General features: G+C 35.3%; 2 protein-coding genes, 1 long non-coding RNA gene and 1 pseudogene across 22 annotated transcripts; 2 read left to right on the top strand and 2 right to left on the bottom strand.

Moving 5' to 3' along the window:
• Positions 1-94,954: 94,954 nt before the first annotated feature.
• On the bottom strand, positions 94,955-132,241 carry LOC119623858 (uncharacterized). Its single transcript, XR_005239920.2, has 3 exons — positions 131,801-132,241; positions 131,476-131,708; positions 94,955-95,662 (listed from the first exon to the last, which is right to left on the bottom strand). It is a non-coding gene; the product is annotated as an uncharacterized lncRNA (long non-coding RNA).
• Positions 132,242-316,807: 184,566 nt separating this feature from the next.
• On the top strand, positions 316,808-825,184 carry PPFIA2 (PTPRF interacting protein alpha 2). 20 transcript variants are annotated; one of them, XM_008004129.3, is made up of 33 exons: positions 316,808-317,046; positions 317,810-317,917; positions 322,166-322,416; positions 407,304-407,357; positions 621,259-621,360; positions 635,764-635,928; positions 641,093-641,167; positions 675,549-675,665; positions 697,546-697,767; positions 705,999-706,145; positions 707,176-707,310; positions 712,701-712,784; positions 713,040-713,171; positions 714,713-714,775; positions 719,116-719,207; positions 723,958-724,093; positions 730,650-730,870; positions 736,287-736,524; positions 739,784-739,813; positions 743,178-743,308; positions 745,027-745,181; positions 758,477-758,570; positions 784,874-784,955; positions 789,758-789,958; positions 800,234-800,296; positions 801,511-801,540; positions 803,100-803,293; positions 807,191-807,288; positions 815,769-815,944; positions 816,847-816,915; positions 820,806-820,965; positions 822,160-822,251; positions 824,583-825,184. In XM_008004129.3, the coding sequence occupies exons 3-32, from the start codon at positions 322,168-322,170 to the stop codon at positions 822,216-822,218; spliced, it is 3,774 nt and encodes a 1,257-aa protein (XP_008002320.1). In that variant the 5' UTR covers positions 316,808-317,046; positions 317,810-317,917; positions 322,166-322,167; the 3' UTR covers positions 822,219-822,251; positions 824,583-825,184. The 20 variants fall into 20 exon arrangements, with proteins under 20 accessions (XP_008002320.1, XP_008002322.1, XP_008002335.1 ...); XM_008004131.3 differs by lacking the exon at positions 316,808-317,046 and having other exon boundaries at positions 317,329-317,917; positions 803,118-803,293; XM_008004144.3 differs by lacking the exons at positions 316,808-317,046; positions 407,304-407,357 and having other exon boundaries at positions 317,329-317,917; positions 803,118-803,293.
• A 706-nt stretch (positions 825,185-825,890) lies between these two features.
• ACSS3 (acyl-CoA synthetase short chain family member 3) lies at positions 825,891-1,007,882 on the bottom strand. The gene is made up of 16 exons (XM_008004125.3): positions 1,007,139-1,007,882; positions 978,090-978,234; positions 953,438-953,626; positions 949,356-949,490; positions 945,640-945,780; positions 936,263-936,343; positions 936,091-936,186; positions 913,178-913,329; positions 883,274-883,377; positions 866,246-866,341; positions 863,149-863,212; positions 851,162-851,243; positions 848,831-848,953; positions 830,838-830,937; positions 830,573-830,748; positions 825,891-829,400 (listed from the first exon to the last, which is right to left on the bottom strand). The coding sequence occupies exons 1-16, from the start codon at positions 1,007,447-1,007,449 to the stop codon at positions 829,335-829,337; spliced, it is 2,061 nt and encodes a 686-aa protein (XP_008002316.2). The 5' UTR covers positions 1,007,450-1,007,882; the 3' UTR covers positions 825,891-829,334.
• LOC119620278 (small ribosomal subunit protein uS5 pseudogene) lies at positions 887,373-888,298 on the top strand (annotated as a pseudogene).
• Positions 1,007,883-1,153,433: the final 145,551 nt, after the last annotated feature.

Here is a 1,153,433-nt window from a genome sequence, read left to right as displayed (position 1 = left end):
GTTGAAGTGGATTCAGAATGTAAATAAGCAATTAAGACTAGTAAAAAAGAAGTAACATCAAGAAGACATATGGAAACATATGTAGGATGCCTGAATTGACGAGGACAGTTACTAATACATGGATGTGGGTATACTCTCCTTTTAATATGAGTATATGCTTCACATCCATTAATCTTCATGGGACTAGGTTTTTGTAGCAAATGGTCACCACAAAACAAAGACAAAACAAATTAAAACAAAATAAGCCTTGACTTTTTCAGTGCTTAGCTTGTAGATTTGGCTCTGAAGGTATTACAGGTGAACTGTGGCGGAGGGAGGCATCAGAGTCCAAACTGTAATGAGGTAGAGGTGGAATGGACTGTTTGACTCTGGAAAAATAATTATTTTAAAAGGAAAAAATATCTTAGCATCAAAGAAAAGCAGTTGCTTTGACTATAATTGGGAGCTAGAGGAAAAGTGAGTCTGGTGAGTCTGTGACTCAGTTTCTCCCATTTTCCTCAGGGTGGGCAATTTTGACTGGACTACATCTTCTTGTGAATATACTGATGGAATTAACCAGCTAAGAAGTAAATGAATGTCTTCTCCAAGTTTGGGATTTATAAATATGCCTACAGTTTTATGGATTTAAGAGACATCTGTCCTAGGGAATAGAAGTTAATTGCATAATCTTTGTAGCTACATGATTGGTAAGAACCCCAAACTAAGTAGCTTTCCTGTAAAATTTGTAATGGACATAGTGTTGGTCATCAAACTCAAAATGCATTCAAGAGTGGAAGTGTATTCTGGATGTTAGTCCCCTATTGGAGGAATATTTTGCAAACATTTTCTCCCATTCAGTAGGTTGTCTATTATTTCTTTTGTTGAGCAGAAGCATTTTAGTTTTATTAAGTCCCATTTGTATATATTTGTTTTTGTTGTCTGTGCTTTTGAGTGCTTAGTCATACATTATTTGTCTAAAGCAACGCACAGGAGAGTTTTCCCTAGATTTTCTTCTAGTATTTTTATGGTTTCTGGTCTTACATGTAAGTTGTTGATCCATTTTGAGTTCATTTGTGCATATGGTAGAGATAGAGGCCCAGTATCATTCTTCTGCATGCAGCTATCCAATATTCCCAACACAATTTATTTATGAGGGTCTCCTTTCCCCCATGTAAGTTCATGATGGCTTTGTCAGAGATCAAATGGCTATAAATATGTGGCTTTAGGTTTGGGTTCCCTACTCTGTTCCATTGGTCTATGTTTCTGTTTTTACACCAATACATGCTTTGGGTGATGGATGCCCTAAATACTCTGACTTGATCACTACTCATGATATACATGTAAAAAATTTCTTGTATAACTCACACATTTGCACAAATAATAATAAAAAGAGTGGAGTTATTTTAGAAACCTGAATCTGATTGGATCATGGCATCCAAGATTTTGGTTTGGTGTTGATTGTGGCTCCTTTCTTTCATCCTTTGTGAGTTGACAGTAAAGCTTGGTGCAGAATAAGACTTGTTTAGTGTGAGCCTCATTGAGAATTGAACACTTTTGAGGAGGCCAGTAGCTATTACTTGAACTAAACTGATCTGTGCACTCTGAATAGGACAGAGACTACATAGAAGTAATAGTATTATCTCACTGTATTTTCTATTGCAGTATGACACACGACCCCAAACTTAGTACCTTAAAACAACACCCATTTATTAACTCACAGTTCCATGGGGTCAGAAATGCGGCACATCACGGCCAAATTGTCTCTTCCAGGTTTCACAGGTTAAAATCAGGTTGTCAGCCAGGTTGATTTCTTTTCTGGAGGCTCTGGGGAAAAATACGTTTTCACTCTCATTCTTGTTTAAATTCTTTGTTGTTAAATGACTGACTTCTCCTTTTCCTTTCCTAGCTTTCAGTCAGGGGTCACTCTCAGCTCCTAGAGGCCACCCAGCTTCCTTGACACATAGCCCCCTCCAGCAACAAAAATTCTCAAGTCCTGAATCTTTGTTTTTTGGAATTTCTTTGACTTTCCCTTCTCCAGTGTGCTGAAGGAAACTTTCTGCTTTTAAAGGATTCGTGCAATTAGGCCAGGCTGCCCAGACCTAATCTGTTTATTTTAAGGTTTGAGTTCTTAATTATTTTAGCAAAATCACTTTACAGCAGTACCTAAATTACTTCTTGAAACAGACTATCTTCTGTGGGTTAATGTCAATATCTTCAAGTCTATTTTAGTAGTTCACTATCTTTATTCAACCAAATCAAATTAAACATTTTAAAATAGACAAAAGGTAAATACTCATTAGTGTGGACAAATAGCATAGGCAGAGATGGCACCAAAAACCCAGATTCCCATTTCCCACACTTATTCTTAGGTGGATGGGAGGCTATCACAAATTTAGGTATACTTCTTCTTTGGAGTATATGTAGTTCCAAGAACACAATGTAAATGGTTCCTTAGTTCGGCTAATTGCATACTCATTTAATCTATTGCTGGAAGAGTCAGATAAATATGGTTTGGTTTCAATAAGTCCTTTGAGTGTGATGCATACAACACAAGATGCAGCTTCCCTATTCCATAACAAAGATGTGGTATTTGTGGGAAGTGCCAGATTTTTTCCTAATATCCAGGCAAAGAAAAGTTTTAATTACTTTTATCCAGCAACATATTGTGCTTAGAAACAAAAATTTAATAAAGCAGAATATTCCCAGCCAGGTGCTAATGAGAGTTTCCTTTTGATTCATGATGTATTTTGAGGTGGTGCACACTCAACAGTGTGAATACTGGTCAATAGTATGGCTTGATTTTTACATTTTCAGCAAAGATAAAGAACTATCTAGTTACAAAAATTCCCCTATATAGGATGAAATCTGATTCCCTTCTTCTTTTGTAATACTTGAAAGCTAGCAATCATAAGCAAACATTTAAGCCCTTCTGTACTTTCTAATCTGTATAATAGCTTTTTGGGGATCCCTGTAAAGGAATAGAATGTTGAGGAGGAGGATACTTCTCTGTAGACCAACACTATTGAATAGAACTCACTGCAACAAACTGTGAGTGTTCCCCTCTGTTGTCCAATGTGGTAGCCACTGGAATAATTGAGTTGAGAAGCTGAAATGTGGTTAGTACATCTAAGGAAGTGAATTTTGAATTTTAATGTGTTTAAATTTAAATTTAATAGATATATGTGTCTGTTAGGTTATAGATTAGACTACAAACTACTATATACTATAGACTACAATAATAGCTATAGACTTTGCAGAAGAGGTGGTCAAGCTGTGGAAGCCTTGTGTAGTGCTCTAGGAATTGGCCAGCAAATGAGTAGAACGGCAGAGATAATCATTCTGTCTAAACAGAGAGTCAATAGTGGTAATTAAAATTAAAGTCAAAGCATCATGATCAGAAGTAATTAGGATAGATTCCTAAATGTATTAGAGATAGCTTTGGATTCTCCTAGAAATATCAGGGAAAGCAAAGTTAACCCAGAAGAGGGATTGAGGTCCCATAGCCAGAAAAGCAGGCTAATGAGCTAGCAAATTCTAGGTCTCTAAAATAACATTAAAATGACTTCAAAGTCCTCAATAAAAATACCAGTAAACTGAATATAACAGCACAGTTAAAGGATGATTCACCATAATCAAGTGGAATTTATCCCTGGGCTGCAAGGAGAATTCAACATACACAAATGAATAAACGTGTTACGTCATTAAAAATGAAAGACAAAAACCCTATAATCATCTCAATATATGCAGAAAAAGCTTTTGACAAAATTCAACAGTCTTTCAAGATAAAAACTGTCAAAGTATTAGATACAGAAGGAATGTGAATTGATATAATAAAGGCCATGTATGACAATCTCACAGTTAATATCATACTCAATGGTAAAAAGTTTTAGGCTTTTTCTCTTTGATCAGAAACAAAACAAGGATGTCCACTCTTGCCACTCGTATTCAACATGTTACTGAAAGTCCTGGTAGATCAATTAGGCAAGAAAAACAAATAAAAGGCATTCAAGTCAGAAAAAAAATTAAATTGTCGCTGTTTTTAGGCATTAAGTCTACTTATATCTTACTATAGAAAACCTCAAAGACTCTGTGAAATAACTGCTTGAACTAATGAACAAATTCAGTAACGTTGTAGGATACAGAATTAACATACACAAATCAGTAGTATTTCTACAAGCCAACAACAAACTATCTGAAAAAGAAATCAAGAAAACAATTCATTTAGAATAGCTACAGAAAAATAAAATGCTTAGAAATAGACTTAACCAAGAAGGTGAAATATCAGTACACTGAAAACCATAAAACATTGATAAAAAATTGAAAAAAGCACAAATAGATTGATTAAAATAATTAATATTTTTAAAATGTCTAAACTACCAAAAGTAATCAGTAAATTCAATGCAATTCCTATCAAAATTCCAATGACATTTTTCATAGGAGTAGAAAATCATAACTACCATACTGCAAAATCAACTAAGCTGTGGTAATCAAAACAGTATGGTACTGACATGAAAACAGATACATTGGCCAGTGGAAGAGGATAAAGAACCCATAAATAAATCCACATATATAAGATCAATTGATTTTTGACAAAGGGAACAAGAGAACAAAACAGGGAAAGGACAGTCACTTCAATAAACGGTGTTGGGAAAACTGGATATCCACATGCAGAAGAATAAAATTAAATCTTTATCTCACAGCACATAGAAAAATCAACTCAAAATGGAGTAAAGACCCTTTTCCCACTTAGAAAAACAAAGTGCAGCTCACTGCCAATACCGATTTAATTTTATATAAACATGCTCTTTGAGGCCAAAGCAAATCTGACTTATTTTCAATGTGAAAATAAAATATAAAAACTGTTATTGGAGTTACTTCTAAACAGAACTAATATTAGAATTGTCAGAATCATCAGAATCATCTATTTTTGAAAAATCAGATTCATCAAATGAATCTTTGGCCAACAACTGTTTGAGAACAATGTTAACGCCATGCATAGAAAAGCTATGTTTTCTAGGATTTGACATTTTCAGCAATCAAGAATTACTATATTATGTAAATGATATACTACCACTGAAAATAGAATGCTATAAACAGAATAATATTCTTTGTTGCCAAAATCGACATAATAGAACAATGCAAAAATAATAATAAAAGCAAGATATTTTGTGGCAAAGTTATTTCTGGGTAAACATTGCAGCCGCAAGCACTGTTGGTGAGTATTGTCGGGGTATACAGGAAAAGGGTTCGATGTAAGACCTGAAACTGTAAAATTTCTATAAGAAAGCAACGGGGAAAACTCGATGACATTGATGTAGGCAATAGACTCATTTTTGGTCTGGGCATTTTCTAATTTGACCCCCAAAAGTACAGCTAACAAAAGCAAAAATAGACACATAGGATTAAATCAAATTAAATCTTCTGCATAGCAAAGAAAACAGTCACAGGGTGAAGAAGCAATGCATGAAATGAGGATAATATTTGCAAATAGTGCATCTTATAAGTGGTTAATATCCAAAATATATAAGGAACTCAAATAACTCACTAGCAAGAAGACAAACAAAACCTGATTTAGAAATGGGCAAAAGACCTGAATAGACATTTCTAATAAAAAGACATACAAATGGCCAACGGATATATGAAAATATACATCTAATATAACTAATCCTCAGGGAAATGCAAATCAAAACCACAGTAAGATATAACTCCACATCTGTTAGAATGTCTAAATTAAAAAAAAAAAAGATAATAAGGGTTGATGAGGATATGAAGAAAAGGTAACCCTTGTATACTTCTGATGCAAATGTAAATTAGTACAGCCGTTATGAAAACCAGTATTAAAGTTTTTCAAAAAAATTAAAAATAGCACTGCTATATGATCCAGCAATCCCACTTCTGAGTATGTAGCCAAAGGAAATAAAATCAGCATCTTGAAGAGATTCGTGAACTCTGATGTTCCATGCATCATTAAATTCACAATAGCCAATCTATGATATCCTAAGTATCCATTAATGAACAAATAAAGAAAATATGCTATATATGCATAATGGAACACCATTATAGTATTCACTTTTAAAGAAGGAAATCTTGTCATTTGAGACAACATGGATGGACATTATGTTAAGTGAAATAAGCCAGGCACAGAAAGACAGATATCACATGATGACATTTATATGTAGAATCTTAAAAAGTTGAACTCATAAAAGCAGAGAGTACAATAGTGGTTACCAGAGACTGCAGGGGTGGTAGGAGTGGGGAGATGTTGGTCAAAGAATATAAAATTTTAGTTAGACAGGAGGAATAATTTCAAGAGACCTGTTGTAGATAATGGTGATTATAGTTAATAACAATGTCTTATATACTTAATAGCTAAGAGAGTAGATTTTTAAAGTGTTCTCATCACACACACAAAATAACTTTTTGAGGGAATGCATGTGTAAATCATATTGACTTAACCATTCCACAGTGTACACATATCAAAACATCAAAATCCATATATATGTATATATACTTAAAAATGACTTCAAAGGCAACATTTGTGAGAATGTAAAAAGAGAGAGGCACCAAAGTAACATTAGTATCATCCCAGAGCCAACTACACAAATGTTGCTTCTTTATAATTTTTAAATTTGAAGGTGACAGACTAACAGATGGAGGGAATGGATGACGTGTTCCTGACACAAACTACAGAACTGGCACGGAGGCAAAACGAGAGACTTTCTGGACATCTGCTGGAAGTCTTGGTTGGCTAAAATCAGAGTAGCTGACAAGTTCTGGACTTGCCTTGCTGATGACTTCATCTCCCAGGAGACAGGGAGAACAAATACAGAAACTGCTATTCTAATTTTGACCCTTTCCTGAAAAGAATTGGTGTAACGGAAGAGATGGAAAGCCTCGAGGAAGAGAAATAATGCCATTTTGGAAATCAGAGAAGAGATAAGAGGATGGCTGGGCTGTGCTGATATATAATTTAGATATTCTGAGGGCCAGCTTAATAAAAGTAAAGGAAAAGACAGGTTCACTTCCATGAGATGGGCTCTATAAGGGAGGAGAATTGTGGGTGGTGTTAATTTTCTATTTCTGCTCTAACACATTAGCACATAATCAGTGGTTTCAAACAAGGTCCATTTATTATCTCAATTTTGTGGTTCAGAAGTCTGGACACAGTGTGGCTAAACTGAATTATCTGCTTAAGGCCTAACAAGGCCAAAATTAATGTTTCTTCTGGACTAAGATATTATTTACATCTCATTTAGGTTGTTGACCAAATTCATTTCCTTGAGTTTGTAAGACTAAGTTCCCCATTTCTTTCTTAGCCGTCAGCCAGGAGAGGGTTGTCCTTTGCTGCTAGAGTTTGTCTATCTTCCTTCTGATGCTTTCCATCTTGCTTTCTCCAGCAATAGCAGACTGAGTCCCTCTCATAACGTGAAATCTCTCTGACTTCTTCTTCTTCTTCTTTTTTTTTTTTTTTTTTTTTTTTTTTTTCCGCATTTTTATCTAGGAAAACACCCTCTGCTTTTAAATGCTCCTGTAATTAAATTGGGCACACATAGATCATCTATGGTAATTCCCCTATTATGAGATATGTAACTTTAATTATGTCTGGAAAGTTCCTTTGCAATGTGAAAGGGCGTGAACATCTTTATGGGGGTCATTTTGCATATCACACTGAGAATTTTCTTGATAAGACTTGAACTATACAAAGGATCCAAGTAAGGCATAAATGGACAGATGAAATTTCTCTTGAGGTAAAATTTTAGTCTATATAAAGTTTTAAGAACAAATTTTAAGAATAGTGTCAGGAAGAATAACAACTTAAATGAGCTGATGCTTCCAAAAATGTTCAGAAAATCTAGAAAGACCATTATATTTAGATTTGCATTAAGAAGATAAAGAGAATTTTAGGCCTAGGGCTGGCCAAGGGAAGAGTATTAATGAATATCCAAGAGATAAAGACACTTTTTTTTACTTACTTTCAAACTGAAAAAAATCCATTCAGCAAATGTGAGAAGTAATTCGTTTAGCTGCTCAAATGAGTTGTGTCTTGGCCTTCTCTAGCTGAATATCATGTTAGGGCAGTGAGGTGATTTCAGAAGGAAGGCACCAAATCCTTGAGGAATCATGTTGAATAGGAAAGATTCAGAAAATATAAGGCATAAAAGCATTGACTCATCCTGTTCTGTTTAGTGATTTAGGCAATGAATTTGACAGGAATATAGAAGAGGTTGCTCAGAAGTATCTTGTTCTTTAATTATAAAATAAATTAACATATATTATAACTTCCTAGAATTCTGATTTGAATGTTTATTATTGCCCACTAAATAGGAATATTCATTCAGATGTTATGAATTTGATGTTGACACAAATTGTGGCCAGATAATGTTCTTTAAACTAAAAAGAATTGATAGTATCTGGAGACTGTTTTTCGTGTGTATGTGAGATGAAAATACAAAGAAGATATAAAACAAGTTCCCATATCAAGCTCCAGTTTATCCACATTAAGGAACTGAAAACCATTAAGCAGCATGGTTAACCAGCATGGAAAAAAGAAATTTTATTTGGTCTTATTTGTAGTTTTTCTAAAAAAATGAGAATCTGATAATTATTTTTAAATTGTGATATACTTTTCATTCTAAAATTTGTGCTCCAATAACCATATTTTAAGTCATATATAAAAATATTGTATTAGTTTTCTAACAAACAATTTGTGAGCACCCATTATGAATCAGAGCTGACTCCAGGCAGAGACAGTTTCTTTCTTGCATATCTGCCTGTTTGTGAAATCAATTTTCTTCTTGAAATGCATTCCTAAAGATAATTTTTTTCAGTGAGTGCCTGATGAAGGTAAACTTCCACAATTCTCATGTGTCTGAAAATGTCTCTATTTCATTCTTATTTTTTGATGATCATTTAGCTAGCTATAAAATTCTAGGTTAACTGTTATTTTATTTCAATCACTAGAAGGTACAATTTGTCTTTTGAATTCTCTTGTTGCTGCAGTATTCTGTCATCTATACAATTGTTACCAATTTTTTTTCTTGTAATTTGTCTTTTCTCTTTAGTTACTTCTTGTCTTTAGCATTCTTCAGTTTCATTATGATATGTCAAAGTATAAATTTGATTTTGTTTCATTTTCAGAGAAAATTCTCTGAAATTTTTTTCAGAGAAAATGAAACAAAATACAATAAATTGTATTTAAACTTTGTGATCTGATATTTGATATTCTTCATTAGTTCTCTATATGTTAGCTATTTTTTCCTTAAAAATTTGTCCCTCCCTTACTCATTTCATGCTTTTCACTTGATATCTTTAACTATCTTTTAAAAAAAACATTTATCTCCTGCTTCCACATTCCAGATAATTTCTTCATTGCTAACTTCCATTTTACCAATTATCTCTTTAACAATATCTAGTCTAGTATTTAATCAACTCATTGAAATTTATTTTTTATGTCAATTACTGCATTTTCAATTTCTACAAGATCTTTGGATTGTTTCCAAAGTTTCCTGGTGTTCTTTTCTATAGATTTCCTTCTGACGGTATTGTTATGTGTATGATTATTTAAAATACATATTTAATAATTTCCAACTAATAATTTTAGTGTCCAGTTTTCAGGAATATAATTAACATAGCTATAGATTCCACTGACTCCCACTCACAATGTTTTCTTTTCCTCATATATTATGTAAATTTGCATATGATGCTTATTTTCATCAGAGATTTACCTGTGGAAACCCTATGAAGCCTCACTTGAATATATTTGCTTATTTCATGCACTTCTGAGATTTTAAAAAATACTATACCAAGAAGAATGTGGAAATCCACATCCTAAACTTGTATGATGGCAGGACTTGGAGAATTTTTAGGGGGAGATTTTTATTGTTGTTTTTATCAAAATCCTAGTCTAGACACCTTTTCATTTTTTTTAGGAATCTTGAAATCTTTTTGTTGTGAATGTAAAAAAAATATATAGGCTAACTTATATAGGAAAGTGAGGTTTAGTGGCAGGATGCAGTATTGTTTCAGTGAAAACGAGAAACATGCATTATAGAAACATCATAGAATCAAATATTGTCAGATATTTATCACCCAGCCCACATCTCTCATTCTCTCTGTCCCTCTTCCATTACAAATTATTGGAAAAGAGTATTATTGGATCAATTTACATAACCTAGGGGCTAGTTCACATCACACAAAATGGATTCTAAAAGATCTGCTCTTTGGATAGGTCGAAAATTAAGAGAGAGTTAATTATAAGTTTTACAGATTTGAAAATAATTTTAGGTGCCATCTAAGCTGAATCAAAGCTCTCAGTTCTCAAACAATTGATGATTGATGTAGACAGCAAGTAAACAGACCTACCCAATTAACACAAACGTTAGAAGGCAGAAACATATTTTAAATTATAAAGCATGAAACCTAAGAGAAGAACAGATAATCTGTAATCATAAAAATCATTGTAAGTGCCAGATACTATACATAAATAGTGTTTAATCCTAAAAGTTGTTATGGGGAAGTGGTATCAATGTTTTCTAGATCTACAAAATTGATCAGATGTCAGCAAGATGACTGATTAGAGATGCCTAGCATTAATTTCCCTCATAAGATAAAGGCTAAGGCAATAAATGAACAGCTAAGATTTTACTGGAGTGTCAAAGGGAGAGTGCTGGAGTGCAGTGGGAAAGGAGATGCACCTGTGGTAACTGGAAGTCCAGGAGGGAAGCATGGAGGCATGCAGCCTCTGCAGCCCCATCACCCCAATTGGATGGGATCTACCTGGAGGTAGGAGGGACTTCCTGTTGAGGGGAAAAAGTTAAGTAGGAGATCCCCACCAGCCCTCATTGCCATTAAAAGCACCTTCAGTTCTTACAAGAGAATTACACAGTCCTCACAAATCCTAAATTCAGTTTGGTGCCCACCTGAGGCAGCCCATGGCGTGGCCAGGTGAACTGCTGGGAATTCACAGAGACACATTGTCCTAAATTAGGAGCACGAGATGTGCATTCCCCATCCCCAGCTCACCCTCTGTGAGCCAAGCTGCTTCACCATGATGTATCCTGAGATAAGAACTACCTCTGGAGTTCACCCTGCTCTGGGGGCCAGGAGCCACTGCACCTCTCCAGCACTGGGACTCCATCTTCATTACACCAAGCCCACGTGGGTGACTGAATGCCATAACCCAAGCTTTGTGGTACCTGGGCCCAGGCCTGACTGTGACTCGGTCCTGCACATCAGGGAAACCAACCCAGCACCTATAGGTGGAGGACTAATCTGCCAGTCTCACGCAAGGTGAACCTGCCCTTGAGTTGGCCAAACTGCTGAAAGCCCTATCCCAAGTAGGAGAAGCCCATGAGCTTCCAATAAGCTGTTACACCCCCTTGCCAGCAAAGTGGTTGCACACTCACATTTGGGACCTGAGAAAGAACCCTGCAGCATCCCAAGACCCCACAGATCTGTACCCCCAATAAGGCGAACAGTCCTGGTTTCTGACACTCACAACATCCCTATGTCCCCCAATAAGGGCCTGAGAAACTGTCCCATGGATCATCTCAGGTGGGCATGTCCGCAGGCCAGATGAGCAACCATGCGCCTGTGCTCCTGGCCATAGTAACAACACTGTAGACCCAACCCCAGTGAGCCAGACCCCAAATTGCCTGACCCACCATATGCACACATGTGCCCCCAACCTGAGAAACCACCTGGAAAACTCATTTGGGATTTAAACTGAACTTTAGACCAAATGGACCCAACAAAAATTTACAGAACATTCTATTCACCAATTCCAGAATACACATTCTTCTCATCAGCACATGGGACATTCTCCAGGATAGACCATATGTGAAGTCACAAAATAAGTGTCAACAGATTTTTAAAAATCAAAGTCATATCCAGTATCCTCTAAGACCAATACTAAGAAAAACTTTGGGAACTGTTTAAATACATAGTAATTAAACATACCACTGAATGACCACTGGGTCAATGAAAAAATTCAGTACAAAATTTAAAAATTTATTGAAACAAATAAAAATGGAAACACAACATACCAAAACCTACAAGATACAGTCGAAAGAATGCTAAGAGAAAAGTTTATAGTAATAAAAGCCTACATTAAAAAAGTAGAATGACTTCAAATAAACAACCTAATGATGCATCTCAAGGAATTAGAAAAGCAAGAACAAATCAAACCCCAAATTAGTAGAAGAAAAGAAACAATAAAGATCAAAGGAAAAACCAATAGAGACAAAAAATAAGAAGGTAAACAAAACAAAATGTTATTTTTTGAAAAGAGGCAAAATGGACAAACCTTTAGGTAGACTAAGGAAAAAAGAGAAGATCCTTATAAAATCAGAGATGATAGAGAAGACATTACAGTTAATAATACAGTCATTCAAAGGATCACTAGAGACTACTATGAACAACTATATGCCAATAAATTTGAAAACCTAGAGGAAATGGATAAATTCCTGGACACATGCAACCTACCCAGATTGAACTAAGAAGAAATAGAAAACCTGAATAGACTAAAATATAATGAAACTGAATCAGTGATAAAAAGCTTCCAACAAAGAAAAGTCCAGGACTAGATAGATTCATTGCTGAATTCTATCAAATCGTTAAAGAAAAATTGACACTAATTCTTCTGAAACTATTCAAAAACATTGAGGCAGAGCGAACTTTTCCTAACTCATTTTAAAAGGCTATCATAATCCTGATACCCAAACCAGACAAAGACACAAAATAAAAGGAAAGCTACGGGTCAATATCTGTGATAAACATAGACACAAATGCCCTCAACAAAATACTAACAAGCCAAATCCAACAATACATCAAAAAGATAATACACATGATCAGGTAAGATTCATGATGAGAACACAATAATGGTTTAACATACACAAATCAATATGCATCAAATATCAAGTAAATCGAATGAAGGACAAAAACCATATGATAATCTCAATGGTTGCAGGAATTTTTTGATAAACTTTAATATCTCTTTATGATAAAAACTCTTAGTAAATCAGGTATATAGGGAAAGTATCTTAACATAATGAAGGCACATTATTTGACAAACTTATAGCTAACTTCTTACTGTTCATTGCAAAATTATTCACAGTACCCAAAATATGGAATCAACCTAAGTGTCCATCAGTGGATAAATGGATAAAGAAAATGTAGTATATACACACAATGAAATCCTATCAATCACAGCAGTATTGATAGAACTGGAGGCCATTATGTTAAGTGAAATAATCCAGGAACAGATAATTAAACACTAGTGTTCTCATTCATATGTGGGAGCTAAAAAGAGTTTATCTCAGGGAAGTGAAAAGTAGAACAGAGGATACCAGAGGATGAGAAGGATACGGGGAACAGAGAAATAGGGAGATATTTGTTAAAGGTTTCAAAATTATGGCTAGGTAGGAGGAATGCGTTCTAGTGTTCTATACCACTATAGGATGATTACAGTTAATAATATGTAGTTTCAAATAGCTGGAAGGAAGATATTCAATGTTCCCCACACAAAGAAATTATAAATGTTTGAAATGATGAATATGGTTCTAACCCTGATCTGATCAGTATACATTATATGTATGGAAACATCAATATGTACCCCATGAATATGTATAATTATTTGTCAATTAAAAATATAAAGTTAAATAAATAAATAAATAAATAATAAATACTTTGTTCAGATTGACCAAATATCAAACAGTTAATAATAAGTAGAACTGACATGTGAATCCAGGTCTAACTTCGAAGATTATGCTTTCTCTAAGAACACCCTCTGTTTTATTGTAAGATTATACAATGAGAGCAACACACAATTACAGGAGTCAGATGTGCTTAAATAAGCCACGTTCTTTCAGTTTTCAGGGGTTTGTTTGTTTGTTTATTTGTTTTAATTTGAGACAGGGTCTTGCTTGGCCACCCAGGCTGGAATGCAGTGGTGTGATCATAGCTCCCTACAGCTTCCAACTGCTGGGCTCAGGGAATCTTCTCACCTCAGCCTCCCAAATAACTAGAACTAAAGGTATGTACCACCACTTGCCTAATTTTGTGTAAAATTTTTTTGTCGAGACAGGGTCTATCTATGTTGCCCAGGCTAGTCTCAAACTCCTGACCTCAAGTTGTCCCTCCACCTCCACCTCCCAAAGTGCTGGGGTTACAAGTGTGAGCCACCCCACCTGGCCCTACTGGTTGAATTGTTATTATCTCCTGTAATCCTTTCTCCTGGATTCACATTCAGGTAAAAGTTTAATTTAAATGTTTTTCTTCCCTGTCCACACTAAACTTATTTCATGTTCTCAGACTGGTAACTCAATCAAGAACCGAGGCTCTAGAGTCAAAATACCTGATGTGAATCCTGGCTTCATTGTTTAATAGCTGTGTGACTTTAGGAAAGTTTTAAAATTACTCTGTGACTAGCTTTTTATCTGAAGAAGAAAGGAAATAACAATAGTAAATATCTCACCATATTTTTGTGTGATACACAGTAAGCACCTCAAAAATGTTAACTTTGGCCAGGGGTGGTGGCTCAAGCCTGTAATCTCAGCACTTTGAGAGGCCGAGGCAGGCAGATTTTTGAGTCCAGGAGTGTGAGACCAGACTGGGCAACATAGCAGAACCCATTCTGTACCAAAAATACAAAAAAAAAAAAAAAATTAGCTGGGCATGGTGGCAGGCACCTGTGTTCCCAGCTACTCAGGAGGCTGAAGTGAGCAGACCCCTTGAGATGGGGAAGGGCAGGTTGCAGTGGGGAAAAAAAAAAAAAAAAGGTAACTTCAGCAATATCCTTGAGTAGAGGAGGAACAATACATGTGTTCAGTGTGATACGCAAAATATCTGTATGTTTGGTTTGCATGTAAACCAATTAGGAAAGACACTGACCCTAGCACAGCAGCAGAATGCTGGAAACATTTTTTTTTTTTAACTGACATGTAACTGGGGAGGTTCAGTGCGTCCTGGGAAGGGAAATAATAGCTTGAGCAGTGAGAAGGCACTAAGAACTCAGTACTAGGGTATTTACCGTTTAATGCAGTGAGATTCTAATCGATTAACAAATGGCACAGCCCTGCTAGTACATACTAATTTGATACAGCTCTGGACACATCCAAAGAAAAAAGAAGGTAATGAGAGAAACTAGATTTTAATTACGAAACCAGCCAGGCTCAATGTCCGTATTAGAACATTGGTCATCTGATGTGGAGGGTGCCTTTAAATCCTGTTCTGTTGGATTAACTGAAGAGAAAAATAATAGCCAATGCTGTCTGAGTACATTTTTAGTGTCATGCATTGTGCTAAGTGATTTACATGAAATAATTAATACAATCTTCACAATAACATTTTGAGGTTGGCTTAATTAAAATCTGAAATTTACAGATAACAAAGTGAGGGAGAGAAAGCGTGTCAAGACCCATTCAGGAAATCAAAACCAGTAGGTATTTTAAATAGAGGGTACTTAATATGAAAGACAGAATAAAACGATAATGGAAGCCGGATAGAGCAAACAGGAGATGCTAGGAACATATAAAAAAAATAAATAAAGGCAGGAAGAAACTACCATTCCTAAAGCTGAAAAAAAAAAAGGCATAGATGGAGTTAGATAGATCATGGAAGATGGGAGGAGTTACCCTTTTGTGCTGGAGTTTGCACTTCTCTGGGGAAGCTCTGCTCAGCTGGTGTTAGACCTCTGTGGAAGGGGAATACCTGGAAGATGTTCAGACCATCAAGGAATCATGGGCTGTAAATACTTGGATAGTTTACAGCCCAAAGGGTAAGAAAGCCGTACCTATTACTCCCATCACATGAAAGAAGCAGGTCCAGGTTTATATTCAAATCACTGAATGTGGTGAGGCTAATGTTGGAAGTAAAAAAATAAGCTCCAGGTGACAGCCATCAACTTGCTGCTGTTGAAGCAATGCTGATGAAATTGAATAAAAGGTGGTGCAAGGTTGTTCTCCCTTGCACACACTTTTCAACAGCTTTTCACTGCTCCTCATAGCAGAACCTAACAGAAATCCAACTGACAAAGGCATCTGGGAAATGTAATTTATATAGTCTCAGCCCTAGCATCCCAAGTGGATGGGAAGCTATGATTACACCACCATCCCATGGGGAGCTACGATTACATCACTGAACTCCATTCTATATGTCATATAGAATCGTGAATTTGGAGTATAAAGGTGTGGGGGTTATGTAGTATAAGGTATAGTGTAGGTATGTATAGTATACAGTAGAGAGCTAGAAATTGTGTAGTTTATTTACCTTCACAGAGATTAAGTAAAAAGCACCACCCCTGGGAACCATATTTCTCCCTGTTGGAGTGTGAGTTTACAGAAAAGCAAGGGGAAGTGGCCAGGATATTCCATGTGGGAATGGGTTAGAATTGGAGATATCAATATGAACTCCTGTTTAGTGAGATGAGTTTAATTAGATAAGAATATAGTTGCATATGGTCACATATAAAAGCATGTATAGATATGTACATATACATGGTTTAATATATACACATCTATTTCCTCACTGTGTCAGCTAGAGAGTCTGAAATCAATGGTATCCAGTAGCAAGAAGCACACCTAGCATTCAGATCTTGGTTTCTAATGCCATTCTCCAATACCAGGAGCTAAGCTCCTTGGAGGAATGGCTTATTCAAGGACTGGAGCAAGGAAGAGATAAGATGAGCATGAAGCATCTTATAGTGCTTAGAAAGTCAGAAAGTGCTAAACAAACAAGACCATTTTAATATAGGTATGTCAAAGAGGTACAAAAGTCAACTGAAAGTGCAACCAATAGCCAAAACCAGAGAAAAATAAGTATTGGCAACCAATAGCCAAAGCCAACAATAAAATAAAGTAGTAATAGGTTATAACACAAAGTATGAAATAAATATACAAAAGCTCATATTGACATAAATAAATAATTAAATAAACCCACAATGGAGGGAGAAGAGATTAATATTCCATGCAAAAGAATTCCAAGTAATTTTTTTCAAAACACTGCCGTTAAGAAGTAGAGCATAATTCCATACTCCTTAACTATGTGCTGTGCATAGTGACTTCATTAAAAAGAGTACAATATAGAAAGTGTTTGGGAGATAGCACCTTTACAGTGAGAAGCCTTATAAACAATACTTTTTAATCAGGTTATCAAGGTCAATGTCAACAGTGACAAATCATGTTGATATCAGACGCCTTTGTTATAATGTGATGAAAATGACACTTTAACCCCATGATTTTCTATCCATAACCACAGTCTAATTATGAGAAAACAATATGAACAAATTCCATTGGAGGGTAATCCTCAAACCCGTCAATGCCATCAAAAGAAGGAAAGTCTCGCAAAATCAAGGTCACTAAAAACAGGAATGTTTGAAATCCCATCACAAACAAGAGGAGCCTATGGAGACATGATGACTGCCTTGGTTTGGGCTGGGTGGCTTATAAATAACATAGACCGCAATAGACTTGGTGGCTGACAGATAACATAAATGTATTTCTTATAGTTCTGGAGGCTGGGTATCCAAGCTCAGTGTGCCAGCATTGTCAGGTTCATGTGAGGTTGCAGACTGCCTACCTCTCCTTGTGTCTTCATAAGGTGGAAAAAGGGGCAAGAAAATTATCTGTGGTCTCTTTTATAAAGGTAGTAATCTAATTCAAGAGAGATCCACCATCATGACCTAATTACCTCCCAAAGGCCCCACTTCCTAATACCCTCACATTATGGGTTGGATTTTAACATACGGATTTGGGGAAGACACATTCAGTCCATAGCACTCTGCCCCTGGCTCTTTCCAAATTAATGTCCTACTTGCATGCAAAATACATTCATTCTACTCTAACTCGCAAAGTCTTAATTATTCCAGTATTAACCCTAAGTTTCATAGTCTCATCTAAGTGTCCCTTCTCTGTTTCATTCTCCTTATTACTTGCCACTTTCTAAAATACTGTCTTAAAATACTAAATGTTTAACTTACGTGATATCTCTGATTTCCACCCTCCATTCCCTGACCCTGACTTGAAATAAAAGCTTCATGGGAGGAAGGAATGTGTCTATTTTGTTCACTATTCTATCCTTGGCACCTAAAACAGTGCTTGGCATATATTCAGTGCTCAAGAAATACTTGTTGAGTGAATGAATGACATTTGTTATGTAGTTTCTTTAAAACTGTAACTTTATTTCGGTGTTTTAACTCTGGCCACCAAAACCTCTGTAAAAACAAAGTCCACAGTTATTTGGAAAATAGTTCCCTGAAGAAAGTGACATGGAACCAAAAGTGATTTACAACAAGAACATCTACCCCAGCGTTCTGTGTCCCCACCCAAATCTCATGTCAAATTGTAATCCCCATGTGTCAGAGCAGAGAATTGGTCGGAGGTGATTGGATCATGGGAGTGGTTTCCCCCTGTTGTGCTCACGATACCATGTAAGTTCTCAGGAGATCTGATGGTTTAAAAGTGTGGTACTTTCTTCTTCACTCTCTCTCTCTCGTTGATGCCATGTAAGACATGCCTTGCTTCCCCTTCGCCTCCCACCATGATTGTAACTTTCCTGAGGCTTTCCCAGTCATGTGAAACTGTGAATCAATTAAATGTCTGTCCTTTATAAATTACCCAGTCTCCGGTAGTCCTTTATAGCAGAATTAAAATGAACTAATACACAAAATTGGAGGCTAGGTACCAGTACTGAGTAGAGTGGGATACTGTTGAAAAGGTACCTGAAAATGTGGAAACATTAGAACTGGGTAATGGGCAGAGATTGGAACAGTTTGGAGGGCTCAGAAGAAGACAGGAAGATGTGAGAAAGTTTGAAACTTCCTGGACTTGTTGAATGGTTTTGGCCAAAATGCTGATCATCATATGGACAATGAAGTCCAGGATGAGGCAGTCTCAGATTGAGATGACGAACTTGTTGGGAACTGGAGTAAAGGTCATCATTGCTATGAAAAGAGACTGGTAGCATTTTGCCCCTGCCCTAGAGATCTGTGGAACTTTGAACTTGAGAGAGATGATTTAGGGTATCTGGAAGAAGAAATTTCTTAGTGGCAAAGACTTCAAGAGGAAGCAGAGCATAAAAGTTTGGAAAATTTGATGATGCAGCAGAAAAGAAAAACCCATTTTCTAGGAAGAAATTCAAGCCTGCTGCAGAAATTTCTACAGAAAACAAGGAACCAAATGTTAATCACCAAGACAATGGGGGAAATGTCTCCAGGGAACATCAGAGACTTTCACAGCAGTCCCTCCTATCACAGGCCAAGCCTAGGAGGAAATAAATCATTCTGTGGGCTGGGCCCAGGGCTCACCCTGCTCTGTGCAGCCTCAGGACATAGTGCCCTGCATCCCAGCTGCTTCAGCTCCAGCTGTGGCTAAAAGGGGTCAAGGCAGAGCTCAGGACATTGCTTCAGAGGGTGCAAACCCCAAGCCTTCATGGCTTCCACGTGTTGTTGATCCTGTGGGTACACAGAAGTCAAGAATTGAGGCTTGGAAATCTCTGCTTAAATTTCAGAAGATGTATGGGAATGCCTGGATGTCCAGACAGAAGTTTGCTGCAGGGGCAGAGGCCTCATGGAGAACCTCTGCTAGGGCAGTGCAGAGGGGAAATGTGGGGTTGGAGCCCCCACACAGAGTCCCCACTGGGGCACTGCCTAGTGGAACTGTGAGAAGAGGAGTACTATCCTCCAGACCCCAGAATGGTAGATCCACTGATAACTTGCACTGTGCATCTGCCAATGTCACAGGCACTCAATGCCAGCCCATGAAAGCAGTTGTGGGGGCTGTGCTCTGCAGAGCCATAGGGACGGAACTGCCCAAGGGCATGGGAGCCCACCTCTTGCATCAGTGTGACCTGGATGTGATACATGGAGTTGAAGGAGATTATTTTGGAACTTTAAAGTTTAATGACTGTTCTATTGGATTTCAGACTTACATGGGGCCTATGGCTTCTTGGTTTGTGTCTATTTCTCCCATTTTGGGTATATTTACCCAGTGCCTGTACCCCCGTTGTATCTAGGAAGTAACTAACTTGCTTTTGATTTTACAGGCTCATAGGCAGAAGGGACTTGCCTCCTCTCAGATGAGACTTTGTACTTAAATTTTTGGGTTAATGCTGGAATGAGTTAAGAGTTTGAGGGACTGTTGGAGAGGCGTGATTGTGTTTTGAAATGTGAGGACATGAGATTTGGAAGTGGCCGAGGGAGAATGATGTAGTTCAGTTGTGTCCCCACCCCAAATCTCATCTTGAATCTGAGTATAATCCCCATGTGTTGGCAGTGAGACCTTGTGGGAGGTGCTTAGATCATGGGGGTGGTTCCCCCATACCATTCTCATGATAGCAAGTGAGTTACCATGAGATCCGATGGGTTTTTATGGGGTTTTTCCCCACGTTGCTCTGCACTTCTCTCTCCTGCTGCCAGGTGAAGAAGGACATGTTTGCTTCCCCTTCCACCATGATTGTAAATTTCCTTACGCCTCTCCAGCTATGCATAACTGTGAGTCAATTAAACCTCTTTCCATTACAAATTACCTAGTCTCAGGCAGGTATTTATAGCAGTGTGAGAACAAATTAATACAATCATTTAATTTCAAGTCAGATACACTAGGATTTGGAGTCATACTATGTGATATATACCATTGCCTTTTTTTATATCTTAGATACCTTAAAACTCCTCAAATTTAAACTGTCCAATACTAAACTCGTGGTCTTCACCTGAAATCCACTCCTCTTTCAGTGTTCATATCTCAATGAATGATATCACAATCCAACCAAATATACAAAGTATACATCTGGGAATTTCCCTATTGCCTTTCTTTCCTCCCCATCTGCTATGGAGTCCATTAACAAATCTTACCGAAATGTATCTTAGTTCCATTCTCTCTATATTATAAGAGTGGAACTTAGTTCCATTCTCTCTATATCATAACTACTCCAATCTGAGCATCAATCATCTATTATCTCAGTTACTCTCAATAGCCTTTTAATCATCTTCCCTGAATACATTCTTTCTTATGTACAATCTGTTTTACAATCTGAAAACAGAATCTTTTAAATCTTAAAAACACAAATTTGACCTTCCAGTAGATTTGTATTGCTCTTAGGATATGTGTTAACTGTTTAACATGGTCCTCAAGTCCTTGTCTGCCCTGGCCACTGCCCAGCTGCCAAAATCACTCTCTCTCTCTCACTTCTTGCCTTTCATGCACACTGGCCTCTCCACACTCCTGTATTTACAGCATTGCATATATGGTTCTCATTTTTTCTCTTCTTTGCTGGATAAAATCCCATTTACCTTTCAACTCTCAGGTCAAACATGATTCAGAGACCCATACTCCAGCAGATACCAGAAAATTCTAATGCTTCTATGGTTTTCCTTCTTATCATATATCACAATATTGTAATTTACTTTGTGAGAAGCATTTGTCTCTACCCAGACCATATCTGTAATGTACAGAACTCTGGAAAAATGTTTTAGTTTGTAAGTCCTGAACCTATGTAAGCATTTTGGTTAGAATATATATTACAAAAGTCTTGGGCCTTTTTGCGATGCAGGGATTTATCAGTAAAAATTTAAAATAATGGGTAGAAATAAAGTGTTTATTCATTATTGTCAAACCTTAGTACAAGTGGGAATTCTTTGTAGTGGCTAGTCACCATCTTTTCTCGTTCTTAATTTTTGCCATGAGAATAAGATAGCAACACTGCCATTACTCATAATGCAATGGCCGGTCAAAATCAGCTTGCTTCTGCAATTTCCTAATACCATTTATTTAACGTGAAGTAGATCATCACTGAATATTTTGTATATATCATCCATTGTGCTCCTGTGAATACTTGTTTCCAATGACCCTTTTAGGAGTTGTTACTGTGCTCTGCTAGTGATATTCACAAATGGCAATCTTATGTAGAGTATGCAGAAAAGTGTGAAAGATAATTTGTTTTCTGAAAATATTAAATTAGGAGTCTTAGAGCATAAAAGTAAGACAACACACTTTCTAACCATGTCTTCTCTTAAACTCTTTAAGCTTAATTTAAGTCTGATATATGACATCTTTCAGTGTTGAGCATACTCTTGCCTTTCCCATATTGCCAACAGCAGGAAGACTAGAAGAGGAGCCATGGGCAAAATGAGAAGAGTGGTACCACTTGAGCAAAGAGTTTCTGTCCCTTGTTCAACATGGTTAAGACTGACCTGGAAGAGCATGACATCATTCATCACCATATTTATGAGAGGCAAACGAGGGCATTGATCAGAAGGGCCCTGTGGTTTCTTTGGTGCAACAATCTCAAAAGCTTTTGGATGAGATGGGTGCAACTACCCTAGAACACTCCTTCTCATGTGACCTCAAGCCTACAAGGGGTGCAAGTAATAGGGAGCTCACAGAGGAAGGTTTGCTTCTCATCACCCTCAGATACTGGAGACCAGAGGCAGTACTGCGGTCAGAACACAGATATATGAGATTTGACACATGATTCCAACATAAGACCCAACACCTGAGCCCAAGCTGGATGGTAGGCAGTGTGCTAATGGTAGCCTAGAGCCCTGAACTCGCCCTGTGCCTGAACTGAGTGAGCATCGCGTACGACCAGGTTGCCAGGTTTTCTGAAAGACTAATTGTATGTAGTTGTGAACAAAATAAGGCACTGGCTTGAAGGGAGCAGTTCTCTCTCCAAGTCACCCTCTAGGAAGCAAGGCCCAGCCACAGAGTCCTAGGATGACCTCATATGCATGAATCCTGGAATCTGTGGAGCCTTTATTTAACTCCATGCACATAATTCAAATTTGCAAAGTGCCTGAAAGAAAGACACAGGCAAAGGGGCCACAGGAATCCCGTCTGAGTCTGAGACTCTCTTCTTGGACAGTACTGCTGGTCTCAGTTATTCCCAGGCACAGGAAAGAGATTGACAATTTTGAAGACGGCCTTTCAATATCTAGGGCACTGTGAAGAGCAGAGACTGCCTGGATCTAAGGGAGTTACTGGTCTACTATGAGCTCCAAGAGGACAGGAATGAGTCTGTTTACCACTACCAAATACTGAATAAATACTGGAAACACGAGTGGATTGGAACTTGGCTGCCACGAACATGACAAATTAGTCAATTATAACAGAAATTTAACTTCTAGGTGTTCCTCTTCCTCAAATTTAAAGCATACAGATGATCTACAATTTACTCTAGTTCCACATACAATTTTTGGACTTTTCAATGGTGTGACAGTGATACACATTCGGAAGAAACCGTACTTCAAATTTTGAATTTTGATCTTGCAATCAAAAGATCAACATTCTGGGCTAGCAGTATGCCGTACGATACTCTCTTGCAATGATGGGCAGCACCAGCCAGTCGCAGCCAGCCACACAATCTCCAGTGCCAGCCGTCAATACTCAACAATGTACTGAGCCGCCAGATGATTTTGCCCAACTGTAGGTTAATGTAAGTGTTCTGAGCATGTTTAAGGTAGGCTAGGCTAAGCCATGATGTTCTATAGGTTAGGTGTATATTAAATGCATTTTCAACTTAAAACATCTTCAACTAATTACTAATTTTGATGTTTTCCTCATAAGTTGGGTAGCATCTGTATATCACAATTTTCTCATAAGACTTTTTAAAGTGTTAATGTGATAAATTATATTAAGTGCTTAGATGAGTGTCTGACTCAGAGGTACCCTTAACATATATTTATTGAGAAAATGAATGAATGAATGAATGAATGATTGAATAAAAAATGTGTTTGTTTTGTTTTGTTTTGTTTTTGCTGGCAGACCTTTAGTTTATTATTTAATTTTATGGTTTATGAGTCTATCATGATTTAAAAAGTTAATTTTAGAAATGGTAGATTCTGATTCTGTCTGGTTAGTCTGCTGGATAATATATCGATTTCATCTCCTATACTTTTTTCTCGTTTTCTTTCTTCCCTGCAGAATGGCACCTCTGGAGTTTCAGGCACTAGTATCTAGTTTTGTGTCTACACGCAATAGATACTTAATAAATTTGTGGAGAACTTGATTGATTTTACTGAGATAGTCAAACTAACTGGTTTTATTGGTCGTACCCTAATCTTAGAGCTTGCCAAGGTCTGAATAGTAGTTCCTAGGATTTTTAATCTTCCCTAAGTGTGTAGAGGACTTGAATTCTGATGAACATCTAGATTCCCATTAAAAGACCTAAGCAGTGAATTTGGAGGAGTTAATTTCTTTGTAGTTGTTTCCATTTCTTTCGTCTACTTAAAAAAGCACTCTCAGGCTCCATGATTAGAGAAATCATAACAAGTATTTTGAAACATGTAAAAAATGATCTTTTTTCGGAAGTTATGTATCTCCTATCACAAGCAGTAAAATACTGTATGCTTAATTTATCTATGAGATTCTAATTCATATTAAAACAAATATACTGATAATTCCTTTTCATATTGTAGCTTACCTTGGAAAATCTTTGAGGATAAAAGTATTCTTTTATACACATATAAAACCCTCAGTCTCTGGAATATTTTGTTTTAAAATAATAACCACTGTTTGAAAAAATGTATAATTCCTTGGTAGCGAAAAGCTATAAATAGCTCTGCAGAGGTTTAGTATATTCCAGAAGAGAATAAAAGAAAATATATAATCTTATTTGAACTTGAGGTGAAAATGACCAAAATGTGTACTTTTTTTTTTTTTTTTTGTATTTAAAATGCTATTGGTATGTAAAGGCACAGTACTGAATCAAAACTCCAGCTACATGTTTCTCACCTTGTACATGACTGGATTAGGATGGCAGCTGTCAGCATGATCTTCTGAAATAAATTCAGGAGTCTGATAATCTCCATTGTCTGATAATCTACCCACAAAGATGGTGTCAACTTCAATAATAAGTGTGAAACTTGCTCTTTCTAGCTGAGTGTCCTCTCCAGAGGATGTCATGATTTTCTTCAATGGATCACCATTATTCAACCTGAAAATGAACATCAGGCTAATTGGCACAGTATGGTGGATATTAGAGTGTCTATTTTGTTTCCTTTTCTAAGGAAAAATGGAGTGTAAACAGATGTGAAATGAAAGTCTCATTATCAAGCATACATAGTTGAACAACAGCTACAATTTCCTTCGTTAGTGATGACAAATAAATAGCAATTCCTGATCTACTAATTTAAAATCACCATTTAAACCATAGTTTTTGTGTGTGTGTGTGTGTTTTTTTTTTTTTAAGTAATCTCCTGTAGCATACATTACTTAGAAATCCTAAAGTAGTGGTAACTGTCCGTATACTTTGGATTGTTATAATGTTCATCTGTTTCAGATTTTGTTGGTCCTGAATGGAGAACACTTGGTGAACAGGATTTGTTTCTGCAGGGTCTCACCATCAAACTTGTGAAAAATATCAAAATATCATACACTGACTGATCTGATAAAGGCAGACTATACCCAAAGGGTGAGGGAGGGTTTGCTTTAACTCTTTTTTTGCCTACTTTTCTTGTTTTAATTGAATTCTGATAGAAAGTCTCTACATTTAAAATGTTTGCAGTTGTCAATTGCTCTGTGCTGTATGCTTTCGTTGTATCTTGGAATTGTAACTGGTTGTAATCTCATTAACTGACTCTTAGTTCATTTGTGCTCATTTCAGCTATTTTGACGCTATGTGCATGTAGTTTACATTATCAATGAAGAATGCAAAGCAATGATTTCATTAGCAGATCTTACTTTTTGAGTTCCATTGCTTTTAAATGCAGTAGGTTTGTATGTGGCAGTTAAATCCATAAAGAAAACTGTTATTGTTGATGCCATTCTTCTGGAATAATTTCATCAATTCAACCCAATTCATGTTACCCACATCTAGACATAACTATTGTTAAAAATATATAGGCATTTACAAAAAAAATAAGTATCAGTGAATAGCAGAAAAAATTAGTGTCTATTTAAAGCAGATTACTAGATGAAAAGAAAGTTCTAAGCAGGTGTTGGAAGCCTATATGACCTACAGGTTTCTGGACTATATTATTTTTAGGAAATGTTCTCCATTATTTTGAGGCGTTTATCATAGAAACAAGCAAAATTATTCACAAAATTCAGCTACTGTGACCTAGTTTAAGCCTAACATATATTGAGGTTCAATTTATAAGGATTTAGAAAGTAAGATTGCCTTTTTGCATCTGACATTGGCAGGTGTGAGAATTAGGTGGCTCTCTACTTTGATGCCTGTTCAGTTATATCTGTACATGTTTAACATACTGGTATTCTGTCCCTTCCTCCAGCTCCCGTCCTCTCCTTAGCAGAGGATATTTTATAACCTTTGAGTAGCAACTTAGCATCTATCTGGTTTTACTAGTAGTCATGCTTTGATCTTTGCCCCAGATCCAATAATTGAGATCTTCCGAAGAATCTATCTCCATTGTGTGGGGCTCTGTCTCAGCTCTTGCCTCGGTTCCTTTTATATCAAATTTAACATAATTCTTATATAAAATCTTCTGGTCTTGTGGTTTCCCACCTTTTGGTCCTTGTATTAGTTAGCTAGGGCTGCCATAACAAAGCATCCAGTTTAAGACTGGATAGGTTAAACACAGACATTTCTTTGACAACAATGCTAAAGGCTAGAGGTCTGAGACCAAAGTGATGGCAGGATGAGTTTCTTCTGAGGCCTCCTTCCTTGGCTTGCAGATGGCCATCTTTTTTCTGTGTCTTCACATGGTCTTCCCTCTGTACATGTCTGTCTTTTAATATTTTTTTCTTATAAGGACACCAGTCATATTGGATTAGGGTCAACCCTAATGACCTTATTTTAACTTTACCTCTTTAAAGACCCTGTCTGCAAATATAGTCACACCTGAGGTACTGAGGGTTAGGAGTTCAACACATGAATTTTGGGTGGACTACATTCAACTCATAACACTTTCCAGCTCTTCTTCCTGTCACAACAGCAAGAACAATTGTTATTACTTTTGTAACTAACATTTATTGGTTGCTTATTATATGCCAGACACTGTTCTAGTTGCTTCACATCTATTGTGCCATAAAGAAGAGACCTCTGACCCCATATCTCAAATCCCTAAACTTGTGACATGAGTCCTGCTTTCTACTGCCAGATTCTCTGCTGTCATCTGACTTTGCAGACACAGAATTTCTCTTAGTTTTTTACTGCTGCTGTAACAAAATGTCTGAGACTGCATATTTTATAAGGAACAGAAATTTATTTCTCACAGTTCTAGAGGCTGGAAGTTCAAGATCACGGCATCGGCAGGTTTTGTGTCTCATGAGGGCCCTGTCTCTGCTTCCAAGGTGGCACCTTGTTGCTGCATTCTCACATGACAGAAGGGGTGAATAACATTCCCTCACATAGTGGAAAGTAGAACAGTGAAAAGGGGGCCTAGCTAGTTCTCTTCAGCCCTTTTATATAAAGGTCTCTAATCCTTTTCATGACCTCACCACCTTCCAAAGGCCACACCCCTTAATAGTGTTGCATTGAAGATTACATTTCAACATGAGTTTGGGAGATGACACAAACCTTCAAACCATAGCAGGGTTACCTGGTGGTTATAAGGCTGGGCTTCAGAGCTGGGCAGTATGGACTTTTATTCTAACTCTGCTTTGTGTTGGTTGTTTGATCTTGGGCAAATTACTAATCTCATTGTACTTCAGTTGTTTGTGCAAATGAGGATAACAATACTACCTGTAGAGTTATTGGTGATGATTAAATAAGTTACCATAATAGACAAAGCACTTAGAGGTTTTCTGGATGTGTGGTTGGCACAGTGAAACATTGAGATAATGTACCTTGAAATAATGCAAATTTAGATAGAATGTGATTAACAATTTGGCTCCCATCCTCTGTAGCAGCCTTATCCCAGTCATTTTGTTAATTTATTTTGTAACTGCACATACTACAGGTTTTTTGAACCTCATGTAGAGAAGTATGGTGAACTTTCACTGTACTTGCTGTATTTGAATTCCTGTTACTATTTCATTTTTCCTGCCACTGGGCTTACTGCTTCTGTTTCTTTTCTTGCCTTTAAGGATGCCTGTTCTTACCTCTTACATAGGCATTACCTCCCTGAATTGCCACCTATCTGTACTATTTGATTACTCTACCAGCTTGACTGTGCTTCTGACTACTGCCTGTAATGGGCTTGCCCTGCTTCACTGAATGTGTCTAATTCCTTTCCTGTTTTTGGCATCTAAGTGCCTACATTCCATACCTGGAATAAGGCATGACTCCTTAAGATTCACCATCTGCTGCAAAGAATTTAAAATCACCATGTTCACTGGAGTGCTGATATTACGCTATCACTCAGCAATGTATATGTTCAAAGTCTGTACTGTCTTTCTGTGTGTCATCCAATAGTTTAGATTTAATAAAAACTCTCTCTCTCTCTCTTTTTTTTTTTTTTTTTTTTTTTTTTTTTTTTTTTTTTTTTTTTTTGCCACGTACAAGAAGTTACAGGCATGGTAGATGTGGAAGGTGTTATAGTATGTGAGTTAAGTCTACTGCCTCTGGAGTCATATTGATGGGTCTGAATAGCAACTCCATCATTTTTGCTAGCTCTATGATTTTGGCCTCAGTTTTATCATCTATAAAACTAGGATATGTAGTCTTATGGGGATGATTCAGTGAAATAATTTACTGAAAAATTGTATCTGCCAAACGCTCTGCAAACATTGTCTTATTTGATGCCTACAACTGCTGTCTATACTAGGTACTATTATCACCTTATAGAGATGTGATAATTCAATCAGTGTAGCCCTGTTATTTTTTCTATGCTTGCCTGCCATTTTCCTTTAAAATATTTTCTATTATTTGGATGTTTAGATCTTGTTTTATAAGCTCCCTTGACTCAGTGAGTGTGTTAGTCTTATGCTCAGGCTTAAAACCAGATCTTACTCCTGGTAATTTAATAATAAATGTAAATTAATATATTTCCCAAGGGTGATTTTATGGTAATCGTATATCACATAGAAACTTGTCATGGAAATTAGAAATAATTATATTTTCTCGACTTGTCTAATAGAACACTCAAATTTGGGAAAGTATCCTAAGAATCTGATAAATGAGAAGGATGATCGCAAAAGACATTATTGACTGTCAAAGATCATTGTTTTCAATAGGCCATTTTGGACTTTCTTTTCTAGAAAGAAACTTGCATAGCTTTTTTTTTGTTCTTTGTTTGTTTTTTTCAGAAAGGTCATTAGTTGGTTGGCACATCTTATATTGAATTTTGTCTTATTTTTAAAAACGACTTAATAGAAATCCTTTTAAAAAGCCACAACCATATTTGAAATACCACACATTAGAAAAAGGCTATAATATAATTGGCATCAGAACCACAGGTTGTTGGGCTAAGAAGAACTTGAGTAATCATTCAATCAAAACTCCCCAAGGGATAGGTGAGGGAATTGAGCTCTCGCTACATCACATGACTTGCTCAAAACACAGAATAGCAGAGTTAGGATTAGAACCTTTGTCCTATGTCCTTAAAATATATGTAAAATATTCATGGATGATTAAAAAATGGCTCTTAAAACTTGGTATATTTTGTATGAAAATATTCTAGTATAACAAAAAGGTCAGGCTTGCCCTTTAGATCAGTTCTACACTGTAGGTGCTTCCTTGAAACACTCTCGTGTATGCTCTGGGCAACCTTTCAGTTTGCTATTGGTTGCCTTCATTGAATACACGAATGAATAATGTTATATAAAGATAGTTTCGTTTTGAAATTTTTTCTAATAAAACCTAATCCCAAGGGAATCTGCCATGAGAAATGGAACCAGAAACTCCTGTCCAAGTTATTCTGAAGAGGAACTCATTCTCTTTAGAGGATGGAGGTACTGTATCCAAGAATTGGTGGAAAGAGTGAATTGCAAGGAAGACTACATCTTCTCACCACTCCTTTTCTTTTTCTTCTCAATATCATCATAGGATAACATTTCAGTGTATCGGACTATCCTGACAATGTAGGGAGATAATGGGGGTTAATATTATACCAATAAAAATAGCTTAGAATTAAATATTAAATGCATCTTGTTCTAAAGCATTCTCTTTAGCCACTGGAACAGAAAAAAATTATCTTCTGGTTACCTTGTTGACATGTTGTGTGTGTGTGTGTGTCTCTGTCTGTCTTCCTGTCCCTCCCTTCTACCCTCCTCCTTCTACCTCTTCCTATCCTTCTCCTCTTCTTCTTCTTCCCTTTTCTTCTCCCCTTTTCTTCTCCACTCTTCCACCATGAAATTCTCATTAATTTGTTATGCAGTACAGTTTAGCTATACCTTTTATCTACTTCATTATTTTATAACTGGGATTCAGCTTCCTCCTTAATAAGGTTCTATCCCTCTAGCAAATTTGGAAACAAGGAGTTTTGTCTCACATCTGCTGCTGAATCAGTTTCATACTGCAGCTGCTAATTTTACTGCCTAGCCCTCTTCCAAATGATGTATTAGGTAGGCATTATCCTACACAAAAATGCTACCTTGTTAACAAGCATCTAGACTAAGTGTGTTGCACTATTTTTTTTTTTAATCTTGATAGATGTCTTTTATAATCTTGTTCTATTTTCTCTCTGCATGTGTCACTATTTGACTTTGGTGTTATCCAATCCAATGCTTGCTTCTTTATTTACTGAATCAGGACACATCTTACTCTTATTCTATTTTCATACCACCATAATGGGTGGTATTTAATATGTGTTTATATTTCTTGTTAAGGAAAAGCACACAAGATTTATTATATGCTCCTGGTATCTTTGTTTTACTTCCTAACCTTTGGCTTTGTCAAATAGCATCAGGATTTAGCAATTATTTAAAAAAAAAAAAAAGTTTAACCACACAAAGAAAATTGGTACTTTGCTAATAATTTATAAATGTTATGTCTAATTTTCTATTTTTTCTTCTATTTTAGAATTACATGACATCTTTAACATCTTTTGAAATGGAAAGACCCTAAGGACTGAAACAAATTCAGGGTATTAATCTGGAGACTTATCAAATTCATATCCAGAACCAATTCCTCTTTTCCAATCACAGGGTATTTTCCTCCTTGATTTCTGTGATATAACCATACATGACCAGTCGTAACACATAGGAATCACCATTGCTTTTGCTCTTTCTTTCATTTTCTAAATCCGAATCTTTGCCAATGTCTGTTTATGCTAACTGTAACCATTAAATATCCCTTGAATCATTTGTTTTCAGTCTACCTATCCTGTCAGCAACTTGCAGCAGCCTCTTAAACAGTTTCCTTGTTTCTAATATTGATTCTGCTGACTCTGTTCTTCACATTGCGGAAAGAATATTTCTAACACAGAAGTTTTAGTGGGTTATCCCTTTGCTTAATTCCATGACTCCTCATTGCTTTTATGATACAGTCTAAGGTTACATGGCAAATACAACAGTCCAGTTACCGTGCATTTATTTTTCCTTTTCCCATTACCAAGGGTCCCTGGTTTCTATTAGCTCCCCATGGTTTCAGGAAAGCTGATTCCATCTAGGCTCCAGAGATCGAGCAGGAGACCTGGGCTAGGCCATTCCAATACCTGCCTTTCATGTAGTTTTTGAGTCATTTGAAATGAATCTCAGACTTTTTGCTATAAGTAGGAATCATCTTCCTTTTTTTTTTTTTTTTTTTTTTTCTCCCCTATGCTGGGTGAGAAAGAGAAGGAAATAAGCCTGAAAGCTGCTGACAGTCACTTTCAGACCATCATTGTGGAGGCTGGGATACCAAGAATACAGTGGCTAAAAAATGGATCTGAGAAAAGGAAAGAATAAACTAGGCCTTGGCCTGAGTGTTTGCACCACCAGCTCAGCTCAGGATTTAGAGGTGATTTTCTGTTACGTGGTGCTGAAAATATCTCCTGAAAACATCTCAACTTACACCCCTCCTCCATCGTTTTTAACTCTAAAATAGAATTGCATAGAATTTCTTTCAGGACTTTCTTTCTCTCATTCCTGGGCCTTTGCACATACAGTGCTCCTTACGTTGAGAAGTTTTCATTCCTTTATGCTTGCCTCTCAAAACCTTGGCTAATCTCCAGACATCTTTCAGGTCTGAGTTTCAATTTCAGAAAGCTTTCTTTGAATTCCAGAATTAGCTACTGCTGCTTTGCTCTCTCTCGCAGTATTTGTGACATTGGTCTTTTCTGCTTGCTTGCCTGTACCTTCAGTTAACTATAGACTCTGTCATGTAGGGACCAGGTCTATATTGTTCATTACTGCATCTTCAGCACCTAGTTCATGGCACATGATAACCATTCATTTATTCACTCAGTAAATATTATAAAACACCTAGTATGAACCTGGGGCTGTTCTAAGATCCAGATATAAAATAGCATATATTATAGGGTCCTGTCATGGAGTTCATATTCTATCGGGAGGATACAGACAGCACACTAATAAAACAAAAAATATGTAACAGGTTAAGGGGTGGTAATTGTTATGAAGATAAATAAGAGAAAAGCAGAGTAAATGAAATAATTAACTTCAAAAATGGTTTTATGTTTTAGTTTTATATTATGAAAAATTTTGAGAAACTTAATTGTTCTGGCCACTTAAACTGTTTGTAGCAATTATGTTCTAAAGATAATGCTTTAGTTTTTAAAATAAATGTTTAGCAACTGGAAAGACTTAGTTTAACCATTACCTACCAATGTTTTTAACAAACCTCCTTTCACTCCTTCCACTATTTTAAATACAATAAGGTCACAAACTAATATTTAAAGAAATCAGTTAACCACCCTCTTAGCTTTCTATTCATTGTGTTTGATAGCTCAGATTATTATTAAAGTATAGGTTACTACAATATAGAAAAATAAAGCATAGAGAACGTTTGTCAATATTTAAGTTCCTCAGTCATATCTTAGAACAATTTATCAGCTTAAAATTGCCTTTAAAATGATTTCTCAAAGTCACTTTCTCATTTTCTTGCCAGAATCATGAATTATAAATTATAGTATAGAAGTACCTATGAGACAAGAGTGGAAAAGAGGTAGTTCATGACATATTTGAAGTGGTTTTAAATTACCCTAATTTCAGTTTTTGAGTCCTAATATAATTTTCATTGAAACTACATACATATACTATAATAAAGGCAAGAGGATTTTGTTGTTATGAATACTTTTTGACCTTTTGAAAAGATGCAAAAAACTCTCATTTTTTTTCTTCAAATTACAGTCATTTGGAAATCCAACTTTCCACTCTAGCAGAAATATTTTGCTTCTCTTATATGTGCTTAAGATTTTGGACATTCATGGATTTTTAGTTTTCTCTAATACCTACTGACCCTTGCAATATTTGCACTAGTATCTAACATATCACAGGAATTTTGCATAAAGTGTGGTAAAAAATAGTGTATTTTATCAATAAATATTTATAATATTTATTGTGTGTCCATTACTGTCAATTATTTGAAACAGTATAAGTATATATTATTTGGAAATGTGAGCTAGAGAGTTGCATCAAATTATGTCATTGAAATGAAAATTCCACAAGTGGATTTGTAAATTTCGCTGTACAACTGCAATGAATTCTGTAGCTCAGAGCCTTCAAAGGTAGGGAGGGAAAGGATGTTTATTTTAGAGGATAAGTATGACTAAACTGGAGAACCCCCAAAGTATTTAGACTTAAGCAGACATGGGACAATATAAGAAGTTTGCTTAAATGTTTCAGACCATTAGGTGCCCTCGTGGAGGTTAGCTATCAAACAGGCACTGCCAGTATACACCTTGTGAAACTAAACCCTACTTATCCCGCTGACCCAGGCAATGTGTGCTGAGTAAGAAGAAAATTCTAGGAGTGTAGATTTTATGCTAAGCCAAGATTATAGAGCAAAACAGTAGCAGGTATTTGAAAACATCACTGTTGTAACGTGGAAGGAGTGGAATACCACAAAATGCCAGTATTGCCCCAATCTTTTCACACATTACCAATTAAATAAATATTTAAGCAAAACTCTATTTGTATCATGTCTATTTAAGTCTAGATACACTTGGGGGTTCCCCAGCTTAGTCGTATTTACACATGTTTGTGTAGTGCCCTCCGACATTGTGCCAGGGGATTGTCTGCATGATCAAATGGCAGAAGTGTGAGCAAATGAAAGAAGTGATCTTCTTGGGTAACTCCGAGAGTAGGTTCTAAAAGACTGCAGCTTCCGTCTTGATATCTGGCTCTCTTGAATCACTTGTTCTAGTGAAAGTCATCATGTCGTCTGGGTAGCTCTGTGGAGAGGCCCATGAAGGGAAGAACTTCAGTGAACTTGGACATGGATTTTCAGCCCCTTTAGACTACTGCAGCCCTGGCTGGCTTGACTGCAACTCATGAGGGATTCTGAGCCAGAACCACTCAGCTAAGCCCTGTTTGATGTCTGACCCTCATCAATTGTCTTGTGAGATAATAAATGTTTGTTAATTTAAGCTGCTAAATTTGAGGGTCTTTTGCTATACAGCAGTAGATAACTAAAATGTCTGCAAAGTATTCAATTTTGTCCTTTGGTTTTACCAACTAGGCCAGGGGTTCAGTACAATAAATTTTCAATAACTAAAATCTATTCTTAAGGCAAACGCAGGAAAACTTGCACAGACTTGCCATTTTTCTTTGAAGTAGAAAATACTTGTCATCTTATTTTTTCAGCTTTCCTTTCTCTTAAATCCATGCATATGTCTTTAAGGAAGGAAGGAAAGAAGAGAGAAGATGAAAGAGGAATTGCGAGGGAGCATATTGGGTGCTTGCTATATTCCAGGCCTTGTGCTAGGCACTTTACATATGGCAACCAATTTAATCTTGTCAACAATGTCAACAAATCTTCGCAAATTCCTTTTTACTTAGATGACATTATGCAACTAAAACATTTTACAGCCAGAATGCAAATATGGGTCTGTTTGATTCCAGTGACTGTGATTTTATATTACACAAAGCTGCTAAATAAATCTATCAAAGACTTAAGTCCATAATGTAGAGATACTAATCTCCAGTTTAATTGGAGCCTCTGTTAAAATGTTAAAATGTTTGGGAAATTGATCCTAAATTTAAATATATATATATATAAATTTATATATATATATAAAAATTTATATGTGTGCATATATATACATTTATATGTGTGTGTGTATACATATATAGACAGATTTTATGTGAGGATAAAATGAGAAAGCAAGAGCAAACAAAGCTTTCACAACTGTAAAGCACCATGTAGAATCTAAGACTTGGTCTAATTTTTATAGATCTTGCAGTGGATGCTAAATATGTATTTGCTCAAGAATAAAGCTGCTGAACAGGAGTGGAGTTTTATCCTTCTGTATGCAAAACGAGTCTTAATACATTTTTTAATAGTCTGTATATTTTTATAAGAGAGCATGGATTTAAAAATGTTTCTATACCATAGATCTGATTATTGTGGACAGCATGTTTGTGTCCATCAAAATTCATATTTTGAAACCCTAACCTTCAATTGGATGATGTTAGGTGGTGGGACTTTAGGGAGATAGATTATTAATATGGAGCCCCCATGATGACATTAGTGACCCACATGCAAAGTGGAAGAAAGGTAATTCTTGTTCTCCTTCCTTCCATGTTAGTATACAAGGAGAATACAGCCATCTGTTAACCAGGAATTTGGCCCTCATCAGACATTGTATCTGCTGACACCTTGATCTTGGGCTTTCCATCCTCCAGAACTTTGAAAAGTAAATGTTTACTGTTTAAGTTATCCAGTCTATGGTATATTTGTTACAGCAGTACAAACTGACTAAGACACTTACATGCACTTATTTTTTGCGTTGAGAATCTATTTTTGATATCTATATAAGCTTTGTGAGTAAAAAAAATTCTTCAAGTCATAATGTGTTACTTACTGCTATGCATCATCTGAAGTACAAGAATGTGGATGAAATAGTTATTTTAAAATGCTGAAAACGTGTTAATGTCGATGTTGGTTGCTTTATCTTATATGCAAATTTGTTTTAAATATATATATTATTTTGTTAATGCTTAATGTTAGCTGAGGCATTACGATGTGCATTTTGTGAATGGTTTGCTTCAATTAATATCAAAATTATTTTGCTTCAGTTGATATCAGAGTCGAATTGCAATTGTTTCTCTTAACTGACTATATTGTTGGTGTTATTTGTCCTACTGCTTTCCTAATGTCAGCTCTAAAAGCAGCTGTATTTACTGACAAAGTTTGGTAACTTACGTTTACAGTTATGTGAGTAAACTACTGAATAATTCTACTTGCAACCTTTGGGTTTCTTATAGAGAAATTTAGATTTAAGTAAGAAGCCTGAGAATGGAGGTTTGGAGACTGGCCCTCAGTACTCACTTGTGTAATTTCAATAAGCCACAGATTAAATCTCAATATCTTTATAGGTCATAGAAATATTTAAAAAACAAGAATAAGTCTTTTTGAAATTATTTTGACTTACATGATACAGAAGATAAATAATTTATTTTTTATTATTTTCTACACATAATGAGTTAAGACTAGAGCTTAATCAGCTTACTGATAAAGTTTCTAAGATAGGATGAAGGGCAAGGTTCATACTTGTCATTCAAATAATAGGTCATTTGTTTCTCTCAAAAGAAAATGACACTATAGATAGAATTCTGTTGGCCCCATATTTACTAAATCCTCTATACATGTACAATGAATAAGTAATCTTTAAATTAATAAATGAATTAATGAAGCTGAAGAGGCAATTGATGTGCACATTATCCAGGTTACTTTATTATAACAGATTTGGGAGCCACTGAAGATTTTAAAGAGGATATTAATTGATGAGTATTGGATTATAGAAAGATCATCTGATGGCACATGGGTTAAATTGGAGGTAATAAAGCTGATCAGATGGCTAACCTAGACAAGAGGTGCTAGTTTGTTAACAAGAATGGTTAGGATGGATAGAATTCTGAAGAGTTGCCATATATTTTTAGCAAGACCTTGGGCTGCAAGTAGTAGAAAACCCTACTTGCAGTAGTACATTATCAGGGTTGTTTTTCTTTTTTCCACATAACAAATATTCTATAACTAGATGGTGGCTGAAGTTGGTTCTATAAGTTTTAAGGACAAGTGTCTTTGTAGTTCTTTGGGAAATCTTTTGCTGTACTGAAGAAAATAAATTGACGCAAAATAATGGCGGAAGGATAATGATCCTTAGGTACACATGTCCCTTTTTACTGGGGAAACAAAAAGATTTCCCAGAAACTCCTTCAGCAGACTCCCTCTTAAGTCTTTTTGACCAGAGCCAGTGGTCATAGACACCCCAACTTAAAGGGATACTGGGATATCAAGGAAAGGCATGACCATGATTCATTATCATGATCCATCACTAGGAGGTCACAGTGTTTCCCTAATTTAATTATGATTCTTTTAGCAAAGAATACAAAGAGAGTAGATATTGGAAGGGAATTAACAGTATTGTCTACAGTTGTCCATTTCAGTCCAAGTGGTACAGTATAATAGGTTGCTCTAACTGTCTGTACTTAGGTATAAACGTGCTGCTTCATTGACTGACTGATGTCCATGATTGTTTATGATAACCTTAATTAGTAAATACGTAACCTAAAGGGATGTGAAAATTAAATTTAAAAATAAAGTGGCTTGCTGGGCATGGTGGCTTATACCCGTAATCTCAACACTTTGGGAGGTCAAGGAGGGCAGATTGCTTGAGCGCAGGAGTTTGAGACCAGCATGGGAAACCTGGTGAAACGTTGTCTCTACAAAAAATGCAAAAATTAGCTGGGTGTGGTGGAACATGTCTATAGTTCTAACTATTTGTGGGATTGAGGCAAGAGGATTGTTTGAGCCTGGGGGCTCAAGGCTACAGTGAACCATGCTGGCACCACTGCACTCCAGCCTGGTGACAAAGTGAGACCCTATCTCAAAAATAAAAATAAAACAATAAGATGACTCAAGCAATTTATAATTTTCCTTATCTTCCATTTTTATCTAATAATATCCTCAAACACAAGCTGTACCAGTCAAAGCATCTCTCCCTTTAGCCTGGCTGTGGTAAAGCATTTTACTTCCATGACAATAAAATGCATGAGAAGGAATTGAGATGGAGGCTTTATAACTAGAATGTCATGGAATACCGTATCACTGACCTGCATTTAAAATTTGTCATTATCTGGATATTTGATAATTGTAAATTTTTTTGTCAAGGCAGTTGACTTTTCTTATAGCAGTAATTCCCCAATGGGAGTGAAATCATATGATTACGCAGACTTGCACAATCTGCTTCAGTTCTTTGGCAACATCTGATCAAAGGACACGAACTCCAGGGAGCCTTCATCAGGCTTGAAGAGCAGTGGCATCTGGCATGTTAACTGGGGATTTTTATAAAGACTGTGGAAACAAAATTACTCCTATGTGTTTTTAATTAGTTTAAGAAAACTGAATACCATGGGTCTTTAAATGTTGGCAATTTAACAATTTAATAACAAGAATTAAGCTCTTTGCCCATAGAAATGAATGTATTATTCAATTCCCTAAGGCATATAGAAAATATCTTGATTCCTTGCTGTATAATAAATACTACTTAATTCATCTTTAAGGTAAATTGGACTATCTTGAGAAGTTTGGTTACGGAGCACTTTTTTTGGATGGAAATTACAAAAACATTCACCTAAAACTCACACTCAGGAAAAAAGAAGAGTTATTTCAGTCAGTGCAATTCCATTTAGGACATATTTTCTACAGTAATATTTTCTACTTCTATATTTTATATTTACATATGATATATTTTTATTGTTATATGCCATAAATAAAAATAAAGATAAAAAAGTATTATTTCATAAAGCACTTATATGTTAAATTATAGGCTAAATGAAAATATCCCACTCTCCTTTATTTTTTTTGAAAATTTCTATTATGCTTTTAATCTCTATTTTATGTCAGTAGCTTTTTGGGAAAAGGTGGTTTTTGGTTACATGGATAAGTTCTTTAGTGGTAATTTCTGAGATTTTGGAGCACCTGTCACCTGAGCAGTTTACATTGTACCCAATTTGTAGTCTTTTATCCATCATAGCCCTCCTACCCTTCTCCTCAAGCCCCCAAAGTCCATTATACCATTCTGATGCCTTTTTGTCCTCATAACTTAGCTCCCACTTATAAGTGAGAACATATGATATTTGGTTTTCATTCCTGAGTTACTTCACTTAAAATAATTGTCTCCAACTCCATCCAAATTGCTATGAATGCCATTATTTTATTCTTTATTATGGCTGAGTAGTATTCCATGGTGCATAAATACCATGTTTTTCTTATCCACTCCTTGGTTGAAGGGCATTTAGGCTGGTTTCATATTTTTGCAGTTATTAATTGTGCTGCTATAAACAGATGTGTGCAAATGTTTTCGTTGTTGTTGTTGTTGTTGCTTTTTATATAAGGACTTCTTTTCCTCTGGATACCCAGTAGAGGAAAAAATATTCCAGTCTTCTAGAAAAGGAAAACAAATCAATAATATAATTTCTAGAGTCATCAAAGTTAAATTTACGGGGTGATCTGAGAGACCAACTTTCTAGCCCTACTTCTCTTACAGATGAGGAAATACAAAATCCAGCTCATTGAGTTACCTGCTCATGATCTCACAGCTTGCTAGGGACAGTCAATACTAAGATCACAATCTTCTAATATTCAGTGTTTCCTGTTGATCCCAGATTCATTTTCCTTAATATATAGATATAATCATTACTTGAACCAGGCAATCCTTTAACTGTATCTAACATCAGATAGTTGAGATTGGTCTATTAAGCACTGTTTGGCCCCTTGGATAATTACTCTTAGAATCTTAATTTGTAGAAGAATGGGATCTGTGAAAAAGTGAGAAGCAATTGGCAGGACATCCCTAGGGTTATATTTCATTCATTCATTCCTTTATTCATATAATATTAATAGATATTTAGGGAATATTTGCCAAGTACCATATACTATTTGAGAAACTGGAGGTATATCAGTGAATAAAATGGATATAACTCTTGTTCTTATGGTATTTACAATTAGAGAAAATGTGGAGAATAAACAGATGAAGGAATAAACAAGAAATGTATGTACTTGAAAACATTCATTTTCAACACTCTGCTACAGTGCAATTTTTCCATTTTGAGAGACCCTACACATTCTTTGAAGGAAGCGCAAATTCGGTTACACATTAGTATGTTTTAAAGTCTTAAAGACAAGAGGCAGTTGCAGGAAACTTTAGGGTGGAATGAGATAGTCAGATGTGGATAGAAGAGACAATATTTTACTTTAGCTGCACTTTGGAGGATGCATTGGGTTAGGGAAGTTGATATAATCAGAAGCAGAGAGCCCAGTTAAGTGGATGGATAGAAAAATACTGGAGGTGGAACTGGTAAGACCCTGTGATTGAATCAATGCAGAGGTTCAGGAGTGCAGAGACTAAAAATGGGGGACCAGCCATATGTAATCTGAAGCCATGATTTTTTGAAGAAAATATTGAAGCATAATAAATGCAAAGATGATTATAATTATAGGTGTTATTTCCTGTTGCTATATAGTGGAAATGTAGTATTTTATAAACAGTATTTAAAGGTAATTTCTAGAAAACACATCATACATTAAGATAGCCTTCAGATATGATCAACATGTAAGGACTGTTTGAGATTTTTGAAGTGCCACAATTGCTCCACACCTAGTTTTATTTACAAACAATACGCTTTTAGATAAAGATTCTCAGGAAACCAGCAGTCCTTCATTCTACACAGTAGGCTTGGCTAGTTCAAACCTAATCAATTGCTTCTATAAACATTTACCTGAAAGGTAGAATGTGATATAATAATTTTTAAAATATGTGTTACATTGCTATCATGTATTATTGCTGCTGTATGACATTAGTACTACCCATAATCTTTTTATCTGATTTATTATTCATTTTCACATTGTTATCTAACCTTGGATCTTTCCATATTGTTGCATTAATATTTTCTTTTTTCTGTCAGATTCTTCTGTCATTCCCATAGGTAGGGAAATGTACAAGATCAACATTAGATTAGAATTAAACATAATATTATCAAAACATGATTTCACCATAATTTAGTACATATTCACTAACGAATGGGAACCTTTTGTCTTATTATACATTAATGTCCAAGAAATGAAAGTGAACAGAAGAATTGCCAATAAGAAAAAGGGGAAACAAATGAACTAATTGCAGCGAGTGGATGAATGATTAATCTAGGAATATTTCTATGTTATTTAATTTTGGTGCATTCTTGCAGTGCCAGTATTAGTTATTTAAACTAAGTTACTGTTAATTTGAAGTAATGCTTATTCCAGAGAACAATAGATGACAAACATCTATGGTACAGTAACACTAATTAGAATTTTTGCATCATCTTGCTGGGTTAATTTTTTTGATGTTTTATTTCTATTTATCTATGTTTCAAGAGTATTTGGATATTGCATTTTACAAAACACCTTCATAGTCTCTGTATTTTTTATTGTCCCAACAATTTGTTAGAAAGTTATTTTAACTCTTATATAAGAGAAAATTGAGACTTAGTGAGGTTAAGTGACTTTTCTGACAACATCACACAGGTAAATATCAGAGTTTGAACTCAAACTTGGGCATGCTGACTCTAAATCTTACCGTTTTTTTCTATATCATGATCTTGCTCTAAAAATGTAATGAGATATGTTGTAGTGCATAAGTTTCAGTTCCACTAACATTCATTGAATGCTACTTATGGGCAGCACTGTGCAAAGTTCTGAGGCTAATCAAACATTGTCTCAGATAGGGATAACTTCAATATATTATGGAATATGCTGTCTGTTACACTGTGTAGGGTTAGTATATCCTTCAATAAAGAATATTCTATTTTTTGAAGTTTATAAAAGCAAAATGTCATCCCCTGCAAAAAGTGGGAAGAATCAAATTCCAATCCAGATTGTTTCATTAGCTATCTCTGGTGGAACAGAAAATAACAGTTTATTGGTAAGTATTCTGTACACACAGAGGTCTCTTCTCTGTGGTATTGAATTTGCAATAAATTTTATAAGCATTAATACTTGTGTACAGCATTATGCCATTTGTTTGATTCTGCCCAGCTTTATTCAGCCAGAAAAACAACATAGCACAGCTCATTGGCATATACTACATTAACTAATGGAATATTACAAGTATAGTAGTTACCTCTATTTAAATGAAGGAGACATATCTTTAAATACATATCTTTTGAGTGCCTTGAGAGATGAAATGTGAATATCTTTTTGCAAATAAGAGACATATATATTTACTATATATAAATATGTATATAAATGTACATATATAAATATATATAACTGGCTTCTATATAGTTTGGGGACAGGTTATTTCTGAACTAGGAATGGGACTTATTTTTTTTGGTCCTCTAAAACGAGTCCTTAAGTAAACTATGATTTTAAGACTAACTGTTGGATTTTTTTCTTGGAGATTAGCTTTAAATCTAAAATTCTTACATATAAAAAATTTGAGAAGGATTGACATTAATTATTTAAATTGTTGTTGGAATTCACCACTAAAGTTATCCGGTCCTGGGCTTTTCTTTGCTGCAAGGTTTTTGATTACCAATTTAATGTCCTTACTCATTACTGGTTCTGTTCATATTTTCCTTTCCTTCAAAATACAGTCTTGGTAGGTGGTTTGTTTCTTGAATGTATCAATATCTCCTAGGTTATCCAGTTTGTTGATATATAAATATTTATGATATTTTTTATGATTCTTTGTATTTCTCTGGTATCAGTTGTAGTGTCTCCTGTTTCATTTCCAATTTCATTTATTTGACTCTTTTCTTTTTTCTAAAAAAACAAAGTTGCCAATTTTATCTTTTCAGAAAACCACATTCCAGTTTTGTTGACACTTTCTATTGTTTTTCTAGTCTCTATTTCATTTAATTCTGTTCCAATCTTTATTTCCTTCCTTTTATTAGCTTTGGACTTAGTTTGTTCTTTTTCTAGTTCCTTGACCTATAATGTTTAGTTGTTTATTTGAAAATTTTTCTTCTTTCTAAGTGTAAGCATGTATGGCCATAAACTTCCTTCTTGGTACTGCTTTTGCTGTATCCCATGTCCATGTATGTAAGAATAAAGCAACTGCGTTATATACATACAAGAATATTACTCAGCTTTATAAAAGAAAGAAATTCTGTCATTGTGACAACATGAATGGACCTGGAGGATATTTTGCTAAATGAAATAAGCCAGTCACAAAAGGACCAATACTACATGATCCGCTTATAGGAGGTATTTAAAATAGCCAAACTCAGAGAAGCAGAGGATAGGATGGTGGCTGCCAGGGGCTTGGTGGGGAATGAGAGAGAAATGGAGGGTTTTTTTGTTTGTTTGTTTTGTTTTGTTTTTTTAATGGGTATAGAGTTTCTTTTGCAAACATGGGTAAGTTATAGAGATTTGGTAAATAACATAGTATCTATAGTTAACAATACAGTATTATGTATTTTAAAATATATTAAGATGGTAGATCTCATGTTTCATTCTTTTGAAAAAGAAAAAAAAAAGAAGCAAAAACAAAACCCACAAAAGGATACAGAAAAGTTTTTGAGGTGATAGATATATTTACTACCTTTGTTACGGTCATGGTTTCATGGGTATATGCATATGTCCTAATTCATCAATTGCACAGTCAATGTGTGCAATTTTTTATGTATCAACTATATCTCAATAGATAAAATACGGAAAAATCCTGTTATATAAGCTTGAGTCTTGGGTGAGTTTAGACAATGTCTTCAACTACAGAAAAATATTTATTAGGGATTTATTAAAAATGAAATAATTGCCAATAAGGCACACAATACCTTCAGCTTGCTGCAAGTTGATTATCAGTTAGTAAGCTGTAAGTAGAACTCCTCAGAGGCAGATGGTCAAGTACAAATTATGCTCTAAGTGAAATTATCTTGGGGGAATGTGAATGAATATTTCAGATGCTTGCAATTTTTATTCATAGCAATTTTTTAAGGTTACTTCTTTTCATAGCCAGAGAGGAAAAAGTAGTGCTTCTTCTTTTCATAACCAGAGAGAGAAAAAAAAAAGTGCTTGTTGATCTCTGGACCTTAACTATTGCTATCCATTGCTGAGATTCTGCTAGAACTGATTTAAATCTCAGACTATTGAAGATCTTTACTTTCTGCATGAGCACGAGTTTCTAAAGGCTAACCAAGCTGCAAGAAACTAACATGCAAATTCCAAATTATTGAACAAAAGCAGAAAAAAGAATTTTATATCCTGAGTAAATTTTATGTACTTTGTAGGATTTTTAAAAGAGTCTAATCCTGCTAAATAACAGTGTGTTTACTCTACTTTTAGGTACCTACTGTTAAAAGAAAAACCTTAGACAAATTAAATTTAAGAGTTTAATTGAGCAAAGAACGATCCATGCATGAGCCAATCTTCTGAACCAGAGTAGGCTCAGTGATTCCTGTGCAGCCATTTGTCAGAGGAAGATTTATGGACAGAAAAAGGAAAGTGACGGTGCAGAAGATGAAAGGAAGGTACAGAAACGGTGAGATTGGTTACAACTCAGTATTTGCCTTATTTGAACGCAGTTCGAACAGTTGGCCACCTTTGGTTGGCAGAAACTTGTTGATGGTACAAGAGTAGGTTGAAGTCTGTTTACGCATCCAGTGTGGTTCACTATGTATGGATAAATCTTTAGGATAAGCTTTAAATATGTAAGGAGGCAGCCTTAGCCTAAAGTCAGTTTAACACCATATATGCCCTGTATTAGGCTGATGAAAGATTTGGAAGCATTTAACAAGTTGATAAAAAGCATCTTAGGAAACAGCTGAGTAGACTGCGCAAGTTTGGTCACAAAGAAGACGACATTTGAGAAAACATGGATAAATGAACCTTAATTGTCTTTATTTCTTTTGTAAAAAATCACAAAAATAGAGTGATTATTGATCCAAGGTTAATAGAGCAATTTTGTTACGGCTATTGTACAATTGCATAGTTATGTGAATAGTTAGGGGCCTCAGAGGCCCCTTGCCTTTATGGAGGTACTCTGTAAAATTGGCCAGAAGTCTTTACTTTTAAAATGTATTAGTCATCTAGTGCCTAACGTGTGTGAGGAAAGCTAAAGAATTATGTAGACTTACATAATTTTCAGTGGAAATATGGTTTTAAACTTACATGAGAAATATATTTTAGAAAACCTTTGTGTTCCACTCTTCCTTGACTCTGACAAACCAAATGTTTCTGTTATCTTTGCATTTATATATAAATAATGGGAGGCTATTCAAATCCCTTAATATTTTTCTAAATATTATATTAGAACAACTCAAATAAATTTTTAAAATTCTACTGAGTTTCTGTATAATATAAAAAATTAAAAGACCAATGATTTAAAATGTAATTATTTATATAATATTTAATTAAGTCATTTGTAGGTATATTTTGGGGAGAAATTCAATGGTACTAGCTGGTAGTAGGCACAAATTACATTATCCCTTTTTACTGCAAAGGATTTATAGCATAATGTAATATAAATAAATAAATGATTAATGAAATAGCATTTTAAAGATTCATAATGAAGATAAATACATTTAGCAAAATAAAAAAATTTAAAGGTTAGTTAAAAATTACAGCTCCTTATCAGTTGAAGGGAGGTAGGGCTTGATGGTGAGAGGATGGAGACAGAGCTTATAATCATTGGCATTGATGAGTGGTGAACAAGAATGAGCTAGTAAATGAGCAAGTAATAGTAAAAAAAATAGTAAATAAAAAATAAAATAAAATAAAAATAAAATAGAAAATTAGAAAAAATAGTAAATGCCAGAGGTTCGTCTGTGACTGAATTCAAAAATCCGGTGGACAGTCTTTTTTCCTAGGTCTCAAGATTCTTTTAAGAGAATGTCTATGTATCAGCCATCATATTAAACCTTAGCAAAGGAACATGATTTTCAAAAATTAAAATAAATTTCTTGTTAAGACTCCTTTGCTCATTAGATGCAGGTCTTGATAAATAGAATGTATCTGTAATTGCATTTTTGAAAGTAAGTGTCCAGGTTATGTCATGGTAATACATGATTTTCTCTTTAAAATATTTTTTTCCTTTAAGATTTGATAGCAAGTATAGCTGGTTCTTTATATAAACAGTGAAAATTAAGTAGACTGAGTACCTTAGTAACAAGCATTAAAATAAATTTTACACTACAACTACTTTATCAAAGTTTATTGCAATCCATTGGCAAAAACCTCCCCTGCTTCACTATCCATGGAATACACTTTATCTGATATTTCAGTTATATACATTTGCACATTTCTTAGAACATTTTATCAATCCAGTGTTTCCACTGAAACTCACATTCTTTACCCACTAAACTCCCTTCTCTATTATCTTCTTCAGATTTTTTAACATATTCAACATATTCTGTTACAGTAACTTGATGCTTAATGGCATTCTATGCTAATTGATAGCCATTGATCTATGGCACAAGGTATTCTCTAGTTATTTTTAAAAGATTACATTGTACTTTGATAATATGGTAAAACTTTCCAGAATTGAATACACACTTTTTAAACAAAAAAAATTATTTTTTGCTCATTTTCTTGTTCATATGTATATCTAAATTTACAACTTTTATGTGCTTTCTTCTATATATACAGTTTATAACTTTTAACTTTTCTAATACATGGGCTTTTCTAGGGGTTTTAAGTTCAATTACCTTCTTCAAAGCCTTTTACCTTTTTTTTTACTTAATAATGTAGGTAATAGTGTAGGAAAGGTAATAACCATAATACACAATACACTTAAATGATAGGTGCACAAAATATGATTCTGTTGGAAGAAAAGTTGATATGTAATGACAAGTTAATTTTAGATTTTCTTTCCAGACTCACAGGCAATTTAAGTGTTTTTGCTTCCTCATACATATAGATTCATTGTCCTGCTTTTTGATTTGGATATAGACTTTTGAGTACACATGATTGCACTCAATTGAAACAAGTCTTCAGATGGAATGACTTCAGCTAGGGTGGATGTGGCAGAGTGCATTATTGTTCCAACTCTTTACTCCCTCTCCAGTAGTAGGATTATACATCCACACTCTTTGCCATCTATCTTTGTGGTGCCCTCCTACTATTGGGATGACTGTATTTCTCCATCACTTGGTTCTAGGTTTAAAAGGACCTTGCTTTGGCTAGATATTAGCAAGTGTAATGTAAACCAAGGCTTGAAAAGCATTTGTGTAATTGAGTCTTCTTTCCTGGCCTCTACATTGATATGAGAAGAACATGCAAGGCCAGCACTCTGGTCAGTTCCCAGGAGGAGAATCACAGATGTGTGGATCAAATCCAACCCAGCCAGCCAAATTGACTGCAGATCAGTCCACTGAATAAAACTAGTTGAGATTAGCAGAGGCAGCGAGTTTGGTTGAGACTCAGCTAAGTGTAGGTAGACTGGAATGAACAAATCCTAGACTACCCACCAACTTGTGAGCTAATTAAAATCTTATTGTTCTATGTAGCTGACATTCAATGTTTTCATTTTTTAAATACAACATTATTGTGACCATATATAGTTAACTGATACTGAGGGATACGTGTATAAATAACAAAAACATAACTTTCACAAAACAACTTTTTTAGCTTAGCTCTATTATATACTAATGATTTTTTCCTATAATAATACTATTATATTCTAATTTTCTGTTCAGTTCCCATTTTATTATTTAAAAGTAATGATTATAATCAACTAAGATGGATTATATTACCACCAATAGATCTCCATTCAAACTACCTTAATTTGTTTATTGTTTCAGTTCTCCTGGACTCTTTCTATATGCTCCATGCTATCTCATGTAGCACACTCAATTTGCAGATACTGTTACTAAAGCAAACACACAAGACAGGCAAGGCCAAACCCAAGGCTCGAATTACTTGGTAAAGATACAATAAGACACTTTTAGATTTAGACAATTTATTTCTTATATAGTCAGTGAAAACAAGATTAGGCCAAGGTACCAGTTTCTTGTCCCATGCACTGAAAAGGCTAAATTCAAACAACAGGAGCCAGATGAGTGCAATGCCATCTGTGGGATGCATCATTGCTAAGGAGCCAAATATTGTCAGGGGAAACCCACTCCCGATATTCAAAGTGAGTCCTTTTCTATTTTCCCTAAGTGTTGGCTCGTCTGAGAAATAAAGGGAAAGAGTACAAAAGAGAGAAATTTTAAAGCTGGGTGTCCGGTGGAGACATCACATGTCAGGAGGTTCCGCGATGCCCCCTCAGTTGTAAAACCAGCAACTTTTTATTAGCAATTTTCAAAGGAGAGGGAGTGCATGAATAGGGTGTGGTTCACAGAGATCACATGCTTCAAGGGCGACAGAAGATCACAAGGCAGAAGGTCAGTGTGAAACTAGAATCACTAATGAACTTCCATGTCCCACTCTGCACACATTGTCAGGTTTCAAGAGCAGAGAACTGGTCTGACTAGAATTCACCAGGCTGGAATTTCCTAATCCTAGCAAGCCTGGGGACACTGCAGGAGACTAGGGCATGTTTCATCCCTATCTACATCTGCATAAGGCAGACACCCCCAGAGTGGCCATTTCAGAGGCCTCCTCTGGGAATGCATTCTTTTCTCATGGCTGTTAATTATTAATATTCCTTACTGGGGAAAGAATTCAGCAATACGTCTCTTACCTGTTTTTGGTAATAAGAGAAATATAGCTCTGTCCTGCCCAGCCCCCAGGGCACCAGACTTTAAGGTTATCTCCCTTGTTCCCTGAAAATCGCTGTTATCCTGTTCTTAAGGTGCCCAGATTTCATATTGTTCAAATACACATACTCTACAAACAATTTGTGCAGTTAATGCAATCATCACAGGGTCCTGAGGTAACATTCATCCTCAGTTTATGAAGATGACAGGATTAAGAGGTTAAAGTAAAGACAGGCATAGGAAATCACAAGAGTATTGATTGGGGAAGGAATAAATGTCCACGAAATCTTCATAATTTATGTTCTTCTGCCATGGCTTCAGCCAGTCCCTCCGTTTGGGGTCCCTGACTTCCTGCAACAAAATATAGCCTGCACCTAAGTATTTTTATATTCTGACACTCTAATTCTGAAGGGAGTGGGGCGGAAAGCTTCATAACTTATCAAAACACAGCAGTGCTGAGAAACTTTCTCATGACAGCTTCCCAGGGAAGACAGGGAGATGAGTAGATGATGGCCTCATAGTAGCTCTTTTCAGGCCTCTTTTTCCCTCCCTATTGTAAGATTATCGATTATCATAAGATGTTCTGCCAAGACTCAAATAAGCTGTGAATCAAGTCTTTGGCTATATGGATATGTACAAGGTAATCAGAACACCATGGAGGAGCTATTTCCCCAAAGTTAGTACCTTTCCTGTTTTTCTTGCAACAAATGCTCAAAGTTCACAGACTTTATAAAAGTGTGATATGCTTCCAATAGTCTATGCAAAAATAGTAATTACTTTACTTGTTATCTCAAATGACTGCACAATATATCAACATCTTTCTTATAAGAACACTTAATAACTGTTTTTTCCCTCTGACATAATTATTTTCTCCCTAGTGGTCAGCATTATGAAGACACTGATGATTAAAGGGTTATTTAAACCTCTTTTGGAAAGAAGAGTTATTTTCTGCTTGCAGTCAGAGCTAAATGTGAACTTATATTGCACAGTGCTGTGAGATTTCTTGTGTAATACCAGTGACTTTCATGTAGAAGCAATTGTTCAGAGGCCTTAACATATAATAATTTCATGCCTTATATCTTGTAGTCTACAAAATAGCATGTACAACACAAAATGGTACTAATTTTAACATATTACGATTTTAAAGATACTTAATTCCTATCCCTAGAAAATATATTGTAATACATACTACAAATCCCATAATTGGTGTAAAGGAAATTTTGGCTTGACTTTGAAAATGTATCATGATATTGTCTTATGATTATGTATTATAGTTTTCAAAAAATAATCAATATTTTATTACTCTTAAATACTTTTGAAAAGTTCATACACCTCAGGTTCGTGAAGCTATACTGAGCAACGTATTTAACTACATTAGCTTTGAATACATTTTTTTAAGTGGAAATAAATTTACACCAACTTTCTCAGTAAGACTAGAAAGGTTGAACCATAGCAAACAGGTAATCCACTTTACTGATGAGGAAACAGAGACACAGACAAATACATCTATTTAAAGGCATTGGAGAGGAACTGAGAAGTTTATTAGTTCAAGAGTAGAGGTTGAGATGCTTAGCACTAAGCAGCAGCTAGGAAAATGGGAAACTAGTTCAGGCAATTTTAGTCTTCCAAAGACCTTCACTCTAGAGAAAAGAGTGAACTGGAAATTGAGTAGCTCTCCAAAGACTAAAGCCTAGTTTCAAATCTATTCAATTCATGATTAGATTAAGACGATCCACCTTGTCTTAGTTTAATATAAAAGCAAAGATTGACACAAAAATCTGGATGTAAATAGTCTGCTTAAGACATCATTCTGGAAGCAGAAGGAGATAATGGAGAGACAATATCAGAGGAAGAGGCAAAAATCAATAAGGAGTATTTTATTGATCTCGTTACTACTGAAGGCAATTGGGTCTCAAACCAACAGGTAATTCTCTGAGGAACTATGCAGAAATTACTTCAGAATTATCCCTTACTGAAGGATGTGAAAGCTGGAGCATTTATTTACTGACTGCTATCCATTGTTGATTAAAGATTATCCCCCAAAGCACTACTTCCACTGCAGTTCAAGACCATGGCTATGCATAGTTTTGGAGCAGGCGTCTATGGCATTGAAGAAAGATTTTAGGTAAAGAGGCACCAAAATGCTGATGTTTATAGTTAAAGTGAATACTGACCTTATACACGCAATTGTACACCTCAGCTGTACTGAAGTCAGGTGGTCCAAGATAATGTGGTACAAGGCACCTCAAATATTTTGTGTATTAAGTGACTGCCAAAAACAAAAAGAAAACCTTTCTGAAAGAACATAACATCATCAAGAGTTTCAAATTATTTCTACAATTTTAATTTTAGCATTTAGTCAATATAACTCATGCAAAAGAACAAGACTTAAATGAAAATCAAGAGGAAAATAGATCAAAAAACAGATAGAAGAACTAGCTATAGGAATTAACCCACACAGAGGTTAAAATGACTTTTTAGGTGACAATATGAAACTTTCATCAGATGAAGGAAAACAAATAAAATCTTAGTAATAACAATATAATAATTGAAATTTAGATATCAATGGATGGGTTTAAACGGTTTAGACATGGTTGAAAAGTGAATTAACTGAATGTAGAAGAAAATATTTAACCTAAAGTACTAAGATAAAAAGATGTAAAGTACAGAAAAGATATGAAAACATACATGGAATACATCTAAAATACTTGAATTTAGAGTATCAGAATGAGAAAAAAAAACAGAATGGAAGTAGATATCACATTTGAAGAGATAATTGTGAAAACATTTTTGGAAACATTATACTGATAAAAAATATCAAGCCACAGATTCAAAAAGCTCTATTAACCAGCCACAGGCACAGTAAATAAAAATAAAACTATGGCTAGGCATATCGTTGTAAAATTTCTCCAAAGCCTATATGAAAAAACATTTTAAAGTAGCCAAAGAAAAAGATTGCTTTTAAATAAGGAACAATTATAAATTCAGCTGATTTCTCAACAGTAACATCGGAGGCCAAATGACAATGGAATCATATCTTTAAAGTGCTTAAAGCAAATAACGTCAACCTAGAATATTTATAATCAGTTAGAATATCATTTAAATATAAAAGTGAAATAAAGATGTTTCAAAAAAAATGAAACAAATCCTGAAAAAAATTAATCAGTAAATTGCAAGTAATACCTTGTGAGACTGAAAACATACAGAGAAATGAGATACATGAAGTGAAGAAAGGCAGGAGGCAGTAAATGGAGTTAAAGGAGCCTAAGGTTCTAATATTCCTTACCCCATTCTCCCAATATCCAACTGATTATAATTTAGCATATATATGGGGAATTACAGTCTGCTTTCTTGGTGATCATGTGCTGAATTACTGATGAATAAAAAAGATAATGTTGCCATTCCAATTGTATTTACTTGGCTTTGAAAACTATGTGTCTATATTACTTTGTTTTGAATCCTCTGTCAAATTAAAAATAATACAACAGCAGGTCTTACTTTGATTCCTTGAAAAGAGAATTTATTTAAAAGCCAACTGAAAATGAAAAGATATAAAGTTTTTACACTTTATATTATTAATAATTATTCTACCATTGCCATGTTAGAGTAAGATACTGTTTAAATAAATAATATTTTAGAAGTTGTATTTTAAATACTATTGTTAGATATGAGTTATTCATGACCACAGTTTTTAGAGGAAGGAAAATATTATAGCTGACCCATTATATTTTACATATTAGAAAGTAGCTTGTCATTAATCGTCAGGGAAATGAAAGTCAAAACAAGAATGAGATATCATTTCACTCAAGTTAAGATGGCTGTTATCAAAAGCAAAACAAAACAAAGTAACAAATGCTGGTGAGAATGTGGAGAAAAGGGCACTCTTAGACACTGTTGGTAGCAATGTACACTAGTACAACCACTATGGAGAACAGTATGCATATTCCTGAAAATACAACAAATAGAACTAACATATGATTCAGCAATTCCACTACTGGGAAATTATTCAAAGGAAAGGAAATCATTAAGTCAAAGAGACGTCTGCACTCCCATGTTTATTGTTAGCACTCTTCACAATAGCCAAGATATGGAATCAGTGTAGGTATGCACCAACAGATTAATGAATGAAGAAAATATGGTATATGTACATAATGGAATACTATTCAGCCATAAAAAGAATGAAATCCTGTCATTTGTGACAACATGAATGGAACTGGAGGACATTGTATTAAGTGAAATAAGCCAGGAACAGAAAGTTAAATACCACATGTTCTCACTCTTAATCAAATGTTAAAATATGTATATAAAAAAGTTGATCTCATAGAAGTACAAAGTAGAATAGAGAATACTAGAGACTGAGAAGTGAAGGGGAAGGTCAAGGTAGGGAGTGGTTTGTTAAAGAATACAAAATTACATCTAGATAGGGGAAATAACTTCTAATGTTCTCTACCACTGTTGGATGATAGTTAACAGTAATATATTACATAACTTCAATTAGCTAGAGGGAGGATATGGAATGTTCCCAACACAAATAAATGATGAATATTTGAGATGACGGATATGTCAATTCACCTGATCTGAACACTATCCATTATAAGTATTGAAACATCAATATGTATCCCATATTTACAATTATTGTGTGCCAATTAAAAATAAAATACAATAATAAAAAGTAGTTTATTTCAAAGTAAATTTTATATCTTTAGAAGTATAGAAAAATATGAACTAGACCATTTAATTTTCGGTTCAATCAGAAGACAGCATCTTTGTCCATCATTGGCATAGTTATAAAATTACTGAAATAATTTACTTTAGTTTTAATAAACAAATATGGCTTGAATGGTCTGAGAGAGAAAAAGCAATTAATTCTGCACAGTTTCTGTAAAATATTTAGGATAATGAATTTAACAAAATAGTAATTTATATTTCTTAAGCTACTTTTTATAGAAGACAACTAAAAGTAAAAATATCCCCCATTATTAGTGCTAACACTAGCAATTTAAAATAGCTATCTTTGAGGAAACTTTGCATGACAGTTTAAAATTAGATAATGGTTGATGCAAATATGTTAAAAATAAAAGATAAAAGTGTGTTTTTAAAATATACATTGACAACAGTTTTAACACCATAAAAGAAACCTATTTCACAACTTTCCTGGAAATGGCACTAGAATACACTGCTATTTTTTGTTTTCTTTCTCCTGTGAATAAAACTGTACTCTTTGTTCTGAGGTCCCCTGCTACCTTAACCTAGTGATAAGTCACTTGCATTTGTACCAAACATACTTCGACTCATTGATGTCATAGATAAAATGGTAAAGGCTTCCCAATATAGCTTTCTGATTTGTAAAACTATATACTTTAAAATAATCTAAAATAGAGAATACTCCTTTTGGTAAAGTGCACTGATTTTCATCTTGTACTGGCAGGTTGTCAATGAATAGGGTGTTTCCCTGCACTACCTTACAACAAAGTGCAGCTAATGCCAAAATTAAAAAGCTCCCTTAACATTCATACACAATTCAACACGTCTTCTGATTCCTAATTATGCCTCTTGGAGCAAGAAAAAACAATTTCATTGAAACAGAAAATACATATGATAATTCAAAACAAATAACTCTATATGGGAAAGGGAACTATTTTTATATATTATTATACTGAAGTGCTATTAGAACCTCTAGTTAAAAAATTATAACATGAAAGATGATACAGTAAAAATCAAGTCTCTTCCCATTACAGACTTACAATGTCCCCTTCCTCAGAGGTAATCATCATGAATAGATTTTCTGAAGTGTTCTTCACTTTTCTGTTCAATACTTTTCTGAAGTGTTCTATTTACTTATAAGTGTGTGTGTATGTGTGTGTGTGTCTGTAGTGTGTGTGTCTGTGTATATCTACTCATTTCAAAAGGAGTTTATTTTAAAGCAAACTATGGGTATATCATGATAATTATTTTTAAATAATATGCTTTATATACAGGTGTTAATTTAAGATGTGCTAGTGGCCATATTTCTAATGAATGCATTTAAGTATTTTACTGTTAGTAGCAAGTTTCTCCTTATAATCAATTTACTGAGAATGATTTAACATTAACTGCAGTTTATTTTAATACTCTACCAGATTCCTGTAGGGGGCATATTATTCAAATAAAATATTCTTTGTGTGAATAATAACAGTAATAAATAAAGTTAATTGAGTGCTTACTGTCTACTATGCCATCTTCTAAATGAGTTGCATATATTAACTTATTTAATAATAATAACATAAAGCTACTAATTTTATCCCATTTTATAGATGAAGAAATTGAATCACGGAAAGATAAGTAACCTGTGAAAATTCACATAGCATATAAATAGCAAAGTCTGAGTTTTATTTCAAATAGCATGACTCAAGAGTCATTATCCTACAGATTCTCCTATATTGCCATCAATATTTAATAACTACTTTTATGCTATGAATCTGAAAATATTACCTTTACATACATTATATAGTTTGTTTTTATTTTATTATTTATTTTACTTTATTTTATTTATTTTTTCTTTTTAGACAGGGTCTTGCTCTGTCTCCCAGACTGGAGTACAGTGGCATGATCTCGGCTCACTGCAACTCCTGCCTCCCAGGTTTCAAGTGATTCTCGTGCTTCAACTTCCTTAATAGCTGGAATTACAGGCATGCGCCACCATGCCAGGCTAAGTTTCGTACTTTTAGTAGAGAAAGGGTTTCACCATGTTGGCCAGGCTGGTCTTGAACTCCTGACCTCAAGTGATCTGCCCGCCTCAGCCTCCCAAAGTGCTGGGATTACAGGCATGAGCACCGCACCCAGCCCATCATATAGTTTCTAAAGAAAGTTTATATTATGACATAATTTTCCCTTTATGTTTCCTTGTGTGTCTCTGTGAATTACTCCCCACATTCTATATTGCTGTTTTTCCTAATTTCTCCAACAGAACTCTAAGAAATATCACTTCCTAGCCGGGCATGGTGGCTCACACCTGTAATCCCAGCACTTTGGGAGGCCGAGGAGGGTGGATCACGAGGTCAAGAGATCAATACCATCCTGGCCAACATGGTGAAACCCCATCTCTACTAAAAATACAAAAATTAGCTGGGCGTGGTGGCACATGCCTATAATCCCAGCTACTTGGGAGGCTGAGTCAGGAGAATCTCTTGAACCCGGGACGTGGAGGTTGCAGTGAGCCAAGATTGCACCACTGCACTCCAGCCTGGCAACAGAGTGAGACTCCGTCTCAAAAAAAAAAAAAAAAAAAAAAAACAAAGAAAGAAATATAATTTCTTTGGAGCCATCCTGACAGCTTGCAGAGAGTGCTATATTCACCTTACATATCTGAGGTTATGGCATCAAACTTCCCATCTTATGCAGATCCAACTGGAAATTGACTTTCTGTCTCTCTTAGCATTGTGTGCCTCAGCTGTGTGACACTGGAATACCTTTTGGGTTCTTCTTTCTGGCTTCTCTTCTACTCTGCTTGTCACTCCCTTTAAAACAAAAATCTTTTAGTGATATATTAACTCTTCTGGGAGTAAACTTCCTTCTAAAGAAGTAATCATGGCTTTTTGGAAATGTTGACCCACATTATCTTCCTTAATAAAAACATTCTGCTAACCTTGTCTGAGTGCAGCTGTGCATAATGCATAACCAAAATACTTCCATATACACTTTTTATTTGTCCTTACACAGCAAAAACTAAACAGTCTCTGACAGAAAAATAACGAAGATTTTGAATGTTTTGCAGGAAGATCTCAGTTTCTTCTTTCTGAAATCATATCTAGTTCTTATCACTGTGACTAGATACTTCTTTTTAAGTCCTGTATCTCAAATTGTGAAACCATTAGATTATGTCTGAAAAGAAATTTTAAGAGTCATATGAGAGAAAAATTAAAAATGGAAGTGCAGGGTCAGGGAGAATGTTTCTAAAATTTTTCCAAGGAAAACATTGGCCTAGATGCCCAATTTTGTCCCTCTCACCTGACTCAATAGGAGGACTCAATATGTTGAATTTACAATCAGTTTTATACAAGGGATGATATTCATCCCCTGAGAATTATGAGCTAAAGGGTATAACTATGTGGTAAAAGTTTCTAGGTTTTTCAGAGGGTGCAAGTCATGACCTAGTGTTATAGATTTTCAACTACTTAGCTGAATTAAGTCTTTTTACTTCTCAAATACTTATTACGCATATTTATTTTTTCAAAACCCTTTTTGTGACTTAATTGGCTTATTTTATTATCATCTTGTGGTCATTATGGCTATTCATAAATATTCTCTTTCTCTTTCTTTATTGCTTTGACTAACAAATTGTGAACAGATGTGATAGGTATAACTTCTAGGTGTTATCGTGCTAGTGTGGGATGAAGACTCTATCAGCCTGGGTCCTAGAGCAACCACAGTGAACATGCACTCTGCTGCCCTGCAATGGACATTGAATGTGAGGAAGAAATAAACTTTTATTGTGTTTTCTACTAAAATTTGAAGATTGTTACCACAGCCTCATCTAGCCAGTCTTACTTAACCTAACACACATTATTTCTCTCCAGAATCCCTGTGGACCCTTGTCTTAGTCTGTTCAGGCTGCTATAACAAAATATCATAGACTAGGTGGTTTATGAACAATGGAAATGTATTTTTCATAGTGCTAGAGGCTGGGAAATTCAAAATCAAAACATCAGTAGATTCAGTGTCTGCTGAAGACCTGGTTCCTAGACGACCATCCTTTCACTGCAAGCTCACATGATGGAAGCAGCCAGAGACCCCTCTAGGTTCTCCTTTAAAAGGGCACTAATCTCATTCATGAGGGTTCTGCCTTCATGACCTAATCACCTCCGAAAGGCCCCAACTCTTAATATAAGAATACCATGGCCTCTGGTGTTAGGGTTTCAACATATGAATATTGGGGCTGACACGAACATTCAGATAAGGGCAACCCTGAATGATTTAAAATTTGTTAACATTTTTATCACAATATATTGTTGGAGCACATTAGTTTTGTTATTCTGATTGTCACACATTGTTACATCAGCAAATTACATTGCTATAATTCTCATACTTTCTTCTGCTCCTAAGAGAGGTCACACGTGGTTCTCCATGCCACTATTTTTCTCTTTCAGCTCACCTTTTTATCTTCTCTGACTTTATTGTCTTAGTTGGAATGCTGTCATATAACTTTACTAATTACCATTAAAGGGGACCTCCATATGTTTAAGACTCTCACAATTAATAAGCCAGGTGCTGTTGCTTGTGCCTGTAATCCCAAGTACTGGAGAGGCTAAGGTCAGAGGAGACCTTGAGTCCAGGTGTTTGAGACTGCAGTGAGCTATAATTATGACACTGCCCTTTAGCCTGGGTGACAGAGTGAGACCTGTCTCTAAGAAAATGAATTAACAATTGTCTTATATTGGTACATCTGATACCTAGTTACATCACTGCCTGAAATATGTGTATCTATCAGTCTTTTGAGTAGATGCTCTGATCTCATCTACTGGAAAAGAGTTTTCCCGCTGTCTTAGCTTATTTTGTGATGCTCAATAAACTAAGCCGAGGTAATTTATAATGAATATACATTTTTGTTCTCATATTTCCAGAGGCTAGGAAGTTCAAGCTCAAGGTGCAAACATTTGGCAAGGAGCAAACATGACAGAAGGGCAAAGAGAGAGAGAGGAAGAGAGGGTGAACCCACTCTCACAATAGTTTCATTAGTCCATTCATAAGGGTGGAGCCATCATGAACTAAACACTTCTTATAGTGTCACCTATTTAAGAATGCTGTTACAGTAGCAATTAAATTTCAACATGAGTTTTGAAGAGGACAAATATTCAAATGACAGCACCCTCCTCTGGCTCCATTTGTAATATGGAGACTTCCTGCTTCATTTCAGTTCCCAATGCTTACTATAAATTTAACATATACCTTTTGGGGGTGGAATTTGCATAGAGTTTTATTTAATATTACTTAAAAATAAGGTCCATAAATCATCTATTAAGTCAGCCTTTCATTCAACAGTAAAGCTTTAAATTAAGCTAAAATTGGGAAACACAAATTTTACATCAACTAGTTTCTTTATTAGATAGAACCTGTAATGGTAGAGATGACACCTATTTCTCAAAAATGTTAACTCCTGTTTTGCAGTTCCTCTTTTGTGACTTAAATTGGAGCAATTTAAATATACGTGTAATGCTAAAAACTCAATAAATTCGATATTGATGGAAAGTATCTCAAAATAATAAGAGCTATTTATGACAAACCCACAGACAATATCATACTGAATGGGCAAAAACTCGAAGCGTTCCCTTTGAAAACTAGCACAAGATGGGATGCCCTCTCTCACCACTCCTATTCAACATAGTATTGGAAGTTCTGGCTAGGGCAATCAGGCAAGAGAAAGAAATAAAGGGTATTCAGTTTGTAAAAGAAGAAGTAAAATTGTCCCTGTTTGCAGATGACATGATTGTATATTTAGAAAACCCCATCATCTCAGCCCAAAATCACCTTAAGCTGATAAGAAACTTCAGCAAAGTCTCAGGATACAAAATTAATGTGCAAAAATCGTAAGCATTCTTATACACCAGTAACAGACAAACAGAGAGCCAAATCATGAATGAACTCCCATTCACAATTGCTTCAAAGAGAATAAAATACCTAGGAATCCAACTTACAAGGGATGTAAAGGACCTCTTCAAGGAGAACTACAAACCACTCCTCAGTGAAATAAAAGAGGACACAAACAAATGGAAGAACATACCATGCTCACGGATAGGAAGAATCAATATCATGAAAATGGTCATACTGCCCAAGGTAATTTATAGATTCGATACCATCCCCATCAAGCTACCAATGAGTTTCTTCACAGAATTGGAGAAAACTGCTTTAAAGTTCATATGGAACCAAAAAAGAGCCTGCATTGCCGAGACAATCCTAAGTCAAAAGAACAAAGCTGGAGGCATCACGCTACCTGACTTCAAACTATACTACAAGGCTACAGTAACCAAAACAGCATGGTACTGATACTAAAACAGAGATATAGACCAATGGAACAGAACAGAGTCCTCAGTAATAATACCACACATCTACAGCCATCTGATTTTTGACAAACCTGAGAAAAACAAGAAATGGGGAAAGGATTCCCTATTTAATAAATGGTGCTGGGACAATTGGCTAGCCATAAGTAGAAAGCTGAAACTGGATCCTTTCCTTACTCCTTATACGAAAATTAATTCAAGATGGATCAGAGACTTAAATGTTAGACCTAATACCATAAAAACCCTAGAAGAAAACCTAGGCAATACCATTCAGGACATAGGCATGGGCAAGGACTTCATGTCTAAAACACCAAAAGCAATGGCAACAAAAGCCAAAATTGACAAATGGGATCTCATTAAACTAAAGAGCTTCTGCACAGCAAAAGAAACTACCATCAGAGTGAACAGGCAACCTACAGAATGGGAGAAAATTTTTGCAATCTACTCATCTGACAAAGGGCTACTATCCAGAACCTACAAAGAACTCAAACAAATTTACAAGAAAAAAACAACCCCATCAAAAAGTGGGCAAAGGATATGAACAGACATTTCTCAAAAGAAGACATGCATACAGCCAACAGGCACATGAAAAAATGCTCGTCATCACTGGCCATCAGAGAAATGCAAATCAAAACCACAGTGAGATACCATCTCACACCAGTTAGAATGGCAATCATTAAAAAGTCAGGAAACAACAAGTGCTGGAGAGGATGTGGAGAAATAGGAACACTTTTACACTGTTGGTGGGATTGTAAACTAGTTCAACCATTATGGAAGACAGTATGGCGATTCCTCAAGGATCTAGATCTAGAAGTACCATATGACCCAGCCATCCCATTACTGGGTATATACCCAAAGGATTATAAATCATGCTGCTATAAAGACACATGCACATGGATGTTCATTGTGGCACTATTCACAATAGCAAAGACTTGGGATCAACCCAAATGTCCATCAGTGACAGACTGGATTAAGAAAATGTGGCACATATACACCATGGAATACTATGCAGCCATAAAAAAGGATGAGTTTGTGTTCTTTGTAGGGACATGGATGCAGCTGGAAACCATCATTCTCAGCAAAGTATCACAAAAACAGACAACCAAACACCGCATGTTCTCACTCATAGGTGGGAACTGAACAATGAGATCACTCGGACTCGGGAAGGGGAACATCACACACCAGGGCCTATTATAGGGAGAGGGGAGGGGGGAGGGATTGCATTGGGAGTTATACCTGATGTAAATGACGAGTTGATAGGTGCTGACGAGTTGATGGGTGCAGCACACCAACATGGCACAAGTATACATATATAACAAACCTGCACATTATGCACATGTACCCTAGAACTTAAAGTATTTTTAAAAAAAAAAAAAAAAGCCTTCTTCCGTAGCAATAAAAAAAAAAAAAAAGAAAGAATATCTCCAACACCTTAGCATCTCTGACTTTGACCTCCTCTCCTCCATTGATCTTGTCTTTCATCTTACCTCAGCCACTCATTTACATGGAAATATCCTAGAAATTATGTCCATAATTATAATCATTCCAAATTTTAATGCGTGTAGTCTGCTCTCTAACTTCAGCTTCCTCTTTAAAAAAAAAAAAAATCACCTCAAGTGCCCAGACTTCAAGTCTTATTCAATCTAACCAGTACGTTTGCCCCATTCAATGGCCATTATTTCGCTGTCCTTCACCTTCCCGATTTGGCTTTTCTTACATCGAGCTTAAAATCATAGTCTCTGATTTTAATCCTTGTATATACTCTCTACTCCCTTTCCTTTAAGCTACTTTAATCTCACTCCCTTTGTATAAAACACAGATCTTATTTAATTACATTATTCTCCTATACCAGGCTTATATCCATGCAACATAAGGCTGGGAATAAAAGCAAAACTATACTAACTTGTCTTACTTTAAATTCATGAGTTGGAATACTTCATTGGAAAAATTGTAGCAATCAAGAGCAAACTTTCACAGAAAGACATTACCACCTCTACTAACTTACCAATGTTACTACATTCATACCAACTATATATATATATATTTTTTTTAATATAAATAGAAACACTAAGAATTACATATATTTAAATATACAAAAATTATATATAATATGTATTTATATTTATCTCTAAATTATAAATATAAATATATTTACATTTATCTCTAAATTATAAATTAAATATATTTACATTTATCTCTAAATTATAAATATAAATATATTTATATTTATCTCTAAATTATAAATATTAATATATTTATATATAAAAATTTAACATACACCTTTTGGGGGTGGACATTAATTTGCAAAGTCGTGTAGAGTTTTATTTAATATTACTTAAAAATAAGGTCCAAAAATAATCTATTAAGTCAGTCTTTCATTCAACAATAAAGCTTTAAATTAAGGTTTACTATATTAATATGTTAATATATAAATATATAATATGTATTATATAATATATATTAATATATTATATTTAAATATAAAATATAAATATATAAATAGATATTCTATTTAAAAACAGCCACTCTGTTGGAACTAAATCGTATCTCCTGTTATATACTGGATTTCATTGTACCAGGAATCCTCCTCTTTCCAATATCATTTTTTCTACTTTGTGTAAATCAGTGTACAAATATTTTGTTTCTTTTATCAGAGAACATTTTTTTCCTTATTATCTCCCATGCCACTCTTCTTTTTCTTTGCAGGAAAACTTACCAGAGCATTTGTATATACTTGCTGTCTCCAATTTACTTGGTCTCTTAAAACCACTCCAATCAGGTTATCCCCAAATACTCTACTGAACTGCTCTTTCATAGTTCACTAATGACCACGATGACAAATCCAGTGATTTAGTCTCAGTTCTCATTTTGTTTGACCTATTAGCAACAATAAACACAACTCATTACTCTTTTCTTCCCATTATATTTGCTTCTATTGGCTTTGAAACAACACATTTTATTGGTTTTCTTCCTATCTCACTAATATCCTTCTCATCCCCTTTGCCATTTCCTACTTGTCTTTAACTCTTGACATTGTGGAGTTCAGTTTTAATTCTCTCCTCTTTTCTTTCTACACATATTTCACCCATAGTGTTTTAAATTTTTTATTTGTATAAATTTAAAGTGTACAAGTGCAATTTTGTTATGTCGATATATCACACAGTGGTGAAGTCTGGGTTTTTGGTGTAACCATCACTTAAATAACATACACTCACTAAGTAATTTCTCATTCATCAACCCCCTCCCACACTCCCACCGTTCTGAGTCTCCAGTGTCTATTTATTACTCTCTTTATGTCCATATGTACAAATGATTTAGCTTCCAATTCTAAGTGAGAACACATGGCATTTGATTTTCTGAATTGTTTCACTTATGATAATGGTCTCCAGTTCAACCTCTGTTGCTGCAAAAGACATGAATTCAGTCTTTTTAAGGTCTAATGAGTATTCCACTGTGGGATATATATATATATATAAAAAACATTTTCTTTAGACAATCAACCGCTGATGGATACCTAGCCTGATTTCATATTTTTGCTATTGTGAATAGTACTGCAATAAACATATAACTGTAGGTATCTTTTGATAAAGAAATTTCTTTTCCTTTGGTTCGTTATAGAGTAGAGGGTTTGTTGGATTAAATGGTAGTTTTATTTTTAGTTCTTTGAGAAATCTTCATACTGTTTTCCACAGAGGTTGCACTAATTTATATGCCCACCAACAGTGTATAAGCATTCCCTTTTCTCCACATTGTCCTCAACATCTGTTGTTTTTTGACTTTTTAATAATAGCCACTCTGACTGGATGATATCTCATTGTGGTTTTAATTTGTATTTCTCTGATGATTGGTAATGTTGAGCATTTTTATATATACTTATGGGCCATTTGTATGTTTTCTTTTGAGAAATTTCTATTCATGTCATTTGTCCACTTATTAATGAGGTTATTTGCTTTGTGGTGGTGGCGGTGGTGGTTGAATTCCTTGTAAATTCTAATTACTATAGCCTTGTAGTATAGTGATATCAGTCACCTGTTGAACGCATAGCTTACAAATATTTTCTCCCATTCTGCAGGCTGTCTGTTCACTCCATTGATTATTATAATTACTTTTTGCTGATTAGAAGCTTTTTAGTTGTTTAAATCCCATTTGTCTATTTTTTGTTTCTATTTTTTTGATGTCTTAGTCCTAAATTCTTGGTTTGAAGCAAGGTCTAAAAGACTTTCCCCTAGGTTTTCTTCTGGTATTTTTATAGTTTCAGGTCTTACATTTGAGTCTTTGTTTCATCTGGAGTAGATTTTTGTATATAGTGAAAGATAGGGGTTCAGTTTTATTCTTCTGCATATGGCAATTCAGTTTTCCCAGAAGCATTTATTGAAAAGGGTGTCCTTTCCCTAGTGTATGTTTTTGTTGACTTTGTCAAAGATCATTTGTCTGCAGATATGCGTCTTTATTACTGGGTTCTCTCATCTGTTCCATTGACCCATTTGTTTATTTTTATACCAGTGTCATGTTTTGGTTATTGTAGTCTTGTAGTATAATTTAGAGTCAAGTAATGTGATGCCTCCAGCTCTGGTTCTTTTTGATTAAGTGTGCTTTGGCTCTTTGAGTTCTCTTTTGTTACCATATGAATTTTAGGATTACTTTTTCTAATTCTGTGAAAAATGGTGTTGGTATTTCAGTAGAGATTGCATTGGGTCTCTAGTTTGCTTTGGATAGTATGGTCATTTTAACCATATTGATTATTCTAATCTATGAGCATGGGATAGGTTTCCATTTGTTGTGTCATCTAAAATTTCGTTTATCAATGTTTTGTAGTTTTCCTTGTAAATATATTTTACCTTTTGGTTAAATATACTTCTAGGTATTTTTTGTAGCTATTGTAAATGGAATTGATGTCCTGATTTTGTTCTCATCTTGATTGTTATTGGTGTATAGATTGTTATTTCTGAACATTGATTTTGTATCTTAAAATATTACTGAATTCATTTATCAAATCTAGGAGTCTTTTGAAGGAGTCTTTATGGTTTTCTAAGTATAAGATCATGTCACGAGCTAACCAATAATTCGACTTCCTCTTCCAATTTGGATGTTTTTTATTTCTCTCTGTTGCATGATTGCTCTGGCTAGTACTTCCAGCAATATGGTGAATAAGAATAGTGAAAGTGGGCATCCTTGTCTTTTTCCATTTCTAAGGGGGAATGGTTCCAACTTTTGCATATTTGGAATGATGTTGAATATGGGTTTGTCATAGATGGCATATTCTGAGGTATGTTCCTTTTTTGCCTAGTTTGTTGAGGGCTTTTATTATGGAGTAATGCTGAATGTTAGCAAATGTTTTAAATAGGGGGTTTTCCTCATTTTCCTTGTACTATATTAGAAGTATTTATTCAAAAGTTACCTAGAATTTTGACATGCTTGCTTAACTTCAAAAAGTTTAATTTAATCAACATCATTGTCCTCTGAAACAACATAAGGATTTTAGAGTAATTTACCTCTATTTATATCATTTACACCTATTCTATTTTTTCATTTAATTCTATTTTAACTCTTTAAATTAGATATTATAATCATTATTTTATGCAGAATGTTAAAACTGTGTTTATCATTATACTTTCCAAATCTTATTTACTTAGACTATTTTCCTTCTTCCTGATGTTCATCCCATGGAAACTCTTTATATGGAAGATTATTGATGGTGATTTATCTCAGTTTCCTTTGTTTATTTATTTGTCGGAAGTTGGTTTTTTTATATCTATAATATGGCATCTTAAAGCATGAGATGTTAATATTGCAAGTGATATTGAGATCTATTTAACTCCCACAAGATGTCATGTATTCCGTGGGACAATAAGTATGTACAAGCAAGTGAAACAGAACTAGTCCCTGCTCTCATCAAGCTTAAAATAGCTTTATATTTACTATTTCAAATTAATTACTTTAATGGTATAAGATAATCTGTCTCAGATTTATCTAAACGTTTATATATTTTTACTTTCTAAGTTTAAAAAATTTTATATAGTTTTCTCATAAAAATTTATTTTATACTTTGATTTCATATTAAAAACTAAACTAATTATTATTCAGTAGATTAATTGGCAAATCTGATGTTGCACACTTACCTGGTAAAATTTACTTTTCGAGGAATGTTTTTAAAGACACCACAAACATATTTTTTTCCAGTTGTTATTTCTGTCCTCACATGTCCTTTTTAATACGCTATTATGTGTTCTAGATTCATCTGTATATTTGTTCAAGAATTTTGTTAAATATATAAAGGAAGTTGATCTTATGAAGTACTATAAATGGCACAGCTTATTCTATAGAGAAGAAATATCTCATTTAAGTCATATGCCTGCTTATTCTATATATAATTCAAAGATATCTTTGGTCAGCTCAAAATAGAGTCCTGCTAACTCACAAACTAAAAGTTAAAATGGTAAAAAAAATTACAGAATGGGCAATTCCTGCATAATGTTCATGGTTGTTTGTTGAAAAGTTTATTTGAATTTTTTAAATCTTATTTTCTTTATAGATTACATTCTACATATATAATTAAATGTGCTTTTTGCAACATTTAGTTTACAAAATGGATACCATGAATTACCCTTACATCCACATCATGGATACCGTGAGTTACCCTTACATTTATTTAATAGAAGTATATTTATTTACCTGAGAAATGTTGTAAAATTTTTATCTTTTATTAGGATATAATTTATAAAAATTTAAATTATTTGTATGTATTTATGTAAATGATGTATCACATTAAAAATATATTTGGACAGATTTTTCATGTTATTTTTAGATTCTAGTTTATGATGAAATGATTATATTTTATAAAACTGCTACTCATTCGAATCCAATGAGTGGAGCTATAATTTACTTCATTTAATTGGATTTTATACTTCATATGTATTGGAAAAACTGTGAATGGAGAATACATATTAAATACATACATGTATGTGTATATGTATATTCTGTATATACATATAACTATATGTACATATAGTCTCCATTTTATAGTATATATATAGGTATATATACATATATACGTTTAAAAGAGAGCCAGTCTTCCAGTAAATCTTTGTAACTCACCTAATTATAAGCATTATTGGACTCCTTCAACAATCATATGTGGTTTTTTTGTGATTCTGAATATTGTTCTTAGAGAAGTAAATTAAGTGAGAAGATGAGATCGTAAGACTTCTTACCCTAAAATAAAATAGCCACTTTGAGTTTTAACTTCAAAAATAATCACTATTGGTGATACGAATTTATGTAAATAATGGTGTATTTCAAATATGTTAGAGCACCTTTTTGTAACTGTTTTTAAGATCCAAATTTATGAGTGGTAAAGAATTAGCTTATTGTTAAACTTCACATATAATGAAAACATAATTGAAATTGTAACCATATTTTTACAGTCTAAACAGCACTATGAAATATTAGTCTGGTGACTTTGAACTGCATGTCAACTTGAACTAAGAAAGCTCCCAAAGCCCTCAAAAAAGAAAAGAGTAATGAAGAAAGTACAACATTTTATTTAATTTATTGAATTAAAGTTTCCATCATATTCTACTAATTTGTGCTATACATTGCTTGAGGGGAAGAACTGGGGAAAACTTACTAGGGAATATTGGCACACATTTAAGAATTACCAAACATTATAAGATAAATGTATCTTAGATCAGAACCAACCCATCAGATGTGCCTTTAGTTCTTTTCAACCTACCATAAATTTGAAAGACATAAATTAGCTATAGGCATTATCTATTGATTTCCATTGTCTAGAAAAAGAGTAAAATATTTGAGTGGAGCCAGTTCATCAGTGCTGAAGTTATTTTTTTTATTGAAAACTAGACAATATTCATTCTGGCTTATTTAGGAAATCAATTAGAATAAATTTTCAAACTCATTGCTGATCTCCTTCTGTTGTAGTCAAGTCAACACCATAACATCCCCCTTTGACTTTTTTTTTTTTTTTTTTTCAATTAGAGTAGCACTAGAGAATATGTTGGTTTTTCTATATTTTATTTACATCCCAGATCCATTGGATTTAGTAATCATGAAATAGGGAGTACCCAAATGGTTAGTACAACATGAATGCTAGAGAATGAGAGAAAAATTACTCCATATAATTTGGAAGATGTTCATATCTGTCATGATCCTTGAGTCCAGGAAGTCTGGGGCATGCCAGAGTACTCTTTAAAGTAAAAGGCAAATTTCTATGTAATATGCAACTCATCCATGCACAAAGAACAACTCCTGTTGAGCCTCTTTGGATTTTGGCAGTAATATAGGCCACATGTCAGTGTACTGCCCTGACCTGTTCACTAAGTAACACATAATAAACTTTGAGTGGGTTCTAGCAGGAGAGGGCTCTGTGGCGAAGGTGTATGCTGTAGAGCCCATTATCCCTTCCTTCAGTCTTGTGACCCAAAAGATCCAATAATAATTGAATATGTGTGGCACATATTGCCTCATTAATACAATTTTTATATCTTGCATTTGTGTAACTATGTAAGTTAAATTAAACATAATTTGGCATAAACAATGAAAATGTTGGTCGAGTGCAGAATAAAAAGTACAAGAAATTGGAACTCTTAAACACTGTTGGTGGGAATGTAAAATGGTGCAAGCACTATGAAAAACACTGTGGAGATTCGTATCTGAAAGAAAAAGAAAAAATCAAGATCTTAAAGAAATATCTGTGTTCCTATATTCATTTTAGCGTTATTCATAATAACAAAATATGAGAACAACCCAAATGTTTATCTACAGATAAATCAATAAGGAAAATGTGGTATGTGTGTATATATATATACTGTGTGTGTGTATATATATGTATGTATATGTATATATGTATGTACATATATACACATTTGCAACATGAGTGACACTGGAGGACATTATTTTAAGTTAAATAAGACAGAGGAGGACAAATTCTTCATGATTTAGATACACTTATAGGAGTATAACCATTATACTTACAGGAGTGTGACAATTTTAGATACCTCCTATAAGTGTATTTATATACACTTATACCACTTAGATACACTTATAGGATTTATCTAAATTGTTCAAACTTAGAAGCAAAGGATAGACTGGTGTTTGCTAGTGTATTAGCTCATTCTCACATTGCTATAAAGATACTACCTGAAACTGGGTAATTTATAAAGAAAAGAGGTTTAATTGACTCACAGTTCTGCATGGCTGTGAGGCCTCAGGAAATTTATAATCATGGTGGAAGGCAAAAGGAAAGCAGGCACCTTCCACACAAGACGGTAGTAGAGAGAGAGCCTGCAGGGGAAACTGCCACTTTTAAAACCATCAAATCTCATGAGAATTTTTTATAAAGAGAGCAGCATGGGGTAAACCACCTCCATTATTCAATTACCTTCCACCAGGTCTCTCCCTCTACATGTGGGGATTACAATTTGAGATGAGATTTGGATGGGGGCACAGAGCCAAAGCTTATTATTATGCCCCAGCCCCTCCCAAATTTCATGTCCTTTCACATTTCAAAACCAGTCATGCCTTCCCAACAGTTCCCTAAAGTCTTAACGCATTTCAGCATTACCCCAAAAATCAAGTCCAAAGTCTTACCTGAGACAAAGCAAGTCCCTTTGGCCTATGATACTGCAAAATCAAAAACAAGTTAGTTACTTCCAAGATATAATGGGGGTACAAGCGTTGGGTAAATATTCCCATTTCAAATGGGAGAAGTTGGCCAAAACAAAGGGCCACAGGCTGCATGCAAGTCATTAAATCCTAATGACTCCATGTCTCACATCCAGGCCATACTGATGCAAGGGACGGTTTGGGCACCCACCACTGCTTTCATGGGCAGAAATTGAGTGACTGTGGCTTTTGCAGGTGCATGGTGCAAGCTGTCAGTGGATCTACCATTCTGGTGTTTGGAGGAGGGTGACCCTCTTCTCACAGCTCCACTAGGGTGTGCCCCAGTGGGGATTCTCTGTAGGGGCTCCAAACCCACAGTTCCTTTCTGCATTGCCCTAGCAGAGGTTCTTCATGAGGGCTCTCTCCCTGCAGCAGACTTCTGCCTGGACATCCAGACATGTCCATACATCCTCTGAAATCTAGATGGAGGTTCCCAAAGCTCAACTCTTGTCTTCTGCACACCTGCAGGCACAACACCAGGTGGAAGTCACCAATGCTTGAGACTTGCACTTTTTGAAGCAATGGCCCAAGCTGTAGTTGGGCCCCTTTTAGCACTGGATGGGGCTGGAGTGGCTAGAACACTGGGTACCATGCCCCAAAGCTCCACAAGGCAGTGGGGTCCTGGGCCTGTCCCATGAAGCCCTTTGTCCTTCATAGACCTCTGTGCCTGTGATGGAAGGGGTTGCTGTGAAGGTCTTTGTCATATGTTGCAGACATTTTCCCCATTTCATTCCAATTTTGGATAAGTTGTTACTTATCCAAACTTCTGCAGCAAACTTGAATTCCTCCCCAGAAAATGGATTTTTCTTTTCTACCACATAGTCAGCCTGCAAATTTTTCAAACCTTTATGCTTTGCTGTGTTCCAAATTCAAGCTATCTCCTTGTGAACACGAATAATTGGATGCTTTCAGAGTAAGTCAGATTATGTCTTGAATGCTTTGCTGCTTAGAAATTTCCTCCACCTGATACCCTAAATCATCCCTCTCAAATTCAAAGTTCCACAGACATCCTGGGCAGGGGCAAAATGCTGCCAGTCTCTTTGCAAATGCATAGCTTGAGTAACTTTTACTTCAGTTCCCAATTAGTTGTTCATCTACATCAGAGACCATGTCAGCTTGGACTTCATGGTCCATATCACTATCAGCATTTTGGTCAAAACTGTTCTACAAGTCTCTAGAAAGTTCCAAACTTTCCCACATCTTCCTGTCTTCTTCTGAACCTTCCAAACTATTCCAAACTGTGCCTGTTACCCAGTTCCAAAGTTACTTCCACATTTTCAGTTTATCTTTATAGCAGTATCCCACTCTGCTAGTACCAATTCTCTTTATTATTCTGTTCTCACACTGCCATTAAAGATACTACCTGAGACTGGGTAACTTACAAAGAAAAGAAGTTTAATTGACTCACAGTTCCACATGGCTGAGAGACCTCAGGAAACTAACAATCATGGTGTAAGGAGAAGGGGAAGCAGGCAACTTCCTCATAAGGTGGCAGGAGTGACAGAGCTTGCAGGGGAAACTGCATGTTTTAAAACCATCAGATCTCGTGAGAACTCACTCCTATCCCAAGAACAGCATGGGGGTAACCACCCTCATGATCTAATCACCTCCCATCAGACCCGTCTCTCAATACCTGGGGATTAAGATTTGAGATGAGATTTGGGTGAGGACACAGAGACAAACCATATCAGCAAAGGCCTGGTTGGGTAGGGTAAAATAGGGAACTGTTGCTCAATGGGCGTAAAATTTCAGTTATATAAGATGAATAAGTTCTGGAGATTTGCTGTACAACATAGTACCTATAGTTAACAATATTTAAAGTTCAAGGGAGTAAATCTCATATTAAGTATTCTTACCCCTTCAAAGAAAATCACACAAAAATCAAAACATGCACAAATCCAAACCCATAAAGCGACACAACGTTATTCTTGGAGGCAATGGATATATTTAATATCTTGATTGTGGTGATGGTATCATGGGTATATGTAGATGTCCAAATTCATGTGCTTTTTGTCAGTTTTTGTATATCTATAACTCAACAAACCTGTTGGTATGGTTTTTCCGTGTCCCTACCCAAATCTCATCTTGAATTGGAGTTCCCATGTATTAGTCTGTTTTCACTGCTGATAAAGACATGCTAAAGACTGGGTGATTTATATAGAAAAAGAGGTTTAATGAACTCACACGGTCACATGGCTCGGGAGGTCTCACAATCATGGTGGAAGGCAAAAGGCATATGTTACATGACAACAGACAAGAGAGAAAGTGAGAGCCAAGCAAGAGGGGAAATGCTGTACAAAGTCATCAGGTCTCATCAGACTTATTCACTACCAGGAGAACAGCATGGGGGAAAAAACCACCCCCACAATTCAATTATCTCCCACGGGGTCCCTCTCACAACATGTGGGAATTATGGGAGCTAAAATTGAAGATGAGATTTGGGTGGGGACATAGCCAAAACATATCATCCCATAATTCCACATGTCTTCGAAGGGACTCAGTGGGAGGTAATTGAATCATGGGGGCAGTTACCCCCATGCTGCTGTTCTCATGATAGTGAGTGAGTTCTCACAAGATCTAGTGGTTTTATAAGGGGCTTTCCTCTCTTTGCTCAGCACTCTTTCTTCCTGCCATCATGTGAAGAAAGGAGTGTTTTCTTCCCCTTCTGCCGTGATTGTAAGTTTCCTGAGGCTGCCCAAGCCATGCACAAGTGTGAGTCAATCAAACCTCTTTCCTTTATAAATTACCCAGTCTTGGAAAATTGTTTATAGCAGCATAAGAATGGGTTAATACACCTGTGAAAAGATTTTTAAAAATTCTAAACTAGAAATGGACTTGCTTTTTAAAAATTAACCCATCATAAGACATATGAGATAGATCCATGAAGAAGAAAACTCATAACTTCCAATTACAGTCATGCACTGCATAACAATGTTTCAGCCAATGATGCTGGTCTCATGAGATTTGAAAGAAGCTGAAAAGTTTCTATTGCCTAGTGTTATCATAGCCATAGTAAAATCATTGCATACTTTATTTTTTTATGATTTACTGTAGCCTAAGTATACAATGTTTATAAAGTCTACAGTAGTGCACAGTAATGTCCTAGGTTTTCACATTTACTCATCAGTCACTCACTGACTCACCCAGAGCAACTTCCAGTCCTACAAGCTCTATTCAAGCCAAATGCTTTATATAGGTGTGCTCTTTTTTATCTTTTATACTGTATTTTTATAGTACATTTTCCATGTTTAGATCCACAAATACTTACCATTGTGTTACAATTGCCTACAGTATTCAGCAAAGTAACCTGCTGTACAGGTTTGTAGCTTAGGAGCAACAGGCTATACTATATAGTCTAGGAATGTAGTACACTGTACCATCTAGGTTTGTGTAAGCATACTCTACATTCTATGGGGTAACCGCATACCACCTTACCAAGTATTTCTCAGAACAATCTCTGTCTTTAAGCAACTCATGACTAAAGGTAATTAGTTCCTAGGATCACTAAACAAACAGTTGAATATTAATCAGTTTTAAGTTAAAACTTTATCACTCATTCACAAGTCATTTGAGCAGTACATGTTGGATTTAGGTTGGTGCAAAAGTGATTGCTGTTTCTGCCATCAAGCAAATAAAAACGAAAAAGTTTCTAGTGACAGAGATTTCAAATGTAGACTTTTTTTTTTTTTACTTTTCTCATGCTAGAAAACTCTTTTGGTTGCAATTTTTATTGTCAACTGTAAGGTAGTATGGTATACTCTTTAAGAATTTAGGTTCTTAAATTAAACTATGTAAATTCAAATATTAATTGAATGGTAGTGTGAAAACCTAACTAATGTTAAGTTTTATGGCATTTAGTAGGTTTCTTGAGTTCTCTGAATCTTAGTTTCCCTCTAAGTAAATCCAGTATTGGTACTGGATCAGAAGTTGATGTGAGGCTTAAATAAGAGAGAGCATGTGAAGTGCCCGCCTCAAAGAAAACCTTCTGTAAATATTAAGTGTTAATATTCAGGAGATTGCCATGAGTTTTCTCAATTGTAAAATTACAACTCCTTTTCAGCAGTAAAATGGTAGATTCCTGTTTTTTTGGGTTTTTTTTAGACCATAGCTATATAAAGTGAAATGGGCATTTATCAGTTATCAATTAGAAAATACCCACTATATAATCAAGGGTTATGAACAAATTGTATTAATAAAAACTGGTTATATATTATGACCCAATGAACAAATACTCATTTTTTAACTGTAAAAAGTCAATCTAATTAAATCATCTTTTAAAGGCAATTAATTGTGCTGCAGCTCTCGTTATATTGTACTCAGTTGTGCAAAATTGAGCCTTAGCCCCTGCTACCTCATCCTTTTTTCCAAATTATATTTTTCATCGCATATTTTTTTCTCACATTAAGGATTTTGCAATGTAAACAAATAATGTATGCAGTTAGCAAATTAATTTAGGTTGATATGATATTTTCATCTGTGTTTGTGAAAAGGCACAACTTTTTTACTTTAAAAACCATCTTAATTCTCTTCTTATCAATACTGTTAAAGCACATATTTGTTGAAGATAATAATATTAGTGGAAATGTGGTTTCACTTTCTCTCCCAATAGAAGAGTGAAAAAGAAAACAAAATAGAACAAAAAAAAAAAAAAAACTTTTTTGCCTTTTGCAATTACAGATGCTCTCACAGCAGAAAATAACTGGGTAATTGTTTTGTCAGTTAAGAGATCACACACAGAATTGTAGCATTTGTTTCATTTCACTCTATGTCTTGAATTGATAGAATATGCTATTTGGGGAAGATTTTGGTTTCAAAGTACACTGCGAAATGTTGCCATCAAAATCAATATCTCTGAAAAAGATGTGCATGATGAATGGGATTTTGTACCTTTAATGACAACCTCCACAGTTCTCAATATTTCTCACTGTCAAGGACAAAGTAGTTATCATAAAATAAACTTGCATCAGGCTTTCCATTGTTTTCTTCAAACTGTGGATTGATTTCTCGCATTTGGATTTCACTGACTGCTTGACCTAAAATTGGCTCATTGATTGTGATACATCTTTCTGTGCTTCTTCTAGTAATTGTTTGCCAGGGAATGTGACTTAAAAGTTAAATACTAAATAATTTGTGTAGGATCAGAAGACATCAATAATAAACCCAAAAATTAAATGTATAGTATATAATGAAATATTGATAATCTTCAAGAAATAAATAACACTCTGACTAGCAATATCCATTAAAACCCATATATATGGTTATTTGAGATATATATATATATATATATATATATATATATATATATATATATATATTTTTTTTTTTTTTTTGAGACAGGATCTAGCTCTGTTGCCTAGGTGGGAGTGCAATAGCACATCATGGCTCACTGCAGCTGTAACCTCCCCAGGCTCAAGCAATTCTCCCACTTCAACCTCCCAAGTAGCTGGGACTACAGGTGCATACCACCATGCCCAGCTCATTTTGCTGCTTTCTAGTAGAGACAAGATCTCCCTACATCGCCTAGGCTGATCTCAAACTCCTGAGCTCAACTGATCCTCCTGCCTAGGTGTCCCACAGTGCTGGGATTCAAACATTTATAATTTAAAAGGACCTTATAGCATAGACATTCATAATTCTAATATTGTTCAAAACTGCTATCTGAACTATGAAGAACATTAATGTGTTTATTAATGATAAAAGAAAACATCACAGACATGCTGTTCTTGGAAAATCAGCTTTAACTGAGACAGCAAGGGAAAACCATGTGACCTCTCCTCTGTAATTCTTCTGTTACTCCCAAATTTAAACCAGAGCCCACAAACTTAAATGGCTGAAAAACTGTACCATTAGCATACAAGCATAAAGAGAGATGGGTATCCGTCAATAAGTATATTTTGAGTGCCATCCATAGTATCTGCTTAATTTCACTGCTGCTTATAACAACCAAACAAGTCACATCTCAGTTTAGAGCAGTGTATGAAACTTGGCTTAGACCACATCCTCATTCTGGCTCACTTGTAGCACACAGTGTCTCTGTCTTTCATCTCCAATAACTCCAGTACGTTCTACACACCTCTATATTGATCTTCTAAATATTAGGTTGCCAGTATTTTTAATGGCAAAAACATCAATTACTTTTGTGCCAACCTAATACCTAAACTGATTATGTCATTTTTCTGTTTAAAATGTCCTTTGTTACTTGATGCAAACACATCACTTTCCAATATCATCATCTTCTACCTCTCATTTCACTGTGCAGCATATGCTCTGGCCATACTAAATGTCTCACTGTGACTCTTCCGTGTCTCAAGTTTTTTCCATGACCAACATCTATCCCTTAATATCCTTCATTTCCCTAAGTTTACATAATTTGTGAATCTTTCCTGTAAAATCACTTTTTTTTTTTTTTTTTTTTTTTTTTTTTTTTTTTTTTTTGAGACGAAGTCTCCCTCTGTCGCCCAGACTGGAGTACAGTGGCGTGATCTTCGCTCACTGCAATTTCTGCTTCCCGGGTTCAAGCGATTCTCCTGCCTCAGCCTCCTGAGTAGCTGAGATTACAGGTGTGCACCACCACACCCGGCTAATTTTTGTATTTTTAGTAGAGAGTGGGTTTCACCATGTTGGTCAGGCTGATCTCAAACTCCTGATCTTGTAATCCGCCCACCTCAGCCTCCCAAAGTGCTGGGATTACAGGCGTGAGCCACTGCACCTGGCCAAAATCAGCTATTTTTTAAATCTAGGACCCTGGTTCTATCTATACCTATTCTACTTCTCATATAGTACTTCAATATGTATGTACTATATACATATTGCCAATATATTCAATATGTGTGTATTTCTGCTACTTACAAGGCAAATAAAAACGCTCATTTATCTCTACATCAAACCTCACAAGATCTAGTACTCAAGAGGTTTTCAATTAATGTGTATGTGTGTGCATGTGCTAGACAATTTCATAAGGCATGCTTCCCCTATTTTCATGTTAACTGAGATTATTCTGTACACAATTCATACATTTACCATTATTTCCTAGCCTTGACATAAGTACCTTCCATATCTGTGATTATGATTTGCTGCCTTTCTGTAGAGCTTTCATCTACTTTTTATTCAAGTAACAGAATAATGGTCCTTGAAATTTGAATGTTTTTAAAGCAACTGAAACTGTTTAGCTGTCTGCTTTTCACCTAGCAGATTTTTCTATGACATCATGTATCTGGGTCTCAATTAGACTTCATAAGACAAAATGAAAAAAGCACAATAAACTTACATTTGGTGTGCGCATGTGTGTGAGTATGTGTGTTTTTAAATAGCAAGGACTGGAGCTAGTGATTTGAAAAATTCATGCTGTGGTATTCCAGAACATACGTTATTATTTATATATCCACAAAATCTCTATTTTCTTTATTGGACCTACAGTATTGTTAATACCTGTCTTTGTGATGATTCTGCTATTATTGTAATATTCTTTTAATTAGGCTTCCTTTAAAATTGATTTCACAAACTGATGGAAGAGCATATAGTCATTATGTAACTTCTTGAAGAAAGAAAATTATATATATACAAAATGGAGTTTAAGGATTTATTTTCTCAGATTTGAGTATTTTCCCTGATCTCTTTAAAAGCATCACCTACATTTTTATTAAGACATTCTTTTTTACTAATAAATATTATAATTTCTTATTGTTGAATTATTTTAATATTGCTCCGTCCTCTTCCATTTATTTGGCATAGTACAAAGTTCTAAAATTATTCTCTGATTTCCACATTCATCTGAGAATTCAGGTTATGAATTCAGGCTTTGATGACAAATCTAGTTTGAGGAATATTTTTGCCAGTTATTACTTCCATCTTGATCAAGATTCTTAACCTTTCTAAGCCACAGAGAAAATGGAAATAATACTAAAATCCAGGCCACAGAGTTGGAAGATTTAAATAAGAAAATACATGTAAAGCAAGCTGCAAATTTTTTAGAATATAATAAGCATTCAATAAATGTTAGTTGTGATAATGATGATGATAATATTTTCTCCGTGTCCATTTACACCATGCCCTTTTCATTCTAGCTTCCACACATGTTGTTTCATACCATAACAATTGCCTCTCTGTAATGATGATGATTCATTAATTCATTCAATAAGATCTTCTATGATGTACCAGGTACTGTTCTAGTGGTTGGAGATACAGCAGTATACGAATAAAAATCCAAGTCCTTTTAAACCTATATTTGTGTTAGGGAAAGAGGTAATACACACGTAAGTGAATTATGTTGTGCTTTAGGTGATAATAAGCATAATGAAGAAAAATAAAGCAGAAATTAAGTACAGATAACCAGGAAACAATGATGTTTTAATGAAGGCATATTTGAATGATGTTTGAATAAAGGCAAAAGAGGTGGTAAGGCACTTGTGCCAATATCTTGGGAAAGAGCATTTCAAGGACAGGGCAAATGTTTACTATGTGTGGCAACTAGAATTAGGTCAGAAAGCTATAGAGGTTAGAGTGTGGCTAGAGATCAGTTCCATTGTGATAGTAAAGCCATTATCATACTTTGCTTTTCCTCAAGTCAGTGGAGGTCTTGAACCTTTTGATAATCATACCTTTCTCATTTTAAGATTGCTGTATATGTCTGTTCACAGTAAGAATAGGGCAAAGGTGCACCACAAGGTACCTAAGTGGAACATCTGTTTTCCACACATACTATTCCCTGTCCTCATTGTGCAAAAGCAGCTCTACCTTCTGCTGCTCAGGGTCACCACTACTCCTCTTCCCAGGTGGTCCCTTGTAGTGTATCCTGACAAGAATGTTTCTTGTTTGGGCACTGGGATCCCTGGCACTAAAATATTCAGAGTGATGGGGCCAGGAAGCACAAGATCTTTCAATGGCTGTTTGGAAGGATTGATAAGTGGGGTCACTCATGCTTCCACCCTTTAAAGGAATGACCTGTGTACCTGTATATCTTCCCTACTGCGGATCCAGCACTATACCATAGTGTTTGATTTAGTGGATATACTATGTCCTGAAGGACAATGCATCTTCTCTCCAGGGTGCTTCTTTTAGTTCCACCTTTAGAAGACTGCTATAGCATTATATGAAGCTAGCTGCTTCTGGAAAGTGTTGTACAGGATTTGACCCGTAGATTCTATGGACATGGGCTCACCCTCATACCTTCTATGTTGTAAGAAGAATCTCCTGGCCAGATTTTATGCTGTGTGGGATTCCGTACCTATGCATTAGGCATTGCATAAGCTCTTCAGTGGTAACAATGACTGATGATCTGCAAAGAAGAAAAGAAAACCCACCCGACAGTAAGTATGTTTTCCTATGAGAACAAACCACTGGCCCTTCCAGGATTGAAGCTGGTGGATGTAGCAACTTGCCACAAACTTGCTGGACAATCTTCTTAAAGAAGAGTGCCATATCTGGAGCTCAGTTTTGGTCTGTTGTTAACAAGTTGGACAATCAGAGGTAGATTTACCCAGGTAAATGGGGTCTATAATTTTGATGTTCATATGTCTCTATCTGCCACTGTGGCCCCTCTGGTCCAGCCTTAGGCTTGATTTCAGATGTGTTATTTCTATCTTGTGATGGACTGCTGATAGGGCTGTTTTATAACTCTATTATTTGGCAGGTCTGAAAGAAGCTAACTCATAATGAGTAGTTCTGGACATATATTCACTTGAAGCCACATTGGTTAAACGCGCAGTTTCTACTAGTTCCCAAAAGCATGCCAAGTGTTGCTTCTCAGCTTATCAAAACATATAATTATCTCCTCTGGATAGTTGGCCTTGCTCCAAAATTCCAGTGGCCTGCATCTGATTCTTATGAATTTGCCGTAAGATCCACATTGCATCTTTTCCCATCATTGACAGCTCCGGTACCATAATGTCTGCCAGATTGCATAATACAAGTTACAAGGCTGATTGCATCAAGACAAGCACCTCCTACAGCATCCTTTCCTTCTCCAGGCCCTATTCAATGTTGGAAGCCTTAGTTTCACCTGGTACGTGAGCCAGAGCAAAATTCCTAAATGTGGAATGTGTTGACTCTACAGCTTAAAGAGGTCTACCAGACACTATGGCTTCATTCTTTTTGGTAGGAAATGCAATGTCTTTTTATTTGTGGAGAAACTCAGCATGCCTTTGACCACTAGACCCCTAATAATTTCACTGGAGTGAAACGTCTCTGAAGCTGCCTAGGATTGGTTTCCTATACTCTGGAGTACATGTGTCTCCGCACAATTTCTTGTCATCTCATGCTCATCCTGTCCAATCAACATGATATCCATCAGTATAAGAGAGGAGTGAGATGTTCTATGCAATGTCCAGGTGGTACAGGTCTCTTCAGACTAGATTATGACAGAGAACAGAAGAGTTAACATAGCCCTGAGGCAAACACATAAATGAAAATTGCTGTCCCTTCTGTATGAATGTTAACTATTTCTTATTCTTTTTCCTAATTGGAATGGTAAAAAACATGTTCACCAAATTAACGGCTTCAAATCATATACCTGAGGGTTTAATAATATGTTCAGCAATGATAACACATCAAGAGCAGCAGCTGCTATTGTTGCTATGACTTCATTAAATCTGATATATAGTCTATAGCTATTCTCCATAACTATCCATTTATTCAGGGGCCAGGCTTGTGAATTAAATAGAGATTTAACATGAAGCATCTCCCTTGTATCCTTAGTCTTTAATTGTACTGCTAAATCTCTGACATAACCTCATAACCCTTGGGATATGATGTTGGTTTTTATTTTACTACTTGGCTGAAGGTGGATGAGTGCAGGGTGGAGAGCTTCAGAAATTTCCATTTGGCCTTTCCTGATATGACAGCTCTTACTCTCCAAACTAATGACTTCTATGGCCACTATGCCAAATAGAAATATTCCGTAGGGACTGGGGAACTGACCACTGGATTGGGTTCCTAGGCCCCATGGGCACACTGTGAGTTGGAATTTAGCCTGGACTCCATTCTTTACTTGCTCTCTGTAGATTCCTATTCTAATAAGAGGATGTGGTTGAACTTTGGGCCTAGTTTGTGCTAGCAAATTTGTGCTAGAAAATTCCTTAAATATTCAGTGAACAGTGTTTTTCTGGGCTCTCTAGTGGATCTTTTGCTCTTATATAACATATCCATTTTAGCATACTCCCTTTTTTAGCCTCTTAATTCATTTCTCTACCATCTACCAGGGTAACACTGTGTACATCACTAAGTGTTGGCTAAAATTCCTTAGCCCACTACAAGCTTCTAAGAGCTACTCAAGAAACAATTTTGCTTCCACTGATGGTGTCCTTAGTTGAGTATTCAATCCCAAATTCCAAGAAAATATAATACTTCCTCAGTCAATGAATTCTTGTTTATCTATACTTAAATTCTGGCACTCTTAGTCAAGCACTCTTAAAATTCTATCTCAGGAGAGCTCTCCTGGATCCTGTTCATTAATGACAATGAATTCTTGCAATTCCTTATTGCAGACTGTCTTTATCTTCCCTTAAAAGACTCAGCACATCCCCCACTGGGTTGGCTGGGATTTAACACTGGTCACCAGCTTGGTGGCCAGGAAAGGAGGTGGAAGGACACCTGATGCTTCATGTGAGAGAGGCTCCTGCAACATATTTCAGCACAGTGAAGTGCTAACTCTTACCAGAGACGAATGGGTTCCTCCTTTGCTAGACCATAATTCGACCAAGTAAGTAGTCTCCATCCAGATGTACTCGAACCGTATTTAACTTCTCAGGTTTTCTCTACCAGGGCCCTTTTTATAACAGACACCTTGATTTAACATTCAAACATTTCCCCTGAGCTTTGTGGCTTCAACAATTAAATCATTCTGTTGATCCACTGTTTCTGCCCTTCCACTGTAGGTCATAAGCATCTCTATCACAGGGCTCTCTGGCTGTCCCACTTAGACATTAACTAGTTGTTAATAGCCCTTAATCGCTCATTATCTTTCTTCTGGAAATCAATACAGTTTAGCAGTACTCAGCCAACTCCAGTGTCTTTGTAGGCATTTCTGCCAATATTTTTCAAATGCTTACATTATTTCACCTGCCAAGGAACTCCTTTCTATTGAGACTTCCTCCCCTCCTCCTTCCCTCCTTCCCTCCTTCTCTCCTTCCCTCCTCCTTCCTTCTTTGCTTCTTTCCTTCCCTATCTTTCTGTCATTACAGGTAACATCACTGGCAATGTGCTAGCACTTTGTGCCAAGGAGTCTCCATTTCTCATTTATAAAGGAGAATCATGTCCTCTCCAACTGTTGGATGGTGAGTGAGTCAGTCTCTTTCCCCATTTAACGGCCTGGTTTTTTTTGATCACCCAACTTATATACCTCTCATATTTGTCTAGGTCCGACAAGAGGTAGACATTAAAGCAGGCTTAACCAGGCAAGGCTTTTATTAGAAAAAAATGCCTCTGTGACAGAAATGGGGAGCGAGCTGGATAAAACTGGGGGATGAAAATCTGACCCCTTGTAAAAAGAAGGTTGAAAGGAAACAGTTTGCTCTGCAATGTAAGAAGGTTCAGCATGATCATCAGAGAGTCCTAGAGCCAAAGCTGGGTATAAGAAGAGACCTATGTTCTTCAGGAATAATCTTGTTTCAGGATCTTCGTGTGTTCAATCATTGGCTCAGAGAAGACAGTAAGAAGCACACCCTTGGTGAAAATATGGCAGATTCAGAGTGCAGCAGCCTTTGGCTAGTTAAAGTCCTTAGAGTTGAAAGTCTGAGGTGTACCTCATGCCTGCCACAATTGGTGAATAAAAATAATATGTTAGTCCAGGGTTTGGGGCGGGCTAGGTTACAAACTCAAATAACTATAGGAATGAGGCAGGTAACATCAATGAACTAGGCAGTCTGGCTAGTGGAAAGAAACGTTGCTCAAGCTTGAAGATAACCTCGCCTTAGAGCTGGAAAAACAACAGAGTTTGGTGCTGTGAGGGTATGACTGTTGTTAGAAAACTCAGAGTCTAGCATTTCCAGATCTTCTGATTTTATTTTTAAGAAGCATGAAATGTAGGAATTTACATAATGTATACATTTCAAATAATGAGAAATAATTTTTAAAAACTTATTGTAGGCCCGGCGCGGTGGCTCATGCCTGTAATCTCAGCACTTTGGGAGGCCGAGACGTGCGAATCACAAGGTCAGGAGATCCAGACCATCCTGGCTAACACGGTGAAACCCCGTCTCTACTAAAATACAAAAAAAAAAAAAATAGCCGGGCGTGGTGGCGGGCGCCTGTAGTCCCAGCTACTCGGGAGGCTGAGACAGGAGAATGGCATAAACCCGGGAGGCGGAGCTTGCAGTGAACCGACATCGCGCCACTGCACTCCAGCCTGGGTGATAGAGTGAGACTCTGTCTCAAAAAAAAAAAAAAAAAAAAAAAAAAAAAAAAAAAAACTTATTATATTGGCCGACTGTATTAAGTTGATTTTGGTCTACAGACTTGAGTTTGCACTTCTCAATTTAACTCTTAGTAGAATATGTGTCCTTCTTACCTTCCTTTCTGTTTACATATTGCAGGAAGAATGTTATGTCTCAGATTATTCACTCTGTACTTCCAGACTCAAGATCTAGTACCTTCATCCCCTATCCTTTCTTCTCTGTACTTGAATTCTTCCTAGTATTTGAATTCTTGGCATTGCTGCATAAAAGCAAAGGATTGAGATAGCCCTGTGGGGCAAATTCTGTCTCCTTGTGATGTACCAATGTCATAGTCTTTGGTAAGGATGCCTCAAACCCTTCTTGACCAGTTGCCTTTGATAAACTTGCCAATATCCTTAGCAGACCCATTGCTGCTATAGCATAGCCATTACCATTTCAATTCACCTTCCACACATAGGCATCTGCCATTTGCCAGCTCTCTTATTTTTCAGATTGGCAAAGCAAGAAATAAGTTTTCAGATTTTTTTCCTTGCTGTAAAACCTCAACATCACCATTTTTCTAAAACCAGGATGGGCTGAGAGTTAAGGTTTGCCACACTTAATTAGTCAATGGATGTGTAGTAGTTTTCATCTGAATCTTAAAGGAGTCCTTGACCCAGTTAATAATATGAACATTTGTGTTCTTTGGTTTTTTTTTTTTTTTTTTTTTTTTTTGTATTTAGAACCTCTTCTGTGAAGGAAGTGGAGTTGGCCTTCCCAAGCACCCTTTATAGCACTTTCTATGCTTTCTATTTCAGAGTCATCATTTTCCCATTCACTAATATAGAAACTTATAGAAGTAAATCTCTCTCCCACACTCCACTCCACCCTGTGATCATTCCTTTCTTTGAATTAGTCTCATTAAATATATTGTTGTATGTTTTCACCTTTGCTGAATCCTAGTAAAGATCATTTCAAGAGACTGGGGCCCATTCACAGACATTATTTTCAACCCCATGCAGCCCCAAGCTGAACTGTTTGTTTATTCTTAATGCTAAAAAGCAGTTTAAAATAAGAAATGAAATATGTTATTATTTACTCCAGCCTGGGCGACAGAGTGAGATCCTGTCTCAAAAAAAAAAAAAAAAAAAAAAAAGAAAAGAAAAGAAAACAACACATGTTATTATTGGAGCATGTATAGATATAGAAGACTTATTCATCCATCTTCTTATGAAAACAATGCCATGAAGCTTACATGTGCTGTAAGAATGTTATTGAGAATGTCGTTCAGTGTATTAAAAAGGATATTTTATGAGAGTCTGCAGGATACATTTTGTTCTCATCTCAGAAAAGTTATCTTTCCCCTTGGGAAACGGTTACCAGAAAGGGGTCTTGATCCAGATCCCAAGAGAGGGAAGAGAAGGTCTTTAGATCTTGCACAAGAAAGAATGAAGGAGAAGTCCAAACAGTACAGTGAAAGCAAGTATTTTAAGACAGTAGAGGAATAAAAGAATGGCTACTCTATAGGCCACTCTATAGAAGGCTGCTGGATCCCCATTTTTATGGTTATTTCTTGATTATATGCTAAACAAGGTACGGATTATTCATGCCTTCCTTTTTTAGACCACATGGGGTAACTTCCTGATGTTGCGATGGCATTTGTAAACTGTCATGGTGCTGGTGGGAGTGTACCAGTGAGGATAACCAGAGGTCACTTTATCACCATCTTGGTTTTGGTGGGTCTTAGCTGGCTTCTATAATGCAGCTCGTTTTATCAGCAGGGTCTTTATGACCTGTGTCTTGTGCGAACCTCCCATTTCATCCTGTGACTTAGAATGCCTATCCTTCTGGGAATGCAGCCCAGTAGGTCTCCACCTTATTCTACCTAGCCCCTATTTAAGATGGGATTGCTCTGGTTCAAACACCTCTGACAAAGCTAGTTGTTGTTGTGTTGTTTTTTTTTTTTTTTTTTTTTTTTGTCTTAAGACAGTCACAATTATGTAGCTGAATAAATATCATTCTTCTGGAAAGCTTGGAGCCAATTTGTGAATCTTCCACAAAGGTTAAGGCCCTATATTTTGTGTTAAGCTTGTGTTGGCTCCATTTTACTTCCTCATCCTTATTTTCTCTTTACTTTATTTTTCTTCTCTTTTTTAAAAACTAGCTTTATCTTGCTGTATGGCCTGTGCCTTTTACAGTATATCTTCTTTCAAGTTCTTTATGGACCAAAGCAACATATAAACAAATTATACATAAAGTCAGCACCCCTCCAACTAACAAGTTCCAAATGACACAGAATGGCTACATTTGAGATGTAAATACCATGTAAGAGTCCATGGGAACATTTAGTCTGTCTGACTCAAAGATACACTACCATAGGTGAGATTCATTTTAGAGTTGTTTCCTGAGTATATGGTGACATTTTTTGAAAGCACATTGCAGAATGAATGTATTTTGTGTCAAGTAGAAGAAAACTTAGGAAGTATGGCTGCAAATGTTACAGATGTTAATCTTCTTCTTCTTCTTTTTTTTTTTTTTTTGAGACAGTCTCACTCTTTCGCCCAGGCTGGAGTGCAATAGTGCAATCTCTGCTCACTGCAACCTCCACCTGCTGGGTTCAAGTGATTCTGCTGCCTCAGCCTCCCGAGTAGCTAGGACTACAGGCACCTGCCACTGTGCCCAGCTAATTTTTGTATTTCTTTTGTTTTTAGTAGAGATGGGATTTCACCATGTTGGCCAGACTGGTCTCGAACTCCTGGCCTCAAGTGATCTGCCTGCCTTGGCCTCCCAAAGTGCTGGGATTACAGGCATGAGCCACCGCGTCTGGCCTGATGTTGATACTCTTAAATTCTTGTTTCTCACAGGCATCAGGATAATCCTGTGAAATGTGACTTTCCAAAAAACAAAAAAAAGGAAACCAAACAAACAAATTGGACCTTCTAAATCTAGACATTTCTAAAGTAGACAATACTTTCTACTCTGCTCTTCTATCCAGATAGAGGTAAGAAGAATGTTATGAGCAGGATGGGGTTTCATTTAACATCTGAGGCTTATGGCTTCTTTTAAAGGCCTTTTTTAGATCGATAACTTCTCAAAAGCAAACTCAAAAGTCTATCTCATTTGATGTTGTCTTTAATATTTTTTTGTGCAATAAGATCATTGAATTCTATATTTGATCATTTGTAAACTTTGCAAAGCTTTATTTTGATGGTACATAAATTTATCCTTATTATTTAGATACTAAAATTTAAAATACTGGTCCCATAACTTAAGTTTTGTGAAACTGCTAAAGAGTTAAAGTGTTGTGGGGGAGCTAACTTCTCCAAAATGGTGGATAAACCGTTTCCACTGCCTAGAACCCTCCAATAGCTTCCCAGTGTATTTAGAGAATAAACTCTAACTCAGTGTCATGACTTGTAATTCTTCCCTGGCCTGATGCCTACCTCCTCCTCTGACTTCACCTCCTGCCACTAAGTCCCTTGTTATCTGGGTCAAATAGAGTTCTTCCTTGTATTCTTCTAATAACCCATATTGGTTATTTCTCAAATATGTGCACTAACTCCTCCCTTTCATGAAACTTTCCCCTTGAATCTTTAAAAGGCTAGTTCTTTCTCCTTATTCAAATTTGACTTAAATATACCTTTTAAGAGGGCTTTGCTGAACATTTAGTCTATATTAGACTACTTTCCTGTGACCTCATGCAATCATTCTCCATCACATTATTTTTTTAATTTATGTTACAAAACTGATTACAGCAACTAGTTTATTTCTTAGTTTACCTATAGACTGTTTGGTTTCCTCTGATGAATGTAAACTCCTTGAAGGAGTGAGCTAGTTTGTCTTTTGATTGCCTCATCCCCTGTTTCTATGACAGACCTGTCCTGTTGTAATCGGTTCTCAATCAACATTGCTTATTTTAATGAATGGAAAAAAAAAAAAAAGTGCACTGACTTACAGAGACAATTCCAGATATCAATCTCAGTGGTGCTTTACCAAGATGGTGAGTGGCCATCCTAGGAATGTCTTCTTCCTCTACTCTTCAGCAGCTGGGATAATGAGGACTGAGAGTGCCAAAAGCTTCTTCACTCAGTGATAGTGGGTTTTTTCCCATGGAAAATTGGAATCCTGGAAATGTATCACTCTTAGTTTTAGAAGGCTCAATATGTACCACAGTAGGACATTCTGTAAGATTTACTTTTCACTTTGTCAAATCTCAACAGTTACACTTGAAAACCTTGCGTACTTTCCACTTGAATCTCTTAATTGAAAATTATATAGATTTTGCTTGTCTATGTTATTTTAAAGTTTGTCTCAAAACCATCAAACCCTGAAACCTGGAGTTACGCAATGTGATTATATAAACCAGAAAATCATTAGAATGAAATTGCCTTCCACACTCAATATTATTGTCTCTTTTTTTCCTGTTTTACCACGTATTTGATGGAAAAACTACTTCATAATTTAATCTCATATTTTATTCAAAGTATGTAAGAGATAATTTGTGAAAAACCGTGATGAGAAAATGATCATATGAATTGAGTTTATATTGTGTGCTAGGCACTTTTCTAAGCACATTGATCTTATTTATTCCCAAAACAAATTTCTGTGGCAGTGCAGCTATGGTTCCATTTTACAAACAAGGAGACTGAGGAAAAGAATGTAGTGATAGTTAATGTGGAACAAGGATTTGAATCCAGGTCATATGATAGGTGGCCTTTGTAGCTTTCATCTGGGAGAAAGAAGAGTGTTTTCTACCCTCTCAGCAGAGGACCCAGGTGGACATTGCTCTGTCTATTGTTTGCCTGAATCATAGTCTGGGCAGTTTGGAAAGTATTTTGCCCTAGGGGTGTCCCCCAGAATCTTCCTTCCCCTCACCTAACATTCTCTTGCCCACGGGTCTTTGGACATGCTGTTCAATCCTTCTATAAACATTTCTATAAACATGGATTTATTTAGTTACAAAATATTTGCTCACTCTAGACAATTTTACAAGGAGTAAAAATATCTAACAGTATAAAAATCCCTTATAATCTCTATTGTTAGTCATTGTTCCTTTTCTTCCAGTCTCTTATTATCTTCATTTTATGACTAGATACTTTGTGTCAACATCTCCTTATGTGTTTTCACACATCTATCTCTCCATGCATGTTTCAGGAGCAGCTCCTCCATGGTTCTTGTACACCTGTCATCCCTCAATCTTTTAGATTTTAGAGACATCTAAAATAAGAAAGTTAGTAGTTTGAACAATAGGCTGTATCCCTGCTACTGATCTAGAGGCAATAATTAGTCAACTTCTCCCTCCTCCACTGTTCATTCTGAATCCCCCATTCCCTCAGATACTACCTCATCAGGCCTTGGTGGCTTACTGGATTGTGTGACTCAAACCTTCATTTCTGAGGGGTCTGAGTTCTTGATAATTATACCCTCCCTAGGCTGGAGTTACGCATATGTTTAATCACAGTTATTAAGGGGCTAGGGAATACCAGAGGCACCTGGGTTCCATATGTATCCCAGTTTGTCCCCATTGTGTAACAGCATCCCTACCTCCTTCTGCTGAACACAATTATCCTTGCTGCAACAATGACTTCTCTTCTTATTTGCTCATTCTTGGGCACAAGATATCCAAAGTTCCTTGATAGCAGGCATAACTTGTAGTTCAATGAGACCTTTGCTGTGTCATTTGGCAGGATCTTTGTGGACCAGAACAGCAAACAATACAGATTTCAGAGTGGGCTTCAACAGGAATAAAATTTCTCCAAGGAGTCATTGGTAGTGATGGTAAGCGTTATGGTAAGATGGGCCAGTCATGTTTCTACCCCTTGATTCCCAGACCCACGCAATCTTCCTATTAATGGCACAGCACCATATAGCATTTCCTGATTTCATGCACGTACAACATCATGAAGGATGCCCCCCCGCCCACACACACACATCTTCTTTAAGTGTTGCCTCCAAGCTAGAGCTTCAGTCATTCCATTGTTCTATGAAACTTGTTATTTCTGGATGATGAGGGATGTGTTATGACTACTCAATCCCATGGGCATGGTACTCCTCCCATATCTCCTTGCTGTGAAGTAGATCTGCTGGTTGGATGCTGATATGGTTTGGCTGTGTCCCCACCCAAATACACTGACATAATACATTAACATTTACATAATATATTTAGAATCACATGGTTTTCAGTGATTAGAATTTAGTCATGCCTCAAAAGGAACAGAAGACAGTGACTAGGCTGCACATTCCTTATAAAGGATACAGTAATGGTGTACTTAGGATGACTAATATTAAGAACTTAAACAGTGAATTCTTTTTCCTCAGAGGAAGCAATTTTATTTTCTAAAAAGCATTTACCTCTGACATGTCAATTCCTGACTTCAGTGGCTGCAGACTTAAGTACCTCTGTGCCACACTTAGGACAAGTAAAGTACATGTCAAGTAATAAACTACTTTTAGCACAGAAATAACAGAAGATATGCTCACATCCTGTGGTGTGAGGCATAGTGGGACAATCTCCACATAGAGATCATTCTTTGCCACTAGTGGTTAATGTATTGTCACTACTGGGAGCACCAGTAAGAGGGATACACCATGAAGATAACTTGGCTTTCAACTTCTGGACATTGATAAGTGGTAGAGAAAAATCAGAAATTCAGTAAAACCATGCCAGAGAATAGCATCTCTGAATTCCTACATGTTGTGGGAGGGACGCAGTGGGAGGTAATTGAATTATGGGGGCAGGTCTTTCCCATGCTATTCTCATTATAGTGAATAAGTCTCATGAGATCTAATGGTTTTATAAAGCGGAATTTCCCTGTACAAGCTCTCTCTGTTTGCTTGCTGCCATCCATGTAAGATGTGGCTTGCTCTTCCTTGCCTTCTGCCATAATTGTGAGAACTCCCTAGCCATGTGGAACTGTTAAGTCCATTAAACCACTTTTTTGTGTGTGTAAATTTCCCAGTCTTGGTTGTGTCTTTATCAGTAGTGTGAAAATTGACTAATACAGTAAATTAGCACCAGTAGAGTGAGGTGCTGCTGTAAAGATAACCAAAAATGTTGAAGGGACTTTGGAACTGGGCAGCAGGCAGAGGTTGGAACAGTTTAGAGGGCTCAGAAGATAGGAAGATGTGGAAAAGTTTGGGACTCCCTAGAGACTTGTTGAATGGCTTTGACCAAAATGCTGATAATGATATAGACAATGAAATCCAGGCTGAGGTGGTCTCAGATGAAGATGATGAACTGTTTGGGGACTGGAACAAAGGTGACACTTGTTATGTTTTGGCAAAGAGACTGGCAGCATTTTTTCCCTGCCCTAGAAATCTGTGGAACTTTGAACTTGAAAGACATGATTTAGGGTATCTGGCAGAAGAAATTTCTAAGCAGCAAAGCATTCAAGAGGTGACTTGAGTGCTGTTAAGGGCATTCAGTTTTAAAAGGAAAACAGGGCATAAAAGTTTGGAAAATTTGCATCCTGACAATATGATAGAAAAGAAGAATCCCACTTTTTTTTTTTAGGAGAAATTCTAGCCAGCTGCAGAAATTTGCATAAGTAACAAGGAGCCGAATGTTAGGTGTCCAGGGCATGTTAGAGACCTTTGTGGTAGCACCTTTCACCATAGGCCTGGAGGTTTAGGAGGAAAGAATGGTTTCATGGGCTGGGCCGAGGGCCTCTCTCCTGTGTACAGTCTAGGGATTTGGTGCTGTGTGTCCCAGTTGCTCTAGCCATGACTAAAAGGGGCCAAGGTACAGTTTGGGTTGTTGCTTCAGAGGGTGGAAACCCGAAGCTTTGGCAGCTTCCATGTGGTGTTGAGACTGAAAGTACATGGAAGTCAAGAATTGAGGTTTGGGAACGTCCACCTAGATTTCAGAGGATGTATGGAAATGCCTGGATTTCCAGGCAGAATTTTGCTGCAGGGGTGGGGCTCTTAGGGAGAATTGCCTTCCACCATGATTGTGAGGCCTCCCCAGACATGGGAACTGTAAGTCAATTAAACCTTTATTTTATTATTATTTTTCTTTTTTTTTGCCAAGTCTCAGGTATGTTTTTATCAATAGTGTGAAAATGGACTAATACAGATGCCATGTTACAGGGTTTGAATGCCTGTGGATCAGGCATTCTCTAAGCCTCAGGCTGGTGGTGGCAACTGAGTCACAACAAGCAGGAAAGGCAAATGCACATCCTAAGTAGGTGTCTAACCCTTTGAGAATGAACCACTGCCCCTCTCAGGATGGAAAGAGCCCAGTGCTGTTTATTTCCACCATGTGGTCAGTTGGTCCCTTGAGGAATAGTGCCACACTAGGATGTCTGGAGCTGTTATAGACTGAATTGTGCCTTTCCAAAATTCATATTTAGAAACCCTAACTCTCAATGTGACTGTATTTAGACATAGAGATTTTCAGAATATAATTAAATTTTAATAAAATCTGAAGGTAAGGCCCTAATATGAGAGGACTGTTGTCCTCATATGCGGAGGAAAAGACATCAGAGTTCTGTTTATGTCTCTGTACATCCCACAAAAGAAAAGCCATGTGAGAACACAGTGAGAAGATGCAGTGTGCAAGTGAATGAGGGAGGCCACACCAGAAACCAACCCTGTTGGCACCTTAATCTTGGACTTTCAGGCTCCAGAACTGTGAGAAAATAAATTTGTGTTGTTTAAACCACCCAGTCTGTAGTATTTTGTTATGCAGCCCTGGCAGACGAATATAGTGGCTGACTGGATAGAAATTCAAAGATGTAGTAGCTGAATGTGTGTATCAATTATGCTCTCTCCAGAGGAGGCTCTGAGTGAGTGACTGTCACACCTTATTATTTTATTAATCAATTGGCAGACAATTTTTTTAAGTTGGAATTGTTATAAATATAAGAATTAACTACAAAATTTTAATAAAATGCCTTCTCCATTCAAATCACTTTTTTGTTTTTAATTTTCTTAAATTGAGATAAAACTAATATAACAAAGTTCAACACATTAACAATATTAAAGTGTAAAATCAGTGCTTTTTGGTGTATTCACAATATTTTGCAATCATCACCACTAAGTAATTCCAGAATGATATAAACACCCCCTAAAAAACCCTACTCTTATAGAGCACCTGAATATTTCAGTTACAAGTGCTAGGGAAGAGATAACTAATACTATACGTCAGCCCTTAGAGCTTTCAACAATCTGTGAAAAATTCAAATAACATGTATTTCTGCAAGAAAGTATATTTTGCCTTCAGTTTCAAAAGGCATGTTATTGAAATTGCTAAAAATAGAAAGTAGAATTGCCTTAAACATCTTTTTATAGTCCATTCATTAAATCTTTAGCATGAATAAAAGTGAATTTGACATTTTTAAAATCTCAAAATAAATCCATAAAAAAATCATTTCCCACTTATTTGGAGTTGACATCTCTGAACCACTGCATACATTTATAAGCAATGTGGCATATTTTTATTGTGCATCTGCTGTGTTTTACCCAACTAGGTGGTCAGGATAAAACAATCAAAAAGACAGGTGCTCATTCATGCTCATCCTACTCTTAAGGAAATTATAGAGTAATGTGTTCCTTTTCAGACCTTCACTTAAGATGTTAAGATCAAAGAGATTTTACATCTTTTGATGCAGCTTTGGAGGCCTGTGTATCTGTTTTACCTCTATTACCATTTGTATGGTCAAGTAGAGCATAATGAGAGGAAACACTGGGCAGAGTATCTGTCATTTTATTCAGTTGATACACACTGTGAAGATAAATGTTTCTAATAAGGTAAGCAAAAATGAGCATTGTCATACAGTGCATAGCCAGCTGGAAGTAAAAACATTAAAAGCAAATGAAGGAAACCCAGTCCAAATCAAATTTATGAGCTATAGAAATGGGACCTGGATATGTTTTAAAAATTGTTTTACATGTATTAATATGTTCTTGAATTGTATGTTACAGACCACAAATGTCCAATCTTTTGGCTTCCCTGGGCCACACTGGAGGAAGAATTATCTTGGACCACACTAAAATACACTAACATTAACAGCAGCTGATGACTTTTAGAAAATGGCAAAAAAAAAAAAAAAAAAAAAACCCTCATAATGTTTTAAGAAAGTTTATGAATTTGTGTTGGGTCACATTCAAATTTGTTCTGGGCCACATGCAACTCACAGCCTAGGGGTTGGACAAGCTTCTTATAGACCATTTCTATAATGTGTTCTATAAAATAATAATTTCCAGTGATGAAATTATTTTCTTCATTATTTACCAAAGATATTTTAATCTTTTAAGGTGTTTAAGGTATCTACTATTTTTGCAGTGAACAAAATTATTTTGTTGAAAAGTGGTCTACAGTGTGTGGGTGTGTGTCTTTATATATATGTGTGTGTGTGCATGTGGGTGTGTGTCTGTGTGCACACTGTTTGGTATAATCCTTATATTTCTTTCCACCTCATCTAGTTCTTTATTTACACTACATATATTCTGGAGTTTATGCTAAATTACTCTTCTATATTAAATTACAAATCCTCATGAGGAAATGTCTCTTCATTCCTTTGGAAGTTAAATTTAATATAGTCATAGTAAAGTTTATTCTCAAGACTTTTAGCTATATATAATAAATATGTCTAAGTAAGAACATGCATTATTTTTATATCATCAAAGTCAAGGACAGTATCACTGGAGTAACTTTATAGCATTTTATAAAATTAAATACATATAATTCTTTTGTTGCAGTTGCCTAGGAACACATTACATTTGAAAATGCTTCCAAAATCCCAGTAAGGTGGAAAGAGTTGATTGGAGCCAAGCAGAAGATTTTACTTTATAAATACAGTTTACACTAAACTCCTTTCAAAGAATACAACTGGAGTTGTGGTGATAAGTTTGCTTCTGAGTTAGATAGAAAATGTCTACCTCTTAATTTGTCATATTTGTTAAAATATAAAAAATTGTCATATCTTCTCTCATGGGATTTGGTCGCTAGACTACATAGTTAATGATGTGTAATTTATGAAGGTGTAACTACTCCCTTCGTAACGCGAGGAAACATTTTAGTCGCCTTATTCCTCCTAATAATTTAGCTTCAATTTTGAATATGTTTCCAGTTTATGAATCACAAAAGGGTTATGAATACAATAATCTTTGTGATGTCATTTTGCTTTCTGAGTAAGGAAATATTTGGGTCTGGAAACAGCAAAAGCAAAATAATACCCAGTGTTAGGGAAGGCACGAAGAAGGCAAGCTGTGCTGTTCAAAAGTGGGCTGCTTTGGCTTTTTGCAAAATATAAATATGTTCTTTTCTTTCTTGATTATTACTTTTTGCCATGGGTCTAAGCTTATTATTTTATTATAATTCACTAAACACCACTTCAATTGGTTTATGTTTTCTATAAAGTACCCTATTAACTAGTACTCCAATTACAGGTATAAAACACAATCTGAATGTGACCTTAATGTAATTCAAGAATTGCATAATCATGTAATTAAAGTTCTGATTGGTTTTATTTGAACAGGCAGCGATCCGCATCTCAAAGATGTAGGAAGCACAAGTCTTTCCTGCAGCAAATATATTATTGCCTGTGTTTTATATCTCCATAATATGTGACAACTTATATTTGTTCTGCATATGTATCTAAAATGGCGGTTCAAAAAATACTGTGGATAAAATAACCCAGAACACATCAAACTTATTTATATTACAGGTTGAACATTCCTAATCTGAAAATTCAAAACCTGAAATGCTCCGAAATCCAAAACTTTTTGTGCTGACGTGATGCCATAAGTGAAAAATTCCATGAAGACCTCATGTTATAGTCATGGTCAAAATTTCGCTTCATGCATAAACTTATTTAAAATATCACATAAAATTACTTCAGGCTATGTGTATGAGGTATATATGAAACATAAATAAATGTTGTGTTTTGATTTGGCTACCATCTCCAAGCTGTCTCATTATGTATGTATAAATATTTAAAATTCGCCAAAAAAAAAAAATCTGAAATCTGAAACACTTCTGGTCCCAAGCATTTCAGATAAGGCATATTCAACCTTTATATCAATATGCTAGATATTCTCTGGGTAGAGTCTCATGCTCCTTTGAAGTCACTTGAGATAGGTTCAAACCTCCAATTCCATGATCTGTGGAAACATAAGCCCTTTTTCCAAGTGTTACATGAATTTATTGGGGCTTCTGTGGTTACCATTTCTCTACCCTTGAGCTCAGGTTTCTGCACATGCCGTGTTTCACCCTGCCCAACTTACCCCATTTGCAAGGCTTACAGGGAAATATCCTACAAGAAAACACTCATAACTAAAGTAGTTCCATAGAAGATTGATTGGGAAGGATATCATAATGAGGTGCTGGATTTGGGGGAGGTAAGGTTGAAGTAACAGAAATAACTAGAAAGGAGACAGTTGCTATTGGATGCTTCTTAAAAGCCTCCTGTTACACACCATCGCTCTGGTTCTTCTGACTTTCTTGCTGTTCTGTCTTTGTCTTCATACATTTATCTCTCAGGAGCTGAACAAATCCCTTTCCTTGTCTCCTAGAGAAAAATTTACTCGCAGTTGTTTGTTTCTTGGTTTTTCCTGATCCTAATGTCTGCAGTACTTAACCTCTGCAGAAAGTAGCTTAGCACAGTAATTAACCAAAGACATTTTTTTTTTTTTTCCCTTAGGTAAGTTTTTATTTTGTCTTGTCCATACAACTTTTGTGAAGGAAATGTTCTTATGTGAATGAAGCAGAAATGGTTTACTTGAAATAGCTGAGTTTTACATTCCCAAGTTAGGACTGCAGGGGGTGTCCTGAGGCTGGTGTGTGTACCCAGCTCTTCACAGTGATGGCCATATCAGTTGCCACATTCACTATGTGATACAGCTACCTCTGCAAAAGTAGGGCAGCGTTTTCACAGGCAAGGGCATCTTTCTCTCGTTTCAAAGGAACATATTTACTACTTACAACTTTATATGAAAAGTGGGTCTTTTCCTTTAGTTTAAGAAGTGACAAATATAACCTCCAAAAGCACTGAAAAAGAAAGAAAGAAGTGACAATTGTGTTACTGGTTTTTGCAGTATTAGCAAAACCCGACATTTTTTATATAATAAATTACTGAATTTTTACTGCTGTACCTTCATAATAAAATTACATTTACTACACAATAATTTATAAATTGAAATACATGTTATCAAGTCAGAGGATAGCTTCTTATCATATATTTCCAGAAATATTATCTGTGAAAGACCTTATTTCCAGAACAGGGCCATTAATCCAGAATATCTGAATAGTTGTCTTAGAAATGCTTCACGAGTTACAACAAAGAAACCAAAAGTAATTAAAAACATTTTATATCTTGGCAGGTGAACAGGGCCAAAATGGAACTGAAAAATTAAAATTAACCCAATGGTGGTTGAGATTTTGCTTTCCATTTCATCCTCAATCCATCTACTTTCTCTGAATACACCAGCTCACACACACCAACTCACACACACATAACCATTTTTGAAAGATAATATAGAAATATTTATTTTTGCAAAAATATGAGCCGAGTCCACAAAATGCCAGACTTACCATAGGCCTTACATGCTTGTACTTTAGACATGTCTCCATATCTAAGAATTGTTTTACACTGTTGCTTAGCAACAATCTGGTCATTTAATTCAAAAGCTATTTCTAAACTACAAAGCCTTTTGTGTAAAAGAAATCAAATAATCTGATTTTTTGTGTGTATAGAAAAAATGCAGGCAAGGTCTTCTGCCTTTCATAAAGGGACTATAGTATTAAATCTGCAAAATAACACTCTGATGGAAATGTTTGTTATAATTTTTAAGTCTTTTTATTTAAAATATTGAAAATAATGAAGCCAAGTGTCCTTTGCTCTGCTTATTCTGTTGCTGGTTAATGTGACATCCAATTTATATCCTAAGTTAAATGTGTCTGGGAGCTAATCTTTTGAGGAAAGCTAGTTGAAAAGGTGGTCCTTTGAGTTTTGTTTGTTTTGTTTTGCCTAAAGAAGAAAAGATTAAGGAGATACTTAATATTTAAAACATATAAACATGTATTTAACCATTGTACTTATGCATCTATTATAGAAACTTGTTACATTCTACCTGGTATTAGAGTTTTCTACATATTTTTTCTCTCACACTATTGATTGTACTATTTATAATCAGGTATCCTTTCTTATTTCAGTTTTCTATAATCTATTATTATCTTATATAAAACAGGCTCTTCATAAATATATATCAAGTTTAATATGTTAATAACAGTTATAACAATAATAACAATGCCATTTTTGACCAGTTATCTATGTGCCTTGCATTTTAGTAATGATCTATTTTAATGGTAAGAACAATTATGGCTATTTTTTCTGTTTCTATGACAGACAGAGAAGAAGGAAATCTTAAATTATAGCTACTGTAAAGGTTGGGAAACACTAAAATAGGTGACCAAGAACTTGCATTCTTCCACATTATGATAATAAGGTAAAGTTAAATGCTTACATTTTTGGATACTAATGGGTTTCAATAATTGTTTTTTACAAACTTAGATCTTAGGCCACATCAGGAATAATAATTTATATCATAGTGCAGTGGATATTTGTTGACTTGACCTGCGTCCAATTTTGTATCACTATTTTTGGTGTTTTCTTTTTAACCTAAGAAGTCTTCTCTCCATTCTCATTTTGTGTGGTTTCAGTGCGACAACCCCAGCCCCCAACTCAAGAAAGAGGAACATAAGCCAGGCCTTGTCTATGACAGTGGCCTTCCCTTTGGCTATAGCCATCAAGTTAGCACTGTATGGTACATGCCACCACAAAGGAAACCATTGGTAGCACTATTGTAACTGGGGAAAAATGTGCGATCTTTTTATTGGGATTGCTAAGCTTGTTAAACTAAAGTCTAGAGCTACTTTCTGTCACTATTTCTTCAGCAATGTCTTTCTGAAAATGAATCTAGGGCAGAAAAAACGTTGCCAAGGCAAACGTCACAGAATAATTGTTGTAGTTTTGAAAGGAAAATAAAAACATGGGAAATAATTCACTATGCCTAAAGGAAAAAATTAAGCTAAAAACTGAGTCGCACAAGAAACTGCTTTTCCTTTTGTTGCTAAGCAGATAGCTCCAGGTTAAAGGTTAAATCTCTCCACAGGTAACTACTCTATGTTTGCCCTATCTTATGTAAAGTGCCAATTTACTGAGGAAGAGAGGAATATATAATTGACTATTCCCCTGCCTGCTCCCTTTCTATTGCACTTATGGATTACCATACACTCCCTCCTTCCCCTCCAGCCCACTTTTCCCCTTTAAATATTGAAGTTCTCAAATTCATCTTTGGAGGAAGTCACGGACCACAGACTGTTTCTGTGATTTTGTGTTCTTTTCTTCCAGGCATGTCTTTAACCTTGGCAAAATAAACTTCTAAATTGATTGAGTCACAGACCACAGACTGTTTCTGTGATTTTGTGTTCTTTTCTTCCAGGGATGTCTTTAACCTTGGCAAAATAAACTTCTAAATTGATTGATTCCTGTTTCAGATGCTTTTTGGTTTACACTGTCAATATTCACCAATAGATGTTAAAATCATTGAGTGAAAGTTTGAGGAGAAAAATGATATTAACATAGTCTCAAAGTGTCTCCCTGTAGTTATTTATTAACTACAAAGGGGAAGATGTTAATTTTACAATGGAAAAACCTGGTAGAGAAACCTTAACCAAGTAATCAAGGTTAATATTCACAGAAATAATATATATTGGCACTGTGTTCCCCCAATAATACGTACTTAGAGGGGAAAAATAATTACTTCTGTAATTTGTGCCAAAAGGAAAAAACCTCAATCTAATCATAAAGAAACATCAGACAAAGTCAAATTGAGGCACATCTACAGAATAATGGACCAGTACTTATAAAAAGTACCAAGATAATGAAAGGTGAGAAAAGACCGTAGAATTGTCACAAATAGAAAGAAACTAAAAAGACACAACATTAAATGCAATGTGGCAGCTTTGATTGAATCTTAGAAAAGAAAAAAATACTTTTGGGAAAAAAACTACCTGATGAAATTCAAATAAGATCTGTAGTTTAATAGTAGTATAGTAACAATGTTAATTTCCTGGTTTTAAAATTATGGCTATCTAAATTTTTAACAGTAGAGAAAACTGAGGAAAGAATATATATGAACTCTTTGTAATATATTCCTGATATGGTTTGGCTGTGTCCCCACCCAAATCTCACCTTGAATTGTAATAATCCCCACATGTCAAGGGTGGGGCCAGTTGGAGATAATTGAATCATGGGGGCAGATTCCCCCATACTGTTCTCCTGGTAATGAATAAATCTCATGAGATCTGATGGTTTTATAAATGGGAGTTCCCTTGCACACACTCTTTTCTCTGCCACCGTGTAAGACGTGACCTTGCTCCTCCTTTGTCTTCTAACTTGATTGTGAGGCCTCCTTAGACATCTGGACCTGTAAGTCCATTAAACCTCTTTTTCTTTATAAACCACCCAGTCTCAGGTATGTTTTTATTAGCAATGTGAGAACGGACTAATAATTCCCAACATCCCTGTAACTTCTAAATGTATTTTAAAATAAAAAGTTAAAGAAATTGAGTCAAGAGATTAACAAAAATAGACTCCTGGTAATTCTATCTACCTCTGTCCAGCCATATTTGAACAGAAACCTACCACTATACTTTTCAGGTACATGGGTCAAAAATTATTTAATCATTTTATTTGGGTTTCTTCTCATTTCTATGCAAAAGAGATATGACTAATATATATTTCTTTTTTCCTCTGGTGAATTTACTATGGCCTGTGTAGAAAATACATCATTACCAATGAGGTGCTTCACATAAAGGAATTTTCCAGATAATTCTATACTCAAGGCAATAATTTTTTCAGTTTAATAATCTTGCATGGAGCCTTTTCTATAATGTACTTTTCACTTTCCTGGCTTTGCTATGGAGTACACAGAAGATGATTTTTTATTCACTCGATGACTTTGAGTCATCACCCTCAACATAAATCATCTTGTGTAATAATAGCATGTGATGGCATCATGATCGATTGAGGTGTGGAAGTGTATGTTTCTATTCTACATTAATTGGCCTCTGCTAAGATTTTTTGTCTATATTCATAATTTTTGTGAATATTTCTCGACTTATATGGTTTTATACACATTTTTCTGCTCTTAAACTATATTTAGCAGTTCTTCCGCCTGTAGAACTTGCTGCTACATATCTGCCTTAGAAAACATAATATTAATAAAATCACATCTAAAATAATAGTTGTGCTCTGGATGAAGATCTCTCATGTAATCAAAGTTCCTGTATTTTGTGCTATTGATTTTGACTAAATAGATTGGTTGATTTCCTTTTCTTCTTACTAATAAGTATGGACTATGATCTAGAAGGGTGAATTTGGTGACTATATGACCTTGGAATATGAGATTATGGCTGTATTAGAAATTAAAGTTTGTAGCTTATATTATTGTTAACTTTTTTTAGCATTTGTTTTCTCAATAAGTCATCAGTATCCTGTTCACTATGATACCTTTTCCAAAATGACCTATGAAAAATGAACATCACATATAACAAGAACTAAAAGTAATTCCCTTGGGCAGATTAAATGTTTCTCCATGTGCCAGGGCCTGTGATTACTTTGATTACTTCTTCCTGCTTACAAAACTATTCATGATATGTCTGTTATGACAGGTCTTTTGTCCTTGCTGATGTGAATTTAGAGGCTTTTCTTTTTCTTTCTTTTTTTTGGTGTAAATTTGTCCATTCCCTACAGCCAACTTAAATGCCTATCCCTTTCTATCTCGATCTCCTTCGAAATTTGTCCCTTGCACATGTACTGAACTTGTAATTAATCTGAGCTGATTGCACTTTTCTTCACTGCCCATATGCATCTATTATTATCCATTCTTCTTTTTTTTTCCTTCCTTCAAGTCAGCACCAGCTATACTGTGCTGTCATTTCCTTGGCTTGGAATCAATTCTCTTTTGCTGCCAAGTGCCATAGATTCTATAAAGTGCTTCTGTTGCAGTAGTAATTTTGTTACCTAATATAAATGAACAGCAAAGCTTCAGAGCCGTTACTATAAATAGCATAGAGCTTCTCAAAAGTCTCCCACTGATTGTTCATCAGACTGATTTAATCTCTACTAATAGTTTTAATTCATAAATTGACATTTTAGCAATTCATTCTGGATTTTTTCCCACCACAGTGCACATTAATTTTTCATATTGTATGGAGAGAAATAGTTCTTCATTGTTTGTTCATTTTCAAGTATTTATATGTAAATATGTCTAATCTCAAAGAGAAAAAGAAAGGAATTAAAAAGAAAATCCAGGATTTCCAATTATTTCTTATCCTTGTGAATTATTTGCCCCTCAACCTTTTGAACAGAGTATAATTTGGAGGACCTCCTTTGGTACATTTTGTCAATTAGGATCATCAGTTGGTAAGCAAATATAGGGACCATTGACTATGCTTAGGGTGTGGTGTTTAGCAAAAGGGAAATGATGCACTGATGTAATGGAGACAATCCTGGGCTGGGAGCCAGAGAGATGAGTTTTAGTTCCAACTATGCTAATATATTTATGTGTACTCTTGTGAGTTTACTGTGGCCTGTCCAGAAAATCCTATCTTCCGAACATGGCAAGGTATGTATGACTATGTGAACTTAAGTTGCTTTCATCTCTGATAGTTTATGAGTCTAGAATACTGTGTTCCTTTAGAAATTCACAATTTGAGATGGAGACTGATGAGTTCTGTTGTCTGCAATTCCTATGAGAATTTGAAGTAAAAGAACCATGTCTTATCCTGTGTATGGTTTCAACTTCAAGCATAGTCTGAAACAGGTTCCAGTTCCTTCCCTCTAACATGCAAATGACAGATGGCATTCATATTCAAGACAAATGCTCATAAGTCTACATGATATTATGAACTGTTCCACGATGATAACTTTCACCTTTTTTTCTGTCATATTAAAATCCAATGATACTATTGAGTCTGCTTTTAAAAATGTATTAAAACATCTTTTTCAGATATTATTAAAACACAATGTCTTTCACATATTTCAACTGTAAAATTTAGTAAGTGTTGACATATGTATATTGCTAAAGAATTATCACCACAATCAGGATAATGAACACATCTATCAACTCTAATTATTTCTCTGTGCTTCTTTATAATCTGTCTCGTCTGCTCCTCCATCATCTTTCTTCATCAATAAGCAAATACTGATCTTGCTTCTCCCATTAGAGATTATTTTGTATCTTCTAGAAGTTTAAACAAATTGAATCAGTAAACAAGAAGATATTAACACTATGGCAGGGGTTGGTCTGGCTTTTGAAGCTCCATAATTGTTTTTATATTCATCCGCCTTTTGTGAGTTCATAACTTTTTAAGAAAATAGACTTTGTTTTTATAGCGGTTTCAGGTTCCCAGCAGTATTCAGCAGAAGTTACAACAATGTTCCATATCCCCATCTTCCCTGACACATACATAGCCTCGCCTATTATTAAGATCACTCATCAGACTGGTACACCTATTACAACTGGTGAACCTACATTGACAAGTCATTATTACCCTAGGTGCATAGTCTACTCTAAAGCTTGCTCTTGGTGTTATTTATGGCTATGGATCAATTTATGTTGACATGTATTCATTATTTATATGATACAGAGTAGTTTCACTGCCCTGAAAACCCTCTCTGCTCTATGTATCCTTCCCTTCCCACTAACTCCTGGTAACTGATGTTCTTTTTACTGTCTCCATAGTTTGCCTTCTATAGAATGTCATCTAGACAGAATCAGACAGTATGTAGTCTTTCCATATTGGCTTCTTTCACTTAGTAATAGCGACTTAAATTTATGCCATGTCTTTTCATGGCTTGGTATTTTATTTCTTTTTAGCACTAAATAATATACCATTGTCTAGATGTAACATTTTGTTTATCAATTTACCTACTGAAGGACATTTTGTTTGCTTCCAGGTTTTGGCAACTATGAATAAAGCAGCTATAAATAGTTGTGTGTAGATTTTTGTGTGAATAGGTTTTCAGCTCTTTTGGGTAAATACCAAAGAGTGATTGCTGGATGGTTTGGTAAAAGTATGTTTAGTTTTGTAAGAAAAAACCAAACCATCTTCCAAAGTGTATTTTGGAACCGTTTTGCTTTCCCACCGGAAATAAATGAGAGTTATGACTGCTCCACATCCTCACCAGCATTTGGTGGTGTCAGTGTTCTGGATTTTTGCCATTTTGATAGGCGTGTTGTGGTATTTCATTGTCGTTCTAATTTGCATTTTCTGATCATATATGATGTGAAGCATCTTTTCATATGCTTATTTTCCATCTGCATATGTTCTTTAGTGAAGCTTCTGTTAAGGGCTTTGGACCATTTTTTAACCTGGTTTTCTGTTTTCTTATTTTTCAGTTTTAAGAATTCTTCATATACATTAGATAACAGTCCTTTATCAGATATGTCTTTTGCAAATACATTCTTCCTATCCATGGCATATCTTTTCATTCTCTCAAAAATGTCTTGCAGAGAAGAAACTTTTAATACTAACGAAGTGCAGCTTATCACCTTTTTTCTTTTATGGATTATAACTTTGGTGTTATATCTAAAAGGTCATCACCAAACACATGGTCATTTAGATTTTCACGAATTATATCTTCTATGAGTTTTTGCATTTTATATTTAGTTCTGTGATCTATTTAATTGTTTTTTGTATAGATTCATTTTTTTGTATATGTATATCCAGTTGTTTATTGAAAAGGTTATATTTTCTCCATTGTGATTCATTTGCTCTTTTGTGAAAGATCAGTTGACAATTTGCATAAGTCTATTTCTGTTTACTTCCATATTTGGTGTTGGAATCTTCGATATGCTCCAGTTAAATAGAATTTTAAATGAAAGTGTTCTTTAAAATGTAATATAATATGTGATATAATTTGGATATTTATCGCCACCCAAATCTCATGGTGAAATGCAACCTCCACTGTTGGAGGTGGGGCTTGGTGAAAGGTGTTTGAATCTTGGGGACAGATCCCTCAGAAACGGCTTGGACCATGCTCTTAGTGATAAGTGAGTTCTTGCTCTGAGTGCATATGAGATATGGTGGTTTAAATTTGTGTGGCACCTCCCACTCTGCTATTTCTCTCTTTCTCCTGCTTTTGCCATGTGATGTTTCTGCTCTCCTTTCACCTTGTGCCATGACTGGAAGCTTCCTGAAGCCTCCCCAAAAGTAGATGCTGCTATGCTTCCTGTATAGCCTGCAGAACCATGAGCCAATTAAACTTTTTTCTTATAAATTATGTAGTCTCAGGTTGTTCCATGTAGAAATGCAAGGATTGCCTGATATAATACATAGTCCTTGAATATGTAGTATAATGTAATGCCTTTACATTATATAATATAAGTTAATTTAATCTAAGTGTTTTCTAATACCTATATCAAATCTGACCATTCAGGAAATAGTAAATTGGAGGGGTGTGACAAAGAAAGAAGTAATTTTTTGATACGTTGAATACATTGAAAATAAGTGAATAAAAACACAATAGTTTATTAAATAGTAGGAAGATATGGCACAGAACTTACGACGAATACTGGAAACCCAACAATATCTCTTCATTACCTCATTCTTTAGTATTTGAGCTTCCAGGTTCTAGATGGCCATATGGTTGTCATATACAGGCTACATTCCCAGCTTTCTCTGCAGTTGATGTAGCTGTGTGATTAAGTGCTGGCCAATAATCAGTTTGGACTGCTATAACAAATTATCATAGACTGGAAGGCTTAAACAACAGAAAAGTATGCTTCATAGTTCTAGATTCTGGGAAGTCCAAGATCAAGGCACCCACATATCCAGTGTTTGGTGAGATCAACTGTGCAAACCACACTGAGTTTAGTTTGCAGAAATACTTGGAAATAAGAGGTGATTTAGTTTTGTTCTAGCTATGAATGTAAAAATCTCTGGATTTTTGTTTTATGTGTGATTAAAAGACATTGCAGGACTTGAGCAGAGAAGTGTCATGATCTGACTGATGTTTTGAAAAGATGGCTCAGAATGCCATTTAAAATCAATTACAGAGGGGAGCATGAGTGGAAACATGGTAAACCATTAGAAGATGGTTATAGTAGTGCTATTTAAAGATCATATTGGCTGCAATTGGGTGGTCAAGGTGGAGGTGGTCAGAAATAAGATTTGTGATATATTTTATATAGAGGTTGATAAAATTTGCTAATTGATTGAGATCTAGTTTTAGGATATAATCAAAAGAGAAGAATGGAGTATTACTTCTAGTTTTCTTACCAAACCTACTTAGTGAATGATACCATCATTTTCTGATACGGAAAATTCAGGGTGAGGAGATTGCATGGGTAATCAAGAATGCTGTCTGGAACATGTTAAATTTGAAATGCTTCCCTGGCAGCCAAGTAGAGTTGTCCAGTAGGGGTGTAGATTTGTGCAAAAGATTGGGACTGGAGACTTAGATGTTGGAGTTATCAGCATTATGGATGGTGTTTACACTTATCCCATATACTTTCTCATCTCTGACGTTTGTTAAATGTTTTCCCTTTCTGAGTAGTTATTCCTTATGTTGTTTTGTGCACTTTGACTGATTGTATATGTTGCTCTTATTAGTGGTCTATTATGGTTCACATACTTTGGTAATTCACTCTTACAATGTTGTGGTAACACCATCTGGAGTCCCTGAGTTTGCAGTGCTGTGATGTGTCACAGATATATTGTGTCTGGAGCAGAGGAGAATTCATTGTGGTATCTCTTTAGAAACATTACACACAAGATATATGATTAGGCACTAATTGGATTAAGTATGTAGGGAATGCACTTCTCTTATACTGGCTAACTGTAAGGACCATGAATTGAAAAAACATTAAAGTTCATTTCTCTGGTTGCTCTGCAATCAACATAATTGTAGCAGCCTGCTTCTTAAATAACTGAATGATCTTGAAGTCAAACTATGTCCAATAAGAGAAGGCAGTGGTAATAGAATTAGAAGTCAGTACTCCTAAATTCCAACACTCTTTCTTCCTCATTTTTGACCCTTCATATTCATCTCTTTTTTCTCAAAGTATTTTGGTCACATCTCCCTTTGGCACCTATATTTTGTCTATATGATTGTTTTGTGGGATATATTTTATTGTCTTTACTAACTTTTGAACTCTGTTTAAGTTATACTATCACCTTGTTTTTTTAAAATCCAGTATGCCTATAGCAATGATTTATGTAAAATAGATGTAAGAAAATGTTTCTTTCCATCTCAAATCAATTTATCAGTGATATTTGCTTTTGCATTTGTTGGTATTGTCAGACAATTTCTTAAGGCTACCAAACGATCTAAATCTAAATAAGATGATACCGTCTTTTGCAAAGTAATAGTCAGGATCAAATGAAAGACATAAAATCTTGATACCAATATTAGGAAGACTTAAACATGAATTTATAATGCCATAACTTTAAAGGATTTTAAAAGTGAGTTCCAGAATAATTGAGGATATAATAAATGTTTTACTCCTGTAACATTAGCTATTAGTTTTTAACTGACTTATCAAGAAGTTTTTTTTCCTACATTTTGTTTATTTTTGAGTTCCTTGATATTAAATTCAAAATAAATATTTTTAAAATCCTTGCTCCTTATGTAATAAATTCAATAATAAATAACAAAATTATTAACCAAATAAAGATTTTTGTTTATATTACATAAGATCCAGTCCAAACTGCAGAAATTTGAGTAGCAAAATAAATACAGCATTATTAGATTGTAACTCACAGTATAAAATAAATATATGAGTTCATATTGACAAAAATGAATGATTAAGAAATTCTTAAGCGGGGAAGAGAAGACAAATCTTCCATGGTGAAGAACTGCAAATTAATTATATAGATATTTCAGTCTTAAGGGGGGAAAACAACTCCCTACTCATTAAGTATAGGCTGCACATGGGAGGCTTAATACCAAAGACTAAGGTATGAGAAAAGGAGGAAAAGAATAACTTACAATGGAAGCACCTAACAAGTGCAGCCTCAGCCATGAGATCAAGGTTAACATGAATAGCCATAAATCATGTTGATAGCATATTTTCTTGTTATGATGTAATCAAAAATGTTATGTTAGCACTGTGGTATTCTCTGCTAAAACCCACAACACCAATAAAATCACAAGAAAGATGTCAGACAAATTCTGATAGAAGTGCATCTTACAGTGCAACTAACCAAAACTCCCTGAACTTATCAAAGTAATCAAAAATAAGGAATGTCTGAGAAACTATCACAGCCAACAGGAGCCTAAGGAGATGTGACAATTAAATCTATTGTGATAACCTGTATAGAATCATGCAATGGAAAATCTAAGAAAACCTGAATAATCTATGGACTTTAGTTAATAATAATGTGTCAGTTTAGGTCTATTAGTTATACCACATGGGTCATACTAACATAAGATGTTCATAATAAGGGAGACTGTAGGCAGGGAAGATGTGGGGGTGGAACTTATGTGGGAAGTTTCTGTGCTGTCTAATTTCTCTGTAAATCTAAAACTATTCTTTACAAATAAAATCTATTAATAATGGTAATTTTAGAAAGCAAAAGAGGAAGAAAGAGAATGAGGCAAAGAAATAGTAGCATAAAGTGGATTCAATGTCCTGTTGCTTACTGGTCCTGAGATGTAGGTGTCTACACTCAAGAACCCAACAGAAATCTGTAAAAGCTAAGAACAGCCTCTAGCCAACACAGCTAGCAAGGAAATAAGAGCTTATAGTTTTACAGTCATATGGAACTAAATCTGACAACATCTGAATGAGCAGGAAATGGATTCTGCCCTAGGGTATACAGCAGGGCAAGGAACACAGCTCTCCTGATACCTTGATTTTAGCCCAGTAATACCAATTTCTGACCTGCCCACCTGTATGGAAACCTGACTGATGCAGTCCTGATCGGAATTTTTTCTATTATATTTGCATATTTACTTAAGAAATATAATAAAAAATTTAACAAATTTAACAACTGGTATTATAACATATTGATTTTCATCAAAAATTTTGTAGATTTTAACATTTTTCTTAATCATTTTCAGACTAAATTTTATTAGAGTTGGTTTCCTTAAGAATAGGTGTGATTTAACTAAAGTAAAAACATAAATTATGTTAAGAATTTTTGCATCTCAGTTCATCAGGGATATTGGTCTGTAGTTTTCTTTTTTTGTTATGTCCTGTCCTGTTTTTGGTATTAGGATGATACTGGCTTCACAAATGATTTAGGGAGGGCTCCCTCTTTCTCTATCTTGTGGAATAGTGTCAGTATGATTGGTACCAATTCTTCTTTGAATCTCTGGTAGAATTCAGCTGTGAATCTGTCTTTTGTCTTGGATTTATTTTGTTGGTAACTTTTGAATTACAATTTCAATCTCTCTGTTTGTTATTGGCCTGTTCAGGGTTTCTAACTCTTCCTGATGTAAGCTGGGAGGATTGTATATTTCCAGGAATTTATCTATCTCCTCTTGGTTTTCTAGTTTATGACCATAAAGGTGTTCATAGTAGCCTTTAATTATCATTTGTATTTCTGTAGTGTCAGTTGTAATATCTCCCATTTTGTTTTTAATTGAGCTTATTTGGATCTTCTTCTTTTCTTGGTTAATCTTGCTGATGATCTTGCTAATGCTTACCACCTTTTTGTTTTATTTATCTTCTTTATTTTCTTTTGTTTCAATTTTATTTAGTTCTGCTGTGATCTTGGTTACTTCGTTTCTTCGGCTGGGCTTGCATTTGGTTTGTTCTTGTTTCTCTGATTCCTTGAGGTGTGACCTTAGATTGTCTATTTGGCCTCTTTCAGACTTTTTGATGTAGGCATTTAAGGTTACGAACTTTCCTCTTAACACCACCTTTGCTGTGTCCCAGAGGTTTTGATAGGTTGTGTCACTATTATTGCTCAGTACAAAGAATTTTTAAATTTTCATCTTGATTTCATTGTTGACCCAGTCATCATTCAGGAGCAGGCTATTTAATTTCCATGTATTCGCATGGTTTTGAAGATTCCTTTTGTGGTTGATTTCCAATTTTCTTACACATTATCTGAGAGAGTACTTGATATAATTTCAATTTTCTTAAATTTACTGAGACTTGTTTTGTGGCCTATCATATGGTCTATCTTGGAGAATGTTCCATGTGCTGATGAATAGAATGTATATTCTGTGTTTGTTGGGTAGAATTTTCTGTAAATATCTGTTAAGTCCATGTGTTCTAGGGTATACTTTAAGGCCATTTTTTCTTGTTGACTTTCTGTCTTGATGACCTGTCTAGTGCTGTTAGTGGAGTATTGAAGTCCCCCACTATTATTGTGTTGCTATCTATCTCAGTTATTATGTCTAGTAGTAATTGTTTTATAAATTTGGGAGTGCCAGTGATAGGTACATATATATTGAGGATTGTGATATTTTCCTGTTGGACAAGGCATTTTATCGTTACATAATGTTCCTCTTTGTCTTTTTAGACTGCTGTTTCTTTATAGCTTGTTTTGTCTGATATAAGAATAGCTATTCCTGCTTGCTTTTGGTGTCCATTTGCATGGAATGTCTTTTTCTATCCCTTTACCTTAAGTTTATGTGAGTCCTTATGTGTTAGGTGAGTCTTTTGAAGGCAACAGATAATTGGTTGGTAAATTCTTATCCATTCTTCAATTCTGTGTCTTTTAAGTGGAGCATTTAGGCCATTTACATTCAATGTTAGTATTTAGATATGAGGTACTACTGTCCCACTCAATGTGCTATTTGTTGCTCGAATACCTTGGCTTTTTTAAAAAAATTGTTTATTGTATTTCCGTTGTAGAAGTCTATGAGATTCATGCTTTAAAGAGATTCTGTTGTGATGCGTTTCCAGAGTTTGTTTTGGGATTTAGAGTTCCTTTTAGCAGTTCTTGTAGTGCCAGTTTGGTAGTGTCAAATTCTCTCAGAATTTTTTTTGCTAAAAAAGACTGTATCTTTTCTTCATTTATAAAGCTTAGTTTCACTGACTACTAAATTCCTGACTGATAATTGTTTTGTTTAAGGAGGCTGAAGGTATGGTTCATATCCCTTCTAGTTTGTGGCATTTCTGCTGAGATATCTGCTGTTAATCTTACAAGTATTCCTTCATACAGTACCTGGTGCTTTTGCCTCATGGCTCTTAAGTTTCTTTCCTTCATCTTGACTTTAGATAATCTGATGACTATGTGCCTAGGTGATTATCTTTTTACAATGAATTTTCCAGGTGTTCTTTGACCTTCTTATATTTGGATATCTAGATCTCTAGAAAGACTGGGGAAGTTTTCCTCAATTCTTCCCCCAAATATGTTTTCCAGGCTTTTAGATTTCTCTTCTTCCTCAGAGTGGGAGAAAATCTTCACAATCTACACATTTGACAGAGGATTAATACCCAGAATCTACAATGAACTCAAAAAAATTAACAAGAAAGAAAACAAACAATCCCATCAAAAAGTGAGTGAAGAGCATGAATAGACACTTCTCAAAAGAAGATATACAAATGACAAATGAGCATATGAAAAATGCTCAACATCACTAATGATCAGCGGAATGCAAATCAAAAACACAATGTGATACCACCGTACTCCTGCAAGAATGACCACAATCAAAAACTAAAAATAATAGACGTTTGCGTGGTTATGGTGAAATGGGAACACTTCTACACTGCTGATGGTAATGTAAATAGTACAACTGATACAGGAGATGTAAATTATTTAGGCAGAGAGTGAGGATAAAAAAGTCCTCAGTGGAATTTCCCTTTTAACAAAAAAATGTAGTGCCAGAATCATTTATTCTCTATCAAAGAACACTCTGAAAAATCGAGTTGCAAATATAGATAAGCAAGCTGGAAGCTTGCCCAGGTGAATGTCAGCAACCGTGCTAACAGAAAAGAGCTACCTGATGGCCAGGCATGTATGATATGGAGGTTCCATCTTCCTTTTCTTTTTTTTTTTGTCACCACGTGTTCAGTAAAGGAATAGGCAGCATCGTGCTTCTCAGGCGGAAAAGTCATCTGCATAATAAAAAATTAGGGTGGATATGGCCAGCTTTTTGCGCGCTATGCAAATGACATGCCTGGTCTGACCAATCTTTTGTACCCTATGTAAATCAGACACTGCCTCCTCAAGCATTTATTAATAAAACCTTCTGCATTTCACCATGGAATTGGCAACCCATTTCTCCAGTACTTCTCTCTCTACAACAGAGAGAGCTCTTCTCTTTCTTTTCCCTATTAAACTTCCGCTCTGAACCTCACTCTTTGTGTGTCTGCATCCTAGTTTTCCATGATCATGAGACAATGAATCTTAGGCATTTACTCCGGACACTTCACAACCACTAGGGAAAACTGTGTGGAGATTCCTTAAAGAACTAAAAGTACAACTACCATTTGATCCAGCGTTCCCACTACTGGGTATCTACCCAGAGAAAAGGAAGTCATTATATGGAAAAGATGCTTGCACATGTATTTTTATAGCAGCACAATTTGCAATAGCAAAAATATGGAACCAGCCCAAATGCCTATCAATCAATGAGTGGATGAAAAAATTGTGTGATACACACACACACACACACACACACACAATAGAATACTACTCTGCCATAAAAAGGAATGAATTAATGGCATTTGCAACAACCTGGATGGAACTGGAGACTATTATTTAAAGTGAAGTAACTCAGGAATGGAAAATCAAACATCCTATGTTCTCCGTCATAACTGGGAACTAAGCTATGAGAATGCAAAAACATAAGAATTATACAATGTGCTTTGGGAACTCCAAGGAAGGGGTGGGAGGGAGGTGAGGGACAAAAACTACAAATTGGGTTCAGTGTATACTGTTTGGGTAATGGGAGCACCAAAATCACATAAATCACCACTGAAGAACCTAATCATGTAATCAAATGCCACTTGTTCCCCAAAAACCTATGGAAATAAAAATTTTTTTTAAAACATAAATTAAATGTCCGACATGCCAAAAGGACTATGTTTGGCATGGGAGGAAATATTAGTTATGTTATTTAGCCTAACAGTGAGTTTCTGTAGAAGTCAATTTAAAATCTAATGGATGTTCTACTAAAATGGTAAATAAGGTATCTGGCCTCATGATTAGAAGTTATTGCCTGATTTCATATGTTGTGGTTATTCTCCTCCTAAAGAGTTTGCTAAACCCTACTTACACACACACACACACACACACACACACACAAACACACATGCCACACACTTATAAATGAAAGTAATCATGGTTAAAACGGACATTTTGATCTTTAATAATTTTAGACATCTGTTATCTGATTGTATTATTAGGCCTGAGAATTTCTACATGTCCCAAAGACTGGAAATCTTCAGGTTAGGCTTTGATGGCTCTTTTAAGTCTTAGGTTAGCAAGTGGGACCTGTCGTAGCTTTTGACTTGGATTTTTCAGCAGTCTTATATGTTTCTTAAAGTTCGCAGTTCTGGTTTTGCAGTTGACTTTTTCACTATGAAGCCTGGGGAGTTTGTTTTGAATTTCGACTTTTATAAGGGCTGGGGAAATAGACTTATGAGCGTGCCAGTTTACCCTGCTTTTGAAGGCTTTGTTTATAGGCTTGTGGCAGTTTGTATTTAGGTGAGTGACTTTTATGCAGGCAAGGGGATCTTTTTACATGTGTAGAACTACAGCAACAGCCTTAACAAATGCAGGCGGTCAATGCTGCAATACTGCCCTTAGCAATCTGACACCACAGAAACAAGGATTCAGTTATGGAGAAGAGAGTGGATCAGTTTTATATTGCTGTGTAACATATTTCCACAAGCTTAATAGCAAAAAATATATACAAATTTGCTATCTTACAGTTTCTATGGGTCAGCAGTCATGGCACAGATTGGCTGGATTTTCTGCTCAGTTCTCACACAGCAGAAATAAAACTGTTAGGAGTCAAAGTGTTATCTGGGGCTGTATTCTTATCTTCAACTTGAAATTTATTTAGTTTGTTGGCAGAATTCACTGTTTTGTAGCTGTAGAACTCCTGACAAGTTCCATTTTCTCCTAGGCCAGCAGAAGAGCATGTCTCTCATACTTCACCTTATATTTTAAAATGAATGTTATTGTGTCACTTTGAGATTTACAACATTATGTTATGAAATATGTAGAGAAAGTAAGATGGTTACTATAGTAAAGTGGATTAACATATCTATCATCTCATATAACTACTGTTTTTAAATGAAGAGAGAAGTTAAAATCCATTTAACAAAAATCTCCAATGAAATAATTTTATTAACTTTTGTCCTCATTTTATTAGTCCTCATTTTATACATTAGATCTGTAGATTTGTTCATCCTACATACCTGCTATTTTGTTGTTTTTGATTTGCATGTCTCTATTTCCTTCCCCATGCCCAGCCCGTGATAAAAACTGTTTCATTTTCTATCTACTTCTGTATCTCCATATATTTGAGCTCATATATATATGGCACATATAAGTGAGATTATGTGATTTTTTTCTTTCTCTGTGTGGCTTACTTCACTTAGTATAATGTCCTCTAAGTACATTCATGTTGTGACAAATAGCATAATCTCTTTCTTTTTAAAGGCTGTATAATATCCTGTTACACACAGACCCACTCAGACACACATGTGCATACACACACACACCATTTTCTTTATTGATCTGTCAATGGGCATTTAGATTATTTCTATATCTAGGCTATTGTGAATAATGTGATGAACATGAGAATGCAGGTAGCTTTACAAGATAGCAATTTCATCATCTTGTAGAAGACAAGACTGCTGCGTCATATGGTAATTTTATTTTTATTTTTTTTTTTTTAGAAACTCTATACTGTTGTTCATAATGGCTATACCACATTTCATCTTATTTTATTGTATTTACTTGCATATTTATTTATTTAATTGTAGTAAGAACATTTAGCGTGAGATCTACTTACACAACAAATTTTTAAGAGCACAATACAATATCATTAATTATAAGCAAAATGTCAAACAACATATCTCTAGAAATGATTCATCTTGCATATCTTAAACTATATACCTGTGAAATAGCAATTCCCCACTTTCCCTTTCCCCAACTCCTGGAAAAAAACATTCTACTCTCTGTTTCTGAGAGTATGACTATTTTAGATACTTCATATGCATGGAACCTTGCAGTATTTGTCCTTCTGCGACTGACTTATTTCACTTAGCATAATGATCTCCAAGTTTCATTCATGTTGTTGCACGCTGTTGGGAAAAGTGGATATCCACAATGGAAAGAAGGAAATTGAACATTTTTCTTACACAGTACCCCAAAACTAATTCAAGGTCAATTAAAGACTTAATGTAAAACCTGAAACTATAAATCTCCTGGAAGAAAACTTTGGGAAAAATTTTATGGCATTGTTATTGGCAATGATTTAGATATGAATCCCAAAGCACAAGCAATAAAATAAAATTAGACAAGTGGGAATATATCAAGCTAAAAAGCTTCTAACAGTAAAGGAAATACTCAGTAGAGTAAAAAGACAACCTATGCAATGGATACAATATTGGAAAACCATATATCTATATCTGATAAGGGATTAATATCCAAAATATATAAGGCTCTCCTATAACTCAACAGCAAGAACAAAACAACCAAACAAAAAGTCCACACAACTAAACTAAAAAATAAACAAAGGGCTTCAATAGACAATTCTCCAAAGACATACAAATTACCAACAGATATATGAATAAGTGTTCAACATCACTAATTACCAGTATGATTCAAACCACAATGAAATATTACTTTACAACTATTGAAATGGCTATTAGTCAAAATCAAAAGATAACAAGTGTTGGTGAGGATGTGGAAAAATTGGAACCCTTGTATACTATTCATGGGAATATAAAAATGGTACAGCCACTATTAAAAACACTATGGTGGCTTCTCAAAATATTATAAAAAACAATTGCCATATGCTCCAGCCATCTCACTTCTGGTTATATTGAAGTCAAGATCTTAAAGAGATATTAGTACTCTCCTGTTCATTGAACTATTATTTACTATTGTCAAGATAAAAAAATCTAAGTGTCTATTGATCGATAAATGGATACAGAAAACATGCCATAAGCATACCATAAAATATTATTCATTTTTTTTTTTTGAGGCAGAGTCTCTTTCAGCCACCCAGGCTGGAGTACAGTGGCATGATCTTGGTTCACTGCAATCACCATCTCTCGAGTTCAAGCGATTCTCCTGTCTCAGTCTCCTGAGTAGCTGAGATTACAGGTACCTGCCATTATGCCTGGCTAAGTTTTTGGGTGTGTTTTTTTTTGTTTGTTTTGTTTTTTTTTTTTTTTTTTTTTTTTTTGTATTTTAGTAGAGATGGGTTTCACCATGTTGACCAGGCTGATCTTGAACTCCTCACCTCAGGTGATCTGCCCGCCTCGGCCTCCCAAAGTGTTGGGATTACAGGCATGAGCCAGAGTGCCTGGCCTATTTATTCTTTAAAAAGGAAATTCTAGCACTTCATCTTATTTTAATTATTTACCTGATTAGGTCACACTTACCTAGGATAATTTTCCTAATTTAAGCCAACTGAATAAAGGTTTTAATTACCTCTGCAAAATCTTTTACAGCAACACATATATTAGTGTTTGAATAACTGGGGGAAGGTGCGTACACCAGGGCCTAGAAATCTGAGGTGGAGGCGGTCTTAGAATCCTGCCTACCTCGGGATTTCTTTAAAAGGTTTTTAGACATTAAGATGATAAATTATTTTTCGCCTGCTTAAATTGTCTTTCTCAGCCAAATTTACACACTAAGGCTTAGGCTTTTATTCACAAAGATAATTTCCTTCCAGATGGCACCAGAGAGCCATTTTAGATTAAAATTTAATTTTAGATTGATAGCCATTGTGACTGGTGTGAGATGGTATCTCATTGTGGTTTTGATTTGCATTTTTTTGATGATTTGTGATGATAAGTATTTTTTCATGTTTGCTGGCCACTTGTATATCTCCTTTTGAGAAGTGTCTGTTCGCGTCCTTTGCCAACATTTTAATGGGGTTATTTGGTTTTTGTTTGGTGGTTTGTTTAAGTGCCATTTAGATTCTGAATATTAGACCTCTATCTAATATTGCACAGATTGCAAATATTTACTGCCATTCTGTAAGATTGTCTATTTACTTTTGATAAGTTGTTTTGCTGTGCAGAAGCTCTTTAGTTTAATTAGGTCCCACTTATAAATTTTTGTTTCCGTTACAATTGTTTTGGGGGACTGAGCCAAAGATTCCTTGCCAAGGTTGATGTTGAGAAGGGTATTTCCTAGGTTTTCTTCTTGGATTTTTTTTTTTTTTTTTTTTTTTTTTTTTTTTTTTTTTTTTTGGAGGCGGAGTCTCGCTCTGTCGCCCAGGCTGGAGGGCAGTGATGTGATCTCGGCTCACTGCAAGTTCCACCTCCTGAGTTCACGCCATTCTCCTGCCTCAGCCTCCTGAGTAGCTGGGACTATAGGTGCCCGCCACCACGCCCGGCTAATTTTTTTTTGTATTTTTAGTAGAGACGGGGTTTCACCGTGTTAGCCAGGACGGTCTCCATCTCCTGACCTCGTGATCCGCCCACCTTGGCCTCCCAAAGTGCTGGGATTACAGGCATGAGCCACCGCGCCCCGCCTCTTCTTGGATTTTTATATTTCGAGGTCTTACATTTATATATTTAATTTGTATACGGTGAAAGGTAGGGGTCCAGTTTCATTACTCTGCATATGGTTAGCTAGTTATCCCAGCACCACTTAATGACTAAGGAGTCCTTTCCCCACTGCTTGTATTTGTCAGCCATGTTGAAGATCAGATGGTTGCAGGTGCACGACTTTATTTCCGAATTTTTGAATCTGTTCCATTGATCTATGTGTCTGTTGTACTAGTAAGATGCTGTTTTTGTCACTGTAGCCTTATAGTACAGTGAGAAGTTGGGTAGTCTGATGCCTCTGGCTTTGTTCATTTTGCTTAGAATTGCTTTGGCTATTCAGGTTCTTTTTTGGTGCCATATGCATTTTAGAATAGTTTTGTTTTGTTTTTGTTTTTTTCTAACTCTGTAAAAAATGACTTTGGTAGTTTGAGAGTAATAGTGTTAAATTTGTAAATTGCTTTTGGCAGTATGGTCATTTTAACAATATTGATTCTTCTAATCCATAAGCATGGAATGATTTTCCATTTATTTGTGTTGTCCCTGATTTCTTTCAGCAGTGTTTTGTGGTTCTCATCGCAGAGATCTTTCATCTTCTTTGTGAGCTGTATTCCTTGGTATTTTATTTTCTTTGTGGCTATTTTAAATGGGACTGCATTCCTGATTTGGCTCTCAGCTTGAGCATTATTAGTGTAAAAATGCTACTAATTTTTTGTACATTTATTCTGTAACCTGAAACTTTGCCGAAGTTATTTCTCAGTTCTTGAAGACTTTTGGTGGTGTCTTTCGGATTTTCAAGGCACAGAATCATATCATCTGTAAGGAGAGATTCTTTAACTCATTTTCCTATTTAGAAACCTTTTATCTCTTTTGCTTGCCTGATTACTCTGTCTAGCCCCTCCAGTATTATGTTAAAAAAGAGTGGTGAGAGTGGAAATTCTTGTCGTCTTCTATCTCTCAAAGGAAGTGCTTCCAGTTTTTGCCCATTCAATATGACATAGCTGTGGGTTTGTCATAGATGGCTCTAATTATTTTCAAATATGTTCCTCTGATTTAGTTTCTTGTTTTTCATCATGAAGGGTTATTGAATTTTATCAAAACTTTTTTCTCTGTCTATTGTGGTGATCATGTGGTTTTTGATTTTAATTCTGTTTATGTGGTGAATTACATTTATTGATCTGTGTGTGTTGAACCAACTTTGCATCCCAGTAATGAAGCCTACTTGAATATGGTGAATTAACTTTTTGATGTGCTGTTGAATTAAATTTGCTAGTATTTTGTTCAGGAGTTTTGCACCTATGTTTATCAGGGATATTGGCCTGTAGTTTTCTTTTTTCACTGTATCTTAGCCACGTTTTGGTATCAGGGTGATGTAGGTTCACAGAATGAATTCGGGAGGAGTCCCTCCTCTTCAATTGTTTGAAATAGTTTTAGTGGAAATGGTACCAGCTCTTTTCCATACATCAGGTAGAATTCAGCTGTGAGTCCATCTAGTTTGAGACTTTTTTTAATTGGTAGGTTTTCTTTTTTATTACTGATTCAAGTTCAGAACTCAACATTGGTCTGTTCATTGTTTCTGCATTTACATGTTCATCACAGCACTATTTATAATAGCAAAGATATGGAATCAAGCTAGGTGCCCATCAATGGTGGATTGGATGAAGAAAGTGTGGTACATATACACCATGGAATACTATGCAGCCATAAAAAAGAGTGAAGTCATATCTTTTGTAGCAATGTGAATGCAGCTGGAATTATTAATGAATTAATTATTATTATTACTATATAATAATCATTATTATCATTATTAGTGAATTAATGCGGGAACAGAAAACCAAATACTACATGTTCTCACTTATAAGTGAGCTAAACATTATGTACTCATGGACATGAAGATTACAACAATAGACACTGGAAAACACTAGAGTGGAGAGAGAGAGGAAATGGGGCAAGCGTTGAAAAATGAACTGTACAGATACTAAGCTCTGTACTTGAGTGACAAGATTATTCATACCCCCCCAAAAAAGAAACAAAAAGGAAAAAATAAATGTTAACATTACACTTGTCAATGGATATTCATTCTTAGATGACATTATGAGGTTGATGTTTCACTATTACAGACTGAATATTTGTATCTTCCTCAAGATCATATGTTGAAATCCTAACCTCCAGTGTTACTAAATTTGGAGAGGGGGACCTTGGAAGAAACAATTAGGGGCAAATGAAGTCATAAGGATGGGACTTTGTTCCCTAAGGATTAATGACCTTGCAAGAAGAGATACACAAGAACTCACTTCCTCTCTCTGTGCAAATGAACCAAGAAAAGACTCATGTGAGGACACAGAAAGAAGGGACTCAGCAAGAAGATGGCCATATACAAGCTAGAGAAAGAGTCCTTGCCAGAAACCAAACCAGCTAAACCCTGATCTTGAACTTCTAGCCTCCAGGGATGTGAGAAAATAAATTTCTGTTGTTTAATCAAAAAGAAAAAAGTGGTATTTATTAAACTAATATGGGAATATAAAATGATGTACCATGTCTGTTGCAAAACAGAATTTTATTTATCAAGCTAAGCAATTTAGAGAAAAACATTATACCTTCATTCATTTAAAAAAACTAATAATAAAAATAAAAATTATACCTTTTTAGAAAAAAAGAAAAGAAAATGTAGTACATATTGGTCATGGAATACTATGCAGCCAGAAAAAAATGAAGTAATGTTCTTTGCAGCAACATGGACACAGCTAGAGGTTATAAATCTAAGTGAATCAATGCAGGAACAGGAAACCAAATACTGCATGTTCTCACTTTTAAGTGGGAGATAAATGTTGAACACACAGGGACATAAACATGGCAACAATAGACACCATAGACTACTAGAAAGGGGAGGGAAGAAGATAGGCATGGTTTAAAAGCCTAACTATAGGGTACTGTGTTCACTGCCTTGGGTATAGGATCCATACCCCAAACCTCAGCATTACACAAACTACCCATGTAACAATCCTGCACCTTTACCCCTTGTACCCTATGTACCTTTTTTTTTTTTATGATTTTGATACATTCATTTTTAATGTTTGAAAATCTATTAATATAAATTGAGAAAATATTATATTAATTCCTGTGTTTTACATGTTGATGCTTTCTGATGCATTTTTTTTATTACTATTATACTTTAAGTTCTAGGGTACATGTGCATAACGTGCAGGTTTGTTACATATGTATACCTGTGCCATGTTGCTGTGCTGCACCCATCAACTCGTCATCACCCATCAACTTGTCATTTACATCAGGTATAACTCCCAGTGCAGTCCCTCCCCCCTACCCCCTCCCCATGATAGGTCCCGGTGTGTGATGTTCCCCTTCCCAAGTCCAAGCGATCTCATTGTTCAGTTCCCACCTATGAGTGAGAACATGCGGTGTTTGGTTTTCTGTTCTTGTGATAGTTTGCTAAGAATGATGGTTTCCAGCTGCATCCATGTCCCTACAAAGGACACAAACTCATCCTTTTTTATGGCTGCATAGTATTCCATGGTGTATATGTGCCACATTTTCTTAATCCAATCTGTCACTGATGGACATTTGGGTTGATTCCAAGTCTTTGCTATTGTGAATAGTGCTGCAATAAACATACGTGTGCATGTGTCTTTATAGTAGCATGATTTATAATCCTTTGGGTATATACCCAGTAATGGGATGGCTGGGTCATATGGTACTTCTAGTTCTAGATCCTTGAGGAATCGCCATACTGTTTTCCATAGTGGTTGAACTAGTTACAATCCCACCTACAGTGTAAAAGTGTTCCTATTTCTCCACATCCTCTCCAGCACCTGTTGTTTCCTGACTTTTGAATGATCGCCATTCTAACTGGTGTGAGATGGTATCTCATTGTGGTTTTGATTTGCATTTCTCTGATGGCCAGTGATGATGAGCATCTTTTCATGTGTCTGTTGGCTGTATGAATATCTTCTTTTGAGAAATGTCTGTTCATATCCTTTGCCCAGTTTTTGATGGGGTTGCTTGTTTTTTTCTTGTAAATTTGTTTGAGTTCTTTGTAGGTTCTGGATATTAGCCCTTTGTCAGATGAGTAGATTGCAAAAATTTTCTCCCATTCTGTAGGTTGCCTGTTCACTCTGATGGTAGTTTCTTTTACTGTGCAGAAGCTCTTTAGTTTAATGAGATCCCATTTGTCAATTTTGACTTTTGCTGCCGTTGCTTTTGGTGTTTTAGACATGAAGTCTTTGCCCATGCCTATGTCCTGAATGGTACTACCTAGGTTTTCCTCTAGGGTTTTTATGGTATTAGGTCTAACATTTAAGTCTCTAATCCATCTTGAATTAATTTTCGTATAAGGAGTAAGGAAAGGATCCAGTTTCAGCTTTCTACTTATGGCTAGCCAATTGTCCCAGCACCATTTATTAAATAGGGAATCCTTTCCCCATTTCTTGTTTCTCTCAGGTTTGTCAAAGATCAGATGGCTGTAGATATGTGGTATTATTTCTGAGGACTCTATTCTGTTCCATTGGTCTATATCTCTGTTTTGGTACCAGTACCATGCTGTTTTGGTTACTGTAGCTTTGTAGTATAGTTTGAAGTCAGGTAGCATGATGCCTCCAGCTTTGTTCTTTTGACTTAGATTTATAGCACTAAATGCCCACAAGAGAAAGCAGGAAAGATCTAAAATTGACACTCTAACATCGCAGTTAAAAGAACTAGAGAAGCAAGAGCAAACACATTCGAAAGCTAGCAGAAGGCAAGAAATAACTAAGATCAGAGCAGAACTGAAGGAGGTAGAAACACAAAAAAACCTCCAAAAAATCAATGAATCCAGGAGTTGGTTTTTTGAAAAGATCAACAAAATTGACAGACTGCTAGCAAGACTATTAAAGAAGAAAAGAGAGAAGAATCAAATTGATGCAATAAAAAATGATAAAGGGGATATCACCACCGACCCCACAGAAATACAAACCACCATCAGAGAATACTATAAACACCTCTATGCAAATAAACTGGAAAATCTAGAAGAAATGGATAATTTCGTGGACACTTACACTCTTCCAAGACTAAACCAGGAAGAAGTTGAATCCCTGAATAGACCAATAGCAGGCTCTGAAATTGAGGCAATAATTAATAGCCTACCAACCAAAAAAAGTCCAGGACCAGATGGATTCACAGCTGAATTCTACCAGAGGTACAAAGAGGAGCTGGTACCATTCCTTCTGAAACTATTCCAAACAATAGAAAAAGAGGGAATCCTCCCTAACTCATTTTATGAGGCCAACATCATCCTGATACCAAAGCCTGGCAGAGACACAACAAAAAAATAGAATTTTAGACCAATATCCCTGATGAACATCGATGCAAAAATCCTCAATAAAATACTGGCAAACCGGATTCAGCAACACATCAAAAAGCTTATCCACCATGATCAAGTGGGCTTCATCCCTGGGATGCAAGGCTGGTTCAACATTCGCAAATCAATAAACATAATCCAGCATATAAACAGAACCAAAGACAAGAACCACATCATTATCTCAATAGATGCAGAAAAGGCTTTTGACAAAATTCAACAGCCCTTCATGCTAAAAACGCTCAATAAATTCGGTATTGACGGAACGTACCTCAAAATAATAAGAGCTATTTATGACAAACCCACAGCCAATATCATACTGAATGGGCAAAAACTGGAAAAATTCCCTTTGAAAACTGGCACAAGACAGGGATGCCCTCTCTCACCACTCCTATTCAACATAGTGTTGGAAGTTCTGGCTAGGGCAATCAGGCAAGAGAAAGAAATCAAGGGGATTCAGTTAGGAAAAGAAGAAGTCAAATTGTCCCTGTTTGCAGATGACATGATTGTATATTTAGAAAACCCCATTGTCTCAGCCCAAAATCTCCTTAAGCTGGTAAGCAACTTCAGCAAAGTCTCAGGATACAAAATTAATGTGCAAAAATCACAAGCATTCCTATACACCAGTAACAGACAAACAGAGATCCAAATCATGAATGAACTTCCATTCACAATTGCTTCAAAGAGAATAAAATACCTAGGAATCCAACTTACAAGGGATGTAAAGGACCTCTTCAAGGAGAACTACAAACCACTGCTCAGTGAAATAAAAGAGGACACAAACAAATGGAAGAACATACCATGCTCATGGATAGGAAGAATCAATATCGTGAAAATGGCCATACTGCCCAAGGTAATTTATAGATTCAATGCCATCCCCATCAAGCTACCAATGAGTTTCTTCACAGAATTGGAAAAAACTGCTTTAAAGTTCATATGGAACCAAAAAAGACCCCGCATCTCCAAGACAATCCTAAGTCAAAAGAACAAAGCTGGAGGTATGTACCTTTTTTTTCCTTTTTGTTTTTGAGACAGGTTCTCACTCTGTCACACAGGCTGGAGCACTGTGGCGTAATCATAGCTCTCTGCAATCTCAAACTCCTGGGCTCAAGTGATCCTCCCACCTTAGCTCCTGAGTAGCTGGGACTACAGGCACACACCAATGTGCCTGGCTAATTTTTTACTTTTTTGTAGAAATGAGGGTCTTACTTTGTTGCTCAGGCTGGTCTCTAAATCCTGGGCCCAAAGTGATACTCTTACCTCAGTCTGCCAGAGTACTAGGATTACAGGTGTGAGCCACTCTGCCTGGCTATGCCATATCTAAAATTAAAGTTGAAAATGTTTAAAAACGACAAAATAGTTCATGCCAAGTATAAAGGGCTAAATAAGCTTCCTCAAAGTCAACTTCAACTCACCCTCTTAAATTGTATCTGGAAGTGTTAATTAGAAATTTCCGAATGTAGCTTCACATATCCGAGCCTTAATGGGCCATCTCACTCACAAAGGAGAAGTAGGTATTATTAGTAAAAAACAAAAGGAAAGGAATAATCCATCTTTTGTAGTTGTGATAATGAAAAAAACACCATGACATCATTTTAAGTCCCAAAGCTTAGACACTGGTAGGTCTGATACAAACAAAATGGCAGAGTAGCCAGAAGCTTACCAGAGACAATCAGAGAAAAAGACAGCAAATAAAAGCCCGTCTATGATGTAGACAATTCTAGAGGAGGCCTGTGCCTGTGTAATAGGCAGAAACATGAAATCTACATGTGGGGGTATATTTAAAAACACCTCCCAAGACTCACACAAATCAACATGTCTGAAGCTTCACTGGCAAATGGGCTTACACACAACCTCTGACTGAACATTGACAGAATAATAAGCTATTCTGACCCAGAGGTGACTCCTAACCAGTATTCTAAATAATATCATAGTCATTCCTGGCATTCTCAAAAAACATCACGCCTGTAATCTCAGCACTTTGGGAGGCCGAGACGGGTGGATCACAAGGTCAGGAGATCGAGACCATCCTGACTAACACGGTGAAATCCCGTCTCTACTAAAAATACAAAAAAAAAAAAAAAAATTAGCCGGGCGTGGTGGCGAGCGCCTGTAGTCCCAGCTACGCGGGAGGCTGAGGCAGGAGAATGGCGGGAACCCGGGAAGCGGAGCTTGCAGTGAGCCGAGATCGCGCCACTGCACTCCAGCCCGGGCGACAGAGCGAGACTCCACCTCCAAAAAAAAGAAAAGAGAGAGAAAAAGAAAAAACATATGCGTGCCCAAGACTGCACACTCTCAGGAGTGACCAGAGAGAGACCCTCTAAGCTATTGTTCCTGGTTGAATATGCAGAGACATGTAAAATTCCTGAACTGTGCTAGCAGTTTCCAAACCACAAACACACACTAAAGGTAAAGAGTAAAACTCTAACTGGCCAAAGAGATTTACATGTAATATTTGACAAATTAGTAGCTATACTGACCAGGGTGGCCAGGCTTAAAGAAAAAACAAGGGGGAATATGTGAGCAATGACATCAGAATCTTCTCCCTGTAAGCGAAATATACGGCATAGAATTATTTCAGTCAAGCAACTAAGCAAATTTTAAAAGATCAAATAAGCAATACAACCCCAGGAATTATCAGTATCCAGGATTGGTAAAATAGATTATGTGAAATGTTCAGTTTTCAACAATATAATGGGACATACCAAGAAATAGGAAAGTGTGACTTATAAATAAGGAAAAAAATGGCTATGGAATATGTCTTTAAAGTGACCCTGATAGTGGAGTTAGTGGACAGAAACTTCAAAGCAGCAATTACAAATACTTTCAAAGAACAGAAAGAAATCAAGCTTAAATAACTAAAGGAAGGTATGATGACAATATATTATCAAGTATAGAATACCAATAAGGACACAGATATTATTTAAAAAATAACCAAATTAAAATTCTATAGTTTAAAAGTAAAATAACTAAAATGAAAAAATAATTAGAAGAGTAGAAATGAGCTAGCAGAAGAAAAGAATAGTGAACTTGAAGACAGATCAATAGAGATCAGGCAATCTGAAACAGAATAAAGAATAAATAAAAATTAACAGAGTCTCAGAGAAATGTAGAACACCATTAAACACACCAACATACATTTCATGGGACTAACAATGGAGAAGAAAGCAAGGGATAAAACAAATAAGCGAAGAAATAAAAGTTGAAGACTTATTAAATTTGATGAAAAATATTCACATAAAGAACCTCAGCAAATTCCAAATACAATAAGTACAAAGAGAAAAACAGCCAGACATATCACAGTCAAAATGCTAACAGACAAAGAGAAAATCTTGAAAGGTGCAAGAGTAAAAGGAATCATCACATCAAGCTGACAGCTCATCGGAAAGAAGGGGCCAGAAGGTAGTGGGATGACATATTCAAAAAGCTAAAAGTAAAAACAGTGAAAAATAAATTTATATCTAGCAAGACTATCTTTCAAAAATGAGGGTAAGATAAGACATTCCCAAGGTAACAAAAATTGAGAGAATTTGTTGCCAGTAAACTGCCTTAAAATAAATAGTAAAAGAATTTCTTCAGGTTGAAAGCAAGTGACAATAGACAGTAGTTCAAAGCTATGAGAAAAACAAAGAGTGCCCATAAAGGTAATTATGTAGCTAATTGAAAAATAGAGCATAATTGCATGCTCTTGTCTTTTCTTCTTTTGACTGATTCAAAAAGCAATTGCATAATACAACACTCTGGCATGTAACACAAAGATATGTCATGTATTTGACAATCACCTTTCAAGGAACTGGGTGAGAACGAAGTTATGTTGGACTAAGGAAATGATACCAAGTGTTATCTCAGACCACTAGACAGAATAAAAAGAAACAGAAAGGGTAAATAAGAATGTTAATATAACAGGCTCTATACATATATATTTGCTTCTATTTCTTTAGTTCTTTAAAAAGTTAAGATTATATAAAGTAATAATTATAAAAATGTATTGTTCAGTTTGTAAACTTTATAGAAGTAATATGTATGACAGTAATAGGACAAAATGTAGGGAGGAAATGTAGCTGTATAGGAATAAAGTTTTGGTATTTTATGGGTATTAAATCAGTATAAATTTAAATTAGGCTTTCATAAGTTAAGACATACATTGTAAGTCCTAGAAGAACCACCAATAAATATTTCAAAATACGATTTAAAATTTACTAAAAATTAAACTGTTACATTAAACATAAGCTACTTAGTATAAAAAACACAAATAGATACAGAAAAAAAGACATGTGACACATAGAAAACAAAAGGCAAAATGGCAGATAAAATTCTAAACATATCAATAATATTAAATGCACATGGGTTATACAATCTCACCAAAAATAAGGACTTTTGAATTGGATTTTAAAGACTGTGATCCAATAATACTTTGTCTGGAAGAGACATAAATAGTTTGAAAGTAATAGGATGGAAGAAGATATACCACACAACTATAAATAAAAGAAAAGCAGGAGTAGCTATTTCATGCTTTTAAAAATATCAAAAACCTGACAAAATTTTACCTGGACTAACCAAGAATAAAAAACTAAGAGAAGTCTGAAATTACTAAAATCAAGAATGAAAAGAGAATGTTACTATTTATTGTATTGAAATAAAAAGATTATAAGGGAATATAATTACAAACAACTATAAACCAACAAGATGAGTTGCATGAAAAGAATTAATTTCTTGGAAGACACAAAGTACTGACTCTTACTCTAGTATAAATAGAAATTCCAGATAGATCTATAATAAGCAAAAGATTGAATTGATCATTTTAAAACTTCCTGAAAGAAAAGCCAAGTACCATATGTTTTCACTGGTGAAATCTATCAAACATTCAAAGAAAAACTACTATAAATACTTCACAAATTCTTTTAATAAATAGAAGAGCTGGAAACAGTTTCCAACTCATCCTATGAGGGCAATAGTACCCTGATAGTAAAACTAGAAGAAAAAAGCTATGACTTAATATTGCTTATGAATATATTTGCAAAATTACTCATCAAAATACTAGCAAACCAAATCCAATAACATATTAAAAGGATTATACACCACGAACAAGTAGGATTTATCCTAGGAACACAAGGTTGATTTAACATCCAAAAATTAATTATGGAATAGGCCATTTTGACAGAATAAAAGAAAAAAATATTATACAGTCATTTCGAAAACATGTGATGTACTACAACTACATTTCATGATAAAAATACTCATTTATACCTAGTAAAGACCATCTATAAAAAATCAATAGTTAACCTCATACTTAATAGTGAAAGAATGGATATTTTCACCCTAATATCAAGAACCAGACACAGATGTTCGACTTCATCACCTTAATTTAACATTGTGTTGGAGTTTCCGGCCCAGGCAACTAGGTAAGAAGAGGGAATAAAAGACATCTAAATTGGAAAGAAGGAATTAAAACTATCTCTATTTCCAGATCACATTATTTTGTATACAGAAAATCCTAAGGATTACACTAAAAACCTGTGAAAGCTGAAAAATAAAAGATCAATTTCTAAAAATCAATTATTTCTATAGGTTAGCAATGAAAATTATGCATTTGAAATTAAAACATTTCCAACCAAAATGGCATGAAAAAGAACAAAATATTTAAGTATAACAAAAAGGTTTATAAGATGTGTACACTAGAAAATACAAAACGTTGCTTAAAGATATTTAAAAAACCCTTAAATAAATAGAAAGACATCTCATGTTCATGGATTGAAAGACTAATACTGTTAAGATGCCCATTACTTCCTAAATTGGTGGAAATATTCAATGCAATCCCTGTCAGAATTCTTGCTGGCTTTTTTGAAGAAATTGACAAATTGAAGTTAAAATTCATGAGGAAATGCAAGGGACCCAGAATAGTCAAACGATCTTGGCTCATATTTCCTGATTTCAACCCTTACTGCATAGCTACAGTAATCAAGACAGTGTGGTACTGGCATAATTACAAACATATGGTCAATTTATTTTTGACAAATGTACCAAGAAAATTAAATAGTGAAAAAATAGTCATTTCAACAAACACTGCTGGGGAAACTGAATGACCATATTCAAAGGAAAAAAGTTGGAACCTTACCTCAAATCATATGCAAAACAAAAAACAAATAACAACAAAGAAATAAACAAACAAAAACATAAAAACTCAGAATGGATCATAGACTTAAACATAAGGGATTAAGCTATAAATTCCTGCCAAAAATGTAGGAGTAAATCCTAATGATCATAGGTTAGGAAACTTTCGTAGTTAACACATTGAAAACATAAGTAGGAAAAAAACAAATTAAATTAAACTGTATTATTTAAAAACTTTATGCTTCAAATTATATCCTCGAGAAAAAAAAAACACAGAATGAGAGAACATATGTCTGATAAATAACTTATATCCAGATATTTAAATGAATCTTACCATTCAATAAAAAAGACAGTAACTCAATTTTAAAATGGTGAAAGGAATTGAATAGGTATTTCATCTGAGAAGATATACATGTGACCAATAAGTGTATGAAAAGTTGTTCTACATCATTAGTGAAAATCAAATCAAAACCACAATGAGATGCTATTTACACTTACTGGATGGCTATGATAAAAAAGATGACAACAGCAACTTTAGCAAAGATGTGGAGAAATTGGAACGCGTATATGCTGCTGGTGGGAATGTAAGATGGTGCAGTCACTTTGAAAAATAGTCTGGCAGTTTCTCAAAAGTTAAACATAGTGTTATCATATGACCCACAATTCCATTCCAATGTATATATCCAAATGAAATGAAAATCTATATCCATACAAAACCTTATTTATGATTATTCGTGACAATACTATTCATAGTGGCCCAAGAATGGAAACAACCCAAATGTCTATCAGCTGAAAAATGTGTCCATACAATCTGGCATATCCATACAATGGAATATTATTTAGCAATAAAAAGTATTAATTCATGCTATGGCACAATGACTCTTAAAAACATTATGCTAAGTTAAAGAATCTAGCCACAAAAGAACATATTTGTATTAAATGGCCAGAATAATGAAGTATATTAGTAAGTTGCTTAGGGTTGGTATAGAATAGGGAATGACTGTTAATGGGAACAAGGATTTTTTTGTTTTAGGGTGTTGAAATGTTCTAAAATTTAATTGTGCTGATGGCCATGCAACACAGTGAGTAGACTGAAAAACGTTAGATGGTATACTCTAAATGAATAGGTTGTATGGCATGTGAATTATTTTCAATAAAGTTGTTTGAAAACAAAAACAACAAAAACAAATGATTCACAAGATCTGGGATTTTCAAAAGCTGAGCAAGACGATGTATTGAGGAGCATATGACAAAAGTTGGTACATCTTAGGCTGCTGGGGTCGCAAGTTACAGAAAAAGAAAAAAAACACAAACAAACAGAGCAAGTTTACCTTAGAAATATGCTGAAGGTGATTCTCCAGTTCAAATAAATGAGAGGACTAGGGGAATTCTTTTCTGTGCCACAGATTTCAAAAATTTCTAAGCTTACCCTTATTAAATGACTGAATTAAAGCATAGGACTAAAATGCTTGCTCACAAGGAAGTGTGAAAGCACAGAGCTCAAAAAATAAATGGAATTAAGAGGGATTAAATTAAATTTAGAGGTGAGATAGGGAGGGAGTAAAACAGCATATGGTGACTGGAGCTGCTACCAGTGTAAATTTCTAGACTTTGCAAGAAGGCAGCAGTAGCTCAAATGGCAGCATGAGAAGACAGTTTGAGTAGGTGGATTCCCTCTAAAATGACAGGTGCTTATTCAAAAATATTAACCCCATAATGAGAACTTTCACTCACTTCTGTTTCACGTGAGTGTTTATGCACTGAAATTGACTGCCTGACAGCTCATTATGGCTAAAATAAACATTTACCCCATTTCCTCTTCCTTCAGATACTATTGAGTTTCTGCTATGGTCTATGGCAGTGGTTAACTCTGGCTGGACATTAAAATATCCTGGGCTGAGATGTCCCTAAATAGATGAATGGATAAATAAACTGTGGTTCATCCAGACACTGGAATATTATTCAGTAATAAGAAGAAATGAGCTTTCAAGCCATGAAAAGACATGAAGAAAACTGAGATATATACTGCTAAGTGAAAGAAGTCAATCTGAAAAGGCTACATACAGAATGATTTCAACTAGGTAATTCATCTGGAAAAGGCAAAACTGTGAAGACAGAACAAAAGAAAACAGCAGTAGTTGAGAGCCAGGGGTTCCAGTGGAGGGAAAAAAGAATGAATTATTGGAGCATAGGGGAATTTAAGGCCAGTGAAACTATTTTGAATCATAAGTAATACTGGGTGTATGCCATCCATTTGTTAAGACCTATAGAATGTACAACACAGAGTGAATGTTAGTGTCAACCACAGACTTTAGTTAATAATTATTCATCAAAATTGTGTCATCAGTGTAGCAAAGGTACCACACTGGTGCAATATGGGAACTCCCTGTACTTTCCACTCAACCTCTGTAAACTTAGAACTGCTTTTATTGTGGTTACTAAAAAATAATAATAATAACCTTGGGAGATTTAAAAAATACATCTTTACACAGTCCTCATTCAAAGATGCTGATTTAACTATTATTGGGTAAGATATTAGTATTTTTTTAAAGTATACAAGACAATGATAGTATACATTTGGGAATGAGAACTACTGGTTAATGACAACACTAAGTATGTTATTATAATAAAATTTTATGAAGAAATGTCTAGGTATTGGGGTTTGGCTGGTTATCTAAATTTGTCAGAAATGGACCAGGGCTATGAAGCTATGATATATTTTATTAATTATTTGACTTTTTATGGCATGCTTTTTTATTTATTTATTTTTTTAATGAGATGGAGTCTCACTCTGTCACCCAGGCTGGAGTGCAGTGGCATAATCTCAGCTCACTGCAACCTCTGCCTCCTGGGTTCAAGTGATTTTCCTGCCTCAGCCATCCAAGTAGCTGGGATTACAGGTATGCACCCCCACGCCCAGCTAATTTTTGTATTTTTAGTAGAGACAAGGTTTCCCCATGTTGGCCAGACTGGTCTTGAACTCCTGATCTCAGGTGATCCACCTGCCTCAGTCTCCCAAAGTACTAGGATTATAGGCATTAGCCTCTGCACTCCACCAGAATATTTTGATTTTTTTTTAAATGAGATACGTGAGAGACTTTGGCTAAGTTCAACTTTATTAGTGCTATGGCATTCGTAGCTTTTACAATAGGTGAAACATACTATAGCTTCAAGTATCAAGACTTCTTGCAGAGATTAAGTGGAATAAGAAATTGAGAAGAACTTTAAATTTTTAGGCTTCAAATTATTTTACTTAAATAAAATATTGATATCTTAAATGTAAAATTTCTTTGAACATTTTAAAATATTTCTGTGAAACTCATAATGGAAGGGGATTCATATCAAATATGGAGTATATTTTAGCTGTTATTTTATCTTTGGTACATCACAAAGTTATTTAATCTTATTGCAGAAAATTTGATGAGATATAACGAAATATAGGTTGATATAATTTTAGCTGGGAAATAGTAAAGGATATATAATTTGGACTGAGCAAATCTTAGAGTTAGTTTTTTTGTGTGTGTTTTTTTTTGTTTTGTTTTTTTTTTTTGATGGGCTGTGGAGCTTTTTGTGGGATATACCTTATGAGTTAGAGGATCACAGATAATCCAGGGAGAACTCATTGATATTTTGACTGGAGCCTCTTGGGTATGGAAGCAAACTAGTCCTGACAAAAATGCTAACATGCTTACCCGAGAGGGACAATCATAACCCAAGATGACCCTACGTAAGATGTTAAAATCCAATAGGTAAGAGTGCAAAAAGCTTGAAGGATTCATGATGGCTACTTCTATCTCTATTAAGTCTTCCCTAGAGAGGATATTCTCATGACAGGCTGCAAAATAGAAACACTTGAGAAGTCTTCAAAAATCCTGATGTCCAGGTGACAAGTAGACTAGTTAAATAAGAATATCTTGGAGGAGACCTAGCATCAAAAAGAGAGGCAGCACTTATTCTTTCATGATTTGGAAGAACACACTGCTTATGTATAGATCACCTACTTCTTTCTTCTCTCACTTTGAAATTGGCCTGACTGCAGAGAGATGCATTATCTATCTTTGCATCTATGCTGTGATTATTACTGGGCTTGTGACTGGGTAGGTAAATCTGACAAATCTGGGGTGAATTATTAGCAGTTTGCCCTTCTCCAACTTAGCTTTTGTCCCCAATTAAAGTTGACAGCTTGATCTCTGTCATGCTTCCAAATATATCTCTCAGTTTGTTCCAAAATAAGGACCTAATTTACTAGCCCATTATGTCTGTGAAGCACTTATGAACCAGAGAAATTTCAAGGAACCCAGTTGCTCGAAATACATCTGGCTTCTAATAAGATTCTATTCTCCTGTTCTCTCTCACTCTTTCTTTGGGGCTGGAGGCTGCATGTTCAGCTTTATTCTCTTTTTCTCCAGATAAGTCTGTCTTTGAGTCCCTTGATGACTCATGGTGAATCTAGGTTTCTATGACACTGGTTCTAACAGCAGTTGAACAATACCTTATAACTCCAGGAACCAATGCCAACAAGTTGTATTCCTGAATCTCAAAATGTAAATTTCCAAGAGAAAATAAGATTATCTTATCTTGAAATATATGCTAACTTCTCTTCTCATCAACTGTGCTAGCTAGAAAGTCACAAGTTGCACAGAAGGCTGCCCACTCCTTCATCAGTCTAGGTCTGAGGATGTTTCCCAGAAAGGTGTTGGCTGGAAGGGCATCCCACAATATAGCTACTGAATCACCAGCTTTGTTCTGTTTTTATATTTATTCCAACTTTCCCGTGTAACTTTCAAAAAGTTCTTGAAAGCTTTTATCCCTTAATTGTAAAAATTATCAAAACTGCCATTGTGAGAATGAGACAATTAGATGCACAATTTAGAGAACTTTAGAAAAAGTTGGATTTACGATATTTTTAGGTAGTGCAAATGTATTTCTTAAACTGCAGTTTAAATAAGAGTTATTGTTTAAACTTCTGAAGTTGTTACTATTATTTAAGGATAAAATGATTATTGGAGATTATCTTACCTGGGGAAAGAGAATGATCACAATCATTTTACTTTTAATGTTTCTTTTTTAGGCATTAATTGTACCTCCACAACATTTTTTAAAAGAACTTCTTCAAAGTGTTTAAACCCTATTATTGAATGTTTAATTTTGCTTAAAAATAGTCTCAACTGAATTTTACCTCACTAGTGATCTACACAAATTGATTTTTGCTTTTCGAGAAAAGTGTTGAAATGTGACTTGTTAAGGAAATACTGTTTCATTTTTAAAAATACGTTCTCTTATACTTTTGTTGTTTAGATTCCTTTCATTTAGTTTTACTTTAATGTTGTAGGATATGAAATTTCCTAGGGAGACGAAAGTGTCCATTTTGATTTTCCCTGCTATTAACCAATTATTCACTGGAGGCAGCACTAGTTTTAAGTTGCAGTAGCATTAGTCAGACTTTTTAGAAGACCTGTATTTGATTCCATCTTTCTAACTAATGAATTGTATGACCTTGGCTTGGTGACAATATTTCTGAACTTCAGTTTTCTCATCTTTGAAAGAACAGAGTTAGAATATATTTTCTTTAATTCCCCTTCTAGTTCTGATGTATTATTCCATGAATGGCTCCGTAGAGCAGAACTCTTGGTTCATGGTTATTATGATAAACTATTACAAGGCTATAGAATTACATTTATAGATTTCTATGAAACACCATCAGAGGTTCACTACTTGTGCCCCAAGAACTTAACAGAGGATCCTAAAAGGTACCGATATTCCTTGATTTATTCATGTACCTTAGCATTTGCTCCTGATCCAAATGGGCAATCAGTTTTCCTGAGGCATTAAGGTGTCATGATGGTAAAGGCAGGGAGTGATGTGTACCGAGAAACAGAGAATATGTGATTTAAAACTTGTGTAAGTAGTAGGGTCTTTTCTGAGGAACCTGAAACATTTTATAAAATTTAGGAAATCCTTATGCATGAGGTTCATTCCAGGTTTTATTTCTTGATCTTGTTATCGCTTATACTTGCTCTGCATAATGGGGATACAACAGAAGAAGGGCCCACGAGACAGGGCTAGACTAAGCTGGTAGAATGTCATTCCCATTGTGTTCTATTGATCAAAGCAAGCCACAAGACCAAGCCTTGTAGGGAAATAGGCTCCATTTCTTGATGGGAGAATCTGCAAAGTGTTGCAATCATTTTTGAAATCTATCACATCCTCAGATTCTGATAAAATTGACAACTGATATATACTTTGCAGAGTTTCCATAAGCATTCAGTAAAATAGAGTGCTTGTTTCAGTACTTGGTATAGAATGTCCACTCAGTAGGTGAAAAGAAACCTCTTTATCAGCTACATAGTTATTATTAGAATATCATATCTGGGTTTTGGTCATCAGAATGACTAAATCTTGTTATGTCTACTCCTATCTTAAAAAAAAAGTGCATCCTTTATTTTCCACTTCTGCTACCACTGCCTCAATTGTGACCCTCCTCACTTCTTACCATGATTATTGAAATAGACTCCCAACTGGTCTCCTTCAGTAATAAACAATTGATTACCTGTCTCTATTGGGGAACTGTAAACTCCATGAGGGTAGGGACCCTGACTTTATTGCTTATTGCTGCATTTTCCTTTCCTGCACATTTCTTATAGTAAATACTAATAAATATTTGTTGAATATATGAATAGATTAAACTCTGCATATAAAGAAAATTTTATAACATGCAAATCTTGTTACTCTACTTCTTTACATTCTGCCAACGACTCCCCATAGTGCCCAAGATGAAATTTAAGCTCCTCAGCTTAACCTGCAAGGCTCTCAATGATCTGACCCCTTCCTTGTTAACTTCCTCTCTCACTCTTCTTATACATGTAACCTATATTCCAGTAGTTGCCTGAAACTATCATTCAGAAATGGTATCCTCTTCCCAAGAATGGCCTGAGCTCCCTTCTTCATGTGGCTTAACTCCTATATGTTTTAAGACTTTGGCGGAAAATTTCCTCCTCTGGGACACTCACCTTGATGGTTCTGAATTTGGCCAGACATTACTCCCTTGTCTCTTAGCACTCTATGCGTAACTTTGTCACCACAATTTTCAACCTTCCAAAGTAGGTACCTCATCCTCCACATGACCAGCAAGCACCAGCATGTAGTAGAAGCTTTGTAATTTTGTGTGAATGAATGAAGGCAGCATAACAGGAGTGGAAAAAGGTAGCTTTAAAAATTCATTGCCAGAGCCAGGTGCAGTGGATCATGCCTGTAATCCCAGCACTTTGGGAGGCAAAGGTGGGTGAATAACTTGAGGCCAGGAGTTTGAGACCAGCCTGGCCAACATAGTGAAAACCCATCTCTACAAAAAATACAAAATTTAGCTGGGCATGATGACAGGTGCCTGTAATCCCAGCTACTTGGGAGGCTGAGGCAGGAGAATCGTTTGAACCCTGGGAGGCAGAGGTTGCAGAGGGCCGAGATTGCACCACTGCACTCCAGCCTGGGTGACAGAGAGAGATTCTGTCTCAAAAAAAAAAAAAAAAAAAAAAAAAAAAAAAGTTATTGCCAGAAGTTTGATGGAGTCACACCCTGCTTAAGCACTTAAGCCAAGATACGTTTATTTATTCCATTATTAAAGCCTCGCTAGAATGTTCTTCCACTAAATAGACTAAATTGTGTTTCTTTATTCTTAAAATAATTATCAATAGTGAGTTTGGTGTTATTCTATCCCCAAATGACTATTGTCCTAACCTTTATTTGCACTGAAGCTTGACTTCATTTTTCTTTGATTGCTTTTGTTGATTGAGCAAGTGGCTTACATTTTATTTCTGAACAATCTCAAAAGGTTTAGACTAGTCCAAGCAAAGCCATGTTTGTAAAATGCTAAACTGTTCATTTGGCAATGACTAAATTATTTTTGGCATCTTGAGCACAGAGCTGGTCTCAGCTTCTTAGACAATAATAATGATATTGTGCTAGTATAATTGCCTTCAGGAAAGAAGAGAAATCCAGCATCGATTTGACAAGACTAATGTTTAAGTGGATCCTGCTGCATCTGCCTTGGAGTAGAAAGAGAAAAATAAATGATAGTTAGACAAAGCACCACGTGAATCCTGTGCCTGCCATTGGTGCATCAGTTAAAGTAGCCACAGGCAACTCTTTTAGTTACTCTTCTTTGATTTACTATCGTTCGTACAATAGAACATGAATGCGTTCTAAACAATTTTAGGTCACCTAGTGCTTTTTATTATTTCCCAACTATAGCCCAGTTCTCTAAATTTTTAACTATTTAAAGGAAGTGACAAGACATAATTTAGTAAAGAAAAATACAGCAGAACATCACAACCTACAATCTAAATAACCACAATTTCCTCTTTCTTAAGAATAAACTAGAGTAACCCTTCCATAAATATATTTGATAATTTCAGAGGATGGGTGAATTTCTCTTTGTAAAAAAAAATTTATCCTTTACTTTTCATTGTAATGTTGTCTAAGGTTGAGCACGTGCCTTCATTACGTATCAGTTAATTCCTCTCCTGGTAGCACTAATAATAAATGACATGCTTACAATAAAATACAAAGAATGAAATGGAGTTTGCTTTATGAAAGCCAACATCCCCTTTATCCTGCTAAGAAGACTGAAGCCAAGGGAACGCAGGTGACTAGGACAAGGTTATTCAGCTATCTAATAGAAAAACTAAACCGGAGACTAAGACTTCACTTTCTTTCGTTTATATTCTTTCTCCTGAGACTCTAATTTTCATATTATTTTGTTTCTTAGTCTTTTCCTTCTGAATACTTATATGTAACACATTGTTTCAAAGGTAGCGTTATAACATTGTTTCATTGAAGATTGTTTGGTTGTATTATCAAGAAAAAAACGTATTCCAGCTGTAGCCAAGGTTTGCATGGAATTTGCTAGCTTCTCCCCACACTTGTGTGGGCTTTCTCTGGGTACCCCTGTTTCCTCCCACATCCCTAGGATGTACACATCAGTGAGTTGGAGTGTCTAAGTGGTCCTGGTCTGAGTGCTTGTGGGTGTGCCTGTGAGTGCACCCTGCAATGGAATGGCATCCTGTCGGGGCAGGCGGCAGGGAGGTTGTTCCTCACCTTCTCCCTAAACTTTGGAGATAGGCTGTGGCCATCCCCAACTCTGAACTGGAATAATTAAGGAAATAATTGTCTTACCTGTTTTCATGAATCTTTCTTAAATGTTTACATTTACTTTTATTTCAGTGTTTAATATTAGAAGTGTTTGAGGTATTTATTTTGAAGTTTGATGATGCTTTTGTGACCAGAAATATGCCATAGATACTTAACTGTTTTTTGTATCAATTAGCCTATGTAAAGTTGATTTCGATATGTGTCGTTTTGCTTAAAGTCACAATTTCCAGGAAATTATTGAGGACATTAAGAAAGGATTTATTGTACATTTTAAACAGAGTGAGATGTTTAACTTAAAGAAATTGGTTTTGAGAAGGATTTGTTTATGGATGCAAGAAAATTATTATCCTGTCCAAATTATAAAACTGTCTTTTTTATATAAGATTTTACATTAACAAAAAAGAAATTAATATTTAATTACAATTGCTATGAAGATTGCAAGTCTTCTCCAGGATTTTTTGAGATACATGCTATGTGTATATATTCAAGGTAAAATATATCATTTACATTTAATTCAAATTAAATTTAAGTTTTACTGGATGTTCTAGGAATTGCTAGTGTATATTCTACAACATTGTCTGGGCCTGTATACATATTACTTGTTGTACTCAGTCTTTAATATAAATCTACCTACAAAAACACGGGTATATTTATGAGCAGTCCAACTTTTTATTTCAGGCTAGATTAGTTCTCATGCACTCAAGATGCAAATATGTCTGGATAATATTGAAAAAATGGCTGGATTCCTTAAATTAAATCCTTTGTACATATGTCAAGGTGCCATAACATATATGTATTCCATGTAGTTTGCTGTTTTGTAAATATATGAAAATAATTTTTCAAGATTTTTTACAAACTTATGGTCTGTATGAGCAGGAATACAGTTATTCCTGTACATGCCAAGATAAAAATGGCATATATATATTTACCTTTATTTACTTTAAGATCTCATTTATTTAATATTACCTAATTTTCCTTCACTTTATTATATGTATCTATCTCTTGTAAGATTTGATTGTCAAAGAGTGGTTTCTCATTTTTAAAGCATTTCATAGATCTTGCAAATTAGACTTTTCTAACAACACTGTGAACCATCCACAGTGGCTCATGCCTTTAATCCCAGCACTTAGGGAGGCAAAGGTGGGAGGATCACTGGAGCCCAGGAGGTCGAGGCTGCAGTGAGCCATAAGCATGCCCTGTGCTCCAACCTGGTGATAGAGTGAGACTTTGTCTCAATTTTTTTTTTTTTTTAAATTTTTAAAACAGCCAGGCACAGTGGCTCACGCCTGTAATCCTAGCACTTTGGGAAGCCGAGGCAGGTGGATTGCCTGAGCTGAGGAGTTGGAGTTGGAGACCAGCCTGGGCAACATGGCTAAACCCTGTCACTAGTAAAAATACAAATAATTATCTAGGTGTGGTGCTGCGTGCCTGTAATCCCAGCGGCTCAGGAGACTGAGGCAGGAGAATCACTTGAACCCAGGAGGTGGAGGTTGTAGTGAGCCAATATTGCGCCACTTCACTCCAGCCTGTGTGAAAGAGTGAAACTCCATCTAAAAATAATAATAATAAAAAAACAACAACACAACTAGGAAAAGATTATATAATTTTTATTAAAGAAGGAATATAAATTCAGAATTTTTTTTTGTACTTGTGTTTTCCCAGCTAGTTTTCTTGTCAAAATAGGCGGGACTAGATCTCAGATTTATTGGGTTATTATTTTACTACAGGCCATGTTAAAACCTTATCTCTTTCTCTAGTGACAACAGAGGACTGAATTTGGATGAACTCTAATAACTACACACTCTAAAGTTAACAAGTTATTAAGAATAAAATGGTTACTGACACTTCGAGTTTATTTTGCAGTGTGTGTGCGTGTGTGTTGGTTTGGGAAATGAAGATGGCAGTGGGAATGGTGATAATGATGAGAATGATTATGAAAATGTTTTGTGGAGTTGACATTAGACTAACTTTGGGAGAAAAGGAGAGAGGTAACCAAGAAAGGAAGTGTGAAGAAATGGCCAAAGAAAACACTGAGGAAGAAACCCCTTAAAAAAATCCCTTAATCTGTCAAATATGCTTTTGGTTGCAAGTCACAGAAGCCAAGCTCAATCTGGCTTAAGCAAAAAGAATTCTTATTTAAAAATATCATAGAGTAGATTTAGTTTTAGGCCAGCTAAACTCATGATTTTGACACTTGTGATGTAAAATTTTTTTTCTCGTCATCTCTCAGCTCTTTTATCTGTGATATTTTACAAGCTTGTAATTTAAGTCAGATCTGTATAAGGAGTACAGATTTAGGAGTCATCACCAGGTAACTGTTAATTGTTTTCTTGGTAAAAGATGAAATCATTCATGAGAAGGTCCAAGAAAGAAGAGAAGGGGACCTTGAAGAGAATCCCAAAAAACACCAGCATTTAGGAGGAAGAGAAGCCTAACAAGAACAGGAAGAACTACTGGAAAAGGAAGAGTACAAGGAGCACAGAGGCCATGGGGAAAACTGCACGTGCCATAGACATGCACTGTCTGGCTATTTGACTTATAGCAGTTTCCTCTTTTCCAGAAATAGTCGCTGTACTCAGGAATGGCCATTTGGACCATAGGATGCTGACTCCTGGCCATAGCTACATGTTTTAGGTGTCTCCAATTGAGCCAAGCTGGCCCCATCAAATTCCCATTTCTTTTGTTGCTGTTGTATTTATTTATTTATTTATTCATTTAGAGACACCAACACTACTCCTTTTCCTTCTTTGCATTGTGTCACAATGTGAAAAAAAAGAACTCTGGTAAATTTCTCTACCATACTGTTATAAATAGGCTCCAACAATTAAATAACCTAATATGTGGGGTTACTTTATTGCAAAACTAGTGAGATGCAGTCTGAGTCTTCAGCTACCGATACTGAATTCCAGGGGTCTGTCTGCAAGGCTCCAATCCATCTTATTCTTGCTGCAGTTTGGCATCATCTAGTAGTGGCTCTTCAACCTGGTATAAATATGTTCGAAAATGATTCTAGGACCTAAAACTGGCTGTGACTTCTAGGACAGCACTTGTAATTCCAAGGCTGCTCCTAGTTATTTTGCCCTTCACCTATTGGGACTAGTAAATTCTAATAACACAAAAATCTCTTCCACTGTCTGCAGTTTTCTTGCCTGTTTACAACCCCCTTCTATTGTATTCCCTTCCTTCCAGAAAATGAAAGCTTTAATATGTTCCAGTTTGAGAATGGGAGCTGGAATGGAAGCCAGGGGCTGATCACCCTGTGTGTTACACTATATGTCAGGTTTCTCCTGTCTTCTCAAATGTGTTCCTTAGGATTACCATATCCTCAATGCTTATTTAGCACAGTGCTGAGTACATTGTAGGATGTCAATTCAATTTTATAAATTACATGAATGAATGGATATATAAATGAATAGATGGACAATCTGTACAAATTGGAGGAGGCCAGGAACCAGAGTACAAGAGGACAGATAGCTTTTAGGGAAGATGAACTTCTTTTTCTATTGAAACATTTCTATTCTTCAGGGAAGGAAACAATATGCCTTGGTATGGATTGTAGTATATATGTCACACTACAAAGAAAAAAAGAAAATCAGATAACAGGAATTTAGTGTTCTTTTTAAAAAAATATATTTTTGAGCAATTTTAGGTTCACAGTAATAATGAAGAGGAGGTACAGAAATTCTCCATCTGTTCCTGCCCACACTCAGGCAAAAATCTCCCCTACCATCAAAATCCCCACCGGTGTGCTTTAATTGTTATAGTTGAGGAACATACATTGTTAAGATTCCTTTAAATTTTCAGAATGGTGTCCTGGGTGAATAAAGAATTATAATAATTGGGAATATGTTTAAATGTGTACTTCCAATTTTCATTTCCATGTGAATTAATTGAAGTAGTTTGACATAATTTTCTTATTTTGGAACAACCAGCATTATTAAAGTAAGTTATCATGGATTGAATGTATTGAACAGCTGTGAGTTTTAAATTGAGCATGACTATTAAAGCAATGTCTCTTAGGCTTAAAAACAAAGTGCTTTATTTACATTGCTATTATTTAAAATGGGGCTGTCTGTGCTCAAAACCTTTGGGATTTTTTTTTAAGTGTTAGTCTTTGACTTCTGCATCTTTCTTTCTTAAAACAAGCAGAGAACAACAATCAGAGAACAATTTCTATTTTCTGATTCTTTTGGAAACCCAGAAGCAACTCTCTAGAATAGGCATTTTATTATATGTCTGATAGATTACCTAGTTCACAGCAATTTTTTTCATGCTGTCTGCTTTTATCCCTGTTATTCTTGAAATATCCTGTAACCCTCCCTGTTTCTGTTTGATAGGTTCTTTTTAATGGATGGGGGAAAAAAAAGAAAAAGAAAAACTCCTTGAAATGTGTTTTCAGATTGTCAAGGGTTGGAGATACTTTGATATTTAGGTAAATGGATGAAAAGAAGTTTAGCTTTGTTATGTTAATTGTACTCGGCCTCTATATATATCAAGACAAAGTTATTCTAGGTAATATTGTTTTGTTTACCTTTATCTTTCTTAGAGGAAAAGATGGGGATAAGGAAAGAAGCTTGTAATTTTAAAAATTTAATAATATTTGAGCCTCTCTAGAGGTTCATGTGATCCTCCCACCTTTGCCTCCCTAAGTGCTGGGATTAAAGGCATGAGCCACTGCAACTAGTCCACAGTGTTGTTAGGAAAGTCTAATCTGCAAGATCTTTGAAATACTTTAAAAATGATTAACTGCTCTTTGACAATAAGATCTTAAAAGAGGTAGATACCTATGATAAATTGAAGGAAATTAGGCAATATTAAATGAATGTTAAGTTTTAATATTAAGTTTTAATGTGATTTAATATTTAATATGATTTGTGGGGATTTTCTTATAGTTCTAAAATTAGATTAGGCTAATATGATGACATCTAGTGCTATTTATCAGTATTTCTGGTTCTCCTTTTTCTGGATACAAGGAAGGATTGCATCTTTCAGCTTTTTTGAAGATAGGCGTGACCATGTCACTTTCTTTGGCAAATAAAGTGTGAGCAGAAACGGCATGTATCATCTTTGAATGGAAGTCTTTGAGGAATGAAACATAATTTGTCATGTTATTTTCTTCCTGTAGTGGCAAACCACAATATTTCAGGAGGTGGAATCTCCAGCAGCCTACAACCCTAAAAGTGGTTAATGTACAGAAAAACTGCTTGTTGACCCAAGACGAATGTGTAGCATGAGTGAAAAACAAACCTTTGCTTTAAATTACTCTGATTTGGGCTTCATGTAAAAATTAGTCGATTTTCACATACGCAGGAATTAGCACAAGGAAGTAGAGATCTTCCATAAAAGCTAAAAAGTAATATATGATGTTCACTTATGAGCTGGTGGCTGGATAAAAGGCAATACATTTTATATGGTAACTGTGATGGCTAATACTGAGTGTCAACTTGACTGAATTGAAGGATGCAAAGTATTGATTCTGGGTGTGTCTGTGAGGGTTTTGCCAAAGGAGATTAACATTTGAGTCAGTGGGCTGGGAAAAACAAGCCTACCCTTAATCTGGGTGGACACCATCTAATCAGCTGCTAGCATGACTAGCATATAAAGCAGGCAGAAAAATGTGAAAAGATTAGATAGGCTTCGCCTCCCAGCCTACATCTTTCTACTGTGCTGGATGCATTCTGCCCTTGAACATTGTAATCCAAGTTCTTCAGATTTGGGTCTCAGACTGGCTCTCTTTCCTCTTCAGCTTGCAGACAACCTATTGTGGGAACATATGATTGTGTGAGTTAATACTGAATAAACTCCCTTTTGTATATGTATCTATCCTATTAGTTCTGTTTCTCTAGAGAATCCTAACTAATACAGATTTTGGTACCAGGAGTTGTTCTAGAGGAATAGAATATTAAGGATGGAGTTCCTTTGTTGGTTTTGGGTTTTCTGGAGTTGGCTGCTAAATATGATTAGACCCCAAAACACTAAGGACTCTACTTCTAATAGTATGGAGAACACTGATAGTTCTTGGCTTTAACTGTTTAGAGAGTTATGCAATATAAATGCATTTAACACTCCTGATTCACTGCTCATGAGAGGCAAGGAGTTTTGTGCCTCTATACATAATACCTTTGACCATATGTGGAGAACCAAGGAACATAATGAAACTGGTTGGTTGCTCCTAAGTTCAGTGGACAAAGTGATGAAAGGAAATGATGAACTTAGGGATTCTAACTCCTGACTTTAGAAGCAGATACTGAGCCTCAAATCTATTAAGATTGCCCTGAGTGAGAGTCTCATCTCCTGTAGAGAAAGAGCTGAAATTGTGGAAAAACAGACACACACTCTTATCATGCGAGTGGCTGACCTGCAAGAAAAGGTGCATGCACAGCCTTGCCAGGTGTCTACTGTTAAAAAAAGTGAGGGCATTGATTGGAAAAGAATAGGACCCTGCAACTTGGAATGGGGATATGTGGGAGGACCCTGATGAAGCTGGAGACACTGAACTTGTAAACTCTAATGAATGTCTTTTGCCAGAAAAAAACAGCTTCCCCATCACCAGTAGTGGCAACATCCCTTCCTCAACCCATGCTACCATGAGCCTTTCCACCTTTGTCTGAGGAGATAAACCCTGCACTGCCTGAGGCAACAGTGATGGCCTCTCCTGAGGCAGTTGCCAGTCAAGATAATGTTGATTCTCCTCAGGAACCACCCCCAACACACCTGTTTGCTTCTAGACCTATAAATGAACTAAAGTCCCAGTAGGCCTTTAGAGGCCTAAGAGCATGACCCATGAGGCAGTACAGTACACTCAAAAAGAGTTCCATGAGTTTTCTAATTTATATAAGCAGAAATCTGGAGAACAGGTATGTGGATAGATACTAAGGGTGTGGGATAATCGTGGAAGGAACATAGAGTTAAATAAGACTGAATTTAATGATTTGGGCCCACTAAGTAGGGACTCTGCATTTAATGTTGCAGTTCGCAGAATTAAAAAAAGTTTCTAATAGTTTATTTGCTTGGTTAGCTGAAATATGGATTAAAAGATGGCCCACTGTGAGCGAGCTGGAAATGCCTAATCTCCCTTGGTTTAATGTAGAGGAAGGGATCCAAAAGTTTAGAGGTATTGGAATGGTGGACTGGATTAGTCACTTTAGACCTACTCATCCCAGCTGGGAGGGTCCAGAAGATATACCCTTGACCAATGCCTTGCAAAATAGAGTGCAGCACCTGTATCTTTGAAGAGCCTTGTAATAGCCCTTGTCTCTATGTCAGATCTAACAGTGGGAACCACAGTCACTCAACTACAGAATTTAAATACACTGGGAATAATTGGATCCCAAGATGTCAGGGGCCAAGTTGCAGCACTCCACTGTCAAAGGCAAGGTGGACATAGCTACCATAATGGACAACAGAGGCAAAGTGGCACCAGCATAGTCTGACTAGTGGACTAGTGTAGAACTCTGGCATTGGCTAATTAGTCATGGTGTTCCTAGAAGTGAAATTGATAGGAAGCCTACTGCATTCCTACTTAATATATGTAAGCAGAAAATTTCCAGGTCAAATGGACAAAAGACTAATTTGAATTATAAAAACAGAGGAGGCTGTGTCCTTTGAGGAAGGACCCTACTACACTACCTACAATTTATGCTGCTAATCTTTGTCTCACCCTTCCCCAAGGAAAGCTATGCCCTTTTTACCAGGGTAACTGTCCATTGGGGAAAGGGAAATGTAAGGGTGCATTAAATCCTTTTTTCCTGTATAAGTTACCCAGTCTTGGGTATGTCTTTAACAGCAGTGTGAAAATGGACTAATACAGTAAATTGGTACCAGTAGAGTGGGATGTTGTGAAAAGATACCTGAAAATGTGGAAATGACTTTGGAACTGGGTAACAAGTAGGGATTGGAACAGTTTGCAGGAATGAGAAGGAGACAGGAAAATGTGGGAAAGTTTGGAACTTCCTAAAGGCTTGTTAAATGACTTTGCCCAAAATGCTGATAGTGATATGGACAATGAAGTCCAGGCTGAGGTGGTCTCAGATGAAAATGAGGAACTTGTTGGGAACTGGAATAAAGGTGACTGTTGTTGTTTTATCAAAGAGACTGGCAGCATTTTGTCCCAGTCCTGGAGACTTGTGGAATTTTGAACTTGAGAGAGATGATTTAGGGTATCTGGCAGAAGAAATTTCTAAATAGCAAAGTATTCAAGAGGTCACTTGGGTGTTATTAATGGCATTTAGTTTTGTAAGCAAAGCAGAGCATAAAAGTTTGAAAAATTTGCAGCCTGACAATGTGAAAGAAAAGAAAATCCCATATTCTGAGGAGAAATTAAAGCCAGCTGCAGAAATTTACATCAGTAATGAGGAGCTGAATGTTCCTCACTAAGATAGTGGGGAAAATGTCTCCAGGGCATGCCAGAGGTCTTCAAAGAAGCCCTCTCATCACAGACCCAAAGGCCTAAGAGAGAAAAGTAGTTTCATGGGCCAGACCCAGGGTACTTGTGTTGTGTACAGGATAGGGATTTGGTGCTCTGCATCCTATCTGCTCTAGCCATGGCTGAAAGGGGCCAGTGAAGAGCTCGGGCCATGGCTTTAGAGGGTACAAGCCTCAAGGGTTGGTAGTTTCTATGTGGTGTTGAGGCTGCCAGGGCAAAAAGTCAAGAATTGAGGGCTGGGAACCTGACTTCAGAGGATGTATAGAAATGCCTGGATGGCCAGGCAGAAGTTTGTGGCAGGGGTGGGACTCTCATGGAGAACCTCTGTTAGGGCAGTGTGGAAGGGAAATGTGGCATCAGAGTCCCCACATGGAATTCCTTCTGGTGCACTGCCTAATGAAGCTGTGAGAAGAGGGCCACTGTCCTCCAGACCCTAGAATTGTAGATCCACTGACAGCTTGCACAGCACAAATGGAAAATCTGCAGACACTCAACACAAGCCTGTGAAAGCAGCTGGGAGGGAGGCCATACCCTTCAAAGCCACAGGGGTGGAGCTACCCAAGACCATGGGAACCCACCTCTTGCATTAGCATGACCTGGATGTGAGACATGGAGTCAAAGGAGATCATTTTGGAACTCTAAGATTTGACTGCCCAGCTGGATTTCAGACTTGCATGGGGTCTGTAGCCTCTTTGTTTTGGCCAATTTATTCCATTTGAAATGGTTGGATTTATTCAATGCCTATACCCCCACTGTGTCTAGGAAGTAATTAACTTGCTTTTGATTTTACAGACTCATATGCAGAAGGGACTTGCCTTGTCTTGAATGAGATTTGGGGCTGTGGGCTTTTGAGTTAATGCTGAAATGAGTTAATACTTTGTGGGACCATTGGGAAGGCATGATTGGTTTTGAAAGGTGAGGACATGAGATTTGGGAGTGGCCAGGGGTGGAATGATATGGTTTGATTGTGTCCCAACCCAAGTATCATCTTATATTCCCATGTGTTGTGGAAGGTACCTGGTGGGACGTTATTGAATCATGGGGACGGGCCTTTCCTGTGCTGTTCTTGTGATAGTGAATAGGTCTCAGGAGATCTGATGGTTCTCCAAGCAGTAGTTTCCCTATACAAGCTCTCTCTTTCCTTGCTGCCATGCATGCAAGATGTGACTTGCTCCACCTTGCCTTCTGCCATGGTTGTGAGGCTTCCGCAGCCATGTAGAATTGTAAGTCCATTAAACCTTTTTTTCCTGTATAAATTACTCAGTCTTGGCTATGTCCTTATCAGCAATGTGAAAACAGATTAATACAGGAGGTCAGGTAATCAATGGAGCTTTAGCTCAGGTCCAACTTACAGTGGGTCCAGTGGGTCCCCAGACTCATCCTCTGGTCATTTCCCTAGTGCCAGAATGCACAATTGGCATAGATATGCTTAGCAGCTGGCGGAACCACCACACTGATTGGTAGGGTAATGGCTATTATGTTGGGAAAGGCCAGATGAAAGACATTAGAGCTGGCTGTACCTCAAAAAAACAGTAAATAAAAAAAGATATCACAACCCTGGAGGGATTGCAGAGATTAGTGCCACCATCAAGAACTTGAAAGACGCAGGAGTGGTGATTCCCACTACATCCCTATTCAACTCTCCCATTTGGCCTGTGCAGAAGATGGACGAACCTTGGAGAATGACAGTGGGTTATTGTAAGCTTAACTAAGTGGTGACTCCAATTGCAGCTGCTGTACCAGATGTGGTTTTATTGCTTCAGCAAATTAACACATCTCCTGGTACCTGGTATGCAGCCACTGACTTGCCTAATGCTTTTCTCTCCATTCCTATCCATAAGGCCTACCAGAGCAATTTACTTACAACTGTAAGGCCAGTAATATACCTTTATTGTCCTACCTCATGGGTATATCAACTCTCTGGCTTTGTGTCACAATCTTATTTGGAGAGACTGATTGCTTTTTGCTTTTGCAAGATGTCCCACTGGTTCATTACATTAATGACAATGCTGATTGGATCCAGTGATTCAGAAGTGAAAACACACCAGACTTATTGGTGAGATGTTTGTGTGCCAGAGGATGGGAAATAAATTTGACTAAAATTCTAACTCAGTAAAATTTCTAGGGGTCCAGTGGTGTGGGACCTGTCAAGATATTCCTTCTAAGGTGAAGGGTAAATTGCTTCATTTGGCCCTTCCTACAAACAAGAAAGATGCACAACACTTAGTGGGCCTATTTGGATTTAGGAGAATACACATTCCTAATTTGGGAGTGTTACTGTGGCCTATTTATTGAGTGACTCAAAAGGCTGTGAATTTTGAGTGGGGTCCAGAGCAAAAGATGGCTCTGCAACAGGTCCAGACTGCTGTGCAACCTGCTCTGCCACTTAGGTCATATGACCCAGAAGATCTAATAGTGAGTGAGGTGTCACTGGCAGAGAGGAATGCTTCTGCAGATATCTACTCTCTTTTTGAGAGACAGCTATTGGCCTGTTACTGGTTTTGGTGGAAACTGAACATTGGATTATGGGTCATCAAGTCACCATGTGACCTGAACTGCCTATCATGAACTGGGTGCTTTCTGAACCATCCAGCCATAAAGTGTGTCATGCACAGTAGCATTCCGTCATCAAACAGAAGTGGTATATATGTGATCAGGCTCGAGTAGGTCCTGAAGGCACAAGTAAGTTATATGAGAAAGTGGCTCAAATGCTCTACTCCTGCCACTCTCCCTTGTCTCTCCCAGGCTGCACCAATTGCCTCATGGGGATTTCCTTATGATCAGTTGACAGAGGAAGAGGAGACTAGGCCTGGTTCACAGATGGTTCTGCACGATATGCGGATACCACCCAAAAGTGGACAGCTGCAGCACTACAGCACCTTTCTAGGACATCCCTAAAGGACAGTGATCAAGGGAAATCTTCCCAGTGGGCAGAACTTTGAGCAGTGCACCTGGTTGTGCACTTTTCATGGAAGGGAAATGGTTAGATGTGTGCTTGTATAAAGATTCATGAGCTGTAGCCAATGGTGTGGCTGGATAGTAAGAGACTTGGAAGAATCATGATTGAAAAATTAGAGACAAAGAATTTTGGGGAAGAGGATGTGGATGGACCTCTCTGAGTGGTCAAAAACTGTGAAGATAATTGTATCCTATATGACGGCTCACCAATGGGTGACCTCAGCAGAAGAGGATTTTAATAATCAAGTTAATAGGATGACCCGTTCTCTGGACACAACTCAGCCTCTTTCCAGCCACTTCTGTCATAGCCCAGTGAGTCTGTGAACAAAATGGCCATGGTGGCAGGGGTGGAGGTTATGCATGGGCTCAGCAACATGGACTTCTACTCACCAAGGTGTACCTGGCTACTCCCACTGCTCAGGGCCCAATTTGCCAGCAGCAGAGACCAACACTGAGCGCTCGATTATAGCATCATTTCTCAGGGTGATCAGCCAGCTGCCGGGTGGCTGGTTGTTTATATTGTATCTCTTCCATCATGGAAATGGCAGAGGCTTGTCCTCACTGGAATAGACACTTACTCCAGTTATGGGTTTGCCTGTCCTGCACTCAATGCTTCTGTCAATATTACCATCCATAGACTTATGGAATGACTTATCCTCTGTCATGGTATTCCAAACAGCATTGCCTCTGATCAAGGCACTCACTTTATGGCTAAAGAAGTGCAGCAATGGGCTCATGTTCATGGAATTCACTGATTTTTCCATGTTCCCCATCATCCTGAAGCAGCTGGGTTGATAGAACGGTGGAATGGCCTTTTGAAATCACAATTACAATGCCATCTTGGTGACAATTCTTTGTAGGGCTGGGGCAAAGTTCTCCAGAAGGCCGTGTATGCTCAGAATCAGCATACAATATATGGTACTATTTGTCCTATAGCCAGGATTCAAGGATCCAAGAATCAAGGGGTGGAAGTGGAAGTGGCACCACTCACCATCACCCCTAGTGATCCATGAGAAAAATTTTTGCTTCCTGGTCTCACCACATTATGTTCTGCTGACCTGGAGGTTTTAGTTCCAGAGGGGGGAATGCTGCCACCAGGAGACACAACAATGATTCCATTAAACAGGAAGTTAAGATTGCCACCTGGACACTTTGGGCCCTTGTTACCTTTAAGTCAACAGGCTAAGAAGGGAGTTACAGCTTTGGCTGTGGTGATTGACCCAGACTATCAAGATGAAATCCGTCTACCACTCCACAACGGAGATAAGGAAGAATATGCATGGAGTATAGGAGATCCATTAGAGCATCTCTTAGTATTACCATGCCCTGTGATTGAGGTCAATGGGAAACTACAACAGCACATTCTAGGCAGGACAACAGATGGTCCAGACCTTTCAGGAATGAAGGTTTGGGTCACTCCACCAGGGAAAAAACCATGACCTGCTGAGGTGCTTGTGAAGGCAAAGGGAATACAGAATGGGTAGTAAAAGAAGTAGTCATCAATACCAACTATGACCACATGACCTGTTGCAGAGACGAGGACTGTAATTGTTCTCCTACTTTTGTTAAATACATGTTTGTGCATGTATACACTTCTACGAAGAAAATATCTTCATTTTATTTCCTTTTTCCTTTATCATGTGACACAATATTTATTGATTTCATATCAGCATTTAAGTATTGTTAACTTTTTGTAATAGTATTTGGGCTGGGGACTGGGGCATTTCTGGTTGTACGAAGGATAGTTGTATTATGTTAGGTGTAATTATGACCTTATTTTTGTCTTTATTTGAAGATTATGTATGATGTCAGGAGACGTGAATGGGTTCAAGTTGACAAGGGGTGGACTTGTGATGGTTAATACTGTCAACTTGATTGCATTGAAAGATGCAAAGTATTGATCCTGAGTGTGTCTGTGAGGGTGTTGCCAAAGGAAATTAACATTTGAGTCAGTGGGCTGGGAAAGGCAGACCCACTCCTAATCTGGTTGGATACCATCTAATCAGCTGCCAACATGGCTAGATATAAAGCAGGCAGAAAAATGTGAAAAGACTAGACTGGTCTAGTCTCATAGCCTACATCTTTCTCCAGTGCTGAATGCTTCCTGCCCTTGAATATCAGACTCCAAGTTCTTCAGTTTTGGGACTCAGACTGGCTCTCCTTGCTCTCAGTTTGTGGATAGCCTATCATGTGAGTTAATACTTAATAAACTCATACACACACACACACACACACACATCCTATTAGTTTTGGCCCTGTAGAGAACCCTGACTAATAAAGTAACAATCAATGTCATGTTATGTTTGTTATGTTATGTAATGTTACGGGAAAAAATATTTGGCAAACCTGTCTCCTAAGGTAACATGAGAGGCAGACTATGTACACAATGAACTCTTAGCTTTAGTGGATGAAGTTGGAAGACAGGCTACTAATATGTATGTTGGTCATTGACTGTATTTGATCAGTTGTTGGAGGAAGCAATGAGATTAAAAAAGGACTTGCTGGGTTTGCAAGAAAGAGTTAACAGCACTAGAAACTGCAGAAACTTAAGGCCATGAAATCTCGGCAGAGACAACTAATTTTATACCCAAAAGAGTGGAGATAACAATGTAAAACACTTTGAACAACAAAAGCAACAAAAGCTAATTAAAATTCAGTCTTATCAGTTTTATCTCTACACATGTATTAGAATGGCTAAAATCCAAAACACTCACAATACCAAATGCTGGTGAGGATGTGAAGCAATAGGATTTTTTTTTTTTTTTTTAAATGGAGTTTCACTCTTGTTGCCCAGGCTGGAGTGCAGTGGCATGATCTCGGCTAACCATAACCTCTGCCTCCCAGGTTCAAGAGTTATTCTGCCTCAGCGTCCTGAGTAGCTAGGATTACAGGCACTTGCCACCATGCGTGGCTAATTTTGTATTTTGAGTAGAGATGGGGTTTCTCCATGTTGGTCAGGCTGGTCTTGAACTCCCCACCTCAGGTCGATCCGCCCGCCTCAGCCTCCCAAAGTGCAGGGATTACAGGCATGAGCCACTGCGCCTGGCCAGCAATAGGATCTTATTCACTACTGTTAGGAATGCAAAATGTACATCCACTTTGGGATACAATTTGGCAGTTTCTTAGAAACCTAAATTTAGCCTTAATGTATAATTCAGCAATTCCACTTCTATGTATTTACCCAAATGATTTCAAAATTTATGTCCACACAAAAACCTGCACATGAATGTTTATAGCAATTTTCTACGTAATTGACAGAAATTGGAAGTAATGAAGATGTTTTTCACTAGATGACTGGATAAACAAACTGTGGTACATTCATACTATGAAATATTACGCAGTGATAAAAAGAAATAAATTATCAAGCCATGAAGAGATGAAGACACCTTAAGTATATTTTGTTAAGTGAAAGAAGCCAATCTAAAAATGCTGCAAAATGTATATTTCAATTATATGACACTCTAGAAAAGACAAAACTACGGAGACAGTAAAAAGATCAGTAGTTGCTGGGTGTTCAGTGAACAGACACTCACACAAACAAACACACACATACACCCCTGACAGCATTTTAGTCATTAAGATTTTGAACATGTGTGAACAATAATTTCAGTTTTGACTGGAATTTTCTCTTGGTATTTGAGTAGCCTTGAAGAGGAAGAGGCTTTGTAATTGGCTTTTTGCTTTTCTCAGGAAGTCCAAGGAAGTACCACTTAAAATGAGAATGAGAATCTAAGACTGTTGTACAAATAATTTGCATAATTATGATCACTAGTTTCATGTACATTTTGGGAATCTTGAGGTATATATTTCCCTTCTTATTACTCTATTGTTTTTTAAAACAAATATTTACTCCTTGGAGTTTTTGTGTATGTGAGTATATGTATATGCATGTGTGTGTGTGGAGGGGTAGTAATGTATTTATGTCTATTTGATCCAGAGTGCACCATGGTAAAAATTATGAAAAGTCTGTGACAAGCAATTCACACTGAAGAGAGACCTGAAAGAAAACTGGACTTTGATTGCTTAAGGACGAGTACATATTGTAGTATGGTTGGAAGAAACCAACCATACTTTGAAGTCAGGCAGACTGAGGTCTAATTTAGGTTTTGCTACCATGAGTCTCTAAAGTTTTGTTAACTTTAAGTCTTGATTTACTAATCTGCAACATAGGATTAGTAATTTATGGCTCATAATATTACTTTGATAATTAAAGGTGATGTATGCAAAAGGCTTGGCTCATAGTAGAAGCTCCGACGTAGGAACCATTGAAAGTGCTTGAAAAAACAGTGGAGCAAGTGAGAAAGTAGATCTAGAGAAACACACCCTTTCTTAGGGGACCATAAAAATCTTGATCTGCTGGTTGCGGTGGCTCACGCTGGTAATCCCAACACTTTGGGAGGCCGAGGTGGGCGGATCACAAGGTCAGCAGATCAAGACCATCCTGGCTAACACAGTGAAACCCTGTCTCTACTAAACATACAAAAAATTAGCCGGGCGTCGTGGCAGGGCGCCTGTAGTCCCAGTTACTTGGGAGACTGAGGCAGGAGAATGGCATGAACCCCGGGGGCTGGAGCTTGCAGTGACCCGAGATCATGCCACTGAACTCCAGCCTGGGGCGACAGAGCGAGACTCTGTCTCAAAAAAAAGAAAAAAAATCTTGGTCCAAGCTCCATATAAATTCTTAGATATAAATGAATAACATTTTCTTATGTTTAGTCCTCATGAATAAATATTTACTAAGCAATTTTGCATTCCATACTACTCTAAGGTATATGTATTCAAAAGCATCTAATTATTTTCTTTGTGATGTTTAGAAGAAGGTTGAGAGAGTGATTATTCATAAATCTAACAGATAGATGATACATAACAAACAGTAACAAAAAAGGGAGTACACATTGACAAGTGAGACCAGATTGCTATGATCCAGGAATGTTGGCAGAATCCAAGTTGAAGATGAAAGATTTGATCTCCGTTCTAAAAGAGGAAAATGGCTTAGATATGGGAATGTAGAATCAGAACACAGTAGAGGAGTAGGTGACTGATATTTGTCGACTGATGCAATGTTTCAGGCACTATCAGCAAGTATCAACATATTTAGATAGGGTCTGATATAATGTTTGCAAGCAAACAGATGGATAGATGGATTATATTAGTTTATCAACAATAAAATCTGGTTATTTTCATTTAAATAAATTTACATTTGTTTAGATGACTAATACTTTCTTTTTGTTCTGGATATCATATGTCCTATAACATTACAATACAATTTTATCATTATATGCTGTATAATATTGAGGAATGCCAGTTTGTATGGGGATCATTGATAATGAGCAATTTCTGTTTTGTCTGTCAAACATTTACTGGAATATTACCAAAGTCAGTATAAGTAATTATTATAACTTATTCTTACGGTGCTTGAACACATTATATGTGGCTTTCATTTCTGTATTCTTTAATGAGACATCTTCAAAAGGTGAGTACATATAGATTGAGAAAAGTTATTGATTTTCCACGTCACGAGTTATTTTTTTTTTTCAATTTTGTATAAATAGTTGCTTAATACTACCTATCAATGGTGCTATAAAAATACTGTTGGAGTCTCTTTTTTCATCCTCTTGAAGGAAGTTTTCTGTAACTGTCAAATTAATTTTCTATAAGATGCATGTGACATACTGTCTTTCACATGAGGCTTATATAAAATTTATTTAGATCATCAATGGTTTTTCTCTAATTGGCTTAGCCTATTATTTTTACATGAGGTTATTATTTGGTTGTTTAAGTTTGTAGTTAAAAGCTGTATCTGTTTATTATTAGATTTTCCTAGCAGTTGGCCAACTGTCTCATGTCATACATATTAACATTTTAAATTAGTCACAATATTTACTGTTTGTTAGTGTCTTATGTAAAAAAAATAGAAAATACATCTACTGCATGTATTTATAATATAGGCACATGTAAATAAGAAAATGAGTAACTCATAATTACATGACAGGGATAACTACCATTAACCTTTACATGCATTTTGAGAGTTAGATAGAAAATAGATAAATAGATGAAAAAATTATACTAAGAAGTTTAATTTTCTTGGTGAGGTCACATTCAGACACACTTACTGGTGTAGGCATTAAATGCTTAGCCTTGCAACAGGGTTTATCATCTAAATAGGATCATCCCCCAAAATTGCAGTCAAGAAAGCAGTAGACACACAGCTTTAAGAAGACATAAATGATCAAAACTGAATCTAATCTTATGTCCCCAAGAGAAGATGGATATGTGAATATTCCAGTTGTAGTGGCAGATACATAAATTTCTAAATCCTATAATATTCAAATTATCCGATAATACAGTTAGTAATCTGGGTTTTAATGATATTAATATATGATCTTTGAATCTCCAATGTTGGTAGGAATGAATGGCCTATCCAATAATATTTGGAGTATTATTCAATAATTTCTTTCTAAAAATATGCTCCTACAAATGTGGAGATGTGCAGGTACTGCCACATAGATGTAAGACAGAAAGAGAACATGTAATACAGAAAGAGAAGAAGCCATGGAGGGTGGATAGCTATGAGCCTCCTCTTCTGCTCTAAGCAGAGCCAGTTCACTTTTTTTCTGCCTTTCATGTGTATTACTGTATTACATTGTTTTGAAGAATGGGCTTTTTTTGCCAGCAACAAATATTTGAAAATTTTTGCATATATAGTTCCAGCAGCTCTTACCAGTTCCTAAGTTGTCAAGATTTATTTTTGTTGCTGTCGTTCCACTTCTTTTACAGAAATTTTGTGGTAAATGTCAATTCAATCTCTTTTGCAGTAAATATACTTCTGAACTCAAATTGGTATATTTTTAACATGGTATATGGATGAGATAATGAGTCATGGAAAATGAAAACATGTATATACTCTTCCCTTCTACTATTTGGGGGAAACTCACAACACCATAAATTAGTGATAATAACATATTCATCTAGGGCTTCAAGGCATTCAGATAGTATTTCAGGCATGGGAAAAGGGTGATCCTTTTCCTCCTTATGGGAAAAGTTCACAGTCGACACTCCTATAACAAAAAACAGGTCAATAAGATAAAAGCATGATGCATTTACTACTGTTACATGTACATGTGTGCATGGGAGTCATACAAAAAATTAACTTAAAGAGGGGCCAAATAGTTGAGACTTAAATGTCCTGTTCATAAGGGAATAGGAAGTGGTTGGTGTAGGAGGGAATGAATGTCAGGAAAAAGGAATAGACCCAATGCTCAGACAATGGTTCATTGGAAAAAAGTTGGTCTTATTATGCAGATAAAAATGTTTAGATTATCTCTTGGAGCTGCCTTCAGATTAGATGGAAAGTCTATCTGGGCATGATGATGACTCCCAGTGTCTTCTCTTCTCAGAGGATGAATGTTTTCTGTGTATTTGATGAGGTCCCAAGGGAGGAAATCGTCAGACAAGTGCATTTATTTTGGAAAGAAGCTTTCTTGGCCAGATGACAAAATCCAGAGAGTCCCTGTCTCTGCTTGGAGAAGGGCAACAAACTAGGTTAGAGGGACCTTGATTTTGAGGCAGCTTCTAAGGCCTCTCAGAACGCTAACGTGCCAGTCTTTGAGGCATTGCTTTCTGAGCCCCATCTGTATGTGTGTGTGTGTGTGTGTGTGTGTGTATAGTTTGTAGTTAAAAGCTGTATCTGTTTATTAGATTTTCCGAGCAGTTGGCCAACTGCTTTTATATATATACACACACACACACACACACACATACACACATATACACATATATATACTTATATTTAAATATATATATACATACACATATATACTTATATATACTTATATATAAGTATATCTAAGCATATGCTTATATATCTCATATGCTTATATATATACATATATAAATGTATATGTGTATATAAATATGTGTATATAAATATAAATGTGTATATATGTGCTTATATAAATACATATATACACACACACACGGTTCTCATAATTTTTATCTGTGATTTTCCCTTTTTTTATCTGAAAGGATTTCAAATTTGTTCTGAATTATCTTTTTTCAATAATAATTCCTTTCTGTTTATGTAATTTAAACCTAAACACTTCTATTCTATTTTAACTATTTCCATCTTCTGGTCTGACATATTAAGAACTTAGATGTCATCGCTCCCATCTTCACAACTGGAAAAACACTAAAACCATTACATTTATTAGATCCATTAGAGAACAGAGGTCACAAGGCAGACCACTGCCCCCACAACTGGAGAGACACACAAGAATAGAAAATCCCAGTTTACTGAGATTAGAAGCTACTGCTTGAGCCAGCAACCGGTAGGAAAACTTAAAGGATATTGAAGATATGCTGGATACAACATGGACCAACTTGAGAGATAAAAACTCCTTAAAAAGGGCTCACACTTTCATGAGTTTTACCTCCAGGAGTTCCACCAAGTTCTCTTAAGATGAACAGAACAATCTTCTCATGCTTCTGGCAGGGAGAGGAGAAAAGTAATCATTTTTAAATATTCCCAGAGCACTCTGTTCTTAACAAAGGCTTGCATTCAAGGGAAACTATTTTACCAGAGCCTAACCTATTTGGCACATAATGGAGCATAACTGACGTGGGAGAAAGGAAATACCCAATTTCAGCCCTGTCTAGTCTTCCTGTCTCACCTAAAACGGCTGAAGATAGCTGAGAAGCACTTAGGAAGGTCACGTCCCTAGTATGGAAGCTCACTGAAAGACTGAGACTAATCATGGGATTATAAAATGCTTCCTCTTTTTCCACACTTTACCACCAAATCAATCAGGCTTCTGCATGATAACAGGGGATTACAATGGAAAGAACTGTCAGCCTCAAATGCTATTTAAGAAAAAGCCCTTAGGAAACCCAAGGAAGCAGAGAAGATAAATGCAGGGACTCTAGAGGAAACTTTGGTCTCTGACTCCAAAGTTATAGCAGAAAGTTTAACTCTTACCCAGATCAACATAAAACCTCACACGAAGGCCAATTTATCTGAGTGTCTTTTCCAGTAATATCATGTTTAGTTTCCAAGAACAAAAATTAACAGGAATGCTAAAAAGCAAAAAAAATCTGAAGAAGCAAAGCATGCATCATAACCAGACTCAGGTATGGCAGAGGCTTTGGAATTACTAAACCAGGAATTTAAAATAACTATTATTAGTAGAAAAATGTACAAATGATGAGGAATATAAGCAGCGAGATGGAAACAAAAATGAATATCTTTGAAGGGCTTTTCAGTAAACTGAACTCAGCTAAGAAAATAACTGGTGAGCTTGAATATAAGTCCATAGAAACTTCCCAAACTGCAAATCAAGAAGAAAATTAGATTAAAATTTGAAATAGAATACCTAAGAATTGTGGGACAATTACAAAAAGAAAGTTACATATGCATAATGGAGAAACTAGAAAGAGAAGAAAGAAATGGAAGTAATATTTGAACCAATAATGACTGAGAATTTTAATCAATAGCACACACCAAATCACAGATCAAGAAAGATCAGAGAATGCCAAGCAAAAAAAGATACCTATCAATCTATAGGTAGGCATATTCCATTCAAATTGCGGAAAATCCAAGACAAAAATATAATCTTGAAGGAACCCACAGGAGAGGATAAAACACCTTGTCTATAAAGACTAAGAATAAGAATTACATTGGACTTTTCCTCAAAAGACATGCAAGCAAAAAGAATATGAATGACCACCAACGTAGACTTATATATTTAGCAAAATTATCCTTCAAAAGTGAAGGAGAAATAACGACTTTCTCAAACAAACCAAAGACTGAAGCTATTTGTCACCTACCATGCAAGATATATTAAAATACATTTTTCAGAGAAAAAACAATATAGGTGAGAAATTCAGAGCTACATAATGAAGGAAGAGCATTAGGGAAGTAATAAATGAAGGTTAAAAATATATTTTTAAATTCATCTAATGGATAATAACTTGTTCACAGTAATAATAGCGACAACATATTGTGTGGTTATAGCTATGAATAAGTGAAATGAATGAAAGCAAGTTAGTAAGGAATAGGAAGGAAAATAGAGGATTCTTTGTTACAGGTTACCTGAGCCACTCCTAATGCAGTATGGTGCTATTTATCTCCCATATGAATGTTCATCAACCAAAAGCAAAGCTGGAGACATATACTTCCTGACTGCAAATTATATTATTACAATGCTATAGTAATCAAAACAGTATAATACTGGCCTAAAAATAGACACATACAACAATGGAACAGAATAGAAAGTTCAGAAATAAATTTGCATATATACAGTCAGTCAACCAGTCTTTGATGAAAGAACCAAGAATACACAATGGGGAAAATAATAGCTTTTTCAAGAAATATGTTAGAGAAACTGGATATCCAAATGCAAAAAAAAAAAAAAAAAAAAAAAAAAAAGAAAAGAAATTTGATCGTTATCTTACGTCATACTACAAAATCAACTTAAATTAATTAAATATTTAAATGTAAGACCCCAAGTAGTAAAACTCCTAGAAGAAAACAAAAGGAAAAAACTCTATGACACTCATCTCAGCAATGATTTTTTGGATATGACAACAAAAGCACAGGCAACAAAAGCAAAAGTAAACAAGTAAACTAAATCAAACTGAAAAGTTTCTTTTCAGCAAAGGAAAAAAATCTACAAAACGAATAGGCAACTATGGAATGGGAGAAAATATTTACAAAGCACATATCCATTAAGTGGTTAGCAGTCAAACCATATAATCAACTCATACAACTCAATAGCAAACAATAAAACAAACACAAATATAATAATCCAATTTTTAAATGGGCAGAGAATCTGAACAGGCATTTTTTTTTTCAAAGAAAAGATACAGATGGTCAACAGGCATATGAAAATGTGCTCAACATCACTAATCGAGAAAATGCAATGCAAAACCATGAGATATTAACATACACTTGTTAGGATGGCTCTTATCAAAAAGATGACAGATAAGAGTTGGTGAGGTTGTGGAGAAAAGGAAACCCTTGTGCATTTTCGATGGGAATGTAAATTAGTACAACCGTTGTGATTAACAGTATGAAGTTTCTGCCAAAAAACAAAAAAAAACCAACAACAACAACAACAACCACACAACAAAACGATAGAACTACCTATGATGCTGCAATCCCACTTTTGGGTATATAGCCAAAAGAAATTAAATAAGTATGTGAAAGAGATAATTGCATTACCATGTTCATTGTGACATTGTTCATAAAAGTCAAGATATGGAATCAACCCAAGTGTCCTTTGACAGATAAATGGATAAAAAATGTGATACATGTATACACAGACACACACACACATATATATACACAATATTATTGTGAAATATTATTTAGTCTTGAAAAAGAAGGAATTCTATAATTTATAACAACATGGATGAACCTGGGGGACCTTATGCTAATGAAATAAGCCAGTTACAGAGGAAAAAATAATGGACTGTTTCACTTTTATGTGGAATTTTTAAAAATCAAACTCATAAATGGAGACCATCCTGGCTAACACAGTGAAACCCTGTTTCTACTAAAAATACAAAAAATTAGCCAGGTATGGTGGCATGTGCCTGTAGTCCCAGGTATTTGGGAGGCTGAGGCAGGAGAATCACTTGAACCCAGGAGGCGGAGGTTGCCGTGAGCCCAGATCACAAGCTTGCACTCCAGCCTGGGTGACGGAGGGAGACTCCGTCTCAAAAAAAAAAAAAACAAAAAAAAACCCTCACAGAAGCAGAGAGTAGAAAGATGGTTACCAGGAGTCCAGGATGGGAAAAAATGGGATGATGTCAGTCAAAGAGTACAAACTTGTAGTTATAAATTGAATAAGTTCTGTAGACCTAATGTACAGCATGTTCACTATAGCTAATTATAATATGTTACACATTTGAAGTTTGCTAAGAGAGATCTTAAATATCTTCATCAAACCCACACAGGTAACCAAGTGAAGTGATGGATATATTAATTAGCTTGATTGTAGCAATTATATTACAATGTATAGATATATTAAAAATACCTTGTTAGATGCACAATTTTTACTTGTCAGTTATATCTCAATAAAGCTGAAAAATCAAAACCAAATGAAAACAAGACATAACAAGACTGCAATATCCACTCCTCTTTGAGTTTCCAGCTGGCTGGCCTTCCCTAGAAATTTTAGACTTGCCAGTCCCCACAATTGCAAGAGTCAATTTCTTAAGATAGATCTCTCAATATGTATGTATGCACATGTCCTGCTAGTTCTGTATCTCTGGGTAATTCTGACTGATACAGCAAATTTTAAAAATCATGTATGTATATATGTGTTTATGTATTTAGTTTTGAGATAGAGTCTCCCTTTGTTACCCAAGCTGGAGTGCAGTGGCACGATCTTGGCTCACTGCAACCTCTGTCTCCTGGACTCAAGTGATGCCCCCACCTCACCCTCCCCAATAGATAGACACCCACCACCTTGCCTGGCTAATTTTTGTATGTTTTTGTAGAGAAAAGTTTTAACCATGTTGCTCAGGCTGGTCTTAAACTCCTGAGCTCAAGAAATCCTCCTGCCTTGGCCTCCCAAAGTGCTGGGATTTAAAAGTTATTTAGGTATAAGTTAAATTAGCTGTAATGTGAGACGAATGAAAGACACCTAAATCATAGTATTATTATGAGTATAAAATCAGAGTGCAATCAAATCACTTAGAAAAATATCAGACAAATCATAAGCACTTTATAAATATTAGCCTCCATTCTTTTTACTGTATTCTGATTTCTAAAGCTGAAAAAAAAATCCTGGTATAAGTTTATTATTTTTATCTCTGTCTATGTCTCAATCTATTTTAATGTGTAATAATTTCACTGAGCTTTTCCTATAGCATGGCTCATGATATGATTACATTTTCCAGATATTGAGGGACTGATTCTTTTTGACAGCGTGTTCATTGATTATCTCAATTCCTCAGGTAGACTGAACTCACATTTTCAGTCTCGAAACTATTGAGCTACTATAAATGATTGTCTAGATAATGTTCACAGAAAATCTATGATCAAAGAAAAAAATGATAATGGACTCACATCTTACCCCAACAAGCCTTTGGTCATTTTAGTCAAAAGTTTGGCTTATTGTTCAAAAGTATTTACTGAACATCTACTGTGTGTCAGGAGTTGTTTTACCAGCTGATTAAATAGCAGTAAGCAAAGCAAACAAAGTTCCATTTTCATAGAGGCTGCATTCTATATGGGGACTTTGTAAGGACTTATGCTTTCCTCAGAAGGAATTCAGTAGCTATTGGAGGGTTCTGAACACAGGAGAGCTGTGTGTGGAAGCATAATTGGCAGTGTGTCCTGCTTCCATAATGAATAACTTTGCCCGTCTAAACTTTACTTATGACATCATGTCTGCCTGTAATAAGTAAAATAAACTCTTTGCACTCTAGATAAAGCAACAAACAAAAATTGGGTCAACCTTTCTAGTTCTAATCCTCCAAATAAATAGTTTTTTTTTTTTTTTTTTTTTTTTTTTTTTTTTTTTTTTTTGCATAAGTTACAAACTCCTTAGCGGAAAACAACTTTATCCCTGACTTGCATTGCTAATGTCTGAATATATGTGATGATTTGTTATCTAATCCCCACATGCTTGAAAACTGTTTTACTACCTTGAACAGATTAATTAATGTAAATATGGTAAACGTACTCATCCTGCATTTTTCGTTTAATCCTTTTTTGTTTATTTTTTTATTTGATTAAAATTGCATGATGAGGAGAAAGAAAAATTGATGGAACAATGTCCTTGAGTAAGTGATAGAGCTTTACGACGTGTGCTGGTGCATAGAAACAACCAGCTTCCTGGGAAAAAGCCCTGATTTGTAGCATTTGCAAATATTTGTGGTATAAACACACTCTCTTCCAAATTTGTGTTGTTTTGTTTAACAATGACCACAATCAGGAAAGGTAAATGAATGTATCTACGTAAAAGTTCTTATTTAGCTAGAATGAATTCTTTCCCAGCATTTTTTAGGAACGTGTAAACGTCTGTCATCAACGTTACTGGTACAATACTCACCTCTGCTAAAATGAAGCAGTATGCATGCTCTCATCTTCTTTTTTTAAGTTCCAATAACTTTCTTCTCCATTCAAGTAGGAATAATATAATAAAATAATAAAGCTATTATATTCATAATAAAGACTCTAAGAGAATTGAATGAAATAGCATCATTAAATTCAGAGTCATTTCCACTCCAGCAAATCAGAATGTAAATTGATTGAAACAAAGCATCACAAGCTAATTTGGAGATTCTTGACATATCGGTCATTTCTAATGTGGTGCAAAATTTATTCAATCATCTTCCCTCAGTATAAAATGAACATCATGTTTTATGTTTTGTACAACAATAGTGCAATTATAATAAATTTAGATGCTGATTGAAACAATTTCTGATTCCTATTTTTATGAATAGAAATTTTAACTCCTGGTGGTAACCAACTCTAATGCTTTATTTTATTTATTTATATTCATTTATTGAACATACTATACTCCAGATGCTGTATGTGTCTTTGAGATAAAATGGTACACCACATGGATATAGTCTCAGCCTTAGAATACACTGGGGATTACAGTCTTGCTATTTCATAATAGGTTTTAAAAGAACACACAAAACGTATTATTTGTGTGTGTTTTAGGGAGATAAATAAAGAGAATGTTGGGTCATGTTACAGATTGACCTTCCCAAGAGGGACATTCTGAGGAAGGATTTTCATGTAAAGTTTATTAAAGAATATTTTGGTCCTACTGTGGGGAGGCGGTAGGGGGAAGGAATAGCATTAGGAGATATACCTAATGTAAATGACGAGTTAATGGGTGCAGCACACCAACATGGCACATGTATACATATGTAACAAACCTGCACATTGTTCACATGTACCCTAGAACTTAAAGTGTAAAAAAAAAAAAAAAAAAAAAAAAAGTATTTTCTTGCCTGAGGAAGAAGACAAGAAAGTAAGATTGCTCAAAGTAAGATTTGCAGTCTCAACAAAGGCTTCTGTCAACCAGGAGAAATTTTAAAGTTGATATGACCCTTCAGGGTTTTCCTGAGTTGAAGCAAGGGAGTGAGGTTTTAATGGACCTGCACAGATCAGTTTTTAAGTGCATGGTGGTCTGGGAAGGGACCATGACCGTGGGTGAGGAGACTCTCTTCAGCCTAGGCGATTCTCAAAGCAGGCTATATGATGATCAGTTTTATGTATTACCTCATCTGTGTTATAGTCTTGTTATGCAAACACTAACAAAAGTGTTCTTGTGAGGGTGATTTCAGTTGTCTTTACGTAAGAAAGATTAACCTGGATAGTCTTGTCGAGCCTGATTCAATCAATTGAAAGACTTTTAGAACAAAACATTCCACCTGTGAATGGCAGCTTCAGCTTATGCCCAGAAGATCTGACCTGCCTTTCCTGATGGACTGTCCTACAGATTTTACACTTGCCTTGACAGCCCCCACAATTGTATAAACTATTTTTTCACAATAAATGTGTATGTGTATATATGTGTGTGTATATGTATATACATGTATACACACACACACATACACACACACACACATATACGTACTGCTGGTTGTTTCTCTGATTGAATCCTGACTGATATAGGCTGACAACTGAGAATTATCTGCTAACAAAACATATATATACACACACGCTACTGGTTCTATTTCTTTGTTTGAATCCTGACTGATATAGGCTGACAAGTGAGAATTATCTACTAACAAAATGCCCAGTAGCCAGCTGATTAATCCTTCAGCCCAGAAGGGGTGTCTGTTAGATATCACAGGGTTACCTACATGGTAGTTAAATTATTTCTTGTTTTCTATCTTTTGCGTTCAAATTCATACTTTCTGTCACTTGTCAAAAAAGAGAAATATGGGGGAAGACTAAGAATAGCTATTATGCAATTATACTAGATAAGAGTTTCATATCAAGGTTGCAGAAACCCAATTCAAGCCGACTTCAACTCACGTAAATTGAAAATCTGGTGATTCAGGTATAGTGAACCTAGGGGCTCAAATAAAATGGTTCTTTAAATTCCCATCCTTTATGTTTCTCCTCTGCATCCATCTGTGTTAACAATATTCTCACAATTTGCTAGATCCTCCACTGTTCAGGGCTTCATCAGCCTCTCACTAGTAAGTTCAATGCAAACATACAAAGAAAACCAATCTGTGCATCAAGCATGCTGATGGTAGAATTAAGTTTTATTTTTCATGCTTAGGTGACAAGACTTAACTCTGAACCAGTCACTATGAACAAGGAAGACAAAGTATACTGCTTGGCTAACAAAATCTGAGTCATTTGCCTACCACTGAAGATGGAGGTTTTAAATTTAAAGAAAAGGCAGCACCTGGAGCCCTGGTGGGCAGGTGATTGTTAGACAACTGCCTACACCCGGAAGCAATCTCTGTAAACTAGAACAACATCCTCTCCAGCATAAAAAGATGACAGGAAAGTTTGTCTGTCTCAGCCTGGACTCTAGAAGGAAAAAATAGGTCCTTCATTCATAATAAATACTGTTCAAATTTAGCTAACTCAAATCATCCTGGGTGAAGCCAAGAAATTAACATTAAGAGTGGTCTCAGGGCACCCAGAAGAAGCAAAACCAAAATGTATCTGTGAGGAATTCAAGGTTGCTCAGGATTTCAAATATGAAGCCCAAATGAAGCAAACTCACTCTTAAAAATTACAAAACTCAACAAGAAACAACTACATATGAGTGAGAGTCAGTCAATACAACAAATAACATAATTACACATGGGAAGTTCAAATAATAGAATTATCAGATGTTTATTATTAAATAAATATGTGTAACTTAACTATTATACATATTATGATAACTTATTTTTTAACTTCTCTTTTAATTTGATTACATATAATATATGTAAGTATATATGGCTATATAATATATAAGAATATATTATAATTTATACACATGTATTATATATGCATAATATATGGAGAGTTTTACCTCTAAAGAAATCATTGAATAAAAATCTTGTAATTATGTTCTCAAAGTAAATTATCGGGTGTTTATTATTAAATAAATATGTGTAAAATAAAGACAAAATTTAAAGTAAAACATTAAGTTCGGGCCTAGTGATTCGCGCCTATTATCTTAGTACTTTGGGAGGCTAAGGTGGGAGGATCACCTGAGCCAAGAATTTCAAGACCAGCTTAGGCAACTTGGTGAAACCCCATCTCTACAAAAAATACAAAAGTTAGCTGTGCATGGTGACATGTACCTATGGTCCCAGCTACATGGGAGGCTGAAGTGGGAGGATTGCTAGAGCTTTGGGAGGTCAAGGCTGCAGTGAATAGAGATTGCACCACTGCACTCTAGCCTGGGCAACAGAGTGAGACTCTGTCCCAAAAGAAAAGAAAAGAAAAGAAAAGAAAAGAAAAGAAAAGAAAAAAAGAAATGACAATGTTTCATAAAAAATAGATGTACTTTTAAAAGAACAAAATAAAACTTGTAGAATTGAAGCATAATGTAATTGAAATTCAAAGCTCAGTAGATGGATTGAACCATTTAGTCACAAGATAGAATTAGTTAATTAAAAAATAGATTGGAGGAAATTACCTAAAATACAGAAGTGAAAATTAGAGAATTTCTGAGAAATTAATATAAATAGAGGTTTCAATGTATATTGAATAGAAATTACATGAATAGAAACTAAGAGGAATGAGAAGCAGTAAGATTTGGAGGGATAATTTCCTAGTATGTATGAAAGACATAAATCCTCGTATTCGGAAGCAAAATTGGTTCCTGAGGAGAGAAACCAAAAAATCAAAATCATACCTAGACCCATTGTAGTAAAAATTGAGAGCATCAAAAACAAAGACAGCTTACACTTGGAGGGAAATCAGATCAGTTACAAATGAAGGATAGTTTTTAGACAGTAAACTCTTCTTAAAATCAAAATTCAAAAGAAAATATAAAAATTAGCTTTAATGTGCAGAGAGAAATACACTATCTACATAGTAGTGTATTCTGGTGTGCTGGAACCAGCTTTCTGGCTTATAAAAACAAATTGTTAAATATTTAAAAATTTTGCAAATAAGTGATCAAACCAGCTTCAAATGTGAGCCACAAAATAGAAAAAAAAAAAATTCCCAGGGACAAAAGGACCAAATATATTCTCCGTAACATTAGCTAAGAATTTTCCTGACTTGATCAAAGACTATTTCATATTCCAGAAACTCAACATAACTTAAATAGGAAAAGCAAAAAGAAACATGCTAGCAGACACATCTGACTGACAATTCAGAACGCTAAAGGCAAAGACGAGATTATAAATGTAGCTGGAGAGGATAAAGGAGAAAAGGGATTGTTAATCAGTTTAAGATTTTTAACATCACAAATGGAAGCCATGAGACAGTGAAGTAATATCTTCAAAATTGATACTATTTAGAACTGTATGCTAGTTATATATTTGCATTTTAGATAACCCTATTTTTAAAAAATACTATCTTTTAATATGAACTAAGGGCTACATATTTTATGCTCTTTTTTTCTAAAATAAAAAGGAATGAATTATATGATTATTTTTGGTGTCACACTAAGCCTAGAGTGGGGTTTGGATTTTTAAAAATGATTTCTCTCTATATAAAGTATGCTAACTTATTTTTTAACTTCTCTTTTAATTTGATTACATATAATATATGTAAGTATATATGGCATATATAATATATAAGAATATATTATAATTTATACACATGCATTGTATATGCATAATATATGGAGAGTTTTACCTCTAAAGAAATCATTGAATAAAAATCCTGTAATTATGTTCTCAAAGTAAATATAATCTCAAATTTTATGTACACTTTTTAGATTTTGCTATGAATATCCTAAAATGTACCACTACATAATATATTTTTAGTATAAAGAAGAAGGTATAAAAGGAATGATAAAGAATTCTATTCATTTTTTTGGTTGTTAAATCCTTATGTCATCTGGAAATACAAAAGCAATCTGAGATTGCTAGCTAAAAAATATATTTATCGCATTAAAGAAATTTGGCTTATTTGAATCCATAACACTTTCTGGAAGTCTTTCTATATCTACAGCCTTTAACCAATTGCTCAACCTGGTGAATGGAGTGATGTATCCTACAGAGTAAATTCTGATGGGCATTATGAACACATTATACCCTCTTCTCTCCGTATCTCATTTTTGTCTTTAGCTCATGATAAACTACTGTATTTTTTAATGATCATTTATGTGCATTTCATGATTGGTTTCTACCAATCCTCTGGTTAAAATTTTATATGGAAGGAATTTCATGAATAGAACTATGGTACTCAATTCATATTTATACTCCCCTTTGAAAAATCTAGAACATGAAGTCTTCACTGTTTATTTGATCTTAATTAAACATAACAAAATCAGGTTTTTTTGGAGATGAGGTAATCTATTATAACTTACAGTAGGACTTTGTCCTACCCTAGGCTTAATCTATCCTAAAAAAAGTTAATAGTGTATAATTTATTCATATTTTTAAAGAAAATAATAAAATGTTTAATTTTTAATTAAATTTAAAACATTATTTCCTGAATAGGTTTAGCTAAAATATAAAATGTTATTAGAAGCATTGACTAATTTCACCAGATATAGAAAAGTGATATAAGCATAAGGAAAGTATTGGAGTATTGAAGTATGTTTTACATAAGAAATATTTGAAAATAAGTAAAGATATTTAATGTGGAGAAGAAATAATTAAAAGTAGACATAGTAACTGTCATCAAAGATTTGAGAGGTTTCATATGAAAGGGAAATTCATATGGATTATAAGAAGAAAATTTTTAATTACTGTATGGAAGAACCTTTTTAACAACCAGTCATTCAACATTGGAATCAGCTACCTCAAAATGAAGAGTTTAAATGATAGCTGAATATCTGAAGTTATGATATAAAACATTAGAAGAGGTATAGAATTAGAGATCAGCAAGCATATGTAGCAAGTATAGCAAATTTTTGGAGTGTTTGCTCTACTAGAAAAAATAGAAATGGTACAGAAAAACAACGTGGGACGAGATAAATTTGTTTTTTAAGACATAAAAAAAGCAAGATTATATGTTAAGAAGAATGATAGTCTGGGAGGAAAGGGAAATACAGGAAATGGAGAAGGAGAAGGAGAGAGAGAACAATTGTAGGATAAAAATTCTACTATGAAGCTAGCATAGTACACTGTGCCTGTGCCTGTAGTCTCATCTACTGCAGAGGCTGAGATGGGAGGATCACTGGAGCCCAGGAGTTTGAAGCCTGGGCAACATGGTAGAACCCTGTCTCAAAAAAAAAAAAAGAAAAAGAAGACAACAAAAATAAAAAGCAGATGGGATGCAAGGCCCAGGTGACAGATAAATATTTGATAGAAGTGCAAGGAGTTCGTTTCCTGTGATTGGCAGAGAATAGCAGCAGGTGCAGTAGACGGAGGTACACTATGGTGAAAGAATAAACGTGCTCTAATGACATCTGAATATCTATCTACATCTTATTCCCTGAAAATTCTGAAAAAGTCTAATTTTTTTAATTTTTTATTTCATAAAAGAGGAATAGAAAAGATCAGAAAACATGCCAATATTTACTGAATATATAATATATTACATTCCAGATATTCATAAGAAACTTATGTTGTTACATATTATCCTCATAAAGTCTCTAAAATAAAGGCATTATTGTATTGTTTAGGTACTAAATTAAAAGCCAGGAGCTTAAAATCTTTGCCTACAATAACACAGTCCTAGAAGTGACAAAGTAAGAATTTAGAATGAAAGTGTGACTGGCTTTAGATTCCATGTTCTTGCGGTAACTCATCATTGCCTAAATAATTGAAAACCACATGCAAGAAACCCCATTCAAACTGATCTGAATGAAAAATGAATACTAATATGTTTTTGAAATTTTTCCTAGGGCATGAGTTTTATGATAATGACTTGAGGCAATTATTATAAGTTATCTATTTTTAGTTTTCAAGAACTTGATACCACATTGGCATTCTGGAAGTATTTAACAGACAATTTCTAAGAGAAGGAATTTAGAAGCTAATATGTATTTTTACTGTTCAAAATTTGTCTTAATTTGCCAACTCCATCATTTTGTTGTACAATTTTGATGCCTAGTAGTTATTTATAACTTTTGAAATTGCCAACACACCATATGTTTAATGTCAAATGGCACTAACTTCACAAAGTTTTGAATTTCAGGCAAAATATCTTGCATTTTAAAAACAGTGCAGGCCGGGCACAGTGGCTCATGACTGTAATCCCAGCACTTCAGGAGGCTGAGGCAGGTGGATCGTTTATAGCCAGGAGTTCAAGACCAGCCTGGGCAATATGGTAAAACCCCGTCTCTATTAAAAATACAAAAATTAGCCAGGCATGGTGGTACGCCTGTAGTCCCAGCTACTTAGGAGGCTGAACTGGAAGAATCACGGGAGCCCTTGAGGTTGACGCTGCAGTGAACTGTGATCCCATCAGTGCACTCCAGCCTGGGTGACAGAGTGAGACCCTGTCTCAAAAACAAAAAAAACGAATAAAACAAAACAACAGCAACAAAAAATAGCAGTGCTGTGTGAAAAATTAATCACCTACATTGTGTAGAATACTAGTAATTATTTTTCTATTGGTCTACACTAAGAATATCAGTTGTGCATTCTGTCATTTTATTAGTACATGGTCATTTATAAACCAACAGCTTAGCTTTAACAAAAATTGATTAATATTTTTTCTGCAAATTATTAGTAATTTTCCTTTCTTTTTTCTTTTTTCTTTTCTTTTTTTTTTTTTTTTTTTTTTTTTTTTTTTTTTTTTTTGAGATGGAGTCTCGCTCTGTCGCCCAGGCTGGAGTGCAGTGGCGCGATCTCGGCTCACTGCAAGCTCCGCCTCCCGGGTTCACGCCATTCTCCTGCCTCAGCCTCCCAAGTAGCTGGGACTACAGGCGCCCGCCACCACGCCCGGCTAGTTTTTTGTATTTTTAGTAGAGACGGGGTTTCACCATGTTAGCCAGGATAGTTTCCATCTCCTGACCTCGTGATCCACCCGCCTCGGCCTCCTGAAGTGCTGGGATTACAGGCTTGAGCCACCGCACCTGGCCAGTAATTTTCTTTTGTGCTCTTAAGCGCATAACATATTAAACATCTGTGACCTTTCTTCTGTAATGTTAGCACATACATATTTGATATTATTTGTATATGGGAAATTCAAAAATACTTGAGAAATCATTATAAATTGTAGAAAAGAAAGCTCTACTCGCTTTGCCTAATTATTATTAACATTAATAAATCTCAGTAAAAAAAATCAGAAATATATACATCATGAGAAGAGATTTTGCTATATGTAAAGTTAGCAGATTGCAAAATAATTTAATTTAAAACAAATAACAGAAATATGCTTACTAATATTATACATAACCCCAGACCCTCACTTTTTTTAGTAATCAAAACAAGTAACCAAGACAGAACAGGCCATTGAAAATGTTAAAAATGCTAAAGTTTCTCAAAAATAAAATGTTCAAAAGAGTATTAGACCATGTATAGTGATATATGAGACAAGTAGAGATGTTTTCAAAAACACAAGCTATTTAGAAACATTCAGATGAATTATTTTATGGTAAACATTCTAGATGACACATTATAGGAAGGCTGGATTATGTTGATTTTTAGAAAAAAGGAATATTGATTTCTGTTCTGGCAAGCAGTTAGGTGGATCCTTTTCAGCTTATCAGGATTTTATTTTTTACTGGGCAGTTTATTTCAGTTTTATTTTCACTCCTAGGGTGTAGTCTCACTCTTTGCATTGTCCCTACTCTTAAGATTTAGACTTTCAGGGGTCTCACCTGGGTGATGGTGATGCCATGGAGAGCTCCTGATTCTATTTTGTTCAATAATACATCTCTAGAGCTTTCATTTCCAGCTATGATCGGCTAAGTGGATTGGTACTGGACCTATTTAGAATAGTAAATATTTCTAAAACTGGACAAAATACATGAGTAACAGTTTTCCTGAATCGAGGATCACATGTTAGAATTAAAGCTGCTAAAGTGGCTGAAAATTCAAGGCTGCTGATGATAATCCAGGATTCTATGTGGGGGTCTCCCATGGGTCTTCGGTCAATGGCTGGGCTACAAATGTAAAGAGTAAGACCTAGTGTTGCAGGGCTGAATTATGATACCAGTTGTCAGCCCACAATATTTCAGCTTGACCAGACTGAATCAATACAATTATTCTCAAACTATTAAAAAAGTAAGAGCAGTAGGAATTCTCTTTTCCCATTCTACAAGGCCAGTATTACCCTGATAGCAAAACCAGATGAGAACACAACAAAAAAATAAAACTACAGACCAATATTCTTGATGAACATACATGCAAAAATCCTTGGCAAAACACTAGCAAATCAAATTTAACAGCACATTGAAAGGCTTACTTACCATGATCAAGTAGAATTTATCCCAGGGATGAAAGGGTGGTTAAATAAACATAAATGTATAAATGTGATACACCATGTTAACAGAATGAAGGCCAAAAATCATATAATCATCTCATTAGATGCAGAAAAGGAATTTGACAAAATTCAACATCCATTCATGATAAAAAAAAATAAATCTCAACAGATTTAGTATAGAAGAACTGTACCTCAATACAATAAAAACCATATACACATGACAAGCCAATAGGTAACATTATACTTAAAGGTAAAAAGATGAAAACTTTTCTTCTAAGGTCAGGAACAAGGCATGGATGCCCACTCTCACCATTTCAATATACTACTGAAAGTCCTTACCAGAGCAATTAGGCAAGAAAAAAATAAAAAGTATCCAAATAGAAAAAAAAAAAGAATTGAAATTGTCACCATTTGCTGATGACATGACCTTATACATAGAAAACCCTAAAGACTCCAAAAAACTGTTAGAACTAATACATGAATGCAGTAAGGTTGCAAGATACAATCAATATACACAAATCAGTTGTGTTTGTATACACTAACAATGAACAATCTAGAAAATAAATCAAGAAAACAATCCCATTTGCAACAGCTACAAAAATTATAATACTTAGGGATAAATGTAACCAAGGAGATAAAAGAGCTGTACACAGGAAACTACAAAACTTTATAGTAGAGTGATTTATAATCCTTTAGGTATATACCCAGTAATGGGATTGCTGGGTCAAATGGTATTTCTAGTTCTAGACCCTTGAGGAATTACCACACTGTCTTCCACAATGGTTGAACTAATTTAAACTCCCACCAAGAGTGTAAAAGCATTCCTATTTCTCCACATCCTCTCCAGGATCTGTTGTTTCCTGACTTTTTAATGACCACCATTCTAACTGGCATGAGATGGTATCTCATTGTGGTTTTGATTTGCATTTCTGTAATGACAAGTGATGAACTTTTTTCCATATGTTTGTTGGCTGCATAAATGTCTTCTTTTGAGAAGTATCTTTCATATCCATTGCCCACTTTTTGATGGAATGGTTTACTTTTTTCTTACAAATATGTTTAAGTTCTTTGTAGATTCTGGATATTTGTGTTTGTCAGATAGATACATAGCAAAAATTTTATCTCATTCTGTAGGTTGCCTGTTGACTCTGATGATAGTTTCTTTTGCTGTGTAGAAGCTCTTTAGTTTAATTAGATCCCATTTGTCAATTTTGGCTTTTGTTGCCATTGCTTTTGGTGTTTTAGTCACGAAGTCTTTGCCCATGCCTATGTCCTGAATGGTATTGCCTAGGTTTTCTTCTAGGGTTTTTTATGGTTTTAAGTCTTACATTTAAGTCTTTGATCCATCTTGAGTTAATTTTTGTATAAGGTGTAAGGAAGGGATCCAGTTTCAGTTTTCTGCATATGACTAGCCAGTTCTCTCAACACCATTTATTAAATAGAGAATCAGTTCCCCATTGCTTGTTTTTGTCTGGTTTGTGAAAGATCAGATAGCTGTAGATGTGTGGTGGTATTTCTGAGGCCTCTGGTCTGTTCCATTGGTCTGTAAAGACACATACACACGTATGTTTATTGTGTCACTGTTCACAATAACAAAGACTTGGAACCAACCCAAATGCCCATCAATAATAGACTGAATAAAGAAAATGTGACAGATATACATCATGAAATACTATGCAGCTATAAAAAAATGATGAGTTCATGACCTTTGCAGAGACACGGATGAAGCTGGAAACCATCATTCTCAGCAAACTAACACAACGACAGAAAAGCAAACACCACATGTTCTCACTCACAAGTGTGAGTTGAACAAAGAGAACACATGGATATGCGGTGTGCGGCATGGGGGTCATCACACACCAGGGCCTATCAGGGGGTTGGGGGTCAGGAGGAGGAATAGCATTAGGAGAAATACCTAATGTCAATGACGGGTTGATGGGTGCAGCAAACCACCATGGCACATGTATACCTATGTAACAAACCTACACTTTCTGCACATGTACCCTGGAACTTAAAGTATATATATGTAAAATAATAAGTTTAAAAGGTAAGAGAATAAGATAAATAAATTCTGCAAAAAAATGAAAAAATAAAATAAAATTACAAAACTTTGCTGAAATTGAGGAAGATACTAATAAATGGAAAGCTATTTTGTGTTCATTCGTTGTAAGAGTTAAGATTGTTAAAATGTTCATACTACCGAAAGCAATCCACAGATTCAATGCAATCTCTGTTGAAATTCCACTTTTTCACAAAAATAAGCAAAATTCAAAAATTCGTATAGAACCAGAAAAATAACCAAGGCAATTTTGAACAAAAAGGACAAAGCTGGAGGCTTCACAATAATTGACTTCAAATTTTATTACAAAGCTATAGTAATTTTAAAAGCATGATACTAGCATAAAAACAGATGCAAAGACCAATGGAACAGAATAGAGACCCCATTAATAAGTGCATGAATTTACAGTCAACTGAATTTTGACACACAAAAAGAATTTGGCAAAGTTTCCAAGAACAAGAACACACAATGGGGAAGAACAGTCTCTTCAATAAATGATATTGGGATAACTGTATATTCATATACAGAAGAATAAAATTGAACTCTGATCTCACATAATACACAAAAATTAAATCCAAATGGATAAAAGACTTAAACAAAAGATCTGAAACTGTGAAACTACTAGAAGAAAATGAATGGCAAATTATATGACATTGATGTAGGCAATACTCTTTTGGATTTGTCCTCAAAAGCTAGGCAACAACAACAAAGAACTAGACAAACGGGATTATATTAAATTAAAGGTGACTGCACAGCAAAGAAAATAATTAACAGATATGATGGCTAATACTGTGTCAACTTGATTGGATCAAAGGATATAAAGTATTGATTCTGGATGTGTCGGTGAGGGTGTTGCCAAAAGGGATTAACTTTTGAGTCAGTGGGTGGGGAAAGGCAGACCCACCCTTAATCTGTGTAGGCACAATCTAATCAGCTGCCAGCATGGCTAGAATATAAGTGGGCAGAAAAATGTGAAAACAGAAACAGGCCTAGCCTCCCAGCCTATATCTTTCTCCCAAGCTGGATGCTTCCTGCTCTCGAACATTACTGGACTCCAAGTTCTTCAGTCTTGGGACTTGGACAAGCTCTCCTTGCTCCTCAGCCTGCAAATGACCTATTATGAGAACTTTTGATTGTGTGAGTTAATACTTAACTCCCCTTTATATGTATATATTTCATTAGTTCTGTCCATCTAAAGAGCCCTAATTAATACAGCAGCGAAAAGAGGCAACCTGTGCCACGGAAGAAAATATTTGTAAGCCATACACCTGGCAAAGGGTTAATATCCAAAATATATAAGGAACTCAAACAACTGAATAGCAAATAGTAATAATAATAACTCAGTTGAAAAATGGGCAAAGAACATGAATAACCATTTATCAAAAGAAGACATATAATGGCCAAGAGATATATTTTAAAATTTCAACATCAGTAGTTATTAGGGAAATGCAAATTGAAAACACAATGAGACATCACCTCAAGCCTCTTAGAATAGGTACTATAAAAAAAAAAAAAACATGAAAAATAAATGTTGTCAAGGATTCAGAGAAAACGAAACCCTTATGCATTTTGGTATGGATGTAAATTAGTACAACCATTATGATCAATGGGTCCTCAAAAAAATAAAAATAGGAGCTACCATATGACTTCTGAGTGTATATCCAAAAGATTTGAATCAGCATGTGAGATATACCTTCATTCTAATGTTTATTGCAGCATAATTCACAATAGCCAAGTTATGTATTCAACCTAACTGTCTATAAACTGATTAAAAAAATAAACAAATTGTGGTGTATATACACAATGGCATGCTACTGAGCCTTAAAATAAAAAGAAATCTTTGTGGCACATATACAGCATGGAATACTATACAGCCATAAAAAAGGATAAGTTTATGTCCTTTGCAGGGACATGGAGAAAGCTGGAAATCATCATTCTCAGCAAACTAATACAAGAACAGAAAACCAAATACCACATGTTCTCACTCATAAGTGGGAGTTGAACAATGAGAACACATGGACACAGGGAGGGGAACACCACACACTGGGGCCTGTTGGGAGGTGGGGGCTTAGGGGAGGTGTGTCCAGAGTTGGTTCCTGCCGGTGGTTTCGTGCTCTTGCTGACTTCAAGAATGAAGCTGCGAACCTTTGCAGCGAGTGTTACAGCTCTTAGAGATGGCATGGCCCCAAAGATAGAGTGGTAGCAAGGTTTATTGTGAAGGGTGAAAAAAACAAAGCTTCCACAGCATGGAAGGGGATCCGAGCGAGTTGCTGTTGCTGGTTGCAGTGGCTAGCTTTTATTCCCTTATTTGTCCCCTCCCATGTTCCATTTCTGTCCTATTAGAATTCCCTTTTTTTTCAATCCTCCCTGCAATTGGCCAATTTTAGGATCCTGCTGATTGGTGCATTTTACAGAGCACTGAATGGTGCATTTTATAATCCTCTTGTGAGACAGAAAAGTTCTCCAAGTCCCCACTCAACCCAGGAAGTCCAAATGGCTTCAACTCTCAATCCCCTCTCTAAACAGGACACCCCAACTGCTGTTGGGAATTGGGCAATGACTGCTCTAACTACTTCCTACTAGATAAGGGTGAAGAGGGGCCCCTGCAGTTATAGTGTCCTCCAGAGGGGAACTCTCTAGGCCAGTCAAAAGGCCAATGGGTCAGTCCAGGGTCCTTGGTAGAAGTTGTGAGTTGAGCTCATTTGGGGTTCCATTTGTAAGACCATCTATAGCTTGATGGCCTCAATGCTGGAGGAAACAAATTTGACAAGGAGGTTAAAAATACAGGGCCCAAAGGCAAGTAATAGCAAGATGGCTGTCATGGGACCTAGAAAGGGGAGAAGTCATGTCATCCAACTTGGTGTAAGAGTTTGAAAGGCGTTGTCTGATTTCACAAGTCTTTTCCTGTAAATGCTGGGTGGTGTCTCATACTATCCCTGACTGGTTAGTGTAAAAACAACACTCTTCCCCTAAGAAGGTGTGAAGTCCTCCTTTCTCAGCAGTAAGGAAGTCTAGGCCCCAGCGGTTTTGGAGAGTCACTGCTGTCAAAGAGTATATTTGGGATTGTAGAGTAAGGATAGATTTTGTTATTTCTTGTAAACTGTCTGAGAAATCCTTTGAGAGTGTGTGGCAGTAGGATAATGAAGTAGATAAATTGGCTATTCCGGTGCTTTGAGGGGCACTGATAGGGCCTGATTTCCTGGGGCAATGTCAATGTTGGGACTTAGGCAGGCTAAAGTTGCTGGTGCCTGTCCAGTTGGTGAAGAGGCAGATACAGGTTGAAGTGCCACATAAGAACATGCTTTGGCTGGGTGGAGAGAACTGATTGTGTATATTAAAAAGGTGTGTGAGTTTGTTGTTTTCATTTTCCCATACTCCTAGAGTACTAGCCAAGGTAGCTCCAGTGAGTGGCTGGAAAGGGGTGTTCAGAGCAAACTGAGTGGTTCCCTATGTTCTATTTTCCCATTGGAGAAACAACCGTTTTGTATCTACTAGGAACCATTCAAGAGAGTGATTGAAAGAGGGGATGATAAGGTATTCACTAGTGGTGGGGGCACTGCTACAGGGGGTCCAGGGGTGAATGGTCATGCAGGGAGTATGTTTGCCATTACAAAACCCAGACTGTTTGTTAAACAGGGAGGAGGTAATGATTTTTGGAGGCCCTGAGAAGCGGACAAGCCATCTGAATAGAGCTGTTCGGGTGACTTGGAAGTTATTATGATCAGTTGGGACTTGAAGTTGTAGGGTGTAATTACACTGATGGGATAGTAGGTGCCCCAGGGTCAGGCCTGATAACAGGTTGCATTGAAAGTGTAAAGGGGCTTGGAAAGTTAAGATGGTATTCATAGTTACTGGGCCATGTCTAGGCTTTTTATTGCTCGTGTAAAAGGTGAGCTTTAAGATATAAGAGTGTAACGCTGGATTTCACATCCTGTTAGGGTATTTTTGGTCCTATCAGAGATGGGGAAGTCAACTAATGATTGCATCTTTAGAAGTTGGAAAGGATCTCTTCCTTCATTATGGGGGTGGTAGGTTAAGTTAGTAAAGACCCAGTTTTTTGCAGGAACGGGAGTGGCAACGTAAGCAGTGGCTGATAGAGAGATACAAAGCCAACAGTCGTTTGCCAGGGAAGGATTGGACTGTTTTAACAGACAGTGGGTTAAGTTGAGAGCTTGTACAGGTAATTAGGAGCTAGTGAAAGGGGAGAGGCAACTGTGTGGGGTATCCAAGGAAGCAGGAGGGATAAATAAGCAAATAGTAAGTAGGGAGGTGAAGAGGTTGCCCTGGAAGATGAGATCATTTTATAGAGTCTGAGTTAAAAGTAGGAGTAAATTGCTGTCAGAAGGAAGGATGATAGCAAAAAGGTTGATGCGATTAGGATTTTTGTCCCAGCAGGAGCTGCAATACATAGTCCTACTGCAAAGAGTATGGTTAGTACTGCTTAATAATGTGATGAAACAGTAAAAGGATGCTGTTAAAGGGTCAAGGAGAGTTGTTAAAGATTATGTAGGTTTTCACTTAGTAAGTAGGAGGAGATTTTTCCTCAGGATCATCCGTAGGAGCCTTTTTAGTCTGGGATGTTTCCTTCCAAAATAGGAGACACAAGTCCTCCAATGGTTCACAGGTGTATCGAGGCTGGTCTGGCTGATCTTGGGACTCTTGAGCTGATGGTGCTACAGGTTCTTCAGGGGGTATCCAAAGTTTAACTCGGGTGTGGTGAATCCAAGATTCCACCCCTGCCACCGTAACTGCAGTGGGGGTAGAGAGGATTACTGACTATGGTCTTCCCGCAAAGAATCCATAGATGGGGAGGTAGAGGGGAGGGATTTGACCAACACTAGATCTCCTGGTTGAAACAACTCCATCCCCTTTTCTCTGTGACATCGTTCGGGTGAGTTTTTAAGGTTTTGTTGATATTTTGCCAAAGAAGTTGTATCCTTGAGCAAGTTAGTAGTTTCCTGATTAAGTAGGAGGTCATTTGTGAGAAAAGGTCGTCCATACGGCATTTCATATGGACTGAGCCCTATTTTGTGAGGAGAATTTCAGATTCTCAACAAGACCACAGGCAAGAGAGTAGGCCATGGGAATGAGTTTCTTGTGTTAGTTTCCTTAAGTGTCTCTTGAGTGTTTCTCTTGCCTTCTTGATCTTCCCTGAGAATTGTGACCTCCAGGCGCAATGAAGGTGATATTATATCCCCAGCACCCTGGAAATTATCTGAGTTACCGTGGCTTTAAAAGCTGGACCATTGTCACTTTGTGAGCTTTGGGGAAGCCCAAATCTAGGAATTATTTCGTGAATTAGTACTTTAACCACTTCCTGAGCCTTCTCTGTCTTGCAGGGGAAGGCTTCTATCCAATTTGTAAAGGTATTAATACAGACCAACAAGTATTGAAATCCCTTTGACTTAGGCATATGGGTGACATCTAACTGCCAGTCCTCTCCTGGATAGTGCTCTATTCTTTGTTCCCCCAGAAGGGATTATTCCTTTGGCACACATTTGTCTATTTGTCTAACAGGCTTTGACTACTTGTCAGATAGTCTGGAGGAGATCTGGCCCTGTAAATAGGGCAAAATTTGATGAGTGTTCTCAATACCCATATGAAAAGTTTGGTGGAGAGTCTTAAGGATTTTCCACTGGCTGGCTTCGGGTATGAGTACCTTACCCTCTTCTGTCATTAACCACCCCGAGGGGAGAAAACTGTGCCACTGTGAAAGTCCTCATTCTGTTTTGGTCAAGGAATACTGGGGCTTAATCTCTTGGAGAGGGTTATTCCATACCAAGTGTCCTATGATAGGTGTTTCTAATGGGAGGTTCCAACTGGCAGCAATTTTGGTCTCAGCATCTGCCCCACGGTTTCCTTCTGCCTTTTCTCCTTTACTTTTTTGATGCCTTTGGCAGTGTAAGACTGCCTCCTCCTTGGGTTTTTGCACTGTGTGCAATACTCCATGATTTCCTTGTGGTATTTAATGGGGGTTCCCCCAGAGGCTAGTAATTCCCTTTCTTTCCATATTGCAGCATGGCCATGTAGGATTAGATAAGCATACTTACTATCTGTATACACGTTTGTTCTTTTATCTTTTCCCAGTTCTAAGGCTCGGTTAAGTGCCACTAATTCTGCTAACTGGGCACTGGTTCCTAGGGAAGAGGTTTACTTTCAAGTACTGTTACATCACTATCTATGACATAACCTGCCCTTTGTATTCCATTCTCCACAAATGAACTTCCATCAGTATATAGGTTAAGGTCAGGGTTAACTAAGGGGACTTCTAAGAATCCTCTCGGGCAGCATAAGTCTGGGCTACAATTTGTTGGCAGTCATGCTCTATTGGTTCTCCATCCTCTGTGAGACAAGTGGCAGGGTTGAGGGCCACACACATGTGTATTTGAAGCACCAGTCCCTGAAGGAGTAGAGCCTGGTACCTAAACAGGTGGTTGTCTGATAGCCATAAATTTCCTTTGGCACCTAGTATACCATTTACATCATGAGTAGTCCAGACAGTGAGATCCTTTTATTGTATTATTTTGATAGCCTCTGATACTAAGATGGGCCCTGCCACAACTACCCATAAACACTGAGGCCAGCCTTTTGCTACTATATCAATATCCTTAGTTAGGTATGCCACTGGTTGTGTGGTTGTCCCATGAGACTGAGTAAGGACTCCAAGAGCTATTCCCATGCTCTCTGTGGTGTATAAAGACAAGTTTTGTCCTCTGGGAAGGCTTAAGCCTGGAGCTTGTACTAGGGCCTACTTTAATGTGTTAAAGGCTATTTCTGCCTCTGGTTCCCATTCTACTAGATGAGTATTTGTCCTCTGGGTAGATACTCCTTGACTAGAGTATAGAGTGGCCTGGCCATCTCACTGTATCTGGGGATCCATAGTTGGCAAAAGCTGGTGATCCCAAGGAAACCCCACAACAGTTTTAATGTCTTAGGGTAAGGACAAGCCAGTATAGGCTGTATTCATTCTTTGCTGAGGGCCCTGGTTCCTCTGGCTAAGATTAGACCTAGATATTTGACTTGTTGTAGGCAGAGCTGGGTCTTTGATTTAGATGCCTTGTACCCTTGATTAGCTAGAAAGTTCAATAGATCTAGAGTAGCCTACCGGTATGAGGCTTCCGAACTGGTAGCCAAAAGTAAATCATCCACCTACTGATGGACCAGAGTGCCTGGACTTGAGAAGTGGCCTAGATCTTGGGCCAGTGCCTGACCAAACAGATGAGTACTATCTCTAAACCCTTGAGGCAAGACCGTCCACGTAAGTTGGGATGTGCGGTCTGTGGGATCCTCAAAAGCAAAGAGAAACTGTGAGTCAGAGTGCAGGGGAATGCAGAAGAAGGCATCCTTGAGATCCAGAAGAGTGAACTATTCTGCTTCCTCTGGTATTCGAGAGAGCAGGGTATAGGGGTTGGGTACAGCTGGATATAGAGGAATTATTGCCTCATTTATGTGTCTAAGATCTTTCACTAGTCTCCACTGATCATGTGGTTTTTGTACTCCTAGAACTGGGTTGTTTCAGGGACTGCTGCATTTTCTTACTAAGCCTTGAGCTGTTAAATGTCTAACAACATCCTGTAATCCTTTATGAGCTTCACGCCTTAAGGGATATTGCCTTTGATATGGAAACGTTGTTGGGTCTTTTAGCCTGATTTGAAATGGGTGGACATTTTTTGCCCTTCCAAATTGTCCTTCCAATGCCCAGACTTCAGGGTTGATTCCCTCCTCAAATAGAGGACAATAAATGGGTAACTTGTTCCCCATATTCATGTAGATAATAGCCCCAGATTTGGCTAATATGTCCCTCCTTAATGAGGGTATGCAACTTTTAAGCATAACAAGAAAGGTAGGAAAAAAGAGCAAAGTCTTCCAATTACAACTGAGGAGGTGGGAGAAATACCTGGTTATGGGCTGTTCCAGGATTCCTCGGATGGTAACGGACCTTGAGGACAGCCATCCAGGGCATGAGATTAACACCGAGAAGGCCATGCCAGTGTCCAGGAGGAAATCAATTTCCTGGCCCTCAATGGTTAAACTTACCTGGGGCTCAGTGAGGGTGATGACATGAGCTGGCACTTGCCCCAGACACCCTGAGTCCTGTCATTGGATCATCTGGTTGGGGGCTTCTGACCCAAAGAACCTTTGTCCTCTGGGGCAGTGCGCCTTCCAGTGATTGCCTTGACATAGTGGACGTGGGCGAAGGGGCAGCTTGTTTCTTGTTGGACAATCTTTTTTAAAGTGTCCTTGCAAACCACACTAATAACAAGCCCTACAGGGTGATTGGTCTGCTCCATTTTCTGTCCCCTCTGAACCACCAAGGTTTGTTTGCCTGAGGGCCCTGACTAAGGCTGTGGCCTTTCTCTTATCTATCATTTCCTTTTTGGCCTGTTCCTCTTGGTCCCTGTTATAGAACACCAAGGTTGCCAGGTTTAAAAATGCTTCCAGATTTTGTTCAGGACCCAGGGTTTGCTTTTGGAGCTTTCTCCTGATATCTGCTGCTGATTGGATAATAAACTTATCTTTTAGCATCAATTGATCCTCGAGTGAGTTGGGTGACAGGGGAGCATATTTTCTTAAGGCCTCCCATAGCCACTCAAGGAAGGTGGAAGGATTTTCTTCCTTTCCCTGAGTTATGGTGGACATCATTGAACAATTCATGGGCATTTCCCTAATTCTCCCTAGTCCTTCTAGAACACAGGTCAACAAATATTTGTGACTCTAGTCCCCATGATCTGAGTCTAGGTCCCAGTGGGGATCCATACTGGGGCTTGCTGACCAGTAGGGAATTTGTCCCTTTCTTCAGCTGTCATTCTATCATTTACTTGACTAAGACACCAGGTATCTCCAAACTCTCAGGCTGCAGCTAAAGTCGCATTTTTTTCATTAAAGGCCAGGGTTTGATCTAACAATAGCATGATGTCTCTCCAAGTGAGGTAGAAGATTTGCCCTAGACCCTGTAGTACATCCATGTACCTATCAGGATCATCTGAAAACTTCCCCAGGTCTGTCTTGATCTGGTTTAAATCAGAGAGGGAGAAGGGGACATGTACTCAGGTTGGGTCAAATTCCCCTCCCCCTACAGCTTGAAGGGGACAAAACCAATAGCCTGGGGGTTTTGGTGGTCCCTTGGAGATTTCTTTCTTGTTTCCTTCTGGGTGGGGGAGATTAGAGGAGGCTCATCATTAATAGGAAGGAGAGCTGTAGGGAGGCTAAGATATGGGGGTAAGCTGAGAGGTCCTCCTGTGGAACATAAATTGCAAGATTTGCATAGTTGTGGATTACCTTTCAATGAAAAAAGAGCTTGGACATAAGGTATTTCACTCCATTTCCCTTCCTTCTTACAGAAAAGGTCAAGCTGCAGGATGGTATTATAATTTATACTCCCCTTAGGTGGCCATTTTTCCCCATCAGAGAAAGAATATGGGGGCCAGGCTGTAGTGCAGAAAAAAATAAGCCGTTTCTTTTTCAGGGTTTGCAGGTCAAATTGGTCCTAATGGCTTAGGATGCATTTCTAGGGTGAGCATGTTGATGCCTGAGTGTTTCCCATCTGAAAGAAAAAAACGCCCATGGTTTTGGTTTGTTTGTCTGTTTGTTTGTTTTCCTGCCCAGGAACTTGCAATGGTCCCTGGACCCTGCTGTTTGGAATAGTTGTGCTCACCGAAGCAGCAGCAGAAACACTGTTTTTCCTCCTAGACCACAAAGAGGACCAAGGAAGGTCAGATTTAGTGGCCCCTACCAATGCATTCTTGAAAACGTGCACCCTTGCCTTTCCTCTTAGACCACAAAGAGGACTGAGAAAAATCGGATTTAGTAGCCCTTACCGATGCATTCTTGAAAACCTGTTAGAGTCCTAAGCCTTTTCTCCTGTTGATATTGGCACCTTACGCTTGTCCTATAAAGACAATATGCCTCAAAATGGAGTGGAGTGCCATACCTTGAGGGAGGGAAGGGATCTCCAGGATTGAAAGAGTGACACCTTTTGTCCTCACTTTTCATCATATGAATAGGAAGGATATCCCCCCAATTTTGGAGTCTATAGTTTCTGAGATTCCCCATATCCTAGCTTCAGGAATAGCCTTGTTAGGTCTGCTACTCTGAGGAGGGATCCTAAAATTCCAGATAGTCCTGCCCCAGTGAGGCTTTGGGCAAAATGTCTTTCTGATTGGTGAGCTTGGTGCCTAAAGAAGGGAACAGAGTCCTGAAATTTATATTAGAAATCATTTTTATAGGAGAAACTAGAAGAGCACCAGGGACAGGGAGTGGTTTTTAGAAGCCGGACTAGCCTTGGAGAAGAGAGGTGGGAGGAAGTTTATCTGACAGGCATTAGGACCCAGGAGGCAAGAGTCAGGATAGATAGGATAGATGGGCAAGTCTCACTTGGGAGACATAACTTCGAGAGTTGCACTCATGGCTGCAGGGTCAAACAACTTTTGTTGGGACCCTGGAGCTGAATGGCTTTCCTCTCTCTTGACCCTTGGCTCAGCCTGGAAGTGCAGGAAAGGTGGTTCCAGGCAAACCAATGCTCCCAACTCCGAAAAGGCAGGGATTGTTAGAAAGCCCTTTCCCAGAAAGCCTGACACCCATGTCTTTAGTCTGGTGCTCGTGCTAGTAGCTTTTAACTGGCTGATAGGTGCCCAATGCTTACCCCCAAATTCTAAGGAAAAAATAGAACAGAATAGCAAGTGAAAGGGGTCCAATGGTACTCACTGTGTGGTGCTATCCTGGACGAGCCCCCAATATGTATCCGGAGTTGGTTCCTGCCAGTGGATTCGTAGTCTCACTGACTTCAAGAATGAAGTCACGGACCTTCGCAGTGAGTGTTATAGCTCTTAAAGATGGCACGAACTCAAAGAGTAAGTGGTAGCAAGGTTTATTGTAAAGAGTGAAAGAACAAAGCTTCCACAGAATGGAAAGGGACCCAAGTGAGTTGGTGCTGCTGGCTGGGGTGGCCAGCTTTTATTCTTTTATTTGTCCCCTCCCATGTTCCATTTCTGTCCTATCAGAGTGCCCTTTTTTCAATCCTCCATGCAATTGGCTACTTTTAGGACCTTCCTGATTGGTGTGTTTTACAGAGCACTGATTGGTTCATTTTACAGAGTGCTGATTGGTGCATTTTGCAATCCACTTCCTAGCTACAGAGTGCTGATTAGTGCGTTTTTACAGAACACTGATGGGTGCATTTTCCAATCCCCTTTCTAGCTACAGAGTGCTGATTGATGCATTTTACAATCTTCTTGTAAGACAGAAAGGTACTTCAAGTCCCCACTTGACTCAGGAAGTCCAGCTGGCTTCATCTCTCAGAGGGATAGCATTAGGAGAAATATGTAATGTAGGTGACAGGTTGATGGGTGGTGCAAACCACCATGGCATGTGTATACCTAGGTAACAAACCTGCACATTCTGTACATGTATCCCAGAACTTAAAGTATAATAAAAATAAAAAGGAATCTTGCCATTTGAGACATATGGATGAATCTGGAGATTCAGAAAGACAAATACCGCATGTTCTTTCTTTTGTCAAAACCAAAACAATCAAAGTTACAGAAGCAGAGAGCACCATGGTGTTTTCGAGAGGCTGGGGGATGGGGGAAATGGGGAGACATTTCTCAAAAGGTACAATGTTTCAGTTACATGGGGAGAATAAACAATTAGTATTTGAGGTGATAGATTTGCTAATTAGCCTGATTCAATTATTCCACATTATATAAATATATTGTACCCTATAAATATAAACAATTATAATTTGTCAATATCTGATACAATTATTTTAAAAGTCAAGGAAAATAGATTGAAACAAGCACAGCAAAATATGATTTTTGAAGCTAAATGATAGGTCATTGAGTTTATTTTACTGTACTGTTCTGCATGTTTGAAAATTTTATTAATGTGCATTTATAAAGAGACAAGATACCTGTGAGGCTATATTTCACTGTCTTTGAAGAGAAAGGATTTTAAAAAGTCTATTTTAAAACATAGTGTCAATATCCCCAATCATCCCAGACAGGAACTTGAACTCAGTTCATATGTAATATTGATATGACACACACCTTGTCAGGCAGAAAACATATGGCATGCTCAAAATGATTTGCTGATGAAAGTTTAATGGCTAAACTATTTAGAGTGGTGAGTGTAAGGTGAAGTAAACCAAGGGATGGTGAAGTCCAAGGGACTTAAGGAAGTCATGAACACCCTCGACCTGAAAGGACAAGGGCAGGAAATGGACGAATGTTACTGGAACCTATGAGAGTTGGAGCCCTGGGAATGGACCACCACAGAGGAGCCAGAGCTGAGGAGGCAATGAACATGCAGGAAAGACCATCAAATTGCCTGCTGGTATCTTCTGATGCATGGTTGGAAGTCAGTGTCAAAGGAATCTGCAGTCTGCAGACTTCAAACTCCCGGAGCACACTGCTGTGCAGAGGCAGGCAGAAAATGAATGTGATCTGGGGTGAGAAGCCATGAATGGAGAAAATTATTAATTTAAATGTGTATTCCACTAAAAGTCTAATCCTGTTTGGGAATAAATTCAGATAATGTAAATTGAAATTTTATGAGTATATAGTCAGTGTTCTCTAGAGAAACAGAAAGTCCATGTATGGTAGTCTTGGAAGTACCATTATGTAAAGGATAGGCAAACCCATAACCAGAGTAAGTGTCTATTCCAGTGAGGACAAACTTCTGCCTTTTTTATGACAGAAGATGTCCAAAATAATCAACCTTGTCCACCAGGTAGTTGACTGATCACCCTGAGAAATGGTGCCATATGGAGGGCTCAGTGTTGGTGTCTGCTGTTGGCAAATTTGGCACTCAGCAGTGGCTGTGGCCAGGTCAGTCTTGGTGAGTGGAAGTCCATGTTGCTGAGCCCATGCGTAACCTCCATCTCTGCCACCATGGCCATTTTGTTCATGGACCCATTGGGCGATGACAGGGCTGGTTGAGAAAGAGGCTGAGTGGTGTCCAGAGAATGGGTCGTCCTATCCACTTGATTATTAAAGTCCTCCTCTGTTGAGTTCACGCATTGGTGAACATGAGATACAAATATCTTCAGTTTTTGACCACTGAGAGAGGTCAATCCACATGCCTCTTCCCCAGATTTCTTTGTCACCAATTTTCCAATTGTGCTTCTTCCGAGTCCCTGACCATCCAGCCAAACCATTGGCTAAAGCCCATGAATCAGTGTATAATCGCACATCTGGCCACTTCTCCTTCCATGCAAAGTGCACAGACAAGTGCACCACTCGAAGTGCTGCCCACTGGGAAGATTTCCCTTCACCAATGTCTTTCAGGGATGTCCTATAAAGGGACAATAGTGCTGCAGCACTATTTGGGTGGCACTTGCATATCATGCGGAACCATCTGTGAACCTGGCCCTAGTCTTCTCTTCCTCTGTTAATTCCTCATAGGGAACTCCCCATGAGGCCATCGATTTATCCCAGGGGAGAGAAGGCAGGGTGGCAGGAGTGGAGACCTTGGGCATTTGAGCCACTTCTTCATGTAATTTACTTGTGCCTTCACGACCTACTCAAGCCTGATCACATATATATCACTTCCATTTGATGATGGAATGCTGCTGTACATGACCCATTTTATGGCTAGGTAGGTGAGAAAGCACGCAGTTCATGATAGGCAGTTCAGGTCACATGGTGACTTGATGACCCATAGTCTAACGTTCAGTTTCCACCAAAGCCTAGTAACAGGCCAAAAGCTATCTCTCAAAAATATTTTAGTAATCTGCAGAAGATGGCAGGGCCTTGCTCCAAAATCCTGGAAGCCTCCACTGTGATTTGCCTATGGGGACTTGCCAAAGGCTCCAAACAGCATCCCTATCTACCACTGACACCTCAAGTGTCATATGTGTCATATGGCCCAAGTGGCAAAGCAGCTTGCACAGCAGCCTGGGCTTTTTGCAGAGCCTTCTCCTGTTGACTCTGCTCAAAGCTGGCAGCCTTTCAGGTCACTCAACAAATGGATGGGAGTAACACAAATGAGGAATGTGTTGCCTCCAAAATCCAAATAGCCCCACTAGGCATTGTGCCTCTTTCTTGGTTGTAGGAGGGGTGAAATGCAGCAAATTATCCTTCACCTTGGAAGGATATATTGACAGGCCCCACACGACTGAACCCCTAGATATTTTACTGAGGTAGAAGATCCCTGCATTTTAGTTGGATTTACTTCCCATTCTCTGGTATGCAAATGTCTCACCAATAAGTCCAGTGTGTTTGCTACTTCTTGCTCACTGGATCCAGTCAGCATAATGTAATCAATATAATGGACCAGTGTGGTATCTTGTGGAAGCAAAAAAGAAATCAAGGTCTATTCGAATAAGATTATGACGCAAAGCTGGAGAGTTGATATACGCATGAGGTAGGACAGTAAAGGTATATTGCTGGCTTTGCCAGCTGAAGGCAAATTGTTTCTGGTTAGCCTCATGGACAGGAATGGAGAAAAAGGCATTTGCCAAGTCAATGACTGCACACCAAGATACCAGGAGATTTGTTAATTTGCTCAAGCAATGAAACCACATCTGGTACAGTAGCTGCAATTGCAGTCACCACTTGGTTAAGTTTATGATAATCCACTGTCATTCTCCTAAGTCCATCTGTCTTCTGCACAGTCCAAATAGGAGAGTTGAACCGGGATGTGGTGGGAACCACCACCCATACGTCTTTCATGTCCTCAATGGTGGCACTAATTTCCACAGTCCTTCCAGGGATGAGATATTATTTTTGATTTACTATTTCTCCATGTAGAGGCACCTCTAATGGCTTCCATTTGGCCTTTCCCAACATAATAGCCCTCATCCTACCAGTCAAGGAGTCAATGTGGAGGTTCTGCCAGCTGCTAAGTATGTCTATGCCAATTATGCCTTATGGTACTGGGGAAATGACCACAGGATGAGCCGGAGGACCCACTGGACCCACTGTAAGTTGAACCTGAGCTAAAACTCCATTAATTACCTGACCTCCATAAGCCCCTACTTTAAATGGAGGATCACAATGACTTTTTGGGTCAAGATCAACTCAGAGCCAGTGTTCAATAGTCCCCGAGATATCTGATCATTTCCCTTTCCCCAGTGCACAGTTACCATGGTAAAAGGCGAGAGGTCTACTTAGGGAAGGATGGGAGAAAGATTAACAGCATAAGTTATCAGTTGTGTAGTGGGATTCTTCCTCAAGGGGACCCGCCCTCATCTTCATTCAAGGGGTTCTGGGTCTATAAACTGGCTGAAATATGGAAATTGGTTGATGGGGGCATGATTCTCTGTTTTTATAATTCAAATAGTCTTCTGTCTGTTCGACCTGAAAGTTTTTTGCTTATATAAATTAAGTAGGAATGCAATAGGTTTCCTATCAATTTCACTTCTAGGAACACCATGATTCATTAGCCAATGCCAGAGAGCTGCACGAGCCAGATTAGTCTGATTGCTGCTTTGCTTCTGCTATCCATTACAGTAGCTATGCCCACCTTGCCTTTGATAGATGAGTGCCACCACTTGGCCCCTGCCACCTTGGGATCCAATTATTCCCAATGTATTTGCATTTTTTAGTTAGTGACTGTGGTTCCCACTGCTAGATCTGACATACAGAGAAGAGGAATTATGGGCTTTTCAAAGATGCAGGTGCTGCCCTCACAAATTTGTTTCACAAAACATTGGTCAAGAGTATATCTTCTGGACCTTCCCAGCTGGGATGAGTAGGTCTAAAGTGACTAATCCACTCCACCATCCCAATCTCCCTAAGGCTTTGGATCTCTTCCTCTACATTAAATCAAGGGAGCATTTCCAGCTCGCTTACAGTGGGCCATCTTTTAATATATATTTCAGTTAACCAAGCAAGAAAATGATTAGAATCTTTTTTTATCTCCCCAAGCTGCAATATAAAATGCAGAGTCTCTACTTAGTGGACCCAAGTCAATAAATTCAGCCTTATTGAACTCTATGTTCCTTACACGATTTTCCCACACCATTAATATCCATCCCCATGCCTGTTCTCCAAATTATTGTTTATATAAATTAGAAAACTCAAGCAGTTCTTTCTGAGTGTTGCACACCTCCTCGGGGGTCACACTCTGAACTTCACCTTTAAAGGCCTGCTGGGACTTTAGTCTAGTTATAGGCCTAGAAGCAAACCGAGGTGTTGGGGGTGGCTCCTGTGGAAAGTCAGCATTATCTTGCCTGGCAACTGCCTCAGAGGAAGCCATCACTGTTGCCTCAGGCAGTGCAGGGTTTTTTTCCCCTCAGACAAAGATGAAAAGGCTGATGGCAGCATGGGTCAGGGAGGGGATGTTGCCACTACTGGGGATGGGGAAGCTGTTTCTTCTGGCAAAAATGATTCATCACAGTTTACAAGCTCAGTGTTCCCAGCCTCATCAGGGTCCTCCCACATGTCCCCATTCCAAAGTGCATAGTCCCATTATTTTCCAATCAATGCCTTCACTTTAACAGTAGACACCTGGCGAGGCTGTGCATGCACCTTTCGTTGCAGGTCAGCCACTCGCATGATAAGAGCTTGTGTCTGTTTTTCCACAATTTCAGCTCTTTCTCTACAGGAGATGAGACTCTCACTCAGGACAATCTTTGTAGATTTGAGGCTCAGTATCTGCTTCTAAATCCAGGAGTTAGAATCCCTGAGTTCATTACTTTCTTTTATCACTTTGTCCACTAAACTTAGGAGCAACCAACCAGCTTCATTATATTCTTTGGTTCTCCACATATGGTCAAAGGTATTATGTATAGATTCACTAAACTCCTTGCCTCTTGTAAGTGGTCAATCAGGTGTGTCAAATGCATTTATTTTGCATAATTGTCTAAACAGCTCATGCCAAGGACTATCAGTGTTCTCTATACTATTAGAAGTAGAGTCCCTAGCAATTTTAGGTCTAATCATATTGAGCAGCCAACTCCAGAAACCCCAAAACCAACAAAAGAACTCCATGCTTAATATTCTATTCCTCTAGAGCCACTCCTGGTACCCAAATCTGTATTAATCAGGGTTCTCTAGAGACACAGAACTAATGGGATATATATACATATGTTTATTAGGAGTATTAACTCACATGATCAATAGGCTGTCTGCAAGCTGAAGAGCAAGGAAGCCAGTCCAAGTCCCGAACCTGAAGAACTTAGAGTCCAGTGTTTGAGACAGGAAGCATCCAGCATGGGAGAAGGATGTAGGCTTGGAGGTTATGCCAATCTAGCCTTTTCACGTTTTTCTGCCTGCTTTATATCCTGGCCATGCTGGCAGCTGATTAGATGGTGCCCACCCAGATTAGGGATGGGTCTGCCTTTCCCAGCCCACTGACTCAAATGTTAACCTCCTTTGGCAACACCCTCTCAGCCACACCCAGGATCAATACTTTGCATCCTTCAATCCAATCAAGTTGGCTCTCAATATTTCCATCACAATGAGGTTCCCAGAAGTTTCATAATATGGGCAGTATCTGTCAAATTGCCTGGGGTAAAATTACTTCTGTTATAATAATATTTGATCATTATGTTTGTATTTTAAAGCATATTAATGTGTCTTTATTCTCAATTTGTGTTTTCTTTTTTGTTTGTGAAATTTTAATAGCATCTTTACCTGTTTTTTATAGCTGAGTCACTTACAAAAACTACCGAAAGCTAAAATAATTTTTAATTTTTAATTCAATTGATAATTTATAGAATGATGTAATCAACATATTCGTGAAAAAACTTTCATGTACTTTGTAAAATATATCATGCATGTGGCAAGAATTTAAAGAAAAGAGAGGGTTGGACACTATATTTAGAAAAAATACATGGATCAAGATCATGCTATTGTGTTTAGTTTTAAAACTACAGTGTGACCATAAGAGACCAATGAATTTGGTCAGGAATATTTTGAGAATCATAGTCCCATTAAATTTTGCACCTGCACTGCTTAACTGAGGGACTGAAAGCTACAAGTCAAGATAGGATCTTTGCTGATCTAACCCAAATATTTGTGTGGTTTTCGTTATGTTAAAGAGAAATTGGCTGGGTGTGGTGGCTCGCGCCTGTAGTCCCACTACTTTGGGAGGCCAAGGTGGGCAGATCACGAGGTCAGGAGTTAAAGACCAGTCTGGCCAATATGGCAAAACCCCATCTCCACTAAAAATACAGAAATAAACTGGGCGTGGTGGTGTGTGCCTATAGTCCCAGCTACTTTTGAGGCTGAGACAGGAGAATCGCTTGAACCCGGGAGGTGGAGGTTGCAGTGAGCTGATATCACACCACTGCAACTCCAGCCTGGGGCAACAGAGAGAGACTCTGTTGAAAAAAAAAAAAAAAAGAAAGAAAGAAAGAAAAAGGAAAAAAAAAAAAAAGAAATTGCACCAGACCAGTTAAAACATCACAAAACACTTTATTCAAGACTTTTACAATAGGGGAGATAGACAATTGCTGTATAAGAGAAGAGCTGAACTCAACTCCACTGAAGCAAAAGGTATAAGAGTGAAAAAGTATTGAAAGACTTGGGAGAGAGAGGGATTAGTCAATGTGATTAGACCATCTGTGTTTGCTAATTAGCACTAACAGTAGTTAGGCTCCTGCCTGCCCAGGGAGACTGGGAGGTGGCAACCCTATCTTTCTTGATGATTATCTTTCAAAAGGATGACTTCAAGGTACTTGAGAGAGACATTTCTAGGTTGTAGCAGATTTCTAGCTCAAAGGGACAGAGAAGTAATGTACAAGGGCAAGTTTTCCTATAGCAAATGTCCTAAGAAGGGAGGTCAGGACCCTACATCCAGGAAGAAACCTTATCTAAAGTTTAGTTGAGCTGAGAGGAATGTTAGGGAAAGGCAATCTTGGTCAACTATATATCAACATTTTAATTATTAGGCCTGAAATGAAGATTTCATAAAACAACAATACATTTTGTAACGGATGTTCTTAATGTGTTTTGGACAAGTAACATATTACTACCTCAGAGTTAATCCTCTGTTCTAGTTCTAATTCCTTGTTCTAGTTCAAACCATCACACTTTCATAAAACTGGGCCTCCCATTTAAATGGAAAAATGCTTTGAGTTCTGTTTATCCCAGGTTGAGTAAGCAGCCAATCTGTATTCTTAGATAATGAGAGGCAATGAGCAGTCCAACTGTTGAAGAAAGTAATAAATTTGTCTGTTAATAAGAAAGGAACTCTACATATCAAGGATTCTTTGTGGGAAGGTTGGCATAACTAACTGCAAATTGTTGTAAACTAAGGCATAAGCAAGCACTGCATCACAAAAAATTCTTTCAGGCAATTCAGTGAAGAATATCTATCATGATTGATATGCAGTTTACATTCCAAAAGACTCTAGCCCTTTTTTGACTTAAAACTTTTACTTGCTGCTTCTTGAACCCACTACTTTTGTTTAGTTTTGTTTTGTTTATTTCTGGGCAACAGTACAGAAGGGAATTTCTTGGTATAACACTCTAAAGAAAATGAGGTCTGTAAAATCCCCTTGGAAGAGGGAAGCAGAAAAATGAGTGGTATTTTTGAACAAAGAAAGGACAAAATCTAAGATTGTCTTTTTTTTTTTTTTCTTTTTTTTTTTGAGACGGAGTCTCGCTCTGTCGCCCAGCCTGGGGTACAGTGGCGCCATCTCGGCTCACTGCAAGCTCCGCCTCCTGGGTTCACGCAATTCTCTTGCCTCAGTCTCCCGAGTAGCTGGGACTACAGGCGCCTGCCACCACGCCCAACAAATTTTTTGTATTTTTAGCAGGGACAGAGTTTCATAGTGTTAGCCTGGATGGTCTCGATTTCCTGACCTCATGATCTGCCCGCCTCAAACTCCCAAAATGCTGGGATTACAGGCGTGAGCCACCGCGCCGGGCCTGTCTTTTCTTATATATGACCGAAAGGTTGGAATTAAAGATATTTTAAAATAAATATAGTTTTACAAGACAAAAGAACAGCTTGTTAGGTACAGAAATTATTTCTGCAAATGTCTGAGATAAAATTAAGAAAGCAAACAAAGGACTATGATTGAAAACTTGCAGAAAGCAGGGGAAAAAAGCTGTTTTGTGAAAAGACTTAGATCCAGTCCATATCTCAATGAGAAGAAACAGGACATTGATATTGGAATCAGTCGAAAGGTATAGCCTCATATTATTTATAATTTTGTGGACATTCAGGCTTAAGTTAATAGACTATTATTTATAGTTCATTCTGGTATGAGATCACAAATTTGAAAAATATCTCATATATATATATGTCTTTTCAAACTAATTCTTCTCTGTTACTAAATTTGAAGCTATTCAAAGTGAAGCTCTTCAAAGATTGGCCCTAATTCCACTCTTAGCTTCTCGCTATATATACACTCTCAATCCAATTACACCTATGCCTGTGGTTGATTTACCACACAGAAGAAGATGACTAGATGACTCCAATTTGTATATCTGATCCAGGCCTGTTCTTTAAGTTCCAAAGTAAATAACAACAGTTGACCTGGCTTCTTCTCTTGGGGGTCTGAAAAATTCAACACATTGGAAGATGAATTAAAGGAAAATATAATCTTTTCCGAGTGCTACCTATCTCATGACAGGCAGCCTCCATATCCAGTACTTTATGGTGGCACATAAATTTCTATCTTAAATATCTTTTGAGCTTTCTTACATCTATCCATCTATATTGCCACCACCATCCTCCAAGCTGCCATCATTTGACATTTGCACGACTTCAGCCACCTGGACTACTTACATCTCTCTCCCTTGTTCTTTCCTCAGCTATCTGCCCCCTACTAAGACCAAAATATTCCCATCTCTTATCTTTGCTACAGCTGGAGTGATCTTTCTGGAATGTAGGTTTAATAATCACATCCACCTCCTCTTTCAACTTTTCAATAGCTTTTCTTTGCTTTTAGAATAAATCTTTTACAAGATATGCAAGGTCTTGCACTGTTCAGCTTCCACCTATCTTGCCAGCCTTATCCCATTCCAAGCTGCCCCTTATTCTTTCTCTACAGCCACAGTGGTTTTCTTTTCTCCTTCACTGCTTCACTAACATACTATCATGTTCTCACCCAGAAAGTTGTCCTTATCAGTTCCTCTACTCCAAATGTTTTTTCCTAAGAAAAAAAAAAATTATCTGAGAAATGTAAACCCTTTCAAATTATCAGGTCCAGAGAGTCATTAAAATGAGACAGTCCTACTTCTGCCCTTTTAAGCTACATATTCATCTATTGAAACTTCTTGCTATTGCCACAGGTAGCTATGAATTAACCTAATAATGCTGCTCTATAGCTTAATAATGTGTAGCTATATCAGTCCATTTTCACACTGCCGATAAAGACATACCCAAGACTCAACAATTTACCAAAGAAAGAGGTTTATTGGACTTACGATTCCATATGGCTAGGGAGGCCTGACAATCATAGCAGAAGGCAAGGAGATGCCATCTACATCTCACGTGGATGGCAGCAGGCAAAAAGGGAGTTTGTGCGGGGCAACTCCTGTTTTTAAAACCATTAGATCTCACGACACCCTTTCACTATCTTGAGAATAGCACAGGAAAGACCCACCCCCATAATTCAATCATCTCCCACTGAGTCCCTCCCACAACACGTGGGAATTATGAGAACTACAAGATGAGATTTGGGTGGGGACACAAAGCCAAACCATATCAATAGCCAATCATGAATCAATGTTATTTCTGCAAACCAATGAAAATTCTTGACCTCTTCATATCAGCCTACTCCCTGTCCTCTTCCACTTCTTTTTTTTTTTTTTTTTTTGCCTTAAAAAATCTTCTTGTAACAAAGGACAAATGGAGCTCATATCCAAGGTTACTTGGCTCTGAATCTTCTGGGCAGTTGTCCTCACTTTGGCTCAAATAAATTCTATAAATTGTATTTTGTGCCTCAGCTTCTTCCTTTTAGGTTGGCACTCCCTGGGTAGTTATATAACCCCCTCCTTCAGTTCTTTGTTCAAATATAACTTCCTTAGTGAGACCTTTCCTGATTATTCTATTTAAAAACTAGTCACCTACCCACAACTTCTGCACTCCCTATTCTAGCCTTTATTATTTTAGTTTCTTAGTTTTTCTCCGTAAAACCTATCATCTTGTTTCATACTATATACTTTACTTGTTTTGTTTATTTTCTTCACAGATCTATTAGAATATAAATATTCTGCTGCAGGAATTTTTCCCTCTGTTTCTTTCTAACACTGCAGAACCTAAAAAATTACCAGGAACATACCGAAACCATCTTTGCAAAGATTCTGATAGTAGCAGAAATCTGACATAATTTGATTCATCTTATTTCTTATCTCATAAACTGTCTTTTCTCATTCCAAGTTAACTAGGCAGGATTTAGTCTATACTTTAAAACACAGATGATAACAACCTCTTCCCACAACTAAACTGCTCCTCACTTGGAGACCTTCACAAAATTAAGAAAAGCCACCAGGCTAGAATTGTGATAGGGTCTAAATTCTGCTAAAATGTAGACATATTTAAGCTCTAGCCAGCTATTGTCTTTTCTGCTAAGATGTAGATATAAATTCCTACCAGCCATTGTCTCTTCTGCTAGAATGTAGGCATAGTTTAACCAGTCACTCTTTAACCAGTCATTGTTTTATAACTTGCCTTCTTTTTTACTAGGTACCTCTCAAAAGTCACATAGCCAATAGCTGCAAGACTTATAAAGTCCCCAGTTTCCCTTATAAATAACACTGGTATGTAAAACCTAAGACTAGCCCGGAGATATTTTTCAGACTTTGCATTCTGTATGGACCAACTGGCAGCACATGGACCAGTAACCACCTACCCAGGGACTGACTGAGTATAAGAAGAGAGCTCCAATCACCTATGATTTCATCCTTATCTCAACCAATCAGCATTCTCCATTCCCTAGCCCCCAGGCTCACCAAACTATCCTTGAAAAACTCTAGCCTCTGAATTTGAGACTGATTTGAGTAATAAGCTTCCGCCTTTTCTCTTGTCTAGCCATGCATTTTTAAAACTCTTTCCCTACTGCAGTAGCACTGTCTCAGTGAATTGGTTTTATCTGTGCAGTCAGTAAGAATAACCTGTTGGATGATTACAATATTGCTAGATATTCTCCATTTACCATACTAGATCTGTTCCATACCTGTCTGTTCTGTGCTTGCTATGGGAGGCTGGATTGAATATCTGAACTCCCTTGCACTCTGGGTATCTATTGGCTGAAATTTGCTAATGGGAAGCACTGTCAGAGCATCAAGGGAAAAGGAAACATAAGTTAGGTATTTGTTGCTCTCACAGCACCTCCTTAGCATCTATGTTTGTCTATTTAAAGCCACAGCTATCCCATAACACCATTTCAAACGTTTTAGGATCCCCAGGTTCTGGTAACTGCTTCCTTGCTTCCTGTTCTTGCTCTTTATGGATACGTCTTCTGTTTTGATTCCTAGGTTTTCATCCTCTTCCTTTGATTCCCTCAACTCTTCCTACACTTTTGTAATTTGTCCTTCACCAACATTTCCTCAGTTACTCACTTGAATATGCCATCTATTTCCCAGTGGAACCTTGACTGATACAGTAGGCATTCAATGGTAATTTTTTAAAAAGTGTCTTATAGGAAAATCAGATGTTTAAAACCGTGTATATCTGACACATTGTGAATGCTCAATAAATGGTACTTATTATTTGGACAAGATTTATTATCAATATTGACATCCTAATACAGTTCCATATAGCATTTTGTATACAATATAATATTTTGACAAATACTAATAGCATATAATCTATCATTTTGCTACATATATCTAGTCATTTCCAGCTTCAGCTTTTTCTTCAATAACTAGGAAATAATATAGTAATAATTTTGTTAAGATGTGGCTCTTTATGATTAATGTATTACCATTTCATAAAAATTCAAGTACATCTTTGAAAACCTAATACAGTAGTAGAAATACATTTACTTTGTTTTATGTTAACTGAGTGACTTCTCTGTGTACAATGGTGTAGTTCAAAGATAGCTCAATTTATGATGTAAGCAAGTAGATAAATTATAGAAGAAGAATTCTAAAAATAGCCAGTGATTACCTGTTGGCTCCCTGACTTTCAGACTGCTATAAATGGCTTATTTTTACTAAATGCAGACAATAGTCACAAAATCCAAATAGCCAAATCTAAAGCTGTGGGGTGTTCGACAACTAATTTAAAAGTAGGCTTAATTTATGTTGGTGGATATAATTTTTAGGAGGGTAAATATGCATGATGCTATTAATGATTTTTTAAAAAATTATCTGCTGATAAATAGGCCAACATTTGAGTCTTCTGTTTGGGATTCTTCTTAGGCTCACACCTAAGCAAGATGTAGTCTCTATAATGACCACATGGCATCCCAGAAGATTCTTAATGAGCTGGAGCAGAATTACTGGGAAAATAATTACGCCAATGTCTATAGGGAGTCCTGTGAGCTCTCTGTTGCCAAGAAGATAAAATTCAAACGAGGAAAGAGGCTTTGGTCAGATATAAACTCAAAAAGAAAAGTAATAATTTTTATTTTTATAGGCACATTATGTAATTCATCTCAAACCATAATTATAATTTTTAAACTGCATAATTAGTAATTTTAGTTCAATACTGTAGTAATTTGCTTTATCAACAGTACAAAATACATAATACCAAGTCAAACTAATGTTGTTAAAGGCCAAATATCCCTTGGGTCATATAAAATAAATTCATATGTAATCTACTTTTCTCTCATTTATACCCACCATGACTGTGAAAGGTGAAAAAACTTACATATTCTATGAATTCATTTAATTCACATTTTTCTGTGTCAACTATCTATGACATTTATCTTGCAGATTTATATTTAAGCTGTTTGTCAGACATCTCTTCACTCCTGGCATATAGTGTCCGACCAGCTGTTTTCAGTTTTTATCCCTTCCAAGCCTTTTGGCTCAGTGACAATATCTCCCCTCCAAAGATCCGCAGACCCATATCCACACTGCACAATTCCAGGGCCTGCTTAGTGCTCCCCCACAGTTATGCAGCATAGGAAGTAGGATTTCCCTGTGAGGAGGAAAAAGAGGTAACTTGAAAACCTTACAAAAAAGGTTTGCTAAGAATACCTCCAACGTTATTGTGAAATTAATGTGTCTGACTAAAAAAAAAAGAAGTCCAAATGAATACCCATAATATCACACCACAAAAGAACACTTCTGGGAATGAAAGGCTATTACAGTTCTCCAGTCCAGTGATAAAAATGACCAGGAGTACAACTGGTTCACAGATCACTTAGGATAAGGAACTGCCTCATTATGCTTCAGGGAGTTCAAGTACGAACAACATTTGACACTCTAGAGTAAAATAAAGATTGCTCTACTAAATGTGGTGGGTGTTCATTTTCGTTTGTCTAATCTAGCTGCATTTTAAGAGACCTAACCACGAGGTTTTCAAAATCTAAGTTCAATGTGAACACATAGACACAGGGAGGGGAATACCATACACTGGGGCCTGTTGAGGGGGCAGGGGAGGGAAAGCATCAAGAAAAATAGCTAATACATCCTGGGCTTAATATCTAGGTGATGGGTTGATAGGTGCAACAAATCACCATAGCACGCATTTACTTATGTAACAAACCTGCACATCCTGCACATTTACCTTGGGTCTTATAAAATAAAATAAGAAAAAAAAAGAAACATAAAAAACAAAACAAATTTAAGTACAGTGAACATCTATGGAAGGTTTGAAAGTTAATTTAAATGTGTTGGTATTTAAAATAGCTCAACAATGTAGTCATTAAGAAAATCTGACATTTTTATTAACTCAAAAACACTTTATTAGTGAGATCATTTGATTTTCTCCTCACAGAATTAGGATTCCCTACTTTGGCTATTCCCACCTGCCAATTGATAGGTAAGTCAGTGAGGTAGCAATTGGGTACATCCCTTCTGCTCTCCTGTGTGTCTTCATGCCTCTGCCTCTTTGTGTTATAAAGGGAATGGCGGATTGACCGGCAAGTGCAAAGAAAAATGAATAGATGATCTCTATGGTGTCTTTCAGCTCAAAGAGTCTGAAGCCTGAGATTATAAACGAAATTACTCATTTAATTCCATTTCTGCTCAAAGAGTCTGAAGTCTGAGATTATTAACGAAATTACTCATTTAATTCCATTTCTGCCTAGACAATACTCTTCATATATATCCAGCCATTATAATAAAATTAAGTGTTAGAATGATTGCTAGATCAGGCATACTATAACATTTCATTCCACAGATATTTACTGGATTCATAAACTGTGGCATTTTTCTCACCAGTGATTCTTTTCACATTTTTGCTTTTATATAAAAATGCTTATCAAGGTAATATGGACATACAGTTAAGAAATACATAATATTAAAAATCCCACTCTTTACTGCCAATCCCCATTGTCAATCACTTCTTACGCTTTTAGCTATCTGTTATGATAGTTACCTGCATATATTCATGTAATAAGCTAATGCCATTATTTAATTTATAACTTTGCGTAACACGTATTGACCTCCTTTGATGGCAGATAAGGACATTCCCTTTTTTCTATGCAATACGGAAATCATAATTTTGAGTTATTAATCAATGTCTAGATTATCATTACTATGTAAATTTTTGTTGTTGAGGATCATTAATGTTTCTTTTTTAAAATATATTTTCATGAAGTTAAATTTTTTTTGCATACAAATTTTTTGTTATGATGTAACATAACATCTGATGTAAGCTTACAATGGCAAAAATATAGGAGAATAAGAATGGAAACACTGAAGAAGGCATACCAACAGAAAATTTAAAATGTTGAAAGTTCATGATTTTATTAAGCACAGGAACTATATTTAATCATCTTTCTCCTAAATTATGTATCATCCCAATATGCATAGCTTAAATACATTTTGAGAAGGAAAATTGTCTGCTATCTATATTATTATTTATTTGAAATAGTGGTTCACTTTGCTAACAAAAGCTGTTCTAAGTTAAATATCACTTGTTTATTGTTTTTATCAGGGAATTCAAAAGGTCACATAAAAAAAGAGCATGAGCTTTCAGTGACTAGGAAAGAAATTATTCGTATTTTTAAAATTCCTTGTGCTATTCTCTCTCACTCATAAGTACTCCTTCTTTGTTGATTTTTCTATGTTATACTTCCCTGGACCATAGCTGTACAACATGAGAGCCTCTAGTCACTTATGGCTCTTTAAATTTAAATTGGTTAAGGTAATATACAATTACAAATTCAGTTTCTTAGTTACACTAGCTACACTTCAAGTGCTCAGCAGCCGCATGTAGTTACTCTACTGCGCAATGCAAATATAGGACATTTGCATCATCATAGAATGTTCAATTGAACAGCCCTGCCCTAGACAAATACAGAATTATTAATCATGAACAAATAGATGGCTTCTCTCTTGTGAGGGGATTAAAGCACAAGCTTAACTTACAAAGGCTGCCTGACTCTCTTTTCCTATTATCAACAGCTGTTTGAGCTCCAAAACAAAAACTTGAAAGAAATATTACCTTTAAAACACTCCATTAGGACTTCCTTGTTTTTATAACTTGACCTGTAATTCAATCTATAACAAAGGCTAAGACATGAGAGAAACATGGCACGTTAGAGGAAGAGCAACGTGTTTCATATTTGGAAACTTGGCACATGAAAGGAGAGTATTAACATATTGGGGCAAGTGAAGGGTTAGGATCTGAAGGAATATGTAAAACATGTTTAGATGTTAATTTTAATCCCCAGGACAGTAGAAAAGACGTTCCAAATTTTTAAAGAGGGAAAGGGCATAAACATTGTGTTAAAAAAAAGCTTTTGATTTTATGAAAAAGGAAAGCTAGAAAGATGATAAGATTTAGTATCAATCTTATCTAGATTCATATTATTTTTATATCTGTCACAATTTAAATGGTCTAGTACAAGTTAATTTCTTCTGGACAAACAAAGGGGTAACAATATGCAAGAATATGTGGGTTGACAGCAATATCAATGGTTCACTTTATTAGATATTAAAATGTTCTGTGTATCTGAGTTTTCATTTACAAAATGGAGTTAATATTGCTTCATAGATTTGTTGAGATAAATGAATAGAATGTGAAATGTAGCATGCCTAGTTGAATGCTTGGCATTTAATAGGAATTTTGTAATTTGTTACTGCGTAGTCTTTTTCTTATATGTTTACACTGAAACTATCAAGGGATATGAAACAGAAATTGTGCAAGTCAATATAGTATTTGATCTCATCGTTCAAGATGATATATACATGGTTTAATTGTTAGGAATTACAAAAAGTTTGAGATCTGGAAATAGCTTGTCAATCACCCTGTGGCCTACCTGAGTACAGCAATATCAGAATAGAACTAAACACCTAGTAATCAAATGGTAGCAGGCATAGTGCAGGCATACCGACCAGCTAACTTAACGGCTACTCTGAGACCCATCGATACAGCATTAGGAGTGGCCATAATAAATGCAAAGAGGAAAGTTCATTTTCTTCATGTTATAAACATTTTTCAGTTAGTATTATGGTTCACCGGGATACTACAATTATTCACAGTTGTACTGCTAATCTTCAAGAGATGTTTGTAATTTATATTGTTTTGAATTGATTGTAGATATTATGAAAACACTTATTTTAATGCTTGTGTGCATAAAAAGCTTTCCTCCCAGAGCATCATATAACTTTATTTTTCACTTTGTTCAGGTATCTGCTCAAATCTTATCTGTTCCCATGGTACCTCCTTGCCCATAGCATCTAAAATAGCTATTTTCCAAAGGCCTAAGTTTTACTTGAAGGATCAAATTTTATCTTTGGCAACAAATGCTGTCAGTTGTTTTCTTGAAGTGACAGGCTTACTCCATTCATTTTCAAGTAATTGTCTGCCAAGTACCTAAGTCTGAATAACCATAGTTTATCTGCCAGTTGTTCCATCAAGTGAAAATGTTGTTTTGAGAATAAAGCTGCTAGTTCAGCTCTCAATTCAAATAACTGTACAAGTTTTCTTTTCCTTGAGACAACCATAGTACTTTCGGTATGCAGCAAAAATATTTTATGCATTTATGCCTACTTCACACAGAATATTAGGAATATGCACGTTCACTAATCAATATTTAATAAAATTAATAATTTTTACTGCTTCATTAAAGACATTCTTAAGTGGAACTGACTTTTTTCTGCAAGTACATTCCAGTAAAGAATGCAAAGATTAATAGTACAGTTTGGTAGCAATGTCTTGATTCATACTAAGGTACCAAAAATTTTACCTACCATTACTTTTTCACTATCTAAATTGCCTACAATAGATAATTAGCACAGGGAATAATATTAAAATAGATTATATGAAAAATAATTTTATTTATAGTTCATAAAATAAATGATAAAACTCTAAGCTTTCAATATGCCTGAATATTAAATGAAAATTATATAATAAAGAAATAAGTATACATATTAAAGAGAGAAAACAGAGGCACAGAATTTAGAATCAGAAGGAAATATAATCACATAAGATATTTTAACATTATGAGATACTATTTCCAACAGTATTCTCATAAATTGCAAATAATTTGAGTAATGAATAATATTGTAGAAAAACACAAGTTACCACAACGTTCCTAGTAGAAAATATGGAAAAACCTGAGAAAAACCATTAACCATGTAACTTAATTATCTTTAATTTCTTCTGGACAAACAAAGGGGCAACAATAAGCAAGAAAATGTGGGTTGATAGCTATAGCAATGGTTCACTTTATTAGTTATTAAAATGTATACGAATAGAGAGCTTAATTAAATTTAATATGTAGTGCAGAAATAGACATACCCCTTTTATCATCATAGCTGACACCTATTGAGCACTTGCAATAATCCCGACACTGTCCTAAGTAGTTAACATGCCTTAAACCAAAAGCCTGAAAATAATCCTGTCAAGGAACTGACCCATAGTCACACAACCTGGATATGGTTTGATCACTAGGTAAGAATACTTTCTATGATAAAGTATTTCAAAAGAGTAGAAGATGGATAAATCATTTGTAATACTGATGTGAAAACTGGTTATATGTTTAAAATGATTTAAATCCTGTTTTGATTAGATTATTAAATTTAAAATGAAATAAAACCATTAGAAAAAAGTAAATGAAACTCTGATAACTATTTAAGTTTTCAAAAGTATAGTTATACCCACACCTCAATATTTACAAGAAAATTAATTATAGAGAGAATAAAGATGTAACTGCAAATATAATGAAAGACATAAAAGTGAATATACAGCCAGATATTTGTGGGATGGGAAATTCTAATTATCCTGCAAAGACTGTATTTAAATGAGAACTGATAAATTTGATTACATGCATGTATAAATCATGTATGGTGAAACAACATACATAAATAATAAAAGACAAATTAAAACTTTGGGAAAGTATTTGCAACATATATGATATGTATTGTATGAATAAACCAAATATACATAAAGAGCTTCTATCAGTGAAAAGACAGCCAATGGAGACTCAAGAATAAGAAAATATTTATGAAAGGTCAGAGGCCCCGGTATGGTGGCTGATGCCTGTAATCGCAGTTTTCGAGGATTACTTTGGGAACCTGAGGTGGGAGTATTGATTGAGCCCAGGAATTTGAGACCAGCCTGGGCAATATAGCAAGACCCCCATCTCTATACAAAATTTAAAAATGAGCTGGACATGATGACACTTGCCTATAGTCCCAGATACTCCAGGAGGCTGAGACTTGTGCCCAGAAGTTCAAGACTGCAATGAGTTATGCTTGCGCCATTGCACTCCAACCTGGCCAACAGAGGAAGATCCTGTCTCAGACAAACAAAAATAAAAATAAAAGGTCAGAGGCAATGGCCAATAGACTTCAGGAAAAGTTTTAGTGTTACAAAATCAAAGATGTGCCCACTGAAACAACATTAAGATCTTGTTTTTTACATATTGAAAAGCCAATGATTAAGAGTAAGGTCAAACATGTGGAAATGAGTACTTCTGTTGTCAGAGCACTTAAATCGGTAGGAATTTCCATAAGGAAATTTGCTATGTATCAAAAATTTTCAAAATGCCCATACAAATGCCCATGAAATTCAGTTTACCATATGTTATGCTAAAGCATATACAATTTTATGTATATTGAAGCACTGTTCATAATAGTAAAAGTTCAGAATGTAAATGTATATAAACTAGAAACTCTGTTTTAAAATGATGGTACATCTAGATACTCTGCCATTTCAAAAAAAGGTTTATATTTTTATTTACTAACCTAAAACAATATTGATACATGTATGTGTATCTCTGTAGATTAACCTGGGAGTTTAGAGGTTAATCTGGTTACCTTTAAATTTTTCTTTATTAATTTATGTTCCTATTTTCTGTAATTAGATTTTATTCATTTTATATAGATAAATAGTATTTACAAATATTGAAAGATAAAAGTTAATTTGTAAAGATCATAACTGTACTTATTACTGACAAGAGATAATGTCAGTGATGATTAAACTGATATAAACCCTTAAGAATATTGCATAACATTTATTGAACATTTTTCATTTCTGATTAAAATTTAGACATATAATTTGAGAAAGGTGAAGATAACCTATAACTATTTGTGCAGGAACTGGGAGAACTGATAATTCAGATTATTGTCAAATACACCTCACTGATTTTTTTAATGTTTCTCATCGACTGTTTTAAAATTTCTGTAGCAAAACCTCTTTTTCATACATTTAAAACAAACTTTGAGCCTTTCAATTATCCTTTATATTCTTATATCAAACTCAAACTTCTTGTCCCTAAATGGCTATAAATAATCTGACATGGTACTGGATCAGATTCCTAAATTGAGCACTTCACCTGGAAATTTCTGAACCCAAAGGGTGCATCTGATTAGGAGTGAGAATATGTTCTCCCAGAAGCAGAATATGCTTGACACAATCTATGTCCTAGAAATTGCAAACTTATGCTCACTTGTCACATTCATCCTAGGTACCTTTTCTTTGGTTCACACAAAATTGCAAAAATAATGAATTATTAAACAACAACTTTAAAATGTTTGATTTTATACAAAACTTTAAAAGTTGGGATTCCGGACTTCATGCTTGCTATCCTGCATGGCAACATCTTTTAGAATGGAGCAGCTGCAGGGTGCCCTAGATGTGGTCTTCACACTCAAATCTGCAACACAAAGTCTGCATTGCTCATATATATTCCTTGCCTGTCTTCTTTATAAAATGTGAATTTATGATCACATCTTTAGGCATGTCCAAAGTCTTACCTGACACAACATGATTGCTCAACATGCCTGCTCTACTATCAAATTTCTATAAATAAAGACTTTTTTGTTTATATTAGGTTGAAAGTAATGGCAGAAACTGCAATTACTTTTGCACCAACCAACCAAATAGACCTCTATTTCTAGGCAGAGAGAAGATATGTATCGTGTGAGAGATTAATAATTGCATTCTTACCTTAACAAAGATTGGATAGGGAATAGAGTTCCGAGTGAAGGTGGCACATAGGATATTTAAGTGTTCATGGAGGATGCAATCAGAAGCAGTGGGTACCAATTTTCACAGAAGTCTGTAATTGGGCTGTGGCGAGGAGAATAAAAATGGACATTTCATAGAAAGCAACAGAGGTAATTTACTTCTGAAGTTAATGTATAAAACTTTCCTTACCTGAAACAAACACTTAGTTGCAGTTTATAAAGCTATTCACATTGACTTTTGAGCAACTGAGTCTGTTGAAGACTCAATATGTGCTTAAATATACCTCTTTTTTTTTTTTAAAGAGACAAACGTGCTATGTTTGATATTCTAAGGTAGTTTAATCTCAAAAGTGCTTTTTAATTCTGTGCTATTCTTGATAATTTTGAAATCTGTTGTTATCTCTTCAAGACAGATGTTCTTAGTTGATTTTGGGCATTGTTCCAACAGCAAACATGACTAAACTTGTAATGGAAGCATTCATTCAGCCCCTAATAAGATGTGAATTAAATTCATATTTTAAAACCCCTCATAGTTTTTTCTATAAATTCATTCAACTTTTTGAATATTGTCTCAAATAATTTTGGAGCTGAGATTTACTACTGTTAGCACTTATCTGAATGTTCTGCTGCCCTAAGTGATGATAAAATCTGGGTCAGAGAATTTAGGTCTAATTTGGGGAAAGAAAGTATATGCTCCTTTTACTCATTCAAAAACATTTATTAAGATTAGATTATATGTTTCTTACACTAGTCTTTGCTGGGGGTTTAAGGTGAAGAGGACATGGTTAATGCTTACAAAAAACTGGCAACTTACCCAGGCAGAAAAACAGCTAACTAGTACAATGTGGTAACCGTACAAATAACCCAAGGCAACCGCAAAGGAAACGCAGTGGAAGGGTAGATTAATATTGCCATGGGAATGAGAGAGCTTCCCCCAAAACAGAGTGAGAAGTAACAGTGAACTGGACTTTGAAAGAGGCAGTGACTTTATCATATAGCAAAAGGATATGTGAAAGCACATATCAGGTTCTGGGGGCCATAAGTAAACTCACAACATTAGAAAATAATTTTGAGGAAAGATAAGGCTGCCAAAGGATGTTGGAACCAGATGGTGAAATATTTTAAATTGAGGTATTGTCCAAGGAAAATCAAGAGCAATTGTGAAATATATACCAAGAGTCTTAGAAGTTATATACATTTTGAAAAATTTTATGTTCAGGACTTTACTATAAGGAAATAGTGTGGAATAGACAATATACTGTAGTAGAAAGGATGTTTCTCACAGCATTAGCTATAATATAAAAAAAAGAAAATATCTGAAATGAATAGTGATAGAGGACTGAAATAGGAGTAAATAAAATAAATCATTTCCATATTTCACCATTGGATATGATGTTTGCTAGGGGCTTACATAGAAATCTTTGTCCACTTAAAAGGTAGTTTTCTATTATTAGTTTTCTGAAGTTTGTTATTATTTAGTTTTTTTTTTTTTTTACTAAGAATGCATGTTTAATCATGCTTAATATTTGTATTTATTTATTTGGATTATTATCTTTTTTCTCATGATGGAAGTAAAGCAGATGAAGAGACATTCGGAGGTTAAATTATTTTGCATTACTTGTTAATAATGAGTTGCTAAATAAGATTTTCTTCTGTTTTACTGAGAATATTTCTTCTATGATTATATATCAGATGGGTCTGTATATTTTCTTTCTGATACAGTTATTTTCTGGTTTTGGCATCAGTGCTATGCAAGCTTCATGAAGCGTGTTGGACTCAATCAATTTACCATCCTCGTAAAGAACTTGCATGTAATTGAAATGATCTCTTTCTTGAATGTATTCTAAGACTTGTCTTTAAAAATACCTTTGACCTTTAAAACCTACCCAGTAGGTTTGGATGTGTATGTTTATATGTATATAATTTAAATTATTAGTTTAATTAATTTAAAATTTTTTCTTTGTAACAAGAGATGTAGTCCAAAGAGATATGAATAAATGTTTAGCAAAATATAAACTACATGGATGCATTTTTCTTCTATTCTTTTTTTCCCTTGAGTAACATGTGAGTCTTAAATGCTTACTTCCCACAGTCAATTTTGCTTATAACACCAATCAATGTGCCAGTGACAATAGCCCATACCACTTTTTATGCCAGCTGATGTCCAAACAATATATAATTTTATCACTCTCCATGATTGCCAAAAATTGACAAAGTTATTTTATCACACACTGAACTGACAATAAGAGGCCAGTGGCCATTTTAAGCGATAGTCTTTTGTTTCTACCAAAAATAAAAAACTATAGATTTGATCCAATTAAAAAAGGCTTCCACTTCTACAGATACTATAAAGCTGTATCTATTTTTTTTTACTGGAATTGTAAATCACTTTACCATCAAAGTACCAAAACCTTCTGAGTTCTCATTTTTGACAGCACACTGGAGGATAGATAGTGAACCACAACAATGACAAAAAGAAAACTGTGCAGGGAAACACAATGACAACCTGCTCCAGCCACCATAGGATGAAATCTAACTTTGTTAATACTTACAGTATAGATAGGTATGACTCAGCTGGTGATATGATTAGGTGTGGTAGGAAAATTACACCAAAATTTTTATTTTGAATTGTAATCTCAATAATCCCCACATGTCAAGGGAGAGACCAGGTGGAGGTGATTGAATCATGGGGGCTGTTTCCTCCACATTGTTCTCATGATAGTGAGTGAATTCTTACAACAGCTGATGGTTTTTTAAGGGACTCTTCCCCCTTTGCTCAGTACTTCTTCCTGCCACTTTGTGAAGAAGGTGCCTTTCTTCCCCTTCACCTTCCTCCATGATTGTAAGTTTCCTGAGGCCTCCCCAACCATGCTGAACTGTGAGTCAATTAAACGTCTTTCCTTTATAAATTACTTAGTTTCAGACATGTCCTTATAGCAGTGTGCAAATGGAATAATATAGCTAGTATATGCCAAACAGCATATCATCTGAGTTTCCTGACTATTCAGGCACTTACCCTGACTGAATGGTTCTCATAACACACCATTAAATAGTACTATTGCTTAAAATTATTTTGCTTGTTTTTAATTGGTATGTTGTTAGGATCTAGGTACTATGTGATGTGAGAGAGAAGGAGGAAATTTTGTGAGAAATGTCTACTGGCAGCGATTGATAGACTCGATGAAGAGAAGAAATGCAGGATGGTTTATGCTCAGACTTGCTCCCATTTGCTACTTTGGAAATTTCTAGAAACAATACCTTTGTTTAAAAGTGAAGATAAATGTTTCAAAGGGATTTAGGAAATACGGAGTATAGACAGTGCTGCCTCAGGGCTTAGAGACCAGTGGGGTCTCGAGTGGGCAAAAGCATTATTTCAGTTTCTGTGAGGAGCACACTGAAGTTCTGACTCCCTGTGAACTGATGCATCTTTAGTGTCCAAGAGAGCTTTGCAGCAAGATGGAAATGAGCAAGACGTTAGAGGATGTCGTTGAGATCATATAAAATACACATTGGTGACCTCTAGAAATAACTGGAGTTTGGGGAAGGGTGGAGTGGGTGCTGTGTTTCTAAAGTCATTTTCCTAAGGCTAGAAGATAGCAAAATGGACAGTAATAGTAACCGAATTTGCGTAAATACCAGTTACACAAATATGAAAGGATGATACCTCATGATTTGATCTTAATAGCAGATGGTGTACAGGGAGAGAATATTTTAGATGTTACATCAGGTTAAGGGATTATCTCATATTTGTAATTTGTTGAGTACTCAGACAAACAAACAAAAACAGCAAAAAAAGTTCTTGTTACACCTTGTCTTTTATTTTTATGTTTTTATTTTTGTTTATTTTATTTTATTTTATTTTATTTTTAGACAGAATCTCGCTCTGTCGACCAGGCTGGAGTGCAGTGGTGCACTCTTGGTTCACTGCAACCTCCGCCTCCTGAATTCAAGCAATTATCCTGCCTCAACCTCCTGAGTAGCTGGGACTACAGGTGCCCCCCGTCATGCCCAGCTAATTTTTTGTATTTTTAGTAGAGACGGGGTTTCACTGTGTTAGCCAGGATGGTCTTGATCTCCTGACCTCGTGATCCACCCACTTTGGCCTCCGAAAGTGCTGGGATTACAGGCATGAGCCACCACGCAAATAGGGAATTTAACCAAGTTACATTCATGATAATAGGTAAAATTTTTGTCCCTGTTCAGGTTATTTATTTTATGCCTAATATATTTTCACATTTTCAACTTCTGCTTTATGTTTGAAACCATCCAACTTCATATTTTTAAAGATAATCTTACTGGTTATATATTCCTATGGCAACACTAATTTACTGTGTATACTTAGAAACATTCTTTTTACTTTTTTCTGACTTCCATTCTTAATCTTGTTGACATAACTGCTTAGAAATGAGCTGTTGTCTCTTTGCAAGTGATATCTTCTTATTTTAGATAAAATGTGCTTCCTGGATATGTATTTTATTTTTTATATAAAATCAGTTCAGGAAACACAACCATTATTTCTTGAAATATGGCCTGTTGGTTAGTATGCGTTTAATATATTTTTTGAATATTTTTTACTTTCCCTACTTACTTTTTTTATTACCTGCTTCTGGGATGCCAATCAGATGCTCACTAGACTTCTCATTCTGTCCTATATAAATATTAATGTCATTTTAATACATCTCTTTATCTGTATGACCTATTTTAGTCATTTCTTGGGATATATATTCCAGTTTGTTAATTCTCTTTTTGATTCTTTCTAATCTACTATTTAAGCAATTCAGTGGTTCTTTTTATTTTGAAAAATTGCATATGATTATTTCTAGAAGTCAATTTCTCATTGTTTTGTTATAGACTATATTTTAAAAAAGGAATTCATCTGTAGCTGTTCTCTAACATCTGCAGTTTCAATATCTCTAAATTTTAGTGTCTAAATATTTTTTAAAATTTTTGCTTTGCTTATCATGGATACACAGATAACACTTGTGTATTTTTATGAGATACATGTGATATTTTTATACAGGTATACAATATGTGTGATAAAATCAAGGTTATTGGGATATTGATAGTCTTATGCACTTATTATTTCTTTGTGTTAGAAACATTACATTTTCACTTTTTTATTATTTTAAAATATACCATAAATTATTGTTAACTATAACCACCCTATTGTATTACTGAATACAACATCTTTTCTTTTTTAATCAAACTCTGAGTTAGTGGGTGGACTTCTTTTGGTGACCTTTGATAATTTGGTAATCTTTGATATATTTTATTTCTTTATTTTAATCATTGAGAATCTAGCATTACACAAATTGGAAAATCTTTCTTCCAGAGAAGATTTGTTTCTGCCTTTGCTGGCATCAAAACTGAGATCATTTCAGCCTTTGGAGATTCATAGTCAGGGGGAATCACAGACTCTACTGCTCTACTTCATCCCAGCTGAAACTGAATATTCATTCAGCAGTGTTATCAGTCTCAAATGTCCTCAGAGCAACTCATTTCTTTAGAGCTATGCACTGTTCCAGCACCAAATCACACTTTTTGTTTTCACTGTGAGGAGAGTAATTAGAGACCTCATGACCTCTTGCAAAATCAACTGTGCCTCATGATAAAATTCTATTTAGGATGTACTATAGTAGACTTGTAGTCAGAATGGTATATCAACACTCTTAGTCACTGATAATGTGGGAAGCAGAAGGCCACATTAACTATATATAAACATTTATCATTATTTTCTACTGCAATCTTTATTGCTAGAATCTAAAAACTATTGGGAATGTTGGTGAGCTATGCTTCCTTCTTTACTGAACATTATACTTTGCCTCTTTTTTGAAAATATAGAAGAATTTTTGCTTTATAATTTCATTTATATATAGTACAAAACAGGCAAAAGTGATTTAATCTCTTAAATATTAGAACTGATATAAACCTGTGTCTCAACAATTTCACTCCTACAAATATACTCAGTAGAACTATAGCCTTAGGGACAGTGAGTTAGTGGGGGCACAAGGGGTTTCTAGGGGGCTGGCAATATTCTGTTTCTTGATCCACGTGTTACAATGGAGGTGTATTTTGTTTGTAAAATTCCACTGACTTGTGCACTTATAACAAGTATGTTTCTTTAATAAAAATATATTTCACAAAATAAATTAAATTTGGAAGAAGCAGCTGGGGAATAGATTGTTCCTGTGAATGTGTTTGACCCGCTGCTTGAGTCTGTACAGGATAAAACTTATATAGCCACAAGCCTAAATCATAAATCCAGACATGAAACATGGGGAATAATAACAATATTGTATATTGTAAATCATGGTTTTTTCATGAAGCTCAGCAAAACGGTATCCCCAATCTATTTTTTTTTCTTCTATGATATTTTTCTGCTCCATTGAGCAACCATAGATGTAGGAAAAGAGATCATTGCTAGCATACACAGGACCGGTAGAGAAAAATTAAAAACTAAATATATTTGGGAGTTTCTTCTTAATATTCTACCCACCTGGAGTTCTTGGGGCTTATTGAGATAGCTGGAGATACTCAAGGGGACACTCATATGGACATACCCTGTCTAATCTATGAAGACAGAAAACAGATTTATATTCAAAATCTCTGAGGAAATGTTTCAACCTAAAAGGCGTCATTGTCTAGGAGTTTGGGGGCACCTTTAAAGAGGGTGAACAAGTGGCTACAATGAGGTGTTTGCATGTCAAACTTATGGACCTCAGTCTTCATTTAGTACAGTAAAGGGAAAAATAATGGGGAAGAAGAGAAAAAATGCCCAAGATTCTAACTATAGTCTGAGATTATAGATCATGTATATTGCCAAATATCTGGTGGTCATTCTTTCAGTTCCCATTGATTAGCATCTTTGGAGCCAAAGGATTCTGCATAAGAACATGAAAGTGTGGGCTAAATGTATCATATCAACTGAAATCCAATATTGTTACTGAGAAATATTTGCTTAAGGTTTTTGTTTTGTTTCTGGGGGATTTTAATTAATTAATTTTAGATACAGGGGTTGCATATTCTTATTTGTTACATGAGTATGTTGCATACTGGTGAAGATTGGCCTCTAGTGTGTCCATTACCCAAATAGGGAACATTGTACCCAATAGGTAATTTATGAACCCTCACCCCTCTCCCACACTTTCTTCTTTTAGAGTCCCCAGTGTTTATTATTTCCATCTTTATGTCCATGTGTATCGATTGTTGAACTCCCACTTATAAGTGAGAACATGCACTATTTGGTTTTCTGCTTCTCAATCTCCTTAGGGTAATAATGGCTTCCATCTTCATCCATATTGCTGCAAAGGACATGATTTCTTTTTTTTTTTTTTTTTTTTAATGGTTGTATACACTTTACTCTGTTTAAGAATCTCGGAGGTCACCAGTTAGAAACTTTTTAAATGTGGTAAGGAATTTTGTTTCCAGGACTTTTTTGTTGTTAATTTTATAGGTTATATTTTACTCATTGTGAGAAATTTTTGTGATTTAATATTTCTTTGGAAAATATATAAAATAGGAAAATAAATTATAATCTTCAGATTATCTAGGAAAACACCATTATCATTTTAAACTATCCAATTCCACTACTATGCATATTTACTAATATATTTTCATTTACTCCGCTTATTGATAATCTATTTTCATTTAGGAAATATATTTTTAAAATAAATGTATATGATCAATCTAGAAATTCAAATAAGTTTAAAAATTGGAAATCAGAGAAAAAGACATAAAAACACCCTGATGTAACAACTACTAATACTTTGATGAACCTTGTTCAAGATCTCTAAGTACACACACATGTGCAGACATACTTTTTTCATGAGAGTATATTGTGTAATATCATGTTATGTGTGCTATTCTATAACTACCTTTCCCCTCAGCAGTATGTTCTAAACTACACAGAGAAAACCCTTTTAAAATAGTATCTTACAATTTTGAAATAAAGATAAAGCTCAAGGGAATAGTTGAGACAAAGTTGAGATATACAAATAGAGTTGATGAGAATAAATGTTTTCATCTTTTCATGAGCTTTTAAAAATTTATGTCTTTATAAATTGTCACTTTTCATTATTTGGTTTATTCTCATACATTCTTTCATAAATGTATACATTAGGCATTACAGCTGCTATTGAGAGCCCATGATTTTAAGTGCTAGAACTAGATGTTGGAAAATAAATGCAGCCTTGCCCGTGAGACATATCAACCCAATTAAGAGGAAACAATTAAACATATTAGCAACCTATATAGAAAACACCCAGGCTACAAAGAAGAATTAGCAATTCTTTCTGAGAGGAAAACAGTCCAAAAATCATGAAGAAGAATATCTGAGTTGAGTACTGATCATGGGAAATGTTTGCCTACCTGGTGGACTTACAAGTCTCAAAGTGAGAGAAAAAATATGAAATAGTATCTGTTAGGTAAGTAACAGCAATTTATTAGATTCAGTAAATCAAGGGTATAAGAGTATTAAATCATAGGTAATGGTGGTAGAACTAAGTTAACCTAATTAGTGAAACGGTTAAACAACTAAAAAAGACATTTTTTTTTCTAATTCAATAATATGGAAAACAAATAATCTCATTAAAAATGGGCAAAGAACATAAATAGACAATTCTCAAAAGAAGACATAGAGATGGGCTACAAAATGACTGACTAGATGCTGCCAGTGAGCCCTGCTCCCACAGAACGAGATGAAGTTAATGAGTAAACCAACGTAATTTGGGCAGATCTACAGAGAGAAAACACCAAGAATACATACAGAGGTGATGCTGATGTCAAGGCTGAAGAGAGAAGAAGCTGGGAACCCTGTACAGCCCTAAACAACTCCTGGGGAAGGAGCGAGTGAGGAGAATGAGAGATAGTCTATCCCTGCGGCAGACCTCTGGGATCTTAGCTACAGCAAACCTCACACACCCCAAGGATGTATGAGCTGGCAGGAGGATCTGCCCAGGAAGTAGGCAGACATCAGGCTTCAGCTAGTGAAGAGCCCTAGGGCTTTTGTTCTTGAGGCAACTCCAGTAAATTGCAGCCATAGGCACTTATTCCCTGGAGATCCCCATCTCTCTCCTAGAAGCCCTAGCCCCAGGTGACCACAAAGGCAGGAGAAAACAGTGTAGGCTTTCCTGTGGGACTGGGGCATGTCTGTCCTGCAGGCTGTTCTGCATGCCAGCTCCTCCCAGGGATCCTGCCTAGCCATCCCAAAGGAGCTTGGGCACAGTGCAGCATCCAATGCCCATCCTGAGGGCTTTGCTCCATCTGAATACTTTTCTAGTGACCTAGGAGTACTGCAGATACCCCAGTGTAGCTGGAGCCAACTTTGTGCCCCAGGGATGTAATGTGCAGCTCAGGAGTGCTGAGTGGAGATCTGTGGCCAGCAATCAAGTGAGGGAGGAGCCCTCAGTCTAAGAGCACTGAGAAGGGTAAGAAATGGGGATTCAAGGGCTGGTGCAGGAGCAGGGTGTGCATTCTACTGCAGGGATAGTCCATAAAGTATGAGGCCTATCTCCCTGCCACAGCTTCTGCCTTAGGGAACCCCATAGCCCAGAACACCTAGTAAAAGAAACATGAGCATGGCACCAGTGATCAGAGGGGATTCCCTGAAGGCCCAGGAGAAGAGCTGGTGAAGGAATCATATCTCCCCTCAACCCCCACTACAGAGCATGCCAGCAAACACAAGGAAATACAAAAGAGCCGCGTGGCTAAGAGGCTTTCTACTGGTCATTACTCTTAAATACCATCTAGTGTATCACTGCCCAAACCACAACACCAAAAATTATTCTGCTAATATATACCCCTGAAAACAAGTGCAGGAATTCGCCCACAAATAAAGATCCCGTATGAGCCTTGACCCTCTGAAAGCATTCAGAAACAAACTGAATTGACTATACTCAGCTTACACCCCAATTAAAGAAACACCAGTCCCCTCAGATAGGAAAGATTCAGCACAAGACTGGCAATTCAAAACACCACAGTGTCTCCTTATCTCCAAATGAGCCCACTAGCTCCCAGCAATGGCCTTTAACCAGGCTGAAATGCCTGAAGTGAAAGGCACAGAATTCAGAATCTGTATAACAAGACTTAACTATCATAAATATATATGCACCCAACATTGAAGCACCCAGATTCATTAAAAAAAAGTTCTCCTTGACTTACAAAAATACTTAGATAGCCACACAATAATAGTAGGAGACTTCAATACTCCATTGAAAGCGTTAGACCAATCATTGAGGCAGAAAAGCAACAAAGAAAGTTGGGACTTAAACTCAGTACTTGACCAACTGAACCTAATAGACATCTATAGAATACTTCACCCAACAATCACAAAGTATACATTTTCCTTATTTGCACACAACATATTCTATGATTGACCACATACTTAATCATAAAGCAAGTTCCAATAAATTCAAAAAACTTAAATAATACCAAGCACATTCTCTAATCACAGTGCAATAAAAACAGAAGTCAATATCAAGACTATCTCTCAAAATTACACAAGTACATGGAATCCAAGGAATCCAAGCAATCAAGTTAAGCAATCCAAGAACTGATAGCCTTTTTAAGAAAGAACAAAACTAAACTTCTGGGACTGAAATATTTACTAGAAGAATTTCATAAGACAGTTGGAAAAAATATATATATATAGGAAATACATATATTTGGAATATATATGTATAGTTGGAAATATATATATACACACATATATATATATAATTTTTTTTTGAAATAGAGTCTCTCTCTGTTGCCCAGGCTGTAGTGTGGTGACATGATCTCAGCTCACTGCAACCTCCACCTCCCGGGTTCAAACAATTCTCCTGCCTCAGCCTCCCAAATAGCTGGGATTACAGGCACGCACCACCATGCCCAGCTAAATTTTTTGTATTTTTAGTAGAGAGGAGGTTTCACCATATTGGCCAGGCTGGTCTCAAACTCCTTACCTTGTGATCCATCCACCTCGGCCTCCCAAAGTGCTGGGGTTAAATATTAACAGCAGAATAGACCAAGCTGAGGAAAGAATCTCAGAGCTTGAAAACTGGTTTTTGAGTCAACTCAGTCAAAAATAAAGAAAAAATAATTTTAAAAAATGAACAAAACTTCTGTGAAATATGGGATTATGTAAAGAGACCAAACTTACGACTCCTTTGCATGCCTGCGAAAAGAGAGAGAGTAAGCACCTTGAAAAACATATTTAAGGATACAGTCCACAAAATTTCCCCAGTCTTGACAGAGAGGTTGACATGCAAATTCAAGAAGCACAGAGAACCCCCTGGCTAGATACTATACAAGATACAATCCCCAAGGGACATGATCATCAGATTCACCAAGATCTGTGTGAAAGAAAAAATCTTAAAGGCAACTAGACAGAAGGATGAGGTCACGTAAGAAGTGAACCCAATCAGGCTAGCAGCAGATGTCTCAATAGAAATCTTACAAGTCCACAGAGATTAGGGGACTACTTTCAGCACCTTTAAATGAAAGAAATGCCATCAAGAATTTAATATCCCATCTAACCAAGCTTCATAAGTGAACAAGAAATAAAATCCTTCTCAGACAAGCAAATGATGAGGGAATTCATTACAACTAAACCAGACTTACAAGAGGTACTTAAAAGGGTGTTAAACACAGAATTGAAAGAACAACACATGCTACCACAAAAACACACTTAAGCACATAACCAACAGACACCATAAATCAATGATACAATCAAGTCTACAACACAATGACCAACTAACAACGCAATGACAGCATCAAAATCTCACATGTCAATACTAACCCTGAATGTAAATGGGCTAAAATCCTCATTTAAAAGACATATAGTGGCAAACTGAATAAATGATTCGATTGTCTACTGTCTTGAAGAGACCCATCTCACATGTAACAACACTCACAGGCTCCGAGTAAAGGGATGGAGAAAGATCTATCATGCAAATGGAAAATGAAAAAGAGTAGAAGTCACTATTCTTATTTCAGATAAAACAGACTTTAAATCAGTAACTATTAAGAAGGACAAAGAAAGTCACCAAATGATGAAAGGTACAGTGCAACATGAAGACTTAACTGTCACAAATATATATGCACCCAACATTGAAGCACCCAGATTCAATAAAAAAAAACTTCTCCTTGACTTACAAAAATACTTAGATAGCCACACAATAATAGTAGGAGACATCAATACTCCACTGAAAGCATTAGACCAATCATTGAGGCAGAAAAGCAACAAAGGAAGTTTGGACTTAAACTCAATATTTGACCAATTGAACCTAATAGACATCTATAGAAAACTCTACCCAACAATCACAAAGTATACATTATCCTTATTTGCGCACAACATATTCTATGATTGACCACATACTTAGTCATAAAGCAAGTTCCAATAAATTCAAAAACCTTAAATAATACCAAGCACACTCTCCAATCACAGTGCAATAAAAATAGAAGCCAACATCAAGACGATCTCTCAAAATTATACAAGTGCATGGAAATTAAATAACTTGCTCCAGATAACTTCTGGGTGAACATTGAAATTTAAGTCAGAAATCAAAAAATTCTTTGAAATTAGTGAAAATAGGGGCACAACTTGCCAAGATCTCCGGGATGCAGTTAAGGCAGTATTATGAAGAAAGTTGTAGCCCTAAACACTTTAACCAAGAAGCTGGAAAGATCTCAAATTAACAATCTCATATTGCACCTTGAGTAAATGAAAAAAAAAAAAAAAAAAAAAAAGCATACCAGAGGTGGGGAAGGGTATGAGGGTGAGAGGAGTAAGTGAAGAGAGAAGTTAGTGAATAAGTATAAAGTGACAGTTAGATAGAAGAAATAAGTTATAATGTTTCCTACCAGGCTAGGATGACTATAGGTAACAACAATATATTGTATATTTTACAATAGGTAGAAGAGAAGACTCGACATACTACCAACACATATAAATGGTAAATACTTAAGGTGATGGATACCACAAATATCCTTGCTTGGTCATTACACATTCTATGCATGTAAAAAAATCCTCACAAAAGACTTTTTTTTCCAAATTCATTTCCAGTGCTATGTAACTCTTTATATTATCAGTTATATCACATGACCTCTTGCTATGATGGTTAGATTAGATATTCATTTCAGTAAACACCAATATGTTCTAATTAAAACGCCTTCTGAGAAAATGGAATGTCACATTTTTAAATAGAATTTCAGGTTGCTATAGCAACTAATAAAACCGTCACTATTTATTCTAAATAAGATAAAAAGCATCCTTAAAGATAGTAAATCATTTACAAAATAGCTTAATATCATTTAATGTCTTTAGTTACTGATATTAAATTGAATTACATTAATAATTAGTTGAATATTTCATAAGTGAGAAATTGCAGAGTATGTATCAGAAAAGAGAGAAAATAGAGATATCCTTAAAAAGCTTAATGGGTTAGTTGGAGACAAATGTTTAATGTACCTTCTGCAAAACAGGAGACGGTTTCTCTTCACAGATCAGATCATCTGTTAAATTCAGATTATCCCATAACAATAACTTTTTGTTGTTGTTGTTCCCATGGAAGCACGAGTGTGGTTAAGTGAGGGAAACAGAGAGCATAACACATTCTGGAATTATGTGGTTCCTGGGGTCAAATCCCTGCAGGAATCCTTGTCTCTTTGTTTCAGACTTTGTGACATAGGAAATAAAAGGCCAGCTGTAAAAGAGTGCAAGTATTTTTAAATATGTTTTATAAGATGTAACTAATGCAATATAGAATGTTAGAGGCTTCCTGATATCTTTTGAAACCTACTTTAATAAAATTTTAAAACATGTCATCATGCCCTTACTACTTGGTAATGGCAGAGATCCCCTAGTATATTAAAAGAAACAAAGTCAGGAGCTTATGATCAAGAATCCCTTTAAGGGTTAAGAAGAATGCCAGCTAAAGATCTCCAGGGCAAGTTCAAGGCCTAAAAGCAAATTTCAAGCTTTACTAGTAGACTAATGGATACCATCATGCTCCTTCTTATTTTTAAGGAAGCAGCATAATTGCTATATTATCCTAGTTCATCTTTCTCTGGCCTCAGTTTACTTATCTACAAAATGGAGAAAATATCATCTACAGCAAATGAGGAAATGATTTTAAGGATTCTAGCACAGTGCCTAATATACTTTGGTTCTCTTCTTTTGCCATTCTTTTTTAAGCTTTTAACAAATCCTACCCTGTCATAGAAATTTACAAAAGAATATTTTCACTTATGGTTACAATTTTGGACTAAAGGAAGAGCTAAAAACTCTTGATTTTTTTTTTTTTTTTTTGTCCCCAAAGGAGAAGACCACCCATGGCAAAGCTAAGTAATTGATTTTGTCCATAAAAACATGCAAAAAAGTTTCTGTGAGATCCTCTTGTCTTATCAGTGCTTTCCTGATTCAATATGTACATTTAAGAATTCCCATCCATGTAGTTTTGCTTTTATCTATTTTATATTTACCAAAATTATTGAGTGTAATTCTTCCTTTATAAAGTTTTATTTTAATGTTTAAAAGATTTGAAAAATTTACCTGAAGATCCTTCGTACATACTAATGTCTTTCAAGGTTAGTCATTTAGCTGTGACAATTCCTAGAACTCTTTAGGTTGAAATAACAGAGATATTAATTTCCTCTTCTTTCTTTCTTTCTTTTTTCTTTCTTTTTGTAGAGAGGAGATCTTACTATGTTTCTCAAGCTGGTCTAGTACTCCTGGGTTCAAGTGTTGCTCCCCACTTGTTCTCCCAAAGTGCTGGGATTACAGAGATATTCATTTCTTATAAAATATATCTCTGTGAAAATATTTTGCATGATAATTTGAAATATGAACTTGATTTTTAAATATACATTTCCCGGGTTAACTTTGTTAATTAACATTAATTTTGGCAATACGTGCTTTCTCAGGGAAGATAAAGTTTGAAATATGATTAAAAGGTAAACAACAAATCCAGCCAGGCATTGGAAAGAATTGGTATGAGAATGAAAATGTTATTTTTAAACTAGGACTTCACATTGTATTAATATTTTAACAGTACAAAAATTAAATAAAATAATCTCTTTTAGACAAAAGTGACCCAAGAAACAGATGAAAAAAATTAAAACTTGTATGTATGGATAATTAGTCCATATCAGTTTCAGTATTCTAAAGGAAAGAAAAGCTCTTTTCTTAAAAATTATTTTCTGGGCCTGGCACAGTGGCTCACACCTGTAATCCTAGCACTTTGGGAGGCTGAGGCAGGTGGATCGCTTGAGTCTAGGAGTTTGAAACTAGTCTGGGCAACAGGGCAAAACCCTGTGTCTATAAACAAACAAAAATATACAAAAATTAGCCAGACATGGTGGCACGTGCCTGTAGTCCCAGCTACTTGGGAGGCTGAGATGGGAGGATCATCTGAGCCAGGGAGGCGGAGGTTGCAGTGAGCCTAAATCTCACCATTGCATTCCAGCTTGGGTAACAGAGCGAGACCCTGTCTCAAAAAAATAATTTTCTGCAATGTTAAAGGTAATTATCCAGACATTGTGAGGGGACAAAGTATAGAGTATAAAAATCATATTCTAGAGTTAGACAAATTTGACTATTAATCCCACATCGGCTGCATACATATTGGGTATATTACTTAATTTTTGTAAACTCCAGTTTTTTCAACTGAAAAATGGAGATAGTTAACTGTAAGTTGTTAATTAAATAAAAGAGATAATATAAGTGACACCCTTAGCAAACACTGTGTATTGCTGATGGTAAGCAATCAATAGTTGTTATTATTACAATTATATTTCTTTTATTTTTTCATACAGTAGTAAGCTCAATAAAATTAAGTATATAATTTACTTCATACATCTATGTCCCTTGCAGAATTAACTTGTAACTGATGGAAGTAGAGCCAGAAAGGAGGCTTCAGGAAAAATACAAAATCTTCATCTCCACTTCTACATTGATCTGAATGAGTATGTATTAGTTTTTAATAACCATTAGAAAAAGATAAAATATGTACTCATACGTTTCCTAAGGAATCTTATAATAAATGAAATAATCAGCTTTTGCCCTAATATTATATTTAAGTTATTTAGGGGGTTGGGGGTGAGGAGGAGGGAACAAAATGCCTTTGATTTCCTTAATTGAATATCTTAGTTTTAAAAATATCTATACATCCTGAGTGCACATATATTGAAGGCAAAATACTCTACACTTACTCCATAAATGCTTTGAAGAACATAATAGTAATATCCAAAGTTTAAAAACTAGAAGGTAATTTCACCACAATATGGAGATATTTCTAAATACCATGTACAGATGGTGTCAGACTTATGATGGTTTGACTTACAATTTTCCACTTTATGATGGTACAAAGCGACAGGAATTCAATAGGCTCCTTGGCTTAAGATGAGGTATGTCCAGATAAACCCATCCTAAATTGAAAATATTTGAAGGCAAAAATGCACTTTCAATATAGTATATTTTCAATTTAGGATGGGTTTACTGGAATGTCACCTCATGATAATTGAGGAACATCTGTAATTTGTAATTAAGTACTGACATCAGGTAATATAGGTAATTACATGCATCTTCTCTAGATTCATATAATAACCATTTTTTCTCTACATTTATATGACTTAACATATAAGGAGAAATGCTTACAAAATGCAGAACACTTTAATCCATAAATTATTTGGGAAAAGCCTTGGTAAGAAATTAGAAAACTTTTTAAGTGAGGGTTTGCCATGCGTTGTTCACTGCAGGTGATCTCTCTCAGCATGCATTCATCACAGTGGTTTACCTGTTTTTGTATTTACAGTGCTGTGTCCTTTAAAAGATTTTTAAGCCTCAGAATGAGTTTGTGAGTTGTATCATTAAATTTGTAAATTTCTCTTCTCAAACCAGATTGTATATTCCCAAAGCATAAAGTTTCTTTTCACCTAACTTTAAATGAACATCAGTAACTAATACTCATGGCTGCTTGATTGGATTAAACTGAATTGCATGAAAGACTCCTAGAGTCTGATTTTAGCAGTCTTAGAGATTCTTATTCTAACTCTACTATTAATAAACTATGGGACACTGAACCAGTTGCAAATGCCCTAAATCTGTGATTTTTCAGCTGTAAATAAAGATTATAACATGCTCTGCCTTGCTGACTTCAAAGTTCTAGTTAGTGCAATAATATAAGTGAAAGCATGTTGGTTGCCATAAATGCTTTGCTTCCTTTCTAATCACATGTTCTCCACCTTAGAAGCTTTCCATTACCAGCAGACACTAAATTACAGAGCTCAGATTTTACAATGCCAAACTTTGATGGCAAAATAAATAGTCCCTTTCTCACTACTTTTTTCATTAAAAACAAAATACACTATGCCTAAAAATACTAAGTCATATCCATTTATATAGGACCAGTTATCTAGTAAAATTTGGTAGAGAAAAGGTTACCAAGGACAAGAGAATGACTCTGTCCACTTGTGTATTGAGTATAATTTATAGATCTGGATAATTTTGTTAATTTTATTAATCTTTAAATTGCATTGTGCTTTATCAGGCCTGATCCCTGGCATGTAAACTGAATACACCTTACCCTGAATTGGATTTGTGTCTCGATTTAGCAGGTTGTGTGCGTGTGTGTGTGTGTGTGTGTGTGTGTTTAACATAAGAAACCTCATAAGCCAACTACAATTGTTACTGATATTTTTATCAAGCTGTTTCCGGCAAGGAGTTCTTAATTATTCTTACTATAATAACTAACATGTATTTGACACTTCTGTTAAACTCTCCACAATTATCCAATGTGAGTGTACTGTTTCCTGATGGACCATGGCCAAGAGTATTAAGGAAGTAGCTTAATGGGGAGATAAGCTACTGATTCCGAAGGATTTCCATTTCTTAAAGGAGTATGCTTTTATTCTGTCTGTAATAATAGGGCCACTGAAAGTTTTTAAATAGAAGAGTCCATTTTCAAATTTTAATGCTTTTGCTAGTAGTAATACCCCTGAGTGTTGTGGCAGCTCAATACATGAAAAGATTCTGCAATTTCTTAATTGAGCTTATTTGGGTCCAGTGGTTTAATACAATAAAAAAAAAAAAAAAAAAAAAAAAAAAAAAAAACGAAGAAACAACTAGCTTGCTTACATGAGTTTACGGACTGCTGTCAACCTATATTTAATCCAGATGAGGCAAGATATATGGAAAAAAGCTTATCAATATTAATCTCCCCTCCAAAATACTTCAGACTCCTCACACAAACATTCATGAACCTCTATTATTAGATTACTTTGACATAGCAACCATTTCCATCCTTTCCTTGTCCTACTATCTCAAAAGTACTATCTGACATACCTTTGGTATTTTTACCTTCATCAGATTAGTGATAGTGTTCTTGTTTCTGAGGAGAAGTCTCAGGAAGCTCTCAATGATCTCTTTTTATGCAATTTTCTTCCTGTCTTTTATCAAAGGGGATCTTAAATTCAAGGTCATAAAGTTAGAAAGAGGAAAAGCAGAGACTTAAAACTTGGTTACCTGTCTACTGCTTTCTTGCCAAAGGCATTGGTCCTACCATGATTTTTCCCGCCCTTTAGGATTTGCATCTCTCCTGCTTCTTATTTAGTGTTTTCAAATTTATTTCTTCTCTTTTTTTTTTTAAGTTCCAGGATACATGTGCAGAACGTGCAGGTTTGTCACATGGGTATATGTGTGTCACAGTGGTTTGCTGTACCTATTGACCCATCCCCTAAGTTCTCTCTCCTTGGCCCCCACACCCCAACAGGCACTGGTATGTGTTGTTCCTCTCCCTGTGTCCATCTGTTGTCATTGTTCAACTGCCACTTATGAGTGAGAACAAGCAGTGTTTGGTTTTCTGTTCCTGTGTTAGTTTGCTTAGGATGATGGCTTCTAGCTTTATCCGTGTCCCTTCAAAGGACATGAACTCATTCCTTTTTATGGCCACATAGTATTCCATTGGTATGTATGTACCACATTTTCTTTATCCAGTCTATCATTGATGGGCAATGATTTGGGTTAATTCCATGTCTTTGCTATTGTGAATAGTGCTGCAGTGAACATATGTGTGCATGTATCTTTATAATAGAATGATTTATATTCCTTTGGGTATATATCCAGTAATGAGATTACTGGGTCAAATGGTATTTCTGGTTCTAAATCTTCGAGGAATCACCACAGGAAGACCCTGAAACGGCTGATAACTGAAGGCTATGTACTGACCACACACCTCAGAGTTGGGGTAACAAGTCAAATTCTTCATTGAAGTGAGACTGTTACTTCACAGTGTCCATCATAGAGGTAAAAGATAAAGTCGCTGAAGTTAGAGATTGTCCTTGGAATCATGACATAAGAAGTTGAATCCATTGTTTGTCAATTGCCAAGATAAATTCAGAAAGAAAAAGTGAAGACAACATTTGGGAGGATATGTTTAAAGGCATGAAAAAATCATAGGCATCAAGGACAGAAATAGAAATATGTCTTAGAAAAAAAAAAGGACTTTTTTTCTGAAAAATAAGATGATTTGAAGATTGTATGGAACTGTATTTATGTTTAAAAAAAAGACAGCAGTAGAGTAAAATGAGGATCAGAGACTAAATGGGGATCTATAAAACCAAGGTCATAAAGTTAGTAAGAGGCTTAAAACTTAGTTGCCTGTCTACTGTTTTCTTGCCAAAACATTGTTCCTATCGTGATTTTTCCTGCCCTTTATAACTTGCATCTCTCCTGGTTCCTATTTGATCTTTCAAATTTCATTAATAAATGTTACAACTTCAGTAATATTTTTGTTCATTTACAAACGTCTTATTCCAGTCTCCATCCCTCTAACCAGTATTTCTGCATGATTCTGCAAAATCATCTCATTCATCTAGTTCCACATTCACAACTTCAGTTTGAACAGCAGCTTCAAAACTTTGTCTTGTTTCACTCATGCCTGTGTCCATCCTCTTTCCTAAAATATGATATGATATGGTTGAGGCTCTTCTACTTCTATCTCCTGGGAAGGAAGAGAGAAAATAAATATTTATCAATCATCTACTTTGTACCTGGTAGAGTAGTAGAGTTTCTACAATAGTTATGTCTTGCTTTTTTATCATAACTCATAACAATGATAAAAATTGTGCTTTATACCCTATTTTACAGATAAGAAATCTAAGATACAAAAATACTAAATAAATTTGACCTATACTGCAAACTTCCCACTGATAGGAAGTTACATGTCCGATTTAAATGATACATTACATGACTATTTCTGTCATACCATACTGGATCTCATATCCTGTTGGTGAAATTATAAACTGGTATTTCTTTGCTATCATTCCAATTAGGCTTTCATTTCTATAACTTCAGTGAAAGTATTCCTGTCAAGGTCATCAGTGACTTGTATATTGCTAAACCCTGGTGGTACATTCTCAGATCTCATTTTATCTGACCTGTCAGCAGCATTTGACAAACTTAATCACTATATATACCTTAATATACTCTGTCATCAGTTTTCTGGACACCCCACTCTTCCTTTCTACATACCTCTCTATTCACTCTCTTTTTCACTAGTCTCTCCTCTACTCCTTGACCTTTTAATCTTTAAATGCCCAAATTCCTTGATTCTATTTTCTTCTCTACCTACATTCACTTCCTTTTGGCCTTATTCTGGATACTGCAACTTCTCTCAGATTTGTATTTCCAGCCAGGACATCTATTTCAAACTCCAGATGTGGGTATAAAATTGTGTACTTGACATCTTTACTTAAATTCTAAATAGATATTTTAAAACTTGAATAATCAAACACATCCAAAACTGTGCTCTTGATTTTCTTCAACTGACTTTTCATCCTATAGTTCTCATTTCAGGTGATGGCAACTTAAACTTCTAGTTGCTCAGGCCAAAAATATTGGAGATACCTTTGATTTTTTGAAAATCTGGACATACCACATACATTCTATTAGGAATTTTTTTTCTGTCTACCTTTCAGATGTTCCAGAAATCCAATCATTTTATACAAAGTCCAGCATGAAACCTTAGGCCAAGTCACCGTTAACTCTTACCTGAATTATTGCAAGAGTCTTCTTTCTGGACTCCCTGCTTCTTTCCTTGACCCTTCGTGGTATATTCTTAACATAATATCAGGGGTGGTCTTTTAAAAACATTAGTTAGATCATGTCTCCTATCTGCTGAAAACCCCATTTTATTCCCAGTAAGAGCCCCAAATCCTAGATGACCTACAAGTTCCCATATGATCAGTGCCACCACAGACTACTATTTTTCTGATTTAATTCCTACATAACCACTCCTTCAGCTACAATGGCATTCTTTTTGCAGAATATATTTTGCTTTGACTGCTCCTTCTACTTGAAAAGTCCTTCTACTAGATATCTGCATGTCCAACATCCTTACCTCCTTCAAGTATTGCTCAAATAAGTTTTCAATGAAATTTTAAAATGCAACCTGCCTCTGTTCAACAGTCCTCCTGATCCTTGTAAACTTATTAGTACTTTTCCTTTCTCCCATAGTGCTTATCACCTTCTAATATACTATGCAATTTACTAATGTGATTGTGCTCTTCACCTAAAATGCAAACAAACTCCTTGAAGACAGTACTCTGTTTTCATTCTTCAATGTATTCCAAGAATCTAAAACAATATCTGGCACAATATCTTTCCAGTATTTTCTGAATGAAAAAATTCTTTCACACACCATTTTGGTATTGTATTCTGACATTGAAAACTTACATGCTCACCAGTAATTAGACTTCAAGGCATATATACTCAAGAGAAATATTAGCACATAAGGGGACATACACAATCCAAAACATCTAAAGAATTCTTACAACTTGATAGCAAATAATCAAATAAAAAATTGTCAAAGGACTTGAATAGATATTTCTTCAGAGAAAACATAAAAATGACCAACAGATGCTCAATATCATGCAAAGATGGTCAACATCACTAATCATCAGAGAAATGCAAATTCAAACCGCAATGAGATATCACCTGTTAGGGTGACTGTTATCTAAAAACAAAAGATAAAAAATGTTAGCAAGAATGTCGAGAAATTGAAACCCATGTACAATGTTAGTGGGAATGTAAAATGGTGCAGCTGCTGTGGAAAACATTATGGAGGTTCTTCAAAAAATTAAAAATAGGACTATCATATGAGCCAGCAATCTCACAATACTTTTTATATCACTTTCAAATAAACTGGGTTTATTCTCAGAGAATATTATAAAAATAACACCAGATTCTCTGGTCTGAAATAATTTACAAAAAGTAGAAACATGAGTAATCAACTACATGGATGAGTTGAAATGAAAATAGCTAGCAATATGGTTGAATAACACTTAGAATCAACTTATTTGAAATATGGTCAAATTTCATTTGGAATATTTTGGACACTAAGAACCCTCATTTGGCTTTCCAAATGGAAATGTTCAGTTTCCTGCTTTTAAAATATTTATGTGAGTTTGAAAATTCAGCAGTATCTTGGATACTGGGTTTTGTTTTACCTCATAGACATAATAAAAATGTGATTAAGGTGGTGATAATTTCCTGTTTTAGCTATGACACTTTCTGACAATAAGAATTTTCATAAAAATATTATCATGAATGTGAGCACCAGAACACCATGAAAAATAAAATTAGAATAAAAAAGTTGGCATAGTCTAGGAAAGAGACTAGAGTTTATCTTTGTTAATAGTAATATTTTTCTTACTGGAAGAGCCTTATGAAATATACATCTGCTATTCAAAACAGTCCCATGAGAATAGTAGAAATTTTGCATTTACAAACATGCTTATGAATACATGAGTAATATTGTGTTGTAAATTTTATAGCAGCAATTATAATATTTTGTAATCAAAGGGTGGATGATAAATGTGGAAAGTAAAATTTTTCAGTATGAAATATTTATTATTTCCATAATGGGATCGAAAGTTTATTCTACGACCTCCTGGTTCTTCACCTTGTAAAAGGACTAGATAAAATGAAGAAGAGAAAACAATTGTTTCTACTAGTGACAATATAAATGCCATCAATATATACTTAGTGAAATTTCTAATAAGGATATGGTATGATTTTATTAAGTATGTTATTATTTTTTTTTTTTTTTTGAGGTGGAATTTTGCTCTCATCTCCCAGGCTGAAGTGCAGTGGCGTGATCTCAGCTCACTGCAACTTCCACCTCCCGGGTTCAAGCAGTTCTCCTGCCTCAGCCTCCAGAGTAGCTGTGATTACAGGCATCTGCCACTATGCAAACCTAATTTTATATTTTTAGTGGAGATGGGGTTTCACCATGTTGGCCAGGCTGGTCTTGAATTCCTGACCTCAAGTGATCTACCTGCCTAGGACTCTCAAAGTGCTGGGATTACAGGTGTGAGCCACTGCGTCTGGCCAAATATGTACATTTTTATGTAAAAATTTCCATCTTGATTTTAGACCACTAGTTAAATAAACAAGATTTAATTTTAAAAATAAATTTAACTCTTACATTTCACACATGTCAATACCAAAAATAAAATATACATTTGTTCATTGTACTTTACTAGAAATGTTTGCCACAGTTTGCCTTAATCTTCATTACAATGTAATTAATTTAGATGACAGAGGTAAGCAAGTCAGCATTAAAATCATTTATTGTGTTTCTAAAGTATTGTCCTGTGTTTAAGCTAAATGTATCAAACTCAAGTTCTTATAATATGCTATGAGTTCTTATTTTATCAGCTCGAAACACTCTATAGCTTATTACCGAGCATCATCTACCTGATTATTGATAAACAAACTACTGATTCTTTCTTATATTGAACACAATTCCATTTTGGAGCAATAAGAAAACTGCAGTCCAATTGAAAAGACAGAAGAAAACCTAATCATAGTGGGTTAACTGATTTGCATGCTCTGAGATGTTACCAACTGCTGCTCTTAATAATAAATGAAGTCATCACATTTAGCAATCTGGAAAATAAACTGAAATAATTATGTTTTCAGTTCTGATTTAACTGAAAAACAGTTAATGGGAGAGGGCTCAAAATTCTCCCAGTTGAAACAAGCTGTAATTCACTGACAACCAGGTCAAGTGTGTATTTTTCACAGTGGCCTAATTTATTATATGTATACCCACTGAAGTGAAGAAGACCTCAGAGGGCTTTAAGGCAGAGGCCCAAGAATAAAACTGAAAAAGTTCTGTATTCAAACCAACCAGATATCATTTAAAGGCACTGTTTTGAGATTGCTATTGAATTCCAGCCTTATTTTACATTAATAACCAGCATTTATTCAACACATAATCTCTAACTTGTTTTCCTACTACATTAAATGTCACATTTAATCCCCAAAATATAACTGAGAGAAGGTGGATTTCTTATCCCTATTTTAAACATAGGGAAACTGAAAGGTATTTACCTGCTTAAGGCCACACAGTAAGTGACAGATTTTGGATTTCTAGTCTTTCTAATTCAAAATCTTAGTTGTCTTTTTTTAAAATCTCTGTGATACTGATACTTCCTATGGGCTTATTACTAAATTCACTATTTATACAGCAGAACTAATATTCACATTATGTATTTGGTTTAAGAAATATTTTCAAGAGAAACAAAGTAATTTTCTGTGCCTTCGTAGAGCATATAAACCACAGTCCAGGACCATGAATATTTAAGGTCTCAATAGCCCACATAACATCACTAAAAGTACCTAATGGATAAGTTACATTCATTTTATCTGATCTCATAAGTTAGTAGTTGGATATAAAATTATACTAACTCAGGGCCACAATGCACAATTGTGGTATTGTATGTACACAAGGCTAGTGGGTACTATTCATGTTGCATACTATGTAACTGAGATGATGTGCTATTACATAAGTATCTAACTTCTGTATACATTCTTCCAGAAATTGGTAGAGTTTAGATTTTAAAGAGTTATAATTTATTTATGTTTATTTATTTTCATATTTTCGGGGGGAAGACAGAGTCTCACTGTCTCGCCCAAGCTGTAGTGCAATGGCACGATCTCGGCTCACTGCAACCTCTGCCTCCCAGGTTCAAGCAATTCTCTGAGCCTCCTGAGGAGCTGGGATGCGCACCACCACACCCGGTTAATTTTTGTAGTTTTAGTAGAGATGGGGTTTCACCATGTTGGCCAGGAATTGTAACACTTTTTAAAATATATTTCACAGAGCAGGAAATGATTAGAAATTAGTAATTCCCCCCTCTAATCACAGGACAAAAATATAAATTAAACACAATGGAATTCTTCCTAGTCAGAGCCTTAAATAACTGCTCAAAAATAAACCAAAGGAAATATATCCTTGTAAGGTGTTAGATTTTTCTGAAGAAGTAGTCAGAGCTTGAAAATCAATCTGCTGGATTTTGGAATCTAGCTTTCCTACTAAGTGTTAGTTAATTGTTGTATACCTTAGTTTCCTATCTATGAAATGGGGCTAACAATAGCACCTGTCTCATAATTACTGTTAAGAATTAAGTGAGCCAGTGTATATAAACCTGTTGTCATGGTGCTTGTGACATAAAATAGTTCAATTAGTGTTCAATGTGTTGACACACTTTAAGACAAAATTGCAAGTATGGTAGAAGTAATTGCTTGTCTTTAAAAATGATTTTTACAAGTTAATGAGGAAAAAAATAACATGACAAAATGGAAATAGACAAACAAAAGAGGAAATATCGTTAGTACTTAAATGTATAATTTTAAAAATTCTATTTCAGTTGCACAATCATACTAATGCAAAATAAAGGAAAATGAAAAATTATGTTCTGTGCATCCATTAAATAAGATATAGTGAATAATATTTATATGGGAAAATGTGATATACAGTGGTTAATCCTTTATTGATGGTGACTTTGTAATTGTATAACTGTATTGGATATACATTAGGCAATCTGTATCAACAGCTATTTTAGGTTAATTATCTTTGATCAGTAATACCAATACTGTGAATCTTGTATAATGAAATAACACCAATATGAAAACAATGCACAAATAGACTCTAATAAGGAAATCTTACATGATTAATAGTTTATTTACATAAGAATATTGTATGTGACTCGAAACTAAGCACTATAAAATTTACATCAAAAAGGAAAATATTTTATTGAAAAAAGGGATAGATATTGTAAGTATGAAAAAAAGGACAAAAGAAATCTTAAATTGAGGAACAACAACACATCACTGTGTATTAAATTAGCAGCATTTTGAGTGACTTAATTCTTGTTCTTTCTCTCTTCTGTAACATGACTATAATATTTTTGTAATTTCAAAAATTGCTTAAAATATACGTTATACCATATGAATGATATTAAATAAACAGGTAATTATGTACATTTCTTTGTGTTGGAAAGTCATATTGAGAATACACTGTGGCAGACCAAATGAGAAATATAACCAGAATTTTCTGAAAATTAATTTTTTGAGCCTCAAAAACAAACACAAGTTAAAAGCACAGTTCTTGTCCTGTGTTTAGGTATAAATTGTTATAAACTGAAATTATTAAGAAGAAATACAGGACCATCACATGAGCTTTAAGTAGAGGGATTAGACAGAAACAACAAGGTGTGTGTGTGTGTGTGTGTATAATATATATAAGGTATTTCATATATATAAAGTATTTCATATATGAACAATAAATAATGTAAAATTATATTTTATTGTTTGAGAATTCTATAATGAAATAATTGCTACCTTCATCTAGAGTGTATCATAAATCAGGCATTATATTCCACCTAAATTTTAAAGCTTTAAAACACAGTATCTTTTGAATAAATGTTGGAGACATATAAAGGAATGATTAAGCTCAATTTAGGAGTTCAGATAGTACTTCTTACAGTTGATATCTTAGTCAAATATCAACACCTATTGATATTGAAGGATAATTGAAGGATGAGGAAAATTTGCCAAACCAAAAATGCTGTGGCAAATAATACAGCATTATAATAGAGAAGAGATATTGAAAAAAGAAATATCAATGTATTTGGAAAGAGATGAGGCAGTTCAGTATTATTAAAATGCAAATTACCAGGCGGGGATATTAAGAGAAGAAGGCAGAAAAATAACCAGGTGATAGGAAAGTATATATGAAATATTTAGAAATATAAGCTCAATAGTTCTTGCCTCACTTTGAGTCACAGACCTCTGATTACCTGATGACAGTAATTAACTCTCTCCCCCACAACATTGTATATATAAATAAATGCACTCAATTATTTTGCATACAACTGTAGGGAGTTCACTGAGCACCTGAAATCTGTTAATTGACTCCCTGAATCCTGTGACAGGTGAAAAACAAAACAAACTATAACAGTAAAATATAAAACTGGGCTCATTAATGAGGCCATAATTATGACAGAAGAAAAGGAGGTATAATTTCAGTATATCTTTCTTGTTTCAATTTTGGAAATGTATTCCAACTGAACCCAGCACTTCCCATTTCCATTACCCCCACCCAAACGGAAGCCACTGTTTAGCTATCTGCTTATTTCACTGTTTCCATTCTGCCCTCCCATAATCTGTTATCTGTATTGTAGCCAAAGTGATGCATCTAAAAAAGATATCAAATAATGGTGTCCACTAATTAAGACTCTAAATATATCTGTTTTTGCACTTAGATTAAACCCACAATAAGTACTATGTCCCCAAACTCTTGTGCTCTGGCTAGGGTCAACTCCCAACCTTACTTGGAACCATGCTCTCCAGCTGTATCTACTTTCTAGCTCATTGGATTCTTCCTCCCCTCCACCTACCTAGATTTTTTTTCCCAACTCAGACCTTTGCATCTGCTTTTTCCTCTGCACCAAATACTTCCGCCAACTTTCTTATTCATTCCCTATCATTAAAATTCCAGCTCAAGTGTTTACTCCTGTGACAGGAATTCCTTGACAACCCAGCAAGACTCTGCTACCTTTAAGTCACTATTTCAATGATCTATTTTCATAAAAATTACTAATAGCTGATATGTCATGAATATTCAATTATGTCCATAGTGACTCTTCTTCTGTCTTTCTCTACGTGTATTCCCTAAGTAGAACTTGACTGTTTTTCTTCTCAACATCCCTAAATGCTTGGCACATAGTAGGAAGTCAATACATGTTAGATAAGTCAATTTCTCTGAATAATTGTGGCTCTCAACTCTTCAGTATTTATATCTAAGCAAAAGAAATATTAGATTGCATATATGTCCTGAACAAATGCGTTAAGTGAATGGATTATATCTTTTAGCAATTATTTTATGCTGGCATTTCTGAGAACAAGAAACCTTTGCAATAGATATAGTTCCTACACAGACTTAAGCAATTTTATCTTAAAGTTTGCAATTTCTGTACATCTAAAGGGAACTTAAAATTATCTGTATTTTTCTATCTGGGTCCTCTGCCAATTTCTTTTCCTGCTTATTTGAAGAAAAACACAAACATTGTTGATAATTGTATTGACGCTGCTACCTATTGTGAATAATGTTACAATACTGTATAGTCCATCTCAAGTATTAGAAACTAATAAAATAAAAATTCAAAATTGTACTAATATTTAAGTGTCAAAAGAATATAGTGTCACTTCTATTTTCTTAAAACTGTTATTTAATACAAGTAGGATGATCATGTTTTGGTTTGCCTGTGACAGCCTTAATTCATGTCTGTCCGAATTACTTATACTTGCATTCTCAAAGTATTCCAAAATAGATGACAATTTATATGCTCCCTATAACTACAGGTAATATTAACTTCCGTATTATTTCACATAATATTATCTGTTAAATGGTGAACAGGATAATAATAAAGTAATTTCTTCTATAGGCTCCTGCAGAGATTAAATAATTTAGTGTATTTAATGTGCTTGCAAAGATACCTGGCATATAATGCATGTGAAATAAATGTTTGCTACCATTACCTAGTTCAAATAGAAAGGACAGACTAGCAGAAGCTGCCCAATTAAGTGGAAGAGCAAGCATTGAATGAATTCAGAATCACTGCTCCATCAAAGGTATCTTTTCTTACTTAGTTACATTTGATATTCTCTGATATTTTGATGTTTCCTGGTTTTCTTCTGTAAATTGAAGCCAGGTAAACACTCAGGCCCCATGTAGTCCTTTAAAATTACTGCTTTCCTTGTAGGTTTTGTTTTATTTTGTTTTGTTTTTTTCCGCATTTGACTACACTAGGAACAGGCTATGCTGAATAAAACAATATGACAAAACAGAGCATGCAGACATTATATGGTTAGGAACACAATTTTCTCTTCATGTTGGGAAAGAATTGGATTTTGGAATATGTAAGAACAGGAAGACTAAGATAATCTGATTGCATGTATTGTGCATTAACTACCCTAACTCTTCTAGATCTCTAGTTTTGTGATATAATTTGTTTTCTTATATGAATCAGTTTCAGATGTGATAGACTCACACTGAAACACCAAAAGGCTGTATTATTCATGCATTCATGAACATTGGCTTGCATTTTATGATAAGAGGTGTTTTGGGATTGCTTTCTTTGTGATCTTCAAGACATTAAGCAATATTTAAGGACTACAACGCTGTTGTTCTTTAAGGTATACATGATTTTATCTCTATAATTTATGTATGAAGATTTCAGTCATATTAAATTTGAAGCTGTTTAGTTTTCCAGAAAACATCTCTAGTAAAAACAATCGTTCAGGAGCCCCTCAGTTATAAATATGCCTGTGTGGAAGTTTATAATTTATTTTTTAATGTTAAATTACCAAGGTATTTGTAACTTGGTTATTTTATTTAATTTAAATTAATGTTATAATTAATTTTTACTTATAAATTAATTACAAAAAACTTTGGAAAATAGTGCTGATTTATATTTGCTTTTTATTAAACTGTATTGATATCCATTGATCCTTGGTTTATGTTGTCATTTAGGTTTAAATATATTGTTCCATAAGCAGATCATTTTGGGAAATCTACAGAACCATGTCAATCCTTGACAGAAAACAGAGAAAGCTCCCTAACTCTCAAATTTGACTCAGGAAAAAAGAAAATTTTACCACTTATTTTTAGTTCACATTTCCTCAGATAATTGTCTTTCATGAGTGTATTCATGAGAAATGTAATATTTTAATGTTATTTTATTTAATTTTTAAATTGTTTTATTTATTTTTACTGTGTATATTTATATTTATTATGTGCAGTGTGATGTTTCAATGTAGGTCTTCATGGTTGAATGATTAAATCAAGCTAATTAACATATCCATTAACTCACTTTTTTTTGTAATGAGAACATTTGAAGTCTACTCACTTAGCAATTTTCAAGTATACAATATGTTTTGTTAATTATACTCACAGTGATAGACAGCAGATGTCCAGAACTTACTCCTCCTGTCTAACTGAAACTTTGTAACCTTTGACCAACATCTCCTCATCCTCTCTCTTTGGCCCTCATCCCCTGGTAACCACCATCCTCCTCTCTGCTTCTATAAATACACATATTTTAGTTTCCATATATATGTGAGATCATACAGTATTTATTTTTCTGTGTCTGGCATATTTCAGTGAGCATAAAGTCCTCTAGTTTCATTCACCTTATCACAAATGACAGAATTTCCTTCTTTTCTAAGACTGAATAGTATTCTATTGTGTGTATATAACCATTTTCTTTATTTGTTCATTTACTGGACACTTAGTTTGATTCGTATCTTGGCTATTGTGAATAATGTTGCAATGAACATGGGAGTACAGACGTATTATTAACATATTAATTTCAACTCCTTTGTGTATATACCTTAAAGTTAGATTGTTGGATTATATAGTAGTTATAGTTTAAAATTTTTAAGAAACTTACCTTCTGTTTCCCAAATTGGCTGTACTAATTTTCATTTCCACCAATAGTATATAAGTGTTCTTTTTCTGCATCCTCATCAACATTTTTTTTTCTTGTGCCAATTATGCATCTAACAAAGGTCTAATATCTAGAATCTGTAATGAACTTAACCACTTCAACAAGCAAAAAACTAAATAACCTCGTTAAAAAGTGGATAAAGGACATGAACAACCACTTCTCAAAAGAAGACATACAAGTGGCCAATAAACATAAAAAAATGCTCGACATCAGTAATCATCAGAAAAATGCAAATCAAAAACACAATGAGATACCATCTTGCACTAGTCAAAATGGCTATTATTAAAAACTATTCACAATAGCAAAGACATGGAATCAACCTAAATGCCCATCAATGGTAAACTGGATAAAGAATATGTGATACATATACACCATGAAATACTATGCAGCCATAAGAAAGAATGAGACTACGTCTTTTGCAGCAACATGGATGGAGCTGCAGGCCATTATCCTAAGTGAACTAACACAGGGACAGAAAACCAAATACTGCATGTTCTCACTTAGTAGTGGGAGCTAAAATTTGAGAACAAATGGACATGATGAAGGTAACAACGGATACTGCGGCCTTCTTGAGGGTGGAGGGTGGGAGGAGGATGAGGATTGAAAACCTAGCAGGTACTATGCTTACTACCTGGGTGACAAAACAACCTGTATACAAAACTCCTGAGACATGCAATTTACCTATAAAACAAACCTGTGCATGTATTTTTTTTAAAAAAAGGGAGTGAACAGAAATTTTTAAGACCATTGCCTTAAAGATGTTACAATTTTTTTTTTTTTTAATTGGGAGGCCATCAGGCTGAGATGGCTCCAACACTTTGGGTTCCTATATAAACAATCCAAAAGCCCAATGTAAGCAGTAAAACAAAATTGAAGACATTACCAATCAGAAACCATCAACTAACCTCTAACTAGAGAATTTCCACACTAATAAGTCAAATATATTTTCTTAAAAGCGCATTTTCTTAAAATTGCCCACACTATTGCAGCAGAGCTCTGTGAACGTCTTTTGATTTTGAATGCTGCCCAATTTATGAATTGTTTTAGCTCAGATAAACTCTTTAATATTTGAAATAAATAAATAAATAATAAAAACTTTAAAAATAGCAGATGTTGGAGAGGTTACAAAGAAAAGTGAAAGCTTATATACTGTTTGCAGGAATGTAAATTAGTTCAGCCACTGTGGAAAGCAGTTTGGATATTTCTCAAAGAACTTAACACAGAGCTACTATTTGACTCAGCAATCCCAATACTGGATATATACCCACAGGAAAATAAGTCATTCTACCAAAAAGACACATATTCGTGTGTTCTTCACAGCACTTTTCACATAGAAGAGACATAGAATCAGCCTACCTGCCTATCAACCATAGATTGGATAAAGAAAAAGTGGTACATATACACCATAGAATACTATGCAGCCACAAAAAAGAATGAAATCATGTCCTTTGCAGAAACATGGATGCAGCTGGAGGCCATTATCATAAGCAAATTAACACAGGAATAGAAAAATAAATACCACATGTTCTCGCTTAAAAGTTGGAGGAAAACACTGAATACATATGGATCTAAAGATGGGAACAATTGACATTGGGGACGACTGGGGCGGGGGTAAGGTGGAGGATGAGAGCTCAGAAAGCCCCTATTGGGTAATATTATTTTTTAACTTATGAAAAGTGTCAAGCAGCAAATACGGTACATTTAAATATTTCATTATTGTGCAAAAATACATTCTTATTTTAGTCAAATTCATCATCTGTTTCAGTGGCTTGGATGTATAATACTTCCCACAGAATAAAATAGAAAGTAAAGATAATTTGCCATTTAATTAGTTGTGAAATACACAGAAATCCTATATGATTTTAAAGAGTTGGAGAATGATGGCTTTTGAAGGGGAGTTGTTACTGTACAAAAGAACAATCTGATGACTGATATTGTGGAAATGACTGAGAACATGTTAACCGAGACAAAAAAAATTTCTAAGAAATAATATTTCTGATACAGTCTGTCAAATAGTAATCTTTACACTAGATTACATTTATATATCCAATGCAATTCATAACTTATTGATTATTGCATGGATTACTAAATATAGCCTTACCAGTTTATCAAATTCACAACTGGGCTATTTTAGTTATTGACTCCCTTCAACATTAAAGAAGGCTGGAAAACAATTGTTGAACCTCTATACATTCATTTTTACTGCATTATCTGAGAGCAGTATACAAAGTTGCTATAAGCTGGTTTTAAGACAAGTACTATTTTGGATTATTCATGTATTTATGTATTAAATAAATACTGTGATAAATATAAAAGAAGCAGGCACTTATTGCGAAAACTTTGGAAGTTCATTATTGACAGAATAATATGTTTACTTCAGATAATATGAAATACTTTTTGAATCAAATAGCATGTTAATATTATGGGCTTAACAAGTTGGATTTATTGTTTATACTCTATCAAGTTGATTGACATTTCTTTTAGCTTCTTATAGAAGGAACTGATTGTTAAAACAACTAAGTAAATATCAACAAATAGTTCCCAGTAAAAGCATTACTTATAAATTGCTAACATTTACTAAGCTTTTACTATCGGTGAGGCTATGTGTTAAAATGTTCTTCACAACAATTCTAGGTCAGTTGTTAGAATATGGTAAACTACTGTAGCAAATGGTGCAAAAACAATGACTCAATTATATAGTCAAAGGGTATTATTCCTGTTTGGTAGGCAGCTTTCCTTCATGGAGAGAAAACACGCTCTTCTTAACAATATTAATCTGAAAGAGACAAACATCACTTCTATTCAGATTCATCAACAAGAACTAGAATCATGACCACATCTGGCTGCAGCAGGAGCTGAGAAAGAGGGTCCATTAATGAATAAATTCTTCCTAGCAGAACTTGATTGAGAAGGGGAGAACAGATTTTGTTGAAGAGATAGCCAACCCTGTCTAATATATGTTAATATTATCCACATTGTACTGATGAGGACACTGAGATATAGAATCGGTAAAATCTTGCTCAAGATTACACTGATAATTAGTGGCATATTTGGGATTTTCACTGAGAATGCATTGCCGTTTAATTTCTCTTCTCAACTGTCATTTTAGTTAATGCATGTGAAATGCAAACTGCTTGTTAAATTCCCTTAAAGTTTTCCCATGCTCATATTTTGTGTTCCTTGAAGTAGCATTTAAATACTTAACAGCAGAGACTCTGCCTCCGTTTTTTTTAAACACTGTAGTATTTTTTTGTGACTCTGAGATTGCTTTAATTCATAATTAATGTTCAATAAATTTTATCTGAATGTCTGCTTGCAGGTTAATGTCTAACCCAATTTAGAAGCATAAGGCATGATGTAGGAATTGATGTAAGAAAGGAGTGAAAGTAATGGTTGAGTTGTGTCTTGACAAGCTTTCATAAATAAATCACAATGTAGCTAGTGTTAAAATGTTAGCACAATGTTCATTCTAACCAAGCAAATGATGTACATGAAGTAAAACACAAGTGAGTGTTTTTTAAATGTCATTTGAAAATATCCTTTATATATATGCAGTTAATATTGCATGAAAAATGGGGAAATGGTTGCTGCAGAATGTTTATACTTGTTTTTGAATGTATAAAGGTATGAAGTAAATAAATAATAGCTATACTTTTATGTCAAAAAAAAACCTATAGAGAATATTTGTCCAACCCAAAGTAACCAAATTTATTATGGCAGGTATTAATAAAAAGACGCCATAGTTAAAAGTGCTCTTATGAAAGTCAGATAGAGTTAACTTACTAAATATTCTCTAAAAATATTTTATATAACATTTCTCCTCTAATTTCTGTAGAATATTTTGAGAGAAAATCCAAATAAGGATATGTATAAAATATGTTCATTTGGAAGGGTGAGGTCAGATAACACATATGATCATATAACAATTGTAGAATTCATGAGCAATGTTTACGAAAAAATATATGACCCACTCTAAAATTTCCCAGGTGGATTTACATATTAAAGAGATAAACTTTGGGATTAAATATTGCATTTTAGAGGACACTTGGAAAACTGATGTCTTTGTAAAACAAATTTAAGTGGTCTTTATTTTGATACATTTAAATGTCTGGTCACTATTCTGGTGAGTTCAAAATTTTCTTTCTTTATTGCTTCCGAATCTTGAGCATACTCTTTCCCCAGTTCAAATACTTATATAGGACCTTTATGTTATTTGCCATTTTGCAATTTACATTAACTAAAATTTGTATTTGAATCAACTTGCTTTTTTCTTAAGGAAACTTATTTAAAAATAAAACTTTACATCACAACTTTAAATAAAAAAACACCAGTCTCCATAAATAAAATGGAATAGCTAATATAAATAATTTTATTTTAAATTTATTCAAATTAATAAATTGTATTAAATTTATGATTGAACAACTATAAAGTTTTTGCCAGTTCAGTGTTACTTGAAAAATATATTGTCAATTATACAAAGGTATAGACAATAGGTGACAATGTAAGATGTTCTTTCTGAAGTAATTAGAGAGATTGAAGAGAGTACTTGTCTTACTACTTGGCTTAATTATTTACTATTGTGTTTATATACATAAAACCATCTTTTGCCAACAGTGGTATTATCCTGCATGTTGGAAGGCATCAAGAATATGCATGCAAGGTTTTCTTTGGTATGGAAAGCATCAGTGTTTTTTAAAATATTTGATTACATCTTGAGTTTTTGTATTGCTACAGAGACCAAGAATATTGGTTTGCTTATTAAAAGAAATACAGATTCTGAGTTTTTCTGATAGCCATCCTCTCCATCTGAAGTATCTTTACTACCATTACTGTCTATTAAACACTGCTGCGTCTTTTAAATCCACAATGTAGTGCCACCTCTGTGAGGAATCTTTCAAGATCACAGTCAGCAACATATACTTCTTCTTGACTTATAGTAATCAAGTAATCAATAATCCTGTAATCCCATCTGGGTTTAGTATATATCTTAGAGTTTTCTCTTTTTAATGAAGTATTACAGTTTTAGTTTAGGAGACTAGGAGGTATTGTACTAGTTAATGACCATGATTCTAGAGGGGCAGTGAATATTGATGGCAATAGTGACAGAAAATGAATGTTTCAAAGTGTAGATTCTTAAAAATTACTGCTCAAATCAATTACCCTTAATTTCTATATCTTGGTAAGATCTTTGACATAGGAATAGACAAGTATGATAAATGTTAAGAATTAATTTTATATTAATGTCATATTTTAAACTTTGACTGGAACAGGAAACACAGTTTGAAGAGAAAAGAAGAAAAATAAGACAATGAGTGAGAAAAATTATTTTAAAATGATAGTAATCTTGAATGATAATTTAGATTAATGAATTTTTATGTTGGCTTTCAAAACTAAAGCTAAATTATATTCCAGTTGGTTAATTATTTTTGCTAAACTCAATGAGATTATTTTTGGTATTCAAATGAAATTGCTCACATTGAAGTAACTTGTAAATTATAAATTTATTGCTTATACTTCTATTCATCTCATGCACATTAACACTGAACAAAACTAATGTTTTAGAAGAAAAGAATAATTAACATCCTATAAATTGTATTTATAGCTTTAATTATTTTCACAAAATTATTTTATTATTCAAAACCTTTTGTTTTGATTATATCAAAGAAAAAGACTTCTCTCCACACAAATTTTTTAAAACGAAGAATCATAAAGAAACTCTTGAAGGTAATGAATATGTTTATTGCCTTGGTTGTGGTGATGATTTTGCAATGCATAACTATGTACAAACTCATCAAATTGTATACATTAAATGTGTGCAGTTTTTGTGTATTAATTATACTTCAATGAAGTCATTTTTAAAAAGATTAAAAAAAGATTGAACAATAAACTATATGGGATAGAAGATATAGATTTTGCATAGATTTAAGAAATTGAACACATTTCACTTGATGATTGACATCATGAAGCTAAAAGCTTTTCTTACTTAACTGTGCTTAGAAAAATAAGTATGGAACTGGGCAGGGTGGCTCATGCCTGTAATACCAGCACTTTGGGAGGCCAAGGCAGAAAGATCGTTTGAGCCCAGAAGTTCAAGACCAGCGTGGGCAACATAGTGAGACCCAGCCTCCACAAAAAATAAAGTTAAAAACAGTTAACTGGATATGATGCTGTGTGCCTATAGTCCCAGCTACTTAGGAGGCTGAGATGAGAGAATTACTTTATTCCAGCAGGTTGAGACTGCAGCAAGCCATGGTTCTGCCATTGCACTCCACCCTAGGTGACACAGAGAGACCCTGTCTCAAAATATAAATAAATAAAAATAAAAAATAAATATGAACTTGATTACATTGTCTTTTTATTTCCAGTTTTATAGAATAATGGATTCTTCCTTTCTAATTTTAGCATCAATTATTATATTAACCATATTTAATTCATTCATTTATATAATTTAATTAGGAGTCCATTAGTACTGAAAAATTAAGCACGCAACAAAATAAACTAATGTAAGCATTTTAAGATAGATCAATAATATGGGAATAAATAGGAGAATCGTAGGTATCCTGAAAAGTGGGTTTCTGAAGATATCATCTCTTCACTAATTTCCTATTTGAAAACCACATCCAGGGCAACAACTGCCTCATTATTTGAAGGAAAAGGAAATAAGATTTAAGAATACTTGTGCTGTAGAATAAATTAGTAATTATTGTGCAGAAAGGAGATAATTTATTTAAAAATTCTTCCATCTTCAAGAATAATTCATCATGTCATGATGCACATTTAAAAAGATTCATGGTCTTGTCAGCAAAGCCTTACAAAGCATGAAGGAACTAGAAAGGGGAGTCATTATGTACTGCATAAAAAATTTTAACCAGACTGAGTGTTTCTCGGACTTGCTTATGCTTAGTCTTACAGATGAAGCATGTGATGAGGATGGGCTGTTTAGCTAAGCGCTTCTTCAGCTGGGCTTTTAGTAAGCATCTACGGGTCAAAGGAATGGTTTTCAGCTCCATGTTTTCAAAGCATTTTGATCATATCTAACCTTGTGTTCATGTGTAGGTGTTTACTTTTAAATTGAGATACACCTATGTACAATTAATTGCACTAATTTAAAGTATATTGCTAGAGAAATTTTAACATAAAAAATGTTTACCTATTCCTACATCAATGTAACAACCATGACCCAGATCAAGAGACCACGCTCCAAAAGGTGCCCTTGTACTAAGATACATCCCAGTCAATACCTTCCTCCAGAGATACTCAGTATTCTCCTATTCAATACATTGATTAATTTCACCTGTCTTTGAACCTCATACGAATTGAATCGCACAGTATATATTATTTCTTTTACTCAGAATGATGTCTGTGAGAGCCATCTATGCTGTTGTGGTTATCACCAATTCGTTCTTTTTTGGTGCTGTATAGCATTCCTGTGAGTTTGCATATACTTAATCTGTGTATCTGTTCTCTTGGTAGTGGCCATTAATGTTTTTATAAGTACATGGCTATTCTAAATAAAGCTGCTAGGAACAAATCATATGGTGCACATATGCACTCTTAAGAATATCTAAAAGTAGAAGTAATGAGTCTAGGGTAAATGTAGGTTTTACCTTTGCCAAAAGTTTGCCAAAGTGGTTGTAGCAACTTATACTACCACTTCGCAGAGTGAAAGTGTTTTACCTACTCCATCTCTGTTACAACATTTGAAATGTTCATTCTTTTTCATGTTAGCTACTGTGATGGGTGTTTTACCATTTCAATTTTAATGTCTTTCATAATAAATGATGTGGAACTTTTCATGCTTATTTAACCACTTTTGTGAAGTGCTTGGTCAGTCTTTTGGCCATTTATTTTTTGAAATTAAGTTATTTCTCTATTATTGTTTAGTTATAGTTCTTTATTGATTCTGTATATGAGTCCTTTCTCAGGTACATCTATTATAAATACTTTCTTATATTCTGTAAATGTTAAGACTGTCTTACTTATGAACTCTGTTGATATGTTTTGAGTAACAAACATTCTTAATTAAATGTACAGTTTGGCAATTTTTAATTATTTTTATGTCACGTTTAAAAAATCTTCGCCTATCTTATAGTAATAAAGATGTATTCCCATGTTCTTGTCTAGAAGTCTCATGGTTTTACATTTTCAATTGAATTGACTATGCAAATTGAATTTCTTTTGGATTATGGTGAACAGAAGAGTAGAGATTCACTATTTCTTATTTATATCTAATTTTCTAGTATTATTATTGAAAAGACCACCCTTTCCTCACTGACTGTCATTGGCCTGTTTATTTACATAAATAAAATGGCCTGGTATGTATAAGTCTACTTCTTAACTATTGTAGTTATTGTTTTATTTGACTATTCTTAGGTCAATAACACATTGTCTTAATTTATTAAAGCTTTATGACCAGTCTTGTAATCTGATGGTGTAAATTCTATAACTTGTTGAACACATTCAAAATTGTCTTTGCTATTCAAGCATCTTTGGATTTCCAAAATAAAATTGTATTAATTTTTCCAAAAATACTTACAGAAACTTTGACTGGTATTTTATTAAATCTATAAATTAGTTTGGGAAGAATTGCTGTTCTAGCAGTATCGTGTCCTCTAATTTATGTTTGCCTCACTTTATTTGTTTAAGTCTTCTTTGTCTTTTTCTTGGCTCTTCTTTGTAGTTTTAAGGACACAGGTCTTATCTTGCATTAGCTTTAATCCTAGGTATATTGTTTATTTATTGTGGTAAAGTATACAGAAAATTTATTATTTTAAGTGTATAGTTCAGTGGCATTAAGTCCGTTCACATTGTTGTGTAACCATCACCACCATCCATCACCCAAATTATTTTCATCTTAAAAAACTGAAATACTACAACTCTCCATTCTCCCCTTTCACAGCCCCTGGATACTACTGTTCTACTTTCTGTCTCAATAATTTGGCTTCTCTATTTGTTTTTCTGTGGCTAGCTTGCTTCACTTAGCATAATGTCCTCAAGCTTCATATATGTTGTAGCATATGTCCGAACTTCCTTTTTTAAGTCTGAATAATATTTCTGTTGTTTGCATACACATTTTATTATTCCATGTATCTATCATTGGATATTTTGGTTACTTCTATGTTTTAGCTCTTGTGGAATAATGCTGTTATGGACACAGGTGCACAAATGTCTTCTCAAAACTCTGCTTTCAGTTTCTTTGGGAAGCAACCCAGATGCCCACAAAAGTGGAATTGTTGGATCATATGGTAATGCTATGCTCATTTTTTTTGAAGAACTATCATAATATTTTGAAAATGGCTTCACAGTTTTACATTCTCATCAGAAAAGCAAAGAAGTTCTAATTTCTTTATGTCCCTTTCAACAATTAATTTCTGTTTGTGGTTTTGATTTTATTTTTGTAATGCTTTGTGATATTGAGCATTGTTTCACATACTTACCATCATTTGTATGTCTTCTTTGGCAAAACACACTTTCAAGTCCTTTGCTCATTTTTTAATATGGATGTTTGTATTTTTTGTTGTTGAATTGTCAGAGTTCTTTATGTATTCTTAACATTAATTCTTTATCAGATAAATGACTAGGAACAATTTTACCCCATTCTGTAGATTGCCTTTTCACTCTGTTAATAGCATCCTTTGATATACACAGTTTTTAATTCTGATGATATTCGCTTCATTTTTTTGATTTTCAGCACAAAAGCCTGTACATTAGATTTCATATCTAAGAAATAATCATCAAATCCAAAGTCATTGGAGCTTCTCTTCTATATTTTCTTCTAAGAGTTTTATATTTTTTGTTATTATATTTAGGTCTTTGATCCATGTTAAATTAATTTTTGTATATAATGTGAGTTTAGGGTACAATTTCATTCTTTCGCATATTCTGGTTTTTCAAAATGCCATTTCAAATAGTGTTTTAAGATTTTACTTTACTTCCCAGTTATTTATTCCAAGTATATAGAAATACAATTGATTGTTGTATATTGAACTTGTTTCCAGATACCTGCAAAATTTAATTATGAATGAGATTAATTTTATTTCTAGATTATCTTGAAATTTTTATGTACATGCAATTTTTATGTGTATGCAATTACATCAATTGTAAATGAAGAGAGTTTTACATGTTATTATCCAGTTGCAATATTTTTTTTTATCACTCCCACTCCTTTTTGTTTCACTCCTGGGCTCAGGAATCAAAATTTTTACCACAAAGTATAATGTTACCTATAGGCTATTTGCACATTACCTTTTTTAAATTAAGAAAAGCATTCTATTTCTAGTTTACTGGAAGTTATTGATCTTTAAGAAGTGTTGAATTTACCAAAAAAAAAAATTTTAATTTAGTAAGAAAGTTGTATATTTCTTCTTTATTCTGTTAATATGATAAACTTTTAAACTTTAAACCCACATTGTATTCCTGAAGTAAACTTCATGTAGTGAAAGTTTATTACCCTTTTAAAATATATCCTGAATTCAATTAGCTTATATTTTGTTCAGAAATTGTATTAGTCTAATCTCACACTGCTGATAAACACCTATTACCAAGACTGGGTAATTCATAAAGGAAACAGGTTTAATTGACTTGCAGTCCCACATGGCTGGGGAGACCTCACAATCATGGTGGAAGGCGAATGAGGAGCAAAATCATGTTTTATGTAGCAGCAGGCAAGAGAGCTTGTGCAGGGGAACTCCCACTTTTAAAACCATCAGATCTCATGAGACTTATTAACTATTCAAGAATAGTTGGTGGAAACCGCCCCCATGAGTCAACTGCCTCCACCTGGCCCTGCCCTTGACACATGGGAAATTATTACAATTCAAGATGAGATTTGGTTGCGGAAACAGTCAAACTATATCACTCCACCCCAGTCCCTTGCAAATCTCATGTCCTCACATTTCAAAACCAATCATGCCTTCCCAACAGTCCCACATAGTCTTAACTCATTTCAGCATTAACTCAAAAGTCTGTAGTCCCAAGTCTCATCCGAGACAAGGTACGTCCTTTCTGCTTATGAGTCTGTAAAATCAAAAGCAAGTTAGTTACTTCCTAGATATAATGGGATTACAGACATTAGGTAAACACAACCATTCCAAATGGGAGAAATTGGCCAAAATGAAGGAACTACAGGCCCCATGCAAGTCTGAATCCAATGCGGCAGTCACACCTTAGCACCAAAATGATCTCCTTTGACTCCATGTCTCATATCCAGGTCACGCTGATGCAAGAGATGCATTCCCATGATTTTGGGTAGCTCCACCACTGTGGCTTTGCAGGGTACAGCCTCCCTCCTGGTTGCTTTCCCAGGCTGGTGTTGAGTGTCTGTGGCTTTTCCAAGGGCACAGTGCAAGCTGTCAGTGGATCTATCATTCTGTTGTCTGGAGGATGGTGGCCCTCTTCTCACAGCTTCATTAGGCACTGCCCCAGTAGGGACTCTGTCAGGGGCCTCCAACCCCACATTTCCTTTCTGCATTGCCCTAGCAGAGGGTATTCTTGAGGGCCCTGCCCATGCAGCAGACTTCTGCCTGGACATCCAGGCATTTCCATACATCCTCTGAAATCTAGGTGGAGGTTCCCAAACCACAGTTCTTAACTTCGGAGCATCTACAGGCTCAATACCACATGGACACTGCCAAGTCTTGGGGCTTATACCTTCTGAAGCCACAGCCCAAGCTGTACCTTGACCCCTTTTAGCTATAGCTAGAGCAACTGGGATGCAGGGCACCAATTCCCTGGGCTGCACAGAGCAAGGGGACCCTGGTCCCAGATCATGATAATCATATTTTCCTCCTAAGCCTCCAGGCCTGTGAAGGAAGGGGCTGCCTCGAAGGTGTCTGACATGCCCTCAAGATATTTTCCCTATTGTCATGGTGATTAACATTTGTCTCCTTGTTATGCAACTTTCTGCAGCTGGCTTGAATTTCTCCCCAGAAAATGGGTTTTTCTTTTGTACTGCATCATCAGGCTGCAAATTTTTCAAACTTTTATGCTCCGCTTCCTCTAGAACATTTTGCTGCTTAGGAATTTCTTCTGCCAGATACCCTAAATCATATCTCTCAAGTTCAAAATTCCACAGATATCTGGGGCAGGAGCAAAATGCCACCAGTTTCTTGGTATATCAAGAGTAACCTTTACTCCGGTTCTCAAGAAGTTCCAAACTTTACTCCAGTTCCCAAGAAGTTCCTCATCTCCAAGTTCCCCAGCCTAGACTTCATTGTCCATGTCACTATCAGCATTTTGGTCAAAGCCATTCAACAAGTCTCTAGGAAGTTCCAAACTTTCCCACATGTTCCTATCTTCTTCAGAATGCTCCAAACTGTTCCAACCTCTGCCTGTTACCCAGTTTCCAAGTCGTTTCCACATTTTCAGATATCTTTACAGCAGCACCCCACTCAACCTGTACCAATTTACTGTATCAGTCTGTTCTCATGCTGCTAATAAAGAGATATCCAAGATGGGTAATTTTTAAAGGCAAGAGGTTTAATTGACTCACAGTTCCACATGTCTGGGAAGGCATCACACTCATGGTGGAAGGCAAATGAAGAGGAAAATCACATCTTACATGGCAGCAGGAAAGAGAACTTGTACCGGGGAACTCCCATTTTTAAAACCATCAGATCTCTTGAGACTTATTCACTACCACAAGAACAATGTGGTGGAAACCGCCCCCATGATTCAATTATGTCCACCTGGCCCCACCCTTGACACGTGGGGATTATTAAAATTCAAGGTAAGGTTTGAGTGGGGACACAGCTAAACCATATCAGAAATTTTGCTCCTATACTTATTAGAGATACTGTCATATAATTATGACAATAATTTTTTTTATTTCTGAAACAGTTTGTGTAAGAATGGTATTAATTTTTTCTTAAACAATTTTTAAAAATCAGGCATGAAATCAACTGAATCTGAATTGGTCTTAGTGGGAAAGTTTTTATTATTATTATTATCGGTTAATTGTGTTTAGCTATAATAGGACTATTCAGAATTTTTAATTATTATACCAGTTTTAGCACACTTGTTTTTTAAAAATGTGTGTATTTTATCTAAATTGTCAAATGTATTTGCACAAACTTATTTATAAAACCGTCTAATTGCCTTTTAAATGTTATTAGGATCTGTGGTAATGTTCATTTATTTCATTTGTTTAACTAGGTGTTTATTATTTTTATAAATCTTAACTACCAGTTTATTACTTTTGTTGGTCTTTGTAAAGAACAAACTTTTGACTCCATAGGTTTTCTCTATTGTGCACCTCCTTTTCTATGTACTAAAACTGTGTTCTTCAAACATTTGTATGATGAAACTCTAACCACCAATGTGATGATATGTGAAAATATGGCCCTTGCTAAAGTCTCTTATATAAAATAGTGTAGTATTTGCATACAACCAACATATCTTCTCCTACATACTTTACATCATCTTTAGATTACTTATAATACCTAATATAATGTAAATACTATGGTAATAGTTGTTATAATTTATTTTTCATGGAATAATAAAAAGAAAAACATCTATACATACTCAGTACATATGCAATATTAATGCATTTAAAATACATTTTTGATCTCCTCACTTGAATTAATGGATATGAGACCCATGGATATAAAGGGCCAAATGCATACACTTTTATATCTGTATCTCTCTGTCAATCAGTCTGTCTATGGAGAGAAATCAGATAATAATAAAATTTGGGTAACATATTAATGATAGATGAGTCTGGGTAGAGGATTTACGATGTCCTTTGTACTTTTCTTATTCTTTATTTTCTCTGTACATTTCTAATTATTTCCAAATAAAACATAAGAAAGATGCATTCTGCAGTTATTATACCACATTTTCTGTGTTAAGTGAGTTAATTCTACACTCAAATTTTTAATGTATTTACTATTTTTTGTTTTCTTATTCTATTATTTATTTAAAAATGTGAGTTAAAAATCTCATTTTAGTAGATTTGTGTACTTTTATTTCTCAAGTTTTCAGTTTATATGTGCAAGCTATATTATTAAATCATGTACATTACAGTTAAATTAATAACAAAAATTGAAGTAATAATTTTTATACTACTTTTTTGTATTAATATAGCCACAGCAGCTTAGTTTTGTTAGTGTCTTTATGGCATATATTTTTCCCATTCTATTTTTTAAAATTCTGTATATTAATTTATTTGAGTATAATTTTTCAAGCCTATAGGTGGATATTTAAAAATAATTTTACTGTTTTAAAACTAGTCTAATAAATTTTATAATTTAGCTATTGTGTTCAGTCTGTTTACATTTTATTTAATATCTGAGATATTTGGATTTAGTATATCATTTAATATTTGTTTTGCTGTAATTTATCCTCTATTCTTTGTTTCTTTAGTTTTCTTTTATTGCCTCCTTTTAGATTAATATTTTTATTGCCCTACTTTTAAATTATCTAATAGTTAAATATTATATTATTTTAATGGTTGCAACAGATAATGCAGTATAAATCTTTGACTTAATAATAGTCTAATTTAATATTTTTTCCTACTTCCTGTAATATGAACATTTTTACAGCAATTGATCTTCATTTACATGCTTCTGCCTCTGTGTTCCACTGTCATATACATTTTTTTAGATATCCTACAGCCACATTTTCTGCAAGTAATCAAACATACTTTTCCATTTACTCATGTAAATACTCCATGTCTTAGTTTTATCTGAAAATGACTTTGTCTTCCTTAATTTTTGAGGGATAATTTTAATGAACATAGAATTCTAGACAGAGAGAGTATTTTGTTTTTGTTTTTTGTTGTTGTTTTACCAGTTCAAACATTTCTTTTTATTGCCTTCTGGCTGCTGTAGTTTCTTGTTCTTAGATTCAGTCATCAGTCTTATTGTTTCGAAGTGTGAGCCTAGGCTGAATTTGAATACGTTAAGGTTAAATTTTATGTAGTGAGTATAACTGTGAAAAAGAATGAGATTGCCTAGGGAGAGAGTAATGCGTGAAACAAGAAAGCGTTGTAAGTTTTGAAGAACAAAATAGACAATAGTCAAGTAGAGAATGATAAGCAAATCCAGAAATAAAGTCCAGAGAAACAAGAAGAAAATTAGAAAGTGTAGTACCATGAAATCAAAAGGAGAAAAACATTTGAAGAAGCAAAGTAAGCCAAAATTATAAAATATTTGTAAAGTATCAAGTAGCATGAGGATCAAAAGGCAAGTTTTGGATTTGTCAACATGAAGCACATAGATTATCAGATAATTAAAAGTCGTTGAAAAGTAAATTCAATTTTTTTCTCACCTAGTTAGAATTGGTTATATAGGGAGTTATATTTCTATATCTATCTATCCATATCTTTATACCTATATCTATATATAGATATACATACAGAGAAAGAGAGAGAGTGCCCTATTATACAATTGTTAGGTCAATTTCTCTGTCATATTCTGTTCTTCATATTCCTTGTAGTTGTCAGATTTTGAACTATTAACATCTTACATTTGGATAAAATTTTAGAGTTCACCAAGTATTTTCTCCTCTTTGGTCCAAATTCATGCAACTAAGCAAAATTGCTCTCTGGAATTGCCGCATATCTACAATTGCTAACTCAGTTCTTCTGTTTCTTCTTAAAGTGCTGTTTTCACTATACCACAGGGGAAATAGTAATGCACTTTTAGTCAGTCTGATTTAATTGTACTGGGAAGGCTTCAGTTGTATTTATTTCTACATATGTTGTAATTTGTACATAAAGAAACATGTAAAATCTTTTTCCTTTAATGTGTCATAAATTTTTTTAAAAGACTCAATATTAATTAGTCAAATGATGATTGAATACAGTGGATAATGTCTTAAAAGAATTCTGTGATCATTTTTTCTACTTTTTTGAAAAGATAATATTTTGTACTGTATATATTTGTGTCCTCTTTTTTATTAGTATTAGAAATGTAGATTCTTTTATTCTGTTTTTTTTTTCAAGTGAGGCATACCTGAGCTTATCAGAAGGAAACTGAACATATCGCTTTGTGTAACCAAGAAATTGAATATCTGCATTTCAAGTATGCATATCTTTTAGGGAACAACTTTAAGTTTCAAAGACATCGTTTATGCTTCAAGGTTTTATATAAATCCACACTAGCAGAGATCCAAAAATAAATAGCATGATTAATAAAGAAAGATTCTTTCTATTTCCCGATAACCACTGTTGCAGGAAAAACTCTCTCAAAATGTGCTCTCACACCAACACAACAACAATCAGCACAGAAGACTTCTGCGACCTCAAAATACATGGTGGTTTCTCCTGACCAACAAGTAAGCAAGCAGTTCTGCAGCAGATATCAGCTAGGTGTCATCCAATTCAATTCTGACACTATCTACCTGGTGATAGCATTTTATCCCACAGTTTGAGGGCTCAGTCTCACAAGACTGCTCCCACACATTACCAGTGGCAAGTACAGGCCTCTGGAACTTCTGACCAAAGTGGCTTCACTTTGGGATTCCCAGGACTCCATCTCTGAATTTGATTAATTTGCTGGAGTAGCTCACAGTACTCAGGGAAACTCTGACTTACATTTTTCTGTTCATTATAAAGGATATTATAAAGGAAACAGATGAAAGGATGCATAAGGTCAGGTATGGGGGATGGGGCCTGGACCTTTCCTCCCTGGTGCATCCAGGGACTTCCATATATTCAGCTATCTGGAAATTCCCAGAACCCAGTCCTCTTGGATTTTTATGGAAGATTTTTGATATCAGCATTCCTTGACCCAGGTTGTGTGGTGGTATCCTTTTGGAATGAGAGTCCTATGACCCACAATTAGAAAGGTGGGGAAAAGTCAGAGTCCTGATTTGGAGCAGAAGAAAGGAGGGTAGGAGAAGGTCAGAGAGCTTCCATTTCCTGGGACCTGACACACCCAACATTATAACAAAAGACTGTAACAGGGGCTATGTGAGTCATGAGTCAGGAACAATGAAATGTATATAATAACACCACAACTACATCAATTTCTTTTTTTATTTTTTTATTTTTTTGCCATGCACACAGTAGCATTTACGTGACAACTGAAATATCCTCTTGAAAATCTCTTTGAAATTTGAAAAGTTAAGGTATGATCATTTAAAATTTGAAACGAAGATCGATACTCTATAACTTCTTCAGGCTTATTCGAATAGGCGATTTCCTTTCTTTTGGATAAATATTCAGTAGTGAAGTTTCAAATTTTAAATTATCATGCCTTAACTTTTCAAGTTTCAAAGAGATTTTCAAGAGGATATTTCAGTTGTCAAACCTCTGCCAAAACAAGAGGTGGGAGGGGTGAGCTAATGGGGAAGTATTACAGAACATTTGGGGGAAAGTTGGTCAATGTGTTTAGGTCCTCTGTGTTTGCTAGTTAGAGCTATTAAAGTGAGGCTTCTATCTCCCACAGAAGCTGGGGGTAGTGGTGATATCTTCTTCCATAATTATATTTCAAAGAGAAGACTACTGGATTATTTTACTTTTCCTAAGTTGTGAAACTTACAAGAGGCTGGGAGACTTATCTACATTTCAAAGAGACATCAACAAATAATAAACTATATATATATATATATATATAGAAATATATTGTAAGATGGTAAGTACTATGGAGAAAAATAAAACAGAGCAGAGGAAATAATGACTTAGCAGGGGCTGCAATTTTTCAGATGACAGTCTGGAGGCACACTTTGAAAAGAAAACATTTGAACATATTGTTGAATCAGAAAACATAAACCAAGCACTTCAGGTAAAGTGCATTCTAAGTAGAGGGAAAAACCAGTTCAAAGGTCCTAAGGTAAGAAATGCCTGAGTTTGAAAATAGCAAGGGGAGTCAATATGTCTTGGAAAAGGTAAATAAGAAGAGCAGTAGGAAGCGAAATCAGAAAGGAAATGGTTTATGTTGGGCTTTGTAGGCAATTTAAAAGTTCTGGTTTTTAGTGTTTAAAACATGGGTAGACATTATTGGAAGGTTTTGAGGAGAGAAATCGTATTATTTGTCTTACATTCTTCAAGGATCACTCTCATTTATATCGGGATTCAATTTTCAGGGAGCAAGGGTGGAAGCAGGAAGACATGTTATAAGGTCACTGCAAAATATAAGCAAGAGATGGCAGTGGTTGTTAGGAAGTGTTGAAAAGTGGTCAGAGTTTGGATATATGCCAAAGGTAGATGTGTATGGATTAGATGTGAAGCATGAGAGAAAGAGAAGTGTTAAGCATATTTTTTTTAAATAAGAGTAACACATTTATTTATTTATTTATTTAGTTTTATTTTCCTAGATTTAGGAGGTATAAGTGCTTGCATATTTTCTTCACAGGTACTTCCATTTCTATGACAAAATTTATTACTGAACATCCAAAAATGGTTATATTGTATAGTGGTGAAGTCTGGACTTTTAGTGTAGTCATCACCCAAATAGTGTACATTGTACCAAACAGATAGTTTCACACATCACATCCCTCCCACCCTCTTACCTTTTGGAGTCTCTGCTATTACACTCTGTATGTCTATGTGTACTCGTTGTTTAGCTCCTACTTATAAGTGAGAACCTGTGGATATTTACTTTGTTTCTGAGTCATCTCACTTAAGATAATGGCTTTCAGTTCCATCCATGTTGCTGCAAAAGACATGATTTCATCCTTTTTTATGACTGAGTAGTATTCCATTATATATGTGTGTGTATGTGTGTGTGTGTATATATAATATCTATTTATATCTATCATTGATCTATCATCTATCTACATTATATATCAACTCTATAATATATTTATATCTATCCATCTATCTATCTATCTGTTATCTATCAGTCTCACAGTTTTCAATCCAGTCATCTATTGATGAACACTTAGGTTGCTTCCATGACTTTGCTATTGTGAATAATGCTGTGATCATTATGCAAGGGCTGTTGTCTTTTTGATATATTCATTTCTTTTTTGGAGAGGTAGGTATCCAGTAGTGGGATTGTTGGATTGAATGATAGTTCTATTTTCAGTTCTTTGAGAAATCTCCATATTGTTTTCCATAGAAATTGTACTAATTTACATTCCCACCAACAGTGTATAAGTGTTCCCTTTTCTCCACATCCTTGCCAACATCTGTTGTTTTTAGACTTTTTATGAATAGCCATTCTGACTGGTGTGAGATGGCATCTCATTCTGGTTTTGATTTGCATATCTCTGATGATTAGTCATGTTGAGCTTTTTTTCATGTTTGTTGGCCACTTGCATGTCTTCTTTTGAAAAATGTCTGTTAATGCCCTGTGTCTACATTTTAACAAAGTTATTTGTTTTTTCCTTGTTGGATTATTTGAGTTCCTTGTAGATTCTGAACATTAGCCATTTTTCAGATGCAGAGTTTGAAATATTTTCTACCATTCTGTAGGGTTGTTCATTTACTCTGTTGATTTTCTTTTTCTGCACAGATGCTTTTTAGTAAAGTCCCACTTATCTATTTTTGGTCTGCTGTGTTATTTTTGAGGACTTAGGACTTAGTCATAGACTCTTGGCCTAAGCCAATGTCCAGAAGAATTTTTCCAAGGATTTATTCTTGAATTTTTATAGTTTCAGGCCTTACATTTAAGTATTTCAATAGTCTTGAGTTAATTTGTGGATATGGTGAGAGATAGGTGTCCAGTTTCATTCTTCCACTTACGGCTATCCAATTTTCCCAGCACCATTTATTGAATAAGATTTCCTTTCCCCAGTGTATATTTTGTCAACTTTGTTGAAGTTGTGGTATTATTTCCGGGTTCTCCATTCTAATTCATTGATCTATGTGTCTATATTTATACCAGTACCATTCTCTTTGGGTTACTATAGCTTTGTAACATAATCTGAAATCACAGCAAACATCATATTGAATGGAGAAGAGTTGAAAGCATTTCCCCAAGAACTGGAACAATACAAGACGCTCACTTTCGATACACCTATTCAACATAGTACCGGAAGTCCCAGCAAAAGCAATCAGGCAAGAGAAAGAAATGAAAGGGATCCAAATTGGAAAAGAGAAAGTCAGATGAGATCTATTCACTTAACATATGGCCTCCTACCAAAGAAACCATAAAGATTCCTCCAAAACACTCCCAGGTTTGATAAATTACTTCAGTAAACTTTCAGGATACAAAATTCATGAGGAGTACCTGGGACTACGGGCACCCGCCAACATGCCCAGCTAATTTTGTTGTATTTTTAGTAGAGACAGGATTTCACCACGTTAGCCAGGATGGTCTCTATCTCCTGACCTCGTGATCCACCCGCCTCGGCCTCCCAAAGTGCTGGGATTACAGGAGTGAGCCACCACGCCCGGCCTAAACTCAGAAGCATTTCTATGCATCAATAATGATCAAACTGAGAACCAAATTAAGAACCCATTCCCATTTATAATAGCTACAAATATACCCCTAGGAGTGCATTTAACCAATGAGGTGAATGATCTCTACAAAAAGAACTACAAAACACCGATGAAAAAAATCTAGATGACACAAATTGTAATATATTTTGATGTAATAAGTTAAGAACACTGTATTTTTCTACTCCAAAAATACTTCCATTATGTGTGAAAGGATAGTGGCTAGGTGTTATAGAAAAGGAGGAGTTGAATTAGAACTATGTTTAGTTTGGGTTAGATCTGATATATTTTTGAGCTTTATTCTCATTCCTGTAGAAGGTTATCCTTTTATTTTCTTTCTTTTCTTTTTCTTTTCTTTTCCTCCTTCCTCTTCTTTATCTCTCTCTTTCTTTTTTCTCTCATATCCAAGAGTTATTTTAAATTGATGGGTACATGTGCAGAATGTGCATGTTTGTTACATAGGTAAATGTGCATCATGGTGTTTTGCTGCACAGATCATCCCATCACCTAGGTATTAAGTCCAGCATGCACTAGCTATTTTTCCTGATGCCTTCCCTCCTCCCAGCTCCCATGCCCCCACATTCCAACAGGCCCCAGCGGGTATTGTTCTCCACCCTCATGTGTCCATGTGCTCTCATCATTCAGCTCCCACCTATAAGTGAGAACATGTGGTATTTGGTTTTCTGTTCCTATGTTAGTTGACTGAGGATAATGACTTCCGGCTCCATCAGTGTTCCTGCAAAGTAGATGATCTTGTTCCTTTTCATGGCTGCATCTATTTCATGGTGTATATATGCCACATTTTTTTAGCCAGTCTATCAATGATGGGCATTTAGATTAATTCTAAGTCTTTGCTATTGTGAATAGTGATGCAATGAACATACACACGTATGTATCTTTAAAATAGAATGATTTATATTCCTTTGAGTATAAACCCAGTAATGAGATTGCTGGAACATACGATATTTTTGCAGGTCTGGTAATAACAAATTCCCTTAGCATTGCTTACCTGAAAAGGATCTTATTTCTTCTTTGCTTATGAAGCTTAGTTTGGTTGAATATGAGATTCTGTGTTGGAAATTCTTTTCTTAAATAATGTTGAAGTTTGGTCCCCCAATTTCTTCTGGCTGGCTGGGTTTCCATTGAGAGATCTGCTATTAGTCCATTGGGCTTCCCTTTGTATGTGACTACATCTTTCTCCTCTGTCTGCCCTTAACACATTTTCTTTCATTTCAACCTTGGAGAGTCTGATGACTATGTGTCTTGGGGATGATCTTCTTGTGGATATTCTTACAGGGATTCTCTGCATTTCCTGAATTTGAATGTTGGCCTGTCTTGCTAGGTTGGGGAAGTTCTCCTGGTTGGTATCCTGAAGTACATTTTCCAACTTTGTTCAATTATCCTCATCTCTTTCTGGTACCCCAATCAGACATAGATTTGGTCTCTTTACATAATCTCATATGCCTCAAAGGTTTTGTTCATTTCTTTTCATTATTTTTTTATGTATTCTTGTCTGCCTTATTTCAGAAAGACAGTATTCAAGTTCTGAGATTATTTTCTCTGCTTAGTCTATTATGGTATTAATGCTTGTGATTGCATTGTAAAGCTCTCATGTTGTATTTTTTAGCTCTAACAGGTCGGTTATGTTCCTTTCTAAACTGGCTATTTTGGCTATCAGCTCCTGTATTGTTTTATCATGATTCTTAGTTTCTTGGCATTAAGTTACAACATCTTCTTTAGCTCAGCAAAGTTTGTTATTACCCACTGTCTGAAGCCTAATTCTGTCTTTTTAGCCACCTCAGCCTCAGTCCAGTTCTGAGCCCTTGATGGAGAGGTGTTGTGGTCATTTCAAAGAAAAGGGGCACCCTGGCTTTTTGAGTTCTCTGTGTTTTTGTGTTGATTCCTTTTCATCTTTGTGGGCTTATCTACCTTTAATCTTTGAAGTTGCTGACTTCTTTGTGGGCTTGTGGTTGTTATTGTTGTTTTCTGTTTGTTTGTTTGTTTTTCTTTAAGCAGTCTGGCCATTCTTCCATAGGGACATTGCAGTTTGCTGGGGGTCTGCTCCACACCCTAGTTACCTCGCTTTTTTCTGTACCTGGAGGTATCATCAGTGAAGTCCATGAAACAGCAAAGATGGCAGCCTGCCCTTCCTCTATAAGCTCCATCCCGGGGGAGTACTGATGTATTGCCTGTCCCAATGAACCTACAGGAGGTGGCTGGAGACCCACGTTGGGAAATCTCACGCAGTTAGGAACAGGATCAGGGACCCATTTAAAGAAGCAGCCTGGCTCTTTGGTAGAGCAGCTGTCCTGTGTTGAGGATTCCTTCAGCCCCTGATTGGTTTGGACTCTCCAAGGCCCACAAGCTATACTAGCTGAGAAGTCCAAATGGCCAAGGTGGCGGCCTGCTCCATCCCTCAGACACTTCATCCCAGGGAGAAATTAGAGCTCTGTTGGCCTGGTAGAGCACAAGTCAGGGTGGCCGGAGTCCCTAGCTGGGAAGACCTGACTGGGAGGATCTGCCCGTAAGGAGGAGTGGATTGGGGTCCCGCTTAAAGAAGCAATCTGGCCATGCTTTGACAAAACAGCTGTGTCATGGTGGGGAACCACTTCTTGTCAGCTTGGACTCTCCAAAGCCCACAGGCTGGAACTGCTGAGTCATCTAACCAATCCAGGTGGTGACCCCTCACTACCCAGGGCACTCTCTCCCAGGGAGAGATTATAGCTCTTCCCCTGACAGTCGTGGGCAGGTGTGGTTGGAGGACCGGGCTAGGAGATTCCGCCTGGTGAGAAGGAATGGATGGGGGCCCCACTTAAAGGAGCAGTCTGGCTATGATCTGGCAAAGCTGCTGTGCTGTGCTGCTGTGGGGAACCTTCCTGATCTGGAAAATTTGGACTCTCTAAAGCCTACAGGCAGGAATGGCTGAGTTGATCAAACAGCAGAGATGGTCCCTGCCCCTCCCCACAGCGGCTCCTTCTGGTTTCAGGCAGGCTTTGTCCTGTTGCCAGTGGTTGGCTGGAATTCCAAGCCAGTGGGTTTTATCTTGTGAGGTGTCGTGGAAGTGGGGACCACAGAATGATGCTGCTCAGCTCCCTGAATTCCACCCCCTCTCTGAGGGTATGTGCGAACCTCCTGCCTTGCCTGAGTCGCAGACACTTTTTTTGGGAATCCCAGGGCCGGAGTACATATAGCTCCTGAGTCTCTGTCTGCCTGAGCAGCTGCTTTGCTAAGACTCCACACAGTTTTCTGTGTCAGACCTAAGGCTCTGGTGGATTGGGTTCACAAGGGGATCTCCTGACCCATGGATCGCAAATATCTGTGGAAAAAGAATGGTTTCCAAGGGTTGCACAATCACTCACCACTTCCCCTGACTGGTGGTGGGTGTTCCCTTGGCTCCGTGTTGCTCCTGGGTGAGCGGTTACTTCGCCCGGGTTTTTTCTTTCTCCGTAGATAGAGTTGTTTCCCATTGTAGGAATGACTTCCCAAAACTCCTTTTACTGTCCTAGTGGCAACTTACTCTACTCATGATACAAAGATACAAGGCAAAGGGACTTTTTATAAAATAAAGATGTTTTATGGCATCAGAAACTAGAAGTATTTGGTGGGTAGTGGTTGACAGATAAAAAATACATAAAATATTCAGAGCCAGAAACTAATCTTTGAAAACATTCTTCCAATCTTAAAATGTGTTTATATATATACATAAACACTATATATATATATATATATATATATATAGAGAGAGAGAGAGAGAGAGAGAGAGAGGAGTAGTCTCACTATAGGTTTATGGGGCATAATACTACTGAGAATTAAGTCTGAAATCAGTGACCAATGAAACTCATCATCTGTTTACTTCCAGTTTTGTCAAAGCAAGATGGTGCTCCATGGAAGACTTAGTTTCATTCCAGGCCTCTGTGACTTCCTACTTGGGTGGTTCATCTACTTAAATGACCTCCTAACCTACTTCAGTAAAACTCAGCAGCCAGCGTCTTCATCTGCTTTCTGAGTTCCATCTCAACTTATGAAAGAACTCTGGAGGGTCAAACTCTAGCTACATTGCCTAACCATGAAGTATGATCACTTATTCTGCTATAGTCACTCCAAGATTGATGTGAGAGAGAACACACATGAGACAGTTTTATTTCACACTTCAAACAGGAAATGGAGCAGGATTTCCTCTCTGTCTCATTTATTTGACTCTCCTTTCCATGTAAATTCTAGAAAGGAGAAATTAAAATACGAATTTAACTAATTTCACTTCCTTCTCTATCTCTTTGTTTATTATGCTTTCATAATCCCATAAGACAGAGAAGGACTGGGTTATTTCCATCCTCTATGTTCCAGTTTCATTCTACTATGAAGAAAAAGCCTGAAGAACTAGCAGTCAAAGGATAAAGTGGTATCTTCTCACTGCTACGGCTATGCCTTTTATGATTGTCCCTTAAAATATTAAATTGGCACTCAAAAAGCCTGACATTTTTTCCTCTCTCCATAGAGCCAGGTCTTCAAGTCCAATGTTTTGCTAAAGAGAGTAAGGTCCTACTCTTTTTTTTTCCTAGAAGTAATAAATTTCCTGGCTTGACTCTAGAGATGGGAAATGGAAAACCAAACATGACTTAAAGGGAAAGTTAAAATGCATTTGGGTCACTATTTGCAAAAGATTAACCATAATACACAAACTGTGTCTTTCAATAGCTTTTCTTTCCCCTACCTTATTCCCAACCCTTGTTTTCAGGTGGGAACACAGAAAAATTATGTAAACAAACCCTAGGATACCTTAAAGGAATACAAAATTGATATTTTTTTATTTAAAAAGTGAAAATTTGTCCAACTCATCGTTAGTACCCTTGAAACAATATTAGTACCTTTGAAACTAATTTTATTTTCCTGAGACAGAGAAACTCTTCTGACCAAAGTTCAAGAAGAAACCATATTTATGTGAGAGTATTGAAACTCTTATGCATGAGTAAAAACAATGGGAATTTTTTTTTATCATCACTCTGTCATAACTTACAGCATAACTTTCAGATGATACCTCTGATTCATTTTAATACATGTTTAAGCAAAACTTACATTGGCTATACTATAGCAAAATTCTGTCATTCGGGTGTCTAAAAATAATAATAACACCCTTTAGTTAATCACATTTTCTGTGATAGGAAGAAAGGAAAAGAATCTGCCTTGTATTAAAAACACTTTTTCAAACTTTGCTACTGTTTCTAACTTTCACACTTCTATAATGTTTTTCCTTCATCATCATAGTAAGGTAGTTACATTTCTTCAATCAAAAATCTGAAAGATAGGTGGTCAGGGCTGTCAAAACTGCTTCAGGGTGTCATTAGGAAACCAGGCTCCTTCTGTTGTCATTATCTTCCATCCTTAACGTACAGCTTTCTTCCTGATGGCCTTAAGAAAGCTGCTGTACTTCTGATCATCATGTTCACATTCTAGACAGAGGAAAAAGAAAGGGGAAGGTCAAAGACCAAGCCATTTTTCAAGCAACTTTGACTTTTCATTCAGTAAATACAGCTTGCGGTGTTCTTCTACATTCTACTGGCCACACCTGTGTGTCCTGACCAACTTTGTCAGGCAGTTGTAAAGGATACCGGGATAAAGTGTTCAGCTTTCCAGTGTCCAAAGAAGAGGAAGACAGGAGAGGCTTTCAGTGAGTTGTGAGTTAGTCAACTGCCAGCATCTGACAAACTGACATGAGGTTATCTTTCAGCATGAGTTCAAAAGTAAAGGAACTTCGAAACTCTTCTTTCCTGTCTACATTCATAATTATAAATTACATTGTAATTCTAAAACTTCCTGTACAGCAAATGTTTGTGATTTTTGAATAAACATATTAACTAGTAATGTACAATTTTTACATACTATGTAGCATCCAGTAAAGTTAAATATTAAGTCTGATCTATCATGACAGAAGTTTCTTAAGGATTGAGATAATAATTCTTAGTCAAAATCATGGTAAGCAGATAATATTTTCAATTATAATATAAAGCTGTAGTTTGTATTTATTATTTCCCAAAAAAGCAAAAGAAACATTACTTTTCATGTGAAATTCTATTTAAACATTAGTGAAAAATTCCTTTTGTCAACACATCAGAAAGAATGCAAAAATAGTAAAAGGCAAGACTTATGAATGAGAATGAAATTGATTCAGGAAAATATCACATTTAGCTCTTTTCTTCAGATAATATTCTTAATCATAGGTAGTTTAATGTATTATCATATATCTGATTATGTACTGTAACTCAGGATAAGCAGAACAATGATAAGGGTCAGTTTACATTATATTGAGTTTTCATTTAATGAAATAAAACATTTTGATCACTCCTAAAAGAAATCTAGCACTCATTAGCAGTCTCTTCTCAACTTCTTCCCAAAGCCCTCCCCTCTCAGCCCTAGGAAACCACTAATTAAATTATATTTTATGGGTTTGCTAATTCTAGAAATTTATTAAAAATTGAATCATACAATATGTGGTACTTTGTGACTGGCTTATTTTACTTAACATAGTGCTTTTAAGGTTTTTCCATGTTGTAACATTTATCAGTACTTCATTTCATTTTAATGCCTCATAATGTTTATTCCATTTTATAGATATACCATAGTTTATCCATTTGTCAGTTGATTAACGTTGGTCTTGTTTTCACTCTTGCCTATTATAAATCAAATGCTGCTATGAGCATCTGTGTACATGTGTTTGTGTGTATGTATGTTTTAGTTTCTCCTGGGCATATACCTAGGAGAATTACTGGGTCATATGGTACTCTATGTTTAACCTTCTGAAGAACTGCCAGACCATTTTCCAAGGCTGCTGTAACATTTTAAATCATACAAGCAGCCTCTGAGGGTTCCAGTTTTTCACAAGATAAATACTTACATTTTAGCTTTTCAGATTTAAAAGGTAGCCTTAGAAATAGAATAGTACTTCATAGCCTCCCAAACTTATTAGTAACCTCAAACCCCTATTTATTTGCGATAGTCTGAACTGACCCAAGCAGTTTCATCACCTGTTATAATTCTAAATAATATGCATTATTTTGTCTCCCATTCTCTTAGGCTCTTATTTCATTTACTATCTATTATTCCTAAAAATAATCACTGTTCTGAGATGTGGTAGGCTGAAAAATGGTCCCCAAAGATAACCAAGTACTTATCTTTGGGAAATTTGTAAACTTATATAGCAAAATGGACTTGCAGATGTAATTAAAATGGGAAGATTATCCTAAATTATGCAGATGGGTCCTAAATGAAATCCCAAATTGGGATATAGAGAGAGATTTGATGCAGAAGAAGGCAATGTGACCATTGAAGCAAGATGGTACACAGGTGGCTTTAAAAATTGAAGAAGGGGCCATGGGCCAAGAAATACAAGTAATACAGCTCTAGATGATGGAAAGGTCAAGGAAAGAGATTGTCCTTTACAGCCGCTGAAAGGAGCATGGTAATGCCAACACCTTGATTTAGATCAAGTGAAACTGATTTCAGATTTCTGACCTCCAGAATGTAAGAGAATAAATGTGTGCAGTTTTAAGCCATCATATTTTTGGTAATTTATCATAGCAACCAAGGAAACTACTGCATCAGGTAATATATTTAAATTTTAATAGGATTCTTAGGGGAGATGTACTGCATTACCTCATAGGACTAATTCTAATACTAATATCATACATAGAGTATGTAATTGAAGGAGCTATTTGAGGGTAAACAAGGTTTTTACGTTCCATCAAATCAGACATTCTATATAATAGTTTATTCTTTAATTTCTATAATTGGGAAAGTACACAAAGATCTTTGTATGGATGATAGGATTCCAGGGGAAGAAAACTACATTCCATCAACTCAAGGATGCTGATTTACCCTCATTGTTTTTCTTTACTTAAAGAAAATCTATGAGCACTAGGGCTATGCTCTTGATATTCCTGTGGATTGAGTAGAAGAAAGTATAGCTAAATGGTTTACAAATTCAGGCTCTGATATTGATAGTCATTAAATTGTGCTGAAAAGTACAGGTTGAGCATCCCTAATTTGAAAATACAAAATCTAAAAGGCTCCAAAATCTGAAACTTTCTGAGTGTCAACATGACACCACAAGTAGAAAATTCTACACTTGACCTCATATGACAAATGACAAATCACCATCAAAATGCATATGCACAATACAGTTTCTTCAGCTCCCCAAAGGAAGAAAAGAGAGACCTTCAATTTCCCTTTAGCTGTGATGTATCTTTTTCAAGCATGCCAAAATTTCCCGTACTCATGCACACCCAAAACAAGTGTGTGGGTTTGATGTGCCAAGTGCCAGTTCCCATGATGCCCTGCATGGAAACAAGACCTATGTTCATTATTCACTGGGTACTTTTGCTTATTCTCTGCTCTGTGGTATAAAGATATTCTTGACAATATCAAGAAACTCTATGGATACCCCTATGGGTAACTGAAATAAGGAAAAGTTAAAGCATTTATATTTGTCTATAGTACAGAAAGTCAAAGTATTAGAGAAAGTGGACAGTGGTGTAAGTGTGAAACATCTTACAGAAGAGTATAATGTTGGAATGACCACCACATATAACCTGAAGAAACAAAAGGATAGACTATTGATGTTCTATTCAGAAAGTAAGGAACAGAAATTAATGAAAACTTTTTAAAAAACTTAATAAAACTAAAAAGGAAGATCTTAATCATGTATTGAAGTAGTATATCCATCAGTGTTGCAGTGAACATGTGCCACTTAATAAGCTGATAATGAAACAAAGATCTACCACAATGAAATGAAAATTGAAGTGAACTGTGAAAATTCAACAGGCTGGATGCAGAAATTTAAGAAAATGCATGACATTAAAATTTTAAAGATTTCTGATGAAAAAGCATCTGCTGATTACAAAGCAGTAGAGCAATTCATTAATGAGTTGGACATCATTGCTGATGAAAATCTGATGCCAGAACAAGTGTTTGATGCTGATGAAACATCAACTGTTTTGGCATTATTTTCCTAAAAAGACACTAGCTACAGCTAATGAAACAGACCCTACAAGAATTAGTGCCAATGACAAAATAACTGCTTGGATGTGCTAATGCAGCAGGCATGCACAAATGTAAACTGGCTATGATAGGCATACTGCTCTAGTCCTTCAATAAACTCATCACACATTATAGGCACTTTTCTTTGCAGTGTTAACAATGTCATCTTCCTCATCACTATTATCATGATCACTTTGATTTTAGCAATTTCACTATCAGTCAATGAAAGAACAACTGGAGCTTCATTATTGATGTTAAAAACTTCAATATTCACTTCTTCCAACTTACTGAGGGACACTGAAGGTATATTTTTTGTGTATCTGAAGAGGTCAGACAGCATGTTTTTTCTCACTTGACATACGGAATCTTTCAAAGTCACCACCTTATTCATCATCGCTGAACATAGTCACAAACCAGAGATTGTGTCAGGCCTGCACAACTGTGTCTTTAGTCACCTGTTCTAAATGTTGGCAGCAGCCTATACAGCATCCTATATGCGAAACTCATTTTGAAAAATCTTCCACATCCATGCTCTGTTTACTGCTGCTAGTGTGCTGTTCAAGAAAGTGTTTTTATATTTAATCTTTATAGACCTAAGCATACCCTGGTAACATGACTAAATTAATGGAGTCATATTTGAGAAAAATTACATAGGACAAACATTATTTTGGGTGAGAATTTTAGACAATGAGCAGAATAGTTGCTAAGGAGTAACAAAATTTTGCAGTCATCATCAAGTCCAGCTTCCTTGCAGTGAGCATGAACCACTGGTACTGAATGTTTATAAAACCAATCAGAAAAGATGTTGCCAGTGATCCATGCCTTTTTATGAGCATAATAATTAGACTGGTAAGAAATTGAGCTCTTGGAAACAGTAAGTGTTGTTTAACAGCTGCTATTCTTGTGATGTTACTACACTGCTTAGTTACCCTGAACACATTATTTTCTCACTGTATTAATGGTGTGTCTTATTTTTTACTGCTAAGGCTTATGACATTTATGTGTGGATAAGTGTAATAAAATTATTGCTTATCAGTAGCATAAAAATTCAGAGTCGGGGTAATGGTGATACCAATCAACCACAGATTGTCGACATGGGTGACTGAGATAGTGACACTTTTGCTTTCTGATGGTTCAATGTACACAAATTTTGTTTCATGCAAAAAGCTATTAAAATATTGCATAAAATTCTCTTTAGGCTCTGTGTATAAGATATTATAAAACATAAATTTAGTTTTTGTTTAAACTTGGGAACCTTTTGCAAAGTACCTCATTATTCATATTTAAATATTTCCAAATCTGAAAAGAAAATCTGAAATTCAAAATGTTCCTGGTCCTAAGCATTTTGGATTAGGGATACTCAGTCCATATAATGCATATATATCAGAATTTGTTACATAAAAATTTAAGAAGGTAAGTTTTGTAAAGTACTCAATACAGAGCCTAGTGCATAATAAACATTCAAGAATGCCTTAAATAATAACGTTATTTTTATTAACATGGTCAAGACTCAGCCAAACATTAGGTGTAAGGCCTTGGATAAGTCATTTGTCAGCTCTGTGTCTCAGTTTCTTCCTGTATAAGATGGTATTAATAGGAGCAACTGAATTATTTAATAAATGAAAATTTGAAGAGTCGTTCCGATTACTTACAGTCTGAGTAACATAAATTCTTCATATTATTTATTAAAGAATTGCTTTCACTAACCTATCTACACATTTGAGAGTCTCTTTCAGTTGTGGAGTCATGTTTGTTTACAGGTGGGTAGAGAAAAGCTGGATAAGCTGATGTTGTGTTTCTGTGTCTTCCAGCCTGTCATATCCCTTTTGTCACTACACTATTCATGCCAAACAGTGAAGCCCAGCTCTCATAAACCAACAGGGAAAAAAATCCCTGTTAGATGGCCTCCTTACTCATCTCACTCAAACAGTACTTGGTGATAAAGGGGCTTCTGTAATTCTGCATGCTTCCCTGGGGGCAACATTCCTATTTCCACCTGTGTGCAAGTTTGTTTCTACATTTTAGAAAGTTGCTTTGTTTGTGATGACAACACTCAGCCAAACACCTGATGGGGCTCAGTTTACAGAATCCAAGCTCCAAATTTAGGTTAGATACAGGGGAGGAACAATGAATGCAGAATCAAGACCAGAAGAAAAAATAATAGTCTAAATTTTATATACAAATTTTCTTCAGAAATGTTCAGACCAATTTATACAATTGAATTCAGATAAACATTATGTTGATAACTTTTGTTAAGCACATTTCACTTTAAAATTATAATCATATTAATATTTGCTCTCAACAAAAATACCGTAGGATGGATGTTATTGATCCCATTGTGCATCTGAAGAAACAAAAGCTAAGTTTAATAGTTTAGAAAAAGTAAGACACAAGAAGAGAGAATATCGGGAATTAAACCTGTGCCCAATTTCATCACCCAAACAGCAGGTGGATGTGTCAATATGCATTCATCCCTTTCCAAACGTTAACCATGTAAGTTGTTTCTAATATCTTGCTATTAAAAGTAATGACACAATGAATAGATCAGTGCATTAATCTTTGTCAGAAATTTTATTGCCTCTAGATAGATAGAATACTAGGAAGAGTATTCTAGTCCAAAAGCGTATGTAATATTTTTAAAGTTTTTTTTAATACATGAGATGAAATTGCTTCCCAGAAAAGCGCAGGAATGAGTGCCAAATTTGTGTCTTTTCACCCATATTATCATTCTTTAATCTTTGAGGATTCATTAGGTAATATAAAGTGTTAATGTACATAATTAACATAATAATGAGATTGAAAACTACTGTTTCTTAGCCATTTATATTTCTTCTATGAATTTTTCTACTAGTATTTTTAAATTGGAGATGTTAGAATTTTAGCAATTGATTTGTGGGCACTCTTCATATATTAAAACATCTTTTTGACTCTGACATATGACTGCATTGCCCTTGGTTAATTTTTGCTTTTAAATTTGTTTATGGTGGTTTTGTTGTTTTTAGTAGGTAATTATGCCCAATACATATAATAAAATTTACATTTTCCTATTATAAATTATCTTACTATTTTTGACTTTTCTCCTTACCCTTAATCACATACACATGTTTACTTTTAAGCCCATCTAACCCTTTTGCAGTTTTATACCTCACATATAATTTTTCAAACTTCTTGGTATTACCATAGAATAATAAGGTTAGGATATAACTTTATCTTGTCTCAGAAAGCTAAAAATTTTAACTATTTTAACTATGTTATATGTAGATCTTCTCTTGTTACTTTTTATTAGACCTTTTAAACCTCTAATAGGTATTATCCTGTCCTTTTCATTTTGCATTTTTGTACTATTTTTGTAAATGTTAGCATTATTTTAGTTTCCATCTATTGTCTGTGAAGAAACTGATGATCCTATAAAGATAAATGGTGAACTGTATCATAGAGTTGATATGCGGTGTGGTGGAGACTGGATTAAACCCAAGTTTTCAAGCTCTAAATGCCGTATGGTTATCATCATGCTGATCTTGCCTGTTTCATTTTTCCTCCTTTTTATCTCTTCCTCTTAGTTCAGATAACAGATTTTTTTCTTACATTTTAGTGATAACACATAGTAAATGCTGTCTGACATCTTCTTACATCTCCAGTGGTGCCACATTTCATGAGTAAACTTTCTGGTATATTTTTAAGGCAATGTCCCCATTCTGTTTGTGTAGTCTTTTCATTAGCCTAAGGCCAATTCCATGTCTCAATACCCCTACCTGTTTCCTTACTCTGGAATAATGAGTGCTCTATTCCAGTAGTTTGCTGTTCAGCACAGATAAGATGTGTGTTTTCCCCGCTGGAGTCTCTCACGGTACACCTGGATGCTGCCGGAACACTCCTCTGGGATCTTCAGCTTGAGGACAGTTCAATGTGCAAAGTCTTTGCCAAATTTCCATTTACTGGCAGCCTTTAGCTAATATGGTTCTGCAAGATTAAGGAATGATCTCTTATCCTTCTCATTTGGGCCTGTTCTTTCAACTCTGAAGGGTGGAATTTTTTCCCCTGAACATTTGGAAATAAACGATATTTCATTTGCCAGCCTCAGAATCACTGCCCCAGTTTACAGTGGCGTTCCTATCCCAGGGCTGGCTTCCTTATTTGGAAATGTTCTCACCAGGGCAAGCTACATTACTGAATGCTTAGCCTCCAGGTCAAATGCTAAAAGTATAGAGGGGGCTAGTAATAACATGAAACTGAAGAAAGCAGGTTCACAGTTTTGGTGCAGATCCTATCTTTCTGAGGTCACTGTACAGTACCCGAACCTTATACTCGTGACCTTCCTATATGACTGTGTTTGGTTTACTTCTCAAAATATGGGGCAGGTCGAGTATTTTCTGAATCTGGAACATCTGTGTGTAGCAGAGGAAATTATTCCCAGAATGTGGCAAATCACAATCAGTACTCTCTCGTCTACAGCCCTGGAGATTTATATGCTTGTGATTTCATGAGTAATTTGAGTATTGGAGGTGAACGAGTCTATCATTGGGAACTGTTAGTCATCAACATAAGACAAAAGCCACAAACTTGTTTAAAAATTCTACTATCACACACATTTGGAAAATGTATACACTTGTGACACATCACATCCACCCCTCTTCCTGAAAATGCCTGTTTTGTAGCACATGATTTCAGGGAAGTTAATGGAAAGGATCTTTCCATTCCCTCGTCTTCAGGCTTTGTACTATTTCTGTATCTCTTTCTCTTTGCAGAAACCAGCACTGTGAAGCAATTGTGAGACATATAATAAGTGGTTTTAAGTTGTTTCTAATTAGATTTTCTTGTCTTACTGTTTTGCTCCATAGTTTCCATCCACTCCTTCTTCACTGCTATGTGTTTCTTCATGAAAATCAAGACAAAAGCTACACTAGCTCTGAAAAAGGACTGAATCATTTTGTATTTGTTCTTCTACTTCAATTATTATTATTATTATTATTTTTTTTTTTTTTGAGACAGAGTCTCCCTGGCTGTCGCCCAGGCTGGAGTGCAGTGGCCGGATCTCAGCTCACTGCAAGCTCCGCCTCCCGGGTTTGTGCCATTCTCCTGCCTCAGCCTCCCGAGTAACTGGGACTACAGGCGCCCGCCACCTCGCCCGGCTAGTTTTTTGTATTTTTTAGTAGAGACGGGGTTTCACTGTGTTAGCCAGGATAGTCTCGATCTCCTGACCTCATGATCCGCCCGTCTCGGCCTCCCAAAGTGCTGGGATTACAGGCTTGAGCCACCGCGCCCGGCTACTTCAATTATTTTTAAGAACCATACATGAGGAAGTCCAGCGCTTCTTATCTTGGATCAACAACTATTTGTTCAAGAGTATTTTCTACTTTGTTTCTTCCTCCTCACTCAAACACGGTTGTGCAATTACCAAAAAAGACAATTTCTCATAACTTACAGGACAAATTGTTACAGGTAGTTTCAAAGACTTGCCCATAGCTGTAAACATGATACATCAGTGGTAGAGCCCAAAGTGGATATAAGGATGTTAATCTTATGTACTTATAGTTTAAAATTTTAATATGCCCACTGTCTTATTGGGGGTTACTATTATTCATAAGTAATTATAAACTAATATGACATGTATTTTTGATGAACTATGATATCGTATAAATTCTTCATAAAGCTAATAAAATGTTACCTTGATTATATTCACTTTTATAAAAATTAAGAGGAGTAATTGAGACAATAAATATAAAGTGGTTAGCAGTGCCTGGCACATAGTAAGTGCTAAATAAGACTTCATTATCATTATTTATTAAGTGGCTAATAGATGCCAACTGAGCTGCTCTTTACTTCATAGCTAAGGAAAACTTTATAGCAAATCATTTAATTATGTAAATTTCTTTTTGGCTTTTATATATTCCTTGTGTCTATTTTATCTACCCAGTATCATTTCATTTCCAGTATAATTTAAATTGCAGTATATCATTAAGTCATTTAGAATTTACATATTAGAGAGTGCTGGGTTTTTCATAATCCATTTAATTTCCACTAGTTGTATGCTTCACTGAAATGGCCAGGTCCAGAATTCTATTGTTGAAAAACAAAAAATAAAAAAACACACTCTCAGAAGTCTACTTGTAACTGTTAAAAAAAAAAAGTTGCTTAAAAAAAGTTTAAAACTAAAGAAAAAATACTTTTAAAATGTTTTTATGCTCTAAGATTTTTTACATAGTGAGTATGTAAGAAGGAAGCCTGTGATTGAAAATAAGCAACTACAAAAGGAAGACAGGCAGTTACACAGAAGACTGCTGCAGCACGGGTCAGGAAGGCAGACAGACACAGTCACTACAGGAGCAAAATCCTCTTCAGGTCAATACATATGACCAGGGGTAACATGTCGGGGAGATCTGTATGTTTAAAATGAAAGACGGTAATAATCCATTTCATAGACACGGTAAGGGTTTTGTCGTTGCTGTTGTTGTTTTACAATGAAGAGTTCCTAACAAGTTACCTATAGAAAACTATTGAGCTGTGCCTCACCTAGCAGCCTAGGGTGAAACTGATCACCACAGTGATGTTTACTTTGTATTCACAGATGTCCTATTTAGGGTTATGGTTGGGATGCCCAGAAACAGATACTTTTCTTCATTATCTTCAAAGACAGGACTTTCTGATACTATGTTCCTTGCTTACAGGATGGCAGCAGTAGTTAATCCTCTCATTTTTCCAAAGTTAGCCTTCTGCTCCTTCTGGGTGATTGTCATGTTGGTCCCTGTTCTTCCATTGTTCCAGGTAAAAAATTGGGAAATGAGAAGAAACTGAACATATGTGGTCTTATTTATCATCATTCTGGGCTTTCTGTCTACTCAATGTCCTCTTCAGGCCCAGTATAAAGCAAAGCCCAAGTCAGAAGAGGTATTATATCTGGACAGGAAGTGAGAAAAACCAGAGCAGCATAATGTGTAGGATTTGGCATATCCCTTGAGGGGAAGCAGAGGCCCAGTTTTCTTTGAGAAGGAAAGGCTGAACCAGCCAGGAACACCCACTTTCTGCATCGTCTGGCTGCCTGCGAAATGCAGATGGAAAAGCTTGAGTACGTTGAGGAAGAAGCAGCTTCTCCCCAGGTATCCATGCTTACCTGTGGTTAATCCATCTTTCTTCAGTACCTCATGTTTCTATTTTCCTGCTCCATCTTGTGTCCCCCTGTAAAGAGATTCTCAGTTATCTGTAGTTCAAACCCACTAAAGTGTGATCTGATAGTGTTTTAAGGGAAAGGTTTTCAGAGTAGGCGTGTGTGACAAGAGCCTAAGAGAGAACTTAAAGCTACTTAAACACTTTATGTTTAATTAGGACTGCCACTGGCTACTTGTAAAAGAAACTTGCCTATCTAGTTTAACCAAATAGTGGTATAGGTTTAGTTGTGCCATCTAATATAGTGACCACTAGCCACATGTGACTATTTAAATTTAAATTTAAAAATTCATTAAGCTTTTATTCCTCAGTCTCACTAGCTGCATTTCAACGGCTCTGTATGTGGCTAGTGGCTACTGTACCGGGCGGCACACAGTATTGCAGGAAGTTGCGATGAGCAACATTAGATGTGGGCAGTCACATGCTGGTGACACTCAGGGTCCTTTTAGATTCTCACCAGGTTATTCATTACGTACAGGTGTCCAAGAATCCTCAGCTCAAAGTGACTGTTCCTTTTCCAGGCCTCATGTCAATGCTCCAGGCAGGAGAGAAGGAAAGGACAAGAAAGAACTGATGACAGCTCATTCCCTTCTCACTTTCTGTTTTTCAGAAAAATAATAACTTATTCAGAATTCCCAACTGTTAAATTACTTCTTATAGCACATGAAACGAAAATCAGTTGCATGGCCTTCCCTGACGGGGAGAAGGACTGGGCTAAGTGAATATTTTTAATCGGCACATGGCTACTACAAACAAAGTCAGAGTTATGTTGGAAGGCAGAAGGGAAGAATCAAAACTGAGGAGGTAACATCAGAATCTGAAACACATGGGATACCGTTTTTATAGCATCAATTGTACTCAATTTAAAATATGTGCTTTGAATTTTTGGTAAGTAAATTTTAAGTAACTGAAAACGGTGCATATTTAAAGAAACACGGATGTGCCGTACAGTAGAATATTTCCAAATTACAAATTTTTGGTAAAACATGATGACACAAAGAAATGTTGTCCCTTGGCAGGGCCAGTTTAATATATACCTCCACATACTGTTGGAGTACTTGGCCTTCTTTTGCCACTAGGGGGATTTGGTTTTAATAGTTTGAAGGAAAAAAGCATACATTAGGTGCTTCTTTTATCAGCACAGTTCTCATTGTCATGGGAGGCTCTAGGCAACTGATACATCTTCAGGGTCTCAAGGAATAATGAGATGTCTCACACTGTTAGAGCTGAGAAGTTTTTGGTTGTTTTGGGTCGTGTAGGTTTTACAGCTTTTTGCAATCCCTCAGATAAGCCCAAAATAATTGTGTATAAAAGGTATATTAGTGCCTCATCTGCCTTACACGGCTCTTTAAACTCTTCCTAAGATCTTCCTAAAATGAAAAACTGGGTTTGGATTTCTTTTTTTTTTTTTTTTAATTATTATACTTTAAGTTCTAGGGTACATGTGCATAACGTGCAGGTTTGTTACATATGTAAACTTGTGCCATGTTGCTGTGCTGCACCCATCAACTCGTCAGCACCCATCAACTCGTCATTTACATCAGGTATAACTCCCAATGCAATCCCTCCCCCCTCCCCCCTTCCCATGATAGGCCCCGGTGTGTGATGTTCCCCTTCCCGAGTCCAAGTGATCTCATTGTTCAGTTCCCATCTATGAGTGAGAACATGGGTTTGGATTTCTTAATGCGATGGTGGTGGAGAGAAAGCATCAATCTAATTTTTCCACTTTCTAATTTTTCAAAGTATACTTTCAAAATGTGAAAATCCACTTACAAGTGAGTTTGCTTTGAAAGTCCTATGGTATATTTGTTCTATGGTAGGATTCTTTGGCAGTGGGGATTCCTTAATGACCATAGACATAGGCTTACTGTACCACAGGGGTGGCCCCTCAAGAAAGGTTTTAGTAGAGGTGAGCTATGATTTTGCAGAATAAATGACCAATAATAGAGTATCAATTTTCCATAATTTCCCTGACATTCTCTCCCACATCCCAATATTGTTAATAAGACAAAATGGGATTTTGGTACATCTTGATTCTTTGATGCATCCATCCTAAAATTTGCAAATTAGCCACAAATATTAGAAACAGAAGTAGCCTTACAATTTTTCTTTGTGGGTAACTTTTAAAAATCTTTAATCGTTTAAAATATGTAATATTTAACATTCCTCCAGATATACCATTGTGCTTTATAGCTTGGACATACTCCTATGTGTTTATGTGTTACTATGATCATAATGCTTCATGAAAGCAAGAAAAATAAAATAAAATTAAAAAACTCTGCTCTTCCCTATACAATTGCTTATAAAGTCAGATTAATACCAGAGCATAGATAAACACAGCCAAATGTAAATTTTCACATAGGGTTCACAGCAACAAGTGAATAAATTGATATGCCTATGTCTTGGACACAGAAAACCAAGGCAGCAGACTTTATATTTGGTTTTGCTGGAATGACAAGATTGGAAAGAAATGTGAAAGATTATTAAATTAATTTTTTGAAACTTTTAAAACCAAACTATATTGTACATATAAAAGAAAGCAAGTCATACTGTACTGCCTGATTTACTATTAAAAGGTAAACACATTTTTATAGCTACTACGTGTATCAGAACATAAGACAGACCCGGCGTCTCGAGAAGCCTCTCTTATGCCTCCTCCCAGTGTTGCCTCTCCACAGGTAATTACTATTCTGAATTGCATAATCATGAAGTAGGTTTGTCAAATTTTTTGCATTTTATAGGAATGGACTCATATGGTACCTGTTGTTTTGTGCCTGGATTCTTTTGATCAACATAGCACTTCTGAGATTTGTCAATGTGGTATGTAGCACTGATGCAGGATATTTCTTCTTGGTCACTTTGCAAACCAGAAACCCCTGGTCAGTGATGCCCTGCCCAGGTCTCACTCGGCCATGCTGGCGTGCCCCAGCTTACCTGTGTTATAGCTTGTACCCGCGTTTGGCAGTTCCTGAACTCTTGTACTGTACCCAAGAAGAATGAGGATATGCTGGACACTGAAGGGTGAGGAGGACTGAGAAAAATTTTATTGAGTGACAGAACAACTCTAAGCAGAGAGGAGATGCAGCAGGGTCGGGGAGGGGATCCCCTACTCGAAGATGGAAAAGTCTTCCTTTATGGCTGGGTCTGGGGTATTTTATGGACTCAGAATGGTGTGTGTGTGTGTGTGTGTGTGTGTGTGTGTGTGTGCGCGCTGATTGGTTTGTGAGTATGCAAAAAGGGTTAAAGCAAATAATCCACTCAAAGCTGTACATGACAGTGTAGAAAACCAATTAGGAAAGAGTAGGTATATGTAAAATAGGTGAAGGGTGGAGATCAATCAGAGGAAAGAGGAGGACAAGTTCTCAATTCAGTCCAAGGGTTTAACTTGTAGCTTGGTTTTCAAGCTTTAAACTGTCTTCGGCTTGGCGGTGAGGTTTCACTGGGGACCTGCCCCTATCTGCTTAGGCATTTGGCTGCCTCCTGTCACTGTCAGCAGTGATTTGTTCTTCTTCATTGATGTGCAGTTTTCCATTTTAAGGATGTAACACTGTTTACCTATTCTACTGCTGATGGTTATTTGAGTTGTTTCCAATTTAGAGTGCTTGTGAAGAGTGCTGCTTTGAATATGTAGCATTAATCTCACATTACAAATTCTGTTTACTTTTTAATTACAGATGTATATACCTCAGGGTGGAACAGAGGAGATGCAAGGTATAACTGACTAGAGTCAGCCTGTTAGATACTGCCAGTTTTCCAAGGAGATTGTAACAGTTTATGCATCATCATCAGTGTTTGAGGCTTGAAGTTGTATTCCTTGTCCTCACCAACACTTTGCATTGTTGGCTATCTAAGGCATGCTTTTGAGCGCAGGATAGTATCTCATTGTTGGTCTTTAATTTGCTTTTCCCTTATCACTTGGAATATGCATCACCTCTTCATATTCCTAAAGATCATTTGGAATTTCCTCTTTTGTGGAGAGCTTGTCATTAGTCTGTTTTTCTAAAAGGGTCATTTATCTTTTTCTTGCCTTTTTTTTTTTTTTTTTTAAATTTTAAAGTATTCTGAATGACAGTTATCTTTTAGATATAAGTATTACAAATATCATCTATCTGAAGCTTGGCTTTACACTCTTTAAATATTTTTTATAAATAAAAGTTATTAAAATTGTATTGAAAATGTGGAAACATTGCTACCATGCAGCAGAACTTAATAAAGATCCTTGTAAGATATTTTTGTATCTCATTCATCAGTATTTCTGAGTGTTTTTGTTCTGTTTTTGTTTTTATTTTTTGTTTAACCAATCTGTGCCCATAAGTTTCTATAAGTCTGTCTTTTTTTTTTTTTTTAAATTTATTTATTATTATTAAACTTCAAGTTGTAGGGTACATGTGCACAACGTGCAGGTTTGCTACATATGTATACTTGTGCCATGTTGGTGTGCTGCACCCATCAACTCGTCATTTACATCAGGTATAACTCCCAATGCAATCCCTCCCCCCTCCCCCCTCCCCATGATAGGCCATGGTGTGTGATGTTCCCCTTCCCGAGTCCAAGTGATCTCATTGTTCAGTTCCCACCTACGAGTGAGAACATGCGGTGTTTGGTTTTCTGTTCTTGTGATAGTTTGCTAAGAATGATGGTTTCCAGCTGCATCCATGTCCCTACAAAGGACACAAACTCATCGTTTTTTATGGCTGCATAGTATTCCATGGTGTATATGTGCCACATTTTCTTAATCCAATCTGTCACTGATGGACATTTGGGTTGATTCCAAGTCTTTGCTATTGTGAATAGTGCTGCAATAAACATACGTGTGCATGTGTCCTTATAGCAGCATAATTTATAATCCTTTGGGTATATACCCAGTAATGGGATGGCTGGGTCATATGGTACATCTAGTTCTAGATCCTTGAGGAATCGCCATACTGTTTTCCATAATGGTTGAACTAGTTTACAATCCCACCAACAGTGTAAAAGTGTTCCTATTTCTCCACATCCTCTCCAGCACCTGTTGTTTCCTGACTTTTTAATGATCGCCATTCTAACTGGTGTGAGATGGTATCTCATTGTGGTTTTGATTTGCATTTCTCTGATGGCCAGTGATGATGAGCATTTTTTCATGTGTCTGTTGGCTGTATGAATGTCTTCTTTTGAGAAATGTCTGTTCATATCCTTTGCCCACTTTTGGATGGGGTTGTCTTATAAATTCATTTTTCTCTCCTGTTCAAATGCTTAAACATCTTTGTTTTCAGATAATTATTTTATTTGTGAGTTAAAATAGCTTATTTATAATATAAAAATATTTACTGTTTCAAGCTTTAATAAGGAACATGCTTTATTTGCTGAGCTGGGCGATAAGAATGAGGAAATTTGCAAGACTCTAGAGGTTGATGGGTAACTGAATTATGTTATAAAAAGAAACCATGAAATAAAGAAACCTGGCTCACAGATTCTAGAGTTTGAAAAGCTGTAGCTTTAAATTTTAGAGGTTTAGGGGAAAAGGATGGAACAGAAGGTGCTTAGATTTTTATTAATTTCTGCTGTATGACTACAATGAATTTCCCAATAAAGTCTACATTGCAAGCTGTTGCTTCCTAAAATTGTGTCTAATTTAGGGGAAAATGTGCAAAAATTTCTCAAGATGACTCACGATGGACACAAGTAAGTGCAAAGGTTATCATGAGGACCCCATCGCATCTGTGAAATCCACAATTCTAACATATCTACACAGTGCAATTTTCAGTTGCATTTTCAGTTAGTTATAGAAAAATCATTTATTATTCTTTGTGATATCATACTTTGCAAAGAAAAGTTAGCCCAATTATTTTAACTGTGTTTTCTAACTTTAATAACATTTTATTTAACTTTTCTATATGCCTTTTATCTCAGAAGTTGATATAGTCTTGTAGCAATATGTTTATTAGAATAAATGAAGTGATATCATATTTTCAACATGCTGTAATTCTCTAAATTGTGGCCATGTAAGAATTATGCTAGAATATATCCAAACTGGGTTACTCTTTTTTTCTCTTTTTGCTACAATAAATTCATGTTATTGTTTAGATTTACATTAATAATAGAGATAGTAATTGCCATCTTGTGTTTACAAAGTAGGTTTTGTTTATTTGACGTATTTTAGCCATGCCCTTGGTTTTTCCTCTCACTAACGTAATTTGGCTGGGGGAATCTAGTGTTTTACTGTGTCCAGAAAAATGAATACTGGTAAGAATTGATAGTAATATTGATAATTGCCTGCCTTAAATATTGTCATGTATTACTGAAAGAAAAAGAATACTGCACCCTCAGAAGGATACTACTGGTGCTATTACTCACATTCAAAAACTGTATTTATTGCCGTATACCACTAGTTTTTCTTCTCCTGCTTCATTCTCTGTTTTCTCTCCTGCAGTATTAGAAAGTAATAAAATTCACTAAACTACTATTCTTGACAAACTAATCCTGCCCTGACAAAAGAAAGACCTTAGATTAAAATCTCTATAAAAAGAATTTCAAGACTTCTACAATTTTGACTGCATGCAAAATTCACGTAACATTTACATTCACAAAGGTCGTCCACGTTGTTATTATCATAAGTGAGAACTGATCTAATTAGAAAGAGTGCCAATGCCCCTGCAGATGGAAGAGGGGTAAGATGATTGACACAGAGATTTTGAGTGTCAAAAGTAGAGTGCTGATGTCATACTTTGTTTAGACTTTCAACAAAGATTTTCAAAATCAAGAACTTTAGATGTTGTTAATTCAGATATTTTGTAAAGTGACCAATAACTTATTCTATGTGGGATCTTCTAACCAAAAATTAATTTTTGCTTTTGGCTGGCTATCAAGGGCTGATTAGGTAGTATAGAAGTTGAATAATAAAGGAGTTATTTTTTAAATAGAGGAATTTTTGTCTACCACGTTCTAGCAGGAAAAAGAAAAAGAGGCCAGGCACAGTGGCTCACGCCTGTAATCCCAGCACTTTGGGAGGCCGGGGCGGGGGGCGGATCATGAGGTCAGGGGTTCAAGAACAGCCTGTACCGCATTGTGAAACCCTGTCTCTACTAAAAATACAAAAAACAAAAAAATTAGCCAGGCGTAGTGGTGCGTGCCTGTAATCCCAGTTACTCAGGAGACTGAGGCAGGAAAATTACTGGAACCTGGGAGCTGGCGGTTGCAGTGAGCTGAAATGCCGTCAGTGACTCCCAGGATGGAGTCACCACACTCCAGCCTAAGCAACTGAGCAAGATTCGGTAAGAAAAGAAAAGAAAAGAAAAGGGAAAGGAAAGGAAAGGAAAGGAAAGGAAAGGAAAGGAAAGGAAAGGAAAGGAAAGGAAAGGAAAGGAAAGGAAAGGAAAGGAAAGGAAAGGAAAGGAAAGGAAAGGAAAGGAAAGGAAAGGAAAGGAAAGGAAAGGAAAGGAAAGGAAAGGAAAGGAAAGGAAAGGAAAGGAAAGGAAAGGAAAGGAAAGGAAAGGAAAGGAAAGGAAAGGAAAGGAAAGGAAAGGAAAGGGAAAAGAAAAGAAAACAAAAGAAAAGAAAAAGAAAATTCTACCCTATCGCAAGTGGGATTAAGGATTTTTTTTTCCTAATGAATTACACAGGTAATCAGGCACAATGCTCTATAAACATGTAGGAAATGTGTATTGAGCACCTCTAGTACACAGTATGAACCTAGGACTTCTGGGAAATTCTTTATACATGCTGCCTTCCATGTGTCTATGGAAAAACAAACAACAACAACAACAAAAAAAAAACAGCCTAAAATTCCCGGTAAGCATCGGTATCTCCTGTTGGAAAAGTTATTCTGCATTCATGAAAGATGGCTTCTAGATTTTTTTACTTCTTCCATTAGCCTAGAGAGAATGTTAATGATTAGGTGACTATTATCTTTGTTCTTATTTCTCAATTTCCTTATAAATTGGTATCTAAATTCAGCAGGCTTATTATTATTATTACTTTTTCTGTATATTTTACTGAATTACGAGAAATGTGTCCCAGAAGAGCAGTGTGTGGTGTGCCCAGTTCTGCTGAATGTTTTTCCTGCCATCTGCCTCGATTCTTGTTTTTGCTTCTCCTACCCTGCTCTAATAATCAAGCAAATCAAGCAAACAGAGAAAGCAGCAACAAACTCGGTAATTTTTCTTTTATCCTCTTGTTGATAATGTTTATTTTGACATCAAATATCATCAACACTGATACAGATTACAAGGAGGCAGCATGCTGTGCTGTGGGGAGAAAGGGCTTTGTAGCCAAGGGTTTGAATACTGGCTTTGCCACTTACTCAGGAATGTGGAATTAGATAAGTCATACATTTCTCTGTGACTTAGTTTCCCTTATATAAGATAATGATAACAATACTTAGCGTAAGGTGCTGTGTAATTAGAGATAATGTTCTTAGAACGTAGAAGGCATGATTTAATTGATAGCTAGAAATCAAAAGAAAAATCTACAATCTCTTTCCTTAAGTAGCTTGGTATATTATGGGAGATATATGGAACAAAGAAAATAATTCAATATATTAATATAGTATTTAATCTTTCCAAATGATTGATCAGGATAATCAGTGCTAGAGAATTTTAGAAGCCAAGTGAAAGATTTAGTAACATTCATAAACTAGTGCCCCTTTGCTCAGCCAAAAGCACCACAGTGAAATCATTGTCTTAGGCATTTCCCCTTAACAGCAGTTGCTCCGATACACCAGGAGTGGCTATTGGAGGTTAGAAAGCTATTGCAAAAATTTAACAACATGTTAAAGGCTGGAATTGTATAGACAGATAATGCTGTTCACGTTAGAATTAAAAGCACTTAAGGACTGAAGGGAGTGAGAAGCACAAATAGGTAATTCGCTCACCAAATGTTAAACAGAGATAAGCATAATTTTCTTCCATAGATAGATAGGTAGCATCATTGATTTGAAATAAATTAAATTGCGTTGAGCTACTTATTAATCCAGAAAAAACCAATTGGAGCTATGAATAAGAATCTTTCCACATTATTTCCCTAGCCACTTCACACCCTGGTACTAGTGTTGAATTTAATAAAACAAGACCAAAGAAGCTGTGGCAATTGAAGCATGTAGCTTAGCTACAGAGCACAGAAAGAGTATACACAGCTTTATCCAGGCTGTTTCACAAGGGATATGTAATATCCACAGAAAGAACCTCAGGATTTGCTCCCTTCTAACAACCTAGTCCTCCCCTCACTCAAAGCCTCCTACATTCACAGATATAGAAAAGATATATATTCTAAGGCCCAACAGAGTAAAAATAATAACTGTATTATTCTATATTTGCATAATACTTTATAGTTGTCAAAGTGCAGTGATACATATTTTCAGTAAGTTTTTATTGGCTATCTTTCCTATATTTCCAAATATATATTTTAAATATGTTTTTCATTTTCTCAAAAGTTGCAATCTCTGTGTATTAAATTGAAAAAAACTGGCCAGGTGCAGTGGCTCACACTTGTAGTCTCGGCACTTTGGGAGGCCGAGGTGGGAGGATCACCTGAGGGTCGAGAGTTCGAGACCAACCTGACTGACATGGAGAAACTCCATCTGTACTAAAAATACAAAATTATTTGGGCATGGTGGTGCATGCCCGTAATCCCAGCTACTTGGGAGGCTGAAGAAGGAGGATCACCTGAACCCGGGAGGCAGAGTTTGCGGTGAGCCTATCTCACCCCCCATTGCACTCCAGCCTGGGCAACAAGAGTGAAAAAAAGAAGGAAAAAGAACTTTAAGAATGTCTCTATTGTCAAATCATTTTAAAGATATTAGATGAATGATGGAAATACAGAAAGGGTGGTCAGAGTAATTCTATCTTTTGGCAATACTTTGTTCAAAGAACCAAAATGAAGTCTTTGACATAGAGCCTGGAAGGTTCTGGGCAATAAGTAAAAACAGTAAATATGTCCTCAATTCGGCCTCTTGAATGCATCAGTTTAGTATTAATAGGTTATATAAGTCTTCACAGAAAGGGGTTGGAGTTTTCCAGAACTCTAAACTCAAACATTGAGAATAAAAAGTATTATCTGAGTATTAAAAGTGACCCTTACATGGCATTCAAGGACATATGCCCAAGTCAGCAAAAGTGAACTGCTCATTATCAACTCTAATAAATATGAGCCCTGCAAGTCACAATCTATCCCCCAGTGGTCCTGACAAGGATATAAATAATTGTAAATCATATGTGGATTTTTCACTTCTTCTATTATAAGAAATCAGTGGTAAAACATAATAGACCCAAAACAAGTTAGCTAGTAGGATAGCCTTTTAGTGTATGTGTGGCAGAGAATGTAAGAGAAGTAAAAGCATCAAAGCATATAGTATAGATAGAAAGTTCAGAGATAAAAAAGCTGTGAAAATCAATTTTTAAGTCCTCTAAAAGCACATATATTCCAAAGCAATGATTTTTGAACATTCAGTTAATACTATGTTTTCTGAGAATTTAAACTTCCTATTGGGGAGGGCACAGAAATAATTAATTAGAGACTAGTCATGCAATCTCCATCTTTTGTTCTATTCAAATAAGTAAATTTACTTTAAAGTCTACATGAGACGATGCTCAAGAATATTTTAATATGACAATATAATAATAATGCTTAACATATTATTAAAATGTGAATACCGTCTAATGTACATATTTTTCATATGTTAAGCAAGATCGTAGCAGAATCTGGAAATTTTAAAGTACCAATTTACCAAGTAAATCTTGCCATATTTAATGTAAGAATTAAGAGTTATCTTTTATTTCAAAATGAAAAATCATGAACAAAAATAACACTGGATATGACACCGTATCAGTAAGCATAATTCAAGACTCTCTTTTAAAAAACCCAAGAAATATCGGTACTCTGTTTAAGGGTAAAGTCAGAGAATATGGTTTTAGGAAAGCCAAAGGAAGAGAGAGTTGTGAGAAATAGTATTTATTAACAGTGTCAAATGTTTCTGGGAGCTTAGTTTAGAAGAAGCCTGTCAGGTGCCCATTTGGTTTAGCAACATGAAGTTCAAGGATGGGCTTGATTAGAAAGTGTTGTTGTGAATTATGGAATGAGAGGGAGCAGATGAAATGGACATATTACAGGTAGTATGTCAGTAAGATTGGCTATAAATGGGAAGATATAAAGTAGTAATTGGTAGAGTATATGGATGGTAGGAGGGTCTTAAAAAGATGGATAAGACTTGAGTATGTTTACATATTTGTAATAATGAGGCAAAAGAAGAGGAGAGGTTGATAATAAAAATAGAGGTTGAGAAAAATCAACAAATCAGGAAGAGAGCTCCAGAGAACAGGCATATATGTGAAGCCTATGTGATACTCAATTGTAAATACTCTGTAAAGAATATATTTGTACATGTGTGAAGCCAACTAAAGTGAATAAGAACCAAGAGAAAAAAAAAACTTATTAAGAGAGGATAAAATAATAAGTTATAAAGGCAAACCTTCAGTAATTTGAAGTGAATTTCATTATAAAATGCATTAAATACATGAGAAGTTGATCATGGTAATAATAGGTTTTAAGTTTTATGAAGTGCTGCTATAATTAGGTCAGAATTTTCAAGTAAAATTTGAGTGATCATCGTTGGAGATGCAAAATATTCATGGAACCTGTAACCAAGATGTTATTAAAGTGTTCAGATAAATATAATTCTGGCACAAAATAATAAGCTTTCATTTATAATTCTGAATCTCTATAAAATTTGCACCCAAGTGTTTTTATAGAATCTAATATTCTAATAATTTTTACAGTTTCTGAATGAGAAGTTTTGAAAGTCAACTTAGCTTGAATTTGTTTTATGTTTGAAAACTCATAAAACTGGATATATAGATATGAAATGAAAAATTAATCTGTTTAAAAACTTTAATTCCATTCTGTCATTACTTCATCTTTTATACAGCAGTGTAACTGAATAAAGGTTTAGTTTATTGTCTATAGTTGTCTGTGTCATTCTGTCTGTCCATTACTTACTCCTACTACTGAAGTCAATATGTTTATATGCTACAGCTGATAAAAGCAAGGTTTCTTTATTATTAAGGTACATAATTTGGTGACTCTAGTGAAAACCTAAAAACAGAAAATGTTCGATATTCTATTTTAGAAACGTGACATATTAGACAGGCGTGGTGGCAAACGCCCGCCAGTAAGTCCAGCTACTCAGGAGGCTGAGGCAGGAGAAGTGCTTGAACCTGGGAGGCAGAGGTTGTGATAAGCTGATTGAGCCACTGCACTCCAGCCTGGGTGAGGAGAAGTTTAAAAACAAAAAAAGAAGTGTTACTTTTTCACTGTGTAACAATACAAACATTAGTCCATGTCTTTTCATATTAATTGCTTCAAGTGAAACTGAATGAGATACAACTTTCAGTACATCAACAAGAGAAAAAAATTTCGTAGACTAGCCATCCTATTCTCCATGACTATTGGTGATATATTCTATTTAAAGGTATTATTTACCTAATATGTTGAAACATTTTTAAGGAAAGAGTTCACTTCTGTTTAGATAGAATCACAATAATTTAACTTATGTTTACAGTTACATAGATATAACCATACAATATGGTTCACTTCATAGTTGTGAAAAACAGTGTGGACAGAAACTAATATTTTTCCAATGCAGTGAAAGAATGGATGTGAAGGATACTATATCCACACACATATTAAGAATAAGAGATGGCTTTTGAATTTATACATGTCTTTTAATTAAACTGAAATATTTCAATGTGTTATTTCAGTTTAATTGCTAAAAATAACTCCAAAAAATGACAAAAACTAAAGGAGCATATTTTTTTCTTTGTTTCAGTTATTTTCTTATACACTAATTATCCATGTGTGCAGGCTCTTTGTAAACTGTAAAGCCCTATACAAATATATTTTTATTGATTTTTCTAGATCACTAGAGTGATTCTATTTATCAAAACTTGTGACAATTCGGAGAGCAAACATATGAGATGGGTTTTATAAAACTGTAAAATTTTATTTTGATTTGTCATAAAGTTTGATAGTGATACACCTACGCATCCCAGCCCCAAAGCCTTTTTGTGAGCAAATATTTCTTTAAAGTTGAAGTAGAATATTCTAACAAAAAATGCTAATTAAACAACTTGATGGTTTTATTATCCTTATAATAGACTAGGTGCTATGTAAAATATGAATTGTAGCTCATCCTTTTTTGGTTCAAAAACATTTAATTTGGTTTTGAAAATCCTAATTACAAAATGACTCAGTGACTTAGCACAGAGCTAAATAATTGTTTTTGTAATGAAACAAAACAAATATTCTCAAAGCGTATTTTGTTCATCATTGCTGACTTGTCATACAATAAAGGTAAAGGCAAAAAAAAGTAACTTGAAAGATATTTCAGTATGACTTGTTTTACAGAATAATTAATTCTGCCATTCTACACTACATTAAGAAAAATGTCCTATCTTAGATGAACTCGAGTGTAAAGTATACTGGAAATTAATTGGTATAGAGGAGAGCATCTAGCCTAAAGAGGAGATGAGGAATGAAGGGTGCTTGTGAACCAAAAGTCACTGGGAATGGTGATGACTTCCCCAAAAGCAAGAGCTTATCAACAGGGAATTTCTGGTCCATAGCAATGCTTTGCACACCAGGCAAGGATCATTTTCTGGCTCCTAGGGCCATCTAATTCCCTGCAGCACAAAGAGCTACTGGTGTCAGGGATCAGGAGCCACTCTAGGAGAATAGAAGCTGAAAATACTAAACAAAGTGTCTGGGCACCAGCCGTGTGGTTAGAGTTTCAGGAAAGAACTCCACCTAAAAAGAGAATTTGAGAGTGCAACAAATAACTGGAATAGAAGAGACAGAATTTGGGGAGAAGGATGAAGCTCAGAGAGCTCTATGATATTTAGAAATCTCTTCAAAGTACTGGCTTCAAAATATGCCTTGATAAGACTGATTCCAGAGTCTACATTGCTGATTTCCCACACATTTCACTGGAAGAAGTGAAATATACAATGCCTATAACTGAGCTGTGAAAAGTTTTCAAAAACTTTAAAAAACCAGAAATAATTGTACAAAATCTATACTCCAACCAGATTGTGTGTGAATATTTATATGCGTAGATGTTTAATATGTAATAAAATACAGAAAAATATAAATAGAATCACATAAAGTATAAAATCAGCAACATAGGGGGTTGAGATCTGTTGGTTCAGAGAGGAAATCAACATCAAAATGACCAAATCTCTATAAAACAATAATAACCAAAGTCAAAAATCCATGCAGATTTCCGCTCTGGTCAAGATGAAGTTATGATACTAGATGTAACTTACCACCCTAACCACTAAACAATAAACATACAAATCTATAAACAATGGTATTCAAAACACTGGTCATTAATCAAGGAAGCACAAAGATCCCGAAAAGTTGTGAGATAAGGTACGTTATTCCCCAACTTATTGCCTTGATAGAGGTTTTGTGCTGTGCTGCACAAAGACAGGGTACCAAATAGTGCCTGGCATGCTCACTAAGTTGGGGTGAATGGAGTCCGGCAGGTCAGACACCCGACAAGAGAGGGTTCTATGGTGGATTCCCCTGGAGTATTCAAGAGAATACTCATCAGCACATGCCTATGAGGAAATTACCCAAAGCTGGGAAAAGAACTGCACAAAGTGATGGGTAGTTTCTTGATAAGCACGACATAAAATACAGGACCTCAAGTAAAGATTGATAAATTTATTTACATAACAACTTAAAATACTCTGTCAAAAAAGGCAAAAGGCAAATAATAAACAAATAAAAATATATGCAATGTATCAGACAGATGAGGGTCAGCTTCCTTATTATGCCAAAACTCTCATACAAATTAAGAAAGAGAGTAATAACTTGATGGAAAAATTAAAACACTGTAAAACTGCAGATATGTGTGTAAAAATGACTATTTCAGGATTGTTTATAACTGAAAATGTTCTGTATTCTAGCAACAATGAAGCCGTTAAATATATTTTGTTACACATATATTTTGTTTCTAGACTATTTTGACCAATCAGAACTGAATAATTTTGAATCCTTTGTTTTCCTAAATCCCAAATATATAGAAATTTATGCAAATGAATGATTTGCATAAATAATATCCCAATATAGTCTATCAAGAACAAAGCCATTAAATATATTTAATGTGTTTCACATTATAGAGATTTAATGGATTTAATGGATTAACACAAAATAGATTTAATGGCTTTGTTCTTGAGACAATATATCAGGATATCATTTAATATATAGAAAAAATAAGGGAAATCCATATGTCTTAATATGGGCAGAAGAACAAGACAGGTTATTGTGGAAATAAGTCAGAATTGTAGAAAAATAAAATATGATCCTACTTTTGTAAAATTAAAATAGATGCATTTTATGTTTATGTAATACAAAAAGAAAATAAAGTGATGCACGTCTGTGAAAAGACTTATCTAATGATTAACATAAGAAAATTACATGCCAATGACCAATAAATCTATGAATATATAGTTATGTTAAATGACACATTAAAAAAAGTTGAAAACATCAGTGTGGACAACTGCTAAATAAAACAGAACCTCTCAAATATTTGGTTTTAATATAACAAGATTGAACACTTTTGGTAATCAATAAGGCAGCAAATATTGAAACTATTTCTTTTCTTCTTCTTCTTTTTTTGAGACAGAGTCTCACTCTGTCACCCAGACTGGAGTGCAGTGATGTGATCTCGGCTCACTGCAACCTCTGCCTCCCAGGTTCAAGCAATTCTCCTGCCTCAGCCTCCTAAATAGCTGGGACTACAAGCCTGCGCCACCACGCCCAGCTAATTTTGTACTTTTTAGTAAGAGACAGGGTTTCACCATATTGGCCAGGCTGTGTTTTGAACTCCTGACCTCAAGTGATCTGCCCTCCTCAGCCTCCCAAAGTGCTGGGATTACAGGTGTTAGCCACTCCACCCAGCCGGACCTTTTTTTTTTTTTTTTTAACTAGAAATTCTGCTTGTAGAAATCTATTGCATAGACAAGTGAGGAAGAATAGATGCATACAGGTAGCCAGTACTTACAATAGTCAAACATGAAATAAAACTGTAAAATAAGACCCCAACCTCTCCAGATCAGAGAGACTCCCTGTTGCTAATAAAAATGCTCTAAATTTAAAAGCAGAACCAGGTAGCAGAGCAGGATGAGATAGAGTCCTGGCATATTCTTGGGTCCCTAGGAAAAGCGGCTCTTGACAAACATTCTGCTTTACCTTTCAGAGTCAGAAGAGTTCCTGAAACCACAGACAAGATAAACTGAGGCCAGAAACACACCTCACTGATCATTTGAAATAAACACCTGACAGAAACTTCTGGTTTGGGGCTTAGAAACAACTCAATTAGGGCTTATTTTGAACAATCAGAATTGAAAGATTTGAATCCTTCATTTGCATAAATTAACCTGATTAAGTACTTAGGTGAGAACTTTTCCTATTTAAGCCAGACCCTTTCTTCGTTCATTTACATTTTCACTTGTGCTGAAGGCTCTGTCTCCCCAATCTGCAGATTGTTGTTGTTGTTGTTGTTGTTTGTAATGGAAAATAAAGCTCTCCCTTTTCCTTCCACAGATGTCATGGACCTTTGTTAACACCAAAAAAGAAGTCAATGGCCATTCATAAGTGTTGCGGGAAGTCAGGGACCCTGAATGGAGGGACCGTCTGGAGCCACAGCAAAGGAACATAAATTGTGAAGATTTCATGGACATCTATCAGTTACCAAATAATACTTTTATAATTTCTTATGCCTGCCTTTAATCTCTTAATCCTGTTATCTTCATAAACTGAGGATGTACATCACCTCAGGACCACTGTGATAATTGTGTTAACTGTACAAATTGATTGTAAAACATGTGTGTTTGAACAATATGAAATCAGTGCACCTTAAAAAAGAACAGAATAACAGTGATTTTTGGGGAACAAGGGAAGACAACCATAAGGTCTGACTGCCTGCGGGGTCAGGCAAAAAGAGTCATATTTTTCTTCTTGCAGAGAGCCTATAAATGGACATGCAAATAGGAGAGATCTCGCTAAATTCTTTTCCTAGCAAGGAATATTAATATCAATACCCTGGGAAAAGAATGCATTCCTGGTGGGAGGTCTATAAACAATTGCTCTGGGAGTGTCTGTCTTATGCAGTTGAGATAAGGACTGAGATCCGTCCTGGCCTCCTGCTGAACCCTCAGGCTTACTAGGGTGGGGAAAAACCCCTCCCTGGTAAATTTGTGGTCAGACTGCTTCTCTGCTCTCAAACCCTGTTTTCTGTTGTTTAAGATGTTTATCAAGACAATACGTGCACTGCTGAACATAGACCCTTATTAGTAGTTCAGCTTTTGCCCTTTGCCTTGTGATCTTTGTTGAACCCTTATCAGTTCTGCTTTTGCCCTTTGTCCTGTTCCTCAGAAGCATGTGATCTTTGTTAGACCCTCATTAGTAGTTCTGCTTTATGCCTTTTGAAGCATATGATCTTTATACCTACTCCCTGCTCTTATACCCCCTCCCTTTTTGAAGCCCTTAATAAAAATCTTGCTGGTTTGAGACTCAGGTGGGCATCACGGTCCTACCGATATGTGATGTCACCCCCAGCAGCCCAGCTGTAAAATTCCTCTCTTTATACTGTCTCTTTATTTCTCAGCTGGCTGACACTTACGGAAAATAGAAAAAACCTACATTGAAATATTGGGGATGGGTTCCCCAGATACATAAGAAACTACTTTTAAAAATTAAGGTTTTAAAATACAATTAATATTCTTCAAGTTTTTTAAATGATGTGGTATAAGGAGAATTATTTGATGACAGTTTGCCTCTCCAGATCCACTCCCGTCTCTCTCCACCAAGTTCTGTGCTACCTAGTCTTATAAATAAGTTTTCTTGACCTCTGGACCCATAAACTTTCTTGACCTCTGGTTTCCTGTTGAGTGGAAGAGGAAGATGAGCTAGGGTTCTCCACTCCCTGCTGGGTCACTAAGGTTAGAGTGGGCAGATGATTTTCATTTCCTGTAAAACAGGCCTATCTACACAATTCTGTCTGATGTCAAGGAACACTACACATTAAGCCATTGTTTTTTAAAATCCATATACATTACCTTCAAAATAAAATATGTGTGCTTATCTATTTCTATGTATCTATCTCCTCTTATGTGTTTGAATATACCTATCTATATCTCATTAAATTTCAATTCATTTATTTATGTACATACAACTAAAATAGTACATACATTTACAATTATTTTTAGTTTAATTTCATACATAAATAATATAACTTTTCCTTGTAGTTAATTGTCAAAAGTCTGAAACTTATATCATCAAATAAAATCACTAAATGTGCTTTATGTTTAGAAAATATATGGTTTTGGTATTTTTAAACAGTGTTTATTTTCTTATGAATATGAAGAATTATTTCTCTGTATTTGTGAGAAATGTTTTTCTTTTGTGCTCTCAAACTGAAGTGATAAGTTTTACCTGGGAAGCTACTATTTTACATGTGTTAAATGAAAGAGTATATTTTATTTATTTCTATCTTACGAGGCTCCAATATTGTTTAATGTAAGTAGCTGATATTCTGAAACCCTCTCACTTATTATTTCTCCCCCAAGATTAGAGGCTCCTTTAAAATACTGGAATATGCTTTATATGAAGGACATAACACAAATTAATAGAAGCTCTGAATAATGCATAAAAAACCTCTTCTAATGTAACCATGGTTTCATCATTGAACATTTCTATTGTTAGTTCCCTATTCTAATGGGGAAAGGCAAAACAGCAGGACTTTTTGATATCAAGATAATTTGAATGTCAAATGAGAGAATATAATACAAAATGAAGATAACTGAACTTTATGTGAGTATGGGTTAAAAATATTTTTTATTTACAAAAGGTAATATGGATTCCTATACCAAAGAAATGCCTCTAATTTAAAGCATAATTTATTTTGAAGAATGAATTAAACGATAAAACATTAGGGCAAACTGTCAATACTGATGCTTAAATGTTGTGATTACAAATATTACAACTATTATTGCTATTCAGGGGCAGAGATGACTTTACTTGACTTCCTTGCTGATAATTTATTGTTAAAATGTGGTATAAAAGGGATAGCTACAATCAATGGACCTGTAATTTGTATATCTGTGATAGATATTTAAGGTTAGGATATTTATTGTTAAAATAACATGGTCCCTAAAATGTGGTATAAAAAGGGTAGCTAAATTTAATGGACCTGCAATTTATATATCTGTGGTAGATATTGTAATGTTGCTATGTACAAAGACAATAAAGAAGGTAAACCAATGGGAAGAATGTCAAAGATTCAAGTTGAATCAATAGCAAGGACATTTTACAATAATGTTTTATTAAGATGAGCTTTAACGTTAATAATACAGTAAAACAAGGGTAAAATTTGGTTTTCTCTCTTTTTATTTCTAACATGTTCATTTTAAAGTCCTTTGAAAAGGTTTCATAAGACATGGTAAAAAGTGAAGTAACAAGATAACATTTGTGTTATATTTTTCATAACTCACTTTGCTCTTTGCATGATAAATGTTCTCAGAAACTCTTGTCATCTGGGTAATGTTTATATTAAACATTTCATACCAATTAGCTTTTAAGGAAAACCTTCTCCTAGGTCATTTATGTTTTCTTATTTTTTTCTTCTGACTTTTATTTTAGGTTCAGGGTACATGTGCAGATTTTTCACATAGGTAAATTGTATGTCACTGAGATTTGGCACATGAATAATCCTGTCACCCTGGTAGTGAGTATAGTACCTGACAGGTAGTTTTTCAACCCATGTCTTGTCCCACCCTCCCCACTCAAGTAGTTCCCAGTGTCTGTTGTTTCCATCTTGGTGTCTATGTTTATTCAATGTTTAGCTCCCACGTATGAGTGAGAAAATAACAGTATTTGGTTTTGTGTTCCTGTGTTAATTCACTTAAAATAATGGCCTCCAGCTGCATCTATGTCACTGTGAAAGACATAATTTCGTTGATTTTTATGGTTGCCTAGTATTTCATGGTGTATATGTACCAAGTTTTCTGTATTCAGTTCACTGTTGATGAACATCTAGGTTGATTCTATGTCTGTGTTATTGTGCGTAGTGCAGCAGCAAACATATCAGACAATATCTGCCACAGATGTATAAATTGCAGGTCTATTGAATATAGCTACCCTTTTATACCACATTTTAGGGACCATATTATTTTTGCTAGAATGATGTATATTCTTTTGGATATATATTCAGCAATGGGATTACTGGGTAGAATGGCAGTTCTAAGTTTTTTGAGGAATCTCCACATTGCTTTCCACAGTGACCAAACTAATTTACACTCCCACCAGCAGTGTGTGTGTTCCCTTATCTCTGCAATCTCACAGGCATTTGTTATTGTGTAAACTTTTTGTTAGTAGCCATTCTGACTGGTATGACATGATATCTCATTGTGGTTTTCATTTGCATTTTTCTAGTAATTACTGATGATTTCTTTTTCACGTATTTGTTGGCCATATAAATGTCTTCTTTTAGGAAGTATCTGTTCATGTCCTTTGCCCATGTTTAGTGGGGTTGTTTTTTGTTTCTTGAACTAAGTTCCTTATAGATTCTGGATATTAGATCTCTGTCGGATGCATAGTTTGTGAATATTTTCTCCCATTCTGTAGGTTGTCTGTTTACTCTGTTGATAGTTTCTTTTGCTGTGCAAAACTCTTTAGTTTATTTAGGTCCTACGTGTCAAATTTTGTTTGTGTAATAGTGGGGAAATTATAATGCATATTCCAGGTTCACATGCAGTTACCTTTGTTGTAGTTGGAAGAAAATAAATGTTCTAAAAAAGAACAAAATAACAAGGGACTATGGCTCTATTAGTAAATAACATTTAACAATATTATGTGATGGTGAAGTTAAATTGTACATCATTTATATTGATGAATAAAAATGTGACATAATATATTAAATCAATAGTTGTAATGTGAAGTCTAAACTTAAAACCCTCCAGAGCCAAATCTTCAAAGATCGTAACTTAGTCTTTCTTTTACCTGCCAAACAAATGATGATGTACACAGCAGAGAATACTCTTTTTCCCAACAATTTTTCCATTAGTCTCAAAGCTATATTCAAATACAAAAAAACCTCTCACATGACTCTCAAAATGCCACATCAGAGTGCCCAGGTAAAATTTATTAGATTTTTAAAAAATGTGTATACATTCTATAAACTGAAATATGATAATGATGGTCTAATCATAACCCAGTCTGGTGAATAACTTCTTGAAATAGATCCCAACATTACATTTTAAAATTTCCATAATATATTTTGAGCTACTATAGATTTTTCATATCAATTTTTTATGAGCTAATCATAGATGATTCTAAGTCACCATATGAAAATAAAAGTAATTTAATACTATGGCCTTATTATTAATAATTATTTTTAGTTCACAATGGTATTACAAATGGAGTCAATTCATGTTAGGCAAGAATTGGCATTACAATAAAGTTCATATAATACTTTGAAATTCCTTACATGTGAGTCATTATTTGTACATGTGAGTAATTATTTGCACATTTGAGGAATTATTTGCAAATTTTTTACAAATGTATTTCTACCCCCATCCACCATACCTTCTTTTACCACCTCTCTGATAATACTTGAAGTTGTTTGAAGACAATAAATTTAGTTAGTTTTGTTTTCTTCCACAAAACCATAGATATGTATACTACCTACATAAATATATGTATAAAATTCTTTGTGATCTAGGATACAAAGATAAGCAAATAAGTTTTTAAAATCTGTGTGTGTGTTTTTTTTTTTTTTTTTTTTTTTGCCTTTTTAAGTTAATTTTTTTAGAATCACTTTACTCTTTTCTTTCAAAGATCTGAATGTAAAAATGTATTGGAGGCACTCAATTTAAAGGTGCCATTTAATATGACGATGTTTTAATGCATTTTCCTTTTACAATAATTAAATCGTAAAGTGCATGGCTGCTGATGTGAAAAATTTGTGCTACAATGATATCATTTAAGAATTGATTTATCTTAGAAAACTGACAGCATAATTAATATAATATCATTAACCTTGAAACCAAGACTTATAAACAGCCACAGTTGACAAGGAACAAAGGTCACCATCTGAAGGTTAACCTCAATATCTTGATCCAATTTCTAAAGGACAAACTACTTCATCTAACACTAAATCTCTAATTATTACAAAATGATAACTGTAAGTTAGTCTAAACTAAATCACCTTGTCCATCTGTAAAGCTCTTTTATCCTTTGAGAGGTAATTGACAAAGAAAGATAATATTGAATTGTTGTTGATGTCCATAAACGTTTACAGCCTATTAAGCTAGTTGTATTTTGTTAATCTTAGCCATATTTGCCAATGGGGTCAGTCCTTCCTAAAACATGCCCTTTCTTAACCAAGTATAGGTTTTTATTAAAGTTTCTCAAGTAGATGACATCATTGCAACCCAGGATCCTTGAAATAGTTTTCCCACTTGAGTAACTTAGTGTCTCCTGGTGACAGAAAAGCAATTAAAAATTGAGTCTTTTGAAGGACTTTTAGGCAGAAGTACAGATGGCAATTTACATGACTAAAAAACAATTCCTGTAAAAGACAAGAAAATAAAAAAGTATAAATATTACTTAGGAGGCTTTTCAAGTAATGTGAGTTTATAAGATAACATACAGCAAGATTTAATTTTTCCAAATATAAATGTACACGTGGGAAATAACAACGCTTATTCTTATGAACGTAAACTGTATAGAGAGGTGGAGGAAGAGAGGAAGGGAGGGATAGATGGATAAGTAGAAAGATATACTAAAACAACAATTGTTTAAATGTGGAGTGATTGGGTGTGAACATTTTATGAAGATGGTAATTGATAAATGAGAGCTATCATTCTTTAGCTGCATGCTGACTTTACAATGTTATGACAGTGCCCATTTTATTAGTCATATTTTCAATTATTTGTCCAATTTTTAAATGTGCTTCATCTTCTATATACGGTCTGAATTTAAAGGGCATTCATATGAAATTATAAAATTTTTTGTCATAATTAGAACATTTGATATAAAACTAAGACATTTGATTTGTTTTCTTGTGTTCTAACTTATGAAAATTAGAACATGTGATAGAAAATTTGATATATAACACTTCTTACAGAAATATTAAGTTTATTCTTATGGTAAGAAAGATAAATTAAATTAAATTACATTTTTCCATATTAGAAAAAGAAACTCCTAGTTTTATTCCTAATGCAATTTTAATATTCAGTTTCTGATGATATGAGCCCGAATATTCCAATTATCTTAGGGAACTTTGCTTATCTTCCTATAACATGCCTTTTGTATAAAAATTTCATAACATTTAACATAAAAATGTGAGGTAATCATTTTTGGTAGCCCATGTTTTATTTAAGATTTTGAAAACGGTCCCTTCTAAGGACCTTCAAAATCCCAATACTTGGAGATAAAAATATTTTCTCATGACCATTATCCTTGATGGTATCAGATGTTGGCTGAAGACTATTATAATAGTCCATCGAATAAATGACAACTTGGTGAAGTAGGATAAACAAATAATACTTACCATGAAGTAGAGAAAAGCAGTCATGAAAAGTTACTCAAGTGAACAATTTGTCTTTGCATATTTCTCTCTAATATCTATAATATTTTATTGTTTTTCTTTTCTTGACTAAGTCTTGTTTGTCAACTACTCTATTACATTACTAGAGTGCTGTTTCATCATGTACAATTTCTTATATTTTAAAGTAAAACTAATACCTCAGAACAATTTAAGTATATATTGCTTGTTTTGGTAAATGAATTAAATGATTATTACAATCATTGCTCAAAGAGAATATATCATGTTAATTGCTGTATTTTCTGTGTCCAGCACAATAAATATTTGTTGAATAACAAATTTGTTTAATGTTTTAAATAGAAGGAAATTTTCCATATATCTAAACAATATATAGCCCTAAAACAATTATATTAATAATATTTTGCCATGTGTTTTATGCTTTTTAAAAGAGCTTTCATATAGCTTTGTGAGAAAATCAATACTACTTGAGGAAATAATTTAAGCTGGTATTGCCTTCTCACAAGTTGTTTCAGCTTCCTACCATGGGATTTAGATATGAAGTCCAAAAAGGGTAATTATAATGTATTTTCCCCTAAAATGAACATATAAAGCATTCTTATACTTACTTTAAAAATCTACCCTTAGCAAACACTTAAATCCTCATAAACAGGCTATGAAGATAACTGTATTAGAAAGCACTTATGAATGTACTAATAAACTAAATTTTTAGCTTAGTGTATATGTTGGCAGCTTAAATGTTAACAAAAATTCTATATAATTTAGTTATGTATTTTCGGTATGAGACTGCATAATTGAGAGGTTAGAGGAACGTATGTTTATCTATCAAGACCATCCCTGACTTTCATCTACTTATACAAATTAGCTTTACAGTGACCTCTACTTTTTATCTCTGCTGCAAATATGAGGTTTTGCCTGGTTTCTCAGGTCTGAAATTACTGATGCTAATAATAGTTGGCAGTTATTAAGCCTTGTATATGAATGATCTCCTTTAATCCTATATCCATAGATGTAGATATTGTTTTATCCCTATTTTACACATAATGATATGGGCGATACAGAAAGGTTTAATAATTTGCTCAAAGTCAGCTAGCATGTGATGTGGCAGAGATAGGGTTTGAAAACAGGCAGTCTGTGTAGATGATGCTTTCCGTACTACATTCTATTCTTTTCGTACCCTGCCAGAAATTTTTAAGGCAGGTATCCTACCTTGATTTTGTACCCCTTCATGGGCTGGAATTCTGTTTCTGTCTATAGCCGAGTAAACCTCACACGCTGTCAGGCAACCCAGTCTGCAGCCCCTACTTGCCTGTTTAAGTCTCACATATTATGTGTGGACATGATGATTCAAATGCTCTTCTTGCTGACATATTTATGTATCATTTACCATTATACCTCACTGGTGCATCTTCCTATGTTTCCTGTCCCAAGAGCCTCTTTATATCCCAACCTTCTCGTATACTTACTGAATTGCTTCAAGATTAGTAAAGAAGGTTAAATGCCTATGCAATAACATGACTTGAGATACTGAGTCATCGCTGGATAAAAAGGAAAATATTGAGAAATATTTTGTAGTTAAAATTCAACAAATTTTACCATCATACTAGTTATAGGGTCAAAATTTATAATTAAGTGGGGATTACAAAATTATGAATTTTAGTTACTGGGAGGATGATATGGCATACAGAAGGACACCTGGAAGGAGTTAAGGATAAAACATTATAAAAACTCCATAACCTTGGTTTTACATACATTGACTTTGAGGCAAAGGAGAAACATGCAAAGAGAGATCTTGTGGTATCACTATGTCTACAAGTTTATTATTTCATTATACATGATATTTTGATTTTTGAATATCTTCTACAGTAGGAGATCAATAAGTTGCATTAAGAGATAGATAATAGGTGTTCAGGAAGTTCACAGTAAATTGAATTGTAGTGATCAGACTAAGGCATAGATTGATATCTAATTTTGCCAATTTCAAGGCCAAATCATCTCAAATTAAATGTGCTATACTCAATAGTTAATAATATTTTTTTAAAAATCAACCGTTGCCACTAAGGCAAAATCTGATTTGCAGATATATTCAATTAATCTCAAGATGTTCTGTAATAAATTTAAAAATACCCTTAACAAATTTTATTTGTGCCCTTAGTAACTTTGAAGTAAAATTAAAAATCAGTCCAAAAGTTTCTGATTCATAATGCTTAAGCTTTAATTGCAGGTAACTTTGAGGTGTTTTAATAAGGTATCTTGTTATACAATCTGTTTCACAAGGCATTTTGAAGGAAGAGATTATGAGATTTATTCCTGATAATTTACTTAGGAAAAATCGTATTGTTAATATCTGTGACACCTAAAATATTTGATGAATTAATAAATTCATATTTTTAGAAAGCAAAAAATATGTTTCTCTTTGTTTCTCTGCACTTATCTTTTTTTCTGCTTTCTGAATGATTTAAGTAGAACCCTGAAATCTAATCGGACAGAAATTAATCTTTAAAATTGACTGCCTTCATTCAAACCCTAGTCACAGGGCAGCAAATAAAATGAAAATTATATATATTTAAAAATGGGCTTTCTGGTTCTGCAAGAGCTAGAAGTCGTTAATAAAATTTTGTGTCTACAAAATTTCAGAATAATTTTCCAAGTTATTTGCTTGTCAACTATTAAATGTAAAAGCATCTTAATATAAAGCCATGCATGACTGTAAACAAATCCAATAGTGTAAAGAACAGTTTAATAAAGGTGTATTTTGCATGTAAACTTCTTCATGATGTAATAGGAACAGAGGTAAAGTGAAGTGAATTTTAAAAGTACAATATTTGTGAAATGTTTCTGAGGTCAAAATTCTCCCTGCCCGCCCTTCCTCACAGGATTCATGGTTTTTAAAGCATTATATAATAATTGATATTTATAAGTGACAAACCATAATACTGATGCATTGTCTGATGAAAATAAGTTCTGTGATAAATATTTTTAAATGAGTGAACACTAGAATGTAAGCTTCATGTAAACAAGAATTTTGTTTTATTCTACTATTTATTGCTGAATCCTAAGCATCTGTAATATTGCCTGGCATATCATAGATGTTCAATAAGATATAGAGAATGAAAGAAAGGAAATGCATAAAATAAGAAACTAGTAACAGGGGAAAATGGTCTATACTTCAGCTATTTGGATATGACAGTGCGCCTTTAAGCTCCATATGCCCAAATCCCAAAAGAGTTTCAACTATCAACGTGAACTTCTAATTTAATTCCTTTTTACTCTTCTCCCTGTTATTTATTTCTAGAATTAATTAACATAATTTTCTTTTTCCTTTTTACTTCAAATGTCCTTTGATTACTTTCTTTCACTAAAATTTTATTGTCACCTATTTGAATAAGGTAATCTCATGTTTGATAATTTAGATGCCTTATTCCTCTATATCCATGACATCTTTCTTGTCAGATGATGCTTCTCATCATTTAATTTTTTCTCCACTTCCCACATGGACCAAAGAAATTCTATGTATTTGTCCACTCCATATGTTGACTCATATCTTTCCTTCAACATAATTCATAAAGACCATTTAAAATCAAATGTATATCTGCCTCCTTTGAAAACATTATTGGTTTGATTGCACAAAATGTCAGTGCATTTTACATTTACTTTTTTTTGTTAAAGTCTATTTTGTTTTTATTTTATTCCTTCCACATTGCCTCAAGGAATGCAGCCCCAGTTTTCTTTTTATATATTTCATATTAATCAGTATATTGTCATGACTCAATATATACTTGCTTTGTGAAAAAACTAAAATGTTTCATGCAGTCCTTCTTTACATTGGTTACATAGAATGGAAATGAAGAAAACTCCCAAAAACAGCATCAATACCCCCAAAATTGTAATGTATGAACATACAAGGCAAAGTATGATTTTGAAGACTATATTTATGTATTTTTCAGGTTTCAGATACAACCACTATCTCGGATCTGTGGCAAAGGGAAAGGAGTCGTGGCAAAACTGTAATGATTTTTTACATTTCTGCTAAGACATGGCATGGTCACTTCTGCTTACTTTCCATGAACAGAGACGGGTAACATGACCATACGTATATCAATACAGAAGGGAAGCCTACTCCATCCACAGAAGGTAGTGCAGTGAACATGGCAACAGGTGGTGGCTTATACTCTTCTTTAGGGAGGATTGTGAATAATAGGAAATAGTAAAATATACCAAAATATATGTTATAATAAAGTAACAAGATATTTTATTTTCTGTTATGAACAAAACTAGTCCTAATAATTCATTGTTATTATGTAAAAATTAAGCTCTATACAAGTTTAACATTTCATATATATAGTATGGAATACTAACGTGTATTAAATATATTACATGCAACTATGGTTATTAATGTATTTGATCCTTGATTGCCTTAAAAATCTCATACCATAAATACGCATCTCAAAGAGATGCACTTATGCAAATACATGGAAAAATCTGTATACAAATTCAGGAGAGTTTGGAACTTTCTAAAGCCTACCTAAGGATCACAGAGAGCTCTATTGACTCTCAGGACGAAAACCTCTATTATCTCTTTTCAACTTGACTCCATCTCTTTGACACCACTAGCATCTAAATGTATTGAACAGCCACTATTTCCATTTATGCATCTCCTGTAATCTCCTTAAGCCATTATGATTTATATTCTGCAATCATCATTTTACTGAAATCTCCCTTAATAAATATAATATGTTCTTGCTAAATCCAAATTATGTTTTCCAATTTTTATCTTACTTGATTTCTCAGGAGTATTTCACACTCATCACCACTCCCTACTTCTTGCCATGATTGCACTCTTTCCTTTCTTCCCTTCCTCATCTCTGCCTACTTCTTGTTAGAAGCATTTCCTAAGTATTAGTGGTCATTGAGGTCCTGTCATCATTTCCTTATATTATCTGATTCTACACCCTCTTAATTATCAATGTTCCTCTCTTCCATCATTTCAAACGCCAGTAATGATTTTCAAACACTTCTTATCAGCCCAGATTTCTCTTTGATAGACTGGTATTTCAACTGCTTTTGAATATCTCTAATTAGATGGCTCACGGTCAGATAATAACCCTTAACATGATCAAAGGTGAATTCATTTTGCTTCAACCCAAATATACTCATCTCTGTTTCATATCCCATTGAAAGGAGGTTCAATATTTATATCACCTATCCTTTCTTATCTCTCAATTTTTATCCTGCCTCTTGCAAATTATACACCACATGCCCTTCCTTTAAAACTTTAATAGGCTCCCTGTTATCCACAGGATACATCTTAAAACACTTTAACAAGATTCGCATGTCTTGCTTAGATTTTTATTCTTTTCTTTCAGTCAAAGCCTCCCTTACCACTCTGCTATAGCCAACTCGGCACCATCCACCATTCCTTATGCAAGCCATAGTTTATCTGCCTCTAGTTATTTGTCCTCACTTTTACCCTTTCATGTCATTCATCCACAAATTTCCTTGGTAACACATTTTCATCCTAATTTCTGATCTTCCACAAATTGATTAAATATATTACCTCCATTATATTTTTTATCACAATGTGGGACTCCTGACTCCCTATGTATCTGGTTCCCACATGATGCAAGGAAACCAAAAATTATAAATCAATACATTATTTATATTATCAAATAAGTTTCAATACCCAAGACACATTTTATAATCCCAAAACTCAAAAAATTAATTGGTACGGTAAATAAAAAGAAAATAAAGCAGGAACACAAATGTATGCTGTAACAAATATTTGCTATCTATGGTAAAATGATCACTAAAATTTAATTACATAAAATGTGAGTTTGCATAATTTCAAGATTAATTAAAGGACCATAATGAGATTTCATTGCTAGCTTGCCAGGAGTCCCAAGTTCCCTCTATCCAAATCTACACTGGACACAGTTGCAGTTTGGCATTATTTCGTGGTAGTGGTCTGCCACAACTTACATATCTCTGAGATGATTTGGGGTTCTTTGGCTGAATAGGACTTCAGATATGCCAGGAAGTTGGCTGACATGTTTGATTAGTACCTGCTTTGCATTTTTTTGTTTTGTTTCGTTTGTTTGTGACAGTTTCTCACTTTGTCACCCAGGCCGGATTGCAGTGGCATGATCATGGCTCACTGCAGCCTCAACCTCCGAGGCTCAAGCAATTCTCCCACCCTGGCCACTCAAATAGCTAGGAGTACAGGCACACATCACCACACCCAATTAATTATTATTTTTTATTATTATTTTATAGAGATGAGGTTTTGCTATGTTGCCCAGGCTGGTCTTTAACACCTGGGCTCAAGCGATCCCCCCATTTCAGCCTCCCAAAGTTCAAGAATTATAGGCGTAAGCCACCACACCTAACTTTTTCTTTTCTTTTTGTTTGTTTGTATTTGTTTTTGGACTAATTCGGGGAGATCTGAGAACATATTTTGGGTCATAAGAACCCAAGTTTTGCATTACCACTTCCCAAAATAAAGTGTCATGTTGATACAATGGAAGCCTCCACGTTAATTACCAGCAAGTACATCCCAGAGGTCACAGAATAGAGAGGCACACAGAACAAATGAAAATGATTAAATGATCCATTTTCTCAAGTCTACTAAAAACACGTAGAAACAAGGGAAAATAGATGGAGCTGGTTATCACTTGTAGGATAGGGCACAAACAGTGTGGAGAAACCATACTACCCAAACTCTGGGGTCCACAATGTTTTTATGTCTTGTTCCTCTCTCTGTCCCATTAGACTTCCACATGAATGGTGTGGTTACAAGGCCCATAATTGAGGGGACTTGAAACACCTGCTAGGGGTCAAAAGGGCAGAAGGCATCCTGGGTCAATGGCACACACTCTATTAGAAAGACGCCAGGACAAATACATCCGGCTGGGAGATGTAGCTCTCTAATTAGCCGGATGAATAGTGATGGGTTTTATTTGTGTTACTTGGACAGAAGATATACATGGTCATAATTAGTGTCACCTATGGATGACCAAATAAAGACCTCTTGAATGCTAGTTTTTCATGTATACCTAGTGTATCTTAAATACTTAGAATCTCCTGTGTATTTTGTATCAAGTGTATTCATATATAATGAATACAAATACATACACAAATATGTACTACTCACATGTGTCATGAACATTGGATATCTCTCGTCTTTCTGTGCTTTTCTGTCTATGTTTAACACACACAAGCTCTGATATTTATTTTATACTTTACAATCCCCATGAATTCTGCCTATGTCTAACAAACATTTTGCTTACTAACTACTTATCCGTTCTTGAAATATAAAAGACTTGGCGCATCTTTTACAAACTACAAACTTATCTATGAAAATTGAATATTTGAAATAGCAAATGCACATTTCACAAAGATAGCCTGCTGTGTCTGACTTTATTTTCTAAAAATGGCACAACAATACCTTTTAGCATGTGATTTGGTGCTACTCTCATTAAGAGAAAGGGATTTATGTTTCTTCCCCTTGAAACCAGGTGGGTTGTGATGGCTGTCTCATAATATGAATATTACATGTGACTTCTAAAGCTTAAGTCACTTAAGCTTAAAAATTACATATGACTTCTAAAGCTTAAGTCACTACTTGTGACCTTGTTCACTACTTGCTCTCCTGCCTTGCTCACTACTTGCTCTTGAAGATTTATCTGGTCATGTCTGACTATCCTTGGGCTGCCATAATTGTGAGGAAGCCCGAGCTATCCGATTTTGCAATACAACGTAGGGAATCCATATGATGACACACATACACAGAGGAAAAGAGAGATTCCTGGACAGCCCCCACTACTTTAGTTGACTCCCACCCTGACACTTCCCAGTTTAGTCACTGTCTGACTGTATGTGCATAAGAGATTCCAAGCCAGAACTACTTAGGCGAGCTCTGACCCACCTATACCATGATTAAGAATAAAGTGATTGTTGTTTTAAATTACCAAGTTTTGGCATGATTTTTTACTCAGTAATGCATTGGTAGAGTATCTGTCATTTTCCTACCTGGTCTTCACCTCTCTTCTATATCTTATGCCTTAATATTCATAATATATGAACTTAAGTTCAGCCTGTTTATTGTGGAGAAGAAGATAAGGGTCAATTGCTCAATAAATTATATAAACTATTATTTTGGAGAAATTTTTCTATATAATTTCAACTGTCTAGCACTTCTTAAAATTAGTACTAATTTGGGATTGAAGTTGCTGACTTCTCTTTACTGTCTTTGTAAAGCACGCATTTGCCTTCTTCATTGTTCAATTAATCTTTAAACTATGTCCAAAGTGAGGATTACTCATATCAGTTATTCTTGTGGTTTAATTTACTGTCCATGACTGCTTGCACATGCCTTGAATGGTAAATAGTAAGTAAGGGGTCATTGTCATGTTAGTGACGTTTTCCCAATGATTTCTCATCTAAAGAACAGTAATAGTCACTGATCTCAACTTCATACAATTTATTTGTGTTGCTGGTTAATCAAGTAAAATGTTCACTAGGCATCAGCAATGCCAATGGTCAAAGTAATTTGGTAATCATAAATCAGTTTGAGTCATAGCTGGATGATTTATATTTGATAGAAGTTAAAAAGTAGGTATTATAAGTCATGTATTACCTGTCTAGCTTCTTCAGGTAGTCGAGGTGGAAAATTCAGGAATTTATATGACTGAGTTTTTATTTTACTAATTTGTAAGATTGAAATTACACTAGTACTGTCAGTATAAAACATTTTTAATTACAAAGTGAGGGTCTCTAAATTGGAGTAGAGTGAAAAATGAAAACCTTTATTATAAGCTTCATGTTAGAATAAATATTCTTTCTATTTAAAAACAACTGTTCATTGTATTTACACCATTTCTCTTCCCTTTTTATCAGACTTTTTATAAGTGTATGGTCACCAAGTCTGAAGATGGACATAAAAGACTTTTTCCTATGAAATTTTATTTCCCTTTAAAAAAGAGAAAATATTTTAGAAGGCATTGCCATTTTTCATTGTTTGTTTTTTCTCTCCTAGTGCTCTTAGATTTAATGTCAGAAAGTATTGAGTGATGCAAAACAAAATTCCCTGAAACTTGTCTTCTCTTACCATACTTTGACTTCAAAATATAACTAACAGTTTTTGCTTTTGAGAACAGTAAGATATCCTTGGTTAGGAATTGAAATGTCAGTAAATATTTGTCAAGTTGCTAGAGTTTACAGTAATCTCATATAAATGCATAGATAAAAGCTGACTAATATAGGCTTTCATAAAAATTTATCTTGTGAGAAGTGATGCTTATAAATTTGCGTGGAGGCACAAGAGTCAGTAATGATGTGCTTAGCATAGCTTTGATATTCTGCAGTTTGCTTTTTTAGACAGGTAGGAAGAATAACATATAGCATAAACATCACAAGAAACATGCTAAACTTACAATAAACAATGCTTACCCTTTGTAATAAAAAGAATTGGGTGTTTAATTTTTATCTTTGTTTTCAATTAATTGAGTTTAATATGTTTCTTAAATTTACGCATCACAGAAAGTTAAAACATAACATATTCTAACATACCTTTCATTTCCATTATTATTTTCACAATGTATGGGAGAAACTGGCTAAGTTTTAATCAAAATCTTTTTATTTTTTCTGTACTTAAGTCTAGACTACTTTCCCAGTTTCTTTTGTAATTAGATGTTGCCATGTGAGTTGTTCTTACCAGTGGAACTTGAAAAAAGTCTGGACATGTGTGGGCCAAGGTTTTTTATGAAGTGAGTATGGTGCCGCCACTCTCTTTCCCCTGCCACTGCCTGGCAAAACCCAAGGGGATGACAAGGCACAGACAAGAAATGAGTCTGAATTACTCTAAAGGAGAAAGCAGTCCACTGATCAATTCTACATTGGGATACTGAGAAAGTAAAGAATAAACTTCGTTTCAGTTTGACATATTACATATTTGGGATTGTTTTGTCGCCCACCCTAATAATACAATGTGATAATACCATATGACTTTATTTTTAATGGAAATACAGTTCGTGTTCTCACAAGACTATTATATGTAAAGTGTATTATGATAGTTTCTTCTACTATCTGTATATAAATCCATCTTAAATTTTAAGTTCAACTTTAAGCATAAATATAGAAAATGTAATTTGTTTTTAATAATGTTAATAAATTATTTTCATTGTAGGAAAAATATTTTGGTAAATAGGTAACTATACAGTTGAAATGGTGTAATACTGAAGTGAAAATGTCTTTTACAACTAACATTATTTGCATTTTATTTGCATGAAAATTATTCCTGTACTTAAAAGGTAAATTATTGCTATTTACTAAATTTTTGTTATATTAATGGCCCATTTTAATTACCCATTTTTTTTGGTGCCTGATATCAATAAACTTCATCTTCACAAATAAATCCACCCTTGATTTAAATAAACACAAGTGACCATTATTATATTTGTATATTATTATATTATTAATATACCATGTGATATTCAGACTATCTAAAGGGATGGGAGGAAAGGATTACCATAGTAAAAATAAGTTGAATAACAGATTCCATTTAAGGAGTTGTATTAGTCAGGGTTGTCTAGAGGGACAGACCTAATTGGAGATATGTGTGTGTGTGTGTGTGTGTGTGTGTGTGTGTGTGTGTGTATAACTTAATACTTCTCCTTTATATATATAAAGGAGAAGCTCCATATGTATATGAAGCTCTCTCTCTATATATAGTGTGTGCATATATATACATATATATGTGTGTATATACATATACACATATACATATATACATGTAAAGGGGAGCTTATTAAGTATTAACTCACATGATTACGAGGTCCCACAACAGGCTGTCTGCAAGCTGAAGAGCAAGGAAGCCAGTCCGATTCCCAAAGTTGAAGAACTTGGAGTCTGATGTTAGGGGCCAGGAAGCATCCAACATGGGAGAAGTTGTAGGCTGGGAAACTAGGCCAGTCTAGTTTTTTCACAGTTTTCTGCCTGCTTTATGTTCTAGCCATGCTGGCAGCTGATTAGATGTGCCCACCCAGATTAAGGGGAGGTTCTGCCTTTCCCAGCCCACTGACTCAAATGTTAATCACCTTTAGCAACAACTCATACCTCACAGACACACCCAGGATCAATACATTGCATCCTCCAATCCAATCAGGTTGCCACTCTCTATTAACCATCACAAGTTCATCCCTTGTCAATCTGAACACATACAGATCTCCTGAGATCATACATAATCTTCAAGTAAAGACAATAATAAGGTCATAATTATGCCAAACATAATGCAAATATCCTTCATACAACCAGAAATACACCAATCCCCCACCCAAAATACTATTACATAAAGTTAACAATATTTAAATGTTGATATAAAGTCAATAAATCTTACTTCACATGATAAAGGAAAAAGGAAATAAAATGAAGATATATTATTAGTACAAGAAAACATGCACAAACATGTTTTTAACAAAATAAGGAAGAAATACTCATGACAGTTACAGTCCCCCTTTCTTGCAGCTGGTCACATGGTCGTAGCTGGTATTGATGACTACCTTCCTCTACTATTCATTCTGTATTCACCTTGCCTTCAGCAAGCACATCAGCAGGTCATGGTTTTCTTTTCCTGGTGGAATGACCCAAACCTTCATTCCTGAAGGGTCTAGGACATTTGTAGTCCTGCCTGGATTGGGCTGTTGTAGTTTCCCATTGACCTTAATCAAAGGGCATGGTAATACTAAAACATACCCTAATGGATCTCCTGTATTCCATGCATACTTTTCCTTATCTCTATTGTGGAATAGTAGACTGATTTCATCTTGATAGTCCAGGTCAATCACCCCAGTCAACACTGTAACTCCCTTCATAGCCTGTTACCTTAAAGGTAGGAGGAGCCCAAAGTGTGCAGGTGGCAATCTTAACTTCCAGTTTAATAGAATCGTTGTTGTGTCTCCTGGTGGCAGAGTTTCTCCCTCTGGAACTAAGACCACTAGGCCAGCAGAACAGAATGTCACAAGAACAGGAAGCAAAAATTTTGCTAGTGGATCACTAGGGGTAATGGTAAGTGATGCCCCTTCCACTTCCACCCCTTGATTCCTGGATCCTTAAATCCTGGCTATGGGAAAAACAGTACCATATATTGGACTCTGATTCGGAGCATACACCACCTTCTGGAGAACTTTGCCCCAGGCCTTAAAAGTATGGACACCTAGTTGGTGTTGTAATTGTGATTTCAAAAGGTACTTCCACTGTTCTATCAATCCAGTTGCTTTAGGATGATGGGGAACATGGTAAGACCAGTGAATTCCATGAGCATGAGCCCACTACTGCACTTCTTTAGCAGTAAAGTGAGTGCCTTGGTCAGAGGCAATGCTTTATGGTATACCATGACAGTGGATAAGGCATTCCATGAGTCCACGGATGGTATTCTTGGCAGAAGCATTGAGTACAGGATAGGTAAACCCATATCCAGAGTAAGTGTCTATCACTGTAAGGACAAACCTCTGACCTTTCTGCAATGGAAGAGGTCCAATATAACTAACCAACATGCCACCAGGTAGCTGGCTGATCACGCTGAGGAATTGTGCCATAGTGAGGGCTCAGTGTTTGTTTCTGCTGCTGGCACATTGGGCACTCAGCATTGGCTGTAGTCAGCAGCCTTGGTGAGTGGAAGTCCATGTTGCTGAGCCCATGTATAACCTCTATCCCTGCCACCATGGACACTTTGTTCATTGGCCCATTGGGCAATGACAGGCGTAACTGGGGAAAGAGTCTGGTGTCCACAGAATGGGTCATCCTATCCACTTCATTATTAGAATCCTTTGCTGAGGTCACCTGTTAGTGAGCACTCACATGGCATACAAATATCTTCACAATTTTTGACAATTCAGACAGATCCATCCACATACCTTTTCCCCACATTTCTTTGTCACCAATTTCCAATCATGCTTCTTCCAAGTCCCTGACCATCCAGCCAAACCATTGGCCCATAATCAGTATACAATCGCACATCTGGTCATTTCTCCTTCCATGCAAAGTGCACAACAAGGTGCACTTCTCAAAGTTCTGCCCACTGGGAAGATTTCCCTTCACTAGTGTCCTTCAGGGATGTCCTAGAAAGGGGTTTTAGTGCTGCAGCTGTCCACTTTCGGGTGGTACCTGCATATCATGCAGAACCATCTGCAAACCAGGCCCTAGTCTTCTCTTCCTCTGTCAACTTATCATAGGGAACTCCCCATGAGGCCATTGGTGCAGGCTGGGGGAGAGAAGGCAGGATGGTAGGAGTGGACACCATGGGCATTTGAGCCGCTTTCTCATGTAACTGACTTGTGCCTTCAGGACCTGCTCGAGCCCGATCATGTATATGTCACTTCCATTTGATGATGGGATGCTGCCGTTCATGACCCACTTTATGCCTAGATGGGTCAGAAAGTACCACATTCATGATAGGCAGTTCAGGTTACATGGTGACTTGATGACCCATAGTCAAACACTCAGTTTCCACCAAAGCCCAGTAACAGGTCAAGAACTGTCTCTCAAAAGGAGAGTAGTTATCTGCAGAATATGGCAGGGTCTCGCACCAAAATCCTAGAGTCCTCCACTGTGGTTCACCTCTGGGGGCCTGCTAAAGGCTTCAGACAGCATCCCTTTCTACTGCTGACACCTCAAGCACTATTGGATCAGCTTGGTCATAGGACCCAAGTGGCAGAGCAACTTGCACAGCAGCCTGAACCTGTTGGAGACCCTTCTTTTGTTCTGGACCCCACTCAAAACTGGTGGCCTTTCAGGTCACTCAATAAATGGGCCACAGCAACACACCCAAATGAGGAATGTGTTCCTCCAAAATCCAAATAGGTCCTCTAGGCATTGTGCCTCTTTCTTGGTATAGGAGGGACCAAATGCAGCAACTTATCCTTTACTTTAGAAGTCTCACACCACTGGACCCCTAGAAATTTTACCGAGGTAGAAGGTCCCTGAATTTTAGTTAAATTTATTTCCCATACTCTGGCAAGCAAATATCTCACCAATAAGTCCAATGCTACTTCTTGCTCACAGGATCCAGTCAACATAATGTCATCAATGTAATAGACCAATGTGATACCTAGTGGTAGCGAAAAGCAATCAAGGTCTCTTCCAATAATAAGATTATGACACAAAGCTGGACAATTGATATACCCCTGAGGTAGGACAGTAAAGGCATATTGTTCATCTCTCCATATTGTTCATCTTCAAATCTTTCCATTTGAAGGCAAATGGCCTCTGGTGGGCCCTATGGACAGGAATGGAGAAAAAGGCACTTGTCAAGTCAATGGCTGCTGCATAGCAGGTACCAGGAGATGTGTTAATTAGCTCAAACAATGAAGCCACATCTGGTACAGCAGCTGCAATTGGAGTCACCACTTTGTTAAGTTTACAATAATCTACTGTCATTCTCCAAGGTCCATCTGTCTTCTGCACAGGCCAAATAGGAGAGTTAAACAGGGACGTGGAGGGAATCACCACCCCTGCGTCTTTCAACTCTTTGATGGTGGCACTAATCTCCACAATTCCTGCAGGGATGCAATATTATTTTTGATGTACTATTTTTATTGGTAGAGGCAGCTTTAATGCCTTTCATTTGGACTTTCCCAACATAATAGCTTTCACCCTACCAGTCACAGAGCCAATGTGCGGGTTATACCAGCTGCTAAGTATGTCTATGCCAATTATGCATTCTGGCACTGGGGAAATGACCACAGGATAAGCCCCTGGACCCACTGGACCCACTGTAAGTTGGACCTGAGCTAAAACTCCTGTAATTACCTGACTTCCATAAGCCCCTACTTTAACTGGAGGACCACAGTGAGATTTTGGGTCCCCTGGAGTCAATGTCAGCTCAAGCTAGTCTTCAGTGGTCCCTGAAATGTCTAATCATTTCCCTTTCCCCATTGCACAGTTACCCTGGTAAAAGGCCAGAGGAAAGATTAACATCATAAATTGTCGGTTGTGCAGTGGGGTCCTTCCTCAAGGGGACCCAGCCTCCCCTCCATTCAAGGGGTTCTGGGTCTGTAAACTGGGTGAAGTCTGGAAATTGATAGAAGGGTCATGATTCTCTGTTTTTATAATTCAAATTAGTCTTTTGTACTTTCGACCTAGAAGTTTTATACTTGTATAAACTAAGTAGGAATGCAGTAGGCTTCCTATCAATTTCACTTCTAGAAACACCGTGATTAGTTAGCCAATATCAAAGCCTTACACAAGTCAGACTCTTCTGATTGCTCCTTTGCCTCTGCTGTCCATTATGGTAGCCAGGCCCACCTTGCCTTTGATGGTTGAATGTCGCCACTTGGCCCCTCTTTAGGATCCAATTATTCCCACTGTATTTAAACTTTGTAGTTGAGTGACTGCAGTTCCCACTGTTAGGTCTGACATATAGAGAAGAACAATTACAGAGCTCTTCAAAGATGCAGATGTTGCCCTCACAAATCTATTTCACAAAGCATTGGTCAAGGGTATATTTTCTAGACCTCCCAGCTGGGATGATTAGGTCTAAAGTGACTAATCCACTCCACCATCCCAATCTCCCTAAGCCTTTAGATCCCTTCCTCTACATTAAACCAAGGGAGATCAGGCATTTCCAACTCACTCACAGTGGGCCATATTTTAATCCATATTTCAGCTAACCAAGCAAATAAACTATTAGAACTTTTTTAACTCCCCGAGTTGCAACAATAAACGCAGAGTCCCTACTTAGTGAGCCCAAATCAATAAATTCAGGCTGATCCAACTCTGTGTTCTTTCCACCATTATCCCACACCCTTAATATCCATTCCCATGCCTGTTCTCCAGATTTCTGCTTACATAAATTAGAAAACTCAGGCAGTTGTTTTCGAGTGTAGCACACTTCCTTATGGGTCATGCTCTCAACCTCATCCCTAGGGGCTCCCTGGGGCTTTAGTCCAGGTATAAGTCTAGAAGCAAACAGGGGTGTTGCGGGTGGTTCCTGAGGAAAATCAACATTATCTTGCCTGGAAGCTGCCTCAGGGGAGGCCATCACTGTTGTCTCCGGCAGTGCAGGGTTTATCTCCTCAGATAAAGGTGGAAAGGCTGATGGCATCATGGGTCAGGGAGTGGATGTTGTCACTACTGGGGATGGAGAAGTTGTTTTTCTGGCAAAAAAAAAAAGTTTCATCAGAGTTCACAAACTCAGTGTGCCCAGCTTTATCAGGGTCCTTCCACATGTCCCCATTCCAAGTTGAACGGTCCCATTCTTTTCCAATCAATGCCATCACTTTAACAGTAGACACCTGGCAAGGCTGTGCGTGCACCTTTCTTTGCAGGTGAGCCACTTGCATGATGAGAGGTTGTGTCTGCTTTTCAACAATTTCAGCTTTTTCCTGCAGAGGAGAAAAGACTCTCACTCATGCAATCTTAGCAGATTTGAGTCTCAGAATCTGCTTCTGAAGCTGGGAGTTAGAATCCTGAGTTCATCCTTTTCTCTTATCACTTTGCCCCCTGAACTTACAAGCAACCAACCAGTTTCATTTCGTTCCTTGGTTCTTCACATATGGTCAGAGATATTATGTAAAGAGTCACTAAACTCCTTGCCTCTCATGAGGCGTAAGTCAGGAGTGTCAAATGCATTTATTTTGCATAACTCTCTAAACAATTCATGCCAAGACTATCAGTGTTCTCCATACTATTATAAGTAGAGTCCTTAGCATTTTTGGGTCTAATCATATTAAGCTGCCAACTCCAGAAGCTCCAAAACTGATAAAATAACTCCATTCTTAATATTTTGTTCATCCAGAACCCCTCTTGGTACCAAAATCTGTATTAGGGTTCTGTAGTGGCACAGAAGTAATAGGAGATATATATGTGTATATATATATATGAATTATTCATTCACATGATCACAAGGTCCCACAATACACTGCAAACTGAGGAGTAAGGTGAGCCAGTCCAAGAACTGAAGAATTTAGCATTCGATGTTCGAGGGCAGGAAGCATCTGGCACAAGAGAAGACGTAGGCTGGAAGCTAGGCCAGTCCAGTCTTTTCACATTTTTCTGCCTGCTTTATATTCTAGCTACACTATCTGCCCATCCAGATTAAGGGTGGGTCTTAATGTCCCAGTCCACTGACTCTAATGTTAATCTCCTTTGGCAACACCCTCACAGACATACCCAGCATCAATACTTTGCATCCTTCGATCCAATCAAGTTGACCTTTAGTATTAACCACCACAGGAGTATATAGACAAAAAAACTCATATTTAAAATAAAATGTTAACAAGAAGCATCAGTACATGTGGCTACTATAATATTATATGCTAGTGTGGGCTACTTTGATTGATATTAGGCACTAAGACAAATAATGGCTTTCACTACTTCTACTTAAATGTGGTTAACTATTCAGGAGACAAGCATATCTCATCTTAATAATTGGGCATCAAAAACAACAGAGTCAGATTTATATTGGTATAGGAGATTTTTTTTTTGAATACAAAATATTTACCAGCTCTTTTTTTTTTTTTTTTTTTTTTTTTTTTTGCTCTGTGCTTCTTTTGTTCCCAAAATTCTCCAGATGTATCTACACAGTGGTTCTGAGTAGGATCCCTGACCTAGCAGTATTAGTACCACGTGGGAGCTTATTAGAAATGTAATGAATCAGATGTAGTGAATCAGAAACTCGAAGGATAGGGCCCAGCAATCTGTGTTGTAACAAGCCCTTCTGGAGACTCTCTTGTATGATATATTTAAGGGCCACTAAACTTAGAGGAACTGGTGCAGGTGGTGACTCTTCTCAGGTGAATTGGCTCACCTAATGCCTTCTGCAAAATTGCTACTTTAAACAGTCTTTCTCAGTTTTAATATATTATTTACACGCTTTGCAGTGAAGTTAACAGTGATAGAGTTTCTCAGCTGAAATTTACTATGAAGACCGTATCTTCTTCCCACAATATCCTTTAACTTGTGATTTTTTCTGCCTCCCATTATCAAAGTTTTTCTTTCTGTGATAACTACCAAGGGTTAGCCTTTAACTGTGTTGTGCCAACTGTATGTGGGGATTATACTTACAATTAAAACTTGTATTTGACATACGAATGGGACTCAAGGAAATCAAAACTCTTCTTGGAAACAGTAAGAACATCTGAGTCAGTAATTAACAAATGTTGACTGCCAAGGAAATTCAAACCAAGGTTTAATAAGGGAGGAATTCTTGTACAAATAAATATAATCGCTATATTTAAAAATAAGAATATCTCTCATGTATAAGGAATTTTTACATTTTGTGTAGAATTCTAGAGAGTGAAATTTATGAGTACTGATATCTGATTAGTATGTTGAAGCTATTACAATATGAAGTTTGTCTGAAAATAGACTATGCTATTGTGTGAGGTGAAGAGTTTCCTGTAGTTAGGGGTATTTAAGCCACATCAAATTATGGGTTGATTGGGTGGTCTAGACCCTTCCTCTTCAAAGTGTAGTACCATCTGGGAGTCATTAAAAGGGTAGAATTTCAGGTTTCACCCCATTCCTGGTGAATCAGTATCTACGACTTAACAAGATCCATGGATGATCTGTATGCAGGTTATGTCTGAGAAATAGTGCTCCAGTTGACATCTAATGAATTTTCATACTATTTTTATACTTTTTATAAGATTATGTTGTGTTGCAAAATTTAAATAACAGTCTAGAAGTGGGGTAAATACATGAGCTTAACCCCACTTTCTACTGTAAAGTCGCTAACTGAATTAAATATTTCCCCCAGAAACAAAGATTGTTTCTTGGATATTGTAGTTAATTTTAAGTGAACAGTTATTGACATACTAGTTCTTTGTTAACTTTGGACTCTTGGCTTTATACAAAAGTAAAACACGCCTTTTGGATTTGCTGTAGTACACTCAGAATATTTTCACTAACCCCCAAATTATATTCAGTGTTTAATCCTTCTCCAATTCCTTCATGCACGTCCTCTTCCTTTTCACGAAACCCAGGATTCGTGACTCTCCCTCACAGAAACGTTCCCTTTCTGCTCAGAGTAGGTACTGATTTTGTCTCCTGCTTCCTCAGTCTGTATGAATGGACAGCAGCAGCAGAAAGAAAAGAGGGTAGTTAAAGGGAGGTGGAGATACAAGGGGGACTGGAGCGCGATGGAGAGAGCAGACTCTGCTCAAAGCTAAAATTTACTGGAGCACAGAATACTTAACATACAATTCTCATTACCAAAACAACATGAATGAAGAAGAACTGAAGAGGTAATGAGAAATGACAGATGCCGCCACACCCTAGATTGGCTCAGGTCCCTACAACCATGACTACCATGTCCTGGCCCAGTGGGAAGAAAACTGCTTAAAGAAATGACAAGCACAGAAGACCGGGAGCCAAAAGGTGCCCAAGTCCGTTCCCATCCCCACCAGCTCAGACTGACAGGAGCGAAGGCTGTAGAGCCCATTGTGTGAAAGCAGCCCAGGCGGGGTAGAGTGTGCCCCCTTCCTACTTTGCCCATCCCTGGCCCTCGCCTTCGCAGGGGGCACTGGGAGCAGAGCGAGCCTCGGCAGCCCAGGAGCGGCTCTGGGGGAGACGAGTGTATCCGCGGGCGCGTGTGCGTGAGGAGGAGAGCAAAGACGTGATTACTTCAGAATTTATTTAAGGGCCGGTGGAAACCACTGCAGCAGCTTCCAGGGGAAGCCCTTGTTCCAGAGGAAGAGGAGGTGGTGGCTGCCAAGGAGGAGGAGGGGAGGAGACTGAGGAGGAGGAGTAGCAACCACCGCACGAGGCAAGTGAGGAGAGAAGATGCTGTAGCGTCCTCACCGGCTCCCAGCAGGTTGGTTCTCCCGGCCGACTGAAGCAAGCAAAGAGGCTTGCAAAAAGGCTGGGAGGAGAAAAATGGGTGTGCGTGTGGTGGTGGTGGGGAGGGGGGGAGCAGTGGGGAGGGAGGGGGGCGGCGGGGGTTGATGCTTGCCTTTCCGGAGAAAAAGCGCCTCCTTTAAGTGAAATGAGACGCGGGAACGCGGAAACAGGCTGGGGGCCAGGAGGAGACCTGTCCTGCTTTTTGCATCCCTAGGGACTCGTTTTCCTTCAGGTTTCTAACTCCCAGGGTTAGCCTTAAACTCCAGAGGGGCTCCAGGAGGGACGACTGGGTGGAACTTCTCTCCCAGATACTTCTCACGCCTTTTCTCCAAGATCTCTTTTGGAGGGACGCCCCACACACCCCGGGTGGCCCGGGCGCGGAGGGGGAGCGGCGCCGCTTGGTTAAGTTTCTGAAAGTCAAACCTAGTCCCCGGTCCCCGGTCTCCGCCCCAGGGCTCCAGCTGCACGCGGGGAGCTGCGGCTGCTCTGGCAAAGGGGCCGCGGCTGCTTTAAGAGCCGCCTCCCCCTCTCCTCCTTTGACAATGGTCTGAACCGAGCTCTGCTTCCCAAAGCAAAATTTGTAATATGCCATTTTTCCGATGGACGCTTCTCCTTTTGGCTGCTGACGGAACCACGGGAAGATGCCGAGCTCCTGCCACGCCACCGGGCCGGGGCACGTTCCGGGAGGGCGCCGGGGCACACGTGTGTCTGAGCTGCCTTTCTCCTCCCGTTGCTAGGGAAATGGTCCAGGAGTGCTGGGTGTGAGCCTCCCTTCTCCTCAAGCCGGAGACTGCGGTTGTCATTGATCAATTGAAGAAGCAAGGACCCGAAATCACAGACATTAGGTACAGAAACTGTCTTTGAGTTTTACTGTCTCCTTTCGCTGTATTTTTTGACCACCTCCCTGGCCCCACCCCGCCCCCAGGGAAGATGAGATGCAAATTCCTCCTTGTTGATTACTGTTAGGTGTCTTTTGCTTTCACCTCATCCTCTCCGTCTCCTATCTCTCTACCTCCTGCCTACTTGGCTGTGTCCTGTTGGGCAGGATGAACAATTTTAGTATGGAAATGATGAAGTCAACTTCTTCAAGGTGGTGGGGGGTGTGGCTGAGAGATAACTGTCCAGTAGTGTGGGGTGAGCTGGCTCTTTGGCTGTCTGTAAATGCACTAGGGTAAAGAAAGTGTAAAATGTGTCCATTAAAGGTGATAACATTTCCCGAGGACAGAGGCTTTCAAAGAGTTAAATAGGAGGGATAATATTCATGTAATGTAATCAGACAATAGCTAGGATTTCTCTCACTGAATTACTCCTTGTAGGTTAACTGAGGTGGAGCTGGGATGGTTCTTAAGACTAAATATTTTCAGAAGAAACTCACTATAGAGAATAATTACATTCTTACCTCTCGTAGGGCCGAAATCTTACTGATATGATTAAATAAAGTCATTTATTGACAGCAAAAAGAAAAAAATGCTTTTTGTAGCATTCTCATATCTGAAGACGTACTGCTTGGATGGCATACATTGCTAAGGAACACATTGGATTTTGAAAGCCCTTGAGTGAGGACTCCAGTGGACATTCAAACTTTTATTTTGAAATCTGAGAAATTTAAAAGACAGTCAAGGTTATGTGCTAAGAATAAAGGAGTTGATTTTCCTGATATAAAATTCTGCCAGCTAAATTTCAGCACTGGGATAATTAAGCCAATCAGGTTTATTATTACTTTCTTTATTTATCAACAAAATTAACAATGTCTCTGACTAGGTTTCAAAACCTTCAGCAATTTAATGAGGAAAGCTTCAATATCTAGATGAAGATAACATAATTTATATATCGAATTGACTTGGAGGGGGGAATGATGAAAAGGCAAATATCAAGGCAAATTGTTAGGATGCCCTTTCTGGCTTTTCAGAAATTATGTGATGAATGCAGTTTTTAGTATTGAAACTGATTATAAAAGTTAAAAGTGATATATCTGGGTGAAATGCACTAGATAGTGAATGACCATAGCCTTCTGGATTGTGCAAGTTGCTTCAGATGTCATCCATTCTTTAAAAGGGTGTTTAACTCTTACATTGAATATGTATCTTTAATTGCTTTTAGTACTTAAAATGTACAAAATGTGCATTTAAGAAATGTTATACTGCATTTTAAGGATTATTCAAATATTTTGCAATTTATGTTAGAATCTGAATTCTAATGAAATAAACTAAGCTAGTTCATGAAAGTGGCCTTATTTTTTTGTAGACTATTTTTTTTTCTAATTTTGATAAGAGAACTTTGGATATACTCCTTTGAGTTGACTGTAAGGTATAAGCAACATATATTCATCTTATTTCCTAAGTAAATTTTGCATAATTTGATTTTTATAAATTGGATTTGAAGAGTTCAAAAGTATCTACTAGAATTAAACCTTTAGACAGAGCAGCAGAATGAGTCATAAAGGTAAAATATTGTTTCTACAAAGATTAATGTTGATCACTTTATAATAGAAATAAATACTTACGTTTGTAATTGCCCTTTATATGTTTTGCTGTGTGTTCTCAGTCAGATTACCTATTAGATCTTTTCTTTTCTTTTTTTCCTAAGCATAGCTTATTGGCCCTCTTTCATGAAAGAGATAACTAAAGTTTTAACATGTAAAGTAACTTGTCCTGGTTCATGTGCCTTAGGAGTGGAATCAAATCAAGTTCTTTTGAGTGTAGATTTAATAGACTTTCTAAGTCCCTAAGCCACTTTTAAGCATAGCATCTTTTGACTAAATCTAAGACTACCTTTAATGTTGATTTAAGACCCTAAAGTTTGTGAATGTTTAGTATCTCATGGTAACAACGAGGGATTGTTAGGATATTATATTCAGGTGAAAATTATACTGGGGTATTCAGTGCTGTTATGCTTTGCCTTGGAATTTAAAGTTGTTCTAAGTGATTCAGGGTGGAAAGGAATTAATAACTTTCATTCAAGAATGACATAGTTTAAAGTATAGATTTAAGAATTTAAAATATAGATTTAAGAATTTAAATCTACAGGTAACCCTAAAATTTAAACCTTTTAGGGTTTCGTTAACCCTAAAATTTAAACCTTGTGAGTGTTTGGGCACAAATTGTCCCACTGCTATGATTTGCTCTCCCAGTACTTTGTTTTAACCTTAAATGTCGAAAGTAAACACATTGGCTCCTGGTGATTATTTCTCAGAATGACATAGCAGTGTGTAGATTTCATGCATGACCTGCTAACTAATTGTTTTAAATAATCAAATGTGTTGGAACACTCTTTGTTGTTTTCCACTTCCTTTTCAATTAATATAAAGAAAGTCTGAAGCAGTTAAAAAGAGTTTGCATTTTCCATCTTTGTGATAGTCTTTGAATAAAAATCAAATTGAGACAAATGCAAGAAACAGTTTTATCCATTAAGTGTGTAACAGTAGTATCAAGTGTGGGTATCGGGGTGTGTGTGCTTATATTCATTTTATGTGTGTACTCTGTTACATATTTTAGCGTGCATACAAAATTGAACAAACTAAATTCCTGCCTTCAGGTAGCTCAGTGTTATGAGCAATGAGCAAAACTTCAAAGCATTTAAAATGTTCCTAATATTCACTGACCCCCTTAATTTTTTAATATAGGTTATCATTCACAAACTACTTTATTACTTACATACTTTTTAAAAGTTTCTCTTAGTTTTCAGGAGTCCCTGACCAGATCATTCACAGATAATTGAATTTTGCTCCTCAATAACCCAATTTATATGAAGACTCACATAAAAAGTAATTAAATATTGAGCTGTTAAATCTTGACATTCTATTTGAAAATATCACCAGAAATATTTTCCCCAAGGACAGGAATGTGTAGGCAGAAAAATTAATTGACCTTGCATTATAAAACCAAAAAATGCTTCAGGATCAACAACCAAACCTGCCTTTCTTCACATTAGCCTTTTGCAAAACCAAGCCGTCTAATTAATAGCTGCTGGCCATAGCACAACCACCAAAACTGAGATGAGTTTGACTTTTCTTTGAAACATTAGCTAGAGGATGAAAGAGAAAATGAGATAATTTCTGACTTTTAAGATGCCACATAATTGTTCAACCATGCACCTAAGTGTGTTTTGTCTATTTTAAATCAAATTTAAAAATATTCTGAAAGCAGTTCATTTATTTCATGACTGAGAATTTGTGATTGGCAGCTGAGATGTGAAGTTACTACATTAGCTAATATAATTTATGACATCTGTTTTGCAGAATATTTGAAAGAGTGTTAGTTTGTATTGTTTGGATGAAAACCAGACTATGTAGTTAACAGGAAAAAAGGAATATTAAGTGTAATGATGAGTATAATACTCTAAACAAATTTATATACCTCAGTTTATTTCATAACGTTTTTGTCTAATTCAGTCAGTATCACTTATCTGCTTTGGGTAGACCACATAGGAATTCAGGGAGAGAGCATACAAAAGTAATAAAATGGAAAATGTAATGTCAAAAAGCTTAAAACTAATCAATTTGAAAAAAAATCTGTTGACTAAAAAAGTAAAAGCTGATTATTATATAAAATAAATACTCAATGATTTGTAGATTTTCTACAAGAAAGAGTAAACATTAATTCGTTGAATTACCTAAGTCATTCAAAAGTTATTTACTTCCTACCAGTTAAGTGCCAGACACTGTGCTTGCCATGAACAATATACAGTAATAACAAATAAGGGTAACATAAAAAGTATTCACTCTAAGAGAGATTTGTAAACTTGCAGATGAGAAAGGTGATGAAATAATAATGGAAATAACATGTTTATTTAAATTGAATTAGGTGGGATAAATCATGAACATGAACTTTGAGAAACAAGTGAAACAAAGTTGCATATGGGAGGTGGGACAAATGTGATGTCATGGAAAGAGAAAGCACTTAGGCTGAAGGAAGTAAATGACTCATATTTCATTGAGGTCAAAACATTTTGCTTGGTTGGATTTGGGGCAACAGGTAGGGGAAATAGAGACAAATGGGCTAATAAGCTGAAAAATATTTAGTGAATTGATGTCCAAATGACATTATTGGAAATCATTTGTTTACTAAGACTCCTTCCCACTTACTTTCTTTAAGCAATGATGTGTGAAGTGATGCCCACGATTAATGAGGACACCCCAATGAGCCAAAGAGGATCCCAAAGCAGTGGCTCGGACTCAGACTCCCATTTTGAGCAGCTGATGGTGAATATGCTAGATGAAAGGGATCGTCTTCTAGACACCCTTCGGGAGACCCAGGAAAGCCTCTCACTTGCCCAGCAGAGACTTCAGGATGTCATCTATGACCGAGACTCACTCCAGAGACAGCTCAATTCAGCCCTGCCACAGGTATGCTTCCTGGTAGCCTTTGTTTCTGCTATTGTAATGGAAAATTCGGAAAGATTTAAAGAAAATTCACTTTACTCCCATTCTTAATGTTACTTTCCCACTTAACATATGTGATATGCACATTTTGTTAAGAACAACTTAGGAATAGATGATTAGTTCACTTGAAACCTTGCCTCAAACAAAGTCATGGACTATTAATGGTGGTTGGGGGTTTATGTGAGAAGCAAGAGTTCTTACCTGGTCTTTCTTAAAAGTTGTATTTGTGTGTCTTAGTAGGGTAGAAAACCACTTGTTGATCAGCTTTTAATGACCAGAATGTGGAGATAGTTTTATCTTTCTTACCTTTTAAACATAATGTTGACATTTGGAAATATGTGTTTTTCATTTTCAGTTGTATGGTCTGCCTTTGACCGTACTTTGGAAGCCTCGTGTCCAACTATTGTTTCGTCTTTTTTTTTTTTTTTTCAATGCCTAATATCTGCTTTAAAATTCTTGGAATTACTAATATATTATCCTCTCCCTTGGGAAAAACAAAAAAACAAAAAAACAAAAAAAAACACTTTAACTGGTTTCTTTTTATTTTTAAAACATTTTGAAGATTGGTGAAAGAGAAAAAGTTAAGCCTCACTAACTTAACATTGTTAGATTAGCTATATTTAAATACATTTCTGTAAATCTTTGTATTTTACAGGAAAAAAATCCTAAGATATTTTAAGAACTGCCAGCCTATTTATATACAAAGTTAATGATTAAAGTCAATTTACTTGTTTAAGAAACGCATAGGCTGGGCGCAGTGGCTCAGCCTGTACTCCTAGCACTTTGAGAGGCCGAGGCGTGTGGATTGCCTGAGCTCAGGAGTTCAAGACCAGCCTGAGCAACATGGTGAAACCTCATCTCTAGTAAAATACAAAAAATTAGGTAGGCATGGTGGCGTGTGCCTGTAGTCCCAGTTACTCGGGAGGCTGAAACAGGAGAATTGCTTGAACCTGGGGAGGCAGAGGTTACAGTGAGCCAAGATCACACCACTGCACTCCAGCCTGGGACAGAACAAGACTCCATCTCCAAAAAAAATAAATAAATAATAATAATAATATAATTGTGCCTCTTTTAGGTATGAGAAGAAACATAAAAATGAATGGGATTTTTGACAGTCACCCCCTTAAACTAAAACTTTCTTTTAAATACAAGGTTGATTGGCCCTTTCCTTAAAAAACAGTATACTAAATGTTAAAGAGTTGAATTCTCTTCACAAAGTTATGGCTTGTAACAAAGATATCTTTATACATATTGAAAACTATATATTCAAAATTGATAAAATTCTAAAGCTATCTGTACTGTTAACTCATAGACATATTTACGACTCTCAAAATGGAAAGGATCGCTAAGAATCCCCTGTTGCATCCTGATTAGGTAATCCCATAACCCTCTGTGAATAACTGCTATTCCAGTCCTTTTCATTTTCAGTCAGTTTATCTTGTGCTGAGATGAAATAATGTTTTTAATAACTCTCACTTCTTGGTACCATGGTTTGTGTCATCACACAAAATGTTTTGACTCATTTCAAAAGGCAGCTATGATAGCTACACCAAATATTATATATTTTTAAGGAAGATATTTTAGTTTTTACAATTGCTCTTCAGAAAGTGATTTCTAGAACTGTCACCGTCATACTTACTCTCTTGGAGGATTATTTGAGTTGGTTAATTCTCTTGTTAAAGTGGTCCAAGAACCAGTCACACTCTTCCTCATCTACTGTGACAAGTGGAAAATGGGGCAATCATTTCTCCTTCTGGATACAGTGTTTCATTAGCTTACACTAGGATTTTATGATATTTGGAGACAAGTTCAACATACCTTCAATGTGTACTGGGACAGCAGTCAACTGAAGTTTCTAATTGACTTGCATAGATGCTACAGTATGTTCCCATTTCCCCTCCACTCTTCTTGGAAGTTGATTCTGATCCTACATGTAAGACTCTGCATGTATCCCGCTTATATTTGTCTTTCTATATTTTATTCAAGCTTGAAGTTTTCAGTTTAAATCCTAATCTTATCAAAATGTATCTAAAAGTAATTTGGATTTTTAAATTTTCCCCTTCTGTAAAAAAAGGTGACTATTTTACTTAAAAATGTTGTGAAAATAAAGCACTAGAACAAGATACTTTAGGAAAAAAAGGGGAAAATTGAAAAATATTTTTATACATAACTGATTGTGGAGGTGAATCTCTTTGTATAACTGATTGTGGAGGCAAATCTCTTTGTAAAGGTATAAGAAAAAAATGTTTTATTTCTAGCTCTTCAGTTGTATTGAGTATCTAAATTATGATTGCCTTTAAAATGTTAAGTTTTAATTTTTAAATATACTGCCCAGCCTTTTATCTAACTCCCTTGGGGCCAGTTGTGTTTTGGAGCTCACAAGTTTTCTGATTCTCACTCTCTCTCTCTTCGTCTCTTGTTCTCAGTTTCTTCTCTCATTCTCTCTCTCTCTCTCTCTCTCTCTCTCTCTCTCTCTCTCTCTCTATGTGTGTGTGTGTAGCATATTATAGAACACTATTCCTGAAGGACTATGGGCAGCACCCATATTTCTGAATATTTCTGAAATTTTTTTGAAGAGAATTCTATGAATATCCCTATTGCATGGAAAAGATAAAGACTGTAAATAGTCTCATGATAAGTATAGGTCTGATTTTCCCACCCATCAAATTCATTACATATTTACAAATAAGATATCAATTTCAGAGTGTATGGATTTTAGAATTATAGATTAGGGATTATGAGCCTATACATTTAGATGGCTATAGTTTCATTCTAAATTAAAAATACTTTAAGGATATCTTTTTCAATGTCAATTTGTATGTTGCTATTATAAATATCTGAGTACTCCTAGAAATCCACAGGTCCTCAGACAGTGATAATCCTCTTATTTTTTTAAAAAGAAAGCGTTTAATAACCTAATCTGTATCTTTAGGGCTGTAAGTTTTCTATAACTAACAGAGGAATATTCTTCATTAATTGCTATCGTTGAAAGTTTATGAATATTTTGTAAATAATGTGCCATTGTATGGTGGCACTGCATTTGACATTTAGATGGAAGTTGAAAATGACCACCATAAATGTGAGTTTTGAGGCAGAAATAAGGCATGTAGGATTGAAAACCACTAGAGTAACAGAAAAATGAAAATTATTTCAGCAAACACAGGGTAGAATTGAAAGCAGAGATAAACTTTATGACATAGATGTCTTAAATTGCCTATTCAGTGCTATTAGGTCTTGGTGATTGGAGCTTTACTTTAGTCACTTTCTCTCCCATTTTTTCTTTATAAAAGAATACAACAATAATTTTTAACAATTTTAACCATGTAAATTATTTTATAGCCATGTTGTTTAGTTTTTCATTGTGTCTTTGGGTATATCTGTTTAAAGAGTGCTGATAATTTCACATCATTCCACACCTCCAGGCCTGACGTTTCTAAGCTATGCCCTCAACAATCTAACTTATTAATGCACAGATCCATTTTAATGTTCCACAGAACCTCAGATTCAACATGCTGAAAACCCAGTCATCATCTACCTCCAACTCACAACCTAAGTGTGCTCTAACTCCTTACCTAGACATCTTAAGAGTCCTTATAGTTGGTGCTTTCTTCCTCCTCTAAATTCAGTCTTCAGTGGGCCATACATTTTGTACCTCTTAAATAATTCTCAAATCTCTCTACTCTTCTGTTTTTCTTGACACCTGACCCTGAAATTCTTTGCTACATCTCCTAACATTTCTAGTGTTGTAAATATGTCACATTATATGCTTGAATAGTATGACACTGTTTGATGTGTCCCAGCAAACTCCATTCTTTTTCCTTCATGCATGTTCATCTCTCTACCTATAATGTTCTTCCTCATTGTCTTTGTCTGGTTAATTTCCCATCCTAGCCAAAAGTTTATCTCTTTCAGGAACTCTTTTCTGAACCCTAAGTACATCTGTTCTGTGTGCTTTACTCTTACCATTTATCATATTGTAATTAAATTATCTGTTTATGTGCCTGTTCCCCAACCTAAACTATAAGCTCCTTGAGAAAACGAGCAGATCTCAATAGTGCAAAACCCCCTGAACTGCCAAAGTACCAGGCTCATAAAAAAGGCTTTTAAAGTAAATGCAGAACTAAATATATGTGCATTTTGATGTAGAAAGAACAATAAACCTGAAATAGGAAGATCAGGTTTGTACTGTGACCCAACTACACATCACCAGTTTGAGACAGAACTTCAGATTTCCATGCTACAGAAAGTGTTTAATACTAACAGCTTATAGGGTAACTTGTGATGATTGAAGAAAATGAGACACATAAAAACTAATTAATGTATAAGGCATTAAATATAGAATTGCTTGCATTTGTTTTATCCAGAATGCCAAAAGATGATTATTTCTATACATGTATGTGAATAATCATTAGGATAATTAGAATAATTTACTATGAATACTGACAAAATCCTACACATTTTTGAGAACAAGGGGAATAATTGTCAATTATTAATATATCTGTTAAGAATGTTTAGAGGAGAGGTAAAGGGAATGTGCTTCCTATTGCAGAATGTCATATGTAAAAGTTTAAAATTTGTTTTCATCACCTTTTTTAGCATATATTGAGGGTCCACTGTGCATTATTAAATAGTTACAAATGTTTGTAAAGCAGATAGGGGAAAACAGTTTGGCTCTTCGACAGTTTAGGGAATAGAGTTGCTTGGAAAAAATACAGAAATGGGCCCAAATAAATATAGTACTGGAAGATTATAGAAGTACTGAAAATATTTGAATTATGAAGTTGATATGTGATTCACTACAACAAGTTTCATGTGGAAAGTGATATTAAAGAGGTATTTTTGAGAAAAGGTTGGTAAAGATTCTAAGATATTCCATGTGGGGTAGTAAAGTTGTGCAGATAGAACTTTGCTGAAGGACATATGGGAAACCAAAATTCAGCATATGCTCTACTTCTCAGGCTAGGCTTAGGGTCCCTACTCTGCACAAAGAAGACTCTTTGTGGATTCTTGTTTGTTTTGTTTTAAAAAATTAAGTGGCAATCAATAATGAAAAAAGATTTGTTTGATGAAATGTTATGGGATGAAAGTAAAGTTCTATATAGTGGCTGTGGAGTGTAGACTGTTATTATGTGTGGTGCAAAATAAAGACAGGAATTTCCCTGTAGAATAATCTGTAGAATTTTGGGTGAACTGATGATCAGATCATGAATAAAAATTATTCTACAATCTTGATTTTGGATGGATTACATGATATTTATCAGTTATCTATTGCTTAAATAATGCTATATAACAACACAAAAACCTCAATAACATACAAAAATATGGGTTTGTGGAATTCAGCTGATCTTGAATTGGCTGATCTTGGCTGGACTAACTTTATGTCACTGGCTAGCTGAAGGTTGGCTGTGTCAGCTTTATGTTAGTTGGCTGTTGTCTGATTCTGATCCAGGATGGCCTTGGCTGAGTCAACTGGGGCCATTCACCTCTATGCCATGTGTCTAATCCTGCAATGGGCTAGCCCTGGCAGGTTCTCATGATCATGGAAGAGGAGTAAGAGCCAAATGGATATAAGCAGATGCTTATTAAACTTCTGCATAAGTCATTTTTCGCAACATCACTTGACCAAACACAGAGAGAGTGGAAAGCAGAACATAATTACATGACAAAGGGTATGGCTACAGGATAAGTGAAACACTGGGACTATTAGTGCAACTGACCTACCACAAATGTCACTAAAAGAGTGATTTTGATCTGGTTCATTTTCATGTTAGAGAAAGCTTATTGTGATAACCTTCTGGTGAAGTATGGAGATTTGAAATAGAAATGTGACCAGAAAACTAGAAAAGATAATTGAAATGTAAAGACTATTGAAGAGAAAGAATGGTCAGGGATGGGTAATGTCCTGAATGACTAAGGCTTTGGACTGGAGTCAGAAGATCTGAATTTGAATTGGGGCTCCTTCCTTTGTTAGCTGGAGGACCATTGGAAAGTCACTTGATTTTTCTCAAACTCTGTTTCCTTAATTGAAAAGAGTAAATGACATCTACCCTTAGGAGGGATTGAAAAGAGGTATGAGTATGTGCTTCAGAAACCCTGAGCATTTTAAAATACCAGGTTTTTATATATATATAATTTGGGATGTGCTGGTGTACATCTTGACAAGAAATTAAAAGAGGCTACTTATGGAGGACATATATATCTTTTGACATTCTAAAATTCAAACTATGTGAGTAAATCTTTTTTTTTTTATTTTTATTTTTGAGACAGAGTCTCGCTCTGCCTCCCAGGCTGGAGTTCAGTGGCCAGATCTCAGCTCACTGCAAGCTCCGCCTCCTGGGTTTACGCCATTCTCCTGCCTCAGCCTCCCAAGTAGCTGGGACTACAGGCGCCAGCCACGTCGCCCGGCTATTTTTTTTTTTTTTTTTTTTTTTTTTTTTTTTTGTATTTTTAGTAGAGACGGGGTTTCACAGTGTTAGCCAGGATGGTCTCGATCTCCTGACCTCATGATCCGCCCGTCTCGGCCTCCCAAAGTGCTGGAATTACAGGCTTGAGCCACCGCGCCCGGCCTTGAGTAAATCGTATAGAGAGCAACAGATTCTGCCCTGACGGCACTTTTATTCTGAATGAATACTACCTAGGTAGAATTGGACTTGCTACTTACTAGCTCAATAACCTTGGTCAAAGTGCTTACTTCAAATAATGATAAAAACTGCCTCATAAGATCGTTATGAGAAACAAATGAGTTGGAACATGTCAAATGATCAATTCAATGCCTCACAGGTAGTACATGCTCAATAAATGTTAAATGTAGCTATTGTTGCTGATATTATCATTGTAGATATTATCATCATTATCTTTAGCCAACCTTAACTGCACAATTTTACTGAGTAATAATGAACAGTAGCACAAATCGAGAGCACTAAAAATCCTTACTCTCTTCAATCTTTATCAAATTTTAAAGGTCTTTTGATTTATCTTTTTAAAAAGTTCTTAACTGCATTTTCCTAAATTTTCCACTTCCACCATGGCCAGTCACATATGTCCCTTGATTACATCAAACAACATCCCTTCCTATTGTGCTGAGATTATAACTGAATTGAGCTCCTTTGTGTTCTGTGAAACCTAATACCAGCACATTGTGTTATCCCTTACCTGTCAGAGAGAAAGATGTTCCATCTTTTACCTCCTGTTATAGCCATCCAATTTTCTTAATGTATATTTCTCTCTTTTAGTTATTTTTTCTTCTGGCCAAATAAAATGATATCCACTTGCGGTCTATATTGCTCATTGCTTCTTTTTTAACGCTTACAATCAGGCTTCTATCATAATTGTTTTCCTAAAATAAAGTACATGTGTATATGCCACCAATATTTTGCAAATCTAGTGATGCTTTCATATTCTGCATGTCCCTTGAATTCTTTTTGTTAAGCAATGCTATTAATTATTTCATGTTGAAATTCCCATGCTCTTAATTCTCCATAATATTCCCTTTCTAGGCTAGTAGATATGTTGTCCTTCAGTGCTCATTATTTTCCTCCCACACACTTATCTACACCCATACTTGTCTTCATTTACTTACATTCTCCAATCTTAAGCCTTGCCCTTCTAGTATATGAATACTTATCTCTAAATCCTTGACAACACTCCTTTTTACCTCCTCTCTTGATTGTTTTTTCCCTCTGTCTCTAGTATCTTCAATTACTTTTCCTCTAAGCTGGCTATTTTGCAAGATATTCAAATAGATTTCTTAAAATTAAAATGATGACAAGTACAATTAACAACAAAAAAGTCCCTTGACTCTGTTTCCCCTTAGTTTTCAACTTATTTTTTTCTTCTTCTGTAAACTTATTCTCCACGTTTATTCTCCAGACTTGCTCTCACTGTCTCAATTTTTTCAACTTCTATACTGCAGTCTGATTTTTACTCTAACTTCCTGTTCAGAATGTTTGCTGTCACCAATAACCAATTAATAATTGTAGTAGGTTTGTTTTATTTGACACCACCCTTCTCCAAAACCTAGATAAATTAATCTTATCCCTTTAACTTTCATGATGCCATACTGTCTTAGTTCTTAAATATTTTGTTTTATTCCTCTCAATTTTTTTCTTGTGGACAATTCCTTATGTAGTTACTTCTTAAATGTTCAATAAGAAAGATAAAATTAATTGTAATAGATAACATTTCTGAACACTCCCACTATGCCATTCAGTGTTTTATTTAAGCACCTAGATATTAAAATGAGAGTGTTTCCCTCTCTCTCTGTTGGAGATAAAGCTAATTAAGTGAGGCACAAGACTTTATTTGCAGGAGATGCTAAGATATAGTCCAACCCGTTAAGTTTAGTCTTAACTCAAACTCCACATTGGAACTCTACAAAGATTGAGTTGGAAAAGCTAGAAGAGAAGTACAATTGGAGAGCTGTTGGTTTGTTGTACATAATCTACCACTCCATGTATGAGAAATGAGAGCAATTCCTGCTCACCTTAGCCAAGTGAGATGAGCTTCAGGAAAAACATTCAGAGAGCTTAACAGGATTCCTCTGGAGAGTAAAGGATATAGAGTCTGAAATCTAAAAGCAGCCATGTAGCAGTTGAAGGACTTGCAAGGCAGGCAAGTCCTCTTGGTTCTCCATGGTCAAGAAGAAGGTTGGCAATGTTTGAAGAGCAACTGCAATCCTCACAAGGGGAGCTTGCTTAGGGTTATCTTAAGCCCATAGATGAGTAGACTCGCAGAAGCCAAGGTTCCAAGGTTCCAATGTGGTGAATTATGAGCAACAAATTTGGAGGATTGATTCCAAGAGAGGATAACTGACAGAGGGGTTCTTTGAGAATGCCACAGATGCACTCCAGAAGAAGAAGAAGAAGAAAAGGTCATTGCTTCCACATTTGCCATTCCAGAAATCTCGGACAGTGGTGACACAAGGGTCAGCCACATGTAACTGTGGTCTTTCCCCTCCGAGTTTTTTTCCACAGGCCCTGAGTCTCAAGTTGTCGGAAACAATTGCTGTGAGTGGGTGATGTGAGAGTAAAGAGAGACCACCAGACACCTACCCTCCAATGCAGACTTCAGGGCTTGAAGTAAGCCTGAACCAAGTGTGAGGGGAGAAACTTTAGGTTAGATGGGACCTTAGGGCTGTGTCTATTTTATAATCCTATATCGAACCAAAACTATAAAATCATTAGTCTAGACTAGACTTTTTCATTATAAAACAAAAGATAATAATTTATTCTAATCATACCAGAGAAGCTAGGATGGCTGTCTGAAATTTGTTTCATATTAATTTCTTAACCTGAGGGAATTAGAGGAGATAAAATGGTTACCAAATTCAGCTTATTCATTAAACTGGGTAGAGGAATCATCTCAATTAAGATTCTAAACATTCCAATGACGCCATTATTATTACTATTCCCATTTTACAGATAATGAAACCAAGGCACAGAGAGATTAGGTAACTTCTTCAGCACCACACAATTTGTAAGTGGTATTCACCAGGATCCCATTAGTGACATACTTTTGTTTTTACCCTGAGCCCTCTTCTTCATCTTGTTATGTTCATCTAGATTAAAAGAAGTATTAAAGTCTTCTGGAAACCTTGTTTAAGAGACATGGACAATAGAAAGCATTTCTTGTGGCCAGGTGCAGTGGCTCATGCTTGTCATCCCAGCGCTTTGGGAGGCCGAGGTGGGTAGATCACCTGAGGTTGGGAGTTTGAGACCAGCCTGGCCAACACGGTGAAACCCTGTCCCTAATAAAAATACAAAAAAAGTTAGTTGGGCATAGTGGCAGGCACCTGTAATCCCAGCTGCTTGGGAGGCTGAAGCAGGAGAATTGCTTGAACCCAGGAGTCTGAGGTTGCAGTGAGCAACCATGTGCAATCATGCCATTGCACTTCAGCCTGGGTGATAACAGCGAAACTCTGTCTGGAAAAAAAAAAAAAAAAGGAAGCATTTATCATGACTACTTCTAAGGCAAACAAATTATTATTAATGAAATTTGAAATTATTATTAGAATTCATATAATTATACTGAATTTACTCAAGGATCCCCAGTCTGATATTTATAATACTATAAATTTACCTTTTTATGCATTGAGCATACTTTATAAGATCCTTTTTATCAGCCAGAAAGTATAAGTTACATGAAAAGGTATTTAACTAGAAAGTAGAACACTTGGATTTTAGTTTCAACTTTTGCTAAACCCTGTGACATTGGAAAACCAGTGAACTTCTGAGGTTTCTATTTACTTACATACAAAAGAATTTACTATTTTCTATTGTCTTAAATACTAAAGAATTATAGTCTCTCTAATCTGTCGTATTATTTTGCTAATCATTATAAAGGGCAAACATTTTAGCTGTATTAGTTTAATCGTAACTATTTCATGAATAATTACTATTTATTCAACAAATACTTTAGGACGTTATTTTGTGTAAGCTTCTATGCTTATGGCATAGTGTTGCTATCTATATTTTATTTTATCTTGTCTTTGGTCAATTATGGTTTCTAGGAATATTTAATGGCAAATAAGAAGGCATTGCCTAAATTCTGCTGACTGTCACATGTATTTGTAAATTCAGTGAAACTGGCTGTTATTTTTAGTGATCTTATTGCCTTTTATCCTCTACTGTGATGAACTGTACATGTTCCTAGAAAAGGTCAACTTTTTCCCTTTTGTTCTAGATCTCATCCCCCCTTGCTATTCCTGCACAAAACTTTTGCATTCTTTTTCCTACGTTATGAATCGGTATATCTCTAATAATTATAACTGAAATATTAAAATATGTTCTTACATTTCTCTTTATTTTTTTAAAGCTATTAACACCCCCCACCACCACCACCACTCTACCAAGATACCACCCCACCATTTATCTTTCCCTTTACAGCAAAAGTTTTTTTGCTTTTTTTGTTTTTTGAGACGGAGTCTCACTCTGTCACCTGGACTGGAGTGCAGTGGTGCAATCTCGGCTCACTGCAACCTATGCCTCCCAGATTCAAATGATTCTTCTGCCTCAGCCTCCCTAGTAGCTGGAGCAACAGGCATGTGCCACCGTGCCCAGCTAATTTTTGTATTTTTAGTAGAGACGGGGTTTCACCATATTACCCAGGATGATCTCCCATCTCCTGACCTCGTGATCCACCCGCCTTGGCCTCCCAAAGTTCTGGGATTATAGACGTGAGCCACCGTGCCCAGCCTTGTTTGTTTGTTTTTTTTTTTAATTGCCTATATCTGTTCTTATTTCTCTCCCCAAATTTTCTCTTGAATCTACTCCTGGATTTAGGCATTCAGCTTGAATTCACCCTGAGTGGAGTGGATTTAAGAAAACATGAATTTAGATCAACTTCATCTAAACTGCTCTGTGAAGATTAGCAATATCCCCCATATTGCTAAATGCAGTGGTCATTTCTTAGTCTTTATTCATGCTTACTTTATCAGCATCTTTAGACACAGTGGATCTCCCCTTCTTTCTTGAGACACTTACTTCATTTGGCATTAGGATAGCCCACTTGCCTGGTTTTCCTCTTTTGTTTTTGGCCACTTTTCAGTCGTTATTATCATTCACTTGTCATCTTCCTGGCATCTTAATGCTTGATTACTCCAGGGCCCAGATCCTAACTTTGTCTTTTTCCATCTCTATTGACACCATTGATAATGTCATCCATTTACTCCATTTAAATATCATCTAAATGTTGATGACTCCAGAATTTTCACCTCTTCTCCAGACATTCCTTCTACTTTCAGACACTTATTGTCTAATGTTGAAACTTAATGTGTACAAAACTGAGTTCATGATCTTCACTTAGTCTTTGACATCTCAATTAATAGCAACATCAATCTTCCACTGGCTTAGGCCCAAAACTTCAGTGTTTTATTTCTTCCACATTCTCTGCGCAATCTATCAGCAGTCTCTCAGTGTTTCCTTCAAAGTATATGCAGAATTGAACCACTATAAGCACCTCTGCAACTCCGTCCTAGTCAGAGTCACTATCTCTTATCCAAATTAGATGAAATTTTCCTAACTGTTCTCCTTGCTTGTGTCCTTGTAGCTCATCGATATAATTCAGAGCAATAAAAGAGATTCTGATTTGGATAAAAAGTAAGTCAGAGTTTGTTTCATATCTGCTCAAATCTCTGAAATAACTTCCAATCTTAGTGGAAAAGCCTAGGTCTTTAACCAGTCCTACAGTGTTAACATTTGCAATTCTCCTTTACCTATCTGATAATGTATCTTACTGTTTTCCAGCGCACTCATTCTATCCCACCATCCTGGTGTTCTTGCTGTTCAACGTGTCAGGGATTTAACTGCCTTAGGGACTGCAGTGGCTGCTCTGTAGGCTTGGAAAAGTTGTCCCCTAAATAACCATATAGCTTGCTTTCTTCACCTTTCTAGGTCTTTACTCAAATATTTACTTAGTAAGGCCATGCCTGATCACCCTGCTTAAATTTATGAAATTATTACATCCCTCTTCCTAATACACCCAACTCCTCTTCTCTACTTTTCCTCCAAAGCATTTATAACCACCTAGTATAGTGTATATTTTATTTCTTTATCTTACTTATTTCTTTTTTCCTCCATTGGGCTGTATGCTCTCTGAGGTCAGGCAGGGGTGTCCAATCTTTTGGCTTCCCTGGGCCACATTGGAAGGATGAATTGTCTTGGGCCACACATAAAATGCAAAAACACTAATGATAGCTGATGAGCTAAAAAAAAAAATGAATCACCAAAAAAATCTCATAATGTTTTAAGAAAGTTTACGAATTTATGTTGGGCCTCATTCAAAGCCATCCTGAGCCACGTGTGGCCCGTGGGCCCCAGGTTGGACAAGCTTGAGTCAGAGGATTCTTTTATATTTGGTTCACAGCTGTATTTTCTGCCTGTAATATCTAGCATTTCGTTGGAGTTTTAAAAAATACTAAATAAATGAAAATAAAAATTATTCTTTTTCTTGTTGTATACATTCTCCATATCTATTCTATGCTTATTTAGCAAATCATGCAATCATAAAAAAACACTATCATATATTAAAAATCTTAATGAACACAAGAAAACAAATACAATTCGTGGAGCCTTATGGCTAAAGTGTCTACAACACGAGTGTCATTATGTGTGAGACCAGCATTAACGCTGCACCTCAAATCCCCTTCTAGAATAAAGTGGATTTTATATCAAGAGGTAGTGGTGACATTTTGAATATGTTACAGTCATAGCACTGAGGTCAGAATGTATATGATTTGCTTTGAAGGAATTTTTAAGAGATAGTGACACAATTTCTGTACATTTCAAATTCTATTTTTTCACATTCTTCATGTTTTTTTCACTAAGGAATTTATTTATTAAACTAAGCCACTTTTCACACAAAAAAAGTATATTAATAGTTATATGACATTACAATACTACTACCACTATTTATTATCTGTATCTGACTTTCAGTTTGTGGAAGGACAAAACTAACAGTAGAATATTTTGATTAGTTTTTTGCTTTGGAATAGTTTATATTTAAATTATTCTCTTTTTTTTTTTGGCCTGCTCTTATTGTTATTCTATCAGAGGGAATGATACCAACAGAAAAATAGTCATTAGTATTATCAAGATGAGTTTCTATCTAACCTGAGATTTTTCCCTAAAATGTATAGTCTAATTTGTTGTACTTAATATTAGCATGTTTATGATTCATTTATTTTTACGACTCTTTGATGAGAAATTCTATATGCAGTAACAGAAACATTGAAATTCACACTATTAACTATTCCTGAATAGTTCACTTCAGAGCTTTACAGCTCGAGGGTAAGGTAGCAACCACCATCATGATTCCTCAGTTTGTGAAAAAGAGAGTTTAGAACTATGATTGTGGACATCTTCTTTTAAAACATGACTATCACACTCTAAGTAGATCACACACCTTTGCATTGACCTCTGCAATTAAATTAGTTTACAAAATAATATCTGAATTTGCTAAGGCTGCCTGGCCCTTAGTAAACCCTCAATACTTGTTGTTTGTTTACTTAAGAGTCATAAAAATTAAGTTATTTAAGAGAAGATTCATAGGCCAAAGGTACATAGGGTTTGAATTTTAAGTTAAAATTTGTACTGCAATCAGAGTTTAATTTGTGACACCAATAATTTTAAAAAATACTAATAATAAGGCTCTACTAATTTCTCTCAAATATGATTGAATTTATTGAGTAAGATTCTGAATAACTGGCAATTTCTTCCTTGGGCCTTGAATTAGGACAAATTTCCCCCAAAATGAATATTTTTAATCATTTTTGCTTTTCAAAAAGTGAGATTGTTGGCCCTGGAACTTGGAATAGGTGCTACAGCAAGAAAATGAAATCTTATTGCTCTTGGCTCCCGGCTCTGCTTTCCCTCCTAGGTCAAGAGGCTTCAGGTTGTCTTCCAAGCAAGTATAAAGACTAATAGTTATTCCTAAGATATTTGCCAGAAGAAGATTTCTGTTTTGAAGAGGTTTTTTTTTTGTTGTTTGTTTGTTTTGGTTTTTTTTCGGTTTTTTTCTTTCTTTTTTTAAATCTATAAGCCCATGTTAATCTTGATGTTAAGTAGAATAAATTATTTAGGAACTGATGTGATTAGAATTTAACACTACATGGTTCTACAGTAAATTAATTTTCATGGATTATTCTTACCTATGATTTTCTCTTTTTATGTCCACTTTTAGTGTAATCTGCTTCAATTAAGATATGTGATATTATAGTTCGAAATTTTTTATTAATTCTTGTGAGAGTTTATAAGATGCATTGATATGTTACTGATTGATAATAGATTAATTGAACAAGGTTTTTTTAAAAAATGGGTAATTAATTGGAAAGTTTTCCATGATAACAATATTACTTCATGATTTTTTTTTTTTTTTTTTTTTTGAGACAGAGTCTTGCTCTGTCGCCCAGGCTGGAGTACAGTGGCCGGATCTCAGCTCACTGCAAGCTCCACCTCCCGGGTTTACGCCATTCTCCTGCCTCAGCCTCCCGAGTAGCTGGGACTACAGGCGCCCACCACCTCGCCCGGCTAGTTTTTTGTATTTTTTAGTAGAGACGGGGTTTCACCATTTTAGCCAAGATGGTCTCGATCTCCCAACCTCGTGATCCACCCGTCTCGGCCTCCCAAAGTGCTGGGATTACAGGCTTGAGCCACCGCGCCCGGCCTTCATGATCTATTTCTAAGATAAAGGAGATAAATCAGTTCTAAATAATATAAAAAGTATATTATCTTTGTTAATTTTGTATATAGAAAAGTTTATTTTAAAATGCTGCCGGGTACGGTGGCTCACGCCTGTAATCCCAGCACTTTGGGAGGCCGAGACGGGTGGGTCACGAGGTTGGGAGATCAAGACCATCTTGGCTAACACGGTGAAACCCCGTCTCTACTAAAAATACAAAAAATTAGCCTGGCGTGGTGGCGGGCGCCTATAGTCCGAGCTACTCGGGAGGCTGAGGCAGGAGAATAGCATGAACCCAGGATGCAGAGCTTGCAGTGAGCCGAGATTGCGCCACTGCACTCCAGCCTGGGCGACAGAGTGAGACTCTGCCTCAAAAAAAAAAAAAAAAGTAACTTCATTTTGCATTTCCACATCTTAAGTTCTGTGTTAGAATAACAACATGTTTTATTGTCTCTCACAATAATTATAGAGTTTCTACTTCTTGTGATTCTTTTATTTTTAGCATATATTTTGAGGCTGCTATTAGTTTTATTTGACTATATCATTTTTATAACTTCATGGCCAGTTGAGCCTTTTATCATCATGAAGTGACCCATTTATTTCTGGACTGCTGTTTTCCCTTGAATTCTATTTAATCTGATTTTATTACTAGTAGTAATAGTATTATAGCAGATTTCTTTTCTGTTAATGTTTGCATTGTGTGCCATTTCTGTATTTCTACTTTCAATGTATCTGTGTTCTTATATATGTTTCCCACAAATAATGAACAGTTTCTGAATTTTATTTGTATGCAGACTAATAATCTTTCTCTTTAAATTTTTTGGTATCTTTATAATTACTGTAAATACTTGTATGTTTGTATTTAGTCTACTATTTCACTAAGAGATTTCTATTTTTCCTATCTATTCTCTGTTTTTTTTTTAATCAACCTTTCATGTCACCATTTGAATTGCATTTATTTCTCTGTTACTCTAGAAGTTTTACACTCTTGTTGTTCTTTTGTTAACCTACAAATTGCAATGTGCATCCTCAGCAAAGTATAATGTTAATGTATACTTTTCCTGCCTTATACTTGCATATGTATGATTATATTTTTATCAGGCAATATACCTTTAGATTTATTCACACATATACCATTTATGTTACCAATTATTCTTTCTGGATCTCATTCTTTCTGGTTTTTCATCTGGGATCATTTTTCTTCTACTTGAAAAACAAACTTGAATGTTTCTTTTAGTGTACGTCTGCAGATGAATAACTTTCCTGGTTTAAGTTTTGCAGAAAAAAATCTTTACTTCACCTTTATTCCTCAAGGGTATTTCTACCGGAGATAGAATTTTATGTTAGTAGTTATTTTCACTTGGCACTAAGGCATATTATTTTATTCTGACTTTCATTGTTGCTGTTGAGAAGGCAGTTGTCAATTTAATTGTTGCCTCTTTGAGAGTAAACTGTACTTTTTTTTGTTTATCATTTTGGCTGCTTTAGAGAGTTTTTTTTTAGAAGACGTTTTACTGTAATGTACTTAAAAATGTATTTCTTTTTATTTTCCATTTTTTCCTTCTTAGTGTTCATAGAGAAGGAAGAGTTGTTTTTTTTAGAAGAGGTTTTACTGCAATGTACTTAAAATGTATTTCTTTTTATTTTCCATTTTTTCCTTCTTAGTGTTCATAGAGATTATTAACATTGTGACTTACTGTCATTTATTGGTTTGGAAAAATATTTACTTTGCTTCATTAAATACTGCCTCATCACGTTCTGTTTCCCCCCTAATTTTGGAATGCCACTTCCTGTATGCTAGTTCTCACTTTATTTTCTATTCCTCTTACTCTTTCTTCTATATTTTCCATCCCCTTATTGCTCTGTGATTCATTTGGAATTTTATTTTTGTACTGACATTTTAGTTCACTAATTTTCTCTGCTGTTTCTAATTCGCTGTTGAATCTATATATTTAATCCTTTGTTGTGATTACTATCTTTTAAAATTCTTTTTCATTTGTTTTGTTTTTAATTTTATTTAACATTTTAAACATGGTCATTTTAAGTCTTTCTGATAACTTGAATATAAGGAGTTCCTTTTATCTGTTTCATTTGTCTTTTGGTGAATTATTGTTCATTTTTATTGTCTGGTTATCTTGTGTACATTGTTATTTTTGACTATGTGACAGTCATCTTATTTGTAAAATCATCAGTGGAAGTCAATTTAGTTCTAGGAGAATATTATCTTCATCTAGAGGGAATATTTATTTGTTTTGGCCAGATATCTGGAAAATAGCGATCTTAATTACCTCAATCCAGATAATCCCTGGGAAGATCTATCATCCAGAGATTATTTCTTCTATGGTACAGTTCTTAGGAATCTCACCTCCAAGTGAGGAAGATTCACCAAGGCCACTGCATCTTGAAAGGACTTGATCTCAATTCCCATCTCTTCAGCCTTGTGAAGTTGCCAAATGTGCTGAGCCAGCCTCTTCTTTTGCCACAACTAGGGAAAACGCAGGTCCAAATGCCTGAGGGCTTAGTTTTCCTTAGATTCCAAACTCTAAAATCTTCACTGTCTTTTTTGCTGTCTTAGTTCAAAAGTGAATTAAAATTTGTTTTAAAAATTATCCAATTTTTCTAGTCGTTCTTATCAATAGAACTGGTCCTAATTACACAGTCTGCCATTAGTGGAAGAAGGCCGCAACTTTAATAAGCACAATAAATATAGTAGCCTGATACCAGCGTGGGTAACAAAGTGAGGCGCCCTTCTCTACAAAATTGTTTTTCAAATGAGTCAAGTGTGGTGGTACATGTCAGTAGTCCCAGCTGCTGGGGAGGCAGAGGCAAGAGAAGACCTTGAGTCCAGGAGTTTGAGGTTACAGTGAATTGATCCCACCACTGCACTCCAACCTGGGTGACAGAACGAGACTTTGTCTAAAGAACAAAGAAAAGATAGCTTTAAATGATTTTCTTAAACATGTCCATTTCTATGACAAAATAAGCAGTTCTCAAGTGTTTTTCTTCTGGTGTGCTACTAGTCTTGCTATATTTTCCTGTGAGTATCCTAGATGTCAGTAATTGTTCCAACAGTGTTGAAAAAGTCTTCCTTCCTCCAGCATTTCCTCCTTCAAATGCATCCCCTTCACAGCTGCAGAGTTATCTGTTTAAACTACAAATCTAACTGTGCTACTGCCTTTATTAAAATGCTTCTATGTCCACAAAGAAACCCCAACAGAATGAATAAACCAAATTCAGCAAGGTCACAGGATAAAAGATAAACACACAAAAATAAATTGTACTTTGGTACAGTATCAAAGAATGATCAAAAATGAAGTTAAAACAACTCCATCTTTAAGAGCATCAAAAGTAATGAAATACTTAAGAGTAAATTAAACAAAATGCATGCAAGAGTTGTATAGTGAAGACTATGAAACACTATTAAGAGAAATGTAAAAATATCTAAACAAATGGAGAGCCATTCTTGTTTTAAAAGATTCAGTATTATTAAGATGTCACATATGACCAAATTTGTCTATAAATTCAACACAGTTCTATTAAAATGTCAGCAGGCTTTTATACAGAAGAGGGTAAGGTGATTTTAATATTTATATAGAAAGGCAAAGGACCAAGGATAATTAAAACAATCTTGAAAAACATTAACAAAATTGGATAATTTAACATTTACTGATTTCAAAACTTACTCTAAAAGGACAGTAATCAGGCTAGTTTAAGGATAGACATATAGAGCAATGTAAAATGATAGAGAGTACAAGAATAACCCCTTAGATTTATGGTCAATTGATTTTCAACAAATACACCAATTCAATGTGGAGAAGATAGTCTTTTCAACAAATTAGGCAAGGATGATTGGCTATTCAAATGCACAAAGACTAATTTAGAACCTTACCAAATATCATACACAAAAATTGACTCAAAGTGGCCCATAGACCAATATGTAAGAGCAAAATGATACTCTTCAGCAGAAAATAGTAGGAAAACATTGCTGAAACTTTGGATTAGGCAAAGATTTCTTAAACATGGCACTAAAAGTACAATCCACAAAAAAATAATAAATTGAACTTCATCACAATAAAAAAAACTTCTACTTCAAAATATATTAGTAAGAAAATAAAAATACTAGGATAACTAGGAGAAAATATCTTCAAAACTTATCTCTGATAAAGGTCTTATATTTTGAATTTATAAAGAACTCTCACAAGTCAATAAGAAGAGGAAAACCCAATTAAAAAATGGGTAAACAATTTGCATAGACATTTCACCAGTGATGGTAAATAGATGTCAATAAGCAGATGAAGATATACTCAATCTCTGTAGTCATAGGAATTTCAAATTAAAACCACATTTCACACCATCTAGAATTTTTATAATCAAAAGATAATACCCAGATTAGTGACATTATGGTGAATCAATAACTTTCATACATTGCTAATTGGCATGTAATAAGGTACAACTACCATAAAAATAATCTAGTCATTTAATTTTTAAAAATTTACTCCTAGAAATCTAACCAAAGGAAATGAAAACATATGTTCTCGTATATCCTGTTCACAAATGTTCATAGCAGCATTATTCATAATAACAAATATCCTCAAGTGGTAAAGAAAATATTGTGTATTCATGCAATGAAATGCTATTCAGCAATAAGTAACAAACTATCAGCACTACAATAGGAATGAAACTTTAAAAATCATCTTGCTAAGTGAAGGAAGCCCATCATAAAAGATTACATGTTATATGATTCCTTATTCATGAAATATCCAGAAAAGTCAGAGCTATAAAATGGAAAGGAGATTAAAGTTTGCCTGAGGCTGGAGGTAGGCATAGGAAGGGACAGCAAATGGGTAGGGATCTTTATTGGGGAGATAATAATGTCTTAAAAGTGGATTGTAGTGATGATTACATACCTCTATACATCTATTAAAATAATAGCATTCTACACTAAACACAAAGCAATTTTGTGATATGTAAATTATTTTTCAATTAAGCTGTTAAAAAATAACTTTCCATGGCTCCCAGTCACCTAGAGAAGTTTTCACAAGCTTGACTGAAAATGAGAATTATTCACAGTGCTTGTTGACGATGACATCTTCTCTGGAAATTTTGATTTCATACTTTTAACAATCACCTTAGATAATTCATAGAATTACATTTGTAAAATACTAATCTGGAACATAAATGATTAAGCTTCTTACTATATCTTCAAGCCTGACCTCTAATCTGCCTCTCTCCCCCTTTATATTCTTCTGTTCTGTCTCATAACTTAAAATACAAGTCTAAACTGGTTATTAATGATGGCTTGCTTAGTGTCATTATATGCATTTTTATTCTCCAAATGCAATGTAATCTCTCAGAGCAAAGAGGTGTTTCCTTATATGTGCATATCTTCCCAAACTACTAATACAGTGTTGTGTGAGCCTTTATCTAGACTTAACAATTGTTAGGTGTTTGAAGAGGTTCACCCGAGGTTAGAGACAAACTCCAACTGTGAACTCCACAGCACCTATCACTTTCACCACAGCATTCTCAGATTTGGGCACAGTATGCACCCTGAAATAGGAAACAGTGGTAACATGAGACCATGATTATTTGGGACAGGTGCTGATTATTTTATGCATTTCTGTGCTCATTGCTCTTACACATTTGCAGAAGACACAGCCCTCAAATCAGAAGTTTTAAATAAAATATGTATGTAGCAGGCACGTTATCTAGTTTATGAGAATACAAAAGATAGACATATAGGTTATCCTGGTGGCAATGTAACATGTAGGTTACAGGATAAAATGTAGCTTATCCTGATGGCTTATAGAAACAAACAAACATTTGGGTTGATTCCAAGTCTTTGCTATTGTGAATAGTGCTGCAATAAACATACGTGTGCATGTGTCCTTATAGCAGCATAATTTATAATCCTTTGGGTATATACCCAGTAATGGGATGGCTGGGTCATATGGTACATCTAGTTCTAGATCCTTGAGGAATCGCCATACTGTTTTCCATAATGGTTGAACTAGTTTACAATCCCACCAACAGTGTAAAAGTGTTCCTATTTCTCCACATCAGTGACAGACTGGATTAAGAAAATGTGGCACATATACACCATGGAATACTATGCAGCCATAAAAAAGGATGAGTTTGTGTCCTTTGTAGGGACATGGATGCAGCTGGAAACCATCATTCTTAGCAAACTATCACAAGAACAGAAAACCAAACACCGCATGTTCTCACTCGTAGGTGGGAACTGAACAATGAGATCACTTGGACTCGGGAAGGGGAACCTCACACACCGGGGCCTATCATGGGGAGGGGGGAGGCGGGAGGGATTGCATTGGGAGTTATACCTGATGTAAATGACGAGTTGATGGGTGCAGCACACCAACATGGCACAAGTATACATATGTAGCAAACCTGCACGTTGTGCACATGTACCCTACAACTTGAAGTTTAATAATAATAAATAAATTAAAAAAAAAAAAAAAAAAAAAGAAACAAACAAACAAAAAAACAGATGAAAAATGCTTCTCTCTTTCAGGAATGCTTAGCTTATTTGAGGAGACTGATGATTAAACCAATATTTACACTACTATGTGATAGAAATATGACAATGATAGAAGTATGACAGAAAATGAATAAGAGCAAAGAACTCAGTGTAGTAGAATAGGAAGAAGCATCTGTTGATCAATATATTCATTGCCATCTTTAAATATTTTATTTTATCTTCATAAAAGTTGTAAAACCAATCTCTTTAATTCCATTTTATATATAGATAAAATCTCAGAAAAGTATGTTTCCTATTCTCACATTACTGGTAAGTGTCAGAGGCAAGATTTAAATTTAAGATTCCCTCACTTTATTTTATTATTTTTTATTGTGGTAAGAACACTTAACATGAGATCTACCCTCTTAACTAAATTTTAAGTGCACAACACAGTAATAAGTATAGGCACAATGGTGTACAGCAGATCTCTTGAATTTATTCATACTGCAAAACTGAAAATTTATATCCATTGCACTTTTAAAATGCAATATTCCTTAAAGCATTTAAGATTTTAGAGTCAAAGAAGGTCAAGAGGAAGGATTAAACATTTGATATGTACTAGTTGCTTTATATTTCTGGAGAAGTTATTTAACCTAAAACCTAAAAGGAGAGATATTCTTAAGAACTATGTCTCACACTTTAGAACTGGAATTTTATGTACTTTACCATCATACACTTAAACATAAGATATATAATTCTACTATATAGAGACAATGAAAGATTGTTATATTAATTCATAAAATATTTCAGTAATAAAGTCATCAAAAACACAAGACCAGGCATAACTAAGACAGTTGTTTGCTTTTTACTGGTCTGCTCTAAGTTAATTTTCAACACAGTTTATGACACCTATTTTGGTGATTTTCTACTTTCCAATTACATATTGACTGTGTTTAATTTTGGGTCTGTTCTTGGAGTTGTTTCCTTGAATTGCTTTTTTTGTGTGCTTTGTAGAAAATATTCAAGCTTCTACATCTATAATCACTTAAAGTTCAATTTAGGTCGATGGTCTTTATCATCTTTTACACTAAGAGAAAGATGCTATTCTCAAAATTAGAAGCATACTATATGTAATTTTATACACTGCATTTTTCATTTAACATATCATGAGCAATTATTTTTGTCATTAATTTTTTTCCTTTTTTTCCTTCCTTGATATTGTTTTGCTTTTTTGCTTTTGCTGTTGAAATGGGTTTTGTTGCCTTTTTTCTTCGGCAGTATATGTAAGAAATGCACATTATTTGTAACTAAACTAATGGAACCTGTTGTGTGTGTGTGTGTGTTTTTAAAAACATCATCCATATTTCTTCATTTGATATAATCAGGAAAGTAATTGTTCCATTTTCTTGTCCAACATATAAAGAGGAAAAATTGAATACTTCTCTATCCTTGCTCTTTGCCCCACACTGAACTTTCCAATTTGTATTAACATAAAGTGTTATTTATTATTAAAAACTTTTATACAATATTTTTACTGCAAAATCATCTAAAGTTGTACTCTTATTTGAAATTAAATTATTAGCAATTATTTAAATGCTATTTAATAATGTTTAATTTGAATTATTATATCATTTCTGTAGTCACCATTTGTCCATTTTTATATTTTGCATTTAATTTCATCACTTTGCCTGAAGGAATGTATTTCTAGGTAAGCATTTTAAGAAAGATATTTGAGTGGTGATACATTTTCTGAGCCCTTACACATATGACATTTTCTATTGACTTTATATGTTGTCACATTGCATGTTATATTCACCTGTATTTCTCATATCATCCTGTAACATAGATTTTAAGAATTAACTTTCATCTTTTCTCATGCTTTCTTTACTACAATTATTTAGAACTCCCCACCCACCCTTGCACCGCTGACTCTTTAGTGACTAGCATCAGAACCAGAATTGATAGCTCATGTTTAAGACCTTGCTGAACTCCAGGCATAGTTCTAAGGACTTTACATATATAACAAACTTAATCTGGACCAGCATTCTATGACCAGAGGTACTATTATTATTCTCCTTTTACAGGTAAAGAAACTGACACAGAGGGATTAACTCACCTTCTCTAGGTTGCAAAGATAGTATATGGCAGAGTTCCAATTCTAATCAAGGTAGTCTGTTTTCTGAACCCTCACATTAACCAGCACTCTAAATTGATATACTCATATATGGATATATCACTTTTAATACTATTTCAACCTTATATATTTTTAATTAACTCAAGTGTCTTTAAAAGCAAATGTTTAGGTTTTTTATGGTGAGATATAAGCACAATAAGGCTATTTTGTGAAGCTTGAGACAGAAAATGCATTTGCTCACAATGTTTGCAGTTTGGGTTTCAAGTTATGTCAAACCACTGAACTTCCCTGTGTCTCAAATCTTCATTTTTGAAAAGTAAATGAGATCCACATTCAGAGCCAAGAGAAATTACGAAAAATTTGCTGAAACTTCAGATTCAGGTATTTCACATTGTTACGTGCAGAAATGGAAAAACACACTGGAAAGTTACATTTCCATCTCAATCTCTCCAGACAGACCAGATATAGCCTTCCTTTTACTGCTGAGTTCAGATAAGAAAAGATGAAAATGGGATGAAAGAGAACAAAGCATTTTGAGCAGCCAGCATAGGACCCATAGAACAGCATCCAAAACAGGACTTCTGAAGACCAAGACTGAGTTTCAACTGAGCTTTATAGTAGCGTAGTGTGTAGTAGTAGAAGTGATGTTAGTGTGTGGAAGCTCTGACAGTTGCAATAAGAGCAGCAGCACCAGGATGGCACAAGCAACAGAGATATAATAGTTTTAAGCAAAAACTACTACTTTTAAAAATAGAGATTCTCCATTCTCTATAAAGGGTACTAATGTACCTAACTCAAATTTCTAGTTTTTTTGGTCGTAACAAGGACTCATTTATACTTCTCTTTTGGTGCCTTCCAGACTAATTCTTATGGAAACAACTGTTACCTGGTAGTTAGATTAACTCGGGTTTGGGGTAATAACATTTACTTGAAACATGGTGACCTTTACACAAAATATTATTTACAAATCTCCTAATTTATTATCTAACATTTAGAGGTCATATCAAGGTTAGTTGCTTTTCCATTTGAGGACAGAATAAATTCTGGTCCAAGTGTTTGTTTTGTGAAACCAGAAATAATAGCTCTGTGTCCCCACCCAAATCTCACCTCAAATTATAATCCTCATAATCCCCACGTGTCAAGGGCGGGATCAGGTTGAGGTAATTGGATCATGGGAGTGGTTTCCCCCATGCTGTTCTTGTCATAATGAGAGAGTTCTCAGGAGATCTGATGGTTTCATAAGCATCTGGCATTTCCCCTGCTTGCCCTCACTCCATCCTACCACCCCGTAAAGAAGTTGAATTTGCCTTCCACCATGATTGTAAATTTCCTGAGGTCTCCCCAGCAATGTGGAACTGTGAGCCATTTAAACCTATTTCCTTTATAAATTATGCAGACTTAGATATTTCTTCATATCAGTATGACAGCAGACTAATAAACTTGGATTGAAATATTTCTTAATGTTCTTAATATTCATTTAATTTAGCCAGGCTCAAATTATCATGGAAAATGGGTATAAAATAGGAACATATTGTGTGAAATTTTTTCTATGCAAAGGAGGAAAGGAACATATTGTGTTAGTTTTCCTTTTGCTGCTGTAACACAAAATCACAAATTTAGTGGCTTAACACATTTATTATCTCACAATTCTGTGGTTCAAAAGTTCAGGTACACCTTGAGTCAACTGGTTCTTTTGCTTAGACTCTCACAGAGTCAAAATCAGGATGTCAGCAAAGGCTACATTCTTTTCTGACAGTTCTGGGGACAAATCCCTTTCCAAGCTCATTCCAGTTGGTTGCTGAATTCAATCCTTGTAGTTGTAGGACTGAAATCCCGACTTTCTTACTGCCTATCGTGGTCAACTTCTCAGTACCTTAAGTGGGCTGCATTCATCCTAATTTTTCCTCATTTGTCTTCAAACCAACAATGGTCTGATCAATTCCTTCCCTTGCTTCAGATCTCCTTACTTTTCCTTCTGCTGCAGCTCTGACACTCCAGCTGGAGAAATGTTGCTACTTTTAAGGGCTCAGGTGATCAGACCCATAATCCAGGATATTCTTCCTAGTTTAAATTCCATAACCTTAATTATATTTGCAAAGTTTCATTTGCTATGTATGTAACATATTCACAGGTTCCAGAGATTACTGAGTAGATATCCTTGGGGGACTGTTATGTTTACCACACTTGAGGCTACTTTTAAAAATATATCCAATAATAAAGTATGCGCTGCATATCTGAAACTATTCACAATATCAAAGTCAGGAACTCACTGCAAACTACAATGTCAGATACAGAAAGACAATTGTTTTCAGTATATCCAACCTTGTCACTAGGGTTTGATACATTTCAAAAATATCCACAGGACTTTCTCTAAAAATAAATCTAGATTTCTTGAATGTTTTACCATTTATGAAATTTTCCTGTGTGACCATGGTTAGTGTGCCTTCTAAGTGCTAATTATTTAAATGAGTCTATTTATTCAAGTTCAGTGATGAAAATGCTAATGTAGTCATTCTAAAAATGTAGATATAACTATTTGGACACTGTAAAAATAATAGATATTGTAAAGAGTTTTTTTGTTTCTCTTCCTAATTTTTTATTGTAATACATATTTAAGTTAATCAAATTATTAACAGTTTTTTTGGTCAAGGGTCTAAAGCAATTTTGATATTTTGTAATGAAAGTGTCTTGATGTTTACATATATGTAGCCCATAATTGTACATTCTTCTGGTATAAATATTATGTGGTTTTATTATATTTTCAGAGTTGACTACAGATAGATAAGTTGCCAATTTCCTTAAAAATGTCCTTTCTTTCTTCCTCCATCCCATTTACCCATCTGTCCACCTCTCTCTCAATACCATCTATCACATTGCTGAATTTTGTTAAATAGGTCAGAATGTTTTGAAATAAGTTTACTCTTTTTCTGGTAGTCACCTTAGAATTCTTTTTCTGGGTTATCAAATTCAACTGCTTTACTAAAAAGCAGTTTTAATGGCAAGGAAATCTGTCTTCTGCATTTGCTCAATATATTTTCTTGGTTCTGCAAAACAACAGTAATTTTGTAGCATTTTAAATGATCTCATTTTTTAAAATCGTAATCTATAGGAAATACAAGGAAAATCTAGATATAGTTACAGAACAAACTATAGTTTTTATTAAAATTTAGATAATAGAAGCTGAGAGAAGGAGAGGGGGATAGCAGGTAGAAGGAAGTATAGTTGTACTAATTTTCTCATATTGCACTGTTTAAAATTATGCGGTAGTGAAAAATAACAAAAAACCTGGAAACATAAATGATTGAAAGTGGGGAGTGAGACTGAGCATAAAGATGCTTGGGGAGGGAAGATTTTTACTTTGTGTTTATATTGTATTATTTTGTGCCATTGGCATTTTTAATATTATGTTTATATGATTGAAAGTCATGATTATTTCAAATAGCCCTATAAGAAAAGGTACTCTTAACCATTCTTAGCCTTTTTGCTCTTGGACTTGGTGGAGAAATATAAAATACAAACAACAAACAACGAAAAGTGAAGGCAATAGTCCAAACCAGCAGAGAGCTGTGTCAGCCTTTGGCAATATTTTCCCATAACCTAATATCATCCCTTTATGTTATTTCTTCTTATTGCATTAGAGTTGAATAGTATTCATTTACACATTCATCATATTAATCAACAAATTTTATTATGCTCCTAATGTGTTTCAACTTTGCATTTGTTTTAGTCTCCTTTGCAGTTAACAGTGAGATATTTTGTACACTATCTGATACAACCTCATAAATCTGTGAAATAGGTAGTAACTTCACCATGGATGGAAGAATTGAAGTTTGGAGAAGTAGTTTTCACAGAGCCATACAACTAGTACTAAGTGTCAAAACTGGAGATTCAGACATACTCAGCTAAGCCTAAATTGATTTTTCTCAAAATGTATTATATAAATCTCTTACATCAGAATCATCTGAAAGTTTCATAAAAAGAAAAAATGACCCTGGCTGTAACTACTCCAGATATATGAAAAAGAACAGCTAGTAAAAAGGAGAACTTGTTCTTTTATAAACCACAGCCTCTCAAATTTTAATGCGCATGTCAGCTGGAAACTTTGTTAAAATGTAGATTCTGTTTCAGTAGGTTTGGGGTGGGGCCTTAGAACCTTCATTTTTAACAAGCTCTCAGATGCCTCTATTTGACTATTTGAGTAGCAAAACAGAGATCCCCAAAGAAACAGCATAGAAACAAGGAGAAATACTTGAACTATGTTAATAGGATTTAATGGCAATGAAATTATATTACTTTTCTATCATTCTAAGTTTTCTTCTTTTGGTGATTAGTGAAAAACTGTCTTATGTAAATTAATGTTCAAAACAGCCAAGAAGTAGTGAATAGAAGAGCTAAATAAGACAATAGGAAGTTAAATACAATTGAAAATAATTTATTTCTGACTCCTAGTACTATTAATTCAGAAGGTGCTCATGAACCTTTAGTTATATAAATAAGCTTGTGACAGAGAAAAACAACATTATTTTGATTTGATATGACATGGTCTGAAGTATATGGAAGGAACCCAGAATTCTTTGGCCTAATGCTTTTCAGGCACCATTAAATTGGGCTGCATCAATTAGCTTTTGCTAGAATACATTGCCATAACAACAAAAGCCAAATATCTGTGGTTTGCAACAACAAAGATTTGTTTCTCCTTTTTGCACCGTATTGGCCACCTTGGCTTTGACTCTGTTCCACATGTCTTCTTTATTCTAAGACCCAGCTAAAAAGTAGCTTCAATCAGAGACATGCCATTTTTGAAGCTGTTGGAACTAAAAAGAGCAATTGGCAAGTCGTTCAATGGTTCTCAGGGATTTTGTTGCATCACAGCAGTACTTCTACTTACATTCTGTTGGCCAAAGCTAAGCTTAAAGGCAGTGGTGTGGAAAGTTCACTTACCCCAAATGCAGATACTACAGTTCACACAATAAGAGGCAGGCCATATAATCCTTTTTGAGCGAATAGCAGTACATGGGCCATCTGTGGGTTGTTTTGTTTTGTTTTGTTTTGGTACTTAGTGGTACTTTCTCTGTTGATGTGAATTGTTTGTAATTGTAGGGAAAGTGATTACTGCTTTACATTGGAAACTTCTCAGAAGCAAAGCTGGTATCTAACTCAACTATGAACATTCCCAAACTTGTACAATGTCTAGCATATTACCCTCTTTCTACAAGTTTTCAGTAACTCAGAATGGACAAAATCCAGGTTTCAGTGACGTTAAAAGAAGAGCAGTAGGAGAAAAGATTTCAAGTATAAAGGCTTGTTTCAAGGAATTTTACTAAAAATGGGAAGAGATAAACAGGTGGTATCTGATGAGTAAAGTGGGCTTAAGAGAAAGTTTTCTTTTCCTCCAGATAGAATATCAGGATGTTTTCAAGGACACATGCTGATAGAAATAATCTATTTGAGAACCATATATTTGTGATTTATGAGAGAGGGATGAGACTTCCTGAAGTAATGTCTTTGAGTAGTTTCAGAGGAAAGGTATAGAATGGCTTTAGTAGAAAAATACATTATTTTTTCTATGATAGTTAATGAGATGTTATAGGATATCAGTAGAGATGGTAATAGGTGGGAAAATGTGACTGGGGAGTTGGTGGAAGTTCTCTTCTGGTTGCCTCAATTTCTTCAGTGAAGTAGGGAGCCTGAGCATCCATTGAAAGTGAATATGAGAGAGGACTTCAAAGTTTGAATCTAGAGCAGGTAAAATAGTTTCCTAAGAGAGTGAAGATTAGGGTATAGAGTATGATTCTTGGAAAGCACTCTAGGTCCTCATAAGGTTTTTTATAGTATTGATTACTGGAAAGCACTCTAGGTCCTCTTAAGGTTTCTATCTATTATTTACCTATTATAATTTTTCTTTTTTACTTTGTGCATCCATCCTTTCTCCTCCCCCTTATTTCTTGATTATTCAAAGGGTTGTCTGTGCTTGTTTCTTTCAACTTACATTTCCTTTATCATCTCTATAATGTTTGTTTTCTTATTTATCAATTTATATTTTTATCATTTTAAAATACTTTATTCCACTTTCTCTAAGTTTATATATTTTTTTGTAACTTTTTGGGTTAGATGTTTAACTCATTTATTTTAATTTTTTCTTCTTCATTAATATGGATTTTAGGGTCCTAATTTTTTTCTGAGAACTCTTTGGTTTCCTTCCAATAGGTCCAGATAGGCAGTGTATTAGTATTCTGCAGTTTAAAAGAACTAAATAATTGATTAACTGTTTTTCATTTCCAATTGATGGGAATATTTTTTGTTTCTTTTCTAAATTTATTAGTGTTTTCAAAATTGTGGTCTCTATTGGGTCCAATTTTTAAATTGTTTCTTGATGTGTCTTCTATTATGATAAAATGTATGTTTTTTCTAAGGGAGTTTGGGGAAAAAAACTTACTCATTGTATAGAATTTAATATATGGATTATGTAGACCTAATCTTATTATATAAGTTTTTCTAAATTATTATTTTATTTTTGTTCCCTTGATCTGACATAACTGAGAAAAAGCTGAATTAATTATATAGGCAATTTGCAACATGTGTGTGAAAAAATGTTCAACATCACTAATCATCAGAGAAATGCAAATTAAAATCACAATGAGATACCACCTTACACCAGTTAGAATGTCTATGATTAAAAGTCAAAAAATAACAGCTGTTGATGAGGATGTGGAGAAAAAGGACCTATTATACACTGTTCATGGGAATGTAAATTAGTATAATTTCTATGCAAAACAGTATGTAAATTGGTAAAAGAACTAAAAATAGAACTACGATTGGCTCCAGCAGTCCCACCACTGGCTATCTACCCAAAGGAACAGAAATCATTATATCAAAAAACACCTTCTCCCCTATGTTTATTGCAGCACTATTCACAATAGCAAAGATATGGAATGAATCTAAGTGCCCATCAATAGATGATTGGGTAAAGAAAATGTGGTATATATACATATCATGGGATACTGCTTAGCCATAAAAAAGGATGAAATCATGTCTTTTGCAGCAACAAGGATAGAACTAGAGGCCATTATCTTAAATTAGGTGAAATGACTCAAAAAAGGAAAGTCAGATGTTCTTAATTATAATTGGGACCTAAGTAATGCATACATGTGGACATAAGAGAGTGAAATAATAGACACTGGAGACTCAGAAAGGTGAGAGAGTGGGAGGGGGTTGAGGGATGAAAAGTTACCTAATGTGTTCAATGTGCATTATTTGGGTTGTGATTACACTAAAAGCCCAGACTTCAGCACGAAATAATATATTCATGTTACAAAACTGCATTTGTACCCCCTAAATTTATAAAAATGATAGATAAATAAATAAATAAATAAATAAAAGGCTCAAAATTACATAAGCAATTTAATAACATCTCGTCATTGCTTATAATTGTAGAGCTTTTATGTTATCAGTCAGGCATAACTCAATGTTATTTGGAAACTTTATGTAGAATGATTAACAATCACTATTAACAATGTCAAATACAACCTTTTAAAAGAAGATATCCTATAAATCTTTTAATATTATTTTTTAAGATTATTCAGATTTAGAGCTAGAGAATTGTAACCAAGCCAAAAGATGAGTGGGAATATTCTCTTTTGAAACAGTTTTCTTTCCCTGTTTTACTTTTCTTATATTTGTAGATAGCTCAATTATTTGAAATGAGTGACATAATAATATTTTGAAATATCCCAAAGTGTACTTCAATCTCAAACATTTTAGTTGATAATTTAGATAAAATTAACAGATAATATCACTTACAATTTATTTTATTTACAATCATGAAGGAGAGATGTCTCTTAATTTTACCCTCTAATTTATGCTTTCAGATATAAAGCACCTTAAAGGGGAATTATCCCATTATAATATGCAGTGAGCTTGCTTTGTAGACAGAAATTCTAGAGTATCTTTATATTCTATAATTTGCATTACAATAGATGTGTTTGCAAGAATTTAATGAACTCAACTGGAAGCTTTTCAACGTGTATAGATAATTGTGTTCTATAAAGTGATGACATCGTTTTTTATGAAAGAAGTGTAATTCTTTTCATGGTCACCTGGGACGTGTGTTAGAATTAAAATACCAATGACAGAATAGGTGACTGTAATGACAGCTAAGAATGTATTTCATTTATTTCCCCCAAAACCATGGTATGAACAGTTTTTACAGAGTGATATATTTGGTCATTGTTTTCATGAATCTTAAGAAAGTTTATTGACTTTCGATTTATTAACATTCTTTCAGCTGTCTGTGTCTGAATTAATTGTATATGTGTCATATATCATTTCATTTAATCCTCACCATAAATTATGTGGCAGCTTGTGCAGGTTGACTGTGCATTTTCTGTAGACTGGTAAACTGTGTCCCCTTTATCTTTTATATTTAAATACAGGCAGGAAGAGTGCAGTGAACTAGTTAGCATTTTGAGATGTTAATTATAGGTTTCAAAGGGTTTGCATGCAGTTAATAGAGCAGAGAAGTATGAAGCAGCAAGGTAAAAACACAGACTATTCTTAACGCTAGGTTTCTGAATATATTTGCTTATATGCTTTAATATGTGCACTTGTGCCTTTAGACTTTAAATTGAAGGTAGGCAGATCATAGGAGGTTAAATTCTTAGGCTATGTCCTGTTCTTTGGTGTTATATATTGCTAATCGACGTGTTATTCATGTGTTTTCTGCACCTGACAAGTTGAAGAGGTAATTAATATCTTTTATACTTTGCAAAATGCATCCTCATGAACCTTCAGAAGAGAAATTTTGAATAAAAATCCTATTGTATGAAGGCAGCACAACCTGCTTAGATAAACATCCCTTGAACTTTTTTTTTTTTTTTTTCTTCAGAAGAGGAGTTGTCCTTAGGAGGGTTGAAATGAGGTGATTTGGAACATAAATTTAATATTTTGATAATATAAAACTTCCTTTGTAGCAACTAGAACCTGCCTGAGGTACCGTCCTGATTTGCATTCCAGAAGGCAAAGGGAGGAAAATACAAGAAGTATTCCTCAAGGGATTTTGCTGTGGGAAACTGAAGCTTAATATGGAATTGAGATAGGTTTCCTATCTCCTGTCTCTCCTGGGGTTCTAAGATGTCAGACAAACCTTTGTTGATTAGGGAGAAATTACTTTTTAAATTTTAGGAAGAAACTACAAAAGCATAACTACCTGTAATTTTAATAATAGAAAGGTCAATGTCAGATCTGGCCTATTTAGATTTGGGGATAAGACACTAGTAATAAATACATTTAAACTCATAAATATATGACTTGATGGACAGTAAATCTTATTTAGAGAAAAATCTATGTCAGAGACAAGTTGATATATTTGACATCAAGTTCTTAATGATGATTGTCATACACTGTCTTCTAATATTATGGCAAGGTACATGACTACTTGATTTTTTGGTTAAGATTAATCTTGGCTGGGAGAAATGTGGGGCTTGGGGAAGAGAGTGAGGAATGAGTCACATTGAATACTCCTAGGTTATATCTACTTTGTATATTGCATCATCTGTATAAAGTTGTACAATAAAAAATAAAATATTATTTTAGATCTAAATGCCCTGAAGAAAGTGTCCTATGAAACACTGATTTTTTTTCTTGGACACTAATAACAATTAGAAATCAGATATCTAAACTAACGTCCTATACTTCCACTGCAGATATATTATGATTTTACGCACATTGTTTTAAATAATAATAATATCTATCATGTGCTTATACTATATCAGACACTGTTATATCTCACTGAAATCCTCGCTAAACCCTTACGAGGTTGATGTTGTTATTACCTTGTTTTTTCTAGATGAAGTTTAGAGAGAATGCTTGTTATATCCCAGATCAAACAAACAGTTAAAGATTAAGCCAATTTTATGTGACTAAAAAAATGTGTGGATGCTATGGTATCAGTGCTCTGTTGTGAAATTATGACGAAAAAAGGTTGAGTTGCTTTTATAAAAGGCTTGTAGTAAAAATATTTTTATCATCATAAACTTTTAGTCACTCTCAGGTTGGATTAGTATGTCTAGGTGGTAGAACAGGGATGAGGGGGGATATGCTTTATGCTTTGTGAGACCCCCTAATTCTTTTGAAGTCATGTTTTAATAGCAGATAGCTAATCACTGAGGGAAGTTGTAGAGATAAAATTGCCAGTAGATGTGTGCATATGTGTGTGTGTGTGTGTGTATTCGGTGTTAATGGAATACAATTTCTGAACGATCACACTACCAGATATAGAAAACATAGTAACCATAATCCCTTCCCAGTCGGAGTTTATAAATGCATTGAGGAGTGCAATAAGCTTAGAACACATGCATAGCAAAATATATAGTCCTAGGGAGTGGAACCATCATTAAAGAAAATCGATCAGGGAAATTTTTGTAGGAAAACCTCTGGGATCAACATGAAAGATTCTCCAAACTTGGTCCTTTCTACACCCCTTTCTTCATTTCACTAGAGGCCTTATACTTCTCCTTTTTTTGTAATATTAATGTAATTTCTGATAGCGGCAGCTAGACAATAAAAACTGCCACCTTTTTTTTTTCTAGTATGTTATCATTGATCCATTCATAATAACCTGCCTGTCTGTTGCTGTGCTTCCCAACTTAAGACTTATGATTCATCTTATGTGCCAATTTTAATTTATTTGGTATTAGAAACATTTCAAACATTTCAATTTACATGCTTCTGAACATGGAATATTTAATCATTTTTTGTGAGCTTTCATTAGGTAGGGATCTTTGGTTGTAGGTAACAAAAGTTGATTCTGGCTAACTAAAGCCAAAAAAAAAAAAAAAGAAGAAGAAGAATTTATTAAGTGTATACAAGTCAGCCCAGTTATAAAAAGGAAACCCAATAGTTATATTCCAGAAAAAAATGGGTATCAAGGATTGAACAGGAACTAAGGGACAATTGATGAGGTGTTTGTACATAAGATAAATTACCTCTAATTGTTTTCCACCTTCATGGAACTCTGTTCAAAATTTACTCGCAGGTCAGAGAATTGAGGCAGCCTAATTTGAGTCACAGGGTCATACATTGACTAGAAGGGTGCAGTTCTTTAATTGGTGGTCCTATTGTGTGTGATGAAGACAGGTAGCATCCCAAAGAAGTTGAGGTCTTTTTACCAAAAGCGGCAAATAAGTGCTGTTCAGGGAAACCAGGGAAAGTGACAGATGACATTCTGACTGAAGGTTTGCATTCTATCCATTTTAGGTCCACTTATGTGTGTAGCTCTTGGCTATGCAAGAATGAAGTTAGTATGTGCATTTGACATGCAGATCCAAATGTATTTAGTGCCAGTAATTTAAAGCAATTTTTCCCCCAAAGCATTTTACTGTGTAATCAGTAAGAGCCTCTTACAGAAACATTTCTTTTCCTAATTAAAGAATCCTGTTGAGAGCAAGTGTTTCTGAACAGAAGAGAGTAACAATTAGGGAGTTGATTCTATTTGAAATCTAAAACCTGGGCAGATGTAGGCCATGCTTCCTCACCAATTATATTACAGGTTATTTCACAGGAATTACACTTGACCTCTTAAGGTAGGGAATGCTAGGCTATGTTTAAATTACATTTTTTAAAATTTAATTTACTAACTCTAAACACAGATAGAATGGATACAATTTTACAGGTTATTTCACAGGAATCACACTTGACCTCTTAAGTTAGGGACTGCCAGACTATATTTAAATTATATGTATTTTTAAATGTACTACCTCTAAATACAGATAGAATAGATATAATTTACTAATAAGACAAACATAACCCTTTAACTGTAAGCAAATGGAATAAATATTCTTTTACACTGAAATATTCTATATGTTTTTAAAAATGTATTTTTGTCAATTAAGCTAAGTATGTCATGATGTTATTTATCAGCAGTATGTTACTTTATTTAAGGTCAGTGAACTTAAACAACACATTTTGAAATGCCTTTGTTTCACCTAGATATTAGAATATGTATATATTATTGAAATTTCAGGAAAGAACTGAATTTTTCATCTGTGATCTTTTTAAGATGTATGCTTCAATGCTGTTTTAATTATAGATTTAATTAAACTAAGATATATAAAGATGTTCAGTTAAAACTTTTTAATTCCTCCAAATGCTTCACTTTGGCTTAAATTTCTTTTTGATGTCATTGGTAGCTCAACATATTTAAAAAGAGGAAGAATAAGAAGTATGATACAGGAGATGAAAATTAGGCTTCCGTTTCAAGGACATCTCCTCAGTCAGGGGTAATCACCACAATGAGAACTTTTTAATAGCAAAGAATCAGGAAGCAGAATTAAAATCAGAACTTACATATAGGAGAATTGACAACAGAGCTAAGATATGGACCATTTAAGGTAGAGCTGGAAATGTAAGAAATTCTCAAGAAAACAAGATATGGCTTTGCATTGGAGCATAAAAATATTTTTGAATTATTAGCAACATTGGGTATAGTTACTATACATTCAACAACACCAACAACAGAGGGCTGAACCCACAAATAAATATTTCTATGAAGTCCAGTACTAACATGCAGTGGAATATTTCTTTCAAACTAATAGAAGTCACAAGATACCAATACTGTTAATGAGAATTCATGTGCAATGTTATTTTTAAATTGCTTTATAACTACTTAATGATTATCTGCCAAGAATAGTCTTTTGTTCTTTATTTGTCAATTTAAACATAAAATATTTTGCTTTGATTTGGTGGGAATAACAATTTATGGAGCTATAGTCATCTTGGCAGTAGCTGACCACTGCATTTAAAGAAAATATGGCTCACTTGCTTGAAATTATTATCACTATTTCCGTTTCCCAGCGTGCTGAAGTTACAGCTAGAATAAATGCCAAGCCAACGTCAGATAGTGAGCATGCATCCTCCGTGCATCAGCCAGCTGTCTCTCATCCTCTCACAGTTTTGCCATTGATGGGATGACATTAAGATTCAGGATTTAAACAAATGAACATAATATGTAGAAACTGTTCAAATATTTATAGCAGCATTTTCTTCAAATGTATTAAATGGGAAGTCACTTTCCATACATTTTAGAACTCTATCCTTGTCTTTTATCTTCAAAGAGATTTTCCACTCTACAAATCTCTAAAATTGAGAAGTTAGACCAGATGGTTTTTGAGAGCCCGTCTGGGTTCTACAAGTATAATGCACATACTTGTAGCACTTGGTGCTTTTGTTTCTTAAGGTAAGAGCTGAACACATTACAATGCTCTTCAAGGCCCTATATAATCTGTCATGACCACTTTCATCCAGTTTCTACCTCTCATCTTTAACACTTCAGCCACATCCCACTTCTCACACATTCTAGAACATTCTAAGGCTAGTTCTCTCTTGATTTAAAACTACTTTTCCCTCAGATAACTGAATGACTGGTACTCAGTTTCCTCAGGCATCTTCTGAAATTTCACATTATCACAGAGGACTTCCTTGATCACTTGATGTAAAAGAGTAATCAATCCCTTTACCTATCTTCCTCTAGCCACAAAGCCATGTCACTACCTGACATATTAAAAATGTTTAATATCTATATTTGTTATTTGTCACCCTTCTGTAGTGGATGATGTTAGTTTTATGCCCAAATCTCTCTAATGACCACTCAGGAACGTTCCTGTCTCCCTGTCTTGGGATAATTACCCTCAGGCCAAATAGGAGGTGCCTCCCCAGCAAGGGACAGGAGTACAAAAGTCCAGCCCCCTTGCCTCAAAGTACAGCTAACTGTGGAACAGTTTCTGCTTCAGATTTTCTCCATGGGATCAATTTGACAATAGTCTGAAGCTAAGTCCATATTCTTGCTTAGTTTTTTTTTTTTTTTTTCTCTTCTGCCTTGTCCTGCTTCCCCCTTCCTCTCCTCCTGAGAGCACTTTGCCATTGAATCACATATACAAGAATCCACATCTCAGATTCTCCTTACGTGGAAATTGTACTAAGACACAATCCTGAAAGGTAAGCTTCTTGAGGTAAATTTGTCTCTTTCATTCAGTACCATCTTCCTAGCATCCAGGACAGTGCCTGGCGTATATTGGTGCTCAATTAAGTAATTTTGAATGACTGTATTAGTTTTGAAGGCCCTAACTATTTTAGGAAGAGCAGCACACTGGTTTATTTGAACTCTCATTGTGCATCTGGGTGAAGATAGTCATATAAACAAATAACAAAGGAAAATAAGTACATCCAGCAGCTTTACCCTCTTCACTTGCAAGCGTCTTACAATTCAATTAAAAAGAGGCTCATTAATATGAATGTACTGTTATTATCCAGTGTTAGATTTCCTGCAGTTCTATGATGATTTAGGCCTGAAGTTAGCAAACTATGATATATGGGCCAAATCACCCACAAGATAAGAACACTTGTTACATTTTTAAAGGGTTGAAAAGAACAAAAGAAGAATACTGTTTCATGTCACATAAAAATTATATGAAATGCAAATTTTAGCATCCATAAAGTTGTATTGGAACTCAGCCATAATCATTCATTTATATAATGTGTATGATTGCTTTCTTGGTACAAAAGCAAATTTGAATAGTTGCAACAGAGACTGTGTAGCCTACATAGACTAAAATATTTGCTATCTGGCCCACTACAGAAAAAGTTTGCTAACCCCAGATTAAACTCCCATGTTTTCCCACCATCTCTCAGATTCTTACAATCACATCACTTCAGATCATGAAATGTCTTTAGTGCAACAAGGCCTATGGTGCCATACCTTGTCATTTTTTTTTTTTTTTTCTGACTTATTCCATTCAGAAAAATCTTTTTTCTTTCCTGGTGGGAGCTTCCTTCTTTTTTCTGGTTACCAGCTGCTGCTTGTCTAGCTGGTAACATTTATTTATCCAAAGCATTCACACCTCTTTCTGAGCACATTTTCTATCTTACCTAGGAAGACATATTTAGCACAAATCTGCTAAAGAAATAATAATTTTAAAAAGTGAAATACATGAAAATGTAACAAAAGCCTCGCAGAAGTCTTTCTGACTTCACAGTTGTAAGTCCAGTAACAAAACTACTTTTAAAGCATCACTTCTAACATGCATTTTTAGGCATTTATTTTTGCTTTCATGTTTTCCACCAACAGGATGAAGAGAAGAGAATGCCCTATGTGTGTGCTGGGGTGTGTGTGTGTGTGTGTATGTGTGTGTGTTGGTACCTTCCAAGTATTTTACTATCTTGTTGAAGAACTTTTAGGTGAGAAATAGAATCTCAAGATTATACTTGATATTTTAAATAAATGTCATGAAAATTTTATGCACTGTTTTGCAGTTTTACTATCTCAGCTAGTATTTAGACTATAGTTCTAATGAGTAGAAAAGCATGAGCTTATTTCCTATATAGGCTAATTAGCTCTATATTCTTCTTTGGCAGCATAAACTACAATTCATCCAAATGTTTTGCTGATCCAGCTCTTTGTTCACATAGAAAATAAGGCAATACAGTGGATAAAATCAGTAAAATTAATTTTGTAGCTTTGGTTCACATTCTAGAACAAACTTTATTTTATGTATTTAGATTATAATTCAATATTTATAAAAATTGTTACTCTATATTATATTTAGATAAATATAAACTTAGTGGTAATAAATGAATAATTAGCCATTATTACTAGCTATGACCTTACCTATTAATATTAAAACAAAGTGTTTCTGAAACTATGTCACTATTACATGTTATTACTTTATTTACTCGATAAATATATTATATATTTGTTAAAGAAAATACATAAATTTATTCCAATTCTCACTAAAGTTTTTAATTGAACTGTGAGTTAAAATTTTAAAAAGTTGTTTATATATTAAGGTCAGTCATTTGTAAGAAACTATAATTGTGTTGGCAATAATAGTCTAAATTTGATTTTTAGTATTTAATTTTTAATAGTAAAAAAGACAAGATAATATGAAATCAAGGGAGCATATGCCATTAACTTTTCTAAATTTTATGGGAATATGCTTTTATCAGTAATTGTATAATGTTTTATGTGATACAGATTTCCTTGACTAAATTTTATACATGCAGCTTGCAAACATTCTAAAATTACAAATATATTTCTCATTCACCTAAGCATTAAAGTTTATATTCATGGAAACTGAGAGCAAACGTATTTCTCTAACCATTGTTATGGACCTCACCTTAATCTTATTGGGGGGAAAAAGCTGAGAAAAAGCACATAAAGCTTACCATATCCTAACCTGCCCATATCCAATAGCTTTTCTTCACCTGAGGCTTAACCTGATATCATCTGAGAAAATGTAATTTTATTTGTAATCTCCTACTTAAAAAATAAATTAAGTATTGTGTATACAAACCATAGAGTACAAGCACAAATTTAAGAACACATACCGATTTCGCTATTAATACATAAGTATTAACATGTAGTAGATTCAGCTATTGATACAATTAAATTCTCTTGAGATTAATAAATGGGAAAAGAAGTGAATGAAGATAAACAGTTCACAGTCTTACCAAATGTACAAAGAGTATTCCTAGGACTAGAATCCTATGTACAAATTGTGTCATTTCTATTTTGTGCTCTGTACATTGAGAAATTTGAATATATGTTCCAGGGTTCTTGTGCCATCTTGTAAAATTAGGACCAAGGAGTACATCTATTTCTTTAACAATTTGACCTCCTCTTGTCTTCCAGTTTAATATGAAGAAGAATGACTGAGGGAGTTTGGAACAAACTTTCCACTTCATTAACATCCATTGACTATTTACAGATAATTATATATCAAATCCTCTACCACTACTTCCTCAAAATGTTAAGTGCTGACATGTGCTACTAGTGCAATTCCATATCAAGCATTAACATATATGTCCTCATATGTAGAGCTTTTATTTGCATAAAAGAATACCCCTTATGTTCATTTTGGTTCATTGCTAAAGTCAAAGGGTCTTACCACAGTTGTAATTAAATACAATATCTCCATGAAATCAACCACATATGTTTTATGAAAACTGTTTTTGCAAAACATATTATAAGATATTGTCTGAAGGATACTCAGACGCTCTATTTCTTCAGAGTCTAACAAAATAACCACTTTGATATCTTCCCAGCTTTAAAATATTGATATAACCAAGGCTGGTCTTCTGCCTTTTCATTCTATAACCACTCTGAGGGTGTGCTTATCCATCCAGGGCATTCAATATAATTCACAATGTGGCAACTGCAGATGATTTATGCTTCCTCAAGGAAGACTCACATCAGCAACTGGTTGTTTAATATGTTCCTTTGACATTAAATAGGAATATCAAGCATAAAATATTTATAACTTGAATACTTAATTCTCATTCACCTTCTAAGAAATTGCTCACTCAGCTGCCTTTCATACCTTTGTAATAGACCCCGTTCTTTCAGTTGCTCAGGTCAAAAGTTCAAAGTCATCCTAGATTTAATTTTCTTTCTCCCCCAAAATATATCAGCCAGCACTTAATCATCTTCGCTTTACTTTCAATACATAGAATTGAATGCATGAGAGTGTGTATGAATGTATATACTTATTATATGTATATAAGGACATATTTATGCATCTATACATATTTATCATTTGCTCTGACCACATCTCTCTCTCTGACCACATACTACTCACCTCTTTGTTTTCTTTTCTCCAATTACACTGGTCCCCTGGATGGTTTTCAGAACTCTTCCTAAAATAGTCTTCTTCCAGCGATCTTCACAGATCATTCCTTCATTTCATTAAGGTCTTTGTTCCAAATGTCATCTTACTATTGAGGCCTACCCCTACCATTCTACATAAAATGAAATTCTCTATCTTCGGCTTTTTCATCAATGGCATTTATTATTAACAGACAAATTGTCACTCTTCACATTTCTCTAGATGTAAGCTTTATGAGAACAAGGATTTAGTTTTGTTCTCTGCTATTTTCTCAGTGATGGGAATAGTTACAGACACAATCAATTTTTTTTTTTTTTTTTTTTTTTTTTTTGATGAGTAAATGAATCAGGTTAACCCAAGAGTAAAAGTAGACAGCAAGAAACTTCATGGCAGTGACCTGAACAATATGCTATAGGATAACTACATTAGCAAACCTATGAGATACCACTAGCACATTGGGACTTCCAGAACTAGGAGTGATTGAATTGGGATTGCTGTATAACTGTAGAAATTGGCATTGCTGGGTAAAGGAAATGGTGTCTCTTTTTTTTTCATTATGACCCTGCCATATTTGCAGACTATGGAAGTTGTAGAAGAGTGATAGTTATCCCAGCACTTTGGGAGGCCGAGACGGGCGGATCACGAGGTCAGCAGATCGAGACCATCCTCGCTAACACGGTGAAACCCCGTCTCTACTAAAAATACGAAAAACTAGCCGGGCGTAGTGGCGGGCGCCTGTAGTCCCAGCTACTTGGGAGGCTGAGGCAGGAGAATGGCGAGAACCCGGGAGGCGGAGCTTGCAGTGAGCCGAAATCGCGCCACCGCACTCCAGCCTGGGAGACTGAGCAAGACTCCGTCTCAAAAAAAAAAAAAAAAAAAAAAAAAAAAAAAGATAGTAAAGCATTTTTTTTCATATACAGAAACAACATTATTTGTAAGGTTCTCTTTGAGACCTATCAATAGAAATTATTAAGCACTTTGTATCTAACTAGAGATCATACTCTTCCAGAGTATATAGTAGAAGCAGTCTTCCTAGCTTTGAGTCCCAACTTTATTACTCTTAGCTGGGTGACCTTGGGCAAGTGTCTTAATTTTCTCATATGTCAAAGAGGAATACAAATAGTACCAGCCTCATAAGTTTGCCTTGAAGCTTAATTAAATTAATGCACTTAAAGCTCTGAGCATTCAATCAGCCCCCCAAAAAGCTGTGTTATTTTTTTATCATATTTTCTAATAATTTTGTACTAAAGTATTAAAGGGAATCATCAAAATCATTTCAAAAATAGTAATCACAGCTATGTATCACACAGGTAAAAATTTGGCATAATATTTAATTGTATTATGAACAAAGAAGACAAAGAAAATGAAAAAAGTTAATCGTGACATTTTATACTTTAAGATGTAGGTTCCAGCCCTTACCTTTAGAACAGTTAACTTATAAAATAAAGCAAGGTTTCTTATTTAGTGAGACTCTAGTCACATCATCACTTCTCTTGGAGATGTGGTTGAAAATATCAGAACATTTAAGGAGAGCTTGAGAACTGACAGGGTGGCAGTTCCATGATCCAAGTTAAAGACAGCACAATTGAAAGCATACAAGTCTTTTATTTGTGGTTGATGTAAAAAAAAAAAAAAAAAAAAGTGATGTCCTACTTTAAAAAAAAATCCCTTTATGTTATTGTTAGAGTCAGAGTGAAGAGGCTGAGTCACCCAGTGAGCCACCTGTTAAATCACGATGTTTCAAACTATCTACCTTCAGAATATATTTGAGAGTGGGCTGTTCATTAGTCATGGCTAAAAACACCAAGCAATTCTAAAATGCGACTTATACACATAGACTCTAGAACTGAAACTTATAACTAAACTCTTATTCTAAGTTTATATTTAGGAGTTTAGGCAACCCTGCTTTTAATGTGCATCCTTATAAACTGAAATTCATGTCAGCTAGGAAGTTCACATTTGCAATTAAAGAATTTTAGCATTTTTCCTCTCATACAAAAAAAAATATTCTTTGTGAGGTTCTCTTTGAAACATATCAATAGAAAATATTAAGTTCTTTGTACCAAACTCTTATAATGGCATATTTATATAAATCTCAACATTCAAATTTATAAAATGATTGATCTGATCTTGTTTGTAGACTTTTGTTTAAAATTAAGGATGAAAATGAGACCAATGTTATGTGAAACTCAGATTTTGCTTTTTCTTTCAACCAGCATAGTAGTTATTGAATTAATGCCTTTTTTAAAAAGTGGTACTAAGTCGTTTTACGCTGAACATATTAGTATAATTGATGTTAATTCTCCTTTAAAATAATAAGTTTATAAAAAAATATATCCATAAGTATAAAATGTATGAGAATGACTTTTGTAAAATATTCTAATACAGTCCTCTTTCTTTTTGCAAAACTTTGAATTATTATTTTCTTATGCAACTGAAAAATTTTGAAGAATTTTATTTTTTTTCATTGTATCAGAAGTATAAGGAATTGTTATTTGAGCACTTATAGTAGAGTTTTCCTTTGTTTGCTTTGGAGCTTTGCATTGGGACACTGATAAGGTGCCATACTGGCTTGCTAAAGGATATTTGTAAATATTTCTCCTAATTAAAAAAAAAAAAAAAAGTAAGTATAGCCCATCCCAAAAGAGAGTCTTCACCACAGAGATGGAAGGATATACTTGTGTGCCTTTTAGTGGAGTCAAGCTGATGTTGGCACTAATAGGCAAGTCTTAAGTAGAAAAGCATTCTTGTTTGTATTCATTCAGAAACAAAAACTATGTGGAAATGAGACAATTCTGAGTGGTAAGTGTAGAATTGCCCACCACCAGGTATAAAAGTGTTATTACTATAGCACAATAATTATACTGGAATAAATTGAAAAAACAATAGAAGATAATAGAGAATCTAGAAATGACTAGATAGATAGATAGATAGATAGATAGATAGATAGATAGATAGTATTCTATAATTAGTTCATATAAGTTAGTTTATATGGGGATTTACAATGCATGAAAAACTTGGCATTTCATTTCTGTGGGTTAAAGGGACGTATGTGTTTCTATGTGTATGTGTGTGTTTATAATGATCAAAGCCAATTGAGAGAGATAATACTTTCTATTTATAGTTTCTGTAACAATTAATTAATTATATGTTGGTTTAATATTTCATATCCTTTTTATTTTTATTTTTTTGAGACAGAATCTCATTCTGTTGCACAGGGTAGAGTGCAATGGTTGCAATCATGGCTTATTGAAGCCTCAAATTCCCGGGTGCAAGCAATCCTCCCACCTCAGCCTCCCAAGTAACTGAGACCACAGATGTGCACCACACCCAGCTAACATTTTTGATTTTTAATGGTGAAGAGGTCTCTCTATGTTACCAAGCTGGTCTTGAACTCCCGGGCTCAAGTGGTTCTCCTGTCTCGGCCTCGCAAAGAGCTGGGATTTCAGGTGTGAGGCACTGTGCTTGACCAAATATTTTACTTCTAAGTAGCAAAACCTTAGTAGTGTTTAAAGAAAATTCAAGTGGCTATACATATAGATTGAGCATCACTAATGCACAATTCTGAAATCCCAAATGCTCCAACACCCAAAATTTTTTGAGTGCTGATGTCACAAATGAAAAATTCCATACCTGACCTCACATGACAAGTTGCAGTCATAACACAGTCAAAACTTTGTTTCATGCATAAAATTATTTAAAATATTATATGAAAATATCTCAGTTCTATGTGAATAAGATGTTATATGAAGCATAAATGAATTTTGTGTTTAGACTTGGGTGCTGGTCACAGATATCTCATTATGTATATACAAATATTCAAAAATCCTAAGAAATACACAATCCCAAACACTCTCGATTTTAAGCATTCTCAGATAAGAAATACTCAAACTATTCACAATAGCAAAGACTTGGAATCAACCCAAATGTCCATCAGTGACAGACTGGATTAAGAAAATGTGGCACATATACACCATGGAATACTACACAGCCATAAAAAAGAATGAGTTCATGTCCTTTGTAGGGACATGGATGCAGCTGGAAACCATCATTCTCAGCAAACTATCACAAGAACAGAAAAGCAAACACCGCATGTTCTCACTCATAGGCGGGAATTGAACAATGAGATCACTTGGACACAGGAAGGGGATCATCACACACCGGATCCTATTGTGGGGAGGGGTGAGGGGGGAAGCATAGCATTAGGAGAAATACCTAATGTAAATGATGAGTTAAAGGGTGCAGCACACCAACATGGCACAAGTATACATATGTAACAAACCTGCACGTTGTGCACATGTGCCCTAGAACTTAAAGTATAATAATAAAAAAAAGAAATACTCAAACTATATAACTGCATGTATTATACTGTACATTATTTACATGTCACTGTAATTATTACATGTTGATTAAACAAAATTGAAAACTTCTTGATTAAATATTTAAATTTAAAACATTGCAACGGTTTTTGGAAATATAAAATATTTTATAAATACAATATATAGCATGTACATGTGTGATAAGTATATGTACATTTTGTGTGTGTGTGTGTGTGTGTGTGTGTGTGTGAGAGTGTACAGTTTTCATAGTCTTGGGTGGAAGGTACCCATTTTTAAAGTTAATACTAAACTCAAAACTCCTGAAGGGAAAACAGACTTTACTATAAAGCAACTAAAGATATATGCCCCAAAATATATAAAATACACATAAATATTGGAAAAATATTTATAGCTGAGGGTAATTTTACCATAGATGTTAAAGTCTTAATATGTGAATAGATCTTAGAAATCAACAAAAAATAAATTTTCCAATAGAAGAGGAGGCAAAGGCCATAAATAATTTATTAAAAAAGAAATTATATATTGTCTCCTATTGAATTGGCAAGTATTGATAATTCCAATATGGCCAATATTTAAACGATGTTTATTTAAGAAGAAACCAGTAAAATATTTTCGGAAGACAGTATAGCAATAGGAGCCATAATTTAAAATATGTATATTCTTATTTATTGAGCAATTTAATTTACAGGGATTTGTCCTGAGAAAACAATCAGTCAAGTGAAAAATATCATTTAAAAAATAAGAGACAAAGTACTATTTGTGGTAGTAAAAAGGTGTGGTGCTAATGTAAGCATTCAGCACAGGGGATTTGATAATCTAGTATACTGAAATGGTGGAACATCCTAGAGCTGTTGTACATTCACTACAGGGATATGCTTATGGATATGGAAAGTGTTCAGAATATATTTTTAATAGAAAAAACTTGCTAGCAAATAGCAAAAAAATATATTAACTTTGTAAAATATATTATATATTTACAAATATGTTTATCTGTGAGTCTATGTGTGTGTGTATGTGTGGTATGCATACGTGTGTGTGTGTGTGTGTACCAACTATTTGTTAATGGTAGTTTGTTTATGGCAGTCATCTAAATAAAGGTTTATGCTCTCATGGAATGTAGTTTCCATAATGGAAAGTCCAACAATAAACAAGGAAAAAGAAATAACAAAATAAATCAAAATTTGATGATGGATCTGATAAAAAGAAAGGAATAATTCCTTTCCTACATTAGGGGAAGAGGTGAGCACTTTAAAAGAGAACTCTGGAATGATGTCTTTTAACTGAGATTTAAATGAAAAGTAGGTATTTATGAGAGGAGCAGGGAGCAGAGCCTTCTAGGAAGAGGGAACAGCAAAGGTAAGGATTCTAAGGCTGGAATAGGCTTGCAGAGCTGGGCAGAAAGAGGCCCTATGTGAGGAACCTGAACAGCAAGAAAGATGAGAGAGAAGGTCTGAAACATTGGCAGTCCGATGGCTCTGGTAGGTCAGTAGTTTAAAAAATAAAATAAAAGGAGGTTTTTAATCCAAGTACAACTTATAAATGAAGCAGGGCTTCACTTGATAGTAACAAAAATAGAGAAGCAATTTTATCTTTAAAATTACCTTGCCTTGAGAAAATTCAGATAGAACCTTTAGCATTGCCTGCCTGAAACAACACTGTTTTGTCTTCCCAACAGTTTAACATGGATTCAGGTTCATTGAATCACAGCTAATTGTGAAGCTTTCAAAATTAGCAGAAATCTTCGATTAAGGGCCCAGTGATTATATTTATTAGTATTTGTGGCCTGATTTGTCATTAGGTAACGAATGCTATTACAGTGTAATCTCATGCATTTTAGCAGCTATGTTATTCCTAATCATTTGAAGAAGGCTGTAAACTGAGTCTCTTATATTAACAGATATTACCCAAACAAAGTAGATAGTAAGAATCAGTTTTAAGACACTTCACAGAACTAGTGTAACTATCCAATTAGTTTAATACTATTGCATGTCACTATTGCTTCATGTTAACTCAGCTACATAAATCTCCGTTATAATTCTTTTACAAGTAATACTTTTTTTTTTCTTCCAAAATAACTTCAGGAAACTTTTTGCATGAGGTTCACTAACTCACAAGTAAATTCTAATTTCATTCTTTAAAATTTTACAACAATTGGTGAATGAGTCTCCATATCTTTAGTTTGGTTTACAAATAGATATTGAGCATCTGAAGCCATTTTCAATTTAGTTTTAAATTATATACCATCCTCTGTTTTTAAAATTTTTCTTAAAATTGCCGGGCGCGGTGGCTCACGCCTGTAATCCCAGCACTTTGGGAGGCCGAGGCGGGCGGATCACAAGGTCAGGAGATCGAGACCATGGTGAAACCCCGTCTCTACTAAAAAATAGAAAAAAATTAGCCGGGCGTGGTGGCGGGCGCCTGTAGTCCCAGCTACTGGGAAGGCTGAGGTAGGAGAATGGCGTGAACCCGGGAGGCGGAGCTTGCAGTGAGCCGAGATTGCGCCACTGCACTCCAGCCTGGGCGACAGAGCGAGACTCCGTCTCAAAAAAAAAATAAAATAAAAGAAATTAAAAAAATAAAAAATTTTTCTTAAAATTAAAAATATAAAAAAACACAATGTGTATTATTACTATACATTTCGACCTGATGTTTATTTAGACTTTTCTCTTTAGCTTTAACTTATACAAAAGTTCTATTAGAAATCAATAAATTCAAATGGAAAGCATTATACATAAATCAAAAATATGGCCGGGCGCAGTGGCTCACGCCTGTAATCCCAGCACTTTGGGAGGCCGAGGCGGGCGGATCACAAGGTCAGGAGATCGAGACCATCCTGGTGAACACGGTGAAACCCCGTCTCTACTAAACAATAGAAAAAAATTAGCCGGGCGAAGTGGCGGGCGCCTGTAGTCCCAGCTACTCGGGAGGCTGAGGTAGGAGAATGGCGTGAACCCGGGAGGCGGAGCTTGCAGTGAGCCGAGATTGCGCCACTGCACTCCAGCCTGGGCGACAGAGCGAGACTCCGTCTCAAAAAAATAAAAAATTAAAAAAAAAAAAAAAATCAAAAATATAAGTGTTTTTGTATAATAATTTTGAAGGTTGTGGAAGCAACAAAAGTAACACAATAAATAGCTTCATAAAAATAAAAGTAAAGATAGTTACGAAGTTCTCCAGTAGAGTAGCACAATACTGTAAATGCATTTAAAATTTAATTGAAAATATGAAATATAGCCTCCCTAGATGGAACCATATTTTTTAAAGTGCTCAGTGCTTTCCCACATGTATAACACAATACTTATGTGGTACATAGTGTCAAACTTTTATGCTTCCTTACTTATATTACATACTGTTTTAGAAAGAATTTTGTGAACTCAGTATTGGACAATATCTAATCTTCTTAGTTGGTGCTGTCCTATTCCTGAAAAATAGTATTAACTTGTTTCATAAACTTTTTAGAGCAGCATTGTCCAATAGAAATACAATGTGAGATACACGTGGAGTTTCAAATTTTTGAAAAGTCACATTCTGAAATAAGAAAAATAAATTGAAAAGATTAATTTTAATAGTATATTTTTGTTTAAATCAATATATCCAAAATATCATTTCAACATGTGGCAAATAGCCACATTTCAAGTGCTAAATAGCCATCTGTGACTAGCAGCTGCTGAACTGGACACTGAAACTTTAGAACATGACTTAATGTATGACTCAAACGATTTCCTATAAACTATAGTTTCTACAAAACAGTACCTATTTTTCAGTAAAAATGATTACTGCAATGGATAATTCAACTGTCTGATGAGACAGTTTTGCATCGTGACAAAATAATCAACTGAATCACCTTGTTTGGTTTGAATTTTTGCATTTTTACCTTTCAGTAAGGGTCTTTGGCTCTGTGTGGACAAAATCTTTTGTGCACCAAGAATCTATTGTATTAATTCACTGAGATATTGTGCTTATATCTTTTACATACCACCTGTTGCAATGTATATTGATTTGGGGTTCATAGGATTATCTGCCTTCCTTCTCCCTCCACCTGAAGTATGGACACTCTGTGAGTGGGTACTGTATCTTTCATTTTTGTAACAGTACACCAGATAGAGACTGGACACAAGATAGGTTCTTTTTTTTTTTTTTTTTTTTTTTTTTTTTGAGACAGAGTTTCACTCTTGTTGCCCAGGTTGGAGTCCAATGGCACAATTTTGGTTCACTGCAACCTCTGCCTCCCGGGTTCAAGTGACTCTCCTGCCTCAGCCTCCCAAGTAGCTGGGATTACAGGCATGTGCCACCATGCCCAGCTAATTTTTGTATTTTTAGTAGAGACAGGGTTTCACCATGTTGGTCAGGCTGGTCTCGAACTCCTGACCTCAGGTGATCCACTTGCCTCAGCCTCCCAAAGTGTTGGGATTACAGGTGTGAGCTACTGCGCCCAGCCCACAAGATAGTTCTTAATAAATATATATTTAAGTTGCTGTCCTGAAGTAATGTCTCTTGGCTTTTTAAATATAACTTATAGAAAAATTCAGAACTGTGGGTATTAAAACTTCCCAAGGCAAATAAACCTTGTATGTGCACATATATGGGTAATTTGATTTTCCTATTTTAGTGAATTCTGCACTTGTCTTTTATTTTATCTGTTCTCATTGATGCTCACTTTCTGAAGGGCCTTGGGTGTTTGAGGTCACTCCCATCAAATACAAGTTTCATTTACTATCATTAAGTTTTATTACATATTTCACAGGTGTTTTTCTCATCATGGAGTCATTTTATATATCCTTTTCAAGTTGTTTTGTGTGTTTGTACTTTAGCTCCTCTAAAATATTACAACCTTAAAAATCAATGACCATTTTAATTTTCACTCAACCTTCCTCATAACACCAGGCAGTATTTTGGGCACAGAATAGGTACTGGGTTCAATAAATACTTGTTAATTAACCTATAATATTTTTGCATGACAATTATGTTTAATATTGAAACTTTACTACACAGCAACACAGTTTAACCTGTTTAATGTTATATTTACACACCTTACTTTACTATTTAAGTGTACATTGAATGTCTCATTCTTGAGTTCATTCATTTCACATATTGAGTGCTACAATGTCCAGGAAATGTACTAGAACTAAGCATCCCTTAGTGAATACAAGAGACAAGATCCTGTGCCTGTGTTATTTGTGTTAGCAGAAGTACAAACAACAGGTAAACAACAAATAGATATAAAATAATTTTATCTTAATTCAATGAAGGAACAAATGGTTGAGGAATAGAATAATAAGGCAAATCAACATACTTGAAGTGAACAAGGACTCTGTGAGTAGGCAGTATTTAAGCTGAGGCCTGAAGGGTTAATAAACGATTGCCTTATAAAGAGTAGAAGAAAGAGCATTCCAGAGAGAAAGAGTATCACGTGTAAGACACAACTTGGTACGCAGTGGCATTAGGAAGATGCTTGGTGCGTCTAGGGACTCAGTGAGCTGGTGAGAGCCATGAAATGAAGGTGGAGGTGAGGTGTAGCCAAGGCACGGGATTATGTTGGGATTTTTAGGACACAATAAGGAAATTGGGCATTATTTCAAAAGTATGGAGTAATGAAGGGCATGATCCATACTAGCAGAGAAGTCTGCTGAAGCAAGTGGAGAAGGAGGGCGAGAGGGTGAATGTAATAACAATGAGGGGCATATTTTAGTTTCTGTGATACAAGTTAGTGGATTGGGACAGTTGAGCAGGAGTAGTGACGAAAAGATGCTATACATTGGATGCTATACATTGGACTACTTAGGGGATAGGACTTGGGGATTGAGGAAGAATAAAAATCAAGGATGACTAGCAGTATTTCTGCTTTTGTTGGAATGATTTTTTCAGACAGGGAAGTCTAAGAAAGAGAAACAATCGGGGCTGTAAAAAAAAAAAAAAGAATTTTTAAACTTATTTAGTATGAGGTGTCTATGAGATGCCTAATAAGATGTTTGATAAACAGATTGCTATAAAAATCTGGAGCTCAGAGGAGAATTCGCAAAAGTACAAATGTGAAACTCATTGACAGTAAATAGCCTTTAAGTTTATGAAACTGGATAAAATGGATCAAAATAATTTGGTGATATAGACAAGATTGATTTCACTGGAGTGATGGTATATGAAGCTAGGTCAGAGTGAAGTGGGTAATATAGTGGAGAAACTAGTGAAGACAACATTAAAAATTTGGCAGTCAATGGCAATAGAAGAATTTATAGTAACTGGGGAAAGAAAAGGGACCAAGAAAAGACACATTTAGGCTGGGAAGTGCTACAACCAATTTGTATATTGAAGGGATGCATGTGCAGAACTGTCTCAGCATAATCTGTGCTGTGGCACTAGACACAAGCAGCCACAGTGTCATTGGTGGTGGGGGGCAGGGCTCAGAAGGAGAACTTATGCCCTGGGTGTTCGCTGGCTGCCCTGTTTTTCTTACTCCTCTCCAGCAGCCAGCTGCTAGGAGTAAGTGATAAGAAATGCCAGCTTACAACCCACGTTTTCTCTCACTTTCTCCAGTCTTCAGCCTGCTGTTGTTTCTCTTTCTCTTTCCTCACTTACTTAATTCTTGTAAATCTAAGTTGCAGCCACTTTCGTCTTACTTTTTTTTGTCTTCCAGTAAAGTGTGTAGTTTACTCTTATGGGTTGATTTAAATGAGATAAAGAGTTCGGTTCAGGGTTCATCAGAACAGTTATGTGACTGATGAAATGAAGCATAAGTAATAAGCTTTTTTATTTGGATAGTTTTAATGGAGAACTGTATTACTAGTTTGTACAACATACTGACAGAAAGAATAGTAGAATATTAGGCACTGATTGATATTTATTTATTGAGCACTATGTCTCATAAACTAGTGATTTATATAAAATGTGCTATTTAAATTTCAGAACCCATTTAGTCAGTTGTAATTTTTATCTTCATTTTACGGGTAAATAAAGAGGTTACATAACTTAAGATAATGCATTTAGAAAGTTTCAGAGCCGGGCCGGGCGCGGTGGCTCACGCCTGTAATCCCAGCACTTTGGGAGGCCGAGGCGGGCGGATCACAAGGTCAGGAGATCGAGACCATCCTGGTGAACACGGTGAAACCCCGTCTCTACTAAAAAATAGAAAAAAATTAGCCGGGCGCAGTGGCGGGCGCCTGTAGTCCCAGCTACTCGGGAGGCTGAGGTAGGAGAATGGCGTGAACCCGGGAGGCGGAGCTTGCAGTGAGCTGAGATCTGGCCACTGCACTCCAGCCTGGGCGACAGAGCGAGACTCCGTCTCAAAAAAAAAAAAAAAAAAAAAAAAAAGAAAGTTTCAGAGCCATGATTTGAGTCCAAGTAGCCTGACATAAAGCCCAGGCTCTAACCCCTGAATCCTGAATTCTACTGTCTCTAAGCCCATAAATTCTTCTTGTCTCAGGGATCAAAATTATGTGGATGGAGGTATTCACAGTGTTCCAACATTGCATGGTTTCTTCAAGATGGTGCCCTCCTAACTCCCTCTAAATGCATGAATCAGGTTGACCCCAGTCCTAACATGGAGGCACCAGGTCAATCTCCCACCTGTAATGAGCAGTAATAGCGGCAGTTATAGCAGCTACACTTAGTTATAGGTGACATTTGCTGAATGGTGACTAAATGTCAAGCACTGTAGCTTTTCGTTTAATCTTTCCAACAACCTTTGTAGTGTGCACCGTGATGGCCTGCATCTCACAGATGAGAAAATGCAGTTCACAGAGGCTGAGTAATTTGCCAAATAACCTGTACGTGCAGAAGGAAGCCATTTCACTCTGGAACCCAAGCTGTCATTCTTAAAACCTTGTACACCTTTACTTGTTCAAAGTTCTTATGGAATTTACTCACTTCTCTATGGTTTGTTTCTCCTTTATCTTCCAAACCTTTTAATCCAAATTTGGGTGCAACTTGTCAGTGACTTTAAAAAAAAAATTATAGTATATAAATATGAGAAATTTAAACTATGAGCATTCTTAGTAAAGTTTATCTCCACACAAAATTTTTATTTTCACTCAATTTTTATAACCAACTGATTTATTTCTATCCAACTAATCAATATTTATATCCAACTGATGTGAATTAGTTATTTTGGTTTTTTTTGTTGTTGTTGTTTTCTCCATAGTCTTTCTTCATAATTTTTCTCTGGAATATTTCTGTGATAATTTTTGGTTATCATTTTACTGTTTTATCCTTCTAAACACTGTATGCAGTCGATGTATAAATTCAGACATAGTGCACAATGCCAGAAGTAGAACTAGTAATCTTTAAATAATGCTAGAAAACTGTTTGGAAACACATTTCCCAGAACCATATGCTTTGGAATTTGTCAAAACAAAACAAAAACCAAACCTATTCTGGTCAGAGAGGGTTTCCAGGTTCCATATTTTATTCTTATAATTCATCATTTAATTTTCTACATGCTATGACCGATTTTATATTTAGTAGAAAAAAATATTTGTAAAGCATGAGAAGGGAAATTTTAAGTTTTTTTTTTTTATTTGAAAGCTGTAGACATACAGTTGTGGAACTTTGTATTTGATTAGCAACTAATTTAAAAATATTTTCATCTATGTATTTTATATATAACATTATATTTGAGGTGTCTCAGTGGAAATAAACACTAGAAGAAATGAAGGTCTGGGCATCATCAGTATATATCATTGCTAGTGATTAGGACTCTATGAATGGATGAGGTCATCCGAGAGGATTATAGAGTATGAAGATATATGGTCAAGGATTAAACTCTGAAGAACGTCACCATTTCAGGGAAGCTCAGATGAAGAGGCATACATGAAGCACTATGAAAACAAATGGTCATAGGATATGGGGAAGTCCAATATTTTCATGAAAGATGAAGACAAGTTTCATGGGTTAAAATTTCAAGGATTGAAGGGTCAACTACGTTATGTACTATGAACATCCAATAAGAATTTTTTATTTTTTTATTTATTTTTATTTCTTTTTTATTATTATACTTTAAGTTCTAGGGTACATGTGCATAACATGCAGATTTGTTACATATGTATACTTGTGCCATGTTGGTGTGCTGTACCCATCAACTCGTCAGTACCCATCAACTCGTCATTTGCATCAGGTATAACTCCCAATGCAATCCTTCCCCCCTCCCCCCTCCCCATAATATGCCCCGGTGTGTGATGTTCCCCTTCCCGAGTCCAAGTGATCTCATTGTTCAGTTCCCACCTGTGAGTGAGAACATGCGGTGTTTGGTTTTCTGTTCTTGTGATAGTTTGCTGAGAATGATGGTTTCCAGCTGCATCCATGTCCCTACAAAGGACACAAACTCATCCCTTTTTATGGCTGCATAGTATTCCATGGTGTATATGTGCCACATTTTCTTAATCCAATCTGTCACTGATGGACATTTGGGTTGATTCCAAGTCTTTGCTATTGTGAATAGTGCTGAAATGAACATACGTGTGCATGTGTCTTTATAGCAGCATGATTTATAATCCTTTGGGTATATACCCAGTAATGGGATGGCCGGGTCATATGGTACTTCTAGTTCTAGATCCTTGAGGAGTCGCCAATAATGGTTGAACTAGTTTACAATCCCACCAACAGTGTAAAAGTGTTCCTATTTCTCCACATCCTCTCCAGCACCTGTTGTTTCCTGACTTTTTAATGATTGCCATTCTAACTGGTGTGAGATGGTATCTCATTGTGGTTTTGATTTGCATTTCTCTGATGGCCAGTGATGACGAGCATTTTTTCATGGGTCTGTTGGCTGTATAAATGTCTTCTTTTGAGAAATGTCTGTTCATATCCTTTGCCCACTTTTTGATGGTTTTTTTTTTTTTTTTTTTTTTTCTTGTAAATTTGCTTGAGTTCTTTGTAGGTTCTGGATATTAGCCCTTTGTCAGATGAGTAGATTGCAAAAAACTTTCTCCCATTCTGTAGGTTGCCTGTTCACTCTGATGATAGTTTCTTTTGCTGTGCAGAAGTTCTTTAGTTTAATTAGATCCCATTTGTCAATTTTGGCTTTTGTTGCCATTGCTTTTGGTGTTTTAGACTTGAAGTCCTTGCCCATGCCTATATCCTGAATGGTATAACCTAGGTTTTCTTCTAGGGTTTTTATGGTATTAGGTCTAACATTTAAGTCTCTGATCCATCTTGAATTAATTTTCGTATAAGGAGTAAGGAAAGGATCCAGTTTCAGCTTTCTACTTATGGCTAGCCAATTTTCCCAGCACCATTTATTAAATAGGGAATCCTTTCCCCATTTCTTGTTTTACTCAGGTTTGTCAAAGATCAGATGGCTGTAGATGTGTGGTATTATTTCTGAGGACTCTGTTATGTTCCATTGGTCTATATCTCTGTTTTGGTACCAGTACCATGCTGTTTTGGTTACTGTAGCCCTGTAGTATAGTTTGAAGTCAGGTAGCATGATGCCTCCAGCTTTGTTCTTTCGACTTAGGATTGTCTTGGCAATGCAGGCTCTGTTTTGGTTTCATATGAACTTTAAAGCAGTTTTTTCCAATTCTGTGAAGAAACTCATTGGTAGCTTGATGGGGATGGCATTGAATCTATAAATTACCTTGGGCAGTATGGCCATTTTCATGATATTGATTCTTCCTATCCATGAGCATGGTATGTTCTTCCATTTGTTTGTGTCCTCTTTTATTTCACTGAGCAGTGGTTTGTAGTTCTCCTTGAAGAGGTCCTTTACATCCCCTGTAAGTTGGATTCCTAGGTATTTTATTCTCTTTGAAGCAATTGTGAATGGAAGTTCATTCATGATTTGGCTCTCTGTTTGTCTGTTACTGGTGTATAAGAATGCTTGTGATTTTTGCACATTAATTTTGTATCCTGAGACTTTGCTGAAGTTGCTTCTCAGCTTAAGGAGATTTGGGGCTGAGATGATGGGGTTTTCTAAATATACAATCATGTCATCTGCAAACAGAGACAATTTGACTTCCTCTTTTCCTAACTGAATACCTTGACTTCTTTCTCTTGCCTGATTGCCCTAGCCAGAACTTCTAACACTATGTTGAATAGGAGTGGTGAGAGAGGACATCCCTGTCTTGTGCCAGTTTTCAAAGGGAATGCTTCCAGTTTTTGCCCATTCAGTATGATATTGGCTGTGGGTTTGTCATAAATAGCTCTTATTATTTTGAGATACGTTCCATCAATATTGAATTTATTGAGAGTTTTTAGCATGAAAGGCTGTTGAATTTTGTCAAAGGCCTTTTCTGTATCTATTGAGATAATCATGTGGTTTTTGTCTTTGGTTCTGTTTAATATGCTGGATTACGTTTATTGATTTGCGTATGTTGAACCAGCCTTGCATCCCAGGGATGAATTCCACTTGATCATGGTGGATAAGCTTTTTGATGTGCTGCTGGATTCAGTTTGCCAGTATTTTATTGAGGATTTTTGCATCGATGTTCATCAGGGATATTGGTCTAAAATTCTATTTTCTTGTTGTGTCTCTGCCAGGCTTTGGTATCAGGATGATTTTGGCCTCATAAAATGAGTTAGGGAGGATTTCCTCTTTTACTATTGATTGGAATAGTTTCAGAAGGAATGGTACCAGCTCCTCTTTGCACCTCTGGTAGAATTCAGCTGTGAATCCATCTGGTCCTGGACTTTTTTTGGTTGCTAGGCTATTAATTATTGCCTCAATTTCAGAGCCTGTTATTGGTCTATTCAGGGATTCAGCTTCTTCCTGGTTTAGCCTTAGAAGAGTGTTAGTATCCAGGAAATTATCCATTTCTTCTAGATTTTCTAGTTTATTTGTGTAGAGGTGTTTATAGTATTCTCTGATGGTAGTTTGTATTTCTGTGGGGTCGGTGGTGATATCCCCTTTATCATTTTTTATTGCATCTATTTGATTCTTTTCTCTTTTCTTCTTTATTAATCTTGCTAGTGGTCTATCAATTTTGTTGATCTTTTCAGAAAACCAGCTCCTGGATTCCTTGATTTTTTTGAGGGATTTTTGTGTCTCTATCTCTTTCAGTTCTGCTCTGATCTTAGTTATTTCTTGCCTTCTACTAGCTTTTGAATGTGTTTGCTCTTGCTTCTCTAGTTCTTTTAATTGTGATGTTAGAGTGTCAATTTTAGATCTTTCCAGCTTTCTCTTGTGGGCATTTAGTGCTATAAATTTCCCTCTACACACTGCTTTAAATGTGTCCCAGTGATTCTGGTATGTTGTATCTTTGTTCTCATTGGTTTCAAAGGATATCTTTATTTCTGCCTTCATTTTATTATGTACCCAGTAGTCATTCAGGAGCAAGTTGTTCAATTTCCATGTAGTTGAGTGGTTTTGATTGAGTTTCTTAGTCCTGAGTTCCAATATGATTGCACTGTGGTCTGAGAGACAGTTTGTTATAATTTCTGTTCTTGTACATTTGCTGAGGAGTGCTTTACTTCCAATTATGTGGTCAATTTTGGAATCAGTGCGATGTGGTGCTGAGAAGAATGTATATTCTGTTAATTTGGGGTGGAGAGTTCTGTAGATGTCTATTAAGTCCGCTTGGTGCAGAAAGAATTCAATTCCTGGATATCCTTGTTAACTTTCTGTCTCGTTGATCTGTCTAATGTTGACAGTGGGGTGCTGAAGTCTCCCATTATTATTGTGTGGGAGTCTAAGTCTCTTTGTAAGTCTCTAAGGACTTGCTTTATGAATCTGGGTGCTCCTGTATTGGGTGCATATATATTTAGGATAGTTAGCTCTTCCTGTTGAATTGAACCCTTTACCATTATGTAATGGCCTTCTTTGTCTCTTTTGATCTTTGATGGTTTAAAGTCTGTTTTATCAGAGACTGGGATTGCAACCCCTGCTTTTTTTTTGTTTTCCATTTGCTTGGTAGATCTTCCTCCATCCCTTTATTTTGAGGCTATGTGTATCTCTGCATGTGAGATGGGTCTCCTGAATACAGCAAACTGATGGATCTTGACTCTTTATCCAGTTTGCCAATCTGTGTCTTTTAATTGGAGCATTTAGTCCATTTACATTTAAGGTTAATATTGTTATGTGTGAACTTGATCCTGTCATTATGATATTAACTGATTATTTTGCTCATTAGTTGATGCAATTTCTTCCTAGCATCGATGGTCTTTACATTTTGGCATGTTTTTGCAATGGCTGGTACCGGTTGTTCCTTTCCATGTTTAGTGCTTCCTTCAGGGTCTCTTGTAAGGCAGGCCTGGTGGTGACAAAATCTCTAAGCATTTGCTTATCTGTAAAGGATTTTATTTCTCCTTCACTTATGAAACTTAGTTTGGCTGGATATGAAATTCTGGGTTTAAAATTCTTTTGTTTAAGAATGTTGAATATTGGCCCCCACTCTCTTCTGGCTTGTAGAGTTTCTGCCGAGAGATCTGCTGTTAGTCTGATGGGCTTCCCTTTGTGGGTAACCTGATCTTTCTCTGTGGCTTCCCTTAACAGTTTTTCCTTCATTTCAACTTTGGTGAATCTGACAATTATGTGTCTTGGAGTTACTCTTCTCGAGGAGTATCTTTGTGGTGTTCTCTGTGTTTCCTGAATTTGAATGTTGGCCTGCCTTACTAGGTTGGGGAAGTTCTCCTGGATGATATCCTGAAGAGTGTTTTCCAACTTGGTTCCATTTTTCCCCTAACTTTCAGGCACCCCAATCAGACGTAGATTAGGTCTTTTCACATAATCCCATACTTCTTGAAGGCTTTGTTCATTTCTTTTTCCTCTTTTTCTTTAGACTTCTCTTCTCGCTTCATTTCATTCATTTGATCCTCAATCGCTGATGCTCCTTCTTCCAGTTGATCAAGTTGGTTACTGAAGCTTGTGCATTTGTCACGTATTTCTCATGTCATGGTTTTTATCTCTGTCAGTTCGTTTATGGCCTTCTCTGCATTGATTATTCTAGATATCCATTCTTCCATTATTTTTTCAAGATTTTTAGTTTCTTTGCGCTGGGTATGTAATTCCTCCTTTAGCTCTGAGAAATTTGATGGACTGAAGCCTTCTTCTCTCAACTTGTCAAAGTTATTCTCCATCCAGCTTTGATCCGTTGCTGACGATAAGCTGTGTTCCTTTGGAGGGGGAGATGTACTCTTATTTTTTGAATTTCCAGCTTTTCTGCCCTGCTTTTTCCCCGTCTTTGTGGTTTTATCTGCCTTTGGTCTTTGATGCTGGTGACGTACTGATGGGGTTTTGGTGTGGGTGTCCTTCCTGTTTGTTAGTTTTCCTTCTGACAGTCAGGACCCTCAGCTGTAGGTCTGTTGGAGATTGCTTGAGGTCCACTCCAGACCCTGTTTACCTGGGTATCAGCAGCAGAGGCTGCAGAAGATAGAATATTGCTGAACAGCGAGTATACCTGTCTGATTCTTGCTTTGGAAGCTTCGTCTCAGGGGTGTACCCCACCGTGTGAGGTGTGGGGTGTCGGTCTGCCCCTAGTGGGGGATGTCTCCCAGTTAGGCTACTCAGGGGTCAGGGACCCACTTGAGCAGGCAGTCTGTCTTTTCTCAGATCTCAACCTCCGTGTTGGGAGAGCCACTGCTCTCTTCAAAGCTGTCAGACAGGGTCGTTAGCATCTGCAGAGGGGTTTCTGCTGCGGGTTTTTTTTTTTTTTTTTTTTTTTAGCTGTGCCCTGTCCCCAGAGGTGGAGTCTACAGAGACAGGCAGGCCTCCTTGAGCTGCTGTGAGCTCCACCCAGTTAGAGCTTCCCAGCGACTTTGTTTACCTACTTAAGTCTCAGCAATGGTGGGCGCCCCTCCCCCAGCCTCACTGCTGCCTTGCCGTTAGATCGCAGACTGCTGTGCTAGCAATGAGGGAGGCTCCGCTGGCGTGGGACCCTCCCGGCCAGGTGTGGGATACAATCTCCTGGTGTGCCGTTTGCTAAGACCCTTGGTAAAGTGTAGTATTGGGGTGGGAGTTACCTGATTTTCCAGATGTTATGTGTCTGAGTTCCCCTGGCTAGGAAAAGAGATTCCCTTCCCCCTTGCGCTTCCCAGTGAGGCGATGCCTCGCCCTGCTTCAGTTCTCACTGGTCGGGCTGCAGCAGCTGACCAGCACCGATTGTCCGGCACTCCCTAGTAAGGTGAACCCGGTACCTCAGTTGAAAATGCAGAAATCACCCGTCTTCTGTGTCACTCGCGCTGGGAGCTGGAGACTGGAGCTGTTTCTCTTCGGCCATCTTGCTCTGCCCCTCCAAGAATTTTGTTTAGCAATGTATTAAGGTTATTTTGCTCTTGGCAAAATAAGATTCAATAGAATGGTGGATGCAGAGACAGGTTAGGAATTGAATAAGTTTAGATATGAAGAAACATAAATGTACATTACTCTTTTAGTACTACATGGACTAGAGATACATAGAGAGATAGAAAGATACTTGGAGGATGATTCAGGATTAAGAAATGTGTATTCAGAGACAACAATTGACATTGCTTAATATTATGAGACAGAGATCAACCATGGTGATGAAATACACTAAAAGCAAACATTTAGATTTATGGCATAATCTTAGAATGCAATAATTTGTTTTTCTTTCATTTAGATTATACTTAACTAACCTAAATATAATTCTAATAGTCAAGAAAGAAGCTTTTTTTTTTGTTTTAGAGAGGATATTATTATTTTATGTTTATATGTCTTCAATAAGAGCTTATAATATTACTATGTCTATGAAGGAAGCAGTTTTACCACTATGTAATTTTGGTTACATAAAATTGTTATGATAAATGGTGAAAAAAACCTTTATATTAAGAAGCAAATATCCCTTCAAAAAGTCATGTTTATACAATATTAAAATCATGAAAATTTAAAAATGTTTTTGATGTATTAATATATGTAGCAGAATAATTTGGCATAATATTTACCACAGTAAAGTCTTTACTCAACACTCAAATATTTAAACTCCTATAGAAACAAATCAATTTTAAGTCACCATTAAAGTGATCTTGTTTTATCTTTTACTAATGTTTGAGGACATGAGTAAATCACATGAAATGTGCTATACTCTCTATATCTCCTTTAATAACTTCTTACAATTTCTTTAATCCTATAATGTTTTATTTCTAAAATTGTTCTGTGGTTTTATAATAGATGCATGGCCTAATTCTGCATGTTTCTTGATAGTGAAATATGTGATCTAAGGCTGTTCTGAGTTAGTAGAAATGTCTGCTTTCAAAGCTACTCATAGATAGTAAATATCTTAGCTCTACCAATGCTTATGATAAAGTCTGTTGTGCTCAAATGCATTTTATTACAACATATGTTAATTGTCATGAAACATACAATAGATAATTCATATTCATTCTACTCAAAACCACTACTTCAAAGGAGAAAATCAATGAACCTTTTTGTTTCCACTAGATGTGTATGTTTGTGGGGGGGGGTGTGTGTATGTATGTGTGTGTGTGTATAAAGGACTAGATAGGTTGAAATTAGTAACACTGCTAAATTGTGCATCTCATACGTACCCTTCCACAGGCATAGGAAATGGCCAAAATATATGCAAACTCATTTGCAACAAAGGGTTTACTTTAAATTATAAACAAAATATTTATTTCCTGAGGCTTCTAATTCTTCATCTTCTTTCCTCTGGCTCTTTATTCACAACCATTCTTCTCTTAAGTTCATTTTGTGCTGTGGTAACAGCATAACACAGGCTAATTTATAAGTAAGGGAAATTTATTTTTTACAGTTCTGGAGGCTAGGAAATCCAAAGTCAAGGGGTCCTCCTCTGACTAGGGCCTTCTTGCTGTGTCATCTCATGGTGGAAGGTAGAAGGACAAGAAAGCATGTTTAAGAGTGAGAGCATGAGGGGGCTAAACTCACTTTTATCAGAAACTTGTTCCTGCAATAATAGCACTAATTCATTTATGAGGACAAAACCCTCATGGTTGTACTACCTCGTAAGGGTCCCACCTCTTAATACCATCACAATGGTAATTACATTTCAACATGTAATGTTGGAGGCGACATTCACCTCATAGCAATTCTACATGAATAAATCTTCTTTCTTAGAAACAAAGTTTTTCAACTCCTGGCCTACTAAATCAGAAATTCTCAGAGTAAGTCTTGGAATCTTTACTTTTGTCACCTTAATGTTTCTGTTCTTGAATACTTATATCCATGGTGACATTTATATTACTACATTTTAAATGACTTCTTTAAAAATATTGCTCAACAAATGTGTCTGTATAGGATTATTCTTATCACATTGGCCGTAGTATTACTGCATTCAGGTTCCAAACATGATATCTAATTGATTTTTAAAAAATTAATGTTGGATGTTTCCTTGATTGATCATTCTAGCCTGACTTGAGCCTATCATATGCAGACGCTGATTGATCCAGGTGCCTGGAAATAGACCAGTGAACAAAGCAAAGTCTTGGCCTAGAGGAAATGTTCTAAATAGTTAAGGAGACAGATATATGAGAGCATTTGTAACATTTTGGAAAAGTTTTTCTACTGATTGATTTTCCGTTTACTAAGGAAAACTATGCTATCTTACAGTTTCTGGACGAATGTTATTACTAAAGAATTTAAATTGCCCTGCTCTGAATAATGTCAATCTAAATAAAATAGTTGGACATAGTCCTGTATAGATTTTTTAGCTGAAGTGGCTTATAAAACTTTCATAATTTTAAATATGACTTATTTAATTTCCCTGTCTTTTTCCCCTTTCCTTCCTTAAATAAATTAGATATACTTCTCCAGTCTGAGCTGATAGTTATTGCAAAGGAAAAGAATTACAAACAAAATACATAATTTTATTCTCTAAATAAGCTTTTAAATAATGTATCATAAATTTGTGTAACTTCTCATACTGTGTGACATTTAATGAATCAGAATAGCCCAAAGGGCCTAAAAAAGATTTACTGAGAAATATGTCACTTGGAGTGTATACAATTTCTGATAATCCCTTTCAATTGAAAGAGAATGGGAAAGATGTTTTACTTTTTATGCTTAATTCATTACACATTTAAAACATATTAAGCAAAATTTAGAAATTCAAGGAGCTCTACATTTTCTAGTAATCCTGCCATTTCTCTCATTAGGCATTGTCTGTCTATGATTCATTTCAACAATGACAAAGAAGCTGCTAGATTCATAACAAACCCGAGATTAATATTCTCTAACTTCATATGTCAAAATAAAACCCTATTTTTCAAGAGAAAAGAGTGAAGATCAAAAGGTAGGACTCTATTTCTTTTCAAGGCCATAAGGTTTAAGGATCAGAGAATATCTTTTCATCTAGGAGAGAAAAATGTAGCAGGGCATCATATAGGTCAAGACTAATTGGATTGCATTTTAATAGGTTAACTTATTTTCTGTCTATCACCAAGAAAGTGGCAAAAAATCTTTAATTCCTTTACTGGGTGAAGAATTCATCACATATCTTAAAAAACTGCTCAGTCAAAAGCAAAGTATGAACAACTGAAAACATAGCAATATGTTTAATAAAGAAAAAGTTTTGCTGAGGCCATTATGCACAGGACGAGTACAAGAGACCCTGTTCAATGAGGTCCCTATTCAATCTGTAAAAATATTGTCAGATTTGTTAAACTTGGTTTATATCTTTGCTTCATAAGCAAGACTAGGTTGCTTCATAGTGTGTAAATTAAATATGCAAGGTTTAAATATGCAAATATGTAATATGTCAGTCTTTTTCCTTACCCTTCACTTGGTCCCAATACCTCCTAATGAAATTATGCTACCACATTCTTCATGACTGGATGATGAGTTAAGAGCCTGCCGCCACAGACCCAGTAGAGGAATTGACAAGCCCAGATTTTTCCTCCTGCCAAAATGCAAATAAAAAATTTAAACAAAGCACATCAAGTCAGTATTGCACTACTACTGTTGCTACGATTGCTATTCGTGCTACTGCCACTTAACCCTTATTTGTATTTGCTTTGTGTGCACATTTACCTTCCCAACAATCATCAGAGTCAGGTACTATTGTTATATAAGTTTTATATGTGGGAAATTAAAGCACAAACTCTTAAGTAACTAGCCCAAGGTTACACATCTATACAGTGTCTGAGCCAGTATTCAAACCCAGGCATCCTAGGCCTAAAGCTCCTGTATTAATACCAACACTAAATTATACAACACAAAAATCACAATATGTTGATATTAAATTAGCCTCTTTGCTGATTTTCTGATTGCAAAATTCTGGATAAATTTGTCTCATTTTAGGGGGATGCTGCTTATTCAGACAATTATATAACATAACACTGAGAATTAAGAAATGAGGTCAGGGAATTGCCAAAGGAAACCAGAGTTGGGAAATATAAAATGCAAAAACATTCAGAAGAAGCAAAAACCAATTGGTGTATAGAGATGATCATTTAAGCAGAAAAGTTTGCTAATGAACATATATTTTTATTTTTTGGCTGATGTTTTGCTGAACAGAGTAAGGCTGAATCATTTGCAAATGCTTATGAAACAGGAAAAATTTATATGGATTTTTTTAAAAGTATCTTGTATTAGGCCATTTTTGCATTGCTGCAAAGAAATGCCTGACTGGGTAATTTATAAATAAAAAATGTTTAATTGGCTCACAGTTTTGTAGGTTTTACAGGAAGCATGGTGCTGGCATTTGCTTGACTTCTGGAGAAGCCTCAGGGAGCTTTCAATCATGGCAGAAGGCAAAGGGGAAACAGGCACATCACATGGCAAAAGTAGGAACAAGCAAGAGGGGTTACGGAGGTGCCACACTTTTCAATGACCACATGTCACAAGAGCTCACTACCACAAAGACACACCATCAAACCATGAAGGATATACTTCTATGATCCAGACACCTTCCACCAGGCCCCATCTTCAGCACTGGGACTACAATTCCTCATAAAGTTAGGGTGGGGACAGATATTCAAACTATATCATTTTACTACTAGCCCCTCACAAATCTCCTGTCCTTCTCACATTGCAAAATACAATCATGCCTTCTCAAAAGTCCCTCAAATTTTTAACTAATTCCAATGTAAATTCAAAAGTTCAAAGTCTCAGCAGAGATAAAGCAATTCCCTTCTACCTATGAGCCCAAAAAATAAAAAAAAAACAGATTAGTTACTTCCAAAATTCAATGCAGGTATAAACATATGCAGAGTATAAACATACTCTATATGTATAAACAATGCGGAGTATAAACATACTCCGATAAGGAGAAACTGGCCAAAAGAAAGGGGCTGTAGACCTCATGAAATTATGAAACCAAAGAGGATAGTCATTAAATTTTAAAGGTCCCAAATAACCTCCTATTATTCCATATCCCACATCCAGGGCAAACTGGTGTAAGGGGTGGACTCCTAAGGCCTTGGAAAGCTCCACTTCTGTGGCATTGCAAGGTTAAGCACCAGGCTGCTCTCACAGGTTGTTGAATGCCTGTGGCTTCTCCAGGCACAGGGTGCAAGCTGCTGGTGGATCTACAGTTCTCTGATCTGGAGGGTGGTAGCCTCTCCCTCACAGCTTCGCTATGCAGTATCCTCGTGGGGAACCTGAGTGGGGGCGCCAATCCAACTTTTCCCATTGGAGCTTCCCTAATAGAGGCTCTCTGTGTGGGCTTTACCCCTGCAGCAGGCTTCTGCCTAGGCACTGAGGCTATTCAATACCTCCTCTGCAATCTAGGCAGACAGCACCAAACCTCATTCACTCTTGTACTCTGTACACCTGCAGGCTTAAAACCACATGGAAGCCACCAAGGCTCCAGTGGTTTGTGCTCTCTGGAGTAGCAGCACTAACAGTATCTGGAACCCTTTGACCAAAGGCTGGAGCAGGAACAACCAGGATGCCAAGAAGGCTGCACAGGACAGTGGTGGCCCCAGGTCTGGCCCATGAAACCATTCTTTCTTCCTAGGTCTCCAGGCCTGTGATGGATATGAGGGGCTGCCACAAAGTTTTCTGAAATGCTTTTGAGGCCTTTTTCCATAGTCTTGGCTATCAGCACTTGAGTCCCTTTTAGTAATGCAAATTTCTCTAGCAAGTGGTTGCTGTGCAGCCTGCTTGAATTCCTCTCCTGGAAAAATAAAAACCCTTTTCTTTCTCTATCACGTGGCCAGGATGCAAATTTTCCAAACTTTTATGCACAGTTTTTTTTTTAAACATAAATTCCAATCTTAGGTCATGCCCCTGCATCTGAACATAGGCTGTTAAAAGCAGCCATACCACATCTTGAACACTTTATTACTTTGTTAATTAGAAATTTCTTTCATCAAATACCTTTGTCATCACTCTTTAGTTTAAACTTCCACAGATCCCTACAGTTGGAACAGAATGCAACCAAGATCTTTGCTAAGGCATAACATGTGTGAACTTTGCTTCAGTTCCTATAAGCTCCTCATTTCCATCTAAGACCTTGACACCTGGACCTTACTGTCCATATTACTATTAGTATTTTAGTCACAGCCATTTAACCAGTCTCTAAGAAGTTCCAAACTTTCTCTTATCTCCTTGTATTCTTCTGAGCCCTCCAAACTCTTCCAACCTCTGCCCATTACCCAGTTACACAGTCACTTCCACATTTTTAGGTATTTTTATAGCAGTGCCCCAAACTCCTAGTGCCAATTTTCTGTACTAGGCCATTCTTTCATTGCTACAAAGAAATATATGAGACTGGGTAATTTTAAAAGAAAAGAAATTTAGTTGGCTTACAGTTCTGCAGGCTTTACAAGAAGCATGGTGTGGGCATCTGCTTGGCTTCTGCAGAAGCCTCGGAGAGCTTTCAGTCATGGTGGAAAGAGAAGGGGAACAGGGACATCACATGGTGAAAGCAGGAGCAAGCAAAAGAGAGAAAGTGCGAAGGGAGGTTCCACACACTCTTTAATGAGCAGATCTCATGAGAACTCACTATTACCAAGACATCACCAAGTCATGAGGGATCTGCCCGTGTGATCCAAACAACACCCACCAGACCCCACCTCCAACATTGGGGATTATAATTCCACATGAGATTTGGGTGGGTACAAACATCTAACCTTATGATATATAAGACTGTATCATATTATATATTATATACTTTATAGTGCTTCCTGAAAAGAGACTTCAACTGCCTCATTTATTCCAAAACACTAGGTAAAAATGAATTGGATAGATATTTTGATTATGTGGTCAGATATTGACTAAGGAGTATTTATGTTAGAAAGTATTTCAGGTTTAAAGAAGTATGAATCATCTGCTGTGATGGTGTATTCAGCAACTAAAAATTAGTTGCTTTTTAAATATTATCGTCAACTTGGTCAAGCTATTTATAAATAATTAAAAATAACTGCTTTTTCATCATAGAATTTTACATCTTTATTGATAGTTATGTGGCTTTAGGGTATCAAAACTCTGCCTAGAATTCATCATCACAGAAATGTTTTTCTTAGAAATTTAATAATTCTTATACATTCAAAATTAACCAATACTATGAAAATATGTGTAGAAGCAGATACAGTACAAGTTATGTGTACAATTTTATGATTCATATTGATAATTGTCAACATCAATCGATTCATCATTTAGTGTTGTTTTTCTAAAATTGCTTTGCTTTTAGAAGTGTAATTAGAATTATAATACCAGACCATAAAATCCAGAGCAAGAAAATTATTTATTTCTTTTACGGGTTCATTGGTCTAAAAAGATTCATCCTGTAAAATATTTTTATTTTATAGTGAGCATTTGTATGGTGAACATAGAAAACTCAATGACAGATTAGAAATATATGAATATTGACTCTAAAATTATTTATTCCTGTGTAAATAATTACCTGAACACTTACTGGCTTAAAACAATGTATATTATTTCATAATATCTGTGGGTAGGAATTTGGCATGGTTTAGCTGGATCCTCAGACTCCAGATCTCTCACAAGGCTACAATCAAAGTATCAGCTGGGGCTGACATCAGCTCAGACTCAAACTGTGGGAGGAGCAACTTCTGAATTCACTTAACCTGAGCTTGGCAAGCTTCAGCTCCTGGCTAGTGGTTGCCATGAGACATCAATTTCTTGCTACTTTGATCTTCCCATAAGCTATACAGTGTGGCAGCTTCCCCCAGACAGGTGTGTGTGTGTGTGTGTGTGTGTGTGTGTGTGTGAAAGAGAGAGAGAAAGAGAGAGAGAAAGTCAGTCTATAGTAACCTAATCTCAGAAGTGGCAAGAAGACATCCCAACACTTGACCATATTTTTACTAGGTCTAAACATCTACACTTAAGAAAGGGGAATTACACAAGGGTATGAATACCAGGAGGTAAGAATCACTGGGAACAATTTTAGAGTCTTCCTATCATAATTTCCAAAGACATTCTAAAGAATATTATAAAATAAAATGTATCTTTTTCTTCTCTCTCTTTTGGCAATTTCTTCCTTATTTCCCCTGGTCAAAAGTTACTTATCTCCTTTCCACAGCTAATTAAAGTTTCCTTTTAGCTAACTATTATCCATTAATAGGCCCTTGTTGAATTAATCTTATGTGAAAGACACTTGGCAAATGCAATCTGGACAATAAAAGAATAACTAACTTAATGTACTTTCTCCTAATGAGTTTGCAGTGGAGGTTCATAACATCAGGCAAAATCTGTTGAAATGATTCACTTAGTATTGGTGACTAATTCCAATAAGGTATTATCTTGTCATTGTGCCTGAGCATTCAATGCCACAGAACAGAAAACAGTATAGAATAAAAAGAATTTCAGGTACTGAAATAGGATACTTTAAGGCAGAGTCCTCCCACACACAGGAAACTGCCCACTGAAACTGTCTTTCCATTTATTTTTCTTGAATCAACCTATTTATTGAAAGATTACAGAATATAGAGAGGTATGGATAAACCTATGCTAAGAGGGTTAGAATTTATGTGGAAAGAAAGCACATAGAATGATAATATGAGGCAATATATACATGAAAATAAGTATAATGGAAGTTAAGTGAATGGAGAGGTCAATCCTGACTGGGCTGGTCAAGAAAGTTTCATTTGGTTTGAATCCGGGGTATTCTTACATTCAGGCCAAGCTTATTCTGGCTTATATTTCTAATTCCCCCTTGTGATAGACTGAATAAGGAACCCCTAAAATGTCTGCATCTTATATCCCAGGACATGTGATTATGTTACCTTTGGGACATTGTGGGTGTGAGGACATTAGGTTAAGAATCTTGAGAGAATTCTGAATTAGCTAGGTGCATCCAACATAAGAGTCCTTAGAAAAAGGAGGCAAAAGTGTTAGTGTTAGAAAAAGAGATGTGAAGATAGAACTAGAGATTGAAATAATGCTCTTTGAAGATGGAGGAAGAGGCCATAAGCCAAAAAATGCATGAAGCCTTTAAAAGCTGGATAAGGCAAGGAAATGGATTCTCCTCTGAAGTTTCCAGAAGGAACACAGCCCCTGCCAACACCTTGATTTTTAGATTCTAACCTTCAAATCTGTAAAAGAATAAATATGTGTTATTTTAAGTCACTAATTTGTGAAAATTCATTTCAGAAGTAATAGGAAATTAATATACTCTTCACATGGGATGGAATTTAGTCGTTTACTCATGGGCCATGTTGCTTTACTTTTCTAGACACTCCTGTTAGGTCAAGCACTTTAAGATGCACCGCCCACTGTGCAGCTCAAATCTGGTCCTCAGGAATATACAACTCTGTGTGCTGGGGGAGGAGGAGTGGGAGGGCGAGGAGTGAGAGACAGGAATAGGCTTTGGAGCCTAAGTGTAAAGATGCCAAAAATCCTGACATGCAAATTTAGTTTACTTTCCATGAAGAAATTTCCTCCCTAATATGCCAATAATGCTCTCATTAAGAGACAATGTTTATCAATTCTGGCAGAATCTGCTTTACAATATTTTCTTTTTTTTTTTTTTTAATGAAGTTCATACAACCCATCTCTTTTTTTTTTTAATTATTATACTTTAAGTTCTAGGGTACATGTGCATAATGTGCAGGTTTGTTACATATGTATACTTGTGCCATGTTGGTGTGCTGCACCCATCAACTCGTCAGCACCCATCAACTCGTCATTTACATCAGGTATAACTCCCAGTGCAATCCCTCCCTCCCCCCTCCCGCCTCCCCATGATAGGCTCCGGTGTGTGATGTTCCCCTTCCCGAGTCCAAGTGATCTCATTGTTCAGTTCCCACCTATGAGTGAGAACATGCAGTGTTTGGTTTTCTGTTCTTGCGATAGTTTGCTGAGAATGATGTAGGGACATGGATGCAGCTGCTTTACAATATTTTCACATGGCTTAATGTAGCTCCTTGCTTAAGGATATGGAAACACTGGTTATCACCACATTATTTTTGGCCTTTGGACCAAAACTAAAATTGAGAAAGATTCCAATTTTAATATTATGCTACATAGCCACTTCACTATGCATTCAAGATTCACAATCCAGTTTAAGGGATGCTGGAGGCAAAGGAATGAAGACTTATCTACCATTAAAATGTCACTATATTCTTGCTTTGAGTGGTACTGTAATGGGTTTACTGAAACCCGGACATGTCAGAACCAGGGGAGTCATGTCCCTGCTTTATGGTAACTGATTTCATGGAGCCATGCAAGGTAAAGACAGTTAACACTGCATTGCGCTAAGTAAGGACTGTTTGTATTGTCTGTTTTGATTGCTGTCAAGCAAAAGAAATATCTGAACTTTGCCACTGCACTAACCCCAAGGAACTTAGCATTGTATGCACTTTGAAATTCTTACCTGGTGGTATGGCTCATTTGAATGCTGTCAGTTACATTTGGGAGGAAGTATAAGTAATGAAAAATATGTCCTAGAAATATTAAGGAAAGGAGAGAGAAATATATAAAATATTCTAAATTGATCCCAGTAAATTAAAGAATATTATAAACTGTAAAGCTTTATTTTAGTTGTATTTCTGGGGGAGGGAGCTTGATTGGATGAAAAGGAGAACAAGACTGTCTGCAGAGCATATAATGACTCTAGAACGTTCTATCATCGACTCTAAATCTCCAGCTTTATGCTGTGTTCTATGACTCCTACATTATGCTGTAGTCTCAATTATTTGAATAGCATAGCATCAATGCATTTTATGCTCTGATTTCAGTTAATTACATTTCCATTCAATAGTATTATTTGGTATTGTAAACATTTATTCATAATTGAATCCTGGTAGCATCAATGGAAATGGAGCTGTCCAGAAGAAAAATAGATAAATCATATGTTCTTTTGCTATTTCTTGTTAACATTATGATCATCACTTATTTCAAAAACTAAACTAAAAAATGAAAAATAAATGTGAAATTCACTTACGATTTAGAACTTAATGAATTTCTTTCCCAAAGAAAACAGCAATGCAAAGGAAATTTTTCTACATATTTCTTAGATTCCAAATTAGACTTCCTTTCAAAAATTTTGCATATCTGATTTTGGATAGTGTTGCTAATTGCTGTTTGTTTTTTTCTTTTTCTTTTTTTTTTTCAATTTAAGATCTTATCTCTCCCCCTAGCTCAATCCAATTCCTCCATGGCTTATTTCCAAAATTAATGTGTGAGCATAAAATACTTAATATTCAGCTAAAAATCCTATGCCAATTTTTTCTAGAAATGTGAACTTGAATTTGAATATAGATCATTTGTTTTCTTGCCAGCTTATTATGATTACCTTAAAACTGTTTATATTAATTGACTTAATACCTAAATTCTAGTAAGGGAGAGATATGATTAAATAAATGTGTATTAGAAATATCTATTATTAGAAGTATCTATTTTAAAACAGATAGATATATAGAGATATTTTGTAAACCACTTGCCCTGTTTCTGCTTTCAGTTCACAAAAAATTCTGCCTTGTGGTTATTTATGAATCAGACTGATAAATTGCCGTAAGGTACCACAGTCAGTGGAACTGCAGTTATTAACAGTTGGAAAAGACAGTGTTTTATTCTTTCCTCTTACAAAAATCACTTCAGATAGGCTAATCTCCAAGTTTTTTTTTTTGTTTTTTTTTGTTTTTTTTTAGCCCAGTATTTTAGGCTACTATTTACTGAGTTGAAAATAAAACCTGGTTTTTAAAATTAAAGTATATGCTGTTATATTTTTTTAGTTACTTGTTTGTATTTTGTGTCAGATAGGAGAAGATCTAAGCATCATGTAATTGAATACTTAATTGTAAATTAGAATTACAGTAATTTACATCAGGTATAACTCCCAATGCAATCCCTCCCCCCTCCCCCCTCCCCATGATAGGCCCCAGTGTATGATGTTCCCCTTCCCAAGTCCAAGTGATCTCATTGTTCAGTTCCCACCTATGAGTGAGAACATGCGGTGTTTGGTTTTCTGTTCTTGTGATAGTTTGCTGAGAATGATGGTTTCCAGCTGCATCCATGTCCCTACAAAGGACACAAACTCATCCTTTTTTATGGCTGCATAGTATTCCATGGTGTCATGGCACAAGTATACATATGTAACAAACCTGCACATTATGCACATGTACCCTAGAACTTAAAATATAATAATAATAAAATAAAATAAAATAAAATGAAAACAACAACAGCAACAAAGAATTACAGTAATTGAGCCTCTGATTCACCAAACAAGAGTGAGTCTCCCATGAATTATGTGTATATAGGATTATAATATTGATATTCTCATTTAAATGTTGAATTCTTCTTCTCAGTGGCTATAGCACATTTGTAACATACTTAAAGCTTCCCACATCATGGTATATAAACGTGCGATGTCAAATAACACATTTAAAGAGGAATAAATTTGTACGGGTTTATGGTATACGTGTTACTCAATAAATAGTTTTTACTGTACAGCAAAAAGATTGCTCATTTTTTTATTAGGAAGAATGGAAATAATATGCTTTAATATGACATTGGTGAAAAATCTTTAATAACCAAAGACATAGAAATGAATAAAAGTTATAAGACTATGTGGGGAAATAAAATGGATCTTAGGGTTCCTTCCCTTTCAGGCAAAATAATCTCTAGAAATCTAATGGAGATTTATACCTAAGATTAGTCTATATTTGGATCTTATTCTAATGCTTATTCTATACAGGTCTAAACCTGTATTCTAATGCTTATCTGTTTTAACATATATCTTTATGTAATCTGTATCCATAGCCCATCTTTATTTTATACATGTGTAACTAGACTGTACCTATGTATTATTACATATACATTATTATGTATGAATAATAATATTGTTTACTGTAAGTTATCAATAGGTACCTTTCCATGAATTATCAAAAATTAATATCAATTATTATAATAAATATTCCAAACCTTTCTAATTTGGGTACTAGGACATAGATTGATTTATTTTATGTAAAGAACATAAAGGAATTAGCTTAAGGTCACGCAGATAGTAAGTAGTATAGCCAGACTTGAACCTGTTCTCTTGATCACCAAGCTGTCTATTTTGGCATGTGTCTTGCATTTTGCAGGCTTGAAGTAAAATTGGAGAGCTGTTGACTACCCCTCAGGCAAAGTTTCTTGGGACAGTACCTCTGTTGTGTTAGAGTAGAACCCTCCCCTCAGGCTGAGGGACTCAGGAAAGCCTCCCCAGAGGAGATGGTGCCTAGACTGAGTTTCAAAGGATGAATTACATTCACCCACAAGGTAGGGGTGGCTTTCTAGACATCATAATCTGTGGTACAGAAACATAAAAACAAAAACAAAAACAAAAAACACTTGTCACATTAAGGGAGTGTAAGGTTTCTTTTTTTGGAAAGTGGTAAAAGGTGAAGTGAGAAAGTAGTTCAGAAACGTATGATGATGATGGAAAACCACATGTACAGAGGTTTAATTATCCTTCCTTCCTAGGCATGGGGACCTTGCTTAAGTATTTTGAGTACAGAAGTAACCCGTCTATATTTGCATTTAAAATACGTCACTTTGGGGCCGTGGTTCTCCAACCTTAGCCTGCATCAGACTCACTTGGAGGGCTTGTTAAACAGTTTCAGATGTAGCCGAACTCAGGTAGGGCCCAAGAAATTGTGTGTCTTATGAGTTCCTGGGTGATGTTGCTGCCGCTGCTGCTGCTGGTGGTGGTGGTGGTGGTCCTCAGGCCACACTTTGGGAACTGATTTGAAGAAAAGATGATATAAAAGTGAGCGTGGAAAAAGGAACTCAACAAAGACACTATTTTGGAAAAAGGCAGGGGTGGAGGTAAAATAAAATGAGGTTTTGAACTAAGCTAGTAAATGCAGTGGTTAATGAAAGGAGGCAATCAACTAAGCAGACATTTACAAGGAAAACTAGACTAGATTGGTATATGGATACCAGAGTGAGGGAAAATTCTATTGACATCCATAAATCTAGATTGGATAACTAACTGCTTATTGAAAACATCAACAGGAATAGGAAACTGGCAGTTGGCCATAGTAATGGCTGGTAAAGAAGATGATGTCTTCTTTGGATATGGTGAGTTTGAGATAGCAAGGATGCATCAACGTGGAAAAGTTGGAAAAGAGAAATTGATTGAGACTGAGTCAGGAATTAGCAAAACATTCCCTTTATTGTCTCAGCCATATGGAAAGGAATGGACAAGAAAACGCGACACACAAAATTTATAAAGTGGAAAATATAGAACCTGAATCTCTGACACTTTCTTCAGAAAGCTGTATTCTATGCGCTATTGAAACACTTGTGTCTTTGATACACATTATATTCCCTAGTTAGGTTTGAATTCAGATAGAAGACTTTGAAATTAGAAATATATAGCCAAGAGTTTGGGAATTTTACTTTTTTCTTAAATCTAATGTTATCAGCTCTTACGTTTACAGGTCAATCAGGGATAATCATTCTCCCATCAGAAGATATCAGCCACCTCAGAATTATTCTGCCTGCAATTTGTTGCATTTCTTCTTCAGGCAGTGAATAAGTATTTATGTTTTCTTCCAAGTCACCATATGCATGCCAAGAAGTCCTCCCTATTCTTTTCTCACATCTCAATTCATTTAAGAGAGCATCGTTGTTAAAAATCATTGCCTCTGGAATCAGCCTCTTTAGTTAGAATACTTATTAGCTATGTAACCTTTGTTGAGTCATTTAAACTCTGAAAGACCTAGTTTCATCATCTTGAAATAGTGGAAATAATAATGGCTAAGAGAGTTACGATGTTACCTAATGCGGCAGTAGGGCTCTTGGCGTGGTGTCTGTTTCAGTCAATGCTTAATAAGTGTTAATTATTATGTTACTCAACCAGTTCCTGGAGACACTTACCTGGTATGCATTCAAAAATAAAGTATAATCTGGCAATATGAAATACTCAAGCTAATTGTCACACTATAACATTTACCACCACAACCCTTGTCTGTTATAATTTTAACACCACATTTCTCAAAATTCTTCCTAATGTTGTTCTGCAGATTTATGTGCTTTTAGATTGAAAAATCCTTAAAGTCAGAAAGCATGTCATGACTCTGAATGCTATGAAAACTGTGACCTTGATTTACTCCTCCTCGTGTCCTCCCAGGAAGAGCACAATGCCTCAACCACAAAATTTGCTCAATTGCTCTTTTTTGAAGGAATTAATTGTGTGGCTTAAGGAAAATTCAGTTTCAGGCTGGCCTATACTCAAATAAATAGATATTTCCCCTTTTTTTATTTTAAAGAATAATTAAATAGGACACCTTTTGGATTACATAGGAAAGATTTATAAAATCGGTCTGTGTATTTCATGCTTATTCTCTGCCTCCCAGGAAATTTACCCTGTAATGTTGCCAAGGAAACACTAACCGCTTAAGTCTGGTTGAGGAGGAAGATGCCTCATTAACAAACTCAGCTTCATTATTTGGATGCTTGCCTTAAGGAGCTGCTATTTGGTGATGAAAGATTGTTTCCATTAAGCCTTGTGTGAAAAAGTGAATGATTTGTTTAACATAAATTTTATCTTCTGTTACTTATTCCCAGTGCTGTGAACTGACACACTATGAGATGTTACATAAAAATAAACATTATTGATTTTTAGTTTAACATATTTAACCATTTATTAATGCCAGCAACACATGTTAGGTCAAATTTTCAAGCACTGATGTATTGATTGTACAATGATTAAGGTGTCAGACCTTTAATTGGAAGCATTGGCAGTATTTAACCAGAGGATGAATTTAATGTATTGCTTGTTGACTATTAAATAATTTTGCATTTTTCCTTCTGATGTACTAGAAACCATGTAATATATAGAAACTTAGTACCTCAAGAGATGAGAAAATACAGAGTTGAGGGATTTTTCCTTTAGGAGGATGTCTCATTAGTGATGTATGATGGAACAGAAAATACACTGAGCTTGGGGTTATAACACTTGGGATTTCAAAGCTTCTTTCCTGCATTCACCAGCTGTGTGATTTGGGGCAAGTCATTTATTAGTTTATTCACTCAGACATTTTATAAAGATTTATTGTGCAAACATTATTGCTTTGAGCCATGCTTTTAAAGTGATACAGTTATACAAAAGTAAGACACACTTCACCATATGTACTCTGAGATTCAGCTTTTTATATGTGTAAAATAATATCACATACTTTATTCATTCATTCAGTAATTGTATTATTCAATAAGCATTTACTGAGTCTCCACTGTGTGGCAAGCTCTTCTATAAGCTGATGATAGGTAGTCACCTCTTGCTGGACTCTTGACCACATTGTTCTTGTACCTTACTTCTTTAGGTTTAAGGGTAGTTACAATGTCTAGCTGTTGCTAGTCCCTGTGTACCACCATTCCTCTGGACCCTGCAAACTATCCATACCTCTATAAATCATCCCTTTATTAAATGCTTTTCTGTATAGTCTCTTGAGTTTATCAGTTTTTTCAGGTGGAACCTTGACTGATTTAGACAGTTGGTTAGGGAAGGTCATTCAGAGTTTTAGTATGTAAGCTAAGATCTGAATGAAGTGTGTGAGTTAAATAGGAGAGTATCTACTGCTATGGTTTTAAGGTTTTAATGTTTGTCCCCTTCAAACCCCATGTTGAAATTTGACACCTAATGTTGGAAGTGATGCCTACTTGCCTACTGTGAGGTGTTTGGGTCATCCCTCATGAATAGATTAATGCCCTCCCTTGGGGGTGAGTGGGTTCTCTTTTTATTAGTTCCCATGAGAGCTGGTTGTTACAAAGAGCCTGGCACCTCCTCACTCTTTCACACAGCTGGCTCCCCTTGGCCTTCTGCCACAGGTGGGGGCAGCCTGAGGCCCTGCTCAGATGCAGAAGTCCAATCTTGAACTTCCTGGCCTCAGAATTCTGCACCAAATAAACCTTTTTTCTTTATTTATTTTTTGTTACCCAACCTCAGGTCATCCTTTACAGCAACACAAAATGGACTAGGACGTCTAGAAATGAGCACCCTAAGAAGCAGGAAAGGCATGTGCAAAGGCCCTGAGATAGAAGCCAGATTTTGAATTTTTTTTGGAATAGTAATGAGGCCATTGTGTCTGAGAGGGCAGTATGGAGAGATAGCCAAGAGCCAGATCATACAGGGCATGGCAGAGCATAACAATAAGTTTGTGTTTTGTTCTAAGATTAATGGGAAACTATTGAGGGGTTTTGATCAAGACAACAATGTGATCTAACTTACAATTTAAATGGATACTCTGTGGAGAATATATAGGGGAGAGGGAGATAAGAAGAAATTCATGGACAACAGTTAGAAAGCTATATAGATATTCTTTTTTTCATTTTGTGTGATAGATATTATTGATGTAGTCCAAAGGATTAGTATGACAGGAATGAAGGTAGTGAGATGTAGTCAAATTCAAGTAGTATTTTTACAATAGACTTAGTAGTGTTTGCTGATGGATTTGGACCTGAGGAACTGGGTGAATGGTGATGTCATTTTATAAGATGGCAATCACTGGGATGGGAACCTAATTTAAGGGAAGAGTTGTGATGAAATCAATAGTTTAATTTTGCATCATTGCATTTTACATGACTATAATACATCTAACTGGAGATTGAAGTGGCAGTATGGATCTCAGGGGATAAGTTGAAGCTAAAGATAGAAATTCAAAATTTATCAGCATGCATTATATTTAGAGCCACAGTACTAAATAAAATCATGTAGCGGGTGAAAATAAATGAAAGCCAAAAGGGAAAAGTATTTCAATAAAGATGAAGTAGTCAGCTGTGTCGACTGAAGCTTAGCGATCAAGAAATATGATGACAGAACATGAAAAATTAAATTTGAACGATAGGATGTCATTGGCAACCTTGATAAGAGGAGTTGCAGTGATGTGGGCACAACAGGGCATATCAACAGAATGTGGTGGGGGGGGGAGTTTTGAGGAATTTTTCTATAAAGGAGATAAGAGATGCTTACTTTCAATATTTTGAATACAATAAATTTTGTAAAGTTTTAACATATTTGTAATACTTCATTACATATTTTAAAGACCTGAAATAATTTTAAATATAACCATTTGATAGAAATGGATGTTTTACTATTTTACATTGATCCTGATACTGACTTTTTTATAGACTGCTCAATGAACTCTTATGTACTCTATATTGAAATATGATAACTTTTCCCAAAGAATCTGTAAACTATTCCCAAATTACAATTATGCATGCATTAGTTTGCTAGGGCTCCTATAACAAAATACCACAGACTGAGTGACTTAAACAATGTAAATGTATTTTCTCACAGTTCTGGTACTAGAATTCCAAGATAAAGGTGTTTGCAGATTTTATTTCTTCTGAGACCACTCTCCTTGGCTTAGAAATTGCTGCCTCCTTCTTGTGTTCTCATATGGCATTCGCTTAGTGTGCACACATCCCTGATTCTTCTGCTTCTTATAAGGACACCAGTCATATTGGATCAGTCACCTTAATCACCTCATTAAAGACCTTACATTCAAACACCGTTACATTCTTAGGTACTGAGGGTTAGTACTTCAACATTTGAATTTTCAGGGAATATAGTTTAACCTATAACAATGCATAAATCTGAAATTTTAAAATGCCCATAATTGACAATTATTATGTTTTAAGTATTTCCATATTACATTAAGTGACTTTTTGAACAAGTGAAAGCTTAAAACCTGATATTAGCTTTAAATGTAATGATCAGGTTTGAAGATATCTTGGGTCTTGTGGCATATATGATGCTAGAGTCAACTAACTCTTTAGAATTTTATTTTGTTAATTCTTACTGTATTCAATAGCCAAACTATTTTATCATATTTTTTAAACATAATTGGCTGATCCTGCTCTTCAGGGATAAAAATAAGAATCCAGCAACAACTCTGAGAAAGACCTGAAATCCTAATATTCTTTTTTTTTTTTTTTTTCCACCTGCACACAAAGGAAGTAAGACTTACAGTATCTGAACTTGATGGCTTACACTGAAAGCCACGTGATTAATCTCTATAGCTCCATCATTCAAAGTGTTTGTCAAGGGAAAAATATGCCAATTCTTGGAGCAGGGGTCCAGGGAGCAAAGGTGCAGTCGAACAACCAGTAGTACCAATGCATTGCAATGTAGACTCCTCAAGTCTGAGAATGCCCTAAGTCTCACTCTACTTAGAGCTCTGACACTGATCACCTCACTCTTCCTGGAGCTCAACCTTCCCAAGCCTTAAGACTTCTGATTCACTGGCCATCCTTGGTTTACTAGGTTTCCGTGTCAGGACCAGAACTTTCCAATGTTGAAAAACTGAATCTGCACAGCTGTGTTAAAGACTGGCTAATAACCCCACTTAGGTTTTTCATACCTTGGAGAGGAAAATGAGTCTTTCATTATCTGAAATGATTTTTAAGAAATGAAGTTTTTTATATAATTAATAGATCCTAGTTTATTTCATTCAGCATTGGCAATAAAAATTCGTATGATTGAGGATACCAGTGTGAAGCAGCATGCAGTCCCTGAGCAACAACATGGGGTGGGTGCTTGCTACACTTCTACAGATTCGAGTGATAAACAGAATCCAAATGGATTTACGTTTGTTACTTACACAGTCAGCGTAAGGAAAACCACCACTGTTTCAGCTCCTAAGGTCCCTAGAAAGGCCAGGACTCAGATGAGACAAGTGAGGTGCTTAGGGCACAACATTTAATAAGGTACTCACTGTCCAGATTATACAAGTGCAGGTCAGCAGTTGTATGACCCGAAGAATGAGCTCCTACTTACATTTTGCACCATAGGTACCTCACTTACCTCGCTCTAATTCTGGTCCTGGTCCCAGTTTCCACTGGACAACACTGAACTGGATGCGTCAAATGATAGGCAACAAGAGAAGTGGGCTGCACTGCTAGGGAAGAACCAATTCCATGCTGCACCAAAGTGGTTTGATAGCCTGAAGAGGGACCTGGTGTAGGGAGGTGTGAGGTGGAAAGTCCCATGCCTCACTGGTGTGAGGGATGCAAATAAGAAATAGCTGCGTAGAAGCTCCTCATAAGACTGCTTCCTTTGCCATGTTCTGGGAGGGTCACGGGATATTCCACTAAGATTTACCAGTCTATGGCTTAGCTTTGCCTGCATCGCCAACATAGATATGTGCAGTGTCACCAGGGTACCAGGGTGAAACTGTTCACTAGGACTGGTAATTAAAAAAATACAGGTTTGGAGTCCTATATGTTTTATAACCCATTTCTTAATAGCTCTATGCTACTGTATGAGTTATGTAAACTATCTAACCTTTTAAGTGAGAAAATAATTAACTAACATAAGTTTATTATGGCATTAATGTCTACAAAGCATTTATAAGAGTACCTGGCACATAGCAACTGTTCACTGAGTAGTAGCTACTTTATTAGCTATTAGGTACAAATGATGACCTCAACATGGAATACAATATGGTTAAATAAATTCTGTAGCCTAGTTAAAAATAAAAGTATGTTTTGAGTGTTTTAATCAAACAAACAATATTGTTACAATAGTAAGTCAAAAAAACTTTCTCGGAAGTCAATGTTTATACTATTTGATGTCCCCTTTTGTTGTTATCTATATAAAATGTATTGAAATAACAAAATAGACGCATTTGTCAAAGATTTTACTTATGCTCTGCAGATAAAATATTCAACAATCATCTATTTTTGACTCACTTTTAGTTATCATTTGAAAGCTATGTAGTAATCATATGTTCAGAGTTCCTCAAAGTATTTGTTTTACCTACTAATTTTACAACATAAATACAACCGTGCATACTTATGTTCATTATTCACACCTGAGAAAATTCCTTTTGCATGAACTGATAAGCCATGTTTAACTTGGACCTCTACCCAAGTAGGACACTCTTTTTCAAATTATACTCACAGTAGAACATGAGCTCAAATACTGTTTTACAATTGAATGATTTACATTCAATTTACAACATACCGATTTAGAGGATAATAATATACATCTGTATACTATTTTGAGCCATTAATGCATAATTTGCTTTTAAATTCAATGTGTTAAAAACTACAAATTTTAGTGCCTTTTTCATTCATCTTCTACATTCTTGTTTCTCATTTTTTCTCAAGACATGACTATCACAAAGAGCTTAAAATTTTAAAAATCTGAAAATCGGCACAACTTATCTTTGGTAAGAAATCTTAATGATCAAACTTTACAAAATATGAAAAAATGCATTGAGTAAATTGCTAAAATACTTGTTATCCAAATCAGTTTCTGTATTATCCCTCTGATAGCTCCATTAAAAATTACATCATTAATATAACTTATATCCCTTTCTACAAAGAAAGATGTATTAACTCCAAATGCACTTGATATCTATTTTTTTTCATTTTAAGTATAGTTGGAAAAAATATTTTACATGAACAGAAACTTGTTTTCATTATGGCATAGCAGAAATATTATCCAACAGTGCAAGCTGTGTGTTTTATTATCTGTAAATCTAATATTTAATCATTTTACTACCTAATGTTGTTCATTCCTGAGATTTTAAGAAAATTTTAAGTTATGTTTTATCTTTGGATTTGATAAGGGTGTTAATATTCCTTGCCAATTTATACATATGTTTGATGCTTTGTTTTAATTATACAAGGACAAAATTTACTTAAGTGACAATAAGAATGATAAAGAACATGTAAGATCAGATAATTTAGGCGAATTGATTTTTTTATGTTGGGCATGATGTTGGAATAAAGCATTTCAACAGGATGGGGAGGGTGGTCCTTTTACAAAGAGAGTCAAAAATGAAGATATAATTAGGACATTTTTACTTTTCAGAACCAGAAACCTATCTTAAGTCGAATTGCAGGCAGAGATAACATCTAATTTCAAACATTCCTCAAATGATACAATCAAGGACTTAAACTCTACCATTACGCTTTTCAGATTCTATATTGCCTTAATTCTCTGGCAGGTCCCTACAATATTTGAAGCAAATTTTTTAGCCTCTTTTGTAGCTAAAATGGGAGTGGGGAACGAGTAGTTCCTGAAAGGGATTCTGGGTAGAGAAAAAATATATATACATTTCCATTAGAAAGGAGACCATTTAATAATTTTCTTGGTAAGTACTCCTTGTCATTTGTGACCTTTATTAGACTATGCATGAATAAATTCATTACCCATTATGTTCCTGTTCAAAGTTAACATTTTCAGATAGAAGCAGTTATAACACCATACTTCCCTGTCCCCTTCCTTGGATGTTTCCATCACATGCTCATCCGGGCCCCATATTGTATTATTAAGAGTCCTCACTTTTTCAATATAAAGGGAAAATAATTTGATTAAGTCCTAAGTGAATTAGTAGCATAAGTCCTCTGAATGATATCCATGTATTGGTGGCCTTTTTCCTCATCATAGGCATTTAAATTTCTGTCACTTCATTTGGGACTTAATTATCCTTCTTCTTTGCTTTCTTAATGCAACTATATTTCCCCCTTCTTCATCCCTGTCTTTCCAACTAGATGCAAACAGATAAGAGGTGATCAGAGTCATAAGAAAACATCTTTAGCCAAAAAGTATAACCATTCAATTTAACCCAAAACTCCTTTCCAGCATCCTTTTAGCAGAGAGTTGTGTTTTGTCATTTGGGAGGGATGGGGGATGGTTTACAACTTAAATCAGTTGCAAACACTAAAAATCTGGGTGATTTTACTTTAAAACCTAGAATTGCAACTTCTTTTGAATAAGTCATATAACCATTAATAACCCTGGAACCAAAGCCATAGAACTGATAAGGCTGAGGTTTAATTGTTCCTATAAACAGGTCACAGCCTCTACAGCTCATCACACTGTCCCCTATTTCTCCATTTATAAATTTAACAACTGTAGTCATTACTCACACATGACCTTCTCTGGTTACCTATTAGAGATTAAAAATCGATCTCTTTATATTTTTATATTCTATGTGTAGAAATAGACTAGACCATAGTTATAATTTTTTAAATTTGCAACAACATGGATGATCCTGGAGAATATTAGGTAAAATCAGTCAGGCACAGAAAGATAAATGTCACCTGTTCTTACTCATATGTGAGAGCTATAAAAAAAAGATCTCATGGAAGTGGTGAATAGAACGGTGGTTACCACAGACTGGGAAGGCTAGTCGGGAGGGGGTGAAAAAATAAGATTTGGTTAATATTTTTATCTACAGTTAGATAAAATGAATAAGATCTAATATTCAGTAGCACAATCGAGTGACTATTGTTAACAATAATTTACTGTGTATTTTACAATAGCTAGGAGAGTATATTTGGAATGTTTCCAAAACAATGAAATGATAAATGTTTGAAGGGATAGACCTAAATTTGATTATTAGACATAAAATACTTGCATCAAAATATCGTATGTATGTCATAAATATGTACAACTCTTATGTATTCATAAAAAGTAAAAGAAAATATTTTAAATTTTTTTTTAGGTTAAACATTTTCCATGGGTTTAATATTTTTGAAAATAATACGTTATACTGAAGTTTTCTTAAATTTTCTTTTTTCTGCTCTCACTTCAGCTCTTCAAAGATGAAACATCTGCATATTTCAAAAATATCTGTTTATATGTTTTTCTTTTTATAGACTGTTCAGAGTTGGAGAGAATATCTAGATCTTTAGATGTGGACTATTTGTATAGTATTACAGTGTCCAAGATTGCAAAAAAAAAAAAAAAAAAAAAAAATTAGCTGACGTGCCCTAACTTTGCAGCTAAATAAATTATTACACTGTGGGATTGGGGGATTCTTCATGCTGTTAAGTAGCATTTTACAATCAACACCTCTCCCCTTTTCAGGATATCGAATCCTTAACAGGAGGGCTGGCTGGTTCTAAGGGGGCTGATCCACCGGTAAGTTAGATTCTTCATTAAATTTAACCGTTGATGAATTGAATTGTGTACACACCAGGTCATCAGTCGATTGCTTGTATATTATTTGTCATATACAGGTACTTTTTAGAAATATAACTATTATAGTAACTAATAACAGAAGTATGAAATTGCTTTGAGGTGTGGTCTGGTGTTTTAAAAAGTTTTAACAACTCATAAAAGTTTATCTCAATTTATTGGTTTTAAAAATAGGAATAAAATCTTTATTAGAATATCTCTGTAATTTACGTTCCACTAATAGGCTACACTAATTAGAGAGTTTATTATTCTAAATATGAGTATAATATTTGAGTTGTAATATCTTCTCTAGTTACTGAGAAAAATTATGTCCATGTGATAAATAGTATTGACTCAATATTGTTCTTTTCTACTTAATTCAGGAAGCTTCCAGGAAATTAAAGTTTATAAAGTGTTCTAAAGTTTCTATGAATTATAATTTATAAGCAGTAACAAAAGCTTGATGTTCTATTATTGGAACATCTTAGTCCTTTCTGTGATGTCTGATTTCAGAAAACACTGATAGAGATGACATCCCTATGACTTCATGCTTGAGATCCAAAATAAATTCAAAGAGTATATGTAAAGTAATGAGCCAAATTCAACTTATATCAACATATAGTCAATGAATACTTTTTATCATTACTTGTTTTTTATTTAGCAAAATGAAATTTAATGAGGAACATACAGAACTCAGTATTATCAATTTTTTAGCTATTCTTCACATAGGCGTGTAGGTGAAGTACTTTAACTCCATTAAAACGCCAGTGAGTTGTTAAAGAGATAACTTTCAGTTGTAGCTCTTTCTCTCCTGTCTCACTCTCATGTGTCTCATGGTGTTATCTAATTTTCATCAAGTTGCTCCTAAAGTGTGGCTAAAAAACATATTATAGTCCTTTTCCTTCTTTTTATTTTTATTGTAAGTATTTATGTGGAAAAATGTATTGGCTGCAGACAGCTGCTTATATTTATCCCCTGGACCTATTACATTACAATGTAAGGCAAGATTTAATATAAGTCAACCCAGAAAGTATATTGACAGGATTAATGGCCAGTCTTTTACTTAAGTATTGTAGGTGAGAGCTTAGGTGATATAATTTTACCCTTCTGCCTTGCACGGTGCTTGTCCATAGAATTCAACTTACATCAGAAAAGTAGATCTACTACCTTCAAAATACTTCCCTCAACTGTTCACTGATTCCTGGAAGAATTCTACAGTTAAGAGATTAGTCGATTTTCAAAGGATTTGTCCCTTGTTCAAAGCAAAATGAAATATCTGTCTTCTGCAAGTACTGATAAAGATCTTATCCATTATATACATGGTAAAATAAATTAGTTTGTCACACCCTCTAAGAAAGCATGTTTCTAAACATGAAAGATTGAATGAGTATGTGGCCTGGTTGTTGAAAGAATCCTTTTGCAGGGAGAAAATAAAGGTCACAGAAAGGAAAAATGGTATCCTGAAGGCAAACCACATCAATGTCATTCCCAATAAATAAAAGTGAATAGGCATGAGTTATGCAACTTTATCTCTCTCTCTCTCTCTTGCTCTCTCTCTCTCTCTATATATATATATGTATAGTATATCAATCTGTATAGCTATATGTGTACTTAGATAGATAGATAGATGGATAGATAGAAATTTTTTTCTTTTAAAACAACTTATAATATTGTAAAGAAGATAGAAGTTCTTTCTTGGCTGTGCTATACCATGATGATTATTTTATACTTATGTTTTGTGACGTTTCAATGATTGTGCTTATTTTATAACATTTTGTAGAGTGGAAAACATTATGAAAATTTCAGAGTACATAAGGGCTTAGGCAATCTAGGGGTTCATTAGTACACATTAGTTTAGTGGCTCCCATTGTTAAGGAGCTATCTGGAACATACTGCCGGGCCCTATGTAACAGTCATTTTCTTTAGCCCTAAATATCTAAGGTATCTAGGTATTTGGCCCAATAGTATCTAGGGTTACTTCCATCATTTAAGTGTAAAGCTATGAATGAAGCTATTGTTTTTGCCTCCAAGTTAGAAAACTGAAAGTCAGATTAAATTATACATAATCTAAATCAATTTCAAGTTTTTAAAATTATTTTTTCCTTTTTAAAATTAAAAAAAATAATTTTTGAGACAGTCTCATTCTGTCTGTCATCCAAATGGGAGTGCAGTGGCATGATCTTGACTCACTGCAGCCTCTGCCTTTTGGGTTCAAAGGGTTCTCCTGCCTCAGCCTAGTGAGTAGCTGAGATCACAGGCATGCGTCACCATGTCTGACTAATTTTTGTATTTCTAGTAGATACAGGGTTTCACCATGTTGGTCAGGCTGGTCTCAAACTCCTGACTTCAAGTGATCTGCCTGCCTCGGCCTCCCAAAGTATATTTTTTCCTTTCTTTAAAAAAATGTCATTTTAGTAGATTGTCAAAATACTATTGTCTACTTCAAAAGCTATGCTTTTTGTAGAAACCATTCTATGGTGATGTTTTCATTGGTAAGAAATTCAAAGTCTTTTATTTTTTCATTTATTGAACAGAATACATCAAGTACTGGGTGAATGATCTCTCATAAGGATGCATAGCTGTCGAGTAATTTCTTTGCCAGTGTAATAGAAATCTCAGAGGTATCTTGAAATGTTAATGGTATATTTAAAATTGCAAATTTTGCTGTGGGTCCACACAAATGTTATTTCTGAAGTAGTAGAAAACAGAGTGGAGTTTGTTATTTCAAATGGTAAGGCATATATAGAAGGTTGTGTTAAATTTGCAAATGTCATTATAAGTAAATTTGCATATCTGGTAAGAATAAATTTGAGAACTCCAGGAGAATTTTGCATTAATATTTTTAACAGTAAGGGTTAAATAGAATTATTGAAAATTCAGGTAGTCTCAGTTTTAATGTTAATAAAGAAAAAGAAAACTACTCATTCATGATTTTCAAGGGTGATTCAAAATTTTACAATGGCCTGTTTCTGAAAAGGATTTTAATTCAGAAACTGGAAATGAATTGTAGCAGCAAACACAACTTGCAGATTTTTCCAAATCATATAATTATCTTAGATAATAAATGTTTTTATCATTGGAGAAAAAATAGTGTCTGTTGAATATTAACTTAAAACTGTCTTTGAAAATTACATCAAAAGATATTCTATATTATGGCATATGTTTCCTATTCATAAAAACTGGATCACAGATTAACCTCTAGTGTAAAGGCATATAATTCATTTACAGAGAAGTACAAAGGAAAAGAAACTAGATAATCAAAATTGAAAGTTTAAAATCCGTTATTAAATTAAATAGTGCTTTGTAAATATACCACTTTGTATAGTGTTTTGTGTTTTAAATATGAGCAATATTAAAATGTAAAAAACCTGGGAATTGTAAAGACTGAAAGGGCCCCACATTGTCAGCCAACCCCTGGTAAAGCCAGGGTAAATATATCCATCTCTGCTACAGATGGCCAAGAGGACTTTGGATACTGAAGTACTGGGGTGCAATGCATGAACTCTGTTATGTATCTGTAAAGCATGAACCTGCTATCTGGAGCCTGTGGATGTGCAGGTCAGTGTGTAACCAGCAGTGTGAAGGATCCCTTCCTGTGTTGAACCCATGAGCCAGTAGGAGAGAGGTGTAATTTTTAAGACAACCCCTGCCCTGGTGCCAGAATTCTTTGTAGACTGTGGACTAGGTGTAAGTCAATAGATAGGATTTAGTGGATCAGCTTGGCCATACGAGTTAAGTTTAGTGGTAACAGACTCAAGCAGAGTTTGTATATACAAAATGAGAGGTGTTTCTCTTTGCAATTTGGTTTAGGAAAATATTTTGATTGTTAAGTAGCTATTTACTTTCTTATTATTTCTGATGTCTTTTAAGGGCCAATATTGACAAAAATCTAATAAAGAGACTACATGAGACATTCCAGAGCATGTTTCATTGTAACATACATTTGTCAAATGTGAAGATGTTTCATTGTATTTTACAAAATGTTATTATCAGGATTTAAATTAAATGTACTTCATTGCCTCATGTAGTAATTATAGCAAGAATACCACTGAAGGTATTCAGTTTCTTCCTTGTTTTCTTTCTATTTATTACTTTGGAATAATAAGAGCTATACATTTTGTTCCCTACAGAACTTAATACTTTTAAATATTCTAAGTTTGTTTGTTTTTTTTCCTAAATGCTAATGGTTCTCTTTATTTCTAGAGTGTGGTGAATAAGTGATTACCCATCTAATTCATATCCTTGAGTTTAATATACACACTGTCCTGAACATTCTTAAGCTCTATTAGGTTTTTTTTTCCCCACTGAGGAAACAGAATTGTACTTTCTGTTCTCATTTTAATTGTCTTCCTGATGGTCCTTAGCAGTTTGGATAAACACACCACAGAATTTAAAACAATTTCAATTTTCTGAGGGTGTTTTTTAGACCAAGTTATATGTATTTTAAATTGTAAATGGTCTCAGAGTTTAAACATCTACAAAACTGATTTTAATTTGATTATTCAAAAGTGACAATGTTCTACTCATTTACTTTAGATAAGATAATAAAATAATATTAATCTGAATTGCATCCTAATTTAAATTGTTTCAACTTGAACCTTATCTTGTTATATTACTTCCTTTCATTTTCCTGTTTGTTTATTTCAAATTCAATGTATATTTGAGTATATACCATGTGCTAGGCTATACTATAGCATTTGGTTAGGTTTTGGAGACACTGTGATAAACAATACACAGTGATTTCAGAATTTTACAATATACTTGAATGGATAGTTTGGCAAAAAATCATGTAAGCACAGGATGAGATGAAGGCAAGTAAGAGTATCACATAATCCCTTTGATGGGAATAGAAAGGGACTGGAGAAACAAGCAAGGCAAATAGAAGAAAATCATTTCTTTCTTGCCAATTGTAGGATGAGTTGAAGTTTGCCAAGTGTTGCGGGGACCATGGTATATTAAGCAGAGGAAACAGCATCTGCATAGGTTAAAAAATGAGAAAATAACATCATGTAGTAAAGTATAAAATAACCTGGGCATGGCAGATAAACGTGAGATAGAAAGCTAGAAAGTTAAGCCTGGGCAAGAATATGATAAATTACATGCAAGGAATTTATACTTTATACTAAAGACTAAAGGGAAGCAGTAAAGTCTTTAAACAGAAGAGTCAATGATATCTTCCCTTTAGAAACATTTTAGTGTTACCTGTTAGAGAGTGAATTAGAGAAAAGACTAAAGCAAAGAGACCTATGAAAAGACTTGCAGTCATTCATCCAAAGGATAGTGATGAAAATGATCATGGTGACTTTTTTGGTCTATTTTCCTAGATTATAACAATAACTGAGGGCAATATCACAGTAGAAACTCAACATTTTTTTAAAAAAATTAGATGATTAATAAAAGCCTATAAGGTGACAACAAGAATGGAGAAGAATGGGTTGACTCATGAGATATTGAGAACATGGTGAACATACAAGAATAGGTGGTTGTAGGTAGGAAGCAGACTGAGGCCTATTGAGAAGTCAAGGCTGGTATTAGAACTTTCTGCTTTGGCAACTGAGTAGATGAAGGTACCATTCATCATGACAAGAAACTAACGAGATAGAGCATTTTCAAGGGGGAAATGAGGGATTCATTTTTAGACATGTTAAGTTGAGCTAACTGAGTTGGGAATATATGAATGATTTGGAAATTTAAAGGTGAGATGTCATTTAAAGGTGTTTATTTGGACATGTAGAAGACTTAATTAAAGCTGTTGGAGTTGATGACATCATCTTCCCAAAAAACATGTTTATAGAGTTAGAAGATAAGAGAGGTCAGAAGAAAGCCTGAGAAAGAAAAGCACTTAAGTAAAGGTCAGAGAAAAATGTGCCTCAAAAAAGACAAAACAGAGATGGGTCCAAGGATGGAATACCAGAAATGTGAGAATCATTAATGCCAAGTTAAAGAGAGGATGGCAAGAGCGTTATTAGCAGTTTCATGATGTTGAGAGTTCAAAAACTATGTTTGTATTTAACAAGAAGAAATGATCTTGGTGAGAGTAATTGTAGTAGAGTAATTTAGGTAGAATCAAATTTCCAGGGCCCTGAGAGATTAAATGGAAGACTAACAACTGTATTCAGTGACTGTAGAAAACTATTTTAAGAGCTTGGTTATGCAGGAAGTCAGAGGAAGCAATAGCCAATAGAGGAGATGAAGTTGAGGCACAGTTATCTTAAAGAGAGAAGATTTGAGTGTGTTTTGTCATTACCTGTGTGCGTCGTTTAAACATTTCAGAACCAAAATATTTCCAGGTACTAATAAACTCCAGATTGTGGTCATAGACATGGGTGATGAAGTAAAGAGGGACTGAAGCTCATTGGAATTGATGATATTAAGGAACCAAGAGGCCAGTGTTGGATGAATCATTTTTTGTGGCCCCTGCAATGTTTTCTATGTATATTCAGGCCCTTGATGGCCCAATCTGTTTCACAGCTTAAGTGCTACTTAAATAATAAGAACTGAAAAATTTATATTTCTAGGTTAAATCATTCCCTTGAACTTCAGATTTGTGTATATGACTAAACATTTGACATGTCCACTTGTATATCTGGCAGGAATTTAAAACATAACAAATTAAAAATTGAACTTCTGATTCCCTCTATCACTCCTACAAACCTCCTGCCATTTTCCCCCTCTCAGTTAAGGGCTACTTCATGCTACCCTTCTCAAAAGCCAAACACGGAAAGCCATAATGTGGGCCTGTCTTCACAACTTATTTAGAATCCTCCAAAACTACCACTGTGTTTAAAGCCACCATTCTTTCTCACCTGTCCAGTCTCTATGAACCAAGAAGGACAGGTTTTGTGAAATGTAAATTGGTATGTTACATTTAGCCTTAAAGCTGTGTTAACTTCCCATCACAATAAAATTCCCAAAGCCCGTGGAGTGGTTTCCGAGACTCTTAATTACTTCCTTCCCTTATGATGATTCTAGGAACTCACCTTCTACCTTTTTCTCTATAGCTCATCCACTTAGGCTGCACTAGCCATTTTGCTGTCCCTTTACCCGGGCAAGTTTATTACCGGTAAGGGACATTACACTTGCCATTTTTCCTTCTTTGTGCCATGCTCTCACCTCAGATATCCTCATGGCTTACTGCCTCACTTTCTTTAGGTCTTTGTTTCATTGTCACTTTAACAGAGTTTTCCATGAACACCCAATATTAATTTTTCTGACCCTATAGGATTATTGTTTATATTTTTCTACTAGAATATAAACTTTACATAGCTACAGGCCTTGTCTCTTTCTTTCACTATTATAGAATAAAGATTTATAATACTTGGCATATGAGTTTCTCAATAACTATTGGTTGAGTGAATGAATTAGAACAAATGTTCATGAGCACACGATTTACATGGACATATTTGTGTGCTCACAATAATAACTCTAGCAGCATACCACATGGGAAAAGAGATTGAGGTTATTATAATAATTCCAGAATAAAATTACAAAGGTGAACTTCAGACTATAGTAGTGGTAGTAAGAATGACTATAGCAAATGAAAAAAATGTACAAAACCAGTATTAATAGAATTTTATGGTAGGGAAAGAAATAGGGCCCAAAGAAACCTTTAAGTTTTGGCCACTGGAAGAAATAATAGTAAAGAAAATCAAAGGGACATATTTAGAATGCCATATGTCTTAATTACATTGTTTAACATTGTTGGAATAGAAACCCTATGAGAGTAGAAATTTCTGTCTGGTTTACTGCTGGACTACCAATGCTGGCGCATAGTATGCCTTCAATAAATATTTAATAAACATGAGTTAAACAAGAATTATGATGATAACGCGTCTCAGATTGTAATAGTGTGAACCAGTAATTGAAAACTTCCAAAAATGCAGGAGTTAAAAAATGTGAAATGAGGTTTCCATTGTTGAATCAAAATTTTCCTTAAAGCCCCAAAACATAGTGCCATTGATGATAAGTATCCCCGCATTCTTCGGAAAAGTGTTAGACACACTCACCACAGACTTGTAATAATGGCAGCATCAGTCCTGCCACTATGAATCACCACCGTTATCCTCTCTTAGAGAAGACCAGATGACTCATTAGCAGAGAGCTGTCAGCTGGTAGGGAGTACTGCAGGGTTTTTACTCTGTGGAGAGAAGTGTGTGCTTCTCCTTAGCCAAATGAGGGTGGACCCAAGGCAATGACTCATAGAAAGAAGCAGTGGTATTTTTGTATTTTGATATTTTTTCAGCAGTATATCATCAAGTACTTCCATGGGTTAGATGTAAGGTAAGGGAAGAAATAAATGAATGTGCATTCCTTGGAGTTTGCAGACATGTATGGCCACTGAATCTGATGTTTGCTGCTTCTCCAATAAATTTGGGAGGTAGAAGTCTGGTTAAGCTAATGTAAATTAGGCCAGTGAGAAAGAATAGCAGTAAGAGTGGTCTTTACAACAAGAATTTGGTGTGTCAGAGGTACATGAGCTTCCCATGGGCCAGATTGATGAAGTAGAAGGATAATAGAACCCTTTATATGATGACTGCCTGCTAGGATAATGGGATCCAGTATTAAGAATTAATAAGATGTCAACTGTTCTGCCAAGAATATAAACTGAAATGTGAGGAGGTGGTGGGAGGCAAATGGTTAGTCAGAAAGCAAATAGCAATTGCCTATGTCAATGATCTGTGTAGCATGGGCTATCCCCATGGGAGGACCTCCAAAGAATCCTCTAATGATTCCCAATTTAAAAGTCCAGTATTTTGGCACCTGGAACATAGAAGTTAGAGGTCTTGTAAAACTTTACCTTTCTTTCTGTAACACATTTTCATATCCCTGCCCCAACCTAGAAGAAAGACCTACGAATCAGACAGAATACAGGTGAAAAAGTGGATCATCTTCCTCTTTTCCAGGAGTTCAAGGTGGAGTGATCAGAAAAGCTCTGTGTTAAATATGTAACTTAAATTTTGGTGGTGGGCTGTACTGGGCATTCTGAACTCGAAAGTGGTCTGGATATCCACGTTGAGATTTATTCTTACAACTCTAAGTGACTGAAAAGTTATGAATCTGCTCAAGCTGAAGTCCAGACAAGTAGAGGGAGTATATGACAAAGCATGTTTAATGACAAGATTGATAAAAATGAAGGTGTTACTTATTTGAGATTTGTTGCTTGTTTGTAGTTGCTTGTTTGAATTGAAGTCATTTCATTAGCTAACCTCATTTACATGTTAAAACGACCATGCCATTTTTAGTTATTAATGATGGGGAGGAGTAACAGGAGGAATAGTCAGATGGTGTGAGCACCAAAGTAGAGATGGTTCTCTACTTTTTAGAATGGAGAAGTAAGGGTTGGAAATTCTAATGGTTTTCAAGAAAGGTGCTAGCACTACTTTCTGAAGTTAAGTGAGCTGAGGAATTTGGAAAAGCATCCTATTAGTGCAACCTATGAAGCCATTTAAATCTATTGTCGTTGAGGTAAAGTGATGACGGGCTCCTTCAACAAAGTGATAAAATAGGAAAGATTGTTTTCTGTAAAATAGGGGTTTAAAAGGCACAGTAAAAAGTCTGAGGGGAAGATATAGGAGAAAGTAGATAAAAGAGAAAAACCACAGAACACTAGGATAAACATGCTGGAGAGGCGTGGTGAAGTAGAACGGTTAACATTTTGCATGTCCCCCAAAGATGATAAAGGATAACTGCTAGGAAAATTTCCAAAATAATTAGCATCAGTGTACACATAGAGTCAGTTCAGGCTACAATTTATTAGAAGTCAATAAAATTATAGAAAGTGTACAATATTGTGTGCAAACCATATTTTATATAAACCTTTGATTTCAATGTTTTGTAATCCATGCAAAACAGCATAAGAGGTAGTGACGTAGTGTGTGGACTCAGGAAAGTCAGCCTCAATTTGATTTTTGACTCCACCTTTTGATAGCTGTTTGTAACCTTGAGCAAACTAGCTTTCTTCTTTGTGTCTTTATTTCTTAAGCCGTGTGATTATGATGAAAACAGGATGTTTTACATGGTGGTTCTATTTAATGAGCCAGCAATGTAGAGTGCTCCAAACCTGCCTGGCAAACTGAAGTCCCCTCTAAATGTTTACCACTGTAACTGCTATGATTTAGAACTACTTAAGCATCTATATTTCAACACAATCAAACTACTTAGAGGGCACCTGCAAATGTAGTTTTCTGTAATCAAAAATTTAAATTACGTTAAATATAGAAATGAGCAAATAAATAGGAACTTTCAGACTAATACCTGAAAGACCTGAAAGTTAAGTTTATGATAACATTGAGTGTTATGTGTTAAAAATGTGGGAAGCATTGTAGAAATATCTTAACATATTGCTTTATCATTCTGATGATTAATGTGATAGAAAACATTTTAGAAATAATTTTTTTGCTGTATCTGTCAAATTATTTGAGAACCTCTGGGTAATGAAACAACTCTTGGTTAGAAATAAAGTCTTCCTTTTGATGTACTGTTAATTTATAATTAATCTATACAGAAAAGTATTTAAAGAAAGGCTTGTGAAGTAAAATCAATGTTAATGAAATAGAGCAAAATATACAAAATAAATATTAATGTATATTCAATTTCCTGGTTAAAGTGCAATATAAATTATTTTACTTCAAGTATTTTTGCTCCCCAAAATACCATTGTTTTGTCCAAAATGGAAATATCATTTTAACCACAGAAATTGCAAATATTTGTATTTTGTTCTTTTTCTCTCCCTTCCTTTTCTATTTATGTTTATTAGACATATATTTATTTCTTTGTGTATATAAGTTGGAAGGCATTTATATACAACCCTTAAACATATATAAAACATAAGTAACTTTTTATATATCATATATGTATATGTATGCACATATACACACACACACGTATATTCTTCTACAGAAAATAGAACAGATTTCTTGATCTCTTAAGTTCTTAACTAGAGACTGGTTTCTAATTAGACTGTTCTCATCTAACACAATAAAGTGAAACTATTTTTACTTTTTAAATCAAAGATAGATGTTTTTCTGAAAAAAAAAACAGATGGATGAATACAGTTTTATATATATAATTACTCATTAAAATGTGAAAAATATGAAGTAAAGATAAAGGCTTATAAAGAAAGCATATTACTTATATATGCTTAAGTATACATATTACTGTTGTATACTTAGTACTGTTCTTAGCACTTTATGAAAATAAAAAATACTGACCCTTTACTATTAAATTTCTGCACTCTAACTGGTTAGCGATCATTTCTTTTTTCTTTTCTTTCTTTCTTTCTTTTTTTTTTTTTTTTGGGATGGAGTTTCGCTCTTGTTGCCGGGGCTGGAGTGCAATGGTGTGATCTAGGCTCACCACAACCTCCGCCTCCTGGGTTCAAGAGATTCTCCTGCCTCAGCCTCTCACGTAGCTGGGACTACAGGCATATGCCACCATGTCCAGCTAATTTTGTATTTTTAGTAGAGATGGGGTTTCTCCATGTTGGTCAGACTGGTCTCAAACTCCTGACCTCAGGTTACCCGCCCGCCTCAGCCTCCCACTCCCTGGGATTACAGGTGTGAGCCACCACACATGGCCAGCAATCATTTCTTTTTAACACATGATTAACAAGTGTAAAAATGAGTATATAAATAAATGATTAATTTTGCATTATATGGAAATAACCATGATAATTTGGGTTTGGGGGGTATTTTTATATTTTTAGAAGACTTGTTTTGAGAGGTAAATGTTAAACCAGGTCTTAAAGAACTAATTTGCATTAAATTAAGATCTTCATTATGAATGGAAGTAAATCAAGGATCTTTCTTTTCTTGGTCCAAAAGTACTTCAATTCTACAGACCTTAGCAACTACAAAAGCTAGCTACTACAACTTCTTTAAGGTACATCAGTTTGCATTTAATTGCCGAATTTATTTAGAATGTAAAATTAAAATTGATTCTTCGAAACTTTTTTCAAAATTATTTACTTTTTCTAGGGAACCCCAAACATCCTCCCTGTGACTGTGTAGTCTAATAGCCTGTTCAATCTCAGATTAGGTTTGATGATTGCCTAGTCATTCCAGAAAGAATGAAGATGGCTCTCTAAGAAGGTGAGTCTGAAGGCCAATCTCCAGGATAGCCCAAGGCAACAGGACATGTACAGGTCCAGGGTAACTTCTGTTGCTTCTCCAGGGACCCCAATAAGTTGGTACTGCATCCTATCTCTCTTGGCAAGATAAGAAATGAGCTAGTTTTCCAAGGATCTAACCCTGTTCTGTCACTAGGATTCATTAAACTTTAGCTTTGTAGGAAATTGCACACCTCTTTGGCTTGAGATTCTTCCCTTTCCCCTCCCTGGGTCTCCAGAAGATTGGCAGCAGCATTAACCTTCCCAGGGGAGCTGTGTCTCTGTGTTAAGGAACACTCATCTGGAACGAAAATAACTTGTTCTAGCTTTTCTTCTGTAACTAGACAGTCTTTTCAAATGTTTACAGTCAGGGAAACATTAATCAGCAAAACGTGAGAATTATGCATTTTTTTCCACTTAACATTAATTATAACCACTACAGACTCTTTAAAAATGGATCTGATTGTATATTCATAATAAATTAAAGTTGAGATTCTGCAGAATTATTACTTATAATTAAAATCTATGTTGATTCAAGAATACCACATAACAGAAATATGCCCTAAAGATTTTATGATAGGCTATTAAATTATTTTTCAGAGCTATTTGAAGCTATTGAAATACGTTTAGATGATTTATAAGTATTATAGGAAGAGGAGTTAAAAGTATATATATTAAATATTTAATATTTTACCAAAAGAGTTCACCAAGGTTCTCTGAAAGTAACTAAATCATTTATATAACAAATTCTCTAGATACTCATATTTTACTCATAAAAAATTTATATTTTGATTGAAGCATATGGTAAGAACTTTTATAGAAAATCCGAGTTTTAAAATATTTTCTTTCCTTTATCACAGATTACAATGGCTAATCTACATGAATGGCTATTTTTCTTCTATTGTCAACTCCTCCTGCAAAATTTATTTTTATTTATTTTCTTGAGTTATAGATTTAGGGGGTACAAATGCAGCTTTGTTACATGGCCATATTACGCAGTGGTGAAGTCTGGATAAATATTCCTCAAATACCTATCCAGAAATACTGGATTTCACCTAGTTTAAATCACCATTTTCTAACATTTCAAGAATTTAAATAAAAGCTGATTATAACCAACATCATCATTCTAACTTTTAAACAAAAGCATGTAAGAAATTGCATTAAATTTAAGTAGAAAAAATGGTCAATTCAAGATAAAATTCAAGAATGTTTTTGAATCTATGTATTTACAAAAAAAAATCTGATATATGACTCTACAGACAGCTAGATCCTACAGACAATAACAGATAAGAGAGAACAAATATGAGAATTAAAGGTTGAAACTAAAATGATAGAAAAAGTATGCCATAAAATACTAACTAAAATAAGCCTGCTTAGCTACATTACTGTCAATAAACATGGTCTTTCAAAAAATAATAAATATGAAAAGAGCACTTTCAATACTGAAGTTAGTGTACTAGGTAGGTAGAAAAATTGTTAATGTTTATGCATCTAACAACATATATTTAAAATATAAATACAAAAATCAACAGAATCAAAAGGAGAACAGAAAAGCCTCAATCATGGTAGAATGTTTTATCTTACTTCTCCCCAGCTCTGACTGGACTAGAAGATAAAGTCTGTAAAGATGATAATCTGAGCAATGTGATAAATAAGCTTGGCTTCGGTGATATATATAGAGCACTTACTTTATTTCCCCAGATTGACCAAATGAAGGCCATATACAGAAAAACACAATAATTGTCAAAGAATTGAAATCATACGGAATACATTTTCTTTTAACAGCAGAGTTTAGATAGAAGTTAATACTACAAATGAAAATTTAAAAAATAATAACAAAAAAGTGCTAAAGTTTTTGGAAAACAAGATAGACACTTCTAATTAACCCGTTGGCCAAAAAATAATTCAAGTAAAAGTAAGAAAAAAATTTTGGATTCAGTTTGAGATACTACATATTGACACATGTGGAAGGCAGTTAAAGCCCAACTTAGAGAGAATTTTATAGCTTTAAAAATATATATTAGAAAAAATAAAGGCTAAAAATCAATTTTATAAGCATTTAACTTAAGAACCTAGGGGAAAAAAGAGCAAATAAAACCTAAAGTATACAGAAAAAAAAAATAATGGTGTTAGTAGCAGAAATTAATAAAATATATTGTAATATTTAATATAGAAGATAAACAAAGCCAACAGTTGATTTGCAGGGGCCCGGGGGTGGCGGGGGGGGGGGGGAATTAACATTGATAACTCTATGGGGGATTGGTCAAATAAACAAGTGAGAAGGTGCAGATAAACAGTAGCAGAACTCAGTAAGAGTATATCACTGTAGGTCCTACAGACAATCAAAAACATGATATTCTGAACAGAATTTATACTGATTAATATTATAGATGAAATGGACAAATTCTTAGAAAAACACACTTCGACCAAGTTAATTCAAGAAATAAAAAACTCAGGTGATACTTCACATAAAAGAAAGAAAATCCTCAATTAAAAATCTTCTCTCACAAAGAAAACTCCAGGACCAGATGTCTTCACCAGTGAATTCTACAATCATTTAAGGAAGGAATTATACCACCTATTAAAAGCTCTAACAGACAATGAAAAAGAAGAAGAGCTTCCCAAGTTGTTTTATTAGGTGTATTAGTTTTCTATTGCTGTGTAACAAATTGTCACAACCTTAATGACTTAAAATAACAATCTAAGTTTTTGGGAGTCAGAAGTCTGGGAACGTCTTAGATGAATCCTCTGCTTAGTGTTTAATAGACTGCAATTAAGGTACTGGTGTGGCTGCTTTCTGATCTGGAGCTTAGGGTCTCCTTCTGAGCTCATGTTTATTTTATAATTAGTTAATTAAATTAAGCAATACACAGAATATGACCTCAGGTGATAGTTGGGTTTATTCCATAAATGCTAAGTCTATATACTCATTGTATAGCCAGAAAAACTTGCTAGGAGGAAGACTTATGAAGCAATTCTTTTTGTTTTGTTCTTCTGTGCAGAAATTTAATTCTATAAACAAATCACCAAGATCCATACATTATTGATGGTAATTAGTTAGGATTTTATGTTAGTAGGCTTTTAAAATATTGATTAAGTGTCTCGAAGTTTTTACTTATAATTATGTTTTGTTTTTTTACATTTGTTAATATTGGGACTACTATCTCTCAGCCTAAAGAAAAGAAAAATCAGTATAAAATAGATTTTTTTTCAACATCTTACATAATACAAGGTGTTATCACTCTGTATCTTTCCTTTACATTTACATTATTTTCTCATATTTTATTATTTTTAAATTCACAGGGGTTTTATTTATTTTTTTCTTCTTCGCTAGTACTGTTTATTCTACAGATGATTTTATTTTTTTCCATTCCTTGAATACTCCAGTTGTTTCTTACTAGCTTTTTTTGAGTATATGCCATGACAGTTAGATGAAGAAATGTTCCCATATTCTTAGATGATAACACAAAGTATATACACTTACACACACATATTACTATATTTATATGTTTGCTCATATCTATATTTAGTATGTATTCTCATATACATATATACAAACTATGCCACTGAAATGATACATGTTTGGCTGGCATTGTGAAGGAAACAACAGGGAGCTATTATTAAGAAAGGGAGGAAATCAAAGAAGACTTCTCTGAGGAAGTGATTTTCAGAAGATGGACCATCTGAAGATCAGGGAGATGAAATAGAAGAAGTGCAGTGAGTTAAATATTGTCCCCTCAAAATGTATATCCACCTAGAACCTCAGAATGTGACCTTATTTGGTAATACAGTTTTTATAGATGCAATTAGTTAAAGATCTTGAAATCATCCTGGATTTAGGTTGGGCCCTAAATCTAATGACTGGTGCAGGAGAACACCATCTGAAATGGAGACAAAGATCGGAATGCCACCTCTACAATCTATGGAATGCCAAGGATTGCTAACAACCACCGGAACCCGAGAGAGAGACATGGAAGAGATGCTCTTTTGGAGCTTTTAGAAGGAAACAAACCTACTGGCAACTTGGTTTTGGACTTCTGGGATCCAGTAGTGGAATTTGTGGTAATTTGTTATAGCACCACTAGGATACTAAGACAAGGAACAAAGGATCTAACTGTGACAGAAATGTAGTGAGCTAAAGGCAAAGTGGTATAAAATGGGATTGGAGTGAGAGGTAACAGCTAATCATGCTAGGTCCTGTAGGAGTCTGGATTTTATTCCAAGTACTGTGGAAAGTGATATGAGAGTTTTATGTGAGGGAATTACATGGCAAGATTTATGTTTTAAAAATATTATTCTGGTTGCTCTTAAAAAATTAAGTGAAATAGAACAAGGACTGAAGCAAAAAGAATCTGGTAAAGGGCTAGTCTAATACAGGAGTTCAGGTAAGAAATGGTGGGAGTTTGGTTTAGGGTCATAGCAGTAGGGAAGTAAATTGGGTTGAGATATATTGTGAAGTTAGAATTGAGGACTTGCTGATGGATTGGATTTGTATATTGAGGAAAATTAAAGATGGCTCCTAAGTCTGGGGAACTACTGGATAGATGCTCATAACATTTACCAAAACAGGGAACATAAGAAAGAGATTTGGGTGAGGTTGGGAGTGGGAAGAAAAGGGGAATATTCTTTAGATTGGTGTGTGTGAATTCTTCATATGAATTGAGATGTAAATTTCAGGGATAATAGTATGTAAATAATATGTACCGATATGGGAATAGTGAGACCATCTACAGAGAGCGAGTAGAAAGAGGGGAGGAGAGAAATCTAAGACCAAACCAACATTGAAGCAAATTAGAGGAAAAATGTGCAACAAAGGACACTAAATAAGTAGCTGTCAGGAGGAAAATGTATGAATCTTATATTATAGAAGGAAAGATGGGGAAGTGGGGAACCACATTCTGTTGCTCCATGGTAATTGATATAACTGATTTATTTTTAAGTAAATGAGGATTCATTAGTCAAAATGACTGCATTCAGGACTTTTTACCTAATATTTTAGGGATAATTTTCCTCAGTAATACATTCTGAGTAGCTCTCTGACATTTCTGTGTCTTTAGTCTTTATGTTTTTTGTTTGTTTGTTTACTATATAAGATGAGATAGAAATGTAATTCTGAAGCAAATTGCCAATGATAATTTTGTAAGGCCACATTTCTAGTTCACACTGCTTTATATAGCTTCATAAACTGAAAGCCTCAATAGTATTCTGTTTTAAATTTTGTAGCCATTTTATCTAGTATGACTTTTTAAAAACAGGATTTATATGTAAAATCCAAGTGAAGAGTAAAGAAGGTTATAAACAAATAGCCAATTTCAAATTGGCTCATCCTCAAGGTAGAGCTGTTCTTTCACCATCATCCCACTTTTAGACTCATAGAAATGTAGAACTAGAAAATACCTTACAGACTGTATACCTTACTTTACAAATAAAGAAATCAAGGTTCAGAAAGAGCAAATAACTTGCCTATGGTCGTATTTTGTTATTGGCAGAAATGGAATTAAGATCACTGGTTTTCTTTTGACTGGTCAAAACTGTCAACTGTGGAAACTCCTCTTTGGAATTAATCACAAAGGGATGCTATCTTCACAGGGCAATAATACTAAGGGAAAGAACAAAACAGATAATATTTCTTGAATATTGTGGTTATGTAAGATAGAAATGAAGTCCTAAGAAATGACCTAAAAGTTTAATTCCAATTTTATCACTTATTAGCTCTTTGATTTTAGACAATCCACTTATTCTCACAGAGCATCAGTTTTCTCATCTGTAAAAATAAACTTTCATTTCACTGTTATGTGAGGATTTGTGATAATCCTTTGGTAAGTATAATTAAGACTTTAAGCCTCTTGTAGCTTTCAGTCATAACACCACTGAAGTAACACAGTATTGAATCATTACACCAGAAGCTGACCTTGAGGGAAAGAGTTAAGCAGAGGGAAAGAGAGTGTAATAAGAAAAGAAAAGACAAAAAGAAAACAGCATGTTTAAGTTTTGGTCATGTAACTAATATAATACAGCCACATTGACCTTCAACTATTTACTCCATTTTTTTTAATGTTTTGTTTATGTTTCTGCCTGCAGTGAGAATAAATCTCCGTTTTGTATCTTAATAGATTAAAACAGTTTTTCCATCTCTCTTGGTTTTTATCCATGTTACTGCTCTCCTTTCTCTCCCAGCTCCTTGGGGAACTTAAACCTTCAGATACTCCTTTTCCCTCCAGCAGTCTCTTCCTTTCCATTAACTCCCTTCTCTCTGCTTTGGAACGTCCCCTATGCTGAAGATCCTTTTATGAAACTATATTATCCTCCCAGTTGGGGTCTACAGATTTACTATATAACCAGATTCCTCAAAGTAGTACATTATATCTCCTACTATAGTCTCTCAACTATGATTCCTTCCATTTTATGTGAAAATATTTTTAACCTCCATCTAAAACAGAATGCTTGAAAATTATATCTGTATCTGTAATAATTGAATCCAGTGGCCTAATTTCATTCTTCACTTCTCTTGCCCTCTCTGTAGCATTTAAAACTGTTCTGTTTCTGCCTGGAGACTCCTTTCTCCCACTGTATTCAGTGAGCATGCCTTAAAATTCAGTGTTTGGCCATATGCTTCTCTCTCTTCCTACCTACATTTTTACAGTGGTCAAGAACAATCATAGCTTCCCCTGCAGGTAGCTAAATCTAAAATCTCTGGCTTCAGACCAAATGTTTCTTTTGACTCTTAATCTTCCACTTGGAATTAAAGAGGGAAAAAGTTGATTATTTGAGAAATATTACATAGGTTTCTAAACTTGAACCCCTGTCTACCCTGCAACCTCAGCAATCATTTCTGAATACCTAGTCTAGTTTTACCTCCCTAAATTATACATTTAATTTCATTCCCCTGCTCAAGAATAGTCTCTCTCTCTTATTTCCTATAGGATATAAGTCTATACATGGTAGATGTGCTGTTATGCATTAGGGATTTTATTTGAAAGCCTTAAGAAAAAAAGAAAGAAAAATAGTCAAATTATTTTTGAAAATCCTTTAGAAAGAAGGCATGTTAAAGACTGATAGTACAAGTTATATATATATTTAATTTTTTTTACTCAGGTACAATAGAGAAAGAGTACAATCCACATTTTAAAAAGTACAGTTTGATTAGTTTTGAAAAATGTATACAGTAATTTAATCACCACAACAATCAATATATGGAACATTCCCATGGCCCTAAAAATTTCCCTGGGCCCCTTTTGAGTCAGACTATACTGACCCTAGTACCATAGCAACCATTGATCTACTTTTTGTCATGATAGTTTTGACAATTCTGGAATTTTATATCAAAGGAATCGCACAATATGACTTATTTCACTTAGCATAATGCTTTTAAGATTCTTCTATGGTTTTGCATGTATCAGTAGTACAAAATAGTTCCTCTTTATGGTTGAATCGTTTTCTATTATATACATATACCACAGTTTGTTTATCCAGCTGCCTTTTGATAGTTATTAAGGCCATTTCTAATTTTCAGATATTATGAACGAATCTGCTCTGAATATTCAAATACATATTAAAACCTCTTGAGCAGATACCTACAAGTAGTTCTATGTTTTCTGATGAGTGTATATTTAACTTTGTAAGAAAATGGCATACCGTTTGCCAACGTGGAATGTCATTTGCGTCATCAACAATAATGTATGAGAATTCTAAATTGATCCACAACCTCATCAGCACTTGGTATTGTCCCTCCTGATTTTACTCATTTTAGTGGATATGTCATATCTTATTCAGTTTGTACTTTCCATTTCTCTTTAAGTAATGACATTGAACATGTGGTCATGCATTTATTGACTATCTATATGCCCATTAAAGTTATGTTTTAATCTTCTTGTTATGGAGGTTACAGAGTTTTTTTGTATAGTGAGTGGACAAATCCATTAACAGATAAGTGTTTTACAAATATTTTATCTGAACCTATTGCATGCCTTTTTATTTATTCTAACAGTGCCTTTCAAAGAGCAATTTTAATTTTGATTGAGTCCAATTTATCTTTTTCTTTGTTTTTGAGGCCTATATAGAAATTTCTCTCTAAATAAAGGTGACAAAGATTTTTTCCTGCTTTTTCTTTTAGCATCTATGAATTTAGCTCTGACAGACCTATGATCTGTGAATGATTAATTTTTGTGTATGGCATGTAAATATTTATTTTTTCTCATATGGCTATCCAATTGTTCTAGTTCTATTTCTTTAGAAAAACTATCATTTCTTCCTTAAATTACCGTAGTACTTCTGCCAAAATCAAGTAACCATATATGTTTTGATCTGTTTTGGGCTCTCATCTTTTCCATTGATCTCTAAGTCTATCTTTGTGCCAATACTAAAGAGTCATGATTACTGAAATTTTATACTAATCCTTGAAAGAGCTACAATTTTGTTCTTATTTTTCCTTATTGTTATACTTAATAAAGCCATTCACGCTCTGAGTAAATTTTAGAATTAGCTTGTCAGTTTCTACATAAACAAAAAAGAAAAATCCCTGCATGAGAGTCTCTGAGATTACATTGGATATATAAATCAATTTTGGGAGAATTGATATCTTATCCATATTTAATCTCCTGATCCGTGAATATGGAATATCCTCTCATTTCTTTAGGTCTTTTAAAATTCTCTCAAAATTGTTTTAATATTTTAATTTCCAATTTTTATTGATAGTATGTAGACTTACTATTGATTTTTTATGTTGACCTTGTATCATGCAATCTTACTGTATACACTTATTAGTTCTAATAGCTTTTTTTACATAGATGCATGTCACCTGTGAAACTTTATACTTTGTTGTGTTTCATTTCAATAATTTTCCCCCTTTAAACAGAGCAAGTTCTTTTCTATTCCTAGTTTGCTAAAAGGTTTTTTTGTGTGTGTATGAATTGATTTTAATTGTATTAATTTGTCTTTCTGGCTTTGTATTGATTGAGAAAATAATGTGATTTTTCTTTTCCAGTGAATTATATAAAATGATTTCAGTTGTTGAACTAACCTTACTCCTTTACTAAAACATGATGGGTCAGGGGATAGTATAATTTTTGTGTAATTCTGGATAAAAGTATTTTCTATATTTATAGAATTCTAGAGTTGTTTTTTTTTTTTTCCTTTTGGTTAAGTGTTGCTCCCTTGTCTTCTAGCTTTCAATGCTTCTGACAATAAGCCTCCTTTAATTTTTAATCATTGTTCCTCTTTTTCTCTTGATGATGTCTTCAAGAATATATATATATGTGTATATATATATATTTGAGACAGAGTCTCACTCTGTCGCCCAGGCTGGAGTGCAGTGGTGTGATCTCAGCTCACTGCAAGCTCCACCTTCTGGGTTCCTGCCTCAGCCTCCTGAGTAGCTGGGACTACAGGTGCTCGCTACCACACTTAGCTAATTTTTTGTATTTTTAGTAGAGACGGGGTTTCACCGTGTTAGCCAGGATGATCTCGATCTCCTGACCTTGTTATCTGCCCGCCTCGACCTCCCGAAGTGCTGGGATTACAGGCGTGAGCCACCGTGCCCAGGCATATTTGATTATTAATTGTTTTACTATGATTTTCCTGGTTATGTTTTTCCTCTTATTCTTAGAATTCTCTGAACTTTTTGAATATATGATTTTTTTCTCATTATTTTTGGAAAATATATTTGCATATAAGACCATTTGATACTGTCTTACAGCTTTTAGATGCTCTGTTTTCTGTTTTTCCAGTTTCTCAATATGTTTCAGTGTGGATAACTTCTTTTAACCTATTTTCAAGTTCACTGATTCTTTCCTCTACTATGTCTAGTCTGCTACTAAGCCCAATTAAGGGAATGTTTAAATCTCTGACAATCAATTTTTAATTTCTAGTATTTGTATTCGATTATTCTATTTATAGTTTCCAAATTTGTGTTGAAATTCCCCATTTGTTTATACACACTCTACCCCCCACCTTTTTTTTTTTTCCACCAGTTCCTTCAAATTATTCATAATTGTTAATTTCAAATCTCTGCCTGAAAGTGTCATCATCTTGATTTTCTGTTTCTGGTTCTATGGGCTATTTTGTTGCTTTACACTAGGACTTTTTTCCTTCCTCCTTTTCTCCCAGCTTCCCTTCCCCAACCTTGATCACCCTCCCTTCCTTCTTTCATTCCTTCTCTCCTTCCTTCCATACCAAACATTGCATTGGTCAAAAAACACAGAAGACACTGAGGTAAATATTTGTATTCCTATATGTCCACTCCCCTTTATCTCACAGGCCAGTAACTTGGAGGTTGAGTTAGCAGAAAGCAGTTGAGCTTGATTTGGGCTTTAGTGTCACTATGGACGCATTCAGTGCAACACAGTCTTAAAATTCTTCCATTTATGGACTCTGCCTATGTTGTAATTTGTATGAGTATTGGAATGTCAGAGGTTTTTCAAAATGTTCCTGTTCCATTTTTAACTTTCAGAAGACTTTGCACGCCTGTGTTGCAAAGGGGAGTTGGAGCTTTCTCTTTGCATTCCTGTGCCTTCCCTAGCAATAGTCTATTGTGGCTTGCTACTTATTGCAAGTCTTATGGTAGGAGCAAGGGAAAGGGGAGATTGGGACTTCATAGTTCTCCTCCATCCCCAGTCTTATGCTGGCTCTCTGCACCAAACCTCAGCACTGGGTCTTTCTTCGTTTCCCTTCCTGTTCTCTAGAGGGTCTAGGGTGCAATCAAGTTTTCTAGCCCTCCTCCAAGACAGCTGACCTCTGCCTTGAATGATTGAGTGTTTCTGCAGGCTGATTTCCTGCCTTTCCTCTATAGCAATATGCCATATCATTGTAGAATTCTGGGATTAAGTTGGTGTCTTACTCCTCCCTCAGTAGCAGATGGGTTTTCCTACTGTAAAGTGCTGGTTGGAGGAGTAAGACTTCCATACCTGTCTTAATGGCAGCTGACCTTAGCCTAGGAGGAAGGGGTGAGAGTGTCCCCTGTCTCTTTGCCAGTACAGCCAATCTTTGCCTAAATCTTATGGAAGGGTTTCCTGTCTCTCTCCTACAGGCAGATGACTTTGGTTATCAAAGCAGGACTAAATGTTGGATGCTAGACAGGATCTTGTCCTTCCCCTAGCAGCAGATCTTGTTCTCTTTTCCTGCCTATCTCCAGGAGCCGCTGAGCCCATCTTGTAAAAGAGTTGGTGTCCAAGCAGGTGCAGGCTCCCCTTGGAATGGTGCCCTTAGGAATTCTGACTTCTCATGATAGCCCACGCTAGGTCTTAAGAATTTTTTAAATGTTAGTTGCCTCCCTCCTACCCACATTTATGACTACTTTCACTTGGCTCCGTGTCCTGCTGATAATTAAACAGTTTGTGTGTCCTGTCTTTCCTCAGAGGAGGTTGTCAACCTTTGGAATTTTGTTCATCTCAAAGGGATGTCTTAAGTACTCAGCTTTCTGAATGTTTAAGAAAAAAATATTTTTCAAGATTACCTAGCTCTTTCTCATTTTTAGCCTAGAGTCAATATTCCCTTCACATTTCTTATACCTTAAGTGGAAATAAAACTCTCATCTAATTTTTTTTTTTCAGTATTGGTGCATATTATTTTTCCTTTAGTTGGTTACCAGAGAAATAATTTGGTTTATGCCTAGGGATGGTGTAAGCAAATCGTGTAAAATTTTGAACATTAAGGTGGGCCTCAGCAGGGTGAGATGTAAAACTCTAAGAGTCTTGAAGGAATTGGGGGACCAGACAGTCAGGAAATACAATATTTGAAAAATATGATGAGTAAAATTAATATCACTATTCAATTTCTTTTTAAAAATTCCTTCTTTCTCTTCCTCCCTCCCTTCCTTCCTTCCTTCCTTCCTTCCTTCCTTCCTTCCTTCCTTCCTTCCTTCCTTCCTTCCTTCCTTCCTTCCTTCTCTCTTTCCCTTTATTCCTCTTTCTTTATTTCCTTTTCCTTCCCAATACCTGAATTCAGATTAATAAAGTATACTTAGTATATGACTTCTCTGACTTAGCTTAATATTAGAAGGTTTAAATGTAGTATTTCTATGTTACATTCTAGCTTTCCTTTATTTCCAGAGAAGAATTTCTGTTCCAGCCAAAATTTTATTTTTACTGTTCTTCCCTCTGTGTTTTTGTTTATGGCTACTATGCATTTTCCTATTCAGTTTTAACCCTGAACTTTTAAAACCTCTAAATTCTTAATAACTGAAATTGCTACCAAAATTTTTATAATTTTAGCATTTAAAAAAAGTCAAATGAAAATAAGTTTTCAGTAATAAATGTATTTTCACTGCTTATTTAGCCACTTAAAATCATGCTGAATCTGTATCATGATTGAGCACTATGCTTATATAGAACAAAACTGCTTCCTGTTGTAATTTTTAAATAAAGAGCACCACCTTGTGGGAACACATGCTTAACCATGTTACATAAAATGGAAAACAAATATTAACAGAATAATAATGTTTTAAATTACTTATAGTTTATTTATTTTAAATTAGCATGGAAAGAAAGCACCATACTACTTCTGAAGAAAAAAACTAAAAAGGTAGAAAATAGAATTTGAAAAATTTGCCAGTTTTTCATGTTATGACTCAATAAAAGTCTTCTGCAAAATTGTACTTGCTAATGAGTACTTTTATATAAATATTAATTATCATAGAACTAAAATTTAGCTTAAAATAACAGAGTTATCAGGGACTATTAATATGACCTATTCCAGAAAAGCTTTATTTTAAAAACAAGGAACCCAAACTTAAGGGGATGTATTTAGTGTGTTCACCACCTTGCATATAACCAGCGATGAGATAGGTATATTCATGTAAACATCATTTCTGTTTGCCTGAGTGAGTCTTGATTGATTTTCAGACAATAGAATATAGTAATGCATCATCATTTACCTATACTGAGGAACAGATTATTTAGCAAAAGTAAATTTTACAATGTAAAAGGTATAATATAACACACTACTGTATCCTTAAAAATGATTATTTTTTTGTAGAATCTTTCTATAGTGTATTATCTGTATTTTTAACAGCATATGTTTGAGGCACATAATATTTCATGGAATTTAATTCAAAAAATCCATGACATTTTTGCTGGTCAAGGTGATGGTTCCTTTAAATGTTTCCCATTTGACATCAATTCATCTCAGTTTGCTTTCAAAAACTGGGGAAAAGTTTGTTGCTATTCCTCTTTTAATGGGAAGCCCAGACCTGGAAAGCAGCCCTTCCCCAAACAGAAAAGGAACATTGATTTTATCTCTTTCAAAATCACTCTATGCTTTACAATGACAAATTACCTTACTACTTGCAGACATCAAGTCATGTCACTCTTCTATGTCGAAATCGCACAATAATAAAATATTTTATAATGAAATTACACATTGTTTTAAACATGGGATTTTGTTGAGCCAGATTTTTCCCACCTGGTTTTGGTAACCTACCTTCAGGTGACTCCAAATTCAGTTACTCAGTCTGATAAGAAACCATCTCACTGTCACATCATCCAACCTGTATATTCCTATTTTTTCCTAAGAGCTGTAACTCAAATAATCCTGTCCACCAGGATTATTTGGTTATAACAACATTTATCTCTCTATTCTTGTTACCAAATGTAATTCAAATAAACATTCTACTTCGACTTAGTTTCATTCATAATTTGTTGCATCTAATGAAAATATTCCAGAGTCTAAAGAACTAGAAACTGTAGACTTATTGGACTTTGCGTAATTACTAGAAATCATTATACAGGATAATTAATAGAAGCTTTAGGGAAGGTGTCTGCAAAAGTATTTTAGTGATTGATGGGTCTTTCATGTTTACTTTTCAGTTTCTCGATGTCTATTGAAAAGCTATGCTTCAGAGACATGATATTTGATAGTTACTCTGAATGAATTTCAAATCATAATCCCTTTGACTTTTAACCAACTAAATTGAGTGTTGAATGATAGTATATTTTATTTTTATAATGATATTTTAAATAATTTGGATATGTTTGTTGTAAGAATAAAATGAACATATTTATGTAATATATACACACATAACACATATTGTAAAATATATGTGTATATATAACATGTAATAATGTCAGATATACAGACACTATATATAAAATATATATTATATATATGCACATAAAATATATATAATTTATCTGTGTGTATATTACATACACTATTACATATATATACACTTTTTTACATTTGTGCATATATAACATAAATATGTTCATTTCATTCTTACAACACATGTAATATATGATATATGTATGCATTACATACATATACATATATGATGTATATGTATATAATAGATATATAATATCTATTATGTGTGTGTATATATATTACATATATTATTATGCTGTTATAATAAGGGGCAATGCTTGTTTATATCCATTGCCCCTTACTGTTATAATAAGTGGCAATGATTGTTTTATATCCATTGCCCCTTATTATAACACTGTACTAAGGACATTATACAGCATTCCTTAGTACAATATTTGGCACATGGAAGGAACTACGTATATTTTCAGTTTTTATTAACATTCCCAGAAAAATTTTTTGTTACAAATAGAAAAATACAAGGGTGATAAGTTTTCTGACAGATGTAAAAGTTGAGGCCAGAGAGATAAAATAACTACATAAAATCTCACATAACTCTGCATAGAAGTTGTTCTATCACTGGAGCTAATCTGCTATATTTCCTACTTTTTTGTTTTACCTCTTTAACTTTTAGTTATGTAAACTTTTGTGTGTATATGTGTGTATAAGTCTTGTTATAACAGGATCTTTGAGATAAAATATATATAATTGAAATCATATATAGTTGAAATATCCATACATTTATCTGTCACCTATCTATCTATCTCTCTCTCTCTCCATATATATCAATCATATAAATCATTGAAATCATCTCCATTATTTGATACTGCAAGCCTGGGATGACTAGAATTGTGTCATATGATAGGATAACATTTTTTCAATGAATTTAATCAGTAAGACATCAATGTAAGAAGATAATATGAAACTGTGAAATATTGTATGCAAGTATAAAAGTGGGAGAATAGTAAGAAGTTCAGTTTGACTAGATCAGAGTTTTCCTGAATGGATAAGCTACATTTTGAGGCATAACAAGACACCCTGACACTTAGTTCTCCTCAGATTCTTAGTGTTTTAAAATAGTAAATGTTCATTTCACCTATGATTCTGTGGGGTGGCAATTTGAGGTTGGCTGTACAGGGCAGTCCTGCTGATGTGGGCAAGGCTCAGGTGAGCTTGGCTGGGCTCATTTATATGACTGTGGTCAGTTGTCAGGTCAAGGAACCTGACTGTTCTAAAATGGTTCAGCTGAGACGACTCATCATATTGTGTGGTCCTTCATCCTCCAACAGGCTAGACCAGGTGTCTTCAGTAGGTAGCAGTGGTCGGTGGCTCAAGACTGAGAACAGTGGCATGAAAATCTGTTGAGGCTTAGATTCAGTACTTATACAGCCTCATTTCTGGGGCATTCTTTGGGCCACAGTCAATCACCGGCCAGGTCAGATTCAAGGTGTGCGTACCTTGGCAATGGGCAGATCAGTAAAGAACTGTACTCATTTTTGTAATCTGCTGTAATCTGAATTGTGGCCATGGAAGTGGAAATGCTACATACTGTGAGATAATAATCAATGGGATTTGGAATCTGTGAAATAAGTGACAAAGGGAGAAAAGTCTAGTTAAATTATTTTAACTATGTGAGTTAGTTAATGAGAAATAATAAACTTTATGTGGTTAAATATTTGCAGTGAAGTTGACCTTGATTAAAACTCATTCCAGACTATATTTAACACCTGTTATATATTTCAAAATAGCTGGAAGAGAAGATTTCAAATGTTCCCAACACAAAGAAATGAAAAGTGTTTGAGATTATGAATATCCTTAATTACCATGATTTGAGCATGACACATTATGTACATGTATAAAAAATACCACATGTATCCTATAAATATGTACAATAATGTATCAATAAAGAATCAATTTCATTTTATCACTGATTCCCTTCCCTGAAAACTGGCCTTATGCAAGCAACTTAAATTTTTTAAAGTCTTGTGTTTCCTCAATTGCAAAAAAAACTGTAAATGATCATTGCCAGCTCCTTGGATGATTAGGAGCATTATGAAATAATGCAAGCAAAATGAATAACTATGTACTTAATGTGGTAGGGGCTCAAAATGGCATGAGTTTATTATTTTTAGAATTTATATTTTCTTGGTAGTATTATAAATAGTATCCTGGTTATAACGAAAGCACATCTCAGAAGGAAAAACTCACATGAAATTAATTCTGTTTTGGACAAAGTTTAATCGTACTGTGAATAGAAATGGATGATGGGACACTAGAAAATTTAAACAGGAGTTTTAGATAGAAGTCATAGATAAAGGTCCCTACATCAAGAAGATAGTTGAAAAGTTGAGAATAAAGAAACTATGGAGCAAAAGTCTGTGCAAGGAAAAGAGCAAGCAGCCAAAACTAAATATTGAGGAATTTTGAAGATTAAGTTATGATTAATTGGCAAGTGCGATTAGATATGTAGGATAAGATGATATTTTATTGTTGTTTGTCATTCTGAGTTTTGGCTCATCCTATTTATAGCCACTCATATCATCACCAACTGTTAGAATCTTATTCCTCTACAGACTTCTTTTGTATCCCCTGCTTTCTGTGTTTGATTATCTCAGTCCAATGTATCGTATAGGTAAAGAACTCTTCAGGGAGTATTTTAATTGAATATCAATAAGATGCAGGATTCATAATATAAATCACTCCAAAATTTTATGACAGTCTTTCAAATATTACACAGACATTAAATTTAGATTCATATACACATGTTTATGTATAATCGTATTCATATTAGAGGGTCATTAAATATAGCTAAGTTTTCCCAAACTTCAAATGTTTCACAAATTAACACTCCTTCCTCATAGGTGAGTATACACTTAACACTAGCAGGTATAAATAATAATAATTTCAATTTATATAAGAAATTTTGGCATCGTCTGCTGCCTTCAAAAGCAATCTTATGTTCATTTTATTAAGGTGATGTGTTTTGCTTCTTCAATGGAGATTCTTTGCTGTATGACTCACCATAGGGCAGAGGTTGTCTAGATTATCAACAACTTTGCCCTCACTTATATAATTTAATATTGTGATATCAGTGTGAATTCTACAGGGAAATATATCGTTATTTTCATCCTATTCAGAAGACATTGATTTAGTGTATATTATGTGAAAGATGATAGTGGCTATCAATTAAGAAAACATTTATAACTTTTATATAAAACACATACATCTCAGCTTTCTTTATTTGAATCCTAAATACATTTCACCTGTTGTAACTGCATAATACATTATATTTTATTGCTGACTTTAGGAATACTATAATTTTTTTTTTTTACCGAGTAGATATTCTTTGTAATTGTAATTATGGTTGAAAAGAATGTGTGTGTTTGAGTCATGCTGGAGGTGGGAAGGAATGCGGGTGGTTGTGTTTTATTTTTCTAGGCTGTGGGTGGCATTTTGATATGCTGGGGATATTTCTAGGCTTGGGAGTGAATGTTCTACTGTAGTTTCTATTTTCTTTTGTCAGAGATGTGCTAAATGTTGTTTTTCTTGCAGATGGTATTTGGAAATTTGATCCAGAGCAACATGTTTTAAAAGAAAAAAAAGTAGGGGGAAATTGATACTAGTTAAGCATACTCCTACACTACTCATCTGGCAGTTGTTATTGCTTTTCTAGTTTTATTTTGTTTCTCCATGAGAGAGATACTAAGTGATAAACAAGATTGTTAGCTTTCATAATTGACATACTAAAGACTTTGGACAGTTCCCTTAATAACAAGTACTTCCTTCCAAGGAAGGAAGAGAAAAGTGACAGGACATTAGAGAAGAAACATGGAAAGACATTTCTGAAGTATATTAAAGTGGGAAAGAAAATTTATGACAAAACGAAAAAAATCTGAAATTACAGTCTCGATTTTACCATACTAGGTATAGAACCCTAAGAAATCCTTATGTACGTACCCCAAACTCTCTACTTTTCTCTCTTCATAAAAATCATCTAATTTATGGCTCTATTTGTAGCTATAAAAATTATCAATTACTAGGAAGATAAACTTATCTCTTTATCTATAAATATTTATATTATTTATTTGCTAGGTTTTTTCTGAGCTCTAGATCCAATTTACTTGGATGCCACATAAGTCCTTGAAGTACAAATTCATTACTACCCTTATTTTTCTCCTACATTCTGTATTTTACTAAATATTTCTACCATCCAGTCAGATGATCTTGAGTAGACTTTCAAGTCATAAGAGTGATGATATGAATTGATGCTGAAATAAGGAAGTTATCCTAGAGTTAAAGTCAATAGTAATTGACAATAAGTGACTAGGGAGGAGAGGGAAAAGGATGAGATGACAAAAGAAGGAAGAATAATGAGGAATAAATAGCGATGATATAAATTTCAAAGCAGAGGACATTTAAAGCAAGAGCTAGGAAAAATAGTTTGGTAATGGGAAAAAAGAATGCAAATTTTCTTCTTTTGTGACTGAGCAAAAGATAGTATATAGCTCGTAGAAAGGGAGCAAACATTTTATCATTATATCTTGTTTAAAATCTATATGTATACCTTTTAAAGATATGTATGTCCTTTTATTTTGTTTTCAATAAAACTAGATAATTTGAAACTGTCTGTGTCTTTTTGTGAAAGAGTAAACCATGGTGTATGACACATGATACATGTGCAGGACAAAGAAGAAATATGTCTACTTTTGTCTCTTTTCTGCATTATCCTACAAGCTTTGAGGTGACTGGAACTGAGTGCATCTCAGTTGCCATTAATAAACATCTTTAATGGCATATAAATACTCAATATAAATGGATGAACAAATGTTATTATCTAGTACTTGATTCCTATCCCTATAAGGTTCACAGTGTAACAGAGGAATCAGGGAGGTAAGCAAATGCTACAATGCTGCAAGTTCTGAAACATTATTTGTATAAAGTGATTCCATGTGAAGGGAGCTAGGGATAGAGATGGCCATACCTTGAGCTAGGTATGGAAGAATCCAAATATTTGACAGGTAGATAAAGGGAAATACAGTTTAGGAAAAGGAAGACCAATCTAGAAAAAGGAAATTGTTGGCTGGGCACGGTGGCTCACACCTGTAATCTCAGCACTTTGGGAGGAGCCAAGATGGCAACTATGGCACAGGGCAACAAGAGCACAACTCCATTTCAGAAAAAAAGATATGGAGTAATTAAATTCTAAGATGTGTCCTTAGGAAGTAAGTTACACAACAGTGAAGGTTTAGAGGGAGAGAGTTCCATTTTAAGAAAAATGGAACAAAAGTAGTCTGACAACTTTGAAATGTCTTAATAAATTTCATTCTACCCAGCACTTTGGGAGGCCAAGGCGGTCAGATCACCTGAGGTCAGGAGTTTGAGACCAGCCTGGCCAACATAGTGAAACCCCATCTCTACTAAAAATATAAAAATTAGCTGAGTGTGGTGGTGTATGCCTGTAATCCCAACTACTCAGGAGGCTGAGGCATAAGAATCACTTGAACCTGAGAGGCAGAGGTTGCAGTGAGCCAAGCTTGCGCCACTGCAGTCCAGTCAGAGCTACAGAACAAGACTCCTGTCTCAAAACAAAAAACAAAACAAAACAAAATCTCATTCTAAGGATCTGGAAAATAATCTCGTGAGCTGTCTCTTTTCCTTTACTTTTTTTAAAAAAAAATCAGAGAGTTATAATTGATACAATCAGATTTATGTTTAAGGACTATTAACTGGTAATAGATTAATGTGTATTAATAATTACTAATAATTAACTGGTAGAGATTAATGTCTAGAGGGATAGAACAGAAGTATGAGATAGGATCAAAAGCTATTATAGCAGATCGAGGAAAAGATTATTTTGTAACATATTTGCAGATTCTTTCACATTTAACAGTGAGTGTTAATTTTGGCAGAAACAGAAAAAAAGATTAAAAAACGTAGAAATCTCAGTAGGTGTAAAGATAAATGGTAAAATATTTTGCATAAATAAATACTAATGCAAGATATCTTTGTTTCTAAAATTCAAATGTTTCACATGTGTGTGTGTGAGATACAGAGAGACAGAGAGAGAGAGAAGAGGTTGCATTTTCCCAAAATGGCCACAGTAGTCTCTCTTATTCCACATGTTCTTCTTAAAATGTGACTTTGATACTCCTTCCAACTTGATCTGAGAGTTTGTGATATTGGCAGAAATGATGCTAGGAGACTAGGTTATAGGCAATCTAGCTTCCACTTGCTTTTTGTTTTTTTTTTGTTTTGTTTTGTTTTTTTTTTTTTTTCTGTGAGGGAGCTCAAACTAGCACATACAAAGAGGCCGCATGGACAAGTCAGGTGTGGTGCTGTTCCAGCTAATAACAGGGCTGGAGTCCCGGATGAAAACCAGCACTACCCACCACACATCTGAATAAAGACACCTCCAGGTGATTTCAGCTGCCAGGTCTGAGGTCATTTCATATCTTTCTGGTCGAGGCTATAGACCTCAGGTGTGAAGTCATTTCATGATTTCCTGGTTGAGGCTACAGACATCCTTGTACAAGGGTAAGCCATCACCACTATGATCTATCAAAATTCTTGACCCAAAGAATCCACAAACCTAATAAAATTATTATTTTCTGTCACTTTTTTATATAATTATAGTAAGTGAAACAGTGAGTGTGTATATATATATTCCTTTAATAGAATAATGTGTGTATTGATGAGTGATAGTTCTTATTTATTTTTGAAATCAAAACAACAAATTTAATAAATATATTGCCTAAAATGCAAAGAGACTTATAAAGAAAGTCACCAAGGTTCAGGAGATTCTTACTCTAAAGTGTGCCCATCTTGATTTACTTTTGGTAGATGAGCAGTAGAGATTCTAGAAGGAAAGGGGGCATTTCAATAGATTTTCCATTTGAAATTTATTAGAATAAAATGCAAACATTTTGATAGTTGCTCCCACTGTCTTACATCAGAAAATCTGAGCCAATCATGCAGCAATAAAATCCTAATGTTGTATCACATTCTGAGAATGCAAGCAAGATATTTTAAAATAATGTCTCCTAGTACCTATTAATGACAATGAAGATATTTTGGAAGTTAGAGCTATTATGTAGTGTTATTTGATAGAAGCAATATGTAGGGCAAATTTTAAAGGACACATTACCCATACTATTGGGTAATAACAAAAGAAGGAAATTTGGAACACCAGAAAAGAAGGAAAAACAAGCAAGGGGGAAAATATGGGTAAATGATATAGACTTCTCTTCACCTCTGAAATTTTCAGAATTATGGTTAATGGTTGAAGCACAAATGATCACAGTGCCTAATGTGGTTCTCAAAACTAATTATGATAATTCAAGTAATGCCTCTGAAACTTGTATTATAATATGCAGCATTGTTCCTTCAAGATAAATTATTCCACTTTTCACAAGAGGTCAAAACAGAAGCCTCTGGTGTGATGAACTGATTTTAACCACACAGAATTAATGTTTAAGACATGAAAACAGCTCACTTGCAGGAAGATATTGGCAGATTTTCCAACTCTGCAGAATAGCAAAGTTACAACTGGATTGGGATGTTTCATCAGTTCAACCAAAGGCCAGAAACATGCCCTGTGCTTTAAAGAATACAAAATGAAAAAGCTTAAACATTTTTTTCATTCCACAAAATAAACTTGGAGAAATCATTTTCATTTTATTAAAAAAATGGATTAGTCACTTGAAGCAGGAACATTTCGAGAAAGAGTGGAGGGGACTTCTTGCCTTATCCACATTTTTAAACCCTTAGCTCCAAAATTCATATTGCATGCTACAAAAAGATGCCAACCTTCAAACTAACCAATTATACAGAGCAGCCCATAAGAACAAAACCGCTATTGCAATGTTACAGACATTTCTGGAAATGCAAGAAGTACTTTTATTTGGATCTATATTGGGTGAGGCAGACAAAAAATGCATTACTGGAAAAAATTAATGTAATATTTTAACTTATGTTTTAAGCCATTACAAAGTTAACACCAGTTTAACACAAGAGAGTGCCTTCGAATAGCTGTTCACCTCCAAGCATTGTCAAAGCATTGTCTGGCAGAGTTTTAAGTACCTGGTCTTCTCAGTTTTGGCATATATTTTCTTGAGCTCTTAATATAAATATAAGCACCCTCTCTATTACCCACTTTACTCTCCCTGCTGCCCCAAACACAAAATAAAAACAAAATTACCTTAAATGCCATCCTAATAAGGAATTATGGCTAACTTTATATTCTCCTATCTTGTCAAATATTCTCCATTTAATCTCATTATCTACTTATATATAATTATACAATTTTCACCATATAAATGTGATCCTTAGTTTATTTCCTTTGCTCATAATATTTCACCTGCCTGAAATGTTCTATTCCTATATCTAACTTACGTTTTTCTGCCTGGCAAGCTCCTCTTTAACTTTAAAGAACCGATTTAGAAGTTGCCTCTTTGGGTATTTTTTTTGCTGTCCTGCCTAACCTAGCCATGATTATAGTGTAGTTCTCTTGCCTGGGTCCCCAGGTGAACTTCAGAATATGTTGTATCACATTGTCTGCATGTCGGCCTCTCAAGAACATTGTCAGCAACCAAATGGTGGGGACAATGAAAAATTTATCCCCAAATCTCTAGTACCCAAACCCATACCTAGCACATGACTCCAGCATGTGGTTTATTAAATTTTCAGTACTCTTTCTGTCTAATCATCCCTAAGCCTTTCTGCAGGCTACTCTTGTATCTTTTGGATAAGAAAGAGAAATCCCAGATGTATTCAAAGTGTACGAGATTGTAAAATATTTCCTTTTCCTATAGCTCCATTAAGGTGGAAGGACATTGTAATAAAAATAGCCACAGTCACAGATTTTGAAGTCAGACAGAAGCCTGAGCACAAATGCCACATTCATCATTTACTAGACGTGATTCTGATCAAGTTTTTACTACATCAAAAGGGTGGGCATGAATATTAAATGTGATAATCCAACTGGATATAATGCAGAGTGATTCAACAGACAGTAATCATTACTTTTTCCAGTCAGGCAGCAACTAAGCTGAGATTGCAGTTTGGGCTCCAATGCCACTGAAAATCAGTATACCGAGAACTACACTAGAGCCCTATCAGAATGCCAGGATCCACACAGCTGGGAACAGAAGAGTACAGCAGCTCAGAGTATGCATGGCCATGTAAATCCCCTCAGGACACAGATTGCCTTTGCCAGTTAAAACAGAACCCCTTATCCACATCCTGGTTTGCTTTTTTGGCTCAGATACTAAAAAGGCGACTACATTTGTAGCTTGCATATTTCCTTTCTTATTCCTGACAGAGGTGAGAATTTAAACATACTGTGTAATTCCTACCAGGAGTTAAAGAAAGGTAATTATAAAGCAAGGGAATTTGAAAGGCAAAGAGGGCAAGAATGAAGCAGCAAAGAATTTCAGCTCAATATAGTTTTTCCTTCATTCAAACTATTACATTTGTGTATTGACTTGTATTGATCTCTTTGCAAACTGCTTTTGCGTTTTAAGAACTTTAATGCAATGAACACTTGAAAATTTCTAGATAAATGATACTTTGTGTCTATCAATATCTACAACATATATATATTTATACATATACATCTATGGTGGGATTCATTATATATTTTTTAAATTATGTAAGGATGATTTTTAAGGCAAATTGAATAATTTCATCTGATGGAGTAACAAAACTAGCATTGCCAAATATTTATAGAATGATTTGGGGTGTCTGTGATTACTATAATAAAAAAAAAAATAGACAACTGTAGTTTATGAGGCAGTTGATTGCTTTACCTTCCTTTTATATTGAGAGTATTTCATGGTCTACAAAATACTTAAAATTATAAAACACAAACTAAGTTCTCACTTCTTCATTTTCTGTTAACGAATATTTTCTAGAATTGTATTTTGATAAGAAATCTATTTTAAAATACCTGCCATTTGTATACGTTAATGATTTATAAAAGTAAAATACATGGAATAAGTGAACATAGTATATTTCTCCAAGAACTGACACAAATTCTATACACTAAATACATATTTAATTTGTCCTTAACATTATTGACATTAATAGCTAAGATGTAATAGTTATTGTGTGCCAGATGCAATGCCAAGTCACTAAAAGCATTATGTCATGCCACTACATTACACATTACTAACCCATGAGGAAACTATGATGATTACTATCACTTTATACTTCAGGCGAGGTGTTTGGTGATGGTAAGTCCAATAGGTCAGAGCCAGTCTTGCTATTGGATATATTTGCAAATGATGAACTCGCTTACAGAAGCATGAACACTGAATAGTAGACACTGGAAATTATGTTGCAACTTGGTTGAAATGGTATCTTCCAATTTTAAGGTTCTAGAATTTTTGAGTTAGATCCACATGTGTCAACAGAAGAAATGTTTTAATGGGATGAAAAACTTATACTTTGAACTTTCCTTTGCTCTCTGTATTTTTATATAAGAATTTATAATTTTATGCAACCTTTTAAATTGTTTTCCCTTCCTTTTAGTGTATCATCAGATCTTGGGGTTAGGTAAGGCAGAGGATTAACAAAAATAAATGGACTCAGAAAAAAATAATTTTCACAAGGCCAGTCATTCATTCAATGTTCCAGAATTTAGGTCCTGACTCTCGAGCAGTGTTTTTTTTTTTTTTTTTCATCAGACAGCACTGAAAAATTCAATTCCATAATCCAGATTTTATATTCACTGTAATAACTGTAAATGTGCTGTTAGTATAACATTGCTAGTAGCATTAAAATCAATATCTAATAATAGGAATCAGGTTAAAAATTTTGATGGCCTTTCCAGCCAAGCACTATGGCTCACGACTGTAATCCCAGCACTTTGGGAAACAGGCAGGTGAATCACTTGAGCCCAGGAGTTTGAGACCAGCCTGGGCAACACGCCTAAACTCCATCTCTACAAAAAATACAAAAATGAGCCGGGCATGGTAGCAAGCACCTGTAGTCCCAGCTACTTGGGAGGCTTAAGGGAGGAGGATGGCGAGCCTGGGAGGCAGAGGTTGTGTATAGTGAGCAGAGATTGCTCCACTGCACTCCATCCTGGGCAACAGAGCTAGAATCTGTCTGGGAAAAAAAAAAAAAAAAGAAAGAAAAGAAAAGAAAAAAAGAAAAGAAAAGATAGCCTTTCCATAATCTCTACGTAAAAATATTACAGGGCCTGGAAGCACAGTTCTTTTTAAAGAAAGCCTTACGCAGTTATATAGAAAAGATTTATTTTTCTTTTTATATTATGTTTGAAATAGATCTAGGTTGAGCTACAGTAGAAATTAACCTTTATCTCTGAGAGTTAAATCAGAAGTCTTAGTTTCTGAAGATTTTTGATCCTGCTTTGAGCTGTTGAAGGTATTCATCTGGGAAGGAATGGAAATAGTTTGTCAGAGTCATCAGAACTAGACTATGAGGCTTCTAAAAGCTGATTATAGCAGAGTTCAAAGAGTAATATGAAGGAAGTGTGATAATAGGAGATATTTGTCCTTTTGAGGGGCTTCTCAATACCTTCTGTATCCTCAGGGAATTCTTCATCATATACTTCTTAGGGGAAGTGTAACCTCTATGTTCCATAGAAGCTACAAAAATACTGGCTTTTCCATACTTTCTTGTAGTTAGGGAGTACCTGCATCTTTTGCGCCTGGCAAGTCTGATGCACCTAATAAGGACTGGAATTGAAAGCTGGTGATCAAAGAAGCATCTGCATGGGCAGTTTCATGTGTTTCCTCTTGCAACTACAACAGATTACTATAATTTTATAGTTTAAAACTACATAACTTTATTATCTTACTTATCTGGAGGTCAGAAACTTGAGATTGGTCTTACTGTGCTAAAATCATAGTGTTAGCCAGGCTGCATTCCACTGGAGACTCTAAGGAAGAATCTACATATTTGCCTTTTCCAACTGCAAGAGTCTTCCTGCATTCCTTGGTTTATGGCCCCTTCTGCCACAAACCAGCAGGATAAGCATCTTCAAATCACTCTCTCACCCTTGAACTCCTGCCTCTCTCTTATGAGAATCTTTGTGATTGCATTGAGACCACTGAATAACCCCGGATAATCTTTCCATCTCAAGATCATTAACTTAATCACATCTGTAAACTTTATTGGCCATATAAAGTAACACATTTATAGGCTTCAGGGATTAGGATGTGGACCTCCTTGAGAAGACATAATTCTGCCCATCACAAAAATCCTGTCTGGTGGCTCACCAACAGCAGTGCTCATTTCTTAGGGACAGCAGTGACCTAGGGCCTAGTGGGACCATGTAGGGTGCAGTGGAAGTTGGAAAATCAGTGACATTTAGTGTTCTGTGACAAGTGTCCTCACTTGATAGGTGCTAGAATGAAAGGTTAATGTTTAGTGTGATCCAGGTTACGCCTAAGCCAGATTTCTCAGGTTTTTGGTGGCTCTGTGACCTATTAAGTACTCCTTCCCTAAGTTCTTTACTGACTAAATTAATCACACACCTGAATCTGTGGAAGAGAGAGCATTGAGTATAGATGGTAGTGAATGGAGGAGAGAGGTGATGTCTGAAGATGAAAGATCCAGCCTTCCCCCAATCCAAAAAAATTAGGAGAGTTTCCAACTGTTAAAAAGACTAATTATTAATTTACTGAAAAAAATGTAGTGGACATTAATCAGTTATTTTTAATCTTAAAGGCTTTTCATACCAAAAATGTATTTTAAATGATTCCTGCATTTTAAGTTTCTACCTAGTTAGAATATTAATACTGAAGCTCATTCAATAGAATCTAAATTTTTTAAAGTAATTGATTATATTATATAATTAACAAAATTAATATTATATATAAATAACCTGAAATCCATGTTACGTGAACATTTTCAAAGCTCATATGATCGCATTTATGTTCATTTCTCATTGTGATAGTGCATACAGAGCTGGTTTTACCTTATCTTTTGGCACATATCCCTTCTGGAAGAGGTAGAAAGGTCAACGAATTTAGATTACCCAGGGGAGTCTGCTCGCATCTCTCTGCCTGTGGTCTTTTTCCTCCATTGTATTGGCTCTGGGCCACTCCTCACTATTTGAGCACTGAAAACAACAGGAGGCTATAGGCCTCATGTGCAATTGGATCCCTTTGCTCTAAAATGAATGACTTCTGAAACCTGCTATTGTGACCAGGAGACAGCAGCTTCAAACAAAGAGGACTCAATAGATATTTTTGACTTGCATTCTAGAAATCAGTTGGAGGAAGTGAAACAAGAAAAAAGAGAAAGGAGCTGTTGATTGTTAATCAGTTCTTGCTAATTAGAAGTAGGGCACATAGAAAGTAGATGTTATGGCCAGACGCGGTGTCTCACACCTGTAATCTCAGCACTTTGGGAGACCAAGACAAGTGGATCACCTGAGGTCAGGAGTTCAAGACGAGCCTGGCCAACATGGTGAAAACCCGTCTCTATTAAAAATACAAAACAATCAGGCATACGTGGTGGTGCATGCCAGTAGTCTCAGCTACTTGGGAGGCTGAGGCAGGAGATCCCTTGAACCTGGAAGGTGGAAGTTGCAGTGAGCCAAGATTGCGCCACTGCACTCTAGCCTGGGTGACAGAGTGAGACTTCATCTCAAAAAGAAAAAGAAAAAGAAAAAGGAAGTGGATTAGTGGATTATGGATTTAGTCAAGATCATGTGGTTCAAACTTCTTTTATAAATGAGGAAAGCTTAAATAGGTAGTTGGGATCAACTGATGCTTAATACCTTAAATGCCTGGTTGTATTCATGTTATTACTTAAACCATCTTTGATGATAGAGGTGCTAAGTTGATTAAATATGTCAGTTCAAAAAAACAATTTTTTAAGTTTAATATGATATCTTAAAATGTCCTTTCCCCTGAAATTATATTAAATATAACATTGGAACTTTATTTTAGGGAATTAAAGCCTTATTTCAACTTCATGAATCAATAAATACCCATGGTTTAAAATTAATAAATAATCATAACAAACTCTTATATACTTAGGTATTGTATTTATTGAAAAATTTTATTATAGCCAATACTGAATTTTCAGCAATCAAGATTTTGTCTATAATTCATATTTAAGATTATTCATTTCAATTTTATCCTGACATATAATTAAGTCAATATTAAGATACCATGTGTTAACAAACTCTTGAAGCATTTACTAGATGGAAAAAAAGACAAGAAATGTTTTCATTTTGTTGTTAGTAGCTTTATAGATGGCCACAAGAGGGCAACCTATGAAAGTAATTGAAATTGCAGGAAAAACCTCAGCAACATTTAATATGTGTGTGGTAGGTATCTTTGATCATGAACTTAGCATTATTGTCAGAATGTATAAAAGAGCTCCATTTCAACTAGTTAGTTTTAATTTTTTTCCAAACTGGAAAATCAAATGAGACAAATTAATGTCTACATTGCCCTTTAGATTGTGGTATTGAGAGTTATGTAATAGATATATCCCATGTGTGACACAGGAATCAGATAACATCTTTCTAGTAATGATGTCTTGGAAAAACAGTTGCAATAGACTGTCAGTGCTTTGCTAGGATAATGACATTCTTTCTTTTTTAAAACATTTTTAATTTTATGGGTACATAATAGTTGCACATATTTATGGGGTACATGAGATATTTTGTTATAAGCATAAAATGTGTAGTGATAAAATCAGGCTAACTGGGAACTCCATAACCTCAAACATTTATCATTTCTTTGCGTTACAAACATTTTAAGCCCACTCCTCTAGTTATATTAAAATATTCAATAACTTATTGTTAACTACAGTTATGCTATTGTACTACCAAACATTGAATTTTATTCCTGTTATCTATTGTAAATAGATACCCATTTTAATTTGTACCCATTAATCAGTCCCTTTTGGTCCCTCCCCATCCCATTACCCTTGCCAGCCTGATAACCATCATTCTTCTTTCAACTATCAAAATGACTCTTATTTTTTAAAGATGGTCATGGATTTTGAGACCCTTGCATAATCATTGATAATGCCATTACCTGCTTTCAAGCACATCAAATGAGACCTGAGGCAAAAAAAGGATCTTTTATGGATTAAAATAGTTTTGATAGGTAAAATAGATCAATTACTAATTTGTGTATTTCTCTGTGACTCAGGGTAATGTAGCATGAAATGATTAAATTTTACATCAAGAGGAAAAAGTGTTTAGAGAATAAAGAATGATTTGGCATACTGAGTACCTCAAAAATCCTTGCTCACCCTAACTTCCCACCCCAACAATCCCCAAAATAATACACATCGTCCAAAATGTACTGTAACTTTTGTTCCTAGGAAAATAATGCAATAGAGCCCTCTAATTGAATTTCTGGAAGCAGGTGTCCTTTATAATAGCATCACCTTATTTCCTGCCAAGAACATAATGTGCAGCACACAATTCCAGTTTTATTAATTTTGTTATTGTTTGCAGTACTTTGCCCATCGTACCAGACATGCTGCAGGGTGACTCAAACAGCACAAAAGATAAATTCTATTTATATCCCAACATTGTGTTTATTTGGTTACATGCCTTAATTTTCAAGATTATGCCATTTATTAAATTTAATAAGGTTTTAATATTATTGGATCAAATATATCATGCAATTATATTTTGAATGATGCCTCAGATCATATAATGTAACCTTAAAATTTGGGGTTTTATAAGTTGGAATAGACCACTTTAGAAGAAAATATCCCTTTGATGAACAACATAAAAAGCTTGAAAATAGTTTATATTCCAACTTACAGAAAGTAATTATTTTAGATAGCTGTAAACTCCACTCCCCCCACCTTTTTTTTTTAACCTAGAATGAATCCTCTACTTAGTTTAATGTTCCTTTAATTAGGAAATATATGTAAAGTTAATCTACAAACTTGTAAATAACAGCATGAATTGATAACTTGAAGACCTATGAATCAAATTCAGAAAAGGAATAACACATACTAGCTTTATATGTTCTGCTTTTGAAACTGGACATTTCTGTCAACTTAGAGCCCTGTGGTTGAGGTTTCCTAAGGAAACATGACAATTTTTGTTATTGAGAATTATCCTTTCCTCTTTCTGTGACTTAGGCATCACTTTTCTCTCTTTGACAAATACCAAAGGCTATATACTGTATCTTATGTATTAATAATATACTATATTTATTATATATTGTATTTAATAATATATAAAATAGCTACAGGAAGTAAAAGTAGAAGAAAGGGCAAATAAATCAAGAAATTATAATAATGTTTAGAAAAATATTGGAGGATAGTAGGAATAATATACAAATGAAATCCATAAATATTTTATTTTAAGACCTATAATACTAATTATCCTTAAATGAGATGTCCAAATATAATGGTTGCAAGAATCTTTTCTTTCAGGTTTGTGTCATTAAAATTCATTGACGGCCTTAGAAATCATGATTTCTTTTTTTTTTCTTTTTTGAGATGTTTGAGATGGAGTCTCTGTCGCCCAGGCTGGAGTGCAGTGGCGCGATCTCGGCTCACTGCAAGCTCCGCCTCCCGGGTTCACGCCATTCTCCTGCCTCAGCCTCCCAAGTAGCTGGGACTACAGGCGCCCGCCACCACGCCCGGCTGATTTTTGTATTTTTAGTAGAGACTGGGTTTCATCGTGTTAACCAGGATGGTCTCAATTTCCTGACCTCATGATCCGCCTGCCTCAGCCTCCCAAAGTGCTGGGATTACAGGCGTGAGCCACCGCACCTGGCCAGAAATCATGATTTCAACAGTTAAGTATCTTACCCAGTGGCACATAATAGATAGTACACAATGTATCAGAGCCAGGATTCAACTCATGCCATCAAATTCCTAGTCAGGTCATCACATATATATCATACTATTTATTATATGTGGTTTTTGTTGTTGTTGTTGTTGTTGTTTTGTCTTGTGAAAATTCCTCCTTCACAACTCTTTCCAAGTGCTTAGGACATGTCTATGCAAATCAAACACATTATAGACAACCTTGACATATTTGAGTTACAGAGATTAATATGTTAGTCCCTGACCATGACCCCATTTAAAGTGTGTAAGTACATAGTTTTAGCAACTGGGCAACTCATGATTCTCATGAGCTGAAAAGATGCATTTCTGACATCCATGCTGTTCTTTATATACAGGATAATAATGTAGTCATACAGATGCATATATGGGTGTATATATATGTACACACGCATATGTACAATTTATATCTATTCATACAAACATATTGTGTGTATATAATATGTAGTCTTCATATAATAAAATCAGTTTATTTTATTTAGGGATGGTAGTGACATTTTCCATACTGCCATACATTTTTAGTTATGTATGTATTTATTTATTTTTGTTTTGTTATTTCAATAGGTTTTGGGGTGCAAGTAGATTTTTATTATATGGATGAATTACATAGTGGTGAATTCTGGGATTTTAGTGTACTTGTTTCCCGAGTAGTGTACATTGTACCTAATGTGTAGTTTTTTATCCCTGGGCCTCCTCCACCCTCCCCTCTCTGAGTCTCTAAAGTCCATTATATCACTCTGCACAGCTTTGCATACTCAAAGCTTATCTCCCACTTATAAGTGAGAACATACGGTTTTTGGTTTTCCACTCCTGTGTTACTTCACTTAGAATAGTGTCCTCCAGCTCCATCTAAGTTGCTTCAAAGGTCATTATTTTGTTATATATATATGTCATACGTATATAATATATATAATACATATAATGATATATATTATCATTAATATAAGATATATATTTGTCAAGGTCACTATAAAATATATATTTTGTTATATACGGGTTATACATATGTAATATGTATTATACATATAATAATATATATTATCATCAATATATGATATATATGTGTCCAGGTCACTTTATAATATATATAATATATACGTATAATAAGTATATATATTTTATAGTGAAATATAAAATAAGTATATATATTATAGTGAAATTTAAAATAAGTACATATATTTTATAGTGAAATATAAGTACATATATTTTATAGTGAAATTAAAAATAAGTATATATATTTTATAGTGAAATATAAAATAAGTATATGTATTTGTAGTGAAATATAAGTATATCTATTTTATAGTGAAACATAAAATAAGTGTATCTATTTTATAGTGACCTGGGACTGGTTAAGTAATATACAGATTATAGGACTGGACTGGTCCTGAGCCTAGGAAGTTAATAATTAAGGAATAGAGTATATAGAGATTAACATTATGAATCTACTCTCTATTTTCTCAATTTACAAGTTGACATATAAGTAACATAAATAACATAAAGCAAGCATCTGGATTATATATGCAAGGTTATATATATATAAATGCCAACTATTCTAAGAAGAGCATCTTTTGACATTAAGTGCGTATAGATATAAACACCCACTTTCCAAACCACCTCTTCCTTCCATTGCACCTGTGCTTTCCTATTCACCATTTCACATGGGATCTTTTCTCCTGGCAAGGGAAAGACAGATTTATTGCAAAAAACATTTAGTACAAAATAATATAACAGGTAATTCACTATAAAGGATTCTCAGCATAATTTTCTGATAAAAAATAATGAAAATTATTTTTTGTAGTACGGTGTTTGTTTTTTTGCAGTTATTTAAGTAGTACCCAAAATGTGGCTGCCTTGTTTATAGGAGATAAAAGAATACTAACTAAAATTTGCCCTTTTTTGACCTCATGATCATGGTCTTATTTTCACTGTATCTTAGGTGGAAAATTGTGTGTTAATACTTTACTATTCAAAATAAACTCAAAACTCAAAAACATAATATCCTTAGCTAACATGTAATAATTTGTTCATCTTTCAAGTGTCTAGTTTAAGGAACTTTACCCACACAACTATAAGGATGCAATCATGAATATACTACAAATGTGCTCTGAAAAAAAAGAAGTACAACTACACATATCATCATATTGGTGATAACCAGGGTCCTTTAGTGACATAGCTGTAAGGATACAATTATGAATATACTACACAGCTATAAGGATACAATCATGAATATACTACAAATGTGCTCTGAATACAAAGAAATGGTGAGGGTCCTATGCTCTAAATGTAAGTTACCCCAACATTTTGGGAATATCACTTAACTGCTTACATTTGTAAACTAGTGATACATCTTTCAGTCTTATACAGATATGTCCCAATTCTAGGTTGTAGATGGATGAGGCTAATGATACATCATTTTAGGTCATGAAAATTGCCTAAGATATTCGTCATTTTAATGAGTATTAGCAATACCAGTTTGTATTTCTCATAACACTCATTTGTATTCTCTCTTTTTAACAAATTTTATATATTTTTAGCATCTCTCTTTTTACTGTTTTGAATGCCTCTTGAAAGACTCCCATCTCTAAATAAACTGGCATATTCCTCTTGAGGGACCCTACAAGATTGTTTTCCTATTCACACTTCTACTTAATGCTATCTGGAAGGCTAATAATCTTCCATTTGATTAAAATACATGCATACCAGATGTCATTGTAGATTGATTATTATGCCTGCTTTTTGTTTCAACTTCTTTTCCCAAGATAGCTATGGAAGAGAATAGTCACTATCTTGTTTTCTTTCTGAAAAGCAAAACCAAAAACATGTAAACACATTTTCCCCCTTATCATACAGTTAATGTTTTCCTGTAATGGGTAAACCTTACTGTATGTGTATATTCTTATTCACATCAGTGTAATTTTCTTCTGGACTGTAACTTTTCTACCTTTCTTTAAATAAAATCTACTTAAAATTGTTGCTGAAGATCCTGGTTATCACCAATATGATATATGTGTAGTTTTAGAAGTATTTCAAGCAATATGTAATCTGGGGGTTGGGGGCAGAGGGAGGACCATTAAAATGAAGCCAGGGCCCATTCTATTCTGTTGGGTTCAGGTTTTCCCTGAATACTATGTAGAACTTCTCTGACTACTTCCAACACCAGTTATTTTCATCTGTGAACTTTGTTTTTAGATTTCTGGTAGTTTCAAAGCTATGTTCATAAGCTTTACCTAGGTTCTAGGGATATGACCAGATGCCTCAAGGATAGCTCCGGTGGGAACTCTGAGCAGGCTGTTTTCTGACTTTTTTTAACCTCTGCCTCAAACAAACAAATTCCACTGTTATATGCCTTATATCTTGGGCTTCTATATATAAATTTCTTTGAAAATTCATTCTTATGCTGAAGGAAAAAGCCTGAAAGTTACTGGGCTCTAGGAAGCTGTGCCATTTTCTTTATTACTGACATCCAGCACTCCAAATTATTTGGGGTATTGCTATTGAGCCCTGTATCAAATTGCAAGCACATGTTGTTTATTATTATGCTTAAAGTCAGAATATGAAAATTCTCATGTGGTAATTTGACACTTCATTGGTCACCCAAGTTGATATACCCAATTGAGTTGGCCTGGGAAACATCTCCTTCTTTCTCATTTCATCTGGGTTGCTGTCCAAATTACCCAGATAGTGGAGGAATGTGCTTCAGTCAGGAGCCTAACAGTGGGCTGCTTCATTGGAGAAACACTAAATCCTCGTACAATGCTTACTGACCCCTCCTTTTAATATGATTTTGCTACTTCCTTATTTTTATGAAGTCTTTCATATTGGGGTATTACAGGGCTCAGCTATTGGACCTCTCCTTTTCTTTCCCTATACTTACTCCCTTAAATCTATATACTGAGGATTCCAAAATTTATATCTATAGCCAGTACTCTCTACTGAAATCCCAGGTAATATGTACAACTACCCACTTGACATCTCCATGCATATGTCTAAAGGATATCTCAAACTCAACATGTTGACAATTGAGGTCTGGATCTTCCCTCCAAACCTGATACCTCTATAGTTTTCTCCATCTCAGTTGATGACAACCTGATTCTTCCATTTCTTTAGGAAAATTCTTGGAGTTATCTTTGAATCCTATTTCCCTCGAATCCAAATCTACTTTCAAAATATTTTTGGAGTCTAGATATGCCTCACATTACCTTCACCACTTCCGCCCTGTATAAACCACAATTAGCTTTCATCTACATGGCCCACTAGCTTCTTCCCCTCTAACTAACCCTCCACATCCACTATTCTCAACCCAAAAGCTAGAATGATCATTTCAAAATCTTGGTCAGTTTTCAATTATGGCATCCTGCTGCTCAGTTCCTTCCAAAGCTTCATTCACACTACCTGCTGATCTTACTCTGAATAAAAATCAATGTCCAGTTAATGCCATGCAAGAGCCAACACAATGTGGATTCTTGTTATATCTCTGTTTTCATCACCTGCTACTCCCTTGCTCACTTACTCAGTTTGGATAAACCACTCTTTGTTCTTCAGTCACACCTTAATTATACTGCCTACCTAGCACCTTTGGATTTGTGTCTTCTCTCTGCCTGTTATGCTCTTTGAGCCCTCTATGACTCCGTTTCTCACCTCATCTCTGTTCAAATGTTAAATTGTCATTGAGGGGTTCCCTAATTACCTCTAAGATATTTTTTCAACTCCCCTACTCCTTCTCTCTGATTTTCTCTCTGATTTCTTCTACTATGATATATAAATTGCTTATTTATTCTCTTGCAAGATAAACTCTATGAAGACTATTTTTTTCCCGTTTTGCTCACATTTCATTCCATACCAATTCATATAGCTTTAGAAACTCAGTAAAATATTTGGTAAATAAATACATGACTTTTTGAACATCATTTTATTCTTCCCTTTAATGTCTAAACAGTGTATTGATTTTACATGGGTATCTCAGTGACCTTAATATTTTAGAAGATGCCAGAGGAATGTTTACATTTGCCTGAAACCTTTTACTTCAGATTCATACTTCAAGCTCGATTCCGATTACCTCAGATAATCTCAGCCCCACTCCTACCAGATTCTGTCCCCTGCTGAGCCTCTTTAAAGTTTGCATGAATGCATCCCATTGCATTTCTTCCCCAATGTGTCATTAATGCAGACTTTCACTGCTAATTTTAGGACAGCACAAGATATTACATCATCAGGCAGAAAACAGTTTAAAATCAGTAGTAGATGTCTAAGTTCATACAGTTTGTTAGGCATTCTCTGGCCCCAGAATATGCCTTGCTGGCTGTCTCTCACCTTAAGCTTTGGACATTTGTTTATATCTTTATGGTTCTGGGTTTTAGTTATAGTTAATTACGAAAATACAAAAAGCTGATGCATTAAAACATCCACTGTAACATCCCTTCTGGATCCAAAGGAAAATTTTGAACCATATGAATCATTATTGTTTGGAGTTTGCCCAGAATAAACTTTTTCCTTAAAATTGTAAATTATGATTCATCTGTAGTATATTTTACTTTTGATATATCTGTTTTATCTTTTTTTAATAAGCCAGTCTTAATTTTTTTATTATTTTTTATTTATCCAGTCAACTTATCTCTACTAGAATTGCCTTTCTTCTTAAATGGTTAAATTTATTTTGTTTGTGACACAAGGAAATATTGTGAGTGTTTAGTATCATGAATATCTAACCTTTACAGCTGAGTACCAGAAATATTAAACCTTAACAGCTGAGTAGCTAAAGCTTACATTTTCCAATGTGTTTGCATTTTATCTAACTGGGAGAAACTCTAAAATTTCCAGAAAAATGTATTTAGCATTTTATTTGCAAAAATAATGAAGATCTTACTTAAATTTCTTGTTCCAGAAAAATTATTTATTTATATTCCCAAATAGGAAGTAACAGTTTTTTTTGTTTTGTTTTGTTTTTGTTTTTGTTTTTACTATCTTGCAGTAAATTGACACCAAGTGAAGATATTAACTAGTCTGACTCACTCTTAAATGGGCCCATTTTTGAAATCAGGTCATGTCCAGGTAGAAATTTAGAGAAGAAAACTGATACTTACATCTTACGGCATTTAAGTGGACTGCTTTTGCTGGGTTGTATGACAGCTTGAATTGAAAAGTTACATATCTAACGTGTATGATTAACCACACTTTATAGGTCTATTTCACTAATCACTTAAGTGTCATTGTACTCAGGACCAGAGCTCCTAAGAATAGAAGGCACATTTACCAATTCACATGTTCCCAGCCCATTACCAGAGAGGGATGTTTTACCTCACTTGTAGTCCAGAGAGAAGACTATAGTAAGTAACATATAGGACAAAAAAATCAAGCTTGTAAGTCCATTACTGAATGATGATTTAACCCAAAGGAGACAGTGTGGTGATCTTCACAAGCAATTTTTTGTTTTATTTTTATAATAATGTGGATACGGCATTTTAATAATTAAGAATGACTTTAAAAAATAACTGTGTCTGTCCTTTGAATTGTATTCCAATGCTTAATATAAAGTCTAGACTAGTATAGGTACTCGACTAATAATTGTTGAATTCATGAATGAATAATCTCACTCAAAAAATAATTGTTGAATTAATGAATGAAGTGCCATGGGTATCTAAAGCAGGTTTTAAAATCAAAATTCTTTCAATTATTCAGAAATAATACATTAGTGATTAAATTTCAGTTTTTTTCTCTACCTTTTAAATTTAATAATCATTAGTTGAAGCTAACTATTACCTACATTAATTCATTCAATAAATATTTATTGGCAACTCTATGCCAAACTGTGTCCTATGTACTAGGAAAAAAACAGTTAATACAACAGAAAAAAATATGTTTCCTCATTGAATACACACACACACACACACACACACATTTACACATAGTAAAAATGCAATGGAAAAATAAAGCTGGTTAAGAAAGCAGAGAGCTGTACTGTAGGAGTGGAGGCATGCCTTTTTGCACTCTTTAGACTAGGGCTCTCAGAAGTGTTGACAGATGTTTCTGTTTGCACAGACACTTAACTGATGGAGGGAATCATTGGGTGGACTGGAGAGAAAGCAAGGCAAAAAAAAAAAAAAAAAAATCAGCACTTGCAAATGCCCCGAGAAAACATACTTAATGGAGGATTTAAAATCACAACTCAGGAATCCCTTTATCCCTTGCTCTACTTCTTGTCCCTCCATACCAGCTCTACTTCTTTTCATTTTCCTTTTCCCCCTGTCACATACAGTTTCATTTACTTTTTACATGTTTCTCTGCACTTCTCCCCACTACAGTGGAAACTCTACACGGAAGAGTATTTGTCTATTTTATTCACTAATGTATCCTAAATACCTAGAATAGTGTGCAACTTATTGCTGGTGCTTAATAGGTCTTTTATGTATCGATTGACATTATGCTTTGTGAACTGCAAGGACACTCATGTTGCCTGAGGATAATGTGTAAGGAGATAGTGTGAAATAAAGTGAGGAGAGAGAGAGGACCAGGGTCAAATATTGTACGGCTTGTAGACTATGGAAAAGATTTTGAATTTTCTCAGAAATGTGACAGGAAACTATTGGAGGATTGGGATTAGGAAAATGGAGTGGCCTGATCTACATGTTTACAGATACCATAGGCTACTGTGTGGAAAACAAGTGGAAACAGGAGGAACACAATTCAAGTTCTCTAGGAGCTTGAAGTTGAAGGGGCAGGCACAATAACATGTGAATAACTTGCCTATTGCAGACCTTAAAAGGGCCACAACAGATCTACAGACTAGCGGTGGGAAAATGAAAAGAACTATTCCTCTTGATTGAAGAGATGACATGACAGAGGTGATGCTGGAGTTGGATCTTGGATACATGTGAAAAGATAATTTTGGACAAGAGAGAAACAAATAAGAAAGGGACAAATTCAACACAATCTACTGGGCAAAAATAAATTTAGAAAGATGAATTTTTTTTTTCTTTTGAGTGACTAAGAGGCCGGCAATGACATCAAGTGCTTTACATACATTACTTCCTTTAATTTTTACAATGCCCTAGTAAGTTAAAAACCTACTTTAATTCTCACTTTTTAGAGAATAAAACTGAGGCTCAGAGATGCTAACTCAAAGTTTTGTTCATCTAGAAAGGAGAAGAGTGACAATTTGAACTTGAATCTCTTTGACACTAGAGCCCATGCTTTTAACTGTTATACATACTGGGTTGTTGAGTTAATAATAATGCAATCAGCATTCAGAGAAATATCTGACTCCTTGCACCTAATCAGTTCAATCAAATTAATGTTAAGTTTGCATGACTGTGACTGCTAGTATGTATAATGCTGTTTAAAGCATTGTAATTATGTTACTGAATGTGTGCCCTTTTGATATTAAAGGAAAGCATTTGTAATAAGAATTTCTGAATTTATTATGAAATATTAACATTTATGGTTCTTTCATTTAAGTAAATGTGTGGTGAATGTCAAGCACAGAAAGACAATTAAATAAATTAATGTATGTCCATAATTTACCATGGCATAATAAATTTAATTCTGCATCTACATGACCTCCTAATCAGCAAGCTGAAAAATTGTGACTTGATCATAGTATTTTAGGTGTTTACATTTCCAGTTAAGTGGTTGTGATCCATGACATTCTTAATAATTCAGTGTCAATATGTAAAAATGAAGTTTTTCTGGGGTCATTCTCTCTCTAAGTGGTGTTTAACCCCTTTATTTCTTACCTAGTCATTTCAATTAATAATATACCTGTTAGACTTTGCTAATAATAGAAAACTGGTCACATGGCCTGGAATTAGAAGAGACCATCAGCATAAAAAACAGAATTTGATGGAGAAAAAGGTAAAAAGACTTCTCAAAAGGAAATTTTAGTCAGCAGATTTTGTGGATAAGGTTCTACTAGATCAATTTCTCAATCTTGCTCACATCATGATACAGATAGAAAATCATGCTATTTCTACAATATACTGATATAGACAGAGAAGGATGCTCAAGCCTTGAATTGAGTCCTTCACTCCTTAAACATCCAAAATTCTCTCCCCCAGCAGCACTCTCAGCTGATATCCTGGCTTCTCGATTTCCCGAAAGTGTGCACAGACTCCCATCATCACAATTACCAGCATGTAAACCCACATGCTCTGCCTTTCCATCTGTTATCAAAGATAGTACATTCTTCACTCAAATCCAATCTCTTCTCTTATAGATTCTGTATTTTCTCATCTACTCAAGGACATTGCTCTAGTAAATATCCACTTTTCATCCTACATCATCAATTTTTCATCTTCTACTGGAACCTCTCCCTCAGCACAACATGCTCTTATTCCTATTCCTCCTTTCTTTGCCAGGGGCTGCCCATTTCTTTGCTTCCCTTTGAGACAATGTGCTAAAAAAAAGTAAAAATATGGATAAAAAAGTAAAAATATGCACAAAAATATGGTTTCCAATTTCTCTCCTCCCATTTCTTTTTAAATGTAGTTCAATCTGGGTTTTTTTCTTAACCTTCCAATAAAGCCAGATTACATTGTTGAATCTGATAGTCAGTTCTCAGTCCTCATCTTAGCTGACCTCTGAGAAACATTCAGGTTAATTACTGGATTAACGTGAGCAATTTAGTTCACACTGCTCTTTTGGTCTTCCTCCAATAGTAGCAATTGCTCCTACAGATTTTTATTTGCTGGTCTCCCGGGACTCTAATTGTTGGAACCCAGTAGGGCCTCCAGCTTGGACCATTTCTCTATTTGCATTCACTTTCTTGATGACCTCATTTCAGTCTTTTAAATTTCAGTGTATATGCTAATGTGGTGTCCAGATTTGTATATCCACCTGGCTATGTGACATCTGTAGGTGACTAATAGAAACCTTAAACTCAACATGTGCAAGAGTGAGCACTTGAATTTTTCCTAAACCTACTGCTCCTGCAGCCTTCCCCATCTCAGTTATTTTAATCTTCTATTGCATAGGTGAAAAACGTTAGCAACTGCTCAGACCAAAGGCCTTGCAGCTGTCTTTGATACCTTTCTCTTTCCCAACCCATCTGCTCCATCAGGAACATCTGAACAATTACATAAAATTAAAGACTTAATCAGATAGCCAGTCACCTAAAAATTATTTTATGTATGAAATAAATTATTTTTTCATATTCTGCACAGATTTAAAATCCATGTCACATAAAGCAGTACCAAGATGTAATGTTAATTTACACTGTGGCTTTGTAATAAGGTAGATCTAATTTCAAAGAATGTGACTTTCCAACTTATTAGTTATGTGATATTAGACAATTTGCATAATTTATCTAAGACTCCTTATGCGTAATTGAGGAATAAATAGAAAGTTTATCATTATTATTATTATTACTATTCTAGAAGATTTACTAGAAGATTTTATAAAGGGCACATCATGTTTTGCATACAGTATTCAATAAATGATAACTATGGGGCCATTGTTATTGTTCTTAGTAGAAATAAAACAAGAGAGTGATTGGCTTTGTCTTTTAAACAAAATTCTTGGAAAAAGTAAAATTAAGGAGAAAATAATGTATTTGCTACCAAGGTAAAAGTGGCAGGAGAGATCTTGATAAGTAAGAAATAAGGTTGCCTAAAGATTGCGTTAGTCTACTCTACAGTTTTGCCTAATATTGTCTTGTTCCTGTAAAGCATTAATCTTTCGCCTCTTAAACATGGGATTTTGAATGTAATATCCATTCATCTAAATTACTGGGTTTTAAAATTTTGTTCTGTTATTCCATACTACCCACGTAAATGTTATCCTAAAGTCCTTGCATATAATTGGTTATTATCCCAATTTTTCTTTTCTTCTCATCTTATCATTTACATCTGTTTCTTCTGCGATGGTATAAATAAAATCTATGCTAAAGCATACATTGAAGAGCACTAAAACATCTGCTCTTTTTTTTTATAACATATATTTATTTTCATTAATGTCATATTTCCCCCAATACTCTGTGAATACGTGCAGGGAGATTAGCATACTGTGTGTGCATTTGGCTAACTGGATGCATGTAGGTATGCAAAGGGGCATGTCCCTATATTTTAAAAAAATCCATAAAAATATTTTTTAAAACAATCTAACCTACTAGACAGTATGAATTAATAGAAATAATATGGTTTGGTAGTTAGAATATCTTGATTTGGTCATTATTTTGCTTGTTCATTCAGTCACCAAAATCTAGCCTATTAAGTACCAAGTAGTGCATTCAGCCCAAAGTTTAAGTGTTAGATGTACCACATACTAACTGTGATAATCTGAGAATAAGTATTTTCTAATTCTGAAGACTATTCAGCAAGTCAAATGAGATACGTAATGTTAAAATGCAACTCACACTCACAGAGAAGCAAAACAGGTAGAGGAAGATGTCTTTAACATTTCCTAAATAGTTATTGAATACCAACTCTATGCTATGCATTGTTCTAGTCCTTAGCAGTGATACACTAGAAGTTCCATAGATTGCATAACTTTTGCACAATAAGGGAACTTATTACCTCTCAAACTGTGGCTAGGAATTATGCTTGTAGATTTAAAAAACCCAAATTATGTATGAGAGACTGAGAAGTCTTTGTATCTTGATTTAATGATTTCTGCACAGTGTATCATAGAACTTATATTGGTGCAGAACAGTAAATAAAGTGGATAATTTAAATTTATCCAGAGAAGAAATACTTTGTTGAGTCAGAAATGCTTAAGAATTTTAACACTTGCTAGCAAAAAGTGGTTGAAATTTAACATCAAAGGTGCACTACATAATAGATAGATGAGCATGGAGGGCATGTGCAAGTTTAACTTCAACATCTAATAATCTGTATGTGGTTCTCATGTCATAGAGTGGGCCCCAAATTGCTCAGGTAACTCTTTTTGTGTTTGTAAAAGTCATGGTTTTAAAACTCCTCCAGGTATTATTTTAAAATCTGGAACTATGTAGGCATCTGGTATCCAGAGTGAGAGGCGAAGAAATAACATCCCACTCTGGAGCTTTAATGTAATTTCTGTAAAACTAGTTGATGACATATATTTCAAAACATGAAATAAACTTAACAGCATATAATGAAATGACTATGTTGTAAAATTAGTGTTCTTCTAATCAACTAACATATGTCTGTTAAAAGACCAACAAAAACAAAACTCTTAATCCTGAATTTTATATGATTTAACATTATAATTTAAGCATAAAGGTCATTATGGGCTATCACCATGATAACATACGTAAAACTTTGTGAAAATTTTGGTTTAAGCACAGAGAAAAACAAAGAAGAAGAAATAAAATATGGAAAGTAAACACCATTTTAAATTTGTGTGTGTGTATGTTTGTGCATGTGTATATATGTAGATAATGTTCACACATATATATACACACATATATGACACATCTATGTACATTCATTATATACTTTATGAAATTACTTAAAAAAATAAAACATCTTCAAAATGTGAATTAAACCAGATTTACTAATTTTGCCTTATTATAAACAGAAGTTTTAAATTTCAATTTTGACATGCTTTTTTGTTCACTTGCCTGTATATCTTGTTATCCCAAAGAAGTCTAAAATATGTCTTCATTTGTATGTGACATACTCAGTGAATGGTGAATTAGCAACAATATTTCTTGATGTTGGAAGAAAGATTTTGGGATATTCGAAGTTTTTTTCTTTCTTTCTTTTTCTTGGCATCCTCTAATCCGATATCCAACTGCTAAATTTGACAACACTTACTGAATGGAGTTTCTCATTTGGGTGCCACAAAATACAGTTTGTCTCCCAGTTCACCTGCAGAATCATTTCCGTTCTAACTACAGCTGTTATCTGGCACATCATAGTTCCTCAATAATGATTTGTTGCACAAGTGAGTGAGTGAAAGAATGAGTTCTGTGATCCTGTGCATACTCAGCTATAGATTGTCTGGAAGTAAAAGACCGGGAAGTTGAAGGCCGGGAAGTAGGATGCATGAGTAAACTCAAGGGGACAAGATGGCTGACTAGATGCAGCCAGGAAGCGCTGCTCTCACCAACAGAGACCAAATTATTAAGTCAGCCACCATAATTTGAGCAGGTATTTGGAGAGAAACAGCTGATAGTGGATGGAGATGTGACTCTGAAACTGAGGCTGAATAGAAAGGAAGCTGGAAGTCCTACTTAGGGTACCTGATCACTAGGGCCAGTTCCCAGCCACTAATGGCTCGTGGGAAAGGGGTGAGTGAGGGAAATGAGATTTGACTCAGTCTCCCCACGGACCTCTGGGAACCTAATGACAGGGAACCGTGCATCTCCTATGGACATGTGAGCTGTCAGGAGATCTCTCCAGGGAATAGGCAGAGACAGGCCTTCAGACGGCATGGAGCCCAGGAGTTTTTGTGTGCCGGCAGCTCTAGTGAAAAGCAGCCATAAACGCCCATCACTGGGGCCCCACTCCCGGCTCCCCCAGAGGCATTGGCCCCAGCTGACTTCTGAGGCAGAAGACAGCTGAACTTTCTTCCCGACAGATGTGACTGGGACACATCTGTTCTGCAAGCGCTTCCACATGCTGTCCCCTGACCCCCACAGAGCCTGTGCCTAGCTGTCCTGCAGGACTAGGTGCACTCCACAGCCTCCACAGCCCTGCTGAATGTCTTGCTCTATATGAGTACTTTCCAGACAGCCCAGGAACACAACAGATACCCTGGCACAGCTAGAACCCAACCCTGAACCATGGATGTCCTGGTTCCCCAGGGCTGCAGTGAATAGCTCAGTACTGTGGCCAGCACTCAGGCAGGGGAAGAACCCCCCTTGCAGGAGGGGGAACCCCACCTCAGAACACTGAAAGGGGCAAGATGTTGGGTCCCGCGGCCCAGGTAGGAGTGGGGCATGCCTCCCTCTGAAGAGCTGGTTCATAAACGGTGTGGCATATCTCCCTGTCATAACTTTTGTCCAAAAAGAACCTCTTGGCCTGGAACACCTACCAAAAGAAACCGAGGCACAGCGCTGGTGATTGCAGAGGGCTCCCCACAAGTCCTGAGAGCAGACATGGTGAGCAAGCCATCTGTCTTCCTCAACCACTGCATAGCACACCCGCGAATGCTGGGAACTAGAAGAGTCACGGGGCTACGTATCAGCCTAGCTACCAGGATTACTCTTAAGTGCCATCTACTGGATCCCAGCCCAAACTACAGCATCAAAAATTATCCTGTTAATATATACACCTGTGAAAACAAGCCCACGCCTTCACCTACACGTAAAAATCCTGCACAGAGCCCTGGTGCTCTGAAAGCATCCAGAAACAAAGCCAACTGACCGTACTCAACTTACACTACGGTTAAAGGACATCAAAACTCCCTGATGAGAAAGAATCAGTTCAAGAACTCTGACAATTCAAAAAGACAATATCCCCTTCTAACAAGTCCACTAGCTCCTCAGCAATGGTTTTTAGCCAGTCTGAAATGGCTGAAATGACAAACATAGAATTCAGAATCTGGATGGCAAGAAGCTCATCAAGATTCAGGAGAAAGTAAACCCATCCAAGAAATCCAGGGAATCTAGTAAAATGATCCAAAATTTGAAAGATGAAATAGCCATTTTAAGAAAGAACCAAACTGAACTTCTAAAGCTCGAAAACTCACTACAAGAAATTCATAATATAATTTGAAGTGTTAACAGCAGAATAGACCAAGCCGAGGAAAGAATCCTAGAGCTTAAAGACCAGTTTTCGAAGCAACCAAGACAAAAAGGAATTGAGAAAAATGAACGAAACCTCTAAGAAATATGGGATTATGTAAAGAGAATAAATCTATGATTCATTGGCACTCCTGACAGAGAAAGAAAGAAAATAAACAATTTGGAAAATATATTTGCAAACATAGTCCATGGAAATTCTCCTAATCTCACTAGAGAGGTGGACATGAAAATCTAAAAGATACAGAGAACCCCAGCTAGATAAGCTGATCGTCCCCAAGGCCTGCAGATTTTTTTAACAAAAAAAAAATCTTAAAGGCAGCTAGAGATAAAGGTCAAGTCACATGCAAAAGGAACTTTATCAGGCTAGCAAAAGACCTCTTAGCAGAAACCTTACTTGCCAGAAGAGATAGGGAGATTGTTATCAGTGTCCTTAAAAAAAATCAACCAAGAATTTTAAATCCCACCAAACTAATCTTCATAAGTGAAGGAGAAATAAAATCCTTCTCAGACAAGCAAATATTGAGGGATTTTTTTGCAACTAGACCAGTTTTACAAGGGATCCCTAAAGGAGTGCTAAACTTAGAATCAAAAGAACAAAACCTGCTATCACAAAAGCATATTTAAGTACGTAGCCCTCAGGTACTATAAAGCAACTGTGAAATCAAGCCTACATAGCCACCAGCTAACAACATAATAACAGGATCAAAAATCACACATATCAATATTGACCTTGAATGTAAATGAGGTAAATGTTCCGCTTAAAAGACACAGAGTAGCAAACTGGGTAAAAGACAAGATTCAACCTTCTGCTTTCTTCCAGACACCCATTTCACATATAACAACACCCACAGGTTCAAAGTGAAAGAATAAGGAAAGATCTACCATGCAAATGGAAAACCAAAAAGAGAAAGGGTCCCTATTTCTATATCAGATGAAACAGACTTTTCACCAATAAAAATTAAGAAGGACAATGAAGGGCATTACATAATGATAATGAGTATAATTCAACAAAGAAGACTTAACCACTCTAAATATATACACACCCAACACTGGAGCACCCAGATTAATAAAACAAGTTCTTCTTGGTCTACAAAAAGACTTAGACAATCACACAGTAACGATGAGAGACTTCAACACCCCACTGACAGCCTTAGATTGTCAAAGCAGAAAACCAACAAAGAAACTGTAGACTTCACAAAAATATAAATTGATAGCAAAAAAAATCTAAGAAGTACACAAATGCATGAAAATTAAACAATTTGCTCCTGAATAATCCCTGGGTGAACATTAAAATAAAAAATTCTTTGAAATTAATGAAAATAGGTATAAAACTTATCCAAATGTCTAGGATAGAGCTAGAGGTTAAGAGGAAAGTTTATAGCCCTAAATACCTTCATTAAGAAGTTAGAAAGAGTTCAAATTAACACTCTCACTTTGCACCGAAAGGACCTAGGAAAAATAAAAAGAAGAAACCAACCCCAAAACTAGCAGAAGTAAAGAAATAACTAAAATTACAGAACATTAAAATTGGGATGCAAAATATATATTTTAAAAATTGATGAAACTAAGACTTGGTTTTTGAAAAAATAAACAAGATTGGCATATCACTACCTATATTAGCAAAGAAAAAAACAGAATATTCAAATCAGTACAGTCAGAAATGACAAAGATGACATTACAGCTGATCCCACAGAAACACAAAAGATTCTCGGAGAGTATTATGAGAAACTCTATGCACACACATTTTTAAATCTAGAAGAAATAGTTAAATACCTGGAAACACACAATTTCGCAAGATTGAATCAGGCAGAGATTGAAACCCTGAAAAGACCAATACCAAAAGACCAATACCAAGTTCTGAAGTTCAATCAGTAATAAGAAACCTAACAACCAAAAAAGCCCTAGACCAGATGAATTCACAGCTGAATTTTACCGGATCTATAAAGAAGAACTCATCCCAATCCTATTGAAACTATTCCAAAAAATTGAGGTGTAGAGACTCCTCCCTAACTCATTCCATGAAGCCAGAATCAGCCTAATACTAAAATCTGGCAGAGGCACAACAAAGAAGTAAAACTATAGTCCACTATCGCTTTTGATCATAGATGCAAAAATCCTCAACAGAATACTATAAAACCGAATTCAACAGCACATCAAAAAGCTAATTCACCACAATCAAGTGGGCTTGATTCTGGGGATGCAAGGTTGGTTCAAAATATGTAAATCAATAAACGTGATTCATCACATAAGCAGAATAAAAAGCAAAAACCATGTGATCATCTCAATAGACACAGAAAAAACTTTTGATAAAATTCAACATCTCTTCATGATAAAAACCCCCAACAGACTAGGCATCAAAAGAATATACCTCAAAATAAGAAAAGCCATCTATAACAAACACGCAACCAACATCATACTGAACGAGCAAAAACTAGAACCGTTCCCCTTGAGAAATGGAACAAGACAAAGATGTCCATTCTCACCAGTCCTGTTTGACATAATACGAGAAATCCTAGCCAGAGTATTCAAATAAGAGAAAGAAATAAAAGGCATCCAACTATGAAAAGAAGTCAAAATATCTCTCTTCAATGATGATATGGTTCTATACTTAGAAAACTCTAAAGACTCTGCCAAAAGGCTACTAGATATGATACATGACTTTAACACAGTTTCAGGATACAAAATCATGTTAAAAAATCAGTAGCAATTCCATACATCAGTAATGTTTAGGCTAAAATTCAATTCAGAACACAATTCCATTTACAGTAGCCACAAAGAAAATGAAATAAGTAGGAATTCAGCTAACCACAGAGTTGAAAGTTCTGTACAAGAGGAAGTGCAAAACACTGCTGAAATAAATCACAGATGACACAAATGAATGGAAAAAACATTCCACGCTCATGGATTGTAAGAACCAACATCATTAAAATGGTCATATGCCTGAAGCAATTTACAGATTCAACTACTGCTATCAAACTACCAATGTCATTCTTCACAGAATTAGAGAAAACTATTCCAAAATTCATATGGAACCAAAAAGGAGCCCAAATAGCCAAAGCAATCATAAGCAAAAAGAACAAAGTTGGAGGCATCACACTGCTCAACTTCAAACTATAAGGCTCCAGTAACCAAAAGAGCATGGTATTGGTACAAAGACACATAAACCAATGGAACAGAATAGGAAACTAAGAAATAAAGCTACCACCTACAACCCTCAGATCTTCGATGAGGCTGACAATAGCAAGCCTCGAGGAGGTGACTCCCTATTCAATTAATGGTGCTGGGATAATGGGCTAGCCACATGCAGAAGATTGAAAGTGGGCCCCTACTTTTCACCTTATATAAAAATTAACTAGAGATGGATTAAAGATTTAAATGTAAGACCTCAAACTATAGAAATCCCAAAAGAAACTCCAAGAAATACCATTCTCAACATCGGCCTTAGCAAAGAATTTTTTGCTGTCCCCAAAAGCAATTACAACAAAAGCAACAATGGACAAGTGGTACCCAATTAAACTAAAAAGCTTCTGTACAGTGAAATAAACTATCAACAGAGTAAACAGACAACCTACAGAATGGGAGAAAATATTTGTGAACTATGTGTCTGACAAAAGTCTAATATGCTGAATCTTTAAAGAAATTAAATCAACAATCTAAAAACAAATAACCTCATTAAAAATGGGCAAAGGAAATGAACAGATACTTTTCAAAAGAAGACATACCAGTGGCCAACAAACATAAAAAATACTCAACATCACTAATCAGAGAATTGCAAATCAAAACCACAATGAGATACTGTCTCACACCAGGCAAAGTGGGTATTTTTACAAAGTCAGGAAACAATAGATGCTGGTGATGCTGTAGAGAAAGAGAACGCTTACGCACTATTGGTGGGAATGTAAATGAGTTCGGCCACTGTGGAAAGCAGTTTGGAGATTTTTCAAAGAACTTAGAGCTGCAATTCAACCCAGCAATCCCATTACTGGGTATATACTCAAAGGAAAATCAATCATTATACCAAAAAGTTACATGGACTCATATGTTCAGTGTCATTCTATTCACAATGGCAAAGACATGGAGTCAACATAGATGCCCATCAATGGTGGACTGGATAGTGAAAATGTGCTCCATATACACCATGGAATACTATGCAGCCATATAAAAATAATTAATCTTGTCCTTTGCAGAAACATAGATGGAACTGGAGGCCATAATCTTAAGTGAATTATCACACAAACAGAAAACCAAATACTGCATTTTCTCACTTATAAGTGGGAGCTAAGCATTGAGCACACAGGGAAAACAACATAGGAGCAATTGACACTGTAGACTACTATAGTGGGAAGGGATGGAGTGTAGCATGGGTTGAAAAACTACTTATTGGCTATTATGCTCACTACCTGGATGCAATACACTCATGTAACAAATCTACACATGTAACCCCTGAATAAAAATTGAGAAAACAACTCATACAGTAAACTCAGGGTTTTGGCTATCTGCAAAGGGTTATTTTTGCTACATATTGTAGAACTCAAGATATAAAGCTAAGGGTACAGATACTGTTAGAAGTGAATAAATATGAAGATTGATAGATTAGGTAGATAGATAGATTATAGATGATAGATGATAGGCAGACAGACAGGCTAGTGACATTACATACTTAACTAGCATTCATATGTTATCCATATAAGTTTACTAGGATATATTGTCCATCTGGGCTGCAAATTTCATTCCATATGGCGTGAATTATAACTGAATGTTTGCCTGGAAAATGCTTTGTTATCCTATAGTGCTACCATGCAAAGTGTAATAATATCTATCTCCTACCCTCGCCTCCTCTCTCCTCTCCCTCTTCTCTTCTTCATCTTTTCCCTTTACCTCCTTTCTTCTTTCTCTCTCTTTCTGTCTCTCACCACTATGATCTTCTCTTCCTTCTCTCCCCCATTGTTCTTTCAGTATGACCATTTTCCCCTGACCATTTATCAGAAATTAACAGAAAATAGGCAGCCTTTTCAGTGTATTTATTTAACTCCCCAAATTCTTATCATTTTAGCAAAATTTTGAGCTTTATATCCAGTACCCACAAATGAATGAAAGAAAGGCTGTATCAAATTGCTTGTCTTAAAACAGAATATATCTCACAACTGTTTCTTAAAACTAACTTATTTTCAAGGGTTACAAAAATATGTGAGTTGAATTTCCTGATATAAAAGCATAGACTCTAAAGTATTTTTTGAACATTTTATAACACCAAGCTGATAACATACATTTCAGGTGGAATAGGAGTAATTGTTCCTAAGGGCACAAGGGTGTATTAGACAATTTCTTGGGGTCTTCTCTTAATTCTATTAAGAGCAAATGTCTGGCTTCAGGATTTTTATTTTACTGCATTTTAAGTTAAGTATAATTTAATCATATTTTTACTGTTTCATTTTCAACTCCTTTCTGTAAAAATTCAGGTGGTTGGGATACCTAACGTTAAACTTCCTGAAGCTCAACGTCATAACTTACCTGTCTTGGAAAAGACACATCTTAAGAAATTTTTGGTAGTGGTCTGTATGTAGTTATTAAAATGGGTATGTTATTTACCCTTCATGTATGGTGGTAGCCATTACCTGAAAACCAATGATTGATAACATAAGCACATTAAACTTTATTTGAGGTGTGATAATATACCATATATATATGGTATATATATGTATAATTTTCAGTTGAAATGGTTTTATGATAAATTGAAAGCAATCAAACTAAGAATGAAGTTTCTTCACAACCCAAAATAATCTTGGAAAGCTATTTGGCAAACTAAAGAAAGACATTAAAATATACTAACCAAAAGTGTGAAAATGTGACTCAACATTTCATATCTTTTTTTTTAAACAGGAATGTTCTAATTTTATTTGATTTTATAGGAAAAGGATGATGACCAGATTAAGTGTCTTTACTAATTTTACTTGAAAAAAAGTTTGTAAATACTAACACATACCTAGCACAGTTACCTCATGTCCTGAAATGCTTTCAGCCATATTCCATACCATTTCATTTTGTTTCAAACATTGATTCTTTTCTTTGGAAAGCCTTTAACCTCATGTTTTCACCAGGGCCACCCTGACATATGCCTGGAGTTCAGTGGTTTCCAGATGAACTCAGTATACGTTATATCAAGTCAATTGTTAGCATTTGTCAAACTGCATTGCAGTTGTTTTGCTACTTAACTACCTCTCCTTAGCTGGTATCTCTCCCACAAAATTTAAAGTTCATGAAGCACTGACATTGTATCTGATAATCCTTTCCCCAAAGCCTGGAAACAATATCAGGAAAGTGTAAGGCATTTGGTGATTAGTCTTTGATTAATGCATAGTTGAATGGATAAATAAATGAATAAATGTGGAAAAGAAAGGAAAACTGTAAGGGGCAGGTATAATGTAAAGGGGTTTTTATTTTTAATCAGAATAGTGATTCTGTCATTGAGAAAGGTATTCTACTTTCTTGAATATCAATATTCTCATATATAAAATCAATATATTACCCAGGTCAAATGACAGTGTGTGGCTCAAATTAAATGCCATGTGTCCATGTCTGACACTTAAGTACTGAATGTTAGTTCTTTTTACCTTTCTAGATTTTCAGGTAATGTAGCTCATGAAGTCACCCTAATTAATAAGCCTAAATTAATGTCCACATTTGTTTATATTCTTTAGAATGGATTTGATATATATAACGCTCTTAAAGTAATTTTTCAAAAGGTGTATCTGTTTTGTTCCTCTAATATAATAAAAGCTCCTCAAAGGTAAACATACTTTTGTGTTTACCATGGGTAGGAAGACCATGGTAAACACAAGACCAAGTTCTGGTTTACCAAGGACAGTCTTTATGTCTATTGTCTGGAATAATGGTTGATTGTTCTTCTTTTCCCCTCAAATATGTGCCACTTATACTATAAATTATCCACTATATGTGATTAATAACCATAGCTCTCTAGGGCTAAGTGTTCTGTTTTATTCAAAAATATGTATTATTAAAAAAAAATTTAAATCAATTTTGCTAAATGTTAATATCAAAAACAATAATTTTTAAATGAATGAATAAAACTACATATATGTAAATTACATATTTGAATTGACATATTTTCATTTTTCTAAGTAACTGTTCCAGTGAATGGTTTGAGCAAGTCCCCATTTCCAGAACTTTTATGGTGATACCTTTTCTCTTTAATTACCAATTCATTAAAAAAATTTAATAAAACCCTAAACGTAAACTTCTTAGGAAATAATTAGTTTTTTAATTGAGTAACTGAACATAGTTTATAAATTCTGTATTTACTTATTATTTTATTCTTGGGAAATGTGGAACTTCCTGAAACCTATTATATCAAATAGCACTAGCAATTTGGAGAATATGATTGCTTTTGAGAATGTATTCTTTGTATTTTTCATGTAAATAAAGGTGAAGAAGAGGCTGGGTGTGGTGGCTCATGACCAACAATTTGGGAAGCTCATGACCAACAATTTGAGAGGCTGACTCAATAGCATCTCTTGAGGCCAGGAGTTTGAGACCAGCCTAGGCAACATAGCAAGACCCTGTCTCTATAAAAAATAAAATAAAATAAATAGCCAGGTGTGGTGGCACACTCTTGTAGTCCTAGCTCCTAGGGACACTGTGGATCACTTGAGCCCAGGAGTTCAATGCTGCAATGAGATGTGCTCACATCACTGTACTCCAGCCTGGGCGACAAGAGCAAGTCTCTCTCTCCCTCCCCCCCTCTCTCTCTCTCTCAGAAAAAAAAAAAAAAAAGGTGAAACAGAATGGAGACAAATTTGGGTGTTACTACCTTAATTTTATTTAAATGTTACAGAAGACTTAGAGTGAGGCATACTTATCCCCATTTCGTAAATGAGGAGATGGAGGCTTATTAAGGAACAATGAACTCAGTGTGGTCACTGAATTTTTTCCTTTATTTTATTTTATTTATTTATTTATTTATTTATTTGAGACGGAGTCTCACTCTGTCACCCAGGCTGGAGTGCAGTGGCGCGATCTCAGCTCACTGCAAGCTCCGCCTCCCGGGTTCACGCCATTCTCCCGCCTCAGCCTCCGAGTAGCTGGGACTACAGGCGCCCGCCACCACGCCCGGCTAGTTTTTTTTTGGTTTTTTTTTTTTTTTTTTTTTTTTTTTTTGTATTTTTAGTAGAGACAGGGTTTCACCATGTTAGCCAGGATGGTCTCGATCTCCTGACCTCGTGATCCACCCGCCTCGGGCTCCCAAAGTGCTGGGATTACAGGCTTGAGCCACCGCGCCCGGCCTTTTCCTTTACTTTCTGAGCATATGCTGAAGTTTTGAATTTCTAATAAGACTGTGGCCAAGCTGATTTTTAATTTTTGGTCATATTGATTAGAAATGATGTTTAAAGCAATTACTTAGCCATATTGTGTAAGCAGCACATTCACTGAGTCAACATTTATCAACCACCTGAAATGTGTTTGATTACAGGGATAGATGTTTGATAATTATTTAAAATTAAGGTATGAAGACTGTCCAAGAAATACGGACATGGATATTTGCAAGGGATTCATTTTCTTCTTCTATATGTACCCTTTTCTAAAATTTATTATTCTGAGAACAGTGCCGCAATTAAGGAGTTCTGTCTGCATTTAAATCAATCTTCTTTTTCAGAGTGTATATTTCTTATGAATCTTAACTGTGTCGCATTACCCCAGGGTTTCAAAACTTCAAGGACCAAAATAAGAAACCACTCAAATTATAGATTTAGGTGTTAGGAAAGTGAATGACTTTAATAGCTACGTAACAAATCCTTTTTGAAAGCCAGATGTTTTCTGGTTGTTAGCTTTCAACAAAATTGGAAGATGACTTAATCAAGGTATTTAATGATTATTATAAAATATATTTCGGATTCTAGTATATATGCAGAAGAAATTAGAAAATTTGAGTATAGTGCTGATAAAAACCCTAACAAGAACACAACCTTTTTTATTTTCCATCTAGTTACTTCTGGGAAAAGGGTTTCTCAACAATAAATCTACAAAACTGAACATTAGGACTGTCTAATTCTAATAGTATGTTTGAATTGAAACAAGCTAGTTTTAAAAAGATAAAACTCCAGTTGTATCATAAAAACATACATTTTTGTATTATCCAGGCATAATATTTTATTTTCTATATTTATCAGCATTTTAATATGTTTATTCTGTTCTGGCACATTGTATGGTAATAATATTTGTGAATGCTACTCATTTCAAGAGATAAGTTTTAACACTTATAAACATATTGTCTTTTAAAAGTTAAAAAGAAAAATATTTTAAGTGTATATTATATATTTTTGCAGTAACAAATTATAATATTACTGATAAAATACTTTAAGGCACACAATATAGAAAGATACTACAATATAGTAAAATAAAATTATGTGCAGGAGGAAAGGAAAAAAAGTTGAAGGAATAAAAGGGATGTTATAAAATTTCCATTTCTAAGAGCTCTTTAGTTTTTTAATAGAAGATGGGCATTAAATTGCTATTCCATTTGATGCATTTAAATGAGTATCATCTGTCAATACCTATGATGTACTGTAATTTAAGTCTTTTAAAGTATTTAAATTTTGACAAAGAGAGGCTTCATAGTTTTTCAAACTGTATGCACCTAAGCTTACAAACCAACCAGGTTTGGAAAGTACAGCACTAGATGAAATGTTAGGCATGGAACTTAGCACAGCTCTGAGCCTGCTCCAAGACTGTTCAGTTCCCGCCCATCAGGACTTCTTGTGCCTGACTGAATGGGGCTTTCCTACAGAAAAAAATATATATATATGTCACATGTCCCTGACTAAATACTTATTATTTCCTTTAGGCAATTGATATGAGTTAAAGAGATGTGTTTTTTAATGAGACAGATATTTCTCCATCCTCCAGCAACTGCAACATTCATGGCTTTCAGAATGAGAATGATAGGATCATACCTTGATATATAAGCTTTGGCCTCAGCCACAATGGACGTGGAAGATTTCTACATCTTGGCAATTTTTAGACCTGGTAACACCTTCCCTATTGCTACCAGGCAGAAGGGAAAGTTGAGATGTTTCCAAATAGCCATTTAGAATTATGAGATAACATTATCAAAAATAGTCATAGGAAGAAAATATTCTGGAAAAATTGTATACTTCGGCAATTTCAGTAATTTTTAGAATAAAGCATTATACTTAAAATAATTATATATTAGTAGTACTATTTCTCCTTCCTGCCTCTTTTAACATTAACCCATACTACTTTCCTCTCCTCCCCCACCAAAGAAATATGAAAAATAAAGTGTATTCTTATTGGCTGAAAAGCTTCATAATTCCCCGTTAAAATAAAATAGTTTGCTGGCTGATGCAAATGCAGAAAATACATGGGACTGTATTAAGAATATGTGATATTTTACCAAAAACATTTGATTTATGAGTTCCTCTACAATAATAAGCAGTCTGGTGAATTTTCTGATCTCAGTTGTGTTAGACCCAGTTAACAGGTAAACATTAAAGTACATGGAGTTTATACTTGCATGGTAAAAATCTATTTGACAAACTTTTTTTTCTTAAAACTTAGCTCTCAAGAACCTTGAGGTTTCTGTTTGAGAGATTATTTCTACTCATAGCTCTCTGGGGAACATGAGTTACATGGCCCCGCTAACCACAAGAGGAAGTTAGATCCTAACATATGTCTTGAATATTTCACATATATAACTGATTTCCACAGCTAGTAAATCTATAAAGTCATTTTAAAAATTTGATGATCATTCTAATGAATCCCATGTGGACTAAGATATCAGAAGGAAAAATATTAATTTGAAAAAAATGAATAATATAGCTGTTTTAAAATACTGGAAAATAAAACATAATTTTTCAAGTTTACTCACAATAATAGTTAGAGTTATAGTTAAGGAAATCAATAGCTTCAGCAAATCATAAGTGATTTATACAAGAGAAAACCATTTTTTAAAAATAATCATTGAGTGCTCTAAAAACAAATGGATGGGGGCATGTCAAGGGACACAGGAGACAACCTGAAATAAAGGAGCTACCAATGATTAAAGCTGAGACAATATGAAAAATATGAAAATATGAAAAAACAATCTAAATTATGTAATATTAAATTATAAACAAGAGTATAAAGTAAATATACATGGTTCTCTACTGTTATAAGTAAATAACTGAAAAAGTAAATAATTAAAGGAAAAGAGGCCAGCCATTACAGGAGAAATATATTTTGGTACTCTCTCTTCCAGGGGGCCAAGCTTAATTTCACCCATTATTACCACCTCTGTTGAGGGTGTACTACTTGCTGAAGAATAGAGTATGGAAAGGGGGAAATAGTAACTTTACAGTAGAGAAACCAGGCAAAAACTTTGTTAGTCAAATGACAAAGGTTGACGTCATTAATAATGTTATGTGGATGTCATGTACCACTAATATGATGTGATTGAGGACACTTCACCTCTGTGGTGTGCTTATCCATTCATAGCCCAGTATAATCAGGATGAAAACAGGCAAGCGTGTATGATTTCATGGGATTGGGAGATATTCTACAGAACACTTGGCCAATTCTTCTCAAGACCATCAAGATCATGAGAAACAAAGAAAAGCTGTCACATACCAAAAGAAACTGGAGAGACATGACAACTAAGTAAACATGGTATCCTGAATTTGAACCTAAAATACAAACAGCACATTAATGGCAATACTAGTAAAATCCAAGTATTGAGTTTAGTTAATAATAATACACTAAAATCAGTTTCTTAGTTTTGACAATTGTCCCATAGTAATGCAAGATAACAGTTAGAAAAACTGAATGAAAGATATACAGGAATTCTCTGTACTTTCTTTGCAGATTTTCTATAAATCTGAAATTATTCTCAAATTGAAATTTATTAAAATAATTTTCTGGTTTATTTAGCAAGTTTGCTAGTTAAATAACCTATACACATAATTTATCAGGCTGTAGGAGTTCCATCTAAGGAACTGAGGATCACCTTTCTGCATCCTTTCCATTGATGTTATAAATTTCATGTGTAATTGGAGAATCAGAAATACTATGAATAATGATTTAGGTTTTAAGTGTAAATCATCATCCTTTATAGCCTTCAGGTTTAAAGTAGGTGGTTTTTATTATGTATGACTGTGTCATCTTAGATACATTCACAAAGACATCACTTTTGGCTTATTCTGTTTCCTATCCTACTGAAGTCTCCACATTTGAACCATGTGTAAATGGAACATTTATTTTTACTTCTAAAAGTTGTCAAGTCATCTGAATATGATCTTTTATACAAATTGAAGAATTTGTTAAAGATATACAAGAAGAATATAGTTTGCAACAAAACTTACATGTTTGTATTCAATATTTTTGGATTTTTGAGTTGAAAATCTTCATGTGTATAAAATATTTTTATTAATTCTTGTGTATATATATGTATATGAAATAAGGTTATGACTATTTAAAACAAATGTGTGGTACTTTTTGAAGCACTGATTGTCAAACATAATGATTTTTTTAGCTAAGATGGGGGAAATGAGATAATAATAATTACATTCGTATTCATAATGTTCTATAGCAGTTCAGAAAAGTGGAAAATATTTGGTACATTTTATTTGATAGTACTCCTAGTATATAGAGTCTTACCGAATTGTATGCTATTGCCTCTCAATGTCCCAGCCAGCTGTAACAGCTGTAATATACTTTGATCTATAAATTATAAAAGAACTCTTTGTTAAAAAAAAAATCACATCTTGTTGAAAAGTCTGGGAGTGACTAAAAGACTGAGAAAGATACAGAAATAAGAGTGATAAAACGGCAATTTGTTACTAAATAGAGCTTTAAACAGTATATGAAACATACTTCAGGTTAGTCAGAAGAGGTCCTCTGAATACACTGTGCATGCTTCCCTGAAATGAAACTGTATGTTATTGGTTAACCAGGATATTTAGCATAATCACTCTGCTAGACTGTGGTGGAGGGAGGTGATTATCACTGAGAACAGATGGGCAGGTCCACAGCACTGCCAGATTCTGCACAAGCTCCATTTATCGTTGGTTCTTGCTTTTTTCCTTCTGTGTTTTTAATTTTTTTAAAAAACATTGTATGTTCTAAAGAACTAGCTTCACAAAAGGTCGGTGGCTGATGATCTTTCAGCTAAGATTTCAAATGTAGAAGAAAGATTCAAAATGCTATCACTGTGTATCTAAGAAGGATGGGGCAGATTTCATTTTACCCTCTAGTCTCCCTCAATGCATGCACGGATTTATCTGTACGCTAAGCTCTCTGCTCTGCATCTGTAGCTCCTTGTGGATTATATTGTCTCTGTGATCAGAAATGATTTTCTCGGATATGAACACCGTTTCTGGCTCCCCTAAAGTGCATCCTCCTAATGGGACCCGGTTTTACACTTTTCAAGTAAGTGTGCTTTAAATGGCTTCACTACTTAGGAAGTTAATGTATTGTCAAACTTTTAATAAAGGGCTGTATAAAGGAAGAAAGACTTAAAAAGGGTGGAAGTGTTGAAGAAAATGTATGGAATGAATAATGTGCATGTTAGTTTAATCTACTTTAAACTGTGGATATAGGATGGCATTAGGAGCCTCTGTGAATTTAAAAAAAAAAGTGAACACAATTTTCCACAGGAATTTTAAAATCTGCTACAGTGTCATCCTTGAAGGTTTATGAGATGTGTTGTGTCTCCTGATATTGTTATTTATGGTTATAATGTGGTAAAAATTGTAGAGTTACTTTCCTTGTGCATCACAGAAAGAGTAAAATTAAAAAATTTTATGAACTTTGCAAACTAAGTCCTCTTGGCTTAGAAAAATATTTGCATTTCATATACACAGTTTAACATAATTCCCATTATTTAATTTTCTTATGTGTATAACATAAGGGCAATAAACAATACAGGAGGTTTAAGAACCACATTTAGCATGCTTTCCAATTTGAAATAGAGTAGAAACTCATTAAAATGGAAGATTTTCTGTGTTATCGAAAAGTAAAATGATTTATAATATAAATGTGAGTTACAAAGCTGTTACCTACTAAATGTATTTCAATTGCCTGTGACTAAATCAACCATCAGTCTAGAAAATGCCTAGGTCTAAACTAGATCAGATTCTATCTTATTTTTATCTTCAAATTGTGCCTTTCATTATTAAGGTTTACTTTGTAATTCAGTCATATCATCGTTACGTGAAAAGGGAACATGAAATTCTTTTCCCTATATATTTTACATTATGGAAACATAAACAGCCTGACATTGAATTATTTTGGCTGTATAATTATACCATACTTGGAAAAAATAAGTATAAAGACCGAGAATATTAATGTAATAAAGGTAGTCAGAATTTTTTAAGGGGTCTCTAAATAAATGCACATCTGAATTATAAGTCTCTTGTCTTTGCAAACTGTAGGCAGTAGATAGAATTACTCTTTCTCTCTCCCTTTTCTATACTTCTATTTTTAATTCTGTTGCCTCTTTTGTTTTACACTGATGTCTACTGATAGTGCAAGTTTGTGGTTTTACAAAATATATTCTCTTCCTACTGGTGATCTGCTTATTGTGGCAGTGATTCAAAATGCAAGTGCCCTGGGGCTGTTGTACAGAATTATTACTTTTTTTTCTCCTCTGTACACTGAGATATGAACACCTCTTACAATATCCTGCAGCTGACTCTTTGGGTAGCATTTGACATTAGGTATTCTACTTCAGTCTCTTAAAGTTTAAGGGTCAGTTCATTCCATGTGCTCGGTCACGACAGAGGCTTTTTATAATTCTTTCAGTAAAGATCTTACTGACACCTTTCTTGGCAGGTGACTTTCTTTGAAAACACACTGGTACAATTTTTAATTACCCCCTTTTTATTGATAATAACATATTCTTGTAAAAACCATAGGAATTCAGATAAGATATAAATTTTGCCAAACATAAACTCTGTTCTCCTACATTTTAAATTTCCTAAAATATTTGATCCTGAGGTCTATAACACAATATGTGTTTAAGTTTTGATGTTTATCTTTTTGTTGCTATTGTTGTTTGTTTTTGCCTTTGGTGGAAGAAAGAGACAAAGATGGCTTTTAAAGCACAAAGATTAAGGTATATAATAGTCAACTCTTGGCTTTTCTTTTCCAAAAGAAAGAATTACATGATTATTACAATTATACTGAATGATTATTAGACTTATAGATTGATTATAAAGAATTAAATGATTTTGTTACCTATATACATTAACCCATATTGAGGCAGCATATTTCCTTTGGTTGAAATGCTGTTAAAAACAAATGAGATGCTGTAAAGTAACAGACCATTTGTCAAAAACTGTATCTTGAGAAAATGATTAAATTTTCAAAAATGGTTGTCATTATGAAATGGCGTAAATGTACTTCTAAAATGATTCTGCATCAAGGAGTTGGGATTTTAATGCTTACTTCCTTAAAATAATTCTAGCACAGGAGTTAACATATGCAAATATATTTAAGAAAGCTTAGCATGAATAATACTGCGTTTTAGTTCCATCTTCTCATTAAACATCCAAACTATCCTGTCATTTTTTTCTGACATGGTATGCTATCACATTTTAAGAGTAAGATTTAGAATGCATTTGACCTAAGTAGTTCAAAGGAGAAAAGGCAACAAATAAGAAGTTGAAGGATATTCTTAGTACAAGACTTTGCTTTTCATTGCATCTTTAATTTAGGCAAACACATTCATACTTCTAAGCATGCACATATGCCTTTTTAAATAGAATATGTAACACTTAATTTAAACTAATTCCCTTAAGTGTGAATCATCACTTTTATATTACTGTGAATATACTTGTGCCTGCAGTTTTCTACTCAGAGGTGCCTGGACTCTGGATGATGCCAGCACCCAATTTGCACTGTATGTCTAATGAATGACTTTTCATCAAAAGTCAAGTTCTACAGTGTAGTTTCTAAAATGCCCTTTAATTGACAAAAGTTAAAATTAAAAGCTACTAGAGGAAAATAATATTTGCAGTATTTTATGCATTAGAAGTGTCAATTTGTGGGACTCAAATATATACAAGTGAAAAACCTACTTTAAAATAAACAAACATATATGGTGAATTTTGTAACTTACTTTTAGGCCCATAAAAATGATGTCTCAACACAATTTTACATTTGTTCTTTCATACCTTTATCTTTGTAAATAACACCATCTATTTGCTCTACTAACCCTACTGAGTGGTTAATCATGACTTAATGTGTTCCTCCTCCCAGAGGTCCTGGCCACCACCATGGCTCCCCTCATTTCCTAGAAATTAAATACCTTCACCCACCTGTTTTCAAACCATATCTGTGCATTCCCAAACTTTTATGGGAGTTTGTCAGTAGTTGCTAGCAACAGTAGGGAAAATTTTTTTTTTCTTCTTATTTTTTTTTTATTTTTAGACAGCATCTTGCTCTGTTGCCCAGGCTGGAGTGCCATGGCCCAATAAAGGCTCACTGCAGCCTCAGCCTCCCAGGCTCAAGCGATCCTCCCACCTTAGCCCCACAATTAGCTGGGGCTATAGGCACACACCATCACACCCAGTTACTTTTCTAACGTTCTGTAGAGATGAAAGTCTCACTATATTTTCCAGGGTCTTGAACTTCTGGGCTCAAGCAATCCTCCAACATTGGCCTCCCAAAGTGCTGGAATTACAGGAGTGAGCAACCTTACCAGGCCAAGAAACATTCTTTTGAGGCTCACAAAGTTTCTCTACATTTTGGTGGTAAATTCTGGATTTACATTTTTTATTCATGGATGCTCTGTGAAAACTTTCATACATAACAACAAACAGTGTGTTACTATCACATATAAAACAAAGTGAAGTTTGCAACCCATTTCTTCAAACCAAAGGATTAATTTCTGATAGAAGGAATTTTATCTCCTGGGCCCATAGAATAATTATTTCTGTTTAGCATATATTTATTTATTTGTTTAGCCATTGAATCCTAGCCTTAATAACATTATCTGTCAGAACTATGTATAAAAGTGGCTAACTCTTCATACCTACTGAAAACAAGAGAAAGAAGCTTTACTATAAGTGTGGAAACAGTAACCTGCTGCTTCTGTGCTTAAAATACTTCTCTTCTCCAACCATTTTGGCACCAGGCACTGGATTTGTGGAAGACAATTTTTCCATGAACCTGAGAGGGGGAGGGGAAGGGACAGTTTCAGGATGAAACTGTTCCACCTTAGATCATCAGGCATGAGATTTCTGTAAGGCAGGTGCAACACAGATCCCTTACATGCACGGTTCACGATAGGGTTCACACTCCTATGAGAATCTAATGCCACTGCTGATCTGGCAGGAGGCAGAGCTCAGGCGGTAATGTGAGTAACAGGGAGCAGCTATAAATACAGCTGAAGCTTTGCTCACTTGCCCACTGCTCACCTCCTGCTCTGCAGCCTGGTTTCTAACAGGCCGCAGACCAGTACCAGCAGTTGGGATCCCTGCCTTAAAATACAGAAATTATCTTCCCAGCTTGACATAAAAAAGACCTTCCTGATATGGGACAGACACTCTACTTTCTTTCCTAGAAAGTTGTTTGCATGCTTTTCTATGTGATTGTCTTTGCCTCTTCACTCAAAGTGCCCACTGGAAATTTTTTCTTAAATATTTATCTCAAATGCTACCTCCTCCATGAAGCCTTCACCCATTCCTGCACACTGTATTAAATGCCTTTTGTAAAAAAATCCTCTTTATTCGTTCATACTGCTACCAAAGCAAATTTTATGCTTTGTTATAATCCCCAAGACCATTTTATTATGCCGTGTTCCTCATGCATGGAGACTGACAATATTTCTGTAAAGTGGAAAATATATTTCAAAAATAATTGATTTACCTATTAACATTTAACACAGTAAGCAACAAATTATTTTTCTTTTAACTATATAGGCAGTTAGTGAGACATAACTATTTATTAATAGGGACAGTATCTAAAGACATATAAATGTAAATTTGCTTGTGTACCACACAAAGTAAGATTCTTAAAAATATGTAACAGATACATCAGTGACCAAGGAAAAATTTTCATTTTATTGTTGTTTAATATTTCTATGGCAGCTAACCAAAGCCTTTTTGAAGAATTTAATACCTCTTTACCATTTTTATTAATTGGGGGTTTTCTTATTTTACCAAGAGAACTTTAAATTTTTATTTGTATATAGTCTTATACTTGGCAGATAGGACTAGCACCTGAAATAGGAGACTAATATGTAAACTGAAAATCTCAATTGCATGAAGAATTTTTATTCAAAAAGATACTTAGCTGGGCATGGTGTTCTCAGCACTTTGTAAGGCCTAGGTAAGTGGATCTCCTGAACTCAAGAGTTCAAGACCAGCTTAGGCAACACAGAGAAACCCCGTCTCTACCAAAAATACAAAAAAAAATTAGCCAGGCATGGTGGTGCACACCTGCAGTTAGAGCTACTTGGGAGACTGAGGTGGGAAGATCGCTTGAGCCTGGGAGGCAGAGGTTGCAGTGAGGCAAGATCACACCAGTGAATTACAACCTGGCTGACAGAGTGATACCCTGTGTATTAGTTCGTTTTCATGCTGCTGATAAAGATATACCCAAGACTGGGAAGAAAAAGAGGTTTAGTAGACTTACAGTTCCCTGTGACTGGGGAGACCTCACAATCATGGTGGAAGGCAAGGAGGAGCAGTCATGTCTTAAGTGGATGGCAGTAGGCAAAGAGAGAGCTTGTGCTCTTCTTTTTAAAACCATCAGATTTCATGATACTCATTCCCTGTCATGAGAATAATAAAGGAAAAACCCACCACCATAATTCAATCACACCCCACTGGGTTCCTTCCACAACATATAGGAAGTGTGGGAGTTACAATTCAAGATGAGATTTGGGTGGGGACAGAATCAAACTGTATTTTTCCCCAGACCCATCCCAAATCTCAGGTTCTCACATTTTAAAACCAATCATGCCTTCCCAACCATCCCCCAAAGCCTTAACTCATTTCAGCATTAGCTCAAAAGTCCCCAGTCCAAAGTGTTTTCTAAGACAAGGCAAGTTTCTTCTGCCTAAGAGTCTGTAAAATCAAAAGCAAGTTGCATACTTCCTAGATACCATGGGGATATAGGCTTTGGGTTAATACAGTCATTCCAAATGAGAGACATTGGCCAAAACAAAGGGACTACAGGCCCCATGCAGGTCTGAAATCCAGCAGGGCAGTGAAATCTTAAAGCTCCAAATGATCCAAAATGATCTCCTTTGACTTCATGTCTCACATCCATTCACACTAATGCAAGAGGTAGATTCCCATGGTCTTGGGCAGTACCGCCTCTGTGACTTTGCAGGTACAGCCTCCCTCTTGGCTGCTTTCATGAGCTGGTGTTGAGAGTCTGTGGCTTTTCCAGGTGTACAGTGCAAGGTGTCAGTGGATCTACCATTCTGAGATCTGGAGGAAAGCAATGGTCCTCTTCTCACAGCTCCACTATGCATTTCCCCAGTAGAGACTGTGTGGGGCCTCTGACCCCACATTTTTTTTCTTCACTGCCCTAGCAGAGGTTCTCCATGAGGACCCCACCCCTGCAGAAAACTTCTGCCTGGGCATCCAGGCATTTCCATACATCCTGTGAAATCTAGGCAGAAGGTCCCAAACCTCAATTCTTGACTTCTGTGCACCTGCAGGCTCAACAGTATGTGGACGCTTCCAAGGCTTCAGGCTTCCACCTTCTGAAGCAACAACCTGAACTGAACTTTGGCCCCTTTTAATCACAGCTGGAGCAGCTGGGACATAGGGCACCAAGTCCCTAGACTGTACACATCAGAAGGACCCTGGGCCCGGCCCATGAAACCAACCACTTTTTCCTCTTCAACCTCTGAGCCTGTGATGAGAGGGGCTGCCACAAAGGACTCTGACATGCCCTGGAGACATTTTCCCCATTGTCTTGGGGATGAATATTCAGCTCCTTCTTATGCAAATTCCTGCAACTGGCTTGAATTTCTCCTCAGAAAATGGGATTTTCTTTTCTATAGTATTGTCAGGCTGCACATTTTCAAAACTTTTATGCTCTGTTTCCCTTTAAAACTAAGTGCCTTTAACAACACCCAAGTCACCTCTTGAATGCTTTGCTGCTTAGAAATTTCTTCTGCCAGATACCCTAAATCATTGCTCTCAAGTTCAAAGTTCTACAAATCTTTAGGGTAAGGGCAAAATACCACCAGTCTCTTTGCTAAAACATAACAAGGGTCACTTTTGCTCCAGTTCCCAAAAAGATCCTTATGTCCATCTGAGACCACCTCAGCCTGGATGGTATTGTCCATATCATTATCAGCATTTTGGTCAAAGTCTTTCAACAAGTCTGTAGGAAGTTCCAAATTGTCCCACATTTTCCTGTCTTCTTCTGAGCCATCCAAACTGTTTCAACCTCTGCCTGTTTTCCAGTTCCAAAGTTGCCTCCACATTTTTTGTTATCTTTTCAGCAATACCCTACTCGTGGTATCAATTTACTGTATTAGTCCGTTTTCACACTGCTGATAAAGTCATACCCAAGACTGGGAAGAAAAAGAGATTTAATGGACTTACAGCTCCACATGGCTGAGGAGGCCTTACAATCATGGCCGGAGGCAAGGAAGAGCAAATCACGTCTTAAATGGCTGGTGACAGACAAAGAGAGAGAGCTTGTGCAGGAAAACTCCCATTTTTAAAACCATCAGATCTCATGAAACTCATTCACTATCACGAGAACAAGGCAGGAAAGACCCCCATAATTCAATCATCTCCCATGGGGTTCCTCCCACAACACATGGAAATTGTGAGAGTTACAATTCAAGGTGAGATTTGGGTGGGGACACAGCTAAAGCCTATCACCCTGTCTCAAAAATAAATAAATAAATAAATAAATAAATAAATAAATAAATAAATAAAATTGGAAAGAAAAGAAAAAAAGAAAAAGGGAAAAAATATACTACTGGTAATTAGTATGTGGTTACCACCATATCTCTGTAATCAAATGAGGTTGAGGTAATTCTGGCTTTTCATCAATGAACAAGATTTTCTATATTCTATCATTTTGTTACTACCTAAGAGTCTGCCATTATTTTTCTATTGTTTGGAGGACCGTATAATTTCTTATGGTTGATACATTTTAAATCCATCTGAAAATACCTCTCAGAATGCTTGGCATGTGTTATATGTTCAAATAAAATTAATAAAGACAAAGTAATGCTATATAGATGATACAAAATACCTCTTAGCTCCAAAATTACTTAGTAATATAGGCAGAGTTTCCCAGCTAAGTGAGAGAATCAGTGTTTTGGTCTGTCACCCAATTGTATGCATTCATGCTTATAAATGGCAGAGATAATACAAGAGATGTTTAAAATAACTGGAACATAACCTAGAGATAGGAAATGGCTAAAAATAAAGTATGCAACCTCCAAAATACAAAGACACCTTTAATTGTAATCCCTAAGACCTTGGACTTTGGATTTAAGAATTTTCAGTGAGGAGTAAAAAAAGCTTGGATTTGCTATTAGAATACTGAATGTTTCCTTGGTTGGGAATTGTACTAGAACAGAGGGAACAATTCAGTAGCTTTAAAAAAAAATGCAGATGAGTTGTCATGATTTCCCACTTTAGAGATGAAAAAATGAAGGTCCATAAAGGTACTCAAATCAGCATTTGATAATGCAAAGAGGGAGTAATATAGTTTCTGTCTGAATCCAGTGCTATAAAACACAAAAATTCATGCTCTTTCCATTATATTCTGCTGCCTAAACTGTTAATTATTACATGCAGCAACAAAAGTATTCTAAACTATGTAATTTCCAATACTGTTGATCTATTAGACATTTACAGATATTTGCCTCCATAGCTTCAAAACATTGCCTCACTGGATTTTTAAATTTAAGGCTTTTATTGGACTACACTCCCTCATTTAATCTTTACTGATAGTATTTTCCTAGTTGCAAATACATATTTATTATAATCAAATTGCCAATAAACTTATATCCTGAAATTGCACTGAAAGATATAAAGGACAACTCAAGGAAAAAATCCGTCATAAATACACCCCTTTGTTTATTTAAGAATACTCTGTTTATCAGTGATGCAAACCATAGAAATCAATAAGAAGTCATAACTCTTCCATTTGCAGAATGCTCTACCTAATAGAAGTTAGCTAGGCTGTATGTTACATGAGGCAGGTGCTGTGTCCTTATTCTCATTGTTGATTCACAGACATCAAGCAGAGTGCCTAATACAAAACCATGATTAGTAAATAGGTGATGAATTTTATTACAAATTAAAAATAAGAATGTCTTACTTAGTGTCATGTAGTCATTGCTGGTACCCTGATTTAGTGCAGCCTCCTTAAAATCACATAAATGCTTTTAAGATTCTCAAGTTTAGGCATACAAATATATTTCACTTATACCTAGCTAAAATAACTCTATGTATCAGGTATCATCCGGAGGGGAAAGAAATTGGAAGTAGGGAAATGACTTGGGAAGTCCTTGAGATAAAGTATTTAATGCACTGAGTACAGTCCAGGTGGCTAGAAAGAGTCCAATAAAGCAGCTACTGAAACAGTGGTTTCAGTGGTATGGTATGGTCCATAGATCACTTTAGAGTTGGCAGGGATGTGAGCTAATAAAAGATAAAGTGAAAAATATTTAATAGGTATAATAAATATAATTCAAAATAATTTATTAAAAGTTGCTGAATATTATAAGAGGCAAAAGAGGAAAGGTCAGGTTTACCTTTAATATTTGTAGTGAAGGAGAGAGGAATAAGGAAAAGAAACCATTTGGAAAACAATATATTAAGTTCAGTTTTGAACAGACTGATTAGACAGCTGGAAACACAGGTTTGACTTTCAGGAAAAAAGGTCTGTCTGAGTAGTAGATGTTAATGTGGGAGACATCTGCTTACTGGGTAGAGGAATCTATGGAAGTAGATGAAATGGCTTTAGCAGAGAATGAGGAGATTGGGAGTAGGGTGGGGAATGGACACATTCACTTACACAGAATTATCATTATTTTCAGTATGTGTGCTTGGTTTATTTGTAAGCACATTTTGGAAGTTGTTTTCCTTATCACCCCTCCTTGAATATTACCCCTGAAGCTAATTAAAGTTAGATACTCTCCCAAATGTGTGTATTAGCTTTATTTTATAAATACTTTTTGGAAGCTTATATTCCCATTCAATCCCATCCTGGAATATTATCCTGAAACTTAATTCAAGATAAATTCTCCTGTTCTTATACTTCCTTACCATAATAAAGATATGTGTATTGCATTATTATACTACACTTAGTTTTTCAACTGTCTCTCTGCACCACTAGACTGGTTATTCCTGGAGAGCATATAATTTATTTCACTTAACTGCTCACATTTTTATTGACACCTAGCATAATGCCTGTCATATAGAAGGTTTCTATGCTTTTTGAATGAATAAATGAATCAATGTTCAATGTTTAAATTTTAGACTAAAATTAGTTTTCTAACTTTGACACACCTTGTTGTGTGGCACCATTATGTCAGACTTTAACCATATTGAGAAAAACACTAGGCCTCTGCACTCAAAGATCTTAGAGTTACTGCAAGGAAAATTATCAAAAAGTCACAATAGCATATTATTCTGTTCTCTAGAGCAAACAGATAAACAGAAATGCTTTGACTTTAAATGTACATACAGACAATATTATTATAGATTGAGTAATTTCAATTACACAAGTCTATTTCCAAATTTACTTTTAATTCTAGTTCATATTTAACTTTGCTATCATTTTTATTGCTTTTTCCTTTTATATTTTCAAAATATTTTACAAATAACAAGAATTATTCTAAAAAAAATTCATAGTAGTTAAGAGCATTCATGTATTAGTCCGCTTTCACACTGATATAAAGAATACTACCCAAGACTGGGTAATTTATAAAGAAAAGATGTTTAATTAACTCACAGTTCCACATGGGTAGGGAGGCCTCTGGAAACTTATAATCATGGTGGAAAGGGAAGAAGGCACGTCTTACAGGTGGTGGGCACGAGAGAGAAAGTGTGAAGGAGGAACTGTCAAGCATTTATAAAACCATCAGATCTCATGAGAACTCACTATCACAAGACCAGGATTGGGGGAACTGCTGCCATGATACAATCACTCCCCTCCCTCAACACATGGGAATTACAGGTCCTTCCCTCTACATGTGAGGATTATAATTTAAGATGATATTTGGATGGGGAAACAGATCCAAACCATATCAGTGACCACTGGAATTAAATACATTATTCAAAAACAGGTTCTATGATTTGCTAGAGTGTGAGTATAAGCAAGTGAAATTATTTCTCTATTTTTACTTTCCTAAACCATGGGAAAATAATACAAATATTTGGTTGTAAGGTTATTCTAAAAGCTCAATGGAATATGTATGGAATCTTGTAAAAGTATTTACTTCCAATAAAGATGGAACTCAATCAAGATTAACTATTGTTTTAATGATGAATGTGCTTTTTAAATAATAGCATAATTTATTTCACAAATAATATTTTTATTGGCTTATCTTAAATTTAGAGAAATTTAATGTTAAGTGAGCACAGGCACTACTTTAAGTATTTTATATATAAATTAGGGAAGCTTAGTAAAATATATTGACTAGTCAAGGTCCTTATAATATATAAATTATTTTATGCTTATATAATATAAGTTTTCAGAATATCGATACTAAGTATCCTTTTGGAAATCTTCTTGTATCTCTTTTATAAATGCATTTCTTGGCCGGGCGCGGTGGCTCCCGCCTGTAACCCCAGCACTTTGGGAGGCCGAGATGGACGGATCACGAGGTCAGGAGATGGAGACCATCCTGGCTAACACGGTGAAACCCCGTCTCTAGTAAAAAATACAAAAAACTAGCCTGGCAAGCTGGCGGGCGCCTGTAGTCCCAGCTACTCGGGAGGCTGAGACAGGAGAATGGCATAAACCTGGGAGGCGGAGCTTGCAGTGAACTGAGATCTGGCCACTGCGCTCCAGCCTGGGCGACAGAGCGAGACTCTGTCTCAAAAAAAAAAAAGAAAAAAAAAATGCATTTCTTGTGTATTTTTAAATCATATTACATAATTCACTTTGAAGTTTACCATATTGAATCTTTGTTATGACTTTTATTATCATCTTAGTTTTATATGCATAAATATGTACATCAAAATTACCAATTTGAGAATTTAGCTAATTTTAAAATATAATTTGCTGTATCTACAAATTAAAAGATAGTATCTGATTTTATATTGCTAAGTGCTGCATACAACATGTAAAGATTTAAATAAATTTGTGTCACTGGGAGTCAACAAGAGTCAACGCTATTACTGGCATGTTAAAAGAATATCACAAACCAATATTTTAAATTATATCAAAAAGCAAACCTTAGCAACTTTAAATAGAAAACTGGACAGTGACACTAGGAAGCAATGAACATAACCTAATTATTGTATCTTAAATATTCTTGATTGTAATTATTTTGGTGAAGGAAAGACACATGATTCATAGAAAACATTGTATCTATTGGTTGTTTTCTACAAAATAAAATTAACACAAAGGCAACAGTTCTGAATTACAATTTAATGTTCGTATATACAGTCATACAACCACTTAATGACATTGTGGTAAATGACAAAATGCATATATAATGGTGGTCCTGTAAGATTACAATGCAGCTGAAAAAATTCCTATCACATAGTGACATCATAGCCATCATAATGTCATAGCCATCATAACATCATACACATTATATTGTCATAGCACAATGCATCACGCTGGTGGTGATGCTGGTGTAAACAAACCTACTATGCTGCAAGTCATATAAAAGTATAGCACATACAATTATGTACAGTACATAATAACTTGATAATGATAGTAAACAACTATTTACTGGTTTATACATTTACTATACTATATATTAATTGATATTTTGGAGTGTACTCCTACTTATTAAAAAAAACTCAACTGTGAAATAGTATCAGGCAGGTACTGAAGTACAGTAAGTATTCCAGAAGAAGGCACTATTATCATAGGTGGTGACAGCTCTGTGGATGTTATTGTTCCTGAAGACTTTCCAGTAAGACAAGATGTGGAGATGGACGACAATGATGGTGATGATCGTGAGCCTGTGTGGGACTGGGCTAATGTGCATGTCTGTGTCTCATTTTTTAATTGAAAAGTTTAAAAAGTAAAGAAAAAATTCAAATGAAAAAAAGCTTATAAAATAAGGATATAAAGAAAGAAAATATTTTTGTCCACCTATGCAATGTGTTTGTATTTTAAGCTAAGCATTATTACGGAAGAGTCAAAAAGTGAAAAAAAAAAATACCCTAAAGTTTATAAAGTAAAAACGTTACAGCAAGCTAAGGCTAATTTATCATTGTAGAAAAAAAAAATGTTTTGTAAATTTAGTGTAGCCCAAGTGTACAGCGTTTACTATGCCTACGGTAGTGTACAGTAATGCTCTAGGCCTTCACATTCACTCACCACTCACTCACCGATTCACCCAGAGCAATTTGCAGTGTTGTAAGCTCTATTTATGGTAAGTGCCCTATACAGGTGTACCATTTTTTATTCTTTTATGCTATATTTTTACTGTATGTTTTCGATAGGCCTTTAGATAGATAGATAGATAGATAGATAGATAGATAGATAGGTAGATAGATAGATAGACAGACAATTATTACCATGTTACAGTGCCTACAGTAATCAGTACAATAACGTGCTGTACAGGTTTGTGCTCTAGGAGCAGTAAGCTATGCCATACAGCCTAGATGTGTAGTAGGCTACACCATCTAGATTTGTGTATTGTGTCATGATGTTCACATGACAAAATCACCTAATTACACACTTCTCAGAACACAACCCAGTCATTAGGCGATGTATAACTGTGTCATACTTTATCCTGTATTTCTGTCTTCTCTGGCACATTAGTGTTCTGCTATTTTTAAAAGGATCCAACTTTGAGGTTATAATAGGACTCTAAGAAGCCGTAGGTGTCATAGTTGGTTGATGTTACACAGCTGCTGAAAAAGAAGCCATCTTTGAAGTCCTAAATGATATATGGCATCATAAATAAAATATTATACATTCACTGTATTTCAAGCGTTATAATTTATCACTGTCTACATTATTTGTTTAATACAATTTTGTTTAATGTTAAATATTTAATATATAAGGAATCATGTTTTAGCAATAATATAGTTCAAATATTTGCATACACTGTTCTTTCATTCAGGAAACACTTATCAAGAACTTACTTTAGATGTGAAGTGTATTTTCAGGAAGCAGTTTTTGTAAAGCATAAAAGGTTAAAATAAATATTTTAATAGACGATTGTAAGTTGCAGTTATATTGTGCTGAAAGAATCAGTTAATTCCAAATGTGTCAGTTGAGAAAGAATTTGAGGAAGAATTTTATTCTTTAAAAAGTCACGAGGAATTTTGAAATAATTATATTACATAAACATAAGTAAAGAAGTATTTTATTAATAAGTCCATACCAGCCATGGTTTATGGCTGGCCAATGGGCCAGAACTGAGAGACCATTCTAGACAGAGCTTCTCCATGGCATACATTCCCTAGAATTTTCATTTTCTTTACCTTCTTGAAGTTTTAAAACATGCTGTGGACCCTAGGCCTCCAGGTCTTTAGTGATGCCATTCCCTGTCTCCATGTTGTGTTTTGCACACATGGACACACTCATTCAGTACAACTCATTGGTGGTGGTAATTGTAAAGAAGAAATACTCCATCAGCTAAGAGCTTTGCTCTTAGAACAGGCTAGTTTCTGTTTTAGCATGGTTTACTGGAAAAAAGCAATGGTCAATTTGTTTTAATAAATCTTAAACATCCTATATTTATTTTTAAAAAATATTCTTCTAGGTTATTTGCATGACAAGAAGAAAATTATGTATTTTCTTTGATCTTTATTGTATTAATTGATAGAAGGAAGAGAAAGCTGAAGAACTTGAAAAGGGTGAGGTTAAGAGCTGGAACATAAACCTTGTAGTGACTAATGCTTCATTGTCTTAGGAAAAAAAAAAGGAAAAGAGAAGATGGGTAAGGAGATGTAATAAAACTTGATAGAAAGCATTTTGAAACAGTTCACATAAAATGGCTTTATCCTAATCACTTTACCAAAAGTAAATGGCACAGGAATGATGTTGCATGCTTTAGAAGAATGGGAAATATTGGAAATAATGTCTTTTGGGGGGATAATAGATGTTAGCAGCAATGAGAGTCAAGGTGCAATTGGAAGCATAGATGTGTAGCTGTCTTTTAAGTAGATTTCTGTGATTATCTTTCTAAACAGAATTGAAATGGAAATGCATATTGGCAGATGCCACAAAATATCAAGGAGGCAAGGATTTCAAGGTTTTAATGAGTAATGTTGAATTGACTGAATATGGGTTAGTCTTTAGGTAATGAACATAGGAAGTGATATTTTTTATTGAAAATATATTTCACTTCTCAAACAAAATAGAAAAACTCCCCAGAAAATTATACTTTGCTTAATGCTGCTATAGTACCATGTTACAGACATAAATTCCAAGAAAATGTATTTTATTCAATGATGATTCTCCGGACATTTCATCTTATGTGGCACTCCAAAAATATATGTGAAGTGAGTAGATGTTATTTGGTAATACAAATTTGAAGATTTTTTTTACCTTGTAAAATATTGTAACTGAAATAAAGTTAATATATTTTGTACTATTAAGTAATCCCCAAATTTATTTTAACTTTGCATATATCTAATAAGATATATTAAGTAGCAGTATAAAACATGTGTTGAAGGAAATGTGAACACATCAACTATTGTAGATAATGATGAGAGGGACAGTCATAGTTTTTTTATAAGCTAAACTAAAGGTAGGAGAATTTGTGCTTTTGTAGGGAAAGGTCAAATACAATCACAGGCCTAGAAAATTAGCCTTATTTTTAACATTGCATTAATCTAATTTTATTAGTATAGCCAGTTAGTATAGTACATTTTCAAAACATATAGAGAAATATTTAATATGAAATGCTGCCAACATAATTTACTAAGTGAAAACTAGATCTTAAGAAGAAAGGATAGAGAAAATCACAGACAATATGTAGCCTCAGGAAAAGAACATGGAAGAGAAACTCAATTCTATCTATTCAAAAGCAATATTCTTTGATTTGAATACATTTTTATTGTTCATCATGTCTGGTGAGAAACCTGTGGGAATACATGAAAGTGAATGAAAACAAGATGTTTCAATTGGATATAAATATGAACTAATGACTATTGGGGTAAAGTAATCATTAAAGATGGAATCTTAATCAAATCTCAATACTGGGGATTTTCTACATGAGGCAGACTACAAAACACAAGGAGCAGGAGGTATAAATTTCGGCCTTATATCTAAACTTGAAACATGTGAATATGCAAATATTGAATTTCCCCAAGGTTCAGTTTATTTTAAAGTAATAAAAATAGTAAATATATTTCTCAAGGTTGATGAGAAAATATATTGGAAAGCATTTTATACATTTTAAAACACTGTTCAGTTGATGGTCACAATAGAAAGCAGCAGGAACTTATGGGCACATTAAACAAAATAAAAATGTATTAGAATGATACAGAAAATGATACATTTTCTACTTCTGTGCTCTAAAATCTCACTGCTTCTTCGGAGTCCAGTGCAATATATGGAAACCGAAAATATCAGGGTGTGTGTTTGTTTGTTTGTTTTTGACTTGTGACTATTATGTATGAAGTTCTATTCTCGTTACTGGATAAATTACAGCAAGGAAGTGAAACATGGAGCTTATATTCTAATAAGATAAAATAGATAATAGCAAAATAAATAGGATGATGTATAGCATGCTGGGCAGTGATAAAAGCTAAGGAGAAATAGGGAACGTAGGAAGTGGGAAGGGAGTGTTAGAGTGTATAATTTAAATGGTATGGGGGAGGAGAGGCCTCACAGAAAAGGGGACCTTTGCGTAAAGTCCTGGAGGAATCAAAGCAGCTTGGAGATCTCTGTACTAGAATGCACTGAAGGGCAGTCTCTTCACAATATCATCCATCACTAGATACTTTAACTGTACTCACAGCCATCTACTCAAGGCAGAAAAAGTGTGACCAGCCCAATCTGGACCTCGTTTAATCATGTATGTGCTGTCATCTGCTGGCCTGGTGCCTGGCTTGCCCAACCCCTGTCCCAACACTGTCCCACCTACTATAACAAGGTACACCACAGATTGTGCTCAAGGAGATCTTAGATTTCCTTTCAGACCAAAAAAAAAAAAAAAAAAAAAGTGTCTATGGCATCTCTACACTCTTCACTTCTAACACTTTCTGTGCCATCCTTTCTACTTCTGTGCTCTAAAATCTCACTGTTTCTTCGGAGTCCAGTGCAATATATGAATATGTAACAGTCCCTCAATTTAGGTTCACCACTACTCTTGTTGAGATTCCATATAATTTGTGCTTATCTCTATTACAGTAATTACCACAAATCTGATTTAATTATGCATATCTCTTTTCCCATGATCCTGTGAGTTCCTTAAGGACACAAAATATACTTTTTTAGGTGAACAAATTGTGAGTGTTCAATAAATGTCTAAATATATAAAGGATATATGTAATTATCTCAAAGGTCACAAAGCATATGTTGTACCAAGCTTTATGTTGGCGATATATTCATCAAAGTTGACATTGTGTCCATAGAATATGAAGTATCTAACAGAATATAATTATCGTTTATGTGTGTGTGTAGTTGTTGATGTTTTTGTTTATTTGGTGGAGAGAAGTTATAAGTGAAGGAAATAATTTATTATTGTAAGCATTTTAACATAAAAGTTTTAAAATATTTTAAAGTTTAAAATAAATATATTTATATTTAATGAGTATTTAATATCAGGCTATCTATACTTTATATAAATACTATATAAAAGTAGATGTTCCATTTCAATCTGTTTGATGTTCAACAATACCATGCTATTCAAATCAGCTTTAATTTTCTTTTAATAGCTAACATTTTCTCTGAAGTTATTAGTATTGAATACTCAATCCTTATAGCATTTGAAGTCATACAGAGCTGAGTGTTAATCATTCTCTACCACCTTCTGGACAAGGGATTTAATCTTTCTAACTTCACTTTTTACATCTGTAAAATGGGGTAGATAGGAATACCAACCTCAAGGGATTGTCATCAAGGTGAACTGAGATATTGCATATGTAAAGAACCCATCATGGGGCTTGACATGCACGAATGCAAAACAGGTGTACTTACAGCACTATTATATTAATATTGTTACTAAAGTATCAAATATTTAAATGAAATACTTTGTTTCTCAATAATATAATTGATTGTTACTGTCAGTTCAAATTTTCTCTAGAAATTGCTTTTGAGTTTCAGATTTTATTGGCCGCATTTTATTTTATCTCTTCTCTTTCTTGGATCAGAGTAAAAGATCCTTGGAATTGTTACAGTGACTCTCGAACTTCAGAATGCATAATTATCCAAAATGCAGACTACCAAGACTACCTCCAGAGATGATTCAGAAAATATGTAGGAGAAAATGAATTAGCATTTTTAATGTGAATCTGAGGTGGTGCCTATGCAAAAATATCACAAATTGGAAAATAGTGTACAAGAGATGGAGTATTTTTAGCACTATAAAAGGTACTTTCTATGTGAAGAATGGTGAATGGAAGGTTAAATATTCACAGAGCCTTCCTTCAGTTATAAATAATTTTATTTTAGAAAGATGTGCTTTGATTTGTGTGATGAAGTCATTTAATTATTTCCTTCATGAGCCAATTTGTAACTCCAATTGATGCATTCATTGTGAAGGTACTAAACTACTTTTTTCGCATGAAAATAAGCTAATTAAATTGTGGACCAGCCCTCTGTAATAATGACCTTTTGCTTGTACCTCTTTAGGGCATATGTTTGTCCAGGAATTTCCAAACTCAGACTTAATATATTGCCATGTCAAGAATGATATTCATCTCTTCTTAAATAATGATTTATCTGTCACTGAGAATCTGTTTAAAATGAAACAAAAGCTTTAAACTACCCACTATAATAAATGTGACTAGTTTTTTTAAAATTCTGATTTCAAATTAGAGCTTGATTAAAACAATTAATATTCATTACTAGAGAGGTGTTATGTGGTTGCTATTCCTGGAGTACACATTCCCTCCTAGTGGATTTGGTCACTATCTTTTTTGCCTTTAGCTACATCTCAATAATAAGGCTGTTATGAGTGTCACTTTTGCTTTTATAAAAGTTCAAAAATCACAAATTGATACAAAAATTGTAATATTAGAAAAGTCATAAACACTTGTTTATGATTAGCTAAATATTCACTAATAACTTGTTTTAAGATTTTTTTTTTTAATTTAGCTTCACTTAGAAGAAAACTGGTAATCTTATTCTAATATTGTAAAATGAACATTATTTTAAAATGTATTTTAACTAGTACAGGAAACAATACTTTAAAGTACCTGGATTATTGATGTTGATTAATGTCTCACTCTCCTGTGCTTTGTGCTTCATTTAAGAGGTGTATCAATCACTGTACAGGAATTTATGATATCTAGCAAAATCAGCCCAAAGCAGACAATATTTCCTGAGAGGCATCATGATATGGCTAACAGAGTGTGAGATTTGAATCAGATGGGCAGATATGCTGCCATTTACTAACCATGTGACTTTGGGCAAGTTATTTAACTACCCTCTCACTATAAAATGAAAATAATAAAACCTATCTCACAGAAATGTTGTAAAGAGTGGAAATGTTATAAAAAATTTGATGAAGATTAGAAATGATGTAAGCTGCTATGTATTAGCCTTTCTATAATAAAAATGCTGATCATCATCCTCATCATGAAGCTTTTTAAATAAAAATAGAAGAATAAACTCATTAAAAGTTCGTTTTAAAAGTGAAGTATTTTACTGTAACTTACAGTTTCCTTCTAAGCAAAGGGATGTTAATTTTAGTAAGCTGGTTAGTTGGGATAATTTTTTATGAAAGACAGATATTCTAATGTTTATCATTATGGTGATGGTGATGATGATGATAATATAATAATAATACCTAATTTGGTTGGTAACCTCCAGGACAAACCCAAACACCCTCACTTCCTGATATGTCTGCCTTTGTGTAGACCCCTCCTTCATTAAATTAGAAGTCACCTTGTGTGAATATTATATGGTGCAAGTGACCATGTGTGCCTTCTGAAATGAGATCATGAAGGCATTTCAGCTTCTACCTACCTCTCTTGAAATTGCTCACAAACCAGCTACCATGCAAAAAGACACTTACACAACCCTGTAGAGATGCCCACATAGAAAGTCACTAAGGCCTCCAGCCCGTAGCCAGCGCTAAATTGCTGATCCTCTGAATGAAACACTTTGGATGTGGATCCTCTAGTAATAGCAATATTTCAGATGACACTTCTCAAGCTGACCACTGGCTGAAACCTCTTAGGAGATCCCAAGGTTGAATCACTCAACTAAGCCAACCCCAAATCCTGAACCAGAAAAGCAGTGAGAGGTAAAATATAATCACTGCCATAAGCCATTAAATTTTGGGAAAATTTGTTATAAAACAATAGTTAACTGATACAACTGCCAAAGTTGAAAGTCAGCTTTGTTTTCACTAAACAAGTTTACGGTAACTAGTTATGTTCATCTATATTTCATCACTGCTAACACAGCTTTCCTAGCTAAACCAACTTGTTCTTCCTCTCCACCCAATTTATCTTTGTACCTCACTTTACCTGAATACTTCATCCTCATAAATACTCTAATTTTAAGGCATCAATATCTTTCACATTAAATCAATTTAATGAAACGTTCTTCCTGAAAATCTTTTCTAAAAAGTTTACACTATATACTTCGATGTTGTTTGTCAGCAGGTATCCTACCTTCTCTTCTTTGGATTGTTTTCAACAACTCACTCATATGATCATATTTCATATTATGGTGGTTTAATGAATGCTCTCTGGCATTTGCCAATCGCTTCTTCTTAGTAGGAAAAATACAATTGGCAGTTATATCTACTTGCTAATACTGTGCACAGGATAGGAACCTTTCATACAGGAGGGAACAAATCCAAAGAAAAAATGTGGGGGAAAACAATAAAAGAATCAACTTTTTAAAAGCTCTTCTTAAAAGTGAAATATTTTACTATAATGTCCAATTTTCCTCTAAGCAGATGAATGTTAATTTTACTAAGCTCATTATTTGGGATAATTATTTTATGAAAGACAAGATATTCTAATGTTTATTTTTTTGGACACATTTTCTATTGAAAGAATTTGAATTCATATTAAGTAAATCTACAAAGGAGAATAACCTGTTTAGTAAAGCATTTTATTTTCCTGAGTAACAAAATTAGGTAAACATTTGTTCTCTTATCTCTACAGCTCAATTAATTTATACTTGAAACATTATATGTATGTGAAATTCTAGTATCTTCAGCTGTATTATAAAAAATTCATGCTGAGTCTGGAGATGTCAAAAACAAATGACTGGCTTAACAGCATTGGAAATTATTTTGAATAAATTACCAATCCCTCCCCCACCAAAAAATAGCAGGGAATATTTTCAGATGAAATCATACTAGTTGAATAACTTGTTTTAAAATGGTTTCCAATTTCCTAAAATATGAGATATTATTATCTAAAAGTTTTCAAAATCTTTGATATAGCTCAGCAATAAGAAATATTTCAGGAAGCTGCTTAAAAAATTTGTATGCATTCTAAAGACATTTATAGTCTTGATAGAGATTTATTTACTTTTGGATTTGTGATATTAGATGTTATCATAAACTCATGGTAAGAGTAAACCTGCTATTATTAATAAACAAAACAAAACAAAAACCATTAGTCATGCACCAGACCCAGAAAAATAGTAAAAATAGAATAAGTAGGCCTAATCTAAAGGGTCAGCAAAGGTTGTTTTATTTGGTAGGATTAAGTTCAATCACATGTGTTAAAAATCACAAAATGGCATTGACTGAAAGAAGTTTTGTTTCCCACATAAAGACTGCTGGATACAGGAAGTTCTTGCAAGGGAGGCTGGTGCAGCCATGTGCCTGGACTGGTTTTCAGTCTTCTCTTCCTCACTCCATCTGACTAACATCTCTTTATCCTTCAAATCTCAGATCCAAAGTCATTTTCTTAAGACATTTATGGTAGGTACTGTTCCTTGCCTCCAAATATCCATTCTTTTCTTCTGCTTTATTGAAGGGCACCTTATTCTTAATCAGGCACATTTCACATGACCACACCAGCTTCTCTTCAATTGTAAGGGAACTTAAACCTGAAGGGAAGCTGGCATGGTCATGTGAAATGGGATGGCTATGGAGGGCTGTATGACTAAATGTTCACCTACTAATGTAAGGGAACAGGTTATATTAAGCTTTCCTTCTGCTTGCTAACTGGAATGCAAACCTGATTGCTGGAGCTCAAGCAGCCATCTTTGATTAAAAAGTGGAAGCACACGCTTAAAATGGCAGAAACAAAAGAGGAGTATGGACCTTGGTCAACTTTCAGCTTCTGTGCATGACCTTGGACCACCTATATTCAGTAGTCTTTTTTATAAAAGAGTAGTCAACTTCTTTCTCATTTCTGTCACTCTTATTTTGTGATACTTACCTATGCAACTGAACCTCATCGTAACTAATATAACAGCCTTTCCTGATCAAGTAGATATGATCATGTTCCTCTGTTTTATAGGTTTATAACTCCATATTTTTTCTTTCATACAATTTATCTCAGTATATAATTATACATTTATATGTATTAGTTTTTCTCTTTTTTAATGGAACTTTCCAGAGAGCAGAGCCCAGGTATGTTTTTGTTCACCTTTATATTGCTGATGTCTATCATAGGGCTGATGACAAAATAAATGTTTCATAAATATCTGTTAAATAAAGAGTGATCACATGGCCAATATTTATAATCTAAGACTCATAAGCTTAATTGGGACTTTAAATTTCTCATGAAACACTGAATGAAAATTATCCAGCACTATGCTTGCATTGGTTGGCTGTTCAGCAGTAGAAATGAATTTGTAACTATCTACTTTGTCATAAAACCTAACTGATGAGAGGAGTGGTGAGAGAAATACTCAGTTTGGTGGAATGATTACATTCACCATCTATAGTTTCCAGATATCTTAAATACATATATCTTCACTTTCAGAAGCTATTTCCATTGTGGATAAAGGGATACTGAAAAGTAATGATTAAATGCGCCTTTACAAATCAACAACAAGATATAAATTTAACATTCTTAGGTGATTTAAAAGTCAGTGGTCTCACAAATATTGCATTTTTAATTTTAGAGTTCGTCTTTGTGAAATGATTATATATCCATCCTCTACAGAAATTGCAGAGGTGTGGGTGGGTGTGTTCTTTTGCTTCACAGAAAATATTCTGCCAGTTTTCAGAACCAAGAGAAACATCAATTTATTTGGCATTCAAATTAGTTTTAATACAATTCCATGAGAAGAGGAGAAACTTCAAAGTCTTTTTGGTGACATGTTATCTAACCATTGGTAACACAAAGGCATACAGCAGAAAATAATTAAACTTTGCATCTGTAAGAGAAAGGCGCACCACAAAATTATCAGTTAAATTAGGACTTTGTTTCTATAAATACACATGTGACTAATTGCATGCAAGCCCTATCAGAAGAGTGGTATTTTTTTCCCTAATAATAACAAAGCATCTATAGAAACACTATGGTAACTACAGGTAAAATTTTATTTACACCTGTTTTATTCATGGGAACTGAAAAGTCAAAGGGTATTCTGGAGATATGATTAAAAAGGTACTTAGTAGATTGTGCAATTTTTTATTGCATTCAATTGATATTAATAGAAGGATATAATCTTTTACACCTAGGATGGTGAACATAGTGGCATAGAAATAAGCATCACCTCCTCTGATTCTGACCATTTTATATTTAATGGGATTTTTGTAAGCACTTTCTTAAAAAATTAATAATACAAGGAGTATCAAAACTCTGATGAGCCATCTGAAATATTAAGAAGAAAGTCAATAGTGTTTCATGTAATTTTAGTACTCAAGTATAATCTAATTCTTTAAAAAAGATCATCTCTTGCTCTTAAATAGAATCTTATCCAGAATTTCCCATCAATTCCCTGATTAAAGAAAAATGTATTAGCAAGCAATACATTAACAGATGGTAAGGAGTGGCATGCAACCTTCTGGCTGCACAGAAGTAGATGATAAAAGAGGAAATGTGAAAGTTATTTCTCCTGGGTGTCTACAGAAAATGGATATGCGGCCCCTGATAACTATTTCTGTATTGTTACATTAGAAAATGTAGCATTAAATGTGTAATTGAGTACCATCTGTCTAGTTGCAAGCCAAAATTATGATCACAGATCTGGACATATTAAGTAAAACTCTAATAGCAGGGTGAAAGTCAGTGATTCCAATCCTACTTTGAGTGTTTCCAGCCTAGAGCAGTTTACAAATTATTTCTTTTTTCTTTCAATTATGGTATTAGGCTGTCTTTAGGTTACAAAGAACTACTGACCACAGTAGGACCTTGGAGTCAATAAAAACTTCTTTAACCGCAATAAATATTTTTCACATAATTCAGTATCATTGAGGACTAGGATTAATTGCTGTTCTGCGGGAGCATTTTAATTAACAATTTTGAAGCCCCTGGCATCAGTGATTAAAGACATGCTGTTCTCTTTTTTCGCATTTGTTAAGGGGAGTATACATTCTTAGTTGGGGAGATAGAGGAATACTGCGTGATTGTGCTGGTTACACCAAATATCAGAATCACAAGATGAAAGCCCTGAAATCTGAGTGTGGAGATTCACATTTACCGGAAATAACCTAGAAATAGAGACTGCCTGTGGAACCTAGTTTCTGATTCTGCAGTTTCTTCTTTGAGAATGTACTCTTGCTAATACCAAATGTGGTTTGAGAAGCGGAACAAAGGATGCCTATGGATATTTTTTCAACATAGATGGTTAGCATTCCAGAATGGTGATCTAAGCTCTAAGTATAAACCACTTCTGTGTTGTCATTAGCAAGAAATTCACTATTTTCTCACCACTGCAGAGAATGTGAATGACAGCTATGTACCCACTTTGTAGGGCATCATTAATTTTAAAAATACAGAATAAGATATGCTACTGTTTTGTGTGGTACTCCCTCTTCTCTGAATTTTGTGGCCTTTACCCTATATGTTGGGAGCTTATAGAAAGTACACACATGCTGTTTCTTCCAATTAATCTGGAACATGCTCTGAAAATCTGAAGTCATATTTGACATTTTGGACATGTCATTTAATTAACTTATTATTATCTTGTCTGATACCAATGAAGCTGTATTAGTTTCAGTGTTGCAAATGAGTCTCAGTCTCTCTCTTTCTCAATATTAATACACTTGTGTGTTTTTCTTTCTTTGTTGCGTTAAAATAAATTACACTCCCTTCTTTCTAGTATACAAGTTATCCCAAATTTTGTCAGTGAAAGCTCCTTCAAGTTGATCCGTGTGTCCTTTGACATACTTCCATTAGTCTTTGAATGCGTATTTTCTGACATACACACACACACACACACACACACACACATACACACACACACAACTATCTCAGGCTCGCCTTCTTTAAACCTGAAATCAGTCAGTTCTTCAAAGGATCTCATTCCTTTTAATGGGAAAAGGTGTTTATAAAACAGATCTGAGCACCAGGATGGCCCATTGCTACTGGAGAACTACCACTAATTTGTAGTGCTCATTGGGCATAACTCCAGGTTGCTGCAGGTTCTATTTAGTTTGTATAAAAGAAAGCAAATAGCCCGAGATACAAGCAAATAGATAAAGTAACTACATTTATTCTAAAGTTTATTAAACATTTGGACATGTGATATGTGGTAGGCACTGTTTTTGGCATTGAGTGTACAAATTGAGTGACTATTCTAATTGAGCTTACATTATATGGGAAATGATATGTAAAGAAAAGTAAATATGTATTTATATGTAAAATGAAAACAATACATAGGAAATACATATTTATTATATTGCAAGATGATGGTGATAAGGAGGAAAACAAAGCAGGACAAAAATGCTGAGAATATGGGAGAAGTTGCTATTTTATAAAGGGTGGTCCAAGGAAGGCTTACTGAGAACTTGACTTTTGAGTTGAGACCTGAAGGAGAAGAGGACATGGGTCAAGCAGATTGTGTGTCAGAGCAGGGATAGGAGTAGGGAGATTAGGAGAAGTGAAGTCCTCTAGACAAGGAGCAGCAAATGTGAATCTCCTGAGGTGGAAGATTGTTTGACATGTCCTAACAAAGCAAGGAGACCAGTATGGCTATAGCAGACTGACGAGGTGATCAGACAGATCTACATATCTGTTATGTCTTGAGGGATATCCTAAAACAGATTCTCTCTTTAGTGCTCTTGCATATTAAGACTACATAATCCAGCACTGGGTTTACCACTTTGGCTCAGATACAGAATTAGACAGCATTTCATTTGGAATGACACTTCAGTATATGAAAGAAGTAGCTGGAATACACTGGATTTCACTTTCATTCAATTCTTAATATTTACAATGTGTCCACAAATATTGTTGCTTGTCACCTTGGACAAAATTATTCTAGACCCAGAAAAAAAGTGAGAAACAGTTACAGTACTCTGTTTTTTGAATATGTGAATGAGTAGATTATTAAATGAATATAATTATTTCAAGGTTATAAAACACAAGGAATGAGGTTATTTTACTTTAGAAACACATATATTTTGTGTACCCTGTATGTTCTGTCCTAAGTAGTTTACCCATACATACTTATCAGTTGACCTTTATTATAATCCAGCATGCTAGGTTATTTGCTTATTAACTTACTTCCAGATGAGAAACTTGCTTAAGGTGGCACAACTTGTAAGTGAAGACCTGGGATTTCAACCCAAGGAGTCTGCTTCCACGTCCATGAACCAATATAATAGACTCTTCAAATAAGCTACTCGGTTACGTTGCTGGTAGCAAGGTCAAATGGCAGCAGGGAGAGTTGGTAGGATGAATATGAATATATTTTCTTCTAATATTCTGCCTGTTTTTGTAGACTAGTTACTGGTATATTTTTTCCTTCTTCCTTCCACTCCCAAGACAAATTTAATGCCTAGAATGTAGTGCAGAAGTGTTAAAAGCAGTAACCGGCCACCACAATTAAATTCAAAATCAGAGTTGATTTGGAAGAATATTTTAAAACTTTTTACCCAAGGGATTTTCAATCCTGGAATCATTCTCCACATAGGCGTACTCTAATTAGATTCTACAAATGCTGGTATCACAGCTATTTAGTGTAATCATTCCCTAGTAGAATAGGGAAAAAAATTCTCAGTATGAAAAAACCAAATGCATGTTGGTACACCATGATGAATAGAATAAATATTCTAGATGATTATTTTTACTAGCAGATGCAATTAAACATGGCCATGTAAATGAAAATACCTTATGAATTTAGATTTCAATAAATCTAGCCAGTCAAAACTTTAGAAGAATATAAACCAGTAAGAGATCATATCTCCAGTTAGTTTTGAACCGACTTTCTATGATGGAATGGTATCTCCTGATAGACATGGGGGAACTGTTTTTATAATCCGCATTACAGTTACTATTTTGAAATTAATATATAAATGTGTACCTATAAATTAGATTAATCAATATATTTTAATATATTATAAAATATATTTTTATATAATTATAAAATTATTTAATTTTTTTAATGAATGAGAGAAATTCCCCCCTTTTAAAGAAAAATGTTCACAATTGACGAGTGTTAAAGAATGCATCAATTTTTAAAACCAAGATTGCATAAAAGACACACAATAGATTTTAACACCAATATCACTTAAAAGACACACAATAGATTACTTTTAAAGAGTCATGTATATTATACTTCTCTTGTCAAAAATAGCAGCAGCCTTTACTGCTCACAAATCAACTCTCATCACCTCGCCCAAACACATTTCACGATCTGGCAACACAGCACTTGTCTTTCTCTAAATTTAGTCTAGCAATAAGTGAAGGAGGAGGAGAAAAAACTTTAGTATGGATTTTTCAAAGGAATAAATGGGACCAATGAATTTTAAAAAAATATATTATCAACATTTGAGGAAAACATATAAACATATAAATCAATATTAAATGTAATTGTCAAGTCAAAAAACAGTGTCTTTCATTCTATTATCACTGGGTTTAGTCAAAACTATCTTATCTTTCAATACATCATCTTTGATTCCCGAGATAATAAATATGATGTCAACCATGTGGATAGCCATCATATATTTGAGAAATAGGATGTAGTAATGAGCATAGATTGGAAAATAAGGGGAAGGGAAAAGAGTGAACACTTGCTTTGCTAGGTTTTGAAATAATTCAAGATAACTGGCTAGCCTGTGTCTAGATTTGGAAACATGGGAGAAACAGCTCATAGGTATGGCTGATTCAAACTTGGGGTTTAAATTGTGGATAGTTTAGAGTTCAAATGGCCTCACTGCCTATTACCAGCTTTGTAACTTTGGATGGTTAACTTAATCATTTCTAACTTACCTATAAAAAAATCAATAAAAGGAACAATAATAGCACCTACTTCCTATATTTTGTTTATTAAATAAAATTTTAGCATATATAAATAAAGCTCTTTGCAGTATCCTTGTATTAAGTGCCAGTAAGTAGAAGCTATTGGTATTATTATATAGTTCTTTCCTGATTCCACAATGAAAATGTTCCAAACTCGTTTAATATTCTAATTTTGCTTATTATTTGGTGTTAAATTTAAAATATAGGACACAATATTCCTTTACAGTGTAATATTATTGTTATAAATGTTTTTGAATGAATGCATTTTAAAAATCTGCAAGTATACCCGGAAAGATATTAGCTATTAATAAAAACACTCCTCTCAATTGTAAGGGTCTAGAAAGTCTCTCCTGGCTGGGCGCAGTGGCTCATGCCTATAATCCCAGCACTTTGGGAAGCCAAGGTGGTCAGATCATGAGGTCAGGAGGTTGAGACAATCCTGGCTAACACGGTGAAACCCCTTCTCTACTAAAAAAAAAAAAAAAAAAAAAAAAAAAAAAAAAAAATTAGCGGGATGTGGTGGCGGGCACCTGTAGTCCCAGCTACGCGGGTGGCCGAAGCGGAAGAATGACGTGAACCCGGGAGGCGGAGCTTGCAGTGAGCTGAGATCGCGCCACTGCACTTCCAGCCTGGAAGACAAAGCGCCACTATGTCTCAAAAAAAAAAAAAAAAAGTTTCTCCCAGGGAGGGACAAAGATCAGACAAATTATTATACAACACTTACATATTTTATAAACAGCATTACTATTACAATTTTATTCTTACAAAATGCAGTTGTTTCCTGAAACAAACTTATACCATAAAACATTTCTTACACTACACATAAATGTACAGTTGAGTACTGATATACATCTATGTCAGTGTATAAAACATAGATACATGAGAAAGTGTATATAGTAAGTGGAATGGCATCAATTGCACATGTATCTTGTATAAATACAGTCACACATGTTCTACAACAACAAAAATGACCACTGAAACCTTACAGGAATCCATTGCAATGAGTGTATATCCCCCATAAGAGAATGTGAATAGGGAAACCCTCATGAAGTGACCACTCTGTAATGCTGAATGTAATCCTAGTTGATAAAGACACTTTCATACATTAAAAAGTACATGTACTTTTCGTTTCTTTCTTTTTTTTCTTTTTTTTTTTTTTCTTTTTTTTTTTTTTTGAGACAGAGTCTCACTTTGTCGCTGGGCTGCCGGGCTGCCAAGCTGGAGTGCAATGGCGCAATCTCGGCTCACTGCAACCTCCGCCTCCCAGGTTCAAGTGATTCTCCTGCCTTAACCTCCCGAGTAGCTGGGACTATAGGTGCCCGCCACCACGCCTGGCTGATTTTTGTATTTTTTTAGTAGAGACGGAGTTTCACCATGTTGGCCAGGACAGTCTCGATCTCTTGACCTCGTGATCTACCTGCCTCAGCCTCCCAAAGTGCTGGGATTACAGGCGTGAGCAACCGTGCCTGGCCAAAAAGTACATGTGCTTTTCATAAGACAAAGCCCATATGGCAGGACAGGTCATTTATTGTGTGCTGTTGCCTGGGAGGAGTGATGTATTCTAACTCTGAAGAAAAATGCCTAGAATGAACATAGTGGGACTCAGTATTTGATCTCCAGAGTGGCGCTTCCTGAGGGACTATCCAGGGAGGTTTTCAATACATTGATTTTTGCCTTATGAGCTAACTTTAAAACCTAATTCTCTCCAATGGAGAAGATGTGATTTCCCTGTAAACATGCATATGTGACACATTTGAGTACATCAAATTCTTGTCTGTCTTTGGCAAGTAATTATTGCAAAAGAAAGTAAATAGTTGTAGATTTGTCCCAAAGTGAAGTGATCAGATGACAGATAAAGAAAATATTCGTTGCATTATCCATGACATTTTTGGGGACCCCAGCTTGAAATTTTTATAAGATATGAAAGCTGTTTCTAGGAATTTGATTTCCCTATTTTCATTTCTTAGAGCAACACAATCTCAGTTATGTTAAGTACATCTATTTGAGGATTCCTGGGAGTTTAACACTGTGTTTAGGAGTTGGTCTATAATTTTATAATTGGAGAAAATGAAGTGGTGGCAAAATACACACAGTCCTCATTAAAATATTTTTCTCAGGCTATTGTAAATACTTTCAGAAAGGGGTGTATGCAGTTGTATTAGTTAGTGTTCTGTAGAGGGACAGAACTAATTAGATAGATAGATAGATAGATAGATAGATAGATAGATAGATAGATAGATAGATACATAGATACATAGATACATAGATACATAGATAGATAAAGCGGAGTTTATTATTAACTCACATGATCATAAGGTTCCACGATAGGCTGTCTGCAGGCTGAAGAACAAGGAGAACTTGTCCGAGTCCCAAACTGAAGAACTTGGAGTCCGATGTTCGAGGTCAGGAAGCATCCAGCACAGGAGAAAGATATAGGCTGGGAGGCTAGGCCAGTCTAGTTATAGATCTAGAAGCAAACAGGGGTGTTCGGGGCAGCTCCTGAGGAGAATCAACATTATCTTGCCTGGCAACTGCCTCAGGGGAGGCCATTGCTGTTGCCTCAGGCAGCACAGGATTTATCTTCTCAGACAAAGGTGGAAAGGCTGATGGCAGCATGGGTCAGGGAGGGGATGTTACCACTACTGGGGATGGGGAAGCTGTTTCTTCTGGCAAAAAAGGTCCATAAGAGTTTACAAACTCAGTATCCCCAGCTTTATCAGGTCCTCCCACACATCCCTATTCCAAGTTGCAGGGTCTTATTCTTTTCCAATCAATGCCCTCACTTTAACAGTAGACCCCTGGTGAGGCTGTGCATGCACCTTTCCTTGCAGGTCAGCCACTTGTATGATAAGAGCTTGTGTCTGGTTTTCCACAATTTCAACTCTTTCTCTATAAACTGTCACTCAGGGCAGTCCTAGCAGATTTGAGGCTCAGTATCTGCTTTTGAAGCCAGGAGTTAGCATCCCTGAGTACATCATTTTCTATCATCACTTTGTCCACGGAACTTAGAAACAACCAACCAGCTTCATTATGTTCCTTGGTTCTCCATATATGGTCAAAGGTATTAGGTATAGTCACTAAACTGCTTGCCTCTCACAAGCAGTGAATCAGAAATGTTAAATGCATTTATTTTGCATAACTTTCTAAACAGTTAACGCCAAGGACTATCAGTGTTCTCCATACTACTAGAAGTAGAGTCTTTAGCATTTGGAGGTCTAATCATATTAAGCAGCCAACTCCAGAAACCTCAAAACCAACAAAAGAACTCCATCCTTAATAGCACTTCACTGTACAGACACACTATTTTGGTCGGTTTGCATTTTGGTAGAAAGGTCACTTGCAGTAGAGCAGCCTCACTTCTATTTCAGTTATGCTTCAGAGAATTTGTGTGGAAGTGTCTCCCAGAGCATCAGTTCCTTCTTTGTAAAATGATGAGTGTGGACCAAATAGTCTCTTAGTTTCCTTCAGCTTGAAAAATCTACAGTTCTGTAAATTTTCTCATTTTAAATGCTCTGCTTTTGAAGTGTTATTTGAATGATCAATTTCATGAATGTTCAATGAAGATGAGTGATTTCTGTGTACAATGTTAATCAGAATTAATAATACAATTCAAAATAATTGTTTTTCATACTTATGTCTATTTTGCAAAATGAGTGAGTGATGTTTCATGTCATTCACACAAAAATCTTTAGAAGTCCATTTTTTTATTCCCTTTTAAATACAAAGATTTATGTTGAATACTTTTTGTTGTTTTTATATACTTGGACACAAAGATTTGTAGTAAAGGATTTTTTGTAAATGACCCATCTTCTATGATACCATACTGCAATAGCAAACATCTCTATTATAGCATAACACATTTTATTACAATTATTTGTGTACTTTTCCCCTCACAAATGTGGGGACCATATGATTCTCAGCTATATAACTTAGCATCTGTAATGATGCCTACTGCATGATAATGGCTTTATATCTTTTAAGTGCACAAATTAATGAATAACAACTGACTAGTGTATCATCACAGATGCTAAGATTTGAGACATTTATATTTACAGTAAAGCAGTTCAATTCGCTGATTTTAATAGTGTGTGTTGATTTCTTCTGGTGAGCTGTAGTCTGTTTTCTCAACAAACCTCCATGCTGACTGGAGGGGTTGTTCTTGAGTCATATTATGTCACACATTATGTCATATATTTAAAAGATTACATGTGAACTAAGAATAGGATTTCGGATTTAATTCACTAAAAAGGAAACCAGATTGCAATGAGTATGGAGTAAACACGTTTTTCTACAAGCAAGTTCCACACGTTTTTCCACTTGAAAAGCAAAGGGAAACAGTGAAGTTGGACTACCTGTTTAAGAAGGGTAATTGTGAAAAAGAGAAATCTAAGACAGTAGAACACAGCTTGTACATATATGAAGAGCACGTGTTAGTAAATCCTTAAGTGCTGTCAGTAGTGTATAAGGTTTGAAGGTCAGGCTCAGGATCCAGTGGAGATGCCAGAAGAAAGAGGGACCCAGGCTAAGTAGTGGAGTCACAAACCAGAGGAGATAAAAGACAGAAGCAATGACATAGACAAACTGATGTACTTGGGCAGGAATATATGGTGAAGTTTCTTAGGAAAGATAATTTAAAAACAACAAGAACGTATATATAGAAAAGAGGACAAGATGGAGACATTCTCTCCTAAAAGAGAAAGAAAAAATGAGGGCCATAACGTCTCTATTTAGACCATGTTTATTGTCTGTTGCCATTGATAATGACTTGCAAGAATACCTTTCCTTGCCTAATATCCTGAAAGAATGAATATTATATTTTCCTATTGGAAATATCCACTGTAAGTGGTTATTGTACATTCAACATACTCTCTTACAAAATGCCTACATGTTCTTGAAATATTCCTCAGTGAAACGTATTTACCTATCATATTCAGTTCTGACTACATAAGCTTTCAATGTTTCCCCATAATAGTGTTTCCCCTGTAACTATCTATAGAATAATAATAATCACTTGGCAGTAAAAATAATAGGCTACCATTTTCAGAATTATTTTCATTTTATGTACTGGCCTAATTATTTTTGTCTTAAATTATAGTTTTATATTCAAAGAACATCAAGACAATTAACCTTTGGCTTAAAGTAGCATAATTTTTTCTTCTTATAACTTACTACTTTTAGATGTATTCAATTTTTATGTTTCTTTTACTGGATTTTATAATTTTCTTTTTGTGCCCTCTAAGTTACATTTCTTTTTCTGGCATGCTTAGCAACAGACAATCTGTTACAGACCCATAAAACTAGATCTGAAAAACATAAAGGCCTATCTTTTTAAGAGACAACAAAACTTTAGAATAAAAGAAGTCCTGTCAATATTAACTTATTAAATGATTTTTATCTTTGATGATATCTGTTTTCTGACATTAGCAAAAAAAAAAATGTGAACATAGAGTATTTGTTAAGGTTAAAAGAAAGTCTAGTTAGAATTTTGTTTGGTAAAACATCATCAAAAGAATACTCCAGATTGATACATAGATAGAGATAATAAGCTATTCAGTGCAGAGAGCATAAATCAAGTCTTAACTTAAGCAGTCACTACTTTTAAGAACATAGGGGAAAGTTTGAACCAGACCCAGAAAACAAAAACCAGGCAAGCCTAGAAAGTGAAGACCCTTTGAGAACAAGTGGCTTTCACATAGGAAACCGAAGTTGGCAGCTTGCATCTGTCACTAATTCCATCTGAACACTATGCTAGAATTAAGAAAAAGTGATTTGTAAAATTGCTCCAGTCAGCACTCCAGAGAATATAAAATTTATTCATCAAAGGGAGGAGAGAGAATAGGAAGATAGCTATATGAGCTCTTTGGACACGAATTTTTCTAACATACCAACAGATTTGCTTAAAGTATTTTGGGGGGACTCCCTCCTGTATTACCCTGGCACATCACAATCTCTACACTTACCTCATTAATTCATTACTGTATTTCTCTTTGCTTCACATGAGAGATTGTAAGTTGTTGAAGCATGAACTGTGTCTAATTCTTACTTACACTATCATAGTTGCCTATCATATTAAAGAGTCTCCAAATTTGTTTTTTAAATTCTTAGCTATGCTATTTGAAATGTTATGTCTCAAACTAGTAAAATTAAATTTGCTGCAATATCATAAGGGAAAAGTAGGACATAGAAGACAGCATATTCTATTCATATATTTTACTCTTTGCCATCTCATATCATACACACAGCCTGCGTCTTTCTTTCTTCCCATGTAAACCACAATAGAAATAGATGCCCTTATCTTAAATGAATCATAGGAAAAATTTTGGAATGTTATTACACTTTTAAACTTAGTGAATTATGTAAATCATTGCATGAAAATAGCTAAGATTATATATAAATACACTATATATGTGTGTGTATAAATACATGTATATGTATATGTATAATACATATACATATGTGTGTGTGTGTGTATATATATATATACACACACACACACAATTAGTTTTTCATTTAGGAACAAAGCTCATTGATTTAAAATGTGGGCAGGGAGTCTTTTGCATAAAAGGTGATTTGTTGATGTCTATTCTTCCCTGATCAGAAGTTTCAATAGATAAAATATTATCAACTGTTTTCAGATAGATTTATTTTTCTAAATTTTATAAATTTAAGCTTGTGTATTCATTAATAACTTATTTCCATATTAATAGAATGAGAGGCACTTGCACTAGAGCTGAGAATTAGACTTAGGTTTCTGCGATTCCAAATATGACCTTTTTCTTCTATTCCATGCTTCTCTGTGTTTATAAATCTAGGGTTACATGATGTTGAAAAGTAGTAAAGGCAAATTTTTGAACACATTTAAGCTCAGTTAAAATATTTAGACCAAAATTTTAAGATCTGAAGAAGTCTTCTGTGAGAGAGTCTGGTTCTTTGCCTGACACGTAGGCTCTTACTGGGCGTTTATTAAATAAGTCAATCCAGTTTTTATTTATGAAAGAAGTAAGCCATCCTAATGAATCCTCCTAGTTCTTTTTTTAAAACACATATGACTCTTTGCTAGTATTTCTATAAAAACAATCAGATGATGAGGTCATGTAAGAATGTAAAACTAATGATATATGATTACATACCACTTTTCACATATAGTTCTACATCTAATGCTAAATTACGATTTGTTCTTTCTCTCTTTTGCCTGCTCTCTCTCTCTTGCTCTCTCTCTCTCTCACACACACACACACACACCCCACACACAATTCTGTTTCTTTAAAAAAGACATGCCCATACTTTTGATAGTATTTTAAACACCTTTACCACACTACCTATAGTATCTGTACCATTTCGACCATATTTTTGTCCCTTTTACATTTCGGTCTATGGTACCTGTATTACTCAGGATCACAGATATACGTCAATTCAAACCTCAGTTTAAAATACAAGAATAAGAAAGAAGGCTCATAGCTCTTCAGTGTCTGTTAGTACAAAGTGTGATAACATGTTATAACTTGGTTGGAGGAGTCCACCTAGATCAGCCCACAAATTAGGATTCAAACTTTCTATTTCAGTCAAATGAGTCTACAGAGATAGGATGTTAATTTATTTGAAAAGATGTATGTCAAATTATTTGGATTGGGGGAAATGAGCCAGAAGATTGCAAAAAACTAAGCATCATGTAAAAAGCACTGGGTAACAAAAATAAATGAAATGTAAAATCACTTAATAAGTATCTTGCATTTTTAATTTCAAAGAGGTTTACAACATCTCATCTAAATATAAAAAAGTTTTCCTTTTGATGTTTTTGTGAAATGCTTGACACAATAGCAATTGAACTCATTTTTAAGTCTATGATGGAGTTTCTAAGAAAAAGAGTCTTCTAATGGTATGTTTATAATTATAACGGTGTAATTTTTAATGTGCTTATAAAATCTCATTAGATCAAAGTCAACATTTTGATTATGCAAAATGAAAACATTTACTTAGCTTTGGAATAAAAATTATTTTTCTTCCAATGGAATACAATACAATAAAATTTGAGTCCTTTGCAGGACCCAAAACACACAACTCTGGAATGACAATATTGTGTCATGTTTTATTGTCCTATAATATTCTTGCTAACTATTACATGAGCACACACACACATGCAAGTGCACACACATGCATCCACACGTGCAAACACACCCACTGCTTCCACCACACCCACATCCTTTTTAAGAATAAGCATCAAGGTCCTTTAACCCTCTTGTTGTTGAAATATGGTTAGTTAATATTACCCACATTTTTTATCAGTTAGAGTACCTTGAAGCAATTCTTAACTCCTTTAGAGAAATGAAGGATAGTATTTTCTCTGTGTGTTTTAAAATTGTTTCAGCTATTGTACTAAGTAGGTCTTTTTCAAAAGGTTCAAATATTTCTTACTTTTCAGGGCTGTTAACTCTGAGATGAATTTAAGAAAATGGATTAATCTAGCCAAATAGCCATATGTTATAATTCAAGAACTTGTGAGAATAAGTATTATACTTGTTCTAGTTCAGGCAGGACTGTATTTTGGCCTTTTAAATACACAATACACTCTTCTAGAAATGACGCTAATGTCACTGTGTGATATAGAATGGAAAAACACACATATTCATAACATGTATTATAGTATGTGCTTCCCCAGGACACTCCAGCCAGAGTGGAAATTGGAAAGTAGTAATCCCTTTTTCACTAGCTCTGCCCTCACCTGCCATTACAGGATCACAAATACTTAGCCACTCTTCAAGTATTTTTCAAACCCCCAGAGATATCTTTGAAGTCCTCCTAAACAAATCCTTTGAGTGACTGTTAACTTCTGCTGTCCTGGCTTCTTTGACGTACGTTGTTCTGCAGCTCTATGATCACACTGAGATGGGCTGTCTCCACTACCACCAATGTGCAAGGGCCATCCTATATTCCATGTGAAAGCGTAGGAATGCTCTCTTCAGGTAGTGTAAATTTTATTGATTTATTTGTACTTTGATTATCTGAATTTTCTAGTTATTATCAGCAAGCTTGTATCAAATTGTAATGTGTATGAAAATATAGTTGCCTTAGGATAAAGAAATGTAGATCACAGTAACTACTGATCAATCTTCCATTTATTCTAAGTACTGGCTTAAGTCCAAGCTTCACAACTTGAGAAGTACAAAGAAAATGTGGAAAAACATGAATATGATTATTTATATATTTCAACTTAGTTGCTAGAAGAATTAGGCATTATGCAACGATATTATTTACACACAAGGCAGAATGAGTCATCTACATCCCCTTTGATAAATTAGACATAACCTGGGAATTCAGAAAGTTTTATTTGATACATTTGATAGAATCTTATCTTTTTAGGGTGATTTGAGTACAAATAGAATATCTTAAGAATGACAAGAATAACTCAAAAACTTTTTAAATGTTACTTTCCCTATTATAATGGTAGATTTGTGACAGGACCAATTCCGGAGAGAATCCCCTATAGTTGTACCACCCAGATTGTCATGGCATTCCTTTAGACACATTTTCTGAGTCTCAGATGGTATTAGAAAAATAATTTATAGTCAGAAAGTTTGTAATTACATTTTAGCATAAGCACTAATTCTCTCAAGACTATTAATACTTTTAAGTAAAACACATTTAGTGAGTTAATGCCATTTAATTTGAAAGGCTCAGTTATAATCTGAAAGTATTTAACTCTGAGTAATGGCCTAGCTTAGTGTATTTTTTATGAATTAATTTAAATTATAGAAAAAGGAAATTACTATCCCTATTCACCTATACAAAGACTAGTTTTAATGATAGCTGATGAAAATTGCTGAAATAATGCTGCTTCCCAGAACAATTGATAACTTTAATGATAAGATCTTTGAATAAGAAAGCATTCACTGTAGCTATTAAATAGCTTCCTAGGGTGGACCAATTTTAAAGCTGCTTCTCCACTTTGGTCAACGGGAAAGAAATGTGCAAGGATTTTAACCAAAGCAAGTTTGGCATTGAATGCCTCTAGTAGAAAGGATGTAAATATCCCTTTAAAATATGGGGATGTGGGGAATCTTTACTGTATCAGAAACTGGGATTTGGGAATATCATGAAGAATAAAAGATTTTATCCCTCCACCCATGGAGTTCAGTCAAATTCCTGGACAAATATTTATTTAGATATTATTTAGGAATTACTCTCTCTATATTATTAAACATATACATATGTATAATGCATGTACATATATATATGTATATGTGTGTTTGTGTGTGTGTGTGTGGAGAGAGATATAAGATCTATATCTGTTCTCTAATGCATACCTATTGATCAGGGAGAGAAATACAGTTCAGTAAAAGCATATAAGAATGAGATCTGATAAATACTTCTTGTTTAATTCCTCCTTTTACTGCTGATGGTCTCATTGAGGGAAAAAAATGCTAGTCATCAAGATAACTTAGATCACTTCTATAAATATTTTTAAAAATATTTTCAGTAGTTAAGAAATTATCAGCTTGACTTTTATTGAAATTAATATTGATTTTTATTGAAACAAAAAATAATTAATTTGCCACATTCTTGCTAATAAAAATGCAAATAAGTGCAAAAACTGAAAGATGTGCAATCCTCATGTACATCTTACATTTTAGCTTCTCTTAGATTGATAGTGAATTTCTGTAATAAGGATCCAAACAATGGGTAGGTTTTAGGCTATGTATGGAATTTCTCTCTTAAATTGGTTGATTGTCATTGATAAAGTTTTGCTTGATTTTTTTATACTCCACCAGCCACAAAAGTTAATGTAATGGGCAGATAAATTGAGCTATAATAACCTATCAAAATATTGATTAAAAATTTGCACAAATTTTCCCACTTCTGTCTGATGTTCAGCACCACTTTTCAACCTACCAAATCTCATCTTCAGCAATTAGCCTTCATTTGTAAGATAGCCTATTAAGTCCTATCAATATATGTTATATTAGTTTGTGAAAAACAGTTCAAAGTTTTGCATCTTTTAATGTGCATGAAAAAAATGTAAGACATTCTGCAGGTGGTTATAAAAACAGTCAATCAAGTTTGACAAGTATGTAGTTTAAAATGTTAGGACCTCAATAAACCCATTTGTATTCCTCATAATAAGAAATATTATTCAGTTGACAGCCATAAACTTTTATGTATTCATCTGATTAATTTTGGTAAAGTGACCACCATGCATTTATCAAGGAATATTATTAGGCTACCATCACTTCAAAGTATTGGTCTAATTAATAACATTTCATTTTGATGAATAAGTAAAGATAACTGAAAAGTTGGAATATATAACATAACACATAGTATTTACAGTATTTGGAAACAGTAGGCAAATGATCTAGGAACACCCAGTCCAGTGTTTCCCACATATCATGGCCAGTTACAGACCAGTTTTGTCAGAATCACCAGAGATGCTTTTAAACATAAACATTTCTTAGTTCCATCCCAAGTAAGTCTTAATTTAGAGTATTAAACCCCCAGGGTCTCTATTTAAAAAAAAAACTCTGAATTATCCTGGTGGGCAACAAGGTTCAGAAACCACTGAATTTGACTGTGACCTATTACGTTTTGTTAGAGTCATATTTAAGTGCCCAGAAGAAGCATAACAGTAATATGTATCAAGTCTCTACCTTTTTATTGATCTACAGACATGAGTTGTAGGATTCTGTATGTTTTCTTCTCTTCATTTGCATTAAAATATTAGATGTTTTAAAAATCTCAACTCTATTAATTTACTGATTTACCAATTTGTGCTCTAATTTTATTCTTATCCTCTATAAAAGGAAATTGTAATTTTTTGTGCTTTGTCATCCCAAATGGTGAAAATATTAATTTAAACCCATGATTAAATATTTATTTTCTCCTTATGACTGTCACTGTTTGAAAATTATGCCTATTAATATATATAAATTATCAACTTAAGGAATTTCAGAGTAATAAAGCATAATCCCTACTGGGAAACACAGAAAAGGATTAATGTGCCAACATCATTCCTTAATTACAGTTATATCAATAAAATGTAATTTGACTAATAGTATAAATGAAGATGATTTATATACATTATTACATCTTATACTATATTACATAACATATGTCTTAAATTGGGACAAAAACTTCCATTTTGAAATGGACTTAGATATCTAGATCAATATTACTTTATGTGAATTTTCTACGACATATAATATGGGATATTAGAAAGACTATTAAAAATGTTGTCAAATACATGAGAAAATACTAGTTATGGAAGCATGTCTGTTTAAGATTTCTTAGAGCTTTTAATCTTCTATATAGTGAATACCTTGGAGGCAGACATAAAATACAGCACTTTCAGAATTTGTGTGAACACAGAACTCTGTGTCTATAAACTTTTTAGAGGTGTCCTCTTTGAAAAATGCTGTTGTAAATGCAATTAACATTTTTGAGATTTGATCACAAACTGTACTCTGAGATCCTATTCCCCCCAAAATGTCTATCTTTAGAGAAAGAGATCAATAATTATTAGAAGGTTGACTCATCTCTGTTACTGAGAGTTTGAAATGGACTCACATGGTACTGAACAAGAAAAACTTTGGTATACATTTCTGAACAGCCTTCAGCTCTTTTACTGAAATAACTGTATAGCTTTTTAGTTCGAAAAACATTTATATTTCAAATCCCATAACTATAAACTTCCACCTGATCTAGGATCAAGAATTATGCTCCCTTCATTGGAATATAATCGTTGTTCTTCTATGAAACTATTCACTACACCTCAAACTCCCCTTGTTGCTTTGAGGACATGAGCAAATTGAAATCAATTCTTCTCAAATACCTGGTCAAAAGATTTTTTGAAAATTTCGTTTCAGGATCTGAGAAGAAGATAGCAGACTTTATTGGATCTTAAGACTATTAGATGTAAATCTTGGTCAATTTGGAGGCCATGTGTTCCTCCATTATAATAAAAAAATTGGAAGAAGCCATTGTACAGAGAAAGAAAATAAATATTTAGGTAGCAGCAGGGTTGAAAAGTGGAAAATGACATTTCAGTTCCCAGATCCAGTTGTCCCTGAGACCCAGACACATCCCAGTCTTTGAGTTCCAAGAGAAGCACCATTATCCTGAAAACATATCCCACTTTGGCTCAGGAAAATTTCAATTGCCGTCACTGTTTACTAATTAAGTACCTAAAATTACATCTCTCCTATGCAACTGATCAAGTACTACAAATTTTATCTATGTAAATCTTGACATCACTTGTATCCCCTCCTTCCTACTGCTGCCATTTTAGTTCAGGCTCATCATTTTTACTTTAATCACTGAAGCACTCTTCAACTGAGTCTCCTCATTCTAGCACTCACCTCTTTTAATTTATGTTGTGGTATTTAGTATAAACTGGATCAAATCCCCATTTCTAGCAAAAAAATTAAAAGTTGTATTAAATCAATTAATTTCTTTTTGACTTAGCATTGCCCTTAAAACTAAAACCAAAATCTTAAACGCCATAAAGACCATTCTTCTTTTTTTTTTTTTTTTTTTTTTTTTTTTGAGACGGAATCTTGATCTGTAACCCAGGCTGGAGTGCAGTGTCGCGATCTCTACTCACTGCAAACTCCGCCTCTCGAGTTCCTGCCATTCTCCTGCCTCAGCCTGCAGATTAGCCGCCACCACGCCCGGCTTTTGTGTGTGTGTGTGTGTGTGTGTGTATTTTTAGTAGAGATGAGGTTTCACCGTGTTAGCCAGGATGGTCTCGATCTGCTCCACCTGCCTTGGCCTCCCAAAGTGCTGGGATTACAGGCGTGAGCCACCGCGCCTGGCCAAGACCATTCTTAATCTGATTCCAAGTCACTCATCCAGCTCTTACCACCTACTCCATCATCACCATCAAAGCAGAGACTTTATATCTCAGTTATTTACTTTTGTTGACCAAACTCCAAAACAGAGAGGCTTAAAACAACACCTTATCACTATTTTTTCTGATCAGGGGGTTGACTGAATAATTCTCATTCGTAGTCTCTCAATGCAGTTCCAGTTGGAAAGCAGATGGGACTAACCTCATGCAAAGTCTTTGCTGGGCTGCTGTCAAGCAAGGATGGTTTCTTCACATACATGTCTAGCAGCTCAGTGCTCCTCTATGGCCCCTCTCTTCAACAGAATCTTGTGGTTCCTGAACTTCGTACATGAGGTCCAGGATTAGGGCTACAAGAAGCAGAAGGTAGAAGTTGTTAGGTCATTGAAGTGCTGTGCTTATATCTGTTACGCTACCAACTTCTGCCACATGCTGTGGGTTAAAGTGCTCAGAGGGCCTGCTAAGATTCAAAGGAATGAAGTCCAGTCTACATCTTGATGGGAGTAGGACAAACTAACGTTCAAAAGAGTATGCAAAGATAGGATATTTTCTGGTATCCATCTTTGAAAAATACAATTTGCCACCTTTGATATTACAGGAACAGCTTTAATTATTAATGTATTCCTGAGTTAGTTACATTCTAATGCTTCTTGTTTGCTTGTTTGTTTGTTTGTTTTTTCCTATTTTTATTTCCTTTGCCCAGAATGCTTCAATTTATTTATCTTGTTTATCTGGCTAGCTCCTATTCATTCTTCAAACCTTCGCTCAGATTACAGCTCCCTCAAGATACCTTCTCTGGCCTCTCAGCCAGTGAGAGATTAATGCTCCTTCTCTGTAATTTCATGTATCCATGTGTTCCTGTCACACTACATGCTGTACATGAACTCTGGCTCTTTCATTAGGGGAAAAAAAAATCAGTCTTTGATTTCGGTGTCCTCAGTGATGAGCAAAGCGAATGGCAGAGGACCTAGTTATTATTTATTATATGGAAAAATGTGAATTGCTCATTTGATTTTTAATAGGCTACATTACAACTACTTGTTTCGTTGTCGATGGACTGAGTGTAGGTGGCATAGATCTGTAATATAGTTTCTCTGGGTAATCTACATCATCAAAAATGACTAAAGCTACTTTACTGTTTAGAGTGAATGGGATCATATTTTCTAAATAGGAAACTACTTCTTCACTTACGTAAAATTTAGTCAAAATTTGAATTTAGGGTATTAATTGTACTGAGTTGTTTATTTGAATTATTATCATTTTGGAAAGCTACACACACGAATTTTTGATATTTAAACCACTAAACATTAAATAACAAAAGATTCATAGTTTTCATTATATTGTTCAGATAATAAGTTTTTATTGATATAGTCATTATGATTGATAACTTAGATAGTAGAAGGTATTGTTTCTTGACATTTCAATTGTAACATGTTTGGCAAGTCAGAAACATATACATTGGTTCCAGAATAGTACTTTCAATTTAATTGCATCTATATTTACAAAGTAAATAACTGTCTCTGTAATTAATTGTTGTGACTACGTCTTTTCAAAAAAAGAAATGTATATTACACAGTGTAGTTAGAAGGGACACAATGTAATATGAAATCATTTACTTCACCAGAAAGTGTTCTTACTTTCTCCTCCTGAATAGAGTTCTATGCTTATATATTTAATAGTATTGATTCTTCAATCTATAATTTTTGAGGTTCTGATTAACCTTATAAAATAATTTTGTCATTTATTTCTAAAGTTCAATAATTTTCATTATTATATAGTATTATTTTGGTTACTATACTAGTGATAAATATTATTGAAATTATATAAACATTGTTTTTAAATTAATCATAAATCTATATATTAAAATTATGTAAGTTAATTAAGTTTTTAAAATTAAATTGGTTACACTGAAATTATTTCTTAGAATTTTTGTGTTCAGAATATTCATCTAGGCCTTAGTCATTTATTTAAAAAGCATGTTGAATAACAGATAAATTAATTAATCTAGTTATAGTTAGCTAATAAAAAATAAGATTCCACAGTATCACCTTGTTCCTTTGTTCTTTTTGAGAATAAGTAAATAAAACAGAGATTGTAATTAAGGAGTTGGTAAAAAGATATACAAATATGCTTATTTGAAAAGACATTTATATATACAATACAAAAATCACTTCTAAAATAAGAGTTTCACACACTCAGAAGTAAATATGATAGTACAGAAATAAGCAACTATAAAAATATAAGATTTCAAAAATAGATTACTGTCATCCTTTGCTATCCATGGGGGTTTTGTTTCACCCCTCAGAAACCAAAATCCACGGATGCTCATCCTTCACTGTACTTCGGATCATCTCTAGATTACCTATAATACTGAATATAATGTGAATACTATATAAATCATGCAATGTAAATGCTTTGTAGTCACTTTGTTTTTATATTTATTTTACATTGTTTTGTTGCTATTTTAATTGTTTTTTCTTGAATATTTTGTATCTGTTTGGACATGGAGGGCAGACTGTACTTTCTAATGACAGAATAGCTTCCTTTCAAAATGATAGTATTGTAATATAATGAAATTAATTAAATTTGATAATGCAGCACCCGATAGTGAAGCATATAGTCCATATTTCATTTTGGATATGGCTCACCAGAATTTCATTTGCCATTCATCTCTTCATTCAGTTAGACCACAAACTTTATTGAACATCTGCTAAATGCTAAATAAGTCCTGCTGTCTGGCCTTGATGTGTTGGCAGCAACACCAATTCTGAGCATACATTTCTAGCCTGGTCATTTTCCACTCACTGTAATCTATGTTTATCCTAGTCATGCCAATAAAGTTGCTTTTTCTATCTTTTCTGTTCTTGTACTTGCCAAATTCAATAACTATTTTTTACTCTGTTTCTTATCTGATCCCAATGCATCATAATGCATCATTTATCACCGTTGATAACTCCCTCCTTCTTGAATTCTTTCATTAGGATTCTAAGAAAGCTCTGTCACCTGGTTCTTCCAATTTCCTTCTGAGACCTCTTCCCATCTCAGATACTTCCTCTTTTTAGCCATTTAATATAGATTTTTCTCCCAGGGTTTAGTCATTAGTCCACTGGTCTTCTCCCTTCAATGATTTCCCCTTGTATCTTTATTGACGTATTTGCCTTTGCTGTTTTAATGGCACCTTGACTTTATTTTGATTAGCTTCACTAAAGAACTAACCCCAATATCCCCTATGCACATCAATATCAGCACAAATCAAATTTCAAACTAAAAATCACCATTAGATATTTTAATGTTGTTCTGCAGAGATGCCTCAGCCAGAAACCTGAGTTCCTTGAAACCAAAATTCCAACAGTAAATCTGTTTCAGATCCTCTACTGTTTACTTCCACAGCCTGTCTTACTTAGACCTTCAAAAGATATCACTTAAATCCCCTACCTTCTGTCTAATTGGATCACATCACTTCCAAATATACCCTGTCAGAGATATCCAATTACTATTTTTTCAAATAAATTATCTTTATGCCTTTACAAATGTTTTCCCTGGTCTGGAATGCCTTAATTTTCCAAGTGCCTAGCAAATACTTATTATTCTCAAAGTCTTAGCTCAGATGTTTCCTTCTATGTGAATCCTCCTGCAAGCCCCTAGACCTCTAATCCCCAGATTTTCCCTGCTCCTTAACCCCATACAACTCTATTATAACACTTAGTGCATTGTCTGCAACCTTCTTCATTTGTCCATTTTCCCAGGTAGACAGAGTTTCGAAAGGGCAGAGATTTTTGTCATTTACTCTAAATCTCCAGTGCCTCCTACTAAGTAATTGGTCAATTTATTTGAGATTAAAGACAATATTTAGACTAAACTGTTTTTGTAATAGGATGTTTAAAGAGTCCTTTCAGAAAGAAAGCTATCTTTTCTTTGGAATATACCTTAAAAATCTGAGTTTTATGTTTTTGTTTTTGTTAAGATAAAAATTATTTGGGGATGGTTTAGACAAGCTAAGAGAAATAAAGATTTAAAAATAACTTTATTTAATATGTTAATTGGGATATACGGATGTGGAGAGAGAATAGAGACCCCAGCAGGAAAATGACCAGCCAGACAGCAATAAGCTGCCAGTGAGTAGAAAACATGACTAAAAAAGAAAATCTTAAAATAAGAATGCCTTATATTCTGATTGCTATTATTTTTGCATATTACTATTTGATCTATGATTATTATTTATTACCTAGTAAGCACACAAAAGCCTTATGTGAATGATGTTTTGAGAATATCTAATGGAATGGGACATATTCAAGGATGTAGTGAGATAAGAACATTGGAGTGACCAGGTTGTTGCAAGAATGAAAACTCCTGTTTACTTAAAAGCATCAAAGAGGAATGCATTAGACTTCCCATGGGCCATGATATGGGAGCAGCAGTCAGTATTATTTAACTCTCAAAATGAGGAAGACCCTAGTTGACATCTAGGTCATATTTTTAGAGAAACCAAAAGTTCTATCCATTCTTGTGGTGTCTCTAATTTGTGTCATTATATATCTTCAAAGTAGATTTTTTTTTCTTAGAATATATGTTAATTATCTTCTAACCAATTCAAAGATTTTGTTTCTAATTATGAATGATAGTGACTGGTATCTTTCCAATAAAGCATATAACTCTTATTCAACATCACAAAAGAACTGAAGGCTCTAGGAAGATAACAGCAAAGCTAGAACTGTGTATACATGAAAGTAATAATAAATATACATGCCAACGCTCTTCCCAGAAAGGCAGATATCTCTAAGGGATATATCTGGGTTGGGACAGATGGGAGAAATGATTCACTACTTGTGTGGAGGCAATCTATGGCTCAGAGACATTAATTTTTACTATTTATTTCTCTTGCAGGAAACTAAGCTTCCTTATATTTCTGCTAATAAAAAGCTTACCAATGAAAGCTTTGAAATAACACAAATATTGTCTTTGCATATTTAGTGTATAGTTCCATAATAAGTACTTGACATTTCTTTGTAAAAAATTATAATGTCTATTCCAATTGGGCAAAAAGAATACATTTTTAAACGCAAAATAAAATCTGCTTAACATTTATTCAACGTACTTATTCTGTTGCATTCTTTTGGATGATTTCATCATCTGGCATTACACTGAATTTGGGAAATATGTCAAATTCTGAAGGCTACATGCATTTTTACATATAAACTTTAAATATTATAAATGAGGCTTTTGGAAATTCACTTATAGATGAACCACTGACTAACATTAATATATCCCAATTTAAGCCAGGTGGGGTAGTGCATGTCTATAGTTCCACCTACTTGAGAGACTTAGGTGAGAGGTTTGCTTCAGCACAGGAGTTTAAGTCCAGTCTAGGTAACATAGTGAGACCCCCATCTCTACAAAAACATATAAAAGAAAACATTGTTTTGAATATATCAAAGTTTATTATTCTCCAGCTTTGGACAAACCTAAAAATCAATATCTTGATGTGAAAATTTAGAAATTCAAACAAGCAGACTTCTTAATGGCCTGTTTTGAAATATTCATTAAAACAGAAAATAAACTTGCTCTTGCTTTCTTTTGAAAAAAAAAAAAGTTGTTGGAAGACCTTAGATGATCGAACATCCCCCGTGTATTTCCCTGTGTAAATTCCAACGTTGCTGCTAATGCCCTCTTACTATAGGCAATAAATAGAGCTTAGAGTTTAGAAAAATAGCCTTTGGAGTCAACCAATCTTGAGCTCTATCTCCTACTCTGGTGTTTATTGATTATACAGACTTTGGAAAAATTACTGAACTTTTCTAAATTATGACTTAGACATTAAGATATATAGTAGCGATAACCTCGTACATTGTTTGGAAAGCTGATTGAAATGCAATATACAAAGCACTTGCTGTAGTACCTAGCATGTGCTCAATGAATGTTAGTTATAGTGACTTCACTCATCAGTCCTAACAACATCTATGGGAGTCATGAATTAAAGTTTTCATTATTTGAAAGAAAGTAAGTATTTGAATATTCTTCTTACTATTTTTAAGTAAGGATAGTTCTTTGCCAGAAAACCACATTAATGTTCTAGTCCATTTCCTTGTTTATTACATATTTTCTAGGTAGTGGTTATGGTTGCTCTAGAGAACAGTTGTTATTCCTATTTTTCTGGTTAAAATATTAGTCACATGGAATTTTTATAGAGTGTCAAAGAACCATACAACAGATTCTGGTGGACTTGCACCCAAATCCCCAATTATCTTTGTTTTTTCCCTCTAACTCTTTGTTACTTCTTCAAATTAAATATAGCACTGATTCATTTAAAAGTTAGTCAATAAGTTCGAGACCAACCTGGCCAACAAGGAGAAACCCCGTCTCTACTAAAAATACAAAATTAACCAGGTTTAGTGGTACATGCCTGTAATCCCAGCTACTCGGGAGCCTGAGGCAGGAGAATCGCTTGAACAGGGAGGCAGAGGTTGCAGTGAGCGGAGATCACGCCATTGCACTCCAGCCTGGGCAACAAGACCAAAACTCCATCTCAAAAACAGAGAAGGAAGGAGGGAAGGAAGGAAGGAAGGAAGGAAGGAAGGAAGGAAGGAAGGAAGGAAGGAAGGAAGGAAGGAAGGAAGGAAGGAGGGAGGGAGGGAGGGAGGGAGGGAGGGAGGGAGGGAGGGAGGGAGGGAAGAAAGGGAGGGAGGGAAGAAAGGGAGGGAGGGAAGGGAGAGAGAAAGAGAGAAAAAGTTAGTTAGTAAGTTAACAGTTGTTACCCTAAAGTGAAGTGTGCTGAATTTTGTTTTAGATTGAGGGATTGAGTTTGAATTCAATATTATCTAAAATGTGTAATTAATCAATAGGGGTTTGGGGTAATAACATTGGAATTCAGTTGAAACTTACACAATATAACTTTGGTTTCTAGTTAATTTAAAGTGAGTGTAATTCATAAAGTGAGCACAGTTTCCATAAAAGATAAGTGCAGTTTGTCACGGGCAAATAATTTCCCTGCCAACACCAAAATCTAGGTACTGCAAAATATTATTTCCTTTTCCCTTCCAGTACACCCACCTCCAGCATCTGCCACTCTTCTCATTGCCAGTCTTAGGGCATGATTAGGAAATGAGAAGTGACATCCTGCTAGCTCTTTCCCTGTTAGAGAAGAAAACAGGCAGAAAATCAGAAGTTCTCTGGACCAGTGGTCCTCACACTTTCTGGGCCCAACTATTGCGACTTACCATAAATGCATTGCTTTCTAAGCCAATGCCTGTTTACTTCCTAAATCTAAATGCATACAAAACATGATCCATCTAAGGAAATATTTTTTAAAAGTCTAGTCTCTCTGAAATGTAAGAAAAAAATAGCGTAAGAAAAAGTAAATGCATAATAAATAGCATAAATAGCATGTATTTTAACATATAAATGTTCAGACATGACCAAGCATAATGAATTCATTAGATGCTTTTACTTATACCTAAGATCTCTCTGGGTGTGATAGATGAGGTATATTATATCGACAAACTGGGCAATTGATAGTGGGACTTTCTGAAAATTTTTTAAATAAAATAGATTTATTCTTGAGGTACACGGTAATTCTATGGTGGGGAAATTCATGTATGTTAAAACAGTGTAGAAGTGACTTTCCTTTTACTGGAGCTCTTGGCATAACTGCACAGCAGGATGCACTACCACAGCCTGCATTTGCCTCTAGTAATTACAAGCTCTACACGGGGCTGGAAAGACCCTGTGGGAATATGAGAGTGAGTTAGATATTGCACACAAATTTGGAAAATGGTGGTGAGCTATGAACGCTATGGATCTCCTGAAGACCCGTGTGAACAAAGAGGTTCCTGTGACTTGGAACATAACTTAGGTTGTATGGTCTTGGAACCTGGCCTGAAGAAATTCAGAGTCTGAAAAATACCACGGCTTTACCTCTTTCTTGGATGATTTTTTTTTTTTTTTAGACACAGTCTCACTCTGTTGCCCAGGCTGCAGTGCAGTGGCTTGATCTCAACTCACTGCAACCTCTGCCTCCCGGGTTCAAGTGACTTTCCTGCCTCGACATCCTGAGTAGCTGGGATTACAGGCACATGCCACCACCTCCAGCTAATTTTTGTGTTTTTAGTAGAGACAGGTGTCACCATGTTGACCACGCTGGTCTCGAACTTCTGACCTAAGGTGATCGGCCTGCCTCGGCCTCCCGCAGTTCTGGGATTACAGGCATGAGCCATGGTGCCTGACCTCTCCGATAATTTTTATTAGTGGTACTCCGCAGATTCCTGTGGCATCAATGGATCAATTACCATTGTGGTGCTGCTACCTTGTCGTTTATAAACTGTTCTTTAGCAATGGTCAGTATTCTCTGCCACCATATTCTGAGTATTGGGCATTTCCCACTGTTGTCAGAAATTCACCAACTGAGCAGGACCCCCAATCCCAGTCTTTATTCTGCATTCAAAGGACTGCAGAATTCCAGCTATGATGCAACTTCTGTTTTTGACTGTCCTTTTGCAGGACAAGGATTTGAAAATTCTGGACCAGGATTCTGGACTGGCATGGGAACTGGAGGAATATTTGGGTATTTGTTTGGCAGCAGTATAGCAGCAACACTATTTTTAGACATGTGGTACCCTCATCTTATCCTCCACTGTACTCTAGCACGTGGAATAATCATCTTACTGCTTAGTGGAGGCCCAGGTCAAACTCTGACCTGAGAACAAGAACTGTCAGGGTATCAGAAGACAATAAAGTCAAAAACTGAAGGAAAATATTGGTTGCAGAATTTCTGATTTTTCTTCACTTTATGTTTAAAGAAAGTGCATCCTGTTAACACTTATGGAAAGGGAATAGTGAAAAGTTGTGTTGAGAGTTCATATATAACCAAATGCTTGTGTATTATATGTTAGGGTAGCATGCATATGTATATCTCAGTTTTTGAAAGTGTTGATTATTGTGGAAGGCTGAAAATGTATTTTTTTCTTTCTAAAATCTGTGAAGCCGTAAGAAACGTTAAGAATGAAAGTGTTGTACCAGTAGAAAGCAAATACCAAAAAGTTCTATCTTAGGTGGTTTTAGTTGATGAGTCATTACCTCATTGAGACAATAATATTCTATTTGGTGTTATATTATTTATAGTTTGCTATACTTTAAGCATTTAACCCAAACTTTGTACTATGAATTATGCTACCTTATAGGTTCTGATTGCTTTTGAGCTCAGGACTTTGAACTCTTCAGTAGTGATGACGGTGATTTGGAAGTACCTTGTATAGGAAAAGATGGAAAATAAGCACCTAGAAGGTTGTTGTGAATGACTGTGTGCTGATGGAAATGCTTGAAACCTCCATATTTCATCAATTCCTAAGAGATAATATGCAAATACTTCAACAGTGGTCTTTTAATAGCAAAAGCATGCAGTTCTCTGTGGAATCTCAAGAATAGTGGTTACAGTCTGTTTCAGTCTTATATTAAAATGGAATAATTACATAATTGTATAAATTTTCATGTAGAATCAAATTAGGTACAGTCAGATAATTATAAACAAAGTGAATGTTCAAAGAGACATTCAAAAGTTATGCTGGAAGCATGTGGGGCTGCCCCATTAGCTAGAACAGCTCCTCTTCATCCTGATGGCAATAGTCATTTGCATAAAAACTGCTCTGGAGACTGGGCATGAGGTACACTATCACTTCATTAAGACCATGCTGCCTGAGCACATTCTCATCTTGGGGATTATAGCCATCAGTTCTAGGGAAGAGAACGAACATTCTTGTAGGAAACCTGGGCCTTATTTCTTTATCTGCTGAGAAAACCAACTCAAAAATAAAGATCTCTTTTTAATAAGCTTTTATAAGAATACTTTTAGAGTTACAGAAAAATTGTGAAGATCGCACAGAAAGCATACACCCACACCAAGTCTCCCTTGTTATTAACATCTTACATTAGTATGGTACATTTGTCAGAACTAATGAAGCAATGTTGATATATTATTATTAATTAAAGTCTAAGCTTTATTCATATCTCTTTGGCTCTTTTCTAAGGTCCTTTTTGTGTTCCAAGATCTCTTCCAGGATACCACATACTTTATTTCTGCCTTATTTTGTTGCTCAAATTTTGCACACTTTGGTCATTAGGAGCTCTATTAGCTGTTGCCCTTTCCGTAGACCCCATCATTTTGTGTGTGTGTGTTTGTGTGTGTTGGTGTCTGGTTTATTTATTGCTATGTTGCTCTTATTTTTATCACTTCTGGCACTACAAAATGTTCCAGGCTTGTGTCTTGTATATTTCCCACCCCACTCTTAGAATCAGCTATTTCTCCATGGATCTTTAATTTCTTTTATTGGAGAATGGTGTTAGAAACCAACAGTTAGGCTCTAGGTGTTGTCAAAGCCAAAACTGCACCTGGTGTTAGAAACCAACAGTTAGGCTCTAGGTGTTGTCAAAGCCAAAACTGCACCTGGCAAATTTAAACAGTAAAAGCAGTAAAAGGAAGATTCATTCAAGGCCACTGCAGACATGGAGAGAGGCTACAAGTTAATCTGAGCTCAATTCTCCTTAAAACAAATGGCAGAAGAAATTTTAAGAGCTGGGTTGGGGGAATCCTAAGTCACTTTGGTTTTCTAATTTTCCTTATCCAGTGGAAAAGCCAACTTTCTCTGATCCTCATGACTGGAGGTAGTTTCATTGCTTGAACCATCATGCCCCAGGAAGTTAGGGGCTCATCCTCCCAGAGCCTGGGAGATGAGGAAACTAATTTATTATTACATTGCAAAGGAATGGCTTCCAGATTCCTGAAAAAGACTTTCCTGGCTATAAAGCTGGCTAGAGGCTGTTTAAAAATTTATATCTCAAAGGAACATAGAAATATTTATATTCACAAATTTTCTAAGGTAAAAGCTTTAGAAAAGAGGTCAGGGGCCTAGAGTCAGGAAGAAGTCTGTTAAAATTTAGTCCAGCTGAGGGAAACTTTAAGGTTATTTTAGTCAGCATTATCTTTGTTACTGGGGTCCCATTACTTCTAGCATCACTCAGCAGATGGAGCAAAGTAAACATATGTGTATTCTAACCACTGTATATGCACATATTTGTAAAAACTTCTATGTATCTATTTGTGTTTGCTTTCTGTGTCTGTCCCATGGGGACAAATTACCACAAAATCAGGGGCTTGAAACAATATAAATTTATTCCGTCACAGACTGGAAGCCAGAAGTCCCAAAGTGAGGTGCTGGCAGAGCCATGCTCCTTTCCCAAGGCTCCTAGAGGAGAATGCAGTCCTTGTCTCTTGCAGCCTCCTGTGGCTTTAGGCATTCCATGGTATCTACACTCATCCCAATCTCCGCTTGCAGGGTCGCATTGCCTGCTCCTCTGTCCGAAAGCTCTCTCTTGCCCTGTCTTAAAGGATACATGTGAGTGCGTGTAAGTCCCACCCAAGTAAACCAGAATAAACTCTTCTCAAGATTCTTAGTTAAATCACATATTTTGCCATTTAAGGTAATGTTCATAAGTTCCAGGGATTACAATAGATACATTTTTTTTTTTTGGAAGTCACCAGTCAGCCCGCTGCTGTATCCATCTACATCTATATTAAACTGAACATGAGTTCATCCTGATGTTTCTAACCCTAATCCAGTAATATACCAATCATTCTAGTCTTCAAAGCTTGCTTGTCTATAACTTCCAACTCCAATATGAGAAGCCTGGCTCCCAGAATCTGTCACCATTTACTTAATTGTCCAATTCCATTACACATGTATAGTGGTTTCAGAATTGTTCAATTGTAGCCTGGAATAAGTCAACTCCTGAGCAAGACAACTCAAGAAATAAAAGTCTTTTTAGTCCAGCAGTCTGATCACAAAAATGCCAAATATTCAAGAAACTATTAGCAGGGTTTTTTTTTTTATTGCTTTAAAGACATAATTTGTCTAATTAATATAATGAAAGACAACTATTTGTTGAGCAGTAACAATTTTTTCACAAGTGTTTTTTTATTTTTTTTATTTTTCAACAAAAGAAGAGAATGCCTTTTCCAAATTGGCATAGAGTTTTTTAAATATGGCACCTGGGGGGCGGAGCAAGATGGCCGAATAGGAACAGCTCCAGTCTCCAACTCCCAGCGCGAGCGACACAGAAGACCGGTGATTTCTGCATTTTCAACTGAGGTACTGGGTTCATCTCACTGGGGAGTGCCAGAGGATCGGTGCTGGTCAGCTGCTGCAGCCCGACCAGCGAGAGCTGAAGCAGGGCGAGGCATTGCCTCACCTGGAAAGCGCAAGGGGGAAGGGAATCCCTTTTCCTAGCCAGGGGAACTGAGACACACAACACCTGGAAAATCGGGTAACTCCCACCCCAATACTGTGCTTTAAGCAAACAGGCACAACAGGAGATCATATCCCACACCTGGCCGGGAGGGTCCCACACCCACGGAGCCTCCCTCATTGCTAGCACAGCAGTCTGTGATCTACTGGCAAGGCAGCAGCGAGGCTGGGGGAGGGGCGCCCACCATTGCTGAGGCTTAAGTAGGTAAACAAAGCTGCTGGGAAGCTCTAACTGGGTGGAGCTCACAGCAGCTCAAGGAAACCTGCCTGTCTCTGTAGACTCCACCTCTGGGGACAGGGCACAGTAAACAATAACAAACGCAGCAGCTCTGCAGACGCAAACGACTCTGTCTGACAGCTTTGAAGAGAGCAGTGGATCTCCCAACACGGAGGTTGAGATCTGAGAAGGGTCAGACTCCCTGCTCAAGTGGGTCCCTGACCCCTGAGCAGCCTAACTGGGAGACATCCCCAACTAGGGGCAGTCTGACACCCCACACCTCACAGGGTGGAGTACACCCCTGAGAGGAAGCTTCCAAAGTAAGAATCAGACAGGTACACTCGCTGTTCAGAAATATTCTATCTTCTGCAGCCTCTGCTGCTGATACCCAGGCAAACAGGGTCTGGAGTGGACCTCAAGCAATCTCCAACAGACCTACAGCTGAGGGTCCTGACTGTTAGAAGGAAAACTATCAAACAGGAAGGACACCTACACCAAAACCCCATCAGTACATCACCATCATCAAAGACCAGAGGCAGATAAAACCACAAAGATGGGGAAAAAGCAGGGCAGAAAAACTGGAAATTCAAAAAATAAGAGCGCATCTCCCCCGGCAAAGGAGCGCAGCTCATCGCCAGCAACGGATCAAAGCTGGACGGAGAATGACTTCGACGAGATGAGAGAAGAAGGCTTCAGTCCATCAAATTTCTCAGAGGTAAAGGAGGAATTACGTACCCAGCGCAAAGAAACTAAAAATCTTGAAAAAAAAGTGGAAGAATTGATGGCTAGAGTAATTAATGCAGAGAAGCTCATAAACGAAACGAAAGAGACGAAAACCATGACACGAGAAATACGTGACAAATGCACAAGCTTCAGTAACCGACTCGATCAACTGGAAGAAAGAATGTCAGCGATTGAGGATCAAATGAATGAAATGAAGCGAGAAGAGAAACCAAAAGAAAAAAGAAGAAAAAGAAATGAACAAAGCCTGCAAGAAGTATGGGATTATGTAAAAAGACCAAATCTACGTCTGATTGGGGTGCCTGAAAGTGAGGGGGAGAATGGAACCAATTGGAAAACACTCTTCAGGATATCATCTAGGAGAACTTCCCCAACCTAGTAGGGCAGGCCAACATTCAAATCCAGGAAATACAGAGAACGCCACAAAGATACTTCTCGAGAAGAGCAACTCCAAGACACATAATTGCCAGATTCACCAAAGTTGAAATGAAGGAAAAAATCTTAAGGGCAGCCAGAGAGAAAGGTCGGGTTACCCACAAAGGGAAGCCCATCAGACTAACAGCAGATCTCTCGGCAGAAACTCTTCAAGCCAGAAGAGAGTGGGGGCCAATATTCAACATTCTTAAAGAAAAGAATTTTAAACCCAGAATTTTATATCCAGCCAAACTAAGTTTCATAAGTGAAGGAGAAATAAAATCCTTTACAGATAAGCAAATGCTTAGAGATTTTGTCACCACTAGGCCTGCCTTACAAGAGACCCTGAAGGAAGCACTAAACATGGAAAGGAACAACCGGTACCAGCCATTGCAAAAACATGCCAAAATGTAAAGACCATCAAGGCTAGGAAGAAACTGCATCAACTAACGAGCAAAATAACCAGTTAATATCATAATGGCAGGATCAAGTTCACACATAACAATCTTAACCTTAAATGTAAATGGACTAAATGCTCCAATTAAAAGACACAGAATGGCAAACTGGATAAAGAGTCAAGACCCATCAGTCTGCTGTATTCAGGAGACCCATCTCATGCGCAGAGACATACATAGGCTCAAAATAAAGGGATGGAGGAAGATTTACCAAGCAAATGGAGAACAAAAAAAAGCGGGGGTTGCAATACTAGTCTCTGATAAAACAGACTTTAAACCATCAAAGATCAAAAGAGACAAAGAAGGCCATTACATAATGGTAAAGGGATCAATTCAACAGGAAGAGCTAACTATCCTAAATATATATGCACCCAATACAGGAGCACCCAGATTCATAAACCAAGTCCTTAGAGACTTACAAAGAGACTTAGACTCCCATACAATAATAATGGGAGACTTCAACACTCCACTGTCAACATTAGACAGATCAACGAGACAGAAAGTTAACAAGGATATCCAGGAATTGAACTCATCTCTGCAGCAAGCAGACCTAATAGACATGTATAGAACTCTCCACCCCAAATCAACAGAATATACATTCTTCTCAGCACCACATCGTACTTACTCCAAAATTGACCACGTAATTGGAAGTAAAGCACTCCTCAGCAAATGTACAAGAACAGAAATTATAACAAACTGTCTCTCAGACCACAGTGCAATCAAATTAGAACTCAGGACTAAGAAACTCAATCAAAACCGCTCAACTACATGGAAACTGAACAACCTGCTCCTGAATGACTACTGGGTACATAACGAAATGAAGGCAGAAATAAAGATGTTCTTTGAAACCAATGAGAACAAAGATACAACATACCAGAATCTCTGGGACACATTTAAAGCAGTGTGTAGAGGGAAATTTATAGCACTAAATGCCCACAAGAGAAAGCAGGAAAGATCTAAAATTGACACTCTAACATCGCAATTAAAAGAACTAGAGAAGCAAGAGCAAACACATTCGAAAGCTAGCAGAAGGCAAGAAATAACTAAGATCAGAGCAGAACTGAAGGAGATAGAGACACAAAAAACGCTCCAAAAAATCAATGAATCCAGGAGTTGGTTTTTTGAAAAGATCAACAAAATTGACAGACCAGTAGCAAGACTAATAAAGAAGAAAAGAGAGAAGAATGAAATCGACGCAATTAAAAATGATAAAGGGGATATCACCACCGACCCCACAGAAATACAAACTACCATCAGAGAATGCTATAAACACCTCTACGCAAATAAACTGGAAAATCTAGAAGAAATGGATAATTTCCTGGACACTTACACTCTTCCAAGACTAAACCAGGAAGAAGTTGAATCCCTGAATAGACCAATAGCAGGCTCTGAAATTGAGGCAATAATTAATAGCCTACCAACCAAAAAAGTCCAGGACCAGATGGATTCACAGCTGAATTCTACCAGAGGTACAAGGAGAAGCTGGTACCATTCCTTCTGAAACTATTCCAATCAATAGAAAAAGAGGGAATCCTCCCTAACTCATTTTATGAGGCCAACATCATCCTGATACCAAAGCCTGGCAGAGATACAACAAAAAAAGAGAATTTTAGACCAATATCCCTGATGAACATCGATGCAAAAATCCTCTATAAAATTCTGGCAAACTGGATTCAGCAACACATCAAAAAGCTTATCCACCATGATCAAGTGGGCTTCATCCCTGGGATGCAAGGCTGGTTCAACATTCGCAAATCAATAAACATAATCCAGCATATAAACAGAACCAAAGACAAGAACCACATCATTATCTCAATAGATGCAGAAAAGGCTTTTGACAAAATTCAACAGCCCTTCATGCTAAAAACACTCAATAAATTCGGTATTGATGGAACGTACCTCAAAATAATAAGAGCTATTTATGACAAACCCACAGCCAATATCATACTGAATGGGCAAAAACTGGAAAAATTCCCTTTGAAAACTGGCACAAGACAGGGATGCCCTCTCTCACCACTCCTATTCAACATAGTGTTGGAAGTTCTGGCTAGGGCAATCAGGCAAGAGAAAGAAATCAAGGGTATTCAGTTAGGAAAAGAAGAAGTCAAATTGTCCCTGTTTGCAGATGACATGATTGTATATTTAGAAAACCCCATTGTCTCAGCCCAAAATCTCCTTAAGCTGATAAGCAACTTCAGCAAAGTCTCAGGATACAAAATTAATGTGCAAAAATCACAAGCATTCTTATACACCAGTGACAGTCAAACAGAGAGCCAAATCAGGAATGAACTTCCATTCACAATTGCTTCAAAGAAAATAAAATACCTAGGAATCCAACTTACAAGGGATGTCAAGGACCTCTTCAAGGAGAACTACAAACCACTGCTCAGTGAAATAAAAGAGGACACAAACAAATGGAAGAACATACCATGCTCATGGATAGGAAGAATCAATATCGTGAAAATGGCCATACTGCCCAAGGTAATTTATAGATTCAATGCCATCCCCATCAAGCTACCAATGAGCTTCTTCACAGAATTGGAAAAAACTGCTTTAAAGTTCATATGGAACCAAAAAAGAGCCCGCATCTCCAAGACAATCCTAAGTCAAAAGAACAAAGCTGGAGGCATCACGCTACCTGACTTCAAACTATACTACAAGGCTACAGTAACCAAAACAGCATGGTACTGGTACCAAAACAGAGATATAGACCAATGGAACAGAACAGAGTCCTCAGAAATAATACCACACATCTACAGCCATCTGATCTTTGACAAACCTGAGAGAAACAAGAAATGGGGAAAGGATTCCCTATTTAATAAATGGTGCTGGGAAAATTGGCTAGCCATAAGTAGAAAGCTGAAACTGGATCCTTTCCTTACTCCTTATACGAAAATTAATTCAAGATGGATTAGAGACTTAAATGTTAGACCTAATACCATAAAAATCCTAGAGGAAAACCTAGGTAGTACCATTCAGGACATAGGCATGGGCAAAGACTTCATGTCTAAAACACCAAAAGCAACGGCAGCAAAAGCTAAAATTGACAAATGGGATCTCATTAAACTAAAGAGCTTCTGCACAGCAAAAGAAACTACCATCAGAGTGAACAGGCAACCTACAGAATGGGAGAAAATTTTTGCAATCTACTCATGTGACAAAGGGCTAATATCCAGAACCTACAAAGAACTCAAACAAATTTACAAGAAAAAAACAAACAACCCCATCAAAAAGTGGGCAAAGGATATGAACAGACATTTCTCAAAAGAAGACATTCATACAGCCAACAGACACATGAAAAAATGCTCATCATCACTGGCCATCAGAGAAATGCAAATCAAAACCACAATGAGATACCATCTCACACCAGTTAGAATGGCGATCATTCAAAAGTCAGGAAACAACAGGTGCTGGAGAGGATGTGGAGAAATAGGAACACTTTTACACTGTTGGTGGGATTGTAAACTAGTTCAACCATTATGGAAAACAGTATGGCGATTCCTCAAGGATCTAGAACTAGATGTACCATATGACCCAGCCATCCCATTACTGGGTATATACCCAAAGGATTATAAATTATGCTGCTATAAAGACACATGCACACGTATGTTTATTGCAGCACTATTCACAATAGCAAAGACTTGGAATCAACCCAAATGTCCATCAGTGACAGATTGGATTAAGAAAATGTGGCACATATACACCATGGAATACTATGCAGCCATAAAAAAGGATGAGTTTGTGTCCTTTGTAGGGACATGGATGCAGCTGGAAACCATCATTCTTAGCAAACTATCACAAGAACAGAAAACCAAACACTGCATGTTCTCACTCATAGGCGGGAACTGAACAATGAGATCACTTGGACTCAGGAAGGGGAACATCACACACCGGGGCCTATCATGGGGAGGGGGGAGGGGGGAGGGATTGCATTGGGAGTTATACCTGATGTAAATGACGAGTTGATGGGTGCAGCACACCAACATGGCACAAGTATACATATGTAGCAAACCTGCACGTTGTGCACATGTACCCTACAACTTGAAGTTTAATAATAATAAATAAATTAAAAAAAAAAAAAATTGGCTCAAGCCTGTAATCCCAGCACTTAGGGAGGCCGAGACGGGCGGATCACGAGGTCAGGAGATCGAGACCATCCTGGCTAACACGGTGAAACCCCGTCTCTACTAAAAATACAAAAAAAAAAAAAAAAAAAAAACTAGCCGGGCGAGGTGGCGGGGCGCCTGTAGTCCCAGCTACTCCGGAGGCTGAGGCAGGAGAATGGCGTAAAAAAAACCCGGGAGGCGGAGCTCGCAGTGAGCTGAGATCCGGCCACTGCACTCCAGCCCGGGCTACAGAGCAAGACTCCGTCTCAAAAAAAAAAAAAAAAAAAATTGGCATAGAAACTGTAAAATCACCTGGGAAGTCACCAAAACTGATTTACTTTGTTACATATTTCTTCTTAGAGTTTATGATTTTCCTTTGGTTCTTGACTTCCTACCACAGAAGACAACTCCTCTCATGAGGCCTTCTTATGGAAACATTAATTTTACATAAAATTATCTTGCATTAGTAGGGACAGCTGTTGAGGAGGATCCCAGGAACAGAATTGTCAGATGTGAATGTGCCACGAGCAATTTCCCACAGCTGAATTCATTTGAATAGCACTCATTAAAATAGAAAATGCCTGCCAATGAACTGTTTGTAATATGGGGAAAAATGTGGAAACAGCCTAACTGTTTCTATGTAGGAGCCTAAATAGTTTCATTCTTATAATAGAAGACTATTTAACAACATGTATCAACACTGATAAATTTTAAAACTTAATGTTATGTTTTAAAAGTAAGTTGTTTATACAAATGTTTAAACACAATGATAATATGTGTTGTTTATGAGTATATACCTATGTATATAATGTGCAAGAATTTGCATGGGAATAATAGATTCTAGTTTCAGGATAGCAGGCACCCCTGGGGAAAGAAAGATGAATGAGGAGGCACCAACTTTAATTGTTTTTGTGACATATTTGTTTTCCTAAAGAGAGATCTAAATATACTATAGCAGTACGAAAATACTTCTTAAATCTTAATGATAGATATAGGGTATGTCATTCTATTTCATACTCTTCTATATGTTATTTTCATTTAAATAGGCCAAAATAGCTTAGAATTCTAAACTGCAACAATATTTGAGTATGGACAATTAATTATTTAAATATATGAATTTGTGTTTTGAATATTCCATTTGTATCAATAAAACAATGCCAACAATGTATTATTAAAGGCTATATATATATATATACACACACACAATCTTTCCTTTAAATATTTTTTAAACTCCTGGTTGAAGAGTTATATTTATTTAAAATTTAAAATTGATAAATTCTCCGTGTCCTAAAGTTTCTTTCTTTAATAAAAGATGCATAGTTTAATCTCTGCTTAGTTCTTCAGCTGACAAAGCATTTTCCCATAAAAGAGACCAAGTCCAGACTTTGTAGTGAGTTTACAGGGAATATTTACTTTCTGTACACATTTGTATGATTAAACATGCAGAAACTCTGAGAGGTGAAATCACTTTCCCCAAATCATGTGTTGAATTGATATAAAACATAGTTCTTTTCATTCTTAATTGCTAAGTCTTATGGTAAATGTTTCTACTTAAATATTAAAGAAGACTTCAAAAGGTTTATTTCTTTATTCCCTGGCTTGGTGTTTTTATTCCCTTGTTAACTGTCATTTTATTTTGGTTTGTTTGCTTTGATAGGGCAAGAGAACAGGAGTTGGTTGGTGAGAAGTGTAGAATCTGCCTGAAATAGGCTATAAACACAAATATCTCTTGCTCTCTCTCTCTCTCTTTCTCTCTCTCTCTCTCTCTCTCTCTCCCTCTCTCTCTCTCTCTGTCTCTCTCCCACCCATCCCCTCTGTTTTTCCACGTTGTGGGAATTCATGCGGATAAACAAACCCCTCTTCTGGAATGCTAATTATCCCTGGATGTTTGAAACTTTAGTTAAATTTGAGTTTCTTTAATCAGATTTAATGGAAAGAAATTGAAGTTAGTGAAATCAAATTGAGGTAATAAAACTTATTCTAAGCAATCACGCCTAACAGCAATGGAAAATGAGAAAATAAGAAATAGAGAGTGTGTAAAAACATTAATCTAAATGTGGTAGCTTCTAAATGTGGAGTGCTTGAGTTTGAGCTCAATAAGTGACTACTTAGTTCTGTATCTAGTAGAGTGATTCCTCAAAGAGGTTCGGTGACACTGTATTAACATTTAAGGAGATTAATGAAAGTTCTTACATTTTTACCCCAAATTCTACTGCCCCTCTACAGCAGTGGTTCTTAAACTTTAGCATGCATAAGAATCACCTGGAAGTTATTAAAACACAAATTGCTGGGCCCCACTGATTCATTATGGCATGGGTGGGGTAAGAGGATTGCATCTCTAGCAAGGTCTCTTATGATGTGATTGATGCTAATTGTGGGAAAACCACATCAAGTTTTTCTCCTACATCAATTGTTTCTTCTCAAATTTCATTGCTGGTTTCTTTTCCTCTCCAGACATCCTAAGACTGGAATACTGCAAAGGCAGACCTTTGTTATTTGGTGATCTCATCAAATGCCACCCAACCTCATGACTTTAAATATCATTTTGCAGGCCAAGGCTCTCAAATGTGTATTTCCTACCCAGATTTCTCCCCTGACCTTCAGACATATATATGCAAATGTCTACTCAACCTCTCCATTTCTATTTCTGATAGGCATCTCACTTGACATGTCTTAAAGTAGAACTCTTGGACTTCATCTATAAACTGCTCCCCGCAGAGTCTTCCTCATCTTAACTGATGACAATTCAATTCCAATGGATTAGTATAAAATCTTGAAATCATCCTTGAGTTCTCTGTTTCCCACAATTCAACCCATGCCGAAATCTGACCACATTTCGCCACCTCTATTGTTGCCACCCTGGTATGAGCATCGTCTTTCATCTGGATTATTAAAACTGTCCTCTAACTACATATCCTAAACCGTGATTCTACCCTGGTCCTTCTATGGTCTATTCTCCACGCAGCAGCCAAAGTGATGCTAAAACTTAACTTTTGTTATTATTGCCCTCAAAACCCTCCAGAATACCTGTCTTACTCCAAATAGAAGCCAACATTCTTAGAATGACCCATGGACATGGCTCATGCTCTGACTTCACCTCATACTATCTTTTCCGTAGTTCACTCCACGTTGTCTGCATCAGCCTCCATCCTGTTCCACAAAACGGACAATACATTACACCTTAGGGCCCTTGTATTTGCTGTTTTCTATGATAAAATATTTTTACTCCTGATAGCCGCATGCTCACTTCTTTCAAGTCTTTGTTGAAGTAGTGTCTTCTCTATGATATCTACTGGGACTTCCCAACTGAAAATGGCAATCCCCCTTCCCTCATCCTCAGCATTTCCAATCTTCCTGAACATCCTCTATTATATTTTCCAAAGCATATATCTTCTCTCTGTTACATAAAACATATTTATTGTGTATTTTTATTGTTTATCTTTATCTGCACTAGAACCTAAACTCCATTGTGTTTTGTACAATAATATATCCATGTATTAAGAATAGTGTCTGACAGCCATAAACATGCATACAATGGAGGAATGGATTGATTATCAAGATCTACAACTTCTTTTCTTTAATATTGTCATGAAAATATCAACATTTGTTCTTTATTGTGAATATGCAGTAATTGTGCTATGTATTCACCATATCTTATCATTTTTAATGTTCACAACCAACTATTAAGGTGATGATTTTTATGCTTATTTTGCAAGGGAGGAAACAAGTTCATTGGGATATAATAAATTTCTAACACTACAACCTAGTTGGGGTAACATTTGATTCAATTCAATTCAAGATTTATGCTCCTACCTACTATACTATGAAGCCTGCTATTCATTTCTTGGGACTTTTGCTTATTATCAGATTACAAACATGGATAATGTGAGTCTAAGTTTGAGAAATAGATCCACTGTTAGTGTCCTGAGCAAAATCAAATATTTAACCCCAAAACATTGCAGGGAAGGCACCGGTCTAGGGAAGATTCAGTAAGAAAATGTTACATCTTGAGATCCCTTATAGCCAGCCAGTTCTCTTCTCCCTTAGAGTTCATCTTTTGTTCTAACTGAACATTTGCAGAGGTCAGACATGGGGCAGGCCAGGCATGGTGACAGGCCCTGGAAAAATTGGTAAAAGAAAGAACTCATGAACAGTCTAATAGGAAGAAGGGATTCTTAAAATATGTCTTGATATGCACTCTAGTTGAGGCATGTTGACATTAGAATACGTGGTCTATAGAGAACGTCTAAGTTTACCAAGAGTTATAAGGGAGGCATCTCAGGTACCAGGTTCGATGAGTAGGTGGTCCACAAAACACTGGTGTGAGGGGCAAGAGGGAATCCAAGTACACTCAGTTCTTTTATTTGGCATTGGATGGCAAAGGCACACGGTAAGGAATAATTGATTTTTCAGTTCTGTATTTTTGGATGCCTTTGATTGTAATTAGGGCCATACTTTCGTTTTGTTCACTTCTCCCTTACCTCTTTCTCTTCTTGTATTTCTCTCTCTTTTTTACTTATAAGTGTTGGAATAAGGATGTGGTGTCTCCATTGCCAGTAGGGAGGATTTGTGAGATAACGGGAAAAGTCAAATGTTTAAATACTGAAATTCATATACTACATAATTGTCCTAGCAGAATTTTTTTACACTTTAAACACATCAAAGAATTATCTTCTGTTGCTGGTTTCTCTACAAATGTTCCAGATTAAATTTTTCATTTTGCCTACAACATCATATATATTTAAGTGCTTCATTAGAAGATGCTTATTTTTCATTTCTTTTGAAATTCTTTCTCCTTCTGCTTCCCACTCAGATTTTAGGGCTATATTGTATTCTATAAAGAGTATATACTTAATAAATCAATATTTACTCATGTAAAACTATAAAGCTGTCAGTAACTGGTGGAGAACTTATCATGAATTTTAAAGAATGTTTACTATCCCATCAGTCTTAACTGGTATATTTGAAATATAGCGTGTTTTTCTAGCTATGTCATGTTAACCTAAAAAAAAAAGAAAAAATTCATTTCCTCTTCTCCTTACCACATCTCAGAGAGAATCTTCTAATGGTGAAGTTATTTTCTATTTTTCTTCGAAACTATATATATGTATATTTATGTACGTATATTTGTATATATGTGTGTATATATACATATATGATATATGATATGCATATATACATAAATATATTTATTTATATATATAAATATATTTATGTATATATGCATATCATATATTTCAAAATGTTAACAACTAGAAGAGAGGACTTAAAATGTTCCTACTACATAGAATCAAGAAATGTTCAAGGTGATGGATATCCTAAATGCCCTGATTTATTACATATTCCATGCATGTAACAAAATATCATATGTGTGTGTGTATATATATGTATATACATTTATACATATATACATGATTGGATTATTACATGTTCCATGAATGTAACAAAATATCACATGTATATATATTTGTATATACATATATACATAAATATGTGAATATATTTTTGTATATGAAATATATGAAATATTCATATATTGTGTATATATGTATTTATGCTTATATATTTATATATGTATTTATGTTTATATATTTATGTATATATCTATTTATGTTTATATGTATTTATGTATATATATTCATGTATTTATGTATATATGTATTTACATATATTTATATATATGCACACATGCATATATTAATTGAATAATCTGCAATAAACTCAATAAATTTATTACTAATTGGGTAATCTTCAGTAGTCAACTTGCCGTTCACTTTTTTTGGTATCCCTGTGGGAAATTGAATAAATTGATCTTTTTTAATATAAAATTTAAAATTTTAGAACTTTAAGGAAAAGTTTTAATTTTTTAATTTTCTGTAATAAAGATGTTTGGAGAAACAATACTTGTCGGTATCTAATGTACTTGTCGGTATCTAAAGATACTTGTTGGTATCTAATGTAAGGTTGTTGCTATTTCTTAATGTGGCATTCGAGTGGTTTGGAAAATATAATTAAAAGCTATTACTTTTATGGTAAAGCACCGTAAAAGTTTCAGATAAAAGTACAGGCTATATGTAATATTAAGTATTCATGAGTATGTTAGAATGAAATTTGGAAATTACGCTGAGCCAGAGATGATTACTGTGTAGATAGTTCAGAACAGATGATACATTTATCTTGCTTCATGTTAATCTTCAACTAATGTGATATGGAAGTAAATAATAGTTGTCAGCTTTGTTGTGATTTTGATGAATTTTAAGTGCTTTGGTAATTAATTCTCATAGTGTATTCTTTGCAGGCTGAGATGCTGCCTATATTTATAACACTCATATATTCACTGAAGACTTAGATTTGATGATGTGTGAAAATGAATCTGAGGAACAAATTTGAAAATCTGGCTTTGCTTGTTTTTTATGACCTGTCTGATTTAATGAAGTGGCTAATAGCACAGATTGCTAATGCTTTCTTCCTAGATGTTACCTTGTGTTATATTCTGGTTTTATTTAGAAAAGGTAGATATATACACAGTTACAACAAAGGCAGGATGGATAAGGAGTTTGCCAAGTTATAGCAAGTGAAATTTTCACACAATTCCTAAAAATGAAAGAAAATAAATTCCTGTAAATTTTCCTGTCTTCTATGATGAATATCTTCTTTCTCCTGAACTTTCATTTCCTCATATAAAGCAACACATGTCATAAAAGAGATCTCAGTCTCCTTTAGTTTGAAACACTCTCACTAGTTTGTGTGTGTGTGTGTGTGTGTGTGTGTGTGTGTTTGCTGGGGGGTCGTTCTGTCTTAAGAATTTTTTTCTTTCCTTCCTTGCCAAGGTAGTATGTAGAAGGAGAGAGAAATGTATGTATTTTTGTGTTATTGAGTTAGATGTTCTTCATTTTAGGTGTCTCAACCTGATCTCATGGCACCTGCTACAGTGAGATTCTGCCTTTCAGGATATTGAGCATCATGACCTAGTGTCCACTGAGATATGGTGGGTACCATCTTGTCTTTCAAGTGTTGTCTGAAATCCACTGCTGGTGACTGTAGATCTGGCCTTTGCCAATAATCAAGAGTTCCCAGACTCTGGAACCCACTTTTCCTGAACCCAGTCCTCTTGAAGTCCACCAGCATTCTCAGAACTTCTTGTGCATACTCTTTGCCGTCCATTGCCCTGAAAATTTCAATTACACATTTAATACTCTAAGCTGTAGTGTACAAGACCATCTGAGGCTGCTCTCATGTCCACTCAACTAGGCAACCTTTCACCCAATATAGGCTATTTTGCTATATTGAGACATATATATGTATATACCATTATAATGCAAGATGATCCAAGATGATCCAAGATCTTTACTATAAGTTCAAATTTATTATTCACATATTTGAAACCTTCTTGTTTCATGGTGGCCATAGCACCTGCTAAAATGGGAACTTCTCTGAAGACATTGGAACTTGCCAGGACTATACTAAGGGAAGCAGGAGACCTCCCCCTAATTATCCATTTCTCCAATCAACCTGAATCTTTCAAACTACTCCATCTTCTCCAGCCCCAGAATTTCAGTACTGAGTAGGGAGCATGCCATTTGCATATCATCTCTACTCTCTTTTTTCTCATCTTCTTGCTTCTCTCCTCTACTTCTGAAACAGTTCTTGGGTGGCAGTTATTTTATCTGCTCTCACTTCTGACTTCATGAACTGTCTTCTCCGCTTTGGTTCTTGATGTATATAAAGTGTGCTTGGGTTGTTTCTAGAAAAGTTCTTTCCCTCTTGAAAGCGTGCCTTGCTATGAATTTCTGAGTCAAATTTGAAACTCAAAGTTTAACAGTAAATTATTAGTCTTTAGGGTCCCTCATAATAATTTTTAAAAGAATAAAAAGTAAAAAGAAACCAATATTCTTTTTTTTTTTTTTTTTTTTGAGACGGAGAATCGCTCTGTCGCCCAGGCTGGAGTGCAGTGGCGCGATCTCAGCTCACTGCAAGCTCCGCCTCCCGGGTTTACGCCATTCTCCTGCCTCAGCCTCCCGAGTAGCTGGGACTACAGGCGCCCGCCACCTCGCCCGGCTAGTGTTTTGTATTTTTTAGTAGAGACGGGGTTTCACCGTGTTAGCCAGGATGGTCTCGATCTCCTGACCTCGTGATCCGCCCGCCTCGGCCTCCCAAAGTGCTGGGATTACAGGTGTGAGCCACCGCGCCCGGCCACCAATATTATTTTCAAGAGAGAAAATGCATTAATAGTGTTTCAAAATATTTTTCCTGATACATAATATTTGTATATCTTTATGGAGTACATGTGATATTTTGTTATATGCAAGGAACGTGTAATAATCAAATCAGGGCATTTAGGATATCCATCACCTTGAGCATTTCTTGATTTTATGTAGTGGGAACATTTTAAGTCCTCTTTTCTAGTTAACATTTTGAAATATATGATACATTTTTGTTAACTATAGTAATCGTCACCTTACTCTGCTATGGACTTTTAGAACTTATTCTATCTACCTCTATATTTGTACCCATTAATCCTCTCTTTATCTCCCTCTTTTTACACACGCACCCTTCCCAGCTTCGGGTAACTACCATTCTACTCTCAACCTCCATGAGAGGAAAATTTTAGTTCACACACATGAGTGAGAACATGCAATATTTGCCTTTCAGTGCCTTGCTTATTTCACTTAACATAATGACCTACATTTTCATCCATGTTGCTGTAAATGACAGGATTTCATGATTTTATGGTGAAATTATATTCTATTGTATATATATAAAACATATTCTTTACCCATTCCTTTTTTTTAATTTTGATAAAAAAATCTAGCAAGGGAGTGATAATTTAAAGACAAATATGATATTATTGTGCAAATTTAGTAGGATGGGACAGTGACAGGAAATATATATATATTTCCTGATAATTTCACAAATTATCACAGATAGATAGATAGATAGATACATAGATAGATAGATTTGTGAGTTTAGAAACCATTATAATCAAAGAGGATTTTTGCTATAACATTGATAAGTTCTAATTCATTGTTCACATATTCATAACTATAGAACTATTTCTCATTCAATTTTTGCACCCAAATTCAGTTTCTGCCCTCCAAAATTCACAAATTTTCAAAGGTGTAAAATTTCAAGTTGTGGAAAATTACTGCAGAAAATCTGTAACTCAGTATAATCTACCAGCACCTAATTTGGCATAAAGTTTAGATCTTCTAGGTTGTGCTTTTTTAAATAACCTAGGCCTAAAGAATAGGATAAGAAAGGAATTGAATATACAAGCTATTTAAAAATATATGCATAAATTTGATAAATTCTACAATCGTAATCTTTGGAGAATGTGAGTACCTTTATAGGATATCCTTTTATACTAAACTGTTGTGATGTCATCCTTTTATATTAAAACATTGTGATGTCATTTGTAACCATTATTCAATACCTAATACTGAATTGAACCAATACCTAACAATCAATTGAACCATAATTCAATTCATTATTGAAGTGACCATTACTTCAATACCTAAATGCATTTTGAACATTTTATCCAATGCCCTTTCCATCATGGTTAAACATTTCATTTTATTAAATCCCTTCCTTCTACCAAGATATTGGTAACACTGGATATGAAACTGAGCTCTGAAACTTTACTCAGAAAGTTAAATGCCCCTCACCAACATTATGATACAAAGTTGCACTGTCAGCTACGTTTTGGCCAAAACCCAAATACATGAGAAACACATTACTAACAAAAAATATATATATTAAATGATATTTGTTAAATGGAGTTGCCTTCTTGGTTGAGATAAGGGGGATTTTATTCTATCAGTGAAAAACTGCTTCAGTTAATATGTTGAGGGGGGAAATGCAAATAATAATTTTAAAAACATTTTTAGGCACTCTGCTTAAGAGAAGGAGGTTATGGCATGAGGAAAACAAAGAGACAAGCAAGAGTCATAGCTCTTGCTTTAAAAATAAAATGGGAATCAGGATAAATTTAATCATAATAAAAAGAATTCACTGCGAATATCTAAAATTCTGCAAATGGGATAGATTGTAATCAGAAACAGTTATGCGTCTGGTAACTGAAAATATTAAAGGAGAAGCTAAAAAATTTTCTTTTGTAGGTAGAGTAAAAGAAATTTCTAACTGTATAGTATTTTATCTATATCATTAATGGTTCTTTGCATTTTCTACCCAGAGACTTTTTGTTTGCAAGCAACGGAACCCATGTAAACTAAATCAAGAACAGACAGTGAATTGTAAAGCTTTGAAGGGCCTCACAAAATCCAAGAATGGTAGTGAAGGGACTACTTGACCTCATGGCAACTGGCAAGATTTTGGGAGCTGAGCTGCTCTGATAGACTCTCAGGGACTATATGATTTTCATCTCACTTTCCTTTTTTCTCTCTGCTCTGCCCTGTCCTCCTATTTCCACAAATAGACTGAGTCATCAGCCTGCATAAATCTGAAAATGTCCACCCCACAACCCAAGGGTGCATAATCTTCCAGCTGCAAAGTCTACAGCCTACTAGTGAGAATTTTTAAATCTCTAATTTGACTGGATTTGCTCATCTGTTAAAGCCAGGCCACCCAAGTCAAAAGTTTTCTGTATAACAAATGTCACAGCTGCTTTTATTTCCAAAGACAATTTTTGATCCAAGTAACTGTGGCCAAAGGTTGTGGTTTGGGGTTGCAGCCATGGATTGCATTGAGATCATGCTGACCTTTTAGGAACTGAGCAGCTCATTTATCAAAAAATGGGTCCATTATATTTATTTTCTAATTAACATCAAATTAATTTGAAATTATTTCCACAAGTGATTTAATAAACCTTGCTCTTTGAATTTCTCATTTTCGGATTCTACTGTCCTCAGTATTACTTACTAGTACCATTATTATTAAAACCTTTGAGTTCATCTCTTCGCCTTCAGTCCTACTCCATTCAAGGGTACCTTACCTGTGTTACTCTCTTGTTTAAAGAAATAAAATAATATTTAAAACCTTCTCATTACCCTTAGAAGAAAATTTATCCTTTAAATATTCTGCAAAGTTCCTGGGACAGTAGACCCTGTCTTCCTTTCTAACTCATATCTTGCAATATCCTCACCTGCCAGTATCTCAATCAGCCTTATCACTTGTTGGTGATTAGTTATCTTCTTCCTCATGATTGTTTTGTTTTGTTCTTTGTAAGCTGACTAAGTGTGATCTATTTATAGCCTAGGGGATTCTTCATTTTTAGTCAGCATTCCACATAAGCTTTAATTCACCCAGAAAGTCCTCTGTGATCTTTTGATGTTGGGTTTTGTTTCCTTTTTTTTGCATGTGTGATTTCATGGTACACTCCATTTATACTATTATCATGCTTCTACTCTAGTAATTTAATTATCTCTGTCTTCCACCATTCTTTAGTTTTCTGAAGGGCAGGGACATTATCATTCATCTCAAATATGCAGTGTCACATTGAATTCTAGACACAGTACAAGTAACTACTTAATAGGTATTTTTGGATGAATAAATTCTGTGCTATTTATGCCAATTTGATTTACTGGCATGGCTTATATTCACTGGGTGTTAGTAAACTGATTGCAAAGTAATTCAAGTTATTGCATTGAAATTATTTTTGTAACTCAGACCAAAGAATTGAAACTTCCTACATCTTAAATGTATAAAAGTTTAAGTGTACATTAAAAAATTTGTAATGATATTGTCTGTCAAACAACTTAGACAATTAAAAGAGAAATCAGATGACTTAATATATTGAAATCTGAGTTTTCTTAACTATGTAAATACTGCATACAAACATAAGATTTCTGCTTAAAGTCACAATTCTAAATCATTTTAAATTTCGATCACAAGCCTGACTTCTATCTCTAATAAGGACAGAATGTCTAAAACATTGCAAATAATACATAATATTCCAAATATGCAGAGATTTCTTTTTAAACACAGATATTAATATAATGTGGTTCTTTTTTTTCTCTTTTTTATCCTCCTCAGTTTTCTCTGGGCTTATCCAGGCTTACTATTTACTGTGTACTACTAAGGAGACTGTACCCTTTTCAGCGGATGTGCTGGCTTTTCAACTGGCTTTTCAACTGGAGATTGCAGATGAGCAGGAGTTGAATAGCTGTGGACATTCTGAGTGGTTTTTCTGTTCCTTCCAGTTGCCACACTGAGCCCCCTTCTAAAATAATAAATTTGAACAATTTTTTAAAAAGTTACTCTACTGGGTCTTGCAGTTCACAAATTCCAGGTCTATTCACAAAGCTTAAATTCCCGACCTAGGCTATTACATCACTTGATTGGATCTTGCATTTCTTTGGCTCTTAGGAGAGGGCATCTGTCACCTTCTGACAGATAGAATTCTGACAGAATTCTGCCTTCTTTTTAAATTTTTTCCTATTTTGAAGCTCCAAATTTTCAGGATACTAAAATTGTATTCATTTTTTTTTTTTCTGAATATCTGTCAAATTTTTGCTTAACTCCATAGTAGTCAGCAAAATTTTCTGTAAAGAGCCAGACAGTTGATATTTTGAGCTTTGGGAGATCATAGAGTCTCTGTCAGCTACCCACCTCTGCTCTTGTGGCTCAAAGGCAGCGACAGACAATGCATGAAAGACTGGGTGGTCATGGCTGTGTTCCAATAAAACAACTTTATGGACACTGAAAGTTGAATTTGATATAATTTTTATAAGTCATGTAATATTCTCTGAAAGTTCTTTTTCTTCTTATTTTAGTTTATAACATTGTATGTGTTGGTCTACATAGTTTTTTTTTTTTTAACTTTTATTTTAAGTTCAGGGGTACATGTGCAGGTTTGTTACACAGATAAACTTGTGCCATGAGGTTTTTTTGTACAGATTATTCCACTACCAAGGTATTAAGCCTAGTATCCATTAGTTATTTTTCCTTATCCTCTCCCACCTCTCACACTTTGCCCTCCAGTAGCCCCAGTGTGTGTTGTTCTCCTCCATGTGGACCATTTAAAAGTATAAAAAAACATTTTTAGCACCTGGACCATACAACAAGTAGTCAGCTGTATTTGACCAGAGGAGCTGGAGTTAGCCAACCCCCATTGGAAAATTACAATTTCTAAAAGCATTCAGCTGACATTGAATAAAAAATGGCCTTGCTTGCCTTTGTATTTTTAGTGCCTGGAGCAATCCTGGTATATGGATCTTTCTTTCTCTCTCTCTGTCTCTCTGTCTCTCTCTCTCTCTCTCTCCCCGCCCCCTTACTTTTTGTATATGTTTCTCTCCCTCTCTCCCTGCCTCTCTCTCTCTTTCTCTCTCTCTCTATTTACTTGGAATAAATATACAGCTTATAGTCTCCTTGGGAGGTTATTTCTTCCTGGTGGACTATTGGATTGGGTTTTTCTTCACTCATAGAGATTGAAAATAGCAGAAAAATAAAAATTCAAGAAAATTAAGATATTACTTTATCACTTGATGCTGAAAAAGTAAATAAAATATAAGCAAATAGACACAGGTGTCTTTGCTTGACTAGAGAAATCTATGATGACTTCGTTTTTATACTTCATGGCTTGTATCTTTATGTAACACAGAAAACTACTTATTTTTATAGTATTTTCTTTGTTTAATGTTGTCTATTAAAATAAGAATAGTTCTCTTGTGGGTTGTCAGTTTCATCTTTTCTCTGACCCATTGACTCTGAGAAAGTGTGTCTTTCTTGATTCCAGATGAAGTCTTGCTAGTTGCATGAATGAGTTACAAATTAAGATGTTTGATATAAGCTTTTATTTCTTCTTCTAAAATTGGGTCTCTAGCTACAGTGCATTAATTTTAGAAAAATAATCTCATATTAGAATATGATACATTTTACTGACACTAAAAATGTCATAATTGTCTCTTTTCATTGCTGTTAATCTATTTTTTGTACTCATTGATTTCTATGTAATTGTAGAGTGCTCAATGACTGTTTTATACATAAAATATAATTTTCTGTTGTTTTTCATGCTGCTGATTCTGTTGTGTGGGTGAGCACTGCAGTCCCATGATTCTGAGAAAAATAAAGCTTGGCTTTAGCACATTTTCTCTACTGCTGATTATAGCGATAATTATTCTGATGTTGCTATGGAAATGCTTTTCACAACACATTTGTAGATTGTTTCTAGTATTGGTGTTATTTTTCTTTTTTAAAAAATAATTAATTTATTTATTTTTTATTATACTTTAAGTTCTAGGGCACATGTGCACAATGTGCATGTTTGTTACGTATGTATACATGTGCCATGTTGGTGTGCTGCACCCATTAACTCGTCATTTATTTTTCTGTGTATTTATTGGTAAATAAATTTATAAACTGGTGAACTTAAATTATATTTTGTGGTCATAGAAAATCATAAAGCATTGCTGCTTAGGGATGAACACATGTACTCAGTAATTTGAATGGAAAGCCAATTCTATTGTCAGGCACTCCTTTTATTTCCCCTCATATCTAGAAATTAGTTGTATTTGCCTGATTCCACTCATAAATCAGCCAGGTTTGAAATAAATTCAGTCTCTAGACTATATAAAGTGAGTATGGATTTTTTTTTCAGTAGAAAGCTGATACTTTATCTAATTCTATTCTGGAACTTGGAATCCTGTGTCTTTTACCTAATCATTTGGTTGAGCTTCTAAATTCCTGTTACCCATATCACTATCTGAGTTCTTGATTTCTCTCAATTGACCTGCCTGCTTCAAGATGTACCCTGAGATCCTCTGTCTACTGTTGGTGACTCCCCTAATTTTTGCTCACTTGATCAATGGCACTCTCTCATTCATTCAAGGAATACGGAATATCTGCTAAGGGGTAGGTACTATTCTAGGAACTGAAATAATAAGGTGAATAGAATAAAAAGAAACTCTCTTTCATGGAACTTACATTCTAGGAGGAGTGATTGGTGGTGATTATAAATGTTGTGTTAGTTCGTTCAGGCTGCTACAACAAAATACCATAAACGGAGTAGCTTATAAACAACAGAAGTTTATTTCTCACAGTTCTGGAAGCTAGGAAGTCCAAGATCAAAGTGTCAGCTGATTTGGTATCTGGTGAAAGCCTAGCAGATTTTCATTCATAGGTGGTGCCTTGTGTCCTTATATGATGCAGGCAAGAAGCAGGCTCTCTCAGGACTCCTGTAACGTCACTAAACCCTTCTGACATCATCTAATTACCTTCCAAATACTCCACGCCCTAATACCGTCACATTAGGTGATAGAGTTCCAACATATGAATTTGGGGGGATATAAGAATTCAGTCCATCAGAAATATATAATAAATAAACTGTAATTAAATAAGTATTAAGCACTAAAGAAAAAAATAAAGCAGGAAACACTGAAAGTATGAGGGAAGGCCTACCTGAGAAGGTTCCATTTGGACACAAACTCAGAAAAGGAAGTGAAGAAGGAACTATGCATATATTTGAGTAGCGGGAGGGGACCTTGCTAAGATTTGTCAGAAGGCTTTGAAAGAGACTAAGAAAAGTGGAAGTCAATACAATGAAGAGACAACTTCTTCAAATAATTTTACTCTAAACGGAAGCATAAAATGGAGCTACCCAGGGTGTATATAGTAGGAGTAAATACCTAGTGTTAGAAAATGGAAGATGAGAATATTAGTAACATGTTTTCTTAGGATGATTGAAGTTGTAGCATGATGAGAATGGTACAGGAAAGAGAGAAAAGTAATGATGCATCAGATGCCCAATGCTGGTTTCTTGGTCTGTTTCTACATCTTACTTTTACAGTGCTGACACTTACTAAAGTGAAATATTGATTAGCCAAATTCTTGCAGGCAAAGATAATGACATGTTTCAAAGACTAAATTAAGACACAAATATTTTTATTGTATCATTGGCATGGATTTTGCAAAATTAATCCCCCTTGCCATCACCACTTTACAATTATATGAAGTTCCCACCATCTTGGTATTGGTATTATGCCACCCTATTGGTTCTAATCAAAGGCTAATTTAAATTCTCCCAGAGAATAATTCTGTCTTTTAACTTTTAAGTCATACCCTCAGCTAGAAGCATAGGTACAAATCTGTTATGAGAATTCTAATATATGAGTAACTGTATCTACCAATTAAAATAGATATTAATGATATGCAAACTAAACCTACTCAGAACCACTGGGTATTGAGGAGCTAGAGATAGATATTAAGCAAAAATGTTAAATATTTTAAAAATTTATTGCTTCTGTCTTTATAAATCAACATTAATCTAAAAAAATCATACTTTTCTATTTCCATAATCATGAAATGTGAAGATGTATTAACAAAATTGTCCATTCAGCTATTTGACATCTTGTGAATAATTAAATGACCAAATGTTTGCTTTATACCAATCCTAGTGATTCTTTGATAATATAGTTTTAGAAATGGCTTCACTTAGGACTATATGTTAAAGCTGCAGAATCCCAACTAAAACTGGCTTTAAACAGTAAAGACATTTACTGGTGACTCAAGTCCAGAAATAAGACAGGGTTCAGCAGTGGTGGTACAGGTCTTCAATCATGTCATCAAAAACACAATTGATTTTGTTTCCCTGCTCTTCAGTTCATGGTATTATTTCCATCCCCAAACAGGCAAAACTCAAAGCCACAGGTTGCCTTGCATTAGCAATCAGTGCCACATGCATCCTTATTCTCAGCTATCAGGAAAAAGATGACTCTGTTTCTGGCATTCCAAGTAAGAGATTCACTGAAGTCACATCCCTATGCTGATGTTTGAGATTAGGGAAATAAAAAAATACTGTCTCAAGCTAAAAGAGTTGTCTGAAGGTAGGCAATTAATTGGCTTTCCTTAAATTATCAGGGGTGCATGTAAAAGGCTAAATACCTAGTCTAATATCTAAGTACTTGGAAAGGAAAAAAGGACCCATCAATGTCCACTATTGAGACCTGAGACCTGGATTTTTAATAAGGATTTTTTGATTTTCCGATTTTACTTTTGTTTTTAACCAATGACTAGATTACTTAGACAAGAATAGTTGGAAAATGTATAAGAATTTTGTTATGTATCTATATGATTCTAGCCAAAAATAAAATATGTTCTGATTACTGAATTTAATAAATGAGATATAGTTCCTGCCTTTATGGAATTTGGAGTCTCACCACACATTTAGCAACTTAAAACAGCACGCATTATCACACAATTTCCCTGATTCAGGAATCTAGACACAATCTAGGTGAGTCTTCTGTTCAAAGTTTCAGAGGCCAGATCTGAGTTGTCATCTGGAGCTTAGAGCCCTCTTCCAAGCTCACAGGGTGGCTGCTAGAATTTAGGCCCTTTGATTGTAGTACTGAGACCCTCAGCTCTTAGGGGTCACCTACACTTTCCTTCAAGTTCAGCAGGAAAGTTTCCCTTACCTGCAGGGTGCTTCATATATTTTTCCAAAAAGGCTTTTCACCTGATTTAGTCAAACTCATCTAGAATAATATTCCTTTTGATTAACCCAAAAGCAAGTGATTTGGAACCTTCAATACATGTGCAAAAATCTTTGCACTTCTTCACCTTGGCTAGGAGAAAGTCACAAGTTCTGTAACACAAAAGGGTATGTATAGAAAGTGAACACCAGAGGAAAAAATACCAGTGTCTTGACCTTGTCCATAGGATCTATCCATCACAGGAGCCAAACTAACTCTATCTAAAAGGGTAGAGAATTGTTAAGGAAGGTGTCTTAGTCCATCTGGGATGTTATAACAAAATACCAAGAACAGGGTAACTTTTACACAGCAGAAATTTATTTCTCACAGTTTGGATGCTTAGAAATCTAAGATCAAGACACCCTCAAATTCAGTGTCTAGTAAGGGATTGCTTTCTGGTTCACAGATAGTTGTCTTTTTGCTGTAACTTCACATGGCAGCTTTAATGGGTAAGGAGTTTCAGACCTCTTTAATAAGGGCACTAGTCTCATTCATGAAAGATTTGCCCCGATCAGCTGATCATCTCACAAAGGCTTCCTTTCTTAATGCCATCACCTTGGAGATTAGGGTTTCAACATATGAATTTTAAGGGGATATATTTAGACCATTTCATTCTGCCCCTGTCCCCAAAAAAGCCATGTCCTTCTCAAATGTAAAATGCATTCATTTCTTTTCAATTGCCCCCAAAATTTTAACTGGTTCTAATATCAACTTAGAAGTCTAAAGTTCACGTCTCATCTAAATATTATCTAAATCAGATATGGGTGAGACTCAAGATATAATTCATTCCGAGGCAAATTTTTGTCCAGTTGTGAACCAGTGAAATTAAACAAGTTATGCGCTTCCAAAATATAATGGTGGGACAGGCAAGGAAAGACATTCCCACTGGAAAAGAAAGAAATAGGAAAGAAGAAATAAATGATAGGTTCTGAACAAGTCCAAAACATAAATGTTGTGGAAGAATCTTCTTTGACTCAGTTATCTGCCCTTGAAGTCCACTGGGGCAGAGGTCTCCTTCTGGACACACTGGGGTAGAGGCTCCATCTTCTCACCTTTACTGGGCAAATGGGCTTCAGGGCTCCAGGCAGCCCTGCTTGGTTTTGCTGGGTGCAGCCCACACCAGAGCTCTTCTGTGCTGGAATAGAACTCTGGTTGCTCTACCAGTCTATGGTCTTGAGGATAGAACTACCCCGATGGCTCCATTGGGCATTGACTCAATGGGGACTGTCTGAAGTGGCCCCACCCTCAAGGCAGCTCTCTTCTTGGGCACTGATGTTCTTCAGCACTTCCTTTCAAAACAAGGTTGTGGCAGTCACTCCCACAGCTTTGCTGGGGGCAGCAGAGGTATCATACAATGTATAATATGTGAGTTTGGTAGTGGAAAATAAGTGAGTTTTTTTAAGGCAGATAAAGAAGGGAAGGGCATCTAGGTAACTAGATGGTCCGAAGTCCTAAAAGTTTGGTTTTATTCTAAGAATTGTTCATTTTTCATATTTTTGGAAGATATGGAGAAACTGATGTTTCACTAACCATGGTAGTAGATGTAGAAAAAGCAAGACTGTGACCAAGGTTTAGCAGCTATTGGTGGGTTAATTTGAAATTAGCAAGAGGTATGGGGTGGAAAAGTTCAGTCTAAGCTCTTGTTAAGTTAGTAGAAAATTTTCATTTTCTAAGCATTCCTCACATTATAGAGGTAAGCTCTAGGTTTTTTTTGGCAACACAGTGCACAGATACCACCCCCAGGAATGAGAAGGGTAGTTCAGTGAAGATTTTATTACAGGGTTCTATTATTAAAAGCAATAATATTTCCTAGGGCATGCAGATGAAAAAAAAGGATGCAGTATTCAATAATTAATCATAGTTCAAATGTTCAAATGACAAAAATGTGCAAAGCGAGGTGCATGCATGACCATGAATATGAGTAGCAGAAGAGGTCGACGGTAAAGAACATTTATGTTGAAATACTTTTTTTTTTTTTTTTTAATCAGGAAGATACGTTTTGAAATGGGTCAACCATGTGAAGATTAAAACATCTCACAGAGATAAGAATATAGGGAGTTGTCAATTCTAAGAAAGATGTAGTTTGTTCAAGTGTCGTAGGAATAAGGAACTATTTACTAACTAGAAAAATGCTAACAAACTCCTGTGCCTATTGCATGTGAAGTCTATGGGACTGTGAGAGACTGGTTAACTGTTTAGCAAAACTGTTCTTCTTTCTTGCTGGGCACTTGGGTATAATGTATATCCCATCCTCCCTTTCTGTTAGGAGCAGCCACATGACAGATTTATCACCAATGAAATAGTGGCAAGAATAGCATACATCAGTTTCTGGCCTGGCCAAAAAATAATCTCATGTAATCCTCTGATAGATGAGTGTTGATCCTTTGAGCAAACTAGAAGCGACATGCTAAAGATGGTAGAACCTCCATCAGCCTGAGTCCTTGAGTAAGTGTGGGGAGAAAATTCCCCCAGTCCACTAATTAGAAAAACCTCTATTGAAATTTCAGGATTTATTTGTTACAGAAGCTACCGCTACCTTAACTAATACAGAATATTGTCTCTGTGAGTGAGGATCATAGGACAGTGATGCACTCTAAATAAAGTTTTTGCAGTCAAAGCAAGCTGGAGGAAACCATTCTGTGAAGAATCAAGGTTGATAAGAGAGTTATTTGTCATGGAAAAGGGCTTCTGAGGAAAAAATTCGATGCCAGGGAAGTGATTAGGTTGAAATTCGGTGAAATGAAGCACGGAATGTTAGTAGTAGTGCTGTAATTTTTACAAAGATGCATTTGCAGCAGTGTAGGATGAATTATAGCACTGAGCTAGCAGGAGCCTGATGACAGAAAGCATGTGTAATTTCTCATTCAGAAATTTTCCTATTGTGTGCTTACAGAGATGTAGTGCTGATTGATTCAACTTTTTGTATTTAAATCGCCCTGTATAAGCCCTTTTAAAACTTTATTTTTCAGAGTCAGTCTTCAGAAAGAATATTCTTTTAATGTAACATATTTTTCTGATCATGTAAGACATACAGAGTTACATCCAATTTTATATTGTAGTGTATCTATAAAATCCACAGTGGATGGTTAATATTTCTAAAAACAAGGTGTTTGCACACATAGGAGAGTACCTATTTATTCCCTGGTAAGGTGTAGGCAGTGGAATCAAGAAGAAAATAATAGCCTACAATAAATTATTTTGAAGCAATTCAATAGCTAGCTTTAAATATCTTGCATAATGAACTTTTTTTTGTCTAGTTTCAGATTTTTTATATTCTTTCTTCTTTCACATCTATAGATTTAATACTTTTAAAAAGCTATTATGGAACAAGTATATGTACAATGTCATATTTCAAATATTTTATTTGATTCATCTTTATTCCCATAGGTAAATGCATTTTATGATCATGTTTGGTTGGAAAAAGAACAATTGCAAAAATTAACCCTTGGTGCTGTCTTTATGTAACAATCTACAATGTAAACTTTATAATACAAAATTCAACAGTCTTGGATGCAATTTAGTTTCATAATACAAGATCACTGATTTTTATGAAAAAATGTGCAATGACTTTTTTGTTTGTTTGAGATGGAGTCTCGCTCTATTGCCCAGGCTGGAGTGCAGTGGCGCGATCTCGGTTCACTGCAAGCTTCGCCTCCCGGGTTCACGCCATCCTCCTGCCTCAGCCCCCCGAGTAGCGGGGACTACAGGCGCCCACCACCACGCCTGGCTATTATTTATGTATTTATTTATTTTTGTATTTTTAGTAGAGATCTTTATTAACCAGGATGGTCTCCATCTCCTGATCTCGTGATCCACCCACCTCGGCCTCCCAAAGAGCTGGGCGATGATTTTAACAACAGGCCATGAACATTTCAAACTCTGTTCCTTTGGATGACATTACTTTTCAAAATTGTTCTCAAATAAGAAAATGTTATTATATTGCACTTACTGCATGTGTACACTGTACTTACCACTGTTGATGATACATTGCAGATGAATCTTTTCCAAAGAATAAGTGTTTAGTAAATATCAGAATAAACCATCACCAGCTCAATTAGATGATAAATACGCTCATTGCGTTACTATTTTAAACTGCTTTTGTGAGGGGCTGTTATTGAGGGAATGCAGAAGACTCGAAACTCACCTTGATCTTTTGCTAGTGAACATTAGACCACACTTATTTTTTTTTCTCGTGACTCCTGAGATTTCTAGAAACAGTCAAGAATACGTTGTATTCCATTGACTGTAATCATTGAGTTACAGTCTAGTAATTCTTTTGTGAATATTTAGGACCTCACTTTTGTAAAAACATGGCATAATTTTTGGATTTATATGATTCTCTAGCACTATATACAAAATAAGGTAACATATAAATAGAGAGACATTTCTGCTATTATATTTTAAAATGTTTATATCATGTGACACCTCCCTTCCCCACCCCCCTAAAAAAATCTGCTATAATGATTTCCCATTGCAGTTCTAATAGGAACAAACCCTCTCCCTGGGCTACCAGGCACTGCATGGTATAAATCCTGCCTACTTTCTCTCTCCTCTTGACACATGCACTGTCACTGATTCTATGTTCAGTACCCTGGCTCCTAGAATACAGCATGCATTTCTCACCAGCAGAAATGTGTGGGGATGCTGTCAGGAAGGGTGGTCACTACCTCCTGACCCTCTTCTTCTCAGCTGTTCTCTTAACTGACTACTTCCTATCCTTCAGATCTCAGTCACCTTGTCTGTCTTGTTATGTACTATTCTGCTAGACCTGTCAAAGCACCTGGCATGTAGTAGATGACAAGTAATATTTGCCAAAAGAAGAAATGAAGAAGAAAAGAAGAAAGAATCAAAGTGGAGGATGGAAAGAACAAGTGTTTATTGCATACTTTGTGAGTTACAAGTACAGTAGTCCTCACTTATTCATGGTTTCATTTTCAGTTCAGTTTTGTGGTTTCGGTTACCTAAGGTCAGTTGTATGGCTCAAAAATATTAAATGGAAAGTTACAGAAATAAACAGTTTATAAGTTTTAAATTGCTACCCACCATTCAGGGTAGTGTGATGAAATCTCACGCCAACCCGCTTCATTCTGCCTGGGACGTGAATCCTCCCTATGTCCAGCATATTCATGCTGTCTACACTACCTGAATGTTAGGCATCAACATCATCTACTCCTGACATCCGGCCATGAACATCGTGATAGATCAGTGATCCAGAATCACCTAAAGCAGATGAGCCTTCTTCTGACATACTGTCAGAAGGTCCAAGTAACCCAGTGTTAAATGCCTACCACATCTTTCACCTCACTCCATCTTGTCACACAGACATTATATCATCTCACATCATCACAAGGAGAAGGGTGAAGACAGTGCAATAAGATAATTCTTGAGAGAGAGACCACATCCACATAACTTTTATTATAGTATGTTGTTATAATTGTCTTACTTTATTTTTGTTAATCTCCTACTGTGTCTAATTTATAAATTAAACTTTATTACATATTAAACTTTATTACGTGTACATATAGACAGGAAAAACATATATAAAATTTGGCACTACCTGTTTTCAGACATTGACTGGAGATCTTGGAATGTATTCATTCCTCCACGGATAACGGGGGACTGTATATAAACTCAGAAAATTCCATTTTAAAATTAATCCTTCATCATTATTATAAGTTCTAAATAGCAATTTGTGTTGTTTGCTTCTATAGCTAAATGCTGTGAAGGCTTTAGGAGCATGTTAGTTATATAAGGTCTTGAGACATTTCTTTAAGTACATGATTCCATGCCATTTGATATATTGTAGGTCACCTAATAGTTCATTATAGTAATGGAAGCAACATCACCATAAACATTTGAAGTTACAGACATGCAACTGTACCTCTATAGGCTCTCCTATTGCATGGTTATGTAATGTAGGTCTCTCTATAATTAGATAATCAGTTTAAATAGTTTTTACTAATATAATTTTCTCCTCCATTTCCTATTAATAGCTTGTCATGGTTGATTTACCTGATGTAATTAATAATTTGGGAACTACATTGTGACTGCTGAAATGCAGCATTAAAATTAGTCTTTAAGTATTTTCAAGTCTTAATATCCTTCCTTAAAGACAGATTGAGGAGAATAGAATCAATTTGAAGATAATCAGTTCCAGCACAGTATTAATATAACCTGTAGTTATTTTAATGGACCAATGTAAGAGTTTATTCAATTAGTTATCTCATATATTTTTAATCTTTGAAAATTATATTGTTACTTTAATTGAGGTAATTTCCATTTAAAAGGTAGGAAATTTAGGAGGAAAAGTTTTTAGAAATGGAAGAAAGTTTCAAAGTATGATATATGACAAAATGAATAGAATACATTTGTTTTGTTTATTTTGTATATTATTGGCTTTACACAATTGATTTTTCATTCTACCTTTAATGAGTAGATCAAATAGACTTTAAAGGTTTGTTTTATCTCAGGATTTATTCTGTATGACTCATTTATTCAGTAAAATATTTAAGCAGCTTTAACCTGACAGACAATATTCTAGTTAACCTAAAATATTATTATGTCATTAATTTACTCAGTAACTATTTATTGAGCTCTTATAACATATTAACCACAATTTCACCATCTGAGAAAACAGCAATAAACAAAAGAGTCTTTGCCCTCGTGGAAATTATGGCCAAGTAGGAAAAGAGGCAACTATTAATAGATAGATAGATAGATTAGATAGATAGATAGATAGATAGATAGATAGATAGATAGATAGAAAAAATGATAAGGCAGGGAAAGTTTGTAGGGAGTTCTGGGGAAAAGAAAGAGATGCTTAGAAAGGTGAAGGTGTCAGTAAGAAAGTGCTTACCATGGCCGGTCGCGGTGGCTCATGCCTGTAATCCCAGCACTTTGGGAGGCCGAGGCGGGTGGATCACGAGGTCAGGAGATCGAGACCATCCTGGCTAACACAGTGAAACCTCGTCTCTACTAAAAATATAAAAAATTAGCCGGGCGTGGTGGCAGGGCCTGTAGTCCCAGCTACTCGGGAGGGTGAGGCAGGAGAATGGCGGGAACCCGGGAGGCGGAGCTTGCAGTGAGCCGAGATCGCGCCACTGCACTCCAGCCTGCGCGACAGGTCGAGACTCCGTCTCAAAAAAAAAAAAAAAGAAAAGAAAAAGAAAGTGCTTACCGTGATGGGTTGTACTATCTAAGATGAATAGCTAGGGATGTGAGAACATGAGAAAGCATGGAGGAGTGGTCTGCAGTGGATTTGGTTTTCCTAGCTTTGAAGAATTACTGAATCTTAGCTATTTGAGGAGTAAAAGTATTGGAAATAGAGAAAATTAGTAGATAGAGAATGAGATGTTTAAGGTTGAGATTATAGAATTGGGGTGTACTTATTGTTATTAGCAGGACATAGATATGACCTTGAAAGTAGATGGCTGAGACATGATTGAGGATCAAGTCATTGTAAAAGAGATGGTCAATATCCTTCCATGTTGGTATTGGATCATCAATAATTTTAACTGGAATAGTGAAATTGGCCATGATCCAGGTGTTAAAATCTTTATGGAAGTAACTCTGGGGCATTCATAAATTATTGCAACAAGGAAAGATAGCAGGCAGTGTCACCTGAGAGAAGCAGCCTCAAAACTAGGTTTTCAGGAAAGAGAAAGGCTAATAGCTTGTATGTGGTAATGAAGAGTAAGAATTCCTAAAGTCGAGCCTGCATCAGGTACCTAAGAGAGTTTCATAACTAACCAACGTTTCTGTGTTATTTGGTGGGTATAGTGGCTTGGTGCTCAACACCATACCAATCTCCTTTTAATGGTCCTTGAAGAATTGCAGAATATGGAAAGCTACAATCTACATCTTCAAGATTCTCTTGCAACTAGAGTTCCCAATGTGATTGAGGTTCAGTCAATCTTAAGTCTTCTCAGAAAGCTGAATTTCAGTGGCTCCTGCTCTGTCTACCTACAAGCACAGTCAAGGGCATGTGGAGTTTTTCTTGGCAGCATTAGCTGAGGCCTCAGCACCTGGTCAACAACTCTGAGGATCTTGAAAAGTGTGTGGAATGCTTTTCACTGGTGCAAGCTGTAGAAGCCCTGTTGGGTTTCTGGAGCTGCTACAGCTACATATCCTTCTTCATCATGGCAGTAGTGGTGGAGAACTGAAGTTGGTGACTTCCTAACTGTGGAAGAGACAGTAATTCTCCTGGATCCTTGTTCTGCCGGGTAGCTTTAGGATTAGTTACTAAATGTTTGGCTTAAAGTCTATTTTGTCATCCCTACCAGTGATGCAGTAAGACATTTAACATGCTGTGACAGATTTCCCCCTAGTTTGAGTGGATTCTGTTCTCTTCTACTAGAACTAGAACTCTGAACAATGCAAAACAGCCAAAAAAAGAAAAAGCTATAATGTGGGGTTAAGGGAAAATGATGCATATTTTATTTTACTTCTCTTTTAATGATGATGCCTTCTCTCGTTCTGTCATTGCAAGAGCAATTCATTAAACATATTTTCCTCTTGGTTTCATGTCTAACATTATCAACATCTTTCATGAACCGTCTAGTTTCCTGGGGTACTTTACTAAGTGATATGACAAGTTATCTATATGTTTCTGGTTCAGATATTTCGTTAGTTAACCTTCCAAAAAAGTTAACATAATAGTGGGCACATTTATAAAAAACATAATAGAACAACTTTATTAGTTGGCTGAGGCTGCCATAAGAAAGTACCACAAACTGGGTGGCTTACAGAACAGAAATTTGTTATCTCACAGTCTGGATAACAAGGTGTTTGCAGGGTTGGTTCCTGCTGAAGGTTGTATGGGAGAATCTGGTCCATTCTTTGAACTTTTAATTGCCTCAGATTCCTTGGCTTGTAGATGACCTCTCCCTGTGTCTTCACATTGTCTTTCTGTGTATGTGTCTGTCTCTGTCCAAATCTCTAGTGCTTATAAGAACACAGTCATTTTAGGTTAGGACCCAACCAAATGACTTCATCTTAACTTCTGCAAAGACCCTATTTCCAGAAAGGTTCAAACTTACAAGTACAATGGTTAGGACTTTGGCATATTTGGGAGAGGACACCAACCCATAACAACAAAGTCAAATTTTATTTTATATATCAAATTATAATTGGAAATGCTGGTAACTCAAAGCTAAGTGGATAGAAGAGTTGATAAATGAAGACAGGAACATTATATATTACATCTGATTTAATCTCAACAAGAATTCTTTCAGGAAGTATTATCCTCCTCTTACAAATAAGTAGAATCTATCTCTTGGTAGTTACATAACTTGGCCAACTTTAAACAAGCATAAAGACAGTACTTGAACTTTGAAATGGTAAAACTAATCTATCTGAAACAAATCCAATACGCTTTTCCACTCTTCTACTCTTTTCCGAATAGAAAAGCTATATAAGAATTATAAATCTGGAGAACATCTTTTCCTTAATTCCCACAACTCATGTGGAAAAAAACATAATATCTTTAAAACTATTTAAGCCATAGGATACGAAAAAAAAAAAAAATTGGCATGCTGTGAGTTTAAGGTCTTTCCAAGTATAAGATGTGCCGGTATAGTGGAAATTCAAGAAAGAGTTTTGGTAAGAGATGATCAAATGTGAGGAAGGAGAGAAAAGAGTGAGGCTCTAGAAATATATTTGGGGTAGAATTTTTAGGCTTTGTTGATATATTGGATGTACTCATGAGAAAAATGAATATAGAATGACTCCCAGATTTCTGATTTGAAAATAGAATTGTTAAATAATCCAGTGTTTATCAAATAATATTCAAAAAGAGAAAATGTGGGGAAGGTAAGTTTTGGAGACATTGAATTTGAGTTGACTTTAGAACATCCAGATGACACTCATTGAGAAGGTGTAGTATAAGCATCTAAGGTGATGAATAAAGCAGGTGATAGTCTTCAGTAGCCTAGACTGGACATCAGAGTAGTTGAAGAGCAGCTAAATCCAAACCCAAATCAGAAAGAGAAATTGATGATAAAGCTAAAATAATTATAGCAAAATCTTTAGAATTGTTGCTATTTACACTTTTATTAATATGTGTAAACACAGCATATTTATCAATATAAATAATATGCATTTAGATTTGTATGTTATTTGCATTTATCAGAGTGTGTTTATATCTATGTTGGGTAATCTTCAAGATTTCTGAAACACAGTAAACTTTTATCCTACAGGAAAGGTTTCTTTTGATTTACTCATTGGTACATGTAGCTGGTAGGAAAGAGAGGGATAACCTTGTACCCCCCATTACTTGACTTAGCATTAACTACTTCAGCACCTCTCAAATACTGTTCATTATAAAGTATAATTTTAATTGGCACTTTGTTTTTTATTATGATGATTTTATATATCTTCATTTCTCAGTATAAAATTACCAAAGCAAACCAGTGATATAAAATTCATGGCAATGCCAGTAATAGAAACACATACTTTCTCTCTCATTAAATTTATTTTAGCTGTATGTGATCTTGCAGATTGAATATAATAGCAGAAAACAACACTTAAGGAATGCAGAAAAGTGGGTAGGAAGAAAGTCTCTAAGAATCCACCGGAGATTCTTCTCTATAATAAAAGTGTAAGTGACAGCTTAAATGATAAAATGTCATAGAATAATAAATGAGTTAATTTGTTTCTACCAATCTTTTATCAAGGAAAGCACAGTGAATTTAAACAAGGAATAAATGTAGGCCATGCAGGATAATTTAGCATATTTATTTTTTTAAAACAGACATCAACTTTATCATTGTATAAAAGTAATTATTTTGAATGGTCATATGTGTCAAAAAAAGTATCATTTAGTTGTATCAGAATTGTATGATTTAAGAATACCAAATTTCCTTAAAGTGTTTTGTTCCTAATTTCAGCCTTAGTAAATGAGTTCACTTGCATGTGGATACATTATAAGACAGTGCATTCCTCCAAAAATGTCCTAAAGTTATGTATATGAAAATCCTAATTTAAAAAAAAAAAACACTTCTAGAAGTGTCAAAATAAAATAACTTAACTTCCAATTAATTCATTTGCTCATTTGATTACAGAAGAAAAGTTACAGGTGTTGTCATTATTTAGCAACTTAATATGTGAATTGTACTATGATAGAATGTAGCAGTGAAGACATTAATTCTGAATTTTACTTATTACTTAAATTAGTTTTCTTTTAAAATAAAAGAAAGATAAGGTGTTTTAAATGCTACCATCAGTAGACGCTCACATGTGGATAAGGTTCATAGGAGAGAGGACATTTTCTGAGCAATTCTGCTCATTGCACTGACCCTACATACTGTATTTGTTCAGGGGAGGAATCTTGACTGGGATAGAAGAGGACAGAACCAATGAATAAATTTTAATTAAATTATGGAAGTTCTATTGAGGCAGACATAAAAGATTTTTTGTCTATTGCCACAATTCCAAATCAATCTGCTCATGTAATATTAATTCAAGAAATAATCATATGGGTAAATAAGAAGAGAAAAAACAAATACTTGAATATGACTTTGTGATTGGTTTGCTTGTTCATTTTTGTAGAGCAATGAGGTTTAATTCTGTCACTGAGGGGAAAATCATATATAAAGCAGGCTGCTAATTTATTGCCATTTAAATGTCATAGATGACAAGTAAATCTGGATTCATTTCATAATTTGCTAATGGAAAATATAGAGAAAAAATTCTTATGACACTAATCTTCAGAGAAAGGTTACCCACCAATGTATGCCTGATTGTTCTACCTTTATTATATATTGTTGATCAATTTCAAGTGGCATAGATATTTTTAACTACATAAAATCATTTTAAAAAATAAAAGTAAACTGTTGCACAAATATTAATTTCTTAGTATGGTGAACATACTATAAGATGTCAATGTTAGAAGAAAGAGGATGAAAGTTATATGTGAACTCCGTGTATTATCTTTATAGCTCTTCTATGAATCTAAAATTCTTTCAAAATGAAAAGTTAACCACTGGATTGGTGGGAACTTAGGTTGGTTCCATATCTTTGCAATTGCAAATTTTGCTGCTATAAACTTGCAGGTGCATGTTTCTTTTTAGTATAATGACTTCCTTTCCTTTGGGTAGATTCCCAGTAGTGGGATTGCTGGATCAAATGCTAGTTCCACTTTTAGTTTTCTATGGAATCTCCATACTGTTTTCCATAGTGGTTGTACTAGTTTGCATTCCCACCAGCAGTGTAAAAATGTTCCCTTTTCACCACATCCATGCCAACATATAATGTTTTTTGACTTTTGAATTATGGACATCCTTGCAAGTATAAGTTGGTATCTCACTGTGGTTTAACTTTGTTTCCCTAATAATTAGTGATGTTGAGCATTTTTCCATGTTTGTTGGTCATTTGTACATCTTCTATTGAGAATTGTCTATTCATGTCCTTTGCCCACTTTTTGATGGGATTATTATTATTTTCTTGATGATTTGGTTGAGTTCTGTGTTGATTTTAGATATTATTCCTTTATCAGATGCGTAGTTTGTAAATATTTTCTCCTACCCTGTGGGTTGTCTATTTACTCTGCTGATTATTTCTTTTGCTGTTCAGAAGCTTTTTAGTTAATACCATGGAATACTACTTAGGCATAAAAAGGAACAAAATAATGTATTTTGCCACAATTTGGATGAAACTGAAGGTGATTATTCTAAGTGAAGTAAATCAGGAATGGAAAATCAAATATCATATTTTGTTCTCATTTATTTATAAGGGGAAGCTAAGCTATGAGGACGTAAAAGCATAAGAATGAGGTAATGAACTTTTGGGACTTGTGGAGAAGAATGGGAAGGGAGTGAGGGATAAAAGACTACATATTGAGTATACAGTACATTGCTCGAATGACAGGTGCACCAAAATCTCAGAAATCACCACCAAAGAACTCGTCCATGTAATCAAAAACCACCTGAACCCCAAATATGTTGAAATAAAAATAAACAATTAAACAGTTTAAAAATTAAACATTTTTGAGAAAAGCTAAAATTATTTTTTAAGTGCAATAAAAACTAATGGGTTAATTTTAAAGGAAGATTATAGTTTAGATTAAAGAAAAATTCTATTTTAAGCTGGGTCCAGCAACATAAAGTTTAGAAGGTAGGATGCTCAGAGAATGTAAGTAATTTGTTTTGGCTGCAGGTACATAAGAGATAGCAGTGGGAGATGGGAAGGGAGAGGCAGAGGCTGACCAGAACATCAGGTATGTTTTATGTCAGCATGAGGTGTTTAGATTTTGTAATGAAGACATTGGGGAGCCGTTAAGGGATTTTTAAGTAAGGGATTATAAGAGAGCATCTACTAAGTATTAGATACATTGTTAGCTAACATGCTGACATTGGTGGACACTACAGGAAAAAAGCTTAAAAGCAGGCAGAAAAAAAAAAAAATCACACAGTGCATCTCAATAGGCCTTGAGAGATTCTGTTTACTGGAGTAACTGCGCCTCCTATTTATTTAGTGCTATGTGTTTATATGCTAAATGCTTTTCATGCCTTGTGTCACATAAACTGCACAAGAAACCTAAAAAGTTGTTTTTCGAGTATTATCTTTGTTTTGTTTTTTTTTTTTCAAATTAACAAACAGAAACTTTCTACTGCCCAGTTTTGCAAAACTAAGAGAAGAAAGGACTCTTTCTTTGAATATACACTGTCTGCTTCCTGTAGAAATGTTTGGTCTATTCAGTTAGCCAATCAGCTCAGGACTTGGAAAGTTGGGTTCTTAAAGGATTGCTTACCAGGTGTATATTGAATATATATGAATGAAAATATATATATTCATTCATCATTTAACTTTATTTTTTGCACTGAGCGTTGATTATGTTCCGTATACTGACATAGATGCTGAAGGTATAAAAGTAAACAGCAGGGTTGTTTTTTGTTTCTCCCCTCACAGAACCTACCATATAAAGGAAATAGCTTGACGCAACTTTGGATGTATTTTTATGTATTTGAAATCTAGTGGTACATATAATCTTGTACAGTGTTTTTTAAAAATGTACTATTATTTGAAATATTTTCCTATGTTATCTAAATTTGCATGATTATACATTGCATTTTAATCAATTTTAACTGTGGATATTATTGTTTATAAATCTTGATCTTCATTTCTAATTATTTTCTCATAATGCTTTCCTTGAAGAGGCATTATTTTCTTAACAAATAATTTTCCAAAAGTTTGTATTAATTGACACTCCCACCACAAAATGTCTGATAGCAGTGGTGAGAGGTTTCTTTTTTCCTTTCTAGATGCTTTTTCAAATGTAAATGATGTCTCTTGACATTATTTGAAAATGCCTAGATATGGGTCAAAAATGGTCACAAAATTGACCCGATATTTTTCAGAATCGTCTCTATATATGCTAGGGAGTTTTCAACTTTCATTGCTTTGCTTGAAAATTAACAGATTTTTTAATTGTGTATCTTGCAATGAAAATCTTATTGAACATGACTTTCCTTTTCCTAGTAAATTATTGTTGTGGATGTAACTTCACCACATCTACCCGGCTGCCATTTGAAGATTAAGGAAAGAATAAAGATGAAAAACAAGGAACACTATAAAGAAAACTAATTAGAATGTTTTCTAATTAGCTGCACATCAGCCTCCCTGGTTGATTCTGAGTTTAATGTTTCATGTGGGTGAACATGATTTCAGACATGGCCTTATTTTTATGCTTCTTAATCATGAATATTTTGTTTGTAATAGCAATTTCTTTGAAGATTTTTTCTTTTATGACTATGCAAAATTAGTATACATTATATTAATTTTTTAAAAAACAGTTAAGAGTGAGAATTCTTCTTCCCCCCACAAATCAGAAATTCCACAGATTATTCTTAACTCAGGGTTATCATCTATTTAAATCCCTGCTATGCATGCCACACACATTTGTGACTTTTCTGTTTTTGTTTTTGGTTTTTTTTTTTTTTTTTGAGACGGAGTCTCGCTCTGTCGCCCAGGCTGGAGTACAGTGGCCGGATCTCAGCTCACTGCAAGCTCCGCCTTGCGGATTCATGCCATTCTCCTGCCTCAGCCTCCGGAGTAGCTGGGACTACAGGCGCCCGCCACCTCCTCCGGCTAGTTTTTTGCATTTTTTAGTAGAGACGGGGTTTCACCATGTTAGCCAGGATGGTCTTGATCTCCTGACCTCGTGATCCGCCCATCTCGGCCTCCCGAAGTGCTGGGATTACAGGCTTGAGCTACCGCGCCCGGCCACGTTTGTGACTTTTCCTATCTCCTTTGTTGTTGCTAAAATTGGTACAATCATAAAACTTATCTCATGATGTTGTCTTTAGAATTAAAGAAATAAAATCTGTAAAGAGCTTTGAACAGTGTCTCATACCTAAGTAATTAATAAATTCTAGATATATTATATATACCTGTTTTAAAATTTATTTCAGCTTTTTACTTTGCTGCTAAAGATTATACAATTACCAGATTCAAATGTAGAACAAGTTTGAGTTTCTATGTGATTAATTGGAAAAATTAATATGAAGACAAGTTTGGCAAAGTTCCAATTACAGGAGCTCATGAGAAATGAATGGTTTCTGTGGGAAGTGTGATTGGAGCTCAGACACACATACAGGCACACACACACACATTTGTATGTATCTGCCTGCCTCATCTGTTTATTTGTATATATGTTATTAAGGAAATATGTATATAATAGCTGCTTGGAAAAAATGTTAATACAATATATATATGTGTGTGTGTGTGTGTGTGTATATATATAAAAAATAGCTGTTTGGAAAATATTACATTTTTGGATTCTAAAATACAATTGACATTTTGAATATGTGTAAAGATAACTTTTGGAACCTGCCAACTGAAGAAACTAAAATATGAGGCATAGGAAATTAAGTAATTGGAATGGTAAGGTTGCTTTTATCTTTGATATGTGTTCATTTCTTTTCTCCTCTTCTAAATTCCAGTCACCTTTAACATCTAAAAGACAGCATAGAATGGTTCTGAACTTGCAAAACCATTCACTTTTTACTTCTAATGAAGTAAAAAGGTTGAGTTCTCACCAAAATGATGTTGAGTCCTTTGTATTCAGGGAAAACGGAGAATATTTTCTTTAAAGATGGCATCTAACTTCCTTTCTTGTTCAAGCTAGATTCCCAGAATTTCAACCTGTTCTAAGTCTGCAGAAACCATATGTCGTTGTAGAAGTGAGTAGAGGTGATCCACAACTTTGAAATGGGGACAGAGAGAAGCTACACTGAGTCTCATTTCAGAGGAGTTTATATAATTTTGAGTCCACAGAGGAAGTCAGGAATCAAGGGAAAGAAAAAAAAAAAAAGGTTAGGTGGAGTGAGCTAGTTCAGAAAACAAGACCTCGAAGTATTTCCTGAAGCAAGAAAATATGGGTGAAGAAGACAGAGCTATCAAGGCCACCAAGGCCCCTAAGCTCCTTGGGACAGAGAAAAGACCCTATACAAATGCCTGCAAATAAAAGCTTGTTCACTTGGGCTCTATACCTGGTATTTCACCCTGGTCTCAACTTTTAGACCAAAAGTTGGAGGAGGATGAAATAGAAATCCTTCAATAATAAAATTTGAAGGTCTTTTATCATCAAGATGATGGCTAAAATGGAAAACCTTCTTTCTCTTACCATTTTCTAATTTCTGTATAATATTTAGAAGCCACTGAGAAGGGGCACAATCTAGAGTTTCACCATCTACACATCTAAACATCTCACTGATAATAATTGGACAAAAGGTTCTGCTTTGGTTTGGATCCCAATGAAGTAATGTTATTTCTATTCTTTAAAGTACCTGTGAAAGTAAACTCTTGGTATTTATAATTCTTTAAGTTTTACGACGCCTTTTTTTTTTTTTTTTTTTTTTTTTTTTTTTTTTTTTTTGAGACGGAGTTTTGCTCTTGTTGCCCAGGCTGGAGTGCAATGGCGTGATCTCAGCTCAACACAACTTCTGCCTCCTGGGTTCAAGTGATTCTCCTGCCTCAGCCTCCTGAGTAGCTGGGATTACAAGCATGTGTCACCGCACCCAGCTAATTTTGTATTTTTAGTAGAAATAGTGTTTTTCCATGTTGGTCAGGCTGGTCTCGACCTCCTGACCTCAGGTGATCCGCCCACCTCAGCCTCCCAAAGTGCTGGGATTACAGGCGTGAGCCACCGTGGCCGGCCCCCAAAAGCTCTTACCATAAATATTATCTCATTTGATCCTTGCAGATAACACACGAGGGAAATAGTATTTGTACTATAAATTTATTTCAGAGATGAAGAAGCATACATATATTTATATATTACCTACATATATAAAGTTAATATCCCATCCTGAAGTTTAATACCGTGTGACTATTAGAATCCAGATCTAAGGAACTTAGCATTTATTTATGTCAGAAGTAGGAGTAGACACTCTTTGGTATTATTATTTTTAAAAAATATCTAATACTAAGAAAACAAATAGCACATGAATTGAAATGTAGAAACCTTTGGTTATGTGATAGGGTTTCAGATTCAATGGTAGATGTTTTCTGCTCTAGTGCCCAGACCTACCAGTCTATATGAGGGTGGACAGGTCCCTCCAGTTTCTCATAAATTTTTCTCCATCTAAAACTGATTACTCTTTGGATTTTGAACAAAGGAGAGACAAATGTGTTTTATGTTTTAAAAGGACTCCTCTAGCTAGCATGCCTAGCGTAGACTAAAGGAGACAAGGACAGAAGCAAAGATCAGTTAGGAGGTTGCTACAGTAATTGAGAGGAAAGATAAGGATGACTCAGACCAGCATGGTTGCTAGTGGTTATATGCTGGATATGTTTTCAAAACTAAATGCAACAAAATTTTCTAATAAACTGAATAAAAAAGAAAAGGAGGAGCTACTTGAGATTTCAAGTTTTGGGTCTTGATAATATCTACAGAGCTTGGATGGAGTATTGGATACAAAAAGTTACTTCAGAGGTACATAAAAAACTCAATTAAAAACAATTTCCCGGACATTTTAATAAGAATTGTAGTCTAGGTTTTAGTTGTTTCTATACAATTTCAAGCTCATAAGATATAGACTGAAAAAAAAAATACTGCTTTATTATGTAAGAAATGAGAGATTTTATTTATAAAACCCAAAATAAAAGAATTAATAATGATAAATATGCAGTTTCCATTTAGATATAATAAAACAACTGAAGTATAAAACACCTAAGCAGATTTGTTTGAAAAGAAAATCAATATGAACCAATGATAGCCTAAGTTAAAAATATAATATAGTCTTAGGCTTATCTATGAATGGGAGTCTATTGTCTAGATAAGCATTTCTGTCAGCCAGCATTGCTCATCGGAACCACAGAAAAAAATAATACTGTTAGAATAACTATTTTCTCAATTCTCCTAAGATAGTACATAACTATCACCATTCTGGATATATATGAGATAAGTTAATTAGTATATAATTGGATGCTTTAAGGCATTAGGACTTAATCTCTTGTGTAACCATGTTTAAGAAGGGCTGGTATAGATCAGGGCCACATCTGGCCTGCCGCCTGTTTTTGTAAATAAAGTTTTACTGGAACACAACCATGCCTGCTGTTTACATATTATCTGTGTTGCTTTTGTGCTATAACATCAGAGTTGAGTGGCAGGAAAGAAACTGTATAGTCAGAAAAGCCTAAATTATTTACTATCTGGCCTTTTGTAGAAATAAAGGTTTCCAAATGATTGGCTGAATCAATAAAGATAATTTTCCTACGTAGACCATCCTGATTATATAATACCTAGAATATTCTGTCACATTTTCTGCAAAAGATCTTGATAAAAATTAATTTCAAGAAAAAGATAAACAAAACAGCATAGGAATAGGAAACTCAATATATGTGTTTAATTCAATTCTTCAAAAATTATTTGTATCCTTTGTATATATCAAACACTGTATTTGGTTTGGGGTAAAGAAAGAATGAGCAAATATCATGTGTTCAGTGAATTTATATTCTAATAGGGAAAATACATATACATAAGTGTAACGCTGTGTGGCAATGTTAAGTTAGAATTATGTACAAAGTGCTATCTAAACATAAGTTAATTTTGCTGATGGAAGATTGGGAAACATTTCATGCAGTGTAAGTTTGACCTGCACTTTTAAAGAAAACTTTGGAAAATTTTCAGGCAGACAAGAAAGAAAAGAAGTATTCTAATGGAATGATATGCATAAGCAAATAATACAAGTTATAGTTGAGGTCTTTGTAGAAAGGTGAGTACAAAAATATTTTATAAGCCCAATGTAACTTTGCATATAACTTCTGACATCCTCATTCTGGTTCCTTCCACCAGCATGGAAATATGTTCATGATACAGCAGCTGCTAAATGACTTATTGGTACTTCATCCTTACTGTACATTAGGAACGTGAGAAAATGGAGGCAATCCTGTCAGGTGCTCTGTGCTTCAGCCCTTCTATGATCTTCTTTTGGTCTTATTCCCTACCACTAGAACAGATGTTTCTGAGACCAGGAGTCTAGACCCAGTTCAGTATCCCATTACCTCTTCTACACCATCTCCGTGTACCAGGAACCCTGAAAATCCCTGATCCAATGCTCTGAGCCTATTTCCAAGGACTGAATGGGCCTCCTCCTTTGTCTGCAAACCTCATCTCTGACATGTGTATCCTTAGGACCATACAGCCAAAAGGAGACTGCTTGTAGTTGAGAAGCTGGTACACGTGGGTCAGGGCATACATATGTTTGAGAGGGACCTCACTGTGTGGAATATAGGTGGAGGAAAAAGAAGGGGGGCAGCACTGAGCCTCCACTTGCACTTTTGTGGTAGACCTTCTAAATGCCATGGACAAGCCTGTAGCCAGAGGCCAGAAAAGAACAATCAACTGCTAGACATTGCTCCAGAGCTCCATATGGATTAGGCTCACTTGCAGAGGAAGCAAGAGCTCAATAAAACACCAAACAAAAACCGTCCTGGGGAAAACCTTTGGCTAAAGGAAATAGAATAACGGATTGTGACCTTTTGATTAATCATCAATGTTTTCTATCTCTTTGCCAAGATGAAGCATTAACAGCCCCTCTACCATTACTTTCAACAAATTCAAGCGAACCTCTTCTTTTCCGCATTCTTTCAAGTAGTTTAGCCCTTTCTTCCCTTTTCTTTCTTTCTTTCTTTTTTTTTTTTTTTAATTATACTTTAAGTTCTGGGATACATGTGCAAAATGTGCAGGTTTGTTACACAGGTATACACGTGCGATGGTGGTTTGCTGCATGTTTCTCTTAAACCTAGTTGCACATTAAACCGTTTGGAGGAACTTGTCAAAAATACCGATTACCAGGACATAAAAGACTCAGTAAATTAGAATATATTTGCAAGTAGTAATGTACCACTGCTACATGCATCAACCCATCATCTACATTAGGTATTTCTCCTAATGCTATCCCTCCCCTAGCACCCCAGCCACTGACAGGGCCCAGTGTGTGATGTTCCCCTCTCTGTATCCATGTGTTCTCATTGTTCAACTCCCACTTATGAGTGAGAACATGCAGTGTTTGGTTTTCTGTTCCTGTGTTAGTTTGCTGAGAATTATGGTTTCCAGCTTCATCTATGTCCCTGCAAAGGATATGTCCACTTCATCTATGTCCACTTTTTATGGTTGCATAGTGTTCCATGGTATATATGTGCCATATTTTCTTTATCCAGTCTATCCTTGATGGGCATTTGGGTTGGTTCCAAGTCTTTGCTATTGAGAATAGTGCTGCAATAAACATACGGGTACATGTGTCTTTATAGTAGAATGAGTTATAATCCTTTGAGTATATACCCAGTAATGGGATTGCTGGGTCAAATGGTATTTCTAGTTCTAGATCCTTGAGGAATCACCACAATGTCTTCCACAATGGTTGAATTGGTTTACACTCCCACCAACAGGGTAAAAGCGTTCCTATTTCTCCATGTCCTCTCCAGCGTCTGCTGTTTCCTGACTTTTTAATGATCTCCATTCTAGCTGGTGTGAGATGGTATCTCAATGTGGTTTTGATTTGCATTTCTTTAATGACCAGTGATAAGCTTTTTTTCATATGTTTGTTGGCCATGTAAATGTCTTCTTTTGAAAAGTGTCTATTCATATTCTTCGCCCACTTTTTGATGGAGTTGTTTGTTTTTTCTTGTAAATTGTTTAATTTCTTTGTAGATTCTGGATATTAGCCCTTTATTAGATGGATAGATTGCAAAAATTTTCTCCCATTCTATAAGTTGCCTGTTCTTTCCATAGTTCAGTGATCTCTGAGCTTCAAGAATTTATGAGGAAGAGAATTTTGCATTGATTAAGACTTTTAAATACATGGGAAATGCCTAATTTATTTATCATTAGTTTATAATTTAATTATTTCTCATTAACTGCACATAAAAGTATCTCAAAACAAAATAATATGTCTCCAGTATATCACGGTCTAACTTTAATCATCTTATTTTAAATATATTGTTTTGCTCAAATTGCTCTTTTTGTATTTTTTAAATGCTACAACAACCCACAATAGTTTGTTTTTAATGAGTTTTAAGACTAAGCATTACATAGTTTGCCCCAGTTTTTCATACATTTTAGATTCTGCTTAAAATAGCTTTGCCTTGTTTATACATATGCATTTACATGACTATTTAGGCTTTTAGGTCAATTTTTAAATGAAAAATTTATAAGTAGAGAAAAATAAGCAATGTGTTCAACTTATTAGGGATCAGAAAAAATTAATTCCTGTAGAAAGACTATAGATTTTAATTCACAGTTTATCTATAAGGTTATCAAAAATTACATAAATGACTAAAGAGGTTTTTTTTTTCTATTTCTTCATTGAATGAAACTTGTTTTTTTTTAAACAAAGTAACAAAAGGGTGAGTAATTCTGTATATCTAGACTGGGCTAGCTAGAGCTGTACTGGAGAATTTGACCAGAGTCAAGTTATAGAAGCCTGTGTGTGCCATGCTAAACTACTTGGTCTTTATGATGTGGTCAGTGGGAAAACCATTTGGTCTTTATCATGTGGACAGTGGAAATTTGGCAGAGTTTTTTGCTGTTGTTTGTTTGTTTGTTTTGCTTTTTTGGACAGTGTGGATGAGCAGATCTGGATTTCAGATATATTCTTGGAACTGTGAAGGACTATTGGGAGGGTGAAGATTCTAAAAGGAAAAATAAAAATAAAAAATAAATCAGTTAGAAGGTTGTTACCACAGTCCTCATCAGAGGAATTGGTCCAGACCAGGGCAGTGGCAGTGGCAGGGGGAGGGAGAGACAGAAAGGACTCATCAAAGAGAAAGACGTGTTATTTATGGGAAACGGGAATGTTTAGTCTAGAGAAAAGAATCCATACACAAAGTTTTGAAGTGGAGACTTTTTGTCTGGTGTTGAAGTGAAGTTGAATTCTCTTTCTCTTCCCCCGTCTCTCTTAAAATTTCCATAGACATACAGCTTTTGATGGAGGGTGTGTTTTCTCCTAGAGGAGGCATTCCAAACATGGAAGCAGTGGAGTAGTACAAGTTGCAATAGATTATAGATGACAGTCTAGTTATACTAGATCTTAGATATTATTTAGATAAATGATTACAAATAAATTAGATTAACTTGAGTGAGGATAAAAGGAAATAAATTATCAATAGTGTGTTACTGAGATGGATGTAGCAGTGGTATTAACATTTGAGTAGTACTTTCTGCTCTTCTGCTCAATATTATTTCTTCTAGACTACATTATAAACCCCATCACCTTTTTCCCCTAGCACAGTTCCTAGCATATAGTGGGTACTTGATGTAATTTAGGATGAACAAATGAATCATCAATGAAGAGTATTAGGCAGATATGCCTATATACATTTTATCCCACTGCACATGTTTCTCTTAGACTTAGTTGCACATTAAATCATTTGGATGAACTTGTCAAAAATACTGATCACTGCGACCTACCAAGACCCGCTAAATTAGAATATCTTTGGAAGTGGGAGAAGTATAGACATGAAATATCACATACTAATATTTTCAAAAGTTCCCTGGTAAACATGCAGCCAGAATTGAAAACTACTTCTACATTGCACAACTATTTCTTTATCTATAACCAATTTTCCTTTGTTTTAGGGAAAAGGCTGATTCTTAAAAGGCAAGTTTGCAGTTCCATAACATTTTTATGTAGGCAGCAACTGCTGGTAAATTTTCTTGCAAAATAATTGCTGGACAATTAAGTGCAACTACTTACTTGGTTCTCTCAGAGTCAGTATTAAAATTACCAGTGGTGAAATGCTTGTGATGGCAGCAGAACCACCATTATGATTATAATGAGAAAAAGGCATTTGAACTATTTTCTTAAAATTATAAATCAGCTCAGGGCATGGTTTCTGTGAAAATATGGTGTTCCACTGGAAAACAGAGAAGTGTTCCAAAAACTGCACATCGCTTTTTCTGAGGGAAAATTCCCTTTTTTTATGTAACTCACCCACCGCCAAGACTCGGATATATTCCTCCTCAAAGCCACATTAATATCTTCTAGCTCTATGCCTCCTTGGCTTTCAATTTCTCCTTTTTTGATCTTTCTTGGTAATGAACTGACAATACCAGTGTTAGGAGCATTACATATGCCTGAGAGCCAACTTTCACTTTGAAAAGAATACTGCTTTTAGCATATTCTTTTTACAATTTCATTTAAAAATAAAAATACTAATGATAAATCTCTAACAAAAGTGTAAAGTTTTAGTAAATATGACCATAAAATTAGCTTTTATTAGCTAGCTGGTGTTATTGGGTAATAATAATACATACCTCAAACATTTGCAAAAGTCAATAATGGTGTGTCTATTCATTTACTTTTTCAGTCACATGATAAATACATTTTGATAATCTAGTAAGTGCCAGGTACTTTTAAGGCTCTGTAATACAACAGTGTTCGAAACAGAGAAAAGTGCCTGTATCATGTAGCTTACACGGTATTCAGCGGACACAGACAATAAACAAAAGAGTTCAAGCAAATATATAATATGCTAGATAGTGATACATGTTCTGATTAAAAATAAAACAAAGAAGGGGTGTCATACATTTAAATAAGGAAATCAGAGAATGTCTTGAAAGAAGGGGGCATCTGAATAAAGGCTTGACTGAGGTGAGGGAATAACTATCTTGGAAAAGGTGAAGGGAACATCAAGTGCAAAGGCCCTGAGGTAAAAATATTCCTGGCATATTTAAAGCAAAGAGGACAATTCAGCTATATGAGAATGAATTTGGATTTTTAAAAATCAGTGACAAAATCAATGGAAGGGAATTCAAATCATGTAGGATATCATAGGCTAAAGGATGACTTGGCTTTTACTGTGAGTGAGGTTGGAAGCCACTGGAGGCTTGTGAGCAGAGGGCTAACAGTGGGGCTGGTTGGACTTTGGTGTGAACAGGATCTCCTGGCTACTGTGTTGAAAATAGACTGAAGTAGGGCAACTACTATTTTTGGCAGTGGTTTTGACCTCTTCCCTGAAGCAGCTTTATCTGAGTTAATCTGATTATGAGGAGCAGAGGTCAGACATAGAAGAGGCAAGTCTATTTACAAAGAGAAGCTGCTGCTGAGAAATCAGGGTTAAATTAACAGATAAAATTCAGGAAAGCCTGGTTTAGAGATACAAGTCACATAGCGGGTCAGGATAAGATCATCATTAGCACACATGAATGCATGACTTTTTGACACAGAAACTATGTCTTTGGGATATATGTGCTTTAACATACTATAATACCCAAATAACACAACACTCTGATTATATTAATTTAAATTAAATTTTAAAAACAAACAATTTGCTATAGCTTTGAGGACTTTAAAAACTGGAGTATTTCTACTGTGTATCAATGGAAGAACTTTCTTGGATTAACAATATATTGGTTGCTGTATACCCAAAGCAATGTTATGCCTGGGATCTGTGCCCTTTGCTCTGGAAGCTCTCCAAACTAAAGTGGCTAGAATTTTAAGCAAAAGGTAAAAATGAACTCAAGATTCATAAACACTCATGGAAATGATTTCATTCAGCACCATTTATGAAATGTTTTTTGTGTTCCAAGCACTTTACTATACGTGGAGGCTAAAGTGGGGAGGGGATAGTGTAGCACCAGGCTCCATAGGATAGGGAGGGTATCTTGCAGGAGTTATGAGGTCAGAGCTTGGGCCAGAGAGACTAGAATTCTAACGCTAATACTTGCTGGGTTTGTGACCTTGAATAAGTTATTCAACCTTTCTAAGCCTCAGGTTTTTTGTTTTTTTTTTATATATGTATCTTGTAACTACCAAAGGGTAGGATTTTGATTTGAATATGGCCGCACCCAATTTCAAAGGGGAAAGATAAGTGCATGTTCACTATGTGCTGGAAAAAAATGAGGCCGTGAGTATTTGTTAGTGGTGAAAATAACAACAGATGGCTCCCTGCTCTGAGGGACTGGTCAGAGTTGAGGTGGCTGAAGTAGTTGTCAGTGCATGAGGATCATGTCCTTTAGTTTAAGAGTTCCTGGAGAGCACTGAAAATAGCAACACAGAGTGTTGGAAGAGTGGTGCTCTGGAGAGATTATCAAGTAGATACTTAAGCATAGGAAATCATCAGGGACCCAGACACAGAACCTCACATGAAAAACAATTTCCTTTTTTTTTTTTTTTTTTTTTTTTTTTTTTTTTAGGAAGCATTGACAAGATGTCTGGCTTTAACCCATACTAAGGTAGTATGAATGATTTATACCTCCAGGTGAGGCAGAGAGAAAATACCGTGACCTGTGGTCTCCACCCATTTACTAACTGGCTAACTTGAAGAATTTTTTAAATTCTACTGAACTCCACTCTCCTCATCAGTCAAATAGGGAAAATGATAAAGGCATCTCAGATTTAAATGGGATCTGACAAAAAGCGTTTAGCACAATACAAAGCTATCTTAGTAGGGATTATAAGTGGTGTTTCCTCTCCCCTTTGTCTTCTTTCTCTGTTCCTCAAAAACATAATTATTATTAGCTGAACCTCTACCTCCGTGATGAGAGTTAATTTAGGAAAGAGTGTGGACTTCCTGAAGGCATTGCTTCTGACCACGGCCCCCCCGCTCAGATGTAGGGTAAAAGAGAGGAAGAAGAGAAAATGAAAGACAGAATGAAAGTTAATAGCCCTTTTTTTGAGATTATCGACAATTTTCTTAACTGGAACATAAACAAAATAGTTGGAGATTCTCTCTAGTTTTTGTAGCGGTTGGTCATAAAAGATAAAGAGCAGAACGGTGCACCCTTTGAAGACACATTACAGGGGCATGGTACAGAGGCGGATGTATGTCCTGGCAATGGATGCTCCATGAGTAACTGCAGGGGTGGCAGAGCCTGCAAAGATTAATGGGACAGAAGTACTGACATTCTTGCAGCACCCTACCTTCCAGTGAATAGTATTGGCTTATGGCCAGCAGGTCAAAAGTGCCAGTGAAAACAGAATATTGATTTCCTTCTATTGCTTGATGCACAGTTCTTTTCTTTACCTCACTTTCTCAGTGGGAAACGTGCATTTTAAAATCCCCAAGATGCCGGGCGCAGTGGCTCATACCTCTAATCCCAGCACTTTGGGAGGCCAAGGCAGGGGGATCATGAGGTCAGGAGTTGGAGACCAGCCTGGCCAACATAGTGAAACCCCATCTCTACAAAATATACAAAAATTATCCACGCATGGTGATGTGTGCCTGTAATCCCAGCTCCTTGGGAGGCTGAGGCAAGAGAATCCCTTGAACCTGGGAGGCGGAGGTTGCACTGAACCGAGATCACGCCACTGCACTCCAGCCTGGGTGACAGAGTGAGATTCTGTCTCAATAAATAAATTAATTAATAAATAATAAATAAAATAAAATCCCCATGGCTGTATTCCCTGAAAGGATGCAATAAGAAGGACACATCCTCTCTTTGCTACTCTTCCAAAACATTCACAGTGTTAGAGTAATCACGAAAAAATACCAGAAAAATCCAAACTGAGGGTCATTTTACAGATTGTGTGACCAGTACTCTTCAAACATGTGAAGATCATGAAAGACAAGGAAAGACTGAGAAATTGTCACAAATTAGATGAGACTAAGGAGACATGATGAAATACAACATAGTATCCTGACTTGGATCCTGGAAAAGAATATTAGTAGAAAACTTGAAAAATCTGAAGGCAGTCTGTAGTTTTTCATTAATTTTAATTTATTTGATAAATGTACCATGATTATGTAAGATACTAACAGTAGGTGAAGCTGAGTAAAGAGTATATGAAAACTCTTTGTGGTATCTTTGCAACTCTTTTATACATCTAAAATTATATCAAACTAAATTTGAGAAAAAAAGCTGTGACACAAACTACAACTTGCTCTCTTGCACAATGCCAGCTCCGTAAATCTGCAGAACAGCAGCCCTTAAGGTTTTTGGTTTCTAATCAGCATTTGGGATACTGTGTCCTCCTCTTTGTCTGCGTCTTTTCCAAACCAATTTAATTGAAAGGCCTGGGAAATGAAAAATTATGGAAAAGGAAACTGAGCAGTGCTCATGGAAGGTGAAGGAAACTCTTTAGAACTAGAACTTAGGTTATATTTCAGAACATCAAAAAGACAACTATGAGGGCCAGGTGTGGTGGCTCATGCCTGTAATCCCAGCATTTTGGGAGGCCGAGGCGGGCAGATCACCTGAGGTCAGGCGTTCGAGACCAGCCTGACCAACATAGAGAAACCCTGTCTCTACTAAAAATACAAAATTAGCTGGATGTGGTGGCGCGCACCTGTAATCTCAGATACTCAGGAGGCTGAGGCAGGAGAATCACTTGAACTTGGGAGGCAGCAGTGGTGGTGAGCTGAGATCGCACCATTGCACTCCAGCCTAGGCAATAAGAGCCAAACTCCGCCTTAAAAAAAAAAAAAGACATCTATGAAATAAGGGAACGCACTTAGATAAAGACTAACATGGGGAAGGGAGGAAACCCTCTTCCTACTTCTATCTCTATTATGTTTTCCTATGTTAACTCATATACCAAGATTATATGAGAAAACCTTGCCTTATGAAGAGACAATTAATAGAAAGTAGTAATTTACAATAATCTTGGAGAGATAAAAAAGGAAGACACTAGTCTCAGTTAGAAATTTAGAAGCATCTCATGAGCCACAAATAATCATAAAATGATTTGAAAATGTGGGCTTGGTGCAATTGCTTCTATTGTCATTTTAATTTATTACAAAGAACAATCAGTAAGAGGATTACTTCTGTAGTCACAACTGTTATTTGGTTATGTATGAGTTAAACATTTGGTTGTCTCTAGGGATGTGGCAGTGCTGCCAAGCAGCTAATATGTATGAAGAACCAAGCATGAGTTAGGACACATATGTTGACCTTTATGATTTGGGAATTTTAATTATGACAACTTTTTATTACTGATTGCTGACTTAAAAAAATTGTAACCCCTTTCTCCAGGTAGATGGAGCTTCAGTAGGGCGAAAGCCATTTTAGTGTCTCTCGTGTCTGCTTTATTTGCTCTGGGGCGTGCCATACTCAAGAAGAGTAGACTGTGGTACGTGGCATAAGATATCCAACTTCTCAGATTTATTTTTATGCCTCAAAGTTGGCTTCTATTTTTAGCACACTAAACCATCCTTCTGGTTTTACTCATATGAATGTAACAACATTGACCTCCCATGCTATATGTTTACTCAGCATATTCCTTCAGTTTTATTTCTACATGTTGAATTTTCCCATTCTATCCCAGAGGGTTAGAGCCTAGAAACACTGGACTCTCTGATCTTGTATATTAAAGCTGACAGAGTATACAGAAAGTATTGTTATTGATTCCTTTCATTCACGTGGATTTATCATTGTTTTATCACATTTACCTCATCTATTTCTTTCTTCAACACTTTTTTCTGACATAAATTGAAAGTAAGAAGCAGAAAACATGATATATGACTCTTAAAGTCTTTAGCATCTCTCATAATCATGAGGACTTTCTCCTATAATAAACCCAATACCATTATTACACCCAAGAAATTTCACATGATATAATACCATTATCTAATATATTGGCAATTTTCTGCAATTGTCTCCAAAAATCTTCTTCTTCTTTATAGTTTTTTGTTAATTCACTCCAAAATTCAATCAAGGATCACACATTGCATGTGCATAATTTAAAACTTCTCTGAGCTCCTTTCCTAAAAATGATTTGTCTATTGAAGAATCCAGCTGATTCACCTTTCTCATATCCATTTAAAAATGCTTATCTCTTCAAATAAAAGAGAGAAGCGGAGGAGGGAGGAGATGCATCACTTTCATTCATCCCAAACTATTTTATTGTGCATTGCTCTAAGTTATAAAAACTCCTGGGTCTCCAAACAATAAAACAAAACACCGTATTGTCATCTGTGAAGCAGTTCTCAATTAAGTCATAATATCACTTCTTATCTTTTTCATTATACTATGTATTGCCAATAAAATTTACTTCCTATCTTTCATAATTAAACATCAAACGTTATAATATGTGTTTTTAACATTTTCAACTAATAATAATCTATGAGAATTAACATGTAACACAAAGCAACATTTTAAAATTGGAGCCTTATAATATTATACTTTTGTTTTGTTTTGTTTTGGAAACAAGATCTTACTGTGTTTCCCAGGCTAACGTGAGGTGGCATAATTATAGATCACTGTAGGCTCAAACCCTGGGCTCAAGTGATTCTCCTGCCTCAGTTTCCCAAGCAGCTGGGACTATAGATGCTCACCATCGTGCCTGGTTAATTTTTATTTTTATATGTATTTTGTGTAGAGATGGGGTTTCACTATGTTGACCAGGCTGATCTTGAATTCCTGGGCTCAAGCAATCCTTCCGCTTTAGTCTCCCAAAGTGCCGGCAGTAGAGGCATGAGCCACCACACCTGGCCCTACACATTTTAAAAGCAAAGTACTTAAGTGTATTTATTGCAGAGAATTATGTTAGGTGATCAATAAGTGGCTTTAAGTTTTAAAATGTTTTTGTATTGTAAAAAGATGGAACTACAATTTAGGCAAGATAAAAAATATGAATTTTGTATCTTACAGAAGAATTTATGTTTTTATTTATTCATGTAAACATTCTCTCAGTATCTTTCATTAGTTCCCTTCTTGTCTTCCCAGCTTCTGAACATTGAGAAGTGTACCAAGACTTAGTCCTTGGACCTCTTCTCTATGTATTAAGTCTATCTCATACTTTTAGCAATTCGGGCTGAATTAGAGATTTAAGTACCTTTTTATAAGTGATGACTCCCATATTAGTATCTCCAACTTGGACCCTTCTCCCGAATTCCAGACACCAAAAATGTGTATCTTAACTCAGTTATCTAATTGACATATCAATTTAACGCATCAAAAACTGATTCCCAATTCCCTTTCCCATTCCGAACCTTTTCTCATAATTTTTCCAATCTCTATTTTTATGTTCCAGCTGCTTTGGCAAAAACCCTGAGTCATCTGCCATCTTCTCTGACTTTCCTCTTTATCTCTCACCCACATATAATTGTTCAACCTGCTGACATTATCTTGAAAACATATGCATAATCTGTCTACTTAAGTCACTTCCATAGCTAACACTTAAGTTCAACTCACCTTTATCTTTTTCCAGATTCTGTCAATAGTCCTCTCATTGATTTTCCTACTTCCTCTTTTGCCTCACTTAAGTCTGTTCTCAAATAGCAGCTGAAAGGATTACATTTATAGAGACATCTGATCATGTCACTTTTTGGTCAAACAATTTGCTTCCCAAAAGCCAAGTTCTTATAATAACCTATAGAATCCCACATACTTGAATCTTAAGTTACCTCTGAGATGTGGTCTCCTCTTCATGGCTCCTTCTGCTCCAAGTACCCTGTCATCTCTGAAATACTCCATCTACCCCTTATCTACTCACATGTCTTATTCCCTTGCTGTCCTTAAGCCTTTGCTCAAATGCCACACTGTTCTTAAGTATTTTCTGCCATCTGTATCTAGAGTGCAGCTCCACCCCTCCCTGTTTTATTTTACTCTGTAGCACCTACTACCATGTAACACATTCTGTATATGCCTGTCTTCTTGAATGTCTTGCTCTCCAGCCCCGCTATCATCCCTGCAAGGATGTAAGCTCCCTAGGGGCAAAGAGTTTGATCTGTTTTGACTACATTTAGTCTGCTACTATAATCCCATTTTCTGGCAGAATGCCTGGACCTCTTCAAGGAAACCTATAAATGTGTTTGAATTAGTAAATGCATGAAGGAATGTGATCAACTTTTGAAAAAAAAAAAAGAGTAATTGAGACATTTTGTGAATTTTTGTGCAGATGTTATTATATCAAACATGAGCCGTGTAGTACTTACACTATGCTTTTATTTCCTAAAAAAAATTGGTGAAACTATTTTTAATAAGTCTACAAAGTTAGAAACACAAAACTCTGCTTAGATCTTGTAATTATGAATAAAAATTGAAAGATTATCAATTGGAGAAGTATTCAGTGAAGTACTACAACTTGAACAAGGCCTTACATTAAGTATATAGGATTTAGAAATACTGAAGGATGAATAAGAGAATGTTCCAGGCAAGAGAAATGACGTGAGGCTAAATTGAACAGAAGAAATGTTATAAACATTCTTTCTTCCCTGAAGCAGAGTGTTCCTTTTAAAGAAGTAGTAGACATTTTGTTTTAGGGCTATAGGTAAAGACTAGTATATGATGACCTTGATAAAGTGCTGTCTTTGAAAATTTAGGATTGTAGAACAAAAATACCACAGACTGAGTGGCTTAAACAACTGTTTATTTCTCACAGTTCTGGAGGTTGACAAGTTCAAGATCAAGGCACTGGTGGATCCAGTGTCTGGGAAGAGTCTGCTTCCTATTGTATCCTCACATGGCACAGAGAGAGAGCGCAATATCTCATGTCTCCCCTTTTCATCGTGAGGGCCCCACCCTCATAGATTTATCTAACAGGAATTACCTCCCAAAGACCCCACCTCAAATTCCCATCAAATCAGTCTTAGGGCTTCAACAAATGAATTTTGAGGGGACACATTCACTCTCTAGCAAGAAATAAAGACAATTTATTTTATCCTCTAAACATGAGGGATTTATTAAATGGTGGGGTGACTTATTTTTGTGGGAGAATGAAGAAATAAATGGGGATGAGGAAATAAAATGGCCAAACAAGGATTTGTGATAAGTAATAATCTACCTGTAAAATGAATTAAATATAAGAAGGTTTGAAAGTAAGAAACCTGGATTGACAATTATTTCAATACAATGGTGACAAAGCAAAAAAAATAATAATAATGCCAGAAACATTAAAAGTAACTGTCCTAAAGCGTGAGAGGAGAGAGAGATCGTAATTGGTAAAAATGAGTTGCAGAAACCTACTGCAGAGTGAGTGAAAAGGGAAGCCTTATCTCAGAAGATGACATAGAACAGAGTATTTCAGGCAGAAGGAAAACAATTGCACAGTCCTCCTGGAGAGTATAAAGGAACAGGTAAAAGCAGCATTGTGTTCAGATGGGAAATGGCAGAAGATTAGGCCAAAAGTAAAGTTAGAGGCCTTGAAGAAATAAAGTTCTGTGATGCCTTAGAGTTAACAAAAATTAGGGTGTCATTTGCTTCCATAGAGGAGGTATGCTTCAAAGAAAGTTGAGCCCATTGCTGATGTTAAACAGGAGGAAAATCTATGGGGACCAGTATAAGCAAATGCCTAAGTGGCATAAACAGCAGTCAAAAAACAAGAATAAAGCAGGAAAAGACTGGTAAGACTGAGCAGAAAACTGTGCTGGAAAGGCAGAACGGGGCTCTGTAAGAAAACAATCTGACTGTTTGAAAGTCTTAGAGGTATGAAGAGATTCTTGTTGTTGCTTTTCCTCCCACAGTCAAGGCTGCTTAACGTTTACTTACGCCTAATGAATGTGAATTTGGCATCCAGAATGCCATAGGAGCTAAATACACAAACTTCAGCAAACCTCTATTTGCACTTAGAACTCTTGTTTTTGCATTTTCTCAAACATAAACATTCAATTGAGAAAAAGTAGTATGTTGGCCATTAAGAAACATTTGTAGTGGCAAAATGGTGGAGAAACATGACGCTGACAGCTTGCATGCATTTCTCTCCATTTGGCAATTAAGGACTTCCACTGAGGTAAATGTTTATGCTGAGATTGTAATGTTTAGATTGGCTATTTTCAGTGGGTTGCATTTCTAGAAATATCCTACAAAACAATATTCCCAAGAAATAATTAATAAAAAATGAATTCAGAATTTTCCAAAGGCTGACCTTATAGCTCCTAAAACTCCAAGAGTTGAAAGCAACCAAAATAACACAGACAAAATTATTAGACAGTTTTGATTATGAACTGGGAGAAAAATAATGTAGTTTAAAAAAACATAGTAAATTTGAATTGTGTATTTCCAACCACTTAATTAGCTTAATTCAACATCAACCATGCGGCTAGTACTGCTAAGGTGTTTATTCTTAGTAAGAGGAGGAATGCTAAGTCTTACAAAGGGGAAAATGTTACGATGGGTTAAGTGGATTCATACAAAAGAAAGATTGTAATAATAAGGAAAAGTGATATAAAAATAGACAGAGAGAGATAACTTTCATTTCTATCTGAGGGAATATCCAATTAGCCTTCTCTATAGTGTTAGGACACAGAACAGATCTTGAAATACAGGTAGCATATAAATAGTAAGTTATGTCATAAGAGTTAGAAGGACAGACTTGTCAACCTCCACTCATAAATGTTTTGAATTAAGTGTGCTGCATAGACACGTTTCAAATAACAAATATAATACTTTCACTGTTCATGTATAGCTTATATACTATAAGGTATTCTGGCTAAGATTATACTTGATAGAAACTTTTCAAACACAAATATATGGAGTAGCTTATATATATATAGTTGCATCATTTCAAGTGAAAATGAGACATTTCTCGAAGATAGATTTATTGTTTCTTTTCTGTACTGAGTGGCAGTAGAGTATAGTAACTAAGAGAAAAGTAGAGAAAAGGCTAATTTTTTAAACTACATTATTTTTCTCCCAGTTCATAATCAAAACTGTCTAATAATTTTTGTCTGTGTTATTTTGGTTGCTTTCAACTGGTGCATTGAAACATGTACAAATGCAAACATTCAAATAAAGAAAGCTAAAAGTAATGTCCTTGATCATAGGTAATGCATCTTGAGTTTTCCTGGTCCTCCCAAAGCATTTTGTAAAATACTTAAAAAAAGATCTATTATGAATATTTTTACCTATTAATAATATATATACCCATATATATTAGATGTATATATAGATATAGAAATAGATATTAGAATACTGAGCAACTAAAGAACCAAATTTTAAACTCTTTCCAATGCTTTAAGGATAATTTGCCTGAAAATTAATGAACTATTTGAGTCATTAATAATTCCAATTACTATAGTTTATTATTTTTGTATCTCTCAATGTTACCAAGTCAGCACATATTAAGAATATGGTAAACTGCATATCTGATCCAAGAAAATTTGGTCTTTGGTGATTTGGCCTAATTTGTCGAAATAGGACAGATACTTGTTTATGTGGCTAATCTGCAGTCATAGAATCATTGTGCTGTGCCTCATTGTATACATATATTCCATTAGGTAGCTTATTCATTCTAACACATCAAGACCGTGCCCTTTTGAGACACATCGTTGTGAGAAGGTTAAAAATGAAAGGACCATCCATCCCTTCAGAGTCATGTGTTCTCGTATGGGAACTAGACAATTGCGCAAACAATTATAGCACCATACATGTATATTCTCATCAATGGGAAATCTGAGGAGAGGTTTCCAAATTTTGTCTGAAGATCATAGGCTTCCTAGAACAGGGGATATGCCATCAAAGCCCTAAAGAATGAAGAAGAGTTTTCCAAATAGACAAGGCCAGGAAGAGCACCTTAAACAGAGGAAACAATGCAAAATTAGTAAAAATAAGTGTCTTAGGAGTAGGCTGTAAGGCCCATGGGCTTTTGAGTGAGTAATAGAATTCACTCAAATGCTATCAGGTGCCATGATAATGGATATTGTGACAGAAAGAGAGGGAGATGTCTTTGTATTGTCCCTTTGTCTCTCTGTGGGTGTGTTTGTGTGTGTGTTGGGGGTAACTTCAGTGAAATCCCCTGTTATGACAGAGCAGGGAGGCATAGGATATGATCCTCGAAAACCCTCCTAAAAATGGCAAAATGTCAGGTGAAAAGAATTATGGTGGTAGAGAGAGGAAACAGATGAGACTGTAGTACACTTACTCACTTGTCAATAAAATTGGAGTTGACTGTGGCTTTATTATGGTCGTATTCTGTGTACGACAAATGCTTCATGTTTGTCTGATTCTATTCTCCAAAGGCAAATATAAAAAGAAACTGGAATAACAAAATAACAGGAACAGACAATGAAATATAGACCATCAAACCTTCCTAATTGTTGTGTATAATAATGTTACATAGGAAAACTACTTTCTCTGGTTTAAATAAAGGAATTATCAGCCACAAGTAATGTATCCACTAAGTAACTATATTACATGACTTTTTAAATCAATAATTTAAAAGTGATAATGAATAAAAAATTAAATGAAAATTCAGAGGTTAAACGTAAAAACAAATTATGGGCCTCGTCCTCACACACATTTCAAATTACCTTTATGATATATTTCTTTTGCCTTCTATGGTGATTTATATTAATTATTCTTTCTGTGTAGTTTTGTCAGCTTTTTCAGATATCACACTGGCCATTAAACATCTGTCATTTTGATGACATTATGCCCACACTGTTTGTTTCTTGCCTTAAAGAAATAACTGGAATTGACTGTGGAAGAATCGTAAGTGTGGGCCTGATAGAATTGAGAAAGCATGAGTGTGAGATATCAGCCATGGAAGCTGATTATTGCCACTGCTATATGGCAATATCAGTACCTCTAGATTGGCGGGATTTGGAGACATATAGCTTACTCTTGGAATCACCAGTGACAAGGCCCTTCCACCCTTAAAAATGCAAGCTTTGAGTTTGTTCCAGTAATAATAATAATAGTAATAATAATCATCATTGTTAATACTTACCAAGTGCTCATACTTGTCTAAGCACTTAACCTGAATAACTTAGTTAAGTCTCACAACAACCCAATAAGACTATGTTGTACCTGAAAATTGTATCAATAATATAATTTCTAGAATTACTATTTTTTTAATCTTTTATATGCATTGATATCCTGAAAGTTTCCTGCATGGCATATTTGTTTATGTTGCAATGTTCATGTTATCATAATAAGGTGACAGTATCAGTACAGTGTTAGTGATTGAACTGAACTTTTGTTACCAGATAGCTGGGTTCAAGTACTAATTCTGCCACAGAAGACACTAAGGCATGTAAGGCACTAAGCAAATCACTTAAACTCTTTGTGCCACCATTTCCCTACATGTAAAATGAGATCATCACAGTAGCAACACCATATAGGTATTGTTTATATTCAATAAGCTGATACATATTGAGTGCCTAGAACCGCGCTTGAAATATCGTGAAATTACATTTACTATTATTAATCCTATGAGTTACATTTCATTTAAAAATTAATTTATAACCCTAAAAATGTATGATAATGTGTACAATGAGCTAAATCAAATGTAAAGTCAAAATATGAATGTTCTGTCAGAATGACCTCATATATGCTGGAATTATCTGTGTTCTAATTTAATAAATTTAATTGCAGATGGGGTACTTAGTCTGTATTAATTGAACTTGCCAAGTCATTTAGTTCCAAAAATTATGTCACTTATATTATTATACATGTAACATTCAATGTTCCCTAAATAAAGGGTGTCAAATTATTTGTAGTTTCAGACTTTAATATTTTGCCATCAATAATGACAAATAAAAATTTACATTTTGTTGTCTCATAGAAACGTGTATTTTAAGTGATTTATTTACTATTTTGTGACTTGGGTTATACATTTCTGGCACAAAATTTGAAATACCTTTTTTAAAACAAATTTTCATGTGAACTTGTGATTCATTTGTGTTCTAGCACACAACATTTAGATCTAGGCTGAAGTTAATAGAGCACAGAATTTTAAAATAAATATTTTTCATTCACAAGAGGGGTGACAAATTTGAGGTGAGAGTTGTATATCTGAGTTATTTGGGGAAAGTACTCTTTTATTTCTTAGCACTAGAGGAAAAATATATTGGAAGCGACACAGGTACAACTAACTTACAAGTTAAGAACTTTAAAATATATATATTTATTGAATGTGTGATATATAAAAATAATTATATAAAGTGTATCAAGGAATTAAAAAAAGACTAAATGATGATGAAAAGAAAAACATAAACCGTACAAAAACGATATAAATAAGAGATCAACTAAAATAAAATGAGGTGTCTTCTTAAAAGTAAAAGTACGTAATTGACTAGATAATGCATTGGGTTCACATTTATAGAAATATCACTTTGAATTAGAAAGTTGAAGACAAGCAAAAACTACATAATCCCTACAATCATTTACTAGGCTGGCTTTTTGAAATATAGCTCAAGCTAATTATTTCCTTTTGGCCTTAAAAATAATTGGAATCATTAATTTTAAAGTAGTTTTTTAGCCTATAATTGTCACCTACCATATAAAAGAAGCATTTTCTTATGTCTCTAAATATTCTTGAAATAATTATATTGTAGCTGTATATTATATTGTTAATAATTTTATCATATCACTTACTGACTCACTTCCTTTGAATTACTGATTCAAAGACAGAAAACATTGTAAAACATTTTGATACATGTAGTTAAATTTCATTTCCAAAATTAGTTATATGAAAATTATCACAACTTATAGCCTAAATAGAAATATGGGAATTTAAAATTAGCAATGCTATTTTTATTTTAATGAAAGATATTTAACATACAAAAATTTTAAATTATGCCAAAATAGAGATTTAAAAGCTGAGATTAAATTTAGTCAAATGCTTCTCTTGCTAGAATGAGGGTCTGGCCTATTATGTGTATTCTCAATGGTTATTCATTTCCATAGTACTCTAATGAATATTGCTATTATGTGAATTGGTGGAGTATACTTAAGTTACATAATGTGAATTTTAATTGTATAAAAATATGATGGCAAATGAAGCCTGGAAAAAATTTTGATTATTATTATACAACATGAAAATATTAATATATTTGAGGGTATTTTTGCCTCCCATAATCACCATTAATCCCACCCTCTCCAGTGTTCCTAGAACTCTTTGCACACATCTTCACCACTAGCCTCTGTCTCATTGTATATGACTATGTGCCCTGTTTTTCCCACTAGGTAATCAGCATCACTGTGGTTAAAACTTCTTCCAAAGTCTCTAGCATAGTGCCGGACTCAAAATAGTGTGGACTATTGTTTTTTTTAATTTGTCCATTACATCCACCTCAAGAGTTTTTGACTTTCATTCTGTCAGCAATTTAGGATTTTTATTTGGTCTTACATACGGCAGAAAAATGAAATTCTAAAAGTACCAGGATATTGTCGAATTATTAATAAGGAAATGACCTTCGCCCAGGCAAAGCCACATTATTATTATTTTTTTTTTTCAGTGTCCTTTAAGAATACAGCACCATCAGTGAAACGGTAGGGAGTTTTAAAAGTGATTCCTACCCCAAGGGATGCTTCAAACTTCTGCACAAGGGCAAGAAATAATTTACTTTTATAGGTCACCAAACCCAAAATAAAGGGAGGGGGGAGAAAGGTGATTCTACAAAGTACTTTGAAATGATTACATTTATAATGTTATAAGTTCCCAAGTGTACAGCAGAAATTTCATTAAAATTAAAATATATGTCTTATAGAATTGAAAATATTAAACTTCAGAAATAGAACCTTCTGTGAAAGTTATTTTCCATTTTGATTTTTAAATACCTTATATAGTTTTTTCTCAAAATTTATCATAATAACTGTATTAAGAAAAAAATATATAGCATAAAATTCACCTTTAAAGTGTATACTTCAGTGTTTTTAGCTTATTCACAGAGTTGAGCAACCTTCACTACTATCTAATTTTAGATCATGTGCATCACCCTATTCTCTGTATCTTTTAGCAATTAATCCCCATTTGCCCCATTTCCAAGGCCCTGGCAACCACCAAGCTACTTTCTTCCTCTATGGATTTGTTGTTCTGGATATTTCATATACTATAACTGAAATTTTACAATATGGGGTCTTTTGCTTTCAAGATTAATCTTCATTATAGCTTATACTTTATTTCTTCATATTGCCAATTAATATTCCATTATATGGCTGTACTAATTTTATTTATCCATTCATTGGTTAATAGATATTTGGGTTGTTTTCATTTATTGGCTATTATTAACAATACTACTATGAATATGCATATAAAAGCTTTTTTATATACATGTGTTTTCATTTCTCTTGTGTATATAACTAGAAGTGGAAGTGCTAGGTTATATGGTAACTCTAACATTTCAAATAAATGCTACACTATCTTTCAAAGTGACTGTGCTATTTTGCAATTCTGCCAGCAATGATGAATTGCTTAATGTAGGGTTCTACATAACTTTTTAATATGCACAGTTGTCGTGGCAGAATTATTCTATCTCACATTTGTAAAACACAATTCAATTTTTATCACAAATAATATGTATCATAGCATATCCTGAAAATGTATCTTCTTAAACTGTAAGCAGAATTTTAGCACTGCAACCCAACTTATTCTTTGTGATCCCAGCACGGTTTATATATATACTTTAAGTTCTGGGATACATGTGCAGAACCTGCAGGTTTGTTACATAGGTACACACGTGCCATGGTGGTTTGCTATACCCATCAACCCATCAGCTTCATTAGGTATTTCTCCTAATGCTATCCCCCGCCAACCTCCGACCTGCTGACAGGCTCCGGTGTGTGATGTTCCCCTCACTGTGTCCATGTGTTCTCATTGTTCAGCTCCCCCTTATGAGTGAGAACATGCAGTGTTTGGTTTTATGTTCCTGTGTTAGTTTGCTGAGAATAATGGTTTCCAGCTTCATCCATGTACCTGCAAAGGACATGAACTCATCCGTTTTTATGGCTGTATAGTATTCCATGGGGTATATATGCCAAATTTTCTTTATCCAATCTATCATTGATGGGCATATGAATGGGTTCCAAGTCTTTGCTATTGTGAACAGTGCTGCCATAAACATACATGTACATGTGTCTTTATAGTAGAATGACTTATAATCCTTTGGGTGTATACCCAGTAATGGGATTGCTGGATCAAATGGTATTTCTGGTTCTAGATCCTTGAGGAATTGCCACACTGTCTTCCACAATGGTTGAACTAATTTACATTCCCACCAACAGTGTAAAAGCGTTCCTTTTTCTCCACATCCTCTCCAGCATCTGTTGTTTCCTGACTTTTTAATGATTGCCATTCTAACTGGCATGAAATGGTATCTCATTGTGGTTTTGATGTGCATTTCTCTAATGAACAGTGATGATGAGTTCTTTTTCATATGTTTGTTGACCACGTAAATGTCTTCTTTTGAAAAATGTCTGTTCATATCATTTGCCCACTTTTTGATGGGGTTGTTTTTTTCTTGTAAATTTGTTTAAGTTCTTTGTAGATTCTGGATATTAGACCTTTGTCAGATGGATAGATTACAAAAATTTTCTCCCATTCTGTAAGTTTCCTTTTCACTCTGATGATAGTTTCTTTTCCTGTGCAGAAGCTCTTTAGTTTAATTAGATCCCATTTGTCAATTTTGGTTTTTGTTGCCATTGCTTTTGGTGTTTTAGTCATGAAGTCTTTGCCCATGCCTATGTCCTGAATGGTATTACCTGGGTTTTCTTCTAGGGTTTTTATGGTTTTAGGTCTTACATTCAAGTGTTTAATCCACCTTGAGTTAATTTTTGTATAAGTTGTAAGGAAGGGGTCCGATTTCAGTTTTCTGCATAGAGCCATCCAGTTTTCCCAGCACCATTGATTAAATATGGATTTCCTTTCCCCATTTCTTGTTTTTGTTAGGTTTGTCAAAGATCAGATGGTTGTAGATGTGTGGCGTTATTTCTGAGGTCTCTGTTCTGTTCCATTGGTCTATATATTTGTTTTGGTACCAGTAGCATGCTGTTATGGTTACTATAGCCTTGTAGCATCATTTGAAGTCAGATAGCGTGATGCCTCCAGCTTTGTTCTTTTTGTTTAGGATTGTCTTGGCCATGCAGGCTCTTTTTTGGTTCCGTATGAAATTAAAGTAGTTGTTTTTTTTTTTTTTTTTTTCCCTAATTCTGTGAAGAAAATCAATGGTAGTTTGATGGGAATAACATTGAATCTATAAATTACTTTGGGCAGTATGGCCATTTTCATGATACTCATTCTTCCTATCCATGAGCATGGAATATTTCTCCATTTGTTTGTGTCCTCTCTTATTTCCTTGAGCAGGGGTTTATAGGTCTACCTGAAGAGGGCCTTCACATCCCTTGTAAGTTCCCATGTATTTTATTTACTTTGTAGCAATTGTGAATGGAAATTCACTCATGGTGTTGCTCTCTCTTTGTCTGTTCGTAGTGTATATGAATGCTTGTGATTTTTGCACATTGATTTTGTATCCTGAGACTTTGTTGAAGTTGCTTATCAGCTTAGGGAGATTTTGGACTGAGACAATGGGGTTTTCTAAATATACAATCATGTCATCTGCAAACAGAGACAATTTGACTTCCTCTCTTCCTATTTGAATACCCTTTATTTCTTTCTCTTGCCTGATTGCTGTGGCCAGAACTTCCAATACTATGTTGAATAGGAGTGATAAGAGAGGGCCCACCTCATACAGCTGAGCTCTGGCTGGCATCTGGTGGGTGCCCCTCTGGGAGAAAGCTCCCAGAGGAAGGAACAGGCAGCAATCTTTGCTGTTCTGCAGCCTGCTCTGATGATACCCAGGCAAACAGGGTCGGGAGTGGACTTTCAGCAAATGCAAGCAGACCTGCTGCAGAGGAGTCTATTAAAAGGAAAACTAACAAATAGGAAGAGCATCAACATCAACAAAAAGGACATCTGCAAAGAAGCCCCGTCTGAAGGTCACCAACATCAAAGACCTAAGGTAGATAAATCCAAGAAGATGAGGAAAAACCAGTGCAAAAAGACAGAATATTCCAAAAACCAGAACACCTCTTCTCATCTAAAGGATCACAACTCCTTGCCAGCAAGGGAACAAAACTGGACAGAGAATGAGTTTGATGAATCGACAGAAGTAGGCTTCAGAGGGTGGGTAATAACACACTCCTCTTAGCTAAAGGAGCGTGTTCTAACCCAATGCAAGGAAGCTAAGGACCCTGAAAAAAGGGTAGAGGAATTGCTAACTAGAATAATCAGTTTAGAGAAGAACATAAGTGGCCTGATGGAGCTGAAAAACACAACACAGAGTACTTTGTGAAGCATACACAAGTATCAATAGCGAAATTGACCCAGAGGAAGAAAGGATATCAGAGAGAGAAGATTAACTTAATGAAATAAAGCATGAAGACAAGATTAGAGAAAAAAGAATGAGAAAGAACAAACAAAGCCTCCAAGAAATATGGGACTGTCTGAAAAGACCAAACCTATGTTTGATTGGTATACCTGAAAGTGACAGGGAGAATGGAACCCAGTTGGAATACAGTCGTCAGGATACTATCCAGGAGAACTTCCCCAACCTAGCAAGACAAGTCAAACATTCAAATTCAGGAAATATGGAGAACACCACAAAGATGCTCCTCGAGAAGAGCAACCCCAAGACGCATAATCATCAGATTCACCAAGGTTGAAATGAAAGAAAAAATGTTAAGGGCAGCCAGAGAAAAAAGTCAGGTTACCCACAAAGGGAAGCCCATCAGACTAACCGAGGATCTCTCTGCAGAAACCCAAAAGCCAGAAGAGAGTGGAGGCCAATATTCAACATTCTTAAAGAAGACAATTTTCAACCCAGATTTCATATTCAGCCAAACTAAGCCTCATAAGTGAAGGAAAAATAAAATCCTTTACAGGCAAGTAAATGCTGAGAGATTTTTGTCACCACCAGGCCTGCCTTAGAAGCGCTCCTGAAGAAAGCACTAAATATGAAAAGGAAAAACCAGTATCAGCCACTGCAAAAACATATCAAATTGTACAGACCGTCAACTCTATGAAGAAACTGCATCAACTAACTGGCCAAAAAACCTAGCTAGCATCATAATGACAGGATCAAATTCATACATAACAATATTAATCTTAAATGTAAATGGGCTAAATGCCCCAATTAAAAGACACAGACTGGCAAATTGGATAAAGAGTCAAAACTCATCGGTGTGCTCTATTCAGGAGAACCATCTCACATGCAAAGACACACATAGCTCAAAATAAAGGGATGGAGGAATATTTACCAAGCAACTGGAAACAAACAAACAAACAAAAAAGCAGGAGTTGAAATCCTAGTCTCTGATAAAACAGACTTTAAACCAACAAAGATCAAAAAAGACAAAAAAGGGCATTACATACTGGTAAAGGGATCAATGCAACAAGAAGAGCTAACTATCCTAAGTATGTATGCACCCAATACAGGAGCACCCAGATTTATACAGTAAGTTCTTAGAGACCTAGAAAGAGACTTAGACTCCCACACAGTAACAGTGGGAGACTTTAACACCCTGCTGTCAATATTAAATAGCTCAATGAGACAGAAAATTAACAAGGATATTCGGGACTTGAATTCAGCTCTGGACCAAGTGGATCCAATAGACATCCACAGAACTCTCCACTCCAAATCAACAGAATGTACATTCTTCTCAGCACCACATTGCACTTATTCTAAAATTGACCACATAATTGGAAGTAAAACACTCCTCAGATAATGAAAAAGAAAGGAAATCATAACAAACAATCTCTCAGACCACAGTGCAATTAAATTAGAACTCAGGATTAAGAAACTGACTTAAAACCACACAACTACATGGAAACTGGACAACCTGCTCCTGAATGACTACTGGGTAAATAACAAAATTGAGGCAGAAATAAATAAGTTCTTTGAAACCAATAAGAAAAAAGACAATGTAGCAGAATATCTGGGACACAGCTAAAGCAGTGTTTACAGGGAAATTTAGAGCACTAAATATCCACAGGAGAGAGCAGGAAAGATCTCAAATCAACAACCTAAAATTACAATTAAAAGAACTAGAGAAACAAGATCAAACAAATTCAAAAGCTAGCAGAAGACAAGAAATAACTAAGATCAGAGCAGAACTGAAGGAGATAGACACATGTAAAACCCTTCAAAAAAATCAACGAATCTAGGATATGAGTTTTTGAAAAGAACAAAATAGATAGACTGCTAGCCAGACTAATAAAGAAGAAAAGAGAGAAGAATCAAATAGACACAATAAAAAATTATAAAGGAGATATCAGCACTGATCCCACAGAAATACAAACTACCATCAGAGAATACTATACACCTCTACGCAAATAAACTAGAAAATCTAGAGGAAATGGATAAATTCCTGGACATGTACACCCTCCCAAGACTCACCTATGAAGAAGTCGAATCCCTGAATAGACAAATAACAAGATCTGAAATTGAGGCAGTAATTAATAGCCTACCAACCAAAAAAAGCCCAGTACCAGATGGATTCACAGCCGAATTCTACCAGAGGTACAAAGAGGAGCTGGTACCAATTCTTCTGAAACTATTCCAAGCAATAGGAAAAGAGGGACTCCTCCCTAACTCATTTTATGAGGCCAGCATCATCCTGATGCCAAAACCTGGCAGAGATACAACAACAAAAAAAGAAAATTCCAGGCCAATATTCCTGATGAACATCAATGTGAAAATCCTCGATAAAATACTGGCAAACCGAATCCAGCAGCACATCAAAAAGCTTATCCACCACGATCAAGTCGGCTTCATCCCTAGGATGCAAGGCTGGTTCAACATACCAAATCAATAAATGTAATTCATCACATAAACAGAACCAGTGACAAAAAGCACATGATTATCTCAATAGAAGCAGAAAAGGCCTTCGATAAAATTCAACATTCCTTCATGCTAAAAACTCTGAATAAACTAGGTATTGATGTAATGTATCTCAAAATAACACAGCGATTTATGACAAACCCACAGCCAATATCATACAGAATGGACAAAAGCTGGAAGCATTCCCTTTGAAGACCAGCACAAGACCACCACAGGTTTTCACACATGGCCATCACTTTCAAAATGTTCAATGAATAAATGGTGGAATTTATCATTTAGTAAAAATATGTGTTCCTGACCTCCTCATAATCATTCTCTGTCAAAGGAACTTTGTCCAAGGCTTTCCAGGTGAAAGCCTTTCAAATAAAATTGAAGGTAGCTGTCTCTCCTCCTTTCCTCTCAATCCTGAGGTTTTGTCTTTCTTCTTCAGACCAAATTCCCTTTTATTTTTCTTTTTTTAAATTTTATTTTAAGTTCCAGGGTACATGTACAGAATGTGCATATTTGTTACATAGGTAAATGTGTGCTGTGGTGGTTAGCTTCCCGCATCAACCCATCACCTAAGTATTAAGCACATCTTACATTAGCTATTTTTCCTGATGCTGTCCCTTCCCCTGCTACCACCTAGACAGGCCCCAATGTGTGTTGTTCCCCTCCCTGTGTCCATGTGTTCTCATTGTTCAGCTCCCACATATCAGTGAGAACATGCGGTGTTTGGTTTTCTGTTCCTGGGTTAGTTTGCTGTGGATAATGGCTTCCAGCTTCATCCATGTCCCTGCAAAGGACATGATCTCATTCCTTTTTATGGATGCAGACTATTCCATGGTGTATATGCACCACATTTTCTTTATCCAGTCTATTATTGAGTTAGTTCCATGTCTTTGCTATTGTGAGTACTGCTGCAATGAACACTCATGTGCATGTATCTTTAAAATAGAATGGTTTATATTCCTTTGGGTGTATACCCAGTAATTGGATTGCTAGGTCAAATGGTATTTGTGGTTCTAGGTTTTTGAGGAATCGCCACACTGTCTTCCACAATGCAGACCAAACTTCTTAACAGAGAGCACTTTCACAATTGAAATGTTAATTTGTTTTAGTTGACTGAATTATTTTAAATACAGTTCATATTTATGTGATATAAATCTAGATTTATTGTATTTTTCTTTATGAACTTAATTTTTATGTCACATTTAATCATGTGTCTCAAAAACTAGGTGATTGGCAGAGAGAAAATAAATACAAATTTTCAGGGATGATTCTCCAATGGCTTGAATTGCTTTTAATATCAATTCAATATTGGAACTTAACATCTATAAATAGTTCATCATGTTCAACTTCTGCTTTCGACTGTGTGGCAAATAGGAAAGTCTGAAAGACTTCTCACTACAAAAACCTAGACTAAATGCAACACAAATACTTTTAAACTCCCAAAATCACTTTCATGAAAAACCAAATCATTAAAAACCAGCATAGTGTATTCTGAAAGCTGGAGCACCCTGTAGATAATTGCTCATTCCAGGAACTAGAAACTTGAGGTTTGATGGCCATTCAGTACACTGAAAGCAGAACCTAGGAATGAAAGGAGGTCATACTAAAACTTCGGCATTAATCTGGAGCCTCTGAGGAGCTTCACTCTGACAGAGATAGACGAGCCTAGAAAAAACTTATCTAGAAAAAATCTTATCATCAACAAAAAGACATCAGGGTGACCATTAATATAAGCCTGAGTTAAGGTGGAGGGAAAATAAAAAGTTACCACAATGCTGTCCTTAAAAATGATGGTCACAAGGTCATGAGATCGAGACCATCCTGGCTAACACGGTGAAACCCCATCTGTACTAAAAATACAAAAAATTAGCCTGGCGTCGTGGCGGGAGCCTGTAGCCGCAGCTACTCAGGAGAGGCAGGAGAATGGCGTGAACCCGGGAGGCGGAGCTTGCAGTGAGTCAAGATCACGCCCCTGCACTCCAGCCTGGGCAACAGAGCAAGACTCCATCTCAAAAAAAAAATAAAAATAAAAAATAAAATAAAAAATTTAAAAAAAGATCGGGGTTCACATTTTTAACACTTTCAACTTAAAGTAGTCCTTGAGTCATAATGCCTAGCAGAAGGAAAATATATATTCTCTCTGAAGTGTCTTCAGGTGGACCTTACAGAATTCTCAACAGATTAAGATAACCAAATACGAGCTTGCAAGCCAATATTTAAAATCACAGGAAAAACTACGTTGCCTTGTGCTGGAATCAGAAGAAATAATAGCAAACTATATTCTCGAATTTTAAAATTATAAAACACATTATATAAAATAAGTTTAAAATGTTTACAGAATAACACTTTGAAAATAATGAAATATATATGCCATGTTTTAAGATTCATTCACCAATAGCTTTATCAGGAACAAGTTTTTTCTTCTTATTTTTACTTAAATAAAAATGCTTACTAATCTGCATCAAACTTTAATTACTAAATGTGAGCATTTTACCGTGATCCTTTAACAAATACAGAGTCTCTATGTCAGGCCCCATATAAGGAGCTGGCAAAATAACAGAGGCCAGAACGTTTTAGTTCTGGTTCTCACAGAGTTTACCATCTAGATACAGAGGTTTGTATGACAGAATAGAATTAAAGCTTCTAGTATTCTGTCTTAGTGGGATCTGAAGATTGACTGTCCAAAATTATTAACAAAAATCAAAGAAAGAGTAGTATAAATAATTAAAATTAGAAACGATTCAGCTAGAAATCTCATTAATCTTAAAAGACCATTTTATTTTTGTTTTGTGTATCATTCTATTCTAGATAATTCACATTTCAACATCTATCTAGATTTTTCAATCAGTCAGGGTCCCTCTTTTGTATCTGCTAGTGACTTTATCACCTAAATGATTCTAAGAGTGATCTATACAAAATGATAGGGCAAAATTAGCAAACTTGTAGTTCATTGGAAGAAGGCTAAACCTTCTTTAATTCATGGAAAACAGATTTAGAAATAATAATTTTGCTTATGAAGTATAATACAGGATTTTTTAAAGAATACAATCCAAAAGCAATAATTATATTTCACAGCAATTAAGTTATAACAAAATGATATTGCTGCTAGTATTCATTTACAAATTTGGAATTGTTTAAAAGAAAAATTTTAAACTCCACAAGAGGGCCGGGTGCAATAGCCCATGCCTGTAATCTCAGAATTTTGGGAGGCCGACACAGGCAGATTACTTGAGGTCAGGGGTTCAAGACCAGTGGGACCAACATGGTGGAACCTCATCTCTACTAAAAATACAAAAATTAGCTGGGTGTGGTAGTGCATGCCTGTAATCCCAGCACTTTGGGAGGCTGAGGCTGGTAGGTCACTTGAGCCCAGAAGTTCGAGACCAGCCCAACCAACATGGCAAAACCCCATCTGTACCAAAAATACAAAAATCAGTTGGGCTTGGTGGTGGATACCTGTAATTCCAGCTACTTGGGAGGCTGAGGCACAAGAATTGCTTGAATCCGGGAGGTGAAGGTTGCAGTGAGATAAGATCGCACCACTGCTCTTCAGCCTGGTTGACAGAGTAGTGAGACTCTGTCTCAAAACAAATTAGTTAATTAAAATTTAAAAATAAAGAATAAAATTCTACATGAAGGAAATGTTGAAAATGTTTTCTTACTTTGGTGTTAAACATTTTTTTCCTATTTAAAATAAAGGATCAAATTTCTTACTTGAAATATAGTCTTTCTCTTGAAACACATTGTTAAAGAAAAATGTGAGAAGAAAGAACATCTGAATACACACTTTGACTCATAGCCATTTTTCCATTTTCCCAGGTAACATTAGCTTACATAAATAAAAATGAGTAAGGAATGCTATGAACCTGAGGTCAAATATGGTGATTATCTTGTGTTGATTTCTGTGCATAACATGGAAAACAGTCAATCATTCTAATGTAATTTATCGATATAAGTAAATAATAAACTAAGTCATGGTTCTGCAGTTGGACAATTTTTGGTAGGAGATCTTTCTAACTTGGACTATCAGCTATGCTTCATATTTTGAAGAAGATGTAAAAAATTTACAATTCCAGAACAGGATGACCAATAAAATTCATCTTGGGTGCCAGTTTGGGTTATTAAATAGTTGCTGCCTAAAGTTCAGCAACAAGGAATATTATGGAGCTGCTTCAAGAAAAATGTCATGATAATTTCACGTCTCAGGCGAAGCAGTAGACAGTGTCATCACACGTGTGGTTTATCTGATGAAGCTGCAGGAAGATGGTATAAAATACCAAAAAAAAAAAAATCAATTTGTTATATATTCAGTTATATATTTTGCTACCAAGATGGAAATGTTTGTTTGTTTGTTTGAGATGGAGTCTCGCTCTGTCACCCAGACTGGAGTGCAATGTCTTGGCTCACTGCAACCTCCGCCTCCCGGGTTCAAGCCATTCTTGTGCCTCAGCCTCCCTAGTAGCTAAGATTACAGGTGCCCGCCATCATGCCCAGCTAATTTTTGTATTTTTAGTAGAGACAGGGTTTCACCATGTTGGCCAGGCTGCTCTGGAACTCCTGACAGCAGGTGATCCACCCGCCTCAGCCCCCCAAAGTGCTAGAATTACAGGCGTGAGTCACCGCGACCGGCCCTACATGCAATTTTATGTACATGTATGTTTCTGTAGCAATTCAACATTTACAAGGCTTGTTTCATAAATGAGAAAATAGCTGTAGGATAGAGAGAATTCAAGAGTTATTCATACTTTGAGTCTTTGCAAACTACTAATGAACAGTTGCAAAGATTAAGATAATATGTGAGTAATTTTATATACTTTTTCTTTTTGAAAATTGTATTTTGCAAAGTGCTTCTCAAGAAAGCCAAGTCTTCTGAGATTCTTTCTGCTTCTACTGACTAGCAAGATACTCATAGCAAGGGAAGTCCCCTCGGAGCAGGAGGGAAGCTGGCAAATTTTTAATGTAAAGTATTATTTGTTTTTAGTATATTTTTGTTTTTGCTGGGGGAGGGGATGTTAAGATGATCATAAGGATGGAGATGGAAAAATTTCCAATGGCAACAATCAATAAATGCTATTGACATTAAAAGAATTAAGTATCCACAAGCATACTGGTTTCTAAAAAGTATATTTCAGGGTTACATTACCTTGATGAATTTGGTAAGGTCCAGAGTCTGGCCCTTAGCCTGGCAAGTCCAGAAATTTAGTGTTTTTAATTTCTTTGAGGGGTTGGTAAACTAATAAGAAGGAGGATAAAATTAATAATGTCATTCACCTGCCTAAATTCCATCCATGGTGCCCATTATTACCTTTTACCAAAGACCAAAATAACTAGCATAGCTTACCCTCCATCCAAACTGAACTACTGTTGTTTAAACAGCTTTATTGCAACAGCACTTACCATTTTATTCAGCTATTAAAAATGCAATTCATTGGCATTTAGTGTATTTGCAAAGTTGTGCATCCTTATCACAATTAATTTTGGAATATTTTTGTTACCCCAGAAGGAAATCCAGAGCTCGTTAGTTCTCACCTCCTCCAATCTCTCCAACTTCCCTGTCCCTAGGTAACCACTAATTCATTTTCTGTTTCTATATATTTGCCTGTTCTGGACGTTTCACATTAAGAGGATCATACATAAACATGGTCCTTTGTGACTGGCTTCTTTAACTTAGCATAATATTTTCAAAGATCATCCATATTATAGCATGTATACTTCATTTCTTTTTCTTGTTGAATAATATTTTCTTGTGTGTATTTGTTTAAAAAACTCTTCATATAATTAATGTAAACCATTTTGTGAGTTTTGGCATATATATATGCTGATGTTACAATCACCACAATGGAATTGAGGTAATAAACATATTCATCACCTCAAAAAGTTTCCTTATGTCACCTAGTACCTGTTAGAATGGCTATTTTCAAAAATAAAAATAAAAATAGAACAAGTGCTGGCAAGGTTGTGGAGAAATTGAAACCCTTATTCACTGTTGGTGGAAATGTAATATGGTACAGCCACTGTGGAAAAGAGTATGGAGGTTTCACAAAAAAAATAACAATAAGATGAGCATATGATCCAGCAATCCCACTTCTGGGTATATAACCAAAGATATTAAAATCAGAATCTTGAAGAAACATCTGCACCCCTATGTCCTTTGTATCATTTTTCAGAATAACCAAGAAATTGAAACAACCTAAATGTCCATCAATAGATGAATGGGTAAATAAAATGTGATATATACAAACAATAGAAAATTATTTACCCTTAAAAAAGAAGGAAATCCAAGTTAGGCATTGTGGCTCATGCCTGAAATCTCAGGACTTTGGGAGGCTGAGGCGGCAGGATCCCTTGAGCCCAGAAGTTTGAGACCAGCCTGGGAAATATAGGGAGATCTCTTCCCTACCAAAAATAAATAAATAAATAAATATAAAATTACCTTTGCGTAGCGATGTGTACCTATGGTCCCAGCCACCTTGGAGACTGAAGTTGAAGGATCCCTTGAGCTCAGGAGGTAGAGAATGAGTGAGTTGTGATCGTACCACTGAATTCCAGCCTGGATGACAGAGCATGACTCTGTCTCCAACAAAAAAAAAAAAGAAAAGAAAAGAAGAAGGAAATCCTACCATTTGTGACAACATGAAAGGACATGGAAGACACTGTGCTGAGGGAAATAAGTCAGTCACAGGAGGACAACTATTGCATGATTCCTCATATATGTGACAATGTGGCATCTGAAATAGTTGCAGGAATAGAAGCAGACAACAGAACAGTGGTTACCAGAAGATGGGGGAAGGGGTATGTGGGTAGTTGTTCAATGGATATAAAATTACAGTTATACAAGATTAGTTTTTTCCAGACGTCGACTGATCAACATAGTGCCTTTACTTTACAGTTTAGATATTGTGTACTTAGAAATCTGTTAAAAGGTCAGATATCATGTTAAATGTTCTTATCACAGGAAATAAAACAATATGAAATGAAACAACAAAAAATATTTGCATTTTAAAAATTCGTTCCTCCACTGGTGGACATTTGGATTGTTGCCACCTTTTAAATATAATGAATAATGCTGCTATGAACATTCACGTACAAGTTTCTGTGTGGACATATGTTTTCAATTTTCTTGGGTATATACCTAGTAGTGAAATTGCTGGACCATATGATAATTCTGTTTTACCACTTGAGAAACTGACAAACTGTTTTGCAAAGTGACTGCACCATATTACACTCCCACCAGCAGTGTATGAGGCTTCTCTGCATCTTTTCCAATGCTTGTTATTATTTATGATTTTGATTATAGCCATTCTAGGTGATGTGAAATCGTATTTCACTGTGCTTTTGACTTGCATTTCTCTGATGATTAATGATGTGGAACAGCTTTCCATGTGCTTTTTGGCTATTTGTGTATCTTTAGAGAGCTGTGTATTCAGATTATCTGTTCATGTATAAATTTGGTTATTTGTCTTTTTATTATAGAGTTGTAATAGTTATTTATCTATTTTGACAACCAGTCCTTTATCAGATATATAATTTGCTCATATTTTGTCTCATTCTGTGGATTGTCTTTTACTTTATTAATGATTCTACTCGAAGTGTAAACGTTTTTAACTTTATTGTATATTAATTAACTCTGGCTCCCATAACAAAATACCATAGACTGGATGGCTTAATCAACAAGGATATATTTCCTCACAGTTCTGGAGGTTGGAAACCTGAGATCAGGGTTTCAGCATGCACGGGTTCTGCTGATACCTCATTCTGGCTTGCAGATGGCTGCCTTCTCACTGTGCCCTCACATAGCAGAGAGAGAGCTCTGGTGTCCCTTCCTCTTCTAAAAAGGGAAGTAATCCCAGCTGGAGAGCCCTATAGTCCTAACCTCATCTAAACAAAATGATTTCCCAAAGTTCCCGTCTCCACATACCACCATGTTGGGGATTAGGGCTTCAACATATGAATTTGGGGACACAATTCAGTCATAGCAGATGGAGTCTGGTCTATTTTAACTTGTGTTGTATGAGCTTTTGGTGTCACATTTAAGAAACCATTGCCTAATCCAGGATTGCAAAGATTTACATCTATGTTTTTCTCTAAGAATTTTATAGGTTTAGTATGCTTAGGCTCTTTTGGATATTAGAAGGTTGCTCATGATGTTCCCTTAATCTGGAATAATTTTCATTCAACATACATTTTGCCTGGCTCTTACTCATTTTTCCTTTCACACACATACCCTCCTACAGGGGTGCTTGCTGGACACCCTGGATATAACCCCATCACAGCGTTTATCACATTTCGTTGTAATTATCGTTCAGTTACTTCCATTTACTATGTCTTTTTCACCATTGTACACATTATAGTGTCTGAAAAATTTCACAGGATCTCCTACCTATTAGGCATCCAATAATATTTTGTGGAGTAAATAGAAGAATAATAAAAACGTCAGTTTTAAAAATTTGCAGAGAGAAATGCATTGTCAAGCGAGCCAGTATCCAAACTAGGCTGACAAGGGCAAGCTCCTTCTCTACAGTAAATGACACAGAAAATTTGAGTAATTTAAAAATATCCCTCAGTGTCTATGGAATTAGAACATGTTATATTATTTGAACATTTGATGACACCATGTCATGTTAGTGTGTCCTAAGAATTCCAGAACTCGCCTACACCCCTATTGCCAGATAACTACAATCCTTAGGCTGGGATGGACTTTCACAGAGAGAGTGGTTAGAAGAATCTTTCCAGCTTTCTCTTTCATGGTTTGCTTCTTTTTCTTTGTTATTTAATGCTTTCACTCCCAACCCCCCACTGATAAACTGCTTTAGTTGTATATTGATATAACATATTATAACACAAAGTGATTTTTTCTGAGCTACAGTGTGCGATTTTAAATGTTGTACACAGTAAAATTCTCCAAGGCAGGAAAATATGTTTCAATAGATTTTACAACTTTTATAGCACCCACTACAGCGTTTCAGCACAGTGAACAGCAAACAATGTTGTAGCCCAAATATTTTTGGTTATATAATTATAACTGATTGCTAGAGATGTGATTTTGTTTTGTTTTGTTTAGAGTTAGAGTTTTGTTGATCTATGTTGGGAGATTTAAATATTCAGCTCGAATGCTATTTTGTGTGTCTCTGAGTGTTTGCCACAGCAGGTGTTACCTAACCAGATGCTAAAGCCTTTTAAATTAATACGCAGCATCTTGTCAAACATGCCTCCTGCTTTACACTGTCAGAGCTGTTGGAAATTGGCTTTTCCTGCCAAAAGAGTTTTTGATTGGCAATGACTCAGCCCTGAAATGCTTTAACTACAATGCTTACTGGGCCAGGTGATTGTACTAACGTACTTAGAATGTTGGGTTTTAATAAATGTACAAATGCATGAAGCATCAAATACGCAAAAATATCTTTTGGGCATTTATAGAGATTGAAGATTCTTTCCCTCTCCTCCATAAAGATAAGTCGGAATTAAGGACAAGAGCATGAATTGGCTGAAGAAGGAAAAGAATTGCTTCCTGATGACCTCCCTTTTTCTTCGTTCATATACTTGATACAATAAGACCAGAACAAGGTTTTGTTTTATTTTTTTCTATTTGGAGAAAAATGAAGGGTAGATGGAACAAGTCAAAGGGAAAGGAAACTTGGAGTGAGTAACTTCAGTCTTGGTTCTAAGCCATTCTGTTTGTCTCTTTCTCATTCTAGTGATATTATGCAGAGGGATAGGATTTGTTAGCAAGACAGTTACTCAAACTTAGAGCAAGAGCTCAAGGGGTGAGGTGGGAGCTTCATTCAATAGGGAGCATCCTTCTCACCTGGGTCAGGGAATCTGTGAAAGACTTCAGGCTCTAACCCTGGATTCTGGTCAGACGTGTAGGCAGCTGGACTCCTCTCAAACAGCATCTCAGAGCAAGCAATGCAAGGGTTCATTAAAAACTTCTCAAATATGTTTTATACTATCATTGCATTTCAGACACCAGAAAACATTTTGAGAGGTGTGTGAGCCCTGGGTTAGTGATAATAGATGCAATCAGAGAGATGAGGAGAGGATAATAGAAGATTAAAGTCAGAGACTTTTTTTTTTTTTTTTTTTTTAATAGAGACGGGGTTTACACCATCTTGGCCAGGCTGATCTTGAACTCCTGACCTCACGACCCACCAGCCTCGGCCTCCCAAAGTGCTGGGATTATAGGTGTGAGCCAGCCACCTCACCCAGCCAATTTTTTTGTATTTTATTGGTGATGGGGTTTCACCATGTTGCCCAGGCTGTTCTCAAACTCCTGAGCTCAGGTAATCTGCTCGCCTCAGCCTCCCAAAGTGCTAGGATTACAAACGTGAACCACCGAGCCCAGTCAGAGATATGTTTAAGGAAGCTTTGAAGAACTGTTTTATGATATCTAGAGAATTTCCTCATAGACTCTACCCTTATATACATTAACATTATAGAATGTCACTTGATGTGTCTTAGGTAGTAATAATGTAAATTTCTGATCAGCAAGAATTACTGCAGGAACACAGGAACAGAGGAGATATTTTCTCTCCAAAAATGTGCTGAGTATTTTTACTGTATCACACTAATGTCAATCACTTCTGCCATGCTAGCTTCCTAATGATATAATAGAACTCTCTCTTTTTTTATTATCATGCTTGAGGATAATCCTCTTGTCCCTGATACATAATTAGTTTCATTATCAGTGCCTTCCAAAGAAAAAGGGCAATGAGTAACAATGAGCCTTGGGTAGGTGACTCTAGAGTTACATTTTAGTTACCATTAAAGAAAAAACTGCATGTTTTTATAAAATTTATGTATATAATATGAATATATGCCTTCATGAGCCCATTCATCTATTAAAAATATTATTTTATATATATTATATATAATATTTAATATATAATATAATATATATTTTTTTTAATAGATGAATGGGCCCGTGAAGGCAAATGTGCCTAGGGCCCACAGAAGCAATGCAGTGCCAGCAGAACAGCCAATGTGGGGATACTGAAAAACTCTACCTTGCCTCCAAATATGTTCCCAACCAATCTGTAGTGACCTCTCCGGGATTTAAAAACAATACGTAGTGCCGGCTCTCCAGGATTTAAAAACAAGCGGAATCATCTCTAGCAAGCCGTTGTCAAAGAAAGCCTAATCCCTGGGATAGCTCTATACATATATTGAGAAATCGGTGTCCACAAAGCAGAGTGGGAATAAGACATAAGATAGGCACATTTCAGTAGGAGCATAGTGAATGATTCATGGCTTGATGGACAGATAGCCTGAGACTGATTGACAATTTTGATTTCCACAAACATCCACTTTTTGAAAGATTCTAAGTACCTTGATTAGAAGATTTTGAAAACAAAGTTACCAAGTACCCAAGTACACATCTACCAAGGGAATGACTTCTGTAGCATGTTGGATTTTAAATAGGCTTGCATCCCCCAAGTCACCATGATACATTAACATTGTCTTCTGTTATGCAGTTTTAGGAAAAAGACCAAAAAGCTCTCTAATTAGAATATAGATACATAAAAATCCAAGGGGGCACGAAATATAATGTACATGGAATTTAAACCTCGTTTTTCTTTTAACTTAAGCCATCTTACCCAATGATTTTTGTGAAAATTCTGAGTCCAGTTGTGCCTGTCACATTGCATTAGTTATGCAGGCAATTCTACCTTCAAGCTGTCTAGCCCAGGGCTGACCATGAGACATGGGCTGTTTTGCACAGTAATTTTGGATGACAGCATTCCCTGGGCTCATGTGAGACCAGAAGGCAATTATAAAAACAGAGGTCATTAACACTGCATTTGATTACATAATAAAATAAAAATATTGCATATACATAGTGATATAATGATGAAGTATTAATTTCTGTATGCCTTTCTTCCCAAACTAAATGATTTCCAAACTGAATTCCTGAAGACTCCTGAATTTTTACCAGCTAATATATTAAGTGTAGATATAAAAGTTGAGAAATACATTGTCTTTTCATTGCTTTGTTTATCTCTCAAATGTAATACTTCTGTTATTAATCTGTTCTAGAAAGTATGTCCTGTGATTTGGGGAAAAAATACGTATCTTTTTACATGTAAATTTATGTGAAATTATATGCAAATAAAAACAGATTTAAAATCCAAAACTTTCCACTGAGGGAGTATTACAGATAGAATTGCTAGAAGAATTATTAAAGTTCAAAGGAGGAAACACCAAAATACAGTAAATGAGGGGCATAGCCTAAGGAAGTCATTATAAAAAAAAAAAGCATTTTGAAGCAGTTAATTTTGTCTAATTGAAATGCTAGATGGTCAAATCAGCATGCTTCCATGCCATATGCTTTCCTGAGAGCTATTTTTGATTTGCACAAATGGTTGAAGAATAAACTTAAAAGATGCTTTTTTGTGGTTGGTGAGGGTGTTGGCAGTGTTCACCATTTATTTTTCCTCTTCTCTCTCAAACTGGTTTGCACTCACGATTCTTCAAGGCAGGACTTACTCAGATAGATGCTGCAGAAATAAAGCCATTGTCCGTTCATTAATTAAGTGGCCCACAAGATTAGAAAGTGCAGGTTTAATTGAAAGGTAAAGAGTATTAAAATTGTAATCAAGATGAATGCATTGTCACAGATTTCTCTGGAGACTGTCTGGTGTCATTGACTTGAAATTGAAAGGCTGAATTTTCCTCTTATCATGCAGCTTCTCCTAACCTGCTTTCCTGAGATGAGGCCTTACCTATTAAATCAAAGCCTTTCAAGCATTTAGTAAATGAGAAAATATGTCATTTTTTTTTCTCAATTAAACCTCCTCAAGTAAGCATACCATCTGAAATGAGTCAGGGAAGTTTTTTGTTTTTTTTTTTTCCAAGCCCTATTATGTTTATTATTAAATGCCAGAAAATGAGTTTAAAGAAGAACCTGTATAAAAATAGAATGCTCTGTGTCTGTCTGAGAATGGGTAGCCCGATAAGGTCTGATGATATACCAGGTGGAAAAGGCATAAGTTGAAAAGAAGAGGAAGGTTGACCAGAAGAAGTTATACACTCTTTAATTTCCTGTCTAGGTTACTTTTATAGAATGTAAATAGGCACAAGAACTGAGGGAATCTATGCTTTGCCCCTGTATTTTTCACTTTGGAAATAACATATGCAGAGATCAAAACAAGAGAAGCTTCTTTTCATTAAACTTACTAAGAACAACATATTGACCTAAGGCCTATCATTTGAAATATTTGCAGCACAGACACTTGAATTACTCAAGCTCATCCTTAGCTTAGAAGTCAGCACAAAAGAATGAAACCACTGATAAGATACAAGACAGCTTATCTTTGTTCTGGGATATGACAGGTTTCAGGGATGTTGGCACCAGCATCGCCATATAATGGAATGGGTCTTGATGGAAATACTTAATCTCTTCTACTTTTCTCATCTGTGTTCTGGGAATAATAGCACTGCTATAATGATTAAATGACATAACAGATGTAAAGTTCCTAACAATGTACCTAGCATATAATTAGTACTTAAGAAACGATAGTTAAGTAAAGAGCCAGGCTCAGTGGCTTACACCTGTAATCCCGGTGTTTTGGAAAGCTGACTTGGAGGTGGGAGAATCGCTTGAGGCCAGGAGTTTGAGATAAGCTGGGCAACATAGCAACACCCCTGTCCTTTTTTTAAAAGACAGGTGAGACCCTGTTTTTAGAAGACAAAACGATGAGAGAGGGGAAGAAAATAAGTAAAAAGGTAACAACTGGGAATATTAGCTGAAATAGAAGAGCTTTAGATTTTATGTAGTTTAAGAGACTTGTAACAAATTTAGGAGTGCACAGAAGTTAGATGACCTGTGTTGGTGTATAAGAAATGATACTTTCAAAATTTTAAGATACTAACAGAAAAAAGTTATTTTATTTTCCTCTTTTTTTTTTTTAATAAAGAAACTATTGCTTTATACCATGAGCTGAATTAGTATTGAGAGGGATAGAAATGGCTAGAAAAGATTAATTTCAGAGAAAAAGTAGTTTGAATGATTAATCCCCTGAATACATATAAACATATCGAGAGCAAGGACTTTAACTTGCTTCTTTGCTTGTCATCTTCCCAGCACTAAAAACAGGGTCCACTTTATAGTGATATATATATATATAAATATCATATAAATGTGTTTGTGATGTGCCTGAGGACACACTAAGAAAGAGAAGGGCACCCCTCCCTTTGCTCTGAGCGTACTGTTATGGCACTGTGTGGTCTAGATCTTTTTTTTTTTTTTTAGACGGAGACGGAGTCTCGCTCTGTCGCCCAGGTTGGAGTGCAGTGGCCGGATCTCGGCTCACTGCAAGCTCCGCCTCCCGAGTTCACGCCATTCTCCTGCCTCAGCCTCCCGAGTAGCTGGGACTACAGGCGCCCGCCACATCGCCCAGCTAGTTTTTTTTGTTTGTTTGTTTGTTTGTTTGTATTTTTTAGTAGAGACGGGGTTTCACCGTGTTAGCCAGGATGGTCTCGACCTGCTGACCTCATGGTCCACCCCTCTCGGCCTCCCAAAGTGCTGGGATTACAGGCTTGAGCCACCGCGCCCGGCCTGTGTGGTCTAGATCTTGACTGTTCTTTAAAATTCCAAGGGACAAAACATAGAGTAGGGAAAGTCCTTTTGCTCTTTGGAAAAAGAAAGTATTTGGCACGCTGGGTTGGAGAACAAAATAGTCTCAAAAGTTGTTGAGTATGCTTAGTAGTTGGTGACTGATCTAATTCTCTTATCTCACTGATTCAAATACACTTAGGTCTTTCTACAGATTCTTTTTAATTCAGATGAAGTATGAATAAAGTTTCCTTCTAACATTTATTTCTCACTACTTTAAGCTTCTGATAATATTCTGTGTTATACATTGTATTCTGTTTCTTACCTTTTTCACTCAAAATTATATTTTTGAAATCTTTCCATGTTGTTATACAAAGATCTAACCTATTTGTTCTTCCCTTTGCATAATATTCCATCATGTGCATTTACTATATTTAATTCATACATTTTTCTATATATGGAACTCTAGGTTGTTCCCCCATGAATTCCTTTCTGGGAATCTTGTGGAAATACTGTTCTAAAAACATAATTTGAGAAATGCTAGACTAGAGAAATATCATATTGGTTAAATACACACTTTCACTTTAAGAATGAATAAGATCAATGTGATAGATCCAGTGAACAAATGATAAATTTAAATGCATGAATTATTCAGAGCAATAGGCCCAAAGCACTAAGGAAGAGAAAATATTTTCATGATTTCTCCTGCCACATTCATTTTCTCTCAGGTGCACATGCCCTCATTCATTCTACCATCTTTACATTCAACACAAATATTTATATCACAAAATTATGCTTTCATGATAATGAGCTTCAGCACTAGAGCTAGCCTGTTCCTAGATGGGAGGTATACTGCAGATCTCCTTGTGGAAACTACCAGGATCAGAAAAGATTTTCTGAATAATTTGCTGAATTTGGCAAATGTCCTGGTAATCACTATATCACTATATATATACACACACACACACACACACCCATATATATGTGTGAAAAAGGTAAGAAACGGAATGCAATGTATAACACAGAGTATTATCAGAAGCTTAAAGCAGTGAGACATATATGTTAGAAGGAAACTATTCATACTTCATTATGTCTGAATTAAAAGGAATCTGTAGAAAGAACTAAGCATGTTTGAATCAGTGAGATAAGAGAATCAGATCAGCCATCAACCACAAAGGGGAAATTAACATATATATGTATGTATATATACATATTAGAAAGCATGACAGACAATAATGTCATTGCTAGGCAGAATATAGTATATTTCAATACAGACAAAACAACAGCTATAAAGTAAAAAAAGAATATTATATCTGTTATATGTTAAGCAAATTATAGTGATCTCACTTAGAAAAATTTTTAAAAACCTCCAATAATATCTTTTAAATTTATTTTGGTATCAAAGTCCAAAGTTTGAGGAAAGTAAACCATTTATTTATTATCACAACAAGGATTTATTGTTTACTCAATTTTCTGGGAACTATGCTAAGACATAAGGATATAAAAACACACTAACAACCTTGCCTTAAAGGATTGTACTGTTTAGGTGGAGGAGACGAACACATAATTCAGTTATTATAAAAACAATACAATTAGGTATTTTAAAGCATTAAGAAGGCTAACTAGTGCTTTAAAAGTGAATTAGTTAGGCAGAGGGATGATGAAGAGTGTTTGAAGCACAGTAGATAGTATGTAAAAGAAACAAGAAAAAAAGTTGAAAAAAATGAAAAGGTAGAAATGGAAACAGGAAAGATAAATTTTTGACAGTAGATAGACTGTCTAGGAAGGAGGCTTTTGAGGGATGCATGACTGATAAAGGGCATACACTAGTATTACTCTGTGTGTGGCACTTGGTGATGGGTTTTGAGTGCTTGTTAATGATGGAGATCCCTGATGGGCCTCAAATGTGAATTCTGAAAGTTCTATGAGGTCAACTGCAACAACTGTTCTATGTTATCTTCATATCTTCAGCATCTAGCACAGGGTCTGATATGTGGTAGGAGTTCAATAACTGTTGTATGAATGGCTGGATAGTTAGACGGATGATAATCTCAGAATGCTTGAGACATTTGATAAGAGACTCCTTTTTTGGCCAGAAGGACGCAGTGTTGCAGAAATCTAAACATTTTAGAATCAAAGTGGGTCATAGTTAGCTGCGTCCTTGAACAATTTATTCATCACTGCTAAGCTTCAGTGTCCTCATCTGAAAAATAGGGAGTAGATGGAATTATTCATGTAAAATGGTTAGCTTGGGGCATGGCAAAACAAAGTGCCAACTGCTCAAAGCGGTATTAATAGTTACTATTGTTCTATAAGTAATAAAGCTATTTAGTTATGAAAGGGCCATGTTTTGGGTGGTTTGAATTTTGAAAGTTAAAGTTGGTTTCAATTTGATATGTTTGAAGGTTAAAAGCACTGAAAGTTTGATGACCGTGGGAAATATAATTTTTCCAAAAATTGAAGCACAAATCAGAAGGAAAAAGCCTGTGGTCAGGGGAAACAAACAACCTATTGTAATCATCCAGTATGAGTTAGATTGTCTGGGTTCAAAGCCCAGCTCCATCATTGACTAGGTGTGTAACTTTGAACAAATTACTTAACTTTTCTAGGCCTCAGTGAGATTTTAGTAGTTTCTTATGGTGTGTTATTAGGATTGATGAGATAATTAATATAAATTGCTTGGCAGAGGACCTGGCATACTGTAACTGTTAGGTTACAATCAATGTTAACCGTATTTGCTGTTATTGGTATGTTTGTAAGATGATGTGAGGCTCAGTTCATATTTATGGTAAGGAGAATAGGTATAGAAAAGAGAACTGTCAGAGGAAAAGTGTCAGAATGTTTGGTGGTTAACTCCATATGAGATATTTGCCTTTACACGGTCTCAGATACATAGAACATGCTTGTCTAACACTTGTTGCTCTGTGTAGAAGGTATACTATGCTTTGGACCTTCTAGTTCCTCACACTCTTGGACTAATTAAGGGGGATCATGCAAGACAATTGCAGTTGTGTTAGTTCTTTTTCACGTTGCTGATAAAGACATACCTGAGACTGGGTAATTTATAAAGAAAAAAAGGTTTAATGAACTCAAGTTCCATGTTACTGGGGAGGTCACACAATCATGGTCAAAGGTGAAAGGCACTTCTTACATGATGGCAGCAAGAGAGAATGAGGAACAAGTGAAAAGGGTTTCCCTTTATAAAATGATCAGATCTCAAACTTACTATCAGGAAAACAGTATGAGGGGAAACCGCTCCCATTATTCAATTATCTCCACCTGTTCCTGCCCTTGACACCTGGGGATTATTACAATTCAATGTGAGATTTGGGTGGGGACAGGGAGCCAAACCATATCAGTAGTAATATTATTTAATGTTTCAGATAAGGAAAAAGGGCACCTCTAAATGTACTCCAGATCTGAATAATATAAAGCCAACAAACAACTAGGTTCAGAATGAAATAGTAGAAAAGCACTAAACTTGCAGTGTGGAGAATAATGCTCAGAGTTCACTCACTCCCTGTGGCTTGTGAGTTTTGTGAACTTAGACCTACAACTTACCATTATTCAGTATCCTCAGTTGTAAGATGGGAGTGTGACCCCCTCCCTAGGTATTTAGAGAGCAAGATGGTATAATGAACGTGAAAGTAGTGCCTGAAAGTTGCTAGGACGTCAATAAATGTAAGACTAATCTTAATACATGGAGTCATTAACCTACTCAGAATGAGTGCTATAATAACAAAAAAGGCCAAGTCTTCTGTGGCCTATAACATCTTGACTAATTTCTCCCCCCTGCTTTAAAAACTTGATTCTTTTACTGCACTTACAGATTTATATTTTCTCTTATTTCCAAAGCACATTTCTCCATTGAAGAAACACATTTCTCCATTGAAGAAAGTTTGATGATTGAAATACACGGGTGGAAGCCAAAAACCAAAATTCATTCATAATTTCACTGCCTAGAGATATCTAATGTTAAAATTCTAATAGATGCATATATTTTTAATAATTAGCATCATGTTAAATATACAGATTTTATGTTTTATCTTTGTCAATGTTAATAATATACACAAAATTGTTTCTGAATGCCTACATGTTAATAATGTGCAATAAAGAATCTTCAGGTATCACTTATTTTCTGTATCAAAACTATGCAATATATGAAGAAAATTTTATTTTCTAGAGAAAGGTTTATTGTTTTCTATTTGTTTTATTTCCATTTACCACATAAATAATATGCTTAGAGTATTAGCAGCATTTAAGCAGCAATCAGGGGAGAAAACATTTATCCCTATTTCAGCCAAAATGCAACAATAAACTCTGTCATCTAGAATCTAAGCCCGAAAACCTACTCTGAGATCTTTGAAGTACTCACTTGGGTTGAAGCCATTTCGAGAAACTAAGCAAAATAAATGGTTTGAAGCAAACAAAAATATAAACTCCAAACCTTCCCCAGCTTTTCATAATCATCATATTCATTTTCATTTTCTTTTTACTAAATTTGCCTCCCTGGAGGTTACATTAACCAAACCTGTCTCCTTCATTTTTTTTTTTTTTTTTTTAAATCTTCTGAGTGCCTTCTCAGCCTAGAGCTAAGTTTTCCCCAAAACTTAAATATTTGATAAGCATCAATTTTACTACTGAAAATCACTCTGACAGGTTTGGTGATAATATGGATCTGTTTACTTTTTTTAAATTAAATATTTGCTTATAAGGTAGAATACCAGAATAGTTGAATTTCTTGGTCTTCTTATTAAATAACCTTTTTCTGTGTGTAAACAAACTCTCCACCTATTGGTAAAAATACCATATCATATGATCTCTGATCCCATTTAGGGGAAGGAGGCCAATGAAGATTCCTTCACAGTGTCATTAACCACATGAAGACAGAATTACTCCAGAGCCCCCAATTTTTTGGTAACAATATGACCTATTTCTATGAACTAAAAATAAATATCATTTGAGCTCCCACTGTGTCTTAGGCACTGGTGGTGTAACAGTGAACAGGTCAAAGCCCGTGTCCACATGGAGCTTATCTTTTAGAAAGACTGAGCAATATGCAAATTAATAAGAAAATCTTAGATCATGTTATAAAATCTTAGATCATGTTATCAAATCTTAGGCATAGTTATTATTTTGCAAAAAAAAAAAAAAAAGTAGATTACCCTGCTTCATCTTGTTAACAAAATAAATTTCTTAATCTCAAAGTAGCACATTTAGCAGGGTTTTGTGTAGTTGTTCTGAAGATCCACTGTACTCTGTATAAACATTGCTGTATAAGAATTAAAGTGTAAGATTTTGGGAGCTGTTAGCTAAACTTAAATTGACTCTAGGAATAAGTTATCATATTAACGTAGGTTCAGTGTGATATATCTGATATATTTTGAAATATACTTTATACACTATTGTAATAAAATACATATGATACGTATTATGGATTAGCATGTTTCAAATAATGAATTTAAGATACTTCATAACAGCAATATATGTTGACCAGTCAATGGGGTCATATTTCCCCATTCTTTTCATTTTGAAATTTATATTTTGAATTCTGTCTGCTTGTAGATCTTGAATATTTCTCCAAATATTTTTATTACTCTTCCAGGAATTTGCTGCACTGACAAAAGAATTAAATGCCTGCAGGGAACAACTTCTAGAAAAGGAAGAAGAAATCTCTGAACTCAAAGCTGAAAGAAACAACACAAGAGTAAGTGTAAAGCAGCCTTCTTGGAATTAATTCCATTTGTAGTTCAGTGCATTACATCTAACACATATATACGAAGAAAATACAAGCATTTAAAACTTTAGAAATACTTTAAGCAGATAGTAACTCATAGTCAGTTACTTAAAGTAAAGGAGGATATACTATAAAACTCAAAACAGGAAACCTAAATTATAGTCACAGCTACTAAATCACTATGTTGCTTCACAAAATGTTCACATTCCTTCTGGCCTTTACTTTATTTGACTTTAAAAAGAAGATCTGGATTTCAATAATGGGTTTCAAACTTTAAAAAGGTTGTTTTCAGGGTAGGGTAATCCCTCAGAGGCTGGAAATGGGCAAAAGAGGAGAGTTTTGGAGAAGAAGAGTTTAAATTATGGGCTGCTACAAAAGAGTGGCCTGGATTTGGTCCTCACCTCCAACCAGCAAAAGGTTTTTTTAAAAAAAGGAAAACTAAAGACCGGGCGTGGTGGCTCATGCCTGTAATCCTAGCACTTTGGGATGCCAAGGCAGGCAGATTACCTGAGGTCAGGAGTTTGAGACCACCCTGGCCAACATGGTGAAATCCAATTTCTATTATAAATACAAGAATCAGCCAGGCTTGGTGGTGCACATCTGCAGTCCCAGCTACTTGGGAGGACCTAGGAGGCAGAGGCTGCAGTGAACCGAGATTGCATCACTGCACTCCAGCCTGGGCAACAGAGTGAGATTCTCTCAAAAAAATAATAATACATAAATAAAAATAAAAAGGAAACAAAAAATAGTGTCAAGAAAAAAGAAAACACTCAAGAAAAAAAAATCTGCCCATTAAAAGTGGAGTGCCTTTATGTTTTAACAAATTTCCAAAGGGATGTCCAGTCACAATATTCTAATTTCATGAAACTCATGGAATTTGCCAGATTCTACTGTTGTAAAACCATGTATTTTCATCAAGCATATGATATGCCATGCAACATTAAAGTTCAGAATTTGATAAAACATGCTTTATTTTCTTTCAGAAAAAAAATTACTAAATTTTATAAAATATGTAAATTACCACATTACCCATACAGAAGTACAGTTTACTAAATGGAAGTAGGAAAAAAAAAAACACTTTTATGTAGATGTAAGTTCAATTTAAATACTAAGTTGGTGAAAAATAGTCTAAGTGTTATAGCTATAAGAGATTAATCCTGAAAAAATAGATATAGTTAACAGCCTATTCACTTTATGAGTCTTAGAGAGTAATATAAAATACAGTTCTACTAACTGGGAGCTTGTGCCTTTAATGAGAGATAGGGTTGCTTGCATAATGGTTACATGATCAAACTGAATTTATGTCCTTATTTATCAAGGTCTTATTTATGATAAAGAGAATTCACATACATGCATACATTGAATTGGTTTTCAGTGATACTTTGATGAACCAGTCTAATGGATTGCCTCAAACACCGCATGACAAGGGCAGTTTAGATCACATTATCAGGTATCAGATAATTTTTTTCTGTTGCCCTCTTCCTTTCTACATATTTCCTGCCCTTGATTTTTTAACTTACCACTGTGTTTTCATGCAAATTTGAAATTTATTTATACCGTGACATTTATTCCGCCCTATTACACTATGTTATATTTTAGTACTTTAGACTACATTCCTTGATTTAACACAGCACAGTCAAATGTAAAAGTAGGAGCAGAAAGCTGAGAATGCAGGGAAATACAAAGCTTTGGTTAGGTTTATAAGTAATGCTCACATTTAAAATGCACCAGACACTCTTTTATTAGCTGTGTACGTTCATCTAGCCTTTTTTCTTCAGTCCCTTACTCCTTTCTACACCCCTCTGGAGATGTTATACTTATCTCCATTTTACAGACCAGGTAAGTGAGCTCAGAAAAGGTCAGATAACTCGCCAGAAGTCACACAGTTGGTAAATAGCAAAGAAGGAATTTGAAAGATAAGGCAGTTTAAATCCAGAGCCTGGGCACTAACCATGAGATCATCAGCATTATTACTCAAAGACTTGTTATAGCTAGAGAGGACATTGCTTAACAGTCAGACCACCACAGTATGGAATATCTAATTCTGATGAATTTTAGAGAGCTAAGAGATTTGGTGACAGAGTCCATACGATTTTCATCATATTGAACCCCATGAGACCCAGAAATACCTGAGGCTATTGTGTTTGCAAAGGAGTCTTGGATAATAAAGGGAGGAAGGTGAGCCACATGTGGAGTACCTATTCAGTAGTCAAAATGAGAAAAATACAAAGTTCCTTTAAAATAACAATAACAGATATTGAAGCCATTGATTTTAACCATGCATAATGGTTACTTTGAAAATGTGAATAAGGCTGGAAAATACTTTTCTACCCTCCTTAAGGCAGTGATGTGGAGGATTTTTGTTGTTGACTACACCAAGGAAAACAGATTTATGAAAACTCCCTTATACAAAGTATTGATTATATAATAACTCCTTAAGTTACATAACCACCTCTCACCCTCCTCCATCCCCCAGAAGAAGTATATCCAGGGCTGAAAATCAAATACATCTCTCTTCCCACCAAATGCCTTATCAAATGTTGCTAAATAAAACTGCTTTTATAGATTTTATGGTTGTTTATCTTTCTAGATGTTGTGCTTTTCTTCTTACTGTCTGTGTGCTGGTCACAGAGACAAAGCAACAAGCTAGCGTTTCCTTCTCACATGTAAAGAAACTTTAATTGATGTCAGATTGTGAGCAAATTTAAAGTATAACTGATAGCTGGGCATGGTGGCACATGCCTGTAACCTCAGCTACTCGGGATGCTGAAATAGGATAATCGCTTGAATCTGGGAGGCGGAGGTTGCAGTGAACAGAGATCATATCACTGCACTCCAGCCTGGGCGACAGAGGGAGACTCTGTCTCAAAAAATAAATACATAAATAAATATATAAAATAAAATAAAATATAAAGTGTAATTGAGCATTCCAGTTTCCAAGGTTCTGATCAACTTGTGGCTCACTTTACATCAAGTAGTTAGCATATGTTCGTGAACTGAGCCAAATAACATAAAAAGCTAGTCCATGAAACCATGTGTGGATGAGGTCATTTGTATTAATTTTAAATATTATCAAAAACAATAGATCAGAAAAAATCCTTCTGTGTAATTATATTTGAATGAATTATACCATCTCCCAAAATAGAAAATAGAAGTTCCAGTGGGAGTTGAATGAAGATAGAGAGTAAAAATGATAATACAATAGCTAACATTAAAATCTAAATGTTTTATAAACATTTTACATGTTTAACTCACTATATTCTCACAGCAGCCTCATTATCCCCATTTAATTCAAGAGAAACCGAAGGCAGTAAGTAACTTGTCCCAGGCCTATAAATGGCTTATAAATAAAACACCCAGAGAATCCACTACTTCCTTCTCAGTTTACCCACAGACTATGTATTTGAGAAATCATATTCCTATGTCACCCACAATTCACATGTGAGGCAAAGGTATTATGTTTAAAGAACAGAGTTTGTTCAGATTTCTTTTTTTTCTTTTTTTTAATTCTTTTGAGATGAGATCTTACTCTGTTACTAAGTCTGGAGTGCAGTGGCACGATCATGGTTCACTGCAGCCTACAGCTCGCTGGACTCAGGTGATCTTCCCACCTCAGCCTCCCAAGTAGCTGGGACTACAGCCACATGCCACCCAGCTAATTTTTGTATTTTTTGTAGAGATGGGGTTTTGCCATGTTGCCTGGGCTTGTCTAAAACTCCTGGACTCAAGCAATCCGCCCATCTTCACCTCCCAAAGTGCTGGGATTACAGGCATGAGCCACTGCTCCTGGCCTATTTAAATTCTTGTAATTCAATCCTATTTTATTGTGTGTTAGTCATGTGAAAAGTCAATGTGCTATGTTTTTCTTCTGAGGTCAAAGCTGAAATGCATGGCCTGGCCACATGTTATGTTTTCTCTGCAGAAATACCTTGTTGACATTGCAGAAATGTGACTGAATGAAAGAAAATCAGTCATCATTGCAGTTGCTCTTAAACCCAACTGCCTCAAGTTATTAAATTAAGAATATCCTAGTACAATCATTGTAACATTATACAAAACATTATAACATTATACAAAAATAGAAATTTCAAAAAATTATAGTGGATATTTATAGAAACATACAAACAAGCTTTTGTTCAATATTTTTACACTGATAAAAATGTAGAAAAAATATTGAAACAAAATTTGTTATTCCTAAAACTCCTCTGACCATCTTTGGCAAGTATATATTTACAGAAAGTTAAATTTATAGAAAATAATTTATCCCTGATGTTATTGCAACTCAAAATGATCAATAAGCCATGTTTGGACAAAGTTTTCTGAACTAATGAAGAGGTAAAGAAAAACTGGGAATTTTTATGTAGTTACTGCCTGTGAATGTCAACGTGAAGAACATTTTTATTGTCGGAGTTGTTTCAACTATTTTTATAGCTGACCATCTCAAAGGATGTTTTAAATTGTTCATAATGTTTTAGAATGTAACTATTGTGTGACTTTAAAAACGTTATGGTTTTGAGAAACAGTATTCATATCAAGTTATGATTTCGAGAAACAGTATTAATATCTAGTTATAAATAATAAAGCTGTAACTTAATCTCATGGATCATAAACTTAAAAAGAAAACTTAATTGCATTTGAAACATTTCTTACCATGCCCTCACTTTTGTTTTGTGACAAAACAAAATTAACAGATATTGAGATACAATTAGACACATATCACTACTAAAGAACAATTTTTTATTATTGGCAAATATCTGTCTATACAAGTTAATAATATCATCCAAACATATTTCATCAGTGGGTAGAAAATACAGTCCAATTCAGAAAAGGAAGAACTTCTCAGTTGAAAGCAGATAAATATTCTACATGTGTGTACATGCATGTGTATGTATAGTTATTTATGAAAGTTCTATGATAGGATATGATAAATACAAGAGTAAATAGGACAGGACATATGCCCTCCCAACAGCTATTTCAATTTCATAATCAAACATGTGCATAAGAAACATATGGGATTTAAACAATGTTTGAGGGTAAAAGATATGGAGTGGATTGAGTATGAAGGCAACCAGTTTAAAGGTTTTTGTTTTCAGATGTTAATGTCATGCTATATGACCATATTACAGCAGCCAAATTAGTCTATGGGGAAGAATGTGTTTCTGTTTCAGTGCCATTTGTAATTGGGAATATCTGTTCACAAGGTTGTGTTGAATTAAGATCTAATAGGAAGTTATATAATTTTAGAAATCCTTACAGAATCATAGTAAAATAAAAGATTGTGATTACCTAGGCCATCTTGCTTTTTAAAACAAAACTTAGTCCAAAAAATTCCCAATGATGCATGATGTGTGGGTTTGTGTGTATGTGTGTGTGTGTCTGCGTATGTATGAATATATGATACATATGTGTGTATACATATATAGGCTATGGTCATTTAAAGAAAATTCCAATGTAGGATTCATGGTCATTCACATAGTCCCTGCAATCCTTTGAGTATACCAGAGAGAGTTCCATTTGCACTTTCTGTGAGAATTATTAAATATTAGGCTAAAGTTGTAGCTCCCAGTAAAGGAGTGTAATTAGTAGATTGTTAATGATATCTTAGATAAGTTTCACTTTTTGTACTCTTAATTTATGTACCTTTATTTTTAACCTTAAATTAGGCCATAGCTAAATGCCAGATGAGAACATTTTTGTCCATACTCTTCAACCTGAATAATGTAAGTTTATCGTTAACCCAATTCAACAAGTATTAAGCACATATTATGTAGAATATTTTCCTTGGTATTGAGGATAAGTGAAATTGTTCATCCCTTAAGAAGTCTGTTTATATTAATAAAAACATATTTGGTTTTTATTATCATGTAGATGAGAGTTCCTAATTGCACAAAACAGAGTATATAGCTTGGCTGTTTAAATCAAGACATTAATTAAGGCATATAAAAAATCTCTAAACTGAGCTTTCAGGCGGTCTCTAGGACCACATTTCTTAGCTTTGTAAATTTTTCTAACACGCCCAGTCCCAGAAACATGCAGCCTCTGCAACTACCCTTTCCCAGCGCGTTTCCTCTCTGCCCCCTCAGGCTCATTCCCACCATGGTGGGACCTGATTGACTGATCTTAAGTCACATGTCTGCCACCTAGTGGTAAACGTTCCCAAGAAATGTTTCTTGGATTCTATACTGGGAAGATGGGATTCAGATTGTGAGGAACTATCAAACAGTCAGGGGGAGGGGTAGAAAATGGGGAAAATTAATGGGTAAAATATGGTAACAGGGTAAAGAAAATAGAAAAGAGAATAATGTATTAACTAATATACATTATATATATACACACACACACAAATATGCGTGTGTGTGTATATATATGTATATAGTGTGTGAGTGTGTGTGTCTGTGTCTGTGTGTCAACAGAAAAGTATTGATCCTCTTTTCTCCACTGGTCACAGGTCCTAGTTCGCAATTATAAATTCCAGTTATAACCCTTGATTTCTGGACTTACGAATATGGACCCATAGTTATTCCAAGAAAGACTCTACCTTACTTTTATCAGTAGTTCTGAGGATATACTAATTCCAGGATAGCATTCCTACTTAGCAATGTATTATGTCCAAACTTGAATTAAAACAGTCTTGGCTCATTTAACCATTCTATAAGACAGTTACTTCTAAATGATGTAATAGTGTGATAAAATCAGGGGTCCCTGGGGGCATCCATCAATTGCATTACTCTTTTAATTGTAAAATCAGGGTTTTTTTTTTTTTTTTTGTCTGAAGTAATGTTGTGTATGATAACATGACTGTAAGCAAAAACTCAGTAAGATGGTGTTTCTGGGAATGGGCGTGGTGGCTCACGCCTGTAATCCAAGCACTTTGGGAGGCCTAGGCGGGCGGATCATACGGTCAGAAAATCGAGACCATCCTGGCTAACATGGTGAAACCCCGTCTCTACTAAAAATATCAAAAAAAGCCGGGCACGGTGGCTCAAGCCTGTAATCCCAGCACTTTGGGAGGCCGAGACGGGCGGATCACAAGGTCAGAAGATCAAGACCATCCTGGCTAACACGGTGAAACCCCGTCTCTACTAAAAAGTACAAAAAACTAGCCGGGCGAGGTGGCAGGCGCCTGTAGTCCCAGCTACTCCGGAGGCTGAGGCAGGAGAATGGCGTAAACCCGGGAGGCGGAGCTTGCAGTGAGCTGAGATCCAGCCACTGCACTCCAGCCTGGGCGACAGAGCCAGACTCCATCTCAAAAAAAAAAAAAAAAAAAATTTAGCCGGGTGTGGTGGCAGGTGCCTGTAGTCCCAGCTACTCAGGAGGCTGAGGCAGGAGAATGGCGTGAACCCGGGGAGGCAGAGATTGCAGTGAGCTGAGATCAGTCACTGCACTCTAGCCTGGGCGACAGAACGAGACTCTATCAAAAAAAAAAAAAAAAAAAAAAAGATGGTGTTTCTGGTAGAAATACAGCCATCAGAGAAGGCAAATCCATATCCAAAAAAAGGGGTTTATTACAGTGAAGAAAAACTACTTTCTGTTTAATAGAAAGGATTTGATGTAATATGCTTGCTTCATGGCGAATAACTGGTCTCCAGCTGTATTTTATCATGGCAGGGCTCAAGTTAGATGGCTGCACCTTACTGCTGGGCCTCCGCCATGGTGGTAACTCCATCAGTCTTAATCATGGGAAGCCCATTTTGTCAGGTTTATGACCCTGAAACCATGGTCACTTCTTTATGCACACTGAGAAAAATGACAAATGAAATAGGCTGATATCTACAAGGTAAATCAGTTTGTCCACCAGGTTACTGAAAGACTCTTACAGAGTGAGGACCAGAAAATTAGTCCTAGCTCAGAGGTGATATTCAAGAAATTTTGATATTTTGTTTTCCTCAATACTATGACTCTAATAGTTACAGATCCTTTGGGAGAAGGTTTTCTGATTATCTATCATGATATGACAAACTATCCAAAAACTTAATGACACCAAACAGCATTTTAATATGCTCATAGACTCTCCTGGGCCAAGGATTCAGAAAAAGAACAGTGGGGATGGCCCTTCTCTGATCTATAATATTTGGGGTCTCAGCCAAGATGACTGGTGACAATGATGTGTTGATAAATCATTTCTTTTGTTAGCAAAATAAAAGCACTGATCTCTGGTGTTTGCCAATTTCCCTGGTGTAAATATTTCCACCATGGTTGATTTCAAGCTATGTTGATGTTACTCAATGCCAAGTTGGGAAAAAATTCACAGTGCTGAACCATTATGTAGTATTTCTACCTTTTAGGTAAAATAGATGTAAATAATCTAAGGAGCATAGATAATAGTGAAATGTAATAAAAATAATTAGGAATTAATATACTTGAAATGTATACTATCTCTTAAAAATATTTTTATTTAATTATAAGCTTATGCAATTTAGGCATAATGATTGCGCTTAACTACCAGCTCACAAAACTCCTGAAAATTAAAATTAACAATCAGCTCCCAAAACCAGAAGACATCTGTTCTAGCAAACCATTTGCAGGGGATGACTCAAATATTTGGGGTTAGGAAGATTTGCTTGTGAAGCGGATTCTTCATGCACATGTCTGGTGCCTGAGCTGGAATAGCTGAAGGACAGGCAGACTCAGTTGGAACTGCACACAAGAAAACCTACACATGGCCTGTCCATCATAACAGTCTTGGAATACTTAGACTTCTTAGATGATAACTCAGGGACCTCAGAGCCAACGTTCTGGTCTACCAGTTGGAAGCTGCCTGGCCTTTTAGGACCTAAGCCCAGAAATCACAAAATGTGACTTCTGCCATACTTTGTTGGTCAAAACAGTCACCAGTCCACCCAAATTTAATGGGAGGGGACATAGACCCCCATGTCTCAATAGCAGGACAGTAAAAAAAATTGATGACTATACAAACTCACCTGAATTTTTTACAAATATCTAACTGTAGGCTGGGAGTGGTGGCTCACACCTGTAATCCCAGCACTTTGGGAGGCTGAGGCAGGCAGATCATGAGGTCAGGAGACTGAGACCATCTGGCTAACATGGTGAAACCCCGTCTCTACTAAAAACACAAAAAATTAGCCAGGCAAGGTGGTGGGGTCCTGTGGTCCCAGCTACTCAGGAGGCTGAGGCGGGAGAATTGTGTGAACCTGGGAGGCAGAGCTTGCAGTGAGCCGAGATCTCACCATTGCACTCCAGCCTGGGTGACAGAGCGAGACTCCATCTCAAAAAAAAAAAAAAAATTCTAACTGTAAACTGACTCAGGTATAGGATTTGGAGAAGGCCAAGACAGTTTACCAGGTGACTCAAGTAAAAAATTATTCCCCCAGGTCTAGGGATTTTATTATTAATATTACTTTATTAATACAACCTAATTCTTGATGTCTTATTAACAACTCTATAATCAATTAGCTATCACAAAGATCCCAATGGATCAAACCATTCTGCCTATTATAGTAACCACACATAACTTAGGTAAGTTAATTGCTTAGGTAGTTAATTGCTATTACTTAGCCTCTGCCACTGCAGAATTCTGTCATCCCCAGAGAAATCAAAGGGTTCCTTTTAGGACTAGCATCTCTCCATTTTTATTCTTTATCTGTAAAGAACTGCTGTTCTGGCAGTTTTGTAGGTCATGTGTTGCCTTTTTTCCAATCTATTTCCCAATGCCTTAGTGAAGATAGTGTCACTTTGGTCATCTCAAGGGAAATAGCTGGGGGTGAGCTGAATTTGCCATTTTTAACTCTATAAATCATCAGTTTCCTTCTACCTTCTACCCAATGAATTTTTGGCTTTTACTCACTTGTTTTCAGCCACCACTGAGTTTATGTTTTAGTTAACCAATGAAACAAACAATTAAAACCACTTTTTGGTGTTTGACATCAAAGTTTAATTTGGATTATCTGAAAAAACATCGTCATATTGATTAATTTAACCAGATCAAAAAATGTTGTCCCCCTCTTTCTGTTTCAGTAATATTAGCATCTACATATATTTCCAGATTTCTGAAACTACAAATTAGCAAAAGCATACAGGTCTATTGATTTGAAATCCTTCTCTTTTTAGGTTAGACCTTGTTATTTACCTCTTCATATTTTAGAAGTCTGGAGGCAGAAAGAGGTGTTTGTGGTGGAACATGATGAGCAGAGGCTTCTTCTTATAAGATAACTGCTTTAAGTGAAGTCATTACGTGACCATTAAGACAGATAGAACTGGATTCATCACAGAATCAGGAAGACTCATTGCGATTGAGAGTATCAGGGTAACTCAGACACATCTGAATCTTTCCAAATGTCCATTTTATAGTTCTTGGGGTGCCTGCTTTTTTTCTTAGAGTGATGGCAAGATTTCTACATAAGATTCCTGGCAAGGCTGTGAAATTATCATGTATTGTAATTCAGTGACCTCCCTTAGATTAGATTTTTTATTTTCTTTCTGTTATGTTTTGGGATCTTAATAAGAGGCTATCATGAGCAGCCATAGCACCTCTTGCGTTCTCTAACTGAGCCTTGACCTAGAATTTAAAACCTTAAGCTTGTCATTTTCTTTCTTTAAACCCTTCAGTGCAGTTCAAAACATTCTGCTCACTTCATTGTCCTTATATTCCTCATGCCTTTCAAATGGTCTATTGTAGCTATGACTCAATCCATCAAAGTCTTACTTACACAGGCACCCCATTTTCAGAGAACTCAGGTGATTATTTATATAACTATCTCACCTCCATGTACCATAGAAGACAATCTTCCTTCTTTTGATGCTAATCTAACTATTAGTTCTGTCAAACCTCTTCAGGTCAAACATCCCAGATATCCATTTCTCTGAAGAATTTTGCCAATAAAGATACATACTATTGCTTTAATCAGTACTTATTCATTCATTCAGTAAGTATACATGAGCATCTACCATATGCCAATCTTCTAGGCACTAAAGATACAGCATGAACAAAATAGATTAAAAAATGTATTTCCGCCGGGCGCGGTGGCTCACGCCTGTAATCCCAGCACTTTGGGAGGCCGAGGCGGGCGGATCACAAGGTCAGGAGATCGAGACCATGGTGAAACCCCGTCTCTACTAAAAAATAGAAAAAAATTAGCCGGGCGCAGTGGCGGGCGCCTGTAGTCCCAGCTACTCCGGAGGCTGAGGAAGGAGAATGGCGTGAACCCGGGAGGCGGAGCTTGCAGTGAGCCGAGATTGCGCCACTGCACTCCAGCCTGGGCGACAGAGCGAGACTCCGTCTCAAAAAAAAAAAAAAAAAAAAAAAAATGTATTTCCTTATTGACCTTACATTAAGTTTTGAAAGACAGATAGTAAGCAAGAAAAATACATAAATAAATATGACATTAGATAGGGACAAACGCTAAGAAGAACAAACAAAGCTAGGAAGGAGATATCCAATGTTGTAGGTAACCAGGGAAAGTCTCATTGAAAAGTGGCATTTGAGTTAAAACATGAAAGAGATGGTGAAGTGAGATAGTCATATAGATATCTGAAAGAGAATGTTTTAGTTAGAGAAAATAAGAAGTACAAAGCCCCTGTTGTGGGGACATGGATGTTTAACATGTTAAAAGCAAAATTAACAAAACTAAACAAACAAAAAACTACAAGGCAGCCAACATAGCTATACCGGAATGAGCAAGAAGAAAAATAGGAGATGAGTTCAGAAAATTGAGATCTCTTTGGGACGTATAATGAGTTTGGCTTTCACTTGAGCCCAATAAGAAGACATTAAAAATTTGAGCAGAAGTATAAATGACCTAACTCACATTTTAGCTTAAATAGTGTTTTGAGAATAGCCTGAATATGAAAGGCTGAAAGCAGGAGAACCAGTTAAAGAGCCATTATAATTCAGGGGGAGATTGTAGGTCTTGGACACAAATGTTAGCAGTGGATGTAGTGGCAAGTGATCAGATTCTAGAAATTGAGGGAGCATGAAAGAGAGTGCTTACAAATACTGAATTGTTAACTTTAAGCTGGGTAAAGAGACAATGAGGGCATGAGGGTAGGGAGAAGCAGTTAAAAGTTCCATTTGCCAAATGCAAAGAGTGTGATTAAAAGATTTAAGTTGTCTCTGAAAACGGATGTCCTTTATAGCATCATTACTGTGTTTCTTTTCCTAGAGAGTGGGTATTTTATATTTCTAAATCTTACACTGTACTGTGCAAAATTAGATGCTGATATGTTTAATGAATTACTGTATTAAACAAGATGCCTCTAATTTACAATTAGAAAAAAGCAGTTTTCATTGTATTATAAAGGTTTCATTATTTATGTCATCAGATTGAAGGATAGATGTACATAATAATGTTAATTAGCCTAAGCTCTTGGGAAATAATGCCAATTAACCATGACCACAAGCTTAGCTTTCATATAGGCCAAACCTGTATGGAAACATATAAAACTATATGACGTATGTAAATTTAACTCATTTATTAATATTTTAATCCGCTCAGCAAATATTAATTGCATACCTATAGATGTTGTGAATTGAGCTAACACCCAAATTCAGAGAGAATCAAGAGGATTAAGGCAGACACTGTGCCAACTCTCTTGGAGCTTTTATTGCAATGGGAAAATAGAATGAAATTTAGTAGAACGATTTCTTTAAATTGCACATCATGAAATAGTCTGGAAAAAAAAATTAGTAAGGGATTGAAATAGAGACTTGTGGAGGTGGGGAAAAGGAGAAACTACCTTAGGCAGTAGTGAGCAAATGCCTTGTTGTGAGATGATGTTTAAGCTGAGACAAACAATGGGAAAGAGCTGGTTAAATGAGGAACAAAGAAGGAGTACTTTAGGCAGAGGGTACAGCATAAGCAAAGGCTTGACATACTGAGGAGCTAAAAGTAGGCCAGGAAAGCTGGAACATAGTTTGCCAGGGAAAGATTGACATCAGATGACACTGGAAAAGTAGGCATTATTAAGTTCATGTAAATCTCCACAACCTGTGTAAAGCAGTTTGGATTTATGCATGGATACATGTATCTGTAGAATTCGAGAGAATAGAATACCATAATTTATCAATCAGAGATTGATAAATGTTAAAGGGCTCCTGGAAAATTTCAGGTCATTTTCATACTGAAAAACTACTAATATTATGTTGACCCCTAAATATGACTCTTATCTACTGATTTATATATGTTTAGTGTCTCAGATATTGGTGTTCTTTGTGCCCAATAATGGCAAAGTTTTCTAACATTTTGAGTCATAATTAGTGACAGCAAATGTAGAGAAATCAACCAAAAACTATGATACTAATACGTGACACTGAATCTAACAGTGGTATAGTGAAGACCAAAATTTTTCTTTACAATTAAACTTTTAGAAAATGTCTTGGAAAAAAGGAAAGTTGTTTTCTTTCCTTCTTTCCACCTTCAGTGTCTTATATCTGTTTTAAAATCTTTCGTTTGGGTAATTTCTGCTTTATTTTCTTTATTTTGCATAAGTAGACACCACTTGTTAGCTTATGCTTTTCACTATTCTTCCGAAGAGCTTTCTTGTAATGCTTACCAGTTGTGTGTGGTTATTTACTAGTAAAATTACAATAACTGATAATAATCAAGCAGTTTCTGATTTTCTTCTCATGTATCTTTGGTTTTAGCAGTAGAACTTCCTTTTGAAATGAAAACAAATATGGAACCCCAATTCACAAAACATTTCAAAGCAGATCTTCTCTGGCAAGAGCTAAGAGTGTAGAACCTGAAACATCCTGGAAACTCTTCAGGAACTTTCCCTCCACCTCTGTCATGGCCCCAGAGGCTACCCTGGGAAATCATAGATTCTAACATAGACAATTCAAAACTATTTCCTTAACTTCCTTTCCCGAACTGACAATTGAGAATCTCAGTTACTATGTTCTAATTGGTTGAAAATATTTTTCTATAATCTAATCTAAAGAATAATTGTGAATAAAACCATGGGATTATTTAAGCTAAATTAACATTATAATGATTATGCTCATTTTATTCAACTCAAATAATTTTAATGGCCATATGTAAATGAAATAAATTTTGACTTTCACTGTCATCCTCTAAAAAGGTCCTGATACATCAAGCAATGTTCTTTCATCACTAACATACATATTTTGTCAAGTGTTCTATTTCTGCTGAATCCATACTGAAAGTATTAAATTTGCTAAAAGGACTGCATAACATTTGCATTACATTTTTAAATTCAGTAACTTGTTATATGATACAATTTATCTTTATAAACCCTGTTTTAAACAGGTCTGTGCTTCTTTGTTGCCACTTGCAGTGTAACCTGCAACTAACATTAGATACTATGTAAGCTTGCAGTGTTTTAAGGGGGAAGTCATTTGAAAGTGTTCCTGACTTGTATTCAGAAGATAATTGCATTTTCTGTTAAACCCAATAGCTATTACTGGAGCATTTGGAGTGCCTTGTGTCACGACATGAAAGGTCACTAAGAATGACGGTGGTAAAACGGCAAGCCCAGTCTCCCTCAGGAGTATCCAGTGAAGTTGAAGTTCTCAAGGCACTGAAATCTTTGTTTGAGCACCACAAGGCCTTGGATGAAAAGGTATAGTATGGACAAAAGATTTCAAGCTTAACTACACTTCTGTCATCATCATCAAGTTCTTTGTCTTCACCCATTGACTCACCTGACTTCTAAAGTCAGTCAGTTGAGGAACACATTTGAGTTATATGAAAAATCATTTTTTTTTAAGTGAAAATGGATTACCGTGTGGATGTTGGTAATATTCATAAACATCTTCTTTTTCTAAGCCGCTGAATCTATGACTTACCAGAATTAGACTTCTATTATGGTACATTATAACCCCACTTCAGATGGCATTCAAAATGTTGTATCATTTAATATTATTATTGAGTCTCTCTCTCTCTCTCTCTCTCTCTCTCTCTCTCTCTCTCTGTCTGTCTCTCTGTCTCTCTCTCTCTCTCTCTCTCAAACCCTGGTCTTTCTCTATAGATTCCAAAATAAGAGACCACTAACTGAAAATTATATCTATTTTGAAGTGCAAATTGGATGTACTTTAACTTTTAGACATTTATTTTAGAAGCATCTGATTTTCTAATGTCTCTAATATCTTAGTTTTAAATATTCATTTGAAGAGCCTCTGCAAGTAACATCATAAGGTATTAGTAGAAAAATTTGTGTTTAGATATTTTTAAAAGTAGCTGTAAGCTTCTCTTAGCTGTTACTCAAATAAGTTCTACTGACATATATAAACCAATAGGATGATAATATTCTTTGGAGATTAGGATGGCTTATGACATGATTTCAATTTTGTGAAATTTCAAAGACTGAACTCACAAAAATCAATAAAGCTTTAGGAGTTAGAGTGGAAATTGGGACACTTCATTGTAAAGTATCTGACAAGTTCTGAGCATTAAAATCCAAACTAGGGATTATTTCCGAGTTATATATAGTTTTTAAGCATGCAGACATTTTTGTTCTATTTAATATTTATATACATTTATATTTTTATCATTGGTATTTCAGATGTTCTGAGAACAGGGGATTATGTGGAATGTGTATGTAAGGATAATTATAATTCTGCCTTCTAGAGTATTAAGAAGAAATTGTATCTCATTTTTATTTTAGCAATGAGAGATGACTAGTATAAGAATTATTTTGAATAAAACAGAAATGAATATTATATAAAAATTCTTGCTAAATATGACATCAAATAATTATTTAATATTCAACATTTAGTTTCATATTATATTTCCTCTTTTTTATAAAAGTGCTAAGAATTTGCAAGAGTTTATATGTATAGAATTTTTAGTATGTGTCAGACTCCATGGCAGATGTTTGACACACAGAGATAAATAAGATATTCTCATTATGACTGAGAAGTTCAGAGTTAGTGCTAGGAATTCACATATCAATGAAAAACAATTCAAAAAAGACATATTTCCATCACAATATGTAGTCACAGAAAAGGTTATGACTGTGAGTAATGACAAAGACAAGGATGTCTTCAAGAAAGGGTGGCATTTGATCTAGGTATTAAAGAATGATTAAGGGTTTTTTAAGCACGGAAATACACTCTAAGCAGCAGGACTCACACAGAAAATAACCCAAAACTGTAAGAAGAGAAGGACCTCTTCAGAGAAAATTCAAGAGTTTGAGATGACTTAAATGAAGGTACTAGAGAATGTATGATTTGAGATGTTTCCTATAAGCATTCCCATATCACTTAAGTGAGGGATGCTTTTACAAAAGACTGATTATTTATCAGAATAGAGGTAATAAACAACATTTAAGACAAATAACCTGGTCATGTGATTACATTTAAGAAGAAAATGGCTGTTGTACAACTTAATCTACATATAATTTACTTTATAGAAGTTCAGTGGGTTTAGTGACTAAATGAGTTGTTCTATCATATGGCCATAGGAGCTGTAATAATATGTATTAACTCACCAGAGGTATCCTGAACATTGGTGAGTTCAGGGACAACTGGACTGATTATCAACAAGTAATGCTCAGTGGCCTAAAGAAGACATGTTATGAGTTGGGACTCTAGAGTCAGACAGATCTGGACAAGTGACTTGACCATTCATTCTGAAAGCATCAATTACCTCTTATCTTGAATTAAGATAATACTAGTACTGACCTCAGAGTTGTCATGAGGATTAGATATGATCTGATATGCAAAGCTTTCAGCTAGTGCTTAGCGTATGGCAAGACCTCAGTGGACATTTATGAATATTGTTATTAACAGGAGTAAATATCTGTATTTTATAAAAATTCAAACCAAGTAAAAATATTGGTATTATTCTTGATCCAGATGCTTGTTTAAAATAGCATTTCATTTAGTTATCAAGGAACTCATATGTGTCTAAGTGCCTTCACAGACAATTTTCCTAAGAGTAACTCACAGCTTCTCACAGGGATGACGAGGGATGTGGATATAGATATGTAAACAAGTAATACTATATATATAGAAAGTTAGAAAAAGATGCAGTTAACCATACCTTGGGAACAAGAAACAAACAACTTTATCATAGAGGGATTAGTACATATGCAGAACTAAATAAACTCTACAAGGATTGAGCATAGCTGTAGAGTTGCAGTGATTCATAATTTTCATTATTAATGTCCAATTATTTATATAGCCACTAAATTGTAGAATGAGAACTACAGTTATGAGAAAATATAGTTGTGTTTTTCAATTACTCAGAAATCATTGACTATTAGAAAAAAACCGTATCAGACATGTATAGGAAATGTAAACCAAAACAAATTAAATATATATACCATCCTTATATATTTTCATTATCAAATATCACAGGGTCAAAAATGAATTAGAGCTTCTGGTCTGAGGAGGTTTCCTCAAAAATATTTTCTGTTGTAGGAGTGATAATTCCCCAAATGCAACCCGGCCATATATTAATTTCAGTTTGCATTATTGACATTCACAGCAGCAATTTTTAAATTTATAACATAACTCAAAATATATTCAGAATTTTTTTTTTATTTTCTTGTAAAATAGTTTTAGATTTATTACTTCATGGACAACATAATCTCAATTTGTAAACCACTATTCTAAATATATGAGAAATTATTCTTTTATTTTCATATTGTTGGGTAAATATGATAATTTTTATTCCTTAAAAACTCACTATAATGAAAATATAAACGCTTAAATTGTAGTAAATAGAAAACAGTTTGGAATAGTTCTAAGAGTTTAAGTTTAGCAAAAGAAAGTCAGAAAGATATTTTAACCTACCACATAAGCTAGATTCAACCATTTCTTACATGATGTAAATGACTTAGAGAGATTTTAATGTGTCAATATTTTAAAATATGGTAACTTCCTCTCTCTACAGCAGTTTAAGTGTGATATGATCAAGCTTGTGTATGGTGAGATTATTACCATATTTAGATTGCTTCTTATTGCTGTTCTCATTAACCAGGTTTACTAGGCCTTCTTCAGAACACCAGTATCTTACAGTTGGTATTTTAGAATATGGGAATCCCTGGTAAACATCACACGTCTGTTGAAACCTTTTTTGATATATGCATTCCACACATCAGCTGTCCTGCTCATTTTCATGGCTTCAGGATATTTGCTGCTTTTTCATGTATTCAAAATTCATAAAAAAGCATTCTCCAAATCAAATCATCAAATATTTCCTGCTATGTAACTAGTGTTTGGTTATTAATCAGCATTAATTCTATGTATTTGTTAACAATTGGATATTTGTCTAACAGGAATGATACTTGGCAGTTAATCTCTAGCTCAATATGATGAAAGATCCTGTGCAACTGTTTTAGACATCAAGTCTCCATTTATGTGTGTATTACTGTTTTTAGAGAATTTGAGCATAATAAAATATAATTAATATTAAAACCCCTACTTGGATATTGTTATTGCTGATTCATGGTCTGTTTCAGAAATTAAATGCATCCATTCATCTGAATATATGTGGTATCATAATACAATACTAAAATGTGATTTAGATTTTTTAAAATTCTTAATTAGATTCTAGGATAATAGGTCATTACTGACTTTTTGTTTGTTTGCTAACTGGAAAAATAATATTATAATTCCAACTTAAATTTGTTTATGTATCTGGGTTTTTACATATTTTATAAATTTAATCTCTATTCCCAGTTAAATCTTATTAGAGGAGAAAAATACCATTTATTAAAATATACTGTCAGTAAGTTAACAAAATGAAAGCTCATAGGAATATAATTATATATTAAAATACATCTTAACTGCACAAATACTATGGCATTCCCATGAAAAATCTATGTTAATTTATAAATAATTGAAAACCCACCATGAATTGCATCTTAAGTTAAAGCTATAAAGTTTTTTTGATTTTTTAGGTAAAATTAAACTGCTGTGGTCATTCATTTTAATTCAGCAATATTTATTTCTATGAATTGTTATAAATATAATACATTTATGTAATATATATATCAAGACATATCTATAGATCTAAACATATAACAACTAAAACAATTTTAGAAGTTCTAAGAAAGCAAGGATCAAAGAAATACTTCTTTGAGTTTCAGTTATGTAAGAAGCAAGCATAAATTATGACTTTCAAACTAAAATATACAGATATTTTGGTTCTATAAAATACAATGGTTTAACCTTTGATATCTGAAAGTTAGTTGGAAATTCCAAAATACTTAAATACTTTACAGTTCCCCAAAAACAAAATAGACCTCTAATTCATACAAAACATAGAAGCAAAGAACACTTTTCAGGTTTTAAAAGGCCTTTCCGTCAGGCAAATTATTTTTGAAGTTAGATACTATTTACCAAATGAAAATTTACTTGTTATTTTACAGAAGTAGAGAAAAAGGTGGGGTATTTTTTTTTTTTTTTCCTATTTGTCACGCTTAGTCAGTGACTATTTTTCAGATGAATTCATAATATACTTTTAAACTTTGTATCCGCTTACTATGAATCAGAATTCAAAGCAAGACAAGTCAATCTCCAGCCCCACCTGAAGCTCTATGAGGGAACTACCAAAAGGATTTGCTTACAAGGAAATCCCTTGATATAGTGACAATACGAGGTGGCAATGCATTCATTGTATTTTTGCCAGGTTTAGTATTCGGAGCACATAGGGATATAAATACTTCTTTAATAATTTGTCAAATTGACTGTCTCTGATGATGTTAATGATGGATTCGGCACAGTTTAATATGTATGGGATGTACATTACTGCACATATTTTGATTTTTCTTCTAGGTAAGGGAGCGACTGAGGGTTTCTTTAGAAAGAGTCTCTGCACTGGAAGAAGAACTAGCTGCTGCTAATCAGGAGGTAACATGCCACACTTTCTCCTCTTTTGAGGTGCAATATCGCTGACATTACATCCCTTGTGTTTCACGTCACTTTTATTAATAGTGTCACTAAAAATAAATTACATGCTGTCTATGCCATTGAACAAGGCTTGTTGAAATTAGTTACCAGAGTCTTGCTTTCTGATTTTCGGTCATTTATATGTGTCACTACTAGACAAAAGGAAAATTATCAAGAGCTAGTGACATGCGAGCTAGTGAGATGAAGATTTAGAAAGACTGCAGGCAGAGCGTCAGTCCTTTCAAGAAGGAAAACACAGCTCCAAAATGGGAACACATATCAAATAACTGTTAAACTTAGAAAATGCTACAAATAAAAGTGAACTCCTTAGAGAGATATACTTCTGCTCAGGTCCTGCCTATTCTTATCTTCTAAAAGCACTGTACTCATGTTTAGTGACATCACTGAATCCACTTCCACTACTCTTCACAACTCCAAAAAAAGTATTTTCAATCATCTTTTCAAGATTTATAGAGTTATTTTCTCTTTGGAAGATTTTACTTCTCTTGGGTTTTAGTGCACAAATTATCTTGGATAATTAGGCATATAGAGAGAGTAAATAAATTTGTTTGTATATACGTTTATCTGTCTATACATATTTCTCTCTCTATATATATATATATAAAATATATATATAATACCTAGTTTTATCCCTCAAGTATTATTATAGTCTCCTATAGGCAGTGTGGTACATTTGATTGATTTTATATAGATCAAATGACATTTTACATATATATAGATATATAGAGATAAGCAAATTTAACCTGTGTCAGCCATTAAAATAGTCCCATCTCTCTTTTTCTCTGACATTTATAAGGCTGCTTTTTTCCTAGAAGTTTATTCCAGTAATGTAATATTGGTATTACTAGTATTGGACATACTAATATAACTTAGCAAAATACTCTTAAATAAGCAAGGGTAGAGGGGAGGGAATAATGAAAGGGTTGATTAATGAGTACAAATTTTCTGTTAGATAGAAGAAATATGACTTAGTGTTTGATAGATCAGTAGATTGATTATAGTTAACATTAATCTAATGTACATTTCACAATAACTAGAAGACAGTAATTTAAATGTTCCTAGCAAAAAGTAAAGATAAATAGTTAATGTGGTAGATATTCCAAATAACCTGATTTGATCTTTACACATTATGTAAGTGTATCAAATTATCACAAGTATTCCAAAGTATGTACATCTATTATGGATCAATAAAATAAGTAAATATAAATAGATTTATAAAAAGATATAAGGCTAAGATCAGTAATGATAAGTCCTATAAAGGAATTTATAACAAGATGATGTTTACATATACATTATGCATACAGACAAATACACAGTTTCAAACCACTCAATAAATCTTGTCAGTATAAACTTCTTTTTTTTTTTTTTTTGAGACGGAGTCTTGCTCTGTTGCCCTGGCTGGAGTGCAGTGGTGCGATCTTGGCTCACTCCAGCCTCCACCTGCTGGGTTCAAGGGATGCTCCTGCCTTGGCCTCCCTAGTAGCTGGGATTACAGGCACCCACCACCACGCCTGGCTAATTTTTGTATTTTTAGTAGAGATGGGGTTTCACTATGTTGGTCAGGCTGGTCTTGAACTCCTGACCTCATGATCCAACCATCGGCCTCCCAAAGTGCTGAGATTACACACATGAGCCACTGCACCTAGCCATTCTTTTGTTCTTTAAAATAAGCTAGATTAATTAAATGAGTGTATATATGCTTTTGTTTGTCCCAGCCATAACAATTTAACCTTTAGAAATAATGGACTTGCAGCTAGAAGGAGAGTAAATTCTATGTGAATTAAAGGCTAGTAGTGTTAAAAGCATAAATGGTGAAATAGCCATTTTTAAAAAGGAAAGAAAGCTTTTTGATGACCAGATTTAGCTTAGTAAACAGGATGGTTTGAAAAAAAAAAAAAAGCAAAGAAAAAGAAATAAGAGATTGGTACCTCTCATTCATAATGGAAGAAAAGAACCTCTGGAGTAATAGGTAATGACAAGGAGTATGCAGTCTTTTAAAGAGATGGAGTTGATAAATTATCTTCAGGATGGAGTGTACTTGTTCCTGGAACTATCGGGGAAAAAATGTTAAATGTATATTCATATTATATTTTATTAATGTTAATTGTGATTTTTATGTGTGATAAAATATACATTCATTTTGGAAGCATTTCTCAAAATATTTCATTGATAAGGGCAAACAAACAAAAAGTTTGGTGACTACTAATATAAAAGCATGGCTTAATATGACCGTGAAATAATTTATGTTTGTCATAAACAAAGGCGTGATGAGACCACTTGGCTAAAGTAAGCTGAAATAAAAATGTCCCATAGGCCAGGCGTGGTGGCACACGCCTGTAATCCCAGCACTTTGAGAGGCTGAGGTGGGCGAATCAGGAGGTCAGGAGATCCAGACATCCTGGCTAACATGGTGAAACTGTTGGAACCTAGTTTTTAGATTCCTTCCTGGGCAGGGGTCGCCGTGAGAGACCACTTGACACGGAAGTCACAGCGGAGAGATTTATTGCTAGCGCGCTAGGGTCCTATGTCCGAAGTTGGCCACAGGACCCCGAATGCCTAGTACAGACAGTTTATAAAGGCAAAAACCACAGAAACTCACAAAGCTTGAGGCGCAAGATGATTGGAGCAGGTTATGGCCTGAGCAGGGTGTCTTACTCTGATTAGTTGGTTTGAACCCGCGCGGGGTATTTCTCGGACTCGTTTTTCTGTTTGAGTTCCGGGAATTTTGGGTGGGTGTTTTGGATAGCCACATGGACGTTGGGCGGGTGCTTTAGATGGCCACCTGGTCATTGGGCGGGTGCTTTAGATGGCCTCCTGGTCATTGGGCGGGTGCTTTAGATGGCCACCTGGTCATTGGGTGGGTGCTTTAGAGCCTGGTGTGGCTTTTCTAAGCTTTCTAAGTTTCTAAGTCTCTAAGTCTCTAAGTTTCTAAGTCTATACGTTTCTAAGTCTCTAAGTTTCTAAGTCTATAAGTTTCTAAGTCTCTAAGTTTCTAAGGCCTATTTTCAAAACCCCGTCTCTACTAAAAGTACAAAAACAAAACAAACAAAAAAAAAAATTGGCCGGGCATGATGGCGGGTGCCTGTATTCCCAGCTACTCAGGAGGCTGAGGGAGGAGAATGGGGTGAACCTGGGAGGCGGAGCTTGCAGTGAGCCAAGATCGCGCCACTGCACTCCAGCCTGGGCGACAGAGGGAGAGTCCCTCTCAAAGTGAGGCTCTGAAAATTTGCTCCAGAAATAGCAACTAAGTAGTTACTTCAATTATACATAAAATTGAACAGCAACCCTTGAGAACAAAAGTGGAGGAGAGATTTATGACTGTTTCTGGAATATAGTTTTATCCCTCAAGTATTATTATAGTCTCCTACAGGCAGTGTGGTACATTGGATTTTACATAGATAAAATTTTTACTTCTTTGTGGGGAAAAGAAAGAGAGATCAGACTGTTACTGTGTCTATATAGAAAGAAGTAGACATAAGAGACTCCATTTTGTTCTGTATTTGAGATGCTGTTAATCTGTAACCCTACCCCCAACCCTGTCCTGGCAAGAGACATGTGCTGTAGTGACTCAAGATTTAATGGATTTGGGGCTGTGCAGGGTGTGCTTTGTTAAACAAGTGCCTGAAGGCAGCATGCTTGTTAAAAGTCATCACCATTCTCTTAATCTCAAGTACCCAGGGACACGTACACTGCCAAAGGTCTCAGGGACCTCTGCCTAGGAAAGCTAGGTATTGTCCAAGGTTTCTCCCCATGTGATAGTCTGAAATATGGCCTTGTGGGATGGGAAAGACCTGATCGTCCCCCAGCCTGACACCCGTGAAGGGTCTGTGCTGAGGAGGACTAGTATAAGAGGAAAAAGGCCTCTTGGCAGTTGAGATAGAGAAAAGCATCTGTCTCCTGCCTGTCCCTGGGCAATGGAACATCTCGGTGTAAAACCCAATTGTTTGTTCTATTTACTGAGAAAGGAGAAAACTGCCGTAGGGCTGAAGGTGGGACGTGCTGGCGGCAATGCTGCTCTTTATGCACTGAAAAGGTTTATGGAGATGTTTGCATATGCACATCAAGGCACAGCACTTTTCCTTAAACTTATTCATGTCACAGAGATCTTTATTCATATGTCTTACTGCTGAGCTTCTCCCTACGATGATCCTATTATCCTGCCACTTCCCTTTTTACAAGATGGTAAAGATAATGATCAATAAATACTGAGAGAACTCAGAGACCGGTGCCTGGGGTGGGTCCTCTGTATGCTGAGCGCCGGTCCCCTGGGCCCACTTTTTCTTTCTCTATACTTTGTCTCTGTGTCTCATTTCCTTTCTCAAGTCTCTCATTCCACCTAAGGAGAAACGCCTGCAGGTGTGGAGGGGCAGGCCACCCCTTCACTTCTTAACATTCCTGTATATCTACTGCAGACTTTTCTGAATGCTTTTTGTTTTGCTTAAAATCATTTGTAAAAATAAGAGTCATTTGCATAAGTAAAAATCATGTCTGTTAGTAATTATTGTGCTCATTATTAACTTCCATATGTTTTGGTTTTGTTGTTGATTTTAACTAATGTCCATGTGTCTTGACTTGAATCCCTCTTTAGAAATTCACAAACCCAGCGATAAAATTAACTTTAGTTTTCTAATCATAAATCGCTTATAAACAGTGATCCTTTTAAGAGAGTAAGTAGGAGAAAAGTCAACTTTAACTTTTTAATAAAATTGATATTTCAAAATAAAATACAAAAAAAATCAGAAGACACTTGCAGTTTGAGTTCTTGATTCTCTATAGTAACAGCAATTGGTATAAGAAATCGCTGTAAATAAAGCATCTTGTATTGTTGGTAACAAGATATATTTAGAAACCTGACCAAATACGTTTAGAAAAATTCATACTATTAGCAGCTTTAGGATAAGAACTAGGTGACTTTTGAATGTTGGAGGTAATAACTGAAGAAGATAGTTTTTAAAACAAAGAGCAAATTTTCATGCAAAAGAAAGTTTAAAAAATTATTAAGAGCCAAAGGCAAATATATAATATAGATGAAAATAATCAGGAACCAGAGCAAAAGTCCTGCATATGGCTAAATGAGCAAGGAGCTGGAGAAATTTTATTTGGTGCTTCAGATTTAATTTTTTTTTTTTTTTTTTTTTTTTTTTTAGACAGGATCTCACTCTGTGGCCAAGGCTGCAGTGCAGTGGCACGATCAAGGCTCACTGCACCCTCCACGTCTTAGCCTCAGGTGATCCTCAAACCTCAGTCTTCCAAGTAGCTGGGACTACAGTTGTGTGCCACTATGCCCAGCTAATTTTTTTTGTATTCTTTGTAGAGATGAAGTTTTGCCATGTTGCTCAGGCTGGTCTTGAACTGCAGGGGTCAGTCTGTCCAACTCGGCCTCCCAAAGCACTGAGATTTCAGGTGTGAGCCCCACCACACCCGGCAATATTTCTGATTTTAAATTAAATTTAAAATGTATTTACAAGTGTCCCTTAACACTCCAATCTATTTGTTTTCTGAGTTCATGTTGCCATCTTGAAGAGTAAGGGTGCCGCATTATGATAATCTGCTTGGTTCCTGAGTTTCTGGTTGTTATAGTGACCGTTTAGATATAAAACCTTATCCAAATATTTTTTTCTGAATTCATTCAATTCCCAAATTCAGAATGGAGAATTAAGAAAACAGATTTAGATTGTGAATGATATCTTGATATATTCATACATACACATATATGCATATGTAGAATCTGAAAAGACTATACAGTTTATTCTATCATCATTATATCATTTTAATAGACTTTATTCTCTCGTCTATATATCATTATTATATATGGAGAGAGGCTCTCTCTGTCTCCCCACACACACCTACCACTTGTCTTAGTCTCACAGATGGGTTTGGAGTTATCACCTCTTAATATCTTTTCTTTATATAATCTCTTTCATAGATCCCTCATCTATTCTTCCCAGACATCCAGGAATTCAACCATGACTTCTGTAGAAAAGAAACTAAAATCTATAGTTAAAGGTGTATGCACTACTCTGAGCCCCACAAAAGATTTCAGACATCCCTTTGGCATTTCCACAGGGCTTTGTTAATGATTGTATAGATTATTCTCTCCTACAAATTTCCAGCAGAGGGGCCAGTGCGAGCTGAAATCTAGTTCAGGGTTTGCTAATCCAGACATGCACGGGAGGACATAGCCACCTGTAGGGAGTACATTTTCTAACTTACACAAAAGTGCCTTATGCTCTGATGGGCCTGAATTGCCACCTAGTTTTCCTGATGTCCTCTTAGATTCTATATGGCACATTAATGTAATGAAGTGAGTCGTCTCATGAAAAAGAATACAAAACCACTATGTGTTCTTTTCTGGAAAAAGCCCCCAAACATTCTGCTATGTGAAAAGAATGAAATTGCATAGAATAATCTCAATATTTTTCAAATATAAATAATAATAATAATTCATTATTACAGGAATAGAAAAAGTTTTAGATATAAATACCAAACTCTAATTATTTGTTTTCTCCATTGTTTGCAAGTATATAGACCATATGTGTCTGTAGTGTTTGAATTTTTAATAACTTTTCATTATTCTTATAAACAAATAAAATAATAAAGTCGTTTTAGAGTCAGATTTTATTGTCCATAATGACATTAATACTAGATCATTTTATGGAGCACTTAATAGTAATCATAGTTAATGTTTACTGAGGGATTTAAATCCCTCAGTACATGCTAAATACATATATGTCAGTACACTAATGCTGGCAGGTGCATACTATTATTTTACAAATGAGACCAGAGAAGTTATTTCTCCTAATGTGCTACTATTCCCTCCTACTTGAAAATGTAGTTATCTTTGAATTTGTCTTAACTCTCTGCTTTCAATTGTTTCAATTTATGTATATAATTGTGTCTATAATGTTCCCCATATCTTTTTACTCTCACCTTTTTTCATATGTATTAAAATTGCAATAGTTCAGGTCTTCATGCATACTCACCTGAAATATTACAGTAGGCTTTTATCTGTTCTTATCGCTTCTCTCTTTTGCTGTATAATTCTGCAAGGTTAAACTTGCTAAGTGAAGCCCCAATTATAATGATTACTTTTGTAATATGTTCTCATCTATAATATATACATATATGATATATGCCATGTTAATACATTGATAACATAATGATATATTATGTTTTATTAATATATGTTAACAATGTAGTGATATATGGTACATAGACTTGTAACATGCCATCAAAAATTTCTTCAATGTTCCTAACCTACAGATTCTACTTTAACTCCACCACCCTTGCTGCTCTACCTGAGTCATTCTAAGGCTTTGTTAAGTCATAGAGTGTATTGTTTTAAAGAAGCCAACATTTTTCCTGACTATAAATCTTACTGATGCTAAGGTCTTTCCTGGAATATCTCCACAACCCCAAATCACTCATTGAAAACATATTTCCCTATTTAAGCTGAAGCTCAGATGTCACCTCTTTAATGAACTATTTTATAATTCTTTGCCAATAGGCTCCTTAATTTAAGTGGCTAAAGCTCATTGCTTCAGCCTGTATTACGACTGTTTAACAAGTATTAGGGTTAATTTTATACTTGTGTAAGCTATGCCATTAGTTTACTGAAAAAATAGACTTCATCTCTCTCCTTTATATTTATTTCACTCAGTAACAGTGATATGAACCTCTTGATCAATATGTATTTATCAAATTGCATTATATACACTTCATTCTGACTAGTGTTTTCATGTTGTTCCTTGACTATTCTCTTAATGAACCATTTGAACAACATTCGGTATGCTCAATAAACAGCAATATGTTGATCATAGGTATCAAATGAACAAGTTGTTTCTTCTTTCAATTTAATTAATGAATCTCTGTCATGTGCAGAAAATTTTGAGAGTCTCTGAAAGGAAGAAATGGAAAGAAAGAAAATAAATGAAGCATTAAGTAAAATTTCATGTAACTTGTCCTCTCTTGAAAGAAATAGACATATACACGTATTACTAAGATGTAATTTAGTGCAAAATAACTAAATACAAAATACAGGCGCAAGCAAAATACAGAAGGGAACAGAGAAGAAGGGTATTCTGTGCCAAAGGATCAGAGAAGACTTCTACCTAAAAATATAGCATTTGAGCATATCCTTGAAGGAAGGCTATGATTTGACTTCAAAACCGTGGGAAGTATTTCAGGCTGAGGAGACAGAATGATTAAGAAAATCCGAAACTGCCTGTTTCAAGAATAAGGAATGTTGCATTAATAAGAGTCAGGGTGTGAAAAGATACAGAAGATGAGGGTAAAGAGGTTGATGGGATCCAGATTTTGGAGGGCTAAAAATTTGTAGATTTTATGCTTTATGAAATGAGAAAGCACTAAAGGTAATATTATGGTTTTTTTCCTGTTTTTTTTTTTTTTTTAATAATTTTTGGTAAAGTGAAAACCATTAAAGGTATGTTTTTGTGTGTCTTTTTGTAAAGGGTTTGTTTTTGGTAAAGTGTAAGGTTGAGGTGGCAAAGAGCTGGAAAGTTGGCATAATTTGATACGCTTGGTTAGCATAATAATACATGTGATTTTAATCATGGTACTTCAACAAATACTTATTGGGCATCTTCCATTTGCCAGACGTTTCATTAAGTACTGGGTATAAATATGTTAACCAACTCGTATTTGTAAAAAGTTAGTTCTGGTCGGGAGTGGTGGCTCACACTTGTAATCCTAGCACTTTGGGAGGGCGAGGTGGGCGGATCATGAGGTCAGGAGTTCAAGACCAGCCTGACCAACATGGTGAACTCCCATCTCTACTAAAAATACAAAACTCATCTGGGTGTGGTGACACATGCCTGCAATCCCAGCTACTCGGGAGGCTGAGGCAGGAGAATCACGTGAACCCGGGAGGCAGAGATTGCAGTGAGCTGAGATCGTGCCACTGCACTCCAGCCTGGGTGACAGAGTGAGACTCTGTATCGAAAAAAAAAAAAAGTTAGTTCTTCTCTGAAGGCCAGTATGTGAGATAGACCTGTCAAAAAGTAATTATAAGCTGGGCGTGTTGGCATATATGTGAAATCCCACCTACTCATTACACTGAGGCAGGAGGATCACTTGAACTCAGGAGTTTGAGACCAGCCTCAGCAACAAAGCGAGACCCCATCTATTTGTTAAAAAGCAATTATAAGGAAGAGTTAGTATTTAATGTGTACAGAATTTCAGTTTGGGAAGATGAATGAAGTTCTAAAGATGGATGGTGGTAACGGTTGCTTAACAATGTGAATGTATTTTATGCCATTGAGTAGTACTTAAAGGGCACACTTAAAAATGATTTAAAAATACTATTTTATCTTGTTTTATCGCAGTAAATGTAATTATAATGCAGTATGACTAATGTGAAAATAAAAGTCGGTACAAGGTTTAGTAATATTACCAAAGGGTGGAATTCATTGTAGGGGTATGAATAGGAAGAACAGATGGTGCTACAAAAGTGACTAAAAAGAGCTCACCAGATGGACTTGGAGGAAGAAAATGGAAGCAGGTAGAGGTAGGATTGGGGAGGAGGCGACAGAGAGAGGCAGATCTGAGTGGGGGTAGCTAGAGCTAGGCTTTGTCCTGCAGACAGCAGTGAGCCAACAGAATTTTTAGGAAGGGAAGAGATATAATTGGACTTTTGGTTTTATAGACTAATGGTATCTTAAAAAGTTAAAGGTAAAAAATGTATTAGATGGTCAAGGTACTGTGTTTAAAGATAGATTTAAAAGAATCTTCATGATCTTAAAAGAATCAAGGGGACAGTGTCAGAAAATACAGCACTGAGTAGACCACAGGTATTACTCTGTGTGGCATTTCTGATGTTCTTTTAGTAATGGCAAATATAAATTTAAAAAAACAAATATTGTAAATAAATACATACATAATGAAAATGTGTAGTAATTTTAGGCCTTTTTCAACGGCCCCACTTAGGCAGATTGGATTATTAGCGTTGAATAGCGTTGAATACATGTTCCAGGCCTTTGTCCTAAAAAAGTGAGCCCAGGCAATTTAGACACAGAAAATACAATAAAGTCTTTATTTTTATTTTTTCGCAGAGTATTGTTGTTATCGCTTAAAATGGAAAGCCATAACAAAAAAAAAAAAAAAAAAAAAAAAAAAACCACAATAAAGGGAAGTACGAGGGGGAATAAATAGATTACATCCTAACAATGTGTTCCCTTTTATCAGAAACCTGTACACTTTTAAAATTATTTAATTAAGCCAGACAAAATGGATTATTCAGAAGCTCCCATAAAAATTCAATTGACAGACTAATTTGCAGTGAATACACAGGCGTGCTTATTTTAAAAGCCTTTCCACATGATTGCATTATACATAAAAGGAACTGGCAAGTTTAGTTGTAGGCTGAACTATATTTTTTATTGCCTTTACTCTGTGCACGCTTATTCCAACCACTGAATTTACCAACTTTCAATTAGAATTTTCCAAGGAAATTAACAATTATTGTACCTCATCTACAACCAGCTTTATCTCTGAAGTCTATTTTCCTAAGGAAAAATTAAAGAACTTGCATGGGCATATTAAGTACCATTCACATTTAGAAAAATATTGAATCAGGATGATGAAAGAAGCTAGAGACAGCAACACACATTTTGGGGACATTACAGGCCCATGGATCATAAACATTGCGTCACCTACATTATTCCATGTAATCATCCCCAAAATCCTTTGAGTTAGGTTAAGAACTAGTACTTTGTTAAACCCATGGAAATAAATGGAAAACTGGAAAAGGTGAATAGATACAGGCAAAGGTGGAAGCTATTCTAAAAGCAAAGAGACTGGAATGAAAGAAGGAGAGATATGAGACTCAATCAAGTCAAAAGTCACTGAACCAAAAGGGAGACAGCAATAGTGAGATAGCAAGATATTGAGAGAGAGAGAGAGAGTTTTAAGCATAGAGATTGGAGGTGTTCAGTGTTTCCTGAAGGCATGGAGGATTATGTCTGATATGAAATGATTTCACTTATAGTTAAGAGGTCACTGGAAATGTTTACAGAGATAGTTTCAGTAAACTCTAATGAAAATAGAGTAACTGCAATTAAAAGGATGTATGAGTTCAAATAAATGAAAGAAGGTAATACTCTTTTGAGAAATTCAGCAACAAAGGGAAGGAGAGTATAGGCTGATTAATTCCAAAGAGTAATGAATGATAGCCTTATTATAATGGGACAGAATTGAAAATGTTTATAGCCATTGAAAACAAAGCCACAAATGAAGGACATGAAATTAATGATGGCAGCACAGTGGAGGATAACCATAATTTTAAGATCTATGGCAAGGAATAGAACTCCTTACTCTGAGAAATGGAGGAAGGAAAATAGAACACGTAGTGTAGTGATGAATGATTTGGAGAGGATTTCTTTTTTTATAAGGGATTCTCCTCAAGGAAACGGGTTATCTGCTAAGGAAAGTGAGAATAGAGTTATTTTTTAGGAACTAAGGAGACTATAAATGAGACAACATAGAACACAACAAGGAGCCAATAAGACTAAGCAAAGAAATTTTAGTATGGGATGGTAGAACCAGATGAGGTTCTCATCATTTACCCCAGCAAATTAAATAAAAGCCAGTATTTCACAGCTCTTACCAACTGAAACAACATGGATTCTCCCATGGTATTTCCTTATTTAAATTTATAAAGTTATTTTATTCATCATAATTCAAAAGGAAGAGATTCAAACATTGAGCTAAAGTTGCCTTTGATTGCTTTGGCCACTTAGAATAAAATCAGTGTTAAAATTTTTCTCTAAAATTAGACACAGGTAAAAATCAGGGAACTTCTGAAATCCATGAGTAGTTCAGCTATATTTGAATAGTTTAAAAGAAACTTAAATGGCTGATAATGATCCAGAAAAACATGGAGAAAGTAGGAGATTTTCTGAACAATACTCTATTAAGGAATTTGCCTAGAGGGAAGTAATAGAAATACTCATCTGAAGTTATAGGATCATTTATTTGAAAAATTAATCCAGTGACTAAGTCAGTTTTCTTTTCAAATTAAAACTGCCATATCTGTGAATATAAAGCTCCACTGCAAAAGCTCTTAAGTTAAATTATTTCAGAATCCTAAAAATACGAATCATTTCTCTTGAGGGGCCTTTGCAAATTATTCACTTTTGCATTTTTTAATTCTATCTCTTTCTCAGTTCTGTGAGATGAAAGCAGATTTAGTTTTGTATGTCTATCACTGCTTTATAAAAATGATTACTCTCATAATGACTTTCTAATTTCCTACATGTTTATGCATACTACATATTCTAACTCCACTGATTAGCTTATTTTAAATATTAGAAATCATATTAGTAAATTCCATGACCAATTTTCACTTAACATTCGAACAGAAAGTCAGATAAAAGAGTTTTTTTGTTTGTTTTATTAACAATTGAAATAAGTCGCCATGACTAAACTTACCAGATGACAGCATGAGTTTAATGACAATAGTGTTTGCATAGGACAGTGACACCCTTGGAGTTTTGAACTTGTATTCCTTAAAGATAATGCAAAACTCTCTGATGCTATGTTTTTAGCTTGCCTGACAACAGTTGTGAGTTTCCAAAAGACCTACTTATTGGGAAAGTATTATTCCTGTTGGAAATGTATCATTTTTGGTTAGAAAATTGTACAGATTTTAATTTTCTGGAAAAGTTAAATGCTGGTTGAACAATGGATTTTTTTTTTTTAATTTTAGATTGGTGAACTAAAAGTTTCAGTGTTGTTAAACCAGTAGTTATTTACAAAGACCTATGATTTCTTATTATACCTCTTGATTATGCTTTATGATGATATTGTATTATAAAGATAAATAAAGAAACTGTAAATTATCCAAGTTATTACCATCAATAGAAAATGTCTCTTTTGTTGTTGATGATTGTATTGTTATAATACAAAGAATCTTTCCCAGACAAAAAAAAATCAAGGTGTCTTATAACAATACATATTAAAATCCAGCAAAGAAGAGAGGTAACAAAATTGCTGTTTGCTACCTCCACTATTTTTACTAGTTCCAAGTCTTGTGTGAAACAATGATCTGAAATAGGAGTTAAAAGTGTCACCTATTATGTACAAGACATTTGAAGTTTGTTTGCAAATCTTTTCAGACTCTCTCCTATTTTGAATAGAATATTTTCTTTGATCAAAGTATAAGGTTTTTTTAATTTTTATTTGTGGTAGCAGACATAGTTGTTTTATTTTTGAATGTGGAGATTTTGAAATGCTTTTTTTCTCTATTAATAGCAATGTGTTTGATATTAACACTTTGATCATAAGCATCATAAATTGACCTATTTTATTTTACTCATCTTTATTCTTATTAATTTTAAGCTAACATTTTGAGAAAGATTACTTATTGCTTAGAAATTTAGATGAAATATTGAACTTTAGTGAGAGGCAAGATAAAAAGTTATAAAAACAAAGAATATTAACCTTAAGTCAGAAGATTCAAGATTGAGTTATAGATCTATCGTTTACTAATTATGTAACACCTGACAATTCATTCAGCTTCTCTGTGCCTTATTCTTTTTAATCTGTGAAATAGAATGTATTAGTAAACTTTGGACCTGTCCTTCAAATAAGTCATGATATTTGGATGAGACAATATACAAGGAAGCACTTTGTAAACTTGACATACTGAAGTTGTATTGCTGTTATTAGACTCAAACGTCAGCATTAGTATTAGTTGAGCAAATGAAAATACTTTTCTGTTGATACTTTGAATGTGATAAAAAATGAAATGATAGTAGTACTTTTTATTTTATATTATACACATGACTAAATCTCCTTTTTTTATTTTTGAAATCTTCTGTTGAATAAACAAATACATTATTTGTTCATAGAATAATCCTGTAGCACTATATGCATTTTATAAATGATGTTGCAATTCATTTATTCACATATTTGATAAAAATAATAGCATCTGCAATTTTAGAGGAGGTTACTGTGTGCTTGGTACTACACTAAGTACTATACCCATGCCCCGAACCCACGCACATTTTTTAGTTATTATAATTAACCTATGAGAAAAGGATAATTATTACTAGCATTTTGAAAGTTAAGAAATTGAGTCATATAAAAGCTAAGTGAATTTTTCTGAGTGTTATCACTAGTTGACAGGAATCCATATCCAAGATGTCTGACTTTCAATTTGGGAGTAGCAACTATGTCGCCTGGTCTTTCTCCCAACAATATTTCCTCTTTTATGAAACTGGTATAGTTTCCTCATCTTTCAGTAATTTGAATTTATCATGATATCTTCATATCTGTTATATCTACATGAATTATCTCAAAATTTATAATTCCATTACACTGAAAGAGACATAAAATGTGTAAATTTAAAAAGCATGTATTAAGTCAATTAATCAAATTAAGCTACCTTTACAAATGCCAAATACTTGGATAAAATTTAACATTTAACTCTACATAAAAGATTAATTAAAGCATGCAGATATTTACAGTTATTAAGATACATTTGATTATTATATCTCTGTATAGACTTTGGTATAAACGACTGAAGTAGTGTCTTGCAATAAATAGCGTGAGAACATTACAGTGGCTACTATGTTTAAATATACAAAATGTGACACCTCAGGTCATATTAAACAAGATGAAAGGATTTCTGCAGTACCTACTTGTTCACATGTCATTTTTAACAAGAAAGTGCAATAGCTCTCAAGTATTGAAAAATGTGGAAGTTCCAACTAAGTGTACTCTTGGAACACTAAATAAATAAATAAATAAATAAATAAATAAATAAGATGGATGAAAAAGATGTACATTAATTGCCTTAATTTTCTAATTGATAATTGACTGCTAATGATTTTACTTTTAAAAAACTTGCTGGCAAAAAGCAAATATAATTTGATCAGTTGGTATTTACCATATACTATTACTGGAGTTTAGCCAAACTGCAGCATCTGAGGGCACAGTCCTCCATAGGACCTCCCTCACTTCTGATACCAACTGTAAGTTCAGGAAATTCTCAGATCCACCCTTAGGTTCAGTAAGTCACTAGAAAGTCTCACAGAACTCACTGAAATCTATTATATTACAGTTATGGTTTATTGCAGGTAAAGATTACAGGTCAAAGTCAGCCGAAGCAAGAGAAACAAAGGGCAGAGTCCAAGATGGTTCCAAACACAGAGCTTCTGTTATCCTCAGGACATATTACCCTTCTAGAATTGACACACCAACCAAGGAACCTGAATCAGTCTTTGATGTTTGAAGCTTCAATTAGGGTTTCATTACATAAGCATGATTGATTAATTACCTGTTTGATTCCTCACAGCTTTGAAGTTGGGAGAGAAAGCTCCCTAAATCATCTAGTTGGTCAAACTGGCATACTTGTCCCTCAAGCTGGATTATCAGGTGTAGTCAGCCCCACCTTAAAATAACACTTCTATTGGGTATGACAAGATTATCTCCTTAAGGCTGAGGGCAAAACCGTGAACCTCTTTTGGTTCATGTCAAATTCTTTACCACACAACTATAAATCATCTTAATTTGTTTTAATGGAAGATTTTTACAAATGTTAGTGCTGATGATCTCTCATATTATGAATTAATAACATGTTGATAAAGCCAAAATGGTATTTTTCACTTAGAAAACAGTGTCATTGGGAGAGAAGGAAGAAAATAACTTACAGTAGAATCAGAACATGTGTTGTGGAAGTTTTGTAAAGTCAGTGCAGAGAGAGAGAGTCTTTTAAAAGACAATTACAAAACAAATAATACTGTAGGGGCTGGGTGTGGTGGCTCACGCCTGTAATCCCAGCACTATGGGAGGCCAAGGTGGGCTGATCACGAGGTCAGGAGTTTGAGACCTTAGAGACCATCCTGGTTAACATGGTGAAAAACCCCTCTCTACTAAAAAAAAAAAAAAAAATTAGCCGGGCGTGGTGGCACAGGCCTGTAGTCCCAGACACTCGGGAGGCTGAGGCAGGAGAATCACTTGAACCTGGGAGGTGGAGGTTGCAGCGAGCCTAGATTGCGCCACTGCACTCCAACCTGGGCGATAGAGTGAGACTTCGTCTCAAAAAAAAAAAAAGGATAAATAAATAAATAAAATACGGTCATTAGCAAGTTTAGGAAAGGCTACTAGTGTTTTTGAGGCGTGAGGCTGGGTCAATTATATTTATTTAAGTGCTCTTCTATCATTCTCAGGAAGCTCCAACCACTTACTTACATTTCCTTGCCTTCAAGTTTGTGTATCCCCATATTATGAGGTTATTGCTGTTATAAACAGTGAAAATGTATTGAGATCTTGCGATTATCTAATCACCTTTAAAGCAGGGAGTACTATCACCACTTTAAAGATGCAGAAAATACGGTTCTAAAGCTTAAAGTAATTCACCTGAATCACAGTTAGTAAATGCCTGAGCCATTTCCCTTTTCTTGGATGTATTCACTTCTTCCAATCTCTCCTTTTGAAATCTTTTCTCCAGGTTTCGGTTAATCAATGCTTACTCCAAGAAGCATACTTTTTTATCTATCCATGAAATTAAATGGATTTGCACCCATACTGATATGTCTATTGTATCCAGAACAAGTGGGCTGAGGGATATATAAATACACTGTCTGGGTTAAAATGCCAGTCACAGATGGCATTACTTCCAGCCAGCAAGTATTATCGGGAGCTAAAAAACATAAAGAAAACTTTTAGGGGCAAGATCAGGAAGTAGCACACATGACTCTTACTTACATTCCATTGAACAAAACTTGGTCTCACATCACTCTAAGCTGTAAAAGAGACGAGGACATACAATCTCTATTTTCATGGCCATATACAAAATTCTATTGCTAAAGAATGGGAGAATGAATATTAATGTGTAAAAAGTAGACTCTAGAACACACAAAACATAAAGAATGTTTGGAATTTATTAAAGAATTTAATAAAGTAATATAAAATGTATATGTAAATATCAGTAGTATTCCCACACCAGCAATAAGTAGAAAGCATTAGCGAAAAGCATATTTCATTCAAATAATTGTAGAGATAGATATATGGATGTATTTTATATGTAAACATTGAATCATGTGTAGAAATTTTCAGCTAAAATAGCAAATCCTATTGTTTTAGGAAATACAAAAAGTCCTAAATACATGGAAACAAAAGTTACATTTTTGTGTCTGGAGCTAGATATTGTAAAGGTATCTATTTTTCCCAAGTTATTTTATAGGTGTAATTCAATCAAAATTCTAATATAATGGATTTGAGATCTAAATAAAATAGTTCCAAAGTTTCCTTATAAAATAATGATGTAAAACATTTAATAATAATATGAAAATTAAAGACTGTTGAGTATGGAGTTTTCCTAGAATGCACAGATATTAAAATATATTTTAAAGTTTTTTACGACTTTGATTAAGTTTATTGCTAAGTATTTGATTCTTTTCATTGCTATTATTAAGGGGGTTGTTTTCTTAATTTCCTTTTTATATTGTTGTTTGTGTGTGGAAATGCAACTGATTTTTGAATGTTGATTTTTTATTCTGCAATTTTACTCTTTTGTTTATTAGTTGTAACTGATATTAGTTATAACAGTGAGCCTTTACAGTTTTTTTATGTCTGTGGTCATGTCATTTGCATACAGATTATTTTACTTCTTCCTTTCCAATTGTTTGCTTTTTATTTTCTTTCCCTAATTGCTATGGCTAGGACTTCAGTACTGTGTCGAAAAGAAGGAGTAAAAGTGGGCATCCTTTTCTTGTACTGGATTTTAGAAGGAAAACTTTTAGTTTTTCCTCATGGATTAAGATGTTAGCTATGTACTTTTCATGCATGATCTTTATTGTGCTGAGGTAATTTTATTCTATACCAATTTTGTTGAGAATATTTTTCATAAAGAGATGTTGAACTTTTTCAATTGCCTTTTCTGCATCTGTTCAGATAATTCTGTTTCTAAAAAATTTTGCTAATGTGTTGTATCATATTGATTGATTTGTGTATGTTAAACTATCCTTGCATTCCAGAGATAAATCTCTCTTGGTCATGGTATATGATCTATTTAATGTTCTGTTGCACTGGGTTTGCTAGTATTATATTGAGGATTTTTGCATGTTTGTTCATCAGAAATACTGGCCTGTAATTTTGTTCTCTTGTAGTATCTTTGATTTTGGAATTAGGGGATCCTGACCTTTAAAGTGTTGCTACTGCTATTTTTTGGAAGAACTTAAGACGAATTGATATCAATTCCTCTTTCAGTGTTTGGTAGAATTCATCTGTGAAGCCATTTGTTTATGGACATATTTGGGTTGTTTTATTACTGATTCAATCTCCTTATTTTTTATTTTTCTGTTCAGATTGTCTATTTCTTTTTGATTCAGTGTTGGCAGATTGTATGTTTATTGGAATTTATCCATTCCTTCTAAGCTCTGCAGTTTGCTGGGGTATAATTGTTCATAGTAGTCCCTTATGATCCTTTTTATTTTTTAGGCATTCATTGTAATGTCTCCTCTTTCATGTCTGATTTTATTAAATTTATTAATTTGGGGGACCAGAAGCAGAAAGCTATGGCTTGAATACATCTCCCAAAATTCATAGGTTTGAAACTTAATCCCAGTGCAGTGTTAGGAGGTAGAGCCTAATGAGTGGTGATATGGTTTGGCTCTGTCCCTACCCAAATCTCATCTTGAGTTCCCACGTGTTGTGGGAGGGACCCAATGGGAGGTAATTGTATCATGGGGGTAGGTCTTTCCTGTACTGTTCTTGTGATAGTGAATAAGTCTCATGAGATCTGAGGGTTATCATAAGAGCTCCTGTATGAACTCTCTGCCTGCTGCCATCCACGTAAGAAATGACTTGCTTATCTTAATGAGTAGCCCCTGACTCCCTTCCATCTGTAGTAATTTCTTTAGCAAATGGTTGCTTGGCCACATTTTTTTCACATTTTACCTGCCCACGCTGTGAATTTTCCAAGGTTCTTCACTCTACTTTCCTTTTAATTGTAAATTCAGCCCTTAAGACAATCCTTTTCTGTCACACTTCACTGTAAGCAGTTAAAAGTAGTCACGCAGCAGGGTGAATGCTTTGCTACTTAGATATTTCTTTCACCAGATATCATAGTTCCTCATTCTTAAGTTCTTCATTCCATGAAGTCCAATAATATAGACACAATTCTATTAGTCTTTGCAGAGGTGTAACAGGATGGCATTTACTTTAGTTTCCAATATTTTTTTTCTCATTTCCATCTGAGATCTTATGAAAATTTTATATATATATGTATATACCTGTTTATATAATCACCTTCCTGCCTCTAGAGACAGTTCTAGACTTAAAGTTTATTTTGTCTGATATAAGCATAGCCATCCCTAGCTTTCTTTTGATTATCATTTGCATGACATAGCTTTCATGCTTTACCATTTGCATGACATAACTTTCTTCAGCTCCTGATTTTCAAACTATGTGTGTCTTTGTATGTAAAATGAGTCTCTTATGAAAAATAAACCACTGGATCTTGTTTTATTATTTTTCCCTCTAAATCCATTCAGCCATGCTATGCCTTTTGATTGGTGATTTTAATTCATGTATAGTTAAAGTAATTATTGACAGGTGTGGAATTGCTAATTTCATTTTATTAATTGCTTTCTATATATTTTGCCATTGATTTCTCTTTCTGCTCTCTTACTGTCTTCTTTTTAATTAGACAGTTTTTTTATAGTTATTTACTTTGATTTTTTTCTTCTTGTATTTTTTGTGTTTATTATGGGTATTTTATTTGTGGTTAGCTCAAAGGTTTCATAAAATATCTTGTAGTTACAAAAGTCTTTTTTACGTTGATAGCAACTTAACTTCAATGGAATACAAAAATAAATTTCACCCCATAGAAGGAGAATATTGCAAATGCAATTGGCATTTAAATTTAAACTGGTTTTTTTTCTGTGTTATGTCAACTGTTTCCATTTTAATATTAACCAACATCATTATATTATCTGAATCTCTGCTATTTAGACGTGAGTAGACAAAATAGCATGTGAAAAAAAACACATTATCACTATCAAATAATTTCATTTTCAGGGGTAATTTTTTCTTTGTACTGATGTAAAGGAAATTAGAAACAATATATAAACCTAAAAATCAGGAATTTTAGTTATAGTTCTGACTTTAACTGTACCACTTGAACATTTTTTTTCCTTAAAGAGATAGACAAGAACCACTAGACTAGGTATCAACAAACTTCTGTAAAAGTCCAGCTAGTAAACGTTTTTGGCTTTATGAGCCAGATGGTCTCTGTCACAACTACTCTACCATTGTGGAGTGAAAACAATTATAGACAATATGTAAACAAATGAGTTTGGCCATTTTCCAATTAAAATTTATTCATCGACACTGAAAAGTGGATTTCTTATAATTTACACAGTATTATTCTCTTTTAATGTTTTTCAACTATTCAAAAATGTCAAAACAATTTTTAGCTTACAGGTCTGACAAAAACAGAAATAAGGAGCAATAAAAGTATGAAATATTCTATGGAAAGTGCATAGTTTTGAGTAGTTAGAAATTAGCATTGGCAAGTAAGGAAAAGTGGTAAGTAAAAAACCTTTATTCTAAATAGAATATTTACTTGGTTGCCGTAAATATATTCTACTCTGGAAATAGAAGACTAAGGACAAGAAAGGAAAGAGGCAAACCTACTCCGAAGAGGAGCTATAATGCCCACCCAGTGAAACTTACTTTCTCCCTAAGTCGTTCTGCTATTCACTAGCTTTGTGACCATAGGCAATTTCCTTTTGCTTTTTGCATTAATTAGCTCAACCATAATAATAACTTATAATGATGTTGTGAGGTTTAAATGAATTAATACATGCAAACAACATAAAACTGTGTCTTTCAGTAAATATTATGATTATTGCTGATTTGGGTAATGTCATTGTGGTCTTTTTAGATACGATACTGTCCATCTCCTTTAAAGATAATTGAACTGAGATTTAGGGAGGCAGAGTGTCTTGTCTACAGTGAGACTGACTAGATGGCAATTTGTTGGAGACAGGAATAGAATTATCACTGATTCTCAGGCCTGGCACGGTGGCTCAAGCCTGTAATCCCAGCACTTTGGGAGGCTGAGACGGGCAGATCACAAGGTCAGGAGATCGAGACCATCCTGGCTAACACGGTGAAACCCCGTCTCTACTAAAAAATACAAAAAACTAGCCGGGCGAGGTGGCGGACGCCTGTAGTCCCAGCTACTCTGGAGGCTGAGGCAGGAGAATGGCGTGAACCCAGGTAGGCGGAGCTTGCAGTGAGCTGAGATCCGGCCACTGCACTCCAGCCTGGGCAACAGAGCGGGACCCCGTCTCAAAAAAAAAAAAAAAAAAAAGAATTATCACTGATTCTCTGTAAACTTCATTTTCTTTATTCATAATAGTAAGGATGTAAAGACCACATACGTTCTGCTTCCTTCTCATACTGACATATTTTGATATGTGCATTTTTAAAAATCACATAAAAATAAAATGGAAATGGGTACAGATAAATGTAACATTATAATTACCATTAGAACTCAAGTAAAAGGATTACTTTAAAAGGAATTGGCCAAAACAATGGATTTAGTATGCTTCTGTTATTTCTAAGAAAGGAACTAAATGAATAAATCCTTTTTATTGCCCTGGCTTGCTTTGTTATATGCAAGATTGACTAATGGATATTGTTTCTGACTTCTACAGTTTTTCAAGCACTTTTCAAACACTTTGAAATGCTTTTGTTTTCCTTAAAACTCTCTTCTTTGCCATAATAGAACTAAAATAATAGATCTAGGACACAGCCTATAATTTTGAAACTTTTGCCATGATTGGAGAAAAAACAAGAAAAGCACATGTGTACTTACAGTGTTAAGCATGCATGACTGAAGAGGTCAAATTTCATGATGCTAGAAAAAGAATATAGAAATCAATAAGTCCATCTTCAGAGAGATTCATTTCAGTGTAACATTTTAAAAGACTCAAATTGATGGAATTATAGTGTGTTTGGATTATTAAAGCAGAATGTTAGTTCTAAAACATTCAAATATCCCCGAAAGCAAATGGAATACACTTGAATAAACAAAAGACAAAGACATGATTAGAATAGTGTAGATTTATCTTTTTAAATTTAATACTATTAACAGTGTTTGCTCAAAGTATTTTTATACTTCTTAGCATACATAAAGCAAATGAAATATAAACTTTTAGTCATATATTAACATTTCATTTTATTTAAAATGAATATTTATTGAGACTTGAAAACAAATTCTCCCATTCACAGAGCATGTTTCCTGCTTTGTGAAGTGATCATGTACGGACACATTGGATTATTTAGTTTGCATTCACTTTCTTCTCAGCCTAACTCAGTATCTTTAATTTTGCTTTTGCTTTTTATTATAGTTGGGGGGATAATTAATTACTGCAGTCAGTTGTCATTTATGCCCTTAGCTGAAGCCAAACCAAGTTAGCAGATTTGATACCTCTGACTTTAGAGGGCAAAGAGCCCAGTGGGAGTGATTATGAGAAACTAGTATGAATCAAGAGAGCCTCCATTCTGTACAAAGAAGTACTTTATAATAATCAATACCTTCAGTAAATTCTGTTTGCTATTTTCACTGTGAGACACCTATTTCTCTTTTTGAACAGGATTTTTCTGTCTTCTTTAAGGAGCTGAGAAGTTATTAGCAATAGCATCTTCCTTGGTGATGGAGATTTTGCCATATTTTCTTTATGAAACTCAAAACTTTTAACGCAATTACTGCCAATACTCTCAGCACAACACTGAATTATTGCAGTTTCTTTATCCTTGGTAGTGCACTTCTCAGTGTTGTTTACCTTAATGAATACTCTCTATCCTTCCTTATTTATTTATTTGCTTATATATATTCTAAATTGAGTCTTGTTTTCACGCAGTGATACACATATGTGGTTAAGAATGTGTTTTCTTACCACTAACACATTTGAAAAACTGTTTAGAAATTGGTGTTTGCTTTCATTCTCTAGATTAATTCTTCCACTTTCCTGTATTAACAGCTTCCTTTGCTATTTTTATTACTCTTCTTCCATATTATGCCACTCTGAGTTGCTAACCTAGTAAAATAGCAGTCTTGTGCCTTAACAATGTCTACTAATTCTTCTGACGAAGATAAGTTGTTTTGTATATTCTGTAGCCTTTTACATGCCTCTAGTGAATATGCTAGTATTTTATTTTATTGTCATTTTAATTATTAGGTAACTATGTAGATGGTCAAAATAAAAGATGCATTATCAAGCATCAGAAAATGTATTGACTGAAATTCTGAGTAGACAAATAGAAGAGATACATTAGTACAAAGTTGTAATTTTCATTAGAATTACGTTAATAACAATGACAAAGTATAGCTATTGTCAAAATTAACATTGTTGAATATTATAATTCTAAGTTAAATGGATAGCATAAACATCTCCTGAAAAAAAAATTAAAAAAAAATTCTACCTAAGAACACATTTGAATTTTTTTTTTTTTTTTTTTTTTTTGCTATTGGAATCATTCTGTTTTAAACTTAAAACTAAAAATAATAGTTTTGCATTCCAGTTATTGTTTTAGGAAGGGTTCTTTTAAAAAAAATCTTTAAATATTAATTTTAAGAGGATTCTTTTATTCATTAGAAACTAACTGAGCTTGAATTCCATGTGTATTTAGATATAAGAAAGACTAGTTTAGATGTAAAATTCAGAAATAGCCAAATTTATGTACTTTTCATATGATGTATGTTCAATTAAAAGGTCACCAGAAACTTACTGGTAACGTGCATTTAAATTTTAGCCCTTAGGTAATTGATCTATACAGGAATTGGGAGTACTAGTCAGCCAAATTTGGGGTGGGAAGTTTGAAATAAAGAAATATAGAATATTCTTATTCATCCAGTAAATATTAGTTGACTGAGTAGAAGTACTGTATGTAGTAAAAATTCTTATGAAGCTTTTTTTTTTTTTTTTTTACCTGAACCAAGATATATTCTCACAATGCAAACCTCTGATACTCACCTCAAAGCAATTTGATTATTCACTGGAACAGTTCGGTTTCACAAGCTTTCAAAATCTGCCCATGGTTAATGAAAACCATTTAAATTGAATGTTACATGCAAGCTGATCAAACTGCACAGACTACATGAAGTTGCTCTCCATTGGTTTTAACATGCTTCAGTGATGCTTATAAATCTTATTTCCAAATGCAGAGCTAGAAAAGGAAATAGTTATTGGCTTGGGGTTCTTAATTCTGCTTAAATAAATGTTTCAACCTTCATGGTTTCCCAATTAATATATAGCAACACAAATGCAAACTATTGTGACTGAAGAGTTGCTTAAGTGTAAATTGTAAATTCCTACTCTTTTACTGGTTTCTTTGTTGTTATTGTTTGTGTGTGTGTTGCAACTTCATTGTAATCTAAGCATAGAATTCAGCTAGAAGTAGAATAAGCATCTGTGTAGAAGTAAATTATGTGTTGGTGTAGTGAGACTTCGGTAAGTGTCACCCTTGGAATTGTTAATTGAATTTGGGATAAAAATAGATGAAAAGAATCTTTGTTAATTAGATGTTGGCACTATCTGGAAGTTGTTAAATAAGTAGAGACAAATATTAATTTAAAAACATGAGAATGAAAATCCCTGTAGAAATACCATGAAAGATTTTATATAGATGTAGTTCATTTTAAAAAGTAGATAAATTTTTTTCAGGATAAGTTTAAGTGCCTATGCTATATAAGAGTTATAAATAAAAATAATCAGTAAGGTAAAAACCATGACTTTTTTATTTTGAGGAATAAATGAAGACACATTTTAAATGTTTTTGAAGACATCTTCTAAATTGTTTGCCAATGCAGGGCAGGAAAATCCCCCTGCAATCAGATCACAGACTTGTAGTCCTGACCTTGATAAATGTTTAAATTGTGTATGCAATGAATCATTTCATTGATTACCAAAAGGCATTACAGCATAATATTTTAAAAACGTTTTGAAGGAATCAGACCTGACTCAGAAATCTCTCTGTTGTGTCTTTTTCTGTATGACTTTAAGTATATTACATATTTCCTCTATGTTAGTTGCCTCATTTGTAAAATAAAAATAAAAATACCAAATTTACAAAGTTACTGGAAAGACTAAATGAGGTAATGTATGTAAATTGCTTTATATCATATGGGGCATGTAATAAATATTCAAGACATAGCTATTATTATAGGTAGAAGTTCTTAATTAGAAATTTAATTTCTCAACTCCCATTTCTTCATGTATATTAATATTTCAGAAAGATAAAGAAAGGAAAATGAAGTGAAAACTAAATCAATTTGCATTGATTTTCCTTTTTTATTGGAGAATTCTATTGGCAGAAATTAGTGTCTTAGATACCCTTAGAATTCCATTTTTCTGTCCACAAACACCGATTCATTCTAAATCTAAAGGAAATAACACAATGTGCTTCAATGCAGTGAATCGTATTACCTAAGCTGCAATATACTTGCAAATACATTTTAATATTATATTTTAAGACACAACGAAATTGCCTATTACTTTGAATTTACAAAACATCTCTTGATGACTTTCATTAAACTGCCCTACCATAATCCTACTGCTACCCTCCTTTACGGTTGCTTATGCCTTCTACTTTATCTGCCTCCTCGCTCTAGAGCAGTGACTTTCCTACAAAGCCATTGCAGTATTTCCCATTCTTTTATTTCCCCAGTGAACTCTTCCCAGAATCCTTTTTAACCTTGAAGCCTATAATATGAACATTTGGAAGGCCTTCAAGTTCATATAGTCCTCTATGTGGATAACTAATTTTCTTCTCCGTGTATACATCCTGTGTACCTTTCTGCCAATTTTTCCAACTCCTCATAGGCTTTTTGTTTCATTCATGTAGCTTGTCATCATTTGACATTCTACAGATATTTCTAGAGTGCCTCCTGTTTGTCAGCCAGCATCCTAAGAACTGGGAATATGTAATGAATCGGAAACAGTTTCTAGTCTCAAGGCACAGTGTCAAAATGGTTGGTGAGAAAATTAACATCCAGTTGTGATACAGTAATCACTTGCATGACATGAGTTACTGGAGAATACTGAGGAATTCTGTAACTCCTTGGGAAGATATTGTCCCCAAATTCATCTGGAAGATGTAAAAGACTCAGTGACTAAGAGGCAGTTAAAGAGGAGGAAAGGTAACCCAGGTGAATATAAAATCTCACAGCCAAGATGGCACTTTTTATATGTGTGATGCAATCCTTTCAGTAAACTAGAGCATGCGATATGAATAGAAAGATAAAATTGAAGAGGCAAGTGGAAGACAATTCATTATTGTTATTGTCATTAATAGTGGTTAATGTACATCCAATTTGACTAAGTATTTTACAAACAAATACAATGTAAAGTAGATGTTATTTGCCCTCCATTTGATATAAGAGGAACCTGAACTTGAGGTTAAATAGCTTGTACAAGATCTTACAACCAGCAACAATTACATGGGCCAGGACTCGTCCTCATCCTTTCAAGCATATTTAAGGAATGTTTTACTTCCAAGAATCACCTCTCAAACTACTTGTACCTGATTACTATTAGGTTGGTGCAAAAGCAACTGTGGTTGTTGCCATTAAGTATAATAGTCTCAGCGTCTGATTCCAAGAAATCTCCAAGAAAACCTGGAAAGAAAAGTTAATATAGATGCAAAGTTTATTAAAAGAAGCAAATTTATATAATGTGCTTAGCACAGTTTCTGGCACATTATAAGAGCTCAATAAATAATTGTTATTTTTGTTATTGTAGTTTTACTGCTTCCTTTTTTTTTTTTTTTTTTTTTTGCCTATTTAACTGGAAGTAACCTCCGCAAGAGAAGGAAACTGTGTGCATTTTCCCTAATATTTTGTGATACTTAGAACAGTGATCAAATGAATATTTGTTGAATAAATGTATTAATATTTCTTAAACCTTCAAGAAATCCTAAAATTTTGGAATATAAAGATATTTAATAGTCTTTGTTATTTTCTAACAAATCACATTTTCTTCATGCTAACATATTTCCTTAAGTTTTCAGGGCATCAACTTGCACTGATTTTTTACCTCTCTTTTAGGGAGGACATTTTACATCATTTAAAGAACTTCTTGAAATATTGTAATAAATCTCAATATTTGTTTTTTAATAATTATTTACATTTTCTAGAATGTTCTTCTCCCAGATATCCACATTGCTTGTTCCCTCTTGTCCTCAAGTCCATACTCAGAAATCACCTAATTTGTAATTAAATTATACCTCACAGCATCCTTCACTTGGTTTGATTTTCCCTTTTCTGTTATCAGTATTTAAAAATATGCTCTGCTTATTTTTGTTTATAATTTATTTTCCCCAATGAGAGTACAATTTCCATTAGGAAGGATTTCTGCCTTTTTCCCCCGAATATATTTTCCTAATGCTTGGTATATCGTCAGTACTGAATGAATACTTTTAAAATAAATGAATCTTTCCAAGATATCAAAGAAAAACAGTTGTTCACAGGCAAGGAGCTAGAAGAGGGTCTGTTGCAAAACGTGGTAGTGTTCAAGCTGGTAGAAAAAAAAAAATGAGGGCTAAGGAATTTTGCAGACTGGAGGCCCAGCCACCAAGACTACGGTTGTTTATTGTGTGGGGTCAGAGCCAAAATCAACCTGACAGAGGCGAGGATATGAATGAAACCTAGAAGACTGGCTTGAAAACTGTTAGGAAGTCAGGGACCCTGAACAGAGGGACTGGATGAAGCCACGGCAGAAGAACATAAATTGTGAAGATTTCATGGATATTTATTAGTTCCCCAAATTAATACTTTCATAATTTCTTACAGCTGTCTTTACTGCAATCTCTGAACATAAATTGTGAAGATTTCATAGACACTTATCACTTCCCCAGTCAATACCCTTGTGATTTCCTATGCCTGTCTTTATTTTAATCTCTTAATCCCGTCATCTTCTTCGTAAACTGAGGAGGATAAATGTCGCCTCAGGACCCTGTGATGATTGCATCAACTGCACAAATTGTTTGTAGAGCATGTGTGTTTGAACAATATGAAATCTAGGCATCTTGAAAAAAGAACAGGATAACAGCAATGTTCAGGGAACACCAGAGATAAGACTTCTGGCCGCCGGTTAGCCAGACAGAACAGAGCCATATTTCTCCTCTTTCAAAAGCAAATAGGAGAAATATCGCTGAATTCTTTTTCTCAGCAAGGAACATCCCGGAGAAAGAGAATGCGCCCTGAGGGTAGGTTTATAGACGGGCCCCTTAAGGCCAGCCATCTTTTATGGTCGAAGGCGAAGGGATGAAATAAGCCTTGGTCTCCTGTAGCGCTCTCAGGCTTATTAGGATAAGGAAAATTCCTGTCTAATAAATTTTGGTCAGACAGGTTGTCTGCTCTCAAATCCTGTTTCCTGATAAGATGTTATCAATGACAATGCGTGCCCGAAACTTCATTAACAATTTTAATTTCGCCTCATCCTGTGGTCCTGTGATCTCGCCCTGCCTCCACTGGCTTTGTGATATTTTATTACCTTGTGAAGTGTATGATCTCTGTGACCCACACCCTATTCGTGCACTCCCTCCCCTTTTTGAAAATCACTAATAAAAACTTGCTGGTTTTAAGGCTCGGGGAACATCACGTATCCTGCCGACATGTGATGTCTCCCCTGGACACCCAGCTTTACATTTCTCTCTCTTGTGCTCTTTCCCTTTATTTCTCAAACCAGTCGAGACACTTAAGAAATAGAAAAGAACCCACGTAACCATCCTGAGCGGGTTCTCCCAATAGAAAATATGACGTGTTTGAGAGTGCCTAGAAGGAATGGGTCAGGCTGTTATAAGCTTATGAGCAACCAGAAAACACAAATAAGGATCAAGACAAAGCAATAAACCAGAGAGAAAAAGCACGCAGATGCCCGAGATTTAGTTGAAGCACTTTAACTTTGCTAATCCCATCATTCCTCCAGCTTTTTCCAGGTACTTTTTGCCACAGGAATATTAAACAACTTACAGTGCTAGGAACACAAAGTAGTAGAAACACAAAATGCCTGTGATCTTCTATACACCTAAAAAATCTTCTGCCATGTCTGTCTGGTAAATTCTTAGTCATTCTCTAAAATCCTCACTTAGATGTTGCATGCTCTGTATTGTCTTCCATATTTCCTGATGTATTTGCAAGTCACTTTTAGTTGCAAGTGACAGAAAACCATTCCAAATGAGTTTGGGCACAAAAGAGGAAATGTGGGGCTTGGCTCATATTACTAAAATGCCAAGGGTAGGAATGATTTAAGGATGCCTAGAATCAGGACCAGATGCAATTTATTAGGGCCTCATCTCTTCCATGTGTTTTCTGCATGTGTAGGAATTAATGAAAAAGAGTACCCCATTCATATTCTACCAGTTTACCTTCCTTAGTAGATAGAGAGAATAGTTTCCCATAGCTCAACCAGAAACATGTAAAGTAATAATATTCTGATTTCCCTGGCTTGGATCACGTGCCCACCCATTTTCCATGGGCTCTTGGTTCCTTGATTGACAGTCTGTGGGATTAGAATAAGAAAGTCTCCAATGAAAATATAAGATGTTATTATCAAAAGAAATGTGAAGGGGTACCTAAAAGCAAATGTCAACAGACACTTGATAAATGATGATTGAACAGAAAACACAGTTGTGAAATATTTATCTTGAACAGCATTCCATGAGCCTTCAGTGGGTTGCTAACTCACTGAAAATAAATGCAAAACTTTGCCTCCATATGAATCTGTCCAGGGAGGCGTCCAATCTTAACGATGTACAAAGGATTCCAGAAAGGGTATCAGCCCTTGTAAATAAAATGTTTATGCTTCCTAGCCCAGCCCGCTATTAACTTCTCCTGATTTAGTAGACTGCAAATGTAAAAGCGGAGCCATTTGAGGCAATGTTACAAATTAGGAAGTATAAGGATATGGAGTTAAGTTTTATTTCACTCTTACTTCTTAGTCCATTTGTGCTGCTGTGACAAAATGTCTGAGACTGCATAATTTATAAACAATGGAAATATTTATCACAGTTCTGGAGACAGGAAAGTCTAACATCAAGGCATCAGCAGATTTGGTGTCTGGTAAGGACTGCCTTCTACTTCCATTATGACACCCTGAACAATGTGTCCTCACGTGGCAGAAGATGAATGGCAAAAGGCTTACTTAGCTAGTACCCTTGAGGTCTTTTATATTGGTACTAATTCCGTTTATCATCTCCTAAAGACATCACCTCTCAAAACTATCAGATTGGGCCCTAGGTTTCAATATACAAATGTTGGGGGTTGGAGGAGGGCATATATTCAAACCACAGCAGTTCTCCTCATTAATCTGTCTTTATCTTAATCTGATCATTTGTTAAACATGAATCATACCCCCTTTGTAGATAAAACTAGTTTAGCACAGTGCTTGTACATAGTGGGTTTTTCAGTACAGTTATATAAGAACTGGGTAAACAACAGGACTTGTACATAAGTGGTTCCTCCTACTCAACATGTAATCATATTTGGAGTAGTGTCTTAGTCTGTTTTGTGTTGCTATAACAGAATATCACAGACTGGATGATTTTTAAAGAAAATAAATTTATTTCTGAAAGTTCTAGAGGCTGAGAAGTCCAAGGCATGACACTGGCAACTGGCATGAGCTTCTATGATGCCTTATCCCATAGCAGAAGGATGGAAGGGCATAAAAGCATGTGAGATGATACAGAGAGAGGATGAGGGGCAAACTCCATCCTTTTATCCAGAACCCACACCAGTGATAAATGACTCACTCCAGAGATAACAGCCTTAATCCATTTATGAGGGCAAAGCCCTCAGGCCCTAAAAACTTGTTAAAGGTCTGACCTCTTAATACCATTACAAAGGCAATTATATTTCAACATAAGTTTTGGAGGGAACATTTAAATGATAGCAAGTAGGCCATGTTGTTTAGCAGTGAGGCATCCAGACCTATGTTAGTTTTCTTGTAGGCAAATTGCTTGGGCCCTCCCTCTGACAACATTCCCTCTCAGGGAGAGCCTAGGGAATATTTTGAGACCATCAGCTGCTTTTCATTCTATTTACTGTCCCAAGCTGGTGCCCTAGCCATCTCTTGTGTTCACTTCTCAAACCAGCTAAGAGGATTTCCTAAAGAAGTCTGTGCTACCTTAGGCTCTAGTGATTTATTGGTGAACTCTTCACTCTTTAAAACAGATTGAAGAAAACGCTTAACCCCAAAAAGTGAATTTTTAAAAGAGAACTACTAACTTCCCCCCCTTTCCCCAGTGTCAGAAATAATCACTTATTAACACCCACAATTAAATCAGGTGCTGAAGCTTTGGTTTCATAACTACCCAGGATAATTTGTTATTGGGGAAAATAGCATATTAGAGTGGTAGAGAATATAGAATATGTCACATTCATTCTTCTGTATCAAGAGCCAACGTTTTTGGACTTGATTCATTTTTACAAAACAAAGTTACCATGTTAGTGGTTGAAAAATATGTCTTTTTTGGAACTAATTGTCATGTATACACTGTAGCAAACCTGAAGTTTAGAATTTTAAAAATCATAGTGGCTCAATTATATTTGTACTTTTTTTTGAATGAATTTGATTTCTTGATTATTTTTAATAGGGACATTAATTCGTCTTTTCACTGATTCATTCAATAAACTTTTATAGATGGCCTGCTTTTTTTCAGGCACCAGGACATATTTGAAAGTCATTTGTTTATTAAACAAATGTAAGCTAATCTATAAACTGAGAGTTATATTTGTTCTTGAAATAGTTTTTAAATGTCTCCCTTCACTTCTGAATAGATTAATAATAGAACAAAGCATATAATTTTTAAATGGCCTGGTACTTTGTATTAGCATTTCTGTTAGTCATAGGTGTTGTCTCTAGTGGAATGTCAACAAATGATACTTGAATATTTTAAACTTTATGATTAGTAAAATCTCATAATATATCAATTGTAACATAATATTTATGCCAAAAGCAACATGTTAAGAGTGTAATATAAAAATAATATATCTAGGAGCTTTTTTTTTATTCTTGTCATTCCTTTGATGTAATCTACTTCCACGTTGACTAATGTGAAAAGAATGTTTCTGAAGTTTTGTGTACCCTCCAAATCTTTATCTTTTGTTATTTTTTGAATTAATTAGGTTCAGATCTTTGTTTTCCCATATCCATGTATTATTTAATTCAACAAATTTTTAGTGAATACCCTGCACATAATAACTTGATGTGCTACTTCATATGAAAATGCTGTTTTCAATGAAGCATTCTTTTGAAAATTATTTTCTCAGGAGGTATTATTAAGACTTGTGCTAGCTAAATAAATAAGCAAAATGAGGAAGTGGAGAAATGGAATAATAAACTTTAATGAGTGCTACATGCACAAAAATAAATAGGGATATATTGTAAAAAGTGTTTGATGACAAGACACATTCACTCTGAGGAGTGGTATCTCAGCTGTTTTTAAAGATGGGATTGTGTCCCCTGTGATAGCTGAGGAATAATGTTTTAGACAGGAAGATCATCAAATTCTTCAGTTCTGTGTAGGTAAGAGACAGGTATGTTTGAGGAATGGAAAGGAGGCCAGTGTTGCTGAAGCAAAGGGCTCAAATAGGACAGTATAGACCTTGTTAAGAAGTTTAAATTTTGGCTAAATAAGCTGGGAAAACATTAGTTAAAAAAAAATTAAATTATTTTATTTTATTTTATTTTATTTTATTTTAAGACAGAGTCTTGCTCTGTCGCCCAGGCTGGAGTACAGTGGCACAATCTCCGCTCACTGTGATCTCTACCTCTCAGGTTCAAGGGATTCTCCTGGCTCAGCCTCCTGAGTAGCCAGGATTACAGGTGCCCACCACCACGCCTGGCTAATTTTTGTATTTTTAGTAGAGACCAGTTTCACCAGGTGGCCGGGCTGATCATGAACTCCTGACCTCAAGTGATCTGGCCACCTTGGCCTCCTAAAGTGCTGGGATTACAGGCCTGAGCTGCCGCCCCGGGCCAAACATTAATTTTTTTAGAAAGCTGAAGGGTTACACAATGTAATTTAAGTTTGAAAGATGTACCTGACTGCTTTGTGGATAATAGATTGTAGATGGACAAGAGTAAGAGTGAGGGAGCCAATTATTTGATGATTACAGTTATATGAGAGAGAAGAACATATAACTAGAAAAGGATATACCAAATGCTCAAATACCAGAGATTATATAGCAAGATCAGCTGATGTCATGGACACATGGTGGTAGATAAGGCATTGAAGTAGTGTCAGGTAGCAGGGCAAACACCCAACCCCTTGATACCATGTTTTTTTCAGTTAATGATTATTTGTCTTGTGACATGTTGGTCTTGTAATTTCCAAATGTAAGTTTAATATTATTCAGATCTTATTGTGCATTAAATACTATGTACATTTATTTCTCCCAGAACTAATATTGACTAATATCTGAGTTGATAATACAATAAAATATGCCATGAAATAAATAAGTTACAGCATTAATATAATGTAAAATATTTTCAAAGTGATGTGTATATATACATATATATAGCAAATGTATTTTAAAATGCCATTTTAAAAAGACTGAAGCACTATTTTTCACTCTATATATTACTATGATCATTTTTGCTGTAACTACCCGATAATTTGTTTTTTAATTGAAATAATTATGTTATTAAAATTGAGCTGAAAGTTTGCAAGAATTAACTGCTTTCTGAATTTGTGTTTGCAAATTAATTAAATTTGGTAAAATAATGGACATTAAAATTATAATAATAAAACAAATTTAGTACATGTTCATGACAGAATTACAAAATATTTTTTAAGTCCAGCTATGTATCTGCTTATATTAAATTGCAGATGGGCCATCAATGTAGGCGAAATTGCTGTGCTCATAGTCTTCAACCTTCAATCTTTTTATTTATGTTCCTTGTATACTTTAAAAATAGAGACCAAAAAACATTTTTATTACATCCTATAAATTAATTTAAAAAAAAAATTCTGAATTAATGGCACATTAATACAAATACATCATTGATTTAGATGCACTTCCAACTAGAAAATATTTTCTTAAGTAAATTTCACAGTGCTTTAACCTCTTCTTGGCAGAGATGTTATGAAGTTTTATAAATATTATCAAAATGGTGACCTACATTTAAACATATATTTTGAATAATAATTCAAAAATGTAATGTTCACTTTCTGGTTATTTTTTAGTGTTCATTAGTTCTTAATCACATTGAAGTAAATTCATTTTCTTTTTTTATTTTATGCTCTATTTAGACTTTAAAGGCATAGTGCTTTTATTTTGCAGATTGTTGCCTTGCGTGAACAAAATGTTCATATACAAAGAAAAATGGCATCAAGCGAGGGATCCACAGAATCAGAACATCTTGAAGGGATGGAACCTGGACAGAAAGTCCATGAGAAGGTATGACACACACCACATGCTCTTACATGGTAATGTTTACTTTTTATATCATTTGACGGGAAATATAAAAACCACATAATGAACATTTTTTAGTTTTTGTTGATTCTTTAGTCAAAAGTTCAAGGTTTATGATGATTTCCTTTCTCATTTTTTGTTCTTATTTTGATTCTCTTAAATATAATACGTATGTGTATATGTTGCGTGTATGCATATACACATATTTGAATTTTTTACCTGCTTTTAATTGATTCTCTTAAAAGTATTTCAATTATATAGAACTGAATTTATAATATATATAAATAATATAATTTAAAGGACGCATACACACATTGTGTATGTGTATATATGGCATATACATATAAGTACATATATAGGCAGGACTATTTTAAGTCCTAAACAACACTTTTGAATTGTAAGTGGTATAATATACAATTGGTAACTTACTGATTGTTTATGACTGCAAAAATTGTTGGTAAACTTTTATTTGATTGGTATTTTTCCTGCATTGTTTGAGGCCTCAGCGGTACTCTTGTTAATGAGTACTCTTGTTAATGATAACATAAAATGATATGTGAAGTCATGGGACTTTTACCATTTTTTATAATGCAATGATTCTCCCTTTGGGTGAAGTTTAGTCTCACTCAAAGGAAACTAGCACTCTGTTGCTCCACTAGCAAAAGACAAAAGGTTTCTGTGCAGGACCACTTCTTTCCAACACAAGAGGAAGAAGGTAAGTTATTGGCAGGTCCAGAATCAGATGAAAATTACACAGAGGCATTCACACATCCCATGTTGGAAACTCAGGAGAATCATTTGCCTGTAACAAGTTATATCTTTGGATTCTTAAGCTCCTAAATGAAGCTAGCTAAATGAATCAGCTAGCTAAATTGCTGTAATTGAAAATGTCAAGAGTTTCTAAAACCTAGCCATTAAGAAGCAAGTGACTGGACAATACAATAAATAGCATTAGAATTCTTACTGTAAATTAAGTTTATCATTTCCTTACTTATGTGGTTAGAAAAAATAGAGGGACTTCTTATGTTTCTTCCTTCAAGTAGAAAAGCAAAATAAAGTAAATAAATCAGATAAATTTCCAGAAAGAAGCTTCTATTCTGGTGGCTGACAAATGAACAGGTCTTCATATAAGACCACAAATTTAGCCTTTAGCCATGTATTTAATAGAAATCTTAAGCTAAATATAAAATGTAAACTACAATTTGATGTATTTCATCAGCTGTATCTGAGATTAGAATAAAATTATTTATCTTTCCTTCAACTAAATGAACTGATACTGCTTCAGTAGATATACCACCAAGCTCTTTAATAAGACATTTTCACTCTGCACTCAGTTTAGGAAACCAACATGTAATTTGATATTGCTCTTTCTTTTTAATTATGTCATTAGTAGTATACTTCTCCTCAGAGAATTGTAGAATCACAATTGGTTCGTTATAAAAATGGATTTTATGGTCATACAGTCTTTTTCATAGAAGGCTACAAATTATTGTTTTCTATAATAATTCTGTATTTATGCTAATCTAGTCCAGAAAGGAAGAAATATACCTTTCTCAGACATGAACAACTTGAGATTTTGTTTATCTTCTACCAGATTACTTCATACTTAAAGCGTTCTTCTTATGGAGGGGGAGGGCAGGGAATGCTCACACGTATATATTTTTTTCAAATATTGTTTCATCAAGGTATTGTTAGCAGCAGCAAATCCATACAGGTCTGTAGCAACCTCAATTCGTGCCTTCTCAGAAGAAAGAAATTGACTGTGAGCATGAGGCAAAGGGAGAGACAAGGCAAGTTTTAGGGTAGGCAAGTTTTAGGGTAGGAAAGTTTTAGAGCAGGAACAAAAGGAAACAAAGTACAGCTGGAAAATGGCCAAATGGGCAACTTAAGAGATTCAAGTGTGCAATTTGACCTCTGAATTGGGGTTTTATACACTAGCATGCTTCTGGGGTTGTGGTACTTCTCCCCTGATTCTTCCCTTGGGGTGGGCTGTCTGCATGTGCAGTGGCCTGTCAGCACTTGGGAGGGGCCACATGCACAGCCTGTTTACTCAGGTTGTATACATGCTCACTGGAGGCCTTTTTCCCTTAGCAGTTGAGTGTTCCTAGAGGAATGTTCTATTCCTATACCAGTTAAACGCTGCCATTTTGCTTCTCAGTGCGCATGCTTGAGTCCACTCCCCCGACTCCTGAGATCTTATCTGGAAACTGCTGATCACCAGATTCAGATGTTTTCTATTTATTAGAGACTGTCTTTCCCTGGCACTGGCAGCAACCAATAATTGTTTTACAGAGAGAGTTTAACAGCCACCTGACCATCACCTGTTGGTTGCCTAACTACCTACTCTAACAATATAACCACTAAATATTTGAATATGCAGGCATTAGAGAATGTAAGACAGTTTATGACAGATTATTTTTCAGGAACTGGTTACAGAATTAGAATGAGGATTTATGCATAATTGATATTTGTATCTATTAATCTTCACAGATATAAGTGCACATATAGGGAATTTTGAGTCATTGGTGACCCAAAGCACTTGTCTTTAACTTTCTTTGACTTCCAGTTCTTAGGGAAGGCATTTCAGCCAGTGGAGAAAAGAAATTGTGTGCCAATGCTAAGTCAATCACTTCTTGCGTTGGTGTAACTAAAGGTTTTTAAACATTATATTACTGGTATTCATTTCCTTTTTTCAGCTTCCTTGAATTTCAAGAAGAGTGATTTCTAAATGCTTTAGAATAATTATATATTATTATCATGCATAATATCATGCCCATATCCTTTAGTGTGAACCTAAAATATGTACAATATGTCATATATATTTAGTCTAAAGTTAAAAATATTTAAACTGTGTTTCAATTTATATTAATCCTGTGATTGATTTCTCAGGATGATCCCATAAAGTGTTGTAATTATTAGTTTTATTTATGTCACATTTTAAAATTTATTTTTATTTACATATTTTTGAGACAGTCCAGGCTATAGTGCAGTGGTATAATCTTGACTCACTGCAACCTCCCTGTCCTGGGCTCAAGCAATCCTCCCATCTCAGCTTTCCAAGTAGCTAGTACTGGTGCGAGCCACCATGCCCGGCTAATTTTTGTATGTTTTGTAGAGACAAGAGTTTCACCATGTTGCCCAGACTGGTCTTGAACTCCTGAGCTCAAGCAATCTGTCCACCTCAGCCTCCCAAAGTGCTGGAATTACAGGTGTGAGCCACCGTGCTCAGCTATACCACATTTCTTTACCTGACATTTCTTGATAAAACATACAACAGTATCCTGATTATTATTTTCATTGTCCTTATATAAATACTTCCAAGTTATACACATAAAATATTATAGAGCAATTTTAATATCAAAATCATCCTCCATGACATGATTATTCGAGGTATATTAATGCCATAAAACAAGTTGTCAAAGTATTGTAATTTAAAGCCTAATACTTATTTTCTTAATTGAGAACTTTTAAAAAGGTATATTCAAACAAAAGAAAAGAGAATATTATTTTGGCAGATTATCAATGATGATTGTAATGTTAGTGTGTAAACTGAAAAGTGGTTGATCAAGACAAAAACGTAAAACAATTTTTAGATATTAATAGAGCTAAGAAAGTGACTTCTAAATCCTAGTCGGAAGGATTACCCTTTGTTTAGGGAAGTTAATTTACTTGAATTACATAGTCAAGGTGGGTGATTAGCCAACAGAAGATGTTTTATGTCAGTGGATTAAGAAATGTTTGACAAAATAGTTGACAAAAATAATCTCATAAAAACACACTCTGAAATAGGCCTTATTATTCATGGAAAAGTCTGGTAATTATTATCAGCCTTTTTAAAAGAAAACAATAAAAAGAAAAAACACTTAACTGAAACGAGTTTAAATATTTCTGTGTGGTCTTAAATGTAATTGATTGTTTTAGAAGAATATAAATATTCACAGGATAATACAAATTTTCAGAACACTAAATTCCGCCTTTTCAGAACTGGGCTCTAATAACTTTTTCCTATTTCTTTCTAGATGGAAATTAATTGGTGAATTTTAAAAAGTAAACATGCTGCTCTTGTAAAGGAGATAATAATGCTTGTTACTTCTATAATCTGTACTTCCAATTATTTTTTCAACTGCAAATATTTGCTAACTGTTGTGAATCAGTAGAATATTAGATACGGTAGAGATTCAGAAGATATAGTCTGTAATAAATTTGGTAAGAATCTACAGCGAGAAATAAACATGCCCAAATTAATATCATAAAACATGATAAATATTGTGGTATCAAAAATAATATTACAGTTTAAAAATAAGGTTAATTAATCCTCACTGAGGGGTATCAGAGAGGCAATGTGGAATAGCGATTTGTTTGAAGTTCCTATCTCTGCCAACTACTAGCTGTGTTAACCTTACCCTTTAACACTCCTGAGTCTCAGTTTCAGATAAAACAGTCTTGCCAACTTACAGAGTTGTAAGAATAGAAACACTATATTCAATAAATTACATCTTAGGCATATTGTATACAAGCAATGAATGCTTATTCTATTTGTTAATACTGTGTTTTCAATCAAATAAATATTTAGTGGCAACCTTATTAAAGGTACTAGGAAATGGGCCCTATTCTAGGTGATGGGAATATAATGATGAATAAGACAGTTGAGGGTATAGGCAATAAACAAATATACACAGTGTAAAAGGGCGTAGATATGACCAAGGGACCCGTACAAGGTGAGTGGTGAAGACATTAAAGAGGCAGATCTTTTTAAGATGGTGGGATTTGAACTGAAGCCTGAGAAATACAAGGAATCAACAATATGAAAAAGCTTTCACAAAACAATAGTCACACTTAACTATATGCAGTGAATTTTTGTACATGTCATGTATTAGTGACTGAAACACTAGTTCTTCACAGATCGAAGAGTAGAGTTGACTGACTCTTCAATGACCTTACAACAGATGAGGCACATCCTCGGCATGTCACGTGAGGTTCTTCCCAAGCTGGCTGGCCTCTTCTCACCTCCCAGGCCTCTTTGTTTATCATTCCCACTTTGAGCTTAATTACTAAGTGAACTTAAGTTAAAGCTTCCTTTTTAAAGTTGTTGCTCTTATTCTTCTCTCCTCTTTGAATCTGACATTTATTCGTGACTGTTCTCTAAATTAAAATAAAATGCAACATAATAATTTAAGCAACAGTAATATGGAAATGTGAAAGCTGAATAAATGTAAAATCAGAAATAGATTTTTGTTTGCATGTTTTCAGTTCTTTCAGATAGAAGAATTATGGACAAAAAGTACATAAAGCAAAATGAAGAATCTGTGGCAAGAATAATCCTCAGATGGGTACATTTAATAAATAATTGTCTAGTATTTTCATTATGGAACTATTGTTCATGAAGAATATTGATCCAAACTGATGCCTTTATCAAAATTAAGGGTTTTGTGGACTTTTAGCAATATAATGCTGTTTTAGAATGAATAACCAATGACAAAAATAGGTACTTAGAACAAGCCAATATAGCTCTATGAGCAATGTGATCGTCAGTGAAGACAAAGGATTTCATTCCATCATGCTATTGTGAAATATTGAGATATCATTGTATGAAGATTTGCACATACTCACGCAAACCTGTCAGCTGTCCAGTTAAAAGTTTGGCTTATGAATATATCTCACCCTATTTTAAAATACCAATAAACATCATTTATCACTAATGCCATTCTTTTAATGATTCTTACTAAGTTCTAACTAAAAGTCATCATCCACAGGCATGTCTACAATATATTGACTACATTTTGTTAATTTTTATGTGTTCCTCAATACATGTTAACTACTCCCAACAACCATTCTTTCAAAGATTCAGTCTTGTCAACTGTAGCTCATTTTATGCATTATTGATTCCCTCTCTCAAAAATAGTTATAATTGGGCTTATTTACAACTGGATTGCACTCACAGAATATTTTCTTCTGTGTATTGATCCCATATATTGTACTTTGATTCTTAATAAAACATAACAACTTGCATGATTCTCCTTTGTTCTTCAGTTGAATTGTCAAGTAATGAAACCCCAAAGCGAATGGAGTTTATGAATTTGCCAACTTGGAAAGAACAGGTCCAACGATATACATGGACTGGACTGGCCCAGTGGTTCAAAGATTGGCTAGAAAAGGGGCCAAAAGAGTAGAGTTAGGCTATTCTGTGGCTTAGCCATATATACATGAAGTTATATCAATTTTCTGGAATCTTCTATATGCCATGGCAAAAATAAAAATCTTTTAATCCTGTGTGGAAACTCATTAGGTTCAAAACAAATCTCTCGGGGAGCAGTGACTGGATTATTGTGTGTTAACTAAGACCTTATTAGATGGAAAGATGAAGTGAAATCGACTCTGTTGTCTTCAATAATAAGTATAATAAGGATTTGAGGGACTCAGAATAAACTTTTTTTTTCTGAAGAAGGATATTTCCAAAGACTTTAAAAGACTGGCTGACTGGAAATTTGTTCATTTACCTTTATTTATTAACATAATTGGAGGGTTCATTTTGTGCCAAGGAATATGTTGTCTTTTGGTGATGTACACAAGAACAAGTTATTTTTCCTCTGTTTTGTTTTGTCTGATCTGTTAAGCAAGGCCAGGAGAATTTTTAAGTTTTTCATTTAGAAGTTCCTCAATTGACCTAATTTTATTTTCTCACTTTGGTAGAATTTATCTGACTCATCATTTCTCATAAAACACAAGCTCCCCAGAAATTTAATGGGTGTTTGATGGGACCCACTCCTCCAACAAATGAAATTTCCAGGAGAAGTATATTAGGAATTATTGTTCTGTACAATTTTTAACTCGTATAAGTACTACAGTGTTTATATTTTAACTCTTAATATCATCAAGCGTCAAGAAAGAAACACAGTATGTAGTGTTTCCAGAGATGCTCTTTATCCACAGGGAAATAGCCCATGCCAGAATGAGCATTCTACTGGATGTGCCTCAATATGGAATTAAGGAATGCTAGTTCTTGACCTTTAAAGTTAGGCAAATTGTTTCTCAAACTTGCCTCAAAACCTCATTAACAAAGGGGCTATAGGTCTTTAGGAATGAGATAAGTAACCGGTATAAAGTCTTTACATGAGTTATGTTATTTGATCTCTGTAACAACAACCCTGTGAGGTTTGTAGAGCAAGGATCAATGGCTCAAAGTCACATAGCTCATGAACAGGGGGATCTGAGATGAACAGGTGACAAGTAAATAAAGATTAAATGTGAACTATGGAGGGAAAGGCAGCGTAAAACTACCTAATTTTATGAATTTCAAAATATAAGATTATTTACTTTAAGCAAAGTCTTAAGAATGGAAGAGTTTATTAGAGTGAGCATGAGGCTTACAAAAATTTCAAAAAAGTCTACTCAAAGAAAACTTTGTTATACCATGTGTAATGTCTTCAGCACACATTTAATCAAGTATATTTCCCCAGCAATTTTTACTGCTTTTTCTTTTGCCATCATTTTTTTTCTTTGTCTACTCCAGTGGTTCCCAAAGTTTTTGGCACCAGGAACCAGTTTTGTGGAAGATAACTTTTCCACTGACTGGGGGTGGGGTGGGGGATGGTTTCAGGATGATTCAACCACATTACATTTATTTTGCACTTTATTTATATTATTATTACATTGAAATATATAATGAAATAATTACACAACTCACCATAATGTAGAATCAGTGGGAGTTCCGAGCTTGTTTTCCTGCAACCAGATAGTCCCATCTGGCAGCGATGGGAGATAGTGACAGATCGTCAGGTATTAGATTCTCATAAGGAGTGCACAACCTAGATCCCTCACATGGACAGTTCACAACAGGGTTCACACTCCTTTGTGAATCTAGTACTGCCACTGATCTAACAGAAAGTAGATCTCAGATGGTAATGCAAACGGTAGGGAGCAGTTGTAAATACAGATCAAGCTTTGCTCACACCTTTACCTCCTACTGTGCAGTCTGGTCCCAAACAGGCCACAGACCAGGACACATCCATGGCCTGGACTCTAGGCACTCCTGGTCTACTGTATTCTTATAATATACAAAGTTCCCCTAACTTAAAAAATATATATATCTTTTGGCCCCACATTTTAAATTCCTTTATAAACCTATTTCAATAAGGTTTTGCCCCACCACAGCACAGAAGCCACTCCTGCTACAGTCATCACTAAATTTATATTGCTAAATACAAGCCAAGTCTCAAGCCTTGCTGTAGTTGATGTCTCAGCAGTATTTGACATAGTTAATCGTTTTCTTCCATCATACACTTTCCTCTTACCTTACCGGTGGCTATGTCTCCATTTATCTTCCTCCCTCTGACTTCTTAATGTTGGAGCATCTGCCCTCTGAAGAACAGCTGATAAGTCTGTCTTGGCATGATGACTCCCAGTTTCTTCTCTTTTTCTCTTCCTCTCTTCACCCCAGGGCTCAGCTCTCCACATCTTCTCTGACTACATTCTCTCCATGATTCCAATCAATCTCATCCTATTCATATGCTAATAATTTATGAATCTTTACCTCTAGTTCAGACCCTACAACCAAATGCATATATCCAGCCACAATTGAACATCTCCACTTGTATATCTAAAAGATATTGTACACTTAAAATATCAAAAACTTACCTATTTGATATCCTCCCTTACAAAACTTGATCCATCATCTCTAGTTTACATGATGAAAACTTTGCCTTTCCAGTTGCTCAAGCAAATAATTTGAAATTACTCTTACATCCTCCCTATCTCTCACACCTCCCATCCAACTATAAAGAAATTTGATTTACTCTACCTTCAAAATATATCCAGAATCTTACCACTTCCATTGATCAGTCTAGGAACCACTGTCAACTCTCAGCTGATTTATTGTAATCAATCACCTTTTATGAGGTCTCTCTGCTTCACCCATGGGCCGTCTCCAGATTATTTTTAAAACAGCATGAATCAGAGTAATTTGTTTCCTTTTTTTTTTTTTTAAAAAGAGTCTATGGATATATTCTAATTCTATATTTATATGGTTCATGTGATATTTTGATACAAGAGTGATGTTTTAAAACATATATCTGAACACATCAGTCATCTGCTCAAAACTCTGCAACTGCTTTCCACTTACACAAGGCTCTACATAAATCTCACTGTCTTTATCTTCTGACTTCATATCCAAATCTACCCCAGCCACACTGGCCTCTTGTTGACTTTTGATTTCCTCTTTCCTTTGTCTGAAATGCCTTTCCTCCAGATACATGGCTAACTTCCTCAAATCCATCCAGCCTTTTTTTCAAATGTTGTAATATATTCTAACATAGTAATGTATTATAACACAGTATGTATTTATATACTTTACTTATTTATAATGTCTGTAATGTAGTGTCTGCCACCCCAGTTAGCGAATAACCTCCATAAATGTTAGGATCCTTGTTTTATTCCTAATGAAACTCAGGTACCTAGAATAGTTCCCAGAACATGATGAACACTTAATAATTATGTGCTCAAGAATAAGAAATAAATACCACACTGTTTTAACTATTAACTTTATACATCTTGATTCTGAGAACTTAATCATAATATCAGCTTTTCAAATTCCATTTTTCAACCCTGTTGAGATTGTAGGGGCCAAGGAGAAAATTTTCTTCTGCCCTCTAAAAGTTTGCTGAAAATGAATTGAGAGAAGGCAGATGAATACAAAAAAAGGCATACAAAACTTATTTTAGCACGCATACGGACATAACTGCCATTTACAAAGTATTAGACTGGAAGAGGGGCCAGAGGGCTGATGCTTAAATATTCTCAACATAGGAGATATGTACGGATTCAGGAGGCAGACATTTTGCAAATGATTCTTTTTGGAAACTGGGTGGGACCGACAAATTAATGGAAAGTAAGGGGGGAAAACTGCGCAGGAACAAATATTGTTTTATTATGCAGATTAAGTCCCCTGGGTAATCTCTGGGAGCTGTCCTCTGAAGAACAGATGATAAGTCTGTCTTGGCATGACGACTCCCAATTTCTCTTCTATTGTAGTGGTTAATCTGACAGGATTCCTGAAGAGGGGAATCTTAAGACAGTTACATTCTTTGTGGAAAGAAGTGTTTTTAGCCAGATAAGGGAATCCCAGAGAGAGAGAAAAAGGGAGGAGAGGAAGGTCAGAGAGAGATTTGATTCTAAAGATTATTTCTGAGGCCTTTCAATTTTCAAAGCACTCAACAAGCCAAAGTCATATTTGGGGGAATCGTTTTCTGTGCCACAACAAGATTTTTACTGGAATTGCTTAAATTAATAAATTAGCTTGGGGAGGTTATTGCCTTTATTGTATACTGTTTTATACCATGTGTACATATACCTTATGTCTCCATTCATTTATGTATTATTTTATGTTCTTCAATAAAATTGTTTAATTTTTCCCATAGAGCTCTTATAGATGATTAGATTTATTTCTAGGTATTTATAGTTACTGTAATTGTTATCTCCTTTATATGTTTTTCCTAATAAATTAATACTGGCATATAAGGATGCTATTGATTTTCCAATATTGATAAGGATTCCAGCAAACTAGCAAACCTGTCAGTTCTAAGAGTTTGCTATACTCTTGGTATTTTCTCAGTAATTAAGCAAATTGGGAGGATTTAATTTTCTCTTCTCTTCATTTTCAGTTTTCATTTCTTATTGTCTAAGACTTATAAAGCTTGTAAAAGTATAGACTTTAATAATAATGCTATTCATTAATGTGATGCTTATTGTAGTAAATGGTAGATACCGTTTATCAGATTTGGAATTTCTTTTACAAGTTTTCTAAGAGGTATTATCAGAATACGATATACTCCCCTTTCAAAAGTAGTGGATTTCATTGACAGGTTTTTCTTTTAAGTTATGTGACACATGCAGAATGTGCAGGTTTGTTACATAGATATACATGTGCCATGGTGGTTTGCTGCCCCTATCAACCTGTCATCTAGGTTTTAAGCCCCACATGCATTAGGTATTTGTCCTAATGCTCTCCTACACCCCGACAGGCCCTGGTGTGTGACGTTCCCCTCCCTGTGTCCATGTGTTCATTGTTCAACTTCCTCTTATAACTGAGAACATGTGGTGTTTGGTTTTCTGTTCCTGTGTTAGTTTGCTGAGAATGATGGCACATATTCTTTTGGAACTATTTTTCTTTTCCTAGGGATAAACAACTTGATTTTTTGTTTGTTTGTTTTAATTGTATATATGCTTCTCTGACAGAAATGAAATTTTTAAAAAGAGAAAAGAAATTAAACTCTCTTGTACTTGATTAGTGTTTATTATTTCTATGCCTAACGCCAATTCTTTACATATAAAATTTTTATGACCTGGATACAGGTAAGTTGAACTCTTTTTTGACTATCTAAAATATATGAGAGCTCAAGTAGTCTAAGTAACAGTAAGTCTGGTACCAGCCTCTTGAGACCAATGTTGTTCTGTCCAAGTGATCTAAAAACTTTCAAAACTTGATCAGACCAAAAAGGTGTTTTGTTTGTTTGTTTGTTTTTGTTGTTGTTTGCTTGTTTACAATTCATGAAAAGATAACTGGAAAATGTGACAAAGTAACAAGCGAGTAAAATTTTTAAAAATGCTGTTGCATATTTTTAACCCTAAAAGTATCACTTTTGAAACAAGTGTTCCCTCAAAATCAAATACCATCCATGAACCATTGCAATAACCCACTGACATACAGGCCAAATGAAACCATCCTGTGCCAATAAATGGCCTAGTTTGGAAGTTCCGCCAGCAGTAGTGACAACCTCTACCACAGTGATTCTTCCGGAATAATTTTCCATTCTCCAAATTTTACCAGTTGAAGTTTAGGTTCATACTCATGTTCCCAAGTTCATCAAGATGACTGAGTCAAAGGTCTTCCAGATTCCATGCCAGAACCACCACTGGGTGTTGGACCCTAGTTCAAGTTCATACTCTTACTTCCCTCATGGTAAGTTCTCCTTGTGGACTCTTGGAGCTCCTTGTGATCTAGTCAATTGTCAGTCTACTAGTGAATTTAGAAAAACATTGAACTTCACAATTGAAAGAGGAGTAATCTGTTTTTTCCTCTCCTTCCTGAAGTCTCCTGGTTACGTCAAATATCTTCCTCCTCCACTCTCTCAATATCAAGACACAGTAGAAGAGACACTTCTTGTCAGGGTTCTGTTAAATATTCTTCCTTGGGATGTGGGAGCCTACTTGACTTATATTTACACATCTAAAAGGACTACTTGGTAATTCATCCAAGAAGAAAGATCCACTCTAGTGTTACTTCTTTATTTTATAGATGAACAACAACAGTAGTAACAAAACATTTGAAAACTTTCAATTGATGACTTTCTCTAAAGAAAAGAATAAACTCTATATACACAAAATAAACTCAATATACATGCATCTCATCTCTTCAAACTATACAGATTATTTAAGAATTTGACAGGTGAATGTTTTTCTCTATCAACCATTAACATGTTTATTTCATGCTGTAATGTGGGACCTAGCTATTTTTATATTTCTGATTATTATGAACATTTATCATGAGAATATTGATTTAACTGCAATGTAACAGGATCACCATGGATCAGTTTGACTGATGTAAGAATGAAAATAAGAAACAAAGTTAGAAACAAAGAACCAGTTACAAGGTTGTTACAGTAATTCAAAGGAGAATAGATGATGCAGACAAGGGTGACAATGGTGGAGGTCATGACAGTGGGTCACATTCACATATTTTGTGAAAAGAAAGCCAACAAGTTTTTCTCATAGATCGTATAAAAGATGGGAGAAAAAGAGAGAACTCAAGGATGACTCCACCATTTTTGGAGAAAGTGAAAAGCTGAAGTTCTCACGAATTGAGTTGGGGATGAATTAAGGCAAAACATATTTGGGGTAGAAGCACGTTCTGAACACAGGTTTTAAACATATTGAGTTTGGAAAGTCTGTTTGACAGCCAAGTACAATAATTGTATTACAGTTAATGTACAATAATATGTAAGTTAAGATTTAAACTTTTAATAGAGATAACAATTTTAGGAATATATATTTTGGTAGGTGAGAAAGACAACAAACATATTTTGTAAATATATAATATGGCAGGGGTGAAAGACCTTTCTGATAAAGTAACAATTGAAGAGAGTTCTACAAAGACATTCTTAGTCATCTTTGATGACCCCCTACTTCACTCCACAGGTGATCTCATCCAGTGTTATAACTGCTTGCAGAAAACATCCATATACTCACTATTCTTTACTGTAGGCTTATACAGTAGCTTGCCTGACACCTTTATTTTGACATCTAACTAGTCATTTAAAACTTTGTTTTCAAAACCCCGTACATGATTTTCCCCATCCTAACCACAAATCTGCTTCTCCTGCAGACTTTCTCTTCCCAAAAAATTGCAGCATCATCTTTCTAATCAAAGACTACGAATCTTGCAGTCATCCTTGAGTCTATGCTTTTTGTCACATATCACATTCAATCCATTCAAAGAATATGACCCCTTTTATAACCTTTAGTCCTACTACCGTGGTCTAAGCCAATGTAATCTTTCACCTCTTAATTCATTTTCTTAAATTCATTTTTTTGTCCTGTCTTTTATAAGAGGACTGAGGAATCCATTGAAAATGTAAGTGAAATCATGTCACTCCTCTGCTCAACACCTTCCTATAGTTTTCATATCACCTTGAGCAAAAGCCGGTCTTAAAATGATCTCAAGAATACACATCATATTTCCATCTATATCCACTCCCACCCTCTTGCTTTATTTAATACAGTCCATTCTAGCTACACTGGTCTCCTTGAAAATCGTAAACCCACTTGTATCGCTTTGTCTTTGATCTTTCTGTTTCCTCTGCCAGATAACTGCATGATTTATGCTTGTGTTGCAGGTTTTAGCTCAGTGCTTTCTTTTCATAATCAATTCCCCTACTATAAGCTTGACACAAATACTGCATGTGATATCATTACACTCAAGTTTTTCATTGTTTATTGAAAATTCAAATCTAACTGTACATACTATATTTCATCTGGCAACCCTAACTGTGAGGAAGGGGGAAAAAGAAAAATGGATATTGAACAAACAAGCAAAAATTGTCCATTAGAGATAGGAAAGGCTTTATCTGAATTACCGAGTTTATGATGAGAGAGTAACAGTTTACCTGCAAAGTTATACATGTTACTTCCCTATTCAAACACCTTTGATGGCTCTCTGTCATTCTATCTGGTACCCAAAGTTTATTCTATTCAGTATGGAAAAACAAACGCCATCATAATCAATGCTGTCCCTACCTTTCAAGTCTCATATTTTACCATTTCCTTATAGCACATGTTTTCTGCTCTGCATATAGGACAACTTATAATTATTCTGCAGGGAATGTTCCCCTCCCTTTGCTCATGTTATTTTCTGTTCCTAGAATAAGTACTCCCCTCCTTTCCTTTACTTGAAATATAATAACTAATCTTTCAAGACCCGACTCAAAGAATATCACAGAGATATTCTCTGCTGTCTGTTCCCACAACATAAATATGAAGCAAAATAAAACTTTATGATAATACTTTATTGCAATGCATATACTTGCTTATTTGTGTATTACTTCTCTGCTTGATAGAATTGCCTTGATGTCAGAAATGTATTATCACCTTTTAAAAAATTCTAAAACTTGTTATCTTCCACCTTACACAAAGTAAGTGCTTAATAAATATTTGTGAATGAGTAAAAATATTTATTTTTAAAAATATATATAAAATATAAATTTAAAATAGCATATTGCATTTGATAATTAGTAATTTCAGATATATGTATGTACTGCTTTAAAAAATTGAAAATCTTTATGACTTTCTGTTGGGAATTGATTTTTTAGAAATGATACCAGGAGCCCAAGCCATAAAGAAAAAAAATGAGCTGGGCGCGGTGGCTCAAGCCTGTAATCCCAGCACTTTGGGAGGCCGAGATGGGTGGATCACAAGGTCAGGAGATCGAGACCATCCTGGCTGACACGGTGAAACCCCGTCTCTACTAAAAAATACAAAAAACTAGCCGGGCGAGGTGGCGGGTGCCTGTAGTCCCAGCTACTCGGGAGGCTGAGGCAGGAGAATGGCGTGAACCCGGTTGGCGGAGCTTGCAGTGAGCTGAGATCTGGCCACTGCACTCCAGCCTGGGCCTCAGAGCGAGACTCCGTCTCAAAAAAAGAAAAAGAAAAAGAAAAAAAATGACAAACTGGACTTTCTTAAAATTAAAAACATTTGAAATTCAAAGAACACCATCATGAAAGAAAGTGAAAAGATAGTCTACAGAACAGAAAGAAGCTATTTGCAAGCCATATGTTTCATAAAATACTTGAATCAAATATATGTAAAGAATTCATGTAAATCAACAATAAAAATACATGTAAATAAATTAATATGAAGGCAAATAATTTGAATAGACATTTCTCCAAAGAAGATATACAAATGAACATAAGTACCTAAAAAGATGTCCAATCTCGTTAGTCATTAGGAAATGCAAATCCAAACCACAAGGAAATATTACTTTGCACCCACTAGAATACCTGAAATAAAAAGATAGACAATAAGAAGTTTTGGTGAAGATGTGGAAAATTAGTACTCTCATACATTGCTGGTAGGAATGTACAATGGTGCAACCACTTTGGAAAACATTTCCTCAACATGTTAAAGATAGAATTGTCATATGGTCCAGCAATTCTACTCTAGGAATCTATCCAAGAGAACTGAAAACATTTGTCCACGTAAAGACTTCTACACTAAAGTTCATGGCAGTTATTTATAGTAGCCAAAAGGTGGACACAACCTTAATGTCTATCAACTGATAGACATGTTACATAAATAACATGTAATATATCCCCATGATGGAATACTATTCAGCAATAACAGAAATGAAGTATGGATAACATGCTACAGTACTTGAATGAAATTCAAAAACATCCTGCTCAGTGCATAAAACTAGTCACGAAAGAACACAGGTTCAGTGTCTCCACTTCTGTGAAAAGTCCAAAACAGCGAATCTGTATGACAGAAAGTAGTTAGTGGTTGTCTGGGGCTGTGGGTGTGTGAGTGATTGCTAATAATTATGAGATTTCCACTAGGGGTGGAAAAAATGTGAGATTAACTTACGTTTATAGTTGCATAACTCTGTGAGTATACTAAACTCCACTGAACTTTTTATGTTTAAAGAGTGCATTTTATGGCATGTAAATTATATCCCAGTAAAGCTGCTTAAAATAAGTATTGACTTTTAATACAGTCATTTGTCATTTAAATTAAAGTGCCACAATTTATTTTAAAGGTAAGTCAAGTTAACAGTGGTTTGGAACAAAAACAAGATCTTTTTCTAAGATATAAATCACAGTTTTAATATGACTTCTCTGATATTATTAAGACACACAGTAAGCTCACCATAGAATATATTTAAGGTCATGAGAATAAATAAAAGATTATGTATTTTCTACAAATACAAGTTTCATAAGCACTACAGAATAAAAATTGAGAGTTTTAAAATCTTCTCATGGGTAATCCTAACACAATAGCATAAAGACTATACAGTGAACATTTACTGCTTAATGGAATTTTAAAAGTTAGCATTTTAAAAGTATTTTATTTTAATTGCCTGATTGCTCTCTACAGTTAGTTAAATTTCTCTTACCTTGAGCCCACTTAAAAGTATGCAATGTGCTTGTTAAGTGCATTAACAAGATTTTAATGGAGCGCAGGTGCACAGAATTGGAACAAACATTTTTCAAATTAGAAAAAAAATATCGTTCATTTGCACTGAATAAATATTTACCAATATTATATATATATATAATATTATATATAAAATATATATTATTCAGCATGTATAATTTTATCCTGTTGATTTATATGTTTTGATTAGAGGCAATATGGTAAAGGGGTAAATTAACTGAACTGGGAATAAAAGTTCTGCATTTTAATTCAGATCACCTCTATGTGATTACCTGAGTCTCAGTTTCTCCAAAATTCTTTAGAGCTCTAGAATCTTAAATATGATTTTTCAATTCCATAAAACATTTTTCAAAATAAAAATGTATTTTTCAAGGTTTTTATAGTTTTTTAAGCAAATTTATTAATGTACAAGTAACATATAATTTACGTGCACAATTCTGTCAATTTTGATAAATATATGTGCCTTCATAAACACCCAAATCAAGATAAAGAACATCCCCATAAACCTTAGAAGTGCTCTCATGCCCTCTTGAAGTCAACCCCACCTCCCCCATTCCACCTCCCATCCCAGGCAACAACCAATCTGCTTTCCTGCCATTATAGATTAGGATGATCTTTTCTAGAATTTCAAGTAAATTGAATCACACATTATGTACTCTTTTGTACGTAGCTTCTATTTCTCAGCATAATGTTTTTGTGATTCATTCATTCTATTGGAGAGATCAGTAATGTGTTTGTTTTCATTGTACAAACATATCAAGTTATATTTGTTTACGCCAAGAATACAATAGTTTCTCCTATTTTTAAGAAATATTTTTGAATTTAATTATTTAGCATGATTGCATTGTAATTTTATTTATAGTATGTAAACATTATTTCCAAGAATCCCTGTTGGTTACTAAATTATCTCTTAAGATACAAGTTGAATCTACAGACCTAATTCTGTGAAGATATCATTCCACATCTGAACATAGAACTGCTGTATTGTGGGTGCCAAACTCTATTTAATAAAAGGGGTAAGTGATGTTACGAATATGTGGGAATGTTGGAGTGTGTACTGCAGTGCATTAATCACATCTCCCTTTAGAGTCTCTTTTCCCCTTTCTGCTGGAAATGTTGCTGGTTGAAGGATCAGAGCTGAACATTTCTCTCAGAATTGCTCTTAGAGGAAGGGAATTGTGAACTTCTATAGTACACAGCTATCTGTACATTGAACTCGGAAAGGCCAGTTTATAATCATTAGGCAGCACTCAAGATCTGGATTAGGAAAGACCGGTGAAATCAATTGCCAGTCAGTTATTTCTAAATTTGAGATAACTGAGGTATGATAACTGATTTTAGAGGGATTTTGCCATAATTTTAAATATCTTCAAATTCTGTATACAGTCTACAAGTAACTAGACAAGTGTAAGATTTATTAGAACTTCTACCTTATCACATTGAGAAATTCCTCCAGTCAACTTTAAAAAGGCAATTGTCTCTGTCTTTCTCTGCTCTTTTAATTTTGATTCGCTTAGCTATTTCTCCACACTCTCACATTGTATTAGGTTATTGGACTTACACTACTTCTTTCCATTTGCCTGCATTTGCTTTCTCTGTTTTATCTTTCTCACTGCCTTTATGATGCTTTCTGTTCTTCCCATTCTTCTATAGTCCATTCTGCTCTATGTGTCATTTGCATTCCTAAATATCATGAGCCATGCAATATTGTGCAATAAAAAATACAGGGCTTAAGGGGGTAATGAAGTTTATGGCACAACCCTAAAAACTTTATCAGTGTCACATTAAAATAAAGGTAAAAAAGCTAATAAAAATGGTAGCACAGTTTTACACCTGTTAAATAGAAATTGCACAAATACGGTCATAAGTTTTTTCTTTTTTCCCCCTGAGAAAAAGCCGAAGTTTGCTTGTCGAAGTGTTGGAAGACTTAACGGCTTTCATTTCTTGTGAAGTTGTAGAAGGAAGGGTATCTGAAATCAGACAGAAAGTTGTAACACAGGTGTTGATGGGCAAATTTCTAACATACATGGGACACTGAGGTCAGTTTTAGATATTTGAAGAATGAGCATGTGTGCGTTTTATGTGTTCCTATGTGGCTTGTTTCAGCCAGGTGTGGTTTTCTGTATTTCGCCAGTGCTTCTCAGGAACAAAATTGCATGTTAAAAAACACAAAAAATTTACATTACATTGAAATTGTTTTCTAATATATCTATCATGTTGAAAGAAATTCATGTTTTTTGTTTTTGTTTTTGTTTTTTTTTTTGAGATGGAGTCTCCCTCTGTCGCCCAGGCTGGAGTGCAGTGGCGCGATTTCGGCTCACTGCAAGCTCCGCCTCCCGGGTTTACGCCATTCTCCTGCCTCGGCCTCCCAAGTAGCTGGGACTACAGGCGCCCGCCATCACGCCCGGTTTATTTTTTTTTTTCTATTTTTAGTAGAGACGGGGTTTCACCGTGTTAGCCAGGATGGTCTTGATCTCCTGACCTCGTGATCCACTCACCTCGGCCTCCCAAAGTGCTGGGATTACAGGTGTGAGCCACCGCGCCCAGCCCAGAAATTCCTGTTTTTAAACAAGTGCTTAAAAAGTGAGCAGAAATAAGTGTACTTTCTGTATTTTCTCTCTATACTTTGTTTCTACTTTTTTTTTTCTCTTAGTTATTTCTCCCAAATTGCTGCATTGTCCTCACTACAAAACTTCTCCAATGTAGCTAGGCTGAGGAGCATACTTTTATTTATTATTATTATTATTTTATTTTTATATTATTTATTTATTTATTTTTTGGACAGAGCCTCACTCTTTCACCTAGGCTGGAGCACCCTAATGCAATCATGGCTCACTACAACTTGGACCTTGCTCAAGCAATCTGCCCACCTCTGTCTCTCTAGTTGCTAGGATTATGGGTACATGCCACAACACCTGGGTAATTTTTCTATTGTTTAGAGATGGAGTCTCCCCATGTTGCCCAGGCAGGTGTCAAACTCCAGACATCAAGTGATCCTCCTGCCCCGGCCTCCCAAACTACTGGGATTACAAGAGGGAGCCACCGCATACAGCCCATACTTTCTTTTCTTTTCTTATGTATGTATGTATATATATATGTATGTATGTATGTATGTATGTATGTATGTATTTAAAGGCTGTAAGGCTCTGTTGCCCATGCTGGAGTGCTGTGGCATGATCATGGTTCACTATAGCCTCAAAGTCCTGGGCTCAAGCCATCCTTATGCCTCAGCCTCTTGAGCAGCTAGTACAACAGGTGCATGCCACCACACCCTCATTTTTTTTTTTTTCAATTTTTTTCTAGAGATGAGTTCTTGCTATGCCACCCAGGCTGGTCTCAAATTCATCACCTCAAGCAGTCTCCTGCCTCAACCTCCCAAAGCACTGAGATTACAAGAGTGAACCACAACACCCAGCCTCTTAATTTTTAATCGACAAATAATAAATGTACATATTCGTGGGATACAATGTAAAGTTTTGATATATGTATACAATGTGGAATGATTCAATCAATTTAATTAACATATCTGTCACTCGCTTACTTACCATTTTTGTGGTGAGAGCACTTAAAATCTACTCTTCTAGCAATGCATTATTATTAACTATAGTCATCATGCTGTGTCATAGAACATTATTCTTACTGTACAATTGAATCATTTTACTCTTTGACTAACATCTCCCATTAACTCATCACAGCCATCCTCTTTTTCCAGCCTCTGCCAACCACCATTCTACTAACAACTTCTATGCGTTTGACTTTTTTAGATTCTACAGATAAGCGAGGTGAAGAAGAATTTGTCTTTCTGTGCCCGGCTGATTTTACTTAGAATAATGTCCTCCAGGTTCATCCATGTTGTCACAAATGACAGAATTTCCTTCTTTTTAGAATCTGAATAGTATTTCATTGTGTATGTATATCACACTCACTTTTATCCATTCATCCAGTGATAGACACCTAGGTTGATACCGTTTATTGGCTATTGTAAATAATTCTGCATTGAACATGGGAGTGCAGATATCTCTCCCACACACTGATTTCAATTCCTTTGGTTATATACCCAGAAGTGAGATTTCTGGATTCTATGATAATTTTGAATTTTTGAGGAACTCTCATACTTTTTCCATAGTGGCTATACTAATTTACATTTTTACTAGTAGTGTACAAGGGTTCCATTTTCCCACATTCTTATTCTCTCACCAACACTTATTGGCTTTTTGCTAATAGCCATTCTAACAGGTATGAAGTGATATCTCATTGTGGTTTTAATTTGCATTTCCCTGATGCATTGTTGGTATTGAGCATTTTTTCATATATCTGGTGGCCATTTGTATGTCTTCTTTTGAGAAATGTTTATTCAGGTCTCTTCCCTGTTTCTTAATCTGAGGATTTCTTTTCTTTCTATTGAGGTGTTTGAGTTGTTTATATATTTTGGACTTGAGCTGTAGGGCATACTTCTGAAGATACACTTTTAAAAAACCCTGGTTTCTATGCAGTCCTTTCGGAAAGAAGAAAAATCATCTCTCAAAATATTTAACCCCTTTTAGCCTCCTTCCTGTGGGTTGTGTGCACGCATGATTTTATGTTAATAGTAATATAGAAATCAAAACTTTTCTATGCTGTATGTTTGTTCCAGCTAGGTCAGATTCACAGCAGGAATAATTTTTAATAAAAAATATTTGGTAAGTTCTTTTCCTGGGCATCATTGAAAATAAAACTTAAAAATTTACAAAGGATCTTGAACAAAGATTTTTAAATTGCACACTTTATAGGTCCTTACCTATTAATTAAAAATAATGTGTGGTGTTATATCAATATAGTATTGTAAATTAATAATAAACTATATATCTAATTGATAAAATAGTAGCTAGTACTTAATGTTTAGGATACCTCAGTGTTTTATGCTATGTTTTACATATAGAGAGAACATAGCATATTTTCCATTTCAAATATATCTATTAAACTGGTTGAAAATTACTGATCTACCTTCATATTTTAATGTCAATTAACAGTTTCCTCAGAAACTTAGTTTTTTGGCAAAGCTAGTTCTTTTCAGAATTTCTTATTTCTCAGTGTGAAAGCAGTGTCAGTTTAATTTCTTTAAGTTTATTTTAAATTTTAAATGAAAGATGAAAATTCTTAAGTGCCATTTCTTTTTCTATTCCTGCAGCGTTTGTCCAATGGTTCTATAGACTCAACCGATGAAACTAGTCAAATAGTTGAACTACAAGAATTGCTTGAAAAGCAAAACTATGAAATGGCCCAGATGAAAGAACGTTTAGCAGCCCTTTCTTCCCGAGTGGGAGAGGTGGAACAGGAAGCAGAGACAGCAAGAAAGGATCTCATTAAAACAGAAGAAATGAACACCAAGTATCAAAGGGACATTAGGGAGGTAAGTGATTCATCTTACTTTCAGTCTTTGATTTCTGAATGCTGCTTCTGAGATACTGTTTCCATAATTTCCCTTAATGACCATACACTTTTTACTTACCAAAAGACCATACTTTGGCATGCATTATATTAGTTATGAAACTTGTTCAATAGGGCAAACAGTTTACTTCGTGAGTGCTTTAAATATATATGGAAAGAAATATGTGCTATCAAGGGTCAGATATAACAAAGACATTCTGAAGCTATTAATACATTTTTTTAAACATAAGCTTTTAATTTTAAATAACCCTAAATATGTGTATGAATCATGAATTGCTATACTCATACTCTTAGCATATAGAAATACTACAAAAATAATTCAAATTGTTCCATTGCTTGTTTTTGTTTTGTGTCATGAAGGTGAATGTATCTCTGTTAATATGCATATACACGCATATGTATAACATAACCTTTCTTTGTCTTTATATTAAATTCCTGTTAGACATAACATCCCTTTTTCTACTTAAAACAAAAATGAGTACTTTAGTCACTTCTCAGCCTCTTGGCTAATATCAAATGAAAAAAGAGAGTATTTTAAGTTACTACAAAAGATACTAGGAGATGTTTGATTTGTAACACTGTCAAATCGTTTTACCTGCTAAGGTGAAAGTTTAGAATCTTTTCACTTTTTCACCTTTTCACTCACAACTAAAAAGAAAATTATATTTGTGGAAATTGAGTTTTCTGACTTTTTGCCTTTTCTATTTTTACATATTTTAAATGTATTTGTATCTTTTAAAAATATTTTTTGTATCTAATTAGCTAGTTGTTCATCAAGTTGGTCCTATTCTATGTACCGAATTCTTTTCTTACCATCCTCTTATAAGCCAATTTTATCTTACTTTTTCCCTGACTGTCCCACCAAAACTCTTCTCATAAAAGTCATTATTGACCTCCATGTTACTGAATCCGGGGTTCAATTCTCAGTCCTCTTAAGCACTTGATCCATTTTCCAGAGGACTTCTTCACTGGGCTAATAGCACATTCTCCTCCCCTGGTTTTCATCCGTATTTACTTGCTTACCTCATCACAGGCTCTTTTACTACTTCTGTTTCTCCTCCCCTACCTTGGAGTGTCTTCCCTTCTCCACCTACTTTTATTTCCCTGGTAAATTTCTGCAGTCTCATGGCTCCAAAAGCCACCATCATCTTAGGACTCCCAGTTAATATCTCCAGCTTGTTCTTCTTTCCTAATTTCCCGATGTTTCTCTCTCAATCACTAAGGGATATCTCAAAATTAGCATTTTCAAACTCTTTTCTTGATATTTTCTCAACAAACCAGACCCTCCTGCAGTCTTCCATATCCATTATTATTGTTGCTTAGGCCAAAAGTCTTGGAGCTGTCCTTAAGATCTCTCCCCTCACACACTTGGTTTGATTCAGCAATAAATCCTGTTATCTACAATTTCAAAATATTCATAATGGGACCTCTTCTCAGAATCTTCGTGGCTTTTTCTTTTTCTACACAATCACTTTATCTCACTGGATTATTTCAATAGTTGTCTGTTCCCTGGTGTTCTTGCTCATACCTTCAGCTCACCTCAGTCTGTGCTCAACACAGCAGCTTGAGCTGCCTGCCTGTAAGTCAGTTCATGTCATTTTTCTGCTTAAAACATTTTAATGACTACCTATTCTACTTACAGTATTATCAAAGCCCTTACAGTGGTCTACAAGCCATATACAATCTCTCTACTACCACCTTCCTGACCTCTTCGAGATCATCTACTGTCTCATCCGACCATGCTCTGCTCAACTGGAGTGACCTCTTAAGCAAGCCAGACCTGTTTTGTTACATTTTCTTTACTCTCTGCCTTTTGTTCAATGTTGTTTTCTCAGTGAAATGTCCCCTGACCTTTCTATTTACACATATACACTCTCCTTCTTTTGTTCGCTTATCCCACAGGACATTCTATCACCTGACACAATGTTTATTTATTTTACTGATATAGTTGGTTATCATATGCCTCCCTTCCCAACTATTCCTAAACATCTATAAGGGCTAAGATTTTTTTTTCTTGTTTTGTTCACTGCTGTCTTCAGAGTACCTACGCAGCTATTGATTGTATAACAGGCACTCAAAAAATCTTTGCTGAAAGAATAGATATTTGTAAGTAAATATCAGAAGGTGTGAATGATATCAGAATATGTACTAAGATGATGGCTACTAGCAAAACAAAACAAAGAGAGATAGATGAAGCATGAAGTGGTAGACTGCTCCACTGCAACACAGATAATGATACAACTTTTTATGAATTAATAGTTCATGGCTGCATCTCTCCTCTTTATCCTCCCCACAATTCCAACTCAAAGAGTTCTTAAAGACAGTTTAACCTCTCTTCTGTATCACTAATAAGGAATTACTTGAATTTTGGCTATCAAATCATCGGGCTCACTTCTTTTTTTTTTTTTTTTTTTTTTTTTTTTTGAGACGGAGTCTCGCTCTGTCGCCCAGGCTGCAGTGCAGTGGCGCGATCTCGGCTCACTGCAAGCTCCGCCTCCCGGGTTCCCGCCATTCTCCTGCCTCAGCCTCCCCGGGCTCACTTCTTGATCTGTTGTTCATTCTCTCTGTCTTCATTCTCTTGGTTCTGGAGATTTAGATGATTTCCTTTCATTTTAGTACTCATTGCTCTGTTAATGCTCATCTAATCCAGCATCACTTACAGGTAAGGTCCAACATCCAATTCCCATTTTCTTACTGCCCATTTAAAAATAACTCCTTGATACTAATAGTCTCGGAATGTAGGTGACAAAACGCCCAGTCAGATGGAAAATGCACGCCTCTGATGCCAGGTGTTCTTGATTAAGAATCTATTCTCATGGACAAAACGTTCTCCTTTCGTGTGGAATTATTTTAAAATACAACTACTCTTATCAGCCCCATCGTGTCTATGTTTATATTTTGGAAGAGTTTCCGGAGAAAGGAATCTCTCTCATCACCCACCTTTGAAAGGAGATTGCAAACACAAATATTTTCAGAGCCAGGCTGGCAATGGAAAAGTGGAAAGTGCCAGGTGCAAGACAGTAGGAAGTGATGGCATTGATGAGACCTGTGAAAGGGCCTATACTCAGCCTGCATTACTGGATGTATCACTTTTTTTTTGTATGCACGCACACACACGCACACACACACACAGTGCACTGTGAAGGCTAAATAAACTAATTCTGAAATATTCAGGTCTCAAGACCGAAGCCTGTGGCTTATGAAGGATTTTTTAAGGACCAGTCACATGTGAAAACTATTACAGTTGTGTTACATGGAAATTCTCAAATTCCTCACAACTGGCAAAAAGGGGAAATGCTAATTATTATCTCCATTTTTCTCAGATGAGAACCATAAGGTTCAGTGAGGTAAAGTAACTTGCCAAAGGTCTATGCAGTTCTCTCCCCAGCAGCACAGAGGAGAAACAAGATCAGCATGGCTTCAAAACCTGTGCTTCTTCCACTATGAACTACTTCCAAAATCAACACAGCGTAATAATTAATTCAGTGATAGCAATTATCATAAAATGCAGCTACAATATAACTGTCCTCTAAATAATCAATATTTGGATTTTTTTTTTCAATAAGCAAGAAGATGTGAAATCACATACTTAAAAAAAAAAACAGATTACTTAGGACTTAAAGCTTTTATTTTCTTGAATAATATTTTTCTGGGTTATGGTCACAGAGAGTCAACTGGATTGCAAGTTTCTTTTTCTCTTCTTAATTATTCTCTTAAAATATTATTTATTTATTTTAGAGACAGAGTCTTGCTCTGTTGTCCAGGCTGAAGTGCAGTAGTGTTTTCAGCTCACTACAACCTCGAACTCCTATGCTCAAGCAATCCTCTCACCTCAGCCTTTGGAGTAGCTAAGACTACCGGGCACGTGTCATGATGTCCGGAAAATTTTTGTATTTTTTGTAGAGACAGGGTCCTACTATGTTGCTCAGGCTGGTCTCAAATTCCTGTTTCAAGCGATCCTCCCGCCTCATCCTCCCAGTGGACTATGATTATGGGCGTAAGCCATGGATTGCAAGTTTCTTAATAGAAAAAAATAAGCTCCCTTTTCTTGATACTCCTATAGCATTTCTAGCATAGTATGATTTATAAATTGTACAGGTAATAAATGTTTGTTGTAATAATTGAGGAAAAATTAGGAAATAAGAAAAAACAACCACATAATAAAAAATCGAAAGGTAATTTGCTTTGCATGTGAGGACATTCTATGGTATCTAAAAATGAACTATTATTTTGAATAGCAAAAACTACATTTACTTTTGCACCAATCTAATTTATAAATATGTTCCACTGATCGCTTCAGAATATATTTTTGTAATTTTTCTTTGTCAAAAAAGAAACCTATCCAAAATTTACTTTCGTTTTACATTTTGTTTTCAAACAAAACTCCTTAAATTGATTTTGACCTATGAAGAATAGGTGAGTTGGATTAAAGCTAGACACAACACTCAAATTAGAAAAATAGACGATCTTATAAAAGTGGCTTATCTCTCCAGTTTTTAATCAAGAGGATCATTAATTGTGTATGGATAATAATATACCACATACATAGCTGTGCAAATAGCTAAAATTTTCAGTGGAGTATTTTAATTACATTTTGTTTTGTGAATAAAACCATCTTGTATTTCCAACTTCCTATTAACAGTTCTTCAGAATTTCACTATGTGATTAAATGAATTAACTACATATCAGTGTTGCCTTTTCTATTATCTGAAACATGTAGTTATATTTTTCACTTTAATAGATCTAAATTACCAGAGAGTTATATTTATTAGATATGAAAAATATGAAATTTATACATAAACTTCAGGTCAAGAGATAATTGCATCTTTATTTTTTCTCATTTTTTGTAGGTAGCAAGTTTTAGGGACTAGAAAAAGCTCCCTTTTTTAGAATTTTTCAAATGACAGAGGGATAAGCTATTTCTCTGACTTGTAAATCCAGTTTATTTTTGGCAACACAGCCTGCAGTTAAAAATTGAATCTCCCACATGAATCACTGAATCAAAAAATGCAGTACCAAAATTACAAAATGCAAAAATTCCTGCATGTAATGTATGTCATAGAGTGAGATCATCTAATTGTGTACACAAAAGTAATTAATAATAAAAAAAGACTATTATTTATCGAGGGTGTTTTCTACATGAGACACCATACAAAGCACTTCCTGAGTCCTAACAGCAATACTATGTGCTACATATTAGAATCTCAACTCACATAACATATGAAGAAGGTGAAGCACAGAAAAGGTGAGCAACATTGACCCTTATAACAGAGTTAGTAAGTGTCCCGAACCAGCATTTGGAGCAAGTATGTACTACTTCAATGCTCATGTTCTTGAGAAATGTGTGTATGTCTTTTGTTGATTTTATTGCTGTTAAAATGTAGTAAGAAGTTTATTTATACAGGTTAGCTTTAGACTTTTCTCTTCAGGCCACGAAATTTTCCCAGAGTTCTGTTTGCAAGTGAAATGGGCAGAATACAATATTAAGCATTCTGAAAGGATCCTCTAAGACAAAATCTCTACCATCACTGAGATAAAAAATATATAAAGTAGAAAAAGTCAAAAGTGAAAATAAGAAGTGTTTTAAATAATAGACATTATTTGGGATGCCTAAAATCTAGGGGTATGTATATAATATTTCTTAAAAATTAGTCTGGCTAATTTTTGCTGAATTCATAGATTAAATTTAATTTTTTATGTTTGCACTTTAATGTCAACATAATTAACCCAAGTAGCTTTTGACTGGGTCTTGATGGTCAGTATGATTGAGCTAGACAAAGACGACAAAACACATTCCAGGTAGACATGAAGTCACAGAGTGCATTAGTTTTGTAGGGCTGCCATAACAAATCACCACAAACTGGATGGCTTAAAACAACCATAATTTAGTCACTCACTGTTTTAGAGGCTTTAAGTCTGAAATCAATGTTTCAGCAGGACCATATTCTCTCTGAAGGCTCTAGTGAGATTCTTCTTCACCCCTTCTAGCTTCTAATGGTTACTGGCAATCATTGGCATTCTTGACTGGTAGCAGTATAACTCTGTATAACTCCATTCTCTGACTGCCTTCCTCCTTCTTCCCCGTATTTCTCTGTCCCTAAATCCCCTCCTTATAAAAACACCAGTCATTGGATTTAGGGCCTATCCTAATCCTGTGTGACCTCATCTTTACTTGATTATGTCAACAAAATCTTATTTGCACATAAGATCACATTCACAAGTTCAGAGTGGACACAAATTTTGGGGGGATGTTATTAGCCCCAGTACACAGAAGTAAGGAAGTATCAGGTTACAAAACCACTTTTTTTTTTCTAGGCTTTGTAGCTCAGATTTTACCCTGAAGATGGAGGGGAAGAAATACAAGTACTGAAACCAAGAAGCAATATGATCAGAGTAGCATTTAGAAATATCTCTTGTGCAGCAGGGTGGAGGAAAAGTAAGGAGAATAAAAGACAAAAAATACAAGAGAGAGAGCTAACTTGCAGGTGAGCAGGAGACTAGGGGCAACATGATGAGTTTCATGGTGGATCTGGATCTATTACTTTTTTTTTTTTTTTTTTTTTTTTCTTGAGATGGAGTCTTGCCCTTCGCCCAGGCTGGAGTGCAGTAGTGCGATCTTGGCTCACTGCAACCTCTGCCTCCCAGGTTCAAGCGATTCTCAGGCCTTAGCCTCTCCAAATAGCTGGGATTACACACACGTGTCATGACGCCCAGCTAAGTTTTTTGTATTTTTAGTAGAGACGGAGTTTCACTATACTGATCAGGCAGGCTAGTCTTGAACTCCTGACCTCAAGTGATCTGCCTACCTTGGCCTCTCAAAATTCTGGGATTACAGGTGTGAGCCATCACCTCTGGCTGATCTATTACTTTTTAATTAATTTTAATTTTTTATGTATACAAAAATTTTCAAAGTCAAATAACTGCATGTATAAAAATGGTACATATATAAACACACACAGCATCTCACTTCAAGTTTTCATCCCATTTCCCTGAAATTCTTAATGTCAGCCCTTTTATCCACTACTTCTGGTATTTTCTCTCTTTATTATTTAAACAAAATTTATGTCTTGCTATTATATTAGATTAGGACATTACCTATTTTATTCCTTATTTTACTTTTTATTCTGCCTATCCTTTCATTAGAGTTATCATCTGAAAAAAAAAAAAAAAGAAAGAAAGAAAATTGGAAGAAAGGCTGTCTGCTTATCTGATTATTATAGGTGATGGGACTGGCTCTGGACCCTGTAGGAGAGTGGCAAAGGCACTGATTAGGAATAAGTGATGAAATGATTCTGGATAATAAGATATGGAAACTATCGCCATTTCCTCAATTCCAGGATTCTTATACAAAGAAGCTTCCCACTTTCTCAGGAAACCATTCTAGGCCAATGAGCCTCACTTCTGCACTTGATTTTCCCCCAACATCTTATCAATAAAGTAGGTTATCTAACTACCAATAAATTTCCACGTAAGCTGTGAGTAAGGTAAAATTATCTCCATATTACTACCTATAAATTTTATTATTTAAAAATTACTGTTTAAAATATTATCAATGCCATGATTTTCTCCACTTGAACTTGATTTTTTCATATATTTATGCGTTCATGGACTTCTTTAAACTCTTATGTAATTGAAACATATATAACTAGGTAAATGGTTAAGAGTCTAAGTCAGTTGGTAAACTTGTAAATAAGATCCAAATGTACTATTTTTTTTTTTTTGTGGCCTGCTGTTTTAACCACAGAGTTCCTCTTTCTTAACATAAAGGTAAGAATACGGATGGTATTTGTTATCTATTTGAAGATTGCTTTACAATTTAGAACTGTAGTCGCCAGTTTAACAATTTTATGATTTGCAACTCTACTCATAATTGTAATTAATTTTACTGCATAATGAACTAATTTATCTGCCACTTCTCTTACAAGAATGCCAATTCTACAGTAGACAGTTTCAAAACCTGCTCCATTGTATTCTTAGACAGCAAAACGCTTTTGGTTAACCAAGATACAAAAATAATTCTGACAACTAAGTTGGGTAAAGTCACCTGAAATCTTGCATTCCTTCAATGAAAAGAAAGGAATGAGTATTTATTTCAAGAATGCAATGGTTTTTATGTTTCTTTTTTATTTAACAAGACAATAATTAAACAATCTGAGAATCTGACTTGCTTTTTTAAAATTATTTTAATTGTAGGCCATGGCACAAAAGGAAGATATGGAAGAAAGAATTACAACCCTTGAAAAGCGTTACCTCAGTGCTCAGAGAGAATCTACCTCCATACATGACATGAATGATAAACTAGAAAATGAGTTAGCAAATAAAGAAGCTATCCTACGGCAGGTTCAGTATCTCTGTCTTGGTTTTTTTCTGGTCCATGCGTTCTCATCATTCTCGCAAAACAGGAAGTAAATAAAATAGGGTACTTCTTGACAGATGTTTGAGTCATCATTCTCTAAAATTTAAAATTCTCTGGCAAAACAAATATGATTTTCAGTGTGAAATTTCCTTTCTAGAAAGATAAATTATTTATCTTAATAATAATACAAGTAATGACTATGACTTACTTTTCATATAGGCATGAGCCAGAAATTGTGCTAAACAGTTTTCATGTATTACCTCACTTAATTCTAACCACCACCTATGAAGTAGGCAGAGTTATTATACTGAAGATACTACAGTTCAGAGACAGTCACACTTTCCCAAGATCATACATCTACTAAACACCAGAGCCAATAATGGAATCCTAAGTTTATTGGGCTCTAGAGCAGAAACAGGCAAACTATAGCTGTGGGCCAAAGCTGGTTGGTTGCCTTCTCTTGTTAATAAAGTCTTATTGGAACACAGCCATGCCCAATCATTTAATAATTATCTATGACTGTTTTTGTGCTACAATACAGTTGAGTATTTGGGATTGAGGCCATATGGTACATGAGGCCTAAAATTTTTACTATCTGACCTCTTACTGAAACTGTTTGCCAATCTTATCTCCAGAGCCTGGATCATCATGCTACAGTACCTCTCCCACTCCAGTCTAAATACTATGATTTTCAATATTTTGCTATGATGGTATATCTGATGTCTTAGTACTGAGCTATATTCCCTTTGTTAAAATTTATACTCATGAGTAATTTCTTTCCTTTTTGCTGCCAGTGGTAAGAACTTTTTCATTGTTTTAATGTGCTTAAATTTATGAAGGAAATGGATAAGCAATATATGAAAACAAGACAGCAATCAACACTTTGCACATTTAGGTGTGGTAGTGGCTGATTTTAAATCTAAAATCATGGCTGAAGTGCAAAGCCCCCGGCGACTGGTGTTTGCTATCCAAACTCTGACTCTTTAAGTGTCTCTGCTCCCATTCCCATTTCAGATGGAAGAGAAAAACAGACAGTTACAAGAACGTCTTGAGCTAGCTGAACAAAAGTTGCAGCAGACCATGAGGAAGGCTGAAACCTTGCCTGAAGTGGAGGCTGAACTGGCTCAGAGAATTGCAGCCCTAACCAAGGTACTGCACTAGAACAATTGGTCAGCCTAGATATATTTGTAGAAAGGATTAGCAATCAAAATGAAATGTATAAAGATTTTCTATAGGCTTTATGAAAATTAAGTTTATTTAATCTTTATTATATTTGTCTGTTATTAAGTCAGTTTTTTCTTGTCATACATATTTATGCCAGCAGGAATAATTGTTATACAAATGTGATGATCCCCCTGCCTATTTAAACATTAACAAAACAAGTAAAATTTCATGTCATTGTTATAGTTACTTTTCCATGGTAATATTTGTATAAGAATAATCCTGGAGACAAACAAAAATGATAATGTTATCTATATGAGACATAACAATTTAACAGGCTTCACATCAATTGCTATTAGAAGTATACAAAATATCATAACTTTTTGATTCCTCCCCAACTACAGTACAAAACTTGTTAGAAGTGGGAAGTTAGACTTATAAAAGTCTGAGGTCTAAACAATTAAATAGTCAGAAAGCAGTTTTACAGTTGTAATTTCCTCTGAAAATTAAAATCAATAATACTCTGAAGAATGTTCAAAATTTTCTGTATAATATGGCTGGTAGATTCTGCAACTATCTGAATATTTTGGAATTTTACAAGCATTATAATATTAAAAAGGACTATTCTGACCTCTGATAGTCAAAAGGAAATAGTATCATTTCAAAGTGTGTATACATGTCACAAATTATATAAAAGTGCATTTTGTCACTAAAAGCATGTTTGACATTTGATATGAATTCAAAAATAATCACACAATTTATATTTTTACACAATCATTAATATTTGCTAAGTTTTCAAGGCCACTACAGTAAATGAGTATGATAGGTATTTGGACTTCAAGTTTAAAATTATGGGATTAGGATTTACCCAAAATAATTGATGCAGCAATGAAGTAGACATACACGCATGATTTTCTAAAAAAACAATTAATTAAAAATGAACAGTGGAGTGATCTTCCTGTTGGTTAAAATAGGACAGTTAACCAGGTAATGAAAGGCAAACCTTTGATGAAGTAAAGCAGGATTAGAGAGCGTTGAAACAGTTGCTCGTTTGCAGAGTGTTGGAGTAACTAGTTTGCTCAAACTGATTGAGGTGGGATTATAATTTGGATCGTTCTGTAGTCACAAACCATGCCAGTAAACTACTGTGGCAATTTCAGGAATGTGTGATTTCTAAGATAAACATAAATTTATCATTTAATTTGAAAAAAATATTTAAATATGTTGGTATTATTTCATTTTTTCCTGCAAACACAGATCTTAAATGACTATAACATAGACTAAGATATGCATAATTAGCCCTTTCATCTAAAGAACATAAAGGACTTTCAAAAAGAGTTATCTTTTTCAATTACACTGTTTTGGGGGGTTAGATGACTGACTGAATATGAAAAATAACTTTTGTAAAGTTGTAGCTTAAAATAATGATCAATATTATCCTGACTAAAACACAAGAAAGTCTGCAATTTTCCCCCCATTTACAATTCAGAAAATCACTGCCCCACATTAACCTTTGATAAACTAAGAATACAAACAATTTAAAATATAGTATTTGACATAAAAATACTATATTAAATATTACCAAGAATTATTGATTTAGAATATGTAAAAATAACTGGAATTAGGTGCCTTTTATTATTGGCTTTTATCTTGTCTATTCTGTTAAATTCATTCATATATATATATATATATAATATTACCTTGGGCACAAAAAATAGCTCCCCTCAGCTTTCTCCTCCCTAATATACTACCAAAATTCCCCTGTCTCTGAACCTCTTTGATTTCATTTTTCAGAAAATTGGAATTCTTCCAAAAAGTCTTCAAACATTCTAATTCACTCTCCTTTTTATCACTTTCTTTTCTGACTAGTGCTATGTCAACAACATATTTCAAATATACATTTTTTATATTATTACCGTATTTTATTCATTATGAAAGCTCCTTAAGTACTGAGATTTTATCCTGAACACATTCCTTTTGCCTGTATTTTTTTTTAACATTTGAGGATCACCCTTTCATTTCTTCTACCAAGTTTTTTGGTTTCAACAGCCTTGTACTTTTTCTTGTACTCTGTTCTCAAGACCTTTAGGGTCTATCTTTATACCTGTTGTTTTTTCTGTTTCAATTTGTTTCAGATATTTCCCTCTTATGGATCATCACAGTCGTCTTCTTTTGTTAACCTTTTGACTGCTCACTAAAGTAAAAATATTTCTTCTTAGCTTAAACATGGGTTCCTCCTCCTATATTTTGAATGATATTCTTAATAACCCCTCAGACATTTTATTTCACCAATATACTTTTTTTCTACTTTGCTATCACTTTTCTTCTTTATTCTAGGTCTTTCTCTTTAAATTTAATTTCTTCTCCCTTTCTGAGTTTGTTCATGTTCTTCTCAAAACCATTTCTGCCTGTAGTTCATCCTGAAACTTTAGTATATTTTAAATTTTCCTATATCATATTAAGGAGTGAAACCAAGATAAACAGTTTTTCACCAAGGAGTATAAAAAATAGCAGACTGTTTCTGTGTGATCTTCGTATTTACAACAATTACTGAAACTGTAGTTTTCACATAGACTGAAAATCAGCACTGTTGGTTGAAAATTGATCCCAGTATATATTATTTAGAAGGGATGTCTGAATGCATTCTTTGATTGATAAACTATTTTTCTCCTTCTGATGTATGTGTGTGTTTGCGCGTGCACGTGTGTATAAGCGAAGCTTATTTATGGCTTTAGAAAGTCAGAATTATTGATTAATGGCTATGGATACAACTAAAACTTTTGCTTTGGTGAGTTTATACACAATTAACCAATAAAGATTACTTTTGGCTCCCAGTCTTATGATTTATTATATCTACTTTTTAATTAAAATGCATATTCCTTTAGCAAGGACATAATTCATTTTGAATGAGGTATTTTATTTATTTCTAGTACCAATAAAATGTGTCAGCAGTAACAGTAATTTAAACAGGACCAAATTCTTATTTTATCTCTGAAGTGAATTTTCAAAATTTTGGTGTTTTGTGTGTTTTGTTTTTTAAAGTTTTATGTGTTTTTAATAAGTAAACAGAAAGAACTAGAAGTTTTAAAGACCTCTAAAAACTTGTATTTTTGAAGACACAGTTTTGGCAGTTGAAATATTCATGTCTCAGGTGTCTTGAGTCAGTCATCTAATTAATTTAAACACCAATAACTGCATGTTAAAATGTAATTTTGAAAGATCACAGATACCTTTATGAATTTAGATTATATAATTTCAACAACATTTTTATCCACTTACTGTATTCTTAATATAACTCTAAATTTTAAATAATATTATAAAAAAGTTATGGCATTTGGGGACCAAGGTAACTCTGTGTAGCTTCTAAATTGGAAATTTGAGGATGACCTGGAAGAAATAAATTGGTTATTTGTTATGTCTTTATTATCTTCCACATTTATAAAATAAGAATATCGGAAGGAAAACCTTACAAAATGTAAATGTTGAATCATAGTTTGCATAAGCACACCAGAATTGAAATGTTAAATGTTTGCTTTCATAGGTTAAATTTGAATTTATTGCATAAAATAGTACATATGCATCTGAATCAAATGAATAGGTTACTATTTCTTTTCAGTTACTGCATGACATATTTATATATAGTTCTATATTGGCATAAAGTGAGTTTCACTGTTTTAGAATGAACTTATAAAATGTGATAGAATATGCTCTGGAGTTAAATTTTGTGGTCCTGACATAGAGTCCTTTAGATGTAATAATTATTTAACTTGCAATGATTAAAATGTTGATGTAACTTCATATGTAATCCTTGCATAACATACTAACAATTTTACTATCAACAATGTCACATGTGTTGAACACTCTGCACCTGTGGTAACCTGACAGTCACTTCCAAGACATGTATCTAACCTTGGCACTGGGCAAACACGAGCTTACAAGGAAACTGTGCCGCCTATTCACTTTAGGCACTATTTTGTTCCCACAGCAACAAATCAGTGGAGAAACAGTTTGGAATTGGCCCCTAGTGTCATCTAGGAGAGTCACAAACAAGATTTCTTGTTCTCACAGCATTATTGTCACTGGATAATTCAAAGACTTTCAATCATTTTCATTTAAAATTTCTAATTAAACCTATCTGAAAGTAGGCCATTAAATTCTAGATCAATATCTGAGAGTAGACCATTAGACCAATATCTGAAATCAAGTATCTGAGAGTAGGCCATTAGATTCTAGACCAATGACCATAGTGTGCATTCAGAGACCAGAAATCATTTCATAAGTTTTCGTGTTGCTGAGGAAGCTCAATCTTGCTTGAACTGGGGACTACTCACAATAACCTCCGGGTTAGTTTTTTATCTTATTTCTACAGAGCAAGGTTTAGAATAAATTTTGTTCCAAATTAATTATACCCGAGTCATTGTCTAGGATATTCCTCAACATTGTGATACTACTGTTTCCATCATTTTCAAGTAATATAGACAAAGAAACCCAAATAAAAACTTTTAACAGTCTATCAGAGACATATTCTGGTGTTTGGTTTCCCATAATTCCAATTATTATATAACTTTTTCAGAGTTGCTTTATTCATTCTGTAGTAGTCTTTCATTGCCAGCCATCACTAACCTTTCATATCTTAGGTTGATAGCTTTTTATTTTAGTATATTATTTTTTATTTAAAACCATCAACTGCATCGTGTTCACCAAATATCAATGTAGTTCTTTCCACATAAAATTCTGTCTATTAAAGTATTAAATTTGCTGTCACACTTTTCTTTTAAGCATTCTGTGCTATGTTCTGTTCAGTGTCAGTGTCTTTAGTTCTGATTTTTCAATTTTGTCCCTCTCCTTTTCCTTGACTCGTTAGTCTGATCCAACCTCTTCTACCTCATCTGATGATTATCAATATGTTATGGAAGCTAAACTACAAGAAATGATCTCCATACGTAGGAAGGTAGTCCTACTGGACTTTACTTTCTATTGCTAAATAGAATCCATCTAAGTTTTTCTTTTCATTTATAAAAATTATGTTACTTTTATTTATTGATAATCAACCATCTGTGCAGTTCAGTGCTTCAGGAGCTTAAGATTGGACAATGGCAGGTTTGTGTTCAAACCATGCACAGTCTGCATGTTACATTTGGCTGATTTCATTGCTCATAAATAACTCCAATGTTTTGCTGATGCTTGGATGTAACAGGCCTTTGTAGCTGACACATTTCAAGCAATGCTGTTCAGCTGCCTGTTTGAAGAAAGTTTATTTTTTAAAAACTATGTTTGCAGTTGGTAGTAGCTTGCTTTACATTTTATTTCAGTTTATTTAGAGGAAAAGTGTTAAACAAATCTTACATTTCAGGTGCATTCTTCATATTTCTTAACAGGCTGAAGAGAGACATGGAAATATTGAAGAACGTATGAGACATCTAGAGGGCCAACTTGAAGAAAAAAATCAAGAACTTCAAAGAGTATGTATATTAAGAACTATTACCCCCCAATCATCGGTTTATGAATTCATATTCTGCATATAAGAAGAAAGCCTTTAATTGAGTATGGGTTGTATTTAAAACCTACAGATATGACCTGTAGACTTTGAAGAAAAAGTTTCCACCACTTTAACCAAAACAGATCTAAAATTAAATTCAATTTAAAACTAGCAATGCTATAAAAATAATCTCAAACAATTTTTGAATGGATTTTTATGTCATTTTTTAAAATGTAAGGCTAGGCAAAGAGAGAAAATGAATGAGGAGCATAACAAGAGATTATCGGATACTGTTGATAGACTTCTGACTGAATCCAATGAACGCCTACAACTACACTTAAAGGAAAGAATGGCTGCTCTAGAAGAAAAGGTAAAATGATAGAAGGGTAAAATCACATGAATATTTTGCAATGCTCTTATGATCATGTTTGTTTTATATACAGCTGCAATTATTGTAATAGTCAGATGATCCATTTACTTAGTTTTTTTAAATGCCTGATATATTCTTAGAAAGAAATGCATATTTTTTATTTTAAAAAGTATAAGATCAAATTTGGGATGAATATAAAAATTGCATGATATATAAATATTTTATATTGGCATGTTCATATGAGGCAAATGTAGTAAAATATGCTGTGCTTTTATGATGAAAATATTTTATTTATCCTCTACCTAGTATGCAAAATAAAAAAGTGATGAGACACAAGTCAATACTTTTTGGTGGGGGGAGGTGATTTGAAATATTCATGTGTCAAGTGACTGATACCTACACACCAGTCTGAAAGTCAAAATGTAAGTGAGTTTATATAATCAGAAGAACTAGTATCAATCCCAGTAGAAGGTTTAGGAACCCAGTATTTTTAGCTGCATTATTTCAGAAATAGTGCTTCTCTACAGTCTGCAATGTGATTTACAGTTACATATGTCTCATTGATAGTTGGCAGCTACCAGACCAGCAAGAGTTATGAGAGCTGGTTACCAATTCCAGAGCATAAATTAAGGTAGGGTATAAAACCCAGATGATCATATCATTTTGGAAATTTAGATTGAATGCCAATCACTATTTTAGCTAGACATTTTCCATTAGTGCATAAAATAAACCAAAATAGGGAAAATGTTTTGACGAAAAGTTAAAGTAGTTTGATTAATTTACCCATTCGAAAGTTATAAGACATGATTTCCTCTCATACAACTTCAAATACATGGCCACTGTGGAATTACTACACTCTTAGTTTAATTTTACTCTATAAATATGAAAAGAATACATTATTTTAAATAATGCCTTATAGTACTTGTGTGTTTTGTAGAAAATAAATAATTTTTAACAACAAAAATAATTTTAAGTATCGATGATGCCAACATATTTCCACAAGACTTTGTGACATGTAATATTAGGTTTATGAGTAGCTAGAATTTGTTATTTCTCTAAAAATTTAAGTATCATTATAATTTGTTAATTCCACATTGCAGTAGATGTCCAGAAAGTGAAATTTTTAAGAATATGATTTCCTGATTTCTTCTTTCTTCAGATAATGGAAGTGAGTTCTTCTGAATTCTTTATAACACCTCTAAGATTTAGCTTGTTGCTCACTTCTTCTTATTTGAAGAATAACCAATAGTTTCCAATTTAAAATGTGGTCTGAGAAAAGGCAAACAGAAATAGCTTAAAAAACAACATTTATTTCATTTGTTCATTCAAGTGTTACAAAATAACATTTCCCATTTAAATGACATATTTTTTTAAATGTGAAGGTCTCATGTCTGAAAATTTCATCAAAGTGTGATTTCCATGAAATACCTGTACTAAGGAACAAATCTAAGAGGATTCTTGAGTGATAGAATATTAATCAATATATATTTAAGTATTTTATGTTTAATTTATTAATTATTTCTGCTATTTTCTTTTTTTAGAATGTTTTAATTCAAGAATCAGAAACTTTCAGAAAGAATCTTGAAGAATCTTTACATGATAAGGTATAATGGAAACTTACGTTTTTGGCCCGTTTTTCTATCTTTATTTTCTATTCCACTGATGAATGTTTTGTTGTAAAATAAATTTGAAAAATTAATTTTAGTATGCTATCTTTGTAAAACAATTTTAACATTTTTATTATACCTGCAGAAGAGTGTACATAGAGAGGGAGAGCTTGATGAATCTTTGCAACCCAAATTCACCAAAAATTTGCATTCCAGAAACTCCCCCCAGATTAGTCTATACTCATACTCTTCCATTAAAGGATAATCACTATCTTGACTTATAACATAAAAAAAATGGTTTTATCTTGCTTTATGCCTTATATAAATAGAATTAAAATATATGCACTAATTTATGCCTAGTTTTAGATAGTCTTTCAGCAGAAATATATTAAATACTATTATATATAAGAATTATGCTAAGTTATATATGTCTGAACATAATCCTAGTTCCAAAGTAGCTAAAAAGTTCTAATTGAGGAGAGAGAACACAGCCTTTACAAACCAGTGGAGATGCAGAGTATCAGATGCCAAGTGCCAAATTAGTGAAGTAGACAGTAAGAGCTACAGGTAGGAAAGACCATAATACAATGCTGCTGTGAAGAAGACTTCAGGAAGGAGGGACATGACTTAAGATTTAAGGGAAAGTAGGACTCTGATGCAAGGCTTTCAAACATAGTGCATGTGGCATGATCACAGGTGCTTGGTGGGGGGAGGGGATGGGTAATGAGTGTGACATTTTAAATAACAGGCACAACTATTTGTCTGAAATCAATTATTACTGTTGTAGGGTATGTGGTAGAAGAGGAAACTAAGGGCAGATTGTGAAATTTTAATGGTAGTTACTAATATGTATTTTTCTTATTACCCTGTAAAGTTATTGTTAGCAATTTTATCTTATTTTGTTAAAGAAGATAGGATTGCTAACTTAAGAAGTGATCTATAATTGTGTGTTGAGAAAAGATAGAAGAAATGGAGAGAGAGAAGGAAGGGAAACGGGGAATGAAGAAAAGAAGGGAGGGGGAAGAAGGAAGGGAGGGAAGGGAGGAGGGAGGGAGAGAGGGAGGGAGGGAGGGAAGGAAGGAAAGAAGGAAGGGAGGGAGGGAGGAAGGGATAGTATGGGATATAGAAGGTATTGGAAAAGATGAAGAATAGATGAAAAAGAACAATTATACATTTAACCCTACTGGATGCTGCATATTATGATGCAATTAAAAATAACTATTTAATTCTATAGTTAAGTTGTCCACAATCTCCTGAAAGATAGGTCTTTAGAATAATGTTATGTTGGACCTAGAAGATAGTATCTGATTCTTTCTGAGGTAGTTCACAATGACAACACAGAGGAGATTACATTTTTAGGAGCCTCTTAAAGACATATATGATCTTAATAAAGGTAAAAGATTCTAGGTAGAGGATGAATCCTCTGCAACAGCACAAAGAAAATCAAGATGGTTGATTTGATGAATCATCAGAAGTTTACTGTGACTGGTATGTATTTAAAGAAGTAGTTTTTGAGCAGATTGTGAATTTTGGACTAGATGTTGTTATGCGTGTGATGTTATCCAAAGCTCTGTGTGCTCTTGGCAATATCCCCAGAACCCACTCCCCCACCACCTACCGAAGTCTTGTAACTCCAACAATCTGCCTAAGCAACCAAGAGTACTAATCATATCATGCTTTGCATCCTTGCTTATGTCAGTCTCCACAGAGAGTAAATCCCAGGTCATATCTCATTTCTGAACTATCATCCCATTTAGATGGGCACATTCACTAATCTGACCACATCTTCTATAATTCCTCAAATTTCCACTGAACTAACTGTACTCACAGTCCATTATCAGCAAAACCCTCTGTAGGCTCAACCTCTTTCTCAGTGTTTCCCTTTCCATCTTTATCTCTAAAATTTAAAGTTTCTAGGTAGCTATCCTTTCTTCTCTCTGATTCACCTTTAGTGACCTCATCTGATCTCCTGTATTTAAACACCATCTGTAAATTGAGCACATTCAAATTTAGATTACCTACTGGGTCCTCTTCCCTGAGAGAGTTTTTATATTCTAGTGCCAACTCAATATCTCCATTTGGACACCTATGTACCTCAAATGTAACATGCCAATCTATTCTCACCCCACTCCCACACATCGAACACCACCACAACCTAACCTAACACACCAGCAGTCTTCTCAGTCAATCTTAATTACAATTTCTTTCTTTCAGTTACTCAGGCTAAAAAAGTTGGACTCAGTCTTGACCCCTATGTTTATTTCATATCCCTCATCTAGTCCAATATCAAATCCTCTTAGTTCTACTCTCACAGTGTAGCCAAAATATAGCCAGTCTTACCTTAACACCAATCTCGTCCAAGCTGTTACTCTCCTGCCTAAAAATTTCCTCTTTTCTACCTCCCAATTTAACTTGACAATCTATTTCACAGCCATTAGAGTGATCATGCCACTTCTTTGCTAGAAAATCTGGGAAACATAGCCAGACCCCATCTTTACAAAAGTAAAAAATAAAAACAAATTACCCAGGTTTTTACACACCTGTAGTAAAAAATTACAGGTTTGTGCACACCTGTAGTCCTCCTAACTACTTGGAAGGCTGAGGCTAGAGGATTACTTGAGCCTGGGAGTTCAAGGCTGCAATGAGCTGTGATCACAAAACTGCACTCCAGTTTAGGTGACAAAATGAGAACCTGTCTTTAAGTGAATAAATGAAAGAATTTTTTTAAACTCTCTAATTGTTGCCCATCTCATGCAGAGTAAAAGCCAGAGAGTTTGAAGTGGTTTACAACCTCTTTTAGGACTACCCTTCCTGAGTTCTGCAATCATACTTTTAAAAAGTATCCTCTACTTGTCTATTTAACCTCTCCAATCCAGCCACACTGGACTCCCTACCCTCTACTCCATTTCTACTAAGAGGCATATGCACATGCTGTTGCTTTTATCTGCCATGCCTTTTCCTAAGAGTCTCATTTTTTAATTTATTTCTCCTTTATTTAGGTCATTGCTCAAATATCATTTTACTGAAAAGCCCTTCCATTACTCCCATTTTCTCCTTCCTAACAACATTGTATATTCCTATATTCCTGCTTGTTTATTGTTCATCTTTTCTACTAAATTCTAAATTGCAAGAGGGCAAGACATTTTTTCAGCTCACTACTGTATCTCAGGTGCCTGACACACAAGAGGTACTCACTGCACTTTTGTGAAAATAATGAACAGATATTTACAAATCAATAAGAAACTATTGAACATTTTAAAGCAACGTGTTAGTTTATTGTATATGTGTTTTAAAATTACATGTCTGGCAGAGAAATGTGTAGGAAAGAGACTGAAGCTGGTAAAAATCATTCAGGAAAAAGATAAAAAGGGCTTAGAGTAGGATGGTAGTGAGGTAGTGAGAATAAAAAGAACAGAGAAGAGAAACATTGCAAAGGCCACATTGACAAAAAAAAAAAAAAAGTGTGGTAAGAAAAGAAGTTTGAGTAAAGTAAAATATCAAGCACTAGCCACTGGGGAGGGGAAAAACAATGGTAGAAAAAATCTAGAATGATACATTTAGACCTGTATAACGATATAAAAGTTATAATCATTAAAACCAAATTGAATGTGTACATGAGCAGTTAAATAAAGCTCTAAGACAACCCCTATGTTCATAAATTTACAGACCAGAACCTATAATGTCAATTTGAAAAAATTATCATTAACTACAAGTAATTGTGCCAATATCAAGCTAATCAGTTGTTAACTTTATTTTTTAAGGTACACTCCAGCCTCAGTGACAGAGTGAGGCCCTGTCTTAAAATACGTACATACATACATACATACATACATACATACATACATGTTTTTAAAAAACTCCTCCAATTGTTGCCTATCTCATGCAAAGTAAAAGCCAGAGCGTTTACTTTCCTTTTTCTTTCAATCCAGTCGTCTTTTTCCTTCACCCGTATGTCCTTTAACCCTTGTAGAATATTGGAAATTCTTCATTTACTGTATAAAGAAGACATTTTCTTTATTTTCAAAAATAGATATGATTTCTACTCTGCATTTTTAAGTGATGTCTACATAGCTGGTCATAATTTTAATATTCCCTTGAATTTTCAAATATTCAGGATTAGTGAATGCCAGGGATTGTAGATAATTTTTTATTGATTTCTGCTATCCACATTTTTTATTACAAGGGGAAAATTTTGGCATGCTTTATTATTATGTGTAATGACCTTTAATAAAAATCTATCCTCAGCTTTTCCTTTTTAAAAAAACCATTAAGACTGGTTTATCATAATTGGTTGCTGATATTACTGGCATCGGAGTAACACTGTTTTGATTTTTTAGGAAAGATTAGCAGAAGAAATTGAAAAGCTGAGATCTGAACTTGACCAACTGAAAATGAGAACTGGCTCTTTAATTGAACCCACAATATCAAGGTAACATTAAACTAAAAGCTTATCTCTAGTTCACTGAAAGTCAACATGAATTCCCTTATGGTTTCATATGTCCTCAACTAAAATAAATCGGTACTTCTTATTGCTCACTAGTCATTACCATGATTTTGATTCTTCACTGATTTACAGTTTTTACTTCAAAAATAACTTTTTAATTTAGAAATTATTTCTGTAATCAATAAAAAATTAAATTATTACCTTTTGTATTCTACATTTCATTATATAGGTAGAAATATATTAAAAGATTCTTAAATGAAGAAATTGAACTGTGTACAGGGAGATTGCATCTCATTGCAAGAAGAGGCGTCAGCCCTTTTCTCTATATGTGTTCAATACAGAAATTGAATTCAACATAAAATTTTCTATATGTGTTCAGTGTAAAAACAGGCAGAAATATGTTCAATGCTTATTGTGACTAAACAAATATTATTGATTACGGTCACTTAGCAGTTACCTATTTCGGTAAAGTAATTGCAAAAAAAAGAGGAAAAGAGAAATGGATCAGGTAAAAAAAAAGAAAAAAGAAAAAAAAACTTCAAATAAATTTAGCCATACTCATCTACTTTGATTCACTATCTCATCTTAAGAAAAACAAGCAATGGATGTCAACTTACTTGATAGATGATAGATAGATAGATAGATAGATAGATAGATAGATAGATACATACATACATATGTTAATAATTCATAAATAATTTCCTTTTGTGTTTGAGATGTTTTATTAAAATTGTTTAGAAATCCTAGAAGGACTCACTCATTTAAACATGTATTTACTAGGCAACACAGAATAATAGCAGCTGTTTGAAACTTTCCACTACCAAAGGCTTTTGGGAAAAGTCCATCTTTCTTGGTGTTATGTTCATCTTTAGAAAGTTAACTCCACCAGAGGAGGGATTTGTATTTGTTTTGATAACTACCATAATCTCAACACCTAAAAAACTATTTTGCATATAGTATGCTCTCAAGATATATTATAGAATGAATAAATGAATATCTGGTAAAGCATTATTCAGATGCTCAAATAAAAATTCAAATAAAAAATCCTAAAGTGTCTTAAACTCTTTTCAATAAGGAAAACCAATATTTAATATTTTAAGTATTTCCATACTCAATTTAATATGAGAAACAGTTTGGCAGGCATAAAAACACCCAAGAAACTTTTATATATGTAAGTCACTAATTGAGAAAATCATTCTTATTTTTCAAATTTTTAAGATTCTAATTTTTATATATGAACTGAAATTATTATTTCAATGGTATGTGTTCACATGGTTATGATTATTATAACGAGGATGGTGGAGAAGGAGAAGAACTGATATAATATCAAGGGAGTCAATGCATAGAATAAGCATTATTGAATCAATAGATTTTTTTTTTTTTTTTTTTTTTTTTTGAGACGGAGTCTCGCTTCGTCGCCCAGGCTGGAGTGCAGTGGCGCAATCTCGGCTCACTGCAAGCTCCGCCTCCCGGGTTCACGCCATTCTCCTGCCTCAGCCTCCCGAGTAGCTGGGACTACAGGCGCCCACCACTGCGCCCGGCTAATTTTTTCTATTTTTAGTAGAGACAGGGTTTCACCATGGTCTCGATCTCCTGACCTTGTGATCCGCCCGCCTCGGCCTCCCAAAGTGCTGGGATTACAGGCGTGAGCCACCGCGCCCGGCTGAATCAATAGATTAAATATATATGAATAAGAATAAATGATCAGTTCCTTATTTGTTTGACCTTAGGTCTCAAAATACAGAGTTTCAAAGTGTTGTCTAAAAGTCTATCACTGCACTGAGTCATTACGGGCAGCCTAACAATGTGACATTTATCTACAATGAAGGATGATTGAACCTATATAGAACAATTATTCTTTGATCAACAGGTTGTAGTGGAAGGAACCCTAGACCAAGAATAAGACAATCCACATTCCCAGGACTCAGACAGATAATTACAAGCTGCTTGATTGTGGAAAACCCATTTTCCTTAATAACATTCTAAATAAAAACATATTTGTACCTAAATAGGCATAAATGATATTTTTCTGATTATCTCACAGGCTTGCTTTGCAGATAAAATAAGACAAGTAAGCATTATAGTAAATCATATTATATGTATAGTATGTATAGTAAATCATATTACAAGTATAAAGTATTATAGAAACAATTAAGGTAAGCTAGCTAAACAGAACTTATAATAAGTTACAGGATAACTGAATGTTTATTAAACAATTATTTATAGAACATCCATGCTTCTGAGGACAAATAATTTTGTAAAAACAATAATGGAAATAGGAGGTGCGTGAGAACTCAGTCTACTAAGTTTTGATCAAATAGGTGGGGAGATGAGGAGAGATAAGCTAGGTGAGTGAATATCAGTGACCACTCTTGTCTCTTAATATCTCATCTGAGAAGAAAGTAAAATGAGTTCCAGAGTGACTAGAAAGGGCTTGATTTGGCTCAACTCTGAAAAAAGGTAGAATCTGGGTAATTGGAAAGGACAACAGAGGACACTCCAGAAAGCAGAGCGATGGGTAATGGGTTTTCTCTAAAAAAATTCTTACCTGACTTATTTATGCTAGTTCTTTAATGAGATTAAAGAACAGGAGATTCAGGAGAAGAAACTACAGGGTTCATTGCTTAAATGAACTGATACCTATTTTGTGACTTAGCCCTTCCAAAAGCCTTTCAAAATATTGAACACCTAGAATGATTTAGAAATTGAACTAGCATGATAATATTGCCTCTGTTTTCTCCTGTTAGAGAACTATCTCAGAGAACTGGAAAAAAGAGGAGAGAGATGAGTGTGAGGACTGTTATAATAAGAATACTAGGAGCTAGAATAGTAGATGGCAATAGTATTTTTAAACTGAGACCTTAAGACTGTTAACCACATGTGTTGAGACTGTTTTCAGGAGAAAACTAACAATCAAAAACAAACAAACAAAGCATGTTCAAAGAAATGAAAAGAAAGTGTGAGTTACTGGAATTGAAAGAAAGCCAATATAGCTGTATGAAAAGTTATGCAGAGAGTACGTTAAAATGAAACTGGAAAGTGGCAAAGGTCCAAATTACAGAGGTCCTTTAAGGACATTGAATAATTTTAAGCAGGAAATTGACATGATTATATCTGTGTTTTGCTTTTTTTTTTTTTTTTTTAATAAATTATCTGGAGTTGTGAGATAAATCAACAAGAAAACAATGCTCATAGAATGATGAGTTCTAACGTTAGAAACTCCACTGTGATACCTAAAGGGACATTAAGGTAAGCAGCCACAGGAAAAAGGAACCCAGACTGTTCAGAGCAAGATAGTTTAAGCCTGTATTATAATCATTTCATGTATTTATCATCTTGCCAGATATTTATGAAGTGCTTATTATATGCTAGGAACACCTTCCTGGACATAGGAAGGTAACTAAAATCTGATCTTTGTTCTTCATGAAACTTAGAACCTCCGTCCAACAGATAAAGACAGAGAGTTGTGTCCTTTATGAATATGGCCTTGTTGTTGTTTTTTTTTTAATGTAACTTATCCATGATAAAACCTGTTTACTTCATTAAGTCTCAAGTATATTGCTACAAAAACAATAGCTGTCACTTATTTGAGGGATAACTTTTCAGTTCTTTTGTTTCAATGTCCCACTGGTAAAACAAGAACTTTCTTAAGTTAGTGTCTTCTGTTGTTGCAAACACCCAGACCTCACCTCCCCTTTTTAATGTTACAAAATATTTGGAAGTGCTTGTCTTTGTTCATAAGGATAACTTAAAAAGAGAGTATAGTCAATCAGCAGGAGCCTCAAATTCAACAGAACTAACAGCTTTAAGTGTATTTCCTACTGATGATGGATTTGTTATTTCATTTTATAGGGCAGCATGATGTTGCTGTTATTATCATCATCATTATTGTAACAATAAAATGAATTTGCTATAAATCCACATATAAGTAATATGCCTGGACTTTGATTATAGGGTACTTTATTGCCATGTTTATTGAAAACTAGTGTAATGATACTTTCCAACTAAAAGATTAACCTTTGGCTCATTTCCTACTCTTTCATCTTTAAACAGATTTAAGAATGAAATGTGCTTATGAAAAGATTTTTCTTCATCCTTTTGAAACAATGTCTTATCAAAAACTTTTAAAAAATACTTTTGGTGGTATATCCTATTTTCTTTTATAAAACTAAGACCATAAGCTTTGGGTCTATCTAAATTTAAGCATTTTGTTGATTCTCTAAATTGAAAAATAGAATGTGAAAAATAGACAATGTGTGAATAAATTTCTCCGAACATTTTAAAATTGGAAAAGTTCTGGGACCCCCAAATTATAGACATTTTTGGCTAGATTTATCAGAAATACTTAAACACAGTCAGCAATAGCATATATTGTGATATACACAAAAGATCTCAAATTAAATTGCCAGAATTTAACCTAATGGATTTTGATTATCAGTCTTATTATGATTCATTTTACTACTGCATTTGAAAATGATACTAAACAGAAAGGTTATAAGTACTGTATATTCTAAAAGAAGAAAATGCACTTGACTTTCGGGAATGGACCTATGACTGCAGCTTCTGATGTAAGTCTCTAAAGAGGCCTCAGAGTCATGACAATTTATCAGTTTTCTTTCTTGAGGTTTATTTCCTTGAGGACTTCTGCTTTATTGCTAGTGAAACAGCAGATAGTAATTTCCTGGTAAGTTTAATTTTTGAGATTGGATTATTTTATATTTTTCCTTTTTCCCAGAACTCATCTAGACACCTCAGCTGAGTTGCGGTATTCAGTGGGATCTCTAGTGGACAGCCAGTCTGATTACAGAACAACTAAAGTAATAAGAAGACCAAGGAGAGGCCGCATGGGTGTGCGAAGAGATGAGCCAAAGGTTAATCTTTTAACTTCAACTCTTCTCTAGTTTTATTTAAACAGATCACTTCATTTTGGATAGAATTTTAACACTGAGATAATTAGAAAATGCTAGCATTTTTATTAATTTGAAACACAGAGTGTGACTTTTAAAAAATATATATATATATATATATATATATATATATATATATATATATATATAAGTAACATAAAGCTCCAACTATGGGCCCAAAATTGAAAAAGCATTTCCCATGTATTTATTCATATAACATTATGAAGTTGGTACTACTTGTATACTAACTTCAGACATAAAAATACTGAGGCTCAGAAAAGTTAAATGTTAAATATTGCACTGGTAGCAAAATGATGGGAGTCAAAACGTGAGCCTATATTTGTGTGGTTTCCAATACTATTAGTAGTGTAATATTAACTATTATACTACCTTGCCAAACATGTAGTCTTTTGATTTTCTTGGGCACTTGAGCAATGGCATTCATGTTGTTCATTCAAATTAATTTAATTAAAATTAATATTTTTAAAACACTTTGAAGAAAATGTACATAGACTCTCCCTGTGTTCACAAAGAACTATTAATGATAAGGCACAGTGCTAGCCTTCTATTCAGTCAATAACTTAATTTAAAATTTGCAAGCTATGTTTGTTGAGTAATGTAGTTGTATTTTATAGAGAAGTAAAATAGTCCTTTGGTGCCTAAGTACAGTTCATTCTTTCAACTACTTTTATGTATGCCAAATACTGTATAATCCATTTGTCCTTATATTTTTTTGGGGGGGGCCACATAAGATATACTTTTTTAAAATTTTTTAATTTTTTTAAATATACTTTATGTTCTAGGGTACATGTGCACAACATGCAGGTTTGTTACATATGTATACATGTGCCATGTTGGTGTGCTGCACCCATTAACTCATCATTTACATTAGGTATATCTCCTAATGCTATCCTTCCCCACTCCCCCCACCCCACAACAGGCCCCAGTCAGTGATGTTCCCCTTCCTGTGTCCAAGTGTTCTCATTGTTCAGTTCCCACCTATGAGTGAGAACATGTGGTGTTTGGTTTTCTGTTCTTGTGATAGTTTGCTGAGAATGATGGTTTCCAGCTGCATCCATGTCCCTACAAAGGACATGAACTCATCCTTTTTTATGGCTGCATAGTATTCCATGGTGTATATGTGCCACATTTTCTTAATCCAGTCTGTCATTGATGGACATTTGGGTTGGTTCCAAGTCTTTACTATTGTGAATAGTGCCACAATAAACATATGTATGTATATGTCTTGATAGCAGCATGATTTATAATCCTTTGGGTATATACCCAGTAATAGGATGGCTGGGTCAAATGGTATTTCTAGTTCTAGATCCCTGAGGAATCACCACACTGTCTTCCACAATGGTTGAACTATTTACACTCCCACCAACAGTATAAAAGTGTTCCTATTTCTCCACATCCTCTCCAGCACCTGTTGTTTCCTGACTTTTTAATAATCATCATTCTAACTGGTATGAGATGGTATCTCATTGTGGTTTTGATTTGCATTTCTCTGAGGGCCAGTGATGACGAGCATTTTTTCATGTGCCTGTTGGCTGTACGCATGTCTTCTTTTCAGAAGTGTCTGTTCATATCCTTTGCCCACTTTCTGATGGGGTTGTTTGTTTTTTTCTTGTAAATTTGTTTGAGTTATTCGTAGGTTCTGGATATTAGCCCTTTGTCAGATGAGTAGACTGCAAAAATTTTCTCCCATTCTGTAGGTTGCCTGTTCACTCTGATGGTGGTTTCTTTTGCTGTGCAGAAGCTCTTTAGTTTAATGAGATCCCATTTGTCAATTTTGGCTTTTGTTGCCATTACTTTTGGTGTTTTAGACATGAAGTCCTTGCCCATGCCTATGTCCTGAATGCTATTGCCTAGATTTTCTTCTAGGGTTTTTATGGTTTTAGGTCTAACATTTAAGTCTCAATCCATCTTGAATTAATTTTTGTATAAGGTGTAAGGAAGGTACTGGTACCAAAACAGAGATGTAGACCAATGGAACAGAACAGAACGGAGCCCTCAGAATAATACCACACATCTACAACCATCTGATCTTTGACAAACCTGACAAAAACAAGAAATGGGGAAAGGAATTGCTATTTAATAAATGGTGCTGGGAAAACTGGCTAGCCATAAGTAGAAAGCTGAAACTGGATCCATTTGTCCATATTTGTACACAGGCCCTTGATGCCTTTTGGGTTTAAACTGGCACCAGTATGTCATGTATTAATTAATCCATCAAAGTAGGCATTCAATATCTATTGAATACATGAATAAATAAATGAGCAAATGAAAGCTACATTAAGTTAATCTCAATTATTTTCTCATTATTATGTGACAAATTAATAAGTGCTACTTGATATCAACAAAAGTTGTAACACAAATACTAATTCTGATTCTCAATTCTTAACTCAATGCTCAGGGAAGTATCATGTGGCCTTCCATAGAAATCATTTATATGATCACAAAATAAAAACCAATTTTTTAAAAAGCAGAATAAAAGAGATGTAGGACCAACCTCCTCATTCATTCAGATAACAGCTTGAAAAACACTGGTCAATTGCTTACTTCAAATGGAAGCCTTCTTATAATCCATTTAAAAAGCATAACCATGTAAATTAGCATGCCTTGGGCTTAAATTTACAGATATACCTTGTTTTACTGTGATGTGCTTTGTTGTATTTCACAAGCATTATGTTTGTTAGTTTGTCTGTTTTTTACAAATTGAAGGTTCCTGACAACTCTGCCTCACGCAAGTCTATGGGTGCTATTTTTTCAATGCATATGCTCACTTGGTATCTCTGTCTCACATTTTGGCAATTTTCACAATATTTCTTTTTTTTTTTTTTTTTTTTTTTTTTGAGGCAGAATATTATTCTGTCACCCAGGCTCTTCTGGGTGCAGTGGCACTATCATGGCTCACTGCAGCCTTGAATTCCTGGGTGTAAGCAATCCTCCCAGCTCAGTCTCCCAAGTAGCTGGGACCACAAGCAGGTACCACTATGCCCAGCTAATTTTTATATTTTTTTGTAGTGATGGGGTTTCACCATCTTGCCCAGGTTGGTCTCAAACTCCTGTGCTCAAGTGATCCTCCCACCTCGGCCTCCCAAAGTGCTGGGATTATAAGCGTGAGCCACATCAGCTCTTGCAATGTTTCAAACGTTTATTATTATTATAATATCTGTTACGGTGATCTGTGAGCAGTGATATTTGATGTTACTATTGTAATAATTTGAGCATGCCACAAACCATGCCAATATAAGACAGTGAACTTAATCTATAAATGTTGTGTGTACTTCTGCTCCAACAGCCATTTCCCATTGCTTTCCCTTTCTTTGGGCCTTTGTATTATCCAAAACACAACAATATTGAAAGTAGGTCAATTAATAACCCTACAGTAGCCTTAAGTGTTCCAGTGAAAGGAAGAGTTGCACATCTCTAAGTCAAAACTAGAAACAATTAAACTTAGTGAGGAAGACATGTCAAAAGCTGAGTTAGGCCAAAAGCTAGGCTTCTGGCATGAAACAACCAAGTTGTGACTACAAAGGAAAAGTTCTTCAAGGAAAATACAAGTGTTACTCCAGTGAACACACAAATAAGAAGACAAAACAGCCTTACCGCTGATATGGAGAAAGTTTTAGTGTTCTACATAAATGTGATCATTTAGTGATAAACAATCAAAGCATGCACAACATTCCCTTAAACCAAAGCATAATCCAGGGCAAGACCCTAACCCTCTTCAATTACATAAAGACTGAGAGGTGAGGAAGCTGCAGAAGAAAACTTTGAAGCTAGCAGAAGGTAGGTCAGTTCATAAAGTTTAAGGAAGGAAGTCATCTTCACAACATAAAAGTGCAAGGTGAAGCAGCAAGTGCTGATGGAGAAGCTGTTACAAGTTATTCAGAAGATCTAGCTTAGATAATTGATGAGGATGAGTACACTAAACAATGGGTTTTCAATGTAGATGAAATCACCTTCCATTGGAAGAAGATGCCAACTAGGACTTTCATAGCTGCAGAAGAAAAGTAAATGCCTGGCTTCAAAGCTTCAGAGGACGGGATGAATGAATGCAGCTGGTGACTTTTAAGTTGAAGCCAATGCTCATTCACCATATTGAAAATCCTAGGGCCCTCAAGAATTATGCTAAATCTACTCTACCTGTGCTCCATGAGAGGAACAACAAAGCCTAGATGACAGCGCATTTGTTTACAGCGTGGTTCACTGAATATTTTAAACACACATTTGAGACTTACTGCTCAGAAAAAAATATATATATATATATATTCCTTTCAAAATATTACTACTTATTAACAATGCACCTGGCCACCAAGACCTCTGACAGAGGTACTCAAAGAGATTAATGTTGTTTTCATGCCTGCTAACACAACATGCATTCTGTAGCCCATAGATGAAGGAGTAATTTTGCCTTTCAAGTATTATAACTTAAGAAATACATTTTGGCCGGGCGCGGTGGCTCACGCCTGTAATCCCAGCACTTTGGGAGGCCAAGGTGGGCAGATCATGAGGTCAGGAGATCGAGACCATCCTGGCTAACACAGTGAAACCCCGTCTCTACTAAAAAAAAAAAAAATACAAAACATTAGCCGGGCGTGGTGGCGGGCGCCTGTAGTCCCAGCTACTCGGGAGGCTGAGGCAGGAGAATGGCGTGAACCCGGGAGGCGGAGCTTGCAGTGAGCCAAAATTGTGCCACTGCACTCCAGCCTGGGCAACAGAGCGAGACTCCATCTCAAAAAAAAAAAAAAAAAAAAAAAAAAAAGAAATACATTTCACAGGTCTATAGCTGCCATAGGTAGTGACTCCTCTGATGGATTGGGGCAAAGCCAATTGAAAACATTTTGGAAATGATTCATCATTCTAGATGCCATTACGAGCATTTATGACTCATGAGAGAAGGTCAAAACATCAACCTTGACCAGGCGCGATGGCTCACACCTGTAATCGCAGCACTTTGAGAGGCCGAGGCGGGTGGCTCACCTGAGGTTGGGAGTTAGAGACCAGCCTGGCCAACATGGGGAAATCTCATCTCTACTAAAAGTACAAAAATGAGCTAGGTGCACCTCTGCAATCCCTGCTACTCTGGAGGCTGAGGCACAAGAATAGCTTGAACTCAGGAGGCAGAGGTTGCAGTGAGCCAAGATCAAGCCCTCCAGCATGTGCAAGAGCAAGACTCCTTCTCAAAAAAAAAAAAAAAAAAAAAAAAAAAACCTTAATAAGAGTTAAGAAAACATTGATTCTAACCCTCATGGATGACTTTGAAGGGCTCAAGACTTCTGTGGAGGAAGTAACTGCAGATGTGGTGAAAATAACAAGAGAACTAAAATTAGAAGTAGAGCCTGAAAATGCAACTAAATTGCTGCAATCTCATGATAAAACTTGAACAGATGAGGATTTACTTTTCATGAATGAACAGAAAATGGTTTCCTGACGTGGAATCTACTCCTAGTGAAGATAGAATCTACTCCTGGTGAACATTGTTAAAATGACAACAAAGGATACAAAATATTATATTACATAATTGATAAGGCAGTTGCAGGGTGCAAGAGGATTAACTCCAATTTTGAAAGAAGTTCTACTGTGGGTTAAATGCTATCAAGCTGCATTCCATGCTACAGAGAAATCGTTAATGAAAGGAAGAGTCAATCAATGTGGCAAACTTCATTGTTGTCTTATTTTTAAAAATTGTCACAGCCACCCAACCTTCAGCAACCACTACCCTTATCAATCAGCAGCCATCAGCATCAAGGCAATACCCTTCACCAGCAAAAACTTTAAGGCTTAGATGATCATTAGCATTTTTTAGCTATAAAGTATTTTTAATGAAGGTATGTTCATTTTTAGACATAGTACTATTATACACTTAATAGACTTCAGTAGAGAATTAGCATAACTTTTATGTTCATTGGGAAATCAATAAATTTGTATGACTCTATTGTGATACTCACTTTATCAGGGTGGGCTGGAACTAACCCTGAAATATCTGTGGAGTATACCTGTACATAATTTTGCAATATTTTAAATAATATTTTGTTAGAATTGATGTAAATAAATGTTAGGAAGAGAATTCTTGTATAATTTCTTATGTGATAATATTTGTGGTCTGAGCTTATAATAAGAAAATATAGGAAGACTAATTATTTTAAGTCTTAAATGCTTGAGTACAAATAAATAAAGATTGCTATATTTGGAAATAAGGAACAGTATTGCAAATACATGCTTTAAAGTAATTGTTACCTTGGAATATGATCAAACTATAAATCATACAGAAGTTTATCATCTTTATTTCTATTAAAATCTTGATATTTATGCTGACAATCCCTCACATTACTTACGATGTCAAGGAACTATTTTATGGAAGCAAATAAATTAAAATGTTAATAATTGGTTCAGTTTTTGCAAGGTCAGTTGTAAAAGCATGCCTGTTGTTGTTGTTGCTGTCTTTGAGATTAGTGCTTTGAACGTGAGCAATGTGATAAATATTCTGCATTTTTCATTTACCATTCAGGTGAAATCTCTTGGGGATCATGAGTGGAATAGAACTCAACAGATTGGAGTACTAAGCAGCCACCCTTTTGAAAGTGACACTGAAATGTCTGATATTGATGATGATGACAGAGAAACAATTTTTAGCTCAATGGATCTTCTCTCTCCAAGTGGTCATTCCGATGCCCAGACTCTAGCCATGATGCTTCAGGAGCAACTAGATGCCATCAACAAAGAAATCAGGTAACTTCAATTAGTACTGATGGTTTCAAGAAATTAGAAGACATGGATACTGTGCTAAAAATATAAATACTAGATCAGAAGCATTAGCATTGACTGGGAGCTTAATAGATCTGCAGAATCTCTGATCTCACCCCATATGCACTGAATCAGAATGTGTATTTTCAGAAGATTCCCCGGATATCTGTGTATCTCCTTTATAATATTAGGACAGCCTTTGTAAGGAACATACATGAAACATATAAGACTAATGACATTAGTGACAATATAAAAGAATAAGTTAAAGGCAAAACTTTCTCCAGTGAATTTTAAAGCACTTTTTAAATTAAAATTTACTACTTAAAGGGAAAGTATTTGTGGTAATCACATACATTCTTCAGATACATTACATACTGCAGTAAAGGTACCAAATAGTATGCAAGTTAATGTGCATTCAGATCCCTTAAAATATTTAAACATTGGAGTGAAATTAATTTATCATTCTTTTTGTCAATTTTATGCCATTTATATCAGGGACAGCCTGTTTCTTGGAAGTTTATTAATATTAACAGTTTTAGAGGCTGGAAAGTCCAAGATGAAGGTTTCGGCAGGGTTCAGTTTTTGGTTAAGGCTCTCTTCCTGGCTCCAGGGAAAGGGAAAGTAAGGCAGGCTATGGGAGGCAGAAAGAGAGGGGGAGAGAGAGAGAGAACATTATTATATTAATTGTATGGAATTAAGCCTCTCTCTCTCTCTCTTTCTGCCCCCCACTGCCCACCCACCTTTCCATTTCCCTGGAGCCAGGAAGAGAGAGCCTTTACCAAAAATGGAACCCTGCTGGAACCTTGATCTTGAACTTTTCAGAACAGCAAATTAATTTGACTCCAATGTTTAAATACTTTTAAGGAATATGAGAACCTTTATCAAGGAAAGATTTATGGAAGACCTCATGTAATCTCAATTACCTCCCCAAGATCCTATTTTCCAATACAGTCATTTTGCCCTTTAGAGCTTCAACCTGTGAATTGAAGGTGGAAGATAAAATTCAGTTCATAGCAAAGCAAATGCTGAAAGCAGGATAGAGTCCTCTTCTCTGACAGGAACACTTGAGAAAAAAAAAAATTAATGCCTTTAAATGGGATAAACTAAACATATTACTACTTTTCTTAATAATAAAAATTACATTTTTGTAGTAATATATTGCATGAAAATTAAGAAATTTTTTTATTTAAATGGGGTTTTGCACTGCTATCTAGGCTAGTGTGCCATAACTCAGACCTGGCTCTCTCTAGCCCACAACCTCCCAGTCTCAAGCAATTCTTCTGCCTTACCCTTCCAAGTAGCTGGGATTATAGGCATGTGCCACCATGCCTGTCTAATTTTTTTAATTTTTTGTAGAGACAGGGTCTCCCTCTGTTGCCCAGGGTGGTCTTGAACTCCTGGGCTCTAATGATCCTCCTGCCTTGGACTCCCAAAGTGCTGGAGTTACAAGCATGAGCTACCACACCCAGCCTCAGACTGTTAATCTTAGTGCTTGTGGCTGGTTAATTGTATTCACTGATGCCTAAAACTTGTGTTTGAATTGGGCTGCTACCATATTTTAAACTGAGACACAATTTTTATAGAGTTTTTTATGATTAATATTCTTACATCAATGAAAATACATTTTCACATATTAACGCTGAAGTTTATAACAAATCAGGCTGATCAATAAAAACCCCCTAGCATTTTGGGGATGTACGTGTGAAAATTTTCTAAGGAAATGGGGACCAAATTCATTTGCATTCTTTAAATATAAAAGGCTTAATATATCTGTGAGACATAATTTAATATTATGGCCTAACAAATGTCTTTATTATATTTTCATTTCAAAGGCAATAAAACATGTGGTGATATGAATTATTTCATACTAGATATGAAAAAAATGTACTGTTGCTATATAGTACCCTAATAATAGATGGTTTTCATTACAATTGAAATTGGACAAATTAACATTTCAAATATTGAGAGATGTTGGCACTCTCATAATTTCATTTTAATTTAATATATGGTTTCTTGAACTCCAATGACATCAGCTTTTTCTATCAGTTCCTTAACTAACCCCAGTGATGAACCCAGTTATATCAGGTATATTTGTGTTCTTTTGATTATCAACAAACCATTCTTAACTTGTTTTTTCAACTGGTGAACATGTTTTAAGTCTTTTGAACAATGCCTTTCTTTTTTCTTTCTGGCCTCTAGCTAAATCAATTGGCTTCTTTCTACTATTATTCAAACTACCTATCATCACCCTACTGCACTTAAGAATAGTTTTTTACCTGTATGACAATAACCATTACTATCTGGTTTCTTTGTAGTATGCTAGCTCTCCATGTAATCTAACCTCACTGCAGCCAGAGAAGACTTTTAAAAACAGAAATGTGCTTATGTAATTCCCCTCTTTCAAACCATTCAGTTGCTCTTAGGATACAAATCAAACTTTTTAATATGGTCTACAATACCTCACCTGTCTCACCACTCTCTAACCATTTACCTTACCTACTTTCCAGTTCCTTGATGTTCCATGATCTTTCTTTGGTTGTGTCATCCCTTTTTTCTGGAACATTCCTCTCATTCCGCACCCTTCTACCCTAATATTTCACTCATGTTACCCTTACTCACCATGGACAGCTCCTCCATTACTTCTTCAAGGAAGGTAGTACTGTCCATCAGTTCTTTACCTTCACTAGATTGCAACTTTTATAGGAGCAAGAAATGTATCTGACTTTGCTCATCTTTATTTGTAGGTCTTCGCTTGATATTTAGAAAGTTCTCCATAAATATTTGATTACTCTAAATAGAACATAAATATTAACTGAATAACTGAGTAACACTTTCTGATGCTGTTCAGCTAATGGTTGAATTTACCAAATTAAGTTTGAAACCAAGTCTATATTCTTATGATATTTATTTTCACCAAAGAGATCAACACACCCTCAATAACAATCTATTTCTCTTCAGTGACTCTTATCTTTGTAACGTTAGGGTAGTAATTTCTAGTAACAATCTTGGCCAGTAGGTTAATATAGTTGTTTTTTGTAAGAAATTTGAAAAATACGTGAAATGTGATTATATCACATTTAAAAGAAATAGTCATCTTGATTTAGACCAGAGTAGTCTGCTAATAACAACCAGAATTTTTCTCTGGTTAAGATTTTTCTTCTTTCATAAACTAATTTAGCCATTTAAAATAATGCATGTTTTCTGGCTTCACAACTCAATGATTCAAATTACTTCAAACCCATTTGCCACAGCACTGTTCATTCATCTGTTATTTTATAGTTAGCTACTATTTTCTGTTAGATTAAACTTCTTCTTACCCAACTTGTTCCTCTAGGTTTGGATCTCTTGTACAATTTATACAACATCTAAAATTAATAACCAAAATTTCTGTGTACAGCAGAACCACGTTACATCTCACCAGAAAAAAAAAAAATTTCTATGAGTCATTTATCTACTAAGTATTTTTAAAGTACAAAATGCCTTCTTTTTTTTTTTTTTTTTCATTTTTATTTTTTGAGGGGGAAGGTAGTATTTTCTTTCCAATACATTTTAAGCTATGTTACTATGTACTATGGTACTTGATTAAACCTTTTTTGGGGATTCTGACCTTGGGGTGAAGTTAAAAAATGCATTCATGAAAGTAAACTTTGAGAGTAACAGAATTCATGTTCTTTATCTAAGTGAAAAATTATAATTAAGTGTAAATGTGCCTCATAATGTTTTAACCAAAGTGAATCTTTGTGAAACATATTTCATTAAATTTAAGTCCATAATTTGTAAGATTTTTAAACAGCCTGTTAAAAATCACAAAGATCACTTATTCCAATGACAGGTAAGTAGACTACCAAAGTACTTTCTGCCTTGCCAGGGAACACATACTACTTAAAAACTGAAGGATTTACAGATTAGTTAGTGAAGACACCAGCAGTGAGTTAATCATCAAAAAGCTGGTGAACATATAAAAACAGGTAAGTAAATGTAGCTCAACTTCCCACAGTAAACGTAGACCAGACAAGTATTTCCTATTGAATAGATTTAGCAAATAAATTACATTCTCTATTCTAAATATGTAAAAAGAAAATTTTGAAGTGATCATAAACTTGAAAGTAAGGGTTCTATATAATAGAGGATCACAATAAACCATTGTAATTAAGAACAAAATAGCTCAGGAGAATTTTACGACCCACTTATCAAACTATACTGGTACACAGTTTCATTACAGCAACATACAAAATGTATATAGATTTGATCCAGGATTCAAACAGAATTTTTATGCAACCTAGCTAAAGCTCTTTCTTATTTGTGCCTTTGTAATAAATAATTTATAAATATTCTTGAAGATACTTCCCGATTTAAAGAAAAAGGACTAGTGCTTTGCTGTCTCAAAAGCATTTACATTAATTCGTTTTTTGTTGTTGTTGTTGTTTTGGTTTTGTTTTTTGTTTTTTGTTTTTTGAGACAGAGTCTCGCACAGGCTGGAGTGCAGTGGCACTGTCTCAGCTCAGTGCAAACTCCACCTCCTGGGAGATTCTCCTGCCTCAGCCTCCCGAGTAGCTGGGATTACAAGCATGCACCACCACGCCTGGCTAATTTTTATGTTTTTAGTAGAGGTGGGGTTTCACCATAATGACCAGGCTGGTCTCGAACTCCTGACCTCGTGAACTGCCCATCTCAGCCTCCCAAAGTGCTGGGATTACAGGCATGAACCACCACGCCTGGCCTAGTTTTGTTTGCAAGTTATTTTTTCATTATTTGTGTATTCATCAGCTATCTGTATAACTAAATTTTCACATTATTACCTTTTCTGATACTTCTTTAAAGGAGGCTTGGCTAAGTATTTATTAATTTTAAGAAAAGTCTCAGGGTTTTATTCGGCTAATTATGAATGACGGCTTATTGAGGATACTATCCTTTAAACTTTTTCATTACTTAGGAGGTAAAAGTCAATGACTTTGTATCTTATGAGGCACATTTACACGTAATTATAGTCTTTCACTTTTTCTAAGCTATTGCTAGTGCTTTGCCATCTCAAGGCTGAGTTTCTAGTCTCTTTTATTGGTTCCTGAGGTCAAATGTAAGATTAGAATTAATGGTAGAGATAAACTAGGTTCAAGATTTTTAAAGAGTTTTAGCAGGTGGTAGTATACAAAGAGGGTAAAACTGAAAGTTGTCGTGAAAATGTATCATTTGAAAACAATTTTTAAAATTGAAGCCAGGAAGTCCCTGGAATTTATTGAAAGTTACACTGTTTAGAGAAAAAGATGAAAAAGTTAGATTTGATGTAAAATGTTCAAGAATAGTTTCTATTGATTTATTATGTGAATTCCAATGATCTTTACAGCAGCATATAATGGATCCATATTAAATTATATATAGATCAATATTAAACTGTATCTTTCAGGCTAATTCAGGAAGAAAAAGAATCTACAGAGTTGCGTGCTGAAGAAATTGAGAATAGAGTGGCTAGTGTGAGCCTCGAAGGCCTGAATTTGGCGAGGGTCCACCCAGGTACCTCCATCACTGCCTCTGTTACAGCTTCATCGCTGGCCAGTTCATCTCCCCCCAGTGGACACTCAACGCCAAAGCTCACCCCTCGAAGCCCTGCCAGGGAAATGGATCGGATGGGAGTCATGACACTGGTATGGTGTTGTGTCCAGAGAACCTTTGCCTCCTGTTAAGATTAATGATGCTTTAGCTGAAACTTAACTGGGTGTTTGTTCTAGTCGAAGTACTTTCTGTATATTTTATTGTTTATTTCTTTTCTTATTCACAAAATCCCTATGTGATCTGTACATTTATGAATCCCATTATGAGATGAAGAAATGGTAACCCACACAGGTGCTGTAACTTTCTTAGGGTCAAATAGTAAGTCGATGATAGAGCAGAGATCTAAATAGCACATTATAAATTTCAGTGAATGGCTTTGCATAGTGGCTCACAACTATAATCCTAGCGCTTTTGGAGGCTGAGGCAGGAGGATTACCTAGAGGCAAGGATTTCAAGACTAGCCTAAGAAACACAGCAAGACCCCATCTCAAAACAAAACAAAAAAGAAAAAGAAAAAAAGAAATTAGCTGGGTGTGGTGGTGGTGGTCTGTACCTGTAGTCCCTGCTACTTAGGATACTGATGAGGCAGCAGGATCCCTTGAGCCTAGGAATTTGAGACTGAAGTGAGTTATCATGGCAACACTGCACTCCAGCCTGGGCAACCCAGTGAGATTCCTTCTTGAAAAAAGATAAAATAAAATATTTTTTTAAATTGAATGACTTAAGCCCCTAAGTACTTTTTTATTGATGGCATACTGAGGAAATCACTTTGGACACCATGTGTGTGTGTTTTTAACATAATAAGTAATAAAACTTAGTATTATAATTGCTTCAATACACCAAGATAGAGTTTTATCTTTTCAATATATAATATAATTTTTTTGCATTATTTATATTGTTAAGAGCCATAAAAAGCAATAGCAACTAATTTCTAATTTTGTCTTAGACTTTATGTTCACATTTTCACATATATACTTTAATTCCTTATTTCATTTATCCTTATATTTGGGATTAGAAGATGGAAACCTAAATTAGGAAGTACCCTGGATGCAACTGAGAAAAACATCAGATTGCCCATTCTAAAAATATATATATAATATATGTATTTCATTATAAAATATATTTATTTACATATATATAAAATAAAACCTCTGGAAAATACGATTGTGATGACTACTGAATACCATGATACATTTAATTCTCATGAAAAAACTGGAGGTAGTAGGGCATTATCTCAACAGAGAGTGGAGGTTTTGGGAGTATAAATGGAGTGCCCATATTCAAAACAGCTAATAAATGGAGCTGGATTTTTCCTCAAATTTCCCAAATTTAAAAGCATGTACTATCCTGTCTTTTGTTTCTGTCATTACTTGGAAATATAGTATGTTGAAATGACACCAATGATGAAGATTAAAAGATTATGAACTGTTTATGGAGGTAAAGTTGTGATTTTGTAATGAATGTACATTGGCATACTTACAATTATGAGACTTCCAAGCCATAAAACTTATGTAAAAGAAAAATTGAGAATATTTTTTAAAAAGAAAATAGTTACCTCTTTAAGCTGCTGAGTCCACTATTTGCTGCTCATTTTCAAAACTTTCTGCTAAAAATGGTTTTTAAATAGAATAGACAATGGCCAACCAGAACAATGCCCAGCTAATCAGAACTGATTCCACTCGGATACAGCACAAACTTCTAGCCAATGTACTAGGATATACTAACCAAACATGCTGAACTACATTGTGATCTGCTTATTTTAGAAATTTAGGAACCATTCATCTCATTTTATTAGTTAAAAGTGACATTGTCTCTTGCTTAGTTTCTGCATGTATAAGTTACACTACATAGTATTAATGAGCAACTTAGTACCAAAGCTACAGTAAGAATCCTGGACCACAGAATAAAATTTAGTCAGCATTCAAGGCAGGAATACTTAGATTATTTTTGTACTGCTTTTATTTCTGACGTTTTTACAACACAGTTTTACCCTTTTATGGTAGCATCATAACTCTTGATAGTGCTATTATTTTCATGGTAATAAAATAACATATTATATATAATAATATATTTATAATCTTAGATGTGATTGTGTGTGTGTGAGAGAGAGAGAATGATGCCAGTGCTTTCATGAATTTTCTTAAACAGTTAGTCACAAATAAATAAATAAATCCGTAGAACATGAATTTTATCACACTGTAATTAGAGTAGTGAAAAAATATTTAGGGCATTCTTGGAAGAGTAAGAAATATTTAAAGTGTTTAATATCTAAGTCAGAGAAGCGAGAAATGAAATCCAGGAAGTCCTTAACACCTAATATAATTATGTTACCAATTGTATTATTTTTATAGTAAAACATGGGTAAATTTTTTTAACCTGAAGAAAATATTGTAGGAAAAAAATTTGTTGGATATAATTCATGGTTAATATTCAGAAGAAGATTAGAATTTTTAGAGAGAAAATTAGAGATTGAAAAGATATTGCATTATTTGTATTATTTAATAATTTACAAACATTGTGGTATTTTTCTCCTGATAATAAAGCATACCCGTATTTACTTTTACCTCACAACAAATCCATAAGCAAAAAACAACATGTTAGTGATATCTAGTTAGACTATTGAGTGGGGTAAAATCAACACATTTCTCAACAACAAAAATGCAAAACATAATGGCATAGTTTCACAGAAATTGTTTTGCTTACCTAAGAAATTTGAACAAAGGCATTAAGTGAATAAGGTTCATTTGAAATCATAAAACACAACTATTTTTAAAAGTTTTAAAAAAGAGCATTGACAAGAAAGCAGCAGTCCCAGAGCTTTTGGCATTTGTGGTATGGAGAAGGATTTTAGGATGCGAGAAATTCTGAGATCCCTCAGGAACAGTGTATCTGCCCAAAGGAGGCCCAAAGCTTTGCATAGATGGGACAAAAACAAGAGTTTATAAACTCCTTGTATATGCATTGGATCTTCATTCCCAATAATATTTTATTGGAAAGATGAAGTCTCATTTATTTCTAGTTAGCTCAGTCTTCTAGCTAGACTCAGTCGCTCTAGCTCATTCCACAATTTCTCTTTCCCAGGGTCCATGCCTTGTATCCAATGCCTGTACACATGGCCCCATTATGGAAACAAGCCTCTGACTTCTGTTACCTGAGAAGTTCCGTCTCTAAATTTAACTACTACGAGGAGTGCTTCTATAGTAATTAAAAGATATTTATTTAGAAAATAATAGAATGAAGAAAAAAATGATAGTCAAGTTGTAGATACTATTTAAAATTGTAACATAGTTAAATGAATGTTAATTCTTAATTAATTCTGTTTTATGTTGTTTTTATTACTGCCAATCACAGCCAAGTGATCTAAGGAAACATCGGAGAAAGGTACTGTAAATGACTTTTACATCATTACAGATTGAATATTGTTTTATTCTATGAAAGCTTTAAAATAATATTCCCTGTAGTCGAATGTCAATAAAACATTAAAAAGTTGAGAGTATTTAAATTGTATTGAATTGTTTAAATTTGATTATAATAGAAAACACTTCAAAGATAAAATTGTTTATGCTTTCTGGAGAAATAATTAGATTATAAGAAACATAATATCCTGTTTTTCATTGAATATTTGAACCAAGGATGGTATAATTTGATATTTTAATATAAATATTTATATTTATTAATATATACTACAAATATTTTAATATTTAGCATATATAATTAATGCTCATTGTTTTCAAATATTTTATTATTATTGTGTTGATAGGATGAGGACAACAGATCAGGAGACAGCTGTCAAAGAAAGATAGTTTGTTACTCACAGTTCCCAAAAGGAGAGAGTACTCTGTGCCTCAGGACAGCACCAGGGTCAGTCAGGAGGCAGAGGGTGCAGGGCAGAAGGCTTTCTGAGGTCTCTTAGGGAAAGGCAAGAGAAGGCAGGGTAAGCAGGTTTAGGATGGGTAGCTTGATTAATTTCGTCTGGCCCCAAGGTGTAGGAACTCTCTCTAGTTGTCTCAGTCTGGCCCGCAGGTAATTAGGGCAAAGGAATATTGCCTCTTGGAGGGTAAGAGCCAGATGGAGAAGATGATTTAGAGTGTGGGCTGAGTTCTTTGGTTTGCATATGAAAGGTGTACTTATAGGCGAGTGATGTGCTATTTCCAGGAATTAACTATCCCTAGGGATAGAGGAGCATCCTCTCCAGATGCCAGAGCATCAAGAATATGCGAAATAAATATATATATATATATGGTCGAAACAGTGCTTTTCTGTTTGGAATGAAATCAAGAGAATAAATATGGGATATGGGAAACAAAATGAACTGAAGTACTGATTCACAAAATGACATCTTATTAGACAATTCAGTAGAGCTTGCACTCATGGGACATCAGATGAGAAAGATTTCAAAGATTCAAACTACTATGCAGTGCAAAAATCTATTCTTCAGCATCTTCAAGATGTGGTAGTCAGCCTACACCCAAACATTGAAATACTCCTGGAACCAGACAACTTTTATTTCCTTTAAAAAATGATAATAAGGGAATCTATATTATACTTACATGGCTTGAATAGATGGAATTAGCATTTTCTTTTCCTGGGCTATTATCTGTCTTCCTATAGCCTCTTCTCCTTAACAATACCAGTTCATTCTTATTTACCAAGTTTACCAAGGATAACGTCTTTATTTTCTTTGACCTCCATCACCTTAAAAGGACTATAAAAGTTTAATGGGTGTTAGAAATAGGAAGGTAGGATGGAAGGTTCTATACGAAAATGTAGTCTCAAATAATTCAGGAATTAACAACGTAATTTGTGAGAAAAGTCACGGAAAGAAGGACCACAAACTAAAAAACCTTGCGTATCCGGAGAAGAAGTTAAATACATGCTGGTATTTACACTTCAAAAGAACACCTTAAGAAAAGTGTTATATCACTTCAATTTTATTGATGAGGAAATTTAATATTAAAGCAGAAAAGTAATCAGCCTATTTATTCAACATTTAAGAGAAATCAGAATTCAAATCCCTCTCTGAGTCCAAAACTCTAAGTGACATTCAGAGGAAAGTTTTGTATATGATGTTTTTAAAAGCTGTTATTGGGAATAAGTATAGTTTGGCTGGCAGGGAGGACAAAGAAGGTATTTTATAAGGTGTTTCAGAAGCAAAATTCTGACAGCAAAAATGGCCATGCCTAGCAGAAACAATCAGAGAAGAGTCGTGGTGGGATCACAGAACTGTGAAAACACTAACTTGTATTAGGAATAGTTCAGAAACACGCTTAAGAGTTTAGCTGGGGTGTGGGTTTGAAAAGGTTTTCCATAACATCAGAATCAATCCGAAAGCAGTTATTGAAAAAGATTCTCCTGATTGCAATATGCTAGTTGAATAGAACAAAGGAATTATATAAAAATGCCTACCTACCTAAGCTGTTAAAAGGAACCTAGGATTGGGTGACAAAAGTCCTGATAATTTCATGAAGTTCCTCGAAGGTACGAGGTCTTTATCATAGATAAACACATTTATGCATGATAGCTTTACATAAAAACAAACAAAATATTTCCCCAAAACTTTAAAATTTTTTGTTTAGCCATACTTAGAACTTTTTTCATCAGAACTCTCAAAACCATAAGTCTTTAGCTGTGTTTTCTACAATCCTGATCTCTCCATATTGTGTTACACAATGATGCCATGAAAAATATGCAGCATTGTTGTAAAAACTACTTCTCTACAATTAACTTGACATTGGAAACAAATTTTAAGTTACAGCTCTATATCTTGATCTCTGACAAGACGGATAGTATCCTGAGTTGTTCTGAATTCTGTACTAAATTGTTATTTAAGGAAATCACTCCCATCTCATCTTCTTTTGGTTTTCTGTATGTCTTTGCCAGTTTTTCCATCATGGTAGTAAAATGAAACAATTTGGAAATATCATCATCTTACCTTTTATTATTCTCACTTTAAAAAGAGTTTTTTTCTTACAAACCACAACTCATATTTTAAACACCCTTTAATAAATTTCATTAGGCTGACTGATGTAAAGCACTTTATCTGATAAAGTTATATTTTATCAACTTCTCATTTCAAAAATCCCTGCTTAAAAGATGTCTTTATTATAACCTGAGTATGTATAATCCTATATTTTAGTGAATTGTTCAAATGTGTGTTTAATACCTTTTTGTAAAGAGTTTATATTCTGATATTATAAAATATCATAGATCAATGTCAATAAACACTATAGATCAATAGTCAGCATCTAGTTGATTTATGGCAGGGGTGTCTAATCTTTGGCTTCCCTGGGCTACATTCATTAGAAGAAGAATTGTCTTGAGTCACACATAAAATACTCTAACACTAATGATAGCTAACGAGCTTTAAAAAAAAAAAAGGTCCATGCACAAATCATTTTGAGACAGTTTACGAATTTGTGTTGGGCTTCATTCAAAGCCATCTTGGGCTGTATGTGTCCAGCAGGCTGTGGGTTGGAAGAGCTTGATCTATGGCATTTATTAATCAAACATTTTTGTGTAGTGGGTCTATGTTTTTTTTAAAATTTTAATGTGTCCACTTGAAATATCTGTGAAAATCAAACTCTTTAATGGAAATTTATACATGTAAGACTTATATGCCCCAAGTTTTGTTGTTTTATTTTGTATTAAAATTACTCAGTAGCCTTGCTCTCATGATTCTCCATTTGTATCAATTTCAACTGAAATTTAGAAAGCGTTTATTTGAATGTATTGTTTTTGCTTCTAGATTGCAGTTGTGGAAGAAGATGGTCGAGAGGACAAAGCAACAATTAAATGTGAAACTTCTCCTCCTCCTACCCCTAGAGCCATCAGAATGACTCACACTCTCCCTTCCTCCTACCACAATGATGCTCGAAGGTTAGACGCTGCAGGCACACTGCACATTGAATGCCCTCCTTTCAAAAATATTCCTCTTCCTTCACTGTTGTCAAATAGAATGCTTAACGATTTACACTGAGCCAGAATTCTCCAACTTCCTTTTCCCGGTATCACTTGTGAAATAACCACATTTCAATTTTGATATCGAATTTGTGTTTTTAAAATTAACTGTATCTTTGTGGTCTTATTAGTCAAAATAGATAAGAATAGCTCTTCTAATTTTTAGTGGATATTTTCTATTAAAATGAGATCAGGCTAGAGGAAGGACTTACTAGAAATAGTAACAAAAAACTAAGGAGACTCTAGGACAAGATGATAAATTTGGATTACAGTAAAAGCATAATTAAAGTCTGAAAAGTTTATGATTATGCCTTTTAGCAGACAGGTATGTGCACCCTGCAGGTACTGCTGCTGCCAGCAATAATAACTCCTCAGTCAGAAAGTTACTAGAAATGAAAAAAATGTCCTTGGCTAAAGTATTAAAGAAAAAAGATAAGTCTAGATGGAGAAATATGTCATTTGTCCTCCCAACTCTTTATACTGTCTTATCCATGTGCACAGAACATTACAAACAGATCTCTATAATCACTGATGATATGAATATACCGAAGCATGTAGTTTATATCTGAAATGTATCTTTTCCTATTGTCTCATCAGTTGCAGCATCTGTAGACACATAATTGATGTAACCAAATACAATGACTTAAGGATTAATACTTCAATAAAAGAACTCTCTTCTAGATAGTATGTTTTACAATAAAAGCTTTTAAAAGTAGGGCTTTCTGTGTTGGCAGTCATTTCTTTTTTCTGATTATTTTTTATTGTTAATGTGGAAAAATCAGTTACTTCAGCTTCAAAATATTACTTCTTTCACTCTCCAAAAACAGAGTATATTTCAGCATATAAAAAGTTATTGCTTTGAAAGTTAGGGAATGTGAGTTCAAATTAATTGGCATGAATAAGTAAAAGTAAATAATTTATCATGGTATTATAAAATTAACAACTGTAGAAACTAATAGCAATGTCTATTGATCCCTTCCTATTAATACAATGTCAACTATATTGACCAGAAATTGAAACTTAACCAACTGCTTGAAGAGCATTTCAGTTTAACATGTTTTTAAAATAATATTTGAGAACTCTAATTAAGAAAACATATACATTGATCACGAGGGTACATGGTTTGTTGCTTCCAGATTGCAGCCAGATGATTTTAAATTAACTGAATTTAGAGGAAAATCAAGTAAAACTGTAGATTGGAAGAGCAGCTTCAACTTCACAATTAGTTATATTTCAGTTCCTTGCTGTAGGTCATTGTGTTTAAGATTAGAAAAACAAACTCTGAGAAATAAATAGATAATGGATCAAGTGCTCTATAATAGAAGGCCATTTATCAGGCAGTTAATAAATTAGCCTATATTCACTGATTAGTTTGAGATGATATAAGAAAAAGTAAGAAAAAAAGCCATTTGGAGCAAAAATACATTTCTCTTGTGGAAATTTGGAGGTTCAGGGCCCAATGGTGAAAAAAAAACTGCACTTAATATCTTAAAAGGAAACATGGGAAGATAGGGGGGAAAATGACATTACAAGTCTACTTGTTCCTCTTTTGGTGCATTTATAAAGGAAACAACTTTTGTGTACCTTGTGGATGTTGCACGAAAATGAGCAGTATTTTCCTCTTTTGTGTTTTGCAGTAGTTTATCTGTCTCTCTTGAGCCAGAAAGCCTTGGGCTTGGTAGTGCCAACAGCAGCCAAGATTCTCTTCACAAAGCCCCCAAGAAGAAAGGAATCAAGTCTTCAATAGGACGTTTGTTTGGTAAAAAAGAAAAAGCTCGACTTGGGCAGCTCCGTAAGTATGCATTTGCTAAGACTTTCTACTGCCACTCATTTTAGTCACGTCAGAGTGTTCGTCTTTCATTTCATTTCATTGCTCTTCTTTTCACTTCTTCTCTTTTCTACCTGACAAAATTTATATTTTGATCAGTTTTGAATGTTCAATTTAGCTAAATAATGCTTAATAAAACTTACAGGGAAAGAGTATTGTGTGAACTTTTCAGTTCTTTTGTTTCTCTGTTTATAACAATAGCTAAAATGTATTTAATGCTAACTCTTGTGACAGGCACAGCTACCTACAAAGTAAATGTTATTGCTATAAACGTTATTTTATTAATGAGTAAATAATGTCTTCATAAATCGCATAACTGTGATATTCATCGTGGTGCCAGTGTTTCAAAATCAGCTTAAAACCATTGAGTATACTGCCACTTAGCGCATGAATGTGTGTAAAAGCTTAGCGATGTAGATTTAAAGGTTTTTCTGTTGAAAAAATTGGTAAGCCTCCAAAAAATTAAAAAGAATATTTTAAAAGTTAGAATAAAGCTTTATATGTGTTACATAAAATGTGAAGAACATGATTTTTTTTTGTTTCCTTAAAACTATCATACCTTCCCCCTAATAAACTCTATGGTGTATAGTTGAGGGACGGGTGTGGGGAAAATAATAGGGCAATAGATATTGTGTTATAATTAGTTATTATCAGTAACTGATAGAATAAAAATATAGATCAGTACATTTGAAATGGTCCTACTTAAATATATATTTAGAAATAAGCAGATATACATACATGATACATACTTACATAATTGTCTGAAGAATATGTGATATTTCTGAAATGATTATATATATACTTTGCTTTTTGGGAGTTGTCTTTCTATGTATTAATTTTTAGAGTTATATTATTGGGAAAGAATTAAACTCCTACCTACAGTGGTAAGTACTGAATGGAATGACCCAAATTTCTTAGTACATCGTTTGGTTTCTCAAATAGAGGAATAATTATTTGCAAGGAATACCCAAATCCAAGACTTAGTTTTCTGCCCTACCACCAAAAGAATTTCTGATTACGATATTCATGTTTGCAGACTTATGACTACAGTATCCAAAAATGCCTTTCCTGGCTTCCACAGTGTGAAACCTACACAAAGCATCAGAAGCTACAAGAAACTAACGTGCGGCCAATGTGTGATTATATGTTCCCCAACAAAGGAATTAAATCTTTTTGTATCCCTCTTTCTCAGTAGAGGAACTCTTTAGGCTATACATAATGTTATTGCATGAGGAAAAAAGAGAGACACAGAATATTTTGTATTTAAAATATACATGCCAGACATTGTTTTAAAATTTGTTTTATCTTATTTGATAACTCGTGGTTGTCTTACCAAATGATCTGTCATACCCAATATATTACAGTGTCACTATAGTGTGGGTGGTTAATTATTTTTGAGTATTAATTTTGCTAACATCATAATCATATTTATTTATATTTCAACATATATTCATCTTAGTTACCATAATTCACACTTTACTTTTAAAATGTATTTAATTGCCCTTATCACTTAAAATTTTCTGTTGTTATTTCATATTTAACTTTGATGAGAAATTCCTAAATCATTAGAAATTTCACTAACAATATTCTGTCAAAATCAAGGTATGCAAGATGTAAGTTTAAGTCTAGAAAAATATAGAACCTTAGAGAAACTTAGCCTTTATTACTCATTTTCAGTGACTGTGTGTTTTAGGTCAGAGCAGATAAGAATTAACTCAATTATGATTACATTCTTATCAACCCCACTAAAGTCAGAAACTAGCAATAGTTAATTCGGGTCACAGTTTATACCTGGGAAGGTTTCTGAGCTCTGAGTAATATTGCTTTATTTCATAGAACAGCAGAAGTAGAGTTTAAACAAAGCCAGAATCAGCAGCATGTTAAGGACTGCAATGTGGATGAGGAAGACAGAAGCAAAATGCTATACCTATGAAGCTAGGTAGAAGCTACATAAATGGTGAATCAAAGCTTCCAGAAAAAAGAAACAAAGTCTTTATTGAAAATAAGGCTGAAAAAATAAAAATAAAACAGGTATAAACAGGTTCCAGAAAACCATATTTGCACCAAAGGAAATGATACATGGGCCCCATTGATACTTTAGTTAAGGGCTATGAATTTTAGGTCTGCTTTGGTCCTAGAAGAGGTATCCAAGTTGTGATGGAAAGACCATACAAGTTTTTCAAACCCAGGGACTACACCCTAGTACTGCTTCTTCATGCATCTGAGGAACCTAGGGAAACATCTCGAATGATTATGATTTTAATGTCTTGATCTGAAAAATTCTAAAACACAGGAACATTGTCAATGTTCTTTCTTCTACCAGTGAAAACAGAACTATAAAATACAATAGTATGCCAGGGAAAATATTAAGGCAAAGAGATAGTGATGTCATAGTACCAAATTTGAAATTCTGAACCATGTGCTAAGATTTATAACTCCTAAAAGGTTTAACTCAAAAGAGCAGAGACACATGACTTAACTTGAAAGCAGCTATACTACATGCCTATAAAAGAAATATGGTGTGGAAAAGGAAAGCTGTGTAAATAAAACTATGAAAATTTTTCCTTGGTTCTATCAGAAATGATGAACAGCAAAGGAGATGTTTGTAGTCATTCACAAAGGAAAATATTTGGAGAGGATATCTTATTTGTTGTATATAATAATTTGAAATGCTAGGGTAATAACAAACTTCAGATAGGAAGGATCAGTCAATGTGATTGTATGGATAACCCCTACCCATGAAGAATCAAACTCAATATGTACATTGTCTGTTCTTACTAATGTGTTACTAGCATAGACAATATCAATATGGAAACCCAAAACTCAAAGGAAGCAATGTGTTGAAAAGCAACTGAATAAACCTAACAGAAACCAAGCAAAATTATTTTATTTTAAAAATCTCTTATGACATCCTTTTCAAATGGTTAGTTCACTCAAATTACAAAAGTAGGATAGAAAAAGCTGTGGTAGTAATAGGAGATTTCAAGTTTTTATATATCTTGTGAAAAATTCATTCTATTCTTACCAGGGTTTACAGTTCTTGTTCATATTATTATTGCTTATAATGCAGGAGTAAGATTTCCAAACTGAAATGTCTATCAGTGTATGGGCAGAAGATAAAAAGGAGTAGTGTAGACTTAAATGAATCAGTGAGCATTTATTCTTCCATGTCAAGCATTCAAATTCCATTTGTAAGTACTATTCAGGAAAAATAAAGCGTAATATAAGCCAAGTTTACCTGAAGGTCACAGTTGAATTTAGGGAAGCTCACTTAACAGAGGAAGCATTCCTTCTAGCTTACTTGGGGATCTGGTTTTAGAGTCATTCTATCTATTTCTTTGTATTTTTGTTCATTGACATTTTTTTGTTTTTTATACAGAATCTCACTCTGTCACCCAGGATGGAGTGCAGTGGCACAATCTCGGCTCACTGAAACCTCCGCCTCCTGGTTCAAGTGACACTCCTGCCTCAGTCTCCCTAGTAGCTGGGATTACAGGCACCCGCCACCATGCCTGGTTAATTTTTTAATTTTTAATAAAGATGGGGTTTTGCCATGTTGGCCAGGCTGATCTCTACTCCTGACCTCAGGTGATCTGCCCACCTTGGTCTCCCAAAGTGCTGGGATTACAGGCATGAGCCACCACACCTGACCATTCATTATCTTTCTATGTCACAAATCCCAGGATGAAAAATTACATAAACAGGTTTGGTTTGTATCCCCATGACAACAGGACTAATATGTACTTCTGCTGACTTCCTGGAATATAGATTCAGAATGTAATAGCATCCTGCTAAGACTTGACAGCACAATGACCATGATCTCTCCACACCCCTCAATTTATACATCCATATGCAATGCATCTATGATATTTCCATTATTGTTCCAATACGCTCATGTCTAATCTATACTTTTAAAAGTTGTCACTTGATCTTGCCATTATCTCCAAATATTGACTTGTCTTTACCCTGCATTTAATGTACAAGACTGAGTTGTTCACAACTACTTTTTTCCTTCCTCATCTGTCAATCACTTTACGACCTACCACAGCATCAATTCCAAACACACTACACTGAAACTCTAGAAATAGGTGCAGTCTTAACTAACATGGAAAAGTAGTCAGGACACCAAAGGCTATGTACTGTCAAAGCAATTCCAGAGGATGGTAACACACAATTATATTTATGATGATGTGGATTAAGGAAGAAGTAATGTATCTGAAATGGGAGTTTTCTGCCTAAAACATATATGAAAAGATTTGTTACAAAAGTTGGAAAGTGAGAATATGACAAATAATAGATAGAAGCAAGTGGCATCAACATGTAAAAGCAGTGGCAGGAATGCCGTCCATCAAAATAAACAGACAGTTGGAAAAATCACCAAGACCAAAGTGAGAATTATAAAATCTGTATTGTTATTTTTGTTTAGTAATATATAAATTTAGAGAAAATGAATGAAATGAAGGTTTATCTGATGTGAGTAGAATATACAAATAAGTGGAATCATTCAAAAACTCATTTTTGTTTCTATCTGTTTACTTGAAGAGAAAAAGTTCAACAGAATATAGGCATTACCAAGAGGGCATTTATGCCCCACAGTTGAGGAGATTTTTTTTTTGGTGGAGGGAGAGAAGACATAGATGATCCAGAATAATTTATTTATTCCTATTTTCAGTAAATAGACATATATTGAACCATTCTTAAATGCAGAGTACCAATTATGGACTTTAGGAAAATGACTAAGACATGGCTGTTGGCATGGAGGAATTTTCACTTTAGCAAAGATAATACATAAACAGATACAAACTTTATACTTAAAACAAAAACTTCACTATGTTTTTGGCCCAGAAATGTTTTATCTGCTACATTGTCTGTCCTGTCAGAACTAGGAACAGTGGCCGTGAACCCTAAGATCTGTGATCATGCATAAATAATTGCAGTCCTGACTAGCTTGACTTTTAATTTTATCTGAAGGCATTCATCTATTTTGAAACAAAGTAAATTAACCTATGTTAAAAACAGCTACGTCAGACTAATTTCCTTTGTTTCTTTGACAAATTTACTTAGTAACAGATAAGGAAAGGTGGTGAGCAAGCCATCACTCATGACATCCCTGGGGACAAAATGTCAAAATGGGGTCTGAGTGATGGAACAGTTAGGTGGGATTTATAACTGGTTAAATAATCCTTGCCCAGTAGTGCTGATGAGTGGAGTAACGTCACCTTGGATCAAAGTTTCTAGTGGCATGATTAGGACGGACTCTGTTCTTGATCAGCACATTCAAAATCACTTGGATATGAATGTTTCAACAGCTCAGGTATCTGATTGATACCTGAGGGTATTACTAAGGGGAGGAATCCCAAGTGAAAAGATTAGTATTACCCCTAAACACTATCTCCCCCGCCAAAAATAATAATAATAATAATAGAATGGATATAAGGGGGATCTAAATTATCCTACTCTAAAAGTATAGCTCTTAGAAGCAAGTTTTAAAGAAAAAAAAAATAAAAATTTCAACTGACTCTAAAGTCAATATTGATTAATAAGTTTAGGCCACATTAATAGACATAAGAGTTGATATGAAAGTTTTTTCTACTCTACTCTGCTATGATAAAATAATAGCCAAGCAATGGAATTCATCCTGGTTACTGTACTTTTAAAGGCACATCATCAACCTGGAGGAAGGTTGGCGGGGAAAATTAGGGACATGTGGAGGATTGGAATCACGTTCAGAGAACATAAGTAGATGGTGTGTTTATTCTCTTTGCTGACCTACCAAGTAGCTGATCACAAAATTTGAAGAGCTGTTCTGTATAAGAGCTATCGTCTTTTTCATTGTTAAGTGAGGATACAAAACTAGAACCAAAGTATTAAAGTTGTACAAAATTATTCTTCATCTCAATGTAAGAAAGAACAGAGATGTCAGAATTCTATACAAAGTGGGCTGGCTTATGAGGTAGTGAGTTATTTGTCACTTAGAAATTGTTGAACAAAAGCTAGACAAATACTAGGAAGAGCTGTTGTGGAGAGGATCCAAGCATTGGAAAGATGATTGTAGTGGATGATCTTTAAGACCTACTTCAACCTTAGGAATCCTGAATCTATGAATCTTTAACATTTAAGTCTTTTCTCAGGCAACTCTTCTTTATACCACTCATACACCTTAAAATATTTACCGTGAAAAGGAATTTCTACTTTTAAGATTACAGACTTCTAGAGCTATATGCCTAAAGATTCTAGAAGATATGTGAGGATCATGTAGTTGTCCACATTCTATACTTGTAACAATGAGATGATTTCAGAAGGCAGAGCAGCTACTTAGTGAGAGAGCTGAGAGTGAATCCTGGCTCCTACCTCCAGGTTTGATGTTCAGGAAAGGAGACTCTCGGGACTATTTCAATCAAAAAATACTTCACTGAGTTCCTATCCCTGTGGAACATGTGTGGGTACATAAAGAAATTTAAAATATGATTATTTACTTCAGGAAGTATATAACATCTTGAAGACATCCCATATAAATGAATAATTAAGAACTCAAGGCAACAGTAAAAAAATACATCACACAGAAACATTTTAATTTTCTAATACAAGATACAGACAGAATGTTTGCAGAGAGTTCTGGGTTAATTTTTCTCTCTCTGTATATGTTTGATTCCACTAGGATCATCTAAATGCAGTGTTCCTACGTATTTGAAAAGGTGTCAAGGTAGAGTTTCAAACAGGACTTATCTTTGAGAAGAATATTGAAACTATGTGAAAGAGTAAGCTCCATAGAGAATGTCATAGAAATGGTGCTTTTTGTAGTTAAATAGGAAGTTGGTACTGACTGGGGTCAGAAGTGTGATATCAAATTATGAAGCAAAGGAAATGATTAGGACTGAAGCTCAAGTTACCTAGTCACAGAGGGATTGAAACTGCAGAGATTGGGAGGCAGCATCTTGAAGCAGAACCAACCACAGAAATAAGATGATCTGAGTTCCAGGGTCAAGCATCCAAGCAGAAGTGAGAGTTAAGGATTAGAGCAAACAGGCTCTATTCTCCAGAGGCAGTTTGTCAGCTGAGAAAAAATGATGATAGTATATGGAGAAGAAACAGAAATATGAAAACATTTGCTATTTCTGGGGAAATTATCTGCTCCATACCATCTTAACATACTCATTCGTTTGCCACCTGGGAAACACCAACTCTCTGGAGTCTTCAGAGAGCTCTACTAATAATTACTATGAAGAAAAAAGAACACACATGACCAACTAAGCTGATGTCAATAGTGAATGGTTAGGATAAAGAAGAGGCTATTAACAGGCATTGCAAAAGATGAAACAAATCTAAGACAAAGAGATGTTCAAGACAAAGGAGTGATCAAATAGAGCCAAAACAACAAAACTGTGAAAAAAATAATGAAAACAGAAAAATATGTTAACTTTGAATAAGCAGAATTCCCAATTACATATGTAAAAACACATATATCATTAGGTTAAGGCTACTTTAGCAAGTTTCCTTTAAATGCATATGAAAAGCATTATACACATTTCAAAGAGCTTTCTTTGCCTGCTAAATTGCAATTCTTTTATGGTTATCTGCCAGTTTGTATTATAATTGTCTGAACTCATTGACCTACTATAATAAGCTTAATAAAAAAGTAATTTCACAGTGACAAAAATGGCTTCAGCAGTATACCAGCATCATTTCACAAGTACAGTCATGCACTGTTTAATGATAAGGAAACATTCTAAAAGATGCATCCCTTAGGAGATTTTGTTGTACAAACCTAAATAATATAACCTACTATGTACCCAGGCTGTATGAGATAGCCACCTACACACCTAGACTATAAGTATAGCCTGTTGCTATAAAAACTCTACAATATATGACTGTACTGAACACCGTAGGCAATCGTAACACAATGGTTAAGTATTTGTGTACCTAAACATTAAAGGTACAGTAAAAATATGCTCTTATAATTTTATGGGAACACTGTCATAAATGCAGCCCATCATTAACGGAAAGGTCTTTATGTGGCACATGACTGTATTTTTCTACATCTAAAATTTGGATGTCCGTGCTGGCTTTTAGGCCAAAATTTAGATTGTTCCTTGATGTTAAGGAACCAATAGTTACAATGTAAATTCCACAAAGTATCAATTAGAAATGACTCATGCTCTGCATAGTGAAAGGGTCTTTCTTTAAATAAAGTAGTATTTCGCTCCAATTATGATTGTATTTATTACATACCCTTTATGAGCCAGTCACTGTGTCTAAATACAGTCTCCAGATAGGTAACAGACTAAAAGATGTTGAACAATTAAGTAACAATTTATACATTCAAATGTGTTTAAATACAAACCACGTGCTTTTGATTAACGATGAAGACAGGTCTAATGAAAGAAAGAGGAAGCCAGCTATCATCAGCAGATTGTATTAAAGTTAGAGCTCTCTTTTTCACACAATGACAGAGACCTCTGCTGGACAAATGGAGGGACAGAGGCTTTGCAATATGGGTTTTCAAGCAATTTTTACGGACTTGTATCTCAAGGGCCAATATGAAATAAGTTATTTTGAATGGAATTTAAGGACTGGGAAATGTGGAGATATTTATCTTTGTTGGCCTAAATAACAGATACAGATGCTCTCTAAAAGAAAAGATGTTTATTTAGGAATAGAGCATTGCGATAAGAGTATGTATGTCATAGTAAACTATAAACTATGTGTACATTCAGGGAAGGAAAGGAAGACAAAGATTTTTAAAGGCAAAAAATTAAGATTGTATAATTTTTTGAAACAATTATCTTTGACTACTCAAATTAATAACAAGGGTGCCACCAATCAGAGGTTGGACAGGCAATTGCCAGACAGATATCCCTATAAAAATATTTTTTGCATAGGATTGCAATGACCTTTGTGCAAGGTTGTGGCTTTCGTAGGGTCTTTTGTTGTTGTTGTTGTTGTTGTTGTTGTTGTTGTTGCTATCATGCATGGGAGCATGAGAACTCTCTGTTCATGGCCTTCACTGGCTCTATGTGCCAGGATTTTCTTTTCCATTTTGGTTCTAACAACTTTCACACCTTCACAATCCAAATGAATAGATAATCTCCAACTAGTTCCATCTATAGATCTGGGCATGTGAGTCTCCTTCCTGAGCTCTGCAGCCCTGAGCCTTCACGAGCCCTACATTTTGTAGCATCTTCCTTGAAAAATTTTAAGAACTCCTGTAATGTCTGGGGTAGTTTGAGGCTGGCAGTGCCATCTGGGCAAGGCACCCCCAGCCAAGAACTGGACCTGGGGTCTAATCGCTGGAAGCATCAAAATGTTCTTAGTTACTATTCAGACACTGGGACCAGCAGGGAAGTAGTGCCATCTGGACATGCTGCCCGATCCAGCCAAACAGCAGGGGCCTGGGTCCCTGTTTCTCGCCTTCAGGGTTTTCATTGACACTCTACCCCATGCATGTACTCGACCAGATGCCTTAGGGAGCCTAGTGACTCGCATCTATGGAGTCATCCTGAACCAGTGATCTGACCCTGTTTTCAAGAGGGTGGTCTGGCAATTGGATCCCTCGCTCCCACTGGCAAGAATGGTATTGTATGAGATTGAATTAGTAGATTGTTGTCCCACTGATTTTTTAGTGGTTCAAAACTGTTTACATAGGAAGAGGGGCTGGCAAAAAAAAAAAAAAAAAAAAAAAAAAAATTCCTTGACTGTGTGTGTCACACACTAGGAATGGTCTTGCCCTCAACAAATCCAAGTCCTCAAAGGTCTCAGAAGTAAACGTGCCTGAGTCATAGCCAAGAAAACTTATTTGAGGGCAAGGATGCTGCCTTGCTCACACGCAAGCCCTAGGCGGACCCTGACAAGGTGATAAACAATTTATTATGTAAGTAGTCCACTGAATCATGGAACTCAAACCTTCAAGCCCAAGCACTTCAGGCCATGAAAGGGGTGGAGTTCATTGTGTTCTTTCCACATAGTTTCCTAATAGACCTCCTGAAGAATGAGTAACCCCTAGCTTCCACACACCAGTTTCTCTCTGTTTCTCCTCTGAGGCACTTGTCATTTTGAGAATGACAAGCTAGGCCAGGCCTGGTGGCTCACATCTGTAATCCCAATGCTTTGGGAGGGAAGTCAAAGGATCCCTTGAGGACAGCAGTTCAAGACCTACCTAGGCAACATAGCAAGACCTCATCTCTACAAAAAGTGGAAAAACTAGCCAGGCATGGTAGCACACATCTATAGTCCCAGGGACTCGGGAGGAGGATAGGTTGAGTCCAGCAGTTTGAGGCTGCAGTGAGCTCTGATGGTGCCTCTGCACCCCAGCCTGGGACAGACTGAGACCCTGCAAAAAGAAAAAAAAGAAAAAAGAAGCTACAGATCCTCTTCTTAATGAAGGAGGTTTAGAATTCCTGTCCCCTGTCCAGTGTGTGCCAATCATAGTACCCCCAAAAATGCACTCTCCTTCAACATACACAAACATTTACATTCCTTCTATGGATGTACTGTATCCAGGTAGAAACTCTGGTATATAGTGCTGGCCAACATTAATATAATATAAGCCACAAATGTGAACCACGTATGTAATTTTAAATTTTCTGGTAACTACATTAAGAAAAGTCAAAAGGGATAGGTGGGATTAATTTTAATCCTACATTTTATTTAACCCAATATAGAAACAATATTCTCATTTCAACACATGATCACTTAAAATTTGTTAATTACATGTATTTTTTCTACCACGTTTTCAAAACCTGGTGTGTATTTTACACTTATAGTACATCACTTGGATTAGGCATATTTCGAGAGCTTAATAGTCACATGTAGTGAGTGAATAAAATATTGGTATAGATAAATAGATATTTCTGAAGTTCACATAGCCATATGAGCCCACTGATGCCTGGATAAGAATGAGACAGACTCTCACTGGATTCAGATAATCATCTATAGAGTAAAAGATTTAGCAAACTGGTTTTGCTAAGGTCACCCTTACCGGTTAGTTGATAAAGTATGTACAAAGATAAACATGAGATGAGTGAGGCAGCTAGGTCAATTCTATGAAAAAATGTCCTCCTTCAGAAGTGTTTTTATTGGGCTGAAAATATGCACTTGCTGGGACTTTTCTCCTGGTTAAGTACACTGTCCTGAATGTGATGCTTAAAAATAACTTTACTTACAATGGCCTTACGTCTCATTTGTATTTGGCATTTTTTGCGCAGGATGTATTTCCAGTAATCTATCAAATGCTTTGAAAACAAGACACTAGATTTTGAAATACTCCCAGTATTTCTAAGTTCTTCATGCTTTTTATTTTTATGTTTATTTACGAGAAAATAAAATATCTAGATTTAGCTCACAAAATATTCCTACATTTTTCTTTGCTTTTATTTCAAGTTTTATTATTTAAAAATGTGATTTTTTTCTATTAAAATTTTGGGTGTATGAATACATTTAAATCATAATTTAAATGTTCTTGTATTTCTCAGAGGAATAAAAACCTGATTCATCCAACCACCTGGTGGCTGAAAATGTTTCACTGTTTATTGAAAATGTCTGCCTCATCAATCTCTATGTCCCCATATGGACCATTCAAGAATGTTATAACTTTTAAATGACTCATTCATTTTCATTTACATTTCAAGAGAACATTTTTATTATTATTTGAAGACTCTGAGTAATAATTTATTGATATACAGTAAGGGAAATATACAGATGAGACAAATAAAATGAAAATATGCACTCACTGTACATAATGGAAACTTTCCCATTTCAAAGTGTTTCCCAAGACTACTTTAGTCACCAGAGGAAAACTTTCCTAATCCATACCAAGAAGAGAAATCTTTCATAATAAAAAAAGATTTAAGTACCTGCATTCATTAAACATGTGCATAATAAGTAAAACAAATTTTGGCCCTCAAACTCCACATCTCTGAATTAGATCTAGACAGCAATAAACGTGTTCTTAATTAAAGGAGACTTTTAAAAAATTATACAATTCAGTAAGACAGTTATCAGGAATGAGATTAATTTATTTATATCAATGTTCAAAAGTTAATATTATCCAGTACTATAAATTATTTGTTAAAATAAGTTGTTAAAAATAGTAACATCAACATTTGCTGCTGGCGCCTTGGTAAGATATTTTACTCTGCTAAAGAGAAACCATATCTTGGTCAAGTCCTGCAAATGTTAAGTAAGGAAGTGCTCACTACAATGAGAGAAGAGCAAAAGTTGTCTTCGATAGTCTTATTTGCCGATATAGTGATGAAATTTCTTGCATAGTCTTTGTAAGAGTTTGTATTAGCTTAAATCTTTCTATGTAATCTTGACCTTAACTGGAGTTTAAATTTCTTTTATAAAAAAAATTATATACCTTAACCCATTTAAAAATAGTGAGCATTTTCATTTAGTTTGACTTCAGAACATAGGGAGTAAGTCCATATTTTTCAATTACGATAGATAATTTATGAATTAATTTTGTAAGTTTAGAAATCCTGTAATATCTGTTTAAAATACATCATACTTTTCTTTCTTCCTCTTTTTATTACAAAGTTATATGAGGTATACATATTATATATTGACACTAAATGAGAATTTATGACCTACTGGGTAATAGCTATTTTTATCAAACTCTTTTGAAGAAATTTAGAATTTTTTCAAAAAATATTATGAAGTTTCTAAAACAACACAAGAACCTTCTCAGAACACATCAAGTTATGGAAGTAAGAGGATATTGGAGTCAGCCAGTAGAGCAGAACAAATTTCCTGGAGCAGTCTATGAAGAGCTCTTAAAAGTCAGCAAAAGCCTCTCCATTCTTTCAACTTGTAATGGAAAACATATACTTGAGTTCCTACCCAATTGACTATCATTTATCCCATTATATGTGAAATATTGCAAATACTTCACGTGTTGAAAAAATAAACAAATATCACACACTGTGTAGATATTTGTACTTATTTTCCATAGGAAAAGTATAAAAACAGACCTTAAGACTTGAGGACAGTATATTCAAGTGTCTGTCAGTGTACAGGCCACATTCATTATGTTGCCACTGGGTGCAACAAATTGTATCCCCGTAGGTACTGTTTGTTTTCATTTTCTCAGTGTATGTTTATGTATGTACCCATGCCATTTTATGCATGTTAGGTTAGTAATATAAGGAACATTTTAAAATGTGATACTAAACAGTTGCTCAACTAAACGTTTAACAACCTGACTTCAGAATTGACACAACCTATCCAACATAATCTGAATACTTAGTTACTTCTCTTCACAGGAGGCTTTATGGAGACTGAAGCTGCAGCTCAGGAGTCCCTGGGGTTAGGCAAACTCGGAACTCAAGCTGAGAAGGATCGAAGACTGAAGAAAAAGTAGGTTTGGGGATTTTTTCCCCTCTTTTTCTAACTTTTACTAATTCTTTATTATTATTTATAGGGAATTAAAAAGAGAGTGGTTGGAAACAAAAGAACTATATTGAAGCCAGTGTTGGCCTGTGGTGGAAATAAGCAGTTTCTTCAGTGTAACCATCCATGGATGTGTTTCAAAATCCTTAAAAGTAATGCAAAACTCTATTGATGGTAAAAATTATACCTGATTGGTATGATAAAATGAGATTATACCATCTACCTTTGTTTTCTCTCGTGGCAATTATAAGTATCTACTCTTTGAAATGGAGTAAAGGAGAAACATGTCTCTGACTGATTGAATATAAACTTATTTTAGACTCAGAGCAGATTGTTTTGCATCTGTCAGGAAATTGATAGTGTATCTTTTCATTCATATATAATATGGAACATTTAAATGACTTGCAACATTGGCAAATTTTGAGTTGCAGCAGCTGTTGGAAAGCAAGTAGGTCCCGAAATAACATTTTAAAAATACATAGTAACATTTTCATTGACAAAATGGCACCTTTAGGACATGTTCTTTAAATGTAAATCAATTTCTCTTTATTCCAGAATCTATTGGTTAATTATTTCTTTTCCTTCTTCTCAAATATTTCTTACATTGTGTTTTTAGTTTTCACATTTTCCTTCTTTCCTATGAAAGAATATTCACTGCTTTCATCATGGTTTTGTAACAGATAGGCTCTTAGGACTATACTATACAGGCTAATCAATTGACTTCATATTTTGCTTTCTCACTTGCTTTGTAAATGTTTACTAATAATGGGGAAGTATATACTTACAAGTTGCCGAACAACTCACTAACCTAATTGTTTATTAGTTTGCTAATTACTAAAAATTATGTACATATATCCCAGTTCAGTAGGAACATTGTCCAGAAAAAATGACCTTGAGAACATCATTATTTCTACAATACAATCAAATGCTCAGCCATAATCAATAATGTATATTTATTCTTTAGTTACTGATCACTCAAAAATATGTTTAAATATTATCATAATCTGTTTCAAATGTCTTAATTTTGTTTAGTCCTACCAGTTAGTGATATACTCTATTTCATAACTATTTATTGAGAAAAACATTCTTCTAAAAAATACTTTCCTCTGTTAATTTTTTTAAAATGTTGGCAGTTGATTTCAAGTCTAAAAATATATAAATGATCAAAACCCAGCCTGACTAATGGAAACAGTTTATTTCCCTTAAAAGTTAATTCTCATTTCTCCCAGAGAAATACTTAACTAAGAATGGCAATCTGAACAGCTTTCACAATTGCATATAAGTCTGATACCGAGGCAGTGCACTGCATACTTTATTAGTTGTTGATGGAACCAACTGGAATATTTTTTTTTAAATAGCTACTAAAGATAAACATTTCAATTTAAAATAACATATTTAAAGTTTAACTATTATTAACCTTATACACTGTTGGGTTGATTTGATAATAATTTTATGGATTCATTTCTCAACTACTAAGTACCCTCACAGTCCGAAAAAATACTAGTTCTTCCCTTAAATATCTTACCATGCTTGACTTTGGGTTTTATTTTGCAACATGTATTGGCAAAATGTAACTGTAAAATGTATTACGTAGAATACTTGTTTTAATATTAAGAAGCATATTAAGAACATTCTATAAGGCAAAAATGGCTAACATTTCTTAGTACAGTTATTCCCCATGGATTAATGGTATTTAGGTTCAAATGGATTTAACAAGGCAAGTCAGAGATAATTAATGAAAGCACAAAAGTATTTCCCTTATTATTGATTATCCCATAGCAATAACTCTATGAGCATAGATATGCAACCAGTGTTCAAAGACTTATATGAATAATTGTTAACACCTATTCGGAACTTTCATGGCACTGTGGCTTGATTTCTGGATTACCAGAGAGTACATTGTCTTCACATAATGAGTTTTATTAGAGATAGACAATTTACTTTTAAATTATGTGGTTTCAAACTTTATTTGTATTGAATTTTATGTTGTTAATTATTAATATTATTAAATGTTGACAGCTTATTCTTGAATTTTTCCAAGTGTTTAAAATTTCATTTAAACAATTCCAATTTTCTTTCTTTTTAAAGAAACCATATCCTCTTTCAGTGCACTTTGATGAGTTATGCTCTTTTCTGTGTTCAAATTTCATGTCTGCTAGTCTTCTATCAAGATGAAAAATAATTTTAAGTACATTTAAAAAATAAATAAATAAAAACAATAAATAAAGCAACATTTTTCATAATGTTGAACACTATAGATTGTATGTACACAGTTGCAACCTGTGTTATCCTATCAGTTGTTTCTAAATTCTATCCACTGGACCAGCAAAATGGTATTTCCAGGGCTTAGTACTTAACACAGCTATGCTCACTATCCCATAATTCATAGCAGAGATTCAGTAGTCTTTGTGAGGATAGCCAGAACTAGACAATATCTTATTTTCAAATTTGCTAGGATAGCAGCTATTTAGAATTGACAGTCTGTAACTTTTAATTTAATTGGGAGAAATCTCTAGAGGAGTTAATTATGGTACATTTTTTAAAAAGCCATATGGGGGAGTTACTTTCAGAGAGCAGCATTTAAGACATTCCAAATTCTTGCAAAGTTCAGAAATTTGTAACTTGGCAGTCCTAAACAAAGGTTTAATTTGAGGCACACTTACCATCCAGTAAATTTAACACACATAGGTTACAACAACTTACAAGATTTGTGTTCCTACTTTAATTCTCCTTTTTCTTTGCTTTCTGGTCCAGGCATTAGTTTTGCTTATATTTCTCTCTATTGTCTTATTATGAGAAATAAGAAATCAACAACATTGAATCTACTAAACCACCCACTAGTCATGAAAATCTTGTCTTGTCCATCTTTACCTTCCTGGGTATTATTAAACAATTGCTGTTGTTTCATCAGAGTAACATGTAACTTCGGCCTAAAGTCAATCTATTGTTGGTCTGCCTAGTTTGCCTTTACTTTGCCTCATCTTTGCTGTACTTTTCTTTAAATCATCAATTCCATAAATTTCTCTAGCAGGTTTATGTAGAGTATAGTTAACCTATAATAATTGTGTCAAACTAAAACTCAGCTAGTAATTCTTGGAATGCTTCACAGTCATTTTCTTGGTTTTTACCCTTTAAAAACTGAGCAGTTTCTCTGTAGGCTCCTGACATTTAAGGGTGAGTCACTTATTCTCAATATATAGTCTCAGTATTAACATTATAATTCTTCATAGTTTATTCAGTGTGGACTTCCTGTAGGGATGCCATGACTCTCTGAGATCTTATCCATCACTCTCTGTTCGATTTCTTTGAACTCCAGGCTCCTTTTTTATTTAATAAAAACGTCTTCTCTTTTACTGTTACATTTAGAACAACCAGACCTGAAAATTTCACTCCTTTTCTTTTATACCTTTCACCCTCATATTAAGAATGTATTTCCCATTGTTAGCTCTCCAGCCTATGTTTTAGCCTAAAAGCTTCTTGTTCAGGAAGGCCGATTAAAGCCAACCACAAAGGCCAGTAATGGTGACTCATGCCTGTAATCCCAGCACTTTGGGAGGGTGAGGTGGGAGAATTGCTCAAGCCTAGGTGTTTGAGACTCAGCCTGGGCAACAGGGTGAGACCCCATTTCTACGAAAAAGTAAAAATACATGAGACAGGCATGATGGCATGTGCATGTCCTAAGGCTGAGACAGGAGGATTGCTTGAGCACATGAATTCGAGGTTATAGTGAGCTACAATCACACTGTATGGAATGATAGATGATCCCTTAAGACTTAAAGCCTACATGTGCCAGCCCCCTAAAAAAACCTGTGTTTCTGAATGAGGTCCAACTCAACAAATTGTACTTAGAGACTATATTTGGGTATTTTAGGGCACAATAAATAGAATCTCTCTTCTTTGCCTAAGTTCAGAATTTATTTGTTGACTGACAAAACTGTCAATTAGAAATCAAACTGTCAGCTATATTTCCAATAAAGCTGGCTTAGGTAAATCGTGGGGGGAAAACAAAAAGCATAACTGGAAACCCCAAATAGTTAAATCCACCTAACACAGAAAGACCTGGTTAATCACAGACTTTCAACTTGCACAGGTATAAGCACCACATAATATTAAAAATAGCATTTATAGTACTATAATTTGATAAATCTGTTATTTTAGAATCAAGAACTAAGAGGTTACAAGGGAATTAATAAAATTTAATGTCATCAACATTCTTGCTTAAGTAAGTTTTGAATCATCAGTGTTAATTATATTTTTATTATATATCTCATTACATTTCTTAATTTTCTCCCCTGGAATATATTTAGTTTCCAGTTTCACATGTCAGCATCTCTAGAAATGTGATAATAGGGCAAGTGGCAAATTCCTTGAGTCATTAGAGACCTGAAAATATATTTTACACTTAACATCAGTTGATAATTTCCCAAAATATAGAACTATTGGTTAAAAATAATTTGTCCTCAGAACTTCGAAGTTACGGCTCTTCTTGCTTCTAGTTATGGCTAATGATCAATTGATTGCCATTCTTTTGTATATAGCATGTAGGATTTCTTTTTCCTCTCTCTCTCTGACAGTTTTTTAAATTTACTTTTGCTTTATCTTTGGTATTCAGAAATGCCATAAGTATGTGTCTATTCAAATGTTTTGTTTCATTTTTCTACTTTATACTTTCAAACTGAAGACTTGTTAGGCTGAACTATTTGACATCTGTTACTCCAGAGGATTCACATTTCTACACTCAACTTTGATTCCAAGAAGCTTAGTCTTACACAGACTGCTGAGATTAAAGATGAGGATGTCTGTTTCAATAGTAATTCACCTCTCTAATTCTCAAGACAATTCTGAACAGGCAGTGAACATATTAAAATTGACAGAATATCCACTGAATAGTTATTTGTCTCCAGCAATATATCTGATGAAATATTTAGCTTAATTCTTTATCTGATAATGTTTTCTCTTGCCCTTAACATTATATAATTTTTTTGGTACAGGATATATCCATGCTGAAATTTTCTCTATTTTTGTAACTTAAGTTGAAAGATATCATACGAATGTTAATATACTGACTAACATCATTTTCAATCTTTAGTTACAATATAGATAGTATATTATTATATGTTAGACTTTTATATGTATTCTGAATGGATAACACTGCTAAAGGAAAATAGATTTCATATGCGAATTAATTTTTCAATATCATTAAAATGAAATTAACACCCCGATTCAACTATCAGCAGCATCCTCTCCCGAGAAGCAGTTTATCCTTGGAGCAAAGCAGTCACACTTAATCACTACCAATAAATCTTTATGCTAGAATATCAAAGACATAAAAGTGAAGCTCTATAGATTTACTTAATGTATTCCCATCACAATCCTGAGGGTCTCCTCAGTGTGTAATCTTTAATGTGTTTTGAGACTGCACTTTTAATCATTAGCGTTTGGCAGGTTCAGAGTGTACATATCTGTAAGCAAAACATATGTCATGGAAAATATTTATATGTAAAGGTATCACAGAAACTCACAACATTCTTTCATTTAATACATTTTTGTTAAGTGCCTATATGCCAAATTAAATTTATAAATGAACTGTATTCCAGAACTTAATTTGTAAGATGTGTTAGAAGCTCTGAGTACATATTCCCATCTAAGTATTCTATATACACAGAAAGTAAAAGTCTGTGCTTCCCCCACAAAAATTTGTTTTGTAGGCATGCAGTAGGAACTGTCTCTGGGTAGATAAAGCAAAAAGGAGGGTTCACCTGCATGATATTAGATTATCTCACAGATTACAGAAACAACAGATTCCAGAGGCAATAGAGTCAAGATATTCCCAAAATTTTGACAATAAGATATCATGAGAGATTTTTCCAGCCTTGTCACAAACACATATATTCTCCTTCATCCCATTCCAAAAATAAAATCCTTAGATGAAATCCTTTTAAGGCCTAGTTTGGAACAGGTATTTGTGCTTGGATCAGTTTGTTTATTTTAGTCGGGGGTTTATTTAGTACAGACACAATTACTGCGGGAAAATTCCTGGGCAACTAATTCAACGAATATAATAATGTATAACATTTTAGAACCTAAACCCAATGCTTTCAAAATTTCTCTGGGAAAATGTGTCCCAGTTTCCTACTTGGAACTCCAGAAGCCTCTCTCCTCTGTTTTCACTAAAATAGAGCTGCTGTTGGCTTTGCCATGTGATCATGCATAGCCCTGCCTAGCTCCAACCAAGGACAATTATAAGAATTCCCTGAACGTAAGTAATAATAATATCCAAAGCATAAGGGTCAAAATGCACTGAAATTTGTTAGTAAAAAGAAAGCTAATGGAAACCAAAGTGCTCTCTTTTAGATATATTTAGATATATTGATCTATTTAGAGGAAGGAAAACAGCACAAAAGGAATAGAGTTGCTGTTTTGAACCAGCAGTGCAATGTTAATATATCACAAAGAGTAGAGCAGAAGCCCTCTGCTGTCTCCATCATTTCTGCCAGGAGAAACATTTTTGATCTGGAAAGAGTAAAATAAAAATTAGTAAATGAAAATTAAAATCAAGACAGTTACATATACTAGAAGATAATGTCATTTTCTAAATAAATTCATATCATTTATCTTAATTGATGTAAATCCTGGATTAATATTAATAGAACATGAAAATGATAATTTTTCATTCTTTTCCTCAGTATGTCCCAAGAAATGTTTTAAATTACTGATATTTGAATTACCTAGTTCTGTTCTTCAAAGAGCTTGTAGAGAGATGGACATGAAAACTAATTATTGCATTTAAGTATTTCAGGGTTCATGATCACTTTTTAAAGTCTTTGTACAGAGTATGAGAAAAGTGTCAGAAACCCAAAGGCACCCTAATATTCTTATTTACAAGACATTCTCCCAGCTAAAGACAAATAACCAAAGGGGCTTCACAAATGAATTGATGAGGACTAAGTGAAAAAGAAGGTGGCATAACCCAGCACTTTCACACATGATTTAAGTAAGAACATCAGATTTGGCAAATTACAAAGCTAGAAGGCATAGCTCAGTTTTTAGATAAAGAATATGCTTAAGGATGATTTTTACAGAGGCATCCAAATCTGACAAGATGAAATTTTATAGGGGAATTTTTATACTCCTGCAGCCAACTTCAGGACTATACTTACTGATTTCTTCTATAGGGGAACATATATAATTTACCTGTAGCTCCTACGAAAAAAGTTTCTACAAGGTAGGCAAATGAGCAATGCCTGACAAATAATTTAATGTTTTTCAATATCCGTAAAAGCAGTAACAGGGTCAAAATTCTATGCATTTGCCAGATTGTAGCCGGGTATTGTGTTCATTTCTGGAAAATATACTTAAAGTAGATGTATTAAAACCAGCATATGTTCAGAGGAACATGACCATCCTAGTGAGATGACACAAAGCCATGTCTTCAAAGACTGGTAGAAATAGGAATATGTGGTATATACAGAACAAAGATATAGACGCTGCCAAGAGAATGAACAACCAAACGTGTTCTTTATGGCCTTGTGATAAGACCTTGGGCCAGAAGTCAGGGGTTACTACAGATAAATTGAGCTGACTGTAAGAGAATTATTAACAATCACAAAGGTAGGAAGAAAAAATTGACCACCTGGAAAGGGAGTTGTTCACTGTAATTATGTCTAATATAGACCTGACAGGCATATGTACATAATAGGATTATGGAGGATTCACCTTTTGGCTGAGAATTTGTGCTACATGCTTTTTAAATTGTCCCTGCCCTGAGATTCTGTGATCCTCTATAAAATTCAGAGGAGAACTGAACAGAGGAGGATCTTTGAATTTTTAACATATAGACGCTGGCATATTATAAGTATTTAAAATGCATTTCCCAAATAATTGAATGCATATACAGAAGCTGGGCAAAGAAAGAACTCTAGGATAAAGAAGAAAACCTGAAAAAATATAATAGGAGTTAGGGCAGTGATTTCTACCCGGATGACCAAACCTGAAACCTGGGCTTCCTCTTTGCTCCTGTTCTTCCTTGTCCTAATTCTTCCTCTGCACACGTCCATGTACTATTACCAAATCTAGTTAATTGCATTTTTATAAACCTCTCAAATCTGTTGATTTTCTTCTCTCCAGCTCAAGCCATCATACTACAATAGTCTTTCTACTTTTAGTCTTGCCTTCCTGTAATCCATTATTCACGCTTCAGCTAAAGAGACCTATCTAAATCTTATTTTGTAGCTGCCTAAAACCCCTGAATCACTCCCTCACAGCCCTAGAATTAGTTTCAAATGGCTTTATGTAGTCCATAAATCCCTACATTATCTGCTCCCTGTGTATCTCACCAGCTTTATCTCTCTCTGTTTCCCATCTTCCCATCTTGCACTTCATGGTCTTGATATGCCTATTATCTATTTTTTTTTTGTTGTTCCTGATTACTCTTATCTCCTTCTGTGCATATATTCTGCTCCATATTTTCCTCATCCTTTGCATGCTAACGATGTTATCTATTTTATATGTAATATCTACATAATAATCACATTGATTAGTTATAATGTGCTAGGCAATGCACTGTTCTATGCATTTTACATCCATTATCTCTAATATTTTTCACAAAACTTTTAATGTAAAAACTGCTATTTTCTTCTATGCATCAAGAAATATAGCTTTCCAGGCACTGTGTTATACAAAAATGTAGATCTCCAGAGCCCAGTTTTCCTTGGAATTATTTAGTGTCTAAGAATAGGGCTTTGATTTAAAGAATATGTAGTCCAATCTCAACTGCACCTAGAATATCCTATATAACTTTTAATGGTCCAAATAGGGAGCGAATGAAGAATTCCCCAGTTTCTTTGTACTCTGGAAAGGGTAGCACATTTTTTTTCCTCTAGAGAATAATTAGTTTCTTATCTGCCGCTACCCTATCCTTCAAAATGAGCAACAAATGTATTCAAACCAAACATGCTTTTAAAGAGTGGGGGTGGGGAGGATTTCAAAACAGAAGATGTAGATGCTTTATAAAATGGATTTTTTCTGATATAATTCACCACACATAATATTCCAGTGTTTGATATAACATATAATCATACTCATGTTCCCTAATAAATAAGCCATGTAAAGAATTTAAATGTGTGCTTGAATCAATCTGAATTATTCATTCAAGTAAAACTTACAAGAGAGAGTCTAATAGCAAGAATAATTATGGCTTTTTAAATGAAAACAATCAAATTAAAGTACATTTAAATATAATGCTGACATCTTAATCTAGAATTTTCCACATTTGTTCCTGCTAATATAAAATCCTATATAAGCGTTGTATAGTATTTTTTATAAGATCTTTGGAAATTTAGTTTCTTCCCATAGTTATTTCAAATGAGCTATTCATGAACCGAATGTCTCTTGTCTCCACAATTCTAAGAAGGGCAGTAATTATGTATAATCTCTCTCTTGCCGGGATTTTACAGATAAAAAGTTCAATACAAAAAGACTTCATATATATATGAAGTGTGTGTGTGTATTAAGTATATTTTTGTACACACATACACAAGCATGAAATTGAATATCTTTAGTTCAGATTCTCCATAATTGAAATTTTAATTTGAGGCCTAACTGTATTGGGTTTGCTAGGCAGATGAATAATAAAATTCTTAGAGCGATAAAGATTTCTTAAACTCCTTTAAGTAGTCTCAAATGCTTTAGTTATTTGAAGTCAATATTAACTTAAAGAAAAGTTATTTTTAATGTGATGGTGAACCACACTTAAACTTCTGAACCATTTCTTTCATTTAGAAGAATCACTAGAAACATGCTTAAATATTTGTCTGTAAAGCCCCATCATCTGTCTTTAAGCAGGAATTTTAAGCAGTTCTTGACATCACCCTGGTATGCTCTGATATCCACATAGATCACCCATTCACAAACTAAACTTTTGGTTTTATAACTTGATTGCTTCCAATGTTGTTCACTACCCCAAGTCAGACACTCTTCATGGTACTATTCTGAATCTTGTCACCACCACAAATCATGCTTCTTTCAAACTTACCGATTCAAGTATTTCATTTCTTGCTAATCACAGTCTTTCCACCTTTGATCTTGCTTTATGAACTTTTTCTTCTATCATCTTTATTTAACCTCTATCCTTTACCAGTGCACTATCCCCTTTCTGTTTTCCCCTCTCTCCTTGTTTAGCTTAGATCATGTCCGTAATTTCAGCACCCTCAAAATTTGTTAAATTTCTTCACTCTACTTTCATTTGGTCACATCTACATGTATCAACCACACCCACAACGAGATTTTTTTTCTCCATGTGTACATTTTGGCACATCTGTGCTGTTGGAGAAAATTACAGCAGGGAAATTAGAAATAGTTTTATCGTGAAATTCAGCACTGCCTAGTAATCCCAAGAGTTTTATTTCATTAGTGTTGTTCTACTCTCTGCAACTCTTGTTAGAGACCTCCACTCTCCTCAAACTTGTATCTTCTGCTGATGAGTTCACATTCTAGCTTAAGGAGACAGAGAGACAGAGAGAGAGAAACCATCCAAGTGCCCTGAATTGCTTGATGCCAAATATATACTAACACTTGCCCCATGTGTCTTATTATAGAAAACTAGGCTATTCTCTTCTTACTCAGATCATCCCTTTCCATTTTCTTAGTCATTTTGTGCTGAATTCCCCCTTGCTTTCAACTTCTGCTCCTGTCTTTTTTTTCCCCACTAGCATTTAAACATTCTCAACTTTCACCTATTAAAAAATATTTATTTATTTTACTTTTCCATTTCAGTTACCAGCCATTAACTACTCAATTTGGTGTTAATAACTGATTTTAAAACATTTCTGAATTACTAACTTGAACCTTACAAAGCAAGAGTCAATTATATTCCAAACGTAAAACTCTTTTAATAAATTGTTTCTTATTTGAAGTTTTCAATCCAGAATTGACTAGTTTATAACAGGAGAAGGTCCATTCAATTGTAGGAGATCTGGAAGATCAAGGTGAGGAAACTGAAAAGTTGAAGGCTCTCATTTTGAAATATAAGACATATGTTTGCTGGTAATTTCTTCTTCTCCTGACTAGATATATGCTGATGTTGCCAAGGAAAACATAATGTCAATAATTGCATCTGATCTCATTCATTAGATGGTAACATAACCTATTTTTTCATGTTAATTAAAACTTACTTGCCTATTACTCACAATGGTCTTTAACTGAAGAATATTTATTCTTGACAGAATCTCTCTCACTATTAACATAGCCTTGACACTTCTGAAATGGAGAGAAAAATAATGAGACCATATGCTACTGTAAATAAATATCTGTAGGAAAGAATGCATCAATATTTACAATAAGAAAAATTAATCAGAAAAAACTTCTCTGCAAATATATATTACCTCCTATATGAAGTTTATAATATATTAGCACAAAATATGGGTCATTTATAACTATAGATTTTTGTCTTTTGCAGAACACATTTGTTTGAAAGTCATGAGGTGAAATTCTTAACATTCTAAAGTGATATAGCTGCTTGAAATTGTTCTTAACTTTATTTACTATGGAAGAGAAGAAAGTTCATAAAAACTATGAGAAATCAGATAATTTATATAAATTCATAAAAAAATAAATAAATTCATAACAAAATAATAGAAATTTGTACAATGCTTTTTGAGCAGTTAAATTTTTAAACTTGTGTTTAAATTTGTGTTTTCTGTTTATTTTTGTATTTTCTCATATTTTATATTTTAAGGTACTTATACTGATTAAGTTTTTTATTTTAAAAAATGATGAAGGACCATCTGATAAATATTACTGTTTCACTGCGTGCAAATTTAATCAACTTGTTTTATAGGAAAGTGATTCCTAGATAGCTAGTAGGCTCAGAAAGATTATGTTGTCCATGGTGATAACTAGTTCCAAATGCTTTTGGCAATTTTCTTGGAAAGCTGAGAAGTTGCCTATTTTTTCTGAACCCATCATAGAGTTCACAGGTATGTTGACAAGAAAACCATTTTAAACATCTAAAAATATATCCTTTTGGTTTTAATTTCATTTCTGTGGGGTGTATGATGTGAAAAATATGATAAATTTCTTGGGACAGTGTAATGCCAGTGTTTCTGAACATTTATGTTTTTGTTCATGTGAAAATTTAAGGAGCTTGCCACAGATGCTGTGGAGTTAAGGCCAAAAATAAGCATTTTTTTCAAAGTGCCAATTTAATAAAAAGTACGTGGTTTCTCTGAATGAATGCCTTGAGAGGAGGCACGTGCAGGGTGTTCCATTGCACATCAATCTTTTCTTTATAATAATTGTTCAATAAAAAAGGAGATGCTCTAACTTGCCTAATTTCTGACATAGGAATTTCTGCTTTCTATTTTGTTATATTGAACATATTTTATGAGTTGTAGTAACAATTTTATTTTTTAATAATTAGGCTATTATGCTTGTAATATATTTTTAAAACAATATTCTCATGGATTTTTGTTGAATTATTTAACTTCCATATTTTCTCAATGCCTCTGCTACATCCAGGGAGCAAGGGTTCTTCAAAAGCAATATATGTATCAATGTTGTTTTAGTGATGATTTCTGGTAATATTGGTGAACCAATATAGTTTATGGATTTTTCCAAAAAAACAACATTTATAAACACCTATTCAAATAATTAAATATTTCTACTATTGAAAAAGTCACAATAGGCACAAACTTGATGTTTATTTTGCCAGTAAAATAGAGGAGGAAGTAATGTGGCCACGGAAGAAGAGGAATAGAACACTTTTACACTTTCTCATGTTCTGATTACTAGCCATACATATTTACCAAAATAGTAATTATTATTACAGCATTGATTGGAATAATAAATTATGGATCTGGAATGGACTTTACGCATTTCTATTGCTAGGGATTATGATGAGGAAATTGAAGACCAGAATCTGCTAATAATTTTGACCAAATTGTGTATGAGAACTAGAATCTAGGTTTTCAGTTCATCAAACTAGGAAGGACTTTCTTCACTTCAAGTTGCTGCCTCTTCACATGTCTGCTGTTCTTTCTTCTTGGGCCTTAGCAGTCGGCTTATAAAAATAAAAATCCAAATGCCAATTAATAAGTTATTGTTTCTACTGGTAAAATAACATGGAAGTGGCCTGAGGTAAAGAATGTCCTTTACCAAGATTCCTTGATTTCCTCCTGGGATGTACTCGAGGCTGGGAAAATGTGGTCGTGCATGTTTCAGAGTGGCTCATACTCAAGACATAGACTTATTGGTCAACTATTAGAACTACCCTCAGCCCAGCCTGACTATGCTTTTGGACACAGTGAGTATGTGTGTCATGATGAAATACAAAATGGCACCGTGTCTTTCTCATACCTGAGCTTTCTCACATCTGAAATAATGCTCTTGTTTTATTCCATGGCTTTCTTTGGATTGAACTGTATCCATTAACATTTGTGTGCTTTTCTTTTCCATCCGTCCTTCTCCATCTCATGAAAAGCACATCTGGGTAAGTTGAATCACAATGGCTGCTGAACATGTTTATTTTCAGCACCATCTTTTTTTTTTTTTTTCAAAGTATTACTCTTTTGAGTTGTAACACAAGCTGCACTGCCTCTGACCTGAAATGAAAATCATGAAGTGTATTTATTTCCACACAGTAAAAAGGAATCATTGGTTCAGAGAAATGTTCATATTTAAATTAATTATGTGAGCTTTCGGGCACTTGTATTTCTTCCATTTTATTATATACATGTCAAAAACATTCTAGACTGCCTTCCCCCTAGTTTTCAAGTAATTCCCTGACGGGTCAATGTGGCAAGCAGCCAGGCTCAAGTCATACTTTCAGACCACTCAGGTACTACTGATTGTGCTGCCTGTCTGAATTGCCTGTACCTTTCTTAATGCTCCACCTGTGTTATGTTCAAGAGACAAAATTATTCATCAACGAATAGAACTGCACATATCCGAAAAGGGTTAAATGCTGTTCTTCCTGCAGAGCTTTTGCATATAGAGAGCCAAGAATAATCCTTGGTTTTGGTTGAATGTGTGTTGTTCCCATTGTTTCCTGTACTACTGGTTGATTTCTAAAGTTTTAAAAACCTGAATTACTCAGTTAATGGCTTCAAATTTTAAATCCTTCTCTTTGAACTAAAATTAGAGTATTTATCTATTCCTAGCACAAATTTGGCTTCAAAGTAAAAAAGTAAAATAAAATATGCATAATATTTAGATTGGTGTAGACTACTGCATTTGTAACATGGTGAGCTATTAAAACACTTTGGACTGAGAAGAAGGTATTGCTTTTAAATTTAAAGCAGTGTTATTTTCTATCAATAAAATGACTACAATGAGATACAATTATCCAGGAAACTATGAAAAGTATTGCTAGTTGGCTATACAAATATTTTGTATGCCAATATAAATTCATTTACTTTATAATATTACTTTATTAACTAGTAAGGTTTATATTATTTTTAATATAATGTTAAGTTTCAGTTGCCATTAACTAAATGATTTAGTGATGCAGTATTTGCTTCAGTTAGGATATTTTACAATACTGAGGAATTAAGGAAAGCTCTAGTAAGGTGTTCTTAACAATGCAAGGCAGGCTGTGGTTAGAGTACTAGTCAATGATGTTGGCCAAATGAATGTTGTAAACTCTTTTTGAAAATAACAAATGTCCTTGACATTGAGTTTTAAAGCAGAGTTTTCATGTCATCATGTAAATTCGGTCTTCTGTTTTCTAATGATTTTTAATTTTTCTGAGGAAAATAATTTCAAGAAATAAAACTTAATTCCCCGCATTCCTTATTGAATGAAATATTGAAAAACAATGAATGAATGATGCATTTTTATTAATGGACTATAAGAAACTGATATAATGGCCTTCATTCTAAAATTCAGTTTCTTATTATCTTGCACGTGCTCCTAGGACTTAAACATTTTAGGACCTCAACCTCATTTCCCTAGTACAATTACTAAAAGAGAGCTTTGAATAATATAATATCAGGGAAGATAGTACAACATAGTGAAGATGACATAAGAAGATGTGAGGAAAAAAGAATACTGACTTAGGAATCAGAAGATAGAGTTTAAGTTCCATCTCCCCCTGAGTGACTGAAATATTCTTTGTACTTACTAATATTATTATCTACTTATCTCCCACAACAGTATGAGAGAATATGTGTACCTTCAGAAGCATACAAACTATAAACTTCCAAACTGAGTAAAAGACGGTATAAAATTAGATGAAACACTAGAGCAATGTAATCTAAATGGTATTCATATAACCTGAAAAATTACAGTATTTTCCAGTAGGTCCCCAATTACTATCCAATTACTATTAGGAAGTGACTGGCATGTACAGACTATGGTGTCTTGCAAAAATGAAATTATTTAATGGGGAGTAATATAAGCCCCTCTCATTTTCAATAACAGCATAAATAATTGTATGATTCAATCATATTTGTGTGTGTGTGTGTGTGTGTGTGTGTGTGTCGGGGGGTATTTATACATTTTTAATGGTTTTGGAAATAATTCAATTCAAAACACAGTAAGGAAGGAGATTATGTAAATCCAAACTCAATTCACAAATAAATTTCTTTCCTGAGACTATGCCCTATATTTCAGAGAAGCTTGAAGATAAAAGGCTTAAATATTAATGAATTTTGGTTTCGATGTAATGAAATTATTTGAAATCTAAACAGCCTAGCATGTGTTACTGGAATCTGAATAAAACACTACTTAAATGTGTCATAGATTTTCATACATTTTCACCAAATGTGAAAATATGCAGTAATAGGATACACAGGCACACACACATTTGCACTTGCACATACACAAAATCACAGTATGCTGTGCTTTCAAAACAACTCAAATTTAATGTTGAATTTGAAACAATTTTATGAAGCTAAATATGTATAGTTAGGTAATCAATCTTCTGAAGCAGCTGATTGGAATTTGTAACATATTTCTGTTTAGAATAATTATGTTAACTAAGATATACATGTTCAGCTTGCAGATGTTAAAAAAAAAAATAATTGGGTTGGCACCATACTGTATTCGCATTTGCTGACCAGAATTTCAACTAGCTTCTCAAATACGTAGTTTTAGTTTTCACAGACTTAATCAAGTGTGGATTCCTGAATAATAAGCCCATTATTTGGTTGCAATTTGAGGAGGTTACATCCTATTTACTCTCTTGAATGCTGAATTTTAGTGGAACAATATACATTTTAACAATAACAGTGTGAGGTCTGTGCACATTTCCTACTAGTATTGTGTAAGGAAGATTTATTTTCTGTGCTGCAATACGAAGTATTTTATATTGTCACATTATTTAACATATTTTATTCTTCATTCTTCTCAAGCCACATATTTATTTCTTCTGGTTTTATCAATAAGTACTTGTTATGTGCCATAGTAAATCAGTAGCTCTGAAGGTAAATTTTTCAACCAGAGAATTATTTTGTATGGTTATTACAAAATCAATTGAAATGAAATGAATGGCAACAAATTCAACTTCTCTATCTCATTCATTTAAACTAGGCTAACTTTTCTCTGGCCAAGATGTACAACCTGATATTACTAGGGAATAACAAGAAAAGAAAAGCCACAGTTCGTTTGTTCTTTTATAATGCTGAGGATTGAAATGTGTGACAATAAGAAGGTAAAGACCTTATATATTAACCAGGAAGTCAAATAAATGTATGCCACTTCTAAAAATAAATGAACCATAGGAAAAGAAAGAAAAGTAAGAGACAATTATTTTATTTTACACTTAAAATAAGGAAGGCGCTATTATCCTCATTCTTCAGTGATGAAAAATTTCAGAAATGTTAATTGGCTAAGAGATGGCCTGGCGGTTAAGAGAGCTGACTCTGTGGACAGGTTATTGGGGTTCAAATTCGATTCTGCAACTCGATGGTTCCATGACTCCAAGTGGCCTCTGTTCTTCAGTGTTCTCATCTGCAAATGTGTGTCAATATGTATCTTATTGGATTATTATGAAAATTAAATGAGTGAATACACATAAAAACAGGATGGTACTTCACAGATAGTAAGTGATAAATGCACATTAGTTATTGTTTTGTGTGATCCAAAGCCTAATTTGTCTGCATCCAGAACCTTTGCTCTTTCAAACCACCATATTACATCTCATAAGAATATGAAGTGGTTCAGATGAACAGGAGAGCACATTAGATGCATCTCAATTATAGCACTTACTGCATTAAATTGTAATACAATTTATTTAATTCTATTTAGATTGTATTTTAAATTTTAAGTGAAAGTATAATAAGTACAAGTATAGAATATACAAGTTATGGTATTTGCATAGAAGAGAGAGTTAATTCTGCCTGGGAGAGGACTTAGAATCTTAATAGAAAAAATTAAGTATGAGTTGTGTCTGGAGGATAAGTTAGAGTTGTTAACGATGGTGACGTAAAGAAGGATGCTATTGGCAGAAGAAAAGGGCATATAGCAAGTCATGGAGGGGTAAAATGGAATGAGGTATTTGGGGAATAGCAAGTATTTCAGTGTTGGTTGAGCAGAAAAAGCCAGGGAGACAGTCAGATCATGAAGAGTCTTTTCATAAGATATTTGGCCTTTATTTTGAGAACAGTAGGGGAAGCTTTCAAGCAGGTGAGTCTTAAAGAAAGATTTGTGCTTGGGAAGGTCTCACTGGAGGTTGGAAGGGAGAAGTTACCAAATGAGAGACAGAGAGACTCTAGGAGCCCATCACCATCATCGTCAGACGATAAGGGCTTAAACAAAAGCTTTGGCAGTACTCAGTCAGTTTACCAAATGTCTTTCTGAATGTTAGATACGACATTTTAATCTTTTTCTGCAGCCAACCTGGGTAACTGTGATGCAGAATTCTTATTTCTTTTTAAGATGCAATGAACAGTTGGAAGTTATAAAAATATAGAATACTTAAAAATGCCCTACAATCAAGGATCCTAGGTGACTGTCAACATTGTGAGATTTTTTGGACTATAATTTAGCAGTCATTCAAAAGATGTTCTTGACTAGTGCATCCAAAGAAAGATGCATGATACAGTTTGAAGACAAACTCTCATTTTCAGGATTTTACTCTCTTGGATTGGAGATGATGCCCCAGGCACAAAAAAATGATTTCTATGGATGAGATTGACATATTTTAAAGGAGAAGTTTTCCATATTTTAAAGGAGAAAAGAATAATTGTAGATTGGGCTGATCACAAAATATTTCATATAAAAGGGAAGCCAGGAATTAAATAAACAAGGTTGTTGATAGTTGAAAAAGTAGCAGTCAAGTTATCCACTCTAGGAAATGGTATTTGCAAAGGTGGAATTGGTGATGCACGAACTGTGAAAGTACTTTTCAATTCTGGTTAGAAGGAAAGGTAATTACATAATTAAATCAAGATTAAACAAATATCTTTATAATGAAGATTAAAGATAATTCTTTAGACATTTGAGGAAACACTGAAAGGTTTTTAGAGGACAGTGCTATAATTATTGAAAGTAAAACCTGGCCAGGCACAGTGGCTTATGCCAGTAATGCCAGCACTTTGGGAAGCTGAGGTGGTCAGATCACTTGAGGCCAGGAGATCGAGACCAGCCTGGCTAACATGGTGAAACCCCATCTCTACTAAAAATATAAAAATTTAGCCAGGCGTGATGCCATGTGCCTATAATCACAGCTACTCAGGAGGCTGAAGCAAGACAATCGCTTGAACCTGGAAGGCAGAGGTTGCAGTAAGCCGAGATCACGCCACTGCCCTGCAGCCTGGGAGACAGAGTGAGACTCAAAAAAAAAAAAAAAAAAAAAAAAAAAAAAAACCAGAAGGAAAGAAAGAGGGAAAGAAGAAAAAGAAAGAAAGAAAGAAGGAAGGAAGGAAGGAAGGGGGAGAGAGAGAGAGAGAGAGAGAGAGAGAGAGAGAAAGAAAAGAAAAGAAAAGAAAAGAAAAGAAAATGAAAGAAAGAAAGAAAGAAAGAAAAGAAAGAAAGAAAGAAAGAAAGAAAGAAAGAAAGAAAGAAAGAAAGAAAAAAGAAAGAAAGAAAGAAACAAACTCACATTTATTGACCACTGCCTTTGTGGGAGGCACTGTTGTAATCATATTATACATATTTTCTTATGAAACCTTCGTAAAAACCCTATTAAATGGGTACTACTATCAGCTTCATGGTTTCATATGAGGCAACTGAACCACAGCAAAATACAGTGACTTGTTATGGATGCACAGCCCAAAAGGACACGCAAAGGAATCAAGCTCAAGCGATTTGATTTTAGGACTCACTTTGTCACCCACTCTGCTATAAAGTCTATCTTCCAAGCAGATTTTTTAAAATATCAGTGTAAGAAGCCTGGAGATAAGGACCAATTAAAGGCTGAGAAAAAAGTGTGGTGTCAGTGACAGTAGAAAGTAAAGGAAGAGGCATTAGAAAGTATGAAGGGGAAAATGACGGTCATCAAATAGAAGGTGAATGAAATGGCCATCATAAGTGACAGAGGGGACAGTGCTGTATGGTATTTGGACAGTCATACCACAAATTGGCAGTCCCAGAATAGCATGCTAAAGTAAGCGGTCTGTGAATAAAGTATCTTTTCACTGACAGAGATAAACCACCCACATTGGGAAGAATGAGGAGGAGACATACTGTTCCCTTTGGTATGTGACTTTTTTGAGTAACTAATTTCATTTTTCACAATTGCAAATACAAACACTAACAAATTCAAGTTTTACCATTTCAATATGGTTGCCAATAGGATAGCTATTTATGGAAAGGATTGTCTAATAAGTAATTTTAAATAGTGAGACATGGCTCATGCCTGCAGGATATTATGGTGTAGACTTAGAAATAAGCCTGTGTACATACAGTGAACTGTCTACCACAGTCTTGCACATGATATGAGTGGTATCACTCAAGGGATGGAGAAGATTTGAAGGGTATGAGTTGAGGAAAGGCCATTCCAAATGGAGAGAAAGTCAGTAGAACAGAAGAGGTAAAGTGCAAAGAATGGTGGGTATCCATTATAGCTAGAGAGAAGAGATACAATAGGTAAATCTGGAAACACAATTTAGGGGCAGATCAAGAATGACCTTGAAGGCCATTATTTCAATAGTAAATTAAAAACCATTGTAGAAATTTGAGTTATATAGTAAGCTAATAAATGTTTACTTTAAAGAAGCTAATCTGATGGTAGCACATACAATGAATTGCTTTGGGAAAAAAAGAAAAAATGGAGAACTGAAATTAGTATCTATTGAATACATATTGGCTGCTAGGTGCTTTTGTAAATATTATCTTATTTAGTTCTTATAAATTGAGATCAATTTATAATCATCTTCAAATATGAGAAGACTGAGTCTCAAAGAGATTAAGTACGTAGCCAAAAAACATATAGCTGGTAAGAAGTTAATTTGGCATGCATTCTTTCATTCAGTTACAATTTATTGAATGTATGCTGTATGCCTCAATCCCTATTCCAATAACCTCTCACCACTTCTACTGCCACAGCTCAGTGCCAAGCAACCATTATCTTCTACTTGAAAATTGCAACGACCTTCTAACTTGTATCCTTAGCTCTCACAACTCTGACCTGGCTCAAGTCCATGCTATCCTCAACAGCCAGAAGTATCTTTATAATGTACAAATTATGTTACCTTTTTGTGCTTAAACCATCTGATGGCTTCTTATTACGTTTAGAATAAACTCCTTTTCAGCTCCCAAGGCCCAACATGATCTTACTTTTCTCTTGTTTACCTCTCCAATTTCGTCTTCCTCCACCCCCAACTCCCCTGTCCTTCAATTCACTCCAGTCACACTGGCCTTTCTTGGCTTTTATCAGTTGCTCAAACATTTAATTCCACTCCTTTAATAGGAATTTTATACTATGTTTCTGCTTGAAACATATTCCACCATACCCCTACTCCATGCCACTTTTCATTGTACATGTGTCTACTCAAATGTTGCCTTGTCATAGACATCTATGTCCCCAGAACACTATAAGCATTGCCTACTTTACTACCTTAGTCTATTTTACCTTCTGTGGAACACATATCAATGGCTCAACTTATTTTGTTTATTTATGTGTATATGTGTTTGTACGAATCTTCCTTCTTACTGGAATGTATGGTCTTTGAGGTCAGAGATTCACTTGGCTTTATTCTTTGCTTGCTGAAGACAAAAGATGGCACATAGTAAGTCTATAAAAATTAGATGACTGAACCCCTAATCAACTCAGACACACAGCATACGAAGTCTCTGCTCTTAAGCCCATGGAGTTGGGAATCACAACTTGTGAATCAACAAATTCAATAAAACATAAAAGATACTATAGAGAAAATTGCTTAGTACTATGGGGCCTGTGTATGAAAGTGGTAAATATTGCCTCCAGGGCAAGAGAAGGATGGATGTAGAAAGGAAGCATTTTTGTTGAATCATGAAAATCAGGACAAAGTGTGTGGGGAGATAAGGCAGGATGGCATGTGATGGCATAAAAATGCAAGAGATGGAAACCAGAGACCCTACTCATATACCAATTAGACCACAACTGCAATTGTTAAGGAGAGACTTAAAACCTAAAAATGAAGATCCAGGCATTTCCATTTGGATTTAGTCATTTAACCAAAGTTGCACCCACCTGCTTAATTAGCCTGGATTAAAAGTTAGAAATCCGAAGCCTGGCAAATGCTCTTGATTTATTTATGTTTTTTAGACCCTATTGATCTTTTATCTAGAAATTTTTGAGTCTAATCATTTTTAAATCCCTTTCCATACATGGACAGGTTGAACAGAGAACACCAGTATATCCAAAAGGCTTGTTGTGCCAAATCAGTTGTCATTTAGTATTTCTTAAACAGTTCAGATCACTATTTTTCCGACAGTAACTGCAAAACTTGATGACAATAAGCATGCCCTTATGTAATGTGTGCAACCCTTTGTTCCTGTCTTTAGTTCAGGCATAGCAAGTGCAGCCTCCCCTCTGCACATTTAGATATGGGCTTGCAAATTATTCACAGACCTGAGTGCTCACCACATGTTGCCTCCTAAAATGTCACTTTCTAGTCACAGTAACTTACTGATATCAGTAATAGGACAGCCTGAGGCCTATGGAGGATACTAACAGCATTCTTTATTGAAGAGTGTTTCTTGAAAATGCACAATGATTCAGAAGTTGTACTGATTCAAAATAACTATTTCTTGCAATTAGTACTTTTCTTGTTTGTGTTTTGACACAAGTGATAACACCTCCATGCCTGACACTTCCTCTAAAAGGAAGTACTGCTGATGTCCTCTAAAATCTATTCTGAGTCTTAAACCTGAAATGCATGCCCCAAAATTTAGTGATGCACAAGTGATCCTTTGGGAAAAGATGGTCAAATATTTGATTGTCTGAAATTATTTTTAAAAACACACTAAAATTATGCTTCAGGCCTACAGGGAAAGCGAGTAATTTTCAGAGTTAAATTTGTACAGGGGTAAGTGATCATGTCCTTTTTCTGGAAGAACTGTCACTTGACCTTTAAAAAAGTTGAATTCTGGCTGCAAAGGAAATCCATTCCAGACTAAATCCCTTTCCATACATGGACAGGTTGAACAGAGAACACCAGTATATCCAAAAGGCTTGTTTGTGCCAAATCAGTTTGTCATTTAGTATTTCTTAAACAGTTCAGATCACTATTTTTCTGACAGTAACTCCAAAACTTGATGAGAATAAGCATGCCCTTATGTAATTAATGCTACCCTTAATAATCTGTTAGCGTATCATCATGTATTAAATTTCAGTTATTTCCAACTATTATAGCATTGCCCACATTGCTTTATTTTTCTGGCATTGCTTCTCTCTCAAGTCAACATGCCCAGATATATGCCTTTTATAAATTTTGTATGGTGCAGATTATTTTATAATTGAGAATAATAATGCAATGCAATATTGCTTTGGAAATTTCAATGCTGTTCTTTTTTACACAATTGATACTTCTCTCAGGTTAAGGAAAAGCACATCTAGAGTTACCGTCATGTAGTACACAGTCCTGGTGTAAAACCTAGCCATCCCTCCCATCTGATCCATTTCTCCACAGTCTCAAGTATGTCAGCCCTAAGACAGATGCTACAGATTTTGCCCTAACAGTTGTAGACCAAAGGATTTGAGCTCCCTTATCTCATTTTCTTAGACTGCGATTACTTAAGTCATCCTGCTATTAGAGTTTGTGATTTAAACAAAACAAAACCAAAGAAAATAAAACTTTTTCAGTGGGCATATTGCTCAATAATTTCCCAAACAACTGTATTATCAATATTTCTGTTCATAGAACGGAACGATTTGGGCACATTGGGTTGCCTCTTAACCAAATTTCTCACCAGGAAACCCAGACAGATCAGACCCTTGGGATCAGCTAGAATCAGTACTATTGTGAGAAAGTGGGAAACAAAAAGCTCAAGGGGAGGTAAGGTACAAGAAAAACATTTCGTTCTTTAAAACATAAAATGTTGTACATGGTTATAAGGTAAAATAGAAAAAGTTATTTGGACTACAAAAACAAAACATTATAGAACACAATTTACTGAAACAAGAAGCACCTAAATATAAACACTGATTGGCATTTTCTTTAACATTTACAAATATTTATTTAGTACCTCTTCTGTGCCTGACCTTGTTCTAGACTTCAAATTCATCTCTGAACAGAATATATGAAAACAAAGAGCCTCCTTGAGCTTATATTTTATTGGCAGATGACAGAATGAGGAGTAAATAACATACTGTGTTAGAATGGCAATACCTTGGAGAAAAATAAAGCAAACAATGGGGATAAGAAATTCCTTATTGGAGTCTTTAGGTGGGGTTTTCAGGGAGTAGGGAAGGAGACATTCAGAACAGGTGATATTTGAGTAAAGATTTAAAGTAGCTGAGAAAGTCAGCCATGTGGAGATAGAGGGGAAGAGCATTCCAGGTGAGCTGCAAAGATCTTGAGGCAGAAAAGAGGTCTGGGTTGTTTCCAAAGAACAGCAAGGGGGCCAGTGTTGCTGACCAAGGTGGGAGTTTAGGCAGAGATGACGTGGGTAGAATAGATTGTAGCAGATGTTTTGGCTTTTATTCCCAGTGAGACAGGAAGTGATTGGAGAGTTATGAGCAGAGAAGTTACATGATCAGACTCAACAGGATCAATCTGGCCTTTCTAGTGGAATTTTTACTAGGGAACTAGTCAGAAGTTTCAAAATGAAAGTGTTCTAATATTTAAAAATAGCTGTTGTACCACTCATATAATACACTTCTGAAAATGTTATGTGCTCCTTAGGTTATTAGTGCATATTTCCTTGCTTTTTTACTACGTGAAGCAAAAACTAATAGTAAATGTAAATTTGTTTCTTCCCTTTTAATGTCCCTAACCTATGACATAACTAGAAGTGTCCCTTTCCCTACTGGATTTAACATTACAACTCTTACAACATGCTTTAACTCTGTGAAGGCCTCCCCTAAATTTTCTTCCACATATTTCATGTTAAGTCCCATACCTTCCCCATTAGTGCTTGTCCTGCATGGAATGCCATCCCCACCTCTTTCCTAGCTGCCCTTCAAAGCCAGCTCCATTGCCACAATGCCTTCACAACACCTTCAATGGCTATTAACCCCTTTTCCAAAATGACATACTTCAGAAGGTACATCACCAAGTTTTCATGTTGGCAGCTGTTTGTGTATTGTATTGTATTGTATGGTATTTTCAGACAGTTTCAAGTGTTTGTTTTGTCCATCTAACAGGGTATATCCTGGGAAATTAGACCCATATCTATTTTCGGCACCAAACACAAGTCTCAGTCCACAGCAGGTGTTCAATAAATACCTAATAGGTATTTTTTTTTTGATCCTTCAATCCATTTCTATAAATATATCTGTCACAGTGAGGCTAAGCTATTTGAAACTGGTTTTCAGTAAAGGAATGTCACTGGGAGACCTGAGGGAATGAGGGATGATAGAGCAAGCCAGGTGAGGAAGTGCTTCTACTTCTTTAGATTCAGAGCACGGGTGTCGCTGTTCCCTTTCCCAGGTGCTGAATAGCTTACACGCAGACCTTACTCAAATGAAACGGCAGTTGATTTATGTTTCTTCAGCTACTATAACTTAAATTTGTAGTTTGCCCTTTGGGTTTTTTTAATGCATTTTTGGTAGCCTCTATTACAAACACAGAAAACCCTGTGTTGAAAGGCATTTTATTCATTATATATCTTAATACATTAATATAGTCTACCACAGTAAGTAACTAATTGATTAATAGCAGAAAATAATCAAATTATCCATTTGGGGGTTCATAAATGATTTTCATGAAATATTCCTAAGCATACAACACACACATTCAAAATAAAGCAATTATTATACCATGTTTTTATCATCTGTGTGTAAGATCAAGGCATACTAAAATAAAGAGAATGTATTTTCCAACATAGTCCTTCCAAGTATATATCAATTTGAGTTTCAATGAAAGCACATAGCTACTATCTCAATAATGAGTGGTCTCAAATTGGTTTTGTAAGTGGATGTCAATTCTAAAAATCAGTAAGAGTCAGTGAAATTATAGATGCATTTTTCAGGGTTCTTTTGCATCTTTTTGTTATCAAAACAACCATTTATTGTTACTAAGATATTTTAATTTCATTAAAACAGTAGTGATTATAGATAAAAACCAGTGTACCATTGAATTTAACACCTTACATTGCTTTCGAGTGTTAGAAATCAATTTACCTTGGAGTTTTCTCCAAGTGAGATGTAGTTTCATAGTCCAGACAAATAACTCCTAAGATAGACCCCTGGACCCATAGGGCATACTAAAATCAACCACATCACTAGAATGTGACTAAAAGGACCAAATTTATCTTCTGCCTCTCTATGTAAGCATTTTCTTTGCCATGGAGATAGTAAGGCAAAGAGAGCAGGGCAAATGGAAGAAGCCACATTTAGATCCCATAATGCATACTTGAATATGAACATTTGGGCCATTTTCTCATTGAAGGGATAAGATATTTGCTGATAATATAATTCCACTTCTAATTCCATTAGCACTTAATGTTCTAATTTTCATAAATAAATGTTGGGGATAATTACTTCTCTATGTCAATGCTTCATTCCTAATAAAATCAATGGATGATGTGTGTGTATTACTCAAAGGAAAAAGGAATTCTGTTATTCTATATAGTATCATAAAAAATCTTGTAAAGGATGATTGGTTGTTTTAAAATATTGTCATTAAAAATAATCACAGTCATATTTTTCCATATACCTGACTAATAATCTTTACTATATACTTCAGGCATGAACTTCTTGAAGAAGCTCGGAGAAAGGGATTACCTTTTGCCCAGTGGGATGGGCCGACTGTGGTCGCATGGCTAGAGGTAAGAGAATGAAACCAGGAGGCCCTTAAATCAATCACTTGTAAGTTGATAGTTTATTTGAGACAGGTAAAGGCAAGTTTCTGAAATCACAGCACCCCCTTAGTCTGGATTTGCTCATAAGGGACTATTTGCTTACTAGGGAATAAGTTTGTGATTTTACTCTGAAACTTTTTGTGATTGTAGCAGAAGAAAGCATGCAGTAGGATAAAAGGAAGTGTCTCTAAATCACACCCTCTTCATTTCTAGAGCAAGAGAAGAAACATTTTTTTTTTTTTTTTAATTGACACAGAGTCTCGCTCTGTCACCCAGGCTGGAGGGCAGTGGCGAGATCTCGGCTCACTGCAAGCTCCGCCTCCTGGGTTCACACCATTCTCCTGCCTCAGCCTCCTGAGTAGCTGGGACTACAGGTGCCCGCCACCACGCCCGGCTAAATTTTTTATTTTTTTTTGTATTTTCAGTAGAGACAGGGTTTCACCGTGTTAGCCAGGATGGTCTCGATCTCCTGACCTTGTGATCCGCCCACCTCGGCCTCCCAAAGTGCTGGGATTACAGGCGTGAACCACTGCGCCCCGCGGAGAAGAAACAAAGTTTTATTGTTGCAAGAAAACATCCATTCACATCCATTACGCCAGGGTCCTTTCTCATTAGCAGGTTACAGAGAAGACCCTCTCCAGATTCAACACTTCTGTAATCCAAGAGAGTAAGATCACCTAGATATACCGAGAGACATTCCTTTGCCTATAATTTAATTGCTGAACCTAAAGCCTAGGGACCAGCTAGGTTTAGACACTTGGGATAAAACAGAAGACTTACCCCTTATTCCCTTATATGTCCAAACTGAATGCTACAATAAAAGAAGAACTGTTTTTAGCATTTCCCGTACAACAGTGTTCTGGAAAAATAAGGGAATATCTGAACAGGGTGGAAGGCAGCAGAAACCGATTCTGACATTGAGGAAACTACATATTTGACTGCAAAGGGCTCTTTTGTGTCACTTAACAGTAGTGCTCACTGCCCCTTCTATTCAGTTCTCTCTGTGAGCTGCTAGTAGCTGCTAGGATATGCCTGTGTCAGGGCAAAGAAGAATCCAGGCTTTCCTTGCCTGACAGAGGTAATTATACACAGTGTTTTAAATGGTCTTGGATTATAAAATTATCTATCTTCTTTTTATTATAGCTAGAGCTAAGTAAATAATCAATAATGAAACATTAAAGCCCATTTTAGTTTTAAAAATAGACTTACATAGCTATATCTAGAAACATGCTTTGTATTTTTTCTTGGACTGAATGAAAAATGCCTGTATTTTGCTTTCACTTTATTCTTTCACATCAGACAGGGAAATTTGTCATATTAGCCATCAGATATTAGCAATCAGAGCTGCTTCTTTCAACCGTGTCTTTAAAATTACTATATTTAAAAAATCAATCACAAGACAAAATGCTTAAGAAATCACACCTCAGAAATGATAGCAGTTCTTTGTTCGGTTTTTTCTCCGATAAAATGAGCTGCAGTTTGACAAAGAGTTCGCTGCTGTTTTGGCAAGTGACGAACAAATCCTTCAGATAAAAAGAAAAAAAAAACAGATTTACTGACATTAAGGTGATAGGAGATGACAGACAGTGAAGTTTGTGCTAATTAAACCTATTCTGAGTACATAGAAATTGCCTATAATGTGATTCCTAATGCAACTTAAATTATGAAATGGAATAAACAAGATGAATGAGCTGAGTGATCCAATGAATGAAAGCTTTAACTTCATCTCCTTTCGCTCCTCCTTGAGTGCACAGCCTGTTAAGAATTTTGTGTCAGCGAGAATTCCATGCTTCACACTCCATTTATCTACATCAAAGACTCTTAAAGGTCTAATTATGGATGACATTGGTAACAATGTATTGGCAGGCATCTGGGTGATGTTAACTTGTGTGGAAATTCAAATATCTCAGAAGACAAGGGTAAAAAACAATCATTAGGATCCAAAGAAGACATGTTTAGATGTTAGTTATTTTGAACAGTTTGAGTTTATAAACTAAATAGTTAAGTCCTATCTTCTGTCATATATAATGTACCCGTCAAGGTCAATTATTTGTGCCTAACCCACTGGAAGAAAGCATAATCTGTACAGTCACACACTGTACTTAGATCTTCCCCTTATTTTCTCTTATCACTATTACAACCCAGTCCACACTGACTCAAAAAGTTTCATTTGTTGGCATTTTTTTTTTTCAAAAGAGAGAAATACTCTTTAAATATTGTAGAATTTTTAAACTAAAAGGATGTTTGTACTGGTTATCTATTGCTGTTTACAAATTACCCCCAAATTTGGCATTTATGATCTCATGACTTCTGTGGGTCAGGAGTCTGGGAATAGCTTTGCGATGTCCTCTGCTCAGAGTCTCTCATAGGACTGCGATCAAAGTATCAGTCAGGGCAGCAGTCATCTCAAGGCTGGACTTGGGGAGAATCCACTTCCATGCTCATTTATATGGCCAGGGTCATGATTCAGTTTCCTGCTGGCTGTTGGCCAGAAATATTAGTTCCTTGTCATATGGGACTCTCCATACGGCTACTGAGATCTGACTTGCTCCAGAGTGAGAGCTCAGCGGGAAAGAGAGAGCAGAAGGGGACTAACAAGAATGAAGCCATAGTTTTTTATTGCCTAAACTCGAAAGCGACATCCTATCACTTTTATCATCAGCTATTTATTAGAAATAAATCACTGGGCCAAACCAACCTCCAAAGGAAGGAGATTATAGAAGGGAATGGATATCAGGAGGTAGAGATCATTTTGACAGCTATCACGATGCTTCAGAAATAATCAAGCTTGATTCCTTCATTTTACAAATGAGGAAAATATGGCTGAGGTTTAAATGGGTTACATGACTCACCAATGAGACTGGAAAGGAATTAGGGCTCGGGTCTTCTGATTTGTGGTCTAGAGCTCTTGGCACCGTATTTTGCTGATTTATAGTTTTTCTTCTTTATCTCACTTGTTCTCACCCTCACAATTCTCTCCTTTGTTCAACCTATTTATTTCAACAAATATCAAAAAAAATCAATCAATCTTTTGGACATTCAAAAACAAATACGTAAACTGCTACATTTTTGTTGTGTGTTCTACTTCTTACTCATAACTAATGATGGGGGGAAAACGGGAGAATATTTCCGCTTTAAGTGATGTTATTCAGGTGCTGAAATATGATGCCTGTGATTGGCATTCACGCAGTGCTTGAGGGTGCACCAGACCTGTGCTGTGTTCATAGAACTACTGGTTTAATTGTCTTTCAAGAGTCTCACAGCAAAATTAAAAAATCAGAATATCTAATTTCTTTTCTTTTCTTTTCTTTCTTTCTTTTTTTTTTTTTTTTTTGAGACAGTTTCACTTTGTTCCCTAGGCTGGATTGCAGTGGCACAGTCTCGGCTCACTGCAACCTCTGCCTCCCGGGTTTAAGCAATTCTCTTGCCTCAGCCTTCCACGTAACTGGAATTACAGGCACCCGCCACCATGCCCAGCTGATTTTTTTTTTTCTTTTTTTAATTTTAGTAGAAACAGGGTTTTACCCTGTTGCCCAGGCCAGTCTCGAACTCCTGAGCTCAGGCAATCCAGCCATTTTGGCCTCCCAAAGTGCCAGGATTACGGGCGCGAGTCACCACGCCTGGCCTCTTTGTTTGTTGTTGCTTTGTTTTCCCCTCCCCTCCCCTCCCCTCCCCTCCCCTCCCCTCCCCTCCCCTCCCCTCCCCTCCCCTCCCCTCCCCTCTCCTCTCCTCTCCTCTCCTCTCCTCTCCTCTCCTCTCCTCTCCTCTCCTCTCCTCTCTTCTCTTCTCTTCTCTTCCTTTCTCTTCTCTTCTCTTTTTTCAGGCAGAGTCTCATTCTGTCCCCAGGCTGGAGTGCAAATGATCTCAGCTCACTGCAACCTCTGCCGCTCAGTTTCAAGTGATTCTCCTGCCTCAGCCTCCCAAGTAGCTGGAATTATAGGCACCCGCCATCATGCCCAGCTAATTTTTGTATTTTTAGTAGAGATGATGTTTCACCATGTTGGCCAGGCTGGTCTCAAGTTCCTGACTTCTAGTGATCCTTCCACCTCGGCCTCCCAAAGTGCTGGGATTACAGGCATGAGCCACTGTGCCTAGCCTTAAAATCTCTAATTTCTGATGCATTATTAATTTTGTTACTTTCTTTAGTTTTTCAATGCTTTGAATTTTAACTTCTTTCTTAGTACATCATTTCACTCTCCAAAAGGCATTTTCATATATAGCATCTAATTAAGTTCACACATCTTTCACATGGTATAGGAAGGTAGGTGGAAATGTGGCTTAGCTACACTGCATGTTTTGATCAAAATCACATGGCTGGCTATGGCACAGCTGTCTCTTTCTGTGACAGAATTTCTCTTCACTCAGAATTTCAAAGGAGCACTATAAATTGAAGCCACTCATTAAACAAACATTAATTGAGTCCCTTATCAAATGTGGCTTGTAGCCGTTCTAGTCCCTGCATACAAAGGGGAACTTGGTGCCATGCAGCAATTACTTTTATCACTAGTAATATGAATTAGTTAAAATAGTCTCTGGAGCTATCATTTCTCAATTTCAAATCTTGTTTCTATCACTACCTTGCTGTTGTTTTTAAATACATCATTTAATTTCTTTGTGCGTCTATCTCCTCTGGGGAAAATAATGGTAACATTTTATCTCATGGGATGAGGTCACGTATGTAAAATACATAAAATAATTCCTGGCATATGAGACACTAACATGACAACTATTATTATAATTTGTTAATGCATTTTTTTCCTATCTAACAGCTTTGGTTGGGAATGCCTGCGTGGTACGTTGCAGCCTGCCGAGCCAACGTGAAGAGTGGTGCCATCATGTCTGCTTTATCTGACACTGAGATCCAGAGAGAAATTGGAATCAGCAATCCACTGCATCGCTTAAAACTCCGATTAGCAATCCAGGAGATGGTTTCCCTAACAAGTCCTTCGGCTCCTCCAACATCTCGAACTGTGAGTCGGTTTGTGCTCCTCCCCTTCCCCAATGCTGGGCAAATAGCAGCGTGTCTAAGCCTACAGAGCAAAATTGTGACAGCACACATTTCAATGTCAGCTTGAATTATTCTCAAGAGATTTAGCTTGCTATTTATTAAACTTGCTGCTATTTTTAATAGGTTTTCAAATGAGGAGCTGTGATTCATATCAGACTTGAAAGCTAGCATAGCAGACTTTTGAGCTAGCATCTAAAGTTTACATTTTTCTTCCAAGCAACAAGACCCTGAGCTTACTCTTTTTAAGTTCTTCCCTCCCTCCCGTCCGTCTGTCCGTCCGTCCTTCCTTCCTTCCTTCCTTCCTTCCTTCCTTCCTTCCTTCCTTCCTTTCTCTTTCCCGCAGGTAATTTCTCAGGAGATAAGATATAAGCATTAATGCTTACTAAAGATGCAAGGCTTAAATGACTACTTGACTGTTTTTTAGTTTTAATATTTTTTATTTAATATTTGTTTCTAAGTTATTTCTCTTGAGATAATGGTCTTCAGTTCCATTTATGTCGCTACAAAAGACTTTAGTTTATTATTTTTTATGACTGCATAGTATTCCATGGTGTTTATATATATTTTCTTTATCCAATCATCCACTGATGGACACTTAGATTAATTCTGTGACTTTGCTATTATGATCACTGTTGGGATAAAGACATGAGTGCAGGCTTTATTTTGATATAACAATTTCTTTTCTTTTGGGTAGGCACTGAGTAGTGAGATTGCTTAGTTGAATGCTTGTTCTATTTTTAGTTCTTTGCGAAATCTCCATACTGCCTTCCACAGAGGTTGTATTAATTTACATTCCCACCAACAGTGTATAAGTGTTCCCTTTTCTCTGTGCCCTTGCTGACATCTGTTGTTGTTGTTGTTGTTGTTTACTTTTTTTTTTTTACTCAGCCATTCTGACTGAGGTGAGATGGTCTCTCACTTGGTTTTAATTACATTTATCTGATGATTAGTGATATTGAGCTTTTTTATATGTTTGTATAATCTTGTATGTCTTCTTTTATAACTCACTATTTCTTAAGAAGTTTCCATAATTATGAAATTACATGAGTTTGATGTTTCACAAGTACCAAATGGAATATCTGGAATATCCTTTTCTTTCAAAGTCTGCTTGTCTTTCAGTTACAAATTCCTAATCATCTCATAATTTTTTACCTATCCTAATCCTAGAAAACAACAAAACGTGACAAAAAAGGCATGCATCATGACAAATTCAAACACAAAAAAACTCACAAATAGTATTTCATTATTTATTCCATTCCTAAAGTATATATTTTGTTCACAAAGTATATTATTTCTGATAATTACTAGATTTCCCACATCTCATATCTTATACAGCATAATAAAATATGGGCAAATGAGATAAATTTTAGCAATAGGTAAAATATTAAAAAGTCATATTGCTTTATTGCAGTTTCCAGGCAGAAAAGTAACTTAAGTATAACTTTTTATACATGATCTTAAACAGTTCTGAATAGTTTGCTTCATTTCTATTTACACATCTTCCTTCCCATTATAGTAGATTCTAATGCCAGAAATAAAAGGTCAAATTTAAAAGGCTTATATATTTCTTACATAACTCCATTTTAAGTTCTTCCCAGATAACATGTAGGAAAAATATATAATTTTTAAAACTCTTACCTGTATTATTTTTAAATAGATACAAATGTTTTTCACTATACCTGCATTATGACTCAAGCTAAAAGACAATTCAGAATACAGTAACCCCTTGAACAAGATGGGAGTTAAGGGTGCTGACCCCCCACAAAATTCAGCTATAATTTATAATTTAGCTGAATATAATTTAGTCAAAAATTCAGCTATAATTTTTGGCTCTCCCAAGACTTAACTACTAAGAGCCTACAGTTGAGTGGAAGACCTACTGATAACATAAATAGTTGATAAGCATGTATTATGTGTGTTTTATATATATTATATGCTCCATTTGCACAATAAAGTAAGCTAGAGAAAAGAAAATATTATTAAAATCATAGGGAAGAGAAAGGATATTTACTATTCATTATGTGGAAGTAGATCATCATAAATGCCTTTATCCTCATCGTCTTTATGTTGAAAGTATGCCAAGGAGGAGGAAGGGGAAAGATTAGTCATGTTGTCTCAGGTGTGGCAGTGGCCGAAGAAAGTCTGTGTATAAGTGAAATGATGCAGTTCAAACCTGTGTTGTTCAAAAGTCACCTGTGTATTTAAAATAAAAAAACTGAGATCATTAAAATAGTTATTGTAAATTGCATTTAAGTCTGATGAAGAGTTTTCTGAGTAATTTCCAGCTGAGAGAGAAGCATCATAAATGGTTTATATCCACATTTTCCTCCCAAGAGCAAATGCAAACAAAATTATTAAACATTATGCATCTTGCAAAAATAAATATGAAGTCCCAACTTCCAGATGAAACATAGGATACACTTTATTATTTTGATTTACCTGTGTAATTCATTTCTTAATGGACAATAGGAAATTTAAAAACTATTTTTCTAAAACTACTTAACCAAACTGAAGGAATTTAAATTATACAATATTAATTAACATTCAGTTGTTTAAAGAACGGGAAGAAGTAAATAAAGCTTATGAGAGTCTGTATGATCTAGCTTCAGTTCACCTCAAAGGCTTTATTTCCCCAGGTCAGGAGCTGCTTTCAGTTTTTCAAACTTCTTTCCCCTTGGTCAATTGTGAGCTTTTGTAATTGGTCTTCCCTTTGCCGGAAACTTTAATCCTACTTCAAGGTCACGTATTTTTCCCAATTCATTATTCATTTATCGATTCCTTTACATATTTCCTCTGAAAAGCTTTTCCTGAGCCCGCAAAGTCTGGGTTTCGTTTCCCTCCTGAGTTACCACTCCATGTACTTATAAACAACATTTCACAGTTCTCTCTTTTCTTGATTTATCTCACATGAGATGAAATAATGATAATATCAGGTTTCCATCAACCCCAGGCCTTAACAGTAGTGCCTGGCAAATTTTAGATATTGTGTAAATATTCACCTTAAAATAATCATTGTATAGATCACTCCACCCACATACTTCGTGTACTCTGCTGAAGTATAAGAAATGTGTGTGTCCTTGAGATCAGAAAGGGAAACTCTACCAAGGAAAATAAGTATGTTGACCAGTACAAGATTATATAGATTAACTCCTAAATGTACAATAGAAGCAAAGTGTGATGGAGCTTCAAGACAGGAGAAATCACTACCAGCTGGATAAGGCTTCAAATAAAAATGAACATTTGCAGCCTTAAAAAATATATTGTTTATGGCATTTAAGTTTTATATATGTTTATTGAATTAATACATGATCCTGTATAACATTTGTAAAATACTGAAAAATACAAAGATGGCAACAAAATAATTTAAAAACATTAAAAAATACTGATTCCAGAGATAATCAATGTTAATTTTTTCACTATTGAAAAAATTTGATGAAGCTCTTTTCATTCTTTTTTCATTATCTTTTTATAAAAATGGATTATTTCACATAATATATTAATTTGTACTTTTTTGGAAATTTAGTAATGTAGCATAAGCATTTTCTTCATTTTATTAAATATGCAATTGCAACATCACTTTTAATTGCTGCATATCTCCTTTGTAGAAATGTGATAATTTATTTAACCAAATTCTTACTAGTGGACATTTTTTTGTTGTGTGTAACACAATTTTTTGTTGTGTGTAAAATATGTGCTTGTAATTGTATGTTGCATAAACTGTGGTTATTGCTATATTTTTGTATAGGGAATGCATTTTCTTAATACTTTCAAACTTTAATTGTCAAATTGTGTTGTATTGCTATGTTTTCTCCCTTTGTCAACATTGGTTATCTCCCTGCTTAAATTTACATTTTAAAAATCACTACTAAATGTGCAAGTTTGTATATTCTTATTAATCAGGTATTTATATTAATTTTCCATTCATAACCTTTCCAACTTATCTATACTATTATAGGAATATTTATCTTTTTACTAATGTGTAATAGCTCTGTATTCACAGAATATATATGCCTCTTGCCAAATACTGATGCAAATTATATGAGACAGTTAAGTTGTGTCTCTAGGCTTTAAAATTATCTACTAAATGTTTCCTCTTCCTTCTACTCCATCTACATGGAAGCATTTACTCATTTCTAATATATTTCCAATACAATTTGCTTTACAAAATGAAAATTCCACATAAATTGCTATTAATGAATCCACTACATAAAGTCATAACCTAACATTATGTGTTAGAATTCATACTTACAAAACACAAAGGCAGATTTTTTTTTTTTTTTTTCTGTTTTACAAAGTTATTTTATCATGTCTTCTAGAACACCACAGTTTGTTCAAATCATACAAGTTATTTTGCACACTGAGGTTTGGGCTTGGATTCCTCAGCCAGATATTTCATGTTTATTAACTGAAGTTCTGAGGAGAAAAAGACACGATACTTGGGCTTTTTTTTTTTTTTTTTTTTTTTTCCCCCTACTACTTCTGTTTGATTCTGCCTCCTTTCCTGCCTAGATTTAATGGACTGGACCATCAGAAAGGAAAGTTTAAATGTCACATGTATGATTACTTTGGGCCAGCCCTAAATTTCCAGTTTTCTGTTTCTTTTCCCCAAGCTACTATTACTATAGAAAGTCTCTTACCTAGTAGGATAGAGATGGAGATATCAGTTAATTGAAATTTGGTTGAAGAAGGATGTCATAAAAATAAATGTATTCTTTGAATACTTTATCTGAGGTAAAAAATATGAAAATGCTCAAGCATTGCAAATTTAAATGGAACACCTAAAACTTTTTTTGCATGTTTCTAGTGTCTGTAGTTCCACATTATCCTTTTAGATAATCTTATCTGGAAACATATTTAATTTCTCTAGCTGGTGTTTCTTTTTAAAGTGATGACTTCAAGATAACTCAAAAAGCCGTTTGAATGAGGAATCCTTCTGGAAATTTACAATGTCTTCCCCAGACTTTGACAAAATTGTGTTTTATTGACAGTGTGTTTCAAGATTTGCCTATCTCTGGTTTTTCCAACTAATTCAACTTAGTGTTTACATATGAGCCAAATTTGTTTTATATTTTGCTTTATGTAACATTGATTTAAATTGATGAATCAAGCATTTTAAAAGCAAGTACAGTGGAAATAAATAAGTTTGAAACTAATAAAGTGATTTTTGATAACCATATAATTCAACAAGATTGAGCATAAATGTAAGGTGTAAGATAGGCATTAGTCAGTCAGTGTAATACAGGGACCTACAGAGTATTTCTTGAATTAAAAACTTGCTTGAATGGAGATTACCTGACAGAATTTCTAATATAATTACAGTAGTAGCCAACATCAGCAAAATGCTCACTGTCAGGCACTGTTCTAAGTGCTTTACATGTAATAGCCCATTTAAATCTCACAACCACACTATGAGAAAGGTACTTTTATTATAGCTGTTTCACAAATGGGCAAAACCAATGTAAAGAAGTAAACTGACTCAGCTAAGGTCATACTCCTCTGTGGGTTTGCTCCTAACAAGCACATTTTCCTGCTTCTGCTTCCTGTACTCTATCAGTTTTCCTTCTTTTTATAGCATTCTTTTAGTCTGTGTGGTTCCTCTTTTCATTATTACTTACCTCATAAGCCTCAACCTTTATTGTAAAGAGGATGAGGTATAATTGTCTGTAAACCTCAACCTTTATTGAAAAGAGGGTGAGGTGTAAATACCATTCTTATTATAATGAGAAGGATTTATCTTATAATGAGAATATAGGGGAGAAATGTGAATCCAGGCCATTTGAATGTGAAAACTAATTTCAAGTAACTACTTTGTAATTCCATTATAAAGTAAAAAACACTTTAAATGACCTAGGTAGTAACAGAAGTTACTTTAATTAGTTAAGATTTAAGATTATTCTGAGGTCTGGCTGCTTTACTTATGCTGTATCTCTGACAGCAAGACTACTCATTATTTTCACCTGATTGATTTTCAGGAGGTATTTCTTAAATTCATTGTATTATTTATTTTTCTATTGTAACTCTTTCCAGAATGATTTAATTAGGTAAGTGCTTTAATTCTTACCATTTTTTAGAAATTTCCTTCTCCTTCTCACTTGATATTTTCTCAAAGTTCTATTCCATGGGTACCAAGGGGAGACAAGCAAGATAATCTCAAGCATAAAATTTAAAGAGGCTCTCATTGTCAGACATCAACCCTCAAAGTGAGTGTTTCCTTAAATTATAGCCTCCCGGTACCTCATGTGCCTCATCCTAGTCCCAGCCCTGTATAAAAACATATTGTATCATAATGTAAACTTTTTAGTGTTTCTTTCTAATATGGAGCATGCACTTTTAGTCCCACTAAAGAGGTGCAGAACCTGAAATGTGGACAGGTTTAGGAAATGTCCTAGGGGAGTCATTGGTAAATTCTACTGTATAACTCAAGCTCCTTGATTCTAATTTGATAATATAATTGAAATTTTATAAATTTCATGTTGGACTCAGATGATATTAGCCACAAAAAATGACTATTGGTTTGCGTTTTCTAGCTCACACATTTTTTGGGGAGGTTGCAGCACAGGCTACCCAGGGCAGTGAGTAGATACTTTTACGGGTATCTCAGAGAACCACAACCAAGTTATACAATATTTGTTTTTTATGCTTTTCCAATCTACTTTTTGTACTCTCTTTATCCTGAATCCCAAGGCACTCATATCTTTATGCCCTTTGGTTGTTCAAAGTTTCCCAGTCTAGCTATCTTATAGGGATGCTATTCTCTGAAACTCTCATGCTCTAAATTACTCCCTCACAATGTACTTAGATGCAAGTTCCATCCCCTAAAGTGGTGGTGGAGAGAGAGCAATCTGATTGAATAATTGACTTACTACATATGCACTTCCCTATAAAATGAACTTGTTTAAACTTCAGTTAATGTCTACTTGATTAGGTTGTGTAGAAACTATTTCTGTCGGCTATTTTACAAGACTATATAGGGCAGGCAGTGCTCTTCACAAGTAAAACTGCATGTCAAACAGAAACAACTAACATACAGCTTCTGAAAGTTTTCCAACCATACTTTAGAAAATTGCCCTGGGTATATACTTATTTTGTGAGGAAATAAACAGACAAAACCATAGCTTCCAGCATGTTCCCCATCCCAGAAATGGTGACAGACTGGCAGACACGGACTTAAAGATAACCTGTGAAAGGTACTATGCATGTATCTATTCTAGTATGAGGTAATTAATACAGGTAGTTTCTTAAAGAAGGAGTGAGATCTTCATTATTTGGTTTACGATTCAAAGCCGAAGCTACACAAATCAGTGTAAAATTGATTTTACACTGTTCTGCAAGCTTAAGCCATTTAAGATTGGCTTAAATGAATTTCTTCTCAGGTAATCATCACTGAAACTCACTTTGAACCAACCGTACACCCACTCAAGCGAAGCGCCATGATAACTGGGTGTAAAGGGAATGTAACAGACGCGTGCAGAAAAGTGCTTTTCAGCATAGCACACTCCTCATAAAGTCAATAAAAACAATTTATTCCTAGTAATGTAATGTTATATATTCATGTGCAACTTTCCTTTTATAATGAGCATCATTGTTAGAAGCAGGGGATATGAGGAAGGGACTTTTAAGGACATAAATGACTTTTATATTCTAAATTTAATTTATAGGTGTACACAGATTTATCTTATAGAAAAAACATCAGCTGTACTCTAAATTCCAAAACAGTAGAAGAAAACAAATTCTACACATAAATTTGATGCCTAGCCTGTGGAATTTTTATGTGCATAGAATTTTCTTATAATTATAAACCTTTACCACTCAATTCCGTTTGTTACTTAAGTATATATACAATCAAATGTCACTTAATGCCAGGTATATGTTCTGAAAAATGAGTCATGAGACAATTTCTTCATTTTGAGAATACCACAAAGCATACTTACATAAACTTAAATGGTATAGACTACTGTACACCTAGGCTATGTGGTATAACTTATTGCTCCTGGATACAAACTTGTACAGCACGATGCTAAGCTGAATACTGTAGGCAATTGTAACACAGTGGTAAGAATTTCTGTATCCAAATAGTCTAAACATAGAAAAGGTACAGCAAAAATATAGTATAAAAGATAAAAAATGGTACATGTGAATAGGACACTTAGTGAATATGAAGGCCTAGGACATTTACTATATACTACTATAGACTTTATAAGCACTATACTTTATACTACATACAATTCATAAAAAAAGTTTTTATTTATTTAGTAAAAAATTAGCCTTAATTTACGGTGACGTTTGTAATTTAAAATCTTTTTTTGTTAACTTTTGACTCTTTTTAAATAATACTTAGCTTAAAACACAAACACATTGTACAGCTGAACAAAATTAATTTCTTTCTTTATATCCTTGTCCTATAAGCTTTCTGCTATTTCATTATTTTTCCCCCTCTTTAAACTTTTTCATTACCAAGACAAGCACACACACATACACACACACACACACACACACACACACAAATTGCTGTAGACCTACACAGGGTCGGGACCATCAGTATCACTGTCTTTCATCTCCATATTCTGTTCCACTAAAAAGTCTTTGGGGCAGTAACACACATGGAGCTGTCATCTCCTAGGATATCAATGCCTTCTTTTGAGATACCTCCTGAGGAGCCTACTTGGGGCTGTTTTACAGTTAACTCTTTAAAAAACAAAAGTAGAGGGAGTATACTGTAAAATAATGATTAAAAATGTATGGTGTGGTAAATACATAAACCAGTAACCCAGTCATTAATGATCATTATCAAGGGTGATGGGCTGCACATAATTGCATGTGCTATACTTTTAGACAACTGGCAGTGCAATAGGTTTGTTTACACTAGCATTGCCACAAACATGTGAGTGATGCATTGCACTACAATAGTATAATGGCTCTGATATCACTAGGTGACAGGAACTTTTCAGCTCCATTATAATCATATGAGACCATTTGTTGTGCATGCACCCCATTCTTGACTACAATGTTAGTATGTAGTACATGACTGTATATATGTATGCATATACATATATAAGATTTCACTTACATCAAATTGTACTCATCAATTTATACGTAGTTACATTTTAAATTATATTACTTTTAATACAGGAAAAGTCGTGGTACTAGGTGAACGACAGAAAAACCCAAAGTGAATTATGGTGATGACTTGTAATGTTTGGGTAACAACTTTACTACACCAATTCTTTAAAAATTGGACCTTCCCCGAAACAAGTAGCAGATAATACATAGGATGTAAATTTCATTGATGTACTTGGAAAACCTTGCAATGTTCATAAAGAAATGATGGAATTTGATGGCAAGTGGTTTCGAGGGGCCAATACCTTCAATGATATGCCTGATCTGTATGTTACTAAGTGGACTTTGGTTTCGAAACTGTGCATTATTAAGTGTATAGAACTAATGCCAAGGGGTGTTTTATTTAGAAAGCAAATGGGACTTTATCATAGAATATTGCCTGCTAGAGAAAACAAGTTCTTTTATACTATGTTCTTCTCTACAATGGTATTGGATACTGGTGAAGAATTAGGAAGTACATGGGTTTATTAGTGTGGCTGAAAAATACCTTTTATTGAATAAAAAATAGCATTTCACTTCTTTCTCATCCGCAAGAATACAGGGACACTTGCTATTTACTCAATCACACACACTAAAGGGAATCTTTCGGGAAAAGCTGATGCTGCTTTCCAGATAAGTTATGATAATGTTTCCAGCTTTATATTGACAACCATTTTTTTTTTCCTTCGAAGGATATTGAGAATCAAAATTATGTGAAGGAAATTTTGATAACACAACAAAGTGCATGTACCATTGTTTTCTGAGTAAACAGTTAAAATTAATTTATTCTACAGTTCAAATTTAATCAGTTCACCGTTATTACAAAAATTGATCTGATAGCCACATACCATTGGAATGCAAATTCTGATGATGCTCTTTTTCTAATAATTGCAGAAATGTCATTTTAAATCTACACCCCCCAAGAGCTTCACAGCATGCCTCTTTCTAGTTAGTCTTTTTGAGTGGAAGAAACAGGAAGCTCTGAGCAAACCAGCCATGCTATCTCTTTTGTGCACACGGTAGGGGCAAGGGCACTGTGGTATTGCTGTGTTGCTGTTAACTCACAGAGGTGCTGCCTTTCTTCTTTACCACTGCTTGCCTCCCATGGATTCCTCTGCTTCCCTCTGGGCCTCCTCACTAGCCTTCAGGCAACGTTTGGGTGACTCATGAAGAAATGGAAAATCTTGCAGCTCCAGCAAAAACGGTTAGTCTTAATGGCTTTGTTGAACCTGAAGGAAAGTGACTTTGCTGCTCTTTGGATGAGGAAACTAATTTGTTTACTATAGACCAGAGTAATGGGGTGTGTTTTTATAGTCATATGCAATGATAACTAACATTTTTTACAGTTTTCTTTTACTGTACTCTCTTGAACTTTTTGAGTGAAATAGTGTTAGATTATGGCTAATATCATAAGAGCTTATAGTACACAAACAAGCAAGAATATAATAAATAGTATTCATGTTGCAACATTGGAAGTTTTTGTAACAAATATCATTTAGTATCGGACATATTCACAGGTAACAGGTTTCTAAACCGAATTAAATTGGTAATAGAAAAGATTAGATTGAATATTCATTTTTAATATGATTATGTGGTTTCTTGTGCTTTACCATCTTAGATACAAGCTTGATCAAACAAAACCCCCCAAAAACCAAAAAAGTGCTATGTTAATTTGGTATTGAAAAGCAAAATTTTAAAGAATGTCTTGGGGACTTTGTAATTGTCACTTTTAAAAATAAGATGTTATAAAAGTCATTTTTTCACATAAAGTAACAAAGTTGGGCATATCATATAATTTATCTTTATCAGCTGCTTTTTAATTTGATGTCTTTTCAGTGTTATCCTTCTTTGAAAAATTGATTATCTTCAAGTTTGTTATGGATAAAAACACCAATGTCATGTATTAATTTCATTTTTAGTTTAGTTTTGTTGTACCTGGTTTTTGTCTTGTTTTGTTTTGTTGGCCGTTGTTGAAATCTATTTGATTATCTCCAAGCTTTGTTGAAGGGATACAGTCAGTTTTTTCACTTCACTAATTTACTTTGTATAAGATTTCTCTATCATATATACATATGTATATTTGTCATCAGAAGTTTTTATTATAGCACACTACATTTTGAAAATTACACTCATTTAAGAATTTAAAAAAGGTTTCTAATGACCAAATCAAATGTTCACGAAATTATGAATTTAGCATTTAAATTAGAATTAATTGAAAACTATGTCGTTGCTGCCTAATTGCCTTTGAAATGCAAAACTGATCTCTGTGGGTCTGAGTCAGAATCTGTGTATTTATCTGCCTGTTATACAAAGCATTTTGTATAACAGTTTTGTTTCTGCTAGAAAAATTTTACTGTATTGATTTGAAATTAATTTATATTTACCTGCTTTATTAATCATTTCCTGCTGCTAACACAGAAAGAATCTGAGGAAGGAAGCTGGGCCCAGGTAGGAGATTCATATGCTTTAAGACCCTTAATATCATTTAGTAGGTGATGAGAATATAAATTAAGAAACTGTCATAAGTCATAATATTGTAAACCTTCACTTAGCTCAATATTATGCTGATCTGTATAGGTAAATCTAGATTACGTTAATACTTTATATATAGTCTTTTTAATTACCATGTTTTTAAAATAAGATGATTGCCGTTTCATTCCTTGCCTCTTTTAAAAGGGTGCTTTTCTTTCTTTCTCAAAAAAAATGATCCAAAACTTAAATTCCTCTGAAATCACTCCTGAATATATTTAATCAGGAAGCATTCAAGTTGGATCTAAAGGGGGAACAAAAAGAAAGAAAAGACTTATTTGGAGTTGCCCATGCCTTCAGATATAACGGAAAGTGTATGAAGAGGGGTTGGAGGTGCAAGTGTTGGCGTTGCAGACCACAGAGCCATTAACATTTATTGAGATGTTCATATGAGACAGGTGTCTATACTTGGAACAGACCTGTGCTTTTGCAAGGAAGCTGTGCATTTTTTCTACATTTCCACATTTTGGATGACCAAAAGAGAAAATTTGTGTTATATTCAATCTGATTGAAACCTTTCAATACAAGAAAAATTTTGGTAGTTATATTAGGACATGTATTTAAACACACAATAGGATTGTATTTGATTTTGATTTTGATAAAAATTTCATCATTGTTCAGAACACACAAAAGAAGAGGAGCAGTTATATTTTTCCTAGAAATGCATATTAGAATTGAGAAATTAGAGCATGATAAAGAACTAAGTGGGAATTCTGTAAAAATAATAGAGAATAATAGTTCTTTTAAAATATTGGTTTAGTGGTAATGGTTGATTTTGGTTTTCATTTTAGCTGTTTTGAACAATATTGGTAAGAATAGTTTACTTGTTATATTAAAGAATTAGGTTATCTGTCTTAGTTTTTGATCCTACCCTGCTTCTTTTAGAGTGTATCTTGATTGATTTCTAGAAAAGGCTGATTTTTTCCAGTGATTTTTTGGAAAGCTGATGACCTGCTTTGCTAAACAATGTCCATACAAAGCTTCAAAATTCTGTCTCTCCAAACCATTTATTCCTTTATCTGTTTACTGAGGTTTCCATTTCACATCAACATTTGCCATTACACTGTATGTAGCAATGGCAGTAGTGGCATTGATAAGAGGGAAACGGCAATAATGACATTGACAAGAGGGTAATGACAGATACAAATAAAACAAACCTATCAATATAAAGACAAAATCTTAAAGCTCAGAGTTTGTATAATATTTTCTTTATTAATAAAATACATACTTGGGCAAAATGTAATTCCTTTTGAGAATACAAAGTAAATAGCCAATCATTTTCAATAGGCAAATGCTTTAATAAATGAATGCAGAGTTCCATTTTATACCAAATCAAATCAAATACTATCTGAATATTATTTTTGCTTTGTTTCCACATATCATAATAATTAAATATCAGTTATAATAATAGGTAATATTCTCCAATTACCATCTCATCTGATTGGTTAAGAAACTTGACTGCTATAAAACAATTCTAGTGTCCGGTTTTTCTACAGACCCTGGCTTATGGAGATATGAACCATGAGTGGATTGGAAATGAATGGCTTCCCAGCTTGGGGTTACCTCAGTACAGAAGTTACTTTATGGAATGCTTGGTAGATGCAAGAATGTTAGATCACCTAACAAAAAAAGATCTCCGTGTCCATTTAAAAATGGTGGATAGTTTCCATCGGTAGGTTTTTGTTTTTTGTTTTTTTTTGCCAAAGAAGAATTAAAATGAAACAATGTATTACCTATACTTTAGTAAAACAAAAATGGATGTCTAGAAGATAGAAAATATATGTCATTTGAAACATCGTTTGTTTACATCTACTTGGAAAAATATCTTCATCCAGCAAATTTCAGGGACTTTCTAATTTAGAGCTATGTGCATATTATGTGCCCGAACTTCATGGAAATATATGTGTACAAAATTCTTCTCATACAGCATAAGTCTATTTTTTGTGGGATTCTTTGAAAATCCCATGTTTGTAATTTTATAGTTGTATGTGTTTCTATTAGAAAATTATTTAGAAAGAATAAACAAATATTCATAGTTTCAACTCTACAAAATTATGGGGTTATAAATTTTATAATTTAGTAACATTCTAGGAAAAACTTTGAGAAGGAATTCTTCATCTAAGACGTATTTGTGCTTTTTATTTTTCTATGTCTTTTAGTGAGTTTGCTTATTTGTATATTAATTTCAGAAAAAAGCAATACTGTGTTAGATAACTGTGTGGATGCAGATGAACAACAGGCAATGTCTTTTTTCAAGTTGTTTACCATCCAGCAGATAAAAAGGGATTTGTTGTTATACCGTATCATAAATGCTGTGTTTATGTTAGGTGAAACAATGTCAACTGGATTTTGGTTGGTTTTTTTTCACATATAGTTGATTGTGGCGATAAGTTAATAAATATAACCATAGATGATTCTGGCTTGGGAGACTGTATTTGCTTCTCTCCTGTCCAACATTTAATCAGTGACTGAAGATGGCATAAAAATTAGATATGTTGATGACATAAAATTAGGATAAATAGAGGATAATTGGGGCTTTTGATTCCAACTTATGGAGATATTTTGAATTTTAATGCAGTTGTTGACACTGTTGAATTAAATGTGGTGAAGATAAATATAACAGTGTTTTTTTAAAAACCTATTAAAGTGCTGAATGGAGAATCCATAATTTAACAGAAACTTGTGTGAAAAAGATAAGGAATGTATCATTAGCACGAAACTCTCCATTTTGGTTAATGGCTTGACAAGGCATGTTTAGACTGTGTTTATTGGCAGGGACCACAAAAGTGCTACCATACGGTGACATAACAAAAATAAATTGCATTTATTTATGGGCATCAAATTGTTGTAAGGTGGTAGAAGTCCGATGATAAAGTTGAAGTAGTTAAATACATTTAAATTGGATGAAGGAAGATTTTAAATAAGTTTTCTTATGTTTTAAGATCATTATTATGTGATAGAAGAATTATATTTTCTCTGTTGAGCGTGTGATTTTTAGTTAACACAGGTGTAGATACTAGGGTGAGTGACTTCTACTTACTAGAAGAAACAACTTTGTACCACTCTCAGCTGCCTTGTAGTGTATACATTGTGAGGTAGTGAGTGAGCTCCCTGTCATGGGCAGTTTAGGGCTTCATATTTCATATGGTTGCATTAGATTTTTGGGGTCCAGTTTTTCCATTCTTCACTAGATTGACTTTTAATGCTGTTTTATTACTTTAGTAAAATGTTTTCTATAATGATCAAATTTTAAAAAAAATACTCAGATGACTTGCTTTTTGTTTGTTCTGGGAAATACCCAAGCTTCATTTTTAAGTAATGCTAATCTCTGACTTAAAGCAAGTAGTACCTGACTGTATATTGCATCCCATGGTCTTTTGGGCCCAGTTTTCCATCTGACAGATATTTTCATAATATTATATATCCTCTGTATAGTATAATTTTATATTCCATATCAAAACTTGGCAGAAACTGACCAAGATGCCTTGGTTTAATCTCAAGCTGCCCAATATCTGTGATAGTGATTATGTCAGTATTATCTAGTATACCACTGAATTAGTTTGCTAGGGATGCCACAACAAAAGACCACAGACGGGTGGCATAAACAACAGAAATTCATTTTCTCACAGTTTTGGAGGCTAGAAGTTCAAGATCAAGGAATCAGCAGGTCTGGTTTCTTCTGAGGCCTCTCTCCTGGGCTTGCTGATGGTCACCTTCTCTCGGTGTCCTCACATAAGCCTTTCTCTGTGAATATATATTCCTGTTGTCCCCAAGTGTCCAAATGTTTTTTTAATAAGGTCAGCAGTCAGTTTGGATTAAGGCCCACCCTAATGGTCTCATTTAACTCAATTACCTCTTTAAGGACACTGTATCCAAATGTAATCACATTCTGAATTACTGAGAATTCGAGCTTCCACATGTAAATTTTAGGGGAACACAATTCAACCGACAACACTTGCCTAATGAAATTTTCTTTCAATTTTTCTTTGATTCTGAAATATTTGACTCAATATTGTTTTTATTAAAATGCAGGGCTTAGAAATGCATCTAACAAGTAAGTGTAGCCTGACCAATGTGTATGTCTAAATTTGCTTATATTCCTAAACATGTAAAGTATCACTGATAATCAATGATCTTTACTCTTGAAGTCTACAGATTATTTTTTCCTATCACATCTTCTGCATCTTTATATCTAATGTCACTGAGCCTTCTCATTTTCTCTCTCATAACATCTCTGGTTTATTGATTTTCCTTTCAAGTTTATGACTGTTTTCCTTATTTTAGCAGAACTGAACCCTGAATTGATTTTTCTGTCTCCTCTGATTACTTATTTTCCCATCTCCTATTTTGCTATGAGATTGTTTTTCCTTAAACAGAAAACTTATTTTATTTATTTATTATTTGTTTGTTTATTTATTTATTTATTTATTTATTAGATGGAGTCTCACTGTGTTGCCCAGAGTGGAGTGAAGTGGCACGATCTCAGCCCGCTTCAACCTCTGCCTTCTGGGTTCCAGCGATTCTTCTGCCTCAGCCTCCCGAGTAACTGGGACTACAGGCGTGAGGCACCACACCCTGCTAATTTTTGTGTTTTTGGTAGAGACGAGGTTTCACCATATAGGCCAGGCTGGTCTCAGACTCCTGACTTCGTGATCCGTCCGCTTCAGCCTCCCAAAGTGCTGGGATTACAGCCGTGAGCCACCGTGCCTGGCCAAACAGAAAACTTTTACTGTCACCTCTTCCTTCTCTGAAAATTGTCCAATAATTCTGTATCAATTATATGTATTTCATACTTAAAAACAATTCAAGGCTTTCCTTCAAATGCCCTATTTTCCATGTGTAATTGTATTCCTCCTTGCTTCCTAGCATGGGTTTTCAGCTCTGGAATGTGTGATCTCACTAACCACACCTTTAAATTTTCATCTGCAATCTTTGGTTCATGATGCTCCATTTTCCTGAGTCAACCTGTCTCTGCTACTTGATCCTTTAAGGATCAATCAATTTTCTGCTCCTTCCACGTTTCCTTTTCATTCAGTTTTAATATCTGCTGACCTGTTCTTCTTACATACTTCTGTATCACTTAGAGTTATGAGCTATTCATTTTAGTATTTGGTCCTCTATCCTATTACCTAACTTACTCATGTTTTGTGTTATTTTTCTCATCAGCTTAAGAAGAGAGTATCCATTTCTTATTAATTCCTTACTATCTCCATAATGGGGACTTTAAATTCTTTTCAAATGAATAAAATATTAATTTGCCTGCACCTAATGTAGGAATAGCTGGATGAAAGACAAAGACACATAGATGAACAATATAATCCATGATGATTTTAAAACTATGGTTTTTCTTATTTTGAAACCATTTTTTTTCTATTCCTTAGAAACGTTTTGTGCTTAGAATAATTATAAATGTATTTCCCTCCAATACTGAAGGATTTGATTGCAAATGTAATTTATTAACTTGTTGCCCTAAGAAGCAGTGCATAGTGTTGACTATGGCTAATCAGAAAACTTTCTCCACCTGCTGAGGTAAACTCACTGTGGTTTTTTTTTGTTTTATTAAAAAAAGAACAAGTTTACAGTATGGAATTATGTGCTTAAAGAGGTTGAATTATGACAGAAAAGAACTAGAAAGAAGACGGGAAGCAAGCCAACACGAAATAAAAGGTAATGTGTCTGTCTTTCATACGAAATGCCTTTATTCTGGGGTTTTTAGCTTTCACTTGTATTAACCTAAAATGTTATATGTGTTACAATGGCCAGTAAGTAGCGTAAGCATTTGGCTAGAAGTGTTACTGTTTTTTTTTTTTTTCCATTCTTTTCTAATTAAAATACAGAAACGATATCACCAAGTTATAGGGTGAATATCCCATTTGGGGAATAATCTTGAGTTTTTGAACTGAGATTTATTTATGTGAACCTATTAATTATACATTCTGCTTGTACTAAAGATGTCACCATGCAGATATTTTTGTCAAACTTTTAATGGAACATTCTCAGTATGATTCAGAGAAACATGGTATATCATTTTTATGGCAGTTCATCTTTGGTTTATATCATTTTAATTTTATTTCAGTGCCCAGCAATTTTATTTTTGTAACACTGTATAGTTAAAAAAATTATATAGTGACTTTATGCAGAAATGATATAAGGATTTTCCCCTGTAAACCAAACTAGTTCATTAATCATTTTAGCTGGTAATATTATCAGGAACATTGTAAATTGCTGCAACTGCTACGTGCACAAAAATGTTTTATTTGAATAACAAGAAAAGACACTCTATATTGCAGGTTTGTTAGAAAAAATACTGTATTTAAAAACTAATCATCTAAATGTTGAGAAGTACCTTAATATACCCGAGAAAGAATAATTTCAAAAGAGGAATATGTTAGATTATATTCTTAGAGACCATTCTATTTTTATTATTGTTGTTGTTGAAGAAAAAAATACATGATTGGATATAAGATGTATGTAAAGGTATTTTTTGGTATAAATTTAAAGGGTTCAAGTGCAATTTTCTTACATGGATATATTTGTGGTAGTGAAGTCTGGGTTTTAGTGTGTCCATCCCCTGAATGATGTACATTGTACCCATTAAGTAATTTCTCATCTTTGGCCACCCTCCCAAACTCCCGCCCTTCTGAGAATCCAGTGACTATCACTACATACTCTATGTTCACTTGGACACATTATTTGGTGCCCACTTGTAAGTGAGAGCATGAGGTATTTGACTTTCTGTTTCTGAATTATTTCACTTAAGATAATGTGAGGGCATTTTTTGCTAAAACTAATCAATCCACTTTTGTTGTTTAAAGAAGAAAAATATTAAGGAAAATACAACCAAAATTTTTAAAGAAAATTTTGGATATTAAAATACTTATTAGTTATATTTCCATTTCCTATTATCCAAGAGTTGATATGTGCAAGCATTATATCAAATTTAGTGGGTGTTTCTACATTACATTAATTGTTCAAAGGTAGGCATGGGTTTCTGTTTTCATCTTCACTTTTAAGGCTTAATTTAGATAATAAAATAGTATGTATTACGTTATCCAATATTAACGTTTAGTGCTGTTTTATTCTTTAAGATTTTTTTTAGGTTTCTATAATTTACATTTTTGATAAACAATGTCAGAAATTACTTTTATCTTTGGCAGGTCTTGGAAAGTACATTAGTTCTAATGGAATGGGCTTGAATGCGTGTGAAAGTGATTGGTTAAAAATAGTTTTCTATGTATGGCTCATCAGAGAGTAGACAGACTCACAATGGATTTCTTGTAACACTTCATTTGATGCATTACTTCGAAGCCAGAAAGTGTTTTTCCATTATCAAAATCGAGTTGTTTGATTTCACTTTATTTTGGGGCCCCAGGAAATTGCAGGTTGTTTTCAGTGCATTGCTGTTCAGTTGAATTGAAATTTGGGAGTTAATGGACCAAAGATAGACCCCCAGAAGGAAGTTTGCATTTGACCACACAATGAATGTCTTAGCACACAGATTTTACCCATGGGATACCACTTTGTAGTTTCCTTTCTGAAGTATTTTTATCCAATTGCATTTTATTATGCCTCAGCTCACCACATGAAATGTTTCACATATAGATAGATCTAAAGGAGAGGAATTACCCAGTTGGCCCTATACCAAATGTTATATTAGTATTTGGCAATTGCTGATGAGAGTGTAGCTCTGAGGAAAAAAAAAACCTGCCATGATTCACTATGATCACACACAACTCTATCTGATAAATAGCTGTGAATGAGATCATAAATAGCTTGTTTCCTGTGACGATCTGGTGACATTTACAGGAATAATTCTCAACTGTGACTAGGGGTCTCTTATTATCTGAAGTGTTATTTAACCTTGACCTTAATGAATAGTTTTCTGAAGTGAAAAGACCATGTGAATATCAAGAACCTAGTAACATTTTATTTTTTGCTAAGAATCAGTCAACACTGATCTCCAGCCATTTATTGTTTAGGTCAAGAAGATTTCTACACACTTTTAAAGTCAGTGCATATACATTGCTTGGAAACAGATTTACGGAAAGGGATCTAACTTTAAAAATGAAACAAAAAGAAGTATTTTGTTCTGACGAGGAAAAGTTTGAATTCATGCTTTATTTGCCTTTACCTCATAAACAGATCATGTTAAATATTTGATCACTCTTAACTGCAGGTGTGTCGATGGAATTTTTGATGGGCACCTATTTGCAGAAATATCATGACCATATAATATGTCTTAGACTATCAAAATATAAACCTAACGCTAGAAAAAACCAAACACTCCCTGTTTACAAATCCATCTAGTGCAAAGAAAACTGGATTTTGTTTTAATTATTGAGAGCATTGTCACGTTCGTTTTTTAAAAACGGTGTGTTTAGTAAAATTAAATGGAGAACTGTTGCTGCCACCCACAAGCACTTGCCTAGCTTTTGGGGTTCAAGTGTAGGGTAACCAGTTGTTAGAATGAATCAGTAACTATCAACAGCAGCTGATTATACAGCCAAAATGTGATGCCCATTTTCTGAGGTCCAAAAACCCCAATGGAATAGGCTAAGGAAAACTCAGAGGAAAAGCTACACTTTAGAACTGACCCGGAGAGACAACTAACACATATAATATAAAATTTCTTGATATAATAAAGAATATTAAGGAAATCCTTTGCTTTGCTGAAGACCAGTGGGGAAGAAAGAGGCAAAACTCTGAGGGGGGACAATAAATGTTCTACTTCTTGCAGAAATTCATTCTGTTTTGGATGCAGCAGTTAATAGTAATAAGATTGTGGGACGTGGGCATTCCTCTCATGTTCCTTCTTACCTAAATCCAAAGAAAGATCTAGGACATTTCTTTTGAAATGAGATCATTCAATCCACAAAAGGAGTTAAGTAGAGAGATGTGAGACAGACATATGTACAACTTCCAGATTCATATACAGATAGCACTGTGGATTGGCACAGACAGAAAGGACACCAACTAATCTGAAGAACTTCTACTTCTGATAGATTGGGGTACATTAAGTCAGACCAATCTTCTGCCAAGAAGAAATAGAAAGGCTAGATAAATCAATAAATGGTAATAAGGAGCTATTTGAAAACAGTAGAAACCAATTAAGAGGGACAGGACTTGAGAAGTTATGATCTTGGAAAAAAGAGAAATGTAAGGAAATGGTGAAACTGTCATTCTCTACTGTTTTTCCTCTTTCTAACAGAGAAGGAGGGAACAGAGTTGGGCGGTGGTGGGGATAGGAATTTAGAGGTGCCCAAACTGCTGGGCCTTTAGGAGCAAAGAATCTATATAAAATAATAATAATAAAATAAGTAAGACTGTACTCCTCTAGAGACATTTGTGGATTTCTAAAAAGGATGGAATTATAAGATAAAAATTGAACAGAAAACCAAAGCCAAAGGGCAATAAATCTAGAAAGAGGACTCTTGTAATCTCATGGTAATACAGTAAAAAAAACCCAAAGGTTTTAACCACCAAATACACTTTAATTTGAGGTCTCTGATAAGACACACCCTATGACTGAGGGTAAACGTAAAGAGATCAGGTTATTTATTATGTCTATTAATGTTAAAAATAAATTTTATTATATATATTTGAGGTTTGGAACATATTATAGAACACATATAGGTAGTAAAATGGTTACTATAGTGAAGGAGATTCCTAGACTTTATTTTGCAATGTTAAAATTGAAATCTAGCATTGATTTATCTCAATCCTTAATTGGAATTAAGTTGATCTGCCTTTATTATAACTTCAGAAAAACATAAAAGCAAAGTCCTCTCAAGAAGTTGACATTCAGAACCTCTGCAATTTTTCAATCATATTGTGTGAAAGCCAGTAAAAGAAAAACTCAGTCAGATAATGGCCAAAATGAGGAAAACCAAGATGATAAAATCAGAAAAAAGAAAGATATCCATAGTTGACCCTGACACTGTTTATTAAAAATATGTAAGGAATATAAGTGACAAAATGGAGAATTTAATATAGTTGGAATCAATATGTTTAACAAATAATCAAATGAAAATTTGAAGAAGTGAGTAGCATAAAGACTTTAATTGAGAACGCAATAGGTGATTTAACAATAGAAGAGAGTTTAGTGAAATAAAAGATCACTTGAAAACATGTAGCCCCACATAAGCAAAAAACAAAAAGGATGAGTGATATAAAACATCATTGGAGACATTGGACATGGTGAGGTAGGAGACAATAAGAAAGACACAATATTTGAAAAGATACTGGTGGAGACATAAAAAGAAAATAACTGAAATGATAATCCACAGACTCAAAGTTCTCGATGGACCCCACGTGAGACTATAAACAAAAGGGAAAATAAAAACACATCTAAACATATTACAATAGAGCTACTGAAAACCATGAATTCTCATGCCACAAAATCTTAGAATCTGCCAGAGTAAACTCCACAATAATTTCAAAGGCACAACATAAGATAACTGATATTGCTCAAGTAAATAATGGTAGAGGAAGATGGAATTATAGCCTTAAAACGGTGAATCAAACTAACTTCTTACTTTGAAGTATGTCCCTCGATATTAAAGACAGAATTAACATACTTTCAGACAAACGAAATCTGAGAGATTATTTCACCAGAAAAAAAACAAATAGAAAAGAAATATTAGAATAAGTGATTCAGGCAGATGGAAATGATCATAAAGATAATTTTTAAAATGCACACATAATGGAGGAGAACTGAAAAATGTATGGGTAAATTTCACAATAATAGTAAAAACAATAATATCTGCGGGGCTTACATTTTACATAGAATTAAAATACATAACTATAATGCAAAAGGCCGGAAGGGAATAAGTGAAATTAAATTGTTTGAAAGTCTTTGCATTATCTAGAAAATAATAAAAGGAATAATTTATAATAGACTCTAATAAGAACACATTATAAGCTTTAAGTGCCACTACTAAAACAATAATATAAAGTGTAAATATAAAAAGCTAACAGAGGGCGGGGCATGGTGGCTCATGCCTGTAATCTCAGCACTTTGGCAGACCAAGGCAGGTGGATCACCTGAGGTCAGGAGATGAAACCAGCCTTACTAACATGGTGAAACCCCATCTCTAGTGAAAATACAAAATTAGCCAGGCGTGGTGGCTCATGCCTGTAGTCCCAGCTGCTTGGGAGGCTGAGGCAGGAGAATTGCTTGAACCCTGGAAGCAGAGGTTGCAGTGAGCAGAGATCATGCCATTGCACTCCAGCCTGGGCAACAAGAGTGAGACTCTGTCTCAAAAAAAAAAAAAAAAAAAAAAAAAAGCTAATGGAGTGGTAGAATAAACTAAGAAAACATAATAAAAGGCAAGAAAGAGGGAAAAGGAACAAAGAACAGGTAGGACAAATAGAAAGACGGTAGAATTCAACTCAAATATCAAAGTAATAATATTAAATGGGCAAGAACTAACTATTTCAATTTAAAGACAGATTGAAAAACAATGAATATGCTGTACACAACAGACACACTTTCAATATAAGAACATAGAAAACTTATTAGTAAAGGAGGTACACATGCAAATATTAACCAAAGCTTATATGATTCTTCTAATATCAGAATATAAACTTTAAGGCAGGAAACATACTAGAAATAAGTTGGCTATTTTCAAATAATAGAAGGGAAGATATAGCAAATTAGTATACATCTAATATGTAGATTTAAAATACAGGAAGTAAAAACTGACAAACTTTAAAAGTATCAGACATTTTCAGTTCATAGTGGGTGTTACTGATTAAAACTATAATGAGACACCCCATGTATTAGTTTGTCGGGGCTGCTGTATTAAAGTTCCAAAGATTGTGTGTCTTAAACAACAGAAATTTGTTGTCTCACAGTCCTAGAGACTGGAAGTTCCAGACCAAGGTGTTAGCAGAGTCAGTTCCTACTGAGAAGAATCTGTTATTTGCTTCTCCCCTGGCTTCGGGTGATTTGCTGGCAATCTTTGATGTTCTTTGGCATGTAGGCACATCACCATGATCCCTGCCTTCATCATCTTATAGTGCTCTCCATGTGTGCATGTCTGTTTCCAAATTTTGCCATTTAAGAAAGATAACAGTCTTATTGAATTTGGGCCAACTCTATTGACTCATTTTAATTGATCATTTCTATAAAGACCTGATATCCAAGTAAGGTTACGTTCTTAGGTGCTGAAAGTTAGGACTTCTACATGAATTTGGGGGGACACAATTCAATGCATAATACCATACACCTACTATAATGGCTAAAAATTAAGCAAGAGAAAAACAAAAATGAGAAACACAAAGCATTGGTAAAGATGAAGATGTTCAGACATTAATAATGTGAGTTTAAATTGTGAGAGTGGAATTTGCTTAGCAATACCTGCTAACAAGTAAACATATAACAATTCTATTCGTTGTTATTTATTCTACTGCAACATGTAAATATACAAAATACATGTATAACAATATTCAAAGCAGCACTATTTATTATTTTTTTATTTCAATAGTTTTTTTGGGGAACAGGTGCTGTTTGGTTATATGGTGATTTGGTTAGTAGTGATTTTTCTGACATTTTTGTCCACTCATCACCTAAGCAGTGTACCCTGTACCCAATGTGTTGTTTTTTTATCCCTTGCCATTCCCCATCCTTTCCCCCTCAAAGCAACACTATTCTTAATAACCCAAAATGGAATCTACTCACATGTCCATCTACAGTAGAATGGATACATTGCGGCATAATCAAGCAATGGAATGCTAGATAGCAATGATCATGAACACACCAATGCTATTTGCTAAAGCATAGATAAATTCCATATTGAATGAAAGGCAGACAAAAAAGTACATATTGTATGATTTTATGTATAAAAAGCTAAAAAAAAATTAAATCAGGCAAGGCGATTCGAAAATGAAAGTAGTCAGAATATTGGTTACTGTTAAGTGAGAATGGTGCCTGAGAAGGTGCTTGAGGGAACTTCTGTGGGTCTGTGCTATCACTTTATTGCTTCAAAGTTATACACAAGAACACCTAAGTTGGTTATAAATGAATAAAATAGGATAAATAAGGCTTTTCAAAGACTCATCAAAACATATTTAAAACATGCTTTTCAAAGGCTTATTGAAACAGTTATTTAAAACAGTTAAAAGTTGAAGAATATTTCCTGAAAGATTTTTATACTTTTTCTGAAAAAGTTGTACACTTCATTAGAAAGGAAAAAATCAGACAGGAAACTTACTTTTACTTAAATAGTAATTATAGTTTCCTTTCCCCTTCTATGGGTAGTAAAAATGTTTTAATTTTTTTCTCGTATCCCCTTAAGTTTCTTAAAATTCTTTCTTTTCTATGGATGATTTTAGTCCTGACTATTTTACTGGTTTTTACGTAGCATTCTGCCAATTTTTAATGGGAATATATTGAAGAAAATAAGTGATAAAACATAATTTGATGTTTTTATCTAAAAAAAAGAAACATGACATTTTTCTCTAAAAGTTTTATTTTTAGAAAATAAAAATCAAAGGATTTTGTTCCTCAATAGAATATTACTTTCAACAGAGTGGAAGCAATTTTTGACATTTGACTGAGTGCTTGAATTTTGCGTTAGCATGTGATTGGGAAAAATGCATTGGAATATAATAGTAAAGTAAGTATCCATCTGTTGATGCCCTATATTATCTTACTGTTCTGTTCTTATGTATTACTTCAGGTGAAAAAAACAATCTTCTATTCTATATGCCCATGTTTAGGTAGTGGTTAATAAACACTTCTGATGAAAGACAGTATTACAATCTCGTCTGCTGTTTACTGAAGAGGCATGTATCAAGACACAAATAAGATATGTCTCCATCTGGTGGTAAAAATATTGAACTTCAGACAGACCCCTAGGGCTCTAGTATGAAAACAAGAAAAACACAGACACCTTGTTCTATGCGACTGAAGTGCTGTCATTTTAGGTATAACAAACACTCTGAAAAAGAACAACTTTTTAAATAGAGATTCGAAAGGGTTAAATATTAAAACAGTAATTATACGCAAATGAAGGGAGCCAGATGCATTAGAGTGTGAATAAATCAGCATAAATGTGACCTGGCCAGATACCCATAGCTCATTTCAGCCAGTGGTTCTACTATGCAAAATACTGCATCCTAAAACGATGCATGTCTTTTCCTAGACGTGTTGGTGTGGAGCAATGACCGAGTTATTCGCTGGATACAAGCAATTGGACTTCGAGAATATGCAAATAATATACTTGAGAGCGGTGTGCATGGCTCACTTATAGCCCTGGATGAAAACTTTGACTACAGCAGCTTAGCTTTATTATTACAGATTCCAACACAGAACACCCAGGTAAGTCGCTTTTTGCTGTAGTCTCGATGTGTTCTGGTTTATCTAATGATAATCTAAACTTTTAGGAAAAAATGGCTGTGTATTCATGATTGTTAATGAAAGTTAGCTCAGTGTTTGAAATATGTCACTGGAGTTTTAATTTCAGGCTAGTGGATTTCTAGCCAAGAAACATCATACAATTAAACAAGAAAGGGATTTAGAAGTTATGTGGCCCAGTCTCCCACCTGAATGCCAGATTCCACTAAATGAAATCCCTGACAGATGGCCATCAGTCTCTGCCTCTCTGAGAGGCAGTCATTTCCATTTACATGTATGAATTATACAGACCGTTAGCATTGGATATGCCAGTGATTCCCAAAACTGGATAATAATTTGAATCAGTCTAGTTCCTTATGAATAAAAAATAAAACCTGCAACCCACGTCATAGTCCTAAGACATCAGTTATCAAGAGATAGGGCATTGGAATCTTTATTATCAAAACTTTCCTCAAATGATAATCGCTGGCCAGGTTTGAGAACTACCTGCATAGGTCTGATAAAAATTTGGCAGTCCAATTTCACTTTTTATTTCGTTTTTACATATTCTAGAGATTAAACAAAATACTCAATTGAAATAAAGTAATGAAGTGACACCAAAGCCTCTTGACCTCAGACGTTTATGCAAAGCTGTCTCTCTACTGCTCACAGACAAAAAAACAAACAAACAAAAAAAACAACAAAAAAGTATATATATTTTTTGTAGTTAAAATTTACAGTGGCTAATAATAGACATGGAGGACTAAAAACTTTAAAACCCATAAATAAAGTATGTTTTATAATACATTCTCAGATAAATATGAGCTACATGATTTTTAAAATAAAATGCCATTTCAGTGATGGTAACTGTAATTTGATGTCAACAGGCAAGGCAGATTCTTGAAAGGGAATACAATAACCTCTTGGCCCTGGGAACTGAAAGGCGACTGGATGAAGTAAGTGTACCTGTTATTCAAAAGAGATCTGAGAGAGTAAAAGAAAAATGATAGACCATCTTTGTTTTTACTGAATAGTGCCTGGAAATTAATCAAATGACTGTTCTATGGTTAGAATCAAGAATTTTCTCCAGGTTTGTTGTTAAATATTCAATCTTATTACTTAATTTTGGAAAGAGCTGTATTAATTCATAAATATTATCATTTTGACAGTTAGAGATACAAAATAGTTATTTACAAAACTTTTTTATGAGTTGTGACTGCAAAATGTTGGGCAACATTTTTTAAAACAATTAGAAAAAAATTAAAACACTAATGTTGATATATTCAGCTTTTTAATAAAGAGTGCATTTATTTCTCAAATATCAGTATATCTTGCCAGGAAATTTTAGAAAATTAAAACGAGGATAAAACTTGCTTCAATAAATGGGAAGTTTTTATTATTTTGTATATCGATACTGAGTTTTCCTTCAAAACAGATTAATAACATTTTAACAGTCATAGAATTTGAAAGCTATATTGAGTATAAGAATCACTATATAATATATTAATATTAAATTATTTGGAAAATAATAAACATGTAGGTAGCCTCCCAGGATGAATGAATACGAGGGATATCAGCAAATGCTGTGGACTGTAGACATGTTAATAGTCTTTCTGAGTTTTTCTACAGGGTCTTTCTGGAAGAAGTGGGAAGGAAACCTGAGCATGAAATAGAAAATAAAGAGATGCATAATTCTGTGTTGCAAAGTACAAGTGTTTCTTGCCACAAAGACAAGCTGATTAAAATTATTTTGTGAAGAACTCAGCAAATCCAAATATGGACCAATCATTCTATATTCAAATAGGCAGGACAGATAATCTTGGTATTATAAAATCCACTCTGTCCTTATGGTGGGGATTATAAAGAGATAAGTTCTACAGTCTTATCTAACTCAGCTAACTTCTGCTAAATTCATGCTCTTATTCAATCAGAATAATGATTAATATTTTTAAAAGCCTAGTCTTGTAAGTTGCATGACAGTCTTTTTAATCCTTACTAGAAATGATTGATTCAAAAAGGTAGTCTTATAAACTCATACACCTTAAAATACAATTATTCTTTCTTAAAAGTTGCAAAAATTTCTAATAAAAAATTATTGAAGACTTGTCATATTGCTACGTTCTCTTAGGAGCTGTCCAGGTATGGGGTGGCTTCTTGATAGTAATGAACTAGAAGAAAAGTCTATGGAGCCAATTAAATGAGATACGACTCTTTGTCTTTAAACTATGCTGCGGCTGCTTCTTATTTTTAAAAGCACAAAATATAATTTTGTCATTTAAACCCTCTAGTCTCTTTTGTTCAATTTTACTTATCTATTTATTTATTTATTTTTAGTGTGAGCAAAAATAACCAACTTTCTTAGAACAGTAGTTGACTTATTTCTGAGGTTTTGCTGATCACATTCAGATTCCACTGAAATAATTTGAGAGGTGTCAACAACCTTATGCAGACTTTGGCTCCAATTAAAAGAATTAATCCTATCTCATGAAAACGTTTCCCCATGATGTTGTTGTTTATAGTTCTGTTAACTTTCTGCATTAACAATATGTTGAAAGAATCATAATTCACACCCTCAACTCTAAAAACTGGTTTTTTTTTGGCCAGGCGAGGTGGCTCACGCCTGTAATCCCAGCACTTTGGGTGGCCGAGGCGGGTGGATCACGAGGTCAGGAGATCGAGACCATCCTGGCTGAAAGGGTGAAACCCCATCTCTACTAAAAATATAAAAAATTAGCCGGGTGTGGTGGTGGGTGCTTGTAGTCCCAGCTACTCTGGAGGCTGAGGCAGGAGAACGGCGTGAACCCGGGAGGCGGAGCTTGCAGTGAGCCGAGATTGCCCCACTGCACTCCAGCCTGGGCAACAGAGCAAGACTCCGTCTAAATGAATAAATAGAATCAAATAAAAACTGGCTTTTTGGTTTTTGTTTGTTTGTTTTGTTTTTTGTTTTTTGTTTTGTTTGATGGAGTTTTGCTCTTGTTGCCCAGACTGGAGTGTAGTGCTGTGATCTCGGCCGGCCGCAACCTACGTCTCATGGATTCCAGCGATTCTCCCACTTCAGCCTTACAAGTTGCTGGGATTACAGACATGCGCCACCACGCCCATCTAATTTTGCATTTTTAGTGGAGACAGGGTTTCTCCATGTTGGTCAGGCTGGTCTCGAACTCCTGACCTCAGGTTATCTTCCCACCTCGGCCTCCCAAAGTGCTAGGATTACAGGCGTGAGTCACCACGCCTGGCCAAAACTGGCTTATTTTTAAGACCCTAGCTACAACACTGTAAGGAGTTGTGTAGCTCTACAGTGTAACATAGTGTTTTATAAAACTAAAGACTATTTATGCTTAATGCAAAAACTTCTCCAAGAATCAAGAAGTCATAGAGGCTGCAACTGTGAAATTCTGTTTGTTTTCTACATTTACACACATTTGGAGGTCTAGGGCAATGAAAAACACAGCAGTTGAGAAGAGTAGCAGACATCTCTTAATGTGCAAAATGGCTACCACACTCAAACAAAATGTAGGTTTTAATGATAAGGATTGAAACGGTGGATATGTTATTATATAAAAATGATTTTAGTTTTCCCTGATTGACTTTACATGTCCCTTAACTAATATAGCAGTCTACAAAGACTACCTTATAGAGTTATTCACTATAATATAGCACAAATTACTATGTTGAGTGACTATAGACCTATTATTCCAAATGCCAGAATGAAATCAAATGAGATATTAGGATACACAACATATACTTGGCTATAACTTCATGGAATAGATAGTCCTTCCCTAGGTAAGAAACAATGAGATGGGAAGACAAGACCTGTGTGGAATGATTCATATTTTCCTCAGAATTAGACACATAATATTCATTAACTGCTGAATTATATATTGCTACTTGCCAATTTGGAGGAAAATAATTGTGTCTGTAAAAGTACTTCGTGTATACACACAGGGAGAAGAGATTATTTCATTAGGGCCTAACAAAATCAGCAACCAGAATTAAAATGTAATTGCTGTGCTACATTCTAAAATGTGGATTCACCCTAGGATCTGTCCAAGTAGAGACGCTAGCCTATGTGGGGTATAATGTTGCTTCCTGATAGTAATGAACTAGGAAAAAAGTCTATTGGGCCGATTAAATGAGATGTGACTCTCTGCCTCTGTGTATATTAAAATACACATTATTAAAATGTAACCAGGGTAACATTATGCTTTCAGTGGCACCCAAGGACCACATGTACTTATTGAAAGGATGGTGTCCAGGCTATACAGATTTTTCAACAAATTGCAAATTAATTCTGTGTCACCTAAAACTTCACAAATCACATATTTAGAGTTTCTTGTACAGATATAATAATAGGCTACAGTATCTCCTATTAGCCATGTCATCTGAAATATAGATTTCCCTGAAACAAATACCTACATTGTATTTGTGTACATAAAAGTCATTTCATTCAAGTATTTGAGTTAAATGTAGTCTACTCAACAACTGATTCAATTAAGTATATCATCTCATTCCATAAAACCAGTAGGCATAAAGTGGAACAATGTATATCCAATATTTATTTTGGAAAACATTGGTGACTTATTTTAGGCTTTCAAAGATATTTACTGTCTAGATGTCGACCTTAAATCTGAAATTGTATGAAAAGTTTTATTTAAAAATTTATATATCAAATCTCCTATAGTCTTGTTTTGGAATCATAGAACTGTCTCGATAAAGCATGATTCCATATGTATACTTGATAGGCTAAATGTAAATAATCTATGTTACATGTGTCTAAGCACACTGCTTTAAGCACATGGACTAGTTTACTTGTTTTCATAACATCACATTATAACTGTACTGGCAGAGTGATGACAAGAACTTCAGACGTGGATCAACCTGGAGAAGGCAGTTTCCTCCTCGGGAAGTACATGGAATCAGCATGATGCCTGGGTCCTCAGAAACATTACCAGCTGGATTTAGGTTAACCACAACATCTGGGCAGTCAAGAAAAATGACAACAGATGGTACAGTAGTTTTGTGTTGCTGCTTATAAAGCAAAAAGCTTGTTTAGCCAAAGCTTGTATAATTCTCTGACCTTGCTTTCTGGAACTATTTTCTTGAGTTGGTTTGCTCTGCTTGAAATTTACTTTGCTCTCATCACAAACCAGACTCCTTTTTACACTGCTATTGCATGAACTCATGGCACTTTGTTCACATTTTCAAAATAATTTATAACATCCTAAAAAGAACAGTTTGGCTAATGTCCACCTCTAGGAGGAACAATAAACATCTGCATGATTTGTGTTTCTTTAGTCTTCTATTCCCCAAATTAACAATTTGTTTTAAGTTAGAGGTTGGACTTGGACTAAAGATTCATAGTAAATGGAAATTAACTCCACTGTCCCCCTACATGTTGAAATACTGTGAGTTTTATATGTCATCTTAGAAATTCAGACTCATCAGATATTTTTTCCCTCTGACCAAAGCAGAAGCCCTTAAATAAACAAGCACGAACATGAGAAGAGAATTAAAGAAACACAAAACACAGTAATTTCCCAATTACTATTTCCTTCTGTGGACATTAGACTTAAGCTATCTAATTTACAAAAGAAAACAGTCATTCCAGAGGAGAGACAACTTTGAAATAGTAGTCACAAAATTATTTCTGTTTGGAAGGCATTTAAGAAAAATAGTCCCACTCTATTTGTTAAGATAATCACCTAGCATCATTATTTCTTTCCAAGGTCATAGTTATTATAACTCAAATTTATTCCAGCATAAACCATGATCTTGATCTACATTTCTTACAACTTGTTAATATGGTGGAACATGTCAGCGAAATTCATGAGGAATTTAACATCATTACAATTAGTGTAGAAGTTCTTCAATACTTGAAGCGGAAAAAAAATCCACTATAATGAGTTCTCTAAGAGCAATCTCTATATCAAAAACAGAAGCACCCTGGGGAGCTGCTCTTGTTACAGATTTCATCTAAGGAGGAATACATAACAACTCAAAAGCTCAGGTCAATTACACTGGGATAAATTTTCATTAGGAACTTGATCTAGAGAAGAGGAATGTGAGTGGCTTATATCTGAGAGAAAGAAGGTCTACTAATATGTTCAGAATCCCCGTATGCAGGGAAAATAAATCTTTCTCATCTGAAATCTTGTACTCAATCATCCAAGTCCCTCTAAAGCCCTTTTCTCCATTTGCAGTTGCTTCATCAAGACTGCAGAGGTTAGACAACTCCACTGTTCGCACATACTCATGTTGACAAGCCACTCAAAGGAGGCAGCACTGACCTGCTGTGAGTAGTTTCCCTTTGGCTGACAAAAAAAAAAAAGACAAAAAAAATGGAACCTACATAGACTAATAAATATACACTATATTCTTTGGTATGCCCTAGCAGTACAGAAGTGAGATAACCCTTTTGAATTGCTTCAGGGAAAAAAGAAATCTTTGTATTGTAACACTTAGTCTAGTATTTCCTATCACCATCTGTCTGCTATGGTTTAAGGTCTGCCTGTTGGAGGCCTATCACTCTATTATTACACATCAATGGGTTGCCACTACACTGTTTTCTACTTTTTAGTACCATTTCCTATTGATTCACTTAACATTTTATTGATAATAATTCAACACTTTAAAAAATCCTATATTTTTAAGTGTATATTTTGTATAAGGAAGTCAAGGTAAGCAGATAGGGATTTAAGCAAGTTAACAGAGTCAAACAGCAACAGACAGGAAAATGACTTAGAGATGGTTTCATATTAAAAAGTAGAAACTTGCCGAGGCAGGTGGATCACTTCAGGTCAGGAGTTACAGACCAGCCTGGCCAATGTGGTGAAACCTCGTCTCTACTAAAAATACAAAAAGTAGCCAGGCATTGTGGTGCACTCCCATAATCCCAGATACTTGGGAGGCTGAGGCAAGAGAGTCACTTGAACCTGGGAGGCAGAAGTTGCAGTGAGCGGAGATCATGCCATTTCACTCAAGCTTGGGTGACAGAGCGAGACTCCATCTCGAAAGAAATAAAGAGTAGAAACTGCAAAAAATTTAAACCTTGATTACATTGTATCTTATCAATCTGATTTACACGTTTAAATTTACAATGTAAATTACAATTACAAGTTTATATTTGCTAAAAACAAATATAAATTTTAAGCATTTGAGACTTATAGGAACAAAATAAAGTTACTTTATAACAGTGGAGGATAGGACCAGCACAAAACCTTCCTATGTAACCATAAATACCAGGCATTTGATTTTAAGGAAATACTAATTAATGAAAGCTACTTTAAAATCCATATAAAAATGAGATTTTCTTGAAAAACAGTCTTAATAGTAAAACCGTGGTTTCCTAGATTTATAAATGTCAAATGTTCATAGTTTTTTTCAACCTAAAACTATGCTTTACCAAAATATTTAACCACTTTTGATGAATTAATATTTTGGAAAAGTACTTTTTATGGCGATATTTAGAACAATAAGTGTGCACAGGGATAAGAGAAACCAGTTACAGGCAGAGGAATAGCTTGCCTTGTGCTGTTTTTCGTTGCCTTGAACTAAAAGCTCCACACAATTTATTGTTGGTCTTTTGGGCTTAAGATGGGAGCAGATATGATGCCTTATTTGGATCACTATTTGAAGTGATAAAACAAAAAGCATCCTGATAAGATATTTAATTTCAGAATGTAGAACCCTTACATTAAAATTTTAATTATGGTATATAATTTGGCATCTAATTAGGCATGATTTAAAGTGTATAATAATTTGTCTGAATAAGAGGTCTCCCAAAATACTGTTTATAATAGATTCTACACATAGCAGCATAATTTCTTCAGGAAATGAACACTTCACTAATTTACAAATGACTATTTAATATGTTCAATAGTGCTTGCTTCTTAGCTCTTAACTGATGGGTAGAGTTCCTCTAACTATTTGCAATCTGTTTTTCGTGCATGGCATTCTAGTTCATATTTCCTAGTTTTTACCATTATCTGGGATAACAGTATTCATTTACAATAATTCAATCTAGGACAACCATTTTTTGTTTTGGTGAAACAATAACACTTTTGTTATTAAAATAATCCAGAGCATACTGCTTGCTGTTTCTTTCATGTCAGTAATAGCAATTGTGAGGTTTTTCTAAGTATATTATGGCTGAAAAGAATCAGCAATGCCATACTACTGACACAAACCGTTTAAAATAGGTGACTTATTATCATTATGTTTTTGTGACAAATAAAGGTATTTTTAAAGAACTCTAAAATATATGAACTAGAATATAAATCTATATTATGAAATAGGTCAATTCAACCCAATTTATTAATTAGCAAGTTGTAAATTTTTCAGAAGGCATGCTAACATCTTGCATAACTACCTTTGTTTACATTATTGCCATACTTTCCACAAATTTGAGCAAATTCTATTATTTGTTAAGCTCCCCTGCACCAAATTGGAGAAGAGCAAATGTTAATTACATATGGCTGTTGGCTACATCCTAGATGATTTCCTTCCCATAATCTTTTAGGACAGGAGTAAGCAGGCTGCATGGAGGTACACCACAGAGAAGTAGAATGAGATTTCCCAGTCTGGGACTTTTCAGTGAACTAATGCTCTCCATTGTATATTTTAGATGGCGTCTTTTCAGTCTACTCTACCTAAAGTGCACTACCATCTAAGAAGACGAGCAGTGAAAACCTTTGTGAAATCTGAATTCTAAGGAAATAATGACGTCATGACTTATTAAAAGCTGAAAAATGTGATTTTTGGGGGGAGTCAGATATTACATTTGATTAGTTTACTACACTTGTAATAAAATGCTTAAGTCATTTGAATAATAAACATCATCTACATCATAAACTCTGTACAACAGATGCTTTTATGAAATGAAGCCAGTTGTTTTTCATGTTTTATTGTAATATACTAGGCATTTATGTATTACTGTGCATTTCTTTTTAAATGTGTAAGTCTTATGTAAATGGATATAAATATGATTTTTTAAAAAATAAAATATATGGTTCATGGAGTCTCGAGTGCAAACATTTGACAATTCCAAGTACTGTTTGTATTTTACCATTCCACCATTTTTACAGTTTTTGAATTGTTAATAGTCAAATCAATATGTTTCCTTGAAGCATGTTTCATGCTTCAACATGTTTCTCCTTCAAGTCTGTCAATACTTAAAGCTGAACAACCTGCCTCTGATCATGTGAAAAAGAATGATTTAACCTGGAACCGGAGCCAAAAATAGAGCTTTAAAGGCAATCAGGGATGTCCTATATCTTTAGAAATAGCACTGTGATGGCTTGATCTCCTTTTCAATACAAAACAAAGCCAAGCTGTTTACAAGAGTCAAAAGCAATTATTTAAAAATTTATATTAAAAAACCATAATCTTCTCTTGTTACCTGTGGACCAAGAAAAAAAGACAAAAAAACAAAAAACAAAAAACTTCTTTACTAAGAACCACATGTTCATTCAAATATCTTGAACTGCCAGCCAGTACTGGACAGCGAATGTCAACCACTGCGGAGTCTGAGGCTCATTTCCACTAGAGAAAACAAAACCCAAGATACCTTTCCCTTTTGTCAATGTAACAGGGCATTAGCCAGACTCATGTCTAATGTTATAAGCTTTTAGCCGAGATGGCCTTGTTGTGACTTCCCTGAAGTCAGTTTTATCAGAGGAAATAATGAAAGACAGAATGATTAACATATATAGTGTATAAAAGTATAGAAGAGTAATCTCTTCCCTGTGGCTTTATTTGGTGGTGTTACTGTTGTTTATTCTTTGTTTATATGGGAGATTCAAAGTAAAGCCTATTTAATAATACCATTTATCTAACTGCTGATTTTCTGCTGCTTGATCGTATTAAGCGCAAGATCTGTCATTAGTAATTTCTTTTCTGTATTTTAATTTGCTATGTTTGCACGTACATTACATTTGTTTTGATGTCTATTTTTATTTAACAGATTCAGTCAAAAGGTAATGGTAACAGAAACCCTTTCCATTGTCAATAAAAAAAAAAAATACTTCCAGTTCTCTGTTTAAGCTTTGTTTTCTAGTCACATAAGGCTCGACAATTTACTTAAGCTATCAGGAAATGTGTTCTTTGGGTGACTCAAATATTTAGCTTCAGAATTGAGTCTGCCCACAAGAGGGAGATCTAAACTTGCTTATGGGAGTGATCTTAAATTTTTCTAAAAAATGTGGCCTGAGTAGGAACAATGAGAAAGAGCTTTCTAAGCTTATCTAAACATGGGCATCTTGATTCACAGAAATGAAATAGAATATAGGAACTACAACATTATAATGCCATAACTAGATTTGTATCTACTATTAAATACCACTCAATCACTAAAATCAATTTCTTTCGTTTAAAGATCAAGTTAGAAAGATTAGTCATCTATGATAGACACTAACATATAGTGATGCAAAAGATGCAGCTATTTCCCTCAAAAAAGCATAAAATATGATTTAACTTATAACTTCTGCCACATTCTAAAATCCATTTAATGGATCAACGTATTATATTTTGATCAACATTATAAATTTTCACATTTTTAATGTTCAAGACATTTCAAATACAATTTTATATAAACAAAACTGGTTTTTAAATGTAGGAGAGGTCTCATTTTCATATGTTTAATATATTTTGACAAGCAAAGTAATTCGATGAATTGGAAAATACTTCACTATAACTTTTGAAAGTACTTTATATTTTCGTTTTCCAATAACTTACAGTAAGAAATCCTATGAAAATACCAAACGAAGTCCTCAAAGAATTTATTCTAGCAAGTTTAAGTATAGCTGCATTTTTTAGTAACATTATATTGTTGGTTTTAAAGATACATTTAATTCAGAATATTTTAAGTACTATCTAGCAAAAGTGATTTATGGTTAGTAGTAAAATAGAATAATATTTTTCTCCCAAATGTTAAGCAGTCTGATGATTCAAATGTATCTTTCTTGCCCTGTTTTTCATCACATAAAAGTGACAACATTCTTTGACCTTGCAATTCCCCAGTCAGACACAGGAAATAGCCACTTCCCCAGTCTCAAACACTGCTTTCCATTCCCATCCAACTGGAAAATAACCCTAGTCTGCTTGCTGAGGTGTCCCTTCAGATTTGATTACCAGAAAAAGATGTGCAAGAGGAGCAAAGATGCTCCCTTTACATAATTCTTGGATCTGCCTGAGTTTAAACCTTGCAAAAGAACAATGATACACATTCAGCTAAATAATTTGCCATTTCAAATTAACTGATTTTTATATGAAAAAAATAAGAAAACCCATTCTACTTCTAAGACATTAAAATGAGTTATTAATGAAGACCACAGTTATGACAATGGATAAAATGTACCAATGAAAGAGGCGATTCAAGGATCCCAGCAGCTTCAAATTAGAGAGTGTCTATGTAGCTGGTTTAATTCAGGCTACTAACATAATTAAAAGGAAAAAGTAGATGAACGTATTTTTCCAGGTGTAACAATCAAGAAAGCAATTTCCAAGTAAATAGGAATTTACTTTGAGAAGCCATTTATTTTGCAGCCTTCAGTCCAAAAAAGTTAAGATTTTCAGAATTTTTTATATAAGTTGTAGGTCATTTTTATAACAATAAACCTTCTATTATCTGTTTATCTCTCACATACATTTCATGTACCCAGAGTATTATGTTACAACAATCTGCCCTTGATAGTAATGTTCCTGATAGATTAAAAGAGTGAGAAATGCTTGAAGAACAATCAAAGATACAATGAGCATGGTATACTTTTGGGTTAAAATGTATTCTTTGATAACTGATGTCATATAGATCCCTAAATAAATCAAATATTTCATTTCCTACATCCGTCTACTCTAGTTAACTGGCCCATTCCTACAAGCTTAACAAAAACTCACTTTACAATTATTTTTTTAAAAATTAAGAGATTTTTAGAAGTTAAATGGAAAGATGCTTTTGGACATTACAATTTTTTAATGACGTACTATTTTAAAATTAGAGATATCACAGAAAAATCAGGATTCTTTGTTTTCTCTTTAAAAAACAGAGGCTCTTGCAGCAGGAGACCTGTCTCCTTTTTGGGCCGTGTTCTGCTGGGTCCACTGCTCCTTGAGGTGGAGCAGGTGATCTGCAGTCTTCACCATTTTCTACTGTCCTTTGTCCCTCAAACCTAGTGGCTTAAATTCACTTCAAAATCATCTAGACATTACGCTACCTGCCTAGAAACCTTCTTGGTCTTTAACCTAATGTAAAAACCTTGATGTTTCTTTCTTAAGAGTTTCCTTGCCATCCTACCTCATTTGTACATCGATTCCTTGTTTCCACAGGAATCTGGAGTCGTTTGGATATACACAGTTAACTAAGAACCTGAGACATGAGGAGGGGCTCCCAGGAGCTCTCATCTCCATGAAGAGATTGAGAGACTGGACTAAATGATCTCTTGATTCTCTGCCAGGCATGTGGTTCTTTGTTGTTATTGTTGTTCTTGTTGTTTTGAGATGGAGTTTCACTCTGTCACCCAGGCTGGAGTGCAGTGGTGGAACTTGGCTCACCGCAATCTCCGCCTCTTGAGTTCAGGTGATTCTCCTTGCCTCAGCCTCCTGCCACCATGCCTGGCTAATTTTTGTATTTTCAGTAGTTACAGGGTTTCACCATGTTGGCCAGGCTGGTCTCAAACTGCTGACCTCAAATGATCCGCCTGCCTCAGCCTCCCAAAATGCTGGGATTACAAGCTGAACCACCGTGCCAGGTCAGACATGTGGTTTTCCTTGCCTAAGAAACAAAAGACCTGAAGGTATAGCCGTAACCCTGGTGTTCTGCTTTCCCTCAGAAAATGTATAGAAAGAAAAGTCCTTGTACCTAGATAATAATTTCATCTGTCTAGATGATTACCTAAACTTCCCATTTCATCGATTTTATTTAAAACAATGTGAGCATCTAAAGAATACTAGAAAATTTCTAAAATTTCTACTAGAAAAATTTTAATTATTTTCTGACTTCAAATCAAGTTTTAGACTATGGATCAAAACTACAGATTCTTGGTTTCGGGAAGTGACTCTATATTAGTGTTGCTTTCAATTAAAGTGTTTTTCTTGGGAGGTACAATTTTAAAAATAATACACTAGATACATTTTTCCTAAAGCAGTAGATGACATATAATGAGCCATGTTATAGATACCTAATAACAATGCTAACAGGGTCAAATCAAACAAAAGGCACAGGTCTTTCACAAGTTTTCATTAGATTTGTTTAGGCCAAGTTTTACAATTCGCATTTCAGTTTGCAGTAATTTCTACTGAAATATTTATTTCTGAGAAACAACTCAAATAATTTAATTTCAATTAAGAAATTAAATCAACTCAAAATAGGAATAAAACAAACTCATTATGTTTGTTTCAGCATTTCTTCTACATGGCCAAAAATGCTGGGGTCTTCGATTGTAGAAGTTATCTGGAAAAAAAAATTAGGGTCAGGTGAATACTCTTCCTTGAATTTCTTCTACTCTTTCTATAATTAAACAATTATATGCAATGTGGTTTTCCCCATTGTCTTCTAATATTCATATGGAAAATTTAAAAACAGGGAACTCTGAACCTAATATATTAATACTCATCTATAGCTTTCCAGAGTAAAAGAATAAACAATTCAGTTAGCAAAACTACTGGACCTAGATGGTATTTTTTCTAGAGTTGGAGTCATCTTCTATATATTTCTACAGAAACAATTTTTCTTTTTTGTCATGTATTCACGTAACTACTCCTTACTGTTGCATTGCCTTTTATCTTAATGATAAAAATAGATATATCTTTTCACCCATAATGTACACACGAATGAAAAGAAAGCGTATGATTGAATCGACCTAAGATTTCCTAAAACAATTACAAAATTAGCATTTATCAATTAGAGCATTTTAAACATCTACTGCTGCCAGCCTCAATAATTTTGCTTTCTCATTCACTAATTGCCATTATTTACTATAATAAGGAAAGTGTACCTTTTAATTCAATAGGATTGAGTTTCCAAAAATGTGTTTGAATTTAACTGACAATTACTAAGAGAAAAAATATTTTGGCGGGCAGTAGTGGCTCAGGTCTGTAATCCCAGCACTTTGGGAGGTTGAGACAATCAAATCACTTGAGCAGGAGTTCAAGACCACCCTGGGCAACAGAGTGAGAATACTACCTCTACAAATACAAAATAAAAAAAAAATTAGCCGGGCACAGTTTCATGTACCTGTAGTCCCAGTTACTCTTGAGGCTGATGTGAGAGAATCTCTTTAGACCAGAACTTTGAGGGTGTAGTGAGCTATGAGTGTGCTACTGCCCTACAGCCTGTGCAATAAAGCAAGACTCTATCTCTAAATGAAAATAAATAAAAAAAAATTTCACACATTGGTTCTTATCATCAAAGCATGTGTTCTTCATCAAGTTTCTTTCCAAAACTCTCATTCCTACAGAAGGAATGGCTATATAATCTCTCCCTTACCATTAAAAAATAGTACTATTATGTGTTTTCTAGGGATGCAATTCATATTTGAGAACCATTTTTAAGAGCTTTGCTGATGCCAAATAAATGAAGAAAAATATTGTAGAACCCAGGATTAAATATCTTTGATAATTTACCTTGTAGGGCTTGCCATTGACAATGGCAGATAAAGCTGATCGGGGGATCTTGCCAGATCTGGTTTTGGGTAGCTGTTTGACAAACACTGCATTTCGAAAAGCAGCCACAGGGCCAATGTTCTGTCTCACATGTTTCACAATTTCTTCTAAAACTTGTTCCTCTGTTGCATTTATATCTAGAGAGAAAGTTCAGATGGTAAGCACTGAATTAACCTTAGTTAATTATTCAGGTCCCAAGCAATCAGAGAGAACAAAGATCTCTCACCTTTTCTCAATACACAGAGTGCTAAGGGAACATGACCTTTTAAGGGATCTTCCTTGCCAACAACAGCACAGTCTGCCACGGTACCATGGGAAAGGATCGACTGTAATAAGGAAAGGCATTCATTTAGAATATACATATTTACCATATATATACACATTCAACATGTAGATATAGATACAGATATAGATATACAAACACATATAATTTCAGTTGGGGGAAAAAGTACATGGAAGAGAAGCCAAAAATCCATGGCTGCCTATTGAAAATTCATAAGTAATTTACATCATTACTACTGAAGTGAATGCTTAGAATCCCCATGGTAGTCACTAAAGGTTGACAGTAATTAAGATAAACTGCTCAGCTTACCCGGAAAGTAAGGAAATGGTTTCTTGGTCTCAATTGTTTATTAATGAAGTCAGAGAAAATGTGTAGTGGATACCACATGTAAACAAGCCTCTGCAAACAGGCAGACTCACGGCGATTTAGTCTTAACTCTGGCTGCCATAAGCATACCTTCCAGAGGAATCCAAGGTTGCCCTATGGCTAAAGAATAACTTTATTTCTGAGTCTGTTAGTGAACAATGAAATTCCTTTAGTGGCCACCCATCCAGAGATGATTTTCCAGGACTTGCAAGAGACTGGATATGGAAAGAGGCCCTGACATCAGATAATCCCCACTGTTGAGGAACTATATTCATATTGCTCGCCTTAAGTTCACAAAGCCAGTATCTATCTGAAATCACAAAAAGCCATAGAGTTGAGTAACAACATGAAATACAGATGCTCAGTGTTTTATGTGTGTGTGTGTATATATATATATATATATATATATAGTGACAGGACTTCTTAAAACGCATACTCAAATGTTCTTTTCTGAAAGATTAATAGTTATTTTGGTGACTCCAAAGCCCTAATAGCTAGAGAAAACATTGAACAAACTTTTAACCAACAGCACATCCGGCAGTCCTTACTCTTTCTTCTATTCATTCATTCAATGAATATTTGCTAAATGCCTCCTATGTTGCAACCATTCACTGGGTTCACAGGTAATAAAAAATAGTCAGCATATTGCTTCAAGATGCTTACAGTCTAGTAGTGGAGACAGATATTAATAAATAATTATGAACATCTACTCTAAATAAATACAAAAGTGATAAGGACTCTGGGGAACATTTTTTTTTTATATATGAAAGATACAGCAAAAGCAACCAATTTGGCAGAAAGATATGGGCCTCAAAAACTTTTTCTTCAGGAAATAACAATAAGCAGATCTGAAGGATGAGTAGATATTTATTAGGCAAGGAGATGGGCATGGGGCAAAAACCCTGAGGAAGGACTTCACAGGTACCATTCACACCTCAAAGAGACCAGTGTGGCTGGAAAGCAGAGAACAAAGAGTGAGAATGGAGAAGATGGAGCTACACAGGTGGATAGGTATTGTGCTAGGAACTTCCAGCTCATTTTGCAGCCCTGGGAAGGCTATACAGCATTTTCAGTAGTTGAGAAAGAATGCAAAATCAGAACAGATTTAATATTGAGGTTTTATGTTTGTTCGTATGTTTGTTTGAGACAAGATCTCACTCTGTCACCCAGGCTGGAGTGTGCCAGCATGATCATAGATCACCGCAGCCTCAACCTCCCAGGCTCAGGTGATCCTCCCACCTCAGCCTCCTGAGTAGCTGGTTCTGCAGGTGCACACCACCATGTCTGGCTAATTTTTTGTACTATTTTTTTTGTAGAGATGGGGTTTCGCCATGTTCCCTAGACTTGTCTCAAACTCCCAGGCACAAGCAATCTACCTGTTTCGGCCTCCCAAATTGCTAGGATTACAGGTATAAGCTACTTTATTTTTTAAAAGTAGTTTTAGATTCATAGCAATATCAAGTACGAAAGTAGGATTCTCATATACATCTTACCACTACATATACACAGCCTCCCCCATTATCAAAATTTGGTACCAGAGCGATACATTTGTTGCAACTGATGAACCAAAACTGGCACACCATTATCATCCTAGTTCACAGTTTGCATTACTACCTTATGTCTGAGTGTTGTCAAATGTGTAAGACAGGTATCCACCTTTATAGTATCACACATAACAGTTTTACTGACCTAAATACTCCCTGTGCTCTGCTCATTCATCCCCTCCCTTTCCCCTAACTGTTGGCAAAAACTGAACTTTATATTGTCTTCAAGGTCCTTTTCCAGAATGTCATATAATTAGAATCATTCAGTATGTAGCCTTTTCAGATTAGCTTCTTTCACTTCAGAGTCGATTTTGAAAAGCACAAACTTATTTTAGTTTCATCGTGGAAAATAAATAAAGAATTGTTGAGAGTGGGTGTCACCGTTTATACAGGAAAACTACCCGAAAGGATACCGCAGTAGGCTAAGGTCATGATAGTAAGAATAAAGACTAGAATTTCTTTAGCGGTAAAATGGACAAAATTTGATTGTACATTGAATACGGGGCATGAATAAGAGAGACGGATTAAAGATGATTCTATGGTTTTTGACTTGAGCATCTGATTGGATGGTGGCATCATTTTTAAGCCAGAAATTGCTAATGAGGATAAGACTTAAGATGAAATATCACATATTCAGTCTTGGAGTTGTTTCATTGAGGTGCCATTGAGACATCTAAGTAGAGGCAGTTGTACACCAGAATCTGAGGAGAGGCTTAATCTGCAGATGCACATTGGGATGTCATTAATGTACAGATGCTAATGGAAGCTATAGACTTTGATGAGCCTATTTCAGGAGAAAGTAAGAAGAAGAAAAGAGTAAAGACCTTAAGGAACTCCAACATGTAATGGGCACCTGAAAAAGGAGAAGCTAGAAACTAAACAAACAACAACAACAACAAAAGAAAACCCAGCCATAGAGGTAGAAAAATAACTCAGCATGATCTGGTATGTGTCATTTTCAAGTCCCAAACTTTCCATGACTATTTTTTTTTTTCTAATTAGGCCAAATTGAAAGTAAGTTTTCTCTTCTCTGAACTCCTGGAAGACCTGATGACCTGCTAGGATGATTGGTACAAAGCCAGTGCAATATCTTACTTTGGACTCAACATTGCTTCTATAACATATTGTAAGCATACCATTTGAAGAATTGGCTTGTAAGGATTTTCATCCACATACCTTCTGATTCATGCAGTGCTGAGGGTAGTACATGTTAAATAAATGATTTTTGTAGGATATGCTTTGTTAGCTTTTGCAGGATTTGCTTAGGCAAAAATGTTCACACCCTTTCCATTAGTTGAACCTAACTAAAAAGCTTCTGCTAAATACATACTACACAACTACACAACACCATATTCTCCCACTGCTTCTATATGTATAAACTCTTAAAATGCTCCCAACAGCTCATTAATTAGTCTTTTTTACTTTTAAGACCCATGTGGTGAGATCAGAAAGACAACTTTTACTGCCAGATATATATTTTAGTACTTACTGTAGTCAGTCATTAGTCATGCAAAATAACACTTCGCTGTACCAGATAGGATATAGACTTGGAAGGTTAGATCCTACGAATTCTGACTGGGTGTTCCCTTAATAAGTAAAGAACATCTCTTTTTCCTGGCTAACCAGAGGTTTAATCGTCAAAAATTATTAGTGTTTATTGGTGCCATGACTCTCTGTACTGGAGTTCCTAAAATGCCAAGGTATCTGTTCAAATCACTGTTAAAAAATAAATCACCCACATATTTTGTCACCTAACCAATATGACTAGAATTTTAGCTAAATTTAATGTTAAAACATCTAGTTTGCCACTCTTTGACTTTGCTATTTTAAATTTTACTAAGATTTTGTCCTTAGTCTTAGTGCTTTTAGAAGTGGATGGGAAAATGTTGATTGCTTTTCTATAAAAGCAAGGAACATTTTAAAATCAGAAGAAATATACAACAAAATGTCTTGTAGTATAATGTTAGAGTTTCCCATTTTTGCCTGCTGCAGATAAATTCTTAAAAATTGTGAGAAGCAAAATCATTTTCAAGAATTATGTGTCATATCTAAGTGACATCAAATATTATTCATCTATCAGTTTTTAAAGTGCCATAAAGGAAGGGTGGCAGCTTTTTATGTTGGCCCCACAAATAACATTTGCATGCCAAGTGATGATTTCAACAACTGAAGTATTAAAAGCGAAAGCGTCAAAATATATCTTGGCAATGTTCAAGGGACAGAAGCCAACCAAATGTCCTATGGGGGTAAAAATATCAAAAGCCACATTAATGCATTCCCTCCAAATAAAATCTACGAAGCATCTGTGATTAACTGACATTTAAGTACCTAAAGATGTTATGGAACTTAAAAGGCAATAGTCTCACCACAAGTGAGTATATAAATGTTATGGGATTAGCACTAGCAACTTCCTGTCATCTGTTGTTTCTTAGGTATTGCCAATTTTGCATAGATTTTAATGAATTTAAAATATTTTTGGGCTTCACTGGGCTGACCTTCACAGGTTTCTCAATTATATTTTTAAGAATCTTAATTTAAAAAATTAGTTCAAATCAAACACCCCCACAAGATGGGAGGAGCCAGTTTGCAGTGCGATATTGTCTATGCAATGGTTTGAAGAAGAGGGATTTTAAAAAATTTCCTCTGACATTGGAGTAATCTAAGACACTTGTCAGAGAGATTCCAGATACTCATCAATATTCATAGGAGTACCCAGGAAATATTCAGCAATGTTGTAACTACTTAAATCCAATAGTCATTTAATGCTTGGTAGAATTGAAATGGCAAGGCATCTTAGTTGGATATACTGTCACTTTATGGAAATACATTCAATGTTGAAGAATCATTCCTAAAATAGCAAACAAAATAGCTAACTTGGAAAACAAACAGTGACACTTCGGTTAGAACAACCTCAAAAAGGCCAATGTCGTGTGAACAGTGTCCTAGGTAGGCTTTAAAGGCAGTATGTTAACACCAGATTTCCAAGTTCCCACAAATATTAGTGGGATTATTTAACAAACCTAAACTTAAGCTACAAGTGAAAGAGTGAAATTAGAGAGCCCAATTTATTTCCTGTACATTTCTTTGTATGAAAAAGCCTGCAGATTTCTTCACATGAAAAGCCACAACAGTCAAAGAGAACCAAGCAAGAACAATCATATTAGCTCCTGAAAATTTTAGCTTACAAGTCCAGAACTAGCAGATTTTAGACATAATTTTTCCATGAACTCTTTCACTTCCACCAAAGTTTCCTAAATGTCTAGCTTGATGCTGGACTTTCAAAAATTTATCAACTCTTAAAATAGACTTGATTATTACTTAATAGTTAAAGAAGGTCCTCATTTTTACTTGGATCTGCAAGGATACTGTCCTCTTAAATTGATAAAAACTTATGCCAGAGCTCCATTTTCTTACAATGAGAACAGAAAAGAACAGAGTTTCCTGAAATATTTTTGATGTAATAATTTTAATAGAATATCTGCTTGATTTAGGTAATATACATTTTATGGTTTTGTTGTACTTGAAATTCTTTTTCTAAAAATACTATTGGTACAAATATTTGTACATATTTATAGGGTACTTGTGATATTTTGTTACATGTATAGAGTGTGTAATGATAAATTTAGGGTATTTAAGGTATCCATCACTTCGAGTATTTATCATTTCTATGTGTTGAAAAAGTTTCAAGTGCTAATTTCTAGTTATTTTGAACTATACATTGTTATTAATTATAGACACTCTACTTTGCTATTGAATATTAGAACTCATTCCTTCTATCTAACTGTATATTTGTACCCATTAACCAATCTCTTTTCATGTGCTTCCACCACTTGACACACACATACCCTTCTCAGCCTCTGGTATCATTCTACTCTCTGTTTCTGTAAGATCAACTATTCCAGATCCCATATATGAGTGAAGATAGATATTGTCTTTCTGTGCCTGGCTCCTTTCACTTAATGTAATGAAATCCAGTTCCATCCAAATAGCTGCGAATAGCAGGATTTTGTTATTTTTTGTGGCCAAGTATTGTTCTATTGTGCACATTTACTATATTTTCTTTCTTCATTCATCTGTTGATGATCACTTAGGTTGATCTATATCTTTGCTACTTGAGCAGTGCTGCAATAAACATGGGGGTAAATGTAGCCCTTTGACATACTAATTTCTTTTCCTTTGGATAACTACCCAATAGTGGGATTGCAAGATCTTATGGTAGTTCTACTGTTAGTTTTTTGAAAAATCTCCATACTATTTTCCATAACAGCTATACTAATTTGCATTCCTACTAACCGAGTATGAGTTCCCTTTTCTCTACATCCTTGCATGAATGACTTTCTAACAACAACTTATACACTTTTTTTGTCTTTCTAATAATTACTCATAAAATGTCTACTTAGGGAAACTGGAAAAGTACAGATAATTTCACTGTACATAAAAACAATATTCAGTCTATTTTTTTCTACAAATAAAACTTTCAATGGATTAAGACCCTCAATTCCTATTCCAAAAAGTTAAAATGGAATATGGTATTCACCATTGGGAACCCTTGACAAGTAGTTAAATAGTAAGGTTTGGGCACTTTAGTAAGAGCTGGATATATCATCAAACATTTCAGAAGGAAATAATCAATTTGCTAAGCAATTTTGCTAGGAGCTAGTAAAAAGTCAGTACAAAGTATCAGTTCACAATTCTCTAAAAGATTTCAAAGACAGAGAAGACAAATCTGATTTAAATTGAGATACACTTTTCTTATTAAATATAAATATTTAATAAACACTTAGGCATTTAATTCATACGTAGAGAGAAGTTAACTTAAAGATTTAAGGTCTGAATGGTTTCCTGTTATGCACCCTAAATACTCCAAGACCCAGTGACAAAATTTCTGTTAGATGCCAATAATTCTAGCATGTTTTTCTCTTTTTCCATTTTAACTGCCTATTTTCTGCCTATCTCATTCTGCTGTTACATATAGTGAGAAGAATTTCAGTAGAAGCATTAAAGCGCAACATATATTTGAATAGGTTAACACTCCTCTTTTCATTCTAAAAATAAAAAAAAGACTAAGGTTTTTGACTAATAATAAGAACTATGCATACATAGTTTTCATATTTTGATTGACTGAGTCTGCCAGAAATGCAGGTGAATATTGGAAGTAATCTCTTAAAAGGAAGAAATTAAAATTTCATGCAACCAGAGCCATCTTTTGCCAACACACCAAAAGACATGAAGCAAAATTTTCAATTTCAGGTTATCACAAAATTCAGAGTCGTTTAAAAACAAGATAACATTATAATAGCACACAAAGCTCAAATGTTCTAAAATATTTTATAAAGTTCCTTCCTTTTACTCAAAAAAATCACATTTAAGGAACACATGCCAACATAACAAGAAGTATTAAGCCGTTAAGTTTGAACAGAAGATAGGTACTAACTTTTTTAATTTTTAATTTTTTTAACTTTTATTTTAGATTCAGGGATACATAAGCAGATTTGATATATAAATAAACTCATGTCACAGGGGTCTGTTGCACAGATTATTTCATCACCCAGGTACTAAGCCTAGTACCCAATAGTTTTTTTTTTTTTTTTTCTGATCCTCTTTCAATTAGAGAAAGAGGAAATAAACCTTTGATCTGCATACTCTGATCACAGTGAATTGTTAATCATGTTACTTTAAACATTTTCTTTCATTCAAATTGTAGTTTGTTTGCTCCACTCAGTTGAAAAACTATTCTGGGATTTCCTTCTAGAAAAAAAAAAAAATGAAGTAACATCTTCCACAATAACAATGAAAAACTCTGGGCTAAAATATATACTAGAAGACTAATTCAGAACATCAAAACTTGAAATACAACTTGGTGATAACCTCACTGTCATTTGGGAGTTTGGGGATTTTGTTATTTTTGTTTATTTGTTTGCTTTACTTTCTGTATAATCTGGCCCCAGGGCTAAAGCAGCTCAACATATGTAACTGACAATGAATACAGACAGAAAAAGCCCTAAGAGCCTGCTGTGTCTGGTCAGAGGCCCAGGAAAAGGAGTAGGGGAGACATGAAACAGGTTTCGTCCTCCCTCCTTTAGATGAGTGCCGACAAAGAGGCAGGGCCCACCCTCTCTTTACAGAGCTGTAGCAAATTTGGTACCTCTCCACACCTTACACGAAGTAAATGTCAGCGACGAAGGTGTGCCCCTTCCCTTCTCCACACTAGCTGTACAACAGCTCCTGCAGGAGGGAGCCCTGGGTACTCTCCCACCCTAAACCAAGAGAACCCAGAAAGGATCAGTGCCACTTGCTCTCTGCAGCTGCAGCCATGCCGTTCCTGAGAGTGGCTCGCTGTTGACTTACCCTGCCATGTGCTAGGCAACTGCCAGGAAAGAGACAAAACTGCTTCCTCTCCCCAGAGACACTGTTCCTATAGACACTGCAGGAATAATCCTGGTAACTGTGGGCAGACAAAGCCCTGACTCACTACCCATAAGAATACCAAATGAGAGTTTTGTGAACCAAAGAGGGAAAAGGGATCTCTGGTTTTGGTACTACATGAAAGAAGCTTAGAATTCACCACCCCATTCTAACAAGTAGAAAGTTAAACAAACTGAAAACAACAACAACAACAACAATTCTTAGATTTGTCAGAGGGGAAGTTCACAGGGAAAACCACTGCCCCCAAAACTGTAGAGACAGACAATTAATAGAGAAAAACAGAATTTACTGGAGCAGAAACCTCTACAGGAACAAGTGCTAAGGTTGGAAAACCCGAGCTTTATGACAAAACACTGTGTTCCTCTTTCCAGGGCCTACCCTTAAAAGAAACTATTTTGGCCGGGCGCGGTGGCTCAAGCCTGTAATCCCAGCACTTTGGGAGGCCGAGACGGGCGGATCACGAGGTCAGGAGATCGAGACCATCCTGGCTACCCGGTGAAACCCCGTCTCTACTAAAAAATACAAAAAACTAGCCGGGCGAGGCGGCGGGCGCCTGTAGTTCCAGCTACTCGGGAGGCTGAGGCAGGAGAATGGCATGAACCCGGGAGGCGGAGCTTGCAGCGAGCTGAGATCCGGCCACTGCACTCCAGCCTGGGAGACAGAGTGAGACTCGGTCTCAAAAAAAAAAAAAAAAAAAGAAACTATTTTGTAACACAGCCTAACTGCTGGAGTTTTCTCAGAGCCTAACTGACATAGGAGAAAGTAAATATCCAATTCCAGCCCCCTTTATTCATCCTATTTTAAGAGGGGATAAATCTACACAGAACTTATGAAGTTCACAGTCTAAGGATACACATTCATGAAGCAACTAAGATTTAATCATAGGACTACAGAATACTTCTTCTCCCCCTCATCTTACCAATACACCAGTAAAGGCCTACTTACTGAAGTTCTTTTTACACAGTACATCTCGTCAGTATTTCAACAAACTATTACAAGGCATACTAAAAGGCAAAATAAATAAATAACAGCAAACCACACAAATACACACACACACAGTTTGAATAGACTGAAGAAGCATTAGAAACAGAGTTTCATAGGCAGGAATATTGGAATTATCTGAACATGATTTTTTTTAAAAACTACAATTAATATGTTAAGGACATTAGTGGAGAAAGTAGACGACTAGCAATAACAGATGATTAATGTAAGCTGAGCAGAGAGACTGAAATTATAATAAAGAATTTTTAAAATGCTACAAAGAAATATCACTGTATCAAAAATAAAGAATGTATTTGATGGGCTTATTTGTAAACTAGACATGGGGGAAAGAAGAATCTTGATGCTTGGGGATATATCAATAGAATCCTACAAAACCAAAAATCAAAGAGAAAAAAGATGGAAAAGAAACCCCCAAACAGAATAAAATATCCAAGAACTTCAGAGCAAATACAAAAGCTGTAACAAACACATAATAGTGGTAATGGGAGGAGAAGAAAGAAATAGAAGCAATATACGAAGAAATAATGACTGAGAATTTTCGCCAAATTAACGGTGACACAAAATCATAGATCCAGGAATCACAGAAAACATCAAGAAAGATAAATGTAAAAAAAAAATCCTACATGTAGGCATATCATATTCAAATTTCAAACAATCTAAGATAAAGAAAAAAATTCTAGAGAAAGCCAGAGTGGAGGGAGAAAAACCTTACTTGTAGCAAAGCAAACATAAGAATCATATGTGATTTCTCCTTAAGAACCATGTAAACAAGCAGACAGTGGAGCGAAATATTTAAAGTGTCAAGAGAGAAAAAAGCACCATTAATTCTAGAATTACAGATTGCTATGTTGTGAAAAATTATCCTTCAAAAATTAAGGAGAAATAAATACTTTTTTAGACAAAAGAAAAAAAATTGAGGTAATATGTTGCCAGTAGACCTGCTTTGCAAGAAATGTTATTTGGAGACAAGGAAAATAATTTATCAGAAACTTGTATGAATAAAAATAACAGAAGAACATCAGAAATGAATAAACAAAAATAAAATAAAAAATTATTTTTCTTGTTCTCAATTTACCTCACAGATAAGTTTGTTCAAAATAATAATAGCAACAATGTGGGTATATGTGCATGTATATATGCTTATGTATAAGCAAGTGAATGACAGCAGTGATACAAGATCTACAAGGGAGGAATTAGAAATATTTTGACATTATAAGGTATTTGCTCTGCCTATGAAGTAACATAGTATTATTTGAGTCTGGACTTGATTAGTTGTAAATATATATTGCAAACATTAGGGCAACCACTAAAACAAGTTTAAAAAAGTATATTTAATATGTTAAGAAAGGAGAACAAAATGAAATAATATAAAATGTTCAATTATAACCACAAAATGCAGAGAAAGATAGAAAGAAATAGAAACAAAGAATAAGAGCAACAAATAGAAAACAATAACAAATATGGTAAATGTTAATTCAGTTATATTAATGATCACTTAATATCTGATCTAAATATACCAATTAAAAGGCAGATCATCAGAGAGTAGATAAAAAAACAAGCCTCAATTATATGTTTTCTGAAAGAAACCCATTTTAAATATAATGACACATATAGATTAAAAGTAAAGGGATGGAGAAAGTTATACCATGCTAATTTTTATAAGTAGGAGTAGTTATGTTAATTTCAAGCACGGAAGGCTTCAGAGCAAGAAAATGTATCAAGAATAAAGAGGAGCATTACATAATGATAAAGAAATCAATAACCCAAGAAGGAATGATGATCCTTACAGCATCAAAGTATGTCAGGCAAAAACTGATAGAATTGGGAGGAGAGACAGGTGAATAAACTATTATAGTTCAAGACTTCAACACCCCTGTGCTGGAAATTTACAGATCCACTGGGCACACAATCAATAAGGACATAGTTCAGTTCAACAGTACCATCAATCAACTGAATAAAACTGACATCAATAGTCCACTTCATTCAACAAGTAAGAATTAAGAATAAGAAAAAAAAGTCCACGCTCAACACATCATAGACAGAACAAGTACCTTTTATTAACAAAAATTCCTAATTCCTCCCTTCTAGCCCTTATATCACTACTGTCATTTATTTTGCTTATACATAAGCATATATATGTATGTGTATATATGCACACATATTGTTGCTGTTATTAGTATGAACAAACAGTTATTTGTGAGATAAATTGAGAACAAGAACAATAAAATATTTTATTTTACTTTCTGATATGGTTTGGCTGTGTACCCATCCAAATCTCATCTTGAATTGTGGCTTCCGTAATTCCCACGTGTCATAGGAGGGACCCGGTGGGAGGTAAGTGAATTGTGGGGGCGAATCTTTTCTGTGTTGTTCTCATGATAGTGAATAAATCTTACAAGATCTGATGGTTTTATAAAGGGAGTTCCCCTGCACGCTCCCTCTTGCCTGCTGCCATGTAAGACATGACTTTGCTCCTCATTCTCCTTCTGCCATGATTGTGAGGCCTCCCCAGCCATGTGGAATTATGAGTTAATTAAACCTCTTTCCTTTATAAATTACCCAGTCTCAAATAGGTCTTTATTAGCAGTGTGAGAACAGACTAATACACCTTCATTTATTCATTTCTGACGCTCTTCCTTTACTTTTCTTTATCTAAATTTCTGATTTATATTTTTTCTTTGTCTCTGAATGAAGTTGTTGAATGAAGATTACACATTTTTTTCAAACTCAAATGGAACATTCATCAAAGCAGACTATATTTTGGACTATAAAACACACCTTAAAATTTTTAAAATAATATAAATCACACAATGTCTGTTCTGAGGTAATAATGGAATTAAACTAGCAATCAATAACAGAAAGATAGATGTAAAATCACAAATTATTGGAGATTAAACAACACACTTCTAAATAACACATGAGTCAAAGAAGATATTTCAAGAGAAATTTAAACATATTTTAACTAAATGAAAATTAAAATATAACATCAATATTTATGGGATACAGCAACAGCATGCTTGCAGGAAAATTTATAGCATTGAATTCATACATTTGACAAGAAGAAAGATCTAAAATCAATTACCTAAACTTTCACCTTAGGAAACTAGAAAATGGGAAACCAAATTAAATTCAAAGTAAGCAGAAGAAAAGAAATTATAAAAATTAGAGGAGAAATAAATTAAATTGAAAATAAGAAATCAATAGAAAATACCACAAAACCAAAAGCTATTCCTTTAGAAGATCAACAAAATCAATAAACCTCAAGCCAGGCTAAGGAAAAAAAAAAAGGAAGAGACAAATTACTAAAACCAGAAATGAAAGAGGACATATTACTATAGACCATGGACTTTAAAAAGATAATAAGGAATATTGTGAACAAGCCTATGTCCACAAATTTGATTTGATGAAATAAACTAATTTCTTGAAAGATACAATCTTCCAAAAGTCACACAGGAAGAAACTGACAATCTGAATAGGCCTATATGTATTAAAAATTAGATCAATAATTAATGATTATTAACCTTCCCAAACTGAAAGTACCAGGCAAAGATAGGTTCGCTGGTGAATTCTACCAATCCATCAGTTAATTCTACCATTTAAAGAATAAATTAGACCGATTATCTACAATCTGGCCTTCTAATGACGGAAGTAATGGGAATATTTTCTAACTCAATCTATGGGACTGGAATAATGCTGGCCCCATAGAATGAGTTAGAAAATATTCCCATTGTATTAATACTAAAATAAAACAATTACAAAAAAAAAAAAAAAAGCTATAGACAGTGCCTGTCATGAGCATAGATGCCAAAATCCTCCATAAAATATTAGCAAATAGAATCCAATCATGTGTGAAAAGAATTATGTACTATGACCAAGTGGAATTTATCCCAGGTATGCAAAGTTGGTTCAAAATTCAATAATCAATGTAATCCATCGCATCAATAGGCTGAAGAAGGAAAATTACATAATCATATCAGTAGATGCAGAAAAAATAAAACATTTGACAGAATCCTATAACTATTCATGATAAAAACATTGAGTATACTAGGAATAGAGGGGAACTTCCACAATTTGATGATGAACCATCTACAAAAAACCGAGAGCTTACATCATACTCAATGGTGAGAAACTGAAAACTTTCCTGCTAAGATCAGGAAAAAGGCAAGGATGTCTACTCTCACAAGTATATTTTCAACATCATACTGGCTAGTGCAACAAGAAAGAAAAACATTATCATACTAGGTAGTGCAATGAGACAAGAAAGGAGTATAAAATGTATACAGACTGAGAAAGAAGATCTCAAACTGTATTTGTTCGTAAACAACATGGTCATATATGTAGAATATCCAAATAGACAAAAGCTTTGAAAATTAAATTGACATTGAAACCACGGTCCACAGAAAGTGGGTAAAGCTATGTAGTCTGATCCTAACTGGGCTGACCGCCTCCTAAAATAAGTAGCCACGATAACAGAAATCCAGAAGATTTAAATAGGATCCAGAATCTCATGGTGTAATATTCAAAACACTCGGGATAAGATGTAAAATAGACATAACAGTTATCAGGAAAATCTAAACATCTTTTAAGAAAAAAAGAAATCCCCAGATACCAAACCCAAGATTATCCAAATATCAGAATTATCAAAAATTTTAACTTAGCTATTGTAACTATGGGGAAATAAACCTCTAGATTTATCAGTGCTCCTATAAAAAGTCCTAGCCTCCTGAGACTCTTAAAACATCCTAAAAATTAGATCTATAGTCATTTCCTTAATCAATTGCTCAGATCTTAAAGGAAAATAAAGCTTAACTTTACCTGTCAAGGCCGAGTGTGTACAGTCCAGACTAGATCCCCGGTATAAACTCCCAAGGAGCTGGGGAGACTGGCTCACTATCTTCTTAGGTATTTACCTACTAAAAAAGATTAATTCCCAGGATGTAGAAACATCTCCAGGTTGTAAAACTGGAGATGCACAGGGCTATCTGGCTCCTGGGGCTATTTTACTTATATATTAAATAATTAGAATTTTGATTAAAGACGCTATGTTTTTAAGAAGAGCCTTCAGGAAGGATGGCTGCCTCCCTCCCTTTTATAAGTGAGAAAATTCATTTTTTAACCTTCATTTATGGAGAATCTGGCTACTCATGTAGGAAAAATTGCCATTGGCTCTCATTGGGTCACAATAAGACCTAGGGTAATGGGGAAACGACACTCTTATTAAAAAATATATATATGTCTTTGACCCAGAACACCTCATTTTCACATTCAGGATAAAAATAACAAAGATGAATAATAAAAACCAAATAATAACCATGGCCCAAGAAGAATGGGCAAAATCTCTTGGCATGAATGGAATAATAGACATTCTTGCAAATTAATAAAAGCTACAAAAAAAAAAAAAACCCAAAATAATTTAAAAGAGAAAAGAGGGGAGAATGAAATGAGAAGAATAAAATAAGAGAATGAAAAAGAGAAGAGTCAAAAAGAATAATAATGAACTGGTAGACAGATATATAAATATATCAATAATAAAATGAAAATTATCTGAAAACACTAAATGATAGAGATTGTCAGATTGGATAAACATAAAAACAAATACATGTTGTCCATATGATCTAAGTAGATGCTGTCTACAAGAAACCCATATGAAACGTAATACAGACAGATTAAAATTGAAAAAATGGAAAAAGATCAATGATTCAAACATGATTCAAAGAAAAGAAAGACTATATGATTACCACAAACAGTATATTTCAGAATAAGGAAAATTACTATTCATTAAACAAATCAATGTATAAAAACAATAAATCATTGGAATCATGTAAAATTTGTCCCAGGAATGCACGACTAGTTCAACAGCTGAAAATTATTTAATGTAATTCACACAACACTGTTAAAAAGAAAAACAACGTTCTTATCAATAGAGGCAGAAAAAGCATTTGATAAAATTCAACATTAATTCATAATTAAAAATAACACTTCAGCAAATTAGAAATAAAAAAATTTATTCTGTTTGAAAAGTATATATTTACAGAAATACCTACACTTAGCTCCATTCTTGCCTTTACCCTAAGATCAGGAACAAGACATGGGTGTCTGCTCTTGCCAGTCTTATTCAACATCCTACCCAAGTTCTAGCCAGTTCCAAAGGCAAGAAAAAGACGTAAAAAACATTCAAATAGGAAAGAAAGTAATAAAAATGTTTTTATTCACATGTAACATAATTGTTTACACAGAAAGTCTCAACAAGTCTACCAAAAATACTGCTAGAGCTAGCAAGCAAATTCAACAAGATCGTAGGTTACATATCAGTCTGCAAAAAGGTCAGTAGTTATTTCTATCCACTAGCAATGAAAAATTTGAAACCAAAGTTTTTAAAAAATACTATTTACAATAGATAAAAAATTAAAGATTTAAATATAAACTTAACAAAACTTGTTCAGAATTTGTGTGCTAAAAAGTACAAAGTATTAGAGAAACAAACCAAAGAAGTCCTAAAGAAAGAAATATACAAAACACGTGGCTTGAACTCAGTAAGTTTGAAATAGCAATTTTTTCCAATTAATATATGGATTTAACACAATCTCAATAAAAATTTATGTATGGGTTTGTTGTACCTATAGAAAATCTTATTCAAATGTGTATGTGGAATACCTAGAGGAACTAGTATAGCTACAACAAGACTGAAAAAAAGAGCAGATATGGAGGACTCACATTATTCAACTCTAAAATATACTATAAAGCTACAGTGTCAAGACAGTATAGTATTGGTAAAAACAAACACATAGATCAATGAAATAGACAAGATATTCTAGAAACAGACCCACTCCAATATTATCACCTGATTTTTGACAAAGATTCAAAGGCAATTCAACAGAGAAAGGGCAGTTTTTTTCAACAAATGATGCCGGAACAACTGGCATCCACTTAAAAAATTATGTATCAACCTACACCTTGCGCTATATTAAAAAACTAACTCAAATTTATATTTAAAATGATATAAATTAAAACAATAAAAGTAAATGTAAAACATAAAACTATAAAACTCTTAGATGAAAACAAGAGAAAATCTTTGTGATGCTGAGTTAGGAAAGAGTTTTTATATACAATACCAAAATTATAATCTGTAAAAGAAAAAAAACGATAAATTAGACATCATCAAAATGAAAACCATTTTTTTTTTCTCTGTTATGGGCACTTCTAACAAAATAAAAAGATCAGTGAGAAACTAGAAAAAATATTTGCAAACTGCACATCAGATAAAGGACTTGGATATAGAATATATAAAGAACTTACAAAACTAAACAATAAAAAAGAAACAATCCAAATAAAAAAGAAAATGGGTTGAAGATTTTAACAACTATCTCATCAAAAAAGATATATGGATGGCAAATAAGCTCGTGAAAAGATGCCCAATATCATTAGTTTTTATGGAAATGCAAATCACATGCACAATGAGCTATTATTACACACCTAGTAGAATGGTTTAATCAAGAGTAATGACACTACCAAGTTCTAGAAAGAACGGGGAAAATTATAAACCCTTAAATACTGCTGGTGGCTAGGTAAAATAGCACAGTAACACGGGAAAACACTTTGGTGGTTTCTCACAACCTTAAACATACACTTAACATATAACCCAGAAACCCACTTAGGTATTTATCATAGAGAAATAAAATATTCTTTACACAAACACCTGTATTTGAATGTGTATAACAGCCCTATTTATAACTGCTCCAAACTGGGGATAACCCATTTGTCCTTTAATGGATGAACAGATACATAAACTTGTTAGTATAGCCACACGATGGAATTCTATACAACAACATAAAAAGGCAAATTCGTAATAAATGCAACAACTTGGAAGGATCTAAAACACATTTTCCTAAATGAAATAACCCAGTCTCAAAGGTTACAATACTGTATAATCTATTTATATAAAATTGGAGACAAGGTTAAAACATAGGAACGGAACCAAAAACAAGGGTTACGAGAGTCAGAATATGAAGGTGACATTGTGAGAGAATTCTTTGACAGTGTTGAAATTGTATTGTATCCTTTCTCTGGTGATGGTTACAAGAAACTGTATTAGTATAAATACTCGCAGTATTGTATAACAATAATATAGATTTTACTCCATAGGAGTAAGTTTTTAAAACATTTTTAAAAACCTCTTCTGGAGACTTTATGTGACTTACATTGGAAGAAAATTCTCAGGATTTAAGAGTACAATAAAATGTTTAATCCCACACCACTTAAAGACCGTATGCAAACCTGATGATTAAACATGAATAAATCAAGAAGCTAGAGACATTCAAGGAGCAAGTATTACGAGACAAATGTACACAGGCTCTCCCATAAAGAAAAAAATATATGTAAATGTTTAAAACTCTTCACTACCACCCAGGGATGTGGGAGTGTAGGGAATATGAATATATAAAAGAGAGAAACTGAGGTGAGAGAGATACAAGAGTAACCTAGCCTCTGCTGCAAATGAAGGGTGTGGTAATTTTCCAAGTGAAATAATCTCAATATTGTCTTCAGTGCAGCTCTGTGCCTAAACACTACTTGGAATAGAATACCAATATTCATCAATACCTCTTCAATGGCACCTGCAGAAATTCTGTGACCTGCAACATTTATTACATCGTCCATTCGAGACATAACATACACATAGCCTTCTTCATCCATGTAACCAGCATCCATGGTATCATAATATCCCTGAAAACAAGAAAAAATAATATTTGATTAGCATGTACCATGAAGTAATGTAATCATTTTAAACTTTGTAAAATATACAATGTAATAGAAATGGATTTACTGTGAACTTTTGCTATTTTTCATAACTAGACTAGGAAATTACACTACTGTTTATCTGGAAACTGTACTAGAATCTCTTTGCTCCTTTAACAGCCAAGAATAAGAAGTGTTTTTAGAAATGTTTAAGTGTTTGAATATAGAGTTGTAAAGTTTATGAATCCAATTTCTTTTTTTAATGGAGAAGTAATAGCTTAATACTAATTCTAATATACTTTGATATTGCAAAGTAATTCTTTGATACATTTCTTCTTTAATTGTATTAACTTTAAAAAGCTTTAAAGCTCCCAGTGAATAATTTCCCAATACAGCACTAGTTTATTAATATAGGTTAGGATTGGACTCAAGCTTCAGTGAAATTTAATAGTAAGTATGAAATTTAATTTTTAGTCACTCAAAGTAAAACATTGTTGCTGGTCTAGAAATGACAGTAGAATAAGAATAATAAAGAATAAGAAGTAGAAAAAATAAATATTATTTTTCCTTATGCTTCTGAGTCATTTTGATACCTATGTTTATGAGCACAGACTTTAGTACAAATCCTGGAAAGCCTCTATTGTGTTTCTTAGACTTTCTGAGACTCAGTATTCTCATCTGTTAAATGGGAAAATGAGCTCTGCCTTCTAAGGCTTCTGTGAAGCACGCATGAAACGGTATATATAAGTGAAAGAGGACAGACTCTGGCACATCATGAGCTCTCAATAATTTTACTGCAATTAATATTTTTATTAATATTAGAGAGGCAACCTAGAGTAGTAGTTAAGGGTATGAACTCTCAAGCCTGACTATTTTGGTTCGTCTCAGTTCCATCACTTCTCACATATGTGAACTCATGGGAAATTACTCAACCCTTCTGTGCTGTTATTAATTCCTCAAATAATAGATTTGAGATCAGGTAAAAAGACAGAGTACAGAGTCACTTCACATAGTGTACCCATAAACAGGGGCTTTGAGGGAGCTTTTAGTGTTAAGGGTGATCATGTCAATACGACATGCACATATCATTTGCCATTGCCAGGCTATAATCAATGATCTCACCACCTGCACTCTGATGATTAACTATGGCCCATCATACAGATAGATTGGGCTTACTGGAGTCAACTACACTGACAAATCTTCCCTGCCACACTCTATCAGGGGATGTTTAATCTTGGCTATTGAGGTCATTCAATGCTGCAGTTTCTTCCTAAAGAAAGTTATTTTAATTCTTGTCATTTGTCTGGTTGATTAGGTTATCTTTCCTTCACTAACAAATAATAAAGATAAAATGCTAAATACTTTGGCAAAATTTTAGTGAAATTCTGTTCATTCAGAATTTTACTTAGTGAAAAATGAGAACCAGGTGTCCCTGTTGGGGTTAGGCAGTGGGGGTGGGGGGTGTAAGTAGAGGGACCACCGAAAGATGATGTGAGCAGACCCTGATGTGTTTGATGAATGAAGTGCTGTTATAAACATAACACACATCACCACGGCATGGAGTAACAAGTGTCACGTGATGACAGAATGTGAAACAGGAAGGCACTTTTTGTTATCCAGGACGCTGGGTGCTGGGCTTTCAGTACACTGTTTCTGTCCTGTATCTGTATTTTTAAAATAAGATTTAAAAATAAAGCGCACAGAGAACATTCAAGAAATGGTGTCAAAAATAAAGAAATGGAAAAATACAACTTCTGGGCAAGCTGAATGGAATTTGCTCATATAACCAATAAGAGGTTAAAGGGTCTTAATGACATTATATAATTCTGATTTGTTATTCTCTGTCTGTTGATACAGAGGAAGCAAGTAGAGGAAACAATATAGAAAGTCCAAACGACATTTTTATGTAACAAATAATGTCCTGATGTCCTGACACTAAGGACTATTACATTCTAGGAAAAGCCGCTAAGAAAAACCAAGAAATGTCTACGTCTAAAGACTGACAATAAGTATAAAACTGACTTATTTAGATAATTATGAGTTGGGCATTCTTATCCCTGGGAGCTGGAAACCGGTCCAGATAACCTTTAAAAGTTTCTTTTTGATCTACAATTCTAGGAGCAAGTTTCTCAATTTAATAGGCAAGAATTATAGAAAAGTACATAAGAAGATAAAAAAGCATATTAAAGTTCTTACAGGAAATTTTTCAAAGTATAAATGCTTGAATGCTTCCTGATTCTTCCAGAGTCCTGAAAAAGCCCCAGGTGGCAATGGCAACCTTATATAAAAACAGAGCAGTTAAAATTATGATGAAAGTGGTAATAAAGACAGGTTGATTAGAACTATTATTTTTCTAGTGTGATGGATAATTACAGTTCAAATCCCACATTGAAATACAACCCCTAAATCTGCTGGATAGCTCATGTCTAACTGAGGTTTATGTAGCTGACCGTTGTACAGCAGAATTGTTGAAGAATGACTTTAGTCTCTGGAAAGTGCACAAAAGGCACAAATATGTGGAATTCAAATAACTATTAGCAATAATCATTGTTTCAATGAAAAACATAGTATCTGCAAAAAAAGAACCAAAAAACGTGTCATTGAATTACTTTCTTAGAAAACTATTCTTTCACCATTGAAAAGTTAATTTATTTTTTGAAGTATCAACATACTGTCATCTTTGCCTGTCTCTTTGTGTAACAGAATATTCTAATTAAGCACTCAGTGTACAAACTTATCTTCATAATCAATATGCCTCCCTCCGCTGGGAATTCTCTCTTACTGCTTCCTCCTCCTTTTTCTTTTCATGATCATCCAGAACTATGTGATTTCTCACTTCTATAAACACATGGAAATGCTTCAGCATAGAAAATACACAGAACTATGTATCTTTTGTTTTCAGGAAATTTCCTCCTTATACTTCTTTCATTTATAGTGTCAAACAGGTGTTATATGCATGGCAAGGGCTTAACCTCTATCTGTCTACTTGTTTATCTATCTATGTTTACATAAATAAATGAAATTCTCATATTTTTTCCTTGTAGGATGTGCCCACTAACAAAGACAACCACTCAAATTGCTTTCTGAACACAGAAACCTTTTAGATACTCTAGTTTGGAATTTTCAATACTGTAAAACGTAGGGGCTTTCAAAACCTACCCTCCCATATTTACACAATAAAAAAAAAAACACTAAATGGAGTTGTAAATTCATAGTTCTGATGCTGAGAAAATTGAAAATGAAGTACAGATGGCTAGTGTCCATGTAAGACGACATCACACATTCTCCACAAGCAGGATTTTCGGGTCTGACAGTACAAAAGAAAGCAGTGTGGTCACATGGCCCCACCTCAACATTAGAACTTCATGGCACTGAATTTTACTCTCACATTCTGTCAGGAACAAAATGCTGTTACAAGTGGAGGCAGCTGCCTATGCCTCCTTGAGCAGCCCAGTAGATACTGACCATTTGTATAATGTCCAGCCTCCCAGCAGTGATTCAGGGGAGGAGTTCTCCCTTGCTAGACGCTCTTTATTTAAAATTATTTTAAGACAGAGGAAATATACTATGTCAGCATTTCTGGACTTCATGTAATTACATAAAATGCACATGAAGGTATTTTGTAATCTGTAAAATAATCCAAAGAAATGCTGTTGTATTGTTGCTATTGCTGTTGTGATCATTACTGTTTGCTAAATCCATATGAAGGCAATAGGTTGAAGCCAATAATCCCTCCAGGTTCTTTTAACTGAGCTTATTATGTAAATACTTGTAAATAACCATATAGATAACAGCACTTCATTAGTTTGTTTTAATTGTTAATATTTTACAGAAAAGTGTAAAATCATTGATTTTTAAGCATTGAAATAAAATAAGACTATAACAAATACTGAAAATCAATTTAGCAGCACTTTCAGGATGCTGAAGGTGAAAAAGTGAAGAGGACCTTAGGAAAAAAAGTGGCAAATCACATGCCAATAAAGGCAAAGAGAAATAACATTAGTGAGTGAAGCAAATTGTATGTAAAATAAATGATAATAAACCTGATGAAGATGCATTCTGCTTGCATATTAAATAAGAGACAATTTTCCGTTGCTCCCAAGAAATATATAATGATATACAGGGTTTTTCTGTATTTCATGGTGCCATTTTTGACATATACATGGGTATTGGAAATTATTGCTCTACTATACTAAAGAAAAAGAAGAAGTATCTGTGATAATCAATGGCAGCTGACATTTATGATGGATTGAGGACAATAGAGAGTGGTGGAGTCTGAAGCAAATTACAGTGTATATGCCAGGTACAATGGGAACAGCTGTTTCTTAGTTCCACCTGATTGCTGATCCAAATTTCTGAACATGTAATATTGCCCATGATGAGAGCTATGCATATCAAAAAATACATATTAAAAAGGTATTTTTTCCCATTTTATCTACCCCAAATCAAACATTTTGGTCCACCAGCATCCACACACTATCTGCTCACGGCAGAGACTTCTACCTGTTCACAACCATAACCTAAATGAGTTAGTATTTAGTGCTTTTTGCAAGAGCTGAGTGTCCTGGTAGCCTAGTATGTACCTAATCCAGAGTGTATAGATAGGACTAAGAGGATTGCATTTTACAGAAAGAATATTACTAGAGAGAAAGAGAAAATCTCATACTTTCCAGAAGCCAATTATGTTTGCAACTTCTATTTTTAAAAGAAGATGCCCTGCTAACCTGTATTTCCTCTTACCTCATGAGAAAAAATACAGTGCTAGCAATTTGTAACAGATAGAGTATATTCTTTTTTCTTTTTTTTTACAGTGATATTCATTATTTTTTCTTTTTTTATTTATGTTTTTATTATACTTTATGTTCTAGGGTACATGTGCACAATGTGCAGGTTTGTTACATATGTATACATGTGCCATGTTGGTGTGCTGAACCCATTAACTCGTCATTTACATTAGGTATTTCTCCTAATGCTATCCCTTCCCCGCTCCCCCCACCCCACAACAGGCTTTGGTGTGTGATGTTCCCCTTCCTGTGTCCAAGTGATCTCATTGTTCAATTCCCACCTATGAGTGAGAACATGCGGTATTTGGTTTTCAGTTCTTGCGATAGTTTGCTGAGAATGATGGTTTCCAGCTGCATCCATGTCCCTACAAAGGACATGAACTCATCCTTTTTTATGGATGCATGGGATTCCATGGTGTATATGTGCCACATTTTCTTAATACAGTCTGTCATTGATGGACATTTGGGTTGGTTTCAAGCCTTTGCTATTGTGAATAGTACCACAATAAACATACATGTGCATGAGTCTTTATAGCAGCATGATTTATAATCCTTTGGGTATATACCCAGTAATGGGATGGCTGGGTCAAATGGTATTTCTAGTTCTAGATCCTTGAGGAATCACCACACTGTCTTCCACAATGGTTGAACTAGTTTACAGTCCCACCAACAGTGTAAAAGTGTTCCTGTTTCTCCACATCTTCTCCAGCACCTGTTGTTTCCTGACTTTAATGATCGCCATTTAACTGGTGTGAGATGATATCTCATTGTGGTTTTGATTTGCATTTCTCTGATGGCCAGTGATGATGAGCATTTTTTCATGTGTCTGTTGGCTGCATAAATGTCTTCTTTTGAGAAGTGTCTGTTCATATCCTTTGCCCACTTTTTGATGGGGTTGTTTGTTTTTTTCTTGTAAATTTGTTTGAGTTCTTTGTATATTCTTATAATTAATTGATGACTACAGAATGAAAGCATAGGTAGCCATCTCCCAGAAAAAAATAAGCCTTAAGGACACAGGCTTCCAGAGCTATTGCACAAAACTTTAAATATCTGCACAAAATTCCCGAAGAACAAGGACAATACACATTTTTATATCATCTCTCATTCTTACAAGAAAGGTCTGAGTAACTTTACATATACCTCTAGACCCTGGGAATTAAGAATAACACACTATGGGGTGCATGAACACTGAGGACTCTTTGAACCCCCTGAAATTTAATGTAAAACTTGACTGTATGTTTCCCAGGAGAAATGTCTTTGGCTTTCATCCAATTATTGGAAGGTTAGTAACAATCACCAAATGTTAAAACCTCTGTTCAATGAAAAGCCTAACCTAAAATGTACTTCGGCGGTAAAAATAGGTCATCCTAATCATATTGAAAAGTATCTTTAATCTTAATCATTAAGAACAGAAAATCTCAGCTCTTCACTTTCTCTCTGGAATTAAAGCCACCCTTATAGAGGGACATCATATATCTAGCTGGTTCCCTTTGGATTACAGAGGTGATTGCTATTAAATATGACACATGGTGGTGGGAAATGACAGCAAAGAGAAAAAGAAAAAGAGTGAGAAGTGGGGGAAGAAGTAAAAGAGATAAAATGAGAATGAGGCCCCAGAATAGTGAAAGGATAAAAGCAGGTGATGGTATCATTCAAATCATCCTGAAGAGGCATCTAACAAATAATTCAATTTATGCAATATGTGGCAGACATTTTGTACAAAAGAAAACATGAGAGAGGAGTGAGCTCAAAGAATGTGACATGCAGAAAGTGATCTATGATTTCAATCTTGAAGAATAGGTTCAGGAAGCTGAGAAAGGAATAAGAAGGAAAGACACTTCACGCTGTGTGACCAACATACCTAAACCCTTCCTTCCTTTCATGTGTTTCTTTGTTTCATTCATTTTTTCCATTCAGTCAGTTAATCAGCAAATAGATACGGATTTCTTAAAATATGTAAGGTATAGCAATAAGGGCTTAAAAAATGAAGTGAATAATGAGTGCACAAGTATAAATGGTCTGCTCAATCTAATCAACACTTACAGTGCATGTGTGTGTGTGTGTGTGTGTGTGTATGTGTGTGTGTGTATAAATAGTCCTTGGCATTATGAATAGGTGTGATGGTTAATTCTATGCATCAATTTAGCTTGGCCAGGGTACCCAGATATTTGATCAAGCATTCTAGGTGTTTCTGCGAAGGTATTTTTTTTAGACGAAATTAACATTTAAATCAGTAGATTTAGAGTAAATCAGATTATCCTCCATAATGTGAATGGTCCTCATCCAATCAGTTGAAGTCCTTCATAGAAAAAAAAAAGTCTGACCTCCCAGGAGGAAGAGGGAATTCTGCCTTCAGACTCAAACTACAACTTTTCCTGAGTCTTCAGCCTGCTGGCCTGTCCTGCAAATTTTATACTTGCTAGCCTTCACAACTGCATGAACTAATTCCTCAAAACAAATATTTCTCCCTCTCTATACATATGTGTGTGTGTATATATATACATATGTGTTTATGTGTATATATATATATGTGTGTGTGTGTGTGTTGGGGGGGGTGTACATCCTATTGGTTCTATTTCTTCAGAGAACCCTGACTAGTACAATAGGACATGTTAAACTCAAGTTACCAAATGTGTTTTAAAAACTAAAGATGTAGTGGATCTTTGTTCTAAGAAGAGTGCTAAAGCAGGTGTGATGAACTGGATAATGAGAAGCCACAGTAAGAGGATGAAAATTAAATGTGAGGGTTGAAGAAAAGAGAAAAATCAAAGCTGACTCTGAAAGTTTCTATAGAAAGTTTCTATTCTAGATGGAAATAGAAAGTTTCTATTCCCGTTCAATAGTGATACCAACACAAAGAGCGCAATGTAGTAAAAGCAGTATTTTCAGGAGTGGTGGAATGTTGGGATTTGTACAAGTAGAGAGGTGACAGATAATTTGTTTAGATACTGAATTTTAGCAATGTGTGGCATCATAAATGGAGCTATCAAGTAATATGTCAATAAATATATGTCTGAAATCAGAAAGGAGATGAGCCTGGGTAGACATATTGATATGCTCACCATGTGTAGCTAGGTAATTACAGAAATCTTAGAAATTGATGAGATGATTCACAGAGAGAGTATAAAAGAAGAATGTAGCTCTACGGCTACATATCAGTGTTAAAGAAATATCAAAGAAGAAAACTCCACTGAGAAAAAAAAAGAAAAGAAAATCAGAGATATTATGAGAGCCAGGGGAAAGTAGTATCTAAGAAGCCACTAGAATACAGTTTTAATAATGACCGAGTATGAAACGAGGTTAAATGAAGTGTAAACTTTGTTTGAAAGCAGATGCAACAGTGATCATGGAACTTAGTAATTAAGATGTTGTGCGTTTTCTCACAATTGTCATTTCAATGGAGTGGGGAAAGCAACAGCTGGAGTGATTAAGAAATAAACAGGAAGTAAGTAGGCATGGTAAGTTTAGACCATACTTTTTAAAATTTGTGGGTGATTGGAAGGAGACATATATGTCAGTGGCTTAATGCACAAAGGCAGGTTTATTTAGTATGAGAAAGATTTCAGTGGAAGTAGCCAGTGGAGAGAGAGAAGATGGAGATTTGAACAGTAGCGAAGAAAACACTAGAGGAATTATTCGATGGCCTTGTTTATTTATTCATTTATTTATGCATTAACACAAACATTCATTTTTTTACTTTGGTCAATATTTGTTAGGTGTTTGGTATTCCTCATGCACCATGTTACACATTAACGACCCAAGGATATAAACTATGATCACAGATACATGGAGATCCTAGCACTTTGTGAACTACAAGAAAAAGAAATTTAGTGTTTTTAGAATACAGATAGGGAGGATAGTGAATGATGTCTACTCCATTAAGTTAATGAAATGACATCAAATGCAACCACTCAAGTGTTCGTCAGGTGAACTTTACAGAAGGTGGTTAAACTCCGCCTTGCCAGTAGTGCTTGGAAGAGAAGTTTTTATCCCCATCCAAGGTGCGGACCTGTTGGAGATAGCATGTGTGTTTGTCCCAAGTTGAGATGCTTTCAGAAAACTACTTCATCATTCACAAGTCTGACTGAGGATCAGACTGAAAAGCAAGATATGAAATTGCAATTGGTAATTGATAGGATAAGATAAGCACATGCTTTCTGTTCCTCACTAACACAATGTGGTATCTTAAAAAATCAGATGTGGTAATTTGAATATTGAGAAAAATCTCTAAAGAAAGACTCATAAAGGAAGACATATGATATTCCTAAAGAAAAGGGGAAAAGAAAAAAGGATTCAGAATTGGAATCATTTGTTTTCAATAGACACACACATACAGAAACACACACACACACACACAAAGTGGTTCCCCTTTATCTACATGGAATATGGTCCAAGACTCTCAGTGGGTGCCTGAAACCATGGTAGTACTGAACCCTACATATAATAAGGTTTTTCCTATACACACATAGCTATGATAAAGTTTAATTTATAAATTAGGCACAGTAAGAGAAGAACAGTGACAACTAATAACAAAATAGAACACTTAGAACAATATGCCAGCATCACTACTATTGTGCTTCAGGGTCATTGTTAAGTAAAATAAAGGTTGGTTGCACACAAGCACTATAACACCTAGACAGCCAATTTGATAACCAAGATGGCTACTAAGTGACTAAAGAACAGTAGCATAGACAACATGGATGCACTGGACAATGGGCTGATTCACATCCTGGCAGGACTAAGCAGGACAGTAAAGGAATTCATCACCTACTCAGAATGGTGTGCAATTTAAAACATGTGAATTATTTATTTCTGAAATCTTCCATTTAATAACTTTGGACTGTGGTCGACCACAGGTAACTGAAACTGTGCACAGTGAAACTATGGATAATAGGGACTGCTCCATGTGCATACATACATATATGTATTTACATATATATGTGTAAACATGTGATAAGAAAATGTGATCAATGAAAAAAAACATGGGAAAAGAAGCAATAAGTTCCAGATAGACATCAGGTGCATATGAGCTACAGCAGATTTTTTTTTTTTTTTGTAGTATTTCAAATGAACACATTTCTTCTTATTGCTAAGGATTATTACACATTAAGTGAAGGTCTTCCTTCTGGAACAATGGGGTGCACTGGAGCTCTTTTTCTAAAGTTATAGAAAAAGAATTTTTTTTCTACAGTTGCAAGAATGTAAAAATGTGTTGGATTGGCAGAAGGAAGGGAAAGATGCAAAAATACTAAGAAATGAACTAGTTGATACCTATACTCATCCCTCAAATGTGAAAGCAAACGCCACCACCTCGTGATACCTTCCCCAACTCTGCCAAGCAGAGCGAAAGAGGGAGTTTTGGTACAATTCATCCAATTATGAATTGAGAGTCCTCTTAGATAATTCGCTTTCCTAAAAGACCATTCTGAAGGGGAAAGGTGAATAAGTGAAGCAGCAGTGACAGTCACGTGGGAAGGGAAGAATTAGAGTTCTGAGAAATCCTTAAATAGCTAGGGCAGGACAAAGGATGCCCATCACCCTAGAAGATAACACATTCCTGGCCAATCTGAAATATTACACTCCTAGATGCCTCCTATCCTAGATAAAAAATGGTCTATTTTTCACTGCTCCATCTGGAATTTCCATGGCAATAGAAATAAATTGAAGCCTGTTCCCTGGAGAGATCTGGGTTAAATCCCAACTTTGCACTCTCAGTATTTCCTATGGGGTCCTTAGGATTTTCTCGAGATTTTCATATGAAGTTACTTTTTATCTCCCCAGAAGAGATTGACCATAATTTATTTCCCTCGGCGCAGACAAAAGACTGGGCAATAATGTGAGTTCTAGCTGTGAAACTATTAATGTTGCATACTTTGTCATGTCTAGAATGAGGAGGATAATGTTTGCCTATTGCCTAACTCATAGTGTTGTTAAAAGGCTAATAAAATATCACACTCAAAATGGTATACGAGATGTAGAAAGGAACAGAATTATAATTATGTGACATGCTTAGTTATACTCAAAGGATACCCTGATGAAAAGAAAGCTTCCCTGACTCTTTCCCAAGATGGCAACACAGTGACCGAATCATTCATATGAAGCTGTAAATATGTGAACAGGTGTCATTAACCATATCTGAAGAATGAGAAATTGCCAGGCACTAAAGTAAAAGCCACCTGGACAATTCCACACAACTCCCTCATACCCCACTATGCCTTGCAGCATACAGCACAGGGTGAACAGGCCACACTTCCAATAGCAACAATGGATCTGGTCAGAGAAAAATGTTTGTCCGTCAGAGAGAAAGAGCCAGAGACCTACGGCTTTAATAACAATGAGCACTGGGCTAGGAAGAAAAGCAATTGCAGTTAAAATTTTCTTTCATGTCCTACTGTCTGTTGCCTGGAAATTACTGACTCATAGTTTTATTTCTGCACTTTGGAGCTCTGGATGCAATTACACGAACACCTTCTAAAACTGATGAGTATTTTGTATTCATAGGAATTCAGATCCCATAACTTTCTTACTAAATTAACTGCCTGGAGTAGGTTTCCAAATCAAAAGAATTTTCTAACGTTCATGTGGACATGAAGTTCTCTCTTCTACTAGAAAGATAAATTCTATGAATGTAAGTAATCTAATAAAACACTAAAATTGCAGGATTCCTTTTTATTATATCCTAAGGCCTATAGTAGTTTAGGAGTTGCTAAAATGGCCAACTTCTAGTCAAGGGGTCCCCAGGAGAACAAAGCAGTGCTTTTCAGAATGTCATAAAAAAGAATGTAGACAAATCTAGGTGTATCAAAAGGTTTTTTGGTTTTTGTTTACTTGTTTGTTTGTTTGTTTCCACATATTACTATTTCAAAATATGAACCTACACAATGAGTCTTAAGATCTATAATGTGAAATGTTATAGATGTTAAATATAAAAACATCCTACTCATACTGCAGGCAGCCATTGGGATATGTGAATCCTTTTTAGGTTGATAAGTTAGAGTGAAATGGCTGCTGGCAATGTGGGTTTCAAAAGGAAATTCTTGCTCTCGTAGATAAAATGAGTTCCTAAAAAAAGGTTTCAAAATCTGTTTTGTTACAGAGAGAACAGGAGAGAGATAAATCTTGGTGGTAACCTTTGTTTTCTGATTATTTCTACCTTACCTTTCTAATACAAAAAGATGTATAATATATTCAAATATCTAGTCTCACTGTTAACCTAAGACAGGAATCAAATCTACTGTTTGTCATAACATATTACATCATCAACTAATTTATAATGAAATCTCAGAACCCTGGAGCTGTACAATAAAATTCTTTTAGGAATACAGAAGGAAAAATATAATTGTGAATTGGTGACAATCTAAACCATAGAACGCTTTAAGGCAATAGTTGTTAGTTTTAAGTATTTGAAATAACACTAATGGCTTAAGAAAAAAATTACAGTTTACGTGGGACACTGCTATATTTTATTATCTCTGAATGGATGTGGGGTGAAGCAGCCCATAATTAGAGTGACAAAACCCATGAGGAGTTTAAAACCGTGCTGGCATCAAATGCCACCTCTGAGATCTTGCAAAAGGTTGTTTTATGAAATAGATGACTCACAAAGTTAGGAGGTTATATAAAAATGTATGCTGCTAAAGTGCTTTGAAAAGCTTTCAAAAAACATTTTATTCCCTAAGCAAGCTAAACATCCACCCACAAACATGTTCAAATTATTAATTTCTTTAGCAGCCCTTCCCTTCTTCCCTTGCTGCTTTTCCCTTGAACAGGTCAAATTTGAATTAGCTGTATGTTAATACAGATTCCGGCTCAGCGAACTGTTAATACAAATGGTATGTTCAATATTTAATTTTTTCATTTTGTTGGATATGTTGTTTTAAAATGGAAACTTTTAGCAAAGCAATATAGTGCTTACATGTTTACTGATAAGAGCATGAGAAGAATTACATCATAACTTGTATGCTTTCTATTAGCTTTCTATATAGTTAAAATATCTTTACCTGAAGAAATGTCCTCTTTTTAAACCACCATTTTTCATATAATTTTCATTGAATTTAAAATATCTTCTTTATAGGAAGAAATCTTATACCAATCTGAGAATGCCAAGTAATAAGAGTTCTTTTGACTTCCAATAGGAATAAATAGGAAAGCAAATCATTTTTAAAACCTGATGGTCTGTATTTATAGTAGCTCAATCTGGTGAATTCGACTACTCTATCAGTGAAGATGTCAATATCATGTTAATCAGAGGGACTAAAGCAACCTCTCTTTCAATTATTAAAATGTCACATACTGTGAACCTTCTAACTTAATCAACTTCCATTTCTGCTTCCACTAGCACACAAATTTTAAAGTACCTGTCTTGATGTAATTAAAGTAAATTTAAATATTTTCACTTTAAACGGTAGCACTTTTGCCTATCAAATGAACAATGATTAAAAAAATGTTAAGAAAATGGGATATTTGGCAAGTCTGGAACTTTATAAGATGATACTGTTTGATGCAGTAATTATACCTTCAGCAATCTCTTCAATACTATTGCAATTATCAGAAAAGCAGAAAAACAAGACCAAAAAATGTTTAATATAGTATTATTTATAATCATAAAATTCAAAAAATGCTAAGAAGCCTATACCAGGAAAAAAAATTTTAAAAACAGAGTAAAAATGAAACATGCCTGTGAGACAACGGTAAGGGAAAACAGGAATACACAAAAATAAATTGATTCACCATTGTAAAATGTTTGCCAAAAAGTGGAAAGTCAAATCAGAAACAGAAAATCAAATACTGCATGTCCTCTTTTATAAGTGAGAGCTAAGTAATGGGTACACATGGACATAATGATGAAAACAAGAAACTCTGGGGACTCCAAAATGTGTGAGGGAGGGAGTTAAGGGTTGAAAAACTACCTATTGGATACTATGTTCACTATTTGGGTGATGGGTTCACTAGAAGCCCAAACCCTAGGATTATGCAATATACCATGAAACAAACCTGCAAATGTACCCCTGAATCTATACCAAAAATAATGTAGAAAGTCATATATATTACAAAATTAATAATGTATTGTTGAGAGGTGAGAGTACAGAAACTTTATTTACGTGTTTATATTTTTTGTATGTAAGTTAACTGTATCATCTATACATAACCTGTAAAATGAAAAAAAAAGTTATTTAAAAAGACACAAAATTTGTGGTTTTTGAAAATTGCATTTAAATTGGTTATATTTTATGGGGCTTCTATGTTTAAATTACAACACAGCTGACACAGTTCTTAGGCAACACACAAGTTCTTTCTACAACCTCCTCAGTAGCAATAACACTGCAATGACTCCATTTTTTCTTAATATATACACCAGTTTTTGCCCTTTAAAATAGTAGTATTGAAATTTTTGCTTACTTTACCACAATATTTCCTAAACACCGAGCCTTCAGTTTTTGCATGTTGTCATCCAAAATCATAACTACAAAGTAAAATATAAATATTTGAATAAAAATACATAACTTTAAAGCTTAAACATTTTTCTATATTTTTATATTAAACCCACAAAACTCTAGCTTAAGAAAGTAATCTTTTAATTCCTGTGAGACCATGAACATATATAAACTAAAATATCTCACAAAAAACAAAAGAGCACATGTATTTGATTTTTAACAACATCAAACATTTTCCTTCAGAATATCCCTTAAATGAAGACATCATATTTCAAACGTGGTAATTTCACCTCTATGTCTATGTCCACTAAATATATCCTTGTGATCTATTAGAACCATCAAAAATATGTTCAGCTTTTTAAAAAGTAAGGGAAATGCAGTTTTCAAACATACCAAAAATTATTATACGCAACAAAAATAAAAGACTTACAAGCACCAAAAACCTCTTATTCTGATTTAAAGCTTAATATCCACTTAGGAGCTTTAAATTAGGTCAATTTAATCCTCCCAAATATTATCTCAGTACTTTCTGTGCTGTCCTGATAAAATCCTAAAAGAGTTTAGGAGATTAAAGCTTGTATCCACATTCAGTAACCCTTGGTGCAAACTAAATATGAAGATAAGTCATCATCTTCTAGGCTTTAATAGATTATGTATGTGGCCTCATTCATCCAGGTAATTCTACCTTAAGCAGCTATGAGAAAAGAAGATTGTTGCTCTCAGAAAAAAAAAAAAATTAATCGTTCCCTTCTTTGTGTTCCTGAAGCACTTTGTTTTAAAATTTTGTATTGACAGTTAGGAGAAGTACCTGTATCTCATTAGATTGTGAGTTCATGAAGGCCATGGCTAATTTATCTTTGTTTCCCTAAATCCCAGTACAATGGCCAAATCACTATATGCCCCTGGGCACCTTCTGTTACCCATTCAGTTTCCCTGTCTATGAAATGGGAGAAGTTTCTTTGTCATAGCGCTTATGCAAGAAGTATTTTTAAAATGTATACAAAGTGACAAGCTTGCATAAGGTACTCAATAAATGTGTCACATTAAATTAAATGTTTTTATACAACAAGGATTTTCTTTTCTTTCCTAAAAGGATCCTGCCATTTTTATTACTATACTATTTAATCTTACATTAAGATTTTAATTTCTAAACAATCACAAAACATAAAATTTATCAGTCGTAAAGTCACTGGTTCATTGGTTATAAATGTTTAACCTGTACTGTCTGCAAGCCAGTGCCTTCAGAAAATGAGAAACTTCTGTACTGAAGTTACATGAGGGAGAAAAGCGTAACTATTTCTTACAACTAGATAGAAAAATGGTACTGAAATACTAACAGAGAAATGTGTTTAACATCTTCCACCATCAGAAACCCCTAAAAATGTCTCAACATAAAAGCATTTTTTTCTGATAAAAGGAGAAGAGATGACAGACTGTTCAAACAGAGGATTTCACTAAATCTGGGTTCACCATTCCAGGGCTGGAGAAGTCACTGACTTCACAGAATATCTATTTCTGCCCCAAATAATAATAATAATAATAATAAAATCTGAAGTGTCTTTTTATAAATGTATCCGCTAGGTTAAACCAAATGATCCATGCTTTTGTAACTAGTCATTGTCCTAGAAGGAAAATCCAATATTTTTATGTTAGAGAAGCAAAAGACAAATCTCTGAATTTTGTAGTTTACATACAAATAAGAAATATATGTCAGGAATCATATTTTGTCTCCCAAAACTGGGTTTTCTTCATAGTTCTATTAAGCCAAACTGTGTGACCTTAAGCAACTTACAAAACCTCTGTGCCTCATTTTCCTTGTCTATAAAATGAATGTGGTAGTCTAACTCAAGTCAGTCCTCCGACTTTCCTGACTACTAGCTAAGACTTATTCTGTCTTTCTACTGGTAGGCACTGTGTTAATGCTTTGTTGCATAACATCACAAAACAGAAGCCCTGGAAAGCATATGAAAATATTACTCTTACTCATAAATAAGGAAACAATGTTTGAAAAGTTAGATGACTTGTATAATTTATACACCTAGGGAGAGCCATCTAAGGGAAATTACTGAATAATGATTACTACCGTAAATTTAAAAACAAAAATTGACAGGATATTATAGCTTTTAGTCACATAAAGTCAGCATCAAATAAATGTGTTCTTTTGGGATTCTCCCCCTTTGTTTTTATTTTTATTTTTATATTTATTTATTTATCTTTTGATACAGAATCTTGCTGTGTTGCCTAGGCTGGAGTGCAGTGGCATGATCTCAACTTACTGCAACCTCTGCTTCCTGGGTTCAGGCAATTCTCCTGCCTCAGCCTCCCAAGTAGCTCGGATTACAAGCGCGCACCACCACACCTGGCTACTTTTTGTATATTCAGTAGAGATGAGGTTTCACTGTTGGCCAGGCTGGTCTCAAACTCCTGACCTCATGTCATCCGTCTGCCTTGGCCTCCCAAAACGCTGGGATTACAGGCATGAACCTCTACTTCTGGTCTATTTTTATTTTTAAACAATAAGGTTTAAAAACTTTGTCCTCACTCCTAAATTAAAAGGCAGCAGGTGTAATATATAATAAGAAATTGAAGCTTTTGAAATGAAAGCAAGCAAATTCTGAGGATAATGGTTTGCATTGTCCCCGGGATCTAACCAGCGGTGTCATCTTAAGAAAATTACTTAGTCTGTTAACTAGTTGGTTAACTCATCTCTAAAATAGTAATGATAGCTCTGAATTAAATATACTTCAGCATGAAATGAAATGATGTATGTAAAGTACTGGGCCCCCAGCAGGTGTTTCCTTCATAGTAATTTCACACCCATATTCCTAAGATACCTTATAAATGATATTATTTTTGTGGTTACGGTAGTCATTTAGAACATATCCTGGAAATCCACAATCTACTTTCCATAGCAAAAATTCAGGCATTCATTTTTAATACAAGACATTCATTCAACCGAATTCTAATTAAGCATCTAGTTTGTTTCATGCAATATAATACACACCAGATGCAAGAAAATGCCACATTTATTAACATTACATATTATCAGGGTCACTCCTTACCATTGTATCCTGGAACGCTTTTTCCTGCTTGCCCTGGTGGAGGTGTTTTAGAATTGCCTAATCCAACACATGACGCTGTAATTGGAGATCCAGTCTCTGGAGAAAGAAATGTTATTTATCACTTCATGTTTTAACTTGGAATCATGTTTCTTGAGTGCATGCCCACTCTACCCCATCCTAGTTTGGCACATAATGTAGTTGCTTTAGGAATAGATGAATAGTGCAAATATATTATTTAAAAATTTAAAACTAGGAACTTATATCCACAGTATTAAAACTTAAGAATTCATAATTAGAATAATTTACATAGTAATGTTTCTTCTAAAGAAAAGAAAGGCTGCTCTAGTGTTTGCAGTTCTGGATCAGCAGGCGTGAAGAATGGAAAATGATGTGACTGCGACGGTTCTACAACACACATTAAAAGCTAAATGATCACTAGAAAAGATGCTTTCTCTTGACTCACCTAAAGTTATTTTATCATTGTTAATTATGACTGTGTCAAAATATTTTTGTTATTTCTAGCTCATTCTCTAGAATAAGTAACCCAAAGATTTTTGAAATCATTAGGTTGATGCAAAAGTAATTGTGGTTTCTGCCATTACTTTTAATATATGGATAACATCATGCTCTAATTTCCTAAGAACTACACTTGCCTAGAGAACCTGTGTCTAAAGCTGAATTTGGCAATACTTTATCAAGTTGTTCAGTCTGCTGATCCTGGATGTTAGAGGCCCCAAGACACAGGGAGGAATGATTATACTCTGCTGACTATTTCATCAAAATCACAAACTTTCTCACAATTAGTCTGCAATGATTGACAAAAATGCTAAATTTGTTTTCTGTGTCTCAAGTTGTAACAGCCAGAATATTAGCTATTACCTGATAACTATAAGTTCTGATAGCAGTTATTTTTAATGGAGGGATGCACTTATTAATACTGACAGAATCAAGTTTGGAGTTAACACAATCTTTTGAATATGAAATATATATGTACAAAAGGACAGGAAAATAGTATTTGGATAGTGAAAAGTTTGGGAATTACTGGCTTAGTATTACACACATAACCTACACATACACATACCCACGGAATTAACTGCCAAACCCATCATATCTAAAGTAATCCAAAAAATTAAAGGCATCCATCTTCTGAAGTACTCAGAATGTGTTCCTTCTACCATGGGCTCTACCATAATTTATCACGTATTTATGTCACTTGAGAATGACGGGAAGAATTTATTACTGTTCTTTACCTTCCAGAGTAGTTCATTTTGTTATTCACATTTTATGGATGGTGGCTCAGCTGGCATCAATAACATAAGATGAACTCTTGAACATCAAAACACAGTTCCTAAGTCACAGTCTACACTAAAGATGTGAAGCCATATGGTCACTGCTGAGGATCATCGGCAAGTAACCATAGCAGACGTTTCTGATGTTTAACAAAGAGTTCTAAAGTATTTTCCAAGCATGACCAAAAAAAAAAAAAAAAAAAAAGGGGGGGGGAAGGTATTTTATGAAATGGTAATCCATAGCCATGTAATACTGCTGCTGATTTTCCCCACAACATAATCAAAGCAAGAGGGGAAATCTGCACAGTCAGAAACGTTAACAGCATTTCCCTCTCTGTGTTTTCAGAAATGTCCAGGTGCTCACCTCAGCTATCCTTCGAAATGGATATGAGAGACAAGAGCAGGGTGATGACAGGAAGCAGTCTTGTAGAGTGAGGTGCTTAAAAGAAGGTACACAGAACGAATAAGATGATAATAGGAAGAGAAGCTACTCAGACACATTAGGAAAGGAGGTACCACCTTCAAGAAGCTTTTGTTACCTCTACTACCTGGTGCAAGGAAGTTGCTAGAGCAAATCTATTTAGAAGTATTTCTTATTAAGTTTAGTTTGTCGATAGGGACACTCCAGTTACCTGGTGTTCAAACTCTCTGCAGTTCTTAACACCATAGAGCTTTCATAGCTTGTCAACAGATGGCTCTAGAATCTAAAGTGTACCTACCAATGACTCTTGTACCTGCTGTCTAAAAGAAAAACAAACAAAAACACACCTCAAGAAAACTCTAACTGCCCCGTTGTTCACCCCATCTCAGTGTGGATTCTCATGAAAGACGTTATTACTCTGCTCTTCCTATCGCACTGGGAGAAGGGGGTGTAGGAAAAGAAGGTGAGAGTACAACGTAGTCTTAAATAAAGTTGCAAGACTGCAAGGATTAATGAAGCATTGTCCATGTTCACTGCCTACGTAAGCTTATATATGAACCTCCTGAGATTCCCAAGCATCTTTCTATAGTAATTATTTATTTATAATCCTTATCCTTCATCTTTTTTACACATTATGATTATAATCACAACTATGAAAAGCTTATTTTTCTATATGATTAATTTGAGTCTTAATCTTAAGGGTGCTGAAAATGATTATTTATTTAGGTTACCTAAAGTAGATAATATACGTTTATACTTTGCACATTAATAATTCAAGTGTCTTGTTGGCTTTATTTTGATTGATTCATTCATAGGATTAGAAGAACTATTGCTAGCTGGGCGTGCTGGCTCATGCCTGTAATTCCGGCACTTTGGAAGGCCGAGGCTGGTGGATCACCAGAAGTCAGGAGTTCGGGACCAACCTGGCCAACATGGTGAAGCACCATCTCTACTACAAAGACAGAAATTAGCTAGGCGTGGTGGTACACGCCTGTAATCCCAGCTACTCGGGAGGCTGAGGCAGGAGAATTGCTTGAACTCAAGAGGCAGAGGTTGCAGTGAGCTGAGATTGCGCCACTGCACTCCAGCCTGAGCAACAGAGCGAGACTCCATCAAGAAAAAAAAAGAAAAGAAAAGAAAAAAGAAAGGAAGAGAGAGAAAGAAAAAGAAAGAAAGAAAGAAAGAAAGAAAGAAAGAAAGAAAGAAAGAAAGAAAGAAAGAAAGAAAGAAAGAAAGAAAGAAAGAAAGAGAAAGAACTACTGCTAGTGACATGTAGAAAATACAATCGGACAAAATGGTAGTTCCTAGGACTCTAAGCATATTAGGGAATCATAGGTAGGACAAAAGTGAGCTGAAAAAGACCATAATTGTTGTTATAGATACTTTGGTTCTCCTTCTTTGTAACTCTGAATGTCCTGGGACCCAAGGACTGACGCATCTTCGATATAAACATATACATGTTTTCTCACACACTTATGCACACAGACAAGATAAACACTCTTGCTCTCAAACTGGTCCATGTGCAGAATAGGCTTCTGGTTAGTGACAGCCCCTAAGCATGCTGCAATCCTTAACTGAAATCCTACAGACTCCCAAAGCCCCATTTCAAGGATGTTCTAAAAATATCTGCTTCACATTACCCAGGCTATAATTAAGTGGCTAGCAGTTATTTAAAAGGGAGACAAGAAATCTAGATGTCATGTTGTAATTGGGAAATAGCCACAGTAAACAAACCAAAGCATTCTCTTTGTAGAAGAGCATTGGATACTTCATTTAGAGAAATCTTTACAAAAGCACCTAACCTTAGAAACACAAAATGTTCAGCAAATCACCAGCATAGTTTCTTTAGATAAGAGACAACTAGGAACAAGACGAACAGGGAATTGACGGGTGTGAAGAATATCACCTTAGCACGTTTATACTCACCCTGCATTAGAAGCTAATAGAGAAATGTCCTTGTTTTTAAGAAAGGACAAACTTCACGGTATCTTTACTGCATATCTTTACTGATTCACTCTACTTTATTATATAATAAGTTTTTACCTAAATGAATTGTCTTTAAAATTTCTAACTCTGAAGTAAAAACAGGGAAGACAACTAGATACATATTTTTTCCAATATGAATTATGCTATATACCAAGAGTCAAGTGATTTTAATCTATACAATTGCATTTAGTCCCACTACTACAAGACTATAAGGAGAAAAGGGAATATTCTTTTTACTGATGAAAAATTCTGAGGCTTAGCCAAGAAAATTTAAATAACTGGTTCTAGTTTCATAGTTCTTTCAAAGAAGGAGAAGAATGGAATAGACAAGTACCACTTCTGAATTTCTCAAGTAACAGACAGAGGTTGAGAAGGGAATAAAATCACCTAGACTGTGTTTCAGTAGAGGAAGAAAAACCCCTGTGGCAGGAAGGGAGCCCAGTCTCCCATACTTGCAAATAACAGTAGTGGTGGTAAAAATCACTTATTAGCAAATAGTTTTTGAGCAGCTATTATGTGCTATGTGTTGTTGTTAGAACTGGAGATACAACAATAAACAAAAGCAGCCAAAATTTCTAACCACATGGAGACCTCCCAATTTCTAACTGGGGAGATAATGAACAACATATTATACAAAAGTAAAATACGTTGTGTGTAAAAGAGTGATAAATACTAACGGAAAAAGGAAACATAAACCGAGTATGAAATGTCATGGAGAGGGTTTGCAATTTTGTACTGAACAGAAAAGACCTCCCTGAGAAGGTGACATTTAAGTAAACATCTGAAATAAGAGAGGACATGTGACACATAAATATTTAGGGAAAAAGAAAATGAGAGAAGGGAACCTCAAGTTCAGAGGTCCTGAGGTCGGTTTATACCTAGAGTGTTTGAGAACAGTGAGGCAGCCAATGTGACTGAAATAGAATCACAGAATTAACAGAAAGTATTAATATGAAATAAGGTCAGAGAAATAGTGAGGAGGCAGATCATGCATAAATACTTCAAAGTCATCCTAAGACTTTAGTCTGAGTGACGTTGTAAGCTAATGAGGGCTTTTGAACAAAAAGTTAATGAATTATGACAATCTAAATATAATTTATTTAAATACTTACACACCATTAAGTTTGTATGTCCATGTTTATTTTATTTGGGCTGCAAGAGAGATGTGTAGTAGGAAATGCAGAGACAGACAGAAGTTGTATTAGAATAATTGGTTAATAGATTTCTGTGGCTTTCTAAACATCAGGGACCAATCCACACGAGAATTCACAAGATTGACAGAAAGACTAGGGCCCAATTGGGCGGCAGATGACAGACAGACTGTGTGGGTAGATGGTCCACATAAACCAAAGATAATCCCTTTTGTTATGTAAGTGTGAGCATGTATAAAACTGATATATTTCTAAAAAAGAATTTGGCAGTTCTTATAAAAAATCCTTAATCTACCCCTTTTAACATGATGTGATTATTACGTACTGCATGCCTGTATATTTCATGCAACTATAAATATATACATCATATATCCACAAAAATTGAAGTTAAAAATTTTAAAAAAAGAGGCTCATGACTGCATTCCCAGCATTTTGAGAGGCCAAGGCAAGTGCATTGCTTGAGCTCACAAGTTTGATACCAGCCTGGGCAATGTGGTGAAACCCCATCTCAACCGCCCCAAAATACAAAAATTAGCCAAGTATGGTGGTGCACACCCAGCAGTCCCAGCTATTGGGAAAGCTGAGGTGGGAGGATCACTTGAGTCTGGGAGCTCAAGAGCCTGATAGCACCACTGCACTCCAGCCTGGGCAACAAAGTGAGACACTGTCTCAAAACAACAACAATGGCAAATTAATTAATTTAATTAAAAATCAATTAAAATTCCATCAAAGCCAAATTTAAAAAGCCTATGTGACAAATAATTATTCTTGCTGCACTTTATACAAATAATTAGGCCAAGTATAAGACTAAAGCTTATTTTTATAGGCAAATCAGTCTTACCATGATTTATCTTTAGTAAAAATGGGAGACCGGAGAGAGAAGATTATTTTTGGAGAACTATGGTATACCTGCTATTAGATTCCAGTCCCATCAATTGTTTTTGAGTTTTTTTCCTATAATTTAGACTGACCTTGATTATTCCTGTGAACCAATCAGTTAACTCTGACTGAAGCTCAGAATAAACAAGAGGGATGAGTAATGTAAAATTCCAGATTAGTATTCTAATTCTGGGTATATATTGCAATCAGCTACCAACCCCATATCAGTTTGGTTCCAACAGTTGCCACGTTCATAGAAAGCCTTCTTATTTAGTTTACTTGGGATAGTTTTTACTTATTTTGCTTTACTCTTGTGGAATATATTGCTGTTGTACTCTATGTGTAGGAATGCAGGATAAGCTTACTCGATGTTCTCTTAAATTGAACACTTTTTAATCTCTCAGATATCACCTTTTGATGGAATCCAAGCGTTATGAGTCGTCCTCAACATACTCATGCTTTCTGACCAAGTTCTCCTCTAACCTGAATACAAAAGACCCAACAGGCAGGAATATCATCGCCCCTATTCAACCTGAAGAAGTTACAGAAGATGGATTTTCATCCTTCTACAACCCTTACGATTAGGGTTCTCTTATAAAAGGTAGGGGGAAAATATATCAGAGGCATTCGAGCCAGAGCAACTCCATCTTGAATGGGAGCTGGGTAAAATAATACGGAGACCTACTGGGCTGCATTCCAAAGTGGTGAGGCATTCTCAGTCACAGGATGAGATAGGAAGTTGGCACAAGATACAGGTGACAAAGACCTTGCTGATAAAACAGCATGAGGTAAACCAGCTGGCCAAAACCCACCAAAACAAAAATGTTTTATGAAAGTGACCTCTGGTCATCCTCACTGCTCATTATGTGCTAATTATAATGCATTGGCATGCTAAAAGACACTCTCACCAGTGCCATGAGTTTACAAATGCCATGGCAATGTCAGGAAGTTACCCTGTATGGTCTAAAAAGGGGAGGAACCCTCACTTCTGGGAAGTGCTCACCCCTTTCCCAGAAAACTCATGAAACATCCACCCCTTGTCTAGCACATAATTAAAAATAACTATAAAAATAGTCAACCAGTAGCCGTTTGGGCTGCTCTTCCTATGGAGTGGCACTCTTTTATTCCTTTACTTTCCTAATAAACTTGCTTTCACTTTACTCTATGGACTTGCCCTGAATTCAATCTTGTGTGAGGCTCAAGAACCCCCTCTTGGAGTCTGGATCGGGAGCTCTTTCAGGTAACAAATTCATCACTGAATACTGTCCGAGTTGTTTTAGTCATAGTACTTGGAGCACCAGAATCCCTGGCTGATTTCTGCCTATGATCCACAAAATCATGAGATATGGTTGTTCTTTTAAGCTGCCAGGTTCTGGAGTGTTGTTGTGGTTTTTTTTTTTTTTTTTTTTTTTTTTTTTTTTTTTTACATAGCAATAAATACTTGGAACATTTCCCAATAAAAATGTTATATAACCTTTTAAAAAAGATTTAGTGCAAGTCTCAAAAAAAAAAGTGCATGTAGTTAACAAAAAACATTCTCCTAGCCTGCAGTTGAAATCAGTCTGTGTGCCTGAGAGTCATTTGTATCGGCAGGACCAAATAGTCCAGTCCCTGACATTCTGTGCTTGGGAAATGTTTGCTGACTAGTAAATGCATACTTCTAACATGATTTTAGGCTCCCATGATAAAGATCAAGGGCCTAAAAAATAAGTACCAAATCACAGAATGCAATCCCAAAATGAACCAGAGAGAAAAGAAACAAAGAGGACTCCAGGAAGATAAAAACTATATATTACTATTATAATTCCTTTACAAGATTTTCTTATTCCAAGAATGATATTCAAAGGACAGTCATTCAGTAAGTATTTATTGAATATATTCTATTCACTAAAAGGTATTTCTTTTTGGAAGAAGAAAGTGCTGAGGGCATAAATACATGCCAAATAGAAATTGCAGCATGTATAAAGGTTCGGAAGTTAGACCGTCAAAGGACTATGAGTTATTCAGCAGAGCAAAGATTGCGGGAGGCAGGTATACTTAGGGAGATGATGAGATACCAAGTGGAAGAAGTGAACAGAGGCAGATCATGAAATGCCTTTCATGCCATGTTAAGAAATTTGAATATTGTTCCAGGAACAATAGGAGACATGGAGAGTTTCACAGAGGTAATTCACTCAGAACTGCATTATAGAAAAATCTCTTCAGTTGCTAACTGGAGCACTAAACTGATGATACCAACCCAAAGCAATAAATCAGATAGATGTGGACGGTCTGGTGCAGGTGACTGGCAGTGGAAGATATGACCAAATTTTAATTATACTCAAGATCAAAATATCTTGGTGATTGTCTGGATATGGGGCAAAAACAAGAGGGAAAAGGCTGAGTTAACCCCCAGGGTTATGGCTCAAAAGTTAAAGAAAACTAGATGTGAACGAGGGTTAAGAGGAAGATGTGGTGGCAAGTTCACAAGTCCAGCTCTGTAAATGAGAGCTCCCGCTGGATCTGGCAATCTGCCATTCTGCCTTTACAATGCTTCCAGAAACTACATTAAAACAATATGGATTTAGAAGTCGGTAGCCCGTGCTGCAAGCAGAAGACTTAGGAATAAATCAATGCAGCGACCTAGTACTGCTGAATCATATTAATCACAGCATCACGATGGGCATAGAGGCAATTTGTAAAGAAACCACTCTCCCCACCTCTGAATCTTTACAGTGAACTATAAATAACTTGAATAGGTAGCAGAAAGAAAGCAGAAACAGTGAGATGTACACTAGTGAAAGAAAATCAATTTAATCTTTGTGTTCAGGAGATAGTACGATTTTAGTTTAAAATACTTAATTCAAAGCAACATAACTTTTTGTACAGGAAGAAGACCATTAATTCGAGCTATGAGACACTGGTCTTATCCTACTCCCTTACCAGCACATTGCCTCTAACTGTGGAGGACTCAATGGAGAAGCCCATAAATAACCTTGTGTTTAGATAAGAAACGCTGAGTTAATGAAGGCATGAGATAAAAGCTATGGGGAGAGGACCCAGGACAGCACAGAACAATGAGAGTTCTGGTCCTAATGCCAACTAGTTAGTTGACTCAAGGAAAGTAAAATCTCTACAGTTACATTTTCTCAAACATAAATTCCACTTTTACAGTCTAAGTTTTTTTGAAGCTGAATTATTTACAGGCCAAGATTCTAAAGATGGCCTTTACATTCATGAAGGGCTATTTATAGAAAGCAAAATAAAAACAGTATTTTTTGAGTGCTGACTATATACCAGGAATTCTTCTAGGTTGTTAGTACATATTTCACTTTACTTAAAGCTTTCAATTAGTCCTGAGGAAACTGAAGATCAAGGATTTGCCCGTGGCTATAGAGTAAGTGGCTGAATTGGGATTTAAAGGCAGTCCTACTGGATTCTGCCTCACTTTTTGCTACTCACATTGTTACTCCAAGGAGAATAGCCACCTGCTGTTTTCCAAATTAAAATTCACAGCAAAAGGGGGATTGGGAATTGTTTTGTGGGGGAAGTAGGCCCAGTGCAGGGGTTTACATGTAGCAGGGAGAATCAAATTTTCAGACAGCAAAGTTTGTCAAAGGAAGGTATAGATAACTCTTGTTCCTGTGAAGATCTATAAAAACGTGACATATTTTCACCTTTCCAACATGGTTTATACGTGATCCTTGCTAAGGGTAGGAGGAGAATTGGAACAGGTATTTCAAAGGCCAAAACAACTTTATATTATTAATCGATTTCCCAGCGTTTAGTCTCTTGCCAAAGCATTATCACTGATATAATAATGAGCACAAATAGTGATTCTAAAACACAATTCTACATCTCTCAAGTAATTTGTGTTATCATATTTTTAAAAAATTATGTTCTTTTTACATTATAATGCTATGAAGATGAAAATGTCTAATTCAATGAGGGTGCTTGCTTTGGGAATTCATTCTCAGGTGGATTAGCAGTTTGTAAACAGTTATTCACTTTTAGAAAGAGAAAGCCTTATTAAGCATGCCTTACGTTTGACAAAAGGTTATTCTTTCCACAAACCAAATTCATGCAGCTTACTTCTAAGCTCTAGCTTTTCAAATTATCAGTGAAAATCACCTACTTTAAACTAATGAAAACTACTCTAAATGAGAAAAAATGCTGTTGCCAGGCAACGATAATGACATAGGGCTTCTTTTCTCTCTCACCAGATGGATGCTGTCACGCCATCTCTAGCTACACGTTGCTGAGATGACACTGTGTCTATATAACTGCTTTTTCCCCCATCACAACTTCTCATGCTAAATTTACCAAAAAATACCTTTTCTATGAATGGAATAAAAAAATGTATTTCGGACCATTAAATTGAGAAAAACAAAGATGTATCAGACAGTAGTTAAGTCATTCGTATTACTGAAACATTATTTGCATTCCACTATTCAAAAGTAGCCTAAGGTATACCCTGGGCAACCCAGTTCATGGGACCGTGTTTTGTGAGTTCAGTACAACCCAGCTCTTCGAGTTCTACAGATTGCATTTCACACTAATTCAATCCATTATCTTTGAAACACAGACATGTACTTTAAAGAAACCCTCCCACCATAGTGCAATTTTGATAGACTCAAAAATTACTGAGTAAAATACAGAAGCAGAGAATAATAAGTAGTTAAAAAGCAAAATCCAGAATGCAGCATTTGATAGCACATGGAAATATTTTGCTCCCCGATCTGCAGCCAGAGGAATATTTGCTAATGGCTATTGGTACCCAAACCACAGAAAACAGGTTTTTAAATAATTCAAGATGGAGTCCTCAAGTCACCAAGAATATACTTTCTTCATTGTCACATTAGCCATATGGGGCCTCTTACGCTTAGGTATGCCTAGGAATCTATTTTTCAGTAAATATACAAGATTTTGCACAGGACACAAGCTAAGTAAATTCAAATAAAGTCACACATATAACACATAGTTGTAAAATGTTTTAAAAAGCGAAAGAAATAACAAGAGGCATAATGCTCTTAATGCTGATTCCAGGGATATAAAATTTCCTGTTATAGCCTAAATATAGAGAACTGCAGGCTAACAGATTAAAATCCATCTGCAATTCAGTATATCAACATGGACACATGAAAGAAAAATGTCTGAGAATTCAAGAGTAACAATGGAAGAGGATGATCAAGGAAAAAAAGTGACTTAGACTTTAATACCTTACCTGTCAAATCCTCAAATCCTAGTTAAGTGTTTTACAATTTGTTTACTTAGGAAGAATGAGACAGGACTGTAGTTGTGCCTGTAACATTTCCCACAGAGATCTCTGTTATCCAACTCTTAGCAATTATGCTACTTTGTGGTTTTGATTTTTGTAAACAAAATGTATTACTGTCTTAAAAAATTTCTGAGTTAGTGAATCTTCTCCAGAGATCCCTAAGAATAAGGATTAATTTGATCAGCCTTGTTAACTTTTATAGTTAAAAGTCTTGCCTCAGTTGTCTGCTGTCAGGAATTCTAAATTGCCAAGCTGTGCAAAAATAAGAAATCATGTCAAGTAGCCCTGACACATTTTCGTAACACAGCATTAGGGTATGTGTACCCTTAGAATCAATCGTTTAGATTTAGGAGATAGCATAACTGAAGTTTATTGGAGCCTTTGAGTTCACTTTAACAAAATCCAGAATTATCAGATTATTTCCCAAAGGAGGGAGAGTTAGGCTATATATAGACTATAGTTAATTCAGAACTGCAGTTGCAATTAAAACTGAAGCAGTTCAATCAAATATGGAGTGAAATACTCCGATTACACCAAGATAAAAGAACTCCACAAAGATGGCTCAAGGCAGATAAAGTAAGATCAACCATTTCAATCATAACCAATGTCTCAGTTCATTAGATGACTACTGGTTTCTCATTGAAATTTTTCCTTAGAGTTTAAAAAATTGTGTGAATTATCTAAGAATTTTATTCCTCCATTAAAGTGATGAAAACAAACAAACAACAAAATCACCCACTCTGCTCAAGTTGGTGGTCATTACTTCATTTCGACTATGTCATCAGTACCTGGACATGAGGACACTTGAAACACTTTCAATATAAGCTCTAGATCTTCTGATGGTAAGTACACAGATAGTGTCCTGTCAACCGGTAAAAGTAATCTGAATTTTGTTGAACTAAACCCTTCACTGAGTTGTCCCTTATAAAAGCCATTGTGGAAGTCGAGTATTCTATCTTTGTAGCTGTCATGAATTAATTGAGTGATAGCAAGAGAAAGAACGAAGTGTTTTTTAATCTAGGATTAAATAGCGTTAAACATTGGGACTCCAGGATGTTTTGTTACAATCATTTCAAAAACCAATACCATATCTTATAGCAAATAGGAATGAAGGAAGGAAGAAGGAAATAAAAGAAGGGAGGGAGGGAAGAAGTGTGGAAGAGAGGTAAGGAGGAAAGAAGGGAGGAAGAGAGCGAGGAGGGAGGCAGGGAGGGAAGGAAGGAAAAGGAGGAGGAAGCAAGGAAGGAAGGACAGACAAAAGTAGATTTACTGTGTTTAGGATTTAATAGTAAGTCTCTGAACTTTAACAAAAAATTTTTTTTTGTACTAGTTCATTTACTTGTAAAAACAATAATTCCTTTATAGTGATCTTAAATCACAAGAAAAATAATCCTGTAAATGCCACCATGCACTGCACTGACAGTTCTTTTCTTCCAAAATTGTGCTTCCTGTCTGATCTCTGTAACAATATAGTGTTTTATGTGGGGATCGTATAGCTGAGGATAAGGAAGTTCTGGCTGTTCTTTTTGTTTTGGCACATGAATTACCATATTTTAATGAAACCATTATCTTTTTGTTTTCCCTTTTTAAATTATGATTGTAACACCTCTGTTTCTCTATCTCTGGGTAAAAAAGAAAATGAAAAATTCAGTCAATAATCCAGATGTTTTTAATCTTCTTATGGATGAGTTACTGTGAAGATAATACATCTGGGTGAATGACAATTTGGCTTTTATACAGATTTAGAAACAAATAGAGACAATTCTCCTCTCTAAACTTGACAAGACCAATTTCCTTCATGAGAACATTAAATATTTACATTATTATACTCCGAAGCAAGAGATTCATGCTTCAGTGGTGCTGAACAGGAACAATTCTTTATTAAAATGGTCCTATGAGGGGTGGAGGGTACTAATCTGTTTTTGTATTTTCTACAGATTAGTTCTCAATTTAGAATATTAGATCATATTTGAATCAGATATCAAAGAATGCCTTTTTAATGAAATAAAGAGGATGTTAGTCACTAAAATCTGTCGGTACTAATACAAGTTGCACTAGAGTAACAATAATAATGTGTGATGGTTAATTTTAGGTGTCAACTTGACTGAATTAAGAAATATCTAGCAACCTGGTAAAGCATTATTTTTGCTTGTGTCTGTGAAGATGTTTCCAGAAGAGACTAATATGTGAGTCTGAGTGGAGAAGATGAGAAGACCTTTCCTCAGTGCGAGTGGGCATCCAAAAAGGCAAGACCAGATAGAACAAGAACAGAGGAAAGGTGAATGTGTGCACCCATCTGCTGAAGTTGGAATACATTCTTCTCCTATCCCTGGACAACAACTCCAGGCTCCCCTATCTTTGGAGTCCAGAACTTATACAAGTAGTCCCTGAGTTCTCAAGCCTTTGGTCTTAAACTAAGAGTGACATCATTCATTGGCTTCTGTCATTCTGAGGCCTTTGGACTTGGACTGAGCAATGCTACCAGAATTCCAGGGTCTCCAGCTTGCAGATGGCCTGTTACAGGATTTCTCAGCCTCCGTAATCATGTCAGCCAACGTCTCTAACAAGTGTCCTCTCATATATCTGTATCTGTATCTACAAATTCTGTCTCTCTGGAGAATCCTGATTAACAAAACATGGTCATATAAATGAACTGACTGCAGAGTCCCTTCTTACAACTCAAGTCATAGGAAGTACTTAATTTTTATTCATACATTTTAGTTACTTAACATATCCCTCACTAATTTCAAATTACACATCACAGTTTCTAAGCAGCTCATTTGTACACATATATCAATGTGATCACAGCAAATTCATGAATTCTTCATATAAATATGAATTTATATGAAAGTCTCACAAAAGTGTACAAGTATGTAAAAAATATCAACTTCTAAGTCAATAACAAGAAAAAGAGACCCTGTAGAAAACTTGAAATTTGAAATAAAGCAAAGTATTCTTTGGCTAAAGCTAACCTTCTCTTAAACATTAACACGTGTTTACTAGCACACGTCTTGGGGAAATGCACCACCACCTATCTGACATACAAAACTAGGAAACTCATGAATGCTCTTGAAATACCAGATGCTTTTCTTTTTGTAAGAGTTCATAACAACTCATAACATACTTGCCCTTTCCCCCTGGAATCAAACATCAATTTGATAGCACCTAAAGAAAGAATGGTTGAAATTTTATTTTATTTTATTTTATTTTATTTTATTTTACTGAGACGGAGTCTTACTCTGTCGCCCAGGCTGGAGTGCAGTGGCATGATCTCGGCTCATTGCAACCTCCACCTCCCGGGTTCAAGCGATTCTCTTGCCTCAGCCTCCCAAGTAGTTGGGATTGCATGCACACACTACCATGCCTGGCTAATTTTTTTGTATTTTAGTAGCAATGGGGTTTCACCATGTTGGTCAGGCTGGTTTTGAACTCCTGACCTTGTGATCTGCCCACCTTGGCCTCCCAAAGTGCCAGGACTACAGACTTGAACCACCGCGCCCAGACCTTCAGTATCGTTTTATAACTACTTATCACAACACACAACTTTAAAAATGATAAATTGATTTTTTTCTATGCAAATAAATAGAAATCCTAACTAGTTTTCTGTTAGTAGCCGACCTCTTCATCACCTGTAATGAAATTATTTTACAAAGCACAAAACGATCTAGCAATCTAGCTACTAGCTACCTATCTACCCATCCACATGTATTTGTGTAGTTCAATAGGACAGAATACCAAACAAAAGTTGTAAAATCAAACGGGGTGAGGATAATGGAAATGGAAAGAATCAGTCATCTTATTAGTAAAATCCACATGTTTTCCATGGCAATTAACAGTCACTCCAACCTGATTACAGTGACAGCACATTGACACATGTGGCTATTAATTCCTTTGGAACAATACATTAAAGACAAATTGCAAATTCTCATGGAACTCAGTACCCACCAGGGACCTCATATGCTTCTGTCACAGGCTTCAGTGAGCTTTTCTGTAAGCCTGAATACACTAACTACATACATCCACACAGGCTATTATGTACAAAGGTGTCTATAAGAAAAAGTAAAATAATTTTATAATTTTATTTGTGAATGTGCTAGTTTTCTTTAGTGAGTTTTGGCACAGTCACCTTGAAGAGGGAAAAACAGAACTCTTCTACAAGCGTTTGTGGCAGGTCACATTTGCGTGGGAAGTAATGCCCCATTTTGACCAGATAAGAGAAATTATCTGAAAGGTGACAAAACATTTTCCAGTTCATGACCAAGAAAATAACTGTTAAAATTTTCCTGGCTAGTAGGGGACACATAAATACTGTAAACATTCTTGCAGATGCAATAATTCTTCACTTGCTTTTATGTATTTCTACACATAGCATTGATTGTTCTTGAAATTCATTCTTATACTTTGTATTTTCTAAGGAGTTACAAATCTGAGTTTAAATACGTAATTTTCCCCTTAGTATATAAAACTGGAGTTAATAGAAAGTTGCTTTCTGATTTTCATCTTATGTAAGGAAAGTGTCCTCTGCTCTGATTATTCATTTTATATTTCATATTACAAAGGATGTAGAAAAATGTTTTTTTTCTTTTTTTCTTTTTTGTGTTTTTGAGACAGAGTCTTGCTCTGTGGCCCAGGCTGGAGTGCAATGATAGGATTTCAGCTCACTGCACCCTCCGCCTCCCGGGTTCAAGCAATTCTCAGCCTCCCGAGTAGCTGAGATTACAGGCATGCTCCATCACGCCCGGCTAATTTTTTGTATTTTAAGTAGAGATGGGGCTTCACTGTGTTGACCAGGCTGATCTTGAATTCCTGACCTCAAGTGATCTGCCCGTTTTGGCCTCCCAAAGTGCAGGAATTACAGGCGTGAGCCACCATGCCCAGCCAGAAAACACATTTTTAAAGAACAATCGAGGACATAATATAGAAAGTATAATTTCTCAGAATCAAACATTTCTGAATTATCAAACACTGAATTTGAGGTTTAGTCATTCACTTAATCGTTTACATGAAAATCATTTTTATAATAGAGCTAATTTTTGCAAAGTATTCTTACTAATTTTTAACCCAAATTTGATATTCTGCCCCAGATGCAGAGAAGGTGAGAATACTGAAAACATGTATATAGAAAGGTTGATCTAGTTCATTAAACTAAGTGGGACTGAACTAAAACATGTACATATAAAGGTTGTAGGGCTCCTATGGCTCATAGCTGTTTTCAGTGGGTCAAATTTTTTAAAATCTCTATACCTGGTGAGGAGGTAAATGGCTTCTAGACAATGTACCCACTCTCATATATATAGCCACCCCTCAAAAGAAGAAGCAGAAAGAGTTATTGTGGTGGTGGTTATGTGCTTATTCCAAAGTTTATAGTTGATCCATTTAATATGAAAATTTGTTTCCCAGGGAACACTTAGTGGGAGGACTATAGAGAATAAACAAAATAAATTAAATGAATAAATTACATATATAATGACAATTGTTTTGAAGAAAAATAAATTTATCTGCCTTTAATGCTAGGCAGAATATATGGCAGAATATATTAGATATTATAGAACACAAGAAGGTGGCCAGAGAGTCCTATGAGAGGAACAGGGCTTCATAAAAGGACTCTGGGAGCAGTGTGCAGGGTGTATCAAAAAGCAGAGAGAACAGAGATGAGTGATTAGGAAACTTTAAATCAGGACAGAGGATGATGCAGCTTCCAGAGTTCAAAGGCAAGGGGAATACTGAAGGTGGAATGAACCCAACAGACACTTCAAAGGAAAATCTGAGACTTAGTAACTTACCAGATATAAGAAACAAAGAAGAGAAGATAAAGAGGTCTTTAGTGCTTTATACCTAGGGACCAAGAGAATGGTGGCATCAACATCACTTATGAAGACATTATTAATAACAATTAAAAAATTGCTTATTTTTACTGAAACCTGAACCACTCGAATCCTGAGTTTGTGTCTGATCTGCTGGTCATTGCTCAAAAGTTTCCTCCAATCCTTGCAGCATTTTGGAACATTTCTTTAATATTTATGTGCATACTAGGAAAATGCTCACCAGTTTGCCACCAATGGTCTAAGACAGGTACTCTGAAGACATTTTTGGACCATTCCAGGGTCTCTACATCACATCGTTCTCCAGCCACAAATAATGTTTTGAACCTGAATATGAGACAGTGAATTCAAATTATTCCTGGAAAATAAATCAAAATAATTGTATTTACATTTTAAAAACATTGTTTAACGACACTCATTATGTCAGAGGAATACAGCCATATAACCAATACATCAGACTGTATAATGATGAGAGTCATTTCTTGTTTGGGCTCAAATATAACCAAACACACATCACAGAATTGGAGTGAGGTACTTCCAAAGTAGAATTCACAGCTAGTACTTTTCAGTTTTTAAAAGAGCAATTGAGTTGATCTCTGTAATCGATCTATCATGTTGATCTACTGATCAAAGATAAAATATATTTCACCTTAGCATTGTCCCGGCTAATTTTAGCTCCAAATTTGTTTGCTGAATTCCAAGTAAGGGTATACACAAAAAATACATACATAAGTATCGGCTAAGGCAGCAAATTCTTATAAATATGAATTTGTTCCTTCTTATGAGTTCCTCTGATAAAAATTACTTTAATTTCAAGTACATATTTTTCCTATTCCAAGGACATATATAGGAGAAATAGCTAGTGAAGAAGTAAATGCCATTGTGGCCTTTGAAGTCAAAAAGGTTCTTCAGTCAAAAGGAATACAAGAGTACTAATAGATGAAGGAGAATAAGCATTTTTGGCAGAAAGCACCATACTGCAGAATGGAAAAAATAAAATAGAAAAATACAATTGTGTTGACCCAATTAGTGGTTCATTGAGAGCATGGGTGTTTTTTGTTTTTGCTTTTTTTTTTTCCATTTTCAAACACCTTCATAACCTGTTACTATATATATATATATAGTGTGTGTGTGTGTTTGTGTAGAGTTAATTCATTTATCATCAAAGTAAAACACAAACAGTTGACAAACAAAAAACCTGTCTACTGATCCTGAACAATGTAGTATATTTTACTATTCCCTTAATTTTTCATATCATTTCATAAAGATTCATGGAGATTCAAATACTTCCACTCCTATGTTCCAATAACACTCTGTTTCTGTCTTTGCTATAAACATGTATCTCATTCTAGAATTCTTTTTTTTTTTGTCTATTTTCCACACTGCGCTATGAGCTCCTTAGGAACATGTATCCTTATAACTCCAAGACCAATCAAAGTACATGAATTTTTAGGTATTTCAACATTTCTAGATGCTCAGAATGATAAAGGGCAGAGGTGGGGAGTTAGCAAAATTAACACCGGTTTGACTTATTCTTCTAAGTAAAAGAGGCGGCATGTTGGTTTCTAAGAGTGTGGAAATTGAGAAAAAACAGTGACCTAAGGAGAGCAAAATTCTGGAATTACTATTCTAGGATATTTTCAGTATATAACATAAATGTGAAAAGACTTGAGAACAGCGAGTTGTTTTTTATGGACTCAATCAGTGACCTGGGAGGCTAACCAGGGGTAGCACAGATTGGGGTGTGATATAAGGGGTGGGAAATCAATGCTGGAAAAGCTGTCTGGAAACTCTAGAATAGGCAGGAATTATAGGAAGCAAGGCAGCAATAACCAGAATAAAAGAAAACTACAAGGAAAAATAGTGAGGTAAATGACTAGAAGTCACATAAGAAAAAGTTTGATGAAAATGAAAGCAAGGTGAGAAAAACAGGGTGTCATTATAGACAGAAGGCAATTTCAAACTTAGAGATCTTGAAAACCTGTCTGTTCTGAAGGATGATAGTATTTATGGTAGCTGAAGTCTAACAGTGGAAGACACAGAGGGAAATAAGAGTATTTTGATAGAAGGATTCTCTTCAAGATAGTATTAAAAATCACTCAAGGATCACAGCAGTGGAGAGTAAAATGAAAGTCTGTGACTTGTTGATTAAATAGGCTAAAGGGAGGTCTGAAGAGTGGGGAGATGATATTACAAAGAGATAGCATGAACTTCAATAGAAGATGGACCACAAAACAAACAAATTTGTCAAGTTCTCATGTTACCAATTTTACTTTAACATCTTCCCTAACTTTTATAGATAATCTTGGCCCTGAAGGTGCATTTGACCGCAGTAGTGAGAAAAAAGTAACAGTTTAATTATTCTACAGAAAATAAAGGTTATAAACAGCTATTGAAAATACACAGTAATTAATTTTTGAGTATAAATGAATCACTGATAAATGATGTCTATATGTGAAGTGCAATCACCTAGAATTATTCATGGTAATTTTCATCTATAGAAGATGATATCTTTATATCTATAAGGGTATCAGAAGAGGTTTTAGTTAAATTGTGATAAAACATCCAATGTGCTATTACTAGATCCACACTCGTTTTCTGAGAAAAGAAAAAAAAATCATCTGCTGAATAAATATATTCAGAGAGTAAAATTATCTTATTACTTTTTTTTTTTGCAATAATATAGTTGGAGCCATGAGGATGAACTAAATTGGTGATATAGTTAGGATATCTGTTCCCTCCAAATCTCATGTTGAAACGTGACCCCCCTCCACCCCCCAGTGTTGAAGGTGGGGCCTAGTGGAGAGTCTTGGTGTCCTCCCTATGGTAATAAATGAGTTCTAACTTACTCTACTTGTTCACACGATAGCTGGTTTTAAAAGCCAGGCACCTCGTCTCCTCCCTCTTGCTTCCTCTCTTGCTATGTGAGATGCCTGCTCTCCCTGAGTCTTCAACCATGATTGTAAGCTTTCTGAGTGCTCACCAGAAGCAGATGTGGCACTGTGCTTCTTGTACAGTCTGCAGACCCATGAGCCGAAATAAATCTCTTTTCTTTATAAATTATCCAGTCTCAGGTATTCCTTACAACAATGCAAAATGGACTAATACATTGGTATGGTTCAATGGAAATATAATGTTAGCTACAAATCCAAGAAATATACCTAGTTTAAAATTTTCTAGTAGCCACATTCAGAGAAAAAAGAAGAATAAAGTCAAATTAGCTCTAATAAGATATTTTGTTAAAATACACATATCTCAAATGTTATTATTTCAACATGCAATGAATATGAAAATTACTTGTGAGATCTTCCAGTCTTTTTTTAATACCAAATCTCAAATCGGGTTTGCTACATTTCAAGAGCTCAATAGCCATGTGAGGGTATTTCAAGAGTTCAATAACCACATGAGGCCAGAGGCTACCATATGAGACAGTGTAGAGGCAGACCATGACTTTCTGAAGAAGCAATAGAATTCTTACACTGGCCTGGATGAAGAAAAATTGTAATTCAATGCTATGTATTCAATGCCTGCTCAAATCATTATGCTGATAATGATTTGTATGCATGCACATGTGTGGGTATGCAAGTGTCACGGAATGCAGCTAAGACAATCTATTACTTAATGTTTTATAAATAAACTGTTATCTCAACAGATTTCCAAAATTTAAAGTATGATTGGTTTAATAATTAGGCATTGTTATAGGACTTCATATAATGGTACAATCCACTGTCAAAAATAATATTTGAGTAGCTGCCCACTTGTATATTTCTCAACTCCATATTCAAAATTATCTAGGAGCAGTTCTTTAGCACAATAAATGCCAAAGGTAAAATTTACACGTTCTGATATAGACACAGAAGCACTATTTTAAATTTCAGATAGGAGAGTAACCTATTGCTAGTCTTTGTTAAGAAATTATTTGAATAATTTTTGTGAGTACCCACTAACAGTATGCAATGCTGCTAGGGTAATCTTTAAGCCTTTGAGAACAAGGAAGGGGGATAAAAAGTAAGGGCGAAAATGGGAGAGCAAGGAAGGGAATGAATAAGAGGCAGAGACTAGGAAAAAAAAAAAAAGCACACAATTTTTTGACAAACTACATATACATTTGCAATTTGAGATAAATTTAAGTAATCAAATGTATGTATTTGTAATTTGAGATTAAAATTTGATGATCAAAATGACCTCATTTGAGAGAATTGTTATAACAGAATGAAAAAATTGTTTAAACGTTAAATTATTAAAGTAGGTTAAAGTATAATAAAGATTAGTGTAAAGTTTTAATGTTTAAAATGAGGTTGACTTCACCGAGAAAACACCAAATGGCGGATGACGCTGGTGCAGCGGGGGCGCCCGGAGGCCCCGGTGGCCCTGGGATGGGTAACCGCGGTGGCTTCCGCGGAGGTTTTGGCAGTGGCATCCTGGGCCGGGGTCGCGACCGTGGATGGGCCGGGGCCGGGGCCGGGGCCGGGGCCGAGGCCGCGGAACTCATGGAGGTAAGGCCGAGGGTAAGGAGTGGATGCCCATCACCAAGCTGGGCCGCTTGGTCAAGGGCATGAAGATCAAGTCCCTGGAGGAGATCTACGTCTTCTCCCTGCCCATTAAGGAATCTGAGATCATTGACTTTTTCTTGGGGGCCTCTCTCAAAGACGAGGTTTTGAAGACTATGCCGGTGCAGAAGCAGACCCGTGCTGGCCAGCGCACCAGGTTCAAGGCGTTTGTTGCTATCAGGGACTACAATGGCCACGTTGGCCTGGGTGTTAAGTGCTCCAAGGAGGTGGCCACCGCCATCCGTGGGGTGGTCATCTTGGCCAAACTCTCCACCGTCCCCGTGCGCAGAGGCTACTAGGGGAACAAGATCGGCAAGCCCCACACCGTCCTTTGCAAGGTGACAGGCCGCTGCGGCTCTGTGCTGGTGTGCCTCATCCCTGCACCCAGAGGCACTGGCATCATCTCAGCGCCTGTGCCCAAGAAGCTGCTCATGATGGTTGGCATCCATGACTGCTACACCTCAGCCCGGGGCTGCACTGCCACCCTGGGCAACTTCGCCAAGGCCACCTTTGATGCCATCTCTAAGACCTACAGCTACCTGACCTCTGACCTCTGGAAGGAAACTGTATTTACCAAGTCACCCTATCAGGAATTCACTGACCACCTTGTCAAGACCCACACCAGAGTCTCCGTGCAGCGGACCCAGGCTCCAGCTGTGGCTACAACGTACGGTTTTTATACAAGAAAAATAAAATGAATTAAGCCGGTTACTGCCTAATAATAATAATAATAATAATAATAATAATGAGGTGGACACACCTATAACTTTAAATGTTATGTAAAAACAAGACAAAATGAAAAATATAAAGGCCATAATGTTGATAATCTTAGGACTGTAAAATAGGGTCATGTTTTTAATCATATGTTATTCAAACACTTTTCTGATATTTTAGAAAACTCCTGTGATGAAAGATATTACGCATTTAGATAACACATTAACATTTATAAAATGATAGGTTTGGCTGATCCCAGCAGTGCAGGCAAAGAGCAGCCAAAACGAATAATGTTATAGGTATTAATACCACATTTCCAATGCCTGTTAAGCCATAAATTAGTTTAAAGAACTCTAGATGGTTCAAATGCCCATGTCTTTGGCTTATATATGAAACTAGAGATTGAGAATTTCAAAAATATTCACTATTGAAAATGTAATGTACAACATTGTCAATTAAAAAATTAAAATACAGATTTTTTAGCAAACCAAGGGACAGCTGATATCTTGATGTTACCAGCATTTTTGCAAGTTGTAATATTTTTTGGCTATCCCCCATCCTCCATCACATACATTACAATTAATCTAAGTAATTGATTATAATAATAAACCATGCATTAGCACTGAGCTCTTATTTGATGGCAAATTTGACTATTATATATTTTAAAACATAGTATTTATTATTATGTTTTTGTAGTATATTCCTATTGCTTTTCTTCCTAAACTTGTTTACTGCTATTTTTAATATCATTATTATAGCAATCGTCATGCGGGCACTAATAAATTGAAAGGTACAATATTCCACAATGGATGATAAAAGTGGCTGCTTCTCTGAAAGTCAGAAAAATCCCTTCCATTTCCATTAAAATCACTTTACTATGTATTGAATGCAAAGGAAAAATTGTGAGATAATTAGTGGTTTAGAAAAACGTCAAAGTAATATTGATGACTTCTTTCGCTAAATATGCCAGAAACTATCCATTTATTTTTGTATTAAAATTCCTCAAACTATAAAAAAGTTATTGTTATTTTATCAATTACAGACTGCTAATAGTATAATACTAATGAACATAAACGGAATACAAATCTAAATAAAATTTAGAAATAAGATATAATTGATGAAACAAAATCTCATAAATATTTAATCAAATATAATTTAACTCTCAATTCCTTTTAGTAAACAAAACTATACTAAGTGATTTGCTCTTTTTGTAACCATGATAATAATTGAAACAACAAATCTTAGTATAAATCTATATTTTACAGTTGTCCTAGGCATCAGGTATCTTCTTATGGTTTCAAGGAAGTACGATACTTCCTTGAAACTTTTGTAAAAAAAAAAAAAAGAAGAAGATTAATGTCGGGGGCGGAGCAAGATGGCCGAATAGGTACAGCTCCAGTCTCCAACTCCCAGCGCGAGCGACACAGAAGACCGGTGATTTCTGCATTTTCAACTGAGCCTCTGCTGCTGATACCCAGGCAAACAGGGTCTGGAGTGGACCTCAAGCAATCTCCAACAGACCTACAGCTGAGGGTCCTGACTGTTAGAAGGAAAACTATCAAACAGGAAGGACACCTACACCAAAACCCCATCAGTACATCACCATCATCAAAGACCAGAGGCAGATAAAACCACAAAGATGGGGAAAAAGCAGGGCAGAAAAGCTGGAAATTCAAAAAATAAGAGCGCATCTCCCCTGGCAAAGGAGCGCAGCTCATCGCCAGCAACGGATCAAAGCTGGACGGAGAATGACTTCGACGAGATGAGAGAAGAAGGCTTCAGTCCATCAAATTTCTCAGAGCTAAAGGAGGAATTACGTACCCAGCGCAAAGAAACTAAAAATCTTGAAAAAAAAGTGGAAGAATTGATGGCTGGAGTAATTAATGCAGAGAAGGTCATAAACGAAATGAAAGAGATGAAAACCATGACACGAGAAATACGTGACAAATGCACAAGCTTCAGTAACCGACTCGATCAACTGGAAGAAAGAATGTCAGCGATTGAGGATCACATGAATGAAATGAAGCGAGAAGAGAAACCAAAAGAAAAAAGAAGAAAAAGAAATGAACAAAGCCTGCAAGAAGTATGGGATTATGTAAAAAGACCAAATCTACGTCTGATTGGGGTGCCTGAAAGTGAGGGGGAAAATGGAACCAAGTTGGAAAACACTCTTCAGGATATCATACAGGAGAACTTCCCCAACCTAGTAGGGCAGGCCAACATTCAAATCCAGGAAATACAGAAAACGCCACAAAGATACTCCTCGAGAAGAGCAACTCCAAGACACATAATTGCCAGATTCACCAAAGTTGAAATGAAGGAAAAAATCTTAAGGGCAGCCAGAGAGAAAGGTCGGGTTACCCACAAAGGGAAGCCCATCAGACTAACAGCAGATCTCTCGGCAGAAACTCTTCAAGCCAGAAGAGAGTGGGGGCCAATATTCAACATTCTTAAAGAAAAGAATTTTAAACCCAGAATTTTATATCCAGCCAAACTAAGTTTCATAAGTGAAGGAGAAATAAAATCCTTTACAGATAAGCAAATGCTTAGAGATTTTGTCACCACTAGGCCTGCCTTACAAGAGACCCTGAAGGAAGCACTAAACATGGAAAGGAACAACCGGTACCAGCCATTGCAAAAACATGCCAAAATGTAAAGACCATCAAGGCTAGGAAGAAACTGCATCAACTAACGAGCAAAATAACCAGTTAATATCATCATGGCAGGATCAAGTTCACACATAACAATCTTAACCTTAAATGTAAATGGACTAAATGCTCCAATTAAAAGACACAGAATGGCAAACTGGATAAAGAGTCAAGACCCATCAGTCTGCTGTATTCAGGAGATCCATCTCACACGCAGAGACATACATAGGCTCAAAATAAAGGGATGGAGGAAGATTTACCAAGCAAATGGAGAACAAAAAAAAGCGGGGGTTGCAATACTAGTCTCTGATAAAACAGACTTTAAACCATCAAAGATCAAAAGAGACAAAGAAGGCCATTACATAATGGTAAAGGGATCAATTCAACAGGAAGAGCTAACTATCCTAAATATATATGCACCCAATACAGGAGCACCCAGATTCATAAAGCAAGTCCTTAGAGACTTACAAAGAGACTTAGACTCCCATACAATAATAATGGGAGACTTCAACACTCCACTGTCAACATTAGACAGATCAACGAGACAGAAAGTTAACAAGGATATCCAGGAATTGAACTCATCTCTGCAGCAAGCAGACCTAATAGACATCTATAGAACTCTCCACCCCAAATCAACAGAATACACATTCTTCTCAGCACCACATCGTACTTACTCCAAAATTGACCACGTAATTGGAAGTAAAGCACTCCTCAGCAAATGTACAAGAACAGAAATTATAACAAACTGTCTCTCAGACCACAGTGCAATCAAACTAGAACTCAGTACTAAGAAACTCAATCAAAACCGCTCAACTACATGGAAACTGAACAACCTGCTCCTGAATGACTACTGGGTACATAACGAAATGAAGGCAGAAATAAAGATGTTCTTTGAAACCAATGAGAACGAAGATACAGCATACCAGAATCTCTGGGACACATTTAAAGCAGTGTGTAGAGGGAAATTTATAGCACTAAATGCCCACAAGAGAAAGCAGGAAAGATCTAAAATTGACACTCTAACATCGCAATTAAAAGAACTAGAGAAGCAAGAGCAAACACATTCGAAAGCTAGCAGAAGGCAAGAAATAACTAAGATCAGAGCAGAACTGAAGGAGATAGAGACACAAAAAACACTCCAAAAAATCAATGAATCCAGGAGTTGGTTTTTTGAAAAGATCAACAAAATTGACAGACCGCTAGCAAGACTAATAAAGAAGAAAAGAGAGAAGAATCAAATCGACGCAATTAAAAATGATAAAGGGGATATCACCACCGACCCCACAGAAATACAAACTACCATCAGAGAATACTATAAACACCTCTACGCAAATAAACTGGAAAATCTAGAAGAAATGGATAATTTCCTGGACACTTACACTCTTCCAAGACTAAACCAGGAAGAAGTTGAATCCCTGAATAGACCTATAGCAGGCTCTGAAATTGAGGCAATAATTAATAGCCTAACAACCAAAAAAAGTCCAGGACCAGATGGATTCACAGCTGAATTCTACCAGAGGTACAAGGAGGAGTTGGTACCATTCCTTCTGAAACTATTCCAATCAATAGAAAAAGAGGGAATCCTCCCTAACTCATTTTATGAGGCCAACATCATCCTGATACCAAAGCCTGGCAGAGACACAACAAAAAAAGAGAATTTTAGACCAATATCCCTGATGAACATCGATGCAAAAATCCTCAATAAAATACTGGCAAACTGGATTCAGCAACACATCAAAAAGCTTATCCACCATGATCAAGTGGGCTTCATCCCTGGGATGCAAGGCTGGTTCAACATTCGCAAATCAATAAACATAATCCAGCATATAAACAGAACCAAAGACAAGAACCACATCATTATCTCAATAGATGCAGAAAAGGCTTTTGACAAAATTCAACAGCCCTTCATGCTAAAAACGCTCAATAAATTCGGTATTGATGGAACGTACCTCAAAATCATAAGAGCTATTTATGACAAACCCACAGCCAATATCATACTGAATGGGCAAAAACTGGAAAAATTCCCTTTGAAAACTGGCACAAGACAGGGATGCCCTCTCTCACCACTCCTATTCAACATAGTGTTGGAAGTTCTGGCTAGGGCAATCAGGCAAGAGAAAGAAATCAAGGGGATTCAGTTAGGAAAAGAAGAAGTCAAATTGTCCCTGTTTGCAGATGACATGATTGTATATTTAGAAAACCACATTGTCTCAGCCCAAAATCTCCTTAAGCTGATAAGCAACTTCAGCAAAGTCTCAGGATACAAAATTAATGTGCAAAAATCACAAGCATTCTTATACACCAGTAACAGACAAACAGAGAGCCAAATCAGGAATGAACTTCCATTCACAATTGCTTCAAAGAGAATAAAATACCTAGGAATCCAACTTACAAGGATGTAAAGGACCTCTTCAAGGAGAACTACAAACCACTGCTCAGTGAAATCAAAGAGGACACAAACAAATGGAAGAACATACCATGCTCATAGATAGGAAGAATCAATATCGTGAAAATGGCCATACTGCCCAAGGTAATTTATAGATTCAATGCCATCCCCATCAAGCTACCAATGAGCTTCTTCACAGAATTGGAAAAAACTGCTTTAAAGTTCATATGGAACCAAAAAAGAGCCCGCATCTCCAAGACAATCCTAAGTCAAAAGAACAAAGCTGGAGGCATCACGCTACCTGACTTCAAACTATACTACAAGGCTACAGTAACCAAAACAGCATGGTACTGGTACCAAAGCAGAGATATAGACCAATGGAACAGAACAGAGTCCTCAGAAATAATACCACACATCTACAGCCATCTGATCTTTGACAAACCTGAGAGAAACAAGAAATGGGGAAAGGATTCCCTATTTAATAAATGGTGGTGGGAAAATTGGCTAGTCATAAGTAGAAAGGTGAAACTGGATCCTTTCCTTACTCCTTATACGAAAATTAATTCAAGATGGATTAAGTCAAGAGACTTAAATGTTAGACCTAATACCATAAAAATCCTAGAGGAAAACCTAGGTAGTACCATTCAGGACATAGGCATGGGCAAAGACTTCATGTCTAAAACACCAAAAGCAACAGCAGCAAAAGCCAAAATTGACAAATGGGATCTCATTAAACTAAAGAGCTTCTGCACAGCAAAAGAAACTACCATCAGAGTGAACAGGCAACCTACAGAATGGGAGAAAATTTTTGCAATCTACTCATCTGACAAAGGGCTAATATCTAGAACCTACAAAGAACTCAAACAAATTTACAAGAAAAAAACAAACAACCCCATCAAAAAGTGGGCAAAGGATATGAACAGACATTTCTCAAAAGAAGACATTCATACAGCCAACAGACACATGAAAAAATGCTCATCATCACTGGCCATCAGAGAAATGCAAATCAAAACCACAATGAGATACCATCTCACACCAGTTAGAATGGCGATCATTCAAAAGTCAGGAAACAACAGGTGCTGGAGAGGATGTGGAGAAACAGAAACACTTTTACACTGTTGGTGGGATTGTAAACTAGTTCAACCATTATGGAAAACAGTATGGCGATTCCTCAAGGATCTAGAACTAGATGTACCATATGACCCAGCCATCCCATTACTGGGTATATACCCAAAGGATTATAAATTATGCTGCTATAAAGACACATGCACACATATGTTTATTGCAGCACAATTCACAATAGCAAAGACTTGGAATCAACCCAAATGTCCATCAGTGACAGATTGGATTAAGAAAATGTGGCACATATACACCAGGGAATACTATGCAGCCATAAAAAAGGATGAGTTTGTGTCCTTTGTAGTGACATGGATGCAGCTGGAAACCATCATTCTTAGCAAACTATCACAAGAACAGAAAACCAAACACCGCATGTTCTCACTCATAGGTGGGAATTGAACAATGAGATCACTTGGACTCGGGAAGGGGAACATCACACACCGGGGCCTATCATGGGGAGGGGGGAGGGGGGAGGGATTGCATTGGGAGTTATACCTGATGTAAATGACGAGTTGATGGGTGCAGCACAGCAACATGGCACAAGTATACATATGTAACAAACCTGCACGTTATGCACATGTACCCTACAACTTAAAGTATAATAATAATAAATAAATTAAAAAAAAAAAGAAGAAAAAAATAGTAACCTTTTCAACAGTTAAATTCCTCATTAATGACTTGACATTATTTTATTAATAATACAAAGGAATAAATGCCTACAGTGGAAAATTCATAAATATATCTTGTGTAAATACACATTTTAAAAAGTTAAAATTGACATTTTTGTAGAGTAATCTGGGCCATCCGGATGGTAAATTTACCTAAGTTACTTATATATGCTCTATATTGGACTGTACAATATAGTAGCTACTAGCCATATGTGGCCATTTAAGTTTTTCTTTTTCTTTATCTTTTCTTTTTTTTTTTGAGACGGAGTCTCGCTCTGTTGCCCAGGCTGGAGTGCAGTGGCGCGATGTCGGCTCACTGCAAGCTCTGCCTCCCGGGTTCGCGCCATTCTCCTGCCTCAGCTTCCCTACTGACTGGGACTACAGGTGCCCACCACCACGCCTGGCTAATTTTTTGTATTTTTAGTAGAGACAGGGTTTCACCGTGTTAGCCAGGATGAGTCTCCATCTCCTGACCTTGTGATCCATCTGCGTCGGCCTCCCTTAAAATTTCAATTAGTTAAAATTAAAAAAAAAAAAAGTGCCATATAAATTTCTCAGTAATACTAATCCAATTCAAGAGTTTAATAATCACATGTGCCTATCATATTGCACAGAGATCAGTTTATTGGAGTGCTGTCCTAGATTATTATTGACTATTAAGTGTGTAGATAATTTCTGATGATGGTAACACATGGAAAGGTTTATCTACTTTAAAATCTATAATACTATAAACTAAATAAAATAATAATATCCAGAATAGAAAAAAAGGAGGGGAGAGAAAATGAATGGGCATGAGACCTATGCACCTTTCCCTAATTTTATATAAAGCTGAACATAACTCAAGACTCAAATGAAGCTGAAAATTAAGCAAAAAGGGAAATGGAAAAATGATAATGCTGTCAAATTAATTTTAGTCAAAAATAGAAATGAATAAAAAGCTAAAGACAAATTTGATGAAGAATTTTCAGTGAATAAAGTGAGGACCAAAAAAAAAAATGAAAGTGAATATTTCCTTCAAGGTCCGTAAACTACCAAATAAGCAAAAATTACTCTTCACTTGTGCCAACAGATGTTAAATTAAAATAGATTATTTCAGTGATGCCTCATTGACTTCTAGTTCACATGACAGATTATCATTATTTTTTGCCATCAATATCCCTATGGTTATCTTTATTTTCCCTACATTCAATTTTCTTCTATTTGCTCCCATTAGAATTCACTTTTAAAATGTAAAGATACTAGTGTTAATATTACACATGTATTTGACTCTTCTGTCAATGGCTGACTAGCATTTTGCCCAGCAGTGTCTCTCTGTCTCTCTCATCTCTCTATCTCTCTTTTTCTCAGGCACAACTCTTTATCTCTCTCTTTTTCTCAAGTACAACCAAACAAACTGGAAAAATGTAAAAATGAAGTATCTTTTGAATACATCAGAGAACTCAAAGGTAATAGCACTTAAGACATCAAAAGCCCAAAGGGAAAAAACATAGAGACACAAGACTGCTTGTCTTACTGCTTTCCTTCTTGGGACACTTGTTAATTGGAAATAGTAATTGAAGTGCTGGGAAACTGAACAAAAACTATGTGACTGACTGACAGGCGTTGGAACTAAATGGTAAATCCAGTCATAATAATTTCTTGGGAAAGGAAAATCGAAATTTAAAATTCACAATGGAAAAAAGGTGACATAAAACACCCAGGCATTCAGTTTGCACACCTGAAGACGTATACCTAATAATGGAGGTAAACTGGAAAGAAACCAAGCTTCTCAAATATTGGAGTCTAGCTTCAAATCAGCTCCATTCCTAATTGAATAGAAGTGATCTTCCCTTAAGACAATTGCCTGTCAGAATAAGAATCACTCTGTGGGGATATGAAAACATCCGGTATCTCAAAACAGCTATTTTCTTTTTTCTGTATTCTCTTTTTTTTTTTTTTTTTTTTTTTTAACTGAGGTGGAGTCTTGCTCTGTCGCCCGGGGCTGGAGTGCAAGAGTGAAATCTCAGCTCACTGCGACCTCACCTCCTGGATTCAAGCCATTCTTCTGCCTCAGCCTCCCGAGTGGCTGGGATTACAGACACCCGCCACCATGCCCAGCTAATTTTTGTATTTTTAGTAGAGATGGGGTTTCACTACGTTGGCCAGGCTGGTCTCGAACTCCTGACCTCAAGTGATCCACTTGCCTTGGCCTCCCAAAGTGCTGGAATTACAGGCATGAGCCACCGCGCCTGGCCAAAATAGCTATTTTCTTATAACAGTGATATAATGGAAGACAAGGCCATATGATTAGACACTCATGAGAAAAAAAGAGACATTAGAAAAACACATATAAAATCAGGTGTTTTTGCTATCACTCATAGACTTCAATATAACTTGGATGAATATGTTCAGGAAATATACATAGAATATTAGCAGAGAACTGGAAATTATAATAAAGAATCAAATGATAATATTTAAACTGAAAAATATTAAGAAATTATAAACTCGATGAAAGTTTAGATACAACTAGAGAGAGGATTTGAAACCCAAAATACAGGTTACAATAAAATCATCTAACTGCAACTGTGATAAAAAGCAGAAAAATCATCAAATGGAGCCTATGAAATATAGGTGATATGGTAAAAAGTTCTAACATATGTGTTATTAAAGTGTCAAAGTTTAAGAAGGGAAAATAAAGTAGAAGAAGTATTTGAAGAGACGGAAAAGTTTCAAAAATAAGTGAAAGATATCAAGTCACAGATTTAAGAAGCAGTTTGCATCAACAGGAAATTGAATTCATAACTTAAAAACCTTCCCATAATGTCACTTCTGGCCCAGAGAGTTTTATCTGATTTTTAAATACTTCAAAACATTTAAATAAAATCAATTGTACATAAAATCTTCCAGATAATAGTGGGGAAAAGGACTTTCATGCCCATTTTATGAGACAAGTAAAACGCTGAAACCAAAACCAGTGAGAGTATAAGGAAGGAAAATAAGAGATAAATCTTGATTAAAACCCTAGGTTTTAAAGAAATCCCCAACTATAGAAAGGAAGGGGAGTAGCAGGTGGAGCATAGAAGATTTTTAGTGCAGGTAAAACCATGCCATAGTGATGGATGCATGTCATAATACTTCTGCTAAACTTCATAGAATGTTCAATACCAAGAATGAAAATGTATTTAAATTATGGATTCTGGATGATAAGGAGATATCAATCTAGGTTCATCAATTTTAAAGGAGATACAACCCGAATGTGAGATGTTCATAACGGGGGAGGCCGTGCATGTGTGAAAACATAAGCTATATAGAAGCTCTGAACTTTCCATGAGATTTTGCTGTGACCTAAAATTGCTCTAAAAACAAGGTCTACTAAAAAAAATCTTCAACAAAATGTCAGCAAATTAAATTCAGCTATATTTAAAAAGCATAATATATTAACCGAGATGCATTTATTTCAAGATTGTAAGAATGATTTGACACTTAAAAAATCAGTCACTGTAATTCAGCACATTAACTCCTAGTAGAATAAGAGGGGGAAAAGTCATATGGTTATCAGAAGATGAAGAAAAAACATAGATAAAATCCCAAACACCAAAAATAGAAACTTTCTTAATTTGATAGCTTTTCTCCAAACAAATAATATGTTAATAACAAAAATGCTAAAATCATTTTCTTTAATAATGAATATTGAGAGCTTTCTTCCTCATAATCTGGATGACACAAAAATGAGCTTTGCCACCAATTCAATTAAATACTTTACTGGAGGATCCTAGGAATAAAGTTAAAAAAAAGAAATAAGCAGCATAAAAGAAGAAATAAAATAGATACTTTTCTCAAACTACATGACTCTGTACATAATACAATCATACATATATATATTAAAACTACTACAATTAATAAGTAACTTGGGGAAGATCTTCAGAAAGTAGGTTATTGTACAAAAACAGTTACATGTTGTTATATTAGGACCAAATAATGCAAGTATAAATAATACCATTGACCATAGCATAAAAGTAAAATTTCTTAAATATAAAAAGATATGCAAGATTTTCACACAGTAAGTCAAAAATAATTAATGAGAGAAATTAAAGTCCTAAATAAACAAGGAGATATACATGTTAACACGGACATTTTCACTGTATCAATCTGTAAACTCTCTATCTCTCCTTAAGTGTGTGTGTTTAAAACTGCTAGGCTGATAGTAAAATTTGTTTAGAAATAAAACAGGCCAAGAATATTCAAAACAAATTTGAAAAAGAACAAGCTTGATATATTAATAGTAGATAAAGATCTGTTATAAATGTATAGTGATAAAGACAATGTAAGAGTAATGTGAATACAGACAAGTAGGCCGATGGCACAGAGTAGAATTGAGAAACAAACCAGGTATTTGTAGGCCCTGTCATAACAAAGGTGTTGCTGCACGGCAGTTAGAAAAACACGGCCATTTAAATAAATAGAAATTGATCAAATGGATATACATAAGGAAAAAATAAAACTCAGCCTCTTCCTTAATGTCATACACACAAATCTATTCCAGATAGATTATAGTTGTAAGTATGAAAGGTAAAATGAACAATAAAATTTCTAGAAAATGAAATTCAGGAACAACACCTATGTTTTAAATAAGACTTGAAAAGCAGTAATCAAAAAGAAAACTATTGATAAGAAGGCACATCTTTTTATCAGAAGTCACCATTATGATGGTAAAAGGAAAATTTAAGTCAGAAGTTGGAGAAGATTGTTTATAATACACATAAGTCAGTAAAGGACTTGGATCCAAAATAAAGTATGAAAAACTCCTACAAATTAACAAGAAAGAGAAAACAAAATTTGCAAAAGACTTGAATAAGCATGTTATAAAAGAGGATCTTTCAATGGCCAAACAATTATTAAAAGGTGATCAACCTCATTAATAACCTTGACATGCAAATTAAATGATAATGAGATATCCCTACATGACAATCAGAATGGCCAAAATTTAAAATACTGAAAATGCCATCTTCTGGTGGAGACATGGAAACTCTAGAACAATCACACACTGCAAGTGAGTGTGTAAATTGGTGAAAACCTTGGAAAACTGTTTGACATACCCTGTAATGTAGCCATTATACTTTAGTTACATATGCTCAACAGCAATATATGTGTATGGACACCAAAAAGACATGTATTATTAATGCTGCAACTGTATAAGAGTCAAAAAATCAGAAACAACCAGAAAAGCATTCAACTGCTGATCTGATAGAGAATAGAATGGTGGTTACCAGCAGCTATGTTGGTTGGAGGGGGAGAGGTTAGTTGGGAGATACTGGTCAAAGGCTACAAAATTTCAGTGAAATAGGGGGAATAACTCCAAGAGATCTGTTGTAAAGCATGATGACTAAAGTTAATATATTCTTTCTGAAAAATGCTAAGAGAATAAATGTAAAGTGTTCTTACCACAAAAACAAGAACTATGTAAGGTAATGCATGTGTTAATTAGCTAGGTTTAGTCATTCTACAATGTATCTATACTTTGGAATTGAACATCATGTTTTACAGAGTAAATGTATCACTGTATCTGCCAACTTAAAACAATAACATTAAAAATTATTTCAACTGAAAAATAGGTAAATAAACTGAAATACTCATGAAGAGTGATCTAATCAGCAATCAAAATGCAAGAACCACTTTGACTGCAACTTTCTGGATGAAGTTCAAGGCATTAACGAAATGAAAGAAGCCAGGTAACAAAGAATACATTCTGTATGAGTCCATTTATATCAAGTTCAAAAAATCAAACAAAACTAATATATAGTGATACAGGTCAGGATAAGGCATATTTTTGGGAAGCCAGGAAGAGACATGGTTGGGAAAGGACAAAAGAGAGGGCTTCTGGGATGCAGGTTATGTGCTATTTCTTGATCTGGATGTGTTCAATGGATGTGTTCACTTTGTAGTAATTATAACTTTTAAAATTCTGATTTATGTTCTTTTCTGTATGTATAACTCAATAAAAGTTGAAATATAAATGTACACAGAGATCCCTGTTAAATTACTTCTACTTCATATGAAAATATTTTTTAAAGCAATGACATAAACTTGGAACCATAAATATTATTTTGATATAATATGTGAAAATTCTCATGCTCCTAAGGCTAGATCAGTTTCATTATTTACTAATCTACAGAGATATATATCATCTTTAAATTTTTAGGTTTGTTCAATAACAACACTTTTCAATATCTTTTATCAAGTGTATCACAGAAGAGATACTCTGAATATCTCTAAATTCAAAAAATGCTAAATAAAAAAGTGTAAGTTTTTTAAGGTAGTGAATATAATTCACTTCCCTTTAGCGGTATCCTGTCCTGAAATTTGCTTAGCAATAATGTTATCCTTCTAATTTGCTTTCCTGTTTTCTACATCGTTATGGGATTTAAAATCATTCCAGAGTTGGGCACATTCATATTTATGTAGCTTTAGGCTTACCTGTGTAACCTTGAGTCATACATATACAAACAAGATAGCAATCATTTCTCTATTATCAGCCTCAACTTGCTGACTCAGTTTAATAAAAATCTTCCTCCTAAACCAAAATTTTTATTCTAAGCACCAGAGGGATAAAAATAAACTCAAACAACCCTTGTCGCTTTAAAATATAGGAAACAGACAGAGAGAGGTAACACTTTTCTAACATGTATAAATTATAATTTTTATTTTTTTCACAAAATGGATTCATATTATTTACTTGTCTGATTTGACCACTGTTGTGATAACTGGTAGCTGAATAAAGAAAGATTTAGTAATGAGAGCTGGCTATTTGAAATGCTTATATGCAACTCCACCACAAACTCAAAGATAGCCAAACATACAGGCATTGCCATTTTATCATTCTAACCGGAGTGTTAGCTCTGAATATGAGCTCATATTTGTGCAGTAGATAAGACACAGGGTATCTCCAAGAGCTTTTCAGAAAGAAATATTGGTAACTTTATGAAGAAATTTCATTTTTGCTTGTACATTTTCTTGTTTAATTTTAATAATGGTGGTTGCTAAAGTTGGAAAGTTATATGTTGTACGCTAGATCTCTAGACTTGTTCATCCTACACACCTGCTACTTTGTACCCTCTGACCTGTTTATCTGAATATCTGTTCATTTGCCCCCTTCTTGGGAAATCCTGGAAACCATGGTTTTCTTCTCTATATCTGTTTTTATCTTTTTTTGTTTTAAAATTCCATATATAAATGAGATGATGTAATATTTTTCTTTGTCTGACCTACTTAACAATGTAGTGTCTCCAGCTTTATCTATGTCGTGGCAACTGACAAAATCTTACTCTTTTTTAGAACAAAATGATATTCCATTGTATATGTGTATCACAGTTTCTTTATCCATTTGTGCATCGACAGACACAGGTTGTTTCTATCTCTTTGCTATTGTGAATGATGCCACAATGAACACGGGAATGCAAATATGTTTATGAGGTGGTGACTTCATTTCCATTGAGTATATACCCAGAAGACGGATAGCTAGATCATATGGTAGTTCTAATTTTAATTTCTTTAGAAACCTCCATACTGTTTTCCAAAATGGCTGTAACAATCTACATTCCCAAGAACAGAGTACAAGAGTTTCCTTTACTCCACACCTTTATCAACATTTGTTATCTTTTGACTTTTTGATAATAGCATCTAATAGATATGAGGTGACATCTCATAGCAGTTTTCATTTGCATTACCCTGATAACTAATGATGTTGAATACCTTTCTATATACGTGTTGGCTATTTTTATGCCTTTGTTGGAGAAATCTGTATCCAGGTCTTTTGCCCATTTTTTGATCAGGTTATTTGTTTTTCCACAATTGAGCTCTATGAGTTCTTTATAAAATTTTGGATATTAACCCCTTATCAGATATATGAGTTGCGAATATTTTTTCCCACTTCATAGGCAGCTGTTTCTTTTTGTTAGCTATTTCCTTTGCTGTGCAGAGCTTTTTAGTTTCATGTAATTCCATTTATTTATTTTTGCTTTTGCGACCTGAGCGTTTGATATGATATACAGAAAACCATTGCCAAGTCCAACAGCCAGAAACTTTTCCCCCATGTTCTCTTCTAGAAGTTTTATCATTTCTGGTCTTATATTTAGGTCTTTTATCGATTTTGAGTTGATTTTTGTGTATGATGTAGGTTAAGGATCTAATTTCCTTCTTTTATATCTGGAAACCCAGTTTTACCAATACCTTTTATTAAAGAGACTACTATTCCCTATTGGGTCTTCTTGGTGTGCTTATCAAGACTTAGTTGACCATATATGTTTGGATCTATTTCTGGGCTCTCTGTCCTGTGCCACACTGATCTATGTTTTTATTTTCATGCCAGTAAGCTACTGCTTTAATTACTATAGCTTTGTAATGTACTTTTAAATCAGGAAGTGTGATGCCTCCAATTTTGTTGTTCTTTCTCAGAATAGCTGTGCCTTCTTGGGGTCTTTTATGTTTTCATACATTTTTTAGGATAATTTTTCTATTTCCGTGAAGAATGCCATTTGGATTTTGATAGAGATTGCATTGAATCTATATATTGCTTTTGAGAGCATGGACATTTTAATAATATTAAATCCTCCAATCCATGAGCAATTGGCTATCTTTCCATTTATTTGGGTTTTCTTCCATTTCTTTCATCAATATTTTATAGTTTTAATGTATAGTTTTACAGTACCAATATAGTTTTCCACCTCTTTGGTTAAAATTATTCCAAGGTATTTTATTTTATTTTTTCAATGTGATTGCATATGGGGTTTTTCTTGATTTCTTTTCAGTTAGATCATTATTTTTGTATGAAAATGACATGATTTTTGTATGTTGATTTTGTATTCCTCAATTTAGTGATTTCACTTATTAGTAATAACTTTTTTGTGGTATCTTTGGAGCTTTTTGTATATAGGACCACATCATCTACAAATAGAGATAATTTTATTTCTTCTTTTTCAAATTAGATACATTTTATTTCTTTTTCTTGTCTGATTGTTCTTGCTAGTGTTACAGTATTATGTTGAATAGAAGTGGCATGAGTGGGCATCCTTGCCTTACCAGATCTTAGTGGAAAAGCTTTCAGTTCTCTCCAGTGATTGTAATGTTAGCTGTGGTTTTTTCATAAAGTCTTTATTATTATAAACATTCCTTCTATACCTAAACTGTTGAAGGTTTTTATCAAGAAAGGATGTTGGATTTTGTTGAATGCTTTTTCTGTGTCAATTAGGATGATCCCGTTAATGTGATGTATCACACTGATAGGTTTATGTATGTTAAACCAGTTTTGCATGCCATGGAAAAATCTCACATGAACACAATGTATAATCTTTTCATGTGTTGTTGGATTTGTTTTGATAATACTTGACTAAGAATTTTTGCATGAACGTTCCTCAGAAAAATTAACCATAGTTTTCTTGTGATATCTTTGTCTAACTTAGGTGTTAGAACGATGCTGGCCTCGTAAAACACGTCTGGAAGTACATTTCTAGCTTTATTTTTCAGAAGAGTTTTAGAAATATTGACATAAATTATGCTTTGAATGTTTGGTAAAATTCAGCTCTAAAACCATCTGGTCTTGGGCTTTTCCTTGTGGGAATGGTTTTGATTACTTCTTAAATCACTTTAATTGACTCAATATTGGTAGCTTATATTTTTCTAGGAATTTATCCATTTTCTCTAGTTTATCCAATTCGTTGGCATATAATTGTTCATAATATTCCCTTATGACCCTCTTTATTTTTTAGAAGACTGTTAGAATTTCTTCATTTTTATTTTTGATTTTATTTATTTTAGTGTTTTCATTAAGAGTTTGTAAGTTTTGTTGTTGCTCTTCAAAAAGCAAACTTTAGTTTTCTTAATTATTTTTATGATTTTTCTCTTCTCTATTTGATTTATTGCTGTTCTGATATTTATTATTTCCATCTGCTAATTTTTGGTTAGTTATTTGTTTTGCATTCCTTGAGGGGTAATGTTAGAATATTTATTTGGGGTCTTTCTTCTTTCTAAATGTCGGCATTTACTGCTATAAATTTTCATCCTGGAACTGCTTTTGCTGCATCCCACAAGTTTTGGCATATTGTGTTTCCATTATCATTTGCCTCAAGATGTTTTTAAATTGTTCTTTCGATTTCTTCTTTGACGCATTGATTGTTCAAGAGTGTGATGTTTAATTTCCACATTATTTGTGAACTTCACAAGATTACTCCTGTTATTAACTTATAGTTTCATATCATTGTGGTCTAAAATTATACTAAATATTATTTCAATCTTATTAAGTTTATTATGGCTTTTTTTGTGGTCTAACATGTAGTCTATCCTGGAGAATGTTCTGCGTACACTAGAGGAAAATAAGGACTCTGCTTCTGCTGGAAGTGAAGTTTTGTATATGCCTGTTAGGGCAATTTTGTCAAAAGTTCAATTTAAGTCCAGTATCACCTTATTAATTTTCTGTCAGTTTGATCTATTCATTGTTGAAAGCGGGATTTTGAAGTATATCATATTGTATTGCTATCTATTTCTCCTTTCATGTTCATTAAAATTTGCTTTATATATTTAGCTCATCCAATATTGGGTGTATACATATTTACAGTGGTTGAGTTATCTTAATGAACGACCCTTTTATCATTAACGAATGACCTGTGTCTCTTGTGACAGCTTTTGATTTGAAGTCTATTTCATCAGATGTAAGTATAACCACTACTGCTCTCTTATGGATTCTATTTGCATGGACGTTCCTCTTCCATCTTTTTACTTTCAGCCTATATGTGTCCTTAAGGCTTAGGTGGGTCACCTCAGTGGAACTTGTTTAATCCATTCAGCAACTACATGATTTTGGTTAGAGAAGAAAATCTGTTTACAGTCAAAGTTATTATTAATAGGTAAGAACTTACTACTGCCATTTTATTGATCTTCTGGTTATTTTGTAGCTTCTGTGTTCCTTTTCCCCTTTCTTGTTGTCTACCTTTGTTATTTGATAATTTCTGTAGTGCTAAGCTTTGATTCCTTTCTCTTTATCATTTGGGTCTCTGCTGTAGATTTTTGTTTTATGGCTGCCATGAGGTTTACATAAAACCTCTTGTAACCAGCAAAGGTTCTGGCCATTTGTCACTTGTAGAAAGAAACAAAAATCACAAGAACAAAGTGTGATAAAAAGAGAGGAGTTTTAATTATCTGCGCTAACAAGGGGAAAAGTGGGTGGAATTCTTCCAAAAAATGTTCCACTCTTCCCCTTGCTAGCATGGATAATAAAGTCTCCTCTCTTTTTATCACACCTCACTCTTGTTATTTTGGCTTCTTTCTACAAGCAGTGAGCAGCTGGACCCTTTGCCAGTTACAATTTTTAGTGGCCTGCATGGGGAGAGAATTCTGGAGGTGTCTCTTCTGTGTCAGTATTCATGTCCTGAAGCTTCTAAGAAAATTACATGACCAGATAAGTGAGCACGATGTGCATTTGGCAAGCATTTAGGTAAATAAATGTGCATAAGGCATGGGAGGATAAAGTGGGAAAGGGAAAGAGAATGGAGGTTCACAGCACATTCTAGAAAATGCATTTGTAATTTGTCTCAACACTGTGTCCTGAGACTGGGGAGAAAAGAGGAAAGAAAGAAAAACAGTTTAAAATGCAGTTTGAAGCTAAGTTGGTTGGTTACAATCTTATAGATATAATGCACTTTTTTAAGCTGATAAAAACTTAACTTCTGTTGCATACAAAATCTCTAGATTTTTATGCTCCTCCTGATACACAATTTGTTTTTGATGTCAAAATATGCATCTTTTTACATTGTGTGCTTCTAACCAACATATTGGCTATTATTAATTAATTAATTGACTTTTAACCTTCATACTAGGTGTATATATGATTTATGCACCACCATTACCTCTAGAACAAAGTTTTATACTTTCGTATGTATTCATGTTAGTAATAATCTTTCCTTTGTTTCTGCCTGAAGGACTTCCTTAAATATTTCTTATAAGGCAGGTCTAGTGATAATGAATTCCTTCAGCTTTTGTTTATTTGTGAAATACTTTATTTATCCTTAATTCCTGAAGGACAGCATGTCTGGTTAGCAGTTTTGTTTTTTATTTTATTCTTATTCCTTTCAGCACCATGCCATTCTCCCTTGGCCTGCAAGGCTTCTACTGAGAAATCTGCTGATGGTCCATAGAAATTTCCTTATATGTAATTTGATGCTTTTCTTTGTCGCTTTTAAAATTCTGTTGATGATTTTTGATAATATAATTATAATGTGCCTCTTTAATGTATTTTGGGATCCGTGAGCTTTAGGGGTCTGAATATCCATATCTCTCCCAAGACTTACAAGTTTTCAGAATTTTTCAGAATGCATTTCATTAAATAAGCTGTTAGTCTCTTTCTCTGTCACTTCCCTTCTTAAATAACATAATGCAACACTTCTTCACTTAATGATGTCCCATAAATCTCATAGGCTGTCTTCACCCCTTTTCATTCTTTTTTCATTTCTTCCCGTGAATGAGTCATTTCAAAAGACTGATTTTTAGGTCCACAGATTCTTTTTCTGCTTTATCTAATCTACTATTAAAGCTCTCAATTGTATTTTTTGTTTGCTTAATTGATTGAAATCTTTGGCTCCAAGATTTCTGGTTCTTCTTTACGATATCTATTTCTTTGTTGAAGTTGTCGTTCAGATCATGAATTATTTTGCTGATTTCATTGAATTTTCTATTTGTATACTATTTTGTCTCTCTTGGTTTTCTTAAGATCATTAATTTAATTTCCTCTTCAATAAATTCATACATTTCTGTAAATTTGGGGGTCAGATACTGGGAAACTCTCATGTTCCCTTGGTGGCAGCATGTTCCCTTGCGTTTTCGTGTTTCTGGTATTCCCACATTAATGCTTGTGCATCTTCTATTACAGTCTCCTCTTCCAAACTTCAGAGAATGACTTTCATAGGGAAAAACTTTCACCTGACAATGGGCTGGAGGGCATCAGTTGGGCAGAGTGCAATGGTTCTGGTACTATGTGGGTGCAGTGGTGTAGTCTCCATACAGCTTCACCACTTGAGATCAGTGTTAGTGATGACTGTAAATGCCTTAGTGACCTGGCTGCAAGAGTTTCTGGCAGTGACATTGACTGTGTAGGCTATTATGATAAATGTTTTAGAGATCCTACTCTTTTTGTCTTTCTAACACTGGAAAGTCTTAGCTGAAGAGACCTTTGTTGATATTGGTTCTAACATGATTCACAGGCAGTCACAGGGACACTGGGATTCAGGGCCTAATACCTATTTTAATTCTCTTGGGCAACAGAAACATAAAATTAAAATACTCTGGTGTTTCACTTGTACAATACAATGTAAGCCGCCTTAAATCAAGCCCACGTTTTGACTTGAGTAAACGATAAATCTCTTCTTTTAGTTTAGGATAGTAAACTAATGCAAAGAGGTGCAATGAGACTGATGTTGGCATTCTCCTTGAAGATGCAACTTGCTATAATTATCTTCGATTATGTATAAGATTAAACAAAAATGTAGGTACGTGATCTGGTGCAGTGGCACATTCCTGTAATCCCAGCACTTTGGGAGGCTGAGGCAGGCAGATAACCTAAGGTCAGGAGTTTGAGACCAGCCTAGCCAACATGATGAAACCCTGTCTCTACTAATAGTACAAAAATTAGCCAGGTGTGGTGGCAGGCACCTGTAATTCCGGCTACTTGGGAAGCTGAGGCAAGAGAATCGCTTGTACCTGGGAGGCAGAGGTTGCAGTGAGCCAGGATCATGCCACTGCACTCAAGCCTGGGCAGCAGAGTGAGACTCTGCCTCAATTAAAAAAAATATATATATACACACACATACATATATATATACACACACACATATATATATCCATAAACCAGCAGAAAAATACCTAGACTATTCAAAGCACATTATTACAAAACAAAAATAAAATATTTTTCTTCACTTTGCTTTTTCCAACTTGTATCTTAGGTTCAGGGTGTACATGTGCAGATTTGTTACATGGATAAATTGTGTGTTGTGGTGTTTGGTGTACAGATTATCAAGTAGTCCAGGTAACGAGCATAGTACCTGATGAGTAGTTTTTTTATTCTGACCCTCTACACTCTACCCTCCAGTAGTCCCTTGTGTCTATTGTTCCCTTCTTTGTGTCCATGTGTACTCAATGTTTAGCTCACACTTAGAAGAGTAAACATGCAGTATTTGGTTTTCTGTTCCTGCATTAATTTGCTTAGGATAATGGTCTCCATCTCCATCCACGTTGCTGTGAAGGCCATGATATTCTTTTTATGGCTGTGTAGTATTCTATGGTGTACATGTACCAAATGTTCTTTATCCAGTCCACCACTGATGGGCATTCAGGTTGATCCCATGTCTTTGCCAAGTTTCCTGAGACCTTCTCAGAAGCTGAGCAGATGACAGCATCATGCTTCCTGTACAGCCTGTAAAACCATGAGCCAATTAAACCTCTTCTCTTTATAAATTACCCAGTCTCAGGTATTTCTTTATACAATGTGAGAATGGACTAATACAATGTCCTTTGCCCATTTCTTAATGGGGTTGTTTGGTTTTTGTTTGTTGAATTATTTAAGCTCCTTATATATTCCAGATATTAAATCTTTCTCTGATATATAGTTGGCAAATATTGTCTCCCATACTCTATATTGTCTGTTTTCTCTGATGATAGTTTCTTTTGCTGTCTTGAAGCTTTTTAGTTTAATTGCACTTGTCAGTTTTTGTTTTTGTTTTTGTTTTTGCAATTGCTTTTGGAGTCTTCATCATGAAATTTTTGCCAGGGTCTATGCCCAGAATGGTATTTCCTGTATATTCTTCTAGGGTTTTTATAGTTTTAGGTTTTATATTTAAGTCTTTAATTCACGTTGAGTTTATTTTTGTGTATGGTAAAAGGAATGAGTCTGGTTTTAACCTTACGCATATGGCTAGCCAGTTATCCTAGCACCATTTATTGAATGGAGTCCTTTACCAATTGCTTGTTATTGTTAACTTTGTCAAAGATTAGATGGTGGTAGATCTGTAGCTTTATTTCTGGGTTCTCTAACCTGTTCCTCTGGTCTATGTGTCTGTTTCTGAGGCAGTACTATGCCATTTTAGTTAATGTAGCCTTATAGTATAGTTTAAAGTCAGGTAGTATAATGCCTCTGGCTTTGTTCTTTTTGTTTCAAATTGCTTTGGCTATTTGAGCTCTTTTTGGTTCCATATAAATTTTAGAATAATTTTTTCTACTTCTGTGAAAAGTGTTATTGGTAACTTGATAGGAATAGCATTTAATCTGTAAATTGCTTTAGGCAGTATGACCATTTTTAAAATATTGATTCTTCCTAACCATGAGCATGGAATGTTTTCCATTTATTTGTGTCATCGCTGATTTCTTTCAGTAGTGTTCTGTAATTACAATTGTAGAGATCTTTCACCTCCCTGTAGGTGTATTCCTAGGTATTTTATTCTTTTCACTGCTAATGTGAATGGGACTGCATTTTTTTTGTTTGGCTCTCAGCTTGGATATAATTGGTGTATAGAAATGTTACTTATTTTTGTACATTGATTTTGTATCTTGAAACTTTACTGAAGTTGTGTATCAGATCTAGGAGCCTTTGGGCAGAGACTATAGGGTTTTCTAGGTATAGAATCATATTATCTGCAAAGAGAAATAGTTTGACTTCCTCTTTTCCTTCTGGATGTCTTTGTTATTTCTTTCTCTTGAGTGATTGCTCTGGTAAGGACTTCCAGAACTATGTTGAATAGGAGTGATGAGAGTGGACGTCGTTGTCTTGTTGTGGTGGGGAATCCATCCAGCTTTTGCCTGTTCAGTATATTGTTGGCTGTAGATTTGTTATAGATGAGTCTTACTGTTTTGAGGTATGTTCCTTTGATGCCTTGTTTGGGGTTTTAAAATGAAGGGATCCTAAATTTTATTTATATATTTTTCTGCATCTATTGAGATAATCACATAGCTTTTGTTTTTAGTTATGTTTATGTGATGAATCACATTTAGTGATTTGCATATGTTGAACCAACCTTACATTGCAGGAGTAAAGCCTACTCGATCATGGTGGATTAGCTTTTTGATGTGCTGTTGGATTCAGTTGAGAATTTTTGCATCTATGTTCATTAGGAATACTGGACTAAAGTTTTCTTTTTTCATTTTATCTCTGCCAGAGTTTGGTATCAGAATGATGCTTGCCTTATAGGATGAGTTAGGAAGGAATCCCTCCCCCTCAACTTCCTGAAATAGTTTCAATAGGATTGGTACCAACTCTTCTCTATGTTGGTAGAATTCACCTGCCTGTGAATTCATCTGGTGCAGGGCTTTCTCTGGTTGGTAGGATTTTTATTACTGATTCAGTTTCAGAACTCCTTATTGGTTCATTAAGGGTTTCAATTTCTTCTTGGTTCAATCTTTTTTTTTTTTTTTTTAATGGAGTCCCACTCTGTGGCCAGGCTGGAGTGCCATGGCATGACCTTGGCTCACTGCAACACCTGCCCCTGAGGTTCAAGCCATTCTCCTGCGTCAGCCTCCCAAGTAGGTGCGACTACAGGCCCACACCACCATACCTGGCTAATTTTTGTATTTTTAATAGAGATGGGGTTTCACCATGTTGGCCAGGGATCTCCACCGCGTGATTCACCTGCCTTGGCCTCTCAACGTGCTGGGATTAGAGGCATGAACCACTGCATCTGGCCTCTTGGTTCAATCTTAAGAGACTGTATGTTTTCAGAAATGTATCCATTTATTCTAGGTTTTCTACTTTGTGTGCATAGAGGTATTTGTAATTGTCTCAGGACTTTTTACATTTCTGTTGAGTCAGTGCTAATGTCTCCTTTGTCATTTCTGATTGTATTTATTTGGATCTTCCCCTTTTTTAAATAGTCTATCTAGCAAGTGGCCTATCAGTTTTTTTATTCTTTAAAAATATAACTTTGGGTTTTATTGATCTTTCATATGGTTTTTTAGCATCTAAATTTTTTTCAGTTCAGAACTAATTTGGTTTTCTTTTGTCTGGTAGCTTTGGGATTGGTCTGCTCTGGTTTTTCTAGTTCCTCGAGGTGTGATGTTAGGTTGTTAATTTGAGATTTTTCTAACTTTTTTTGTGGGCATGTAGGTCTATAAACTTCCCTCTTACCATTACTTTAGCTATGGCCCAGAGAATCTGATTTGTTGTACGTTTGTTTTCATTCAGTTCAAAGGATTTCTTGATTTCTACCTTAATTTCATTGTTTACCCAAAAGTCACCCAGGAGTAGATTGTTTAATTTCCATGTAATCTTTTGATTTTCAGAGAGCCTCTCGATATTAAAATCTCTATTTTTTTTTCACTGTGGTCTGAGAGTATCATTTTTACGTTTTTTAATTTGTTGAGAATTGCTTTATGGCTGAGCACATGGTCGATTTCAGAGTATTTCTCATATGCAGATGAGAAGAATGAATATTCTGTTGTTGTTGGGTGGAGTGTTCTGTGGATGTCTGTCAGGTCCATTTGATTGAGTGTTGAGTCCCAAATATTTTTTGTTAGTTTTCTGCTTCGATGATCTGTTGAATACTGTCAGTGTGGTGCTGACATCTCCCACTATTATTCTGTATTTACCTAAGTCTCTTTGTTCTTCACTTTTTTAACATATTTAATTTGGACTATAATTTTTCACATTTTATCTGTATACATATTGTCCCTTCATGTAACCCATTCTTCTATTTTCAAAAGACAGATGCTAGTAAATCTGCATCCATCTATCTGTGCATTTTAAGTTACAATTGACATTTTGCCTTTTAAGGAAAATATAAGAAGAGTGATTTTTTAAAGTAATATTTTGGTAATATTTGGACTGAAATTAACATGATATAATATTTTAACATCTCTAAGCAGAGTTAAAATTACAACTATTTCAAAATTATATTTAGACAAGTTATTCTTAATAACACTCCAAATCTTTTGGCTTTTCATATAAGAGTATTGCAGTACCAGAAAAAACTATAATGTTCACTTATTCATTTTGATTGCACTTTCTAATGTCATTTGTCCTATGCATCCCCACATCACCTTGTCAGAGAGTACTGCTTCCCCAAGGCTGCCCCAGGATCCTGTTGACGGATTGCTCTAATTGCAGTTGGTGCTGTAAACAAGGCAGCTACTCCATGCTCTGCAAGCACACGGAAATAAGCGCCAGCATCTGGTGTTCCCACAGGCTTCCCCTACAATGAGATTCATTTAAAATGTCACTGGGTAAAATGTCTCATATTTTACTGACAGTTCAATAGTTATACATTTAACACAACAATGTTAATAATATGGGGTTTTCAACAAATCTTAGTTTTAAAATATTTCCATGTTCTGTCATAAATAAAGCAAACCAAATACCCAGGCATAAGAGAGGCTGTTTGCTCCATTATAGTATCTTAAAAGCTTTCAAATTATAATTTTTTCTTCATCAAGTTTTGAAAAATAAAGAATTAAAAATACATATCACATTCAAATTAAGAACATAAAACATTCTTGTATTTGCAAAAAAAAACTAAATATGGTTGTTATGAATATTGAACTTTAACGTATTTTTCATGATCACTATTAAAAGTGACAACAGTATTTCTCAAAACATTTGAGAAAAAAGAAAAATCTGCAAAAGCAGTGATTCCTGAGCAATGACCTTTTCAGTTAAATGTCTTACTCCAAGAAAAGTAACTCCTATGAATTAAAAATAATCCAATAAGATGTGCCAAAGCGCATGTTTTTCACAGACTCAAAATAACATTGTATATGTTCAATGGAAAATCATGCATAAAAATCTTGCAATTTGGCAAGCCATGCAATTCAAAAGACAAAGAAAGGTTTAGTTGATGTTTCTGCAAAGTGGAAAATAGGCAAGTTACTAAAATAAATCAGTAAGTCTGCAAACATTCTAACTAACCCATAAAATCTATCTTGGCCAAGTCACATCCCCTTCTTTCATAATCAATCCTCATCACTGCTACCTTTTCCTGTGTTTCTAAAGCAAGATGACTGGAATGTTAATATATGTTTTGGAAATATATATACACACACATATATATGTATATATGTGTGTGTATATGTGTATATGTGTGTGTATATATATTTCACAGCCAAACCCTTTTGTGGAAGTTGGAGGTAAACAAATGGCAACAGGGTTTTTTAATCTTAGATCATTTCTAACCTTAAAAGGGTTAAGATGTATTACTGATTTCTAAGAGAAGGGTAACTGTATTTAATATTTCCTAAACCTCCCTGATTAAATTCTCAATCTCAGTTTCCCATGAAACTCTGTAAATGACCTGTAGGAAACACCGAACTAAGGTAAAAAGAGCAAAGGATTTGCTAGTAGCACACTCAACAATGTCCCCAAACAGGGAATAAGAAAAAAATGATGATATCATGACAGATATATTAATTTTTTTAATTTAGAAAAAGGAATGAACTATAAATGAGGTATAGGATAGTTGTCCAATAATTTAGATTCAATACTCATTGATTAGATCATTGATAGAACACTATTTTAAAATTATTTTTAAATAGTTTTCTTTAATATTCTTTAATGTAATTATGTTCCTATTAAAAAAAAAACTATTTCAACTTGTTTTATCTTCTATTGCTTTCTATTTTGCCTTTTTAGTACCAAAAAAGTATTTGCTGCAGCTGGAAATTCATTTTGATTATCACAACTATCGAAAGCACTATTTCAATTTATTTCATTACTCTTCATACAAATCAACACATGCAAATAATACAAAAAGCTGCAAAATACAACCTGGCAACACATGTACATAATTTCACTCACAAATTTTGAAGCCTTTAGTATATCAGTCTGAAATGAGTCTGCAACTTTATTCCTTCTAACAAACAAGGTAAACATTTTATTTTTACTTTTTTGATATGTCTCAGGCATTGATCAGTTCCCTGAGTATTAGACTGTGACTTAGAAAATGTGATCTCACCCACGTGAAAATGATTTATTAACTGACCTTGTGCAACTGACTTACCCTGTCTATGCTTCCATTTACTTGCCTGTTAAATAAGAATAAATCATTTTGCCAATGTTTTCTCAATAAGCTAAAGGCACTGAGATAATATTGTAGGATAATTTAACCTCCACTGAAGAAAGATATTTTATAGCCAATCGAAATTGAATTCCACGACAGTGCCAGTGTCATGAGAAAATAATTACTCACTAAAGGGTGATATTAATATCATAATTAAAATGATATACCATGTAAGACCACCTACATAGAGGACACAGTATTTTACAGTGCCCCCAATTACTTATGTTTAATGATAACAATAAGGGCATATCAAGTATTAAAAATATAGTCCTATGCCATATAGCAATGTTTTAGATAATTATGATACCATATTTTTGTGCTTTGTTTTGGTGGTTTTTAAGACAGAGTCTCGCTCTGTCGCGCAGGCTGGAGTGCAGTGGTGCGATCTTGGCTGACTGCAACCTCGACCTCCTGGGTTGAAGCGATTCTCTCTGCCTCAGCCTCCTGAGTAGCTGGGACTACAGGTGCACGCCAGAAAGACACAGGTGCACGCCCGAAAGACTACAGCGGATGAGACATCCCCTAAATAATTAAGGATTCCAAGGACAGAATAACCATGCTGAGATGTGCTCATACAGCAGGCACACATCAGTGTAAACTTGCTGTGATAGGCAAAATTTTGTCTGCTGTTTTTAAAGAGTGAGTGTCTTAGCGGTCCATGATTACACTAAAAAAAAAAAAAAAAAAAAAAAAAAAGGCATGGATCACCAGGGACTTTTCTTTTTTTTTTTTTTTTTTTTTTTTTTTTTTTTTTTTTTTTTGGAGACAGGGCCTTGCTCTCAGGCTGGAGTGCAGTGGCAGGATCTTGGTTCACTGCAACCTCTGCCTCCCGGGTTCAAGGGATTCTCCTGCCTCAGCCTCCTGAGCACCTGGGATTACAGGCACCGCCACCATGCCCAGCTAGTTTTTGTCTTTTTAGTAGAGACAGGGTTTCACCATGTTAGCCAGGCTGGTCTTGAACTTCTGACCTCAGGCAATCTGCCTGCCTCGGCCTCTCAAAGTGCTAGGATTACAGGCATGATACCATAGTTTTACTGCACTTTTTCTATGTTTAGATATATTTAGCTATACAAATACCATGTGCTACAATTGCCTGTAGTATTCAACACAGTAACATGTACAGGTTTGTAGCCTTGAGCAATAGACTATACTATATAGCCTAGTTATGTAGTAGGCTATACCACCAGGTTTGTGTAAGTATACTCTTTGATGTACACACAGTAATAAAATCTATGGATACATTTCTCAGAACATATCTCCATTGTTAAGCAATACATGACTATTAGTAAAAAAACTACAGCATACTTTTTATATTACATGATTTTAACTTCTATTGCAAGTCTGACCCTGTACCAAACTAATTTTCATCAATATTATACTTACGGAATATAAAAATCATGATAATGTAGCATTACTATTAGAATAGTAAAGAAGTGTTCATAAAATCTCACGATGTTCTTTCATAAGTTAATTGAACATAGAAAAGTTCAGTTGCTTTGTGTTTTACTGTCCATTCCCCAGAAGATAATTCAATGTTATGAATAAAATGTTTTCCTATTTAAAATTACTTTAATATTTATATATTTTAGTTTTTTCTTTTTTAAGACCTTCTGTTCAATGTCAAATTTAATTAAAACAATTGTGATATTAAAGAAATTACCCATTTCAAAAGTAGTCTGATGATTAACATATATATTAAGCCCAGAATAATGTAAACATTTCAGTTAATATAATGTAGCATAGAGAAAGATCTTTCATCATAAACTATTGTTTACATACAAACAAATAATAAAGTGGGTAACACTGGTGTATTTATTTATTTAATAAATATTCTGGGAACAATTGCGTGAATAAGCCAGATAAGGTCCTGCTTTAATGGAACACACATTCTCATAAGTTTGGATGTGTGTATGTCTATGTGTGTGTGTATGGGATAATATTATTAGAAATTGCACAGTATATGCTGCAAGCTATTTGTGTCCAATAAACAGAAAGAATGCAGTAATAAATGGAGGACTTGTATGTTCTCAGTACCTACCACCACCAGTAGCTTCGGAAAGCTGAAGCAAAGCCTGTAAGAATCTTTTATTATTAATGCTAAATAAAAGTGACTCAATGGCTTTTTGATTTTATTTATAATTCTTTCCTGCCTTCATACACATGCACACACACATAGACAAGCAGGCACACATAAGCAATAAAATATCTTCATAATGCTTTTTAAAAGCAGCCAGGAACACATTAAGCATACTGACCTGCCTAAAGAATAAGACATTGATTCCATAACTTGGTTTTCAGTAAGGGGCAGTAACCCAGGCAATATTCAATTTAAAAATAAGAAGATTCTAAGGTTGCAGGGATTTTAAACAAACAACATATACACCAAAAGCAATAATGTAGTCAAAAATATCAACTTTAAAGCTCCTCAAACTCAAACCAATGTGGTTACCAGTTGTTTATTTAATTTCTTTCTCCCAAACTAAGTCTACATTATTGGTTGCTTCCTAGATAATAAAGGTAGAAAGGGATGTCTACAAAGACGAAGCCAAAATTCTAAGCTTTCAGCTGTTAGAAATTATAAAATTTAACCTCAGAGAGTTATAAAACATCAATTGCTAATATTAGCAAGATTTATAATGTGGCTAACAAGGTACACAGCACAGAAACCAAAACAGTTACCAAAATGCCTTAATATTAACATCCATATATAATTTTCTACTAGTTATGATTCATTATATTAGTATGTATTGTAGATGACAAGCCCCCAGTTAGAAAACCAGTTACTGTCTCACCTTCTCACATATTTTCTACTAAGGTTAAGTTTTCAACACAGGAAAGCGGCGAAATACAACCACTTAGCAAAATTAAGTTATAATTAAACAATAGAGTTAAATCTTTGGACAAAAAATTTGCTTTATTATTAATCCTATGATTCCATTTCTTCAAGTCTTGAGGTCAAGACTACTTGTGATTTCCCAGACACTGATATAAAACTTTTTGAGTCAACTGCAGTTTTGCCTCTTTTTTGGTGACAGGATTAGAAATACATCTGGTCTCTTTCTGAATACTACTTTTGAGAAATGTCACCCAAGGCATGTTTCCACAGCAGTTCTAAGGTGAAGACAGCAGCATCCTTTATAGACTAGTAGCAAATTTTATTTCAGCAGACAGGTTGTTTTGTTTATTTCAGGATAGTGACAAAACTGGAAATAGCATTTGCTGAGTTCCTACTACAGCTCATGTGTCTTTATCAAGGGATGAGTGCTTGGGACGGCAACATTTAAAGTTAAAACTTGTTAAAACGTAAGCAGTTATCCAGGATATATACTATTTAGTGAAAAAAAAAAAATCAAAATGTAGAATAGTGTGCATAAGATTGACAATCTTCAAGGGAGATAAATTGTAAAGCTGGAACAGGGGATGGTGAGGTTTCCAATGTTTACCCTTTTGTAAGTTTTAAAATATGAAAAAAGAGGGTGTACAATCTCTTCAAAAATGGGCCTTTTCTTCCTCAGTGCCCCTCTCTGTATAACTCACATTATTTTGTTCCAAGTTTCAAAACATTACTGCTGCTTTAAAGCCAAATGGGATAATTGACCTATGCCTTAAGATCCTCAGACGAAGGACTTTGTGTTATAGCAGATGCTCCTTTAAGAATTGAAAACTTACTTGTAAATACAATCTGATTCAGATCAGACTGACTTCCCTGATTCTTACTTGCTAGAGATGTCCCATCATTCTGCTGGCTTCACCTGTAAGGATAGGCTGCCATCTTGCCTTTCTCCATCTTATTCAAACCACCATCTAATATTGCTCAAATTCAGTGGTTACTAACCCTAAATGTACAGTAGAACTTCTTGGGATGCTTTTGAATGAAACCAATGTCTGGTGCCACTTCGAGAGATTCTTATTCAATTGGTCTTGATTTGGGCTGACCACTGTTGTATTTTAGTAATTCTAATCTGCGGCCAGGATTTAGAACCGATACGTGGTCCTTTGATCGGCATTATCTCAGACAAGGCTATTTTTCAATACCAAACTGCCTGGTTGCCCTAATGGATGAGCCTAGAATGTAACGCTAGCTGTTTCGAATTTTCTCCATTTGTTACAAATAAATGAGCTAAATCCAAGTGTTAACAAGTGAATATAATGATAATTGAAATCTGATTATGACCATACACAGAGGAAATTACTGGGGACAAATGCTTCATTGTCTTTAATTCTTTATGCCTTGCCCTATAAACCAGACTCTAGACTGGACATAAATGTCATGATTTATAGGACATAGTACCCTGAGTACAAGTGACCTTTCTCTAGAGATGGAAGGATTAGCTCTGACCCAGAAGCTCTTTCTGTGTTACACAGAGACCTTTTAAGAGTATCACTCTCCTCCAGTGTTCTCGTTGGTTGTTGGTTGTATCACTACTTGAGAAGATCATATGTTAATTTCATAGATACAGAGTTTGTGGCCCGAACTTCAGAGGAGTTCATGGATATTCTGAAATTAAATTAAGGTATGTACATATGTTCGTTTTCCTATGGAAGAGGAGTCAATAGCTTTTATGAGATTCTGAATAAGAGTCAATAAACAAAAATTGTTGAAGTATATGAAAGCATCTCAAAACACAAAATGCTCCTCAAAGATTTTCCATTTGTCTCAGAAACAGCTTGGAGGAAGCAAGACCGCAGATGGACATGTAGAGACAATAACATCCCTTCATTTTCTGTTCCACAAGATAGGTAAATTGCCAAGACTACCCTTTTAATGCACTTCTATTAAAGAGCTATAAATATTCTCAAAGAACCAACAATTTATTGGTTAATCTCAGGTCTCCAACCAACCTTCCTTCTTTCCCTACTCCCCATTACTTTAATCATATGGAATCACCATTTTCACAAGTCAAAGCAGTCAAATACCAGCAATGTCACATGGTTCAGATTAATGCTTTCTATCAGTTTGCTATTTTGACAATCCCTCTTCACTGTCTCCTTGTGGTAGGTCCCACACAGTTGCAATTCCTCAGGCTTGAGTCATTTCCTTTCTTCAATTAAGGATACAACTCTGTGTCCAGGCCTGAGAAGCTGAGACTTCTCCATGGCTAAAGCTCCAAGACACAAATATCTATAAATCTATTATTTTTGAAGATATGTATGTGCTAGGGTCTGAAACATGCCTCCCAAAATTCATGTGTTGAAAATTGAATCCTCAGTGCAACAGTGTTGGAAGGTGGGGATTTTTGGAAGACGTTTAGGTTAGGAGGGCTCTGACAAATGGTGCTAAAACAAAGGGTTTGTGGGAATGGGTTTGTTCTCTTTTGTCCTTCTGCTCTTCTGTCATGTGAAGATATACTGGTCGTCCTCTCTGGAGGACACAGAAACAAGGCAGCATCTTGAAACAAGAAACAGAACCTTCTAGCACCTTGATCTTGAATGTCACAGCCTGCAGAACTCTGAGAAATAAATTTCTGTTCTACATAAATTACCCCATCTGTTGTATTGTTATAGCAGCATAAAACAAACTAGGGCAGGGTGTGTATCCTAAATGGTCTAGAGCTATCCTTTTGGTTTGGTTCTTCTCTTGTCTTTTCCTAGCTCTGAGATTTGACAATTTGGGGTCTTATACTGAAGCCAACCCCCAATGAATAAGCCATTGTTTCTATCTAGCAGATAAGAGTCTATCTAATCCCTTTAAAAAAAAAAAAAGTTTACCTTTGGAAGTACTAATGTCAAGTAAATGAAACTGAAACTGCTAATTCTGCAGATGCAGTGCTGAGCAAATTAGGGATTCTGACATATTTAACATTCTCAAGAGTCACAGAGAGCATTTACCCCTAGTATAGCTCATAACTCACTGCTTCTAGCAGGACTATTTTCATCTCAGAGTTATTTCATGCTGAGGTGCAGTCACTCTGCTATCCTGTACTAGAGGGACAAAATAAGGTTTTTCTTATTCATTGTGATTAATGAGACTTTGCTGTAAGCAGAGAAATTAAATGGGTTCTTGCTTAATCACACTACCGGACTTCTGCCCAGGAAGTGAAGTGTGGCTATTCCATATGCATACTACAATTCAGCCTGAGGTTGCACAAAACCTGGTCCCTCCATAACATCCAACGTTTTGCCCAAAACAACCTTCAAACATGCTCAGATTTCTCCATGTCAAAAATGAAACAACAAACTTTCCTGTGAAATTGCCCTCATCAAAGGGACTAATGACACCAGTTGTCTTATTAGTCTTTTCTCTATAGCACTTGGCGCTGTTGATCCTCATCCTGTGAAAAACCTTCTCATCACCCTTCTTTAGTACACTTTGCTTTTCCAATTCTGCTGTTGGCTCCAGTTTCTAACTCTCAATTTATATAGTTTCTCTTCCTCAGCCTCAAGAATTTCCTGTTTCTGTTCTCAGTCTTTACCTGAGTAACTTGATCAAATCTGACTTTGCAATGTCATATGAATATCTGAGTACAACCTTCAAACTCAGTGTTACCAAAACCAAAATTATTGCTTCCCTCTCCACCAGTTGTTCTTCCTACTGTGGTATTTCAGTTGATAACTGCCATTATATTGGTTGTCCTAGCTGAAGACATCAGAGCCATTTTCAGCTCCCTTTTCATCTCTTACAATAGCCACTTGACACCCTAACCTCCTCCTCAATGTTCTGATCACTAATATTCTAGTCCTGGCCATGTATCTTGGATATCTTGGACTACACAACAGCGTCTCAATTGTCCCTCTCCAGATTATGGCAAGGGAATCCTGCTTTTGAATCCAGTGAAGCTTGTTTCAAATCCCAGCTCCAGTCCCCTGTGCCACTGGCAAATGTATTTGCTGTCTCTGATTCTAAATTTCTACAGCAGCTGTAAATGGGGGACTTAAAATATCTACATCATGGGTTTGTGCTTATAATTAAAACAATGTATAAAAAGTGCTTAGAAGAGTTCTGATCACTCAACACTCAATGAATAATAGTTATTATTAATTTGTATTGTCTCATTCACAAAGTTATCCGTATCTACTAGTTGCAAACCTCCCTTAAAAACCTAGTGCAGATTTTTAAGCCACCATACAAGAGTTAAATGTAGAGTATTTATCATAGGTGATGACACTATGTAGTTTACAAAGAAATTGTCATATCTTCTACACAGTGTAAGAGTTTGTTATTTAGGTGTGTCTTGATTTGTTTGCTTTCTGCACTTTATATTAATCTTAATTCCTTGAATATATTGTCAGAACTTTTGGTGTAAGGACCATATCTGATATTTATTCTGCTTCCCCATTACCTTCTAGCATGATTTGGAGCTGACAGTAGACATTAATAAATATTGTTGATGGAGCCATGACAATAGCTGAGCTTGCTAGCTCCAACATAAAACATATACATAAAGAGAAAAATAAACTCAAAAATAAATATTTTTAACAACTAGTCACAGGAGAAATCTAAAAGATGCTAGCATCAGCTTTATAATCTTTTCCAGTTGAGAAGATTAAATTATATAGCCTGAATCAGAGTAATAGCTGAGTCATCATTTTTTCTCATTCTATATACACAGAAGGCAGATTGCTATATACTAGATTTTTTTAATGTTATTTTCCATTACATGAAGGGGAGAAAAGGAGTGTGATGTGTACAATTGAATATACTAGTTAGCAGAATCATGGCTACTTGTCTTAAAAGGAAGTTGCATATTTCTGTCTTTAAAAGAAGCAAATCCCTGTCCTTAAAAAAGGAATAAACAAATTGGAGAAAACTGGTTAACATAAATAAAAACACAAAATTCTTGCAAAGGGAAGATAACTACATATGTGGAGATAAAATTACACTGTGAAAATGAAGCCTGGGAAGGGTTAACTATTCAGAAGGTGTACATGTGAAAAATACAGTATAGGATGACTTAGTGGAGATTACAGATACAGGGAAATACAGAAGTAATTGAGATGTTCATTGAAGATACTTTGGGGATGACTTAGCAAGAGTATTAAATGCAAAAACTAACTTGGAAGCCTCAATATTTTCAAATATGAGACCTGCATATTTGGAAATGGCTTGAAGTTTCAGTCCACATATATAAAGTGATAATAATTACTCTTATTTACACATGTATAAAATGTACAATCACATGTTACTCGATGATGAGAATACATTCTGACATACGTATCTTTAGGTGATTTTAGCCTTGAGAAAACTTCACAGAGTGTTTTGACACACACCTAGATGGTGAAGCCTACCACATACTGAGGCTGTATGGTATCGCCTCTTACGCCAAGGCTACACATCTGTATGGCATGTTCCTGTCCTGAATACTGTAGACAATTGTATCACAATGGTAAGTGACTGTGTACCTAAACATGTTTAAGCATAGAAAAATAACAGTAAAAATACGGTATAAAAGATTAAAAAAATGCTACACCTATATAGGGCACTCACAAGAAATGGAGCTTATAGAACTAGGAGTTGCTTTGTGTGAGTCAGTGAGTAAGTGGTGAATGAATATGAAGATCTAGGACATTATTGTACACTACTCCTTATTGTGTAAACACTGTACACTTAAGCTACACTAAATTTCTAAAGTAGTTTTATTTCTCCAATAATAAATTAAGTTTAGCTTACTGGAACTATTTTACTTTATCAATGTTTTGATTTTTTTAATTTTTGACTTGTAATGAGACAGCTTAAAAGATAAACACATTGTACAGCTGAACAACATTATTTTCATTATTTATATGTTCATTCTATAAGTTTTTTCCATTTAAAAATTTTCAATTTTTAAAAAACTTTAAACTTTTTTGTTTAAAAACTAAGACACAAACATACACATTAGCCTAGGCCTACACAGGATCAGGATTATCAGAATCAAGGTCTTCCATCTCCACAATTTTTCTCACTGGAAGCTCTATAGGGGCAAGCATGAAGCTGTCATCTGCTATGACAATAATGACTTCTTCTGGAATACCACCTGAAGGATCTGTCTGAGACTGTTTTAGAGTTAATCTTTTTTAATATGTAGGAGTACACTCTAAAATAAAATGTGTAGTATAGTAAATACACAAACCAGCCACAGTAGGTTGTTATCATTATCATGTATTAATGTACTGCACATAATTGCATGTGGTATACTTTTACACCATTGGCAGCACAGTAGGTTTATTTATACCAGTAGGTTTGTTTACACTAGCATCACAAACGTGAGAAATGCAATGTGCGACAATGTTACGATGATAGGAAATTTCCAGCTCCATTATAATATTATGGGACCACAAAGTATACGTGGTCTATCACTGACCAAAACATTTTTATGTAACACATGACTGGATTGTATAAAAAAATAATATTTTTGAAACGTTTGAACTACTTTCAACTACACTACTCCATTTGATTCCTAAACAAATATAAAGAGTACAGAGTTCATCTCTACAACAATCATTCTATAAAGAAAGGTTAGTGGCGGCAGCAGTGGTCCATCTGGAGCGGTTGCTATGGAGACAACTTTCCAAGCCGGCGGGATAGGATCCCAATCCTTCAGGCTGCAGTTGCAGCCACCCAGGCATGACTATGGACCCAGGTATCCCTGTGCTCTCGGAGTCCCAGAAAGCCCTTCTCCCCACACAGGCTCAGAAGTGTGTGCTCCTGCTGCATGGCCTCTCCCTGCTCCTGGTGCCTGCTCTGATTTCGTAGCAAAGTTGTGGCCCTATCCAGGTGATATCACAACACAGCCGAGTGTGTGCACACTCAAGGCATTGCGGACATGCCAGTCCCCTGCCTCCTTGGCCCCCTCTGAACTTTGGGCACCAATGAGCACAAGATGAGGACCAAGGAGGGCTGAGGATGGTTCTGCACAGGCCTGCACGTGTCCCTTGGCATGGACAGCCAGGGTGCCATCGACAAAATGTTGATGACAGCAGGAGGTAGACAGGATTCTGGGTGGAAAGGGGTGGGTCCCGAGTGAAGCCCCACCTTCAAGGCAGGGACAGCCTGAAACCTGAGGGCAGGGCTGTCAGTTCTGGGTGGGGTTCCAGGCCCAGAGTGAGAACTTATGGTGCTTTTTCCGGGCTATCCATGGCCACTAACAGACCAATCAGCATGCACATTCTTCCTTCTGAAGCCCATAAAAACCCCAGACTCAGTCAGACTCACAGAGTTGAGGGACAGCTTGCCTACAGATAGGAGTTATCCATTCTGGAGGGCTGCAGACTCAATGGGATGACTTGCCTGCCAATAGGAGGTAGCTACTCTGGGTCTCCTCTCATTTGTAGGCTGCACAGATATTGGCATGACCTGCCTCCAAATAGGAGCTACCCTGTCCAGGTCTCCTCTTGCCTGTGGACAGGATCTATCCACTTCATGTCTCCTGAGAGCTGTACTGTTGCTCAATAAAGCACCTTTTTGCCGTGCTCACCCTCCAGTTGTCTGCATACTCATGCACCCTTGACATGGGACGAGAACTCAGGATCTACCGAATGGCTGAACTGAAAGAGCTATAACACAAACAGGACTGAAACACAGCCCCCTGTCCCTGCTTGTCATGTTGTGGATGACAAGGAGAGAAGAGCTGTGGCCCTTTGGGCAGCCCAGACCTGGGGGCTCCCCAAGGCAGGGCTGTGACAAACTCTTTGGCATGGGATCCAGGCCAGTAGGACAAGCTGAGCACAGCCTGCCAGGACAAGTGCGCAGAGCGAGCCCAGCAGCCCCAAGTAAAACTCAGGCAAAGGCATCACCAGCTGCAGAGGCTTCCAGTTGGAAAAGCGACACCCCAAGGATCCTGTGACATTAGGGTTATCTAAATTCTCCTTTTTGTCTGTGAATTTAAGAAAAAAGCATTCAATAAGAGATTATCAAGCTGAATACTATAAAGTTTTTGAATATTTATGCAAGGTTGAAAAACTAATAATGATAATGCCCATCAAAAAAACAGAAATGGTCTACATCTTCTGCTCATTCTTCAAAATTGGTAGTAGCTGGATCAACACATCCCTGTGTGCTGATTTTTTTTTTCTTGGTGCTGAGAGAATGGGCTCCAAAGGGAGCTGCCTCTAGTGCTCTGATTTGAATGATTCAATGTTATGAGGACAAACAGACTTTGAAAGAAGAAATGTGGAGTAATATTCAAGCATTTAAGTGACTGGATTACAGGAGAATTTATGTTTAGTGTTTATATGTTAGAATTCTATTCTGGGAAATAATATATTTGTATTTTTGAATAATAACTATAGCTTATAACATCCAGAACCGATTATACTATTATATCCTGGGAATGATTCTAAATGTTCTAAATATTTTTTCACAGATTAACCAATTGAATGCCATAGGCATTATTACTACTGATAATTAGAGTTGAGAAAACGAAGGCGGAAATCAGTAAAGCAACTTGTTTGAGGCCTTAATAAACAGAAGTGTCAGAAATCATACCATGGCAGTCTTAAGTAGTATGCTTCCTCTCCGACACTAAAAGTGTTCACTAATTTAAAGTGAAAGTTTACTTCAGTAAATATATTTGAAGAATCAGCATTCCCTAACCATGAAAAGAAATTGGAATAAAGTCCAGAGTTAAAAATTAAAATAAATTACCAAATAATATATTTATTCAAGAAAACCAATTAAAGTGAAGAAGATTCTCAAAAGTGAAAATTGAGAGAGTATGTGTCAACCCTCTCATTTTAATGATTAAAATATGAGCTCCCAAAGAGGTTTAATTAATTTGCTTAAGTCATATAGGTACATAAAAGCAGAGCAAGATAACAACACATATGTTAGTATTTCTAGTCCAGTGACCATACTCCTGTACCACAATTCAGAATTTTAAATCCTCAACTTTCTCTAATTCAATTTATTGCCTGAGAAGGCAGAGTATGGCATATACCTTCAAAGTTAATTATTGAATTATTAACAAATGGCCATCTGCCCTGGCTAATCTAGCGAACATACTGAAGAATTTATTGAAAAGGCTTCTTGCTGTGATGTATACCATGTGTGAAATGCAAACAAATGTAAAATGAGAGCAAACTTATATCCCTTGACTGGAAAAAAAGACTGTTATTACATAAAAATGACAACTGCTATATCAAGACCAATTATACCAATCAGTTTATGGCTTACTCTCAGGCCAGATTTCAGGAGAAACAGTAACTACTAACATTCCATTTTAGACCTATGTAATACCCTAGCCAAGGAACAGTAATCTCATTTCTTGCTTAACCACACCACTGTCATTGTGGAAGCCTGGGCTTACTGTATCATGAAATTGAAATATGTGTACAACACACACTTTTGCACATTTGTACACAGCAAAGATAAGGAGAAAGGCAGGACCCAGAAAGATTTATTTACCTTGGAGAAACAGTGTTGGATTTTGATTCTGCAGATGACAGTCTGGTAAAGGGGAGAAATACTGGAGAGAAGAGAGAGGCCAGGGAGCATATCTCTGTATAATCACCATTTGCCATCACACACACGTGCATTCACATATGCACTAGGCTGCTAGCTAAATTTGTTTATACATTGCATTCCTATGTGAAAAGATTGCTTGTGTTTTATCCCTTCTCCTTGGCAAAACCATCCTACCAAATATCTGTTCTTGTTCATACATGGTTAGGGTTAGATCTATTGGAATCAGTGCTCTATTAATGAAGTAGATTTCTAAAGAAGTAGCATTCATTTTTTTCCTCTCAAAAGTAAGACTAAATTATTCAGAATTGGTTTCCATATTTTAACTAGTCAATCCAATTTTCCTCCAAGGATTACATACTTTAAACATCTCATACTCCACTGACTGAGCTGGCCAGGTGTTCTGTATTTAAATATGTTCAATTCCATTGATAAAAGTAAATCTCTGTCTATAAAACATACAGCCTGACTTATTCCTTTATTATTTGGTAACTTTATTATTCCTTCCTGGTTTTAGGTATATTTTGTTCCTCTTTTGCTAGGTTCTTGAGATAGGAGCTTATATTCTTGATTTGAGAGTTTTCCTCTTTTCTAATGTATCTATATAGTGCTATAAATTTCCCTCTCAGAAAATAACCTACTTAAATATAGGTGTTCCGTGTTTATGTTGAATTCTGTTGATGAAAGTAAATCTCTGTCTATAAAACATATAGCCTGACTTACATAAGTTGTTCATATAGTCCTGTGGTAAAAAAGAAAATTTAAATTACTCTTACTCATTGGTAGAAAAAATCTCTACGTGTAAGTCAAGTTTTCTTCCTGATACTGTCATTCAGGCATTTATTTAACAAATATGTATGAAACACGGAATATGTGTCATTAAGGCAAGGAGCTGAGAATTGATGGTGTACACAAACTCAGATGACTCCTTCCCTAGTAGAGTTAGAGGAAAGAGTGGGAAACCAACACATCAAAGGAGCCTAGAGACTACTATGAATCTGCAACTTTTATAGAAACCACCAAGGGAAAATGCAGTGTGCTAAGAGAATATGATAAAGGGGTTTGACCTAATCAGAGAGGTCAAGGAGGGATTCCCTGAGGAAGTGACACCAGCTGAAATCTAACAGACAAGTAGCATATATTTCAGGCAATGTTCCTGGGACAAGAACGAACAGAAGATTAACTGCAGGGAAACAGGGGCATGTGGTACATTAGACAGGAGCATGTTGTACCTTAGAAGGAACGAGAATGATTAGAATGGAGCAAATGGCCAACGCTTTCAAATGCTGAGAAGTCAAGCACAGTGAAGACTGAAAATGCCCATTGGCTTTGGAAAAGTAGAGATGACAGGGGATGTTAGGAAAAGCTGTAGCGATGGAATGATGGTGACAGCAATTGGAGAAATTTCATTTCTTAATCAGGAACTTACTCTGCAATCTTCTCCAACTGCTGTTGGAGCTACTGAGTGTAGACAAGGCCTTAAAGAGAGAATGTTGTAGCTTCCAGGAGATAAGGCATTAAAGATTTTTGTTGTTTGTTTTAATGAGTTAATTTTATGAATTTGTTTGAAAATGTGGTAATTATCAGGAAAATAAGCAGATTTACATGCAGTTGTAAGAAATAATGCAGATATATCCCATGCACCCTTTATCCAGTTTTCTCCAGGTGTAAAAACTGCAAAACTACAATCTGTTATCACAATCAGAATACTGATACAGTCAAGATACAAAACAGTTCATCTCTAAAAGGATTCTTCATGGTGCTCTTTATGGCCATATGTGGCCACTGTTGATATACAGAAACACAATGAATACTTGTATATTAATCTTGTATCCTGAGACTGGGTTGAACTCACTTATTAGTTATGGGATTTGTGTGTGTGTATATTCCGTAATTGTCTATGCAAATAGTCATGTCATCTGCAAATAAAGACAATTTTATTTCTTCCCTTCTGGTATGTACGTCTTTTTTCCCCTCTATATTTCTGCTTTTATTTATTTATTTATTTATTTATTTATTTATTTATTTTAGGGAGTCTTGCTCTGTTGCCCAGGCTGGAGTGCAGTGTTGCGATCTTGGTTCACTGCAACCTCCACCTCCTGAGTCCAAGCGATTCTCCTGCCTCAGCCTCCCAAGTAACTGGGACTACAGGTGTTCACCACCACACCTGGCTAATTTTTGTATTTTTAGTAGAGATGGGGTTTCACCATATTGGTCAGGCTGATCTTGAACTCCTGACCTCGTGATCCACCCTCCTTGACCTTCCAAAGTGCTGGGATTACAGGCATGAGTCTCTACGCCCAGCCTCCCTATACTTCTTTATTAAATGAGCTAGAACTTCCACAGATATGTTGAATAGAGGGTGAGAGTGGAAATTCTTGCCTTGTTTCTGAACAACAGAGGAGAAGCAATCAGGCTTTTATGATTAGGTAGCAACAGGTTTTTTCATAGGTAATCTTTTGTCAGGTTGAGGAAGTTCCTTTCAATTACTAGTTTTCTGGTAGTTCTTCATTATGAATGAATGGTGAATTTATTAAACAACTTTTTCTACATCAATTAATATGATTATATAGTTTTTCTTTAGCCTATTAATATGGTAGATTACCTTGATCAATTTTCAGATATTGAAGCAGCCTTGTACCTCTGGTATAAATTCCACTTGGTCAGTGTATAATTCCTTTTATATATTATTGAATTGTTGAATTCAAAATATTTGCTAATATTTTGTCAAGAATTCTCGTATCTGTCTATATGCTTATGAAGGACATTCGTTTGTAGTATTTTTTTTTTTTTTTTTTTTTTTGCCTTTGACTTATTATTAGGGCAATACAAGCTTCATTAAATGATTAAGAGAGTGTTTCCTCCTCTTCTATTTTCTGAAAGAGATTGTGCAGAAATGGTGTTGATTCTCCTTTAAACATTGGTAGATAGCACACGGGATACAGAAATATCAAACACCCCCGCCTCCTCTTCTATTTTAAACATTGGTAGAGTTTTCCAGTAAAATCATCAGTGTCTGGAGATTTCTTATTGGGAGTCTATTTAATTACATATTGGATTTTCTTAATAGTAATAAGGCTATTCTAGTAATTTATTTCTCATTTGGTGAGTTTATGGTTTTTGAGGAATTAGTCCATTTCATCTTTATCTGTCAAATTTATGTGTGTTGAGTTTCTCATAGTATTCCCTTATTATGCTTTTGATGTCTGCAGGTCGTTAGTGATACCTCCTGTTTCATGTGTGGTACTGGTAATCTGTGTTTTCTCTCTCTTTTCTTTGCCAGGCTTATAGAGGTTTGTCCATTTTATTTATCTTTTCAAAGAACAAGTTTTTTTTGTTTCATTAATTGTCTATGTTTTTATGTTTTCAATGTTATTGATTCCTGCTCTTACCTTTATTATTCCTTCCTGATTTTAGGTATATTTTGTTCCTCTTTTCCTAGGATCTTGAGATAGGAGCTTATATTCTTGATTTGAGTTTCCCTTTTTTCTAATATATCTATTCAGTGCTATAAATTTCCCTCTCAGAACTGCTTTAGTTGTGTCCTCTGACATTTTATATGATGTACTTTCTTTTTCAATCAGTTTGAGATATATACACACAGAGACGTGTGTGTGTGTGTGTGTGTGTGTGTGCGCGCGCGCGCACGCGCGCGCGTTCCTGGATATTTCCTATTTGACCCATGGATTATTTAGATGTATATTGATTAGATTCCAATTGTTTGGGGATTTTCCTGTTAACTCTTCGTAATTTTTAGTTTGAAAATACTGTGGTCTTAAAATAGACTTTGCATGACTTCAAATATTTTTAAATTAGTTGAAGTTTGCTTTGTGGCCCAGGTTTTGGTTTATCTTGATAATTATTCTGTGGGCATTTAAAAAGAATGTGTATTCTGCAGCTGTCGAGAATAGTGTTCTATAAATGTCAATTAAATCTTGTTGGTTGACGATGTCAAGTTTTTCTACATCTTCACTGATTTTCTGTCTGTTGTTCTATCAATATTAAGAGGGGAGTGTATCTAATGATAACCTGAAATATGTAACTAGAATGCATAGGCACAAATCATATCAGAAGCCAAAATGTAGAATGGACATCGGTCAACATAACATATTTGTGCATGAGCTGAATATCAGCCTTAAAGATGACACTTCGATAAGTACTAAATAACTAGATTCGATAAAATGTAATGACCAGTAGAGTGTGAGATGCAAGGAAAATGAACTTAAGAATCATTCACAGATTCTCAGTTTGCATTACTGCATGAATGGAGGTAACATTACCAGAAACACAGAGTGCGCTGAAGGAAATATGGTTTGTAGGGTGGGGTGGAGATACAGAACTCAGTTCATGTCATCTTGAGCATAAGATGTGTACAGACTATTCAGAGATGTCTAGCAATAGGTTAGTACTCAGCAGGAAAGCCAGATATAAAAAGGGGACTTAGGAGCCATGATTTAATTAATGGTCTTCAAATATAACTGCTTGGAGATTATCCAGGAAACGTAAGCAGAGTAAGAAAATAGAGCAAAGACTATGATCCTGCTAAACTCTAATGTTTAGGACCAAAGTGAAAGAAACAAAGAGAAGAAAAGAAGAACAAGCTGTCAGGATGGAAGGAAGAAAACGAGGAGTAGAGTTTAATTCAGTTCCACAAGTATTTGTTAATTGTGTAGTATGTGCTATGCACTGTGCTGTGAAACTGGCTTTTATCCTCTTCTAGATGATAGCCTCTTCTAGATATAAACGTATCATTTCAGTACAGTGTGGCCAGCTCAGTGACAGACATATGCTCGAAAGCAACAGGACCACAGAAAGAGGCACTGCACACGGCCCAAGATCGTGAGAGGAAACTTTCAAGACATGGTAACATCTAAGCAGAGTCTACAAGGAGAGTAGGAGTTAACAAGAAAGGAAATAAGGAGGAAAGTCATACCAGATAAAAGAAACAACATGAACATTAGCAAAGGAGCGTGGAGCTCAACAGAGAGGAAAGGATCACCTAAAGGAATGGTCAGCAGGGCTGAACTCTAGTAAGAGAAAAAATAAAATCAGATTAAAGAAGGCCCTTTGACTTTGTCACTTATGAAGTCACTGGTGACCCCATCTGCAGCAGTTTCTATAAAATGAAGTGAGCATAAATCAGACTACAGTGAGATAAGGAGTGACTGAAAGAACATGAGGTTCAGGAATGTGGGCAGGATATTTTTTCAAGGAACTTAGTGGAGAAGAAAATAAAGATGGCATAGCTGATGCAGCCATAAAAAAGGATGAGTTCATGTCCTTTGTAGGGACATGGATGAAGCTGGAAACCATTATTCTCAGCAAATTATCACAAGGACAGAAAACCAAACACTGCATGTTCTCACTCATAAGTGGGAATTTAACAATGAGAACACTTGGACACAGGAAGGGGAACATCACATACCGGGGCCTGTCATGGGGTCAAGGGGAGGGGGTAGGGATAGTATTAGGAGATATATCTAATGTAAATGACCAGTTAACGGGTGCAGCACACCATCATGGCATATGTATACATATGTAACAAACCTGCACGTTGTGCACATGTACCCTAGAACTTAAAGTATAATTTTTAAAAAAAGAAAAAAAAAGAATGTAATATATTGCCTGGCATATAATAAGTGTTATGCAAATGTTTGTTAAATAAATAAAAGGAAAGATCTGAAAAAAGAAAAAACTTGATGGCATAGCTAGAAGTAGACAAAGGTCTAAAAGACTTGGTTTTATGATCAGAGAAAGTTAAAGACATTTATAAGTTATAGAAAACAAGCCAGAGTGCAGAGAAAAGGTTTTAAATTGTAGCTTACTTCAGTCAATTATTCACACAACAAATATTTATAGAGCATCTACACTCCACTTGACCAAATCATTCCAACATAGAAACAAACAAACAACCCTCCATCACAGTGTTAATATCATGTTTTAAATAAAATTGAGAAACAATGAAAGCCCATGGTAAATAGTGCAAAACATGTATGTATCTCAATTCTAAAGCAGCTTAATACTTATAACCACAAATATGTTAGCATCTTTGGCTTTGTCATATTTATGTAAGCAGTGCCACAATTCAATATAAATATTCAGTATAGAGGTTTAATTTGTTTACTTCAGGAGAAATGATTTTAATTAAAAAATTATATTACAAAGACAATGGTATGAAATGATTTGTCAAGATGATTTTGTTTTAATTATTACAAATACCTAAATGCACATTCAGTATGCAAGATATAAAAGCACTATACAAAAGATGTAGAGTAGTATATGAATTCCCAAAAGCATATCAAGTCTGCAAGATATAAAAGCATGATACAAAAGTATAGGGTAGTATATGACTGTTTAATACTTGTGTCAAAGTCAACCTTAATATTTCTTAGCATTGAGACAGAAAACCAGCCAGTTAAAAATGAAAGAACACAAATGGTCTTTAAGTGATGATGAGGCCTGGAGTATTCCAGAAAGATTGAGAATAGCCTCTCATGTTTTCAAATTCATTGACTTGCAGAAATTTAAGACTGCAAATTAACTTGAAATCATTTAATACTATTCTCCACACCCCACATATAAAATTCCCTTTACTTCACAATCCTTGTCTGGTATTGACAGAACACTTATGTGAAAGAGAGCCTTATATTTGAGAAGTTGTCCATTTGTTCTACTGCCAAGCATTTAAATTTGTCTCTGATTATTCACCAAATATAACCCTCTGTAACTCTGCATTACAAGACTACATAATTTACATGTAGCAACTTTTTAAACATCAAAATATTATTATAGTATCTGCACATTAAGTGTATTATTTGTCAGACTAGTCATTCCTAATTCCTTCTTTTTTTTTTTTTTTTTTTTTTTTTTTTTGAGATAGAGTCTCTCTCTGTCACCCAGACTGGAGTGCAGTGGTGCAATCTCTGCTCACTGCAACTTCCGCCTTCCAAGTTCAAGTGATTCTCCTGCCTCAGCCTCCTGAATAGCTGGGATTACAAACATGCACCACCATGTCCGGCTAATTTTTGCATTTTTAGTAGAGACCGGGCTTCACCACGTTTGGCAGGCTGGTCTCGAACTCCTGACCTCAAGTGATCCACTTGCCTTGGCCTCCCAAAGTGCTGGGATTATGGGCGTAAGCCAATGCGCCCAGCCCACCTCTTTCTTGTATATATTATTTTCATGCTACTCCGTTATTTCAGATCCTTGCTTTTTTTGTTGTTTTTTTGTTTTGTTTTTTTTGAGGTGGAGTCTCGCTCTGTTGCCCAGGCTGGAGTGCAGTGATGCAATCTCAGCTCACTGCAAGTTCTGCCTCCCAGGTTCAAGCCATTCTCCTGCCTCAGTCTCCAGAGTAGCTGGCACTACAGGTGCCCAACGCCACACCCGGCTAATTTTTTTTTTTTTTTTTGTATTTTTAGTAGAGATGGAGTTTCACTGTGTTAGGATGGTCTCGATCTCCTGACCTTGTGATCTGCCTGCCTCGGCCTCCCAAAGTGCTGGGATTACAGGCGTAAGCCACCACGCCCAGCCTTTCAGATGCTTTCTAGTAATTTAGTGATTTTTTTTTATCATCTCAGTTAAACTGCATACAAATTTTCAAATGTGGAAAAGTAAAGTAAGATTATATCATTGCACATGGTGAGTAATTTTTAAAAACAGTCCTACCAACAGCTCATGTTTAAGTTATGGACGCTATAATACCCAGAGATTTGACTACATAAACTACACCAACCCAAGTTTTCCCTATTTCATTTCTGTACTTTTTAATTTAAATATGAAACTGTAAAGATTTATGTATTTTTCCATCTTGTTAAATTTATCCCAAAAGTCCAAGGTCATTTTGAAAGATAATTTAGCAAACTACCATATTAGTTATCCCTCCAAGACTTCGATCTTCTACAGATCTGATAGGTATGTTATTCTAAGTCTTTATACAAGACATTGATAAAGGTCAATGGAATAGGCAAATAAAGGACATTTTCTGTACACAAAGAAATCTTCTTCCTAGGTGACACTGATATATTCATCGAATTTTTAAACAGTTATTTATTCAGCTATAAATCTGGTCAGTCTATATTCCTATGCGTTATACACAGAGCTTTATTAGAAATCAAGGAAAGTTATTTATTTAAAATTGAAACAACATGACTTTGGAAATCCATGAATCCTATGAAAATAAAAAAAGTGAATCTACAGTGCTTGCCTTGTGACAATTATTTTCTAGGACTCTAAAATCAGTATCAGTTTGCTGGTAATTTCTAGAAATCTGTTAGGGATAGATATAAAGCTTGTTTTTGTATGTTCTTCAGAATTTAATTCTGACTGTTCAACAAAATTAAAATAACTGGCTAATATTTCCTACATATTCCTTTCTCTTTTGAAATTATATTTTTAACTGGAAGAAGATAATAATAATGTCCCCTGCCCTACCCCAATTTTTCTGATCCTACTCAGGACTGCTTCATGAACAGTTTTAATAAAATAAATAGTATCTATATGTGGTATTAATTTTACTTTATTACCTCATATAAAACTGTTGTGTTCCCATGGAGAAGAGGTCCATAGCAGATATAGGAATGTCCAACAACCCAGCCTAAGTCAGAAGCTGCCCACCACACCTAAAAAATAAGATAATAAAATGCATATATTTTATTCAGAGAATGTCATGTAATGTGAATTTAAAACCACGATTACCTCTCCAGGTTGAAGTCCATATATGGAAGACATTGACCAGTTTAGCATGACAGCATATCCCCCAGTGGGTCTAACCACACCCTAAGGAGAGAAAAAGTGAAGTTAAAATCAATAAACAATGTGTAAAAACACTCTCTATCTTCATAGCATCCACTTTAAAAGTTCCTGGTCAAAAGTATTTTATATATTAGCTACAAGTTACTTTGGCTTTTATAAAATTATCTTTGTATCATTATTTCTTTGGGTCTTTTAATAGTCACCACAAAATAATTGTCCTCATTAGTGCCATTTTTAGAATCCATTCTCACATTATTAGTCTTCTAAAGAAAACATGATTTCACAAAATTACATGCGATACAAACTTTTCTAATAGCACCACACATTATCAACACTACATTTTCAGACGTATTTCCAGAACAAAAATTAGTGCGAAGAAAGGTAAAATGTAGTTATATGCCTCAAATACAGACTAACGTAAGGACCTCTGTTTCTTAAGATGATTAAATAATAATAGCTGCTTAGAGGAAACAAAGTCATAATGTAACTGGAATCTCATTGCAACACTTCACTGAGGGTCATGCAAGCACACTTTAAAGCTAGCAATTCTTTCATTATGAACTCTAGAACTCTTAGGGATGAATTCCAGTGAATTGAATTTAGATTAAAAGATTTGTCTTATATTGCATTTTGGACAAAAGTAGGGATCGTTATATCATTGTAGTACAGTTTTCACAAATCAGTTTCAAGTAGTTTTCCCCAACACTGGGAACATATTCAACCTCAATACAAGACTAATATTTGAACACTGGATACAAATGTCACCATAAATAAGAACTAATAGTAAATTTAATAATTAAGTTCATGTATTGTTTTAAAAAACGTTAATTGTCATTGGCTCAGTAAGACATAACCGAGTGAATACTCAGAATGAGTCGGTGAACACCTGCTGAGAGATAGAAGGTATATTCCACTCACATGTATTTTGAAGCATCTTTTAGTACAACAATTATAACTGCTCTATGCGAAGAAAAAAAAAGTGTTTTTTTTTTGTTTGTTTGTTTTTTTGTTTGTTTTTGTTTTTTTTTTTTTTTTTGGAGGCGGAGTCTTCACTCTGTCACCCAGGCTGGAGTGCAGTGGCTCGATCTCGGCTCACTGCAAGCTCCGCCTCCCGGGTTAGCGCCATTCTCCTGCCTCAGCCTCCCGAGTAGCTGGGACTACAGGCACCCGCCACCGCGCCCGGCTAATTTTTTTTTTGTATTTTAGTAGAAACGGGGTTTCACCGTGTTAGCCAGGATGGTCTCGATCTCCTGACCTCGTGATCCGCCCGCCTCGGCCTCCCAAAGTGCAGGGATTACAGGCGTGAGCCACCGCGCCCGGCCAAAAGTGTTTTTTATGAAAGGGCAAACATGGATCTAATCAATAACTGTGCTATTAATTATGCTTTTTTGGCATAGCGCTGCACCTTAACACACATACACAACTCAGGAAAATGAAGCAGAAATTGACTTTCCATTAGTTACTAAAATTGCTGCTCTCCTCAGGTGCCACTAATAAAACATAGGTATCATGCTGTGGAACATTATTTTATTCACCAGTAACAACACCTGGTCTCTTAGCAAATATCAGATGCAACTTTGTTGGTATTTGAGAGCTATTTTCTAGGTCGTATGACATGGTTAGCATGCAGCTGGCCCTCTTGATCTCCATGGGAACATTAGACATTCTAAGTCCCATGCCAGTAGGTTTTACACATGCACTTTCCCATGTAAATGAAACAGTTATTTTCCCACTGTATCCTATCCTATCTCCAATGCACTTTGCTAGTTTGTTCTATTGAGATCTTTTCCTATGGCTCAACAGATTGATTGAATCTGATATTAATCAAACTGCAAACACTTTATAAAAACTATTCATTTTACAGGCTAGAAAAAGTCGTTTTTTGTAGACAATACACTGTCCATGTGTTATGACAGATGGTGATACTTAATATCAGTAATAATTTCACTTAAAAATGTTTTAAAATTTTCTCTCCATCCTACATGTCCCTGCATTTAGAACCCATTTTTATCAGTAACTCTAAATATTATTATAACTAGGTAAATGTTTAGACCATATGGTACAGAGGGTAAGATGCATTGACTAGAAATGATGACAAGAAATAAAAGGCGAGGGAAGACATAACTGAGTAGTAATTCAATTGTAAAACCTGAAAGATAAATGTAAAGGATAAGTTGTCAAATTTCTATTTACCTCTCAGATGAATACTTCTTCAAACGACATTTACCAATGTCACTCTGTCTGTAAATTAGTGAATACTTAAACCCATCCGACCAAAAAAAGAGACTTAAAAATGAGACCATGCATGAAAAAGCATTTGAAGTGGTAAAGGCTAAAATTGAATATCTCATTAACAATATTATTTCCTTAGTTCTAGCAATTATTGCTTTATATTTTACCCTGTGCTCCTATCAGTCAAAAGGCATAAATGTCAAAATAATTAGAGGTTGTCATCAAAGATTCTCATTTAAAACAATTAAAATGAAGCTGAAGGGGTGAGAAGAGCCATAATTTATGTTTTTCATTAGTCATTGATACCCACTTACTTTTATTTTTTAAAGAATGAGTATCCAAATTTTAATCAAGCATCTTTTTACCATTTATTAATCTAGACTCTAGATCTGCAATTTGGTCTTGTCTCCCAAATGCTCAGATAATACAGTTTCAAATTTCTGGGTATTTGATATGGTGCAGAATAAAGAAACACGTAGTTTCATATTCTCCAGGTTTACCTTTTATAAGAGGTTTGAAAGCACAAAAACACAAAGGTTACATTTCAAGAGAATTTCTTTAGCATAAATATTAATTTGTGACAAAAATAAGATGATAAAGCATTTTTGTTTCCTGTTTATAATCACATTATCCAGGTAATGATAATTAAAATGCAAAAGAGAAACACCATTCAACCTCTGAAAACACATAAATTACGCTCCAGAAAACAAATCATTATACTATAACTAAGCAAATTTTGTTGGAAACTAAAAATATCACTTTTACAGTAGTAGATCTGAATATGAAGTAAAAATACTCAACACCAATGCTTACCTCTAAAACACAAACCTTCTTCATTTTAGTCTTTTGAATCTCGATTATTTATTATTACCTTCTATATGTGCTTTTTTCTTTTCCTTTGAGAGGGAGTCTTGCTCTGTCACCCAGGCTGGAGTGCAGTGGCGTGATCTCGCTCACTGCAACCCCCGCCTCCCAGGTTCAAGCGATTCTCCTGCCTCAGCCTCCCAAGTAGTTGGGACTACACAGGCATGCCACCATGCTCAGCTAATTTTTTTTTTTTTCAGTAGAGACAGGGTTTCACCGTGCTAGCCAGGATGGTCTCTATCTCCGGACCTCGTGATCTGCCCTCCTTGGCCTCCCAAAGTGCTGGGATTACAGGCATGATGCACCACGCCCGGCCTCTCTATGTATTTATACTCTACCTACCTTAAAAGTCAAGTCATTAGATGATCTAATATATTCTCATAAATACCCTGTAACCTGCCAATATGCTGTTCTGATCTTCTGGTAGGATCAGTCATAATTCTTAAAGATGTCTGGGGAACTTGAAAATATCCAGATGGGACTAGCACTCTGTGTCCTGAATAAAGACATGAAAGTGAATCCTATCTCAGAAATAGGAATGGAAGCAATATGCAAGTGCTCTCTTTTGGGACGGGGGCACAAATGTAATGTTCATGGTATTTTAAAAATTCAATCAGTGCAAGTAAAAGTAAAGGCTGAATATTAGTTTCTCAGAAATGGTACCACAAAGTTATCACAGATAGTTCTTCATAATTTCCAGCTTACTATGCTACTTTTGAAGACAAGTAAAGTCAAAGACTGCCATAAATGGGGCCATTAAAGTAAAACAGAAAACATGTTAGTATAAATGTTGTATGCAGTTTTGGTTGCCACAACTTGAAAAAGAAAAATACAATTGCAACGACAGGTGTTGTAGAAGAGGAGGGAAGCCTGAAATGTGTGGTAAGATTAAGAATTTGGGGCCAGGCGTGGTGGCTCAAGCCTGTAATCCCAGCACTTTGGGAGGCCGAGACGGGCGGATCACGAGGTCAGGAGATCGAAACCATCCTGGCTAACACGGTGAAATCCTGTCTCTACTAAAAAATACAAAAAAACTAGCCGGGCAAGGTGGCGGGCGCCTGTAGTCCCAGCTACTCGGGAGGCTGAGGCAGGAGAATGGCCTGAACCCGGGAGGCGGAGCTTGCAGTGAGCTGAGATCCGTCCACTGCACTCCAGCCTGGGCGACAGAGCAAGACTCCATCTCAAAAAAAAAGAATTTGGGATTCTTCATTGTAAAAATGTAAGCTTTTCTTTTTTTTTAAATGGTCTTTGAATATCTGAGAGGCACATCCCGAAATACTGAGAGTAGAAAAGTTTAGAGTACATGACAAAACTTCCTATTTCTTACATTAAGTCCCTCTATCATTTATTTTGTAATAAAGAATCATACAAGGCAAATATATATATATTTACATATGTAAAATGTCTATTCACATACACACATGTAAATATATGCATGTATACATGCATGTGTACATATTTATATCCTTACATATATGTGTGTATGTATATCTGTGTGTGTGTTTGTATGTGTGTGTGTGTGTGTCAATTCAGTCTGACAAGAAACAATAGAGGGGGAAAATAAATTTTACTTGAAGGAAAGAAAAGAAACCCATCACCAAATGATGGCAGGTGTCAGAGAAAAAAATGAATCGTTCTGATTGTTTAAAAAATCTAACACATCAGCACTAAACCTTGTTTTGGTCGTGGTTTGACAGATGGCACCCCCTATTTCTAGAGTAAGCCTCCACCCCTTTTCTAAACCTGATGAACTCTAATGTCTTCACCAGGAGTACTTCAAGACGTTGCAAAAATACCACCTTTTCTGGGAACTTTCACCCCATCCTATTATTTGTGTCAAATGTCTTTCAGGTCCTCTTTCACAGCCCTCAGGGCCTGCAAACCTCATCAGAGAACTGATATCCCCACCTGATGCTGTGCCTTCTCCACCACTTTGAGCACAACACCTTTGTGTCTGGGGTAGAATAGGCATTTAATACATTTGTTGACTGTCTAAATGAATGAACAGTTGAGTGTATAAATCCATATGAACAATACAATTATGTTAACAAATACTCTTTGTTCAGTAGAAACCCTTGACACTTGTAGAATTTAGTGAACCTTGAATCTTCTTAGAAGGCGTAAAATGTTTCCATTTGGGATATTTCATCAAACATGAAATATCTTGATATAGGTTTTCAGATGATTCTGAAGCTATGTCCATGGAGGATATTTTGGCAGTTGTATAATTTTTTGTCGATCTGAACAACTGTGAGCTAAGGGGCAAAGGTGCAACCAGTTCAGCACTTTAACTGAAAGAGCGTACCACAGATTAAACAAAAAAGGTCACTGCTCTTTTATATTTGACTTTCATTCTCCTTTTTTTTTTTTTCCTAGGGCAGGAAATAGTATTAAGTCACTTAAACAGGAATAAAGTTACATAAATTTTGTAAGTCCACATCAGGACAAAAGGTCTTATCTACCACTTTCTTGTCATGTTTTCTTTTCAATCTTTTCCTTTTGATTTCTTTCCCCTTGTTTTCTTTTGACACTGAACTTTTCTTCTTTCTTTTTTTTTTTTTCGTTATCACGATCCCTTTATGATATCAAACCGAATAAGATGCATATTACGATCACTAAATCTCCCATACCTGAAAGGCCATCTCATCCAGATGAGGGATTCTTTTATCATGTAGTGCTTTGAACTATCTCAAAGATAGGCACCCAAACCAAACAGAATAGAAGCCCACAACAAAACAGAAATGTATGCAAAGAAGCTCAGATGTGGTTGCTGGAATATTTACAGCAGCTAACAGATTAACCTGTCATACAGCAACTTGACAACTCCAGAGTTGGCAAATGCCGATATGCAAATATGCCCTAAATATATCTACAAATTCTAACCAAAGAACAGACTGCCTTATGTGTGTTTTATATTTGAGAAACAAGCATTTTTAGGCAGAAGAGTTTTTTTATGAGCTCACAACATTATTTTTCCTCATGAAGATCAGGAATTGAGGAAACAAACCATATGATGACATCATATTTATATCTAAATGCTTCATTAATGCATGTGTGTTTATTTTTCCTATACTTACATTCTGTGGATCCCAACATTAAGATTTTAGGTACTATTAATCCTGATTATACCTATGAAAAATGAAATGAGAATGGTATGAATAAGGTGGTGTCCAAGAAGCTGACTTACTAGAGAAGTAAGAGATCATTCAACAAATATTCTGAGGCTCTACATGGGTCAAATTTTAATGTTAGTGCTACAGTGGATCCAAAAAGGAAAATGTATATTCTAAGACCTCAGAGGACATTCGTTGTTAAAAAGGTAAATTAATAAAAACTAATATGTATAAGATAGGTTAAAATAAGTGCCATAAAAACTAATATGTATAAGATAGGTTAAAATAAGTGCCATAAAAACTAATATGTATAAGATAGGTTAAAATAAGTGCCACAAAAGTCTGTTGGTAATGTAAAATTTAAAGCAATTTCAATTCTAAAGTCCACTGGAGGGAAGAGAGATTTAAAGAGATAACTACCTTCTTTTGCCATTCTGTATGTGTTAACTTTGCAAAGCCCACTCACTCACACAATTTAATCACCAGTCCTGTACCCCAATAACCTACAAGGGTCTATCTCCAACCGCATATGTATAACTCTTGGGCTGAGACTCTCATTACCAACTCTTGACTGGGCATCTTCGTGTTAAATGTCCTGAAGACACATCATGCTCAGCATGTTAAAGACTTTTAGTTTCCCTAGGCTCAAACAAACCATCCTTCTGATTCTATTTCAATGAATATTCAAAAGCACCCTCATATGTTCTCACATTCAAAGTCTTAGACTTCTAACTTTGAACCAAATCTGATTCCTCCCTATTAGGTATGCTGTCCTATGTAAACTCCCAAACTAATTAAACAGCCTGAAAACTAATCTCTTTGTCTCCATTGCGTGTAGTCAACTATCTTCCCAACTAAATGACCACCTTCTATCTTGCATCACCTGTGTTCATACCTGGTTCAATCCCACTAGACTAGAAGGACTGTACTTTACTCATAGCTGTATCTGTTCTAGCACAGGATGAGCACTCCATATAAACACATTAAATTGAGTCAAATTCAATGTGGGTGCAGAAATCTCCACACAATTCAAGCCCTCTCAAATTTATTGAAATAGATTGTCTTCAGGATGGTACATCAGGAGGAAAATGAGAACGATAGAAATATCAAAGGATCTTCCATTTAGGCACTGAAAGGAATCCAGAAAAGAACCTCTCAGAGAAAACCTGCGCTAGGCGCAGTGGCTCGTAATCCCAGCACTTTGGGAGGCCGCGGTGGATGTATCGCAAGGTCAGGAGATCACGACCATCCTGGCTAACACAGTGAAACCCCGTGTCTACTAAAAATACAAAAAATTAGCCGGGCATGGTGGCAGGTGCAGGTAGTCCCAGCTGCTCGAGAGGCTGAGGCAGGAGAATGGCATGAACCTGGGAGGTGGAGCTTGCAGTGAGCCAGCCTGGGCAACAGAGCAAGACTCACTCTCAAAAAAAAAAAAAAAAAAAAAGAAAGAAAGAAAGAAAAGAAAGGAAAAACCTGTAGTAGCTAGGGTCCTTCCTTATTTGGAACCACTTTTCAATCTAATACTCTGTGTATTGCTTTTATTTTATTTCTACTACACTGGCAAGTCAGCTTTTAATTTCTGAAAACCTTTTCTTCTGCCCATCCCATGAGATCCTACTCCAGGTCACAGTGAATTTCAGTGACTTAAAGTCTTGAGGTAGCACAAATGTTCTTATAAGATTTCTTCAGGCTTTTAAAAAACTAAATTTTAAAAAATTAAGTTATACTGTGTTTTCAGGGTCAGGAGTTTTCTCTCATGTTGATACGTTTTTATTAGATCATAACTTTTCTGAGTTCTCTTTTATTTTATAGCCAAATGTTCAGTTGGACTCCAGGTGGCTAGTGTGCAAGGCAGAATTGGAAAAAGTGGAGGTTAAGAATTATGTCCAGCAGATTATTTGGCATGCTTCAATAAATAAATCTTCCAATCTCCAATATGCAGAAATATTTTTCAAGTCACTCGAATTGTAACAAAATCATAAGGCTTCAATTCTACAATGAAACAAATATCTTCATGTGTGTGCATCTATGTATGATTTCAACAAAAATTTATTGAGCACCAACTACATACAAAGAACAATGGTAGACCAAAATATACTAAAACATGACCTGTGTCCTCAGAGAGAATATATTCCCCTACGAAAAGTGTTCCTTTTCACAAGCAAGGCTTACATGGAACATCTTAAATTTCCTTTTAAAAAGCTAACTAATCAAATAGAACCACTATTTTAAGATGATTAAGAGATGATGTTTTCAGAACACTGATGCTACAGTAATCTAACAGTAATGAAGAAGTCACTCTCCTCAAGGATAAGAATGATTATGAAAGTCCCTTCTCCTACTAAAATTCTACAATTCAGTGAATATTAAACCACCTAATAAAGATGAGTAAGGAAAATTATACTGTTATCCTTTATAAGGGTCTATGAAGAAACAGTGTTATTCGGAGATACCAGGCAAAAGTGGTATTTGTTGATATTTGACACATTAAATGAATATTGATGCTTTCAACTTTGCTTTGTAAAAACACGTTTCATGGTGAACAGATTTAAAAATCCTTGAATGTCTTCCATGCTGTAAATCAAATAGTTCAATACTTCGGATAAACTGCCTCTGTTCAAACTGCCTAGGTCAATTCTCAAAATCACATTCATAATAAAGAATTGAATTCCCCTAGATCAAAAAATCAATTCTATACTGCATGAAACTCATACCTCAATTTAAAAGAATAAAAATATCTTATTTGAAATATATTTTTATATAATGTTATTAAACCAATTGATATTCAATCAAACATCTACTAAAGCAATTGTATATTTCTAGCATTTGAGACAATTCTGGAAGAAATGAGAGCAAAATATTTGATGTTAAATAATAAATGTTTTTATATTTAGCACTAGGCACAAAATCTCTTTAAGATATAAAGTAACTGTGTCAGGTGAGATCACGCCACTGCACTCCAGACTGGGCACAGGAAAAAAAATAAAAGCAAATGAAGTAACTCTCTAAACTTCAAAGTAAAATCTGCAAACATTTCCAGTCAGTGATCAAACATTCTTGGTGCAAAGTAAATCTGCTGCTATAGATAGTTATCCCTAAGAGAGTGAGTACCTTAGGTAACCCCGTTGTGCCAGATGTGTAAAGAACATACAGTGGGTGTTCTGAAAGAACAGGAACACAGTCATGTGATTGGGCTTTTGCCATCTCTTCATCCCAGTCAAGGTCACGACCTGGAGCCAAAGGAACTGCCTCCTACACAGGAAAAATATAAGAGTATGTACTATAATAAGGAGATTAAATCAAGAGAACAAAAAGTAGCTAAATCTATGTAAGTCTGAGCATCTGACTGAAAATCTAAGCCTATAATGGCACTAAACATCAGATTTATGACTAAAAAGCTCAAGTTCATGATTCAACATAAATGTTTATAAAAAGTCCAAAGGTTTTATATTCACTTCACCTAAACTGACAAAAAAACATGTTTCATTTAAATCTAGAGATATCCTTTAGAAATTCAGTATAATGTAGTAATGTTTCCATCAATACTCATAGCTTAATTAACAAGGTTTCATGTTTTTATAGATGTATGTACACTAATAACTTTATAAACTAATTTTTATTTTCCATAGCCTATTTCTTTTACTTTGCATTTATCATCTTTACAATGATGTGTCAACTAAGCTAATAAATTTCTCTTCATACAATGGCCTTTAGGAGTAACACCACAGCTACCTTTCCAAATAAGAAAACATTAATTCTTCTTCAGGAGTAGGGAAGATTTCTACTACTGCTTTTTGAAGACTAAAATCCAGTATTGAAATTTAGTCAGAGTCTGTGATATATCCAAAATACGCTCCAAATTTTATTCCTTCTAGATCATTCATTATTGTGGGAGAAATATTTTTTTCCTTTTTTTTGTTTCAAGAACCAGGCTCTGTGTTGTAAACTTTGTGATAATAGAGTCATGAGTTAAACAGATACATCTTTAAAGAAATTAAACAGACTTCTTTAAAAACAGTGACAATGAAATGGCCAGATGGGTGAAAAGCAGGGAAGTGGCTGATGGAAAAGTTACTCTGATGGGGAATTACAACTATTTAAGTAAAGTTAATGCCCATTAAAAGTCTGGTTTTTTCTTAGATGTTAGCTGAGCTCAAGTTCACATATCAGGAAGTTTATAATTGGCGAACATGTTAGCATAAGCACAAGCAAAGTTATATAACACTCAATGAAAATTAATGAGATCTACTATCTAGAGATGTGTGTAACCATTTCATTAAAGTGATTCCTGAGATAAGCCCAAAGATTGAAAAATTTAGAAAAGACACTTCCATTTTCTAGGTTGCTTAATACATTAATCATGGTTGTAAAAACTGTTCATATATTTAAATAGGTACATTTACCAATTAATACTCCAAGATAACATCACAAATATGATGCCTGTATGAATAAACACATTTATAGCTAACACATTTATAGCTGAATTGAAGACCCTTCATCAAGTTGAAGTTTCAGGCCAAACTGCTTTCTCCAGCCCCACTCTGATAGGTACTGGCTCTGCCATTTAGATAAATAAAATAGTTGATTATGACCAAATTACATGTTTCCATTTCTTTTTATACAATGGATAAAAGTAACTAATTGCAAATTATCAAACTTTTGACAACACAGAGATCTATAAAAATCATCACACTGCAAAATAAAAACATCAATTAAGTGATCACAACAATAATTACAGGGTTGATAATTTTTATGGGCCTCTAATGAAATTAGGACTTCAATAAATGGTTATTCTTCAGGCTAAGAAACAGAGGTATGTGTAAAGGAGATCTGACAAATAAAGAGAGAAAACAAAACATTTTCACATATATGCATTTACTTCTATAGATATGTCTTTCCTAATTCTTATAATTCTTAAAAGGCAGTATTGGGAGAGCGTAGGGGTGCAATATCCTTTGATTCCATCACTGCTTGCCTGAAGCTTAGGTGTGGCAGCCAAGTTTTTACCTCCTCTTACAAAAATGCAATCCCGGTTAATAAGACACACTGCTGAGCCTTTGTGTCTCTCTAAATTCAAAGCAAAGCCATTCCACTGGGCTTAGTTACTGCCTAAACAGCAGGTCTACTAGAAAGAACAAGAGATTTCTACAGCCCTCATCTATATCACAATAGAGGAAAGGGCCTGCAGAAAAAGAGAGAAGCTGAGAAAGTAAGCTAGTTATTGGAGGGGAGCAGGCAGTTAATCTCTATTAAGAAGAAAAGAGAAGAGACTTGCGTTAGAAAAAACTGAATAAGGAACATTGATATCCTCCATATGCAATGTGTTTATAGTGAAAGAAATATCATATGTCTTTTTGGTTACAAGTCTTTAAACTGGAGTTTAAATCCTGGTTCTGCCACTTATTAGCCGTGACTTTGGGCTATGACCTCTCTCCATTACTCAGTTTCTTTATCTCTAAAATAAGGCTAGTAACATCTATTTCATTCGTTTGTTAGAATTAAATAAGAAAAAAATATTTGGAAGTACTTAGCATTGGGCCTAGAACTTAGTACCTCATAAGTTCTGTGCAAACTACATATTAATGTGAACAGCACACATATACTCATATATGCATACACTATGTGTGTGTTCCTGCCATTCCTCTAAACTGTTCTTACCCAAGGCCTTCTATATTGCTGATTTTGCATTACCTGATTTAAACAGCAAAGAAGCTTTTTTTAAAAAAAGTGCTTGAGGTCTTCTGAAAGAAACTTAAAATTCTTCTTCAAGATCATAAGAACATTAAAACCATTAAGTGCAGCAGTTCATGAACCACAGACTACTAAAACTTTACACAGGAATTTAATGTGGTAATGGGAATTGCTTGGTGGTAATCAAAATGATATATTTTTAATACTCTATTCTCATATCTTGTCATTTAAGTATTTTCAAATAAAACTTGTCAAGAGTTCTACAAATTGCACATGATTCTTTAAGTCTTGCAGTTTCACTTCTGCAAAAAAAAAAAAAAAAAAAAAAAAAAACTTAATCTGCTAGAAACCCAAGTTGATGTCAACATAAATAGCTAAAGAGTTGCTTGGGTGAAGAAATAAGGTGATCATCAGTTCAAAGTTACAGAAAAAGTACCGTAAATTGTATTCATTGGTATATTACACTGTTCTCCCTTCCTTCATGGATCGCAGAATAATGTATCTACTTAGAATATTCATGTTTTGTTTTCCTGAGCATAGTTTTATTTCTAGCCTAAATACTTTTCTAAATTTTAAGAAGATGTTTGCATTCAAATTAGTCACACCACTCCAAGAGTCAGGAGAGCTGAGGGATTAAGCATACAGTCAGAGTGCATACATTCAAATCTCGACTCTGGAGCTTTCAAACCGGGCAAGTTGCTTTATCTCCGTGTTCACTGGAGTCCTCTTCTATTAAAATAGTAATAATATTATCATCTAGTTAATAGAGTTACCAGGAAGATTAAAAAATATATTCATTAGTAGAATGTCTTATAAATCATACGGTAAGCAGTCAATTCGTGTTTGTTGTTATTATTATTGTTAATATAATCCGAGCTAATTAAAAACACAACAATAGCAGTATACATAGAATCCAATTCATTAATCTTACACATGTTTCTGTGTTTCAGTCTTTTGGTTTTAGGCTAGATTTTCATGAAGTCAGTAGGTCTTATTCATATTTTTTTAGAAATAACAATGACATTCAGCAGTATACTTAATAGTTTATAAATCAAGTGTATCTTTTAAATGGTAAAAACTAAAATCATTCTTAGCATATTAACATTAGCAAGAACCAAATTCAATATTCAGATTACCATATTTGGACGATTATAAATGAGAATTTTCTCTGGTTTGTGTTGTCCTATTTTTAGCGCTTCTTCTACAAGTGGTACGTATTCTACCCTCCTTCCAGGTTCAATGCCAAATGATGCTGTAACAACCACCTTGGGCTACAATTAAAAAATAATAAGGGAGAGAAAGCTTTAACAATGTTAATTAGGGTAATCACAATATTTTAGTTGCAGACTGGCAATTTAACATTTCTAAAGAAATATCTGAATGATTCTGTTTTCTACTGAATGGTATGAAAATGAATAAACCATTTGTCATTGTTATAGACTTAACCACTTCTACATAAATCTCACTTACCTGTTCAAAACTGCATACTCAATGATGTTTTTGACTCATATGTATGAAATGTATAAATCCCTTTCAAATAATTCATTAAGCCAGGTGGATTTGCCATGAACTAGTACAATGCAAATCTTGAGGCCCCTTACTTGCAAAGGCCCCAGTAAGAGCTGGCTGCTGCTGAGGTTGTAGTAGCATTTCATAGGTTTTCTATATATTTCTCTTCTAAATGCCTAAAGAGACTGCAGCAGAAAAAGACGCAAATCTCCAATAACTTGTAATATTTTTTCTAATTCTAAATATATATTCATATTCACCAAATATTACATTATATTATTTTCTTAAAAATGCTCCCAAATGATTAAAGTTTCAAGCCCCACAAAGCCTAGACCTGCCGCTGTCCTTAAGATACACTTTGTACTCTTTACCTGGCAATTTGCTAAGTCATTCTTCAAGACAAACACAGGTATAGGCAAAATGTATCCCTGTTGGGAACCACAGCTTATGTTAATCTCTCTTCTTCAGTATATTCTGGACATGCCTCAAATGTTCAGCTATAGTCAGTGTTCATACATCTCTACTACTGCACAGTAAGCTCTATAAGTTTGAATGCCATTTATTTTTGTGTTTCCTATACCTAGCACAGTGCTTGGCATGTCATGAGCTTTCAGCAAACATTTGTGGAACTCATTAATTTGCAGAAAAATAAGTCCTCATATTTTTAAGTATATTGTTTCTTCACCAAGAAATCCAAAGCAAAAGAGACAGATAATAAATTATTCAGAAGGCAGAAACTTGACCCAAGGTATTGCATGTATTCCTGAATTCTGATTTCTAGTTATAATACATTTCATCTAGGAAAGGTTTATACTGTGCTAAATATATGCATATATAGTATTGTCTGCTTTTTGAATATAATTTAATATTCATGGAACTGAAGCTCAGTGCAATTACATAGTTTGCCCCAGGTTACAAGTGGTGAAGGCAGAAGGAAGGCCAGTTCTGTCTGGTTGCAGAACCTCTTTCCACCATATCAAGTTGCCTTAAAACAAAACAGAAAAAAAAAAAAAAAGCAAAAAGTCTTGTTTCCTTTTATTATATTTTTAAAGGTCAGACATTTGAAAATAATTCACATTTTAATATCTGTAATACGCACAAAAATAGCTCTAGATAGCATTCCTTAAAATTAGAATTCTGAATAAACAAAAGCAAGCTACATATCAGATTAGGAGCATATATAGAATATATCAAAGTTTGAATAATTTAATAAAGTCAAAATTAGACTTCTCCTCTGAAAAAAATAATTCTTTTCATATTTCTATTAACAGTCTTATTGGAGATATTGAGTCTAGACTGACTTGTTAGAATACATCATTTTCATCTTCTTCTATAAAAATAAAACTTTTTATTTAGCCTATTTATCTGAAGATTATGACATCAAAACCATTCCTAATTTCAACTACACACTAATTTTACCTAACTATCTCAGATATACATCTCTATCTCCATCTTCTCTCCTTACATTTGACCTGCCCAATTGCCTTATCTATAAAAGCATTTATTACAGAAACCCCTTAACAAAGGAGTCTTAGGGTGTATGTGTGTGTGTGTGTGTGCACGTGTGTGTGTGTGATGGATGAAAATTCCTTAAATGGTATACCATAACTTTTGTAAATTCTTATTTTTTTTACATATTGTAATTTCCCTATATCTTATCAAATTTTTTTTAAAGTTTCATTTGCAGGTCAGTGACTGATATTTTTTCCCTAGATTTTCTTCATAGGCATTAACTCAACATGTTTAAAAAGAAGGAAAAAAAAAAACGATAAAAGGACCCAGATGGTTTGTCCACAAATCAGCTTTCCTGTTTTAATAACTAACCTATTACAAAATAAAGTGAGATATGCAAAGCCTCACTCTATACCTAGCACTCAGTGGGGCTTCAGTATATATTACCTCTCTTCCCATTAAGAATGTCTCATCTTGGGCTTCTAAAATTCTAAAGGTCAACCATCTCTTACTCTGATAGGCAACTTCCTTCCTGAATCTTCCCAGAGTCCTTTTTCCCCTTCATATTGCCCACCGTTTTACAAACAGATTACCTATCAAAGGTTTTTATTACAGCTTCCAGCTTCACTCCTACTCACATACTGCAAGACCTGCCTCTTCTTAACATTGCTTCAAACGTGACACTCGCCTGTTCAAAAACTTTTACTCGTTAACAGAATCCAGTTCAGACAAAACCCGCCTTTGCAAGCTCACTATCTCTCACCTTTTAATCATATTGGTCTACTTACTGTCCTTTCAAATGAATTTTACCGTTTCCTGTCTCTACTGCTTGTCTCACATTCTTTTTCTGCCTTTTTGGATCCTAATATGTCATTCTCTTCAACTAGCTGAATCTTAGGCAAGATCTAACTCGAATCACCTCCTTCAGGAAGCCTTCTTTGGCCACCCCGACTGAAAGAAAGTGTTCCTTCCTCTAAATCAGGGGTCTGCAAACTATGGTTGTGAGCCAAACCCAGCACAAAGCCTGTTTCTGTAAAATGTTATTGACAAATACACACCTATCGTGTATGTGTTGTCTAAGGCTGCTTTTGTGCTACAACAGCAAAGCTGAGTAGGTACAATAGAGATCGTGTCATCCATACTGCCTAAAATATTTACTATCTGGTCAATTACAGTTAAAATTTTTCTAACTCCTACACTAAATTCATAGATTAATAATAGTTAACATTTTTTAAATGAGTACTACATACCAGACACTGTGCTGTTTTAGATTAAATAGCTCAATGATATCTCACAACAGACTCACTAAATTGTTGTTTTTGTACCCCATTCAAACATGTATACTTCCTGGAAGTATATGGATTGTAAAACTAGTTATATGTCCCATCCATTTGATAAGTATTACTTATTATCCAGTTGCAAAGACAGTATCAGGAACATAGTGGGAGCTTAATAAAATATATGTTGAATGAACAAATTAGTTATTAGTCCTTTTCTTCTATGTCTTATATACCCAAATATACGACAAGCTAAGTTGGAAAGCATACACCTTCTCTTATAGTTTATATTCCCCAAGGCACCCAGCAAGATGTCTTTCACATAGAACTGACTTTAAAACAAATGTGTGATTAACAGATGTATATGAAATAAAAAACTTTTTATTTATGTATTTATTTAAATAGCTTGAAGTCTGGGCTTTTAGGGTACCTGTCATCCAAATAGTGTACATTGTATCCAATAGGTAGTTTTTCATCCTTCATCCCCCTTCTACTCTTCCGCTTTCTGGGTTTCCAATGTCCATTATACCACTCTATATGTCTTTGCATACACATAGCTTAGCTCCCACTTAACAGTGAGAACATGGAGTATTTGGTTTTCTGTTCCTGAGTTTTTTAACTTAGGGTAATGGTCTCCAGTTTCATCCAATTTGCTACAAAAGATATTACTTTATTCTTTCTTATGGCTGAGAAGTAGTCCATGGTGTGTGTGTGTGTGTGTGTGTGTGTGTGTGTGTATCTCACAGTTTCTTTATCCACTCTTCAGTTGGTGGTCACTTAGGTTGATTACATATCTTTGAAATTGTAAATTAAGCTGCAATAAATGTATGCATGTAGGTGTCTTTTTGATATTTAATATAATGATTTCTAGAAAAAGTATATATCAACCATCTTATTTGAAGGGAGGATCTAACAGGTATAGATCATTCACAGATGATTCATCCACAGATAAATATGATTTCCCAAAATAAAGCACTTACCTTTACATGATCAATGCGACTACTTAGTTCTTTGGAAGCAAATCCTCCAAATATGAGACTGTGGATGGCACCTATCCTTGCACATGCCAGCATGGCATACATTGCCTGTGGGATCATGGGCATGTAGATAACGACAGTGTCACCTTTCTTGATGCCATGCTTGACGAAGACACCAGCCAGCTTGGAGACCTATGCCAAGACCATTAGATTAGTAAAGTGTTTTTTGTATTATTTCACTAAACTTCTAACTTAAGGTAGTAATACTAGAAGATGATCAGTCACTTGGCAGTAGATTAAAGGAGCCTGAGTAACATGTATTTGATGATGATGATAATGCTTTAGATAGTGAGAGTAATAACAATTGTATTATAATCATTAATTATAAACCAACCTACTATTGTTATATCACATAAACTTTACGACTTAAGATTGCTTAACCATTCATGTTACAAAATTTTTACTGAGCAACTATTATATACCAGATATGGTATGTAAGAGTTGGGAACACAACACTGATAAATGAAAGACACAGAATTGCCCCTGTAGAGCCTGTGTATTGCAAAAGGTGAATCTGTCAGGTGAAGAGAAAAACAAAATAATTACAAATTTAGATAGATGTTGGGTAACTGTTAAAGGAAACAAGTATACATTAATAAAGAAAACATATCATTAAACACTAATAACGCAAATAAGACAAATTCTACTATATTATTATTTACATCTAAAGATAAGGTAACAAGGTTCAGAGCTTATTAGCTCTGGTAAACAGCTATTAGCTAACGTAAACAGCTAACCAAGGTCAGAGAACTAGCAAATGCTGTAACAGGACACGACCACAGGTCTTCCGACCTCATATTCTTTGCTCTTTCTACGCCTTTATAGTTTTTTTACACTAATTATTTATACAAAGTGACTTCCCTCTGTATTTGGTGAAATGTACACAGTTCTTTTTGCTTTTGTGTTTTTGAGACCTCAACATATAAATGTCTTCCCTGTAACATGTTTTTGTACTTTCTAGCAATAAAGACAAAACAGATCATAAGCCCACACATGATAAAATTTCTTTCAAGAATCCTTCCCATTGGCAATTATAGCGGTCTGTGGGAAGCACCCCTAGACCTTAATGAATACGTAGCTCAACATTCTTTTACTTAAAAAATATATATTAAGTATCTATTGTATGTCAGATACTGTTTTCAGATACTTCAGATAAGTAAACAAGATAAGACAATAATCTCTACCCTCCAAATACTTATACTTTAGCAGAGAAAATACTTACAATAAGCAATAAACACAAGAAATAAGGAAATTATCAATTATGGTAAAAAATCTTCATTCATATGGGGGAGGGAAGTAGAGCAGAGTAAAGAGGATTTGGAGTGCAGGGGAAGGAGTGGATGCAATTCTCACTGGGACCTCACTAAGAAAGCAACAAGTTTAGTAAGACATGTAGAAGGTTGGAAAAAAGTGGATATCTATAAGTGTACTATTTTAGGCAAAGAGAAAATCAGCGAACTACAAACATGTAAGAGGTAAAGGAGATCATATGTGATACAATCAAGGAACAGCAAGGAAACCAGGGGCCTGGAGAAGAAACAAGTGACAAGACAGTTGTCAATCAGGTCAGGGGACTAAAGGGCCTGTATGGGCATGATGGGCAATTGGAAGGACCATGGCTTGACTTTGAATGTGACTGCCCAACACAATAAACAGAGAAGGCTTGGGAGAAGAAATTAGGCCACATGGCTATTTATGGTTCCTTTCATTTTTGTCTCTTCTACTTTCGGAACAAGTTTAAAGAATTCTGAATCCTGACCATTTTTCTCTTTTCTCTTTATTCACTTACCCTGTATAGATGGGGAAAGGTGTGGTCAAGGTTAAGGTCTCTGGTGAAATAAAGTAAAAGCAAAACAAAACAAAAAACTATTTTAGTGTTTTATTCTACTTTATATTGCAAACTCTGTAATTGAGGGCTATGTTTCAGGAACTTCAAAGATGCTAGCAGAAGGTTATGAGAAAGATACACTAAAGTAATAAAAATCATGAACTTGAATTCTATATGGAATTCAAAAACAAGACAAAAACTGGAAAGTTATATCCAAACATCTCAGTGTGCAACCCCTGCAGAAAGTGACCATGCTTTGTGATCACATTACTGGGTACATCATTTAAGGTACCACGCTGAGAGAGACCAAGGAGAGGAGCTAGTCTTATCCAAAGCTGTGACTTCAGCATCTTGAATTGTACCAGTTGTTGAATAAAAACGACATTCAAGCAAGGTCCGTACAACAAATAATTCAGTAACTTTATAATCCAGTCTCACTTTACAGTGTTAACGGAAGATGCCCACAAATTTTCTGTCCTCTGAAATAAATGAGATTAAAAAATAACTAAGATCAGAGCAGAACTGAAGGAGATAGAGACACCAAAAAAACCTTCAAAAAATCAATGAATCTAGGAGCTGGTTTTTTGAAAAGGTCAACAAAATAGACTGCTAGAAAGACTAATAAAGAAGAAAAGAGAGAAGAATCAAATAGATGCAATAAAAAACGATAAAGGGGATATCACCACCAACCCCACAGAAATGCAAACTACCATCAGGGAATACCATAAACACCTCTACGCAAATAAACTAGAAAATCTAGAAGAAATGGATAAATTCCTGGACACATACACCCTCCCAAGACTAAACCATGAAGAAGTTGAATCCCTGAATAGACCAATAACATGCTCTGAAATTGAGGCAATAATTAATAGCCTACCAACCAAAAAAAAAGTCCAGGACCCGACGGATTCACAGCCAAATTCTACCAGAGGTACAAAAACAAGCTGGTATCATTCCTTCTGAAACTATTATAATAAATAGAAAAAGAGAGAATCTTCCCTAACTCATTTTGTGAGGCCAGCATCAACCTGATACCAAAACCTGGCAGAGACACAACAAAAAAAGAGAATTTCAGATCAATATCCCTGATGAACATAGATGCAAAAATCCTCAATAAAATACTGGCAAACCGAATCCAGCCACACATTAAAAAGCATATCCACCACGATCAGGTTGGCTTCATCCCTGAGATGCAAGGTCAGTTCAACATATGCAAATCAATAAACATAATCCATCAGATAAACAGAAACAAAGACAAAAACCACACGATTATCTCAGTAGATGCAGAAAAGGACTTTGACACAATTTGACAGCCCTTCATACTAAAAACTCTCAATAAACTAGGTATTGATGGGATGTATCTCAAAATAATAAGAGCTATTTATGACAAACCCACAGCCAATATCATACTGAATGGGTAAAAACTGGAAGCATTCTCTTTGAAAACTGGCACAAGACAGGGATGCCCTCTCTTACCACTCCTATTCAACATAGAGTTGAAAGTTCTGGCCAGGGCAATCAGGCAGGAGAAAGAAATAAAGGGTATTCAATTAGGAAAAGAAGAAGTCAAATTGTCCCTGCTTGCAGATGACATGATTTGATATTTAGAAAACCCCATTGTCTCAGTCCCAAACCTCCTTAAGCTGATAAGCAACTTCAGCAGAGACTCAGGATACAAAATCAATGTGCAAATTCACAGGCATTCCTATACACCAATAACAGACAAACAGAGAGCCAAATCACAAGGGAATTCCTATTCACAATTGCTTCAAAGATAATAAAATACCTAGGAATCCAACTGCCAAGGAATGTGAAGGACCTCTTCAAGGAGAACTACAAACCACTGCTCAACAAAATAAAAGAAGACACAAACAAATGGAAGAACATTCCATCCTCATGGATAGAAAGAATTAATATTGTGAAAATGGCCATACTCCCCAAGGTAATTTATAGATTCAATGCCATCCCCATCAAGATACCAATGACTTTCTTCATAGAATTGGGAAAAACTACTTTAAAGTTTAGATGGAACCAAAAAAGAGCCTGCATTGCTAAGGCAATCCTAAGCCAAAAGAACAAAGCAGGAGGCATCATGCTACCTGACTTCAAACTATACTACAAGGCTACAGTAACCAAAACAGCATGGTACTGGTACCAAAACAGATATAGACCAATCGAACAGAACAGAGGCCTCAGAAACAACACCACACATCTACAACCATCTGATCTTTGACAAACTTGACAAAAACAAGAAATGGGGAAAGGATTCACTATTTAATAAATGGAACTGGAAAAACTGGCTAGCTATATGTAGAAAGCTGAAACTGCATCCCTTCTTTACACCTTATACAAAAATTAATTCAAGATGGATTAAAGACTTAAATGTTAGACCTAAAACCATAAAAACCCTAGAAGAAAACCTAGGCAATACCATTCAGGACAAAGGCATGGGCAAGGACTTCATGACTAAAACACCAATAGCAATGGCAACAAAAGCCAAAATAGACAAATGGGGTCTAATTAAACTAAAAAGCTGCTGCACAGCAAAAGAAACTACCATCAGAGTGAACAGGCAACCTACAGAATGAGAGAAAATTTTTGCAATCTACCCATCTGACAAAGGACTAATATCCAGAATTTACAAAGAACTTAAACAAATTTACAAGAAAAAAACAAACAACCCCATCAAAAAGTAGACAAAGGATATGAACAGACACTTCTCAAAAGAAGATATTTATGCAGCCAACAGACACATGAAAAGATGCTCATCATCACTAGCCATCAGAGAAATGCAAATCAAAACCACAATGAGATACCATCTCACACCAGTTAGAATGGCGATCATTAAAAAGTCAGGAAACAACAGGTGCTGGGGTGGAGTGGAGAAATAGGAACAGTTTTCCACTTCGGGTGGGAGTGTAAACTAGTTCAACCATTGTGGAAGACAGTGTGGCGATTCCTCAAGGATCTAGAACTAGAAATACCATTTGACCCAGTCATGTCATTACTGGGTATATACCCAAAGGATTATAAATCATGCTACTATAAAGACACATGTACAGGTGTGTTTATTGTGGGACTATTCACAATAGCAAAGACTTGGAATCAACCCACACGTCCATCAGTGACAGACTGGATTAAGAAAATGTGGCACATATACACCATGGAATTCTATGCAGCCATAAAAAAGGATGAGTTCATGTCCTTTGTAGGGACATGGATGAAACTGGAAATCATTATTCTGAGCAAAATATCACAAGGACAGAAAACCAAACACTGCATGTTCTCACTCATAGGTGGGAACTGAACAATGAGGACACTTGGACACAGGGCGGGGAACATCACACACTGGGGCCTGTCGTGGGGTTGGGGGAGTGGGAAGGGATAGCATTAAGAGAAATACCTAATGTAAATGATGAGTTAATGGGTACAGCACACCAACATGGCACATGTATACATAAGTAACAAACCTGCACATTGTGCACATGTACCCTAGAACTTAAAGTATAATAATAAAAAAAATTCAAGACCTTGTGTGAAACAAAGATCTCAAAATGGTAGATCACAGCCAAATGTGACCAAGATGTATTTAAGTTGGGGCCATATCACATTTTAAGAGAATGAACCAGCACATTAAATTTAGTAGGTTTCACATACAAATCTAGATCTCCAGTTTCTCTAGAAAAATTGTAAAGTCTAGCAACACCAGGCCTGTGTTCTTGAATAACAGCAATCAATTGAACCAGATGATCAGCCTAGTGGTTTGCCATAGAACTGGCTATTCCCAGGGGGCATTTATCATACAGCTTGCATTTTTTTTCATTCTGAGTTCAAAATATATTTTTTTACTTCCTGTTTATTTTATGTTATATGCTTACACCATAGTTCCCTAACCATACAGAAAGTGTGATATATACCGACAATTGATGTTTCTCCCATCCACCCACTTCTGTAGGCATCTGAGTTGTCAACCACTGCCCTGAAAACAATTTTTAGTCAAATTAGGCTGCACCAGGCCCATATAACCACTAGATGGAGTCTATTTGGCCTTGCTTATTTCAGCTGCTCCTCAGAGTTTTGATAACCTGATAACCACACCAGACTAGGTCTACAGAAAAAATGTTTACAGAATCAATAGTACAATTTCCTTTTCCAGTAGTTTTCAGGGCTAAATGCCACTCTGGTAAACTTTTCCATTATAATTTATAAATCTAAATATATATGCATGAGAATATGTATGAGAAAACATACGAGTTTATAATCACTCAAATAAAGTATTATTGGAACTCCAAAACAGAAGGCATTTGATACTGGTAAAAACTAGGGTTCACCTAGTTTTTATCAACTTCAGATGGAAAATTATCAAAGAAAAAAACCGGTATTATTTTTAGCGAATGACATATTCTTATCCTACCATAAATGTCTGAGTGTAGAGTTACGATTTCTATTATTAGCAAAAGGTAAAATATTTTAATATAGGTTGTTTATAATAAATAGTTTTTCAACGGATGAAAAGTTAACCATGTGCCATTCACCCAATTCACATTCATCTTTGCACCTTCTTAAGTTTGTTTTTTAATTTGTCAATAACTTGATGGTTTTATACAAGGATAGACCAGTAAAATTGATTTTCAGTCTGACATCAAGGGCAATACAGATCCCGGGGGAGCAAGGCCAGCTAGCATGAGAATACTACACTGCCAATGTGTGAATAACTGATCTGTGAAGGAAACCTAGAGGAAATGAAATAAACATATTTATTAAGATATAACAATGTGTGACTCTTCCCACTAGAATTTATATGAATCATTTTGGTACTAATTTAAAGTCCTTTTAACACATAAACATCCTGTCATTGGTTCAATTTATGTAGTATCTGCTGTATGTCCTAAACTGAGGTCAAGTCTACAGATACAAAAATGAGAAGGAAATGGTTGGTCCTTAAACCAAAGAAATTTGGAGTCTGGAAAAAAAAAATCACATATAGTAATAATAATGGTAAAGAAAATGTAACAACTGAAATTTATATATTGTAAAATGGTGTACACATATATTTGGTTTATATATAACATAAATATAATATATAATGCATCAGATAGAAGTAAAAGCTTTAAATTTCAGTTATAAAATGAAAACATTGATATGAATAACAAAAACTAAATTAATAAAAAAATTTGTTATTCTGGAAAATCTTTCAAAAACAGTCTTTGGGGTAGTATAATTTTGTGATCAAATGCTCATATCCCAAATATAAAGATTAGTCAAAACTGGCCAAAAGCTATGTTCTACAGAACAAATTAGCACTTGCTTCACAAATAGCAAGTGTGCTCACCTAAGGAAAATCAGGCTTGTACAAAAAAAGATAGTTCTAGTTTCCAAATTGTAGTAAAAATGCAGTGATCATGGGCAACTTCAAAACCACATCAAAGAAAACTGTATGAAAGAGCAGACAAGTGAATGCATATTTTCAAAATGCCACAATGTTACATTGCAAACTGGTTACATTGTTACTGGTCTAAACAGTAACAAAAAATAAAACTAATTTAAAAACCAACTATAATATCTGAGGAAACAGATTACTAAAAGTATGGATAAATGAATTGTTCTTGAGAATATGCATAATTTTCATAGAAAGAATTATATAAATACCTGCACCTTACTTTTAAAAATATTACATTAATCCTACACATTTTTGTTTGTTTTACTTGTACACATACAGGCAGCCATTGAAAAGATTGAAATTGTAACTATAATGAATAACTTATTCTTTTGTCCATGCATTAACTATGTATCCAGGTAAATACCTGTGGAAAGAGAATTTTCAGGAGTATAAATATTTTCATATAACATAAGAAGGTTCTAGAAATGTAACATTTTAGACAGTTACAATTTATTAGATACAGCATTGAACTAATTTTCATTTAAGATGATACTATGCTAAGTCAATTTATTTTGAGATATGTCTTTTAAAACCAGGAAAGTTAGAGATGTTATTTAAAAAAGAAAGATCTTTCTTTTAAAGATGAAAAATCACATTTTCATTTACAAGTAAAATGTATTATTATTTATCTAAAACACAGAGGAATATTTATTTTATATTTAAGAATGGCATTCTATTAAATTTTCCAAGAAAAATTATAAAATGCTATATTCAAAATAGTTATGTCAGTGGTCTAGAAAACATTTACTAGCACATTTCTTCTCAAATAATTTTCTCCAAATGAAAGAGTAAATACCATTATTCAATTATCATTTTTCTCATTACCAGTTTCTTTACACATGGCTTTCAATCAATATTTAGTCATTTTCAGACTATGCATTCACAAGCAAAGTGAAATAGATAATTATTTAATCCCTTTAGTTCAAGCTCAAAATAACCAATATTTCAATAATCGTTTTGCTTTCAAGACTACTGTGATTTTCAGACCATAATTTCACAGAAAATTAGTTAAATCCTGTATTTCCCTATGTATATGGGCTCACAGTCTTGATAAGGAATATTGTCTTCCATTTCTTTAATACTTATGTTAAAATTTAAAAGAAAATCATCAGAATTCCTCACATCTTGTAAAGAATATTTTGTTAATTATAAAACAGTATTTCTATGTAACAATCAGGCCATTGTGGACAGAGAAAATAATTCTACATCAAGGAGAAGCCCAAGGTCTTAAAGAATGGAAAATGTAATGGATGCTTGTCATTAACACACAACAGGTCTAGGGTTCATGCAATAAAAAGGAAAGAAAATACATAGACAAAGAATAATTAAGGATTGCCTCCACTTTTTACCATTTTAACATCTCTCTACTCTAGACATTAATAATTGGGTTAGTGTAACTTCCTCCTGCTTTTACTCACTGGAGAGTTTCTGCCAATATCTCTAATCATCACAGCATGTGCCATTTGGCTGAAAAAGTGAAGGCAGTTTAGTTTAGAGAGAGAAAACATTCAGGATGAAGAGGTCATGAGATTAACTGGAAAGGTATGAAGAAACAACATCAGATATGATGCAAAGCCTTGTTATGCCCATCAAGTTTAGACTAACCCGAAAAACAATGTGTAATAATTGAAAATTGTTCATCCTCTTTAAAAGTAAGTGCTTTCCAAATTCTTAAAATGTAATGATTATTGCATAAACTACAATCAATAGTTTAATGATTATTGCATAAACTCGATTATTACGTAATAGGAGTAAAAATAAATAAATTTATTTGAGAAATATTAAGAATGGGGCCACAGTTTGGGTTTTAGCAACTGACTGGAAAGTGATGCCATTCACACTGGACATGTTTAAATTTGAGATGCTAGTGGAACAACCATGTATAGACACCTACTCGGCAATCCTGCATATGATCTCAACATCAGGAGATGTGGGCTGATCACACAGAACTGAGAATAGCCAGCATTGCCACTGGGAGTAGCCATCACATACGTGGCAAAAAAGGCCATTGGCACAGATGTAATCACCCAGGCGGGATGTGTAAAATGGAAAGAGAGGGCAACCTAGAAGCAGGTAGTGAAGGGACAGTCAAAAGAAGCATTTAAGAAGGATAATTAGACAAAATGAACACAGGAAAGAAAGGAAATGGGCAGAATGGTATATAGAAGTGAGTGAAGACTAGCAGAGAATGGACAAAACTGTTAGATATGATAAAGAGAGGAAGTAAAATATTGAACACCTATTGGAATTAATAAGAAGAAAGCATTAATTACCTTAGCTAAATGAGGCAGTAGCATATTTTAGAGGACTTTGGTTATTGGTTATGTGTGTGGTAAGGAAGTTAAAAAGGCATTTTTCCAAAGTTAATCAGTGAATGAAAATAGGTAAGAAACTAGCTAGTAGTAGAAACACGGTTTCTGTTTTGTTTTGGTTTTTTGTTTGTTTGGTTTTGGTTTTTTGTTTTGTTTTGTTATTGAGACAGAGTCTCGCTCTGTCACCCAGGTTGGAGTGCAGTGGCGTGATCTCGGCTCTCACTGCAACCTCACCTCCTGGGTTCACGCCATTCTCCCGCCTCAGCCTCTGGAGTGGCTGGGACTACAGGCGCCCACCCCCACACCCGGCTAATTTTTTGTGTTTTTAGTAGAGACGGGGTTTCACCATGTTAGCCAGGATGGTTTCGATCTCCTGACCTCGTGATCTGCCCACCTCGGCCTCCCAAAGTGTTGGGATTACAGGCATGACCCACCACGCCCGGCCCATTTATGCATGTTTTTAAGAGAAAGAGCCAGCAGTGAGATCGGTATAAGATAGATTAACAGAACAAGAACCCTAAAAAGAATTGATAGAATGGCTCCAAGAGACCAAAGAAAGATTAGCTTCTATTTTAAAGGGAGGGAAAGAGAAAACAATGGGTGTGGATACAGGCAAGTCTATAGGTCTGGTGACAATAAATTTATATAATCATTGCTGGGCTTGAATCAATATACCCTGTTAAGCTTGAGGCACAGAGGTGGGAAAGCCAAAAGTTTAAAATAGCCTTTGGAGGGTAAAAGAGAAACTTATTCGAGAAACGCTAAAGAAAAAAAAAAAAAAAGGCAGCATTGAGGTCCCAGTGGACACTGGAGACCGTAAATTTATATTAAATCTGTATTTGTAGTTATGTGATTTTTCTTTAACAGGATTCAACTTATCAGATACAGTAATGAAGATAATAAGGAATTGGATTGATCCAGGTCTGAATTTTTGCCACAGAAGTGAAATGGATCAACAATATTCAGGAGAGGTGAGGATACTGGTAAGAGACGAGTGGTGTGGTTAAACTAGAAAACCTAACCCGGATAACAGAAAGGCGAATACAGAAGGGACCCTTACCTAGTGACTACATACCATCAAAACAATTTAAAACAGTATTTCATGAAGCCAACAAATATATCAAGAAGTGCTCAACATAACTAATCTTTAGAGAAATGCAAATCAAAACCACAGTGAGATACCATGACACACCAGTCAGAATGGCTATTATTAAAAAATCAAAAACAGCAGGTGCTGGTAAGTCTGTGGAGAAAAGGGAACACATACACAGTTGGTGGGAATGTGAATAAGTTCAGCCACTGTGGAAAGCACTTTGGAGATTTCTCAACAACTTAAAACAGAACTACCATTTGACCCAGCAACCCTATTACTGGGTATATACTCAAAGGAAAATAAATATTTCGTAGAAAATAAATCATTCTGCCAAAAATATATATGGACTCGTATGTTCCATCATTGAAGCACTATTCACAATGGCAGACATAGAGTCAACCTAGATACCCACCAGTGGTGGACTGGATAAAGAAAATGTGGTACATATACACTACGGAATACTATGCAGCCACGAAAAAAGAACAAGATTATGTCCTTTGCAGCAACAAGGATGCAGCTGGATGTCATCCAAAGCCAATTAACACAGAGACAGAAAATCAAATATGGCATGGTCTCACTTATAGATGGGATCTAAACATTGTGTACATATAGAAATAGAGATCAGAATGACAGACACTGGGCACTGGGGACTACTAGAGAGGGGAAGGGTGGGAGGTGGGTGAGGGCTGAAAACCCAGCAGGTACTATGCTCATTACCTGGGTGACGGGATCATCTGTACAACAAACCTCAACAATACACAATTTATCCATGTAATTAACCTGCACATGTACCCCCTAAACCTGAAATAAAAGTTCAAAAACATACCTGTGGTATTTAAATAGGTATTGTGTCTAAAAATGCATGCTATCTAAAAATGTAGTTTCATTGCACTGTGTAAGAATACGAGAGGTTTAAAATAGACACTCTAAAAGTTATAAGCCCTAATTTACATATATTCTCTATCCTTTCTCCACCTTCTATCTACCAAAAAAGCAAAACTGTAGGATCCTCTCATGTATCTGTTTCCAGCTCGCCTTCACAAAGTCTTCCTTTAATCTTGTGGAAATTATATCCATGATTGCCCCTTTCCCTCCACCGTTCACCCCAGGATTCAATTTACCCCACCTCAGGAGATGTTTAATTGAATCTGCTTTTCTCTAACACTAACATTTCCAATAATTTTTAATTAATATTCATTTATTTCCCTCCCTTATGAGTACTGCAAGAATATTGAATTTGTTTGTTTGTTTGTTTGTTTGTTTTTACTGCTAATGCATTGTATTTCAACTATATTATATGTTAAGCAGTTGGGTAGCCTGACTGGAACCCAGACACCACTCAGAAAAGTACCATTCATAAATACATAGAGAAATAGAGTACAAACTCCTATTTAAAATTTTTCAAATGATTTTTTAAAATATAACACAATTCAAAGTTGATTACTTTCTGTACATTTCCTAGAGTATTTGTAAAGAAAATATCCCAAGTGCTGAAGCAAACTTTATTACATATAAAAAATATGTAACCCACCTGGACTAAAATGAAAAAGAAAATTCAACTCTTAGAGAAGTAACTTTTCACAGTTATGCATTCACATACCTTTATACAAGCATTCTGAAAAATCTAGCATAATTTTGTGGCTAATGTACACATTTTTCCAAATGAGTGTTTGAAAAGGTAAAGAATCTACTACACTCTATTAAAAAAGACTTTAATACAACACAAGTTTATGTAAGTCATCTAGATAAGGCTATATTCCTTCAGTGAACATAATATGATAGTATGATAGTAATAACTGCCTCACATATTTGTTTATACAATAATAAACATGCAAAATGTGAAACAAAGTTGTCACTTTAAAACTGTCACTGTTGTCTGCTATATACACTTCATTAAAGGATTAACGAATAATATTTTTTAAAGAACATGAATTTCTACTGTTAATGAAGGCCAGATTCCTTTTCTCTTCATCTAATAAATTGTTTATTGCAGTGTTTCTCCAAGTGGAGTCTGTAGAGATATTCTCAGGGCCCATGAGTTCTCCGTGAGAATTTTTTAACGTTGTGTTTTCATTTTGATACAATTAAAAAACAATAGGCCGGGCGCAGTGGCTCATGCCTGTAATCCCAGCACTTTGGGAGGTCAGGGCGGGCAGATCAAGAGGTCAGGAGATCAAGACCATCCTGACCAGCATGGTGAAACCCTATCTCTACTAAAATACAAAAATTAGCGAGGTGTGTTGCTGTGCACTTGTAGTTCTAGCTACACTGGAGGCTGAGGAAGGAGAATTTCTTGAACCAGGAGGCGGAGGCTGCAGTCAGCCAAGATCATGCCACTGCACTCCAGCCTAGGTGGCAGAGCGAGACTCTGTCTCAAAATAATAACAACAACAACAACAATAATAATAATAATACAGCATACTCTGGATTATCTGAGCACTCATGCAATTTCACTGTGTTTGTTTTTGTAACCTCGTGCAGAATAAGTAAAGGTCAGATAAGGTTATAGCACATTGTATAATCAAAGGCTCTATGGAAGTTCAATTACTAATATGTGACAAGAGGATTGAGGCATCACAGGGAACATGTCACCAAACTCAAAGCCCCAGGGTCACAGCATCAAACACATTTTACAATCAGTCATTCAGCTCCAGCAAGCCAATGTCATTCATTATATTAAATTAATATTGTCATGTTGAGCTTGATTGGCTTTGTGGGTTTGTTCTTACCCTCCCTGTAACTCAGATTTGGCTTTATATATGTAGTAAGCTGTAAAACAGGAACATTAAGGCCTAGGCTTAATAATACACTAAAATAAAAATAATTTAAGTCAACACCAAAAGTGTGTAAAACTTTTTGTCTTTATAAAGCATTTATATGCCTCACTATTTCATGAAAAAAAAAAATGCCCAACTGGTTTCTTAGAGGCTTTTTCCTCTTAAAGAAAGACAAATATAAAAGATGCAAAAGATGTCAACAGGAATCCTGCTGCATTGTTTAGATCAATTCTGCTGTGATTATTTAATGAAAGTTCTAAAACAAACACCCCCAGCACTTCCACAGGCAGTACATAAAACATGACAACAATCCTGAGTACACCAACCACACTTCCCAGGATTGGGCAATGTTCCTGTTAACCTTTACAGTTTCATTGATCAATACAACCCAAAAGCCAATCAATATATGTGAAAGTCTCATAGAGAACTTGCTAAATATCCCAGGAATGGCACAAGGACATGAGATCATTGCAACAGCTGGGTCAGTTTTAACATCTACATCACTCAACCAAAGGAGCCCCGTACGCATTTAAAGAGAAGAAAAATTCACAATTACAGTGCATACACCAGTAACTAATAAACAAAACAAACATAGATCATCATATGTGCCAAGAATTTATGATAAATATCAAATTTCCCATAAAACCTATACATGATAAAGTTAACATTATTCAACTTTCTAATGGAAATGAAATGCTTTTAAATCAAGTATGGCATGAGAAAATGAACAATCAATATCTCCAAGGTCTCTAATCTTGATAATAATTCTACTGAATGCAACCTATATTGATTTATTCAAATTCATTTTACTTAACTATTACATATATCTACACAGTGCACAAACGTGAGCATAAAACTTCCAAATGAATTAAAATATTCAGTGGCATCATTTTTCATAGCTACATATTTATCTATTTCAAAAAATCTTATATGAAAAATACTTTATCTTATATACTCAAAATGTGTTTCTAATATATTAATTTGCATCACTTTAGCCACTCAGTATCCTCAATTTATGTTAGTTAGCTTTATACTCTACTTGTTATGAAAATTGTGCCTGGTAAAATGATTTTGTAGTTTCATGTGTTAATTTTTAAAGGCCAGAAACAGAAAGTTGTTGATGCATGTAGCTGTCTTTACATTGCTGTATAACAGGTACAGGTGTTCATCGTGACCAACTCTCCTCACTTCCACTTGTAAGGATATTTTTTTTTCTTCTTCTATTCTCTTCCTACTAAACTTTGACTACCTGTCTCCTTCCTTTATTCTCCAATGATCTTTCTATATTGTTTCCTACTTAATTCGTCTTCTTGCCCTAGAACTTAAGACAACAAAAGCAGTCGGTTTTGTTCTCGGGGTGCACATTTTCATTATTAACTATGTCAAATCCACCTCGTGGATAAATCTTCTGCAGACCTTCAGGGGACACTTGTAGAAGGGTCACCTATGGGTGGGGCACACAATTCTATTTTTATTACATGACCTAGCTTCTACATCACCTCCACAGTGAAGCCTTCTCTGAACTGCTGTGGCCAGGTTGGTCCCTTCTCCATGCTGCAAACGCACAAAGCTTTGTTGTTACATGATCACACTACATTCAGTAGCTTTTGTGTATTTCTCACTGGGCAAACTATAAACTCCTGAAATTCTGGAATCATGTTTTAATTCATCTGTGTGGCCCCACTGCCTAATTCAATAAATAATACACAATAAGCATTCAGTATGTGTCTGAGGAATACATCACTGATGCCTTTGCTCTTAATCTCTAGCGTGCCACCTATGAGACTTCAATTTCAGCTATTATTTATTTCCCTGGACTTACAATGTATTGACTTTAACAGGTTACAATTATTTATGTGTAAGATCTGATATTCATTTTGCCTATGAAATAAAACAGTACTTGTGGCAGGAACTCCTAACTCCCCATCAAGATGCCTCCACCTACCCTACTTTTTCCAGCCTTCCTGGCAGCCAATAGCCAAATGGGATGTGTGTGGAAGGCATATATGATATTTCTCTGTGTGGATATTAAATACCATGTCCGTTCCTCTGTATCCTCCTCCACCTTCCCAAGAGTTGGGACATACATGTCTTTGCCTCAGCTTCAATGATGCAGATGAAGGCAATGAGCTGGAAGATGAAGGTTCAATAAGACTTAATAATCTCGGGTCATGCCAAGCTAAACCTCATAATCTTTAGATTATTACAAAAGAGAAATACATTATTTTAAAAAATTAAGCCACTATATTACTGCACATCTTTATTTTAGTAGTTTAGCCTTTGACCTAACATTTACAAATTTGGGTGGGAGGGGGGATAGTGTATCACTTATTAAGTAAAGGTTTAATTATGAAAATCATCCTTAAAGTGTATGTGTGTATGTGAAAGAAAGAGAACTAAAGTACTTACAACAGATAATCTTCTTTTCCCAGAATTCTACTTGAAAATTATACAGAAACAATTTCTTAGAATGCTCACAAAATACCTGAAAATATGGGGACGAAGCAGGGCATTTACAGGTAACTGCTGTATAATTGGTTCAACCAGACTTCTTTCAAACACACTGGATGTAGCCAGGGATCCAAGACCAGGCACATAGGCAGAATAGCTTCCAGAATCTCACAGCACAGACTGTATCTACCCTATCCCTTAATTTCCCACATGTAAGTAAATACTGCTGTTCTTAGAGGATTTATGTTATGGGGTGCTGATTCATTCGTCATCTCCCTGTTTCCAATCTTACCCACTACAGTCTCTTCATCTTCAGAGATGCTAAAGTGATTTCTTTCACAATATGGAGCTTCCCATCATCCTTGAAATCAGATACAGTCTTGACCATGGCCTGCAAGGTTCTATATGATCTGACTCCTGGATACTCACCTAACATCACTTTCCAGCATTCCCTTCTCATGAGGTCTGAGTCCTCATGGCTTTTCCAATGGTCTAAATCTATTCTTGCTTCAGAGCCCTGTCTAATATAATTTTCACTCAAATATTCACATAGTTCCTATCTCACTCTTTATTTGGGTCTATGCTCAAATATCATTTCATAAGTGACAAGTACTTTCGCTGACAAGCCTATCTCAAATGGCAGGCGAAGTCCCTCTCTGGTCTTTTATTGATCTTCTCTCATACCTATTTATATTGTATTATATTTTTATTCGTAGTACATACTCCCAACTAGAATGCAATTTCCTTAAAGATTATCTTATTTACTACTGAAGCCCATGGTGTCTCTAGTAGTGTCAAATATATAATATGTGTTCCACAAGCATGTTTTCAATAAATAAATTTCACACCATGATCATTCTAGTTCAAGAAAATAAATTCAAAGCAGATGGCCTACAGATTTTCAGGTAACTTTCTAAAAGGCCAGGGTTTAGTCACCCTGAAGAAGTGAGGTAAATGTTTTAATCAGGGCTTTAAATGAGACAGGACACAGACCTTCAAAGTCAGAAAATGAACTAAAATGAGAAAGATTCTCATTCTGTTTAAAAATAAAAATTCTTAATATATAAAAACAAAAATCACAATGTGATGGCAAGTGATATTTTTTGGAAATAATCATTTATCTTAGATAATGATTAGATTTTACTTTCTTATAAATGAATTATTAAATGTTTATTCACAAACTTATTCACTACATAATATGACTCCATGTACTATGAGGCCTACATTAGCTACTGTGTAGGTTAAAATGTGAATAAAATATTATCCTTATCTCAAGGAGCTTTTTCTCTGGTAGAAAGATCACATAGGTACACGAATAACTGGATTAAAAAGCAAAAATGAACCAGTACATTAGGAGAAGGTGTAAGCAAAGTGCTCTGGACTTCAGAGTGGTAAAACGGTTTCTGACATCGGGGGAAGTGAAACGAAGTGAGTTTACACTTCCAACAGCGGTCTTGATTTCATGGACAATATAATTTCTAAAGATCTGGCTGAGAATATTCAAGGGGTTGGTTGTATTGTTGCTCTTTTGGATTGAGTTTGAAACAGTCTTTAACCACTTATAATTGTGAATAAATGGGGAAAATAGGAAATACTAAATAGTTGCTTCATCATTTAATAATTCCCTATATTTTCTATTAAAATTTGTCTAGTGCTTATCTTCTTTATATTGAATCCTCTCGAAATCTAACCTAAATTTTACTAAGTTGTAAAGTGCCTTTAAACAAAGTTCCAGTTACAATTTTGATAAAAATTTAAGTCAGTATTTAGCATATACTCATCTATTTAAAATGAAATACAAGCCTTTCTGCTTGTGTACATATTGTACATTATATGTACACAAGCATTATACCATATATACATTATACATGCATTATACAACATAGCTCACAAAAAAATACGGTTGGACCACTTAAAATTTTAAGACCACTTAAAATCAATGTAACTGGAGCCTTTTAACATTAATAAATGCATTAACACAGCATAATCTTCTGTAGATCCTTAAACACTAGCACTGGTGCTTCCTGTTGCATAATATTCTACTGGCGAGCTTTCATTTCCAAATTTGCTTTCAAGGAATGGCCAGTAGAGACTGAGAGAGTGTAGATCTTAATATTAATTATTTTCAAAACAGGGGCAAATGTCTTCTCAACTTTAGATTCCTAAAATCGTTTAACTCACCAACAGTTCACTAAAGAACCTTTATTATTTTTCTTAAGGTTTTCTAATATTGGTGAGGTCTTCTCTTTAATTTTGAGAATATCTCTCTCTAAAACTTCAAAACATGGCATGCTAATAATCCAATAAAAAAATTAATGGACAAAAGATATTAATGGCACTTCAGAAAAGAGTATCAGCATTTAGTCGGGTGTGGTGGCTCACACCTATAATTCTAACACTTTGCGAGGCTGAGATGGGAGGATTGCTCGAGCCCAGGAGTTTGAGACCAGCCTGGGATATAGCGAGATACCATCTCTGCAAACATAAAATAAAACAAAATAAAAGACAAATGACCATCAGGCACCAGATAAGAAGTTCAACTTTATTTGTCACTAGGGAAAAAAATAAATAAATCACAATGCAATACCACTATGCATTCACTAGAAGGGCAAAATTCGAAAGATCTGGAATTGTCAACACTAAATGTTTACAGCTGGCATTCTCATAAACTGCAGACAGGAATATAAATTAGTGCAACCACTCTGGAAAATTGTTTGGCACTATCTACTAATGTCCAACATGGGAATACCCTATGAACAATTCATCTCATTCCTAAGCTCATCCCCAATAAAATGCATAAATATTGCCAACAAAATTTGTGTACAAACATATTTATAGCAACATTATTTGTAATAACCCCAAACCAGATATTACCCAAATAAGCAAACTATAACCTCTTGCAATGAAATGAGTGAAACTCATCAACAGAAAGTTGAGTGAAAAAAATCCAGACACAAAAGAGTACATGGTATTACTCAATTTGTATAAAGCTCAAAAGCAGGTAAACCTTTAGATGTCTGAATAGCAATCATGTGGGGGCTGAGTAAGAAATGACTAAACGGAGGCATAACATGGGCTTCTGGGGGCCTGGAAATATTCTGTTTCCTTGCCTGCTTACATGGAATTATTCTGTTTGTGAAAATCTAACAAAATTTATTCTTGTGATCTGTTCTCCTATCTGAATATATATTATATATCAATAAAAGTTCAAAAATTGCATGCCAGGAAAAGAAATGCATGAACAACTATAACTTCTATCTCATACTAGCATCATTCCCCTATTTACCAAGCATGGAAAAGGTAATTTAACTTACAGAGACACACTTTTTAGTGGCACTGACTATAATACAAATGAAGTTTTCATTATTTAGGAAATTTAAGGAAAGGAAACAGATAATACAAGCCACCGCATCTTTTCCCCTGAGCAAAGACAATCACTGACAGGGCTGAATTTCTGCAAGTCCTGGATTTTGTGTCTTAAGTGTTTGCTTAAGGAAATACTGATATGACAGATGAAAAAATGTCAGATTATCTTACTCTGACATATGTCTGGGTAGATGGAATACATACTTTGAAGAAAATATCCTACAGGGCAGGGGTTGGAAGGAAGAATTCTCATGGGACACGGTCCTTGATTTCAGAATACTTTTCTCCTCTAAATTATTTGACCTTTATAATTACAATTACTGCCATAATTATGTTTAAAAAAATTACCTTTAGTTAAGATAATAGGCATTTGCTGTTTGAATTAAATCAGGAAAATTTAACACACAATTGGTTTTATCAATTTTCCCAGTATATATGTATTCATGAAAATTGCTCAAATGCCCTTCAGGGATCACGTTCTTATTTAGTGAATAAATACATAAAAATACATAATTGTTGAAATTTAAAAAAAAAAAAACAGAGCACACTTGCCACACACAGAAGTAAATTCAAAATAAAATTAGTGATGGTGAAAATAAATATAAGGATACTTTAAAATGACTAGAAGTATATATATAAGAAATACATACACATATAAATACACTCTCACACATACCTTTTATTTCACTGAGGCTTAATATAATGACTAACTTGAAAAGAGCTAACAAGAGCCAGGATACAATAAAAACATACATGTCTTCTAGAATGCAGATCTTCTGAGTTATAACTATGGGAAATCCAAGGAGGATATATTCATCTTGAATTACCAAGCTGAATGTAAATAAATTAAAATCCTTCACAGATAGAATTGGAGTTTACTTCGAAAGATAATCCAATTCCATTACTGATACAATTTAAATCTAAGACATTCCTACAGTAAAAGAAGCTAGAGTCATTGAGAAATTTCAAAAAGTATTTCATTCATTTATTCTTTCATTGACTCATGCATCATTCAACAACTATTCACTACATGCAAGGCACAGTTCTGCAAACAAATACAAAGTCACTGCCCTCACGGAACTTACACTCTAGAAGAGAAAATGACACTAAAAAAGACAGAATAATAAAATGTAAGGAATGATACTGAATAATAAATACTAAATTAAAAAGAAAGTGAAGGCTGGGCGCGGTGGCTCAAGCCTGTAATCCCAGCACTTTGGGAGGCCGAGATGGGCGGATCACGAGGTCAGGAGATCAAGACCATCCTGGCTAACACGGTGAAACCCCATCTCTACTAAAAAATGCAAAAAACTAGCCGGGCGAGGTGGTGGGTGCCTGTAGTCCCAGCTACTCGGGAGGCTGAGGCAGGAGAATGGTGTAAACCCGGGAGGTGGAGCTTGCAGTGAGCTGAGATCCGGCCACTGCACTTCAGCCTGGGCTACAGAGTGAGACTCTGTCTCAAAAAAAAAAAAAAAAAAAAAAAAAAAAAGAAAGTGAAAAAATGAATTTATGAAGTAGTGTGTATTTCGTGTGCTCAGAAAACATCTCACTGAGAACATAACATTCAGGTAACATGGACCATAAGATATCTGGAGGAAAAATTATTTCAAGTGGCGGGTAGGCAATCGGGATAACTTTAGGCATTAACTCTTCCAGAAATCTCCCTAGACTCTATTTACCTCTGACTGAGTTGACTGCCTTCACATGTGTTCCTACAGAATATAACATTAACCCCTATTATGATCCTTATTCGGTTATATTGAAATTGCTTGTTTACATGTTTTCTTATCTCCTTGACAATAAGAAATGGGTTCATTTACTTTGTATCTCTTATTCCTATCAGGGTTTGGCATACAATACAAATATTTGTTGAATGAATGATGGATCTTAAACTAGGTCCAAATCTCTGTACAAAGACCTTAATAAAGGATTATTTTTAAGTATTTTCAGATCTATAGAAAAAATGATAGTTGTGGAAAACCTCTGCTTCTCGATCATTCTGTAAAATTTTCAGATCTTTCATGTTACCAAGACAAAGTAGCCTGTCTTGTTGGCTCATTAATTAAATAAGAAATACAAACTAATTTAATCAAGTATTATCTAGCCAGAAACTTCCAGTAGAAATGAAACATGGGAGATTAAAACAAGTAACGTACAAAGGCACTTCTTTTTGTTTGTTCTCAATGGAATTATCCATTAAATCTTTTCTTTCTCTGTCTTTTCTACTTAATAAAATAAAGGCCACAGGGAATCAGAAGCAAGTAATCAAAGTAGCACACAATGCTTCTCTCTTTCCTAACAGTTCTTTCTTTAGTACTTTAGAGAAGAAGAGCCTGGGGAATCAGAGCTGTCAGCAGGTGAGAGAAACAGTCCTTTCAGCTACTTTGATGTCAGGCTAAACTGAAACCAGGGAACCAGCACAAACACAGAAAGGGTTTGAAAAATGAGTTAGCAGGAAAGCTTCTAAGCAAAACATATGCGTATAATTGTCATATACACTTATGTAATTAATTAATTGAAAACCAACAACAGAAAATGAGAATGAAAGCAACTCTTCTTATTTTAGGTTTCTCTAAAGCTTTTTTCTTGACTCTGATGTTTGATTATGTATCAAATTCAAAATGTGGATATAGGTAATATTTTTACAATATGTAAGTAAACTTACATTTTGGTATACATTTGTATACCAATAAGAATTTGCCAGTGTTTTCATGAGAGTGCAGCAATATGCCAGAATCACAGGCACAATTTTTAATCATAGACTAAACCTCTTCTAAGCTGAAAACGCAATCCTAAAACAAAACATAGATTATAGTAGGTTTTCAGGAAATCGACGTTATCTCTTATAATAGAAAGCAACCTCATAAGAATAACAAGCTCATTTGGTAACAGAGTGCCTTTCTAACTCACCCCCAATGTGAGAGCTGTTTCTGTATACTTAATCCCAAAAATATAGTTTTCAGTTACAGACCAATAAAAAATACCAAACGATGTATTTGCAGCATTATTTTGTTTTTTTTTTTTCTGTCTTGAGCTGCCCAGCATTTGAACCCCATTCTTAGTAGACTGAAATTCCAACCTTGTTTGCATCCTAGAGGGAGAGAGGGCCCCAGTTCCTACTATTAAATCAAAAGAGGACAAGATATTTCTTCCCCACTGCCTGGTTGTTTAGGCAAGTCACCTAAGTTTGGCCAAGTAGGTGCTGTATGGTAGACGCCTCGACAGCAATGACTTGACTTGACCATACCCTGAGAAAGACCCTGTATGACAGGCACACCTGAATATGTGTTCAGATTGCTGAGCTAGGGAATACAAATCCAGGAGTGGCCAATCCACACATCCATTCCTTATATCTGAGGAATATGTCAGCCCTATCCAGTCTGGGATCGAAGCCTTTTGATTTAGGATAAATGGAAGTTGCCAGGTGGAGACTGTTAGGGGGATGGTGCTAAGTGAAGATGCTATAGAAACTGCATGCTTTTTGCAAGTCGTGCGGTTCTCCTGCCCAGCCTGCCACCAGTGGACTCTCCCCAGTATGTAAGGCCCCAGTAAAACCCCATGACTTGTATGGGGCTCTGGGTCTCTTCTTTGGCCTCTTGAACTTGGTGCCATCCCCACTGGAGTCAATAGGGGTTCAGCACAACCGATGTTCCTACTCTGTCTTTCAATCTAGAAGATTGACTCAAGGCAGCGAGCCTAGTTACTGGACAGTTTGTGGGTTCTTCCTAACTCCTCACTTCTGCTCTTTCTCCCTTAGGGTTTACTATTTTTCTAAGCCTGGCTCTTCAGTCTTCCCTTTTCATAAGGTCTTTCTTTAATGTTTAAATCAGCTGAGGTTGGAATTTGTTGCTACAACCAGGCTGACACCCAGTCTAAGCAAATCGGTCTAACTCTTCTCTCTTGTTTGCAACAACTCAGTACTGGAAAGGTGATTATTTAATCTGAGTTGCCTTTCTTGAAATTTCTTACAAGGCAAAATAAGAACTTGCTGATGAAAAAGAATATAATTTCAAAGAGTCAGGGAGAGTTGATGAAACTTTCTAAAAATGGAATGGAACCCTTAAATGGGTTCAAAAAGCAAAAGGAGAGAATGCAATTTTAAAAGACTTCATGTCAAAGCAAATGCCTCCAAAGCCTGGCATGACAGACTCTGCTCAACTTCTGTTTCTCAACCAGTGGCAATCTTACCACTCAGCAGACATTAGCAATGTGTGCAGACATCGCAACTCGGGGAAGTGGGGGTGTGTTATCAGCATCTGTTAGGTGGAGGCAGGGATGCTGCAATGTGTGCAGACATCGCAACTCGGGGAGGTGGGGGTGTGTTATCAGCATCTGTTAGGTGGAGGCAGGGATGCTGCTAAATATCGTGCCACATAGATGGCAGCACCCACAACAAAATATCATCTGATCCAAAATATCAATAGTGCCAAAGTTGAGAAATCTGCCTTACACCATTACCTCTCTTTAAATCATTTTTCGTAAATATTCCACAGAATTTGAGTAACTTTCCCATAGTCCATTTGGGAAAAGTATTTCCCAAATACTTTTTATAATTACTTCTGAGACCCTATTTCTACCCTAATGTTAATAAAAGAGAAAAATCTCCTAACTCATCACTTAATATCATGATCCACCTAAGAACTACACAGATGGGAAAGAACTCAAAAGAGCAAATAAGCCAAAGGAATTAACATGTTCAAAGAGCTACAAAGGCCCAGGAGTGTCTAAGGGAATAACAAGACATCCAGGGCAAAAGAAAGGGTTGTGTGCATTGTCAAGAATTTTGGAAAATGAAGCTTAGAAGGAATGCTATGACCAGATTCCAAAATGTCTTAGACACCACAGCAATCTAGATTTTACTCTCTGAATAACAGCATTTTTTAAGAAATAGATTTTTAAATGGCGTAGAGAAATATGTTGTTTCTTAGGAAAAACACACTGGTGATCATCTAACATGAGCAGAGCCTGGTGACAGGGAAGGCAGTTGGAAGACTGTTTCAATAGTACAAGATCTGGGGAGCAGCCAAAGGTGATGGTAATGTGGATGAAGAGCAAAGACCAGAGGAAGATTGACACATATTCTCAGGATTTGTCACCCTCTCCCTGTAAAATGAGCATCATTTAGCACGGTGAAACATAAATTGAAGGCTATAAAAACTGTCTACATGAGTTAACACACCTGTATTCATTTCCAATGTGTATCAAAAGAAAAACATGGCAGCATATTTCAATGCATTAGAGAACTGAAGGCTCTACAATGAGAATGTATGCTATTTAAGTAATTTCTATATGACTTCCTATATATATATATAAATTTTATGATATTACCTGCTCCAGAACTTCTTTATAGGTGAAGGTTGCTTTAGTGTTTGTAACAGGACTGTCATAGATGATAGCAATCTTATCCCCTTTACCGTTTTCAATATGACGATCAATGGCATTGTAACAAATGTTAAGCATTCCTTCCACAAACCTGAAAAATAATTGAAAAGTAAAAGTGAATGATTGTTTTAAAAATATATTGTCACTTAACAAAGTTATTATATTTCTAGTTTGATAGAGCTGGCCTTAAAACAATGTTTCCTAGTGCATTCTATGACAAGTAATGGTAACTGTAAACTAAATATTTAAGATGGTACACAGTGTACTTTTTTATTTTAATAAACATGTATTTATTTTGATGTGCACTAAAAAAAGTACATACCTCACAATTCCAGCTGGCAACTTTGCGGATTTTATTGCTTAGGATAAAACTAGAGTATAAAGCACCAAAATCAGGCTTTATACATAGATGAAATAAACTGTATGTAAGTGCAGTGCAGAGGCATCAGGGATTGTGAAAGGGCAAATGGCAGATGTGTAACTGAAGTTTTGGTACCCGCTGCAAATAGAAAAACTTACTGAAAAATTCTATTCTGCTTTGAAATATCTATATGTATTTTTTATTTCAGTTAAATGTGATGTCTTCAATTTCACAAAGAATATATAAGCTCTTTTCTGCATGTTTGAAATGCATCATAATTTGAATAAAGAAGGGACATGCATATAAAATATTTATTTTTAAAAACCTTTGCAATTCAGTGCTTTTCATTTCTTAATTGATCAATGTTTTCCTTTGAAAACACAGAAATCATGTAGATACATGGAATAACTTTTTAAGGAACTGTAACTCATTTTCCAAAAGAAAAGGCTTTACATATACCACATTTTTAGTAAAATGGGAATTAGAATAAAATATACAAGTATAGTAATGGTCCATTTCTTTCAATGTCAGACTACCAAATATAGTAACAATGCAAAATAACAGGAAAATATATTGAAGCAAGTAAAAAAGCTCTTGCTAAATAGCTGAATATCACTTTCAGGTATTCACTCAAAGAGCCCTGTGTGAAATGAAGCTTTGGATTAAAAGCAGCTATAGATACCGTGGCAGCATTAAAAAATAACAGCCACAGAGGCCAGGTACAGTGGCTCACACCTGTAATCCCAGTCCATGGGGTTGGGGACCCTGCTCTAGATGACACTCGAAACCCGTTGTTCTACTCTGTTTCATTTCCACTCATGCAACTTCACAACTCCAGCTGTACTGATTACAAAGTTTGCAGTTCCTTGAATTCAGTCAGCTTCCACTTCTGTGGCTGTCCTTCATTTTACCACCACCCTCCCCAAGTAGTTCTTAAGCCCTGTGTACCTGTGTACGTATCTCCACCATAGCACCTATCACATAGCTTAACTTAGAACATTGCTCCACTCAGATATTTCCTTCATTACACTGTAATCTACCTGAATGCAGAGAAAATGTCATATTCTTCTTAAAGAGTCTTAAAGACTACAAGAAGAATATGACACTCTTTTAGATCCTATCAGAATATATACAGCACTTGCCATGTATTAGTCATTCAATATTTGTTTGATGAATGAATGAATGAGAATATAAGTAAACTTTCAAGAAGCATAGGATTTAGAACCCGGATAGGGTAACTAGGGAAGTTTTTACTCTCCATTTTAAAGTCAAGAGAATAGAGATAAGAATCATACCCAGGGTACATGGTTAGGAATTGGAGAAAGCCATACCTGGAAACCAAGTCTAGATGTCTAAACTGGTGTATAGTTGGCAACATTATATTCACTCATTCACTTATAGATGATTTTATATTTTTCTCTGCTCCAGTTCATTGCTTCTTTTCTCTGTCACCTGCATTCTGCTGTTGAGTCCATCTCTGAGTTTCCATTTTCATTATTGTATTTTTAAGTCCTAAAATTTCCATTTGGTTATTTTTTATATATTTCACTTCTTTGCTGACGATTTCTACTTATTTATGGAAACTTTCTAAAAAAATTGTTTTTGGTGTGTTCATAATTTTTCATTGAAGCACTTTTATGATGGCTGTTTTAAAATACTTGTCAGGTAATTCCAAACTCTGTATCATCTAAGTGCTGGCACCCACTGATTGTTTTTCTTATTCAGAGTGAAATGTTCCTGATTCTTGCATAACACATAATTTTTGGATCTTTGTATAATGAGTAAATCATATCTAGACACCGCAGGTCTTATATTACAAGACTCTGCAGATTATTAAATAATCTGATTTAACATACGCTCTTTGGGTGATGGTTATGCTGAAAGCCCGGACTTCACCAATAAGCAATATATGCATGTCACAAAGCTGTACTTGCACCCTCTAAATCTATAAAAATAAAAATTAAAAAATAAACAAAAATAATAATCTGATTTAAATCTTCTGTTTTACCAGGTCTTCTCTGACACTGTACTGGTGGGCAGGGAGCCACCTCATTACTACCAGGCACAGGTGTAAGTCCGAATTAATCTCCAGGTTTCCTTGACACCACTTCAGTGGGGGATGGCTCATGAATGATGGGTCATGGTAATAATTCAGGCTCCCAAGAGCTTTTTACAACACCATCCTAGGTGAATGGAGAAGGGCACTTTGTGACTGCTCCCCCATACCCTTCATGTCCTCCCACGTGGCTGGGTGGGAGGACCTCCTTACCTTCTTACCGTAGCCAGAATGAAAGTTTCAGCTCCCCACATAAACTAATCTGACCCCACCAAGGGAGGAGTCAATGTTTGGGGCACCTTGGTACGCCCTGGCAAGAGCAGAAGTCTAGACTCTCCACCAGGTCTTTACTGGTAAGGATGAAATTGAGGCCACAGTATTTTTCTAGAGTGTTTGGCTGGATTAGGACAGCACTCACCTAAAAGTTTTCTGTCTTGCTATGCTGTCTCTTTCTTGGTTCTGTAACCAGGGAGAGAAAGTTTTTATTGGGGCTTTTTAAAATCTGTTCCTATTGGTGCTTCTGGGTTGCCAGCTTCTTAAAAACCCAGTGTGGGTTACAAAAAGAAAGAAAAAAAGAACCCAGGGAACTCATTGCCATGCCATTGCTCACATCGCTAAATTTCCTAGCTGGTTGACCTTCTCTCTACCTTTCAGAGTCTTCTTATGTGTGTTTGGTATACAATGTCCTAGGTTTTTTATTGTATTTAGGAGGAAGTATATTTTCTCTGTCTTGTCTTCAAAACAGAAGTCTCTAAATAACATATATCAATCTTTTACTCTAGTCCAAGACTTCAAGTCATATATGTTAACAAATTTAATTTTAAAAAACCTTTCCCTATGAAGCAGGTATTATTATTAATCCCATTTTACATACAAGGAAACTCATGACAGCAACTTGCTCACAGCAGTCTGATTACAGAAGAAAACCCTTAAATACACAACACTACTTCTATAAACAATACTCAAAAAACTTGAACTTGGAATTTTTTTCAATTGTTGGCAACTTTAGAGTAGTTTAATATTGAAAATATTAACACCCTAGGATTTTCTTTTTTAAAACTAGCTTTAGACAATTTTTTTTTTAAAGTAAGAGTACCTTTTGGAGGAGGCAATATTAAGATCCAAATGAGGGTAGGCTCTGCAGGCAATATTATGCAGAACTGCTGCAGGAGACAGAAAATCAGCATGGTCCAGAGGCAGTTACAGGTAATGAATCTACCAATATAAATTGGCTAAGCTTAGAGACTGGTTTACTGTGGCTGACTAGACCAAGTGACCTGCGAGAAGCCTCCTAGCTCAAAGATTTGATTATTCTACTATGACAAGTTTCTTGTTTTATTTTAAATCAAATCATTTCAGTAAAGGTCAATTGAATGCCTTTTATGTGCTGACTCTTCACTGTTCCTTCTAAATACGTGGACAGGTTTTAAATGGTTTGTCTCCCCAGATTATAACAGTAACTAATGCTCACTGTAAAAATACTAAAAAATATACTTTAAAGTATTTTCTACTCTTTCTATATACAAACATACTTATTATATAGTTTAATCATTTGCCTCTGTATTGAGGATAGCAATACAAGTTTTTCCCAAGGGCCTGAGGAATTCTAAAAAATTATGGTAATTATGGCATAATATTCCATTCAATGAATGGCTGTTCAATAATAAAATTAATCCTGTGTTGTTACTAATTGCCTTTCACAACATTGTCAATATTTTAAATGATCCTAGGATGATGTTTCTTGCAGACAAATATTGGTCACACTGCTTTCTAATTACATTAGCAGGTTAGCTTCCTACAATCAAACACATGCACATTAAAACTGAAAAATCAAATTGCTTTCTGGAAATACTGAATTAATCTATATTATCATCAGTACTCCCTGAATCTAACATGAGCATCTAACTCCTCTCAATGCAGATGACTCTCAATCTTCTCCAGTTTTTTTTGTTTGTTTTTGTTTTGTTTTGTTTTGTTTGTGAGATACAGTCTTGCTCTGTTGCCAGGCTGGAATGCAGTGGCATGATCTCGGCTCACTGCAACCTCCGCCTCCCAGGTTCAAGCAATTCTCCTGCCTCAGCCTTCTGGGACTACAGGTGTGCACCACCAAACCCAGCTTTTTATTTATTTATTTTTATTTTTATTTTTTTTGCAGTTTTAGTAGAAATGGGGTTTCACCATGTTGGCGAGTATGGTCTCGATCTCTTGACCTGGTGATCTGCCCGCCTCGGCCTCCCAAAGTTGTGGTATTACAGACATGAGCCACCGTACACAGCCAATCTTCTCCAATTTGAAAAGTGAAACAGTTTCAATTTTGGTTTATTTGGTTACTAGTATTAAGCCACACATATCCTCCCCCACATATGTTCCTCACACCCTCACCTGCGCCCATGCACATGCACAGACGTCACAGAAACTTTTCTGGGCCTAGAGTGTAACTTTCTGAGCTGGGAGGAGTTTCTTCATAGAGGATCCTGTACAGGATTTAAGACTTGTGGAACACGAACAAGGCTCTATATGACTTCTGGAAAGTCTAGAAATCCTCTCTCATTGCCTCTTCTTCCTCAAACAATCATAGGAAGAAGGATTTTAGTAACCAAAACCTCCATTAACTGACAAGTGAAAAAGGATCTTTATTCAGATTCTGAAATGTACTTCACTCAACTACCTATATATTGACACTCAGTTGAGCACATGTGTGTATATATATGCAAGAGTATTTGTGTGTGTGTGTGTGTGCATAAAATAGAAGAGAACATAAAGCCAGGGTATAGGGAGAGCATAATTTCGACATATTTAACAAGGGAAAGACATATTTGCAATATTTAAAGTGTTTGTACAATTAGTAAGAAGAAACTTACAAATCCAATAGGGAAACAATTTCAGCATGATATCCACTGATGAAAACAAAATAAAAATGACCAGTAAATGTAAAAAAAAAGATGCTCAACTTTATTAACAGTCAAGAAAATTAACATTAAAATTATAAGATGTCATTTGCCCCTCCGGATTGATATAAAAACATCATACATAGTTATAGTGAGAGTGAAGAGAAAACAGCGTTCTTGTATAGTATTGGTGAGCAAATAAATTTGTTCAGCAACTTAGGAGGGCTCAAAATCAGTATCTATTAACATTTTAAATACATATTGTGCATCATTAAAAGGAATGCAATGTATATGTGATATATACATATATCAATATGAAACAATGTCCGAAATTAGTTTTTTACACAGCCAGAGCAAATTGTCTATGTGTTTATCTATGTTTTGTATTATATAAGTGCACAAGCAGTATGGAAACATGCTTAAGAAAATAATAGTGGTAAACTCCAGGTAAGAGAAAAATTGGAAGGCAGTGATAGAAAGGGGATAGTCTATATTTTTATGTAATAAAACTTCTGAGTTATTTGAGCATGTATGTACATACTGAATGGGTGATTTAAATATTTTTAAATAAAAATACAAATTTTAATGGTCTACCTTGCTTAGTTTTTGGTTTAACTGACTCATCAACTTAATAGTCAGCATAATTATGATCAAGTAAAAATATTTAAGTAAAAATATAAGTTTAAATTTTTCTTCTGGTAAAAAGAAGAATTTCTTCCACTTATAACAACATCTAAACTCAGTTTTATGAAACTAAAACCTGGGCCATAAAAATTTTGCTTCTGCCTTTTATTTTTTCAACAAAATCAACCTCAAACAGCTGAAAAGTCAATAATAAATGGCTACACAGAACCTTCAGATCACAAAGAGAAAGATGCTATCAATCATCATTCCTGCTGTCCACCATGATTTTGGTTGCCTTCCTTCTAGGCGTTTGTAAGATTGCACTTTCATACCCAGTTGAAATGAGGCATGGCCATGTCGCTTTCTGTAGCCCAGGGACTAACACGAGAAGGAATGCAAGCAAAGTAGTCTCCAAAAGCCAGTGGGTACTTACTACACATCCTCCTCCCTGCCTCCCTGCCTCAAAGGCCAATGACATCCCACATGTTGACTGTACTGTCAGCCTATATCTGTGAGTGAGGATGGATGGCCTGGGGCAAATCTTCCTAATAACCCAAGATCAATTTGTCGGATGAGCGAGAAATATCTGGGCTATGATGTACTAGGAAGATTTGGGTGTTGTTTATTTCTGCAGCATATCCTAGGTTATTCTGACTGATATAAAATTCTTAAGATCTATCAGTTTCAGCAAATTCAAATAAACTTTGAAATTGTCATATTTCATAATTTAAGAGGCAGAGGGATACATTCCAGGGCAAATGAAATGGGAAGAATCTCAGCTCCTGTAAATAAATAGTCACTACAGAAATGTTAGATGTCCTGGTAAAGAAGTCAAAGATGCACCTGCATCATGTGAGCTCTCAGAGACAGGATTGAGGGCCTCCCCAAAGCCATCTGTAAAGAAGATAGCTTCTAAAATTCCTTCTGGACTTCTTATTTTACATAATTTTCTATTTTCCCCTATAATAACCACACCTGTGAATAGCCACTGCACTCCAGTCTGGGCAACACAGCGAGACCCCATCTCAAAAAAAAAAAAAAAAAAGGTACTTTTGTATTTGTCCTTGCCCTTTGCACATTAATGCCTGCTAACTCACATCCAGCATAAAAGCCTGGACTCAGCCCTTTGAGAGAATCTTGCTTGAATCTGATTTGATCTCTTCTTCACCTTAGCCTACCCTGAGTCTTCTCTGACTTTTCAAATATAAATTTCGCCCATTCTATGTTTGACTGTGGCCTTGTTTATCAAATACGTGAGACTGAGGAATGTATTTGGTTCACACATGGAGCTAAGTCAGTGAATGTATGTGGGTGTCCGAAGGGGTTTTAAGAGTCAGGGAGCCTGTCCTCCACAGTCTTGATCTCTGGGTGCCAGAAGTGGCTTGTAGCAAATGTTCACATGATTCTTCTCTTCCCATCAATTTTTTCATCACTGCCAATTTCCATCTTTCCCTTTTCTGAGAGCTAAAATGTTTTAATTTAAATATGTATTTACTATTCAAATATTATAAAAGGGAATAAGATTGATACTGAAAAAAAGTCTTCTTTCAGAGGGAATGATAGCCTTTTCTCAGGGAGTAACTGATAGCTTCTAATCTACAAATTTGGTTACTGAGCTACAGAAAGTTAAATTAGTAAAATCTAAGATGTTTCTTTCAATTCCACTATCCTCTCCCATTCCAAGAACAAAGCTTAATATATTTTTAGCAGTGTGGCCTATAATATGAAATTCTCAAAAAGTGCCATATTGCACTTTGTATGAAATAACTGTTGAAATCTTCCTCCAACACAACCATATTTAGTAGTCATAATGTTGCAACTTTATCTGTGCTCTCAGTCACTGATTTCTACACTTTGCATATATTTATTATTAAATTACTGAAAAGTTCAGGTTTATATTTACTTTCTGTTATAAGCTTCCTTCTTAGAATAACATTACAATTTATTTCCTTGATGACCTCCTATATACATGGGTCTTTATCACAATTTATAAATAAACAAACAATAAAACAAAAGCACTTCAGGCTCTTTTTCTAAAGTTAAATCAACCAAAGTCAACATATTGGAAACAATTCAAAGATGAAGGCTACATTTGATTATCTATATACTAAAAAAGGTGAATATATAATCTTTATAAAAAATAATTCATTATCTCATAAGAAGACTACAACAGATTAGAGTCCCAAATATTAACTATAATAATTTTTCTATTCAAAAGTGTTTATATTGAATAAATTTCATAATAATGTTCTGTTAATTAGACCAGAGACTGTGAAGGAAGGGGAAAAATTGTAACTGGGAACATGTTCTCTACTCTCAAAAGGAAGACTGGTTTGCAATAACTATGATAAGAAGCAAAATGTGGCAAATTTCCTGACAGAGGTACAAAGTAAGCATGACGAAAGCACAGAATTAGAAAGAGATTAATTCTAAACTAGGGAATGTAGTAAGGAGCTGATGGGTGTGAAAAGGAATGTAGTAGAGTGTTAAGGCCTGACCTTTGAGGCCAACAGACTAGAGTTCGAATCTTAGCCGTATCATTTGCTAGTTATTTATATGACTGCAGACAAATTAACATGTCTACGCCTTTCTTTTTTCATCTATAAATATCAGGGGAAAATTTTTTAAAGAACTGTATCAAGACAATGCTATGAGCATTTAACACAAATTAACTCAATCTTCATAAGAACTCTGTGAGGTAAATACAGTAGGTCTTCATTTAACATCATCAATAGCTTTTAGGAAACGGAGACTTTAAGCAAAACGATACATAAGGAAACTAATTTCACCATAGGCTAATTGTTATAAACAAGTGTTAAGTTCCTAGGGCGTCTTTCTGGTCACAAAAACATCATCAAATGTCTAAATAAGGATCCAAAACACTTCTAATATTAAACACTGAAATAAATGTGAGCTATCCATACATTTAAGAAAGATAAATAAGAACAACTAAGAGCATTATTTACCGAATTATTCAGCTCAGCGTTGTGGGTGGCCGGAGCCTGTCTCAGCAACTCAGGGCACAGGGCAGGAACCAGCCCCAGACAGGACACCATCCTATCTCAGGGCGCACACACACACACACTCACACACACACATACACACACACTCTCTCTCTCTCTCACTCATACTGGGACCATTTAGATATACCAATTCACCTTATGTGCACATCTTTAGGATGTGGGAGGAAACCAGAGTACCCAGAATAATCCCACTCATACACGGGGAGAACATGCAAACAGCACACACAGACAGTGGCCCTGCCCAATAATTGGTCTTTTTTTTTTTTTCCACATCAATGTTACAAGAAAACAAAGTTGAAAAAAATGCGGTTATTCAAGGACCTCTGACATCCAATAATCCTCTTTTACATATGAGGAAATTGAGGTAGAGACAAGTTTCCCACCTGAGGTCCACACACAATGAGTGACACACTGGTATTAGGTGTTAGTCAGGCTCTGAGGCTCAACTATTCTGTGTTAATGTATCACTGTGAGAGTGTTCCATGCCTTCCATGATCATAATTTTATACACATTTTATTGGCTCCTTTCAATAACCCCATCAGACAATTTCTACTATCACACACATTAGCAGATGAGCAGACTGGCTAAGGTGAGTTAAGAAGGCATAGCTGTACGGCCACAGGTAGAATGGGCAGGAGCAGGACACCAGGGGAAGGTGATCACTTATAGTGTTTTGAAACAATGAAGTGTGTTGCGATAACAAAGATGGAAGCAGGGAGGTGTTTGAGAAATGTGGAATACTGTAAAGGGAAATTTTAGAGGCAAACAGGAAAAGAGCAAAGAAAATCAAAGAAACCAAAGTTTTACGGCTGGGGTCAGCAAACTCCAACTCACATGCCAAACTGGTCCACTATGTGTTTGTGCAAAGAAAACGTTATTGGAACACACAACTGATTGTGTGTATTCTCTGTGGCTGTTCTTGGTCTACAACAGCAGAACTGAGAGGTTGCAATGGAACTAGTCTGGCCTGCAAAGCCACATATATTCAATCTGGTCCTTAAAAGAAAAGCTTTCCCACTCCCTTCTCTAGAGCAGCCCTGTCTAGTAATTTCTGTGACAATGGAAATGTTCTGTGTCTCTGCTGCTCAGTAGGGTAATGACTAGCCACATGTGTCTAAGTAAATTTAAATTTAAATTAAATAAAACACAATAAAATTTAAAATTTAGTTCCTCCACCACAGTAGCAATCATGCAAGTGCTCAATAGCCACATTTGGCTAATGCAACTGAGAAACTGATTTTTAAAGTTTAATTAAATTAAACAACTTTAAATTTCTACTATAAAGACACATACACACATATGTTTACTGCAGCACTTTTCACAATAGCAAAGACTTGGAACCAACCCAAATGTCCATCAGTGATGGACTGGATAAAGAAAATGTGGCACATACACACCCTGGAATACTATGCAGCCATAAAATAGGATCAGTTCATGTCCTTTTCAGGGACATGGATAAAGATGGAAACCATCATTCTCAGCAGCTAATAGAGGAACAGAAAACCCAACACTGCATGTTCTCACTCAAAAGCGAGAGTTGAACAATGAGGATATATGGGCACAGGGAGGGGAACATCACACACTGGGGCCTGTCAGGGGGTGAGGGACAAGGGGAGGAAGAGCATTAGGAGAAATACCTAATGTAGATGACTGGTTGATGGGTGCAGCAAACCACCATGGCACAAGTATAGCTATGTAACAAGCCTGCACATTCTGTGCATGTATCCCAGAACTTAAAGTATAATAATAACACAGAAGAAAAAGAAAATGGTATGCGTGCATGTCGGCTTTTAAGTATCCGGGTTCTTTTTTGTGTAATTTTGTGTCCTCCCAGACTCTCTGCTTTCTGTAGGCAGGGACCATGTGCTAGTTCATTAATGGCACACAACAAATGCTCAATGATTATTTTAAAATAAAAGCTTGTAAGTGAATAAATGTGAAATGTAATATACTCTCTTGACACATTCTCCTTACAAATTCTCTGTTAACACATTCGCTTCTGACAAATAATAAAAAGAGTCTTATAAGGTAAATAGTCAGTGCTCAGCAAAAACAATGACTAACTCAAAAGACTACTGTTGCACAGAAACAGAGCAGGCTTTAAGTATTTTTAAGAGGGCAACATTTTGCTTTCTTCACACAGTGATATCCTATCTAAATTACAGATACTTGGCCTTGGGAAGTATCAACTGACTGTTCCAGGAAACTCTCCAAATTGGGTAATTGCTTACTTGGAACGGAATAATAGCTGTATGTTAATTTACCGCTAGGGATATTGTTTTTGTAAAAGTACTTGGAAAGCACATCTCTCCATAGCACAGATAATTATTTTAGCAGAGAAACCCGATGCAAAGACAGAGGCATTCCTTAGTCCCACTGATCCTTTCAACATGAGTATGTATACTCAGAATCTGGCCCCATCACACCATCTCTAGCCAGACTGTCCCATCTCGACATGAAAGGACAATGCAGGCATCTTTAGCCCTGCCAGATCACCTCGGATTAAAACTAGGTGAATTGCCAATGGTGCGAAATGCAGCCCACAGGAAAAAGAATAGAAAGAAAAGCTTTCAGGAAATCAATGCCTGTTATCTGAACTGAATCCACTGTCAATGAAGAGAAAAGTCATAAATGAATGATCTTAAAGATTCTCTGGTTGTGAGTCATGCCTGACAGTAAATCTAAAGAAGTTAAGGATACCTTTTATCTTGTTTATTTGTATTCTACAGGAAAATGCAGGAAAAAACAATAAGTGAAAGGACATAGGATTTGGTTTAATCTAAAAAGGTGGAAAATGTAAAATGATAATTAGATTAATAGTAAGGGTCAAAGTAAAAGATAAAAACATTTAGGTTTCAAAGCATAAGTATATTAAGTTCAAATACAGTGCTAATAACATAAACTTAAAAGTACAGTTTTTAAAGGAAAGCACGCTTCATCAGTCAGTTCTTTTCATGATTAACACTTAGGGACTCTCTTAGGAACAGTGATCCCCAATCAACCAATTCTGAAATGTCATGATGAACTTGTAAAGAACAAAACTCCAAACAAGAGCAGGTTCCTAGAAACCAGACCCACAATCCAGGATGTCCCCAGGGTCACAAGTAGGTAACTTTAAAGAAACCTCAGAATTATCCAGAGAACCAAGAGGGAGTGGAATGGAGCTCTCCCTAATGACAGCTAGTACTTGTTGGAAAAAAACAGAAGCCTGTATTCCTGATGATAACAATAATGAAATGATGAACAAAGAAGGAAATGAGGAGAAGGAGAAGAAAGAGAAAGGGCAGCAGCAGCACCATGCAGGGGAGGAGGACCCCAACTAGCTGACGTGGTGTTAACGCTGCTCTTTTTAAGGAGAAATGGGAGGAAGAGAGGAGAGAAATAGACAAGGATTGACATTAATGTTCTCTAAACCTGAGGACTTTAGGACCATACATTTTTTCATTTTTTCATATTACATCTTTATCTTAACTATTCATTTCTTTCTCTTTCAGCTTATAACTCACGCAAAATGACATGCTGCAATGTTCTGATGAAATGCTCCTCTACAGTGGAGGCTCCTAGAAGGCAGAGAGCATATTCATTAACTCATTCTGCTCAACACTTAGCTCATGTCCATGGGGAGATGTTGAATACTAGCTCTTATTAAAGAGAGGGAATACAATCAATCATTTTAGAATATCCAAAAAGCACTTTTCCTTTCCATCGAGACTTACAAATTATTCTAAGATTGTTTCTGTAAATACCATATAATTGGGAGAGATACACAGGGAGCATCATTGTGTCTGTAATGTTTTACTGCTTATGATAAAAAGCTCTGAAGCAAATGTGACAAAATACTAAGATTTCACAAAATTCAGTGTTGAGTGTCCTCTAACTTATTATCTTTATTCTTCAAATATTTCATAAGGAAAAAGATGGTGGGAACTTACAATATTTATTTATTTTTTCCTTTGGAGAATGGCTGGATAACATACATTGAAATCTGCTAAGAATTCACCAGAAGGAAGGAAAGAGAAACACACACACACAGACACACACAGACACACACACACATACACACACACACACACACACAGAGAGAGAGAGAGAGAGAGAGAGAGAGAGAGAGAGGAAAAAAATATCCTTGGAATGCCAAGCCCAAAGATGCAAGTCTATCTGCCTATTTACAATAGCAAATAAAGACAAAGCATCTAAATGCCAATATGAAAAGATTAAGAAATACTTATATATTCACCCAATATGTTAAATATTCTGTGTACATTAAAAATAATGAATTAGAAAAATGGAAAAAAAACACTTCTTACAAGGGAAAAAAATAAGCTGCCAAATAATATGGATGGATAGTACAATTCCATTTCTCTATAAGAACAGAAATAGAGATCCAGGGGGTCAAACAGATTGACAGACATAGATTCTTGATTTTTTAAAGGCATGACACCTACACATAAAATATAAATACATAAATGCAAAAACTGGTGAATCTGAATAAGACCTATAGCTTAGTTCATTGCATTATGCCAATGATTTTAATAATGTACTATAGTTATGTAAGATGTTATTACTGGGGGAAGCTGGGTTATGGATACAAATGAACTCTTTGCATTATTTTTGCAACTTCTTGTAAGCCTATAATTATTCCAAAAAAAAAAAAAAATAAAACACTGAAGGGAACTATGCCTAATATATCAAGATATTTGACTTTCCTATATTTACCTAATTAAAATTTAAAGTAATTCCTATTTTTACAGTGGGAAAAAAGTCATAAACCTACATTTTAATCAGAATTCTTTTTTTTTTTTTTTTGGTGGCGGTGGGGACAGCATGTCGCTCTGTCATCCAGGCTGGAGTGTGCAGCAGTGCGATCTCAGCTCACTGCAATCTCTACCTCCAAGGTTCAAGCGATTCTCCTGCCTCAGCCTCCTGAGTAGCCGAGACAACAGGCATGAGCCACCATGCCTGGCTAACTTTTTTGGAGTAGAGATGGGGTTTCACCATGTTGGTCAGTACGGTTTCGAACTCCTGACCTCAAATGATCCGCTTACCTCGTTCTCACAAAGTGCTGGGATTACAGCCGTGAGCCACCACATCTGACTCAGAATTATTTCTGAATAAATAAATGCCAATGAAAGTAATTTAAATGTAAGTCTCAATCCTAGGCCTTGCATTTATAAAACCTCTCCCTTGATAATTAAATCACACTACATCTCCATCTAGCATCAACCTATACCTTGCACCCAAAACAAAATCTTAAACACACAGACACAAACATAACATAGACATAGCCACAAAGATAAATCCAGCTACACTAACTAGACACCATTGGACATAACTTTAATGCTAAGTAAAACATAAAATTTTTATCCTTTTTTTCTAGCCTAATCCTCAAAATAATCTGAGAACCATGTTACAAAGTACATCTTTATTTTATCTTTCTCAATTACCCCACTATCTGTAACCACATTCCTAGATGAAACGCTTTCCATTAACATTTTGATAATTTGAAACTTGAATACAGTGCAGCCTGCTCATTTATCTAAGAGTTCATTATCCAGCTGGTGCTAAGGAAACCCATTATCTCCCTTTATTCTCACTTTTCTGATTTGTCTTTCCCTTGCCTTCCTACTGGTTATCACCTCTAACAAAAAATGAGAGGCCGCAAAAAGGGATAAAATTAAAATTAGTTGTGTTTTTTTAATCTATTAAAGGATTCATTAGTTAGAAAATGGCCACTGTTCACCAAAATGGAACACTATGTGCTCTAGTTTTTCACACCTCAACAATCAAAGGCAATTCAGAGTAGAACTGTTTGTAAAATAAAATGAATTTTATTACTCTTATTTTCAGAAAATAATAACTAGATAATCCATAGCACTTGTTATTACTCTTCTTTTATTGAACAGGAAAATGAATGCTATTTTACTGTAAGCAAAATGCCCTTTTTCCTCGCTTGATGTATAGCATTGTTTTTCAGAGTTAAAACTCTATCTGTAATCTCATCTAGCTCCTGGAATAGTGCCTGGTCCAGAGAGGTCATTCAATAAATATTGGATGAATGAACAAAATAAAGAAGAAACAAATGCATTAACAAATGAATAAACTCCAGAGCTAAAAACAAAATAAAACCTACTTTTATAAATATAAAAGGCTAACAAACATATGTGTGTATGTATATGTGTATGTATACACGGCTGGTTCTTAAATCTGTAACACTGGTATTATGAGGATAAAATAGGATTAATTGGGGAGGAAACATGACACAACGAGAAGCTGATACACTCTCAAGCATAGTAAATCTGTTTTCTCATCCTAGATCTGTTGTCTCTGCATGGCAAGTGAGCATTAGCAAGTTACTTAACTTTCCTTAAATTCTTAAGAACTCATGCTTTTAAGAAGTTAAATAACTATGGTAAGAGATGACGCTGTCATTATGCACCAATATGTTTTGTATCCTGTAACACTTTAACACACAGAAACACACACATACACAGGAATACACACTCAAAGTAAAATCATCTTTTAAAATTTAAAAGATTTTGATCTAAGAGTAGTATTATACTATTTCCATTAAATATTGTCTTTGAAATAACTAGTTAATTTTTTAAAAATCCTCCTTATTAAAGGATTTTTTATAAAGATGAATTTGAAAATTAATATTTTTATAAATTAAGTAAACCAAGGTAAGAGAAAATTTCATCAAATTAGGTCTACTAAGCCTGTAATTACAAATTACATTTTCAGACAGCTCTTGAAATATTTGAGCGAAGTAAAAAGATGCTTATGCTAGACATATGTAGATCTTGAGAAGTCAAGACCCAATATTTTTAAATAATAATAAAAATAATAAAATCATTTTGTATTTTTCTAAAATTCAAGCTTTTAACAGATCAAGATAGGCTTTTACCCTAATATATTAAAATTTTGTCGTAATTTATGATAATAACATAAATGCATTCTAATTTGAAAATTTTTATATGATTGCTATCACTTTTTCATTCTGTGACTTTAGTTTTCTTAACGTATTTACTAAAAGATGACAATCTGATAACATAATATCAACCCAATTCTTAATCTGAAATCCTTGGAATCTCATACGTGCCTAAGAGGCAACCTTTCCAGTTCATTCTCATATAGGTAGAGTCAGCCCTCCATATCCACAGGTTCCACATGCACAGATTCAACCAACCGTGAATCAAAAATATTTGGGAAAAATTAATTTTAAATAACAATATAATAATTAAAAAATACAAATTTTAAAAATGCAGTACACCAGTTATTTACATAGCACTTACATTGTTTTAGGTATTACAAGTAATCTAAAGATGCTTTAAAGTATATAGGAGCATGTGCGTAGGTTATATGCAAATATTACACTATTTTATATAAGAGATTTGAGCATCTGCAGATCGTGGTATCTGCAGGGAGTGGGTGGTGGTCTGGAACCAATCCCCAACATAGGTGAAGTATTTCCCTACTTTCCCTATTTGTCTTGATAAATGGAAACCCGTGGATTATAAAATATCCTCTACTACAGCTTAAAGATCAATGAATGAGCTAAGGAGAGGCAAATGAGCTAAGGAGAGCTAAGGAGAGTCCTCCCACCTTTAGGACTGTCAAACACAATAAAACATTAAAAGTTTATTTTTTCAAAGAACAGCTATTTTTTATTCCATATCTAGAATGTTTTAGAGATGTAGACCCAAATTTTAAAAACTCTTCTTATATCACTATTTAAAAAGAAAAGTAAAAACTTTAAACAGCCAACTGCCTGAAAATAAAGCTTAGACCTAAAGCTTAGATGACAAAACTTCAAACTCTTTGGTTCCTTGATAGAGGATTTGTGGATTATTTGGGGTTCTGACTGGATAGATGACTCAGGTAGTATCTACCTGCAATTTATATAAAAACTCAGATTTAGGAGATGGATTAAGAAGGTAAATCTGTGTATGGTAAAGTTTTAATATCAGTTCAACTGATATACAGGAGGCTCTGTGCATTCTACTGTGAAGATCACAAATGTAATTTACACCTGAACCCTGCTCTCCTATTACCCAGTGGTGATGTATCAAATTACTGGTAGAAGTATCAAGAGTGTGAGCTTACACAATACATGTGAAGTGACAAAATGGCGATGAGTATTGAGCACTTTTGCCGAATTTGCTTAAAAGAAAACAAGATTGAAGTGCTTTTTAGGAAAGAACCACTAAAAATGTTAAGATACAATCCTTAGAGACATTGAAAGGCGATGAAATTGAAAAGACATGTGCAAGTTGGCTCTGGGAAAACAGTGAGGACTTCCATTTCTCTAAGATAAGAGGATAGTGGAAGACATACAGAAACATAGAGAACAAGTAAAGCAAAGGGAAGTTAAATCCCTGATTAACATTTTTAAGAATGCTACATTGCTGTCATGCTTTTTCACTGTCTAGGTTCTGCTATGCAAAACAGAAGGTAGAGAGCATAATTACCACCTATACTGAAATTAGGCTCTACAGTGTGACCCAACTGAGTTGAAAAAACTAAGTCCACCACTGTATGACTTCGGATAAGCTACTTATCTTCCTGTGCATTTGTTTACAGTGTTATAAAAATTCATTATAAGAGTTGTTGGGAAGATTCAAAGAGATAATATATATATAGTGATTAGCATAGGGCCCGACACAAATCAAATTCTTCATAATTAGTATTAGAACAGCAGTACTATAGCCTTTGCCATTGTCATCGTTTTGTTATTACTATCACCATTATCATTATTGACGATAATACAACAGGTTACTAAAAGGAATGACTCAGTAACAAGCTAGAGAATAATCACGTTAGTTTCCTTCTCTTTCTATTACAGACTCTCTACATATCTTATCATATTTTTGACTCATCCCATAAACACTCAAAGGAAGCATTTAACATTTTTAGATCATTTGTTTTCCAAAGTTTGGCAACGTCTATGGAATAACACAGGTGAGAGACACTGCAACTCATTGTCCTTGCACTGGATTCCTAAAAAATAGGATATTCTTATTAAAACTAAGGGAGCCAGTTGCAATGCAATTTCCAAGAAATGTATCTCTGCACTTAACATATGCCATTAATCAAGGTTTGCCCACCTGCATATCCTCTGCTTGAAAATGCACAAGGGAATTAGGATCAAGATAAAAAAGAATGAAAGAAAAATAAAAAGAAATAGTACACATCAAGGCATTTAAAAGTAAATAAAACCAACAACTTACATATAATGAAATCCTATATTTTTATTGAGAGGTTGGAGGAATAAATTTTCAAGTGTTCATAATTAGATAAATCAATTGGCTATTTATGATGATGTTATTACAAAAATAACATTAAAGCATAGTATAAGCAATGAAAAGTGTGGTCATTATAGATTTTCCTTAAGCCAGAAAATCAACAGAGTAGTTTTAAGGAAGAGATTAATATTGCTTTCTACCATCCAGGAAACATTTCTAAAGAAGCTGTAAAGTCATTTAAAGCTCCCTTCCTCCCACCTTTAGGACTGTCATACACAATAAAACATTAAAAGTTTATTTTTTCAAAGAACAGCTATTTTTTATTCCATATCTGGAATGTTTTAGAGATGTAGACCCAAATTTTAAAAACTCTTCTTATATCACTATTTAAAAAGAAAAGTAAAAACTTTAAACAGTTTCAGTGTAGAAGAGTTAAAAAATTTTAAAAAATCTAAAATCAATTGAGACTATTTTTAAGAAGCAGTAGAATATATTTAGGAGCACAGATGCTAAATTCAGCCGGCCTGGGTTGAAATCTTAGCTCTGCTATTTACTAGTTTTATAAGTTTAGGCAAGTTTCTTAAGAAACTATCTTTCCAAACCCTTTAAACAAGAATAACAATTGACCTTACCTCACAGAGTTGTTATAAATATTAAATAAAGTAAAGCACTTGTATTGTATCTAGCTCATACCATGGAGACAATAAAAACTTAGCTGTTAGCTGTTTTCATGATAACGGCTGTTTTATGATAACAGATAATAAAAAGGTTAGCTATTTTATGATATACCTGATAATATTTATGTACTTTAGCTGACTAAATTATCCCAACAGTCATATAAAGTTATTATTTCCCCCTCAATCAGTAAGGACAGGCTGGATTATACCATATGATAACGACTGCAAAACTTCAGTAACTTGCAAAAATAAATGTTTATTTCTCACTCATACCACTCCATTGTGGGTTCAGGTAGACTCCCCAAAACATTGTCATCTATACGTTTTCGCTCAGCAATCCAAACCGCTTCTATTCTACATGTATGTACTTCCACAATGGCCATGGCAGATGAGAAAGAACTAAGAATTGAAGCTCTGGCAATTAACTCAGTGAAAAGCCTTGCTCCTCTTACTGCAGTGGCCAAAGCTAATCACATAATCAATCACGTCTATGTGAGGAAGACCAGTCTTCCTACATACTAGCAGAGGAGAATAGATGAGAAAAGAAATGACACAAAAAATAGTAATACGCATCACAGTATGTATTTTATAATTCTTCTGTATTATAATTATTTGAACCAAGATATTGTTAAAAGAGTACAGGCAAGATTTTTTTTACCAGAAATCAGTTTTCTCTACTAACTGATTCTCAACATTTTTTCCTTCTAACCACCAAAATTAGGATATCCAACAAATTCCATTGATAACAGTGGCAAACTTCATCTGTACTTCAGGAGGGAGAGTTGGGAGGGAGAATTAGAGGAAGGCACAGTCTAGGTATTTGTGGTTTATTATAGAAAAATATTTGCTTCTCAATTGAAAATCAATGGAATTCTATGAAAATAAGAAAAACAGTGTGGAGAGAAAGCTAAGGGAGATTAGTGTAAAAGTGGACTTTTCTAAGCTCCCATGCTCTCATTAGATTAAAGTTATTTAGCAAATGGTCAATAATACCTAGCAACTATTTTTTTTTTAATCTTACTAAATTTTTCTACAGATATCTATACTGGCCAGATCTACAGTAGAAATTGAGCATTCTTTTTCTTCCTCCTTCTTCTCTTCCTCTTTCCTTCTTCCTCTTCCTCCTGCTCTTCTTCTCCTTCTCCTTCTTCTCCATCTTACCAAATTTATTTTACTTAACTGCTGCATCCACTTAGGAATGACATCTTGAAAGATTATACTTGGCAAGTGTTATTATTCTACCATGAACACCTTAAGCGAAGGTATTCCTATTGTCCATAGTCAGGTCATAAGTCAAAGACCTACAGACTTTAATTGCTTTTCCTCCCTCTTAAAGCAATTAATGTTTTAAATTATTAAAGCCACGTAATTAAACTCCATCCCTGTCTAATTTAATATTTGAAAGAGTTTCTGTTTTTTATTATCCTCATATTTCCAACTGGACTCCTTCAAACTCAAAATTCACAAACTTTAATTTTCCTAAGATATTATAAAAATAATACCTCTCTTTTCTATGCACTGTTCCTTACCTCATTCAGCTAAACACTGACAAAAACAAATATAATTAATACCTTTAATGTAACAAGTTCCCTATCCACATAGTTTAGATAAAGGATTTGAGTTCCACATTCACATATACTTGAAACTGTAATTTAGAGAGGTTATTACATTCATATATATAATTGCAAAGATTCATTAGCCTCCCACACATTTTTCTTACAAATGTCACATCACAATGGAAAGCAATGATCTCCCTCATAGAGTTGCTGCTTGTTGCTTATGAAAATAGAATTTAAAAAAAAAACTCAAAAAAAAAAAGCAGCAGCAGCAAATAACTTCAACCACTGTATTTTTTCCCCCTTTCAACTAATACTATATGTGGCATGTCAAAAGAAAAGTAAGCCACCTTTCAGGAGGTGATAAGAGTTTGGATTTTCCCCCAACACCTGGTAGTTGATCAGTCACAGCCGATTGAATTTCCATTGTTCATTGATTGCGCCATGTGCCTGGCAATCCATCCTTGCTTATGTAATTGCAGCATTCCTGTAGTTCACTCTGTTCTGTCCTGAAGGTTCAGCAGCATGACAGGCTGAGAAAATTAGATATGGGACAGTACCAAGCTACTGACCTTCAGAATATAAAATAAGGCCCATCTTTTAAAACTGGTCTTTCTTGATGAGGTTATTTTGAGAGGCCTTATTTCTAACAGGCAATTTTTCATGCCAACCAGATACCTTCTTAAAATATTTTTATATCTATAAAATAATGATGATTTTAAATTTTAAATATACCCGTACTGTGTACAATGCTATGAATAAATTCATTGAATTTAGAGTTTGTCAAAAGGAGGAAAATTCTTCCTCTTTATATAACACTTTCGCCTTCAAACCAGCATTAAATGTAACTTTAAAAATATCTGACAAATACTGAATTTCCCAAACAATTTAATGTAGCTAAGCATTTGTTTGCCAAAGAGCCGAAGTTCAATAGGGGGATTAAATTGCTTTCTGGATACATGAAATCCCCATTGTATTTTCATTTATTTTCCTTTGAAGCAATCTCAAACTCACAGAAAATTTGCAGTTACAACATTAAGCACTTTTTTTCCCCCTTTGAAACCTTTACTGACATGATACACAAGAACCCTAGAATAATTTAATATGTAATTGTTACAAATAAGGACATTCTTCTAGAGATCCATACTATAACCATCAACTTCAGGAAACTAATATTGACACATTACCACCATCCAATCCTGAAATCCCATTCTGACTTCTTACTTGTCCCCAAAAATATCAATTATAGTGAAAATATTCAGAAACTACCTCTTGCATTTAATTCACATCTCTTTGGTCTCCTTCAATTTAGTAGCCAAAAATATATTTCAGGTTTGCCAAGACTTGGCAATCTGACTTCTGGAACAGTTGCCTCGATATTTGGAGGAAAAGATTCTGAGCTTAGCCACTGGATCTATTACTACTAACCCAGGTCTAGCCACTACTAACTAGCTGTGTGGCCTTGAGCTTCAGTTCCCTCATATGTAGAAAGGGCATGATAATACTAACTTTGCAGCATCTGGGGAAGCAATAAATGGAAATACATGACTCTATTGTATAGCTGATAGTTCAGAGAAAGGACTCAACAAATACTAATTATCTTTTCCCTTTTCAACTGCTTCCTTATCCTCCCTGTCAGACTCACAAACAAATGTAGAGATATTTAGCTCACTAGAATCACTCTAGTGTTTAAAAAGAACAAACAGATCTACTGAGTACTTTTTATACCAATTTTGAGAATTTTGCAACCTGTTTCTTTCAGTAGCTCCTAGTAGCAAAAGCAAAAAAATAACATAAGAAACCACACAAAGTTCAACTTGCAAAAACAAGGAGTCCTGTTGAGCAGTAGGCTTCAAAACAAGCAAATTCCTTTCATTCCTATTTCATAATTTCTTCACTTCAGAATTTAAACATAGATTTCTTCTTAAAGGGAGAAGAGGAAATAAGGAATGAGGAAGAAACTGTATTTTACTTGACCCAGATACCACCATACCGCCATATATTATCCTGTTTCATCTTCCTGTCACTGTCGAACATCCTCATGGAATGTTTTTGCCTATACCAGTTCACTCTGTAATGCGCTATTCTGGCTTTGGTCCTCATCTCATCATTGATATCATATTATTGAAGTCATCAAGAATCTCTGAGTCACAGCAGATTTTTTTTTTCAATTCTCAGTAGCCTCAAAGCATCTCTAGAGTCCTTGACCACTATTTTTATCTTTTTTCTCCTTTACAATGCATGACACTAGAATATCTTGCTCTTTCTTTTCCTCTTTCTTTGAATGTCTCATCCATTTCCATAGTTTTTTTTCCTCCCACTTTTTCCCAAAGTTCAGTCCTTTTTCTCTTCTCTTCCCTTTCTTTCTCTCTTTCTCTTCAACTTTCATAAGCTTCTACCTCTCACCTCTTTAAGATTTATACTAAAATCTATAATTCTGCATCAAGCTCTCTCCCAGTTTTCAGCCTCATAGTTTTAATTGCCCCATCAGTTCCTCATCTGGACACTTAAGTGAGATTCTTACAGTTACCATGTCTTTACTTCCCTGCATCCCGCTGCCAAAAAGTCACTATGTGTAATTTAATTTTTATTCCTGACGTTTCTCTCTTTCTATACCTCCTGCTATTATCCTAGTTCATTAGTCACACTATTTTATGTTCTCGTTACTCTGTGTTTCTCAATATCCCTCATTTCCCAACCTACCAAGAAATATTGAAATCTGAAGTCAAACTTGGCTTCTGATAATACTTTCATCCTATCACCTTCTTAACAAAATATTTCCATGGATCATTACTGCCCTACTAGGCACTGCAAACAAAAATGCTCACAATGGAAAAGTTAATGGCTGGGACACGCAAAGTATAATGCAATAGGGGTGAGGGCAGTGAATAACAAACAAGCACATGTACCATTTAAAGGGTCAGCAGCTGCTCAGTTCCAGAAGAGTTGCTGTGCAGGAATACTGACCCATTGCTGACAGATATTCTGGTTTGTTGTTGTTGTTGTTGTTTGTTTTTTTGAGAGAGAGTCTCACTCTGTCACCAGGCTGGAATGCAGTGGCACAATCTCAGCTCTGACTCCCTGTATCAAGCAATTCTCCTGCCTCAGCCTCCCAAGTAGCTAGGATTACCGGCATGCACCACCACACCCAGCTAATTTTTGTATTTTTAGTAGAGACGGGGTTTCACCATGTTGGCCAGGATGGTCTGGATCTCTTGACTTCGTTATCTGCCTGTCTCAGCCTCCCAAAGTGCTGGGATTACAGGCGTGAGCCACCGTGCCCGACCCATTTTTTCTTCTTTAAAGAGAAGACTAAGGGCCAGACATGGTGGCTCATGCCTGTAACCCCAGCACTTTGGGAGGCCGAGGTGGGCGGATCACAAGGGCAGAAGTTCGAGACTAGCCTGGCCAACATGGTGAAACCCCATGTCTACCAAAAAAAAAAAAATACAAAAATCAGTTGGGTGTGGTGGTGCACATCTGTAATCCCAGTTACTCAGGAGGCTGAGGCAGAAGAAACGGTTGAACCGGGGAGATAGATGTTGCAGTGAGCGGAGATCATGCCATTGTCCTCCAGCCTGGGTAACAGAGTGAGACTCCGTCTCAAAAAAAAATAAAATAAAATGCCAAAAGCTGATTTTTTTACAAGAAATTTAGATTTTTTAGATAAAATATTCCAATTTTTAAATGCTAACGAATTAAACAAACAAAACTTCTAGGTCAAACAAAGCCTATCTGCGGGCTTTAAGGCATGTTGTGACCTGCAGCCTAAGAAGTAAATGCAATGCCTTAGCTTGCTACTCCAAGCCTTCTAAAAGCAGGCCAAAACTATTTTCTGAAAGTAAGTCGCAGCAACTCAGACAAGCCACTAAAAGCCAACTGGTTTACTATAACTGTCCTCTAAAGACACTTGGCTTTTCTTACCTCAATGTTTTTGTCATCTTGTTCTCTGCACATAAATAACTTTTCTCCTAAGTCCTACTTTAAGATTCATTCTAAATGCTACCAGTTCCCCTCAAAACTTATTGGACCACATCAGTTCATGGGAATATTTCTTTCATATTCCAAAGATAATCATATCTAGTTTTATGTGGCAGGGACAGTCCTAGGCACTTTACAAGCTTCCCTCACCCAATTTAATCCTTAGAAATAGATACTGTCATGATTCTAATTTTGCAAATAAAGGTATTGAAGCTTTCTCAGCGTAAGCGGCAAAGCTGCAGTTGAACTCAAGCCTGTATTGACCCAGTGAAGAAGGAAGAATAGGAAATTTACATTTTGGTCATGTATTATGTGACAGGTGTTATGTGCCAGGAAAAAATTTAAAAATCCTTAACATAACTCAAAAGACCATTCACAATATGGCTCTCTCTTTCCATCTCAAGATAATTTTCTGTCATTTCTTAAGCCCCAACCACTTAAACCTTTTTAAGTTTCTGGAACTTACTAAACATGTCTACCTCATGGCCTTTGCATATGCTATTTTCTTTCCCTGGAATGTTCCTCCCCACTTCTCACGTGTCTAACTCCTACTCATTTTGATCTCAATTTAAACATCATTTCCTCTAGACCCATCTCATGATCCTTCTAAAGAAGACAATATCATATCCCTTAAGAAAGATTGTATTACCTAGCATCAATTGCAATTCTAAATTGTGTTCATCATGTTGAAAACCAGATACGCATGTTCTTGCTTTTAAGTGGGAGCTAAACACTGGAGACATACAGATATAAAGATGGGAACAATAGACACTGGGGATTCCAAAAGGTGGGGAGGGAGAGATGAGGCCAGGGTCGAAAACCTACCAGGTACCGTGTTCACTATCTGGGTGATGAGTTCAATGGAAGCCCAAACCTTAACATCACACAACATGTCCATATAGCAAACATGCACATGTACCCCTGCATCTAAAATTTAAAATTCATTTCTTTTGTAATAATTTAATGCATGTCTTTCATGCTGCTGTGTGGTGAGTTCCTTCACTATCTCTTCCATCATTTTCTCTGTACTGTACATGCAGTGGGTGAATGATTAATGTCCTTTAATTCTTACAAGCCACTTTAAGACTTGGCAGGATTAAACAACCTTAATCTAAGCTACTAAGGAATTGAGATCCTGCATGTTGAGAAACCCACACTATTTCGACTACAGAAATGTTAGCCAAGCTTAAGTTATTTTCTAATAATCTGCATTTAGTTAGTCTTTTCCTTTTTGGTTTATAGTCACTGTTAATACATATTGATTTCTAAACAAATGGTATACAAGAATCCTATCATTGAATGTTGTTTAAATAAAAGTAAACTAAAATTGGATTGCAATGCTTCCATAGAAAGAGATAAATTGATGGCCCAGAGAGTCAACCACAATACATAATAGAAAAGTGAATTGACTAATCCTTCAGAGAGTGGCAGCTGGATTTCAATTTCAGTATAGGCAGCAGGATGTCTATCAGGAGAAAATAACCAGAAACATCCACTTTGTTGTTCCAGGATTAAAGAAATTACTATGATTGCAGTTCTCCACTGAAGTCTCTCTAATAGAGACTTTATTACCCAAAGAGCCAGGTTTTAACAATATGGAGTAACCACCAAACTGTGAGGAGAAGCAATTATGTATAAATCCCTAAAGCACCTACCCGTAATTTGAATTTGTTTTTTGAAGGTCTCAGAAATTACAGGACTGGAAATGCATTTCATAGAGTCATTCACTACAATGGAAGTTCCCTTCCATATATTACCCTTAAAGATTTCTACTCCCTGTCTATATTACTGCATGCATAAAATATTGCATAGCTTATGTCACTGGAAAAACTAATATTCAGTGCTATTTATGTGTTGAGACTTTTGATAAGCCTGAGGGTTCTGAGGGGAGTTTACTCTTATGAACAACAAACAGACAAGCTTATAATGAAGAATCTCTCTTGCCTCTGGGAAGCCAAAGGGCATCAGAGACTGTGACTACACATATGCCAGCTCCACAGAGGACAGAACAATTAGCTATAGCAATCTCGCCTTGTTTTGTTGAAGTACTTGGCTGTCAATATCTCCCTTCTCCAGATCTCAGCTTCAAAGAAAGTAAGTAAAGCTCCTTCACGCCAAATTGTGCCTAAACTCACTTATCACCTCCCAAAGAAGTGTTTTGTTTTATAGCAACAAAAATCATCAAAGCTATGTATCCAGTTAGTTGACTCTCACTTTAAAAATTTATATGCCAGCTCTGCCTTAGATCTTGGGGATATAAAGCCAAACAAAATAAAACAAAAGTAAATTCAGTCTGCCCTTGAGTTTGGCTTTGTGGAAAATTGCTAACCAATCAAGACTATCTTCACTGAGGTATCCAACGCAGTCATAGATTTAAATTGAAACTACTGACTAACTGAAATTTAAGATTGGTCTCCTACGTCTACTTCCCTCCCAACCCTGCCTGCCCAACCAGAATTCTTGTAAGATTGAATCGCACCGCTGAAATACATAGAGTCAAAGTTTTATCACTTCTTCACTTTGATTTTCTGGGCATGAGTTCAAGACTGAAAAGATAAAGAATTCAGACACAGTGTTATCAAATGTTGATCTATAAAAATATAGTGACCCTTTCACAAAATTTCTCATTGAAGACCTCTTATACATACAAATTTTAGAAAATGTGGACAAGCAACTAGATATTACAAAGAGAAAGCAAGTTATTGGAAAGGAAATCTCCCAGTCTTAAGCTCTACTTGCTGGGTACGTTGACACTCACTTCCAAGGCTCTCTCCTGGGCCTTTGCTGATCCCCGATTGCACTCTCAGATCACTACAATCTGTCCTTTCTCCTCCATTCCTATTGCCACTGTCTTAGGTCCGGCCCTCACTGTTTTTTCATTTAGAATATACCTGTGTTTTCTTAACTGAATGCTACGCACATTAGTTTTATAATGGAGATGGCCACATAAAATCATTTATAGCACCATGTTTTATGATAGATATTTGTACATAGAACTTTGAGAAACAGTGATGCAATAATCTCTGTGTTTTCATCTGAGAAACACTAGGAGAGTTTCCTGCTCCTAAGATAATTATGGTCTGAGAATACAAAGAGAGCTATTCTTCCTCTAACATTTATAGAGCCTAGTGTATAAAGACATAGTCTTCATCCCTTACTAAGTTAAGCCTCCACTTATTTCCATATTTGCATTTCAGGAAAGTGAAACAGAGATTAAGTCACTTGACTGTGAACACACAGTCAGTAACTGTGAGAAGTTGAACTCAAATCCAGGTAGTCTGGCCTCAGAGTCCATGCTTTCAATCTTTATGACTTCTAGAAATCAAGGACTAGGTTTTACTCATTGTTGAACACCCAGTGCCTTGTTCACTGTCTGGCACAGAAAAGAGGACCAATCAAATACTATTGAAAAAAATAATTGATAGGAATGGGCAAGGTGCTCAGATTCTAAAGGGGACACCATGTCATCTCCACACACTTATGAGAGGACTGGGCATAGTGGAGACACAGAACAGGCTCTTGCCAATTCCATTCCAGATTTCTTGCTCTAACCATAGAGCCATTCGTCCACTGCAAACCTGACTATGTCATCCCCCTCACCTCATTGCTGAGCAGTGTTTTTCAAACTTTTACAGGAGCCATCCTCTCTAATGGCTGGCAGATGACAGCAATCACACCCCCAGCGGGCAGGCACATAAGGAGCCACACTCTGAGATAATCACTGACTGTGCCTCACCCTCAGTATCTGAGCAAGCTTGATATTTATTCTACAATGTGTCTCTGTTTGTTGTAACACAAAAAATAATGCTTACAACTTCTTATAATTCCAACTCCAGGTAGAAGACTTTACAAAATACGATGACTTCTAACATCACCTGGCCTATATCTGTCTGTATTCTTTCTGGGTACCCCATACTGCAGCTTCATATACACAACAGGCCTATGGATCTGGTCCAAGCTACTTAGCACAGGACATAAATCCCTTCCCAACCTAGCCCGCAGACTCACCACTTCCCCTCCCACTTCTCCAGCCACCACAATCATTTGCAGTCACTGTCTCAGTCACATTTCAAGCTGTTGTTCACCTCTAGAACTTTGATAATTAGGGTCTTGTCAACTTTGAGAAGACATACCCATCCTTCCAAACCCTTCTGGGGTGTGACTTTATTGAAGTCTTTTCTCAACCCTCCCTCCCCACAGTGTGAGGATACTTAATTATAATTCCCTAGTTTATTGCACCACTTGCTTTGTTTACATAGTAGCTCCCCTACTAGACTGTGCGGTCCCTGGAGGCAGGACCTTGTTTTAGTCCTCTTAATATTCCCAGTGGCAAGCAGAGCCTTGCCAGTGAGGTAAATCCCCCGTTTATGGGATACTGGGTTCACAATAGGTAACAGGTCTCTCAAGAGCAGAAGGCAAGAGAACTGACTATGAAATTGAAATGAAACACGAATTGAGGGGTCTGAACACATCTCCAGTTTCAATTTTCTTTCGTGATAGAATGCCAGATTCCAGGTCTCAGGGAGGTCCTGGCGCCCAAAAAGTTACCAGGGATGGGGGATCGGGTTGGCACAGAAGTCACTCACCAACTGGTAGAGGGCGAGTGTTTGTTCTCCAGCGTTTTGGTCCAGGGCTTGTACCAGCTGATCTGCTCGGCAGCTTTACCCCAGAACCTCTCGGGATCAGTCACCGAGGCTGTGAAGTGGGTCTTGTACTCGCTGCCACTGCCGGAGGACAGCGCCCTGCAGCCCCGACCTCCAAGACCGCCCCGCGGGCCCGGGGCCACTAAAGCCCTGAGGGCCGCACCGGCTCCCCGGGCCGGAGAGGACCCGGGCAAGGTCCCTCCGAGCCCCCCGGCGCCGGTGACTTTACGACATTGCAGCCAAGAGGGTTTCATCTCCGTCGGCCACCCGCGGTCCCCGAGTGTGCGACAAATGGGACTCTTGCAACTTCCTGGGGCCTGAGGGAAGCGAATAGGAGGCGGGGGCAAATTCCGAAGTGAGCCCGGAGCCCAGAAGTTTGGAAACCACACTAGAGTCGCCGGGAAAAACCGACCTGGAGCGACCGGAGAAGCAACAGGCTAAAGTGGGGGCCCCGGGACAGGGGTGTCACAGCGCAGTTGCAACAGGTTAGTTGCGCCGCTGCACGAAATCCAAACCTCTGCACGAACTTCCAACCTCCGGAAAAATCGCGCTTAAACTCCAGAACGTCCTCCCGATTTCAACACACAAGTACTCTTAGGAGGAGGCCAACGGCCCAACTCTTTCAATTTTCAGTCCATCAAGTTGTACATGGCTGGTTTAATCTTTGGAAGGTCGTTGGTGGAGGTGGCATCGCCTCTGACCTGCAAGAAACCAGCAACCCGGTGAGTTGCGGCAAGGCTCCTGATTGTTATTTATTTATTTATTTTTAAAAATCAGCTCAGTCCCTGGTTACTGAAAACACAAGCGGCTCCAGGGCAGAGATTGCTCCGGGATTTCCTGACCACTGAGAGGGTAGGAGGAGTGGAAGGAGGTTGTGCCAGACAAATTGGGAAGTGCTTCTTGGGGTGATTGACAGGCCACAGGGAAGGTAATCCCACTGGGATGCGGATTCACCTGCTGACCAGACTCCACGTGGGATCCAGACAGAGAGTAGATAGGACTTGTTGCATTGCCTCCCTTCTAATTTGCCTGCTTGGAGTTTCTGTGGCTTTTTTTTCTAATGAGAAAACAAAACAAACAAACAAACAAACAAAAAACAAAATAGGAACTAAGTAAAGATGAATCAAAAGAGGAAACTGGGAAAATGTAAAAAGAAAGGTGGTATGTATTACCATTTAGGTTTAACATTCTTCAAGCTCCACTATTATTCATGCTTTACCAAGATTCAGATGCAATCTTTTGCCTTAATATTACGCCAAACACATTCTGTCTTGGTGTGACAGTATTTGCAGTTTTAAATGTAAAGATATGTATTTCTAAATCTGAGGTGAGAAATAGTGACATGCCCCTGACCTTGGGAAGGATCATAATTTGAGAAGCTGTAAACAAATGATTCTGCAGGAAAAGAATAATGTGGAGATACACGCTAAACAGAACAGAGGTAAGTCTAATGCAAAACAGAGAATATTTCTTTAAATAACCACCTCCCTTTTCACTGAGAGGCAAGGCACTAGACTTTTCCCCGACATCTGCAGTCTACTTTAGTCCTTCCAAAGGTCTCAAATCAAGTAATGTCTGATGGCCAAAGACACAGTCACCATTTAAATTCAGAGAAAGTTACAAAGCCATTTAACCTCTTGGTCCTCTCCAGAACGAGAGATTTAGGTATTGCACCTAGTATGTGTTCACATTGTGCTGGGCACTTCAAACAAATGTTAGCTCCAGTAATTCTCATAAGAGTACCAAGAAGTGGGAACCATAATCACCTGTTTACAAATGGAGCTAGTATAGAGATAGATTGACTTGCCCAAGGCCACGCAGCTAGCAAGTGAAACAGTCAGGATTCAAACTTTATGGATGCCCAGTACTTCAAAAGCCCAGATGCTTTGAATTACAGATGTGCTGTGACACAATTTACTGACACCTCAAGGTGTCGGGCCAGGGGAAAACCCACTCTAGTCCTGTCACTCACTCCGGCATACTGTGCAAATATGATCATTTTATCTCTGTGCCATGACTTGAACAAGGAGGGGAATCTGACTCCAAAGTCCACGATTTTAATTCCAGGCTGAGTATCTTCTACTTTTTAAAAAAGATCTTAGAATTCCAATAAAATATGACAAATTGAATAGCCACATTCATTCTTCTCCTTAAAGAAACTCCACTGAAAGAGAATCAAAGAGGGTGGTGGTCATGGTAAAAAAAAAAAAAAAAAAAAAAAACCTACAAGGATAAAGAGAACAGGAGAAGAGAAGAAACCAAATGAAAGAACAGAAAGAAGATGAATCTGCAGAATATGACTTAAAAGTGGGAGGAGGAGCTTGTGGAGGAGAAAATGGATTTTCCTAAGGAGAATCCATTTTCTCCTTAGGAACCTGGAATGTCTCAAGTTTTGGAGGTGCTGGGTTTCTCTGAAGGTTCAGAAGGAAGTATGAAGTTTAGAGCTTAAAAACAGAGAACTGATTACAAGATCATCTGAGGCAAAGTTAGATCCCCGTATCTCCAGATTAAACCACTTTTTCTGGACCCATCAGTGTACCATTTTTTCTTTTGAAAGTAATTGTGTACAATAGATTGTTACTGTAAGCTCCATTTCAGGCTGAAGGGAGAGCGTAAGTGTAGACACAATCCAGCAAATGAAGCGGGTCTGGTTTGAAGAGCATTCAGTGTACAGGTAGAGCAAGCAAGGCTAGTGGAACTAGAAGACTGTATTGGAACTAGCCAGAGAGCTGAGTGTAAATAGTGTCAAATGCAAGTCAGTACCTAATGATAAACTATTAGCCTTTAAATTAAGACACCAAGAGCCTGTTGATTCATTAAGCATATGAAAAGCTTAAAATCATGAGCCATGAAGTCTCAGGTTGAATCTTATTACAGCACTGCCACTTATTAGGTGTGAAAATTTGGAAAGTTAATTAAGTTTTCTGAACTGCAGTTTCTGCATCTGTAACTTGAAGCTGATAATCTTACTTTACAGGATTGTTGCAAGGTTCAAATATGTGTAAACTGCTTAGCATTGGGTCAGAAGCAAGCCAAGCTAATTCAGGACAGCAGCCAAGCCTGGGAACAACCAACTAATCTAAAAATTCAAGCCTGAAAATTAACGTACCTAAAATGAAACAATCAGAACATTTGAAAAGAAATAATTTTAATTTAAGCATGCGTATAAATTCTGTATTATTTCAAAAAATAAAATTATATTTTTAATTAATTTGAGGAACAGGGTAATCACAATCTTTTCAATGGTTAAGTATGCTAAAACTCCAGCTTATTAATGCATAGTATTTATTCCATTGTATGTAATAATGGTATAATTAATATGCTATTCAGGATGGCATTTTAAAACATTGTAAGCAGATATATTGACAAAATTATTTGAGAGAGGCATTCTAGCAAATGGAAAAAGCAAAATAATGGAGAGAGTGCAGAGAAAGAAGATCAGAGAGAATAAAAAGGTGTGGAAATTTGCTCAAGAAAGAATGAAGAGAGGGGAGAAAACTGAGGTCAGAATACTTAATGCCTGCCAAGGCAGGCGGATCTCCTGAGGTCCAGAGTTCAAGACCAGCCTGGCCAACATGGTGAAACCCCATCTCTACTAAAAATACAAAAATTAGCCAGGTGTGGTGGCGCAGTCCTGTAATCCCAGCTACTCAGGAGGTTGAAGCAGAAGAATCGCTCAAACCCGGGAGGCGGAGGTTGCAGTGAGCGGAGATCATGCCACTGCACTCCAGCCTGGGCCACAGAGCGAGACTCCATCTCAAAAAAAAAAAAAAAAAAAAAAGAATACTAACGCCTAAGGAAAAAATGCTGAACTACTAAAGAAGAACAGAGTGGAATTATAATTAAAAGAGATAAGGATCCTATAAACCAATTTTTCCCACTTTGGAATCTTTACCAGGTTTGGTCATCACTAGCAGAGGTTAACCTTTTTACCAGAGAGAGAGAGAAAGAGAAAGTAGTTAAATTGTACACAATTTTAAAATAATGCATTCTCCTGACCACGAAATGTATATTTTCACCTAAATATTTTAAGAGCCAAATGTCTAACTACAAGTATTAGAGCTACTAAAATGTTGGATTGTGGCCAGGTGTGGTGGTTCACACCTGTAATCCCAGCACTTTGGGAGGCCAAGGCGGGTAGATTACAAGTTCAGGAGTTCAAAACCAGCCTGGCCAATATGGTGAAACCCTGTGTCTACTAAAAATACAAAAATTAGCCAGGCATAGTGCTGCGCCCCTGTAGTCCCTGCTACTCAGGAGGCTGAGGAAGAAGAATCGCTTGAACCTGGGAAGCAGAGGTTGCAGTGAACTGAGATCTTGCCACTGCACTCCAGCCTGGGCAACAGAGCAAGACTTCATTGCAAAAAATGAAAAAACATTTGCTTGTAACTTCCATGCTTCTGGTTTCTCGAATATTTTGAAAACTTAGCAAGTATATGAGAAGGGGTTTACATAAAGTACTTCATCTCTGCAGCAGGGCTGAGCTGAAGTTTGCCCCTGAAGAAACACTGCAAGTTTATTATGAGTTAGCAAAGGGTTTCTGAAAAGCATACTGATTTTCAGGGCTTAAAAAATAATTTTTAAATGTCTCAAATGAAATCGTACATAGTAATAAAATTGTAAACTCCTATTTTGAAACTTTATTTTTATTCCCAAATGGTAACTGCAGAAGAAGAAAAAGAAGAAGAAGAAGAAGACGACAGATGAAAGAATAGTTTTAAAACACTAACATTCCAATAGATGGGAAGGTATTCTACAACTCCAGTTCATTCTAGCAGCCAAATATCCTCCACTAATCTTATTTTTATTTCTGAGAAAACAAAACAACTGAAAGTTATTTCTAATTAAAAAAACATATTAGCCAGGCACAGTGACTCATGCCTGTAATCCCAGCATTTTGGGAGGCTGAGGCGGGCAGATCACCTGAGGTCAGGAGTTCAAAGCCAGCCTGTCCAACATGGAGAAACCCTGTCTTCACTAAAAATACACAATTAGCCAGGTGTGGTGGTGCATGCCTGCAATCCCAGCTACTCGGGAGGCTGAGACAGGAAAATTACTTGAACCAGGGAGGTGGATGTTGCCGTGAGCCGAGATCACACCATTGCACCCCAGCCTGGGCAACAAGAGCAAAACTCCATCTCAAAAAAAAACAAAAAACAAACAAAAAAAACATATCTAGTTACTTCTATTTGAGAAAAACCTGAAGGGAACAAGGCAGGCAAATATTTTCAATAAAAATTACTAATATTTTAATCAAATCACCCAAATCCTTAAAAGGTGATTTTAATATTTCTGCAGAGAAAATTCCAAAAGAATTATCCTGTTTCTGTGTCTGTTTCATATTCCTAACTAATACCACTGTGGGGTACTCAAATACTGGCAATATTACTTTAAATATATAAGAAATTATCTCATTATCATGGTAACATTTTATGACAAGAAAAAGAAATACACTTTGTTATAGTATTTTTCATAAAGTGTAGTTGATTGCCTAACAATTTAGGTTGCCAATTTATATGTGTGTGTGTGTATCTGTGTGTGTGTGTGTGTGTGTATGTGTGTGTGTATGTGTTTAGGGTAGGATGGGAAAGTATGAAATTAAACTAGAAAATTAAACTTAAGGCCAGTTCACCACAAGAACTGCTCTTATGTAACAAGGAAGTGGCAATCATTTTTAGATCTCAAAGACAATACAAAGATTTCAACTGAAGTACTGTTTCATACTGAAAGAAATAGGAGAAAGAAATGACTTAATTTTGGTAGATCATGAAGCCAGATGTTTCACTTATTTATTGGATATACTATGGAAAAGAAAACTAAAAGATATGACTATGTGCTGAATATTGGGATGATTTTAATGCAACCTAGCCAAAATTTAGCTATGCAATATCTCTCTGGTCCTATTTTCCACACCTCCAAACCTACTATTATACTATGCCCTTGGTAACTAGAGAATGGCATGATGAAAACAATTAAAAAGTACAGTGAGCTATTTGGACACCTTTCTCCAACCTTTATGTTGAAGGCTGGTCTGCTTAGATGACTCTTCTGGTAGCTTTATATTTTGGTTGTTGATAAAATTTCCTGCCTTTTCTGAGAATTGAGCAACCAAATATTTACAACTGACTTAGGACACATGCTTTAAAAAGAGAAATTTGTAAATTGTATCAAGAGATTTAGAGTATGTTCAGAATTTCCAGTGAAGACATAAATTTCAATTGACATCTCTTTATTCGCTTGCACTTGCCTTTTTTTTTTTTTTTTTTTTTTTTTTGACGGAGTCTCACTCTGTCACCCAGGCTGGAGTGCAGTGGCACGATCTCAGCTCACTGCAACCTCCGCCTCCCAGGTTCAAGTGATTCTCCCACCTCAGTCTCCTGAGTATCTAGGATTACAGATGCGCACTACCACACCTGGCTAATTTTTGTATTTTTAGTAGAGACAAGGTTTCACCTCATTGGCCAGGCTGATCTTGAACTCCAGATCTCAGGTGATCTGCCCGCCTCAGCCTCCCAAAATGCTGGGATTACAGGCATGAGCCACCGCACCCAGCCCACTTGCATTTTTAAAACTTCAGATACTACTACACTGTGGTGTGAATATAAGTTTCTTTCTTTACACGTATGTGCTTATAACTCTACGCAGATATAGAGTTTGTCTATAGCATTATACGGTTTATTCCCATTGGAACTGTTATCAGCCATTATAAGCCAACTCTTTACATCAGAAAGAGCAAGAAAACTGTTATTTGTTTTGTAATTTTATTTTTTGTCATTTCTTGGTATTGTTATTTTATAACTATGAATTTCAAGTGATATTAATGGGCTCTGCTAGGCTATTTCTGAGCCAGTCTCATTTGTGCTTTTTTTATTTCTTTTTTAACATCTCTCAAGTCCATTCTGACCAATTCTCCAGTGAGCTTATGTAATGGCCTTTTCCATATGTCATTTTTTAAATTTTTGAGTTACTTTTTTATTGTATATTTTTGTGAATGCAGGAAATATATTCCACAGAAATGTACTATGTCATTTCCAAAGAGGTCTTTTGGGCTAAAGCTGAAAAACCAATATTCAAATACATGAAGTATGCAATACAATGTGAAAAGCCAAATGAGATGAAAACAGATGTAATTTTTCCCTCCATATTCCCAGTGTCAATTCTTATTATTGTATTAGAACTCAGTACAAAAGAATGAAACTCGCACATACTGAAACCCATGTGTGAGATCACAAATGGATATTAACCAATATTTTCTCCAAATTTACTTAAAATTATAGATTTCCAGACTTGTTCTTCCTAACAGAAAAGTCAGATAATCATGACCTCAATTTTCACTACATTTTCGGTCTTTGCTCATATGTCACTTTGTCTCTGAGACATTCCTGGATTCCTCTATTTAAAACTGCACCCACTGTACATCATGACTCAATTACCCTGAGCCCAGGTTTCTCACTCCCTCTTTTCTGCATTACAGTTCACTATTATATATGCTACTTATTTACTAACTTGCTTGTTAGTTGACTCCCCCTTGTAAGTTATAATTAGTACTATAATTCATTTGTTCAAAAATTCAAGGTGCATTAGGACTTTTTATTTTATTTTTATAGGTTTAGGGGGTACAAGTGTCATTTTGTTACATGGATAGATTGCCTAATGGCAAAGTCTGTGCTTTCAGTGTAACCATCACCCAAATAGTGTATATCATACCCATTGAGTAATTTCTCACCTTACTACCACCACCAACTCCCTCTCACCCTTCCAAGTCTCCAGTGTCTATTACTCTACTCTGTGTGTCAGTATACACATTAGTTAGTGTGAAAATGTGGTATTTGAATTTCTGTTTCCGAGTTGTTTCACTTAAGATAATGTTTCCAGTTCCATCCATGTTACACAAAATACATAACTTCCTTCTTTTTCATGACTGAGTAGTATTCCATTACACACACACACACACACAGTCACCCTTCCTTTGTCCAGTCATCCACTCATGGACATTATGCTTGATTCCATATCTTTGCTATTGTGAATAGTGTTGTAATAAACACATGGATGCGGGTATCTTTTTGATACAGTGATTTTTTTTCCTTTGGGAATATAAGCAGTAGTGCGATTGCTGGATCAAATGGTAGTTCTACTTGTAGTTCTTTGGGAAATCACCATACTGTGTTCCAGACAGATTGTACTATTTATATTACCACCAATAGTGTATAAGTGTTCCCTTTTCTCCATATCCTTGTCAACATCTGTCATTTATATTTCCTTTTTAATAATAGTCATTCTGACTAGTGTAAGATGGCATCTCATTGTGGTTTTAATTGGCATTTCTCTGATGATTAGTGATGTTGAGCACTTTTTTTCATATGCTTGTTGGTCATTTGTATCTCCTCTTTCACACAACATATGTTCATTTCTTTTGCCCACTCTTTAATGGGGCTATTTATATCTTGTTTTTTTGTTGTGTGGAGTTGTTTGAGTTCCTTATAGATTCTGGTTATTAGTCCTCTTTTAGTTGCATAGTTTGAAAATATTTTCTCCCATTCAACAGGTTGTCTATTTGCTCTGTTGATTCTTTATTTTAATGTACAGAAACTTTTTAGTTTAATTAAGTCCCATTTGTCTATTTTTATTTTTGTTGCATTTGCTTTTGGGTCTTGGTCATGAATTCTTTGCTTAGGCCAATGTCCAGAAAAATTTTCCTGGGAATTCTTCTCGTATTTTTATAGTTATAATTTCAGGTCTTACATTTAAGTTTTTAGTTTATCTTGAGTTAATTTTTGTGTATGGTGAGAGAAAGAGATCCAGTTTCATTCTTCCGCATATGGCTTTCCAATTTTCCTAGCACCATTTATTCAATAGAGTAAGCTTTTCCTAGTGTGTGTTTTGTCAAGTTTGTCAAACATCAGTGGGATGTAGGTATGTGGTTTTATTTATAGGTTCTCTATTCATTCTACTGATGTATGTGTCTGATTTTATACCAGTATCATGCTGTTTTGCTTACTACACCCTTGTAGTATAATTTGAAGTCAGTAATGTGATGCCTTCAGCTTTATTCTTTTTGCTTAGGAATGCTTTGGCTATTTGGACTCCTTTCTGGTTCCATATGAATTTTAGGATTTTTTTTTTAATTTTTGTGAAAAATGACATTAATATTTTGATAGGATTTTCATTGAATTTGTAGATTGCTTTGGTTAATATAGTCATTTTAACAATATTGATTCTTCCTATCCATGAGCATGGGATGGTTTTCCATTCATGTCATCTATAGTTTCTTTCATTAGTGTTTTGTAGTTTTCCTTGTGGAGATCTTTCATCCACTGATTAAATATATTGCAAGGTATTATATTCTTCCTGTTTTTTAGCTTCTTTCCCACTATTTTAAATAGTCAGCATTCATTTTTACAATTCTCTATATTTAATTTTCATTCATCATTTCCAATACAGGAGGAATAATTGTTTAAAGACTTTTAGAGTGTTCAGATCAAATTTGTTGTATGTATTTTTGCTAATTTGACTCCACAAAGTGCATTAAAATCTTTCGCTTTGTGTGTAAGCATTGGGTGTGTACATAAAGATGATAAAACTTTTTCAATAAATTAAAGAATGTCCACTTTGTACAACTATATTTGTGAAAGATAAAATTTCTCAAGATCTCAGCTCTTCAGGTGACTACATATGTGGTGGTGATTCATAACAGTTTTTTATCGATCTTGCCAAAAGACTTATGTTGTCTGTTGTAGTATTTCAAACACCAAAGTTATAAACTTGGGTGCACACAATTCCCAACCATATTGGCATGCATTTATACACTTTGCTTTTTAATTTATTTCCTTATGAATACGGTTCATCTTCTTATAACTGTTGTACCTGTGCAACTGTTGTTAGTACATCTTAGTGTTTATGCTTGCAAAAAAATGTGTTATTATGTTTTATTGCTTAAAGCAGCTTATAACGTGTTCTGTAGGTTTTAACGCATTTCTTAAATAAATATTTCTCTAAAAATAAAAACAAATATCTTTAAAACATATTTTAAAATTTTTTTTCAGAATCATATTTTCAGGATTTAACATTTGTAATGATAAATTTCTGGATTATATATTTCAGGATTTTGATTGGCTCATATCTGTAAACTACAAAACTAAAACTTACTATCCTATAAAAGAGTTAATGCAATATTCAAATTGATTAACCTAAGGAATTGGTTATTAACTGATTCATGTATGTTATCTGGAAATAATTCAATAGTCCTAGTATGCTTGAAGTTTTGCTCCTGATGTTAGGTTTCAGAATTGTCTGTTTTTGTGATTTTCTACCTATGAAAGATTCAGTCTGTTAGATATGATCCTGTCCTGAATGACTTCCGTCAATCCTTTCAGATGTTGAATACCTTCCTTTATCTTCACCTGCTCCCAGACTCTTCTTAGTCTCTGCTTGGATATTTGCCCAAATGATTAACTCAGTGTATGATGTTCATTCATTCAGGTAGTCTCCTTAACAAATAGTTATTGAATGTCAGCTCTATGTCAAGTATTGTATTAGTCCGTTCCCATACTGCTATAAAGAACTGCCAGAGACTGGGTAATTTATAAAGGAAAGAGGCTTAATTGACTTAAAGTGCAGCATGGCTGGGGAGACCTCAGGAAACTTGCTGATATCATGGAAGAAGGTGAAGGGGAAGCAAGGCACCTTCTTCACAAGGCAGCAGGAGGAAATGCCGAGTGGAAGGGAAGAGCCCTTTATAAAACCATCAGATCTCATGAGAACTCACTCACTATCATGAGAATAACATGAGAAAAAGCACCCCATGATTTAATTATCTCCACCTGGTCTCTCCCTTGACATGTGGGCATTATGAGGATTATGAGATTATGAGATTACAATTCAAGATGAGATTTGAGTGGGAACACAAAGCCTAGCCGTATCACGTATATATGAATACAAAGGTAGAGAGAACAGACAGTTTTTTGCCAGATATCATGATATTTATCTTCAAATGGTCAGATATAGAAAATAAAGAACTAGCACACCATAATACAGTAAATAAATATTATTCTAAATAAGGATGTGTGGACTAAGATGAAAATAAAACAAAGTGACAATCAAATCAGTGACTTCTGTAAGGAGGTGATATTTAAATTAAGATGTGAATTATAGGAAGAAATCAGCCATGAAAATATCTAGGAGAAGAGCACTTTAGATAGAGGGATGAAGGGACCAGTAAGGGCAAGGTCTGTGTGGTGGGAACAAGCTTGGCACACATGGGAGCTGGAAATAAACAAGTGATGTTGGAGCATATTGTGGTTGTGACATGCAGTCTGACAGATAGAAGAGTTGATTATGAAGACTTTACATACTATGGAAAGAAGTTTAGATTTTACAAGAAATTCAGTTAAGAGCGATTGGATGGATTTCAAGAAAATAAGAGATATTATCTTATTTATACTTGTAATGTTTTGCGGTTCTGACCCTCCTTATTATAATCTTTACCAAAACCATTTGCTACTGATTCTGACTCTTGTGACCAACATCTCCAAAACAGAGATAACTGCACCTTTAATCTCCATTTTAATTTCATGGAACTTCAGTACTGGATCCCCCCTTAGTTCAAGTTCAGGAAGCCCTTTCTTCTAGAATCTTTATTTCATTAATAGTTTTACCTGTGGGCTAAACAGGCACTTAATTTCTAACCATTCATAGTCTTTGCTCATTTCCTTTTGAATTCTACTTTTGGGAAGTATCTACCAACAATGACAATACAACTTTAACATCTCAAGCCCCATTTTGAACTTTTTAAGGAGTGGGTTGGGTCCTATACAAACATCTACCAACAATGACGATAAAACTTTAACATCTCACACTCCATTTTGAACTTTTTAGGAGCGGGTTGAGTCATATACAAACCCAAACAGTTTTAATGTGGTCAAATAATACCAACTGTCTCTCATTGACTGTCACAACAGGTAATTATTTTCCAAACTGGAGAAGAGTCAATGGCTATTCTAGACCCAGGGCATGGAGCCTGCCTAAGAAAGATCTTAGTCGCTTATTAAAGATCTCTCTCTCTCTCTCTCTCTCTCTCCTCCTCCTCCCTTCCAAAATATAGCTTCCTTATAATATCATCAAGACCATGTATTTCCCATGTAAATTATCTGCAGTAGGGAAACATTAAACAGAAACAAAGAGGAGCATTCCAAGATGGCTGAATAGGAACAGCTCTGGTCTGCAGCTCCCAGTGTGACTGATGTAGAAGATGGGTGATTTCTGCATTTCTAACTGAGATACCTGGTTCATCTCACTGGGACTTGTTGGACAGTCGCTGTAGCCCATGGAGGGCAAGCTGAAGCAGGGTGGGGAGGGACATTGCCTCACCCTCTACACACTGCTTTAAATGTGTATACACTTTGGGAGGCTGAAAATACACTGATTTTCAGGGGTTAAAAAAAGCCAAAGTGCAAGGGGTTGGGGGACTTCCCTTTCCTAGCCAAGAGAAGTTGTCACAGACTACCTGGAGAAACAGGACACTTCCGCCCAAATATGTTGCTTTTCCCAAGGTCTTAGCAACTGGCAGACAAGGTGATTCTCTCCCCTGCCTGGTTTGGTGGCTCCCACGCCCATGTCTGAGATAGATCTGAAAGACAGCAGCCTGGCTGGGGCAGGGACATCTGCCATTGCTGAGTCTTGAGTAGGTAAACAAAGTGGCCAGGAAGCTCAAACTGGGTGGAGCCCACCACAGTTCAACAAGGCCTACTGCCTCTAGACTGCACCTCTGTGGGCAGGGCATAGCTGAACAAAAGGCAGTAGACAACTTCTGCAGACTTAAAGGTCTTTGTCTGACAGTTCTGAAGAGAGCAGGGATTCTCCCAGCATGGGGTTTTTACCAAGAACGGACAGACTGATTCCTCAAGTGGGTCCCTGACCCCTGTGTAGCCTAACTGGGAGACACCTCCCAGTAGGGGCCCACAGACACCTCATACAGGTGGCTGCCCTCTGGGACGAAGCTTCCAGAGGAAGGATCAGGCAGTAATATTTGCTGTTCTGCAACCTCCACTGGTGACACCCAGGCAAACGGTCTGGAGTGGAACTCCAGCAAACTCCAACAGACCTGCAGCTGAAGGGCCTGACTGACTGTTAGAAGGAAAACTAACAATCAGAAAGGAATAGCATCAACATTAACAAAAAGGTCATCTACACCAAAAGCTCATCTGTAGGTCACCAACATCAAAGACCAAAGGTAGATAAAACCACAAAGATGGGGAGAAACCAGAGCAGAAAAGCTGAACATTCTAAAAATCAGAGTGCCTCTTCTCCAAAGGATCATAGCTCCTCGTCAACAATGGAACAAAGTCGGATGGAGAATGACTTTGACAAGTTGATAGAACTAGGCTTCAGAAGGTTGATAATAACAAACTGCTCCAAGCTAAAGGAGGATGTTAGAACCCATTGCAGGGAAGCTAAAAACCTTGAAAAAAGATTAGATGAATGATTAACTAGAATAAACAGTGTAGAGAAGACCTTAAATGACCTGATGGAGCTGAAAACCATAGCACAAGAATGTCATGACACATGCACAAGCTTCAATAGCCAATTTGATCAACTGGAAGAAAGGGTATCGGTGATTGAAGATCAAATGAATGAAATGAAGTAAGAAGAGAAGTTTAGAGAAAAAAGAGTAAAAAGAAATGAACAAATCCTCCAAGAAATATGGGACTATGTGAAAAGACCAAATCTACATTTGATTGGTGTACCTGAAAGTAATGGGGAGGATGGAACCAAGTTGGAAAACACTCTTCAGGATATCATCCAGGAGAACTTCCCCAACCTAGTAAGGCAGGCCAACATTCAAATTCAGGAAATACAGATAACACCACAAAGTTATTCCTCAAGAAGAGCAACCCCAAGACACATAATTGTCAGATTCACCAGGGTTGAAATGAAGGAAAAAGTGTTAAGGGCAGACAGAGAGAAAGGTCGAGTTACCCACAAAGGGAAGCCCATCAGACTAGCAGCGGATCTCTCAGCAGAAACTCTACAAGCCAGAAGACAGTGGGGGACAATATTCAACATTCTTGCAGAAAAGAATTTTCAAACCAGATTTTGTCACCACCAGGCCTGCCTTACAAGAGCACCTGAAGGAAGCATTAAACATGGAAAGGAATAACTGGTACCAGCCACTGCAAAAACAGGCCAAATTGTAAAGACCATTGATGCTATGAAGAAACTGCATCAATTAAGGGACAAAATACCAATAAAAATCATAATCACAGGATCAAATTTATACATAACAATATTAATCTTAAATGTAAATGGGCTAAACGCCCCAATTAAAAGACACAGACTGACAAATTGGATAAAGAGTCAAGACCCATCAATGTGCTGTATTCAGGAGACCCATCTCACGTGCAAAGACGCACACAGACTCAAAATAAAGGGATGGAGAAAGATCTACCAAGCAAATGGAAAGCAAAAAAAGCAGGGGTTGCAATTCTAGTCTCTGATAAAACAGACTTTAAACCAACAAAGATCAAGAGAGACAAAGAAGGCCATTACATAATGGTAAAGGGATCAATTCAACAAGAAGAGCTAACTATCCTAAATATATATGCACCCAATACAGGAGAACCCAGATTCATAAAGCAAGTCATCAGAGACCTACAAAGAGGCTTAGACTCCCACACAATAATGATGGGAGACTTTAACACCCCAATGTCAACATTAGACAGATGAATGAGACAGAAGTTTAACTAGGATATCCAAGACCTGAACTCAGCTCTGCAACAAGCAGACCTAATAGACATCTACAGAACTCTCTACCCCAGATCAATAAAATATACATTCTTCTCAGAACCACATCACACTTATTCTAAAATTCACCACATAATTGGAAGTAAAGTACTCCTCAGCAAATGTAAAAGAACAGAGATCACAGTAACTGTCTCTCAGACCACAGTGAACTCAGGATTTAAAAACTCACTCAAAACTGCACAACTACATGAAAACTGAACAACTCATTCCTGAATGACTACTGAGTAAATAACGAAATGAAGGCAGAAATAAAGATATTCTTTGAAACCAATGAGAACAAAGACACAATGTACCAGAATCTCTGGGACAAATTTAAAGCAGTGTATAGAGGGAAATTTATAGCACTAAATGCCAAAAAGACAAAGCAGGAAAGATCTAAAATCGACACCCTAACAACACAATTAAAACAACTAGAGAAGCAAGAGCAAACACATTCAAAAGCTAGCAGAAGACAAGAAAAAAAAAAATCAGAGCAAAACTGAAAGAGACAGAAACACAAAAAACCCTTCAAAAAAATCAATGAATCTAGGAGCTGTTTTTTTGAAAAGATCAACAAAATTGATAGACTGCTAGCAAGACTAATAAGGAAAGAGAGAAGAATCAAATAGTTGCAATAAAAAATGGTAAAGGGGATATCACTACTGATCCCACAGAAATACAAATTACCATCAGAGAATACTATAAACACCTGTACACAAATAAACTAGAAAATCTAGAAGAAATGGATAAATTCCTGGACACATGGACCCTCCCAAGACCAAACCAGGAAGAAGTTGAATCTCTGAATAGACCAATAACAGACTCTGCAGTTGAGGCAATAATTAATAGCCTACCAACAAAAAAAGTCCAGGACCAGATGGATTCACAGCCGAATTCTACCAGAGGTACAAAGAGGAGCTGGGACCATTCCTTCTGAAACTATTCCAGTCAATAGATATGAGGGAATCCTCCCTAATTCATTTTATGAGGACATCATCATCCTGATACCAAAGCCTGGAAGAAACACAACAAAAAAAAGACAATTTTAGACCAATATCCCTGATGAACATTGATGCAAAAATTCTCAGTAAAATACTGGAAAACTGAATCCAGCAGCACATCAAAAAGCTTATCCACCATGATCAAGTTGGCTTCATCCCTGGGATGCAAGGCTGGTTCGACATACACAAATCAATAAACGTTATTCATCACATAAACAGAGCCAACAACAAAAAACAAATGATTATCTCAATAGATGAAGAAAAGTTCTTCAACAAAATTCAACAGCCCTTCATGCTAAAATCTCTCAATAAACTAGGTATTGATGGAACGTATTTCAAAATAATAAGAGCTATTTATTACAAACCAACAGCCAATATCATACTAAATGGGCAAAAACTTGAAGCATTCCCCTTGAAAACTGACTCAAGACAGGGATGCCCTCTCTCACCACTTCTGTTCAACATATATAGTGTTGGAAGTTCTGGCTAGGGCAATCAGGCAAGAGAAAGAAATCAAGGGTATTCAATTAGGAAAAGAGTAAGTCAAATTGTCCCTGTTTGCAGATGCCATGATTGTATATTTAGAAAACGCCATCATCTCAGCCCAAAATCTCCTTAAGCTGATAAGCAACTTCAGCAAAGTCTTAGGATACAAAATCAATGTGCAAAAAACACAAGCATTCCTATACACCAATAACAGACAAACAGACAGTCAAATCATGAGGGAACCCCCAGTCACAATGGCTACAAAGAGAATAAAATACCTAGGGATTCAACTTACGAGAGATATGAAGGACCTCTTCAAGGAGAACTACAAACCACTGCTCAACAAAATAAAAGAGGACACAAATAAATGGAAGAATATTCCATGCTAATGGATAGGAAGAATCAATATTGTGAAAATGGCCATACTGCCCAAGGTAATGTATAAATTCAATGCCATCCTGATCAAGCTACCAATGACTTTCTTCACAGAATTGGAAAAAAACTGCTTTAAAGTTCATATGGAACCAAAAAAGAGCCTGCATTGCCAAGACAATTCTAAGCCAAAAGAACAAAGCTGGAGGCATCATGCTACCTGACTTCAAACTATACTACAAAACTACAGTAACCAAAACAGCATGGGACTGGTACCAAAACAGAAATATAGACCAATGGAACAGAACAGAAGCCTCAGAAATAACACCACACATGTACAACCATCTGATGTTTGATAAACCTGACAAAAACAAGAAATGGGGAAAGGATTCCCTATTTAGTAAATGGTGTTGGGAAAACTGGATAGCCATAAGTAGAAAGATGAAACTGGATCCCTTCCTTACACCTTATACAAAAATTAATTCAAGATGGAGTAAAGACTTAAATGTTAGACCTGAAACCATAAAAACTCTAGAAGAAAACCTAGGCAATATCACTCAGGACAAAGGCATGGGCAAGGACTTCATGTCTAAAACACCAATAGCAATGGCAACAAAAGCCAAAATTGACAAATGGGATCTACTTAAACTAAAAAGCTTCTGCACAGCAAAAGAAACTACCATCAGAGTGAACAGGCAACCTACAGAATGGGAGAAAATTTTTGCAACCTACCCATCTGACAAAGGGTTAATATCCAGAATCTACAAAGAACTCAAACAAATTTACAAGAAAAAAAACAAACAACCCCATCAAAAAGTGGGCAAAGGATATGATCAGACATTTCTCAAAAGAAGACATTTATGCAGCCAACAGACACATGAAAAAATGCTCATCATCACTGGTCATCAGAGAAATGCAAAGCAAAACCACAATGAGACACCATCTCACAACGTTTAGAATGGCAATCATTAAACAGTCAGGAAACAACAGATGCTGGAGAGGATGTGGAGAAATAGGAATGCTTTTACACCATTGGTGGAAGTGTAAATTAGTTCAATCAATGTGAAAGGCAGTGTGGCAATTCCTCAAGGATCTAGAACTAGAATTACCATTTGACCCAGCAATTCCATCACTGGGTATATACCCAAAGGATTATAAATCATGCTACCATAAAGACACATGCACACATATGTTCACTGCGTCACTATTCACAATAGCAAAGACTTGGAACCAACCCAAATGTCCATCAATGATAGACTGGATTAAGAAAATGTGGCACACAAACACCATCGTATTCCACTATGCAGCCAGAAAAAAGGATGAATTCATGTCCTTTGCAGGGACATGGATGAAGCTGGAAACCATCATTCTCAGCAAACTATCACAATGACAGAGAACCAAACACTGCATGTTCTCACTTATAGGTGGGAACTGAACAATGAGATCACTTGGACACAGGGCAGGGAACATCACATACCAGGGCCTGTCAGGGGTAGGGGGCTGGGGGAGGGATAGCATTAGGAGAAATACCTAATGTAAATGATGAGTTGATGGGTGCAGCAAACCAACATGGCACATGTATACCTATGTAACAAACCTGCACATTGTACACTTGTACCCTTGAACTTAAAAGTATTAAAAAAAAAAAAAAAAACAGAAACAAAAAGTCAGCTTGTGTAGACAACGGTAGAAGAGGCAGATGCTCAGCTAAACAGATGCCTCTTTTATGCTTTGTTTTCCTGAGATTAGATCTTTAAGAATTGATTTAAACCTTTAGTTTGGTCTGCAAGCAATACTGTTTTGAATGATACATAGACCATAATCACTAATTAAATTAAAATTTTAGCTTTAAAAAATCCAGCAAAATCTCCTCAAACATTAACATTATATTTTTTCAGGATTATGTAAACTGTAACAGAAAAGTGACAAACGTTTACTCCTACATAGTTCTTTATTATCTGTCGTATGTGTATTGCCCGTTGACTTCAGCAGTGCTACATTGTAAGATTCTATGGAAGACAAATAAATTTGATCTTCGGCACTGTATATGCATTTGTGGTAATGTTCAAAAGCAATTATTTTAATTGTCTAGTAATTAATATATGTAACTAAACTCCTTAATTTCTATGAAACTCAAAATAATTATGTAGAGCAAATTAAAGATTTTTGTAGTAACAATAAAAGTAAATCTGTTCTAGGGATTTGGTTATGTTGCATACAACTGAATGCTAATCATATTTTATTGGTGTTTTTTACGATAATCCCCAAATCTGCTCTTTTCTTCACAAATATTATTAGGAAGTAACATTAAAGGACTTATTATAATATACGTGTTAATGAATCTAACAATAAAAAACCATGCAAATGTTTAACTTACTGCAAGTTTACTTTTGGTAATTTGATCAAGAATTTCTGCAAGACCTGGATCTAGGAAGCATGGATTTTGTTGGCAATCATCTTTCTCTGTCTCTCAAAAATACATGTAATCATCTAAGGTTAGAAAGATAATAATCAGGAAGCTTTGCAAAAGAAAGGGCACCACTCATTTCAAACTTCCCTTTGGAGATGGAACATTTATTTAAAAAGTAACATTAGCATCAGATGCAATTATGGAAACAAAAAGATTTACTAAGAGCAAAAGAGCATAATATTTGAACTCCATTTTAAAGTTATCTGTAGTCTTCCCTCATATTAACAAAAGTGAAACAAGAAGTCTTTCAACCATACGGTAGAGGCACATTAACAGAATTCGAGGTAGAACATGTGAAAATATTATCTAGGAGGAGAGGGAAATTAAGAAAGGAAACTTAAAAACATTTTAAGATTGTATTCGTTTCTTCAGTCACTGAAAAAGCCTTTAATGTGGGCCTAACATGTTGTGATCCCAGGACATCAGAAACAAAAGAGTAAATGTACCAGTGAAGACCAGGGATAAATTACAATATATGGTTTAAGAACTCAAGCTCAGTCCTTGATTTTAGTCCTCCCTCCGTCACTTATTAGCCATATGCTTTTGGTCCAGTTTTTCATTCCAAGGCTTAGTTTCCTCATGTGTGAAATGGGAATAATAACAGTGATTCTGCCTGGAGCTACTGGAGGGCTAAATAAGGTAATGCATATAAAGTGCTAGGTACAGTGTGTAATGCAGTCAGTTTTGTTGAATTTCCATTCATTCATTCAATATGTACTTATTAGGCACCGGCTATATATGAGGCATTCTGCAGCTAATGGGAATAGAACAGGAGCAAGACTATTGTCATGGAACTTACAGTCTAGTCAGAGAGAAAATTAAACAATCAATTACAAGAAAGTGCTATGGGAGTGTGGGAGCACAGTCATGATTCTTGAAGAGGGTAAGAGAGGAAGGTAAACCAAAGAAGGCTTCTTGGAGGAGATGATTTTTTTTTTTTTTTAACTTTTATTTTAAACTCAGGGGTAGAAGTGCAGGTTTGTTACATAGGTTAATGTATGTCATGGGGGTTTCTTGTATAGATTATTTCATCACTCAGGTATTAAGCCTAGTACCAATTAGTTATTTTTTCTGATCCTACCCCTCCTCCCACCCTCCACTCTCCAAAAAGCCCCAATGTGGGTTGTTCCCCTGTATGTGTCCATGTATCTTTAGCTCTCACTTATAAGTGAGAATATTCAGTATGTGTTTTTCTGTTCCTGTGTTAGTTTGCTAAGGATAGTGGCCTCCAGCTCCATCCATGTCCTGGCAAAGAACATGATCTCATTCTTTTCAGGGCTGCAGAGTATTCTGTGGCGTATATGTACCACATTTTTAAAATCCAGTCTATCATTGATGGGTATTTAGACTGATTCCATGACTTTGCTATTGTGAATAGTGTTGCAATGAACATATGTGTGCATGTGTCTTTACAGTAGAATGATTTATATTCCACTGGGCATATACCCGATACTGGGATTGCTGGGTCATATGGTATTTCTGATTATTTTTAAGGTAAGACTGCAGGAGTAGACTGGGGTCAAGTAGGAAAATGAGGCAGAAGCATGTTCCAGACAGAGAAAACAGCATATGACAATGGCTTTAATCTTTTTTCAGTGATTCAGATGTGTGTATGCTTTTCTCATCTTCATCTCCAGCTATTTTCATATGCTGTGACCTCTGTCTGGAACACTCTCCTGCCTCTTTGTTCTCTCCCTACCCATCCCACCTCACCATATGCAGTGGTCAATAACAGTCAGGTGAAGTAGTCATGACTTATAAGGTCCTATTAGTGATTTATAAGTCACAGAATGTAATACGCAATTTATCTTTAGGGTAACAGAAACTAATTGAAGGTTTATGAATACATGTTCCTATATATGTGTGTATGAATATTGTTTCCTGGAGGTTACTACTCCCTTCATTGAGTTTTACTTAGAGAACATCATCATGCCTTGGGGAAAGGAAGGGAGAAATGGATCTTCATGGGCTGCTGAGAAAATAGGCCCATAGATGGAATGGTCCAGAAGCTCCAAGTAATAGCATTAATTTAAGTTGCAGATAGCCCCATGGTCAGTGTGAAAATAGTATCTCCTGTAATATTACACTGATGGATGTGTACTAAAGAAACTGAACCCAGCAGCTTATAATTAAAAGTAATGCGCAGAATGTGCAGTCCAAACGATATAGTAATGGCAGGAGTGACATGAGAAGTACAATCGTATATTGAGAAAACTCACATAAGCCTTTATGCTAAATTATGACCTAAGAAATGGACTATGTATGTCAGAGATAGAAGAGAAATTGGGAAAGTAATTTTTTTTTTATGTATTGCAACCCAAATAAACCTATTCCTCAACCCGTCTTATTAGGCCCTTCATGATCTATCCTCTCATTAGCTTCCCTTCCTCATCTCTTACCACATTCCCAAGTTGACCCCTGAACTTTCAGGTTCCTTATTGCCTGCTTCCTACCCCCTCTGCTTACACACATTGCTTCATTTTTCTAGACTATTATTTTCTTATTTGCTTTGCTAATTCCTACTCAGTCTTCATATCTTTGTGCTTTGCTTCTTCCAGGAAGCCTCTCCCTTCCTTCCTTCCTTCCTTCCTTCCTTCCTTCCTTCCTTCCTTCCTTCCTTCCTTCCTTCCTTCCTTCCTTCCTTCCTCCCTCCCTCCCTCCCTCCCTTCCTCCCTCCCTTCTTTTCTTCCTTCCTTCCTCCCTCTACTTCCTTTCTTTACTTTTTTCTTTCTTTTTTGACAAGGTCTCTTTCTGTCGCCCAGGCACCGTCACTGGGCTCACTGGGACCACAGGCACACCACCACACCTATATATGTACATATACATACGTGTGTGTGTGTGTGTGTATATATATAGAGAGAGAGAGAGAGAGTGAGATGAGTTCTCACTACCTTGCTGTTCTCAAACTCCTGGACTCAAATGATCCTTATGCCTTGGTCTCTCAGGAAGTGCTGAGATTACAGGCAAGTGTCACGGCAACTGGCCCGGAAGCTTTTTTTTAAGTATAATAGGTGCCGGTGCTGTTCTCCCACTCGCATAGCAATTATTACACTTCACTTTCTGCTCCAATAAACTACAACTCTGTGATCTCTCTTCCTATGCATGATGGCTAGCTCATACTGTTACATAGTAGGTATTGAGAATTGTTTGTTAGTGACTGCATCCGATTTGCCAACTGATTTACTAAGTGGATGAGTGAGTTATTGAATAAGACATAGAAACAAAACCTCGAGGGCTCAGCAAAGGAGGATGCAAGAACAGGACACTGTGGGTATTTATGTTTATAAACAGCTTATTGCTCATTATTATTATTATTATTAAAGTTTCACAAAACCTTGGTTAATTGATGTAACAATCCAATTTTACAGGTAAGAAGTTTGAGCCTCAGAAAAGTTAGTGTTGTACTGAAGACTAACTGATGGTATGTAGAAGAAATTGAAAGAGAACTAAATCAGAAAAGGCAAGAGTTTGAGGTAAAGAGTAAAGCACAAGGCCGGGCGCAGTGGCTCATGCCAGTAATCCCAGCACTTTGGGAGGCCGAAATGGGCGGATCACGAGGTTAGGAGATCGAGACCATCCTGTCTACACGGTGAAACCTCATCTCTACTAAAAGTACAAAAAATTAGCCAGGCGTGGTGGCGGGGCCTGTAGTCCCAGCTACTCGGGAGGCTGAGACAGGAGAACGGTGTGAACCCCAGAGGCAGAGCTTGCAGTGAGCCAAGATTGCGCCACTGCACTCCAGCCTGGGCGACAGAGTGAGACTCCGTCTCAAAAAAAAAAAAAAGAGTAAAGCACAAATATAAAAATATTTTAAAGGGTTGTAGAAGATAGATTACTTCATAGACTCATTTGTATTGATATTTGAAAAGAGACAAATTTGATCTTCCTTCTGGACATTGTATTATGACTGTATTTCTTTAAAGCTTAGAAATATGGGAGTAAACATACTGTGGCCTAAGTAGGATTTGAACCTCAGGAAAAGCATGCATTTTTCTATTTGAGACATGTGGTCATGATTTATTTCACTATGAGGAGCTGAAAATCGAAAACTCAGCTCCAGATATCGTGGATCTCTGATGAACAAATATTAGCAGTTTTAACCAGCAGCATTTGTCCAACTTCTCTTAAAAGAATAATATAATTAGGCGTGGAAGCAAAACAATTAAATCCCTAATATATTTAATGCAGAATCCATTAAAATTAATTAGAGATGACAAACCCCAAGCTTTAGTACTAGAACTTTAAGAGAACAAGAAATGGAAAGTTCTTAATATGAATGTTTTGAAAATACAAACCAAGGGACCAGGCTTTAAGATCTTATAAAACAACAGAATACAAAGCTGAAGAATATTTATGTGTCAGACACCTTTGAAGATGCTAAGACATAATATTATCAAGGTTTGAGTGGAACTTCCTTATTATTAGATCTTGTCATCATAAGATGTATATCTTATTACCCATAAATGTAATAATTTGTTTGCAAGATGATTTCCTAGAAGATTTTAGTTTTATTACAATGGTTTATTGTTATTTTAATATTAGCACATATATCTTGATGCTAGTTTACTTGGGTGTTATGGAATGCTATACTTAATCTTGGTGGATTGTTTTTAGAAAATTGGATTTAAATGCACTCCAATTTAACTGGGTGGCACTAAATTGATCTTTTTATAATTAATTCATTTTTTAACAGTAGAATTAAGTCAACATATATACAAAATCATTCAGATTCTCATGGAGTTAGGAATCAATGAATTAATATCAGTTATGATTAAGTAAAAACAGAGAGTGAGTGTAACAGAACACTTGTAAAACATAATATCATCTCCATGTCAGGAAAAATATGTGAATTTAAACCAAATCTCCTGAATTTCCATAGAAGACTGACCAAACCCTAACCAGTTTTCACCAATATCTATGTTTTCTTCTTTTTTGGCATGGTGCTGGACTACTTTTCCAGCCCCTCACATGGTGAGGCAATGAGTCCGAATCTGGTCAATTTAATGTGGGTCTGACTGATATATGCTCTCTGGGACTGGTCCCTAAACCCTTGAATGAGATCCTCCAGATCCTTTACCTTCCTGTCTGCTCTCTATCTGTGAGAATCCAGTGGGAGATTACAGGACCTTAAAAAAACATAGAGCTACATGAAAGGAGCTAGATCTCCGAATCACCCTGAAGAGTAGAGTCCATCACTACCCATATCAGATGTGATGTTAGTGAGGAATAAATCTTAATGTTTTAAGCCACTGAGATTTGGGAAGAATTTGTCACAGTGGATAGTCTAACCTGAGTAATACGAAGGATATGAGAACAACTCCAAACTTCTTGTCTATGCTTTCCTCGCTTAGCTGCCACTCAATGTGCTCAATGTTGCTGAATATTATCACTAATTATGTACCAATTAATTTAAATAAAGATGAATTTGATCTGGATATTGCTAGGAAATCTACTTATCAATTGTTTTCAGCATTCTTGCAACAAGAAATGTGAGTCTAAATTAAAAGTGTACAATGCTTTCCGTAGAGCTACAATATTCTTCCATTGTCTCATAAAACACTAACTTCTTGCTCATTTTTAATAATTTCTTCTCCCACATACTCCATATTCTCTGCTAATATATTTCTACTGGACAATTTCTTATCATAGAAAAATAACAATTTGGGCTTCAAAGGAGTCTGATTTAATGAAAAGCTGTGTTGGTAGTTAAAACCCATTTTATGAAATCATATCATAAAATACGTATTCCAATTAGAATTAATCCTCATCTAAATTCATCTGATGAAATGAATATATTTTCTACTTCCTATTACAAAACAAAATTACTTGCTAGCTGCTGGGCTGGTTAGTTTTTACCAATATAAAATTTCTCCTTCTTTAAGTGTACAGAAAAAAATTTATCACAAGGGCTAGCAAAACTAGTACAATTTGTTTTGAAGTATTGTACTTTATTTTTACTAATTATATCCAGAACCCAAACATCAGAATAGCAAGGAGTTTCTGTTATTCTGAAGTAGCGTATTTGTCTTACAGATTTTCATGGGTGAATGAAATGTTTCTCTTAATTCATCATAAAAGGAAGTGAACATTTTCTATTACATTTCTCATTTTACAGATCAGAAAACAGATTCAGAGGGGGAAGGTAACTTTCCCAAAGATCGACAGCTAGTAAGGGGAGGAGCTATAATTCAACTCATGTGAGACTGGCTCTGATGGCCTGAGCTCTTATTGATTATGTCCATTAGCCAGGATTTCTCAGACACGAAAAATTATAGACTATTGAGGATGTTATCTGTAGATCACCAGGGATGTATGGACCCTAGATTGGAAAACACTGCCATTAACTACTAAATGTAACTTCTTATCTTGGACTAGTAAAACCATAAACACAAACATGTTGAAACTGTAAGGCAGTTGCATGATTATAAAGGAATCCATCAGGTTGTCAAAAACATGTTTATACATACATGCATCTCTATCCAACTATCCATCCATCTATTCATATGGTTATTGACGAATCTGAATTGGTGGGGTACAAAAAGAGTTTAAGTTTTCTCCAATCTCTGATTTTCCAATACCCTTTGGTCAGTCTTCAGACTCAGGTATGGAAATCCCTATCATGCCAAACTTTAAAAGGAATAAAAGAGAAAGATAGCTTTAAGAATATCAATTTCCATATACTCAATTTCATATATTTTTTTTCCTAAGACAGATCCATTTGAGAGTGAATCTGTGGAATAAAATTAAGGTAGTTTTCCTTCTTCCACATTCCTCTTCCTTTCTCTTTTATCCTGCTTCACAAAACATCTCAAACACCTCAAAACATCTCCAGACATAAACCAAAGTTAATATGAAATATCAGTCTAAGAAAAGAAATCACTTTTAATAGATAGCAAAGGAAACAAACTATCTTAGGAGTTGTGTTTTCCCTATCTGATACATATTTCTGTTAAAGGTGAAAGAAAAGCATTTAAAACAGATTGGCATTGATAATTAATATTTAAAGACCTCACTTCTCCATCTTCCTACAACTGTCAAAGAATGTGTTAATTTTAAGAGAATTCCAGCAGAGGAAAGCCAACAGCATATTATTAAAATTTTGACTACTGAAAACAGCTTTTTCTGTGTTTTTAAATGTAAGCAGTTCTCTTCAGCTATTCTCAACACTCATCCTTGGGACGTGACATTAGCTGAAAAGGAAAGCTTTGAAGAGTTGAAGCAGTGTAGGTTAATGAAGTAGATTTTTAAAGTATGATTTGAACATTTTTTGAGATGACCAAAAACTATCCGTGGTAAAAGCCCATGGATGAAATTTTTATAAATTATTTCTGATTTTCTATGCATTATGCAACAAGGTAGTTAAAATCTATTTTGTCAAGTCATATCAGAAATACTTCTTCTAATTCACATGGTGAAAACTAAAGACTATATTATGTAAGTGTTAGCTATTCAGTGAAACTAGGTATTAGTGAAAGAGTAATAGTTACAGACAATTGTCATTTGATAAACCTTGGTAAAACCATTTCAGAATACTTTCTAGATATGGAAAAAATAAATGACTTTGACCACTACGTAACAGATTCTTTTGGGAATCAGTGGTTTTCAAATTCTTTACTTTTGACAAAATTGAAGGAGGATCTAATTAAGCTATCCATTAATATGATATTAACAATCATTAATATAAATAACTATGTTATTTTTTGCTTATAACCCAGGACTCAAATAATTAAGTGATACTTATATTAAAAATGCTGTGATTAATATCAGCATATTTATGAAAGTATTTTTTTCACTTGTATAACTATAAAAACAAAAAATAGAATGAAATTAATGCTGACTTTGTTGCATTCTCACATTAAGTAATATGCATCGCTGCATAGGCGAACTAATTCTTTTGGATATTTTGATCCCATTAAAAAGTTATTTCTAAAAAATATTATTTATATATTTCTAATACAATTTTACTTTTAAAGTTATTTTTATTAACATTTATAAAATATTTAAATTGTTTAGATAAATTGTGTTATCTTATTGAAATAACTAGGGAGGGGCACGGTGGCTCACACCTGTAAACTCAACACTTTGGGAGGCCAAGGTGGGTGGATCACCTGAGGTCAGGAGTTCAAGACCAGCCTGACCAACATGGCGAAATCCCGTCTCTATTAAAAACACAAACATTAGTCAGGCATGGCGATGCACACCTGTAGCCCCAGCTGCTCAGGAGGCTGAGACAGGAGAATCGCTTGAACCCAGGAGGTGGAGGTTGTAGCGAGCCGAGATCGCGCCATTGCACTCCAACCTGAATGACGGAGAGAGACTCCATCTCAGAAAGGAAAGAGGGAAGGAAGGAAGGAAGAGAGGGAGGGAGGGAGGGAGAAAAACTAGGTTCAGAAAAAAAATATTAAGCCTATAATTTGAGGAAATGTTTAATGAATCCAATTTATTTGCATAAATTCTCTAATACTCTTACTTCTGCACAGATAGGCACAATCTCCACATTCACTGAGTGTGATACATTAAACTGTGCAATAAGATACCAGTGTTGGCTTCTATTTTCTGGGAATGTTACTTCTTGATGCCTTCTCTCCTGGATTTGGTAAGCATGATGTCCCCACTCTTAAAGCAAAGAGGGGGAAAGCCACATTGCTTTTCCATGGCCTAGTAATTCACAATTTGGAATTGCTCTCTTTATTACCTGGAGTTCTGCTTAAGTGGATTTGAGGGTGAGATGGAGACTAGGTTAATAATGGGGAATGGCTGAGATGTATGTGAACCCTGTAATCAGCTTCAAGGGGATCATATCCTCTCAGGCATTCTTTATAATGTAGGGAATTGATGTCTCCTTTTTTTAAGTCTTGAATTTTTAGTTGTTGAATTTAAAACTATTAATAAGAAAATTACTACCTCAGCACACACATACAGAATGAAGCACAGATTTTAAAATTTATATATCAAGCTATTGTAAAGCCACAGAAAACATCCTCAGATTCCGGAGACTGCAGACTCCAACTTAAGGTTCTATGAGAACAAACCTTTCCAGCTTTTAGACAGGTGCCCTCTAAATCCAAGCTAGCCTGTCAACTGGATATTGCATCAGTATCACAAAATAAGTCTATGGTGCTCTTTATAAAACACATTTCACTGACATCCATTTAAAAATCTTATAATGATATACCTATTTCTTATCTGTCATTTTATTTCAAAATTTCAGGAAGAATAATGAAATAAAATTAAGATTATTACAATCAGAATTGTAGACTAAAATTAAAACATCTTTTAGGATTGATTCTTCAAAACTTTATGGCAAAAAATTCTAAAACTAAGAGAAAAAACACAAAAAGGGAAATATAATAATTGTCCCAATGTAATTATATTTTATTATTCAACAATCTAAATGAAAAAATTATTGTAAAAGTATCCAGATATTTTCCAAAAATGATTATCTAGCATTACTTTTTTGTTTGTTTTTGATCATTGTCTAATTTGTTACCAGCTTAATTAAATCATTGAGGCTGGAAATAATGACTCCAAGTATATGAACACAATGAATTTTAGAGATACATCCCAATCTCCCACAGTATAAATAAAATAGCGTGTCTAGACATATATGTGTGTATATATATATATTCAGAGTATCAGTATATTCAGCCCAAGAAATATCAATAAGAACAAAATCATAGAGAACAGTTTGGTAATATATAAAGAAACCTGGAGACTTTCCGACAGAACACTCACAAATCTTGCAGTTTTATCATCTGCAACATTATCCTCTCAGGGAACTATTGTTTAGACTTGATTCTATCCTCATATGTGGAAAGAGAAGAGATTTTAATTTTTATGTGTGACATTTTGTCTATATCTAACAATGAGTAAATATAGTAACCACTCAAGGCAACACATACAAGGTTGAGCATGCCTAATCTGAACATCTGAAATCCAAAATACTCCAAAATACAAAACATTTAGAGTGCAGACATGACACCACAAGCAGAAAATTTTCTACTTGACCAAACCATGTGATGGACTGTAGTCAAAACTTAAGTGTAAACACACAACTTCTTTATTAATCCTAATGGAAAACTCCTTCTATCCCCCTTCAGCTGCCATGTATCTTTTACACACACCCAATTTTCTCCATGCCAAACACGTTTACAAAAGACAATAAAATGACATGTGTGCAGGACCGACATGGCACTCACAGGCTTCCCATCATGCCCCACATGGGGCTAAGACCTACGTGCATTACTCGTTGTGGTTTTTGTTTGTTTCTTGCTTATTCTTTGCTCTGTGATGTAAAGATATTGTCGATAATGTCAAAAAAGCCTACAGATACCCTGCCAGTAATGATAAGAAAAAGAAGATGTATTTATGATTACCTATAGCAGAGAAAGTAAAGCTGTTGGAGAAACTGGATGGTGCTGGTAAGTGTGAAATGTCTTACAGAAGAGTATGGCGTTGGACCCCCACATATGACCTGAAGAACCAGAAGGATAAACTGTTGAAGTTCTATCCTGAAAGTGATGAACAAAAGCCAATGAAAAATAGGAAAACATTGCATAAATTTAAAAATGAAGATCTTGATCACATACCGAAAAAAAATATATCTATTAATGTTACAGTGAAAACATGCCACTTAATAGTATGCTGATCATAAAACAAGCAAAGATCTATCACGATGAACTGAAAGTTGAAGGGACTGGTAACTATTCAATAGGATGGTTGCAGAATTTTTAAAAAATACATGGCATTAAATTTTTACAGATTTGTAGTGATAAATCATCCTCTGATCACAAAACACCAGACAAGTTTATTCATCATTCTGCTGATGAAAATCTGACCAGGAACAAGTCGATAGTACTGACGAAACATAACTGCTTTGGCATTACTGTCTCAGAAGGACACAGACTGCAGCTGATGAGACAGCCTCTACAGGAATTAAGGATGCCAAGTACAGAATAACTGCGCTGGGATACGCTCATGCAGCAGGCACACATCAGTGTAAAATTGTGATCACCCAAAGCTTGCATTCTTGCTGTTTTCAAAGAGTGAATTCTTACCAGTCCATTATTATGCTAGCAAAAAGGGATGGATCACCAGGGACATGTTTTCTCATTAGTTTCACAAATATTTTATACCAACAGCTCATACTCATATCAGGAAGCTGGACTAGATAATGACTGCAAAATTTTGTTATTTCTTGGCAATTGTTCTGATCATCCTCTAGCTAAAACTCTCATCAAAAATAATGTTTGTGCCACATACTTTCTCCCAAATTTAATGTCATTAATTCAGTCATATAACAAGGACATTTTCAGGTCACTGAGAGTAAATACAAAAACACTACTTTTTTTTTTTTTTTTTTTTTTTTTTTCTGAGACAGAGTCTTGGTTTGTCACCCAGGCCGGAGTGCAGTTGCGCTCTGTTCACTGCAACCTCCGCCTCCCAGGTTCAAACGATTCTTCTGCCTCAGCCTCCTGAGTATCTGAGATTACAGGTACCCACCACCACGCCTGGATACTTTCTAAAATATTTTTAATACAGACGAGGTTTCGCCATGTTGGCCTGGCGGGTTTTGAACTCCTGACTTCAAGTGATCCTACTGCCTCGGCCTCCCAAAGTGCTGGAATTACAGGCGTGAACTGCCAAGCCTGACGAAAACCACTCTATTCAATAGCATGCGAGCAGCCATTAACAGAGACATGGGTATGGAAGGTTTTCATAGGAGTTTAGCATGAAGAATACTATGCTGTATATGTTGTTTCCACTGCTTGGAACACAGAGATTAAAGACACAATTGTGTGTGCCCAGCACTACCTCTGGCCTCTGACTATATTCAGTGATGATGATGAGCAAGGTGGTGACTTTGAAAGATTTGGTATGTGAAATGAGAAAAAATGTCTGACCTCATTTCATATGCCAGAGAGATACCTTCAGCGTCATCAGTAAGTTGGAAGAATGGATATCAAAAAAGATTTTAACATCAATAATAAGACTCCAGCTGTTCATTCACAACCCAGCTATTCATTTATCAACCAATGATGAAATAGCTGAAATTGTTCCAAATCAAGGTGATCATAATAATATCAATGGTGAAAATGACCTTGTTAACACTGCAGAAGTGCCTAGAGACGACACGGTGAATACGTATAATGGGCTTATTGAAGGACTAAAACCGTGTGCATTCATAAGAGAACCAGAAATAATGTCAGGTTATAAAACCAAAAGAGACTTCTAAGACCAAAAATATTGTTAATAAGGCAGATAAATCTGGAGGAAACATTTTTAAAAGCCATCCAGCAGAATGCCACCTCAACCCTAGAGGACCCACTTCCCGATCCCACAACTGCTTCTGATGTTTATTCTCATCTAAAAACAAAAAACAAATGTACAGTAAACTTTTAATCAAAACATGGCATTGTAGGTAGAAACTAAAAGGTTACCTTTGTTGTTGCTGTTGTCTAACAGCTGATGTAGGTATCCTGGCAATGCTACTGTGCTACTAACCCTGAGCACATTATTTTTTCACCGTATGAGTGGTATGCCATTATTATTATTTTTGCTGCTAAGTACTTATGTGTGAATAAGTGCAAGAAAATGACTGCTTATGGGTCGCATATAAATTCAGAGTCAGGAGTGATGGTGATGCCAAATAACCACAGATTGTTCACATGGGTGGCTGTGATAGTACCACCTTTGCTATCTGATGTACACAAACCTAGTTGCATGCACAAAATTATTTAAAACATTGTTTAAAATTACCTTCAGGCTATGTGATTAAGGTGTATATGACATAAATAAATTTTGTATTTAGACTTGGTCCCATCCCCAATATATCTCATTATGTATCTATAAATACTCCAAAATCTGCAAAACTGCACATTCCAAAACACTTATTTTCCCAAGCATTTCAGATAAGCGATATTCAACCTGTATTTGTTAACATATTAGTATTGCCCAAGGGCACAATGCATTATTTTCCATGTGTCATTTTCTCATTGATAATAAAATCTGATTCATTCAGTGGTGACTTCAACTTTTGGGAACTTGAACACCTGTAAGAAATCTGAGAACTGTATAAGAAGTGAAAAAAGTTCTGGCCTGACAAAATAATAAGTATTTCAAGATGTGAGCATCTTCTTTACTGGCTGGTCCTTTGATTCAACATTCAATATAATAAATACAGATTTTCAGCATCATGCTTATCTTATTTTGCTAACTATGTCAAGTTAAAAGGAGAAGAATTGAAAGCTTCACTTAGGAATTCATATATTCATTCCATAAAATTTAAAAACTTCCCATGTGCTCAGCAATGAGCTGGCAAACTAAAATATTACATAACAACTAAATAACAGTAAGGGGGGGAAATAGAAAAACAATAATATTAATGCTAAGCCAAAAATCGGTGGTCATGAAAAGGACTCTACATTGTTAAGAACGAAACTATGCTTGATATTTTTTGTTTATAAAAGCAAGTAGGTAACTGTTTATTTAAGTAAAATATTTATTTTATTCTCATTTTATTTTTATTAATTGTAATGTTAATTTAAATATAGACCTCAGGTCTACAGCTGACTTTAAAATACATGTTGTTAAAAAATGTCATGTTTGATACTTAAAGAAACAACTTGTCACCTATGAAACTCACTTACTGAAAGCAACGCATCTCACAATAGCAGCTGTATGACAGTAACAACAAGCAGGACCTCATTGTTTCTTTAGAAACTTTAAGGATTTATTCTCATAAAAAAAATCCATAAAGACTAGTATAGCAATTTAATAAGCCCAAAATTAATTATGATGACATTATGCCTCAGAAAATGACCATTATGTAATAAGGTACAGTTAGACTCCCTGGGGAAACCACGGTAGTTATTTTCAATTGGCTATTTCTCTTAGATACAGGAATAGTACTGAGAGGCTTTGAAAATTTAATAGTCTCTGTCCTCTCTAGAGGACTAAATCAGTAGATTGAAATAAAATGTTATGCTGGATTTCAAAATAGAATATTCTGAACTGTATACATAAATTAATATTAGTGGCCATTCAGAAAAGCAATCAAACATTGCACATGTTAAACCAGCCATGTAGAATGGTATGGGTTCATCAGTTCAAGGTCTTCATGAAATACTGCCAAGGGCAAATAAACATTTGAATCCAAACTGAAAATATAACCCTCAGGTCTATAGCTAAGTGTATTTTCCAGTCTGAGTTGCATATGCATTATCACATTTTGTAATCATGTAAAATGTACAGGTTCCAAAAATAGACAGAAATGGTCACCTCTCAGTCAAGTTATTAACAACCCAGTGGAATTCAATTTGGCTAAAAACCAAAATTGGTAGCCTCAGGTCTGACCTCCTACAGATGTTCTTTTTTTCCCTGCACAATATATCCCATATTTTACCTATCAACATAACTCAATGATTATCATTACCAAACACATCTATACATGATCATTTATATATTTTGAAACATGAAGTTGACAAATTGTTTCTAAGCAAATGTTTCACATTTTACTTGCCACTTACTGATTTCTGGGCCTTCCCCGGGAAGAGCAGTTTGGAATCAGCAATCCTACATTGTCATCATTATGTGTCCATAAAAGCATTCTGGTAGGTGTTCTTAGCCCCCATTTTACTATAATGAGAATTATAAGTCCAATTTAAATTAAAATAAAAATCTTACTGGATGTTTGATTCACCCATTTGTAAAGCAATTGAATAAATGAAAACCTACTATTGGTTCCATATATTCAAAATCCACATGTTTGTAACATGGCCCTTTGTAGTTTTTGATAGCTATCATGATTTCTAGATGAAAAATATTAATGTTAATTTTTGAGGGCACTTCTCAAAATGCATTGAACTCAGCAACTTTATGAATTTATGATTCTTGATATGCATCAATTTTACTTTCCATTCCTTTGGTACTACAAATTTGTGGAGGTATTTTAAATAATGAAAATAGCTTTAGTGTTTAGATAATGAAAATATTATTTAAAATTTTAGACTATTTTCTTAAATCCTAAAAAGAAGCTACAGAAAAAAACCTGTTTTCCTGGGCACAATTACTGAAATGTCAAAAAAAAAAAAAAAAAGATCTTTAGACATACTACAATTGGGAAAAATAGACCTTTATTTTCTGGTAGTACTACATAAAATCACCAGATGGTATCTCCTAGTCCCTGTGGAAGGTTTCTGTTCTCTTGGTAGACAAACATTTAAAACAACAAAAAAAATTACGCTGTACCACAAAGGAGGTGTTTCCAACCACTAACTGCTTTTTTTTGGTTGTTTCTATTGTACTTTTTTCACTTTAGTCTCTTGCTTCCATTTTTTACTGATTAAAAAAAAAAATTGAAGCCAGGCGCGATGACTCAAGCCTGTAATCCCAGCATTTTGGGAGGTCGAGGTGGGCGGATCACAAGGTCAGGAGATAGAGACCATCCTGGCTAACATGGTGAAACCCCGTCTCTACTAAAAATACAAAAAAATTAGCCGGCGTGGTGGTGGGCACCTGTAGTCCCAGCTACATGGGAGGCTGAGGCAGGAGAATGACATGAACCCAAGAGAGGGAGTTTGCAGTGAGTGAAGATGGTGCCACGGTACTCCAGCCTGGGTGACAGAGCCAGACTCCGTCTCAAAAGAAAAAAAAATTGATAGCCTATATAAGATTGTAAGGTTTACAGCCAGAGGGGAAAAAAAAAAAGCCTAGAAGCAACCATTAAAAAAAAATTCTCTTCCCCAGACATAAAGCCCCTGGCCTATGTCAAATGTCTGACTGATGCTCATAATACGATAATGGTACCTCTGAATCAAAACTCAACTTTCCTCCAAGAAACACAGCCCAAAAGGCAAAAGTAAATGTGTAATGTCTAAATGGAGCTCACTGATCATTCTTGTTTTCCTCCAAGAACCTCAAGCTGTGGTTTATTGTTTTCCTGTGGAATGTGCTGTGAAATATCAAACTAACTTTAACTTATCTGCTACCTTGGGGCTTTCTTTAATAAATAGAGCAGCAGCAGGATATAAAAAAAAAATTCTGGAAAAGTATACTACTTAGAATTGTTTCCCAAGCCCTCTTTTGAAGAGAAATATTGTTATGTTCAAATATGTCAGAGAAATAACTGATTAAACAGATAAATGTTTTTGTTTATATATTTGTTTGAAATGTCTCAGAGATTTTCTTATTATAATGTGTTTTGGTAAATCTGTCAGATAAAAATATGAATAATAGCTTCATTGAATCATTACACAATGTATGCATATATCAAAACATTACATTACATTGTACTCCACAAATATATATAATTATTATTTGTTGATTTCCAAAAAAGGTGCTACAAACAATTATTTTACCTCAGTATGCATATTTTGTTAGTTTCATATCATGATTTGTATTCAAATGAACTGACTTTGGGAAATTTTGATGTCATGGATGCTAATGTTAATTACCAATTTTAAGGAATCATTTATAGGAGACCTGCCTGCCTCTGTAGCCTCCACCTCTGGGGACAGGGCATAACTAAACAAAAAGCAGCAGAAACCTCTGCAGATGTAAAAGTCCCTGTCTGACAGCTTTGAAGAGAGCAGTGGTTCTCCCAGCACAGAGGTTGAGATCTGAGAATGGACAGACTGTCTGCTCAAGTGGGTCCCTGACCCTTGAGTAGCCTAACTGGGAGACATCCCCCACTAGGTGCAGACCAACACCTCACACCTCACATGCTGGGTACACCCCTGAGACAAAGCTTCCAGAACAAGAATCAGACAGCAATACTCTCTGTTCAGCAATATTCTATTCTGCAGCCTCTGCTGCTGATACCCAGGCAAACAGGGTCTGGAGTGGATCTCAAGCAAACTCCAACAGACCTGCAGCTGAGGGTCCTGACTGTTAGAAGGAAAACTAACAAACAGAAAGGACAACCACACCAAAACACCATCAGTACGTCACCATCATCAAAGACTAAAGGCAGATAAAACCACAAAGATGGGGAAAAAGCAGTGCAGAAAAGCTGGAAATTCAAAAACTCAGAGCGCCTCTCCTGCTCCAAAGGAACGCAGCTCATCGCCAGCAATAGAACAAAACTGGATGGAGAATGACTTTGACGAGCTGAGAAAAGAAGGCTTCCTTCAGTCGATCAAACTTCTCAGAGCTAAAGGAGGAACTACGTGCCCAGTGCAAAGAGACTAAAGCCTTGAAAAAAGAATGGATGAATGGATAACTAGAATAATCAATGCAGAGAAGACCTTAAAAGAACTGATAGAGATGAAAACCATGACACGAGAACTACGTGACAAATGCACAATGTTGAGTAACCAACTCGATCAACCCGAAGAAAGAGTATCAGTGATTGTAGATCAAATGAATGAAATGAAGCAAGAAGAGAAGTGTAGAGAAAAAAGAGTAAAAAGAAATGAACAAAGGTTCTAAGAAATATGGGATTATGTGAAAAGACCAAATCTACATCTGATTGGTGTGCCTGAAAGTGACGGGGAAAATGGAGCCAAGTTAGAAAACACTCCACAGGACATCATCCAGGAGAACTTGCCCAACATAGTAAGGCAGGCCAACATTCAAATTCGAGAAATACAGAGAATGCCACAAAGATACTCCTCAAGAAGAGCAACATCAAGACACATAATTGTCAGATTCACCAAAGTTGAAATGAAGGAAAAATGCAGCCAGAGAGAAAGGTCAGGTTACACACAAAGGGAAGCCCACGAGACTAACAGCAAATATCTCAGCAGAAACTCTACAAGCCAGAAGAGAGTGGGGGCCAATATTCAACATTCTTAAAGAAAAGAATTTGCAACTCAGAATTTCATATCCAGCCAAACTAAGTTTCATAAGTGAAGGAGAAATAAAATCCTTTACAGATAAGCAAATGCTTAGAGATTTTGTCACCACCAGGCCTGTCCTACAAGAAATCCTGAAGGAAGCACTAAACATGGAAAGGAACAACAGGTACCAGCCATTGCAAAAACATCCCAAAATATAAAATCCATCGATGCCAGAAAGAAATTGCATCAACTAATGAGCCAAATAACCAGCTAATATCATAATGACAGGATCAAGGTCACACATAACAATATTAACTTTAAATGTAAATGGACTAAATGGTCCAATTAAAAGACACAGACTGGCAAATTGGATAGAGTCAAGACCCATCAGATTGCTGTATTGAGGAGACCCATCTCACATGCAGAGACACACATAGGCTCACAATAAAGGGATGGAGGAATATCTACCACGCAAATGGAAAACAAAAAAAAGCAGGGGTTGCAATCCTAGTCTCTGATAAAACAGACTTTAAACCATCAAAGATCAAAAGAGACAAAGAAGGCCATTACATAATGGTAAAGGGATCAATTCATCAGGAAGAGCTAACTATCCTAAATATATATGCACCCAATACAGGAGAACCCAGATTCATAAAGCAAGTCCTTAGAGACTTACAAAGAGACTTAGACTCCCATACAATAACAATGGGAGATTTTAACACCCCACTGTCAACATTAGACAGATCAACGACACAGAAAGTTAACAAGGATATCCAGGAATTGAACTCAATTCTGCACCAAGCAGACCTAATAGACATCTACAGAACTCTCCATCCCAAATCAACAGAATATACATTCTTCTCAGCACCACATCGCACTTATTCCAAAATTGACCACATAGTTGGAAGTAAAGCACTCTTCAGCAAATGTACAAGAACAGAAATTATAACAAACTGTCTCTCAGACTACAGTGCAATCAAACTAGAAATCAGGACTAAGAAACTCAATCAAAACCACTCAACTACATGGAAACTGAACAACCTGCTCCTGAATGACTACTGGGTACATAACGAAATGAAGGCAGAAATAAAGATGTTTTTTGATACCAATGAGAACAAAGATACAACATACCAGAATCTTTGGGACACATTTAAAGGAGTGTGTAGAGGGAAATTTATAGCACTAAATGACTACAAGAGAAAGCAGGAATATCTAAAATTGACACCCTAACATCACAATTAAAAGAACTAGAGAAGCAAGAGCAAACACATTCAAAAGCTAGCAGAAGGCAAGAAATAACTAAGATCAGAGCAGAACTGAAGGAGATAGAGACACAAAAATCCCCCCAAAAAATCAATGAATCTAGGAGCTGGTTTTTTTAAAAGATCAACAAAACTGATAGACCACTAGCAAGACTAATAAAGAAGAAAAGAGAGAAGAATCAAATAGATACAATGAAAAATGATAAAGGGGATATCACCACTGACCCCACAGAAATACAAACTACCATCAGAGAATAGTATAAACACCTCTACACAAATAAACTGGAAAATCTAGAAGAAATGAATAATTTCCTGGACACTTACACTCTCCCAAGACTAAACCAGGAAGAAGTTGAATCCCTGAATAGACTAATAGCAGGCTCTGAAATTGAGGAAATAATTAATAGTCTACCAACCAAAAAAAGTCCAGGAACAGATGGATTCACAGTTGAATTCTACCAGAGGTACAAGGAGGAGTTGGTATCATTCCTTCTGAAACTATTCCAATCAATAGAAAAAGAGGGAATCCTCCCTAACTCATTTTATGAGGCCAACATCATCCTGATACCAAAGCCTGACAGAGATACAACCAAAAAAAGAGAAACACACACAAAAAAGACAATTTTAGACCAATATTCCTGATGAACATCGACGCAAAAATTCTCAACAAAATACTGGCAAACCAAATCCAGCAGCACATCAAAAAGCTTATCCACCATGATCAAGTGGGCTTCATCCCTGGGATGCAAGGCTGGTTCAACATATGCAAATCAATAAATGTAATCCAGCATATAAACAGAACCAAAGACAAAAACCACATGATTATCTCAATAGATGCAGAAAAGGACTTTGACAAAATTCAACAGGCCTTCATGTTAAAAACTCTCAATAAATTCGGTATTGATGGAACATATCTCAAAATAATAAGAGCTATTTATGACAAATCCACAGCCAATATCAAACTGAATGGGCAAAAACTGGAAGCATTCCCTTTGAAAACTGGCACAAGACAGGGATGCCCTCTCTCACCACTCCTATTCAACATAGTGTTGGAAGTTCTGGCTAGGGCAATCAGGCAAGAGAAAGAAATCAAGGGTATTCAGTAAGGAAAAGAAGAAGTCAAATTGTCCCTGCTTGCAGATGACATGATTGTATATTTAGAAAAGCCCATCATCTCAGCCCAAAATCTCCTTAAGCTGATAAGCAACTTCAGCAGAGTCTCAGGATACAAAATCAATGTGCAAAAAATCACAGGCATTCTGATACACCAGTAACAGACAAAAAGAGAGCCAAATCATGAATGAACTCCCATTCACAATAGCTTCAAAGAGAATAAAATGCCTAGGAATCCAACCTACAATGGATGTAAAGGACCTCTTCAAGGAGAACTACAAACCACTGCTCAGTGAAATAAAAGAGGACACAAACAAATGGAAGAACATACCATGCTCATGGATAGGAAGAATCAATATTGTGAAAATGACCATACTGCCCAAGGTAATTTATAGATTCAATGCCATCCCCATTAAGCTATCAATGAGTTTCTTCACAGAATTGGAAAAAACTGCTTTAAAGTTCATATGGAACCAAAAAGACCCCGAATTGCCAAGATAATCCTAAGCCAAAAGAACAAAGCTGGAGACATCATGCTACCTGACTTCAAACTATACTACAAGGCTACAATAACCAAAACAGCATGTGACTGGTACCAAAACAAAGATATAGACCAATGGAACAGAACAGAGCCCTCAGAAATAATACCACACATCTACAGTCATCTGATCTTTGACAAACCTGACAAAAACAAGAAATGCGGAAAGGATTCCCTATTTCATATTTGGTGCTGGGAAAATTGGCTAGCCATAAGTAGAAAGCTGAAACTGGATCCTTTCCTTACTCCTTATACGAAAATTAATTCAAGATGGATTAGAGACTTAAATGTTAGACCTAAAACCCTAAAAACCCTAGAAGAAAACCTACGGAATACCATTCAGGACATAGGCATGGGCAAGGACTTTATGTCAAAAACACCAAAAGCAACGGCAACAAAAGCCAAAATTGACAAACGGGATCCAATTAAACTAAAGAGCTTCTGCACAGCAAAAGAAACTACCATCAGAGTGAACAGGCAACCTACAGAATGGGAGAAAATTTTTGAAATCTACTCATCTGACAAAAGGCTAATATGCAGAACCTACAAATAACTCAATCAAATTTACTAGAAAAAAAAAGAAAACCCCATCAAAAAGTGGGCAAAGGATATGAACAGACACTTCTCAAAAGAAGGCATTCATACAGCCAACAGACACATGAAAAAATGCTCATCATCACTGGCCATCAGAGAAATGCAAATCAAAACCACAATGAGATACCATCTCACACCAGTTAGAACGGCAATCATTAAAAAATTGGGAAACAACAGGCGCTGAAGAAGATGTGAAGAAATAGGAACACTTTTACACTGTTGGTGGAACTGTAAACTAGTTCGACCGTTGTGGAAAACAGTGTGGCGATTCCTCAAGGATCTAGAACTAGAAATACCATTTGACCCAGCCATCCCATTACTGGGGATATACCCAAAGGATTATAAGTCATTCTGCTATAAAGACACATGCACACATATGTTTATTGTGGCACTATTCACAATAGCAAAGACTTGGAATCAACCCACACGTCTATCAGTGACAGACTGGATTAAGAAAATGTGGCACATATACACCATGGAATACTATGCAGCCATAAAAAAGGATGAGTAAGGGTCCTTTGCAGGTACATGGGTGCAGCTGGAAACCATCATTCTCAGCAAACTTTTGCAAGAACAGAAAACCAAACACTGCATGTTCTCACTCATAGGTGAGAATTGAACAATGAGATCGCTTGGACACAGGAAGGGTATCATCACACACCAGGTCCTATTGTGGGGAGGAGGTTGGGAGAGATAGCCTTAGGAGATATACCTAATGTAAATGATGAGTTAATGGGTGCAGCACAGAAACATGGCACATGTATACATATGTAACAAACCTGCACTTTGTGCACATGTACCCTAGAACTTAAAGTATAATAAAAATAAATAAATAAATAAAAATTAGGAGAGGTCACGTTAACGAAGAAAACAAAATTTCAGTATCTCTTGAAAATTTAAAGATATGGGAACACTGAGCCAACATACTCATGTGCTATTTATAGTTTTGAGCTGGGTACCTGTCATCCTCTGGAGAAGAGCAATGCTATGTATTTACTGAATCTTATTTATTTTTTTCTTTCTGAGCACAGAAATTGATTGCATTTCTCAATAAATTAGGTATGGATGTTTGATTGAGTTGAGTCAATCAAATATAGTTAAAAGTATGTATGTCACTTTGAGGAATGACCACAGAACAAATTGCCTATAAGATGATCAATAATCGTTTTCTTATCCTGTAAGCGAGACTCATACAAAGGATATAGTTGGAAGACTTCAACTATAGATGAATAGATATAATAGATTATGGGGGCAGTACATAGAAGGAGCCTGGACCCCTGAGCTATTTGTTTACTTACTTATTTATTTTTGAGACGGAGTCTAGCTGTGTCGCCCAGGCTGGAGTGCAGTGGCACGATCTCGGCTGACTGCAAGCTTCACTTCCTGGGTTCAGGCCATTCTCCTGTCTCTGCCTCCCGAGTAGCTGGGACTACAGGCACCCACCACCACACCTGGCTAATTTTTTGTAGTTTTAGTAGAGATGGAGTTTCACCATGTTAGCCAGAATGGTCTCAATCTGCTGACCTTGTGATCTGCCTGCCTCAACCTCCCAAAGTGCTGGGATTGCAGGCGTGAGCCACCGCACCTGGCTCCCTTGAACTATTTATTACATGGAGCAGAGTTCCCATGCTAAACTTCATTGTAACATAAAAATAAATAAATGTTTATTCTGTTTTATCATTGGGATTTGGGGATTGTTTGTTACAGCAGTTAATCTGACTAACGTACTGTCTTTAAACCATGGTAGACAGTCTAATTCACTATGATCTACACCAAGCCTGATTTATCTGTCTAATACCTGTAAGCAGTTGACTCTTTGACTCCTAAATTCTTCCTATAGAGTAGTCACAGAGTGAATTTTGAGGACCAAATTTACAAGGAATTTGACAAAATGAAGCACTTTAAAAGACAATTTATCAACACCAGGACTACTTGTCAAAAAAAATTATTAAGAATTATGTATGTATAGCTTTGAAATGGAAGTTGTAGAAAATACTTTAAACAGTTTTCAAATATTTGAAAGGGTTTATACAATGAGGAATTGAATGTGCTCTGCATAGCCAAGATGGCATACTTAGAACCAACTGAGTAGAAACAAAAACGGAAACACCATCCTTCAGGGGTCTTGTAGAGACTATTCTTATATTAGGTTAATAGGTTGAACAAGAATACACCTGATTTCCAGAAAAATACCCAAATTTCATTAAGTTGGTGTTATAAGAATTACTCATATTTGAGTGTGTATACTTATTATTGGTTCTGCTTTTCTCGAAATATTATAATTTTTTTTGGTTTGGTTTAGTTTTTGTTGTTATAGTGAGCTTACAATGATTTGTTTATCCTAAGTGATCTTCAGCTACATTATAGATTCATTTGCTTAATATGAACATAAAATAAAACTGCCTTGGTAAAGTAATTAAAAATAAATGGGTCCTAATCACGCTAGTGTTTTTACTTTCATAGTCTCTAATACTGAAGATGGCTACGTGAGCTTTTATGTTTCTTTGTATGAAGGCTCTTAAATAGGTCCAATGACTATTCCGTTTATAGCCATCTTTAAATTTTATATGATTTTTTATAGAATCACAGATAATGTTAATATCATTAAAATATAAAATATATTTAAATGACTTTCCTAAAATAATTTATTTACTTTAAATCACTGAGTATATCCATACATCTGTTCTTCTTTGAGCTTTTTCTCTTTTCTTTTTTGTTTAGAGATGAGGTCTGTCTGTGCAGGCTGGAGTGCAGTGGCTCGATCATAGCACACTGCAGACTCATGGGCTCAGTCACTGAGACTCCTGGACTCAAAGGATCCTCCCACTTGGGCTTCCCAAAGCACTGGGCGTGCTACTGTACCTGGCCTGAACTTTTTCAATCTGTATGCCCTAGTTCGAAATAAAAATATAAAAGATACAGTGTAAGTTCCCTGGGTCCCCTTTCCCAATCCTATTCACCTCCTTCTTTTCCCAAAAATAATCAGCAACTTAAATTTCAAATTGAGCATCATTCCCATAATACTTCTGAATTATTGCTATATAAGCAAATATCAACAAATTACATATTATTTATTTGACTGCTATTAAAATACATTTTATATATATTTAATGTATGAAATATGTGTTTATTCAATATATACAGATGATAAATATTTATATTAAAATATAAATATAAAAATAATTATATACATTAGTATATATTTTAATAGCAGGGAAATCAATAATATGCAATTTATTGATATTTGCTTATATAACAATAAGAAAAGCAAATTGTATTATTGTTACATAATTGTATTATGTAACAATAACAAGAAAAGGCAAATTGTGTTCTATGTGGTGTGTATATATATACCCAATTGTATTCTATTTCTTGTTCAACATTGTTTTGTTTTTAAAAAGTAAGTTCATTTCTGTTATATATTTTACTTATTTTTCCATTTAAGCATTTAAACAATCAACTAACTTGTGAAATAGCTAATCTATTTACATGGTTTCATAGTCAGTAAGCAAAAAATGTTACAGAGTTAAAAGTCCTCCTCCCACCTCTGTACTTTAGATACCCAGTTTCCACCCACCTCAGTCCCCCAAAATAGGTGCCCATGGTTACTAGTTTCTTGTATATACTTCCAGAAATGTTTTAAATGCATAAACAAATGGTAGTGTGCTATACACACTGTTTTGTACATTGCTTTTATAACTTAATTATATGTGGATTATCTTTTCATATCAGTGCATAAAGAACATTCTTATTTTTTCTAAGTGTAGTATCATGTTTCATCTTAGGAATGTACCCTAACATATTCAACAACTGTTCTACTGATAGATATTTAGGTTGTTTCTGTGTTTTAGCAATTGCAAATAATGCAGCAGTATATAAAAAATATATACATAATTTTATACATATGAATTAGCTATTGTAGTATAATGAATTCTGTGAGCCAAGAATCAGTCTTAGTTTAGGTACATTCTTCTGTATCAATAACTCTTATAAGGCTATTATTACAGGTTGACCAAGTCTGTGTTCTCATCTGAAAGTTTGACTGGGGGAAAATTTGCTTTCATGCTCACTCATGTGGTTGTCGGCAAAATTCACTTCCTTGGAGGTCAATGGACTGAGAGTCTTAGATCCTCCCTGTCTGTTGGGTGGTCTTACTTCTTACTTCTGTGTCAGATGAATCTTTCCATAGGACCGCTCACAACATGCCAGTTTGCTTCTTCCAGAGCAATAATTCTGCCAGAGGGAGGGGAGTGTGATAGACAGTTGGATGATAAACAGATTATAGATAAATTAGATAGATAGATAGATAGATAGATAGATAGTAGATAGATAGATAGATAGATAGATAGATAGATAGATAGATAGATAGTGCCCAAGTCATACTCTTCGTAACCTAATCTTGGAAGCAACGTCTCATGGGTTTTGCCATATTTCAGTCATTAGAAGTAAGTCAATAAGTCCAACACCCACTCAAGGGAATGAAAATTATACAAGGGTGTGAAAATCCCCAATGAGGCAGGATCACTGGGGCCCATATTAAGGGCTTCCTACGTGATTATATTTATAGGATAAATTCTTGAAAATAAGACTGCTAGTTCAACAGGTATATACCTATGAAATTGTAACTGATATTGCTAAATTGCTCTGCATTCCCAACAGAAATATGTGAGAATACCCATTTCCACATATATTAATATTTCTATTGTATTATTGAACTTTAATATTTTTGCCCATTTGAAGGGTGAAAAAACATCTATCTCTTTGTATTTTCATTTGAATTTCTCCTTTCATAACCAAGCTTGAGTATTTTTCCATATAGTTAAGAACCATTTGTATTTTCTATCAATTTTGCCCAATTTTTTATTGGGTTATTAGATTTTGACATATCAATGTTTAGGAAAACATTATGTCTTAAGATGATAAGCCCTTGGTCAATATTGTGAGCTACAAATATTTTTCTCACTTTCTTTATCATTTGCCTTTTGAGTTTCCTTAGGACATTTTTTGTTATGGAGAATTTTTAAATTTTAATTTTAGTCAAACTCATCAATCTTTTCTATTGCAGTTTATTTTGAAATTCTACACATTTTCTTCAAAATTTTTATCTTTATATTTCATCTTTGATTTATTTGAAATTTATCATAATATAATGTGTGAAGAATGGATCCAACATTGTTATTTTTTAGTTGTCCTGACACCATTTTCTAAATAATCTATATTTTTTTCATTGATTTGAGATGCCATCTAAAAATTACTAAATTCCCTTATGTATTTAGATCTATTAAACTTAGTAATATTAATAACAGATATTTTATGTATGTATATTTATGTATGTATGTGCACATCTATGTGTATGTATCGATATATAATGCTGCACCATGAAGATAATAAAATTGATTGCATACTATAACATAAATAAAAACTCAGTGAATATCTCCAAGTGGAAATACTGCACTCAACATTGTCTGATTACAATGCAATGAAAATAGTAATTAATAATAACACCAGAAAACCAAAAGCCTCTACCAACCAAATATTAAAGTTTAAAAGCATTTAAAGCTCTTGGACAAAGAAAAATTATAAACCAAATGTGCTGAATAGCTGAAAGCCACAATAATAAAAACACTACATTTCAGAACCTATGGCATATACTTAAAACAATTTTCAGAAGAAAATTCATAGCCACAAATACATGTCAGTTAATAAGACTTAGAAAGTTGAATTAACATCTCTTTCCTCTAGTGTATTTGAATTAATATATTTTTCCTGTATGCTTTTAATGGATTTTTTTTCCTTTTTTCTTTACAAATGTTGATGCTGCACTAATTGGTGTTTAGATATTTACAACAATAACAACTTCTGGGTGCCTAGATTGATATGCATTACTTGATCTTTTACCTATTGGCCCAAAGATGATTTCTTTATCACTGCAGTACGGTGAATTCGCTAGGACACTGGCATATTTCATCATTGCTTGTACCTGGTTATTTTTTCTGGCACAGAGTTTGCCCTTACAGAATGTAGATTTCAAAACTTCATTTCAGGAAAGTTTTCTTGAATTATACCTTTAAATACTTTTTTCTAGCCATTAATTTGGTTTTCTTTTTCAGAGATTTCTATCATGAATCGTATCTTGGGCCCTCTATATCTATTATTCTGTTTCTTACTCTTTGTAGGTCTCTACTTCTATTCTATAGTATTTATTTTTCACATTTCTATTTTTCATGATTTTGATTTCCCTTTTTTTCCCATTTTTTTCTACATTCTTAAAATGAGTTCATCCTTTTTTCCTACTTTGTTTTGAGCTCTGCTGTCTCATTTGACTTCTAATGCTTTTCGTCTTTTTAAAATATATGATGAACATAGAAGTTGTGCTTGCTTTGGGGCTTGTGACGTAAGTTGAATAACAATTCAAAATAATTTTTTAGTTATTAACTGAAGTCATATATTCTAGATTGGCATAACTTGAAGATAAATATATATATTTCATCTTATGTATTATAAAATATTTATCTTAGCTTCATTATTTTAATAGACTCATTTGTTTTCTGTGATATTTCAAAGAATACTTATTGAAAAAGCATCCCTATAGCTTCTTGCTATACTTTTTACTAGTTATTTGACTTTCAGTATTAAAATAGAAAACAATTCTAGACAAGGATTTATTTTTATAAAAAGACATTGGCATTTACAATTTAAAATATTTATATAATTGCATTGCAATAGTTTTATTGTTATAATAATCTCAGAATAATACAACATTTTCAAATGTTACATGGTTTAGGAAGATCTATTTTGAAACTTGGAAATATAATTAACTGTTACTTGGGCAAGAGAACATTAGAAAACCTCACACTATAAACCCTCTATTTCTTTTTGATACGATTTGTTTATTTTTTAAGTTGACACATACAAATTCTTTATATTTATCACGTACAACATGTTTTGAAAGATATATATATTGTAGAATGGCTAAATCAGGCAAATTAACATATAGATTATCTTATATTTATCATTGTGTGTGTGTGATGAGAGCACCTAAAATCTCTTCTATTAGCAATTTTTTAGAATACAATAAATAATTACATTCATTGGTAGATTTCTACTAATATTTTTTGTATATTCCTTGCAGAGGTCACTTCTTTATTATTTTTTAAATGTATGGTAAAATTTTAGGCCACAATTTTCACCTGCATTGTAATTATACATTTTTCTGGCAAGCATTCTTCATTTGTTAAAATATTTTGCCATTCTTTAGAGTTGCAGGCTATCCAGTTTTCACACACTAAAGATTGCCTCATTGCTGCTGCCACAGAGACAAACTGCTTCCTGCAATTATGGCTTGTTTCTGTGATTCGTTTTGAGGCTATGCCTCAACTTCTCTTTAGAATTAAATGAGAACTTGAGGGCATTTATTGACATCTATGGTGGAAAAGAAAGGATCTGACTGCCACAAGTTGGGAATAAATCTTACAGGATTTTTTTTTTCCCGTCTGAGATCTAGTGCCACTGGATCCACTCTGTTTCTTATTCGATTTATTCCATGAAGCTCCTGTCTGATCTCAATTGCTTTAGGAGGATTTACATAAAATTTTAAATCTGAGAGTTATTTTTATAGTATATATTTGCCAAAAATAGAGTATGCATGTTTTGGTAGATTGGATTTTTGATCCCATTTATTCACCTGTCCCCACCTCCACCCTCTTGTCAGAGGCATTATTGACCTGGGGTTTGCCTTTGTAACTTGGTTTTGACAATGATGTATGGGTAGAAGTGACACTCTTCCAGATCCAGGCCTAGATCTCTACAGTCTCCAAGTTCCCACTTTCATTTTTTAGCCTCTGACGTTACCATGTCCTGGCTAGCTTGCTGGTCCAGGGAGGATAAGAGACACATGAAGGATAACTACCTCAAGTAACACAAAGACATGATGGAGAAGCAGAGCTGTCACAGTCACCACAGCCTGAAGCAGAGTTGCACAGATGAGCCCAGCCCACCTCCAGATGTGGTAGCAATAATAAATGACTGTTGCTTTAAGCTGCTGAGTTTTATGTTTGTTGTGCAGCTAATGAAAGCGTATATTGTTTAAAATTCCTTTTTGTTTTAAATTATTCTTAGAAGTGACAAGAAAGAGATGGGAAAGATTTATATGATGTACTCAGTCATATTGATATTTAAAGATCAGCATTTTAAAACAACTTCTTCATATTGATTTAGGTATATTTAGTTAGTTAATTTTAAAGACTGTGGCAGTTTATTGTATATTACAATTTATCCACTTTCCTCTTCGCTGAATTTTTCCATTGTTAGTATTTTTAAAGGCTTCAGTGACAGTTTAGTTTTTGAATCTTCCCAAATCCTCACATAAAATCAGAAAAAGCATTTAGTTAACACAACCAAATCCACAGGAAATTTTTATTAAAATACTAGGTGACAAGATACATTGAAAGACACATAAACACAGATGAGTGGGAGACAAATCAGCAGTAGCCACAAGATCTGTGCATGCATCTGCGTGTTTGTAATGGTGGGTGCCAAGAAAGGGGGACAGACAGCAAAGCAGTGAGGGCACAGTTGGGTGTGAGAAGAGAAGAGCACCCAAACAGCTAACAGGTGTCCACTGGAAAGCACTGAGAGACAAGAAAAAGCAGAACTGCAGCCACTACAGGAAACTATAGAAGAGGCAGTTCTGCAAAGTTAGAAAACCCATCTGAATCAAACTGCTTTTTAAAAGTCCAGGAACACGAATTCCACACAAAAATAAACAAGGCAAAAATATTAAACCTGAATTCCATAGGTAAAAATAGAATAAGGAATGAAATACTCACGCAATGAAAGGACCCCAGAAAAGACATGCTTTAGATACATACATACACAGATAATATATATCTACATACATAGACAAATAAATAAATACCAAAACTACACCTACTATTTTCAAATGAACTAAAAGATACCAAAAATGACTTAACAAATAAATACATGAAAAATGTAACATGAAATTACATTTAGAAAAACTCAGAAATAAGATGACAACTAAAAAGCTAATCAGATTTTATTTTTTTAAATACTCATGAATATTTTGTATCTGTAACTTCAAGCATATGTGCTAGAGTTTTACTGAGGGACATACCTAGAAGTGCAATTAATTAAAGTGTGCACACATCTTAAAGTTGCTAAATATTGCCCAATTGCTATCTAAAACTGTTGTGCTAGTTTACATTCACATTAATATCTTAGGAGAATTAATAGTCTACATATATTTACTCCACATTTTAATTGTCAGACTGTTTCCATTTTGCCGATTTATCGGATGTGAAATAGTATAGAAATGTTATTTAAATTTTTAACCCTGTGATTATTGAGGTTTAGCATTTTTTATTTTGAAATTTTTAATTTCATTTATAATTGACAAATAATAGTTGTTTATATAAGTAGAGTACAATGAGATATTTTGATACAGGTATGCATTATTATATGGTCAAATCAGGCTAACCAGCATATCCATCACCTCAAATATTTATCATTTGATGTAGTAAGAACATTTTAAAGATTTAACATTTTTAATATATTTTTAAATCATTTTTGGTGAATTATCTGCTCATATGTTTTATATTTCTTATATATTGGAAAACAGTATCTTGTGCATTTTCTTTTTTTTTAAGTTTAGGATTCATCTTTTAATTGATAGTGCCCCTTTCTGAAACAAAACTCGTAATTTAATGTGGTACATTTCCACAAGTTTTCATATATGTTTTGTGGTATTCGTTGCACTTTTTTTCTCTGCCCATTAAGAAAAACAAAGGTCCTATACATTTTTTAACATGTGGTAAAGCCTTTGGTTTTAAAATTTGAATATTTAATCCACAAGGAAGAGATTTTATTTATTTTTGTCATGTCAGCATCCACATTGAACCCAGTTTTTCACAGGATTTCAGATGAGCACATGAATCTCTATGGCAGCACCCAGAATGGAGATACTGAAGTGAAGAGTGTGCTTATTTTTGAATTTGCTAGCTATTGCCAAATTATCCTCCTAAGGATCACCAACAAAGTATGAATTCTACTCCCTTATGAGTGTTATTAATCATTAATTTTTGCCAGAATAATGAGTGTTAATTGTTGCGCCAATTGTCACTTTACAAAATCTTTTTTTTTTTTGGAATTTGTTTCCTTGTGATATATTACACAATTACTCATTCAGAGTAGATGGTCCACTTTCTCAGTTTTCATGAATATGCGAATCTCTGCTTATTTCTTTCAGAGTAATATCTAAATATCCCCAAAGAATGTGTTAAATACTAACTCCTTCTCCCATGGTTACCTTGTACGTAAGACACTGTTTTAAAGGTAATTGACAAAAAGAAATTTACAATTATTTATTTGATTTTCCTTATCCTCATGCCTAAATATTTATATTAATGCTGTCTTACATCTGTATGAGCACTCAACAATTTTAAAGAGTTCTAACATGTATTTCAACAAGCATTTAAAACTCAGATTAGAGTTTCCCATAACTACATAATAAAGTAATACAATGTTCTTTTTCGTGCTTATGAGTCTCTTTCAGTTTCTTAGTTACCTATTATGTTATATTTCATCAAAAACGCTTGCATATTTATATCAACATTCCATTTACCCCTTTGATTATTCATGCCTGAGTGGAGTGTCAGCTGCAGAAATAGGAGATTTAATGAGTTTCATGGGGATACCTCATTCCAAGAACAAAAACTGGAAAAGAAAGAAAACACAAATGCCTGCATACTAATATGGTCCCTTGTTAGAACTGATCTCGGGAGCACAGAGGATAGATAGTCCCTACCCAATATACATCTCCTTTAAGTGGGCCTTTACTTCCAATTTTGTGTTCTTTGTATAAGTCAATCTCTCACTGACACCACACTAATGCTTAATATATAAGCCACAAATGCCCAAAGGAGCAGGTTACCATTACTCTGCCCTGAATACTGTATTACTCTGCACCTGCTCAGCTTTTCTTTTAGGCTATTGCTTTGTTCTTCTGATCTTTTATTTCTCAACATCTTTGTTGTTTATAATAGAAACAGGACACCATAAAAATAAACATTTAACTTATTAGCATTCTATACATCCTTCATTTTTGTTTAAAAGAGAACTACAATTTTTCTTAGTGAAGATAATGCATCATAAAGCACTTTTAAAAACGTATTTAACATATACTATGTAGTCCTAGTCTATTATAATGGCAATAAAAGTTAATTTAAAAGAATGAAATTTAAGGTTGATTGAAGCACATGAAAAATGGAGAACTAAGCCAATTATTCATGCTTTTAAGATACAAATTACAATATACGTATAAATAAAAGATTTTGATTCTGTATAATTTAGATACAATATATTGTGTATGGTTTCTCTGTGTGTTTGTGTGTGTGTGTGTGTGTGTGTGTAAGCATGCACATGCAGCAAAATAACATGCAATTATAATCTTTGCATTCTAATGATTATGATAAGTTTGGTTTTAAATTTTGCAGAAAAAGTAAACAAAGACTTCCAAAAGGCCCTGAATTTCTTAAGCCAGGTGAGGTTTTTGAAGGGATATTTTCCAATGGTATTTGGGAGAATTGTATTAATTTGTCTGAAACATAGGAGGAAATGTTGTTTGATTCAGTTTTAAACCTAACTTTGAACTATAGTCAGCACGTTCTGATGGGACATACTCTCGATTTCCCAATTTTCTCAGATTTCAAAGAGAATAAGTTAAAAGGTGCTTATCCCTCCATATGTAATAGTCTGAAGTGTTGTCTAGTGACAGTAAGAAGATAGGCAGGAGGGACAAACAGAAATGAACATCAAAGTAACTACTAATTTATGTAAGGCATTTTACAGATTATTTATGTTATTATTGTGGTTGAAGTTATCTGTTGTCATTCCCTCTTTTACTCCACAGAATAAAAAAATTATTCTCTCTTTGCAAAAAATCATGCAAGAGAAGTAGCAACTTGCTAAATGTGTGCGGTTAGTAAGAGTCAGAGTCAAGATTTAAACTTCATAAGTTTTTTGATTATAAAGTCAATATCCTTTCCCATAAACTATGCAACAAAATAAACATGGAATTTTGATTAAGGGTGATAAAATATGCAAATGTAGCCAATAAAACTATCAGTTGGCTCTTAGTGCTATTCTGTGTTGTTGAGAAGGCATAAATATATTACCAACATCATTTATCTAAAGAATACAAGTGCTCAAAGAATTTTTAAATATTGGGCACTCTAATAGGCCCTATAATGTATATAATTTACAAAATTTTTTATGGTTTCATTTAGATATCATTTATTGAGGTTTTTTTTGCCAGTCATGAATCTAGTATCACATTCCATCTGTTCAACAAGCAGGTAAGGAAAGTATGAAGTAATTTTTTATAGAATAAAATACTAAGAGGTTCATAGACCAATCAGTATCACAGAGTCCTTCAGGGACTTACCCGAATTCAACCAAAGATCTCCAAACTTCTAATCCCCTATACTCATACTCTTTCCACACCTCCTCAAGCAGACTGTCCAATGCATCGAATATAGAGAACACTCAGGAGCCCAACAATGATTCCAACTTAGATACATAGAACAATTACTATGATCATTCAGGCTTTCAAAATTCCTTTTTTAAACAGAGTAACCCAAGTATTTAGATTTCAAAACATCCAAATAATTATCTCAATCCTTTCTTTCACTTCACCCAAAGAAACTAAATTTTAAAAACTCACCATCAAAATGTTATCAACTAGATAAAGAAATAATTAGAAACCCTTCTTTAAAATTCCTAGAATATGCTGATAGTAAATTCTATGATGTGTCCATTATCATTAAGGAAGGCCATCTACTTTATCAGTTAAGCACCATGGCTCTGTAGTTCAGACTTACAGAATCCTAACCCTAGTTCTAGGACTTCTTTTCTCAGGCAATGATGTAACATTTCTGAATCTTGCTTTCTCCATGTGTGTAGTAGGGATCAGATATTTGGTTGTAAGTTTCACAAAATTCTACTCAAACCAGGTATAACCAAAATGTGTTGGCTCATGTAAGTACAGAGTTCAGAAATTTCAAGAACGCTTTCATCGTTGGCCTTGGCTTCATTTTTTTAAGGTTTTGTTCCAATGCTGGCTCACCAAGGGGAAGCCAAACAGCTGCAATAGTTGTGAGCCTCATATCTCACACTATTCCTTTTAGAGTAAAAGAGACATACTCTTCCCTTAACCCTCAAATACAAAGCCCCAGGTTTCATCCAGATTTACCTACCTATAGGCACATGCCTACCTTTAAAAACATGTCTGTAGCTTACCCTGTAATCCACGTGCTTTGGGAGGCTAAGGCAAGAGGATTGCTTGAGGCCAAGAGTTAGAGATAAGCCCAGGCATCATAGTCAGACCCTGTCTCTACCAAAAAAAAAATTAAATTAAATTAAAAAATAAAATTAGTTGATGTGGTGGTGCATCCCTGTAGTCCTAGCTACTCAGGAGGCTGAAGTGAAAGGATCACTTGAGCCCAGGAGCTCAAAGTTGCAGTAAGCTATGACTACATCACTACACTCTAGCATGGGCAACAGAAGGAGACTCTGTCTCAATTTGGAAAAAAAAAAAAAAAAAGGTTCTATGGCAGAAAGAAAATAAGAATGGGGGAAAGGAATATTCTTATCTTGGTTTAGACCAAAGTGTGCATCTGGAGTAGGTTCAATCTTAAACCACATAGTGACTTCTCAGTGGAGGAAGAGACGGAAATCATGGCTGGGGATGCCAAAATCAACGTCCTCTGTAGGCTGCCTTGTAAGAGTGGCTGTAGAATTGAAAGAGGTAAATGTGTAATGCACCCAGCAGAGATTCTGACACAACAAAAGATGCACAAAAGTTAGATAATATTTTTCTTCTACTATTTTTGCTTTATTTTCATTTTATTTGATGATTTTATTAGTAGAAAATCTAAAATATAGAAGGCAAGATTATATGCTGTAACTTAGAAAAAAATTCTAGGATATTTGTTCTACACAACTGAATTAGAGCATTGTCATTTTGTGTCCTGAGTTTGGCTTGTACAGACAGCCAAATCATATATCTTGGTTCAAACAATTCTTTGCTATTATCCACCTTCGCTTTTCCCACGCAAAAATTTATAAACTAACTATTCAGCAACAGTTGATCTGGCAATGTAAACTACAGTCAAGCAATTTCACAAGCTACTTCATCAAATGAACTGAATAAACACTTCTACTTCGCAAGCTGCATGTGTTCCTGATACACTTTCCATGCAACAATTTTTGGCTCTATACTTAAAGGGATTAAAAGAAAGTGGGTGTTTATTTTAAAAAAAACACATTTCAGAAAATTGAAGGGATGAAATCTTCCTTTTTTGTAGTTACTCAGCTATCTATTAAGGTACTGAGCCACTGTGCAGTTTTATTTTCTACTCTTCTGACACTCATGCACTGGCAAGACGAAATGTTCACATATTCTAATGAACGCATCATGTCTCTTTTTTCCTTGTCTTGTCATTTCCATTTCCCCTTATCTCTTTTTTTAAGAGGTTCTGTATTACTTCGACCAACTCAGCTTTCCATAATGATAATATTAGATAATATTTATTGAGTGTCTGTTATTTGTCAGAAACTTTTAAGCCTTTTATATGTATTAACTCTTTTAATCCTGAAAATGATGACATTACTTATAAGAAGGATTTTCACACTCCCACATGTAGCAGCACACCTTATTGGAACCCCTGAGTATGCCTACATTTTATAGCAATAAACGTTTACAGAAGTTATTTTTATAATTGGAATAAATCACTACAAGAATCAATATTTATATTATCCCCTAACACACACACACACACACACACACACACACCCCTACTATGCTCTATGTCTAGAGCTCTTCAACTAGCATGAATTTCCACACACAGGAGTCTCATTGTTCCTGAGTTTATAGCTTCAGATTGATTTACATACAAAGACTGCCTACCTGTCTCTGAATCACAATTTCAAGTTCCTGAAAAATAGAATCTAATGTACCAGCTGAAGTTAAATGTCTATGAATGATTCATCCAGCTATACCTAAGAGAAAGAATCTCATAGTTCAAAAAAGGATAAAATATATCATAGATGTATCACTTTTGCTATTAGTAATAAGAGCCCTTATAAAAGGAAGCAATACTGTATCAGAGTTTAGTGGGACTGGAGGGAAATGGAACATATAGAGATCGGCAGAGGTTGGACAAGGGAAGAAAAGACACTTTACAAACACAGTTCCCTATCTTTATGTCTAAGGACCTGAGCAAGTGCTTTAATAATGAACCTGGGAAATCAGCGAATTATTTATAGTTGGTTAGTTAATTATACTTAACTGTATAGCAAACTTTTTTTTCTGTAGTGCCAGTTGAATCGTTCTCATTCAATTTCTCATAATTTTAATCAAAGAACCCTTTCTAATGTTATTTTAGACTCCTATGAGGATAGGGAGTTTCATGGAAATTGTGATTAAGATTCTTATACTTTGAGAGGGCAGAACACACAAGTAGCAACCCTTATAGACTACTGCAGTAACAAGACATTGCCCTATGAAAGTAGTCTGCCATTATATTTATTCCTTTTATTAATGTCCTTTATACAAGCAAACAAGTGAGAAGAGAATGAAAACAAATAACAGCACTACTACCAACAAAAAAACTAAGAAGTCTTACACAGAAGTGCAATAATCAGTTCCCAGGACACGGTATCTATAAAAATTTCTTCACATCTTTTCATAGAAAGTAACACATTATAAGTGAATTTTCTCATCAAAAGACATTCATGAGCTTTTTCTCCTAACATGTTTGATTCCTCTCTTCATTGTACTGAAGAGCACCATAGTTTCTGTTGTTAACTTGAGGAAACACAAATTTTCTTTCAATAGGCTAACTAGTTAATATCTGTAATGTCCAATGCATATATTAACATGTAGAAAAAGGAAAGAAAAGGACTTAATATTACCAACTCAAATTCAATCGCAAATCAAGAATCTGAATCATACCTTATACCCAAGTTCTTTTTAAGAGGCAAGTTGCAAAAAGGTGGTACTTAGTATTGTCCTTGTTTTAATTTTAACAATTCTAGATTCTCTGCAATGATATCTCCTTACATCATTACACTTTTAATTTGCATTTCCCTGATTACTAATGATGCTGAGTATGTTTTCATGTTTTAATTTTTGGACACCTGAACCTCCTCTTTTTTTGTAATGTTTTTGTCTTTTTCCCATTTATAAAATTGAGATCTATCTTTTTCCTATTGGTTGATTTTCTTAATCTTAATCGTGTTGACTGATTATTTATTGAATAGGATATATATTCTGTAAGTGAGTTATCTGATGTATGTATGTGAGGCAATTACCTTATTTTAGTCAATGGCTTATCTTTTCACTCTCATAATAATGTCCTTGGTGGAACATATGTCTTAATATAATAAAAAACAGTTTATCAATGTTTTCTCTTATGGTTTTCTCTTTGTGAACTGTTTCAAAAACGTTTGTACTCATCAGGCACATGAAAACTTTTTCCTGTTTTCATTGTGGGAGCTTTATTATCTTGTCATTTACATTTATATCTTTGATACATCTCAAATTATTTTTTATGTGTAAAGGTTAATGTTACTTCTGAATATCTGGTTGACCTAGTACCATTGATTGAAAAGACAATCATTGTCACAACAAATTTCAGTGATGTTCTGTTGCAAAACAGATGAACATACATGTGTGGGCCCATCTCTGGACTGTCTATTGTATTTCATTAATCTATACATCTATTCTTGCACCAGTACCACACATTCACAATTATTGTAGCTTTATGATGTGTCTTGATATTTGGTAGTATTAGTAATCCAGATTTACTCTTCTTTAAAATGTATTTGACTCACATAAATCCTGTGCATTTCCTTATAAATTTTAGAATTTTAATTTTAATTTTAAAAGTACTAGGATTTTGATTTGGATTGTGCTTTATCCACAGATCAATTTGGGTTAGGTTTTAAATCTTTAAATGGTGTTTTAATTTTCTATGGCTACAGAACAAATTACCACACATTTAGGAAACCAAAACAACATACTCACTTGTTATCTCACAGTTTCCATAGTCAGAAATCCGGGCAAAATTTATCTGGATTCTCTGTCCAGGGCTCACAAACTTTCAATCAAATTGTTGTCAGGGTCTGGGGTCTCAGTTGAGGCTCGTGGTCCTGTTGTCAGTATTTGCTTCTGGAACATGTAGAACTCATGGCAACTTGCTTCTCCAAGATCAGAAGAGTCTCTGACTTTCTTCTCTGTCATCAAGAACCTCTTTAAAAGATTCACCTGATGAGTCAGGTTCGCCTCAAACAATCACCCTTTTGCTTAACTCAGCTTCAACTAATTTGATATTAGTTAATTATATCTGCAAATTCCCTTCACCTTTGTCACTCAACAACCATAATTATGTCTGTGATATCCCATCACCTTTTCCATATTCTATCAGTAAGAAGCAGGTTGAAGGACCTGCCCACAGTCAAGAGTAGATTATGCAAGGTTGTAAATCATTAGGGCTCATTCAAAAATTCTGCCTACTAGGCTGGGCACAGTGGCTCACACCTGTAATCTCAATGTTTTGAGAGGTCGAAGCGGGTGGATTGCTTGAGCTCAGGAGCAGGTGGATTGTTGGAGTTTACCAGCCTTGGCAAAATGGTGAAAGCCCATTTCTTAAAAAAAAAAAAAAAAAAAAAAAGAAAGAAAGAAAGAAAAGAAAAGAAAAGAAAAGAAAAGAAAAGAAAAGAAAAGAAAAGAAAAGAAAGTTAACTGAGCATGGATGGTAGTGCACACCCATAGTCCCAGCAACTCAGAGGGTTGACATGGGAGGATTGTTTAAGCCCAGGAGGTTGAGGCTGCAGTGAGCCATGATTGCACCACTGCACTCCAGCCTAGGCAACAGAGCAAGACTCTGTCTCAAATAATAAATTAATAAATAAAATTCTGCCTACTACAAGTAGTAAGCCTTCCAATTCAGGAACATGGTGTTCTCTCTGTTCATTTCTGTTATTTTAAACTTCTCTCAACCATATTTTGTAATTTGTATTATTGAAGTCTAGCACATCAATTGGAAGATTTATGGTTAGGAGTTCGATATTTTTGTGCTGTTATAAATATTTTAGAGTTATCCTGTGTTTAGCATAGAGAGATACAATTTAGTTCTGTATACTAAATATGAGCTAGCCACCTTGCTAGATTAATTTCTAATAATTTATTTGTAAACATTAATAGATTTTTATGTAACCACAATCATGTCTTCCATTTCACCTCCCTACTATCAATTTTTTTGCTTTTTTCATGATTTTTGCACTATATAAACCTATAGTACAATGTTGAATTGGAGTGGTTATAGTGGTATCTTTGTCTTGTTCCAACCTACAGGGAAAGTGTTGAATATTTTACCATTAAGTATGATGCTAACCATGAGGGGATTTTTTTTGTAAATATCTTTTACCCAATAACAAAAACTTCCTTTCATTGCTAATTTGGAGAAAATTTTTAATCCTTAATGAATGTTGAACATTGTCAAATAATTTGTATGTGTCTATGGAGATGATCATATTATTTTTATTCTTTATTATCTTAATGTGGTTAACTATATTGATAAATGTTCTAATATCAAACCAATGTTCCTTTCCTGAAAGAAAACATTCTTTGTCATGATAACACATTGTATATTTTACATATTACTTTGAATTGTTAAAATTCTTAGGGGGTTTGCTTTCATGTCATGACAGATGACATGAAATTACAGATTGACTGTCATTTTTCTTCCTTATATTGTCTTTGTCAGCTTTTGGTATCAGATTTATTCTGTTCTCATAAAATGCACTGGTAAATATTTCCTCTTCTAATATGCCCTGGAAGTATGCTTGATTTTTTTTATTGATATTGTTTCTTCCTCATATGTTTAGAAGAATTTGTCAATGAAGGCTAGATAGGTTTTTTTTTAAGATTTTTATTTATTTATTTATTTATTTTTAAAACAGCTTTTTTGAAGTATAATTAATACACAAGAAGTTGCACATATTTAACGTATGCAAATTGATGAGTTTGGACATATGCATATACCCATGAAACCATCCCATACTCAAGGTAATAGAATATCCATCTCTTCCAAAAGTTTTCTTGTGTTCCTTTGTGTGTGTGTATGTGTGCATGTATGTATGTGTGTGTTTTCTCTTTTGTGGTAAGAACATTTAACTTGAGTTCCACCGTCTTAATATTGAAGATTTAAAATTATACATTCAATTTCTTAAATAGATATAGCACTGCTTAGACACTTTCTTTTTTATTATGTCAGTTTAGGTAAATTGTATTTCTTAAGAAATTTTTCCTGTTATTTATCGTTTTCCCTCAGTATTAGTTCTAGTCTCTAATCTCTTTCCCAGTAGTCTGATCTAATCTGATTAGTAATTACCTAGAAAGAGATTAGTAACCTAGAGAGGAAGTAATCAACTTTCTCCAGACTTTCAGTATTCCTACACACTTCCCAACTACCAATGAGTAAGTAAGTTAATTATTAACATAAATTATTTTGAAGATGTTGGATAAATTAACCATAAATGGTTGATATATTTGACAATTTTTCATATTTTTCACATAAGCAATCAACCATAACCAACAGTCACATAATTAAAGAGTTTTTGTTTGTACTTTGTGTTTTTAACTAACTTCTAAAAGATTTTGTTTCTGTAAGTTTTGCTAGTAAAATCTCAGTAAACTGAAGTTAGAGAGTTAGTAGAATGTTTGAAAGAATTAAAGATGCTTTTTCTCATGCTACTCCCTCCACTGAAATACCGTGACCAATTGGTCATCTCAATGTTGTTTCAATAAGTCATCATTGTGGCATGACTTGGATATACTTCAGAATAAAAATAAAATGAGTTTTTCCTTATAATGTCAAACATCCTAACACAACGTAAAACATTAAAATCCAAGTAGCCATCTGGATTTTGGTAGCTTGTACTCAAAATTTTCTTTTTTTTTGATTATTTAATCCTTTATACAAATATATTTAAAGAAATTCTGAAAACACTTTAATATATGAGTGCTAAGATGTTAACAAATATATCTGAATTTTAGGAGAATATGTAATTTGTTACAGCATAGTTAAATAATGATAAGATTAGACTAAATAAGTTCCAAGATTCATTCAGTTATGAATTTCTATGAGTATATAATTTACAGCTTTAGGGTAGTATTTATGAAAATAAAAAACTATACCAATTGTAGAATGGGAAAATTTGAAAACGTAAAATTATATGTGATATTCAAACAACATATGAAATTATAAATTATTACTGACATAATGAAAAACGTTAATGAGGAGGACTAGGATTATTTTAAAAACTGTTTTTCAGTGGAACCAACAACCTGATATAAAATTTTAATCATATGATCAGTGTGGAGGAGTAAGTATATAGATATCTATTAATTTGTTAGGACTAAGGACATATGTACAGTCATAGATGTATGTTAGGTACTTTGAACAAAGCAATGCTTAAAAAATAATGATGACCATTTTAACAGTAATCATAAAACTACCAATTCTTCAACAGTACATTCGATGATGTGTTAACCATGAAAATGCACCATTCTGGCTTCCTGTTGTTCTCAGCCAGTTTCCGAGCATGGCAAGCTCATTTCAGCAAGATGATGGTTTTGGCTCTAGGACTCACCATTAACCTAATAAAAATTTTGTTAGAACTGTGCTGCAGTTTGAGGCTCTTTCAACACAATCCTTCGTTTCCTCTCTTTTGTAGGTGTCAGACCTGAATTTTGTGGACTGAAGACTCTCCTCACCTTCTTCCACTCCTTTGTCCAATAAATCTCTTTCAGGACTAATATCATATTGATTATCTACTTCTTAGGAGATGCTACAATGGGCCAGGCACTTCCAATAACCAGTCAATATAAGCCACACAAGAGCTGTATAGCATAAGTTAGGAGATTAGGGCACGATGAGGTTAAGCGAGTAATTGAAGGTCATTTCATCAGGAAGTGCCAAACTGATATTCAACCAAGGTTGGTCTGATACTAAGTCTGTGTTCTTAAGTATCACACTGTACTATTTTCTAGTGAGTTTAGTATATTTTTCTAATTTTGTGCCAAAATATGTTGAAGTAATCATTTTCATTACTAACAATTATGATGTTTTTTAAAACCGTATTATTCATCTCAACTCCCCTCACATGTTACTTTCTTAATTGGTTGCATAGTAGAATAGGTCAACAACATACAAATTAAAGGAAACAGTTTGCAATTATATAGTTTCTACACTGAACCCACAAACCATTCCATTAAAAAACCATTGTTCTCAAGGTCTTCTGCAGATCCTGTTAAATATTTACATAAACTCTATCACCCTAGGTGTTTTAAAAATCAAGTAAAAATATTCTTGGTTTGCATGAAGTTTTCCTTCTTTTGTTTCAGTGTTAGAAGGATCAAAGTTCACTGGGTCAGAAGAGAAGACAATTAAGTCTGTGGTTTAATATTTTGATATTTGACATCCTAATGTTTCTGTAACACATTTTTTAAAATTACTAAAAATCTTGGTTAGCTCTTTCTGAATGACCCATCCACTCAACAGAAACCTGCTGGCATCTTTAATTGAAAAATTATTAAGAATAAGAATTTCACTTGAAAAGACATGATCAAATTAGTAAAACTTCTTTAACATACTAGGTCCTTCATCTGCCTCTTTATTATATTCATTTACCTTAACATTTTCAGTTATTTGTCATTGCTGCAGTTGTTCTAGTACCAGGTTTTAACTAACCAACAGTTTATTTCCTGTGGGCTTACTCAGATTTCATTCCTATCTTTTCTTTTTTCTCATTTTTTATCTTTTATATGCAAATACAGAGACAGATAGTATCAAATGAAACTACAATCTCTGGAAAGTATTTGTGTGGTGTGTGTGAGCAAGTAAGACAGAGACAGAAAGATTAAATATTTGGAAATTTGGGCTTTTAATACTTCATTATGTACTAGATATCTTCTACATATTAACCAACATTTACAATTGTACTAAAATTTTTACTTACTTGAAACTGCCTTACAAATACTATATTCTCTAATCAACCAAAGAAATATTTTTTTAAGTATAAAAAATTGGTTTTTAACTTTATATCATTCTGTAAAGTGATGGACAAAGCAGGCAAATAAAAGTAGTCTGCCTGATTTTGTTAGTTGGTCTATCGATGTTTTGCTTTTTAGCTTTGTTTTGGGTACTGTTGGAAGTTGCAGGAAGTTACTGGAGGGGTTAGTGAGGGAGTAAATGGAAAGAATGCATGCTCAGACAAGGACAGTCTTCCACAAGTATAGGTTGAATGTACTCAGCTATGTGTGACATCTTGATAAGCATCGCCAAAGTTTCACATACCAGATATAAAATATTTGCACTGCAGCTCGGCAGAAGGTTGCACCTCGTGAGCATTTTGATGCATTCCCCCTCTCTTTGCCTCGCTAGGTTCCTGTTGATCCTCAAGTTAGCACGATAGGTGGTTTTTCTTCTTACCCACAAATATCCCTTGAATGTCCTCTTTCTAGATATCAGTCACTGTTTACCCATAATTTAAAACTTGTAAACCATTAGTTTTCTTATACCAATGAAAGTGTGAGTTTGTGTCCAAAACCCAAGGAAGTAGAACTGTAAGAATTTAATATGAAAGTACAAATACATGACCAATTTTTCCTGTAAGTATCTGTTTGGTGGTCTGATAAAAGAAACTTTGCTTAAATATACTATAATATTGAGATTTTTGTCACCTAGGTATTCATTTCTTTTGGTCCTCAGTATTAAAAATCCATGTATTTCTCACTAGTTAGAATCATACCTGAAACTGTTGTCTGCTGCCCTGTAGGAAAGAATCAGTTGAAAATCAGCCCCAGTAATAACAAGAAAAAAGAACTGCCTTGCTGAGACATAACAAGAAAAAAGAACTGCCTTGCTGAGACAAGTTATCAAGACAGTGGAAGATGGGGACCAATATTAAATGTTAGTATTGCAGTAAGATCTCTTCTTGTAAATTCTTCACAGATTTGCTTATAGTAGATTCTGTGCAAATGGATTTATTTTGTAAGTAGGATCAAAGGAAAAACAGCAACCTTGATCAAAGTTGAAGAAGGTGTTTTAAATCTTTTGTTACAAGTTATTCAAATGCAAAAAGGAGTTGCATCTCCTTTCTGCTGTATTTAAATGGATTTTCAGTTAAACAAATACCTCTTATATGTGTGTAGATTTTTTTTTTTTCCTCCAAATACAAGATATGTATACAGACTGAGGATAAACTATGAGAAACAAAAGAAACAGAAGAAATAGAAAAGATATCTAGCTTATCTTCTGGCAAAGATAAGCTTGTTTTTAAAACAATTTTTTTTTCTTATACTTTAAGTTCTGGGATACACGTGCAGAATGTGCAGGTTTATTACATAGGCATACACGTGTCATGGTGGCTTACTGAAGCTTTGCGTTTTCCATTAAGCCATTGTTACAGTAGCTTCAGAATCTCTGTGAATTTAACATTAGTATCATAAAACTTGAGATCTGATAAAGACAATCTAATCTAAACCCCTCATTGCCCAAGTGGTGAAAAAAGTTCCCTTAAATCTCAGTTTAAAGGTGATTCCACAACATCAAAATAGTGTAATCTCATTAGTTTGTTATAAAATCACCAATAGCAAGTAGATTCACTTTTATTTATACGTTTTTTAGTACTAGAACTGTTAGCTGTAAGGCAATAGGGAACAATGTTCCCTATTAGTTGGCATATTGCGATAATTTTTGAATTACTACTTTAGATGGAGCATATGATGTTAGCAGTAGCATGACATTTTGTTTAAAAAATCAGTATTCTCCACAGCAAGGGAAACAACCAACAGAGAAAAAAGGTAATGCATTAAATGGGAAAAAATACTTGCAAGCCACATATTTGATAAGGGGTTAATAGCCAAAATTTATGAAGAACTCTTACAACTCAATAGCAGAAAAGCAACCCAATTTTTTTGTTTGTTTTTTTGAGACGGAGTCTTGCTTTATTCCCCTGGCTGGAGTGCAGTAGTACTATCTCAACTCACTGCAACCTCCATCTCCCGGGTTCAACTGATTCTCCTGCCTTAGCCTCCCAAGTAGCTGGGATTACAGGCGGGTGCCACGTCCGGCTAATTTTTTGTATTTTTTAGTAGAGACGGGGCTTCACCGTGTTAGCCAGGATAGTCTACATCTCCTGACCTCATGATCCGCCCACCTCGGACTCCCAAAGTGCTGGCATTACAGGCGTGAACCACCACACCCGGCCAGCAACCCAATTTTTAAATGGTCAAAGGACTTGCACTGACACTTCTCCAAAAAAGTTACAAAAATAACCAACAGATATATGAAAAGGTGCTCAACATCACTAATCAGGAAAATGCAAATTAAAACCATTAGGAGATACCACTTCACACCTGTAACAATGGCCATTAAAAACAAGGGATAATAAAGTTTGGCAAGCATGTGGAGAAAAGGGAACTCTGGGAAGGTAGATTAGTTCAGTCATAATGAAAAACAGTATGAAGGTTCCTAAAGCGATTAAAAATAAAACCATCGGCAGGGCTTGCTGGCTCATGCCTGCAATCTCAACACTTTGAGACGCCAAGACTAGAGGATAGCTTGGGCTCAGGAGTTCAAGAACAGCCTGGGCAACACAGCAAGGCCTTGTCTCTACTAAAACTGAAAAAAAGAAATTATGTAGGCATAGTGGCATATGCCTGTAGTCCCAGCTACTCAGGAAGCTGAGGTGGGAGAATTGCGTGAGCCTGGGAGGTCGAGGCTATAGTAAGCCGTGATCATGTTACTACACTCTAGCCTGTGTGACAGAGATCCTGTCTCAAAAAACAAACAAACACAAAAACCCTGTCATAAGACCTAGCGATCTCTCTTCTTTATATATACTCAAAAGAGATGAAATTACCACTTTATATGTGTATTTACAGTTCATTGCAGCATTATTCACAATAGCCAACAATCTAAATGTTCATGGGTGGGGGAACAGATAAAGAAAATGTGATATATATATATATATATATAAAATATATCTATAATGAAATATTATTCATCCTAAAGAGAGCCTGCCATTTGCTGCAAGCATGGATGGACCTGGAGCACATTATGTAAGTGAAATAAACCAGACACAGAAAGAAAAATACTGTATGATTAAACTTATAGGTGAGATAGATATAGATAGATAGATAGATGTTTTAAAATGTCAAATACACAGAGATAGAGAATGAAATAGTGGTTACTAGGAGCAGGTATGTGGGAAAAGGAAATAAGGAAATGCAGGTCAAAGAACACAAAGAAGCAGATATGTAGGTTGAACAAGTTTACAGATCAAATGTACATGAGGATACAGTTAATAAAATTGTATAGTATTAATAATTTTTGTTAAATAAGTCGATTTTAGCTGCCCTTGTACTTATGTGAGATGAGAGATATTAATATATATAGTATACACTAGTAACTATTTTACTACCTATATATATTGTATAACATCATGTTGTCAATTCTAAATACACATAATAGAATAGATTTGAAGAAAAACGTAGAGGCAGGGCAAGTGGTTGAAAGCAAATAAAGCAAATGAAATGAAATAACTGTTTTGAAAAAGAAAGTGTATTTATTGGGGAATAAAGTATTGCAATGGAATACACATTATAAACTATGTGTGTATTCAGGGAGGTAGAGAAAGATCAAAATTTTTAAAGGAAAAAAGGAAGAGGGTTACGTAATTGTTTTAAAATCATTATCCTTGGCTACAAAAATCAATAGCAAAGGTGATGTCAGTCAGAGGTTGGACAGGCAGTTGCTGGGCTGATGTCCTTGCAGAAGTGTTTTTTGTGTAAGATGGCAACAGCCTTTGTGCAAGGTTATGAATTTTGCAGTCTTTTGTGATAGGTTCTGTTATCCAGCATGCAAACACGAGAACCCTTTCTCCACCGTCTTCCTTGAAAATAACTATTTAAAAAAATACCTGACGAGTATTTTTTCAGGTTAGCTGTTTTCTGGTCATTCTTTCCTATGCTCATTTAAAATTATGGAACCACATTTGGTGAAAATCACTGCTTTCAACCACTTGCCCTGCCTCTACGTTTTTCTTCAAATCTATTCTAATTGACTCCTTTTCTAAAGTCTTATTTGATCATCCTGGTTGAAAGATTTCTCTCTTCTAAACTCACATAGCATTCTGATACACGGAATATATTTTTCATTGTCTGTTATTTTGATCTGTATCAAATTGCCATTTGAATAGCCAAAAATGTTGGTAATTTCATATTATTTAAATTAATATATGCTAGGCCGGTGTGGTGGCTCACACCTGTAATCCCAGCACTTTGGGGGGCCGAGGCGGGTGGATCACGAGGTCAGGAGATCAAGACCATCCTGGCTAACGCCGTGAAACCCTGTCCCGGGAGGCGGAGCTTGCAGTGAGCTGAGATTGTGCCAGGGCACTCCAGTGTGGGCAACAGGGCCAAATTAGTCTCAAAAAAAAAAAAAAAATTAATAGATGCTAGTTTGTGTATGCTTTTAAATGTGTGATTCGTTCTATTCCCTCATGTATGCCTTGTATACTAGATTTTATTATGTATAATTAAACATATATCACTTTCTCATCTAGCATGTCAATTCCTGATGTAAAGGAATGCCACATTTTTGTTTTTAAAGAGGAAGAGGACAAAATATTCTATTTTGTCGAAAGAATAGATGAGCATATATGACCATCGCAGTAAAGAAAGAGTCAATTCAGTTATTACATTAACAAACAAAATTAAGGTAGTTCCACTATTTTCTATTTGTAACACCTCCTAGCCAGAGCTTCTGTTATAAAACATAGAAAAGAGAGAAGCAATATAAAATATTGCTATATGATGTGTATTTTTAAATCCAGAAGCATAGTTATTCATTCATTTATTCATTCATTCATCCAACAGTATGTAGTTATCACTTATTATGTTTTAAAAATTATATGGGTGTGGGAGAGACAAAACTCATAATGTCAAATGTGTATTAAATATGAGATTTAATATACCAAGCACTATTCTAAATGCTTTTCACATTTTAACTCATTTTATCCTCATAAAATCCTACCAAATGTTACCCACAGTTAATAAGTGGTGAAAATAGAACACAGAGAATCTAAGTAAGTTGCTTAAGGATACATACCTCAAAAATAGTAGAGATGGGCTTTAAGCAATGCAATCTAATTCCAAAGTCCATTCCCATAACCTGTAACTACTAGCTAGTACTCCTTCTGAAGAAAAGATCTACCTACATGATCCACTAGACTGAAAACAGAAATTATTCCTTCCTTTTTTTTTTTTTTTTTTTTTTTTTTTTGGCGGTAGGGAGACAGGATCTGGCTCTATTACCAAGGGAGGGGTGCTGTGTTCTGTGTTGCCGTCATAGCTCACTGCAGCCTCTAACTCCAGCTCAAGCAATACTTCCACCTCAGCCTCCCTAGTAACTGGGACTGGGACTATAGGTGCCTGCAGACACATCCGGCTATTTTTTATTTTTTATTTTTATTTTTGGAGAGATGGGGTCTACCTATGTTGATCAGGCTAGTCTTGAACACCTGGCCTCAAATTATACCTCACCCTTCCACCGTCTCGGCCTCACAATCACACCTTGAATTACAGACATAAGCCACAGTGCCCAGCCAGAATTTGTTTCTATTGTTTTCATTCCTCCATTCTGAGAACCCAGACCAATGCCAGATACATTGTACACAGAATAGTTGTTGTTGAATAAATGAATTAATGCTCACCAATAACTCCAGAACTAACAAGATAAGTTAAAATCTGTAATAAAGATTTTTTTAAAGCATTGTGAAAGATCTCAGGGTGTAAGATTTAATTTAATAGAATTAGGTGGAGTTTCATGAGGGAATACTATGAACAGTTTTTGAAAGACATTAGCTACAAGAGTATCTCTGGTGTAGAAAACAGCATTGCAAAAGCTCTGAGTCTTACAATGAGTTAGGTTCTGCTGCTGGGTGTTAGAATAGAAAAGGGATAAGAAATCTGTTTAAGTTTCCCTGGGGTGAGAATACGAAGGGTGATGTATCTTAGTCTCAGGAGAATGTGTTTAATCCTAGCGGCAATGGAACAGCTGCAGGCTTTCTTTCTTCCCTTCTCTCTCAGTTTGAATGTACATTTTTAAAGTTCTTCAATTCATGAGCATTTTTTTCCGTCTGATAGCCTGTCCCCACTATATTTCAGCTAGATTTAGCAAAAGATCAGTCATTGAAAGAATACATTTCAGATATTAAAACAATATAACAAATTATTAAACAAAACCTCCACAAAATCAAGGAGAGTGACTAGTAATTTAATTGTTTGTTAGAACACAAAAACACTTTCAGAGGAAGATAACAAAATGTAGTTTCTGCAACTTTGCTGCACAATTTCTAACATGCAATAAAAGGTACTAGACTTCAAAGAAGCAACAAAATATGACCCATTGTCAATAAATTTTAAAATTCAATAGAAAATCACCAGAAATGGCCAATACATTGAAAATAGACAAAGTTTTTAAAGACACTATACTAAATATATTTCAATGAACTTAAAAGCAGACTTGAGGCAACAGATGGGGCAGTGAACTTGAACACAGATCAACCGAAATTATACAATCTTAAGATGGAGAAAAAGGTTGTAAGAAAAAAAAAACTGAGCATAGCCTTATAAACTAAGTGGTCTGACATACACGTAAATGGAGTTCTACAAAGAGCGAAGAATAGGGCAGAGATAAATATTGGATAAATTTTTCAAAATTTTCACGAGTTTGGTGACAAACAAGAAACTTAGCTTACTCTACACAAGATAAATACAAAAACAGTATATCTAGGGACATCATAATCAAATTGCCAACGAATACCAAAGATGAAGAGAGTGTCTCAAGTAGCAAGAGGGAAAAATATATATATATATTACATTCAAGGGAACAGCAGTATGAATTGTGTGGACTTGTTTCTCATCAGAACAAAAAAATGAAGAAAATGGAATTACATCTTTAATGTGCTAAAAGAAATCAAAATTCTGTCTACCAAAAACATTCTTCAATAATAATGATAAAGTCATTTTTTCAGATAAGCCAAAACTGAGATAATTCATCCTAGAGATCCACACTATAAGAAATGCTTGAGACTTTAGATTATAAAATGTGATTGGACAGACTGTTATAACTCCTTCATGTATTTCTCCCATTTCACATCATAGTGACTTATACAAGGTAGGTACTCAAAAATGTTTTTCAAAAATCCATATTGTAATTAACAGTTTTGCACCAATTTATCTGAACTATCAATACTTAATTTTCCAACTTTACTTTTGCAATTTTTGTTTTCTTAATCCAGTTCTGTTTTTTCTGAAGTTTGAAGATTTTTATTTCATTGTACTCTCCAAAAATTTTACTAAAACTGGGTCAATATTTACTGAAGGAATGAGACTTGTGATATGTAAACAGGAATTCTGAATAACCAACAATTTTTCTTGAAAGATTTGCAGTTTCATTTTATTACTGCCTAAAGTGCTTAAAATAATTGCCTTTTGTTTAGCGACATTACACATTATCATGGTATAACATACTTAATATCCCTACCTTTATGTTCTAGACACAATACAATTTAAAAAGTATTAATGTGCATTTTGCTGGGATAAGCTTTAAACTATGGCCTGCAAGAAATAATCATGGGAAATATACTGTCACTACGTGTTTTTTTGTGAGGACAAAAAATTACTGCAGCCCTAAACATTCTATTATTTAACTATTTTAATTTCCAGAACTAGAATACAAACTCTTCATAGATAGAATGGAATTTAGATCTTCTTGGAATCCCTTGGTACGATGCTTTCTACCTTGTAGCTACTCAGCTACTGGTGAATTAAAGAAAGAAATAACGAATTTTATAAATAACAGAATCAGTAGTCTAGTGCACAGTCTTTTAAATTTGTTATTTGAAAGTAGATCCTAAGGAAATTGGATTGTTTGCCACACAATCTAATTATTTATGTTGTAGACCTCATAGTCTAACGCTACCGGATTGTCTGTATTTACTGACTTCCTACTGCTCATTCTTTCTTTCCGCTGCTCCCAGTATTCCATGAAACTCCATTCATCAACATCACAGTGATTTCCATCTTACTGAATGAAGTGGTTTTTTAAAAAATTTCTCATCATATTCCAACTCATAATACCAGTACTGAATCTGATATTGATTTCCTTCTTTCTTGAGCTCTCTATGATATCACATTTGCCTAATTTTTATCCACATTCACCAGTTATAGGTGTTAAATTTTATTTTATGCCTTTTTGGTTATTTGTTGAATTTGTTATATTATTCTATAATGCATTGATGATATAATCACATTTTAAAAGATCAGTATATCCTTGAATTACTGTAAATAATATTGAATAACTCTATGTGATTATGGAAGGTTGTTTATTGATTTTTTAATCACTTTCATAGGCTCTTTTATTCTACATATTCATAAGTAGATTTGCATTAATGAGAAAGGGCATCTTTATTTGAACTCAGAAGCATTTTAACACCGAAAATGATAGAAAACATTTTTCCATTTTTCTATTCTGTGGTAGTTTATACAACATTTGATGTATCTACGATACAGTTTGTGAACTCTGCATCCCCCACCCCCATTTTCCTTGATGCTTTTTATGAGAGAGCAATGAGAAGATAAGTAACTAAGCCATTGCTATGATTTGGGTCTTTTATTTTTGGAAACTGAGATTGTAAAATATTTATAGTGATTTAAATCTGCTATGGCAGAAAGGATATTTTCTCTCTGCTAAAGTCTGCTCATTGAAATATATGAATATACTTTCTATAGCATCTCCTCTCTACTAAAATTAATGTTAAATTAAACTTTTTCATCAACTAATCTACCTTTAAGTTAATTAATGTTCAAACATCCTATGTCTATTCATTGTGTAATTAAAATTTTAAAAGTTGAATTGAGTTTATGTCTAGGGAATCACTAACAGTGATAACTGGATTACAAGACATTTTGTAGAATAATGAAAAAAATAAAATGAATCCAAGGAAAAATGCAGCAAGCCATCTATTTTAATATCTTCAATATTTAGGAAAGTAAATCACTAAATTAGTCTCTCCCTTTTTTTAAAACAAAGACTTACTATTTATAAGCCTCCTGAACTAGTCTGTGACTTATTTTACAAGTTTAATTCAATTAATTTGTATGGTATGATCAAATCAAAATTTGACTCTTACACTCCTTTAGCTTTCAAATATAAAATAAAAGTCTTCCAATTACAAAGACAATGAGGAATAATACTAATATTTATTAGTGCAAGTTAAAAATATCTCAATAAAAAGTATTATCCAGTTCCCAATTTTCATGTTTTTAGTAATAGGCTTTAAATGATGATCAACACAGGAGACCCACTCTTTTTCAATCTGTGGCTTTCTACATGTGAGCTTCTTATTCATCATGGTTTCGTAGCATCTCCTCCAAGCCAGGTGCTGTAATCCCAACACTTTGGGAGGCCAAGGCAGGAGGATTGCTTGAGGCCAGGGGTTCAATTCCAGCCTGGACAACAAGCAAGACCCTACCTGTAAAAAATAATAATAATAACAAAAATTAGTCATGTGTGGTGGTGCACACCTATTGTACCCGCTACTTGGGAGGCTGAGGTCGGAAGATTGCTTGAGCCTAGATGTTTGAGGTTACAGCAAGCTATGACCATGCCACTACATCCCTGCTTGGGCAACAGAGTGACACCCTGTCTCTCTCTCTCTCTCTCTATATATATATATATATAATGTATATACACACATATATACACATACACATACACACAGACACACACATATATATATATACTGCATGCATATTTCAAACTATCATATATCATATATCATTGCTTTTAAAAGTTGCTACTTTCTGCTTCGTTAAGTTCCAACCCTATATTTTGGTTACGAGTTTGAACACACCATATTTCACAGCTTGTATTCTAACCTCTCATTGTTATTTGATTAATAGTTTACAGGCACTGTGTGGAATCTGCTTCTAAGAGTAAGCTAATTATTTCTGTCAAAAGAACTACCCCAGAGATTATTGAATTAATAATTTCTATGATGCCTACATTAATGCATTTTTATGTAGTTCACCTCCAGCCACATAAACCCAGTCATCCATTTTCTTAGTAATGACTTGATTGTGTATCTAAAAGGTTTGATCCTTTTCTCCTTTCAGGTCTTTGTTTAAATGTTACCTTTTTGGCAAGACCTTCCCTGGCCATCTTGTTTAACAGTATATCTCCAATATAACCTACCCACTAGCATGATTTGTTTTGGCCCATAGCACTTATCACCATCTCATGTTTTATATTTTATGTTTGTCTTCTGCATCAGCCCACTTGGATGTAAGTTTCATATAAGTGCTATTACATAACTTTGTTCATGCTCTAACCACTGATACTAGAATAATTTTTGGAATATAATAGGTTCTCAGGAAATATTTGTTGAATAATTTAAAAAAAAATCCTAAAATGATGTGGACATTATAGAAGAAGGTATATAGAAATTTTCAGGTAAACTTCAAGAGCACTTACACGATTTGCCAACAAAAGTAAGTTTATGTGAGTTTCTGGACTCCCTCATAAAATGTATACAGCTGTGTAGGGCATACTATTTAGCAGAATCTTGAAACAGAAAATACAAATGAAGTTCTTAGTACTCAGGATTCATGTTCACAGGGCAGATATTAAATTACCAGTGAAATGATGAGGTGAACATGTGCTGTAACGAGTGGAAATATGCTAGAAGCTAGAAAACAAAATCGGATGTGCTAGTAATAGGTTGTTTCTGTTTTCCCTGAGCTCTGGTGTCTCATTCAGTCATCCTTATTATAACTTGCTTCTCACTGCCAAGAATACTCTGCAGGAAAAATATAAGGCAGTCTGACTCTATTGGTTTCCCCCCATATCTTTTGGCATGTATAATACTCTGGGAAATAAAGACCCTAAATATAGTTGGTTGCTCTACTATTTAAAGTGCTCCTCAGTGTCTAATGAAGCAAAGTGCTCTATAACTGAGTAGGTAGGGGCGTCATTGCCAGAGCAGCTGGAGTCATAGCTCATTTTGGCACTAGTGACTGATGCAGGGTGAAGAAAGTAGCAATATGCCAGGTGGAGATAAGTCACTTAGCTGGCTGATTACATCAAATTGCTTCCAATATAATCAGCCGGGACACATTTACAAAATTGGCATTTCAAATCATTATACGGAAGTTGAATTAATCACGTAGGTAGGTATATGGCTTCATATTAGGTGTTCAGTATGTGTTCATAATAGGCACTTAATACAAATGTTAATTATAATGTGTGGAGGAGGAAAATAGAACAAATGAAATTATAGCTGATTTTTTGTAAAGTTAGGCTTACCTTTACATTATGACTAGAATATTGTCCTAATCAAAAACTCTGTTAGCTTTAATAAATGTTTTTGATTAGCCTAAAATCTGACTGTTCCAGGTTTCTGAGTTCTCAGAAATAATAGATGGCAACCTGGAACAGTCAGCACCTGATTTTCTTTGTGTCAATCTCCATTTAGAGTCAATCAGAATTAGATTACAACTCATTTTTAAATTTACCTAGTTCTCCGTTGCTCTGTGTCTGCCAGCTCCTGGATCCAAATTCAACTGTGCTGTGTCCTGCATACATTCCTCTTGATTAAGAACCTCTACTGGTTGGTTGTGGCAAGGTTTTACACAGTGCCTTGATCCCACAGAGTTCATTTAAACTGTCTTGCCATTTTCACATTTCATTACATAGAGAAAATGGAATATGGGAAAGATTGCAGTATAGTATAAATCATTTTTTCTAACCTTTGAAATGATGACATGACAAACGGCAATAAAAAATGTGTTTTAAATCCAAGTAGAGTGACATTGACATTGACATTAACCTAAATGTTAATTTACAGTTTAAGCAGTTCTAAGAACTGAATGATTCCTTTTCTTAGGAACTTTAAGACAGGCAACATCAATATTAGAGAGTCTGTACAACATTGTCCCTTTAGCTAACAATGTTGTGCACTTAAAAATTCGTTAAGATGCTAAATTTTATGTTAATTGTTCTTACCACAATAAAAAAACAAAAATCGTTTAATTTTAGTCACTGTCATTAGATTTATAATATCATTATATTTTTATAGACTTTTCTAAGATAAATATAGTATCAATTTTAAAAAAAGAATAGATGGGAAATTTTTTTCCGTTTCAAAACAGTTCAGGTAAAGAAATTTCTAAAATATCACCCCTGGCACACATGTGTGCATGCACACACACACACACACACAAATGGGAAAAAAATCACATCAAACTGTTAACTCTTGTTATTTTAGGAAAGATTATGACTTTTAAAATTTCACTTATTAAACCAGAAATACTACTTTTTGAAATTTAAAATATTTAACAATATAATTTTAATCACAAAAAAGAATAAACTCTCTCTTTAAAGAAGTCAGTATGCCCCTAGTTTTCATTGAGCACATTAAGGACACTATAAGTTATTTGCCTTAAACAAGGAAATGCACTTTTTCTGCTATATTTATTTCTTGAGTGATTTTGTAGCGGAGCATTGACTTCTTTTTCTATCTCATATCCTACCAGCCATCTTATTTGGGAAGAATTCCCCTGATTTAAGTAATGAGAAAATTCTACCTCTTACTACAAAAATGGAAGCATCTAGACATCTCCTCTCCAGGACTCCCTTGGCTGCCAGGTCATGATGCTTGACCAGTGAAGTGCTTCAGCTTCAACTTTGAATTTTGAGATGGTGATGCAAAGATTCAGGTCCAACCAACTCTAGCATAGCAATATTGAGAGAGTCTTGTAGAGGTGTCGAGAATGGTATCCTGAGCACAACCTTGGTTGTGTTCATTGATGCCTAACCCTTCGGTGCATGCTTATGTTCTCAGACTGAATCTTTAGCTTTCCTGGAATTTTTGAACTAATCATTATTCATCCAGACAACAATTTCTGCTTAACTTCTCCAGAGTTGGCATTGCTGCTTACTACAGAAACTGTTGAATAAATGGGTATTTGGGAATAGACTGTAGGCAGTAGATACTTAGAGAAATGAGGATTCTTGCCTAAAGAGAACTGAAGGGAAATAAAAATCCCCTGTAACTATCAACAGTTGGAAATCCAGCAACTAAGGTATGTAAGGCATAGGGAATTCAAGACCGTAAGACAGGTGGCTATTTATAGTTGTAACAGAAAGCTTAGAGAGAAAGAGAATGAAACCCACGCTGTCCTACTGCCTAGTCTCATATGGCTAAATATACCAGGGATATTGAAGACTTAGTGCTTAAGAATAATAATATGTAAGTCTGTCGTTAATAATTTTATATTGCTTATATGTTGAAATTATATCTTGGTTACATTTCATTAAAAAAATATAAAATATAATTTTATTTGTTTACTTTTACTTTGTGGCTACTAGAAAATTTAAAATTGCATGCAAGGCACATATTTGCAGCTCATATTGTTTCTATTAACAGCACTTCCCTAAACCATTAATGTGAGGGCCAGTCTGAAACTCTGGTACTTTCTATTACTGTACTTTAAAAATTAAAACTTAAAAAAAATTTCTTTAGCAGCATTGATAATGAACTAGCCAAATACCAAAATTTGATTGCCAAATTATAATATCGTTGAAATCATGGTCTTGCTAATTCTCTTACATGAAATATATGGCAATGACCGAGAAAGAGTGAGGACACGAAAGAGACGCGTCAAGGAGAGAGGTTCTGGAAGACTTGAAATATCCTTATTCCTCAATCCCACTAACCTTCTATTGCCAGACAAACAAACCCCTTCCCGTTTGCTTAAAATTCTGCAACTCCCTTACATGAGTGTTATCTGGGAAATTAAGCCAGTATCTTTCATATCCAATGACGGCACATTTTTCATTGTTTCTATTCTTCCAGCTGAAGCCATTATCAACATGGTTTCGAAATTGCAGACTCACAGGCTCAAAGAATTTCAGAACTTTGGTTCTTATGTCTGCAAATGTGTGGAAATATTAATGAAAATAAATTCTGAAAATATTTAACAAAGGAGGAAGTAATATTATTTAAAATAGGGCTGAAGGTATCAATATAAACACACCTCCCAGAGATTCATGATTCAGTGTGTTACCTCAAATATTGGGTCTAATTATTTGCTCCCCTAGAATGACGTTACCAGTTACCCACATTACTGTGCCTTGGTGAAGGCTATTAATAGAAACACAATGTAAGCTGCAAATATATGCCTTGCATGCAATTTTAAATTTTCTAGTAGCCACAAAGTAAAAGTAAACAAATAAAATTACTTTTCATATTTTATTTGATGAAATGTACCAAACATTATAATTTCAATATATAAGCAATATAAAATTATTAATGACAGATTTTACATCCTATTACAGGATGTAATAAGAGAAAGGGATTTGCTCAGACCTTTAAAGGAATTGGTACATTGAGCCAATGTTAATTCTCATTTCCCGCACTGCCATTGCAATCACCAGTAAGAATGGGTGTGTTGCAGTTAGAAAGTTGGTGGAGTTTTGACCCAAGTCTGCCACTTGGTTAAGTCAATTAAAGCCTAGTTGATAGGGATTATATTTCACAAGTTCCTAAAATGATTCTGCAAGTTGTGTCTCTGTTAAAAGAAACCACAGTCTATTTCTGTTGCTGGTAACAGAGGGCATTCGCTGGCTGACGTAAATTTATAAAGCTTAGTAATTTATTCCATTTATTGAAAAGGGTACTGATGTTGATAATATGTCTACTTTTAATTTCAGCTTTTAAACTAACAACTGTATGACTTTTAGCACCTACCTTCTTCACCTGTAAAATTAAAATATTTGACTATTATTTTAATTGCTTCCAAGCTTAAAATTTTTGATTCTTTACGCCATAACAATCTAAATGTAGCAAATGTCTCCAAATCAAATTTGTTTCAACCCAATGGTTTAACAGCTCCCACACCATATAATCGTGTGTCAATAGAATTAGAATTATCGACAAAGCCTTCTCTAAACCTGAGGATATTTTTATATTTTTCTCCTCATACTTGTATTAACCGAAGTTCTAAAACATAAAGCTTCATTTATTGATTTGCCTCCTTTAAAAAGTGTTCCCTCCTCGCCCTTTTTTTTTTACATTGTGACTTACAGCCTTTGATTGTTAGTTTACAATTACAACAAAGTCAACTTCTCTAATCTACAATATAATATAATCTCTAGGCAAAGGAGGAAGACAAATATAAAATGAATAGTTTTACAAATATATAACAACAAATGTGGTAAGTGCCCCAAAGTTTAATAGGGTGTTATGAGAACGCATAATGAAGCACCTGGCAGATAACTGCCTCTGAAAGAAGCAACAGGATTTTCAGAAGTGTACTAAAGATGGAATCTGGATCACACTAAGCCTGGTAGCTAACAGATAACAGGGCTGTTCTCCAGCTGATGTGTTTAATGCAGATCAAACTGAAGCACAGGGTAATGTGTAGTATGTCAATCTGCTGACATAAGAAGTTTTATTAATCCTCTTTTCCTCTTAGAGTTCTGGAGCCTGAAACCTCAAAGGGCTTAGGTCCAGGTTTTCTCCCCTCACCAGCTCCAATTAGGTGTTCGTATCTCTTGGGAAAGATAGTGATGAAAAAGCAAATAAATGCCTTCAGGTTACTTCAAACATCAAGCTATCTGCAAAACTCTGCCTTACATGTATGCAGCATCTCCTTCTCCTGGTTAGTTTTCATCTTCTTTGAAACTAAAAGAATAAAAGTTTTAAACTGCAGGAAATAAACCAGAGTTCTTCTCAAGCAGCATAGAGTCCTATAAAAATCCACTAGTCACAAAGCAGAAAGTAGATTTTCTTGCAGGCTACTGGCCTCGTTTCCTTTGACACTTTAGTTTAATTTAGGTCCTGGGCATGAGCTTGTTTTCACAAAGGTATTTATAGAGAGAAGAAAAGAGAGAGAAGCTTAAATTTGAATTTCATCAATGCCTTCTGAGATCAGGGCTTTTTCCAAGGAACATGAATGCATTTTCTTCAGACTGGCAGCTTCCTAAATGCAGTCACCTGGGTGAGTAAGTGACAGGCCTGCAGCAAGGAGGTGGGCTTATAATTTTATATTGTCTTCTGCATGGAAAAATCACCTAATCACCTAAGCCTCAGCTTTCCAGGCTGTAAAATGTAGCCAAGAATGCAGTTATCATGAAGAATGGATGAAATACATATGTGAAGTGTTTAGTACAGTGCCTGACAAATATCTGCTCAATAAATGTTAGTTATTAACATACCATCATCACTATTTTTTAACAGACAGCCAAAACCAGAACGGTGGTGGAAATAAGAGTGCACAAAAAGATGAGAGACAAAAAGCAGCATATTCATGTCACACAGTAAGCCTCGGAAAACATTTTAATTTATATAAGACCTATGTTCATCTGCATTATTCATTTTAATCACTTTTATTGATTGTGTATCTTTGAATTGATCTTTTAAAATTGTATCACAAAGCAGCACATTACAATATTTAAGAGTAAGGTTGGTGGAGTGAGAATGCCTGGATATGAATGTAGTTTCCACCATTTTCAAGCTATATTAGTTCAGACAAGTTCCCCTTCTAAACCTTTGTTTTTACATATTTAAAGTAGGAGTAATCGATATTAGCCCTTTGTCAGATGAGTAGATTGCAAAAATTTTCTCCCATTCTGTAGGTTACCTGTTCATTCTGATGGTAGTTTCTTTTGCTGTGCAGAAGCTCTTTAGTTTAATTAGATCCCATTTGTCAATTTTGGCTGTTGTTGCCGTTGTTTTGGTGTTTTAGACATGAAGTCCTTACCCATGCCTATGTCCTGAATGGTATTCCTTAGGTTTTCTTCTAGGGTTTTTAAGGTATTAGGTCTAACATTTAAGTCTCTAATCCATCTTGAATTAATTTTCGTATAAGGAGTAAGGAAAGGATCCAGTTTCAGCTTTCTGCTTATGGCGACAAAGTGCTAATATCCAGAACCTACAAATAACTCAAACAAATTTACAAGAAAAAAAACAAACAACCCCATCAAAAAGTGGGCAAAGGATATGAACAGACATTTCTCAAAAGAAGACATTCATACAGCCAGCAGACACATGAAAAAATGCTCATCATCACTGGCCATCAGAGAAATGCAAATCAAAACCACAATGAGATACCATCTCACACCAGTTAGAATGGCGATCATTCAAAAGTCAGGAAACAACAGATGCTGGAGAGGATGTGGAGATATAGGAACATTTTTACACTGTTGGTGGGATTGTAAACTAGTTCAACCATTGTGGAAAACCGTATGGCGATTCCTCAAGGATCTAGAACTAGAAATACCATATGACCCAGCCATCACATTACCGGGTATATAACCAAAGGATTATAAATCATGCTGCTATAAAGACACATGCACACGTATGTTTATTGTGGCACTATTCACAATAGCAAAGACTTGGAATCAACCCAAATGTCCATCAGTGACAGACTGGATTAAGAAAATGTGGCACATATACACCATGGAATACTATGCAGCCATAAAAAAGGATGAGTTCATGTCCTTTGTAGGGACATGGGTGCAGCCGGAAACCATCATTCTCAGCAAACTTTTGCAAGAACAGAAAACCAAACACCGCATGTTCTCACTCATAGGTGGGAATTGAACGATGAGATCACCTGGATATGGGAAGGGAAACATCACACACTGGGGCCTGTTATGGGGAGAGGGGAGGGGGGAGGGATAGCATTGGGAGTTATAACTGATGTAAATGACGAGTTGATGGGTGCTGACGAGTTGATGGGTGCAGCACACCAACATGGCACATGTATACATATGTAACAAACCTGCACATTGTGCACATGTACCCTAGAACTTAAAGTATAATTTAAAAAATAATAAAATAAAATAAAATAAAGTATGAGTAATCATAGTGCCTCCCTCACTGGTTTGTTGTCAGGATCAAATAAAATAATGCACATAAAGTTCTCAGAACAAAGCAGTCTAACACAAGCTAAGCACTCAGGAAATGTTATTTCAAAATACAGTGTGTCACTTAACAATGGGGATACATCACATCATTAGGCATTGAATGTGCAAACATCATGGAGTGCAGTAGTTTCACAAACCTATATGATATGGTCTACTACACATTGAGGTTGTATGGTATATAGCCTATGACTTCTAGGCTGCGAACCTGTACAGTATATGACTGTACTGAATACTGTAGACAATTGTAACACAATGATACATATTTGTATATTTAAACATAGAAAGGTAATAGGTTGTGGCACAACCTTAGGATGACTACGACGTGGTAGGCGATAGGAATTTGTCCATTCCATTATAATCTTAGGTAAGTACCATCATATATGCACTGTGTCATAGGTTTTACATCTTCCTTAATGATCAATCATGTTCTCTCATTTCTCATCCTGTGAAGCCTGTTTAAGGGTTTAGCTCAGTGTGTTAAGAGTCGACCTGTCAATTCTTTGAAAAAGGGCAGGCTAAATCAAATTGTGTTGCCAAATCTCAAATTTTCAGGATTCATTTGAGCAATATCATGGTATTAGTCAGGGTTCGATTAGAAAAAAAATTGTTTTTAACTCTCTGATATTTAAAGCAAGAATAAATTTAATACAGTGAACATAGTGATTTAAAAATGCATAGAAAGGGCTGGAGGAGCAGCGATCATAAAGAACATTCACTATTACTCAATCACAAAGAACACTCAGTTTCATCACCAGCCATGAGAAGATTAGGAAGTTTCAGGAATCACAGGAAGCCCTCCACCATGTATCTCAGCTCACCATAGCACCTGATGAACAATTTCCAGGGGATCCGCAGGAGCTGCAAAGCATCATATCTGTTGAAGCCCAAGACATCTCCCCATTGAATAAAGAGTAATGGTTTCTGCTTTTCGTTCACCTTTCAGACTTTGTAACCTCTGCTTGCTGAACTCTAACCAGGAAACCTGCTGGCAAAGGATTCTGGGACATGTATTTTCTAGGCTTCTAGTCACTGTGATTTGAGGACAGCCAGAAAAAGAAATAAGGGTGCATGCTGGCTGCTCCAAAAGAAATAATATGCAGCAGTCACTCCTCTGGCCATTTAGCATCCATATAAACCTTTCTAACTATGTTAAAACTTTTAAACACCAAAAAAAAAAAAAAAAAAAAAAAAAGCAATGGTCTAAAATCTAACATATTGGAATTATTTCTTATTCAAAAGAAATTTACTCTCTCAATACAAAGAAAAGATCACAAATTCTACGAGTTATTTTACCCAAATTAGTAATGTTACATATTCTTCCAGTTTGGTAACAATCCTTTTTGATAAACTTTAACCTAAACACTAAATTATCAGGTTATCCACCACCAAAATACTTGATATAAAAAATTACATAGGTTAATATACACAAATATATTCATAGCAAATCAAGCAAGAAAGCATGCCTGAGTACTATAGAAATTTCTGTCTCTAGATATAAAGCAATAATTAATATTAACAACTTCCCTTTCTGGTAACTGTTCTATGTCCTCAGCTGGTACCTAAGGTGCTGTGGTTCTTTGCTTGGCCGGGTGCCATAAACTTTAATGATCTTACCTGTATTCAGTTGCTAGAGTTGTCCCTTAATTTCTCCCTCTGTAGATGGAAGCAGTACAAGTTTTCCATACTCCACCCCACTGTGTAGCAGTGACCTTCTTTTCCCTTAATAATCAGGATCATTTACCCCAAACTGTTCAGTACCCCCCTGATTTGCCTGTTAGTTCATTTATATGACATATTAAGATGGCAATTTCAACTTCTATTTGCATAGACATTTGGTTTTATCCCATGGTAGAACAATTCCTCCCTTAGGAACCGGAGCCCAAAGTTGTTGGGACAGGAATTGGAATATTAAGAGTGAGACCAGCCGGGCGCGGTGGGTCACGCCTGTAATCCCAGCACTTTGGGAGGCCGAGGTGGGTGGATCACGACGTCAGGAAATCGAGAGCATCCTGGCTAACACGGTGAAACTCCGTCTCTACTTAAAAAAAAAAAAAAAAAAAAAAAAAAAACCGCCGGGCAATCCCAGCTACTTGGGAGGCTGAGGCAAGAGAATGGTGGGAACCCGGGAAGCGGAGCTTGCAGTGAGCCGAGATCGCGCCACTGCACTCCAGCCTGGGCGACAGAGTGAGACTCTGTCTCAGAAAAAACCAAAAAAAAAAAAAACAAAAAAGAGTAAGACGAACCACGAACCACTCTTATTTCTTCCCCTGGTTCCACACCCATGTGTTCTCCTGTATCTGGAGGTGATAGGGTACCCTGTAAAACCAGTGACTCTCATAGTGTTAGTTTATCTTCTCATTAATCTCACAGCAAATGAGTTCCTTGGTCAGAAACAATAGTTGGGATCCTATGACAGTGATATGGTTTCACTCTGTGTCCCCACCCAAGTCTCATGTTATAATTCCCAATGTTGAGGGAGTGACCTAGCGGGAGGTGATTAGATCATGGGGGCAGATTTCTCCCTTCCTGTTCTCATAATAGTGAGTTCTCACAAGATCTTGTTTTTAAAAGTGTCGAGCATGGGTGGGCGAAGTGGTTCATGCCTGTAATCCCAGCACTTTGGGAGGACAAGGCAGGCAGATTGCTTGAGCCCAGGAGTTTGAAACTAGTCTGGGCAACATGGTGAAACTCCATCTCTACAAAAATTACCCAGATGTAGTGACACCTGCCTATAGTCCCAGTTACTGGGGAGGCGGAGGTGGGAGCACTACTTGAGCCCAGGAGGCGAGGCGGGGGTCGCAGTGAGCTGAAATTGGGCCACTACACTTCAACCTGAGCAACAGAGCAAGATCCCGTCTCAAAAAAAAAAGTGTGTAGCATTTCCCTCTTTGCTCTCTCTCTCCTGCTCCACCATGGTAAGACATGATTGCTTCCCCTTCACCTTCCGCCATAACTGCAAGTTTCCTGAGGCCTCCCAGCCATGCTTCTGTACAGCCTACAGAACTGTGAGTCAAATAAACCTCTTTTTTTCATAAATTACCCAGTCTCAGGTAGTTATTTACAGCAGTGTGAGAACGAACTAATACAGACTGGGAGTAAGGCATTCAGTGAATCCAAGCATCATGTTTCTGACAGAATATTATGGGACTGGGAAGGAAAATGCATAGCCACAGTGTCTATTTCAGTGATTTCAAATTGTTAACCTTAGTATGATATAAAAATCCAATGTAATCAGTTTGCCACCAGATGACTGGCTGGTCCTGGGGAATAGTATCATTAGAGACTCAGCTTTCATCTCAAGCTCTTGGCAAACTCATTATTTAGCAACTTTCCCGGCCAGATTAGCCTTGGAGAGGGTTACACTCATATGGTTTAACTCTTGGATAATTTCCACTGGAGCTGCATTGAACACTTTTTCTTGGATTTATTGAGCAAACACTAGGTGGTTGTTGAAAATGACTGATATTGACCAGGCATGGTGACTCATGCCCATAATTCAATACTTTGGAAGGCCGAGATGGGAGGACTGCTTGAGGACAGGAGTTCAAGACCAGCCTGCACAACATGGCAAGATCCCATCTTTACAGAAAATCTTTAAACAAAATTAAAAAGCCAGGCATGGTGGCACTTACCCCTGTAGTCCTAGCTACTCAGAAGGCTGAGGTAGCAGGATTGCTTGAGCCCAGGAGTTCGAGGCTGCACTGAGCTACAGTCATACCACTGCACTCCAGCCTGGGAAACAGAGCAAGACCCTGCCTCTGAAAACAAAAAAGCATTAAGACAGACTGACTTCCAACATCCACCAGGTCACCTTGTCTGTGTGATTATCGAGACTCCTCTGCAGTGGATGCCCTGTGCCAAGGCAGTGTATATGTGAGATACAAATATATTTGCGCTAAGTAATGACTCAAGAGGTCTTTTGCTGACTTCCTATTTACTTCTTCCTCTGAATACCTTATCACTGATCCTCAAGTCAGTTTCCTTTCATGTTTATTATTATTCAGGAAATCTATTGAGATCATTCATTGTTGGGTATGTATCCATATGTCTAGTCATCTCCACTACCATTGAAGTGCACTGCTCAAGTTTCTGCCCCTACTGTCTTCTAGGACCCTAGTGAGTGGAGTTGTTATGTTATAGTTGTATAGTTCTTACTTTGAAAATCCATTTTTAATGTGTAAACCAGCCTTACATTTTTTGCTTTCTCATACAGCTGGTTATAGAAAACTTCCCATGAGATCACAGGTACAGGCTTTAGGAATGGTGGGAAGGCATGTTGCCTGCAGACCCTAAAGGGGCTTTTCCTCAATGGCAGGGGCGTGTAAGGTATAGAAACTTAACTTCCACCTTGTAGAGAATGAGTGAATGTGGCATAGACCACTGACAACTTAGAAACTTCACCATGGTGGCAGGCGCTCAAATTTTCATGGGGAATACTTCCCACGATCTGGCACATTATGTGCCACACTAAGGCATCTAGGGTATTTGTTGATTCTTGCCACCAGATCCTAAAAAGATACCATCAGTGTAGTGAACCCAAAATCCTATGGGTTGGAGAGATGACCCAGATTCCTGTAAAGAGGTAGAAAATTAAAATAATCCTGGTAAGTGAAAGAAAACTGCTACTAGTAATCTCTTCTAATTGGCTTAACTTCAAAGACAGGTTATAGTTTTTCATGTATGTGAACTGGTGCTTTAGGAAAGATTTAACATTTGGTGAGAAAGAAAAATATTTTCATATCTAATAAGCAGATTTATGAAACAAAGCAGATGAATAAAATATATAATAGGAGTATTATGCTAAAAGACACATAAAATGACAAGAGGTAAGAAGATGAGATCATAGAATAGAGGAAATAAGATGAGTTCGTAGAAGTAAAAATGAATTTTAGAGAAATATAATGAAAACAAGGCATAAGTATAGCAAAAGAAAAAAAGATGATGATTATATAGAATACTATGGCAATCTACTCACAATTTACTTTATTATCACTTATTTTCTTTTTAAATTTAGCAAGTATGAAAGGGAAAATATCCACTGTACTTAAAAGTATTTATTACTGGTACATAATAAAAATAACGTTTTGCTACAGTGCTGATACCAAGAAAATCATAGATCTTATTTGAAATTTAAATGTGGCCAATATTCATCTTTATCTAGATACTTAAAACTCACATATGCCGATTCTTTATTTTTATGTTTTCTTCGTTTCATTGTTCTGAAAAAACTTGAAGTATTTCTGTTGAATAATTCAATATCATTATTTCCTAGTAAAGTTAGTTACCTTCATGCACTGTTATAAGTTAGAAAGATATCACTGGTTCTAAAAATAAGTTTCTTTGCTTTAGATGAAACCTAATGAATATAAAACATGTGTTTTCTTCCAAATTTATTCTAATTTAGCATTATTTAATAATTCCTTTAGCATCTTGAATTTTGCATTTTACTATCTTTATTTTATGATATTACCTTACCTTTATTGCTTCACCTTTATTTTATTATAATGTACATGCAACAGAATTTTAAATTTTAGAATGTCTTTTGGAGACCTTGGTGGGACCTTTCAAAAAAATAGAATACATTTTCAGGTCTTTGGTTTTACTAAGGCTAAGTGCTAGCCATTACACATTCTTAAAATAACAATGCTAAAACTCAAAGAGAAGTATAATTCAAAGTATGTATTGGCCAGGTGTGGTGGCTCATGCCTGTAATCCCAACAGTTTGGGAGGCCAAGACAGGCAGATCAGTTGAGCTGAGGAGTTTGAAACCAGCCTGGGCAACATGGCAAAACCCCATGTCTACAAATAATACAAAAATTAGCTAAGCGTGATGGTGCATGCCTGTGATCCCAGCTAGTCAGGAGGCTGAGATGGCAGAATCTCTGGAAGTCGAGGCTGCAGAAAAAGAAAGGAAGAAAGAAAGAAAGAAAGAAAGAGAGAGAGAGAGAGAGAAAGAAAGAGAAAGAAAGAAAGAAAGAAAGAAAGAAAGAAAGAAAGAAAGAAAGAAAGAAAGAAAGAGAAAGAAAGAAAGAAAGAAAGAAAGAAAGAAAGAAAGAAAGAAAGAAAGAAAGAAAGAAAGAAAGAAAGAAAGAAAAAGAAAGAGAAAGAAAGAAAGACAAAGAAAGAAAGAAAACAAAGAAAGTGAAAGAAAGAGAGAGAGAGAGACGGAGGGAGGGAAAGAGGAAGGAAGGAAGGAAAGAAAAAGTTTGGAGTAGGCATTCACGTTGTACTGGGACTATGTTGGTTACAGTGCAAAGCAACAATGATCATTGCCATGGGGTAATTTATCATTTAAATCATAAACCACTCTAAATTCTTTTTCATTTTATATACCTTTAAATTTAAAATAATTATCTCATATATTATTTTATAGTTTCTTTAATATTATTTTATAGCTTATAATACTTCTAAACATTTGTTAACATAAAATGTTAAATTGCTAGCATTCTCTTCTTAGGGTTTTCTTTTTTTCACATTTCAGCTCTGTTATTTTTTAAATTATAGCTTTTTATGAGATATAATTCACATACCATAAAATTAAACCATTTAAAGTGTACAATTCGGTAGTTTTTAACATGTTTACCACTATCTAATTTTAGAACAACCATTACCATCTAACTTCAGAATATTTTTGTCACACCCAAAAGAAACACCACAGCATTCACTACCCCTTTCCCCTTTACCTCAGTGTCTAGAAACTACTGTTTATTTTCCTCTCTATCATTTTGTCTATTCTGGACATGTCCCATAAATAGAATCATTCAATACATAGCGTTTTTGTCTAGTTTCAATCATTACAATGATGTTCGAGGTTCATTTGTGGTGTAATATGTATCACTACTTAGTTATTTTTATGAACAAATAATATTACATAGATATATGATGCTTTGTTTATCAATTCCTCAACTGATATTTGGGTTGTTTCCACATCTTGACTGTTATGAATAATACTGCCATAAACACTCATATGCAAGTTTTTGCATGGACATATGCTTACAATTGTCTTCAGTATATACTTAAGAGTGGAATTGCTACATCATATGGTAACTCTGTATTTAACATTTTGGGAAAATGCCAAACTTTTCCAAAATGGTTGAACCATTTTATTATTTTTATTATTTTTTTATTTTTTTATTTTTTTGAGACGGAATTTTTCTCTTGTTGTCCAGGCTGGAGTGCAGTGGCGTGATCTCGGCTCACTGCAACCTCCACCTCCCGGGTTCAAGCGATTCTCCTGCCTCAGCCTCCTGAGTAGCTGGGATTACAGGCACCCACGACCACGCCTAGCAATTTTGTATTTTTAGTGGAGAGGGGGTTTCACCACATTGGCCCGGTTGGTGTGAAATTCCTGATCTCAGGTGATCTGCCCCCTTGACCTCCCAAAGTGCTGGGATTACAGGCGTGAGCCACCGTGCCCCGCCGAACCATTTTATAATCCTGTCAGCAACGTATATGGATTCCAATTTCTCCACATCCTAAGCAACACTTCGAACAGATTGAGCATCCCTTATCTGCAATGCTTGGGACCAGAAGTATTTTAGATTTTGAATTTTTTCAGATGTTGAAATATTTGCATATACATCATGAGAAATGTTCAAGAGGAATCCCAAGTCGCATCACAAAAATTAATTTATGTATACACCTTACACACAGAGCCTGAAGATAATTTATACAATATTTTAAAATAATTTTATGCATGAAACTAAGTTTGTGTACATTGAAACATCAGAAAGCAAAGGCGTCTATCTTAGTCACCCATGTGGATAAACTGCTTGTGTGGCAGCTCCATCATTTCTGAGTCTGAATTTATATGCTACATATAAGCAATCATTTTCTTACACTTAATCACACATAAGTACTTCACAGTGAAAAACAAAATGACAGACCATTCACACAGTGAAAAAATAATGTATTCAGGGTAACTAAGCAGCACAGCAGCACCACCAGAACCTGTATCAGCTGTTAAAGAACAAAACAGCAAACAACAGCAGGCTTTCAGACTCCACCTATGGTGCTGTGTTTTGATTATAAGATTATTGTACATCTTATTTTTAGATAAGAACATCAGAAGCAGTTGAGGAACCGGCACATGAGGAGGCATTCTGCTGGATGGCTTTTAAAAATGTTTCCTCCAAAGTCATCTGCCCCATTAACAACAGTTTTTATCTTAGAAGCCTTTGATTTTACAAACTGAAATTAGTTTTTGTTCTGTCGTGAATGCACACTGCTCTGGTTCAATAAGCCCATCATACATTTTCACCATGTTGTCTATAGGCACTTTTTTTGCAGTGTTAACATCATCCTCATCATCCATATTATCACAGTTACCTTGATTCAGAACCATTTTGGCTATTTCACTATTGATCAATATGAACAACTGGAGCCTCATTATCAATGTTAAAAACTCTTCAATATACGCCTCTTCCAGCTTACTGGTGAACTCTAAGGGTATACTCTTTGCATATGTAAGGAGGTCAGACGTTTTTTCTCACTTGACATGCGGAATCTTTCAAAGTCACCACCATATTTATCATCATCACTGAACATAGTTGTAGACCAGAGACTGTCAGGTCTGCACAACTGTGTCCTTAGTCACTGTGTTCCAAGCCTTGGCAACAGCTTATCTGTCATCCTTCATGATAAACGCCTTATGAAAACCTTCCACACCTGTACCTTAGTTCACTGTTGATAACAGACTGTTCAAGGAAGTGTTTTTATATTTAATCTTGATTAATCTAAGCATACCCTGGTCACAAGGCTGAATTAGGAAGTCACACTTCAAGGGAAGGACCTGGCACAATCTCATAAATTATTATTTATGAAAATTTCAGCTAGAAAATGAGCGGAACAGTTGTTAAGAAATAACAAAATCTTGCAGGCATTATCCAGTCCAGCTTCCCCGCAATCCACACAAGCCTCTGGTACAAAATGTTTGTGAAACCAATAAGAAAACATATTCCTGGTGATCCATGCCTTTTTGTTGGCAGAACAATGGACTGGTAAGATACTCACTCTTTGAAAACAGCACAAAATTTTGCCTATCACAGCAAGTTTACACTGATATGTGCCTGCTGTATGAGCACATCGCAGCGGGGTTATTCTGTCCTTGGAATCTTTAATTCTTGTACGGGGTGCCTCATCCGCTGTAGTCAGTTTCATTCTGGTATAAGGAGGCCAAAGTAGTGATGTTTATTCAGCATTATAGGCTTGTTCCTGAGTCAGATTTTTATCACTGATGACCTTGGCAAACTTGTCAATGAATTTCTCTGCTGCCTTGTGATCAGCAGATGTTATCATCAACAATCTTTTAAAAAGCAGTGCTGTGTCTTTTTTTTTTTTTTTTTTTTTTTTTTTGAGATGGTGTCTAGCTCTGTCACCAGGCTGGAGTGCAATGGCACAATCTCGGCTCACTGCAGCCTCTGCCTCCCAGGTTCAAGCGATTCTCCTGCCTCAGCCTCCCGAGTAGCTGGGATGACAGGCACGTGCCACCATGCCCAGCTAATGTTTGTATTTTTAGCAGTGATGGGGTTTCATCATGTATGCCAGGATTGTCTCGATCTCTTGACCTCGTGATCCACCAACCTCGGCCTCCCAAAGTGCTGGGATTACAGGCGTGAGCCACTGTGCCCAGCCAACTATGTTTTTTCTTAAATTTCCACTACCATCCTGCTGAATATTCACAATTCTCTTCCACTTTCAGTTTATCACGGTAGATTTTTGCTTGTTTCATGATCAGTGTACCATTACACATGTGTTCACTACAACACTCGTGGATCGACACTTCCAATATTCAATCAAGGTCTTTATTTTTAGCTTTATGCAGTGTTTTTCTATTTTTCATTAATGTCTGTCCATCACTTGCAGTATGGAACTTCAACAGCTTATTCTTCTCTTTCTTTAGGTCTTACAGTGACATATGTCATTCCAGTACCATACTCATCTGTAAGATGTTTCATACTTACACTGCTGTTCAGTTTCTCAACCAGCTTGACTTTCTGTGCTATAGATAAACATAAATGCCTTCTCTTTCTCTTATCACTGTTATCTAGAGGGGTACCTTCAGGCTTTTTGATATTTTTAACAACACCTTTACACCACAGAGGAGAGAATACACAAAAACCACTGTGAGTAATGCATATAGATCTTGGGCCCACTTGGGGCATCATGGGGAACCTGTCATTGGTTTGTCCAACCTGTACACATGCCATTTTATTATTTTGTGGACATGTTTGTTGAGGAAAACTGGGCAGGTGTGGAAAAAAATATACCACAGCTGAAGGCAGCTGCAAAGGTCATTTTTCCCTTGAGGATACTGAATAATCTATGTATTGTGCACCTGCATTTTGACTGTGACCAATCACATGAGGTCAGGCATGAAATTTTTCACTTGTTGCATTATGTTGGTGCTCAAAAAAAACTGGATTTTGGAGAATTGGTGATTTCAGATTACAGATGCTCAAACTGTGTCTATCTTTTTTATTTTAGCCATCCCAGTGTATGTGATTTGGTATCTCATTGTGGTTTTGATTCAATTTCCCTGATAACTAATTTGAATCTTTTTTCTTGTGTACATATTTTTATTTGTTTCTATATTGCAGATATGTCTATTTACATCTTTTTTTTGTGTTTTAGTTGGGACTTTTATCTTTTTGTTGTTGGCTTATAAGTGTTCTTTACGTATTCTCGATTAAGTTCTTTATCATACCTATAATTTGCAAATATTTTCTCCTATTCTTTGAGTGCTCTTTTTACTTTATCAATGTTGTCTTTTGAAACCAAGTTTTTATTTTGATAAGGACGGATTCATTTACTTCTTTGTGCATTTGGTGTTCTATTTAAAAAAAGCATTACCTAATCCAAAAGTCTTGAATATTTATTCTTATGTTTCCTTCTGGTAATTTTTATAGTTTATGTATTACATTTATGTCTCTGATCCATGTTGAACAATATTTGTATATGATGTATGGTAGGGGTTTAACTTCATTCTTCTGCATGTAGAGATCCATTTGTTCCAGCACCATTTATTGAAAAGACTATTCTAGTTGATGTCTACATTTGTTTGCATATCATCTATGAAGTATGCATATGTTTAACTTAATGTATAAAGAAATATGCTGAAAGTACACACATCATTATAAATTCCATAATCTTTTGGCAAACTAAAAAGTTCTAGGCTAAAATTTTAATGAATGTCTTATCCTCAGTGGAATAATATACCACCAAGGTTAGTAAAAAAGTTATTTTCCATCACTATCTATGACTCTTGGCAAGTTAGCTCTATTTAGAAATTCTTCTATTCTGTTTTTCCCTTGTCAACTGGATTGTGGCCTAGATTTACCAATGAGAGGCTCTCATGTGAGAAACAGAGAGCTTAAGAGAGGCTAAAAATGTCTTATTGCTTTTGGGGCATCAGTGGGATATATGTGAGCTTCAGCAGATAAGAAGTTTTGAAACGGCTTCTGGGAATTCTCCTAAAACTTATCTGCCTTTGGCTTAGAGGCAGCTACAAAGACACACAGTGAATTCCTGTTTACTGAAGTTGCCTGACTCTCAGAAAGCTTGCAGTGGACCTGAGAGTTATGGTGGCTTTTCTCAATCTCTGCTCTTTCAACATACCGAATGGTTTCCCAATCTTCTAGCTCCTTGTGTTAAATATTTTCCTTCTTGGATTACTTAGAGAGTTTCTGTTTTTTCTAATTAAAGCATACATTATATATATATATGTGTGTGTGTATATATATATATGGGAGGATATGCCACATACATATTTTAAGTATTATAGAATCAAAATTACACATATAAGAGATTCTTTAAACATTAACTATTACAGGAAGTTATCAAAATTTATTTTCTTTTCTCATACTACCATGTCCCTTGCCTTGATATTGCTGTAGTTTCATCTGAGATGTTTACAAAAGAGGGTAATTTTTTCACTCCTGCTGTTTATGGAGGCCACCATCTTAGGGCCTGTGGCATATTAGCTCTACTTTCTACTTCCTGAAAAGCCACAGCCCATAACATTTTCTTCTTGCTTTCATCAGATGTCTGTCTCCCCATGCACAATATGTGGGACCTTCTCTGATTTCCTCTGGGAGAACAGGGTCTTTGTAAGAGGATATATAGACAGAAAGATCTTGGTTCCTATTGTTTATCTTGTAGAAAAAGTTCACAAAATGTTGTTTTCTGTTCTTTTTGCTTCTAATGGTCTAATTCGTTCTTCTAGTGGTCTAATTCGTTCTCTGTAATACATTCTGGTACTACAACTGAGGTATGTAGGTAAGTAGATTGATAAAGATGATGATATAGGTACAGAAAAAGGCTACCAATTCCCAAGAACCAACTTCATGCCAAGTACTATAGGAAGCATTTTCATAATAATAACAGCTGATGGTTTTTAGTGCATAGTATATTCAGGGCACTATGCTAAGGGGTTGATAATCATTATCATGTTAAATCATTAAGCATTTCTAATAAGGTAAGTATTGTGGTCATTTCTATTTTACTGTTAAAAAAAACAGACTTTAAAAAAGTTAAAAAATATTCTAGCAGTCAGAGTTACTATGTATTAATAATACAACTAGGTTTCAAACCCAGGTCTATGTGGCTCTGTAATTCATATTTTTTTATACTAATTGATTCTGAGACTTATATTTGTGCAATATATTTAAAGAGTCTATAGTTCCCTTCCATATAGTTTTTTTTTTTTTTTTTTTGAGACAGAGTCTCGCTCTGTCACCCAGGCTGGAGTGCAGTGGTGCAATCTCGGCTCACCCCAACCTCCACCTCCTGGGTTCAAGTGATTCTCCTGCCTCAGCCTCCCAAGTGGATAGGACTATAGGTGCACGCAACCATGCCTGGATAATTTTTGTGTTTTTAGTAGAGGCGGGGTTTCACTATGTTGGCCAGGCTGGTCTCAAACTCCTGACCTCAAATTATCCACCCACCTCAGCCTCCCGAAGGGTTGGGATTACAGGCGTGAGTACCACAGTTCCCTTCCATATTATTCCAACCCATCTTCCATTGCCACAGGGTGTTATTTTTTCATAAGCAAATAAACACAGCTACTTTTTTTCTCCTAATTCTTCAGTAGTTCTCCATCACCTACACTGTGCAATCCATATACTCTTATGCTTGGCTCAAAAGGCACTTTGCAATTTAACCTTTTAAGCTATTGAGTCTTAGTTTCCTTTACTTCCTCTAAACTTCGTATTATTCTAACATGTTTTTCCCTCAGTCTAAAATGCTTATAGGACAGGAAAACTCCTAATGGTTCTCAAGTCCTGCCTCAAAATATCACATTCTCTGTAAAGGTTTTATTGATTTGATTTCTTCCAGAAGACTTAGACAGAACTTCGCCTCTACTCTCATTGCTTCTTGTGCATTTATTTGTGTTAGCTAAATATCATGATGAATATCAAAGAGTATAGTCCTGTCTCGAACTTTTGGTAAAGTTACTTAATTTCTCAGTTCTTCAGTTGTCACTTTGGGGACAATAACAGAACTTCTGTCATAGGTTTCTCTTGATGATTAAATAAGAATGCCTATGTAAATGACTCAACAGAATGCCTGGCACACAGGAAATGCTCATCAAAACGTTAGTTATTACTTTTGTACTTTTATTACTAATATAAAATTAGCACATTGTAATTTTATTTATTTTGTGTTATAGCATTTCATTTTATATCATTCTACATTTTTTACAGTAAACTATTTAGACACAGCTTGTACTTACAATCAGAGAAAATCCTGTGAATATTTTAGGCATGGCTTGTAGACGAAGATCCTGTTTAGATGGTCAACAAACCAAATTTGAAAAAGTTGTTAGACTCAAAAAAAAGGAAAGTTATTTGTTATGATGATGTACATTTGGGTTTGTATTTAAATAAGTGTGACTGAGAAAAAGTGAAGTGAAGCAGCTGAGCCTCTCTAGTGATGACAGAGAAGAACTATATTTTCAATAGTTCAGGTGCTTAAAAGGTAAAGGCACTGTCCTCCCTTTGAGAATGGCTTGGTGGAGCCACACATGCTCTTTGCCTGCTCTGTTGGCTACCATGATGTGTAAATGAATATACATCTCTTCACTGACAGGAAGAAAATGATACAATGGGGAGTTACAGACTATTGAGATAAATTTCTAATTCTTGCTCTTTCTATTAGATCAGCCCATACTTTGTACCCTGAGTGACAGCCAGCAATAAAGTGCCCTCATGTTCTTAACCGGAAAATAAATATATGTGAATGTGCCTTGTCATTATCACCCCAAAACCTAAAAGGATCTGAGACAATTGTGGAGCCAGGTCTGTGATCTGAGTAACATCATTAGGTGTTCAGAATACACTATCATTTTACCTCCAAGTTCTTAGCAATATTCTTATCCCACATGCGTAAACCCAAAAGTATCTGAGACAGGTCTCAATCAATTTAAAAAGTTAATTTTGCCAAGGCTAAGGACATACTCGTGACACAGCCTCAAGAGGTCCTGATGACATGTCCAAAGGTGTTTGGAGTATGGTTTGTTTTTAGGGAGACATAATACATCAATCAATATATGTAAGATTTACATTAGTTCAATCTGGAAGGGCAGGACAACTTGAAGTGGGGGGGTGATGAGGGTGAGGGCTTCCGCATCACAGTTAGATTTAAAAATGTTCTGATGGCAACTGGTTGAAAGAGTTGTTATCAATCAGAAGGAATGTCTAAGTTATAATAAGGGGTTGTGGAGACAAAGGTATTATTATGCAGATGAAGCCTCTAGGCTTCAGAGAGAATAGATTGTAAATGTTTCTAATCAGACTTACGGTCTATGTTGATGTTAATACTGGTTGGATTTTCTTGAATTCCAAAAGGGAGAAGGGCATAATGAGGCATCTCTGACCTCTCCTTCCCATCATGGTCTGATCTAGTTTTTTCAGGTTAATTTTGGAATGCCCTTGGCCAAGAGGTTGGGTCCATTCAGATGTTTGGTGCGGGGGGAACCTTAGAATTTTATTAGTGGTGTGCATGAGATACTGGATGAGAGAAAAAAGGAGAGAAAGAGGAGAAATAAAAAGCAGTTAAATGAAGGAAAAGGGAGGGAGATTTGGAGGTGACACTGCTCCCTTTTACTGACTGCACCATACCCATTTTTTTTCTGCTGCCAATATCTCTAGATTTTCTGCTAAAAGTCTTTTGTTCTCTTTTTGCATTATGACACCCTGCTGCACTCAGCTTCTATTGTAACACTTTTTTCATACTCAGAGCTGTTGTAGCAGACATAACTAAAGCTTTACTGGATGGACAAGAAGAAACTATATTCTATTAAAGTTAGGAATGCCTGTGTGACCTGCACAGGTCTATTAAATGTGAGGAGCAGGGATGAGAGTCTCTTTGTCTGTTTTGAAAGAAGCATTTCAGAGGGGAGAACAAATGTTCATGCTCTCCTTTCCTGCCAAGGCAAATGGGGAGGCATGATGTTGAAATAGCGACCTTATTGATAAACTAAGGAAATTACTTTCAATTTAGATCCTTGAGTAACCACGATGAGTGGAGCTCCCAGGTTAACCCTTGGTGACATACAAGTGAGAATTAATCATTTTCTTAAATGACTAACATTTTTGTGTTCACTACTGCAAATAACCTCATGTATAATACTGAATATGATGACTATGCTGAATAATACAAATACACTTTTTCTTTAGGCACATTGAACCTGAAATAGATATTAGGCCTCTCATTCCAATGAAAGACCCTATTATATCAACCTCTTTGTGATCAAACAGAGAAGAAGAATTTTCTAGACATGTATTACTCATCAGGCTGACTGCTTTGGCTATGCGGGTCATTGCTACAGTGAGTTTTAGTCTAATCACACATTATTGGTCAGTTTCTCTTTCAGTATACCGACAGAAATTCTTTACCAACAACTATGCATGTGAATTACAAGGAAGAGTTTTTAGGCTCCATATCCTATTTATAAGTAATAATCTGGAACCACAGTCTCCAACCTTTTTGGCACCATGGACTGGTTTCAGACTGGCAGGGTTGTGGGGGTGGATAAAACTGTTCCACCTTAGATCATCAGGCATTAGTTAGATTCTCTTAAGGAGCACACATCCTATCTCCTTTACATGGCAGTTCACAATAGCATTTGTGCATCTGAGAATCTAGTGCCTGTGCTGATCTAACAGCAGGCAGAGCTTAGGCAATAATGCTAGCTGGCCTGCTGCTCACCTCCTCCTGGACAGCTGGATTCCTACCAGGCGGTAGACTGATAGTGGTCCACAGCCTGGGGTTGGGGACCCCTGATCTAGGAGATTGTTGGTTTATGGTGGATGGCAACCAACAGTAGAATAGCCTTTATTTCTATTTGTTTCAACTCTTCTCCTGATGAAAAGTAGCTTCTAATGATGCAAAGACTTTATCCCTAGTTCAGCACCCTTCTAACAAATAATTGTATGTCCCCAAAATAATGCTACCAATTGCATTTTGTTTGGTTCATCATATTCCTAATGTGACTCAATTATAGCCAAACTCCTAATATCTGATACATCCCAGAGTTCCTTTGGCTTGAGATTCATGGAACTAAAGATTAGCTGGAACTACTCATCGATTTTTAGGAGGCTAAGCCTGTTTTTCCTTGTATTTCAGGAAACTCAATGGTGTGACGGGGCAGAGCTGTTTCATTATTTTCCAGGGCCGTGTTTATGTTCATCCTGAAAAGGAAATCCTTTAAAACCTTAGCATTCTTTATTTATTTATTTATTTATTTATTTATGCAACAAATCTTATACTATTTAATTTCTTTAATAGTTCAGGCAGTTTTCTATGTGCTGAGGGCTCTGTCAGGTAATAAATAGGAAACCAAATGAACTGAAAATGTCAGAAAGTGATAAAGGTAACAAGTGAAATATAATAGATAGACGGGCTATACAGTGCTTGGGGGGGTCCCCTTAGATTGAGTGTACAGGGGAGACTTCTTACCTTATTAGTTTGATTTAGAAATATTAGTGGCCTCCTTCAGGTGAGCTCATACCAGTATAGGTGCTGCGCAAAACAAAAACAAAAGTAGCAGAAGACAGAAAACTGCTCTCAAAGATGTCAGTGAATTTGTGAAGAACCAAATAGTTAACCAAATTGACTCCACACAGAGAACCTTATCAGCTGCCTCCAGTTTTCCACGTACCCCCACCTTTCATCTCCAATATTCAAGCCTGGTCCAAATCCAATCAAAATACTTTGCATCAGAACAAGATGGGTTCAGGAATGTGACTAATCACAAGACCACCTGATTTTCTGCTTTTGGCTCTGAGTGATGCTCTAGTTATGGAGACATATAAAGCCTATTCACTTCAGATCTGAAAATGTCATTATCATTGTATTCACTAAACATCCTCATTTTATCACAGTGCTTTTATTGATAGCTATGAAAAGGAGAATTATTCTTATCAAAACTAAATTTTAAAAAGAGTCAATGACAAGAAGCTCAAGTGCCTTGTAGTACCAAAGACACTGCTCTGTGTTGACAGCAATTGAAACAACTCTTCAGAAAAACTAACAGTGTGCAGTTTAAGTGGTCAACAAGCCTAATATACAGTTGGTTTGAGCTTCTCATTTTTGTCGAGGGCAGCTAGTGAGCCTCAGTGCCCGGAAAGTTAGAAATTCTCCCTCTGTGCTTCTCACACATGCTAATACAGACCATAACACTTCCCAAGCTGGACAATAACTTGGCTGACATCTGTAATCTGAAAGAGGGAAGGAAAAGGTAACCAGGATTTATTTAGTGCTTTTGATGCACTACTCAGGCAATCTGCTAGATACTTTACATGTATTTCCTCATTCCAGGTGTGCTTCAATTTCCAACGAGGCACCAAATTCTGCCCTTGATATACAAGGTTCAGTTATGTTCAAGTAATTCTGCAACATTTACTGGGATATAGCGGTGGCTCCATGGCTGTAGATACAGTTTATCAGTACAGGAGTAGAATGCGCATACCCACACAAGAGAAGTAAATACATGCTCCCAAAAGGAACTAGAGCAGCACATTTACAGAATTCTGTTCTAGAAACTATATTCAGGAGATCAAGAACCCCACATTTTTATGGTATTCAAATTGTACATACAAAACCTCTTTATTTAAAACAATAGAGAAGGAAGAATGAGGAAAGAAAGCAAAAAAAAAAAAAAAAAAGGATTCTATCATCTTGCTTCCTATTTAAAAAAAAAAACAAACCCCTTTTTAATGTTAAGATTAGCAAAGAAAAGATAATGTCAATACTGGGAGAAGATGAAGGGAAAAGCTAAATACTAGGACATACGTGAAAGTCTCTCTGGCATATGCCCTCAGGCTAGGACATAAATTAAACCATTCCCAAGGGTTGCCTGCAAGAGCAGACAGTCTATTAAGGCAAGGTTTAGAGACTAATTTATTGTCTGTGTTTTTGTTGTCTCTTTTTGTAACTAAAACATATCGGACTTTTCCCCCCTATATTTTCATTTGAACCAAGGTTATAAAAATAATCTGAATTGTATATCAGCCATTTTACATCCTCATGAAATCTTTCAATATGACACAGTTGGAAGTGAATGATTGTGTGAGGTATGTTTAGAATAGTAAAGCTGTACCAGGAAACGTGAATTGCATTTTTTTACGTTTATCCATAAATTAATTCCTCAAGTACTCATGTGTATGTAGAAATTGTTGAGTTTTCTTCACTGGTTAATTATTGACCAAAATTCTATTAATATTTACATACATCATTCAGGTATTATTTTCTGATGTGGATTATATCTCAAGAAATAAAATATGAGCCTCTAGGGTAATTGAAAAACCTCTACATTTTACAATTATCAGATAAAGTCTAAAGTGATAGATAATGCCTTTAAAACACCTGGGAAGCCATTATTTCTAAAAATAAATTGTAAACTAAGCATGATTTTATTTTGCAAGGTTTCAAAGCTATAAATCAATTTATGGTTGCCACTATTAATTTAACCTATTGTTGTTTCACATTCCCTATTTCTAAGGAGGTGATAATAATAACCCCTCTGTATCTCATAGGGACTCTTATGAAGATAAATGGGAAAATATATGTGAGCATTCTTTGAGCTACTTTAAAGAGAGTATGTGTGTAAATATATATATATATATAAATAGCCATCATTGTTTTTGAGGAACTACAGAATAAACATTTAATACAATTTTTATTTTAAATACATATACAACTTCATATTTTCAATTAAAAAATTAATTTACCACACCTCTGATATAGGTAAATCAGAATAAATACTATTGATTTTTTCCTCTTCATTGTCCTCTTCAGTTCATTATTTTTGAACACTCTAGTAAGACCTCATGGGCCAGGATTCACTGGTGTATTTTCTGAGCTGTGGAGCCCAAACCCAGAAACACACCCATACCCTTCTTTCCTGTATTACAATTATAGACAGTTAAGTCAATGACTGTGTGAAGTTAACGAATTATATTCTTAGCATCAATTTCTAAAAGTCATTGTGTTATATCCTTAATATTAATTGTGCTGTTTTCAATCTACCATTTTGCCTATAAATAGAGAGAAGCAATGATGCACGTTGTAAGAAATAACAGGTAATTCATTGATCCCTCTATCAGAATCAGCATTTTTATGCAATAGGGACAGTTGTGGGAATTGTAAAGATGTGACTGCAAGTGGGTTGAATTTGTTTTTTTCTATGGCTTTAGAAGGCAGTCTCAGCTGGGTTCAGCCCCCAGTTGAATTGTGGTTTCATAGTTTCAAGGTCATCAATAGTTGGAAAATGAATACAGATTAATATAGGGAACTGAATTTAATTCTTATTACCCTGGAGAAATAGCACTGGGAATTGATGCTATGCCTGCTTGACTAATAGATCCTTCTTCTGTTCTCCCAAGCTACCTTGTCTACAGAAATATTTTCACTTGTACAGATAAATAATCTAGACAATGACATGCATCTTTTTAAAAGATCAAAAATAGGGATTGTATGATTTTAAACCTAGCAACTAGAATGGTGGTGAAATGAACAAATGCAGTATAAAATATGCTTACATGAATAAGTGAATTACTTGGAAAAATATTCATTAACCACTTTAGATATCAATTTCAAAAAATGTCCTTTGGGTATATGCCTAGTAAGGGAATTGCTGGTTCAGATGGTATTTCTGGTTCTGCATCTTTAAGGAATTGCCACATCCTCTCTCACAATGGTTGAACTAATTTACATTCGCACCAACAGTGTAAAAGCATTCCTACTTCTTCACAACCGCACCAGCATCTTTTGTTTCTTGACTTTTTAATAATCACCATTCTGACTGGCATGAGATGGTATCTCATTGTGGTTTTGATTTGCATTTCTCTAATGATCAGTGACGTTGAGTTTTTTTTCATGTTTGTTGCCTGCATGAATGCCTTCTTTTGAGAAGTGTCTGTTCATGTCCTTTGCCCACTTTTTAAAGGGGTTATTTGAGTTTTTTGTTTGTTTGTTTGTTTTATAAATTTGTTTATGTTTCTTTTAGATTCAAAGGAATATAAATCATTCTATTATAAAGATATACACACATATGTTCATTGCAGTACTATTCACAATAGCAGACATGGAATCAACCCAAATGCCCAACAATGATAAACTAGATAAAGAAAATGTGGTACATATACTATGGAAAACTATGCAGCCATAGAAAGGAATAAGATAATGTCCTTTTCAGGGATGTGGATGGAGCTAGAAGCCATTAACCTCAGCAAACTAACACGGGAACAGAAAACCAAACATCACGTGTTCTCATTTGTAAGTGAGAGCTGAACAATGAGCACACATGGAGACAGGGAAGGGAACAACACACACTGGGGCCTGTCGTGGGGTGGAGTTGGGGGAAGGAGTGCATTAGGAAAAACAGCTAATGTATGCTGGGCTTAATACCCAGGTGATGGGTTGATGGGTGCAGCAAACCACCACAGCACACGTTTACTTATGTGACAAACCTGCACGTGCTGTATATGTACCCCAGAACTTAAAATAAAAATATTTTTTTAAAAAAGAAAAATGTCACTGTTCTTATAATCTGAGGTCAGATAAAATTAGAAATGGTGGAATTTGAATTGATTGCTTTGTCGGGGAATAGGGAGCATCTTATTAGGCTATTTTGTTACACACAAATAAAGCAAGTGCTCTGACTCCTGTTTCTGTTTTTGAAGAAAATTGGGACAATTACTTGGTCCATTTTAATCAGAGCTATAACCGCTCTATTTCTGAAGACTTGTTTTTTTCTTTGTCCAAAATATCTTTCTCTCTCTTCTCTCTCCCTCTCTTTCTCTCTCTCTCACTCTCTCTCTCTCTCTCACACACACACACACACACACACAGAGAGAGAGAGAGAGAGAATTGGTTCAGCATGATGATTTGCAGTAGCAAAGTATTGTTTTTGTAAAGATCATGTATTCTTTTTTGGACAGTTACTCAGAAAATAAAAAGCAGAGCCTTAGACACTGAGGATCAGAATTATTTCAAGTTTTACCAGGCGTAAATGGTGGATGCAGCACTTAAGAGGACTCTACATGTTGCAAACACTAGTCAAGCCCCAAGAAGGGCTCCTTCACATCTCTTGTCAAAACAAAGACAACTGCTGTTAGTAGGTATGGAGGTTTATGAGTGATGCTGCTGTTGAAGTTGAGACAGTTGAGGAGATAAATTGAGTGGTGAAGAGTGGTGAACGGAAAGAGAAAAGATAAATTAACTAACTTGTGGAATTCCTTTTCTAAGGCATACAAGACCTTGCCTAACAAGATACTATTTCCCAGGCGTTCTGAGTGTCCATTTACTCGCCTCCCATTCCAATTTGCAGTCTCAGCAGTACTTTCAAAATGTACAGTATTTGTGAGAGTCACCAATGAAGGCTGAAAAACATTTTATACCATTCATATTTATCTTAAATTTGAATTTACATTGGTCTGTATTTATACTCTACAATGTGGTAGTTGCTAGCCAATGTGACCATTGAACACTTGAAGTGAGGCTGGCCCAAAATGCTGCAGGTACAAAATAAACACTGAATTGTGAAGACTTATTGTGAGAAAAAAAAGAATGGCATAGATCTTAATAAGGTTCTTTGGGAGGCCGAGGCGGGCGGATCACAAGGTCAGGAGATCGAGACCATGGTGAAACCCCGTCTCTACTAAAAAATAGAAAAAAATTAGCCGGGCGCAGTGGCGGGCGCCTGTAGTCCCAGCTACTCCGGAGGCTGAGGCAGGAGAATGGCGTAAACCCGGGAGGCGGAGCTTGCAGTGAGCCGAGATTGCGCCACTGCACTCCAGCCTGGGCGACAGATCGAGACTCCGTCTCAAAAAAAAAAAAAAAGATCTTAATAAGGTTTTATATTGATTTTATATTGAAATGACATTGCTATTAGATATGTTGACTAAAATATGATGCATCATTAAAATTTTACCCTCTTATTTTTACTTTTTTCATTTTTTCAAAATTACTTATGTGGCTCACATTATATTTCTACTGGACAGTGCTTGAAGTTTTAAAAATAGTTAATTTTTTCATTGTATTAAATTAGTTAAAAAATTGTCAAGGGGAAGCTCATGAAATAGTGCTAAATGTATCTCTAAAAACAAATATGTACTTCCAGAATTGTAGACAAAAAGCTAGAATCATTCTTTGTGCTATATATGAGCTTATTTTGACCTCTTACAAAGAAATGTGTCTTCAGCTATGCCAACAGTGTAAACATTTTTTGGATATATTTCATAAAATAAAAATACCAAATGTCACATTATAACCACTCTTAGACACACTATGAAAATATCAAGCATGTGCTGTTGAAACAATATACACTAGAGGAATTAGAGAAAACAACAGAAGGTTCTCAAATAACGAATGAATAGTGAAACTACCCTAAACTCAAGTGCTGAGAAGAGGGGATACTTAAAGCTCTCATTCTGTTTTGGGAGTAATTTGTGGAATTTCTATATTTCATATGTTATCCAACTGTTACACCAAACCATGATCTTGTTAAATGAAGTTCATTAGTCAGTGCCTTGACCGAGAAAACTTAAATTATAAAGGACCTACCTTAAGCACAGAATTCTTCCTTGACAAATTTCATGATACATCTGAGAATCTCATGAAATATGTATAAGTATGGGATTGTACCTTTGAAATAGTATAAAAAGTGTATATTATTGTGGTGAAAATTTGAGGTTTCAATGTTTATTAATATTTTTAATTTACATGTAATGTTATACAGTTGGTGCTCAAAATTGTTGTATATTTGTTGCATAAACTTTAATTGCAGAATATGTTTATGATGTATCAAAAATCCCCACTGGGCTTGTTATAAATAATTGCATAGGTATTAAACATATTAAAACAATCTTTTAAATGCCAAGAACAACAACAAAAAATAGTAAAGTGTGAAAGAAATCAAATCAACCTTGAGTCTGTACTATCTGCTGATGCTTGGTATAAATTGTTGTTTGCCATTGATAATGTTGGCAATCAGTTAAAAAGGTAAGTAAATTTAAGATCGGCTACTTCAATTTTTGACAGGATAAGGTACACTATGTAAAAATTTAGGGAAAATGTTTCTAAACTTAAAAAATGCGTGAGAAAATGTCAACAAAACTGATTTCCTAATAAAATAGGAAGACATTAAATAAATGAAAAATATTTGCATGATGATGAAGAAAAAGATTCACATACAAATAAACAGAAACTAATTTCTATTTTAAAAAAAAAATGCTTCTAGGCTGGGCACAGTGACTCACACCTGTAATCCCAGCACTTTTAGAGGCCAAGGCGGTCAGATCACGAGGTCAGGAGATCAAGACCATTCTGGCTAATCCCACCTCTACTAAAAAACGAAAATTAGCCAGGTGTGGTGGTGGGCGCCTGTAGTCCCAGCTACTCAGGAGGCTGAGGCAGGAGAATGTCGTGAACCTGGGAGGCCGAGCTTGCAGTGAGCCGAGATGGCACCACTGCACTCCAGCCTGGGTGACAGCCAAACTCTGTCAAAAAAAAAAAAAAAAAAAAAAAAAGCTTTCTATTATAAATTTAAGTTATATTCCTAATGCAGGAAGATTTGAGTCATATAGTTCTATTTAAAATTTTCTTTATACTATTCTAGCATTGAAGAATTAGGAAGAAGTCAAGAAACATGTATCGTTTTAGATGATGCATTATGAGGGTAAAATCTTGATATAAGTAATATAAAATTGTATCATTGAATTAAATATTTATGTGATAGTTTCTGTAAAGCGTTAATTTTTCAAATGTTACCCTTATTACAATGTTTTAGTATATAATTTTATGGGGTAGTTCCAAATATAAATATTGCTTTATAGCTTTATTAATAATTTCATATACTTTTTCAAAATGAAGTCATTAAAATAAACCATAAGCATTATGATGATTCAGAAAAGATTGTCTAATTTTGTCTTACTGTCAAAAGAATACAAATTATGTGAAAGCCATGATTATAACAATATATGAGTAACTTTGTTGATATGAATGCAATAAATATAATATATAAAATAAAAACTTAATGACTGATAAATATATATACATATATATGTTTTGCTTATTAACCATACAAATACTTTACTCTTTTTAATGAAGCAGCCAAGAATGTGTTATAATAATTTAAATTTGGTCATTTAAAACATTTTTTGACTTTTAATAATAAAGAATTACTAAAGTTTAATACATATTTTTCAATGTGTTCATTATAAAGGGATGCTTGTTAAAGAACAGTGTACTATATTTCATGTAGTAGTCTGAAATTCAGATTTCTAATTTGTACCTATTTAGTCATATTGTATGTGAACCTACATTTGTGATGTTCTCCAGGTCCCACAGATATCAGTTGTAAACCTGGTAGTGATATTAGATCTGAAGGAAGTGACCATTTCCATTTTTATTAATCATGTTGACAAAAAGACTGTCAAAGTATAATTTTCTAAAAGAAAAAATGTAACTCAAAAAACATTAAGTGAGCTCACATTAAAAATCTTGAGGAATTAAACCAAAGGATAAATTGGTTCAAAGTGGTATAGAAAAGATCAAAGTATATATAGTTAAAGAAAGAGAAAAAATGCTGAAATTATGTTGCTAAATTCAATACAAAATGATTTAATGTGCTCCAGGACCAAAACAACTAAGCTTTATGGTTATTTTTTCTATAAGATAGAAATTATTTGCATCTCAACTAGATAAAAATCATTTGCAATTTAACAGCCTTCTGAAGGTTAATATCTTACTGCACAGAGTTTGGTACTTTAGCAATAGTGAATAGTAAATCAAATGAAAGTGTATAATCTTAGAGAATTAGATAAACCTGGGGCAGACCTGTTAGTGCTTGGTTAGGCCTCAAGAAGAAGATGCAGTCATCCTTTTACATCCTAGATTTTAAATACTTTTCTTAGCAAGGGAAAGGAAATAAAGTCTGGGAAATTCAGTCTTAAGTTGAAATGAGCAAGGGACTCCTTCCTTAAATGAGATTTGGGGGCAACCCCTCCCCTTATATGGGAGCTCTGTTTTCACTCTATTAAATCTTGCAACTGCACTCTTCTGGTCCGTGTTTTGCCATTGCAGACCTGCCGCTGACTTCATCCCTCCAGATCCGGCAGGGTGTCCGTTGTGCTCCTGATCCAGCAAGGCGCCCATTACCACTCCCGATTGGGTTAAAGGCTTGCCATTGTTCCTGCACAGCTAAGTGCTCAGGTTCATCCTAATCGAGCTGAACACTAATCACTGGTTCCATGGTTCTCTTCTGTGACCCACAGTGTCTAATAGAGCTATAACACTCACCACATGTCCCAAGATTCCATTCCTTGGAATCTGTGAGGCCAAGAACCCCGGGTCAGAAAACACGAGGCTTGCCACCATCTTGGAAGTGGCCCACCGCCATTTTGGAAGCAGCCCGCCACCATCTTGGGAGCTCTGGGAGCAAGGACCCCCCGGTAACATTTTGGCGACCACAAAGGGACCTCCAAAGCGGTGAGTAATATTGGACCACTTTCGCTTGCTATTCTGTCCTATCCTTCCTTAGAATTGGAGGAAAATACCAGGCACCTGTCAGCCAGTTAAAAATGATTAGTGTGGCCACCAGACTTAAGATTCAGGTGTGAGGCTATCTAGGGAAGGGCTTTCTAACAACCCCCAACCCTTGTGGGTTGGGGACATTGGTCTGCCTGGAGCCAGCTTCCACCTTCAATTTTCCTGGGGAAGCCGAGGGCCGACTAGAGGCAGAAAGTTGTCATCCCGAACTCCTGGCATTAGCTGAGATCATGGCACAGCCAGAAGCCTCTACTCAACAGTCGCCCATGCCTGAGTCCCTACCTTTCTTTCTGACCTGTACCTCCTGGGTCCTGAGCATGAAAATCTTGAAAGTGTAGCCCCAAAATTCTCCTTGCCTCTGAATCTACTTCCTCTGATCACTGCCTCCTGGACACTAATGGTTTAGACTTTCATTTCCTCTAGCAAGTTGTATCTCCAAGGGGATCTGAGGAAGCTCTAGGCTATGTCCTTAGGCATCTAGATTATCAACCCAGGGAGTCTTACCCTGATTTAGTATACTGATTTAGGTATACAGCTCTCGACATGGGCAGTTATGTAGGACCCATTCCCCACCACCCTTGCCAGGGCCACAGTTTGTAATGACTGAGAGAGAGAGACAGAGAGAGAGAGAGAGACAAAGAGGGAGTCAAAGAGAAAAAAAGAAGAAAAAGATAGAAATAGTAAAAAAGTATGCCCTATTCCTTTAAAAGCCAGGGTAAATTTAAAACCTGTAATTAATTATTGAAGGTCTTCTCCGTGACCCTATAACACTCCAATACTACCTTGTTGTCAGTGTAAACAAGGGCGTAGCCTGAGAACACTGAGGCCACTGACAACCCAGAGCTTTCCTATCAAAAATCCTTAACCCAGCAGATATCCTAACAAGGGATTTAAATCTTAATTACCATACAAGGGTCTGACCAGACCTAGGAGGAATTCCCTTCAGGACAGGACTATAGATGGTTCCTCCCAGGTGATTGAGGAAAAAACCAGTGGGTATTCAGTAATTGATACAGAGACTCTTGTGGAAGCAGTTAGAAAAATTGTCTAATAATTGGTGTCTTCAAACATGCGAGCTGTTTGCCCTCAACCAAGCTTTAAAGTACTTACAGAATCAAAAGACTCGACTTACATTCTTCTGCAGTACCGCCTAGCCACGATATCTTCTTCAAGGGGGAGAAACCTGGCCTCCTGAGGGAAGTATTAATTATAACACCATCTTACACTAGACTTCTTTTGTAGAAAAGAAGGCAAATGGAGTGAAATGTCATATGTACAAACTTTCTTTTCATTAAGAGACAACTCGCAATTATGTGTGATTTATGCCCTACAGGAAGCCCTCCGAGTCTACCTCCCTACCCCAGCGCCCCCCTGACTTCTTCCCCAACTAATAAGGACCCCCTTCAACCCATTCGGTCCAGAAGGAGATAGACAAAGGGGTAAACAATGAACCCAAGAGTGCCAATATTCCCCAATTATGCCCCCTCCAAGCAGAGAGAGGAGAAGAATTTGGTCCAGCCAGAGTGCATGTACTATTTTCTCTCTCAGAGTTAAAGCAAATTAAAATAGACCTAAGTAAATTCTCAGATAACCCTGATGGCTATATTGATGTTTTACAAGGGTTAGGACAATCCTTTGATCTGACATGGAGAGGTATAATGTTACTGCTAAATCAGACACTAACCCCAAATCAGAGAAGTGCTGCCCTAACTGCAGCCTGAGAGTTTGGAGATCTCTGTCGTTTCAGTCAGGTCAATGATAGGATGACAATAGAGGAAAGAGAATGATTCCCCACAGGCCGGCAGGCAGTTGCCAATGTAGACCCTCATTGCGACACAGAATCAGAACATGGAGATTGGTACCGCAGACATTTGCTAACTTGCATGCTAGAAGGACTAAGGAAAACTAGGAAGAAGCCTATGAATTATTCAATGATGTCCACTATAACACAGGGAAAGGAAGAAAATCCTCCTGCCTTTCTGGAGAGACTAAGGGAGGCATTGAGGAAGCATGCCTCCCTGTCACCTGATTCTATCGAAGGCCAACTAATCTTAAAGGATAAGTTTATCACTCAGTCAGCTGCAGACATTAGGAAAAAACTTCAAAAGTCTGCCTTAGGCTCAGAGCAAAACTTAGAAACCCTATTGAACTTGGCAACCTCGGTTTTTTATAATAGAGATCAGGAGGAGCAGGCAGAGCAGGACAAATGAGATAAAGTAAAAGGCCACAGCTTTAGTCACGGCCCTCAGGCAAGTGGACTTTGGAGCCTCTGGAAAAGGGAAAAGCTGGGCAAATTGAATGCCTCATAGGGCTTGCTTCCAGTGTGATCTACAAGGACACTTTTGAAAAGATTGTCTGAGTAGAAGTAAGCTGCCCCCTCGTCCATGCCCCTTATGTCAAGGGAATCACTGGAAGGCCCACTGCCCCAGGGCATGAAAGTCCTCTAAGTCAGAAGCCACTAACCAGATGATCCAGCAGCAGGACTGAGGGTGCCCAGGGCAAGCACCAGCCCATGCCATCACTCTCACAGAGCCCTGGGTATGCTTGACCATTGAGGGCCGGGAGGTTAACTGTCTCCTGGACACTGGTGCGGACTTTTCAGTCCTACTCTCCTGTCCCGGACAACTGTGCTCCAGATCTGTCACTATCCAAGGGGTGCTATGACAGCCAGTCACTAGGTACTTCTCCCAGCCATTAAGTTGTGACTGGGGAACTTTACACTTTCCACATGCTTTTCTAATTATGCCTAAAAGCCCCACTCCCTTGTTAGGGGGAGACATTCTAGCAAAAGCAGGGGCCATTATACACCTGAACATAGGAGAAGGAACACCCATTTGTTTTCCCCTGCTTAAGGAAGGAATTAATCCTGAAGTCTGGGTAACAGAAGGACAATATGGACAATCAAAAAATGCCCATCCTGTTCAAGTTAAACTAAAGGATTCCTCCTCCTTTCCCTACCAAAGGCAGTACCCCCTCAGACCTGAGGCCCAATAAGGACTCCAAAGGATTGTTAAGGACCTAAAAGCTCAAAGCCTAGTATAAACCATGTAATAGCCCCTGCAGTACTCCAATTTTAGGAGTACAGAAACCCAACGGACAGTGGAGGTTAGTGCAAGATCTCAAGATTGTCAATGAGGTTGTTGTTCCTCTATACCCAGCTGTACCTAGCCATTATACTCCGCTTTCCCAAATACCAGAGGAAGCAGAGCAGTTTAAAGTCCTGGACCTTAAGGATGCCTTTTTCTGCATCCCTGTACATCCTGACTCTCAATTCTTGTTTGCCTTTGAAGATCCTTCAAACCCAACATCTCAACTCATCTGGACTGTTTTACCCCAAGGGTTCAGGGATAGCCCCCATCTGTTTGGCCAGGCATTAGCCCAAGACTTGAGCCAATTCTCATACCTGGACACTTTTGTCCTTTGGTACATGGATGATTTACTTTTACCCACCTATTTGGAAACCTTGTGCCATCAAGCCACCCAAGTGCTTTTAAATTTCCTCGCGACCTGTGGTTACAAGATTTCCAAACCAAAGGCTCAGTTCTGCTCACAGCAAGTTAAATACTTAGGGCTAAAATTATCCAAAGGCACCAGGGCCCTCAGTGAGGAACGTATCCAGCCTATACTGGCTTATCCTCATCCCCAAACCCTAAAGCAACAAAGAGGGTTCTTTGGCATAACAGGCTTCTGCCGAATATGGATTCCCAGGTACGGCAAAATAGCCAGACTATTATATACACTCATTAAGAAGACTCAGAAAGCCAATACCCATTTAGTAAGATGGACAGCTGAAGCAGGAGCGGCTTTTCAGGCCCTAAAGAAGGCCCTAACTCAAGTCCCAGTGTTAAGCTTGCCAACGGGGCAAGACTTTTCTTTACATGTCACAGAAAAAACAGGAATAGCTCTAGGAGTCCTTACACAGGTCCAAGGGATGAGCTTGCAACCTGTGGCATACCTGAGTAAGGAAATTGATGTAGTGGCAAAGGGGTGGCCTCATTGTTTATGGCTAGTGGTGGCAGCAGCAGTCTTAGTATCTGAAGCAGTTAAAATAATACAGGGAAGAGATCTTACTGTGTGGATATTTCATGATGTGAATGGCATACTCACTGCTAAGAGAGACTTGTGGCTGTCAGACAACTGTTTGCTTAAATATCAGGTTCTATTACTTGAAGGGCCAGTGCTGCGACTGCGCACTTGTGCAACTCTTAACCCAGCCACATTTCTTCCAGACAATGAAGAAAAGACAGAACATAACTGTCGATGAGTAATCGCTCAAACCTACACCGCTCGAGGGGACCTTTTAGAGGTTCCCTTGACTGATATTGACCTCAACTTATACATTGATGGAAGTTCCTTTGGAGAAAAAGGACTTCAAAAAGCAGGGTATGCAGCAGTCAGTGATAATGGAATACTTGAAAGTAATTCCCTCACTCTAGGAACTAGTGCTCAGCTGGCAGAACTAATAGCCCTCAGTCGGGCGCTAGAATTAGGAGAAGGAAAAATGGTAAATATGTATACAGACTCTAAGTATGCTTACCTAGTCCTCCATGCCCACACAGCAATATGGAGAGAAAGGGAATTCCTAACTTCTGAAGGAACGCCTATGAAACATCAGGAAGCCATTAGGAGATTATTATTGACTGTACAGAAACCTAAAGAGGTGGCAGTCATACACTGCCAGGGTCATCAGAAAGGAAAGGAAAGGGAAATAGAAGGGAACCGCCAAGTGGATATTGAAGTCAAAAAAGCCACAAGGCAGGACCCTCCATCAGAAATGCTTATAGAAGGACCCCTAATATGGGGTAATCCCCTCTGGGAAACCAACCCCAATACTCAGCAGGAGAAATAGAATGGGGAACCTCAAAAGGACATAGTTTTCTCCCCTCAGGATGGCTAGCCACTAAAGAAGGGAAAATACTTTTGCCTGCAGCTAACCAATGGAAATTACTTAAAACCCTTCACCAAACCTTTCACTTAGGCATTGATAGCACCCATCAGATGGCCAAATCATTATTTACTGGACCAGGCCTTTTCAAAACTATCAAGCAGATAGTCGGGGTCTGTAAGTGTGCCAAAGAAATAATCCCCTGCACTTCAGGCCATACATTTCAATCCCTGTATCTTTAACCTCCTTGTTAAGTTTCTCTCTTCCAGAATCGAAGCTGTAGAACTACAAATAGTTCTTCAAATGGAGCCCCAGATGCAGTCCATAACTAAGATCTACCACGGACCCCTGGACTAGCCTGCTAGCCCATGCTCTGTTGTTAATGACATCAAAGGCACCCCTTCCAAGGAAATCTCAACTGCACAACCCCTACTATGCCCTAATTCAGCAGGATGCAGTTAGAGCGGTCATCAGCCAACCTCCCCAACAGCACTTGGGTTTTCCTGTTGAGATGGGGGACTGAGAGACAGGACTAGCTGGATTTCCTAGGCCAACTAAGAATCCCTAAGCCTAGCTTAGGGAAGGTGACCGCATCCACCTTTAAACATGGGGCTTGCAACTTAGCCCACACCCAACTAATCAGAGAGCTCACTAAAATGCTAATTAGGCAAAAACAAGAGGTAAAGAAATAGCCAATCATCTATTGCCTGAGAGCACAGCAGGAGGGACAAGGATCAGGATATAAACCCAGGCATTCAAGCTGGCAACGGCAACCCCCTTTAGGTCCCTTTCCCTTATATGGGAGCTCTGTTTTCACTCTATTTCACTCTATTAAATCTTGCAACTGCAAAAAAAAAAAAAAAAAAAAAAAAAAAAAAAAAAAAAAAAAAAAGAGACCTAGATAGTAAGCCAGGGCTCTGAAAATAGACAGACTTGAAAACATTCTATGTAGTAAGAGTAACCTGGCCCCAGCCACATAGAGGCAAGACAGAAACCGGGCCAGGAGGTGCCCTGTGACTGGAACTCTTCAAGCATGGTCTGGTCTAGTACTCTCCCAAAGCAGCTTCATATCATGATAATTGTAATTTATTCTGTGTTTTGATCACTTCTCTATACTCCAGTCTTTATTGGAATACTGCCCAATCTTGTCTTTAGATATGTTGTGGGAAATTAAAGCAAGGGTCCGTTCCATGTTTGGGTTAGGTATTCACTTATGGCATGGAGAGAAAGGGGTAAGACCGTGTTTGTCCTCATACTGAGGCCAGTATGATGGTAACAGCAGTCAGTGGCTTAAGGGAGGATGAGGGAAGGAAATCTATACGAAATTATGAATTAACATTGTTGGGTACATTAAAAAGAGGAGCCATATAGGTCCAGCTTGGCCAGTGGCAGTGGCAAATGAAGAATAGGTCGTATGAAAAGCTAGTGAGGTGCTTACCAGAAATATTTAGAAGGGGACCCTGGAAAAGACTGGCTTTTCCCTTTGGATATATGAATGAGGGCCCAGAGCACATATGCTTGTTGAATTGTAGTATAATTGAGGTAGGAGGTGAAGTACAGACACCAGATCAAATTGAGGACTAGCTAAAACAGGTCCTGGATGGAAGCATTTCCCCATAAGACATCCCCACCAGCCTGCCATGTCAGTTTACCACTGCCATGGCAACACCCAAAAGTTACCACCCCTTTCCATGGTAATGACCCCAAAACCTAGAACTTACCACCATCTTCCTAGAAATTTCTGTATAAACGGCCCTTTAATTTTCATATAATTTAAAATTATATGCAGAACTGCCTCTCGACTGCTACTCTGGGTTCCCTGGCTGTGGGGCAGTCCTGCTCTGCTGCTGCTGTACACTGGTGCTTCAGTAAAAGTTCCTGTTTAGTACTACCAGGCTTGCCTTTTAATTCTTCTCTGAGTGAAGCCAAGAACACACCCCGGTTAAGCCCCACTTTTGCAGTTTGCCTCTCTTGCCTCACAATGATTGCAGGTATGAACTCTAGAATCATATGACCTGGGTTCAAATGATAATTCCACCTCTTAATAGCTATGTCAATTTGGATCATATTACCTAGCTTCTTTATTCTTCAGTTTCTCCGTCAATAAAAGAGGGATAAAGTCATATATACCACACAGGGTTGTTATGAAAATTAAATGCATATCTATCTACCATCTATCTTCAAATAGTGTCTGTTATACCGTCTGCTTTTTGATTATTTTTCTCTTGACATAGGTGCCATTTCTGACCCCCCTATGTTCACTTTTGAATTGTAAGAGTGACAGCCTGCAAACTATATTTCCCTTACTAGTTAAGTTAAGAGACTGTAAAGTAGGAGGAAGAGAGATACCAGTTTCCTACCTTTGGAGATGGCCTCAGCAGAAATAGCAGCAGTGTCAGATGAGCTCCTCAGCAGTAGTGTGGCTCCCAGGTGCTCACTAAACTGCAATACCAGCAGGAGCAGAGCCACCAGCCAAGAAGTGGAAAGGTGGACTACAGACCAGGAGTCATAACAACTCCATACCCATGAATAACTACCTGTACTCTTTGGTTCACCCAGCCCTTCCAACCACTTTGTAACTAATTCCCTGCATTACATCCCCCTGCAGTTGAAATATTTTCCTTACTGATGGACACAGCTATTGCTATTACTAATCAATTAGAGTAATCTTGCTATTATTATCCTCTGAAACATTACCCAAGGACCAATATTATTCTCTGAAACATTACCCAAGGACCCAAGTATGAATATAACCTTCGTACTCATTTTTCCACTCAACTATTCTAATACTTTTCCCCACAGACTTTGTCCTTGGCCCAGAAGTATTATATAATGAATGGTGAATAGTTATATGTACTGGTGTTTCATCTAAATACTCCACTGTAGGTTTAGCTCCGTCACTGATGAATGACCTAATGGGAGGAGAGATTTAGTTCATTTCAGTCTAAGAAGTTCACTGGAGTTCTCTTTTGGAGAATAGATGTAAGGAAGCAAACGTGCCTAGTAACATTGCGTGATTTACCTTTAATACTTTATTTTTTTCCAGCTATGTATTGAATACCCATGACTTATAACAGTTTGAAGGAGAAAATATATACCACACAGGTAACCTTGTTTCACAGCTGAAGCAAAGTTTATTTTCAGTAGCCGTTCTGCCTTGGTAAGTGAAACTTTGATCAATGAATTTACTGTCCAGAACTATAAATTCACAGAAGAATTTGTGAATATGAGGACTTAAAACTGAAGAATAGTTCAAAAAATGATCCAGAAAAGACAGAACTGATATAAAGGGAAAGTGTAGCTCAGAAATTGACTTAAATTATGTAAGAGATTAGTATGATTCACATTAAGTTTCCTTAATTTTTCTTTGATTCTTATTCTCTTTCTCTAAGGATTTAGTTCTGTGTTTAAATTGTCAGATCCATCTTTCCTCATTGTCCTCTTTTAGAGTCTGGAGAAGATTATTGTTAAACTTGTCATCTCAGTATACTGGCTTTTGCTGGCAAGCAAAAGACTTCTCATTAAACAGTTATGCAGATTTGTAGCTGGTTATGAACAATGTTAGCTGAAAAATGTCTTTGAATGACTTTCAATTAGCATACTTCATCAAACAGCTTCCTTGGCTAGTTATATTAAATTGTTTTAAAAAGCCAAGAAAGCTAGTTTTATTAGTTTTTTTGTTTGTTTGTTTTGTGAGACAGAGTCTCCCTCTATTGCCCAGGCTGGAGTGCAGTGGCACAATCTTGGCTGACTGTAACGTCTGCCTCCTGGGTTCAAGCTATTCTCCTGCCTCAGCCTCCCTAGTAACCGGGACTACAGGCATGCACCACCACACCCAATTAGTTTTTTTTTGTATTTTTAGTAGAGACGGGTTTCACCATATTGGCCAGGCTGGTCTAGAACTCCCGACCTCATGATCCACCCACCTCAACCTCACAAACTGCTGAGATTACAGGCGTGAGCTACCATGCCCAGCCTAACTTCTTTTTATTGATAACCTATAGTAAGTAACTGTACAATATGTGACCAAAAATAAATAAGATCAATATACAGGTATGACATGTAGAACCAGCATCACTATTACAGTTGTACCACTTACAGTATATGATTAGTCTTCATGAGGTAGTCTACTACTTTCTGAGAGCTGGGAAAAAAAATACAGAGAACTGCTAGAATATAATTTGAAGAGCTGTTGACTGAAAGACAGCAAAACAGAATTAAAATAACACTGGTTTTATAATCATACCACTTAAAATTAATCCCCAACTTTTTCCTCTCTAAAGATTATTTCTCTCTCTCTCTCTATCGCTTTCCTCCTCTCTCACTCTCACCTTCATTCTCCCTCGCACTCTCTCCTTCACTTACATACTCACAAGCCACATATACACCCTTGAATCAGGTGCAGCAAATTATGGACTGTGGGACAAACTTGGCCTACATTTGAAAATAGTTTTGATGAAACACAGTCATACCCATTTGTTTACATATTGTCTATAGCTCTTTTTTGCTTCAAAAGCAGTTTAGTAGTTGTAACAGTGACCATATATCTGCAAAGCCTAAGATATTTATGGTCTGACCCTTTACAGAAAACATTTGCTGGCCTCTGCTTAAGGTTATAGTAGAAGTTCAAGAAAGATCAGTCCCCTTCCTTTAGTTTGAAAAAATATGACAGAACACTTAGTACTGTGATCTCCAATAAAAGAAAACAGGGTTTCTTGGAAAAACAGCTGATTTTATGACTGGGACAGAAAATACACAAGACGGGCCTGGAACATTTTGTAGAGCCAGAAAGTAAAGAAGTGCTAAAAACAAAAACAAAAACAAAAAACAGAGATATGTCAACGAGATAAAGGAGACAAATGAAAGTGCTCCCAATGGCCAAAGCTAGAGCAATTCAAGTACAATAAATAAAAAAAAATGGTATTGGATTATAACTTAAAGTTTAAATTAATGTCCATGAGTCTATGCTGATATAAATGACTCACTGAATAAAGAATTAAGGGGGTAACAAACAAATCTGTAGTGCAGAAGATTTCCAAGTAATTTATGTAGATGCTACCCTCAAAGAAGTGGAATGTTACTGTCCACTCCTCAAGTGTGGGCTGTGCATGCTCACTTTCTTCCAAAGAGTACAGCACTGGAAAGAGGAAAAGGAATAACTTTACAGTGGAGACACCTGACAAACACTACCTCAGCCAGGCATCACAGTTAACATCAACAGAGGTAAGTCAGGTTGATAGTGAGAGGTGAAGCTGGCTAGGCTTCTGGGTCCAGAGGAGACTTGAAGAACTTTTCTGTCTAGCTAAAGGATTGTAAATGCACCAATCAGCACTCTGTGTCTAGCTAAAGGTTTGTAAATGCACCAATCAGCACTCTGTCAAAACGGACCAATCAGCACTCTGTGAAACGGACCAATCAGCACTCTGTAAAATGGACCAATCAGCAAGATGTGGGTGGGGCCAAATAAGGGAATAAAAGCAGATCACCCGCGCCAACAGCAGTAACAGCCTCAGGCCCAGTTGCAAATGAGGGAAGCCTTATTATTTCCCCCTTTGCGGTAAATCTTGCTGCTGCTCACTCTTTGGGTCTAGGCTGCCTCTAAGAGCTATAACACTCACCTGGAAGGTCTGCAGCTTCACCCTTGAAGTCAGTGAGACTGTGAACACACCAGGAGGAAGAAACTCCAGACACATCTGAACATCAGAAGGAACAAACTCCCATCTTTAAGAACTGCAACACTCACCACCAGGGTCCGCAGCTTCATTCTTGAAGTCAGCGAGCCCAGGACCCCACCGATTCTGGACACAATAGTACGTACCCTTGATATTGTGTGATAAGACTGGTAGCTTGCCTTCGTCCACAAAATATGTGATACAGGTCTGATCATGAGAAAACTGTCTAGTTTCAATGTCTCTCAAGTGAGAGACATTCTACAAAATATTTGACCAGTACTCCTCAAAACTGTCAAGGTCATCAAAAACTAGGAATGTTGGAGGAACTGCCATAGCCCAGAGGAGGCTAAGTAGCCATAACTACATAATGTGGCTTCCTGGATGGAATCCTGGACAGAAAAAGGTTACAAGTAAAAACTAAAGAAATAAGAAGAAATTAGGAATTTTAGTGAGTGATAATGTGCCAATATTGTTGTCATATTTATTGTAACAAAGTTATACTAATATAAGATGATAATAGGAGAAGCTAGGTATGGGGTATATGTGAACTCTCTGTACTATTTTTGTGATTTTTCTGTAAACCTAAAAGTATCTTAAAGTATATATATATATTTTTTAAATTTGGCATAAAACACCTGAAAAGTTACTACATTTCATGACAATTTTCTTACACACTCAGATGTAGAAATTATTTCACCATGGATCTAACAAAGAAAATTAAACAAGTTCCAAATATGCTTATTCTCTTATGGTAATATTCTGTGCTTAAGTGTCTTATTTGAAAACTTTTGAAGTTTTTGCATTTACAACTAATGGGCTCCTATCCCAGAAATGCGGAAGAAATACAAAACTCTATTTCAAGTAGAAAAGACAAAAATAGCAAGAAATGACAGTCATGCTCTGAATGTAATAAAGTCATTCAGAGGTTCTATATAATAGTAGTATAAAAAAGAAAGAAGGAAGTAGTTAAAGGGTAAAATCTACTGGGAACATATTTAATTCGTGTATTGTATTTTGGAAACTACCCAAAAGCAGTAAGAGAGTTAGCACGATGTCTGGGAAATTATAGTGAGCAATACAATGGCATAGTAGTTGATTTGTATATTTAGAGGAAAAAAATCAGCATGAGAAAGAAAATTTTTTCTACATTTGAAGAAAAAAATACTCTAAACTAAAATATATTTCCTAGGGAATAGCTATCTCCAGGTAGCAAATGTGCAGCAAGGACAATTCTATGCCAAGAATAAATCTAAAATTGGCATACAGTTCATCCTAGACATGCTAAACTTTGAATTCTTTAAAAAGTTAAGCAAAGAAATCCAAAGCTGTCATCTGAAGCATTTTAAATCCATGACAACATACTTAGTTATAAAATGACAGTTCTAAGACAAATTAAGCCATGATGGCAACCTTTCTAAAAGGGAAACTGATATTCCAAGAGGGCTGTGTCAGTTCATGTCATAATAGGGTGTCATTGGCACCCTTGACCTCTGATGCTAAAAGCAAAGTGATAAACCCCCAATTCAATCTTCAAGAAATCTTTTTTTAATACATACAAATAGAAGAAAGCAAGTCAATCATTTAGATCAGTGGTCCCCAGTCTTTTTGGAACCAAGGACTGGTTTTATGGAAGGCAATTATTCCATGGATTGGATTCTAATTATGGGAGGATTTCTGGATAAAACTGTTCCAACTCAGATCACTCAGATCATCAGATATTAGTGAGATTCTCATAAGGAGCATGCAACCTAGGTCCCTCACATGCACAATTCACAAGGGTTTGGGGCTGCTATGAGAATCTAATGCTGCCACTGATCTGACAGGGGGTGGAGCTCAGGCAGTAAAGCCTCTTCCCACCATTTACCTCCTGCTGTGCGTCCTGGTTCCTAACAGGCCACAGATCAGTACCAGTCTGTGGCCTAGGGGTTGGGGACCCCTAATTTAGATGACTGATGATATTTCCACTAAAAGACACATTTTTGTGTCTTAACTTAGAATATAGTTAACCACAGATCAATGTTATCAAAGGCTTTCCCCAATATCGTAGAAAGATATTTAAAATCACCTTTCCTTTGCCTTGAAAACACTTTTGAAAAACGGATAGTTCCCAAACAACTAAAGATAATCAAATGATTTCACCTATCTATTCCATAATGCTAGATCAGAAAATGTCTGTTACATAGAAAATATTTATTAGCTTATTAGTGCTATATATTAATACTTCAATATGATGCAATTAGGAACTTAATTGTCAAAATAATTTTTAAAATGTGATTACACTGAGTAAATTGAGCGTATAGATTCTCCGCGTTTGCTTTAGCCTGATATCAGTTTAATCTTTGAAAAAAATAAAACAACTAATATTTCTATCAATGAAGAGTAAAATGGTGAAGGAGAAACAAACTTAGACCAATTCCTTTAACTGCTTCATAGTTTTTCTGTTTAACTTCTCGGCTAAAAGGGAAGGAATTATTTTTTCTTGTCCCATTATAGCCTTAGCACAGATGACTTATCAACATTCATTTGCTTAATAAATATTTCTTGATTACAAAATTTACATGAGTCATTATAGTATAGCTGTGGGAATACAACCATAAGCAAAATCAGAAAGAGTCTCTGCCTTTATAGAGCTTATAGTCTTATAGAAGAAACCAATATTAATTAAATAATCACATGAACAAATGTGAAATTGCTCTTGGAATAACTGCTAGGAAAAACAGGTGAATGGTGCTATGTGATTTAGTTGGAGAATTAGAAAAATCTTCTTCTGGGGAGTCATACAAGATATAAATAAAGCATAAGTAAAACTTAACCAAGGGCAGAGGGAAAATTTTCCAGGTAAAGGGAAAAATATATGCTAATATCTTTTGGTGAAAAATAGTTTGGAACATACATGAACTTTAAAAATCATGGTAAGAAAGTTCATCTTTTTCCTTAAGAGGATACAAAGGCATTTAAGAGTTTTAGCCAAAAGTGACATGACCATCTTTTGTATTTTAAAAAATGTCTTGTAGTCTACAATGTGGATAAATGATTAAATGGGGCTGGCCTGGATGCAAGTAGATTAGTTAAAGGGTTATTATTGTTTCCTGGAGTCAGATAATAAGTAAACCGTGATGTTTTCTACAGAGCCAAAAGATGGATGAATGTGAGAGTTACTTAGGAAATAATATGCATTGCACTTGGTAATGGATTGAATATGAGATAGGGGAATAAAAGAGAGAAACAGAAACAGGTGCAAAAATTAACCTCTAGGTTTCTGACTAATAAAGTCTCAGTATTTTGGCTATTCATTGAGATAAGAAGATCATTAAAATGTGAGGAAAATGATGTGGAGTAGAATTTATCCATTTTGAGATATTAATAAAGCACTGAGACATTCAAGGGGAGTTTGTACTTCCAGAATGGCAGAGTAAAAAAGCCCTGAAAATAGGTCATAAAACAATGCTGCTCATAAAAGCAATGAGAAAACTGGCAATAATAGAGAAAATCAACTGTTTAAAAACTAAAAATTAACCAAAGACTTGCAACAATTACAGCTTTTGTGAAAGAAAAATGGCTGAATCTCAGTAAGAACAATGAACTTTTTGACATTTTAACTTGCACTACTCCCATTACCCTCTTTCTTATTCCATAGCAGCATTGAAAACCAACAGGCTCACAACTATGTTAGTGATCAACCAGCAGTCTACCAGCCAATGGAGGGTTTGGAGCTTCCTAAAAGTGCCATCCCCAGAGAAATGTTACCATTTGGCTTTTCTAGCAGGTTCTAGGTAAAGCTCCATTCTTAGAGCTTGCCTTTATTTGACTTAAATCAAGACTTCCTCTGTGTGAGTGTTGTCTTCAGGGAAGTTGTAGAAAATAATGACAGTTCTTTAACATTGCAGCTGGCTGAGGAAGTGATAGCAGTTGTAGCTAGCAAGAGGCAGAGTAAGAATTTTAGAAGGGAAAAAGGGAGTGAAATCCTCACTGGGGGATTTGAAAAGGCTGAACATATTCTTAAAAATCTAGAAGGTCACATTCATATGAAGGGCTGTGCATATACCCAGGAATGACCTGAGAAAACTCTAGTCTGTCACATTTGACTGATGTTGATGCCCTTTCCAAGTGGGAAGTAGAGGCTAAGGCAGAGTTTTAAATATGTGATGGAACACTGAAGGTATACATCACAATACAAACAGTACAGCTTGACAAAGATTCAGAGACTTACTGGTTCAAGTCTCTAAGGAAATCTCTGTGTAATTATTAACTGGTCACTAAGTTAACTGAGAAGAAATTTCACTGGCTGCAACAACAAAGAACACGGATTTTACAAAATTGGTCCAAGAAAGTCATCAAACAAGCAATGCCCTTTGCTTTGCTCAGCATCAATGACAAAAATAATGACAACAAATGGCAACAGTAACAAACCCTGGGTAGTGAGGCGTTATTTGATTTCAGAATTATGACATTATGTTATTTTACATGTCTAGTGTTTCAAATTAGAAAAATCATAAAACACACACACACAAACAGTAAAGCAGGGCCTGAACACATAAAAAAGCAGTCAGTTAAAAATTGGCCTTAATAAAGTCAGACATTGGACTCACTAGACAATGACTTTAAATCAACTATTATGATTATGATCAAATAACTAAAAGAAGCCACATAGAATATGAAAGAAGAAATAGAAATTATTTAAAAGGCTGAAACAGAAATTCTGGAGTTGAAAAGTACAATAACTTCAATACTAAACTTTCAATAATGGATAGAACAACTAGTCAGAAGAACAAGAAAATAAAAGACTTGAAAAACACTATAAACAAACTTGATCTAACAGACATCTACAGAACACTGACCTAGTAAAAGCAGAATGCACACTTTTATCAAGTATAAATGGAACGTTCTCCAGTATAGACTATCTGTTATGCCATAAAATAACTCTCAGTATATTTAAAAGGATTTAAACCATACAAAGTTTGCTTTCCAACTATAACGAAATGGAATAACAGAAGGAAAGAAACAGAAGGAAATGTAAAATTCACAAATAAAAGGAACATAAACAGCATGCTCCTAAGTAACCAGTAACTTAAGAAATCCCAAGGAAAATTACTTTGAGATGAATGAGAACAAAGGCACAGCATATCAAAACTTACAGGATGCAGCTAACATAGTGGTTAGAGGTACATTTATATCTACAAGTGGTTGTATTCAAAAAGAAGAAAGGTCTCAGTTAAATAACCCATCTTTTCATTTCAAGAAACCAAAAAAAAGGCAAGTTAAAGCAAGAAGGAGGGAAATAAGAGATACTAGAATAGAAATTAGTGAAAGAGAGAATAGAAAAACAGTCATCAAAATCAGCAAACCCAGCTGGGCGTGGTAGTTCATGCCTGTAATCCCAGCACTTTGGGAGGCCGATGAGGGCGGATCACGAGGTCAAGAAATAGAGACTATCCTGACCAACATGGTGAAACCCCATCTCTACTAAAAATACAAAAATTAATTGGGCGTGGTGACACACACCTGGAGTCCCAGCTACTCAGGAGGCTGAGGCAGGAGAATCGCTTGAACCTGGAAGGCGGAAGTTGCAGTGAGCGGAGGTCACATCACTGCACTCCAGCCTGGGAACACAGCAAGACTCAGTATCAAAAATAATAATAATAATAATAAAAATCAACAAACCCAAAAGTTGGTAATTTGAAAAAAATCAAAATTTATAGAAATTTTAGCTGAATTGTCTAAGGAAAAATGGGAAAATATTCAAATTATTATTTAATAAATCAGAAATAACAACTATCTACCTCACAGAAATAAAAAAGATTAATAAGAAATATTACAAAAAATGAAATGTTAACAAATTAGATGAGAAGGACAAATCCTAGAAATACAAAAACTATCAATACTAATTCAAGAAAAAATCTGAATAAACCTATAACTAGTAAAAAGTTTTAATTAGCAACTAAAATATTTTCCACAAGGAAATTCCAGGCCCACATGACTTCACTTGGTAACTACAAATGAAAAGATATTGACCTTCAGGAGTTGCGACACTTAATATTATCAAATGACAATAGTTCCCAAATTGATCTATAGATTTAATACAATTCCCATCAAAATCTCAGCTGCCTTATTTGCAGAAACTGGGGCTCAGAAAATAATACTGTGAAATGAAGGCCTCAGCAGCGACCTCAGAAGCAGACATTTTTCCTTGACCTTCTCCTGCCCTCATGAGTCTCAGTTCCATTCTTCCCCAAGACTAGCCATAGAAACGAATTCTCTCTTCCCGCAAACAAACCATAAAACTTAAAAATATTACTCTAATTTTCCTCTCCCTTTCTGTGCAAAAACTGGATGTAAAGAAATTACCTGTCTTACTTTGATTACACAACATAAGACCCCCATTCTAGGGAAGAATTCCCTATACTCAAAAGAAAGGAATACATGCTCAGAGAGGCCAAGACAAATGTAGAGAGACAGGCCTTTCTGGGTTTTCCCACTCAGTCTGTAAAAATTAGATCAAACCCATTTTATCCAATCACATTTCTACATGGCTGTCCATACTCTGTTGATTCTAAGCATAAAAATAGACAATTTCCCCTGTATCTTCAGTTCTTTATTCTGAAGGATCCCACATATACATGTTAAATAAATTTGTATGCCTTTTCTGCTATTAATCTGCCTTTCAAGAGTTGATTTTTCAGCAAAACTTAAGAGGTTTGCTGTCCCCTAGAATTCTAACATTCATATTGAAACACAAGGGACCAGAATAGATAAAACAGTCTTGAAAAAGAATAAAGTAGGAAAATGCACACTTTTTGATTTCAAAATTAACGACAAAGCTATAATAATCAAGAGAGTATAGTATTGGCATGAGCATAGAAATATAAATAAATGGAATAGAAGTGAAATTCTAGAGATAACTCTTTTTTTAAAAATTGTACTTTAAGTTCTAGGGTACATGTGCACAACTTGCAGGTTTGTTACATATGTATACATGTGCCATGTTGGTGAGGTGCACCCATTAACTCATCATTTACATTAGGTATATCTCCTAATGTTATCCCTCCCCCCTCCTCCCACCCCATAACAGTCCCCTGTGTGTGATGGTCCCCTTCCTGTGTCCAAGTGTTCTCATTGTTCAATTCCCACTTATGAGTGAGAACATACAGTGGTTGTTTTTTTTTTGTCCTTGCAATAGTTTGCTGAGAATGATGGCTTCCAGTTTCATCCATGTCCCTAAAAAGGACATGAACTCATCCTTTTTTATGACTGCATAGGATTCCATGGTGTATATGTGCCACATTTTCTTAATCCAGTCTATCACTAATGGACATTTGGATTGGTTCCAAGTCTTTGCTATTGTGAATACTTCCACAATAAACATATGTGTGCATGTGTCTTTATAGCAGTGTGATGTATAATCCTTTGGATATATCCCCAGTAATGAGATGGCTGGGTCAAATGGTATTTCTAGTTCTAGATCCTTGAGGAATCGCCACACTGTCTTCCACAATGGTTGAACTAGTTTACAGTCCCACCAACAGTGTAAAAGTGTTCCTATTTCTCCACATCCTCTCCAGCACCTGTTGTTTCCAACTTTTTAATGATCGCCATTCTAACTGGTGTGAGATGGTATCTCATTGTGGTTTTGATTTGCATTTCTCTGATGGCCAGTGATGCTGGGCATTTTTTCATGTGTCTGTTGCCTGCATAAATGTCTTCTTTTGAAAAGTGTCTGTTCATTTCCTTTGCCCACTTTTTGATGGGGTTGTTTATTTTTCTTCTTGTAAATTTGTTTGAGTTCTTTGTAGATTCTGGATATTAGCCCTTTGTCAGATGAGTAGATTGTAAAGATTTTCTCGCATTCTGTAGGTTGCCTGTTCACTCTGATGGTAGTTTCTTTTGCTGTGCAGAAGCTCTTTAGTTTAATTAGATTCCATTTGTCAATTTTGGCTTTTGTTGCCATTGCTTTTGGTGATTTAGACATGAAGTCCTTGCCCATGCCTATGTCCCGAATGGTATTGCCTAGGTTTTCATGGTTTTAGGCCTAACATTTAAGTCTTTAATCCATCTTGAATTAATTTTTGTATAAGGTGTAAGAAAGGGATCCAGTTTCAGCTTTCTACATATGGCTAGCCAGTTTTCCCAGCACCATTTATTAAATAGGGAATCTTGTCCCTGTTTGCAGGTGACATGATTGTATATTTAGAAAACCCCATCGTCTCAGCCCCAAATCTCCTTAAGCTGATAAGCAACTTCAGCAAAGTCTCAGGATACAAAATCAATGTGCAAACGTCACAAGAATTCTTATATGCCAATAACAGAGAGCCAAATCATGAGTGCTCTCCCATTCACAATTGCTTCAAAGAGAATAAAATACCTAGGAATGCAACTTCCAAGAGATGTGAAGGACCTCTTCAAGGAGAACTACAAACAACTGCTCAATGAAATAAAAGAGGAAACAAACAAATGGAAGAACACTCCATGTTCATGGATAGGAAGAATCAATATTGTGAAAATAGCCATACTGCCGAAGGTAATTTATAGATTCAATGTCATCCCCATCAAGCTACCAATGACTTCCTTCACAGAATTAGAAAAAAAACTAAAATTCATATGGAACCAAAAAAGAGCCCACATTGCCAAGTCAATCCTAACCCAAAAGAACAAAGCTGGAGGCATCACTCTACCTGATTTCAAACTATACTACAAGGCTACAGTAACTGAAACAGCATAGTACTAGTACCAAAACAGAGATATAGACCGATGGAACAGAACAGAGCCCTCAGAAATAATACCACACATCTATAACCATCTGATCTTTGAAATAACTCTTTATACTTATGGTCAACTAATTTTCAACAAGGGTGCCAAGACAGTTCAATGGGAAAGAATAATTGTTCAACAAACAGAATTAGAAAAACTGGATATTCATTCTTTTGCATCTGTAATAGACAATGAAATAACAAGTATTGAATAGCATGTGCAGAAATTGAAATCTTCTTAAATTCCTGGTGAGATTATAAGTGATACAGCAACTTTGAACAAAAGTTTAGCAGTTCTTCAAAATAGTAAACATAGAGTTCACATAAAGAATGAAGATATGCCCCCCACCTCACACCATATACAAATATTATATGTGTATGGACACACACCTAAATATAAGAGCTTACCCTTTAAATATTTTAGAAGACAATGTAAGGGTAAATCATTGTGACCTTGGATTAGGCTTTTTTAGATGTGAAAACAAAAGAATAAACAACAAAAGAAAAAAGAGATAAAGTGAATTGCATCAAAATTTAAAATTTTTTGTGTTTCAATGAACATCACCAAGAAAGTAAAAAGAAAACAGAATAGAAAAAATATTTGCAAATAACATATCTAATCAGGGAATTCCACTATTGTAGAGTTATTATTACAGAAATAAGCCTTTATACTATGGTCAACTAATTTTCCACAAGGGTGCCAAGACAGTTCAATGGGAAAAAAATAATTGTTCAACAAATAGTATTAGAAAAACTGGATATTCATTCTTTTGCATCTGTTGTAGAGATTACAACTCTACAATAAAAGCCAAATGTCTACTTTTAAAAAGGTAAAGTATTTGAATAGAAATTTATCTGAAGAAGATATATAAATAACCAAAAAACTGTATAAAAACATACTCAACCTCATTAGTTGTTAGGGAAATGCAAATTAAAACTATAGTGAGATACCACTTTACACCTACTTCTAGGGCTAAAATAAATAGACAATGACAAAAACAAGTGTTGGCTGGGAGGCAAGAAACTGGAAGACTGGGCTGGGCGTGGTGGCTCACACCTATAATCCTAGCACTTTGGGAGGCTAAGGCAGGCGGTTCACTAGAGATCAGGAGTTTGAGACCAGCCTGGCCAACATAGTAAAACTCTGCCTCTTCTAAAAATACAAAAAATTTGCTGGGCATGGTGGCACATGCCTGTAGTCCCAACTACTGGGAGGCTGAGGCACAAGAATTGCTTGAACCCAGGAGGTGGAGGTTGCAGCGAGCCAAGATTGTGACATTGCACTCCAGGCTGGATTACAGGGTTACAGAGCAACTCTGTCTCAAAAAAAAAAAAAAAAAAACAGAAAAAGAAAAGAAAATAGAAAGAAAACAAACTGGAACACTCATACAGTGCTGGCGAGATTGTAAAGTGGTGCAGCTACAGTTGGAAAACAAGTTGTACCATGCGATTCAGCAATTCCATTCTTAGATATTTGCCCAAGAGAAGGGAACACCTATGTTCATACAAAAACTCATACATGCGCTGAGTGTGGTGGCTCATGCCTGTAATCCCAGCACTTTGGGAGGCTGAGGTGGCAATATCCCTTGAATCCATTAGTTCAAGACCAGCCTGGGAAACATAGTGAGACCTTTGTCTCTCCAGGCATGGTAGCCTGCACTTATAGTCCCAGCTACTTAGGAGGTTGAGGTACGAGCATCAGTTGAGCTCCAGACATTGAGGGTCTAGTGAGCCATGGTCATGCCACTACACGCCAGCCTGAGTGACAGAGTGAGACCCTGTCTCAAAACAAACAAGCAAACAAAATACACGAATATTCATAGCAGCATTACTTATAGTAGCAAAAAAAGTAGAGAAAACCCACATATCCTCCATCAGCTGAAAAATGGATTTTAAAATGTGGTTTTTAAAAATGCAAAGGAGGCAGGACGTGGTGACTCATGCCTGTAATCCCAGCACTTTTAGAGGCCAAAGCAGGCAGATCACTTGAGGTCAGGATGAGAGTAGCCTGGCCAACATGGTGAAACCCCATCTTTACTAAACATACAAAATGATTAGCTGGGCATGGTGGTGGGCATCTCTAATCCCAGCTACTTGGGAGACTGGAGACAAGAGAATCACTTGAAACCAGGAGGTGAAGGCTTCAGTGAGCCAAGATTGTGCCATTGCACTCTAACCCAGGTGACAGAATAAGACTCTGTATCAAAATAAATAAATAAAAAAATATATAATTTAAAAAATAAAAATAAAAAAGCAAAGGAATTTTGTTTGGTCACAAACAGGAATGAAGTACTAGTACATGCTACAACATGGATGAAACTTGAAAATGTCATGGTAAACAAAGTAAGATGTAAAAGATGTCATATTGTATGATTCCATTTATATAAATGCACAGAATAGGTAAATCTAGAGAGAAAATTAATGGTTTCTAGGGGTTAGGGGAAGTAGGAACAGAAAGTGACTGCTAATGGTCGTGGTATCTCTTTTTAGGATGATGAAAATATTACAAAATTAGATACCAGTGACAGTGGTGAAACTTTGTAAATATACTTAAAGCCACTCAGTTGCACACTTTAAATGGATAAATTTTATGGCATGTACATTATATTTCAATAAAATTGTTATTAAAAAATGTTTAGGCCAGGCACAGTGGCTCACGCTTGTCATTCCAGCACTTTGGGAGGCTGAGGCAGTTGGATCACTTGAGTCCAGGAGTTTGAGACTAGCCTGGACAATATGGTGAAACCCTGTCTCTGAAAAATACACAAAAATTAGTCAGGGCATGGTGGCAGGAACCTGTAGTCACAGCTGAGGTGGTAGGATCACTTGAGCCCCAGAGGTCAAGGATACATTGAGCCATGATTGTGCCACTGCACTGCGGACTGGGCGACAGAGTGAGACTCTGTCTCAAAATTAATTAATTAATTAAATTTAATTTAAAAATTAAAGGATAGAATAATAAATTTGAATGGTTTACAGGAAAGATAACTTTGGGTGTAAGTTAGCAAGCTTTCTCTTAATATGTTGATAGAATGTTTTATTAATGGCATTTCAAAGTAAAATCTCTCTTAAAGAATATGAAAAATAAAGTAGGGGGCCGGGCACGGTGGTTCATGCCTGTAATCTCAGTACTTTGGGAGGCCGAGGCGGGTGGATCACGAAGTCAGGAGATGGAGACCATCCTGGCTAACATAGTGAAACCCCGTCTCTACTAAAAATACAAAAAAATTAGCTGGGCGTGGTGGTGGGTGCCTGTAGTCCCAGCTACTCAGGAGGCTGAGGCAGGAGAATCACTTGAACAGGGGAGTCGGAGGTTGCAGTGAGCCAAGATTGTGCCACTGCACTTCGCCTGGGTGACAGAGCAAGACTACGTCTCAAAAAAATAAATAAATAAAATAAAATAAAAAATAAATAAAAAATAAAGTAGGGGAGATATGGAGCTCAGGGATTGTATGAAGAAATGGTTGCAGACATCTTAGAGGTATTACATAGATGTTCCTGGTTTACACTGGTTTAAAGCTATCATTTTAGAAAACAAAAATATGTTAAAAGTTACTTTGAAACAAGGCAAGAAATATTAAGATAAAAAGAGCCAGGTAGGATTAAAGCATATGGTCTTTTGCTATTTCTCAAACTTCTTAATGCCTTCTTTTCAAAGGCATTGGAATAACATAGCAAAGCATAAAGACAGTGAAAACTAAAGGGAGCCATTCACGGTAATTGCAATAGCCAAATGTAAAATGCAAATACGTTTTAAGATATTGGTTCTGCTTTGAGAATGCTTGAAGTTTTTTAAGAGAAGATAAAGATTGGCATAGGTCATATAGATAAAGAAAAGAGATTTCAGTGAAAAAGAAGCAACATTCCTTTCCATATATGTGGTGCATTTAAACCACTAGGCAATTCTTATAGCCAATTATTTATATCTGTGAGAAAAAAACTAAAGAAACTAAAAAAACTAAAGAAACTATTTTGAGTGTGTTAGTTTTTAAAAGAAAAACATTGTAACATCAAATAAATCCATCTCTAGCCTCGTTGTCTTAATTATGGTGTCTTTATCTGCTTTGTCCATATTAGAGTCTTATTCAAAGAAGTAGTCATATCAGTTCAAGTCCTGGTGACAAGGTAAACTGCTGGTATTTAAACAGTTGCCAACCTTGAATACTAATATCAGAACTATAAACAAGGAATAGACTGGGGTGGTAATAGGTGAGTTAGCCTTTGAACAGTGAATAAAAAGCTGCTATTGTCCCTGATGGGTTCCTTAATGTAGTTTTTTGAAAAGAAAGGTGGGGTTTGGAGTCTGGCTTATTGGAGAAAGCCGTCATGTTCCTTAGCCTCTCTGTGTACTAATTTCCTTACCTGCAAATAGAAAACAATACCTTCATAAAGGCACAGAAAAGATGAAATAAAATAATGTTAATATCCTGTGTGCACCTGGCATATATAGTAGAGCCTCAAACAATGTAGCTATCATTACTTCTGTAATTATCAAATCCTACTTTACATTATAACAATGAAAAGCATCAGAAAAAAAGCAACATTGTGGTAACATTATAAAATGTCCAAATATTTATAAATCATTATGATAAGCTTTGACCAACACGCTTTGATGTCTTAGCAACTTGACTCATATTCAGATGAGGTTAAAAAATAATTATCTCTAAATATAGTACAAAGGTACAGTGTTTGTGAAACAGCGTTTCTCTCATTTTCCAGGTGAAAGTAAAAAGGAAAGATTCACTTCAAAAAGATGATATAGCAACTGGTAAAATGAGACAAATGAATGTAAAATATCAAACTCCTCCTGACCCGCTCTCCTTCACAGATGAAAAGTAAAACAGAGGAAAATAGTTATCAAATGACTGTACTTGTCACTCAAATTAAAATACACATATACTTGAATGCACACAAATATTTCATATTTATATAGGATATACTCTGTTCTGACCATCCTACAAAGAATAGTTAGCTACAGAGTTGTATCAATCTCATATATTGCAGCAAATATTTATTAATATAATGTTCATTCTTCCCTGCTAGATAATAGGTGTTATGAATTCAGTGTATGTTGCTCACCTATTAGTATATTAAGTGTACCACATAATCTTTGGTATGCTGCAATACTGAATAAAAATTGGTTAAATTAATGAGATACTTAGCTGGACATGCTAGGAATACATCTGCCACCACTGTTTCAGTAGGAAAAAATACAGCTTGCTCTTATTTAATCGGAGGCAAGGACTCTGAGATCATGGTAGCAAAGGGGTAAAAGTTTAAATAGCTAGTGGTACAAAAGGGGTGAATGTGCGTGTGTGTCTGTGTGTGTGTGTGTGTGGAAGTGGACCAGAGGACCCGGGGGCCTCATGGCAAAGCACCTGGAAGAACCATTCCTTTGGTGATTCTAACCGGGATTGGATATGCTGTTGAGGTGTGGTCGGGAATTATGACAGGAAAGGCTTTTTGGCCAATGAGCCAAAAAGATTTATTCAGGAGGATTAAACTGGTAGATCTTAGTGATAAGGAGTTACATTACAGGTGTATTTAACTTTTGAGCTGGGCTTAGAATGTAACCCTCCCTTAATCTGCATTTGATACCTAAGAGCATAAGACTGATTCCTGTTCAGTAGGGCCTCCAAAGCTAGCGACAGACTGGAAAGATAGGACACGGGCAGCCAAGGTAATCTTTCTATCTTTTCCATGAATAGTGTGCACACCGATCTGCTCAATCAAGATTTAGATTAAAATCCAGTAGGCATTACCTACTGTGTGTCAGTGACATTTATCTCCTTACCTCTTCCCAGGAAACTATTTATTTATATTCATTAAGTTTACACAGGCTGATTTGTGAAAACAGAACTGAGTAAATTCTGCAGACAAACAAAAACAGTTTATAATTCTCATCCATCATTTGTCCTTTGTTAGGAATTGTATAGTTATCATAAAGTCAGGAGGAATAGCAAACACACTTCACCACACGCTAGACCCTATTTCAAACCATTTACACAGATTACTTCATTTGATTATCACAACGATCTATTCCATAGGTACAATTATAATCCAATTTTACAGATGTGGCAATGGAGCAAGAGATATTAAGTCATTTGGTCCAGGTCACACAGACAGCTGCTGAGCCATAGATCTGGGATTCAGAGTCAGCACACTGATTTCAAAGCAGGGACTCTTAACCTCTAAACTATACTGTCACTGAGCACTATGGGTCACATGGGTCACTCACTCTCTACCCAGAGTTTTGACTTTGTTTTGCCGTAGCTTAGCACAGTACTCCTCAAATTTTAATGCATTTACAAATTACGATGTAAAAGTATAGATCTTCAAAATCAAGTTTTATGGGTAATATAAGGGATTTCAAGGGCAATTTTTGCCTTAGTAGATAACTTTAGAGTTTAACCCTTTAGAAGTAATCTCGCTGTAATTTGCAAAATTCCAGACAGCCTGTAAAGCAAAGGCAATGTTAAGTAGAAGCCAGCCATCCCTAACAGGGTGCTTGGATATGCTAATTAAAGATAACTTAGGAATTCGTTCGGGCTCAGACTTTTTTAGGCAACACTAGTCTGCTTGCTGTATTGCAGTTAATATACAAAATTTGAGATATAAGATAAACACTTAGAAATATACTTGTATTATTTATCCATTTGTTCTTTTCCTCTTTCCCTTAACTTCTTCCCATTTATTCATTTTTCATTCACCACTATGTCAGATTTGTGGACTAAACAAAACAAAACAAAAAACCCAAACATGGCCTTATCCATGTGCAGCTTATTCACTTTAAATGAGTAAGGAGCTTCCACATTTCTCAGCATTCATTTAGCTCATAGAAACATGCCAAGTATTAATCAATGGAACTGAATCTTTTGCTTAAAATTATATAAAAATTTAAGACGAATAGAAGTATGTCTTGATTTTTATATTTTAGAACTCAGATAAAATTCTGGTACAAGTTGGGGATTATGAGAATCTAGTTTGAAATTGATAAATGCACTTGTTGTCATTATAATATTGTCCTTTTATAGCTAGATAATAGAAATAATGTGTTTAGCTCTAAAAATTTCCATCTGTTGTCAAGCTGAGGGATCAATTGCAGTTGTCTATATTCTATTTTTACACTCTCACATTTTAAATATTCTTAAAAAGTATTCATGGATTTTTAATGTCTAAATGTTCCAGTGATACAAATAGACAGTGGTTTGATAACCAATTGCTATTGTGTCCAAGTGAAAACTTCTACACCACGAGCAACACCAGAATATTACTAAATGAATTCTTTAGGAAGTAGGGATTTCAGACCAAGAGGATAAAGAAGCTCAACAGATATCTATCTCATTCTGAAAATAACACATTTATAATTCCCTTGATGCAATAAGGTAATGCCAACCTGAGAATATCTCATCTGATGGAGATAATGATGTTACCAAGTTGCAGGAAGATATATTAATATATTTTAATTTATTTTAAATTTTAAAGTGAATTTGGATTTGTAAATCTAGGAAAATAAATGAATGACTCATGGTTTCCATAGAGATAAAAGAAAAATTCCTCAAAATCACCAATAAGCCTATGAACAAACATAATTATATATGCTTGCCATATAAGGTACTCGGACTTATAAAAATTAAGTCACAATTTCAATTATTTTTATCAAAATAGACTGACTTCTTTCCCAAAAAACTTAAATTGTGAGGTAAGCATTCAACAGTGATTTTAAACACGTACATGATATCAAAAGCTTACTAATTTAATTTGAATGTTTATTTCACTAAAATAGTCAATAAAATATGTAATATGATGGACTTTTTTTTCAGAACTCTCTTCAGAAGGTGAAGACACAAAGCAAAAGTAGTTTTGTTTATTCCTCTTTAAAGAATGATTTTTTGCTTTAATAAACATGAAAATTTATAGTTCACAGAAGGATGTTTCATTTTTCTTTTTGCTATCATTTCCCTCAGGATTTGTGTAAATTCTTTCCAAGTTTAGCAATGGAATGTCTTGGAAAGTAAAAATTTGGAAAGGCCATATGAATATTGATAGAAGAGATGAAAATAAAAGCAAACATAGATATGGAAAATTTGAAGGGGAGCATAAGAAAAGAATAGGTGAGAAGTAAAATCAGACTAGTAGTAAAACGCAGATTTTCTTTAATTTGCTTAAATATTAATTTTCTGAATTAAGAAAGAAGTAAAAAAAATAGTATAGTAATTTCAAGCCTCAAATTTAAAGACAACGTCAACCTGGAGTTGATGGAAGGTTACATAGTGGTACCCTTGACATATAATTATACTATAACTCAGCTCTAAATCACATTGCAAAGATGAAGATTCATGGAGAATCGGAAAGCCAAATTCTTGAAGCTGCACATTTGAAGTCTCAAGTTCTTTCATTACATGGAAGAAACATCTGTAGTCATTGAGAGCAGTGAATCCTGAAGGACTAGAGAACTACTAAAAAGGAAAAATGACCTGTCACATGATAATTCAAATTACCTGCAGGTTTAGTATTGTTGGTGTACTACAACCCCAAGCATGCCACAGAGACAGCTGATAAAACACCTCTTTCCTTACAAAATCTATTTTTCCATCAGATTACTTGTAATATTTTCCATGGAACTATATTTTCAACTTTATATTGAAAATGAATCAATGGATGACATTGTCTTTATTTTTTTAAATGCCTTGAAAGTCAATTTTATGAAATATATTTCTTCAGTAAACCGAAGAGACAGGGGAACAAAAAAAATTCGGACATGGGGTATAAATAATAATAAGGGAAGAAAACCTAACAAGTATGGAGATGAAGGAAAATTGAAAGGCAAAAACATAAATGCTGCAATTTTATCTGCACTTTTTCTCCTGATAGATGTTGAATACAACAATTAACTTGGCACTAACCTCCACCCACACTTCCCATTGACTCAGTGGGAGCTCTTCACAAAGTTACAATTATGAGCTGCACATAACACAAAATTGTTAACCTGCTCATTTTCCATCTCTCATTCCCTAAATATTTTATCTCATTTATTAATGCGAATGTTCTACTGACATCAAATGTAGATACTCTGTTTCAAGAATTATATCATGTGTATATATCCCACATGATAATGGTAGATAAATCCCATGTATATGTTTAACATTTGTCTTACACACATCTTTGTCTTACATGTCCAGTAGTCTGAATCAAAATGCCAGTCATTATGTACTAAAACATTATGATGCTAAAAATCTATGGGGCAATGTTATCCACATAAAGGCCTGATGTAAGGGGGAAAAACCTCTTCCCATGTGATAATATTCAGTCATTTCTATAGGCTCCATGATATTTCCATTTTCTTTAGGCTTTGTTTCTCATTGTAAAATTGGGATTAATGATAATTATAACAGAACTGACATAAATGACTCAGTGTACACACCACCATTTAAATCCCCATAGCCATTCTCTCTCCTCATCTAGTTCATTGTTCTCAAAACATTTCAACTAAATGAATATATCATCATTATTTCAGAACTCATCTTGAAATAAATAGGGATCCTTAATAATTCCCCCAAAGCTTCCCGGAATGAACCTCTCATCACTGATGTAGTACCAATATTTTGTTTATATCCTATTAAGTCAAGATCTCTCTCACTTTTTTCCTTAGTTCATTGTTGTTCTTTATTTACAAGTCTGTTAATACTTAAGCCATCTTGAGAATTATTACCATGTTTTTATACTACCTGGGATCAGATAAGCTACTATAATTAGAGGGTATTCACAAAAGAATACAGTTATTTGGGAGTATATAAAGGGACACTTTAGGAAAGGTATGGGATGTTAAGAAAATGTGGGTCTTCAGAATTTTACACTTAGGCCACTACATACTTTCCTTTGTATACCATTGATTTTTCTACAGTCAGACTTATAAACCTTCAACAAAGTAGTATGTTTTTTCATTTCTGCCATAGCAAACACTGAAGAAAATGGTATGGAGGGCCATCAAGCCAATGAGTCAAGCTGTAGTTTGGTGTGAAGCCCTGTCTCTATGACCTGAGAATGAATCTCTCCTCTTCATACTAACATAGAATATCATTAGTTCATGTGGATAATTTTGACATTCTGTAATTATACCTCTTTAAAATTCATCATCATTTTTCTATAATAAGTTTTAATACACTGGTAAGAACTTCCTATCACCTTCCTGTTCAAAAAGCTTTAGACTGAATGAATCTTAAACTCCTTAAGGTAACTCTCAGAGCCCCCTATACTATCTTTCGCTTCCCTTTTCTTTCTACTTTTCACAGGTTTCCACTTTCCTTCATGTCTCCCATGTTTCAGACAAGTTGACTGTTTCAGTAATAAAACACATACCATCATTTCCTGACTGTACATTTAGACTTTCTGTTTAGTTCAACTGAAATGTTTTTCAATCCTACCTCCACCTAAAAACTCTTCTGTTTTAAAAGATCCAGCATAAATACAACCATGTTTGTGAAGCTTTCCATGTTCCATGTAATACTTTGTTCATATCTCTTATATAGGGTGGCACTTACCATGTTCTACCCTGTTTTGCAGAGAATTGTGATAAATGTAAGTTCCTGTAGGGCACGGGCCACAGTTTTTTAAAATTTTTCCTTGTAAATCTCCATAGAACATAGAAGATAAAACATCTTGTACAAAGTGAGCAGTCAATAACTGTAGTTGAACTAATTTTCCATTGTAAAATGTACTTTAAATGAAAATTATTTGCTAGGCAGTATGGTTCTTTTACTCATTATTTTATTTATGTATTTATTTATTTTTTGAGACAGGATCTTGCTCTATTGCCCAGACTGGAGTATAGTGGTGTGATCATGGCTCACTGCAGTCTTGACCTCCTGGGGTTCAAGCGATCCTTCTGCCTCATACCCCACCTGAAGGAGCTGGGACTACAGGCTGTACCACCATGCCGAGCTAATTTTTGTATTTTCTGTAGAGTCAGGGTTTCACCATGTTGTCCAGGCTAATCTTGAACTCCTGGGCTCAAATGATCCACCTGCTTCAGTCTCCCAAAGTGCTGGGATTACAGGCATGAGTCACTGTGCTGGCCTTCTAATTCTTTTATTCACAAATATTTACTGAGCATCAGTTAAATGCCAAGCAATGAATATGCAGTGGCAACCAAAACATTGTCCCTCTACTTGTGGAATTTACAATCTAGTGTAACAGCACAGTGTAATATAAAGGGTACTAGACTGGTTGAAACTTGGGTTCTAGTTTGAGCCCTGTTCCTCACCAGCTAGGAATAGTGGGGCAGTTGATATAATCTCTCTGGGTCTCATCTCATTTTCCACTGTTGGTTAAATTTGATACTCGTAATGAGTATCAAATTCCATTATGGCTCAAAAAATGTTTTCATATTTTATCTTGACTCTGGAGAAACATGTTCAGATGGATGCAACTTCTTCAATGATATATATGTCAATATCAGGGCTGTCATTTTTGGTTTTTTTTTTGAGTTGCTTTTTCTCTGTGTGCACCAAAGACAGAATCAGCATATGTGGGTGCATAGTAAGTAACATCAAATAGAAATGAAGTAAAAATCAGCTTCAAATATTTTAGTAGGCCTAGAATCATGTACTAAACATTAATCATTAAAAAAAAACAGGGCCGGGCGCGGTGGTTCACGCCTGTAATGCCAGCACTTTGGGAGGCCGAGGCAGGCAAATCATGAGGTCAGGAGATCAACACCATCCAGGCTAACACGGTGAAACCCCATCTCTACTAAAAATACAGAAAATTAGCTGGGCGTGGTGGTGGGGGCCTGCAATCTCAGCTACTTGGGAGGCTGAGGCAGGAGAATGGCATGAATCCGGGAGGCGGACGTTGCAGTGAGCCGAGATTGCGCCACTGCACTCCAGCCTGGGCAACACGGCGAGACTCCATCTCAAAAAATAATAATAATAAATAAATAAATAAATAAATTATATATATGTGTGTGTATGTGTGTGTGTGTGTGTGTGTGTATATATATATGATTAGCAGTGTACTGTTTTAGAAAAATGATGGTCATGTTGGAAAATCCTGACCAGGAAGTTACCCAGAGACATGAGGGTTTCCTCCATCCACGGTTATTCAGTCAGGCAGTCATGATGGGAAAGATCATCTGCTCCAAATCAGTTCAGTGCTCTATGGAGAAATTGAAGCCACTAAGCAATAGCCGAACTATAAAGTGTTATGCTTTACTTTGAGGAATATTAAAAGAAGTAATTCACAAAGCTACTCGTAGAGTTCATATTTTGGCATTTAAGAGGATTGGGAGTGGAAGAACCTATATGGCCAAGGTGGTATCAATCAACTCAGGTGAAGCAGATCCTTCAAAAACTGATTAAACCTGGACCTCGATCCACTTTTTATTAACTCTATGCAATATATATATATATATATATACTTAAAAAAAGAAAAAATATATCTCTATGCAATATTTATTTCAATACTCTGTACTCTACTCAGACCTAGTTTGGTCTCAGTACATGGCTTTGCTTCTTATATCACTAAATCCAGGGGTCTTTGCTCAGGTTGGCTCTTACTCTCTCAGAAGCGCTTGTGACACATTGCCCATTTCTTTTGTATTCCCTTGCTGTATATGCTATCAATCTCTCTTAGTTTTCCTTCTACCTCTTGTTTCTCCCTTCCTGCATCCTTTTCCTTTATATGAACTTTAAATGTAGGCTTTCCTAAGGGTTTAGTGTGAGACACTCCCCATTCAGTAGTCTTTCGTTGTGTGGTTTCTTCACATCTCAAAGGTGTCAAACTTTGGTGTCAAACTTCATAAGTTGAAAACTAACTTTTCTTCCCAATTTTTCCTTCAATATTTCCTACCACCCTTTATCCACTCATTCATGTCAGAAGTCCAGGAGGCACTTTTCAAATATCTTGTCTCCTTTACCACTTGCATACAATCTTACCAAAGGCCGTGGGTGTTATCCTTCAAACATTTCTGGGATCCATCCACTTCATTGAGTTTAGATTCCATCTTTGTAGCCCAAACCACTGTACTTTCTTACCTGGATTGCTGAATAGCCTCTTTAATGGTCACTGCTAATTTATACCTACTCCCTGCACCCCGATCACTCTTCACATTGCATTCAGATATTAAAGAAAATACAAATCTCTTTATTTCACTTATTCTGCTATTTAAGGCTACTCCCATGACTTCCCATTTCTCTTGGGATGAAATCCAAAATCCCTCATGTGGCTTTCAATATCTGTTATTTTTACCTTAGCTTGACAGATTCTTTGGTTCTGTTTTCTTAAGCCACATTGACCTTTCTTTCTGCTTTTTGAAAGGGCCAAGTGCTTTCATGCCTAAGGTACCCCATAGGGTACCTGATCTTGGAATGCTCTCTACAATTTTCACCTTTGGTTGGTTAACATCTAATACTCATTCTTCACATTATGCCATAAATGTTACTGCTCCAGAGATATCCTTTCTGAATCCCTAGATTGGTTTATGTACCAGTTATAGGCTTTCTCATTGCACGATGTACTTTCCTCAATTGCATTTATATTATTGAGGAATAATTCCTACAAATACCAATAATTCCAGTCAGGTATTCGTGGTTTTGAAAACTGCTCAATGTTTAGTGCTTAGCACAGTATGTGGCACTAAGTATCAACTAGACATGAAATTATAGAATAAATGAAGAATGTCTCTCTCTCTCTCTCTCTCCTGAAGCAAATGTCTTTCATAACCATTCCAAAATGTTTTCCTAAGCTTTAAAAAAGCACCAGTAAGATTTTTGGAATCTTTAGAAGATGGTGCAGGAAGGAAGGAGTGTTGGAGGAAAGAAAGGAAGGAGCTCATGATGGTGGTCACTGTCCACCATGATTTCCTAAATATACACCCCCACCCAATCTGCTCCTGAGAGGCCTCCACTTATTTTCTCCAAAGACAATAAAAGCAAGCATTGTAGCTGCTACTGATTTATGTAAGGCATAATGTTTTCAGTTCGGTTATTGTTCTACATCCATCTTTTTTGTATTTTCTCTTTATTACATGATTATTTGTGATGATGTATGCCAGCAACTTATTTGCAGAATTCACAACTGACTTCAGTGTAGAAGTTCAAGAATGAATATTTATGCGTGCACATACATATGCACACACATCCCTAAAGGAGAAAACAAAAAGAAATTAAAATTAAAATACTATCAGTCTTTGGAGACAGAAGTTTATTATGATGGTTCCCATATAACTACAAATTCGACAGTGATTGTAGTTGTAATAAAGATAACGCCAGTAGAGAGCACTATATGCACTAGCTTTTAAAATAGTCTTTGCATTACTAACTACTAATAAAATTTAATGGAAGAATAGTATTTATTGTTTAAAGTTGTACTTAGCTTTTTAATTCAGTTGATGAATCAACATGTCATTTTATTTGAAAATGAAAGTACTTAAACATCTCTTTGTGTTTTCATTGTGTTCCTATACAATTTCACTTAATGGAAATAAAATGTTCAAAACGAATATCTAAAAGTGGCTCTATTGTACAGCATAATGACCACAGTTAGTAATCTATGTATTCTTGACATAAGAGAGTGGATGTAAAGTGTTCTCATCGCTATAATATATGGTGAGTTAATACATATGTTAATTAGCTAGACATAAGTCATTCCATGATGCATATACTTAAAAACATCATATTGTATGTGATAAATACATACAATTTTTTTATTATTTATTTATTTTTTAGACAGTCTCACTCTGTCACCAGGCTGGAGTGCAGTGGCACGATCTCGACTCGCTGCAACCTCCAACTCTCCTGTTCAAGTGATTCTCCTGCCTTGGCCTCCTGAGTAGCTGAGATTACAGGTGTGCACCACCAGGCCCAGCTAATTTTAAAATTTTTAGTAGAGACAGGGTTTCACCAGTTGGCCAGGATGGTCTGTATCGCCTACCTCATGATCCACCCGCCTCGGCCTCCCAAAATACTGGGATTACAGGCGTGAGCCACTGCAAAAAGTGGTACTTTTAGGCTTTTAATTTTTATCTTCCTTTGACATATATACCATTTGTTTCTTAGTAGACAATCATTGTCATCATCTTTTGACTTACTGAATAGTCATCTGGATAGTGTACGATACCACATATTTCAAATGGAAAAATAGTCATCAGTCTATGGTAACTAGTTTTTTGCTTTTAATAATTTTAGGTTTTATGAATTCAATTACATATGATATTTTTATAGATAAGTGGTAACAAATGGCATATGATAGAATGCACACAATGAAGCAGGAATAAATGCATCGCAGGTATTATAATCTGGAAGTGCAAAATTGAAAATGGCCACATTAGCACTGGATTATTCAAAACGACACGGCCATAACTGAGTGGAATTCATGTTTATAAAGATGCTATAAACAAGACTGATTTTCTTTCATAGCCCTGTTTGAGATAGCAGAAACCTAGAAACAACCTGAGAGTACACCTATGAGAGACTATTTTGATGAAATTTTATGAAGTAGTTAAGAATTATGCAGATCTATATGTATTGATATGAAAATATCACTAAAATAAAATAAAGATGCAAAATATAGTGTATAGTAGAATTCTACTTAGAATTTTAAAAAGATATGTGCACATATAACATACATTATATACATTTCATATTATATATATGGTATTAAATATACCAAAAATCCTTCTTAACATTGATGACTTGTGATTGAGTGGGTTTCAACAATACCTTTTGAACTGTTTGACACGTGCATTGTCTTATGTTAAAAATTCCAAAACAAAAACTCGTGTTAGAGAAAGAATATATAAGATTTATAAAAGACTTAATAGTTTGTTTGCTTATCTTACCTTGATAAAGCTGGCAGAGATTTGCTTGCTGTCTCCACTTTTTGGGGATTTCTTTGATTTGGGGTCTAGATAAAAATATTCAGGTTGGTTTACCTCAATTAATCTCAATTAATCTGGGTGACAGGAGCCTTGAGATATTAATATAGAGTTAAAACCATCTTCAGTTGCTTCGTTTTCCCCCATTCTAGCTAAATCCTTAAGAGACTACAATAAAGTCACAACTGGATTTATTATGTGGGTATATGCTTTAAGCAAGAGGTAAAATTAAGAAACCTTTGAAAGAGGAAACTTCTCAGAGATACTGCATTTCAGGAAGTGGACCTGCCTTGTGTAATGGCATAGACTCGGGAATAGCATAAGGAGATTACAGGGTCAGAAAGGCCCACCTGAGGGGCAAGAGTGTAAGAGTTCCTCCAGGACCAGACAGGCCAGGGAAACACAGAAGCTGAGAGTAAGGAACTGTTTTAGAGGAGCATCATTTGATCCTCCTAATTAGTTTTGAGAAAAGGGCATTTTATGTTTTAGGCTGGGCCCAGAAAGATGATATTTAAATATAAACTAACTACAATTATAGCAATTTTTGCTTCAAATTAGAGCATTGGAGGATAAAAACTAGAGGGAGTTTGGAATTCTCTACTGAATGTGCTGTCCATGCTAATGGTGGGTTTAGCTCTTAAACTTGCTAATTACTGACATGTATGTTTCCCAGCACACTTAGAGTAAATTCTGTTACTAGCCCCAATTACTGTACAGTGTAAGAATGTGAAGAATTTGAAGATGGCCTGTTCATCTGTTTCTTCCTCATATCTTTAATTAATTCCATACTACCAAAATTAGAGATAAATTTTGCTGGTGGGAGGAAGAAGTCAAGCTATATTTAAAGGGATAGAAGTCAGATATTGAGGTGCTCCTCAAGAAAAAGCCATTTTAACCAGGTTTTAAATAAAGTTAGAGTCCCAAACAAACAAGTCCTAGCTATCATTAATGTCCTTTCCAAGTATCAGGTGACAGTGTTGTCCCTTCACCATGGTAAGACTCCCCAGCCACATTGAGACTCTATTATGCCCCTCCTCTTTCTTTAGTTTTCTATGAAATTCCTTAGATTCCTTTTATTTTATAAAAATAAAAATAAAAATAAAATAAAACAAATACAGAAATGAAAAAAAAAAAAAGTTCCTGGTCTACTTAGCAATCCTCTGATTCAAAGTTGCAAAGAGTAACTCTGCTCAAAGGTAAAACATTCTCCTATCTACATGCAAGAAAGTAAATATTTCTAAGTTTCTTCTGGAAGTAAACATAAATTGCCTCCAGAAAGTCATCACAATACACACTTGCTTTTTTTATTTCTGTATCACTTTAACACATATAAATTTATAGTATCATTTATTATTGATATATAATTTTGTAATTAATTTTATGCTTTTTTCCCCAATTATTTTGTAAACTCCATAAAAATATGAATGTCTCCTACTTCGAACTCCATCCCTGGTCCTGTGTCCTAGTCAGTACACACACATCAAGTGGAGTGCAGATTTGATATTTTAAAAAATGTTCTATTAAGTACAATGTGACTTTTTCCCTGACCACTCCCCAAAGTAGCCTCTTTCCCTGTTGTATATTTAATCACAGCATCCTCTTTTATTTTCATCATATACTTTGTGGTATGCTGGTAAATGTTTAACAAGTGGCCTTCCAGAGGGACAAAAAAAAATTGGTACAGAGTGTTTACCAATCCCAATGGTTTAAATACTGCCACCATGGTCAATCAAAAGATACCAATGTGACATAACTGAAAAGTGATATTGAGACAAAATGCACATTATTAGGTCTCACATACAGTGTGAATAGGCTTTAACACATCAATGTTCGTGATAATCAATACCTAAGATTATCTGATTGATTGGCTAATTTGTATTTTATCTGTCTCTCTTCATCAAAACCAAGTTCCAGGCACAGAATAGTGCCTAGCATATTGCAGGTGCTTAATTTGTTAGACAAAAGCCTAACTTTTTACTCAATGTTAAATATATTTAAAATGTTTAGATGACAATGGTAATAAAGATGTTTTTAAAATTGTTAAAGTTTGTGAGTTCTAATAGTTTAGAAATATCTCCTGAGCAAATGTGAGAAGAGACTGTTTTACTTTTAAAAATTAGTTTGTCTAATATTTCTTGTATTTCTAGACATTCCTGAGAGATGTAAATATGAGTTTGGGATGCATAAAGAAAAAGAAAAAACTAAGCTTTGAATTTAAATTTCATTATTAAAAGATCAGTCATAACTTCTAAATGTGAAAACAGAGAAGTGTTATTTCTTTTGGAGAAAATAAAAAATAATAATAATTAGAATTTACTTTTTTTTTTTGAGACAGTTTTGCTTTTTTTGCCGAGACTGGAGTGCAATGGCATGATCTCAGATCACCTCAACACCTGCCTGTTGGGTTCAAGCGATTCTGCCTCAGCCTCCCGAGTAGCTGGGATTACAGGCATGCGCCATCATACCTGGCTAATTTTGTATTTTTAGTAGAGACGGGGTGTCTCCATGTTGGCCAGGCTCATCTCGAACTCCTGACCTCAGGTGATCCTCCCACTTTGGCCTCCCAAAGTGCTGGGGTTACAGGCGTGAGCCACCATGCCCGCCCTTAGAATTTACTTTTAATATTTTAATTTCATCCTAAATTTTTTTAACATCCAACTCTGAATTAGTAACTGTTCATTGTGATGTTAGCAATTTTTAATGCAGATGCTATGATGCAAATATTTTTCTTAGCATAGATTGCATTCGTACATTTTATTGTATGATTGGCACAAAGAAATTAATGAAAGGTTCATTGTATTTCTGTTCATTAATTATATTACCTTCCACCACCTAACTCTCAATAGCTCTCTTTAGGCTTTTTTTTTAATTATTATATTCCAAAATGAACTGCCGATTTTACCCAAATACACACTATGCCTGCTCCCTCATCCCTGGCTTTTCTCTCCTGCTCCCTATAAGGCCCTTCTCCCTATCCCTGTCTTTTGTAATTCTGACATTATTCTAGATCTAGTTTAGTCATCAATTTATTCATTCTTTGCACAATACTTAGTCACTAATTGTTCTCTTTCTTGTTTGTTTATTGACTTTCTCTTCCTTATAGAATATAAAACAAGTGAGAACAAGGATTTTTTCTTGTTCACTGTAATACCCCAATGCCTAGTATAGTGCTTGGCATATAATCAGTATATTAAGTCTTTGTTGAATGAGCAGACAAATAAGTAGTTATCAAAACAAATATAAAGATAAAATAAAGATAAAATAAATGTAAGATACTCTATGATGGTTTTAAAAAATAAACATTTAAATTTCAAAGTATAGGTTGGCACTTGGTCTTAATCTAGTGCTATTTTGACAAAGCTGTGTGAATTAAGAAAGATAACATGTTATCTTAAATCAGTCAAAAACAATTTCTAATACCCAGGCTGAAAAAACTCTAGTTTGAATGTGCTATTTTCTCATATGAAACTGTGCTCATTATACTTCATTTGTAATCTAACTAAACACATTTCCTTGGTATGCTAATGTTCTATGCAAACCGTCTTTTGATTTTGTCATATAATTTTAAAAAATTCAATTAAGTGAAACCAACCTTAACATAGCTTTGAATGATTTTGCTGAGAACAGATTTTATATATCAAATAGGCAGTTGTTTGAATATTAACCTATATGTATACAGAATGGAACCAGTATCATAGTTCTGTTGTCCTTTGACCTAACTTCCCTTCATCCATTCCTCCCTTTGAGTATGTCTCAAGTCAACACACACACAAAATAAGAGAGAGAAAAGATGTGTGTGTGTATCTATAATATATCATATATGTATTAAATATATTTTACATGTATTATATTTATTAATATATTAAGATATATTTATAATATATATTTATATCTCTTAAAAGATACATATCTTGTCTTTGGTTCTGTTTGTAAGACAGATTACATTTATTGATTTGCATATGTTAAACCACATGATTATCTCAATAGATGCAGAAAAGGCCTTTGACAAAATTCAACAGCACTTCATGCTAAAAACTCTCAATAACTAGGTATTGATGGGACATATCTCAAAATAATAAGAGCTATTTATGACAAACCCACAGCCAATATCATACTGAATGGGCAAAAACTGGACGCATTCCCTTTGAAAACTGGCACAAGACAGGGATGCCCTCTCTCACCACTGCTATTCAACATAGCATTGGAAGTTCTGGCCAGGGCAATCAGGCAGGAGAAAGAAATAAAGGATATTTGATTAGGTAAAGAGGAAGTCAAATTGTCCCTGTTTGCAGATGACATGATTGTATATTTAGAAAACCCCACTGTCTCAGCCCAAAATCTCCTGAAGCTGATAAGCAACTTCAGCAAAGTCTCAGGATACAAAATCAATGAGGAAAGCATCACAAGCATTTCTACACACCAATAACAGACAGAGAGCCAAATAATGAGTGAACTCCCATTCACAATTGCTT

Source organism: Chlorocebus sabaeus, chromosome 11 (assembly GCF_047675955.1).
Source record: "Chlorocebus sabaeus isolate Y175 chromosome 11, mChlSab1.0.hap1, whole genome shotgun sequence".
In the NCBI taxonomy this organism is placed as follows: domain Eukaryota; kingdom Metazoa; phylum Chordata; class Mammalia; order Primates; family Cercopithecidae; genus Chlorocebus; species Chlorocebus sabaeus.
Note: the sequence above shows the minus strand (reverse complement) of the source record. Positions and strands in the feature narration are given on the sequence as shown.

Bases quoted from the DNA above. Each gene is read 5' to 3' on its own strand.
- PPFIA2 (XM_008004129.3), top strand. From the start codon at position 322,168: ATGATGTGTGAAGTGATGCCCACGATTAATGAGGACACCCCAATGAGC. The intron at 739,814-743,177 runs GTACTGTAAATG...TTTTGCTTCTAG, and splicing joins TAAGGAAACATCGGAGAAAG to ATTGCAGTTGTGGAAGAAGA. The intron at 789,959-800,233 runs GTGAGTCGGTTT...CCTCCTCACTAG, and splicing joins CTCCTCCAACATCTCGAACT to CCTTCAGGCAACGTTTGGGT.
- ACSS3 (XM_008004125.3), bottom strand. From the start codon at position 1,007,449: ATGAAACCCTCTTGGCTGCAATGTCGTAAAGTCACCGGCGCCGGGGGG. The intron at 866,342-883,273 runs GTGAGCATTTTC...TTCTTTCTCCAG, and splicing joins AGACCATTGGTGGCAAACTG to AGACTGGATCTCCAATTACA. The intron at 830,749-830,837 runs GTGAGAGATCTT...CTTTCTCTCTAG, and splicing joins ACTCTGTGTATTGAGAAAAG to ATATAAATGCAACAGAGGAA.